Source organism: Tenrec ecaudatus, chromosome 11 (assembly GCF_050624435.1).
Source record: "Tenrec ecaudatus isolate mTenEca1 chromosome 11, mTenEca1.hap1, whole genome shotgun sequence".
NCBI lineage: Eukaryota > Metazoa > Chordata > Mammalia > Afrosoricida > Tenrecidae > Tenrec > Tenrec ecaudatus.
The window spans coordinates 83,988,412-85,141,844 of NC_134540.1; the positions used below are offsets into that span (position 1 = coordinate 83,988,412).

General features: G+C 47.0%; 6 protein-coding genes, 1 long non-coding RNA gene, 1 other non-coding gene and 5 pseudogenes across 19 annotated transcripts; 5 read left to right on the forward strand and 8 right to left on the reverse strand.

Moving 5' to 3' along the window:
• The first annotated feature begins 126,845 nt into the window (after positions 1 to 126,845).
• On the forward strand, positions 126,846 to 635,170 carry SH3RF3 (SH3 domain containing ring finger 3). Of its 5 annotated transcripts, none has more exons than XM_075563364.1 (10): positions 126,847 to 129,028; positions 430,323 to 430,598; positions 455,491 to 455,586; positions 500,658 to 501,014; positions 535,992 to 536,095; positions 550,295 to 550,465; positions 554,381 to 554,634; positions 576,630 to 576,964; positions 618,068 to 618,396; positions 631,616 to 635,170. In XM_075563364.1, the coding sequence occupies exons 1-10, from the start codon at positions 128,405 to 128,407 to the stop codon at positions 631,782 to 631,784; spliced, it is 2,715 nt and encodes a 904-aa protein (XP_075419479.1). In that variant the 5' UTR covers positions 126,847 to 128,404; the 3' UTR covers positions 631,785 to 635,170. The 5 variants fall into 5 exon arrangements, with proteins under 5 accessions (XP_075419481.1, XP_075419484.1, XP_075419479.1 ...); XM_075563365.1 differs by having other exon boundaries at positions 126,849 to 129,028; positions 618,068 to 618,336; XM_075563366.1 differs by lacking the exon at positions 455,491 to 455,586 and having other exon boundaries at positions 126,846 to 129,028.
• LOC142461812 (U1 spliceosomal RNA) lies at positions 217,225 to 217,407 on the forward strand (annotated as a pseudogene).
• Positions 342,900 to 366,874, reverse strand: LOC142461425 (uncharacterized). Of its 3 annotated transcripts, none has more exons than XR_012786893.1 (3): positions 366,038 to 366,874; positions 344,977 to 352,809; positions 342,900 to 343,998 (listed from the first exon to the last, which is right to left on the reverse strand). It is a non-coding gene; the product is annotated as an uncharacterized LOC142461425 (long non-coding RNA). The 3 variants fall into 3 exon arrangements; XR_012786894.1 differs by lacking the exon at positions 342,900 to 343,998 and having other exon boundaries at positions 344,010 to 349,545; positions 350,195 to 352,809; positions 366,038 to 366,870; XR_012786892.1 differs by lacking the exon at positions 342,900 to 343,998 and having other exon boundaries at positions 344,011 to 350,435; positions 352,452 to 352,809; positions 366,038 to 366,644.
• LOC142461554 (alpha-1,6-mannosyl-glycoprotein 2-beta-N-acetylglucosaminyltransferase-like) lies at positions 570,569 to 571,936 on the forward strand (annotated as a pseudogene).
• A 65,405-nt stretch (positions 635,171 to 700,575) lies between the features above and the next one.
• SEPTIN10 (septin 10) lies at positions 700,576 to 755,858 on the reverse strand. Its single transcript, XM_075563370.1, has 11 exons — positions 755,705 to 755,858; positions 726,497 to 726,562; positions 721,239 to 721,359; positions 720,393 to 720,588; positions 717,720 to 717,906; positions 714,938 to 715,099; positions 712,921 to 713,017; positions 711,391 to 711,559; positions 706,008 to 706,140; positions 703,583 to 703,764; positions 700,576 to 701,679 (listed from the first exon to the last, which is right to left on the reverse strand). Exons 1-11 carry the CDS (start codon positions 755,732 to 755,734, stop codon positions 701,664 to 701,666), a joined length of 1,359 nt encoding a protein of 452 aa, XP_075419485.1. The 5' UTR covers positions 755,735 to 755,858; the 3' UTR covers positions 700,576 to 701,663.
• LOC142461427 (protein cornichon homolog 1 pseudogene) lies at positions 723,468 to 726,486 on the reverse strand (annotated as a pseudogene).
• On the reverse strand, positions 739,026 to 740,853 carry LOC142460801 (dnaJ homolog subfamily C member 21 pseudogene; annotated as a pseudogene).
• Positions 755,859 to 756,443: 585 nt separating the features above from the next.
• SOWAHC (sosondowah ankyrin repeat domain family member C) lies at positions 756,444 to 761,060 on the forward strand. Its single transcript, XM_075563373.1, has one exon. The coding sequence runs from the start codon at positions 756,589 to 756,591 to the stop codon at positions 758,260 to 758,262; it is 1,674 nt and encodes a 557-aa protein (XP_075419488.1). The 5' UTR covers positions 756,444 to 756,588; the 3' UTR covers positions 758,263 to 761,060.
• A 60,618-nt stretch (positions 761,061 to 821,678) lies between these two features.
• On the forward strand, positions 821,679 to 821,783 carry LOC142461945 (U6 spliceosomal RNA). The gene has a single exon (XR_012787108.1). It is a non-coding gene; the product is annotated as a U6 spliceosomal RNA (small nuclear RNA).
• A 119,102-nt stretch (positions 821,784 to 940,885) lies between these two features.
• Positions 940,886 to 943,153, reverse strand: LOC142460802 (large ribosomal subunit protein uL15 pseudogene; annotated as a pseudogene).
• A 41,821-nt stretch (positions 943,154 to 984,974) lies between these two features.
• Positions 984,975 to 999,724, reverse strand: CHAMP1 (chromosome alignment maintaining phosphoprotein 1). 4 transcript variants are annotated; one of them, XM_075563376.1, is made up of 4 exons: positions 999,571 to 999,724; positions 991,816 to 991,880; positions 989,409 to 989,597; positions 984,975 to 987,693 (listed from the first exon to the last, which is right to left on the reverse strand). In XM_075563376.1, exon 4 carries the CDS (start codon positions 987,637 to 987,639, stop codon positions 985,210 to 985,212), a length of 2,430 nt encoding a protein of 809 aa, XP_075419491.1. In that variant the 5' UTR covers positions 987,640 to 987,693; positions 989,409 to 989,597; positions 991,816 to 991,880; positions 999,571 to 999,724; the 3' UTR covers positions 984,975 to 985,209. The 4 variants fall into 4 exon arrangements, with proteins under 4 accessions (XP_075419491.1, XP_075419489.1, XP_075419490.1 ...); XM_075563374.1 differs by lacking the exon at positions 989,409 to 989,597; XM_075563375.1 differs by lacking the exons at positions 989,409 to 989,597; positions 999,571 to 999,724 and adding an exon at positions 994,868 to 995,015.
• A 45,336-nt stretch (positions 999,725 to 1,045,060) lies between these two features.
• Positions 1,045,061 to 1,072,261, reverse strand: UPF3A (UPF3A regulator of nonsense mediated mRNA decay). 3 transcript variants are annotated; one of them, XM_075563378.1, is made up of 10 exons: positions 1,071,953 to 1,072,261; positions 1,070,703 to 1,070,809; positions 1,069,171 to 1,069,277; positions 1,066,754 to 1,066,852; positions 1,066,524 to 1,066,634; positions 1,063,806 to 1,063,861; positions 1,063,555 to 1,063,713; positions 1,052,324 to 1,052,484; positions 1,049,969 to 1,050,266; positions 1,045,061 to 1,046,587 (listed from the first exon to the last, which is right to left on the reverse strand). In XM_075563378.1, exons 1-10 carry the CDS (start codon positions 1,072,199 to 1,072,201, stop codon positions 1,046,411 to 1,046,413), a joined length of 1,524 nt encoding a protein of 507 aa, XP_075419493.1. In that variant the 5' UTR covers positions 1,072,202 to 1,072,261; the 3' UTR covers positions 1,045,061 to 1,046,410. The 3 variants fall into 3 exon arrangements, with proteins under 3 accessions (XP_075419493.1, XP_075419494.1, XP_075419495.1); XM_075563379.1 differs by lacking the exon at positions 1,049,969 to 1,050,266; XM_075563380.1 differs by lacking the exons at positions 1,049,969 to 1,050,266; positions 1,052,324 to 1,052,484.
• Positions 1,072,262 to 1,083,175: 10,914 nt separating this feature from the next.
• Positions 1,083,176 to 1,118,439, reverse strand: CDC16 (cell division cycle 16). Its single transcript, XM_075563382.1, has 18 exons — positions 1,118,286 to 1,118,439; positions 1,116,390 to 1,116,444; positions 1,116,186 to 1,116,283; positions 1,114,938 to 1,114,976; positions 1,114,464 to 1,114,604; positions 1,111,567 to 1,111,726; positions 1,110,034 to 1,110,125; positions 1,109,133 to 1,109,266; positions 1,107,457 to 1,107,536; positions 1,105,826 to 1,105,875; positions 1,105,028 to 1,105,101; positions 1,104,468 to 1,104,593; positions 1,098,154 to 1,098,306; positions 1,096,922 to 1,096,985; positions 1,095,727 to 1,095,788; positions 1,093,201 to 1,093,336; positions 1,091,540 to 1,091,630; positions 1,083,176 to 1,083,938 (listed from the first exon to the last, which is right to left on the reverse strand). The coding sequence occupies exons 1-18, from the start codon at positions 1,118,331 to 1,118,333 to the stop codon at positions 1,083,679 to 1,083,681; spliced, it is 1,863 nt and encodes a 620-aa protein (XP_075419497.1). The 5' UTR covers positions 1,118,334 to 1,118,439; the 3' UTR covers positions 1,083,176 to 1,083,678.
• Between the last annotated feature and the right edge of the window lie 34,994 nt (positions 1,118,440 to 1,153,433).

Below are 1,153,433 nucleotides of genomic sequence, written 5' to 3' on the forward strand. Positions count from 1 at the left end.
CCCACAGTACAGCGCAAAACCTGAAACTCATTAGCGAGATGAGATGAATTAAAAAGTTACACATGAACATAGTGTTTGCTTCTGTATATGGAAGGACTCTCTTCACCTCAGCAACCCCCAGATACCTGACCCCTTTCTTGTGCCCACAGCATAGAAGTGAGACTCACTGGTCGCAATTTCTTATTCCTTATTAACCGGTATAATTAGTAAAAACTGCATGAATAGACAAAATGTAGGCATTAAAAAATTAAGTAAGGTCAAAGATTATACACTAAATTATGAACTTTACCGGAAGAACATAGGTGGGGTCTAGATCTACTGTATATACTCGAATATAAGCCAACCCGAGTATAAGCCGAGGTACCTAATTATTACCTGGGAAACCAGAAAAACTGATTGACTCGAGTATAAGCCTACGGTGGAAAATGCAGAAGCTATTGGTGAGTTTCAATAATCAAAACAAATGAAAATCAAATTACTAAAAATTGAGACATCAGTGGGGCAATGTATTTAAATATTTATTTTAAATAAAAACATAAATAAAAGGACAAGTCAGTTAACATTAGTAAACCACAGTAAGTGGAAAATAGGTTCAACAAAAACAATAAAGTATCAACAATGATACCTTAAGAGTACTATTCCCTGAGCTCAATCAGCAACCAAGCGAAAATGTAAAGAGTCAAAATCCTTCAAAACTGGATTCCTCATCATCATCTGTATCCCAATGCAGAGCTTCAGCTGGTGTGAGGTCATCATAGACGCTATCCTCACTGAGATCGCCATCATCACCATCACTGCTGTCATTTTCATACAAAGCGCAGTCTTCACTGCCATCCATAGCATTACTAATACTACATTTCTGGAAGGCACGTCACACCATGTCTTCTGGAATGTCTTCCCACGCATCTCGAACCCACTTTGCTATTACTGGTAACTCTATGTCAGGCTTCATGAGATTTCCTCCTTTTGTTAGTCAGGCTTGACCAGATGACATCCATTCATGCCACATCCTTTGCATACAGTCTTTAAAAGGCTTTCTGACTGGTTAGATGTGAGTAAACAAACATTCAAAGCCCTGCAATGTCAGTGGGGCTTAATCACCGTGAGATAATGGGCACTTGGTCCCGTTACCTCAGGGGAGGGGGGGCACCCAGCGAAATGTTACACCTCACTGGGATACCACTGACCTGTGTATAAGCTGAACCCCAGTTTTTCGGCACATTTTTGTGCCGAAAAACTCAGCTTATACACAAGTATATATGGTATTTATTTTTAATTCAGATACAGTTCATATGAAAGCACATATAAGCTACCTCTGTTGTTATTGTTAGCTGCCGTCAAGGTATCCCCCACTTGTGATGATTCCGTGCCACAGAAAAGTATGTTCCATAGGGTTTCTTTCTTTTGTTCAAATTAATAAATCATGTTTTTTTGGGGGGGAGGTTACAGTTCTTATAACAATCCATACATCAATTGTATCAAACACATTCGTACATATGTTGCCATCATTTCCAAAACATTTTCTTTCTACCTGAGTCTTTGGTATCAGCTCCTCTTTTCCCCCTTCCACCACCACTCTCCCACTCTTTTGACCCTTGATAAATTATAAATTATTGATATTTTGATATCTCAACACTGTCTGCTGGCTCCCTTTGCCCATGTTTCTGTTGTTTGTGCCCCTGGGGCAGGGGTGTTAATACATAAAACACTATAGTTGGTTCCCTGTTTCTCCCCCTTCTCTCCCCACTTTCCCCCCTACCCTCATGGTATCGCTACTCCCATTACTGTTCCTGAGGAGTTTATCTGTCCTGGATTCCATGCACTGAGGGCTTTGTTGCGTCCCAGCTAGATGGTCACTGTTTAACTTCAAGCCTTTAAGACCCCATATGCTGTATCTTTTGATAGCCAGGTACCATCAACCTTCTTCACCACATTTGCTTATATACACATTTTGACTTCAGTGATCCCGTCAGGAAGCTGAGCATCACAGAATGCTGGGTTATTAGAACAAAGTGTTCTTGCATTGAGGGAGTACATGAGTAGAGACTCAATGTGCGTCTACTACCTTAATACTCAATATTTAAATATATGTACATAGATCTATATCTCTATTGTTATAGATTAACATAGTTACATATGTGCATGCCTATATTTATACCTTTATAAATGACTTTTGCCTCCTAGTTCTTTCCTCTATTTCTTTTTACTTTTTTCCTGTCCCACTCTCATGTTTGACCTTCATGCAACTCTCAGCACTTTCTCTCAGCTACGCTGAACTTGATCAAACCCCATCAGGCATTCTATGCCCTCCTCGATGGCAGTTTTTTTTAAAACCATTTTATTGGGGGCCCTTACAGCGATTATCACAATCCATACATCCATCCATTTTGTCAAGCACATATGTTGCCATTATCATTTTCAAAACAATTTCTTTCTACTTGAGACCTTGTTATCAGCTAATTCCGCCCCCCCACACACAAACCCTTCATAATTTATAAATTATTATTTTTTTCATATCTTACCCTGGCCACAGTCTCCCTTCACCCACTTTTCTGTTGCTAATCCCCCTGGAAGGGGGTTATAAGTAGATCTTTGTGATCGGTTTCCCCTTTCTCCCCCCACTTTTCCCCCTACCCTCCTGGTATCGCTACTCTTATTACTGTTCCTGAGGAGTTTATCTGTTCTGGATTCCCTGTGTTGCAAGCTCTTATCTGTACCAGTGTACATGCTCTGGTCTAGCCAGACTTTTAAGGTAGAATTGGGGTCATGCTAGTGGGCGAAGGGCAAAGAAGCATTAAAGAACTAGAGGAAAGTTGTATGTTTCATTGGTGCTATACTGTATCTTGACTGGATCATCTCTTCCTTGTGACCCTTCTGTGAGGAGATGTCTAATTGTCTACAGATGGGCTTTGAGTCTCCACTCCGCCACCCCCTCATTCACATTGATATGATTTTTTGGTCTGGGTCTTTGGTGCCTGATACTTGATACCTGATCCCTCATGACACCTCATGATCACATAGGATGGTGTGCTTCTTTCATGTGGGCTTTGTTGTTTCCCAGCTAGATGTCTGCTTGTTTGTCTTCAAGCCTTTAAGACCCCAAATGCTGTATCTTTTGATAGACAGGCACCATCTGCTGTCTTCACCACATTTGCTTATGCCTACATTTTGACTTCAGCGATCATCTCAGGAAGGGGAGCATCACGGAATGCCGAGTTATTAAAACAAAGTGTTCTTGATTTGAGGGAGTACTTGATTAGAGGCCCAATGTCTGTCTGCTACTTTAGTACTTAACATATAAATATGTGTACATAGATCTATTTCCCCATTGTTATATATAAACATATACACATGATGATAGTGTTCATTATCCACGATACAGCATGTATATAGAATTACTTCACTTTTACTTATTATGTAAGATACTATTGAGTGAGCATACAATGATCATTCTTTTGAAGAAAAATTGGGTTGCTTACAATTTGGCTTCTCTGAAATTCGTATGCATGCTTCTCGTGAACATAGGATGCATTTTCTTTGAGTAAGCATCTAGAAATGAAACGATTGGCTAATAGGGTAAGAAAAGCTTTCACTATTTTCCAAAGTGCTTGTACTTGGCATTGACCAAAAGCATATGAGAATTCTTGTTTCTCTACATTTTGACAATTGGTATTTTTGTCTTATGAAGCTTAGCCATCCTGGTGCTTGTGTAGGGGTATCTCAGTTTTACTTTGCATTTTTCCAACATTGAGCCTTTCTTTCAGATTTTTATTGGCCATTTCAACTTCCTCTTTGGTTGAGTGCCTATCTCTGTCTTTTTCCCTTCATAATTTTTAGGTAGTATAAAATGTAATCTGTATACAACCGCAGTGCATTTATACATATTATAGATCTATTTTGGCCTGCCTTTTTTTACTCTCCGAATGGTTCCATTTAATGAAAAGAAGTCCGCAATTATAATGTTCCATTTATCAATTTTTCTTTTATGGAATTTTTTTTGTATCCCGAACTCAATTTTCTCTAACTCAAAATCATTTTTCTGTGTTATCTTCTAAAACTGTTATTATTTTCTCTTTCATATTTAGTTTTATAATATACCTGGTATCAATTTTTGTATATGACATGAAGTTGGGGTCAAGTTTCATCTTTTTTCCATATGTATATTTAAGTGTCCCAGAATAATATATTGGAAAGACCTGTTTTTCCCCACTTAGGGTACATTTTTGCCATAACTAAAGTTTACATATATGCACGGTTGTGTTTCTGGGCTCTTTAGACTATTGGACACAGTTTTCCATTTTTGAACTAATATCATACTACCTTAATTAATTTCAGCTTTATAGTAAATCTTGCTATCCAGTAAACTCTCTAACTTTGTTCTTTATTTTATAGAAGAAATGTCTTGATTCTTCTTGGCCATTTGTATTTTTATGTGCACTTTAGAATCAGCTTGTAAAACTACACGTACAATCTGTTGGTGTTTTCATTGGGACTGCATTGACTCCAGATACGCTTGGGAGAAATTGACATTTTTAGCATATTGGGTCTTCTAATTCATAGATATGGTATCTCTTTTCACTTTCTTTTCTTTAATTTCTTTCATTAATGACTTAATTTTCTGTAGGGAACTGTCATACTCACACATTTCTAGCTCTTTTTATTGCTATTATAGCCCAGAACTTTTATGACTGTTTCCCACTTTTTATCTCAAATTTTATTGGTATATAGATAAAACAGATTTTAAAATTACTGACTTCTATTGATCCAGAAACTTTACTAAATTCATGTATGGACCCTAGTATATTTCATCTATGCATCCTTTTGCATTTTCTCCTTATATAATTATATTATCCATAAATAATGGTTTGTTTTTTCTTTAATACACACACACACACACACATATGGTCTGTATGTAGTTCTACCTGCCTTATTGAACTAAGATCTCTAGGGTATTGTTAAGTAGAGAGCATTCTTTTTTATTATTAATCATTTTATTGGGGGGGCTCTTATAAATATTATGAAAATCCATCATTCAATTGTATTAAGCACACTTGTGCATATATTTCCATCAATATTTCCAAAACATTTTCTTTCCCTTGAGCCCTTGGTCTTAGCTCCTCTTCGCCCCCTTCCATCCTTCACACTCCTACCCTCGTGAATCCTTCATTAATTATATATTATTGTTGTTCTTTCATGTCTTACTCTGTCCATTGTCTCCCTTCACCCACATTTCTGTTATTCATCCCCCGGTGTGTGTGTGTGGGGGGGGGGCTGTATATCCAACCTTGTGATGGGTTCCCCTTTCTCCCTCTCCCTCACATCTCCACCTTTCCCCTATCCTCATGATATTGCTACTCCCATGACTGTTCCTGAGGGTTTATCTGTTCTGAATTCCATGTGTCAAAAGCTCCCATCTGTACCTTTGTGTGTACTCAAGTCTAGACAGATTTGTAAGGTAGACCTGGGTCATGGTAGTGGGGGTGGGAAGAAGCATTCAGGAGCTAGAAGAATGATATGTTTCATTGGTGCTACACTGCACCCTGGTTGAATCATCCCTTCCTTGTAACCCTTCTGTGATGGGATGTCCAATTGTCTACATATGGGCTTTGGGTCTCCACTCCAACCCCCCTCTTTCACATCAATATAATTGTTTGTTGTAGATATTTTGATGCCTGATACGTGATCCCATCAATAACTCATGATCACACCAGCTGGTGTGCTTCTTCCATGTGTGCTTATTTGCTTCCCTGCTAGATAACCGCTTGTTTAACTTCAAGCTTTTAATACCCCAGATGCTATATCTTTTGATAGCTGGGTACCATCCACTTTCTTCACCTCATTTGCTTAAGCACCCATTTTTTCTTTAGTGATTGTGTTGGGATGGTGAGCATCACAGAGTGCCAAGTTATTAGAACAGAGTGTTCTTGTGTAAGGGAGGCCTAGAGTAAAGGCCCAAAGTCTGTCTGCTATCTTAATACTTAACCTATACATATAGGTACATTGGCCTCTGTCTCTTTCATTAGAAATTAATATATTTACATATATGCATGCCTATAGCTATACCTCTGTAAATAGCTTTTTCTTCCTACTTTTCCCCTCTATTTCCGCTCACCTTCCTCCGGTCCCACTATCATGCTCACCCTCCATTCGGCACTCAGTAATTCCTCTTGGATACATTGCACTTGATCAAACCCCACCAGGCATTACCCCCTCCCTGCCACTGATTTTAAATTTCTGCACAGTGTCTCCAGTGCTGTCCCACCATACAACTATGGGTCAGTGAGGGGACTTTGTGCCTGTGGTGGGGCCAGTTCTAAGGTTCTTTCTGTGTGTTGGCTGCTCTCCCTGGGGGTTGGAGAGCCATGGTGAGACCTGCTCTCTCTCTCTCTTTCCCTCTTAGTTTGTACCTGTGTGGTCAGGACAGACCTGCCACTCTCCCTGGGCTACATCTTCAGTGCTGTCCTCTGTATTACATTCTTCTGGGGAGGGGGCAACATAGCTGGCTTGGGCCCACCCTCAGCATCCTAATAGAGGACCTTCTTGTCTTGATCAGTATGTATGATTTTCACCATAGTTTCTTGTTGTTACACTTGATTAAGAAGTTCTTTTTTATTTTTAGCTTGCCAAGAGTTTTTCTTTTTAAACAATTAATGCTTATTTTGTCAAAAGCGATATTTTATTTAGGGTTTCTACATCTATGCTCATGAGATAAATGTGCTAGTTATTTTTGTGTAATGCCCTCAAGTGATTTTAATGTCAAGTTTATGTGCTCTTCATAAAGAAATTAATTTTTTTAAAACAATTTATTGGGGCTCATACAATTCTTTTCACAGTTCATACATATACATACATCAATTGTATAAAGCACATCTGTACAATCTTTGCCTAATCATTTTTTCTCTTTTCTTCTTTTACATTTTATTAGGGACTCATACAACTCTTATCACCATCCATACATATACTTACATCAATTGTATAAAGCACATCCATACATTCCCTGCCCCAATCATTCTCAAGGCATTTGCTCTCCACTTAAACCCCTTGCATCAGGTCCTCTTTTTTTTTCCCCTCCCTCCCCTTTCCCTCCTCCCTCATGTGCCCTTGGTAATTTATACATTGTTATTTTGTCATATCTTGCCCTATCCGGAGTCTCCCTTCCCCCCTTCTCTGCTGTCCCTCTCCCAGGGAAGAGGTCACATGTGGATCCTTGTAATCAGTTCCCCCTTTCCAACCCACTCACCCTCCACTCTCCCAGCATCGTCCCTCACACCCTTGGTCCTGAAGGTATCATCCACCCTGGATTCCCTGTACCTCCAGCCCTCATATGTACTAGTGTACAGCCTCTGTCCTATCCAGCCCTGCAAGGTAGAATTCGGATCATGGTAGTTGGGGGGAGGAAGCATCCAGGATCTGGGGGAAAGCTGTGTTCTTCATCGATACTACCTCACACCCTAATTAACCCATCTCCTCTCCTAAACCCCTCTATGAGGGGATCTCCATTGGCCGACACTTGGGCCTTGGGTCTCCACTCTGCACTTCCACCTTCATTTAATATGATATATATATACATATACACATACATAAACACACACTTATCTCTTTTTTTTTTTTTGCATGATGCCTTATACCTGGTCCCTTGGGCACCTCGTGATCGCACTGGCCGGTGTGCTTCTTCCATGTGGGCTTTTTTGCTTCTGAGCTAGATGGCTGCTTGTTCACCTTCAAGCCTTTAAGACCCCAGACACTATCTCTTTTGATAGCCGGGCACCATCAGCTTTCTTCACCACATTTGCTTATGCACCCATTTGTCTTCAGCGATCCTATCATGGAGGTGTGCAGTCAATGATATGATTTTTTGTTCTTTGATGCCTGGTAACTGATCCCTTTGGGACCACTCGATCACACAGGTTGGTGTGTTCTTCCATGTGGACTTTGTTGCTTCTGAGCTAGATGGCCGCTTGTTTATCTTTAAGCCTTTAAGACCCCAGTCACTATCTCTTTTGATAGCCGGGCACCATCAGCTTTCTTCACCACATTTACTTGTTCACCCACTTTGGCTCCAGCCATTGTGTCGGGAGAGTGAGCATCATAGAGTTCCAATTTAATAAAAGAAGGTATTCATGCATTGAGGGAGTGTTTGAGTAGAGGCCCAAGGTCCTTCTGCCACCTTAATACTTGACCTATAAATATAGACACATAGATCTATTTCCCCATCCTTCTATATATATTTGCATGTACATGTCTTTGTCTAGACCTCCATGAATTCCCTTTGACTCCTAGCTCTTTCCTCCATCTCCCTTGACTTTCCTCCTGCCCTACTACCATGCTTCATCGCCACCTGGGCTAGAGTATACCTCTTCTCTAAGCAACCTTACCCTTGATCATTTCCCACCATGCCTGCCACTACCCCTTCTCTACCATTTGGGGTCCCGTGTTTTTCCCTTGTCCCTGGGTTTGTTAACACCACTTCCTTACCCCCCTACCCCCCCACCCCAAGTCCCCCCGGAACTGTCGGTCCCGTTGTTTTTCCTCTAGATAGTTCATCCAGCCTGTCCTATTCAGACAGACCTGTGGAGTCACTAACATGCACTAAAACTAGACAGAGGAAAACAAAGCAACAGTATACAACCAGACAACAAAACAACAAAAACAAACCACTGACAAAGAACAGAACAAAACAGTTCACAAGAGAAAAGCTTGTAGTTAGTTCAGGGATCGCTTGCTGGCCCTTAGGCGCGTTTTCCAGTCCAGTCTGTTAGGGCACCACGCCCTGGCCCCAAAGTCCACTTTCAGCATTCCCTGGGGACCTTGCCACTCCATTCCCTTGCTGTTCCGCTGCACTCCCCCAGTGATTTGCCTCGGTGTGGTGGGATCAGGTCAGGTGCAATTCCCACACTGTGTCTCCGGTGCTGTCCCCTGTATCGCCCTTAGTCACTGAGGGGCATCATGTCTCATAGTAGGGCCAGCCATGTTGTTCTCTCTGTGGACTGGCTGCTCTACTCAGGAAATTAATTTTTTTAACTATTCTCCAAGTGTAGACTTTTGGGAAGATAGTTTTATTCCATTACACTGAAGATATTTTACTTAATTTTGGATTCCATAGTTCCTATTAAGAATTTATTTCATTCTATGCAATTGAATTTGATCTACCTCATCTCTCTGGATGCTTTTAGGATTTTTCTTTTTCTTTTTAAAAAATCACTGTATTGGAATCTCTTACAGCTCTTAAAACAATCCATGCATCCATTCTTTCAGGCACATGTGTACATATGTTGCCACCATCCTTTTCAAAGCATTTTCTTTTTACTTGTATCCTTGGTATCAGGTTCTCATTTCCTCCCTCCCTCCCTCCCCCCCTCACTCTCCCACTCTTATGAACCCTTGATAAATTATAAATTATTATTATTTTCATATTTTGCACCATCTACTGTCTCCCTTCACCCATGTTTCTGTTGTTTGTCACTCCAGGGTAGGGGGTATGCAGTTACACATCGATCATTGCGATCAATTTGCCCTTTTTCTCCCCACCTCCCCCTACCTTCATGGTATTGCTACTCCCATTATTGTTCCTGAGGGGTTTATCTGTCCTGGATTCCATGTGTCGAGAGCTCTTATCTGTTCCAGTGTACATGCTCCGGTCTAACCGGATTTGTAAGGTAGAACTGGGGTTATGATAGTGGGTGGGGGAGGAGGCATTAAAGAGCTACAGGAATGTTGAGTGTTTTGTTGGTGCTATACTGCACCCTAGCTGTCTCATCCATTCCTTGTGATCCTTCTCTGAGGGGATGTCCAATTGTCTACAGATGGGCTTTGTTTGTTTTGGGTCTTCTGATGCCTGATACCTGATCCCGTCGACACATCACACAGGCTGGTGTGCTTCTTCCATGTGGACTTTTTTGTTTTCCAGCTAGATGGCCGCTTGTTCACCTTCAAGCCTTTAAGACCCCAGACCATATATTTTAATAGCCGGGCACCATCAGCTTTCTTCACCATATTAAGATTTTTCTTTTTGACTTTATGTTTTGCAGTTTTATTACTATGCATATATTTGTAATTGTCCTGCTTCAAATTTGTTAACTTTATTGTGAGTTTGCATCTTCTATTACTTTAAAAAAATTATCAGCCATTAGCTCTTAAAATGTTGCTTTTCTCCCCCTCTTTTTTGCCCTATCCTCTCTATTTTCCTTGACCTTCCTCCCACATCATCTGTTTTCTACCAACTTTTCTGTTTTATTTGTGTTGTGTTGTTTTTTTTTTTACAGTCTTTGCTCGATTTCCATGTCTCCTTCCAGATAATTCTAATTTATCTGCTAGCTCAGTAATTCTTCATGGTGTATATTTTATTGTTACACTCATTTTTGAGTTTCAGTTTTTAATTTAAGCTTTTAGTGCTAACATTATTATTTTGTTGTTCTGTTCTACAGTTTCTTCCTTAAGCTATTTAAAAATTGTTTCAATATTCCAATGTTTGCCACATCGGTGGATTGAGTTCTACTGTTCATTCATTTTAATGGTATCTGGTAGTTTTGATTTTTGACTGACATTGCAGAACTAATTTTAGACTTTAGATGAGATTATTTCCCTCCAGCAGCTTAAATAAAAATCTCCCTCTCCCCCACACCAAGATGTTAGGGACACTAGCAATCCAGAAGAAAAAATGACTCAACATCTTCCTGGCCATTAAAAACTCTTGTACTGTGGCCCATAAAGTGTAACTATCTGCTTTTGCAGCAGGGAACCCCGTCCACCCACCCACCCATCATGCCAGCACCCCCATGGAGCAGTATCCACCACTTGAGTAAATAAGAATCGAAGTGAGTGTTTCTTGGAATTGTATTAACAGTGCTTATTTTATTTGCCAAGTTAAAAAAAAAGTTAATGCTAGAGTAAACACCACTACAATTACCTTTAAATTACAGTAAAATCCCATGTTTGCATTAGAAGAGCACTTTAATAGATGAGGGTTTGAATATACTTTATGATATGGTAAGCAACCAAAAGTACAGTTATCTGAATTTCATCTAAAGTCAGTTCTTGGAACACAGATATTAGAAAACTCAAATGAATGTCCCCTTGACAGAGTTAGAACACCCCCGAGGGACAGAGTCACCATGCTAAAGACATTGGGTTTTATCTTCTATTCAGTTAATGATTAACTTGGTTTAAACAACAACAGCCACAAAACGTTTTGGAAAAGAAATTGGGAAGATAAAAATGTTTTGGATGCCTGGTGCAGTGAAGTTAAATTACTTGGCATGGTTTGTCTATCCATAGCCTTTGTTACCTCCACCCAGTTACTGGGTGGGAGTAAGCAAGTATGGTGTAGAGCATGCTTACTTGGAGATTGGTCAATTTTGTCATTCTGCTGTGTATAAAAGTGATCGTCTCAGAAGCAGAATGAGAGGAGACTCATGACCATTCCGGAAGAAGAGCCATCAGTGAGTGTGTGTGAGATTACTATCTGAAGTGGTGGAGGCGCAGAGGTGTGCAAGGCACCCGCGGCTGTAGAGTTGAGAGCATGAGACAGAGCGGTGGGCTGGCCCGGAAGGAATGACACTGAGTGCCTTTGGGCAAGATGTGGGTTTGTGGAGTGGGGTGTCATTTAGACATTTACCAACACCAAATGAACTTTGTAACACTTGGCCAAGCAGGGCAGCTGTCAAGTAAGTATGTGGGTGAGAGGTTTAGGTCTAGAGAGAGATACGTCTGTCAACATGGCCAAGAAGAGGCACTGTTGTATCCTTGCCGTTTTGTAACTGAATAACTTCCCTCATTCAAAACGAACAAATCACAGCATCGATTTAATGCCAACTCACAGCAACCCCATAGGACAGGGTAGGACTACTCCAGTGAGTTTTGGACACTAGAATTTTTTACAGGAAGAGAACATTCCATCTTTCCCCTTGATGACTTCTCCAATAAGCCCTCACAATCTTTGGTTTTTGACATTCATTTTACTGGGGGCTCTGACAGCTCTTATAACATTCCATACATCAATTATATCAAGCATATTAGTACACCTGATGCCATCATCATTTCCAAAACATTTTCTACTGGAGCCCTTGGTATAAGTTCCTCTTTTCCCCCATCCCTTCCCCACCCTCCCTAGTTGTGAATCCTTCATCGATTTTATATTGTTATTATTATTTCATATCTTACACTGTCTGTTGTCTCCCTTCACCCACATTTCTGTTATTCATCCTCTTGACTGGGGGAGGGGAGGCAGGGCCTATATATCCAACCTTGTGATAGGTTCCCCCTTCTCCCCCTTCCAGACGATCCCCCTACCCTCACGATATCGCTACTCCCACTACAGTTCCCGAGGGGTTTAAGCTCTCCTGAATTCCATGTGTTGAGAGCTTTTATCTGTACCAATGTGTGTTCTTCAGTCTAGCCAGAGTTGTAAGGTAGAATCGAGTCATGATAGTGGGGGAGGGGAGAAGCATTCAGGAACTAGAGGAATGATGTGTGTTTCTTCAGTGCTAGACTGCACCTTGGTTGAATCGTCCCTTCCTTGTAATCCTTCTGTGGGGGGATGTCCCATTGTCTACACATGGGCTTTGGGTCTCCACTCCAACCTCCCTCATTCACATCAACATAGCTGTTTTGGATCTTTTGATACCTGATACCTGATCCCGTCGACACCTCATGATCACACAGGCTGATGAACTTCCTCCATGTGGGTTTATTTAATTCTCTGCTGGATAGATGCTTGTTTAAATTCAAGCCTTTAAGACCCCAGATGCTACATCTTTTGATAGCCGGGAACCATCTGGTCTCTTCACCACATTTGCTTACGCACCCATTTTGTCTTCAGCAATTGTGTCGGGAAGTTGAGTATCAAAGAGTGCAGGTTATTAGAACAAAGTGTTCTTATGTTAAAGGAGGCCCCAGTAGAGGTCCAAAATCCATCTGCTATCTTAATACTTAGCATATAAATATATCTACATTGGTCTCTATCCCTTTCATTATAAATAAATATATTTGCATAGATGTACATGAAACCCTAACACTCTTGAGTATTGTCTGTGAGTCCTAGGTAGCCATCGCAGTAGATTATCAACCCAGCAGAGAAATAAAATGCTATGCGAGAGACAGTCCGTGTCAGACAGAACAAAGAAGAATGGAGGATGGAGGTATGTCTGACCTCTGCCTCATAGGAATCATCCTTAGACAGATACGGAGTTTGATTCTCCTCCCTGATGTAGCTGGAGGAGGTGCACTGTGGTCCCCACACCATTTCCTCACCTGGTTTGGAAGCCATTGTAATTATGGGGTCCAGAGGTGATGTAGGAAAAGGGTGTTGGGAATGAAGAGAAGGAGTATATAGATAAGATCCTCGAGAGTTTGACAACTAATCAATCGGGAGGGAAAATCAAGAAGGAGAAATAAAAAATGTTTTCAGTTCTAATGAGGAGAATTTGAATTATAGTTAAAGGATCTTAATGTCATTTTTATAATATAAATATTTTATTTCAAAATAAATAATAAAGGGTAGAAAAACCACCGTGCTATCTCTCATTGTTGTTTAGTTAGAATAGGATTCTAAAAAATTAATAAGACATTGCCAATTTTAGTAAAACAAAATGTATGCAATCGTTTTCATTCCAGCTCATTCTGTTGAAAGGAAACTATAAAATAAAAATCATGATAGAATCAAAATTAATGAGAGTTTATTGCTCAGTTTAAAAAAAATCATTCTCAATCCTGTTCCAAATGTCTGTGTGTGGTAGGCAGTGGGGAGAGAAGACGGGGATCTGGAGATAAGAAATACACGTAATTCAGTGTCTGCTTGATTCATGTTTGTGAACGTTTGGGGCAATTAAGACAGTTTTTTAAAAATCTGAAAAACAAGGCTTTCTTGTTTTTCATAAAAATCAACACCAGAATTATGAAATAGTTCAATTGAAGTTTTTATTTAAACAAATTCTCTGGCTGGGATCAGGTTGACACACGCTGGGGCAGGAAGTATTCGTTGAGGGAGGAGGTGAAGCAAAAGGTGTGAGAGACAGGGTGAGTTGGAGAATTACACCTGGCGAAGTTCTTATTTAAAATCTTGTTGCAAGTTCCGGAATACCCGAGGAGGCTTGGGGACAGGGCAAGGAGAGCGGACGGACAACTATCTGAATCATGAGTCTAGGATGTTGACGAAGGGAAGTTCAGAATGAAGAGGAAGCAGTCCTCTGGAGAAATTAGGCGGGAGTTGTCCCTTTGAGATGATGATGTTCAAAGCATCTAGCGGAAATAAAGAAAGATGATCTTTAAATGCAGTTCATTATTAACAGGAATGAGTTTTTCAAAGCATTACATCGGTAGATTTTTCAGTTTTCCTCAATGGTGTATCTACCACTTGACTAGACCAGCAGGATCATTGCCCACAGGAGGAATGGCCTTTATGCACCAGAACCCCAGTCGGAGGGTTGCTGAGCCCAGAGTTTTCCCACAAGTCATGGTGAAAAGACCTTGGCGATTATGACAGGAGGAGCCCCACCCAACAGGAAGTGAAACATGAAAATTGATGGGGTCTGAGATCAGATAATGAGGGCAAGTTTAAAAACATATGTTCTTCTTTATGTGAAACCCAGGATAAGTTGATCTATAGAGCCGAAAACGGGGTTAATGGTTTCTTAGGGTTATGGCAGGGGATGTTGGGTGGGGAGTGGAGAACTATTGATAATGAGTGCCAGAAAGAAGAAAACGTTCTAAAACTGATTGTGGTGATAATTGCCCAACTCTTGTGAAGGGTCGCAAGGATGGGGGAGTCAACCAGGGAGCAGTATAGCACCAATGAACCACACGGCATTCCTCTCGTTCCTGTGGCGTCTTCATCCCCACTTATCCTGACCCGAGTCCTGCCTTTCACTGTGGGCTAGACTGGAGCATGTACACAGGTATAAATGAGCACACGACACAGCAATTCAGGGCAGGTAAACCCCTCAGGAACAGAAATGGGAGTAACACTATCAGGAGGGCAGGGGGAAGGTGCAGACAGGAGGGGAGGAAGGAAACACGGGGAAAGGGAGATAGCTGTCAGTGTAAGATATGAAAATAATAATAATGTATAATTTATCAAGGGGTCATGTGAGTAGGAGGGCGGGAAGGAGGGTAAAAAGAGGAGCTGATATCAAGGGCTCAAATAGAATGTAAATGTTTAGAAAATAATGATGGCAACTTATGTACAAAGGTGCTTGATACAATTGATGTATGGATTGTTCTAAGAGTTCCCAATAAGATTATCTTTAAAAAATGTATAAATCATCGAATTGTATGATATTTGAATGTTGTGTCAATGAAATGGTTACAATTAAAAAGAAAAAAAGGATTACTACCAGGGTCCCAGTCCGCGCATGCACAACTTGATTCCAAACAAAACGCCGTGACAATGTCTCTGTGATCCGTGGATGGCTGCAGACAAGTCCTTGGCAATACACTTGTCTTCGTCTCCTTCAGGTCCCTTCCAAAGGAAAGGCTAATAGAAAGAGTGGATTCCAAGAGGAGCTGGGCGGTTGGATTTCAGGCTGAGAGGTCAGTTCTTCAGGTTATAGAGATTGTTTGTTTGCATTCCATAGGGGAAAACTTGACAGGTTTTCTCAATGGACCCAGGATGAGCATGAGTGCTTATTGTGAAGAAATTTCAGAAAACGGAATTGATGAGTAAAAAGGCTGGATAAGTTGTGTGGGGCATTCCCCCCCCCCCACCCGCTTCATCTCCACATACTTCCTCATTCCTCCAGGGTAATAAGGGCTCCCCTACAAGACTTGTGTCCTGCAAGGTATATTACCCTAGCCAAGCTACAGCCCTCATGGCGCTCATTTGCATTTCTTTTGTCCCCCAAACTCACAGGAGCACGGTCTGAGTCCCTCACAGATGTCAAAGAGCACAGCATTGCTGGGGGGAGAGCGAGAGAGAGGGAAACTCCACCCCAGAATGGGTCGAGCTCCATGGAGGTTACAACGAGAAGCGATAGCCTTACATTTTGATATTTTAGCTTCATAACGGTGTCTATGATTTTGTAGCAACAGCTGACAACTTGTGCCATACACCGGCTCCCTCATAGGGAAGGGGGTATAAAAACAAGCGAAGAGGAAAGAGGGACTGACTCTGAGAGGAAGCCCAGGATGTCTGAAGAGGAGCCTAGGACCATGTGGGCTACTGCTTTCCTCCCTCTGATATTATGATTCTGTGGAACGCCACAGGCCAGAAAGCTGAGAACGGAAAGTCCCATCAGAATAGGGCTTTGCTGAAATTTCAAAAGAACTTTCTACTATTTGGGCCTGGCAAAGGGAGAGGAGGAAGAAGCCCCCAAAGCCTGAACACACAACAACCTGCAAAAAGAAGGAATGAACTCAAAAGAGACTGTTTTCACCCAAATGGACTACATTATCCCTGTCGGGAAATGTGAAGGCCCTTCCCACGCTCCTCCCCAGAACCAGGGACTGCACACAAGTTGAAAGAGTTGTCCTTTTTCTTAGTGTTTCAGTGGAGACGTATTCATTCGTCCATTAAAACAAAATCCCAAATGGGTTTTGTTTCCAGTAGTAGGGTCATGGGTCGTTTTTTAAACTTCTTTCCTTTGTTTTTGAATTATGGGAAATTTTGACCATAAAAATATATAACTTTTATTATCACAAAACCAAACAAAACCCTAAGGCTATTCCCACTTAAGAACCAAAAGTGAGAAAAAAAGCCACTTCTATCGTCTTTCCCATCTTACACTGGGCATGCCTTTCCTGGGCCTCAATCGTTATGTCTCCTGCTCCCTGCCAAGCCCCCCCCTCGTACCCCCCCTATTGCTCTCCCCAGCGACTCTTACCCTGCCCAGCTGCACACCCACCGTGATGGGGACAGCACGCCTCTCCACTGTGCTGGGGACAGGTCCTTCAGAGAATGAATTCCCACTTAGAGGCCACCCCTGGGAATTACGTACTGCATGTGCGGCCCCTTTGTGACCTTCCTTGAGGTGTTAGGGTTTGTTCTGTTTCCTGTTGTCTTTTTGACCATTCTAGCAGGGGATTTCCGATGACTCCGTGGGGTAAAAGAGGCCAGCCCATTTTGAATCCAAATGACAAGCCCTCTGCTATTCGATCTCCACTGGTGGAGAGCTGCCACGATAACTGTGTAGGATGGGGTTCCTTGTCGCCAGTTACTCATAAAGAAACAGAGGCTTGGAGGCCTTACAGCAAAAATCAAAGGGGGCAGCGGCAGTGGGGTGGGGTGGGTGAACAAAACCCTTACCCCACATCGCACCACTAGAACAGGCCAGAGCTGGAGCCGGGTTGAATTTTCCTGAGCCCTTTCCCACTGCAGTTGAAGAGCCGCTTTTCAGCAGCACCCTAGAAAGCCAGCCAGACTGGCCACTGTTCACTTTGCCCACCATTAATTTAGTCCTGGTGTTGGCTTGGCACAACTCCATGTGATCACACCCTTCCAGCTTTTTTTTTTTAAGGAAACATCATCATTACAACCAGTAGTTAATATCCAAGGAAGGACAGCAAGATTAAAAAAAATTATTTTATTGGGGGCTCTTACAGCTCTTTTCACATGCATCCATTGTGTCAAGCACATTTGTGCATATGTTTCCATCATCATTTTTGTGTTAGAAAGGGTTCTCTAGAGAAACTAAACCAGAATGCTAATAATTATATATATATATATATATATATATATATATATATATATATATTTATACAGATAGATATATAACATAAGAAATAACATTAATTAAATTATAAAGCAGTACAAATGCCTCAGTGCAACTCACTCCTGTGAGACAGCTGTGAGACACTGGCAGTCCTTCAAGTCTTGAGGGCCACTGGGTAGCCTCTGTAGAGCAATTCAGGTTATCTGGGCACAGGCAGCAAACAGCAAGGCAGGTCACAAATAGTCAGCCAGATGACAGGGTCTGATAGTCCCCGGCTCAAGAGATGTAACTTCAAATGGTGTAGCAAAGCAGGTCTTGAAGGAACCTTAAATTACAGCGACACAGTCCATGGGTTAGGTGTCCCACAGGTAGTGTAGCCTGCAAACTGATGCAAAGAACAAGCAAGGCAGCAGCACACTTGTCTGATGATCAAAGAGAAAGAGACAAGAAAGGCGAGGCTCGCCGAACCATTTACTCTCCATCCTTCAATTAATCCCACATGTGTTCATTGGCTAGGTTGACACAATAAACTAACAACCTCTTCCTTGTGACCCTTCTGTAAGGGGATGTCCATTTGTCTACAGATGGGCTTTGGGTCTCCACTCTGCACCCCCCCTCATTCACATTGCTATGATTTTTTGTTCTGGGTCTCTGATGCCTGATACCTGATCCTATTGACACCTCATGATCACACAGGCTGGTGTGCTTCTTCCATGTGGGCCTGTTGCTTCTCAGATAGATGGCCGTTTGTTTATCCTCAAGCTTTTAGGGCCCCAGACGCTATATCTTTTGATAGCCGGGCACCATCAGCTTCTTCACCACATTTGCTTATGCACCTACTTTGTCTTCAGTGATCATATTAGGAAGGTGAGCATCACAGAATGTTGGGTTATTAGAACAAAGTGTTCTTGCATTGAAGGAGTACTTGAGTAGAGGCCCAATGTCTGTCTGTTACCTTAATACTTAGCATATAAATATATGTACATAGATCTGTTTCCCTATCATTATATATAAATATATTTACAAATGTATGTGCCTGTATTTAGACCTCTATACATGTCCTTTGCCTCCTAGTCCTTTCTTCTATTTCCTTTTACTTTCCTCTTGTCCCACTATCATTTTTAGCCTTCATTTGGGTTTCAGTAATTCCTACTGGCTACATTGCCCTTTAGCAAGCTCCACCCAGCATCCTACACCCTCCTTGCCATCGATTTTAGATCACTTGTTGTTCCTTTGTCCCTGGTTTTGTTAACACCCACTTCCTTTCCCCTGCCTCCCTATCTCCCATGTCCTCCTGGAACTGTTGGTCCTGTTGTTCTTTTCCTCTGGATTGTTTATCCTGCCTACCTAATCTAGATAGATATGCAGAGACAATAATAAGCACAAAAACAAGACAAAGCAAAAGAAACAAAAAACAAAATAAAATAACAACAATAAAACCAACAACAACAAAAAGAAAAGCCTATAAATAGTCCCAGTTCTGCTTGTTTACCTTTAGGAGTGTTTTCCATTCAAGTCTGATGGGGTGCCACACCCTGGCTCCCAAGTCTATTTTTGGTATTCCCTGGGGACCTCATTACTTTGTTCCTGTTGCTGCTCTGTTGCATGCCCTTAGCATTTTGCCCTCGTGTGATGGGGCCAGATTGGGCACAATTCCCACCCTGTGTCTCCAGTTGTACCCCCCACATTGCTATGGGTCAGTGAGGGATGTCATGTCTGTGTCTCATGGTGGGGCTGGCCCTATGGTCCTCTCTGTGCATTGGCTGCTCTGAGCAGGAATATTGTCCTCGGGGCTTGGTGGACCAGCATGTATTCCACTCTCTCTCCTTCCCTCTTTGTTCAGGACAGCAGGGTTTTATAATGATTAGAGTGCTTGATAGCTTGCATGGAGAAAAAATGAGTTTGATAAAATGCTTAAAAATTCTGTGTTATCTAATTTTTAAAAATACATGGAGGCCTTTAAGTTTTGTCCACAAGATGTAATAGCTACAACTGAATAATTTTGCTCTTTCTTGCTAGGCATGATTTATTTATTTATGTTTCAGGGTTTAATCCTATCATTGGCATTAAATATTAGGTTCAGGCTTGTTTCTAAAAGTCAAAACCAATACTATCTGGGTAACATTAAATTAAATCATCTTTGGTAATTATATGACAGTGTCCCAGAAGATTAGCTTTGAATGGCTGCAAATATGTGGAGTCCCGAGTCTCTATCTACTTTATATTTGTGATCATATACTAGCAGAGCCCCTGTAAGGCAGCTTACTGACCTTCTCTAGGGGATAATAACAATACATCCTCTAGTGGGACTGTAATTGAATCATGCAAAGGCTCCAAGAATCTATTATTCAGTGTCTGTTCTTCTGAGACCATTCAGATTTCTTTTCCATTTTCCACCCTTTTAATTATTGTAAAAACAAAATCAATCTTTTGGGGAACGTGACGCTTCAGAGGCTGCTGTTCTGCATGCCATAGGCATCCATTCTGCCCTTCACGGCACTCAAGGAAGAGCCCGTACCTGAGCTTTTCATGTGGGTGGACGATGGACTTAAGAAATCGACATTTTAGAGCAGGAGCAAAGAGGTCCACCTCAGACATTTTGAGATCCATGCCGCCGGACTGCGAGAAAACAGCGGAGGAGACTTAATGAGGCTGAATCGGGAGCCCCGTGTTCCCTTCATCTTAGAAGAAACCCCATCACCCGATGAGGATGGCGTTTGCCATTTTTTTGGATGCGTCACGCATTTCTGTTACCCTTTGAAAGAATCTTATGGTTTACAGTATGGAATATTATCATTGCGAATCTAAAATGGTCAGGAGAAACAGAGCGTTTCCAAAGGTACCCCAAAGGTACCCCAAAGGCAAGCATTTCAAATGAAGGTATTTTTAACTAGCATTATCCTAGGAGACCATAAGGATACGACAAAACCCACTTTCTTGCTGTGCTGATGATAGGATTGTGCCAGAGTCAATAGAACTAAGGAGCTTACATTTTATCTTTAGCACTGTCCCCTACCGGTCCAGACCTTCGAGGGGGTATCTTTTAATTAAGAGAAGGCAGGACGACACGTTTCTTTAGGTTGAAATTTAGCCTCCTTTTCTTCTTGTCTTGCTTTCCTTCATTGTTCCTGTCGCCATTTCCCAAATGCCTTGGGAGGCTTGCCTGGTGCTGTTTTAGTTCATGTTTTTATAATAGCAGCCATGTGTTTCAGTTGGGCTCAGAGAGCGTTCACTGGGAGCAGTTCTTGGCTTGTCCTGTCCAGGGAAACCTTCCTAAGAGATCATCCACCCCCCACCCTGAAGAAATTTTACTTGGGTTCAGTTGTCCAGAGAATCATGTGTGGGCACGTTTCTTTTAGGAGGGTATGTCTCCTGGTATCTGAGACTAGATATGTGTCTGAGCCCCTTTTCTTTCTTGATTTAATAAGCACTGTGTGATCGGATTAAATTGCTTTCATATTTATTTCTATCGATGTCATCAGACTTTCATCCTCCGGGGCACTCAAGCTGGCCCGTCACTTTGGAGAAATTGCTTCTCCACTTTGCTTATCAGTCAAGGTTTTATGGAACACTGGAGTTATAGAGCTTTTAACAAGAATCTCTGGACCATACTGGTGCAAAACCACTGTCAGAAAAACATCACGGGAACCGTCATTTCCCTCTCTTTGGAACTGTTCCTCATTTGCTCAGAACAAACAAACAAAATCAAGACCATCAGTCCTGACCATCACATTCTGGGCCATAGTTCATATTGTATCCCCTTTGTGCTCTGTTCAGCTCTTCTCTGGGTACACATACATGTCTACTTGTGTGTGCAATGTCTGCAGTAGATCTGAACATACAGGGTATGTTGTGGTTACAGAACACTTACAATATGGCTAGTCTAAAGTGAGATGTACTATTAGTATAAACAACACACTAGAATTCGATGACTAAATACCAATAAATATGTAAAATAGTTAAATAATTTTTTAACAATTAATGTCATGTAAAAATATTATTTGAGCTGTTTTGGGTTAAGTGACTGGGTAAGACAACAATGTTATATTATTTTACTCTAATTTTAATTCCTGATAATGTTAGATATTGAGAAAACAATGCAGTACTTTCTACATTAAATAATTTGCAACCTGGCTATCTGTATGACTGTAAAGCGATTTACTTTTGAATAGCTAAAAGAGACTGAGACAAACTTGAAGGTGAATGACTTTCACTAAATCAAGCTAGCTAACATGGACGTCCAGGTCCTCCTGGTGGCAATTGCTGCAAGGGGCCCACGGAGCATGGCCTACGGTCAAGTGCTTCTTGCTCATGAAGAGGTAGGACTAATTTGTAGCTCAGACCATTTTCTAACAGATTCTGCAGCCCCTGAGTATTTTTAAAAGGTTTTGAGTAATTGTCAAGTAGGACATGCAGTGAATAAAGGGAAAGAGTGTGTACTTACTTCTTGTAGTTCCCAATTTGTATTTTTTTTCTGAATTAGATATAAACAAATAATCATGAACACTGCTTATCTAACGTCCAGGATTTTTCTACTTCTACTCAGAGATGCCAGGATATCCCTCACATTTAATTCACTTCAACAGACTTGGATTGCTTAACTTACAGAAAGGGAAGATATTTGTATATTATATCTGTCTTAGTTTCTTAGTGCTGATTGAAGACAAAGACCAGAGTGGGTGGCTGCTTTAGGCTGAGTTCTCTGAATGAGTTAAAACACCGCAGCTTATGTATGTTTACATAAAAAAGAGAGCTGGGTGTCAAGGAAATGGCTCACCCAGTGGTAGAGGTGGACAAGATTCAAGTGCCCAGGTCAGATGGCAGGTTGAGGGCTTCTCCTGACTCACTGAGGAATCCGAGACTGGAAGGTCAGACGAGTCTTCTGGCCGCAGACGCTAATGAATCAAAGGTGGGCAAATTTGATGGCGGGCTGTTGACACATTTCGGGATCGGCAGGCAACTCAACAGGCTGCTGGCTCCGGTCCAAAGGCCCAGAGAACAACAAGGCAGACCCAGTAAAAAGCAAGCAACTTTCCCCCAAAGTGTCCACTCAGGTTGGAAGCCGGGGATCTCATCCCTGGGGATTCCTAGGTGTTGGTTGCCAAACCACTGGGAATCCTGGTCCAGTCAAGTTCGCAAAGTCTTAGCTATTCCAATGGCCTTTATGAACAGTACTGCATTTCTCCAAGTGTCGGAAGTCTGAATTTAGGGTACCATCTCTGGGGAATTCTCACTACCGCTCTGCTCTGCGAGAAAACACTTGTTTCAGTTTCTTCAACGCAGCTTTCTTTGTTCCTTGGGGATCTCTCCATGGTCTCTATATGCCTCTGCACCCACTCTTCTCTGCTTTCTATCTCAAAAAGGGTTAGGCTAAAGATCTACCCTGCAATGATATGGACCCATTAACACAACAGATGGGATGATTCCCCAGATAGGGCTGCATCCACAGAAATGTTGTTGTGCATGCCGCCCAGTCGATCCCTCTCACAACCATCCTATAGGACAAAGGAGAAGGGTTCCATCGGAATTCCGAGGCTGAAGCCTTAGCAAGAGAAGAGCCTCATGTCTTTTCTTCCATGGAGGTGCTGGTAGGCTTGAACTACCTACCTTCGGGTTAGCAGCTAAACATTTAACCACTGTGCCCCCAGGGTTGTTTATCCACAGACAGGCTGTTGTTGTTAGATTCTGCTGAGTCAGTCACAGTGCCTCTATGCTTCCTGAGGTCTTCAGTACCTGGCGATGTTCTCTTGCTAGTCATAAGATTTTTCAGGGGCCGATTTCACACAAGTGGACAACCTATTCCTTGTTCTTCATTTGGAAGCACTGATGGAGCCTATTCACTTGGAGTGACCCCACTGTGCTTTCAAGTACCTGCAGCATGACTTCCAGCATGACACAAGCTACCTCAAAAATCTGAAAAATCCACAGAGCTAGAGGATGAGGTTTCAATGCACAGTTTTGGAAGACACCATAACTGCATAACCGTGTCACTGTGTACACATCAATACCATAAGCATGGACTCAGCACAGGAAAATATTTAATTTGGGGGTGAAATGATAGTTTTTTTCTTTTTAGAGTTAAATTTTGAGTTCACGTCATCTCATCCTCAGAGAAGCAAACCAGCAAAGTCACGATGCTCAATATTCCCTGTGGCACAACTCTAAAACCAGATTTGGTGAAATTTATTTTAGAGACATTTCTTTTAAAATGATTTTATTTATCGTACAACTCTGATCACAATCCATCCATCAATCCATTGTGTCAAGCACATTTGTTGCCATCATCATTCTCAAAACATTTGCTTTCTACTTGAGCCCTTGGCATCATTCTCCTCCCTCCAACAGCCTCCTTCCCTCCCTCATGAACCTTGATAATTTATAAATTATTATTACTTTGTCATATCTTACACTGTCCAACATCTCTCTTCACCCTCTTTCCTGTTGTCCGTCCCCCAGGGAGGGGGTTATATGTAGATCACTGTGATCGGTTCCCCCCTTTTCCCTCCAACCTTCTCCTTCTCCTCCTGGTATTGCTACTCTCATAATTGGTCCTGAGGGGCTTATCTGTCCTGGATTCCCTGTGTTTCCAGCTCTTATCTGTACCAGTGTGCATAATTTAGAGACATTTCCATGGGGTTGTTTCAGTTTCCTCATTGCTTCTTCTGCCCCATGAGCTACAAAGATATTTCAGTGTCGCTTCCCATGGGGTCATTTTCTCCTTCAGTGTTTGGTGACATGGAGGCAGGGGCTGTGGTTAATGAAGACTAACTGGAAGGACGCATTTTTGCCTGTTAGTCGTGCAGTCTGCTAATGTCCCTCAAGGGCCAGGTGGTGCTAGCCTTTGCCCTGGAAAAGAAACAAACGTCTCCTTGGTGAAATGCTTCATTTCAGGCTCATTCTAATTGTCAGAAAGCTAATAGAAACACATTCCTTTGCCTTTTCTCTCAATCAGTAAGTGCTGTTAGTTAATGCTCTGCTCAGTCCTTCCCTATTGACCTTGGTTCCCAATGGGCAAAACTAAGCAAGATCATAAGAGAGATTTGGGATAAGAGTTCTAGTATAAGCATGCCATGGGATGGCAGCAGGCCTTCTTTACCTGCGCCAGGTGGAGAGAGAATCAACATCAACAGTCCAAAGCTGAGTCCTGTGAGGTGGAAGTCAGACATGCCCCCACTCTCTACACTTCTCATCAATTCTGACACCAACTGCTCTTCCATGGCACTCTCCTTTTTGGCAATGACCACACCAAGCTCACGGGCAGCACTCATGATTATGGAACATATTAGGGAATGTATTAGTAACTGATTCTAGAGTTAGAAAGCCCAAGGAGGAAGAACACGCTCAGCATATTAGGAAACTGAAAGAACTCAAGAAAAAAAAAATCAAGCCGTGACTTGAAATTTTAAAAGATTCTATGGGCAAAATAACGAATGATGAAGGAAGCATCAAAAGAAGGTGGAAAAAAACACACAGTCACTGCATCAAGAAGAACTAGCCAGTGCTCCACCATTTCAGGAGGTAGCGTAAGAGCCCGGACTGATGGAACTGCAGGAAGAAGTCCTAGCTGTACTGAAAGGCCCAAAGCAAGACTCCAGGAATTGATGGAATACCCATGGAACTGTTTCAGCAAGCCGAATGAAGCACTGGAAGCAGTCACTGGTCCATGTCAGGAAATTTGGAAGACAGCTAATTTAGCCAAGTGACTGGAAGAGATCCATAACTGTACTCCTTCCAAAGAAAGGTGACCCAACAGAATGCCCAAACTATACACAAATTTATCATTGATATTGCGCACAAGTAAAATATTGCTTAAGCCCATCCAACGATATGCGCAGCAGTCCACTGACAGGCAGTTGCCAGATGTTCAGGGCAGATTCAGAAGAGGATGAGGTTCAAGGGGTATTACTGCTGAGATCAGATCGATCTTGGCTGAAAGCAGAAAGATGAAAGTTTACTTGTGCTTTGTTAACTATGCCAAGGCATTCGATTGTGGGGATCACAACAAACGAGAAGAGTAGAAATTGCAGAACATCTCCTTGTACTCATGTGGAACATGCACATGGATCCAGAGGGAGTTGTGCAAACAGAAACAAGGGAATACTACGTGGTTTAAAATCAGGAAAGGTGTGTGGCATCGGGGTTGCAACCTTTCACAAGACTTGTTCAATCTGTATGCGCAACATATAATCAGAGAAGCTGGATGATTTGAAGAAAAATGAGGCATCAGGATCGGGAGAAGGTTTATTGACAACCTGGGTTAGGTAGATGACACAACTTGCTTGCTGAAAGTGAGGAGGACTTGAAGCACTTGAAGATCAAGGCTCTTCAGCATGGATTACAGCTCATTGTAAAGAAGACCAAAATCCTTACAACTGGACCAAGGAGTAACATCATGATCAATGGAGAAAAGATTGAGGTTGCCAAGGATTTCAGCTTGCTTGCACAATCAGTGCTGATGGAAGCAGCAGTCAAGAGATCCAATGATTCATTGTATTGGGTAAATTTGCTGCACAAGATCTCTTTAAAGTGCTGAAAAGTAAGAATGTGACTTTGAGGACTAAGGTGTGCCAGCCCCAAGCCATGATATTTTCAATTGACTCATATGCATGTGAAAGTTGAACATTTCATAAGGAAGACCAAAGAAAAATTGATGCATTGACGTATAGTGCTGTCTTTGAATATTGTTAAGTACAATGGATTGCCAATAGAACAAACAAATCTGTCTTGGAAGAAGTACAGCCATAATGCTCCTTAGAGACAAGGATCGTGGGATTTGGTCTCATGTGCCTTGCACATGTTGTCAGTAGACACCAGTCCCTGGGGAAGGGCGTTGTAAAAGAGGTAGACCTTCCACGAGATGGATTGACACAGTGGCTGCAACAATGGACACAAACATAAGAACAATTGTGATGCTGGTGCAGGACTGGGCAATGTTCCATTCTCTTGTCCATAGGTTCACTATGAGTCAGAACCTAACAACAACAACAGGTTATAATTCTGGATCAGAAAGATCAAGGGATATAGTTCTTGGCTCCAGAATAGCCTTTGCTTAACCATGCCCCCCCAGGCTGATCTTTCTTTGGCCTCTCTGGCCTTCAGCCTCTCTGCTCTATGGTCCTTTGGCCTCTATCCAGTGTGGACAAGTGTAACAAAGCTTTCAGCGCTGATGATTAAGTGCCACTGGCATTCCACTCCACCACTAAGCCTCAGCCCCAAAGTGTTCAGTTCTAGCTCTGACAAGCCTAGCTCCCCTGACAAGCGCCCATAAGCTCTCCACTCTACCAACAAGCCTGCTGCCCAAAGACACTCAGCGTTCACCCTCTGTGGTTCTACTACTTCTGCGGCTGCCATTGTCTGCTGCTGCTTTTCAGCATCTTTTGCCATCCCAGTGTCACAGCTCTCTGTTTCCTAGATGAAGGAGGCTCCCAGCACAGGGGACCTGGGTTGAAAGGACACACATACCACTCCTGTTTCTTCTTTCTTGATGATCACGAGGTCTTTCTTTTTCACCTAGCAGGATGACAAAACCGACCAATCGCATGTTGGGTTGCATGGACTTTATTTGCATTGTGCGTAAGCTAGCCAATCTCCTTGGTGGGTCGCCACCACCTCATATTTCGGCCCACCAGTCATTTGGTGCGCATTGAAAAGATATGTCTAGAAGGACCAAAGTCAATTTCGCACTGCCTGCAAACAACCCAGCACCCTTCTGGCAGTTTCTCCTGGGCAGGAGATTGTCTGGTCCTAGCACGAGGCTGCTGCTCTCCCTCACTGCATCCATCCTGTGGTACACCTGGTGGCTGGTTCGTGGAGCTCATGCCATTCAGATCACCAGATCTGACCCCAAATCGCTGCTCAGAAGCTGCCGTCTTGTTTCAGTGCTCGAGTAGGAGCTTCTGTCAGGAAGGAAGCCACGGGCATTCTGGAGGCTGAATCCTGATGCTACTTTGGTGTTACCTACCCCTCCCCGCATCTACTCTCACTCTGAGAAAGCAAGGAAACCAGGCTCTTTCCCACAGAGGCGGGTGAGTCCTCAGGGGCTTGTCCTAGGCTGTGAGGGGCAGGTCTCGACATTTCTCTGTCACTAGCTTCCTGTCGGTACCCAGCTACAAATTATTAACATAGATGCAGCGAAAGAACACAGTAGGTTGCAGGGAAATAGCCATGGACTCTGTGCTCAGTCTCTCCACCAAGCAGCAGCCAGAGTGCATCTTATCAAACATGACACTTAGCATTCCTTGACTCTCAGCCGCTCAGTGCTTCCCAGTGCACGCAGAAGCCATTCTGCGGTCCATCTCCTGGCCTACACGCCTTAAGTAATCTTTTTCCTCCAACCTCATCTTCCTACCTCTTTTCCCCAGTACGCTTCATTCCATCCGCCATCTTGCCATTCTTTGAATGTGGAAAGTACCTGCTCACCCACGGCCACCTGTGTTTATGTGCTCTCACCTTAGACTGTTCTTCTCCAGACCTCTCCATGACTCTCTTCTTCACTTTCTTCAGGTGTCTGTTCAAATGGCATCTTATGAGAGGAGCTTGGATATGTCACTCACCAGCCCAATGATCTTCCCAGCTTTATTCCCCCCGTGTCCCTTCTCTCTACTTAGCAATAGAAGAATTTGCTTATCTTCCATAGTTAACTACAAGATTTTTATCCCTTAAACCCAAATGAAAGCTGAACATGATAGTGGGACAATAGAAAAGTAAAAGGAAACAGAAGAATGAACCAGGAGATAAAGGACATTTATAGAGGTCTAAATGCAGACATGTACATATGTAAATATATTTATATATTATGATGGGGAAATAGATCTATGTGCATATATTTATAGGTTGAGTATTAAGGTAGCAGATGGACATTGGGCCTCCACTCAAGTACTCCCTCAATGCAAGAACACTTTGCTCTATTGACCTGGCATTCCATAATGCTCACCTTCCCGACATGATCACTGAAGACAATGTGGGTACATAAGCAAATGTGGTGAAGAAAGCTGAAGGTACCTGGCTATCAAAAGATATAGCATCTGAGTCTTAAAGGTTTGCAGATAGACAAGCAGCCATCTATCTTAGAAGCAACAAAGCGCACATGGCATAAGTAAACCAACCTGTGTGATCAGGAGGTGTCGATGGGATCAGGTATCAGTCATCAAAGAACAAAAAATCATATCATTGTGAATGAGGGGGTGTTCAGAGTGGATACCCAAATCCCATCTGTAGGCAACTGGACATCCCCTTACAGAAGGGTCATGGGGAGGAGATGAGCCAGTCAAAGTACAGTGTAGCACAGACAAAATTTACAACTTTCCTCTAGTTCTTAATGCTTCCCGCCCCCACTATCATGATCCAAATTCTACCTTACAAATCCAGCTAGACCATAGGATATACACTGGTACAGATGAGAGCTGGAAACACAGGGAATCCAGGGCAGACAATGAGAGTAGTGATACCAGGAGGCTAAGGGGAAGGTAGGGGAGAATGGGGGAACTGATTACAATGTTCTACATATAATCCCCCTCCCTGGGGGATGAACAACAGAAAAGTGGGTGAAGAGAGACACCAGACAGTGTAAGACATGAAAAATAATAATAATTTATAAATGATCAAGGATTCATGAAAGAAGGACGGTGCAAGAGGGAGGGGGAAAATGAGGAGCTGATACCAAGGGCTCAAGTAGAAAGCAGATGTTTTGAGAATGATGAGGGTAACAAATGTACAAATGTGCTCGACACAATGGATGGATGTATAGATTGTGATAAGAGTCCCCAATAAAATGGTGTTAAAAAAGATTTTATCTATTATATTTACTGCTGCATACTAATGCCCAGCATGGATGTTAAAGGCAACGGCAAATGGGCATTTGGGACTTCGTTCCCTGCTTGGGCCTTTGCATTACCTTCACTTTTCTCTGTTTCCAAGTTTCACCCTGCTTGAGTCCTAATAAAGACCGCCCTGCTGAGAGGGCTTGCTCAATCTGTGCTTTCAGAAGATCCCAAGAATCCTCCACAGACAAACAAGAGTCCTCCAAACTTACAGCAAGACTGACCTCCCATCCCCACATCAGCGGGTGAGGGGAGGAAAGACCGAGGCAGAGGAGCTGCAAACCCACCTTGCCAATGGAGGAGCTGTTCTATAGGGCATTGGAAGGGTTCAGGATTCCATGCATCAATGGCAGAGCTGTTTTCCTGACGGGAAGTTGGAAGAACCCATATCCCTCATTCTGGGAACGTCTTTCTTCCCCTCTCCTCATCCCACTTGGGTCATCTCTCCGAGGGTCCCTTCCCAAAGACTCCTCACCTTATTGTCACTGAAGACTGGAGGATGTGCACTGGTATTGTTCACGGGACCATTCTGTGTTCCAGGGTCTGGGCGATGGGAGAAACGGCGGTTATCATCGGGACACATGACGTGCAGCATCTCCTATGACTGCAGAGCTGAAAGTGAAGCCCCAGTTGCTCCTGGGTCTCAGCACACCCATTCTCACAGTGTCTTCCTAACAACTTTCTTCATGCCTGTTCAGTAATCTCGTGGCAGGCAGCTCTAGCATTCTCTGTTATGATTATTTAATCTTGACAGCGTTGTTCCAAATTCACTCAACTGTAGGCTCTTCGAACCTGGGGCTCTGGCTTCCATTCCTTATACTTCTTCTTTCCACCCGTGCACAGTGCCTAAAACATCACCCTGGTCGACAGTATTTGCTGACTGATGGACTGGCTTCTGTATCGATTCTGTACCAGGTCCAAAGACCTTCATTTCGTTTCCTTTTCAATCATCATCTGTTATCTGAGGGCTTATGGTGAGTCCTAAACCTACAAAAAGTACACAGGAGCCCTGGTACCGTAGTGGATATTTGTTGGGCTGCTAATCGCAAGGCTGACAGTTCAAAACCACCAGCCACTGTAGGAGAAAGATGAGATTTTCTATGTCCGCAAAGAGTTATAGTCTCAGAAACTCACAGAGGCAGTTCTACCTTGTTCTGTGGGGTCGCTCAGTCGGCACCAACGCAATGGTAGTGTTGTAGTTGTTTTTGGTTTTTTTAATGCAATATTCTTTTTTATAAAGTTCTCAAAAATTTACATACATTCTTTTTGTTCCTAGCTCCATCAGAATAAGGATCTTGTTTAACTCGTGTGCTGTTCATTTCTCTGCTTTGCTTAGCACAGTGCCTGTTACACAGTAGGTACTTACTAAATATCCAATGAATACATTCCAGGAGCTCTTAGGTGCTGCTCTCCCAAGTTCAAAGGGAAGAGTCATAATCTGGCCGTAAAATGGTTAACTGAGTTAAATATTCTCCCAGAAAGTCACTTGTAGAAAGAAAAACATCTGAGAGAAAGAAAATCGCTGTGTTCCTGTCTTTCTGTCTCTTGGGTTTAATCTGTTTCTCATCCTTGATTGGAAATCAAGCATTTCCTCATGTGTCTTTGATGTCACCCCGAGATGTTTGGAAATGAGTCTTTGACTACCTGGGCTTCCTAGGGTTTTAAGCAAGACGCTTGCAGATGTCAATTTCTGTTCCTACCATGTTAATTTGAGAGATTTCCATTATGCATAATAAGATCTAATTAGCCCTCTTAAACAAATCTTCAGTGTCCCCCATAAATTCAGCTGCTCGAGTACTTTGAACTAGAGCCATTAATTTTTCAAGAAAGAGGTCAGCGTGTTTATTAATTTGAGCTACGACATGGCATGAATTATGTAAAAGGCAACTGGATTTCCATTTGTCCCATAACTTAAATGGCAATAGGGTACCTCAAATTATGGTACGGGGTCTCAGTGACAGATGACAGTTCTGTCCTTGACTCTGTTTGACATTTATGGCAGGATAATTGCCACCTAATAAATATTATGTACCTGAGAGCAGTGAGCAGATTGTGGAGTTGAAGGGTAAACCATCTTCAAACTCCTCTGGGGCTTCTATTCCCCCTTGACCTTTGTGCCAAAGTCACTTTCAGCGGTGAAACTTAGGCTGTTTCCTGGCTAGTCAACTGTGAGGGCGTTGAATGAAATCAAACCTGTCCTTTCTGAGACACTTATTAGCCTGCCTTCACTATCTAAGCAGAATGTATCTGGCGATTGGGGGGGAGGCGGGTGAGGCATTGGCTGCAAGATGTGGTGGATGGCTCTGATGGGTACTGCGCACCCCCAAGCCCACTTTGGCCCAGACACGCGTTTGAGAATACAGAGTTGGCCTTTTGTGATCATGTCACCCTGTCTACATGTGCTGTTCTGGAGTGAGTCTCGGGGGCTGTCTCAGGGAGCAGGAACTGCCATCTCTGTTATTCTCCACTTCTAACTAGGCCCTTAATAGCTTTTCACGGAAGATGATAATCATCTACTTCAGTAGTTACTCATTAGGGTTATTAAGTGTTTATTTGGCAAGGAGGGGCTTTGCAGCTGTGGAGGGCGCCTCGCCATGACAACAAGAGAATCCTCTCTACCTAAGTCTGCTGTGGAGATGCATTAAGCAGGCTTGTGGCGCTGTGACCTGTAGGCCAGCCAGGTACCAAGGAAGCCGTGACTCCTGCATGGCCAGTGAGGGCTCACTGCTGCCCACGGCCATGTTCACAGGATCGCATTGTTCCCACGGGGCTGGAGTCCTGCTGGCACAGCGGGTACCTCCTGGGTTGCATGCAGATTGAGACCACCAGGCACTTCTCACCAGAAAGTGACGTGTTCTCCTCCCACCCAGAGCTACAGTCTTGGAAACCCACAGGGCCAGCTCTACCCTGTCGTATAGAGTCACTGTGAGTCGACTCGATGGCAGTGAGTTTTGGTTTTCTGGGGATCTGACCATAAAGGGTCCCCCAACCACATGTGGGAGATCAGGCTGCCCTCAATGTCAGCCCCTTTTGTCTCGTTCATTGTGCAGCACCCATTCACCCTTATGGCCATTCAGCTGTGGTCTGAAGAGATTGTAACTAGACTTTAAAAAACAAAACAAAAAACCTCAAATCATATACTCTTTTGGGGGTCCTTTTTGCCAAGCTGCCCTGCTTCCCCTGCCTTCCCTTCCTTGTTTCCGACCCTCCTCCGGGCCGGAACCGACTCTGATTCTGAGCACTACGGTGCAGCCCTTGTTCCACACGCTGCAGCCCGGTGCCACGGCTTCACCTGCGAGCTCCATCATTGCCCAACTCTCTTTCCCTGAGCTATTTATAGGCACTTTGAACGCTAAGATATTATGCAGTTGGCCTGAAGGATTTGCATAAATGTGGAGCTGATTTAATTATCTCATCCCTAGCCAGTCATCTCTGCCTTGCTCTCTCAGAGGTCCTCCATTATTCTGCACTTATCTCCCGATTTTTGTGATGTGGTTCATTAAGCAACGACAATTCTCGCTCGAGGGGGCTGAGCCAGGAGGTTGCCGCAGCAACTGACCTGTCAGAACAGAGTGCGTTCTGTGCGGATTTGGGGAAGATCATTTTTATAGAATGGGTAATTATGATAAATACTCCGGGCCTCGGAAGAGTCAGAGGGTAGAATGGACTGGGTGCAGCGAAGGAAGGAAAACGGGCATCAGAAAGCAGAGCACATCCTTAAGGGCAGTGTCTCCTGCGAGGGCAGGGGAGGTCAGAGCATCAGAGCCAAGTGGGAGAGGAGCGAGGGGCAGGGGCCGCGGGGGCTCCCTGAAAGAGCAGTCTTACTGGGGGGGGCACGTCCTCTGTCCAGCACGCAGGTGCTCTGGTCGCGTGGTGGTTACGCGTTGGGCTTCAATTCAAAACCACCAGCCTCTCCACCAGAGAGGGCTTTCAACCCCTATAAAGAGTTAGGCTCAGAAACGCACAGGGGTAGGTCTGTGCAGCCCTACAGGGTGGCTATGAGTCAGCATCAACTCCATGGCAGTGAGTTTGGTTTGGGGGTTTGGGCCTCCTTGTCTTAAGTACAATGGGAAACCCAAATAGAGCTCTTAGAGCTGAAGGGTGGAAGAGAGAGACTAGACCCAAGAAGACTGCAGGAAACTCGAGGGCGAGGGGACACATGGTGGTTGGCAGAGGACGAGAAAACGGAGGGGAAAGAGACCGCACAGGAAAGGTGGCTGCCAAACAACTTGTTACCGGTTGTTGTGCAGTCGATTTCTCCTTATCCCAAGCACCTGCGTCAGAGTAGAGTGGACCCCACACGGTACTCATGGACCTTTCGGAAACAGATCACCAGGCCTTTCATTCATTCATTTCATTCATTCATTCATTCATGTTGGGTTGGTTTTTTTTAGGTGCCCGGGGTGGATCCGAACCACCAATCTTTCCATTCGTAAACTACCCAGCCCTCGTTCCAAAAGAAAGGTGAGAATGAGAGAGGGAGTTAGCACATCCTTGTCCAGTTTTGAGCTTAGTAAGGGGTTCAGGCCCGATGGAAATAGAAGCCTCACTCGAGATTCCAAGGAATTAGGGGCTCGTCAAATCCCCAATGGCTTTGAGCGGTCAAAGTGAAGAGCCAACACTGACTATTTATGCCAAGGTCAAACCACACGGCTGTAATCCTGAGATCAGGAAGCTGCTCCTGCTCGGACTGCCACTACCACCACACCTGCCTCTAGGCACCTTGGGGCTGGTGAACTGTCACCCTGGAATGTGAAAGGCAGCCACCATAAACACGATGTCTGCTGGAACTTGCTCGGCAGCCACGACAGCTGCAGGAAGATGGCCTTGGCCACGCTGCGTGAGTCACACCTGCCTTGCGGATCATCTCTTGTTGGCAGCGCAGAAGCTGCCTCCCGAATCCAGATGCAGTGGAGTCTGGGAAATGTAGTTCCTGGCCATCGATCCCGGGCAATGGAGGGAAGAGGAATATAGAAGGGGGAAGGGATGCAGCGACAGGAGCCAGTATGTCCCAGAGGGCCTGCTGTGGTGGCATTCTGCTGCTCTGTGTTCCTAGTCATTGTGTCTGGTCATGGTGTCCGCCTGGTTCCTGGCTGGTAGGTCTCTCTGGGGTCCGCCGGCTTGCTACCAGATCAGACTTCCACGACCAGCAATCTATGGCCCCTGGAGCTCCTCTGCTAACGAGAACCAGATTCCCACCCTGCAGTTACACATTTTGACAACCTGTCTTTTGGAGGCATGCTGAATAAATCCTTAGAATAGTTCGCAGTTCCAGCTGATTAAAAGCGGAGAATTTAATGCATCTATTTAGAAGCTGGGAAATGTAGCAACATAAGGAACTGAGCTGATAGTAACTGAATACATATGTCTCCCTCCACCAGTTTCCTAGAGCCTCTTATCTAGCTCCCTATAAAACAGTGAAGGCTCTACAGTACGTGTTTATGAATTTGCTTTAGGGTCCATGTGTGAGTATACCTTTGGAATGAACAAGAAAACTGAACTTTAGCTTGACCAAGTCCCCCGGTCTCACTCGGTTTCCTCATTTTACTAAGAGGAAGAAGTCCAGCCGGGAGAGACTAAAACAAACCCAACAGCCCACTCACAGCCATCAAGGCGCTCCTGACTCATAGCGACCCTACAGGACAGGGTAGAACTGCGCCTGTGAGTTTCCCAGATGGTATTTTTTTAGGGGTGTAGAAATCCCCATCTTTCTCCTGCAGTTCATGGCCTTCAGACCCCTGCAATGGAGGGCGAGAACTAGGACATGCAAAACCACGATCCTCCCTCCCACCTGTCTGCCTGTCCTTGGCCTTCACTCTGCCTTTCTCTCACCTCTGCTTCTCTCTTTTCCCCTCCTCCCCCTATACCCCCTTCCTTTTAGGAACCTTGTGAGTGGACCAGGCACTGTCTTCTAAATGATAAAGACAGTAAAGTTAGTCTCAGGTCAGGAAATGGCAGGGTTGGCGTGAGCTCCTGAGTGAGAGCTGCTTTCCCCGTGGCGTTTCACCGAGCACACAGGCACCAGCCGAGACAAGAGGCCAGTCGGGACACCACCCGGCCCAGGGCCTCCACTCCTCTGCATGATATGGGATGATGATTTGTGTACTGGGCCTTTCCAGCACACGTGTTTCATGGATTTCCCTGAGACGAACAAATCAATGATAGATGTAATAGATGCTTCTATCCATGATTCTGATGCGGATTATAGATGATTTAGAAAGTGCCCAAAGGGTAGGAAGACAAAAACTCCAAGGGCCAGCGCTCGAAGGAAGCCACTATGGAGATGTGGGCTCGATACCTTTCCCTTCCAGTAAGGCAGCTCTGTAAACTTGCTCCATTTCCGTGACGACTAGGTATAGCCAATCTAGTCAACGTACAGCGATGCTTCGTAGACATTTCCATGAACATGTTTATTGTTTTTGTCAGGATAGGCTTTCTTTTCAGCTTGCAATTGCTCCTCAGCCCCTCTGAAAGCTGCACACTCTGGTTGGTGCTACCCATGGCCCAGTCCTTTCTTTACGACTGTCTTCCCGGAGCTGGAGGACTCGGTAACCTGCCAAACTGTTGGTTTGCCACCTAACTGAAAAGCCACAGGGAAGGAAGACAGCGTTGTATGTGGCCGTCACACCTTCTACCTCCATTTCTTTGTATTTTCTTAGAGTTCTGGGAAGAGTGCTGAGCTTTTTCATATTTGCTTTAGAAAACAAGGCAGAGACCCAGACTGAGATGAGAGATCACTGCGTTATAGTTTCAGGTGGCAGATGAAGAAGCGGAGGCTGGCGGAGGGGGTGGCCCAGAGCCTTGTGTCAGGAATCCAAGCCCAGCTTTGCTGAAAGTGGTCAGCTCTCTGTGCACGTGCACCTGCTGCTGCTCTGCTTGGCCAACGACAGCAAGGTCTAGTGCTTAGTCCGACTGTCCAGGAGGCTGAGCACTTCCCCCTCACTTCCCAGATGACGCGCTTTGTGCCCTCTGTTAAGGTTGTATAATCTGGTGACTCCTGGTGTAGGTGAGAGAGAGAGAGAGAGCAGGAACGGGAGGGGAGGGCCAGCGGAAAGGAAAGGAAGGGGCAGGGGAGGGAGAGAGACAATACGGGCAGGGGCACGTGTACATCTTATGGTCACCAAAGTCCCAGCTTCGGCTGAATTTCTTCTTGAACTTTTTTCCACCAGCATTTCCAGGAACCTCTAGGTATATTAGCAAGAATACTTGCTATGAGAAAGCACAGTGACTCCTTCAGCATAGGGAAGGTTTGCTTTATGCCACTTTGTCTTTGTTGGTGGTCTCTCACTCGAAGCTGTCTTCGTGGTCACCGTCCAGGGTGCATTTGCTTGCTTAGTGAGTCTGCACGTGAAGTGAAGGTGCGGGGTCAGGCTGTGTGCATCACAGCCCTCGTGACAGCCCCACGTGGGTCACAGAATTGTGCTGTGTAGGGTTCGCAATGGCTAATTTGTGTGTGTGTGTGTGTGTGTGTATAATAGATCTCCAGGGTTTCATTTGAGGCACCTCAGGGTAGACTTGAACCTTCAACCTTTCGATTGCAAAATGCAAAATGTTATTCATAGGAAAGAAAGCATGCAGGGGTGAGAAGGACCATAGGAGAGAACTCTACTTTTTGCACTTTTAAAAAATTCTGCAAAGCTACACCATGGTTTACAATGGCTGCCTAACAGCTTTAAGGATGTGAAGACTATTCATTCTCTCATGTTACATGTGGGTGACAGAGCCCTTCTGAGCCCTGCAGTTGAGCGTTCGCTGAGCTCATGCACCTGAGTCCCTTAAAGCAGAGGACCTGTCAATTCAGCATGGAAGCAGACTGAAGCAACTCCCACATTGCCCGCAGTGGAAGCCAGCCTGGTCATGTGGCTGCCCCTGAGCCTGTGCTATCCTGCCTGGGGGCCTCAGATTCCCCCGTCTGGACCCTCATCCTCGCAGCCCGGCAACCGTCCAGTAGCCAGGATGCTAGCAGCACGGAGCCGGTCAGGGCCAGGCAGAGCCAGATTTGTAACTTGGAGCCATTCTTTGACCTTTCTCAGAGGCGTTTTAAGCCAAAGACATATATTGGCTGCTGTAAAATTTCAGGCACCAATGAAGCAAAGAATGAGTGTCGGATGAATGTGGTTTTTGGATGAGGTGTGCCGTGAGGAGAAAAACCAGGTGTCGTGGTACACGTTGGGCTGTGTTCTACACGGTCGGCAGTTTGAAACCACCAGCGACCAGCTGAGATAAAGACAGGGTTTCGAAACTCACAGGTCTCAGAAACCTTTAGGGTCGCTGTGTATTACTATTGACTTGATGGCAGTGGATTTGGTTTGGGTGGGTTTAAAGAGTCCCAGTCTCAGAACCCCCCAGGGGCAGTTCTGTCCTATCCGATAGGGTTGCTGTGAGTCAGCATCGACTCGGTGGCAGTGAGGTGAGGTGTGCCCTGGGACTATTAACCCAGACCACGTCAGAGGCTGCCTTTCTCACAGATTTAGAAATGTGCACACTGAAATGTACAGCTGGATGGATATTCACCAGCATGTGTTCCCAGATCAAAAAGAGATTCCAGCAGCCTGCAGGAATCCCTGGAGCGTCCTCCCGGCCAATACCCCCTCTTCCTGGCTTAGGACTCTGATTCAGGTGGAAAGATGTTAGCCCTTTATCAGGCAGGTAGACCTAATACTTCGAGAAGGACAACATGCTGACATCAGCTATTACCTGCTCAATGTTCCCTGGGTGTTCCAGCCCCAGGACAGTGCGCTAAGTTTACACGGTCCTCCCGCTGCCCTGAGATCAAATGCTGACTTACCGCGCCCTCTCTTGTGTGACTGAGCTCAGTGCAAGACTCCCTGTGGATCTGAGGGGAAAATAAAAGCAGAAACTTTCGGATCCCCAGGGTGAGGGTGCTGGGCCGGCATGGGGGAGGATTCTGGCAGCCTCTTGCCTTTGCCTGCCTGAGGGCGACCACCTGTGCAGACAGAGCGCCTGCCAGCCCTGCGCCAGCACACCCACGGCCCCCAGTGTCTGGCTGCAAGGGGCACAGGGGCACCAGTCCTGGAGAACCAAGGTGGGAGTTTCAGACCAGGAGCTGGCTCCCTGACATCCCACATTCTCTCTTTGGTACGGCAGCCCCTTCCTCCTCTCCATCCCCTCGCCCCAGCGAGCAGCTGTGCCCACCTGAGATGCAACAGTGCTTGCCCACCCGCTCCGAGTCCTCTTGCAGCCACAGCCTGCCCCTCTGCCTGCTGCTTGCTTGGTCACCGGGGCTCTGAGTGAGACCTGGCAGATTTCCAACTATGCTTGTCTATCCCCAGGGGCTGGGGAAGGCAAGAGAGAGCCACCCACCACCCCGGCTTTTGATCTTGCTTCAAATTACAGGTCAACCCTCTGAGTATTTCCTGGCACGCTCCCTCACCAACTGCCCTGTTCCTGGGTTTTCCTCACCCTTTCTCAGGTACCTCTGGGACCTTGACACCCCCCCCTGGCAGTGCTGTGACCTCTCCAACTGCCAGCACGGAGCTCACTGCAGCTTCGGAAGTGAGCATGTGGAAGGCAGAGGTGAAAGGGGCCTCAAACGACAGGTAGCATGCCAGAACCACCTGCCGCCGCCTCTGCACAGGGGCCAGGCAGAAAACTCCCGGCTTCCCTTGCCCAATAATTAGTTATGGCATTGGCTGGTGAACAAACAACGCAAACGTTCCTGCAGGCACCTGAGTACACACGCACACAGGCACCCCAACAAGCAAACAGAGAGACCACCACACACACTGTACACTGACTGAGTCCCCCCACCCCCCACTAAACGTAGGTGTAATTTATGACAAGTTATATCTAGTTAGAGGCTTAAGGAAGAGAAGACTGGCCAAGAAGGGGGAAACTGCGAGTAGCAGAAAAAAGCAGATAGTTTCGTCTTTCACAAATCGAGTTTTTCCTACCTGATGCTAAGCCCTCCTGCCTATTTTGACGACGTCAGGAGAGACCAGGGTCTGGAGAAGTCTAACCTGCTTGTCCTTCTGAAAGTCGAGGGGTGGAGAAAAAGAGCAAGGCCCTCCTGGAGATGGACTGACACCGGGGCGGCAGCAACGGGCTCTGCTCGGGCCCAGGTGGGTGGGTGGGTGTGGTGTGCGCACAGCGAGGTGCTTCCGTCTGCCCTGCATGAGGTCCCTATGGATCGGGACCGGCTTGCTGGCACGCAGCAACAGCCCCGCTGTGGCTTAGGGCCGGAGAGGGAGTCAGCAGTGACTTCTGACCATCGCTCTTTGGGGTCTTATCGCCATGCTGTGGCTGCAGAGCGACCACAGGGCTGTCCAGGCTCCAGCCGTCAAATCCACGCTGGGATGCAGCTGTGTCCCCCTGTGCTTGGGAGAGAAGAGGCCAGGTGAGTTTTCAACGCCACGCCTCGTGCTCACAAGAGATCTTCTAGTTAATCCTTGTGATAACTCGATAAGATGCCGATGCTCTTTCCATTTCATATGTAAAGAAAGGGAAGCTTCAGAGAGAGGATGAACTTGCCCACGTCAGAGACATGACGAGGTCGGCGAACTGGCCCTGGGACTTTCAATGCACAGCCTTTCCCTGTTGACTCACTTTTAGACCCGAACACAAAGTAGCGAGTTAAAAGATAATTAAAGACAGAGCAAGTGCCTTACAATTTCTAAAATTAATAACAACAACAAAAAGCTAGCGATTCCTCCAGGCTGCAGCGCTGGGAGAGGAGGTGGCAAAGAGCTGAGCTGCAAAGCGCAGGCATGAACTGGGGCCTGGGGAGAAGCAGAGACGGGCATTCCACCCCCACTGGCCTCCTCCTCTTGCTCTTCAGGGAACTGACTTGAAGGGTCCTGGATGAGATGCTGAGAACAGCCCGCAAGCTCTAAAGACTGACGTCACTCCTCCAGGCCAATGCAAATTGTGCCTTGGAGTATTAACGGAGCCGTGGGTTGAGAAGTAACAGAAGACGGAGGACCTGAAGGACAGGCCAGACACAGGTTAGCCCCTTTCCCAAACGGAAAAGAGAGAAATACAGGATGGTCAGTGTTCAGGAAAATTTTGGAGCAGATTTTTGGCCCATTTCGTCAAGCCAAATTAAGTCCTTTTCTTTGCTGAAGTTAGATGTTTGTGTGGGTGGTCGTTGGTGGATAAATGTACACGCAGAAATGGAAGTCTCTAGCGATGTGCCTAGGGCTTTGTATTGATCCAGCCTTGCCTGACACTTGTTAATCAATAATTCTGAGGAAGACATAGAAAAGGTGCTTCCAAAATGATATAGCAAACACAAATCTCAGAGGGGTGACCTCTGAGCTGGATAATAAAATAAGAATTTCAGAAGATTTTGACAGACAGCCTGGGGTTTAAATAAATGAAATGGAGCATAACAAAGACTCGTTTAATATCCAGTGTTAGAATCAGGAAAAGAACTTCAGCTGTATAGATTCTAGAGTCCTGGCTTCCCTACCGTAAGTCATACGAAAAGGACACAGTTGACTGCCAGCGTGAGTCACCGTTATATAAAAACGGTACTCTTTGTCGTGTGAGGTCGCTGACGTTCTGGATGCTTTAGGCTCATCAGCTGGTGGCCTGAGACTTAAACACCATGTTCAAGGTCCCCTTTTCTTGATTCATCGTTTGCTTGGTGGCTGTACACCTTGGACTGTTTTCCATCATTCTAACAAAGTTTAATCTGATCATGTTTTGTTCATTTTCCTGGTATTTCTGTGGCAGCATGGCCCTTGGAATTGCCCGCTCTGCTGTCTTCACCGATCTTACTCCATGCTGGCAACGTTTGGTTTAGAGTGTGGATGTCAGTCTTGCATTCGTCACCAGCTAAGCCATAGCACTTGTGTCATGTGCAGCTCCAGGTGCTGGGGAAACCTTGAGGTGAGACACGTGGTGAAGGGGACAGAACAGGGAGTACTTCACCTGGAAGCAAGGAGATGTCGTGGAGAAGCGGTAGCTATTTAAACATTGTAATGATCAGAGTCTTGCATAGTTCCAAAGTTCAATGTCAGGGCCCTTGGAGAGAGTTTCAGACACTGATTTGTGTTCAATGTCAGACCATCTCGTGCAGAAAGAGAAAGCCCATCATGAGTAGTGGCGGCCGAGTCGTCTCTGGGAACATTTGTGCAGCAGCTTCCTGGCATCTCGTTGAAATGTGGCCCAGGGGATTTCTGCAGTCAGAGGCAGGAAAGGTGAGATGGTTTAAACCCCTAACTCTCTGCTCCCACCACTGATGTCCGTTCGATGTCCCTCAGCCTCTGCCACCAGCTCTTGCTTAGAAAGGCCTGTAATGTTCAATGTCTGTTACAGCCTCACCGAATCAGGCTGACCTTCACGAGCTCACAGGCTACTATTGGGTGTCATTCAGTCAGTTCCAACACATGTGACCTTACGGACAACAGACTAGAACACTGCCGGGTCCTGCTCCATCCTCACGGTTGTCCCTGTGTGTTGTTTAAGCCATGCCCAGGACTGGGTGAGGTCATGTGGAAATGACATTGTTGTTGTTCCTGGAAGGAGGACGCACCAAGTGGCAGGGGGAGAAAAAGCAATGTCAAAGGCACCGAGGTCACCTCGCTGGGTCGCACTTCTTCTCTGATCAGAGGAATGGTCAGGGTTCTCTGGTAACTGCAGCATCCTCTGCAGGGTGGCTTTAACAAGATCCCTGCTCATATTTCTGTCCGTCTCCTCTGAGGAATTCAGGATGAGAAGTATGAAACCACGCATGTGCTAGCTTGTCCTAGTGCACAGACTTTGAGTGGTTTCTCAGCAGGAAACAATAATAAATAAAATTAAAGAAGAATCCATGGATATATTTTCAAAAGCCAAAAGCAATGTGGAAAAGAAACAATGGCCTCATAACCAGAGAGACTGGCCTTGGTAAACTTACTCAGTGAAGGATAAGCGGCAAAGAGGACACAGGCTCGGGAGACTGGATTAGGTCCTGTTTGTGCTTTCCTGGGGGAAGGCCACTGTGATACAGAATGAGAAAAGTCAGCCAATTTTATCCTGCTCTCTATAATTAACTTTCCATCTATTTAGCCTTGAGGAACTAAAGTAATTATTCATCCTACAAAACACCCCCACTGTTAACCATTCCGTCTTCTTGCTCCGTGTCCGTAGCTCAGTGATGCATGAAGTTGAACAGTTCCCGAGAATGTTTTCACAGGGGAGCCGGCATTGGCATGGGGGCCATTCCACTGTAGTCATTTCAATTAAGAGCCAGCCTGCCAAATTGTGAGTCTCCCAGTCCAGTGTGACACTGGGAAAATCCCTTCACCTCTCTGTGCCTTGGTTTCTCCATCTGTAAAGTGGGGATAGTAATTGTATCTATCTCCTAGGATTGTTCAGAGGGTTACCTGAGTGTATGTATGTATATATATGCATACTGATGTATGTGTTGTGTGTGTCTATATTTCACTCAGACCAAACACTCACTGCCGAGTCAGTGCTGACTCACAGCGACCCTATAGGACAGCTACCCAGAGAGTTTCTGAGACTGTAACTGTTTAGGGAATAGAAAGCCCAGCCTTTCTCCTGCTGAGTGGCTGGTAGTTTCAAACTGCTGACCTTGCAGATCACACCCCAATATGTAACCCTGATAGACAGATATATCATCTTCAACTTCCTGTGAGCCAAACCGAATAGCTCTTCTTCCTCTCTCAGTCTGTTACCTCCTTCTCTGGGCTTCATCTCAGTCCTTTATCTGCTGAAGCCAAGTCTTGGAGGCATCCTGGCTTCATCTCCTCTAACACTCCATGTTCACTCTCTCAGCAAATTCTGTTATCTCCGGCTTCAGACTGTGTCCAGAATCCACCATTCCCCATCACCTCCATCGGTACTACCTTGTATTTACCTACCATGAACTCTTGCCTAGATTACTATGATAGTGTCCCAGCCACCCCCCTGCTTCCATCCTTGTCCCCTTACAGTTTTCTTAAGCAAAACAATAAAACCAACTTTAAAGGATTACATCACTCTTTAGTGTCTCTCCATCTCCCTAACAGTGGCCTTCAGGATTCCTGCATCTCTGACTCATCATCTACTGCAGGCTCCCTCCTTCACCCAGCTCCCACTACCTGATCACCTCCTGTTCCTGGAAACGGTGGTGTTTCTGCCCTTGCTCTTCCCTCTACCTGGAGTGCTATTTCCCCAGATACCTGCACATCGTGAATTCTCACTTCCGCCAAGCCTTACTCCAGTGTTACCTTCTCGTGAAGCCTTACCTTCATCAGTACCACCCACATCACTTACTCATTAGGTAGCCTCCTTGTTATGTGTTTATTATAGTATCTGTTAATCTCCTGCACATCATAAACTTCACTTTCTTAATTTTTCATTGAATTTATGTTTGCTCTAAAAGAGTGGCTCACAACCAGGAGGCAGTTCAGGTGTCGTAAATGAAGGGAGGAGTGGTACTGGCTCCCAGTGGGCGTTGCTAGACACTCCAGATGCACAGGTGTCCCTTCACAATGAAGTTATCCACCCAAAATGTCAGTAGAGCCAAGGCTGAGAAAGTGTGATCTAGAATGTTAGATCCATGAGGGTCAGGATTATAGATTGTATTCTCATGTTTTGAATATATATGTATATATATATACACAGAATCTAGAACAAGATGCATATGTTCTTGCACACACATATTTATATAGCACATCATGGAACAATATAGTTGATATGAAATGATTTTCTATTAATAAAAATAATTATATGTTAATTATTGTCTCAGTCTGGGTACTTTAAAGAAACAAATCCACAGAAATTCATGTATAAGAGAGAGTTTTATATAAAGGTTAACTGCACATCAAGAAAACATCCCAACCCAGTGCTTCCCAAGTCCACAAGTAATTAACCCATTAACCCATATGTTCAACACCAATCCACAAAGTTCTCCTCCATCTCACAAAACAGATGCAGTGATGCTGACTGCTGGAGGAAAACTGAGTCAGTGAACGTGTAAACATCTCAGCGCTGGCGGGGGTCTCCACACAGCTGCTCCAGCACCCAGGGCTGCATCAGGGTAGGTCCATGAGGCTTCTTTTCAGGAATGTCTTGCAGTAAGTGAGCCTTGCAAGCTGAAGCAGGGAACTGGCTAAGGCAGCTGCACCCTGGTGTGACTATCACAAAGCAAGAGACCCGAGAAATAGAAAGGTGAGGCTCACCAAGCCATTTATCTCTCCGCCCTTAAATTAACCCCACATGTGTTTATGGGCCAGGGTGGCACAATAAACTAACTCAATGATAATTATAAATTAATAAAGTATAATAATAGCTTATCCATAAATAGTGTTAAAGAGTGCCTGGAACATAGTAAATATTAGCCCTCAATCAGTAAATATTAGTGGGCGTTGTCATTCTGGTATTATCCCTTAACTTCTACAGGTAAGGCTTTCAGAATGGTTTTCCCTTCTCCTGAGACAATATGATAAAGCAAAAAGCATATTGCGTTGGGAAAATGTCCTGTGTGAGTCGCGGTTCTGCCATTATTAGCTGTGTGCTCCTGGGAAAGTCACTTCACGTCTCTGAGATTCAGCTTCTTCAGTAATTGGATTGAGACAAATGTTTTCCTTTTATGTTGGCAAGCTGATGAGATGAGCCAACACCACGTTGTGTAAAAGTGCATGTAAACACGAGCTACATTTAAGGTATTGTCATTATGTGGTAGCGCCTGCAAAATAGGAAACCAACTGATTTCATCAATGCTGACCGTCTTAGTGGGCTTGTAAGGATCCTATTATTCAGGGCCCGTTTTTCAAAATTTGAGAAGGTTTTATTTCTGCCCAGATGGCATTACTCCTAAGACAGGTACCTTGGGAGCAGAAGAGGAAGAGACAGCTTTTTAAAATACATGGCACACATCACATATATGTCACTGAACAGCTTTTGCATTTAAAAATCTAGACAATATGTTGAACATCGTCCTAATAAATTTTCTACCTAGACATATATATTCTCAGACATACACAAAAGGAAAATAATTAATAAAAACCCTAATACAATAGCGATCATAAAAGAGGAAGTAAGTCAGGGGAGCAGGGGTTGGTTGTAAATCCGGGGCCTCCACTCTTACCCAGGATCAGGTCTGCCTTTGCGTTAAGGATCCCAGAGGTTGGATTGGGACACAAGCGTTCTTGCAATATGACTGCTTTCTCCTTATGAGTGAGCATCAGAAGGCACAGGGTCCTAGATGGCTGGGTGCAATAACGTTGGCATATGTGCACCTTGGAGAACAGAAACGCCACCATAGCTCTTCTCTCATCATTCATGAAGCTCTTAGAAGCCGAGCGGAAGGCAGTGCATTCCGCCTGGCTGGCGATGAATAGCCACTCACAACAGATCCCCAGAGGGCCGTGGGGAAAAGTCCAGAGCTTCAAAGAGGGAGTGGCATGGCATGGCCAACCGCCTCCCATAAGACAGTTTGTTCCAGAAGCATGCTTCAGAGGTTCACCTTCTTGGCCAAGTGGGGATGGAGCCTGGAAAGGTCTTTAGAGACATTGATAGCCAACGAAGGTAAACATTACTCACCTAGCAACATCGCTCACCGTCCTTTCTTCCTTTCACCTTTCTGGCACCTTCGTGGAATCATTCTCTCCTTGACTTGTCAGTTCTTTCAACAGCTACTTATTGAATTCTTTACTTGAATTAGTCAGTGTTCTAATCCCAATAATTTGACAACGAGCAGGACAGATGAGTAACCTGGCCTCAGAAAATTTATAGTCTGAAAGATACCTGAATACATAAATAAAGTGTACATTTTCAAAATGTATTAAGAGATCGATTTGACAGGACTGACCTGCATTTATTGGAAGACCACATAGGGAAGCAGCAGCCAGAAAGGAGCTCATTGAAGTTGGGGCTGAAGTGAGGAGCCGGGACAAGGTGATGAGGCAATCGTGCTGGCAAGAGGAGTTTGAATATCCAAAGGGTCTGAAGTAGGAGCAAGTGAGCAGATAACAAGTCATGTGTCCGGAACATTGAGCAAGGGGAGAGAAGGAAGGGGAGGGGATGAGGGAGGTAAGCAGGGACCAGATCATGGGGACCACTGAAGGCCAGGTTGTAGATTGAAGTTATAGCTATTTAAAAGAACGGGAAATTGCTGAAGTATTGGGTTTGCATTATGTAAAGGCCTCTCTAGCTGCTCTACAGGGAATGGATTCTGGATGGGAGAGGAGAGTCAGAGGCCAGCTGCGGGCTCGTGCAGCAAGAGGTGGAGGTAGCTTGCAGTGGGGCAGTAGTGGGGGAGATGGGAGCAGTGTATTGAGCTGAGATAGATTTTGAGGTCGACAAACAGACCCTGTGGGTGAAGTAGACTTAAACGGTAATGGTAAAGAAATATCAAGAATGCCTCTTGGATTCCGGGCTTAACCACTAGGGTTTATGTGAAGATGCCGTGTGCAGAGATATGAGGGACTGAGAAGGAAACGGGTTGAGTATGTGTGTGGAACCTGTCCTTATGATTTGCATGTGTGAAGTTTGAGGTATCCATTAGATAGCTAGTGGACATGCCAGTGGACAAGTGAAGGAACATCTGTATTTAGCTGGAGCATTAAGGCTACAAATAAGGATTTAGGAATCATGGGTTGTTTTATTGGGGACTCTTACAGCTCTTCTAACAATCCATACATCCATTGAATCAAGCATATTTGTCCATACACAGTTTTGTGTTTTATTTATTTATTTATTATTTTAAATCATTGTATTGGGGGCTTGTACAGTTCTTATCAAAATCCATACATACGTCCATTGTGTCAAGCACATTTGTACATTTGTTGCCATCATCATTCTCAAAACATTTGCCTTCTACTTGAGCCCTTAATTTCAGCTCCTCATTTCTCCCCTCCCCCTCCTTCATGAACCCTTCATAATTCATAAATTATTGTTTTGTCATATCTTACACTGTCTGATGTCTCTTCTCACCCACTTCTCTGTTGTCCATCCCCCAAGGAGGAGGTTATAGGTAGATTCTTGTAATCGGTTCCCCTTTTCCACCCCACATTCCCTCTACTCTCCAGGCATCGCCACTCTCACCACTGGTCCTAAAGGTGTCATCTGTCCTGATTCCCTGTGTTTCCAGTTGCTATCTGTACCTATGTATATCCTCTGATCTAGCTAGATTTGTAAGGTAGAATTGGGATCATGATAGTGGTGGGGAGGAAGCATTTAAGAACTAGAAGAAAGTTACATGTTTCCTCGTTGCTACCCTGCACCCTTACTTGTTCATCTCCTCCTCACAATCCTTCAGTAAGGGGGTGTCCAGGTGTCTACTGATGGGCTTTGAGTCTTCACTCTGCACTCACCCTCATTTACAATGATATGATTTTTTGTTCTTTGATGCCTGATACCTGATCCATTCGACACCTTGTGATCACACAGGCTGGTGTGCTTCTTCCATGTGGGCTTTGTTGCTTCTGAGCTAGATGGCTTCTTGTTTATCTGCAAGCCTTTAAGACCCAGATGCTATATATTTTGATAGCCAGGCACCATTAGCTTTCTTCACCACATTTACTTGTGCACACATTTGTCTTCAGTGATCATATCAGAAGGTAGGCACCCACTGATATGATTTTTTGTTCTTTGATGACTGATACCTGGTCCCTTCTATACCTCTTGGTCACACAGGCTGGTGTTCTTCTTCCATGTGGGCTTTGATGCTTCTGAGCTAGATGGTTCTTTGTTTATCTGCAAGCCTTTAAGACCCCAGTCGCTTTATGTTTTCATAGCCGGGCAGCATCAGCTTTCTTCACCACATTTGCTTATGCACATATTTGTCTTCAATGATCTTGTCGGGAAGGTGTGCATCATGGAATGCCAATTTAATAGGGCAAAGTGTACTTGAGTGGAGGTCCAATGTCCATCTGCTACCTTAATACTAAACCTATAAATGTATATCCGTAGATCTATTTTATGCTTTTAATTTTGATAAAGCATTTTATTGGGGGATCTTATAGCTCTTATAACAATCCATACATCCATTGCATCAAGCACATTTGTACATATGTTGCTATCATTGTTTCCAAAACATTTTCTTTCTACTTGAGCCCTTGGTATCAGCTCTTCTTTTTACCCTACCTCTCCCACCCTCCCACCCTTGTGACCCCTTGATAAATCATAATTATTTTTATATATTACACCTTCTGCTGTCTACCTTCATCCACGTTTCTGTGTTTGTACCCTTGGCAGTGGGAAGGGAGTATACATCGATCATTGTGATTGGTTCCTCCTTTCTCCCCCTTTTATCCCCACCTTCCCCCTACCCTCATGGTATCACTTCTCCCACTATTGTTCCTGAGGGGTTTATCTGTCCTGAATTCCGTGTGTTGAGAGCTCTTATCTGTACCTGTGTACATGCTCCAATCTAGCCGGATTTGTAAGGTAGAACTGGGAACATGAAAGTGGGGTGGGAGGGGGAGGAGGAAGCATTAAAAAACTAGAGGAATGTTTTGTGTTATACCTCACCTTGACTGGCTTATCCCTTCCTTGTGACCCTTCTGTGAGGGTATGTCCAGTTGTCTACAGATGGGCTTTGGGTCTCCACTCCAACACCCTTCATTCACATCGATATGATTGTTTGTTTTGGGTCTTCTGATGTCAGATACTTGATTCTGTCAACATCTCATGATCACACAGGCTGGTGTGCTTCTTTCATGTGGGCTTTGTTGCTTCCCTGCTAGATGGCCACTGAATCCATGCAAAGTGCTGTGGGAATGCAAAGGATGGGGTTGCCTTTGGGATACATGGAGCCCTAGACACAGATTAAACGATTTGAGTTTTAAATGTTTGAGTCTATGTGTGCCGTGATTTATCCAGGGGCGCTATAGCAGAGCAAGAGAAAGATGAGGCTCTCTGTTCCCGTAAAGATTTACAGCCCGGAAACCTTAGGGAGGAACCCTATGGGTTGGCACCAATTTGATGGCAGTTGGTCCTGGTGTTGGGTGTTATACGGAAATGGAGGCTGAATGGAAGAGGACGGTCCTCATTGAGGACCTAAGCACCAAGGCATGAAACTATGTGGTGTGTTGGTAGATGACCAGGTAATTGACTATCTAAACTGGGATTCCTTGGAGAGAGAAGGAGGCTGCTTTTGACCGTTACTGTGGGTCGGCAACTGAGTAGACTGCCCCAACTAACCAAGGTCAGATGACCACCACATGCTTCCGGAGAGATGCTGTCCAGTAGAACTGGGTAATCCAGAGGCCAACGGACTCAATTATACAGAGACTTTTGTGAATATCAAAAGGTTTAGTGACAATTTCGTAGGGAAGAAGGATTTGTATCTCACATCCTATATCTAATATTTTTGGTTAGCAATATTTTTTGTGTGGCATTTGGTTAAACACACATACTTAGTGCCATCAAGTTCACTTCCACTCATTGTGACCACATAGGGCAGAGTAGCACTGCCCTCTGGGTTTCCAATACGGTGACTCTTTATGAGAGCAGAAAACCTCATCTTTCTCCTCAGAGGCTGGTGGTTTTGAACTTTTGACCTTTCAGTTAGCAGCCAATGTGGAGTTTTATCTTCCTAGGAGTTTTATCTTCTCATCATTTTTCAAATCATTCTTTTCAAAAATACATAGTCCTGATGTACCAACTGCAAAATGTCACAGGAACAAACGCAATACTCTGCTAGGGGTAAAAGCAAAAAATAGTTTTATTGAGGACTAGATCGTTTGAGCTGGATGTCGTACGGAGGAAGTACAATATGCTCTGAAGACCAAGAGGAGAAAGGCTCTTTTATACATGCAAATCAGTTTAGTCGCCATGACCACCAACATTTTAAAAATAACTTATTCTTGCACAAGTGCTCCATGGATCAGCTTATCTATTTTCCACCCAAGGACAACTTGTGTTTTGTGATTAATTTGCTTACAGATGGTTCGTGGGCATTATATGTTTTCAGAAACAAGATGATGTCCCATCTCCTTCTACCTTTCACCATCCTTCCTGTCTTGGTTTCTCAGAACTGGTCTGGATCCACCTTTTAAATGGAAGTCTGTCTCCAAAACACCTCTGATTTTGGGGCCTGCTTCTCTATTTCCTACTTTCTAGTCACAAGTCTAATTAGAGATGCTAGCTAGTCACTCACAGTCAACTAAGGATGCTGTATGGACGTAGCCTGAGGAGTTTCAGCAAGATCTATCGAAGGGAAATGTATCTCTTTTTCACCTTGTCAAGTTTATGAATGTCATCTTCAGAGTGAATTGACTGAGATGAATGGGAGGATCAATTTGGGAGCGAGGGCCAACAAAGGGCCAACCTGAAGACATCCAAAGAAAGGAAGGGAGGTTGTTTATATTTATTAATCATTAAGAACAAATGCTTTGAGAATGATTGGGGCAGGGAATGTGCGGATGTGCTTTATACAATTGATGTATGTATATGTATGGATTGTGATAAGAGTTATATGAGCCCCTAATAAAATGTAAAAAAAGAAAAGAAAAAAAAAGAAAATGATTAGGGCAAAGAATGTACAGATGTGCTTTATACAATTGATATATGTATATGTATGGATTGTGATAAGAGTTGTATGAGCCTCTAATAAAATGTTTTTTAAAAAAAGAACAATTTCAGTGAAATATAATAGGCAAAACAATATGTGAAAAAATTACGAGGTGTAATTTTAATTTTCCTTCTAAGGACTGCTAATTTCAAGGTCAGAAGTTCTAAACCACCAGTGGCTCCTTGGGAGAAAGATGAGGCTTTCTACCCGCTTTAAGAGTTGCAGTCTTGGGAATCCACAGAGGTAATTCTACCTTGTCCTATAGGGTCACTATGAGTCAGAATTGACTCGATGGCAGCAAGCAAGAGCTTCTCTGAAGTACATGATTGTGTGTATGTCTGAATTCGTTTCAGACTTAGTAAATGCACTGGACAAACATTTCATGTTACATTTGACTGACCTTCTAGTCAATGCGACTTGTAGAAGAATGAATGTAATCTGTGGAACCGAATATGACCAAGTGTTGATGTCATTAGGAAACTAAAAGTGTCTAAAAACGTCATCAGCCATGGAGGTATTGAATGTAATGAAGGTGCTTTTGGGAGGATCTTCGCAATGTCCGGCTTCACTTCCTTTGACATGTTCACCCAAGTTCAAGAGAAGGTATTAGCCAAGAGCTAAAATAACATCGAGGGTCACTTTATACCCACCTTGATTCAAGCTTCCAGAGATGGGGTTCTGTTTTTCCCTTTGCTCTGTTCACGTTAAAGGGGTTGTGTTTGGCTTGTGGGGAATAGAGCCCATTTGGAGGGAATGTCCGGTAAAGAGGGAGAACAGATTTAGCATTCACCTAGGTCCTGGCACTGGCCACTCATTGGGCAATTTAGTAAGTGCGTTTTCTTTCTAAGCACTAGAAAATTGCTACTGGAAAAAAAGAAATACAAAGCCTAAAAAAAACTATTATAAATAACCAAGGCAAAGTATTACACGTATTACCTAACCAGGAAGCTAATAACATAAGAATAGTCATAATTATAAGGTAAAATCTGCAACTGTCAGCGATGTTCCTAGAGTCTTGTTCTGTGATCTAGGGGTTAGCGGTCTACTTAAGATGTCATCAGCTTTTGGCCACAGAGACTTTGGGAGATAATCTTCAAGTCTTTGGAAGGCTGATTAGTTCAAAAGGGTGGTGAGAAGAACTAAGTAGCATTCCCTTCGGTGAGGTTTGAATAAGGCTTTAGTTGGGGTTTCTTCTAAGAGACATATTCTCCAAGAGCTGGAGCTTTAAGATTCCAACTTCACAGGCTTATGTCACCCATGAAAGATATTTCTTAGATGTTTGGATTAAAGATTGACAATAATTAGTGAAATTAAGTAATACAATTTTCTTATTAGGCCCAATCCATAATTTAATGACAGATATTAGTTACAAGCTGCTGTTCGCATGCTTTGGATTCATCGATTGGGTCTAGTTATTTGACAAGTTCTAGAGACTTTTCTGAAGCCAGTGTTCAAAAGTTAGAATTATTAATAAGTAATTTTGAGGAGTCCATCTTTAATTACCAGAAGTGCAGAAATAATTTGAAAGGCAGCTCATTTGGCAGCTGTATCAGCAGTGTGATTCCTCTAAATGCCCTGGTCAGGTACTCTTTTCTTCTGCTGCTCATGATGAAGAGACATGTTATTGCACACTGAATGGACACTCGCCAGCTCTTGAGTCTTCAGATGCTACAGTTTGAATGGATTGATAAAATAATGTGACCCAGCTGGACTGATATGACCCACTCAACAATGACTGTAGATCTTCAAACCAAGGAAACAAGTCTGAAGAGTAAAACAAGTGTCAACAATGGCTTTTCTTGTGCTTAGGCACAAGACCTCAAAACCTCAGGTGACATGTTATTAATATAAACAGCAACATTAATTTATGAAGGCATTTTTATGACCCGCATTAGAAAGCTAACAGGAAAGTAATGCTATTATATTTGTACAAACATAATTCAAGTTCGGATGTGTTTGAGTTATGGAGTTTACAATTTTGCTAAGTTTACCAACGGAAACGTCCATCTCCAGAATTACAATGGCCGAATCCACTTGAATTCTCATGATTCCCTTTATTGCAAAACTCAACTATCTGAGTCACTAATAGCACTGTGCTGGCTAGCATCTATTCTATGGTAAGGATTTTCTTATCCGCTAATTCTTTTTTTAAATGTTTTTAAGTTTTTTTAAAAAATGTTTTTAAGATTTCAATCTTTTCTGGTCTTAATTTTATAATCCTCTCATATTTCTTATTCTTCCTCTTGATCAATTGATTATATATAAACATTTAAGAATGGTACAATAAGAACCAGTTTAGAACTGCAGGTGAAAATGCAAACCTAGATGCACAAGCAAATGTGGTGAAGAAAGCTGATGGTGCCTGGCTATCAAAATATATAGTGTCTGGGGTCGTAAAGGCTTGAAATTAAGTAAGTGGGCATCTAGCAGAGAAGCAACAAGACCACATGGAAAAACACACCACCCTGTGTGAACATAAGGTGTTGACAGGATCAAGAAATAGGCATCAGAAGACCGAAAACAAACAAACAACTATATTGTCGAGACTGAGGGGGATCAGGGAAGAGACCACAAACCCATCTGTAAACAATGGGACATCCCTTCATAGAAGGGTAGCAAGGAAGGGATGACTCAACTAGGGTGATGTATAGCACTGGTGAAACACACAATATTACTCTGATTCCTTGAGGCTTCCTCACCCCCACTATCATGACCCCAATCTGTCTTTCACTGCAGGCTAGACTGGAGCTTGTACACCAGTACAGTTAAGAGCCCAGGACACATGGAATCCAGGTCAGATAAACCCCTCAGGAACAGAAATGGGAGCAGTGATACCAGGAGGGGAAGGTGTGAAGAGGAGGGGGTAAGAAACCATGTGGAAGGGAGATGGGGGTCAGTGTAAGATATGAAAATAATAATAATTTATAAGTTATCCAGGGGTCATGAGGATGCGAGGGGGGTGGAGGATAAAATGAGGAGCTGATATGAAAGGCTCAAACAAAAAGTAAATGCTCAGAAAATAATGATGGAACCATATATACAAATATGCTTGATACAATTGATCAGTATAAGATCAATTGAGATATAAAAGCCCCCAATAAAATGATCTTTTACTGAAACCCAAATGAAGGCTAAGTATGATAGTGGGACAAGAGGAAAATCAAAGGAAACAGAGGAAAGAACTAGGAGGCAAAGGGAATTTATAGAGGTCTAAATACAGGCACGTACATATGTAAATATATTTATATATGAGGAGTGGGAAATAGATCTATATGCATATATTTATAGGTTTAGTATTAAGGTAACAGAAGGACATTAGGCATCTACTCAAGTACTCCCTCAATGCAAGAATACTCAGTTCTATTAAACTGTCATTCTATGATGTTCATCTTCCTAACACAATCGCTGAAGACAAAGTGGGTGCACAAGCAAATGTGGTGAAGAAAGGTGATGGTGCCCATCTATCAAAAGATATAGCATCTGGGGTCTTAAAGGCTTGAAGGTAAACAAGCGGCCAACTAGCTCAGAAGCAACAAAGCCCACATGGAAGAAGCGCACCAGTCTGTGTGAGCACGAGGTGTCAAAGGGATCAGGTATCAGGCATCATCAGAACAAAAAATCATATCATCGTGAATGAGAGGGGCAGTGCGGAGTGGAGACCCAAAGCCCATTTGTAGGCCACTGGACATCTGCTTACAGAAGGGTCTTGGGTAGGAGACAAGTCAGTCAGGATGCAATGTAGCAATGATGAAACATACAACTTTCCTCTAGTTCTTAAATGCTTCCTCCCCACCCACTATCATGATTCCAATTCTACCTTACAAACTGGCTAGACCAGAGGATGTACACTGGAAACACAGGAAATCCAGGGCAGATGATCCCTTCGGGACCAGTGGTACAAGTGGCAATACGGAGAGCGTAGAGGGATGGAAAGGGGGAACTGATTATAAGGATCTACATATAGCCTCCTCCCTGGGATGCAGACAACAGAAAAGTGGGTGAAGGGAGACATCAGACAGGGCAAGATATGACAAAATAATAATTTATAAATTATCAAGGGTTCATGAGGGAGCGGGGGAGCGGGGAGGGAGGGGAAAATGAGGAGCTGATGCCAGGGGCTTAAGTGGAAAGCAAATGTTTTGAGAATGATGAGGGCAACGAATGTACAAATGTGCTTTACACAATTGATGTATGTATGGATTGTGATGAGTTGTATGAGCCTCTAATAAAATGGTTTAAAAATAAATGCAAACCTATTAGATAATTTAGGAGAAAGGAAGAAATTTATTTTTTATATACTGAAAATAGAACATAAAAATATCAGTAATATTTCTACATAAAGCCCAAAGTAGTTCTATAGTCCCTCAGTACTACATAGTGATTATCTACTCTATATGATTCTGGATCAACTACAGTTTCTGAATCTCTCAGAAGCTACACAATAGTTCTGAAACTTTTAACTCAGCTTAGTGTTATCCATGTTCAAAAACATCACAATCCTTTCTGTCAGTCTAATAGAGTCTACTGGTCAAGTATTTTCAGCAAGTCAGCAAAATAAAATATTATTTGTAGATGACAAAATTTAATACGATCATGATTAATGTATAATGATAATACTTGATAAAAGTGAAAGACCTAATGGAAATTAATCACAGAAGCAGGGCACAGTCAATTAAAAACACAAACAAAAAAACTTTAGTCAAAATGTCTCTAAACATAATGATTAATCTTATGTTCAAAGAGCTTCTGCTATAATGCACAAAATACCATATAGTGAGGATGTGTTAACAGTATACTCAGATCAAGTTTCTAAACATCTGGATAAACCAAACCCACTGTAGTGGGTTGACTCAGGTTCTGAGAGAGCCAACAGGACAGAGCAGAGTGGGGTTTCTGAGGTTGTCAAGTCTCATCTTTCTCTTGTGGAAAAAGCTGGTGGGTTTGAAATACTGACCTTTCAGCTTGCTGCTCAATACTTCACCTTCTGTGCCACAGACTCCTGGGTAAATTATGTGAATTCCCCAGTTAGGATCATTGGCTTTGATGGGTAGAGTTAAGAGAAATAAAGGTGTGACCAAGTTCAAATCCAAGCTCACTGCCATCAAGTCGATTCTGACTCATAGTGGCCCTGGAGGACAGGGTAGACTTGCCCCTGTAGGTTTCTGAGATGAGAACTGTGTACAGGAGTAGAAAGCTTCATTTTTCTCCCTCAGAGCCACAGTGGTTTCCAACTGACAACCTTGTGGATGGAAGCCCAAAGCATAGTCTCTATGCCCTCAGAGCTAAAAAATAAAAATAATCATAGTATGTGTTTGTTGTCAGGCAAACATAACAGACATGTAAACTTTAAACTAAAGAAAATTTGCACTACTCATTATTTCAAACCATTAGCCATAACAAAAAGAACAAAGAAATGAAAAAAACTAAATCTGGTTTTTTAAAATCATTCTATTGGTGGCTCATACAACTCTTATCACAATCCATCCATCCATGTGTCAAGCACATCTGTACTTTTGTTGCCCTCAGCATTCTCAAAACATTTTCTTTCTACTTGAGCCCTTGGTATCAGTTCATTTTTCCCCTACCTCCCTGCTCCTCCCAGAACCCTTGATAATCTATAAATTATTATTATTTTGTCATGTCTTAGACTGTCCGACATCTCCCTTCACCCACTTTTCTGTTGTCTGTCCCCCAGGGAGGGGTTAGATGTAGATCCTGTGATCTGTTCCCCTCTTCTACCTTACCCTTCTCCTTACCCTCCTGATATTGCCACTCTCTTTCTTGGTCCTGAGGGGTTTATCTGTCCTGGATTCCCTGTGTTTCCAGCTCTTATCTGTATCAGTGTACATCCTCTGGTCTAGCCAGATTTGTAAGGTAGAATTGGGATCATGATAGCGGGGGGAGGAAGCATTAAAGAACTCAAGGAAAGTTGTATGTTTCATTGGTGCTATACTGCACCCTGATTAGCTTGTGTTATCTCTGAGACCCTTCTGTAAGGGGATGTCCAGTTGCCTATAGATGGACTTTGGGTTTCCACTCTGCACTCCCCTTCATTCACAATGATTTGGTTTTTTTTTTTTGGTTAAAAAACAAATCTTTTGTGGCGTTCTATAAAGTTTCAAATTTGTCAAGAGTCTACCCTAGGTGACTGAGAAACAATATTGGTTATTTAAACAAATATCTTTAAGGCAAAACCTTAGGACTTTTTTCTCCCTCAAAGCCATGTGGCTTGGCTTTTGATCGGACTTTATTCTAATGAGCTACTGAAACCTTGTATTTGAGATAGAATACAAAGAATTAATTAATTCTTCAATCCAGTCATTAAAGAAGGTTTTTTGGTGTTTTTTTTTTTAGCAGTGAGAAGCCCAGTTATTTGCTTTATTTGCTATTTGGAACCAAAAGTTCTTAAAATTTCATGAATTAACCAATTAAGCTTTGTTAGTAATAGACAAAACTTTGACCATATCAAATAAATTCTCCCTTTTAATAAGTCTTTTAAACTTTGTCTTTGTTGCATATTTCTTGCACTTATAGTTGCCTTTTAAACGTCAATAATGAAAATAGTCATTAGTGGCCCCAAAATAGATGAAAATACTCATTCTGGGCCCAAATATATATATACATGGATTCCATTTGTGTTGTCTAGTTTGGTGTCATAGTAGTGTTCTTAGCACAAGTCTTTAGTTTCTCTGATTAGGTTTCTTCCTCAGTAATTTTTTGAGTGGCTATTGTAAATGGTATTGTCTTCATTTCATTTTTTGTATGTTGATATTGTATTCTGCCATGCTGCCAAATCTCTCAACTGTTTCCTAGATTTTGTTGTTGTTGTTAAATCTTTGAAATTTTCTACTTCTAAGATCCTATCTGCAAAAAAAAAAAAAGAGAGTTTCTCTTCTTTGCTGATCTGTATTTCTTTGATTTCTTTTGGTTGTCTACTAATCACTCTGGGTAAGACCCCGCAGCACAATGTTAAATAAGAGTGGTGGTAAATGGGATCCCAGTTGACTGGTCCCCATGTGAAACGTGAATGCTTTCTGTTTGGGCCATTGTGTTTTCCTTATATGGCCTTCATTGTATTGATAAATTTCTTTTGTACTCCTGTTTTGCTTTTTAATCAGGAATGGGTGTTGGACAAAATGCCTTTTATGCATTGACTCATATGATCATATGAAGCTTATCCTTGTTTTTTGTGGTAATTTACATGAATTATTTTTCTTATGTTGAATTATCCTTGTGTACTTGGTATGAATCCCACTTGATGAAGGCATATTATTGTTCTCATATCTTGTTGGATTTTACTAGTCAGTGTGTTGAGAATTTTTACACCTATGTTCATGATGGATATTGGCCTATAACTTCATCTGGTTTTGGTCTCAGGATTACACTCCCTTCACACGATGAGTTTTCTGTCTTTTCCATATTCTGGAATAATGTGTGTAGAATTAGTGCCAATTCTTCTCTGAATGCTTGGTAGAATTCCTAAGTAAAGCCATCTGGCCCTGGGCATATTTTGTTGTTGAAAGTTTTTAATGACTTGATCTATTTCTTCTTTTCTGTGGGCTTGTAGAGGTTTTTCTGAGCATCAGTCTGTGTTAATTTGGGTAGTGTATTTGTAGAAATTTGTTCACTTACTCTAGGTTTTAAAATTTGTGATGTACTGTCTTTCATGGTAATGTGCTATTGTTTTTAAAATTTTTGTTAGATCTGTTGTGATATTACCATTTTCATCTCTAAGTCTTGATATTTTCATTTTCTACCTCTTTTCCTTTGTTAAGTATGCTAGTGATTTATAAATCTTGTTAATCTTTTCAGGGAACCAAATTGTCTTGTTGATTTTTCTTATTGTTTTTCTTTCCAATTAATTTATTTCCACTCTGTCTTTATGATTTCTTTTCTTCTGGTGCTTGGTGGTTTATTTCGCTGCTCTTGTTTTAGTTGTTGAAGATGTTGAATCAAGGTGTTGATTTTAATTCTCCCTTCTTTTTTCATGAGTGTAGGGATTGCTATAAATTCCCCCTGATAACTGCTTTTGCTGTGTCTCAAAGGTTTTGCTAGGTTGTCTTTTTGCTCAAATTGGTTTCAAGTAATCTTTTAAAATTTTGTTCCTTAGTTTACTCCTTCATTTTTAAACAGCCTCTTGTTCAGCTTCCAAGGATTTCATGTTTTTTTCCTTGCTTTTCCTATTGTTGATTCCTCTTGTTGTTTTTCTGTTGTTAATTTTATAGCATCATTGTCTGGGAAAATGGGCTGTAAAATCTCAATATTTAAAATTTTATTCAGGTTTGCTTTGTGTCCAACATTGTTTTGTTTTTTTCTAGAGACTGTCTCGTGTTTACTGGAAAAGAATGTATACTATGTTGCTGTTGGATAGAATTCTCTGTATGTATCTAGGTGATCAAGTTGATTCATTGTGGTGTTTAGACTTCTGTGTGGAATGATTTTCCTAATATCTGTCCTTTCTCAAGAGTGATGTGTTTAAGTCCTCTATTATTATTGTTGGAGTTGTCTATTTCTCTCATCAGTTCTACAAGTGTTTGATTAATATATTTCAAGAGTCTTTTTTTTTTTTTGAGTGCATGGGAAAGAGACAGGGCTTTCTACTCCTCTAAAGGGATACAGTCTCGGACACTCACAGAAGCAATTCTACCTTGTCCCATAAGGTTACTTTGAGTTGGAATGGCCTAGATGGCAGTGAGTTTGGTCTTGGTTGGGTGGTTGAGAGCGTATTACGTTATTATGGTTACGTCTTCTAGTTCTTTTTTCTCTTAATGCAGCTGTTAGGGGCTCATGGGGTTGCTGGGTCATGTGGGTACAGTTGAGTCTGTCAGGTGTTGCAGGAGTGGAATAACAGAAACCTCAAAAAATAGCAAGAAATGAAAAAGAAGAAGAAAGAGAAAATGGAGAAAAGTAGAAAAATGGCAATAAAATTGAAACATAAAAATTTATTTAAAAAAGAAATTAGTGCCAATCTTAATACAAAAGAAATAGTAAAAGTTTTTATTTAAAAAATAAAATGAAAGAAAAGCGCTGTTCTGTTTGGATCTTCCCTTCACTCAGGAGGGTTGTAGCTGGTGTGGTCAGGCACACAGACCATCCTCTCTACCATAAGGAGGGTGGGGGTCAGGGTGGGCATGGAGCTTATCAGCTGAGAGCCAGTGGAACAGGTATGTGCTGTGTTGGGGGTAAAGCAACCACTTGAACTTGCTGTGGGCTAAGGTGAATGCATGAACTGACCTGGAGCCAGACACAGTGGGTGTACAAATTACCTGGAAGCTGGGGCTAGCATGGGAACTGGAGGGGAGCTGGGGCAATTCTGTGAACCAGGGGTAGCTGGGTGAGCTGGGTGCTTGAAAGCTGGTGCTAGGTGTCTCATGGGTGTGTTTTCCCTTTCCTTCCCCACCCCCTCCCTCCCCGGACCATCCTCACAGTTTCTGGTATGTGGAGGTTTTGTGGGACTTAGTTATTGTCACTTTTCAAGACTTTGTTGTTGTTATTGTTTTCTTGATGCGTTTCTCCGGATAGTTGTACAGGGACTTACTCTCTGTGATCAGTCAGCCATCTTGAACTGGAAGCCCCTTTCTTAATGTTCGACCCTGCTGTATCCGCTTGTTAGGTTCAAACAACTGCCTCTTGGTCTGTGTACAGGTGCTATGTGAGCACAGCTAACTCCTGAAATCCCCATGATTTGCACTGTTATCATGAGCTACATAGCTGAATATCTTTCCAAAGTCTATAAGCCCAAGTAAACATCTTTCTGGTATTCCACGAGTTCAGCCAAGGTGCATCTATGATTAGCAATGAATGATATCCGTCATTTCACTTCCTCTTCTAAATCCAGCTTGAATTTCTGATAGCCCCCTTTGATGCCACAACTGCTTCTGAATTATCTCCAACAGCATGTAACTTAGTTTTGATATTAATGATATTTTTTGATAACTATACTAGGACAGGTTGAATAGATAAACAAATTCAGCGACAGTCCTATATGTATAAGAAAGAGCTTTATGTCAAGAAGTAATTATATATAAAAAAAGCATCCTAACCCAGTCCAACTCAAGTCTAGAAGTCTGACACCAGCCCATAACTACCACAGGAATAGATGCTTTCTGTTGGATCACTGTCCTTTGGAATCGGCACAAAGATGGATTTCTTCCAATTGATTGACCATAAAATTGTCTCCCAAATTGGTTGGAATACACAGTGATCATCTTTAGTGTTGCATCAGTTTGTCGAAACATTTCAGTTGGTATCACATCAATTTCTGGAGCCTAGTTTTGTGCCTGTTGTGCTACTTGGATGTCTTTGAATACCATAGTTTATTAATCATATGCTACCTCTACCAGCAAAGTGATATTTTTGATTACTGATTATTCTTCTTTGTTTACAACTTTCACATTCCAATCTCCAGTAATTATAAATGCATCTTGATTGCATGCTTGATTAATTTCAGACTGAAAAACTTGGTACAATTCTTCAATTTTTTCATCATTGATTTTAGTGGTTGATGGATAAATCTGAATAATAGTTTTATTTCTTATAAGCATATGAATATTATCTTATCATAGCCAGAACTTTATTTCAAGATAGATCTTGAAGCATTCATTGGTGATGAAAATGATATAATTTTTCTTCAATTTGTCATTCAAATAAGAGTAAACTATATGATTGTCCAGTTCAATCTTGCCAATACCAGACTACTTCAGCTCACTACAGCCTGGGATATAGAAAGTTTGTCTTATACTTCATTGTTGAGGATTCATAATTATCCTAGATTTATATTTTATACATTTTATGTTCTCAATATTAATGAATGTTTAAACAGCATTCCCTTCTCACTTTGATTCTTGCCTTATCAGTAAATGAAGGTTCCTAAAACTTTGCTCCATCCATATCTTTAAGGTCAACTCTGTTTGGAGGTGGTAGCTCTCCCTAAGTTGTATTCCGAATGCCTTCCAACCAGAAGAGCTCATCTTTTGGTCCAATATCAGAACATCTTCAGCTGCTATTGGAGGAGCCCTGGTGGCAGGTTTACACTTTGGGCTGCTGACCACAAGGTTGATCATTTGAAACACCTAACTTCTCTTCAGGAGAGAGATGAGGCTTTCTACTCCCATAAAAGAGTAACAGTCTCGAGAGAGTCAGGGTGCAGCATAGAACTGTTGAAGCATACAACTTTCCTCAAGTTCTTTAATGCTTCCTACCCCCCACTATCATGACCCCAATTCTACCTTGAAAATCTTGCTAGACCAGAGCATGTACACGGGTACAGATCAGAGCTGGAAACACAGGGAATCCAGGACAGATAAACCCCTCAGGACCAATAATGAGAGTAACCATACTAGGAGGGGAAGGGAAAGGTGATGGAGAAAGGGAGAACGGATCACAATGATCTACATATAACTCCCTCCCTGGGGAACGGACAACAGAAAAGTGGATGAAAGGAGACATTGGCCAGTGTAAGACATGACAAAATATTAATAATTTATAAATTATCAAGGGTTCATGAGGGAGGGGAAAAATGAGGAGCTGATACCAAGGGCTCAAGTATAAAGCAAATGTTTTGAGAATGATGATGGCAACAAATGTGATTGACACAATATATGGATATATGAATTGTGATAAGAGTTATATGAGCCCCCAATAAAATGATTTTTAAAAAAGAGTAATAGTCTCAGAAACCTAGAGGAGCACTTTGCCCTTGTGCTATAGGGTTATTGTGAGTCAGAATCAACTCAATGGCAGTGATTTTGCTGTTCGTTTGCTCTTTTTTTATTCATAGGCTTTTCTGTGATGATTTTTTCAGAAGTGAGTTTTTTTCCCTTTCTTCCTAGTTTGTACTTAGCTTATACATTTTACTGAAACCTGATGACCACGGGTCATTGGATTATCTTCCAACATCGTACAAACAGGCAAGCCACCACAGTATGACAAACTGATAGACAAATAGCATCTGGAAATATAAGGATTATTTCATTTATATAAACACTTATTTTCCAAGAAACTCATCAGAATATGTTTTTTAAGGAATGTTAAATGTAATAATATTTCCTGAAGTGTTGCTTACCAAGAGATCTAGCACATGAAAGAATAGACAGCAAGGCTTATCAGGGAATCGAATAATTGATATTGGGGACCATATGTCCTAAGGCATAGGGGAGAGAGAACTGAAAGCACAAATATCGGAAACTAACATAATTTTTTGAATTGTTGATATTTGGAGAATTTTGTGTAATCTTTGACAAGGTCATCAAGATTCACTTGGCAAAACCATAACTATTTGAAACGAACTTACTTCTCTAATCTATGTTCACCTTGTGGCCAACACGAATAAGGCTTTTACAAAACCAGCTTTGCCCAGAGTGTAGGCTCTTGGAAGGCATTTCGTTGGAGTGCATACCGGGCAAAGAAAGGAGTGGCCATCAGAATTGCTGGAACAGTTTATTGTAATCTTGTATTTCTGATCTGCACTCTTGGTTTCCAAGGGTAGGGGAAATTTTACAAAGCTTGAGCTGCTGGTTAAAAGCAAGAATAAAGCACATAGGGTGGGGTGGAGTACAGCCTGTGTCAGCATCAAACAATTTAGGTGTATGCAAACTGCTTCATGTTTAGGGGGTATTTTTTGCACAAGAAGTAGGGAATTATTACATAGCTCTGTGGTGCTGTGGGTTAGGTCTGGGCTGTTAACTGTAAGGTTGGCAGGTCAAACTCACTAGCAGCTCCAAGGGAGAAAGAGGAGGCTGCCTGCTCTTGTAAATATTTCAAGTCTTGGAGACTCTAAGTATGGTCACTGTGAGCCAGATTTAATTTGTTGGGTGGGCTTACTGTTGTTATTGTTAGAGAAGCAATTTAGCATAAAATGTCCCTTTTAATGGCCCCAATATCAAACTAAAATGCACCTTGTTCTTTTTAGTGAACTTTTCAAATAGATCAATTTAATAATAATAAAAAAAATTCTCAGTCTAGCCACTGAGAACCTAACTCATGATGGGTGCTGGAAGCAGTTTTTCTAAGACTGAAAGGGCTTCCTCATGAGAGAGAGAAAAAAAATCATTAGTGCCTTGGAGTCATGGCCTCCAGTGACAAGAAACTCAGACAAAAAGTGAGACAGAAAACACACACACACACATCCCATGGGTTGTGAGTTCAGTTCAAAATCCAGACTAAATTCAGCACCACAAAATATAAATTTATGGGGACCTCAAGTTTCTTAAAATGTATACAGTGATTTTTTTCGGGTGAGATCTACTCAAATCAACAGAAAAACAGGTCCTAGATAAATTAATGAATTCTTGAAAGTCTCAGATGGAGGGATTTTACTCAAACCCTCTAACAAAATGTGAACATCAAGGAAAAATGCTCTAGAGGAGTAAAAATGCAAAAGAGAATGAATTTTCCCAAAATGGAAGGAGAAAGAGTAGATGGTAATTCATTTCCCCAAAGTGATTACTGACATTCCAAATTACATCAAACGTATTCAGTTTGTGTGGTTTTTATTAGGAACCCCAAAGCAGCATCCAGAGTAGGGGGAAATCCAGGCAGGCTTATGAAGGATATTAAGAATGAATCGATGCTTCACTTTCCCAGAGTCAAATAAACTATCTAGAAGCGAGAGCCTGCCGCGGGGCTCAGTCCCTGGGTTGTCGCACCAAGCGTCTGCCTGTGTGCGAGTCTCTGGCTGCTGGGCAGCCTACAGCTCCGGCTCATTTCTTGTTTTTCCTGTTTGAAATGAACTTGTGTGTCACTCCATACAAAACCAAGTCCACTTTTACTCTTTCTCCTTTTTTAAGCTCCTCAGACCAATATTTAGGTCTGAGGAGTGAAGAGTTGGGAGGGGGATTTAAGGCTGCAAGTCTTCACACTCATTTTTTTTCTTTCAATGTTTATGTTGGTTTGTAAAGAAGCATGTTCTATATAGTTGCTCTTATACCGTAACCAAAATCAGTAATGTTGTGTTGATGTGGCTCTCTCTTCTCCCCACTCTCATCCTTCCTCCTTCTCCAGTTTCTAATCACCCCCCCCCCCATCCATGTGTCAGCCGCCTTCCCTGGCCTCCACATTGCCTTATCTTTTGATGTAAAAACCACTTTCTTTTTCTTTGTTGTGTTTCATGACAATGGTGTCACTAGATATTCATTTGTATCAGATCAATTAACTGCTAAATATAATGTTCACTGGTTTTGCCCATGGCTTGTGGTGTTTAAAAGACTTGTCACTGTTTTTTATTTGATGCACAATATTCCACTGTATGCGCAGGCCCATGTATAGCCTAGCTTATCCTTTCTCAGGTGTTTTCCTGTTGGATACTTTCCCATATGTTTTTGTGTCTCAAAAAACTCTGTAATTCCTTTGTAACAGGAATTACATACAAAACTTGGTTTCTTTTCTCTTGAACTAAATTCATTCTTCTACCTAGAGACCCACTCTCTCATTTCAGACATTCCAGGTTTGCTAATTGTCAAGGACCCTGGAGTGATCACTGATAACAAACTGTCCTTAAGGATTCAGATACAACAGTCAAAACAGGCATACCACTTGGACTATTTTAATCCTCCTGGAGACTTGATTTTGTGATTGACTGTGAATAAAAACCAATGAAAAAATATCAAAAGAATTACATAGCAGCCACTGATGAAAACAAACCAACCAACCAACCAGCCTTGGGTAAGTTAATGCCAGACAGAAAGAAATAAGCATCCATGGGACCAAAACATCACTGATATATTAAGCAATAGTTTTAGTGGTTGGATCTGACCTGTCTCTGGAGTTGACATTCCTCATGTCCAACAGATATTGCAAAACAAAACAAAACAAAACAAAGCCTTGTAAGTGCAAAAGAACAAATCTTAGGAACAAAGAAGCGAATCTTATGATTAAACTTTAAGACCTATAACACAAAGAAAGTAGTGCTCAGATTTGAGAGATTATTTACTTTAGGATGATTATCAAGATTTAGTGGAAAGAGATAGCCCCAAATTGCTCAACTCCACTGGCACCAAAGCTCAAATGCTCAAAACCCTGTGGGGTGCTGAAAGCAATGCATCTTTGAATTCCCATTCCTGACTTTAAAAATGCCTTGGAAACCAATGAAACATTCTGTTAGGAATAAAAGCGAAAGGAGGTTTATTGAAAAATAGATGGATTGAACTGGAAGATTTGTGGTGAAAGTATAATATGCCCAACGTCCAAATGACATCAGAGCCTTTTAAAATGTTTATGTGCAAATCAGCTTAGTTTCCATGTCCATAAATATCTCTCTGATACCGTATTTTCATGTTTTCTGCTGATCAGCTAATTTATTTTCCACTTAAGAACGGTCTAAATGATTGTTTTATGATTAACATTCTTATCTAGGATTACATGTTTGCAGAAGCAAGCCTGATTTCACATATCTTTCTAGCTTCTCAACTCCAACCCCTTGGGTTCTCAGAAGCAGTATGGCCAGTCCTTTACTGAGAGCCTGCCCCGGTGTGCTGATGGATTGAAAGTCTACTCCTGCACAAAAAAATACCCCCTATCTCACCAATGGATGTAAAATGCATAGAGCTGTAGGTAAGAGATGGTTGGAAATGTTGGGTATGACCAGATGATAAAGCACCTTGGTTATCAGGATAAAAAGTTAAGAGTCCATACTATAGAAATTTTTTCTCTATTTTTAAAAAGGGAGATGGGGGTCAGGGAGATCCCTGAAGAGGTCTGTTGAATAGGAAAATCAACAGACCCCCAATGTTGACTTTTAAGGCTTTTCTTATGAACTAAACCAACCACTAAACTTAAAAAACCTGACCTAAACTGGAAAAGCCTACCAAAAATATAAAATTTGTCTAACCTTGTTTTAAAAACTAGTCAACCAATCATTACCACCTAATTAGAAAAAACTAAAACATATATTTTGGCTGTAGGTTGGTGGAGGGCTAAATTACATCCTAGCCACCAAACTCATTGACATCTGGTAGATTTTGGCCCCTGACTACCCTATATAGGTTTTCCAAGGCTGTAAATCTTTTCTTTTTTTTTTAGTTTTTAAAAAATCATTTTATTAGGGGCTCATACAACTCTTATCACAATCCACACATACATCAATTGTGTAAAGCACATTTGTACATTCATTGCCCTCATCATTCTCAAAACATTTGCTCTCCACTTAAGCCCCTGGCATCAGCTCCTCATTTTTCCTCTCCCTCCCCACATGAGCCCTTGATAATTTATAAATTATTATTTTGTCATATCTTACACTGTCCGACGTCTTGCTTCACCTACTTTTCTGTTGTCCGTTCCCCAGGGAGGAGGTTATATGTAGATCCTTGAAATCCGTTCCCCCTTTCCACCCCACCTTCCCTCTACCCTCCCAGTATCGCCACTCTCACCACTGGTCCTGAAGGGATCATCTACCCTGGATTCCCTGTATCCAGTTCCTATCTGTACTAGTGTACATCCTCTGGTCTAGCCAGATTTGTAAGGTAAAAGTGGGATCATGATACTGAGGGGAAGGGGAAGAAGCATTTAAGAACTAGAGGAAAGTTGTATGTTTCATTTTTGCTACACTGCACCCTGATTGGCTCATCTCCTCCCAGAGAGCCTTCCGTAAGGGGGTGTCCAGTTGCCAAAGCTGTAAATCTTTGTGGGAGTAGATAGCCTCCTTTTTCTTCTTCAGAGAAGCTGGTGGGTTTGAACCACTTATTTTGTGATTAGCAGCTCAACCTTTACCCAACAGTACCGCAAGGGTGCTTTAAATGATAGCCACTCCTCACTTGTCGACATGGTTAAGTTAAAGGTTGTTATGCAAAAATTGGCATTATGTGAAATGGATGACTACATCAGATCACAAAATAAAGGATGACCACCTCATTATGTACTTGCAAAGTTACATCCTTACATAACTGCCAAACCACTCAGGATGATGCTACAGCCAAGTTGATGTATAACCATAGTCATCCCTGAAAGTTTTACTCTCATTTCATATCTTCATATTCATTATTGCCAGATGTCCTTACGTCCAAGTATAAAATAGAGAGTAGACTTTTACATTTTACTTGTAAATGGGAAATGTTAGACAATGAAAGAGTGAGGACTATGTGTATTAGCAGTCAGGCCAGGAATAAACTGCTATCAAATGATCTCAATAAAGGGAGGAAGGCAGAGTTCAATTCAAGAGTACTGCACAGTCCAAAGGCTTGAACCTGGTGATTAAGTATTTGGGAGAAAACACAAGATTAAAGATAACGTAATTCCTAAATGAAGTTGTGCTATTAACCAACTATTATGCTGCAAAATTGCAGAGCATAGGATCTTGGATTCACCTTATGCAACTGAAGAAAGTCCCTTCATTACAGTGAGAAGCTAGGTTTAACTCAACACCCACACACCCAGTGCAAACACTTTCTCCTCCTCCACTGTTCCCTACTCACAGTGAACAAAAGAATAAAATTGGGTGACATTTTACCTTTTCTTTTTCTCTTTGCTTAAAAGGCCAATTCTGTTATTAGATTAGCTGAACAAGTTGCAGAGGCCAGCAGTTTCACTGGTTATTGGCTGACGACCATAATCTTGAGACTACCCAGGCTAATGCTAACCTTCTGTTCTTAGCACAAAGAGCCCATTGGCACCATCAGGTCCATGAAGAATTCCTGTATTGTCCCCTTCCCCTGAGGTATGTTTGCATAGTGGATCTGAATTGGAGAGTTTGCGTAATCAACAACCTAATAATAACACTGCAGCTTGGTCAAATAATTTTGTTAACGGGTAGAAAACAATGAGACAATGTACCGCAGGCAATCTTGGCGTTCCTGTAGATGTGCGCAGTACCTAAGCTATTGCTTACTAGAACAATGACGTTAAAGGGCTCCACACCACCAAATAAGCTTTGGCTCTGAACGGAAATTTGTTAAATCAATCATCTTGTTTGGGAATGGTCTCTTTAAAGGAGTTTTACTCCAATATTTGGAATAGCTGAATTAGCGATCTCAGCTAGAAATGTACCAAGGACTATTACTCAGATGCCCATTGAGGTTGTCTAGGGAGTGGTTTCTAAACAAAGATAATTAAACTCTATTTGTGCCATAGCCAACATATCTTGTTGTTCATGAGTAAACAACACCGGGATTATAGAACACATTATTCATAAAATCAGAATTCAAGTCACCTGGCTTCATGCTAGTAAGCCATTTGAATTACTCCAGTTCTTGGTAGGTTCTTGGCTCCAAGGGCCACTGTAGGTCTCTGCTCCATCTTGTAACCATATTGCTAATAAGAAGGGTAGTGATTGCTGAGATGGTAATGGTGTGCACAAGGAAATATGCCAAGGCGGTGTCCCCTTGGCATGACAACTCATGCATGTGGACGCCACTCAGATGTCCACCCTTCCTCAGGCCAAAGTGGTCTAAGATCAACAGCCCTCTTGGCACGGCTACAAAAACCACGGTCAAGAGTCAGACCTGGCCCAGCTACTAAGTTACCCTTTAGTTCCCTTTTAAAGGAAACAAAATCCGAACTATCGCTCCAAAAAAAGAGAGCTGGTGGGGAGCAGGATTGGCAAGTGTGTTCACAGGTAACTGCGATCTAACGGGCCACAAAGTCGCCTGGATCCAACAATGAGGATGTGGTAGAGGTTAGAAGAGCCTCTGTCTTGAGGTTATTAGGGATAAAAATGCACTAAGGATTATACATGGCATTTCAAAGGATGCAATTGCTAGGAACAAGTCAAGTCATTAAAATCCAAACTGTAATGGCTACTGTCTTCGGCTGAGTTCTCCAGAGATGCATGAGCAGCCAGTTTACCTATGTATATATAAGAAGCAGTTGATATCAGGGAAATGGCTCTCATAGTTGCAGAGGCGGGTACATTGCTAGTCTATAGGTCAGATGACAGGGTGAAAGCTCCTCCTGACTCCCGCAGCTGCAGGGGCTGCTGACTCCTAAGACTGGCAGTTCAGATGGCAGGGTTCTGGCTGACCAGGCAAGCAAACCCAAGATCAGCAGGTAAGATGGAAAACTCCTGATGAATCTCAGGATCACCAGGCAGGGTAGCAGAACTGCTGGCTCAGGTCCAAAGAGTAAGAGGTCCGATGAAGAGCCAGATGAGAGATCCAGACCCAGCAAAAATCAAGCAAGTTTTCCCACAGATTTCCCTTTATATTGGATGTAGGTCACGCCCTCAATTGTGGGGGGAGTTACTACGTCTTACTTGCCAAAGCTTTGAGAGTACTGGCCCAGCCAAACACATACAAAACCTTAGCTTGTCATAGTCACTAACCAAAATAAATGCTTATCTGATAAAAGAGGTATCCATACCAACCTTTTCATCTAGCCAGTCATGGCCATTTCCAACAAACAACCGACCAACCCTTGCCTCATGCTTGACCGATGACTCTTGAAGAAGCCCTGGTTCATAAACTACAAAGGGAAACCACAGCTTCTAATTTTTGGAGCTGAAGGTTTCTTCTTGTGAGCATTCAATTTCTCTCACAGCTGTGATCTAGGTGTTCTTTCTCTACTCTTTTAAAATTGCTCCACTGTCTTATTAACTTATAGAATCTTATAGAACTTTGTGCTTTCTGTACCAGAACAAAGGGATTGAAACAGAGATGGAGGCAACAAGCATTTTTACTTTGGTGATTAGAGCAGGACTTTTTAAAATGTTAATTCATTTTATTATATTTTATGAGTAATATTTCTTTTTAGACATCTTATTGGGAGCTCTTGAAAATATTATTAGTTTCTATAGTTCCATTAGATCAGGCGTACCTGTATAATTGTTGTCATCATCAATTACAATCCATTTTCTTTTCTCTTGAACTCCGTGATATCAGCTTCCCTTTATCCCCTCCTTCCCTCACCCCACCCCCTCCAAACTCTTACTAAATTATATATTAATATTACTTTGCCATAACTTACACCATGCAATGAAAGCATTCACCTAAAATTCTGATATTTGCTTACCTTAAGTGGAGTTATACAGTCATCAATGCTATCAGTTCTCCCTCTCCCTTCTCTTCTCGTACCCTCAAGGAATCATTACTACCATTACTGTTTCCCAGGGGTTTATCTATCTTGGATTCCGTGCACCAAAAGATCTCACTAGTACCAATGTACATACGCAGGTCTAGCAAGACTGAAGATGTAAAACTAAGGCCATAATAGTGGGAGGAGGAAATTTTACAGAACTAGAGCCTAGTTATGTGTTTTATCAGTGCTCTACTACACCCTGGATGTAGCCTACTTTGTGTGTGGCCCTTCTGTGAGGGACTGTCCAATTGTCTTACAGGTGGGTTTGGGTCTCCACTTTGCCTACGCTCTTTCCCATCAATTTGATTACTTGACTTCAGGAACTTCTGATACCTATTCCTTTTTAAAAATCATTTTATTGGGGCTTGTACAACACTTTTCACAATCCATCCATTGTGTCAAGCACATTTGTACATTTTTTGCCATCATCATTCTCAAAACATTTTCTTTCTACTTGAGCCCTTGGTACCAGCTCCTCTTTTTTTCCCTCCCACCCTCTTCCTCCCTCTTGAACCCTTGATAATTGGTAATTTATTATTTTTTCATGTCTTACACTGATGTCTCCTGTCACCCACTTTTCTGTTGTCCATCCCCCTGGGAGGGGGTTATAGATAGATCATTGTGACTGGTTCCCCTATCTCCCCTCAACTTCCCCTTCCCTTCCTGCTATGACTACTCTCAATATTGGTCCTAAGGGGTTTATCTGTCCTGGATTCCCTGTGTTTCCAGCTCTTTTCCGTTCCTGTGTACATGCTCTGGTCTAGCCGGATTTGTAAGGTAGCATTGGGGTCATGATAGTGGGGTTGGGGGAAAGCATTAAAGAACTAGAGGAAAGTTGTATGTTTCATCAGTGCTATACTGCACCCTTACTGGCTTGTCTCCTCCCTGAGACCATTCTGTAAGGGGATGTCCAGTTGCTTACAGATGGGCTTTGGGCCTCCACTCCTCACTTCCTCTCATTCACAATGATACAATTTTTTGTTCTGGGTCTTTGATGCCTGACACCTGATTCTAGTGACACATCCTGATCACACAGGCTGGTGTGCTTCTTCCATTTGAGCTTTGTTGCTTCTCAGCTAGATGGCCATTGTTTATCTTTAAGCCTTTAAGACACCAGATGCTATATCTTTTGGTAGCCCAGTACCATTAACTTTCTTTACCACATTTGCTTATGCACCTGCTTTGTCTTCAGCCATCGTGTTGGGAAGGTAAGCATTGCAGAATGTCAGGTTAATAGAACAAAGTATTCTTGCACTGGCTACCTTACTAACTATAAATATATCTACATAGATCTATTTCCCCATCATTGTATATAAATATAGTGACATATGTACATATGTATATTTAGACCTCTATAAATGACCTTTGCCTCTAGCTCTTTCCTCTATATCCTTTAACTTTCCTCTTGTCCCACTATCATGTCCAGCGTTCATTTGCATTTTAGTAATTCCCTCAGTTATATTGCCTTTGATCTGATACCTACTCCCGTTGACACCTCATGATCACACAGGCTGGCATGCTTCTTCCAAGTGGGCTTTCTTGCTTCCCTGCTAGATGGCCTCTTGTTTATCTTCAAGCCCGTAAGACCCCAGACACTATATCTTTTGATAGCTGGGCACCATCATCTTTCTTCATCACATTCACATTTGCTTATGCACCTGCTTTGTCTTCAGTGATCAGGTCAAGAAGGTGAGTAACATACATTGCCACATTATTAGAACCAACCATTCATGTTCTGAGGTAGGATTTAAGTGGAGGCCTTAAGTCCATCTGCTTTCCAGTTGCATTAACATATATAAACATACATAGATAACCACACCTATCTTTATATATTTACATATATTTTAATGGTTCATTGAAAATGGAAGGTGACTGGTAGAAGGAGTTAATGATTCTCAAGTATCCAGTTTCTAGGACGGTGTTACAACTGGAGGAGAGCTAGTTTGCAGGAATGGTAAAGACTTCATATGCACATATTTGAATTTAAAGTGTGATGTAAGTGTTCAGCAGATAATACGCTACTTGAATCTAAAGATCAGAGGGAAGGTCGAGACCAGGAATTGGCACAAACGACCACTAATGAATCATACGTGGCTCTTTCGATACTCATACATATCTCTGGAGTAAAATGGAAAATTTAAGGGATATTATTCAGATAATGGTATATTTATGGGTCTTGAATTATTTTCAAATTGTTGAAAGGGACAGGATTGGCTCTTCTGTCTCAAAAGTTTGCTGACTGTGCCTTAAACTATGACTGATAGCAAGCTAGTTAAAACAGTGTCTGAATAGCTTCAGGGTTTATTTTCAGCACACAGCAAGCAGTCTGGAAGCAAGCAATCCAAGCTTCAAGGAAAGCAGGGGCCACCCTGGCCTGAGTCAGGTTTGTCCTCAAGGAAGCAGAATGGACACTGGGTATGGCATGAACACAGATTGCCATAAGCTCAGACAAAATAGCAGGGTAGTCAGAGTACAAGTCTGAGGGACTTAATACTGTAAAAATAGGTGAGACATGACCGCGAGTGGAAAACGTACACAGTGAGAAGGAAGGTAGGCTGTTGGCAGATTTTTTGAACCCATCAATATTTGTGGAGTGTATGATGAAAGAACAATCCCTTCTACACACACACCAAAGGGAGAGAGAGTAAGAGAATTAAGAGGAAATCAGAAAAATGACTTTTGGAGAGTCTTGGGTTGGAACGGACTAACAATGAAAACATGAAGAAGCATGTGTCAAGGCACTCTCGAGGCCCTGAGATGTCAGGGAAGCAAGAACTCGAGGAAAGAAATGGGACCAACATTATGTTGACATGTATGGTCATTGGTGAGCAATTTCAATGGAGCTGTGTTGGCCGAAATCATCAGGATAAGGAATGAAGATTACAAAGGTTGGGAAATGGAGACAGTAGTCCTTGAATAATTTCACACGAGACTGGAATGGAGAAGGTTATTAGAAAGGGACATTGAATTTAGGAAGAGCGATTTTAAGATGAAAGAGACTCAAGAGCAAGAAGAAGGAGGCAGTGGAGTGGAAGTGGTTGAAGGAACATGAAGGAAGGGACACCTGATAGAGCAGAGACCTAAAGACTCTGTACTCTTCCGACAGCGGAGCTTCTCACATGCGTAGTCAATATCAGGACATCTGCGTGTATATGTGCATGGACGAATCGCATGGCTTTTTTTTCAAGTAAATGTTTCAAAAATGATTTTGGAGTATGCTCTATTGTTTCTTTTAATGTCTAGGATTTAATAGAAGCCTTTATAGTGAACAGTTCATTTTTCACTTAACACTGGCAAACCCTCCAATCTTAAAAAGCTGGTATTCTGACAAGTCCAGTTAGGCTTGCTGTAAACTCGTCTTAAAGCCTACATCCAGAAAATCACTCAACTAACAGGAGGGAAGTATAATAGTTGAGACTCTCAATTGCAAGCAAGAAAAACCCACTCAGGATGATTTAAACAGAACAGAAATTTATTAAAAGGTATTAGGTAGCTCATACTATCTCCAGGAGGGCTGGAAAACTAGATTGAATTCGATGCCACCAAAAACAATGTTCAAAATCAATACTACTGCGTCCAATAGGAGAGCTCCTAGCTCCATGTGGCTATAGACACTATGTGGCCAGCCCTAAGGAGATGTCATTTAAGTGTAAAATACACAATGGATATCAAATCTCTCATTAAATGATACATCTCATTAATAAATGTTTAATATTGATTAATTTTGCAGTGACCGTATTTTCATATATTAGATTCTATAAAATATATTAAAATCAATTTCACTTGTTTAAATGTAGTCCCTAGAAAAATTGAAGTGGGAAACTGACATAACATCACTCTTTCTGCCAATCACAAAGCCAATTGATATACGCAAGAGGAAATAGCATAGACTTACCTCATGGTGGGAAGTGTGGCACATGGAACGGGAAGGGAGAAGTTGTTAGGGCCATTTTGGAAAACATCTGTGAGAGTGTTGGCCCTCTCATTTCCTCAAGGGCCCCCACATCTGCATACTGGCGGAGTGCTGGAGGTTTGGTGAGGGTATGTTATTCTCTAGCATGTTTCAGGGCAAGCTTCAGGGATAGCTAGAGATGTTTGGTATATAAATCAAGTAGGACCCTAGTGGGCTGCCCAAATCCTTGGATCCTAGAGAACCTCGTGATCAATTCTACCAGCACTCCAAACTCCTCCTTTCTCTACGTGCTAGTCTCCATCCCAATTCCACGCTCATGTCCTAATAACCCCTCCCCCAATTATTCCACGCTCATGTCCTAACACCCCTCCCCCAATTATTCCACGCTCATGTCCTAACACCCCTCCCCCCAATTATTCCACGTTCATGTCCTAACACCCCTCCCCCAATTATTCCACGCTCGTGTCCTAACACCCCTCCCCCCAATTATTCCACGCTCATGTCCTAATAACCCCTCCCCCAATTATTCCACGCTCATGTCCTAACACCCCTCCCCCAATTTTTCCACGCTCATGTCCTAACACCCCTCCCCCCAATTATTCCACGCTCATGTCCTAATAACCCCTCCCCCAATTATTCCACGCTCATGTCCTAACACCCCTCCCCCAATTATTCCACGCTCATGTCCTAACACCCCTCCCCCCAATTATTCCACGCTCATGTCCTCACATCCCCTTCCCCCAGTTCCACCCTGACCTAGTAGTCATTTCAGCCTCCGCTTCACCCTGCTAGTGTTCACAGTCCCAAGCAACATGTGCTGTTTCTTCTGCACCGATATTAAAGTCTGTACCATTTTTCTCCTCCAGGCTCCCTCCTCAAGTACAAGCCAACCTGGTTTCTTCTCCCCTCTTCCCCCCAAATACCCTACTTACATCATTCATTGCAGGAAAGTCTATAGATGAAACGGCTTCTTTAAAATTCATGGAAAATATCCATTACCTTTTAATTTCATATTTTCCATGAAATTTTGAAGCCCCTCGTGTAATTCCATGCACTCCAAATAGAAAATGAATCAACTAGATGCTGGGATATTTTCTGTCTCCAGAGTTCTAATTTCATTAGAACTTGATGTCAACCAAACTCTTTTTGGATGTGCATACTTGAAAACATCTAGGAAAGTCTTCGCACTGGTGAGACGGGCGATGAAAATTGGGAGATGTTTTTTTCCCCAGGGAGATTTATTTTCAACCTAAAATAACACCCGCTTAGCCAGTCACACTGACTCTGCGTACTCACAGCAACCACGAATCTTTCAGAAAAACAGGAGGCAAGTGAGGCTGCTTGTGTGAGGAATGTGACTGCAGGAAAACCAAAATTAACAAAAAAACCAGACTGAGTTTCTAGTTGTGAGCTCTTCAGATTTCCGGAGCTTTCTGTCTACAACAGGAATTGGCTTTCAACCAAATGAAAGTTTCCTGCGACTACTACCTTTCCTGGAGGAATCTGAAAATAGTTGCGTCTTCGCTTCTTGGGGTAAGGGATGCTAGAGTGAGCCCAGACTTTACTAGGGAGTGTGCCAAGGGAGGGTAAAGCTTGGAATTAGCCTAGGCCTTTGAAACTCTTCAGAAAAAGTCAAAGAAGTCTTTTCTAATCTTCAGAACAAAGAGAAGGAAGGAGTAGGGTTCACTGCTTGGGACAGAGGGTGGAGTGTCATCAGATGATGCCATTATGAAAATGGAACTCTCTGTAGTGGGTTTCTTTTCTGTCAAGGAGAGTGATCTTCAGATGATGAAGGGCAGAGACGCGTGCTTAAAGAGAAAATTGAAGCCTGTGATAAGACAGAAGACAGCAGCAGGGGAACCTACCACTTCAGGACTTGACAAACTGCAGTCCAGTATCCTGAGAGAATTCATGGTGACAATCTCTGAACCGGCGCTGATGCTCCTTGGGAAATAACACAGCAATCGCTCTCTCCTGGGGGCGCATAGAACAATCACCTGGACTGTTATTAAACTGCACATGTCTACCTCCTGCCCGTTAGGTAAAGGCATCCCAAAGCAAAAGAGAAACTGCAAAACTGAGACAAGACAATGTCCTACTGTTTAAGAAGAGGGGAACCAGGAAATGTCCTGTTGTTCCCCATAGAGAGCAGCTTTCTTCCTGTCCTCGAGGGGTGGTGATACCAGTGTGCTAGGTCAAACCAGGTGGAAGCATTCGAGGTCTCATGAAAGTGGGCATGAGAGTGGAAGAGTTTGGAAGTCCACAGCCAAGGGTGGGCCATGCCGGTTGAAGGCAGCTCCTGTTGAGTTGTGAAGGGCCTGAGTCACTGGTGATTTGAGTAACCAAACAGCTCTCCTTTAGATCTTGCCACTCCGGAATCTTGGGCAAGGCAGTGGCAGCAAGGGCACGGGCAAGGCTCCATATCAATGGCATCATGCAGTCCTGCTGTTGGACTGAGTTCCTGGAGCTACTGGGAGCAGGGAGGATGCAGAGATCTAATCTGTCAATCGCCAGGTGCCAAGTGCTGTTGAATCCTTCAGTAGAAATGATCTGATTTGCTTCTCAGAACAGCCCTAAGAGGTAGGATGCCAAAGGCCCCTTGGCGGGAAGACACAGAACTTGGATATCACCAGGAATCTGGCTGAGCCCAGACGCCATCTCAACCCCAAGCATGGCTGCACAGGCTTTAATGCGCGCACAAAGCTCCCAGGTGGCTTGTCAAAGTGCAGATTTTGTCTCAGCAGATTCTCGGGTGGAAGCTCAGCCATTCCATGCAGGTTCTTGGTGATGCCGATGTTGCTGGTCAGAGGCAACCGTCCAGTGAGGAGGATTGAAGTGGCAGGTCCTGTAACCACGGACCCAACCGGTGCCTTCTTCATACAGACAAGGGGCTAACGTGTAGGTCAGGCATGCCTCTACCCTCCATCTTTCTTTATTCTGTTCTGACATCAATAGTTCCTATTTCTGCAAGGCTGGATCATCACTTACAGTGGTCACACAGAACTCCTACAGCAGACTGGAAATTAGATGCTTATGAGGGGCAGGTTAGCACAAGTCAGGAGCACTCAACCAATAGGACAGAGTCATCAGTGCACAGCAACGCCTCTCCTACACGTGGTCCCTCAGCCTGTGCCACCATGGGCCAAGGGGCCTGCCCGCCGCTGTCCCTCACGGATGCATAGTCCAGGTGCTGCTCTTCTGTTCTGTCGCATGGTCCTTATCTTGGATCCTTGTCTTGGTCTGGCTCTTTGGCTCTGTACTAGCGTCTCTGCGCTGTAGCCCCCGGTGCCTCTGATCTCAGCCCCTGCCACTGACAGAGATCTCTGCACGAATAGCTCTTCTTCTGAAGTCTGTAATTTCTCTGTGTGTTCCTGCTTGTGAAAGGACTAATTCTTACATGGAGTTGTAGTTTTTGTCTTTCAGTAAAACCTACCCCCAAGCTCACAAAAATCTAGTGGTGACCCGAGTCACTCTTTCTGCTAAAGTGGAGACTGAGAATACATTCCACCTTAATCCTACCCATTAGCATTGCCGAGAAGTCCCTCCAAAATGGGTTATAACCACAGGCATAGAGGCTAGAATTTATACTACTTCACATAAGGGATTATGGCTAGAAGGGCCCATATCAAGTCATTGATGACATCGCCGAGAACCAGGACACAATGCAGTCTTCAATTAAAAAATTTTTTTAAAATAGTGAAGTGATTCTTATGGTTAAAAGAAAAGGAAACATTCCTGTCAGGTTCCAAGAGGTATTAGAATAAAAGGAAGATGAAAGACATAACGAGTTAGTAGCAGCCACTAAGATTAATGAGGAAACTGTGTGGCAGCCAGGGACGGTAAGGGGTGGCAGAAGGAGCAAGACTGACTTCAGGGCATAGGAGAAAAATGAAGGCAAATTGATGAAATAGTTAAGGATGAATAAAACATTCACTAGAAAAATCATTGAGGAAAATGATGTAAGTAGGCTCTTCGGAGGACAGTTGAATCAGGGCTGGGAAGGGCCAGGAGCAATTCTAACGAGGAGTAAAACCAGCACCCACGCAGACGATTTGGTGTTGAGTTGATGCTGATGTGGAGCTGCCCTTCCTGCCCCTCCCACAACGTGTGGCGGCGTAGAAAGGGTTGGCCTCACCATGAGGATTGATGTCCCCTTACTGACTCACAGTGCTATGGGGGTTAGCACCAGAGACAGGTCAGGACTTGTGCCCAGTCTGACCCCATACACCAAGGAAGCACAACAGAGCAGCAAGGGGAGCAAAGCAATAAAGTCTCCAAGGAATTCTGAAAATAGACTTCTGACTGGGGGGGGGGCAGAGCTTGGCACTGCATCAGACCTGACTAGAAAACATTCAAAAGGGTCAGCAGACAGACCTGGAAATATGCATAGGGTTTCTTTTTGTTTGTTTGTTTCATGTCTATGGGTATAAGGTAGGCAGGATAAACAATTCTGAGGAGACAACAAAGGGACCGATGGGGTGGGAGGCAGGGGAGAGGAGGAAGCAGGGGGAAGGGAGGAGGGAACCAACAAAACCAGGGGAAAGAGAACAACAAGAGATCTGAAATTGATGGGGAGGAGGGCATAGAATGCCTGGTGGGGTTCGATCAAGTGCAATGTATCTAAGAGGAAGTACTGAGAGCCAAATGAAGGCCAACCATGATTGGGGGACACTGGTAAAGTAAAATGAAATAGAGGAAAGAACTATGAGGCAAAAGACATTATGAGGTATAAACATAGGCATGTACATATGTAAGTATATTTATATATAATGATAGGGATATTAAGGTAGCAGATGGACATTGGGCCTCTACTCAAGCCCTCCCTCAACACAAGAACACTTTGTTCTAATAACATGGCATTATGTGATGCTCACCTTTCTGACACATGGCTGAAGACAAAAATGGGTACATACGTTAATATGGTGAAGAAAGCTGATGGTGCCCAGCTATTAGAAGATACAGTATCTGGGGTCTTAAAGGCTTGAAGATAAACAAGCAGCCATCTATCTGAGAAGCAACGAAGCCCACATGGAAGAAACACCCCAGCCTGTGTGATCACAGGTATTGACAGGATCAGGTATCAGGCATCAGAAGACCCAAAACAAACAGCCATTTTGATGCAAATAGGGGTTGAGGGGTGGGGTCTGGAATGGAAACCCAAAGTCCATCTGTAGATGATTGGACATTCCCTCGCAGAAGGGTCACAAAGAAGGGATGAGCCAGCCAGGGTGCAGAATAGCACCGATGAAACATACAGTTTTCCTCTAGTTCTTCCATGCTACCCCCCTTCCCCCCTGCTATCATGTCCCCATTTCTAACTTACAAATCTGGCTAGACGAGAGCATGTCCGCTTCACACTCAGAATAAACCCCTCAGGACCAGTAATGCTAACAGTGAGACCATGGGGAAGGTAAGGGGAGAAAGGGGAGAAAAGGGGAAACCAGTCACAATGACTGACATACGACTCCCCTCCTCCAGAGGGATGAACAACTGAAACATAGGTGAAAGGAGACAGCGGACAGTGTAAAATATAAAAATAAAAATAATTGATAAATTATCAAGGGTTCATGAGGGTGGGAGGATGGGGGAGGGAGGGGGGAAAAGGAACTGATAGTAAGAGCTCAAGTAGAAAAAAATGTTTTGGAAATGATGATGACAACCTATGTACAAGTGTACTTGATACAATTGATGCATGGGTTGCTATAAGAGTTGTAAGAGACCCCCATAAAATGATTTAATTTTTTAAAAGAAGAAAGAAAAATTCCAAAATGGATGTCAGAAGAGACTTTGAAGCTTGCTCCTAAACACAGAGTAGCTAAAGCAAATGTAAGAAATGATGAAGTAAAAAAAAAAAAAATGGAACCTAGGACTTCAAAGGGGAGCTGGAGAAAGCAAAGTAAAATATGATCATGAAATATGCGCCTGACCTGAGCCATGCTAATTTCAATCACTCCCTGTGCATGTAAAAACTGGATATTGAATAAGAACAACTGGAGAAGAATTGATGCCTTTGAATTATGATATTGGTAAGAATGCTCACTAACATATAGAGGCTGGCAGGCATCTGCGTCACATACTCTGCATGTGTTATCAGCAGGTGCGGTCCCAGGAGATGGACATCTGTCTGGTAAAGTGCAAGGTCAAGGAGAAGAAGACCCTCGACAAGACAGGTTGACACAGTGGACACAACAATGGGCTCAACAGAGCAACAAGTATGAGAATGATGCAAAAAGATTGTGCCTACCTTGGGGATGTGTTTTTGAGGATTGAACGTGACCATATCATTGCATGCATTTGACTGCTGAAAGTTTGTTTTGTAGTGTGTGAAAAATGGCTCCTCTCTGGGGAACTGTGACATTGTAATAGACCATCAGCAGACAAATCAAATAGCCAAGGAGGTCAAAAGGAAACTGTAAAATGATGAAGACAGACAGAGGGAAAGAGTTCAGTGGAAAGATGAGCAAGATGACTGGAAATTAGAAGGATGAAAACCCCTAGGAAAATGAAACAGAAGTGCCAGATGTCAATACCCAATTAGCTGCAATCGATGTAGAAGAACATAGCATGGCGGACAGGAGTGTACGGCCTAGGTATTGGTTATAGATATACATCTCATTCCACCAGGTACAAATATGCCTTTTAGATTCAAAACCGCATTGCATTCACTACCACGGATCTTCAAAACAGCCAGCATCCAGTCACAAGACCTGATTTCCAAGGGGATTCGCTTAGGACTTCTCCAAATTGCTACTTTCTTGATATAAGAAACAGAAAGGACGAATGTAAGAGGTTTGACATTTACTTCCTGGGTGTGCCCGAAACAAGGACAGAACTGCAGGAGGGAAAATGAACGGAGAAATGATAGGTGAGAAACGACATGAGCAGACATGAGCATTTATCTGGAAAGGTCAACCAACCTGTGCCTCTCCATTACAAGCAGTGCTCTCTCATGATGCCCATCTTGGCACCCTTGTGTGGCTGTTTCTTGGGTTGATGCATCAAATGGAATTTGGGGTTTAGGGGACATACACACACCCACTTAGACACACCCCATTGTGGAATTTCTCAACCACTGTGAGCAAAGAGAAGTTAAAAGGAAAAAGAAAGGAAAAAAGCATCTAGTGTGAGCTTTATCTGAAAGCCCTCATACATCTTTATTTCTTTAATATTTAAATATCAAATCAAGATCAAAAGTAGACCGCTAGGTAGTCTACCTAGATCAGCGACAGCACAAATAAGAACGGATACAAAAGAAGCCGATACAAGTGATAGGTTCAGAACCCTGAGCTTCCCAGGGTAAAAGACAAGGCTTTCTACTCCCGGAAAGTATCGGAGACCCTCCGGGGCAGTTCTACCTGTGGGATCCAGCCCTATGGGGCTGAAAGAGTGGGGATCGATGTGGTAACAGTGAGTTTGGAGCTTCGGAGGAAAGGGCACAAAGGTGGATTCAATATCGAATCGGAGAAGGAACGGAATCAGGAGACAAGTGGCTTGGTGAATCGTCCGCTGGCCTGTCACACAGTGTGGTCAGTTTGCACTTTTGCCAGAAGCTCAGAACTGCACAAGTGACCGCAAAGGGGTGATCTTCCCTTTGCTCCCTCACCCTCCCATTGACCAAAAGTGTGGCCGCTCCCACCCTCCCCCACATGCGTGGCTGGTGACGCCTCCCAGCCCGTCCTGAGCTCAGAGGTGTGCTCTGGGGACGCTGGTGCTGGCCACCCCTGAGTTTGCAGGCCCAGGCTCCCTTCCTCCGCCGGTCCCATAACTTGAAGTGTTCTGTCCCCATGTGTGGCCCTGACCCCAGCTGACCTCTATTGATTTTTTCCCTCATTGTTCTGATTAAACCCCAATCTAAGTTACGCACTGTGTCCAAGTGTCTCGGTGGCTTTTTCGGGATCTTGGCTTCCCCAGCCCTAGGAGCACAGTGGTTATGCACGGGGCTGCTCACTGCAAGGTCAACACTTTGAAAGCACCAGTCTCGCTCGAAGACAAAGATGAGGCTCTCTACTGGAATGAGTTACAGTCTCCGAAGTCCCCAGGGACAGTTCGACCCTGTCCTAGAGGGCCACCGTGGGTCAGAATGGACTCGGCAGGGAATGAGTCCTACTCATAGTTGTACTTCTGTGCAGGGGACAGAGGAGAAGCATCCATTCAGGTTCTTGCCGTTTCTGCCGCAGCTACAGCACCTCTGTCCTAGGCTGGCGTCTGGAGGGTGCATTTTCTCAGACCCTTAGAGTCACTGTGGGGGCACTGAGGCTCCGAAGAGGAGTCTTCAGGTCGGTGCAAACGTCTTCAAACCTGCGGCTCACAGGTAGTCTATGTTCTTTCATGAGCCCACAGTTAGCCTTTGGTAATTCCAGAGGTATCTCAGCTCAAAGATTCTGACTAGCCGCTGTGATATCTACCCCACGCAAGCAAGTGCTCGTGCCCGTCTCTCTGGGAAGTCCCGATCTTTCTTTGGGTTTTAGAGTGGGTGCCTTCCTTACTACCTGATATCTCTTAAGGGTCCAAGAAAGGTTATGACTTTGTGATTGTACATTTGTTTCTTGGTGGTGGTGGTGGTGGGGGGGGATAAGAAGTTATCTCTTCATGTCTTAGTTCTGCAGACATAAATTCTGCTGTAGAGAATGAATGCTATTGAATTTCATGCCCTGTGTGTCTAACTCTGTTTTCTTAAATAGGACTTAGCCACTTAAATTTTAAAATATGTGTAAGTGAACATCCCATGCATTTTTGTCTTAAAAGGCTTCCTATATATGAATTCTCCCTTTGTCTCAATAGTATTTTAAATTCTATACATTGGGTAGTTTAATGATACTATTATTAGAATTACAAAAGGTCCCATGAGGATTGCTTTTATATTCTCTCTCTAAAATCTGAGAATAATGCCGATAAAGTATAACAGGGATATATATTTATACCTTAGATATATGAGTGAATTTTGATCTCAGAAAAATAAGTTATTATGATGCAGGCCCTGCCTGCTACTTCCCTCATGAAGAGATCACTGAAGGCATGCATGCTACAGCAAACTGCTGTGAAGAAATCTGGGGTTAACAGATATCAGAAAGAATAGTGTCTGGAGTCTTAAACCAAGCAGCCATGTAAGTGAGATGTCAGCTATGTCCATACAGAAGAACTTCACACCAGACAGAGTGACCCAAAATTCTAAATAAAAGAATCCAAGGTCAGAGGAGGGAATTGTATTAAATCTTAAAATCTGAGCACTTTGTTTGCAGAAGGCTATGGACGATAGTGAAAACTCAGCCTATTTGCAGAGTCCCCACATGGATTAAGACTAGTGAATTCCCTCTCATCGCTGGCCAGCAATGTGAATCACCTTACCCCCAGAGTGCATTGAAAAGTGTATTAATGCAGGCAACTCTCAAAAAACTCACTGCCATTGAGTCATTGTCAGCTCATAATAACCTTACAGGACAGCATAGAACTGCCCCGGTGTGTTTTCGAGACTGTAACTCTGTATGGGAGTAGAAAGCCCTGTCTTTTTCCTGTGGAGCATCTGGCGGTTTCGAACTGCTGACCTTGCCGTTAGTAGCCCATCGTGTAACCACCATGCCACCAGGACTCCCAGTGCACATCTAGTTAGGTTAAAATTTAACACCTTATCACTTATTTTCCTTTTTAACCCATTTAAACCTATTATAGTTTTCATTATTTTCAGTTTTCCTTTTTTTATTGGTGGAGTTTTGGGGGGGAGAGTGGGGAGGGGGTATGATTTTGTTTTTATGAAATCCAGGATAGGTTAATCTACAGAGACAGTAGCTAGATTCATCGTTTCTTAGGGCTGTTGAAGGGGAGGTTGGTGGGGAAATGGGGAACTAATAATAATGAGTTCAAAAATGAAGGAAATATTTTAAAATTGATTGTGACGATGACTGCGCTACTCTTTAATATTTTTAAACCATTGAATTATATGGTGTGTAAATTATATGTCAATGAAATGAATCAAATTTAAAAAGAAAAAGGTGTTGTCTCTTTGTAAATTCAAGTGGAAACTGATAGACATTTTCCATATTTTTCTTAGAAACTTGACCCTTATTTTTGCCTTTAATCACAACCATTTTATATTCAAGAGCCCTGGGGTTTATGTGTTGGACTGATCACTGCAGGGTCTGCAGTTCAAACTCACCAGGCACCTGTGAGACAACGATGATGCTTTCTGTTACTATAAGGATGTTCAGGCTCAGAATCCCAAAGAGGTAGTGCTACTCTGTCCTGTACAGGGTATTTATTAGACAGAATTGGCTTGATGACAGTGAGTTTGTTTTATATTCTCTTTCAGTTTATCTTGGTGCTGTCCTAGGGATTTCGGGCTGTAACCCTGCTGTTTGTGTGGTTATTGAAACTCTTGGAAACTGATGTTTCCTACTCCCAGTAGCTCCAGGGTCCGGACATGTTCTGATTTTCAATGTCTACTCTTATTTCTTGGAACCCTGGTGGCATTGTGGGCTACATGTTCAGCTACTAACCACAAGGTCAGCAGTTTGAAACCACCAGTGGCTCTGAGGGAGAGAAAGGAGGTTTTCTACTCCTGTAAAGATGCACAACCTTGGAAACCCGCACAGGCAGTCTGCTCTGTCCTTCACGCTTACGATGCGTTGGAATCAACTTGATGGCAGTCAGTTTAAGTTTGGTTTTGTTCTGTTTTTTGAATATGTGCTGAGGCAAAGACTTCACATTCAAAAACGTTCTGGAAAGATCCCTTTCTTAAGCCTCCAGTAGGAGAAAGAGAAAAGCAAAGCAGTCTTCCAGATGAGGGAAGCTGTCAGCATGTAGCTAGCACAGAGTCACGGTCATGGTGTTCATTGTACACTGTAGAGCAAAGTCAATCAACACAAGATCATGCCTGTTGGCAGGTCAATTCATCACTGTTGATCCCGAATGGAATATGCAAACCATTTCAGAATTGGTTTGGGGCTGTTATTACCCGACTCCAGGGAAGTCAGTGTACAACTCATGATTACGCAACCTTCAATCATGGTGGCTACACAGCAGAGTACATCTGTGCTCCGCCAGGTTTGCCATGGCTGACTTTCCTGAAGGAAATCACCAGGTCCTTTTTTCTGTAGCAAGGAGGTTGATATGTTGATCTCTGCTAACCCAAAAGTCAATTGTTTGAACTACCAACTGTTCTGTGGAAAAAAGGTGAGGCTCTTCACTCCCATAAAGATTAAAGCCTTGGAAAAACCAAAGAGAGAGTTCCTCCCCTGTCCTATAGGGTCACTGTGCATGACGGCAGTGAATCTGGTTCTGAGTTAACTTTTAACGCGAATCGGGTAACGTGTATGATCGGCTGTTTTTTGGTTAATCATGAAACCACTTTAGTTTTGCAAAACTCAACAAACTCACTGCCATACAGTCAGTTTGGGCTTATCGCGGCCCCAGAGGACAAGCTAGAAGTGCTTCTATAGGTTTGTAAGATAATAACTCTTTAGGGGGAGTAGAAAGCCTTATTTTTCTCCCAAGGAGCATCTGGTGGTTTCAAACTGCTGACCCTGAGGTTAGCAGGCCCATGCATCACCACTACACCTCCAGGGCTACCACTGAATTATGCAAGTACCCCAGATTTTGTCCAGTGAGACACCAAGCAATTCAGGGGAGGGGAGCAAACAAAACACTAAGCCAGATATTTGTCTTTAAAAAAGAAACAGTAAAGCTGCTGCTGCCTTTAGTTAAATGCAAGGAGGTTGGCCACACTGTTGACGCTGTAAGAAAGGCAGAGAGAGAGAGAGAGAGGCTCATAAATGACGCTCTGAATGGTAGCGAACTAACAATGGAAGAAGGACCCACCCTCCTGGTGGTGTTGGTTCTGACTCGTGGGGACCGCAGGAATGTCAGAATCGAACTGTGCTCCGAGATCACCAAGCCTTTCTGCTGAGGGACTTCTGGGGGGGACTCAAACCTTCAACTCAACAGCTGAGTGTGGTATGTGCTTGCCCCACCCGGGGGCTCCCTACGAACAGAAGTGTATTAATAACAACGTAACAGGTGACGAAAGAGGCGGGGGGAGGGGGCAAGGAGGAATGGGAGGGTGGCTGCGTCTCGGTTGTTACTTCAGACCACCGCGTAAGGCAGAGGTGCGCAGGTGCATGCGGTGGACAGAGACACGGCTTGATGCGCGGCACGCAGGAGCCCTGAAAGTGATCTGTTGGCCGCGGGAAGGAAGGTGAAGAGAGAAGCAACAGAAAGGCCGCCTTCGCCTACTAAGAGCTCCCTCCCGGACGATTTTATTCATTATCACGTACGTGGACGATTTCGATGAGAATAACATTTAAATGACGCCCATACTGGGTAACAATGTGTCCATGCTGTATGGTTACACTGTGCAACACAGAGGAAGGCCGATCTGCAGGAACCCGAGGTAGACATAGTGAAAATCAGAGGACAAAGCACTGCTTCCTTATGGAAACCAAGCCAATGGGATGAGAAAGGCCAGGTCGCCCACGCGCAGTGGCACACCTGGCAGACGTGTTAGTGCAGAACAGCAGGCGTGCGAGCTGTGGCTTTTCACACGGTCACAACTTTACTGCCACTGCCATCAAGTCGACTCCGAGGCTCGGTGATCCTAGGCAGCAGAGTACGGCTGGCGCGTGGGTTTCCCAGGCTATCAATCTTTCCAGAAGCAGACCGCCCCACCTTTCCACCTCGCAGCGCCGGGGAGGTTGGATCCATCAGCTGTTCAGTTCACAGCCAAACACTTTAATGACCGTGCTGCCAAGATTCCTTTGTCACAAATTTAGGCGTGGAGTTTGTCACTCTAGTCTGCCTTTGACTCCGTTGAACCCAAAGTTGTGCATCCAACGATGATTTAAGGACTCAGTGCCCAAATGACCTGGATGTCCACCCCTGCAGCCTCCAGTCTCAAGTGACCGCTGTGGGGTGACCAGGGAGTAAAAGGCTAACTTCCCAAAGATGTACCTCAAATCTGAAGTATGTCTAAGTTGGGGGGCGGTGCGGTGCGGGAGAACCAGAAATGGCACAGTGCATGTGTGTTGATCAAAAAGGGACATGTTTTGAAAAGAGAGAAAAATAAAAAGGCCAGACTAAAATAAGGCCGTCTCCTAATGTGTCTTGAAAAAGCAACGACAACAGAAAGAAATGCACCAACAAAAGCCTCGCCAAGGTCTCCGTAACCTTTCATCCCTCACTACGTAGAGAATTTAATGAGCGGAGAACAGCACTTAACATTTTTTCTCCCTTGCCATAGCTCTTTGGAAGTTCGAAATAATCATCTTAAAGATCTAGAGCTATTTTCTCAAAAGCTTATCACCTGTCAGAATGCATCTGGCAGAGCTGTGCAGGGGAGTACGGACGAGGCAAGAAGAGCCCCTTAGTCTGTCAACTGAATAAGTACACGGTGTTTCTTCTCACTTAGCTGGTGAAGACCTGGACTTTTCCAAAGATGTGGTAAGCAGAAAGGAATAATGTGAACAACCAAGTACTTGCTGAGAGAACAAAAGGATTCTAGTCAATTATTTAATGAACAGCTTTGTTCTAAGAAAAGGAATTTGGGGTGAGGGGGAGTAAGCTGCGAAGAGTCTCATAAAACACTCCGTTCTTCTGATTAAGGGAAAGGAGGGATCATGTGTCAGGAGGGAGTTTTGAGAAAGGGCACCACGTGGAACTGTGTGGCTGAAGAAAGAAATAGAGTGCGTGCCTTTAAAACCCACACAAAGACCCTTCCAGACTCCTTCTCCCTCAACCTTAAATTGTAGTTTGCATGCCTTTACGATAAAAAGAAATACATTTAAAAAGAGGAAGAAGAGGAAGACTGAGGTGAACTTCGAGTTTCTAGTGACAAACAGGTTCATTTCAAACAACAACAAAAAGACAGACAGAGAAAGAAAGAGAGAGAGAGAGAGAGAGAGAGAGAGAGAGAGAGAGAAAGAAAGAAAGAAAGAGACTTTTACTGAACAGCAGCTGCTGTTGCTGTGCCAGCTCTGGGGACTGACAGGGAGGCCATGGCGACAGAGGGAAAATGGAGGGACGTGCATCTTAGCTTCAGCTTGACCCGAAAAGTGTAATGGTCATTATGGCCGCGGCAAATATGCTGTTGGCAGGTGCGCAGCCCGGCGTCATCGGCACAGCCATCGCTGTGATGTAGTCCACCGTTGCAGCCACGGCTAATCCATCACAGGAGGGTCTTTTCTTTCTCACCGACCCTCTCCTTCACCAAACATAATGTCCTTCTCCGAGGACTGGTCTCTCCTGATGGCAGGGCTCTCTGTCCTTGCTGCTAAGGCCCATTCTGACTGTACTTCTTCCAAGATGACTGTGTTTGTTCTTCTAGCCATCTGGGGCATGTTCAATACTTCTTTCCAAAGACACCGATTCTTCTTTGCTGTCTACAGTCATCGTCCAATCTTCCCAGGCCTGTGAGGCCTTTGATAATACTGTGGGGGAGGAGAGAAGGGTACAGACAGTATGACTTGGGTCAGGCACACCTTTGTCCTCACAGGGACATTTGTGCTTCTTAAAACTTTACAAAGGGAGGTGGGGAAATGAGCTGATACCAAGGGCTCAAGTAGAAAATGTTTTGAAAATGAGGATGTCAATGCATGCACCTAGGTGCTTGACACAATGGATGGATGGATGAATTGTGACAAGAGCTGTACCAGCCCCCAATAAAATCATTAAAAATTTTTTATAGAGAGTTCTTTTGCAGAAGATTTTCCCAGAACAACATATTGTTTAATGGATTGACTGCTGCTGGCATTGTGGTTGTTGTTACAACACACAGCAACAGAACCCTGCCCCAGTCCTGCACTGTCCTCACCTCTGTTGTTACGTTTGAGCCCATCAATGCAGCCAGTGTCCGTCCGTCAGCATGATGTGCTTCTCCAGGAACCGCCCTCTTCTGACATGACCAAGGTACGGGAGACCAAGTCTCACCATCCTTGTTTCTCAGGAGCATTGTGCTCGTACTTCTTCCCACAGACTTGTTTATTCTCATGGTACTTTCAATAGTCTTAGCCAGCAACTCAAATGTATCATTTTTTTAGTCTTCTTTGTTCAACATCCTACTTTCTTTTTAATAAATCATTTTATTGGGAGTACTTATAGTTTTTATCATAATCCACACATAGATCCATTGTGTCAAGCACATTTGTGCATATGTTGCCATCATCATTTTCAAAACATTTTCTTTCTACTTGAGCCCTTGGTATCAGTGCCTCATTTTTCTCCCTCCTTCCCCCCCTCTCTCGAACCCTTGATAATTTATAAATTATTATTTTTTTCAGGTCTTACACTGGTCACTGTCTCCCTTCACCCACTTTTCTGTTGTCCATTCCCCTGGGAGGGGGTTATAGATAGATCATTGTGATTGGTTCCCCTATCTCACCCCACCCCCTACCCTCCTGGTTATTGCTACTCTCATTGGTCCTGAGTGGTGTATCTGTCCTGAATTAGCCTGTGTTTCCAGTCTAGCTAGATTTGGAAGGTAGAATTGGGGTCATGATAGTGTGTGTGTGGGGGGGGGTGGGGGGAGGAAGCATTAAAGAACTACAGGAAAGTTGTATGTTTCATCGGTGCTATACTGCACCCTGACTGGTTCATCTCTTCCTTATGACCCTTCTCAGAGGGGATGTCCAATTGTATGGAGATGGGCTTTGGGTCTCCATTCTGCCCTCCCCCTCATTTGCATTGATATGATTGTTTGTTCTGGGTCTCTTGATGCCTGATACCTGATCCTATAGACACCTCATGATCACACAGTCTGGGTGCTTCTTCCATGTGAGCTTTGTTGCTTCTCAGCTCAATGGCTGCTTGTTTATCTCTAAACCTTTAAGACCCTAGATGCTATATCTTTGATAGCCGGACACAATCAGCTTTCTTCACCACATTTGCTTATGCACCCATTTTGTCTTTAGTGATCGTGTCGGGAAGGTGAGCATTGCAGAATGCCGGATTATTAGAACAAAGTGTTCTTGCATTGAGGGAGTACTTGAGTAGAGAGGCTCGATGTCTGTCTTCTACCTGAATACTTAACATAGAAATATATATATGTATATATACATAGATCTATATCTCTACCACTTTATTTAAAGATATGTACATATATATGTGCTTGTATTTATACCTCTATAAATATCCTTTGCCTCCTAGTTGTTTGCTCTATTTAAATTTATTTTCCTCTTTTCCCACTATTATGTTTGACCTTCATTCAGCCTTCATGAATTCCTCTTGGCTACATATAAGGTGATTAAAACTACTATGGCTTGGATTAGCAAAGTGTAGCGAAGAAACAAGATAGTGCCTGTCTATCAGAAAGAATAGTGTTTGGGATCTTAAAGGCATGTCTTTAATTTTTTAAATTTAATTAATTTATTTTTAACTTCAACGACACATGCAATTCAGTAGCTCAATCATACTAAGAAATTTTGCACAATCATGTTTAGAACATGTTCTTCTTCTTTACAGGCATGTCTTAAAACAGCAACCCGTCTAAATGTGGTGTCACTCCATTCACATGGGAGGAGCACACCAACCTGTGCGATCCAAGGATTGTAAATAATAAAATCCAAGATGAGAGGAGGGAACTGTATTAGAGCTTAAATTCTGAACACTCCAGTTGCAGAAGGCTGTGGATGACAATGAAAGCCCAAAACCCATTTGCAGAATTCACCACTCCAATTAAGCCTCCCTTGAATTCCCTCAGGCCATTGACCAGTGATGTGAACAATCTTGTGCTCAGAGTGAATTGGAAAATAGATTTCTACAGCTATAGTTAGGTTAAACTTTAACATCTTATCATTTGTTTTCCCTTTTGGCCCATTTAAAATTTGTTCTTGTTTTATATTGTCTTCTGCTTCCTCTTGGATTGTGTGTGTGCACATGTGTGTTTTATTTTGCTGTTGTTGGACTTTTTGGCCTGATTTTCTTTATATGAAATCCAGGTAGGTGATCCATAGAGACAGTAATTGGATGAACCTTAGTTCCTTAGGGTTTGGGCAGGAGAGGTTGGAGTGTGTGTGCAGCAATGGGGAACTAACTAATAATAAGTACAAGAATGAAGGAAATGTTCTGAAATTGATTGTAGAAATGATTGCTCACCTCTTTTTAATATGTTTAAACCAGCGACTTGTATGGTGCCTGAATTACACGTCAATAAAAGTGTTAAAATATGCATATTGAAAGAATGAGTGAACAAATAAATAAACATAAAAGTGAGCCCCTGAAAAATGAAGGCACCATTCTAAGGAGCTTTTTCCTGCTCTAGCAATGAAAAGTGAGGTGAACCGTGCTGAAACATTCACAGAAGGGCCAACAGTTGAAGGCTATGCTGCTTCTGACCCACCACGGCAGTGCAGAGCACAGGCCTAAAGCAGATATGGAAAAAGTGGAAGCTCTAACTCTGAATTTTATGGCTAATGTGAATTTAATTCAGGACCTTAATGGCATTTTAAAATGGCTTTTGTATTTAATTATAGATAACATAGGTAAGTATAGGCAAGCGATTACTTAAAGGCAGGCAGACACAGGAAAACGAGAACACTAATAGGTTTTTAATGACCAGTTATTTATTATATTGCAAGTTTAATTAAATTGCTTCCTTCAAATACAACCCATTGCTGATTAATAGAAATATGTTTTCTATTTATGCGATAGGAATTCTTATTATACAATCATATTTTGCAGGCCAAATAGACTTCATAAATGTGGAGGAAAATTATATTTAACTTATACAAATAGATTAGCAATTCAGTTGCACTAATCCTGTTGCAATTAGGTGAATTTAAAAAGACATCGAATCAATTTTCTTTTCCTGAAGGTAAGTCTTCGAATGATTCTTAATATTTTTATAGTCCTCTATTTGTTCAAAAATTCTTTGATCTTAAATCCTGCCCCCTCTAATATGGGAAACTGAGCGCACAAATCCTACACCCCCCCTTCCTGTGACTTTATGCCAAATGTTGTTTAGAACCAAATCCAAACCAAAAACCCCAAGTCCACTGCCAATGAGTGGATTCCTACCCATATTAACCCTACATAGAGTTTCTGAGACTGAAAATCATTCTGGAAGCAAATGGTATCATTTTTCTCCCTTAGAGTAGCATGTGCATTTGAACTACTGGCCTTTGGGTACCAGCCCAATTCCTAACCCATCACACCACCAGGTCTCTTTAAAATAGAACCTACTGGTTTCTAATGAGCCACATGGCATCTCTCTTCTCAGAGACGGAAGATTTGAGGAGGATTCTTTCACCTATCCCCTTTCTATTTCCTACTTGTGTTTGAGACAGAGTGTTGGCTGTTAAAACTAAGAGCAGGCCAAGGAAGACTAATATAATCACCCATCAGAATAACCAGAAATGTTTCTGGAACCAAGTTAGTTATCTTCCTCACCAGTATTGACAAGTTAACTCAACTTGCTTAAATTATAGAGTTGTAATATCTTAGAGTTCTAGAGAACATGACAGAATATGGACCCAATGGCTTGGCCAATGTAGGAATGCCATCCACCAAAACCGAGTCAAATCAATCGCCAACTCACTACCATTGAGTTGATTCCCACTCACACTGTTTCTGGAGGACAGAATAGAGCTGCTAGTTCCCAAGACTGTAGCTCTTTACAGGAGCAGCAAGCTCATTCTTCTTCCATGGAGCGACTGGTAATTAACAGCATCACATGTAACCCATTATACCACCACTTCCTAAAGAGTCAGAAATAGAAATACCATATGATCTAGCAATCTACTACTCGATATATCCTGGAGAAATAAGAGTGACTGCAAGATTAGTAATGTGTAAGTCCATGTTCATTGCAGAACTAGCTACAGTAGCCAAAAGATAGAAGCAACCTAACTGCCCATCAATAGAGCAACTGATAAACAAATTATGGACTTTGAAATATTAAAGAGTATGATAAATCTGATACTGAGTGAACTAAGTAAATCACGAGGACAGACATTGTGTGAGATCCCTATTACAAAAAGGCAAGAAAAAGTTTTCACCCTAGAGACATCGTTGAATGGTTACCACAGGAGGAGGGGGAAGGAGGGTAAGTTACTGACTGGAGGATAGACACATATTAACTTGAATAAAGGGAAAAACATGATCAGTGAGAGAGTTCAACAAAAACAACAACAAAGATAGATGTCTGGCAAAACACTGGGAAGAGTGCAAGTATTAAAAGCAACAGGGGGAAATAGTGTTACGTCTACAATCTTGTAATGATGGTGACTCATAAGTAGAGGCTGAAGGAGTGTGGACAGGAGAGTGAGAATAGACCCATAATTATACATGACACAATGTAACAGAATATTTCTACATGTGAATTTGCCTATCTGCAAAGATAGCCATAAATATGGTTGGGCAAGTTATGAGACCTTCTTAGGCATAACCAAACATCTTTAAGGATTGGAGTCCCAGAACCTGGGGACTCCAAATCCCAGTCTTGGGGACCCTCATGGGTCAATTGACATACCATAGTCCACACAGACAAGGTACTGCAGCCTACTTTGGTGATTAAAAGCTTGCTGCAGCCATCTAAGGTACAACTATTGATCTTTCCCTGTCCAGAGCAAAGAAGACGGAATAAAATTGGAGCATGGCACCGTTAGTTCCATAGACTAATGGGCCACAAAGACCTCTGCCTTCATGGCCTGGCTATATCAGTACCATCTTCTCTGAAAAGAATCACACTAGGATGTTCTCATAGAGTAGGCAAAACTATGAAGAATAAATCTTAAAATCATAAGAAGGGCTAAGCCAACTAATTTAATAGAGACTGCTGGAACTCCTGGGCCTGGCGGTTAGTCACCCTTCAGGCCTAGAAATGGACTCAGTTTTCAGTCAAACAATAGATAGGTCAACCAGGGCAACAATAGCACTAGGGAGGCATACAGTCTGTAGAATAACCAATTGAGGTCAAACAGGCAATATTTACTTAAGGACGAAGATTCCAAAGGATTGGGAAACAATTGGAAGAATGAAAACTATAAAACACAGGAGGGAGTGAGATAAGTGATACCAAATTGTGGGAACTGGAATTGTTAGCATGAAACGAAATGTGTATGGATTGTTGAATGGAAAATGGATCTTCTCTGTAAACCTTCACCAAATTGATAATAAAACACAGAATCATCATTATCATAATAACAGGCATGTACATATGCCAATATACTTATATAGGATGGTGGGGAAATAGATTTACGTGCATATATTTATAGGTTCAGTATTAAGGCAGCAGATGGACATTGGACCTCCACTCAAGTACTTACTCAATGCAAGAATACTCTGTTCTATTAAATTGGCATTCCATGATGCACACCTTCCCAACACGATTGCTGAAGACAAATGTGTATAAAAGCAAATGTGATGAAGAAAGCTGATGGTGCCTGACTATCAAAAGATAGTCATCTGGGTCTTACAGATTTGAAGATAAACAAGTGGCCATCTAGCTCAGAAGCAACAAAGCCCACATGGAAGAACCACACCAGCCTCTGTGACCACGAGGTGTCAAAGTGATCAGGTATCAGGCATCAAAGAACAAAAAATAATATCATTGTAAATGAGGAGGGGTGCAGAGTGGAGACCCAAATCCCATCTGTAGGCAACTGGACACCCCTTATAGAGGGGTCTTTTGGAGGAGACGATCGTCAGCGTGCAGGGTAGCAACGTTGAAATATAGAACTTTCCCCTAGTTCTTAAATGCTTTTTCCACTCTCCCCCCGCCCCCCACTAACATGATCCCAATTCTACCTTACAAATTCGGCTAGATGAGATGATGTACACTGGCACAGATAGGAACTGGAAACACAGGGAATCCAGGACAGATGATCCTTATAGGACCAGTGGTGAGAGTGGTGATACTGGGAGGGTGGAGGGAAGGTGGGGTAGAAAGGGGGAAGCAGTTAAAAGGATCTACATATAACCTCCTTCCTGGGGTACAGGCAACAGAAAAGTGGGTGATGGGAGATATCAGACAGTGCAAGATATGACAAAATAATAATAATTTATAAATTATCAAGGGTTCATGAGGGAGGGGGAAGTGGGAAGGGAGGGGGAAATATGAGGAGCTGATATCAAGGGCTCAAGGAGAAAGCAAATGCTTTGAGAATGATGATGGCAACAAATGTACAAATGTGCTTGACACAATGTATGTATGTATGTATGTATGGATGGATGGATGGATGGATGGATGGATGGATGGATGGACGGACGGATTATGATAAGAGTTGCATGAGCCCCCAATAAAATGATTTGAATAAAAAAGGAATCCCATCAACCAACTTATTGAGAGCTACTAAACCGTCATGATACCTTTCTCGTGATGTGAATCTGTCTTTGGAGATAGTTACCCATTCCTTTCCTCACTCAGGGGAGATCGTGACTGATTTTCGTTGGTGAAAATGAAGTGTGCTATTTAGGGCTGACTTCTCTTTTTTTAAAAAATCATTTTATCAGGGGCTCATACAATTCTTATCACAATCCATACATACATCCATTGTGTCAACCACATATGTACGTTTGTTGCCATCATCATTCTCAAAACATTTGCCTTCTACTTGAGCCCTTAATATCAACTCCTCCTCTTTCCCCCCTCCCTCCCCACTCCCCCTCCCTCATGAACCCTTCATAATTCATAAATTATTGTTATTTTCTCATATGTTATACTGTCCGATGTCTCCCCCCACCCTCTGCTCTGTTGTCCATTCCCCTGGGAGGAGGCTATACGTAGATTCTTGTAATTGGTTCCCCCTTTCCACCCCACATTCCCTCCACCCTCCAGGCATTGCCACTCTCACCACTGGTCCTGAAGGAGTCATCTGTCCTGGATTCCCTGTGTTTCCAGTTGCTATCTGTACCTATGTACATCTTCTGGTCTAGCCAGATTTGTAAGGTAGAATTGGGATCATGATAGTGGGGGGGGGGAGGGGAGGAAGCATTTAAGAACTAGAGGAAAGTTATATGTTTCATTGTTACTACCCTGCACCCTGACTGGCTCACTTCCTCCCCACAGCCCTTAAGTACGGGGGTGTCCAGTTACCTACCGATGGGCTTTGAGTCTCCACTCTGCACTCACCCTAATTTACAATGATATTATTTTTGTTCTTTGATGCTTGATACTTGATCCCTCCCACAGCTTGTGGTCACACTGGCTGGTGTGGTTCTTCCATGTGGGCTTTGTTGCTTCTGAGCTAGATGGCCACCTTTAAGACACCAGATGCTATATCTTTTGATAGCTGGGCATCATCAGCTTTCTTTACCACATTTGCTTATGCACATGTTTGTCTTCAGTGATCATATCGGAAAGGTAGGCACCCACTGATATGATTTTTTGTTCTTTGATGTCTGATAAATGGTCCCTTCTACACCTCGTGGTCAGACAGGCTGCTGTGCATCTTCCATGTGGGCTTTGATGCTTTTCAACTAGACGGCCAAGGGCTGACTTCTTAAGAAACCAATGTTATACTGTGGTAGTTACACAATCTCTTGTGATTTTCAGGATATTAAGAGTGAAGGGGTGGAGTCTAGTCTGTCCTGGGCATGGCCTTCTCATGAGGATTCTGGGAACTTCCTCTCTGTTGATTCTGCCATCAGAAGAGGGGGCCACCCTCTCTCTCTGCTGCAGCTTCTGTGGAGGAGCCACACTCAGAGAGCTGGAGGAGCCAGAGCTGAGATGCTTCCACTGGCACTGGATCCACAAGACTTCCCACCCACTGGCATGTGATTTTCTCGTATTTAGGATCATTGCATGTGCTGTGTGAGTCAGATGAGGAATTTATGGACTAGTATTCAGACATATGGGCTATTATCAGACTTACAGACTTGACCTGGATGGGCTGGGATGTTTTCTCAATATACAATTGCTCTTCTACAGAAAGCTCTCTCTTACACACATATGATTATCTCTGGATTTATTTCTCAAGTCAACCCTAACTAACATATCCATGTCCATGGTCCTCTGGCTAGACCAGTGGTTCTAAATCTTCCTACTGCTGCGACCTTTAATACAGTTCCTCATGCTGTGGTGACCCCGCAACCATAAAATTATTTTTGTTGCTACTTCCTAACTGTAAGACTGCTACTGTTATGAATCAGGTGACCCCTGTGAAAGGGTCGTTTGACCCCCAAAGGGGTCGTGCCCCACAGGTTGAGAACAGCTGGGTGATATGCAGTGAACTCCATGACCCTACAGTATGGCAGGGCAACAAGACGGAGCGTGTTTCAGCTCCTCATTCACCATCTGTGGTCTAACCACATATTCACCTGAGACAGACGAGCCATATGAAACTTTTATTGTGTTAAAACCAATCGCTGTCAAGTTAACTCAAACTCTTGGCAATCTCGTGTGTGTCAGAGGAGAACTGTGCTTTATAGGGTTTACAGTGGCTGAGTTTTCAAAAGTAGGTTCTAGATCTTTCTTTCAAGGTGCAGATGGATGGACTCAAACTTCCACACTTTTGATCAGAAGCCAACAGCAGTAACCACTTGTATCTTTCAGGAATCCTTTCTGTTGTTAAGGCACCGAAAATTTGAGATTGGTTAATCATTGCAAGTAGCATTCCTTTAATTAATGCCCAGTCACTGCTTGACGATTTTCCTGATGAGAAGCTTGTTGCTTTACCGGGTAGTCTATACTGTTTCTTGATTACTGGACCCCTGTTCTGTATCATGAGTCAACATCCCTCCTCTTGGTTTTCCACATTCTGGTCTCTGCTCTGCCACATGCAATAAATCAAGTCTAACAATTCAAGTATTTATACACTGATCTCTGTTTTTCATAAATTTACATTTTAAAAACATAGCACTAATTGTATGCAGGGTTCTGAGTTTGGTTTTATAAGGGGGGAATTACATCTTATTAAAAAACTTAGGATCTCAGAGGAGACATAGATATTCTTAGACATAAATTCATCGATACAGGAGCTATTAGGAATTATATAAGAATCATCAAGAGGTCTATTAAACTATCAAACACCTCATGACATGGACTGCTTTGGAAGATGTTATGTTTAGCAAAGTCTGTCAATCTCTTTAAAAAAATCATTTTATTGGGGGCTCATACAACTCTTATCACAATCCATACACCCATCCATTGTGTCAAGCACATTTGTAAATTTGTTGCCATCATCATTCTCAAACCATTTTCATTCTACTTGAGCCCTTGGTATTAGCTCCTCATTTTCCCCCTCCCTCCCTGCCCATTCCCTTCCTCACTAACCCTTGATAATTTATAAATTATTATTATTTTGTCATATCTTACACTGTTTGATGTCTCCCTTCATCCACTTTCTGTTGTCCATCCCCCTGGGAGGGGGTTGTAGATAGAGCATTGTGATTAGTCCCCCTATGTCCCCCACCTTCCCCTTCCCCTCAAGGTATGGTTACTCTCAATTTTGGTCCTGAGGGGTTTATCTGTCCTGGATTCCCTGTGTTTCCAGCTCTTAACTATACTCGTGTACATCCTCTGGTCTAGCCAGATTTGTAAGGTAGAATTGGGATCATGATAGCGGGAGGGAGGAAGCATTTAAGAACTAGAGGAAAGTTATATGTTTCATTGTTGCTACAGTGTATCCTGACTGGCTCATCTCCTCCTCTCGATCCTTCCTTAAGGGGATGTCTAGTTGTCTACAGATGGGCTTTGTGTCTCTACTCCACAGTCCCCCCCCCCCCTCATTCACAGTGATATGATATTTTGTTTTTTGATGCCTGATACCTGGTCCCATTGACACCTCATGATTACACAGGCTGCTGTGCTTCTTCCATGTGGACTTTGTTGCTTCTCAGCTAAATGGCTGCTAGTTTATCTTCAAGACTTTAAGACCTCAGATGCTATATCTTTTGATAGCTGGGCACCATCAGCTTTCTTCACCACATTTGCTTATGCACCTGCTTTGTCTTGGGAAGGTGAGCATCCTGGAATGCCAGTTTAATAGAACAAAGTGTTCTTGCATTGATGGAGCACTTGAGTAGAGGCCCAATGTCCATCTGCTACCTTAATCCTAAACCTATAAATATATGCACGTAGATTTATTTCCCCATCATCATATATAAATATAGTGACATATGCATATGCCTGTATTTAGACCTCTATAAATACCCTTTGCCTCTTAGTTCTTTCCTCTGTTTCTTTTAACTTTCCTTTTGTCCCACTATCATGCTCAGCCTTCTTTTGGGTTTCAGTAATACCTCTCAGTTACATGTTCATTGATCATACCCTACCAGGCCTCTTACACCCTCCTCATCATAGATTTTGAATCACTTGCTGTTTCCTTGTCCCTGGGTTTGTTAGCACCCACTTCCTTTCCCCTGCCTCCACCTCTCCCAGCCCCCCCACCCCAGAAACATGGTCCGTTTTCTCTTCCAGATTGTTTATCCCACCTATCTTATCTAGGTAGACCTACAGAGATAATAATATGCACCCCCCAAAAATCCAGAGCAAACCAAAGCAACAAAAGGAAACAAAACCAAGGGCAAAAATCAATAAAATTTTAAAAGCCTATAAATAGTTGAAGGTCTGTTTGTTGACCTTTAGGAATCTTTTCCCGTTGAGTCTGATGGGATGGCATGCCCTGGCCCAACAGTCTATTTTTGGTATTCCTGGGGACTTCGTTGCTCTGTTCCCCTTGCTGTTCTGTCGCACACCCTTAGTGTTTCGCCTCAGTGTGGTGGAGTCAAATTGGGCACGATTCTCACACTGTGTCTTCAGTGTTGTCACCCTTAGCACTATGGGTCAGCAAGGGACATCCTGTCTCGTAGTGGAGCTGGCCCTATGTTTCTCTCTGTGATTTGGCTGCTCTGAACAGGAATATCATCCTCAGGGCTTGGTGAGCCAGGCTGTGTCCCACTCTCTCTTCCTTCCCCCTTATTTGCTCCTGTGTGCTCTGATTAGGTCAGTTAATCTCTTAAAGACATACTGCATGGCACCATTATTATAAAAGGAAAAACCCTAAAATATTGTTTCTCAAAATAGATAGACTTTGAAGGCGAAGGTGAGGGACAGGGGAGGAGGGCTAGGGAGGGACGAAGAGACAGAGTGGAGGGGAGTAAACAGAAGATAGGGTCACATACACAAGGGCCTTATTGGGATGTTGTCACTGTTTTTGATGAAGTAAGCTACCCAACTGTGTTTTGTATGTGTCTCGCTCTGTTTGCTATATCACACACACACACAAAATATATAAACAAAAATGAAATACATCCTAGACATAGCATGGTTAGTGATTGTACCTTTAGCAATGAATGAGATTAAATAACATGTTGCAGGAATTATTGGGTTTAAAACTGGTGATCCATTCTGTAAACCATTACCCAATGATAAATAAAAGGGAGAAGAGAGATTGGTTAAAGATGTGTGTTACGTTGAATGTATTATAAATACAAAACTCCACATTGAACCCACTGCCATTAAGTAGTTTCCGACTCATCTATTGGCCCTCTGTAGAGTTTTCTAGATTTCAAATCTCTATAGGAACAGACGGTTTTTTTCTGGAAGAAAAGACAAGAGACAGAGAACCTCAGGTTGGGGATAGCTCAGGGAGCTTTGGGTTAGTGTGTCCTTCGTGGTGGGATTTTGATGGATTTACATGGAAGAGCGGTCCCTGGATGGTGGAAGCAGTTAAACCCTCAGCTGCTTTCAGGGGAGTTGACAGTGGGAGTCGTCCGTGAAAGAATGACCTGGTGGTCTAGTTCCCCCAAACTAGCCATCGAAAGCCCTCCGGAGCACAGTTGTCCTCTGACACACATGGGGGAGGGGGTGAGCCAGAGTCAGCTTGGACAGCTTAACTGGAGAGTCACGTGTCAAGATTCAGGGGCAAGCGCAGTAGAGGAAGCATTGGATCCGCTGGGGCTTTCATCTGAAGTTAAAGGGGATTGATTTCTTAAAGGATTTTGAAGCAGGAAGGATTTGAGAATTTTAACTTAGAACAGCATGACTTTAAAAATCTAGACTCGTGGTAAAGGGATAAGATTCGTGACAGGATATTTAGAGAAGGCCAAGGAGGTACAATAAAGGCAGGTGAGTGATTGGCATATGGAAGAATTCTCTAGTAGCTTGTGGTGAAATTAAAACCAAACAAACAAGCCTGTTGGTGTCGATCTGATTCAGATTTGGAGTGATCCCATGCATTTCAAAGCAGAACAAAGCTCTACCAAGACTTACATGTATCGGTAATATTTTATTTTATTTTAGTGAAGGTTTGCACAGCAGTGCAGCTTCCCACTCAACAATCTCGACACAAGTTGTTCAGGCATGTTGGCCAGGTTCTTCAAAACACACGGCCCTTCTCATGTCCCTCTGGTTGCTTTCCCCCCATTCATCTAGTTCCCTTACCTTCCCCCTTTTGATTAACAGTCCCTGTCAGTCACTTGGTCACATAGACGCGTATGATAATCTTTAAAACACACAGTATCTATGGGAGATATCAAGCCAAACTCATTGCGATCAGATTTGATTGCAACTCATACTGACCCTGTATTATAGGCTAGAACTGCCCCTGTGGGTTTCCCAGACGGAAGCTCTTTACAGGAGTAGAAAGCATCATCCTTCTCCCATGGAGTGGCTGGTGATTTCGAACTGCTGACCTTGTGGCTAGTAGCATAGCATGTAATCACGATGCCACTCGGGTTCCTCATGGGCGATAGTCATTGTTTTTAAACCAATTTTATTAATTAGCTGAAAGTGACCTTGGGGGCTAGTTTAGGTTCAAGGTTTAAGGAATGTCGCAGGACAATGGCCTCAGGTAGTCTGCTAGTCTCCACTAGGGGGGAATTCCACTAATTGCATAGGGGGGAATTCCACTAATTGCATCCTTGATTCAAATGATGGGTAGTGGTAACCAGGAGCTATCTAGTTGTTCTAGTGTCAGAATATGTGTCAGTTGGGTTGTCTAGAGAAACAAACCAGGGACACTCATCTATGCACAAGAAAGAACTTTATCTTAAGAAGCAATCTTATATCAAGAAGCCATCTCAGCCTAGTCCAACTCAAGTCCCTAAGTCTAACTGGGGACCTCTTTAGACTCATGCAGCTGTAGGTCCATGATGCAGAAAGGTGAAGCAGCAAGCAGAGAGATCACAGGCCAGTGGGCGCAGAGTCTCCTGGATTCAAGGTTGGTGGAAACCTGGCAGGGAGCCAGCAGCCTTCAGGGTCAGGTGGCCCACAAGGATCTGCCCCTGGAGGCAGACACAGTACCAGTGAAGTCCCAGCAAGAGGGAAGAGGCAGTGGCAGGGAGAATCATCTCTGTTTGATCTTGTTCTAATACAAAATGCCACACCTCTAAGGAGGTGTCCTCAAGCTACCATTTGATTGACAGGTTTGATGCCACACCCAGTCAGGAGTGTCTAGTTGACATAATCCCTAACCATCACAGGGCAGCTGAGGTCTTGGGCTATTGGTCCTGGGGACTAGTATCTTGTGGCTTTGCTTTCCTCCTTTCTCTTTTGCTCTGGACAAGTAGAGAGTCATAGTTCTCCTTTGGAGGCTGCCTGAGAAATGTTAAAAACCCCAAATATTCCTCACCAAACTCGGATGTAGAACATAACTTTATGAACCACAATGGATATGACCCTTTAATTCAGAACTCTAATTCTTCAAAGTATTTGCTTATGTTTTAGAAGTAGTGGTAACTCTATCTCGTATGTGCTTTATTACAAACATGAATATCTGTGCATTGAGCCACATACATTCATACACATATACACACATACCTATACGTACACAGAGTAGCCCTGGTGGTGTCGTGGCTACACATTAAGGTGCGATCACCAAGGTCAGCAGTTCAAAATCACAAGCTGCTATTTGGGAAGCTGCTTTGACTATTGGGGCTACTTAGTAGATTTTGAAGTTGGGCAGTGAGAGGTCTCCTGTTTTGTTTTTCTTCTTAAGAAGTTCTTTATTTATTTGGGGTCTCTTCTCTAACCATATAACGGCAGTAATTAGTTTTTCCATGTCTTCACAGAATGGATTTAGGATTTGGGTTAGAATTGTATTTATCGATTGCCATCGGGAATATGGACATTATCACAATGTTACACCTTCCTATCCATGAACATGGAATATTCTTTGATTTATGCAAGTCTGTGTAAGTTTCTTTTTTTTCAAATCAAATGCTATTATTTGATAGTAATTGAGGTTTTACAAATGGTTGACAATTTTATAAGCACAGCAATATCAAAATATAAAATGCTCTTTAAATCACCCATAGTTAACATATTATCACTTAGGTATATCTTATTTATGTTATTATACATTTGAATAAACTTCATTAAATAAGTAGAAAAAGAAAGATAGTGGATAGTTTTTTAAATGCTTCCTATTTCAATCATCTTACTTTCACAAGTCCAGATATATTTGTCTTTAGACCCGATACTTCTTTTTTAAAAAAAAATCATTTTATTAGGGGCTCATACAACTCTTATCACAATCCATACATACATACATCAATTGTGTAAAGCACATTTGTATGTTCATTGCCCTCATCATTCTCAAAACATTTGCTCTCCACTTAAGCCCCTGGCATCAGTTCCTCATTTCCACCCCCGTCTCCACTCTCCCCTCCCTCATGAACCCTTAATAATTTATAAATTATTGTTTTGCCATATCTTGCTTTGTCCCACGACTCCCTTCACCCACTTTTCTGTTGTCTTTGCCCAGGAAGGTGGTCACATGTAGATCCTTGAAATCGGTTCTTCCTTTCCAACCTACCCTCCCAGTATTGCCACTCACACTCACACCATCCGCTCTGGCTTCCCTGTGTTTCCAGTTCCCATCTGTACCAGTGTACATCCTCTGGTCTAGCCAGACTTGCAAGGGAGAATTTGGATCATGACAGTGGGGGTGGGGGTGGGGTGGGGGAAGCATTTAGGAACTAGAGGAAAGTTTGTATTTTTCATCGGTGCTACATCGTACCCTGACTGGCGCGTCTCCTCCCCAAGACCCTTCTGTAAGGAGATGTCCAGTGGCCTACAAATGGGCTTTGGCTTTCCACTCCACAGTCCCTCCCTCATTCACTATGGTAAGATTTTTTGTTCTGATAATGCCTGATACCTGATACGTTTGACACCTTGTGATCACACAGGCTGGTGCGCTTCTTCCACGTGGGCTTTGGTGCTTCTGAGCTAGATGGCCGCTTGTTTAACTTCAAGCCTTTAAGACCTCAGACACTATATCTTTTGATAGCCGTGCACCATCAGCTTTCTTCACCACATTTGATTGTTCACCGTCTCTGTCTTCAGCGATTGTGTCAGGAAGGTGAGCATCATAGAATGTCAATTTAACAGAAGAAAGTATTCTTGTATCGAGGGAGTACTTGAGTGGAGGCCCAATGTCCTTCTGCTACCTTAATACTAAACCTATAAATATAGGCACCTAGATTTATTTCCCCATCCTCATGTATAAATATATTTGCATATGTACATGTCTCTATCCAGACCTCTATAAATGCCCTTTGCCTCCCAGCTCTTTCCTCTATTTCCTTTGACTTCCCTTCTGTCCCACTATCATGCTCAGTCCCCACCTGGGTTTCAGCAATTCCTCTTGGCTACATTACCCTTGATCATGCCCTACCAGGCCTCCCACACCCTCCTCACCACTGATTTGAATCACTTGTTGTTCCCTTGTCCCTGGGTTTATTAACATCACTACCTTTCCCCCCACCCCACCCCTCTCCCATGTCCCTGTGGAAACGTTGATCCTATTGTTTTCTCCTCCAATTGTTCATCCAGCCTATCTTATTTAGACAGACCTGTGGAGATAATAACATGCACAAAAACAAGACAGAGCAAAACCAAGCACCAATATACAACAAAACAACAGCAGCAAACCGATGAAAAAAAAACCCCAAAACAAAACATAACAAGAAAGAAAAGCCTGTAATTAGTTCAAGGATTGTTTGTTGGCCTTTAGGAGTGTTTTCCAGTCCAGTTTGTTGGGGTACCACACCCTGTCCCCAAAGTCCACCTTCAGCATTCCCTGGGGACCTCGCTGCTCCATTCCTTTGCTGTTATGTTGTACCCCCTTAATGTTTTGCCTCTGTGTGGCGGGATCCAATCAGGTGCAATTCCCACACTGTGTCTCTGGTGTTGTCCCCTATAGGGCTATGGGTCAGTGAGGGACGCCATATGGTCCTCTCTGTTGACTGGCTGCTCTAATTCGGAACATCGTCCTTACAACCTGGTGGGCCAGGCTGTGCTCCACTTTCTCCTGCTCCCCCTTCATCTGCTCCCGTGTGCTCTGTTCAGATACGTCCCTCTCCCGGAGCTGCAGATTCAGTGCCGTCCTTTGAAATACATTCTCCTGGGGGAGGGGCAGGCGTCCACTTAGCAGTTGGGGTTGGGGCCGCCCCTGTGTAGGTTTCTTGTGCAGCGTTCTGTACAAGCCTCTCGTTGCTCTGGCGAGGCTCAGTCCCGAGTAGCTCGATGTTTGTGTGCCATTGTAAATGGCATTGTTTCCTTGATGTCTCTTCCAGCGTGTTCTCCATTAGTACACAAACATCATATTGATTTTTGCGTGTTAATCCTATATCCTGGCATGTTGCTGAATCTTTCATTGTTTCTAACAATGTTTTTTTTGTCACGTGTTTGGGGTTTCCATGTATAAAGTCATGTAGTTTGCAAATAAGGAGAATTTCACTTCTTCTTGGTTCATTTGGATTCCTTTGCTTTCTCTTTGTTTTCTAATGGTTCTGGCTAAGGTTCCCAGCACAATGTTGAATAAGTGTGATAATAAGGGACATGCATGTCTGGGTCCTTTACCCAGGGAGGCATGCTTTCAGTACCCCCTACCTGCAAACCATTGAGTGAAATATTAGCTGTTGATTTTCATATGTGGCCTTTATTGTGCTGAGAAATGTTCTTTTTTCCTATTTGTTTAGTACTTTTATAGAATGAGTGTTGTATATTGTCAAATTTCTTTTCTGCATCGATTAACATTTCTGCATTAATGAATGGGATTCTATTTTTAATTTTGCTTACGTGGTGGATTACATTGATTGTCTAATGTTGAACCATCCTGTGTACCTGGAATGACTCCCATTTGATTTTGATATATTGTTGAATTCTATTAGCTGGGATGTTCATAACTATATTCACAAGGGACATATTGGTGTAGTTTTTCTCTTTGTGGTGTCTTTGTCTGGTTTTGGTATCAGGGTTATGTTTGATTCATACAGTGAGTTTGGAAGTCCGCTGTGTTTTTTCTCTTCTGGAATAGTTTGCGTAGAATTTATGTCAGCTCTTCTGCGAACACTTGATAGAATTCCCTGGTGAGGCCAGCTAGTCCTAGACCAGTTTTGTTGGAAGCTTTTTACTGACCTGATATATTTCTTCTTTTGTTTCAGCTCTGTTGAAGAGTTCTATGTCAACCTGTGTTAACTTGGGTCAATCAGCCACCCATGGAGGAGATAGACATGTGAAAAGATGTTTTGTTTGGAATGGATCCATGTGTGCGTGAACTGGCCCTGCAGTAGCAAAACTTTTTGACTTACCTTTGTGTAAGTCTTTGGTACTTAGGGTTTTCCATGGCTGTAATCTTAAAGACGTAGATCACTTCCTTCCTCTGTGAAATAGATCATCCCCTTTCTTCAGCAGCGGAACTGGGTGAAACAGAATGCTTACCTGTCTGCTACTACCTGACCACAAACTGCACCTCCGCCCAGAGACATGTAATTGTGGGATTCATTAAGAAACCAGACTGCTGTCGGAGAAGGGAAGCTGGCATCTGTTTGTCCTTGGTGATACTCAAGCAGAGGTGTGCGGACCTCTGTCTTCCTGGAGTGCCAGCATGGTGTGGAGGTTGAGTCTGTTGTGTAAATTCCTTTGCTGCCTTCATGAAGTTGTTCTCGGAAAGTCTCTTCTTACGTACAGATAAAACTCTCATTTGACTTTTCAGGAAGTGTCTTGGATCCCCTTTCACGGTAGCTCTGGAGAGCGGCCAACAATATAGCCCAGCGTCACCGCTCGTACTGATTGTACGAACACAAATGTGCATGCAAACCTTTAAAGTGTATTTCATTCTAGAAAGGTCTATTTACTTAACCACGGCTCCGAATAAAAACAACCCTTGGCAGATTCACAATTCTAATCTTCCCTCACAAGGAGGCGAATACTATCTTATCCATGAAAAGATTCCATTATTCTTTCTCATGAGATTGATTATTTTACTTTAGCTCTGTATCTTTCATAAGCCATTTTGTGCTTTTCTAGAAAACACATCAGTGTTATTTATAATTGACAATCTCCCCTTGGATGATTTAGGGTGTACTTCTGCCAAGACATGAATTCAGATATTAAATATTATTCAATGTCAATTATACTGTGATTATTCGGGAAGATTTTTTATATTCAATATCCATTCATTCTGCCTGTGACTGTAATTCAAATAAAGGTTTTTTTTTACTGTGTTAAATGCATTATCAATGCAGTGGTTGGGCTTAATAACTGTACCATGCATGCAAGTTTAAGTATTTTCCAAGTTCTTGAGCCAAACTAAAATAAAGTGTGTTATGTCTCCAAATTAGAGGAGGGAATTTATTATAATTCTTTTGAAGGCTGTGAAAGAAAACATAGACAACTGTGGGATTATTTTTAATACCAAAAGAGAATTTGAAATATTTTTGTTACAGTGCTATGGAAACGGCAGTCAGTAATGAGGAGAGACCTCATCAGAGTAAAATGCTCATTGCGTTAGAGTGGAATAAATGGAAACGGGTTTGAAGGTCTTTATTGCATATATATATATACCATAAATATATGTAAACCACATACATATGATTGATATATTTATGTCAATCATATCTAATTGATATGGACTGTTGTAGCAATTAGAAAAGTTAATGGTTAAGAATTTTGAAAATGTTTGTAGCCCCCACCTGATCAGATGAACAGCATTTAAATATTTGTGCCTTCTTCAGAATTGCTCCAGAATTCGGTGGCAATGTCTCAGGCTGAAGGGGTGTCACTGTTTCCGTATGTCACGGAGGCCAGAAGACCTGGCACCGGTTGTCTTGGTTGCTGGGCAGTGGCTCTATTGATGGCAGGCCCCTTGAAGAGTCAGCTTCCTCCCTCCCCACAGCTCCCCTGTAGGCTTACTCGCAGAGTTGTGATGGGAACGGAGAAGTCTGCCCATTGCCAACAAACATTTCAGTGCGAACAAGGGGGATCAGAAGCTCACCTGTACACAATTGGACATCCTCTCGTAGAAGGGTCACAAAGAAGGGGCGAGCCAGCCAGGGTGCAGTATAGCACCGATGAAGCACATTCCTCTAGTTTGTTAATGCTTCCTTCCCTCCACTATCATGCCCCCAGTTCTATCATACAAGTCTGGCTAAACCAGAGTATGTACACTGGTGTAGATAGGAGGTCTTGACACATGGAATCCAGGACAGATAACCCCTCAGGACCAATCATAAGGGTAGCGATACCATGAGAGTAAGGGGAGAAAGGGAGAAGCGATAGCAATGATTGACGTACAACCCCCACTTCACCCTCCGCCCCCACCAGGGGGACGAACCACAGAAACGTAGGTGTACGATATGAAAATAGTAATACTTTATAATTTATCAAGGGTTCATGAGGGTGGGCGGGTGGGGGATGGAGGGGGTAAAAAGAGGAGTTGATACCAAGGGCTCAAGTAGAAAGAAAATGTTTTGAAAAGGATGATGGCAACATATGTGCCAATGAGCTTCATACAATGGATGTATGGATTGTTATAAGAGCTGTAAGAGTTCCCAATAAAATGATTTATTAAAATTAAAAAGAAGAAGAAAATGAAGTCTGTCCATCGGTGTGTGTTCACCTGATATCATTTGCTCTGCCAGGCATCTGAGCTCATTCTTTTAGCAAGGGAAGCTGGAGTGCCCACTAGGTGTTATCTGGGGCCAGCCCTGGCCTCAGGCCATCTTCAGGCCCGCAGAGCTCTCTGGGTGATAGCTCTTGAAATTACCCTGGCCCTCCTAGCCATGGTTCCCAAGGATGTTCAGCAGGGAAAGCCTTCCAGTCTCGGTCTCACATGCAGACTGAAGCAGTTGTCCTTGAACCCTCCAAGCTGTAGCCAGCCTGGGTCATCAGCCTCACTTGGTTTGATGAGTGACTGCTTTGTGCTCTTCCCTTCCCGTGGAGCTCACTGACAAACCTCTTAAGGAAGGGGCGAGCAGAAGGGCTAGCAGTGGACTCACAAGCCACTCAGCCTGTGTCTCAAGAGGGACGGGGAAGGGTGGCTTTGTGAAGCTACAGAAATAGTTGTCTCGATTTCCCCCAGAGTAGCAGGTACGCACTACCTTTCATGTCTATAACCAAGGCGAAGACCCGGACTCCCGGGCACAGGGAAGTCCTGCTCTGAGAGGCTTTGCCGTTAGAGTGGTGACCTGCACACAGCAGCTCATTCAGGTTAAAAAAGAAAATCTCACCAGTTATCGAGGTAGCTCAATATAAAGAAACCCAAGTGAGAATTTCTTGGAAGCAGTAAAATAGCCTGAACTTCTCCTAATGATATTCACCCTGCAATGACCAGATTCACGGCTTGAAATGGGAAATATGTACATGGCATCTATCCTGCAAGCTTGTGGACCGTCCTCCTTCTCCAGCTCTGTCATGGGGATGACAACATTTGCGTAGCACTGAATCACATCTGTAAGGCATTTTGCAATGTGCAGATGGAAAGCGTTATCCATGACGGGGGTGACTGATCGGCTCCCCTGCTGCCCACACCTCCCTGTCCTCGCCATCAACCAAACCCCCCAAAACAAGCCCAATGACATTACGTCAGATGCAACTCATGGCGACCCCACTCTTTCCTCTCAGATTCCAAGTGAAAAAACATGGCCTATTCTTCCCACTCAAGGCTCCATCCATCACCTCCAGGAAAATGACTCCCAGATTCCCCCCTGCCCCCCAACATACACAACACCAGCCTCCCTCCGGAGTTCATTGGAATCACACCCTTAACCACCAGGCATCTGAAGACATCTACATCTTGACAGGCTGCCAGCACCTCAGACTCATGTGTCTACAATAAAACATATTACTCAGCCCCTGAGACCATGCCTTTGGACTTCCCTTTCTGCCAAGGTGTCCTTGACCCTTGCCTCTCGCCGCTCAGGTCTGGTCAGTGGGCAGTTCGACTCTGTAACAAGGGGGGCACCATGAGTTGGAATCCACTCATGGTGCAGTGGGTTATGCAGTGGGTTGCTCACCAAAAGGCTAGCCATTTGAAACCACCACCAGCTCAGGAGCAACTTGAGCTCTCTTAGACCCCGTCAGGATTTACCGTCTCGGGGACCCACAGGGGCAGTCCGACCCTGTCCTTTGGGGTTGCCATGAGTCAAAATGGACCTGATGGCGGTGAGGTTTTGTAAATACCATTCCTCTCTCCTTCTCTGATGCAGTCAGGGACTGAGGGCATTCCTTCTTTTTTGGCACATGCGTACTCAGCATGCACAGGGTCCCGAAGAGTCAGCATTGGCTCGATGGCAGGGAACTTGCTTTCCTGAGTCTTGGGTGTTCGTCAGCATTTATGGAGTACCTACTGTGAGTAGAACACAGTGCTTGCAGGGGGAGCGGTTGAGGGCAATGACTTGAACCAGACATCCGCGGTCTTTAGGTTCATGTGTAAAGGGAGCTAAAATAACTATGTGGCATGCGAAAGAGGGTGTGTTAGTCCAGGTAGACTAGAGAAACAAGTTCATAAACATGCATATGTATATAACAAAGAGGTTCATACACAAGAGCAATTGAATATAGAGAAAACATCCCAGCCCAGTCCACATCAAATGCATAAGTCTGATATTAGCCTAGATGTCTGATACCAATCTATAAAGTCCTCTTCAGACTCATGAAACACATACAAAGATGCCGAATGCAGGAAGATCACAGGTCAGTGGGTGGGAAGTCTTGCACTAGCAGGGATCTCTATTTGGCTCTTCGTGGCTCCTTCAGCTCACGGTACTAGCGCAGCTCCATGCTTCTTGTCCGCTGCAATGTCTCCTATGGAGTCAGTATGCCTCCCACCTCAAGCAAGCTATTTATCACCTTAGCGCCTTCAAAGGAGGTCATCAAACTGCAATCTGATTGACAGGCTAGACTCCACCCCTTCATCTTAAGCCTCAAATTGACAACAGATGATGTAACTACCACAAGGGGCAAAGTCATTATGCAAAGTACTGGTACAGATATCATTTTGATTGGGAGACAGGAAGGGAGACATACTTTTATGAAGGGTCTGCTCTTGGCTCATTGTTTTCAATTGAGCTTCCCAGAAGCAGATCCTAAGAGGAGGATTTGAAGATAAGTCGTTTACCTGGGGAGTCTCGGAGTGGCGCAAGCAGTGAGCACGATTGGCTGCAGGTTGGCAGGTCACATCCATCCAGACAGGCCCAGGAATCCACTTCTAAAGGGTCAGCTGTTGAAATCCCCAGGGAGCACAATGGCACTCACCTGGGCCTCCAGCAATGAGCATCCACTTGATGGCTCCTGGTTCATTTGGGAGAGGATTCTAGGACAGAGACGCAGGGAGTGGATAATTGAGGTGGAGAGGGGAGTTTGCCAAGACAGATTTCCACTGGGGGGTAAGTGAAGCTTACTCTTGCTGGGGGCTCTGGGAAGCAGCGTTGGACACGTGTCTCAGAATGATTCCACCCACAGAGCGGGGCTATTTGTCAGTGGAGAGGATCACACCTGGGATTTGGAGCCTGCAACCATGGGCTCGAGTATGGGAACAATTGTGAGGATAGTGCAGGCCTTGGCAGGTGCTTCGTTCTGTTGAGCATAGGGTTGGAACCGACTTGAAGGCACCTCACAATACCAACAACACCTGCAGGTGAACCGAAGAGGATCCAGCATCCAGAGAAAGCTCCAAAGCAAAGAATCACCCAAGTCCTGGGCCAGTGGAGTAGAGATAGTTTGGACTGAGACGGGGGCTTTGATAGTATCTGCTAGGATACAATGTCTCCTTTAAGGCCCATGTGGACATCGTGAGGCAGGTTTAATATTTCTCATCTTAATAATGAAGAAAGCCTGGACAACTTGCACAATGACAGTGAATTAATAAATGGTGGAAATAGTTTTGCACTTGTGTATTGATCTTGCCTTGACACCATCCAGTTGGGACATCACTGAAGGCTTCCAAGGAGGAGGAAGAGGAGGTGGAAGAGAGCGCATTAGTAATGAGTCTGAGGCTTTCAGGTCCAGATTCCTGGTATTAGCCTTGGCTCAGAGTTAATAATAAGTCTCGCCTTCTCCTCTCTCTTGTCTGATAACTAGTTACATGAACCTCCAGGTTCTCACCATACTCTTTAGTCCCCTGTCTACTTTGGGGATCTTTCCATTTCAGTCTTGTTCATCATTTCTTTTCCTCCCACTTCTATGAAACTGTATTCCCTAAGCAAGCTCTTCTCTCTTCTTACGTTACTTGTTCTCCATCCATGAAAGCATCAACTCCCTGCGGGCTTCCTACTGTCTATACAATGATGATTTTCAAGCCTGTACTTTCAGCTCTTGCCTTATTCACGAGCTCCAGCACTTATGTAGATAGAAAGTAGATTCTAGAGCCACATTCTCTGAAAGCAAATCCTGATTCTCTCACTTAATAGTTGTGGAGCTTTGGGCAGACAACTGACCCTCTCTCTGACTCACTCTCTTGTGTTTTCATGGTAGGATTCTTGATTTCCAGGCAGGAGCCCCAGATTCATTGAGGCAGATGCTTTAAGTCCTGGATATAAACTCCTTTTTCATCTACTGACATGGTTAGGTTCCAAAGACCAGGCTGTTATGGAAAAAAAAAGGTTTACTCATAAATGGAGGATGGCTACATCACTGCATAATTGCCAAATTACAGCCTTCCATCACTGCCAAAGCACTGATAGTCACGGCCCAACCAAGTGGACATGTAACCTCAGCCATCACATCATCACTCAATCATCACACACAGCCCTAACATCAGCCAGAATTACTCTTTCCAAAACACTAGTTTTATTGAGCTCTAGTTAACACATCGCACAATTCAATAGTTCGATTATCTTTTAAAAATAATCATTCTATTGGGGGCTCTTATAGCTCTTGAACGGTCCATACATAGATGCATTGTGTCAAGCACATTTGTACATAGGTTGCCATCATCATTTTCAAAACATTTTCTTTCTATTTGAGCCCTCGGTACCAGCTCCTCATTTTTCCCCTCCCTCTGTTGCCTCCCTCATGAACTCTTGATAATTTGTTATTTATTATTTTTTTCATGTCTTACACTGACTACCTACTTCACCCACTTTTCTGTTGTTCATCCCCACCTGGGGGGAGGTGATTATATATTGATAATTGTGATTGGTTCCCCCTTCCCCTTCCTACCTTTCCCTACCCTCCTGGTATCATTACTCTCATTATTGGTCCTCAGTGAGTTATCTGTCCTGGATTCCCTGTGTTGCAATCTCTTATCTGTACCAGTGAACATGCTCTGGTCTAGATGGATTTGTAAGGTAGAATTGGGGTCATGATAGTTCGGAGGAGGAAGCATTAAAGAACTAGAGGAAAGTTGTACGTTTCATCGGTGGTATATTGCGCCCTGACTGGCGCATCCCTTCCTCGTGGCCCTTCTGTGAGTGGATGTCCAGTTGCCTGCAGATGGGATTTGGGTCTCCATTCCACCCTTCCACTCATTCACGTCGAAACGGTTGCTCTGGGTCTTTGATGCCTGAATCTGTGTTACTCCTGACTTGCACCTCGGTGTTCGCTACTGCCAGACATATGCCATTCGTGTGAAAAATGGTTGGATAGTAGATTTTTCACTACTGTTATAAATGTAAAATACCAGAGAGTGAGAGAGCAGATAAGGGCAGAGTAAGTGTTGTGACTTCCATGGCTGAGAGTCATGCTCTGATGCCCTCCTCCAGGCACCTCCCCTGCATACTCTGTAGTCCTAATCTTGAGTGCTTCATTCCTTTTGATAAAAACCAAGCACAATAAAAAGTCCAGATCTAGCGTGTGTAAAAGCACTTATTATGATTTCATATAGTCTTGGTGTTAAAGAGAATTTAGGGGCAAACTGAATTAAACTAGGAGCAATTCTGCAGCGGTTTATTAAATACATGCTCTGCTTTAGGGCAGAGTCCCTGGATGGACCAAAGAGGGACCATGCTCAGTGATGACCTGAAAGGTTAGAAGTTCAGGTTTATCTGGACGTGTCTTTGAAGAAAGGTCTGGTGTGCTTGTCTCCAAGGATCAGTTTCAGACTTGTTAATCACCGTGAATCAGAATTGAGTGGACTCCATCTGAGGATGCTCAGAACAGGCCATAAGAAGTTTGAAAGATAAATAAAACACCGTCTTTGCCCTTGAGGAGTTTGTGGGCTGGTAGGGACCATAATATCACTGCAAACTAAATATAAAATAAGGCAGAATATTAAAAAGCCTGGGAGGGAGAGCTCTGAGCAGGCCCACTGCTGCCACCGGCGTACTTACTGTCCTGCCCTGGGGGAGCCGCGGCTGCTACAGTGGCCCAGGTTACCATCATGGCAAATTGAGTCTGGAGGCCAAGTCTAAGAAGCCAACTCTGCTCCCACCCTCGGTGCTGCCGGCACCAAGCCAGGAACCATGGGCAAAAGCTCATTGCCACGAAAGTTTTGGCAGCAGTAAAATGGTTCATATAAGAACTGGTTATGGTTTCATCCACAGGAATGACGTCAAGGAAGATGTGTTTGGATACCATACTGCCCTGACTAAGAATGACCCAGCAAGCACCATCACAGCGCAGATGATGGCGAGACTGGAGTTTGATGTTTTTGAAGGACACCAAACTGCGGAGGCAGCAAATGTTATAGGTGCTGGCGGAGTTCAGTGCAAGCCAGTAACTATGCAGCAGACCCTAACCAAATGATCAGAAAGGTCAGGTCCAACAACCCAGACCTGACCGCAGGCCATAGTTCTCACCGTGTTACAAGCAGTAACCCTATGGGAAAGAACTACCATATTCCAAGCCTCCTGTGCAGGGAGGTGATGGAAGGTGCTAACCACCAGGGTGCGGGAGAAGGAGGTAGCCCAGTAAGAAAGACCAGCGGTTTTCAACCTGTGGGTTGAGACTTTTGTGGGGTCGCTAGATTTATAACAGTAGCAAAATTACAGTGATGAAGTAGCAAGGAAAATAATTGTATGGTGGGGGGGGGGTCACCACAACATGAGGACTGGAATTAAAGTGTTGCAGCATTAGGAAGGCTGAGAACCACTATTATAGACCATGGTGTTGACAGTCTCGAGGGGAAGGCAATGGAAAGGAAATTACGATGAGACCTAAGGTCAGCAGCCTACATCAGGGCCCAAATCATTCCAATGACTGATGCAGGCGCCCCCAAACCAAAACCAAATTCACTGCCATCACGTTGATCCCAACTCATCGTGACCCTGTAGATCAGTGTAGAACTACCCTTGTCCGTTTCTGAATTGTAACTGTTTACAGGAGTAGAAAGCCTCATCTTTCTCCTGAGGAGTGGCTGGCCATGGCTTGCTTGGACTCATCATGAGGGGGCATCAATTGCTGGAGGAAGATATTATCTCTGGTTGGTAAAATAGAGGATAAGCGAGGGTCAGGGAGACCCTAATACATCGTCAAGTAGCTGCAAGGATAGTCCTGAATACCGGTAATTATGAGGATAACACAGTGTGATAGCTGAGGTTTTATGTCAACCTGGCTCCATCAAGATTCCCAGTGGTTTGGCAGTTAAGAAGTAGTAACCTCCTATAAGGAGATCTAACATAATGGAATTAACTCTATATTGAGATATGCTATGAACAACCACTAGGTTGAAAGGCCAATTTCTCAGTAATGCAGCCTGTTTTCAATATGTATGCATGCTGTGGGAAAGATAGCTTACTTTTTGCTTGGAGTAAAACTTTCATCCTACGGGAAATTTGGAAGACAGTTGCTTAACTGACTGGAAGAGATCCATATTTGTACCCATTCCAAAGAAAGGTGAACCAACAGAAGACACTCATTAGAGAACAATATCATTAATATCACACACAAGCAAAATTTTGCTGACAATCATCCAGTGATGGATACAGCAGTACATTGATAGGGAGCTGTTGGAGGTTCAGGCTGTATTCAGAAGAGCATGGGGAACAAGGGATATCATTGGTTGTGCCTGGTGGATCTTTGTTGAAAGCAGAGAATTACAGAGAGATGTTTACTTGTGCTCTATTGACTATGCAAAGGTATTTGACTGAGTGGATCACAACAAACTTTGGATAGCTTTGGAAAGAATGGGAATCTCAGAGGATCTAATTGTGCTCACGTGGAAGCTGCACACGGATCAAGAGGCAGTTGTGTGAACAGAACTAGAGAATCCTGCATGAATTAAGATCAGAAAGATATGTATCAGGATTGTATCCTCTCACGAGAATTATTCCATCTGTATGCTAAGCAAATATTCAGAGAAGCCGGATAGTACGATGAAAGACGGTGTCACAATGGAAAGAAAACTTATTAACTATCTGTGATATGCAGATAACACAACCTTGCTTGCTGAAAGTGAGGTGGACTTGAAAGCATTTGAAGTACTTGCTAAAACCTTCAATATGGATTACAACTCAATGTAAAGAAAACCAAAACACCCACAACTGAATGAATAGGGCATCATCATGATAAATGGAGAAAAGATTGAAGTTGTCAAGGATTTCATCTTGCTTGGCTCCACAATCAATGCCCCTGGAAGTGACTGACAAGAGAGCAAAAGATGTGTTGCATGGGACAAATCTGCTGCGCAAGTCCTCTTTAAAGTGCTGAAAAGCAAGGGTATTATTTTTAGGAGTAAGGTGTGCCTGACCCAAGACATGTGACTTTCCATTGCCTTATCTGCATGTCAAAGTTGGACATTGAATAACCAAGATTGAATAAGAATTGATAGATTTGAATATGACAAAATAATAATTTATAAATTATCAAGGGCTCATGAGGGAGGAGGGAATGGGGAGGGAGGGGAAAAAAGAGGACTTGATGCAAAGGGCTTAAGTGGAGAGCAAATGCTTTGAAAATGATGAGGGCAAAGAATGTACAGATGTGCTTTATACAATTGATGTATGTATATATATGGACTGTGATAAGAGTTGTATGAGTCCCTAATAAAATTTTTTTAAAAAAAGAATTGATCGATTTGAATTATGGTGTTGGCTAAGAATATCAAATGCACCATGGACTTCCTCCCCTCCACCCCCCCAAAAACAAACAAATAACCCGAACAGATGTGTCTTGGAGGAAGTACAACCAGAATGCTTTTTAGAGGCAAAGATGGTGAGACTTTGTCTCACGCACTTTGGACATGTTATCAAGAGAGCTTAGTCCCTGGAGAAGGACATCATGCTTGGCAAAGTAGATGAGCAGCCAAAAAGAGGATGGCCCTGGACAAGATGGACTGATGCAGTGGCTGCAAAAATGGGATCAAACCCAAGAACAACTGTGGGCTATGAGTCAAAACTGACATAGGGGCACCTCATAAAATAAGTCTGCATCCGGATCATCATCTGACCTACAGTTGTTTGCACTTGATCCATCAGCCTGCCATCTTACCTGCACATCTTGGATTCATTTGCTTCTGCAGCCAGAATCCTGCCATTTGACCTGCTGATCTTGGGAGTCATCAGTAACCTGTAGCTAGGTGAGCCAAGAGATACCTCTAGCCTCTAGCCTGATCCCTGACCCAGGACTTGCAACTTGGTGACCTCTAAAGCTGTATGAGATATTGCCTTAATAGATCTCTCTCATATATCTATATCTATATCTATGTCTATGTCTATGTCTATGTCTATATCTATATCTATAATCTTTATCTATATATATAAACACTGGCTTTGTTTGCCTAGGGAGCCCAGCTTAAGACATACAGCAATGAGTAATGTTCTGTTTGTTATACATAAAGTCATCACAAATCTGAATCAACTTCGCAGCAGCTCTAGTGGCCTAGTAGTTTTGTGTTGGGCTGCTATCCACTAGGTCAGCAGTTTGAAACTACCAGCTACTCTGAAGAAGAAAGATGGGGCTTTCTACTCCTGTCTCAGGAACTCATTGGGCAGCTCTACCCCGTCCTATAGGGTTGTTATGAGTCAGCATCAACTTGATGGCAGTGATTTTTTTAAAAAAAATTATCATATAGTATCTGTCCTCTATCTATCTGTCTGTCTAACTGAAGCATGGATTCCTATAAGTTTCATTCATTTTAGTTTCCTCCTCAATAATAGAACAAAAATATATCCTTGAATATTTTGTTTGATTTTAGAGATTCCACAGTAGGAGAGCATCTTTATCCATCTATTTTACAGATGGTGGAGCTGAGGCTCACAGAGGCTGTATCACTTGCCTGTGTGTCCCTGGACTCCCAGGGACAAGCTCCACACACTGCCACTGGGGTTCTTTCTATGCAGGCTATTGGCATCCAAAACCTGACATGTCGAAAATGCAAAGTGACTGTTTGCTGGGCGAACCAATGGTTAAGGGTAGCTGCTTTTCAACACAGTGACAGTTGTTGCATATTGACGGCCTTCATTCATCTAGAGTTCATCGTAATTAATGGGTATCTGTTGGGCGGATAGTTCCAAACACTAGAAATCAACTTCAGCTAACTTAACAAACAAAAAAAGATGTAGTTTACAGGTATTGAGAAACTCATAGAATCATCAGGAAGGGTGGTGAAGCCAGGGCAGTCATAGTCCAGGCCCGACACCCCCAATAAAGCCCAAAGAATGATTGGTAGGGCCGGTCTGTTTCCTCCTCCCTTTCTTCCCATAAGATACCACTGGCCACTCTCAGTGCTGCTGCTGGCTGGCTGCCTTCCCCACCTGGCCGTGCTGTTGGTGGGAACACAGGGATGCTGCATCTACCATGCTGCTCCATCTCTCAGAGTCCAGGTGAGAGCTGCTGTTTGCTGATCTGGGGTCAGATCGCCCATCTGAGGGCGGGTGGTGGGAAAGAAATATTGAGCATCACGAAGTGAAGAATCTCCTAAACTGAAGGAGTTCAGATTTTGGGCAGCCAAAAATCTGACACAGAGCTAGCCTATTTGGTTTCCTCTGAGCTCTCTCTCCTCTGGACTACATCCTCTGTTCCTCCAGCCCCAACCCATGGAGGAGGTCTCCAGATCCCTTGCTGCCTTGTCATTAATTTTGGGCACTCAGAATGGAAAGTAATCCTCCAAATTGGGTCTGACAAGCCTGAGGTACAATGGGATTATTTCTTTCCATATCGAGACCCCTGAACTTCCATGAATACATCTTAAGACCTCATGACTTTTTCTAGGCAGCCATACTGCATTGATGACTCATGTTGGCTCATGCTATGCTTGTGGTCACCCAAATTCCCCAGATCTTTTCCTATGAATGGCTGTTAATCCAGGTCTTCTCAATCATATACTTACATAATTGACTTACTGAGCATGTGAGAATTGAACTTGGTAATATAAAACTGCATTTGTAATACTTCAACTATTTAGTTGACACTCTTCAATTCTCTTATATTGTAGTAAATTTGACTGGGCTACTTCCAGCAGAAATTGAAACCGGGTGATCTATGGGCCAATATAACCACACAGTTATTTCATTTGGCCAGTATGGAAATTCCCCTCCCCCCTTCTTTTTAATGAATGGAATCCATTGCCAATGGTTGACTCTTAGGAAATCCCATGTGAAAAGCAGAACTTCCAACTTCTCTTGAAGACTAGGAAGATCTGGCAACACTTGGTCCCCATTTCCTGCAGGCAAGGAATGCCTGGCTGGGGCTGACTAGCAGCTACTCCCTTTAGAGAGGGCAGGCAAGTGCCAACTCATTGCAGCTCCCAACATGCTATGGTACTTTCAGCTAGCTCAGTTTCATTCATCTCATCTGCCTAGTGTTTGTAGATGCTTTTGTTTTCGACCTGTCTGCACTCAGAGAGTTAGTTAGGAAAGGTGGAAAAAGTCAGAAAAAGCTACAGTCCAGTGGCCTTGGATTTGATCAAAATAATTTCTCATAATCAGCTCCCCCTTTCTTTACCACCTTCTCTCCACCCTCCCGATATCACCACTTCCACCACTGGTCCTGAAGGGATCATCTGTCCTGGATTCCATGTGTTTCCAGTTCCTATCTGTACCAGTGTACATCTTCTGGCATAGCCAGATTTGTAAGGTAGAATTATGATCATGATAGTGGGGAGGGAGGAAGCATTTAGGGACCAGAGGAAAGTTATATGTTTCGTCATTGCTACATTGCACCATGACTGGTTCGTCTCCTCCCAAAGATCCCTCTGTAAGGGGGTGTCCAGTTGCCTACAGGTGGGCTTTGGGTCCCCAATCTATACTCCACCTCCACAGTAGTATGATTTTTTTATTTTTTGAGGCCTGATACCTGATCCCTTCGACACCTCGTGATCACACAGGCTGGTGTGCTTCTTCCATGTGGGTTTTGTTGCTTCTGAGCTAGATGACCACTTGTTTACCTTCAAGCCTTTAAGACCCCAGAAGCTATATCTTTTGATAGCCGGGCACCCTCAGCTTTTTTCACCACATTTGCTTCTGTACCCATTTGTCTTCAGTGATCATGTTGAGAAGGTGAGCATTGTGGAATGCCAATGTAATAAAACAAAGTGTTCTTGCATTGAAGGAGTTCTTGAGTGGAGGCCCAATGTCCATCTGCTATCTGAAGGGAGACATCGGACAGTGTAAAATATGACAAAATAATAATTTATAAATTATCAAGGGTACATGAGGGAGAGGGGAGTGGGGAGGAAGAGGAAAAAATGAGGAGCTGATACCAAGGCCTCAAGTAGAAAGCAAATGTTTTGAGAATGATGAGGGCAACAGGTGCACAAATGTGCTTGATATACAATGGATGTATGCATGGATTATGATAAGAGTTTTGTACAAGCTCCCAATAAAATGATTCAAAAAGAAAAGAAATGGCTGTTCTCTTATTTTGCCTCAAATTCTCAAAAACCAAAATCTCTGGCATGGAGCCGATTGTGACTTACAGCGAAGCTTTAGGACAGAGTAGAACTGCTGGTGAGTTTCTGAAACTATGGAACTTTTCAGGGGCAGAAAGTCACATCTTTCTTTCATGGAGGGGCTAGTGTGCCCCCCCCGGCCCTTTTCCAACCTCCCCCCCTCCTTGCTTTCTTGTCCCTTCTTTCTTTTTCAGCACCCCTCCACCCTGTCTAATGGCATCGTAAAATACTCATCTTTATGCGATTGATTAACTATGTTGAGTAGAATGTTCTCTAATTTTGTCTCTGTCTTACAGTGTTTGACAGAATCACTACTGTTTTTAAGGATGTATAATATTTCATTCTATGGAGACACTGGGGTTTGTTTATTAAGGCCTCTAGTGTCAGAGTTTTTTATTGTTTCCATCTTTTTGCTATCATAGAAAATGCTGCAATATACTAGCTGGCATATGTTTGTTTCTATTTTGTTCTTATTCCTTTAGATTATATTCCAAGTAAAGAGATGCAGGATCATAATGTATTTACATTTCTTTTGTTTAAGGAAACACCAGACTGATTTGCACAATCATTGCACAAGTCTACAAACCCACAGGGAGCATTTAAATTGTTCCACATCCTCATCATCATTTATTAATTTCCTTTTTTAGAATTTTGCTATGTATATTGGGAGGAGGTGGTATTTTGTTGTTTTAATTTGAATTTCCCTTACAGTTAATGTACCTGAACATTTCTTCACATAATTGTTGGTTGCTTATCTATTCATGTCTTGTTCCCATTTGGGGGGTTATTTGTATTTTTCTTATTAAGGCATTATAGTTTTCTTTAAATTTTTGTGATTTCCTTTAGATTTTTGAAGTTAGCCCTTTATTTGATATGTCATTGCTAAATAGTTCTTCCCGATCTGTGGGTTCTCTTTTTACTCTTTTGAAGAAGTCTTTTCATATGCACAAATGTGGTATTTTTAGAAGGTCCCAGTCTTCTATTTTGTCTTTTATAGTGTGGGTATTTTTCATTATGTTCAGTAATGGATTTATGCCTTATATTAAGGCCTTTAAGCTTCTCCCTAGTTTGTCACTGAAGGTCTTTATGGTTCTAGGGTTTATAGTTAAGTCTTTAATCCACCTAGAGTTTGTTTTGTACATGTGTATGATGTGGATCCTCTTCCACTCTCTTGCAAGTGGAGATTGTCTTCCCCACTTAGTCCTTTATCAAAGAGCAGGCACCTGTAGGTACTTAGTTGTATTTCTGGGTTCTCAATTCTAATTCATTGGTTTTCATGTTTATCACTATACCAGTCAGTACCAAGATGTTTTGACTACTGTGGCTATATAATATATTTTAAAGTCTGGGAGTGAAAGGTCTCCATTTTGCTTTAGTTTTTTAATAGTCTTTTGTTTATCTTGAGTTTCTTTCCTTTCCATATAAAATTGATGATTAGATTTTACATTTCTTTGAAGAATTATCCTGGGATTTGGTTTGGAATTGCATTGAATTTATAAAGTATTTTGATAGTATTTTTTCACTATATCTAGTCTTCCTGTTTAGGTACATGGGACATTCTTCCATCTATGTAAGTTTCTTGGGAAAATGTTTTATAGTTTTCTATGTATAAGTCTCTTATTTTTCTGGTAAAATTTATTTCTAGATATTTTATCTTTTGTGTAGATACTGTAAATGGTATTGTTCTTTTAATTTCCCTTTCAGTGTCATTTTCTTTAATATACAAGAATCCAACTAATTTCTGTATGTTGATTTTATATCCTGCTACATTACCAAATTTTTCAATTAAGGGCTTAGTGGTTTTGAACTGCTGACTTGTAGGTTAGCAGACTAATTGTGTAGTCCTTTGTTTTGCCTGGTGTGCACATGATAAAGAGGGATCCTGTGGGAAAAGATGTGGTTCTACAATTGTCCTGTCTGCTTACCATATTGATTCTTCTACAAATTCCCCCCTCTCCTTCCACGTAAGGAACCCTTGTGGATCAGTTTAAGCACTCAGTAGCTAACCAAAAAGTTAGTGGCTCAGCCGCCAGAAAGTGGTGGCAGGTTGCTTCCTTAAAGATTGTTATCTTGCCCCAAACAAACAACCACTTCCATATGAACGAGGGGGGTCGGAATGGAGACCCAAAGGCCATCTTTAGACAATTGGACATCACCTCATAGAAGGGTCACAAGGAAGGGATGAGCCAGCCAGGGTGCTGTATAGCACCTCAGAAACACACAACATTCCTCTAGTTCTTTAATGCTTCTTCCCCCACTATCATGAGCCCAATTCTTACAATTCTGGCTAAACCAGAGCATGTACACTGGTACAGATAAGAACTCTAAGTACACAGCATCTAGGACAGATAATGCCCTCAGGACAGATAATGAGTGTATTGATACCATGAGGGTAGGGGGAAGGTGGAGGGAGAAAGGGAAGAAAGGGGAGTCAATTGCAAAGATCCATGTACAACTGCCCCCCACAAGGGGGGAACAAACAACAGAAACGTGGGAAAAGGGAGACAGCAGATGGTGTAAAATATGAAAATAAAATTATTTATAAATTATCAACGGTTCATGAGAGTGGGGGCATGGGGGAGGAAAAAAAGAGGAGCTGATACCAAGATCGCAAGTAGAAATAAAATGTTTTGGAAATGATGATGGCAACATATGTACAAATGTGCTTGATACAATGGATGCATGGATTATTATAAGAGGTCTAAGAGCCCCCCAATAAAATGATTTATCAAAATTAATAAAAACAAACAAAAAGATTATAGTCTCGAAAACCTTACTTTGTTCTATAGGGTCACTGAGTCAGAATCAACTTGATGGTAAGGTTTATCTATCTATCTATCTATCTATCTATCTATCTATCTATCTATCTATCTATCTCTCTTCTGTCCTTCTGTTTGTGTTCTGCTATGATTCCTGAGGGTGCTACTAGCTTGTAGATGACTTGATTCCAATAGTCAACACATATTGATCCAGAAATGCATCTGATCCGATCTGGGTAATTAGGTCTTAAATTTTTCGAGCAAGTGACAAGATCAGATGAGTCTTTTGCCCGTGACTGAAGCGGCTGGATGAAATGCTTGGGAGGTTGACCATGTTTCCTGCCGTGTGGGCCGAGAAGCAGAGGCAGCTGATGGAAGAGAGGGAAGGCTAATGACATCACAGAGAGAAGAAAGAAGAGCCAGACACCTTGGGGTCTGAACTACATTAACCCGGCTCTTAGCTCAGGGTGATAGGAGATGTCCCTTGTTCTTATAATACGCATTTACTCTTTCTTTTACTTACTCTAACTACAGTTCTGGGTTAGGAGTTGGAGTGCTAACCTCAGTGTTGGTGGTTTAAAGCCAGTAGCTGCTTGGTGGGAGAACGACACGGCTGTCTGCTCCTGAAAATATGTAGCGTCTCACAAACTACACAGGGTGGCTCTGATTGGATGGTAGGCGGCCTGTTTGGTTTTTAGCTAAAGCTGAAACCAAAAACACCCAAAACATTTTATCACAAGGAAACCCTGCTTTTGGGGAGCCCTCCCTCTGCCTGGGGGCCCTGTCTCCTGTCCCTCTGGAAGTCTTGCATCTGTCCTGACTGCTTTTGGATCAAGCATCCTGGGTCCTCTATTGAGACTGTTCCCTAGTGAGAGTTAAAGAGTAAAAGGGTAGAGAATGTGACAGTAATTGCAGGCACTTCTGGATCTTGTGGGGAGCTTGCTTCAGGTTTCTGGGGTCCCAGACAGCTCAGAAATGCTTTCCGTCTGATACCTTTGCCAGTCTTGACGTGAATAACACACATACAAAGTCACACCAGTGAATGGCGTCCCGTGTTCCAAGCAGACTTGGAAAGCCAATTGCTTCCAACAGGAGCTGATTTGGGAGTTTGGTAATGCAACCTGGGTTCAGAAACTGATTTTGAGACACCAAGAGCTGGGTTCAAATGACCACTAGGTGGTGACGTTGAGACAGTCTTCTATTTATTGAAGGCATTCAGTGAGTACCTACTAAGGGTCAGACAGAGTTCTGGTGGCAATGTGGGCTATTTGTTGGGCTGTGAGCCATAAGGTTGGTGGTTCAAGTCCACTATCCCCTCAATCAGGAAAAATGGGGCAGTCTGCATCTCTAAAGATTGACATCCTGTGAAACCCTCCGGAGCTGGTCTATTTTGTCCTGTAGGGTCACTGTGAACTAGAATCCATTCTATGGCAGTGAGTGTGGTGGGCCAGTCACCATGTTGAGCAGCTGAGATATGACAATGTGAAAGATATGCCACATATGAAACTAAAATTCGAACAGGATGTGGAAATTTCTACATTTTACGTTCTAGGGATGCAAAACATGAACAAATTTCAGCCGTATATAAGTTTGAGCTTCTCCTTCATTTGTACAATGAGGTTCAAAGGAATTACCGTACAGGGCTGGTCCGAGGCTGCAACAATTGAGTACATCGGCATAGTCTTAGTGTTTGTTGCTGCTGTTAGGGACCCCCCAGTCAACTCCGACTCAGAGGGACCCTGCGAACAACAGAGAATCTACCTCTTGGTCCCACCGTCATCCTCACCATGATTATGCTTGAGCCGATTGCTGCAACTGCTGTTTTTAGGGCTCAATAAATATTACTTTCTCTCTGAAAACCTCCCCCTGAATTACACTGTATTTCACAAACCACGGCATAGCTCAACCCACAGAGGGCCACGAATACCTCATGCACATAATAACCCTGCAGAGAACTGTTTATCGGACCATTGCTTTGGACTAAGGTTTGGGAAGGGGCCGGGGCCCGGGTTAAGGAGCCCTGGGGCGTAGTGGTTATGCACTGGGCTGCTAACCTCCACATCAGCAGTTCGAAGCCACCAGCGTTCGCAGGAGAAAGAAGAGTGAAAAGTTGCAGTCTGGGAAACCCACAGCGGCAGTTGTACCCTGTCCTACACGGTGTGGCGGCTGAATCTGAATGGACCCCATGTAGTGAGTTTTCTGTCCGGCACAGGCTCGAACAGCTGTGCGCGCAGGGAATACGAAAACGCCAGCAGAGGGCAGCGCACTGCAGGGAATCTCTCCGCCGCTCGGCGGAGCCAACCGCCCAAACTTCCCTGGCTTCCCGAGTTCCTCCAGTACGTATTTCCGCTGCTCCGGCGCTCTCGCCAGCCTGGGATCGGCGGGGAGAGCGCCGACCTCCCCTCCTCTGCGCTTCCCGAAGGAAACCTGGAGAGGGCTTCAGGAGACCGCGCTGCCGCGCACCGTGCCGCCGCAGTAGCCGCGCGCCGCCGCGCCCGGGGCCCGGCGAACGGGAGTCGGATCGGGTCGGCCGCGGGCGCTGGTCTGGCTCGGCGCTTCCTCCGGGACCGCTGGGCTGCCGCCCCGAGGAGTCGCGGCTTGGCCCGCAGGGCGCCGACGGCTGCGCCACCCCCGCGAGCTTGAGGCGCCCTTCCCTTCCTGCTTCGTCGGGCGGCGCTGCGCACACCCCGCATCTCCCGGCGGGGGATCTCCGCGGGCCGGGCGGAAAGGGGAGCGGATTTGGAGAGCTGCGAGGAGACGTCGGGGAAGGATGCCCGGGCGTGGGTTGTGTCGCGATCCTGCTCTCTGACGTTGGCCAGAAAGAGAATCTCAATGCCTTAGCCCAAACTTTCCTTGGTGACGACTGGAGCCTGGGCGCAGACGGTGCTACAGACCCGGGGTGCTCGGAGAGGAGAGGGCACGAAGGAGTTGGGCATCCGGGCTTTGCGAAGACAACCCCCCCCCCCCCAGCACCCTCCGGTGGATTATCTCATAAGGGACATGGCCAATCGCTGGTGCCCAGTCGAAGCTCCGGGACTTGAAGAGGGGTGCGGCGGCTCCTTTTCCTGACCCCCCCACCCCCGCAGTCTCGGGCCTCCCGCAGTGACCGTGACCTCCGCGCCTCCCCGGCCTGGCGTGCCGCGCGCTTCTCGGCACGAGCTCCCGGCTCACTCTAGCGCGGGGGCAGCGGCGGACAGGCAGGAGTTGGGGACGCACGGGGGCGCCGCGGGGGCGGTGCGGTTGGCCAGCGCCGCCGAGGAGCGCACACGACGCGACCGAGGCTCCCTTGGGACTGGCCGTCCGCTCTCTGCACTTCCTGCCGCGGGGCTCCTGGCAGCGGCCAGCGGCTCGGACTCCAGAGCCTGCTGAGAGCCGGGCGGGCCGGGCCGACTCCCCGGACACCGGCGCGAGGAGGGCGCGCGGGGCGGGACAGGTGTCGCTGGCAGCCCCGGGGGGCGCCCCTCTCGGAAGGAAGGACTGCTGTGGGCTCGGGGCTGGGCTGGAGGGAGTTGGCCGGCCAGAGAGCAGAACTCGGGGCTCTCGGGAGAGGGGGGCAGCAGGCCATTCGGAGCGCCACTTTCTCAGCGCCACTCGGAAGCCGTGCCCTCGCCCCCCGCCCCCGTCCTCGGTTCCCGGTGAGAAGATCGCGCCGAGGGCACTCGGGGAAGCAGCGCGGCGACTCCCCGGCTTCCCTGCAGCCGCCGCCCCTCTCGCAGTCTCCAGGGCCCCGGCCTCCGCCCGCGGTGGATGAAGTGGCCGCGGCGCCCGGCTCGTCGGCGGCTGTCCGGGCCGCGGTCCTGACGCCCGCTGCCCACGGCAGGCCTCGCTCGGGCCCCAGGACCGAGGGCAGCTGCGCGCGCGGCCGCCGGCGGCGGCGCCTTCTCCATGCTGCTCGGAGCCTCCTGGCTGTGCGCGTCCAAGGCGGCCGCCGCTGCTGCGCAGAGCGAGGGCGACGACGAGCGGCCCGGCGAGCGGCGGCGGCGGCGGGCGGCGGCCGCGGCCGCGGCGGCGGGCGAGGAGATGGACGAGTCTTCGCTGCTGGACCTGCTGGAGTGCTCCGTGTGCCTGGAGCGGCTGGACACCACGGCCAAGGTGCTGCCGTGCCAGCACACCTTCTGCCGCCGCTGCCTGGAGAGCATCGTGTGCTCCCGCCACGAGCTGCGCTGCCCCGAATGTCGCATCCTGGTGGGCTGCGGGGTGGACGAGCTGCCCGCCAACATCCTGCTGGTGCGCTTGCTGGACGGCATCCGCCAGAGGCCCCGCGCGGGCGGCAGCGGCAGCGGCAGCAGCAGTAACGGCGGCAGCCCCACCGCGCGCCCCTATCCTGGAGCTGCAGCCCCCGCACTAGGGGGCGGCGGCGGCGCGGCGGGCAGCGCCCCGGGCTCCCCAGTCTTCCTGCCCGCGGCGGCGGCGGCGGCAGCGGCGGCGGGCACCGGTGCAGTGGCTGGCAGTGCCACCTCCAGCCTGCGGGAGCTGGCGGCGGCCAGCAGAAGCGCGCCTTTGGCAAAGGTAGGTGTCTGCCCTGCGGCGAGCCTTGAAGGTTGTGTGTGTGTGTGTGTGTGTGTGTATACACGTGGTTTGGGTGAAGACCAGTTGTGGGGCAGGGGAGGCTAATGAGAGGCCTCTACTCTAGACCACTGCCTCTGCGATCTCCAACTTCCTTTTCTTCTAGGGGTGCATTCTGGGTCTCTCTTTAAGGCCCACTCCACAAGTATTGCACATTGCGACCCTGGACCCTGGACTCCCACACTGACACTTCTGAACCTCCTGTTCTCAGCACCAGCCTGTCATCCCCCCCTCTGGAATTCCTTGGCCTGCATGCCACCTGCGCTCTTGGTAGCTGGGACTGGCCCCAGTGCACCTGGACACCTGTTCATTGCCCTCTGACTCGGGGGACCAATAGCCCACTGTCCCGAGGGGCAAGCGCTCTACCTGCCCCATTGCTACGAAAACCCATGTTTTTAAAGTCCCCCTTATTTCCCACGCTTTTAGAAAGGGGCTTTCCTATATTGCCCAGTGGCGTCCTCTGAACACACCCCCTCAGCTTGGTCCCGTGGCCTGCCTAAGTTAGTTCTGACTGCTTCTGGCATCTGATCGGGAACATCTGGGCCTCCTGTGTGCCTGCCTTGGTGGAGCAGGAAGAGAAAGCAGAGTGGTGTGTGTGTGTGTGTGTGTGTGTGTGTGTGAGAGAGAGAGAGAGAGAGAGAGAGAGAGAGAGAGAGAGAGAGAGAGAGAGAGAGAGAGAGAGAGAGAGAGAGAGAGGAAACTCCATCCTAGTGGGAGGGAAGGAGTTAACGCAGAGATCCTCCCAAGCAGAGTTTTTGGCCCTGTCCTTCTCTGAGACTTGGCAGCATCTGTAGGGAAGCATGGTTCTCCCCTTGGTTCTCTGAGGGGCCAGAGTTGCAGTCCCACGTGGGTAGTTAGTTTAGGCTTTTCCTTTTGTGCAACCACATTGTACGGGGATCACTGCTTCTGTTTTAGTCAAAAGACTCTTGAGGGCTTCGGTGATTTGCTTTCAAAAGCTTCTTAGAACTTGCCATTACACACCCTTAGCTGCCTCGGGGACTATGGGGAGGAGGAGGGATTTGGTCAGGGGATGCTGGCTTGCAGGAGAATCAAGGTCCCTCCTGTTTTGTTTTTTCTGTAGATGCAGAAAAAACCCACCTATAACAGTTAAAGCTATGTCGCTAGTGACCGGGGATGCTCACAGATGGTAGAAGACAGCTGTCCATTGTAAGGGTGGATGGCGAATAAGGCATTTTGATGATCCTGCTAGTATGTATCGTTTTGAAATGCTGGGAACATTCCAGCGTCTGAATGCCTCAGAAATGTAACATACCCAAGATTAGGGTCAGAGGCTCTGGGATGTTGAGCTTCCGTGTTAAAAGTCACGCTTTGCCAATCTGTTTTCCCACAGATCCAGAGGCATCCACAGAGGGCCGAGTCAGGGACTAGTCAGTCTTTCTAGCACTCCTGAAGGAGAATGCATGGCTCTATTTTAGCTGTGATGGAATGCATACACTTCTATGTCCTTGTCACGGTGTCCCTTCCTCTCCTGGCCGTTTCTAGCTAAGGTATAATTATCTGCAAACTCAACCTCTCTTGCTCTGAGAAGTCCATGGTTTTGGAACCAGGCTGACCTTGGGTTTACAGGTGTCATCCAAGTTCAATTGAGGTGAATTCATTGTGCCTAACCGGGAGGTGAGATAGTAACTCCTGCAGTGTGGAAGGTCGCAGCCTGGAGGCAGATCTTGGAATTTCGTCACTTGTAGCATTCTTTAGGACTTGCCAAAGGTGTCGAAACTCGTCACTATTGGCAATGATGTGTAGCCACAGGGAATTCGGTTTTTTTTGATGGCCAGATTTGGGATCGGGTGACTTTCATTATGGGCACATGCAGTTAATGGACCTGTTCATGATGGTCTGCGTAGAAGGGAACTTTTAGAACACACTATCTTTTCTTTTCTTCTTGCTTTCCTTCCTCCCTCGCTTTCTTTCTCTCTTTCTGCCTTAATGAAGGGTAAGCCTTGGTTCTTTCTATAGAACCACCTTTAAGAGAATAGAAGTGGGTTCTAGAAAGAGTGAATTAAACCCCATCTTCTCTATGCTTATTTCAGAGAGGAAGAGTAGGTTGAGATAGAATTAAAAACCCACCGGCTTTTGACAGGAGCCTTAATGATATAGTGATGATGCGTCGGGCTGCTCACCATAAGGTTGACAGTTCAAAACCACCAGTTCCTCCGAGGGAGAAAGACCAGATGTGTTATTCTGGTAACGTTGCAGTCTCCAGTCTCAGACCCTCACAGTGGGCAGTTCTACGGTGCCCCATAGGATCACTGTGAGTCAGCATCAACCGGGTGGCAGTGAGTTCGAGCTTTAACGTCAGTGGAAGTCTTTTTGGTCAATCAGTTCTTGCATTCTTGCATGTCATATTGGTTTTCCCACTCTGGGGCAGTCACACTTATGTTCCGCAGACATCGTATTTTATGGGGTGTGGGGCGGGGGAGGGTTGAAGCAGTGGAGGGAGAAGGTTCCCTGGTGGCATTGTGGTTATGCACTGCGCTTCCATCCGTAAGGTCTACAGTTTGAAACCACCAACTGCTCCTTGGAAAGATGGTGTTTTCTACTCCCATAAACAGTTTCCGTCTGAAGCTCACAGGGCCGCTGTGAGCCATAGAGTCACATAGGGTCGCTATAAGCCAGCATTGACTGGCTAGCAGTGAGGGTGGAGGGAAGGGGGTGTAAGAAAATATTGCTTTTTCAGCTGAGACGTGTTTCCAAGTCAGCTCGCAGTACTGTCATGTCCACTGGAATCTCTCTGATGCCATGGCAACACCATCGTCGATTAGCTGGACATTGTTGTCATTACTCACCCAATGCCATCTATGATATTTGAAGACAAGATAGCGTCGAAGCTTACATTCACCCAGTATTAGGTAGTCTCTTATCTTCTCAATGAGAAGCCCCTCAAACTCTCTCTTGGGCCAGTTTGAATGTGTAAACCTTTTAGGTATGTCGAGAGATATTTTTAGATCATTTATCGTGGTGATTTAGTTAGACATTTGGAATGCATCTTGTATAGAATGTATTACTTGCTCTGTGTTTTGACTTGCCCTTTGTGAGGCATTCTTTCCTCAGCTCTTCCGTCGTATATTTTTCATCAGGTTTTTGGATATCGCCAGTCACTCGTAGCCACCCAACCTGGTTGGCAGAGCCTGTGTGCTTTACTTTCACCCGAGCCATTTGAGATAGGGCTGTTCTATGTGTCCTGTTTTGCATTAGTTTAATGATGCTGCCTCTGGAAACTTTAGACCAAGCTACAGGTTCTCACTGGTCTTAGCTGTAGAACCGTGGCTCTTTTCCTTTTACCTGTTGGCTAATCTTTGTCATCATGTTCTGATGTGGCCTTCAAGAAACCCCGTTTTAGAAATAACATTGAATAGAAAGAAGTTGTTTTGGAAATGTTGATGGCAACATATGTACAAGGGTGATTAATACTATTGAATGATGGATTGGCATACGATTTATAAGAGCTCCCAATAAAATGATCAATTAAAAAAAGTATCATCGAACAATTAAAATTGTGAAGTCATACTTTAAGGATGCTAAACTCACTGCTATTGAGTTTATTCTGACTCACAGCGAACCTATAGGACAGGGTAGAACTGCCCGTGTGGGTTTCTAAGACTGTAATTCTTTTTTTTTTTTTTAAATTTTAACAATTTATTAGGGGCTCATACAATTCTTATCACAGTTCATACATATACATACATCAATTGTATAAAGCACATCTGTACAGTCTTTGCCCTAATCATTTTTTCTCATCGTTTCTTTTTTTACATTTTATTAGGGACTCATACAACTCTTATCACCATCCATACATATACATACATCAATTGTATAAAGCACATCCATACATTCCCTGCCCCAATCATTCTCAAGGCATTTGCTCTCCACTTAAGCCCCTTGCATCAGGTCCTCTTTTTTCTCCCCTCCCTCCCCTTTTCCCCCTCCCTCATGTGCCCTTGGTAATTTATACATTGTTATTTTGTCATATCTTGCCCTATCCGGAGTCTCCCTTCCCCCCTTCTCTGCTGTCCCTCTCCCAGGGAAGAGGTCACATGTGGATCCTTGTAATCAGTTCCCCCTTTCCAACCCACTCACCCTCCACTCTCCCAGCATCGTCCCTCACACCCTTGGTCCTGAAGGTATCATCCACCCTGGATTCCCTGTACCTCCAGCCCTCATATGTACTAGTGTACAGCCTCTGTCCTATCCAGCCCTGCAAGGTAGAATTTGGATCATGGTAGTTGGGGGGAGGAAGCATCCAGGATCTGGGGGAAAGCTGTGTTCTTCATCAGTACTACCTCGCACCCTAATTAACCCATCTCCTCTCCTAAATGCCTCTATGAGGGGATCTCCATTGGCTGACACTTGGGCCTTGGGTCTCCACTCTGCACTTCCCCCTTCATTTAATATGGTATATATATATACATATACATATACACATACATACACACACTTATATCGTTGTTGTTGTTTTTTTGCATGATGCCTTATACCTGGTCCCTTGGCACCTTGTGATCGCACTGGCCGGTGTGCTTCTTCCATGTGGGCTTTTTTGCTTCTGAGCTAGATGGCCGCTTGTTCACCTTCAAGCCTTTAAGACCCCAGACACTATCTCTTTTGATAGCCGGGCACCATCAGCTTTCTTCACCACATTTGCTTATGCACCCATTTGTCTTCAGCGATCCTATCATGGAGGTGTGCAGTCAATGATATGATTTTTTGTTCTTTGATGCCTGGTAACTGATCCCTTTGGGACCACTCGATCACACAGGCTGGTATGTTCTTCCATGTGGACTTTGTTGCTTCTGAGCTAGATGGCCGCTTGTTTATCTTCAAGCCTTTAAGACCCCAGTCACTATCTCTTTTGATAGCCGGGCACCATCAGCTTTCTTCACCACATTTACTTGCTCACCCACTTTGGCTCCAGCCGTTGTGTCGGGAGAGTGAGCATCATAGAGTTCCAATTTAATAAAAGAAGGTGTTCATGCATTGAGGTAGTGTTTGAGTAGAGGCCCAAGGTCCTTCCGCCACCTTAATACTTGACCTATAAATATAGACACATAGATCTATTTCCCCATCCTCCTATATATATTTGCATGTACATGTCTTTGTCTAGACCTCCATGGATGCCCCTTGACTCCTAGCTCTTTCCTCCATCTCCCTTGACTTTCCTCCTGCCCTACTACCATGCTTCATTGCCACCTGGGCTAGATTATACCTCTTCTCTAAGCAACCTTACCCTTGATTCTTTCCCACCATGCCTGCCACTCCCCCTTCTCTACCATTTGGGGTTCCATGTTTTTCCCTTGTCCCTGGGTTTGTTAACACCACTTCCTTACCCCCCCTGCCCCCCCACCCCAAGTCCCCCCGGAACTGTCGGTCCCGTTGTTTTTCCTCCAGATAGTTCATCCAGCCTGTCCTATTCAGACAGACCTGTGGAGTCACTAACATGCACGAAAACAAGACAGCGGAAAACAAAGCAACAGTATACAACCAGACAACAAAACAACAAAAACAAACCACTGACAAAGAACAGAACAAAACAGTTCACAAGAGAAAAGCTTGTAGTTAGTTCAGGGATCGTTTGCTGGCCCTTAGGAGCGTTTTCCAGTCCATTCTGTTGGGGCACCATGCCCTGGCCCCAAAGTCCACTTTCAGCATTCCCTGGGGACCTTGCCACTCCATTCCCTTGCTGTTCTGCTGCACTGTAATTCTTTAGGGGAGTAGAATGCCTCATCTTTCAACCACAGAACAGCTGGTGGTTTCAAACTGCTGACCTTGCAGTTAGCAGCCAAAGCATAACCCACTACACCAAGTGGGTACAAAATGCCCTAGCCTAACTTGTTATTCTTGAAAGAGTTTTTCAAAGTAATCCCTAAAACACTGCAAAGAAGCATTGTTTCAGAGCAGCAAGGTGCCTTCTAATAGGGTCTGTGAGAAAAATTAAAGGTACTTTTTAATATGAGAGATTTACAAAGGAGTCAACTATGAGACAGTTTCTCTTTTTTTCTTTCTGCTGAATTATTTTTTAAAAAATCCTTTGCCTCTTTTTGTATTTGTGGTTTTCTCAAGACTGTGACATTTCTGAAGCAAGTTACCAGACCTTTTCTCTAAGGTGCTTCTGGGAGGGTTTGAACTGCCAGTCTTTCCGTTTGTAGTCCAGTGCCTCATCATTTGTGCCTCTCTGGGACCCTGATACCTGAGCATGTCTAGTGTTTATTAATGTTCCTGCCCAGCACCAGGCACTGTTTTAAGTGAACTCTACAGACGCAGTCTTACCTCACCGTATGGAGATGGAAGCCCTTCTGATCTCTGCTCTCAGGAAGGCTGGGTGTAAATTCAGTCTGTGAAGAGCAAGGTCATTTTCACAAATTAAAGAACCATAGAAGGCTTGGGTGATGCCTTTGATGATAGAAAAATTGGGCAATACAGCCTAATTAGTTTGTCTACATTGTATATCTTGAAGTACTACAGAGTATGTAGAAATTGGATCCGTTTGAAATGTCTTCTGTGACTCACGCAGTGTGCCTGGGACCCTGGAATAGAAAAGAGTCAAGCCCATTAGAGGATCATGAACGTGATGCCTGTATTAAATCTTCTGCCTTACACACACCCACGTACTCATTTACCTTTTATTTTTTTAATGTAGGGCTAGGGCTTTCTTTGAGTCTGTGTCTACCTGATGGGAGTAACAAATTGTCTTTCTAGCTTAAACCACAGCTATGATGGATGATTTTCATGTGTTTCTTTCACGTGGGAGAACCATGAGACTTTCCACTCCTGTAAAGAGTGACAGTCTCAAACTCACAGGGGCGGTCCTACTGTGTCCTCCGGGGTCGCCATGAGTCAGAATCGATTTGAGGGCAGTGATATTTCTTTCCAGGGCAATGAGAATGATGATTCTTCTGGAGAATTCAGAAGGGAGTATCATTAGAGACTTAAAATCATTTTCTCCCGATGTTTCATATTCTTCTTCACACCTAATTTGACACATTTAAAAGCAATCTGTCTTTATTGCGTCTTTCCTAAGCAGGAATGGAGCAACATTAAACAAATTTTTTTTGTACTTAAATGATTTTGGTTTATATGCTATTTAATTACACCGTAAGCTACCATAAGCTGTACAACTTGCATCAAGGTGGTCAGGGATAAAGGCCTTCAGTTCCTGGTTAGCATCGTGCTCGCTGGGCAGGGGTGAACTTCCTGGCCAGATGCCCTCCAACCGTAAGTCTTCAGTGGATATGTCACTGTGTTGGGCTTTGTACCGGGGAGATGGAGTGCTAGTGAGCAGGGTAGAGGCTGGTGTAGCGTCTGCAGTCTCTGGAAGCCAATTAATGTGTTCTGTAGTTGTTGACAGTTTTGCCTGAGATTTAGTATTTCATAATTACCAAGTGTCTGCCCTGGTCACTTGGACATGTGTTCTGTTATGGAAAGTTCACAGTATGTCTGGGAACTTGAGTGGTGTAATTGCTGTTTTGAGACCCAAAGAGGTTCGTATGTGGGCACAGTCAGAGAGGCAGGACATAACAAAATCAGGATGTATCCTTTAACTCCATTCCATTGCCCTTTCTGTTCTACTTGATGCCATGGTGGGGATTTTTCTTGTTGTTTGAACTTGGATATAAGCAGGACCCCAAAGGAAGATGTGCAGAACCTGGTAGGTCGTACTAAGTAATAAACAGATGGCCCATCAGATAGCAGACTAACTGGTTGCTGTGTGGTAACCATGACGATAAGGTTCCATACCAGGCTTTCGGTGACAGATGAGTCACAGTGAAGTCCTTTACAATAAGCCTCTTTACAGACGCCCTCCTGGGGTAGAAACAGGACCTTGTGACTTACAACAGTGGCATCTAACCAGTTAGTGAATCATTTAAACTTGTCCTTGTCCCAAAGGAATTCTAATGGTGCTGTTAGGCAAGCCTTGGACAGCTAACTGCAAGGTCACTAGTTCAACCCCACCAGCCACACGGGTGAAGAACATTGAGGTTTCCTGCTCCCATAAAGATTGACAGCAGCCCCAGAAGCCCGACATATAGGGCCATTGTGAGTCAGAGAGAGGCCTGGTGGCATAGTGGCCTATGAGTGAGGTTCCAAATGGCACAGTCAACAGTTCAAAGATTCACAGTCTTGGAAATCCACAGGGGCAGTTCTACTCTGTCCTACAAGGTCACTATAAGTTGGCGTTGACTGGATGGCAATGAGTGAGTACATCCGTCAGAATGAGCTTGTTGGCCATGGGTATGTGTCCCAAAGGGTGAGTCAAGCAATTTGAACATTCCTCATTGGCTCCTAACTACGATTCAGGGAGAGAGGTAGTTAGGTAGGTGGAAGCTACCGCTCCTAACCTTCTTTAAGAAAGGGCACACCGTTCATAAGGTGAACTTCAGGCTGGCTCACCCACTGGTTTCGTGGTGAGAGGTGATGGCAGCCCAGGGAACCAGAAACCAAGATCACACACCTAAGCTGCACCGACCCTCTGGATCACGATGGTCCATTGTCACCAATTGCTCTTTGAATTTGAGACCGCCGTGTCGAAAGCCTGGCTGCTGACCATCCGGGCTGTTGGCAGGAGCTGCGAAGGGTGGGTTGTCCAGAGGAGAGGGTGCTGATGGAAGCTGCTCTGGTGTCGGTGGCCACTGATAGCAAGCTCAAGCATAGGCCTCCATAGATAGGCGGCAGGAGAAGCAGTGGGGGTCAATTGCTGTGGGGTGCTGAATTCAGTAGTTTAATCTCCTCATCCACCAGTCGCCCTACGCGCCTGGGCAGAATCCTGGCTCCATGCCCTTTTGATCTTTGAGAAGCGGATCTCCAGCCTTCATCTTCAAGTTGCTTCTGAGTGGACTTAAACCTCCAACCTGGCAGCTAGCAGACAAGGGTATTCCCTGTGTCTGCCATCCGGGGACTCTGCTTTCTCACCAGGGCGCTGTGTTTCTTCCATCATTCTGCTCCATCACTGTCTTTGGGGGATCCTCCGTTTTGCCCACCTGGCCTCAAGTTTAAGGCAGTGGCTCCTGGCCACTTCTGAGGACCACATCCCAACCGAGAGGAAGGAGTGTTTCTTCCCATCCCTCTCTAAGTCATTCAACAGCCCCTGCGTGGCACCCTCTAGCACATCCCCTTCCCCCCACCCCCACCAGTCTCATTGGCCTGCGCTGCTTCTCAGGCTTGGGCCTGCACCAGTAGCATCCAGTAGCATCTTCGCCTGGGATGCAGGATTGGCTTCCTCTCCTGGGCAGAGGCCCCGCTCACTTCCCTTGTAGCACATTGCCTGTAGAGAGGGTAGCAGTTGGAGCGACGGTAGGGTGGGAGGAAGGAGAGAAGTGGATGGGGGCTCCGTGGGCAGCTACGGAGTCAGAACACCAAGACTGTCGAGTTTTCACTCCAACTTTCTCCTTTTTTGAGCTCATGCCCTGGAACAAATGGCTTAGCTTTTCTGAGCCTTCTTATCAGCGAGTGAAGGATCTACCTGACTTCTTGGATGAGTAGGACGATGTGCTTACAGTGACTCGTCCACAAAGTTGGCCGCCATGTCAGTGCGTATTATGTAGTATCAAAGTCTCTGAGGGCTGATGAGGCGTCCCTGACAAACTCCACTTGCCTGGTCATGGGTTCCATGCGTAGCCCATCTGGTTAAGGGTGTGTGCATTTGTTTTATCAGTCCGAGTCCTTGCTTCGCAGTTAGCTTATGAAAGCGAGCCTATGAAAGTTTGTTGTTGGCTGTCGTGGAATCGGCCCCCCATTCCTGGTGACCCCGTTGCACAACACAATGAAGCACGTTCAGTCCGGCCCCATCCCTCTGATCCCCGGAGGCCTTTGCTTAGTAACCACTGGCAGACGTCTGAACGGACTAGGAGGTTGTGTCTGTTTCACCTTTTAAACTGTGCCCAGGTGTTACCTGTTGCTGTCAGAGACAAGAGCCCTAACCCGAACGAGCCTCGTTAAAGTGAATAATAGCAACGTCAAAGTTCTAAGCTATAATCTGTTTGTGAAAAAGGCAGAAGGAAGGGGAATAATCCCGCAGAGCTGCTGCTACAGTCGTTGGCAGGCTTTCCTGAAGACCACGCACACCGCCTTCATCTGAATGACACCGTAGCTGGTCGCCAACTGCCTGGAATTAGGCTGTGGGTGCAATTGAGCCGAGCAGAATTAGACCCAGTTGTTGGCTTCTTCCAGCTTTTGAGGGCTCACCAGCTTGCTGGAGCGTGACAAAATTGAGTCTTAATTATGCAGTTATTTCAAGTGTGTATATTAATGCAATCTGTATTTAATCTCTCTCTGTGTTGTTGTTACTGTTGCACTCCCGCCCCCACCCCAGCTAAAACAATCCTTTCAGAAGTAAAGCTTTGAAATAAAACACCAGCAAAGGCTCTTTACGGCACCATTTGAAGGGGACGAGGTCACTATTGGATTTTCTGATTTGATGACTGAGACATGCAGGCTTGATACGTAACCTATTGCAATTTTGATTAACCTGGGCAGAATAGGGTGTCAGGATGTGATGTGAGTCCTGGTGAATGGTTTAAGAATCCCCCCCCCCACACTCACCCCCCGGGCTCAGAAGGCGGGACCCCCTTTTCGCATCGAGTGAAATGAGAATAAATAAAGTGCATCGAGTAGTAGTACAATTTGAATTCTGCCCACTAGTTGTGGCCTTGTTCTTTAAGCTAGGCTTGGCTCTGGATGGTTTGTGAATGTCTAGAAGTGGACCTGCCCGCTGGGAGCCCTGCAAGTGTCTAGGAAGTCGCTCGCTTCCCGTGCCTAACCTTCTCTTCTGCACACGCACTTACATTGTTAACTGATACGACCGCCATCTGCGAACGTGAAGGTATCACGATATTTGCGTGTCTGCTTAACGGAATATGTGCATGTGGCGCTTTTTCCAATTTGCGTGTATTTAGATAAATTAGGACTAGCCGGAGGAGTCAGGTAAATAAAAGTAGTCAGAGAATTTTACATTCTGCCCAACACAAGGGACGGATGTGAAGTGTATCCCAGCTGAGGGTATTGAGAGTAGGAGCTAGGGGGAACCCTCAAGTCGTGTTCAAAAAGCCAAGATTCATCCTGGAAACAAACAAACAGTGCACCATGAATCTTTCTCTTTTCTAAGTACACAGTCATTTAAGGATAGGATATTGATGCCTCTCTCCCGTCCGCTCTCCTGGACTATTCAATATTTGAGGGCCTACTGTGTCCCAAGGATCCCTGGTGGTATAGTGGTTACACACTGTGATCCACAAGGTCAGCAGTTTGAAACCACTGGGTGCTCTGCAGGAGAAAGACAGGGCTTTCTATTCCTGTCATCCTTTACAGCCTCGGGGCAGTTCTGCCTTGTCCTATAGGACCGTTTTGAATTGGAATCAATTCAATGGCAGTGAGTTTGGTTTTTTGGGTTACTGTAGACCAGGCATACAAAAGGCACCGGGGATAAAAAATGATACTGATCATTATAAATATAAAAAATTTCCATTTAGTTATATGGTAAAATACGATGTGGAGGAAAATAGAGATATAATAGAATGTGGATACACCTTTTTGTTTCTGCTTAGCTTTTAGGAATTTCAAAAGAGGGACAGCGGCATCATTATGATTTGAGGCCTAGTGGGTTACACATTGGGCTGCTAACAGCAAGGTCAGCAGTTCGAAACCACCAGCTGCTTCATGGGATAAAGATGAGGCTTTCTACTCCCCTGAAGAGTTACAGTCTCAGAAACCCACAGGGGCAGACCTGCCCCATCCTTTAGGGCTGCTTTGAGGTGGATTCAACTTGATAGCAGTGAGTTTGCTTTTCAGAGAGGACTCATCTCTTGTCGTTACTTCTCCATCCTCGTGACTTGCCCAACGAGGATCCCTCAGTTCAACTCTTTACATCTGTCTCCTTTAAGGATTCGTGGTGGGGAATGGAAGTGGTCGAGGGACGTCTCCCCAACAGTTGGATGCTTTCAAAGAAAACTCCTTGCTAATAATTTCTCACTTTCTGGACACCGAGTCATGCAGGGCAGCATCTTTCGGCAACGGTATCTGTCTTTCCCTTGCTCTTGAGTGCAGGGTTTCTCCCCAAACTCAAACCCACTGTCGCTGAATCTGTCTCGTTACTACCATATGGAGGATTTTCGAGGCTGTACATCTTTATCAGAGCAGCTGGTGGGTTTGAACCGTCAACGTTGAGTCTAGCAGTCCAGTGGCACTCAGTCAGCACCACCAAAGGGCCCTCCAGGTGCTTGTCTGGAAACAGAAGGGTGTTGCTGTGGTAGATAGAAACCATGGAGGACAGGGTGCACACTGCGCTTTGGAGTTCCATTTGGTTCCTGGGGGTCATCTTCAGCATCACCGCCACCCGAGGTGAACACGGACGAGACTGACCATTTAGGATCGGAGACACGTTAACACAAGGATATATTTGGCTTGTAGGCATATGAGGAAGGGAAGGGACACAGGCCAGGAAGGCTGAGGCATATGCCAGGAGGTGGCTGGAGGTTAAGTAATCATGGCAGACGGCGTTAGCCATAATCAACAATTGCCTTTTCTTTCAAGCCCTAATTGGTTAGCCCTCTGTAGCTTTGGCTGCCCACGTTGCTGTTTGATTTGTAGTATTTCAGGATTCCTCACAGGACTGATAAAAGCTCTCTGTGTTCGTGCGTGTAGTTGGACTTGATGGTGAAAAACTGTGCAGCCCACCCCCCACCACCTCAACTCCCCGGGCGGCGATAGGTCCTATGAAAAGACAAGACCACTTGATGGACAAAGGAAGACTTAAGAGATATGTAGGGGTGACCCTGTGTGGACAGGATGGAGACTTGGGCTCCTCCAAGGACACACAGTTGCGGTGGCCTCTAGATTCAGCAGCTGAGCTAGAAGCGAGCTGGTTGCATCATTGGTGGGACGGGGCTGTGAGCTCATGGGGAGTGAGTGCTAGTCAGAAGCAAAACAGCCCTGGTTGCGGGGGGGGGGGGGGGCGGGGCGGTGGAGGGGGCTTACATGCTTGTCTGCTAAAGGAAAGGCCAGCATGTTGAACCCCCAGCCACTCCTTGGGAGAAAGATGTGGCTTGGCAGTCAGCTTTGGTAACGATTGCAACCTGGGCCTCTCTACTCTGACCTGTAGAACTGCTATGAGTCGGAGCTGACTTGATGGCATTGACATATTGCGTTGAACGAGTGCTTTTAGGGTGGAGTCAATGTGCAACATCCAAGCAAATCCATCCTTGCGGGATTGCTCCAATCTTCCCCTTCCTTCATCCTCAGCCTGGAACGTGGCCCCCATGTCTTCACCATGCATACCACCAAGAAGGTGCAAGCATCAATAGTGCCTATTGGGAGCTGGGTTTATTGAGATGTCACTGTGGCAGCCTCTGAGGGCTGCCTTTGCAGTGAGGCCCAGAATGAGGGATGCTGGTACTTAATCGAGCCCCACATGTTTCTGGACTGTACCATCTCCCATAAAACCCGGATGGCATAGAGGTTTACTCATTGGGCTGCTCACTGCAAGGCCAGTTGTTCGAAACCACCAGGCGCTTCAAGGGAGAAAGTTGAGGCTCTTTACAGTCTCAGAAACCCACAGGGGGCAGCTCTTTGTCCTCTGTCCTTTAGCGTTGCTATGAGTCAGAATCGGCTGGATGGCAGCGAGCTTGGTTTTGGTTTACTATCTTCCAGGCACTGTGCTAGGCACTGCTAACCAAAAAGGTCGGTGGTTCAAACCCACCAGATGCAGCGTGGGAGAGAGATGTGGCAGTCTGCTGCTGCCAGAAGCATTTGAAACCTTGCAAACCTCAGGGGGTGATCCAACACTGCCTCTAAGAGTGGTGCCCTTTGTTGGAGTGAACTCCATGGGGGTGGCTTTGGCATAAGCACATGACCCATCAATGTGTCACCACTACACTTTGTGATATGAGATGGGAAAACAGTGATACCAGGCCCCACTCAAGGGCTCCTTCTGGACCCAGTCCCTCGGTTCGTTTTATTTACCTAAACTTATCCATATAATTACTGTTTATGGGTACACATTGGATTCCTTAACTCTTTATAATCATCCTCCCAATTCTGCAGAACTTAAAAATGGCACTCCCCCTCTGCCAAGCACAGCGAAAGCGATTGCCTGCGTACTTAAAGCCAGACGCGTTAGCAGGAGATAATGCAGGCGGACCATCAGGCATGGGACCCAGCACACAGCCTGTGGGAAATAAGCAGCACCTTCAAGGAGATGACCGATAAGGTTAACCTTTATCTAAAAGTGCTTCGTGCCCAGGGGCTGCTTTTTCCTCTCAGGCAGTGATGGCCTGGAACAAGTGTGTCATTTAAACTTGTGCACAAGGTAGACACAGGCGAGTAATTACATTCCTAAAGAAAGGACAACCCTCCTGAGTTGTTGAGTGACAGTCCTTGTGTACCTTCAATAACTGGGTGACAGTTCTTATATGCCTTCAAAAACTGGGTAACAGTTCTTGTGGGCCTTCTATCAATGGGGGACTTATTGTTGCTGTTGTTTTTTTTTTATCCTACTTTTTTTTTTTTTTACATTTTATTAGGGACTCATACAACTCGTCACAATCCATACATACATCAATTGTATAAAGCACATCTGTACATTATTTGCCCTCATCATTTTCAAAGCATTTGCTCTCCACTTAAGCCCTTTACATCAAGTCCTCTTTTTTTCCCCTCCCTCCCCTTCCCCCCACCCTCATGAGCCCTTGATAATTTATAAATTATTATTTTGTCATATCTTGCCCTGTCAGGCATCTCCCTTCACCCCTTTTCTGTTGTCCATCCTCCAGGGAGGAGGTCACATGTAGGTCCTTGTAATCGGTTCCCTCTTTCCAACCCACTCACCCTCTACCCTCCCAGTATCGCCCCTCACACCCCTGGTCCTGAAGGGATCATCCACCCTGGATTCCCTGTGCCTCCAGCTCCTATCTGCACCAGTGTACATCCTCTGCTCTATCCAGACTTGCAAGGGAGAATTCAGATCATGATAGTTTGGGGGGGAGGGGAAGGAAGCATTTAGGAACTGGAGGAAAGCTGTATTCTTCATCGGTGCTACATCACACCCTGACTGACTCATCTCCTCCCCTAGACCCCTCTGCAAGGGGATCTCCAGTGGCCGATAAATGAGCTTTGGGTCTCCACTCTGCACTTCCCCCTTCATTCACTATGGTAAGATATTTTTGTTCTGATGATGCCTTATACCTGGATCCCTTCGATACCTCGTGATCACACAGGCTGGTGTGCTTCTTCCATGTTGGCTTTGTTGCTTTTGAGCTAGATTGCCGCTTGTTTACCTTCAAGCCTTTAAGACCCCAGACACTATCTCTTTTGATAGCCAGGCACCATCAGCTTTCTTCGCCACATATGCTTATGCACCCGTTTGTCCTCGCTGTTGTTTTTTAATGGTTTAAAAAAATACTGTTTTGATGAATTTGGGCATGACTAGCCAACTCTTTGAGTCCCATCTTGTCCCCCAACGTGTGTCTGGTGTTGGAGTTTACGGATGAAATGTTGACAGATATGCTGCTATCGCAGTTGTGTTGGAGTTAAAGTTGTGTCTTTACTGTGCCAAATGTGGAGGCCAGCTGTGGATGCTGGCACTGAACCTGACGACAGAGAAAGGCACCACTTGGTAAATATCAAAGTCAACTCTACAGCAGATAGCAATCCTGAAACTCTTCCAATCACCCATTTCCCCGACAGGCATGCACCTACACTTGTGTGGGCTCGTGATGAGATAAAGAGGACCAGCAGACTCAGGGACTGAGTAATGTGTGTTGGTAGCTGGAGGCCCTGGGGAGTAGAAAGCACCAAGGTGCTTAGCTTCTACTTCAAAGGTTGGAGGTTGGAGTCCACTCTGAGGTCCTGGGCAGAGAGGCCTGCACTCTACTTCTGAAAAACCAGCCACTGAACACCCTAGGCTAGGGCCCCTGGTGGTGTAGTGGTTGTGTACTGGGCTGCGATCTGAATGGTGGCCAGATGGAAAGCACCAACAGGTCCTTGGGAGAAAGACTGGGCTTTCTACTCCTGTCAACAGTTTCAGTCCCGGAAACCACAGGGATTTCTGAGTCAGCATTGACTGGGTGACAGTGAGTTTGGGTTTTTTGATAACTCAGTGATTCGGAAGCATAGTTCTACTTGACACACCCAGGATCGCCAGGAGTCAAGATTGTGGTTTGGCATTTGCATTCATAGGCGTGTGCAGTCGTCTGTATATCTCAAATATAGCGGCTCTAAATAAACAGAGTGGTTTTATTGACCCGAGAGAGTTTTATTGACCAAAAACGGTGTCCCCATAACTCAAAGGACAAGGCATGTATGAAGGCCCATTGCGACCCAGAGCCGACGTCCTCCCACAGCAGTCCCTCCCAAAAGAATCACTGCTGTTCTTTGATAAAGCCTGCAAGTTGGCCTGTATCGCCCAGCCCCCTCTGTCACGGGTGCCAGCCACTTCAACAGCAGTGCTGCACTGCCCTGTGAGCTATAATGCTGCTTATGGTGATGTTATCACCCTCATCCTCACTTTCTGGTCTCCCCAACCCTCAGCAGTTTCTTCCTTGGAGTGCTTTCTGAAGTAGATTTTGTTTTCTTCCGTTCGGCAAAGGCCGTATCAAGAACCACTCCCAAACTCACTGCCCTAGCTAGAGTTGTTACCAACTCATAGTGATTCCAGAGGACAGAGTAGAACAGCACACCCCCCCGCCCCCGGGGCAGGGGAGTGGGGATGTTTCTAGGACTGGAGTGCTTTATGGGAATCGAACACTTTATCTTTCTCCCCTGTAGTGGCGGGGGGTTTCAAATGGCTGACCAGTCCATAACCTGCCACCCCACCACGCTCCTATAGACGAGCTCGTAGACTTCACATGGGGTTAGTGGCCTGTCTTTCGACGTGTGATGGATATTAATTGTAACGTTGCCTCAGTGGCCCCAAACTAGTCAATGTATCTCCTTTAGCCAGCTAATCTCCCCTTGGGGTGTCTGGCCCCTCGTGTGCCGGTTTTCCACCTACTGTTTTAATTGCCCTACCAACCTCATGGGCTTAGACCCGCTTTCTTCTCTGACCCTGGCTGCCCATCTGTGGCTTTTGTGAATGGAAACAAAAGAAAACCAGCTGCTGCTGAGTGGATTCACCCCCCCTGCCCCCCGGGAAAGCCTCACGGGCTGCAGAGTGGAACCAGGGGGCTTTTTGTCTGTAATCTTCATGGAAGCAGATCACCAGGCCTTTCTTTGGTGGGTTCCAAATGCCACGCTTCAGGCTAGTCAACTCAAAGGTCCCTGCCATCAAGTCTATTCCAACACATAAGGACACTACAGGTCCTGCGTAGAACTGTCCCTGTGAGCTCCAGAGACTGTCACTCTTTATGGGAGTACAAAGCCTCATCTTTCTCCTGCAGAGTGGCTGGTGGTTTCGAAATGCAGACCTTGCAGGTAGCAGTCCAATGCATAACCCTACAATACACATAGTAGGGCATAAACCAAACATCCTCTAACATGTCACCAGGTTTTTTGGGGTGGTCCTGGAGTCAAGGGGGCATCAGGTGCATTGGCCCTGCGAGATGGGCCCTGGAGGTTGGGTGACTTCTGGGTTTGATGTGAGGTCGTTTGCCACACCATGTTGCAGGGGTTCATGCTATACCAGAACCCAAACATTGTGATCCAGGTCCCCGTTGATTTTGTCCAGATGGGAAGATGCCAGTAAACAGCCCAACCTACCTACAGCTGTATCTGTGTGTGTGTGAAAGTATATAATAAGACATTTGTCAACTCAACAGTTTCTACACGTAAACCCCTCAGGAACATTGATTGGTTCATCACGTCGATCAGCTGTCAACATTGTTCCAAATCATTCTACGGCTGTCATAGAAACACAATTCCCCCAGCACTGGTACCCCGTGCCCCTTCCCTCCCATCCCTGGTAAGCACTAATCACCTTGATCTCTGTACAGAGGGATCCAGCAGTGCTTGTCCTTTGTGACTGACCTGTTTGACTCAGTATACCTGCATCTTTACACAGCCTTTTCTTTGGTCTGTCAGGCTGACAGCATCTGTTCCCAAGTTGATTTCCTCAAGTGGTTTTCAGAGCTCTTTCCTCAACAGGAAGACCCTGGGTTATAAACATCCGAACTTCTCCTGACGACGAATTCTTCACCACAATCTCCTTCCCGTGCCGCTTTTAAGTTGATGCAAAGCCTTTGAGCTTGTTCTTGTACTTACCAAATTCAAACCCTCCATTCAAACCCATATTGACTTTGTATAGGGTTTCTGAGTTCTTGTAAATGTCATCATTCTCCCACGGAGTGGCCGGTGGATTTGAACCACTGACCTTGAGGTGGTTGGTCCATCACTTACACAGCAACAACACCACCAAGGGTCTCTTTTCTTGCACTAAAATAAGAAAGTGTTTCCCGGAGTGAGTGATGGGTGGGTGGGGGCCTGTAATAAAAGCAGATATCTATGCTTGTGCTGGACTCTGGGCAATAGTACAAAAGTTTTTCATTGCTGGGATGGGGGAAGGGGTGATTTTTTTTTCTGAAAAGCTAAGTATTTTGGGGAATCTATGCATGAAAATAAGGCTAGATGAGCACTGTATGTATGTGTTCTGGGACCTCAAGTCACACTTAGGATCTGGTCGCTTTAAAGTCACGCTTCGGATCCCAGCTGCAGCTGTGTTCACCTCTGTGCTGCGTGTGCATCTCAGTCACTGCTCTGCTGGCCCATTAGGGTTTGGATCAGCTGCCTTCCCAGAAGCAGCTGTCAGCCCTGCTGCCTCAGTTCGTCTTCCTCAGCTTCTAGCTTTTTAGCAACTACCGTTCAGCACAGCAGTGGCTCTCCCCATGCCACAGGGAGCAAAAGCATGCACAGAGAGGGCGCTCGAGAGCCACACAGCCGTCCTGCATGCTCCCGTGTTCCTGAGGGCCCAGGTGGGAGGCATGGAGCTCAGGCTTAAGCTACAAAATCCCTGTAACCCTTCTGAGCAGTTGCTTACTAATCAGTGCCGCCGTGGGTCAAATTGGAATGGCGCTCTCGGTTTCAGTAAACCTGTAGCAAAGGTAGGGCCCGCGTCCCAGGAAAGATGGGGTAATGGTCGAAGACAACTGCATCTTTAGAGAAGAGGTATGCTTCTAAGCCAGTGTCTTGTGGGAGAAAGCACTCTTCCGGTCCTGGGCTCAGGGGAAATGGGTCTGTGGCTTAGGAGCTCATGCCACGTGTCAACTGAGGGAGGCTCAGGAGAGAAGAACTTAGAGCCGCCACCTCGAATCTGAGGAATGTGCTGTGTACACGGGTTCTAAACAAGGAGGAAGGTGAAGGGCATGAGAGAGAGAGAGAGAGAGAGAGAGAGAGAGAGAGAGAGAGCCCTTATAAAAAGGTCACACCCACAAGGAGGCATCAGCAGGCAGTGAGATGATTGGTAGATAGGTAGGGGAACCCAGGTGACAGAGTTGAACTGCCCCCCAGGGCTCTGTAGGCTTTCATCTTTAGGGGCGCACATTGTCAGCTCTTTTCTCCGGCAGAGCTGCTGGTTGGATCACTGACCTTTTAGTTAGCGGAGGAGCACAAGCTGTTTGTGTCATCACATGCCTGTCTGGGGTGGCACTTCCGTTTCCGCATGCACTTGACAGCAGCTGGCCTTAGAGGAGGCATGATACCCCCCATGACTGTGCAGGAAGGGTGATGATAAAGCCCCCCCCAACTCTTCATGGACATTCACATCCTTTTATCAGCTGCCCCCTTTGCCGCCCCTGCCCTTTCCACCAGTGCTCCTTCAAGGAGTCTGTACTACACTGAGTTATCCTTACAAAGGCACTTTAAAAAGTTCCTGGGAAAACCAAATGAAAAGGTCACGGGATGTTTGGCACACGCTTGATGGAGCCCCCTTGTATAGAGAGTGAAACCTGGGAGAGCCAGAGCTTGATGGGACTGCCTTGGTTTTCCGTGTGGAACGCTTCCTGCCTTTGACAGGACCGACCTGCAGGCCTTTCTCACTCTTCCTTTAGGGGCAGGTAGTTGAGTTTTCCTTCTCTGGCAGGTTTCCACCTTACATAGGTCCAGGTGCCACCTCACATAATTTCTCTCTTAAAAATTTACATGGCTGCTTCCACAAGCTCGCCTTTAGACTACACTGACTTTGCTTTTGATACATAACCAGGGGGGCCATCTCCCCAATGCCCCATGCCCAGCCACCCACCACGTGTGCCTCAGCATGGCAGCCACACCTGTAGAGGGCTGAGCTACCGGGGTAGACAGTTTGGATTTGGTCGTAGCGACGCCTCGCCAGTTCACACTGTAAGGAAAGGCTCCACACAAGACTCGCCTCTTTGAAGATAAATTTAGCAACCTCTCTTGAAACTGGACAGTGAAGCTCACTGAAGGAAGAGTTCTAGGAGGGACTTCTGCCTGCTGACTAGATCCGTTCTCAGAAGCCCCACTGTTCCCTGGATCAGGAACCGGCCTGCCTCCTTGTCTACTGTTCCCCCCAGGGGCTCTTTGTGCGGGAGATGCCCTGATGCTATCAGCCTGGCAGAGCGGGTGCCTGTGAGAGGTTTTACTCGGGACCCTTGGCATTTGGCCTGACCGGGGACATACTCCTGGGGGTGGTTGGCGTGGAGGGAACTTACCAGCTGCCGGTAGACAGGGAGAAAGGTTGCTGTCCTTTGAGAATGCATTCGCCTCTGAATGCATCCTGAGCTTCCGCCAAGACAGTCCTATCAGGCCGAGCAACTTTCAAGGATGTCGGTTTTCAAAACGACAATTGGGATGTTGACAGACACAGAGTGGGGCTGTTAGTGGGAGTGTTGGGGACTCAGCAGGTGGCACCCTGGAGGTGAGCGCATGGCTTAGCCTGTGATACAAAGCAAGGTAAAAATGCCAGAGAAGTGTTGGGGTTCTGTTGGGGGACCCTGGACCACGTTGGTCCGTGTGCGCGTGCACGTGTGTCTGTGTGGTGACAAAGGGGCTCCCAGTGGACCTGGGTGACTGTGGCTTATGTGCTTGCAGTTGTCTCACGGGCTGTCTGTGTCAGAGGATGCTCTCTCGTAAAACTGTGGCAGCAGGTGACGCAGCAGTGGCAGTGCAGTAGTTCCAGTGGTTGACTGCGAGCCCGACGTTTGCTGCTTTCAACCCGCTCGCTGCAGCTCCAGAGAAAGAAGAGGCCGGGTGCTTGTGCACAGATGCACAGCCTCCACCAGCACCCCCTGCCGCATTTCTGCTCTCTCCTCTGGGGCCATTAGGAGTCGGAATCAATGATGGGTTCATATGAGCTTTCACTTGGAAACCTAACAGAAAGTTAGCCGATTTAAAGAACTGATGAAGTAAATATCATGAAGCTGGAGACGTGAATGAATGCATCCATTGCCGTAAGTCACAGACCAGGCAAATGTGTCATTCCGCATAGCATATCAAATACACCTTTTAAGACCCTGGCTTCCCTTTGTATCTTAGAGGACAGATCTTGGACAGAAGGACATATGAGCGGGCTTCCAAAAGTTGACGGAAAAATAGGATGAAACGATAACGGAAATTTCCCAAGAACTCTTGGTAGCTCCCAGGTGTAAGTTGGGAAGAGGTATGGAAAGTGTGGTGACTAGAAATAGGGACTGCAGCTTGTACCGAAAATATCAGCCATCGGACAATGTTCTTTTGTCATTTGAAAATGGAAAGGGCAGGTATGAGGAACCTGGCCTTTGGGATTTATTTCAGAGGGAAGATAGAAAGTGGGAAAGCCAGGTTAAGCATGGTGCATCGCCAGGTCTGAATACTCATGCTTCCTGAGCGTTACGGGAAGGCTCACAGAGGGTGGGTGTTGATGCCTGTACAATGTGTCCCCGCAGTGCCCGGGGGAGCCAAGATGATGACCTTGGGGCTGGGCAGGCGTTTACTGTGGATCTCAAGAGCAAGGGGCGGTGGCGCGCCCTTGTTTCCTTTCTTCGCCAGCGTGGTCTGAGAAAGCCCAGGCCAGCATCAGGGTCTGCAGCCGGCTGCCTGGAGAAACGCAAGCTATCAGGGCTTGACTTCATATGGATACTTTACAGGGCTTTCCTCTCACCAGCTGTTTCGGTGTCACCACATAGTATCATTTCTTGGTCTTGACAGGCAAAATTAACCCCCTCCTTTCTGCATCAGCTGAGATGGCTCAGAAGCCTAACTCCCCCAGAGGTTCTGTAATAGGCCCTCCTGATCATGACCTTACTTTGGTGGCCTATCTCCTTCAAGTCACCTGTGCCAGGGCCCAGGGTGGTAGCCTAAAAGATTATTCGGTTGCGACACCTTCCACTTAACTTTCCACTTAGGCCAAGCTTCGGGTCCAACTTTGAAGCCCCACAGACTGGCTACCACCTCACCTACTTTGGACCCTCTCTCATCCCTGCACCGCGTGTCTGTGCATATGCGGTACCCACCACGGAGAAGACAGATGGGTGCGTTCTTCTGGCAGTCCATGATGCGTTCACTAATGTTTGCCAACACCATAATTCAAATACATCATTTCTTCTTCCAGAAACACTGAGCTCACCACCATCAGATTGACTCTGACTCTCAGAGGCCCTGTAGGCCAGGGTAGAACTGCCCCTGTGAGTTTCTGAGACTGTAACTCTTTACAGGAATAGAAAGCTCCATCTTTCTCCTGAGGAGTGGTTGGTGATTTTGAACCGCTGACCTTGCAGTTAGCAGCCCAATGCATAACCACTACACCACTTATTTCTTCTTAGGTCTTTTGAATTCTTTGTCTAGCTTTAGTGTGCATGTGACATGATTTAAAATACTGAGACTTGGACCAGGTGCACCTTGATTCCCAAGGTGACATCTTTGCTTTTTAATGTTTCAGACAGCCCCCCCCCCAATATATTTGTTCAATACAAGATGTTTTAACTTCTTGACTGCCTTGATTGTGGATCTAAGTCAAGTGGAAGCCTTGAGCACGTCAAGACTGTGTTTGTTGCTCACGGAGCGACTTCTTGGTTTATTGTGAGGACTTTGTTCTCTTGAAGCTGCGGTGTCATCCATGCGGACGGCCGAGTCACTGACCGTCATCAGTAAGTGCTTCTGGTCCCCTGCACAGTCAGCAAGCCAGGCTCGGTCCTCTGCCTGGCCCAGGCTGGTGATGAGTCTTCCTCCAATCTGATGCTGCTTTCTTCTTCATGGAGCCGCACTTTGGGGATTATTTGCCCATCCTACCTGTTGACTTGATAGAGTGAGAGGACACAACCCTGTTGTACACCTTTTAAAACATGCGGTCTCCCTTGATCCACTCACATGACTGCCAGTTGGCCGATGTACAGCTTCTGTATGAATAAAATTAAGTGCTTTGGAATTTCACCTCTTCGCAAAGTGATTTATAACTGGTTCTGATGCACCTACTTGAATACCTTCGCCTAGTCAAAATACAGATAACCATCTTTCTGGCAAGTCTGTGATCCCAGCCATGCTCCATCTGCTATGAGCAATGATATTCCTCATTTTTGCGCTCTTCTGAATGTGAGTTCAATTTCTGAAATTTCCTTTGGCTGTACTGTTGCAAGCTGTGTTAGTCTGGATAGACTGGAGAAACAAGTTCGTTGACACTCATATGCGTATAAGAAAGAGCTTCATAGAAAAGAGTAATTGTATATTAAGAAAACATCTCAGCTCAGTTCCAATCAAGTCCATACGTCCAATATTAGCCCATATGTCTGATACCAATCTATAAATTCCTCTTCATACTCACACAACATATGCAATGACGCCGACTGCAGGAAGATCATAGACCCATGGGTGGAAAGTCTTGTACATCCAGTGGGGATGGAAGTATCTCAGTGTTGGCGTGGGTCTCCATTTGGCTCCTCCAGCTCCCAGGGCTCTGGCTCCATCAGCGTAGCTCCATGTGGCTTGTCAACAGAAATGTCTCCAAGGGACATTCTGGCCCCCAGTGAGCTATTTATCTCCTTTGTGCCTCCAAATGAAGTCATCAAGCTGTGACCTGATTGACAGGCTAGACTCCACCCCTTTGCAAATTGACAGGAGATGAATGTAACTGCCACAAGCCATTTTAAAAGTTATCTTTAGCAAAACGTCACCTGCATGTGTCAGAACCATGCCCTACATTGATTTTACACACACCTCCCCAATAAAGCAGGAGTTCGATAGCAACATCGGTTAGGTAATCTATGTTGGGGAGAAGCGTGCTTGGAAAGTGTGGAGCTTTTGTGGGCCAGAATGTTAGAAATAAGCAGACACGTGATGGAGGCCTCCTAGTGGAGTGCGAAATGGGGAGACAGAGATCAGAAGGCTTGGGTTCACGTCCCACGCACCATATAGCTTCGTGTAGGACAGTGAGCAGGACATTGGGCATGGCTGTTGACTCACCGTGTTTCATTTTCTCGTCCATAAAATGGTGAGTAGGAATCCGATCCACCTCAAAGGACTGTGAGGATTGAAGGAGTTAATACAAAAGCTGTGCTTAGAAAAGTGCTGGCGATATAGCCATAAACGTGAGCTATGACTCGGCATAGACTCGATGGCAGTGAGTTTGGTTTTGGTTTTATTACTGTTAATATTCCTGAGCTTTGCTTTTTTTTTCTCCCCTCAATAATGATAATTAGAATGCCTGTTATCATACCAATGAGCTTTATTATTAGGGCTAAGATTTGTTGGGTACTTAGCACTGGCTGCGTTTAGCACCAGAGGAAGGGTCAGGCGTAGGAGCATCAATCAATTGGACTAAACTGGCAAAGAACTGGCTTCAGTTCCCCCCAAAGCAGGTAGTGCCCCCAAGTGAAAAAACAAAAGAAACGATAGCAAAATAAGACTAACCAAAATCACTCTTCAGTACTGCCGACCTATCTCTGAATATTTCTGCCCTTTTCTTACCCCCGGTCCCCCTCTTGATTCTGTGCCGAGGTCCCTGGTACGGTGGCAATCCCATCCATTCACAGTCAAGTCCAATGGCAGAAGAAAGGATCGTTCACATTCTTATTTCTTTTTTAGGAGCAAAGAAACCTGTCTCTGAAGTCCATCCTCTCACACGGCCACCACCACAGGGCAGACACTGTGCTCTTGGCTCACATGGGCTCTCAGCACTGTGCTTTCCCGGCATAGGCCGAATCGCAGCATCCTTATCAGCAGATTTCTCATCTCCCTGAGCACATGGGTACCAGAGAGGGTGACCTTCCAACAGAGTCAGGGCTGGAGCCCCCCAAAAGGAAGTGGAGGTATCACTGGGTTTAGTAGTGTCTACATTGGATACCTTAAAAAAAAAGGTCTCTTCTCAAAAGTGTGAGTATCGTTCTGGTCAAGGTAAAATTAATTTCTTGCTGTATCTGGTAGGAACTGTGAGTATCTTCTGGTTGTTCCTTTGATCTCTCTCACTTTTCATGTTCTACCACCGTCATTGCCCCAACACATATACTCACCAGCACCAGGGAAAAAAAGAGCTTATACACACTCAGAGGAGGAGGCCATCCAGCAAACCTGCATCTGCCAGAGAGGTGCCAGCACACAGGTTGGCCCCGAGGCCAGGTCAGAGGAGGAGCACTGGTCTCCATTGGCATCCACTTGCTTTTGTTCTTAAGCCAACAACCTCTGGCCTGAACACCCAGACAAGGCTTTGTGGCTCTTGGCAGCGGCGTTGTGGTATAAACCAAGTTTCAGTTGCCATCACTGCCCTCTTGAGATCCAAATGCAATGGGCTGATAGCAGGGAGTGCGTGACAAAGGCTGTCTCTCTCCCCATCTCAAAGGGGCTTCTGAAGGAACTCATGCTCTCTCCAGTTTCCTATGGCTCAATGTCTTTTTCTCCTTCAAGTTAGTTCATTTCTTGTGCTCCTCCACACTCACTGCCATCGAGTCGCTAAAGACTCTTAGGCACCGTGGAGCACAGGGTTGGACTGCCCTGTCAGTTTCTACTCTTTACAGGAGTGGAAAGCCCCACCTTCCTCCCTCTTGTGGTCCTCCCGGATGCTAAGTCGGTTATCTTCCAAAAGCAATGGCCAACATCAAGCGTGCTTCCTAACATTCGCTTTGGACTTTAGATCATAATACCATAGCAATACTGGTCCATCAGCTGCAACCAATACCCGGCTTGAAAGTGAGATGTCAATCATAGGACAACGCGCATCCAGCAGGAAAAGAAGGTCTATGGAACGCTCTGTACTTTCTCTGTAGGTTTCCTTTATACCAAAAAGTCTTCTAAAAATTGAACTCTGTTAAAAAACAAACAATGGATCCAGAGCTTTACGGGAGATTACAGGTAGGGCAGTCAGCCCTGTCGGATAAACTAGCATTTTTGGTCGCCTTTGGCAGTCCCTTGCTGGCCAGCATCTGCACGGTTCCTCCCGCCAGAATGCTCCCAGGGACTCTCTCGTCTCCTCCTTTCTTACTCTTCTCCTCCAATCTCAAGATCCAGAGAGACCTCTCCTCCTAACCCCCTCCCTCATCTTCCAATCCAAGTGTCCTCTTTCCTGAGCACAGGCATCACCTTTCCCCCCTCAAGCTGCTCTGGCTTCCATTCTTCAAGCCCCTCCTTTCCTCCCCGATCTCATCTGTATTTGTTCTTCTTCCTTGGGAAGTAGGTTTTCTTCTTCATCCCAGTGGGATTGGCTCTTCTTGGCTGCCATCTTGCTAAGGGTACCTGGGAGAAATGTCTGCACTGCTTAGTTCTTCACATGATAACAGCTAATTGATCATGAGAGGTTGGCTGGGAAGAACTCAGCATAAGGGGGGGCACTGGGACACTTTGCCAGAGGGCACAGCAGCAGCACCCCACCACCATAGCTTGATGTGCACACACTGGATCCGTATGTTGACAGAGGAGGTCCTGTGCTGTCATGAGGCCCAAGTGATGGAGACTCATTGGATAGTAGCTTCACTGCTCTGTGTGTACAATTAAAAAAAAACAACCAATCTATTTGTGTGTATATTTTATTTTCCATCTGTTGCTTGGTCAACAGATCTGATAAGAAGCCAGCACTTGAGTGAATTATCTCGCAGCACGAAATGGAATACTAAACATAGTACTGTAAATGGTCCAAAAAAAAGTTTTATAAATTATTCAAGAGGGATATATCAAGGTTCCATAACTTGTCATTGATTCCCAGTTCTTTGAAAAAGTGATTTATTTATTAGTTCTCCATCCAGTGACCTTTAAAGTGCTATTTTTTCCTGCTTGTAGGTCTTAGGACCCTTGGCTCAGTGTTTGAGTTTCTCTTTTAAGGATCCAGAAGTTAAGGCTCCATTGTTTAAGTGAAGCGCATTGTAGTCTAGAACCTCTGGTGTGTTTTGTGCTCAGATCTGAAGTCCTTTGGAATTATTCACTGGATTGGCAGCTCATCCCTCTGAGCGGGAACTTTGAGGACTAGCTGACTTGTGCTGATCTTTGTTTCGATCTGCTGAAGATCACACACCTCCTCAACATACCTTGTATACTATAAAAGATGGATTGGTGGGTAGGGACAAGGTATAGACCAAGTCATCTGTCACTTCCCAGCCTGCCTCTTTTAAGTACAGCTCTGCTTTCGCGCCACCAAGGACTCAGTCTGTGGTCGTACAGGCTGTTGGGGGTTGGAAGGAGGAAGCCCATCCCTATGACCCGCTAGCTAAGGGACTGGAAGAAAGTGCTTCCTTTTCAGAAGACCCACTTCCTCTTCTGTGAGGTCCCCTAGGAATGGTTTGTGTGCAGAGTGGGTGGGTTGGGTACCAACAGGGACACATGAGCAGCACTTGACTCGTTGTCAGAGCCACATCCATGCAATAGCTACTGCTGTCGCTGTTTAAGACCTTCCCACAAAGCCGAGATAGGCAAAGGAGCCTTAAAGATATCTTTTTTTAAAATCCTTTTTGGACAAATTGCTAAGATGTTCTATGTCAAACTGTGTGCAAATCCTCTCACGTGCAAGCTAGTGCTTTTGAAGAATGAAAGAACAGTTGAGGAATTGACTCTGGGGAATATTTTCGCTGACTGGGGCCATTTTGATGAGTAATATACCCCATTAGATCACTGTAAAATACTTGATTATGTATAATTAAAGATGGCATTAGTCAGGCAGAAACCACACCACTGAAAACGTGAAAAGGATCATTTCTATTGCTGGAAAGAGCCTTCCTGACTGCAGAAGCAGAGCATAAGATCGTGCATTTGATTCATCAAGTTACTAAGACTTGGTTTATTGACATACTGCTTTTTGGGTAGGACAGCTGGTGTCCTTTAAAGTCTCAAATATTTGTGGTGACAGAAACCGTCGTTTTTCAAGTGTTTTAGGTGAATTCACAGCTTGGGGAAATTTCTGATGGGTGGTTTGACCAAAAAAGCAGTACTAGGTTTTATTCTTTGTGAAGTAGGCAGAGCCCAGGCATCCTTTCAGGAGTCTTGAGTTTTCCCAGTTGGAATTTTGTAGCTGTCCACTCTGAGTTCCCTCCTTCCTCGCTACATCCCTTCCTCCCTTCTCTCACGCATTAATTTGTTTCTTCATTCATTCAGAGAGCTTTGAGTACTTTATGCGGACGCACAGTTCAAGGCTCCGGGGAAAGAGCAGTGTCCCAATTAAATTGCCTTCCCTCAAGGAACTTACACTCTCATGACCAGAAAATGAGTTATGAAATTGTGATCTCAGAGGGGACACCAGAGCACGCTGTCCTTGTGCCTCGCTGATGTCACTCACTCAGTTTTACTTAAATTTCTCTGGTTCAATGTTCTGAACCTGCTCTGACCTGTTCTCCAGTCGATGTGTTGGCACAGAGCTGGGAAGTCTCTGCTTTGGCTCAAATCCCTGGAGTCACTGAGCCTCCTCACTCCTTTTAATCAAGAGTCGAGTGTCTGGCAGAAACAACTTCAAGTTATTAATAATGTTGCTATTAATATTCATATTGACAGTCATTTGCACTTCTGAACCCCTTTTCATCTCAAAGGTTACCACAGCATTTCAGAAACCACATGTTGATGGCTTTGGGTGAAGGCTCAGGGTTCTCTTCCTGCAGTGAGAGGCAGCCAGTCGGCCAGGCCTGGGAAGAGGTGGAAGTGGAGGGAGGAGCCAAGGGAGAATCCACTCGTTTAGCAGAGCAAGTGGTGTCAAGGCAGCTTACCCTTGGGCTTGTGCGAGGGGAGAAACAATGGCTTTCTGGGCCTGCCATCCTGCCACGGGTAGCCTAGGGGGGAGGAAAAGCAGCACATCACGAGCTGTCCATTCTTCGTCTCCACGTGCCAGCCACGGCTCAGAACAAGAGAAGGTTGCCGATTGGGGGGGGGGGGGCACACTTTCCGTTACAAGACTGATAATAAAACGCCAATTGATGAAATGTGTGAGAAATAAGATAAGTTTTAGAAATAATGGCTGTATCCTTTAGCACTCCAGTTGGACTTAATTTAGGTCACGAAATCAGTGGGGCATCCTCCTTGCGACCTACAGGCGACCTTCCTTTGACCCGGGTAGAAGGCCTCTTGTGAAATCTGACAGTTGTGTTCCTTTGTGAGAACAGTGGTTCTCAACTTTGGGTGGATGCTGAGATCACACCGGGGAGTTGTAGCCCCCCCCCCCCCGAGGTCCTGGGCACTATTCAGACACGGGGTAGTTTCAGCACGTCCTAGGTGAAGGGAATGCCAGGGGTGAGCAGTGCTAGTCTAGGTCACGGAGGCCCACTTGATGGAGTAGGGAATGGTTTTCCTGGGAGCTCGTTGACATCTTGCAAAAAAAAGGATCAGGGCTTATGAGAGCAAACACCTGGAGACTCGTGGGCAAAGATGGAACTGGAAGGATTAGTAGGATGTGGCCAGGAGAAGAGGGAGGGGGAGGGTGACATGCATGGCATGGTCACCATGTGTGGGAGTCAACTCCGTGACAGCTGGTTTTCACCTTACCTGGGGAGTTGATGGGAAAAGAAAATTCTGCCTCTTCCAGTACTGAGATCTAACGAAGAACAGATCAACTCTGCTGTTGGGTGCAGTGCAGGGGACAGACGTTTAAAGATACGTGTTCACCTAACTTATCTTTGAGAAGTTCTAGATTCCTACAACATCATAGAAACTGTGTTTGTGCTGCCTCAAGATAGACCCTCAAGTGACTGTGACATTATTTTGTTCAAGACTTTCTTCAGTAGGTGGCTTCTGCCCTATCATCTGGTCTCCTTCCTTTGGGGTTGGGTGTTAAAATCCATCCAAGATGTTGGTGACACTCCTTAGTTGTCGTTTCAGAGGCACGCTTGAGATAGATTTCTATTTTTCCTCCTGCTAACTGTGCCTACATGTCTCAAAAATATTTACACGAAGCTAATGGGTTGTTTTATAAAAACATGTTTTCAAATGAAGTCTTTTTGATGGTTTGAATTCTTAATTGTGTAGCCTAAAGCACTGCTGTTCGGTAGAAACACCCCCTCAATCAAGTCAATCCCAGCTCATGTTGTTGTGGTTAGGTGCCCTCCAATCGGTTTTGACCCATAGCAGCCCGATATAGTAACCGTACATAGGGTTCTGAGGTTGTGCATCTTTACGCAGGCAGCCTCATCTTTCTCTTTCAGAGTGGCTGGTGGGTTTGAACCACCAGCCTTGCCTTTGGCAGCTCAGTGCTCACCCAACAGCACCATCAGGGCTCCTTAATAGAAACATAGTAGGAGCCTCATGAACCATTTTACATGTTCTCCTGGTCATGTAAAAAAGGTGTTTCTTTTTCATTTAAAAAGTGACAACCCCCAAACAGGTAGACTTCATTTTAATTACATTAACTCACTACATCTAAAATAGTATCAAGTCAACATTATGGAAACATATTGCTGTAAACTTTGTTCCGTTCCGACCTTGAGGTTTGGTGTATGCCTTAACTCTTGCAGAACATTTTGGACTAGCCCCAGATCTAGAGCCTATTGCTAGCCACACGTGGCCAGTGGGTGTCCTGTTGGATCCTTATTGGGATGATCCTGCTTCTGTACTTATAGGGTAGTATGGTTCAGATGGAGTCCTGCTGGAATAGTGGTTAAGCCTTGGACTTGCTAATTGCAAGGTCAGCAGTTTGAAACCACCAGCCGCCCCGTTCCTCAAGAGAAAGATGGGGCTTTTTGTTTCAGTAACGAGTTACAGTCTTGGAAACTCACAGGGGCAGTTCCACCCTGGCCTTAGGGTTGCTATGAGTCAGCATTGACTTGCTGGCAGTGTTTTTTGTATTTTATTTTTTATGATTCAGATGCTAGCTAGCTCACTTGGAGTGGTTCTGAAAGATGTGTACCTAACCAATGTACGTACAGAAGGTTTGCAGGCTGCAGTGTGGAGTTTCCGCTGGAATCGGAATTGTCATTGTGATGGAATCTGCCAACGACTGCAGGCATGTTTTGTTTTGAACTTAATGTAACAGCAGCCTGAAGGGCTTATAAAAGGCATGCTGAGAAATTGGTCTGAAACCGAGAATGAGCCTATTTTTCATACCCAGCTGATTATTGAAATCTCCCAACGGGAAGTTATTACTACTTTGACAAGTCTCCTCATCAGCAATCTCTCCTCAGTGGTCTTGACAGACATGGGTCTAATTTCTCTCTTTCTCTCGTGGGCCCATTTTGGAGAGAGCGAGTGCTAGTGACTGTCTGCGTTGGCAGTCTTTCATAGAAAAAAGGGCTCCGTGCCTGGGTGTTAAATGGTTACCAAACGGTCCTCTGTCAGGCTGTCTGTCTTCAGGGGTGACAGGCCGGGCCTGAAAGGGAGCCGCACTTCCCCCCACTCTTTGTCATTTGGTTGTGTCCTTTTAGGCTTGGGGAATGTGGCCTTCATGTTCCCCGGTGCATTTGGCAAGCCCTTTGTACGGTGCTTTTTGTGAGCTGGCATGCAGAGGGAACTGAGTCAATGATTCCGGGCCCCTCTCTCAAGTTAGGAATTCGTGTCCAATAACTGTGCTGCAGGGGGCCTGGCGTTGCGACCGTGCATTACGAGGCACAGAATGAAAGCGGATTTAATGGAAACAGCTGAGGGTTTGAGCGTTCGCTGCATGGAAATTGGATTTTTGCCTTTTATTATTTACATTGTGTATTATCAGATTTATATTTAAAGCTTTGGGGATTATCATTCTCTCTAAACGACATTATTTAATAAAGAGCTAGCGTTTTTATGGCTTGTGAGGGTGGTGGCCCTCGCTCGTCATTGGAAATTCAATTAAGTGGTTTCGCAGGAGTGACCCTGGCTTGAGGAGGGGATCCTGGGCAGGAATCGGTTGGTCTTCTGGGTTCATTTCTGGTTCGACCTCCTGTCGAGAGTTTGCCTTTTCATCACAGACATACTGAATCAGACCCTGTAGTATCACCCGATCCCCAGGAGATCCTCACAGATCACATACGATTATATAAGTAACTCTCACTGCCATTGAGGTGAGTCTGACTCACTGCCATCCTACAGGACGGGGTAGAAGTGCCCCCGTGGGCTTCCAAGACTGAAACTCTTGACGGGGAATCGAAAGCTTCACCCTGACTGCAGAGCTGCTGGTGGTTTTGAACTGCTGACCTTGAGGTTAGCAGTCCAGTACATAATCAGTATACCACCAGGGCCCCATGATAATATAAAGATGATAATTTCTTTATTTATAATCGTACAGATATATGACTCAATATATACCGAATCAGAAGCTACAGTCTAAAAAGACCCCCAGGAGATTTGTCTAGATGATATAAATAGATTATAGTTCATTTATTTATAATCTTACAGATATGTAAGATTTAGTATGCCTGGGGTAGAAAGGCAAATTCTCAGCAGAGGGCCGAACCCTAATGGACCAGCCGGAAGCCCTGCTTTCCACCATCTATCAATGGTTGCTTTTCAAGTGTTGCATTACCGGTAGCAAATGTCACCTTGTCGTTCCCTCGTGAAGAGAATGTTCTCGCGCTCCCTCCCCTGCCCTCGAGAGCAAGGCTTTAATTTCTGGGTTGAGAACACCTTCGGTAAAGGTAGGACTTGAAACTGGCAGTCATTGATACTATCGTGTGACTGAACTTGAGCCTTTCTTGGAAGCAAAGTTTGTTGGGCGGGAATGGACTTAGTCCACGGACAATTAATTATCAAACTGTGTCTGAAAGCTTGTTCTCAGCAGAGTTGAGGCAAACATTTCAAGAGACCAGAAGGAATGACTGAGTATACTCGGTACAGGGTCATCCCTTAGCCAGTCGGTGAAAGAAACATGAGCACGCACCTTCGTGTCTGAGCAGAGATATTTGATTGATCCTCGATGGTCATGTGACGACTTAAACAGTAACAGAAACCTGTCCGTGAGGAAAAAGCTGGACTGGAAAGGATTTTTTCCCTTATGTTTGTAGCGATTTTTAAATTATATTTTTATAGAGGCTTGGAAAGGTTATTCTGCTGGCTTTGTCAGAATTCTGGACAGATTTTCTCTGTTGACAGGGGATTATTGTAGGCATTAAAAGGGCAAAAAGTGGACTGTGAGATTTTGGTAGAACTATTGAAGTCACATCCCCCACCTTCCGAAGAGACCCTGAAACGCCAGACTTAGCCTGGTGCCACATACTTAGATACCCGAGGAGCCTCTGCTCCAGGCGGCCGGCCCAGCAGATCGTGTTTCTGTGTCTCTGGAAGCTGCTGGACTACCTCTCAGGGCCTTTGCCAAAACGACCCAAATGATTTTCTTTCTGACGCATCGGGCATGAGGCTCCCTTCACTCAGTTCTCCAGGCGCGGTCCCTTCTCTGCTGTGGACTCAGCTCCGAGTCTGGTTCGCATGCATTCTCATTCCAACTCACAAGAGCTTGACATCCAACTGACCCTGGCCAAAGCCAGAATGTCCCCGTTGACCTGCCTCGTCGGCGCCGATACACCCATCTCGAAGTGCCTCTGGGACATTTGTCATTAGGTTAAGGAATCGGCCACCATCTGTCTGTCAGTTTGTCATGCTGTGGTGACTTTTATGTTTCTCTGATTCTGGAAATTATGCCATTGGTTTTCAGACACCAGGAGGACCACCCAGGTTGGGCAGGATTCAGCGGAGCTTCCAGACTGAGACAGACGGAGAAGGTGATCACCTTCCCGAAATTAAGCCAATGAAACTAGAATGTTGTCTGATAAGATAGTCCAAGACTGAGCCGTGTTTGCTTCTGTTGTCCAGCAGCGTGATCTTCACGAACGTGATTTGGGAGCACCAGAAGCTGAGAGAAACAAGAAAAGATTTTCTGGAGCCTTTGGAGAGCATGTGGCTCTGCTGACCCTCTGAAGCTGGACTCCTGCCCTCTAGAACGCCCATCCCTATCAGCCCCGCCGGTGTATGTTGCTCTGTTTTGGCAGGCCTCGGAAACTAAGACAGTACACGTACTGTCTGTCCAAATGTTGGAGTTCTACCTTTGCGTTTCCCTTGTTGAAATTGGCTTCCCGAGCTTCTGTCCTGTCTTCCCTGGCATGGGGCAATTTGATCCAGCTGAGCATGAGGTGCTTATTGATGTGACTCGGGAAGGGACCCATTTGTGTTTTTGACTTCTGCTGTTAGAACCTGGGTGGTTGGATTGGCCAGAAGTAGGGACATGGGGAGGGGCAGGAAAGGGAAGGGCGTGCACGGCCTGGTTGGGTTGTTCTGGTTTCGGAGTGTTTGGGGGGAACTCAGGGAAGGTGGTGGAGGGGCGCTGGCATGTATTGTCCTGTGTTCTTTGCTCCCAGTCCTGCTCCTTTGCCTGTCCGTAATGAAGAAGCAAGTGATTGATGGACAAGGCTCCCAAGATGAGACCACTCCTCCTTCTTGAGGAAGACAGCCTTCGAGGCTCCCTCAGCTGGCCTAGTTGCTGCGGAAAGCTGGGAAACTAAACTGCCGTTGGCCCCAAGTCATGACCACATCACAGAGCTCAGGGTGCAGGGAGCAATCCTGAGTTCTTATCACACTTCCCCTGCCCCTGGTGTTCAACTTAATATCGCCACTCTAGCTCTGTGCTGGGCACTGTTCAGACAGAGTCCCTGCCTGATACAAATGGCCGCTAACTGAAAGTCTGGAGGCTCAAGTCCACCCAGAGGTGCCTTGGAAGAGAGACCTTGAGAGCCCTGTGGAGCACAATTCTACCCTGACACCCACAGGGCCACCATGACTTAGAAGAGACTCAATAGCAGTTGGGTTTTCCTACGGGCACCGGGCTGACGCTCTCTGTGAGTGCTTTGCGTGTGCAACATTTGGGGGCTCGTTCACCTCTTTTGTCTTTGGGGGTTCTTTCGCTCCTTCATGGAGAGGATGTCGAAGTTTCCATTTACTCGGTCACCTTGCATGACTCAAACCGCTGCCTTCCCACAGCAAGAATAACCTTGAGCTCTTTGGGAAGCAGTCTGGAGGCCAGAACGGCTGTGGGATCCGGGCTTTCCACCATTGCCTCTGAGTTAACAGTCACCTCCAGCTTCCCAAGGTAGCCTTTGAAGCACTCTGCCCCCCCCAAGTCCAAGGCAAGGTCAGAAAGTCAACTGTAACAGCAGTTTATTTTTTCGACTGAGTTTGTAAAATCGAGCGGAGTATCTTTCCTGGATACTTCAGGAACACCTGGCCACTCCCTCCCAAAGCGGATCAAGAGGAGGGTTGGAGGAGCTTGGGTAAAGGTGTTTTGCTCACGGTCCATGGCTACACTGACCTTAGATGGTGGCATACTGGATGTGTATCTTGAGCCAATGACCTTTGATGTACTTGTGGTGTAATCTTACTGTTGTCAATGAATACAGAGGGTTGTCCTTGCGCCTTTGGGTGAGGGGCACAGTTTGCGTTCTTCAGGACTGATTGCAAGCAGAATGTCTGGCTGATCATGCCATCCGGAGTTATAATGTTGTTCCCATGGGAACTCTGATATGACTTCCAGCAATATGCTATAACAAAGAGTGAGTGCTGCCAGTACATAGAACAGGACACATGTTTGTGTGTATAAACTGGATGGCTCTGGGGAAAGAATGTGCTTACTCTCTCATGTGCCAGAACTTTATTTTTAAGTGCTTTGTTGGACATATTTCTACAATGACTGTATTTATTGTCAGTGACATGGGTTCACTGCGCATGTGGGTGGCTGGACGGGGCTGTGAGTCAGTGGCGTCCTCAGCAACTTCTGAGCTGACGCTGCACGCAAGGCTCCCAGATTGCTCCACGCCACGACGGGGCCCTTGCTCTTTGCTGGCCCTCGTTAGAAAGTCGCAGCTTTCTTCCCATAACTCACTGCCATCGAGCCAATGTCGACTCCCAGCAGCCCTCTAGGATGGCGTGGAGCTGCCCCTGTGAGTTTCTGAGACTGTCACTCTTCCAGAGTAGAATGCCCCATCTTTCTGCATATCGCAGTTTGTGTTCTGCTTCACCAGGTTACAACTGCTTTTCTTCTTTTGTTGTTGTTGTTTTTGTTTTTCTTTTGGACATAAGAGAACAGAATTTGATTGTCTCACAATAATTCTGGAGGGACATTAGACTCGTTTAATCCATGAATTTAGCATTGGGCCTAAAATGGGTTCCTGTCTTTCTTTTTAACTTTAAATGAGCTTCTGATTAGTGGAAGAGCTGTAGTAGTGCAGTCGTTTAAGTGCTTGGGTGCTAATTGAAAGGTCGGGTATCTGGACCCACCAGCTGCTTCTCTGCTTCGCTGTGGGGTGTGTGGGAGGGGTGGGGGGTAGGAAGACCTAGTGACCTACTTCTATAAATATTACAGCCAGGAAAACCTCAGGGATAGGTCTACTGTGTCTTATGGGGTCCCTAGAAGTTAAAATTGACACCGAGGAGCCTCCCGACAGCAGTCATCTATTAATGGCAGGCCTGCAATTTGCTCGTGGTCATCTTGCTCTAATCCTGTGTGTGTTCTATGTATGAATGTTTTTCACTTGTTCATGCCTCGTTCATGCCTGGGATTCTCGGGACTTCCCTTGATCTCACCGCGAAAGAAAGGTTCCCGACGGGCATTTGTATTTGCACCTTGTAATGACTCCAGGGGGAGGGCAAGGGGCAGGGGTGGATTTTAGTTTGCTGTTGTTTCTTTTTCAATGACGTGAAGCGTTGCTGGAGGAGCTACACACGCAGGCTGGACCCTGCAGCGGTTTTAGGCGGTGTCAAGGGGCTAGGCGGGATTGCTTCTGATTTATCTCTAATGGCTAATGGAAACAGTTAATGTGTTCTCCGTAGCTCAAACACTATCTCTTATGTAAAGACGGCCAGATAAAGGTTTTATTTCACTCTGAAATCATCCGTAGATTACATATTACATCAACTTGGGTCTTCTCGATGGGGAAGGGGTTGGTGTTACCCGACCCTATGAAGGGAATGAGGACACTCCTAGACGTGAGCATGAAACTCTTGACCTGATTTCTCTGACTGTGACCCTGCTGGGTTGTTCAGGTCCCTGGAGCAGCCCCGGCGTGGCAGAAGGCAACGCTGCCTGGTCTTGTCCCATCTTCACCATCCTGGCTATGCTTGCGCCGTTTGTTACTGTCGACTTTACAGATGTCACGGTGAGAGCCACTTTTATTCTAAGGACTCATGTTCTACATGCCATCCACAGAGCCATGAAAAAGAAGAAGACGTGCTCATCTTTAAAAATTAAACAGAACCATAGTATCATTGCTTTCAGACTTGATGGACTCCCTGTCGATCTGAAATGGACCTTAAGACACGATCTCCTCTGGAATTCATTAACCAGCGAGGAAGCTGGCACCACTTCCGTGGCCTCTTTTCTGGCTATAGAAGAAGAAAGATTGAAATGCAGGTTTCCTAAATCCTAGTCTAGTGTCCTTTCTGTTTCCCAAACAACAACAACAGTGACGACAACGACAACAACACCAAGTAGAACTGTGCTCTGTCCATCCTCTGGGTGGATTTGAACCTTTGACCCTTCAGTTGGCAGCCAAGCATGTGAATGATTCACACCACTCAGCCACTCTGGGCAGTCACTCGCTTTGTCTTTAGAACAAGACAGCTAGGAGTGGTCGGCACTCTGTTGGAAAATTAGTACTATTTTTTTGTTGTGTTGCAATGGAAGCATCTGTGGATGAGTCCAAGCTGATGAAGAGCAAGGGTTTGCAGCAGGTCTGTCTGACCCTACTCTTCTGTCATCCCCACGCTCTGGGGCATTCTTCCCTCCACCCGCTGCTGGTCCTGGCACCTACGCTCACTCACCTAGTGATCCTTTCTGTAAGCCCACAGCCCCTCGGAGCCTCGGGTTCTTCATCCTACAGAGTGGGTGTGTTCCCTGCCCTGCTCACCCCAGGCTTGTAGTAAGGATCCAATGAGAAATGCAGATTAAAGGTCTTTGGAACTAGGAAGGATGATGCTATTAGAAAGCGTTATAATGCAAGGTGACAGCGTTTCTTGTGTACCCTTCCTATATTGCCGTGAAGGTGGCACAGTTATTAAAGCGCTGATTGCCAGCTGAAGGGTTGACAGTTTCAATCCACCAACTGCTTCATGGAAGAAAGATAGCGGTCTGCTTGCAGAAAGATTACAGCCCTGGAAATCCTCTGCGACAGTTCTACTCTGTTCATGGGGGTCGATGAAGAGTCAGGGTTGAGTCTAGTGCAGTAGGCTTCAGCTAGAACAGGAGTTGATTCAATAGCAGTTGAGTTTGGGTTTGGGTTTGCTTCTTTTCTGGGGATTTTAGTGATACAAAATTGACTCGAGTTATATGATTTTTTTCCCTAGTTAAATGGATTGCTAAAGGTAATTTGTAGCCCATGGGTGCTTGTTAATTGCTGTCAAGTCAGCTGTGACTTACGGTGACCCATGTCCAGGCAATCTCAGGGCTGCAGATGCCTGGCTTATGGACAACTCCTACTTGCTCTTTAACGCAGGGCTTCTAACGAATGAGTGAGATTCTTCTGTGGCCAACAAAATGAAACAGGAAAATAGATGACAGGTCTAAGCCTAGGATGGGAGACTCAGTAGAGAGCAGTGAGCCCTTTCAGAAGCTTGGCATGGAGGATGGGATCCTTGGCAGAAGAGTGGAGAGCTGCGCACGTTCACAGCATTGCAGTTGGCCACCGTCTTTGGGCAAGGCATGTTGAAGCTCTGCTTCACAGCGAACTGGCCCTCGCTTTGACAAATTCTTCATCACAATCACCTTCCCTGCTGCACCAGAACCGCCTGCACCTGCTCTGATATACAACTCCCCATTTGCCTGGCAGACACCCTTGGCAAGCCCTGGCCTGTGTTGTGTTGTCTTCATGGTCATGAGTATGTTTGAGTCTGTGCGGCAGCAGTGTACCCGTCCTGCTCATTGAAGGGGTCCCTCACGTTCACGGATACTCTCCCTTGGCCAACAGGTGGCCTTTTCTAGGGATAGGCATTGCCTGCTGAGATGTCCAAACTAAGTGATCGATATTGTGTCACCCTTGCTTCTAGCGAGCATTCGGTTGTATTTCTAAGACATCTGCTAATTCTTTTTTTTTGGGGGGGGGACTGTGGCCCATTCAATATGCTCCATCAATCTCAGGATTCAAATGCCTCAGTTACAGCCCACGTGCTTAATTGTATTGAGAACTTTATTTATTGATATTTAGTTATTGATTCATAAACCCAGGTCACCAAACACGTATTCAGTGCCCACAGGTGTCAAGCCGGGCTCTGGCTTGTCCCCTGGAAGTCATGGTTTCTGCCATGGAGGAGTTGAGGGTAGTATGGGACAGATTATCAAGTGAGTCAAGCGCTACTACACAGAGTGATGTGTGACGAGAGGAAGCATCTGGGCTGGGACGGAAGCGAGTCAGGCAAAGGAGAGACTTTCTACTCCTGTAAAGAGTCACAGTCTCAGAAGCTCACAGGGGCACTTCTCCTCTGTCCTAGAGGGTCGCTATGAGGCGGAATAGATTCGATGGCCGTGGGAGAGTTTGACTGAGGCAGAGAGGAGACATTTCTAAGTTTGACAAGTGGGTGAAAGGAGTCTTTCTGCAGAAGTTGACATTTGAGCTTTGCTGAATGAAGAAGAGTCTACCGGACTTGTTTGTGTTCCAAGAAGGGGAAGGGGTGGAGTAGGAGGGCTTTCTCTAGAGTTAAAATTAGAAAGGAACAGGGCCTTGAGGCAGTATTCCACTGTCAGGAAAGACAATTGGCCAGGCTAGCCAGAGTCGGACACGCAGCGCGGAGAAGAAGCTGCAGAAGAGTCCCTGGCCGCTTGCGTGAGGATGGTCGGGGCTTTCCCGACCGCGTTTGTGGTGATTCTCACAATGACGGCGCAAGGTCCACGGGGGCGTGAGCTCTGCCTTTCCAAATTTAAAAAGTGATCCATCCCAAGTTCCTACAGTTCAAAGCGTGGGGAAACAGGGGCTCAAAGTCAAGTGTGACCCTCCAGTCTATTGTCCCATCCACTGTCCCCCTCTTTCCCACCCCCACCCCCCTTGGAGCTCAGCCAGAAAGGGCCTGGTGTGCTGTCAGAGGAGGCCCAACGCCTCCCTTAGACCTGAGGAGGAGTCATTGATTACTGATGAGTGAGATGGGTTTGAGGGCGGTCCAGTAAGCGGTGAGGGGTGTGTGTGGGTGAGCGTGTGTGTGTGTGTGTGTGTGTATAGATAGATAGATAGATAGATAGATAGATAGATAGATAGATAGATAGATAGATAGATAGATAATCGGCACTGGGTGGGAGGCTGACAGGGCAGGAAGTGGGAGGGGATCTGATTTAAGTGGAAGGTGATGAGAACCTCAACTAAGGCGGAGGCAGTGGCGGGAAAGGGGCAATCGGTCCAGAGAGCTGTCAGCTGGGTTGTGGAGGCTGGCTGGGGGAACGGACTGCAGGGGTCTGGCAAGGAGCGTCATGACCTGGGAGAGGGGATGGGTGGAGGAGGGCAGGTGTGAGTCCGAAGCAGCACACTATTTACTTAGAATAAAAGATAATTCAGGTTCCAGATATGTTCTCTGCTTTAGATACGTACAATTATGATCAATAATAGCACAACTACTTCTTCCGACAGTGGAGTCTGCAGTTCAGCCATGGTGGGGTGGGGGTGGGGGGCATTTAAAGGCACATGAAATGCTTACCTTTCACTATGGGGTGCGGTGGTGTGTGTGTGTGTGTGTGTGTGTGTGTGTGTGTGAAGCGATTGTTCACAGCTTGTATGTGAGTCCTGGCCTCTTGGTCGATCCTCTGGGCAGTGCAGCGTGGTGTGTACGGACATCAAGGTTGGAGGTTTGAACTTGCCCAGTCGTGCCATGGAGGGAAGATAGGGTGACTTGCTTCCATACTGTGCACAGTTGACCGGGAAAACCCCCTGGCACGGTGCTGCTCTGTAAGCCACAGGGCTGCCATGAGTCCAGATGTGCCGGCAGCAGTGGCTTTGTTCTGTGTTTCTTTGTCCTCCCAGCGGGAGGTCTTGACCCAGCAGGAGAAGAGTGTGTGGGGAGAGTTGGCGGTGAGGGTTATGCATGATGCTTCCAGCCAGACCTTGCTTCATGTTCCTGGCTTCCACCTGCTGGTTGTTAGGATCTTGTACGCCCTAACATAATCTCTCTGAGTCCGTATTTTACGGACGATGGGAACAGGACACCTCGTGGGTGGGATTAAATGGTATCCAATGCTGTGTACTGTGTGATGGCAATGAGGCAGTGGCTAGCGAAAAGGTTGGAGGTTCAAGTCCACTCAGCCATGCCTAGAGGACAGGCCTGGGGAAACAAAACAAGGCTTCCTCCCTGAATGCCCCTTTGTACCCAGCTCCACTCAGACCCACACCTGCAGTTGCCGGGAGTCAGGACTGACTTGTTGACAACTTGTTGCATTTGGGATGGGGTCTCACCGAGGTGTTTATGATGCAGAGGCTACTCCTTGAGTACTCCTTCCCTGTTCCCTGCCTTCTCCTCCGGGCAGCCTCAAGATTCAGAGGGAATTTATACTAGCCTTGACTCAGGAATTCTGCCAGCTGTCAGAGATAGGGGCCGAAGAAGTATACCTGCTTGTTTTCTTCTACACATGTTTTTGGCTCCCAAGTGGACTAATGGAAAGACCCTAGGGACAAATTCCACGGACCCGTGAGTGTGTGTGTGTGTGTGTGTGTGTGTCTGTGTGTGTGCACGTGCCCCTGCAGACGGCCTTGTGTGGGAGTCTCACTGAAGACCAGCTATCTCTTGTGAACATGGAAAAATCTCAGCTGGGCTATTAAAATTATACTAGCCCTGTGAGGGGCGAGTGTACATAGACCTCCTGGAAAATGTTTGTCTGACAAACAATCAAAAAGCCACGGCCTCTTTCATTTCCCTCCCTCCCCCACCCCCCGGCCCCTTAAGACGTCCTTCATCTTTGAACGTGTGCGTGTCGGTGAGTTCCTTGGCGGACTCCTTTCTTTCAGTTGGGATAGCACAGGGTCAGAGACTGTGGCTGTTGGTTAGAAAAGGCAGTCTCTGCCTTCACGTTCCTTGGTTCTAAGAGAGGTGGGCCAGCCGCCTTGTAGAGGTGGCTGAGGTTATCATGTACTTCAGAGGCTTTAGCGGGCTTAGAGGGGAGAGATCCTTGAGTCCTTACAGTGATAGCAATGGCCGGACACACAAGTCCAGACAAATAGGGGGCTGAAGTCTTTGAAGTTGATGAATAGCTTCGAGGTCTTTGTTGAACTTGGCGGTCTTAGGTAAGCCACTTTCCCCGCCTCTTTTGGCAGTGGGTTTGCAGGGCAAGAGCAAAGAGGTCCTGAACACTGAGCTGACTTCGAAGCAGGAATAAGAATGTCAATAAGGGCAGCTTAGGCGCGAGCACAGTTTTATTTCCTGGTGTGCCCCATCTTTGATAACTAGTTTAATCAAGAGGTGATTATTCGTGTCTGAAGAAAACGAAATGAACTTTCAAGGGCCACCAGGACACCATATGGGTTCTTCAGTTAGGCTGTAAAAATCGTCATCAGATTCCCCAGGAGAAAATATCCCAGTCCAGATCAAGTTCATAAGTCCAATATTAACCCATATGTCCAATACCAATCTATAAACTCCCCTTCAGACTCATGAAATACACGCAATGATGCTGAATGCAGGAGGATAACAGACCGGTGGGTTGGATGTCTGTGGATCCAGTGGCGGTGTAAGCATCTCCGGGCTGGCAGGGGCCTCCATGTGGCTTCTCTGTCTCCAGGGGTCTGGTTGTATCAGGGAAGGTCCATGTGGCTTCTCCAGCTCCGAGGGTGTAGCTCCATGCGTCTTGTCAGTAGAGTGTCTCTCAGGGAGTGAGCTTAGAGAGAGCAGTGTCTTCCACCTCTAAGGAGGAAAATACAGGAGTTCCCAGAATTCTCAGGAGAAGGCCATACCCACATAGAAGCCTCATTGACTATAACCTGATTGACAGACTAGACTCCACCCCTTCACTCTGAATCCTCTCAAGCCCCAAATTGACACCAGATGATATAACTACCACAGGGGTTCATTGAACTTTTAAGGGTCCACAAAATCTGAATTCCAGGGACTTGCAGATTCTGTTCTGTATTTTCTCCCTTTTGTTAGGGATTCTGCTATAAAATCTTGGGTAAACAATGTTCAGTAATAATGGCGATTCCCCATCCAGTTCTTCTGGCTTTGTGGTCAAAGAGGAAGTTGTATATGGAAATAATTAGCCACACATTACAGAACACGCTGTGTTTTTTTTCTCACTGCTTGTTGTAAGGTGAGTTGTGTCCCCATCAACGACATGTTGATGTCGTCATCCCTCTCCCTGTGAATGCGATCTTGCTTGGAAATCGGATTTTGGTTGCTGCAAGTTCAAAGGCCAGATCTGAGCAGGAGGATGCGCCCTGATCTCCTTTGAAGGATGGCTTTTGCTAGGGGAGAGACGTGGAGAATGGGGCACCTGGGAAAAGCGCCAGGTGAAAGATTTCTCCAAGCAGCAAAGGAACCGCAGAGGCTGCTGGCTAGAGGCATGGGACAGCTCTTGTCTCAGAGTTCTCCCTCCTGATTCCGCCTTCCAGCCTTCAGAATGGTGAGACAGGAAAGCGGGATTCTGATATGGCAGTCCTTGGAAATGAAGACGATGACCCAATGCTCTCTTCTTGGATTATGCCTGCCCCCCAATCATTTTCACTCTCTGCCTTCATATCAATTCTGATGCATATCAATTCTGATGCATATCACTCTCTGCCTTCATATCAATTCTGCCTCTGTGGGTTTCTAAGCCTGTAAATCTGTATAGGAGCAGAAAGCCTCATCTTTCTCCCGAAGAGTAGCTGGTGGTTTTGAACTACCTACCTTGTGGGTAGCAGTCCAACTCTTAGAGCACTATGCCACCATGCTCCTAAAAATCCACATTAGCACACGTCTGCTACTGGATTCCAACGCTAAGTGTTCATTGAGGGCTCTGGGCTAGACCTCTGCTCACGATCAGGCTGTTTCTGAAAGGGGCACTCACTAATTCTCTGTCCCAGGTGTTTGACTTTGTCTCTTCATCCACCTCCTTGCATTTTCTACCACAGGTTTATTGTCCCCATTTTCCTGCTATGTCTGTATATGAATATGCTCGCAAGCCCCCTAGGCCAGACTGAGAGTTCCTTTGAGAGCAGAGACGGAGAGCCTGTCCACTTTTCTGGCAGGGGCCGAGTTGACGAGGCGCCAGGTCCCCAATCATGGCATGGACTTCATCACATGGTTGTCTCTGTCCCACGTCCCTAGCACTGAAGAAAATACAGTATTTCTTCTCCATTGCCTCGTCTTGCTTTACATTGTTAGCTCCATCCATCTTCTTCGAAGCAGGCTCTATCACCTGTGTGGAGTCATGGCACAGTGAGAAAAGATTTTTCAGGAAGACATTATTCACAGTATTTTTTAAAAAGGAATTTCACTGAGTGAGTGGAAGGAAGTCGTGCTGCCCAGAAAGAATTTTGGAGACAGAAACCGGTGAAACAGCCTGAAATCCCTCTGCCAAGAGATAGGGAGTGTCTCCCCGCTCCTCCCATTCCTTTCTCTCACCGGCACTTACAATGGGTTGTGGCATTGGACAAGACGCAGACCGAAAATCCAAACTCACTGCCGTTGAATTGATTCCAACTCGTCGCGACCCTGTAGGAATGAGTCGAACTGTTCTTGTGGGTTTTTAAGGCTGTCAATCAGGAGTAGAAATCGTGGAATCTCTCTCGAGGCATGGTTGGTGGTTTCAAACTGTTGACTTCGCGGTTGGCGGCCCAACTCATTAACCACTCGGCCAGGAGGGCTTCTTGCAGAGCAGCTAGTGGGTTCCCATGATGGAACCTGCTGCTAACAGCCTGACTTGCAACCCACCGCACGACCAGGGCTCCGTACAAGACACTGGCTGCACTTTTTAACACTCATTCAATATATGACTTTTAAGCTATCTTTTTAGCTAGAGCACTTGAAACATAAAATACTGTGTTTATAAATTCAACAGGGAACATCTACTTCTTTGTAAACTGCCCATTTTCTCCATCCTAACTAGCCTCCAGCAAGCTAGGCAGCACAGGCAGGAGGAAAAGTGTAATGAAAAACAACTCGTGGGTTTCCTGTGGGCATCTCAGGAGGCCAATGGGCATTCAGAGATGGAATTAATAGCTTGGTGGACATAGTTGTTGTTCTAGTCAGCACTCACGGATGCTAAGGTTTCTGGCATGTAGAACTTTATCCTTCCACTGTCCCCAGGATGTATAGTAAGAAGCCCTGGTGCTGTAGTCATTTCAATTTCGGCCGCAATGCATCTGCAAGGTCAACAGTTCGAAACCACCAGCTGCTCCTGGGGAGGCTGATGGGACTTTCTACTCCCATAAAGAGTTACACTCAGAAGCCCACGAGGGCAGTTCTACCCTGTTCCGTAGGTCGCTGTGAGTCGGCATCAGATTGATGACATGAATTTGGTTTGGTTTTGGTTTATAGCCCATATTAAGAAACAGGGCAAGGGAACAGCGTTCTTAGACCAAGCTCCTGGCTGTACCTTTCTTAGATATTTCAGACCCATCATGCGGGGAGCTAACTACGTAGCTCCGCACAATTTGCAGTCAAACAACATGGCTTGAATAATAAGTGTTCTCTAAGAAACCAAAGCCAAGTTCATTGATGTTGAGTCAATGCTGACTCATAACATTGCCAGAGGGCAGGGTAGAACTGCCCTGGTGAAGTTTCAGAGACTGAATTCTTTAGGGAGTAGAAGGTCCCATCTTGTTCCAGTGGAGCGGCTGGTAGGTTTTCGAATTGCTGACCTTGTAGTTAGCAGCCCTATGCCGTTTTACATAATTGGGGCTGCTTGATGGTTTCTATCCTGGTAAAAGGTGATGCTCAGTGGGGAAAAAATGAAGAAGAAACAAAATAAAGCTAAACAAAACGCATTCCTGAGAGGAGAGTCCTTATCCCCCCCCTTCCCGTTACACCTGAGTCCCCAGTTGTACCTTCATCCCACGTCTGTTGTTCAGTGCCCGAGTCCCCTGCTTGATCATGTGCTTCATAAGTCAAGGAGCTGTGTTTTTGTCTAGTTTTAGTTCTTTTAAATACTTTCCCATAGTAGGCACTCAGGAACATTTGCCAAATAAATGCTCCTAATGCACAATGATCCCTTGCTAAAATGAAAGAATCCTACCAATCCAAATTAGATAGATCTTTTATTTTGCTTGGTGCCTCCAGGTGTTGCAAATAATGAATGGGTGCTTGTGGCTGAGGACTGGAAAGTTAGACTGCCCAGAGGTGCCACCGAAGAAAGGCCTGGTGATCCAGTTATGGAAAATCAGCCCTTGAAAACCCCATGGAACACAGTTCTACTTAGACATGAATCAAAGTTAATCCACGGCAACTTTTTTAAATGGACATTTTATAATTGTGAAATTTTACATAGTAAATGCATGTCCCACTTAATTTCTCCATAAATAATGTGGTCTTATTGGTTACATTTTTTCCCCACAATGTGTCATCATTCTCATTCATTCTATTCTGGTTGTACTTCTAAAACTCTAGTTTCCTATCACCGTACTGACTCATCTTTGATTTGGTGTAATCTCTATTTTTTCCCTTCATGTAGATGACATTTTTAAAAGAGGGGCGTTATTCATGGGCCTTTATTCCATAAGTCAGTTTTTTATTTAGTTAAAATGTGACCCTGGGGATCATTTTGGTTTACAGAATATCTCAAGCCTCAACTGGTCCAATAAGTTTGTACGTTTTAAGAACTGGAGTTCAGTTTCAATGTTTTCTCCTGTTCTGTTGGGATCCATCTGTGTGGCCCTGATTAGAACTGCTGACAGTAGTAGCTGGCACTGGTCATGCTTCTGCTCCCAGGGGAGCCACAGCCGTGGTTCCTGGAGACTGTTCGTCTTGTGGACTAGTTTCTCCCCCGAGTCTTCGGGTTTTTATTTTACCTTTTGTTCTGGATGAAGAGAGGCTAACAGGCATAGCTAACATGGCTGCCCTCTTAACTATTGGGACCTAAGACACTACCCACCACACTGGGATATAGAACATGTATGTATGATGGAAAATATGACAGTTGACTGAGGTTTCCCACAAAATGAGGATGCTAAGCCTTCAAACAAACAAAACAATCTTGTGAAATGTTTGGCTATGTTTAAGAAGCCTCTTTAATGTTATTCTCTCTATATATATACATACATATATACACACACATATATATTTCAAAAATTACATGGAGAAATCCCACTGTCTTTTACTGCCATGAACCTTTTGAGCTCCCGTGCGTGTGTGTGTACACAGGTGCACACACAAACCTGTATGTACACATGCCTATGGCTATGTCTATCTGAGCACACACAGGTGCCCACATAGTCATACTTATGTATATATATATATATATATATATATATATATATATATATATATATATATATATATATCTATACATGTTTGTGTGAACACACACATTTTTTATTAGTAGTACTGAAAAGCTCCTCTTTGCCAGCTCCTTTACCCCAAGCGTTCTGTTTCTGTCTGCATCTCCGAGTGACGTCATTTCCCCTGGTCCAGCTGTGCGCAGTTCCTCCACCTCTGATGCTTGCTTTCTCATCACCCAAAACAGCAGGTGTCTGCTAACTCCAGGGTGCTTCTCCCACTGGAAGCAATTTTATTTTATATCATTTTGATGATACTTAAAATTCCTCCTTGTTGAATGGGCTTGGATTTGGATGTTGGCTTTCAGGGAGTCTAAAAAGGTGTTGGTACTCTAGTTTGCAAGCTTTCCGCCACCAGGTTACAATTGCAGAGCCCGTTTTAGATCGACTGCCCATTTTCACCGTCTGCTGGAGGTTTGATTGGTGGGAAATGACATCCTGTTCGCACTTGAATGTTGACGGGTTGGTGCTTGACTGTCTCCGAGCACAGTGCTGGGAGGAGGTAAGGCAGATGTTGTCTGGGCTTTGGTCCCACCAGGTAGATTCCTGGGCTCCTGGCTGCAGAGTGCCTGTCTGCAAATCAGTTCTTACACGCACTCGACTGTCGCCTCCTCTAACCTGTCTTAGGTTGCAGTCATCCGCAGCTGCATGTGAAACCGCTGTGGAGTCCAATGCCACAGGCTGCTGGGCGGCCCAGGGAAAATCCTCAGTGGTAGTGTGGTGCGAGCAGAGTCAGATCACCAGAGGGGGACGGGGCAGGGTGCGTCCAAGGTAGCCTGCTGTTAATCTAAATACTAGAAATACAACGTAATTGAAGATTTAGTTGTTGGAAATCCAAAATGCAACAGTCCCCTCACTTGTGGTCAAAATTCCTTTTAAGCTTAATCAGGCGCGCTGGTTCTCTAACTCAAGCGGGTGGAAAGCAAGGCCAGTAAGACAGGTAGCCAGGCCCTAGGCATCCCTCATTTAGCTAAGCAAAGGAGCACGGTGCCTCGGGATGGTGGTCTGCACCCCGAGGAAATGGGAGTATAGACGCTTGTTCCCGGTGACCATCGCAAACATACTTTTTGTCACATGGTTTGAGGTAGTACTTGTTTCTGGTGATCGTGGCTAAGCCTGGTGTTTGTCACCAGGTTTGGGGTCTGTGTAACTTGCTTGCTTTTCCCTGGATATTTGAAGCAGTTTGGAGGTACCGAGCCTTGCTCTGTCCTTCTGTCTTATGCTTTCAGAAGAAACTTAGAGTCTCTCTAATCATCCTCGTCTCCGGTTTTGCCTGAAATGTGCCAGGCAGTCTTGGACCTTTGCTCTCGGCAGTAAGATGACTTCAGAAGAGGCCAAAGACTGTAAGGTTCCCCCAGACAGCTCTATCTGGTCAGAGGTGGCGTTGAACTTTCAAACCCATGCTTTGCTTGGTCATCAGCGTTCTCGGAAGTCCAACTCTGGGCAGAGTGCTTTTTGAGGTGACTTCAACCTTCACGAGATTGGTGCATCGTTAGGGAGACACTATCTTTGAGGACCTGTGAGCTGAGAGCTTAGTTGTATCTAGCCAAAGTGATCACTTTCGTGCTCCCACTGTGGAAACGAAGAAGAACGAGGCGGGTAGAGGAGGCTGGCTCACTGGCTTTTATTAGGATGAGTAACAACGTGGTCACATGCTGGGGATGAAGATGGACCAGCGCCTCTGGGAGCCTGTTGTTTGATGGGAGCAGGGGACTCACTAGGGTTGGTGTTACCCAATGTGGTAACTAGGAGTCCCCCCACCCCTGCAATCCCCTACCCCCCTGTGGAACTATGCTGTATCATACCATACACAATGCTTAGTAATGCGTATTATCAATTTTCGTTCCAGAATAAAACTCCAAACTCACTGCCATCAAGTCCATGCAGACCTCCTATAGGATAGGGTAGACCTGTTCCTGCGAGTTTCCAATTCTTTCCAGGAGTAGAAAGCCTCATCTTTCTCCCAAGGGCCAGCTGGTGGTTTCAAACTGCTGAACTTGAGGTGAGCAGCCCGACTCAAAACTGCTTCGCCGCCGTCCTAAATTAGAGAATAGTATGTGATACATGAAATTGCAAATTGACTGTTTGCTAAATTATCTGAATACTCACAAGAAAATTGGTTCATAAACTCTCTCTCCATTGAAATAGCTCAGTGGTTCTCAACCTTCCTCATGCCACGACCCTTTAATACAGTTCCTCATGCTGTGGTGACCCCCCAACCAGAAAATTATTTTCGTTGCTACTTCCTAACTGCCATTTTGCTACTTTTATGAATCAGGGGACTCCTGGGAAAGGGTCGTTGGACCCCCAGGTTGAGAACCGCTGAATTAGAGTATTATTGGTTACAACATCATTATTAATGGAGCAGAAGCCTTTTGGGGGTACTTTTCTCCTTTTCCATAAATTACTACTCCATTCTCAAAAAAAAAAAAAAGGCCATCAGTTCCCACTTCCCAATTAACGCAATATTGTAGCTAAAACAATAGACCATTTGACAAACCCAGCGGTCAGGAAAATCCCCGCAGTGACCAAAAACCCGGGTGCCTGCTCGGAGCGGGTGCTGAGGAAGCCCCAGGATTCCCCATGCCATCAGGGGTTCAATGTGAGCTCATTAGAAGGGCCAAGAGTTTTAGCTTTGTCGATCCATCATGGAAGCTGGGTTGAAGAAACTGTTTGCTTTAGGACTCACCACAGGCGGATCTTTAAGAAATGTGACACTTCTGCTGAAACAGTGAGCAGGAGTTGGATAGACAGTCCTTTTGACGCCACCTTCTCTTGACAGTGGCACTCCGTGTGCACCCCACCTGCCGAGCGATGCCACTGCCTGGGTGTCGCTCCTGGGGCTTTGCTCTGGCCTCGGGGATGCTCTTGCCCTGAAACTGAGGAAGCCCACGTTGCCGTCGAGTGTTCCCCAGTCTTCCTGCTAGCACACCGTGGCAGCAGAATTCCCAGATGCTAGACGCTAGGGGAAGTGTGTACTTCGATTAGGAACCAGTTGGAGAGGTACAAGGGGGCTGTGGGGCACCCAGATTGATTTCTCATATGCAAGTGTTTATTGTAGAGAGAATAAGATGAAATGTTTCGCTTTTTCACTCAGCTGGGACCAAAAAAAGGTGTGAGTGATCGGGAGGCCACATAAATTGGAAACCTTTGCATTCTGGGGGAAAAAAACCTCTCCTCTTTCTGGTCTGGTGCGGTGTCTTTTAGGATTTATTTAGTGAGAGATCATGGGCTTTCTCTTTGACTTGCTCATAATAGAAATCAGATTTGAAACGCGCATCTAAGTTAAGGTGACCAGACGTCCCACTTTTGGTGGGACAATCCCGATTTTTAACAATTTGTCCTGTGTCCCACGGCATTTTTTAAAAATCCCGATATTTGGAGAGGATGCACAACAAGCTAGGGTATACGGTTTCCGGCTGCCGTGTGGCTGTTTCGCCAGGATACGAGTTTTATCAATGGTGCCCCGCTTTACTAATGTTAAAATCTGGTCAGCTTAATCTAAGTCTTCCCCAGTGGGCCACTGTTTTCGGAGCCCCTCATTGTGAATGGTCTTGGAACACCAGTCATGACAGTGTTCACCTTCCCCCCAGCTGTTGACCCAGGACTCCTTTGACCAGCGGTTCTCAACCTGCGGGTCACGACCCCTTTGGAGGTCCAACGACCCTTTCACAGGGATTGCCCGATTCATAACAGTAGCAAAATTACAGTTATGAAGGAGCAACGGACATAATTTTATGGCTGTGGGGGGATCACCACAACATGAGGAACTGCGAAAGGGCTGTGGCCTTAGGAAGGTTGAGAGCCACTGCCTTAGACGGACGCCATTTTCATCATCTCCTGAGGGCTCAGTGGAGGTGAGTGCTTGCTTGTGGCGGACAGCCCAAGAGAAAGGCAGCCAGGGGCTTGCTTGCATGGACTTTCCCACGGTTCCCAAGGACCATTTCCTCCGTCACGACATAGCTGAGGTGGGGCACCCAGAAACTGATGCTGAATGGGCCAGACCAGGGTTTTCTATGGAACAGCGTTGCATGTAGACGAGGGAGTGGTAAGGCCAAGTTCTCCACATGGCTTCTTCCTACAGTGAAAGGACGGTAAATGTATTGTCTAATAATCCTAAAACAGAGATGTGACCCACGTGTGTGTGTGTGTGTGTGTGTGTGTGTGTGTAGAAATCAATTGGGAAACAAGCAATATTGATGCATCTCCAAGCATCAGAAATCATGTAGAATATTTGTACTTATAGAGTATATTTTTTCCTCATTAAACCCATCGTATCTTATAGTCATGGTCATTAATTTCTGGGCACACAACAGTGTCAGGCAGATTTCCCTTGTGACAATCTTGTGGATGTGGCTGTGGATGAAGAAGAAGGAGAAGGAGGAGGGTGGGGGAAGACCCAGGAGACTGGTACAATCACAGGGAAAGGAGACTTTGGATGGTTTCTTCTCTTTCCTCTGTGCTGTCTGGATCACTGCTGCATGCTCCTTGATGCTTCCCGAGGGGTTCAGACTGTGGGCATAAAATTAGTTTATGCTGAACAAACTGGCCCATCATTAGCGCTTACCGCTGTTTTCTGTGAGCTTCGTAGGGTGGGCAGCATATTTGGACAGAGTAGCAATTTAATGGAGTGACTTTTTCATTGTAAGGGCCAAGTATATGAGATTCTTTACCTAGCCCTGTTTCAACAAAGAGACCTTACTGCATGATGCATTGTCTGATAAGGAACCCTGCTGGCTTAGTGGTTACACATTGGGCTGTTAACTGCAAGGTCAGCAGTTCAAACCCACCAGTCCCTCCTGAGGAGGAAGGCAAGGCTTTCTACTGTACAGAGGTACAGACTCCAAAGTTCCCAGGAGCACTTCTACCCTATCCTCTAGGGCCACTGTGAATCTGAATTGAGACAGTTGAGTTTGGTTCCTGCTTCTCTGATGGACGTAAAAACTCGATACAAAATCAGTTTCTCTCCAGCTGTATGTACGTCAGAGTGTAATTGCGCTCCATTAGGTTTTCATTGCCTGATGGTTTGAAGGTAGATCAGGAGGCCTTTCTGCTGAACTGCCGGTGGGTAGATTCAAACCTTCAGTCTTTCAGATAGGAGGCAAGCATGCTGACTGTTAGTACTCCCCGACACTGGTCATCTTCATGCAGCCCAGAGTCATGCTTCAGAAGCCTATGATCATTTTAATCACCGTGACATTTTGACCCAAGCACTGTTTGGACACTACAATCTACATGCACTTAAAACTGTCCAAAGACTGTAAGGTGTTTCAGAGCGTTGCGCAGCGTGGTAAAGCAGAAAAGATTAAACTCAGAAGATTTGGATTCTGGGTATGGGTTTGACATTAACAAGCAATATAAATTTGCATGCTGATTTTTGTCATCATTGGGTCTTATTTCCACCCCAGTGGCTGGGTGGGGTGATGGGTTCCAAGGCTTCATTGTACTTCCGATCTGAGTTAGCTAGTCATTAAATAAACACCTACTGAACACCAACCATAGTACAGCTATGTGGCAGGCCTGGGGGATACGACCGGCCTGCTGCTCTCAGGAGGCCCGCACCTTCTCTGGCCCAGGACAGACATTCTGGTGACAGAGCAGCAGCACATTCGACTCTGCAGAAGGCTCTATTGGGTCACCACGGCACGGCCAAAGCCAAGTGTGCAACACATGCGTGCAAACAGCAGCCCAGATTACTGGCATCGCACGCGGGGCTGGAGGCTTCCAGACATGGAGGGAAATGGCTGTCCTTTTGAAGATCAGTTAGCCTCCTGAGAGGCGCAGGCGCACAAATCAATCCTCCTCATGCCTCAGCGAGGCAACCGCAGCGTGGTCAAGGCATCGGGGTTGGGTTGGGGAGAATGTCCCATGTAAGCCCTGGCTTTATGTAACCCACCTGGTATTTGACTGGCTTTTTCCTGAGCAATTGAAGGTCTTTCCAAAGTTCACAGTTTTTGTTTTGTTAAGTTGCATGTATCTGGCTGCTGCCTGTCTTTTTAATCTACTGGCTATACCTCAGGCCTTGTTTGTACTCTGGTAGGAGTCCCTGGGCTGTGCAAATGGTTAGCATTCTTAGCTCCTAACCAAGAGCATGGAAGTCCAAGTTCACCCAGAAAAGAAGAAAGGCCTGGGGATCTGCTTGCCCAGAACTTTCTGGGATCCAATGGGGTCTGCATGAGTCAGACTTGATTATGCATTGGGCTGCGATTCCCATGGTCGGCAGTTTGAAATCACCAGCAGCTCCCTGGGAGAAAGAAGGGGCTTTCTACTCCCATAAACTGTTAGTCTCGGAAACCCACAGTGGGTCGCTGTGGTGTAGCAGTGACCCGGTGGCAGTGAGTTTGGTTTTGGGGAAGAGTTTGGCATTCTCAAGCACATTGTTGTGTTGCTATTGGTCAATATGCATATTCTGAGAAAATGAGATGTGGGTGGCTGGAAATCTTAGTGCTTCATCCTCCAGATATTTTGGGCAGGTTTTCTTTCTTTCTTTTTTAATGAGGACAGAGAAATGGTGGTTGGACTCGCAGACACTGTGAGCCCTCGCCCGCCCCAGGGTCGGTCAGTCAAAGGCATTAGAACGCAGAACACATGGTGCCATTTCCTTCTCACCAAGAATTATCTGTGCAGAACTGAAGCGGAGACATTTCCTGTGGGGGAGTGAAATCAAGGGCTGTGCGGGCTTGTTTAGTCTGGTCCTGTGGGAGTTGGGTTCTGGTAATGCTTCCAGAAGCTTAACCACCTGTCTCCCCTGCCTGGACTGGTGCCCGGTGGCTCCTGCGGTAAACCCTGCAGGATTCTCATGGAGAGTCAGGTCCCGGCTCTCTAGGGATGGCTCTTCACGGGCACCCCAGGGTCTAGAAGGCACTCCGCCTTGGGAGAGAAACGATTGGAAGGCGTACTCTCCACTGATCTCCCTTTTACGGCATGAAGCTATTCTCCTCATGTTTTATGTGGATTCCGTTTAGGAAGCCCCATTCTGTGTTCCCATAAAATACATGGATGTGCAGGGAACTGAATCATCACTCCTTCCTTTGGTTGTGGCGAAGCTGTTCATTTCCAGCCTGTTTTTGTTTTTTCCTTCTTTGCTGAGCGGTCCCTGTTTTCTCAAGAAAAGGCAGCAGCCAGGGCTCTGGGCTGCCTTATTGCCTGTTGGGTTGCTTGGTTTGGATCTGAAGAAAAAATGTGATAGGCGCGTTATTTTCAGGTTCTACGAAATGACCCAAAGGCAGGGGGGAGTTCCGCCCCCCCCCCCCCCATTCATCTGGAAGGCTGGTGAGTGTCCGGATCCGCAGGCATCTCTGTCTCTTGAGCACACGGCCGTGGATGCACTGAGTCACCAAACAGGTCACCTGCAGCAAAGAGTCTGTGTACCACTTTCTTGGCTCTGCCCCTGCACGATCCTGAAAAGCACCCCTCAACCTTTCTTCAGGTTAGAACGACAGCAACCACGACAGAAGGACACGGCTCTTCATTATGCACTTACCTCAACTGCATGGGCTTCCTGTACTGTGCGTGTTGGTGACTTACATTTTTTGGAAAAGATGCTTACTGTGCTATCATACCAAAAACAAACAACACAACAACCAAACTCACTGCCGTGGGGTTGATTCTGACTCACAGCGACCCTGTCAGACAGGGTAGAGCTGCCCCTGTGAGTTTCCGACACGGTAGCTCTTTACGGGTGTAGAAAGCTGTATCTTTCTCCTGTGGAACTGGCTGGTGGTTTTGAACTGCTGACCTTTTAGGACTGCAGTCCAAGGCGTAACCCATACACCATCCAGACTCCTTGCAGTATCATGCTCTAACCCTCTTGGTGTTATGGAAGAGTCGCTTTTCATTGGGTGATGGTTTTTCCTTCTTTACTTCCTCGTCCTCCTTTCCGTTCTTCCTACTGCCCTTCCTCCTTCCCACCCCCGTCTTTCTTCCCCCTCCCTGTTCTTTCAGATATTTTTGACAAATGATGTTAACTGGTTCATGCCTGCCATCCATCTGATGTTTTCATATCACCTGCTCCGGGAGAAAGACGAGGCTTTCTCCTCCCCCAAAGAGTTACAGTCTCGGAAACTCACGGGGGCCGATCTACCCTGTCCTGCAGGGTCGCTCTGAGTCAGGATCGATGGGCTTGATGGCGGGGTATTTGGATTTGGGAGCCCGGCAGCCACCCTCCGTTGCTTTCTCTCCTTTCCTTGACCCGGCACAGCACCTGTGAAGCTCTGGAACAGGGTGCTGTGCTTTGGTAGTGACAAAGGAACGATCGCGTGCGGGTAGCAGAAGCAGTCTCTTTAGTTTGTACTTTGAGCTTCGCACCTCATGTCCAGTCTCTTGTCGAAGGTTGGCTTACGTGAGCCTGATAAGCTTTCCCCCAAAGAGTCTGGAAGTTGGAAAGAGGGCCGTGGATGCGGGGCTCATTCTTGTGTGCAGAGTGCGTCCTGGATGACAGTGGTGTGTGGCAAGAGGATGTGCGGTCTGTGATTCAGATCTGGGAACGTGATTCACCCAAATGCCCGTCCCCGTTGCTTATCTTGGGCTTGTCGCCCAGGAGTTGGATTCTTAATTTCCTCTTCGTGGTTTGGGTATGGTTTAGGCTTTTGCAATGGGTAGCTATTCTTCTTCTTCCTTTTCATATTTCTTTTAAATGACAATTTCCAGAGTATTAGACTCTCTTTTCTTCACAGCCATCAAACCCAGGGTGAGTCACTGTTTAGAATCACAGGATTTTGGGGATGCAGAGGACCGTCAAGGTGACCCTCCTGATGACCCCACCCTTTACGCTCTTAAAACTGTCCACCGAGCTGCCCCTGAAGTCGACGGTCCCTGAAGTCGACGGTCAATATCTGACTCGTTCAGGTAGAGGAGGTTTATTCTAGTTCGGGGTAATTGGGATACATGACAGTGTTCTTTTATAGTTAAGGCCATTCTCACAAACACCGACAGCAGAGGGTCCATGTGCCCAGTGCCAGCTTTTATAAAAAGAGTCTGGTTGGCACACAGCCAGGCCCACTCACGCTCTGTGACAGCTCTGTGCTACACCAGCTGGATTGAGTAGTTGCTACCGACATCTACAGCTTACAAATCCGAACAGTTTTGCTAGCTTGGTCGTCAAGAAAACATTCTCTGGCCTCTGCTTGTAACACATGAGCCGATAGAGTGTTAACAGGAGTCCTGAAGTCCCGAGACAAGTGGGAAATCTGGTCCTCAGAGTTAAAATGTTCTCAAGAAGCCAGAGATTCATGGGAGCTTGACGGCGCTGCTTGCGACGAGCTTCGTTCAGGCCACCCTTTAACCAGAGGTCGGAGATGCAGATGGAAAGTGGATAGTAAAAAACAGCTATTTTGCGCTGTTGCTTCATCTGGAATGTTCTCATTAGGAATGTGGAATTCAGTGTGGGCCAGTCAGTATGCCCTTTAAAACAGATGTCTGGTTCAAGCCGTGGGTACTGGATATTGGAGACTGGCATCGGCTGTGGAAAATACTACTTGGGCTCAGTTTGGACCACATATCAGAAGGCAGTGAGGCAGCGCAATCTGGTAGTCTGCTCCTGCCCTGTCCGTCTGGCCTTTCCCAGGATGCTGTGGTAATTTCCTGGCTGGAGGGCCATGCTCCCTGGCAGGGGTTCCCACCCAGAGATGGCTGGCCTCCGTGGTGTCTCCGAAGGTTGACAAGGAAGTCCCCTCGCCATTTCCATCTTCAAACAAGGAGGTGGAAATCGCGCTGTTACCTGTGGCAGCGTCGGGCAGAGGGACAGAGCGATCAGATTGCTTTGTCGAGGTAAAAAGGGGGAAGGGACGTACGTTTAAGGGTACTTACTGTGTACCGAGGGGGGCTGGGGTTGAAGCTCGCAGCTGCTAACTGGTCGGCTGGTGATTCAAACTCGCCAGCCGCCGGCCCTGGGGAAGTCCGTGACCCTACAGGGGGCAGCCTCGGAAGGCCCACGTGGCAGTTCTATCTAGCCTATCACCGGGGTCGTTTTAATCAGTATCTATCAATAACAGTATCTTTTCCCCGTGTAACAGGCATGACACAGGACTTTGAATTTCACCTCACTTTTTCTTCATAGCCTCTCTTTGCGCTTGGTAGCTACTATCTTCCTTTTCCAGCTGAGGATGTGGGTGGGGGAGGAGCAGGGTCGGGGAGGAGCAGGGTGGGGGCACTATTCAGAATGACGCAACAGGGCCCCACTCACATAGCTGGCAAGGAGCTGCGCCAGGGTTGACCGACCCCTGGCATTTGCACGAAGTCCAAGGTCTCCCTGCTGCATCACTGGAAGTGGTATGGCCATTGGGCTCCTGTCTTGGTGGGCAGAAGTCTTGACGGGAAATCATGTCTGTTGGACAAAGCACGGGAAGGTGCATGGTTAATAAGTGGAGTTTATTTGGAATATAAAACTTCTCGAAGAGAGAATTCCTCTGTTGAAGTGAGGCTTCCGTTGCCGTCTTTGAAGCAAAGGTTGAGGCCTCTGCTCTGAGGTGTGGACTAACTTCCGGCCACTCGCTGGGAAGAGCGAGGGGCGAGCGCTAGGCAGTCTTTCTCAGATGAAGCGTGCGTGCCACCAGTTTCTCCCCCTCTCAGCATAGCGTGAGCCGTAGTTTCAAGGGGCCCGGCGCTGATGCCATCGAGTGGAGAGATTCCGATAACTACAAGAAGAGGCTCTATTTAGAGGGTAGCTTCTAGTCTTACCAAAATGCATAGCGTGTGTCAGCCTTAGGCCTCCTTGGGTCTTCCGTAGGCTCTTACTTGACTCTGGCAACAAAAGTCCATACGTAGGAAGGATCTTGGGGAACAGCCAAGAAGGGCCGTCACGGTTCTCGTCGTCCTGGCTATCGGACTCCAGCCTTCCCGAAGCCCTGAGAGCCGTCCCCCATCCCAGATTAGAAACCAGAATGCATCCCTTCCATGGCCAAGCCGGTTGTGCTCTGTGGAGCTTCCCTATTGCCGTGCCTGGAGCTGGCATTTCCTTGTTTTCCCATGGGGCACTGCAGTCTCTGACTGGCTTCATGGTAATAAAAGCTGATGACCCCTCTTGACCTGAAGACAGTCATGTACAGAGAAGTAATTCGAATGTAAGTAAGCGCCCTTAGACGTAAAGACAGAGCTCCTGACAGGCCAGCTGCCTAACTTGGAGACGTTATGAATTGTACATGTGTTTATTCATTTACTCCATAAGAACTTGCTGCAAGCAAGTGAGGGTGAGAGCAGAGCTCTCTTCAATCTGACTGATCTTATGACCATGCTCACATGTCTCAGTAAGGAATCAGAAATCTTATGTTATTGCTTTGGCTTACAAGTGATATCTAAGCCCAGGCTTTGTTTTTAAGGCTCTCTAGACTCAGTTAAAGGACACAATTTTGATACTTTGAATAAAAGACCTTTCTGGGGAGAGTGACACAATTGAGGTAAGTAATTTTGAACAGGTTTAATCTTGAATAGGTCTATCAATGTAATAGAAAGACAAATTGTAGTAGGAGATAATCAATTTTACCAGCTTTAAACTCTTGTCCTAATAGATTCACTTAACATATTCAATGAATAATAAACCCAATCCTTTAAATTAAAATCCAATAGATTAAATCTAAAGGCCTTTTAGCTTGACATTTTAATTCTTTATTGAAACACTTCTCAGCCTTGTGGCTAAGATCAAGTGTAATTCTTTATTGAATGAGCACTGATTCCCACCCCTACCCCCCACCACTGGAAGTTCTTTGAACCTTTGTAGTGATACTTCATTTATCTCCATCACTTGCGTTGAAGTACATCAGAGTAGAAAAAGAGCCATGTGGTCCAAATGGTCTTCTGCATTTTATATCAGTGACTGACTCGTAATCTTGGCTTAGGAGTGTGTGCCTTTTGTTCTGGGTTGGCCATCCTTGAAAAATTCACTCCATTAATGGTCATTTCTTGGGGCCTCATAACTAATATACAGATCAGTGGAGAAAAACAGACTTGTACAAGAATCATTTTGGAATGCTCGAGTTAAGTAGTAATTGGAGGGGTCTGTGACATGCATACAGAAGATCAGAAATGAATTGAATTGGTCATTTCATAGAGGGCTGGATGGAGGTGTTTGGAAAGAAGATAGAAGATTATCAACGAAAGAACTACTCCAAGTAGAAAAAACACGGGTCAAGATTCATAATGTTTTTAGGAGGATGTTCAACAATTTTCCAGAATTTCTGGGTCTAAAGGCCTCAGAGTCAGAAGCAAGAAAGGAGGCTGTTATGTAGGCAGGTGTCAGCAGCAGGCCTTATTTTATAGGTGATGGGACCTTATTTTATAGGTAGATCTCAGTAGAGATGATGTGTTCTCAGGGGAGAACGATCGCTGTGATTGAAGTGAAGAGGAATTTGTAGGGGGTGAGGCTGGTGGTGAACAGATCAATGGGCAGACTGCACATCCCAGTTGACATTGTAGAAGTGAGCAGAGAAGTGGGGACGAGGCACATGAGATGTGGAGAAAGCCCTGCATTGGGCCTCGCGTCATCAGACTGCCATTCAGCTTTGTCACCCATGTTTCCTGGGCCTGGAGAAAATTAGATGCTTTGAAATCAGACACAATGAACTCATTTTAACTGATGCTGAGGTTAGTCATCTGCCGTAATCTCAAAGAGATGTCTTTTTCATTCAGATATAGCCAACCGTACAATCAGAGTCAGAAGGACTGGTTTCTCATTTGTAGAAATAGAGGATGATTATACACCCTTTGCAGGATTATTGGACATGCGCATTACGTTCCTAGCATAGGGCCTGTTGTAGAGGAGGGAGCCCGTGAATGCTGATTTTTGTTCACGTCAAAGGTTACTGCGGTGGAACCCGTAAGCATAACTCACCATGTCTTAGCCAGGCATCAGTTCATTAAACAGGACATAGTTTGGGGAAGGGTTTTTAAAATTTCGGGTTTGAGGCTCTGTTGATAGTCTATGCATGGACTTCAGACACTCCACCATCCCCTTATAACTGTATATGAAATTCATTTTTTACTGGTTTATTTATATATTTCAGACATAGGTTTATCTCCCCCGCCCCTAAAAGTCTGCTTCTTTTGATGCGAAGACCATTTTTCTTAGTTTGTTCTCTCATAACAATAGTGTCATGTAGCATTTGTCTTTATGAGATGGGGTGACTTTGCTGAGCATAGTGTCTTCCATGTCAGGAGGTGCTTGACAGCTTCATTATTGTGTTGTTGTTGTTGTTTTTTTAGAGATGAATAATATCCCAGCGCATGTGTGTACTAGAATCTGGTGTGTGAAATCCATTTTGTGCTTGAAAGCTTATGGGGATTTTGTTTTTTTAATGAGTATGGCCACCAGATCCTTTCAAAGGCACAGGGTCCCAAAAGATGAAAATCAACGATCTAGAGAAAGATTACCGGGGCCACAAGTCAGGTAGGGGTGGGGAGAGAGGAGAACGAGATGCCGTATCTAGGGATGCACTGAGCCTCTGCTCTTCTGGTAAGGAATCTGAAGACTCTCCACACACCTTAGGGCAGGTATGCACCCCAGAAACATATGAGCATCTCTTCAGCTTGATCTTTCCCCACATTTTAGAAGGAAGGAATTCCAAAGCCGACTAGACGAGGCAGTTTGCTTGATTTATTTTGGCTGACTACCTGATAATTTGTAAGTCAAGACCTAGTCAGCTTGTTTGTCTAATCCATCTTCCTCCCTTGAGGTGACATATCACCGCTAAATTGGAAGTTTCCAGGGAGCCAGAACCCTGTCTCCTTTCATTTGTCTTTCGATCTCCCAAAGCATCTACTATAATCAGTGAAACCGGAAGACGTAGCGAGCCTATGGGCGCTCTTCTGATGGTTCAAGTCTGTCTCCGTGTTAAGGTGCAATCAGACAAACAACTAATCAACCGCACCCTAAATCCCCAAGCCGCTTGTCCTGTTAGATACGCCACGTGGACTCGGTGACACTGCTGCTTTTAGCCTAGCCTTGGGTGGGAGAAAATAAGGCACACAGCTCAATACGGTGTGGGGCATTCGATTGGATGTCCAACATCACTAAGCCACCTTCTACAACTTCCTCCAGAAGACAGGTGTCACACCTTCTTCACCTCCGTGTTGCCTTCACGTTGAGAGCTCTTGGGACTGTCCTGTGTCCCAGGTTGTAGGGCGTGGTGGATGTAGGGCACCTCCTAGTCCTGACGGATGGTACCATGAAGGAGTGTCTCTGGGGCCCGCTAACACAACTCTTCCTTCCTTGGCGGGCCACTGCCGGCTTGGGGGCCTGCGATGATCTCTTTAGCAGGTGCTCTGGAAACTTTATGTTTAGACTCTCAGAGTATTAGGAATTAGCCCTGACGTTTTTACCTATTCCTTATGGCAACTTTTCAAGGTTCCCAAAGACCGTTGGGTTACGTGTGCTCTTTGTCAGAAACAAAGAGCCGGGCGGAACTGATGGCATGACTCCAGTTTATTTATATAGTATGCCCTTCCTCCTTCCTCCCTCCCTGGAATTCACTTTGTTAAATTTCTTGTGCTGTTCGCTTAGATCTAATTAACATTTTTAATTGGTGAGTTGTGTAGTTCTGGAAGCTGCTTATTAGATTTCCTAGGTGTCCCTGGCAGCACAAAATGTTTAATAAGCAAAATAATTGTGTTATAGTGAAATGAATATGTACGTATTCACTGAATTAATAAATGAATTAAATGATGATTTCATGGAAACCTCCCGAGAAACGTGGTTATGGGCTATCTTGATTTTCTCAGTGTAAAATATTGAAACTGACTGTGTGTGTGTGAATGGAGGCTCTAAAGAAAGGAATTTGCTTTTTCTTCTAAATTGTAATAATATTGTATGTGTGTGTATATATATATATATATATATATATATATATATATATAGAGAGAGAGAGAGAGAGAGAGAGAGTCAGAACAAGAGTCTGTATATAAACTGGGATTAGCCAAAGAAAAGGCTGTGGCAGCTTAAAGTGAGTAGGAGGTATAGCCTTTCTGACCAGGGAAATACATCTCTTGCAGCTGTGTTGAAATCGAAACAATCAAAATTAGGCTTATTTCCTGTTCTGACAAGCAACCCTTTCATCTTCTGATTCTGGAGGTGATGGATTAGGAGTAAGAGGATGATGTAAAAACAGGTGGTGGATAGACTTGGAATTGCTGGGAAGGAGTCCAGACTCCCCTGTATGCCATGAAGAAGCAGGATCCTTGCCCAGAGTCAGGGAGCTGGTCCCTAAGGTGGGCTGAGCCTGGACAGCATTTACTTGCCAGCTTGGGGCTTTTCTTTGGTTGAACCATGTGGTCTCTGATATAGTTAAAGTTTGTTGTGCCAACCTGGCTGATAAACACATGTGGGGTTAATTGAAGGGTGAAGAGATAAATGGCTGGGTAAGCCTCGCCTTTCAAGTTCTCGGGTCTCTTGCTTTGTGATGGTCGGACCAGGGTGCAGCTGCCTTAACCAGTTCCCTGCTTCAAACTGGCAAGGCTTGCTTCCTGCAAGACATCCCTGAAGAGAAGCCACATGGACCTAACCCGGTACAGCCCCAGGTGCTGGAGCAGCCGTGTGGAGACCCCTGCCAGCACTGAGATGCTTACACATTCACTGATTCGGCTTTCCTCCTGCAGTTGGCGTCATTGCATGTGTTTTGTGAGATGGAGGAGGACTTTGTGGATTGGTGTTGGACATATGGGTTAATGTTGGACTTGTGGGCTTGGGCAGCTTTCTTGATGTGCACTTAACCTTTATATAAAACTCTTTTATACGTGAGTTTCTGTGGATCTGTTTCTCTAATGTACCCAGACTAACACATTCTCCTACCCCACAGAACTATTCATTGTAGGAAATTTAAAAACATATATCCAAACCCATTGCTATTGGTGTTGACTTTGACACCTGGCCACTCCATGTATGTCAGAGTTGAAGAACTCCATTGAGTTGTTTTTTTGTGGGGGCGGAGATGGCCTGGCCTTTCTTCCAAGGACTTTCTGAATGGGCTCAAACCTCAACCTGGTGGTCAGCAGTAGGACATGTCTTCATGAATGGTCTGTACCACCCAGGAACTCCAGGAGGGAAATAACCCAAACCAGACCAGACCCACTGCAACGAGTTGATTTCGACTCAGAAGGACCCTGTATCTATTGGGCTTTTGAAACTGTAAATCTGTGAACAGACAGCCCCGTCTTTCTCCCAGGGAGCAGCTGGTGATCTTGAACCTCTGACCTTGGAGTTCGCAGTCCAGTGTTTATCTCACAGCACTCTCAGCCTCCTTAGGAGGGAAAGAGGATGATGGAAACCTGGACTGTTAAATTAGCCGGCGGCTACATCACTTTGGCCCAGAGGCATTTCTTAAAAGACCCCTTTTGGTTGTAAGGATCTTATTCCAGAGAATAAATCCCCAAGAATAGAAATGCAAATTCTCTCCCGTGGCGAGAGCTTATTAATGGTCTTTTCCTGCATGAGGACCCTGGAACAGCTGAACCCTCTTAGAAGGGCCAGGAATCACCAGCGAGTCAAACTGTGGAGGCAGCAAGCTTCTGGTCAGCCAGTCACAAGGAGCGCTAGTTCCAGCTGAAGATACCAGCATTGCTTCCGTCTGCATCATTAATGGTTCTCCTGTTTCTGCCTCCTCAAAAGGAGCAATTTGATTGGCCCAGAGAATAATTTTACAAGAGGCTGTATCATAACTGACTCCTCTTGAGTCAGGTGTCCATCTCTTGGCCGTCCAATCAGCTGCAGCTGCATGGGCATTGAGGGCGCTCCTTGGAGAAGTCCACTCACAAAGGACAGCGCAGCACCTGTTGATCGACGTTTTTGGAGAAGGATATTATGAGATTCCTCCATTTCTCTCTTTAGAGAGGGTTGCCAAATTCATTTAGATGGATTAATTTCTAATTCCAGTTATCTCATTACCACTTATTGACAAGGTTACCTTCCTGGTGCATTGGCCTGATAGTGTTTATACTGTGCTCAGTGTGACATCCACAGGCAGAAGTCAAAACCCAACACCTTTACGATTGAGTTGACCCTGACTCATAGGAACCTTACAGGCCAGAGCAGAATTGCCCCATAGGGTTTCTGGGGCTGTAAAAATTTATGGATTTCTGGAATACCACATCTTTCTCCTGAAAAATAGCCAATGGATTCAAACTAATGACCTTGCAGTTACAGCCAGGTGCTTGACCGATGCACCACAAGGACATAGGCGCTGGTGTGGTGGTAGGTGCCTTCAAGTCTGTTCCCCCTCACAGCGACCCTGCATTCAACAGAACCAGCCACCACCCAGGCCCGCTCCATTCTAAGGCCTGCTCTTATGTTAGAGCCATTGCTGGCGCCGCTTGGTCAGTCTCTCCTGTTGAAGGCCTCCTCTGTTTTGCTGCCCTTCTGCGTCACCAACCAGGATGTCTCTCTCAGAAACTGGTCTCTCTCATGTCCAAAGTACGTGGATGACGTCTCGCCATCCTTCCTTCTGAGCAGCATCAGCCTGTGCACCTTCTGAGACAGACCTGTCGGTTCTGTTGGCAGTCCTCGGGACTTGCCGGAGGCACAGGTGGATCCAGGTAACGAGGAGAGAGGAGTCGAGTGGGCAGATCCCCCAACAGAGCCACGCCTTCTCACCTCTTTTCAATGTTGGACTCACCAGTTATTTTTAAAGGACCTTTTTATTTTGCTGTGACTTTACATTTGCAGAAAAGTTGAAACAAGTAGTACACTGAATTCTCATTACCCTCACCTGGTTTCCCTTCATGCTGACACCTGACTCTACCAGAGGGCATTTATCAAAACGAAGAAATTAACATCGATACAGGACTATTAACTACACAACAGTCCTTATTCAGATTGTGCTCGTGTTTCCCTACTCACATGCCTTTTCTGTTTCAGGATCCAACCCAAGGTAGCACGGTGCTTCAGCTGTGTGAGCATGTGTGAAGAAAGGGTTCTTCTATAGAGTGTGCATACACACACACACACACACACACACACACACACACACACACACACCGCTCCACCACCAATGCAGACATACCTGAAGGTCTGCAGTCCCTTCCTCTTCCAATCCAAACCATGCTAAATACATCTCATATTAATCTTCAGGAAAGCCCATTTTTGTTACCATACGCTGGTCCAAGTAGGTTTCGGTGGCTGAACACATCAAATCCCAGATCCCTACCCAGCCATGTGGGGCTTTCTGACCTTGTGCTTCCAGTTCATAGCCCGCCAAGTCACCAGGACTCCTTGTTTATGTGCATAGGTGTTCCTACCGACTCTGGGGGAACTTCCTTTGTCTCCTCTAAACTACTTCTTAAAACCCACACCCCAAAGCCAGTGTTGATGGAGACCATTTCAGACTTCTCGAACTGAATGTCCATGATATTCTTCCTATAGTAAGTGCTAGAATGCTTGGCAATCTGGAGATCCTTATAGGGAATTTAGTAGAAGGTCATACCTCCTCTTCTGCATGATGATTTGCTTTGGGGAGAATATCTTTGCTCTCTGTTTAGGGACATGACTGCTGAATAGAGGGTGGGGCTATGTTAGTCAAAGATCAACCTCTTTGTAACTTAATATGATTATTGTTCAATAAAAGGTAATTAGAAATTAGCTTCTTTTCACCCTACTTTGCTGTTTACTACTTGATTCTGAAATGTATAAGCAAAACCAAATCTCTCAACACTTTCTGCACCAAGTATCAACTGCTCACCACAGTTGTGTCAAGTCAGGAATTATTCATCTACTTTGCAGAGAAGGAGATAAGGGCTGGAGAGGTTTAATTCCCTGTCTAAGATCACAGAGCTAAGAAAGAGTGGAGCTGAGGTCCCAAACCAGGTCAGTGTGGTTGTCCTACTTGGCAGTGGAACAAGAAGTGTAGACTTCGTAATCCCATCCACCTGAGTTTGAATTCCAGTTCCCCTTAATTTACTAGCTATAGGTAAATCCCTTAATTCCTCGAATGTAGCTCTCCAGCCAGTGGGAACTACCTGAGGCCCATGGAAAGACTACTCAAGACTTGGGATTGAGTCATGAGGCACTCAAGACGGACAAGACCTCCTTCATCCCATTTCTAAAATAGAGACGTATTAGTTTTTGGTAGGGACTCAGTGACATGATGCTTGGTGAGCGCTGTTACATCACAATAGAGCCTTACCCGGTGATGACCTTTTGGAGGTGGTTTCACACGCGTCACCTGCCCGTGATGTCTGGATACGTCTTTATCTCCTCCTGAGTGGGCTGAATGTCCACGCTCTTCCGAGTTCTGGGAGCCTCCCTGAATCTCTCCAGGTCAAACCTGTGTGAAACTCACCATCCTTTCAACTCCGAATGAGTCGATTCTGATCTCTGCTCACATAAATAGACGGTCATGGCACAAAGGCCCGGGGTTTCCCTAGCAAAGGAAAATGCACATAAAGGCAGTGTTTTTTGTTTTGTTTTGTTTTGTTTTTCCAAGTGATGAAGACACCAGCAGATGTTGCTTAGACTACCAGCCTGGGACAGCACAGAACAACCTGAAGGAGACAGCTTCCAGGCTCCTTGGTGGGAGCCTTTATCTCCCTGCTGGCCTGCTCCTCCCTCTACCTCAGGACTTCCTTGCAGGCTCCTGCTGGGGGAAGCTGGGGAGTGCTATGAAGCCCATTGTTCAGCTTCAAGTCCTTTTCTGCTTAAGTGGTTTGCTCACCCTACCCCAATCCCAGGGCGCTGCTGGGCCTCCGCTTCCCCAGAGCTGAGCAAGCCAGTCCCCTGAGCTGGGCAGGCAGCTCGCTCACCAGAGTTGTTCATGCCATGGGTGTGCAGGTTCCTGTCCTGGCAGCACTTTCTGTTTTGGGTTTGCAGAGTTCGGGAGCCGTGCCACGCCACGTCCAAGAAGATGTTGGCCAAGCTCCGTGTGGCACTTGGGTGCTTGTCCAAAAACCCGGGAAACAGTTGCTGTTTGTCACAGAAGCACATCCTCAGAAAAGCATGACTTCCTCAAGAACCAGATGGAATCAGAACATATAGTATGCACCTTCGTTGTCACCTGCACAGCATCAACGCCATCGTAGGTCTTTCTGATGTGATGTCAGCCCCCTGTTGCAGTGGACTACACTTTGCCCCTGTGCGCTGGGAATTCCTTTGTTTCTGCCTTTGTGCTGTGAGCCAAGTGGCAGATCACCGGTTGGTGCGTGCTTTGAATTGCCTCTGGAATGTTTATCCTGGATGCTGGAATGCCTCTTCTGTTGGGATTTGAAGGGCAGCGGTTGTTCCACGTAATGAGCAGGTGGGATAACAACTGGACTTACTGTCGAGGTATATTCAATACAGCCTGTCCACTAAATGGCTCCTGAAATGCTGTGCATAAAAGCCCCATGTGGAGGGAAATATCAACATATATGTATTTTCCTTGTTTAATAATAACAAGATCGGACCGTGAGACCACGAGAGAAGCGCGGAGACAGCTGCGTTTATTTCCTTTGGGAACCTAAATAAAAAGTCTTGTTTTAAACCCTTGATCTGAAGAGGCACATTAATTTAACAAAATAAACTGTGGACCTTACATTCACTTGAAAAACAGAGCATGTTGAGAAACGCAGATGTCATGAGGCCCAGCCGTTTGGCAGCTCACACAGACAGCGCTGGGCGTGGAGTCCCCGATTTTTCCTGCCTCCATGCCTGGCAAACAGGCCCCAGCTGAGAGGCCCCTGAACATGGCGGCCAAGGACGCTCCTAGTTCACCTGAGTTCATTCGGCTCCGGGCAGAAAAGAGGTTTTCTCGAGAGGAAGTGAAGATCCTGCTAAGGTTCAGGCAAACCAAACTCTCCTCCAGTATTTCATATTGTGATCTTCGGTGATTCGATTGGCCCGTTAATTATTTCGTAATTAACTTACGGCAGTAGCGTGCTGGATGTAATGCGCTATACGGTGTCTTGTAATTGAAAGGCATTTGTACGCCCCTGGAGGCAGCCCCGTCAGTCACTCGTTAATATAGACAGTCTGTTAGTCATTTCCCCCCACTGGCTGCTGTGAACGCTGGCTCGGTGCCCCCGTGCTCGACCAGCAGTGGCCTGACCTTGGCTGTCAGCAGCGCGTTTCAGACCCTTCTCCGGGCAGCTTTTATTCCGTGAGCCACTGGGGCGGCTGTTTTGCCCACTTAACCCAGTGTCGTCTCCGATGTTTCGCATTCCCAGGGTGATCTGAACTCCAGAAGAGGGCAGGCCACATCTCTGTGTCCTGGATGTGCCCCTTGCTTAACTGTCCTGGTGCTTGACGACTCCATTACGGAAACGAAGAGGATGAGAGCCAGTAGCACACAGTGGGCACTTTTCTTACCATTGCTCACAGACTAGTTTATATCGTCCACAGAGCTAAGTACTACCGTCACCCTCATCCTACGGATGAAGACGGCGGGGCACAGAGAGGTTGAGTCATGTGCACAGGGGCACACAGAGATTCGGGATAGAACTTGGATTGAAACATAGGCAATGTGGCTTCAGAGGACATGCTCTTTAATGTAGAGCTAGTTATGTTTACTTTAATCTCAAAACAAATCTCTCCCGTCAAGTTGTAAGGTGATCTGGTGGTTCAGTGGTTAAGCACTTGGCTGCTAACTGAAAAATTGGCAGTTTGACTCCACTGGCCACCCTGCTTGGCAAAAACAAAAACAAAACTTGAGACTCTGCTTCTGTTGACCTTTCAGCCCACAATGCCCTGCTTGTAACTTGTCCCCAGGCAGGGATCAATGCAGATGCAGTGCTGTAACAAAGTGTGGTGAAGAAACCAGATGGTTCCTGGCTTTAAGAAAGAATGGAGTCTGAGGTGTTAAAGGATTCTCTTAAAACAAGCATCCATCTAAGTCAGGTGTCAGCTAAGTCCACATGAAAATGCACAACAGCCTGTGTGATCCAAGGATTATAAACAATAAAATCCAAGTCTGGAGGAGGGAGCTGTATTAGAGCATTTTGAATTTGTTTAGGTGTTTTTTCTGTGTGTGGGTTCTTTTTTTTTTTTTTTGGTTTTCTGCTTTCTTTTATATTGAAGTTTTTATTTTCAACCAAAGTGTGTGTGTGAGTGGGGGGGGGCATTGAGTGGGGGTGTGTCTATATATGTTTTTCTTTATATGAAATCCAGAATGGGTAAATCTATAGAGAAAGTAATTACTAGTTTCTTATGAGTTCTGGGGGGCATAGTGGTTATGTATTGGGCTGCTAACCACAGAGTCAGCAGTTTGAATCCATCATCGACTTTATGGGGAAAAGATGAGGCTTTCTACTCCTGAATGGAGTTGCTGTCTTGGAAACCCACAAGGGCAGTTCCTGTCCTGGAGGATCACTAGGAGTTGAAATTGATGTGGTGCTAGTGAGTTGGTTTATGGAGGATTATGGCAGCGTGGCCTGGGGGGAATGGAGAGCTCATGAGTACAAGAATGAAGAAAATGTTCTAAAGTTGATTTTGGTGGTGATTGGACAACATTTCTAAATATGTTGAAATGAGTGGTACATGAATTATACATCAATAAAACTTGAAAAATATTTAAAGCAGAAGTCAGCCCATGAAACCCACAAGGGCCATTCTGCTCTGTCCTACAGGGTCTCTCTGAGACAGGACTTACTCCATGGCACAGCACCTCCGCCACCCAAGCTGAAAGCGACTCAAAAGACAGTTCATTTTTGGGCTTCCAGGTTGAGCTAGAGCCATATGGCATGCTTGTACGAGCCACGGCGTCTTAGCTGGTCTCCTACTAGATGCCCCAGGGACGGCGGGGGGCATTTTCTCTGCAGCATGATGGTGAGGATTTCAAAGCATGGAAAGAGACGGCGCGCGCATGGCGCTCAGCCTACTCAATGAGCGTTTATCTTACCTTGCCAGCTATGAGACCAGAGTCTAATTTCATTTTTCACTGGAGAGGTGGGAGGGAGAGAGGGACCTCCGATTCTGTGGATCTACTTATTTGCCCCATTAAATCATGAAAGTATCTTAGAACTGGGAGTTTTAAAATCTAGTTGAAATTCTTCTGAGTGCCCAATTGGAAACCATCATCGATGTGTGAGTGTTGGCTGTATATGTTCTGAGCTGGCTGCACCTCACGGTGGCCCGTGCTTGGTCCTATGTGCTCTTTACCATCACTGGTGTTGTTTCAGCCCATTGTTGCAACCACTGGGGATTTGGGGTCTCTTCCTGCCTAGGCTGTTCGTCTGCAACCCCGTGCCAGACAATATTTTGTTGTGACCTATGGATTTTTCATTGACTTATTTTCAGAAATACAAGGGGGACTTCTAAAAGTCTGCAGAAGAGTTTCATTTTTGAAGCCCCCTTCATCTTCTCTAGAAAGGTGTTTAGAGATGTTTTTGGTGTGTTTATAAAAGTGGAGAGACTTTCTGAGAACCAGATCCCATCCTCTGAGCCCTGGAAGGCTTGCCTGCTGCCGAAGGCTCTTTCACCCTGGGAGGACATTCAGCCGGGATGACAGAGTGGAGGACAATGGAACATCCCCCCACAGAGGGGTCACAGGGAGCGGGGAAGTCAGTCAGGGTACAGTAGAGCACTAAGGGGTCACGCAATATACCTCTGTTCCCTGGAGGCCTCCTTATCCCCTGCTATCATGACCACAGTGCCACTTCCCAATCTAGACTAGACGGAGCATGTACATAGGTACAGGCAAGAGAGAAAACTCACAACACATGGAACCCAGGAACAGGAATGGGAATAGAGATACAAAAGGGTAGGGGAAGGGTGGGGGAGGTGGAGAGGGAAGAGGCCACCAGTCACAATGAATGACACATAACCACACACCCCCATTCAGGGGGAAGAACAACAGAACCCAGAGGGGAAGGGAGATAGCGGTCAATGTGAGATTTGAAAATAATTAACAATCTGCCATCTATCCAGGGACCGGGGCTGGGGGGATAGGGAGGAGGGAGAGGGAAAAAAAGAAGCCGATCCCAAGGGCTCAATGGAAAGTAAATGTCTAGAAAAGAACGATGGAATATATGTACGAATGTTGGGGCCCCAATAAAATTATTTAAAAAGATAACAAAAAAAGAAATATGAAGGAGTACCCCCCCAGATGGAAATTTTTTTTCATGCCTGAAAAAAAAATAAAATAAAGAAAGAGCCAAAAAAAAAAAGAAAGAGCCAAAACTGAAAAACAAAACAAACATGACTGGGCACATTGTAGAGCAATTTTCATTAGTGGAAGCCGAGAAGGTACAATTATAATTCTCCTGGAGCGCTATATTGTGTTAAGTAAAAGAAGAATGAGCTCGATTTGTGTTTCTGAACCGGTATTAATGGGAAAGTTATCCAAAGGATGGTGGCGGGTGTTTGCACAGGCGCACGATTTCAATGCTTATCACGACTCCTTTCCATTGCTGTCTCCGCTCTCCTGAGCACGGCTGTGCTTGCCACCAGGAAAACTCCCTGGTCCCGAGCATGGCTTCTCTCTCTTCCCTTCCTCACAGACCTGGATTGCGATCTCCACCTCCCTGGTTCCTCAGGAGACGGCTGTTTTCCACGGGAGAAGTGGGCACGAGCCCCCTTGGTTTGCAGGTCAGCGTAAGATAGGGGTGCATGTGTTTCCCTTTGGCATTGTGGTCTTCTCGGAGTTGCCCTGTCATCCAGGTGAAAAGCCATTGCCAGAGAATTAGCTCCCCTCATTCTCAGGCTGACATCCACAAGGGAGACTTGGCTGGCCCCTTCCTCTCTCACAAGGAACCCTGGTGGCCCTGCAAGGTCAGCAGTTCAAACCCATCAGCTGTTCGTTAGCGAGAAAGAGGAGGTAGACTGCTCCCATAAAGACTGACAGGTATGTATGGATTGTGATAAAAGTTGTATGAGCTCCTAATAAGACAATATAAAAAAGCTGTAAGAGCCCCCAATAAAATGATTCATTAAAAAAAAACAACAAAAGACTGACAGTCTGGGACACTCTCTGTAGGTTTGCTATGAATAGGAGTCAATTCAAGGGCAGTGGGTTTTCTTCGCTCTCAAACAACAAAATGTTGCCGCCTTTGCTTGATGGTGAGAAGGAATTCATTGCCATCCTGGGCCACCTACAGAAGGTGTTTGGGGTTGCTTTTTGTTTCTGCATGGTCACATTGCCTGGCACTTGCTGTCCATGTACCGTTTGAGGCTTGCTGAAAGACACCATCGCAAGAGCAAAAGACGACAGGTTATTTCTTGATGTCCATGAACAGGAGCGAAATGGGCTCTCACTTTCCGGGCTGTTTCTTCAAGTGCAATTGTAAAGGGGAGAGCGTTTGCTTTTCTGGGGCAGTCTGCGGCAGCTGGCATTTATTCTAGCACCTCTTTCTTTAATAAAAGAATCTGAAAATATTTTCAAAGTGCTCTTTTTGGTCTGAAAAGTAGAAAGCTTCATTCTTGGAAAGGAGGCAGCTCTACACCAGCACCATTTAACTTTCCCCACAGGGTTGCAAGGGGAGGATTTAAGTAATTACTCTAATTGAAACCTGATTGCTCCAGTGCAAAGTCTTGAGTAGCTGGTTAAATGACTCACAGGGTTTGTGGGGGGAGGTGCTTTAATGTCCCTTCTAGCAGAGACTCAGGCTAGATCCTGTGACCTCCGAACAGTGTTGTGTTTCTTGTGGGATGGAAAACATCCCCTCTGATACCCTAGGGGGATAGTGGAGTGTCGTGTGTCTAAGAAGGAGATGGTGCGAGGGTTGGCCAAGTGCAGTCTGGGGTTACCTGGGTCTGGGAGTGGCCTGGCAGTCACTGGATGCTTGTAAACATCGATACCTCAACAGGCAGAGACTAGGTGAATTTGTGCATTCAACCGTTTGGACTTCCCATGTCATGTCTTTTTGGGGGAAATGGTTATTTGTCTCAGATCCTGAGTTTCTTCCCAGTGAGTTCCATTCAGTCAAACTAGGGATGTCCAAGAAGGAAGGACAGAAGATCCTGGCTGAGGAGTCGCAGCTGTCCCGCTGTTCCTTAGAATAAACTTGCTCTCTCTCCAGGACTCAAATGACTTGCTTATTCTCCAACTGCTTGTGTCATCTTCCTTTCCTACAAATGACTCCCTAGTTATTTCACAGGCATATCTGGGAAGTAGATCAACTGTGCGTGTTGTGAAAGATCCAGGATTGAAATGAATAGCCCGGGAAAGGCCTCTCTTCTGTCTGTACCCCTCCCAGCTAGCCGTCCAATGCTTTCAGTGGTGCTTCCTGTCTGCCATGAACTTCCGTAAGTTGTACCGGATACAGAACACTGGCCATTGTTTGCAGGGCAGCGACGACCAAAGGTCATGTGCTTAGCCCCACTCAGTGTTGGCATGAGTGGAAGTGATAAGCTTTGCCTTTAGTTCCATAATTGATGCTCCCATTAAGCTGAATGTAAATCGTGGTCATCTGCAATGAGCTCACGCGATCTCTTTGAACAACTGCACTGATGGCTTATGATTGAGGAAGTTGGCAGAACTGAAAAAGGAGGGGGGAATGCGTACGTATTCCTGGATATAACAACTGTCCTGCTTTTAAACTTTCACATAATCTGCTTGGGTGGTTTTGTGCAGATGAGCGTTAAAAAAACCCCATGATGCAAGTATTCTTTGTAGGATGATCAAATCGGTGTCTTATTCTTAGAGTTTGTTGGTGATGGGTTTAAAACCTCTAAAATGTCGATTCTTTTTCCGGTAGAAGTACACAACACCTGAATGAACAGACTGTTAATGGAGTTGGTTAAATTACCCAGCCACTGCTCACGCGGCACCTAATTATGTTGTGACGATTTGGCACACATTTTCTCAGTGTTTTATGCTCACAGCCTCTGTGCATTTAAAATCAACTGCAAATTGTTAAAACATAGATTCATTAGGCTTCTGGTGTCTCCCTCCCCACCCCCCTTTCAAGTCAAATAACTACTCATCGTGTGATGGGAAAACCAATAGGTGTAATGCACAAGGCCTGGTCTCCCAGTAAACCTTTTCAATTTTTAAAATTAAATGCTTCTAGTGTTTCTATTAAAACATGTGACTTAAGAGTATTGTGATTTGGTGGTGGGGGGCAGTAGAAGCGGACTATTTCATGGAGATGATAGCTGTAATTCACTTTAATAATTGCTTTAGTGATAAAAGATTAATCTTATTGCATGCTTTTGTAAAACAAACAAACAAGCAAACAATGCTAGGTAATAATTGCCTTAAGGTAGCCACAAGCAACCCTATTCTGTAAAGGACCTCATTGGAAGTCCTCTTCATTCCATGTGGCGATGGGTAGAGTCGGATCTTCCTGGGCCAGGAGTTTTTACACTTGACCATGGCACCTGAGCTGTGTTTGAATTTCCCAGAGACAAGAGCAAAGCAAACTTACAGCCTAGGCGTTCTGAAGATGGAAAGCCTCGTGCATTCTTTCAACAGCTCCTCGTACCCACAGACACAGGACCTTCTGGGTCCCCTCCAAAGATGTCAGAGATGGAAAGCTAGAAGATTCTAGCTGAAGAATCACATCTTTTGGCACAACTGTTTCATAAAATAAGCTTCCTCTCCAGGTCTCAAATTCATAGTGGTAAGTCTTCACAGGGACGAAAGCGAGGAGAGTCCCTGGTTAGTGCAAACAGCGGCATGCTTCAGCGCTAACCGACAGGCTGTGTGTGGTCCCCACCCACCTCCAGGCACCCAGGAAGCTCCTGGTAACCCGATGCTGAGAAATCGACCGTTGAAAGGTCTATGTAGCACAGCTCTACGTGGACACACATCGCCTTGCCAGGGGCTGGGATCCAGTCGATGGCCACTGTTTTGATAATGAGCATCTTTCTCATTTTACATATTGACTCGGGAGGAATCATGGACCACGCATTATTCACGGCATGGATAATCGGCCGTTTGATGGGCGAGGCTAACAAGCTGGGGTGGAAGAGTCTTCTTCTCTGTGGTTAAGATGATCTAGACACGTGTTTTTTTCCACACGAGCCCCCTGCTTAGTCACAGTAGTGGAAAGGGATGCTTGGCTGGCTGGCGGTGGCACAAAAAGAGGCTCAGAACCAAATCCCTCCAACCACTGTCGTTCCACCCCACCCCTTACGGTCCTTCTTTTAAGAATATTGAACTTGCCTCCCCCTACTCTCATTTCACAAATGAGGAGACTCTGTGACAAAAGTAAAAAATTACTAACGTTTAAACTAGTAGTGTTTGTTTTGCTTCACATGCTGTCTTGTTTCCTTGGGGCCTGCTTGGCACGCGGCACCGGTCCATTGTCCAGCAGGCTACTTACGTAACTCCTCTGAGTTTCTGACGCTACCTGGGAAGAGTCTGACCCCAGCGCTCCATTCCCTGGGGGTGTTTGGGGACGTCCAACTGGAGCAAGAGTTTAGGTCCTTGGATAAGAGCAACAGGGAAAGGAGTGTGGTCATTTTCTAAGGAAAGGAAACTTCTCGATCAGGTGCAAGAGGGTTTCTAGTGCGTGTCGCCCCTCGTCGCTTGTTGCTGAGTCGGCTCTGACTCAGGGCCGCCCTGCGTGTGGCCGGGGAGCACTCCACTCCTGGGGGTTTCGTTCACAAATGCATTCCCAGGCTCTTCTGAGGGGCTTATGCAGCCCCCCGCCTCTTCTAGGGTCCCCATGGGAGACAACTTCCCAGCTATTAAGAGGAAATTTGGGTTCATTAAAATGGGAGTTTCATTTTTTTGCGAGCCAAGGACACATCGGAGGAAGTCCCTCGGGAGGAAGCCCATAGGAGGCAGCCGTGCATTTGCATTGGGTTGCACTCAGTCTTTTGTGTTAGGCTTTGGGCATCTGTCATAGGATGCTAACCCAGTGTTTGAGTCCCATTTTCATCGTGAAACCGGACCCGCAAGAGGTTCTGAGTTAAGAGTAAAATCCACAAGTAAAAATGAGGGCAAGTACAACAGTCTTGCTACAAATTCTTGGAAACCTTCATTGAATAGAAATATCGAAATGGCAAGCTACTGTTTGTTGACTTATTCTCCATCTAGGCCTATGCACTTTTGGAGACGCCGTCTCCTTCTCTCTAGTCCTTCCCCTAAGAGTCCGGTGCTCTCCAGCACCTGCCACATCAAAGTGGCAGTTTGGACACTCCCAAATGGTGTTCCTTTGAAAGGTTCTTTGAGTTTAGGGAACAAAAAAAACCACACACACCAAAATTCCGGAGGGGCACGCTCAGGCTTTGGGCGGCTGTGGTAAGGTTTTCCAATGAAATTCTCATAAGATAGCCCCACGACCCTTGAAGAAAGAGCAGGTGGATTTTCATGACGGAAAAACCTTCCTGGCCTTTGATTCACCAGTGTAATTTTGGGTTTTCTGAACAGAGTTTGGGATTGTCCTGTGTCCTTTGAGAAAAATCTCTCCAGACTATCCCCCAAACAATCCCTGTGACCTTCTGGGCTGACCTCTCTACCTTGTAGTTCATTGGCCCAGTCGAGCCCCTCAGAAGCCACTCCTTTCTGAAGACGCTCCTATGCGACCAAGACACGTAGATTCCTAAGAGACCTTGTCTGCATCCGTCCACTGACCGCAGGGTCCTGTGCAGATGTGCTTTGTTTAGAATAAGCCCATGTGTGTATCGACTGGACCCTCACAGGAATACATTTTTACTTACCCTGGCGTAGGAAAGACGATTCAATTATGCATTCAAGCTCCAGAGTGAACCTTTATATATTGAACTATATTTTTCAAGGATCTACATTTTCCAATTGGGAGACCTTTTTCTATTTCTGGGACCTCTGGCTGCTACAGCTTCCAGGGCTGCCTCCCCGGTGAAGGTCGAGACAGTGACAGATGAGCTCAGACGTTGAAAAATATGAACGGACATTGGCATTACTTCAGTTCACCATGCAGTTATTGAGCACCTGCTTATTCGCCCTGATTTTATGAATTATCAGTTCATGGCAGGCTTCTGCAGAGGGGCCGGACACTAAGGATAGAGGTCGCCATCAGTAAATGAAAGGAGACTGGCATGAGGAGGGATGTTGTGACAGACGCTCCCATGACTTGTAAATGAGTGGCCTGAGAGACTGCAATGGAGATCTATTGACTTCTAAACTGCCAGGAGGAGAAGAGGTTCTTAAACTGGTTCAGAGGTGAACAAATGAGAACAATGGCTGAACACTATGAAGAAGCATTTCTTAACATTTGTAACAATTGGATTTTGGATCCCAAAGGCAATGGCAGAGGTCACATACTTTCAGAGAATTGGAATAAAATAGTAAATAACCTGTGTTCCCCAGGAAGACAGCATAGGAATGTAAAAAGGTAGTTTCTGGTCATTTGATCTGCATTTAGTTTTATTGCAAAAACAGTTTCTCTCCCCCTAAAAAACCAAACTCCTATCAAGTCCATACCGCCTCATAGCACGACCCCGGAGGCGAGGCTGGAACTGACCCCATGGGCTTCTGAGACGGCAACCTTTTATGAGAATAGAAAGCTCTGTCTTTCTCCCTCAGTGGGCCAGGTGGTTTCGAACTGCTAACCTTGTGGTGAACAGCTCATTGCGTAACACAGTTCACCTCAATGCATATAATTCAGTGATTTTTAGTATATTCATAGATCTACTGCGACCATCACTAGCATCAATTTTAGAACATTTTCATCCCCTTTAAAAGGAACTCTGGGCCCTGAAATGGCACTCCATGCATATTCTCACCTCCTCTTCCTAGCCAGCAACAGTCTTCTACTTTGTGGCTGGCATCGCCTCTGTCTTCTGGACATGTCCTGCACATGGGCTCTGATAATCAGTGGTGTTCTGTGGTGACAGGTTTCTTTCCCTTCACATGTTTGCAACATGGCAGGGCCTATCAGTACTTCATCCCTTTTTGTGGTCGAATGAGATTCCATCGTATGATGTGCCCACTGTGTTTATACCTTCATCTCTTGATTGACATTGGGGCCCTACCCACCTCTCTATTTTTAATTACAGAGAAAGATAACTATATACTATATATTCTGAGGCTCAAATCACTTTTCAAATCTGGTTATTTATTTCATGAACCTGGGGGGTAGGGGTTACGGGTTGGGCTGTGATCTGTATGGTCGACAGTTCGAAACCGCCAGCAGCTTGGTGGGAGAAAGACTGGGGCTCCCTCCTGGGCCTTTCCGGCCAGCCCCGCTGTGTGCTGGCCCGGCGCTTACACTCTGAGGCTGCCCAAACAGCAGCTGGCCGCTGCTCACTTAGCCTTGTGAGGACAGGGCTACTTATTTCTTTGGCCGCCATTTTCTTTCTCCCTCTGCCATCCTCCTTCTCAGCAACATGCCACCTCACCTGTCTGCAAGCCACAGCCTTTGGCAGAGCTGTGACCTAGCTGACAGCAGCCACACCACAGCTACTTTTTGTACAAGTCCCTGGATCGAGCTGGGTGCGTGTGAGTCCGAGGAAGTGTCAATGAAGGACACCAATTTACTGGTGCGAAACCTCCACTAAGCAGAGGCGGACAGGGCGAGGGAGCATGCACTCCCAGACAGGCAGTGTTTGCACACACAGAGCAATGGGCTCGCCAAGAATCCTCGGGGCAGGCAGCCCAAGACTGTCTGGCGTACAGAGGCTTCCTCATCCGTCATGTAACGAGCTCTCCTCAGTTGATGGTAGTCAAGAGTCAGAGTTTGTACAACGAAAAGAATTAGAAACCCACAGCGCTCAAGATATTTAACAGAAAACATGCTATCTGAAAGGTCAGCAGTTCAAACCCAGCAGCCTGTGCATGCGAGGAAGATGTATGGTAAGTTTGCTCCTGTGAAGATTTAACATCTTGGAAAGCCTAGCGAGCAGCTCAGTGCTACCCTGCTGTGTTGGTGCGGCACCATCAAGTGCATTCTGACCCACAGCACCCCAAGAACGAAGGGATGGAATACTTCCAGTCTTGTGCCAGCTTCCCAATTGGGCCCATGGTTGCAGCCACCGTGGCAATCCGTTCTTTTTTCCCTGCCCTTCTACTTTACCAAGCACGATATCCTCTTACAGGGAGTGGTCTTCTCTGTAAACATGTCCCAAGTCTGTGAGATGAAGTCCTGCCTCTGAAAAGCACCCTGGCCGTGTTTCTTCCCAAACAGGCTCGTTTGTTCTTTTGGCAGTCCCTGGGACTTTAAAGATTCCTCAGCAGCACCGTCATCCGAATGCAGGGGTTTTCTCTGGCCTTCCGTATTCAGTGTCCAACTTCCTATGAGGCCACGGGAAGTCCCCTGGCTTGGGTCAGACGCACCTAACTCCTCAAAGCAACATCCTTGGTTTTCAACAGTTTCAAGAGGGATGTGCAGCAGATTAACCCAGTAGGATAAATATAAATTGAAAATGACTCCAAGACAGGGGATATGTTTGATTTTTTTACACCCCCCCGCCCCGCCCAACCTTTTCTTAGTACAAACTAAATGCTGGTTGGAAAAGAAAGGTATCCTGGTGGTGTAGTGGAGCATATGTTGAGCTGCTTACTACAAGGTCAGCAGTTCAAACCCACCAGCTGCTCCTTGGGGGACAGGTGAGACTGTGTGTTCTTGGGCTGTGAGATTCCTGGGCTAGGAAATGCAAAGGAGCAGCCCTGCTCCATCCTGTAGGATCACTCCGAGTTGGGGTAAACGTGATGGCTTTGGTTTGAGTTGTAAAGGAAAGTGGGAAGAACTCCAAGGGCGTTGAGGAGAAAGGTACTGAGTTAGGAGGCAGGGGACTGACACACTCAGTGGTTTTGACATCGAGCCGTTTCGAGGCAGGGGAAGCAGAAATGGCAAGGTCAGATGGTTTTTAATCAGGACCCTAATGCATGTTGGCTCCTGGTCTGAAAAGGAAAGCCTTTTACCAATATATTTACTGTTGGCAGATGGTTAAAAAAAAAACTTTTTTAAAGGATACATTTGGTGCTCTCTAAAGTGAGGGAAGCTCATTGAAGACAGAAGATACTAAAATAACAGATGTCTTCCTCTGCTTGCTCTCTGCAGGGCTTGGGCACCAGGGAGGTGGGAGAGGGGCTGAGAGCCAGCATCACGTGACCAGGTGGTGGGGCTGGGAAAAGCCCTTCAGTGCCCAGGGAAAAAGACAGGCTGGATTTGTGGAGCAAGCTTCCCTGCCCCTCCTCACCCAGGACGACCCTGCTCTAGGCAGACGACAGGGTCTCCTTTGCCTCACCTATCCGTGACTCATGATCAGGACAGCCCCCACCAGTGGGTGGCCTGGTCCTTTAAAGAGCTATCTGTTTTATTTGTAAACCCAAGTTCTCTGGAGCCCCATTTAATTAAGTTCCAATTTGCACCTAACCCTGATATACTTGTGGGTTTCCCTGGTTGGAGCTATTTTTATGTTGTTTTCTGGAAAGATGCCTGCCCCCCCAAGGCAGCCTCCCTGACTCTGCGCCAAGTAGTTCAGGGAATGCTGTTTTATTTCTTTGAACGCTTCCTCGTTTTCTGATTCTTACTCGAACCTGGCTTTTAAGCTATTGAGCCTTCAAAATTGCTCTCCCACCTCGAAATACTTGGTTTTTTTTGTTGTTGTTGTTATAGTTTCCTTCTGGAATGGAGTCACTGCAGACATCTGGAGGGGTTCTCCAACTTCCCTTCCATCTTCTGATACTTAGCTCTCTCCCCTGTGGTGAAAAGACTCAGGCGACGTGTCCATCTTGTGGGGCATCTGGAAGGCCGCAACCGCAGCAGGCCAGGTGGCATTGACTCATCACGTTGCTGTTTTCTTTGAGAGGATCTGTATTCTGATAAGGTGGTAGAGATGTCTTGCCCTCACCTCTTGTGGGTAAAGGAGACTGTGCTGACAGACAGCTCTCAGTCTGGGCCACACAGAGAACTCCTGTGGCAGAGCTGCCCAGCTAGATTCTCTGTCCACCCTACCAGGCGGGGTCAGATGGCAGTGTGGGGACACAGTTCCTGTGATCGTCACAGGACCGCCTCTGAGAGATGAGGTGGTCATAGCCAGTGTTGTCATGGTTGCCGGGGGAACCAGCCGGCTCCCTGCCTCCCCCTTGCCTGGCTCACTGCTCAGCGCTGCTGAGTCTTTCTTCTCACCCTTTGGCCTGGCATGCGGCCTGCGACGTGCCCTCCTGGCTTGACTTGGACCCAGTCTCTGGTCTTTACTGTTATTTAATCCCTTGGCATGGTGCCTTCAGCCTTGTGGCCAGTGAGTCCTACAGTTCTGGCCCCACCCCTGGGGCAGCCCTGCTGGGGAGGAATGCAGACTGCCCCCTCCTGATCTGTTGGGAGTGCATCTGGGGTCAGCTATTTAGAATGCAGGCTAGTAAGGGCATGAACTTGCCAGTCCTTCCAGGGCTTGCCTGAAGTAGTGGGCAAGGGCTGCGGCAGCTCTCCTGGGAACTGGCCTTGGCTTTGGGGAGCTTGGTGGCTCTGTGATCACAGGCCTGATCCTGGAGAAGGAGATGGGGAAGATGTGTGAACAGGGACCCCGTCCTACATGGCTGCTGAGTGGCTGTGCGTGTGTGCTGGCCAGTGGGCTGGGAGCCCTGTCATGGGGAACAAAGCCTGTGTCACACACTCGGAGTCCAGTCGACTACCAGCTCTCTGTGGACCAGAGAGTACCACTACGGAAGAGTCTGCCCCCCCCCCCCAACTGCTTTGGGTCTGAGTCCCGCAGGGGGATTCCTGGACAGAGGCATGGGCAAGGCCAGATTAAGATCCTTCGGATGTGGCGGGCTCGAGAGTCTGTGTAGGCTGGTTTTATCTGCTGCATCAGAGGAATGGCTTCAACTCATGTAGCGCTTACTATGTGCTCAACACGAGCGTAAGTGCTTTCTGCATATTAATGTGTTGTCAGGAGCCCTTGTTGGGTAGGCGTTGTTGGGTAGGCGTTGGCTGGTAAGTAGGTTGGCGGTTCAAACTTACCAGCTGCTCTGAAGAAAGATGAAGCCGTCACCTCCCCTGAAGATTTATAGCCTCAGAAACCCTCTCTAGGTCTAGAAGGTTCTCAGCTCAGGAACCCTGGCTCTCAAGGACACCTATGGTATTAGGGTCTCTCTGATCCCTGATCCCTTGTTTACTCTCTACCTCAAAAGATATCGACTCAAGATACCGTCTAACCTTGTAGCTTATATCCTGCCTGATGAACATCCCTCCTTCTAACCCTAACCCTGCCTCATGAACATTAGAGGCTGGATATACACGCGTGGGATGAGTACATCACATCACATAATGGAGGAGGCCACTGTGACTCCTGGCCTAACCAAGTTGACACATGCTTTGGGGCCATCATTTGATCCCTAATAGGGTCTCTGCACCCGGGGAGCAAGCTGAGGTCACCATCGTGAGACTTTAAATGATTAATAAGGTTATCTTTGACATTGTGATTTCTAAGTGAAGTTTGAGACCACGAGCATGACTGGGGGAGCTTCAGGTGGCTGATGTGAGATCCTGTCTCCCATCAACTGTGCTCAGGACCAGGTTTGGGTTCCCCAGGTCCCTCCCTCCCTCCCCAACTTGGGGCCCTGTCTGCCCTGGGTCCTGAGTTTAAAATGGAGCCTGTGAGGCCTGGAAAACTCAGCATTCTTGCTGTAAGTCTCTTATCTCCAGAAAGTACCACATTGGATACACGTTGAAACCACTAGAGCAGTTTGACAGACAGACAGAGAGAGAGAGAGAGAGAGAGAGAGAGAGAGAGAGAGAGAGAACAAAAGAACGAAAAAGCTCTTGGTTTTCCTGCTTTGGAACAACAAAAAATTCAGTTACTACTGAGCCAGCTCTTTCTCAGTAGCAGTGTGCTATGTAGAATTTTCAATGGCTGAACTTCTTGGAAATAAGTAGCCAGACCTTCCCTTCTAGATGGCCCTGGGTTGACTTGAACTTTTGACCTTGATTCAAACCTTTGACCTTTCATGTTTATGCCACCCAGGGCTTCCTAACTTGAACAAAGAACCCCTAATTTTCATTTGGCGCCAAGTCCCACAAATTCTGTAGCCAAGCTCTGGGTAGCAGCTTTAGGGATTCAGAACTGGGTGAAGCCATGGGTGGGGAGACTGGGGAGGTGGGAACAGTTGGGGATTTTCATAAACTGAGTCCTGTCGTGAGTGAAGGATGGGTTTGCCAGTTCATTTGCTACTCCCGGGTAGCTCTTCTATTTCCTGACTGTGTCAGTCTGGGTAGACTAGAGAAACAAATTCATAGACACTCATATGAGTAAAAGAAAGAGCTTTATATACAGAGTAATTGTATACTAAGAAGACATCCCAGCCCAGTCCAGATCAAGTCCATAAGTCCGATAGTAGCCTATATTTCTGATACCAGTCCATATACCCTCTTCAGACTCAGGCAACACATGCAATGATGCCAAATGAAGGAAGATCACAGGCCAGTGAGTGGAAAGTCTTGTGGATCCAGTGGCGGTGGAAGCATATCAGCACTGGCATGGGTCTCCACAGGGCTCCTCCAACTCCAGGAATCTGGCTCCATCAGCATAGTACCATGTGGCTTGTCAACAGGAATGTCTCTCAAGGAGAATGTGTTCCCTGCCTCCAGGGAGGAAGACAGGTTCCCGGAATCCTCAGGAGAAGGCCATGCCCACAAAGAGGCCTCATTGGCTCCGAGCTGATTGACAGGCTAGACTCCACCCCTTCGCTCAAGTTGACAGTAGATTATGTAACTGCCACACTGACCCAACAACCCCAGGCTTGGCTTAACTGGGTTGTCCGACCTATCTCAGGAGCTGGCTGGGGTTACTGAGTCACGCAGCGGCACCATGCGGTCTCACCACCCGGGACAACATGCCTAGAGGTGTAATCTACACGAGAGTGGCTTCCATTATGGAGTTTCTAGGGACTGCAGATGGCACTGGCTGCTTGTGTTGTCAATGAGAAAGTCAAAGCAAATGCACCCACTCTAAGTACTGTGAGCGGAATGCCTCTGGATCATCTGGCTGTAAGGCAGCAGTATCGACCTCCCGCCGGCAGCGTGTTCAACAGCGCAAGAGAGAAATCATTTAAAACATTTAAACAATAACTAAAAATAAAACCCAATGGTAAGTGAGCCGGGAGTGTGTAGGAAGGAGGAGGGGGAGGAGGAGGTCACTGATGGCCATCTTTGGGGATAGCATCCTTACAGTGGCTCTCAACTGGCTGGCAAGTTTGCCCTCCAGCAGATGGGAGCACTGCCTAGAGGCAGTGTGGGCTGTCAGGACTTGGAGGGAGCGGGGGAAACTGGTATCTAATGGGCAGAGGAGAAGGATACAACCAAACATCCAACAATGTACAGGGCAGTCCCCCACAAGGTCAAAGGCCCCAAATGTCAATTCCGCAAGGCTGAGAAACCATGTTTCTTTAAAACAACTGTGGGAGGCGATTGACCGGGAGAGACAATACAGAACCACTGGTTCTGAAGGGTATTTTCTGTGGAGGGAAATATTCCTCGGGGTCTCCACTCTCTCTTTTTTTCTTCTTCTTTTATTAGAAATGAAAACTAAAGTTTTTATGGTATATACACACAGTTAACTATCTTAGCAATTTTCACATTAATTATCTTGGCCCCGTTTTTCCACCATCACCATTACTACCTATCTCCAAAACTTCCCATCACCCAGATTTGAGCCCCTTCCACGGGAACGGATCTGATGCCCCCCCCCACCCAGCCCCCTGGAAGCCATTTATAATTCTTTTATTCTCTTTGCATTTGCCTAATCTAGGTATACCATTGATTGAAATACCGTATTTGTTCTTTGGTATCTGGTCTGGCCTGTGTCACCCCGAATCATGTTTTCAAGGTTCATCTATGTCAGAGCAAATGCAGAGCTTCTTGATATCAAGATAATTATTCCATTGCATGGACTTATCACATTTTGTGTATCCATTCATCTGTTGGTGGACACTTGAGTGGCGTCTACCTTCGGGCCCCTGCGCGTGATGCTATAGGGAGCACTCACGCGCTTGGAGCTGCGTGCGGCCTGTCTTTCCACTCTCTGGGGCACACACCTTGGGTTGGAATTGTTGGACTGTTGGGTAATTGAGTATCCAGAGGGTAGGAAGGCTTGTTAACAACCTGCGATGGCAGGTGACACCACCTTGCTGGCTGAACGTGAGGAAGACTTGAAGCACTTGCTGATGAAGATCGAGGATTGTAGCCTTCTGTATGGACGACAACTCAATGTAAAGAAGGCCCAAGTCCCCACCACTGGATCTACAGGTTCCATCATGATAAGAGAGGGGAAAACAGAAATTTTCAAGAATTTCATCTTACTGAGAGCCACAATCAATGCTTATGGAAGCAGCAATCGAGATTAAAAGATATGTTGCATTGAGTACACCTCTCTAAATTCTCAAAAGCAAGGATGTTACTTTGAGTGCTAAGGCACGCCTGGCGCGAGCCATGATATTTTCAGTTGCCTCGTCTGCGGGAGACAGTAGGACATTGAATAAGGAAGACAGAAGAAGAATGGATGCATTTGAAATAGTTTGCTTCAAAATAATATTGAAAGTACCCTGGACAGACAGCCAAACACCAAGCAACCAAATCTGCCTCGGAAGAAGTTTGTCCAGAGTGCTCCGTAGAGGCAAGGATGGCGAGACCCCGTCTCTCTTACATTGTACATATTGCGAGGAGAGACCCGTCCCTGGAGAAGGACACACGTGTGGTTAAGGTGAAGGGCAGAGCAAACGAGGAAGAGTATCCACAAGATGGCTTGGCACAGGGGCACCTACAATGGGCTCAAGCATAAGAACAATTGGAAGGACGGCGTGAGAGGGTGGTGCTGTGTTCTCTTGCACATGGGGTTGCGGTGAGTGAGGACCTGCTCCACGTCACCTAACAACCACAAGCTGACTCTCTGGGTCTAATTTTGCGGGGTCCCCACATGGGTTGCCACCGTGGCCGCGCCAGTTTGCATCCCTGCCGGCCATCCATGGGGTGAATCCCTCCCCTCCTCTTGAGCACTTGTCTCTGTTCTGTGACTAGCAGCCATCCGTTAGGACGAATGTATTCCCCTCCATGTCGACAGCAACCCTTGGAGACACGGACCATTTCTAATTCACAAGAAAACACAACACAAACCCTGAGACTCAGAGAGGTGGAGAGAAAAATACTAGATACTGTCTCGTCACCTATCCCCAGAGGCTATCTATGTGTGGCTATTATTTTTTTCCCTACGTCTTCTCACACGTTCGAGTTTGGCTGTGCCCTGACCGTCACTGATACTACCCTCAGCCTTCTTGACCTGCCAACAGGATTGTATACCAACAGCTCCTGCCCGTCTTCTTTTCCGCCCTGTCTGTTTGTTTCTTAATTTTATTTTCTCTCTTCTCCAACCGTCCAGGTTCTTTTCTTCCCTCTCCGGCTGCTGCCTTGTGGATCTCAGGGTCAGCTTGGCACCCCATTCCTGGGTGATATGGGCACATTCGTTTCCGGGATTTGGTCAGGGCCCTCTTCTGCTCCCAGATCTGCGTCCCCAGCCCTGACAGGGCTCCTGAGCTCCAGCTCAGCGCCGCCAGCTGTCTGCTGTCTCTTTCTGCCCAGAGATTCTGACGGTATCCGAAGTGAACTTACAGCACGCCTCTCTAACGTCCCCCCTGTCCCGTCTCATGCATTCTGTTGGTGGTGCCGCCACGGCCCAGTCATCTGGCTCAACTTCTGTCTTCTAAAAGGCCTCTTCTTCCCGCAACACACGTTCTGGATAACCAGGTCCTGGCCTTGAGAACGGACTCCACAGTTGCAGGGCTTGGTGCAGAATGAAAGCAGAGCAGCTTGTTTCCAAAAGCAGGAGCCCTGTTGGTGGAGTGGCTTAGGCATTGAGCTGCTGCTAACCACAGGGTTAGCAGTGGTCGGTTCGACCCCACCAGCTGCTCCTCAGCAGAAAAATGAGGCTTTCTGTTTCCTTAAAGAGTTAAAGTCCCAGAAACCCACAGAGGTAGTTCTTCTCTGTCCGGTTGTTGGAATTGATGGCAGTGAGTTTGGGTTTGTTTTGTTGTTATTAAAAACAAAGCAAATTGGAACAACAGCAATATGACGGTTATTTGTTTTTTGTCTTACAAGGTCCCCACCCCACCCCTCTCTCTCTCTGTCTCTCTCAACCTGTCCAAATTGCCCCGGGGATTTTGTTGCCAGGTAATGTTGTGCTCCCTGGGGGCTCCTCACAAGAGGAGGACAGACCCTCAAAGGCACCTGGGGCTCCGCCCTGTACCTTGGCGCATGGGATGTGCCTACCTGACTCCACTCCTTCCCGACTTTGTGCCCAGCCCTTCATTGGGGACTGCTGGTTGCAATGCTTTCTGGGAATGGTGGAGGTGGGTGACTGAGAATTTGTCCCAGGGGGAGAGCAGGAGGTAACACCATGTGTCAGCGGAGCTCCAAGTCCCTGGTGTGTACTCTGTGTCCCACCTGATTTCAGCCTCAAAGATAAAGGTATGAAGGCTTTCAAAGCAGTGACCACCGGGCATTCAACCCCCAGGGTCGTGAAGTGGGTGTGGAGCCCTGTGCAACTCACGGGTTGGCCCGTGTGGCCCCATGAGCCGCATCCTGCCCACCACGTGCTCTCCACCCCTCCCGCAGCGCCTGCCCTGCCTCATACTCCGCTCTCCATGCGACACTGTGGTTGTAGTGCTTGAGATGGTTCCAACTCACAGGGATCCCTGTTCAGAGTAGAACTGCCCCGTAGGATTTTCCCCATAGGATTTTCAAGAAGCCCGCCCTTTCACACTTAACCTGGCAGGGGAGATGCCATGATCACGAAGGTGGTTTTCCCAGGGCAAGGCTCATCCATTGCACTCCGGATGTGCTGACTCCTGCGATTTCCCCAAATGTGGGAAACTCAGCTGCATGATTTGTGGTAGTGGGGGACTGCGTTTAAAAAAAAGAAGAAGAAGAAGCCTGCCCTTCCGCAAGTAAGATCCCAAGACCTATCTTTCAAAGAGTCTCTGGGTGGGTTCAAACTGCCAACCTGTAGCCTAGTAGTTGGGCACTCAACATCTCATGCCACCAAGAAACTCCTTGATTACTCTCCAAGCCACTCATCAAACCCCGTCCCTGTCCCTGTCTTCTCTCTAATTCAGCGTCCGTGTGGCTACAAGAGGAATGCTCCTCAGAGAGTGTTTCAGTTTCATTGCTCCTGCAAGGGCAAGTTCATTGCATGGCCTTACACTTCCTTGACCACACTTGAACCTTTCCACGGGCAGGCTGCAACCTGCTGCGCCAGCCTGGCTTCCCCATACCTCCCTGAGCTGGTTGTGAGCTTCAAGGACATGGTCCTGTCCTCTGAGGCTTTGCATCGTTCTGTCTTGGCACCAGCTGTCCCTCTCTGTTTCTTTACTTCAGGTCCAAGCATCTCACTCACACTGTGGCCTGGCTCAAATTCCATGTCTTCCCTGAAGCCAGGCTTAGCTATCTCAGAATTAGAGTCTTCTCTCAAACACTTACAGTCCTTTGTGGACCTGCTGCTTTTCCTCCGACTTTAAGTTTCCAGGCCTTTGAAAGGGCGGGGGCCGTGTCTTTCACAGCAGGGCTTTAAGGAAATGGGCCTGGAGTGAAATGTATTGATTTACAACCTAGCCCCTAGCTCAGTCCACATTTTAAATGCACCATACAAACAGCTCAGAGAGGCACAGCCATGGTGTTGAAAGGTCCAACAACGGATGTAAAATACTACTTTGGGAAACCAGCATCCACGTGCTTTAATAGATCTTTCTGTGCTTTCAGTGGGAAAATGATGCTCTCGTCAGAGAATGGAATCCTGAGTGGCTGAGCTAGCCAGCACCCCTCCAATCCATCTAACATGTCTGAATTTAATACAAGGGATGTGCATTTAAAACCAAAAAACAACACACAGATGGGTTGAGGAGCAAATGTTTTGATGACAACCAGTTGCCAATATACTCAGAGAAGGCCCACGTCATCAACATGGGCCGGATTTGCATTTCCTTGAAGCCCAGCTAGGTTTGGGAGCCATGTGGCTCAGAACAGGTTCAGGCCCTTGTGTCTCTTGCCCTTGGGAGATGGTGTCTGCCCTCAGCCTGGGGTCCCTTCGAGAGACCCGAGGCATTGCCCCACTTCCCTCCCATGTTGCAGGTGGCCCTCCAAATGATCGTATGTCCAGCTTATAGGATGACAGTCTGTCACTCATCTGTCAGTGTGTCGCCCTTCTGTGGCTTGCGTGTTGCTGGGACGCCTCACGCTAAGCTGCCAGCATTTCAGATGCCAGCAGGGTCCCCCAAGGTACGCAAGTTTCAGCGGAGCTTCCGGACTGAGAACGGATTGGCCATGGGGGAATTCTCACTGTTCATTTGGGAGGCCCAGGTTTGATTCTCGGCCAGGGCACCTTGTGTGTAGCTTCTGCCCACTTGTCAGTGGGAGCTGGTATGTTGGTATGTTGCTCAGCAGGGTTCCCTGGAACTTCTAGACTAAACTGGACAAGGAAGAAAGCCCAGGGATCTCCTTTTTAAAGTCTGCCAATGGAAGCCTGTGGATCCCAGGGGTCGTATCAGCCATTCAGGGGATGGCACAAGACTCTGGTAATGTGTGTTCTGCTGTGCATGGGGGGTTTCTCCGAGGGGGGCGTGTGTTTGAAGGCAGCCAACAACAATGTAGTTTGAGACAAAACAAGGAGAAAACCAGCCCACATTAAACTTCCATCTGCTCTGCGTGCGCTCCTGCCTCTCTCCTTCCCGAGTCCTTCCTTGACCTTCAAGGAGAAGACGCAGCCCCTAGCCGAGCCCTGAGCATCCATCCTTACGGCTACGGTACCTGTCTGGGACCCCTCACGTCCCCAGGAAAGTCAAGCTGCATGTGGGCTTCAGGTCTGGTTCCCAGAGGGTCTGAGCCCCTTTGGAAGGAGATGTTGCTAATGAAATTCTCCCCTGATTGGGTTTCAGATGCTCCAGGGGCTTTCTGTTGTCTGTTTAAGATTTCCTGATGTGAAGACATAATTGGCTGGATTTAATTTGGTTTGTTTTTTTTCTTTTCTGAAATTCCGTGTGTGTGTGTTTCTGCTTGGTGTTGCTAGTTCTGTAGGTATGATGTTCCTTCCACGTCTGGGTGGCTGGTGGACAATTAGCATGTGTCACTTATCCCGCCCCCCCACCACACACACACACACACACCTCCCCACACCTCCCACCGACCGGACTGTCAGCATGATTGTTGCAGAGGCGGGAGCAGTCTCACTCGCAGCCGAGGAGATGGGGCAACGGGCTTGGCTTGTCTAGGAGCCCAAGCATTGGTACCAGTCATGGGTCCAACCTTTTGCTTGTCGGTGCCTCGGTCTTGTCACTGGGAAATGCAGGTGCAGCCTGCCTGCCTCTCAGGCACTGGCGGGCATCCTTTCTCAACTGCAGAGCGGCAGATGTGAATACAGAGGAAACCGCAGCCCCATTTTTCGGGCAGTGGCGACCTGTGGTTGGAAGTCTTTGTTGTAGAATCCATGGGACGGACAACTGCGGGCATCCTTTCCCCGTCCAGACGGTAGTGTTCCCGAGTCTCGGTTTGGTGGAATCCGTGGAAACACGGGACGCCACTTTGTCTGAACAAGATCATCTCAGAGGCCTGCGCTCCCGTTGTTGCGTTGCAGCAACAGAAGTGGAAGAAGGAGCACTGGGTGGCTGATCTGTCAGGGCTGTGGTGTCTGGGATGGGCCTGGCCCCGTCTACATCCAGGTCCCATGCCTCGGCCATTCCAACCCCAACTCTGTCATTGCATTGCCTTAGACAAGAGGAACTGTTGGCTAAAAGGGATGTGCTTCAGGCAGGGGAGGTCGTGAGAGGTGTGTGACCTCTTCAGATAGCCGAAGGACTGTCGGATGCAGGGGGCGGGGTTGGGGGGCCCTGTGTTGCTGTGATTGAGAGGGTGGAGGAGGGTGGTCTTGAGTGGATGTCACAGACTTGGCTCTCCAGTGTGGGCGGCTATCCGATGGTGAAATGGATTGCTTTCTTAGGAGGTGCTGCTTTGTTTCCTTGTCCCCGTGACCGGGCGACCATATGCTGAGGCTATTGTATTTGCTGCTAGGAAGATCGACCGACTCTGTATAGGGTTACTGTGGATTGGCATCAACTCAATGGCGGTGGATTCAGTTTGGCTTACTCTATCACTGCCAGTGTGGTATTATCATTGTTAGGTGCCATCAAATCGGGTCAGACCCCTAGCAACCTTGTACACAACAGAGCAGAAGGAAACACTGCCCTGTCCTGTGCCAGCCTCTCAAATATGCCTCGGTTTGAACCCATTGTTGCAGCCACTGTGTCCATCCAACTCCGTGAGGACCTTCCTCTTGGCCGCTGCCCCTCTGCTTTACCAAGCACGAGGCCCTGTACCGGGGACTGGTCTCTCCTGAAAACATGTCCGAAGTATGTAAGACGAAGTCTTGCCATCCTTGCCTCCCAGGAGCACTCTGGCTGGACTTCTTCCAAGACAGGCATGTTTGCTCTTTGGCCCTCCACGTGCTTTCAGTATTCTCTTCCAGCACCAGAGTTCAAATGCATCGATTCATCTTCAGTCTTTTGTATTCAGTGTTTGGAATGGTGCGCCTCAGGTGCTTCTTAAAGTGCCTAATGGCTCCCCAGGGCCTCCTGAATAAGAGGACTCCAAACCCCATCGTCTGTCCTGGGGACCTCCATGACTGCCCCACCCTGCCCATCCAACTTTATCACACGCTATCAATGTTCACTTACCCTTTATTTAGTGCAATGAATATTAAGTTGAGCATGTAAATGCTAACCGGGAGCTTCACCATTTGAACCACCTACAGATGCTGGGAAGAAAGGGCTGGTGATCTGCTTCCCAAGGGCCCCCAACAAATCGAGTGCTGTCAAGGTCATTCCGACTCATTGTCATGCCTCTTGGAAAGAGTAGAACTGCCCTATGGGGCTCCCCAGGCTGTCAGACTCCATGGCTCTGACCATCGCTGCTTTCTCCTGTGGAGCGGCGTGGGGGATTCCAACCACCAGTCTTCAGTTAGCAGCTGAACACTTAACCACTGCGCCACTAAGGCTCCGTTCTAAAAGGTCACAGCGTGCAGACCCTCTGCAGTGCAGTTCTCTGAAACACGTAGGATCACCACGAGTTGGAGTTGATTCAAAGGCGAATGACTGGTTGGTTGGTCTGTCTTATCCATCAGTTTATCTGCATGTCTTTTTGTCTGTCCACCTCACAGCCCTTCTTAGGTGAACCATGAAATTCCCCCACTCCAAATATATGGCCTCGTCCTAAGATGATGAGGCTTAGTCTCTGAAGAGAAGGACATTCTTTCGGTTATCTCCCCTAAGAGAAGGAATGGGTATTTCCTGCTATTGTCCATGACAAAGACCTGATCCACAGTCAAGGTTTTCCAAATTGTTCCCTGAATTCTTTTCAGAGCTTTGGTAAAAGCTGGCTCACTCATTGCTTTTAGTTGGGATGCCCATTTAGTCTCTCTTACTTCAAAACAGTTTTTGGACAGTGACTCCATTCACATTTGGGCCAGTCAATCCTTTGTCATGGGGGTTGCCCTAGGAAGTTTGGCAGGATCTCTGGTCCTTCTGCCTAGTGGATTCCAGTGGCTGGTGCCCCTCTACCATTGGTAAGTGTGTCCTGATGGGTGAAATTACCCTTCTGTCTTAAAAGAGTCTGCTCAACTGTAAGATTCAAGGCATTGACTCTTTGAAGAGACCGAGCTTGTTACTGTGCAAACAATCCTGCATTCTGATTGGCTGGATTGTTTCTTGGTCATATTATTAACTCGTTTCTAAAGCTCCTGTGCTTTTTGTCAGCTAGACTCAAAACAACTCACTGCCATCAAGTTGATTCCAATTCATAGTGACCCTATGGGACAGAGAGGAACCGGCCCTGGAAGGTGTCCGAGACTGTACACTTTTACAGGAGCAGAAAGCCTCGTCTTTCTCCCAGGGAGTGGCAGGTAGTTTCAAACTGCTGGCCTTGTAATTAGCTGCCCAACGTGCAACTCATGACATGCAAGGGCTCCTTATAAACTGGAAGGTGAGGCTAAATGGAAGGCTTGATTATGTTGCAGCTAAAGAATTTTGAATGCTGCCACCGGCGGGTTGAGTTGCACTGCGGTGATTTGCATGAGGTTGGAAGCCATGCCACCAACAATGGGTTCCATGTAGCTCCCAGACTAAGCCTGAGGAATAAGGCCTGGCAATCTGCGTCCAAAAGCAAACCGTTGAAAACGCTGTGAGTATGACAACACAGGCTATGCGTTATGCACTCCAGTGCTGGAAGGTGAGTCCCCTACGTCAGAAGGCACTCAGAAGACACGGTGGCTGTGACAATGGACTTGAGCAGACTGATGATCCTCAAGGTTGTGCACGGGCAGGCAGTGCCTTGTCCTGCTGTACACAGGGCCATCCTGGGTCGGCGCTGACTCACTAGCCTGTCATCACCACCTCCACCTTTAACATAGAGCAACTCTGCAAGGTCCCGGGCCCGGGGGTGGGCCCATCACACTGAGTGGAGTGGGAGGTGGAGAAGAGGCGTGTTGCTCACATCTGGCAGGGAGCCCCCGGGTGTGAGTTCCTTGGAGCGGTCCTGCTGGAACAGGGCACTGCCACACCGTCGGCTCTCCCTGGCAGGACCCTTCGCTGTCCGAGAAGGAAGGCGGGCCCTCTGGCATGCTTTCTTTTCAGCATCGGTTACCCTCATGCTCTTGTCCTCCTGAAGCAGGCAGGAAGGAGGCCAACGACACAAGAAGCAGTCGTCGTCTGTCTGTGAATGGAATGCTTGCCCCTTAGTTTGAAGGTTTTCTCCTTACCACTTCCTTCTGTTACATGGGGGCCAACTGCTGGGTTATGTCTCGCTTCCTTCGGGAAAGGAAAAAAGATAAATAAAATAGAAGTAGGCTTGTATTTCTCTCAGCTTACACTAGTCCCAGGATTTTGTGGCTTTTGTGTTTTTATCCTAGAAGTTTTAAAAAAAAAAACAACGTGGTTAAATACCAGATAGTTGTTGAAGCCTCTCCTGGTAAACTGTGACCAATGCTCCTGGGACTCCGGGTATTTTATGAATGAAAAGGTCTGACTGGGGAGGGTCCGATGCTCATCAACAGCCTTGGAAATCTGCTCGGTGTTGAACATCAGCACAGCCAGTGTGCGCCTTAGAAGCAAGGATGCAGAGGCTTTGACTCACGTGCTTTGGACATGTTGCCAGGAGAGACTAGGCCCTGGCAAAAGTACATCATGCTAGGTAAAGTGGACAGGCGGCGACAAAGATGGGCCTGGATATAGCGATTGTGAGGATGCACAGGGTTTCTTCCGGCGCACATAGAGGTGCTGTGGGTCAGGCCGGACCTGATGGTGCCCAATGATTGAATGTTCTGTGGGGACTTACAATGGACAAGAAGTGTAGGACTTGTCACGGTACTGACGAAGAGGCCTGTTGTGCGCGTGCTACCCTTACACCAATGATACCAGTCAGTTTAGTTAGGAATCTATTCTGCCCAAAGGCAGGCCACAAGATGCAGTTTACTATGGTAAGTCTGCTTCACGTGTGACGTGTCTTGGTCGCCTGCAATCGACTTTGGCACCCCTATATTTAGCTTCACTCTGCTTGAGCAGGCGGGATGAGCTGGGCATGAATTCTCGGGCCTCGGAGGCAGTGCCTGTCTCAGATGGTTTGGAGAAATGGGCACGGGGAATTGCCCGAGCTTGAGGCTGATGATCGTATATGGTTATAGAGGATGATAAACGGGGGTGATGGGGGCTTGATGATGACAGAAGCCTGAGCTTGGTATTTTATAATTATGCTGTCATAGAATGTAAACAGAGCGGTCTGTTTACAGCAGTTCATTTTTTATGAACTACAATTATTATTTCTGGATAATTTCGGTATATGGCAATCATTAGAGTAAGCCGTGCGTCTGATTAAATAAAGCATTTGTCTCTAATTTATGCCAATTTAAAGATGTCTTTTGTGATTTCGTTGTCCCTGGGGCGGGGGAGGCAGGTTGCTATGGAGACAGTATAAGGGGAAAGTGACAAGCAAGAAAGCTTAGCAGATTTGATTTGGAAAATATTTGTGATGTAGGTAATTCTATATGCAATACTGTTATGCAGCAGAGCCATCTGCCTTTGGAGAGATGTGTGTCATGGAATTTTATGGTAAAGCCATGTTTCTATCAGGAACCCAATGCTGTGTGTGTGAGAGCAATAAAGAGACAACAGGGTCCTCCTCTTGTTTCCCGTGGTGGGATTCTGAATGCTATATAAAGTAATGCAGCCCCTGTATGATTTGGGAGGCAGTTTTTTAAAATAATCATTTTATTGGGGGCTCATACAACTCTTATCACAATACATACATGCATCCATTGTATCAGGCACATTTGTACATTTGTTGCCATCATCATTTTCAAAACATTTTCTTTATACTTGAGCCCTTGGTATCAGCTCCTAATTTTCCTTCTCCCTCCCGCACTCTCCCTCCCTCCCTCACGAACCCTTGATAGTTTATAAATGATTTTTTTTTCATGTCTTACCTTGGCCACTGTCTCCCTTCACCCACTTTTCTGTTGTCCATCCCCCAGGGAGAAGGTTATATGTACATCATTGTGATCGGTTCTCCCTTTCCACCCCACCTTCCCCTTCTGGTATCACCACTGGGAGGCTGTTTTTACTGGAAAGCAAGATACACATGTGTGTGGCTTAACTTTCCTATGAGTAAGATCAGACCAAATCTATAGCTGTGCTTATAGATTAGGCTTATTGTTGTCAGCTTTTCCCCAAAGAAAAGCCCCTCTCCTTTGGTGTATTATTTTTCTGTCGTGTTCCGTCGTGGTTTTAAAGACCCAATCCCCACCGCCCATGTGACAGAGCACTGAGTGAGGTGTCAGTATGCAGCTGAGCTTCCTGAGCCCCTCCCCCCTTCCTGGCTTCATCCTCACCCAGCTCCTAGTGCAGGCCAGCGCCTGCTGTGACTCCTCCATTCCTGCTGCTGTGGGCACTGGCCAGGCCAGACATGCTCCCCTGTCCCCTGCCACCCCTGACATGCGCAGAGACCCAGTTCGTCCCAGTCTGTCTGCCACAGCAGCCCCCTGCCCAGCGCAGTCCCACACCTGGTAGTGCCAGTCTCTTATACCTAATGGATACAGCTCTTAGGCTTTGTCAAGGAGGGCTCCCATAGTGCTATAGTACACCAGACTTTATGGAATTTCACTGTGGATTGTATGGCGACTTCATGTATAGCACACGGGTTTCCCCAAAGGTCTAAACTGTGTAGCATCATGTTTTGCGGAACATACCATGGACGTTGAGTGACATGCAGAACATATCATGGACATTGAGCTATAGACACCTGCGTCTATATCGTAAGACTCCTCTAAGGCTCTTGCTGTTCGGTGCCAAGGAATCCGTCCCGACCCACAGCAGCCCCGTGTACAACAGAACCAGACGGTGCCTGGTCCTGTTCTATTCAGTGCTTCTCTCCTTGGCTCCAGTTTATTTCCTACTGACGACAGCACTGGGATAACCTTTCAATGGTCTTGGCTATCAGCCTTCATGGTTTCAAAGATTGACCACCTTTCAATCAGTGACCCCACCATGGTGCTCTCCCTCGACCCCCCCATCAGTGTGAGGGAGGGGCCTCATGGCAGCCTTGTGGACACTGCCCGGTGCTGGGTCAGCCTCACCACGGTGACTGGGCTGCAGTCAAGGTGCCAACTGCTTTCATTGGGAGTCTTTCCATTTTCGCTGACCCTCTGCTTTGCCAAGCATATTGTTCCTCTCCAGAGTCTGGCTCCACCGACTGACTTTGTTGGGGAAATTCTCGCCATCCGTGCCTCTAAGGAGCATTCTGGCTCTCCAAAATACCTGACACTGAATGAAATATTGAGTGGTGTGGGGATCCCTGGTGGTGCAGTGGATTCAGCACTGGTCTGCTAATTGAAAGGTTGGTGGCTCAAACCTACTCTGTGGAAGCAACATAAGGGAGACTACTTCTTGCAAGATTTACCATATCAGTAACCCTGTCGGGCCGCTCTAGTCCTACCTGTTGCAATTGACTCAATTGCTAAGTAGCAAAAACCAGCCCTACTCTTGATATTTTGCCTCAATTTGATCAGTTTTAGTTGTCCTGTTTTTCATCTCTCTCTCATTTTGGCTCGCCTATATTTGGTATTGTTTGGAGAACAATTTAGCAAACTATTTTCCCCGTTAGACTCATTTTTTTCAGACATTTTGGTTTTTTAAGCCATATTTTAGAATTCTTTTATTCATATGCAATTGAGCGTGTCCCCCCCCCCCCAACATTTTGGAATTCTGATGTGCTATAAAGACAAGCAAGCAAAACACTTAAGCATGAGACTTGTTAGATTTAACAATTCAACAAGTATATATTGACTACCTGTGTTAGGTACTGTAGTAGGTGGGGCTTTCTAGAGAAAAAGAACCAGTAGCACTCATACATGTATAAAGAAGAAAGGCGCTTGTATCAGGGAAGTGGCCCAGCCCAGGCCAGCACAAGTCCATGGGTTAGATGCTAGCTGGAGGTCCTGGGACTCGTGCAGCTGCTGGTCGATGAAGCAGGACAGCGAAGCCGAAACAGAGAGATCACTGGCTGGTGGGTGCAGAGTGCTGTGGATCCAAGCTTGACTTGGCAGTGTGCTGTCAGGTCCCAAGGTTGGCAGACCACCTACGTCACTGGCCCCAGCAGGCAAGCATGCGGGGTCCAAGGAAGCAGGAAGGAGAGGGGCAAGAAAGAGAAAGAAGCCTTCCTTAGTGTCTCATAAATAGTCCACACCTCCGGGGAGACTTCAGAAAACTGTGTTCTGATTGAGAGGTTGGGCTCCACCTATACCTTCACACAGGCGCTTCAGGTTGGCATAAAATCTAACCATCCCAGGCACACATCCTGCCTTCATGGAGCATTGACTCTTCTGTTCAAGGTCGACTAACACTTTCTGTCTTCTCAGTATTTAACAAACGATCCTCTAGCCCAGTGTTCTCAACCTTCCTCATGCCTCGACAGTTCCTCATGTTGTGGTGATCCCTCCAACCATAAAATTATTTTTGTTGCTTCTTCATAACTGTCATTTTGCTACTGTTATGAATCAGGCAACCTCTGTGAAAGGGTTATTCGACTCCCCAAAGGGGTTGCGACCCACAGGTTGAGAACCACCGCTGTAGCAGAACTGAAATTTCAGCTCATGCCTTCATGTAATAGATTCAAGATGATTTCATTGACGCTATTCTGTCTCTTAGAGGAGGGAGTGTATGCCTTTTCCTCAAATCTGAGCCTTATTGACCAATGGATTATGAGAGAAGAAACTTTTAATGTGTTTCTGGACCTGGGTCATAAGAGACCAGCGGATTCCACTGAATCGGAGCGCGGCCATCATGGTGAGGAAGCCCAAGTAGTCCTGCGGAAAGGCTCCTGTAGAGCGGAACTGAGGCACCCAGCCGACAGTCCTGGGCGAGTTCCCAGCCAACAGCCACTTGCCAACCATGTGAGTGAGCAAACCCTCTTAGAAGTGGATCTTCTAACCTGATTGATGAACTCCAGCTGTTTCCATATGGAACCCAGAGGAGCTGCTTCTGCCAGGCTCTGTTCAACTGGCATATGTGTTAACCAAAATCACTATTTTAATTAGAGTTATTTGAAATGTTAATAATGTTATTTAAATTATTGTTATTTTAAGCCACTGAGTTTTGGGGCGGCTTATTATATAAAAACTGCAACTCATTGTCACTGAGTTAATTCTAACTTATAGCAACTGATAGGACAGAGGAAAACTACCCCTTGTTGATCCATACTGGTTTTCCTAAGCACGGAGGCTCCAGATCAAAGCCCCAAAGCGGGGTTTAAGAAAAGGAGTCCTGTCCATCCTTCAACGAGAGGACTCTGGGTGGGCATAGCCAGTGTTCTCAGCATGAATGGTCTAGGGTTCAGTGGTTACACAGCCACGTGAGCTAACTTGCATTGAATGTCTTCATATATACTGAACTCATAGGAATAGTCTTTTGTCTGTAATGCATCCAAGCCAGCATGGAGTGGACAGATTCTGCTTTGCTCGTATCGTTGCTGTGCTCTGTCGGTGTAGTGTCATTCTACAGCTGAGGTCTAACAGACGAATATCCCAGGGAGTTAAAATCTACCCAGGGGCCGTAAGAAGACATAGAGGTCATGGGGTTCAGAAGTTTCCTTGTGCAGCATCCTGGACAGATGGTTTTCATGAGCATGACCATGTTTTCTCCAGTTCAGTGGCAAGCTGGTACAGAGTTAACCATTGTCTCTCCGGGAAAAGCAAAATGGCAAAGGCTCTGATGGAAAGCATTAGCTGATTTCCATGGGGTAAACACTCCCACCATGGCTGATTGTACACTCGCACCCGTGAAGTCACCGAGTGAAGGAATGATGCACACAGTCAACTCTCTTGAGGAAGCGCAAGGCAATTCCAGCCCGCCGCTGCCCTGGTCAGTAGACCAATGATGACACAGAAATAAGCTATGATGTGTCTGCTCATGGGTGGATGCAGTCTCCAAGTTATCCCCTACGTAACCTCATCCCTTATCTACATGGTGAGGTTCTAAAAACCAGGTTGCTATGTTGAAAATCGATGTCATGCAGAATTAGAGGATGGAATAACACATCATGACATAACGCCGAATGATATCATTACAGAGGTTCCAATGACATCCTCAGATTAGTGTCAACCCCTGAGACTCGCGGCCAAGCCAAGTCGGTTTCATCATCACTCTTACAGCTAGTGTGATGGTCAGACACACATTGTTAATGCAAAAAAAAAAAATGCCGGGCAGTAGATTATTTTAAAACTATTTCTGTAAGTACAAAATGTTGATTAGCTAGATAGTCAACAAGTAGGGAAAGGGCATTTACTATCTGAGTAATGTTCCCAACTGCCCTGGGAAAGTTTTCCTTGGTATTTTTCCTTACTTACCCTTGGTGGAGGGGGCTCTGGTGGCCTTGCTGGGTGAGCCTGTGACTGCAGGGTCGGTGATTCAAACTCACCAGCTTCTTGGTGGGAGAAAGTTAAGTCTATCTGTTCCTGCCCAGATGCACGGCAGGGTGGGTTGCTTTGGGTCAGAACACTGGGCAGCAGGACCTTGGATGGGTCTCCTTTCTGGTGAAGGCAATCCTTCGTGGTCATAGTTGGTGGTGAGAGGTGATGGTTTGTCCAACATAGGTCTGTTCAGCATTCTTGGCAAAAGGAAAAGGAAAATGGGATCATCTGGTCTTTCAGGAGTTTGACTGGAGCCGGTGCACGGGGTCTACAAGACCAAGGAGCCACTGATCTTGTCTCCACTCCAAATTTTCTGGATGGCAATTGAGTCCAGAAAGACTGCATGCTGCTTACGCCGTTGCCAGTTAATGTGTGACCTGGAAGGTCCTGGGGGGCTGCTCCCAAGAGGAGAGTGGTTCTGGAGGAACACAGACTGGACACTTGGTAGGAGACATCTGATGTGAATCGAGACTTGGAGCAGACAGCACGAGTGTGTCATGAAGTTGGCTGGGTTTGCATGACACTTGCAGACTGAGGCAGAGGTGGGGCCTCCTCAGGGATGCTCTCCTCCAGGCCTGGGGAAGGGGAGGGAAGGGAAGGGTGTGGCGCTGGTGTCTGGCAGGCTGGGGCGGGAGTCACAAGGAAGAGGTCTGGGTTCCTCCCATAGCTCTCCCTCGCTGTTCAGGCCGAGAGAAATGCTGGGACTCGGACGGCAGCTCTTCCTTGAGTAAAAGGTTCCCGTTTTGAAAGCATACATCACTACAAAGAATAACTCCCTACATTTGAAAATCTGATTTACAAAACCCAGGCGAACCACCTTCGTCTTTTTCTTTTAATTGAAAAGAGAAAAAAAATCAGCACTTCACGCATGGTAGAAGTACTGCTGCTGCTTTTAACTAGGGGCTTCCTTTGGAGAGCCTGGATGGAAGGTTCTGGTTGGATATGCATGGGGGTGGGGGAGGAGGGGCATGAGTACTTTCTGCTCACTTATTTCTTTCCTTTCACCCAGACGCTGGGTGCTGATGGATGTTTGGTTTTGTTCTGGTCTTCTGTAGAGAACGCACCGATTTTAATGAAGATGTGCACGTCTGTGGGGCCTCTGGAGAAAACATGATTTGCAGCATTCATGGGAAGGTGAGCCTTGCCTGATGGATGGAAAGCCAGTGGAGAGGCGGCTCCACGGCTGGATAAAAGGCAGGGCGGCGACGACCACGCTGCGTGGCAATAAGTCAAATGGGGAGGGGTGGCCAGCACTCTGCAGCCGTGATTGGTTACAAGCTCGAGTTTTATTTAGCGTCTTCCTTTATTAATGATGCTGGTGGTAACAATAAACAGCAATTTAATGAAATTCACAGATGATGCTAAATTGGGAGGTGTTATCAACAGCAGGGAAGCAAAGCAAAGCCCTAGAGAGGTTAGAAGTATGGTGGAGAAATAATAGCATGGGCTTTTTCTAAGAAAAACGCAAGAGGGTCCAACTAGGATGAAAGGAAAAAATTAAGCTGAAACTGATATGTTTTGTGAGAACAGATTCCAGGAGAGCTGGCAGGGCCGTCGCTGATAGCAGAGAGCGGAGCTTAGAGCAAGAGAGTGGAGACCATTCAAAGGACAACTGATAGACCTTCTCATTTTCCCACCTTTCTCTTACTCTTCCTGGAGACCTGAACGTGAACTCCATTGGATTGAATAAGTAGTTTATTTCAAGTACCTTCTTTCGTGCAGGTGCTAGACTAGCTTCCAAATTCCAGGACTGAAAATTTGAGGGAGAAAGAAATGATTCCATTTGGGGGAAACGGAATGATTGGTCTGGTTCTCGGAGTGGTGAAGACTCAGAAGTGTAACCTTGGGTGTGGCTTTTCTTTGACTTCCAGCTGACTTGTCAGAGTACCCAGTCTCTGGACTTGAACCTGGAAACCCCTCCCTTTTCTTCTTTAGCCCCAGCCTTCCATGCAGCCCCATTAAATAAGACGGATGTACACCACCATCAGGCTACTCGAAACCTACCCCTGGTCCAAGACCTGAAGATGATTGGATAGAATGTGGAGAGCAGAGGAAGGGGAAGTGTGAGATGCATGCCAGGCTTCTGGTTTGGCCCGATGGGATGTTCAACTTTGGAGAGGAGAGGAGAAAAACACGATCTCTAAGAATCCTTCTAGGGAAGCCCAGTGGGTATCTGTCTCCAGCAAATGGTTGAATATAAAAAAGCCAAAAGGTAAGGTTGGCAAGCTAACCAGCACAGGTGGTTTGTAGTTTGTACCACCAGGAGAGATAGACCATCCCTAGGGAGTGAACAATGGAACCAGAGCAACAAGAGTTGAGCAGCACTGCAGGGCGCCGGGCAGGACCCCTGGGCTGAGGAGAGAGCTGGGAGGCAGAAAGGGGGTCAGAGGAGAGTAGGCATGTCTCGAAAGGATGGAGCGAGAGGGGAGCCAGGAGAGTAGAAATGTCTAGAAAGGATGGCGTGATTGTTCGCTACGACCAGATGCAGCAGAGACATGGAGGGAGGGCAAGCCCCGAGACTTCTGTTGACATGCAACCGAAGGCAGACAGTGAAGAGACAATTGATTAGGACTCCTTTTCCTAGAACCAAATCTGACTGTTGAATTTCCCTGGGCAGATTTATCAGCCTAACCTTCCACGGACTTCTGCAGGGTGCTGTAGGGAACTCACCCATCAGGGCAGCTGGCCTCCAGTTGCAGCTCTGTTGCTAATTAGCTGTGTGACCTTGAGACAGTCACTTAACCCAGCTCGGCTTGCTTTCTCATCTGTAAAGGGGAGTAACATCTGTGCACATCAGAGGGCTGAGATCAGAGGACTGCAGGAGGCAGTCGAGTACAGATGCGTTGGAAAGTGTAAAGCCCAGTGGGAGCGACATGGAAGGCGGCAGAAAGACTCTCAGCTAGTGCTGCGGGGCACGGGGCCCACACCAGAGGAAGCCTCCTCCACAGACAGCAAGCTGGCCCGTGGTGCCAGAGACGAGAGCAAGGCACCCAAGGCCGTACATTCGTCCTTTGTGCTTCTGAATGGAGCAATACGGCCATTAGAACTAAAAAGAGCTGCGTTAAGATTTTAGCTGCGAATTTTGTGTTTCATGTGTGTCGGGTGACGGAGCCCTGATAGCATAGGGGTTACTCCTTGGGCTTCGAGCCTCAAAGTTGCCAGTTCAAAACTACCAGCCAGTCCTTGGGAGAAAGATGGGGCCTTTCGACTCCTGTCAACAGTCTCAGAAACTCACGGGGGCAGTTCTGCCCTGTCTCAGAGGCTTGCCATGAGTCACCATAGACTCAATGGAAGAGAGAGCAGTGCCACCATTTAGCGTGTTCAACACATCCCATGCCTTTCTCTCTCCTCTCCTCGCTTGGAATAAACAAATAGGCAATTCATCTGCCCTCCTTGCTGAACTTCAGAGGGGTCGCAGGTGCGACCAGGTAGCTTTAGATAATGAATGTTTTCTTCTCTGACAGTGGCTTTTGTGATTAAAGTCTGACCGGTCAATTTAACATAAGTGAAGAGGGCTCCTAGAGCTGCCATATCAGGAGAGGAAAGTTTTGACAAAGATCTATGAAACCAGATGATCCGTGAAATGCGCAGCGCAGCTCCTCAAAGCCCTCTCAGCCTTCGGGGCAGGAGCAGAAGGCAAAGGGGCCCTCACTTCAGCATTGTGTTTACTTGCTTCGCACGACTACATTCTAGAATGTCTCCTGCGTGGAGCACCTCCTGGTTTGTGTAGTTGTTGTTCTTTGCCTCTGGGTGAGTCCCTTGTCCCATGGGATTCCTCCTCCCTGCTTCCCGGGTCCCAGCAAGGGGGATTGTTCTCGCCTTGCGATGCAGTTTATTGGGCTGTTACTCCTGGGAGCGCTGCAATCAGCAACACGTGGTCCTCCCGCCTCCCGCTTACTGCTTTCACCTAAACCAATCAACATCACTAGGCAATTACTTCCAAGGATGCGTGTCAAGATAGAGTGTGTCCAATGTGCCTATGGTACCAGCGGGCTCCGTTTCTTTTGCCTGGCGGGGAAGTGGGACGTGAGTGACGGTGGAGTAGGCCCTTAACTCATGGCCACCCCGTACCCTGGAACAAATCATACTGTGGAGTCGGTTATGACTCCTAGCGACCGCCGAGGTCAGGGTAGACCTGTCGTCTATGGGTTTCTAAGGGGGAAATGGGCTGTTTGTGAGAGTAGAAAGCCTCTTAGAACTGAATGGGGCGGTGGCCCGGACCCACTCCATCCCCATGATCGTCTGCGATCAGCAGGGTTTCCACAAACAGATTCTCAGAGGTAGGTCTCCAGGCCTTTCTTCCTAGCCTCTCTTAGGCTGGAAGCACCTGTTTAGCATCCTGGCAACAGGCAAGCCTTGACTGGCAGGTGACAGTTGGGTGGTGACCTTCGTGGACATGGGTCTTTCCCATGGAAGGAGGGAGTTGGAGCAGTTCACTCTCACTGGGGAAACAGTGAGGCTTTGACCATGCAGCTGGGCTTCACCTTGCTGAGTCCAGGGAAGGCCCGTGATGACTGTCTGATCTGTTGGCTGAGGGCCAATATTCCAGGGATTTTTCACTTTCATGCCCCACACTTCGTGATCTTACATGATTGAGAGGGTGCTGGCCAAGGGAAAAGGATATAAAAACAAGACACAACAAAATTCACCGCCATCGAGTTGAATCTGACTCATCGCGACCCTACTGATCAGAGTAGACTTACCCCTTTGGCTTCTGGCATGTTAAATCTGCCTGGGAGCGATCTGCTTCTTCTTTCTCCCTTATAGCCACTGGTGAGTTCAAACCATCGACCTTGTGATTAGCAGCGCAATGCGCAGCCCTAGAGCTCCCTAAAAAGACAATCGGATATTAGAAAGTGATGTCAACCAATTGGTCATGGCAAGCATCACTAAAGTGACACTGCGTGAGGGGATTTATGGCCAACTGTCAGGTGGGCCGGCACTTGGGTTGAAGAACTGGGTACAGCAGCATGGAGGAGGCACACAATGTGAGGGAGATGACCAGTCTCCACATCTGCCCTTTATTGCCTGTGACCATGTTTCACTGTCTGTTTCCAAATGCTGAACCAGTTCCTCTGTTGGGCACCTTTATCCCCGAAACAGGTGTCCCTTTTAGCACCAAGGGACCACCACTGATTAAAAAATTGGGTGGGCCACATCTCCACCTCGGGAGAAAGGCCCGGTGATCTGCTTCCAAACTTCACAGACTTAAAAACCCTTCCGAGAATCACAGTTCTACGTTGTACTCACGTGTCATCGTGAGCTGGTATGGACTCCAGGGCAACTGATGTGGAGAGGAAAAGTGATCTGTGGAAAGCTAGCTCACAGCTTCACAAACCCGCCTGAGACAGCATTGCTATGCATACTGTCTCATTTCATTTAGTCCTCAAGGAAAACCCGTTAGGCTAACTCTTTGCTACAACTCTCTCTTTCTTTGAAGCATTAGGATCTCTTAATTTGTTTAGCATCCTTGAAGAACGTTGGTGGTCCTATTTGGAGACATAGACTTGGATCTGTAATTACCGTAGCAGGAGTGAGGTGACAGCTAACTTGTAATTTGCCAAATCTCCCACATGCACATGACCTGTTGACGCGTGTTATTTTCTGTCCTGAGCTCACTCTCCCACTGTCCTCTGGGCCTGACTACACATGCGTTGTCTTTCACTGTGACTTTGAATCTACCCACCCAGTTTCTTTCTCCCGGCTCAAGGATGGAGAATTGGGTCAGTTCCCCCTTGATGAACAGGAGGAAGTAATTTTTGCCATCCCTAAGATCTGGAGATTGTTTAGAATGCCAGACTTCGGGGAAGATCTCTCTTGACCATGTCCTATTGCTTTAGGCTTATTTGATGGGGGGAAATAGGCCCACGAGGATGGGACCTGAATGTGTCAGAGGGGGAACGAAAAGGCTCCCAAGGCCCCGAGGAAGCGTGCCCACCAGAAAGGCCATTGCATCTCCCAAGACCTCTGGGGCTTCTCACTTCACACCAAATGAGGATGGCATGAAATCCCAGGATGGTACAGATGGTTAATGCACTTGGCTGCTAATCAAAAGGTTAGAAGTTCAAGTCCACCCAGAGGGACCGAAGATCTACTTCTGATCAGTCAGCCACTGAAAACCGTGGTGTGCAGTGCTAATCTGCCACACACGGTGTCATCACGAGGTGGCATCGGCCTGAAGGCAACCGACTGGTGAACGGTGGTGCAGCAGTTAATGTGCATCGCCCCTCCCACTGCGTCTAATCCATGCCAGCCTGGAGGCCACACAGAGGCACACGCAGCACCTTTATTATCTTCGGCCTGAGTTTCATGGCCTTGTGAATCCCCAAGTCCCCTTTGAACCCTCGGTGCCTCTGGGCGTTTGGAAATAGACCCGGCATCTGTGACGAGAAACCTCTCCAAACGGTGCCACTTATGTCATTCCTGATGGTTCTTGGCTACAAGGGTAGTCGTGGCTTTCAGAGAAAAGCCTTCTTTTTTTGGAAGAAAACCAGGAGTGGCATTCAGCCTGGCCAGGGTGCACCGGGGCTGTGCTTATAGAGCACTTGAGAGGAGAAATCCGGCTTTTTCTTCCCGGTTCCTTTGCAGGTGCCGTTCTGGACATTCCCAGTGGTGCTGGCTCCTAGGAGGCCACAGCTGAGTCACCAGGGACCCCCTTGTTGATTAGAGCAAATGCTTCCTGCTACTAACCTACTTGGCCCCGTTATTGGACACCCACCCCCATTCAGGGCCTCCTATAGCGGGAGCTTATAAATGATGAGGGATGAAGGCACCGTGGGAACTCTGACAAGTGCACCCTCATTGTTCAGGTGCCCCCTTGGATTTGGGCTGCCTTTCTGATGGGGTTGGGACACCCCATTATCCCCTTCCAAGTGGCCCGAGTAGCCTGCCATGCTTCTCATTGTGGCTCCACACACCAACCTCCTGAAAACAATTCTATCCAGAAGCAAAAGACCCTTAGCCGAGAGGACCCCAACCACCTTGCTCTTGTTGTCAGCTGCTGCTAAGCAGACTTCTTGAGTCCCCTTGCCCCTTCCTTTATACCCCTAAGGTTACCCCGCCACCATGCCCATCACCCCCCCACCCACACACACACACACACACACACACACACCAACCCTACATGTGCCTTTCTCCTCTTTTCCTGCCCGTCCTCAAACGAAAGAGAGATGTTGGTTTCCCGTCTCTTCCTGACTTGTTTTCTTTTCCCCAGCCTTGGCAACTAGCCCTGCGGCCTGGCCAAGTCTGTGTGGGTTTTGGCAGGCAAGCGCTACTTCATTCCTATTGAGCTTTTATCACCGCATCTAAGTACAGATTCTACATGACACACATGAATGGAGCCCCCAAAGAGCAGCCGCACAAAAGTCCAGCCTGTTAGCCAGATGATGAATGAGTGCAGAGAGTGGGTGCGAGGTGTGCCGGTGTGGAGAGGGGAGACAAGGGGGGAACACAGTTGGTTGGTGCTCTTGGAATGCTCCATCTTTGAGCTTGGCTTTCCAGTGGACCATGCTGAGCCCCCTGTTGGGGTGGTTCACACAGGCTGGGCACTCTCCAGACTTCATTGTTTAGAGGGCTTCTTTCTTTGGCTTGCTAATTTATGGCTTACCTAATTCCCAACTTCAAAGCTTCTGAGGAGGAGGGGCGGAACCCCAGTCCAAAAAGGAGATGCTAGAAATGCTTCAAGTAGGAACATCAGCCTGAGCGAGCCTTGGGGGGAGGCAGGATGGGACTGTGTCGAAGGCAGTCCAGGGATGAATTCTCACCAGGCCTTTCTTGGTTGCTGAGCGGCTTCCAGTTCCTGGGTCCCATGTGTTTCAGAGCAGGGCTGGCCTCCGTAGACGCCAAGCAGGATGGCAGACATGCTTTCCAAGGCACTTTTGGGGGGGGGGGGTCAGAATGGCCAACCTTTTGGTGAGTAACTTGGGTGCTTCGCCACGATGTGCCACCCTGCCACTCTTCCCCAAGCCGAGTTCTCCGGGAAAACTGAGGACCCCAGGATGCTCCCAGTGGTCCCTGGGGAGTTTGTACTTTCCCTCCCAGCACATACTCTCTCCCGTACTGGGACAGAGCTCTCTGCTGTGGCCTGGCACGCGGAAGGCGCTGACTTGGTTCCTGGAGGTCTCCCAGCACCGCCACATGGCCCTTCCACGGCTCACATAGGTGGGCGTGGAACCCAGGATGCCTTCCAGAAGGAGTGCTCACAGCCAGGAACATATGCAGAGGCCTTTTCTCCTGGAGGGTTTCTACCCTCGCGCCTGTCACCTGCCCGGGGCTGCCAGAGAGCGAGTTACGGGCCGGGAGTGGGAGGTGGGGAGGGACGGGTCGGGCTAGAGGTTTTAGGAAACTGAGCTGAGACAGAAACCCAAGTTGAGAAATCTCCTAAAAATGCCAAATCAATAAATGAATACCCGAATGAGCCTTGCCTGTCTCTCCTGACGTTGTGATACACGTGACAAACCTCCTTTGAATCGGGGTCATTCCTATGGCCCTGGCAGAGAAAGGGAGATGTCGGCAGTTGAAACTTTCTTGGCTCACCTGCCTTTGTTTTTTTTTCTGTTTTTTTGCTCAGAGGAAGGTGTCGATTTCTTCCTCTGCCCCACAAGTTGCCCTTCTCTCGATTTGAAATACGGGCTTCGAGTTGCTGGATGAAATGCTCTAGAAATAGGCTTTGAGTGAAAATGTTATGCTTAACCCCAAAAAAAAAAAAGCTTCAATTTCCACTTCCTTTCTGCTACATGAACCCACACGGGGTGCATATGAGGCAGAAATGTGAGCGCAGATGAAAGGGCTGTGTGTTTCCAGCACCGTCTGCCACAAAAGCAAACAATAGACCTTTTCATCTCCCGGTCAAAATTCAATCCCATCGCCTCCTTTCTTAGCCACCAGGCAACACCGAACTGCTCCATTTGGAACCAGGTACCCCAGGCGTGTGAGAGGAGAGTGGGCGTTTTCTCTTGCCCTTTCTTTGTAGAGCTGCTTTGGCATTTTGTTCTCCAAGTGAAAACAAACAATAGCTACTTGCTAGGGCTCTGGCTGTATTCCTTGTTTACTGAGTGGATCGCTTTGCTAAATATAAGTCTGCACTGATCACACACATGCACACACACACATTTGTATCAATATACTGAGAAAACAATAGTTCGAGAAGATTTGATGGAAGGGGAATAAGAAGGCTGGAAGAACCAAATGGAGCCAGAGAAAATAATGTAAGACTATGATTGAAGACGTTTTTTTCTCCGTGCACCCATAGAGTTGAGAGAGCATCTTGGTAGCCACAGGCGACCAAGGGACATTGCCAAGGAAACAAGTGTACTGTGAGGCTGTCAGACCATCGCCAGGACCAGCTAACAAGGATGGGAGCATGCTGAAATCCTTAGGGCAGAGGGAGCTGTCTCTGTTTCGATCCTCCCGGGAGGTTGGCAGGACAGGGGGCGGCTCTTCCTATGTACAACCAAGGGGATGGAAACAGAGGACAGTGGATCCTAATTAGAACCGACAGTCCTTGAAGGCCTGCTCGGGGCCAGGAGCTATGCTAACCCTTTGTAGGCACCGCTTCTTAGTCTTTATCACAGCCCTCAGCCGCTCTTTGGCCCCCATATTAGACTTCAGGAAATTCTGGTTCAGAGAGATGAAGTGACCTGCCATGGAAGTCACAGCTGGAAATAACAGGGCAGAGATTTGATCCCAGGAATGTTAAACTTTAGAGAAGCTATAGAGCTGGTTGCCTGGAAGTTTTTTTTTTACTACCCCTCGCCCCCCGCTGCCCCCAATAACTGGAAAATAGAACCAGAGAGAAAGAGAGAGACAGACAGACTGACAGTCACCACTAAGAAACTCCTTCCCCAAAGTTACCTTCACGTCCACCTCCACACCACTCCACCCTCTTGCAATAATGGAGCAAGAGCGTTGTTTTCTCTGCTGGCTTCAGGCTGGTGGACAGATGTCTTTCTTTCTTCGTTCATATCTCTTATGGGACCATGCCTTTCATGGCGACCGACTGAGCCATCTTTCTTAGTTAGGGCGCTACCTGGGGCTCAATGGGGTCCTCACAGAATCCTTGCCTGCCCTTGATCTGGATGGTGTCTCTCCCTTGGCTCCTCATGCCTACTTTCCTGGGCCTCGCTAGCGCCCAGCTCACCTACACAGAGGGAGGAGGCGGCGGCCCTGTTGTTGAAGGACCAGAGCCTCTTGTACTTAGGGGACCCTTCCAGAGGCATCTAGCAGGGCTGCTCCCAGGTTTTCATTTTCTTGACTTGGCTTCCTTTCCCACACATTCTGCGTCTCCCCCACTTCTTTGTTTTGCCCAGTAAAACATTAAAAAGCCCCACCATCGTTGAACGCAGCAGCAAACACTTTTGTCACAAAAGCAGGAGGGAAAAGTGTCCAGTGTGCCCCCAAAGGGCCCTCCACAGCGTTACACAGAGACATTCGAAAGAGAGAAAAGGGATGTGTGAATGGTGAACGGACGATTGAAAAGATCAGAATGTTATGGTGCCCATAGGCATCGTGACTTTCTTGATGCAAGGTTTTTCAACGGAGGCGTCCATCCTGGACGGTGCAAAGGAAGTTGCTCTTGATTGGAGAGTTCTGTTTCTATCGGCCATGTGCCTAATCCATGTTAGGTGTGCCGTTGAAAATAGACACAGTTCTCCCCACTGCTGTCTGGGTGATTGTTCACGTAGCCGTTGAGCACCGACTGGAGGCAGTGCTCCGTCCCCTGCTTCTTCAACAGGAAACAGAATTATTCTGACCGATGCATGCAACCTGAGGCCCGTGTCTAGAGACCCCGTGGCCCTCTGACCGGAGACAGGACAGCGCCCGCTAGCTCAGTGTTCTCATCCAGAGAAAACTCTCCAGGCCAAACTCGGTGTCCTGGATGGAGCCAAGGTGGACTCATGGTGACCCTGCAGGACACAGTAGACCGGGCCGGTGACTAAGTCCGTATGAGAGCAGAGTGTCTCGGCCTTCTCCCAGGAAGCAGGAGTGAATTTGAGGGGCTGCCTTGGGTGACCAGCCCACCCCCACCAGGGCTCCTTTTCAGGATGGACGACATGAGACCTGGAGGGGAAGAGCTTATAAATGCCAAGAGCAGCTTGCCTTTGCTGACGTGATGAGACTATGCAAGGCTCCTCAAACTTTTTAAACAGGGGGCCAGTTCACCGTCCCTCAGACCGTTGGAGGGCCGGACTATAGTTTAAAAAAAAACTATGAACAAATTCCTATGCACACTGCACATTTTTTTAAGGGTGGAGACAGACCTAGTCATGGACACGGCAGCCTGCTGGGTCTCCTTGCTTTATTAGTTTCGAGCCGTTCAGTTCAGAAAGTTGGAGAGGGTGAGGCAGGAGAGGGTGAGGCTGCCACCAGGAGATCTGGAAGTGCTCTCCTGGGGCAGGCGTGGCAGGTACAGACTGTGGGACAAGACCTCCCAGGCCCCACTGGGGACTGGTAGGAAGACCATGGATCAGTGGCTGCTCTCCCACACAGATGGAGACCTGGGACTCAGGGGTTGTGCCATGGGCTTGCATGCCCCAGCAGGTCACAGTGTGTCAGGAGGCTCACACATTGCTCATAACCGGTGAAGGACTAGAGAGGCTTGGTTGTTCACCTCGGAGAGAGTGTGTGCATCCCTGGCTATTGTGGACGTCACCACGGTCTGTCAGTCAGTCAGCTCTAGAGGCTTCATGTGGCTTTGAGGCAGGAAGCCATGTCACCAGTATCTAAACACCAGCAGGGCCATCCACGGAGGACAGGCTTCAGCAGAGCTTCCAGACGAACCCAGACTAGAATGCCTTGGTGATTTACTTCCGAGAATCGGCCAATGAAAACTCCACGGTTCTCAATGGGATAGTCTGGCGGCCAGTGGTCGTGACAGTGGCACAGGACCGGCAGCATCTCGTTCTGTTATATGACAAGGAGTGGACAACTGGCAGCAATGGCAAACGTAGACGGGGCGGTGGGCTGCGGGGAGGCTAGGAGAGCCTCGTGCTTCCAGCATCCCCGAGAGGTGCCCCATCGTTCCAAGTGTGTGCGCTTGTTTCTGGTAACGCGGGAAGCAGGCATGTAAGCTCCCAGCTGCAAAGCAGTGGGGACAGGCCCACCTTCTCTAGATCCTGTGAGTTGACGGGGTCCTTGTCGCCTCTCTTGGCTTTGGCCGCCCCTTGGCTTTGGCCGCCCCTTTGGCCGCACCAGGATTAGATCGGCTCATCTCTTTTGGATCCAACAGCCAAACATTCCTCTGAAATTGGGCGACTTGCCCAAGGTTCGCTGACTCTGCTGGGGAAAAAAGAGAGACAGGGAAAGCACTTGAAGCTCATTTCCCGTTCTCAGCCAAGAGCTCCGTTTTCCTGCCGATCACATGGTGCTCCTCACAGGCAGCCTTGGCTTCCCACGCTGGGTCCCATGCAGAGAGGCAGACAGGTGTGAAAATGATAGGGCTTTAAGCCTGTCTGATACCGGTGTCCCTTAAGGCTGCCTCTCCTGTCATCAGGTGCCTGTGGGATGTGCCGTCCCTCAGCTGAGGGCGGGCTTCAGTGTCATGGCCTAGGAGAGGTGGCGGGTTTTGGCTCTGGGACCACTGCCCATCTCTCCAGACACTAAATGTCATGGTCCTATTTCTCATCAGAGGCTGACATTAGGACCTCAGTGCTCCTTTGTCCCTGGGATGCGGTTGTCATCCTCTGAGCTAAACCCAGATGTGGCTGTTGCTGCTATGGGTAATTCATTCTCTCTCTCTCTCTCTCTCTCTCTCTCTCTCTCTCTCTCTCTCTCTCTCTCTCTCTCTCTCTCTCTCACACACACACACACACACACACACACACACATCAACAGCTAGTTACCACCATGATGTCAAAGTTATGGAAGGGTCTGAGACTCCCGCCACCTGCTATGCTTTACAGGTGTTTCTCAGAAGACTCCTACTAGTGGCCATAGGTGAAACTGAGTGGTGGATGTGCTTTTAGATTCCCTAAATTATTAAGGCAGCCCCTTGGGGGCCTGGGGGGTTGGCCCACCCAATGCCAACATCTAGTTCAGCAGCTGGAAATTAGTTGTCAGGGAGCTTACCTCTCAACAGCTTAGCGGGAAAACCAACAGAGGGGCCGGAGGCAGCTGGCTCTGTGCTTTAGCAGGGGAACTGTTTCGCAATCTGCAGAGGGCAACGAGCCCGTGTGGCCACCACTCTAGTTTTTCCAGGAACAGCTTCCAAGGCCTGGTAGGTTGCCCTCCTCGGGGCCTCTCTTCTCCTTGTATCCATTTAACTCCTCCAGAACACCTTTGTCAAAGGGCAAGGGGCCCAGTGACCCTGAACCCGGACTCTTCTCACCACTGTGTCTGTCTCTCTGTAAGAGCGTTACCTCGCGTGGTAGTTCTGGAGCATGCGCGCTTGTGCCTTTCAGCACAGTGAAGCCTGGTGGGTGGGCTTCTGTGTTGCCACTGCTGGTCTTTGCTGCTAGACCCGTTGGTGGTGATGGTAGGAACCTTATGCATTAGAGAAGGAAATGGTGCCTGGTTCCGTGCCATCTTCATGATCACTGATATCTTACTAGTGTTGTGCCCATCTGCATTAGTCTGGGTACTTTAGAGAAACAAATCCACAGAAACTCATGTATAAGAGAGAGTTTTATTTAAAGGTTAAGTGCACATCAAGAGAACATCCCAACCAAGTGCTTCCCAATCCCACAAGTCCAACATTAACCCATATATATGTCTGACACCAGTCCACGAAGTCCTCCTCCATCTCACAAAACACACGCAGTGATGCTGACTGCAGGAGGAAAGCCAATCAGTGAACATGTAAGCATCTCAGCGCTGGCAGGGTTCGGTCTCCACATGGCTGCTCCAGCACCCAGGGCTACATCGGGGCAGGTCCATGCTGCTTCTCCTCAGGGATGTCTTGCAGGAAGTGAGCCTTGCCGGCTGAAGCAGGGAACTACTAAGGCAGCTGCACCCTGGTCCAACCATCACAAAGCAAGAGACCTAAGAACAAGAAAGGCAAGGTTCACCGAGCCATTTATCTCGCCACCCTTCAATTAACCCCACATGTGGTTATCGACCAGGTTGGCACAATCAACTAACTATCTCACCATCTATCATCACTTTCCTGGTTTTCCTTGACCTTCTCCCTGACCAGACAGGATGATGTCCTTTTCCAGCAATTGATCTTTCCTGAGCATCTGCCCAAAGTAAGCCAGCTGTGCCCTCTCCAACTTCACTTCTCAGAAGCATTTTCAAGCTGGTTGCTCCTGACTCCTGGTGTGTGCATGTGTTCGAGTGGCACTGGGCTTCATAGGGTTTTGGTGGGGCCATCTGTACTGAGGTAGACAGCCAGCTCTTTCTTCCCCAGCACTGCTGGGTAGGTTGGAATCACCAACCTTTGGATGAGTCATTCAGTGCAAATCATCTGAGTCACCTCGAGACCTCATGATCCACCTGGCAGGCCAGCATGTAATCAATTTCCCTTCCTAACACCGCGATTTGAAGAGATCGGTCCTTGTGCCTTCCTGTTTCATTGTCCAGCTTTCCGGCGATGGAACAGACTGTGCTTTGGATCAGGTGCACCTTCGTCATAAAAGTGACACCTGTGTTTCTGTTCTTAAACTTTAGGAAGTCTTTGGCAGGAGATTTGCCCAATGCACTAAGGCACTTGCTATCTTGACTGCTGCTACCCTGGGGGTTGACAGGGGGTCCAAGTAAAATGAAACTCTGACACTGTCCTTATGTTCTGGGCATAAAAGGGCTCAATGCTTGTGCGATGGACGAGTGACATTGACATTTGTCATCTTGGTGCATGCAGTTATAGAATGTTAGAGATCGATGGGCCTCAGAAACCCATAAAGGCCCCCAAAAGGTGATGAGTGACTAATCCAAGTCCAAGTTACTGACCTGCTTCCAGATCAGCTGTTCAAGGTGTGTGTGTGTGTGTGTGTGTGTGTGTGTGTGTGGAGGGGGTGGGTGGGAAGTTTGGTTGGCGAGATTTTAACCATTGCCTGCATGGCTAATCAGATACTATCAAAAGCAGATTTTTACTTAGCATAGTAATGCAAAATTTGCGTGGCGTCATGAGAAGGACTCAAACAGTCTCTGTAGCACATGTTGGGCAGACAAAACCTATGCCGACATACTTGTCTTTTATTCACGTTCTGTTGCGTGGAATCCCTGTCACCTACATTTTCTTGCGATGTAAAAGGAGAGCCGAAAGCAGCTTGTAGAAGCTTGCGTATGCCCGTGCTGATGGGAATATCTCTTCCGCTTTCACTACACGTGACTGGGGAGAACTTGTATTTAACTTCAGTTGGTCGGAATGGAAATAGCGATGTTCAGCTGGTGGAGCCCAGGTGGTGTCCTGGTGGTGAGGTGGGATGCTCACCTCGGGATTTAAAGCCACCGGTTTCTCCGAGGGGAAAGGCAGGGCTCTCTGTTCCTGTGAACAGTCTTGGAAACACACCGGGCCAGTTCGGCCCTGTCCTGTGAGCTGGCGTCAGCTTGATGGCAGTGAGTGAGCGAGGCCCCGGTCGTTGATATTGAAGGTATGGAATTATAACATTTCTGATCTTCCTGTTTGTCAAATCTCACTTCAAAGGCGGTTTGTGGGTTTAAGGAAAGGTTGGGGGTGGAGAAGCTTGTCGTTGGGTTAGGGCTTTTGGACTCTTGGCGTAGCATTTTTCCTTTGATAGCGCTCTCCCAGGAACTGCCCACGCTCTTTTTGAGAGTCTCCACTTACCTCCGCTGAGCCTCCCAGCTTCCTCCAGTTCTGTGATTCCATCTCCTCCTGTTCTTAGCTGCAAATCAAGTCAATTCCAACTCATCCCGACCCTACAGGACAGAGGAGACTGTTCCTGGGGGTTTCCGGACAGTAACTCTTGATGGGAGTCGAAATCTTGTCTTTCTCCCCTGGAGTGGCTGGTGGTTTAGGACAGCAACCCAAAAGAAAACCCCTACACCACCAACCAAACCCAACGGGACTCACTGCCATCGCGGCAATGCTGATGCCAACTCTGTGACCCACTGTAGGTTTCTGAGATGAAAACTGTTTGTGGGAGTAGAAAGCCCCGTCTTTCTCCTGAGAAGCGGTTGTTGGTTTCTATGTGTGAACCTCAGCCTGATAGATAGCCCCTATACCACCAGGGCCCCTGGGCTCCTGCAACAGCCTGAAGAAGTTCCACCATGTAGGTTTCTGGGTGCCCCCCCCCCAGACCAAGGACATGGGGAGAGGAGTGGTGAGAGGCAGGACGTCTGTACTGTCACTTGTTGCTAGGAAATTCTTCCATCCAAGTGACTCTATGTCAAATAGCCTTTGAAAAATATGAGCCAGGCAACCTTAACCTTGGGGACAGTTAGAGGCACCTGGCCTGGTCAACACGGGCATGCTGCAGAGTGGATTTGTTTTCTTCTTAGGTTCTCATTGCGAGAACTGAGCTGCATGCTGGGGTACCCCAAGAATAATTTCATTTCTTATTTATTTTCCATAAAAGTTAAAAATAGCGAGAAGAGCCAAGCTGTCATTACCCTCAATGTACTTTTAATCTTTATTTTAATAAGTTAGTTTCAAATTTGCTTTTCTGAGATTGAAGCTAGGCACAATGAATTGCCAAAATATGATGATTTTAATAGGGAGTCTTAGTTGCCCATGAGAAACAGAAATCAAAACCTGAAACACTTTTTATTCCCCCTACATAATCCTAACCTTGTCATTTCGACTCAGGCCAAGCTACTTTTTCATTCCCAGGGGAAGAGTTGGGTGGCGGTCTTCCCCAAATAGAAGCTGTTATCTGTCTTCCAGGTTCAGAAAGCCAACTACGAGTTCTGCATGTCAACATCCACAGAAGGAACTCACAGAAAGATTAGCTCCTTTAAAAACTTTTATGAAAATAGTTCATGTAAGAAGAGCCATGTAAACAGATCATTAAGCCCGCTTGAAAGGTGACCCTGCCAACGAGTTCAAAGCCAAGGTCCTAATTTAGTTGTGAAAGCCTGCTGTTTCATCTTCGTGTTTATGGGCCGCGGAAGAGCTGGAGCAGCCCGGGTCAAATGCGGATAGGAGTGCGGGCCCATGTGCCATTTCTGTGTGCACTGCACCCGATGACCTTGGAAGACTTGAGCAGAATCAAAGTGTAGTAGCAGCCTCAGCCTTTCGTAAGCCTTCTTTCTCGATGACTCTTTGTGATGGCCGTGGGCGCCATTCCTCCTGGAAGCGTTTTCATTTCTGCTGGACGCCATGCTCTTTTCCCAGTCTTCATCGTCTCTGGTCTAACTTACGACCTCAGGTCAATCCAAGGCCTCTCTGGGGTTTATCATGAGGAGGGCATTACGTTGTTCTCGGGGATCCTCGGGCATAGAAACCAGTTGTCCTCAGGCCAACTCTTTCTCATGGAGCCCCCATGTGCTGTCCACGTCGAATTATACTCCACTACGTTTTCATCAAAACTAGATGGCCATGCCTTTCTTCCGAGGCACTTTTGGGTGGGCCCAAATCTCCATGTGAGCGCATGGACCATGCACACTGCCGAGGGACTCCGCTCAGACATGCATGTTTGGCTGTAGACTGTTGCCCAGCGATAGTCTAGTAAGAGAACGAGCCAGTCCAAGCAGACGAAGGAAAGGAAGTCACTTAGTGGCTAGGCAGCTAAACCCTTAGGTGGATGACTGCCACCGTGGGTAGATTCACGGCACAGGTGGCGTCCTCGGGATTTGGGTTTCCTTGTAGTTTTGTGCCTCATCCAAAGTTCCCGTAGGGCATGGCAGCTCTGGGGTCTTCTTCGTGAGAACAGGACGACAGAGTACTGCCTTCATCCATTTCCCAGCAGCCTTTCTGGGGCCCTTTTTAGCCCTGGGTGCATCTGTAGGACTTGTGTGTGTGTCCTCTGGTTGGTTGTGTGACCGATTACCGTGGCCAGAGGAACGACAGACAGTGACTAGCTCAGACAGGAGCCAGGTGCTTCCCCTTGATGTTGGATGAATTCTACCCAGAGCACAGGGAGTGAGAGAGGAGGGGAGATGGCATAAGAGAGCAAATCGGTGGATTGGCTGCAAGCAAGTGAGTGAATGCCAGGGAGGTGAACAATAGGTGTTCCGGTGAGGACATTTTGATAGTAAGCCATTGTATAGGCATGGCAGGTAACTTTAGAATCACATGGGATGCAGATGTGGAAGATGGAGAGAAATCGGGGACGATTTCCTATTGGGGAGTCTCGGGATGATGAAAATGGCTAAATGTGCAGTGGTGGGTGGCTAACCAGAATCTTGGAACTTCAGGTGTCCCCTGAGGTGCCTCGAGGAAAGGATTGTCCATCTACTTGTGACCAATTAGTCACTGCCTTCTCTCCAGAGCGCAGTTTTGCTCTCGCATGCAGGGGCTTGTCGTGAGTTGGAGTCAAGCCGATCGCTGTGTTTCATGCCAGAGTGTTCCCAGTCGGGCCTTGCTCTTCACCCAGGCCTCGCTCCTTGGGAATCGCTGACCCTTCAGTCCCCTCGGGGTGGAGCTTTCCTCCTACGCGAGCCTGGCCCTGCCTCTTTGTGAGCAGTTCCAGTACCTCGTGCTCCCAACCTGACGGTGGCATTTGTCCAGTTCCCGGGAGAGATCGGAACTCAGCTCGGTCTTTCAAAGCCCTCCTCAAATCCCCTTTCTACTGGGGAGTTTATCTTTTCCTTGCCAGCTAAGTTCATATATCGTGCTCCCTGAATTCCCCTTAGCAGGAAAAGTGCTGACGCTTGGCCCTTCTGGCCTCAAGTCTTCTGAACCCCGCTTTGCCTCCAAGTTGCCAAGGGAAGGGATGTCTGTCTGTCATTTCGGGCGCTTCTCTGTTTTCATGTTAGCGCTGAGTGTGCTAGACAGCAAACATATGCAGACACCCACCTGGCTCCGTTGTTGTGGGTTAGGTAAGATCTAGTGCACCACAGGAGGAAACGCTGCCCATTCCTGGTCCATTGCAACAACCATCACTGTATTTGAACCCATAGTTAGAGCTGCCATTGTGCCCCTCCATCTTACTGAAAGCCTTGCTCTTTGTCGACCCTCTGCTCCACCGGCATGAGCTCCTTCTCCAGGGACTGGTCCTATGCGAACACACCCAAAGTACATGACGGGAAGCCTTTCCATCTTCACTTCTCAGGAGCATTTGCCTGTACTTCTTCGAAGACAGATGTGTTTACTCTTCTACAAGTCCATGGCATGTTTAATATTGTTTTCCAAATGCATATTTCAAGGACATAAATTCTTCTCTGTTATTTCTTATTCATTGTTTAGCTTTCATATGCGTGCGAGGCATTGGGAAATGCTATGATCTGGGTGTGACTAAGTTGCACCTTACTCCACAACGTAACACTTCCTTTATTTTTATTTTTTTACTTTTTAATACTTTAAAGAGGTCTTTGACAGTAGGGCAATAGGTTTTGTTTTGGTTTTGAATTTTTATCTCTTGATTGCTGCTTCCACAGGCCCAGGTTGTGGGTCCAAGCAACATGAACTCCACGACAATGCCCATCGTTCTTCATTTATCATGATGCTGTCGATTGGCCTGGGGGGGGGGGCTTCTGTGTGTGTTGAGGCATCATCCACACTGAAAGGCGCAGTCTTTGATCTCTCCCAGTAAGTGCTTTAAATCCTCTTCATTGTCAATAAATGCCACCAATGGGCCTTCCTCCAATCCCGATGCTGAGTTCTTCTTCAAATAGTTCCCCTTCATGGAGCCTTTCCTCAGTGCCCAGCGTGACTAGGACCCAATCCTGATAATCCTGATGCACATCCTTCCTGACACACAGTATCTCCATGCTCTGTGGGAATTACTACCCCTTGGGCTAAGTCCAGGTTCCCGTAAGCACACATTTTGTAGCATTCCTGTTCTTTGAAAATGTTATCCATACTTTTAATGATCCACATAGTTTAATGCCTTTGCCTAGTCAATAAAACATTGATAAACATCTTACTGGTATTCTCTGCTTTCAGCCAAGATCCATTTGACATCAGCAATGGTGTCCTTGCTTCATATTCTCTTCTGAATCCAGCATGAATTTTTGGCAGTAGTGTGTCGATGTACTGCTTAAACATTTAAAATGATCTTTAGCATGATTTTACTTGCTGTGATGCTGACACTGTTGTTGAGTAACTTTCCAGTTCTGTTGGGTCACCCGTCTTTGGAATGGGCACCAATATGGCTCTCTTGCAGTCAACTGGGCAGGTAGCTGCCTTGGCTTTTCTTGCCAGAGGCCGTGAGGCCATGAGGACCTCCAGCACTGACTCGGCTTTTGAAGCATTTCAGTTGCCATCCCATCGATTCCTGGAGCCTTGTTTTATTTTTAATTACTTGTTTTTGGGATATACTTTGCCAATACCTGCAGTTGAAATCGGACTTCCTTCAATACCATTGCTTTTTTGATTCTATGCTGCCTCCTAAAATGATTGACTATCAAACCGTTCTTTTTTTAAAATCCAGTGGCTCTGTATGACGGGAGAAAGATGAGGTTTTCTATCCCCATAAGGAGGTACAGCCTCTCAACCCCCCAGGGGGAGTTCTGCCCTACCCTAAAGGGTTACCAGGGGTCAGTGCTGGCTCGGTGGCAGTGAGTTTAGTCTGGGTCCGCTCTGTGTACCCCTGCCATCTTCTTTTGATGGGCCCCGAGTCATGCAGCATTTTGCCCGCAAAAAGCTTCAACATTACCACTCGAGGCGCTTCTTTAGTTCTTTCGACTTTTTTTCTGGTTAGTTTTCTTCCGTTCTTTCAGTTTGAGAAATGCTGACCGTGACCTTCCCTTTGGGGGTTTACAGCTTCAGATGTTTGCACCTATTGTTTTGCTGCTATCTGCTTACGGCCTTTTGGAACCTTTCTTCCGGTCAGCTCCCGTACTTCACTGTGGCCGTGCCTTTGGCTTAGCTACTCTGTTCATTGTCAAGTTCGGGAGGCAGAGTGGGGAGCAGCTCAGGGTGCTTCTTTCCTGGTGGGAAACTGAGAAGCAGGATCCTGGTGTGTATTTAACGGGAGAGCTGGGCGCTTGCTTGCTATGTCCATACGGTCGCTAATGGTTGAAATTTCACGTTGTAGATTATGCACTTGTAATGTTTGGCAAACACACTGCCACTTGCTTATAATACTGTCAGAAATTCAATCATAGTGTTCAGGAACGTGCTTGGTGGCAGGTGTTACACTGTGTGTGTCTATTCCCCAAGGGCTTTTATTGTCTCATTAATGAGCAGGTGCAATAAATGGTGCTGTAGACAGGATTTCTGCTCGACGGAGACATTTAGGGGAGTGTGTTCTATCCCTGCATGTCACTCATTGGGGTTTCCCTCACCATTTTATGTAATATGTTTCACAAAACTCAAGATACTTGTGAATATAGCCGAGAGTGTGCATATACCAGATAACAAATGCCTTCCAATGTTAGCACTGTAAATTAGTGTGGTACATTGGCCTCATTGGTATTCACGAAAGGCTTCAGTGCATTTGCATTTCTTTAGTTTTTGTCTAATGTCCCTTTTCTGTGCTGGGACCCCATCCAGGAGACCCCCATTAGTTGTCATGCCTCCTCAGGCTCTTCTAAGCTATGGCAGCTTCTCGGGGTTCCTCACTTCTGATGATCTGGACAGTTCTGAGCAATATTGCTCAGGTATGTTGTAGAATGTCTCTCGGTTTTTTTCTTTAAAAATTATTTTTTGGGGGTCAAGATTAGCCCAGGCTGTGCATGGAGGTAAGATGCCATTTCATCAAGTCGCATTATATCACGGGTACAAACTCTCATCCCTGATTTTCCTATCTTTATTTATAAAGAAGGCCCCAAAGTGCCATTTTCATTTCTGAACCTGCTGGGAATTCACTGGCCAGTAAGCATCCCACTGAGGGCTTCTTCCATCTGGGCTGAGGAACACGGAGGCAGGCAGGAAAGGTCAAACTCATTTGTGGTGGGGAGTTAGGTTTAACTGTGCGAGACAAAAGTGCACTCATTATGTGTAATTAATCCTCATGGTTCCTGAATGTCAGCTTTCAGACGGAGCGGGAGCGTTGGTTTCTGGGATGCAATTATGGTTCACTGTCCATGACTGGAAAGAGACCGGCCCTACCTGCATGCACCTGAGCCCGCCTGCTTCTCCTCCAGGTGCGGCCTGGTTAGAACACCTCCGTTCGAACTCTCCATTGAACTGCCAAGCTCCTCCCGGGATGTTTTCCTGGTCTAATTACAGCCTTTTCTTCTATAGCTGAGAGGGTTTGGTGGGCGGATGTGGGAGAGGCAAGCCAATGCTATGACATTTTGACAAGTGTGTTACAATAAAAATAACTCCCATGGGAGAAGGTTAATGCAGTTATCAGCTGTGGTAACACTGGCATCTCAGATTGGTGCCCCGTGGAGGCAGAGTGCTTTCCTCATCGCCTGCACCCAGAATCCCACTCCCGCTCTATCGGGTCATGTCTGGACTTTTATGTTCTTCCCAGAAACATCTACCAGGGGTAAATATGACGATCCGTTCCTGGAATTTCCACTGGGAGTTTCTGCGATACTCCTTTACCCCGTGCCGGGCTTCCTCTGTCCACCTGCTTGCTCACTGGGTGCCTTCCCTCTGCTGCCCACCAGCACTGGGACCAAGGACTCTATGCTGCTGTTAAGATGAGCTGAAGTCAAAGTGTCATTGGTCTTTTTAGCCGGCTTCCAAATTAAACCATGCCATGCATTCTGCAGGAAACTACAGAGCGCCGGGGTTTGTTTGTTGGGTGGGTGTTTCCAAAGCCCATCCCCCTCCTTACTCATTTGTAGTCTTGTAGGATTTCCTCAACAGAACCAAGGCCAGTGGATCATACCTGTGCACCTGCTCTGGCAGAGCAAAGACCTGGCAGTATGCTCCTGCAAACCAGTCCAGCCTCAAGCATCCAGTGGGACAGTTGAACGCGTTCTGTACGGTCACTATGCGTCAGAGTCAACTCCACAGCCACGCAGCCCTGTTGACTTTAATTGGCGCACCTATCTGAGGGGCCTCAAAGGTTCACGGACAAGTTCATTATCTTTCAGTCCCTGTTTTCCATGAAGTTTTGGAAGCACTTTCATATATGCTATTTTAAAATGGCTTTAAGATTTTATAATTCCCATGCCAGACCTTCTACCTTTTAAAGCATACAGTGGCTTTTACTGTCTTCACACCGTTGTGAATGTCACTGTGATCAAGTTTACATTTGAAAACATTCGTCTTCCACTTGATCAGGGTCTCTAATGTGGTGTCTCTCCATGGCAAGGCGTTCTGACTCACAGGGACAGCAGAAGGAAGCGCTGCCTGGGCCGTCCTGGACCATCCTTGTGTTTCATCCATCATTGCAGCTCGGTGTCAATCCATCTCGCTGCACATCTTCCTCTATTGGGATGACCTTAGCAAGCTAGGCATTCTTCTCCACGTTGTCTGTTCTGGTGTTTGCTAACTCACGCGTGGCTTGGGGTGGGGTCTACACTGCTCTGAACACCACACAGGGGAAACACCTATTCTAAAGAGGAGCCCAGGTACCAAACCCCGAACCAGCTCACTGGTGACCGTATTGGGCAAGGTAGAACTGACTCTGTGAGCTTGTGAGACTGTAACTTTACGGGAGGAGAAAGCCCAGCTGCGTAGGTACAGGGACCAGGATATGAGTACTTTTTTGGGGGGTTGGGGGAGTGGGAATACAATTCAACCTCCAACACTGCCCCCATTTGACATTCCCACCAGCAGTGTGGGAAAGTCCTACTTTCTCCACATCTTCCCCAGCACATGTTAGTATCTGCGCTTTTGATGCTAACCATTTCCGTGGTCTGTCACTTTGGAGCTGGGGAGTAGTACAGGGTCCTGGTGGAGGTCTAGGTCAGCGTCTGAGGCAGTGCTTTCCCAGTCACTGCTTACTTACTAGCTGGGTCACCTGAACACGTCACTGCATTTCTCTGACAATGCCTTTCTTTTCTGTAAAGAGGAGATTCTAATACTGCCCCAACTTTGGGGTGCTGTTGGGCTCCCCCTTGACTTGCTCTAATATGGCAAGTGGGTTAGGTCTTGGGCTGCTAAACACAAAGCCAGCAGTTCGAAGCCACCAGGCGGGCCTTGGGAGAAAGATGAATTTTTCTACTCCGATAAAGACATGAGTGTTGGAAACCCACCGGGGCAGCTCTACTTCGCCCTACTTAGTCACTAAGTGTCGACAATGAGGCTTTTTGATTTTTTTAAATATCCACTACAACTTTTTCTGCTTATCGTCACGATAAGTGGTTTGGCTCTGGGGAACATTTGCAGAGTTGCTCATCCCTTTACCAAAAGGAAAGCAGACTTTGAAAGGAAAAGCTGGCTTGTAACAACAGGGTGACTTTGTTCAGATTCCCCAGGCAGAGAACCAATTCACTGTGGCAGGTGTGGATGTGATGCTCTGGGTAGTTGGTATCCACAGAGCCGGCACTTCTGAGGCCGAGTCAAGCCTTCTGAGGCTGCTCTGCTGGTGCCTCTCTCCTCCCCTCTACAGCAGAAAGCATGGCCGCAAACAGAAATGCTTCTCACACTGACCCAGGACTGCTTGCCTCAGCCCCTCCTCCCCCTACTCAGTGGGCACTGTGTTGCTGGTAATGAGTGCATCAGTGCTTGGGCCTGTGTAATTTAGGGAAGACATGAAGTTTTCATTTGCATATAGTTAAATATGTTGAGGACGTACTGTTCCCTGCCACCACCTGCAAAAGCTGCAGAAATTGGGGGGCTGGGGGCAAATTGAAGGTCAAAGGTGAGGAAAGGAAATCCTGGCTGACCCTGCCCTGACCCCGTGCTTTATTTTTATATTTTGACGCGTAGGGAACTGTTTCCTGTTTGCAAACTGGTGCTGCAGCTGAAATACCCATGACTTGAGTCAGACTCATTGGCCCGAGGACACGACTCAGCCAGTTAGGGAACTCTAAGCCAAGGAGCTCCAGTGGCCTCGTGGGTTACCCACTGGGCTGCTGACCTCAAGGTCAGTTTGGATCCACCAGCCACACTCAGGGAGAAAGATGAGGCTTTCTACTCCCATAAAGGGTTACAGTCTTAGACACTCACAGCGACAGTTCTATCCTGTTCCATGGGGTCCCTCCCCGTGAGTCAGAATTGACTGATGGCAGTGAATTCAGGCTGTGGAAAACGATGAAAATCTGTTCATCAAAACAGCTAAGAATACATACAAATAACTCATCATAGATGGGATTATTCTCAGATAATTAATACTGAGAAAGCATTTGATTTTTGTTATCTGAAAACATATGGGCAAGGTTTGATTGTAGAAATCAAAGTCACACAGTTACAAAAGCTATAAAAGTGCAATTTTTCAACTGCCAAATAACAAAGACTTGTAGAAACCGCAGTCTTGATAAGGCTGTGGTGAAAAGTCGGTTAGATGATCCTGTAGTAGTAACAGAGTGATGTACCAAAAACCTTTGAGATGTCCCTGTCTTTAAGCCAGTGACTGCATTTGAGGAGCTCATCATAAGAAAATTATCCTCAAAATAAATTTTTTAATAGTTTTACTAGGGGCTCATACAACTCTTATCACAATCCATACATATATCAATTGTGTCAAGCACATCTGTACATTCATTTCCCTCATCATTCTCAAAACATTTGCTCTCCACTGAAGCCTCTGGCATCAGCTCCTCATTTTCCCCCTCCCTCCTTGCTCTCCCCTCCATCATGAGCCCTCAATAATTTATAAATTATTATTTTGTCATATCTTGATCTTTCCAACATCACCCACTTTTCTGTTGTCTGCCCCCCAGGGAGAAAGTCACATGTAGATCCTTGTAATTGGTTCCCTCTTTTCAGCCCACTCTCCCTCTCCCCTCCCAGTCTCGCCACTCACACCACTTGTCCTGAAGGGATCATGCACCCTGAATTCCCTGTGTTTCCAGCTCCTATCTCCACCAGTGTACACCCTCTGGTCTAGCTAGACTTGCAAGGTAGAATTTGGATCATGATATTGGTGGGTGGGGGAAGGAAGCATTTAAGAACTAGAGGAAAGTTGTATTTTTCATCGGTGCTACATGGCACCTTGATTGTCCTCAAACTAAATTAAAAAAACTCACCCCCAACCACTTTTTACACCGAGTTTTCATTTTAATACTAGAAATCATAGCAAAACAGAGAGAACAGCTCAGATATTATGAATAGCAAGGGTCTTGCCAGAGAAACAATTGTGCATCCAGTTAACCCAGTATTATCCATAGAGTTGAAATGGTCTGTATGGGAACCAATACAAGAGCGCAGGGCTGAGTCTTCAAAGAGGAAGCAGGTCACTAATGGTGACAAGAACTGCTGCTGCTGTCAGTCAGCTCTGGTGCCTGGCAGCCTCATGTTACGAGAAGAACTATTCCATAGGGGTTTCTGGGCTCTACTCTTGTATAAAAACCTATTACCAGGGCTTCCTTCTGTGGTGCAACTGGGTGGGTTCAAATGGCCAAACTCAACGGGTGTGCCAAACCACACTCACTGCCATTGAGTCAGTCCGACTCACAGTGGTCCTCTAGGACCGGGTAGAACTGCCCTGTGGGTTTCTGAGACGGCAACTCTTGACGGCAGTAGATTGCCTCCTCTCTCTCTCTCTCCTATGGAGAGGTTGGTGGTTTGAGCTGCAGGCCTGTGGTTAGCAGCACAACTTGTAGCCAAACACAAGCCACTTGTGCTGCTCAGGTACCTAGCTATGTGCGTGCCCGCTCATGCACGCACGCACGCACACGGACACACACACACACACAGGTATTAGAACAACATTTTCAACATCATATAAGCCTATGCTTAGAGACAAGGCAGGAAGACTGCTGAAAGCACTCCTAGGTGGATTACGGGAGCTTTTAAAATAAATCGCTCATCTTTTCCTTAATTAGCATGCATTCTTTTTATAATGATGAAAATGAATTTAATCTTGATGATCTTGACAGCCAGCCATGCAATGTAGTTCCTCGTATAAAATGAGAACCCGAGGCTTCTGGCTTCGTGCCAGTTGTTATGTGAAGCGTCCTGGCCCGGTGGGCCAGAGTTTCTGTGATGAGCATGGAAAAGTGCCGTGTACCAGCTTCACGCCTCCTGTCCCAGGCAGCCCTGGGCTAGATAACAGTGTCTGGGAGGGTAGCAGGTGAAGAGGCGTTCCCATGGCGATGTTCATCTCCCAGTAGGTCCTTCAAGGGGATGTGAGTTTGTACGTAGGAGAAAATACAGGGATGTGCAAGAGCTCTTTCTGATGGCAGAGGACTAAGCCTTGCAGGGGCTGCACACACAACTGAGAGCCCGAGAGTTGAGAGAGGGTGAAAGGGTGAGCAATCAAGGTTAGTTTTCTTGCTTTTGACCCCTGGGCAATGATCCTATGACCCAGAGGGAAGAGAAATGGCCCCTGTTTGTGAAGGAGGTCAGCAGATTGTTTGTGACATCTTTCCTGTGAGCCATTAGGAAACACCGTGGTAGTCTGGGTAGACGAGCAAAACAAATTCATTGACACTCATATATGTGTAAAAGAGAATTTTATATCAATGAGTAATTCTATATTACAAAAACATACCAGCCCAGTCCAGATCAAGTCTGTATGTCTGATATTAGCCCATAAGTTTGATGCTGGTCTATAAATTCTTCTTCGGACTCACGCAACACATGCAATAATGCTGAATGCAGGAAGATCACAGATCAGTGGGTGGAAAGTCTTGGGGATCCAGTGGCAATTGAAGCATCTCAGTGTTGACCTGGGGTCTCCACATGGCTCCTCCAGCTCCAGGGCTCTGGCTGCCATCAACATAGCTCCATGTGGTTCGTCAGCAAGGAGACAAAGCAGAGAGAGTGTGTGACCCGCCTCCAGGAAGTTAAACAGAATTTCCCAGAATCCGCAGGAGGCCATGCCCACACAAACGCATGATTGGCTCTAACCTGATTGACAGGCTAGACTCCACCCCTTCGCTCAAATGGACAGGATATTATGTAACTGCCACAACATGGAAGGGACCTTTTCTGAGACTGGAACTCCACAGCAGTAGAAAGCCGGTCTTCCAAGGAACAGCTGGTCATTCTAAACCGCTGACCTTGAGGATCGCAGTCCAACACTTTACCACTAGGCCGCCAGGGCGGGACCTTTTCTGTAAGAATGATTGTTTCAGAGCCTTTCAGACCCAGGGCCTGATTAAAGGAAAAAGAGAGAGCTGAAAGGAAGATCTCATTGAGCAGTAGATCAGGAGAAAACTTTGTCCTTTCTCCGAAGTAGCCATTTCATTTCCACCAGGAGCTCTCCCTGCACATGAGGGAGATCCTCGGTGAAACAGAACTTTCGAGGGACAGGCCCTCCACTGCTGGCCTTCACCCCAAGGCTAGATGGACCTTGGCGGAGGCGGCCCGCCTGGTTTACTGGTCTACGAATGGGAGTGGACCAGAGGAGAAGAATCGAACACGAGCTTTCCAACATGATGCCTTTCATTGCTTTTGTCTGCCTCCTATTCTTTCCATTTGTGGAAAGCAGAAGGCTCCATGGTAGAGAGAGAGCGATCACTGTCATAAAATAAAGGAATTGCCCGAGTGTCAAGATGGCTGTGCAGTTGGAAAGACATGGGGAATGTGTTTCTTTCCAAGTGCTATGGAATTCAGGATTCCCATAGTGCTTCGAGGGTCACAACCAGGACCTTTCATCTTGCACGGGGCCTAGTGTGGTGCCTCGCAGACACTTAGTTCCACTGAAGGAGTGCCTGGGTTGCAAATGAAAAGCGCGATCTACCTCCAAGCCCCATGAAGTAAAAATTTAAAAATAAATAGATCAAATGAACCACATTGGTCTGAGGAGCTTTTGAATTTAAACTTTCATGTGGTTTCAAACTCTGACCAGAGAAATGAGGTTTACTGTGCAGGCCTCCTTGTTTGCAAACTCGAGATTGCTAGCCGTGCCCAGGTCGGTCAGCCAAGAAGCTGGGGACGAAGGGAAGAGAAGTGCGAGGCAATGGCTTTGAAGAGTCTTCTTCGCTGATCACGGAGCTCAGGGAAGGGGCCTGTTCTGATGCAATACCAACGCCAACAGCAGACTCCATGGAGGAGACCTGGTAGTTCAACTACGGGTGTAGACGTTGTGAAGGAGGGAGATGGCTACTTTGCATCTCTTCTGGAGAGAGGATTTCCGTGCCACCTGCCTCTCCTCACGAGTGTTCTGTAGTGGAAGGTGCTGCCTTTCACAGCTTCTTCTAGAATTTCTGACAGTTTTCCTTCGAGTTCCCAAAAAAATGTGCCATAAAAGGCGAGGAGTCTTCCAATCCCTGGGCACAAGGCCCTGCTTGCCTACTTTGTCCAGTGATTTCTAGCGAGCAGTGGGCTTGCGGAGGATGGCTGAGCAGTTTGCTGATGGCTTGCTAGCTAATAAGAATGGATACATCTGTCAGGGGCCCCTGACCCAGATTCGTGTCCCTAATTTGCCTATGTGAATTAAGGATGTTGTATTGCACGGTGGAATGAGCCTGGCCTGACGATCCTAGACTTGATTCTCTCATTTCTTTCTGGGGCACCACGGGACCCCCACTTCACATCTCTGCCTCTCGGTTTCTTCTTCACAGGGCAGGGCTTTTGAATGGCCCCTTTTTGTTCTGCGATTTGGAGAGTCATTCAGAATGACCTACAGTACTTGTCCTTATTGATGAGTACATTTTCATTGTGGCTCCTTCAAATCTTTGGAGTTTCTTTAACCCCTTAGCCTCTTCTCCCACTGACCTGTTTATTTCACAGAAACCTGAGAGATCTGGAAATGAACTCTCCTTTTCCTTCCCTCTTTCCAGCCTCCGAGATTGTTCCTGCTTCCTTCCATGTTCCCGCTCTATAAAGCTGAGAGGTTAAACTTCTAAGTCTCCTTCCTCTTCTTATACGATCTCATCTCTTCCCTGCCTCCCGGAGGCCTTCATCTGATCTTTCATCCTCTCAGTTCTGTGGCCAGTCTTCTTTGTCCACCGGCTCTTGATGATCAGCTTAGAGGTTGAGCCTCAAATCTTCCTGTTGGCCCAAAGGCAAACCACCAAACTCTGGTAGCTCATTAGAAGAATTTCTGATTACCCAAAGAGTGCATGCTTAAAATTGTCTTGGTAAGAGAGACTAAGAAGAGAGGCCTTATTGTCTAACAAAGTGAATTCTCATTCTACGTTGATAAGAAGTGAACAAGACAAGCCTGCATTTCCACGCGTTGAAAGTTTTTCTGAAAGCGTTTTCTTTAATACGTCAAAAAATTTTGTTAAGTTTCTGCAGTTGGTAATGCCTCGGTTCTTGCCTTTGTGTGAGGAAAGAATTCACACAGAAACCCGTTTTGTAATCCAAGTGGGTTTTTATGAAGGACGTTTCAGGTTTTAAAGTCTCACGGGTTCACAACGGGGCCCGAACAACCACATGGGAAAGAGCACCCACATGTGCGGATCTTGGGTGGGTGGGTGGGGATCCCATAGAGGCTGAGAGCATGTGGACCCCTAGTAGGCCCGGAGTGGACACACGTGTGTCTGTGCGGGAGAAGGAGACCCACCCACCCACCTGCCTCCGACCAGGAGCAGGGAAAGAGAGTGTCCTAGAGTGTGCTCCCTGCCTTTACTCTTGCCCACCCCCTGGCTGGGGGAAGGCGTGGTTGATGGCATTGGTTGACCCCCTTGGCTGAGTTAGGCCCACCTGGGTGAGATCATGAGCCTGGGCCTAGTTTGGCCAGCCCAAGTGTGCCTCCCACCCGGCTCAGGGGCTTGACATGAGCATGTTCAGTTGGGGGTCTTCCTCGGTGTCTAATGGTTGCCTGATTTCTTTCCAACCTCCTCTCTGGGGGCCTTTGTAGGCATGGGAGGGACAACCTCCCGTCCCTTAGCTCGATACCTAACAGTTCCATGTCATCTTTGACTTAGCAACTCCTGGCTAAGATACCAACCTCAGGGGGTTGGACACTGATTCATTTGTTAAGAATTTCATCACAGGGACAAAAATGAATGAACCAAACCAAGTGTTTCATTGCAGAGGAATTCAATCACGGTGTGGATATCCTGTGGAATATTAGGAGACCATTATAAAGGAAGCAAGGCTGTGGGAATCTTTCAAGTAAAAAAAAATATTTCCATAAACCTTTGTATGCTGTGATCTCCCCACTTTTTTTGTCTGCCTGCCATGTGAATATGTACTGGAAGAACAACAAAAATGCATGTGAGAACACACATATGAAACATTGGAAGGCATCCTGTGAGAGTGTCTTTTTTTCCCTCGACCACATTTTTATACAACATTTTTAACAGAAAATCAGATTTTCAAAAACTTGACTTCCTCCTATGACGTGCCCCCTCAGCTCACGGACAGTTCCCTGGTGGAGACCCTCCTAATTTCACTAACTAAAAACCCCTGTCTCTCTTTGGCTGCCTTCCCTCCCCATAGCCTTGGTCACTAGTCCCTCCCATTCCCTGAAATTGCTGCTTTTTTTTGCTTCAGTACTTGTCAGCTGACTTTTTCCTGTTTTCCCCTTGTCTCGCCAAGGATCTTTCTCTCCACTTGGACCTGGAACAGGAACGGCTCCCCGAGGGCTTTCCTGACAGTTCCTTCACAGGACACTGTCTCCTTGAGCTCTCAGACTCGGAATAGAGGCCTCTAGTTCTCCATCTTTCCCCTGGCAAGGAGAACTGAAAGAGGGAGTGTCATAATGGAACCGGTAAATCTAGGTCTCTAACGCTGTAGGGCAGCCGCCCATCACAAAGGATGGTTAAGAATGAAAGGTAATTGTCATTGAAAGTGCAGAGTGCCTGAGACCCAGCAAATGTTTCTTCTCACGGCTTTCGTTTGTGGAGATTATAACCACTCCCAGGGAGGTTCCGTTATCTTCCATGTGTGGATGCAGTATGCTACACGTCCCTTTCTCCACCTGAGCGGCAAATTGGAACCACCCCAGGGAAGCCTGAAAAATACTGTGCCCCGAGGTCACCCCCTCTCCCCACAGCTAGTTCTGGTGGAAACCACCAGGGTAGAGGCTGGGCACGGAAGGTTCTCCAAAGTGATTCTGATGGTTGCTAGACTGAGAGCCGCTTCTCCCTGGCATCATGTGTTTGGTAGATGGCGACATGCATGGTACATGTTAGTCTGCAGAGGGGAGCCCCGAGTTGAGAAGTGTGACCTGTCTTTCTGATCTAGCTGGTGGCCACTAAGTTGATTCTGCATCATGGCAGCCCCACGTGTGTCATGGTAGAACTGCACGCTGTCTGGTTTTCAGTAGCTGATTTTTTTTAAGGTGGATGGGAGGAAAGTGGTCACTAAACAGAGTGCTTGGGAGGGAGGTGTGTAGGTCAAAGGCATAAAGCTGACCCGAACAGTTAAAACTTTGTGTTAGACAGGGTTCCCTAGAGAAACAAAACCAGAATGCTAATCATTTTATATATATTATATAGATATAGATGTGTAACATAATAAATAATTAAATTATAAAGCAGTACAAATGGCTCAGTGCAACTCACTCCCATGAGACAGTTGTGAGACACTGGCAGTCCTTCAAGTCTTGAGGGCCGCACGGTAGTCCTCTGTAGAGCAAGTCAGGCTATCCCAGCATAGGCAGCAAACAGCAAGGCAGGTCAGCAACAGTCAGCCAGATAACAGGGTCCGACAGTCCCCAGCTCAAGAGATGTAAGTTCCAATAGCGTGGCGAAGCAGGTCTTGAAGGAACCTCAAGTTACAGCGACACAGTCCACCGGTTAGGTGTCCCACAGATGGTATAGCTTGCAAACTGAGGCAAAGAACAAGCAAAGAAGCTGCACACTGGTCCTCACGCTGGTCCAGTGATCAAAGAGCAAGAGACAAAAAAGGCGAGACTCACCGAGCCATTTATCTCTCCCCCCTTCAATTAATCCCACATGTGTTTATCGGCCAGATTGGCACAATAAACTACCTACCTCAAACGTTGTTGGTAGTTAAAACTTTGTCGGTAGCTGCCCTCTATGATACGGGCTGGGCCTGATCTGTTTCCAGAATTGTCTGGATTTTTGGCTTGTATTGTTCTGTTTGGTTTAGGTTCGTTCATAGTAGAGTGTATCTCAGGTGCTATGTCAATGAAGGTCACCCTCATGAAGCCGTGTTAAATGCTTTTCCGTTTTTCGGTGTAGCAAACACAAGCTTGATGGACCTCGGGGACACCCAATAGAATAAGGGGTTGAGTGGGAGAAGGGTAGCAGAAGTGGGGGTGGGGTAAGAGGGAGACCATGTGTCAAGGAGTCCATGTAGAAAAAGAATGGTGGAAACTGATTGTGGTAATAATTGTACAATTCCACTTGGCGTGATTAAACTATGGAATGATATGTCATATGTAAATCCCAGCTAACGAAAACAAAGCTAAGTCAGTTTGGGTGGTTTTAGGGGGTGGGGTGGATTGCCATACCTTTCTTCCAAGGTGCCTCTGGGTGGGCATGAACCTCCAACCTTTGGATTAGCAGCCATGGGTGTTTACCATTTGATCGTCCAGAGATTCCCGAGTCGCTGAACTCTGGATTGCCGGTACGGGGCATTTGGTGATCACTGGAGAAATGGAAATGAACAGAATGAATTGGCAGAGCGTCTGAGAGGGGAAGTCCGTGGCTGTGCACTGGCAACCAGGCCCTGGTGCTGGTCTAGTAGGCGTGTTTGGTCCATTTCAGAGATCTTTGGCCCTGTCACCCGACTGGGATTATTTCTATTTTGTAAAGAAGGAACCAGTACAATCCATAGCAGAGGGCTGATCCATCCGCCAGTTCTCCAGCCCTGGCTCCGGGCAGCGCTCCTCGGAGTGAGGACGATTGCACGGCGTGGTCAGAGAGGCACATCATCGTTCTTCATTCTCTGAAGACATCGTCCAGCACCTTGTGCGGCCCACGTCGACACAACAGGAGCTTCCCTGCTGTCTCACATGATTTGCTCTCGAGAAAGGGAGCGCGCCCTTTGGGGAACAGCTTTGGGAAATCAGGAATCGTGTTCTTCGTGTGAGTCGGGGTTCGACTTCAATGCCTCACGGCTTTGCGATAGAGAAATGGAGTTCAGAGTGTCATGATTTGTGAGAAGGCAGATATGGGTTATTCATGCTCCTGTCAGAGCCCCGAAACAATCGTGGTCGGATGTGAAACCCTGCATTTTAGGCACAGTTTGGAAGAAGGTGATGACTTTCCTCCAGTGCCCCTTGAGGCGGAGAAAAGGTTCTCGGGGACATTTGAGTGAAAATGGTCATGCGGACTGCAGGCAAATAGGCCAGAAGACCAAGGAGCAGTAAGAGGTTTCGCAGCAGCCATAGCAACGTGGCCCCCACCCGAGGCTTGCCCTCGCTCCAGACTCGTCACCGCTCCTTAGGCCCGCTAGGCACTGCTGTGCCTCTGAACGATCGTGTGTTTGCCCCCTTCTGTTCATTTGTTTACCACATATTTATGGGGTGCTTGCTGGGTGCCCATCGTTGTTCCGTGCACTGTGTTTCTGGCGCCGGAGGAGCAATTCCATGTCCCTTTGCTCACAAAAGGGACATTCTCGTGGGGGATACTGACAAACATGTGATAGTAGCAGAAACCTCAGATGAGGTAAGCGACATGCAGATAATTAACATCCTAGGAAAATCTCATGGGGGATGACAAGACGTCTACTCCCATATTTTGTGGCCAAGGAATGTCTCTGAAGAGTTAGGATCTGAAGGCGTGTGATCTTCAAGATCTGAGAGACCCCCTGGAGGCCAAGAGGGAGGACGCCCCCCCCCCCACCCCAGTGAAAGGTGCTCGGGTGGAGTGAATGTGGCATCTTCAAAATCCAAAAAAGGCTGTGCAGCTCAATGTAAGGAGCTTTGAGAGGGCTCCCAGCGCACTGGCAAGTCACTGAAACGTGAATCAGTGAATGTGGTGAGCTAGTTTGCGATTACAGCCAAGACAAGAGAAAGGAGCTGTTAGACTGTAACTCACGCGTCCCCCGTGCATCAGGCTAGTCTCAAAGGCAACAGACAACAACAACAATGTGCTTTAAACAGATCATACAACATACTATTCAGGAAAAAGATGGACAAGAATCAAGTTTAGAAGCAAGTGCCCACCGCGGACATGATCATGATATAGCCAAGACATGGCGGAGACGTGCCTGGTTGTAGCAGGAGAGATGGGAAGAAGAGATCAGATGCAGCATCTTTTCTTTGTAAAAACAATCGACGGATCTTGTTTTATACTTGACATGCAGGACAGATGAATCAAGGAAAACTAAGGAAGTTCTGACTGCCACACCTAGATGTCTATTAGTACTATTTATCAAGGTTACAAAACTGGCAAATATTCAAAGAGAATTTTAAAAAGTTCTAATCAGAGCGTGTTAAAGGTGCAAAGTCTAATGTGAACAAAGGGGGTTGGAGTGGAGACCCAAAGCCCATCTGTAGACAGATGGACATCCTCTCACAGAAGGGTGACAAGGAAGGCATGAGCCAGGCAAGGTGCAGTAGAGCACCGACGAAATACACAACATTCCTCTAGTACTTTAATGCTTCCTCCCAACCCCCACTAGCATGACCCCAGTTCTACCTGACAAATCTGGCTGGACCAGAGCACGTACACTGGTACAAATGAACGCTCTGGACACACAGAATCCAGGACAGATAATCAACCCCTTGGGAATAGTACTGGGAGTAGGGGGAGATGAGGTGAGAAGGGGGACCAACGGGGAAACGATCCCGAGGGGGATGAATAACCGAAACGTGGGTGAAGGAAGACAGTAGACGTGTACGATATGAAAGTAAAAATAATTTATAATTTATCCAGGTTTCATGAGGGTGGCAGGGTGGGTCAGGGAAGGTAAAAAGAGGAGCTGATACGAAGGGCTTCAGTAGAAAGAAAATGATCATGGCAACATATGTACAGATGTGCTTGATACAATTGATGGATGGATTATTATAAGAGCAGTAAGAGCCCCGAATAAAATGATTTATTAAAATAATGCAAAGTTCTAGAAAAAAAAGTTGCAACGTCTATTATCTATCAAAGTAGAGATGTCAGATAGTCAATTGGCTATAAAAGAGACATTCGTAGGTTCTGGAAGTTAATCATATTTTTCCCCAAATAACTCTCCCACATAAATAACTCACCCACACATATAGCCCTTATGAAAATAGCGTGTGGAGAGAGCTTGGCAAAAATGTATAGCATGCATGTTATTTGCATAAAATATGTTTTTAGCAAAAGGATGATGCATGATCTTGTTATTCAGAGCAGTCCTGGCTTGTACCTGTTGTCTTGACATACAGTCATGCATCGCTTAATGTGTGGGACACATGGGCAACAGGATGTTGTGTGATTTGCACGCTGTGTGAACACTCTATCGTAGTTCGGTGCTGCGAGTTTGGTGTTTTAGCTCAGAAGTGCTCAGAGGGATCCACCTCTGTGCCTGGCCCTTGTTCGTAAGGTCTCCATATCTGGGGCAGGTCTCTCCTCGAGTGCCGTCTTTGGACGGCGTGGAGAGTGTTTTCCTTTGTTGCGGAGGGTTGTCGTGACTGTCGTGGGCAATCTGCCGAATCTTGAGCTGCAGGATTCACTGATCTACCACCTTTACGATGTTTCCAAACTTTTTGTTTCACTTCCAAAGCCATCTGGCTCTTGCTGCGGCCATCGCTCCCACTAGTGTTGTTGCTGTTTGTGTCATGATGCACTTCTTGGGCATCGCGGCTAAAGCAGCGGTTCTCAACCTGTGGGTCTCGACCCCGCTTGGGGCTCAAACAACCCTTTCACAGGGGTCACCTGATTCATGACAGGAGCAAAACTACAGGGATGAAGTAGCAACAAAAATAATTTTATGGTTGGAGGGGTCACTACCACATGGGGAACTGTATGAAAGGGTCGCAGCATTAGGAAGGTCGAGAAACACTAAAGAAAAGTAAATAAAGAGCAAACACTACAAAACTCAAGAGACACACAATACACGATACTGGATGCTGCTGCCTGGAAGTATAAGCATGCATTGCCCTGTGGTAAATTTTAGATAGAAAACACAGTGCAGTCCACACATAAGCTTACAGCTCAATAACCATAATATGTACTACAGGTTCTAGATGCACTGTACTGTTTTGTGCCTATTAGTGCAATCACTTCATATAGAAGAGACACGAGAAGCTGGTCCTGTGAGTAGGAAGCCATTGTGCTTGCTACGTGTTATTTTATGATTGGGATTTCTGAACTCTACTATAGCTATGGGACCACGGGCTTTCATTGGGATGCTGTCCCAATGGGCACTGTGCAGCACATTGCTGCTTATTGACGGGATTCCACTTCCATGCTTGGAGTTGGCGGAGACTAGAGGGAGTAGTTCCTGACGCAGAGAAACACTGGGAGAAAGAAGGTCATGGTGTATAGAGAAACAAGCGCCTGAGAAGGAAGGAGAGGCCAAGTGTGGCAGGGTCAGATCAGGACACAGAAGGGACTGTTGCGTTGGGCAGCTTGATAAACACTGTCTCCGTGGGCCGCTGGAGGTGGAACCTATGTGGAGGGGTTGAGAGGTCGCACGATGAGATTGTCACGCCTCCGTGCCCACGCTTCTCAGACCCAACGCTCGCGGATTCTTCCCGACTGATGCCATCTCTGCCGAAGTGTATCATCAGCTACCTCCTCCGAGCCGCTGCCCGTCTGTTTTCTCGCAGCGCGTCCTGTGTAGCCGTCCCTGTGACAGGTCCTTGCACTGCAGGGGTACAGTGGTCATGTGTGCAGATCGTGCTCCTCAACAGCGACTAACTCCTGGAGGGCAGGGACTGTTTTTTCATCCATCTTTATCGCCCCTCTGGACCATGCCATAAGAAAAAGAACTACAGAACAAACAAAAGCAATCCCCTTTCCACTGAGTCGATTCTAACTCATCCCTACCTGACAGGGTAGAGGAGACTGCTCCAAAGGCCTTCTGACTGAGACAGGAGCTCGGTGTGAAAGCAGGCTGTCCCATCTTTCTATCACCGAGCAGCTGGTGGGTTCAAATCTCCAACCTTTTGGTTAGCAGGTAACCACTTTAACCACTGTGCCACAAGGTCTCTCGGTACCTACCAAGCATGTGAATGGATGGATGACTGAACGAGGGAATGGATGAATGAAGGAAGGAGTTGAGTTGGTACTAAACGCATGTGCAGCCTGGCAGACACAGGGGCTTTTACTGGTCGTTGTCTTCCCCGGGCCAACAATGATCATTAAACACTGTGGTAGATAATTGCAAGGAGGGGACTTTCTATCCTGTTGGTCCTGGGCTGCCTCTGATTCTGTGGGAAACAATAGTTTCTTTGAAGGGAACAGTGAGTGGGTCCCCGGTAGCTATTTTTCTGTGTTCCTTGTGCAGTTGGAAGGATATACTATTTATGGCCTGAAAAACAATAGATTCTAATCTGAGCGCGAGATAAAATGGAAGGGAGCATAAACCATTGAAGGAGCACACACGAATCACAACAAAGCATTATGCAAAAGCCTTCCCAGGAAAACGTGTGCACTGTGCATTCAGGACCAACTCAGCAAAAGCCGTGTAGGGCTGATTGGTGGTAATGTATCACCCTGTGGTAGTATTAAGAAGATAAAGACTGTATTACGTCTTTAGGCAAAGCCATCCGTACTGGGTTTCACCCGTGACTGCAATTCTGTCTTCCTGAGGAGTTGGAAATACCCTGAAACAAATGCCAAATGCGAGATTGAAAATTAGATGTATCAGACCCTGGGCTCTGTGGAACGATGTTTTTAAGATGAGAGCTATTCCACCTCATAGTTGCTCCAGGAATAAGCTTGCGGCAGGAGAGAAACCCAAGCATGTCAGTCGGCAACGGAAGGCATGGGGAAATTTCTGAGAGTCAGCCAGAGAGAGAGACTCTGTGATTGGTCTTGTTTCCAGGGCTGGCATTTTACAGCCTCAAGAAGCAGAAGTCAAAGCTGCACCGAGTTATGATGGGCAGTGCCTTCTACTGGCCCATGACCTGGGGCAAGTTCTGCATGTCCTTGACCTCAGCTTTGGGGGCTTCGTTTGAGAAGCAGCGTGTCAGAGTTGTGGGGGAGAGCAGGGCCTGAGTGGGTCAGCATCAGTTACCCCGTGGAGCATCATAAGCAGGGCTGGCTTGTGCTTTCTTCCTAATTTTCAGTGAACCATTTAACCTGTTTTTACTCATCAAAGATTCTGTACGTAGGTAGGGCTGGCATCTGTCTCTCCCCAAGTCCCATAACACCTTCCCACACAAGTAAAGCTTCTTTTCAAAGGTTGAATCCCAGATAGGGCCGAGTACCCAGGCACCAAGCCAAACTCCCTACCATCGAGTAGATGCAGACCCTGCGGAGCAGGACGGCATTGTCCCTGTGAGTTTCTGAGGTTGTGACTCTGTGGGAGTAGAGCCCCGTCCTTCTTCTCCATTGGAGCAGCTGCTAGTTTTGACCTGCTCACCTAGCAGTTAGCAGCCCAACGGGTAACCCTTGTGCCCCCGGCTTCCTCACACTACCCAGTAAGACAGGGCTTCTTTGTGAGTACTTGCTAATTTGTGGTGAGACCCTTTCACACATGGCAACCCGTGTGAAATTCCGCACTTTCAGATTAATAAGCATGATAAAACCCCTGTGAATTGTTCACAACACATTAGTAAGCGTGAGTAAGCTCTGCTTACCTTGCTTGCAGGGTACTCCCCCCCACCCCCAGCATAGCACTTCTTGCGGAAGCCATGTCAGATTGGACAGACTTTTCCTGATGCAGCCTGCACCAGTGTCGTGAGTGGGGACCCCGCCCCGATGGGGTGGACACAGAGCCAGACGCAGTCCGCCTTGGGCCTGCCCTTGGGTCTCCGCAGCCCCTGGTATCCCGGGATTCTGTCAGCATGGTGCTCCCTTGTCTTTGACTAATAGATGGCGTTCGCTCTCAACTTCAGTCCTGTCATCTGGGCCGCCTTCTGCTGAGCGACCCATTGCCAAGGTACATGTCTGCCCAATTCTCAGCAGATGGGAAAGAGGGGTCTCTGGCTCATCAAGCCAAAAGCCACCCCAACCCAGCCAGCCCTCCTGTGACTGACAGACTCTGTCTGGTTGATGGGTTGGCTCTTTGGCTAGGTGGAGACTTCCAGAAACAAAGACCCGCAGGAGCGCTGAGCTGCCCGATGGCTGTGATCAGAGCACTCGCCCGCACTTTACTGGGCTCACCCATGCTCTTTCGGTACCTCAAGGCCACACAGCCTCGGGTGGAGCTGGCCGTCACCCTTTGGAGATGTGATTTCTGTTTCCCAGTGGTCCTTCCAGTCCTCGATACTCACACCCTCAGAGTCTGGCTGGATAATTTTCACTGAGTTCTTCCGATGTGAACTGGTGATTTTCCTTTCCAAGCGCCAACTATTGATCAAAAGTAAATAATTTTTATTTTTCTTGGCTAAGCTATACTTCTCAACTGATGTGCTATTACAGATACTTGGACCTTGAGGGAAACACATTTAAAGCCATAAAATATCTTCATGGTTTTTTCATCCCTCATTTAAGGCCATAAAATACCTTCATGGTTTTTCACGTTTGTTTCTTATCCCTCTTACTGGGACCAGATTAATTACTGTTTTCCTGCAAACCTAGCCACAATAAACTCGCTAACCTGTTCATGAAACCCGTTGAAATTTATCGTTTTTACCATGATTCCTTAACCTTCAGATTTGCCGATTCAAGTTGCTTCTTGGGGCTCTCGGACCTTGCCGGCCCCTAAAGTTAAGGACTCTTACCCATGGGATCTAGGGCACTGGACACAATATTGGGCATTATTTACTGGACTTAGTCCATCCTCTGAGGAAATGAAAATGAAGAAATAATGCAGCTCTCATGACAGTTGTGTGTGTGTGAACTGGCTCTTGCGCACAGTGCAGTGTGGAGGAGCAAATGAGTACATGGCTCTTTGAACCCCAGATACCTGGTTTCAGACTTCAGTTTTACACCTAGGACCGTGTTAAAAACGGGTAAGGTATTTGACTTCTTTAACCTTTTGTTTCCTTGTTTTTGACATGAGATGGTGCCCACTTTGCGGAGCGATTGAGGCACAGTAGATTGCACACTGGCTGCTAACCTCAAACTCAGCCGTTTGAAGCCACCAGCCACTCTGCGGGACAAACATGAGGCCGTCTGCTCCGTAAAGAGTTACAGTCTCAGAAACCCACCGGACAGTTCTACTCTGTCCTGTGGGGTCACTGTGAGCCAGAGCCGACGTGATGGTGGAGAGTTGTGAAGTAAGTGGAGTCCACGTGTGGCATAGTATGTCTACATGCTCAGCTGTGGACTGGAAGCTTGGAAGAAAGACGTGGTCATCTACTACCCAACACTGGGGGCACCATGATTCAGAACGGACTCAATGGCCACTGGATTGACTTAAGGAATAAAGTGCTCCGCAGGATGACTGGCAGTAAAAATCAACCCCGGAGCCCCCTACTCTCTTCCATTCCATATGAGCATCTAAAACACAGGCCTCTAAGTATCTCATTTAATATCTTGTAGAATTCCCTTTACTCATGGAATTGCTCAAGTAAAGACAAGGAGCCCTGGTAGTGTAGTGGTTACACGTTGGGCTGTGACCCACACGGTCAGCAGTTTGAAACCGCCAGCGGCTCTGTGGAAGGAAGATGGGGCTTTCTTCTCCCGTGAACAGTTGCAGTCTGGGGTTGCTCTGAGTCAGCACGGACTCCATGGCAGGGCGTTTGGTTTTGTTTTTTATCTTAAAGACGGATGCCTCTGCTTATGCGAACTGAGAAGGGATATAAGACTAGAGATGACATGTTCAACTGGTAACCTGGAAGCACATTTGCTCCGTATTGAACTGAGGCATGAAACCTGGACCCTGGTCTTTGTGAAGTTTGATCCCAAAGCAAACTCACTGCCACTGAGTTGATGCCAACGCTTAGTGATCCTGCAGGGCAAGGTAGAACCGTCTCCGGGAGGTTCTGAGACCGTGGTTCTCTACAAGAAGAGACAGTCCTGCCTTTTTCCAGCAGAGCAGTGGTGTTGAACTGCTGATCGTGCAATTAGCAGCTCCACACATACCCACTGTGCCAGTGAGGAGGAGTGTGGAAAAGTCCTTTGTCCATGAGTCGGGCCCTGTCTCATAGGACAGAGTAGCACATCCCCGCTGAGTTTCTAAGGCTGTACCTCTTCACAGGAGCAGTCTGCCTCATCGGTGTCCCTGGGAGCTGTGGGCGGGGCTCTGGGAACTGGAATCTGCTCCACGACAAGGCGGTGAAGGGTGTTTGACCCGAGGCTCGAGGGAGGAGGAGGGTGGAAGCATTCACGCAGGCAGAACTTTCAGGTTTTCTCACCCTTGGCTTCTGCTGCAGCAACACCGGGTGCGGGTTTCCAGCCCCTGAAGACACGCACCTCGTAGGAAGGTCATGTCTTTCTACTCAGACTTCCTGCCGTGGGAAAAGACTCAGACTTCCTGCCGTGGCATCACAGTGACATTGAACTCTAAGACATGGTGTGGTCTTCACTTCCGCCTGTTTGAGAGGCTTCAGGGTTAAAATCCCATGGTTGGGTGAATGTTAACGAGAAATACAAAACTTGAAGTTTGAATCTGCAAGGGACAGGAGAGCAGAATTCGATCACACCCACACACAGATGCACACACAAAGTGTTGCAATGGATCCTCTAATGTCCAATAGCCGAGGGCAGTGCCAAGAATTGCTGCAGGACGTTACCCCCTCCCCCAATTTGCACAGCCCCGTGCCCTGCACGCTCGGCTAGCAAATTGTGGGTCTGCTTAGATGACCCAGCAGCGTGGGGAACAAACAGAGAGAGCATGTTCACCACCTCCAGCTCACTACCCTCCGCCCGCCCGGAAGAAGCCGGCAACTCGGCTGCAGTAGTAAGACCTGTGGAAACCAGAACCTACCAAGGAAGGAAAACTCACTTTCCATTCAAACGAGCACTCAGAATGTGGCAAAGGCTGCAACCCGTCAAAGGCAGGAGATGTTCAAGACCTGGAAAAATAAGGCGCCTGGACTCTCAAAGGTGTCACTGTATTTGTGTTGAAGAGCAAAGTTTTTATTATGAATTCGGTGAACGTTTACAGAGCAGATAGTCCGTGTCCATTCAACAACTGGCACTTGTTTTGTCTGAAGCCATCCACTGCGGTCCCAGTGAGTCCCTGCCATCATGTACTCTGTCTGTTGTGGTCCACGGGGTTGCTATGGGCTGGGATTGACCGGATGGTCCCTAACAACTTTGTCGTAGGCCTTGCTGTCCTCTCCAGGAAGCAGTGGGGCGGGAAAGCTGCAGTCTGTTTAGGCCTGATCACAAGGCTGGGGCACATGGGGTGCACACAGCACGCCCTGCCATCTGTGGACACCGAGCCAACTGGATTCCAAGCCCAAACTAGTAGCCACCCACATGGGCATTCGCTTGAATTGGTTCATTCCTGTCAACGCTCTCCTCGGGTTGTCTCCCTTTGTTGAGTGGACAGACATGTCCCCTTTACTTTTTGTATCCCTCCTTCCTTCCCACCTCTCTAAGCTGTGTTCTTGGGTGACTCTGCCCTTCTGATCTGAGACACTGGGTTCATTTCAAACCCAGAGGACGACCCAGAGCCATAGGCGAGGAGGTCCCACCTGTTGGGAAGCCAGGTCTCCTTGTATTACTGTTCTTGCAGAAGGACCTTCCTTCCCGCCTACCAGGTCATGGGAGATGGCACACTGAAGGGTCGTCGTTCGCGGGTACTTGTCTGCGCAGCCTCTGGCCCAATTGCACTCAGCAGTGTCCGCCTCTAATGGTGGCCCTTCCGAGACGCTGCTTGAGGGCCCCAAACATCCGCCACTTGGACAGACGGGTGACTCAACTTCGCTCCCTGTCAAAACTCCTCTTGCTGGCTGAGTAATGCTTTTCCTGGTAGCAGAGTGAACTTTTAGTGAAGCCTCGCAGGTATTTTCAAAGCGTTGAAGTGTGAAATATAGCACGCCACACAAGGACAATAATAAATTGGACACTATGTAGCCACCGACTGGACAAAATGGAACGTTGTTATTCCCTTGTCAGTCCGCTTCTCTTTCTGTACGTAATCCCAGTCCCATATTTCCTGTTCATCACAATGTATGCATGCTGCTATTGCAGTCCGTGTTGCTATTGCCCTACTGTTGAATTTTGGATGGACTGACCCAGTACTGATTCGGTGACTGATTGCTTTAAATATGGTCTGGATCGATGGTGCAGTTATTTTTCACGTCAGCTGCATAGAATTCCATTGTAGGGACGCCGCACATGTTACCGTCGGTGGCACGTGAATTCTTTGCGCATGGGGGCAATTATGGACAATGTTGCTGTAAACGTGGTGCAGACGCCCTTGACACACGGGTGCAGGGCATTCTCAATCATTGGTCCCTAGTCGCAGAAGTACTGGCTGTGTGCAGAGCATTCTCATCACGGATACATAATAAAATGAGTGGTGCATACTCACTTGTCTCACGAAGGTTCCGATGTACGCGCCGCGCCTCGGTGAGTGGAGCTGGCGATGGTCCTTGTTTCGGCAGCACTTAGTCCGCTCCAGGTTATGAATTTTTGCCAATCTGGTGGTTAGGATGGCTTGGCGTGTGCATTTTCTTAATCGACGGTGTCTATATATATATAGTATCTATATATGTATATATATAGTGTCTATATATGTATATATGTGTATATATATACACATACATATTGTGCATATATGATTATATATGCATTAGTTAGCCTTTGCTCTATAACAAACCAACCTCAAGACTTAGAAAGCATAAAAGAACATTTCTTTAATTGATCTTAAGCTTGGACTTGTTGGGACAACAGGGATGGATGTACCTTCTATTCAGTGGTCTTTTCTCCTCCAAAAGTCTACCTCAGGTTTATTGTGATGAACTCAGTAAGAAGCAAAAAAAAAAAAAAAAAAGACGCAAGCACCCATTTGTGAGCACTTTTGAAGCCCCCGTGTATCTATTTCTTATTGTTTAATCGAGCAGAGGAAGCCATATGGCTAAGGCCAGAGTCATTGTGGAAGGGCACTTCCCAAAGTCCTGGGACAGACCGGTGGGTAAAAATATACTGGAAGCTATTGCTAGAACCAATCCCCCATAATAATAATAATATTTGTTCATTTGTTGGTCTCTCTATATTCTGGATGCTACTTATTTGCTAGTTGTGTGAGTGGAAAACAGCTCCCACATGTTTGTGGGATATCCCATTCCTTGGGTGCTGGAACATGGACAAAAAACCCAAACCACTGCATCGAGTCGGTTCTGACTGGATCAAGTGTCCGCGGCTGCACGTCTTTAAGGGAGAAGAACCTCTGTCTCCCACGGAGCTGCCGTTGTTTAGAACTGTCCACCTCGTGGTCAGCACCCCAGTGCGTGGCCCTCCGGGCCACCAGGGCACCCTGAGGATGGATAGGTGTTCTTCATAAATGAAGCCAGGCGTAGCAGTCTTTTCCCTTGATGATTCGGGCCTCTTGGCCTCGTTGAAGACGCCGAGGTCGCCGTGACGTTCCTTGAGGTGGTCTCCTGAACCGTTCTCGGCGTTTGTCTCTCGTGGCGGCGTCTGCTCATTGGCGGCGTTCTCTTCCTGGAATACTTCAGACGTGCTTTGATCCGGTGACCTTTTCCCGGCTTCTCATCAGAAGTGTCTACCCAGGGATGACGGGTTTCCCACGTGGACTTGAATGAATCTTCCGACTCTGAGGAAAATTCCAAGCTAAAAAAAAAAAAAAATTCAATACTAACAGAAAAAGTGAGACGTGTCATCCAACTCTGTGTGTAGAAAGGGGTGTGGGCTTTCAGTGCAGGGCACACCATCGGTGCACTTGGTGAGCAGAGAGGAAATGGAAGAAGGAATTTCTTTGGCTTCCAGGAAGCAGTCCTCTGCCCCCATTTCTGCTCTCTACGCCCTCCTCCTCTCCCCTCCCCACCCCTCCCCCCTGCCCAGGTATTTCCTTCCGAATTTTGCTGGAAAACTTACTTGGTTAAGTAACAGGGCCCACCCAAAACGTTCACAGTCAAGGTAGAGGGAAGGAATGCTAGCCAGTCACGCTCACAGGAGTCCGTGAGCAAGTTGGTATCAGGGCCAAGTGCCCTGTGGGCAAGCCAGCACCAGAGGAGGCAGGCCAAGACCCTCCACTGCTTCCAAGAGCCCGGGGGACTGCTCTTCCCGGGCCATCGGCCTTGTGTGCCTGCCTCCTTGGGGAGTCATGAGAAGGGGGATCCCTCCCCTCTGCATCGGTCCTCGCTCCACAAAAACCACGGGAAACAGAGATGACAGTCTTGTGATTTTTGCTCTGCCTGGTTGTCATTGTTCTTGTAGTAGAACAATAGGCACTGCACTTTTTTCTAAGGCTAACTCTTGAGTGGTGGGTTTTTTTTTGGTCTCTTGTGGTTGCCACTCCACCACTAGGAATTAGAACCTTCTAGAGCAGCTTGTTCCTTAAGGTTTTGATAATATGGTAATTAGCTATTTTAGGAAAAGGTATCCGAGCAGCGTTTCTACATTTTTCAGAAAAATGTGAAGCCCCGGGGGAAAGCTCTCACCCAGTCCTGGCTGGGCAGAGTGACAAAGGGAAATCCTCAGCCGGGAAGGGAATTTAAATATACGCAACCCCATTTTCTGTCCGTTCAGCTCTACACTGTATCGTATTAACAGAAGTTCTAGTGTCTGGGACTTTGTTTCTTCATGAAATTATCGTGTGGAAAATGTTTATGTACCGAGGAGACTTACTAGGTTTAAATATTTATTATAACTACTGCAATACACGGAGCCCTCTCTGTTAGGCACCGTGGAGCCTGCGCCCACTCACAGTAAACCTGTGTTCCACACTGGAATCCTGCCCCGTCTTGCGCCACCTCCCACTCCTTGCTGTGTTGGGGCCCGCTGTGGGAGCCATGCTGTCAATCGTTTTGTCGAGGGTCCCCCTCTTTTTCACCAACCCTCAACTTTACCAAGCATGCTGGATCCCTCCCAGTGACATGTCCAAGAGACAGGAGCCAAAGGCTCACCAGCCTCCCTTCTTCCAAGATGGATGTGTTTCTTCTTCTAAAAGTCCACGGCCCGCGTAATGTTCTTGGTCAGCACCCTAATTAAAGTGGGTCAAGTCCTCTCAGGCCGTTCACATACAGATGAGGTGAATGAAACACCACGGCATCTGAGTCAGATACACCTTTGTTTTGTTTGATGCTTTAAAGAGATCTTTTTTTCATCGCAGATTTGCTTCCGCCACAGGTCATTTATTTCCCGACTGCTGCTTCCATACGCGCCGATTATAGATCCCAGTAACGTGAAATGCAATGCTTCATAATCTCAATCTTGGTTTCATGATGGGTGTGTAGTGGTCTAGTTATGAGGATTTTAATTTTTAAATTATTTTTTAAATATTGAGGGTAATCTGAGCTGATAGCTGTAATTTTTGATCTTCACCAATAAGAGTCTCGGATCCTCTTCCTTTTCAGTGAGCAACGCTGCGTTGTCTGCATCTGGCAAGCTGTTAACAAAACTTCCTCTAAACCTGCAAGATGCCCTTTTCTGCTCAGAGCTCAGCATACAGATTGAATAGGTACAGTGAAAGGCTTAAAGCCTGACACATACTTTCCCCTAATTTTAAACCTGTGCTATCCAGTATTGTGAACTGGATTTTCCAGAAACTGAGAATTTCATCTTCCTCCTTACTATTAAAGATGATAAAATATAAGACCCTATCTTTGAAGATAATGATGTTAGTGTTAAGTATATGTTTCCTGGGGTGTGTCACCTGGATGCCAGTCAGCAGGTAGATCTTTAGGAAAGCTATATAGGGATCTCTGCTCTTCTGAAGCTCACTGTATGCCACGCTGCTTGGACACAAGACTTAGCTGAACATTTGATCTTTGTCAACCTAGAGAGATTCAAAGAGGGTCTTTGCTAACGTGAAAACGAGTGAAAAGTCGAGCCAGGGCGCATCCTTGGCCTCTCTGCGAGCTGCTGCTGAAGAGGCAGCGTGCTCCGCATGGAGTGAGAGTGGCGTCCCCAAGCATGCTCCACCTCTCAGCCTCCCTCCTCTGAACTCCGTTTGTGGACACAGTACTGCTTGAGAGTTCATGTGCTATTTGGCGCTAGGGGTCTGTTGTCGCTGTTGTTAAGGCGATCAAGTCACTGCTGACTCACAGCGACCCGTGTCCAACAGAACAAAACGCCGCCTGGTCCTGTAGCACCCCCACCCTCAATGGTGCGGCCGTCGGAGCCCATGGTTTTAGCCACTGGGTCAGTCCATCTCACCAAGGACCGTCCTCTCTTTCACTGCCCTCCACTTCACCCAACATGATGTCCTTCTCCAGGGACTGGTCTCTCCTGACAGCATGTCCAAAGGATGTGAGATGTAACCCACCAGCCTCTCTTCTAAGGAGCGTTCTGGTTGTATTTCCGCCGAGACAGATCTGTTCTTTTGGCAGTCCATGGTACTTCTGTGCCACTTTGCCCAAAGACTTTTTTTCCCTCTGAATTATCGGCAATTGCTTTTTCACTGTCGGCCATTTCTGAGTAGGAAAGGTTTCATACTGCTCTCCTCCCAGATAGTGGGAAATGCATTTCTTAGAGGAGAAATTTAGAGCAAAACTTACCAAATTTAACTTCTGCATCTGCTGTAATTGGGTAATTAGCTATTTTTGGAAAAGTGCATATGTAGAGATTTAGGATTTTCAGGAATTTTGGAGTGCTGGGGGGAAATTACATCTAGCGATGGGTGTACAGGACAAAAAGCCAAATCAGTTACTTAGAGCAAATTCATGTGAATGTAATTCCGTTTAAAATGACTTAAAATATAGGAATTAGCCCTCCTTTTCCATTTAGGAACATATATGGTGGAGCTTAGTTTTCTTCATGAAGTCATCCTTTAATATAAAATTAAATATGATCAGAAAAATGTCAAGTTACTAAAATTGAAGGAAAGGGATTTTTGAAAGAATGGATTTTAAGGCTCTAGACTTTGAATGATTTTTCTAAGGTTTTTCAATAAGCAAAAAATACCTCCAAGCCAAACAAGAGAATGCATTCAACATTATAATTAGCTCAGACATTTTTAAGGGGCGTTTCTGAGAATGAGGGGCTCCGGTGATGTAGTGGGTTGCCTGCTATGCTCCTACCCACAAGGTCAGCAGCTCCAACCCACCGGCTGCTCCACTGACGGAAGAGGTGGTTTTATATTTCCATAAAGATTTGCAGGGTCACTCTGTGCCATAGGGTCCCTGTGAGTTAGAATCAACATGATGAGAAGCAGCTCTCCTAAATTACTGAATTAAATGCCTGTAACTAATATTGATGCCTTTGCCTAATAGTCGCTCTTTAAATTCATGGTTTGAGCTTTCCCTGGGTCCACGTTGTCTTTTTACAAGCCTTCATTTTTATTTTTACCTTTCATGGGGCAATCAACTGTGTCTGGGACTAAGGGACTTCCCAGGATGCAAGCCTATCAGTGCAAACACTTGGATCATCCCAGGCCCACCGGATGGCCTTATCATTCCATTACTCCTGGCCTTGGAAAAAAATGAAGGTTTTTTGTTCATAGTTATATCCACACGTCTGGCTTTTCATTTAGATGACCGGTAACACTAGCTGTCGAGTGGGCCCGAACCCATGGTAACCCAACGGGTGTCCGAGGCGAGCTGTTCTCCACAAAGTTTTCAATGGCGGCTTTGGGGGAAGTCGATCCCCAGGCCTTTCTTCCAAGGTGCCCTTAGTGAATTCAAGCCTCTAACCCTGCAGTGACCAGCTGGGCTGCTGAACCGCTCGCACCAGCGAAACCACAGTCAACCCTGTTGCTGTAGCACCTGTTCCAGCCCAGGTTAACCCCATGGAGGGCAGAGGGCAGAGTCAAACTTCTGCATAGGTGTTCCTGGGCAGATTGCCAACCCCTCTCCTCCCTCCCACCACTTCTTTATTTTTTACAAAACCGATGAGTGAGTTTGAACCACCAACCTTGAGGTTAGTAGATGAACACAATCCAAATGGACATACCAAGGAAGGGACTCATTAACTTTGATGAACTTACTTTAGCTTATACAAACTGTTTCTGTGAGAGGGAAAATGTTTGTGAGCAAGAGGCCCTGGGATTCATTGTCGGGGTAACCTCAGGGAGAGGAGTGGGTGCTGGGACAGGCCGACCAGGGCATTCTCCTTGCCCACCCGCTAAAGGCCCCAGATGCGCTGTTTGTTCTCTTTTAGGCAACCTGGTAGCTTTCCTTACATTCACGGTCTGCGTGTAAGATCTAGGTTTTTGAGGCCGCGTGTTCTGGTTCTTCTCGTTTCGTTACCAGTCGCTTGCTTTCAGCTGATCGGCAGGGCTGATTCAGGGTTTTGATGGAACTAGGTTGTATCTGGGTCGCTTGGAAAGGAATTTGCCTGCCTGGAAAAATGGAATGGAGAACAAGTGGTTGTTAAACTGTAAGGCCAGATGGAGATCATGATTTTTGTTTGATTTCAGGGCAAAGATTGCTCTATAGGTTGACACATATATTTCTATGATTTCAGAAAATAATTATTCAGGGAGTAAAGACCAGGGAGTATTGCATGGACATTTTGCCTTAAATCTCCTCTCATTTTCTGTATTCTAAAGTCATTAAATGCTTTAAAATGCTTCTCCCACAGCATCTAGGGCCGCCAAGTGAGGTTGTGTACCTATATAGTCTCAAGGAAGGGGCAGCCCCATTCACATTACATTCATCCTGGATTTAGCTGGGGAGAGTGCTTTGTTTTGTTGGTTTGTTGTGATCTGCACAAAAATGTGCCCTGGGCTAGTGCCAGCAAATGTACTTAGAAGGAAACATTAAGAGAATCAATTTTTTTCTTCTGCTAACATTTTCCAGCCTCCCTCCCTCCCTCCCTCCCTCCCATCCAGATCTAAGACAACTGACTTGTCAACAAACAGAAAAGGCACTTAAGAGCACAGACCCTGGGCCAGCACCACACCTTTCTACCTGGCCAGGTTATCCAGGGGAGGCTACTCCCCTCTCCATGCCTCCGCTCCCTCGCTGATAACATAATCGTGATAACAGTACCCTTCTTTGATGGGTAAGGGAGGAGGAAATGGGAGTCACGGTGCCGTAGTGGGTTGTGTGTTGGATTGCTGACCTCAAGGTCAGCAGTTCAAATTCACAAGCACCTCCGAAGGTGAAAGATGAGGCTCTTGACTCCCGTAAAGATTTACAGTTCCAGAAACCCACGGGCACATTTCCTCCCTGTCCTATAGTGTTCCTATGAGCCAGAGTTGACTTGATGGCCGTGAGCTTGTTTTCCTAGTTCGTTAATACTTAGAACAAGAAGCCCTGATGGTGTAGTGGGTCTAAGGATGTGGGGCCACCAACAATAAGGGCTGCAGGATGAGACCACCAGCTGTTCTTTGGAAGAAAGGTGAGACTTTCTACTCTCAGAAGGATCGGCCGCCTCAGAAATCCACAGAGCCGCGTCTACTCTTTCCTATGCGGTCTCCAAAGGACACAGCAGCCGTGAGTGAGTCCTGAGGACAGGGCCTGAGATGCAGGGTGGAATTGCTACCAGCTGTGGTCACCTCTCCATCTTGTATTGCTCTACTGTACACCCAGATGGAGCAACACTGGAGGCCACACCTGCAGGTGCCCTCACACACAGATGATTGAGAACTCATGATTTAGTCACATGATTCCAGGAGACAGCCTCCAGGTAAATAGCAGTCCCTTTACTTTGGGCCTCTGCTGGTTCGCATCTCAGTGTTGCCCCCCAAATGCACTTAGTTGCTCACCAGAAGGTTGCAGTCCACCTCGATGCACCTGAGAAGCCTGGAGATCAACTTTCAAAAAATCAGTCCCCACAAACCCTGTGGAGCACAGTGCTACTCTGCAGCTCGTGGGGCGGGGTTGCCAGGAATTGGCAACTCCATAGCAACTTGTCTATCCCGGCAGTGCCCTTCCCCCCGCCCCCCCTCCCCCCCCCCCCCGCTTCAGTGTGAACTTGCATGTTCCTGTGTTGGCCTCTCACCTGAGACTGAGCGCTTCCTGTTGTGGAGGCTCATGGCCCGCTCAGGGGGTGGCCCAGCACTGTCGCAGTGTTGGGAGGCCCTGCTGCCCCAGGACAGTGCTCCTTGCCTTTGGATGCTGGTATTCTTGAGGCCAGGCTGATAGGGCAGCCAAACGCCCAGCCAGACCTCGCTGGACAGAGTGCAGCGCCTACTGCTTTCAACCTAGATACAAGGGTATTGAACCTTCCAGGGGAATCAATGGCTTTGATTAGGTTGGGAAGTGATTACCATTTCAGTCAGAACAGAGCCAGACTCTGAAAGGAGACTAGAGGGGATCCTTCCGAGTTGCACAAGCCCCTCAGAAACCAAACTCGCTGCCATAGAGTTGAGGCTGACCCATGCGGGCCCTATAGGAATGGGTGGAACTGCCTCGGTGAGTGTGGAGACTGTAACTCTTTCCTGGAGTAGAGAGCTCCGTTTTGGCTCCCGCGGAGAGCCTGTTGGTTTCAAACTGATGACCTTGTTGTTGGCAGTCCATTGTGGACCCACTGTTCTACCGTGCCTGCAGTCCTCCAGACCTGGGAGAGACTCTGTTGTATTGCGTCGTGGCCCAGGGCTGTGAAGTTGGTTGTGGATGTGGGTAGGACTCTGTTCATGGGTGTATGGTGCTCCCCTTTCCTAATGGGATGCAGGTCACATGCCCGGGGGTCATACCAGTGACATCATCCAGGCTTGGCTCATCATACTAGATTTCAGGGAGATGCCATATTTCCCCCATCGAATTAAACTTAACTAAGTAGTCCTTCAGGAGCCTCAGGGCATAATGGTTACGAGTTAGGGGGCTGCTAACCAAAAGGTAAGCGGTTTGAAACCATCGGTCAATCTTCGGGAGAAAGATGAGGCTTTCTACTCTCGTAAAGATGTACAGTCTTGGAAACCCACAGGGGAAGTTCTACTTGGCCCTGTAGGTTCACTATGAGTCAGAATCAACTCATGGCAATAAATTTTAAAGTGAAATAGTTCCTGCAAAGGGCAAATGTTCAGATTGTAACCGAAAGGTTACCAGTTCGAGTCCATCCAGAAGTGCCTCATCAAAAGGCATGGCCATCTATCTCTGAAGACCACAGCCATTGAAACCTAACGGACACAGTCTTACTCTGCACATAAGAGTAAGCATCTGAGGGGGGGGGGGGCGGGGACGGGGCGGAGGGAAAAAAGGAAAATGAGCTGATTCCAGGCACCCAAGTGGAAGGCGAATTTTGAGAATGATGAGGGCAACAAATGTATAAGGGTACTTTACTCAATTGATGTATGTATGGATTGTGATAAGAGTTGTATGAGCCCCAATAAAATGATTTATTAAAAGAAAGAAAAAAATTAAAAAGATAATGCAATTTTTCCACAAAAAAAGAGTAAGCATCAGCTTGCACCCCAAAGCAAACAAACAACACAACCACATAAGTTACCCTCACTCGCTAAAAGTTATTTAAGAATACACAGCATCTTATACACTATTTTGCCAACTTTTCCATGAAAAATAAATCTTTGGTTCTTGCACACAGATGTTTGTTGCAGCTAAATTCACAATAGCCCAAAGATAGAAACAATCTGAATGTCCATCAACAGGTGAATGGAGAAGCAAGATGTAGCTTAGGTAGACACTGGGATGTTACTCAGCCAGAAAGAGAAGTGAAGTCCTTCTACATGCTATGACATTGATGAAACTTGAAAATATGCGGAGGGAAATAGGTCAGTCACAGAAGGGTACATCCTGATGTCATGCATATGAACTGTCTAGATGAGCAGATGCACAGGTAGAGTTTAATAGTGGTTGCCTGTGAGAGGAAGGTGGAGAGGAGGAGGATGGTCATGTCATGTGTATGAACTGTCTAGATGAGGTAGATGCACAGGTAGAGTTCAGTAGTGATTACCTGTGAGAGGAAGGAGGAGAGGAGGAGGATGGTCAGAAGCATTGAGTTTCTGATGATGGGGCTTCTGGCAATGGATATTGGTGACAGTTCTGAAACATTCTTAATGCAATCGGTGTCAACAAATGGTACATGTGAGAAATGTTCAGTTGCCAAAATGCAAAATGGTGTGTATGTATTTATGTACACACACATAATAAAAATTATCAGATGTATTTTGTGTTTTATTTTCATGATCAGTATAAAGTTGTAAACGGTTATGGACACTTTGAGGGTAGGATTGGGGTTCATGTCAGCCAACCATCTGGATATCTTTTTCGAGAAAAGATGCATAATTAATAAATAATCTTGACAGTTTCTCTTATCAGTGATACCCTACCATCTGTAATTATGAAACTGTTGGATGAAGTAGGCTTAAGAAACTGGGCAATTTGTAAGGAATAACTGTGTTGTTCCAAGTAGAGAAGCAGTTCTAAGAGAATTGGGGTTTCTGCCGGCACCTCCTGGGGATCACTTGTCCACTGAGTGACCAGGACATGGGCCGGATCCATCTCCCTGATTTAATGAAGACAACGGAATGAAACAAAGCTGTCCGAGGGATCCACCGGTCTACCATCTGTACTTTTGTAAAGCAGGATTTTTAGGAAAATTGCCAAGGCAGCTAACACGGGCTTTCCTTTTGTCCTCTGCTGGGCCTCTGCTTCAGCTCGGCAGGTCAAGGCAGCTGCTGTCATCTGGCTTCAGCCACGGGCGCACACTTCAACCCTGGAAATGTAACTGTGAGCGCTGAGTCCCAGTGAGAGTGTGCAGAACAGAATGAGAGGGTGCCTGGTCTTATGCCCGCTCGGTGGTCATGCTTGACCTAGTTGAGCCCAGGGTAGTAGCTGTGGTGGAGTACTTGCCACCCTTGGGGGCTGTCCTCCCAGCACGCTGTTGGACACTGTTCTTGTTTTGATTCATAAGGTTGTCATTGGCTGATTTCCTTAAGTAGGTTTCAGGCCTTTCATCTTCGTCTGACACTGCCTGGGCACTGCCCTGCAACCGGTCCACCATGGTGATCTCGCTGTATGTGAAATACTGGCGCGTAACTTGTCACATCACAGCGAAGTGCAACAAAGCGGCAGAGGGGTGGTGGTGATCATGGTGTTGGTACAGCGTGAGTTGTTGCTGTTAGTTTCTATCAGATCAATTCTGGTTTATGGTGACCCCAAGTATGCCGAGAGAACCAGGATCCATGGGGTTTGGGGGAGTGACCTTTCAGAAGTGGACTGTCAGGCTTCACTTCTGAGGCACCTCTGAGCAGAGTTTCCTTTTCAAAACTATATACATTTGCCTGTTTCATGTCTGACTTCACCATTAGACTCTAAACGCCACATGGAAAAGGCCAAATTCATATGATTTGTTTCTCCAGAACTGGCATGAAGAATACTGATTTCAGGTGGTGTCTAGGTAGCAGAAAGAATAGCATCCGGGGTCCTCAAGGCTTGTCTTCAAACAAGCCAACATCTAAGTGAGGCATCAACTAAGCCCACATGGAAAAAGCACGCCAGCCTGTGTGATCCAAGGATTGTAAATAATAAAATCCAAGTCAGGAGGAGGGGCTGGTATCAGACTGAACTCTGAACACTCAGTTTGAGGAAGGCTGTGGATGACAGTGGCATCCCCAGATCTAATTGCAGTGACCGTACGCATTAAGGCTCTGATTGTAGTCTAGAGGTGTGAGACCGCCTTGCTACCAGACTGAGAGCATCGTAAAACTGATTGTGGCAGATGCAGTTTGGTTAAAATGTAACATTATTGGATCTCCCTTTGACCTGCTTATAGTTAATTCAGTTTTTAATATTTTCAGCTTTCTTTTCTTTATTTTAATAAATCATTGTATTGGGGGCTTGTACAGCTCGTATAACAATCCACACCAATTGTATCAAGCACATTTGAACATATGTTGCCATCAACATTATTTTCGATGGAGGTTTTCCTGTTTTGCTTGTCATTGTTGGTTTCTCTTTGTTTGTTTGTGTTTTGTGTGATTTTCTGTGTGTGAAATCCACGACTGGTAAATCGATAGAGACAGTAATCGGATGAATAATGACCTAGGGCGTGGCCGGGTAGGTTAGGGGGATACGGAGAGTGAACAACGACGAGAAGAGGATATTCTGAAGTGGATGGTGGTGATGATTGCACGAGTCTTCGTAATATGACCGAGTGACTGAATTGCCTGGCACGTGAATTACATGCCAATAAAACCATTTAAGATAAAGTAATACTGGCTTCACGATTTGAGAATGAACCAATTTCAAAGAGATGGAAAATTACACATGGCAACTGTTCCACCTGGTCCGGGCTCAGTAGACTTCCTGGAAGGAGGGAGGCTCATACTATTCCCATTAATCCTGGGGCGAGCTCAGAAGGTATTCTTGACATGTCAATTGAAAGTGATTTTCATCTCATTAGGGATACAGTCAACAATTCAATATTGTCTCTGGAAGGAATTTCAATGTTTCAGGCCCGTGATTTATTTAAACAGGGAGGCAAGCGTTCTCTTGTTTAAACAAGGGAGATTCGAGATAGCTCGGAAAGCCTTCCAGGGTCTGAGGTTGCCAGGGCTCCGGGGGGGGGGGGGGGGCGGGGGGAGGGCAGCGCTGTGGCACATGCGGGGTGGGTTGCGGGTTTCAGAGCTTCGGGAGGCTCTGCTTCTACGTAGTTGCCGTCTTTCTCGTGCTCTTTTTCGCGTCTGTGTTGCCTGTAATCCACTTTCTAAATCTTTCGTTTCTCATTTTCTCTGTATGAAGCTACGTTTGGCTCCATGAAAGGGAACGCCAAGCTATTGATGAATGAATCACCGGAGAACACTGCAGGAGGATTTGATTTTACGGTACCTTCAGTGCCAGGACCAGATGACAGACGGTGGCGTCTCTTGTATTTCTTTGCCCCAGAGACAGGCCACCACTCCTCCCGCCCCCCGCCAGTCTGATCAAATGGTATTTTTATGTGTTCTTCATCATGGAAGATGGATGGAGCTTTGCAAGAGAGACCAAGAGCTCGCCCTGAATGGCCCGGTGTTCGACCACCTTGTCTCTACAAACGAGTCTTCGTGGGCCTGGTGGCACTCACACTAACTCCCCGCCCAGAGAGGCCTAGTGTACCCAGGATGAGCCCTAGCTGTCCAGGTGGCTGCGAGTGTCTCTATCTGGGCAGCCTGAAAGCCCCAAGCCCCTCTGGCCACCTCACAGCCTCCATGCACACTGCGTGGAGGGGAAGCAGCCGTGGACGCAGGAAGTTTGCACGCTTTTCTGTTCGCACCACGATAAGTGCTTTTTCGGGGAGACACTAAATCAAGTCAGTCCGTCGTTCTGCGACGAGGAAATCATAAATCAGCGGCTTCTGCTTTTCAACCCCGGGCTTAGAAAGAAAGAAAACAGCCCCGCGGCTTCACTGTAAGTGGCAGCTGACCTTCGCGTCGGAGTGCAGTGCCCACAGTCCTCACTGGACAAGCTCCGGGCCAAGTCTGAACGGGGTGGTGGAAGCCACCGCAGAGCTGTGACCGAGTCCATGGTGGCTGAGGGCTGGGCAGGACCGTAAGGAGCGAGAGCAGCCTTGCTGTCTTGCCTCGGCTCCTCAATGCCAGGCCAGGCTCTACTTGCCTCCAGCTGCACACAGAAAGTTCTCTCTCCTTCTCGATGCCCTGGTGTGTACTTATGGAAACCCACCGGCGCGTTGTCCATTTCCTGAATTACACGGCTGGGGCACTTCCCTGTCTCGGGCTCCAAAAAAAGCACAGGACCCAGAGTGCAGAAACCCAGGCTAAGAATGTATGTTTTATGTAAAGGAGACAAAGACACATTTCTAATGGAGGGCCTCGCTGGAAACTCTGCTTCCCAGATGAGTCACGGCAAGCAAGCACAGAGCACGTCTCTTCTCCAAGACCGGGGCCAAGGCCCGCTCTAGACCCAGCTCCTGAGGAGGCGGCGGCGACATGTAGCTTAAAAAACAAAAGCCAAACTCTTTGCCATCAAGTCGATTCGTACTCACAGCAACCCTGTAGGACAGAGTAGAACTGGCCCTCTGGGTTTCTGAGGCTGAAACTCTTTATAGGAATAAAAAGCCTCATCTTTCTCCTGAGAAACAGCTGGTGGTTTTGAACTGCTGACCCTGCAGTTAGCAGCCGAACACATAGCCCTCTTTCCCACCAGACCTCCTTAGGTACAGTTTGAGTGCCCTCCTTTTCTGTAGTCCTATATTCCTAGGTAGTGCAAAAGGTTAATACACTTAGCTGCTAATCGAGAGGCTCGGAGTTCAAGTCCACCCAGAGAGCACCTCGGAAGGAAGGCCTGGTGAGCTACTGCAGGAAGATAGCCACTAAGAACCCTAAGGATTGCTATTCTACTCTGACATGCATGGGGTTGCTATCAGTCTCAGCCATGGGTCAACTCAGAGCTGGCTTTTATGTGGGTCTGTGTCCCCCTCTGGTTGCCATCATTCACCTCTGCACATCCGCGTGAGTACACTGGCACTTGCTTTCATTTGTTGACTTGGGGAACCCTGCTCTCCCGTTACCCAGCAGTCTACCTGCCCTGGGGAAGCAGGCTGCTTATCAAGACCTACTTGCTGATTCAGAAGAACTTGGAGCACATCTGACCCAGGGATTAGAGACAACAAGGTGCTGCTGGCTGATAAAACGCCATCCCATTAACCCGCATTCACAGAAGAATGAACCCACCTTTATAATCCCTGGCATTAAACCCCCAAGGCCAAGATTGCCAGCAGGCAGGGACAAGCTAGAGCTACTTGTGCCGTCGAGTGGCTCCTTGACTTGGACTTCCCCTGGAGACAAAGTAAAAAAGCTCCCTAGGCTTTCCTAGGCAGTGATCTTTATGGGAGGCGTCCTGGTGGTGCAGTGGTTAAGGTGCTTTTCGGCTGGTGCAAGAGTTAAAGTGCTTACCTGCTCACGAAAGGTCAGTCCTGTGACCCCACCAGCTACTCGATGGGAGAAAGACGTGGCCGGCTGCGTCTGCACAGATCCCTAGTCTTGGAAGCCCCGTGAGGAGCTCCGTTCAGCCGTCTTTCAGGGCTGCTGTACATTGAACTGACTCCATGGCAGCAGGATGGAGGGCTTTTTGAATCTTTGTGGTAGCAGCTTGTCAGATCTTTCTCCCATGAAACTGCTGCATGGATTCAACCTGCCAACATTTTGGTGAGCAGGCAAGCGCTTAACCACGTGCCACCAGGACTCGGAGCTATTTGTGGGAAAGAAGGCAATGAAGATGCCTTGAAGGAATGTTAGTGGGCCAGGCCATATGACCGGCAGGGGAGACAGTCTTGCTGTTCACTGCCAGCGAATTGGCCTCTGCCTCACGTTGGCCTCGGGTCCAGTGGGAGTGGACCATGGGGATCCATGGAGTGTTCATCAGCTGACTGGGGGAGTAGACCACCTGGTCTGCCTCAGTCTGCAAGCTCCACTTAAACCTGTTAAGAATCATCGCACCAATGCAAGCCCCCCTTGATAGCTCAGTGGTGACTGTGCTTGAATGGCATTGGCCAGGAATCCAACCTGCTGCTTGAAAGAGGATATTCTGCTACAGAAACACCACAGCTGTCTTCCCCCCCCCTCCCCACCCCTTCTTTTACATGTTTTAGTGTGGTTGGGTGAATACTGAAAGAGCTCATTGGTTTCTTAACAACAATGTATACACATCCTGCTTCATGCCAGTAGTTGCAAGGCGCTCAATGTAACAGCCCTCTTCTTACTTCCTCCCTGGGGTCTCCCTTTCCGTTCATCCTTCCCTTTCGTCAGTGCAGTGAGCCCCTTCCTGCCTTCAGAACTTTGTGTGGGGGAAGATGCTGTCCTTGGGTCTCCTAAGAGGTGGATGTCCCTCGTGGGTTTTATTGCTCATGTTGTACGCTGGTCTATTGTTTGGCTGGAAGGCGGTGCCTGGGTGTGGGTTCTGTTCCAGATCTGAAGGGGGTCTGTGGACTCTGCTGTGGTAGTTACATAATCTGGTGTCAATTTGGGACTTGAGAGGATTAAGAGTGAAGAGGTGGAGTCTAGTCTGTCAATCAGGTTATAGCCAATGAGGCCTCTCTCTGGGCATGTCTTTCCCTGAGGATTCTGGGAATTCCTGTATTTCCTCCTTGGAGGCAGGGGACACACTCTCTCTGCTCACTTCCTGGGAGATGCTCTACTGACAAGACATATGGCACCATGCTGACAAACCCCATGGCCTGGGAACTGGAGGAGCCACATGGAGACCCCTGCCAGCGGTGAGATGCTTACAATGCCACTAGATCCACAAGACTTCCCACCCACTGGCCTGTGATCTTCCTGCATTCAGTGTCATTGCATATGTTTCATGAGTCTGAAGAAGACTTTATAGATTGGCATCTGACATATGGGGTACTATCAGACTTATGGACTTGATCTGGACTGGGCTGGCATGTTTTCTCAATATTCAATTTCTCTTGTACATAAAGCTCTTTCTTATCGACACATGCATCTCCCTGGATTTGTTTCTCTAGTCTACTCAGACTAACATATCTGGTCTCCAGGCGCCCCCCAGTCTCTTTCAGACCCCTAAGTCTGGACTTTTTCATGCTTGTGAATTTTGTCCTCTATGACCTTGTACACCAAAGTGTCCAGGAGTGGCAGCTGGGCACCATCTGGTTCTTCTGGTCTCAGGCGAGCAGAGGCTCCACCATGGCCCGTTTAAAGGTCAGGGACTGAGGAGTGGGGAGGGCATGACATCTGGGGAAGTGGGGTTTTGCATGAACGTCTTTCTCAGGTCAAAGTCCATCATGTAATGAGAGGAGCAGCCTTCCTTCCCAAAGCCACCCTCCCTGCCAACAAGTCGATTCCAACATCCCCATAAAGATGTACTCTCAGAAGCCCGGAGGGGCAGTTCTACTCTGTCCTGTAAGGTCCCCAGGAGCACCTTCCTTGAGGGGCATCAAATCCCTCATATCATTAAGGCTTTGTTCCTCTGGGGATGCAGCTGGTCACCACACGCCTCCTCTGAGACCCTTACTGTGGCGGCCACTGGGGTCTCATCTGTCTCTAAAGTGCTCAGATTGAACACGGCTCAAAAGCGGGTGTGTTCCTCTTCACAAGGCCTGGGGTTCCTCCCAAGTTAAATCAAGCATCTCTCTGGACACATGGTTCTGGGCTGAGCCAGCGAGGAAAGGTGGCTGAGCCCTTTGGCTGCCCACGGGGCAAGACGGCCCTATTAAAGCTAATTGGCTGTGATTTAGACTAGCGGAACATTCTGTGATCCAGGATTCGGCCTGTCAGCAGGAATCTCAAAGGGACTCTATCACATAGCTTTACCTTGGCTCGTGAAAGCCCTTCGGCCTGTGGCTGCCCACCGTGCCCCTCCGCCTGGGTGCGCCTGAGCTGAGGGTGGCTGCGGAAAGGAGAGACGGCATGCTAGAGAAGCATGGCAGTGTGTCATTTTCATTTTACTTTGTCCAGGGATAGCCAATACACAGACTGCCAAGTCCCGAACCATGCTGCAGTGGACCCGGGTCGCTCCAGTGCTAAATTGTATCCAAAAGCTTCACCCAGAAAAGTCACCGGGCTTGGCTCTAGACCAGGGCTGGGCCCGGATGCTTGGATTTCTTTGATCCTGGTGGCTCTCAGGAATCAGCAAGGAGAAGCTCCAAGGTCAAGCTGCTTTGGAGACAGAGCTGCCACTAGTGTCTAAACGTCCGGCTCCTACCATCCAAACAGAAGCCTGTCCAGCAGAGACCTGGCTTCGGACACCTGCCTTAGCCGATCTAGTTTAGAGGTGGCTGACAGAGACAGCTATTCAGAGCTGCTGTCAACCTAAAGACAATGGTCGTTGAGTCGGTGCCTTTAGAAGGTTTTGGAGCCTAATAAATCTTGATGGGACAGCCACTTCTTTTTCCCTCAGAGCAGCTGGTGGGTTTGAACCAGCAACGTGGCAGGTAGCAGTTCGATTCCTATCCCACGAATATGCAAGGAAGGAGAGGTTGGGATTTTTGTGACATCTCAGTTCTTAGGTCACCTGAGCAATGTGATTCAGTGGTTCTTCGATGTACCTCACTCCCCAGCTTCAATCCCTGGCCGATAGACCTTGTATTTTCAGTCGTGCATTGATTTTGTACCTTTCCAGTACAGCCATGGGTTGGGAGAGATGGCTCCCGGGCCTGGCAGTAAGATCTGAAGTCTGCCCACTGCCTTTCACCAGCATGAGCCTTCCCATGACCTCTCTGTCCTTATGTGAGTGAGACTCTCTGTCCAGGGTCCTTTAGGAAGTAGCATCCTAGAACCAGTTGCCATCAGGCAGGCTGACTCGGACTCATGGAAACCCCTCACATGTCAGAGTAGAAATGTGCCCACAGGGTCTGCCAGGGCTGATTGGGGGAAGCAGAGTGCCAGGCATTTCTTGTGAGGTGCCTCTTGGTGGGACCAAACCTCACCCATCTCGTTAACAGCTGAATGTGAACCTGCTGTTTCTTGCCACCCCGGGGACCCCTCAGCATCCTAGAGTTTGTTGGTGGCTCTCTTCCCTCCCACCCCTTGGAGCTGCCATATTTCAGGGGCACCTTATTCAGAGAGAGCGTGGTGAGGAGTCTCTGACTTCAACCTCAATGAGAACTCCACTTGTTCTCCCTGCCTGCAGAAATTACCCTCCACGCCTTATTTTTTTTATTTAATTTCTTTCACATTTGCTGGGAGAAGCCTTCACCTTGATGTGAAGGGAAACCTTGTCAAGATCGGGGCCCCCCTCTGGGTGCCTGTGCTTGCCTGGGCAAGGAGTTTCTGGAACCCTGGTAGTTATGAGGTTGGGCTGCTAACTGCAAGGTCAGCCGTTCAAAACTGCTAGCTGCTCTTCAGGGGAGAATGACAGGCTTTCTACTCCCATAAAGAGTTACAGTCTCAGAACTCACAGGGGCAGTTCTACCCCGTCGTACAGGGTCTCTATGAGTTGCCTTCAACTCGAGGGCAGTGAGTTTGGTTATTGTTTTGTTGGGGGCTTGTTTGTTTTTTTGTTGGCATAGTGGATTACGAGTTAAGACTGCTGACCTCGTGATACGTGGTTCGAAACCCACAAGCTGCTGTGTGGGAGCAAGATGAGGCGATCTGCTCCCATAAACATGTACGGCTTTGGAAACCTTATACAGGGTTGCTATGAGCTGAAACCGATTCCATGCAGTGAGTGGGTGGGGCGAGGCCGGGAGAAGGGGGACTGGATTTCCAGAACTGTCTCATGCCAGCTTTGCAGCGGCGCATGGCACAGCCCTCTGAGAATGGCACTCAGTGCTCGCGTGCCCTGGGACCTCTCTCGGCTTTTCTTTCCTTCTTGGTGTCCGAAGATGCTTGCGACGTTTACTTCAGCCCCGGGAGTAACTTTTTGCGAGCAAGGGAGTACAGTGGGATCTATGTATTGTCTAAATCCTCAACACATGTTGGGAGCAAAATGCCCCAGAGCCTTCTGAAGGCTATTTATAGCCACATAGCTCAGGAACAAGACTGGCAACCCTGTTATTTAGCATTCCTCTCTCTGAGGCAAAACCCCTTGCAAACTGACACCTACACTCAAAGGCTGCCTCCAAGTCTCTGCTGACCCCAACAGTGGAGAGTGAATATGCATGCCGGGGTTGGGGGGGGGGGCAGACGTGGTCAGAACAAGGACATGTGACCCTGGGGACAGGGCAGACAAAAGTGGAGAGTCAGAGACCTGGGGGGCCGAGTGGAATTCAGTACGGAGCGGCTGGGTAGGGGAGCTGGACTGTCCCTGTGTGTGTTTAGCTAGGCTGCATTTTGTAAAGCCCACCCTCGAGCCCTGGGGGTCCCCTGCACGATGGACTGAAATGCTGCCCAGTCCTGTGTCCTCCCCGTGACTGGTTGTGGCTTAGACTTCTGTGATCCTGAGGATTTTATTGGCTGGTCTTCAGGCTTTTCTTCTTAGTCCGTCTTAGTGGCGAAACTTAGCCCAAACCTGCTCAGCAACACGCTCAGGTCTCTGCTGACGTACAGGCCACGGTGCATTGGCCAGGAATTGAACCTGGGACTCCCACGGGGGAGGTGGGAGTTCTCCCATGGAACCACCACACAAAAACCAAACTCATTGTCCTCGAGTCTCTGCTGATGTGTTTCCAAGACGGTCACTGTTTATGGGGGTGCAAAGCCCTGTCTTTCTCCTGTGGAGGGGCTGGTGGATTCAAACTGCTGACGGCGTAGATCGCAGCTCAACGCATAACCACCACAGCACCAGGGCCCCTACAGAACCACCTCTGCCTCACAACTGTTAGGCTGCAGCCTGAAAAATAACAGCGCTGTCTTTTTGTATTTAGCAGTGAGATTAAATTCTGCAGCCTGCTATAGCCAGGTGGTAATAATGGGAGAAGAGAAGGCGGGAATTAGATGGAAGAAAGCCCTGCAGAGGTGCTATGCTGCCGGCAGCGCTGGGTGGGGGGGGGGGGCCGGTGGGGAGGTTCCTCTGACAAGCACTGTGGGGAGCCAAGTGTGGACAGAACCCGCAGAGCCCCTAGCTTCCCTGCAATGCTGGAAAAATCTGCTGCCATTTCAATTTCTCACCTGGGGCGGAGGTGGGAATAAAAACAGTTCCAGGTGGAAGTTCTGGGGAAAAAATGAGTGCACATGCATTTCATGCCCCCAGCAGGACCTGGGAAGAAGAGAGCGGGGCCCTAGCACAGTTTGAGCATCGTCTTCTGGTTCAAATGGCTCCATATGTGCAACCAGCCCATGAGCGATAGAATGGAATTTTGCTTGGTCCAGTGCTGGCACCATGCGTGGTGGCCGATCTGACTGTTGTGGTCCCAAGGGTTTTCATTGGCTGATGGTTTTTCTTCCTAGTTCACCTTAGTCGGGAAGCTCAGCCGAGAGCCTGTTCAGTATCCTAGCACCATGCGAGCCTCCACTGACGGGTGGTTTGTATGAAGGTGCATTGTCTGGGATCAACCCTGCCCTCCCACAGGAAAGGCAAACACCTGTCCTTCTCAGTGCCACTCCCACCTCTCCCATTCGGCCTCCGTCACCTTCCATGGATCTCATGCTCGCAAGTGTAGCAAGCACTTGGAGGGCACTGCGTTCTTTGTGGGCACCCAACGGGAGAATTCGCAAGTGGTGAGGCCTTGGGTGAGAATTGTAAAACGCTCTGCGTCTGTCTGGCCTCAGGGTCCTGGAGGGCGCTCCCAACGTGTAAAAGACTATCTCTACAGTAGCCATGCCGTCCAATTCCAGGCTCACAGTTCTCCCCGCTAAACCATCGTCCTGCAGAAGTCGCGAGAGATGGGCTTGCGTTCAAATGGTGGAGGGGCAAGACAGAGTCAGCAATGGGCGTGTGTTGGGCCAGGGAGGCTAGGTGGTCTTAGGACTTGACCAGTCTGGGCTTTACTCCCCGCTCTCTAACAGTGATGGGCTCATGACCTCACCTCCTCTGAGCTCAGTATTTTCACTGGTAAAGCGAGCCTGGTCATAGTGCTTGCTATCAGGAAGCCTCCAGATCTGGCAGGTAAAGTACCTGGCAGGGAGCCTTTCCCCCAGGAGGTGACCCGAGGATGAGAACTGATAGACTTTAAGCAGCACTGGCTTCGATTATCCCAGGGCCAAATGAAGAATAAAGAAAAAGTTGCCCGTCGCCACAGATAGGGTAAAGAACGGACTGCAATCATGTAACTGAATCCTATCCACAGACAAGCCCAATGAAAGGGCGAATCTAAGCTTCGGGCGACCCTATATTGTGTCCACACAAAGTTCCCAAATGCACAATTCAACAGGAGGGAAGTTTCTCTTTGCTTCTTAGCAGAGAATAATCGAAGGTAAATAGACCAGAACAGATAGGCAGGATGGCTTCTGAGCCCCTTCCTGTTTAATTTCCATGAGAGGATGGCCACTCGGTGAATAAATTTGTGTTACTGGCATGACAGAGGGCTGTTACCGCTGCAGGCTTTGTGCCCTGGGTGTCTGGACCTTCCTTTCCCTTCGAGGTGGTTGTGTCTGCAGGCAGGAGGCTCAGCAGTGTGCCAACTGTACCTGCAACGCCTTACAGATGCGTCACGCTTGTTGCCAAAGAGGCTCAGCTATGCTTCAGTGACCTGGTCTATTACGCCAGTATTTCTCCTGTCACAGGCTTACGGAGGCTGTACTGCTCCACCGTCCAGGTATGGTTAATTAAACCCCATAATGGCCTGCCATTTTCGCCGAGGAGATAGAGGGAGTGGGGCCCTGGGCCATGGGGCTTCTCCCGCCCCTAGAACAAAGCACTGGCGGGAGGGTGGTCATCCCAGATTCGGGGTCTCAGGGAAGCCTCCATCCTTCACTCTGAGCCACTGCCCGCCCACAGCAGGGGTGCGAATGCATCCCCAAGATTTCATGTTGCTGCTTTTCATCGCAATGACACTGCGTGGGAAAACGCTCTGCCCGTGGGATTAAACTGGCAGAGTTCAAAGGCAGCAGGTGGCGAGTGACGACGGTCATTAAGAGAGATGCCACCACGGAAAGGATAGCCGACCTTGTGCAGGTGGCACCGGTGAGGTATCTTCAGGTAATGGCAGTGCACCCCCAGCCCCAGCCCCACCCCAGTGCCCCTGTTCTGTGTGTGCCTCAGCCAGATCTCCTGTTAGCTACAGCGAACCATTGGAAAACCAAAAAACATACACAGATGCGTGAAAAAGCAAACGGGGAGGGAGCCCCCAAAGTGGTTTGGAACTACCAGAACTATTTACTGGGTCTTTGATCATTTTCTACTTTGGTGGCTGGGTCAGGACGAGGGCTCGGATAGGAGTGGCCAGTGTCCCGCCCAGTGCCTCCAGAATGCCTCACCCTCTCCAAGTTGAGTGTAAGGGGCAGGCCGGCCTGCCTGGTGATGTGAGCATCTGCATGGAGTGGGCAGGGCTTAGGCCGGTGGAGCCTGGGGTTGAGAGAGTCGTGTGTGTTAGGTTTGGCTCTGTGCCCATTGACCTCAGCTCCTGCCATATCACACGGGACAACCTGCCCAGGAAACCACAGAGGCTAGGACTGAGGGAGACGGCGGCTCCTGCTTGGAACCGTTTTTCTCTGATAAAGCGAAAAACATAGCGTGTCGACGGGGTGGGACCCCTTCTACCCTCTGGCCCACACCCGTTTCCGGGTGGGCAGACCACAAAGAGGGTGGCACAGGAGCAGGCCCGGAGGATGAATGGCACTCTTTGGGATCTGACGGAGCCAGGGATTTAGGAAAAGGGCAGACCCAGGACACTCCTGGCTGTAGGTCGATAGCTCCCCACACAGGCGTGCAGACGTCTCCTGGAATAGCCCAACCTCATGTTTAAGATACATCGTCCAGACAGCACTGCAGTGTGGCTGTGGGGCTCCCTGGCTCCCTGTATTCATACCAGGTCCTCAGCAGGTTTCTTCTCGAGCGCTCTGGGCAGAGCCAGGGGCAGCGGTAAGCTAAAATGATAGTGAAGACGTGGGTGGTGGCTGATCTTTCCAGTCCTTAGAGAGACCCTCAAATGGGAACAGCAGTTCAGCTGCCGAAATTCTCCTCTCCGTGTGAGAACGAGTGAACAGGGGCCGGGGGAGAAGTGGGGATGGATTGTTAATAGCACACACGTTGTACAGCGTGTTTCTCAGTTTGCTAAGTGTTTTCATAAATATTATTCCGCTTCATCTTTAATCAACTCCAAGGGAGGCAGATGAAGGATCCTAGTAGCCGGCCAGTTGGCTCTGACTTATGGTGCCCCTGTGGGGGTCAAATAGAACTTTGCTCCGTAGAGTTTCTAACGACTCTCGGACAGCCTTCACTGGCCCAGGGGACGGCATTTGCTGTGGCTTCTTCTGGGTCTCCAGTAGCACGGAAGTTACTGCTCTTGATGGTCTTCCACGTAATTCTTAGGCTTTCTGGTCTTAGGCTTTTTGTTATTTTCTTTTTTGGATTGTTCCTCTAGCAGTTTGGTATGGAGAGATTTGTGTCCCTGCTCCCTAATTCACCTTTCCATTGGGTCAGTTCTACTCCTTTGCTCTTTCAGAACATTACCTACTGCTGACATCTTCGTGGTTATCCTTGAACGTCTGTTTGCTAGTTCTGTATGGTTTCTGAGTTTTCTTTTGTCTTTAGTTTTGGTAGTGCTTTTCTGAATAACTCTCCAGGTTCCCTGTCGGCCCCCCATGCCCCCCCCACCCCACCACCACTGTGGTTTCCTTCCTTTCTTTAAAAAAATATTTTATTAGGGGCTCATACAACTCTTATCACAATCCATGCATACATCAATTGTGTCAAGCACATCTGTACATTCTTTGCCCTCATCATTTTCAAAGCATTTGCTCTCCACTTAAGCCCTTTACATCAGGTCGTCTTTTTTCCCCTCTCCCTCCCCACTTCCCTTCCATCATGAGCCCTTGATAATTTATAAATTATTATTTCATCATATCTTGCCCTGTCCGACGTCTCCCTTCACCCCCTTTTCTGTTGTCCGTCCCCCAGGGAGGAGGTCACATGTAGATCCTTGTAATCGGTTCCCTCTTTCCAACTTCTTTCCTTCCTTTGACAGATTTCTCCATCATTCTTGGGGTCCACTGAAGGAGTTTAAATGCCATTCTTTTGAATTCGGTATCAGGTGTTTCCAATGCCATTTACTCCTGAGAAAGGTCTTTTGGCTCTGTATCTGGGTCACTGCCTTTTGAGCCACTCCATCCTGTTTCTTCGCGTGAACTGAACTTGTCTGTTGCCTCTGAGGCAGCATTGCATTTGCATTTAACTGATGGCTGTGTGTTGGTGAGACCATAGCCGCTCACCACCTCTCTCCGTCCCCATCATTAGTCTGTGGGGTGGGTGCCTGTGCTGGCCCTGACCAAGCAGAGCTGATTGTGGCGGGGTCATGTCAGGCCAGCCGAAAGTTTACACACGTTTCTCCCTCTCACTGATTTTGTACAATGTCTTCTCCTGGTTGGCACTCCAGTCTCTTCTCCAGCCTTTCCTGTGAAGCTCAGGATTCCAAGATTGTCACTTGTATCTTTTCTTTTTGCTTCTTGTATCTTTGCTGTGGAGAGTGTGTGCCTTGTACCTGCCTGGTCTGTCATTTTGCCAGAAGGCCCCATGGTGTTGCCAATGGATGGTTATTTTTTAAGTAGATTGCCAGGCTTTTCTTCCGAGATGTCTTTTAGTAGATTTGAACCTCCAACCTGTTGGTTAGAGTTGAGTGCATTCACCATTGATGCCACTCACCACTCGCTACATAGAAGTAAGAAAAAAAAAAAGTCAAGCAAAGTTAACATTCGACCTGAACACCTGGGATTAAGTAGGATTCTGTCTAAAGGAACCCCCTTTAGAATACAGTAGGACAAGAAATGTTTAAAAGTTTAAAGAAATACGCATAGAATTCCAAGTTAACACATTCTATCTCTTTGGTAATCGATCTTAGATTAGCCACACTCATTTGTGAGAATTCCCCTTCTGTAGAATACCGTGGTACTAACTACTGGGGTAATGCACTTGGAAGTTTTCTTTTTAAACGACCTTGTGCCGTCCATACTATTGTCATGAACACTCACTTCAAGTTGTTGAATGTATCGAGTGTTTACATCCCGTTGATGCCCTATGTTTTGGTTGCCTTGAAGGTAGCAAGCCTGTTGTCTCTGGATGCTGAATTCCCCCAGCCGCTACCGCTTCTCTCACTGCGCTGCCTAGAAACTGCCTAGAGAAGACTAAACACGTTTCCTGTCACGAAATTGTGTGCTGCTTTTGTGCATTTATTTGTTAATCACGCTGAATGGGGCATGTATTTAGACTCTGGCTCTTCAAGACTGAGTGTGAGAGGAAGGCGTTTTCAGACATTAGTCATCGGCTCATAAAATGTGTGGCAGTTGGAAGCACCTTCGGAGACCATCTGACTCAGTGCCTTCATTGGACGGGGGAAAACTGAAGTCCAGAAAGGTTGAGTGACCCGCCCTTCCTTCTTATATAAGTTCTCTATTCTCTTTTGACATGAGGCACTTTGATTGATGCGTAGAAATCTACATGCAAGTACTTTAATGAATATGTAGCACTAATTTCATTAGTGCATGGGGAGAGGCCTTCAGGTTCCACACAATGAAGTCCAATCATGGACAGCCTGTCTGACGGTCCACTCTGACAGGGGATGGGCTGAGCCCTGAGCAGGAAACCAGCATGCCTAAAGGGAGGCTCCCCTTGGTGCCACCGGAAAGTGCCTGGGAAATGCTGTTGGCGCTGGGATCTTTCCCATTAATGTTGCAATTGCATTTTTCTAACCGAGTCTTATTTAAAGAAGACCATCATTAAGATTCTGCATTTAGATAGCAGAGCCTTGAAAGCTTCTAGAGGAATCACTTGGCTAATTGGTTTTGTAAATAGTAGGGATCAATGTCTCCAGTGACCATAATTCAAAAGCGCCGTAAAAAGGTTGCAGTAAGAGCCAGAGCCAGAAGCTCATCACACCAGGCCAAGGGAGGCAGCCTGCGACTGGCTTGGGAAGCTTGGCGGTTGCTGCCTTCCAGCCCTGATGTTAATACCTCGGGGCCTCCCATGGAGCCTGTGGAGGATCTGGGGGACCCAGGCCACAATATTAGAGCTACTTCAGTTCCCTTGAATCAGAGAAGCCAGTTCGGTGCCCCCATTGCTTCAAGATGTCCAAAGGGAACAAACAACAAAAATGATTAAGCTACAGAAGGAGGCCTGGTGGCTAAATGGCTAAATGGCTGCTAATCAATTCTCCCTAACACCCCGGCCCCTCAATAGCTCCAAGAGACAAAGACTTCGAGATTCACTCCAGCAAGTTTTCAGCCTAGAAAATCCCATCGGCCAATTCTACCCTGCCCCATGGGTCACCAAGGGCTACTATGAGTTGAAACCAACTTGATGGCAGCCAACGACAATGACAAGGATGCAGACATTTTATGTATTAAAACAAAACAAAACCCTGTGTGTGGGTTCCAGGGCTCCCACATGGAGAGACTGATTCTTTAATTTTAGACATTTTCCAGGAGAGGCGAGGAAAGAATTCGCTTCTGGGCAAGTGGAATACCATTGCTAAAACAAAACCAATGGATAAACCCAACTCATGTCTGCAGCAAAGTCTTTCCATGGGGAGACAGCACTAGACAGAGCTGTGAGCTGGAGGGTGTTGGTCCCTCTGCCCCAGGTTGCTAACTTCATGTCCTGCCCCTCTTCCTCAGGCTGTGTGGTGTGGGAATGTAGCTATTCTGAGCACTAACAGTGGGTCTTCTCATGCATGCCCTTTTCCCTGCTACCTTGTGTGTGAGAGAGAAAAAATATACAGCTTCCACATCCCCTGTTCAGGGGTGCTGCTGCGTGCATGGCATGCCTTCATTACTGCTATCCTTTTGCAAGACATTCGACCGTCATGAATGTAAACCCAGGGTCCCCCCAAACAAAAGCTCTCCTTTTGTCTGCTGTCTTCAAACCGCCAGAACAGAGTCTGTGGGTTAGCCCACCTGTGGCTTTTGCCCATTTAGCTTGCTTTGCATGTGGGCGAAGCTCCTAAGTGATTTGGTGCCTACGTTGCGAGGTGTGGGCGGTCAGCAGACTGAGATGCTTTTGTTAGACACTCAATCTCTATACACGAGTCAGTGTTCACTTAAAAATAACCTGATGGCTGGGTGTGTGGCATCAAAGCAAAAGCCCACCAAGGCCCAGAGAAGCCAGGACAAAGAGCTTTATAGCCTAGCAAGACTCTGAACTATTACAGAGTTTCCTTCCAACCAAGTGACACCTCCAGCTCTGATAAGTCCGCCATTGTTGCTGCAGCCCCCCAGGTAACTCAGTCAGCTGCTGCCTGAAAACGGATCCGCGTTACCCTCAGACCAGCACCTGAAGCGCTCGGCCAGGTGGGCTGCCTTTGCCGGGATTCTGGCAGGAACGAGAGCTAGCTCGCAATGTCGGCCTAGCAGGAGCTTCCCGGTTCAGCAAGAAATGCAAAGGCACATCACATACTTTGTTTCCACCTAGTGTGTAGACATGTGGACAAGAGGGAAATGATTGAGCCACAACCCTTAGCTCTTATTCAAAGGATGTGATATACCGTATATACTCGAATATAAGCTGACCTGAATGTCAGCCGAGGCACCTAGCTTTACCATAAAAACAGCATTAAAAATGTGCTGAAAAACTCGGCGTATACACGAGTATAGACAGTCGTTTGAGATGGGTTTTCCAACTGAGTTCTCGTTCTCTCCAATCTCACCAGTGTGAGTCTTCTTCTGTCTGTCCTGTGTGTTTCCTGAGGTATAGATGTGATGTGGTAGGAGCTCACTGGTCCTTCTCAGAGCTCATTTCTCCTTTATCTATGGACATGGTACCTACCCACCTGTGACAATGAGTCTCTCTTACCCGTACCCTGACGCTTGCTTGCACAGTCATTTGTGCCCAAACCAACAAACAAGCAAAAAATGAACAAGCAAGAACACCCGTTCATCATCCTGACTTCAGTGTGGTGTTCGAATGCACGGGGACGGTCTGGAAAGAGATGCAGTGGGAATGACGATGATGAGAACTGGCATCTGTGCCATTCCTATCGGATGCCAGGCGCTACACGCCGTCTGACAGTTGCTGTGAAGTTCATGCTGACTCAGGTGGACTGATGTGTATCAGAGTAGAAGCCACGGGGCTTCCAAGGGCTGATGTTTTGGAAATCGATTGTCCGGCCTCTCTTTTGAGATACCATTAAGTGGACGCAAACTGTCACCTTGTTGGTTAGCAGCCGAGCATTAACGAAGCCAAGCGTTTGCAATACTCCAGGGCTCCGTACCGCCCGTGGTATTATATCATGGTGTTATATCATGTCCTGCTCTCCCGCTCATTGCTTCTCCTCTTTCAAGTAGCCCGGCGTGTTCCCTGGCATCCCCGCTTTGTGGTCCAGGCTGAAACCCAGAGGGGCGGAGGAGCTTGCCCGGCATCGTCTGCCTGTGAAGTGCTGGAGCTGGCATGCAGACTGAGCCTCCCCTTGAAGGCCTGCCCATACTTTAGAGAGTCGGGCCTAAGTCTGTGATTCCCTTTTCTAATCAGGAAAGGCCCCACTCCTGCTGTGAACACCCACCCTGCTGAGCCCCAGCAGGGACCCTGGTTGGTCAGCCAGAGGGGCCCTGCTTCCACCAGCTCCATGCCCTGACCTGTAAAACTGTGTGACCATGAACCTTTTCCCTCAGATGCGGCTGTTTCAAGATCCAGTGAGGGGGGCATCGGCATGTTCACCTGACCGTGTGCTGTATTTGACAGTGAAGCTCTCGTTGACTCCTGTATGATATTTTAAGCAGAGTCTGGACATCACTGGCCAAGAAAAACTGGCTTGAAAGAGATGAGCTCTTGGTTTGATTCCGCCCCCCCTCCCAACCCCCGTCTCTTGAAGTGCACCTAGGCCTTGGGGACTGCAGATCTTGGAGGCTCACCTGCCAGCTTGCCCATGGCTCTGTGTGACTGTATGCTTTAATGTTGCCCGAGATCGCTCAATGTTTGCAGGGGATTCGTTGTGGGCAGACCTGTCAAGGACCACGTTACAGAGTCTGCTGCATTGCGGTTGCACAAATTCCACCCCCAGCCCCAGCCACCACATCATGGGAGACAGTAGATTCCCTCCCAACTTGTCCACATCTTCCTACTCATCTCATATTCAAGCAAGTTAAGAGTTAATTCTGCACAAAGCAGGGGGAAAAATCAAACCCGGGCACTAAGGCTGACTAGCTCCCATGATGCAAGAGTGAAGCATTCGGCTGTTAACCAGGAGGTTGACAGCTGAAACCCACCAGCAGCTTGTGTGGATGGCACAGGACCCAGGAGTGTGAGGCACAGGGACACTGTGAGTCCGAACTGACTCCAAGGCCCATTGTAAATAACAACAGCAGCAGCTGCTCCCCAGGGAAAAGGACAGGGAGATCTGCTCCCAGGAAGAGTACTGCTTGGAAAACCCAGCAGGGCCATTCCATCCTGTCCTGTGCGGCTAGCAAGTACTCACCTCATGGTACCTGAGAACAGGGTGAAGAGCGGGACAGACGATGTCAGATCTCTCGTTATTTTAAATTCTAGTATGCATTCTGATTCGCTATGTGAGTGAGCGTGCTTCAGCGGGAATGGAGAGAAGAGGGAGGTGGCCCAGGATACCGGAAGCTTTGACCAGGCTTGTTGGGGGCCTTGGCTTTACACACCAGCAGAGTTGGCGCCAGCATCCTGGTCCATGGAATTCCTCCCGGTGCCCCCCAGTGCTCTGTGGTCCCTCCCTGTGGCATGGACTCCAACATCATCCCTTTGCCAGGTTATGCACTCTGGAGCTGAGGCGCCTAAACTGCCTACATAACGCTCTTCTCGTGAGGGTCATGGCTTCATGGGTCAAGGCTCCAGCTTCGTTCTGCAGTCAGTATTTAATGAGTTGAACAGATCCTACCCCCGCCCCCAGCGTGGGGAATGGGGATGAAATCTAGGGATGGATGGATCAGCTTAAGGGCACATGTCCTGGCCAACCTACCCCTAGGCATCTCATACTGTGGAGCTCGAGGTTCAAATAGAATGCCCAGCCAAGCTCCAGGTCAAAGTGCTCGTGGGCCCGCCCAACCCAGCCCAGCCCCAGTTATTTCCTGGTTTTCTTTCTAACCTTTTCTCCCGAGAACATGGATTTGTTGATTTCTCTGACTGTCCACTAAGGCATCATTTGTAAAAGCCAAGCAGGAGCTGGAAACGGTGCCATCAGTCTTCAGGGGCACTGGCAGAACCAGTGGGGACATTTACCAGCCCACTGCCATCGAGTCAACTCTGACACCCGAGACCCTGGAGGACAGGGCAGACCTGCTGCTAAGGGTTTCTCTCTTGGAGTGGCTGAGTTTGAACAGCTGACCTTGCAGTTAGCCTGATCACCATCAGGGCTCCTTGGGGACGTTTACAGACACCTATAGGTTCTCCTTGACTCTGCAGTGAAACCCTTTGATTTAGTGGATGCCTAACTGAGTTCAAGAACTCAGGTTAAAAAAAAAAAAAGAGCTCAGGTGGGACAGTGGTTAAGGCCTTCAGCGGCGACATGAAAGGCCAGCAGCACGAAGCTGCTCCTCGGGAAAAAGAGAAGCCAGTCTGCTTCTGGGAAGACTGATAGCTTCAACGCCCCCAAGGAACAGGTCTACTCTGTCCCATAGGCACTGTCCCATAGGGTCACTGTCCCATAGGGTCACTGTTGGAGTCGATAGGATGGCAGTAGGTTTGGCTTTTTACCTTTACAGCTCAGTTCAAGGGAGCGCTGTGAGCACACGGTTAAGTTCTGGGCTGCGAACTGAAAGGTTGGCTACTCGAAGCCACCCTACAGCTCTGAGTGGGGAAGACTTGGCGATCTGCTCCTGTAATGATTCTTACCTTGACAACCAGGTGGGGCTGTTTGCCTGGAGCCCAACCTGCCTGAGGGCTGGGACTAGGAATCCTTGACCTCCTCCCCAGTCTCACTTGTAGGTGCTCAGTAAATGGTGGATCAAGGAATGCCATGAATTGGTAATAAGATCTCAGGCGCTGTGGGAAAACCAGGGTGGAAAGAGCTACGTGCTGGATATCTGAACTCTTGCCCTTCAGTGGGTTTTATACTGGAGATGATAGCAGCTGCTCACCTGAAGCCCTTGGAGGAGCCAGGTGTTTTCCTAAGTGCCTTGTGTGTACTACTCGTACGCCTCCTACGAGCCCCAGGAAGTCAGCTCTCTCACTGATCATTTAATCCCTGAGTTCTAGATGAGGGGAAGGAGGCATGGGCAGGTAGAGCAGCGTGGTGTCACACAGCTGGGGCTCAGGTCCCAGACGGAGAGCCTGGGCTTGAACGAAAAGCCACGCTTCACTCTCTTGCCCATCAGCCTCATTAACCATTGGGTCAGTTCTGACACATGGTAAATCCACGTGTGTGGCAGAGAGGAACTGTGTTCCAGAGGGTTCTCGATGGCAGGCCTTCTGGCAGTAGATTCCCAGGCCTTTCTTCCAAAGTGCCCCTCAGCATGTTAAAACGACTTGCACCACCGGGAGTGCCCACTTTCTTATCAACAAAACCAACCAACCTGCTGCCCCTGAGTTCATGCAGACTCATAATGACCCTGTAGGGCCGGGTCTCCAAAGACAGTACATTTTATGCACACAGACAGCCCCATCTTTCTCCTACAGGGCACCGATTGGCTTTGAACTGCCAACCTTAGGGGTTGGCAACCCACTGTTTAACCCACTGTGCTGCCAGAGGTCCTTCCTCTCAGGAAGCTTTCAAAAATGCACCGTTTCTTCACTTCTGGCTTTGCGGTCTGTGGCCGAATGTTTCCTGAATGTGCTGAACTCCCTTCCTGAGAAAACTCTCCTGGTTAAAATCATCCAAGTCTTGTTTTTTAGGGATTTTTTTTTTAATGAAGTATGGACATTCTAGGTTGTTGTTGTGTGCCATTGAGTCAGCTCTGGCTCATTGTGACCTTGCAGGACCGAGTACAACTGTGGCCCACAGAGTGTCCTACAGCTTCATCTTCATGGAAGTCAGTTGCTAGGTTTTTCTCCCGTGGGCTGGTTGGTGGGTTTGAACCTCCGACCATTCCGATAGCAGCTGAGCTCTTAATTATTGTGCCATCAGGGTCCCTTACAGCAGGAGTTGTCTCAGGTTTGCTTTTGAGACACCGCTCATGTGAGGACATGTGACCCGTGTACTGACACGCAGAAACAAGACCTGCTGCCGGGGCTTGTTTAGAACCTGCTCCCCAGAGAGCAAGCAAGCAACTTCGACTCTTGAGTTTTAGAGCCTTTCAGAATGTAAGTTTTTATTTCATTGTTATTATAAAGAAGTATTTTGACAAAGCCATGTGGGCTATTTAGTGGAAATGGCCACAGGAAGTCCAGCTATGTGTTCGGATTAGAACGGCAAGGTAGAAAATAAAGGGGTTAGCTCTCTCTGGGAACAGTGAGCTGGGGCTCCGCACTGCAAAGTCAGCCGCTGAGAAGCTAGTGAGTCACCAGGGTCTGACCCAGAACCAGCCACGTGGACGGGGCAGTGTTTCATGCCATTGTGCATGGGATTCCCAAGGGTCGGATCAAGCCCACGGCAGCTGACAACACCACCACTGTCCATGGGACCATGGGGAATGCGTGCATGAATGCTGAAAAGACCTGAGAGTGGAGAAACAAAAGACAGGGGGCGGGGGGAATGGACCGTTCCCATTCCCCTTTCCCTTCCTTTAATTAAAATCTCCCAAAGTCAGAAGATCATGGAAACCATGGTGATGGTTGTAAAGTCAGCCAGATACTCACATTGGAGCTTAGCCGAAGCTCCTTTGAATCATCTGACACAACAGGGGCTCAGGAGAGCCTGGATTCGACCCACCGCCCTTGGTGTTCCTTGGCCCTGAAAGGAGGAGGCTGTCTTAGGCCAGTGGGCTCGCAGTGGTGCCGGAAAACCCAGGCCAAGGCAAAGGCAACAGCAGGCTCTTGCTTTAGGGAGATCCAGGGCACGTGTGTTTGCCTCTGGCAAGGCTGCTCAGGTGGAAAACAGCATCATTCTTGACGTTGAGGGGGCCGTGGAGCCCCTCAGCCAACGAGAAGCCGTTAACTGGTTCTTGTGTGAGCTCTGATTAGCAGCTGCAGTCTCCTAAATTGATACAAAGAGACTATTTAATAAAAGAGATTGGCAGGAAAAGAAGCTTTTAACACACGGGCAATGAAGGATGATGTGAGGACTGTGCATGGTGAGAGCACTGGGGCCCTTCCAGCTCCAAACCAAAGTAAACCGGACCGAACCAAACCAAACCTAACCTAACCAAACCAAACCAAACCTAAACAAACCAAACCAAACCAAACCAAACCAAACCAAACCAAACCTAACCTAACCTAACCTAACCAAACCTAACCAAACCTAACCAAACCAAACCAAACCCACTGCCGTTGAGTGTACTGTCGTCTCGTGACCCTACAGGGCAGGGTAGAACTGCCCTGTGAGTTTCCAAGACTGTAACGCCTTAGGGGAGTCGAAAGCCCTGTCTTGCTCTCTTCTAGCTCCGCCTGCGTTCAATTCCGAGATCCCTAGGGGGACTGAAAGAAAATGGACGTGACCCACCGACCCCTGGAGAAATGCGTAGGAGCACACAACTTTTACTTGTGGTGCGTGACAGAGAGCGATGGCGTGGGATGGGGAGGGGTAAGAGGGACGGGAGATCCATTCTGATGAGATGCTGCTGGCCTGAAGCAGGAATGTCCTTCTGACATGATGAGGCTTGTTGCTGTCTAGAGGAAATGTCACGAGACTCCTACATTTGGAAGGGGCTCTGTGGAGACAGCCTTCCTTTGTGCTTCCTCCCCGCCGCCGCCTCTCCTCACTCTCCGAGAGAGAGTGAGATCCTTTAGCTTCTGGTGTCACCCCAAAATGCCCATGTGTGAAGCCCAGGGGTCTGGGTGGGTGCTAAAAGCAGCCAGAACCGGTGGGCCCCAAAGCCCTGGTGAGGCCTTCACACACAGAAAGAAGGGAGAGAGGGTGGGGGGAGAGAGGGAGGGAAAAGAAAAGGAGAAAGATATTAAAAAGTTTCTGTACTACTTGAAGAAATGACTTCAGAAGTGCACCATGCTTTCCGTCCTGGGCTAAATGAGTACTGGTGCGCCCCGAGCCGTCTTACTTGGCTCGCTATGTGGTGAGCGAAGACTGCGCCCCCGTACCTTTGAGGGGGCGTGTGTGTGTCAGGCAGAGAGAGGGGCTTATCCCCCATGGGTCAATCAGCCCCCCACCCGTCGTCAGACCAATGCTGCAACGACCTCCTTGTGAAGAACGGGGGATTGATGCCCACAGATAGTTTCTGTGAGGTTTCTGGAGGTGATTTACCTTTAGGATGTTTCTAAGCAGCAACTTTTAATTTGCAGGACTACAAAATCTCTATGAGTCTTAAAAATGCAAAAGAAACCATAAATCACCAACAAAAAAGCCTAGCTGGAGTTAGGCATGGAGGTAAGCGTTGATCATTATGGAAATATGTTATGACGGACAACATCCTCCACACATCTGGTCTCTGAGGGTGGTCCTTCTCCGTGGCTGATGGTCAGTGGCTAGGACATTGGAAGACCTGGGGACCCCCCTGCCCATCGGTTAACTGTCCCTGTAGGGGCTGAGATTTCTTCCTCGGTGTGGCGGAATCTCCCCCTCTCTCATAGGAAATACAGGTCAAGGCAAACAATAAAACCAGACAGAGCTTCCTGTTGGATGTGCAGTCAGCAGGCAGGGGAAAGGGCGGTATCTAAATACAGGCCTCCGCAGCTTGAAGAAAACCCAAACAAACCTTCCAGATAACAACCGTTCCGTTTGTAAAAGCTCTGAGCCTGCCAGAAGGCAAAAGAAACAGACGACCAAAGGAACAAAATGACCACTGTCCCCACGCAGAGAAACTCGTACTCCTGAGCTGCTTTGTATAAAGGCCCCAAAATCAATATTTCTAAGATAAATGTTAACTGCCTTTTGTGCTTACCTTGTTTTATTAGCGTCATTTCCTTTCAACTGACTCCCTGTAAAGTCCAGTTTCTAATGAGGCCTCCTGAGGGCTAAGGGTCAGGGGTGGTGAGCTGCTGTGGGTGTAACGGGCCCAGTGAGGGGCTTGGGAAAGCAGGCCTTGGGAACTCTTGAGTCTGGGAGACAGGAAGCCAGCTGACATGTTGCTTTTCTTCTTGGACGTGCCTCCATATTGGCTTTTTCCCAGTATCCCCACTGAATTTAGGGGAGAGCCCAATGTCATCTAGCCAGGGCCAGCTGAGATGGTCTCCTCAGACCCCAGGTCCTGACACTCTGCCCTCCAGAGGCCGTGGTGGGACTGAGGATGGGGCTGCGGGAGCCAGCTTGCTTGAATCCCAGCAGAGGCTTCCCTGAGCTCTTCACAGGGCCAGTCCTTGCTGCAGCTGCGTGGTTCGGGAGGACCATTCGCGAGCCCCCATGGGTGTCTGTGGTCCTGGTGACCTGCCCCTCTAGACCGGCCACTTCGTCCAGACTGGCCCTGAAGAGACTGCAGGAATCAGAAGCTTCTTCATTTCATGCCTCCAAGGCCAGCAGCTGGCTGCCAAGGGGAAGGCAGGGCAGATCTGTTTCCAGCATTTGAAGTTTCCAAGTCTGCCCTTGACTTTGGGCCAAGTGGTAGGATGGGTAGGAGGTAACTTTGGCCGGTAGCTGGGCAGCTGGGAGGGAGCCTCTAGGCTGAAACCAGCGCGTGCCAGGTTTCGGTCTGCATTTGCAGTGAGGGCAGAGGTTCTCACTGGACACCTCAGAGGCGTGTCCTGCAGTAGAGGTGGGGAACCTTTTTGACTGCTAACCTTCATCGGTCATAGGAAATGATCTGCTTTTAAAATGAGCCTGGTCCAACCTTGACGTAGCTCACCTCTGACGTGGTGGCTGGAACACTCTCGTTGGGGAGGTGTGTGATGTGAGCTGGTGGCAACCATTTCGAGGGTCTTAAATGGCCCACAGGAGCCCTGGTGGCATCGCGGCTACTTGTCGGCATGCTAACCAAAGGTCCACAGTTCAAAGCCATCAGCTGCTCCTTGTGAAAAAGACAAGGCTTTCTAGTCCTATAAAGAGTTACTGTCTCAGAAACTCACAGGCGCAGTTCAACCCTGTCCTGTAGGGTTGCTCTTAGTCGGCGTCAACTCGATGGTGGTGAGTTTTAGTTTTTGTTATGCGGTCCACTGGCAGGACATTCTTCGCCACAGCCCAGCACTGGGCTGCCTCTTCTGATGGGCCCACCAAGACAGACAAAGGAAACGTCCCCAGATGTCCCTTCGGCTGGTGCAGCAGTTCCCAGCCCTGGCTGCACATTGGCATCACCCGAGGGAGTCCTGTAGGTTTCTGGCCCCTAAGCTGAGCCCCAGGGGAGTTGCGTTGGGGTCTCTGGGTGCAAGAGCCAGCAGGGCAGCTTTGGAACGTCCACATTCGCTGGGGCTGGGGCTGGGGCTCACAGTCCTGGTGACTCTCATACCGGAATGGCCGTGCCTCAGGGTTCTGTGAAGTCCCCACCCCCGGGGGCGGCTCTCTGTGCTCACGTGCATGTTCTCTGACTCGGTGCAGTGACGGGGTCGCCCTCAGCGGCTGACCTGTGTGTTGCAGGGGGCTGGGGCCCCTCTCCGGCCTCGTTTTCCAGGCTTGGCAGTAACTTGCTGGTAAGCGGTCGGCCAGGGCAGCACATCAAGGGCAGCGACTCCAGTCCTGGCTGGGCTCTGGACGAGCCAGCCTCTCTCTGTCTCTGATCTAGATTCCAGGTGCTGCGACAAAGGGCAGAAGGGGACTGGGGAGTGGCGGCTGAGGTGATGAGAGCTCGATGAGGGCCAACCTCTGAGGATGAAACTCCCTGAGTCCTGGTGGGGCCAATGCACCCAAGGATGACGTCTGAAGCTCCACAAAGCAGGAGCTGATACTAGACAGTGCCTGTAAACAGCTCAGTCTCCAGGTGACTGATGGGTTTTCAACTTGCAGTCTTACTACTTTGTGGGCTGAGGGGGAAGGAGTACCAGGAGTCGAGTGTACTCGGCGGGCAGAGGAGTTAAAGGGAAGGCTCTGCTCTTGAACTTTTGTTTGGAGAGGGCTTGGTGGCTGGGGAAGGGATCCGATTCCTAAGGCCTTGCTAGTGATTTTTGGACAGCGATACGGAATGACTGTCACCAAGTCGAGACTAATGGCGGTGGGGATCAGCCAGGTGGGAGGAAGGCCAGTGTCACCCTGGGGGGGTTGGGGGGGATTGTCTTTTTCAAGTTGCTAGCACAACTGCTTCTCCTTTGCCCCGTGAGCATCCTGTTGGCCCGTAAGCATCCTGTTGCCTCTTCCTTCTGATTCTCAACAGCCCAGGAAATTCGCTGCCAAAACACTGGTGCTTTTCAGACACTGAGACGGTGCCTCTAGTAAACTCATTTGTTCCAGCATGTATTAATCACATCAGTCTCAAGTCCCACGGTCCCATTGCAAAAAACAAAATGTAACCAGGACTAATAAGCTGGTTGTGCAGAGAATTCCTGGCTGTACAGGAAATTAATGAAGCCTTAGCAAAGGGAATGTGCTGACGTGCTTAACAGATTCTGGATTGATTCTGCGGAAAGGCCCAGATGGCTCTGCCCCTGGATGAAGTCAACTGCGGTGGACCCAGCATATATGTTCCCCCGTTACTCACTTGCTTGCCAAGAAGGGTGGTGGAGCCCCGGGGTGAGGAGCCAAGTCTGCTCTCCTGGCCCCTCTGCCCCATTGCCTCTTCAGGATCAGCGAGGTTTCTCTGGTCTGCATTTGAGATAGTGAAGGTTTATATTGCCCACCTGGCTGATAAACACAGGTGGGGTTAATTGAATGGTGGAGAGATAAATGGCTCTATGAGCCTCGCCTTTCTGGTTCTCGGGTCTCTTGCTTTCTGATGGTTGGACCAGGGTGCAGCTGCCTTAGCCAGTTCCCTGCTTCAGCCGGCAAGGCTCACTTCCTGTGAGACATCCCTGAGGAGAAGCCGCATGGACCTACCCTGACGAAGTCCTGGGTTCTGGAGCAGCCTCATGGAGACCCCTGCCAGCACTGAGATGCTTGCACGTTCACTGACTCAGCTTTCCTCCTGCAGTCGGCGTCATTGCGTGTGTTTTGTAAGATGGAGGAGGACTTTGTGGATTGGTGTCAGACATATGGGTTCATGTTGGACTTGTGGGCTTGGACAGCACTGGGTTGGGATGCTTTCTGAATGTACACTTACCCTTTCTATAAAACTCTCTTACAGATATGAGTTTCTGTGGATTTGTTCCACTAGTTTACCCAGACTAACGCAGCATTGAAAGTCAGCAAACTGAGGCAGCTTAGGGGTAGTCAGGAGGAGGGCGTGGGGAGGGAGACTGTTGATGGTGGTGTGAGGTCATGACAACTAGTGGGGAGGACAGAATTGTGTGTGTGTCTCCTCTGTAAGATCACCTTTAATACGAGCTCAGCTTTACCCATGGGGCTTCAAAATGTCCGTGGAAAAGCGACATGAAAGGGCTGTGGAATTGTTCCACATCTTGTCGAAGTCCCCCTTGGAGATGGGAAACAGCTCCCTCTGAAGTCTGAGAGCTTGTTCTCAGGATTGGAAAGATCAGCCCTCAGAAAACAGGTGGTTCTCTTGTAAACCATCCTGCTCTAGGGGATGAAGCCAAGACTTTCTACGATGCTAAAGAGTGATAGGCACAGTTCTGCCCTGTCCTATAGTGTCATTATGGGCCCATGTGAACTGGCTGGCAGTGTATTTTTACTCAGTTCACCTTCCCCTGACTGGGGAAACGGTGCCAGGCTCTGGGCAGAATGTGCCAACCCAAGAAAAACTAACTGCAGCATAATGAGACTTCCATCTAAAGCAACTGTGCTGGGATCGTGTGATAGTCACACCTCTGTAATGACTCCTCTCCTGCCACCCCTGTCGGAAGGAGACAGCCTTGGTGGGGAGTGGGTGCAGTCTGTAGGAAGGTTGAGGAGACAAGACCGACCATGGTTTATTTTGTTTGTCTTAGAATCATAGTGACTTTTTAAAAATTTGATTCCCCATTTTGCTCACTGTTTATTGGGCACGTAGTATCCTAAGTATGAGTTCATGCAACTATAAAGTAATCTCCATTTGCTTCTCCTTTCACCAAAAGGGTTCGGGTGCTGTACATGAGGGGGTTATCTGTCCTGGATTCCATGTGTCAAGAGCTCTTATCTGTACCAGTGTTCATGCTCTGGCCTGGCTGGATTTGCAAGGTAGAACTGGTGTCATGCTGAGGGGTGGGGGGAGGAAACATTAAAGAACTAGAGGAATGTTGTGTTTTTCGTTGGTGCTACACTGTACTCTGGTTGACTCGTCCCTTCCTTGTGACCCTTCTGTGAGGGGGTGTCCGGGGGAAGTTCTCTGTACTGTGGGATCACTGTGAGTCAGAAGTGATTCGATGGCACTGGGTTTGGTTTGGTTTGGTTTGGCTCTCCTTTTCTACTCAGCTGTCCAGTCAGTGGGTTTAGAGAAGCCTGGGAGCCTGCGCTAAGAAATACCACGTAGGCTTGTTTGTGTTTCTAAAATGTGTGACTATCACTTTCATCAAATGTGTCATCCTGAAAAGGAAGAGCAACAATAAGCCAAGGATGAACTGTTGTAGAAAAGCCTGTCTCCAATGCGCCGAATCCTCCTACCTTGTTGGGTGGGATCTTGACCACCTTCTGGGTTTTAGCACCTGTCTTCAGAGTCACTTCACCTGTCTCATGGGGCCCCCAGGAGATGTGCAATGAAAACTTCAAACCCGAAACTCAGAAGCATAAAGCAAAGCCATTCAGGGTTTGGATTATTGAGATAAGAGCTTAAAAATACCATGACTCAGACTAGATTGCTCCACCCTTTCCTTAAATCAGCTTGAGAGTTTGTTATCAGCGAGCAGTACATCAGTGAGGGAGAGAGTGCTCTTTGGTCACCCTCGAATTAGATGACAAATTTGAGTACCCAAATCAAAGCTCTGACACCCCGCCAAGACTCCTTGGAGAGAGGGTATAATTGAAGTTTGGGACAGGACCCTGCGTGGTTCCTAGAATTCACTGGAAGTCCCATCTCTGGGAACATGATGGGAACATTGTATTGTCACTTAGAATCCAAGGCCTCCCACAGTGCTAATTCACTGTTGGCACAGCAAATCACATATGACCTGTGAACTTTGACTTCACGGGATTTCTGTGGTATCAGTAATGAAATCCAGTCTTGATATTGCCAGCCTTAGAATGCTATGCAGCTCTGAATTGAAGATGTGGGTCCTGTGACTTGGTGATTCACGTGGCTGCAAGAATCCAAAGGAAACAACTGAAATGCTGGCAGGACCTGTAATGTCTGTCATCGTCACCCACCCACAGGGTCCGCTTTGGATTCTCCTCCAGTCTCAGAAACTCACGGCAGCATTCTACCCTGTCCTATAGGTTTGCTATGAGTTGGCATCAACTCGATGGCTGTGGGGTTGTGTTTGTTTGTTTGAGTACCTCCTGGCGTGTCTTGTGGGGGTGAGTTAGCTCCCCAATATTGACTGATAGGCACAGTCTTGCCTTTTTGACCCATCCCCTTGTGTCATAAGTGTTGCTACATGTGGTAGCCCCATCTGTGCAGCTCGCTCTGATAAGCCTATCTGGACTGACAGAGGAGACCATCTTGCTCTGAGAAATAGGAGTTCCCCATGGAGATCAGAACCATAGGACTGGCCCTGTCTGATGGTCTTATTTTTTTTTAAAACCTAGCAGCTGCTTGCTTTTCTAGACCAGATCTCTACCAATGGCTGAACCACAAACAGCTCCTTGGCATTAGGAGCTGCATATCTTGTGAGAAATGCTGCCTCCGCAAGGGAGGCGGTTCAGAAGAGTGGAGGCCAGAAGAACTCTAGCAAAAGCAGGCCGGTGGAGGAGGCTGAGGAAGAGAGCCTCTCTGAGAACTCGCTAGAGTGCAGTTGTCCCCTTTGTCTTCTCTCCCCGCAGCTGGCTCTCGATGCCCGTGTCTGCAGTGTGGCGAGGGCCCGAGGTGCCATGCATGCATTCAGAAGGTGGTGCCACCTCTCCAGAATGAGTATGCCGGATGTACGTCACGCGCGTTGATTATTCCTTTTATTTATCTTTCCTTTCATTGATAATGTCCACGGAGGCGGAAAGAAGCTTCTGTAGCCTCGGCAATCCTGCCACAGTTGAATAAACGCACCTCTTTTAGACATAAGTACAGTCCCTGACAATGCTCCTTGACCATCAGCTTTCCTTCGTAGTCATGGAAAGAACTCAGGCTGAGCTGTCTGCAGCTCCCGAAGGGAAGAAGGGCTGGGCTGACACCCTCCTGTGGGGTACCCTGAGATCTGAGTGCATTTGCAGAACTTGCTGGGGAGGAGGGGTGTGTGAGAAGGTCATGACCCGGAATAAATGCACTGCAGTAACAAATAACTCCAAATCCCGAGGTGCCGGCATGGCGTCAGGCTTGCGTGCACCTATGTTCGCACTTGCTCTCCACTAGCCACCTCCCTCAAGAGTCCCAGAGCCAGGGCCTTCCTTCCAAGTACACTTGGAGCATCATGCCAAGACAATTTCTAAGCGTCCTCAATTAGGAAAGGCTCACACTCCCCTTTCCTGACCCCCGCATTAGCTAGTAGAAGAAATTAAATGAGAAAAATAAAATGCTACTTTTAAAAAGGTTTTAATTTCACCAGTGGGATAGAAATGAATGCAGTGTCAAATAGGAGGTGTTTAGGATTGAAGAAATGGTAGCTCTTGACAGTGTGGGTGACATGGACAGATTGTTTAATCTCCTGTATGTGGCATAAAGGCATGACCCATTAACTGGCCAGACAGCCAGATCCTAGACCTTTCAAAATTGCCTGAAATAGTCTACCAGGGGCTTCCCACGCCTAGACATATTAGAAAGTGAAAATGTATCATCTTTGGGAGCAAATATTGTTCAGCATTAAGATTTTTCTGGTTTGAGGTAGATGAATTTCAGGTATTTTGATCTTGAACATGATATAACAGTGGTCTCAAAGCTGGTTGTAGCAAGTCCATCCCCAGTGATGCCCACAGGAATTGGAAGCAGGAACTCTATAATCAACTCTATGTGAGCATGAGTGTCTAAGGCAGCATTGTTCACAGAGCCAGAAGGTGGAAATGGCCCAAATAATTCATCTACAGATGAACAGGTTTTCATAGTATATTAAACGTATGTGATGGAAGTTTAGTCCATCATACCAAGGCATGAAGGAACGATACACACTATAGTGAGGCTGGGAAACATACTAAGTGTAAGGAACCAGGCATCTAAGGCCACGTGTTCTGTATGATCCCTTTACATGCAACCCACCGAGAAGGCAGATGCAGAGAAACAGAAAGTCAGCCGGTGGTTGTCAGTTGGTGGGAAGGAGGGAGTGAGGCGTAGCTGGCTAATATTAGGTTATATTTGGAGCAATGGGAACATTTGGGGACTCGAAGTGAGGCTGAGAGAGCATTGTGAAAGTGCTAAAAGGTACTGAATTGTTCACATTAAAATAATAATTTGATCTGATGTGAATTTCATGTCAACAACCAAGCTCATTCTAAGCACCATGTGTAAGGTAATTGTTGCAGGCCATCCGTCATACTTCCTTCACATGACTTGCTGGTGGTGGCGGGTGCCTTTGAGTCTATCTCAATGCCTCACAACCCCGTGTCCCACAGCGGCACCTCTCCGTGGGATTGTCTTGGCTGTTATCTTCAGGGAAGCCGACCAACAGCTGGGTTTCCTCCTGTGGAGCCACTAGGTTGGTTCAGCCACCAAACTTTGGGTAACAACTGAGTGCTTAACCATCAGTGCCACCAGAGCCCTTTTATATGATTTAGAGATCGACAACAAGTGCAAAATGTCCCCTTTTTTAAAAAATGATCAACGTATGATCAACACAAAAATGTTTTAGACTTCTCTGCCATATTAGACAGACAACAAGGAATCCAAGCTTAACTTTCACGGGTGATTTGAATCATTATCACAAGTAGGATTACTGTTCTTGCTGAAATGCAGGGTCCCTGCAGGGGCTGGCAAAGGAGACAGCATGTCCCCACTCCTGTTCTCTTGAGCATGCAAAGTCTGAAGGACTCAGGCACTCAGGAGAGATCAGAGAACCGAACAGAATCTTTCTACTCCGTGGTGATAATATTGGTGAATACCTTAGACCCATACCTGCCTGTGGTGAGGGAGATCTACCTAAGCGTTTCTGAGCCAGGGCTTCCAGGTTCTCTGTCATTTCAACAGATGCATAGGCACTGGAGTGGGCTTGTGAGGCTGTGTCTCAGAGAAGCAATCATGCTTCCACCTACCTGGCTTTAAAATTTCTTTCGGCTATGAAAAAACTTTTTTTTCCCTTCCATGCTGATTGTGGACATCTTTTGCTTATTCTTGGTCCAAATGACCAAGGCAACTAGACATCTTCACAATAAATATGGAAAGCAGTTGATAAGCGCTCCAACGAGAACCTGCACTTGCCTTGCCCCATCTGTTTCCTTGTCCTGCATATGAGCCAAAGGTGGCTGTCAAGTTTTTATTCACGAATTAGCCAAGGTGGCCTGAGTGCTTGAGTAGCTGACTCCTATAAAAAGAGTCACATCGTCATTTGGTTGTTTGCTCACCTCCCCTTCCCTTCTCAAATAACCACTCGCTGCTTCACCTCGCCAGTAATCGTTTATGAAGTGAGGCATGAGGTAGAGGGAGGCGAAGGGTCAGTGGGGGGACTGGTAATATGAGCTAGGCTTTTCCCTTCAAGGTCAGCTTGTTTTTAAGGTCACTGTAGGCTGATGCAGAGCAATATTCATTAGCACCTGGCATGAGAGAGATTTATAGCCCACGTCAAGTCTGCCTGCAGGTGGGGAGGCAAAACCTCTCTGCCATGGGGCGCTCGTGGCGGAGCCCAGCGAGAATTGGGGAGAATTCCGTGGTTTGGCTGTCAGAGGAACTCAATAACTGTTTATTTGAGATGGCACCTCCCCTCCCGAGAGGGCACTGGTGCTGACCTGCGGTTGCTGGAGGGCATGAGCATCCTTTGGGGGAACTGACAAAGATTGGAATCAGGAAGCCCTTTGTCCTTCAAGACCATTGCTCTGACTCTACAGAAGCAGCAGTTCACTGTAAAGCCAGTGAAAATACTCCCCAGGCATTTGCATATAACTTCACCCATGCTTGTCTCATGCATATGCACATATCGTGCATAATGCACCCAGGAGACTAACCCTAGAGGGGCTGCATCGCTTGCAAAAAACACATAACAGGCACATTCGTTGTGTACACACACTGCAAAACTCTCCCACAGTACTTCTGTGGTTAGAGGAGTACACACCTAGGGATGGTAAAATCTGATGTGAGGAGGCTTCAGAAGGTTTGTAGGGAAAATGACATTGAAAGAGAATGGAATTTCCACATGAACTTTTTGAAGCACTCTTGTGTCTGGGAGCCCTGTTGGTGCAGTGGTTACACATTGGGCTGCAATCTGCATGGTGGGCAGTTCAAAACCACCAGCCATTCTGTGGGAGAGAGATTGGGCTTTCTACTCCCGTAAACAGTCTTGGAAACCCACTGGGGGGTTGTTATGAGTCAGCATTGACTTGACGGCAGTGAGTTTGGTTGGTTTGGTTGTCTTTTAGAAGAAAACATAGTGTTTGCCAATATGGTGTTAGATATTGGGGATATGAATGCTATTGATGGTAAATGTGTGTCTCTTAATAAACATAGCCCAAAAAGGAAAAGAAAAAAGAAAAATAGAGAGAAACCCTTTCATAGAATTGATTCTGACATTTACGCAAGCATTTTCTTCTATAGAGGGAAGGGTGGGTCCGAACTGCCATCTCTTCAGTTAGCAGCCCAATGCTTAACCGTTTGCATTTTTAAAAACTTCCCTATTCCCACTATTCCTACTGCCTCAGCTTCCTCTGCTGTTTTGCTGCTACCAACCCCAACTCTTTTTATGCACTCTATCTTGTTCCTGAAAGAATTAAGAGGCTTTATTTAGCAATTGATGGAGTCCTTCAGGATGCAAATACTTACTGTGCTTGTCTCAGTGGCACTTGAAGAAAGGGCTCGCAACCTATTTGCCAGACACAGGCCATTGAAAACCCTGCGGGCATCTTCCTCCTGGGCCCGCAGGGGATGCCGGGAATCGGGATCGCCAAGATGGCAGCTGGTACCAGCCTAGAAAAGCATTCAGTGGAGAAAGCCGAACATTTATTAAGCTTTTCCTGTGGTCAAGAACTTAGTGAGAGAATACTTCTTTTATTTCCCTCTGGAGGAAGTAGTGAACAAATTGATGTAATCCTTCAAGTTTTCCTTCGGCACCTGTAAGTGCCAAGCACCGTGCTAACTACCGGAAATACAGTGAAGTTAGCCCCCACGTTGGCTGAGCCCATAGGACTTGAATGAGGACAGGGCCTGGAAGAGATGGCATGGTAGTGTAGAACTTCAGTGTGTCTTATGCATTATTTTGTTTGAAATGAAGTTCTGGAATTTCAGTGAGAGCTCCATCGAGCTCATCCACCATGTTGCATTTTTCACAATTGTCCCCTATCTCCATTTGGGTAATAGCCTAAATGTGGCATGGGGATAGATATTCCTGAGGCCTGTGGATAATGGTTTCATTGGATTTTGAACTCTTTATTTCCCAAGTGTCAGTCCATTTAAGGTTCTATGTGTGACCCAGGAGTTGTTATAGAAATGAGGTTTCTGCTCTCAATTACGATGGCTATGTAATTTCCTAAGATTTAGTGTTTTCTATGAAGAGTTCTACTTCTGTTCGGGCATTCGGCAGCTGCCTGCATCTCTGAGCAGTCTACAGAATACCAAGTAACGGGCGTTTATCCAGTTAAGAGTGCTTCCCTGAAATGTATTGTGTACAGTGTTATTCATCACCCTGCACGTGTCTTCAGCGTAACTCAGAATATCTCCCACTCGGAGACTCCCGTTCCTGAAGAGCCCCAGATGTGTTTTGTGGCGGGCATTCAGTCATTGGCAACAGGATCATTTACCCCAAGAGTAGCTGTGGGTGGATATGTGGGTTCTGGAAAATGATTACTTGGAAAATTATATTCTTCTGCCTGATGGTCTCACATCGTGTCAAGGAAGTAATGGTGGCAAAGAAACTCAGACCCCTTCCTCCTGGAAATGAGTTGACAAGGGCATTTCTTTTTCTGCGAGCCTTGCCAGCAAGTCACTCTGACTATTTTGCCTGTGTTTGCTTGTGGAGGCTGCTCCCCCCCACGCTAGTGGCAGACACCTTAGTGGCGAGGACTACAGCCTCATCTGCACCGACACACGTGTAGGTAACAGATTGGTACTCATGCAGGTGTGGGCCCTTGGAACCTTGGGTTGGAGCTTATCCATTTTATTTCTGAGGGAGAAGGGGGATTTCTTCCTCTAATTCTATGTCCATTGCTCTCTGTTAATCTAAACCCCACATGCCCGATGGATTCTGGCTGTGGCTAATACCGGGAAATATAAGATTGAAAGTGGAGAAGACCAGTCATGTGATTCGGGAATGTTGGACATTCTACCTAGCTAGGATTTCCCCAAGAGTGCTGTGTAAAACTCCACTCCAAAAATTGATGGCATATAATAATAAACACTTATTTCTCAATCATCTTTCTTCATGTAGGCTGAGGCTGGACTAGAGTTGAACTTGACTTTAAGTCAAGGCTGAACTTGACTTTAAGTCATGGGCTGTATCCAGGTGCGATACATCTGATTTTGATCCTATTTGAATGACTTGAGCCATGGTCTCATGGTGGGAAAAGACACCAAAAGAAAGCAAGGGTAACTATGCTCTATGAAAATAGATGCCACACCCTTCCTGTGTCTTGTCTGCCATTGTCCCGTTGACCAAAGAAGTCATGGCCAAGCCCAAAGTCAAGGGATGTGCAAAATACACGCTATAGAAGTAGGGGAGGGGAGATGGATGCACATGTACTGACTAATTCACCTATGCCACCAAGTCAACACATGTTCGTACTTTTCAAAATCCAGGGAAGAGCACAACTTTCGGTTTTGTAGGCTTATTCATCCCAAAGTCAATGGGCGTGTGTTTGACTTTGAGGTGAATTTTCTGCTTGATTGTGAAGCATGAAAGAAAGTAAGAGGATCTTGGAGGCTGCAGTGGCTATTAATTTTATGGCTAATACATTTACTGCCTGGAAAATCATTCATGTGGCATGGAGTGGCAGAGTAAGAACTTTGGTCCAGATGTGCATGTATTTGGGGAAGAGGCTTAGATGTGTACTAATTAGCTTATGGAGAGATTTTTTTTCACTTGCTGAGAGGAATGGCTACAACTCCAATCCTTCGTGCCAGCCACATCGCTTTATGACAGTGCTGACAACCGCGAAACGATGCTGATGACCACGCAGTGTCACAGAGGACACCACAGTTTACGTGCTCTGTCCCTGACAGAGGCCAGCGGTTTTCATGGCGGTGGAGATTGTCTTGGTATGGGAGAAAATGGAGATTTTAGATGACAGAATGCTAGACTGTCCTCTCCCCCTTTGTTTTGTTGGGGTCTCTGCCTCTTGGCCCTCTGAGGCTGGTACAGTAAGTCCTTTGAAGAGTTCATCCCCTCCACGGGGTCTCTCCCCTACTTAACATCAGTGCTGTTGAGATCTCAGAGACTTTGCTGGAGAAATCCCCACCGTGCCCTTCCCCTCACTGGTGACCTGCAGTCCAGGGTGGAAGGGAGAGTGAGGAGCACACACATCTGTCTATGGGGTGGGGTTTTAAGGACACAGAATACATTCCTTTCCTACCCCCCTCACCTCATCCCAGAAATGCCCTCACTACCCTTCCCTTTTGGAATTTTATTATGGGAATTTCCCATGTTTGCAGCCTTTGTCAGCTTGAGTTTTCTTTGAAAAGCTGTCTCCTAGGGAGCAAGGAGGCCAAACCATTACAAGCGTCCATCTAGTTTCCAGCTTGCGTCCATCTAGTTTCCAGCTCAGGTTCCTCAGCTTCACTGCAAACCAAGACCGCTTACAGGCAGGCTTGCTGCAAAAGGGGTGGGGGTGATGGATGTATCAGAAGTTTGAGGCCCTGGCAGGTCCTGCCCTGCAGTGGGGATGAGGCTAGAGATGAGAGGCCACCCAGTACAAATCCTCCTGAGGCCACAGATATGGGATTACAGAATCCTCAACAGACTCCCTTCCCTTCTCTGTTGCTTCAATCCCGAATCCAACAGAGTTCTTTTTCCTGCCGCCTTTTCAGGCAGCCCTTCTTCTTGCAGTGCTCAGTAAAAATCATAAATAGCTGACTTCTATAATTAACTTTAATTATCCGCACTAGTGGAGGGAAGAAAAGAAATGTGAAACACAAAATAACTAGCAATCGAGGATTCAGCAGTAGAATGCAAGGAGGTCCACGCTGGAAGGGATCACAAAGGGTACCAGTGCCGCAGATTTCCCTGTGAGTCTGGCTAAGGACAATGCCTGCTGGCCCCTGAATGGGATGTAAATGTTGCCTCATTTTCAAAAGAAGGAACCAATCCCCACTCCCAACGAAGTCTTCATCACTGTCACCCTCACTTGCCTCATGTGCAGATTTTAAACCACTGACAATCTCCCACTAAAGTTAGGCCCAAGAAGAACCGTAGGCACCTGATGACTAGCCGAAAAGGCACACGTGGGATGGATTTTATTCGTAATTGGGACAGCCTGCACAAGGAAATTGAGACCCAGAGGGAAGGGAGGACTTCTCCTGGGTACGTCAGCCAGCTGGTTCCACTGGCTTTGAAATGATCTGGCATTTCCACACTACCTCTGCTTTGGGTGCGACATCTGCGTGCTGGTGACTGGGCAGTATCATCTAGGACCCAAGCCTGGGGGACAAGCTGCAACGAGGGCTGGACCCTGCTGGATGGTGGGGTGTTGATCATTTGTGGGCTTGATGAAAGGCTCAATTAGAGGGATGATTCGATACCGGCCCTAGGGGTTATAAAAATGTCCTAGAAGCTGCCATTGGGTTGCCTCTGACTCATGGCAACCCCTGAGCCATGGCAACTCAATTCCTATGGAAACTCTGCCCCCATCTGCTTTCTCTCCAGCACGGGGGTATGCATGGGACTGTTGTGCTTTCCTTTGGTGGATTTTATCTTTTCGGGTGGATCACCTAGTCCTTCTTTGTATGGACGCTCCTATGGAAGGTATTCAGCATAACAACACGCATGCCTTCACCAACACTCAGGGGTGGGGTGGGGTGGGGTGAGGTGACTCCATTGCTGGGAATCACACTTGAGCCTCCTGCCTGGAAGGTCAAGAGTCTACCGCCAAGCCACCCCTGCCCCATGGGTAATAGAATTCAACTTCCCAATATTGGAAACCCAATGTAAGAGATCTCCAAGCTCAAAAACAAAGGTGATCTTGAGGCAATTTGGGGGTAATGCAAATAACTGTTCTGCTATTTAGCACCAGAAAGTGCTTGCATGGTGTAGGAGGGGCTTCCGATTCTCCATGAAAAGTGAAATGAAAAGATAATGCATTTTTCCACGAACTTTTTTGAAGCCCCCTCATATCTGATTACATTGGCAAGTCAGCAACTCTCTGTTTTCCTTCATCTCAAGGCTATTGAGCCAAGTGGGTTGTGAGCTCAGGAATTTGGAGTGTAATGGTCTCTTTCTGACCACGCTTCCTTTTCTCCCTCCATTTACCCGGCGCATGCTGTGTGGTCACCTGCACACAGTCATTGCAGATTATTACATACTCTTAATGCTAACCCCTTTGAAGTGGGCACATAGCCTCATGAGAAACGTGGAAAGGGAAGCTCAGGGCCATTAGGACCCGTCCACACAGGCAGTAAAGCAGTTATAGAATACAAACAGCTCTGTATCCCCTCAAAAAGACACTTCTTTGAGAACCACACCAAGCTGCCTCCATCGCCGTCCTCACGTGTCAAGACAGGGTCTGAGCAAGACTGAGAGCACTGCTTCCTGCACCTGCCTGAGAGACAGATATGGGCGTGAGGGAGCTTCAGAAGGTTCTTGGAAAATCCCATTATCGCTTCCTTCTGTTTTCCCACAGCACGGAGGAAGGGACACGAACAGTTTGCCAGTTGTCGCTATACATCCCTAGCATTGCCCTTGGCGGTCACCCTGTTGAGGGAGGGACATTTTAGGGTAATAGCATGACTGCCAATACAGTTTTATTTGGGTCAGAACATAGTCAGATACACTTCAATCTCCAACCTTCCCCGTGCCCCGTCCTTTTCCCCCATGAACTTCATGAGTGGAAGTTAGACGGTGGAGAGAGGGGCTACTGGAGTCTGGGGAATCCAGGCCCGGTCTGCTGAAGGCCTTTCTCAGAACACGGTTTTCTTCCGACCTAGCATCTCAGGCACACATACACTCCAAGTGGGACGGACACAGGCCTTGTGGGTGTTGACCTTGGAATTTGCCACCCTCAACGGTTTGGCAGCCCCAGAGCGTATCTCAGGGAATGGTGGTGGTGCTTCACTGCTGGGAATAAAGGGTGGAAACTTCATCAAGCTCTAGGGTCTAGGTTTGCTCATTGGACAAGTGCGGTCCTTCATGTGAGCATGGTGTGCTTCAAGGGAGCAGCTGCCACATTCACTGCAGGCCGCAGCTGAAAGTGGAGTGAAGTTGAAAGTCCATGTCCTTTGCGGTGGCTGCAGTCCTGGAGCCACCAGTGCATGGACCGCCTTGGTCAGGATGGGTGAGAGCTGAGTACGTTTGGCCTGAGAGAGGCAGCACCTAGAGGGAGCTCTCTGGAATGAAAGGGCTGTGACTGACCCTGGGAATGTGCAGAGCAGGAGCCTTCGAGAAGTCTTTGTGATTGAGCTGAATGGTGTTGGCAAGCCTTGATCCAGCGCTTAGGTCCTAGTCTCTGTCAATGTCAGAGAGAACATCGAAGGAGCCGAGCTGGTGCTTAGCCAGCTCACGCCTCTGCTCTAATTGTGTTACACAAGAGGCACTCTTGTGCGCTTTCTTGTTTGTGTTTGCTTATCGCTCCCTTCTGGTGGGTGATAGATGGCAGCTGGTCTTTACTCGGCCTTATTGCCGTGTATTGACTGGGGTGAGATCCTCCTCACTGCTTTGCACATCGCCGGAGAGACAGACTCAGAAGGTCTTTGCTTGGGGGGGTGAGACTGAGGCTGACCCAGTGATAAATCCGTGCAAGTTATCTGTTTTCCCCCAAAACTGAGAGAAACCATTTCAGGAGAACAGTGAGCTGAGGATTTGCTGAGATGCAAAACCCTGGTGTGGAATTGAATGGGTGAGCTTGATGGGCCTCCACGATCTGCCCACAGCCCCCAATTTCATGAGGGCATCAAATTCAAAGACCTCCTACAGGGGTCCCTGAAACAGGCTGAAAACACTGTTAGGGTCCCAGAAAACCACTCTGATCTCCAGAGATTGGCCTTGCAGTGAGTGACCAAGGATGACCCAAGATGGCCATCTAGATCTGAAATAACCTCAGGGCTTGGAAACACCAAATACCGTGGGGGGCATATAACCTATCCCAGTTTCACCTTTATAATAGAGGTGATGTCTCTACATCACCGTGGGCTTGGATTGATGTCCAGCTAGCCATTTTCTTTTGATTTGAAACCTTTTGTATTTGTCTCCTGTTTAATTGCCAGAAATGGCCAAGGAGAGGGATGCAGAACTCCAATGGGCTGCAGGAGGCACGCCCCTTCCACTGGGTAGGATGGTAAGTCTGTGGTCCAGGGACAAGTGATGTTGAGAGGGCCGGCTCGCTCTCTGGAGGAGCACTTCCTGGAGAGTCTGGGGGCTCTGAACTCCAGTGCATGTGATGAGACCTCAGGGAAGACGGGGTGGAAGCACGTGGGTGTGTCACTGGGTAGCTGCAGCTCACGGAGCCTTAGTTTCCTACAGAGAGAGAACGAGACTTGTTTGACCGTGGTTGTTTGAGGGTGAAACGGAGGAGGATTAATGGCCATCAAGGGAGCTAAAAGCGTAGCCCGGGACTTGTTGTGGGTTGGCAGTGATGGCAGTGGTAGGATGGTAATTTCTGAGGGATCCACTGTGGGTGCTAATGTGAACGGTGGGAATGCTTAGTGCAGCAGAGCAAGCATGGCTGTCTGTGTTATTCCACAGACTGCCTGGTGGCACAATGGTTACTTGTTGGACTGCTGACCACAAGGTGTACAGTTCAAAACCACCAGCAGGTCCTCAGGAGAATGATGTGGCTTTCTCAACTCCTGTCAAGAGCTTGAAGTCCATTTCTTTTAAGACCCACAGACTAGATTAAACAAGCAACCCAAACAGCATAGGTGGGGGAGGATAGATGCCATGGCTCCTGAGGCGGTCTCTAAGGAACCAAGCAGCAGGAACAGCAGCGAGACAAGGACCCTACTCCAGAACCGACCGCATGAGAATCAGTGTCTTGAATTCATCCACTCGCTCTCCTAAACACTGAGAAAGCAAACGTCTGTCTGTTGAAAGAAAACCAAAAAAGGGGTGTGTGTGTCCTACAGGATCACTATGAATCTGAACCGACTTGCTAGCAGGGAGTTTTTGTTTTCTTTTGGTTGGTTCTGGTTTTGGTTTGCTTCTATGCAGTTCCTGGGTGGAGCAAACCATGAGCATGTTTGCACCAAATGCAAGGTCAAGGTTCACGTCCATCCACAGGCACCTCAGGCACAAGGCTTTGCGATCAACTTCTGAACACGGCATCCATGAAAGACCCCCAGAGCCCACTTCTCCTCAGACACCCTGCAGCCACCCTGGCCTGGAGCTTTCGGTGACCTTACTTATGTTCATCATGTTCCACCACCACCCTGACCCATTCTCATGGTCCCACGTGAAACCTCAGTGGCCCAGAAGCATTGAGGACGAAAGGATCTTTTTCTGCTTAACACATTTTGGGCCAGAGAGCGGACAAAATTACAAAATGGTATGTGACAGATGAAAGAAGTGGAATTAGACAATTGTTGGGCCAGATTGGGAAAATGCACTAAGCATCGACCTCTTAAGACTTTATTCTCTCCGAGAGCCAGCCTATTGAGAGCTGACTGAGAGATGGGCCCAGGCAGGAAGAAAAACAAGAAACCGTGCACATCCTCTTCTTTGTCCTTATCGTCCGCTCACAATTCAGTCTTTCCGCTCACCCAACTTACAGAGAGGCATTTCAGACACATTTGCTGCCTGGGAACTTTGTGCTTGAATGGCATGGGGCACAGCCACAGGGATGGTTTGGGCCAGGAGCATGCATTGGCATTGGTACATATGTGATGTCAAGGCCAAGTCTATGTCCCCAATGAACTTTTTGAAGCTTCATTGATTTTTTTGGGAAGCTCTTCCCAGGCTAGAAAAACCAAGGAAATGTTTCCCTCTAAGACAGTGGTTCTCCACCTGTGGGTCGAGACCCCTTTGGGGGTCGAACAACCTTTTCACAGGGGTTGCCCCATTCACAACAGTAGCAAAATGACAGTTATGACGTGGCAATGAAAATCATTTTATGATTGGGGGGGTCACCACAACATGAGGAACTGTATGAAAGGGTCTAAGAGTTAGCGTCACTGGATAATCAAACCTCGCTCTATGGGGGGGTGGGATGTGTGTGTGTGTGTGTGTGTGTGAGAGAGAGAGAGAGAGAGAGAGAGAGAGAGAGAGAGAGAGAGAGAGAGAGAGAGAGAGAGAGATTTTGCGCTTGAATATACTGTTAGGGGAAAAAAAATCCATACTGGGCTGCTTTCCTGAAGACAGAGGTTTGGGGAATGTCATGAAAGACATTCTGGCCTCACGATATCAAAGATAAACCCAGTGAAGGGGATAGCTGCCTCTTTCCATGACATGGCCCCTGTGCTTCACAACAGGTGCCCATGCTGCAGCCGGAACGACTGCACGCGTGTCATCATTGCAGGGAGAGAGCAAGCAGGATGCAGAAGTAGGTTGTCTCCCAACTTTGAAAGGACCCCGGAGAGAGGGGGAGAAGGGTGGCGTGTGAGGGGCTACTTTCCCACGAAAAGTCGGGTGTCAGGGCCAAAGAAAACAAATGGGTCTCCAGGTCTGGCATTCCAGCGTGGGGAAGCTTGTTGCCCAGCCATGGGATGCCATTCCACGTGACACACGGGACAGTGCTTCCTGTTTCGCACCCACCCACCGAGCACCCTGGGAATTTTAGAGAAGGGTGGCAAACTATCCCTGGGAATTTTAGAGAAGGGTGGCGAACTATCGAGTGCTAATAGATGGAGGGAGCTGCTCCGTCAGTCAATCGCATGCCTTCTAGGACAAGCGAACACCAGACTCTGTCTTAATGAGGCTTAAGGCACGGGTTCTTGCTGGCCCCTGCTTGTGCACCATCTCTGCGGTGGTTTGAACAAGCTAAAAGAAGCGTAGTGTCCTGTTAACCATGAGTGCTGGGTGCCTGGTTGGGGGTGGGTGGGCAGGGGCTGGCGGGAGGGAAGGTAACGTGGCTTGGTGCTCTGAGGGATCCTGCTCTGCTGGTTACCACTGTGGCTTCTGAACACCTGCTTGTGTCACTCAAGAAATCCAGCATACTCCAGGCGAGGGAGCTACTTCCGCGAGGCCGAAGGGTAGACCCAACTTTCTTCCAGGTGCCGGGGTTAGTGACCTGCCCATAGCTAGTGTCTTTGCGTAGGTTAGGCTCATGACCATAGACTCCTCTTCTTACGCAAGGACATCCCTGTCTTCCATGACGTCAGAACTACTCATTTTTACTTCCATGGCTTGCAGGCCGATTGATTCCGTTTTCCTCTTTGCTGCTCTGGCGTCTAAGGCTGTGGAGCCCGTCTGCCCAGGGGCAGTCATGGTGCCTCAGTGAGGTGCAGGTGAAGACCCGATCTCGGGCTCCTCCAGGAAGTGACTCTGAAGTTCAGAGATGGTCCTGTAGCCTGGGGTGGTGATGATGAAGGTGATGAAGGTGATGTGGTGATTGTTACCTGGGTATGTGGTGCCCCATACCTAGGGGAGGGGGAGGGTGTTCCCAAGTGACTTTATCCCAGGATTTTATTTCACGTCGAGTTCTTTAAGTAAAGGGTATTGTTATGGTGGGATTACCATCGAGCCGATTCTGACTCGTACAGCCCTTATTTGACAGTAGAAACCCCATAGGGTTTTCTTGACTGAATCTCTCTCTCTCTCTCTCTCTCTCTCTCTCTCTCTCTCTCTCTCTCTCTCTCTCTCTCTCTCTCTCTCGGCTACTATAATTTGTACAGAAGCAAATCATTAAGTCTGTGTCCTGCAGAACTTCTGAATGGGCTCAAACCACCAGCAGTTCAGTTGAGCATGTAACTAGTGGGCCACCAAACAACAGCCCAAATATCAAGCCCACTGCCTTTGAGTTGGTTGGCCTCGTAGTGAGCCTCACAGAGAGGGTTTCCCAGGATGTCGTCCATCTTTATGGAGCAGAAAGCCTCATTTTTCATCCGCGGAGCTTGAAGTGAGTTTGAACTTGGGCCAGCTCTGAGGTCAGCAGTCCAGTGTTTACCAGACAGTGAGGAACTCCTTCAAGGAAGGGAAAAGCTCCTGCCCCGAAAAAAAACCCAAAATGGAGTGGGTGCTGGAGTTGGATTTCTGTATGACTCCGCAGAGGGAATGTGAGTAAAAACACAGGTTTAGTTATGATAACTCAAAAAAATGTGGTCGGGGGGTGTTTGAGATCCTCCCAGAAAGAGTCAGGGCTGATGTTCTGCCAGCCCCATGGCGTTGCATGCCCCTCCAGGTCCCCCTCATTCCCTGCAATTATGAAGATCTTGAGAGACTGGAGGCAGGGAGAGATGAAACACTAGCGCCTTCTTATTTGCAGGGTACACTTCTGTATGGTGCAATCACTAACCCCCACCTCTTTTATCTGGCAGGCACTCCCCATGTGGTTGATATATTGTTACCTCCCAAGTGTTACAAACTAACCGAAACCCAGGGAGCCAGTGATTTGCTCCAGGCCAAGGCAGCTTCTGAGGATGGAGCCAGAACTCAGCCTGGACCCCTCTCAGCAGTCCAGTCTCTTGCTTCTGCATCTCTGCACTGAAGGCTGCCAATGGGGCGGCTACTCAAGTTCGTTTGGCAGTGATGTGATGATGTAGTTATGCCCTATTTTGTGATCCCATATAATTATCCTATGTGTTGTAAATCCTGACCTCTGTGATGTTAATAAGGCAGGATTAGAGGCAGTTAGGTTAATGGGCCAGGATACAATCTATAGGATTAGTTTGTATCCTGAGTCAATCTCTTTGGAGATATGAAAGAGATTAAATGGGTGAGCAGAGATCAGAGGAACTTCAGTAGCATCAAGAAAGGAGTCAAGAGTGGACCCACTGTCTCCACACTGTGAACCTCCTAGGGCCAGGGGGACATTGATACCAAGACATTGATGCCAAGATGTGATGTCTCCAAGGACCACAGATGTTGACAGGACATACAGGCATACCTCCAGAGCTGGCACAGAGTGAAAGCCTTTCCCTGATGCTCAAAACTCAAACCCAACCGCACTGTCATCCGGTTGATTATGACTCCTAGAGGCCTGATGGAAGAGGGTAGAACTTCCCCAGTGGGTTTCTGAGACTGTACATCTTTAGAGGAGTAGAAAGCCTCATTTTTCTCCTTTGGAGAAGCTGCTGGTTTTGAACTGCTGACCTTGCAGTTAGCAGTCCTGTGTGTAACCCACTACACCACCAGGGTGGGGGGGGGGTACCTCCCCTGAACTGTTGAGCCTTCTGAATTTAGACTTTCAGCTTCCTACACTGTGATCAAACACACATCTGCTTGTTAAAGCCAGGCACTTGTGGTGTTGCAGTTATAGCAAGATTCGGTAGCTTAAAATAGCACACCCGCTGTCTATTTTCACCTAGATTTCAGCCTGGAAAGCCCCCTGGAGCAGTTCCCAAGCTGTCCTGTTGGTCACAGTGAGTCAGAGTGGACTTGACAGCAATGGGTTTCGGTTTGGTTAAAGAGCCTCTAGGAGTCCTAGTGGCATAGTGGTTACGCGTTGGGCTGTTATCCTCATGGTCGGCAGTTCAAAACCAGCGTCTGCAGGACAAAGACGGGGCTTTCTACTCCTGTACACAGTTACTGTCATGCCCCATGACTGTACCCTTCCCAGTAGGGACGTGGGGAGTCCTTGGCCTCGATTGATGGCAGTGCAGAGAGGTCCCTGGATAGTGAAAATGTCACGAATTTGACTATGAACTGAAAGGCTGGCTGGTCAGAAGCACCCACAACCAAGTCACACTCTCTGCTAGCCAGTCTATGCTGACTCATAGCGACCCTGAAAGACAGGGAGAACTGCCCCTGTGAGGTTCCAAGGCGGTAACTGTTTACAGGAGTAGAAAGTCCCGTCTTTCTCCACAGCTCACCTTGCAGAGAGCTGCCAGTCTCTGCCTTGGAAGCCCTTTGGAGCAGTCCTCCAGGGACTTGATGGCAGCCGGTGTTGGCTGACTTGTGCATACTGACTAGTCTACAGTGAATACTGTCCTACAGACCAGCAAGCCAGTGAGCCCGGTGCCAAAGTGGGTCACACACAGGGCTGTCACTGCAATGCCAGCAGTTGGAAACCACCATCTGCTCCAAGGGAGAGCAACGAGGCTCTCTACTCCCACACAGAGTCGCAGTCTCAGAAACCAAAGGGGACAGATGGCAGCGAGTTGGAGTGAGTGAGTGTAATAAGCGCCAGCAAGACTCTGTTTACCTTGATTTCTGGTACTCTGTCTCTGCATAGCTGCTCCAAACCAAACTGTACCACACACCTGCCACACACAAAGGATAGCGGAGTTCTTGGGGCTTTTCAAGAGCAAATAGCCAGGCCTTTGTTCAGCAGCCCTTCTAGTTAACTAGTCAAAAGCTTAAACAGTTGCCCCACCCAGGGCCTCCAGGCTTGGGGACCAGTCTGAGGTAACTTCACTAAGGATGACAGGCATGTCATTCTCCACTCACTGTGCACCAGGAGACCGATCTGTCTGGCTGCACCTCTGGGGTCTCCAGGATGAGTCTGATAGAAAGTGCCTGCATACTAGGGAGGCCCAGTTTCCCTAGCTTGCCTTGCTCTGAGACCTTCTCTCTGGACTTTGCCCGGCCTTTCCTTCCCTTTCTCCCTGAGCTATCGCATTTACCCAAATCATGAAGCTACCGGGAACCCCATTTCCCTTCAACCTTTAGTGTCCTGGTAGACTTCAGGAAACCCGGATACACCACCCTGGCAGCCTTCAGAGACAGTGGAAGAATCACACTCTGAGGACAAGGGTATGGATGAACTTGAAGAGAGTCTTAAAGATCAGGATGACTGTCATTAAATTTAATTGCTTCTGCATAATTCCAATTGGAGTTATCAGAGCCTTGGAGTCTGTTGGGGAGATAGTTCCTAGTTCTTAATGTCCTAGGAAGTGTGAGCCCTCCGAGGTTTTCTCCTCTAAATACCAGTGCACGGAGGAGGAATTTAACAGGAATATGCCAGCACTGAAAATTGGACAAAGGTGGAAAATATGTGAACCTACATTGAAAGAATTAAAGAAGTTTCCCAGTCCCACCCCTATTATTATGCAGCCCGGTTGACTCCCACACAGGCTTCTGGGTATTGGAGACCTGGAATCAACCTCACTCACTTATTCTTTTTTTTAAATCATTTTATCGGGAGCTCGTACAACTCTTATAACAATCCATACATCCATCCATCATGTCGAGGACATTGGTGCATTTGTTGCCATCATCATTCTCAAAACATCTTCTTTCCACTTGAACCCTTGGTATCAGCTTCCCATTCCCCCTACCCTTTCCCCTTCATTCACGAATCCTTGATAATTTATAAATTATTATTATTATATTTTCATGTCTTACACTGTCCAGTGTCTACCTTCACTCACTTTTCTGCTGTCTGTCCCCCAGGGAGGGAGTTATATGTAGATCATTGTGATTGGTCCCCCTTTTCTCCCCCACCTACCCCTTCCTCTCCTGGTATTGCTACTCTCATTATTGGTCCTGAGGGATTTATCTGTCTCGGATCCCCTGTGTTTCCAGCTCAGATCTGTACCAGTGTACATTCTCTGGTCTAGCCAGATTTGTAAGGTAGAATTGGGATCATGATAGTGTATGTGTGGGGGTGGAGTGGGGGGGAGAGTGGAGGGGAGGAAGCATTAAAGAACCAGAGGAAAATTATATGTTTCATCAGTACTACACTACACCCTGACTGGCTCATGTCCTTCCCATGACCCTTCTGTAAGGGGATGTCCAGTTGCCTACAGATGGGCTTTGGGTCTCTGCTCCACACTCCCCCTCATTCACAATGATGTGATGTTTTTGTTCTTTGATGCCTGATGCCAGGTCCCTTTGACACCTCGTGATCACACAGGCTGGTGTGCTTCCTCCACGTGGGCTTTGTTGCTTCTCAGCTAGATGGCTGCTTGTTTATCTTCAAGTATTTAAGACCCCAGACTCTATATCTTTTGATAGCTGGCACCACCAGCTTTTGTCAATATTTGCTTATGCACCCACTTTGTCTTCAGTGATCCTGTTGGGAAGGTGAGCATCATGGAATGCCAGTTTAATAGAATGAAGTGTTCTTGCATTAAGGGAGTACTTGAGTGGAGGCCCAATGTCCATCCGTTACCTTAATTCTAGACCTACACATATATGCACATAGTGTTATTTCCCCATTGCCACATATAAATATATTTATATATGCATATGACACTCGCTTATTCTTGGGGGCTGTTCTGTTGCCTGACAGCGTATTGGAATTTTTTGCACGGCACTTTATTATCACCAAAGAAAGCTGACTTGTTTTCGCTCTCTGCTACCTTAAATCACCCCCCCCCCACCTTCCTGCTGGCATCACAGAATGCTGCCAGAAGCCTGGGGGAGGGTTGTCCCCAATCCTTGTTTGCAGAGCAGGGGTACAAAGTCACTGTCATGGAGGACACATGGGATAAGACGGCAGATGGCTGGAAATCTACTACCGGAAGAATGAAATCTCTCACACTTTGCAGCTCCTGGAAATCTTGATGTCCATGTGGTAGAAAAACCAGATGCGGGCTCTGTCCAGAAAGTGGCAGCAAGGTACGCAGGCCACAGAGATTGCATCTTGGCTCTAAACCACGGCTATGAGTAAATGGACAGGTTCGTTGGTGGGCTTAGCACGGGCCTCGAGACGCTCATTCAGGATGGCAATCAAAGCGGCATGGTGTTGCTTGCCACCATTCATCCTCAACCGTTCCCGGAATGGGTGTGAAATTATAACGGAGGAGCTGTGTGACAAAGCTGGCCTGGGATTTTCCAAGCTGTCAGAAGAAAAGGAAATTATTAACTTTCCCTCCCACCTTCACCCCATTTCTGCTCTTGCATGAGGAGGGGGAAAAAAAACCCTTCCTCGTGTCATATGACTTGGAAATCCTGCTCGCTGTGCACGCGGGCTGTAACGAGTGCCAAGTTATTGTCGATTGCCTGGAGATGCCTCCCCTCATTATTTACTTCCAACTGGTAGAGGATTTCACCATCTCTGCCTCCACACAAAGGAGTCTTGTAGAAGGAAATCCAGAGAGTTACGTGGCTGAGAGATTTATGGGCTGTTCTGTAAGAAGCTGTGCTGTCTGGGAGTCTGCGTTTTCTTCGTGGCTTGTATCACAGTTTGACAAGAAATGGGTCCAGGTGGCACCACTCTCAAAATACCTTTTGCCAGACATGGGTGGTGGGGATTGGGGGGAGGGTGTTGGTAGAGGTGTGTGTTAGAAGCTTGGTAACTATAGTGACTGTTACGCGGCTGCAAGGTTGTACCTTGCACTTGGATGTTTTTGTTTCAGAGGCTCGTGGAAGGTGCCGGTTAACTTCATCAGCTCCGGGGAAACTCTTGCTCTGGATGGTGCAGATGCTGTGATGTCTGTTTAGGGCATGGAAGACCAAGGAGGGGGGCAGCATTTTCAATCTGATGCCCCTGTTCTGCATTCCGAGGGAGGAGGGGCAGAACAAAGCAGAAAAACAACAACAAAAGCTTAAACAAAAGAAAAGGAAGCCTGGAACCGAGGATGAGGAGCTAGGGGAAACTGAGTAACTTACAAAAGTCGTGAACTGTCTGAGAGTTGGGTTTCCTCCGGGAGCACAGCTGTGGGCTGAACCAGATGGTCAAGGAGGCTCCTGCGGATCCGCGGACTGGTTTCTGATTCCAGGCCTCTGGGTTTCTGGACCCTAGATTATTGCTTCTCCTACTCTTAAGGGGCAACAAGATCACTGGGACAACCTTGTTAAAATGCAGATTCTGATGCTGCAAGGCCCCTGTGGTACCTGAGAGTCAACCTAACCCAAAGCCGCCCCCAGGTGATGTCAGTAATACTGGTCCCCAGACCTGCCCTGAGCAAACCAAAGCCTTCCTTGATCTTGGTAAGAGCTCAGAGCTCATCAAGTTCTTTCTCCTGAGACATAAAGAGAGGCAAGGGCGACAGAGTGAGTGCTTCTCTTGCTAGCGATCCAATGCCCAAACACAGAGCACATCTCAATTAAATGAAATGAGGGCGGGGTAAATGAGCACAGCAGTTGCCATGGAGACGAATCTGCATCAGAATGATGACCCCATGTGTAGCAGAGTAGAACTGTACAAGGTAGTGTTTTCTATGCTGATTTTGGGGGGAGGGGAAGGTATTTGCTATGCCTTTCTCCCAAGGTGCCTCTGAAGCCCAAAGCCAAAATCACTGGACTAAGTTGATTCCGACTCATAAGTTCCTCTGAGAGAGCTCAGTTCTGCCATTTTGGGTTAGCAGCTGAGAGTGTTAGCTCTTCTACCCCCCAAAGCCAAACCCAAACTGGTTACCATGGTGTCTATTCTGACTCATGGGGACCCCTCATGTCAAAGAGCCAGATTACCTGGAAGAAAACGCCCTGGAATAGTTCTACTACCCTAAGTCAGAATTAGAATCAATGTAGCAGGTTTGGGTTTGGCTGTGGTTTGGATTTGAGACCTGGTGGTGCAGTGGTTACCAGCTGGGCTGCTAACTTCAAGGTCAGTACTTCGAAACCTGGAGCTACTCCCTGAGCAAAAGATGAGGCTTTCTGCTCCCTTCAAGAGTTACAGTCTCAGAAACCTACAGAGGCAGTTCTACCCTGTGCACCGCTTAACCTGCTGCACCAGAGTGCTTCTTCCTTGCTGAAAGTAAAGTTAAATAAGCACTGTCTACACCTGATCCGTCTTACCTACAAATTCGACCTCGAGACATGCCCAGGAAGGGACCCTGTTTTGTTTTTTTCACCATGATAAGTCATTGGATTTGTTACATAGTCCACAAAACCTTCATTTGGCTTTATTTCACTTTCTGACTCCACGCTCGTGCCGCCAACACTGTCACCATGGGGTTCCACCCCTCAATAAGGAAAGCACACAGGATCCTGTCCTGGACACACGTAACATACATGGAGCCCCATGGACCCTGCTGACATTCGTGGGAACTTTCAGTCTCACAGCTCCACCCCTCCAAGTTGGCCTGGGCACACACCACCTGCAGATTTGGGTGTTTACCAGCCTTCCTCACATAAGGTAAACAATTCTGTGACCAGGGCTTCCAGATGACCTGGTTTTGTTAGAGGCTGTCTCATAGGACAGCCTACGCTGGTAGGTCAGATGCTGAACCATTGTGAAGGACTCTATACAGCCTCCCAGGAAGGGGTATGGTACCCCATTGTAACTCAGGCCCTGCCTGTACTCATGGAAGGCACTGCTGATTGAAGCGCCTTGGATGGGTGCGAGACAAGGCATCAGACTCCTTCACTGTGCAGTGCTCTTGAGAGCCACTAACAGTCGCTTGAAAATGAGACGTTTTCAGCGCTACTACAGGACTTAAATACTATTCTGCCCCTGTTTGCTAAAGTGTTAACTCATGGAGAACGGGGACTGTGGCTGACTGCTTTTCTTGTATTGCAATATCCCTGTTGCAGCAACCGGCGTGCCAAGCACATAGTAGGTGCACAGAGACGGGGTTTGATTGAAGCAGCTCTGTATTCTCCATCCCCTTATGCTGAGTTAGTAGGTGACGGATCCCATGATTCCCTGGATCCAGGAGGTGTCGAGCACTGGTCACTCTGAGGCGTTTGTGCTCAGGAGTTTGGGGCAGGAAGGAGGTTACCAGCTAACATAATTTCTTCACAGATGCTGTTAGGGCTCTGTGGAAGAATGCCAGAGAAGTAGCAACAGAAGGTTGTCAGGAGAAAAAGAAACTGAGAAATTTTCAGTTTCTATATTTTTTTGTTGCTTGAGGGGCATGGAGATTGTTATGATTGTTAGTGTTCTACATACAGCTGCCTCTATCGCTTTCGGGAGGACGAGGCCCATCTGGCCAACAAGCAGAGTGGGAATGGTGCTTCGGCGCAATTGCTGGGGGTGCCGTGCTGCCGCGCAGGCAGTCCGACGGGGAGTGCGCGGACCAGGCTTAGATCCAGGTGGGCCTGAAGGCAGGCATGGAAGAAGTGCTCACTGGGATGTGACAGAGCCAGTTTCTGGCAGCAACATCCTTGGGGGAATCTTCTGTGCTGCCGTGGGCAACCCTTTTGTGTCAGGGAGACTTCCTGATGAATTGGGGGAGGTTGGATCATGTTCTGGGTGATAAAAACAGTTGGTACAAACTTGGATGCTAACCAGAAGTTTGGAAGCCATGGCAGTGGAGTTAAATATATGAAAGTAATATTTTAATTTGTTGTTGTTCGAGGCAGTCCTGTGGGTTCCCACGAGTCGGACCCAATGCACAGCAGCAGGAAACGCACCCGCTCGGCACCGTCCTCACAAGTGCTCTGCGTGTGAGCCCATCGTGGCAGCCACCGCGTCAGTTACTTGTCAGAGGGCCTTCCTCTTTGGCCCTCGGCTTTACCGAGCATGATCTTTCTCTAGGGATGGCTGTCTCCTGACAACGGGTCCAAAGTACACGAGATGAATCTGAGCTTCTCAGGAGCATTCTAACTCTACTTCCAACACAAATCTGTCTGTTCTTTTGGCAGCCCATTGTATTGTCAATAGTCTTCGCCCACACCGTAGGCCAAATGCATTGAGTTTTCTTTGATTTTCCTTATTCAGTGTCTGAGTTTCACATGCTAATGAGATGACTGAAAATATCATGGCTTGGGCCAGGTGTACCTGAATCTTTGAAGTAACATCCTTGCTTTTCAATACACTAATGTAGCAGTTCTCAACCTGTGGGTCGTGACCCCTTTGGGGGGTTGAGCGACTCTGTCACTGGGGTCGCCAGCTTCATAACAGTAGCAAAATGACAGTGATGAAGTAGCAACTAAAATAATGTTATGGTTGGGGGGGCGGGTCACCACAACATGAGGAATTGTATGAAAGGGTTGCGGCATTAGGAAGGTTGAGAACCACTGGTCTAAAGAGATATTGTACAGCAGAATTCCCGATGCGATGTGTTGATTGGTCCCTGTATGGCTGCTGCCGTGAGCACGGATGATGGATCCAAGAATTCCTTGATAGCTTCAACCTTTTCTCTGTTTATCATGATGCTACCTAGTGGTCCATTTGTGAGGATTTCTCTCTTCTTTACATCGAGTTGCAATTTATATCAAAGGCTACAATCCTTAATCTTCATCAGCAAGTGCTTCTTTGAGCAAGCAAGGTGTCATCTGCATATCCCAGGTTGTTAATAAGGCTTCCTCCCATCCTGATGCCATATTCTTCTTCATATGATTCAGCCTTTTTGATTATTAGCTCAACATATAGATTGAACAAGGATGACAAGAGGAAACAACCATGAGGCACACCTTCCTGATTTAAAACCACGTGATACTCCCATGTTCTGTTTGCACAATTGCCTTGTGATCCATGTACAGGGTCCACATGAGGACAATGAAGTGTTCTGGAATTCCATTGTTCTCAAGGTGATCCACTGTTTATTACGGTCCGCAGAGCCGGATGCCTTTGCACAGTCAATGAAACACATGTAAACACCTTTCTGGTCTTCTCTGTGTTGGAGCCAAGATTCATCTGATATCAGCAATGATATCCCTTGTTCCACGTCCTCTTTTGAATCCACACTGAACCTCTGGCAGCTCCCTGTCAGTGTACAGCTGCAACTGCTGTTGGTTGATTTTCAGCAGAATTTTACTGACATGTGATAGCCATGATGTTGTTCTATAACTTGTGTGTTTTATCTTACCATCTTTTGGAATGGGTGTCAATATGGCTCTTCCACTCAGTTGGCCAATTAGCTGTCATCCAAATTTCCTGGCCTAGAGGAGTGACTGCTTCCGGTGCTTGAAACATTTCAGTTGCTACCCCGTCAAATGCTGTATCCTTGTTCCTGGCTAATGTTTTCATTGCGGGGTGGCCTTCTTTCTTCAGCACCATTGGTTCCTGCTCATATGATTCCCCCCTGAAATGGTTGACTGTCGACTAGTCCTCGTTGGTACAGTGACTCTGTATTCTTTCCATCGTCTGTTGATGCTGTCTGCATCATGCAATATTCTGTCTATAGAATCTTTCATGGTTGCAACTGGAAGCTTGAAATTTTTCTTGAATTCTTTCAGTTTAAGACATGCTGAGTTCTTCCTTTTTGTTTTCTAAACTAGGCCATTGCACTTTTTCACTATAATATTCGGCTGTGTTTTCTAGAGCCCTTTGACAGTTTCTATTCAGCTCTTAGTCTTCCTCATTTCTTCCATTTGCCTTCGTTATCTGTGGTTAAGAGCAATGTTCAGAGTCTCTTCTGATATCCACTTTGATCTTTTTGTTTTCTAGCTTTTTAATCACCTTGTGGCATCTTCGTGAATGATGTTCTAGATGTCCTCCCACCGCTCACCAGGTCTTTTGTCGTTAGCATTCAGTGTGTCAAATCTCTTCTGAGATGTTCTTGAACATTCAGGTGGGATACATGCAGGTCTGTTTGGCTCTCATAGACTTGTTTCAGTTTTCTTCAGCTTTAACCTGAACTTACATATAAGCAACTGATGGCCTGTTCCACAATCATTCCCGGCCTGGTTTCAGCTGCCAATATTAAGCTCCTTCACCATGGCTCCCCACAGATGTAGCCAGCTGGATTTCTGTGCATTCCATCTGGACAAGTCCACACGTATCCTCACCATTTGTGTGGTTGAAAGGGTATTTTCTGTGCACGTGCTATTGATCTTGCAAAATTTGATCATGCTATCTCCAGCTTCATATCACCAAGGCCAGCAACTACTTCCAGCAACTATTTCCTGCAACTATCCCTCCCACTTTGTTTCCAACTACTATTTCCAGCAACTATCCCTCCCACTTTGTTTCCAACTTTTGAATTCTAATTGCGGACAGTTATCAAGGCGTTTTGAATGCATGCCTCATCAATTTCAGACTGAAGACGTTGGTAGAATTCTTCACTTTCTGCAAGACTAGCTTTTGTGGTTGCATAAATTTGAATAATAGTTATATTGATCTATCTTCTTGGATGGGGAAAGACATTATCCTGTTACAGATAGCACTGTACTTCAAGATAGTTGTTTTTTTGTTTTAAAGAGGAGGCAGCACTGTTTATTAAGCAGTAAAATCAGAATGTGCTAGGGACAGAGCTGCAGTGGGTATACCCCACTGAAAAGGAGAAACTGTGAGACCCTGCTTGGAGCTGGCAGCCCCTTCTTCTATGTCTGTCAGGGCCATTGAGCTCAGGGCTGGGGTTTTCAACAACAGGACATTTTCCCTGGTTTCCTGGGACTTAAATAGTGATCCCAGATTCACTGGAACTCAGGCGCTGGTCCCCAGTTGGCTGGCACTCATCAGTTACACCAGTCAGCAGTCAGGTGGATTTCCCTGTCCTTATCATTCCCCACTTAGAGAGTCACAGCTTTGATTCATTCGGGGTTTGTGTGTCATTCTCTCTGGCTGCCATGACTGTCTGCCCTGACTGTCCTTATGGAAGATGTGTGCTGCCTGGTCTAGGTCTTCCTCTGCAGGGGCTGATAGGCTTGTTGATCTTGGAGAGTCATCAGAGTTCTGGCCGTCTGCTCGCTCATGGCAATTCTGAGAACCCAGCCTAAGAAGCCTCGTGTGCTGCCTGGGATCAAACAGCATCCTACTAGGACGAGGGCTCCCGGAAACTACAACAAGGGAGTCCCCCATCTTCCAACCCATTGTTGTAGCCCACCTGCCAGCGGGTGTTCTGCACCTGACTTTTCAGCCAACTTGTGGGAAAGGGCATTTAGCCCTTGCAACGCCTTCTTGATGGTTCCATCCGGGGCAGTGTTGTTTGGAATAAAAGTACAGCATGCGTCCTCCTAACACGATGCACACTCCTCTTTCCTGGGCTAAGAGTGTATTGAAGGCTAGGCTGTTCCCTTGCTACATCTGGCTGCTGGGTCCCAATTGCTCAGAGATGCACTTGATGGCCTCTCTAGAATAATTAAGACACCACTGTTGATTATTTTGTTAGGCAGGGTTCTCTAGAGCCATAAAACAAAAACATTTATGATTATGTATGTATATATACATTTATATAGCAAGAAGGATTATAACAACTAATATACTGAAAGTCTTTCAACTCACGCTGGCTGCTGGTCCAAGGGTCAAGCAAGCACACAGCGGCATCTTCCCTCTGACAAGGCAGGTGGAGTCCGCCTGCAGGCAGCAGACAGCAGGCTGAGTCAGCAGTCAGTAGCATGGGAGCTTAGTGAAGCAGGCCCTGATGAGATCTCAAACTCAAGCGATGCATAGCTACAGGATCCACCAGCCTCCACCTCAAGGAATGAATGCACCAGCAGCATTGCCAAGCAGGTCTAGAAGGAGCCTCAAGCTCTAGCTACATGATCCATGGGTTGGCTTGGCCCACAGGTAGTGCAGCAGATGGTTGAGACAAAGAACTATCTCTAGCAGCAGCATCCTACTGGTCTGATCACCAGGGAGGATGAAAGGAAGTTTGCAGAATCCTCAAGAGAAGGTCATTCCCACAAGGGGTCATCATCAGGCTGTGACCTTCTATTCAGAGGCTTTCAATAACTGACAATGTTTCCTGGTTATCCACACGGGTTTCAGGGCCCAATCCCTGTGAAGTGGACAGCCTATTCCTTCGTCGTCTGGTCTTAGTCTGGAAGCTCTGCTGGAACTTGTTCACTTTGAGTGAGACCATGCTGGCATTTGACATACCAATGACATAGCTTCCAGCAGCACGGCAACACACACGTCACCACAGTATGACAAACTGACAAGGCAAGTGGTGGACCATTTACAGAAGGACATACAATTTATCATTTCCATAATGGTGTTCCACTTGTATGCTTGTTTTCCAGACTTGAATTGAGAAATTCATGATATTTTTTCACGTTGTGCTGTGCTCAGTTAGGATGTTTACCTTATTATAATATTTTTTAAACTCTTGGTCACTCTTCAAGCCTAGAACTTAACTCACCCCCATGGCTCTACTTCCAGCCAAATCAGCACACCAGGGAGGCTCACATCTCTGGGAACAATCAAGGGTATGAAATCAGAACAGGAACAGATGGGAAAGAAGGACCAAATGAAAAGTAGCCTTAGCAGGCAAGTGGGAAGCGTGTTGTTACATTGTGGCGATGGCAAGCAGAGTCATGAAACAAAATGTGTAGGAGTTGTTGAGTGGAAAACCAAGTCGCCCTGAGATCGCAGTAAAACATTAATGAGATAATATCAAATGTTTTAAAATGGGATCTTTAGTAGCTGTGAAATATCTCATTATGGACGCTGCCCATAATCATCACAAGCGCTCGCCTACTAGACTTCTAGGTTTGTCTTCAGTTTTCTCTCTGTTAAATAATCTCCGCCCCCTCCCCCCGATGGTTTCTAAGTTATATTTCTTAATTTCTACGTTGGACACGTCTCATGAGCGTCTATTTTGAATTTTCTCCACCTGTGTTGCCTTGCAAAGTATGAGTCTCCTGGAGGTGACAAATAGAGGTAGGCTGCACCTGCCTGGGTCACCTGACAATGACATGACATTTGAATGGAATGTGTCAGGGGACCCATGGTTTCAAGCTTGCCTGTAAATGGGTAAAGAGGGCAGGCTTCCACGGCTGCACACACAAAGGGGAAAGGATGGAAGAATGCAGACATGGACGTACCCGAGTTGTCCGTGCTTTGCGCAGAGCTTCACAAATATTGCTCTGCCTCGTGGCCGCTCTGCTGCCAGGAGAGTCGCCTGTGATCTGGGCCACCTTTTGGGGGTTTTACATTCGAGAGGGGCAGATAGGAAGGCTTAGGAAAACGCTAAATGCTCTTTCTAAGAATATCAAACACTATCATGGAAACCAGCAGGTCCACACATTACCAAAAAAATTCAATAAACAAAATGAAAGTCTCATTTTTATTTCCCCCTGTTGGGTTTGGATGACAAATTGTAGGTCAGTGAAGGATTCAGTCACGCGTCAGCCACCAAAATGTGGGAAAGAAGGCTACTTCCCTGAATTCCCCAGTCTGCGCAAACCATCTGCACACTGTTTATTGCTGGTCCTTGACAGGCCAGGACCAGAGGAAGGTGATGAGCCGGTCTGATGAAGAAAGGAGGGAGAGTGACGGAGGGACTCCAGGACCGCCCTCCATCCTCCAGTACCCGGTGGGGACAGGCCTCCGTGCTTGAGCCGACCCACCCTGGCCACTAGAAGACAAACAGCATGAAGACCATATCAATTTGTCGATGGAGTCTGGTTTCCAAAACTAGGGAAGTGCCTTCTGACAGTGCGGATGAGTTATGTTAACGATCAAGCACCCTCTCTAAACATCAGTGGCTGCTATCAGCCTTTCCTGAATCCAACCACTTAAAATCAAGTTGAATCAAATACGCTCGTACCCAGAACTGGACATAATGTGACGGCTTTGTTTTGAAGTCAGGAGTTGGGAGAATTGGGAGCCCACAGCCCTGTGGTCTTACCCCTGGACTGTTTTCTCATCAGTGCCCGTTCTTGACCAGTGGCCTTTGTCCTCCTCTGTGGTCCTCCACGCACTTCCCATGGGACTGGGTGTGCTGTCGACAAGCTGCTGGTGATGCAGTACCCAAGGGCTGGCCATCCATTGCCCATCTGAGCATGGTCTTTCCTCTTCCCGCAAAATAACTGTGAATGCTTCCATCCGACCCCACAGGAAAAAGATATGCTGTGATCAACGAATGTTCCCAAAGCTTCTCCCTAAGAGGTTACTTTAGCCAGAGTGATTTTCTTTGTTGTTGTTGTTGCTGTTTCTGCTGGTGTGAGACGCCCTGGCATCCGGTCCCATTCATAACCACCCTGTCTGTGCACAACACAAGGAAACACTGCCTGGCCCTGCTCCATCCTCACAACTGGGAGGCTGGTAGCCTCTGAGTAGACTGTCCAGCTCCTCTTCTTGTGTGGAAGACTTTTGTATGTTGCCTCAATGGACCGAGATGCATGTTAGATCAAGGTCCTCGGTAGGAGAAAGCAAGGTCTCTGCCGATAAAAAAAAAAAGGTTATTATAATGTCTTTGTTTCCTTCCATCCAATCACAAGATGCTTGAGCAAGTGCCATGTCATTTGGTCACAAGTGGTGGGAAGAAGTCTGGGCCACATCCAAGTGGACAGGCGGGTAGAATCCCATGGGAGGACCTCTCAGAGAAGATGTGATGGGAACCTGGAGGAAGGAGCTGGCCCAGCTAATGAGAAGGTCACCTGGAGGAGGTGCTAGCTCCATCGAGACGTAGCCAACGCCCTGGCCCAGAGCCCGGCTCACAGTAGAGGCTCAAAAGAGAAGCTGAATGAGCACCAGAGAGGACTTAGCAAGGAGAAAACAGGGGAGAAGGAAGGAATGTGTTTGACAGAGAGGAGAGCAACTTCGGGAGGCACCTGGTGATTTTAGCAGATACTTGTTGAGCGTTGTGTCTCCCAAGCATTGAGCTAAGACGTTGACATAGCTCATTTGAAGCCATGAGGAAATACTACTATTATCCCACAGCACAGAAGGGAAAACCAAGGCTCAGAGCCTTGTGAGTGGCTTGCCCAAAGTTAAGCAACTCGTAAATGGGATACAAACCCCATGGCCTTGCAGAAGTGTGTGCTCCTAACCATCATTACCCTGTGAGGAGAACATTCATTCTTATGCATATGGGCAGTGTTGTGTGTTATGAGTCAGGCTGCAAACCACGAGGTCAGCAGTTTGAAACCACCAGCCACTCCTCTGGAGAAAGATGAGGTTTTCTACTGCCATAAAGATTTACAACTTCAGAAATACACATGGGCAGTTCTACCCTGTGTTAATCCAGGTAGACTAGAGAAACAAATTCATAGAGACTCATATATGTATGAGAGAAGTTTATGTACCAGAGAAATTGAACATTGAGAAAACATTCCAACCCAGTCTAGTCCAAACCTTTAAGTCTGATATTAGCCCATATGCCCGATCCCAATCTATAAAGTCCTCTTGACACTCACGAGACGCACGCAATGACACTGAATGCAGGATGATCACAGGCCAGTGGTAGAAAGTCTTTGGGTCCAGTGCCATTGTAAGCATCTCGGCGCTGGCAGGGGTCTCCATGTGGCTTCTCCAGCACCCAGGGCTGAACCAGGGTAGGTCCATGTGTCTTGTCAGCTGCAACATCTCCCTGGGAGTGAGCAGGGAAAGAGAAGTATCTCCTGTCTCCAAGGAGGACAATCAGCAGGTCCCAGAATTCTCAGGAGAAGGCCATGTCCACAGAGAGATCCCATTGGCTATCTCCAGATTGACAGGCTCGACTCCTCTCATACATTCTTAATCCTCAACTTGACACCAGATTAGGTAACTACCATATTCCCTGACCGTGTAGGTTCACTGTGGGTCAGAATTGACTTGATGGCAGTGAGTTTGGTGAGTGAATGTGTGAGTCTGCATTCAACACCCATCCAAGCCTTCCATAGCTCTGTGAGGCACCTATCTGTGTCGTTCACGCTCTGCAGAGACCACAGCCTAGAGAGGTTAAACGGACCAGTTGATGAATATCAGGGTTAGACTGCTACCCAGGTCACCTAGCTCTCACTGAGAAGGGGTGCTAGTGGGGGTGCTCTCTGCTGGGCTCACTTTTCAATTCTGGGGCCACAGCTCTTCTCCCACGATGTGGCTATGTTTGACCATTGCTGAGGCCAACAAGCTTGGAGGCTTCCTGGGCTCTTTGCTGCCTCTTAGCCCCCACATCAGCACGCCCTGTCAGCTCTGCCTTAATTCAGCCATGATCCCGCCATCTCTCTCTCTGCCACTCCTGCCACTCTGGTATAGGCCACCATCACCCTTCTTTTTCTGCCCGAGTCCCCTACATCTCTTCCTTCACAGCAGCCAGTGTGGTCCTAGTGAAACACAAGTCAGAACTTGTCCCTTCTCAACTCGGACCCCTCCAGGGCTTCCTCCTGGCAGCCAGGGAGAGAGCCAAGCCCCTGATACTGTCTGCACCATCGGCCCTCACCCTTCCAGTGCCTTCTAGTCACCTGTCCCGCTGCTCCCCCCTCCCCCCTGCTCACCTACCTCAACCACCCTGGCCTTGCTTTACCAACGTCCCTGTTCCTGCCCCGGACACCTGCAAATTCACCCCCTCCTCCTCCTGGATTCATCTCAGCGAGGGCAAGTGGCATTACGTCGTTGCTCAGTGAGGCCTTCCCTGACCCCTTATTGACCCTACTTAACACTCCCACCCTACTCACAAGACACCCTACTCACAAGAACACGTTCTAGTCCCTTTCCTTATGTTTTTCTGCCGAGTTCTTCTTACCAATTAGCCTTCTGTGTGTGTGCATGTGTGTATACATATGTATTTGTGTGTATATATATATATATCTATATGCTCATGTGGCTGTGAGTCTACATCAATTCAATGACAGTGAGTTTGGGGTTTTTTTTTTTTGGTTATGTATAGAAACGTGTGTGTGTGTGAATTCAAACTCACTGCCATCAAGTCATTGATAATGCATAGCAACCATAGAGGACAAAGTAGAATTTCCCTGGGTTTCTGTAGAAAACCTCATCTTTCTCCTGGGAGAGACTGGTGGTTTTGAACTGCTGACCTTGTGGGTAGCAGCTCATCATATGACCCACTGACTGAGCAAACAGAGTTCCTTACTTACACACACACACACACACACACACACACACACACACACACACACACATACTTTTTCTACAGAGGTTTTACCAGCTAGCCTCTGTGTGCATTTGTGTACACACATGCATACATATCAGGGAAACCAAGCCCACTGCCATGGAGTCAGTGCTGGCTCATGCAACCCCTGTGGGATTCTGAGACAGTCAATGTTCACAGGAGTAGAGAGCCCCGTCTTCCTCCGAGGAGCTGCTGGTGGTTTTGAAATTCCCACCAGGCAGAAAGAGGTCATGGACAGTGAGATGAGAGGAATGAATTTTTCTGCAAATGCTCGGAAGCCCTTCCGTAGCACGCCTATTGCTCCAGCAGTACAGTTGGTGCACTAGCACTTTGAGATGCAGGAGGGCAGGGTTCTGTTTGCTGTCTTGTGTTCCCTGCTGCAATCACGGTGCTGCTGGTGCAGGGTCAGGTGTCCTCGGTGGACCCTGGAGGGATGGACCTTCAGGCCATGCTTAGGGAAGCCCACCAGCCAGCCTGTGAGGCCTGAAACCATGAGAGCAGACTGCCCCCAGGACAGGAGAGTGGATTCCCCAGGGGAAATGCTGATGGTCTTCACCAGGTTGCCTGACCTCGATTTCCAAAATGTCCTCGTGTGGGCTTGTGGGAGAGCTTGACTGGTGGGGCCCCTCTTTTGCCCTGCCCTAGTTGAGTCCCAAATCCGGTCCTCGTGGGGGCTCTCCTGATCAGACGGGATTTCTAAAAGGAGAAGCCTCCAGCCAGGCTTCTCCTTGCTCTCTCTCTGCTCTCGTTGTCAGCGCCAGATGGAGGATGTGGCGGTGGTGCAGGCTAATTTGTTTATTGATTAAAATGCTTACCAAACCTAGCGTGTACAGCCAGGCTGAACATTCAATTAAAAGGCCCAAAATGAAAATGCAGAACTAGTGAATGACAAGTAGGATGTGCAGAGCCAGCTAAGCAAAGGACAGGAAATGATAAAGCTTCAAGCGGCAAGGATTTGTTTGATTTGCTTCCTTGGCCCTTTCATCTGCAATCCCAGAATGGAAAGGCCCTGCAGGCCGCAGAGCCGCTAGGAGATGAGTGGGCGAATGAATGCCCACAAACGTGCATCGTGCTGAGGGACGATGAGGAGGCATTTGGGGGGCAAACGCAAGATGAAAGGTGAAACCCCAGGCCCCTGGAACACACAGTACACAGACCCATGCGCACATCGGGATGGCCTGACCGTGGGGCCTCTATCGGAGGTGTTGTCATGCCTTTCGGTACCTCCTAATCCCCGGGCGAAGACAAAAGAAGACACCATGCTCCCACCCATTGCTCTCATGTTGATTCTGGCTCATGTGTCGAAGCAGAACTGTGCTTCAGAGAGTATTCAAAGGCTGAGTGTTCAAAACCCGAGTACCACGCTTTTCTTCCGAGTGGTCTCTGTGTGCGGTTGGCCCTGTAATCTATCAGGCAGGACTTCCTATGTTCACTGTTTGCACGCAGGGACACCAAAGGCACCCGGGGGGGTGGAATTCTCTCCAGGCATCGAGTGGAGGCTGTCTCACAGTGACCCCAGAGAACAGGTAGAGCCGGCATGGGGGTTTCTCACTCTTTTCAGGAGTAGAAAGCCCTTTCTTTCTCCCGAGGAGCAGCTGGTGGTTTCAAACTGCTGACTTTCCAGATCGAAGCCCAACGCGTAACCACTGCTCCACCAGGGCTCCTTAGAGCCGTGGAAAAGGATCCAAGCTTTGGAGCGCCGCGGCCTGGGTCATGTCGCCCTCTAGCTTTGTGATGGGCAGCTTTCGAAAGCAGGGCAACTTCCTGGTCGGGGAGAGGACACCGGCACAATGACTTCAGATGTTTGAGAGTGAAATAGGCTGGGTACTAAGTGCAACTACAGTGAAGTCTCAATAAATCCTCATTGCTATTTCAACGGTTAGGAGCCTGCCGGCTTACTTTGCTTGGGGCAACAGACACGGAAGAAGGGAGTTGCCTGGTCACTCCGCGTCGTAGCCCTTGTTTGAGGATTGGTATCTGTCTGTAGGCTCGGACCTGACTGGGTGCGCAGGACCCGTCCAGCATTCTGCACGCGCCTGGTGGGTTTGTGTGTGTGCACGTTTGCTTCTGCTTGTATTACTCTGGTCTGACGCTGCCTGTCCTGGTTTCTGCCATCACAGGTGTTTGAGGACAGGTCCCCAGGGGTGGTGGGGGAGAGGGACGCGCCTCAGACCAATAGCACATGTGGACAGCTGGCTTGCCCAGAGCAAATTAACAATCAGCTTCCAGCCATGCAGAATCTGCGCTTTTCTCATCCCCAGGTGCTCCCTTGGACGAGAACATTGTCATTCAGCCCAAGTGCACTCTACCCTTGCACAGGAGTTCCGCTCCGCACACTAAGTGCATGTAGACAAGGAGGCAGGGTCGATGTATTTTGGAGCGTTGTTCAGAAATGTATGTGCAAAGCCAGCCTTGCACACCCCTGCACGTCCTTCTTCCCCTGCGTGGGGTGGCCCCAGAAGTGCCTTTCTTCTCATCATTCCAGCCCTGTCTTGCCTCTTCAGGATGTTTGACAAGGTTGCACCAACTGAGAAAAAAAAATGTGTTCTCAAGGGCCATTTTCCCCAAATAGCTCTAAATCCTTTGGAGACATGAAGACACTGAGTCTTCCTTCTCACGAACGCTCTTCCACTTAATTCCTGAGCGGTCCCTCCTCAGGGCTTGATCCTGAGATTCCGCTCCCGTCGGAAAGCCAGGCTGCCGCGGGAGCGCCCACCGGGCCTGTTCTCTTCACGGGACTTTAGTGCCAAGGATTCTGCCTACTCCTCGTTCTCCCTCTCCACACCCGTCGACAGCACAGGAGGCTCCTGGGAGGCCGGCTGGTGGGTTTTGAGCCTCTGTCTTGAACTTGGCTATGCAGCGGTGCCAGCGGATCCTAAACTGAGACGGGTCCAAGTCGTGACAAGTGCAGACAGTCTTGAGGCTCTTATCCACGTGTGTTCGGTCTCCCCAGAGCTTAAGGGATGTCTTCATTCTAACTGGTCACTTGCTTCTGATGTGTGTGTGTGTGTGTGTGTGTGTGCGTGTGTGTGTGTGCAACTACTTAAAAAATCAATAAAAACATAGGTTAAGGACCAGTCAAGATAAGAAAGATTATGCTTGAGAGACAACCCAGAGATCTCAATGGCTTACAATAGTGCGTGTATTTCTTGCTCATCTTCCGGGGGCATTGTGGACGGCCCGGCAGGACTTTGTCCCACAGCTTTGTTGCCCTCAGCTGTGGTGTTTGGGACCAGGAAATGTCGCCTGCCACATTGTGAAAAGGTGAAGAGCCAATAATTATGATGAGCTGCAGTAAGGGGTGTTGTGCTAGTCAAGGTTCTTAAGAGAAACAGGAGAACAGCCCCAGTGAGAGAGACAGACAGATAGACGGAAAGAGAGAGACTGACTTGAAGGAACTGCTTCATGTGGTCGTAGAGGGCTGGCAAGTCCAAGACCTGTTTGTCAGGCAGCATACAGAAAGAGTGCCAAGTGAAATTGTTCACTATAGACGAGTGAATAAACACCAGGAGACCCACGCTTACCTGGCTTATCGGCTGAGCTGCCCCTGCGCTACCACGGTCTTCAGGTGTAGGTAGACCTGCCGACTCTGAGAACATCAGAGCAGAGCCATGCCACCATCTTGCCAGGGTGGACTCCGTGCAGGAGGGCGAGGGGCGGTAGAGGCCGAATGGGTGGTTGAGTTGCGGTGTGGAATTTCCCAGGATGGAGGGTGGGAGGAAGTGGGAGAACTGGGCCAGGGCCCAGGCTCCTCTCTCAAGTGAGCTGGGAAGTGGTAGATGGTGAGAGAAAATGATAGCAATTGAGAGGAAAATTTGTTCCGGGGAATAAGGTCAGACCCGCGCCTTGGGTAAACATGGGCGAAGCCACCGAGATGAAGAGCCAGAAGCAGACATCTCTTGGTTGATTTCGCCTGTATCTGTAACATCAGTACCAACTGATAAGTATGAATTTTTAATATGGGCTTATCACTTGATTCTGTCAACACCTCTGGCTACCTGAGGACTTCACAGGGACTTGCGCTTGAGCTGGGTGTGATTCTCCATCTGAATGCTATCTGGCTCCATGCAGTGAAATTGCTGCGGAGCTACCTTTGATTATTCTGAGAATATTAATCTCTTAGGAAGGGGTCCACAGTGAAGGCTGTATTGAATTTTTTCCCTCCTGGATTATTTCCCGGGGTTGTGAAGTTTTAATATATTTGTTCTTCTGTCAGTCTGACCCTGTTTACTGCTGCTTCCTCTGCAGTTTGTTGATTTAAACTAAAGGGTGAGCATTTTCACTGAGGCTTGTCACAAATCTCAGGGAGAACGCAGCGCCATGTCTGTTGACTACCTGCCTCATAAGGTAACGCTGCTCTCCCCACACCTGCCTTTTCCATCTCTCTCTTTGCAGGGGGCAGGTGAACATTCGTAAACCAACACATATGTTTTAATAGTCAGGAATCACAGAAGTGAAGATTTCCTTTTACAATCTTGATAACCCCAAAACCCCTGCCCTGATGTGCTCGAGATTAAAAAAAAATGAGGGCACAGCCATCAAAGAGAAATGAAATATGGCAGCCCACCTGCTGGGGTCATGAAGGTGTGAAAGGAAAGCAGAGCATTCTGGGAGTGGCACCAGACCGAGGCCCTGGGAGAGAGGGAGGGGAAGTGATGTCCCCAGGGCCACATGTAGAGGGTCCTGCAGAAGAGTCGAGGTTTGGGCTGAAGTGAAATGGACAGGAGCAGACACCGTGGGGAAGGAGCCTGGTCTGGATAAGCCGAGAGGGACAGGGATGCTCTCTGAGGCACGGAGACCAAAAGGAGGGGCCACTGTGCCAGAGGAGCCAGGTAGCACACTGGTTAAGTGCTGGCTGCCAATGGGAAGGTTAGCAGTTTGAATTCAGGAGAGCGCCCCAGGAGAAAGGTGTGGCAAACTGCGCAAGGGGGATTCCAGCCTGGGAAACGTGGTGGGACAGTTCTGCTGTGTCCTGTCGGATCGCTGTGAGCCAGGATCCACTCGCAGCACATACCAACACTAGCCATCGGTCTAGCTAACCACAAATCTGAGCAGACAAGACAGAAGGCAGATGGACTTTAATCCCCCAGTGTGTGAAGACCAGAGTTCCTAGGTGTGAAAACAGTGAACACCATCAGTTGGAGGTCTTCTACTCTGAAGCACCTTGGAGGAAAGGCCTGGTGATCTACTTCCCCAAACCAGCCCCTAACCACCCTGTGGAGCCCAGTGCTCGTCTGACCCACAGGGCATAGCTAGGAACTGGAGGGGATTCAATCGCAGCTGGTGGATGTTAAGGTCAGTCTCTGAGTGTTTGGCCTAAGACGTGAGCTCTCCTGGTCATGACAGTGAAAATACAAGCATTCCAGCAGGGTGCATTTTCTCTCTCTCTTTTGCATTTTCTCTTTAATCATTGCTATCATTAGAACCACAAATGGAGCAACCTCTCAAGTTCGAAAGGAAAAAGGAAAAGAAAAAAGCTTCTATCAACTAGATCGTTGAAATCGAGTTGCGATTAATTAAGCTTGAACGGAGCCCAGGTGGCCCCATGGTTAGGGCCTTGGTGGCCAGCTGAGAGGTCGTCAGACTGCACACATCAACAGCCCTCTCAGAGAAAGAGGTGACTGTCGGTTTCCGTAAAGACGGACAGCCTTGGAGAGGCTCGGGGGCCCATCTCAGGTGCCCCCCAGGGCTGCTCAGAGTCAGCATTGACTCGCCACAGTGGGCTTTGTTCATTGAGATTTCAGCCAGTCCAACGAGGCTCGTCCTTCCCTGGTGTCTTACCTTGAACAGGAAGCTCCAAGATGCTCCAGACGAGGTCATGTTTGGATGGAGGACACTATTCCTGTAAACTATTGAGGTCCAACATGGTCTTCCCATGCCAATGAAGCCTTTCATCTTCGAAGAGGGGAGAGAGTCCTTTTCCTGCCTGATTTCTGGTTCCTGCCCCCGCCCCCCTCTTTTGGTCCAGCAGTCACAGCTGCCGGCAAAGTGGCCTTGGGAGGCTTCACCAGCACCCGTCCTCCTCACAGGGGAGTCTTCCACGGGAGCTCCTTTGAATAAAGCACTTTCTCCAGAAGAGTGTTCAGACTGCAGGAGCAGGAGCAGCAAGTGATGTCAGGCTGATGTCATTGGCTGGACGCTGGAATGGGGAGTTGACAAGCCATCACTGCTCGCATCACACAGCTGCGCCCTCCCCACACTCTCTTCCCCGGCTCTCTGCTGAGCCCACAGCGGGTCTGACACTGGCCTGGGCTCCAGGTGACTGGCATACTTTCGAAAGTGAAAAAAAAAAAGAAAAAACAAACTCACCACCCTTGAGTCAATATTGACTCATAGTGATCCTATAAGACAGGGGAGAACTGCCCTCGTGGGTTTATCAGCCTGTAACTCTTTATAGGAGTAGAAAACCCCATCTTTCTCCCACAGAGCAATTGGGGGTTTTTGAACTGCTGACCTTGTGGTTAGCAACCCAGCATTTAACCACTCTGCCACCACAGAGGATGCTGTGCCTGATGGTGGAGTCCCTGGGTCTGCTGCTAACGGAAAGGCTGGAAGACTGAGTCCAAGCAGAGCACCTCAGAACAAAGGCCTGGCAATCTACTTCCCAAATGAGCCAGCAAGAACCCGATGCAAACTAACAAACAAAGAACTCTATGGAGCCCAGATCTACTCTGACTCCCCTGGGGTCACCAGGACTCAGAAACAACTTGACAGCGCCTGGCTTGGGTGTGGTAATCCCACAAGTAGAAACGCTATGAATCAGCACTGCCCCCCGAAACATCCGGTCATTGCTCATAGCCGTCTGCCACAGCCAAGCAGTCCTTTCACATCTTCTCAACTTGCACTTACTGCGGAGGGGACACAGGGGGAGAGTCCTATACATGGGAGGCTTGTCCTTTCCCCGTGGCCTGTGGGCTGGCATTTTTGTGCGATGTGTTGGTTTCAGCCGGTGGCAGCAGCTGGACGTGTCCCAGGCTCCAACCCCTCCTGTTTTGTGCCCTGAGGACAATATCTCAGGAGCACTACAAACTCAAAGTGACCCTACAGGCCAGGGTCGAACTGCTCCTGTGGGTTTCCAAGACTGTGACTCTACCAGAGTAAAAAGTTCCCTCTTTCTCTTGCAGAATGGCTGGTGGTTTTGAACTACTGACCTTGCAGTTAGCAGCCCAGTGCATAACCACTCTGCCACCAAGGGATGGGAGCACTATGCAAGAAACTGTGTCACATTAGGTATTGGAATGAAGTTCTACCTGTCTGCAACTGCAGAATGTATCCCTTCTCTCTTGTATTTCTTTGCTCAGAGCTGGGAGCAGAGCTGTGAGACCAGGAAGGACCTTGTTGCAGGAGGTTCCTGAGCCACGATTGTTAGCTGTGGTCTAAAATGGTTCAAGCTGATCCCCGACCCATGGTGACTCCATGACTCTGCCACCCCTTGCTTGGCTGCAGTTTGGACCTCTGTGACTCACGGGGGTTTCATTGGTTGAATTTTGGAAATCCATCGCCAGGCTTTTCTTCTGAGTCCTTTGTAGCTCCCTGGGCACCTCTTCAGCATCATAGCAACATACAAGCCTTCAATGGCAGGTAGGGGGTGCCTGAGTGTGAAGTGCACTGCCCAGGAATTAGCAGCCCTAGTGGTTACTTATTGGGCTGCTAACCACAAGGTCAGCAGTTCAAACCCACCAGCAGCTTCTCTGGAGAAAGATGAGACTTTGTGCTCACATAAGGAGTTCTACTCTCGACACTTCTACCCTGTCCTAGAGGCTCACTATGAGTTGGCTTCGACTCAATGACAGTGAGTTTGGTTTTGTATTTTAGCCAGGAATCACAACTAGGTCTCCCCAATGGAAGGAAAGAATTCTCTCCGTGGATCACCAATATACCCTGTGAGTCAGATTAGGCTTGCAACAGCAGGAATAGAAAGGTCAATGATCCCCTAAGAAGGTGTTCTCAGCATCCTCAATGATACTTGCTAGTAAAGCTTGTAGATGGATGGATAGGCCGATGAGCACGTAGAACACTGGCAGGTCCACTTGATGGTGGGCTTCCTCTGTGTGCAGGTGGGGGGGGGGTGTCTTGGCTCCAGTGGGCCCCCATCACTTTAACATGCCTTCTTGCTCTTGAATTCCTGCATAGGAATGTCCTACAAGAGCAGCCCTAGCATCGATTAACGAGGACACATTCCAGGCAGACACTTTGCTGCCTCCAGGGAAGCCAGGAACATGTTGGAAGTCGCCGCGGAGGCTCTGGGATGTTCGGTAATTCTAATTGAGACAAATACATGTGACAGAAAAGAAATCAGCCTTGAGTCCTGCCTGGTGCCTGGCACTCTGCTGAACTCTGTCTCCTTTGAGATGGTCTTCCAGCTGTTCATTCTTGTGTTCATCCTGTACAATATTGAATGAAGGTCGAGTGGGATCCAGGCATTTCCGGAGTTAAAGAGCGACTTCAGGAGCCGCTGACTGCATTCTTATGGGCTCAGAGCAACTGTGGGGTTTGTTCAGGATGCACACATGCACATACATATACATGTGCAGATAGATTAGATAGCTAGACTGATAGATAGGCAATGAAACTATCTGCTTTTGCAACAATGTATAACCTCAAACCCCCTATATATATGAATCATAATCGACTTGGTGGCATTGGGTTTGATTTTGGTATATGTGTGTATGTATGTCTGTATCTATTTATCTATCTATCTGTCTGTCTGAGGTAACACAGCATGTATGTACTGCCTTATCTCATCCTCTGGGTGCTTTGTTTAACTTCAATAGGAAGCAGATATCCTCCCATTAACTCATTGCTTATGAAGAACAACCATGATTGATAATATCCTTTAAAACTGCTGGACCAGCCCCAGATCTCAGAAGCGCTGTGGAGTCAGCAAAGCTCGGAGGCGTAGAAGGGTCAGTAGTTGGGAGCGGGGACTGGCGCATGTGCTGGAGGAAAGGGCCTCTTCGAATGCATGCCTACAGTCCCTGCTGGCGATTCTGTCTCGCTGCTGTGTGCTGTCAGGCTCCCTGTGCTGCTGTGTCGGTCTTGGCTTTGAAAGCCCTCTGCTCCGTCTCGCAGCAGAGCATCTTGGTCAGTCTTTCTCTCGGCGCCTGTTCCAGTCCCGCCGCTACTGTCCCTGGCAGGCTTTCTAATAGTGAAGACACAGAGCAACGCAGCAGAGATGCAAAAGAAAGTGGGTTTTAGGGGGTCGGGGAGAAAGTTCTTAGAGTCAGGCGTCAAACTGCTTCCAGGTAGTTTCCCTTCCTCTCGTCAAGTGTCTTAAGTCTCAGGGCCCATCCTTTTGCATCACACGCCAAAGCAACGTCGTGGCCACAGTGGTCATTGTGGCTCATAGTGGCCCTATGGGACAGGGTAGAACTGCTCCCTATGAGTTTCTGAGATTCTATCTCTTTACGGGGTAGACAGTTCAGTCTTTGGCAATGCTCAAATTTCCATTGATGATGAGCGGTAGCTGTGCATGAGGTGACTTGACCAGGAATTGAACCTGTGTTTCCAGCATGGAAGTTTAGACTTGTACCCCCTGACTCACCATGGCACCCCTTGATTTAGCACCCTGGCATGTCACTAAGGAAGCAGACGGCGGTGTGGGTGGTCTTGAGTTTCCCCCATGGAGTGCCCTAGCCTGTGCCCCTGCCAGAGCCCGGACCTCTGTGATGGGAACAAATCCTTCATGAAGCCGCGCTGGGTTTGGAGGCTCCATCCACAGGGAGGTGGCAGCAGACCGACCGGACATCACTGTTACCCATGATCCTTAGGGAGAAGGAGGGCTGGTCCCCCTTCTCTGTGCCCCTTCTGGGAGCTTCTGTCCATGCTTTTCCTCAGACTTTCTATGGTGCCTGGTAGTTGCTTGTTCATCTGTTCGTTGTTTTGTTTTTTTTTTTCAAGCAAGATGGTTACACGGTAGGACCACCATGACACTGTCATATAAGGACTTGGGATCATTTCCACAGTAGTAACAATCAATTGACTCCAAAAGTTCCCAGTGACCTAATATGTTGTTCAGGGCACAGGCCGCCTGAAATGCCAGGATCACATTTCCTGTTGTCTGGTGAGTCCACTAGGGATGGTCCAGGAAGAGACAGAAGCACACCAGGTGGTTGCTAGATTCATTGATGATACTTGCTCCTGGGTTTCCGCAGCTGAGGTGCATTTTCACTAAATAGCTAGGGAGCTGTAACTTGGCTCACAGGTGTGTGCAGGGCGTACAAAGAGATCCAGACACTTCCCATTCAAGCGGTTCGGTGATTTGCCTCACAGAGAAGTTCTTTTCTCCGTTGGCCGCCCTTCAGGATGTTGGACCTAAGCGGCACAGTTGAGGGCACCGTGATGATGGCAGGCCGTTGCAGTGGAAGACGGCGTGCATGTGTGTGGATTTCCCAGTCATCGATGCAGCCAGTGGCAGCTCCTTGTTTCTCTCTTTGCATTGTGCTGAGGTGCTGTCAGGTCGATCGTGCCCCCAGGTGACCCCATACACAACAGAAGGACACACTGCCCGGTCCTGCGTCCTCCTCAAAATTGCTGCTGTGTTTGGGCCCGTTGTTACGGCAATGGCGTCAATCCATCTCATTGATGGTCTTCCTCCTGGTCATTGACTTTATCAAGCATGAGATCTTTCTTCAGGGACTAGTCTCTCCTGATAACGTGTCCAGTCCGTGGGGCAAGAAGTTTCATCATCCTTGCTTCTAAGGAGGTTTCTAGCTGTGTTTGTTCCTAAGTCTCTTTGCTCACTCTTCTGCCAGTCCCAGGGGGCTACTTCGGATTCCTCACGCCACACGAGGGCATTCCCGCCGCCTTTTGGCCCCTTTCCCTGTGCTTCAGCTTTGCGTGGGAGGCGCTTGAAACTCCCCTGAGCTGACGTACAGCGGCCTTTAAAGAACGTCTTTTGCAACCAATGCAGTATGTCTGCTCTCTTGCTTCCAGGGGCATTGACTGAGGATCCAGGAACACAGAATCCATAACAGGCTCAGCCTGCTCTGCGCTTTTCATGGTGTCGCTTAGCAGTGCCATGCAAGGAGTTTTGATTTCTTTTTGGTGAGACGTCATCCACGCCGAAGGCTCTTAGGAAAGAAAACCATCTGTGCCCGTCACATTCTTCGTCAAGTAATATTCGCACTTCAGTTCCATTACCGGGGAGCTGGAGGTACTATATTTGGGAATTTAATATGCAAAGCACCTTTCACAAATTGAGCTATTATGTTCCAAACCGATTTAATTCTTCAATCGATGTTTTAATGCAGTGTGTCCAGTACATTCTGTTAAGACGGCTAGAGCCGCAGGCCGCCAGGAAAGGTATGATTTTCAGGGCAAACACGACTGCTTCGTTTTGCATCTGCCCCTCCGTACTTTGTGCTACAGCTTCGAGCAGATGTATTTTCTGCTGACTTTCACACTTCTGAAAAGGAGTGGTCTTTGAGAGGCAAACCGAAGGGTGGTTTTGTACTTGATTGGAGGTCAAGTCTGTGGGAATCTCTCACTGATGGATATGCTTTAGTGGTTATGTCTTTTTATTTCTTTGTCTGACTTAACTTTGAAAATGATGCTAATTTCAAGGTGATCCCGTGGCTCAACCAGTGAACTTTAACTGAATTATGGACTTGTCTGGTTCTTGAGGATTAGGATTTCACTAAATCTCTGAAGTTCCTTTCTCCTCCCCTGCACCCACTGCGCCACATTCTCCCAGAGGCTGGGAAGAGTCCCATCCGACTTCAGGGAAGTTGTTTTCTGTACACTGCAAATGGCTTTTATCCAAAATGACCCGTCGGATGGTGAACGTCAGCAAGGAGCTGAGCGGCAGCTGTAGGTGCCCCGGAATCGACGTAGCCACCTCAGAGGCCGCCCAGCAGTCAGACACGGCACCTTGGAGTCATGCGTGTGCTTTTTCTTAGGTCCTTTTACCATTGCCTGTTAGACATGCCTCCACTCTCTGGGCCATGCTATATTTGGTTATTCCAAAATTCGAGATTCTAAAAAGAAACAAAGAATTTTGGTGGTGGTGGGGGACCCCAATGGCCTCAGGGACAAAAATTAATAGGAAATCAAGTTTTAAATCATGCTGACTCCTCTCTAGACAAGGGCTGCCCTCCGAGACGGGTGCTTACTCTCTATGATAGCTTTAACAAATGTGGTTCTTTGATTAGATTTGATTGCTTTTGGTATTGGGATAAAACACAATAACATGAAATTCACAGCTTTGACTGTTTTAGTGTGATGATTCAGTAGCATTTAGTCCATTCACAAGGCTAGCCTAGTTCAGATCATTTTCAACATGGCAAAGAGAGACCTTGTAGCCAACAGTGGGTACTCCCCGCCCTCTATCCCTTTTTCTCCCGCCTTTTGTTAGCCATCTGACTCTTTTCTGTTTCTATGTATTTACCTATTCTGGATATTTCATATAATAGAATCATACAATATGTAACTTTTGTATCTGCCTTCTATCCCTTAGCAAAATGCGTTCATGGTTCCTTCATATCGCCATATATTAGTACTCTGGTCTTTTATATGGCTGTATAATACTCCAATGGATGTATATGCACATTGTGTGTCTCTATTTCATCTGATACTGGCCATTGGAGTTGCTCCCATCTTTGGACTCTCGGGCATAGTGTTGCTGTGGACCTGCACGTACAAGTTTCTGTTGAACATCTCTTTCAGGTGTTCTGAGTGATTGTCAAGATGTTGTCCTACTTGGATCCGCTCTCAGTGCTCCTAGGAGCAGCAAAGGATTGAGAGATGCGATGTGTTGGGTACATCTACTGCACAAGACATCTTTAAAGTACTGAAAGGCAAGGATGTTACTTGGAGAACAAAGGTGCGCCTGACTCAAGTCAAGCTGTTTTCAATTGCCTCACATGCAAAGAAGAGTTGGCTATTGCCTAAGGAAGACGGAAGGCAAATCCATGCATTTGAAGGGTGGTGCTGGCGACATATATGAGAAGTACCATGAACTTGTAAAAAGACAAACACATTTGTCTCGGAAGAAGTGCAGCCCAAGTGCTCCTTAGAGGCAAAGATGGTAAAACTTCATCTCCCCTTCTTTGGCCATGTTGTCAAGAGAGGCCAGTCCCTGGAGAAGCACATCGTGCTTGGTGAAGCCGAGGAGAAGCGAAAGAGGCATGCCCGCAAGCGGATGGAGTGACATGCTGGGTGCAACAGTGGTTTTAAGCACTGGAACAATGGTGAGGATGGTACAGCACAGGGCAGTCTTCTCGTGTCAGAATCAACTCAGGGACACCTAAACTCAACAACAACAGAACTGAGAGGTCTGCATCCCCTGAGTCTGGTAGCATAACTGTCATGATACGTTGGTGTGATGTGGGCATCAGAGTTGATGGTAAAGACCAAAGCTCGAGCCCAGACCCTCCGGGCAAATGGTCGGTCCTAAATGACCTGACCTTTGCCTTCACCTCTCTGCAGGGATGAAGTCTTCTATCCTGTGAAAAAAACTGTTAACTAATTCAGTTTTAGGATTCCTGCCACTGCCATCAATAATGTCTCCATTGTAATTTGTGTGTGTCTGTCACTTTACACGGTCTTTAAAGGTTGCCTGTGAAATTGTGAATTAGTCCTCCCTTACATGCAGAAGGCAAGCATGCTCCTTAACAAACCCTTTGATGAATCCCTTTGCAATATGAATAATAGCCTCACCGGCCAATTTACTTCTTCTGTGTGTTAGCCCATCTGGGCTTTATTTAAAATGGAGGGCATGACTGGACTGATGTAGAATTTCTGGCAGGGAATAGAAGGGTCAGATCCCCCAAATATTAAATGAGCCCCATATGGGAGGCACACGGGTCAGGAGGAAGTGAGTCACAGCTGGAAACATTACTGGTGACTTAGGGACGCAGAGCCAGGTGTGACTACCGTTCCCGCTGCAATGGCGAGCGTGGTAGTCTGGCGCCCTCAGCACTCGCTCCGGAGCTACTGTGGCATGGCAGCTCCTCACCACGCTGGGCGGGTGCTGCCATATCGGACAGTGCAAGCACAGCACCTTCTCGCCCTGAAGGAAGTTCCACTGGGCAGCGCTGCTCTCCCGATGACGGAGAAGGCAGCACGTTTTGCTGGGCTGAGTGCTCTTGTTTTTGTTTCAGGATTTGTTCTTTGGGTTTGCCATTGTCCAAGGCGAACCTCAGCATCACCGTAGAGTGCTCTCAGTCTTTCATAGCACAGATTTGTCCAGTGGGAAAAGCCCAATGTTGTTGAAGGCATGTTGGCTCAGCATCAACTTTTGGCTGTAACTGAGTAATACTAAAACTCAGTAAAACAAAACTCGCTGCCATCGAGTGGGTTTTGACTCATAATGACCTTATAGGACAAGGTAGAATTACCCCTGTGGGTTTCCAAGACTTTAACTCTTTTTTTCCCCATAAATCATTTTATTGGGGGCTTGTACAACTCTTATCACAATCCATCCATCCACCCATTGTGTCAAGCACATTTGTACATTTGTTGCCATCATCATTCTGAGAACATTGCTTTCTACTTGAGCCCTTGGTATTAGCTTCTCATTCCCTCCCCCCTCCCCACCTCCCTCACGAACTCTTGATAATTTATAAATTGTTATTTTGTCATGTCTTACACTGTCTGACATCTCCATTCACCCACTTTTCTGTTGTCTGTCACCCAGGGAGGGAGTTATGTATAGATCCTTGTGATCAGTTTCTCCTTTCTCCCCCACCTTTCCCTTCCCCTCCTGGTATCGCCACTGTCACCACATGTCCTGAGGGATCATCTCTCCTGGATTCCTTGTGTTTCCAGCTCTTATCCCATGTACATCCTCTGGTCTAGCCAGATTTGCAAGGTAGACTTGGGATCATGATAGTGAGGGTGAGGAAGTATTAAAGAACTAGAGGAAAGTTGTATGTTTCATTGGTGCTATACTGCACCCTGACTGGCTTATCTCCTCCCCACGACCCTTCTGTAAGGGGATGTCCAGTTACCTACAGATGGGCTTTGAGCCTCCACTCTGCACTCCCCCCACCCCTCACTCACTACGATATGATTTTTTGTTCTTTGATGCCTGATACCTGATCCTATCGACACCTCATGATCACACAGACTGGTGTGCTTCTTCCATGTGGGCTTTGTTGCTTCTCAGGTAGATGGCCGCTTTTTTATCTTCAAGCCTTTAAGACCCCAGATGCTATATCTTTTGATAGCCGTGCACCATCAGCTTTCTTCACCACATTTGCTTATACACCCACTTTGTCTTCAGCGATTGTGTCGGGAAGGTGAACATCATGGAATGCCAGTTTAATAGAACAAAGTATTCTTGCATTGAGGGAGTACTTGAGTAGAGGCCCAATATCCATCTGCTACCTTCATACTAAACCTATAATTATATGCACATAAATCTATTTCCTTGTCATCACATATAAATATATTTACATGTGTGCATGCTTGTATTTAGACCTCTAAAAATGCCCTTTGCTCTTTCCAGGAGTAGAAAACCTCATCTGTCCCCCAAGGTTTCCTTCCTTTTTCGTTTCTAGTGGTTTCTCTCTGGAATAGATCAGAGCTGTCCGATGGAAAGGCCCAGGGGCAGGGCTCCTTCTCTTGCCAGGCCTCATTACCACAGCTTGTCTTACATTCTCTTTCCTCTGCCTTCCGTCTGCCTCCCCTGACATTTACGGAGGTCAAGAAAGCAGTGCTGTTTGTGACTCGGCACAGCTGTGACCTTTGCTGCCCTGTCAGGTGCAGAGTGTAGCATTTTCATCTCGAATGGCTCCTCGTTCTTGTGTGCCAAAACTCGATTGCAGTAACAAGTGTCGCGGTTACTGGGACAATTGTCAGTCACCAGAAGAAGACTTGGTGCTCTATAGTAGATTTGGAAAAATGGAATTAAAAGAGAATTGGAAATGTCCATGAGCTGTTTGAAAGCCCCTTGTACTATACTATTATGAAGGAGGGCTTCCAGAGGTTAGGGGGAAATTCTCTTCTCCTTGATTTCCATTTTTCATGAGCTTTTTGAAGCCTCCGCATAGTGGCTCCATACAGTGTCCATAGCACACTCTATGTGATTGCTCTGTGTGCCATCCAGCTGCAGCTGACTCGCTTGTCCCCTGTGTGATGGAGGAAGGTTTCCTACTGCTCGTAGAGTTGATTCCACCTCATGGTGACCCCACAGGACAGGGCAGAACTGGCCCAGTGGGTTTCCGAGACGGTAGCTCTGGATGGGAGTCGAAGAGTCTCTTCTTTATGGATGCAGATGGCCTCGTTTCTCTTTCTTTCTTTTTAAAATCATTTTCTTAGGGCCTCATACAACTCTTATCACAATCCATACATACATCAATTGTGTAAAACACATTTATACATCCATTGCCCTCATCATTCTCAAAACATTTGCTCTCCACTTAAGCCCCTGGCATCAGCTCCTCATTTTCCCTTCCCTCCCCACGCCCCACTTCCTCGTGAAGCCTTGATAATTTATAAATTATTATTTTGTCGTATCTTATACTGTCCGACGTCTCCCTTCACCCATTTTTCTATTGTCTGTCCCCCAGGGAGGAGGTCATATGTAAGATCCTTGTAATTTGTTCCCCCTTTCCAACCCACCCTCCCTCCACCCTCTCCATATCGCCACTCACACCACTGGTCCTGAAGGGATCATCTGTCCTGGATTCTCTGTGTTTCCAGTTCCTATCTGTACCAGTGTACATGCTCTGGTCTAGCCGGATTTGTAAGGTAGAATTGGGATCATGATAGTGGGGGTTGGGGGACAGGAAGCATTTAGGAACTAGAGGAAAAATGTCTGTTTCATCGTCGCTACACTGCACCCTGCCTCATTTCTCTTTCATGAAACTACTAGTTGGTTCAAACCACTGACCTTTAGCTGGAGCACTTTAGTGGGTGCACCTCTGGAGTCCTTTGTACACTGTCTTGTGCTAGGAAATGTGGAGGCTTAAAAAACCCTTTTTAATTTATTTTTGTTTAGCTGTGTGACATTTTAGGCCAATTTATCAGAATTATTTTCACCTGGATTACAAAGAGACCAAATATGCAGGTCTTTGACATGGCAGAAAAAGAAATGCTTTTTATCTGGAACGCAGATCCCAAACAGAACAAGGTGGTGCTCACAGAGGAGAGCAGGAGGAGGAGAAGGTGCTGGGGTGAGCATTCAGACTGGTCCTGTGGAGCATGGGTGCCTGGGGAAGGCTCCCCTGCAGCTCTGGCTCCCGGTTTGCATCCCCGACAGCAGGGCTGCCGCCTTTGGAGTTGGGCTCTTAGGGCTGCAGGGCTTTTACCTGTGATGCTTCCTGGGTCCCAGGAGGGATCACTGAGGGAGGCCGAGTGGACATCTTCCTTTCAGGTTGTGAGGCTAGTGTCAATGCTGGGGGGGGGGAAATGCCATGTGATTGCGGCCATCTCTGATTGGCCAACTGAAAGAGGGAGGGCTTAGCTGCTCATGCCATTTCTGCTGCCCGCACTGAACTGTTACTCAATCAGAGATGATTGGTATTAGACGGGCTTTCGACTCCCATAAAGATCTACCGTCTCCAAAACCCCACAGGGGCAGTTCTACCCTGTCCTATAGGGCCGCTGTAGTTGGCACCGACTTGATGGCAGTGAGTGGGTTGAGCATGGCCCTGCGCCTGGTCTGTGTGATGGTCAGTCCATGGGCCACCTCTAAAATCACTCTTCATCATACTGAAGAGAAGAGTGTGACTGGTTAACACGCTCCTCTGCTCACTGAAAGGTTGAAGGCTTGAGTCCCCTCAGAGGCACTTCACAAGAGCATGCGATCTCCTTCCAGAAAGTTCTTCATTGAAAACACAGTGGGGGACTGCTCTGGGTTGACACACAGGAGGTCGCCAGGGCTTGGAATCAGCGCAGTGGCAATGCATCCTGCACACATACGATTACTTAGAAACCCGCTCCTGTCACGTTGTTTGTGAGTCACAGCTGTGTCGCCCACTTGAATTTTTTTAAACAAAGTTGGACCCAGTGAACACAGCCTTGTTGTCAGCTCTTTCCCTTGTAAACACGTTTCCAGTGGATGGATGGGTGGGGATGCCTGTCTCCCCAGGGAGCTTCTTGTGGGTAAGTGGGCACATGGTGCTCTTAACTCCTACAAATGAGATGATGGAGTGAAGGACGTAGGGAGGAGAGTTCAGATCCCACCCCCACCAGTTGTTGAAGTTCCATGAGGAAATCCTTTCTGCCCCAACAATTAAGGAAGCTCCCTTCCACCCACTTCACCTCTAACACCTTTCCATCTGGTAGCAGACCAGCGCTTTCAGAGGGAGGCTTGACATCAGTAAGTGGCTTCAGGGTCACCCACAGTACGAAGCTTATCTCGGGGTCTGTTTTTGCCAGGTTTTGCTTCCTCTGCCATCCTGTTCCTTCTGAGATACACCTTGGTCAGGAGTTCTTTGGTCCCTGTGAATTACTATCACAGGAGACAGAGAATTGACTCTTCAAGAAAATAGGTTATGTTTTAAGTAAAAAATGTACACGGCAGATTAGGTCCCCATCGAGCAATTTTTGTACAGATTTCCCTGTGGCATTGCAATGTGCACCATGTGTTCGCCTTCTCATTGCTTCCACTCGGCTTGGCTTGTGCCCCTTGATCTAGCCTCCCGCCTCTTCCTTGCCTCTCTTCCTTGCTTTGGGGTGAAGGCTGGCTGCGGGTCTCCGTTAGTTGACTGTACAGGGGTAGCGTGTTGCTGCTGTCGTTCGGTGCCACTGAATCGGTTCCTGCACAGACGATCTTATTCCTGTAACAAGCAGAAGCACCTCCAGGCCTGGACCAGCCTCCGTTGTTCTGAAGTCTGGTCCCGTTGTTGCGCCCACTGTGTTAATCCGTCTGTCCACGGTCTCCCTCTTTTTCACTGCCCCCCTACTTTGCTCACAGGTAACAGTGTTTATGTTTTTAAGCCTATCTGTTACTTGGCTGAAAAGTGAGCTCTGTGAAAGACATTAAGTCCAAGTTCATCGAGCATCTTAGGCTGATAGTTTCTATCGGTCCAGTAAGTCTGACCTTTGTTAGGAGTTTGTCTTTTGTTCTATATTTTTTCTTAGTAGTAGTAACAGGGTAGAGAATTAATTCACATGTAAATAATTTCAGGTGCATAAATCATACTCCTGCTCTTGAGTTGATTCCAACTCACAGTGACCCTGTAAGACCGAGTAGAAGTTCCTTAGAGAGTCTCCAAGGCTGTGATCTAAGAGAAGCAGGTTGTCACATCTTTCTGCCACAGAGGGGCTGGTGCGTTTGAATCTATGACCTTTCAGTTGGCAGCAGAACACGTAACCACCATGCTATATAATATAGCGCTTGTATAATATTGGCCCTTTGTTTTTATATCGCGGTAGTGAAATAAGGCAATAAGAAGAAAAAAAGGAAAACCACTCACCTGAATATAACTCTGGTTCTGAATGTCTTCCCGGTGCCCCGGCACTTACTGGAGAACATGTACCAAGGACTTGGGGACTGTTCTGGACCCTGGATTAGGCTTCTCAAGAAAGCAGATGACCGCAGTCTCAGTCAGTGGGGCAAAGACCGGGAGGTGAGCTGAGATTTCACTCGGCTTGAGAACATGGTCCGATGTGCCGCTTCTCCCAACACAGAGCTGCCGGGAAGAGGAAGGAAAGCCTCCGTGAAGGTGGACTCGGCGGTCAGCGCACACACCGAGCAGCTTGCTCCCCTTCTGTGTCTTTCAGCCACCAGCAGATAATCTCCATGTTCCCCGCAGAAAACACTCCCTATCAGCAGAAAAAGCCTTTCTAGTGCTATTGAGAGTGAGAGTTGAAATCCTTGCCTAATTTCAGATGAAGCAAAACATAAGCATTTGGCAAATGCCAAGATCGTAAAGTTGTGCAAGCGGAGGCTTCGCTTTGAAATTGGAAGCGCAGCCCCAGATGTTTGGGAGTATTTCCATTCCGCTCTGCCTCCTAGCGTGACTGGCTGCATACCTCCCAGACACTGGGCCCCGTCCGTCCGCCAGCGCTGCTCCCCCTTGGCTTACTGCTCATGCTTGCTGCAGGAGGGCTGAGAGCCACGAAGGACCCGCTGAGTAAGAGACTCGGGGGAAGGAGACGCAGGCTGGGACGGCTCTCCAAACACTCGCTTGTGAAGGGGATTGAATCACAGCCCATTTGAACTCTATTTCGGCATCCATGGCACAGCCGACGGCAGGGAAGTGTAGATTGGTGGTGTCGAATGGTTTTGTCCAAATCAGGAGGAACCTGGCCAGATGTAAATGGGAATCAGGAGGGTCAGCACTCTGGCAGCTGTATTTGTGCCTGCCACTTGGGTGGTGCAGATGGGGTCTTCGTGCCACCAGCATGGTCCATTGGGTCATGCTCTGGCCAGAAGGTGAGGCAGCCCAGACCAGCTGCTAGCAAGATGCACGGGGGCTGGCCCTTGTAGGCGTTAGCATCCACTTCCAAAGGCTGGATATAAGAGATAAGGCCCAATTAACCCTGGCCGGAGGCCACCTCTCCACTCAAAAGCAGAGTTGGCTCCGAAAAGAAAGCGGGATGTACTTGTGGCACCAAACCCGGCTGGAGTTGCTCTCCTCCAGAAAACTGAGCCAAGGAGATTAAATATGCAACGAAACTTGACTTCAAAACCTCACCGAGACATCCGTATTTAAAGCCTCTGTTGCAGAACAGATCAAAAGCATTCACCTGCCTGGGATTAAAGACAAGAAAATGAATTGAATATTCATACCCCAGGGCAGGGCCCACGCCTGGAGTTTGTATCACATCTGGGACAGCGGGCTGCCTGCAGCAGAGTAACTTTCCATCTTGGCTTAGAGGAGCGGTTGTGTGTTGGGCTGCGACCCGCCTGGTGGGCAGTTTGAAATCACCAGCAGCTCCCAGGGAGAGAGGGACCGTATACTTTCTGTTCTCGTTAACAGTTACAGTCTTGGAAACCGACAGGGGTCGCGATGAGTCAGCTTTGACTGGCGGGCAGTGGATTTGCCTTTGTTGGGGGCACATCTTGGATTGCTCTCCAGTGCCTGATCCTTGGTTCTCCCTCGCTGCCACGGAGTCGCTGCTGACTCATCGTGACTCTACGGGACAGGGCAGAACGGCCCCTGGGGATTGCTGCCACTCTAACTCCTTATGGCACTAGAAGGCCCCATCCTTCTCTCGGAGGAGCGGCTGGTGACTTTGAACGACTGACCTTTCAGTTAGCAGCCCAACGCCTAAGCACTACGCCACCAGGGCTCCTGTGTATCCTTGGATGGCACCCTCTCGACGTTACATGGTGACAACATGATTTGGAATCGAGAGAGAATGGGCCCCTGGAGCATCTTGATAGAAACTGTGTGTTCATTTCCCGTGTTCTTCCGAACCAAGGAAGGGCAATTGGCTGCAAAGAGGCAAATGGTCCTCCACTCTGACTTGCCGTCAGGGTCAGGGTGGTGACCTTGAAATGTCCAGGGCGTAGAGAGGTTAGATGGATACGCCTCTTGTCTATTTCTATTTCCCCTCGCTCCTGCAGCTTCTCTGGGGTAGTGGCTGGCCAAGGGAAATGCAAGTGAGCATAGATCAGTGTTTCCCGTGCCCACGGTATGATTTGAGCGCCCAAATCAAAGGGAGTCACGTGGCAGAAAAGAACTTCGCTGGGGCTTGTTCCAAAGCAGAACGCTTGCCCACTCCGGCTGGGTCTCTTATCATCTCTGCTGTTTCTGAGCATTAGCTTTCTCTCTCCACCCGGCTCCCTCCAGCTTTTCCGATTATACTGACTCGCAGAATGTCCAGCCAGAGCCAAACACTGCGGGTAGGTGCAGGGCCGGCTGGCTCCCCTGGCTCTCCTCCCCGTGGTCCCACCTGGAGGCTTTTCCAACCAGGGCAAGGCTCTTCAGCCCCACCATTCTTGGGGTCAGGCCATTTCCCTGCAGCTAGGATTCAGAGATCTCCTCTGATGTGATCCTGGGGATCCCCGCTGGCCGAAGGACGACAAATGCGTGCTATTGGAAGTGCAGAGGGGTCTCGTGGGTGAGGGCGGGCGTGGTGCTCCTTGGGCCCCAATGTAAGCAGCTTCCATTCCATTTGCACTCCTCACTGAGCTTCTTGGCTGCCTTGGGCCTGGGCAGTGGCCTTTCATGGTCTCTTTCCTGGGGGCTAGAATCAAGCTCTTGGGATGGAGAAAGTGCCTTTGTGTTCACTTGGATGTTGCTTGGCCAACAATCTGGAAGGAGCACCCTGGCCTCCAAACTCGGGTTTCACGGGCAGGTTCTAAAGATGAGCTGCAGCCTCTCCACCCCAAACAGTGAAATGAAATCGTCATCAGGTGGCATGATTGACGTAGTCATGTCATTGCCTCTGATGGGCTATGTCTACAACTTGACAACATATCATTTCTTAAGACCTGCAGGCCGGCTCCTTGGGTCATCTGTTCATCCCCAACTGTTGGCTCCACTTCACACTCCCGCTTCCATACACCTTGTTTCTTCATCATGTTGTTTCCTCTGTCAGCATTCCACTCCTCTACCTGGCGTAGTGGTTAAGCATGGGGCTGCTAACCACAAGGTCAGCAGTTTGAAACCACCAGCCCCCTCCCCAGGAGAAAGCTGAGGCTGTCTATTTGTATAAGTTACCATATCAGAAATCTACAGGGCAGTTCTACTCTGTCCTAGAGGGTTGACTTGATGGCCGTGAGTCGGTTTGAGTTTTAGACCTGACCCGGAAGGAGCACCAGCCACACAATGGTAAAGCCTTCTGTTGCTAAACAAAAGTGCAGCAGTTCAAAACCACTAGCAGCCTGTTACTAGGGCAGACCTGGAAATCTGCTCCAATACAGATTGTTGTGTTGTTGTAGGTAGTGTTGCGTTCAGACTCAGAAAGACCCCAAACAAAACAGAACAAAACCCACTCTCCAGCCCTACAGCATCCTCACAATGTCTGCCGGAGTCCATTGTTGCAGGCACTGTGTTAGTCCCTCTCACCGGGGTCTGTATCTTCTTCTCTGAACCTCCACTTTTCCAAGCATGACGTCCTCTTCCGTAGACTGGTCTCTCCTGACAACATGCCCAAAGCACATGAGTCAGTCTCACCGCCTTCTAAGGAGCATTCTGGGTGTACTTCCAAGATACATTTGTTTGTCCTTCTGGCGAGTCCATGCTACTTTCATATATTCTTCCCCACACTGCAATTCAAAGCCAACAGTTTTTCTTCTTTGGTCTTCCTTGTTCATGGTCCAGCTCTCCCATGCGTAGGAAGTGATTGAACACACCACGGCTTGGATCAGGCACGCCTTAGTTCTCCAAGTGACATCTTTGCTCTTGGACACTTTAAACAGGTCTTATGCAGCAGAGTTGCCAACTGAAGTATGTCACTTGATTTATTGACTTCTGCTTCCAGGTTGTTGATCCATAGTGTTGACTATGGATCCAAGCAAAATGAAAACCTTGCCAACTTCAGTCTCCTCCATTTATCACGATGTTGCCTGTTGGTCAACTGTGAGGATTTGAGTGTTCTTTACATTGAGTTGCAATCTACCTCAAAGACTGAAGTCCTTGATCTTCCTCAGGTTGTGTAAGCCAGGTTGTGTCATCTGCAGAGTGCAGGTTGTTCATCAATCCTCCTCTCATTCTCATGCGAGTTCTTGCCTAAAAATTGCCACCTTGGAAATCCTCAGGGACAGTTCTGCTCTGTGCTGTAGGGTTGCTCTGAGATAGAACAACACAGTGATAAGAACAACCCCACCTGGAAAACTTCTTGTCCTTTTACCAAACCTAAAATATCACTTCTTTTGTGTAGCTCTCTTTGACTTCTCCAGGCATGTAGCTGTTGTCTGTTCCTTCCCTCCCCCTTCACCATGTCCGTGTCTCCATGAAGACACAGGTCACATTTTGTTGTCTTATCTTTCAGGCGCTTTTGTGACATACATATATGTCTAGGGGGACAGAGGTGGTCCAGTGGTAAAATGATGACCTTCTGCACACAAGACCCAGGTTGATTCTTGGTCAATCTATCTCACGCACAGACACCACCAACTTTTCAGGAGGGGCTTGGCGTAGACCGTGGTGCTAAACAGGTGTCAGGGGAGCTGCCAGACTAGGAAGAAAGAGGGCAATACCATGTGAGAACCAAGAGGGGAAATCTCTTGTCGAGTCCGTACACACTGAGAAGTGGTCTCCAGATCTGAGGAGGAAAGCCGGGGGTCTTGCCATTTCCTAAGTCCAACAGAAGCAGCAAGCCAGAACTGAGTTCTAAGTTTCATGTTCACAAAAGCATCTTTCCTATAACACCTCCAGACCTGATATTGTGTTACTCACATCCTGGGCAGTGAGTCACAGCTTCCTCTTTGCATTTTCTAACCCAAGGTCAAGTACACCCTTTCTATACTAAAAGGGAAGTTATTCTACTTTTCTTAGCCACCCTTGTTACCTAGAAGTGGCAGAGGCTTCCCCCATACTAATTAGAAGTATGAATTCTGCTTGTTTAGCATATGATAAGCCCACCTGAGTCATGTGCCCACATACAGAATGTGTATAACACACCCAGGAAACGCAAATGCAAATGGGCTGCACAGTCCCCCCCCCCAAAAAAAACCACATACAAATTGTGTCTTATTTGCTCCAAATATGGTAAACCTTCTGCTTGCTACCAAAATTGGTTATGGATTCTGGAACAATAATATGAGAGAGCGTCACAGAATTTGTGGAAAAAATGAAATGAAACGATAGTAGAATTTTTCTAAAAAAATCTTGAATCTATTGCTATATTGGCCAGGAATCAACCCAGGTCTTGTAGGGCAATTCCTGGTTTCAAATGAGACCTTTCCTGACCTATTTTTCCGTTGCATTTGTAAGTCAACCTCATTGATTTAGCCGTGGAAGGCGCCCAGGTGGCACAGAAGGTTGTGCATTGGGCTGCCAGCCACCAGGTCAGCAGTTTGCCTCCTCCAGACCCTCAGCAAGACAGACAGGACCTTTCTTCTCCCATAGTTCCAGCCTTGGAGAGCCGCAGGGACATCCCTACTCTGTCCTGTCGGCTGCTAAGGCTTTGGAATCATCCGTCAGCAGTGGATTCTTTAGCCCTGGTGGTAGTCTCGAATAGGTGTTAGATAGCTAGCCACAAAGTCTCCTGTTCAGAGCCCCCAGGGGGCAGAATGTGAGACTATCTATTGTCCAAAAGATCTCCAGCCATGGACACTTTAGACAGGGTTGCTGGGAGTGCAAGAAAAGACTCACAGCCTTTTCGATGATGTAGAAGCTGCACGTCTTGTGAGAGAGCAAACTTAACAACCACGAGCTTGCTGCAATGGATGTTGGTTCAATCCCTCACCAACAATTCACATGTCCTTAAAGGCCAAGTACGAGTTGTCTGTAAGTGAGACGTGTAACGAGGGGACTTACTGTATACATTGTGCAGGACAACTGTTCATATGAAATCCTCGGTATCCCTCTCTATGAAGCTGTCAGCCCAGAGGCAGCTGGAGTAGCCAAAGCCGCGGGTGAACAGGCAGCACCATGTGAAAGGGCTTATTTCTGGAGGAACACAGAAGTCTCCAGCCCACAGTCCACAGGATATGGAAGGGCACAGTGGCATCACGGAATAATCATGGGGTTTGGACTCAGCTGCCAGGCCTTACTACGTGTTATCTGTGTGACTTATGCCATTTATCTAACCCCTTGGAAGCACAAATCCTTTATCTGGAAAGTGAGGATATTAATGTCCCCCTTGCAGCAGTACGTTAAAATGCGTAGTCCCACACCCAAGATAAACTCCATCGAGTCCGCTGCAGCTCATAGCAACCCTATCCAGGGTTCCTGCGGCTGTAAATCCTTATGGCAGTAGCCTCATCTTTCTACCTAGGGGTTGTTGGTGGGTTTGAACTGTCGACCTGTGGTTAGCGATCCAATGCTTCCTTGAGTTCCCAGCGTTTTCCAGATTGCCCCATAGGAGCTAAAAAACGGTGGTCATTAGTGGTAAGCTATGATAAGTAATGGTTATTAGTAAGTGTTAATAGTAAGTAATGATATTCATTAGAGAGGAAATTATAGACACACAAAAATGCCAATGTGCACGAATGCATTCCTTAAACACCTCTCTATTGTTCTTCACATTCTTTGAGGTGTGCAGTCAGTAATAGAATTCAAACCCCAAATCCTAGGATTCACATTTAATTGCATTGTTCTCATCAAAACACCAATCCTTTACGATCTTGCCACTGAATTTAGCAAATTGTTGGAGCAAATGTGGCATGCAAATTGCCTCCTTCTCACCCCCAGAACATCATCCATTGCCAAAGACAGCACGAGTTAGAAGCATTTGAAGTGGAAATTAGTTGAGTCAAGGCCTACGGTTGGCTAATTTTGATTGTCTGCCTATGGTATTTTTTTAATGAGATGTTATTGCTAGTGTTTTCATGAAAATTGACAATTAGCAAACATGCTCCCAAGACTGGATCACCTGAGATCAGACTAAAAAGCCAGACTTGACTTTTACCAATAGAATCTTGTCAAAACCAAAATGTTCTATGTCTGAATGAAAAACAAAGAAGCCAAGCCATTGTCACAAGTTGATTCTGATGCCAGGTGATTGCGCATGTTACAAAACTGCTCACACACAGAGCTGCTCCATTGCGTGGGCCTGCCTGTAATCTTGGTGGAAGCACACTGACACCCCTTTCTTCTGTGGCTTCTGGGCGTGGCTTCGAACCAGAGCCAAGAGCAAATTGCTTGGACCACATGATGTGAGGTTCCCTATCATGACGCTCAACGTAAGATCGATTTCTGGAGGAGAGAGGCTCTAATTCCCACCATCATGTCTTCGGGAAGAGATGTATGAGTGTAAGCGATTGGTCTTGTAGACACAAGTGATTTGGTCATGAAAATCCCAAAGTTATGGCCAATTGATAACCACTGCTTACCCAAAGTTCTTGGGCCGGCAGCACTTTAGCGCTCAGCATGAGGTGATGAAGGCTATTCCCTGTCAAGTCCTCTGGCTCTGAAGAGCGGTCCTGATGATTTTCTTCCATCAAAGCCATCTGCGTTTCAAGACGTAGCTGATGCGTTCCCTACATGTTGCGAATTCATCTTGTTGTTGTTGCACCTTTGTGCTGCCGGAACTTTGCTGCAGTGGACGTGAATGTGCAAGTCTACTTTCCCATCTCCTGGGTATATACCTCAAGTACACAAAAGAGTAGACTGGCTGGGTCATAGGGTGGTTCTAGTTTTTGTTGGTTTGTTTTTGAAGAATTACCTCACAGCAGCTGCACCAGTTTGCATGTCCTCGCTCATATTGGTTCTTTGCTTTTACCTTAGCCGTCAAGGCCATTCCAATGCATAGTGGCCTCCCTTGAGTCCCCAAGACGGCAGGCACTTGCAGGAGCTGAGCGCTGCAGCTTTCTCCCCCAGGGGAGCAGGGGCTCTAAGGGCTGTCCTCGGGGGAATGCCCTGGTGTCTCCCGGTGATTTTCCTTGCCTTCTCTGTGATGTAGGTGCCGACTGGGTGGATTTTTATGTGTTTGGTGGTTACTGGAATGTCTTCTTTGTGAAACTTTATTCAATTACACTGCCATTTACTGTTGGGGTTATCATTTTATGGTTAATTTATTGATATATATATCTTAGTTATTAGATTCTTGTCTAATATATGGTTTCCAAAGAGATGCTTTGATCAGTGACTTAATCTTGGCCCTTTTTAGATAAAGTCTTTTGGTGAACAAAAGTTTTAGATTTTTATGCGCTTCGATTTATTTAGTTTGTCTTTCTTTATTTTGTCTAAGACACCATCTTTGAAAGTGAGGCCGGACAGCCTTGCTCCTGTTTGTGCTTATGAACGTGTATAGTACCCCCAATAAAATGATTTAAAAGTGCATGGTTTTAGTTCGCACATGTGGGTCCTTAATTCATTTGAGAATTTGTGTGTGTGTACAGCATGAGGCATGGATCCTGTTTCTTTTTTCTGCATATGGAAATCCAGGTTTTCCCAGCACCATCTCTGGAAGTGACTCTTCTTTCTTCCTCAAATGGACTTGGCACCTTTGTCAACAGTGTAACCACCATTGACCAGAGGTGTGTGGGCTTGTTCCTGCACTCTCAGTGCTGGCCCATGGTGACCCCAGGACCCGGCTGTGTTCATTACCACAGTAGAAGATGACATTTTAAAGCATCCCTTTGGCAACCAAGAGAACACCGCAGGGAAAAGAAGACGAAGAAGATAGAGGAAAGTGGAGGGAAAGGAGAGAAGAAAGGGGAGAGGAGCAACCAGAGAAAGAGGAAGACCCCAAACCCTTCACTGCCCTTGAGGCTGACCTCTGGGACCAAGTAGATCTGCCCCTGGAGCGGGAGCGCTTTCCAGGAGTGGGCCACTTTCTAAGAGCTGACCTTGTGGCTAGCAGCCCAGTGGCCACTGTGCCATGAGGGTGAGAGAGAAAGGTCAATGGAGGAATGGAAGAGAGAAAGGAAGGAGAAAAAAGAGAGGTACAGATTGCCCCCCGGCATACCTTCTAACAAACAGCGCCTGGAGTCCCCAATTACCTCCCCCCTTTTCCGTTCCTAACTGAACTTGCTGCATTTTGCGTTTTCTGTTGAAGTCATAAACCCAGATCCTGCTCTTATAACCTCCCCCCACCCCACCCCCACCCCAAATCTTGAGAGCAGTTAGACTGAGGTGAAGCCAGACCTGCAGACATGCGTGTCCAATGATAACACTGGCGGTTAAACCTTCTGGCCCAAGCCCCGAATGTGGATCCAGGCAGCCTCAGCTCTGCTAGCCTTCGGGTTGAGCTTAAATAAGCCAATAAACTTGTCAGTCTTAAGGAAGCTTGGATTTCTAAATAAGGCTATAAATAATTTCACAAATGGGGCCTGTGCTGTATAATAGTGTGTGCTGATTTTTGAGAGCTACTGCAAGAATAAATTTGCTGAGTGAATAACCATGCGGTCGCTGCCAGTTGACTGTGAAAGGACAGGCCAATGCAGAAATAACCTTCCAAAAAGAATTCATGCACGGAGCACAAAAGGAACCCACACCACTGATTTCTAATTCACTAAGTGATTGACTACCAGCTTCTTTTGTTTTTCCACCAGATAAGAATTCAAATGAGGCTCAGAAGCCAGGCTTCTGGTGTCTCTCCATCTCCCCACATTAGGCTACGAGCAGACGGCTTTATTGCCATCAATTAAATTCCATGTACCAACCTTATAATGTTAAGATGAGGCTAAGAGGTAGCTTTTCACTGGCTAGATTGGCATTTAATGAGAGTAGGCAGATGTCATAAAAATAGCTAAACACGGGTTGCGGGCACGGTTGTTCAGCTGTATTGCAGAGGGGCTTCCTTGTACCATGTCAGTGTCTTTACCATCTACCCCTGAGGTTGTTTCATTGAAATGTGCGCGCAGAGACAGGAGGGAGCTTGGCCGCTTCTGCGTCTGACTCCCCTACTGGTCTTGCTCAGGTTTCCATCGGGTGCTCGAGAGAGAGGTCTCCTGCCTTCGTTGACAACGTCGGGGATGGGAAGGAGGACTGCGTGCTTCTGACTGGAAGGAAGAGGTCAGGGGGCCACTGGGGCCCTCTGGCTCATCAGTTCTGGGGTCATCAGATGTTCAGCAGCTGTTGGCCTGAGGGCACTGCCTTCCCCGTGGGTGACTCGGAGAGAGGTTGAATGAAGGCAGGGCCCTGAGCGATTCCAGCTGCAAGCTTTTCATTTTCTCCATGAATGGAGGACGGGGGGGTGGGGGGGGAGCACATAGGTATACACACACACACACACACACACACACACAGACCATACATCCTATGTTTCACAGGATTTGAAAGAAGCAAAACACCAAAATACATTTTCCTCCAGAAGTTTATAGTGTTCTCTCTCTCTCTCCCTCCCCCCCTTTCTCTTTCTCCCTCTCTTCCTTTCCAAGAAGGATAGCATTATCAGAATTAGGTTCTTGTCTTACCAAAAAAAATTTTTTTTACCTTTGGAAGACATAGGGCATCACAAGAGAATTTTATGTAGATGCTCCTGGGAGGAAGAAAACTTTGCCAACCAGCCTGGCACGCTCGGTATTTCTGCACCCCACCCAAGAACATGGAACTCTTTTTTTAAGGTTCTGGTGCACACGAGATTCTTGGGAATGTCAATCAAGGTAGCAAGGGGTTCTGGGAAATGTACTCCTAAAAGGTTGCTACAGGTTCTAGACATGCTTTGTCGGAATCTCCACCTTTGCTAATAGCATTGATGGGAGTGGGCAGGATGTAAGCTTCAGGGTCCCAGAGGTGCAGTCCCAGGCATGAATTGAAAATAGTTGTGGTGCTCAGGGTCCGTGGCCTCATGGAAAGAATGTGGGGTTTACGTTTAGACGTAGTCATGTGCTCTTCAGCCACCCCCTGAGCCATCCGCTCTGGAAATGCGGACAATCGCCAAGGCCTGCCTGTCTGCCTCTGCCTTCCCCAACCCCCTTCTTCAAGTGGTTGTAAAATTCCAAAGAGATAGTGGACATGAAGGCTTTCCCCCTAAGTTATTAAAATGTTTTACAGAGGTTTATAATTGTTACCTTAAGTCCCCAACTACCTCCTCCAACTTGTCTTTCAACTGTTTTTTTTTGCATTTATAGTGAACCTTTCTAATGCGATGTTTAGTGTGCCCACCAATCTGTGCCGCCGTCACCACACTCGAACTCCAGAAGTGTTTCAACCACGATGAAAAGAAACCACGCACCCTACTGCTGTGGACAAAGACTGCACCCCTACTTCTTGCTCCTCCTGACTTGTGGTCACTGTTACCTGGATGGCTGTGGGGCGGGGGAAGCCATGTACCCAAGAACTGTTACTCCCCGCTTCCCTCTATCCACCAACTCCTGGCAAGAGCTAATATCTTTTTAAAAAAAAATGTTTTATTAGGGGCTCATACAACTCTTATCACAATCCATACATATACATACATCAATTGTATAAAGCACATCCGTATATTCTTTGCCCAGAGCTAATATCTTTTCTGCTTCTGTGAACTTGCCTATTTCTGGATATTCCAGAAATGGAATGGATCCATGTCTGTGACCTTTGTGACAGACTCCCCTCGACATCATGTTTCAAGGTTATAGCGTATGCCAGACCTGTACCAACACTCTGTTCCCTTCTGTGATTAAGTAATATTCCATTGTATGGACCTGCCACATTGGTTTATCCACTCATCCATCGAATGACCTTTTGGTTGTTTAGATTTTTGTACCTATCGTGAAGAGTTCTATGAATATTCATATACAATTTTTGTGTAGACAGCCTTTTTATTGATCCTGAGTGTATTTCTAAAGGTGAAATTGCTATACAATATGGCAATTCTAATTTAACCTTTGGAGGAATTGCCGGATTCGTTTCCAAAGCAGCCACATCATTTTACATTCCCACCTGAAATGTATGGGGATTCCAGTTTTCCCGTATCCTCATCCACGACTTAGTATTGTGTATCTTTAGGATTTTAGTGATTCTAGTGAATGGGAATCTCATTATGGCTTTGATTAGACTTTGAGATTTCAAAATAATATTGAATGTGATTTGTCACCACCTAGCTTGGGAAGGAAAGCCTTGTTCATGATCTGTCCACTAATATTCAGAAAACACTAAGAGGATCTTTCATAACAACCCTGTAGGACAAGGCAGAACTGCCTGTGTGCCTTTCTAAGACTGCAACTGCTTACAGGAGTAGAAAAACCGCTTCTTTCGGCTGAGGAGTGGCTGGCTGGAGGTTTTGAACTGGTGCCCTTGTGGTTAGTAGCCTAACTCGAAACCACTGTGCCAACAAGGAATCCACTTGATGGCCACGAGTTTTGTTTTGTTTTGAGAAGAGATTCTTTTAAGAGTCTATCAAGAGGCAAAGGAAATCCTTTAGGTCTGCAGCCTCTTGCGCAAGCACTATCAGTACGTGCTGGGAGTAAACTGGATGAAATTAGCATCACTCTCTAAACACGGAGTGATACTGAGGAGAAAATGAACATATCGATGGAAACAGTGACTATAAATCTGCTTCTCGTTTCAAAGGACAGCATTTTTGTCCCTGTTGATACAATCTGCTTAAGTGTTCTACTGTGTGTGTGTGTGTGTGTGCACATGTTAACATGTCATTGGACTGGAACTGTTTCGATATCGCTTCCCCATACCCTCCCTTCCTCCCCTTTCTAAAGAGAAATGAATAAGACAGAAAAATGCAATCATAAGGTTTTGGCAAGGAGTAGTCTATTCTGGGACAGGCCTTTGGCTTGTGTAAAAAACATTTTGTGTGTGTGGGTGTGTGTGTGTGTGTGTGCGGTTTTGTGTCTTGTTTTTCCTCGAGGCTAGAGCGGACGATGTGACGACTCATAGTGGGTCTTCGAGGTCACTGGGGGTGCCTTGGCCAGCTTTCCTGCGTGGTGAGACAAACTCACCAGTCTCTAATTTTCTCCAAAGATCAATATGTCACCCCAGCTGGCCTCGTGGGAGTCAGGGTGGGTCAGTTTACACAGAGCAGGCAAAGAAATCATGAACTCTCCAGATGAGAGTGGATTTTAGAGACTGGCTTTTCTATTTACATTCTTGGTTTCCCTTTAACCCCATCCTCAATGGCTGAATTGCCTTTATAACATGCCTCAAAGTCCCTGTCTACTTGGGCCCCAGACAAGTGCGTAGAACTCGCCACCGCTGCGGCGACCCTGCCCCTTCTCCACGGAGACTGTGGAACTGGAGGGTGGGATTCACGTGTGCGCACCAGGACCTCCCGTCCGCTGGTCTGGCTCCCAGCCTGTGGGCCCCTCAGCATGTGTTTTGCTTCAGTCTTTTCATGGTGGCCCTTTAGTTGAGTCATTTAATTAAAGAACTCATTTATTTAAAGTAGTAAATTAAAACAGCCATTACCGCCGCCCTCTGAGTCCTCTGGTCTCCAGGGCAGGTGTCCCAGGTATTCCTCTGAGGACCCGCTCTAGATGCCTGCCGGGCCCCGGCAGGCCTGGAGCAGTTTGTACGCCTGCAGGCCCGCTGCTTGCTCTCCCAAGGACTGCTGTGCTCTGCCAGCACTGAATTGAAGAGCCATCCCTTGACCCTTCCTGATTCTCTCCCCTGGTAGCAACTAGGAGAGGTTGAAAAGAGTACACATGGTACTTCGACGATCAATAAGCACTCTTTGCACCTTGTTTTCCACAGGTTTTTTTTTATTGTGAGCACATGTCAAAAAAAAAGTTCATGGAATGTATATGGATCACTTAAAGAATAGTGAACAATCGCCAGGCTGCCTGCAGAGGAGCCTGGCCCTGCAGTGGGCTGCTGTCCACAAGGGCAGCCACGTACGCCACCAGCTGCTCCAAGGAGAAAGCCGAGGCTTTGTGCCCCCCCCAAAGGCTGACACTCTTAGAAACCCACAGGGGGTGCTGCCTGCCCTTTAGGGTCACGATGAGTTGGGAATGCCCCCAGGGCAGTGAGTTTGGTTCTGATGTACCTGCATCACAGCCTCGAACCACCAGGACCTGGAGGGGGCGCCGACTTCATGATCTGTGTACCAATCTTACCTGTGTTTTTATTTAGGTGACCACATATGTATGTCTGTAAATAGTTTCCTTAGTTTTATTTACCGTTCGTTGCCTAATTCAGAATTCTCAGAAGCTCTGGCGCCATAAGGGGTAAATACTCAGCTGTGAACCAAAATAAGACGTTGCAATTGACAATAGTTTGGTAAGGTTACTAGATAGGAAAACAATATACAAATGAACTGATCTTGTATACACCATCAACAAGCAGAATGCATTCTTTAAAAGCTACTCTTCTATTTTCTGGCACCTGTGCGCAACAGTGGGAATAAATTGAACAAAAAGTGGGCATCCCCTTTATTGAGAATACAGTGAAGGTTTATTGAAAGCTATTAAAGATGACCGAAATAAATAGAAAGAGCTATTATGTTCTTGAGAAGGAAGATTCGGGAAGGCTGTAATTTTTGGTCAATTGATGTAGAGTTGAAATGCCTTTCCAGTGTAAATCTCAAGAGGATTTTGAAGCACTTGATAAACCGATTCAGAATTTATTTGGAAGAGCCAAGGGCCTCAACCTACTAAATTTTCAGGCTTTACAACAAGTTGTGGTAATCACAAAAGTGTAGCTGGCTCAGGGATAGACCAACAGACCAGCAAAGCTGAACGGAGGCTCCGAATACAAAAGCACACATAGATCCAAGTTCATGGATGAGAGTGTTGCAGACAGTGGGGAGAACCTAGGCTATAGGCCATCTATATGGAAGTAACTGACCTTCCATATCACACCAGAGACAAATCATTTTTGAAAGCCTAAATGTGAAAAGCAAGACTAGAAAACTGTTCATTGTTCCTTGAAGCCTTCAGGGTGTCAAGTGATTTCTCCAAACACTAAGTTCTCATCACAAGGACCACAGAGTTCTCAGTCTTAGTACATTAAAATGGGAATATATATATGTATAAATATTTTTTTCATGAAAAGATATGTCTCCCACCTCCCAGAAAGAAAAAAAAATCCCAAGCCTGCTGCCATGGAGTCGATTCTGACTCACAGCGACCCCTCAGGCAGAGTACAAGTGCCCCCCTGGGGTCTCTGAGGCTGGAAGGCTTTACAGGAGCAGAACGCTTCCCCGTTCTCCCAAGGAGCAAGTTGTGGAGTCAAACTTCTGACTTTCAGTGAACAGCCCAATGTGGAACCCACAGGCGCTATAAACTGGTAGGAGACCTCTTTATATTTTCTCGCAGAGTCTTAGTTACCCAATGATGCTGTGACGGAGACACCACAGCAGGTGGCTTTACGGCTTCATTTTGATGTATCCATTATGCGATTGTCTGTGTAACTGTGTGTCTTACGATCCTTTTAAAAATAAATGATATTTATTTATTTTCTCCCCCCTACCTCCTTTTCCATCCCGCCTCCCCCTGGCTTCTCTGTAACCCTCAAAGTCTGCGTCTTTTGTTATAGAAACCAGTGTTCTCTGTCCTTTTCAGCAGTAGATCTTGACAATAGATATCAGAAACAATTTATTAACGTCCAGTATATAAACAAATCGGAAGGGGACTCGTGCAGTGGTTTTAATGGTGGAAAGCCGAAAGGAAGATTGCCCAAGTGTTAATTCTGACTTTGCAACGGCAGGCGATGGGATGTTGAGCTTGCTTCTTCGTGTGTCCCTTGCTTGGTTTCCATGCCTATAAGATAGGCGCCGTCATAGTCATACCTACTTTATCAGATTATCATCATGTGTCCACAGCTATTAGAGCCTGTAGGCCAGAAACCTTAGGGCAGTCCTGTCCCGTCCCGTGGCGGCGTCTCTGCGAGTTGGAGTATGCTGGAAAGCACTCAAGAGTAGCGTAGAACCCAGGCCAGAGAGTGAGTGCTGGGAGAATGCCGTCCTTCTCCACTCCTTCAGAAGAAGAGCTGTGTAAAAGAGGCAAAATGGAAAAGTCAAACACGAGTGGTCCATGAAGACGTGAAAAGATAATAACATTGTTCATCAGAGAACCAATTACGTGACAAATTAGAGATGCCATCTCACAAGCACCAGGTTGACAAAAATTAAAAGTCTGACAGCAGCAAATGTTGGCACGGGTGTAAAAAAGGTGTGCTTTATCCACTAGGGGTACCTTGTCGCCCAGCTGTTCAAATCCAAAGAATATCCTATACGTATATCTCTACACACACACACACACACACACACACACACACACACTCCATAAGCAGCCCCAAATGTCTGCCAGTTAAAATCACAGTACCTTATGAGTGATCTATGTTGAGTTCTACATAAATAAGCGTATTATCATCGGCAAATGTTCCTAGTTGTGTTCCTTCCTACCTCTCCTTCTACAAACCTATGAGCGGTTTTGTTCATTTTGTTATTTCTACCTCTGCGAAGGTTTGGTTCATCTTCTTTATTGGATCGATGGCATGCTCTTCTACTTAACTTTCTAAGAAAGTTATTTCTAAATCAGTTTTGGCGTTGAGTTCTTCTCTTGATATCTTGTGTTTTCAGTAATAGAAGGCAAGCGGAATCAAGGAAACCAATGTTTTTAAGTAACAGGGATTTTTGTTACAATTGTGTTGGACACAAATGTCCCAAGAAGTAGATTCTGATTAGGAACGGTGAGGTGAGGCACCTTTCTTAAGTCCACACAGTTACATGGGTCCCCACGAGAATGGTAGCACAGACTACAACTGGGACTGCAGTGTCCCAAGAACCTGAAGAGCCACACAATGTTGGTGGGTGTTATAGGTCCCATGGGTCACAAAAGGACTAACTTTTTAACTGATAGGGTTTTTCTCCCTTAATTTGCAATGTGATTAATAACATCAGTTTTTCTAATACCAAAAAAAGCCATCTAGCATTCTAGTGGGTAAACATCCCGATTGGACATGACATATTATCTCTGTTTTACATCGCTTGAGTCGGGTGTCGAATACTTTGTTTGGGGCCCTGGCTCATAGCACAACAGGCATATTCTTCATTCCTGCCAACAGGGAAGGTGGAAGCCTTTGGATGGCAATCACCAATAGAATCCATTGTGAACGGGCCTTGCCAACCTCACAATAGGCTCCAGAGGGCTGTGGTTCAGCAGAAACCTCCAGTAAAAACTGATTTTGTGCTCACTTTCCAGGGTTTCTGGTTTCACTTTTGGCCTTTGCATAATCCTTTCTTGTCTGCTCAGAAGCGTCCATCTTCGTCTTGTTGTGATGGACACCTTCACAGTAGAAGGCAGCAGAGAACCTAGTATCACGAGTCCCCAATGTGCCCAGCATCCAGCATTCACAGTGACCACAGCATGCCCATCGTATTTCATGTCTCAGTATGCTTGTTGTTGGAACATCTTAAAGCAAATCTCAGGCATCCTATTTTGCCTGTAAGTACTTCAGTATGCATCTCCAATGGATAATTACGTACCATATCATTATCACACCTGTCAAAATTAACTGCAATTCCTTCTAATACCAGCTCACGAGCACCTTTTCCCTGACAGTCTCTAAGATATCTTGCTATGGTTATTTTTTGACTCTAGATTAGACTAAGTTATATTTCCTGGTTTTATTTTAGTCTCTAACATAGCAGTTCTCAACCTGTGACCCAACGACCCTTTCACAGGGGTCTCCCAATTCATCACAGTAGCAAAATGACAGTGATGAAGTAGCAACAAAAATGATTTTATGGTTGGGGGTCACCACAACATGAGGGACTGTGTGAAAGGGCCGCGGCATGAGGAAGGTGAGAACCACTGCTCTGTTTCCACTGTCCCTCTCTTTTCCCGTGCCGTCTCTTCGTTGAAACTGCTGTTGCTTTTGAGCCAATTGCCACCCATAGTGACCCCGTGCAGGTCAGAGTGGAACGGTGCTCTGTCAGGGTTTTTAACAAAATGCTTTTAATAGTTTTTTTTTCTTTAGATAAAGCTGGCCTCTCATTTAACAAATTCTGAACAGTGTCCCATGACATTGGTATAATTATCACAGTATCTCATGATTTCCATTCTATTCTGTTTTTGTGATGCTAGCTTTTTTTGCCCTTGTCCACCTTCTTGTCTTTGTTTTTGGCTAAGTGTTTGGGTTGACGGTTAAAGGAACGTATGACTCCCAAGTGATCGTGTATATTTTACAGGCCAATTGGCCATTTGGCTGAAAAGTGACCTCTGAGAGTGACTTCAGTTCCAAATTGAGTTAGGCCGGGTTAACTAGGGAAACAAATCTAGTGACACACATATATGTGTAAAAAAGACTTTATATTGGGAAGTATTATATCTCAAGAAAGCAGCCCATCCCAGTCCAACTGAAGTCCCAACCCGATGTGACGCATAAGTCCCTTTTGAGACTCACAAAGCCATGTGCAAGGATGCGGAATTCAGGGAGACTGCAGGCTGGGGTGGGGGGAGGGTCCTGTGGATCCAAGGTCAGTGGATACATGGCAGGGCTCTGTGAGCTCTCGGAGTCAATGGCAAAGCCCCAGCAGACAGGAAGGCAAAGTGACAGAGAGAGAGAGAGAGAGAGAGAGAGAGAGAGAGAGAGAGAGAGAGAGAGAGAGAGAGAGAGAGAGAGAATAGGTACCAGGATCCTCCTTGTAAAGAAGCCACACCCCCAAGGAGACAGCATTGGACAGATCTGACTGCCCCCTAGCCAGGAGTGTCTCGTTGGCATAAAATCATCTGACGACCACACAATGTCATAGGGTATTTTAGGGCAATTGTCTCTCTCATCCACTAGGTCTGCCCTTTATGAGGAATTCATATTTGATTCTACATGTTGGCCCCAGTCTAGCTGGGACTTTCTGTTGTGTCAGAACAATTGGGAGTGATAGCCAGATACCATCTTTGCTAATGGTCTCAAATTAGAAAAGCCTATGGTTTGCGCGGGATATTAATTTCATGGACCAGCTTCTTCCTTGAGCTTTTGATTTCCTTTATTCTTGTTTGCTCCACCAGAGAAAAGAGCAGTACTTGTATTTGAAATGGCTGCTTGCAAACTTGTCCGACCTCAGAAACGACTCACCAAACTAGAACGTAGAACATTGTATTTGCGAGCTGTGTTTTCCCAGTTGACTAAGGCATCACCTGAGACCATGGTAATTAGGCCTTCTAACCCAGGAAACAATCCCAAGAATGGTATGAATGTGTTTAAGACCATGTCTCTGTAACCATGTCCCCTATATGCTTTTTATGGGATGGACACAGTATTTTTTGTTGGATTTGTCTCTTCCAAGATCACTCTGAGGGTGGTTCTGTGAGCCTCCAGTTACACCAATGCACTTCGGAGCCTGTCTACACGGCCTTCAAGCTAGTATTTCGGTTGTTGTCAGTAGGATGCTTATCCTGAGTGCCTAGGTTATGAGCCGGATGGAACTGGATGTCCCGAAATCCGTTTTGGAAGTGAGGCAGTTCTCCTTTGAGGTTCCTGGCTGTCACATCCTCATGTCGTCTGGTAGCTTTGCGCTCCTCTGACCCAGATCTCTGAGTAGATGCACAAGAGGGAGGATGACCTATTCATGATGGCGTGGGTCGGAGGGATGTGCTGGCAGCTCACGTGCACAGTAATTGTTCCGGATAAATTAGCTGGATGTCGAGAGACTATCTGATACTGCACATTGCATCTCTGGAGAGCAATTACTGTTCATCTGGAGAGGATCTAATGAGTTTGTGCTACTTTCTTCTTCTCATCCTTGGTCTGCTTGGGTGATTGATCATATGTCCACACAAGCAATCTTCTATATGGCGTGGCCTGGAATCTTCTGAAAATTCTCCTCCTGGTAAGACTTAGTTCTTCCTCACAGTTACTCTCCTCCCCAAATAGTGTTGGTCCTGCCTCCTATTTGGGGTGCTTTCATGTGACTATTTCTACCCTGTTCTTCGGCTGTACAGCTCCATTCCATCATCTTCCATTATCCCTACTTCTAAGACTCAGTGACCAGAACCCACCATTTGAGTGGATAGTGTCTACCTCTCTCCTGGCCAAGCCCATCCTGAAAAGTCCTGTGGGCAGACTGCTCGTGGAAAGAAAGAGCTTTCACATTGAGAAGTAATTCCCATTACAAATATGTCTGGGCCCAGAGAATCACGTTGATCTTCAGGAAGTGTTATTCACTAAGGCTTTTGTAAATTGATATAAATCATTGGACTTCTTCCCTTAAGTGAGTGGGGGGGGGAAGGTTCTAGAGGCCATGATTATAGCCAGTGTCCACTCTCTGCGGTCGGCTGGAGAACAATAGACGACAGGCCTTTCCAGCCTGTTCCGCCCTCCTCTGGCGTGCTCCTGAGATTGATGGCAGATTCCGACGCGTCTGGGGTTGTCAAGCCTCCTCTAGCACAGGAATGTTTCAGTGGATACGTTTACAGTTTTCCAAGGGCTACATGAGGGCTGTGCTCTACTTGATTTAGAGCAGAGAAGTAAGCAAGAATGGAAGGTAAAATAAATTGCAGGAGCCTGACACAAACTAGGCAATAGATAGTTTTTCTTAACGTAGCCCCCAGCATCCATCTATTCTTCCTTTGTCAGGCAGTTTTGCAATTTTTTGGAGCTAAACAAGAGAAGAACGTGGTATTAAAGTAAATGGTTTCCAGAAGTCTCTGGAGAATCATTTGACGGTAGGTCCAGTTAAGCCGCAGCATTCTCCGGTGGGCTTTTGGATCACCAGTCCGGGCAATTGTTTGAACACCATTGAACTAGGCATTAGGAGTGGGAGAGAGGAGGTTTGTCACTCCCATGAAGAGTTAGACTCTCAGAAACCCACAGGGGCAGTTCTTCCCTGGCCACTGGGGTCACCACGAGGCAGAATGGACTCCATGGCGGTGAGTGATGCCTGGAGGGGGGATTGCCAAAAGAAGGAAACATCCCTGATCCCGGATGGCATTCCATTTCCTCGGTTGCCATTGGGAATAGCCATTTAGTCCATTTTGGCTTATCGTGACCTTATGAACAACACAACCACACCTGCCCAGTCCTGGGCCATCTCCGCAATCCTCGTTATGTTCGATCCATGGTTACAGAGGGTCCTCTACTGTACCGAACATGCTGTCCTTCTCCGGGAACTGACCGCTCCTGACAACGCGCCCCACCTCGGTGAGACAAAGTCTGACCATCTTTACCTCTAAGGCGGTGGTTCTCAACCTTCCTATTGCCATAACCCTTTCATACAGTTCCTCATGTTGTGGTGACCGCCAACCATAAAATGATTTTCGTTGCTACTTCATCGCGGTTATTTTGCTACTGTGATGAATCGTCATGTAAATATCTGATAGACAGGATGTATTTTCATTGGTACAAATTGAACCTCATGAAAACATCGTGATCAATCAAAAAACAATATGTAATTATGGATAGTGAAATATTTTTTTATAATTACAAATAAGTGAAATTGTGTCTTGAAGCATGGTGTCACATGGGTAACAGGGTACCCATATGTGGGCGTATCTACATGTGGGCAGACCTGTCCAGAGATGGATAGAGGAGTGGTGTCTCGGTTCCTAAGACCAATGGTCTTAGGCAACCCCTGTGAAAGGGTCATTCGACCCCCAAAGGGGTCATGACCCACAGGTTGAGACCGCTGCTCTAAGGCAGAGGCTGCATGACCTGGTGCATTTTCCTGGCAGCTCCTGGCACACTCAGTGTTCATCACCGAGACCATCCTTCGAAACCATCCAGTTTTCTGCCCTCCTTTCCTGGTCTCTCAAGTTCACATCCATATCGGGTGAGTGAAAGACCATGGCTTGAGTCCAGCGCACTCTGGTTCCCTAAGTGACATGCACTGTCGTTTGTGAATGCTTTAAAAACGAGAAGAAGAAGCTTTTGCAGCAGAATTCCCCAGATGCAACAAGTCACTGTGTTCTTGATGTCTGCTTCCATGCGTGTTGCTTGTGGATCCAAGTCAGAGGACATCCTCGACAATGCCAGTATTGCCCCCTTTCTCATCAGAGTGGGGGTTGGGCCAGTTTCCAGGATCTGTGTCGTCTGTGCTGAGTTGGAAAGAGGCTGTGCTGAAGACTGTCGTCTTTGACCTTCACCGGGAAGCGCTTTACGTCCTCTTCGCTGCCCGCAGGCAAGGTGGTGTCATCTGCATGTTGCAGGTGGTTAATGAGTTTTCCTCTCTTCCTGTGATTTTCAGTGCAGAGGAAGCAAACGCTTAAAAAGAATAAGCGACGCGCAGACTGAAATAGCCGTAGCATGCGCAGACTGTCTCCTCCCGCTCGAGGCTGGCTTTGGAGGCGCTCCGAGGGGAAAAGGCTCTGACGGGGAGCTGTTGCCCAGTTTCTGTCATAGTGGAATGGTGTGGGGAGTGAACGCACTCAATGTTGTGGCCTACAGAATGAAGAATGTTGCCTTTTCCTGAATTTGAGTCGGTATTTCAATTCTGATTGCAAAACTGAAAAAAAAAAAAGGACAATTTCTGCTTGTACTTAACTCTTGGTGTCTCTGACCTCCCTCTTCGCCACTCTCTGTCCCTCCTTTGCTTCCTCCGTTCCTTCCCATCCTGGAAGGTCCCAGAGGCCCCAGGACTTTCAGTGTCTTCATTTTTAAAATGTGTCTGTTCCAATCATTGTGTACCTAAGTGAACATTCTCTCGTTCTCATAGACTTTGTGAGGATGTCGAGTCTGTCGACCTTTATTCTACTCTAAATCGAGTTCTCCACACAGAACAAGGCCCTGGGAAAGTGGCCAGCGTCTGCATGAATGGATGGATAGATGAACGGTTGGGTAGATGGAGGGATAGATGAATGAATGGGTGGGTAAATGGAAGGATAGATGAACAGTTGGGTGGATGGCAGAATAGATGAATGGGTGGATAGATGGAGGGATAGACAAATGGGTGGGGGAATGGATGGATAGGCGAATGGTTGGGTGGATGGAGGGATAGATGAACGGATGGGTAAATGGAAGGATAGATGAATGGGTGGGTGGATGGAGGGATAGATGAATGGGTGAGGAAATGGAAGGATAGATGAATGGGTGGGTGGATGGAGTAATAGATGAATGGGTGGGTGTGTGGAAGGACAGAAGAATGGGTGGGTGGATGGAAGGATATATGGACAGAAGGACAGGTGAGCAAAGGGAGAGGTGGATGGATGAAAATAAAAATTCCAATTATGTATCCAGATACACAGCTAGACACCATTACTCCCCATAGTCCCCTGAAGAGGCATGTGTGTCCTCAGCCTGATCCCCACCAATAAGCAGAGTCTGTGTTACAAGACTGGATTCCCATGGAGAGGGGCTACCGTTCACCCTTGCCCCAAACACATGCTGAATGAATGTTTTGTCATTTATGGGCTAGTGGTCCAAGCTGCAAATGAACAGCCCGGCACATGGAGTGGCTGTTGGATCCGTTTTCACGGTCGAAACTTTCGAACGGTCTCTCCGACTCTGTGAGGCTGTTCCTTCCTTCTCTCCCTGCCGTCTGTTTTCTTGAGCTTCGGGAATGCTGGGTGTCTTGTTTCATGAAACGGAAGTCCCCAGACGTTGGGACAGCTCTCCAAGATCCCGGTGCCCGCCCAGCAGGGCTGTGTGCCAGAACAAGATACGGGGAGTGGCCATCAGATTCGCTCCCCATTTGTAATCAGTTAACAGACACTCCGCCTTCTTTCCCGTCTTCCTCCCTCCTCTAGCCTCTTCCCTTCTTTTGGGTCCTCAAGAAGTGGACTTGAGCATGAGAACAATTTCTCACAGGTCAGGGACCTTGCTGAGGGGTGTACAGGCAAGTCTATTTGGAGTTTGTGAGCAGTGCGCTAAACACGGAAATGTTACATGTGGTAGCTCAGAACACTAAGAGTGCAGGCCACCCTGGATTCACCCCGTCAGTCACCACTGGACCTACACAGCTCCTCTGAGCTCCCCACATTTCTGGGATCCCAACTCTGCTCAGAGCGTCTTACTCCATTCCAACATCTCTCCAACACCCCACAACATAAAAGGTCACACTATATGACCTCATTGACAAATACTGTGATAATAGCACCTGCTTCCTGGAGTTGTTTAACAGAATACCACAAAGCCGAGGGCATTACACAACAGAAATGGGTTGTCTCACCGTTCTGGAAGCGTAAAGTATGAAGCCCAGGCGTTAACAAGGCCAGATTCTCTCTGTCGACTCTTCTTGCCTGTTCCAGCTTCTGGTAGCCTGTAGATGTTTCTTCACAAAGCATCTTCCCTTCGTGTGACCCTATCTCTGGATCTGTTCGCTCCTATTTTTGAAGACACCACTCGGAAGGGGTTTAGGCCCCACCCTACACTGGTATGCCCTCATTAATTGCTAGCATCTTCCAAGGAAGACCCTCTTTCCAAGTAAGGTCACAGGCACAGTTTCAAGTGTTAGGACTTTCAACTATCTTTTGAGAGGACACACTGTAATCTGTAACAGTTGATGTTAGGGGCTGGCGAGTCTGTTCTGGCTCATAGCGACGCTGTGTACAGCAGAATGAAACATCGCCCGGTCCTGCGCCGTCCTCAGAATTGTTCTTAGGTTTGAGCCCATTGCTGCAGCCACTGTGTCAGTCCATGTCGTTGAGAGTCTTCCTCTTTGCCACTGTCCTCTACTTGACCAAACACGATGTCCTTTTTCCAGAAACTGATCTCTCTGGATAACTTGTCCAAAGGACTTGAGACCAAGTCTCACCATCCTGGCTTCTAAGGAGCATTCTCGCTGTACTTCTCCTGAGACTGATTTGTTGGTCTTTCAGCTGTTCATAGCACTTTCAATAGTCTTTGCCAACACCACAATTCAAATGCACCGATTCTTCTTTGGTCTTCCTTATTCAGTGTCCAACTGCCACATGCATATGAGACCACGGAAAATACTACCATGGCTGGGCTCAGGTGTAACATTTAGAACTTAATATTATCTCTTATGAACCAAACTAGGCAAGCTTAAAAGACTTCCTCAGAAGTGAGAGATTAAAAGACTTCCTCAGATGTGAGAGTCCAACCTAGAGTATCTTGACTACTTTGGTTTCCATGTAACCAGTTTTTAAACCCATGGTTTTTATTATTATTAGCCTTCTGTCCAGCGGCAGGAAGACACTGGGATCGGGTTGCCATGACGGCTGATGAGGAAGAAGCAGTAGACAGGAAAGGTTGAGGCAGCGCATGCGGTCGCTGAGTGGGGTGGCCAGCATCCCTGAAGCTCAGGGTTGGTTTTCTCTACCTTATGGAAGGGCCTTCTGGGTGTGGCCAAATTCGAATGAGGAGGCCAAAGATTTTCCCTCACTAAATGCATTAGCGTTTAGATCAGTGGTTCTCAACCTTTCTTAATACTGTGACCCTTTCATACAGTTCCTCGTGTTGTGGTGACCCCCCAACCATAAAATTATTTTCGTTGCTACTTCATAACTGTAATTTTGCTTATGTTATGAATTGGGTGACCCTGTGAAAGGGTTGTTCGACCCCCCCCCCAAAAGGGGTCCCAACCCACAGGCTGAGAACTGCTGGTTTAAATCCAGGGTGTCAAGTGTGTGTGTGAGCTTGGGCTCTAGGTCCCAGCTGTGGGGTTTGCTAGCAGCGTGAAGCTACTCCTCCAGGCCCAGAGTGCTCACCTGTAAAATGGGCACTATATAGCACTTACCATATAAAGTTGCAGAGGGAAATCAGTGAGATGATTTATAGAAAGGGCTTAGTACCTTGAACACATACATATGAAATTTAAATAAATGTTTATTAATAGTAATCGTTATATATTGTATTACCATGAGCAACTGACTGTTCAGCCCAAGCCCTCCAGGACGGCCACCCTTGGGTGAGCTTGCACAGTTAAGAATAGGCCAGCAGCAGGAGGCTCTTCTGCTAGGACCCATCCACTCGGTGCCCATGACAGACCATGCCCCTCCATCGCCACACACTTTCTGGAGGCTCAGTGACGAACAGCAGAGCTGAGCTGTGTGCACAGCATCAGGCCCGCTCGAAAGAGACTGATGTATAAAACAGAAAGCCTGCTGTTTTTTTTTCAGTAAGATAAAATCATGTGTCCAGGGGAGGTCAAAATGCACTCTCCTGTGCTAGGAACCCAGCTTCCTGAGCACAGACTCGGAGCGTGATGTGAATGTCTAGTTTCATCAGTGTGCCGTACCGGATTGCATTCTCTCCATGTGGGCATGCATTGATCTCCCAGGGCCACACGCGAGTCCAGGTGCATGACCATGGCTGGTATGTTCAAACAGACCTTGGGAGGGATGTCTTCAGGTATCCCCAACAGTGTGACTGCCCCTAAACTCCCTGTCCAGCCTCAGAAGGAAGGAGGCGGTCCCTTGCTGTCACTCCCACGGATGCCTTTTTGGAAAGTCTTTTCTTCTCTGGGTCTCGTGTGTGCACATGGGCATGTTACCATCCGTTCTGTCTACTCGCCATGCATCAGCCACAGGGTTGTCGTTCAAGTGCGTGTCGGGCATTCCCTCCTCTGGCAAGAACTTTCCCATTTCCCTGGGTATAAAAGCCGAAGCCCATGTAACGCTAAGCCTTACACTCCCCAGCTGCCTCATCTTTACTGTCACCCTTGCTTGCTCCTCGCCTGCCTAGCTGGCCCCTGGCTCTCCTTGAACCAGCCCACTATTGTCCCCTCAACCCAGAGACATGCTGTCCTCATGGTCTGGGACATTCTTCTCCCAGCCAGCATGTAGCTTACTCCCTCTCTTCCTCCAAGACCTAATTGTCCTCCCCTCAGGGATTCTTCCGTAGCTCTTGTTGTCTTTAACATGCTGGAGAGCTTCACCTTTTTATTCTGTATCTCTCCCTCTCCTCGTTCAAAATAGACAAATAGGAAATAGAAAGCGTTATCCTCGGGATGAGGTTTGTTTTCTTGTGTGTGTGTTTCAGGATACGTCTTGGCCAGTCTGTTTCTAATGTAGCCCCGGTTCCTAGAACAGTGCCTGGCCACGTGTTAGGTGGCCCATAAACATGGGGCAAATGACTATCTGAAAGGCAGCTCTTGGCAGTCTTGTTAAGCTCCTTGGCACAGGGCGATGGCCAATACCTGAGCGGACATTTTCGGATGAACTTGTCCTCTCTGTACCACAGAGGCCCAACCTTTCCTGCCCTTCCAGGTGGATGATCCATAAACACAACCGACCTCACAGGAGTTTGTCTCTCCAATCAGAACTGGCCCAGAACCTCTTTTGGGTCTTCCTGAAGCTTGAATCTGCCAGCACGTTGTTACCTGATGTTATTGTGCCAACACAAGCAGGTATCAGGGATCTGTGGCTTTCAATTTCGGCTACAGTGAGAAGACTGCCCGGTTTCTGGCGCCCGTTCGAGTGCTGTCATTTGTTAAAGACCATGTTGGTCAGGCTGATCTCGACAGTGGGGGATGAGGCTCCGTTTCCACTAGAGGGAAGTCAGTAGCTGCTACCTGGACTCTTCCCTTCATGTGACCTGTATCTGAAGCAGAGCAGGCTCTCAGTGGCCTTTCCATGGGGCAGAGTAGAGGGAGCTCATTACTTGCCAATTTCCCTCTATCTCTGTCCTATGAGAATCCATTCTCCTGATCCTATTTTTAGACAAGGTTTTATGAGCTCAGAGAACTGCACCCAAAGGTGCTCAACTGAGATTTCCTTTTTGTTCTAAGACTGAAACTCAATCTTGACCTACAGGCAGCTCCTGTAGACTGCACTGCCAGTGTGTACGTCATCTTGGACGGACTTGGCAATCACAGGGCTGAGCAAAGCAGGCATGGGGCAAGAGTGCTATTTTAGTCTGGGTTGACTAGAGAAACAAATCCAAGGAGGCACATAGGTGTGTGAGAGAGGACTTTGTATCAAAGAGCACTTGTTTATTGAGACAACCTCCCAGCTCAGTGTGGATCCAGTCTGTAAAGCAGATATTAGCCTACATGTCTGATATTAGTCTAAAAACTCTTCAGACTCACACAGCCCATGCAATGCTGCCTAATGTCTTGTAGATCCAGTGCCGGTGGAAGCATCTCAGCACTGGCTCCTGCAGCTCTCTGAGTGTGGTTCCCCCACAAGAAGCTGCAGCAGAGAGAGAGGGCGGCCCCCTCTTCTGATGACAGAATCAACAGAGAGGAAGTTCCCAGAATCCTCATGAGAAGGCCACACCCACAAATGCATCATTGACTATGACCTGATCGGCAGGCTTGACACCACCCCTTCACTCATAATACCCTCAAGTTGACATGCGATTATGTAACCACCACAGTGCTTTCTCGGATCCCTATGTCCATCCCAAGGATCGTATGTGGAGACAGAGCCTTGTTCTGTCCTCTTGCCTCACACCAGCATCTCAAAGCCCTCCAGCACTCAGCCTGTGGGAGCTGGGATTGTTCTGTCTTGCTGCTTGCTTAAGATGTGTTTCTTAGTTGAGGGCTGCCGTGCTGGGCAAAGGAGGTTGGATGCGGCAGGCTGCAGGGGCTCTCATTTTCCAGGCAGGGAGTGGAAATGCTAGCCCATCGCTGTGGAGAGACTCTTGGAGCGTCTTTGCAGAAGTGAGGGTTCCTGCAGGTTCGTATACAGGGCTTCAGCTGCCAGTGTGAGCGGCCACAAAATCGCATTTGGGATCATTCTCTTGAATTTCCGTGGTATGTTAATTGTGTCCTTACAAATGTATTGAAGTCACTCTGGCCACACAGAATAAATGATCAGAAACCGATGGATTCACATGGAGTGGTAATACTCCGTGAAAGCAAACCTTGGCAGTTCCTGACATCAGCAGGATACGGAAGGCACTTGAGCCTGGTGGGTGATTTATTTATATTAATGGGCTGGATGTCAGGCTGCGCCCACAGGCTGAGATCCTATTGAATGGGAATATAATGTACACGCACACTCACGCACGCATGCACGCGCTCACACTAACACTCTCACACACATCTCTTGCAAATGCAACTTCTGCCCAGGTGGCTGGTGGCATGAGCCTCCTGCTGCCCCTGGAGGATTTTCCAGGAGAAATCTTTGGTCTGAATGTTTCAGTCTCTCCCAAGTCTGACATTGCTCAGTGCTCAGCCAGCAACCGTTCCTGAACTTCAGAGAAACTGGACTTACCCCTGTTTGTCCAGTGCAGGTCCCCCCGCCCCCACGCTTGCCTGTGGTTGACAGTGTAAGCTTTGCGATCAATAGCTCTTTTTTATAAAAAAAATCGGGATATCTTTTTAAGACGTAGCTTAGATAGCTCTGCAATTCACTGAGGACTCTGTAGCCATTTTGTTTCATCAGTTTGATCATCAGATTCATAAAAGGCTCATTAATTGGTTTCCTGCTTTCTATCAGGGCAAAGCCAATCAAGCCCATTCACCTGGCCACTTCACAGAGCACCAATCAGGGCAACGTACATGGCGTAGAGTAGAAGTTAGCCCACTAGAGGCCGCGGGCACATCTGCCCCAGGATCATTTTTCATAAAGTTTTATTGGAACACGGCCATATCCATTTGTTTCTATGCGCTTGCTTCTGGGCTACAAGGGCAGTCCTCACGGCAGAGCTCGGATGGCCTTCCGTGGCTGAAACACTACCCCCTGCTCCGGCCTGTGAATCAGGAAGCCGGGAGACTGGAGAAGCGCGGAGGCCTCTCCGTCCTTGGGAGCGTATTCAAGTGTTGGCAGAGACGATTCGGTGTCCCGTGGACTTTCAGAAGATGTAGCAAGTCTGTGGGGGAAGAGGGACAGTCTTCCTCAGACGCAGAGACGGCTGGGCGTTGTCTCGCGTGCTTGGGACATGCTCTCAGAAGGAATGGGTCCCGTGAAAAGGACAGCATGCCTGGCGAAGGCGAGGGTCAGGTAACGAAAGAAGAAGACGACTCTCAATGGGACGGATTGACACATGGGCTGCTGCAGCAGGCCCCCACCCAGCGTCATTGCCAGATGATGACACAGCCTGGCAGTGTTCTCCTGCAGGCGGGGCCTCTGGGGTCAGAGCGAACCCAACAGCGATGTTCCCTTTAGAGCAGTGGTTCTCAGCCTTCCTAATTCTGTGACCCATTAATGCAGTTCCTCATGTTGCCGTGACCCTCCAGCCATAACCTGATTTCTGTTGCTGCTTCATAACTGTCATTTTGCTACTGTTATAAATCGGAGGACCCCGTGAAAAGGTCGTTTGACCCCCAAAGGGGTTGAGACCCACAGCGTGAGAACCGCTGCTTTAGAGAAACAGAAGTATGCCGGCCCACACTAGAACCAGACTTCCTGAACTCAATCCCCAGGTCTGCCACTTTACCCACCTCACCAACACGTGCTACTTACCTTAGACAAGTCACGTAAAACCTCTTTGTAGCTCAGTTTCCTCATAAAGTAGAGATAGTACTTGTTCTGAATAGTTAAGTGGATTAATTGTGGGCATATGCTTAGAATAACTTCTGATAAGTTCTAGGATTGCCATTAAAAAAATAGAGATGATCTCTAATACTGAAGAAAAATCCACCTACGTATTCAAGTCCCAGCTTTCCATGTTGTCATGGAAAATTGCAAAGTGCTAGGATAACTCCTTGCCTTCCCCAGTTCTGGGAGACACTTCATTTCAAAGAACGTTGTTCTGTGAATCTTAAGGTTGCCTGTCTGACGTTGCACCTGAATGACTTTTCCCTGAAGATAAAGGCAAAGGTTGGATGGGCCAAAGGAGTACTAGACGCTGGTGTGGGGAGAGCGCGGTGAAAATGCGCTGCCTACTTCTGGTATGACAGCAAGGACGGAATGGCAGTAGCCATGGTTTCGATTGCACTGTGATTCCAGAGCTAAACAGAAATCTGGCAGATGACGGTGGCATAGCAACCAAAAGGCATACTTCTTTCCGGAGACAAGACACATAGGAAAGAGGTGTTGAGAGTGGGTAATAAGCTACAAACGATTTCTCGTTAACTCAATAGGACAGGGTGCGCGATGGGTTATCTGGCTCTGGTGATGAATTTATCCCTCCCTCTCTCGTCCTCCTCGCCCTCTTGGGCTAGAAGCATCCGCGCCAGCCACTCCTATGGATGTTGTGTTTTCAGATGCTGTCGCATGGATTTGGGACTCAGAGATCCAGGGCCAGAGTAGCACTGCCCATAGGGTATTTTGTCTGTGATCTTTATGGAAGCGGATCACCAGATCTGTTCACAATCAGAGCCACTGGGTGGGTTCACATGTCAACCTTTGAGTTAGCAGCCCGGAGTTTGACCACCACCGTGCTGCCAGGGCACCTTGCTCCCCTAGATGGTGCAGCGTGTAAGGCACGGCAACGTGTGGGGAAAGCGGGAAGACCCCGCTTCTCTGCGGTCGAGTCTGGCTCCCTTTCTCCTCTCGGCTGTGTAGGCTGGCTTTCTGAAAGTCCTCGTGGTTATTTTGATGCATGCTCCGCTGGTGTGCAGAGTCTGGAGACACCCCTTAGATCACGCCATCGATTGTGCACACGCACGTTTGAGCAGTCCAATACAGTTTCCTGGGTCGTGAGGACAGTCATTACTGTGTCGCTGTTTGCATCAAACCTAAACAGTTGATGTTCTCATTGCAGCTGCACCGGGTTGCGTGCTGCTTCCTGAAGGGGAAGGCTGGCTCTGCCAGCCTTCAGTGTTGCCCCACCTCCCCTCTGACTGACTGATGGGGAGCCCGAGACCCACAGGGAAGACAGGGAACCCTCAGAGGAGGAGCTACAGGAGCCCAGGTGGCAGATCCTTTTATCCATTCCAAATACAAAGAGGGTGTCCTCCCCAATCATTTCCAAGAAAGGAATGTTCTCACCATCTAATTTTAGTTCCTGGCTTGTACCTCAGTTTCCCCATTGGAAACCCCCTACTTCATCCGTCTCATTCAGAGTCCCTATGACTAGGTTAGACTAAAGAAACAAAGTCATTGACACTCATACATGTGGAAGAGAGAACTTTATGCCAAGAAGCATTTATGCATCAATAAAACACCCCAGCCCAGTCCAGATCAAGTCCATAAGTTCAAGATTAGCCATTAGTCTGATATTAGCCCATAAATTCCTCTTCAGACTGACACGGCACATGAAACGATGCCAAATGCAGGAAGATCACAGGCCAGTGGGTGGAGAGTGCTGTGGATCCGATGGCAGTGGACGCACCTCCAGGGCTCTGGCTGCCATTAGTGAGGCTCCATGTCAGCAGGAAGGTAAAGCAGAGAGAGAGCGCTTGTGCCACCTCCAGGGAGGAAGAAAGGGAGTTCCCAGAATCCTCGTGATTAGGCCACGCCCACAGGAGACATCTTCAGGCTGTGACCTGACTGACAGGCTAGACTCTACTCCTTCATTCCTTTATCAAGTTGACATGGAATTGTGCAGCCACCACACCCTGCATGATAAACTCACTGCCATCTGGTTGATTCTGCCTCAAAACAATCCTGCAGGACAGAGTAGCACCACCTTTGGGAGTTTCTGAGACCGTAACTCTTCATGAGAATACAAAGCCTCATCTTTCCCCAATCGAGCAGCTGGTGGTTTTGAACTGCTGACCTTATGGTTAGCAGCCCAATCCATAACCACTATGCCACCTTATATGATAGGCCTCTCCTAAACCTTGTCACTCTTCTCTGCACTGGTCCCTCCCATTTCCTGCCATGTACCTGGGGGTGAGTGTCCCCGTTGGGGCATTTGCACAGGTAGTTTCTGCCAGGAGTGCTCTCTCCCCAGATATCCCGAGCCTTGTGCATTGCTTCATCCACCTGCCACTAGACAGCCTAGAGAGCCCATATCCTCTGCCTCACCTGCCCGTATCCCACTGTAGTCCAGTGCTGCTAGGGTCTGGACTTGAGAGGCAGCCAGATGTTTTTCAAATGGACTTTCAGTGATGCCTACCTGCACGTAATGTAGGAACTTCCACAATCACCAGTTGGCCCCAAAGCTAGCCAGTGGGGAGAAGACTCCTTTAGCCAAAGGGGTGGGACTCCATGCTAAAAAGGCTGGCTTGTTTTCTAGCCTGGGTGAAAGGACAAGTGAAGACGTCATTTTTACTCTCAAATGGCTTGACATAGCTGCATTAAAGCATGAAGGTTTTGAGAAAGAATTTCTCATAGCTATTATAGAAAATAATTGGATTGACTCGGTAGCATACAAAATACATTCTGAAGCAAAGCTGCCACCAGTAATGTTCTCCCTTGAGTACAGAGAAACGTACTGGCCTACCCATGGCCAATAAATGCGGGGGGCTCACTCCGAGTCTCCCTCCAGCCTCCCGCCTGCTGCTGCATCTACCGACAGAATGGTAGTGATGATGTGAGAAGGTTAGGGCCCAAATTCAGGCAAAACTTCAGGGGGATGGGGTGGGGGGAAACAGGGCAGGTATTTCATCAATGACTGACTGACACACAGTGACTTAGGCAAACATTTGTTTGTTTCTCCATGGTGAGATTATCTGCAATAGTAACTTGTTTGCCAACTTCACCTTCTATTTATAGACTCCCCCCTACCCCCCTTGCCTATCTATGTAAGATAGGATTGTTTACAATCCCAAGGATAAAAGAACTGGACCGACAGTTCTGAAGGTGGGGGGAAAGGGTGGAGGAGCCTACACACCCAGGGACAAGGGAGCAACAAGAGATCTAAAATTGATGGCGTGGAGTTTGATCAAGTGCAGTGTAGCCGAGAGGAATTATTGAGAGCCAAAGGAAAGTCAAACATGATAGTGGGACAGGGAAAATAAAAGGAAATAGAGGAAAGAACTAGGAGGCAACAGGCATTTATAGAGGTATAAATATTGGCATGTATATATGTAAACATGTTAATACATAATAATAGGGAGATAGGTCTATGTACATATATTTATATGTTAAGTATTAAGGTAGCAGGCGGACATTGGACCTCTACTCAAGTACTCCCTCCACACGAGAACATTTTGTTCTAATAACCTGGCAGTCTGTGATGCTCAACTTCCCAACGTGACCACTGAAGTCAAAATGGATGCATAAGCAATTGTGGTGAAGAAAGCTGATGATACCTGGCTATTACAAGATATAGCGTCTGGGCAGGGAAGCAACAAAGTCCACATGGAAGAAGCATACCAGACTGTGTGATCACGAGGTGTCGATGGGATCAGGTATCAGGCATCAGAGGAACCAAAACAAGCAATCATAGCCTTGCAAATGAGGGGGTTCTGGGTGGAGACCCAAAGCCTATCTGTAGACAATTGGACATCCCTTCACTAACGGGTCACAAAGAAGGGACGATTCAGCCAGGGTGTAGTATAGCATTGACGAAACACATAACATTCATCTAGTTCTTTAATGTTTCCCCCACCCCTGGCACCATCATAGTCTCAGTTCTACCTTAAAATCCAGCTAGACCAGGGCATGTACAATGGTACAGAGAAGAGCTCTCACCGCACAGAATCCAGGACAGATAAACCCCTCAGGAACAGTAATGGGAGTAGAGATACCATGAGGGTAGGAAGGGGAGAAAAGGGGGAAACCCATTGCAATGATCGAAATACCCCCATCCCTGTGCCCCCAAGGGGGACAAACAGCAGAAACATGGGAGGGAGCAGCAGAAGGGAGACAATGGATGGTGTAAGAAGAAAATAATAATAATTTATAATTTGTCAAGGGTTCAGGAGGGAGGGGTAAAAAGAGGAGCTAATACCAAGGGTTCAAGTGGAAAGAAAATGTTTTGGAAATGATGATAATGTGCTTGATACAATTGATATATGGATTGTTGTAAGAGCTGAAAGAGCCCCCAATAAGATAATTTGTTTTTTTTTTAAAAAGTGACTGTACCCAATTGTGTTGGGAGTCCCATGACCTAGTTATCAAAGGATTTTGTAAATGAATATCAAGGGATAATAATTTCTACAAGTCAACATGAGACAAGAAAGCCCAGGGGCAACTTCTAACTGAGACAAGCGTCCACTGATGCCCCGTGCTGGGCAGCATGCCGCCCTACTGCCCCCGTTTCACTGGCCAGAGGGTTCCCTCTAAGTCTGACTTCCCACCTGGTGTCAGATCAGGATCCTAGGGGGATAGCAGATTATAGGAATAGCCGGAAGCAGGCATGTTCCATACACGTGCATTAAAACCACACCATTATTCATTATATTTGAGGGTTAGCATGGGAAGCAATTCCTAGGAGATCTAGTAGTGCTAACAGTGAAGCTCTCAGATGCTAATGAAAAGGTTCACGGTTCAAACCCCCCAGTTTCTCTCCATGAGTGAGAGACCTTGGAATCTGCTGCTGTGAAGACTACAGCCTGAAAGGCCCTTCCGGGCCAGTCCTACTCTGTCCCATGGCATCCCTGCGCCCAGATGGCTTGGGGGCACCCAGCGGTAGCAGCAGCAGTGGCTGCAGCGGCAACGGTGATTCTGTTTCCTAGATATGAAGTCAGGGTGTTCCTGAAGTACCAGAAACCTTCACACATGGGAAGAGGAGACAAAAAGAGGTTCACCACGTGGCCTCTTCCTCTTTCGTTTCTGAGAATGGCCATATGGCAGTGATTCTTTACAAGTCTGTAGTGAGCTCTGGTGACGTATGGTTACACACTGGGCTGTCAGCCACCAGGTCCACAGTTTAAAAACCACCAGCTGCTCTGCGATAGCATGACAGAACTTTTTACTCCCATAAAGGGTTACAGTCTCAATTGGACATCGCCTTACAGAGGGTCGCAAGGAGGAGACAAGCCAGCCAGGGTGCAGTATTGCACCTATGAAACATACAACTTGCCTCTAGTTCCTTAATGCTTCCTCCTCCCTACTATCACAACCCCAATTCTACCTTACAAATCAGGCTAGACCAGAGCATGTACACTGCTACAGATAAGAGCTCGCAGCACAGGGAATCCAGGACGGATAAAACCCTCAGGGCCAATAATGAGATATACATATAACTCGCTACCAGGGGGATAGGAAACAGAAAAGTGGGTGACGGGAGACAGCAGTCAGTGTAAGACATGGAAAATAATAATAGTTTATAAATTATGAAGGGTTCATGAAGGTGGGAAGGTGGAGGAGGGAAAATGAGGTGATACCAAGGGCTCAAGAAGAAAGAAAAGGTTTTGAGAATGATGGTGGCAACCTATGTTCAAATGTGTTTGACACAATGGATGGATGGATGGATGGATTATGTTAAGAGCTGTACGAGCCCCCAATAAAATGATGGTTTTTTCTTTCTCATGACTCGGATTGAGTCAGAGAAAGAAAAGCTTGGACTCCTAGGGCCTGCGCTTCTCCGGAAAGGGCGGCTGGCTCAGAATCCGTGGCACGCTGGACGTCTCTGTGCAGCCTGTTGCCCTCTCTGGGCCCCTACCCGCCTGGTATGTAAACCCCTTGATGCTCAGGGGCCAGTCCTACTTATCTGTGGTGGTCCCAGTACCTTGGAAAGTGTTGTCACCTTACCAGAGGGAAGAGAGAGGGCCCATCGCAGACATTGTTGTTCACATGAAAATCAGGAAGTCCAGAAGAGGGAAAATGTCCTCACATGACCACTTTCCACCTTTGTAAACACCACAGAAGGAATTCGCCAAGCTTTGCTGGGCTTTCAAACGTTCGTTCTAAGAAATCTATCATTCTGGTCATGAAAGAACTTTTCTCTTTAAAACCGACTCGGCCCTATTCATCAGCTGGATTATCTTCATGCTTGAGTTTATTTTGCTAAGGTCATCTCCTTCTTTTTAAAACAGAACTCACACATGTAGATGTTAGGTACATGTCAGTGTGATGAGACCCACCCCAGTAAACACGTACACACATTGTTGTTACGGTGACGGTGCCATTTACAGAGCATTGGTCTGCTAGTAGGAAACCATAGAATAGTGTTTACCGTGTGCCAAGCACTACTGTAAGCAATTGAGAGAGATGAACTGGTATTGATGAGTTCATCAGCCTCAGAAGGCCCCCGGGCTGGGTATTCCCTATCCTGTTTATAGGACTAAGTAGAACCGCCTCTGGGTTGCTGCGGCTGTAAATCTTTTCAGAAGTATATAAAACTTCAGGAGTCTCCATTGGAGTGTTTGGTGGATTCGAGTTACTGACCTCACGGTTAGAAGCCCAAGGTGTAGCTCACTCTGCCACCAGAGGTCCTGTAAGAGAGATAGATATCCCATTATACCCATTATATAGATGAGGAAACTGAGACCCAAAGAAGCCATTCTGCAGCAGAGATGGGATTTGAACTTCAATCTGGTGTCAGGATCAGACTCTTAGACACATCTACACTGCTACTCTCAAAAGTCCATGAGGGCTTAGTACCCTGTCCGAAAGTAAGTCTCCATTCGTTGCCTTTGGATCCAGATTCCTAGGGAAATGTAATTATTCACATGGATGATTACAAATGCCTTATTTTCCATCCGTTTCTATCGAGTGGATTCTGATTCATAGCAGTCTTCTTTTAAAATACACATGGATCACAGCCTTGGGCACTCGATGGAGCAGTGTTTCTCTGTTCTATAGGGTCACTATGAGTCAGAATCCACTTGATGGCGATGGGTGTAGTTTTGGTTTGATTTGTTGATAAGTACTTCTACATGCTCTCACCTGTGTGTACCTGTGTGCCAGCTTGTCTATAGCCATAGATATGTTCAAAGCACTCATTTTTAATGTTTGCACGGTGCTCACTGTATCTACATTTGATGCCAGTTTCCCCCTCATTAAATGTAACTGGTCTCCGTGGTAGAAAGCATTACTCTCCCCGTCCATGGTAACATTAGACCAATGGACATTAGTCTCTCTACGTTTATCTATTCTTGTCTTCTAATAAAAATGGAAGCAGGCAATACTTGTCCTTAAATGCATGGCTTAATTCACTTAGCATTGTGCCTTCCAGGTTCATGCATGTTATCATACTTCCGTGATGCATCACCGTTCTTTCTGATGTCGTAGAATTCCACTGTCTGCATTTACCTCCACTTGTTTATCCACGCACCCATGGATAGGCACTTTGTTGGTCTCCATTCATTTGATTTGGTTAGCAAAGCGATAATGAACATAGCTGTGGATATGTCTGTTTGTGTCGTTATTTTGAGATTTTGAGTATTTACATCCCTAGGAGTGGGATCGCGGGATCATAAGGTAGTTTCTAGTGACTAGTTTTTTGAGAGTGCACCATCATGATTTCCATAATGGTCATGTCATTTTACAGTCCCACAGCTATTGATAAGGGTTCCAATCACCCTTACATTTGCAGTTATCTATTTTGTTTGTTTGTTTGTTCTTAACCAGTGTCATTTTAGCCAGGGTACTATGGTATCTATCTCATTGTAGTTTTAACTTGCATCTCTCTAAAGGCTAATGACTGGATACATCTTTTTTTTTTTTTTTCATGTTTGTTGCCTGCTTGGATGCTTGGTTTGGTAAAGATCCTCTTCATCTCTTTTGCCTATTTTATGACTGGTTTGTTTACTACTGAGTTATCGAGCTCTTGCAAGTTTCTGTAGATTTTAGAAATTAGATCCTTATCAGATAAATCATTTCTGAAGGTACTTTCTCCTACTCAGTAGATTGCCTATTTTTTCTTTTAATAAAGTCCTTTGATGAATATACCTTTTAATTTTATGAGGTCTCATATGCCAACTTTATCTCTTCTATGAGTGAATTTGTTGGTATTTTTGTTAGCATATTTTTCACAACATTTCGGCTCCATAATCTATCCCAGGAATTTAATTCTTCCAATCCATGAGTCTTTCTATTTTTGTAGGTCTCCTGTAGTAGTATTATATAATCATCATAGCATACATATTTTATGTCCCTGGTTAGGTTAATGATTAGATATTTTATTTTCACTTACCTTCTTAAGTTATTTTTAGCATCAAAACGATGATGTGAGGATGGGGGTAGGGGCGGGAAACAATTTAAAGATCTATGGTGGTTAATTTGGGTTGGCATAAGAACCTAGAGAAAATCATGTGTCCCTGATTCCCCTCCTGAAAGGAAAGAAGGTGATAAGAAGCCGAAGCCTCTTGTTTATTTCCCTGACCTCTCGGCCCTCGGAGGCACTTGCAGAGCCCAGTCCTCAGAGAGGGGTAGCCCTTTGACCAAAGACCATCGTCCATCACAGGTGGGTCTAATGGGCGCTCTTCTTTTTTTTTTTTTTTTTTTTTGTGATGACTGCTATAAATTTCCCTCTAATTATGCTTTTGTCATACATATCCCAAAGATTTTTTATGCTGTGTTCTCATTTGTTTCATGGAATTTTTTTTTTTTTTACAAACAAATTTTTTTTTTTCTTCTTCTTTTACATTTTATTAGGGACTCCAACAACTCTTACCACAATCCATACATATACATACATCAATTGTACAAAGCACACCCATACACTCCCTGTCCCAATCACTCTCAAGGCATTTGCTCTTCACCTAAGCCCCTTGCATCAGGTCCTCCTTTTTTTCCCCCCCTCCCTCCCTTATCCCCCCTCCCTCATATGCCCTTGGTAATTTATACCTCGTTATTTTGTCATATCTTGCCCTATTCGGGGTCTCCCTTCCCCCCTTCTCTGCTGTCCCTCTCCCAGGGAAGAGGTCACATGTGGCTCCTTGTAATCAGTTCCCCCTTTCCAACCCACTCACCCTCCACTCTCCCAGCATCGTCCCTCACGCCCTTGGTCCTGGAGGTATCATCCACCCTGGATTCCCTGTATCTCCAACCCTCCTATGTACCAGTGTACAGCCTCTGTCCTATCCAACCCTGCAAGGTAGAATTCGGATCATGGTAGTTGGGGGGAGGAAGCATCCAGGATCTGGGGGAAAGCTGTGTTCTTCATCGATACTACCTCACACCCTACTTAACCCATCTCCTCTCCTAAGCCCCTCTGTGAGGGGATCTCCATTGGCTGACACTTGGGCCTTGGGTCTCCACTCTGCACTTCCCCCTTCATTTAATATAATATATATATACACATACATATATACATATACACATAAATACACATAAATACACACACTTATATCTTTTTTTTTTTTTTGCATGATGCCTTATATCTGGTCCCTTGGGCACCTCGTGATCGCACTGGCCGGTGTGCTTCTTCCATGTGGGCTTATTTGTTTCTGAGCGAGATGGCCGCTTGTTCACCTTCAAGCCTTTAAGACCCCAGACACTATCTCTTTTGATAGCCGGGCACCATCAGCTTTCTTCACCACATTCGCTTATGCACCCATTTGTCTTCAGCGATCCTATCATGGAGGTGTGCAGTCAATGATATGATTTTTTGTTCTTTGATGCCTGGTAACTGATCCCTTTGGGACCACTCGATCACACAGGCTGGTGTGTTCTTCCATGTGGACTTTGTTGCTTCTGAGCTAGATGGCCGCTTGTTTATCTTCAAGCCTTTAAGACCCCAGTCACTATCTCTTTTGATAGCCGGGCACCATCAGCTTTCTTCACCACATTTACTTGTTCACCCATGTTGGCTCCAGCTGTTGTGTCGGGAGAGTGAGCATCATAGAGTTCCAATTTAATAAAAGAAGGTATTCATGCATAGAGGGAGTGTTTGAGTAGAGGCCCAAGGTCCTTCTGCCACCTTAATACTTGACCTATAAATATAGACACAAAGATCTATTTCCCCAACCTCCTATATATATTTGCATGTACATGTCGTTGTCTAGACCTCCATGAATGCCCTTTGACTTCTAGCTCTTTCCTCCATCTCCCTTGACCTTCCTCCTGCCCTACTACCATGCTTCATTGCCACCTGGGCTAGAGTATACCTCTTCTCTAAGCAACCTTACCCTTGATCATTTCCCACCAGGCCTGCCACTCCCCCTTCTCTACCCTTTGGGGTCCCATGTTTTTCACTTGTCCCTGGGTTTGTTAACACCACTTCCTTACCCCCCCCTACCCCCCACCCCAAGTCCCCCCGGAACTGTCGGTCCCGTTGTTTTTCCTCCAGATAGTTCATCCAGCCTGTCCTATTCAGACAGACCTGTGGAGTCACTAACATGCACGAAAACTAGACAGAGGAACACAAAGCAACAGTATACAACCAGACAACAAAACAACAACAAACCACTGAAAAAGAACAGAACAAAACAGTTCGCAAGAGAAAAGCTTGTAGTTAGTTCAGGGATTGTTTGCTGGCCCTTAGGAGCGTTTTCCAGTCCAGTCTGTTGGGGCACCACGCCCTGGCCCCAAAGTCCACTTTCAGCATTCCCTGGGGACCTTGCCACTCCATTCCCTTGCTGTTCCGCTGCACTCCCCCAGTGCATTGCCTCGGTGTGGTGGGATCAGGTCAGGTGCAATTCCCACACTGTGTCTCCGGTTCTGTCCCCTGTATCGCCCTTAGTCACTGAGGGGCATCATGTCTCATAGTAGGGCCAGCCATGTTGTTCTCTCTGTGGACTGGCTGCTCTACTCAGGAACATTATCCTCACGGCCTGGTGGGCCAGGCTGTGCTCCACTCTCTCCTCCTGCCCCTTCATCTGCTCCCGTGTGCTCTGATCAAATATGTCCATCTCCCATAGCTGCAGGGTCAATGTCGTCCTTTGGAACAAGTTCTTTTCGGGGGAGGGGCAGGAATCCACTTAATTTATGGTGCTGGGGCCTGCCTCCCAGACCTCTCCACCGGTTCCGTCCTCCACGCCGGGATAATGCATTCACACCTTGCGACACTGGGTTGAAGTCTGGTCCCACTTTCCCTGTGGAGATATAAACAATACCCTCCCCTTGGGTGGATTAATGCCCCATTTCTGTCATGCTGATTGTACTTACCTCAGGGGACTCATGTTGTACCTGTCCCTTTGGGACTGGCTTACCTCGCTTAGCATAATTCCTTCCAGCTCTTCCCATGAAATAATGTGTTTCATGTGCTCATCGGTGCTTTTCAGTGCTGCATAATACTCCATTGTGTGTATGTGCCAAAGTTTGCTAATCCACTCGTCTATCGATGGAAACTTAGGCTGTTTCCAAGTCTTTGCTCTTGTGAATTGTGCCGCAATAAACATTGGAGCGCATATGACTGGTCGTGTTTTATTTGCTGCTTCAACCGGGTATATGCCCAGTAGAGGGATGGCTGGGTCGTAAGGTAGATCAATTTCCATTTTCTTTAGGTATCGCCAGATTGCTTTCCACAGTGTCTGTACAAATCTGCACGACCACCAGCAGTGGAGGAGGGTTCCTATTTCACCACAGCCCCTCCAACACTTGTTGCTCTCTGATTTACTGATCTGGGCTAGCCTCAGGGGTGTTAGGTGGTATCTCATGGTTGTTTTGATTTGCATTTCTCTTATGGCAAGGGACTTCGAGCACTTTCTCATATATTTATTGGCCATATTGATCTCCTCTCTAGTGAAAGTTCTTCTCATTTCTTTTGCCCACTTCCTTAGGGGGTTAACTGTTTTCCTCTTTTTGCAGGTCATGATGGTGTTGTAGATTTTAGTAATGAGCCCTTTGTCTGACGTGTCATTACTAAAAATCTTCTCCCAGTCTGTGGGTTGCCTTGTCACCCTCTTGGCAAAGTCTTTCGAGGTGCACAGGTGTTTTATTCTTATTAGATCCCATTTGTCGATTTCCAGATCACCTGTGTGTGTCCCCTTCCCTGTTGCAGTGAGCCTATGTGCTCCCTGGGCCAGTGCTCTGAGATTAGTCCCGATTCCTTCCTTAATGGTCCTGATGGTTTGGGGTTTGACTTCTAGATCTGTGATCCACCTTGAGTGTATTCTTGTGCATGGGGTGAGGTAGACGTCTTGTTTCAACTTTCTACATGTGGATATCCATTGTTTCCAGCACCACTTATTAAAGAGGGCATCTGCTTCCCACTTGACGTTTTTGGGACCCTTGTCGAAGATCAGTTGTCTATATGCTGATGATTTTACTCCTGGGCTTTCTATTCTTTTCCACTGGTCTGAGTGTCTATCATTGTGCCAGTACCATGCTGTTTTGACCACTGTAGCTGTGTAGTAGGCATTAAAATCAGGCAGGGCGAGTCCTCCAATTGTGTCCTTCTTCTTGAGGAGTTCTCTGCTAATTCTGGGTTTCTTCCCTCTCCATATGAAGTTGGTGGTCAGTTTTTCCAATTCTTTGAAGAAGGTTGATGGTAATTGGATTGGTATAGCATTGAACTTGTAGAGTGCTTTAGGAAGAACTGTCATCTTTACTATGTTCAGCCTACCTAACCATGAGCAGGGGAGCTTCATCCATTTGTGAAGGTCACTTTTGGTTTCCTGTAATAGGGTTTTATAATTATGCTTATATAGGTCTTTAGTATTTTTTGTTAAGTATATTCCTAGGTATTTCAGTTTGTTCTTGGCTACTGTGAAGGGTACTTCCCTCTTAATCGCCTCTTCCATGGCCCTGTCCGATGTGTATAGAAACCCTACCGACTTCTGTTTATTGATCTTGTATCCTGCTACCCTTCCGTATTCCTCTATTGCTGTAAGTATTCCAACTGTGGAGTTTTGGGGGTCTTCAATGTATAGGATCATGTCATCTGCAAATAACGATAGTTTCACCTCCTCCTCTCCCAACTGGATCCCTTTGATGTCCTTCCGCTGTCTTATGTTGTTAGCCAGAACCTCCAAAACGATATTGAATAGAAGAGGGGACAGGGGGCATCCTTGTCTTGTACCCTTTTTCAGTGGTATTGTTCTTGTCTTTTCTCCATTGACTATGATGTTGGCTGTTGGTCTTTCATAGATAGCTTGTATGAGCTTGAGGAACTTACCTTCCAAACCTATCTTCATGAGTGTTTTGATTAGGAATGGATGCTGGATGTTGTCAAATGCTTTTTCTGCATCTATGGATATTATCATATGGTTTTTATCCTTTTTCTTCTCGATGTGGTGAATGATATTGATGGATTTTCGGATGTTAAACCATCCCTGCATCGCTGGGATGAATCCTACTTGGTCGTGGTGAATGATATGTTTGATGTTCCTTTGTATTCTATTGGCCAATATTTTGTTAAGGATTTTTGCATCTATGTTCATTAGAGATATTGGTCTATAATTCTCTACACTTGTGGGGTCTTTTCCCTGTTTGGGTATCAAAGTAATGCTGGCTTCGTAAAATGAGTTTGGGAGCTTGCCGTTCTTTTCTATGTTCTGGAATACTTTGTGGAGGATCGGTGTCAGCTCTTCCCTGAATGTTTGGTAAAATTCTGCTGTGTAGCCATCTGGCCCTGGGGCCTTTTTCCTTGGTAGGTTTTTGATGACACTCTCTATTTCTTCCTTCGCTATGGGTTTGTTGAGGTTCTTGATCTCTGTCTCAGATAATCTAGGGATAGTTTGTTTTTCTAAATATTTATCCATGTCTTCCAGGTTTCTGAATTCATTAGAATACAAACCTTCATAGTACTTTGTGATTATCCTTTTTATCTCATTGGGGTCTGTTGTTATTGCCCCCGATTCATCCCTCATCCTGGCTATTGATGATTGTTCCTTTCTATCTTTGGTAAGCTTTGCCAGGGGAGTGTCAATTTTATTAATTCGTTCATAAAACCAGCTTCTAGTTGCGTTAATCCTTTGCATTGTTCTTTTGTCTTCCCACTGGTTTAACTCCGCCCTGATTTTTATTATTTCTTTTCTCTTGCTATTGGAGGGGTAGTTCTGTTGACTCTGTTCTAGTTGTTGGAGGTTTTGTGTTAACATATCTGTCATACGCCTTTCTTCTTTTTTCATGTATGCATTCAGTGATATCAAGCTACCTCTGATAACTGCCTTTGCAGTGTCCCATAAGTTTTGATATGTTGTATGCTCGTTCTCATTAGTTTCTAGAAATTTCCTGATATCCTCTCTGATCTGGACCTTAACCCATTCATGTCGCAGGAGATCGTTGTTTATTCTCCAATTGGTGACCCTTGCTTTTCTGGGTGCCCTCCTATTAATCTCCAGCTTTATGGCATGGTGGTCTGAGAAAGACGTCTGGATAATATCTATGTGTTTGAATTTACTCAGGCTGGCCTTGTGCCCCAGCATGTGATCTATTCTTGAGAAAGATCCGTGTGGATTGGAGAAGAATGTGAAACCTTTTGCTTTTGGATGAAAGGCTCTATAGATGTCTATCAGGCCCTGTTGCCTAATTACATTGTTTAGCTCTCTGGCCGCTTTGCTGAGCTTCTTTCCCTGTGACCTGTCTTTCTCTGATAGTGGAGTGTTGAAGTCCCCCACTATTATTGTTGTTTCCGTGATTTCTTCTGTCATTTTTTTAATAGTTTGTTTGACGAAATTTGCCGCACCATTATTAGGTGCGTAAATATTCAGTATGCTTATTGCTTCCTGGTTTACTGAGCCTTTGAGCATTATGTAATGACCCTCTTTGTCTCTTTTTATGTTTTGGATCTTGAGATCCATTTTGTCGGAGATTAAGATAGCCACTCCTGCCTTCTTGGAGTTACCATTTGCTTGGTAAACTTTCTTCCAGCCCTTTATTCTCAGCATATGCTTGTCTGCTTGCTTAAGGTGTGTCTCTTGCAGGCAGCAGATTGATGGGTTATGTTTTCTAATCCAATCCTCCAGCCTCTTTCTTTTAACATATGAATTGAGCCCATTTGTATTCAAAGTGATTATTACAATCTCTGGCTTCATGGTTGCCATATTCTGTTTTGTGTTTTGGGTCTTTGCCTATCTTCCTTCATATCAGTGTACTGCGTTTGAGTGGAGGGTTTCTATCCTGTCCTCTTTTCCATCTGAGACCGTGTTGTCCTGGTGCGTGTTGCTGGCATGTTGGCTTCTAGATGGAGATGGGCTATATGGTGGTCTCCTGGAGGTTCTAGTTGGAGCTTGATCTTCTGGCCATAGTGAGTCAGCCAGTATGTTCTGCAGGGTCGGGTGACTTGCAGTATATTTTTTGAGTTCTTCCTTGTCCTGGAAGACCCTTATCTTACCCTCTATCTTAATGGATAACTTGGCAGGGTATAGGATTCTGGGGGAGGCATTTTTATCTTTCAGAATTTGGAAGATGGTGCTCCATTCTCTCCTCCTCTTCATGGTTTCAGCTGATAAGTCTGAGCATACCCTTACCTGCGCTCCTTTGTATGTGACTGTCTTCCTTTCTCTTGATGCTCGTAGAATTTTCTCTTTTTCCTCTAAGTTGGATAATTTTACAATTATATGCCTTGGCGTGTTCTTCTTGGTGTTTAGCTTAGCCGGCGTCCTCTCTGCTTCCTGTATGAGAGTCGGATTCTCCTTTGTTAGGTTGGGGAAATTTTCTTCCAGGAATTCCTTTGCTATCTTGGCGGTCGATTTGTGTGTTATGTTGTGTTCCGGTAGACCGATTATTCGAATATTATTCCTCTTCATAGCATCTGTCATTGATCTCAGGCTGTCTTCTGTTTCTTTAATTTTCCTATCTGATTGTTTTTCTCGCTTGCTTCGTTTGGTTTGAGCGTCCTCGAGTTCACTGATACGGTTCTCAGCCTCCTCAAGCCTAGATATAGCTTCTGTGACCTTTTGTGTGGCCTCTGCTACCTCCTCTGTTAGTTTCTGCAGTTCCTTTTGGTGGATAGTATTCATCCCCTCTATTGTGGACTTCATCCCCTCTATTGTGCATTTCATCCCTTCTATCGTTGCATCCTTATTTTGGTTTGCTTCTCTTAGCTCCTGTATTACTGCAAGCAGAGTTCTGAAGATTTCCTTTTGTGGCTGATCTATATCTGTTTCTTCTATGAGTGACGTTAGGTCTGTTAAAGTGCCTCGTTTTTCTGATTTTTTTGTTGGGAGTGATGTGGTCTGTTGATTTTTCCTTGATCCTTTAATAGGCCCCATGCTTCTGGGAGACAGGAGTAACCTTATTGTGTGGAGGCTCAGGCCACTGTGCCGTCTCCTGGGGTGGCTGGGGCAGGCTGCGGCAGGCTTAGGGCTGGCACTGGGGACCCAACAGGGCCCCAGATGGTGAGAGCTGGCTGGAGCTCACTGAAGGCTCCTCAGGGACTGCAAAGCCGAGACTGCAGGTGGAGTGTTTGATCTGCCCGGGCTGTGAGCGGCCCCTTGGATAGCTGCGCAGGCAGCTTCGGGACACTGCAGGGAACAATGGTGTTCGCTCTCCGCCCTTTTGGCGCGAAACCGCAGGGGGTAATGGCGCTGGCAAAGGAGGCTTGGCGCGAAACCGCAGGGGGCAATGGTGCCCTTCCTCTGCTCAGGCTCAGAGTCGTGGCCGCCGGGGTCCCCGCAACACCCTGGGGAGGGCACCTACTCTTGTGCCTTGCGCAGGGGGGGGCCCTTGGTGGGCAGACTCAGCAGCGCGGGGCGAGGCGCTCCGCGGAAGCTCAGGGTCCGGGACAGGCGCGGGTTGGGCTATGGCTCCCGTCGGCGGGAAGTGCTCAGCGCAGGGTCCCCGCCAGGAGTGGAGCTGGCGCTAGGCTGCCAGGGGCTGGCGGGGGCGGGCGGGGGTGGGAGGCCAGCGCACGGAGGGCAGGTGGAGAGGTCCGCGGCAGCGGTGCGGGTGGATGGTCCCCCGTGGGGGTCGCCAGACAACCCGCGGGTCCGCTCCCCTGAGCTTGGATGAATGGAGGGAGGGACGTGGGCCCGAGGGCAGATCGCTGCCCTGTGGGGAGAGGGGAACCAATGGGCGCTCTTCTTACAGGAGGTAGGGTAGGCCATCAGGGAGAGGACAACCTGGCGACTAGTTGGTTCAGGCCTGGACAGACCCTGGGGTGGAGGGAGTTGCATGGACTGCGACTGGAATGCCTGTCATCACTTGGCTTCAGAGAGATGGTCAGGATCCTGATGAGGTCAGTGGCCACTGGACAGACACCGGCCTTCTCAATGTAAAAGAGACGATTCTATGCCAGGCATGCTCAGTGATGTCATTACCTGGGCACAAATGTTACTTCGTAATCGAGGGTTATCATCCCTGAGAGTGGGGAACAAAGCAGTTCTCTCTGAATCGGATAAAGGTCAACACAGATGTTGGACCTATTTATTGTCTAACGAGTAAGCAATTGACATCTTGCCTTTTTCTTTACATCAAACTCATCATGATCTCCGTTCTATAAGGTACTTCCCTCCGCATTTTGTGAGGGCAGAGAGTCAGGGCGGAGGGGACGAATACACACTTCAAACTGCTATGGCCTTGGACTTGAAGCCCGGTTCCTCTCATATTAGCTCTGTGAATTGACCGTCCCCTTATGTACCTCCCTTCCTTTTTCTGGCTTATAAAACATCAATAATAATTCCGACTGCACAGAGTTCTTGTGAACAGTAATCGAATGATCTTCAGTTTGTGGCATTGGAGAGTCGCTAAATAAATGACCAAGTTGTTATTTTTAGGGTTGGTACATCGGTTCGGAATTCAGGCTGCCTGGTTTCAAGTCCTGATTCTACCATGTCTACCACTTCACTGACTCTGGCCCAGGAATTAAGCTGTCCCTCCATTTCCTGTCTCTCAGTCGTGGCTGACATTCAGTGTCCCTCCATTTCCTGTCTCTCAATCGTGGCTGATATTCAGTGTCCCTCCATTTCCTGTCTCTCAGTTGTGGCTGATATTCAGTGTCCCTCCATTTCCTGTCTCTCAGTCGTGGCTGACATTCAGTGTCCCTCCATTTCCTGTCTCTCAATCATGGCTGACATTCAGTGTCCCTCCATTTCCTGTCTCTCAATCGTGGGTGACATTAAGACCTGGCGTGTTAGGTTGCTGTAAGGACTAAATGGGCTAACATGTATCAAGTGTGCGGAGTCGTCTGTGGCACAGAGGATGTGAGGTGTTCCTTAAAAATTGGTTCCTTTTGAGAAAACAGAAGTATCCCTTGAACTCCAGGCAGCAGGACATGGAAACCTGAGAGAGGATGGTGAAAGGATGGTTTCGTTCATGAACAAGAAAGCAGTTCCATGATGGTTGTATCACTCATGGACAAGAAATCAGTGTAGAGTTGACTTTCCTTACTCCCCCCACCCCTAATTTTTTATTTCTTTTGCTGAGGTAGAATCCACAGAGTAAAGCCTATCCGAATTCAGCGATTTTTACACAAACAATGTAGCGACGTGGGTGACGTTCTCTGAGTTGTGTGACCGTTCTCACCGGCCTGGAAGGAGTTGGTCCTCTCCCATGAATAGAAACTCACTGTCCCGCTACGGTGTGACGCTGATCTCAGGCCGGACTTTCTGAGGTCCATTTACCCTCCATGGCTCTGGAAAGTCTAGAATCCTTGAGAATTTGGGTTTCTGACCTGCGTTTCTCCCTTTGATCAGGACCTTTTGATCAGGATCAGAGACCACACATTCCATATTCTCCTTCTGTTCCTGCCTTTCTGTTGCTTCAGGTGAGTAGAGAGCAATCAGTGAAGAGAGAAATAGGAGGTCAAACAGAAGCACCAGACACATTCCTAGGTTAATGAACAGAAAAGTCCCGTGAGACCAGGACCCCAAGCTTCCACGTTATGGAACCAAATCTTATGAAGGACATCACTGTTGATAGCTAGGCGCAACAGTATTACTCCTCTTTGTCTTTCTAAAATGTTATGCCTTGAGGGAGCACATTTTCAGTCCTTGATGCGTGGATTCGGTTACATTTTTTCCTGCATGTGGAAACCCAGTTTCCCTACCACTCTTTTACTCTACCCCATCCAGTGGACTTGGCACCTTTGTCCAAAACCTGTTGACCATAGGTGTGTGGGTTTATTTTTGGACTCTCGGTTTTATTCCATTGGTCTATGTGTAGATGGTGAGATCGGCACCCAGCTGTTTTGATTATTGCAGCTGTGTGGTATGTTTTAAAATCACGAAATATGAATCCCTTCTATTTTGTTCTTGTCTTTCAGCATTGATTTGGCTACTTAGGGTCTCTCGCCATCCCATATCATGTCGAGGATTGGTGTTTATGTTTCTGTGATTTTTTTTCCAGGATTGCATTAAATCGATAGATTGCTTGGGGTGGTATTGACAATTTAATAACATTAAATCTTCCCCTCCGTGTACGTGGAGTACTGTTACATTTATTTAAGAGTTCTTCAATCCTTTTCAGTAATATTTTATACGTTTCATTATGTAGTCCCTGGTTAGATTTACCCTTAGGTGTTTTATTCTCTTAGATGCTGTTGCAAAGTGAATTGTTTCCCTTTTATATTTTTCTTACCACCGCCCCCACCCTGCTCCCGTGTATAGAGAACCAGCCAGTGTTTGTTTATTGAACTGTATCTATCTTGCAACTTTGCTAATTTCCTCAACTAGCTCTAGACGTTTTGCTGACTTCACTTCCATTCGCCATATTTATTGAGCCAATATGTGCCGAGTGCTGTGTAGGTACTCAAGACACAGTGGCAAACCAGAAAGGCATATTTCTGACCGCTATTTACCTTGCGTGGATTTCCAGGGCAGAGTGACTAGGTCGTTATTGGCCATTTCTATGCTTAGAGACGTCTGCCTTTTCTAGCACTGGCATCGAGGTTCCGGGGACAGTTGATGCCTCAGCAAACAGTCTGTGATCATCATTTTTAGAGCACCTTCTTCATTAAGAAATGAAAAGCTCTTTACATACCATCAATTGTATCCTCTTGACATTACTAGGAAATGTGGGAGGGCAGATTTGATTATCTCCAGTTTATGGGCGCACTAAGCCTCCGAGAATTAAGGTACTTTGTCACAAACCACATTTCAAGGCCATGGCAGAGCCAGGACTGTCTCCGATTCCCAACCCACTGCTTTGATGCCAACAGAGTGTTCTTCAATGGAACACACACTAACTTTACACAGATGGTCCCTGCTGCCTCCCCCCACCCCGGCCCACCCTTTTCCTGGAATTGAGGGGGAAACTGTACACACAGCTGACGGTGGGCCATGATGAACCCTGTCAGTCTCTACCAGAGCTCAGCACTCTTTTCTCCAAAGGACGCGGTGGGACAGAGCTTGGGCTCTGCTGCCTGCATGATCCCAGCACCAGCTTTTCAGCTTTGCTCTTGTAACTCAAGAGCAGACACAGGCAGTCTGCAAACAAATGGTCATGGTTGTGTTCCAATAAAACTTTATTTGTAAAACCAGGTGGAAGGCTGAATTTGCCCTGAACTTCTGTAGTTAACAAATTCCGGATCTATCCTAGTATTAGATATTTTCCCTTTTCTCCTCTCCTTACTGACTACAGAAAGATCAACTCAGGCATGTGGGTGGGTGGACTATGTTTGAGAAGCAGTATTTGAGAGAGAGAGACAGAGACAGAGAGAATGTGTGTGTGTGTGTGTGTGTGTGTTACACTCAGCTACAAACCAAAATATGGGAGATTCTAATTCACTCAGAGGTGCTTCTGAAGCAAAGCCTGGTGATCTACTTCTAAAAGATCAGCCAAGAAAAACCACATGGAGCATGCAGTTCTGTACTGACATACATGGGCATGCCATGAGTCCGGGTCAAATGGTCAACAACTAGGTGCAATGGTAATAGTGTGTATCTGTGTATTCATTTGTACCTATATATATATCAATTCCTGCACTGTGGGTGAAAGATGGGTTCAGGAGACTGAATGAACTAGGCTTTCTGAACCCCGAACAAATACTTACTAATGATCTGGATACGTGATTGCCAGTCAGCCCTGGGGTGAAAACTTCCACAGGCGGTTCTAATGATCTCATGTTTTCATAATTATCAGGACAAAATTAATTTTAATTTCCTTTATGAGCTGGATGTCAGCAAGCTTTCTTCGCACTTTAGGGATGGTTCATGAAATCAAGCTCAGAGAGATGAGAAATCAGTTAGCAGAACGGAGGGGGTCTTGGCCAAGGCAGCCCCCTGATTGCGCTAGAGTCGCAGAGGCAGATGGCGAGGGAAGAGCATGAGGGCTGAGCCCCCGTTTCATATGGCAGAGCAGGGCTTGTTCGGCGCCCAGGGCCACAGACGAGACAGTGAGGTGCAGGGGGGTCGGTGGGGTGTTGGGATTGTGTCTGAGGGAGCACAGGGTAGGGGCGTGGAGAACAGGAGACTCTCCTGGGGGCTCGGAAGCCTCATTCTGTTAGCTCCTTGTGTGGGCACTTGTTTTGGAAATCAAGGAGAAGAGAAGGGATCCTGGGAATGCCCTCCGCAGGGGGCAGTCATGCCTGCAGGGCCCTACTCCAGAGCCGTCTGAAACACGTGTAGAAGACCAGGCGGCCGCATTCAGGTGCTCAGGCTGCCCTTACGCCTGCCATTTGCACACTGAGGGGCTTCCGTCCATCTCCGAGGAGCGGGAAGGCAGAGCACTTTCACCCGAGCGAGCCTCCAGATGTCTACATTTTTATTTCAGTGAGAGATCCCATGTCATGCTTTGTTAGGGTCTTCGCCATGCCCTTCAGGGCCCCCCTGTGAGGGGAAAGCGGCCCTGTGTTCTTGCGGGCCCTCTGCTCAGCCAAGTGGCTCACAGGGCACTCTGTGAGAGGACACCTGCCGAATTCACGCAGGGAGCCGTGGTCTTGCCTTCAGCTCCCTGCCTGCCATGAATTCTAACCCTTTCCAGTTCCTGGACGCGTCTCGCTCTTATTCCTCCCTTGATGTCGTTTCCCTGCACATTTTCTCCTCTTTCAGGAGGAGGAGGAGGAGAGGAAGAAGTTGGTAACTCACATGGGTTAGGGCTCCTCAAGGCCCAGAGCCCCCACGGAGTTCCGTTCAGTATGGAGAGCGCTCCGAGGAAGTTTATTAGGAAGGTCCAACTGGTGCTCAAAGCAAGTGCCGGCGACTTATTGCTCCGGGGGACCGGGTGTCTGTGAAGGGTGATGGAAATCATTTGGGAATGGCTGGTTGTGCAGCGTGGTGAACACTAATTATGTACAATGGCTAAATTGGCGGGTATTTTCCGATATGTGCTGATAGATCTCACCACATTGAAGAGGAGGACTTAAATGCTGAAAATGTCATTATCTATCCTAGCTCCCAACCCGACCACTGCCATCGAGTGATACCGACTCATAGCGACCCCAAGGGACAGAGTAGAACTGCCCCTGTGCTTTTCTTAGACTGTGACCCTTGATGGGAGTGGAAAGCCCCCCGGGCATGGGATGCGATTCCCGGGAGGTTAAGGCTCGGATGCTGCGTTCTGAGTCAGACCCGAGGGCAAGCGTGGAGGCTTCCATTGGTTGGTACAGCCTGGAGCCTTCTTCCTCTTCATCCCAGGTAGGAGGAAGAATCGGGCTCCTAGCCTGGCCTCAGCAGCCCGAGATCGCCCCTGCCATCCAGCAGGCCCTGGCTGTCTGCCCCTGAAGGGCGGGGCGGAGCGTTCTAGGAGGTGTGATCGCCCTAAGGGAGGGAAGTTTTCATTGTATTGGAGCCCGGGAACTGCGGCAGAGCAGACGCTGAGCCAGAGGCCAGCCCGCGGTGCGTCCGTGTGTGCGCACCTGTGTGCAAGAGGCGTGCCTGGTTTCCAACAGAACGGTCTTCGGTACCAGTGTTTGTATTCATCCTAGCCAAATTTAAGAAGAAAAATAAAAACAAGTTCCCCCGCTGAGCTCTTTCCTAGTCTGGTGCACTTTTTTGGGTTCCTTTTTAAGAGTGGCTGTTCAGTCTACTTCTAGAAGAACTGCGTTTGAGTCTTGCCTTCTTCGCTCCAACTGAGCATGACCTTAGGGTCACCCTTCTTTGCAGGGGAGCATCTGTGAGTGGCTTAGCAGTTAGTTGGCTTCTTCTCGGGAGATCAAGTTTTGTTTTTAAGTCTGGACCTTTGAGGCGAAGAGGAAGTGGTGCTTTGGAAAAAGACGTCTTGTTTGTGTCATGATCGTTTTAGTGCACAGCGGTGCAGGCTGATGGGAGAGCAAGTTGGAAGTGCTGTGCTCCTGCTAGGGCAAAAGAGCGGCATCGCTTCATCTAGAGCACCTTTCATGCAAAGGAGTCCCGAGTGAGTTGTACGCCCTCCGTACAAAGGACTCCGTCCAGCCCTACGGCACCGATGTCTCCAAGAAGACATCGAGCCTTTCGTAAGCCCACACCGCAGACCAGTTCAGAATCGGGCTCGATCACCGTCCAGCAAAATGCCGCTGGAAGCATAAAGATTCCCGAGCCAGACATGACATGATGGCCTTTCACAAAGCCTGGAGAAAGTCCAAACACAAAAACTAAACGCAAAAGACAAAAGAAGAAAAGCCGCTTTGAAATCTCCCCGGATCGTGCAGAAACATGAACGTTGGCCCACACTCCCTGGTGCCGGCAGTTCCTGCCAGCCTTCACGGGTGCAGGCCGCCACCGCAGCTACGGTGCCCTCATCCCGCCCGTGTTTGGAGAAACACCATAGGCATTCTTCTTTTTATTTATTCTTTTACATTATTTTAATAGTCTTATTGGCACATACAAGCCAGTTATCATACAATTTAATCATTCATTAAGATGAGTTGTACCATCATTACCACCATTAATTTCAGAATATTTCCTTCTCATATTTATTGCTCTTAGCTCTCCACTTCCCCCTCTCCTCCCATTGCCATACCCCTAGGTAATTATTAACCCAGTTACTGACTATATTTAGAGATTTACCTATCCTCGATTTGATATACAGGAAATCATACAAAATACGCACACACATAATGAACCCAACAGCAGGGCCAAAACAAAATAGAGAACAACTCAATGTTAAAGAACATAGAAAATATTTTAAAACATCTATAGAATGGGCAAAAGGATATTAAGTGATAAGGTGTTGCATTTTAACCTAGCTGCATCAGCCGTAATCAACCTTATAGTGCTCTCTGTCGGTAGCAAGTCTATTCATATCCTTGGACCATAAGCAGAGGGGATTAACTGAAGGCGTAACTCACGTGGGGGGGGGGGCCGCAAATGCATGTTGGGCTTCTACTGGCATCCAACACAGCAACAAGCAGATCGCCATCCGTAGCCTTGTGCAAACTGGGTTCAGAATTTAAGCTCAGATCTGGTCCCTTCCTTCAGACTTGGATTTTATTACTTACAATCCTTAAATCGCACAGGCTGATGTGCTTCTTCCATGTGGAATTCGTTGCCACTTCCCTTAAATGGCTGCTTGTTTGGAGACAAGGCTTTCAGATTCCAGAGGTTATTATTTCTGACAGCTGGGCACCATCTAGTTTCTTCATCACACTGATGTAGCACCCGTATCTTCAGTACTCTCTTCATGACAGTGCGCATCTAGCAGGGCCGTGTTATAAGAACTAATTGTTCTTAGATTGGGACTAGAAGTAAGTGTGAGCCCAACATTCATTCACATATATGTATGATTTATATCTATCTCTGGCTCACTTTAGAAACTTCATTTTCATTTCAGGATAGGTAACAGTATCAGTCATCCCCCTGGTTGTTGTTGGTGGTGGTGTGGTGGTGGTGTCAGTTCCAACCCATATCAACCCTATGCATACCTGAAGAAAACACTGCATGGTCCTGCACCACCTTTGCAATTGTTCCTATGCCTGGCCCCTCATTGTAGCACGGTGTCAGTCCATCCTGCTGAGGGCCTTCCTCTGTTTTGCTGCCCCTCCACTTTACCCAGCGTGATGTCCTTCTCCAGGGACTGGCCTCTCCTGACAACACGTATGTAACATATCTTTGACATCTTTGCCTCTGAGGAGCACTGTGGTCATGCTTCCTCCGAGACAGATAGGTTTTCCCTGTTAACCCTGCATATGCTACTTTCAGCATTCTTCTCCAGCATCACAATTCAAGTGTGCTCATTATTCTTTAATCTTCCTTATTCAGTGTCCAACTTTCACATTCGTATGAGGCAATGGAGAATACCATGGCTGGGGTCAGGTGCACCTTAATCCTCAAAGTGACATCCTTGCTCTTCAATACTCTAACGAGGTCAGATTTACCTAATGCGACATGTCTTTGATCTCTGTTGTTGCTGTTGTTTGTTTGTTTTTGTTTTTTCAGATAGAGCAATCTTTATTTTTTATTTTTAATATATGGTGTTCAGCAGAGAAACAAAACAAACAGTCCGACTTTATTTCTTCATATAAGTCCATTTCCTGGCATTGGCAGCATCCAAAAAAGACAGAGTGGATCTACTACAAGAAAGGCAGCCAGGCAGAAACCAAAGCCAGGCAGAAACCAAAGCCTACTGAGAACCTCGCGGGACAAAGCATTCTGAAATGTTTCCAATCTCAATCATCTTTGTCAATTATTTGAGTCAGCAGGCGATTCAAGACCTCCCTCCACTAATTATAATTTTAATCTTATTTTTTGGCTGGTATTTTATTTTAAATCATTTTATTGGGGGCTGTTTCCATGAGCACTGATGGTGGATCCAAGCCAGACAAAATCCTTGACAACTTCAAACTTTTCTCTGTTGATCATGATGTTACTTAATGGTCCAGTTGTGAAGATTTTAGTCTTCTTTACATTAAATCATAATCCATACCGAAGGCACAATCCTTGATCTTCATCAGCAAGTGCTTCAAGTCCTCTTCACGTTCAGCAAGTGTCATCTATATATCTCCATTTGTTGATAAGCCTTCCTCTGATCTTGATTTTCCTGGGGAAGAAGGTAATTCTATTGATAGTGTCATTAATTTAGTCTATGGTATATAAATGAAAACACTATTAAGGAAAGGAAATCATACATGTGTAGGTCGATTTTTGACTGGTACAGATTAAACACTTAAGTGACTGTAAATTATTTACATGCACAATGGGGGTTGGTGATAGGGTACAACTTTCCATAACACTCATTCACAGAGGCAGAGCCATGCCTTCTAGACTAAAACATTCAGAAGAAAGCAAAGAGAGTGTTAAAATACTAATGATACGGTATACCTGGCCCACCATTCATTAGGCATCCTCAAAGCAAGATATCCCAACCCAAGTCCAGTGACCACCAATTCCTTTACCCTGGGATAGCAGTCACCTGTTTCTTCTCACTCTAGAGCGTTTCAGCTTTATGTTCAAGAGAGTATGTTGGTTCCTTAAATCTGCTACAGGGGAGTTTGAAGTGAAGACCATGTTGCCTAGTGGGGTTTCCACATCTAATCCTTCTAGTGTGACCTATGTAAGATGTCCTGTGCCTTGAAAGAACAGAATGTAACGTCCCAGGACTCTATAGCACATGACCTGGGTCACCAAGGGCTGGACACAAACTAAGTAAAAAGTGTCCAAATAGGGGCACAGTACCGGGCACATTCTCCCCTTGCATTCTATGTAAGTATTATTAAGCATCCCCCCCGCCCCCGATTGGAGGTTACACCACCAGTTTACCCACCCACAGAATGTAATCACCTCCTCAGAGACCTGCAAACCCCTCTCTCCCCATCTGTGTGTCTCATTCACTTCCAGCATCTAGAATCTGGTACAGTGTCTGGCCCAGTGCAGGTGTTGCCTAAGAATGAACGCACATATATGGGGACTGGAAAAGCCATCAGAGTAATAGAGGGGAAGAAATAAAACCCGGGATCCTATGGATGGCCTTTCATGAGAAAATGACAAGAAGGAACTTGGAATGTAGCCTTGAAACTGAAATCCAGGGACTTGTGGGTTAGAATGGGAGATGGTGACGACTTCATCACAGACCCGACTTGTGCACTGGAAGATGGGGATGTGCTGGTCGAACATATGATTCAAGACAAAGCAGCGTCAAAACGGCATGCCATTTCCACTTAGTCTACACCTGAGCGTGTTCATGCTAATGAGCATTGTTTTGAAATGAAAGTGATAAAAGGTCACCAGCATTCATAAAATAAAGACTTGGGCCTGAAGAATGTTGTGAGTCTAAAGAACTCATAAATACCTCTTAGATATCGTGTTCCCTGAACTAGTCAGAATACCAGCTAAGCAGCAAGAACGAACAAACTGCAGCAGCGTAGCTCACACAAGGTAAGATCAAGTTCTTTCTCCTAGAGCACAGAACCCCGTTGCCCTCGAGTCAGTTTTGAGGCACACAGAGTGGCGCTTTAGGGCACCCTAGAACTGCCCCTGTGCTTTCTGAGGCTGTGACCCTTTGTGGAGGTAGAAAACCTCAGCTTTCTCCTGAGGAGCAGTTGGTGGTTTTGAACTGCTGACCTTGTGGTTAGCAGCCCACCATGTAGCCACGACAGCACCACAAACCAAACTGCAGCCACAAGTTGCTATGCTGACTCACAGCGACCCTAGAGGATGAGGTGGACCTGGCCCCAAGGCTGTAAAATTTTGTTTCCAAGGCTGTAAAATTTTGTGGGAGTAGAAAACCTCTTAAAAAAAACATAACCTTTCCTCCTCCTGTGTTTTGAAGGTTCCTTTTCACAAAGCGTCCCAGCAACCCCGGTCCCTCCCTGGTGCTTGCTCCAGGCATAATCTGGTGTGTCACCACCACCCACACGTGTGCCACTTCCATCTGTGCGAAGAGAAAAAAGGAAGTCGCGTTTCTCTTGACATCCCGTGATAAATCAATGCCCTGGACGCGAACGCATCACGTTTGCTTACATCTTGGAAGGGGACTTGTAACACAGCCATGTCTAAGTGGCGCCGAGTCGGGCTCAACAAGGAGTCTTTTGGGGGGTGGCCTTCCCTTCAGTGGGCACTTGGAGTGTTCTCACTGAAGGAACGGGAGGACCAGTAGCAGCTTCTCACAAACTGGCTCACCGTGAGTCGGAGCTGACTTGATGCCCGGGAGCTTGAGTATTCTTGGGGAAGAGCACATTCGTCAGCTCCCCAGATAACTCCAATGTCTTCCCTTCAAGCTTCTAGCCTCGGTGGTTCAAACCCATCCACTGGCTGCCTGAAAGGAGGCCTAGAGATCTGCTTCCCTTGAGATGACAGCCATGAATCAGCCCTGACATGAAGGCTGTGTGTGTGTGTGTGTGTGTGTGTGTGTGTTCGCCACCTTCACCAAAGCTCCACTGCATAGTAATTTCCTTACATTTAGATAATAGGTCTGTGGCTGACCTCCCGTTTCCAGAATACATCCTGCATGCTGCTGTAACTGTTAGCAACTCTTCGCCATACACCCTGTGCAAGGCAGGACTAGAGGCACTGGGCTGGGGGAGACATTGTCCGTCTCTGAAGCCCTGGCTTTGATCAGGCTGAGTTCTTCAGTGGGCATCTACTGCTCTCCGCCCTAGCGAGCAATCCTGGGGATTTTCCCATGTGTTGCCCCACAGTCCCTATTAGTAGCAGGACTTTTGACTAGATGGATCCCGAGCCCCAAAACGTGGGGGAAATAATAGGGAAGGAAAGTTCTTCCAGCCAAAAGGCCTTCCCCTAGGACCTGATCCCAGTTGTTCGTTCATCCTAAGATTCATCCACCCAGTTGGTATCGTTTGCATTTTGTAACCCATGTCAAGAAGCCCTGCTGGCATAGTGGTTCCGTGTTGGGCTGCGCCCTGCAAGCTCAGCAGTTTGAAACCATCAGCTGCTCTGCTGGAAAGAGATGAGACTGTCTATTCCCATCAAACTCCTGTCAAGAATTACAGTCTTGAAAAACCCAAGGGGCAGTTCTGTCCTGGCCTATAGACTCACTATGAGTTGGAATCAACTCAATAGCAATGAGGTTGGTTTGGGTGAGAACCTGTCTGAGGTCTGGGAGAGGGCATGGGGAGGCAACAGTGAACAAAGGCAGACCCACTATCCGTCCTCATAATATATGGAGAAGCTGTCTATTGATAACACAGTCACCCAGGCAACATGTAATGACAGCAGTGACAAGCCTTACAGGAAAAAAGAACAGGCCCAAAGAGACTGGAAAGACAGGCCTGGTTTGGTCCTTAAAATCTACTAGATGAGTGGGTTCTCTGAACAATGACTTGTACCCATTGCTGCTGCCCCAATATGCTGAGAGACCTGGGAGGGTAAGAAGACTTGGCACAAGTGACTCACCACTCTACTTGAGCACTGGGCCTCTAGCTCCGCTGGAGCGCCACAGCAGCTCATGCCAACCATGGTGCCTGCCCTCACTGTCCGCCCTGCCAGAGAGATTTAAAACTCTGCCTACAGTGTGGCGTATGGCAGCACATTTGTCAGCCCACTGTCTGCCTGTCTCCTCCCAGTGGAAGCTGGAAAGAGCCCACTGTGCGTGCGTGAGCACCCATCTCTCCACGGGACAGGACATTAAGCTCAGAGAAAGATTTGTGTGATACATCTGAGTAATGGGCCATGAAATTGACATTATAAGTTTTAATTATTATTAATGCCTTGCGGTGGCGGCTGGTGTTAATTATCCTGCAGTCATCCCAGGTGGATTCCCCCTTCTCCTTTTATTTCTTTCACTTAATGACTTCGGCCCATGGCTGCATGGCAATGTGTGGGTCCCATTCCTCCGAAGGGAAAGAGCCATCTGAGAAAGGGGAGCGCTCAAACGTCTGGCGTCAGAAAGGAAACCTGCAAGGTGTGCTTGCACTTGGATGTGTAGGAGCCGGCTTCCAGCAACCCCCCAGTTTGCTGTTGTGAGATGTGCAGAAGTCGCCCCTCATCATCATGGCATCTGCCTACCTCTAGGCCTCGTTCATGGGCTAATTAGTTCATACTTGGAAAGGACTTTGAAGGTGGAAGACTCTGTGAAGGTGCTAAGTGTCACCATTACTTAGCAGTTCCTAACAGTGAGCACCCGCTTCCACAAGGCAGCAACCCCCTTAATTTTCTTCTTGCCCTCGGAAAGGTGTCCCACATCCTAATTAAAATCGTTTGTTACTTCTCTGGGTTCTTGTGCTCTAAGATGCTGACTCCTAGACAGTGTGAGGAAAGGGGGTTAGAGTAATAGGTCTCTTTCTCCCTTTCTTCTCGTCTCTGATTTCTTTCTCTCACCTCTTTGCCCATAGACTAGCACTATCATTCCAGGACCACCTGGTCACACTGGAAATGGAGCCGGCCCAGGTCTTTGTGGAGGGATCTCAGCCCTACATCGCAGCTAATCAGCTCTGACCGTGGGCCCCAGGGGCTCTGTCCAGAAAGGTGGCTCTGGGTTGAGTATCCTCCACATACTGCTCCTGCTCCTGCTTCTCTAGAAGGTGCTTGGCCCCAACTCCATGCCCTGCTTCATTGCTGAAAGAACTAACTGCTCAGTGCTTCTCTGTGCTACTTAACCAGCTCTGGGTGGGCTCTGGGGAGGGTCATTCATGTGCAGACGGTTGTTTCAACCAGCCTTGTCTTTCTTTTCCAGCTTCCTGACTCCCCCTCCCTGTCCTGTTCCTGTTTCAGGAATAACCTTTGTTGATTTCTACTAATGGGCATCGAAAGCGCACTTACTATGTGCCAGGACTCCCAGTTCTTCTGGGCTCTGGAATCCTGGTTCTGAGAGCTTTGTTTTCAGAGGGAACGGACACAGTGGGCCTGGGGGTTACGGTGGTTACTCATTGGGCTGCGATCTACTAGGCTAGCATTTTGGAACCACCAGCCACACCTTGGGAGAAAGATGGGGCTTTCACCTCCCCTAGAAAGTTATAGCCTAAGAAACCCACAGGGGCAGTTCGACCCTGTCCTACAGGTCACTGTGATTTGGCATCTGCTCGATGGCAGTGAGTTTGGATTGGGGTTCAATTCAGTGGGCTGAGCTCTAGGCTCAGGATGCTCATGAAAAGTTTCAGGAGCACAGCCTGGGAAGGGAGGGAGGGAGGGAGAGAGGAGAGCAGAGCAGGCAGGATTGGAGCTCAGTCTGCGATGGAAACCTTGTGGGCAATGGCTCAGAGAGTCCACAAGTGCAGCCTCTTTGTGAAAAAGGGCGCTGCCCACCTCTGCCAAGGCGGGAGGAGTGGGAAGTATGTTAAAGCTGTGGTGAGGCCCGCTTCAAGGAGCCTTGACTACCAAGCTGAAGATCTTGAATCCCTCAGTGAGGGCCTTGGAATGTATAAGCAGCACAACGGACGCGAGGATTGGCTCTCTGTTTTGGCACGTAGCCTCAGCGTGGGCTGAGGGACTCTGGACATTCAGTAGAAGAGGTTTGGGTCTGTTTAGGGTAGCGTGTCTGGCAGATAAAGGCCATGGCAGTAGAAGTATAGACAGGGACTTATTGGTTAAATCACTGACGTGGAAGGAACAGGATGGGTGAAACCAGGGGGAAAGTGCGCACAGGGGTGTGCATTTGGGTGCTTGCCTCACATCCTGGTAGGGAGCCCGTACCCAGCACGAGGGAGCCCGGATGAGGGGCAACCCATGGTGTCAGTGCGCTGGTGAGACATCCAGACAGAGACTCAAGCTAGCTGTTAGATTGCCCAGAAATGAAGTTGGAACCATGGATAGACTTGAGCAGTGCTCTCAGACCCTCCTCTTTAGCTAACCATAGCACCCAGTTGTGGCAATTAAAAGTGCCCGAGCTCCTGTCCCCGTGGGAGAAGCAAAATGTCCTTGCTTAGGAGCTGACCAGCCCTCACGTGGAGATGGAATACTTTTGGGGACACACAACCAAGAGCCCCATTCTTGTCTGATCCTAGTCCTTGTAGTACAAAGTGTCCACTTTCCTTAGCTCTCTAAAATCACGGCTCATTACAATGTATTGTACTTACAGGACAAAGCTACCCAGGATGGGTGCGATTGAAAGCGAATGGATTTTTTTCCGTCACTGAGTTGCGCAGTGAACAATCCTCTGGTGTTACTATTTAATTGGTTCGTGGTGGCTGTTTGTCAATTTACCAGCAGGTTCTCTCTTAACTGCTCTCCTTTGACGTTGCTGAAACATAAATGTTGGGTGAGTGCGTTGCCAACATGTTATTAAGTCCTCTACAAAGGGTTTTCGATATATTAGTGCTTCAGGCTTTTGTGCTTACATCGATTGATTCAAATACTAAAGCAATCTTTGGCGTAGGCAGCCCTGGTGAGAAAAATGTGGCTTCTGCTGCGAAATTGTTGAGTGTGGACCGCAGGACAATGGGTCAGGTTTTTGTGCTTGGCTTTCCTTGGCATAGAATTGGCTCTTGGCAGTGCTTACTCAGCTAAGTCCATGGGGGCCACCCACATGGAAAATGAAGAGAAATCCCTGTGGACATTGGTCTTTATGAAACCGAGCCCAGGAGGCAGGCACGGACATCAAGTCGAGATTCAGAGTGGTACATGGCAGGGCTGCTCAATGGACCCCTTACTGCTGAGCAACAGCAGATTGCCAAGAACTCGGCTGCGTTTCAGGGCCAGTCATGTTTTGAGGCCAACGTTGGCAGATAATTTCTGGATGGGCTGACTGACTTGGGGACCCTGAGAGGAGCATCCCATGACGTTGAAAGGACAGCATTGTATGCACGTGAAGTTCTGAACCAAAAGATGTCAGGCGTCATGGGTGTAAGCGCTACACCCATCTTCTAAAACGTTCAGGGTACTGGGAACCAAGGTCCTAAGAGTGATGTTTTGAAAGACCGTTGATGGTACCGCATTTGATAGTCAAGAAATCATCTCGTCCCTGGGCAACATAAATGTGTGCCATGGAATCCGAGAGTGACAGGATGGAATAAGCACATGAAAACCTGTTCTCACCCCCAGAACGCTGCAGCCTGTGTTGGGAGGGCTTCATTGGTTAAGGGAGGACCACGTTCATTGTTGGAAATTCTCCTTGTTTCTGGACTAAAGTCACGGAGCAACACCACCCAATGGAAATAAACCCAACAGAGGGTAGTGGGTCACAACATTCCAGAGCTAGGCCACCTGGACTTGGCTTCTTCCTGGCTCAGTTTCCACAATCTTGCCCTAACCAAGTAGCACAGGGTCGGCGGCTCTAGGAGCAGAGATTTGGTTTCTAACAGTTCAGGATTTTAGAAGGCTGAGTTCAGGGGTGAATTCTAAGGGAAAGTCTTGCTGTGCTGCATTCAAGGTCTAGTGGCTGCTGGCAATTCCTGAAATTCCGGGACGTGCAGATGGCATCTGCCTCTGTGGTCACATGCAATCAGACTTCCCTCACATAGTGTGTTCTCTTTCTCTGAGCCATCATTCAGGAGGAATTAAGGTTAAGACCAACCTATTCTCCTAAGTCCTCATTAGCACGACAAAAGAAAACCCTCATGTCCAAGTAAGATCACGTACAAGGGTTAGGACTGCAACAAACCTTTGTGTGGGGCAGGAGCAGATGCAATCCAATGGACCACATTGCTCTCCCACTTCTGGGTGAGGGATTTGAGCACGTTGTTTGTCTTTGTGTCGCAGTTCCTTATGGGTAAATGGAGCTACTCTTAGCCCCTCTTAGACACAGAGCGAGTTAGTCTCTAGGTGCAAGGCTTAGAAGGGTGTATAGGCTACCAGGTGCCATTTGTGGATAGATGATTGTCCAAGTTCCGTAGAATCTTTTGACTCTGCTGAGCTGTGGGGCTTATAGATTCCTGGGCCAGGGTGTCTATTCCTTAAATGTTCTCTACTGCCAGGGCGCTCTGTACACACCCACAGCCCCAGCACATCCCCTCGCCGGTTGCTCTGAGTCCAGTCTGTCTCACAGCTGCCACCTGTACACCCGAGGAGGGTTTTCAGGGACTGACTTCTCAGCCGTAGGCTGACAGGCCTTTTTTCCGAGGTGTCTCTGGGGGACCCAGACCTCTAACGTTTGTGTTAACATCAGAGGGAGTTAACCGTTCGCATCACCCAGGGGCTGCCAGACTGAGCCCCGCCTCGGGAGCGCTATTCTCCTCAGAGCAAATCCCACCTCGGGCAGGCAGTGGGAAGGGTCATGCCAAGTAACCAGGCATGTTCTTTTGCTTTCAGAATATTTCCCAGCTTCCCTATGGAAAAGCCCTCTACAACTACGAGGGGAAAGAACCCGGCGACCTCAAGTTCAACAAGGGTGACATCATCATGCTGCGCCGCAAGGTGGACGAGAACTGGTACCACGGGGAGCTCAATGGCAATCACGGCTTCCTGCCTGCCAGCTACATCCAGTGCCTCCGGCCCTTGCCGCAGGCCCCGCCCCAGGGCAAAGCACTTTATGATTTTGAGATCAAGGACAAGGACCAAGACAAGGACTGTCTGACCTTCACCAAGGTAAAGTGAAACTGTAGTTATTCTGGGCGACTCCTAGCCACTGTGAACACATCCCCGCCTGCCCCTCCAAGCCAGCCCTTCAGGGGTTGAGCTTTGCCTTCTCTTTGAGACTTGGTGCCTCAATTAAATGATCCCTGGGACTGCAGTGAGTTAAGCTTTGTGTTGCTACCTGGAAGGTTGGCTGTTCAAATCTACCAGCCTCTCCACAGAAGGATAATGAGACAGTCTGCTCCTATAAGGATCTACAGCCTCGGAATCCTTGTACTGGGTCATTATGAGTCAGAATGCCCTTACTGGCAGTGAGATTGTTGCCTTAATACAAAGAGCCTGGATAGTACTGTGAGTTAGGCATTGGGCTGCTAACCACAAGGTCAGCAGTTCAAAAGCACCCTAGGAGAAAGATTACTCTGTCTGTTCCTGTAATATGAGGATGATAGTTATTATGCATTTTATAAGGTTTTTATGAATGAAGCTGTCACATAGCAAGGGCTTGAAAAAAATGTGAACCAACACAAGCATTAACAGCAGGTCTCTCCGTGAACTCGAGTCACGTAAACGGCCCTCTGGCTTTTAAGTGGCAACTCAAATTCAAGGGAATAAAGAACCTCATGAGACTTAGCAGAGAAAACTGCTCCAAAGAGTCCATCCAGTTCACTGGGAACGAGCCCACCTGACTGGGACGTCAATGTGGTTATTGTCCCAACTTCTTAGAGTCATTCAAGCAGTCTGGGCCAGACTTGCCGACAAAGAGCAATGTTTGGATGGACAAAACCCCAAAATATTATTTATCTAGTGTGAGTTGTCTTAGGAGCTTTGAATGGTTCACAGAGGGGCCTGGGTGCCCGGCTGTCCCTGCCCGCTGAGGTGGTTACGTGTGAAAGAAAACCGACACAAACAGTTACTATTTGTTAATCATCTAATAAGGGCCACGCTGTTCGAAGAGCTTCCCGCGCTCTCACTGCGTCTTCACAAACTGTCAAAGGGCCCCAGGGAGAGAGGCCGAGCCCGGTGCTCCCAGTGATGGAACTGACGCTCAGAGAATGAGGTCAACCAAGGTTGGCTTGACCCTCCCTCTCAGGTCTTCTGCCTCCGGTTTCTCCTTTGACTCTCCCTCGAGCCCTGATGCCCTCTCTTTCTGACACACGTGTGTGTGCTCATGCACATACACAATTGTAAGTAGCACCACTAGAAACCTAACTCATATATGACCTTAGAATCCACCCTCCCCCCATTTCCCTGCACAGGAAACTGTCTTTGACTCGTGCCCTCAGGTACCTCAGATGCCCATGGGTCATTGCTATTTGCTGTCTTCCACGGCTCAGTGTTGAACAGCCGGCTCCAGAGAACTTTGGGCTATGACCAGGGCCTCCTAATGAACACATACATCCGCACCACTTGAGCACATCTAGGTGGTTTTTCGCTGAAGCCCTATCACGATGAACGCAGGATGTCGAATGACTTTGGCCATGAAAATGAGCAGCGCCATTCTAAGGTGGACAGCAGTAGGGCCCGCAGTCCTGATGAGGCTGGCGACCCCCGGTGTGTTTGCCCTGCTCTCCTTGGCTCTCGAGCACACGTGCATCCTCTGTGCTGCCTTCTGGGTTCCTGGCACCAAGTCTGCAGCGCGGGCTCCCTGCAGTGCTGCCAGCGCTGGCTCATGTCTGCTATTTATGTCTTGTCCCATTGTTCAGCCTGACAGTGAATAATCTATTTTCCATTCAGAGATTCGACTCTTTATTCCTTCCTTTCATCAAGGTGTTCTGATGCTAATTTCAGTTGTCATCTGGCTGCTGACGCTTCCTGGGAAGCCAGCATCCTGGTTCCTCTCTTTCTCTGTCCAAGGACCAGGGTGGCATGCTGCCAGGGATGTGGGCGCATGAAGCTCCGTGCTATGGCTTGTGACTGAGAGCACTGACGCCATCAGCCCTTTCGGGTCTCTGGTTGGACTCTTACTAAGGGGCAGCTTATGAGTGCCTCCTTCCTATTAGCCCCCAGGCTCTTCCTAGCTCAGTTGGCTCTTGTGACCCAGACAAGGTCATCCTCCCCCAGAAGGTTTTACAGTGAGAATCTCTCTGGGTCACTGGGTAACTCATTCTTCCCTGAAAGGTTCCGGTTGTCTGGAGCCTCCCAGGCAGGCATGATGTCATCTCGTGGAAGTTAACCCTGACAGATCGTACCACCACTAGACCCCTCTACAATGTTCCACCAGCCCGTGCGTCCAATGTGATTTATTTTGGTGGAACACATTGGACCAGAACACATTGGACATAGGGACAAAAAGGGAATGTGACCCACATACTCAGTAAACATTGACTAAGCCCCAACTGCTTGCTTGGCATGATGCTATTGATAGGAGCTGCAGTACTGACCGGGCACACCAACTCCCTGTCCTCCTACCGCTTGTAGCCTACTGGGAAAAACAGGCAATCAGCAAGACAGGAAGTAAATATGAAAGCATAACTCCAGAGGAACGACCAACTGGAGCACCCAGTGGGTAGGCTATGAGTTCCAAAATACTTGATGATATAATTTAAGATTTCAAAATAAATATTAAATAAGTCCTTATGGGCAAAAGTGAAACTTTATTAGACTTTTCAGATGCATTTTATGATTACTATTGATTTTATTTATTTGCTTTTTTTTAGGTTTTGGGGTTGTTTTTTTTTGTATTTGTGAAGAGGGTAGCATGATCTTTTTAGTGCTTAGGGGTTATAAAAGTCTTCACGTGTCACTGTGAAGTCGGTAGGCATTCATGCTATGAACTCGGTGCATCATGGGAGGCCTCTCTGAGAAGGCACTATTTAATTTGCAATTGGCTGTGACAAGAAAGTCAGCTATATGGGGACCTGGGCATCTCTTGTTATGAATGAAGTGACCTCGTGGGAAGTCAGTACAATACATTCACTTCTTACTTATCCACTTGGGTAGGTTCTTAACATTGAAACTCAACATTATGAGAAAATGGAAGATGACCCCATCAGGCCACAAAACAGAAGGTGGCTATGTCACTCTGTAGTTGCCAGATTCTAAGCAGTACATAACTGCCAAACCACTGAGAATTCCGACCTGAGTTGACATCTAGCCTTAACTATCACAGCTGGGTGATTCCTGTCTATCACCTTGAAATTCATGCCCGCTGGACATAGTCATCAATGAGCAAAAGGGTTGCATAGCTGATTCTTAACTCCTGACGTAAATGCAACCTATCAGGTAGTGAGATAATCAATAAGTGAGGAGCAGGTGTCTACTTTTTCCAGAGCCTACACATTTTCAGCTATATCATTATGTATTTTCTTGAACCCTCTGGATTAATCTAGACAGTTTGATTCCCAAAGACAATCAGTTATACTGTGACACCTCCTACCGTGCTCAACATAACCTTTTCAATAATACCCTCTTTCCCCTCATATTTACCTCAGTGGCTTCCTAGAGATATCGTAACAAAATTCTCCAAATGTATTACAATTTTTTTGTTACACAGTTCTACAGGATTGAAGCCCAAATCAAGGTGTTGGCAGGACCATGCTGCCTCTGCAGGCGCTCGGGACCGATTCTTCTTTCACTCATCCTCGCTCCTGGGACTTCCTGACAGTCTTTGTTCTTGAATTTCCAGATGCCTCACCCCAGTCTCTGCTTCCATCTCCATGTGGCTTGGTGTGTGTCTGTCTTCTCTTGTGTCTTTTACAAGGACACCCCCTCATTTTGAATTACAAGACATACTGCTCCAATATGACCTCCTGGTAACTGGTAACATCTTTAAAGACTCTATTCCCAAACAAGGCCGTGTTAGTAAATGCTGGGGTGAGAACATACTTTCAGGGGACACAATTTATTTCATAGCATAAATGTAGAGCAAAGCTTTAGTTAGGCAGAGCTATGCCCATCTTGATTAGGTGCCTTGTTCTGCCTGCATTTTTCCCTTCTGAATTTCTCTAAATATAGACTCCAATGGACATGAGTATGACTCATTTCTGCTCATTCTATTTTCCGTTCACAGGACTATTTGCTTGACACTTTTCTGCCACTGTATATCGAGCACACTCATTTCCCCAGTGCCTAAAATACAGTCGAAAGGCAGAAGGCTAGTTCAGTGTAACAGCTTTCGTTTATGTCGCACGTCCAGTGACCATGTGGTTCTTTGGGATCATTGGTTCGTGCTAGCTTGGCTTGGACTCCAGGCATTGTTTTTTAAACGTTTCATTCTGGAGCAAGCAAAGGACAGAGTCTCTAAAACTCATTGACGGGGTTTGAAATGGAACTACCCTCTGTGGCCCATTTTTCAGCCCAGCCCTAGACAGATGTGCAAGGGAAACGGGAACCCCACTCAGTACATAACACCTCAAACAGCCAGCCATATGTGATCAAAGGGCAGCCTTTGGCTTCAGGTGAGGGGAGGAGGGAAAGAGAGGGGAAACAGGACTGGGATGTGTGATGTTGCCTTGAGAGGATAGCAACAAGTGAGAAGCAGCACAATGCAAATGGACTGCTGATTGCAAACTTGGTGATGCACTCCATCACCTTCCACCCAACTCATGATACACAAGAAATGCACAACAAAGGCTCAGTACTGAAAACAGGGAGGTACTCATGTCAAGTTGACTATCTAGATCAAGGCAAGTGGATTAAGAATTCAGAACTAAAAATAAAACGAATTGAAAAAACAAAGGTAGCACTAACTTTCCCTTAGAAAAAAAATCACCCTGGTGATGTCAATGGACTTGCAAAGGACATGAAGCGGGTGGGTAAATGCAAGAGTTGTGCCTTGCTTGAAGGTGAGCAAGCGGCCACCTAGCTCAGAAGCAATAAAGCCCACATGGAAGAAATACACCAGCCAGTGTGATCACGAGGTACCAAAGGGACCAGGTATAAGGCATCATGCAAAAAAAAAAGAATATATATATATGTGTGTGTGTGTGTGTGTGTGTGTGCATGTATGTGTGTGTGTATATATATACCATATTGAATGAAGGGGGAAGTGCAGAGTGGAGACCCGAGGCCCAAGTGTCGGCCAATGGAGATCCCCTCATAGAGGGGTTTAGGAGAGGAGATGGGTCAGTCAGGGTGCGATGTAGTACCGATGAAGAACACAGCTTTCCCCCAGATCCTGGATGCTTCCTCCCCCCAACTACCATGATCCGAATTCTACCTAGATAGGGCAGAGGTTGTACACTGGTGCATATGAGGGCAGGAGGCACAGGGAATCCAGGGTGGGCGATACCTTCAGGACCAAGGGTGTGAGGGGCGATGCTGGGAGAGTGGAGGGTGAGTGGGTTGGAAAGGGGGAACTGATTACAAGGATCCACATGTGACCTCCTCCCTGGGAGAGGGACGGCAGAGAAGGGGGGGAAGGGAGACTCCGGATAGGGCAAGATATGACAAAATAACGATGTATAAATTACAAAGGGCACATGAGGGAGGAGGGAGCGGGGAGGGAGGGGGGGCAAAAAGAGGACCTGATGCAAAAGGCTTAAGTGGAGAGCAAATGCTTTGAGAGTGATCAGGGCAAAGAATGTACAGATGTGCTTTATACAATTGATGTATGTATATGTGTGGATTGTGATAAGAGTTGTATGAGCCCCTAATAAAATGTAAATAAAGAAAAGAAAACAAAGAGTTGTGCCTTGAGTGTTGTCTGGTGGACAGGTCTGACTGTGAAAATGGCATGAACGAAAAGCATTCCGCAGCCTTTGTTCCCACAGTCTTTGTTTTAGTTGAGTAGGGAATTAGTCATTGCTTTTTGTGAAGCAGCATTCAAGTCTATGACCTGACATTTTTGTAGGTCCAGTTCAAAAAGCTAGGCACGGCAAATAAAAAGGTTGGAAGGCACGGAGTCCCCAAGTCTGTTAAGGGATCCTGTGATGCCATCATGGGTCCTTGACGGGTGCTGCTCTCTAAATCCCCAGAGGGGGGTGCACTTGGTGGGGAGGCGGCTTGGTTCAATGACCTCATTGAAGGTGTGCCCCACGATTACTTCTGTGACCAACCTTAGGCTACCGCAACCCCACTGAGCCACAAGTTCATGATTGCCAGCATTGTTGATTGCCATTGAGTTGACCCTGACTCGAGGGGACCCCACATGTACGCCATCGGGTTTCCAAAGCTTGGTCTTCTGAGGTGGGTTTCAAATGCCTCCTTTTCATCGGGGAGTCGAGTGCTTAACTGGTTACGCTACTCAGGAACGAACACAAAAACTCAGAATCGCACTGCCATTGAGTCCATGCCGACTTAGAGCGGCCCCTATAGGGCAGGATAGAACTGCCTCTGTGAGTTTCCAAGACGAGAACACCGCATGGGAGTCGAAAGCCATGTCTTTCTCCTGAGTTGCTGGTGGCTGTTTCCAAACTACTGACCTATCAAAGCCCTAAGGGTTACCACGACACCACCAGGGATCCCCAGGAAACGAATACAAGCGGGCTTCAAAAAGCATGTGGGAAAATTGAATTAAAAGATACTGGAATTTGCGCAGGAACTGTTGGAAGTCCCCTCATTCATGCCGGGGAAGTTCAAGATTAGATAGCATACTATCAGTAAAGAACTGAATGTGAAACTTGGCACACATGGGGGGGATTTAAGTTGCATTCTTTTTGTGGCTTACTTGGTGTGTATTCATTCAACTACACCATTCAGTAAGTTCTTATCGAGAATTATATGAAACTTTCAGCTCCATTTCACTCCAAATTCACTGTCATCAAGTTAATTATGACTCACAGAGGTCCCGGTGGGTTTCCAAGGCTGTAAGTCTTTAGAGGAGCAAAAAGCCCCATCTTTCTCTGTTGGAGCCACTGGTGGGTTTGAACTGTCAACTTTTTGGTTAGCAGCCAAACTCATAGCCCACTATGCCACCAGGACTCCAATTGAAAACAGTTTTGTTACTTTGCCAGTTGGGGCTGCCCTTTAATAAATTCACCCTGTAACACTCAGGAATCCTCAGTCCCTAGACGTCTTCAGTCAATTCCTGGGTCCTCTCAGAATCAAATCATGCTGTCTCCCAACAGTGGAGACTGTAGCTCAGCTCACCAGCCCGTCACCCTACCTCATTTGCCAGGTACAGAAGGGCCCAGGTTGTGGTGGGCGCAGACACTGCCCATTGAAATCCTGATCTAGGACCCTCCCCTCTCCCTTCCTCGCCCTGCCAGGCCCAACGAAGAGATTGTTTGGGTTGGCAAAACCCTTTTTAAAACATGCATGACCACATTGTAGCCTAGTCTTTGGTTGGTTGGTTTCACCATAAAGCCCTGCCATTGAATATTTCACCATCAGTTCCTGTAAGTGAGACTTCTCTCCTTTGGGAAGTCAGCCCTCATTCATCCCCGGTGATGTTCTTCGGAGCTGGGCAAGACTGACGTGCATGAAGAGCAGATGAAGTTTGGGCTCTAGATAAGGTGACCAGACATCCCGCTTTTGGCAGGACAGTCCCAATTTTTAGCAATTTTTCCTGCGTCCCACAGCATTTTTAAAAAGTCGCGATTTTTGAAAGAATGCACAAGCTGGGGTATACAGTTTTTAGCTGCCATGTGGCTATTTCTCCAGGATATGAGTTTTATCAATGATGTCCCGCTTTACCAATGTTAAAATCTGGTCACCTTACCTAGAGTCAAGTAGACATGGATTCAAACCAGAAAACTTCCCTATGCTATATGTTGACTTATTCTTTAGTCTCTTTTTTAAAGTACGAAATAGAAGTCGGTATCAGGATTAAATGGGCCAAGCCACTTAGAGAACTGAGCACAAAGTAAGTGTTCGGTAAACACATACTTCCTGCCTCCTCCTTTCTTCTCATTTCAGGAAGAGTTATGATTCCGTCAGCTAATATATACGTGTATAGAAGGTGGTATGTTAGCCCCACAGTGTGCACATGAAAGTAAATAGTCTTATACCGTCGGGAGGTGGGATAAGAAGTTTGAGTCCACCGTGCCCTTACTTTCTTGATAAGCTTTCTGAAATCATGATGAATCTGAAATCACAGACAGGCCACAGGCAGCCCGTCCCAGCTGGGCACAGGGGCCTGCAGGATGCGTCCACGTTGCTGCATCTTTTTGAGTAGGAATCGAGAGCCTTTCAGAGCTGGGAAGGATGCTGAGTGTTTTGCTTTTTCCTACCCGTGTTGGTGAAGCCAGAGTGGCGTGAGCTCCGGGAGAGCTGGGTTCATGGTGCCTCTCTCCTTCCCCGACCCCCTCTTCCTGGCGGGAAGATGAACTTGACAAGTTCAGAAGAGAAACTAAACAGGGCTTAGCTCGCCTTGTGGCAGCTCCTTTTGTGGTTTGCCCCCTCTCTGCTCGGAAAGCGGCCCTGCAGCCTCCTCTTCATGCCAAGGGTCCAGACAGCCTTCTGTGAAGAAGTCGCTTTGGATGGAGTGCTAAACTCACAGGGACACAGCAGGAAACGCTGGAAGGGTGTGTGTGTGTGTGTGTGTGTGTGTGTGTGTGTGTGTGTGTGTGTGTGTGTGAAGGCTTAGGCAGTGAAGTTATCCATCTGTAGAATGTTCCAGCCCCTATACCTCTTCTTGCCAGCCTTAGACAGGGTTCCTGGGAATGGTTGCAAGAGGATGGCTTGTGTGTCAAGATTGGATGATGCCTGAAACTTTGTCGGAAACTTTTCAAAACAATATCTGGTATCTGAGCTCTCTCCTCACAAACACAACTCCCACCTGACCGGACCCCTCACTTCCCTCACCTGGATGATTGCAGTACCTCTTAGCCCCAAGCCCTTGCTTCCACCCCAGTGCAGTTCGTGCTCCACTCAATGGGAACACAAACCACACCCGTTCCTGCCAAGTAGGTGGTGCTGTGTGGGTTAGAGTAGACCTGTGTCACACCGTGTGTCACAGGTTGATTTTTCAGATGTTTACCGCCAGTCCTTTAAGGTGTATGAGAATCACTTCACACCTGGGCTCCATGGTTTCCCATGATTTCTCAGTGTTTTGACTTGTAGTGACCCAGTGTCCAATCAGCAGAGCAATGACACACCGCCAGCCCTGCACCGGCCTCACACTTGTTCTCAGGTGTGAGCCCATAGTGCAGTCTCTGCATCAGTCCATCTTGTTGAGGGCCTTGCTCTGTGCTGTCCCGCTTTTGTACCAGGCAGATGTCCTTCTGCAGGGACTGATGCCTCCCAACAGCACGTCCAAAGGGTGTGGGGCAAAGTCTCGCCATCCGTGCTGCTGAGGAGACTCTGACTGCACTTCTGCTTGCTCTTTGGCAGCTGTGGCCCTTTCCGTATTCTTTGCCAGTACCACAGTTCACATGTATCCATTCTGCTGCAGTCTTGCTTATTCAGTGTCCAACTTTCACATGCATTTGAAAATACCTTGGCTTGGGTCAGTCCTCAAAGCATCCTCCATGCTTCGCAACATTTCAAAGAAGTCTTGTGCAGCAGGTGTACCTGATGCAATGCATTGTTGGATCTCCTGACTGCTCCTTCGGTTGTGGATCCAAGCAATATGATAGCCGTGACAGCTTCAGTCTTGTGGCCACGTGTCATGCTATTACCCATCGGTCCATTTGTGAGGAGTTTGGTCTTCTTTGAGTTGTAATCCATGCTGTTTCTTGGTAAAAGGTTGTTATTGTGCAAAGGGTCCTACCAGATCCAGCCTCTCTTCATCTTATTTCTTGCCACTTGCTCCCAAACATACAGGCCCCTTGCTGTTCGTCTCATGCCCAAGCCAGCCCACTTCAACCAGGCCTATCCATTGGTCTCCCCACAGTCTGTACTGCTCATCTAGAACACCCAGTATCATGGAACATGTGTGTGCCCGTACACACACACACACGCACACACACACACACACACACACCATGCCATATCCCCTCACTTCCTCTCTAACATGTTGTATATTTATGTTGAAGTTATCTCTCCTCACTGCAATGCAGTTATCTCTGGTATTAATAAATATTAACAATGAATATGAGGATAGTCTTCCTTTTTAAGGAGCCAAAGAAAGTAAGAGAGGGAGAGAGAAAGAGAAAGTAAGAGAGATGGAGAGAGAGAGCTGCCTTGGTCTGAGGGTAAAGAGTCATCTATTGAGAAGGGCTTGCTAGTGAAAATATATGTGACGAAAACAGGTAACGCACGTGCCTGGCTGCTAACCAAAAGGTTGGTGGGTTGAACCCACCTTGAGGTGTACTGGATGAAAGAGAGCTGCTGACCTACTCTGGAAACCCAGATTTTGAAACCTATGGTTCAACTTTGGCACACCTGGGGATCCCTAGAAGTCAGGATAGACTTACAGGCACTGGTAAGGGACCTTGGAAGCATACATTTATTCCCTTTCCATCTCCTTGCTCACTTGTCCCTTCATTCGCTCTTTGGTTGCTCATCAACTATCAGTCCTGTTCAGATTTGGGCTAAGTGGCAAGGAGAGCAAATGAATCCCATAGAGTCCAGTCCTGAATCACCACAGCACAGCGAGACTGCACTCCGTTGATGTGTGTGTGTCCCTGTGCGTGCTCAACTCAGTCTCCACAGGAGGAAGGGTCAGCTAGATCAGCGGTTCTCAACCTGTGGGTCATGACCCCTTTGGGGGTCGAACGACCCTTTCACAGGGGTCGCCTAAGACCATCGGAAAACACATATTTCCAATGGTCTTAGGCACCGAGACACCGCTCCTCTGTCTCCAGGAGGGTGTGCCCACATGCAGATATGCCCACATATGAGTATCTGGCATGCTACACCATGCTTCAAGACAAAATTTCATTGATTTGTCATTAGAAATAAATATGTCATAATCTATAATGACATACTGTTTTGTGATGAATCACTATGCTTTACTTATGGCCAGTTTGTAACAATGAGAATACATCCTGCCTATCAGATCTTTACATTACGATTCATGACAGTATCAAAATTACAGCTATGTAGTAGTAACGAAAATAATGTTGTGGTTGGGGTTCGCCATCCCCTGAGGAGCTCTATGGAAGGGTCATGACAGTAGGAAGGTTGAGAACCACTGGGCTACATCTGCCTTAGGTGCCAGGTGCCCCTCAGCACTTCCATTCCCTGAGCGGTGGGCTGTGGAATGTGGTCACCTCACTTTGAGCAGCTCTTCTGTAGTTCAGCTGGGGTTGGGGCTAGGGAGGGAGCAAAATGGGAGGATGCCCCCGGCTGTGGGGAAAGCTGCTCCCACCTGAAGGCTCAGCAGGGAGCCAGGACAGCACCCCAGGCTGCTTTGTGTTGGCGGACTAATGGCAGTTAATGATTCCATTAGGAACCGACTGTGAATGGCAGATAGTTATCCAAAGCCCAATTTTGTGTTATTTCTGCAACAAAAGGCTGGGGGAGACTTTGAGTTTTCCTTAATTTTAACCTCCCTGCTTGCTGAGAAATAGAGTCCTTAGGAATGCTTGCACCTGACAATGGGGAGCTCACCTGGTGAGGTGTGTGTGTGTGTGTGTGTGTGTGTGTGTGTGTGTGTGTGTGTGTGTGTGTGTGTGTGTTGGGGTGGGATAGGAGTCGGTGGGCGGCAGTGAGGGCCCAGGCAGTTCGGCAATTGCCCAACACTCAACCGAACAACCGGACATGGACATGGCGGCAAAGGTGGAGTCAGCCAAGCAGTTTCTACAGGAACCATGCAGAGTCCCTGATTCATTTCTGCCTCGTGGAAACCAATTGCGTGTAGGTGGGAGAATGGAGTGGAGAAATCTGAAGTGACTCCAGGAGCGCCATGGACCGTTTGCTATTCATGGTCCTTCGGGGACCGCTTCCAGGTGGTTTCTATGTCCAGACTTCCACACAGCTCTTCTAAGAGAGTAAAATACTAGGCATTTAAGCAATGGTTTCCCCAGGGTGGTGGTGGTGGCGGGTGGGCCGGGGGGGTGGTGGTGGCGGTGATTGCAACTGCTGGGGGAATTTTCCAGGACTTCAGTGATGGTGGCATTTCAGGCTGAACCCTAACGTGTTGGAGATGTGAGCTGTGACATTTACCTAGATGGTCCCTTTTAAATTCTATCAAAGGTCCTTGGGCTCTGAAACCACTTCCCATGGCACCCAGCGGCTTTCTGTGGTGACTCAGATGCACCTGAATGCCACTCAGGGACAGGGCGCTCCCCTGTCAGGGCTGTGTTCCTACAGCTTCTGTTCTGAACCAGGCCCGTGAATGCAGGAACCTTCGACGAGTTGGGTCAATGAACGAGAAGTGGGGTTCAAAGACTGCTTTTAAGATGGTGGAGCCTACCGTGTTCTCTGAGTGCTCTATAATTGTAGGACCCGCTGAGGGTTGGGAAAGAGGGTGACGGGTGTTTTAATAAGCACTTTATGCTCATGGCCCGGCATGAAATCATGTAGGGCCATCCCGAGAGCCTCTGGATGCAGAAAAACACTACTGCCACATGGCGATGCCATTTGGTATATTTTCCCGAGCCAGGGGCGTCAGGGAATAGGGAAAACAGCATATGGGACTCTACTGACCCCCCAGCAGCGGTGAGTGCTTGAATATGAACCTTGTACCTGAAATTGGCTTGTGTGTCTGGACGGGAAATGATGTTGTGAAAGCTACTTTCACGAGGATTTCATGAAGTCCTCAGGTGTTGCCATGTTGGCCCAAAAACGAACACACCTACTCCATGTGACTACTAGTCATGCATGGGGTGCCCTGTTGGGGTTCATTTGCTTATCTATACCCCGTAGGTATTGAAGTCCAGCTCATCGCCCCAATCCTGCCTACTGCCTGATTTTGAAAAATAGGGTTTTATGGAAACACAGCGACGCTCATTTCTGTGTGCCTCTCCTCTGGCTGCTTCTGCCCAACATCAGCACAGTTGAATGGGTGTGATAGAGATGGTATGGTCCACAAATGGTGGCTCTATTGCTTCTTACAGAGAACAGGTCGCTGGCCTATGGCTTAGAACTCAGCACACCGCAGGTGAGGCACCCAGACACTATCTCTATCCATTCTCTATCCTGTGCACTCCCCCCAGGAGCTGCCCACCAGGTTGAGTGGGTGTGATAGAGATGGTCTGGTCCACAAATGGTGGCTCTATGGCTTCTTGCAGAGAGTGGGTGTGCCTTTTTGGAGAGCAAGCGAGAGGGTGTGTAAGGGGAAGCCAAACTACCTATCAAACAGCAACTTAAACTTTGTGTAGAATGCAATTAATATCACTGAATTTTGCACATAAAAGTATAGGAATGGCTATAGGCCATAGGCTTTCCCAGGGTTATGAAAGTCTCACTTATGAACAAATCCGATCATCCTTTAATGTTTCATAAATTTGCCCTGACTTTAAAATTAGTGAACCAAACCCACACACACACCCCCCCTCTCTCTCTCTCTCTCTCATTCTCTCTCTCTCTTTCTCTCTCTCTCTCTCTCTCTCTCTCTCTCTCTCTCTCTCTCTCTCTCTCTCCATCCTAATCACCTTTTCTTGCTGTACCTGCAGCTTTTCATTCACTGAAAAGCTTTGAGCCTTTTCTTGCACTAAAATAAGGCTAAGTGAAAGACATACGTACTGGTCCCATTGTCACCAACAAATTTCACTCAACGACTCCATTAGGAGCAGATCTTGTGCATAGCCAGGGGACTATGCATCTGTGTGTGGGTCTGTTCACCCACACCATGTTGCTTTTCTGTTTCTTTTTAAGGGTGTCTAACGCACGCACACTATTCTGGTTTGGAACCAAAGAGATCACAAAGTATATACTTCCCTCTTCTTGAACTTGCCAGTACACCAGCTTCAGCTTTTAAAAATCCGACATAATGACATAATGAGAAGGGCTTCTCTTTCTTTCCTGGCTTTGCTCTGGTGGCTAAAGAAGTGGTTATTGTGTGCTCAGTGCACCAAATTCATGGTGTGAGCTGTAGCAAGCTAAGAACCCCAAACCAAACCCACTGTCACTGTGGATCCTGACTCATAGCACCTCTATGGACCGGTGTCCAAGGCTGTAAATCATTGTAGGTGCAGACAGTCTCAACTTTGGAGCAGCTTCTGGGTTTGAACTGCCGCCCCTGTAGTTAGCAGCACAACTTATAACCCACGACGTTACCAGGTCTGTAACAAAAAATATCTGTATTTTTTGGCTGCCCCATTTCAGTGGGTGGCAGAGCTGGGGAAAGCCTTCCAGGCTAAATCACTTGCTTATTTTTATGTAGGGAGAGTGGTATTATCCCCATCGATCTTCCCCAGTGAAATCTGGGCCAGCCATATAACAGTGTTCTGGATGGCACCACTAACCTGAAGTCCCAGCCAGTCACACGACGCAGAATTTCCTTCATCATTATTTAATCCAACACAGAAAACAACCACCAGGTGATGCCAGGCCACTGCTGGGGCCATATTGGATTGGCGCCTTATAGCCAGATGCCAGAACCAGAAGGAACTGTGTAGATTCCATCTGCTGATTGCATTAACCTCATTTTATTATAACTCCTCATCTTATGTAACTGGATTTTGTGCCCGTTTTTCCATTCTGGTGAGGTTTAACTCTACTATGTTATCGTAGTGTTAGATCATGATCATCCTTTTATGGGTGAGCCACCAAGCTGTGAGCTCTCCGTGGGAAGAGCATTGCCTCTTCAACCTTAAGATCACTCCTGGTACCTGGCACGTAGGGAGTTCTCATTCATCTGTCGGTAGCTCCAAGAAGAACAAGTAGCTTCACCTGAGCACATGCAGTGATGAGCACCTCACTGGCCTACAGGGCAGCCCTGAGTGTGGACAGGTTCCTGAGGGTGGCGCTGTGACTCCGTGACAGGGAGCCCGTGCTGCTAATTCCTCCTTCCTGGGTGACTCAGGGAGCTCTTGGTGATGATGCCAGAAGATCTGTCACTGCAGTAGTCAAATGCTCGCCTACAAACCAGAATGTGGGTGGTTCTGGGGGTGGGGTGGGGGGAGGAAGGGAGCTTATAGCCCATTTGATGGGATCGAATAACAGAATTGTATGTGAATAGATATAGTGGATTGTGTAAGATTTGGGGGAGGGGGAAAAACCCTCATAGGAAAAAAAAAGGAATGATGGTTCCTGGGCCGGGGGGTGGGGGTGGGGAATGGTGGGGGAGGAGGCGCTAATGGGGAGCAGATAACAAGGACGTCAAGAAGAACTGTGTTGAGACTAATTGTGGTAGCAATTGCACAACACTGCTTGATGTGCTTGAACTATGGAATGGTATGGTATCTGGAAGAGCTCCCAATAAAGACTACAAACAAACAAACAACCACCCCCACCTCAAGATTGGTGGTTGATCTGCTCCCATAAAGATTACAGACTTCGGGACCCTGTGGGTCAGTTCGAGTGTCCTCTAGGGTTGACTGTGAGTCAGCATCAGCTTGTTGGCAATGGGTTAATGCTGCCCAAGGAGCCCTGGTGGTTCCATGGTTACAGGGCTCAGCTACGAACCCTAATGATGGCTGGAACTCACCAGCTGGTGATTTCTTCCCATAAAGACGACAGCCTTCAAAACACCATGGGGCAGTTTTACTCTGCCTGTAGGGTCACGACGAGTCAGAATCAACTTGATAAACACGGGCTTGGTACGGGAGTGATGTCAAAATTCAAAGGCAGTAATCATGTCTTCTAGAGCTTTCTTCTTGTTTTCTGGCTCCATAATGCCACGTCCCTCGTTGTTTATATGACTCGGTTGTATACTTTTCCTGCAATGGCGGACTACCTTGATATGTGACGTCCTTTTAAAAGATGTGTTAAGACTAGGCTTAAAAGTCAAGATGCTCCATGACTTGTCCAGATTAGAATCTTTTTAAAGAAAAAAACATTCAGTACAGGATAATATACCAAAATATCTTCTAACTAGAATCTTGCACCTTAATGGTTATCGTGGATAAGCTATATTGTTATAAAACTGCGCAATGAGGTCTAGAGATGGCATGATGAGAGCACCCCTTTATCTCCGTGCGCCTTCTGTTGCTAACTCTTTCTCCCTCTGCCTCCAACGTATGGAGTAGTTGTGTTTTTTCTTGAACTTCAAACATATGGAATCATTTAGAGTAAAGTTTTGTGCCCAGTTGTTTTTAACCCTTCTCTCTTAACAGTGTATTTGCGATAGATGTCCATGTTGTCTCTGGGGCTGTAGTTTAGCATTATTGCTCTACAGTGCTGTTAGCTCTTCACTGACATGATGCTCATAATGTGTTATAATGCTTAATAAGGCTTATTATGTCTTTAATAACAAGATGATAACGACCATTAGCTTGGAGGTTATACGTAACTAAAATCCCCCAGTGCTATCCATATTGCCTGTGCTCTTATCGGCAGCCCCCAGATGATGTAGTTAATGCACTCCGTTGCTAATGGAAAGGCTGGATATATAAGTCCACGCAGAGGTGCCTCGCCCGAAAGCTGGTGATCTTACTGCCAAAGGACCAGCCATTTAAAACACTGGGGAGGGGCCAGCCCCAATCCTAACAACGTGGACAGCCCCGCCTCCCCCAGAAGAATTCACTTCAGAGGACAGCACTGAAGCTACAGCTAAGGGAGAGAGACAAGTCTGATCAGAGCACACAGGAACAAAGGAAGACGGAAGGAGAGAGTGGAACACATTCTGGCCCACCAAGCCCCGAGGATGATATTCCTGCTCAGAGCAGCCAATGCACAGAGAGGACCATAGGGCTGGCCCCACCACGAGACACAGTGTCCCTCACTGAAACAGCGCTACAGGGGATAACACTGGAGACACAATGCAGGAATTGTGCCGGATCTGACCCCACCACATGGGGGCAAAACGCTAAGGGCGTGCAACAGAGCAACAAGGGGAGCAAAGCAATGAAGTCCCCAGGGAATGCCAAAAATAGAGTTTGGGGCTAGTTAGGGTATGGCACCTCATCAGACTCAACCGGAAAACACCCCTAAAGGTCAACAAACAGACCTGGGACTATGTATGTATAGGCTTTCTTTTTTGTTGTCATTGGGTTTTTTGTTGTTGTTTTCATTTCTTTTGCTCTGTCTTGTTTTTGTGCATATTATCATATCTGCATGTCTATCTATATAAGATAGGTGGGATAGACAATCTGGAAGAGAAAACAACAGGACTGACGGTTCCAGGGGGACATGGGTGAGGGGGAGACGGGGAAAGGAAGTGGGTAAGTGGGTGTTAACAAATCCTGGGACAAAGGGACAACAAGTGACCTAAAATCAATGGTGAGAAGGGTGTAAGAGGCCTGGCAGGGCTTGATCAAGGGCAATATAACAGAGAGGAATACCTGAAACTCAAATGAAGGCTGAACATGATAGTGAGACAAGAAGAAAGTAAGAAGAAGTAGAGGAAAGAAGTAGGAGGCAAAGGGCATTTATAAAGGTATAAATACAGGCATGTATATATGTAAATATATATATGTAAAACAGGGGAAATCTATGTGCATATATTAATATGTTAAGTATTAAGATAGCAGGCAGACATTGGGCCTCTACTCAAGTACTCCCTCAATGCAAGAACACTATTCTATCAACCTGGCATTACATGATGCTCACTTTCCCGTGATGATCACCTTCCCAACATGATCGCTGAAGACAAAGCAGGTACATAAGCAAATGTGGTGAAGAAAGCTGATGGTGCCCGGCTATCAAAAGATATAGTGTCTGGGGTCTTAAAGGCTTAAAGATAAACAAGCAGCCATCTAGCTGAGAAGCAACAAAGCACACATGGAAGAAGCATATCAGCCTGTGTGATACTAGGTGTGGATAGGGTCAGGTGTCAGGCATCAAAGGCCCAGAAAAAAAAGCATCTCATTGTGAATGAGGGGGAGTGCAGATTGGAGACCCAAAGCCCATCTGTAGACAATTGGACATCCCTTACAGAAGGGTCACAGGGAGGAGACAAGCCAGTCAGCATGCAGTATAGCACCAATGAAACAGTATAGCACCAATGAAACATTTTTCCTCTAGTTCTTTAATGCTTCCTGCCCCCCACTAGCATGATCCCAATTCTACCTTACAAATCTGACTAGACCAGAGCTTGTAAACGGGTATGGTTCAGATTTGGAAACACAGAGAATCCAGGACAGGTAAACCCCTCAGGACCAATATTGAGAGTAGCCATACCAGGAGAGTGGTAAGGGTAAGGTGGGGGGAGAAAGGAGGAACTCATCACAAGGATCTTCATATAACCCCCTCGCATGGGGATGGGCAGCAGAAAAGTGGGTGAAGGGAGACAATGGTTAGTGTAAGGCATGAAAAACATTCTTTATAAATTATCAAGGGTTCATGGGGGGGAGTAGCTGTGAGGGAGGCAAAAAAGTGAGGAGCTGATACCAAGGGCTCAAGCAGAAAGCAAATGTTTTGAAAATGACGATGGCAACAAATGTAAAAATGTGCTTGACACAATGGATGGATGGATGGATGGATTGTGATAAGAGTTGTATGAGCCCCCCCCCCAAAAATGATTAAAAAATAAACCCACATGCACTGTGACAGATGGGTCCACATGAGTCAGCGTTGACTGGATGGTAACCAGTGCCACATACTCTGTGTGTAAGGTGGGGGGCTCAGAAATCATAGAAACATCATTATATTTTAATTCCATTCCCTACAAGCTTTTTGAAGCCTACTTGCATGTCTCTTTTGCTTAACTGTAGAAATGTACTCTTTTCCTGTCAAATTGAATGGCTTGCATGTATCCATCATCTCAGCCTCTGTCTACCGTGTGAACCATGATCCTGCTGTCTGACGTGGTACCCGCCTCTTCCACTGTCAGATTGTCTGAAAATGCATTTTCATTTATAAGATCAAAATAACATTTTGGCTTTTCAATTTTGTGAAGAGGTTCAAGATTATGTGGAAATATAGTGCCTCATCCAGAAGTACAAGAAAATGCCCAGCCTCGTGCTTTCTCTCTGTGATTTTTCTTCTGATTATAAGATAACAATTGTTTTATTACAAAATGAATGTGTATTATGAGATCTTTGGAAAACAGAAAAAGGTAAAAGTGCCTCTGTCTGTGTGACATTTGTCACAATGGAATCTCTCTCTCTCACTGCCATTAAGTTGATTCTGACTCGTAGCAATCCTGTAGGACAGGGTAGACCTGCCTCTGTGAGTTTCCAAGACTGTAATTCTTTACAGGAGTAGAAAGCCTCATCTTTCTCCCAAGGAGCAGCTGGTGGTTTCAAACTGCTGATCTTTCAGCAGTTTGCCTTCATCCAAGACAGATTTGATTGTTCTTTGGTAGTCCATGGGGACTTCCAGTATTCTTCACCAGCACCAGAACGCAACTCTGTCGATTCTTCCTGGTCTTCCTAATTCAATATCCAGCTCTCACAAGCCGCTGCTCTGTCGACTCTCACCCAAGCCCCAAGACAAAGTTAAAACACGATGATAGAAAATTTGTTTAATGACAGTTTGCTTTCCTTTGTGTTTCCTGCTTTTTATCCCTTTCCTACGTTTTCTAGGTATTTATGTACCTTATTGTCCATTTTAAGAGTCTTTATTTACCAAAAAGTCTGCATATATGAGTTGTAGTCTCTATATAATAGTCCTAGTAGGCATTTTCTCATATTTACCTTGCAATAATGTTTAGCTTATTTGTCATTTTATTTGCCATTGTGTTTCTCTTGTTTTGGACATAAAGAATTCCTATTGTTATCATCCTTTGATAAACCACTTCCAGATTGAGATTGAGTATTTATTCATATTTCCTTCTTCTACCTTCAAGTGTTGTGATTGTTTTTACATTAAATATTTAATCCTTACAGAGTTATTTTGGGCATATACAATGAATTTGATCTGTTAAAAGAAAATGCTTCTTTTAAAAAAATCATTTTATTGGGGGCTCATACAACTCTTATCACAATCCATGTCAAGCCCATTTGTACATTTGTTGCCATCATCATATTCAAAACATTTTCTTTCTACTTGAGCCCTTGGTATAAGCTCCTCATTTGCTTCCTCTCCCTCATCCAACCTCCCTCCCTCCCTCCATTATGAACCTTTAATAATTTATAATCTTTTTTCATGTGTTATACTGTTCTTGCACTGAGGGAGTATTTGAGTAGAGGCCCAGTGTTCATCTGCTACCTTAATACTAGCTATAAATATATGTACATAGAACTATTTCCCCATTATCATATATAAATATATTTACATATATAAATGCCTGTATAAATGCCCTGTGCCTCCTATTTCTTTTTTCTATTTCCTTTTACTTCCCCCTTGTCCCACTATCATGTTCAGCCTTCATTTGGGTTTCATTAATTCCTCTTGGTTACATTGTCCTTGATCAAACCCTACCAGGCCTCCTACACCCTCCTCACCATTGATTTTAGATCACTTGTTGTTCCCTTGTCCCTGGGTTTATTAACACTGCTTCCTTTTCCCCACCTCCCTGTCTCTGGTGTCCTCCTGGAACCGTTGGTCCCTTGTTTGCTCCTCCAGATTGTTTATCCCACCTATCTTATCTAGATAGACATGAAGAGACAACAATATGCACAAAAACAAGACAGAGCAAAACAACGCAACAAAAGAGAACAAAACAACAACAAAAAACCAATGACAAAAACAAAAGAAAAGCCTATAAATACTTCCAGGTCAGTTTGTCGACCTTTAGGAGTGTTTTCCAGTCCAGTGTGATGGGGTGCCACACCCTGGCCCCACAGACTGGTTTTGGTATTTTCCCGGGGACTTCATTGCTTTGCTCTCCTTGCTGTTCTGTTGCACATCCTTAGTGTTTTGCCTCAGTGTGGTGGGGTCAGACCAGTAACAATTCCTGCACTGTGTCCCCAGTGTTGTCCCCCGTGGCGGAAAGTGCTTCTAAAGCATTATCCTCTCACCTAAGAATCAGTAGTCCATACGTAATATGTGCAATGGTGTGATTCTTTCTAAAAACTATTGTATTTTTCTGAGCTCTAATATCAACTAGAAAAAGAAGCATATCAAAATTTCAAATCATTTTTAAGCTGAAAACTTGGGAGTAAGGACAAAAAAATGGGATATGATAACCCCCAAATTCTACCCTATCCTCAGAAGACAGTGTAAAAAAGAAGGGATTTAGAACAGACTTACCTTGGAGGGCCTTCCCAGTAAAGATACAAACCTTATTCTTGTTCTCTCACATATTTTAAAGGTATATGCAGTTCCAATTATAGTACTTGCTGTGGCTGAACACCCTCAAACTATGAAGTCATCCAGTTCACAATGAAGCAGGTGCCTGATACTTTTATTAAGTCTACACTGATGAACCCACTTGCCTGTCAGCTAGTCTGACTGTGATGGCTTTTGTGGTACTGGGATGCTGTCAGTTACTCCACTAGGATCTCCATTCGCAGCAGGCTCACGCAGGATGAACAGCCTTCATAAGAGCCTCCAGATGAAGAACGGACTCACTTCACTCCCATGGAGTCGACCCCAACTCATAGCAACCCTGTAGAACAGTATAGAACTGGCCCGAGGGGGTTCTGAGATTGTAACTCCTTACTGGAGTAGAAAATCTTCATCCTTTCACCCAGAATGGTTGGTAGTTTCAAACTGCTGACCTTGTGGTTAGCAAGCCCAGTATAACCACTATGCCACCGGAGTAGACTAGGAAGAAGGACGCAGTGGTCCATGTCTGAGAGATTAGCCACTGTAAACCTTATGGATCTCAGCGGACCATTGTCTGTTATGGTGTGGGACGATGACTCCCTCAGGCTGGAAGGCACTGAAAACACAACTGGGGAAGAGTTACCTCCCCAGTCAGGTCAACTTGAATGACATGAATGGAGCAAAGTGCTCAGGGACCTTCATTTGCTGCTGGAGCACAACTCCAAATGAGAAGAAACTACTGCAAATATCCATGAACAGCAATGGATACGTAATATCCCATATATGAATCTAAGAAATTGGAAGTCATCAGAAATGGAATGCATAAAGATTGATATCTTAGGCATTCCAGAGATGAAAATGGACTCGTATGGCCGTCTTGAATCAGATCATCCTATGGATTACAAAGACAGAAATGACAAGTTCAAGAGCAATGGTGTTGCATTCATCATCGAAGAGAGCATTTCAGGGTGTATCTTGAAGTACAATGCTGTCTGTGATAGAATAACGTCTCAGGACCTACAATTATAATTCAAATGTATCCACTAAAATCAAGGATGAAGAAATCAAAGGCTTCTAACGTTTTTTATATGAAATGCAACAAACATGCAATCAAGATACATTGATAATTGCTGGTCATTGGAAATTTGGAAACAGAAGAAGAAGAAACAGTAGCTGGAAAAGATGGCCTTAGTGATAGAAACCAAGCCGTAAAGCACATGATAGAATTTTGCAAGACCAATAATTTCTTTAATGCAAATATAATTTTTCAACAACTCAAATGGTGACTATATGTGTGATCCTTTCCAAAAGGAATAGATAGAAATAAAATTGACTGCATCTGTCGGAAGAGAGGATGGAGAAGTTGGATATCCTCAGCCAAAACAAGGCCAAGGAGATTGTGATCTTCCATCGCTCATACCCAAGTTCAGGTTGAAGCTGAAAAAGATTAGTTACCAAGAACCAGAGGAGTGGTGGGATGACATCATACTTCAATAAATTCAAGGTCACCTAGAAGACAGGAGAGGAAAAAAGTGGATGTCAGAAGAGACTTTGAAGCTGGCTCTTGAATGCAGAGTAGCTAAAGCTAAAGTAATGATGACGTAAAAGAGCTGAGTGGGAAACTTCCAAAAACAGCTAGATAAGACATTTTAAGGAATTATAATGAAAAGACCAAAGACTTGGAGTTAGAAAGTCAGAGGAAGAACATGCTCGGCACGTTTCAAGCTCAAAAAACTGAAGAAAAAAAACTCAAGTCTCAAGATGCAATATTGAAGGATTCTATGAGCAAAGTGTTGAATGATGGAGAAAGGAGCAAAAGAGGTTGGGAGGAATACACAAAGACGCGCTACCAAAAAGAATCGGCAAGCATTTCAAGAGGTAACATCTACCAAGAACGGATGGTATTGAAAGAAGAAAATGAGGAGCTGATACCAAGGGCTCAAGTAGAAAGAAAATGTTTTGAGAATGATGATGGCACAAAGGTGCTTGACAGAATGGATGGATGGGTTGTGATAAGAGTTGTATGAGCCCCCAATAAAATTATTTTAAAAAGGAAAAAAAAGATTGGCTATATATGAAAACAATAATAATTTATCAGTTATCAAGGGGTCACCGTGGGGTGGAGAAGGGAAGAGGAGCTGATACCAACGGCTCAAATAGAAAGTAAATGTTTAGAAAATGATGATGGCAACATATGTACAAATATGCTTGACACAGTTGATCTGTGGAATGTTATAAGAGCCCCCAATAAAATGATTAATAAAAGTTTCTTTTTTTTTTAAGAAGTCCAAGTTCCATTGAAGGCATTAGCAAAAACCAAGGCTCTAGGAATTGACAGCCTGCCGGTCGAAAGGTTTCAGCAAACAAATGCAGTGCTGGAAGCGCTCATTAGTCAGTACTTACTGGATGGCACCTAAAAATCACAATTCTGGCTAAAAAAGTCTCCCTTTCTCGCCCAAAAAGAAGCCTATGTGTCCAGTAATGTTGCTTTGCACTGAAATACTAAAGGCTGCTTGGGAAGGCAGATGATTCCGCTCACTCCAGTGAAGGTGACCCCATCCAGCTGTTCCTAGCCATCAACTGTTCGGCATATTAGATTGACCAGCTGGTCTCCAAACAGGTTGCTCAGGGTCAAAGGAGTCTTTGGGAGAGTACCACCGTCCTGCTGAAGGAAGGATGCTTACAGAAAAGGAGAATGGAGATGAGCTACAGACACCTTTAGGGTATTCATTGTCGCACAATCAATTTCGGTTCGTAATAATCCTGTAAGCAGGGTAGAAGACTGCTGATTTTTTCTTCTTCATGGAGAGGTTGGTGGGTCCAAACCACCAACTTTGCAGTTAGCTGTGTCTCAAGACTCCTTACCCACAGTCTAGGCATCAGTTTCACCATAATTGCCTCAGCTAATGCCCTCTTTATATTGTTAAAATTTGTCTCTGTCTCTCTTTCTCCCTGGTTCCTTTCTAGTGGCCATCCACCTTTCTGTCCTCCATCTCATCTCAGTCTTGCTCTCTCTAGCTCTCACACCTCCTCTCCACATGACTCTGTAACTGGTCTCTGAGGGGCAGGCATTTGTGAAAGGGATCCTGGGTGTTTTCTTCCTCATTAACTTCCTGTCTGAGAGTTGGCCCTGGAAGCTCACCTGCCTCCTGGCTTCATTTTTCCTCTCCCATTTTCCTCCATATCTTTCTACTTGTTCATTTATACCAAGGAATTTAAGAGGGTTATTCAAATGTTGATGCACCCAGAATTCTGAAGAAGTGGGGTAGGGTTGGATTGGTTTGGGTCCCCTGATACAGCCAGAAATTTAAAATGTCTTTGCACTTAGCTTAATATATTTTCATACATCTTAAAAGTTATTTCATTAAACAAATAAAGGCACACTCAGAAACGAAGTGCACTGTCACAGTGTGGCTTGTGACTCGGAATGACCCCTTTAGGACAGGGTAGAGCTGTCCCTGTGGGTTTTCAAGACTGTAAATCTTTACAGGAGTAGAAAGTCTCATTTTTCTCCCATAGAGCAGCTGTTAGATTCGAAATTCAGACCTTAAAGTTAGCATCCCAATGCATAACTCACCACCCCACCAGGGCTCCTAAAAACAAATGATAGGAACATGAATTTTTGAGCACCAATGGTATTGTAAATTGACACACTTTCCCACTGGAGATTCTTTGCAGCCATAATCAATAACCTAAGGACAGAGTGGGGAATTCCTTGGGTGAAGATGGAAAGGTTGACTGCTTTTCTATGTCAAATACCTGATTGGATAATAAGCCCAAAGCAATAATGTAAAAATCTTTTCTTAAGGCTTTAATCAAATCATAATGAAAAGTTTTAGAAGGCTTGACAATACTTACAAGTCTCCCTTTTCTCTCTTCTGTTTTTGTTGTGTGTGTGTGTACGCATGCTTGTGTATACGGTGGGCTCCAAATTTTCCAGGATGAAATTTTGACCGTGATCAGAAGAGTCGATGATAACTGGGCAGAAGGAATGCTGGGAGACAAGATTGGGATATTCCCTCTCCTGTATGTGGAGGTAAGGTCATCTGGCCGTTGGACTCACTTCCATTTTGCCATTGTTTGGTTCACTAGCTCAGATCATACCCAATCTGAAGGCTCCTTTCTACGAGATAAAGAGGCAGTCCCATAACCACCTCAAGCCAGGTAGCTGCAGTATGTGAGGCTGGGTTCAAACTACCATGTTAAGGCACTGAACGTTGCCTTGACCACGCATGCTCTCTCTATGTGGGAATGAAGACCAGGCATCCATACTGAGCCTTCTCCACTTTTCCCCCAGAAACCTTGGGGCCCAGTTACAATGCCACTTTCCAAAGCTTTCTCAAGAACTGTTCTCCTCCGTCCCCCTGCCTCCCAATCCAGAGGAGACAAGTCCATACCCAAAGGCAGCATTTTCCTTGGACACTAAATCCAGATCCTGCTCTATTCCCTAAAGGAAATATGTTTGGACCATTTACAAAACCCTTTTAGGAAGCGGGATTGTTGGGCAGCCAATCCAGCTGAGAATCATTAAAGAGAAGATTTGAGTAAATGGTTGAAGCTGATTTGAAGCCTGTTGACTTCACATCTCCTCTCTGTGCCTAACAGGCACTACGTTTCTAGGTGGTCATTTTGGGCAATTGTTGGGCCAGATGCATCTTAGAACTTTTAACTTTCACGTACCTGCTGGCCCTGGTGGCTGCAAGTATGTAAGAATGCCCGTTACTTTTGCACTCACCACTTGACAAGCAAGTGCCTGAGCTTCGCCATGTTAGGTCACATGCCTTTGTCTTATCATTGCTGGGGTTATTCCATCATCACAGTGTCTGCTAACGGGTACTGGGTGTGTACCATGTACCCAATTCTAAATGCTCATTTAATCTTCTCAATAGCACTTAGATATAAAGCTATTGAAGGCTCCACTTTACAGATGAGGAATCAGAGGCCCAGAAAGGGTCAGTAGCTTCCCCAAAGTCACCAAGCTGATCAGTGGCAGACCTGTGATTTGAAAGCAGGGGACTTGTCTCTAGACTACAGTCCGCTTTCCTTGGCCCCCAGTGACCTGCCCCCATCTCTTCTCTGACTAATACACTGCAGTTCACATCTGTGAAGCTGGAAGCTCCATGCTGCCTGCCTGTCTGCTTCCTTCCCTCCTGCTTAATGCTAAGTCTAAAAGTATCGAAGCAGCACAAGAGAAGGAGGTCATATGTGACCCGGCCAACTTGGCCCTGTGACCCACCTACCCAAGCAGCAGTTAGATGCCCGGTGATGTTTATTGAAAGCATCTATTGCTATGAATCTATAAGGCTCTTGGTAGAAGCTTCTTTATGGTATTCCAAATTAGAAACAACTCAAACTTATATCAATAAAGGAATGGAGGAATAAACCATGCTGTTCCCATACAGTGGAGTCCTACCCGGCAATGCGCATGACATGTAGCTCCAAGGTGGCTCTCACGGACGCATTTCCGCACGTAAGAAGCCAGACAGTAAAGCGTACGCACTGAATGGGGAGGAGGAGGAGGAGGAGAAGAAGTTGTTAAAAACAGACAGAACTCTCCTGTGGTAAAAGGCACCAAGCAGGCTGACTTTGGGGCCCCTGGGCTGGAAGAGGGAACCTTGGGGGCTGCTGGATATGTTTTATATCTTGATGTTGGGGATGATCACACTTATGGATGTTGTACACTTAAAATGTGTGTATGTGTGTGTTCTTTTAATTGCTCTTTAAAAAGCTAAAACCATCTAATAGGGAACTCTGGTATAGCTAAAAGGGTAGCCCATCTTCCCCTGAAGGCCGTTCTACCCCAAACCTCACAGAAGAGACTCTTAGACCTCACCTAGCAGGCCAAGAGCTATGTCATGGGGCTGGAGAACCAATTCACACAGCAGTCTGTATTGGGGGGGGACGGGGACGGGCGGGCATAGACAGATCCCAAGGTCAAACTGGTGGGTTTGGCCTCTTCTGTGTTTGGTCACCTAAAACTGATTACATAATGACTGGGGAAGTTGGGCTAGATCCTGCCCCTTCGGGGTCTGTGAAGATCTTGCTTCTCCAGTGTCACTCCATGCCCCACACCTCTGCTCACAGGGCCTATCTTCGCTCTCTACGGACACATTCTCCGTCTGTCCTTCCACGTTTCTCCTGTGGTAGGCGCGCCCCCGCAAGTTCAGAGACACTTCTCTTGCTGTCAGCAGCCATGTCAGAGCTTGGCCAAAAGCGACCTATAGAGAGGGCTTGCCTCTTTTCCCCTCTCTCCATTTTCCTGGCACCTGGTAACACCCCAGCAGCCTCATGGAATGCAAGACCCCACTTGATCGCTCTTGGAGACTTGCTGCCCAAAGCCACATGCTGACTGAGATCTTCCGAAACAAGCTGTGAGGCACCTCAGTGTTCAGTAACACTGAGACACAAACAAACAAATTGTCTTCGAGTCAGTTATGACTCACAGCGACCCTACAGGACAGAGTGGAACTGTCCCTTTGTGTTTCGGAGGCTGCAAATATTTATGGGAGCAAAAGAACCTCCTCTTTCAACACTGGAGAGACTGGTGGATTTGAACTGCTGACCTTGTAGTTATCAGGTCAACACATAACCCACTACATACCAGGGCTCCTGAAGACAAAGAAATCCCAAAAGGCTGTTTTCTGAGACAGTGTCATGTTCTTTATAGTCTAATTCCTTCTTGAATTTCTTGAAGTAAGGGGTATACTTTCACAAGTTCATTACTTCCACACCATACGCCCACTTGAGCAAGAATCTGCTGGATCATGAACTTGACCATTGAGTCCAGCTGACCGCCCCTAAAGGAGCCCTGTCCATGTGGCCTGGCAAGGGTTGGGCTGCCAATCAAAGGGTCAGCAATTTTAACCCACCAGCCTCTCGGTGGGAAAACTGTGGCAGTCTAAGTCCAAACAGTTTTACGGCCATGGAAATCCTATGGGGCATTTCTACTCTGCCCTACAGGGTCTCTGTGTGTCAGAATCCACTCGGCAGCAGAGGGTTGGGTTTGGGTTTAGTCTTCACTCTGGGAGACCAACCAGCATTTGAGGTTGAACTCTCACTCACTAACATCAAGTTGGTTCCAATTCGTAGCGATCTTACAGGACAGGGTAGAACTGCTCCTCGGGGTGATGAGACTGTAACTCTCATCACCCATAGAAAGCCTCGTTGTTCTCCTGGGGAGCAGCGGGTGGTTTTGAACTGCTGTCCTTGGCATTAGCAGTGCACTGCATAACCTAATACTCCACCAGGACTCCTGCGTTAGATTCAGTCATCTTTTTTCCCAGGATTAGTTTTATTGCCCAGACAGGCATTCCAGGCAAGAGTATGTTGGACCCCTGTTTCTTGCTGTTGTTCCATCAGACATTCCAACATGAGAAACAACTTTCCATCCGGAGCATGGTTTATCCCCCTGGGAGATAAGCTTGGGGTTTATTGAGAAGTGCAGCCAAATATGTTGACCTTTAATTGGTGGCAGACCTTAAGGAGCACTCCTCACTAAATTGACTTACAAAGAAGGTCCCTCGTCCAGGAGGAAGCCCCTCCATCAGAGAGCAGCTTGCTCCCAGAGGTTTCAGTTCCAGACACAAATGGAGGTGATGGTACAGCAAGCTCAGACTTTTGATGCACGGGACCTGTTCCATGGGAAATGCAGGGGTATTTGCAGGCAGAAAACCTGGCTTGTGCTTTTCCTAGCTTCGGGTTCCCCATTGTTCCAAAGCAGATCGTGATGCTTAACCAACATGCAGTCTTGAAGAAATAACTGAGAAAGTGCTCATGACGTGCAGAACTCTACAAACACTGGCTATTTCTTCACTCTGGGCTAAACCTGGTGGGCCTAGTGAGACAAAATGGTACACTTAGCACCATCCTTGGGGAACTGGCATGGGCTAGATGTCAACGTCTGGAAACTTGTCTCCAGCAATATTTCTACTTCTGAATAGAGTATACAAATACCTCGCCGCCACCACCCACGTTGTCCACCCATCCCCACCCAGTGTCCGTGGAGCAAAGGCATCTACAATGCTGACTGCCAGACCAGTTCTTCATTGGTCACAAAAATCTGTGTTTATCTTGCCCAGCCCAAGAACTTTGCTCACCTTGCATGTGTGACTTTTCTCTTCCAAATCCTTTAACATTTCCTTTTCCTTCTCCAAATCCTATTCCTGGTTCTCTTCCCCATAGCCTCCTGCCCTTTTCTCCCCACCAGTATGGTGAAGCGGCCACGCTCCAGCTGCGCTCATCACAGCTGGACTAGTGGAAAGTCCCACTACTATGCATTGATCATTGAGATCAATACCTGTGCAGAGTCTGCTCCACACAGACAGAAGAGCAAGGGCCGAGAGGCGCTCCAACCAAACCCACTGCCATCCAGGGTGTTCCGAGCCTGTGAGATTTTAAGAGCGAGCACATAGTATGACCTTTCCCCTGCAGAGGTTTGAACCACCTGCCTATGCCATTAGCAGTCCAGGGCTAGCCCGCCGTGCCCCCAGGGCTCCTTAGAGCGGACTTGTAACCCACAGCTCTTGACCTCGTGGATGGGGAAGAAGACTCAAACCCCAACATGCAGGTTTAGCCTTCCCTCTGTTTCTTTCATCCTTGGAGGGAGCAGGATAATTTGTCATCACTTTGATTTTTCAGCAAGCACTTGTTCTAATGGAAATGAGATTGATTCCATCTGAAATGAATTACTCGGGCTCAGGAGGGGCAGGAGAGCACTCTGCCCTAATCAGGAGAGGGTTGCCAGGGCTGATTGCAGTACTGAAAAGGGACCATTGCGAGAGGCACGTGCAGCGGCTCCATCCTTTTGACTGAGCCCTGGGTCTGGCCCTTTAGCGGGGACCATGCCGACTTGGAAAGCAACACGTGCACCTATGTGAAAGGACCTGCCAAGTGAAGCGCTTTCTCCTTTGTCTGTTTCTTGAGACTTCAGAGCTCTCTGGAGCACAGGGCCGTTCCTCACAGGTGAGGGGAACCCCCGGCAGGGTCACAAGGAGGATGCAGAGAAAGCTTGGGCTGTGCAGCTGGGCTGCACTGGACCGAGACACACAACCTCCATCAGTCAGGCCACCGCCAAGTTCCTCCTGGGGTAGTTGTGAGGGTGAAAGAAACGAACAGAGTAACTCCATATCAGTAATGCTGTTGTTGTTGTTGTTGTTGTGTGCTGGCAAGCCAATGGCATCTCATAGCACCAGCGTGTGATTATGCAACTTGTAGAGGTCTTCTCTTTAAAATAAATAAATAAATATTTATTTATTTATGAGGTATATATATTTATATTTTGTTGTTGTTGTTCTGGAGAAAGGACTCATTATCAAAACATAGCCCAACGGGCTCATTCTCCCAGTCCCATTCCATGATACGAATGGCCAGTGGTGAGTCCTGTCGTCATTCCGGCCCTCCTTTTCGGAGTCGTTCCTTCCCCAGGAACATAGCCCCAGTCAAGATGAACAGTCCCATAAGAGACACTCCTTCCCCATAGACAGAACCTCAAAAGGAAAGAAACGACAAGGGTGGGTGTGGCCATGCTGGTTCCTGCCGTTTCTAGACATGGTAAGTGAGTAGCCACTCCTTTGTCCAACAGGTATTTAGTGAACATTTTCATGTTAGCCCCTAGTCTGTAACTCATTTGACCCTATAGGGCCAACTAGTCTCTCACAGATCCTCATTTTAGCTCCTGCGCTGGAGGGTAAGCTTGTTGAAGGCCAGCAGAGACGTTTCTATTTCTAGGAATGCGCGCGAACAGCTGCCTTAGTTGCCTGCACAGGGTTTAGTTTACTGCCGGCCGTTGAATAATGACCACCGACATGTCGCGTGATATTCAAGGTGTAGGCACTGAGAGATAGACCATGGAGGGAAGCGGTTCACCAGAGGTGGTCGTGGAAATCAATAGCAGAGAGAGCGCTGAGGCCAGGCCGAGGTTCCCCTTTTTCTGTGGGTGTCATGGCTGGTCACGTGCAGAGTGGCATCTAGGAAGGCAAGTTTGCAAACCATCTGGACATCGTGAAGGAAACCACTAGATAGGGGCCCCAAATCCAGATCCTAAAGACCTTACTAGCCTGGACGTATTATGGAAATTAATGATAAGCTGTAATAAACACAAAGGTCAAGGTTCTACCGTGACATTAAAAAAAAACAAACAATTGTTCAACTGCCATTGAATCAATGCTGACTCACAGTGACCCCCAGTGGGTTTCTGAGACTGTATCTATTTACAGGAGTAGAAAGCCCACTCTTTCTCCTGCAGAGCTGCTCGTGGTTTTGAACTGCCAACCATACAGATCGAAACCCAACATATAAGTACTTCACCACTAAGGCTCCTTGTTCAAGTAGAGTGTTGGGAAATCCCGAATCACTCATTCTAATGAAAATAAGAATAATAACACATACATACATACAACCCTTGAATTAGATCATCTTTCAACCTTGAGCCAAAACATCCCCTTGTCCCCTCAAAACCAGATATCATATTTCAGCTTAACTTGTCAAAACATGTCTGCCTTGAGCACTGTGCTCTTTGAAGACCGCTTTGGGATCAAATGGACAATAGCCCCTCGAAAGATTAGATACGCACCTTAGGGAGCAGTGAGGGTATGTGAACTGGGGGGTGGGGGTGGGAGTGGGGGTAGAACGGCTCAGAAAAGGGGCGTGATAGTGGCTGCCCAACTCTGAAAGTGCAATCCATGTCACTGAGTGGCACCGAGAGAAGCTTTGCTTCGGCATGCTTGCACTTGGCCCTCGTGTGTGCGTGTGAATGTAGATGTATGCGTGACACACGTGTACCTTCACATGCCCACGTGCGTGTATGTGTACAACTCCTACACGCACACAGAGACCTTTCTCTCAGACCTTGAGAAACAACTAGGGTCATGTCAACTCTGTCAGCAAAGCCGAAAAGTGGGTGGGTGTTGGGGGTGGGCGAGGAAGTCCTTCACAGCTTCCTTGACCCTGTCCGTGGTGACACCGGCCCAGTCGGGGCTACGTTTGAGCCTGAGCCTGTGGAATGGTGACGGGCAGAGGAATGAGCGGAGGGTTAGAGACGCGCATCACAGGCAGTTAGCACATGCTTCTCCTGGGGATCCGTGTTTCAGAGAGGAGAGAAGAGCCGTGAGTGTTTTGCTATGTTTGGATCTGGCTGTGGGAGAAAAGATCACTAGCTAGTCCCGAAGGGAAGGTCTCATTACCATCACATATTTGGTCAGAGCTGTAAGTCTTCCAAGTATTTCCCATGATGGGTCTGTTTATTTGAACAACTTTGCAGTGAAGGATATGGATCAGAAGTCATTGTCCCTGTTTGGCTGTGAATAAGGCATCTTGGTGGCCCTGCCAGGTAAGCATTGGATTGCTGACCACAAGGTTAGCAATTTAAGCCCACCTGTCACTCTGCTGGAGTAAGAGGAGGCTGTCTGTAAAATGTACAGGCTTAGAAGTGCTATGCAGGTTCAATATTAGTCAAAATCAACATGACGGCAGTGGGTAGTGGTGGTGGCAGCTTAAATTCCTTGTCGGTGGGTTTGTTTTCTCAGCGTGCAGTGGGGAGGGGGTTCTTGGGTTTGGCTGATAAGAAACATGAAGTCACAAAGGTGACAGAGCCCTGCCCTGCACTGGGTCCTCTCGGGGAAGTAATGGCCTCCCCCCAGTGCTGGATTCTTTCCATCACGTACAGGCAGCCAGGCACTGACCGTGGAGAAGGGATGACTTCCTTTGCTCCCAAAGGAGGAGAGGCTTGGCTCCATTGGGAGATGGCATGCCTTAGTACCCTTCTGGAAATAAAACATTTTCCAGGCAAACTTCTCTTCTGAGCCTCAGGTAATGTGGAAAGGCGTTTTGCTCGGTGAGTGCGTGCACCTACAGGGACAGAGTGGGTCTAGGATGGAGTTGGCGGAAGCCTGTGATGCACCACAGCTCCGTGATAGCCTGGGTTCAGCTCGCGTATGGGGAGAGGAAGGGGAGGGGCACAGACTAATTGAAGGGGGCCTTAGGTGATGCGTTGAGGGTCTCACACTTCAGAGAAAGCCCAGTAGCATCCGTTACGAAGCCATCGCTCAATCCGGAGATGGAAGGAGCAGCACAATGGTCCTAAGTCTCCCACAATGTCTGTGTGGGAAGAAGGAGTCGCGGTGCCCTGGGCGGCTGCTCTCAGATGTGCTGAGACACGAGACACGCTGCCTCTTCCCCGCTCAGTTGCTGGATGCAGAGACCCAACAAGTCCTAGACTTCAGTGTCGTGGTTGGTCAATGGCACTGCTGTAGGGAGAGAGGCAAAATGGAATATGTCCTGTGACAGGTTCCCTTATTCACCCACCTGCCCCATGGAAAATGGGAATGAGATGGGCTTTCAGGGCGCCCCTGGGATGCTGCTGCAGGTCAGATCTGATATGGAGGTCTGAGCACATAATCTGCAGTAGCCTCTCATCTGCTTGTGACCCCAGCAGGAGCAAGCCTGAGGCCCTGGCAGGTGTTCTCCCATGTGCGCCCAGTAGCAGCAGAAGGAGCCACTTTTTGGACTGCCACGTGCCAATATTTTGGAAAGCTGTCTCGGTGGGAGGAGGTAGAGCCTAGGCTAGCTGCTCACCTGGACAAAGCCAGTGTGGCTCACAAAATCAGCTTCTCAGGAACAAGTGCAACACACCAAAGTAGCCCCCCCCTACACCTGTACAACCTGCCCTTCCTCTCCAGCTGTGACCAGTGCCCTAAACTACAGACTCACCTGTGCAGTTGAGGAGGGACTCAGACGACCCTCCGGGTGTCTTAGGAGCCCGACACTCTTCATCTCCACTCTGAAATCGCTGGGGTCTTCTTGATCTTCCCACCTCCTGTATTAATAACCCTCACGGTAGAGGGCACCACTGAGATTACAAATGGAAAATCTGGATTCTCTCCATTTCCTTTTTCTCATTCGTCTCCCAGATGGAGGATGAATTGCCATCAATTGCCGTCATCATGCATCTCTATAAAACTATGTCAGTGTATTTACTGCAGCTGCTATGCGGGAGGCACTAGCTCGGCCATCAGTCAACATAAGAGGGGGGGAATGTCTTTCTTCCTACAACAACTACCCCGTCTCTTACAAAGACGCTGGTTCATCCTACTCTGGGACGATCTCTTCTCTGGATCCCTACAGCTGTTCTTCTACATAAGGTTGGGTTGCAGGCGTCAAGGGGCTATGGCGTGGAGGCATCTTTTGGCCCCACACGGTCCAATCCTGTGCATGCAGGTAGGAAGCAGTGCTGGCGTTGACGACAGAAATAGAACCCTGCTCCTTGTTTCAGAACATTGTTCGCATGTATGCAGATTTCCCCTTGGGAACGTCATTCTTGAGCACTGCAGGGGCCTTCTCCTCACTACTTACTCTCCACGCGCCATGGCTGTGTGCTTACCTCCTTCTGGTATTCCTTCCGTTCAGACAGCACCTGCCTGTGAACAGCTCGGATGGAGCGGCCATGTCTCCGTTGTGCCAACTTCCTCCAGAGTTTAAACTGGCAGCTTAGGAAGGACACCGTGTTTTTGGTAGTTGTTGTTTTGTTTTTTAAGGAAACCTTTGTTTTATCTCAAATCAGAGCCTCGATTTGTGCTACACCTCCTCCAGGGTATTCCCCAGAACAGTTGCCCTCGAACTGACTCTGACTCACGGTGGACCCCTGGCATCAGAAGAGAATCATGCTGAATAACGTTTGCGGTATCTGATTTCTTTGAAGTAGGTCATCAGCCTTACTTTGCAGTACTGCTGGGTGGCCTTGAAACTCTGACCTTTTGGTTAATTGCTGAGCTCATTTCCACCACCTAGGGACTTCCGCATCTCCCCAATCCGCATCTAACCTGTACTTTAGCCACTGATTCCTGAAAAAACCCTCTGCAGTGTGGTGCCATCCCTACAGAATTAAGGGACTCCTCTGGGTCCCCATTACACGCTGTACCTTCCTCAGCCGTAGTATTTAGTTCAACTTCTACCGATCCATCTCCTGCTCTGTCCACTCAGACTATGAGCTTCCTGCAGGCTGAACTTGGTCTTGTCTGCCTTTATATCCCCAGTGTGCAGATCCATGCCTGGTCCTCAGAGGCATGCTGCTCATTGGTCCACCAGTCAGTGAGACATTTCACTGAGTACTAGGGGCGCACGCCCCTGCAAGGGAGCCTGGGGGATGTAGTCCAGCTGTCTTCCCAGGAGGAAAAGGAGCCCATGCTGGTGAATGGATAGGAAGCTGATCTCTGCCCCCATGAGCCCGAGACACACTACGCCGCCTCAGAACAGAAGGCACCAGCCTATTTAGAGTCTTTGGTTTATTGTATTCAGTAGATGTTTCATTGGAGTGCAGAGAGGAAGGGCATTAAAAGCAAGTCTTATTCAGAGGAAGCCTAAGAGGGTGTAGATCCAGCCCTGGCACTCAGTAAATTGTCTCTTTGATGAGTGGATCAATGAGCGTAGGCCGCTGAGAGCTTGCTTTGGTAATAGTGTGTGTGGACGCCCAGTGAGCATGCAGAGATAAAGACTGCCGGCCCATTAGGCGTGGATCACAATGGCCCACTACAAGGACAACAGGGCCGGCTTTGAACATGCACTTGGGCCCAGAGGGACTGATTATGTGCAGATGCTGAAGAGGTGCTGCTCTGCTTTTTACGCAGGCTGGCACGGCTGCCGATTGAAGGTGGTAAAGCTTCTTTCTCTCATTTGGAGGCCATAGCTCAGCCTTGATCTAACCTCAACAAGCAGTGCTGTTTGTATGCAGTCCCTTGTTTGGGGCTCTTGCAGTTAAGCATGTAACTAAGACAGTGGCCCTGTGTATGTCTTTGAGATGTGGGCAAGTGAGACCATCTATGTGGAGTGGCATCAGTGTCCTTGATAAACTTCTGTTACTTCATGCAGGAGCTCTGGTGGCATGGGAGTTACACATCGGGCTGCTGACTGCAAGGTCAGCAGTTCAAAACCACCAGCAGCTCCATAGGAGACAGACGGGGCTTTGGACTCCCATAAAGAGTTGTGGTCTCATTGGGCCTCCACTCAAGCACTTACTCTATGCAAGAACACGTTCTATTAAACTGGCATTCCAGGATGTACACCTTCCCAACATGATTGCTGAAGAAAACTGTGAGCATAAACAAATGTGGTGAAGAAAGCTGATGGTGCCCGGCTATCCAAAGATATAGCATCTGGGATCTTAAAGGCTTGAAGATAAACAAGCGACCATCTAGCTGAGAAGCATCAAAGCCCACATGGAAGAAGCACACCAGCCTGTGTGACCACGCGGTGTAGAAGAGACCAGTTATCAGGCATCAAAGAACTAAAAATCATATCAGTGGGTGCCCACATTCCTGATACAATCACTGAAGACACACGTGTGAATAAGCAAATGTGGTGAAGAAAGCTGATGGTGCCCAGCTATCAAAAGATATAGAGGCTTGAAAATAAACAAGTGGCCATCTAGCTCAGAAGCAACAAAGCCCACATGGAAGAAGCACACCAGCCTGTATCAAGCATCAAAGAACAAAAAATCATATCATTGTAAATGGGGGTGAGTGCAGAGTGGAGACTCAAAGCCCATCAGTAGGCAACTGGACACCCCCTTACTGAAGGGTTGTGGGGAGGAGATGAGCCAGTCAGTGTGCAGGGTAGCAACGATGAAACATATAACTTTCCTCTAGTTCTTAAATGCTTCCTGCCCCCCCCGCACTATCATGATCCCAATTCTACCTTACAAATCTGGCTAGACTAGAGGATGTATATTGGTACAGATAGCAACTGGAAACATAGGGAATCCAGGACAGATGACTCCTTCAGGACCAGTGGTGAGAGTGGCAATGTCTGGAGGGTGGAGAGAATGTGGGGTAGAAAGGAGGAACTGATTACAAGAATCTACGTATAGCCTCCTCCCTGGGGAAGGGGCAGAAGAGAAGGCAGGGGGAGACATCAGACAGTGATAAAATAATAATAATTTATGAATTATGAAGGGGGTCATGAAGGAGAGAGTGGGGAGGGAGGGGGAAAATGAGCAGCAGATATTAAGGGCTCAAGTAGAAGGCAACTGTTTTGAGAATGATGATGGCAACAAATGTACATATGTGCTTGACACAATGGATAGATGTATGGATTGTGGTAAGAATTGGATGAGCCCCCAATAAAATGATTTTTAAAAAAAGTTGTGGTCTCAGAAACTTACAGGGCCAGTTCTACTCTGTCCTATGGTGTTACTAGGAGTCAGCATCGACTCAATGGCAGCGAGTCTGTGCATGGTGGAAGAGAAATGGGTGGCTTCAAGCCACGATGTGCAAAGAACTAAAGTTAACTTTTAGAGTCCCTGGTGCCTTTTTCTGTCTCCCCAGGAAGCGCCTTCAAATGACAAGGAGTTGATCACAAAGGAGGTTGGGTCCTCCAAAGGTCTGTGATAGGGGCTTTGAAAGAGACAAGTCAGAGATTATACTTGCTGAGGGAGTAAAGGATGCCCGTGGTTGGGGGCCTGGCAGTGTGGACATGCTAGAAGGCTGTGTGTGTGTGTGTGTGTGTGTGTGTGTGTGTGTGTGTGTGTGTGTGTGTAAGGGACTAGCATGTGGTTGAAATAGGCTGGCCAGTGGGCATGGTAATCAGGAGATTGCTCTGCGAAGGACAACCAAAACAAAATCCACTGCTATGAAGGTAATTCCGAACTCCTAGCAACCCCGTAAGCCAGGGTAGAACTTCTCTGGTGGGTTTCTGAGACTGTAACTCTTCACAGGAGTAGAAAGCCTCATCTTTCTCCTGAGTAATGGCTGGTGGTTTTGAACTGCTGACCTTGTGGCTAGCAGCCCAACACATAACCACTACACCACCGGGGCTCCCTGGAAAGGATAGATGAACCAAAATGTGAAGAAGACTGAGAAACTAAAAACAACAACAACAAAAACCCGTGTGTGATGAGGAGGAAGCCCAGGCTGAAACAGATGTGCTGGGTGGAAAGACAGAACAGAAGCACGTGTGTCTGTGTGATATCTCAGCCTGAGCAGCGTTCTGGGTGCTGAAGTCAGTCTTGTCTTCTCTCCTTTTGACACCTCAAATTGGATCACAGACAGCTCTGACATCCACAGCTCCACATTTAGCCTGCCTGCCTCCTAGACTCTGCAGCAAACCTCTTCCCAGCGCCAAACTGTGGGCAGGGGCTCATCGGCCTTCTCGTGGCCGGAGGACAGCTCTACGCACTGCCTGGCTCCTCTTGCTGGTGTCATTAAAAAAAATTAACAAGTCTCCTGCTTCTCCTTTGTCCAGATGTCCAGGATCCTGAAGGCATCACATTCCTTCACAGCAGAGCCTTCGTGCTTGGCCGAGGGCTGCTCCCCGTGAAGTGACTTATGTCTCTGGCACCCAGAACGCTTAGCAACTAGAACAACGTAGTTGGGGCCAACTGCAGACTCTGCTCAAGAAAAATTGCATTATGGGCTATAAGAGAGATGGGTGGGGGTGGCGGTAGCAAGGGTCTGGTCCAGAAAGGGGTGGTGGGGTGGTGGTGTTCTCATTCCAGAGTTAATGGAAACCTATGAGGGAGGATCCAAAGAATTCTCACTTTTACAGAACTAAGTTCAAGGTCTTGGTGTAGGTCAGGATATGTATTTCACAGGTTTGATGTTGACCCAAACTCCACATGTTATTTTAGAAAACAGTGGGTGTGGTGCTACTTATAGCTCTTGGAAAAATAATGGAGACCAAAAAATGAAAGTCTTAATTTAGCCCAACTTAGTAATAACTCAAACAAGCCAGAAAAAGCAATAAGAATTGCTCTCAAAACTAAAAATAAACTCACTGCCATCGAGTCAATTTCCAATTCATAGCAACCCTAGAGAACAGAGTCCAGTGACCCCTTTGGATTTCTGAGACTTTTCATCTTTACAGGAGTAGACAGTCCCACCGTGCTCCCAAGGAGTGGTTGGTGGGTTTGAACCAATGACCTTGCAGTTAGCAGCTCAATGTGTAACCCACTACACCACCAGTGCTCCTTAGTAGTTACTAATGACAACTCATTTCCACGCGAGATTCCTTATTTCAACACAGTGATTCTTATGTACTTTGTCAGACCATTATACTCCACGTCTCAGTTGTCGCCATGCTGAACTCAGTTCATCTTGCTCGGGTATCCCAATTGTCTGTTCATCTTTTTATTTTCTGTAAAAGACCAAATCTTATTTTGATCTTTTGCCTCTAAATATGGATTAAAGCATTTGGTGATAATTTATAGGTATAACTGACAGCTTTCATCGGAAACACAATAAAGCTGCCGTTATTATTAACTGTATGAATCCTGTACTATTTTAAAGTTGTGAACAGCTTTTCCACCAGTGTTAGTCTGCGTCTTCCAGTGCAAAGAAGCCTATGGCTTTTTTTTAGGCAACTTTGTACTGTTAATTTTTAAGCCACTTAAATTGGGGCAAAACCAAAAGCCACCAGCGCCACTGGTTGATTCGGACTAAGAGTGCCCCTACAGGACAGGGTAGAACTGCCCACGGGATTTCCTAGGCTATCAGTCTTTAAGGAGACAGCGGCCACATCTTCCCATGGACGTCTGGTAGGTTTGAACCATCGACCTGGTTAGCACCTGAGCGCTCTCAGCAAGCCCTGAGGTATGTCCAAGAGGAAGCAGAGGAGGAGTGCTGAGGGAATGCCCGTGATGAGGATTCCACGAGCCCTCGACCTCCTCTCTGCCCCTCAGAGTCCAGCGCAGACCCTGCACTAGAATCGGAAAATGAAGGACAGGTTCTGGGCTAGCCAGTTGTCCATACGTAGTCACCAGTGCTCTGCCTGCTTTCTTCCTCCTCTTTCCAAGCACTTCCTTAGCCTCTCAAAGAGAACCCCCAGTTTGTAAGGAAACAACACGGGGGATGGAAGAGGGGAGTGAGGTGTCTATTGTTCTGCTCCCAGTTGGCCTACTCTGCTCCTCCCATCTGAGAGTGCTGGTCTTGGAAGACCCTTTGGTTCCGACTGGATTCTGGAATCCGATGGCTATGAGGTCTTGATGGAGCTGCCTGATACCCCTGAAGTCAATTCCTCCCGCTGTACATCGCGAAGAATATCGCATCGGAAAATTGTGTCCTGAGGATCCAATGAGATAACCATCAAAACCCAACCAACCTCACTGCCCTCGAGTCAATTCTGACTCACGGCGATCTACCACACAGAGTAGGACTGCCCACGAGGGCTCCGAGCCTGTAACTCTTTACAGAAGTGGAAAGCCCTGTCTTTCTCCCAAACCATCAAAAGTCCCAAGTAAATTGCCCAGTCTTGTCAACAGAAGGCAGTTGTTTGGTAAGACCTGCTCTGGATGACTGAGCAGGTTTCTGTAAGAGGCAGGAAGGTTCTTGGCAGCTGAAGAGGAAGCACAAGCTGGTCATTTCCCATCCTCTCACCAACAGAACCAGTGTGGGCCAGTGGCTCTCAGCCACTCTGTGTCAAGAGTACTCTTTAGTTACTTTTTAAAATTTTTCCCTCTTAACATTTTTTGTATAACATGTCATATTTTATTCTTACCCATATCTTAAAAACATTTAACCTCAGGATTGTGTGATTATTTTCCTACTGATTCCTTTCACTTCTTTTTTAAAGTCATTTTCAGCTCACACAGCTCTTATCACAATCCATACATCCATCCATTGTGCCACACACATTTGCACATGTTGCCATCATCATTTTCAAAACATTTCCTTTCTACTTGAGCCCTTGGTGTCAGCTCATTTATTTCCCCTCTTAACATTCTTTCCTGGCTACCAACACCCAGTTCTTTTATCCAACATTGGCAGAAACTTGCCCACATGTCAGTCCAGGGATAGATTGGAGCCATGTTTCAGGGCTTCTGAGTTTCCCTGACACCCTCTTCTCCATATTACGTTTAGAGAGTATGTGGAGACAGACAGGAGCCTGGAAGTGGCAGCGTTGATACTGGATACTCATTGGGGAGTCACGAAAACCACAAGTGTCAGGTTAGTGGCCTGACACGGCTTTAATAACATTTTACCCTGGTATAGTTTTAAATGTTATGACGTGCAGCCATGTCTAAACATTTTTTTTAATTTTTAACAGTTTAATTGGCATATAATTCATGTCTCTTACAATTTTAACAGTTCAACCACATCAGGCAGAGTGGTACGATCATCACCACAATCTAGTTTAGAACATTTTCTGGGTTCTTGTACTCATTGGTTTTAGCTTCCTGTCTCCCACAACCTCCTCTGCTGTACCCCCAAGGAATCCTTCATTCAGTTACTGTCTCTAGAGCAGTGGTTCTCAACCTTCCGAATGCTGCCATCCTTTCATACAGTGCCTCATGTGGTGGTGACCCCCAACCATAACATTATTTTCGTTGCTACTTCATAACTGTAATTTTTCTACTGTTATGAATTGGGCGACTTCTGTGAAAGGGTCGTTCGACCCCCAAAGGGGTCGGGACCCACAGGTTGAGAATCCCTGCTCTACAGGTTGACCGATCCTGGAAATCTTCTACAGGAAAGCAACGACAGGACAGTGGCGTCCTGAAGATTGAATACTTAATGATGCCATCCTCATATCATAGAAAGAACCCAAACTTCAGGCCCCAACCCTCTGCACCTCTGTTTCCCTTTCTGTAGAAAGATCATGGTGCTGGAAATGCCTGGTGGTGTGAATGCTTGACTATTAATTGTGAAGCTTGGCGGCGTGAGCCCAGTCACAGGCACCTGGAAAGATAGGCTTGAAGATAGGTTGCTGAAAGGTCCCAGTCTTCCTGGCTGGTTAGGTGTCATACAGTCGCCACGGCTGTACCTGCTTGTTGCTGTTAGGGGCCTTCTAGTCGGTTCTGACTCATAGCATCCCTGTGTATAGCATCAGGAGGCACTGTCCGGCCCTGAACCGTGCTCACAATGGTGTTTAGGTTGATCCCTTCATCACAGCCACTTTGTCACCCATCTCCTTGAGGGCCGTCCTCTTTCTCACCGCCCCTCCACTTGACCAAACATGATGTCCTTCTCCAGGGACTGGGCTTTCCTGACAACACGTCCAAAGTACATGAGATGAAGTCTCGCCTCTAAGGAGTATTCTGGCTGTACTTCTTCCAAGACAGTTGGTTCTTTTGTCAGACAGATTGGTTGGTACTTTTGATTATTTTTCAACACCATAATTCAAATGCATTGGTTCTTCTTCGGTCTCCTTATTCAATGTCCAACTTTCACATGCATGAACAGGGCATGAAAATACCATGGCTCAGGTCAGGCACACCTTAGTTCTCAAAGTATCATCCTTGCTTTTCAGTATGTCTAAACACTTTACTGCACAGTAGTGATGAGGTAATGTGTGGCTTTGCCCGTTCCCATGATACTCTTTCTCTCATAGTCTGGTATCACTCTACCTCCCGGCTGGAAGTTACGGGACTGCTGGAGGCTGGTGGAAGCTAGAGGCCGGTGGGTGCTAGTGGAGGCAAGTGAGGCTGGAGGATGCGGATGGTAGCCACAGAAAGTTGTAGAGCCTGGAGGCTGGTGGAAGAACCTGACGCTGGTACTCTTCTACAGAGACCCTTATCATTACTACAGAGTATATTTTATTGTTTATTATGCATATATTATATTATTTCATTGAGCAACTAATCAAAGACGCTAGGTTATAAGAAGAATAATTCAGCACCAGGATTGGAGGAAGGCTTCCAACAACCCCTGTGGTAGTTACATAATCTTGTGTCCACTTGAGAGTTGACTATTAAGAGTGAAGGGGTGGAGTTTAGCCTGTCAATCAGGTCACAACTTGATGACCTCATTTGGAGGTGCTACAGAGATAAATATCTCATTGGAAGTGGGACACAAAGACACTTCCTGGGAGACATTCTCCTGTTGGCAAGCCACATGGAGCTGTGCTGATCGAGCCAGAGCCCTAGAGCTGGAGGAGCCACATGGAGATCCACGCCAGTGCTGAGATGAGTTGCTTCTACCACCACTGGATCCACAAGACTTTCCACCCAATGACCTGTGATCTTCCTGCATTCAGTGTCACTGCATGTGTTGTGTGAGTCTGAAGAGGAATTTATAAACTGGTATCGGACATGTGGGCTAATATCAGATTTATGGACTTGATCTGGAATGGGCTGAGATGTTTTCTCAAAATGCAATTGCTCTTGTATGTACACTCTCTCTTACACACATGAGTGTCTATGTCTATAACGAACACAACCTTTGGTATGTAGGCGAGACTACTTGGCTTGCTGGAAGTGGGGGGACTTGAAGCACTTACTGATGAAGATCAGGGCCTGCAGCCTTCAGTCTGAACGACAAGTCCACGTAAAGAAATTCAATGTAAAGAAAACCAAAATCCATCCAACTGGCCCAACAGGTCGCATCATGATAAAGGGAGAAAAGGTTGACGTTGTGAAGGATGTCACCCTGCTCGGATCCACCATCAACGCTCACGGAAGCAGCATTCTTGGAAGAAGCTGAGCCGGGGTGCTTCTTGGAGGCAAGGACGGCAAGCCTTCCTCTCACGTTCTTTGGAAATGCCGCCAGGAGAGACCAGACCCTAAGGAAGGACATGGTGCTCGGTGAAGTCGAGGGGCCGTGAGAAAGGGGGCAAGCCTCGAGGAAGGTGGAGTGACTCGTCCTTGGGTGGCTGGAACATTGAGAACAGGACTGGGCCACGTTCTCCTGTACAGACTCCATGGCACCGAACAACAAGGCCTCTCATGAAACATCAACCATGTCTCTCTGATGGAGGGACCTGGCTGTATGTACGTTTCTCAGTTCCTATGTTGTCTTGTTTCGTTTCCTGAAGAAAATGAAAAGCACAAGAAATGAAGGGGAGCCGCGGGCTAGGAGGACCAGGGCTCACAAGAGAGCTGGTAGCAGGTGACAGCTGTCAGCTGGATGGGCGGAGTCTCTGGCAGACATCGTCGTGGTTTCCCTCTCTAGAAGTCGCCTGGGATCCTTGTTAGTCTTGTGCACTTCTTTACCCGGGCATGCTTACCGAACCTCTTTCAAACACACGGCATGTTTCTGCGTCCGCGTGCAGAAAAGTCTACCGTGCACGGCATCTCTGCTTCCTTCTCTACTGATTCCCACGGGTTGCGGTGCCCTGCTTCTTTGCATCTGGTGAAGTTTAATGAGATACAGACTTTGTGGATGTTACCTTTTGGGTTGCTGGATGTTTGGGGACTGCTGTGTTCTAAAGCTTTGCCTCTGAGGTCCTGCTATATTACTTAGGAAGGGGTTGATCCTTTCTAGGCTCATTTTTTTAAAAACTTGGTTAGTTTAGGCAAGACCAGGCAGCCTTTAATATTGGGCTAATTTTCCCACCACTGAGGCTGTAAGCTTCTGAGTACTCTACCACCTGCCCCAGCACTCCAGGGGCTTTTCCCTCGAGAAGGTGGGCGTTTGCTCAACCTATTCTAGCTCTAAGCGAGCCTCACAGTGATTCTGCTGCTGCTTTGCAGGTGTGGACTGGCTCCATCCCAGATGCTGGGCAGTTTTTTCCTGTTAGCATCCTGATCAGTGCTCCGCTGCACAATCAAATGCAAACCTCTGCAGAGCTCTCGCTTGCTCACGTTCTCTCTCGCTCTTGCTTTCTCGTCGCTCTCTCCTCTCCAGTAGCCAGTCTTGTAAACTGCAGCCACTGCCATCTTCTCACCCTCTAAACCCCATCTTCTTAGCCAGGAGAAAGCTCAGAAGGCCGGGGCCAGTGACAGCGCTCACCGCATTTGCATGGCCCATCTCACAAGTCCCCCCCCCCCCTGTGAGCCCTGAGTGCCATGTCTGAGAACCATGTTCTGTAGGCTTTGTTTAGGGGATTCCAGGCAAGACCCTGAATCTGTTCCATGTTACTCCCTCTGGACTAGGTGGAGGTCAACCAATAGGAATTTTGAAATCACGTATGGGAACTCGATTCAGAAGGGTATTATGGGGTTTTCAGACTGTGCAGAGAAACTGTGGCTGTCCCCTGAATGTGAGTTATTCTAGCTCCACTCTGTTGAGGCAAAGAGTCAATAATAAGGGCCTTTTATTAGTGAGGTGACACTGGTAAGAATTTTTGAGTTAATAATGGAGATTGGCTGTGACCTAGTCCCTAGACATGGTCTAGGACCAACCGCAAGATGAAAGCAGGTAGGCCTGTTTGTTACCCAGATGGTATGTCCCCTTATTCTGGTGTCATGTGAACCCTCCTTTCTCACCTCACCCAGAGTCTAACACCCAGGACACCGAGTGATTCTGCCTCACTTGAGGGGAGGCGAACAAAGGCCTCAGGGAAGACACAGTAGAGAGATCACTCAGGGGCGTTGGTGCTAAAGGCCATGGGAAATGAGATTTTGTTTTTAAATTTATTTTTCCTGTTACACACCCTTTTTTTCTGCAAGCCCTCTACCACAGCACATGGCTTGTGGTGGAGAGGTCCCCCTACCCCCTGCTTGCCTGTCTGGTATTTCTGTGTCTAGAACTGAGCTGGGCCTTCACGCAGATTTCATGTGCCAGACATGCTCCTGAGGACAGTGGATGAGTCACTCATCCGAATGAAAAGAGGAGCGAGCAGGATACCTTCCTTCATCACCAGGCCACCCTTTCCCTTAGCGTACAATGGAATTAGAAGAATCAGACTGTAGGCTCACTCTGTTAGTGGAATCGAGGCCTGGCAATGGACACTGTCCTGCTGGAAACTGGTCCCCAAGACATATTCCAAGCTTATACTGTGAGCTGTTTCTTTGTCTCAAACAAAGGCAGGTAGCTGCAGAGGCACCAGTTCTCCCTGTTTTCTCCCATCTTTAACTCCTTGGAAACTGTTCTGTGAAACTAGCATCTTGTGACATCCTGTCTTAAAGTCTCCAGTTGTTTCTTATGTTTCACTTGCTTAACTAAGAAAATAAAACCACAAGCCACTCTCGTGGTCGATTCTGAATCACAGTGACCCTCTAGGACCCTCTAGGGCAGGGTAGAACTGCCACTGTGGGTTTCTGAGACTGTAACTTGTTACAGAAAGCCTCATCTTTCTTCCAAGGAGCAGCTGGTGATTTTGAACAGTGGATCTCACGGTGAAGAGCCCAGTGCATAAATACTATGTCACCCAGGGTTCTTCTTATACCCATCTACCCATAAAGCTTTCAGAATAACTCTCAAAGAAGGGCATTGCTAGCCCATTCTCCAGAGGGCCGATGCCATTCCAGTGCCCCACTGCTGAACCATGGGATTCATGTCAGAACCTGACATGAGGCCCCCAAAGAGCCTTTACTTCCATGAGTCGTAAGAAGGGAGCACTCTGATGTTGGGTTATAAACCCAACAACACACTAAACTGCCATTTCACATCCCAGCATTGCTTTCCGATCCCAACAGGGCGAGGCCCCTTGCTACGTTCCTCGCCCTCTTTGCTCAATTGCAGAGTGTTTAACACACGGCAGCCTGACTGAAGAGGGGCTCTGCTGGCCAGGCAATGGGCTAGATGAAGCTTTGCCCACACTTAAAGACTTTAGCGGGGGACATGGTGCTATAATTTCCCCCTTCACCCCCCAAAGACAGGATCCAACCCTGGGCGTGGAACTGCCCAGGCCCCTGATGCCTTCACCGTTCTCCCCGAGAGGACCTTGAGCTATTTTTCAGATGTGGAGGTGGGAGCACTTTCAGCCATGAGAAGCCTCGGCTCCAGGTTTATAACGTGGATTAGAGTAGTTCTTCGCTGGGGTCCAGGGGCTGCATTTACGCAAAAGGAATGGCGGGGCTGGTTTAGCAGCTGGAACCAAACAAGCCCATCGAGAGTCACTTGGGAGACTCTGGACGGCTTTGTCCCGAAGCAGATCGGGGATTTGCGAGGAGATCTGTCCAGCAGTTTGGAGTTGCTGCCTCGCCATTAATTCTGAAACTTGACAATGAATTATGACTGAGGTTAACATGCTGGGCCAGTTGGAAAAATGCTTTGTCTGCCATTATGATTCTCCCTCCCTGCTAGCTTTTATTCATACGACCTGTTTGCAAAGGAGGGAGGGTGAGTGGGCGACGGCCAGGGCGTGCTTCAGGTCCGGGTCAAAGGCTCAGACGGTTCTGAAACATATGGGGAGGCGTTGATCGTCCCTTCCCCCCAAGCGGGACCTGTGATCTGGAAAAGGAGGAAACTCAGCTCACTCTTCTTCCCCGCGAACCTCCTCAGAGAAATTATCGGGCTGCTTCCCTCTCTCCTGCCTTCGAAGGGACGGCGATGAGAGAGTGGGAAGCTATTGGGGGCTCTTACTTGTTGATGGGTAAGGACAATGCCCTGGTTCGTCAGCACGTCTCCAGATGTCTTTGGTTTCAGTCAAAAATTGTTGTTGTTGTCGTTCATCCCTGGGCTCACAGATTCCGCTCAGCGCACTGCAAGCTGGTGATGGGTTCCCTGGGAAATCAGAGAGTTTTGCCGTTTCATGGTGGCCACAAAGTCGTAGTCTTTGGGGCTGACCCCTCGCATAGGAAGGCAGGCTGATCCTGACATTGCAGCCTCAGAGGTGGAAGGACAAGACTCCAGCCTCCCCGAGGGCAGGGGCAGCCCCAGTCCGTCTTCCCAGTTCCAGCTGTCAAACAGAAATCGGCTCTCTGGGGCGCGAAGTTATCATCTCCTTGGAGACTGGTCTGCTCCTTGCTGGTGTGTGAGAGCCCTTGGCGGAGAGAGCAAGTTTGCACCAGTGCTGGAGCCCAAGCTGTGCCTTTGGAGGCCACCAGCCCGCCCGCACCCTGCACTCACTCATTCGACCAGACGGCTCTTTCTGAAACCTGCATCCGATGGGAGGAGACGTGCAGTCAAAGAAGGGATAAACGATCAAGCAGAGCTAACAGAGTCCAGCCATTTCCCCAGGCTGCAGGTCAAGTAAAGACTCCAAGCTGGGGATAAAAATGAAATCCCTACCTATCCAGGACCAGCGTGTTTTCCTTACGAAAACCTGTGTCTCAAAGGCAAAGTTGACTCAAGCCGACCCCAAGTGGGTCAGAGTGGAACTCTCCTCCGTACAATGGTCAGGGTCTGTTTGATTTTTCTTTTTCAGCAGTTGGTCACCCAGCCTTTCTTTCAGGCATCTCTGGCTAGACTCAAACCACCAACCATTGGGTCAGCAGCCAAGAGCACTAATCATCTGCACCATGCTGGGATTCCATGATGTTCTGGAACTAAGGTGGAAAATAAACCTGGAGAGGGGAGATAAGAAGTACTGTGAGTGGAGGGCAGTGGAATTTATGGTAGAACGCTCAGACAAGGCCTTACCAAGGAAGCGCCATTGGAGCACAGAGGTGAGGAGCACTCAGCTTCCAGTGAGCGGGCACAGCTCAGGGCATGGGGCTAGAAGTGAGCTGAGGCTGGTGGGGGCCTAGCAGCAGCAGGAGGTCCGGCTGAGCAAGGGGGAGATACTAGTGGGTGACTGCAGGGAGGCCCTGGGGTTGCAGCTCACGCAGAAGACTGGTGCTTGCTCTGAGTGCATGATGGAGTCTGGGTCCACCTCCCTTCCAGATACTTCCCCTACGCATGCGCATTGTATCCCCACTGCCTGTTCCTTGACTGTGGCCTTGACTTTCCTCAAGCCCAACTCCTGCCACTGCCAAGGTCGGCTTTGTGAGTGACTAATGGGAACATAAACAACTGGATGTGGAGAGAACCTTCTAGACTCAATGCTCCCAGTCTGTGGTCATCAGAAACCCATGGGCTCTTGGGCTTCTCGGGGATGAGGCGGAAGCTCCTATTTACCCTCTCTCCCCTCTTGCCTGCCCAGGATCCACTCCCACACGGCAACCACAACTGTCTGCACGAAGTATAACTCAGGCCCCTCCTTTTCTAATGAAAGCCCTCCAGGTGTCTCACCAAGCTCCTGCCACAGCCGATGGGCCAGGTCCCAAGGTATCCCCTCAGCCTCCTTACCCCTCCGTGAAGTCCCCCTTGCCCTGCTCCCTGCAGTCAGCCACAGTGACTGTTCTGTTCCTCTGACAGTCCAGGCCCTTCCTGCCTTGGTGTAGTGACTAGGAGCAAGCCTCCAAGGTTCCAGCACCGACTCTGTCACCTAGCGTCTGTGATAAGTCCTTCACGATCACCTAACCTCCCTGCGCTTCCCTCTGCCAGGCGCCCTGATGGCATAGTGGGTATGCATTGGGCTGCTAACTGCAAGGTCAGCGGTTTGAAACTACCAGCCTCTCAGTGGGACATGAGATGAGGCTTTCTACTCCCTTAAGAAGTTGTAGCTGTGGGAATCCACAGGGTTATTTCTACCCTGTCTTACAGAATCTCTGTGAGTCGGCATTGACTCCTTGGCAGTGGGATTTTGTTGTTTTGTTTTTTAAGTGCTCCAGTTTCCTCCTTGTCCATAAAATAGGTGTGGTAGTTACATAATCTGGTGTCAGCATGAGACTATTAAGAGTGAAGGGGTGGAGTTTAGCCTGTCAATCAAGTCGCAGCTTGATGACCTCATTTGGAGGCACTACGAAGATAAAGAGCACACTGAAATAGGGACACACACACTCTCCCTGGTGAGACATTCCTGTTGACAAGCCACATGAAGCTATGCAGAGCCCTGGTGCTGGAGGAGCCACATGGAGGCCCACGCCAATGCTAAGATGCTTCTACCACCACTGGATCCACAAGACTTTCCACCCACTGGCCTGTGAGCTTTCTGCATTCAGTGTCCTTGCATGTGTTTTGTGAATCTGAAGAGGAATTTACTAGTATTGGACATATGGGGTAATGTTGGATTTATAGACTTTATCTGGACTAGGCTGGCATGTTTTCTTAATATACAATTGCTCTTTGCTATAAAGTTCTCTAGTCTACCTGGACTGACACAATGGGGATAATGGTCTCAGTTACTTCCTGGGGGTCTTGTGAGGACTAAATTAGGAAATAGAAGAACACCATCATGGCCTTTTACATTCTTTTTAGGCCCTATGGGGATCCCAGGCCCCCTAAGTCATCTCCCTGTGCCAGTCTGTAGAGGGCAGTTACAAGAAGTCTCTAAGCTTGGTTTTAGTGTCGGCGTGTTATTTTCAAACCTGTGATACAATTTGAGGGGGGAAAAGCAATTAGAAATATTCTTCCATTTCATTCGGTGTGAAGAACATCCACTGGAAGGGTGTCTGTGAAGTGTGCAGACAGGGTAAGGGAGCCTGGCCCGAAACAACTGATGTTTCAGAAAAGGTGTCGCCAACCTCATGCTGTGTGCAGCCACAAAGAGGCTGAGGCTAGAGGCCCTCGTAGGCAGAAGCAAGAAGGAAGTGTTCCTCCCAGTGCTCTCAGGCCATTGGTCACAGCCCCCTGGGTCTCCGGGCAATGGATTCTGATGGGGAGAGGGAATGGAGGGCCTGAGGTGGCTGTGTTTCTAGCAAGCTCCCAGGAGGTGCAGCTGCAGCAGCTCCCCTACCCACACGTTCAGGAGGCAGATGAACCCTGGTCATCAGGGGGAGGCAGGCAAAAGCAGGGAGCAAGCAGGAAGAGGGCTGCTACATTGTTGCGACTGGGGCAGTGTCACCAAATACAATGTATACAAACCACGGACAGGAAGGCCAGTTTGCTCTGTAGGCTGTCACTCAGCCAGTGTAACAAAAGAATGTTTGAAAAACAAAAATGACCCATTCGGCAGGAACAGAACTCTGATAGCTACAACTGGGGCAAAGTTGGAAGCAACTGGTGGGCAAATGAACCTGTTGGGCTGCTAATTGCAAGTTAGCAGTTCAAAATCACTGGCCACCCTGCAGGAGAACGATGGGGCTTTCTACTCTCAGGAAGAGGTACAGTCTCAGAAACTCACAGAGGCAGCTCCACCCTGTCCTACAGGGTCACACTAGGAGTCAGCGTCGACTTGATGGCAGTGAGTTTGTTTGCTTTTCTCATCCTTTTAATGAGCGCTGGTGGCGCTGTGAGTTGAGCATTGGACTGCTAATTGCACGGTTGGTAGTTCGAACCCACCAGCTGCTCTTCTGGAGAACGATAAGGTTACTTGCACCTGTAACATTAGTCTCTGAAACCTTATAGAGAGTCAGGATGAATCGAAATCAACTCAGTGGTGGGGGGTTTTGGTTGCGGTACCAAGTGTTTCTTATTCAAATGGGGATGCATGTATTTAAACTGCACTATCCCCCAACTCTGCAATGCCATGCATGGGTAAACCTCTTCATACATGGCTATCTGTGGGGAGCATCAATGGCTGTCCACTGGGATGTTTGTCACAGCAATTCTTTATGTCCTCTTCTTGGATCCAACTGAGACATGAGTGCCGAGAAGCGGAAGTAAGAGCATTAGCTTTCTCATTGAAAGATCTCAATAAAGGAATCTCATAGATCAGATCTGGAAGCAAAGGAAGCTGCCAGGTCTCTTCCTCCAACTCTAGACCTTGGGATCACCCACTCCAGAAGATTGGAAATCCAATGCCCTAATCTAGGATTCCTGCCTTGGATGAGAGCTGGGAGAATGGGAAGAAGCAAACGCCCCCAAGGCTTACTTGGTTTCCTATAGATTAACCCCCCCCACCCCCCCACCACCATAAATGTGGAGTGATGACTGTGGACCTCGCTATCTGTTCTCATGGCCATAGAGTAGATTCCGACTCACAGCGACTCTGTGGGACATGGGGAGAACCACCCCTGTGGGGTTTCTGAGACTGTAACTCTTTATGGGAGTAGAAAGCCTCATCTTTCTCCTGTGGAGCAGCTGGTGGTTTTGAACTGATGACCTTGTAGTTAGCAGCCCAAAGCGTAACCCACTAAGCTACCAGGACTCCCTCTCTATCTGTTAAAGAGACACGATTGGTGTTGGTTGTAAGGGTCATGGGGTTGATTCAGACTCACGGCAGCCCCGTATGTGATAGAGTAGAACTGCCCTTTCCAGTTTCCTAGGCTGAAATCGGTACAGACCCCATCTGCAGGTCTTTCTGCCCAGGGCGCCACCCACCTGTGAGTTAGAAGCCAAATACTTCATCACTGCCACTGGCTCCTTTGACGTTGTGGGTATGACCTCCGATAGGTGCTTTCAAATATTCTCGGATTGGGGGGGGGGTTCCACATGGTTGGAAGGCAGGCATCGGGTGGAATAAGAACAGCAGAATGCCAATGGTTCTTAAAATCAGGTGATGGGTGCATTTCTCTACTGTTGTATATTTGATGAAACCTTTTAATAACTAATGTGGATCAGGGGTGTCGTGCTGTCACCACCTACTAAGCATGTGATTGATGGGGACTGGATGAGGAAAGGGGCCAAGAATGCGGCTTAAGAGCAGGCGTCAGCTCTGGAGTCTGTAGAAAGCCTGACAATACGTCCAAGAGCAGTCTGGGCGTTTTACCTGCACTTTAAAAGTGCCCTGAGTGCTGCGGCAGGGCATGCCCCTCCTATCTACATAGGAAGCAAAGGGCCAGAGAGCGCCTAGGTCTGGCACTGCAAGCCAGGAAGGCTTCGCTGGGTTGTAGCAGAAATGCAGCCTTCGACAGTAGACAAGCAAATGGGCATGGCTGCGTTCCAGTCAAACTCTGCTTACAAAAATAGGCTCTGGGCCCATTTGGGCTCATATCCCAACGTTTGCTAACCTCTGCTGTCGTGTGAGAGCATGATACCAGGGAGGGGATCACTCTAGGAATTCTGAAGTCTCCCTCCAGAGTCTGACTACTGGGTCTGAGTCCTCAGAATGAGGCGCTGTCACTGACCTGGGCGTTCCCTGAAATTTCATGCTTTTAAGCAATGGCTGTGTTCTCACAAAATGAACCAAACCACTCGAGTTTTTGACAGCACCCCACACATTGTATAGAAAATGGGAAACATTTTGTTACTGCCACAACCTTGGGAAACCTCCCTCTGGGTAATCCTAGCATAATCTGTTCCTTCGTTTTATTTGAATGGTGTTATCTGGCTGTAAAAATGATACAGGGCTCTTGTGCAAAAACTCGGGGCTACAACAACATAGTAACAACTGTTATGCTCAAACCTAATCACAACTGCGAGGATGGCACAGGACCCGTTTCCTTCTGCTGTACATAGAAGGGATTCTGTAGCAACCAATAATGGCAACATTGTACAAAACAGAACAAGATAAAAAGCATCAAGAAGACACTCTCAATCTTCCATAATCATACCAGTCACTACAAATATATGTGCATAAAAAGAACAGAACTGAGGGCTCTCAGCATATTGTTCTCTGCTCAGCAGGGAGTGGGTGTGCTGCTGGGTCTAGGCGAACGGGATTGGCTGAGCCACCACTTGGTGGTAATGAGCCGGCTCCCTGTAAGCAACCTAGCTTCGCTTAGGTCTCCAGAGCAGACTCAGGACCTCGCTGCTCACTGCTCCACCACTGTGTCACCTGGGCACTTGTTCGAAATGAAGCATCTCGGCTGGATGCTGGACCAAGGGCGTCGGGTGCTTCCTGTCAGCTCACCGCCTCACTGTTGCACATGAACTTTAATGTGTGAGAAGCTCCGGCTCCCGCGTGGGTATTGTTCAAGCACTCTATGCTGAAGGGCCATTTTCTAAAGACGTGATTTCCAAACACTTGATAAACACTTCCAGTTCATAGCAGACTGACAACTCTTGTAAAGGGCAATAAAGATCAATTAGTTCCCAAAATAATTTTGACATGTCGACAGATGTAAACCCAGAGTTGACTGTCAGATTGGCTCCTGTGAGGACGCACAGTGACACCGTGGCACAGAGGGAGCTGCCCCATGAGGTTTTCTGGGCTTGGTGGTGGCAGATGGGCGACTTTTCCCTGACGACCCACCAGGTGGGTCCAAACTACCAAACTGTCAGCTAGCACAGTAGTTCTCAACCTGTGGGTCGCGACCCCTGTGGAGGTCAAACGACCCTTTCACAGGGGTCTCCCGATTCACAACAGTAGCAAAATGACAGTGATGAAGTAGCGATGAAAATAATTTTATGATTGGGTGTCACCACCACATGAGGAACTGTATTAGGAAGGTTGAGAACCACTGAAGCAGCTGAGCCCTTAACTACAGCCCGATGCCGCCAACCTAAAGACGGAATTCCCTGCCATAGAGTTCATGCCAACGCTTAGTGACCCTTAGAACAGAGTAGAAGGGCCCCTGTGAGCTTTTGAGACTGTTCTGAGGAGTGGCTGGTGGTTTCGAACTGCCAACCTTACGGTTTAGCAGTCCAATGTGTTACTCCTACACCACCAGGTCTCCTTTATTCACCTCGGTCCTGAGCAGCAGGATAGAACTTTGCTTTGTTTTGCTCATTTTCCTTCTAAACCATCAGAAAATGCTTTCTTTGCCCTCTTCATCCTTTCTTTCCACCTTGCCTGGTCTTTGGCCTCAACACCCCCACCCCCTCACCCCTGTCCCGTTCTGGAGAGCAGACCCGTAGAGGAACCCCCCCATATCAGGTTCTGGAGAGCTGACAGGTAGAGGACCCCCCTTTTCTTGGTTTTGTTCCTTTACCCCTCAGCCTCTACACGTTGTATTTGGAGACCATGAACCCACTGGCACTATCTCTATGGAAAAGCCATGCTCTGTTTTCCCTGAATCATCTCCTCTTTTATTTCTCTGTAAACGAACCACTGGTTACATAGCCAGAAGTACCTTTTGAGAGCCTTTTAAAACACTCTTTGAGATGTGTTTCCTTTAAAAAAAGAAAAGGGAAGAAATAAGCAAATATTTATGAGGCACTTAAGGTATACCAGGACTACGCTGGGGCTCTGTAGGCATCCTCTCAGCTGATTGCCCTGACGCCCTAGGTGGGAGCTGTTTCTCCCCCATTTGAGAGAAGAAACAGGGATAGCAGCCACGAGGAGCGCTGGAACTCCAGCCCTTGAGGGCCATGTTCAGGGGTCTCAGGTTTTCCTGCTCTTGACCTGCACCTCTCAGCCCTTGGTGCTGAAGAGTACAAGCTTCACATCTGTCTGCACCCAGGCTGCCCCAAACTCAGAGAGAATTTGGAGCCCCTCCAGGGCCCATTGTGCCAGCTCATTCCTCCTGCTCAGCAGAACCCCGTGGAGAGGAGCTGTTCCTCCTTCAGGCCCTTGACTAGCCCTGGCTTGGGAAACCCTTCACTCTTTGCTCCAGAGATCCAAGCCCACTTACCTGTACCGTGGCTGGCCTCTGCAGACACAGCAGCCCCGCTCTGCCTTCTCCTCCACACAGCCGGTGGGGGCAGGAGGGGTCCATCTGTGGTGGTGACTCTGAGTCCTGTCCCACCCGGTGCCTGCAGCACAGTGACTCTCTGCCATCATGTTGCTTCAATCCAAGCCCACTCGGTGCATACCGCAATGCCACATGGCCCAGTCTTGCGTCATCTCCACAATCCTTGGTGTATTCGAATTTGCATGGTGGCTGCCGTATATTTGGAGACCCATTCAGTCTATGGGGATCCAACTCATCGTCCAGCATATATTAGACAGTAATCGGTTGGGTCCATTGGGTTTTCCTTGGCTAATATTTTAACCAGGTCCTTATTTTTAGCCTATCTGAATCTAGAAGCTCCACAGAAATCTGTTCCCTGTGGGCAGACTTGCTGGTACTTGAAATATTAGGAGTACAGCGTTCAGGATTAGAGCAACGTGAAAACCACTAACCGACAGGCAGGCCACACAATAAGCACTACGTAAATATTGCTTACTTGGGAGGGCCAGCCAGTCTCTGAGAATACTCCTCTGGTCCCCTCCTTGTCCTCCTTGACTTTCCATCACAGTGATAATTACCACCTGCCATTATTGGGGTTACCACTTTCGCCCCTACCCTGCTCTCCACTTGTTGTTAGGTGTCCTCAAGTCAGTTCTGAGTCATAGTGACCCCCTACACAACCGCCTGGTCCTGCTCCATCCTCACAATTACGCTTATGTCTGAGCCCATTGTTGTAGCCACTGAGTCAATCCATCACATCAAGGGTCTTGCTCCTTTTCGATATCCTCTACTTTTCCAAGGATGATGCCCTTTTCCAAGAACCAATCCCTTCTGATAACATGGTGAATGTGCATGAGACAAAGTCTTGCCACGCTCGCCTCTGGGGCCCTTTCTAGCTGTAGTTCTTCCAAGACATATATCTGACTCCTAAAAGTGATTCTCTAACTTGTTGCCTATTAGAATCACCTGGAAACTTTTTTGACCTATCCTGAGGTCCAAGCATCCAATATGATTAAACCAGTCAAAGGTCAGGGTTTTTTTGTCCATATTTTTAATCCTTGGGTGGAATTGCATCTGAGGTCCAGTTTGCAAAGCAATGTTCTAGAAGCCTGCTACTCAAAACCAGTGTCCCGGGAGCTTAGAGAAATGCAGAAACTCAGACATCAGCCCAAAGCTATTGAATCAGAATCTTCATTTTTAAAAAATACCCCTGTATGGTTGATGTACCCTGAAATAGGAATGTCCTTAGAGTAGAGTCTTCTGTTGCCTGCAATATCCCCAGCACTTAGAACGAAACCTGGGACATAGGAGGGGCTCAGCAAACATTTTTTGAATAGTACAGCCATGACAAAAATAATATTGTTGACTTCTTTTAAGATTGTCTGTACACCTCCTTCAACAGGCTTTCTCCTCTGGTCACCGGGTTTCCATGAAGATGTAGACTCTGTGGCTCCTTTCCCGCCTTTCTCCATAGGAATGTGCTGCGACTTCATAGTTAGAAGCCCGTCACAAGCCCCGTCCCTCCGTGAAGCACTGGGTGGTGGGTTCTTGTGTTTCCCACACTCTCGGCTGTTTCCCGTGAGCTGCCCAGAGGATATGCACATCTTTGTCCGGACAGGCTCCCTCCAACCCAGGTCATATTTTGCTTGTGAACTCATGGGTCTCTCCCAGCCCATTCTTCTTCTTCTCCTCATGTTCTATCAGATATTCTTTCTTAGGCCTGTGTGTTAGGACGAGTTCACTAGAGAAACAATTCAGGAACCCTCATATATATGTGTAAGTGAGAGCATTAGGTCAAGAAGTAATTCTATATCAAGCAAATATCCCATCCCAGTACAGATCAAGCCCTTAAGTCCAATATTAGCCCATAAATCCCTCTTCAGACTCACACAGCCACATGCAATGATACAGAACGCAGGAAGATCACAGGCCGGTGGGTGCAAAGTCTTGTGCATCCAATGGCAGTGGAAGCATCTCCAGGGCTCTGGCTGCCATCAACAGGAAGGTGAACCAGAGAGAGAGTGTGGCCCACCTCCAGGGAGAAAGAAGAAGAGGCCTGCCTCTGAGCGCCACTTATCTCAGTCCCCCACCAATCAAGTTGCAACCTGATTGACAGGCAAAACTCGATGATACGTATGATCCTATGGGAACCACGTTAGCACAAACAAAGCTACCACAGCCTGATTTTCTGATTACAGTTTTTTTTTCTCTTGGATATATTCATCTTGATCAGCAATCACTGGGCTCTGGGTAACTGTTCTGAGGAGGGCCATTCCTGAGCAAATGCTTGCAGGTCTCAGGCTCACCACAGGATCCATCCCTATGACTCACCTGAGAGGTGGGGAGGCCTCTTTCTTGAGTCAAGTCTCTGAGTTCAGATGCAGCAGGACACTACAGCTCCAGGAGTCCGTCCCACTGTTTGCATTGTACACAATGAAGAGAGCAGCTGGTCAGTTCCTCTAACATATCTAGATGCTTCTGATACTGGAGACAATGGAGGAAGGTCACATCGAAGCCCATTCAGTTGGTGAGACCAAGTCCTAGGGAGAGGAATGCTGAGGCACAGAGGCAGGAACGCGAAGAGTCCCAGAGGACACGCAGCTGGAGTCACTGACCAGGGGAACGTTGGTCTTGGCCACGACCATTGGACTGCGGTGGAGAAGAATGCATCACACCTCTATTTTGCTTACCCGTCCCCAGTTCCATCTCTCCGGTAGCCTTGAGATTATGACTTGTTTACACTGGAGCAGTGCAAAGCGTCCCGATGCCTCAATGTCAAGTGCTCAGCTTCAACCCAAAAGGTTGGCCTTTCAAACTCATCCTCCAGCATCTGTGCGGGAGAAGAGGCTCCCATAAAGATGACAGAAACCCTGATGAGACCGCACTGCTCCATCACATGGGGCCACCGTGGGTCAAAGTGGACTCTGGAACACCTGCCACCAACAGCAGGGGTGACAGCAGAGCCAGTGGGGCACTGCGGGGGGTGCTCCTTTCATGTGGCAGTGAGGGCCCTCATCAGAAATGAGCAAACTCGTCAAGAGTTTTCAAATGCTGTCACTGCTGTCTTTGTGTCCCATTGCTCTGGAGGCTGAAAGGACTTATGTTCTCATCAAACGACTGCCAATATTGGAATTGGAATCATTGGCTGCATTGATTAATCATTGCTTTATTTTGCTGTGTGGAAGAAAGCCGTGTGTGTGTGTGTGTGTGTGTGTGTGTGTGACTTGTGAATGTGAGTGTGTATGATGTGGATGTGGGTGAGACTGTGTGAGTGTGTGTTTTGTGTGTGACTTGTGAGTGTGTGATGTGAGTGTGCATGTGTGTGAATGTGTGTGCATGTGTGTGTTGGGTGATGTGGGTGTGTGTGCATGTGTGTGTGTCTGAGTGTGAGTATGTGTATGTATGATGTGGGTGAGTGAGCGTGAGTGTGCGTGTGTGTGATGTGGGTGAGTGTATGTATGATGTGGGTGAGTGTGCGTGTGTGAGCGTGTCTGAGTGTGAGTGTGTGATATAGGTGAGTGTGTGTGCGTGTGACGTGGGAGAGTGTGTGGTGTGAGTGAGTGTGTGTGTGTGCACACGTGTCTGTGTGAGTCAGAGGTGCCCACGTGAGGCACCAAATGAAGTGACCATTCAGGTGACGCCGAGCGTCTCGTCAGAGGAACCCGCAGTGGCGGAGCGGTTCCAGGCTCTCCTCCCAGAGGAGCAGCTCGGTCGGGGCGAGGGGAACATCCTGAGACAGAATCCCAAGCAGCAGCGTTCCTCTCCCTCGGCACACACGCCCCGTCCCAGACGGCAGCCAGCGTCACTCACAGAACATTCTTGAAGGCTTGGTTGCTGGGAGGGAAGTAAGGCAAAAGCCTCAGACAGTCACAACTTCCCTGTGCTCCCCCAGGACACCCTGGCTAATTCGGCCGTGCCTGGGGAGGCAGGGCCATGGCACCAACTAAGGGAAGCAGCGCCATCTGGTCTCCATGGCGCATGGGGCCTGTGAGCGATTGGGGTCGGCGCCAATTTGGAGTCTGATGAAGTAGGAGATCGTGGTCATGCCTGACGCGGCTGAGCGGGCTCTGTGGTTGCAGGCAGATGCTGGCAGGTGCAGGGTGTTTGGTGCTAATGGGCCCGTGTGGGCCTGTGCAGCTGGCGAGACGTCCTACTAATTGGGGTGGCATCGGTGGCACCCAGCAGCCAGCCCCAGCTCTGAGCATTGTACTCCATGGCTAATTGCAGCTGCTTGGGAAGACGGTGAAAGTTTCCCAGCACAGTCAGACTTGCCATCAAGGCCTGGGCCACAAAGGCGCTGGCAATCATCTCGGATTCTGCTGTGCCCCAGGCGGCTGGATTGTTTTCCACCGTGCTTGCCGCAGTCTGGGGAGCCAGGGCCGCCCATCCATCCTGGGTGATGCATTATTGAGTACATAAATCAGTCAATGGATAGATAAGTATATATGCGTGTGTACGTGCGTGTTGAGAACCTCTGAATAAGTCAGTCCATTCTGCACCCTCAGAACAGAGCCATCCCAGGAATGAGGAAACTGGCTCTTCCAGAAGCCATTTGGCTCCACCGTGTAACTGCCTGTCACTGAAGCAAAGACTTGGTTGAGCGAAACCTAACTGTTCCCATTCTCAGGAGGGGGGTCTTTCATGGGCAGTTCCCTCGCCTGCCCCAGGGATTTTAAGGACGACAGAGCTGTTGATGGAATTCTGAGAATCCACCACCTTGAAGCCGAAGTGTGCATTTCTTTCAACTGCGTGTTGAAGTCACCGTCTCTCATGTAGTTTATTTGGTCTCGCAGGTAACATCTGCCATGAGCTCCATCGAGCGCAGGAGAGTGCACCTGAGAAAGACTCACTGTGTCTCTGCCCTGCATTCTCCACATAAAATAGCATGGGGGGGGCAGGGTTGCTATTTGTCAGTGACCCCTTAAGAAGAGCCATCAGACATGGACACGTACTAGCAGTGAAATGCTTGTAATGGTTTCCTGTTTGGCACTGCCAACGGGCAAGGGAAGATAGTGTTTCTAGGTTCTGTGGCAATGAGGAGATGTCCTTCCCGATTACTAGGTGCCAAGGGCACCCACAAGCAGACCCAGAGTCACTCTGGAAGCTTTGGACTTTATTACGTAGGCAAAAGTGATTAACAGAGGTACGACACTGGGTGTCACCCTGTGGCGCCTGACTGATCCAGAGTTTGGTCCGTCCTGCCCCAGCCCAGGAGCAAGCAGGAGTCTTTATACCATCTAAGGAGGGAAGACGGGTCCTGGTGGAGTCCTGGGTTACGCATGGGGCTACTGTGCTAGGGGGCCAAGCAACATCGGCGGGGCTTGTCTGTGTCACATAGAGAAAGAGATTCATATCCACACATGGCTGACACCGTTGTGGCACTTGGTAAGTCCATTCTGGTTCAAGTCAGGCTTCTCCCGATGAATGGAATTGGAGGAACTGGAAGCAGGGAGCACAGGCTGGTGGTGGATGCAGAAGTCTGATGTCTGCCGAAGGAATCCACTGTGGGTAGTCTGATGACGGCTCCTGGGATCAGCAGGTGATACAAGGATTCAGTAGCTGGGCACAGCTCTGGAAGAAGGCAAAAGTCCAAAGAGAGATTCCACCCTGCTTGGTCTCCTTCCCTTACCACAAAAGGCTTGTAGCACCAATGAGGTGCCTCAGGTTGTGAGATGGGATTGATATCTGAGCTCCGCCCCTACCCACACCTAGAAGTATCTAGTTGACATCACCCCTGACCAACACAGCTGCTAACCAGAAGGTTGGCAGTTCAAAGCCATCAGCTACTCCTATTCCTGTAAATATTTCTCTCTCGGACCCCGGCAGGGGCAGTTCTATGCTGTCCTATAGGGTGGCTGTGAGTCAGAATTGACTCGATGACAGGGAGTATGGTAAGGTCGGACAGGGAGGCTGGCCAGTGAGGCAGGCCCAGAGTAGCTGCAGTGACCGAGGGCTTCCTGGGAACTGCACCTCCAGGGCTGCCCCATGATTCTTTGCCTCAAGATGACTTAGATGATAACATGTTCGCAGTGGTCAGCTCTGGTGCCGTGCCTCAACTGGGAGGCACAGTCTAGGGGGCTGCTGTGGACGGGACGTGAGGAGGGATGCTCCTTTACCCTACAGTGGCTACGGGATTAAATTAACGGCTGGAAACTCTTGACTTCAGCTCACATTGTGGTACCGTATATTCCGAGCAGGTCCCTGGCAGGAGTCTCACCTTCCACACAGACCCCTTGTTTCCCTTCCCAGACAGTGGGCCCAGGCGTTGTTGCGATAATGCCGCTGGCAGGTTTCCATCTCCCTGCTGACTTAGAAGGGCTGGAAAGCAAGGCCTGGTGGTCTATTTCTGAAAATGGGCCAGTGAAAACCCCATAGATCCCCAGAAATGGTGCGGATGGCGCCAGCATTTCATCCCATTGTGGGGAATCCCCAACAGCTGGCAATATATTCCAAATGTGCCTACACTCACCTTGTGGATGCCTGGACTTTGTGATTTTGGAAATGGAGTTTCTAATACCAACTCAGGTGTGTGAGGTGGGGGGGTCAGCGGTGGGGGGGGGGGCAGAGGCAACATCGCTCTGCAGCCTTGGCAAAGCGCAAATTGGCTCCAGCCCAACCTCGGGCTATATTGCTGCCATGAGGCCTGTGGAATATCGCCCCAGGTGCATGGCAGGTATTGTTCTGAGCCTGTTTGGAGGCTGATGAATGAAAAGCTTTCTACACTCGGCTTCCTGCCTCTGTGTGTTCCTCTCGGCCCTGCCGGAGCCCAGGTCGGACAAGAGCAGGTAAATGGGGTCCTGGTTTGTCCTTTTGAGCTCTTTACTTTGAGGAAGTAAATGAATAAAGCCTTAACGTGGAGCAAAGCAACAGAGCCTGGTTGGAGGATACATTTCAAAGGCAGTAATCCTGGATTTAGAGCACACATTCTGGAACCTGGGTGAGTTTGTCCCTCTTCCTCTTAAGGCAGGTATTTGTGCTGGGGTGTGGCTGGCGGCCATGGCCATGTGTGATCGCCCCATCTTTTGCACACAGACCAGGGGCCCTCGGGCGTGCCCACCGTTGACGCAGGATGCGCCGAGGTGGCTATGACGTGGGTGTTTCTTGCTTTGTCTGGTTGCGTGTCTCACGCATCACACATGCTAGTACTCTACACAGAGTGAGAATCGGGGATTTTCCCCCCTCAACCTTGACCAGGAAGGAGGGCACTCTCCCAGAGCAAGATGCTGTGACAGGTGGTGGGGAGTTGGAGGAACTGGGGGTGGTCTTCCTGGCGCCCACTTTGCCTTCAGCCCACGTGAAGGGGCTTAGCATTACGAACGGTGTGGTGGATGTGCATACTGTATCTGTGCCAGGCTGGGGCTGAGGCAATGGGAGCTACTCCCCATGCCAGGTGGCCCTGGAATCTGTGCCAGGCTCCACAGTGAGCTCTTGCCTGCCCACCTTTGTGCTCTTCCTTGCCAGCCATTCCTTCAGACCCAGCCACGTCCCTTGTTGTCCACAGAACCTTCAAACTGACCCCAGAAGCCTCTTTGGACTTGACTCCTCTGAACGAGCCCGCACAGACCCTTCCAGGTGCCCTGCAGCCGATCCGTGTCCCAGGAGAACTGGGTTCCATGGGGTGTTCAGTGGCTGGTCTCCCCAAAGCATATCACCAGGCCTTTCTTCAAAGATCCCTCTGGACTTGAACCTTCAGCCTTGTCATTAGCAGCTAAGCATGTTCACCGTTTGCACCTCCCAGGGGCTCCTCTGAGTGATGACCTAGCCCTGACTCCTAGTGGCTGTGAGTCCTGGTGGCACAGGGGTTGCACTCTGGGCTGCGATCTGAAAGGCCAGAAGTTTGAAACTACTAGCTGCTCTGAGAGAGAAACATGAGGCTTTCTATGCGTGTAAAGAATCACACCTTAGAAACCCACAGGGGCATCGACTCGAGGGCAAAATGTTATTTTACTGCCTTTTTTCAATCTTGCCATCTTTGTCCCCACCTAGTTTGCAGATGGAGCAGGGAGGGCCCGTCTCCTACATCCTCCTCTGCCTTCCCAGCTACAGGCCCCTGGAGCGCCGGGCAGATGGTCGCTCCCCAAGGCTCTGAAGGCTCCCTCTAGAATACTCCAGGGAGGAAGCTGGGAGCAGCTTCTCTGGAAAGCCCCGCATTACCTGGTTCTCAGGAAACTGCGATCTCTTCCATCTGAAATTGTGCTTGGCTTGGGAAGTCTGGGCAGCGAGCCTACACGGCGGAGCCAGCCAAGGCGCACGGGAAGCCACACAGGCTTCCGGCACATGGGGAAGGCAGGGCACAAGAGCCTCACTGGGACGCAACTGCTGACCCGGTTTGCATCCCCCAGGAGCCTCCAGTCTGAAGGCAGGGTCTTCTAGCTGAGAGGCTGCGCTCGCCCCTGGCTGCATGTGGTTTCCTGTGAGGGAACAGCCAGGCTTCTCGTGGGGGGAGCTCTGTTCCAGAAGGCAGGAGAAACATCTCTAGGCGAGCTCCTGCACTGTGGGGGCTCACTCCCGGAGCACTTCCTGCTGGAGCCCAACTCCACGAAGGCGGGAAGGAGAGAGAGAGAGTGGTGCCAGGTTCCTCTCTCCCTAGCCTTTGCCACTGTTGGTGGCAAAGACTGCCTCTGGCAGGGGACTGCGGGTGAACTGCCCTGTCCAAGTGGAGTACCAGCTTCTGGAGCTTGGCCTGGGACTGTCCCCCAGAGTCCAACTCCGACTGCAGTGCCGAGGATTGCAGGTGCCTTGGATGGAGACTGAAGAGGCCTGGAGAGCAGCGGCTATGCCCTTGACTGCTAACAGAAAGGTCAGCAGGTAGACCCCACCTACTGCTCCATGAGAGAAAGATGTGGCAGTCTGTGCTTCAGGAAATATGCGAGCCCTGGAAACCCAATGCGAGCGAGTTCACCTGTGCCCTACAGGATCCTGTGAGCTGTAATGAGTGGTGTCAGCAGTGGGTTTGGTGTGGAGGCTTGTCTGGGAAGGAGGGCAGTGGCCTCCTGTGTGCCTGGAGCCTGCTCTGCCTCTGTGAGCTTGGCTCTCGGCCTGGACCACCGCAGCCCCTGCCTTGGTTACCTGGTGCTGTTAGCAGAAACTCACCACAAGCGGTGTCTTTCTAAACAGAAATGCATTTTGTCCCCGTTCCCAAGGCCAGAAGTCCAAACGCAGGGCACCAGCTCTCAGAGCAGGCTTCTCTGTTGCCTCGGCGGGAGGAAGACCCTCATCTCTTTCTGCTGCGGCCCTAACATTCCCTGGGGTCTTGGCCATCTTCCCATGACAGCTGCCGGCCCCTGTTGAGCTTGCTCCTGACAGTGTCGGTGCTGCTCCTTGTAAGTCAGCAGTGGTGAATGAAGAGACCCTACACCCCTGGGTGGCCCTGGTTGAGGAGACCCTACACCCCTGGGTGACCCTGGGCTGGTGAATGAGGTTGGGTTCTCTAGACAAACAAAACTGTGATGCTTGTCTGTGTTGTATGTTGGAAGAGAATTATATCAAGAGATGGTTCACACCGTTCTGGAAATAGGTAGGTCCAGTCCAGTTCAAGTCTACTGATGGCTTCTGGGATTGGCAGGTGACATAACAGGTGACCCAGGAGGCAGGCCAGGATAATGAAGCAGAGACAGCGGGAGTCACAGGCTGGTGGTTGCAGAGGTCCAACGTTGGCCTAATGAATCCGCAACTGGTAGTCTGCTGATGGCTCCTGAGATCAGCAGGCAAGGTAGCAGGAGATCAGCGAACCACACACAAGATCCTTCTCTGGCAGAAGGCAAAGGGGCAAAGAGAATCCAGCTGCCCCAGGTCTCTCTCTCTTATACAAAAAGGTTTATGATACCAAGGAGATACCATCATGCTGTGCCACGATTAAAGGTTTGAACTCCGCCCCTGCCTTGACCCAGGAATGCCTGGCTGACAGAACCTCTAAACTTCGCAGCTGGTAGGGAAAGGAGGTCTGGTGTGGTGGCATAGTGGGTAACACATCGAGCTGCTAGCCAGAAGGTCAGGGGTTTGAACCCACCAGTCGCTCCCCAGGATTAAGATGAGGTGGTCTATGCTTATAAAGATGAAAAGTCTTGGAAACCCAAAGGGACAGTTCTACTCTGTTCTATAGGGTCACTGTGAGTCAGATTTGGCTTCATGGCAGTGCGTGGTTTGGAAGCCATTAGGGTAACCATTGGACTGGTAACAGAAAGTCCCACAGTTCAAACCCAGCAGCCACTCCTCTGGAAAAGACAAGGCTATCTGCTCCTGTCAAGATTTACAGCCTTGGAAACTCTGAAGTGTTGCTATGAGTCAAAGTGGACTCAGGGGTAACAGGTTCCACTGATTTAGTCTCAGGAGCACAAGAAGGACAAATCGGATTGCATTCACCATTCACCATGGTTAGGATTCCAACACATATATTGAGGGTGGCATACTGGGTTACACACTGGTCTGCTCACTGAGAGGTTAGCAGTTCGAAATCACCAGCTGCTCCCAGGGAGAAAGATGAGGTTTTTTACTCCCAGAAAGAAATATAGTCTTGAAGACCCACAGGTGTGGTTCTGCCCTACACTGTGCATCAGGATCAACTCATGACAGTGAACCGAACAGAGCAGCATAAATCCCTAACATGTCTGACCCCCCTCTCTGATGGGGTCCCAAAGTTGGCCTCAACCTTGTGTGAGTAGCTCCCATCCGAAGGCTGGCCTAGTGAACCCACTTGGCTCTGGACGACTGGGGTTGCTGCGTCCATGACTAAAGCTCAGTCGCAGCGGTTTGGACGACTGTAGACGCACTGTCCTCTTTCCGGTCTTCTGTATGCATTTCATTGTCGCAGTTGCCAGGCCCGCATCGAAGAGTGAGTGCCTTTGGGGCCTGTTAGCGCCCAGGCTCGGTCATCAGCGTCCGTTGACAACAGAATGACATTTGCATCCCACCGACTCTCCAGGCTCCACAAGCACCCACAGGCCTCACTTTGGTCAAGCTGGCAGGAAAGAGTCAGGAAACACATGCCTGCCTTCGCCTCATTTGTCACAGAGGAAAACAATGGTCGGGATTCGGCTGGCGTCCAGGTCTGGAAGTGAATTTTAGGAAAACAGGTGCTTCCTTGGGTGGGGGGTGGGGGCGGAGGCGGGCAGGGGTGCACTGTTCCACTTTTGAACCCATTGCGAAGAAATGGACTGGAACTCTGGAAACTCTGTGCACTGACACGAACAGAGCCGGTCCCCGGTGGTTTTCATTGTGTTCAGAGCTGGGGCTCAGGTTGACTCTGTCGTGGCAGCCGGCAAAGCAAAATCAGAGCAGCAGACCCGAGGTTTTAACCATTTGGATGCAACAGAACACTAAGTAGAACCGGAAACTGTTGAGTTGAAGCCATGGAATGGGAGACTTCGCAGGGGTGCAGGGAATCCTTTCAGCAGCGTGAGGCAGGGGACTGGACTATTGCCAAACTGAAGAGCGACACATAGTCAAAGGCGAGAAGTTGGGCGCCATCTTTAAGCAAGGCACTCAAGAGCTTCTGATTGCCGATCCAGGGGTGTGGTTGCTATGGAATGGTCACACTCCCCTTGTCTAAGAGTGACGTTAATCTCCTAGCGCTGGCCTGCGGTTTCCCCCCTTCCTGCTGCTGTTCTAGTTCACCCACATGTTACAAACTCTAGTCCATTCCTGTTTCCAAGAGACTTCCTCAGCTGGGACTAAACTAGGACGCATAAGTTCAAAGCCATGGTTGAAAATCCGGGCAGAGAGGCTTTCTCTGGCCCCCTCATCTATCAGAGCAATAGTTACTACTGCATCCCTGAGTGCCCACGTTTCCTTCTGAATGCACAGATTAACTAAGCAGTCAGGGTTCTCTGGAACTAGCCCAGCCCCCCCTCCCCAATGACATCAAACCAGTGCAGGCAAGCTCAGCTCCCCTTTCCTGCTCAGCCAGACGCCAGCTGCTCCACCCAGTCCTGTCTCTCTCATCCCTGTTCACCTGGGGCTAGGTTAGTAGGTACCAGCCCCCCCCCCCTCTCTCTCTCTCAGGCCCATTCACCCAGGGCTAGATCAGCCGCTCCTGTCCTCTTGTCTGTCCCATAGGTCTGATAGTTCATTGAAATGGCTCACAAAGTACGGAGAAAGCGGCTGTGGCTAATTTAGCGTACACACACACTACAAACACACACACACACACTACAAACCCAAGTGGCAAGGTTTAGGGTCTTGGTGCCATTCCCGTGTCCCCAGAACTTGCTTTCCCTCTCAAGAGAAGATGCTTGCACTCTCCCACCCAGCAAGAGCCAAGGATGCCTTTTCTTCACAGATGATGTCCTGCTGCCAGAAGCTTTGTCAGCCCCTTGGCCCAGGAGACCCCTCTCAGTCTGGCCTATTGGGCTCAAGCATGGCTGAGTGCGCTCCTAGGAGGCAGGACCAAAGGCCAAATGATTGGCTGCAAGGACTCCCCTACTTTGCATCTACTCAGACTGTCCTCAGGGCGTTTAACCTCTCTGGAACTGCCATGGAGTTTATGTCAGTAGGCCTATGTCTGGGAGAACACAGATAGGAATCTTAAGCTCTGAATCAAAAAGCCAGCTGGGAGACTTAACTGCCAGGGGAGCTTTGCTATAGCACACAGGTGAGCAGAGTATCCTGCATCCTATTTTTGAAATAGAGTTGTGTTGGAGTGCAACCGGGACCACTCCCTCCGGCGTCCTCTGTGGCTTTGGGGCCACAATAGAGTCGAGTTGTGGCAACAGAAGCTGTATGGGCCGCACAATTGAGAAAGTCCACTGTGGACACTTTACAGAACACCTCCGCCTGCCCCAGCCCGGCCGTAGCCTGGGACACCCACAACTGTTTGTGTTCGATGAGGAGAAAAACAAGAAGAGAAATTGCTTTCGCTCCTGCTTGTTTAACTATGTGCTTTTGTAGGTGGTTCCGCCCGGAGGGTGAGCTGGCATTTACTCAGTTTCTTCTGTTACTTCCCTGAAATATGAGGCAGGCAGAATGGAATCTTACAGGAATTTACCTAGCATACTGGCATTTATTTAACCATCTTGTGGAGAGGATCCCAAGCTACTGCTAACATTTTTTCCTTCCTTCCCGGCCACCCCTGTACACACAAGAGAGTTTTAACAATAAATAGTTCCATCTGCTGAGTCCTTCCACCCCTGCAAATATCTCTTTAGGTATGAACGTAGCTGGACGCAACAGAGCCGAAGAAGAAGGGGCTTCCCCCATCCTCCTCCTTTCAAGATATCACGTGTTTCTTCACCTCCCCTGAGGTCACACCAATTCCCCGAAAGCCGCCACCTCCCACAGCCCGGTGCCTGCAGCTGGTCAGCTCACGGATCTGCCCCGTGCGTGAGGAGACTGAGTCCCAACCTCTCAGTGCCACCCACTGTGACTGTCCTCCCTGCAAAGCAAGAGGTGTGACCCCAGGTGCCATGGGCATTCCAAAGGAAAGCTAGTTCTTCATAGAACCAAGCCCCCGGCCTCATCCTTGCAGACAAATACCATCCGGGAGCAATGTGGTCGATATTGTTGTTATTGTTCCAAAAAGCAGCCCCTTAAAAGCCCCTCTCTTTGTGGTGTGAACCTGTGTATACTGATTTCCTTTGTTGTGAATCACCATACAGTAATCGCAAAGGACAGCAGCGTCGTGGGTGTCGGAGTTGAGCCAGGCTCGTGGGGTGCTTATGGCTGGACCTGTCTAAAGCTCATTGCCAGACCTGAGTTACAAGGCACCTCTGGGCAGGTTTAAGCGTCCATGTCTCCTTCTGGCTGGTAGCTGAGCCTGTGTGGCTGTTTGTAAGCCCAGGGGCTTGCTACTGGTTTGCTGGGACTGCTGAGCTCAAAGGGCCGGCAACGGAACAGCTTACAATAACAGCGTTATTCTTTCACACTTTGTGGAGGCTGGAAGTTCAAAATCAAGGCATCAACCAGGTTGGGTCCTTCTGTAGGCTCTGAGGGAGACGCTGCGTTCCTGCAATCCTGGGCGTTCCTTGGCTTGTGGGTGCACCCTTCTGATCGCTGCTCCCATCGCGTGCCAGTCTTCCCTCTGCACCTGTGTCTCCGTGTTCCTTCGCTATTTGTAACGACACCAGTCTGATGAGGCCCACCCTATGCCAGTAGGACTTTGTACAAGAACATGACTCTTCTTAACATCTGCCAAGATGCTCTCACCCAGCAAGGTCACCGTCCCGGTTGCTGGGGGTTGGGACTTCAGCAGTCTTCTTGGGGGACACAATTCCGTGGATAGCAAACCACCTGGGAGACATGGGAAGGAGTACTAAGCTGAGCGTGCTGCATTGCTCAGACGCGAGGGGCTTGGGGAGCCAGGAGGCAGGGTCTCGGGTCAGCTTCTCAGTGTGGATCATCGGAGCAGAGGCCATTCCTAGGAAAAGAAATCCAGAGATCATACGAGATTCTATAATGCTAGTGGTCAGACACCGTGTACTTTGAAGGAGTACCCGTGTTCCTTGTCTCCCTGTCACCAGACCAGACTCTTCAGTCACCAGCAGCCATCAAGGCCTAGTGGTGACAGACATCCTGGTCATGTGCCTTAAATTTCCCCCTCAGAGTGGCCTGGATAGTGTAGGGATGGCCGGGACCTTGTCGTGGTGAGTGGAGGTGACGAACAGAGTGCTCTGTCCCCTTCTCTGACCATCCTCAATGTCCATTACTGACTGTGGCTTGTTCACGAGGGCCTCTCGCCCCTCATCCCTCTCCCTCTGCCTGGCCATTCCCACCTTATCTCCCCCCCCCGCCAGAAATGGGAAGCCCAGTGAAAGATGTGTGTGAGACCTGGTAGAAGGCTTTCAGCAAACTCTCCCCATCTGTGTACCGAGCCCCCTGCTCTCTGTCCCCGCCCCGTGGGCCGTTGCAGGCAGACGGCTCCAGAAAGCTTCCCCGTCAAAATCTGCAGATGTCCTCGCAGCCTCTGTGGGTGGTGTCCTTTGCCGTTGTGCACTGCGCCATTCATGCTTGGCCACGGCTGTTAGAAAGAGCAGACCAATTTTCAGGCGCTGCCGATGTCCCTTTTAAATGCTAGCACAGGCGGGAGAGAGAGTACAGAGAGCTGGAAATAGAATGTGACAATTATTTAATGAATCCTCCCTCCCCCCTCCTTCTCCCCCTTTTTCACGTAGCTCAACGACTCCGCCAAGCAGCTTATTGAGATGGACAAGACGTGCTTAGGGGCTGCGTCTGGCTGCGATGCCACCTTGCCCTCTGACCCCAGCGCCACCGCGGCCACTCTGGCCCCAAGGTCCACTTTAAGCAGCACAGGAGCGGTCAGTGCCTTTCAGCGGCGTATTGATGGCAAGAAGAATGCCAAGAAACGCCATTCCTTCACTGCGCTCAGTGTGACGCACAAATCCTCCCAGGCCGTGAGCAATAGGCATTCCATGGAAATTAGCGCTCCCGTGCTGATCAGCTCCAGCGACCCCCGGGCTGCGGCCAGAATCGGAGAGGTGGCTCACCTGTCATCCAGCGCTCCAGCCCAGGTAACTGCCGCCTTGTGGTGCCCGCCGGGGGGCGTCGCAGGGGTAGCTGCCCACCCCCTCCCAGTCTGGTTCTCTGGGGTCTTCACACAGTACCTTTCCTGAACTAGCATTAAGAAAGCTACCGGAGAGCTGCCTTTTCTCCTGCCCTTTAAATGCGATCTCCTTCTTGCTGCCTGGCATTAAGGCCACCCCCCATTTCCTCCCCACCCCCCATTGGCTCCCCACTGTGCTTTGGTGGAAGTGTCTCCTCATCACTGCCCAGACTCAACATGCAACCAGGAAGCTTCGTTGCAAGGTATCTATCCCCCAATGTCTCAAACACTCACGTGCTTGGCTCTTCACTAAAAGGTTGGTGGTTCGAAGCCACCCAGGGGTGCCTCTCGAGGCAGGCCTGGCTATGTGCTTCTGAAAGGCCACAGCTTCGGACACACCAGGAGGTTGAGCTCTGCTCTGTAGATGATGGGGTCAGCGTGCGTCAGGATCAGCCAGGCTGGACAGCGCCAGTCTGCTTGGCTTCAGTGCTCTCCCTAATGCTTCTGAGGAAGACGCAGGTGTTGTGGGGGCAGATTTCCAGTGGCTGATCCGCAGATGTTGCGTTTGAGTAACGTTGAGTCCACGTATGAGGGAGCGATGTCAGTGTGCAAGTCGTCCTTGTGACCATCACCCAGGAAGCATTGCTGTGAGGGGCTCATGGGTATGTTGTCCACGCTGCCTTCCCTCTGAACAAACATGGAAAGGCGGGAGCGGTCCCCTTGCTGGAAACCTGCAGTGACATTGCTTGCCCAAATGCCTTCTCCTCCTGGGACGTGGCCCTGCATCTGCTTTTCATAGTGATGGGGGGGGGTCTTTGTGAGGACATTGGTGTCGTTAAAGCAAGGTAGCATTTCATGATCAGCACGGAATGATCAGAGTTATGGAAAATCTGTCACAAGGGTATGGAAAGGACAGAAGATGTTGACGAAGAGAGAAACCGAGGCCCCAGAAGTAGGGTGGGTCCTAGAGGGTCCCCAGAAAAGGCCCCACTGGATGATGGGTGATCAGCCCTGGGACCAGACCCCCTCTGCCGTTCGTCCTTTCCCAACACAGCCCTGGGAAGCAGGTAAAAGGCGGCTCCTCTGGGGGTGGCCGTCCCTCCTCATCGTCGTCCAGTGCCGCGACATCCAGGCTCAGTGTGGCGGCTCCCATGGCCTTTCCCTGCAGGCGCCATCCTTTGTTACCAGGTGTCTCCTCCATCAGCCGCCCTGCACCACCACCCTCACTCCCCCAGTGCTTCCAGATCCAGCTTGGTCAGGCACAAAAAGCTGGCTGAGCATACCAATAAGCAGACCAAAGAGCCACCTTGGAAAAACTATGATGAACTCTGCTTTGTAGAAAGAATGATATATATGTGTACAACTATCCTCCTATGTGTGTACACACATATATATATAGTCTCTCTCCATATATATATATATATACATACATACATACCCATACCCATATACAGGGTTCCTGAAAAATGATAGTTTAGGTCTAGCTAAACTATGGTCATGTCAGCCATAAAATGCCACCCCTACACCTACACACACACACACAGGAACCCTGGTTCTAAGCAGAGACTGAGGAAGCAATTTGGAAGAGCTGTTTTGTGTCCTGGGCTCACTGCAGCTACGTGGATGTGGCATGTCCTCTGGGACTGTGGCCTGTGTGTGCTTTCTGTCCCCACCTGACTCCTTCCACCCCCCTGGCCCTTCACACGGTCTTGAATAATGACAGGAGTGGTGTTTTGCCTTAGGTATAATCCTCCCTTGCATCCTGAGATCGACGTTTTGAATCTTCAAAAAACCCACCCACCTGTTCTTGGGCTGCACATTTCAAACCATGGTTGAGCGCACACTGATTTGAAGTTCCCAGGAGAGCACCCCGACTCAGTAGTGTCCTAGGCTGGCCCCGCGTCCCAGCCAGCTTGCACAGTCTGCTCTGGCCCAAAGGGGAGAATACAAGTGACTCCGGGGACCTACCACACTACCCCGTTGCAGTAGACTGCAGTCTGTTCTTCGGTGTCCCGTGCAGTCCATTGTTAGGCAGCGTGGAGATGCTGAGTGCAGAGCAGACACGAAATACACCTGGCACAGCGACCCAAAGAGCATAGGGGGGTCGGCTGTGCTTATTGTCAGCAGCTGCAGGGAGGTGATGGATTGCAGACCAGAGGCTCTTGGTTTTCCTACTTTATAATCTGGGCAGCTGTTGGCTTCTTCAGGTCTAATGAGTGATTGCTCCCCGCAGGTAGGAGATTTAGAGGTCGGGGTGTCAACCCTAGACTATGCCGGCGACTCTCCATCTTGCAGTGGGTGGAGAGGGAAGACCGTGGGAAGAAGGTCAGAGACAGTCACGAATGCATGGAAAGTGGCCAGAGACCTTCAGGCCACCTTGAGCCAAGGCCAGCCCCTGCCGGGTGACATGAATAGTTCCAAGTGTCAATGTTTCTGGCCCTTGTGGACCGACACAAGTTCACTTCGGCGTTGATGAGGCTGCGTGCACTGTGGGGAAGGGAGAAAGCTGTCCAGCCAGCAGGACCCATCAGGATTTGGCCAAGTTGTTCCTGCCTTCCTCCTGGTACCGCCGAGGCCGCCCTCACTCCCAACAACCAGGAGGACAGGAGGAAAGGAGGGGGCAGACTGTACTCTTACCAATCAGTCAGAGGGGGCGCTGGAGGCCAGTGTTCACACACACACACACACACACCGTTCTCTGGTCCATACTTCATGGAGACTAAGTTTAAGGCCCATCCTCCCTTCAGGTGCCCATGGGGTTCTGGAAGAGGGGGAAAGGTAGGGCCTCTGAGCAGTGAGAGGTGGTATTGTGGGTTAGGCTTTGGGCTGTTCACCACAGGTTGGTGGCTCTCACCCACCAGCCATTCCTTGGAAGAAAGATGAGGTTGTCTGCTCCCGTACATATCGACAGTCTCAGTAATCCCAGATGGACTTGCATCATTGGGTGTGCAGACAAGAACAGACTCACTGGCGGTGGGTGTGGACATTCGCAGGAGCCTTGGGTGGTGCAGCGGGTTAATCATTGGGTTGCTAATGGAAAAGTCAGTAGTTCGAACCACCAGCCACTCAACAGGCAAAGATGAGACCTCCTGCTCCTGTAGAGATCCCCTGCCCTTGAAGAGCCTATGGGGCAGTTCTACTCTGTCCTGCATAGGACAAAGCTTATGGGGCAGTTCTACTCTGACCTGCATAGGCAAGCTTGAGAATGGGCTCCAGGGCAATAGAGAGAGAGACATGGAAACAGTCTGCTTTTTGTCCCTCCATCTCTCCTTGACTCAGGGCAGGGGGAGGGGGTGGCTTTCTTTCCTTCACCTGTCCCCCCCAGCTCCTGCCTCATAGTGGATTTGCTAGCACCAGAGAAGAGACCCTTTCCTGGGCTCTGCAATCTTGTCTATACAGATAGTCACCAGACTGCAGACAGTTTTCTTAATAACCCACCTCGTTCCACAAGGACTGGAGAACTGAGGTGCGGAAAGAATGTATAATCCATTTGTCACCAGTCAGACTGGTGAGCCAAGGCAACTTCTGGGGTTGGGCGAGCTGAACTTGAGCTTCATAGACATCCCCCTGGGGAAAAATAAAAATGCATCCCTGCTGCGTGCATCAGAGTCCTACACATGAGCCGAGCCTGGCTAGCATTGAGTAAATGGCTCTGTGCTTAAAGAAGGGAGCCGTGTTGATGCTTTGGGTTAAGCATCAGGCTGCCAACTACAAGGCTGATGATTCGAACCCACCAACCACTCTATGACAGGCAGACGAGGCAGCCTGCTTCCAGAAAGATTCCAGCCTCAGGAACTCCATGGGGCAGTTCTACTCTGTCCTGCAGGGTCCGTATGGGTCAGTATTAGCTCAATGGCCTTGGGTAGGTTTGGGTCGTTGCAGAACAGGGAAGCCGAACTGACCCCACTGTGCCTGTGCCCACACATTTCACTCAGAGGACACTGTAGCAGACAGTCCACCCCCCACCCCAGCCCACCGAGGGCTCCTTGGAGACAGTTCATGTCCATTCAGATGGTGACACTGAATTGCTCAATTCTTGGCCTCTTGAGCTGAGGAAGGGAGAGAGGTATGTGAAGTCCCCCTCCAGCTTCGTCCAACACATGTGCACACCCCCTGAGCCTCCACCCAAAGGTCATGGGCCTCGAGGAAGCAGAGGTTTTATAGGACCCGGGTCACATGTCCCCTGCAAGTTTCTTTTGGAGAGTGGACATGATTGTCATCCTAGCCAGTCACTGAACCCGCACTGAGCCTTGTCCTGTGGGAAGGCCCCAATGTTAGGCCTTCTCTGTCTTGCAAAGGCTGGCCGAGGTAGAAAAGGGTGGCCATGGCTTGGAGATGAAGCTCCAGTTGCCCAGACAAGCTGGCTTGAGGTCGAGTAAGTCCTGGGCCCTATATGCCTCCCCTCCCCGGCCTTGCTCAGCCTCCTCCTCTGGGTTGTCAGGGCAACATGACCTGTCAATCGCCCAGTTTCCTCTGTAAGATGGAAATGGCTGGACTATGCCTCCTGCACAAGAGTGGCTGAGGCCAAGGGGACCGTGTGGGGATAAGCCTGCCGGGTCCCCGCAGAGCATGGTGCTCGGCACACAGGGGCTGTTCTCCTTTCCTTTCTTGTTTAGACTGTGACCAGGCTCCGTGAAGAAGGCAGGCAGCTAAGCTTTTCCTCCGGGATCTAGATCCAGGAAAGCCCCGGGGCACTCTGAGTTCTACTCCCCTCACCTGGTGCCTGATTCCTAGGGGCCAGGACCACCACCGGGGTCCACATTGTCCTTGCCATAGCAGCCCTGGAAAAGGTGCTGAGCCTCTTGTCTCGGAGCCCCTGGTGCCCTCTCTGTTAAATGGAGTGATCTTAGTACCATCCCCCCAGACTTACTGTGAGGATGTACCTGATGTCCCCTCCGCAAGACAAGGCAGGGTCACTTCTGTCTGTGTCCATTGAAGATTGAAGGGCGGTATTCTTTCAGGGGGTGGGGCATGAATCACCAGCCCCTGAGGCTAGGGCTCTCTGTCCCTGTGCTCCCTCTGAGGGACTCTCGCTGGTGTGTGATCTCATGGGGTGCTGGAGGGTCTGAAGGGTTGTGGATGGGTAAAACGGGACAAAGAAGTGGATTTCTATTCCCATCAAGGGTTACAGTTGATGGAAACCCACAGCGGCAGGAAATCCCTGTCCCGTGGGGTCACTGTGAGTCAGAATCCATCCAAGGACAGTAAGTTTGGGGATAGAAACTGGTATCTTCGAGTGGTGCAGATTGTTCAGCCCTTGGCTACTAATTGTAAAGGTTGGTGGTTCAAGTCCACCCACCGGGCGGGCTGTCTGCTTCCAAACCTCGGTCACCGGAAGCTGTGGAGCACACGCAGCTCGCCTCAGGCACACACCGGGTCCCCACGAGGCAGAAGCAGCTCAGCAACAACTGGAGGGTGGAACCTGCCTGAATCAGAGAAGCCGGGGCTTGGTTAGCAGGAGGGAGTCATAGGACTGACACCCCTCTGGCTGGTCGAAGCTCACTGGGCTCTGGGCTTCATTGTCCATCAGTGCCAGTCTCGCTGTAGTGCCACGAGTCCCCAGCCAGGCTAGTCCCTGTCAGAGGCATCCAAGGATCTTGACTGTGGCCCACTACAATAGTGCCCAACCATGGACAACCTTCCTTGTCATCTGGAGAACTGAACCATGTCTGTAACCCTGACCCCCAGCCCCACCCCAGACAGCGCTCCCACCGCCCACCTCCACCCCTGCCCCGCAGTTTTGATCTAATGTGACTGGGGCTGGCCAGGCAAGAGGATTTGGAAACTACCCACCGGACATTCTGATGTGTAGCTTGGGTTGAGAACCACGGGACCCTCAGCTGCCCTGTGGTCACATTCCAGGCTTGACTGCCGGCCACAGTGGATCCCAATCCCTGGGTCACAGAGAGAGGGGCCAGCTCTCTTAATATACCTAGGACTGAGGGGTTTCCCAGGACAGAGGACTTTTAGTGATCAATCTGGGGCCATTGGCACTTCTGGGACATGAATCTTTCCATCCACTTCCTGTCCACCATCCAAAGGGAGCTATTTGGAAGCTTGGGGGCTGGGGTGAGGGTGGGGGAGGAGTGGATAGGACATGCCCTCCTTGTGGCAGACCCTGTGCCGGCCACTAGAGAGACAAAGACACTCAGACTTGATCACCATTCCCCAGAGGCCCAGAGCCTGGTCGACGAAGAGATACAAACAAAGGGCCAGTCAGCGTTGCTTTGGCTGTGATCGAGTGTTGGCCAGGGAGCCCTTTAAACCAGTGCAAACGCAGGGCCTGTCCCAGACCCGTGGAATGGGGAGGGAGGGGGTGTGCACGAATAGCAGCCGGGCTTCCGTTGCAGCGGTGCTGTGTAACAAACCACCTCAGAGGGGCCAGAGCCGGCCCACAGCTGGCCTCCGCATTCCCAGGTGGGGCGTGTGGGGGAGTGGTGCTCCCGTGGCAAGCGTTTCTTGTGCTGGAGTGCAGTAGGCGGCCGCCTCTGTCCACTCTTCACTGGTTAAAGCAAGGGCCACGGAAGAGCCCACTATGAGTGACACCTTGTGGAGGTGGAGCTGGTGGTGGTGGGGCTTTTGCTAGAAAACTGCCTGATGGAGCCCTCGGGAAACTTTATAGCTCCCCAGGGACCCTATAGTTCGAAGCCACCAGTCACTCCACAGAAGGGAAACTGGGCTTTCTACGCCGATAAAGAGTGACAGTCTCAGGAAGTCACAGGGACAGTTCCACCCCGTCCTGTGAGTGGGCAGCCACTCACAGCCACTTGGGCACTAGAGTGAAGAACCATTGCTTCCTGCCAGGGGTAAGTGGCTTCTTACAACTCTAGTGCTAGGAAGAACTTTTATGTGTTTATATTGATCTATTTTAATTCACAGCCATCAGACCAATCCTGACACACAGTGGCCCTATAGGACAGAGTAGAGGTACCCCTGGGTGTTCTCAAGACTTACTCTTCCCGGGAGCAGAAGGCATCCTCTTTCCTCCTGAGAGCAGCTGGTGGATTCAGTTAACGCACTTGTCGACTAACCCACAGACCGGAGCTTCCAGTCCACCCGGAGTGCCTCGGAAGAGCGCGCTGCTGGTCTCCTTTGAAAGCCCACGTCACCGAAGGCCCCCTGAGGCACAGTGTACCCTGACTCTCATCTCGCCACCAGGAGTCAGCTCCACTCAACCCATGGTCATTGGGTGTTTGGTTTGAGTTTGGTTTGAAGCAGGGAACTGACCGGAACATTACTGATGTTGAGCGTGAGGGCCGCCCTCCGGGCAGGTGAGGGGACCGGTTGCCTCTGCCTGGGGTGCTCCAGCTCCTCTCTGGCAATACCGGGGGTGGGGGGCAGGCAGCAAGGAGACTTTGGAGCTGCAGCCCTGGGCAATGAGCCATGGAAGAAGAGATGCAGAAAGGGGGTTGAGACTCCACTCTGGCTTATCGGGTCCCAGAGCTGGTCCCCAAGGTCCTTCTCTTTAGTTCTGGAATGCTCTCACGTTCTCACGTGGGAGGCATGCAGCCCTTTGCCATGCGACCTTGACCTCTCCTCTGCTGTGGACATCGTCCGAACAAATGAGTCCATCTTCCTCCTCCTGGACTTCCCGGCAGTAGGAGGCAAAGCCCCTTCCTAGTTCAGAACACTCTTTGGTTCTGTGGCCCACTCTTCCCGTCGACAGCCTTTTATCATTCCTCTTACCTCCTCTCACTTCCCCTCACAGCCTGATTGATGCTCCCCTGGGCTACTTCCTGGGCCCTCTTATTTTTCCATCTTACACACGCTCACATATCCATTCCCATAACTCCGACTGGACTCCCTGGTGTCCAGACCCTGGCCTCTAATGCCTTTCCTTAGTGCGTGGATTCTTGGTTTCCAACCACCTGGTATCTCTACCTGGAGAGGTGCCTCGATTTCGAAATAGTCCGGAAGAGAAGGAGTCTGCCTCCTTCCATCTCCCTCTTCTTGATTCCATCTGTAGCTCAATGAAGGGCATGACCCTCCCCCCTCAAGTCCCCCAGGTGAAGTCATCCCGATAAGAAACTATCTGGAGGGTTTAAAAGGGGAGGATGCCTGAGTGGCCTTGCCCACTTATCCTCTGATGACCTCCCCCCCTACCCCGAAACCAGACATGTGAGTGCTCCTTCATTATTCACGAGCAACGGAGCTGACCCGAGGACCTCTCCAAACAGGCCAGGAATAATTCATAAGGGTGCCCCTGTGAGCAGGATGGGCCATCTGAGGCTCAGCCTGGCCACACACCGCTGGGAGTCCCTGAGCTGGACATATCACAGCTGGGTCCTCCTCGTCAGCCCATTGCCGGGGATCTGGGGCCCGTAGGGAGCGCGTCAGGAAAGGGGGAGCGCCATCTTGGTGAGGCATGCTGCCTGGCTTTGCAGGGGCCATGTTGATGTATGTGGAAGAGTATTAGTACATAAGGCTGCTGAAATGGGCCACCGTGACCCCCGAGATGAGCACTCATGTACTTTGAGCTCCACCTGGGTACCAGGCTGCAGAAGTAACTGAGGTCTACTTTCTGCTCGCAAAGAGATCAGTCCACTGCCAGAGACAGCCGTGGAAGCAAATAACGAAGTCAGTAAGCAACAGAAAAAGGGATTCTGTCAAAAGTCCTGCAGGTACCAAGACCAAGGAGACACTCGTTTGGTTGCTGAAAAGGTGGCAGAGTCATGAATGTTGCCGAGGGAGGGGGAGCGTGTCACGGGTCACAGCAAGTGAGCAGGGCCGGTCCCCATTGGGAACTGCGGAGAGCACGGTGGCTGGGCTGAGGGGCAGCAGGAAGCCCAGAGGGCAGACAGGAGAGGCAACCAGCCTGGACAAGGGATATATGGACGTGTGCAGCCTTGGCGAGGGATATGCTGATTTAAACCTTGCAGGGGAAGTGGGGGCAGGCATCAGATCTGGGCTGAGAAATGGCTTTGCAAACCAAGCTAAGAAGCAGAGTTTCTTCTGCGGCAGAAGCATTTATAACAAGATGGGGCTTCGTACAGATAGATTCTAGAGCGAGCCTGGTGGTCAGCAGTTAGGAATCAGTAGTTTCAGTGTTGAGAGAGGCGAGGGAAGCCGGAATCCAAGTGGAGTGAGGCCGATGGAGAGGGGTCACCTGGATAGGGCTGGCCTGTTCGCGTCTGCCTAGGATCCATGTAGGCCTTCACATTTCCACCAGCTGTCCTGGGACCATGTCATGGTGTGGCTCATGAAATGAGAGGAGCTAGAACTAGTGTCGTTTCTAGGTGGAGGTAGGTAATCACCCTGGAGACAAGAGTAGCACCCTCTTCCTTTTGAAGGCTACAGGTGCCAGGAAAATTATTAGACGAAGGAGACTGGCCCTGGCCCCCTAGTCGCCACAAAGGCAGGTCACTCATGAGAGTTGCCCGGGCACACTTGACGTATGGTGAGTACCTCATAAGGCCTTCACTGGGTCAAACCAGGCAGGAGCCCAGGTGTCCTAGGGGTTACGTGTTGGACTGTGAATGGCAAGGTAAGAAATTTAAAACTAGTCACCACTCTGAAGGAGAAAGATGGGCTTTCTACTCCCATAAACAGCGATAGTGCTGGAAACTCACAGGGACGCGACTACCCTGTCCTCTCGAGTCACTGTGAGTTGGCGTCAACTCAATGCCAGTGAGTTTGGCTAGTTGATGTTCGGGTTTGGGTGTATGTGCGTGCGTGTTAAATCACAATGGGATTGTAGATTGATTTGTGACAGAAACTGACCTAAGCCAGCCTGACTCAACACTGGCGGCAACATTTTAGAGTTAAAACACAGGTACCACTTGCATGTCCTATATGAGAGAATGGAGTAGGGGGACCAGATGACCCACAAATATCAAAGTACATCTTACTTGGACCTTTATAAAAAACGTTCCCTGACCCCTCGTTACAACATTTCTATCCACAGTGGCAGAGGCAGGACACTCGGCCACTCATGCAACGGGGGTTCTTACGGAGATGACAGATATCGCTGCTTATTTCTCCTTGGCCAAAACAAGTCGTATCCCCACCCCCACCCTCCAGCAACTTGAAAGGGAATGGGGTCCAACACGTGCCCGTGAGGAAAACTAGAATTTTGGTAAAGAGCCCTACTGATTCCACCTTCCTACTGGAATTCTTACTGGAATGTGCGCTTAAGTCATTTAACTGTTAAGGCAGAGACCAAGGAAACACTGAAATATTTGAGAGGGCTGTCTGCTAGATGACGGACTACCAAGGAACAACTGACACCTTTAAAAAATGAAATCAGTCTTGAAAAAAGTTGGCTTGAATTTGAACCTGGGTCTCTGGCTCTGGGAGGCAAGAACTCTATCTGTTTTCCTATACAAGCATTGTGCTCCATACAAGTAGTAAGAGAAGAAATAGAATGTGCCTGGCATACTTTACCACGACTAGCTTGTGCACAGCTACCCCTTGCCCATCGTCAGAGGCACGCGAGGGGCTGCGATGCTACAGGGTTTCAGTGGAGCTTCCGACTAAGATGGACTAAGACAGAGTGCCTCGCAATCAACTTCCAAGAAATCTGTGGATCACAACGGCATGCTCGGCCACTTCTCATGAGGATGACACACTGTGCGTGGGGTCACTGGAGTCAGGCGCTGACTGGACACTAGTTGCCACTACCCCGTTTTGGAAGGGGACTCCGTCCGGCTGGGCTCTGGAGCCATGCATATGAAGTGACACCGTCGCATGCATGCATCTTCGCTCCCTGTCCAGCTGAGAACAAGCCTGCTCTTCCTCCAAGACAACATTGTATGCCTCAACTTCAAAGAGCACAATGGTTTACAAATCAGCCTCTAATAAACAAACAAAGGCCCTTGAGATTAGGAAAATGCCCTTTAGAATCAACGAAAGGCGAAGTGTTTGATATTCAGTTGGGAGAACATCAAAAGAGAAAATTTTCTCAAATGGCTTCCCTGTGTTGGAGATGTAAACTAGAAGCTGTCCGCTTAGAGTCTCTCGGGGCATCTTTAAAATTCATCACCAGCCAGAGGAGGTGGCCCCTGCTTTCCTTTCTAAGTGCAGCTCTTTCTGTTTACGGTGTCTTATCTCTGTCACAGGATGGATGCGCTAAGCTGGAGGAAGTACGGGTGGGGAAAGCTGAAGCTACTGAAATATGACTTCATTTCTCCAGGCCCTGGCAGTTTAGAGACTCATTTAGTCAGCTGCTTATCAGCTCTGAGGCCCCCTGGGTCCGGTACTAAAGCCCGCGGCTCCGTCGAGGACAGCACTCACCTGTAAAGGACAGGCTGCGCACCCGGTCTTAGTTTTAGCATTTTCAGGAAGTTATAAATTTAATGACATGCTTTTTAAAGGATTCACGCACACATGTGCACACACACACACACACACACGGTATCTCAAAACGTTTGTGGAAGAATTCCATCATATTTTCATTCTCTTTCCATGAACTTGTCGAAGCTCCCATATAGATAGACAAACAGACCCTTAGAGAAAAACATCAACTGAGCCATGATAGTTTTGCAAAGGACTCCATTGTGTGGCTCTTGTGCAAAGAAAACTTCCTTCCGAAAATCTGGAAAGAGCTGCATCTCCATGGCTCACCAACCGGCTGTCTTTCAGGTGTGAACGGAGAACGCCTGGGTTGTGTGTGGCTCTACTTCCCATGACCATCAACAGCATCAGGTTTCAACTGCCCTGTTACAGCTGCTGTTTTGAGATGGGAACTGGGTCTGCTGGTGTCTGCTCACAGGCTGAGCAAGGGAGGAAGGAGTCAGGGAAGGTCTCGGGTGTTCCATTGACCTTTGGCGAGTCCCCCAGAGCTGTAGGTGGGCGTCTGCTGGCTCCAAAAGAATGAGATGAACTGGTCATTCCCTCATCCCACCTCTTGATCAAGTTTTAGTGATACATCCTTGGTGGATACAAGGAGGTGTTCATAACGGACACTAACCTCAAGGATCCCTGTGGACCACCAGGAGATGCGAACATAAATCCCATTGAAGGTAGAAAGTAGCTAGCGCCCTCAAAACAGCACAAAGGGTCAGGAGAGCTCTGAGGGCAGAGGGTGCCTTGCAGCTATAGGGCGACAAGCACCGGTGTTGAGAGTCGCTGAAATCTTCTTTCTTTGCCATCGTCCTGTCTCCTGGGGGCTTTGGTATAAAGACCCGAGCTGTTTCTAGACAGGAGGATGACAAAATTAAGAACCTTCCTATTCTTCACTATAAAGCACCGATGTAGGTAATAAAAAGAGACATAATACACGGAAAGACAACCCTGTTCAGGACTGGAAGACTTCTTAATATTAAGATATCAACATTACCCAGAGTGATCTTCAGATTCAACATAATCCCTATCAAAATTCCAACAGCCTTTATTGCAGAAATGGAGAAGCTGATCCTCAAATTTATATACATCAAAAACGTTCTAAGAACCTGGCATCAGGGTGAGAGAAAGGCCTACTGATAGCTTTAATGTGCAATCGTGCTTGCTAATGGTGAGGAGGACTTGAAGCACTGGCTGGTGGAGATCAAACACTACAGCCTTCAGTCTGGATTACAACTCAGTATGCTGTGTGGGGAAAAAATCCTCATCGTTGAACTAATAGACAACCTCATGATAAATGGAGAAAAGTTTGAAATGGTCAAGGATTGTCCTTGAAACCACCATCAAGCGTTATGGAAGCAGCCATCAAGAAATTAAACAAGATATTGCATTGGGAAAACCTACTGCACAAATCTGCATAAAGTGTTGAAGAACAAAGGTATCATTTGAGAACTAAGTTGCGCCTGACCGAAGCCATGGTATTTTCAATCCTCTCAGATGCAAGTGAACGCTGCAATGAAATCAGGAAGAACAAAGAATAATGAACACATTTGAATAGGTGATGGTGAAGAACATTTAATAGACCCTGGACTGCTAGGTGAATAAACACAACTCTCTGGGAAACTTTGCCCAGGATGCCCCTTCGCTTGTCTCATTTAAACGTTGGATACGTTATCCTGAGAGGCTAGTCCCTGGGAAAAGGACTTATTCTTGGTAAAGTAGAGGATCAAAATTTTAAAAAGAGGAAGATCCTCAGTGAAATGGACTGGCACAGTGGCTGCACTGATGGATTCAAACATAACAACTGTGAGATGGCAGGGCTGGGAAGTGTTTCATTCTGCTGTAGAGAGCACTGCTGTGCTATGCTGACTTGACAGCACTGAACAATGACAAGTCACCAAAAGGATCTTGACAACAAACTAAGAATGTATACAATTCCTGGTTTCAAAGCTCACTGTAAAACCCCGGTGACAGAAAGGGTGCGGTGCTGGCTTAGAACGAATGGACTGTGTGCTCCCATTAAGAACGCCGCCTCAGAACCCCATACAGCGTTGCTAGGAGTCTGAATCCACTCAGTGGCAGTGGGTTGGGCTTGGGACTTTTGGTCCAACTAATTTTTGACAAGGGCACCAAGATTAGTCTATAAGGGAAGAGTATTTTCTTCAATAAATGATGCTGAGATAACTAGATGTCAACATGTAAACATACTTCACATATATATCAAAATTGACTCAAAAGTAAATATTGCCCTAAGTTTAAGAACTGGCACCATAAAATTCATAAAAGAAAACACAAATGTTTGGTTTAGTTAATGAATTCTTAAAGGTGACCCCAAAATCATGAGCAGCAAAAGACAAAATAGATACATTATATCACACCAAAGTAAGCTTTTATGTGGGAAACGACTTTATCAAAGAAAGCGGAGAGACAATTTATAGAATAGGAGAAGATAGTTGGGAGCCGTATATCTGATATTCTAAAACATGCAAAGAACTCCCACAACTCCACAGCAACAAAGAAGCAAACGACCCAACTTAAACTGGACAAAGATCTTGAAAAGATATTTCACCAAAGAAGATTTCCAAATGGCCAACAGGCGCCCGGAAGTGCTCACCGTGATTAATCAAATGGGAAATGCAACTCAAATTCCAAAGAGGAGCCACGTCACACCCACCAGGGTGGCTACGATCAACACACTGGACGCTGGCAAGGACGGGCAAGCGGAGGGAAGGCGCGGGCACAGGCTGTGGCGTAGTTCGAGGAGGCACCTTGAGAACCTTACGCTGATCAACGAAGTCGGACATAAGTCAAACTTGCTCTATGAAATACCTGGATTAGACAAATGCACAGGGCTGAGGGTCCATGAGCAGGTGGTGGGAGGAGGGAGTAAGCGTCATTGCCAGGGTACTGACTCTCTGGGTAAGGAGATGCCTTCCGGTAATGGATCGAGGTGTCCAAAGCGCAAGATAACAAGTAAAGAACCTTTCTAATCTCACCCTGCAAGGCCTTTCTACCTCCCAGAGCAACCCCGCTCCCCTGCCTTCTGTCTGGGCTGGGCTCAGGGCTCCTCCTCCTCACCCCCCCTTCCCCCCCAGCATCGTTCTGGACGGAGAGCCGGTGGATAGGACTCCCAGCTGCCCTCCCTGACCGTCCATCTACCACGAGTTCAGAAAGCCAGTGCTGGTCTCAGAATTGGCTCTACAGCCTAACGCACCATCATCTGTGTGCAACGTTCGCTCATGTGCTGCTTAAAAGCACAGTGTGGGGGCCTTACCCCCACCCCCATAAGCTCGCTCACACTGTAGACTCTAAGAGGCATAGACAGACACCCTGAATGAGAGTTGAGAAGGAGATCTTGTTAAAACCCCAGGCTCCTGCAGCTCCATGTTAAAGCAGAACAGACCGCTGTTTGGGATCTCAATAGAATGCTTTTTGGTTTTAAAAAAACAAAAACAATGCATCCCCCCTACCCCGCCCCCATGAAGCTGCCACTTGGCCTTAGAGTCCACAATAGCTATTGGCCATTTCCTACAATCAAAGCCATCTGAGAAAACTGTGTTTTATAAGGCAGCAGGGGTGGGGGGGCGGGGGACTAAAAAGAGGACAGTAACAAGGCCTCATCTGTGATTCCTGCGGGTTAAGGACAGGTTCAGAAGCTTAACTGTTGGTTCAAAGTGGAACCGTGTCAAGGCCCTTATAGGTGAGAAAGGGCCCGATAACAACTTTTACAAACCTCTCCTCGCCTTTGTTGCTTTGTGGTTCAGCCCGTGTGGGAGCAGTTGTATTGTGGTGCTCAACCGCTGTACCTTCCCCGCCCGCTTCCTTTTTGTCACTCCCCAGAGGGAGGTCCTCATGCTGCCTTTTGAAGCTTTTTGGTCCCAGCTGTTGGCCCCTAAATGAGAACAGAAATTGAAGATTCATCTTCTCATTATAGACCACCTGGTGCAGAGCCCTGCTCCCCCACCCCCCCTCCTCTCTCAAAGGGTCAGATAGTAAGTGTGTTAGGCTTTGCAGGCCACATGGTCTCTGTGGTGACTGCTCCGTCCGTCCGGGGCGTCAAAAGGCACTGTAGTTACTGCTGTTGCTGGTAGGCGCCCGTGACACGGTGCCAACTCAGAACCCCTCGTGTGACAGCGGAGCACTGACCCAGAGGGTTTTCTCGGCCGCGGTCTTTATAGAAACAAATCGCCAGGACTTTCTCCCCAGCCTGGCGTTGTGCAGCGTTTCTGGGAGAGTCCATCTTGACACAAGCAGACATCCTCATATTCCTCCCTCCGAGTGGCTGGTGGCTTTCAACCTCTGATGCCACCAGAACCCTGGAGCCCTCGACTACAAGAGCAAGTGAATGATCCAATACAACTTTGTTTGCAGTCTGCCTTGGAGGCCTGACCAGGTTTGGCATAAAAGCAGGGCAAGGGACCCACAGCATCCCTGGAGGCAGTAACTCACTCCCTCACTGAATTCCCACTCAGAGTGACCCTCTAAGACAGGGTAGAACTGCCCCGGTGGGTTTCTGAGACTATGACTCTTTATGGGAGTAGAAAGCCTCATCTCTCTCCCATGGAGTGGCTATTGGTTTTGAAGTACTGGCCTTGTAGTTAGTAGGTCAAAGTATAACTTATTTTGCCACCAGTAGCTAAAGACTTAAATAGTTCTCAGGGAATTGAAAGGATCTGCAGAAGGTGAATTGACAGTCTTGGTGAATTGAGAGCCTTCCTGCAGCCTCTGGCATAGTAGTTACAGTTAGGCTGCTGCCTCAAGGTTGGCAGTTTGAAACCACCAGCCACTCTGCAGGAGAAAGACAGGCTTTTTACTCCTATAAAGTGTTACAGTCTCGAAGGGACATTGAGCTTATGTTGATGGTGGTAGAATAATTTGGAAAAGAATATCAATAATGGTTGTATAATCCAAAGAGTATACTCAATGGTACTGAATCATACAAGTCAAAGTTGTGGAACTGGAGAATGTTCTAGTGTGTATATTTTTGCCACAATTAGAAAAACAATTACATGAGCAACACTGAGTACAAGGAAGAAGAAAATATTCTAGAATTGAATACGGTAACAATTGTACAACTCTTCCTGATATGGTTGAATTATTGAATTGTATGACATGTGGATGAAATGCTAATAAAACTGTTTTAAAAAAAAAAGAGTTAGTCTCAGAAATCCCCAGGGGCAGTTTTATCCTGTCCTAGATGTGTCAGAATTAAATCCATGGCAGTTCAAACCTATCAGCTGCCCCACAGGAGAAAGACAAGGCTTTCTACTCCCATAAAGAGTTACAGTCTCGGAAACCCGTAGGGACAGTTCTGCCCAGTCCCATAGAGTCACTATGAGTCGGCCTGGACACAGGGCAGTGAGTCTGGTTCGGGTCTGCAGCCTCCACCTGATGTTATGAATAAGCTTTCCTAAGGGCTGACCCAGAGAACCGAGGGAGCTCAGGATGGCAAAAAGCATGCCCACTCTCTGTTTCCAGGATCAGAACCATCAGTTCACCACTCCTACGCCCTGCCCTCTCGGAGCCTCTGCTGTCTCAGCGAGCCGGATGAAGAAGCTGAAGCCCCAAGAGGGTTTGGGGGAAGGAGGAGCAGGCTCCCCTCTCCCACCCGTCCCAGCAGTGCTCTTTAAGCCCAGTGACCAAAGGACTGCGCAGGGGTGCATCAGGCCGAGGGATCCCTGGGCCCTTCTGGCTCTGCAAGCTATTGTGTTCAGCAGGAGAATCAGGCCATATCAATGTTTTATTCTAAGGCTTCCTCTGGGAGGCAAGTTCATAAGAGTCTGATTTACACTGTTGCTTAACAGAGTAGAAGCTTGTGATGAATAAAACATGCCCCTTTCACTGCTCCTTGGGGGTGATGACAGTGTTGTCTGGACTCATATTAAAAATTAAAATGAGGAGATGTTCCTGTTGAGGCTTTTATTCTGTTCCACCGAGTCAAGAGAGCCAGTGGGAGTCCCGGTGTGGCTTCCCGAACCAGTACTCACCCTGGGTCAGAACACTTCCGCCGTGGCTCAGCCAGTTTGCGTAGCACAACAACCGAATCTCTGGCTCCCTCCGACTGGAACCTGGTGGCATAGAGGATTACGCGTTGGGCTGCTAACTGCAAGGTCAGCAGTTCAGACCACCCGTCATTCCACGAGAGAAAGACGAGGCTATCCTCTGAGGTCTCTGTGAGTAGGATCGGACTCGAGGGCAGGGAGAAGAGAGAGAGAACTCTCCCACGGCCCTGCTCCAAGGCCGAGCTGCGAGGAACGTGTGCTTGTAGCCAGCCTACTCACATCAAAACCCACCTAGCGGGAGATCCGGTTGCTATGCAACATGTACGCTGCCCTTGTTTCTATAGGCGACAGGTTCCTAAGCTTTTTGGGCTGACTTCCTACTTTCCAGGAAAAGAAAAAAGACGGTGTCCCTGTGGCTATTAAAGACTTTTATACTATAACCCATAATCCAGCTCCCTTGGATTGTTCCAGTGCCCAACCCCTCCCGCCCCCGCCCCCCCTTCCGCTCCCCGCCATGGGAGTGGTATCGCCTACTTTAGAAAACACTGTCACGGGCCATAATTGAACCATTTTGAATCAAAAGAAGTCCTGAAGCAACCCAATGACCGTATTAATCTCAGCATCCAATACTATGGTCTACCAGCACTCGGGCTCCTTTTAAATGCAGCGAAGGCACCTCTGGTGTCTAGAGCAACCTGACCATTTGGAATCTGGTGGCTGTGGCAGACAGCGAAGGAGCCCGGTAGGATAGCAGTTAACGCATTGGGCTGCGATCCGAAAGGTCAGAAGTTTGAAATCACCAGCTGTCCATCGGGAGAAAGATGGGCTTTCTACTACTGTGAATAGTTACAGTCTCAGAAAATCACAGAGGCAGTTCTACCCTGTCCTACAGGGTCACTATGAGTTGGAATCCACTCAATGGCAGTGAGTGAGTGTCAGACGGCCCTTAGGCACAAGCTGGGCCTGGGCTTCTAACTAGCTGAGGCCAGGATCTAGCCATGTGAGCATGCAAATAACTGTCATAAGCAATAGTCTAACTCTGACGCAGCAAGAGCTCCCGAGGAGTCCCTGGGTGACTCAAGTAGTTAAGCCCCAACTGTGGGCTGTGAGGTTGGCAGTTTGAATCTCCCGGGGCCACCTCGGAAGACAGGCTGATGATCTGCTTCCGGAAAGTTCACAAGCTTGAAACCCCAAGAAGCAGTTGCATGTCATACAGATGTGGTTGCCTCGAGTCAGAATCAACCGGAGGGAAATGAACCAGCCCCAAGATGATGTGGGCCCTTCGCCCATGGAGGCCAAGTGGGCCTGTCCTCCAGAGAGAGGCTGAGGAACGCACCCCAGGTTTCGTATTCAATGTCCAGTATGGACGCTTGCCCTCCCTTCTCCCTGCTCCTCCAGCCCCAGACACCGTCCCCAGGTGGTCCCGGGCAGGTGCCACGTCTGCTCCTGACTCAAGGGGGATCTCCATTCTCATCCTTGTTGGCTTTGCCGTCGGGATTTCAAGAAAAGGAGATGAGAGTGTTGTGTGCTGAGGAATACTTTTTTTAATCCACTGTAATTTTAGAGCTATTTTACATGTACAGATAAATGGCATGGAAAGTACACTGTCTCCTCCCCACGACGTCTCTGTTATTGTCATCTTGCATTTCCGGGTGTGTTTGCTACCGTGGATAAACCAATATGGATACGATCTTACTAACACCGAGAGGCCCTCGTTGGCATTTGGGGTCAGTCTTTGAGAAGGACAGTCCTGAGGGCCCATGTCCAGAGGACAGTGTCCCACAGAAGAGTGTCACGGTATTGTATTGGCTCTCACTTTGATAAATTTCACCTGAGGCCACACCCCCTAACCTATCACCCTGCCAATTAGCCCAACGTCCGTGGTTCGCACTGAATGCTTATGGTTTCTGGTTTTGTCGAGTTTAACATTTAGCCTAAAATGATGAATCAGCGAATCTCGGAAGAGAACCTCCTATGTCCTCTCGCCCCCTCACTTCATCCCAACCCCCAGTCACTGATGAACTCTTCCGAACGTAGTGGCTCACTTGCCGGGGCAGAACCCTGGTGTTTGTCCATTTGGCGGTCATTTGAAAAGATGGCACCGGAATGGCACATCCTCCTGACGTCATTCCAGCCCAGGCCTTTGCTGTGAACAGACAGCCGCGCAAAGCGCTCTGGTAAAGCAGGGCCAGATGCGGCTTTGAAGTTGGGGCCGGAGCCCATCCCGTGACTGTACTGATAGGAAGAATGAGTCTAAGTGCTACATTTGCCTTTGCTTTCACTGGAGCGCAGCTGGGGCGAGAATATCCTCTGCCCTGGTCCCTTCCCTGTCTTTATCACTGTCTGACGCTGCTCTCCTCCTTCCAAGACCTCACGAATCCCTTCAGGCCCAGAATCACTGAAAATGAAGCCGTTAAAAAATCAAAGCCATTCCCGAGATCTGGCTCCAAGTCAGGAGCAGAAACCAGGCTGAGCCCAGGCGGGGGACCCAGGGAGCTGCCTCGCATGCAGGGGACAGGAGACATGCTGGTGCCCAATAGACCTCCAGCCAGATTGTTTCCTTTTCCCTATCCTGTGGGTTCCACTCCACTTCTGCAGACATGTCCGGAGTGAGGAGTGGATGTCACAAAGGTGACATCGTGTCCAGAGAGCACAGGCGCTGGATTCCCCGGCAGTGCAGTGGGAATCAGGAAAGCTGTATACATGTACTAACGGGTTTCTCATCAGAAATACTTAAAAGAGAGGCCCTTCCCTACCCACCCCATTCTCTTTTTTTTCCATACCTGCTGGGAGTTCACAGTGGCCCAGGTGCCCTCAGGGCTTCTCAGTGGCTGTGGGCCTCGGCTCTTGAATGGTAACTAAGTTAGGCAGTTGCTGGAGCACCGACCTAGTCAGCAGGAGATGCCTGCCTTATCGGGCAGTCCCTTGACTGCAGAATGTCACCATCAACAGTCCTAAGTGGTACAGATAGCCCAGACAGCCAGACGCCCCCCATGGCTACACCCACGAGGAACTGGATCACATCCAGCCATCTCCCTCAGACCCTTCCCACAAGCTTCCCATTCCCACCCGAGAGACCCTCACCACCCTGCCATCTGTGATTATCTGTGCACCCTTACTTTGGCTTTTGCTTTATCTCTATGTAGTCTTCCCCACCACAGACGTCTCCCCGAACAGCGGCTGTTCCTCTCGTGAACTCCATAAACTTCCAACCAAACACGCTGCCATCGGGTCGGTTCTGACTCAGAGTCAACCCTATGGGACTGGGTGGAACTGCCCGTGTGGATTTCTGAGATGTAGCTCTTTAGAGGAACAGGAAACCCTGGCTTTCTCCCAGTGAGGGGCTGGTGGCTTTGAACTGTCGACCTTGTGGTTAGCAGCCCAACACATAATCCACTACACCACCAGGTTTCCTCTTTGAACTCCACCCCCTCTCCATCCCCCCCCCCCAAAAAAAGCCCAGTGTTGTAGAGTGGATTACAACTCATACCCACCAACTGCCATCGGAGGCTTTGTCAATCTTTACAGGAGTATACAGCCTCTTCTTTCGCGTGAGAACTTTCTGATGGGTTTGAACCACCAACCTTACCATTAGCAGTTTAACGTTCACCAGTCAGCACCACAAGGGAGCTTCATACAACTAGGATCATATGAGCCAATGTGTTCACCCTGTCTGGTTTCTTGGCTAACATGATGCTAGTGAGATTTATCTGGGCTAATGTGGGAGAGTAGATTTATTTCTTTTCACTGTTGACTGGAATTCCATCGTATGCCCAGACAACATGTATTTATTCACTCTTCTATTGACGACTCTGACCAAGCCATGAGTGTAGTAGTAGGTTACATGTTAGGCTGCGAACCTCAGGGGCAGCATTTCAAAACCACCAGCCACTCCAAGGGAGAAAGACACGGCTTTTGATCCCTGTTCAGAATCAGTCTCAGAAACTCACAGCAGTCATTCTACCCTGTGCTTAGAGGCTCACTGTGAATCAGAAAGGACTGAATGGCAATGAGTTGGTTTTTATCATGTTTTGGTTTTAAGTTTAGTTGATGGACATTACAGTTGTTGGAAGAAGCCTTGATGGTGCAACAATAAAGTACTCAATAACTAACTGAAAGTCAGCCATACGAGTGACTCTATGGGAGAAATATTTGGCAGTGTGGATACATACATACATAGGTACATAGATTGATAGATACATGGATCAATACATAAATCGATACATAGATAGACATCCCAATGCCCTCAAAGGCACCTCACAACAGCAGAGTTGCTGGCGGCGGTTATAAACCAGGCTGCCTTGGGCATTCTGGTACATATTACCTCTTCCAGGTGGGGAAGCATTCCTGAAGGTGTGTACTTAGAGAAAAGAGCCCTCGTCATACTGTGTAAGCGTAGGATGCTAATTGCAAAGTTAGTGGTTCAAACCCACCAGACCCTCCACTGGAGGAAAAGGAGGCTGTCTGCTCCTTGAGAGAGCTAGCATCCCTGACACCCTAAGGAGCAGTTCTACCCTGACCCTCTGACCTAGAGGTTCGCTAAGAGTCAGAATGGACTTGACTGAGTGCACTTGGTTTGCTTTGGTCCTTAGAGCAGCCCTGTGGTGTTGTGGGGCAGAAGCAGCCTCCACTCTTTGTGGGCCCTTTCCACACCCCAGTGGTGTGTCCATGCCACCCAGCTTCTTGCTGCAGGCACGTGCATGGCCCCACTTGCAACCAACTATGGAGGGCAGGCAGCCCTCAAACGCTGAGTCCCCGTGGGCATCCCTGACACTAACTGCCAGAGAAGTCCCGCAGCCTGGCGAATGTCATCCTGTGGAGGCTCAGCTGCCATCTGCTCTGAGCTCAGCAGGAGAGGAAAGGCTTCCCTATGTTATGCGTCACGTGCTTGGGAATGCGTGGTGTGTTTCCTAAAGAGCATTATCAGAAGGAAAAAAGAGTGTGGCGTGTTGAGTCCACTCCTTCAGAGCTCTCCCAAGACTGCTAATTAGAAGTAATTAGGGCAATCAAGATGCTCGAGAACTTCTCCATAGAATACAGAAGGCAGTGGGCGAGAAGGAGCACGTCCGACAGAAAGGCTGTTCCAGAAGACGGAACAGATCCAAGCTGAGGAGAGGCAGGCGGTGCTAGGAAGTCACACGTGTCCGACTAGATGCGCGCTACGGGGTGACCAGATAGCATTTTTAATTGTGCGTGCACACTGTTTTACACAGCTGCAAACAAAATAAATAAGGAGATACCCTCCTTCCATACGGACCCTAGCGATAGTGACCTCTGTTGAAGTGCACGCCTCCTTCATCCTTTTTCTAGACACTTAGGCACATAGATAAGGAGCCCCGGTGGCACAAAGGTTAAGCAGTAGACGGAAAGGTTGGGAGTTCGAATCCACCTGTTGACTCTGTGGAAGTAAGCCATGGAGATCTGCTACTTTAAGGATTGCAGCCAACAAAACCCTCCCGGGCAGTCCAGCTCTGCCATGTGGAATTGCCATGAGCCAGACTCAACTCACCAGCACCCCACGATGGTCCACACACACCACAGCAAGGACAGGTCCCGCACCGGGCTGGTTTTGCTCTTATACACAGGGCGTCATACTATACATCGCCTGCAGTTGGAGCCTGTTTTCACCTTATTTCTCGAGTGGGTTCCCCGGGGTTCTCGACAGAGCTACTGGTTCTTCCTAACGACAACAGCAACATCTGTCGTGTGAGCTATCGCTCTGTGTTAATCCAGGGGGACTAGAGAAACAAATCCAGAGACACTCATATGTGCGTAAGAGAGAACTTTACATCAAAGAGCAATTGTACATTAAGAAACTACCCTAGCCCAGTCTAGGTCAAGTCCTTAAGTCTGTTATTAGCTCATATGTCCGATACTAGGCCATACATTCCTCTTTAGGCTCACGCAGCACATGCAATGATGCCAAATGCAGGAACTTCACAGGTCAGTGGGTAGAAGGTCTTGCGGATCCAGTGGCAGTGGAAGCATCTCAATGCTGGTTCAGGTCTCCACATGTCTTCTCCAGCTCTCTGAGTGTCTCAACAGCAGGAAAGGGAAGATAGAGTGTGTGTCCCGCCTCCAAGAAGGAAGACAGGAGTTCCCAGAATCCTCAGGAGAAGGCTAGGCCCACACAGAGGCCTCATTGGCTCTGACTCGATTGACAGGCTAGACTCCACCCCTTCGCTCAAGTTGACAGTAGATTATGTAATTGCCATAAGTTCTGATGTCAGTCCTCAGTCCTCTCTGTTAGATACTGAGGCATAGACGTGTTGGGTCAAAGGGGACACATGGTTTTCATCTTAATAGATTCAAGGAAAGCGTCCCCCAAGGAGACCATATCCACTTACCGGCAACACCTTTACCCTTGCCACCGCTTGATATTCTGATCCGAAGGAGAAGAACAGTGTTTCATTATTGGTTTTATGGGTGTTGACCTGGTGTAGGAGGACGCTGACTAAAAGCATAAAAGCTCATTAACATAAGTAAATGAGCTGCCGAGTACTTCATTATAGTATGAAGAAGCTAGAGAGCCCAACCTTTGTCTTTGCAATTGTCTTTTCTTCCAAGTCTTTGTCTTTGTAACTGCCTTTTCTTCTGAGTCTTTCTTGGCTTTCGTGGTGTAGGTTTTGCACCCTGTGAAAGTACGCCTATGCGTTTCTCTTTGTGAGAACTGAAGTATATATTTTTATAGTATTTTATGATAGAGCGGTCACCGGAACAGAGTATAACTGTTGTTTCCAAGCAACTACCCACAGTACCTCTTTCCCTTCAAAAGTGACTTGGACTGAGTAATAACTTATATACCCCAAACAAGGCTACTGTCAGCAAGGCAATTCCAACTCACAGCCACTCGATAGGACAAAGGTAGAGCTGCCCCTGTGCGTTCCCAAGACAGTAACTCCTTTGAGGGAGTAGAAAGCTTTGACTTTATGCTGCAGGAAGGCTAGTGGTTCCAAACTGTCCACCTTGTAACTGGCAGCCCAACGCGTAACCACTTTGCCACCAGGGCTCCTCAATGAATCAGCATCAACTCGATAGTGGTGCATGAGAAATAACTTATAGAGCACCTACTTATTATTTCGTACCCCAAAGCTTGTTGTTATTGTTGAACTCAATTCACTGCCAGAGTCAATGCTGACTCATAGTGACCCCCTGTGGGTTTCTGAGAGGGTAACTGGCTGGTTACGGGAGTAGAAAGCTCCCAAATAGCTGCTGCTGGTGGTTTTGAACTACCAATCATGCAGATCGCAGCACAACGCATTGCCTCTACACCACCAGGGCTCCATGTAGTTATTGTTAGGTAATGTCAAGTCCATGGGACTCAGAGCCCCGTAGGGTGACCTAAGTGGTAATCTTTACAAGAGCAGATTACCAGTCATTTCTCCTGCGGTACAGCGGAGTGGATTTGGACTGCCGCCCTTCAGACCTGTGTCTGAATCCCACCACACCCCTCCTCGCCATTGCCAAGAACACGTTCAGTGATCCAGAACCCATGGATTCTGCGTTGGACTGCTAACCAAAAGGTGAGTGGTTTGAACCCACCAGCCTCTCCTTGGGAGAAAGACACCCCTGAAGAGGTGCGTCTCAGAACCCACAGGAGGAGCTCCATGCCGTCCTGTAGCGTCGCTGTGAGTTGGCATCAACTCGATGGCAGTGACTAGTTTCGAAAGTGTAAACATGATTGAGGGGAGGAGCGCTCGTGTGGTGCACGCCGCGTGGCCTGCGTTCGGAAGTCCCCAGGGAAGGCCAGGTAGTCTTTGTACTTCAGAGATCTGGTCTCCCTGATGGCTCTCAGCTGCTAACTGAGAGCTCGGTGCCTTGGGCTCTGGGAAGAAAGATGGGACCGATTGCTTCCATTAAAATTACAGCAGTTCTTTTTCTGTTTGTGGGAAACCGACAATTGGGAAAAGCCCAGCAGACAAACCCTCAGGTACTAGAAGAAAAGAAAAAAACAGAGTCTAGGGCAGAAATCAGAAAATTTCAAAACATGTAGGAAAACACCAGCAAGGCAAACAGTGGTTCTTCGAATTGCCAAAGCGTTGTCAAATCTAACGAAGGGAAAGAATAAGGCAAAGCAAACGCTGCAATAAGAGATGTGTGCGCTGGCATGACTACGGAACCTAATGAGATTAAAAAATGACCGCACTGTATCATGAAAAACTCTCTTCTAACAAATTTGAAAATCTAGAAGAAATGGATAAATTGCTAGGAATACATGATTTACCTACATTGCCAAAGTGGTTTTTACATCAAAAGATAAGAATTTGTCTTTAAGGAGACCAGGGACTGGAGCAGGGCAGGGAGAACGGAAAGGTAGGGAATTATAGAGGGAGGGAGGGGGAAAAAAGAGAGAGAAAAACATATAAATGGAGTTTTAACAGGATGTGATTATTGATTTATTTTGTTGAACTGGACTGTATGGAAAATGCTATTTTAAAAATCAAAATAAATTTAAGAAGAGAGTAAAGGCTCACAGCTTTAAAAAAAAATCATCTAGATTGCTTGCCCCTTGGATCTAAATATTGGTCAGAGTGGCTGAAAATAAGGAGGAAGAGTAAAATTGAAATGGACTTGCAATCTTTAGACGTACAAGTTCATTTCAAACATATGAAAAAATAATCTCTCCTACTCCTGTAGGGCGCTTTGAGTCAAGATCAGCAATTGACTGGCAGGGGGTTCATTTTGTTATTGGGGAGCAGCAACTAGGTCGGTGCCTCCACAAACTTGTCAGGAGACCCTGAAACGTTCCCTTTACGTGGACTCCGAAGATAGGTGCTTGTGCATTTGCAGTCAGCCGCGCCTGTTGGCACCCAGTGGGTATCCCCTCTTAGCAGCCCTGAACAACACGGCTCTCGGGGGTTCCCAAGGCTGTCGTGATGGAAGCGAGGAGCCCTGCTGGCGCAGTACCTATGCATCTGCAGGGTCACCAGCTTGAAACCACTCGACGCTCCTGGAGGAGAAAGACTCCGCAGAGGAGTTACAGTCTCAGAAACTCACAGGGCTACTTCTACCCTGTTCTGTAGTCACTAGGAGCCGGCATCGACTCAGTGGCAGGGAGAATTATGGAAGCCGACTGTGACATCTTCCTCCCTTAGAGGAATCACTGTGTCCCCTCCAGTTAGCGGGTGAGCATGGAGTCACTGTGCTCCCAAGGGCTCCTTCTGCAGCGAGTCCCCGGGGCACACGGCTCTCACGGTGGCAGAAGCCTTCCTTTAACGGAGGCCCTAGCGCTCACTGCATAGTGGAGCCGGGGGTGTGGTGCCTGGGGATGGGGTGTCGGGGAGAGGCAAAGTGAGAACCACACATCCAGTGGAGTGTCCGTTTTAGACAGTCCCCACCTTGGCCCTCAGAAGAAACGCGTTTTAAAAGTCTGACTTCTCTGCTGCATCATCCCAGCTCTATCGAATAAATGCCACAGGTTTGCTTTGTCGTGTTTGTTATTTGAGGCTTCAAATAAGCGCCAGTTTCCAGCAAAGCTCATAGAATGCCCGCCCCCTCCACCCCTCTAGCTGCTGCGTTCAGGTACAGTCCCTGTGACTCGGTGCAGACAATCCCCCAGCTCTCCTCACGGGGGCCCTTTGGCTGCGCTCATCCTCTGGGTCCCGGGAGACCCCTAGGCTGACATGTAGACTTGGCTCAACCTCCCTAAGCCTCCTAAGACCTGCCTGCTTTATGTGCTGCCCACCCAGGGGACTTGGGGGATGCAGGCAAAGAGGAGGTCTTAAGCCTTTAATGCCGTGGAACACGACGCGGCGATCTTGCAAAGTCTACAGTCACAGCCAAGCCTTCTCCCTCTTCCCAGCAGACGGAAATCAGTCTTCTCCATCTCTCCTGGCCAGATGCATTATTACTCCCTGTTGAATTATGCTACGAGGGGTTCAAGGGCACGGGGTGGGTGGAAATCGTGTGCAACTGCACATTTCCAGCAAACAGCTTGCTCTCCAAGCAGCGCAGCTCCATGTGATCACCCACCCCAGGGACCGCTCTCTGGTCCTTTGCTTTTATTGTGGGTTCATTTAGCAGCTAACTGCAAAGTTGGTGGTTCAATTCCACCAACGGCCCTGTAGGAGAAAGATGAGGCTGTCTGTCCCATAAAGATGGGCAGTCTTGGAAATCTTCGGGAGCAGTTCTATGCTGTCCTATAGGGTCACAATGGGATAAAATTGACTCGATAGCTGTAGGATTTTCCTTTTTGGGGGGTAGGGGGGCTCTCCTCATCAGCGCCTAGCACCACTCCATAAGCCACAGAGCTGAGTCAAGGAAAATGATGGAACCACCATTCAACCAGAGCTTCCCTGTAAAATATAGCTCCAGTAACTTCATCCTGCTATATTTTTAATATTGCTTTGAAATATATTGGGACTAATCATTAGTTGTTAATACTAGAATGATGAAGTGTTTAATGTATAGAGCAGGAAAAAGAAAATTTAAATTTGCCCACAGGCCAACTCCCTAAAAGTACCCATATTATTATGGGATATGCAAATTTCTAGACTTTTATCCTCCATGAAAATGCATCTAACTTTTACCAAAAGGTAAATGTTCTTTGATGTCCGTTTCTGCGACCTCCTTTCCAGTTGAGGTACTCGAAACAGCCCTCCATCTCAGTGAGTGTTGCTCCGCGGCCGTAGAGGCTGCCGGGTCTCCCCTGTCATCATTGGCCATCTAATCCCTGACCGAGGGACGTGTGGGCTGGTTCAGTGGTTTGCCTTTGGGAGCTGTCATTGAGTCAGCCTTGACTCATGGTGACCCAGCACAAGAGAGGATTGGATCAATGGGAGCCATCATTTTTGGGTTTTCTGGTGGTGTGGTGGCTACGCACTGGGCTGATTACCACAAGGTCAACAGTTTGAAACTGCTTCTTCAGAAGAAGATGAGGCTTTCTACTATGGTACAGAGTTACAGACTTGGAAACCCACAGGCAGTTCTACTCGGTCCTATAGCGTTACTGGGAGTCAGCAGTGAGTTTGGTCTTTGACTTTCAGAAAGAAACCATAAACCCTATCTTTCGAGTCTATCTTAGCCTGGATGCTCTGCTGACCCCCAATTCAGCAGCCTAACAGCACACACACCTCCACTGATGGACAAGTGGTGAGACAGTTAAGGTTTATTGTGCGTGTGGGATTAATTGAAGGGTGGAGAGATAAATGGCTCGGTGTGCCTCACTTTTCTGATTCTCAGGTCTCTTGCTCTCCGATGGTTGTGGCTGCCTTAGCTGGTTCTTTGCCTCAGCTGGCAAGGCTCACTTTCTGGGAGACATCCCTAAGAAGATGCTACATGGACCTACCCAGATGCAGCCCTGAGTGCTGGACCAGCCGTGTGGAGACCCCTACCAGCGCTGAGATGCTTACCTGCTCACTGATTTGGCTTTCCTACTGCAGTCGGCGTCATGATGTGTGTTTTGTGAGTTTGAGGAGGATTTTGTAGATCGTTGTTGGACATATGGGCTAATGTCAGACTTATGGGCTTAGACTGAACTGGATTGGGATGCTTCATGTACAATTCCCCTTTATATAAAACTCTCTCATAAAATATGAGTGCTTATGAATTTTATTTATCTAGTCTGCCCAGACTGACACAAGTGGTAACTTGTTTATGGTGTCTTAAGCAAGCATCACGCTCTTCTCTGGTTCAAGTCCAGCCTACGGATCATGTGAACGTGAACCATCTGTCTAACATCTCAGGCTCCTCGTGTGTGTCTGTCAGATGATAATGAGCGCGACACCCACTGGACAGGCTGTGATGTAGAAATAAATGCATCGGGGTAGGCCAGATGCTTAGAGCAAAGGTCTGTACAAAGGGGCGTGGTTGTCATTGTTCTTATGGGTACTGGTTTTAGCAAGGGTCTCGTCGACATATCTAGACCCCTCCGCTTCTCTCCCTCTCCATTGCCGTCTGTGTTCCAAGCCTGACTGACCAACTGCTTCCTAGCGAGTGTCCAGTCCTGTTCCCTGAAGGGAAGCCAGCAATGACCTCTGACGACATGGGTCTCATCCTAGTGCTGTTTACTTCCTGCTGCTTTCCCAGGGCGTCCCTACTTTCTGGACAGAAACGAGGACCCTCACTAGAGCTTACAGACCCTCTCCCAGTGACTTGGGTACCACTCCAGCCCTTTTCCTCATTGCTCCTGTAACTCTTTCCTGGCGGGTTCTTCCACCGTGTCAGGCTTGCTCCATCCTCCGCCCTGTGAGCAGCTCTCTCCCCTAACATGTTGCCTCTTCCTCCCAACCTCCGCTTCCCTGTCCTCACACCACGTCACCTATAACCCCACCCTGTGCTTCCAAGAAGCTCCTCCGACCGTGCCCACTCTCCGTGCCCCTGGAACAGTGCCACCGTTGTTGGACAAGTTTAATACTTGCTGCTCCTGGCCCACCACGAGAGGTTAAGCTCTGTGAGGTCGGAGACTATGTCTGCTTGTTCACCAGCAGACCCCAACGTCAGCCCTGACACATTATCAGCAACAATTCCACCTTCTGTGTACCTGGCACTTAGTAAATATCTAAATCTATGAGTAACTGCCATCACAGGGACCTTACAGAGCAGAGTAGAACCACCACTGTGGGTTTCCAGGACCGTAACTCTTTACAGGAGTAAAAAGCCTCGTCTTTCTCCTGTGGAGCAACTAGTGGTTTCAAACTGCTGGCCTTGTGCTTAGTAGCCCAACACATAAACCAGTGCACAAGCCCTGGTGATGTCGTGGGTTACTCACTGGAATGCTAACCACAAGGTCAACAGTTTGAAACTGCCAGCCGCTCCTTAGGAGAAAGATGGGGCTTTCTAGTTCCTTAAAGAGTTACAGACGTGGAAACCCACGAGGCAGTTCTGCTCTGTCCTATAGGGTCTCTATGAGTTGGAATCAACTCGATGGCAAGTAGAGTGTGTGTGTGAGTGTGTGTGTGTAGGGCGCTAATGTTCTGCCCACATCTTTGCCAGTGCCCACACAATGAAAACTAGGTACACAGAGGAGGAAGAAACTAGTGCTGCTCCCCTTCCAGACCCACCCAGAGTGAGAGAGCAGGGCCTGGAATGAGGCGGCCTCGTTTCCTTTGCTTCTCCTTCCAAGTTGCCCCCTGCCCTTGCCTGAAGCTCTGCGGAGAAAGACCCTGGTGGGGCTGAGACGGACTCATCTGTTGATTCTCCGGAAGTGATGTGATCACAGCATGGAGGGCAGCCCCTTCCTAGTCTCCGTCTTACTTGAGATGGGCAAGTGAGAACAGCAGACACAGCGACTGAGATAGCTAAAGCTGACTGTGCCAACCTGGCCGATACACACATGTGGGATTAATTGAAGGGCAGAGCGATAAGTGGCTCGGTGAGCCTCGCCTTTCTAGTTTTTCTAGTTTTTCGGGTCTATCGCTTTCTGGTGGTCGGACCAGGATGCAGCTGCCTTAGCCAGTTCCCTGCTTCAGCTGGCGAGGCTGACTTCCTGCAAGACATCCCTGAGGAGAAGCCACATGGACCTACCCCGATGCAGCCCTGGGTGCTGGAGCAGCTGTGTGGTGACCCCTACCAGCACTGAGATGCTTACACATTCACTGATTCGGCTTTCCTCCTGCAGTCGGCATCATTGCGTGTGTTTTGTGAGATGGAGAGAGACTTTGTGGATCTGTGTTGGACATATGGGTTAATGTTGGACTTGTGGACTTGGGCAGCACTGGGTTGGGATGTTTTCTTGATGTGCACTTACCCTTTGTATTACTCTCCCTTATACATATGAGTTTCTGTGGATTTGTTTCTCTAATGTACCCAGACTAACACAGCAACAGACAGAAGACTTCAGGAGGTGTAACGAGAAGGAGACCTCCCTCCCACTCTTTCCCCCATCACCGCTGAACACTCTCCTCCACTCCCTCTGTGGAGATTAGGCTGCTTGCACCTGCTAAAGGCACGCGGTCTGCCGAGGGGAATGCATCCTGAACGTTGCATCTCGGGGACCTTGGAACGGCAGAGGCTTCTGCCACAGGCATCAGAGCTTGAAGTGGAGGGACCTCTGAGGTTTTGAGCCACCTTGGAGACATGCGGGAAGCGCCACCTCTCAGTGGCACACTCTAATCCTCCCAGCGCACTCCCTCCAGGACTAGAACAAGATGAGAAGAAAGCCAGTCTCTGATTTCTTATAGGATTTGCCGTTGTGGGTGGTGGCAGTTTCTGGCACCTTCCGTTACTCCCCAGTCATGCAGGGACATGAACTACCAGGGAGGATCGGTGAGGTGCTAGCACTGCCTGGCAGAGCTTACCAAGCAAGGTCAGACCTTGTCAGTGAGTCTCAACAAAGTGCCCCTTGCCCCTTCACAAGAGCTCAAGGACATGGCATCGTGATGATCAGTCAAGGTGGATCTGCCTGCCCAGGGCAGATTCCAAGTGGACCTTCCATCCCATTCTTGTGACTTCTTCTAGTGAACTTTACTCATCTGGGGACTTATGTGTGATGACATGTTCATCTGACACGACCAGAACCCGGGGCAGTGGCCGCACAGCCCCCTCCCCTCCATCCTCACCTTCTGCTAGGTGATCTCATGTCCTGAGGCTCTGCAGGGCCTGCTCAAGTCCGCCTGCCTCTCTTCGCGTGGTTCTGCTTTCCCTGGGGCTCCTGTCCTGGTGAGAGCCCACCAGTGTCTCTGAGGGAGGAAGGAGATGCCCGGTCATCTCCCGCCACTTGGTGCCAAATGAACCCCCGTCTCTTCAAGGTACCCCTAGGCCTCCCCATTGGTGTCACCTTCCTAGGGCTGTTGGACCACAGACTTGGTGGTTTCGAACAACACTCGCACAGTTCCGGAGGCCAGAAGTCTGGGATCAGCAGCGTGGGGTCCTGTTGCCCATGCGGGATGCTCAGTGTGAAGCCACTCCAGGCTTCTCACCTACCTTCTGGCGGCTTCCAGAAATCCTTGATGTTCCTTGGCCTGGAGCTACCTAACTGTACTCCCTGCCTTCATCACCACATGGCCTTCACCTTTGTGTGGTTCTGTGCACCTTTTCTTGCCTCATATGCATGTGAAAGTTGGGCATTGATTAAGGAAGACAGAAGAAGAATCGAGGCATTTGAATTGTGATGCTGGAGAAGAATATTGAAAGTACCATGGACTGCTCAAAGAACCAACAAACACGTCTTGGAAAACGTACGTGTACAGACAGAATGCGCCTTAGAGGCAAGGGTGGCGCGGCTTCATCTCATGTACTTGGGACATGTTATCATGAGAGGCCAGTCCCTGGAGAAGGACATTGAGCTTGGTAGAGTAGAGGGACAGGGGAAAGAGGAAGGTCCTTGACAAGATGCATTGAAACAGTGGCTGCAACAATGAGCTTAAGCATCGGAGTGGTTGTGAGGATGGTGTCAGACCAGCCAGTGTCTCCCTCTGTTATACATGGGCTTGCTGGGAGCCAGACCCGACCTGACTGCGTCAACAATAGAGCCATATCGCTTATAGGGACATTGGTCAGAGGAGTTAGAGCCCACCCTCACGCCGTATGAGCTTATCTCAGATTCTGACCTTGATCATATCTGGAACGACCCTTCATCCAAATAGGGTAACATTCCAAAGTACCAACCAGCAAATCCACACCATCAATTGGATTGTGACTTACAGCGACCCTATACAAAGACTACGACTGCTCCATGGGATTTATAAGACTGTAAGTCTTTACAGGAGCAGACAGCCTGAGCTTTCTCCCAAGGAGGCGCTGGTATGACATTGAGAACTGCCGACCTTGACGTTAGCAACCCAACACATTGTCACTCACTGTGTGCCCAGGGCCCCTTTCACAAGGTTAGGACGGCCATGGATGGTTGGCTATTGTCCGCTGGTGTCCCGTCACCGCTGGACTCGACAACTCACTATGCAATGAAACCTCACAGGTCCCAGCACTGCTACATCTCCATGATCGACTGCCGACATGACCTTCGTGAAAAAGCCACAGGGTTTCCAGGAGCTGGGTTTCCAAGGCAGCTTGCCAGGGATCTGCCTGGTCTGGCTTAGTCTGGAAGCTCCTCTGAAAGGAGTTCAGCCTCACAGCAAAGCACAACGCTCCCCTGACAGAGGTCGGTGGCCGCACAGGAGGCACATTGGCCGGGCGTCACACCTGCGTCTCCGGCATGACCCGCACTGCCCCCACCGTCCTTGTGTAGTTGCTGTTGTTAGATGGCATCAGGTCGCCACCAACGCACAAGGGAATGGAAACACTACTGATACCAAGGGCTCCCGTGGAAAGAAACTGTTTTGGGAATGATGATGGCGACATATAAACAATGTGCTTGATACAATGAATGTATGGATTGGTGTAAGAGCCACCAATAAAATGATGTATTAAAAGAGAGGCGGGGGGATGAAACACCACCCAGTCCTGCGCCACCCTCACCATTGTGCCATGCTGGGGCCCGTTGTTGCAGCCACCTCTCCGGCTGCCCCAAGCATGATGTCCTTCTCTGCGGACAATTTGTCCCAAGGGTGTGAGATGAAGCCTTTCCCTCCTGGCCTCCAAGGAGCACTCTGGCCGTACCTCTTTTGAGATAGGTCTGGGGTCCCTTTATAGCAGTCCCGGGCACCCTCAACATTCTCCTCTGGAACCACCGAGCTTTTAGGGCAGTGGTTCTCAACCTGCGGGTCGAGACCCCTTTGGAGGTTGAATGACCCTTTCAAAGGAGTCGCCCAATATATAACAGTAGCAAAAGGATAGTTATAAAGTAGCAACAAAAATAATTTTATGGTTGGGGGTCACCACCACATGAGAAAGTATATTAAAGGGTCATGGCATTCGGAAGCTTGAGAACCACTGTTTTAGGGGGGCAATCTAACCCACTGCACATCTCCCTCTGAAAGGGAAGACGGCCTAGCTGCCTTAGGAAGGACAGGGTAGGAGAGACCAGCTAGCTGGGTGCAGGCACAATGTTGGCCCCTTGGCATGAGGTGGACAGGATTGTTCATGCAGGAATTGTCTTGGCAAGATCACTGTGTGACTCAGTTTCCTCTGCTCGGCTGACTACGTGCAGCGCCCGCGGCCCTTGAGGAGCTGAGCTCTCGCACCTGAAGCTGGCAAGGCACGGCCTTGAAGTGGCTATTCTCTTGGCCCATTAGCCTGTCTTCAAGTAATCTCCTTTAGTAATAGACTCCCAAAGCTTTGAGTACCTCAGAGTCTTAGGTGAGAAACACCGTGCTCAGCAAATCCCTGACACCTTACAGCCTGTCCCCCTGGTTACTATCAACAGGCCAATTTTCTATAAAGATTAGGCTTAGTTCCTAGGAATGCATCTTAAATAAGCTCATATGTTGCCCCATAAAAGATTTTAAGATTTTCTTTAACAAACACAAGGAGAATTCATTCAAGTTCTAAGAGTAAAACCTGCCCCCCCATACTGCCTTCTACCACAGTGAAAACACTGAATTGCTGCTCAACCCAGACACACGCAAACCAAAGAATGATTTTCTAAGGTGGTTCGAAAAGGACTCTTGAAATTGCTTCAGGGACAGGTGTCATTTGATGCCAAGCCCCCTCCAATCGTCTGGACGGGGAGGGGGTGGGGGGACATTTAAAAACCCAGCCAGGCGATCAGAACCTGAGCAGTGTGAGGGCTGCATGGCCAACAGGCAAAATCGGGACTCTGCATCTCGCTTTCCTTTGGGAAGGGCCGCTGAGACCCCTCACTCAAGTCTCCCCTTGTCTTTTTACAGGACCCCTCCTCTACTGCCGGATCGGCCACCCTGGCTGTCGCCCGAGCTGGTGCCGCATCTGGAGAGCAGACAACGTCTCCCAAAGTCCAGCTGCCCCTCAACGTGTGAGCTGCCCTTTATGACTGTTTTTCTCCAGTATTCCTTCCCCTGTCCCTCCCCAGCCTTGGAGAGCTCTCTTCCCACTCCATCACATTACACATGACTGCACGGCTCCTATCCCCAAGCCCAGCTCTAGACCAGCGGCCCTTGCCATCAGCTCTGGCACACGTTGGCCCAGTGTGTGTTGGAGCAGACCTGGGCCCTAGAGTCTTCAATGGTTGCTGTTTGGGAAGCAGGTTGGCAGGCGTTACTTCTGAGGCACCCCGGGGGTAGACTCGAACATCCAACCTTTGAGTCAGGCGTTTCACCATCCAGGGACTCTGAACTTTCTACCAGGCCCCCCCTCCAAAATTTAGTATTAGCCGACCAGTTTTACTACGTCCGTCTGGTAAGACATGATGAGGGGCTCAAAGGACACTGCAGCAAATGAAGGGTCGGCTGATGTGGCTTTTGAATGACACTATCCCTAGGACAATGGTGATCATAAAAACAGGATGCTATATAAAGCATTTTACTTAATAGACACAGATCCATCAAGGATGGCCCCTGAGAAGGTCTTGGGGTGATCCCTGGGGAGACTAATGTGGCTGGGACTTGGAGACCGTAGTTAGTTGCCAGCTGCTCAGAAGGGGTTTGTCTGTGGACAACCATCCCTGCCGTACCAGGACGCACCAGCTGCAGCTCATGCTCCGAAAATAACCAGATGAGTCATTGCTGGGAAGTGAGATGCTTATCTCGTTTCGAAATTGGCTTCATTAGGTGCCAGCTTTCGAAAGATACGTGCAGTTTAAAAAAAAACATTAAAAAACAACATTTAAAACGGGTTCTGAAGCATTTCAACTGCCTTCTACTCTTTCGCTTGGCGATGAAGTCAGTTGCTCAAATCAATGTTTTCAGCTGGAAGATCTGAATTTGTCAAACCACATGGAGAAGACAAAGCCAGGTAGATCCAGGGCTAGTCAAAGGGGACACGTTGAACCTATGTTGTTACAAAACTAGGTGTGGTTAGAACAAACCTGCCTGCAGAAAGCCAATTTATGAAACGTCAATAGGTTTCCTAGAAGTAGTGTAAACACACACACACACACACACTTCTTCAAGGCAAGGTGAATCACTTGCCTTTATCTGATGACTGATTGAGAAGCTCTGAGCACCTTCCCTTGGCCTGCCCCCTTTTCTGTGGTTAGGTTTATTACCACAACCAACTTCGCTGAAAGGAAAGGAAAATCTACCTCTTTATTTATTTATCTGGCTTCCTGGATTAGTAAACTACATCCCCAATGTCTTGCGGTTGAAATTTGAGTTTCGCCAACACTTGACAGAAAATAATCCCATCTGAGTTATAGGCTCTGTCTCTTTAACCTCCAGAAATTTCCACTCAAAGCCCTGACATCCCAGAAGGCACCTGGGGAAGGATGCTTTCTGCTCAGCTTCCCGAGCAGGATGAACCAGTAAGCACGGTGGGAACTTCAAGGAGCTGGATGGACACGGGGCTGCAAATGTGGGATCAGGCCTAGGCACAGTGGTGAGGAGTGTGCAGGACTATGCAGTGGTTCCTGCGGTTGTGCACGAGGTTGCTGTGGGTCAGAAGATGGATCTTAACAAGAGCATGCATGGCTTACGCCAGCTTGCAGTGCATTGAGCAAGGTGCACATGGGCTTCGCTGCATGTACTTATTAGTCTGTGGTGAGCCATCTCACTTGGGTTTCAGCACCTCTTTGATGTGAAAGGAGACGGGTGAAATGGTGCTCTCCACGTGGGTGGGCAGGCACACTGGAGCTTATATGCCGTGCGGCCTGCGTAATCAATCCTGCCCTGGTTCTACTGGTTTGGCTCTTCTTGAAAATGCTGGACATACAAATAGAGGAAATAGACCTCTGTCCACCAGAGGCCCTGGGACCTTAATGTGGATGGGAAGGACAAGGTCAACGGTGATGAGACCATTAGCTCTTCAAAGCCGAAGGTATATTTATTTGAGGGAGTGGGGTGTCACTGGAAACTAGCTGAAGACCTGGCACACAGGGTCTCAAAGCCTCCCCCACAATGAACACCATAGTAGACAGATGAAAAAAGATTATCTTCTGTCTGGAGTTACAGAAAGTTCTTCATGCCTACCCTTGAGCCTCAAGGACTTAAAACAACCTCATCGCCAGGAATGCTGCCTCTGGTCAACAACCCAAAGAGGCCCCTCTGTCTCCAATGCCCCCCAAATCATACAATTCCTGAAGTACCACTCCCCCAAGAGTCATGCTACATTCTGAAGCTTTCCATCCTGATACTTTTTTCATTGGACCCAGAATATATAGAGGGTCTCTCTCTCCCATTCCCACCCCTCCACAGGGAAGACCTTCTCGAGCCAAATACAGTGCAAGCACCCCGGACCAGGATGCACTGTGATCCCCAGTCCTCGGCTCCTGACATCTTTATCTTGCTCCCACGGAGCAGGGCGTTCTGTGTTCGGGTTTAGATAATTATTTGGGTAACAGTGAAAGGAAACTGACTTGTCCTTCAGAGAAAGTCCGTCAAACTAAAACACGTACTGTGATAGGAATGTGTTCACTGACCACATACTCAATCATCTTTACAACAAACGAAGAGTGATCAGCATTGCTTCTTTGATCGGCTATTTTGGGGAAGCTAAGTAGATGTGGATCACGACAAACCGTGCCTAGCCGTGAGCAGAAGGCGAGCTTCGTGACATTTCATGGTGCTCTACAGGCCCTGTGCCTGATCAAGAGACATTCGTACGAACAGAACAAGGGACGACTGCATCGTTTACAAGCAAGGAATGTGTGCATCAGTGTTCTATCTTCTCACCATATTTATTCAATCTGGGTGCTGAGCAAGTAATCAGAGAAATCGAGTTATAAGAAGCAGAATGCAGCATCAGGATCGAAGGAAGCCTTGTCAACAACCCGTGATGTGCAGATGGCACAACCTTGCTTGCTGAACGTGAGGAAGACTGGAAGCACCTGCCGATGAAGATCAAGCACGGTGCCTTCAGCACGGATTACAGCTCAATGTAAAGAAGACCCAAATCCTCACAGCTGAACCAGTAGGTGACATCATGGTAAAAGGAGAGAAGATTGGAGTTGTCAAAGAGTTTGTCTTCATGGATCCGCAGTCAATGCTCACAGAAGCCGCGGTGAAGAGGTCAAATGCTGAATGGCACTGTGTAAATGCACTGCACAAGACCTCTGAGGAGGACGGGAAAGAAGGGTGTTACTTTGAGGGCTGAGGTGTGCCCAACCCAGCTTGTGGATGCCCTTCAATCCTATTACATGGGGACCACTTCATCTCTCAGACTTTGGACATGCTAGGAGAGACCAGTTCTTGACGATGGACATCGTGATTGGGAAAGTAGCAGGGCAGCAAAAAGAGAGGAAGGCTCTTAAGGAGATGGAGTGACCTAATGGCTGCAACAATGGGCTCGAACGTAAGAACAATTGTGACACAGGACCAGGCAGGGTCTTAGTCTGCTGTGCATACAATCACTGAGTCCTAATGACTCAACAGCACTGAGCCACCACAGATACGTGTTATCTGTGGCTATTGATACGCAGCACTGGGCATATCACAGTGACTGTCTCCTATGTTCTCAACATGCTCTTTATCCATCTTAAAAGCGTAACCTTGGAAATCACACGTTTTAATTTTATTCCCAGGTAGGGGGGAAAATAAATCAGATTGGCGTCCTCCCTTTATCAAGTGGAGGATTAGCCTGACCATACGAACATCCTCTTTATTTCCCAGAGACTCAAAACTCCAACTCCCTCCATCGAGTCGATTTCAACATATAGACACCCTGTAGGACAGGACCTGAAGCAGCCCGTTGGGTTTCTAAGACCGTGACTCTTTTTGTGGGTGGGAAGCTCACCTTGCCCCTGAGGAGTGGCTGTTGGTTTGGCAGAACTGCTGATCCTTCCCCTCGCATCCCAACGTAGAATCTGCGACAAGAATCCAGCAGCCGGTACTTCCTAGTGACACATCCGTGGGGTAGGGCTCTGACTGGTCTTCAGCAACAAGTGTGCTGCCATGTGCCAGAGAACCTACCCATTGTCACAGGCTCCAGGGGAGAGCCCGGATGGGCTAGCTGGAAGGTCAGTAACTGAACGACCTTCATAGACCCTCCTCTCATCCTCGTCATTGCTACCACATGGCCTTGACTTCTACGGGTCAAAGCGCATCCCTTGAAACATGACTGCGTGAGGCCTGATTTGTCAGGGTCAGCCTGTTAATAGCATCAGGATAGTTTGCTAACCCCCTTCTGCTAGCATAGAAGAGGTTTCTCAAGGGGTCGGTTGCCTTGAAACACAAGAAGAGGGGGTCTCAGTTTGCCGATCCGGTACATTTGAGGAAGCGCCACATCGTTAGAGACATCTACTCACCTGAGCCTGCTGCCTTCCAACACCCTCCACTTCCCACTGCCACCGTTCTTGGAAGCCACCTGAATGTCACACCCTGAGTCTCCAGCTTCAGCGTGCCTCCGTCCTGGCAGGCCTAGAGGTGCAGAAGGCTGAGTGCGGATGAGAGGGATGCACCAATGTGCAGGATCTAAAGGTTGACAGAGAACTTTGTGACTGAGGTGCCACTGACAATGCACACCTTCATCCTCGCCTCTACTTCTCCGCAGACATGTCTAGGCCGGAAGCAGGACCGTGAAGGAGCAGAGGAGGCAGGGGAGAGTGGAGGGCTCACTCTGGGGCCGAGTCAGTAACTGATCGCTGATTTAGGCTGAGGAAAGATGGACTGAGTCCACCAAAGATACCTTAGCCTTTCCCTTCCCCAGTTCCAGCAAAGTCTCCTGAAAGCTCCCCCTGTGAAAGCACAGGCACTGCAGTGGGAGGGGAAGGGCACACTTGAGTCTGAATGCTGACTTAGGTTCGATGCCTCACTCTTCCCAGCTTCAGCTTACTTACTTGGGAGCAGAGAGCCAGCATCGCTCTTGGCGCATAGCACCCTCGGCTCCAAGGGGTTGGGCAAAAGATTTCCCTCTGAGGTGACTCCATCCCCAGGAGGTCGTCTGGTGCTGTGTGTCTGGAGAGGTTGGCTGTACCCAGAATTCTACCTGGGAGACCTGGAAGTCCGCTCAAGGTAGCCAGAGGCAGACTGAGGGAGCAGACGAGTGAGTTTGGTTGGCTTGGAGACCAGCAAAGGGAATGCTGGAGAGAGCAATGGGCAGAATATGTGTGGTGGCCCCTGAGGTGGAGGTTGGGGTCACTGAATCTGACCACCTGAGGTCTGTATTGTGAGCGAAGACAGCCGAGTAGGCCTGGCTGAGCCTGGGGGTCAGTTCCTCATGACCACCCTCTCCATTGGCTCCGAAGATTAGAGGTTAGAGGTCACCTGGCCGATGCTGTAGACACTCCAGGTCATGTGATGTATTAACTTATGAATTAATCGAATTTAAATTATGAATTTAATTCAATGTGGGAGCTTCAAATAGTTCATGCAAAAAAAAGGGAAAGAACATGGAATTTTTTCCATGAACTTTTAAAAGTCCCCCTCTTACACTTTCGTCTGAGATGGTTGGACCTGGGTGAGTTCAGTAGACCACAGAGAATAAGACGCTTACTGGAGTCCCTAGCTGGTACAGCAGAAATGCACTGAGCAGCTAATTGGAAGGTTGGAGGCTCCAGCCGACCCAGAGGCTCCAGCCGACCCAGAGGCCCCTCAGGAGGGAGCCCTGGCAGCCTCCCCCGGGACGTCAGCACGGTTCTGAGCAGTTCTTTCCTGACATACACAGGGCGCAGGACAGGGTGCCAGGAGTCAGGGTAGATTCTAAGACAGGGTTTCTACAATGGGCGAGATCACCCCATGGGGGCGCTGGAACATTCCCGGGGGCAGTGGGAGGGGAAGGGCTGCAAAAACTGTGCCTACACTTTATCCTGCATCACGGGCTTGAATACAAAAGTTTCTAATTTCCAAAAGGGGGGAGTGGGGGGACACTTATCAAATTTTTTTTCCTGAAAAGGAGACAATGGTAGGCCAAATACATTTGGGGAGCTATGCTCTGGGGCAAGTGTTAGTTGGTTGGTTTGTAACTTGCTACAGAAATCTGCATATGATAGGGCAAGGGAGGGCTGTGTACCCGGCTAAGCTAAGCGACGCAGAGCTGCCTGGGGTCTCCGGTGCACAAGGCTAAGGAGTGTCTGGGAGCTGGAAGAGGGTGGAGTTGCCAAATCGTTTGTGAGTGCATTGAAAATTGGAGTTGGGTGCTGGCCACAAATACCTCCTTGACTCACCTCATTCCATACCCTCCCACCACAGCCTCTGTTGTTGCCCAGCTGTGACACCCACGGGCTCTCTGAGGACCGGTGGATCATTCTGAGCACGAGAGAAATGCCACCCAGCTCCCCCCCCCCCCCCCGCCCCACGAGACTGTCCCCACCAGCAGTTCTGGCAGGAGATCAACCAATGGGAAAGAAAGGTGCGGGAATCCAGAAGAATCGAGAAGGTGCGAGAAGTGGGGTTTGGGGAGGGCCAGGAATAGCCAGAGGCGTCAGGTTGAGGGTTGGCTGGTTGGTCCATTCTTCGGGGTACGAATCACTCTCCAAGTGTGGTCCATCTGGTGCCGGCTCTTGAGTCATTCTGAAAGGGAAACAGGCGCAGAATGACATCGGCACCCCCAGCGGGCCAGAGCCTTACCCCACCATGACTCACAGACCAGACTCGCAGATACCATGAGCACAAGGGTGTCGTGCTCAGCAGAGGAAGGAGCCAGCAAACCCATCTGCTTCTGGTTTCCCCCTCTGAGGCCCCATTGGGTGGGGGCAGGGGGGGAGTAGGAGGAGAAGAGATTTTTCAAGGTGAAGTCAGACTTATTTACATTCTGGTTCCCCCAGCAACGTACACCTAGAGGCTGAGCTCGGCATACGTAAACCAGAGGAAGGATTAGTCATCTGACAGAACGGATATAAAACAAAGATGAAAATAGCACGCACATTAATGGCCTCCTGGAAATCAGCACAGCACCTTGCCATTCAGCTGGGCCCAGGGTGAGGGTAGCAGGGGGCCAGCCTTCCCTGTCTCCATAAATCCAGCCTTAACATACCACCTCCCCCTATGGGGAGTCCTGCTCCCTCCCGGTGGGGCCTTGTCCCCCACACCCTTCATTCTTCACCCTTCATGATGCCTGTATCAAAGTCCCTGGTGGACATCGTCACGGCTTACCTCAGCTACAGAGCCTGTCTCTGCTTCTAATTAGCCAATTCTTGTGAATAGAAAGGATCTTAGATTTTTGAGCCCTAGTGTCCTCAGCTGGAGGTGCAGTGGGACACCTACCTCCGTGTCCGTGGGTCTTAGGTGAGAGCAGGTTTCCTGTATTCCTCTCCTGCCTCATCGGAGTTGATGAGCTCAGTGAGGGCGGCAGGGGTGGGAGTGGGGCGCAGAAGTACACATGACTTGTACCACCCCCACGCTACAACAGCTGATAAATGAGACCTGTAATAAAAGCAAAGAGAGTCGATGTCGGTGCTGTGAAAGGAAGGGAGTGTTACCCCTCTGGTGGTGGCGGTGGCCCTCAAAATGACCCCCAGTGATCCACTTCATCTTGCCAGGCATCACACTTCTGTGTGCACGTGTCCTGTAATACAAAATATACGCCTTTCCCTTTCATTCAAAGCAACTAGCCTCTGTTACACTGTTGTCAGTGCACCTCGCCCTGAAGGGGAAGTGGGGCCCAAGAGTTATTCCATGGTCCTTCGAAATGTCACGGATGGGGTACACATTAGCCACAGCTGAACTGCATGAGCACTGAGCAGGTGGCCACGTTCGCCTCTGGGTTGTCCATTGTCCGGGCTCTGTTATCTCCTTGTTATCTTAAATTAAAATGGAATTTCCAAAGGAGAATTCTTTTCAACTTTAAGATCTTAATCAAGATCTACTGTTGGCAAACAGTACATAGACTGGTAACCACAAGGTCAAGGAGGCCTGGGGGGTGGGGGACTGCTAACCTCAAGGCCAGCTATTTGAAGCTACCAGCCTCCCGAGGGAGAAATCCTGATTTCTACTCTCAGAAAGATTTACAGTCTTGGAAACCCACAGGGCAGTTCTGCTGCAGGGTTGCTATGAGTCAGAATCGGCTCGCCAACAGTGAACTATAAAGAACCTTCCTATCGATCTTGTTGACAGGGAAGACTTGAAACTCTACTTCTATTTTAAAAAACAACCCCCAAATCCTTGTTCCATTGGATGGCAGAGGGTTCCATCCATCCAACTCCTGCCTAAAAGGTCATTAATTTTCACTTATTTAAGAGTGACTCCGTTGGGCCCACAGACAGGACAGCCAAGCCATTCCAATGGTTTCTTGGGCATTGACCAATATTTGCTAACGCTGACTCTATTTCCCAGAACCTCGAGTGTGAATTTGGCAGCTGGGGAAGCTCAGGTATGTTGATAGCGCTCACTGAGCCCAGGTGTGGGCAGCTGTGGATCCGTTCTTCGGAGGTGGCTAAGCTGGACACGTGTCTGGCACATTCATGCCCTGAAGATGTGTCCTCTCTCAGGCAGAGACAGCTTCCCAAGGTAGGCTTTTCTGAGTCCCGTCCGTCAGCCAGAAGAAGCCGCCCATGTGCTTCCCGTACCCGCAGGCTCTCATTCCCCAGGCTGCCTGCCTCCCAGAGCTCTGGTGTCCAGCAGAGAGCCCTGTCCTTTCCTCTCCATGTAGCTCTCCCGAGGAAGCCTAGCTACAGGTCCAGAGCGATGCCTTTTGCCAGGAGTCCTGCTAAAAGACCAGATGTTTGTGTCACAAGATCCCCCTGGATCTCCCAGCAGGGAGGGGAGAAGCGGGAGTGGAGCAGAGAGGCCGAGAAGGGAATGTAGCCCTCTGGGTGGGTGACATGTAGCCTCAGAGTGAAACGCTCCGCTCTACGAGGCAGCCAGCCCCTCCCCCTGGGAACCTGGATGTGTGAAAGGCGCCATTTGGAAAGGCATCTTCCATCAAGCAGAGCTCTCACAGCAATGGGAGAGAGGCTTTGGGCAGGAACCGCTCTGCACATGATTTCAATGAAATACAATGCTTTCCTTATGAGAGCGTTTTATGACTAGAAACCCACATGGACATGACACTGTGCAGGCGAGAGGCGGACGAGGCTTAGCACTTTTTCCAGAGCCAGGATCAGACAGAGGAAGCCCTCCGAGATTCTCTGGGACACCAAAGCTTGATGGCCCCGGTGGCCCCAGTTTCTCTGTGCGTGTCTCATCGTGGCAAGCAGTGCCAACCCCAGATGGAAAAGGTGGGAAGAGGGATGGGTCAAGGCCACGGAAGCCTAGAGCCAGCAGAGCCACAGACAAGGAGAATCCCCATCTCCAATTCCACAAGCAAGCAACCCTCTTAGAAACCTGGTGGAATACTGCCGTGCTGGCACAGATGGGCTCATCGCGCCCACATGCCTGGTGCTAGGACTGCACCCAGCTGGTAGCCGACACCTCCTCTCTGTTCAACAGCTTCTGGACAGGACCCAGGGGGAAGCTATGTTGAGGCCCTGGGCTGGTGGCAATGGTTTGCATTCAACGTGGAGAACAAACCTGAAGGTGGGTCGTTTGAACTCACCCCAAACCTCTGGGGAACAGTGGGCAGATGACCTGCTTCCTACCGCAGCCAAGTAAAAATGCTACCGAGCAGTTCGCCGGACTTCACCGGATTTTCCTTTCAGGGAGTTAGGTCTGCCCTGGGGGTCCTATTTCCCACCAGGCTGCTGGCTCCCTGTTGCCCAATTATGCACACAGAACAAAGGCCTGGCACAAAGAGCTTCTCCCATCTGGCGATGAAGGAAATCTAATTGTTTGATTAGGCCTGGCGTCACACGCACTTGCCTATCGACCTGAGCACACCCTGAGGACCCATCACTCGATTGGGATTCCCCTCATCAGCACTGTTTGTTGACTGACCACGGAATCCGCGAGATGGCTCTGCCATCGTGGAGACACAGGAGGAGGCGCGCTCGAACAGGCCTCACGCTTCAGTCATTGTTCCTGGAAGGCAGACGCAAACGCCATGTGTCGTGTTTATTGGCTCACAGCCTCCCCCCAATTACTGCCACGCCTTTTCTCTTCAGCTCCTTTTGCTTTATTTTGTCTCCTGCCTTCGCCCTGAGGTGGGTCTGAGCTCTCCACCCTCAGCAGTGAGACAGTCCCCGCAGTTAGGGTTTTGTTGGAAGACATGCAGTTGTCTGGTGGCTCTTCCATTTACAGTAACTCCTCCTTGGCCATCAAACAGTGCTTCAAAGAATCGGGACATGGGAACACAGGATGGTGACAGCTTGGGTTCTGCTTTGTGTTGTCACCTGGGGTCGTGCCAAACCCATGACTATGTGTGCTCATGAGGAGAGATGTCCTCCGTGGGGACGCCGTGGTCTGTCTTCCCGGGGCTCAGAAGTCACTCTTCATGCTCAGCATTTACCTTTCCAAACAGGGAAAGAAATAAAGCTTTATGTCACTCTTTCGTGCACTAGAGTGTCCCCAAGGGAAGAAAGTGCGGAGGGGTGGGGGGCAAAACTGTAAACAAAGGAAGTAAACAAAACTGTAATTGAATAAAAGATTCTATCGGGGATATACACAGCAATTGTTTTATTTTGTTTGCTTTTCTTTTAAGGCCTGGGCATCTTTAGTGTCTATAGGACTCTAATTCTATTCTAGAATATTCCCTCCCTGGAGACCCGTCAGACCCAGAAACCAGTGACTACCACGCTAATTCCCACTCACGATGAACTCACGTGTGTCGGAGAAGAACTGTGCTCTCTAGACTCTTGAACGACTGATCTTGAGTCAGTCCCCAGGTTTTGAGTCTGGAGCCTGGCGTTCTGGTGGGTTACATGTGGGGCTGCTAACCAGAAGGTCAGCAGTTTGAATACACCCACCGCTCTGCGGGAGAAAGCCAATGCTTTCTACTCCAAAAAGATTTACAGCCTTGGAAACCACCATGGGCGGGTCTACACTGCCATACAGGGTCACTAGGAGCCAGAATCGACTCGAGGGCAGTGAGTTTCATTTTTTCCTGAAGCACCTTGGGGCGGTCTCCAAGGTTTGGTTAACAGCAGTGTATTCGTCGTGTTTGTACCCGCCGGGACTCCTCTTGGGGCCAGGAGGCCTCGTTCTTCGCAGTTGAATGGCGTTGTGTGCTGTTGTGTGGTTGCCTAACACAAAGGCCCCTTTCAGAACCAGGAGCGTGCCCTGGGAAGTCCCTGAGCTTCCTCAGACCCCCAGAGCCCTGCTGCTCACGGGAGCCCTTGGGAGCCCAAGGCTCAGAGAAGGACCTGCGATGCGCCCACCAAGTAACACCATGCCGAGGTGAATTGGGGCAGGTTACCCAGTGAGTGAGGTCAGTGCTGGCTAATTTCTCATCTGCAGGGAACAACTTGACATCGGGGGTGAAGCCCATATGGCAAAATCCCTGCACATTAGTAAGAAAGCACGAGTAAGCCTGTGCTTACTGGGTACTCCACCCTTGTCCACAACGAGAGTTTGAAAGAAGACTCTCCATAGGAAGATGCTGTGGGGTTCAGGGAGAGACAGACAACAGCCATTCCTGGAAGTGGAATCTGTGACATGGGGAAAAATTGTTCCCTGGAGTTTGGGCAGTAAGCCCAGTAAGCCCTTGCTTACTTGGCTAATTAGGTGCCTGGACACTGACTGGTGTGACATCTGACTGGGGACACTTCTTTAAAATGTGCCCTTGGTCTCTTACTGAACTGCAGCCTCCGCCAATTTTCCTGCCTGAATATTATGAACAGGTATTATTTCCATTGGTTCAAAACCCTACCATTTCCCACCACCCCCAAAGTAGCAAAACACTTTGGCAATTATGCTCCGATCCCCATAAGCACCTGTGAGGTTGTGATCCACGCATTGCTAGGTATTTTACAAAACAGAAGCCTATGAGGTAAGGGGGCCCGTTTGGGGTTATGGGCTGAGCTAGTGGCATCATTTCTAAACTCCAGACCAGAATTTCCACAACTGTGTTTCATGATTTGATGTTTTCTTTTTTCTTTTCATATTTTTTAACATTAAAACTTTATTTTAATAAATCATTTTATTGGGACCTCTAATAATACATACATTAATTGTATCGAGCACACTTTTCATACGTTGCCATCATCATTTTCTTTCTTTTTTTCAATCATTTTATTGGTGGCCCATACAACTCTTATCACAATTCATACATACATCCATTGTGTCAAGCACATCTGCACATTTGTTGCCATCATCATTCTCAAAACATTTGCTTTCTACTTGAGCCCTTGGTATCAGCTCCTCACCTTCTCCACCCCTACCACTCCCCTCCCTCATGAACCCCTGATAATTTATAAATTATTATTATTTTGTCATATCTTACACTGTCTGATGTCTCCCTTCACCCACTTTTCTATTGTCCGTTTCCCAGGGAGGGGGTTAGATGTAGATCTTGTAATCGGTTTCCCCTTTCTACCCCACCTTCCCTTCACCCTCCCAGTATCGCCACTCTCACCCAAAGGACCATCTGTCCTGGATTTCCTGTGTTTCCAACCCTTATCTGTACCAGGGTATATCTTCTGGTCTAGCCGGATTTGTAAGGTAGAATTAGGATCGTGATAGTGTGTGGGGTGGGATGGGGGAAGGAGGCATTAAAGAAAAAGAGGAACGTTGTATGTTTTATCTTTGCTACACTGCACCCAGACTGCCTTGTCTCCTCCCCGCGACTCTTCTGTAAGGGGGTGTCCTGTTTTCTTATCTGCAAATAAGATTTAAAAGAACAGTAGAATTTGAATGAACTAGTCATTGCACACGGATCACAAGGAAAAAGAAGACTAACAATTTCCTAACTAGACAGTCTTCTCCTTTCAAAAGGCTTCTGAGATCTTTTCCAATTCAGATTTATTAGATTTACATCAGGCAGATAAGCCAAAAGCTGCCTTAGACTAAATCCAGAAAAAACAATCTACAAATGCTTCCTTGGTTCACACTTAGTTTCTCTTACTTTAGATAGAATGAAAGACTAGGGGGGAGAGGATGGAAGTTCAAACCTGGCCCCCAGGGATCCTGTTCTGATACACACTATCAGGTGGCCCACATGGTTAAGCGTTCAGTTACTTGCTGAAAGGTTGGCAGTTCCAGAAGGAAGGCCGTGTTCAGCTTCTGAGAGACCAGGGCCACTGAAGCTATGGCGCCCTCTGCACACATCACACATGGTGTTCGCGACTTGGGATCAACTTGACAGCAAATGGTTTTGTTGGGTGTTCTAGAGCCTTGGGAGGGCTGATGAGCCTCACCAAAGTTGGTTTCCCATCTGTAAAATGGGCAGGTGACAGTGCTTACTCTGCCTTCCCAGAACCAGACCAAGGCTGTGGGATGGAATGAGTTCAAGGATCAGTGAGGGGCCCAGCCTTTCTCTCCCAGGACCTGGGGTTTCAGGGGTGAGATGGGGGCAGTTACATAATTTCTCCTGTCAACTTGACTGAAGGGGTAGAGGCTAGCCTGTCAATCAGGTCATGACCTTCTCCTGAGGATTCTGGAAACTCCTGTCTTCCTCCCTGGTACTGGGACACACACTCGCTCTGCTTCACATTCCTGTTGACAAGCCAGATGGAGCTATGTTGATGGCAGCCAGAGCCCTGAAGCTTGAGAAGCCACATGGAGACCCCTGCCAGTGCTGAGATGCTTCCACTGCCACTGGATCCACAAGACTTTCCACCCACTGTCCTGTGATCCTCCTGCATTTGGCATTGCTGCATGTGTTGCTTGAGTCTGAAGAGGAATTTATAGACCGGTATCAGACATATGGGCTAATATCAGACTTATGAACTTGATCTTGACTGGGCTGGGATGTTTTATTAAGATACAATCACTCTTTGATATAAAGCTCTTTCCTATACATATATGAGTCTCCCTGGATTTGTTTCTCTAGTCAACCCAGATTAGCTACCACCCAGGCAGGCTTGTGACACACTTGGTCCTGGGCCCAGCTTCTCACAGGTGTCCAGTGATGTCCTTTTTGCCATCTTTCCTGCCAGTTTCATTGATTTATTATCAAGATTAAGTCAGATATAACGTGTGTGCAAATTCTTTTTTTAACTGAAAAGCCCCCACAGACATTAGCTACTCTTTTCCAAGTAGGCTTCACCCCCAGATGAGCCCTCACCTGTGTCCCAGGTGACACAGGTGTCCCTGTGCCCACCCACCCCATGAACTTAGCCACTTACCGCTGGCCCTCCCTTTGTCACCCACAGGTACCTGGCGCTGTACGCCTACAAGCCCCAGAAGAATGACGAGCTGGAGCTGCGCAAGGGCGAGATGTACCGAGTCATTGAGAAGTGCCAGGATGGCTGGTTCAAGGGGACATCCCTCAGGACTGGGGTCTCAGGGGTGTTCCCCGGAAACTACGTCACGCCTGTCTCCAGGTAAGGGCTGAGCAGACCTGGAAAGCAGTATGCTTTCCCTGCTGTTCTCCGAATGCAGTTGTCACTGCCTAACAGTAATGCTGTGGTCTGGACCGTCCCCACAAGGGACAATCCAGATGAGAACAAAGCTCGGGACTGCCCGCAGGGATCAGGGCACAGGAGCTCCGAGGTCTCCTTGCAGCGGTGACTCTGGTTGACAAAGCAAGGGGATCCTGGCAGTCATTTTGCCCGTCTAGTCGGGTTTGTGTGGTTTACCCTCCGGCGACACAGGCTCCCTAAGAGAGAAGGACGGAAACAGAATGAATTGGATTGGAAGAGCAGCCCTTACTAGCCAGGGCTGAGAACGTTACCAACGAGAGTAAGAGCGTGAGTGCGTGCGTGTGGACATGTGTGTAGTGTGCCTATTATCACAGCGAAACCCGTGGCACATAAGGCACGTATGTACATCTGCAAAGGACAGGGGATAACAATGGTACGAGAGGGTTAACACGCTAGGTGATTTTAAAAAATTGTCCTCCGTGTGCTTCTCTGTGTTTACAAATGTTCTATGATTCTGTTATTTTTATTTTAAAAAACGTTTGCAAAGTTACTTTGAAATTTCACCAAAGAGGTAACCCAGAGTGGTCTGAGAATTGCCCATTGCGAAGAGAAATGCCATTGCTTGACTTCGTGTCTCTCGGTCAGACTCACAGAAGCCCCTGCTGGACAATTCCCTGTGTGCACACTCGAAGACATTCACATACATTTAAAGATGTGGCCTCTGGGATTCTGTTCCCCTTGGAACATGACTGCCATGAAGAAAAACAAGACCTGAAATCTTCACTGATTGTTAGACCGGTTCCAACTACTCAAAGTCATAGAAGGAGGTAGATGGGAGAGGCCCAGTAGTCCTTGCTAGCAGTGGTGTTATTACTCAACACAGTCATTCACTGAATGCTTCCCAGTGCTCAGTCGGAACTTTAGGAAGAGAATGGAGGCTGGCCTGAGTCTAGAACGCTATGGAAGGAAATGGATTACGAGATGATTGAACTCGTGGAGTTCAGATGCCCCTCGGCAGGGAGACGCTGAAGAACCAAATGGAAGAGGGATCTCAAGGAATGCCCCAGGCCTCCGGTAACACGGAGCTCAGGGACACCTACTTAGGTGATGAGTCTCCCACCTGGCTCTCTTGCTGTTTATTTGCAAGTGTGGAATGACTCCCCCTGCCCCCCCCCACCTTCAGGGATCTAATAGCGATATTTTACATATGGCTTCCTTGTGTGCGTTCAGGATCCTCTATCACCTGACTTCACGCCAACTCTCCAACTCGTTCTGCGACCTCCATGCTCTGTCCCTGTCATCCGGTCATGCTGAAGTGCTTGGCATCCCCTGCTGCCACCATGCAGTTTATCACTTGGCCTGCCCTGTCCCTTTCCCCAAATCCACGATACCTTTGCATCTCCTCCAACTGCAAGGATCAGTCCAACATATCCTTAAAAGACCTCAGTTCTATGTCCACTTGCTCTATAAAACCTCTCCTCACCCCCCCCCCCACGGCCAGAATGGATGCTCCCTGTGGGCGCTGCCTGTGATCAGGGTGCAGGTGTGGCGGCGGTTAGCTCCTAAGCTCCTTGAGCACAGCCGTCTCCAATTTTGCATTCCTACAGCTCTGTGCACGCCGTTTGCACGTACCAGGTGCTCATCAAATACGGGTGGATGAAACACATGGAATCTGGTGGTTTTGATGAGGATTCTGCTTCAACAACTGTCTTCCCATACCATGTAGGCCATTTAAAATTTTTTTTAATGAGAAAATTCTCCAATGAATGAGATTTGAACCGCTTTCGGTGACCTGGGTCAACTCCGCCCATCACTGTTTGTGAGCCTCATCGTTAGTTCTTTGCCATCATGCCTTCTCAGTCTTCATCCTCAGAAGACAAAGAACAAGAGAAGCCCCCTTAGCTCACATCACTGAAACGAGACCCTCGTGGTCACTGCAGTATGATTGTGAGGGCCACTGGGTAGCCACTGTCTAGTCACTAGGAGAAGGCGTTGGCAGAAGTCCCTCAGAGGCTGACACTGGCGGCCTGACCCAGCCCCATCGCTCACCATGGAAAGAAAGCTTCACAGTCTTGTCACAGCAGTGGAGGAGCGCTGCCCCCCTTCCTTGTAACTCTGCAGATTTATAACCTCTCTGATCCAAGCTCCTTGCTGTGCTGAAGGGAAATTTCCAGCATTTCCCCAACTAGAAGCAGTGCCTCTTTAGGACAGAGGCCAAGCAGATGGGCGGAAGGCACGGTCCTTTCCAGACAGACCTGTATCCACCCAACTGTGCTCACTGCCAGGCCTGCTGCGATGCTCTGCGGGATTGGCAGGCTCTTCGTGGGCCTGCAGCTGAGTGTTCTGAGTGGATCCGATAGCTGGACAACCTTGGAGGACAGTCAGAGTTCGTGTCAAACTAGGATGGGGAGGATCGTGGTGTCTGGCGGCCAGAAAGACTCATGTGCTCAGGAACCCAGTCTGTGCACACCTTTGCTAAGTGGCGCTTAGAGAAGGTAGACGGGGATTTACCACAGCCAAACTGGAAGCAGATGGGAGTCTGCATCCGTTGTGGTCAGACATGTCTATAGAATCTTGCTAGTAAGTGTCCCATAAGTTGTGGGTCCACTTTATTAATTAATTTTTTTCAGAGTTAAAGTAAGTTTGACAGGTGGCGAATGTGAGGGGGGGGTTTGTTTTGTTTTTTAGCTAAACATCTTGTGTGGGACTGTGGTGCTGACAGAGTCACTTGCCAGAGGTTACTGTAAAGAGTGTTCTATGGACTAAAGAAACGGAAGTCCTGCTCTTGAAGTCTCGGGGGGAGGGGGGTGTAGATGGTTGTGTCCCTGTTGTCGGAGCCAATGCTCAGACACACTGGCCAGGTGTTCATGCTCAGGGCGGGGTTCCTCTCGACTGAAGTCCTCGCCCAATGGAACCAAACCTCGCCAGGAGATCGTGTCCTGGGGCCTGTTCTGAGAGATCGGGAGCCTGCCTGGGCATCCCCTCATTCCATCAAGATTGAGATCCGAAATGGATGGGACAAGGAGGTTCCGTCGGCTGCTGATTTCTGGAGCCACTTGGTCAAATTCCAAGCATATTGAACCCAAACCCCCAAAAGCGTTCAAGCCCCTCAGATCTGCAGTACCTTTACACCTCCACGGCTACTGCACTGTCTCAGTCAAAGGACATGTGGGGACAGGGGCCCAAAGCCAAAGTAACAAAGTTTCTGTATTCTTCTTGTATTATTTAAACACTCTAACTGGTTTCATCCGGGAACCTTGGGGTAAAGGGACATCTATTTCTAGAATGAAACCGCAAGTTCTTTGCAATCCCTGAGAACGATGTCATGTTTTCGGTGCCCTTTCCCAGAAGTGTGGGTCAGAGGCCAGCAGAACCAAAATGGCGGCCCTCTCCAGGGTGGGGGTGGGGTGGGGAGGGTCAGCAGTTTTTCCATTGTTTGTCCCCTGCCACACTGTGAGATGTTTTAAAGCCTGGTGGGACGTGACTCGGTCATCCTTTTGATTTACTTCTTTTTTTCTGGATGTGTTTGGGGACACAGAGCTGCTTAGTAGAATGATTTGAGGCAGAAGCTCTGTTACAAAATAGTTGATTGATTGAAGATTATTCTTGTTTCTTCTGGATTTGCTATTTCTTGAACATTCACACGGAAAGTCGTCCCCCATGAGGGTTTTATAAAAAGTGTCCTTCTAAGCTGGAGCACTGGACGTCGTTCAACTGTAAGAATTCTTTGGGCATTGCTTTGGGGACTCTATTCACTCAACCACATGTTTTAATCTCCCCAGGCTAGTAGGTAAGAGTGGGCCTTTGCCGGTCACCAAGGTTACATGAGTTCCTGTGAGCCCTCTCTCCTAACTGGGATCTTCTTTCTGACCTTAGGGTTCCTGTAGGAGGCGCTGGACCACCCCGGAATAATGTCCTGGGAGGCTCTCCACTGGCCAAAGGGATGACCACCACCATCCATCCAGGTGGTGGAAGTCTGAGCAGCCCAGCCACTGCCACCAGACCAGCCCTTCCTCTCACCACACCTCAGGCTCATGCCCAGCACCAGGCAGCCTCTCCCCCGATGGGCAGCTGTCTGCGACACTCAGCCCAGCCGGTGGCCAGCCAAGCCCGGAGTACCATCCCAACAGGTATGCACCTTGGCTCTCCGGGGCCTCTCCTGTGCCAAAGAATTTGGATACAGAGTGTTGGGGACATGTATTAGTCTGGGTACTGTGGAGAAACAGATCCACAGAAACTTATATATAAGAGAGAGTTTTATATAAAGGTTAAGTGCACATCAAGAAAACATCCCAACCCAGTGCTGCCCAAGTCCACAAGTCCAACATTAACCCACTAACCATATGTCCAACACCAATCCACAAAGTCCTCCTCCATCTCACAAAACAGATGCAATGATGCAGACTGCAGGGGGAAAGCTGAGTCAGTGAATGTGTAAGCATCTCAGCACTGGCAGTTGTTTCCACATGGCTCGTCCAGCACCCAGGGCTGCATTGGGGTAGGTCCATATGGCTTATCCTTAGGGTTTTCTTCCAGGAAGTGAGCCTTGCCAGCTAACAGGGGACTGGCTAAGGCAACTGCACTCTGGTCCGACCATCAGAAAGCAAGAGACCCAAGAACTAGAAAGGCGAGGCTCACCGAGCCATTTATCCCTCTGCCCTTCAAATAACCCCATTTGTGTTTATCAGCCAGGTTGGCACAATAAACTAACTAACTTAGGACACAAGTTAATGAGAAACACTTTGGTCCCAGTATCGGGCAATCCATGGTGGGGCAGATTGTATATGCTCATCATAATCATAAACTGCTGCTGGCCTCCAGGAAGTTCGCTTGACTTATCCTGTTACCCTATCCTGGCAGCTGAGATGGATTAGCGATTTTGCAAATATTTACATATTTCCCTGTAGCAAAAAGACTGCATGGACTAGTATGATTAACTTTGGTGCCTTTGGATGACTCCCCCAAGGAGGCAGTTGTTAGGTAGCCACATAGACCTTTCATTTGCCAGGCCCTTCAGCTTCCCCAACCGACAGCACTTCACAGGACAGAGCGCAGTCATGAGACACAAATATAGAGTATCTCCTCTCTAGTGTGCTCTGAAATTAAACCCTAAAACCAAACCCACTGCCAGTGGGTCGATTCCAACTCCCAGCAGCCCGAGCTATGGTTTCCGAGGCAGAGAATCTTCGTGGGAACAGAAATAGTCTCATCTTTCCCCCAGGGAGCTATGGGTGGGTTTGAGCCAACAACCTTCACTGAACCCTGACCCAACAGCATTGCCAGCACTCTGAGATTAAGAAATCATTGTCATTGATCCTCCGTCTTCATGTCCTCATTGCCAGTAGACACACAGCATCTCTTAAGGAAGGACCAGTTTGTCCCAGGATGAAATGCAATAAAATTAGGGGGTGGATCTTCAAGGTTGATCTTCAAGAATGGAAATAAATCATTTTAAATATTTTTTTCTTAATTTTAAATCATTTTATTGGGGGCTCGTACAATTCTTAACACAATCTATACATACATCCATTGTGTCAAGCACATATGTACATTTGTTGCCATCATCATTCTCAAAACATCTGCCTTCTACTTGAACCCTTGATATCGGCTGCTCATTTTCCCCCTCCCTCCCCACTCCCCCCTCATAATAAGAACCCTTCATAATTCATAAATTATTATTATTTTGTCCTGTTACACTGTCCGACGTCTGCCCCCACCCTCTTCTCTGTGTCCATCTCCCAGGGAGGAGGCTATACGTAGATTCTTGCAGTCAGTTCCCCCTTTCTACCCCACATTCCTTCACCCTCCAGGCATCGCCACTCTCACCACTGGTCCTGAAGGAGTCATCTCTCCTGGATTCCCTGTGTTTTCAGTTGCTATCTGTACCAGTGTATATCCTCTGGTCTAGCCAGATTTGTAAGGTAGAATTGGGATCACGATTGGGGCGGGGGGTAGTGGGAGCATTTAAGAACTAGAGAAAAGTTATATGTTTCATCATTGCTACCCTGCACCCTGCCCGGCTCATCTCCTCCCCACAACCCCTCAGCAAGGGGATGTCCAGTTGCCTACCGATGGGCTTTGAGTTTCCACTCAGCACTCACCCACATTTACAATGATATGATTTTTTGTTCTTTGACGCTTAATGCCTGATCCCTTCGACAGCTCATGGTCACACAGGCTGGTTTGCTTCTTCCATGTGGGCTTTGTTGCTTCTTAGCTAGATGGCCGCTTGTTTATCTTCAAGTCTTTAAGACCCCAGACACTATGTCTTTTGATAGCCGGGCACCATCAGCTTTATTCACCACATTTGCTTATGCACCCATTTTCTTCAGTAATTGTGTCGGAAAGGTGTGCATACTGGAATGCCAACTTCATAGAACAACGTGTTCTTGCATTGAGTAAGTGCTTGATTGGAAGCCCAATGTCCATCTGCTGCCTTAATACTAAACCTATAAATATATGCACATAGATCTGTTTCCCCACACTCTTATATAAATATATTTACATATGTACATTCCAGTCTTTATACCTCTATAAATACCCTTTGTCACCTGGTTCTTTCCTCTATTTCCTTTTACTTTCCTCCCGTCTCACTATCATGCTCAGCCTTCATTTGGGTTTCAGTAATTTCTCTCGGTTACATTGCCCTTGCTGAATCCCTACCAGGCCTCTCACACCCTCCTTGCCACTGATTTTGGATCACTTGTTGCTCCCCTAGCTTGTCATTGCTTGTCAATCTTGAAAGCTTAGCTTTGACCAGTAAGACCTGTTAAACTTTGACTTGCATGATGTCTCCAGATGGATGCCCACACCAAATGACCTTCAGCAATCATAGAGCTGAGTGACCTAAACCTGCGCATCACAGAGACCCTGGACAGAAGGCGGCAACTCTAATTTCTTTGAAAGGTTATAGAAGTTCCCTTCACGTCCCAACTCTCTTCTCTCAGACATCTTTTCTTTCTCTAAAAGTAACATGTAAAGGGGAAATGAAGGAAGATTATTTAGAGTCATAAAACACACTCTTTCTAAAAATCCAGCCAACCAGACGATGCCTCCTTAGAAGTGCTTCAGAGAGCAGCATCTGCAGTGTGAAAAATGAAGACTTAACACCATAGAAACTCTATTTTCCCCAGAGTCGTAGCTGATAGAGCAAGAGAGAAGGTCAATGTCCATCTCGCAAAGCTACTGGCCCACTGTCTACTTTTCAGTGAAACTGGTTTGCATATATCCATGCTGATGGCCAATTCAGGCTTACACAGGGTGGAAAGAAGTGCTCCCCCTTGCAGGAAAATCTAAATGTAATATAAACAATCTATGTTGGATTAAATTATGTCCTCCAAAAGGTATGTTAAAATCTTAACGCTGTGCCTGTGAACGTTAGCCTGAAGGGGAAAGAAAGGAGGGCCTTTCTCTGGTGGTGTCCACTAAGGTAATGAGACCATACCAGAGTAGGACGGGTCTTGAGCTTAGGACTTGTTGTTTGATGGGTGCTATCAAGTGTGTTCCAACTCACAGCAGCACCGGGTACGGCAACACGAGACAGTGCCCAGTCCTGCCATGATTGCTCTGTTTGAGCTCGTTGTGGCAGCCACTGCGTCGATCCGTCTCAGGGAAGGGCTTTCTCTTTCTGGCTTACCCTCTGCTTTCCCCAGCATAATGTCCTTTCCCAGGGAGTAATCCATGCTGATAGCATCATGCCCAAAGTATGTGATACAAAGCCTCGCCCTTCTTGCTTCTAAGGAGAATGCTTAAAATTTTAAATAATTCTTCTGAAAGTCCACGGTAGAGTCAATAATACTCACTTATTCCATCACTCAGAAGCGTCAATTCTTTTCCAGCCTGCCTTGTTCATTATTGCATCCTTATGAGGCAATTGAAAAGTCCACTGCTCGGGTCAGGCACACCTTAGTCCTCAAGGTCATACCTTTGCTTTTTATCACTTTAAAGGGAGTTTTTTCAGCAGATTTCCCCAGGCAATACTACACCACTGGATGTCTGGCCAGGTGACTGCTATCTTCCCGACTGATTGGCATAAATGAATGGATGCTTTCAGCTCTACGTCAGTTTGATGAAACATTTGAGTTGGGGTCCCCTCAATCCCTGTGGCTGTGTTTGTCACTATTGCCTTCAGGGCAGCTAGGACTTTGCCCTTCAATACCATCCATTCTTGATCATATGCTACCTCTTGAACTGGCTGAACGTCGATCAATTATTTTGAGTACTGTGACTCTGATCTTCGTTTGGTACTTTGTGTATTGTTCACTATTTTGCCCATACAATACGACAGTATCATAACTTGAGGTTTGAGTCTTATCTTCAACTTGAGATATGCTAAACATGTTCTCTTCCCTTTTGCTTCTCTGCCTCCAGGTCTTCACGCATTTCATAATAGTACTTTGTCTTCCCAAGCTGCCTTTTGAGATTTTCTGTTCGGCTCGTTCATTTCATCATTTCTTCCATTTGCCGTAGCTGCTCCAGGTCAAGACTAAGAGTCTCCTCTGACCCCACTTTGACCTTTTCTTTCCTGTCTGTTTACCGACCTTTGCTTTCTTCACGTACAATGTTCATGATGTCATTCTGCAACTCGGTAGGGGCTTTGGGTCATTGGTGTTCAATGCACCAAATGTGATTGTGAGATATTCTCTAAACTAATATGAGTATACTCCTGGTTATATTTGGACTCTTATGGGCCTGTTTTATTTTCGTTCAGCTTCAGCCTACACTTGCATATGAGCAATTAATGGGTTTCACGATTGGCCCTTGATCAGGCTGGTGATCTTGAGCTGCTCCATTGTTTCTCCCACCGAGGTAGTCAGTTTGAGTCTTTGTATTCCATCTCCACGGCCCATGTGTATAGTCGCGCTTTATGATACTGAAGAAGTTATTTCCAATGAAGAACTATTTGGGCTTGCAAAGTTCTACCACGCAAGTTCCAGCTTGGCTTCTATCACGAAGGCTATATTTTTCCCACTAGAGATCCTTCCTGATTCCAACGTTTACATTCCAATCACTAGTAATTATGAATGCATCTTGTTTGCATGTTTGATCAGTGGCAGACTGAAGTCGTTGGTTGAATTCTCCACTTGGGGGCAAGTCTAAATCTGGAGCTGGTTGGAGTGAGGCATGGAAGAATGGGGAGAAGCATCACAGAAGAACTCCTTAGTAGAATGAACGGCACGGGGTAATTAACACTTAGGCATGTGAACAAAGGAGTCATTTCAAGCGGAAGGAATATATATATTTAAACTAATGGAAACATGACACAGCACATTTTTACTCAACTGGCTGCAAGTAATTCAATAAAGATAGAACACTGATTGAAGGCACAGGCATGGGAGACAGACAGACCTGTGTTCAAATAGGCTGCCATTATTGTTGGTGCTTCCGTCTCCCCTCTGTGAAGCAGGGAGATAAATGACACATCTCCTCGCATCGAATGTGCCAAGAATAGAGCCTAGCACTTAGGATGTATTCATCAGAACTCCAACTCATTGCCATCAATTCATTTCGGACCCCCTGTGCCTCGTACAGCCTAGTTTTGTGATTCTGTTCAAAAGTGAACCATCAACACACAACGCGTGTGAGTGAAGAAAGTCACCCGTTAGCAAAGGACCGCCGTCCTCTGTGCCACTGAGTTGATTCGGACACATGGCGATCCCATAGGGGACGGAGCAGAACTGCTCCCGGGGGTTGTCTTGGCCGTGATCTTTACAGAAGTAGATCAACAGGCCTTCCCTTCTGCAGCGCCACTCAAGAAAGTTGGGCTCAAACCATCAACCTCTTGTTTAGCAGCAAAGCGCCACCTAGTGTTTGCACCACTACGGGCCTGTCAAAGGATTTCAGGAGGTCGCGTTTGGAACAATGAGACCCATTATCTCTAAGACAAGTGGATAACACTTAATAAAATATCAGCATGGTACAGTATGGAGGACGAGGCAGTGTGTCTGCTGGCTGGGCCCAAGGAAAGGTGCCCATTGGAAAGTTGTGGATTTTCCCAGATCGTAGGTCACGATGTGCCTGAACTAAGGGAGCTGTGTTACAGACTTGAGCACAGATTAAAGAGACACGTAGGAAGCAGAATGGCTGCGACTCGGAGACGGATTTGAGGTTTGTGTCTGGGGAGTACACGCAATCGGGTGCATTTCCATGGTTCTGGATTGGGAGAGGGCCAATGACAATTCCCGACGTAGAAAACACCACACAGCAACGTGTTTCCTGGAGAAAATGATGGAGTGTGTTTGGGCATGATGGATTGAACATGACATGGACACGTGTCGATTTGTGGCCACCTGCTGACTTTGAACAGACTCGTGTGTGTGTGTGTGTGCGCGCGCGTGTGTTTCACTCTAGTAGAAAGCACAGCCTGTTTTCTCATCCTGCCTTGTAGTGAATATGACAGCACATGCCTGAACCTTTAGGAATTGAGATACTCTGGCCTGAAACCATCAGTTCTGAAGACAAAATCATGAGGAAATACGCGTTACGTGGCTCCTCTTTGGCTGTGAGAGTAGAGAAACTCTAGAAGCGGGGAGACAGCAGTGTGGCACTCCTGGCAGCTGTCCCCGGCATCACTCGGTGCAATGTCCACTTCAGCGGCAGTGATGGGAACGTCCAGGGGAACCTCACAGGGGCTCTGGGCTGCAGAGTCTATAAGGCTGATGCCCAGGCTTGAATACGGTGCCTTTCATACATTTCCTCTTAGCTTGAATTAGCCAAGAATGAGCTGGCGTGTTTGGGGAGAGGGGGCTAATGTTTGCTTCTTTCCCATCATAACCTACGAAGCTCTGGGGAAGAGCTGGTTATCTCCATATTGAGACAACTCCCTCTCATTAGCATCTTGTGCCAGATCCTCAGCTCCAGTCTTTGCCATCCAATACGTCACACTCATTGCACGCTGGAAGTCCCTGCTGTTTACTCGGACCCTCCAGTTAGGAATCAGGTCTCCGCGAGTGGATGGCACTACCACCTTGTAGTCGGCTGCTAATCACAAGGTCAGGGTGTGAACTCACCAGAAAGTGCTATGGGAGCCAGGGCTGGGCTCTGCTGTCATAAAGACGGCGCACAAGACAATCTTGGGGACTGCAGCTCCTTTGACACACAAGAGTCACCATGAGTGGGAATCGACTGGATGGCCACAGGAAAGAAGAGAGCTAGGGATGCGACCAGTGTCTTGTAAGTGACTGAGTCATCTACAAAAGAGCTGTGATACCCTAAGTGGGTCAGAAGTTTGCTGACAGACTGGTCCCCTTAGTCCCTGGAACTGCCAGGAAGGAGCGAGGGCAGCCAAAGTTCATGCCAATTTTCTGGTTATACACATTCTACACACATGCACACACACACCCTACCCAGTGTGTCACACAAGCCTTTCCCACTGTGCCATGACACGAGGCAGGTTGGAAAGTACTGCCCCTCAGCATGACAGCGCGCAGCCTTGGTTACCTGCGCAAAATAACCGACAGGCTAGCCTGGGCCTGCCATACCTTGCTAGCAAACTTTCCAACTGGAAGGAGGAAATTGAGCCCTGCCGGTCATTCTTTCCTCCATTGAATCACAAGCAGCACCAAAAGGAATTGGCATGGCTAGGAGTCTATAACATTATATCTCAGTCCTCGATCACCATGGTAACCAGTGGGGTTTGACAAGCATTTTCTTCCATCGGTTTCACTTTACATATGCGAGAAGCGAGGCTCTGGATGGTTAACATGGCTCCTTCCCCAGTGCCTTCCAGCATCCAGCTCTGTCCCACACCCCTGCTGTCACGGGCCAGGTTAAAAAATGGCTCCTGCTGAGTCATATCAGTAAATTAAATGCCACTGAGTTCCCATAGCGTTTTCCTCTTCATTCTGCATTTAGAGAGAGAAAAAGCCCTGTTGACAGTACAAGTAATGGATTGTTCCCTGCAGTAATTGCCCATTTCAGCAGACCCCAACCCAGCCAGGGGGAGGCCTTTCATCAACGTTCTCATCTCAAGCCAAAGTTGGGGAGTTTGACAAAGACTTAATTGCACTGGCCTAAACATCCACTATGATTTGTTCCACTTGATTAATGGGACTCCGCTCTCCAAGGGCAGAGCCCTTCCTGTCAAGGGGTCAGTGTCCCACACGCCCTCCTATCAGTGGCTAGCAGGGCCAACATCCCAATACAGCCATTTGTTCATCGGAAAGGGAAAAGCACTGAGAGAGAGAGCTAAATGCAGGCCAGACGCTCTGCGAGGGTTTGGGAAGAGAAAGGAGAGCCAGACGGACCTCACTTCGGCCTCAGGAGAAGGAAACACATTTCTTCAACAGAGTTTGGGAAGTACCGCAGTGGATGCGAACCCGGGGTACTGACAAAGCCTGGAGGAGAGCTCTGTCGTTTGGATGGGGGTTGGGAGGAGAGGGGGCGGAGCCAGGGGGACAGGCTTATGGAAAGTGCCAACCGAATGTGGCAGTGCTCGAAGTCTTGAAGGGCAAATAGGAACTATCCGAGCAGACAAAACCAGAAGGGAAACTGTAGGCAGAGGGACAAGTCAATGCAAATACCAACTTCAGGATTTGAGGTAACGTTGTTTAGCTTGGTGTGCTTGGAACAAAAGGTATGAAGGAGAAGTCTAGCGTGCAGATGGCAACTTCCCCGAGGAAGCAAAAATGTCTTTAAGACCTGAGCTTGCCTAGAACGAAATGTGTTTCAGACTGCATGAAAGCCTATAAAAGGCGCTGAGATAAGCAGAAGCCTGGTGTGTTTGAAAACTGAAACAAGGTGAGTGTAGATGAACACAGAGGGGGCCCTGTGAGGTATTTACCCAAGGGAAAATGAAACCGATCTTCATAGCAACACGTGCACATCAGTGTCCGCAACAGCTTTATTTGTGATCGCCCGGACTAAGAGGAGCCCGAAGGTCCTCTCGGAGTGCCAGCTGCGGTGTGCTCAGTGTACGCACGACTCAGCCCTGCAAGGACACGAGTCACACATGGATGCATCTCACAACAGTTTTGCTACGCGAAAGAAATCATATCCTCCTTCCAAAGACTCATACATTCTGTCTCTCTGGTTGCATTTGTGCAGAATTGTAGGACATGCGAACTGGACGCTAATGCCATTGTACTGTTGTCTCTCGGAGGAGGGAAAGTGGAAAAGGTTGGGACCGAGATGTCACAGAGGGGCCTGAAGAAACGTGTGAGCGTGACGTTGATGAGTTCATGATCTTGATTTCAGCGATGGTTTCATGAGCATGCAAATGTGTAAAAATAGGTACACCTTAAATGTGTATACTTCTAATATTTGTAGTTTATTGTATCTCAATTATACATAAATAAAACTAAAAAAAGACAAACACTAAGCTCACTGCCATTGAGTCAATTCTAACTCATAACCACCTTTAGGAGAGAGGAGAACTGCTCCTTTGGTTTCTGAGACTTTACATAGTTATGGGAGCAGACAGCCTCCTCTGGGTTTGAACTGCTGACCTTGTGGTCAGCAGATCCACATGTAGCCCCACCAGGGCTCAATAAAACTGTTCAAAGTATATAAATATGTAAGATGAAAATATATAAATATCCTGTTGGCCATAGATGAAAATAAATTGAAGAGGGAACATATAGGAACACAAGAAGTCATGTAGGAGTTGTTCAGGTGAGAATGGTGTTAGTTTGAAATAGAGTCATGTATCTGGAGAAAAGTGGACTGTCACACTAAGATATTGAGAAGTCAATGGGAAGACATAAGATCAGTCTTAGCTCAAAAAAACAAAGTACAATCTGATTGTATTGTGTAGGATCGATATCAGAAGACTAGATACGGGAAGACTATCATGTTAACCCAAATGAGAGATGATCAAGGACAGGCCCCAGGAAAGTATTGGCAGGAATGCCGATGAAAGATCAGCGTCCTGGTGACAAACTGAATGTTGGAAGAATAACAAAGTAAAGGGGAAAGATTCAAGCTTGTTGCTCAGTATTCTTGCTTCTGTGACTGAATATTGAATCATGGTGCTCAAAAATATAGATAATCCCATATACGATGATGCTGTTGCTGCTGCTGCTGATGATGATGATGATAGAGAGGGGAATGTAGATAATATTGTCTGGCTTTTAACTTCTACAGGAGGGCAGGGGCAGAATGCTTCTCATGAATAGGAGGGAAATAGGGGCAGGTTTACCTATCATCACAGTCTTGTCCAGAGAATGCCAATTCTGAGGTACCATCTAGGGTGTGGACAAGAAGAGACAGAGTCCCAATCCTGGCCATCAGGCTAAGCTAGGCTCTGGCTGGATTCACCCACTGACTGGCCATTAAGTTGATTCTAACTCACAGCCACCCTCTATCTATATTATGACCCTATGGGGTCAGAGCTCCAAACCACTCAGCTACGGATGGTTCTGAGTAGAGATCGGAGAGGACCAAGCAGAAGCAACCACAAACCAGCCAGAACCCAAAGGTGAAATAGAAGAAACCACAGCCAGAAAGCATTTCAAGTCCGGATGAGCTTGTACAATAACACTTCAAAGCACAGTTGGAAAAGTAATCCATAAAAGACAGAGAGGGAGAGAATGTCGCAATCTTAAAAGGGGGTGTTTGAAATCAGTATATTTATGATATAATGAGGTGGGAAATGGAGGCGGGGTAGGTCAACAGTGATGCACTCTGCTGCTAAACAAAGAGCTGGGGGCCTCAACCCTCCCACTTTCTCTGTGGGAGAAAAGACCAGGTGGTCTGCTCTCATAATGATGACAGCATAGGAAACCCGTACAGGACCACTTATACTTAGTGTCAGAATCAACTCAGTGGCACCCAACAAAGAGAATAAAAGCAAACGTGACAGCTGACAGTGTAAGCATGCAGAAACAAAGGTAGAGTGTTACGAAACAAAGATATATATACACACATATACATATATGTGTATATATATATCAAAATGGAAGTTCTATAGATAATGAGATAAACTGTTGGATGGAGTTAAAGATAGGATCAGTGAAATCAGGAAGCCATGCACAGACATTTGCCCAGATACAGAATCGAGATAAAAGTATGAATAAGTGATATAAGCATGGAGCCCCAAGGTACTTCTAACAAGGCTTTCAGCGATCGAAGATAGAAGGAATGATAGAGAAACTGCATCATGGGCAATTGCCGACCATTCTCTAAAACTAAAGAAAGGCTCAAGTCAGTGACAACACAAACAGTGCAGAGTAGGGAGAATACGCATAACTCCAAACGTAAACCTTCAGTACTTCACATCCAAAGACAGAGAAAATGTTGTGAGAACTACCAGTGAACAAATGCAAAATACTTGCAAAGGAACGAATGACGAGTGAGACAGACCCAATAGAGACTAGCTTTTTGAGAACATGAGACATCAAGAAAAGGAGGTTCTCGCTAAGGAGAACAAATCATAGAAGGAAGATTATCTTTTAACTGGGAGAGATTTAAGTTGTTAATAAATAAGGGAAATCTACTAACCGAGTTCAAGTTCGAGAGAGGAGAACGGTTGGGAAGGCAAAGGGATCAAGAATGAGGATGAGGTGATTTGCGTCAGGAAGACCTTAGATCTTCTAAGCCCAGAGGGAGGATGGGTCGGAATATGGATGGATTGAGAGAGAGGCTTGTAGTTGGGGCAGTTATAACCAATATTCCATTTCATGCATGGAAGTGGGATGTTATAACCCTGAAAATAAAGACAGGGCAAAGTTGGTATTAAGAGGGTCACTTATGCATTCAACTCCTAATTACTAAGTGCCTGTGAATGGACATAGCAGTTGACGAAGTGAGGGATGCTGGCATTCGGGGGCTCAGTTACTGGCGCTTTAAAACATACGGGAGGTTTAAAGAGGAGGGGGATAGAGAAAGCAGAGTCTGTGGACAGGACCCGGGAGCAGCATTTTCTCAAACACCCTCTGGCTGTTGGGTTGATTCTTTGCAGGAACTAACAGTAGACTAGCTGTCTAGGTCGATACAGGGCTGGGGCACACAGGATGGGTGAAATCAAAAGGTAAATCCCATCTGATCTATTTGACCATCATGGTTTGTGGCCCACTGTCAGAACATCAGCACATCCTAGAATTCCTATATGAACCAGTGCAATGAGTCAAACCTCTTTCTAGATTATGAAACATTTGTTCTTCCTCAATGGTACACGTCTGTGAAGTAACAAGAAAAACTATATCCTAAAATTTTAGCTTGGGTTGAATGAATTTTTCAGAAAATAGAGTCCAAGATAAGCTCTAACATGTAGAAGAAATATCATAGATGATGGAGAGAAAGACAGAGAGATGATACAGATAGAGATAGATGTTGTTGTTGTTAGGTGCCGTCAAGTCTTCTGACACATAGCACCCCTATGTAGATGGCAGAACAATGCACTGCCCCATCCTGTGCCATCCTCACAATTGTTCTTATGTTTGGGCCCATTGATGTATCCACTGGATCAGTCCCTCTTGTGGAATGTCTTCCTTTTTGCTGCCCCGTTACTTTGCCAAGCATGATGGCCTTATCCAGGCACTGGTCTCTTGGGACATGTCCAAAGGATGCTAAATGCCAGACACCACCACTCTAGTTGTTTGGGAGAGATCAGCCCAGTGTTCTGTTTCATGGAGCCAGCATTTTATTGGGGAAGATACGCACTGCATAATCAATATATAATAAAGAAATAATTGATGCAGTCTATTAAACAGAGATATGTCGCTTGGAAGGAAATAAACATCAGAGCATAAAAAGAAAAATTAAAATGATAAAGGGAGGCTATATTATAGCTTGAAGACAGCTCACTGTACTGTATGTCTGGGAAAGTAGCATGCAAAGCAGTTAAGGGGCTCCTTTACACATCCATCTGGGAAAGGATAGTCTTTATAAAGGAGATGGCCAGCACCTGGTCTCTGAGGTGACGTATCTGTTGTTTGTGATACAGCCAGAAAGCTGAGTGAAAGGGACAAAAACAATAGGCATTAGGTCTCTTTAAACACCTGTTGACCCCTTATGTGTCAGAGTAAAACTCAGTGAAAGTTTTCTCGAAAGTAGACCACCAGCATGCACCATAACCAAGTGGGGTTTATTTCCAGAAAGCAGGGCTGGCTCAATATAAGCAAACCAACCTTAGTCCTGTTCCACAACAGCAGAACAAAGGAAAAGAAGCCAAGTCCAGAACCGAATTCACTCTATGGCTCAATTTTCAGTCAAACATTAGTCAGGTCTATGGTAGCATTAGTGAGGCATGCACCCCTTAGAACTATCAGCCATTCAAGGTCAAAAGGGCAACATTTCCCCCAGGACAAAGTTCAGAAGGGTTAGGAAAGAAAGAGGAACAGAAACAGATAGGAGGTGGAAGAGTATTGTTACATCATGGAGATTGCAATGAATAAGATGAAACAACTATGTATGAATTGTTGGGCGGAAAACTGATCTGGTCAATAAACCTTCACCCAATTCAAAATTATTAAGTAAAAAATCAACTGCATTTCCATACACTAGCAATAAGAGATCTGGAAGGGAAATGAAGGAAGCACTTCCATTTACAATAGCATCTAGCATACTCTGGTTTCTCTTCAGATCATAAAAACCTTTCAGCTTTTACAATAGCATGTAAGAGACTAAAATCTGAACAGGTATGTAAAGGATATATACAAAGAAAAGAAATATTGCTTAAAGATGTTAATTGATGGTGAGGAGAGCGTAGGATGTCTGGTAGGGCTTGATCAAGGGCAATGTCACTGAAAAGAAGGCCAAACATGATAGTGGGACAAGAGAAAAGTAAAAGGAAATAGAGGAAAGAACAAGAAGGTAGGACATTTATAGAGGTCTAAATACAGGCATGTACATATGTAAATATATTTATATATAAGGAGAGGGGAATAGAGCTATGTACATATATGGTAAGTATTAAAGTAGCAGACAGACATTGGGCCTCCACTCAAGTACTCCCTCAATGCAAGAACACTTACCTAATAACCTGCCATTTTATGATGCTCACCTTCCCAAGATGATCAATGAGGACAAAACGGGTGCATAAACAAATGTGGTGAAGAAAGCTGACGGTGCCCAGCTATCAAAAGATCCAGCATCTGGGGGCTTAAAGGCTTAAAGATAAACAAGTGGCCATCTAACTGAGAAGCAACAAAGTCCACATGGAAGAAGCACACCAACCTGTGTGATCATGAGGTGTCAATAGGATCAGGTATCAGGCATCACAGACGCAGAACAAAAATTATATCAATGTGAATGAGGGGGAGTGCGGAGCGGAGAACCAAAGTCCATCTGTAGACAGTTGGGCATCCCCTCACAGAAGGGTTACAAGAAAGACACGAGCCAGTCAGGGTGCCGTATAGCACCAATGAAACATACAACTTTTCTCTAGTTCTTTACTGCTTCTTCCCCTTCACTATCATGATCCCAATTCTACCTTACAGATCTGGCTAGATCAGAGAATGTACATGGCTACAGATATGAGCTGGAAACACAGGGAATCCAGGACAGGTAAACCCCTCAGGACCAATAATGAGAGTAGAGATACCAGGAGGGGAAGGAGAAGGTAGGGAGAGAAAGGGGGAACCGATCACAAGGATCTATATATAACGCCCACCTAGGGGGACAGACAACAGAAAAGTGTATAAAGGGAGACATTGGTCAGTGTAAGATATGAAAAATAATAATAATTTATAACTTGCCAAGGTTTCATGAGGGAGGGAGGAGAGGGTTAGGAAGTGAAGAGCTGATACTAAGGGCTCAAGTAGAAAGCAAATGTTTTGAGAATGATGATGGCAACAAATGTACAAATGTGTTTGACACAATGGATGGATGTATGGATTGTGATAAGAGCTGTACAAGCCCCTAATAAAATGATTTTTACAATAGATATTAATGAAAACCTAAATAAATGGACATATATTCCCTGTTCATGGATTGAAAGACTTAACACTGTTAAGATGGCCGCACTACTAAAGTGATCTACAAATCCAACACAACCCTGAACAAACTCCACCAGCTTTTTAATAGAAAATGTAAAAAAAAAAAACAATCCTCAACTTAATATGGAATGGCAAGCGGCTTCAATCAAGTAAAGCAATGTTGAAAGAGAACAATGCAGAAGGACCCCCATTTCCCAATTTAAAAATGTGCAGCTACCAAATAACCCTGCTTACGTAATCATTAACATGTTGGGCTGCTAACTGGAAGGTTCCCAAACCACCTTTACACCACTAGAGAAAAAATGTTTGTTTCCCTAAAAATCCAGTCTTGAAATCTTGTGGACAAATACATACTTGCCTTATAGATTCACTATAATTTTGATTTGGTATAAACCAAGACCAAACTCACTGCCACGAGGCCAAACTAACTCATAGAGACACTGCCTGTAGGGCAGTAGGCAACTGCCCCTGTGGGCTTCTGAGACTGTTAAGAAATAGAAAGCCTCCTTTTCTCCCATGGAACAGCTTGGGGATTTCGAACTGCTGACGTTGTAGTTAGCAACACAATGTGTAACCCACGACAACACCAAACAGTCTGGTACTGGTTTCATAACAGACACATAGACCCATGACATGGGATTGAGGATCAAGAAATAAACCGATATATCTATGATCAACTGAATTTTGGCAATGCTATTAAAATAATTCAGTGGAGAAAGAAAATCCTTTTTAATAAATGGTGCTGGAAGCATTTGATTTCTACATGCAGAAAAACGAAACAGGGTCCCTGCCTCACACCATACCTAAAAAAAAATTTTTTTTTAATTGGGGTCAGAACAATCCACGCCCGACTGGGTGGAGGCAGCGTTGCGGGGTCCTGGCAGCCCGCGCCCCTGCGAGGATGGGAGCACAGAGGGCTCAGGGCCAGTGGAGGCACAGGTAACAGAACAGGGGTGCAGTGGGGCTGCAGCATGACTGCTTCTGCACCTGGGGTCCAGAATGTAAAGGATGGAGGTGATGCTGAGCCACGGCTGCCAGCAGCGGAGCCTGGACCGACAACATAAGGGAGCTGAGACCTCCGGGGCCCTTAGACCTCCAAGGCCCAGGATAAGCTAGCAAGGACAGCTGCAGGGCCAGTGCCACGGGCCGAGACAAAAGTCGACACTGGGTCACCAGCCCCTTCGTGCCGATGCCACCGGCCCTCTCCGAGTGCTCAGCCCTGGAGACCTTGAGGTTCCCCATCTACAAGAGGAAGGTGCTGACCCTGACCTTCCTGGTGGCTGCCGTCGGTTTCGTCTTGTGAAGCAGCAATGGGCGACAAAGGAAGAACCAGGCCCTATCTCTGCCGCTGCTGCAGTATGCTGAACGGCGGCGGGTGGCAAGCAGTCAGGGTGGGGAGCACCCACTGTCAGTGGGCATCCGCAGGGTCTCCAAGGATTCAGCTGTCCCTCAGCTCAAGGGGACAACCTGACGCTTTGGTACCCTCTCTGGTGTACCAAACCCTGAGAAATGTAGACAAGGCTGGTAGCTGGGCGCCCCAGGAGCTAGTGTTGGTCGTCCAGGTGCACAACCAGTCCCTCTGATTGCTACTGGACTCACCTCAGAAAGCCCATGGCCTGGACAACTTCCTCTTCGTGTTCAGCCATGACTTCTGGTCCACAGAGATCAATCAGATGATCGCTGGAGTGGATTTCTGTAAAGTCCTGCAGGTGTTCTTTCCGTTCAGCATCCAATTGTACCCCCCACGAGTTTCTCAGCGGTGACCCCTGAGATTGCCCCCAGGGACCTGGAGAAGAACGCAGCTGTGAAGATGGGGTGCATTCACGCTGAGTATCCCAACTCCCTTGGCTATTATCGAGAGGCCAAGTTCTCCCAAACCAACCAAACACCAATGGTGGTGGAAGCTGCATTTTGCGTGGGAAAGGGTCAAAGTGCTTCGAGACTATGCCGGCCTTATACTTTTCCGAGAGGAGGATCACTACTTAGCCCCGGACTTCTACCATGTTTCCAAGAAGATGTGGGAGTTGAAGCAGCAAGAGAGCCCTGAGCTTGGTGTGCTCTCCCTGGGGACCTACACTGCCAGCCGAGTTTTGATGGCCTTGCTGATAGTAGATGTGAAAACTCGGAAACCCACAGAGCACAGTATGGGTCTAGCCTTGACCCGGGACGCCTATCAGAAACGGATGGAGTGCACCGGCACGTTCTGTACTTACCATGTTTATAACTGGGACTGGACTCTTCAATACTCGACTGGATTTGGTCTTCCAAAATTCTGGGAAGTGCAGATTTTTCGTGCGGGGACTGTGGTTTGCACCATAAGAAAGCCTGTAGGCCATCCACCCCGAGTGTGCAATGTGAGTCGCTCTTACATAATAACCAACAGGACATGTTTCCAGAAGCTCTGATTATCAATGAGAGGCTTACTATGGGAGCTGAGACATCAGGGACCATGAACTCTCTAAACGTTACAGAAGACTGCAGTGAAAGATCGGTTACAAAAATTAAAATGACAGTCTTGTTTTTGATATTTATCCAAACAGGATCTGTAGTTGAATAAAAGGGTTTAGGGGAGAAAGGGGGTTATGTAGTTAAATGAACAAACTAAACGATTAAATTCTAAGAACAACCAACAGGGGCGGTTTTGTGAGGCCTAGCTTTCAACAATGGATTGTCTAATAGAATAACAAAAGCACAAACAACAAAAGACAAAACTAACCTCATGAAATTAAAACATCTGTTCATTAAAAGACCTTACCAAAAAAGTGAAAAGCCAAAAATCTAATAGCTTAAATACATCTGATAACTAGAATGCAGAATTTAATCATTAAAATGCTGTTAACATTGACAATTTAACAGCAGAAGAACAAACAACCCAGTCATAAAGTGGGCAGAAGACTTGGGTAAACTTTCAACAAAGAGGACTTAGCTCATGAGTTAATGCTCATCAACATTAGCTGTCAGAAATGGTAAATCAAAACCAGAATGAGATACAGTTTCACCCCCCCCCCCAGGATGGCTAGGATTTTTATAAGCCAGTAAACAACAATTTTTGGCAAGCATGTGGGGAAACTGGAGCCTGTACTTGTTGCTGGTGGGAATGCAAGATGGTTTTTGCCACTGTGGAAAACTGCCGTAGTTACTGAAAGCATGAAAAATGGAACTGCCACATGAGCCATCAATTCTGTTTCCGGGTAAACACCCCAAAGCTTTGAAAGCACTTGTACACTAGTGCTCCTGATAACACTATTTACAGTAGCCAAAAGATGGAAACAACCTAAATGCCCATCCACAGATGAATGGATAAACAAATGTGCTACACACATACAATGGAATTATGACCTCATCTTTTACTAAAGGGCAAGAAGAGGCAAGCATACAAGGGGTACCCCCACCCCAAGAAACAGAATTGAGCTGGCTAGGAGCGGCCATTTCGTAGTACACATTTTTTCCCACTAGGCAAGCATCAAGGAATTCATTCTGAGCTAGTGAGCCCAGTGGCGTCACCTGGGAAGGTTCTCTCTGGTCACAGTGAATCTACATAAAAGGCTCAAACTTCGTTTTTGTGATGGCCGATTGAAGAGAACAGCATGCGGCTGTGAAATTTTGTTTCCTGCTTTGGAAAAATGCCACAGAAACTGTTGTGATGTTGAACACAGCTTGCAAGGACAGCGCTATGGGAAAAACTCAAGTGTATGAGTGTTTTTCTCATTCCAAGAGGTGAAATGTCGATTGATGACAAACCTCATTCTGGATGTCCGTCAACTTCCCAAATGGACAAAAATGTTGCCTTGTAGTGTATTGGAGTTCAGCCCACCAGGTCAGACTGTTAATCAAGCTTTCTGTTTAGAGGTTCTGAAAAGTTTGCATAACAGTGCGACAAAAAAAAAGGCCTGATTTGTGGCAGACGGGACTGAATTTGCCACCACGACAGTGCACCTGCTCACACAGCCATCTCAGTGTGCCAGTTTTTGGCACAAAACAGCATGCCTCTCCTGCCCCACTCACCTGACTTCTTTTCATTTCTGCAAATGAAGAGGGACATGAAAGGACAGTGATTTGACAACATATAAGAGGTGAAAAAATGAGGGCTTTGCCGTCAGCCATCCAAACAGATGAGTTTGAAAAATGTTTCCCAGGATGGAATCGCAGATTTGACCAATGTATTAAGTGTAATGGAGAGTATTTTGATGGTGATAAGGTTGTTTTCTAAAATTTAAACACATAGCTTTGAAAAAATATTCCAGTTTTTTTGCGGGGTACCCCCTCGTATATACATCAAAGTTAATTAGTGGCCAGGAAGTCTTGGAAGGAGAGAGGAAAGCGAGGCTAACTCTGTATTCATTAAGAATATGAGTGCACAGCCAATTATTGTAAATACTAGTAATAAGCTGTACTTCTGCAAAAATGTGAACAAGTGTAAGCTATGTGATGGATATGTTTAGAAACCACACTCAGAAAGGTGTAACTGTTAAGGCTACTTATGTACAATCAAACACAACATGGGATTTGGTTTCTCGGTTGGGGGATTTAGGGTCATGGTGTCTTGGGACATCCCAGTTAATTGGCCTAATCACATGTTTAATACTTCTGATCTATCTTATAGTTCATTGTGTAGCGCCTGGAGTCTATAAGCTTGCAAGCAGCCATCCAAAGCATTGCAAGTAGTCTCCAGGCCTCTGGATCAGCACAGAAAGGAGCCTCGGGAGGAGGAGGCGATGGGATGTGTGGTGCCTGGCCTCCATGAGCAGCTGCCTCCTTTACCAGGAGACCAGAAGAACTGGATGGTGCCCGGCTACCAATACTGAACATTTTTGTCAAAGAATTCTCACCCACAGGGAAGAAATGCAGAACAGAATTTCAAATTCTATGAGATCAAGACTCTTTGGAGCCATAGAGGGTGGATAAACCCCCAGAACGAGTGCCCTGAGATAAACTTTCAACATTTAAACCAAAAGTATGCCAGAAGTCTTCTTAAATCCAAACACTTGCTTCCTTTACCTATGAAAAAGGCATTTGCAATCAGCATTATGCTCTTTGAGGAGCCGTCTGTATAGGATCCCGTGGACAAGAGTGAGGGCGGAGCGGGACGTGAATAGCGGGGTTACCACTCGGAAAAGCGGGCTGAGAAGGTTTGCACCACTCCACGCAGGCCAGCGACATCATTGTCGTTGTCCAGGTCGACACCGTGGGATTGTTGTTCACTTCACTCTGTATGCTCTCAGTCATAACAAGATAATAAAAGTTGGCGGGAGAGGAAATCAGCTTGCTAGGGAGTTTTTTTTCTGAGGTCCCAGTGACAGATTTGAACTGTCACCCTTCCATTCACCAGCACAGCACGTCCATGGTTTGCAGGACCCCAGGAGCTTCAGACGGAGCAAGGGCAAGGATATGAGGAAGGAGGGTTGGAGTATTTTACAGAAGCTAGCCAGAAGGGAGAGGTGAGCTATAGAAAGTCTCCTGACAGGAAAGCCTCATCCAGCCCTTGGAGATTGAATTTCTGAGGGCCAAAGTGTAATTGCTCTTCCCTGAGTGAGCAGTAATTTCTCCATCTGAGGGGGTGCTTGGCCGGGGTGAAGGAGAGTTCAGACATCAGGGGAAAGGCAAATAAATTGCCCCCCGAGGAGCGCCCCTTCCAACTCAGGGGGTTACCTCAAGGGTGATTAAATGACCCCAATGGCTTAATTGATCTGCATAATTGCCCAACCTGTTCTTCCGTTTATAATGTGGAGGCACATTTCGTGAGGATTCAAATGCCCTGGGTTTTCAACCCATCCAAAGCCCTGCATAATTTTGTACAAAACATAAATCAGCCTTTATATATTTCACCCCGTAGAAGCAGCGGATGCCACAGCCAGTCCTGAAGGATTCGTGATCACATAATTAGATCTCCCAAGCTAGTCCCACACAGCTCTGTTAGGGGGAAGAAGGCCTGATTCACAGATGGAGTGAGTTTTGTTTGTTTTGCGAAATTATTTAACATACCCAGGAAATGCAGTTAAGATTTATGAGTGCATTATATATTCAAGGCATAGTTGTGTGTGTGTGTGTGTTTCTGTTATTGGAACCATGAATGCCACGGATTTTGGAAGGAGAAATAACTGCAGGGTAGTATGTGATGTTTTCTCAGGCACAACGGTGCACATAGAACTGAATCTGATTTGCATCGTGTTCAAAGGAACACTGAAGTCAGAAGTAATGCCTAAGGCCATGACCTGTGTCTCCCCGTGTTATAAGCCACTCCCGGGTTACAAATTATAATTCCCATGGTGACATATATTCCTTCCTTTCATGCGCCTCGCCTGTAATTCCTAAGAGGGCGATTCTTCAAAGTGGCTGACACTTAATGGTTAAAGATGCGCACAAGCCAAGTCACACTCATGGTGGCCCCACGTGGCCCATAGTAGACTGTGCCCCCCTGGGGTGTTTTCCTTTGTTTTCCGTTTAAAACACAAATTTATTATCCAGGTAGCCAGGGCTGAAAAGGCTCTCTTACAGCTGAAATGTATGGGAAGAACCACATTCCTTCCCAAGGTCCAATGGCGAAATCCCTTCCTGGCCTTTTCCAATCTGGGGAGGCCATCCACCTTCCTAGTCTCAGGACACCCTTCCTCCTTGGTCAAAACCAGCAACACTGGGCTACACTTTTAAATGTGTGTGGTCTTTGAGGAATCAGTCACCAGGCCTCTCTTCTGAGATGCCTGGGTGGATTTGAACCATCAGCCTCTTGCTCAGCAGCCTGGCGTTTAACCGGGTATCGTGGACATGCTCTGGTGCGTAATAATTTGGGGTTTCTTGAGACTTTTACGAGACTCCTTGACTGTGTTTCTTAGCAAGGGTTTCTTAAGGAATGTGGGTCCCCTGGTTCGTTACAGCAGAGAAGTAGCATGGGAGACCTCCCGTGCGTGCATGGCCGGGCTTTCTGTGCAACCTTGGCGATGACATGTTAGCTCTCCCCAGGGAAGGGCTGCTTTGAGTCTTTGCAGCCACCACCCCCACCCCACCCCCCACGCATACCCCTGCCCCCAGGACTTGGGCTTCGGAAGGCTAGGATTATATTTTGAGTGTTGTGCAGCCTCGGGGCCTGCTTCTGTGCAGGAGGGGGTTCATGACTGCAGCGTTTCTGGAGCGGCTTCCATGAGAGCCCGCGACCCTGCAGAGAATGACCCCGAGAAAAGAAACTGCGTCCACCCGGGGTTGCTGGTCACGGGCTCACTGTTTGTTCCTGTTTTGTCTCCCACTCTGCGTTCCAGCTGCCCACTCCTCAGCCCAGGCTCAGGACCGACCAACTGCCACAGTGTCGCCCTTGCGCACCCAGAATTCTCCATCCCGCCTGCCAGCTGCCAGCCTCAGGCCCCACTCCGTGGTGTCCCCGCAGCACGTCCACCAGTCTCCGATCCAGATGGTCGTGGGGGCCCAGTGTCCCCGGCCTATCATCCCCCTCACGTCAGCAGCGTCAGCCATCACACCCCCAAACGTCAGTGCTGCCAACCTCAATGGGGAGGTCGGAGGGGGCCACATCGGCGGCCTGTTGACATCCAGCCCCACCAACACAGGATGTAAAGCAGAGGAGAAGAAAAATGAAAAGGTATGTGCCAATGACCCCGTAGGTATTCAAGCCCTGCGGCAGCGACATGCTGGTTGTCCTAGAAGCTCCTACCCACAGATGCCCCAGGTGAGTGACAGACAGGGGCCCCATGAGCTCACAGCCCCTCCTTGGAGTGGAATTCAGGGAGGCCGGTTTCTCTACCAAACCCAAAACCAAACTCACCGCCATGGCGTTGATGCCGACTCACAGCAACCCCGTAGGTCAGGGTGGAACTGCCCCTGTGGGTTTCTTATGGGAGTAGAAAGCCCTTATGAGAGCCATTCTTTATGGGAGTAGAAAGCCCAGGCTTTCTCCTGAGGAGCAGCAGGTGGTTTCAAACTTCACACTTGGCAGTTAGGAGCTCAACAAGGAACCACGACACCACTAGCATTTCTGTCTGTTTTTCTATAGGGCGGAAAAAATTTCCCTTCCACCTGACACTTGAGTTCCATCTTTTGGAAAATTGCTGTGATATATATCCAGTCTGTTAATAACAATTACTAATGTCCACATTCCAGGATATTGTCACGATGAATATGCAACTGCGTGTGTGGGCACAGAAAGGCCGTGGAGAGATTCCACTAGCTTTTTATTTGGCTTTTCCTCAGACTTTTTGAAGCCCCCTCCTGTGGTATCTACACACACACACACACACACACACACACACACACATACAAATGTTCACGAGAGTTCATGTTTACTGTTTTACGGTTAAGTCTTTGAAATCCAATGTGTTTGTGACACATGTGCATAACTCAAATCAGACCAGGTTCCTGTCAGTGCTGCCTGTGACCGCCATGTTGGACAGCATCCAGCTCGATCTTCAGCTTCGGGCCGCTGCTTGCTGGCCTGGCGGGGTGAACCGTTTGGGTACTGTCTCCTTATCTCTGCTAGCCAAGGGGCTAGAACTTCCTGTCCACCAGGAAGAAATAATTGATGACCTGCTGCCCAAACCCCAGCCATTGAAACCCTAGCGCATCTCAGCTCTACTCCAGTGCACTGGGACCACCAGGAGTGGGAATTAGTACCTGCTTATTTGTTTATCCTTCTCGTTAGTCTATAGATCTTTTAGGCCATTTTCATCTAAAAATCACTCTTTTGATGAAGGGGTGTTAGCCACCATTGAGATGAGCACCCTCTATAAGAAGCTATGTCTTTAGAGTGAGGACAGCCCTCGGCTGGTCCCAAGTCCTGGCCCGGGGACACCACCAGCAATGGTTCCTCACTCATCTTCCCAGGGATCCCTCGAGGCAGACCCACCTGGCTCCTCACCTGTGTCCCTAGCAGTAGCCCAGGTAGATCCCAGTGATGTGCCCAAGCCAGACAACCGGGGGGCTACATCCTATCTACCCAGTCTGGTCCAGAGGATGTGTCGCTCCTGGAGTTGACTGGGTGGAACTACGGCTGCCTGCTGCTCTTGATTCCAGCTCCTTGAGGTCAACACGTTGTGTGGGCAGGAAGCGAAAGGGCTGTTCAGCGTGCCGTGCATGTATCTGCTGGAAAAGCAGTTCCCTCTTGAATCTGCCGCCTTGCACTCTTCAGCCCTTGCTCTAAGACAGGGCTGTGTCTCAGGCAGCAGAGGTGGAGCTTACCATCCTCTGCTCTGACTCAGACCGTCCTTCCCAGAAGACGAGCTCTCAGGAGCCTTCCAAGCAGCTGAGCAAGAAACAAAACAAAACAAACCGGGAACCAGACTTGTAAATGGTGGAGGCCATCAATATTTATATAAACATTCCTAATTCTTTCCTCCTCCACCAAAAAAAAACATCCTTTTGTCTACTTTGTGAAACAGATAGGAGTGGTTACATGGGACTGACTCTTTACTGAATGGGATTTCAGGCTTTTAGGAATCGTTATCAGGAGAGAGATTGTTCGCTGTGTTGCCCTCTTAAGTGTGTAGCTAATGAGAACCAGGCTGGCGATCTGCTTTCAACATTCCCAGGCTCTTAAGACACTCAGCAAATAGTTTGCTTTCACCCAAGGGTTACACTGTGCTAGCCACCCTCGTGCATCAGCAAAGAGCAGTTAAGTCCAACAGGCGCCCAACGTGTCCCGGTTGATTAAATGCAACTTGGAAGGAAGCCCTTGTTCTTAGTTGGAATGTAGAAAACTTGACCACTTAGCATCCTTCTCAAGAGGCAGGCGTGCTTCCTCCAGCAGTCCCTTGAGCTGGCCTCTAGTAGCAGGAGTGCATAGGGCCTGCACCAGCCTGATACGCAACCAAGCTCTGGGTTGAACACACACTGTATGTGTTAGTCTGGGTTGACTAGAGAAACAAATTCATTGACACACGTGTGTGTAAGAGAGAACTTTGTATCAAAGAGCAATTAAATATTAAGAAAACATCCCATCCCAGTCCAGATCAAGTCCCTACGTCCAATATTAACCCATATGTCTGATAGCAATCTATAAATTCCTCTTCAGACTCACGCAACACATGAAAATCACAGGCCATTGGGTGGAAAATCATGTAGATCCAGTGGCAGTGGAAGCATCTCAGCACTGGTGTAGGGTCTCCACGTGGCTCCTCCAGCTCCAGGGTCCTGGTATACCTCCATGTGCTTTCTCAGCAGGAATGTATCACAGGGAGTGAGTGCGTGCCCCGCCTCTAATAAGCTAGTTATCTCCTTAGCACTTACAGATGAGGCTGAACTCTCCACCCCTTCACTCTTAAGTCTCAAATTGACAACAGATGATGTAGCTACCACACTATACTCTTCCAAGTAGCCAATAGGAATGACCGTCCTGAGAACAGAGGAGCACATATCAATAGTCATAACAATACTCCAGCCTCCCACAGAGACGTGCATCTGCGGTGTGGTGGTTTTCACTTCTCACTTCATCCACAAAAGGGGGGGGGGGGGGGAACACCAACCATCGGTTGGAGAAACCACCTGTGAATGCCTTCACCACCTGAGTCCCCAGTTGAGTTCCCCCAGTTTACAGCACGGTTTAAGTGTCTGCAGCAGTTGCCATTTTTAGCCCAAGGGACAAGACACTGGTTGTTGCATTCCTGGTCCTGAGACTCAGAGGCTCGTGAGTGAGCAGCGCGGCAGCGGCGGGCATCACTGTGCCTATTGCTCTGCCCGCAGGGGCCGGGGCGGAGGCCACTCGCTCTCAGAGCTGCCAGCCCCTGCTCCCCACCGTACCCGTAGGGGATCAGGCCTTACCAACTCTACAAACACATAGCTGTCCACTTCTAGTCTATTTCTGGGTAGCTCCGTCTCAGATGTGCACGTGTCTAATTATGGAAAAAGTATTTAATATTTGGGAGGATTCTCTGGGCTGTGTCTGTTATTGAATTTTCCTCAGGAAAAGACAACGAGCTCTCCAGCTCTGCTGTCCATTGAGACCCAAACCTCAGTGTGCCGTGGGCTTGCGCCGTGCCGAGCTCTGCTGAAATCGGATCCAGACGCTTCTAAATAGGCGAGAGAGAGAGAGAGAGAGAGAGAAAGAGAGAGAGAGAGAGAGAGAGAGCAGGCAGTGGTTAATGGGGCTCCTGGGTAGGGGCAGGTGGGCATAATTGTCTTCCAGAAGCGTGGGAGATTTGTGTTCAGACATCCTCTGGATGTGGAGATGGAAGCCTAGTGCATGTTTCACCTATTCCTGCTGGGGTTGCTGGGAGGCCGTGCTCCGCTCCTGGTGAGCCCCTGGTGATTGGGCACCAGCCCTGCTTGTCTGAGTATAAGGCTCCTGAATGGTACAAACAGTTTATACCTGAAGGTTGAACACCTACCCAGTGGTGCCGCGAAAGAGAGGCCTGGTGATCTGCCTGCGTAAAGGAAGAGGCTACAGGGAAGTCCCACTCTGAAACACCTGAGGTCTCCATGAGTCAGGACTGAATGGATGGCAATGCGATTGAGTGAGTTTGGACTGACCTTGGAGTAGGAGCCTTTGGGGAGGATGCAAGTGCTGATGGGATATTGGCTCGTTCTCTCCCTTGAGTCCTGAACTGGATTCTAGGGGGGTGGGGGGATCTGCTGGATTCTGGGTCTCTGCCCAAGTGTGCACAGTCCCCACCCACCCACCCCAGTCACATCTGCTCCCCTCAGGAGCTGCCTTTGTGGCCAGGCCAACATGATGCTGCACCCCCCTCCCCTTTTTCCTGGAAAGCTACATGCTTCCTGGAAGTCTGGTGGAGGGAGCGGTGCAAGCTTGATCAAAGGACTCTTAGCTTGCTCCTTCCTTTCTCAGACCCGCTGCTGCCTTTCCTGTTGGGACCCCACCTTGGGAGAGCCCTACTGCTGCCTCCTTTCTGGCTGATGATCCAGCTACTGGGTTAGCTTTGTTAGCTTTCCCCAGGGGGCTTACCCTCCTGTGAAGTCTCTACAGCCACTGTTTTTCACACTACTAGTTATAACACACTCCGGGGTCCACGTAGGGGATAAAGCCCACGTAGGGGATCCGGAGCACTATTTCTTCTCAAATAAGAGAGGGCGGATCCAAGGAAGCGGGGTAGAATCCAGCAGGTATATAGCGCACAGTAGAGGTAAGCATGCATCTCTTGGGGAGACGTTTGCTGCTGAGCCCCAAAAGAAAACATGCCTCTTACTACGGGTCATTGTAAGACGGAGGACAGCCCCTAAGGGTGTCTCACTCACTTTCTGAAGCTAGAAACACCCTCTATTTGCAGACAAAAGTGAGCTGGAAAAACTGCTGCCAGTCAGTTTTCAGTCCCGTGACTTAAGGTACATTCTTGATACTTGAAAATCAAAAGGTCAAAAGAATGTGAACTTTCCGTTCATAGATGAGCTAGGTAAAGTCTCACAGACTAGTGCACAGGCGCCCGAACATGTTCATCCTACCGCCCCTTTTCAGGAAGGAAAACATGTTTAAAGGCTCTGTGGCCTCCTGGTAACTGAAAGCGTTTGTACTGTAGTCCTTAACCAGGATAAAGTGTCGGGGTCTGCTTTGTCCCCACAAGACACGGCCACTTTGGGAAACACTGGAAGAGTAGACTGTGACTGGACGGAGCCCCACAGTTCTTCTCACTAAGCTCCTCGTTTGTAATGCCGCTGCTGAGGCTCAGAGATGTTGAGAGACTGGCCTGAGATCACACAGTGCCAGCGGGGAGCGTGTCCTGTCCCCCCCAACTCCTCCTTCTCTGCTCTGTCTGCACCCATGTGCTAGCGCTGGGTGGCCTCCCCAGCCACGTGGAGTGTGTCCCTGTAGGTGTGTTGGACATGCCCAGGAGTCCCTTGGTGAAATGTCCAGCTCCAGGCTCCTCCCCATGATGGGTCACAGAGTGACGATCACCTGGCCTTTCTTCCTAGTCTATCTTAGCTTGGAAGTTCAGCTGCAACCTGTTTAGCACCATGGCCACATGCAAGCGTCCAGGAAGACAGGTGCATTGACCAGGAGTCTAGCCCAGCTCTCTGGAACGGAAGGTGAGGATGCTACCACGGAACTGCGCCTCGATAAAGAACAGGAGCACCTGTTGCAGAAGATGGGCGAGAGACGGGGCTTTCCACGCTCTGTCTCAGAAACCTGCAGGGTCAGTGCCACCCTGGCCTATCGGGTCGGCATGAATTGGCACCGACTCGACAGCAGTGATTTGGTTTTCTTGGTACCGGGGAAGACTGTGACAGCCGTGATGTTTCATGCACCCAGGAGAGCGGCGGCTACAGCAAACTGGAAGGTGACTCCCCTTCAGCAGCCAGGCGGCATTTTTCTGCAGTGAATCACCCCGCTGTCTGGGTGTATCTTCTCCTTGGGTCCGAATGCCGTTGCTTTTGCCATTTCTACACTGCAGACTGGGATGGGGAGCGGGCTGCCGCAAATCCTGGAATCCCGCTTCTCCGTGGCTGCCAATGTGTTTCCAATTTTAAAGCAGGCACATGCATTCCTGCAATCACACACTGTCTGCGTTAAGCCTGTGAAACCCAGCCAGCGTCGGGGGAAATGTCATGCTGCCCTTGATTGGTTCCCAGATATTAAAGTCAGAGGTGGGAACGGCCTGGGCTTGAGAAAGCCCAGAGGTAGATTCCAGCTCAGACTGCATCCCCACACTGATCTTGAGGAGTGGACGGAGGGCAGGGGGCAGATGTTAACCGAATGTTTGCTTGAGGGTCAGACACACGCATTTGGGAATCCTCCACCCAAAAGCGTGTTGGTAAAGTGAAGCATGGTGGAAGGACGATGGCTTGGCTTGAAAGACCCAGGGTGAGCTGGCCTGTGGAGATTCAGTGAACACCAGGGTCTCAGCCCCCACAAATGAGCCACTGAGGAGTCAGATGGTCAGCAGGGCCCCTGAAAGCCTCGTGTCCACCCCGGGACACACTTGCCGGGCAGTGCTGCCCACCACATGCTGCTCATGTTGCCGAGAGCTGGTGAGTCACCAGGCCTGGCCTCAGCAGAGGGAGCCTCCTTCCTGACCCCTGTGTGGGCTGTAGCTACAGAGCGCGCCCAGGCAGCATGGAGATCTGGTGCTTTGGGATCCACTCCTCCGCTCTCCCTTAAGGCTTCCTGCTTTCTGCAGACAAAGGAGCCCCTGAAGCATTGTCAGATGAGCGCCAGTGTCAGTCCTAGGATCGGCAGTTCAAATCCCGCAGCCACTCTGAGTCAAAGCCATGAGACCGTCAGCCCCCTTAAAGTTTCACATCCTCTGGAGCCCTAGCAAAGGCTCCTGTGACTCAGAATCCACTTGACGGCGGTGGGTTGAGATTGGGGTTCTGCAGGGTGAGAGAAGTTGGCATGTGGCTGATGAATAATTTCCAGACTGAAAATGAACCCATTCTAAAAGCACAAATCCCAGCTGTCAAAACAAGAGCATTCTGAAGTTTCACAGGCATTTTGGTTTTGTTTTTCATTAGGGGTTTTTTTTGTTGTTGTTTTGGGGTAGGGGTTTGGTTCTTGGGTTTTATGGGGGGGCTGGCTTGATTTTATCTTTTAGAAGGGGACATGCTGATAGAATGTCACCTCCCAGGTGACGAGGCGCAACACCCTCATCCTCACAGTTCCCCGTCATAGACTGTGAAAGACTTGTGAACCCCCCATGCTGAATCCGATCCTCTGGGGGTTAGAGAGGGTGATGGCCACCTGGCCCTGGCCCTGGCCTGACGGGGCCTTTGCTGGCTACCCTGAGGACCTAGAGCCTTCTATTTGTTGCCTTCTTCCTGGAAGGAGATATAGGTCAGGTTCATCACTCCAGTCCCTCATAGAAACCATTGGTCCTGGGGTAAGAGTTGATCCCATGTGCTTCAGAGCCGATGGCCGTGCTCAGCTGGTTTGTGAGTGGGGGTGTTGATTTGGAGATCCAGAGAGGCCAGGTGACCTGCCCAAGGGAACAGCAGGCCGAACGATGGGCAGCTGAATGCACGAGTCCTTCTCCTCTCTTCCTGTCGGCCAGCTTCACCCCTGGGTACAGAGGGCTCATGCCATTGAGTGGCAGCATATGGTAAGGGATGATTGAGGGAAGCAGGGACCACTATGGAATCAAAAATGATGAAAACGTAAGTTCAAAGAGAGAAGACACACATAATTAGCATAAAAGGTGGATCTGAAACCTGGCTGTGTGGTCGGAATGCGGGGGCTTCTGTATATTAACCATATGACTGAGCAAAACTCCTTTGCCTTAGCAGCAGAAATCAGCTAGGGAGAAGGGGAAGACAATATTCCACAGGAGGGAGAGGAGATTTCAAAAAGGGAGGGGACAGGGCAAACGATGGGAGGTTTGATGTTTAAATTGTCTCAAACCACAATTAAAAAGATGATGATCTGAAATGTAAGCCCCCACCTAACTCATGAGAGTTAAATACATATATATGTGAATCTGTTTCCTTGTTGGAGTTGATGGGAGGAGTAAACTGGCCCCTTAGGTCCTTCGTAGAGTAGTTGGAACAAAAATATTAGAAATTAATATTTTGGGGTGGCTAATTGGAAGGCCAGACCCATCCCCCTAAGAATTATGAGCGAGGCATAGATAGGAAGCTGAGAGATATGTAAGATATCTGAAGGAAGCGGTGTGTCACTGAGGCATCTATATAAAGGGGAAAGAGGTATGGCTTTGCCATTGAGGAAAGGCTTCGGAAAGCTGAGGTCGATCGTGGTCGGCTAGTCAAAAGCAGGCCCTACTGGGTTAGTGCAATCTCTTTGTGAAGTACTGTTTATACATCTCTCCAGACACATTCTGCTTCTGGTTCAGTGTCCCTCTGCCCACCAGAAAGCGCAGATGTAAAGGGATGTTTTTTATTTTTTAAGGCTCCAGCGTCTGACGTTTAGCCCAAGCAATGGATGCGGCCCAAGAAAACGATTTCAGTAAAACTCGGGCTTTCCTCTGCAAAGCATTAAACCAAGTTTCCACAACAGTAATAAACTCCAGAGATGGAAAAGGATTGAATTCTGTCGCCATCTCAAAGTTTGCCATTAACTACCGGCCGCCTCTCCAGGACAACCAGGAGGTCAAGATAATGACCTGTCGGGTGGCGGCCAGCAGACATCTCTGAGCTGCTGGACATGCTGATTTCCCGCTCTGCTCGATCGTGAAAGTCTGCGGCTGGGGCCGCCTGCCCTTTCAGTGGACGTGCCCACCTCGCCTCTCTCACAAGGACAGGGGATCTTTTGTCCAGTGTCCCGGGCCCAGAGAAACTCCGGATATGGAATGAGTTCGAAAGAAAAGCACGGGCACCCACCCCATTAACCACACCAGAGGATGACCCCTACCGATGGAACCCCACCGACCAGCGCCAGCTCCCCGGGGCTCTCCACATAGGCCCGGGGACTTGTGGGCGGTTTCCATTTGAGCCACGTCACGCAGGGCAAGGCCTGCAGAGAGCAGCTTGGTGTGATCGTTTCGCGTGTCTTTATTTCATCTTGTTGACGGCCAGGCGGTAGGAAATACTCTTTGACATCAGTGGGTTAAGACCAGAAGAATAAATAATTTTTAAAAGAAAGAAAAGCAGACTCTGCCCTTGAGTTAGTCCAGAGTAGCCCTGCCCTGTGGGTTTCTGAGCTGTAACTAACTCTTTGGGGAGTAGAAAGCTTCCCCTTTCTCCCTGGGAGAGACGGGTGGGGTCAAACTGCGGACCTTGGGCTTTGCAGCCCAACCAGGAAGCCATTACATCACCAGCACTGCTGGCTAAGAGAGTGCCCCTCTATCCTTCAGTCTGGGCTGGAGTCACCCTTGGGGTAGGCTTGATTTGGGGTTGCCTGGTATGTTGCCTGCTTAATAACTCCTTCCAGGCCAGATCTTAATGAATGACAAGGTACATTTGCATGCGGTTCAAATGAAGCTCGTGAATCTTTTCTGAGGATTCTCGCTCTCGGTCTCTCCAGCAGAACAAACAGGTCAGTTTATGGGAACAGTTACTGCTTTAGGATCTCTTGGTAAGAGGAGCCTCGCAGGGGTGAGTGCCGGCCGTCAGGACCTGCCCTCATCACTGATCGGTTCTCTTCGCCACTTAATACGACCGTAGACAAATCCCTGCATGTCGCATTGTTAAATATGAAAATCAGAACAATGGCTTTGGCTAACGACCCATGGGAGAGTATGAAAAGTAATTATCGATTCCTATCAGTAGAAGACAATGTGAGGTGTTTCATCGAAGCATGGCTAAAATATTCCAGGGGTTACCACTTATATGAAAGCCTGAGAGATGGAGCCCAAGCTGATGGCGTGTCGGTCAAGACTTCTTGCTGCATGCGCTGTTTTCAGCAGTGCCTGCCGCCTAGTCCTGCCTGCGCGCAGGGTGCTCCCAGGGGTGGCCTGGGGGTTTGGGCTCACCAGGTTATGTGTGGCTCACAGGCCCTGTGAGGGGAAGGAAGTAGGAATCGCGTCAGATCTCTGGGTGTTGAGCAGCTGAGTTACGACGAGTCAGCATTTTGGAAGCCACGAGGACCAATCGATAATGTTCTCCATGATTTGGAGCCAAGGAGGGAATGTTCCCAGTTCTTTCCTTTGCAATGAAGCAAATTCCCCAAAAACAACGGAAAACGGAGACAGACACAGCTTCAACCATGTGTATTAGAAAAGTATTAAGATCCTTAAGAAGTGTGCCCCCAGGAGGAGTGGGTGCATGATGATAATTACAGATACAAGAGACGTAGGGAATACAAAGGGGGAGGGGGAGAGGTAGGGAGAGGGGCCTTCAGCAGTCACCAATGAAGATGGGAGGGGGAGGGGCAGCAGAACGGATTGTGATTGCATAAATCATCGTAAAGGCGATTAAACCATGGGGGAGGGGGATGCGCACTAAAAGTGATGTGGGCGTGATGGTACAACGCTCCATGATAGGACTGAATGATTGAACTCTTGAATTGGATCTGTAAGTCACTTGCCAATAAAATGGTGGGGGACAAAAGAGAAGAAGTATGCCCCAAGCGATGCTTGAGGGCCCAAGGCCACTGTCCATTTCTCAGGATGGACTGCAATCAGCAAGCCCCCCTGCAGAAGGGCTCACTTTCCCTTCTGGTAAGCCTTCTAGTCCTGAGCTGGGCTTCGGGGTAAGGCTCTTTCAGGAGGCGAACTTTCACAGTCTTCTTGCAGGAAAATACACCTGTAGAAAGTGCTCCTGGCAAGAAGATATTTCAGAGAGGCTGTGAAACTCTCGTGCCCTTACCAGGGCTTCACACAGGCAGGGAGTCCCCGGGTACTGCAAACAGCTTAGGAGCAGGGCTGCTAATGGAAAGGTGGGCGGTGTCGCTGAAGAAAGGCCTGGCATGGTTCTTGGAGAATCGCCCTTGGACGTCCTGTGGTGCGCAGTGCTACCCTGGCACACAGGGAGTCGCCCGAGTCAGCAGCAGCTGGTAGCAGAGACAGGGGCCTTCGATGCCATCCACACTGGGCAGACCCACTGCCCCTCCCGAGCCCAGCGGTCCTGCCAGCAGCATTTCTGGAGAACCCTTCGGATTTTGCTGAAATGCCTCCAGTGACAAAGGCACCTGCTTAATGAAGGAATCCATTCTGTTGTCGGGCCAATGTCTAAAAATGAGGAGAGTTCATTCTCTCACTGAATCTGACTCTCCCACCCCACAGGGGCCATCCCCTGAGCCCGCTCTACCACCTCACAATCTAAAATTAGTCTCCCTCTCCTGAAAATAGCCTTTCTGCTATTGGAAGTCATCCTCCTAAAAGCAGTTTAAAATCTGGGTTAAGCCAGTGCCTGTCACCAAGCAGTCCTCATTCAACTTTGTTCCCACTGCCCCAGACCCCTCCTGGGCCTCCAAAGCGACTCCCTGAGCCCCTTCTCCGTCCTAGTTGTGCCTCTGGACCCTGCGACCCTGCGGCGAGCCAGATGGGCAGGGTCCCTGCGCTGGCCTCCTGGGAGCTACAGAAATGCATGCGCGAAGAGTGGGTCAGAAGGTTTCAGATGTTGATAAGCAGAATAAAGAAAGGGCAGCCAAGTAGCAGGTTAGAGGACAAGTGTGCTCAAAACAAACAACAAATCCTCTCGAGGCCATGAACTCCGTGCTGACTCATCATGACCCTGGAAGGCAGAGTAGAACTGCCCCCGGGGGCCTCCGAGTCTGCACATATGGGAATGGACAGTCTATGCAGATCCCTAAGTGAAGAAATGAAGGAGCTTTTCAAGAGGGAAAGGCCCCGTCCAGACAGGGAGGAGCAGCAATCAAGACCCTGGGGGAGCAACAAGTTTGCATATTAAATATATTTGGAAAAACAAAAAAGGAGGAAGAGAGATGGGGGGTGGGGAGGGGGAGGAAGAGAGGCAGCAGATGACAAGGAGGTCAGCAGAACCAGCCCAGGAAGGGTGAGAAGGTTGGATTCAAATGGAAATAGAGCAGAAACTTTTGGGCGGTTTTAGTTGGAGTGATATGATCAGATTGACCCTTTCTGATCTACCACTGTGACCCCTGGGTGAAGCCGAGAGGGGCAAGAATGGAGGCAGGGAGGCTGGATGTGAAAATAAAAATAATGTATAAATTATCAAGGGCTCATGAGGGTGAGAGGGTGAGGGAGGGAGGGGAAAAGGGGGGAGCTGACACCAAGGGTCTCTGGTAGAAAGAAAATGTTTTGGAAATGATGATGGCAACATAGATACAAATGTGTTGATACAATTGATGTCTGCATTGTTCTGAGAGTTGTAAGAACCACCGATAAAAAATCTTTATTACAATTAAAAAAAAAAATCTCTGTAAACCAGTACTTCCCAAAGTGGGCACCAGGGGGCACAGAAGGCCCCAGGGGACTACAAAGGCAGATGTCTACACTTTATCCTGAGGAGCCCTGGTGGCACGGTGGCTCTGGATTGGGCTCCCCACCACCAAGTCAGCTGTGTGAAACCACCAGCCGCTCTGCGGAAGAAAGACGAGGCTTTCTACTCCCGTAAAGAGTTAGCGTCTCAGACACCCACAGGAGCAGCCCTTCCCTGCCCTGTAGGGTTGCTATGAGTCTGACTTGACTCAGTGGCAGTGAGTCTGGTTGATTTGGACCCTTTCTCCTGGGTTGTGACCTATTGGTCAAGTGGCGGTGAGCCAAGTGAGTTTGCCGTAAGTGATGAGGACGGGTTGGAGGCGGGAGACCCATTCACTCTTGAAAAGTCCGTGCAGCGTAAGCACCAGTACAGTCATTTTAAAGATGAGAAAAGGGAGGGCTGAGGAAGATAACCAGTTTAACCTCAGAAGCAAGAGAACCATTTTGTAACGAAGATAAGACTAGAATTGCTTTGTTGTTATTTTCTGTAAGAAAACTTACTCTTTAAGAAGTGCATAGACGTGTTATTGCTACCGTGACGGGCTGTTGGTCCGTTGTGGCCCATAGTGACCCCATGCACAATAGGACCAAACCCCCCCGGTTGGGCATCATCCTCATGATTGTTCTTAGGTGTGAGCCCATTGTTGCAGCCACCGAGTGAATCCATCTCATCGACAGCCTTCCCCATTTTCACTGCCCTTCCACTTGGCTAGGCAGAAGGTCATTTTCCAGGGACTGGTCTGATCGTACGACCAAAGTACTTGAGACGATATCTCACCATGCTTGCTTCTAGGGACATTCTGGCTGTACTTCTTCCAAGACAGATTTGCTTGTTCTTCTGGCAGTCCACATAGATTGAGGGTGTGTGTGTGTGTGTGTGTGTGTGTGTGTGTGTGTGTGTGTGTGTGTGTGTGTGTGTGTGTTCATAGTCACCGAGTAAAACTAAGACTGAAATTTAAAGAATTAGACAGGGAGCTCTCATGCACTGCTGGTAAAAACATAAAATGGTATAACCACTTTGGAAAATAATTTAACAATTTCTCCAGAAGGTAACCAGCTACCTACCATCTAACCCAAGCCTTCTACTCATAGCTATTTCCCCAAGAGAATTGAAAGCCCCTGCCTGACAAAGACATGCGTGGGCAGAGTCATAACAACTTTGTTTGTAACTGTCAAAAGTTGAAAACAACTCCAGTGCCATCAACAGACTAAATTACGGTACAAACTCACAATTGATTACAAAAGGAACTGGTTGCAGATACATATCTATCTATGTAGGCATGTCCCAAATTATCTAAGTAAAAAGCCAGAAAGTAAGAGTACACGCTGATTGGATAGATCTATAATTTATATCTCTAGTGCCAGAAAGCAAGCCTCCAGTTACCTAGGAGAGGGGACAATCAAGAGCAGGGTTACCCAAACAAAAGCAAACTTTTCATCTTTTGATTATGATCTAATCGTATCGAGGTGGACAGATTTACATACTAAAATGTTATTGAGACGTACACATCAGCAAACTTGTACAGAGAGATAAGGGGACATATAGATTTTAGAATAAAAAGGAAAACTCGCCATGACTTGCATCTCTGTTACAGGATCAGTCCTTCAAACAGAGCATCACGCTGATTGGATGATACTTTGCCACTTGCATTTCTGATGCGGCCATGATGCAGACTGTCTACCTGTTAGGATATGATAGGTTATGCTGTAGCAACACATATACCCAAAGCATTAGGATCTTAAGCCAAGGCTTATTTCTCGCACAAACCTCCTCATGTCTTTTCCCATTTGGCTGAAGTTTCTCATTTCTGTCACCTCCTTCCAGGACACAGGCTAATGGACCTGCCACTACCTTGAGCATTCTTGGCTGTCATAGCAGAAGGAAGGAGACCTCGGGAAGATGTCCCACTAGCAGTGGCATGTTTTCGCCCCAAAGTGACATATATCACATTTGCTCACAACTTAATTGGTCAAAACTGGAGGCATGGTCTCACCCAGCCCTAGAGGGAGCAGAAAGCAAAATATCACTGTCTACGTGGAAAACAGAGAGCTGGCAGTCTTCCATCCACAGCACAAGTAATTACCCCCATCCAGTTACAAAGAAGGAGCAGAATTCAGGTCTGTGACTCACAGTGAAGCTTGCTAACGCTCACCGGCTTTAAAACGGAGACTGCCTTCCAAGTCAGAGGTGGCCTCCCTGGGTTACCAGCTGCATATAACGTTTCATACATTTTTAAGTGGTATCGGTGATCTGTTTTATATGCCTTTTTGGACAAAAAGCAACCAAACAACAAAACCCTGAGCTACATAGGCTACAGAGGAACGAATGGTCTTAACAGCTTTCCACCCTCCATCCCTGCCTGGCGCCCACCCTGAGAGGCCCACACCCGCAGCATCCCATCCTTTTCAGTACCGTGACTCTGCTTACTGCGCTATTAGGTATTTTGCCCATAGAACCCGTCCATATTGCAGCTCCGAGTTGAAATGTTTCGTTCAGTTCTTTCATCTTGGGAAATGCCAAGCGTGTTGCTCCTTTTTGATTTCCTCAAACCAGGCCTTTGCATATTTCATTATTGTTCTTTAATTTGTCTTTTCGGGCCGTCCTTTGAAATCTTCTCTTTGTCTCTTTTAATCCATTATTTCTTCCACTCACTTCAGCTCTTCTATGATCAGAGTCTCTGCTGATGGCCATTTTGGTCTTTTCTAAATCTCCTCTCTTCTTAATGACCTTTTTCTTTCTTTGTGTATAACGCCTTAATGTCATCCCGCAACTCACTTGGTCGTTGTTCATTAGTGTGCGGCGCATCAACTCTATTCCTGAGATGGTCTCTAAATTCAGGTGGGATATCCTTAAGGGCAGACTTTAGCCCGTCAAGTTAAACTTCAAGTTGCATATGAAAAACCAGTAATCTGTTCTGCAGCGGCCTCTGACCTTGTTCTGACTGATACTGAACGTCTCTGTCTCTTCCCACAGATGTCGTTGACTTGTTTCCTGTCTGCTGAATCTGATGATGTCCACATGTACAGTTTGTGTTGTTGAAATAGGTCATTCCAATGAATAAGTGATTAGTCTTGCAAAATGTTATCTTGTGATCTCTGGCATCATTTCTAGCGGATCCTCCTTCTTTGTTACTAACCTTTTATTTCCAACAGCCAGTAGTTATCAGAGCACCTTGATTATGTGTTTGTTCAATTTTAGACTGCGAACGTTGGTGTGAAGCTATAATTTCTTCATCTCCAGCATTAATGGTTGACATAAATTAGAATGTAGTCCTATTAACTGGTATTCCTTCTAGGTATTAGTTCTAACTACTAGTATCCAAGTACACAACAATCCCCTCCACCCTGAAGCCTGGAGCCCCTGGATGGATGGCTTCTGCCTGCGATGTGCCAGATCCTCCTGTAGACTTACTGATCCCTATTTGTTTTGCTTTGGGATTAGAACTCCTGGTCTAATGGTGCCACCTCTTTTTTTATCGTTTTATTAGGGGCTCATACAACTCTTATCACAATCCATACATTCATCAATTGTGTAAAGCTCATTTGCACATTCATTGCCCTCATCATTCTCAAAACATTTGCTCTCCACTTAAGTTCCTGGCACCAGGTCCTCATTTTCCCCTCCCTCTCTGCTTCCCCCACCTCCCGTATGAGCCCTTGATAATTTATAAATTATTGTTTTGTCATACCTTGCCCTGTCCGATGTCTCCCTTCACCCACTTTTCTGTTGCCCGTCCCCCAGGGAGGAGGTCACATGTAGATCCTTCTAATTGGTTCCCTCTTTCCAACCCATTCTCCCTCTACCCTCCCAGCATCACCACTCACAAAACTGGTCCTGAAGGGCTCATCCTCCCTGGATTCCCTGTGTTTCCAGTTTCTATCTGGACCAGTGTACATCCTCTGGTCTAGCCAGACTTGCAAGGTAGAATTCTGATCATGATAGTTTGGGAGCAAGGGGTGGGCATTTAAGAATTAGAGGAAAGTTGTCTGTTTCATCGTCGCTACATTGCACCTTGACTGGCTCATCTCCTCCCCAAGACCCCTCTGCAAGGGGATCTCCAGTGGCCGACAAATGGGCTTTGGGTCTCCACTCTGCACTCCCCCACTCATTCACTATGGTAAGATTTTTTTTTCTGATGATCCCTTTGACACCTCTTGATCGCACTTTGTTCTTTGATGCCTGATAACCGATCCCTTTGGTACCTCGTGATCACATGGGCTGGTGTGTTCTTCCACGTGGACTTTGTTGCTTCTGAGCTAGATGGCTGCTTTTTTACCTTTAAGCTTTTAAGACCCCAGATACTATACCTTTTGATAGCCAGGCACCATCCGCTTTCTTCATCACATTTGCTTATTCACCCGTTTTGTTTTGTCTTCTTTTTCTGTATACAGAGCTCCATCATTGTTGACAGAGAGCCTTACAGTGAAATAAAAGGTTGTCAGGGGCCATGCCAATGGTCTTCTGTGGACTGTATAATTTAATGGTCTTTTGTGCGCCTATTAAATTAATTTTATTTTATTTTATGGGACCATAAAACTTAGTCCATTTAGAAAATAATATTCATAGTGTGTCCTTCACATATTTCTTCCAGCTCAGGTTCTGGTTGGAACTGGCCGCAGATGGTCCAGAAGTGCCTTGTAGTGCTGGTTTTGTGTACTTGGATTAAGGAGAACTCAACGAAGCTCAGGAAACCCAACCAGCAAGTAGTATGATTGATGTTCTCTTACAAATGCTACATAAAGCTGCAGCTTAGAGAGTCTCTTTGGGGGCGAATTCTTAATTCTAAACAGAAAACGGGTCCAGCTGGTTAAGGATAATGGCAGTCTGTTCCTCTTTGCTGATGACAAGAAACCCCTTTCCCTGTCTGAGGCCGGGGATGGGAATAAAATGAAGAAGGGCAGCAGCCAGCACCCCACCAGGTACGTTCAGTGTGCCATCACTTCACGCTCAGGGCGGCCCTTGGAGGCGAGTGCTGTCGCACTTCCTCTGTACGTGAGAAAGCTGGGCGGAGAGGACATGCCCCAGGACACACACAGCTGGGCAGTGGGCTAGGGCCCATTCTTTGCATTAACCCACTCAGCTTCCACGTCCACAGTCGCCCAGGAGCTTAGTCACAGAAGTAACCCATCGTCCATAGTTCTATTGTCCAGAGTACGTTCGGTTAAACCTTTCCCAAAGTCTCCTCTGCCGGTGGTACCAGCGCTGGACTGCTAACCGCAAGGATAGTGGTTGGAACCCACCCAGCAGCTCCTCAGCAAAGGCCCCCACAAGGCCGTTCTCCTCTGTCCTGATGGAGCTCTGCAGTAGGCACCTGCCCGAAGGCTCCTCCCAATAGCTGCAAGGTGATGCGCTCATAGGAGCAGCCGAGGCATGGCTACTGGTCCATAGGCAGAGGCGGGTTCTGTGGGTGGCCAATCTGTGCAATTTAATTTGTAAAAATATGACCTTTTCTTCCAAGAGGATTTTTTTTAATGCAAGAAAGCAGTCTCTTGGACCCCTGAACTATGCAAATCGGTAGACCTGGATGCTGACATCTCCCATGCATTGAAATTGCCATCCTTTCCTAACCAGCCTGCGTTATCGCAGCCACCAGACAGGCCCTCGGGCTGGAGATCAAGAGCAGGTGTCAGTTTAAGACTGGACAAAAAACTATGGTTAAAAAAGGCCAGGTGTGTGGGGCTGGGTAGGTGCGGGGGAAACCTTACCGAAAGAAGAAAGAGCCTGCTTTGTGATTGGCTGCTAACACAAGATTGGGGATTCAGACAATCTGCTTCCATAAAGATCGTAATCAGGAAACCCCAGTAGAGAGATTCTACTCTGCCTGTAACTCATGAGGTTTCCATGGAACAGAATCAACCATCACTCAAGGGCAATGGGTTTGGCTTTGGGATTTTATTCACGGAGATATGAGTCAGTGATGTGGGTGTGGGCAGTTCCCCGGGTGAACGGAGAAGCAGGGGCTCCCAGCCAGGCGGCCTTCCCACGCCCTTCCTCCCCCATCATCCTGGTGGTGGGCCCCCATGGTTGGGTGCACTCCATGCTTCCTGGAAACCGTCTGCCTTTTTTTAATAGGAAGACAATCTAAGTCAGGTCCCCAGGTTTACCCAGTTAACTCCCCGTGCCTGGCCCTCAGTGGCCCACAGGAAGTGTTCATGGAAGTGATCGCTTTGGTCAGTGATCACTGCCTCTGAGATCCCGCGCCCTGCTGCTAATGGCCCGTGGGACTCCGTCCAGATTCAGTACCACCTACCTGGTGCTGCCTGGCTGGTGGGACAAAGTTATTTTCATCCATCTGTTTTGATGAGGAAAAGAACCAACAGGCAAGCCCATGAGCTTGGCATACCTGAGTAAATAATAATGGATTTAATCTCTTCTTGTTCCGTTCCAGAAACCCTTCAGGATGCCAGATTTCACAGAGCTTTCAGTCGAGTGCCTTTCATTTACTGTAATGATTTGTGGCGGCACGGTGCTGGTCCCACAGGAAACAAGCCAGAGGCTGGTTGACATCCAAAAGAAAGGTGGCGTTATCCTAACGGGACAAAGCTGCCGCACGCACCCCAGACCACGTAAAGCCAGCGGGGCCGTTTCTGGTTTCTTATCTCCATCCCTCCCACCTCTCCCCCCTAATCTCCTATGCAGCAATTTTAAAGAAATTCATGTTCTGCTACAAATTCTAGTGGGTTCGCAGAGTCCTTTTCTACCTTAGTGAAAAGATAATGGAGCTGGGATGATTGTGGCAGAGGGACGGGGGTCACGTGTCATTCGGCTTCTCGGATGCTGAGCACAGAAGAATCTGTGGAAAACGAAAACCTCCGCGTACCAATCCTTCCTCATTTAGCAATATTAAACCCAGTCCACTCTGCCGGAGCTCCATTAGCGAGTTTTCCTAGGAAAGATGGCTTCTTGCCTGGAAATGTGAGTGCCCCCTGGGTGGTCTCATCTTGTCCCCATCCCAAGTCTGTGGGCCTCAGACCCCTCCTGCCTGTCTTGGGAACCTTACTCTGGGCTGTGGAAACAGGTCCACATGGGCTCGTGCCTGCTCATCAGGACAGGTCAGCAGGCACAGTCAGAAGAGTGAGCTCTGAGACCGTCACCATCAGTGGCTGGTGCTGAATACAGACAGGGCTGCCTTCGTGGCCTGTCCTCAGTGGGAACTATAGGTAACAATAAAGAAGGTGGGAAGGGGAACAGAGAAGGTGTGTGGGGACAGAGTGACAGACTTAACTCCCTGCCATGGAGTTCATTCTGACGACTCAGAGCAGCCCTGTCAGACAGAGTAGAGCTGCCCCTATGGGTTTCCAAAATTATAACTCTTCATGAGAATGGACAGCATCGTCTTTCTGCAGAGCTGCTGGTGGCTTCAAACTACTGACCTTGCGGTTAACAGCCTAGTGCATAACCCACGGGGCTCTAGAGTGATTTATGCCAAACAAACAAACAAAAGCCTCACTGCCATGGGATCAATTTTACCACATAGCAACCCCATAGAATGGAGGAGAACTGCCCCTGAGGGAGTAGAAAGCCTCATCTTTCTTTGAAGAGTGGTGGGTGGTTTCAAACTGCTGACCTCCCAGTTGGCAGCCAATCTGTAACCACAATGCCACTAAAACTCATCGTAAAATGATATATAGGAAAGAAAAAGAAATGTTTTCCCAAATACTCGGTCAAGGTTTCCGAGAGGAGATGATTTACAGATGAGATTTAACAGCCGAATAAGTTTGTCAGGAGGAACAAAGAGGGAGTGGAGGTTCTGAGTTATACCTCAGAGGTACCGCGAAGACTATACTGTGCATTTCCTTCCAGCTACCTTGTGCCACCCCCAGAACACCCCTCACACCTAGCCCTGAGACCAGAGAGACAGCTGGGAGCCTGTCTGAGAGGCTCTGGACACCCAGGCGCTCTCTCCCTCCGGCCTTTTGAGCCTCCTGAGCTCAATCACCACCTTAGTCGGTGTGTTCTCCTCCCAGGGGGTCTTCTAGCCTCTCTGCTTATGCCCGCCTTCCTGCACCAGCTCATCAAAGGGGCGATGGTTCCCCCAGGGGTGCTGCTCCTCTGTTAGAGACAGAAAGTTCACTCCAACATCGCCCTGTTCCTCAAAGGGGCTGGGACCCTCCTGTCCACCACACAGGCTGTTGCTCTGGGGCACCCCCGCCCACCCCCTTGCCTCTATTCGGTGACATCACCCAGGTTTGCGGGGGAGTTGTCCCTTTCCATTTGGAATGTGTACTGAGATGCTAGGAGGCCTGGCAGTGTTTTCAGAGCTGGCAGGTGTTCAGAAGACACAGGTGCTGGGGTAGCTCGCCACCTGTCTGCGTCCACGCACGCACCTGGGAGAACACCCTCGCACCGCAGCGCCCCCACCGCACACCCAGTACCCCCGTAAGTCCCAGCTGTGCTCAAGACGAAGCGGAGGGGGGGTGATGCTGTTTCTTCCTATGGCTGCTTCTCCGCGGACAGAGTGCGGCTCTGTCATGGGTCTGAGGCTGTGATCTATCAGGCTGACCGAGGGCGGCAAACCCCCTGGGGTGGCTGCAAGCCGATCAGCAACACACGCAGCTAATCACAGGTGCTTGTCTGCCAGAGTCATAATGGAGTCCTGGGAGAGGACGGGGCGTCTCCGTGATCAGATGTAGTCAGCTATTGATGAAAAACATGGACGCATCATTCATTAGGCGTGAACCTGGGGGTGGGGGGGTGAGGGGGGTGTAGCAACAAGACTCACAGCCTCCAGCTCGGCCTGGGGCAAGAGAACAGTGCGTGCCTCCACGGCGCTCCCCGGCTGCACATCGGGGTTCGCATCTGACCAGGCCTAGGGGACCAGGCGGCCAGCGACCAACAATCCATCCACGACTTGCTGTGGGGGAAGCCCAGAAGCTGGGGGCTGGTCTCCCAGCCCTTGCCTGTGCCAGCATCCAGATGCCAGCCTCGCATTTATCCAAGACATCAACAGCAACTTGGCCATGGGCACAGCCAACAGCGGGGCAGATGGTGTCGGGCGGTGTTTCCATGCCCCGTGGGTGGCCTGGAGGAGCCCTCTCTGTGCTCCTTGATTTCCTCACACTCATCCTGGCCTGAGAGGGCAGCAGCCTCCCCACCAGTCCCACCAGCCCCCAGGATGCCGCCTGCCCCATTCAGCTTCAGGATGAGCAGCATTTCTCTCCCCAGAGCACAAAGGTCAAAACGGGCCCCTTCTGTCTTCTCTGCAATTCTTCAAGGGGTTTCTGGGTGATGCGGTTGGCCAGTCCGACGCTTAGTCACTACCACCTCCTCTACCTACTGAAGACTGTACTCTGCTTTTAATGGTCTTAAAGTAAGATCTGAGAAGGGAATGAGGTGCCGATGGACAGCGTAGGATTCAAACAGTACAGCCAGTCCCATTTCGCTTCTGATAATGTACTGTGTGGACCACAAACCGGCCTTAGGGAAAGAGGCAAGGACAGGTACCAGAATAGAACCTGGCCCCCATCCCATAAACAAGAGTGTCTTAGCCTTGGCGCTGTGGACCTTTCAGGCCAGATTATTCTTTGTTGTGGGGGTGGGGGGGAGGGAGCAGCACCGCAATCCTGCCCACGAGAAAACAGTAGCATTCCCAGCTCCTGTTGGGACAACCAGAAATGTCTTTGGACTTTACCCAGTGTATATCCTAGGGGCCACCATTGCACCAGCTGAGAACCATTGGGAGAAACTGTAGGTAACCAAGTTGATTTTGCCTACTGCCCCTCTTCAGAAAAAAAAAAAATTACTCAGTGGACCGCAGGTAATTGAAAACATTGATGTCATCGCCCATCCTCCTGGATAAAGAGTGGGCATCTGCTTTTGCCTGCCTCTTAGGGCATTCCACCCTCCTCAGCAGGAGGCACGGGTCTACACCAACTCTATTTCTAGAACCAAAGCAGTAATTACTGTGTTAGGAGGCCTGCATCCCAGGCCTGGTTCTGCTGCTAGGTTAAGTGAATGTGCAGTCTTAGGCAACTCGCTAATCTTTCCAACCCTTCAAAATTCGAATCTTCCTTTTCACAAGAGTCCTAGCCTACAAGGGGAAAACCCCCCCTAAGCTAGGCATTCGACCCTTCTTACAGTGAAGGCTATGAGGAAGCTCTGCGGTGGAGAAGCCTATTGATCTTGCTCCCTGCCCCCCAAAACTTTCCTAAGCCAGATTGACCAACGTAGCTTGTCTCCCAGTTCGCCTATGAGCATCCGGCAGCACTGCATCTCAGGGAGCAATTAGAGTGGAGGGATGCCAGCATCATGCCTCTAGAGTTTGGGTGAAAAGCAAATGAGATCCTACCACAATACATCCTTTAAACACCATAGCATAACCTAAAGGGGAGATACGCTTGCTAAGATCTTACCAGAATAAGGCATGCAATTTCAGACAGTATGTGAAATGATATCTAATGCACACATTATTTAAACCTTGGCGTGAGTCTGGCTTCTACACTGTCAAGAGGTCCTGTTCTGTCTACAGGTTTCTCTGGGATCAGAGACAGTTGTACACAGATGATTATAAAGGACTTGACCCTGAATGACAGCAAGCCCTGGAGGGAAAGCTGAAATCCTTAGGACACACACCTCCTGTCCCATAACAGGGGCCCAGACTGCACTTTGACGCGTGGTAGAAAATGGCTTCTTGCTCCTTCAGAAAAGCACAATCTGCTTTACTCTTTGCCCTCCAAAGAAAAATGGGATGACACGCTGAATTAACAGTTTCTCCCATCCTTCTCTCTGCATCCCTAATTTCCCCAAGGCCAAAAGGCCCCTGCCTGGGGTGGGAGAGAGTATGGACTCTACTCCTGCTTGAAGAACACATTCCCTGGCAAGACATGAAACATGGAAGTAATTGGGATGAAGCATTTACTATATTTAAATCACTCTTGGTGTAGAATTCAACCATTTGCCATGGAGTCGGCTGTGACCTGGGTGAGCCCACGTGTGATCTAGTAGAACTGTACTCCATCCGCTTCAGTGGCTGGGTTTGTTTGTTTTTGATAAGCAGATCACCAGGCCTTTCTTACCAGGTGCCCCAGAGTGCTGGACTTGGAGCCTTTGGATTAATAGCAGCGCATCCTTCGTATCACCCCAGGACTGTGTCCACAGTCACACAGAGCCCCTGGAGTCCTCTGTCTCCGGGTTTGCCCCACTGCAGTGATCCTAAGGCTGATGAGCCCCCCTGGAAGATGGTCCTTGGAGAGCCCTCTGACAGAGAGGCACACAAAGGCCCACAAGAACACTGAGCTAGGTGAGCAGCGTCCGCTTCACAAAGAGCGAAGCTGGGAACTGGTTCCTGGTGGTCCAACCCCCGGCTGAGAATTTGCCTTTCCACCCCAGCTAACACCGCACCCAAATCGAGAGTGGACCTAAAGTAATAACCAAGTGGTTATTGCGAATACCAAAATGAAGAGCCCACCACCATCTAGTGGATTTCCAACTCATATCCTACAGGGTACCGTGGACCTGCCGCCCTTGGGCTTCTGACACTGAAAATCTTGACAGGGGCAGAAGGAAGAGTCTTTTCTCGCTCTGAGCAACTGATGGCTGCATGCTCATGAGCAGCTCAAAGTATAAGCCCCCCCCGCCCCCGGGATCCTTATGTACACACATGCAGGGAACATATATTCCGTCTGCATAAGAAGCGGCTGGGAACCTCTGAGAATCCCAGGGCTGCTTCATGGCGATCAGAGTCCTGGGCAAGCAATTCCAATGCGTTCTATGACCTAGTAGCCTTGTTAAGTTCCGCAGCTCCCATCTCGGTGACTCTCATCCTGTTTTTCATTGCTTCTTTCTCTGTCGGCTCCCATAAAGCCATCTGGCTGTCTCTTTGACACATTCATTCAAGCTTGCGTGGTTGAATTCACGGAGCTTTCTGAAAAAGCATCCTTGGAATAGCATCCTTCCACTCCAGCTCCTAGATATGCCTTAAAATCGAGATGGGGCTGTCTAGTTTCTCAATGCCCATCAAGGTGAAATGCTTTCTTGTTGGTTTTTACAGTCCTGCTGTTTGAGTTCATCGGATTAGGGTATCTAGAAATCATCATGTTTCCAGTAAAAATATATTAAAATTCAGTTCTTGGCATCCTTCCTCTCGGAATTCTTCTCATCTATGATTTGCATGCCTGGTGTGCTTTCCATTGAATGTTTCCAGTATTTTGCTGAACTTTTCCAAGGAAGCCTATGGGGATGTGCTTCCCTTTTCCAATCTCACATTTGTTTGTCTCTCTCTCTCTCACACACACACACACACACACACAGTGTGTGTGTGTGTGTGTGTGTGTCATATGGAAGAACTTTCTACTCAAAGCAGGCCAGGCCAACATTCTTCTTGTACAAGTGTGACGAGGAAATTTAATGAGAGGTCCAAATTAAATCTGTTCCTTATGATTGCTGCAAAGCAAATCACCCCCCGAAACCAGTGACTTAACATGATCATTTTACTGTGTTCTGAAGATCAAGGCTCACAGCCTTCCGTATGGAATACCACGCACGGTAAAGGAGACGCAGTCCCTCACAACTGGACAAATAGGTGACCTCATGATAAAAGGAGAAAAAGGTTGAACTTCTCAAACATGTTGCTGTGCCTGGATCCACAATCAGTGCTCGTGGAAGCGCCAGTCAGAAGATCAAAAGATGTACTGCACAGGGTACCTCTGCTGCACAAGACGTCTTTAAACGACTCAAGAGAGAGGATAACACTTTAGGACTAAGGAGGGTGTGCCTGGTTCAAACCATGGTATTTTCTTTCTTTCTTTTTAAAAAATTGTTTTATTGGAGGCTCTTACAGTTCTTCTCACAATCCATACATACATCCATTGTGTCAAGCGCATTTGTATATATGTTGCCATCATCCTTTTCGAAACATTTTCTTTCTACTTGAGTCCTTGATATCGGCTTCTTGTTTCCTCCTCCCCTCCCCTCGCTCCCTCCCTCATGAACCCGTGATAATTTATGTTTTTCTCCCCATGGCTTACACCAACCACTGTCTCCCTTCACCCACTTTTCTGTTGTCGGTCTCCCTAGGAAAGGGTTATAGGTAATCGGTTCTTGCCTTTCTCCCCCAACCTTCCCTTAAGCCTCCTGGTATCTCTGTTCTCATTTTGAGGGGTTTATCTATCCTGGTTTCCCTGTGTTGTGAACTCTTATCTGTAGCAGTGTACATGCTCTGGTCTAGCCGGATTTGTAAGGTAGAACTGATATCATGATAGTAAGCGGTGGGGTGGGGAGGGGAACATTAAAGAACTAGAGGAGAGTTGTATGTTTCATCGGTGCATACTGCACCTTGAATGACTCATCTCTTCCTGTGACCCTTCTCTAAGTGGATGTCCAATTGTCTACAGATGGGCCCTGGGTCTCCACTCCACACCCCTCTCCACCCATCCACATTGATATGATTTTTTTGGTCTGAGTCTTTGATGCCTGATACTTGATCCCATCAACACAGGCTGGTGTGCTTCTTCTATGTGGGCTTTGTTCTCAGCTAGATGGCCGCTTGTTTATCTTCAAGCCTTTAAGACCCCAGATGTTATATCTTTCCATAGCCGGGTACCATCAGCTTTCTTCGCCACATTTGAATCCGGATTATTAGAACAAAGTGTTCTTGCATTGAAGAAGTACTTGAGCAGAGGCCCAACGTCCACCTGCTACCTTAATACTTAACATCTCTATGTACTTATATTTATATGTTAAGCCATGGCATTTTCAATCACCCGTGTGCATGTGAAAGGTGAACATTGACTAAGGAAGACCAAAGATGAATGGGTGCATTGGAAAGATGGTATTGGCAAAGAGTAAGGAGCGTGCCAGGACCCGGGAAAAGACAAACATGTCTGTCTTGGGAGAAGTATGACCAGAGTGCTCCTGAGAGCCATGGAGGGTAGACTTCATCTCACATACTTTGGACCTGTTGCCAGGAAAGGCCGGTCTCTGGGAAAGGACGTCGTGTGTGGTAAAGTCGAGGGACAGTGAAAAGAGGAAGTCCTTCAACAAGATGAACTGACAGAGCCAGCAAACACGACACAACACCCTGTGTTACTGGAATCCCTGCTCAATGACAACTAGGTCCAGGTGAACGGGGCAGAAGAGATAAGTCAGGGACTCCTGGGGACTCCCCTGATGAAGAAAGAATAGCCCACCCCCGCCACCGCTCCTCCATGCCTGCCTTCAACATTCCACAGTGACAAGGGAGGCAGGGAAGACAGGCTGCACCTCACTATACGGCCTTGCTCAAGGCTGGAAACCTCCCGGAGCCTGTGTCTCCTCGCCTGTTCCATGAGGGGACTCTGCCCCTCACACTGTTGTGTCGGGAAATTGGAATCGCCACAGGACGATGCAAAATGCCCAGTGTGTGGCTCATGTCCACCCTGGTTCCTTGCTGGGTTTTGCTTCCTCTTGTGTACAACAAAAGCCTCGGGGTGGGGGAGTGCCCCAGGGGGGCTGCCTGGGAACAAAGCAAAGAGACAGAGTCGGTCTGGGTCAAGGGCCTGCAGAGCTGCGTAAAAGGAGAGAATAAAGAGGACGGGGCGGCTGAGGGCTGAGGACCTGCCTCTACCCCTGTTCAAGGTACCCATGTGCCAAGTAGGGAGCTTGCGCATCTGCCTTCCAGCAGAAAGTGGGGCCTGCAGGCTGATGCTCTCTGTAGACGGGGAGGATGGAGAGAGTGCAGCGCAGCCAGGTATAAACTGTGGCGGGGACCTGTGGATCCCGAGAACCTTGTTTGGGGTCCCTGCCTTGCCTTTCCTGCTGCTTAGTCCCTGGAGACACCTGTTCTTCAGGTATCCTGAAGGAAAGAGTTGTCTCAAGCAAGGGCCCAGGGCCCAGCACTAAGCTTTGGTGTCTTGTGGTGTCTCCCACCTTTGATTGTAGCCTTTATAAAGCACCTATAGCAGTGGTTCTCAACCTTCCTCATGCCGAGACCCTTTAGTACAGTTTGTGTTGTGGTGACCCAGCCATAAAATGGTTTTCATTGCTCCTTCATAACTGTAATTTTGCTACTGTTCTGAATCGGGCAACCCCTGTGAAAGCACCATTCGACCCCCAAAGGGGTCTTGACCCACAGGTTGAGAGCCGGCGGTCTAGACGAAGCCATGGGTGGAAGACAGAGAGCTCATGTGAGGCACTAAGGCCAGAGAGCCTTCTTCCATTGGACGGTTGGAGGGAGAATTGGCGCGAGCCCCCACTCGCTCACAGCTTTGGGGGAAAGCAAGCAAGCGGGAGGACAGGGACTAAGCATCTGAGCAGTGTTTACACCGGGGGCTGCTTGGAAAGAGGGGCTGTGCTGGCGAGAAGAGTCAGACTTGTTCGGGAAGGCGGGAGAAGAAACCGTTAGATACAGTGTCCAGAAGCCCAGGGTTGGAAGTCATTTCAGGGACTGCCAGAGCCCTGGAGATGCCAGCGAGGAGGAGGCGCTTGTCAAATGTGGGATGCCGTGTGGCTTGCTGAATGCCCCCCACCCCCACCCCACAGAGTCTTTGGGTTTGGGGGCACCAGGTGCGCCTCCCGGTACTGTCACCATATTGGTTGCAATTGCTGGAGGCTGGAGGTGCACCTGTTGCTTGCCGCCCAGCAAACTGAGCTTGAGCAAAACACGGGGAAGCAACATATGTATTTTGCCTGTGCTGCTCAAACTGTGCTGCCCTTAGGCCAGCGACAACTGGGTTTCTTCGAGTTTGGAGCTTCTTCGGCTCAGTGGCGCTCGGTAACTGGTCAGGCCTGGGTTGTTCCGGGGACCCGAGGCACAGTCTTAACCTAGCGTCGCACAAGACGTTTCCAGGGGACCTGGGAGGCGTAGCTGGCTTGTTAGTCTCCATTTGCAGCTTCCTTGATGGGTGAATAAACTACACGTGCTGTCAGTCCTCTGGTCGGCCCCCGGACGTGGACACGGCTGAAGGGCAGATGAAGGGATGGACAGCGCGGGCAGTTCAGCGAGGCGGCTCTGGCTGCTGTGTCCATTTCGAAGGAGCAGCACCGAGAAACAATGCGGATAAGTAATCAGCCAGCCGGGCTGTGTCACCATCAGTTGATCGCTGTAGGCTCAGTAATTACTATTCTACACCCATCTCTCAAGGACCGACCTGGAGACTGTTTAAATAAATGAGAGCCCAAGCAGCGTGCTAGAGGTGCTGTCAGGTGGGTGCTGTCAGGTGGGTTCTGGCTTACAGTGACCCCAGATGACAAGGCTGACGTGCCACAGAGGGTTTCCTTGACTGTAACTTATATGGGAAAAGATCACCAGGTCTTACCTCCCACAGAGCCACGGGGGGGAGGAGGGGGAGACCACTCGCTGTCATTGCGGCGAGGGCATTGATTCTGACTCGTGGTGACCCTATAAGACAGTCACACTGCTGCCCTGTGGGTTTCTGAGACTAGAACTCTGCACGGGAATGGAAAGTCTCCTTGTCCTCCCACGTCCTGCTGCGGACGGTGTTAACAGCCCAATGAGCACCCAGGGCTCCCTCAAGCCACCAGCCTTTCCTTCAGCACGTGACCTCTGAGTCGTTTTCGCCCCCAGAGTGCCCTCCTTAGGACAGGAACGGCTACCATTTATTAATACCTGGTGGTGCCGTGGTGGTTATACATTCAGCTGTTAACTGCATAGTCAGCAGTTCAAAACCACCAGCCGCTCCACGGGAGACAGATGGGGCTTTCTACTCCCAAAAAGGGTTAGTCTCTGAAGGTCACCGGGACAGTTCTGCCCAGTCCTATGGGGTCACTATGAGCCTGCATCGACTCGAGGGCAGCGAGAATGGTGATTCGGAAGTCCCACGCAGAGTTTCCGTGTGTTACATGCCCTGTCTAACTGAAACTGCAGGAGAGAAAGGTGATCGGTTCTTGAAATATGGAAGAAACTATTGAGACAATGTGTTCAGATCCACGCTGTGCACTTTTCCGGTTAGCTTAGCACCATGCACTCCCCTTTTCATGGCTCAGGGCCTGCCTTTGGCTCTTGTTCTCCCGGGGGGGTGGGTGGGTGTTGAGGATTAAATGAACTAATGTGTGGGTCCCCAAACTTATTTGTCTCATCGCCTCCTTTCCAGAAAAAAAAAATTATTACTCCCCTGACAATTGAAAGCTTTTGCATGGTGGCCCATAATCCAGGATAAAGTGTAGGCATCTGCAGTCCCCTGGATCGATGCAGCGCCCCACAGGGTGTGGTATCGCCCACTTTGGGAAACACTGATAATGTCCGAAGGAGACTTAGAGCAGGGCCTGGCTCAGCGTGTAGTCTCAAGGAACAGCCTCCACGTGAATTACTATCTGTACACAGCCCGTGGTAGCATCGTCAATGGACACACGAGGAACAGTGAAGTCAGGCGCTCTAGGTCGGAGAGCCAGCATATGACTTTAACCCCAGCTGAGGTTTCTCTGAGGTTTCTCTCAGCATCATGTGCGTCTCGCCTAACAAGCAGGCCGCCAGCCTCTGCTCTTCGAGGAGTTGTCTGGGGAGCCCGGGCCCTCAGCTGCAGGGTCGCATGACCCAGGTGGGGGAGCAGTGTTCGTTTTGTTCTGCGCTCCATGTCGAAGTCTGGGGAACTTCTGAGATCCTAGCGCCCTGGGCTTGGCTTTGAAGCACAGGATCCCCTTCAATCCCAGCATTGCCTTCTCCCCTTTGAGTGGTCTTTTCAAAGTGCCCAGCCGGGTGCTGCAGGCAGGCAGCCTCGGAACAAAGGCCCCCACCTCGTGTGGCTTCCCTTCTCAGGAAAAGCAAGAAAAGCAACACCCCAGATGGGCATCTCAGAAAGAAAAGCGGGAGAGGGCAGGCACTGACTGGCACTTCTCTATCCATCCCAGCCAGCCCCCTGCCCTCGCTTGTAGCTTCACCTGTCACTGTCTTCATCTTCTCTGCCTAATAAGGGGCCCGAGTTTCAAAGGCGTCTTTAATGTTTAAAATACCCACTAGCTCGCGTCGCATGATCCTGATCCACCCGTCTCTCTTCGTTAGCTTGTTAATGCCCTCCTCTTAATTCATTATAGATCTCTATGGCCAGGCCCTTCTGAAACCGCATCGCATATTTATACGGCCAGGGAACCTTGCTCGCACCGCAGACCGTGACTGCGTTTGCAGTCATCGCCTGCAAGGTGCCCTCTCCCCGTCAAAATTGTCGCAGGGCATCGTTTTTAATTACCCTTTCCTTAGTGTCAACAGGACAGCTTCCCAACGTAAAATTCCAATCAAAAACCTTCCGAGTGTAACGTACCCTCTTGGGAGCCAGACTCAGAAGAGAGAAGGACGGGGTGTTTCCTGCATCACCACCCCTGTTTTATTTGTCTTGAGTATTGGACAGCTGTTGACTTCTCTGGCCAGACCCCCAGGGAGTCGGCCGGGGACCAGGCCTCAGCCCCATCAGCCGGAGGCTCCCTGGCTGGGTACTGGATGCCTCTGGAATCAAGTAAAAGACCTCCCTTCCCTGCGCTCCAGCTGCCTGTAGGCCGCTGATATCTGTCACCTATGTTTCCTGGCAGCCTATAGAATGATGTGGCACACCTGAGACTTACTTGGCCATCTTTCGAAGCTCCTTCTGCTTCCTACACTGTTCCATCTGCCACATCAGCCAAAATATTGGTATTCATTGGATCATTAAAGGGTGAGAATTGGCGTAGAGTTTGGCAGAGTCAAGGCCGGTGGGTGGTGGTCTACCACGGTCACTTGGACAAGAAGCAAGTTCTTTTCAGCTTAAGGTCACAGACTAACTGGTGGCACAGCCTGCCCATGTCCATGGACTGCCTACCCATTATAGTCCTCCTCGCCTCAGAGACCTTCCCCTCAAGCAGGCCCAGGTTCTCTGGAGCAGGGCCACAGTCCTTGATTTGGACCCAAAGATGGCACTACCAGGAGTCCCTCACACCCTTACCACTCCACACCCCACTGCGTCTACCCCTCACAGCTCCTCTACGCTCAGAAAGCCCGGCTCCCCGGGTCAGTCGAAGGAGCACCCTGTCCTCAGGGCCTACCGAGCTCACCTGTCAGCCTACACTTCCAGTCCCTCCGGCATCCCTCCCTTAACACACCGCACACTCTAGCCAGACTCTTCTCGCTTACTTCAATTTTTATTGTGATAGAAATGTCTATGTGCAGGCTTCAAAAACCTTGTGGAAAATGGAACTAAAAGATGACGGGATTTTTTTTCCCCCACAAACCTTTCGATGCCTCCTGGTAGCACAGTAGTTACACATTGGACTGCTCATCATAAGGTCAGCGGTTTGAAACCACCAGCCGCTACTCCTGTAAAGCGTCACAGTCTTGGAAACCCACGGGGACAGTTCTACCCTGTCCTATAGGGTCGCTATTGACTCAAGGGCAGTGAGGTTGTTTGGTTTGAGGTCTTTATTTTGTTTGTATAATAGAAGACTTGCCACATCAACAAGGTCCACATGCACAGTTCAGCAGTAACATCGACTATGTTCACCGTGTTGCCCAGCCTGCCCCACACTCTGTTGCCAAATGACCCCACCAGGTCTGACAGAAATTCCCGGGCCCCTGAGCAGTGGCGGACTCGTCTTTTGGTGGTCACCAACCATTCCACACTTTCTAGTCCCCTGTGTTAGTCCAGCTTAACTAGAGAAACAAAACCAGAGACACTTATGTGTGTGTAAGAGAGAACTTTTTATCAAAGAGCAATTGTATATTAGCATCCCAGCCCAGTCTAGATCAAGTCCAGAAGTCCAATATCACAAGTCCATAAATTCCTCTTTAGACTCACGCAGCCAGGCAATGACCTGGAATGGAGGAAGATCACAGGCCGGTGGGTGGAAAGTCTTGTGGATGCAGTGGTGGTGGAAGCATCTCTGCACACACAGGGGTCTCCACTGTGTGGCTCCTCCAGCTCCAGGGCTCTGGTTCCCTCAGGGGTCCCCATGTGGCTTATCTACAAAGATGTCTAGCAGAGAGAGTATGTGGATCTGGCCTCCAGGGAAGCTACTTATCACCTTCATGCCTCCAAATGATGTCATCAAACTGTGACCTGATTGACAGGCTAGACTCCACCCCTTCTCAAGTTGACAGGAGATGACGTAACTGCCACATCCGTCACTTGGAATGTGTCACCCATTGTACTACACCCAAGTCAGTGCAGCTTGAAAGCCCACTCCACTGACTGCCTCGTCCAGAATGCTTCACTCCCTGGAAGGTCATTCACAGAAAATGCTTGGTCTGATTCATCTGTACACCCAAAGAATCATATCTATTCCCCCAAAACAAGCACTATTCAGTCAGTTCCCAGTCATGGGGACCCTCACATGCCTCGGAGCGGAACTGCATTTCCCAGTGGCCCACTTGTCAGAAGCACATCCCCAGACTTGTCTCCTGAGGAGCTTCTTGGTGGAGTCAAACCTCCGACCTCTTGATTAGCAACCGAAGTGCTCTACCATTAGCACCGCCAGATCCACGGGTTGTCATTTATTTTCCTCTTCATGGTTCACAGGAAGCATGTGTTCAGTGAGATCAATCCGATCACACAAAAGTCCATGACGAAAGCTGACATAGCCCATGTCTCTGCACCTCCCACCCTCCTCCCGCTGGCCCCAGATAACCCACAGTTTGGAGGGAAGACTTCTCAGCGCTTCTCTGACCGTCTGCAAATGGTCTCAATTTACCGAGTGTTGACACACGCCTGAGCTCACTGAACGGACGACCACTGCCTCTGGGGGCTTAGCTCACGCCAACAGCATTTTGTGAACCTGGCAAATTGAAAATGCATGATTGCGTTCACTGTCTTTTTCACGGGTAATGTGGACACAAATAAAACGTGCATGCCACACGAAGGAAGCTGATGCCCAAGGGGGCGCTCAGTTGGCAAACGGCACCGTGCGTGCATGTTATTTGCATTGAAATTGGGTCCTCCCTTCTTATCAGAGTCAATTCTTGTTCAGCCTCCTTTCTGATGCCCATGAAACCCGTGTTCCCCATCAGGGAGGGCTGGCTGTCCTGGGCTCTTCAGAGGCAGGTTTGACTGGGAAGCAGAACGAATCTTTTCTTTTTTTTAATCATTTTTATTGTGGCCTCTGACAGCTCTTATAACACTCCATTCATCAATTGTATCAAGCATATTTGTACATATGTTGCCACCATCATTTTCAAAACATTCTCAGTATAAGTTCCTCTGTTTTCCCATCCCTCCCCCACATTCCCACCCTCGTGAATCCTTGATCAATTATATATTATTATTATTTCATATCTTACACTGCCTGTTGTCTCCCTTCACCCACATGTCTGTTATTCAAATATCTCCCAGGGTGCGGGGGTGGGGGTTATATATCCAACCTTGTGATGGGTTCCCCCTTTCTCTCCCCAACCCTCATGATATCGCTACTCCCACTACTGTTCCTGAGGGGTTTATCTGTCCTGAATTCCATGGTTCGAGAGCTCTTATCTGTACCAATGTGTGTTCTCCAGCCTAGCCAGATTTGTGAGATAGAACTGGGTCATGGCTGTTGTGGGGGAGGGTGAAGCATTCAGGAACTAGAGGAATGACGTGTGATTCGTCGGTGCTAGACTGCACCTTGGTTGGATTGTCCCTTGCTTGTAACCCTTCTATGGGGGCATATCCAGTTGTCTACAGTTGGGCTTTGGGTCTCTACTCCAACCCCCTTCATTCACATCTATTTAGTTATTTGATTTGGCTCTTTTGATACCTGATCCCGTCGACACCTCATGATCACACAGGCTGGTGTGCTACTTCCATGTGGGCTTATTTAGAACGAAACTTTTCCTATCAATTCCATGTGTACATGCTTCCCACCATGTCCATCCCAGCCTTCCGTAAGAGTCCATTTAATAGTATAACCAGAACCCCCAGTGTTACCAAAAGAGTGAATGTATATGAGAGAATTGCAGTGTGGGCCCCTCCTGCCACCTGGCTTAATGAAGGAGCCAGCCTGTTCTCGGGTGGCACTGGTAGATCAGAAGCACACATTTGCTTGACTTTATCAAAATTACCTGTCTCATGGTAGGTTAGGGCACCCCTTGTTCTAAATCAAATCCTCTTCCCTTGGGCTTGTGATCATTTCAGAGACCGTTTCCATAATTTGGGATTGACCTCTAACTGGAAAGCATTCTTAATTTCTGCTTTAAGTTTATTTTCAAGAAATTTTAAAAGACTCGATATCAATGTTCTATGAAACCGTGAAGGCCCCTAGAAGACCCCAGACCTCAACCATAACCAGGAAGGGACCCCTCTGTGGTTGCAATGTGTGGACTGCAGTGTGGGTGACACCCTCAAACACCTCGGGGCGGGGGGTGTTTTGCTTATCACTTTATTGGGAGCACTTACAGCTATCATCGCATCCCATAGTTCAATCACATCAAACAGGATGGTACAATTGCTACCCACAATCAGCTTCAAAACATTTTCTTTCTTCTTGAACACCTTGATATCAGTTCCCCTTTGTCCCCTCACTCCCCCACCCAACCCCCGAGGACCCCTACTTTTTTTCCTGTAATAGTTTGGTTTTTGTTGCCATATCTTACACAATCCAATATATCCATCTACATACAATTCTGTCGTTTGATCCCATTCAATGGGTTATCCAGTCGTCAGTGCTACCATCTCCTTATTTCCCCAACTCCCCCCCACCACTTCCCGTACCCTCAGGGACTCATTACTCCTGTTACTGTTTCTATCTTGGCTTTCATGTACTGAAAGATCTTAAATATACAATGACATAAGAAAATCTAACATGATTAATGACGTAAAACAAGTAAAACCCAGGGGAGGAAATATTAAAGAACTAGAGGATAGTTCTGTGGTTCATCAGTGCTATACCACACCCTGGCTTTATCGTCCCTTCCCTGTGGCCCTTCTGTCAGGGACTGTCCAATTATCTTATAAGTGGGTTTTGAGTCTCCCCTTTGTCTGTGCTCCTTGATATCTATTTGGTTGCTTGGTTTTGAACTTCTGATTCCTCTTCCCATCGTTAGCTCATGATGGATCACACAGGTTGGTGTGATTCTTCCATGTGGACTTCATTGCTTCTCTGCTAGATGGCTGCTTGTTTAACTACAAGCCTTTAAGATCCCAGACACTATATCTTTTGGTAGCTGGGCACCATCAGCTTTCTTCACCACATTAACTTATGCACCCATTTTGTTTTCACGGATCGTGTCGGGAAGGTGAGCACCACAGAGTGTCAGGTTATTAGAACAAGCTGTTCTTGGACTGAGCGACAGAGGAGAGGGTGGCATACAGGCACAGGGGTGGGAGGAAGGGTACGCGTGAGGTTGAAGCAGACCCCGCAGAGAAGGGGATGTACAGCTGGGTGGTGGCATTCCCGTCACCCACGGGGAGCGATGAATTGACTTTCCATGTGGATGGCCGTCTCTCCCAAGGCAGGACGTCTCAGAGGAGGGAGGAGTGTCGTTCCTGGCAGAGCAAAGAGGCTAGTTTGGGCCTGCTCCTGGTTGGACCATGGTCATTCAGATGGGCAGCAACTGGTCGCTAAGAGCGGGGAATTTAAGCCTGGGATGGAGAGAGCTGGAAGCTGACTGGTAATGTGTGGAGGAAAGGCAGGACCGTTCCTAAAGTGTACCAGGGCGACCGTTCTCTGCCTCCCACTGGCCTCGTGAATGTTGACCCTGGAGCCCCAATCCCCAGAAAAAGCACAGCACATACATCTTTCCTGAACACAGACTTTCAACCCACATCAGCCATCAGTCCTGTGTACCGAAAACCTTCGATCCTCCCACAGCGCGGCCCCATAGACAGCCAGGAAGCCCATCTTTAAAGCAATCCAAGTGGCCAGAGCCAATTCTTCCTGGCATAGCCCGGGACCGACCCCCAGCAGAGGGAGGACACGGGAGATCCACAGAAATAACCCCTACATCCCAAGTGCACAGGGATTGCTAACATGCCGAAGGCTGCGGACATTTGCGATCGCTGAGTAGTGAGCGGCATCCTGGAAGGGAGGATTTCAGAAAAGGATCCATCATGTTCAGTCACAGGGGAGAAGAAACAGAAGGGTCATTCACCACACGCACCCACCCTACCCCAGCCCTTTTCAAAAGAGGCAGCTAGGTTTGGAATTTGGCTACAAAGATTCCAAGTCATGTGATGCTAAGATTATTTGCACTAAAAAAAATAAAAACAGTCGGTGAGGTGGAGATGAGGGTAGGTCAATCTTCTCTCTGCTAACTGGGCAGGCTTCCAAAGCATGGCCATGCCAGCTGGGGACTTTCGCATGCAGTTGCCTTGCTCACAGGGGTTTGCTGGCTCTCTTCTCTGGTCCACCAGGCAAACAGGGCACAGAGACACGAGGGCTTGCACATGAAACTTCAATTTGTTCCACAACTTCATAGTGCACACCTGCTAGGTTCTGGCCATTGCACTAAGCATGGGGGTGCTGAGGTCAATCGGTGTGGCCCCTGCCCTTCTCTTCCAGAGGGAAAGAACCACATGGAATGGAGAGGGCCCCTGACGCAGCTGGGGTGAAGGAGGAGGTGGGGTTAGGCAGGGAAGGGTGGGGTGGGGCGTGTGCTTGGCCGAATGCATGGGGGCCAGGTTGTCTCTTGCTCAGCTGAGGGAGAAGGGCCAATGCACACAGAAGCTGAGTGGAGTTGGACTGGGATGCCCAAGGCCACCCTGCTCTCCTTCGCTTCATCTGCCACTTGCCTTTGCTAATAAGGGATCGCCACCTTGGTCTCATTGACATTTTGAACCAAACAGTTTGGGGATAGAGGGACTGGTCCCTTGTATCAGAGGCTGCTTAGCAGTATCCTTGGTGCAAACCCAGCCATGGCGACCAAAACCGTCTGTGGCCATTGCAGACGTCTCCAGGACACTGATGCAGAGCCAGCCTCCGGGGGAAGCCAGTCCCCACCTTGAATGCTGCAGTTCTTTCTTTCCTGGTCTACTAGACGCAGAAGCAGCCCAGCATCCAGGCTGGGCAGAGGGCTCCCATGTTCCCCTGGCAACCTTCTCTAGCTCCAGCCTGTCCCTGGGCCTTGCGGCCCGCTCCTTCTGCATGTCCCCGGTGATCTGCCTGTCTTCATTCTCCCCAATCACCAGCCTGACCAACATCCTCACTCCGGGCCCAGTGGTTGCTGGGAGCTCCCGGTGTTTCTCCCTACAGTCATGTTCAAGCTTTCCTTCCTGGCCTCTAGGTGAGCCACACCTAAAGAAGTGTCCTTTAAGGTGCTCTGCCCCAAAGCAGGGATAGGGGATCAGGGGGAACATCGAGGAATGCCTTGTTGCCACCAACACCCTGTGAGAAGTTCTCACTCAACATGCTTTCTCGTGGAATATTCTAGATTGTACTCCCTGTGCACACTCCCAGGGCCCGTCACAAACAGAGCCTCTGGAAAGCCTTCCAGAACACATTCTCAGAGGGAGATTGGAGGGGGAGCAGAGCATGGACCTACACACAGTCGGGAAGGCCAGGGCACCACCCCATTGAACCAAGTGCTCATGGGTCCATGCCCCAGAGTCCCCACAAGATACCTTGCCAGCGTCAGTGCTGAGTCTAACGGGAGGAATGACTGACCCCCAAAGGGAGTCCACCTGCCGGAGAAAATGCAGGTAGTCAAGCAGGCAGGGCTCCATCTGCGAGCTGAAGCCTCGCCCGGGTGGGTGCTGGGCTTCTGCCACCACTGGCAGCCTGGGAGCGGACTTGCCTCTGCTTCGCACCCTGCTGTTACTTTGCTGGGCAGTGCCAGGGTTTTCCCTCAGAGATCTCTAGGAGGTGGGCAGAGCCCCTCTGACTCCGACTTTGTCTTGATTCCATCTCATCCCATTTATATTTTATAGAGAGCTGGAGATCTGCGAATCAATGCGTCGGTGGGGCCGATCCTTACAGCTAAGTGTGGTGGTGATGATTGATGCTTCAGAATCAGAATACTGACCCAGCTGCAGATCTCAGTAGACACACACTTACATAGACACACATACTTATATAGACACGCACTTACATACAGTGGACACTTGTCAGTCTCATGCAGAGGAGGGAATGGAGATCAGTACTTCACTGGACACATGTGTCTGGTGGACTCTTCTGGAACAAGACTTCCCTGGCACCGTGGCTACAAACAGTTTACTTAGGTGTCCCACCGGAGCTGTGGGCTGGCCTGGTGCCCCGGGGCAGCAGTATCCCCTCCAGGAGGCCTTTGCTGGCCCAGGAATGAGTGGCTTTAGGCTCTGCTCTCTAGTTCTCCCAAGAAGCAAACGGCACTGAAGACAGCCCTACCACCTTCCTCAGGTGTCTAGAGAGAGCACTGCCCTCAGCCTGCAGAGGTGGCTCAGCCAGGTATCAGCTCCGCCTTGCCTGTGAGCTGGAGCCCTTCACCCCAGAGAGCCATTGCAGACTGTTCGCGGATTCCCCTGAGAGTGTGTGTTTGCAAGCCCACGCCTACACGAAGCACAGGATGATTTGCAGTTCGGCGGTAGTCCGCTTCCCCGTGCTATTTCACTAGGCACTAGATGCTGAATGAGAGGCTCTGGTGGGGCGCTGGGTAAGCCCTAGGAGCCACTCCATGGCAGAAAGATGCGGCTGCCTCTTCCTGGGGAATTGTGCAACGGGAGGACCCCGTGTAAGACTATCGTGCATCTAAATTGTCTCCGTGGTAGTGAGTTGGGTTGGGTGTAGAATGTTTAACATTTGATGGCATCTAGCTCATTTAACATGCACTCCAGCAATGTAGTGGGTATATAACTGCCAGCATGGGGCTCTGAAGGCATGGAGCAGGCTCACACGTCCGTAGAACAGCCTCCCTGATGCCCACTCCGGATGCCTTTCCCTAGTCGCTTCCCTAAGGTTTGCTGATCATTGTGCTAAGGAGCACATGTGGAGGCCCCAGCCTCATGTGGGGAACTCCCCAAGGCAGCCTCTGAGCCAGCTGTGTAGAGCCCCCTAGTGGCAGAAGTCATCCTCGGTGTCAAAACTGGGGTGAACCAAGCAAGTCCCCCACTGGGCTTTCCCCAGCCAGCCCTTCCTCACCATGCATCTCATTGACAACATTTTCTATCCTTTCCATGAACATCTGTGGATGGGGTAGGGAAGAAGATGTGGGTTTATCCATACTTAAAATGCTAATGATTTATACCTATCCCAACACATTTGCATTTTAAAGTGACAACACCAGCACTAACTCCTCCCGACAGAGTTCTAGTCCTGAGTGCTAATCCGAGTGCCAGGCAGTAGTGGCTGGTTAGAGACCGGCCGAAACTCAGTGCCATCCAGTCGATGCTGACTCATTTGCATCGGGCTGCTAACCGCACGGCCAGCAGTTCGAAACCACTAGCCGTGCCTCGGGAGAAAGATGAGGCTTTCTACCCCAATAAACAGTTGCAATCTTGGACACTCCCAGGGACAGTTCTACCCTGTCCTATAGGGTCACTAGGAAAGAGAGCGGCCGGAGGAAGAACTCTTCCATCCATCCACCTGGGCCCAAAGCAGACTCCGCCGTAGCCACCTAGTGGCTGACCCCGTGGCTACCGTGTAAGCCTCTGTACTCACTATTTATGACCCATGCCTCTGCCACTTTTACAGAGCAGTTGGGTTGTAGTTGTTTTTTTACATCCAGTCAATCCGTTGTTTTGAAAGTCCAGATTCAAGGTAAGCATGTCGTTCTTTTGTTTGTTTGTTTGTTTTAGCAAGTTGTTCTTAAATCACCTCCTTGCACGTGCTCAATCTCATGTCCTTTCACCCTTACATAAACATGTACCTTCCCCTATGCACACACACCTACATGCACACGCGTGGCCCAGCCTCAGCTGAGCGTGGTAGGTTTCACTTCACGCATGGACCTTCCTCAGACTGCCAGTTGGACAGCATTTTAAGTGCCTCCCCTGCAGGTTTCCCCAGGCCACTGCTGAGGGAGGCAAAAGGAAGGAAGCCCTGTTCGACACTCGTGATGGAGGGAGACCAAAACACACAGCTGTCATGGCAGACACACCAGGTGGCCCTGCTAACCGAGAGCCCCTTCCCATGTCACTTTTCTTGCTGTCATGGACCCAGCCTGGTTGCTCAGCCCCATCAGCTAGTATTTATTGAGGTCCCGCAGAACTGCTGTGTAAGTTCCAACTGTCACCCTTTAGATTCATAGTCAAGCACTCACCCATCGTATCCCCCAGACTCCCTATGTGCGCACCCACATGCACATGCATTGCACACACATGAGTGCGCAGAACTTCCTCTATCGTGCAAGTCATTCTGTGCAGAAGAGAGCTTCCACAAAATGCGCCCCAGGGTTTACAATGAAACTTCCATTTGGGACTCCATAATACTTGGCCCTATTGACCCAGGGGTGGAGAGGCGGCTATCTCAGGAAGTTTACTGTCAGATAAGTAAGCTTGGCCAAGCTGCAGAGCCGTTCGCTTGTCTCGATTTCAAGTGTGTGACGTTAACAGGGCGTGTACACAGGCTCGCTGGGATGCACTGGGCAGTGGGAGTGTTTGGTAAAGCGCAAACTAGAGCCTTCAAGCCCAAAAGCAGCAGGAGAAGCGGGCTCAAGCCAGGCTTCTCAAAGGAGGGACAATGTGAAGGGTATTCCTGGGAAGAGGGAGGATCCCACCCACAGCATAGCTCCAACTCCAGGGAAACCCTGGTCAGGAACAAGGAGCCAGGAGCGGAGGCGCCTCTTCTCTCTGACAGAATCCACATAGAAAGACGAGGCCAGGTGATCCAACCCACCTGGTCTGTGGCTCAGCCAAATGAAGGCCCTAGACCAGAACAAGATGGAGAGAGGGATGCTGGGTCATCCAGAGAAATGGCAGCCCAGCCTCCGTTCCTGGGAGTCACCCACTTCTCCAGACGAAGGCCCTCTTGGATCTGTGAGGTGGGGGCAGTGGGGGCAAGGAAGAAAAGCAAGAACTGGAAATAGCTCGGACTTTGATCTTGGTTTTACTCCTCGAGCTGGCTCCACGTGATTGTGTTGACAGCTCTCTGATGGGATGATACCTACCTACCTCTTCTCACTAACAAGCAAGGAACAGAGGCGTCTTAACCCATGTGGCTTCCATTCTGTGTGTCTTTCCAGAAGGAGAAGAAGAGCGGGCTGCTGAAACTTCTGGCAGGAGCGTCGACCAAGAAGAAGTCACGGTCCCCGCCGTCTATCTCTCCGACCCACGACCCCCAAGTGGACGCCTCCCTCCAGGGCGCCGTGGGACCCGAAGTGTCCTCCCTGTCCAGCCATGGGAGAGCAGGCTCCTGCCCCATAGAGAGCGAGATGCAGGGCGCCATGGGAATGGAGCCCCTGCACAGGAAGACCGGCTCCTTGGATCTGAACTTCTCCTTGTCCCCTTCGAGGCAAGTGCCTCTTTCCATGGCTGCTATCCACCCCGAGCCCAAGCCATTGTCCAGAGAGAGGTAAGGTGGGGAGGGGAGCTGGGCGCCCACACCCTGTGCGCTGGTGGTGAGGGAGGCCACCTCTGGAGGCCAGAGACAGTGGGTGTGGAGCCGTGGAGCCGTCCTGAAGATTAGAATTCCCGGCCGCCACGCACCAGCCCAGGCTCTCCCGGTGATCCTGAGTGTGGACAGGAAGCAAGCATCTGGGTACAGTGAGTGTGGGACATGGAGCGGATGTTGCTCTCCGAGTTCATCTGCCTTTCGGGGTGGGGCGAGTCTCTGAGCTACTGAGCCCACGCCACAAGCCATCAGAGAGTGATGGAGACTTGTGCTCCCATAAGTTCGGGCACCCCTAGAGTGAGCCCCGCAGGCTGTGCCCCCAGCTTCTCTGGAACCTCCTTCCACGCTGACATCTGAGAATTGTGCAACATGTCTCAAAGATAACCCAGGTGACAAGGTGGTCCCATGCTTGGCTGAGCTAACCCAAAGGTCAGAGGTTCTAACCCATCAGCAGGTCCAGAGGAAAAGATACAGCTACCGGCACCAGCGAGACAGTTCTACTCTGTCCTACAGGGTGTCTACAAGTCGGATCCCACTTGATCGCCCACAACAAACTCAAAATCGGCTTTAAGAGGGCTTGGTCCATCAGGGTGAACCATAGGAAATTGTTGATAGGCACTCATTTTTTACCTAAAATACCAATCTCATACCATTCCACCTAGGAGCCCTGGTGGCATGGAAGACACATGTTGGGCTGCTAACTGCAAGGTCAGCAGTTCCAAACCACCAGCCGCTCGCAGGAGAAAGACGGGGGCTTTTTATTCCCGTTAAGAATTACAGGCTCAGAAACCCACAGGGGCAGTTCTACCCTGTTCTAGAAGGTCACTCAACTCTACGTCAGTGAGGTTGGCTTTGGTTTGGAGAGTTTTATAGATGGGTCCCAGGGAGAGGTGACATTGCCTGCTGGGAGCCTGGACTGCCCCCAGCAGGAGCTAGCTCCCTGCTGAGCCTTGTCCTCAACAGAAGGAGCCTCGGGCTGGATTTTACAGGTGTGTGTGTGTGTGTGTGTGTGTGTGTGTGTGTGTGTTGGGGGGATGTCAATGGGTTTGTCTCCTACTCTGTATACTTACCAGCCCTAAAAGAATTCTTACATGAAGGATGGAAGGCGTTATAGAGAGAGGAAAGGCTTGTCAAGTTAGGGGGAAACCATTTTGCTCAGCCGCTTAACCTTGAAATACGGTGTAAATCAGCTGTTCTCAACCTGTGGGTCTCGATCCCTTTGGAGGTGGGCCGACCCTTTCATGGGGATCGCCTGATTCATAACAGTAGCAAAATTGGTTATGAAGTAGCAACGAAAATAATTTTATGGTTGGGGGGTCACCACAGCCTGAGGAACTGTATTAAAGGGTCAAGGCATTGGGAAGGTTGAGAACCACTGGCTTAAATAATAAAGCCATTGACCAATGCCTGAGAGAACAATTCTGTCATCTCTGTCAGTAATCCTCCCCCCCTGCTCAGTCAGACAGCCTGACAGAAAGTCCTTCCCGAAAGGAGTCTCCACTCTGCCCATTAGCGTGTGGCCACTACAACCTGAGAAGGCTGCTAGCTGCAGAGGCCCACCCCTCTCCTCTCTTGGGTGCAGGGTCCCCAACCATTTCTGTCAAGGGGCAGACAGTCAGCACGTCAGACAATGAGCATCGTTGCACCTAAGGGCTGTCCTACAGGGCCGCTATGGGACACAGCGACATCCCTGGCACAGCGACTCCACCGGCAGCCCAACAATCTGCCCAACAGTGAGCGAGCCAGCCCCAATAGAGCTTTATGGATTAGACACAAATTTAAATGCCAGGTGGTTTGCTCCTGGCGTGCGATATTATGCAACTCTTGCTTTCATTTCTTTATTGAAAACTGTCAGGACTCTTAGCTCTCGGAGATACTCTCAGAGATGCAATGGACCCCACAGGCTGTCCCGCGACAGCCCCTGGTCTAGATGAAGGGAGAAAGCGAGCGGAGATGTCTGCTCCCGTGAACATGGGCAGCCGTGGGGCCCATTTCTCCTCTGTCCTCCAGCAGGGTTGCTATGAGTCAGAAGTGGCCCGTGGCAGTGAGCTCGGTTGGCTGTGGCTCTAAGTGACTGGTTTAGAGCTGAGTCCGATGGAAGGGATTGGACTCCTGGGCCCCGGTGCCCTGCAGACATCTCTCTGCAGGCCCTGGAGGAGCAGGCCAGGGGCCAGCAGTTATGGACTTGTGATCGACTATCAGTCAAAGTATATTTCTGTATTTACACCTACTCTTGGAATAATAAACCAAACTCACTGCCATCCTATCATCTCCAACTCCCGACGACTCTACAGGACAGAGTAGAACTGCCCCAGTGGGTCTCCCAGATGGTAGCTCTTCACAGAAGTAGAAAGCCTCATCTTTGTCCCACAGAGCAGCAGGTGCTTTCGAACTGTTGACCTTTCAGATGGAAGCCCAGTGCATAACCACTACCTCACCAGGGCGGCTCCTCGTGGAATAATAGCTAACACTGATCCCATGTTCTGTGCCGTGGTGAAACTCAGACCACTCGGCCCTCGATGTGGATTCCGGATACACCCTGCATACAGCTTAGTCGCTGCCCTCGCTGTGGGCCTACTATTCTTTAAGTCGTCTCTGGCTCTTCTCTCATGGAATCCTCCCAAGGACCCTGTGAGCTCAATAGCCTTCTTATCCCCATTTTATGGATGAGGAAGCTGAGGTGAGTAAAAGGGCTCAGTAACGTGCTCAAGGTCACACTGAGAGTAGCAGAGCCAGGGTTTAAGCCAAGGGCAGTCTGACCGCAATGCCAAGCTCTTAGTCACGGAAGCCACGTGATCAGCATCCATCCACAGAAGGGTCCCTGTGTCTCCGATTTATACACAGCATAGAAAATGCCCGTTTCTGTTCAGATATCGTTGCATCTGGATCCTCCGTAACGAATTACTACCCCACCGCCTGCCGTGTTCACTTTGGACGTGTTCTCAGAAGAGACCCGTCGCTGGAGGAGATGGTGTTTGTAAAGCGGAGGGGCTTTGATGAAGAGGAAGGCCCTCAACAAGATGATGGCCACCGTGGCTGCCACAGTGGTTCAGACCTCAGAACAGTCGTGAGGGTGGCACAGGACCAGGTGGTGTTTCGGTCTCTTGTCCGCAGGGTCCTTATGAGTCATACCTGACTCGACAGCTCCTAACAGCAAGCACTGCCTGCCCGGCATACAGCTCTCTTCTGAGCCCCATCACGGCACCACCAACCGCAGAAAAATGCCTGGGCCGGAACCAGCTCCTCGGCCGTCAGTAACTACACGATGCACTCATGTGCTCGTCGACAGCCATCGCTCTCCTCCACTTCCTTGCCCCCAGGACGTCCTTCAACTTTCCAGGGACTATGGGTGCCCAGAACCTTCCTCCTCCCTGAAGCCAACCTCTCGCTGCCTGGCCTTCTGAATGTAAGTCCCAGTCACTGCTCCCTGGGGCACACAGAGTCCAGCTGGCTGATGAGAATGATAGAGGTCTACATACTTGAAAGCCTCTCTCCTGTGTCACCCGCGTTTCGGTCACTCCAGATTCTTCAAAGGCATGACTTCTGCAACCAACAGTGTCTTAAAAGACCCAGTGCTAAAAAAAAAAAAAAAAAAAAAGTCCAGAAATCTATGAGCAGCTAGAAAAGTCCCACACTGCCTTCCCTCCCCGCCTGTTCTGTCTAATCAGGGTGTCACTGTACTCAGAAGAGCCTCAAGCTACCCGGGAGCTCTTGGCACCTTCTTACTCTCTAAGCACGCACCACAGAGCTTCATTAGCGAACAGAGTTTTCCAGGAAAAATTAAAAACTGCCTCTAACCAAACAACTTCCTAATGAGGCAGGAGAAAAACTTCCATCTCCCCTCAACCTTTGCAGCCCGTAAGGCCACTTAGTGTGCCAGGGAGCTCGGGATGGTTGGAGCTGAGGAGCTCAGGAGGGAAATGCTTCCGCCTCAGACAACTCGGGGACCGCTCCAGGAAGCCTCCGACTGTGGCCTCGAAGCCGTGTGAAGACAACGCCCACGAGCTTGGGCAGCTGTGATTCCCCCACTTGGCAGAGGCGAGCAGCCCTGCGGGTGGAGCCCCTGCACAGGCACCAACTTGCCAAATGTCTACGGAGTACCCACTGTGTGCGCGCCCCGCTCGAAGATGACAGCAATGGGGGAAGCGATGGAGGAACGCCGTCAAGGGCTGTCAAGACCAAGGTCCTCACCAACAATGCCTCAGAGGGAGGCCACTCTCCCCTGGGAGGGACGGCCCGGTTCTGCGGCAGCAATATTCAAGGCTGTATTTGCCGAGTCTCCCAGGTCTAAACTCCCACGGGGCTTGCCTGGTGGGTGGGTGTATCTCTTGAGGCTACTCTGTTCGTTGCTCCCCAAGAAAGGAAGTTTAGCTTGAAGGGGCTGCAGAAACGTGCCATTAGGGAGGCCATTCCTTGGGGAGCTCCTGCCAGCAGGATCTAGTCCTCAGCCTACAAGTTTAAAATCACTCCCTGGCAAGTAGTCTGTCTCACAGAAGTAGACGCGCATGGACCAAGCCCCAAGCCTGATGGAGAAAACCAAAGTGCCGATCAGGAATCCTTCCAATGGGACTTGACGCTTGGGCCATCTCCGGAACACACTCTTGTCCTGTGGATAATCTGTGTGGGAAGTCAAACTTTATAAAGTAGAACTCGTAACGAGGTAGTGTAAAAACTCAAAGACGAAACACTGCCATCGAGTCATCTCTGACTGCCAGTGAACCTACAGGACAGAGTAGAACTGCCCCTTTGAGTTTCCAAGACTCTTAACTAGTTTAGAGAAAAGAAAGCCTCATCTTTCTCCCACAGAGCGGCTGGTAGTTTTGCAAGTACTGATCTTGCAGTTAACAGCCCACTATGTAACCCCTATGCCACCAGGGTTCCTCCAGTAAGGAGATATGGCTTATAAAGAACATACATGCCGTCATCATTTTGATTCCAGCTCAGAGCAAGTCCATGGCATCTTCCTGACTGCCATCTCTATGGATTGCCAGGCCTTTCTTTCACAGCACCTGAGGTGGGTTCAAACTACCAATCTTTGGGTTTGCAGTGAAGCACAATCTGTTTGCAGCCCCATCCCCCAGGGACCGTAGCTGTGGGATGTGAGTGCATGGGGTTTCAAGTGAGTGATACCCCTGTCTTCCTGGGAGAGACCCACCAACCCTGGACTGACCTCATGCTGGGCTGCTTCCTTGCCTTCCCATGCCTCCTGACAAAATCCACGGATTGACAATACTGTGAAGTGCCTGGGAGCAGAGACACATGTCAGTTCTCAGCCTTTCACCTCAAGCAAGCTTCTTCCTTCCTTTGAGTAGCACATACTTGACACAGGGGTAACATGGCCTAAGGAAGCCTCAATTAATTCATGGAAAATCACGAGTGTACAGTAACTGTTATTACTTACCAGCCCTCTGCTGCTGCCCGGCCAGGCTGTAGCCTGGATGAGACACGGCTTCCCAATGGAATAACTGCAAGATGGCCCTTGTTATCCTCCAAGGATGAGCTTCTCTAGTGGAGCTTGGCTGGCCTTTCTCTCACCAACTCCACTTTCCATTTTTAAATAAACTTCATAATGAGCCCCCGTGACCATCCTGGGTGTCAAGAAAATCTAGCAAGACGGTCCCTTTGAGATCCTCCAAAAGCAGTAGCCCTAACTTTCCAGGCTGCCCTCCCTGCCTTGAAGTTAACTGGCCCCAAAGACCCCTCTGGAGACCACAGCTTGGATTAGCTTGTTCCTCGAAGGCACTCTAACAAGATTCAAACAAGTGCGTTCCTGAGAGACTTGTCTGCAGCCATCCACGGATCACAGAAGCATCCTTAAACACATTTTATTTGGAATAAGCCTGCGTGTGTGTGAACTGGAAACTAAGGAGCAATGCTTTTTGACTCACCCTCATACATGCATTGATCATGTTTGCAGTAGAGTCTTGGAAATCTGCAATTTCCAAGGTCCCAAGGATCACTGGGAGAAAGACCAGGTTTTCCACTCTTGTGAAGAGTTAGTCTCAGAAGCTCCCAGGGACGGTTCAGCTTTGTCTTCTAAGTTGCTATGAGTCAGCATCAACTCGATGGCAGTGAGTTTGGCCTTATGTGGGCAGCGTCAGACTCTATACGAGCCACATTCCACCCACCCACTTGGAGCACCCTGTCCTCTTCAGCATTCGATCCAGGACTTCGCAAAGCCAACCACGTGGAGGGCCAGCAAACACACAGAGCTTATTGCACTACGTAGTGATAAGAATTTATTTCCATTTCAGCTATTTGGATTCGTTGGGCTTTCCCTTGGAAAACCAACCCTAACTGACCTGGCCTGCATTGCCCTCAGCAGGGCAAAGTCACCCGCCGGTTCTCGACAGCACCCTCACCGCACAGGGGACGCTGGAGTCCTCATCGCCCCACAGAACCCTTCCTGCCTGCAGTGGCTAATCGTCATTCCTTTCAGGCCGCGGGAAGAGGAACGTAGAATCTTGGGGATCATCTGGACCCACATGTTAAACGCTGGTCTCGTATAAATTCACCATGCACCCATCTAGGCTCATTCAATCAGGGAATCACTCAGAGGCACCGGATTACTCCCCCCACCGCCTCCCACCCCCCATCACAAACTGCATTTTTAAAGCTGCTTCTTTGTGCCGCATCTGGCAGTTGAGGCAAAAGCCACGACTTGTGTTCAGAGTCTGAGAAATCTCACCCTCTGCCCCCCCCCCTTGGAGAAGAGAGGAGGCAGCCGGTGCAGGTGTTTGGAGAAGGCTTGGCAGGCGGCAGAGGGCTGGCTCTCTCTCTCTCTCTCTCTCTCTCTCTCTCTCTCTCTCTCTCTCTCTCTCTCTCTCTCTCGTCTCACAGACAGGCAGGCCCTGAGCTTTATGTCCCAGCTGTGTGGACACAGCTTCAGGGTCCAGCGGAAACCGCTGAGCTGGGAGAGCGGAGATGCTGGTGAGGGAGCCACTGCGTCTGTGAGTTGCCCTGCCATCAGGCCCCATCACACCGTTTGCTGCAGCCCCCCGGCCATCTGCTTTCCTCCAAGGAACGGCCAGCAGGTTGCAGGTTGCAGACGCTGGACTGGGAGGAGGCAGGAGTCACGCTCCCCATCCTCTCCCCAACAGCATTTCCTAGAAGCTGAGGCGGTAGGAGAGGCTTGCCAGGGCCTAGCGTGCCCCAAGTAAAAGGAACCCGGCTTTGTCACAGCATGTCCAAGGCGGTTAGACTCGGGGCCACCCTGTAGAGGCCCAGGGCCCACGCTAGCCCTTCTCTCCCCCTAGGAGGAGGCACTCTGCAATGTGAGAGGTCACACCCACAGAGGTAGCTTACCTGCCTGAAAGGAATTGAGGCTGGGGGCCTCTGTGCCACCTTGACTGAGGGTCAGCTCACCAACCGAGGGCTGGACCAGGGTCTTCTCAGCCAGTGAGTCTTTCAAGCTCGAAACTCAAAAAGACTTTCAAGCTCGAAACTCAAGTCGATGGCAAATCAGTCACCCTATAGGTCAGAGTAGGGCTGCCCGTGTAGGTTTCCGAGACTAAACATCTTTGGAAGAGTAGAAAACCTCATCTTTCTCCTGCCAGATGGCTGGTAGTTCCGAACTGCTGACCTTGTGGTTTTCAGCTCAGGGCATAAGCCACTACACCACCAGGGATCCCAAGCCCCACTTACTCCAAAATCATGACTCATTGGTCCTAAGACAGGGGTGGGGGTAATAGGCACTCCCAGGTCTGGTGTGAAGGTTCAAAACCAAAGATAGCAAACTCACTGCCACTGAGTCTGTTCTGACTCAAAGTGACCCTGTAGGGTGGGCTAGGCCTGCAGGGCAGTAGGTTTCGGGGACTTTAACCCTTTACGGGAATAGAAAGCCAAGGAGTGGCTGGTGGTTTCAAACTGCTGACCTTGTGATTAGGAGCCCAATGTATAACTCCGTCAAGGCTCTTCTGTGAAATTTTAAAGGGGATTCAGAAGTTCATGGAAAATTTCCATGCTCTTTTAATACCACTTTTCCACACACTTTTTGAAGCCTCCTTATATAAAGTCTTCCCACCCAGAGTGTTCCTGCTAAGCCCTCGATTCTCAGGTACCGCTGGTGTGCAAGCACTCATCCACAGAACTTGTGGGAAATGCCTGCCTGACCCCGGTGCTGTGGGCCCTGGTGGCATAGTGTGTTTGACATGGGCTGCTAACCATAACGTCAGCAGTTCAAACCCACAAGTCACTCCAAGGGAGAAAGATGAGGCTTTCTGCTCCCTTTAGGGCAGCAATGAGTCAGGATCAGCCCGATGGCAGTGCGGTTTCCATTTCTCCCTATTCCCCAGGGGAGTTGTCAAGTTGGGTTACAATGGAGTTAAGCAACCTGACTCCGGGATCCTGTCATTTAGCATCCTTTCAAGAAATGCTGACTTAGGGGCCCTCTCAATGTCATTCGTTTATCATTTCCTGCTTTCTAAGACCCAAATTCTCATAGCAAACTCACTGAAGACCCCACAGGTCAGTGCTGCCTGGGTGACCCAGACGGTTTGCACCAGGGACTCTAGGTGGGGCTGTGGCCGACAGGGTGGAGCAGCGGGCTCTGTGGATGAAAGACCCGAGTGGGAGAAGTCTCCCTCGCCCCTCAGCCTGGACAGGCCAGCACTTCAGCTGGGAACAGCCAGGCTAAAGACAGGACAAGAGCAGGTTGCTTCTTCTCGTGGATCCAGGTCCAGTCCAGGCTACGACTCAGGGAAGGAGGCTGCTGAGGTCTTCTCCCACAGCATGTGCAAACTGGCAGGAAGCCTTGGCCTCCCCCAAGGTCAGAGGGTTTCTTCAGTTCTCCTAGGAAGCCGGGGGGAGAGAAGAGGGAAGATAGGGAGCCACTGAGTGAAGAGAGAGCTGGGAAGCCCACCTGGGGACTGCTGCTGCTGCACGTTGTTGCTGTCTCTTAGTGACCCCGTGTGACTGAGCAGGACTCCCCACCACCATCCCCACACACATGCTGTGGGAAGCAGATCCCCAGACCTTCCTCACACAGAGCCCCTGGAGGCTGGAGTCACCAACCTTTTTGTTAACCACCAAGCACTTCATCATTGGCACCCCCTGGCAATGAACACATCTCCATATGGTGACGTTGTCCTGCGGGGACCAGCAATCAGTGCTCATGGAAGCAGCAGTCAAGAGATCAAAGGACGCCTTGCCTTGGGTCAATCTGCTACACAAGACCTCTTCAACATGTAGAGGAGCGTGGATGCTACTTTGAGGACCAAGGTGCACCTGATCCAAGCTGGGGCGTTTTCAGTTGCCTCATCTGTGTGTGAAAGTTGGACATCGAATGGGGAAGATGCCTTGGAATTGTGATGCAGGAGAAGAATACTGATAGTATCATGGACCGCCAAAAGGCACCCAAATCTGTCTTGGAAGAACAGTCAGAATGCCCCTTAGCGGCAAGAAGCTGAGACTCTGTCTCATGTAGTTTGGACATGTCAGGAGAGACCAGTCCTTGGGGAAGGGTAGCATGCTTAGTAAAGTGGGCGGGGCGACCAAAAAGAGGAAGGCCTTCAACAAGACGGATTCACGCAGGGGCTGCATCAGTGGGCTCTAGCGCACCAACAGTTGTGAGGATGGCACAGGACCGGGCAGTGGTTTTGTCCTGAACCAACTCGGTGGCACCTAACAACCATGTACCACAGCCATTCAGCTGTCCCCTACCTTGTCTGCAGGCCTGAGGGCCAGGGCGCAGCCAGAGGGGCATCCTCTGGGTACCCTGTTAGGCTCAGTCCCCACCTTTCAGTGGGCAGACCTTGCTCCCCGACCCGCTAGTGCCCCCGCGTCCTCGGGCCCTAAGCGCTGGACGCTGCAGGACAGATGACAGCATGATGAACTACTCTCAGCTGCTCTGCCTGCTGTGCACATTTCAGCTCCTGGGACTTGCCTTTGCCCACAGCCAGATTGATTAGCCGAGGAGCAGGATGATGGATGGACCGCTGTGGACTGGGCCCATCAGTGACACGCAGCCAGCCAGGCCAGCTGGGCCAGGAGGCACAACTATTTACAAGGAGGAGGATGGTGGGCCTTCGGGGTTAGCCAAATCAGCCACCAAGTGTCCAAACGCCTTCCTCATCCCCTACCATCCCTGTCACCTCCACCCCCCAACACAAGTTTCGGGCCCCGGGCTGGCACCCACTGCGCCATCTCCTACCCTCTAGCCTTCCTGCCTTCGTGTATTCAACAGTGAAGTCACCCAACAGCCATTTGCTGAGCAATTGTGGCATGCCAGGCACTGTGCTAGATGCTGATGGTAACGCAAGAGGCAAAACATGCAGCAGTTCCCGCGGGCATGGGCCTGCGCCCCAGTGTTCAGAGACAGACGATATATGAAAGTCAGAGACAGAGGACCCAGCATGCTGGACGCAGGTCCCCGGGGCAAGGCGGGTAGACATTAAAGTCGCCTGATAAGGGGACAGAGTGCTCCCTCCAGGCAGAGGGAACACTCATTGCACCCACCCTGGGGTGGGGCCACCTTGGGTGCCCAAGGCCTGGCTCGGAGCCCACACGCTGGAGTGAGCAGGCAAAGCCTAACTGGAGAGGTTGCTAGAGTGGCCACGGGGGGCTCAGGCCCCCGGTTCCTGGCCTTGACATTTGTCCTGGGAGTTACAGGCGACCACTGGGGAGCTTTGAGCAGAGGAAGGACAGAACGTGACTTGTCAGCAAATCCCTCTGACCCTTGAGTTGAGAACAGACTGAAGTGGCGTCAACTGTGGTGACCCAGGGGGGCTCGGGCTGTGGGTCCCAATTTGGAAGTCATCAATACGAGTGGTATTTCAAGCCGTGAGGTCGGAAGCGCTCGCCCGGAGAGGGCAGGTCGATAGGGATCTGGGCTGATGCTCATTTTAAGCACCTCGTGGAGCCGTTCCCTTGTCAGCTGGGTGCAGGAGCATCCAGCACAGTCATGGGCTGCGGGGCCGGGCTCAGGGCCGGGCTGGGGCTGGGCTGGGCTGACGGCTGCCTTGGTGAACCATGTCTCTGTGGCGAGAGGAGTTCCCTCGGGGACAGCCCTTTAAATAATTTCCACCGAGTGAGGTCTGACTCATAGGCCTACTTCTGTGAGACTGCAGGGGTCTCTGAAAAGCTCTTGGAAATTCTCCATTAGCTTTCTCACTCCACTGTCCCACACGCTTTTGGAAGTCCCCCCATCGAGCCGTGTGGCATCCCAGTCTGAAGGAGTGGAGGCCGCAGAAGCTGCGGTGCTCGAACCAGAGACCACGAGACCGTGAGGCAGGGCAGCGAATGGGCACAAGGCAGAGGCCATGTGGACCAAGAGTCAGGACCACAGAGAGACTTGGCTAATGACTGAGGAGAGGCACCGCTGTGGACCAAAGACTCCATCCTTCATGCCTTCTGATCCTGGCTTGTGGTCACCTGTGAACTTGATAAACCCCTCCAATTGTGAAAAGGAGGGAGGGAGGGAAGGAAGGAAAGGCACTCCTTCGAGAAGGTTTACTCGCCTTTAGTCTTCACCAAATCAGGCCACCGGGCCTTCTTCCACAGCCCTGCTGTGGGGGTTTCAACCATCAGCCTTAGGCTGGTCTCAAAAAAAAAAAACAAACCCACTGCCATGGAGTCAATTCTGACTCATAACGGACACTCTGGGACAGGGTAGACCTGACCCTGTGGGTCCAAGGCTTAACTGTTTGAGAGGAGAAAGGGTAGACCTGATGCTGTGGGTCCCCAGATTGTAACTGTTCCGGGAGTAGAAAACCCCATCTTTCTCCCGAGGAGCAGCTGGTGGCTTACAACCCCTGTCCTTGTAGTTAGCAGCCCACTACCCAACCGGGGCTCCTTTTTAGGCTGGCAACTGGGTTAGCACCTTGGGGGGGTGGTCTAGTAGAAGGCTGGATCCGCGCGGCCTGCCCGGGGCCAGCCCTGTGTGGCCGGTGAACTGGTGGGTGCCCACCAGCTTTCATACCTGGCTGCAGCCACTGCCCCCTGCTGGTCCAGCCACCCCTGCGCAGGCTATGAGTGCCTGGCCCAGTGTCTCATGATCCTGGGAGCTAGCTATGTGTGCAGAGAGCTCCCCGACATATCCTGCCGGCCGCAGGTCCTGCATTAACCACTCAGGGCCAGCAACACCCCAAAATCACGCGTGGGCAGAGGCACGTCTTCACACTTGTAACTCTGGGTCAGATGCTGATGCAAAAGTTGGTCTGATCAGGGACACTTCCAGAGGCCAGGGGGTTCAGGGAGGGGCCGAGGTTCTGTGGGAGGGGGAGCAGGAGAAATCATGCAAATGAGATGCATGAAAGGCTGAACCCCATGGACCGCCTGGGGCCAGTCCAGGTGCTAGGAGACCACAGTTTATAATGTTGGGAGCGTATTTACAATATGTCGGCTATTCTGAAACAACAACACCAAAAAAGAACCTTCACGCAGCACGTGGCCGCCCAGCCCCCTCAGGAGGTAGGCAGGACAGAAGACCAAGTAAGCAGTGCTCAGGGAGGACGGAGCAGATAGCCCAAACAGTAGGACAAAACTGAGGGCACCGTGGCCGCATGTCCTGACTCCTCCTCCATTGTCCTTGCCGGAGGGGGTGGGTGAAGGGCACCCCACTGCTGGGGAGACCACAGCCTGAGGGCAGGGAGAATGAGTGGCTGAACTCTGCCTGCGAGGTTGTGCTGGCTGCACTGAGGGGTGAGGAGGGGGTTTCATCAAGAAGGTGGGTGTTCCAGCTGCACAGATGGGTACCTGAGATGATTCCCCAGGTGAGTGTGTGTGTGTGTGTGTGTGTGTGTATGTGTGTGTGTGTGTGTGTGTTTGAGAGAGAGAGACGGGGGGGGATTCTTAAAATTAGAGGGGGTAAAAAAAACTATCATTAAATGAATTTCAAATCTTTGAACCAAACTAATCCCACTGCTATCAAGGGGACTCCGCCTCCTACACTCCCCACAGGACAGGGTAGAATGCTCCTCAGGGTTTCTAGGCTGTCCATCCTTATGGGAGTAGGCAGCCTCATTCTTCTCCCCAAAAGGGTGGCAGGTAGGTTCGAACTATTGGCCTGGCGGTAAACAGGTCCATGCATACTTCACTGCGCCACATGGGCCCGTCCAGCTCTCCTCTCCCCACCCAACAATGACACAAACCCGGGAGGGGGGCAGCTCTATTCCTCAGTCTCAGGCTCACCTGTGGCTTCTGGTTCCTCCTTCTCTGCCCTCCCCCCCGCACCTCCCCCCAGGTACCGCGTGGTGGTGTCCTACCCCCCTCAGAGCGAGGCGGAGATCGAGCTGAAGGAGGGCGACATCGTCTTCGTGCACAAGAAGCGGGAGGACGGCTGGTACAAGGGGACCCTGCAGAGGAACGGCCGCACTGGCCTCTTCCCAGGCAGCTTCGTGGAGAGCTTCTGAGGCCCGGCCCTCTGCTGGCACCCCTGCTCACCGAGGATGGAGACTTTCCCCCAGAAGCTCCTGGCACAGGAGAGAGGGGCGCACAACCCCCTGGAGCAGCCTCGTGGGCAGAAGGGCACCACCTTCCTGTAATGGGGAGGGGGCATGGGGCGAGGCTTCCTCCAGGGCAGGGGGCTAGGGGGGTTGTTAGGGTAGTGCCTTCTACCTGATACAGCCCCCAACCTCGAGCACCCCCATGTTGGGGTGGTTCCTCAACGATGTACCAACTCCCCCTCCGTGTGCATTGTCAAGAAGCCCTCTTTTTAAAAGGAGGAGAGGAGAAGAGACGAGAGCAGATGTCATTGCTGTAACTTATTGCTGCGCTGTGGTGTCCTGGTTTGCTGCCTATGCAAGATGGGGTTGAAGGTTCTGGGGGCGTTGGCACCTTCGGGCTGGGGCTGGGAGGTTGGGGAGTGGGCCCGAGAGCTCGCAGAATGTCTTACTTGGCCGACCCTGGGGTTCCAGAGGAAGTCGGAGTTGCTAGGTCCCTCTCTATATATACCTCAATAAGCCGCCCGAGGCTGTTCAGCCGGGTGTGCCCGAAGAAGAGGTGCTCCGCCACAAGGGTGCTGCCTGGCCTGCTTGGCTTGGGGAGCCAGCCACATGGCTCTTTGGGGGCTGGGGCCACAGCCCCCACTTGGCTTCATCTCCTGCCAATATTAGAAGCAACGGCATTTTGGTTCGGTCACCACCACCGCCCTTCCCCATCGCTCACCTTTCTTACCACCTTACCTTGCTCATGTAAAGCTGTTCGATTTTATATCTTTCCAATAGGTCCTGCATTGCCTCTTTTTCCATACATCTGGTGCTGCCTTTTTTGTAAACACTAGGACTTGGTTGAGCTTGAAAGGGGGTGGGGGTGGGGGGCCGTCTGAGGCGACATCAAACGGGCAGAATTTTTATATTTACCATATGAATTTTGGAGTAAGGCCGAGAAGCCCACGTCCTCAATAGTAAAAAGGTTGGCTCGTGCCCCGTGGGGTAAGAGAGAAGCCATTTGGGGGCAGGCGGGGAGGGAAGTGAGAGTTGGGAAAGAGCCAACTTCTTTAAGCGCTTACCCGAACCCCATGCTCTGTCTAGACAGCGACCTTAGGAGTCAAGCGTTGGAGCCACTGCTAGGAAGGGCCACTGTCGCTGCCTTGCACGTGGCTGTAAGGAGAGCACGTGCAGGTCCACCTGGCCCGCGAAGGCAGGCTCCTCTGCCTTTGTCGGGGCAGGCAGAGAGGATGACAGCAATTAGCGGGACCCCACGGTGGCTTCTTGCTGGAGCCATGTACAGTCTGTACCACGGTTCAGATTCACCACCTGGTGAAGTTTCTGCTTCTGTTTGGTTTTTTTGGGGGTTTTGTTTTGTTTTGTTTTGTTTTTTTAAAGGACTAAATGCTCCCATACCAGGCCATGCAAACCTTCATCCGCTAGAGACTTTAAAGAAAAATCAAGAGGAGCCAGGCGATTCAAGACACCCTTGCGGTGGGGCTGGGAGAATGAGGCTCAATGGTCTAACTCCAAGAGGAGTTGGGTGAGGGGGGAGAGGAGGAAAGGGCAGCTTTGACAGGGAGCTCTTCCACCACGTGGCGTGGAAGGAAATGTCTCCTTGGTATAGCGGCTCTCTTCCCACAATCACTGACGGGGGCAACTGCAGTATCAAGGGATCCACAGCTTACCGTGTGAACCGGCGCCAAGGCCCCGTTTGTAACTCCGCTCCCTACCTCCCTAAGCCGCTCGGACTGAGATGAAGCTGAATAAATTAGCCTTTGGAAACCCCACAGTCGCCCTGGTTCGCAGGGAGGGGACACAGCACATTCCTGAAGCACAGTCTCTTACCCGGCAGGGGCCCTCTGAATCACAGAATGCTTCTTTTCAGAGTTGTTATTCTGGGACGCGAATTGGCGACATGTGACTGCCAGGTGGCTACCATGCTCACAAGAGCGTGTTTGGAGAACGGCTCATTTTCTCATTCCAGATGAAAATAGATTTAAGAAATGTGTTTGAAACAAAGAAGAAATGTCTGGTTTTTGCAGAGGGCGCCCTGTGCGCCGCGTCCATCCGAACCACAGCTACGCACTCGCCACGGCGGCGCCAAATCAGTTGCCCAACACGCGCAAGACTGCGTGTCCCTCAAGCCACATCATCACCAAGAACAGGCACGAATTAGCACAAGGACTGGCCCGCTTGTTCTCCAGGAAAGCCAGAATTATCTCAGGTTCCCAGATAACAAGGAAAATCTGCTCAGAATGGACTCATTGGGACTCATTTCTCTTCTAGCTGCTGTTCAGGACATGGTGGCACTGTGTGTCCAGCCTGTGCTTGACAGAGTAGAGCAACTCCATTGGGTCTCCAGTACTACACACTTTGTGGGAACAAATCACCAGGTCTTTCTGCCACCGAGCCTCGGGGTGGGTTCACCCCATAACCTGTTGGTTAGCAGCTGATTACTCAACCAGTGCATACCGGGAAATGTAGCCCAAGGTCTAACCGGGCTGTGAGGAAAGGCAGGAGGCCAGAGGCACCTGAACATCCCATGGCCTTCCTGGGGGGGAGGGGGGAGGTCAAGAGTACCCCTGTCTTTGGCAGACCCCACTCGGTTCCGTCTCTTAGCAGAGTCAGAGGGTGGCTGGCTGTTGTGCCCGCCTGGGGAGGGAGAAGAAAAGCCCACAGCCGCACAGTTCTCTGAAGTCTGGGTTCGCCTTCCTCTCTGGGTTCCCCGGGAGCCAAGGCCAAGTTTTCAGAGAGCAGGAGAAAGACACAAGGTGCGTGTTGGAAAAGACACGCTAAGAACCAAGCTTCACGAAGACTGGACGTCTGCAAAGAGCAGGAGCCCAACTACTCTTCTTCTTCGGGCATCTTGCCCGCAAGGACTGTTTGGCTGTTAAGATGAACCTATACCTTTGCTTGACACCCATCAGGCCCAAACTCACCCAACAAGTCCGTGGGAGTCGTTGCGTAGCCTCTTGGCACCTAAGGTGCTTTGCTTTCAGAGCAGAAGGATTGGAGACAGTGGGCACCCAGATCACAGACAGCAGCACCAGCAGCAGCAGGCAGGTGTCCCTAGATGGCATATGTTGAGTGAAGGGCTTGATGGGAGGCAGGGGAGATGGGGTGCAAGCACTTACCAGGGCAAAGGGTACTCACCTGGACATCTGATGTGACGATTACTCGTGTGCCCCCCAAGCTCAGCGGAGTGACTGAGAAATTCATTGTATGTTTGCACAGTTGCACAAACAAACACACAAATGTTTTTTTGTCGAACACAAACGTCCATGTGTGGTTTTGGAAGAATTGACCGTGATGACAAAACTATGATGCCTGTGTTTCTGAGTCTTTAAATAAAAATGAACGTGGAGAGAGCTTATGTCAGAGGACTTTCTTTCCTGACTGTGGATGCAAGTGGATGGGGGAGCAGAGACTGTAAGGGCCTGAGGTGAAATGGCCAGCCCCGAGTTGGAAAAGCAATCTAAATAGCCCCAATTGGGGCAGGCACGACACTCATTTACGATGGCCAACTCCAGGAGTTGGTTTGAGGGTGTGAAATGTAGATACGAGGGGGTAACCCCCCAAAATGAAATTTTTTCAACACTATGTATTTAAATTTTTTTCTCAAAACTACCTTATCACCTTCAAAGTACTCTCCATTACACTTAATACGTTTGTCGAATCTGCCATTCCATTCTTGGAAACATTTTTCAAACTTGTCTGTTTGGAGGGCTGGCAGCACCTCCCCCCATTTTTTTTCTTCACCTCTTCTATGTCATCAAATCACTGTTCTTTCTTATCCTTCTGCATTCATAAAAACAAAAAGGAGTCACATGCAGTGAAGTCAGGTGAGTGAGGGGCATGGGGCAAGAGAGGCATGTTGTTTTGTGCCTAAAACTGACACCCTGAGATGACTATGTGAGCAGGTCCACTGTCATGGTGACAAAACCAGTCCCCATCTGCCACCAATCAGGCCCTTTTGATCACACACTGCTATGCTATCTCTTCAGAACCTCTAAATAAAAAGCTTGATTAATAGTCTCACCTGGTGGAACGAACGCCAAATGCACTGAGTGGACATTTGTGTCCCTTCAGGAAGTTTGTCCTTTCGACAAACAAGGCTTGTCATCAACTGACACCTCAGCTTTTGGGAAATGAGAAAGGCACTCATACACTTGAGTTTTTCACATAGCACTGTTCTTGTCTGCTGTGTTCAACACCACAATGGTTTCTGCAGCATTTTTCCAGAGCAGGAAGCAAAATTTCACAGCCACATGCTGTTCCCTTAAATTGGCCATTACAAAAAATGAAGCTTGAGGGAAACTGCTTTTATGACAAAATTCACTGTGACCAGAGAGAACCTTCCCAGGGGACGCCACTGGGTGCACTTAGAGCAAGTGCTCACTGCTTGCCTAATGGGAAAATGTGTACTACGTAAGCTCCACCTAGCAGAGGTTTTTTCTTCCAGTTTTGGGGGGATTCCCCTCTATACCTCCTGCCTTAGTGGGTTTCTCATGGGGGAGAACATCGCATTTCTGTCAGGGCAGGTGGACTGTCTGGGAGAGCTGGAAGGTCTGAGCCAGCAGGTAATACTGTATCAATGACATACTGAGTCCATGTGGAAGGTCCACGTGCTGGGCCTTTGAGAATGGAGCCACAGGAGTGTATCAATAACCGGGGCTCTGAGGATCTCTAAGGGCTCATGTCAAGTCCCTGTGTAAAGTAAACCAGGAGTGCTGGCGCTGACCTCTTAGGGACCACCCTGGCTCTGGCTCTTGGGTGCCAGAGTCATGAGAAGTTTGTACAGTGAGGCACAGGTGGAGGGTGCTTGGAATCCCACCAATAGGTCAAGGGATGGATCTTGGCCCCCATAAAGTTGGGTCTGTCTCAAAACACCTAGGACAGTCTGACAGGGGTGCTCTGGCTGCCTTAAAGAGACCATGATATTCCCTGAAGTGGGATTCCTCTCCTTGTCCTCAGAGTCAAGAGGGGAAAAGCAATCCAAACTCATTGCCATTAAGTCAGTCTGCACTCAGTGCCCCCATAGGGCAGAGTAGAACTGCCCCTTTGAGTTCCAGAGGCTACTGCTGACCTGTGGTTAGTGGCCCAACGCATAACCTACTAAGTAAGCGCTCAGGCTGCCTCATAGTTGACAGGGTGCCAATATTGTTTGACATTTCCCTTTTCTTTTAGACTGGTAGGAGGTTTCAAAAAGAGTCACTTTAATATCCTGTCGAAATAAAAAACCGAACCAAACTCACACCTGAGTCGATGCTGACGGAGAGACCCATAGGGCAGGATAGAACTGTGCATGAGTTTCCAAGACTGTAACTCTTTACAGGAGTAGAAAGCCCGTCTTTCTCCTGTGGAGTGGCTGGTAGTTTTGAACTGCTGACCTTGTGGTTACAGCCCAATGTGTAACCACTAAGCTGCCAGGGCTCTTTGTAAAAATAAATTTGTACAAAATCAAATAACAAAATATGGCTCGTGTGTTGGGCTGAGTTCCCTAGCGAAGCACAACTAGGGATGTGTGTGTTTGCAAGTGTGTGTGCACGTGCACGTGCACACACACACACAAAGGAAAAGTTTTACATCATGAAAATGGCCCGCACTGTTGTAGAAGCTGTTGAGTCCAGTCTAGTTCAAGTCTGTGGGTCAGATGTTAAGCTGGGGACTTTTCCTGACTGTAGTTCTGCCAGGTCTGAGGATCCAGGAAGCAGGAAGATGAACTAGGAGATAGGAAGACCACATGGCATGTTCTTGGAGGCAACGGCAGATGAATCCAAGATCAGCAGGCCATATGGCGGGCTGCCAAGAGGTCCCAGGGCCAGCAGACAATATGATGAGTCGAGCCAAGCGCAGGATCCAGACCAACAAGAAGGAAAGAAGTCTTCCAAACTGAATCTGCCTCAATAAGAGTAGGCCACACCCCCTGGGAATTTTCCACTCAATTGTATCAGGGCTGGGACCTGATGAAGGGGGAGTACTGCGTCCTAACCTTCCCCCAACTGCTCGGATGGTCACAGATTTCATCCCAGAGTGGATCATATGTATGTTAGATCACATCACTTGGAGGCCTCCATTGCCAAACTACTGAGAACGCTGGCCCAGCCAGATTGACACAAAACCTAATGATCAGTGTTAGTGTATGGGTAAGGTGTCCCATACTACAGTAAATAAGCACATACCCCCTGGTTGGGGCATCATAACAAGCCTGCCTGGAAAACACTCTCATGATTCTTACTAGATAAGCAGGCTAGCAGAGGTTCAATCCGTTGCCCAAGGCCACATAGCCCAGTGACTTCACTCAATGGAGCACACCGTGGCTCAAGCAACCCATGTCTGCTGTATATCCAACTTCAGTTCTACCCTTCCGACTTCTTCAGCTCATGCTAATCATAAATTGCTCTGCAGAAATAAGAGGTCAAGCATGAGAACATGGGAAAAGGAGGCCCGGTGCCCATCCAACTCCGTCAGAAGGGTACCCTGGGAAGTTCTGTCTCCTGATTATAGAGATGGGCTCAGCAACCCTTTGGGGCCTGGTGCCATTACACATTCAAATCATTGTCTTGTTCCGAAGCTTTGCTCAATAAACAAAGACGAGTAACTTGCCTTGCTTGGTTCACAGCCTCGGGAAAAGGTACTCCAGCAAGGATAGCTCGGCTCTTCCGCCTGCCTAGCAGAGACGCGCCTCCGCATTCATCGGTGAACTGGCCCATTGGCTGAGAGCTCAGTCCTGGGTTTTGTGACCAGGAGTTGGCCTCTCTGCCTCTAGTGGACATTGACAGGGTGGCAAGTCTGAGTCCAGGGGCCATTTGATCTTCAGGAGATCCCTTGAGGTTTCTTCATGAAGAGTCACAGGGTGTCCCTGGGTGAACAGAGACAAGCGGGAGCTGCCAGCCACTGCTGTGAGCACACTCAACTGGCTGGGTGAAATGGGTGAGTCTCAGGGGAGTCCGTCACCTCGATAGCATCTGGGAGAGTTCACAGGAAAGAAAGCCATGCTCACCTAAGAACCACGTGGGGCTCCACCTGTGCTTTTTAGAGGCATTGGGAGTACAGGTTAAGATTTGGGGGGAATGTCCCTCAGAAGGGTCACAAGGAAGGGACAAGCCAGCCAGGGTACAGTATAGCACCCACAAGACACACAACATTCCTCTAGCTCTTTAACTCTTCCTTCCCCTCCCCTGCACTATCATGACCCCAGTTCTCCCTTATAAATCTGGCCAGACTGGAGCATGGGCACAGGTACAGAGAAGAGCGCTCGACACTTGGAATCCAGGGCAGATGAACCCCTCAGGAACAGTACTGGGAGTAGTGATGCCATAAGGGTAGGAAGAAGGTGGGTGGAGAGGGGGGAGAAGGGGACCTGATGGCAACAGTAGACATTTAACCACCACCCCCAGGGGCATGAACAGAAACGTGAGTGAAGGCAGACAGTGGACCATGTAAGAAACGATAATTTATGAAGGGGCCCAAGGGTGGGAGAGTGGGGTGAGAGGGAAAAAAGAGGAGCTGATACCAAGGGCTCAAGTAGAAAGAAAATGTTTTGAAAATGATCATGGAGACGTATGCACAAATGTGCTTGACACAATTCATGTAAGGATTGTTATGCGAGCTGTAAGAGCACCAAGCCCACAGTACAATGATTTATTTAAAATTTTTTTAAAAAGAATGTCAAGTAGAGTGAATAGAAGCTTCTTCCAAATAATTGAGTTCCCTATTGTTTCCACCTATATTATCTCATCCAGTCCGCAGACCTTCCCTGCCATGTGTGGTTATCATTCCCACCTAACAGATTAAAGCATCTGAGACGTCAAGACGTTGTATCCTCAGCTCCAAATTAAGTGACCAGTAAGGAATCATGCCAAGACTTCTGACTTCAAGTGCCGGACAATGCCTTCGCAAACGTAAAAAAACAACCCCTCTCACAGCGAGCCCTCAATTGTAAGCAGTCACAGCCTCGGGAGGTGGGTGCTCTGTCGTGTGGAGCCGAGGCACCACACGGTCCTATCGCTGGTGTGAGGCCACACACAACCTAATACTTGCTGTGAGTCGACCACACCACAGAGAATCTGGCATAGAAGAAACAGGGAGGACCAGGGGCTGACTGCTCAGGACAGTGCCCGTCTTGAGTGCCAGTGGGGAGAGCCTGCTCTGTCGCACAGTCAAGGGGAATCCATTGCTGGTTATTGGCTGGGGAGTTGCAGGCTCTGAGCTGTACTTAAGGGAAGACAAGCTGGCCTCTCTGTGACCATAAGAAAATACACTGAAGAGGGGAAGAAGGTCTAGATCATCTGTAACGTTTCTTCCTATGCTGGATTCTTGCTAACATAAAGTTTATTCGTCCTGTTTAGACGCTAAAAGGAGCAGTAGAGTCACTGCCTATCAGCACCCCTCAGAAAATGCTTTATCTGATCAGAGAAAGCAGCTGAACCCCCTGAGTCTCTCCTGACCCAAGCTGGCTTCAGCTCCCTCCTCATTTCTGTGGATCGTATCAAAATCCTTACTGATTTGAACATCCTGTTCGTCTGGGTCACCTGGAGGAATAATCCAGCGACACGCCTCTATGTACGAGAAGTGACTTTATCTCAAGAAGCAACTTGACATTAAGATGGCACCCCAGCCTAGTCCTGCTCAAGTGTGTAGGTCCAGTGCTGACCAGGGCCCCCTGCAAACGCTGAAGTGGGAAGCGGGGAGGTCACGAGCCGGTGGGTGCAGAGTTGTGTGGATCCGAGGTCGCTGGAAACATGACAGTGCACAGACAGCTCTCACAATCAAACGGGGTCCACATGGGGCCACCACTGGTGGCAGACATGGCCTCCCAGCAAAGATGAAGACCAAGGGCAAGACAGAGGGGAAGTTCCCAGTTTCTCCCTTTTAACAAGGCCACACCCCCAGGAAGGCAACATGAGGCTGTGACCTGACTGACAGCTTGGACTCCACCCCTACACGTAGTTCACACAGGGTCAAGTTGACATAAAATCTAAATTCCACAAATGTATTACGGAGATTCTCCTCTGATTTCCTCGTCATGCTACCTTTGGAGTTATTCATTGAATTCCTCTAGGAATGCCCAGGAAGGAGCGCATCATAGGCCTGCGAGCTGTGCGTCCTCTGTCTGATTCAGGTTAGAGGCCCACGACTGGTCTCAGCATGCTGATGCTTATCTCAGCTCTTTTTGCTGTGTTTCCAGCATCAGAATTGGTCAGTTTTTCATCTGTCCATATTAAATGAGCATCTTTGTTTGCTACATTCTTGCTCTAGTTTCTTGATTTCTCTCTGGGTGAAAATCCTGTGCTCTCCTGTGCTACCCACAAGATCAATTGGTGTGCTAAAGAGAAAATTCCAGCCACACAAGAAAGTTGTGGCAGGTTATCATTAGTCAAGAGCCTTGCATTTGAAAGTGTCAGAAACCCAATTGGAATAAGGAAGATGGGGAGGTTTTGACTCAAGAAGCTGAAAAGCTGAGGGCTGTCAACCGGGACATTTGAAAATGATACCTGTATTTGGGGTCTTCACTTTGAAGGGCACTCAGCATGCTGTTGGGAAGAATTGGGGATGCCGAGCATTCTGGAAAGCATGGTGAAGGATGTCGTCCCCCAGATGCCAAGTGTCTCCGTTCAGAAACCCACATGTTGGGATAATCCCCTCAGGGTAACTAGATTCAGGCATTCATATAATATTCTGAGGTATGAGCTTATCCACATGCTTGCTTTGCTGCCCTGCACATTGGCTCCCTTGTCAGCAAGCTCAGTGCCACATCCCAGCAACAGGGTCACCACGCAGGTTGAACGTGAAATCCCCACGCCCTAGACTTTCTGTGCAAAGGGGTGTCTCTTTCTCAACAGTGCTGATCAGAATCCTAGGGTTGGTTCTTATTGGTTGGTCACATGCCCCCCTCCCTGACTCAATCATGAAGGCGCGAGGACAGATATATTCTGAAGAGCAATACCGTCTCTGAGCTGGATGTGTTGTCAGCCCTACCCAAAGAACAAGAACGTAAACCGCGAGGGAGAGAGCCTCCCCAAAGTGACGTTCATTGGGGGGGAAAGAGGAAATCCTCACTGAGCAGGAAAAAAATTTAAAAACTGGAAATGTCCACTCCACAGGGGGGCCTTCTTCCTGCAAGACACGTCCCTCACTCCCACACAAGGGTTTCCTTTTGAGAGGACAGATCATCATCATCATGAGGTAGAGTGCTGGATCTAAAACAGTTCCATGGGAAATATGGGCAGATCTGAACACCATTTTATGAATGCGGAAAAGAAGTCCTAGGGTGGAAGAGGCCATTTTCATGGATGTTCTCAACCTGAGGCCAGATGAAAGCCTGGATGAGACAGAGGGGCCAATGGAGGCCATGAAGAATTCATGCTCCCTGGACGGCCCGGTTTCCGTCATCCCTTGATGAGCAGCCATGGACCCAACACTCACTCTGTGCCAGGCACTGGGCTGGACCCTAGAGACGGAGTGGAAAGGATACACACAGTCTCTCTCCCTCTGCCCTCACCTATAGCTTATCCGATCTGGAGAGGGTACCGAACACTGAACAAGTATTGGCAAATATGGGGGGGGTATGCAAAACCAACAAGGACTTTGGAGCCATACGTCGCAAGGGTCAAGGTCACCCAAGGGCAAGTCTCCACGCTGCTTCTTGGCCGGTCCCTTTTAGGCTGATGCTCATGAGCAATGGATGAGCCCATCCCATCAAGGTCATTTCAAGACATTTGCTCTACATCTGTGTGCTGCTCCATCTCGGCCACTTGTAATCACCATTCAACAAAATACTTCCCAAAGCTCCCCTGGAGCAGGCACTAGCATCTCAGAGACGAACTCAGGCAAATGATCTTGCCGGGGTGGGGGGGTACCAGCTGTGCTGGAGCCTCCCAGAGAGCAGGTAGTGTTTTACTGCAGGGTCTGATGGCCCCGCAAGTAATGACTAGGGTGCAGAGTGCCAGAGAGACCAGAAGCAGGTCATCTAGCTTGGGGAGAGGGGTAAAAGGGGATTGCAGCAGAGTTTGCCTGTCATAACTGACCCCTGCGGTAGGAATGCAAAGAGAGTGGGAAGGTGTTCTTGGTAAAGAAAAGACTATGCAATAAACTAGAGGCTTGAGAAGCCATGGTGTGTTTAAGGAACTGACAGAAGTCAGGGCCCCCGTTGGAAAGGGAGGGAAGGGAGGGGCTGGAAGGGAAGGAAAAGGGAAAGGATAAGGGGAAGGGGGGAAGCACTGAGATGCCAACATGCAGGCACGTAGATGCGCTCACTCTGAGATTTCTAGGGCTAGAACAGGAAATCTGTAGAGCAGTGGTCCTCAACCTTCCTAAGGCCGTGACCCTTTCATACAGTTCCTTGTGTTGTGGTGACCTCCCAACCATAAAATTATTTTCGTTTCTACTTCATCATTGTCATTTTGCTACTGTTATGAATAGGGCAACCCCTGTGAATGGGTCATTTGACCCCCAAAGGGGTTTCAACCCACAGGTTGAGAACCGCTGCTTTAAAGGGCTTTGAAGAGGCTAACAGGATCACATCGGCGCTTAAAAGAACTCCCTCTGCCAGCAGCAGAGAGAATGGGTGACCTGAACATGGGGGCTCTGTTAGGCAGTTTACGTTCAGGTTCACATGGGAGATTCTCCATATGCAGTTTCCAATCCCAGACCCCAATAAAGTGATTGTCACAACTTACTGGAAAGTTTGGGTTTCCCAGTGCCTATAAAGGTTATGTTTACACTCTGTCTTGGGAGAAGTAAGGCCAGAGTGCTCCTTAGAGGCAAGGATGGCAAGACTCCCTCTGACATACTTTGGCCATGCTGTGAGGAGAGACCAGTTCCCTGGAGAAGAACATCGTGTTAGGTAAAGTGGAGGGGCAGTGAAAAAGAGGAAGGTCCTCAAGGAGGGGGTGGATTGACACAGTGGCTGCAACAATGGGCTCAAGCCCAGGAACAATTGTGAGGACGGCACAGGACCAGACAGTGTGTCATTCTGTTGTGCATAGGGTGACACTGAGACAGACCTGACTCGATGGAACCTCACAACAATATAGTCTCTTAGGAAGAGCCCTGGTGGTATAGTGGTTAGGCATTGGGTTGCTAACCACAGGGTCAGCAGTTCAAAACCACAAGCCTCTCCTCAGGAGAGAAATGAGGCTTCCTACTCCCATAAAGAGTGACAGTCTCGGGAACCCACTGGAGCAGTTCTATCCTCTCCTCCGGAGTCACTGCGAGTCCGGATCAACTCGATGAGAGTGAATAGAGCCTGTTAAGTACGCAACTGAAGAAGTTGTGAAATGTTGTGAGAGTCACCAGAATGTGAGACAGAGTCACGATGCAAGCCCATTGAAAATGGGACCTGTCCTCTTGTTCCATGCAGGGTCGCCCCAAACCTTCAGTGTGCACGCACGTATTGTAGAAAGCAGCCTCTGTGAAGCCCGTTAAAGCAACGTGTAAGAACACAAGGTTTTATCACAGCAAAGAGATGGCGGTCGGTGTCTTGACTGAGGCGGACACAAGCACAAGCCGAGAAGCCGGCAGGTCTGAGGCTCTCTCCCTGAAGCCAGGCCACGTGGAGGCCAGGAGGCAGTGGGGAGCTCACTCCCCTGAAGGTCTGGGCCAAGCTGAGAGCAGGACTTGACAAACTGCGGCTCTCCGGCCATAGGCTGCTCTGTCGGCAGATACATGTGGCTCTGAAGTAAAACTGAGAAATTTTAAAGGATATTATTCAGATATGAGTGGTTTCATTTGTGTGTGGTGGGGTGTGTGTGTGTGTGATGCTCAATTTTTTCAATTGGTGTGAGGGACAGGATTGGCTCTTCCATCTCAAAAGCTTGCTGGCCCCCTGGCCTAGCAGGAAACCATCTCAAAGCAGCTCTTCCTGGACTTGAGCAAGCATTTCTTTAGGACACTCTAAAGAAAACTGGGAGGGGGGGCGAGAAAGGAGGGAAGATGTAGTATGTGCCACTCACAGCAGAAATGAGAATTCTGTGAGGCTGGAGGTAAAGCAAGGGATGCCCCCCTGTGATACTGGTTGGTTGACTGGTTGGTTTGGGTTGGTTGATTGGTTGGATGACTGGTTGGTTGATTGATTAGCTGGCTGGCTGGCCAGTTTGTTTGGTTTGGGTGGGTGGGTTGGTTGGTTGGTTGGTTGATTAGTTGGCTGGCTGGTCAGCCGGTTGGTTGGTTCTCTGGCTGGCTGGCTGGTTAGTTGGTTTGGTTTGGGTTGGTTGGTTGGTTGGTTGATTAGCTGGCTGGCTGGCTGGCCAGTTGGTTTGGTTCAGGTTGGTTGGTTGGTTGGTTGGTTTATTAGTTGGTTTATTAGTTGGCTGGCTGGTCAGCCGGTTGGTTGGTTGTCTGGCTGGCTGGCTGGCTGGTTAGTTTTCTTACAATGCTGTCAGCTTTAATGTCCTAGCTAGAAAACAGTTCCTTCCCTTCAGCATCCGGCTCCATTCACACTCCAAACACTGCATCTCCCTACCTGATCTCACACTTTGGGGCCACCATGTACCAGCCCTAATCATCCTGCGGTGGGGGAGGGGGGAGTCCTGAACCACAATGGATGGTCCTTATGCCCTGGATCCTGCTGGTTTTACCTCCTAATCCATTGCCTCCCCTCTATCTTTTCTGTCCCCCTCCTAGTTTGGGCTCGTCCAAGGTTTGCCCAGAGAAGACCTCACCAGGTGTGTAACACTGGCACCTGATTGGTCAGGTGTCCATTGTAATTGATTAAAAACTGTGCTGTACTAGTTGCTAAATATTGTTAAAAGTGCTCGTCCCCCCACCCCTCCTCGTCCATTAAAATAGCCTCCTAATTGGTCACCTAATCTTCTGACTGGTGTCTCTTTATCTTGGTACTGTGTTCTCTGAGAGCCCTTGACCTGAGAGGCCATGCTGAGTTGACATGGGAGGTGGCATACTGGGCCATGGGTGCGATGCATTAGCTGAATAGACTGGGTAAGAAGCCGCCGCTGAGAGATGCGCCAGATGTGGCTGGGCAAACCTTGCGAGCCTCCAGGCAGCTCCCTTCTGACTTTCTAGCTCCTGGCTGGTCCCATCTCATAGAGAACTTTCACCCTTGACTGTCCCTAGGATCTATACCTCCTCCAACAACCAGCCCCATGCTCCACACCTGCCTCTTGAAAACAAAATCACCTTGAGAAGGTGTGCCAACCACCACCCGTCTGTCAGCTGGTCACACTGTGCTGGCTCCCACATCGCTGTGAGGCCTGAAGCTAAGCCCCTTAGTATGTCCGATTCCAGCATGGTCCACCAGGATGGATCGTTTCCAATGGAGCTTTCAGACGAAGACCCACTTGGGAAAAGGCCTAGTGATCTACTTCTTAACGTGAGCCAACGAAAAACCTTATGGATCACAGCAAAGCTTTGTCTGACTCGCTTTGCCCAGGTCATCAGAGAGGTCAGTTCCTGAAGGAGGAAATCAGGGCAATGGACTAGAGCAGCGGTTCTCAGCCTGTGGATTGTGACCCCTTTGGGGGTTGAACGACCTTTCACAGGCATCACTTGATTCATAAAAGTAGAAAAATTACAGTTATGACGTAGCAACAAAGATAATGTTATGGTTCAGGCGTCACCACAACATGAGGAACTGTATTAAAGGGTGGCGGCATTAGGAAGGCTGAGAACCACTGGACTAGAGGGTCAGCAGATGGGAGCGTCTCCGTGTAGAACCACCTCAATAAGACTCGAACGTACTGATTGATGACTGTAAAGATGATGCAGGACCAGGCAACATTGTACATAAAGACACTGCCATCGAGTCGGTGCAGATGCATAGCGACTCTGTAGGACAGGACAGAACTGCCCCCCTGTGAGTTTCTGAGACTGTAAGGGGACCGTCGAAAGCCCATCTTTCTCCCATTGTGCATAAGGTCACTGTCAATCAGAGTTACTGGGTGGCAACTAGCCACAAGTATCGTGAGCACGTCCTTGGGGTCACCTCACACTGACTTCGTCTATTGTATGGTGCCCAGCTGTGTCCAAGCAGAGCCTGACCACCCCTTGGCTGCACCTTTTTGTTCTGGGCTTTTCTGTCATCTCGGTGAGAGGAGCCTGCAGGCACCTCGGGAGCACTTACACAGGACGTGTGCAGGACATGTAGGGAGGTCCGCATGCCATGGGGCAGCCTGGACGAAGCCAGAGGGAGATGGAGCCATGACGACATGCCCCTCCCTTCCTGGGACATATCTGAGCGATCAGGAAGCCTGGTGGCATAACGGTTACGCATTGAGCGGCTAACCACAGGGGCAGCAGACCAAGCCCTCTTGCACAGCCCCTTTGGGGGCCATTCCGTCTCCTCGGTGACCTGAGCCTCCATGACAGAGCAAGTGAGTCCCCACAAAACCGCCGTGGGGCTGCAGGGCTGCACCATGCTGGCTGATGATGGACAAATGCAGAAAAGCCGACCGCACATATGGGAAACCCAAGCACGGGTCTGGGCCAGCCTGGTCTTCCTCTCTCCAACAGCAGGTCTGCAGCCCGGAGCAGCCCTGGGCTGCCTCCCGCCTGCGAGCAGAGCCTGCCGAGGGTATGTTTCCCATGTCCCCCAGAAAGGCAGCCAGCCCAGTTTCTGTCTCTGCATGCGACGGCTCTCACGGCTTTTTGGGTTGAAACTTAAACTCCTCCTCAGAGCTCTGGGCCAGATCGTGAGCTTATGTAAGTAACTCCCTGGGAATTCCCATGTGTGGAGCTGGCTGTTTCTAGAATCTTATTATGATTCATAACTCGGTTGAGGACATGAAGCTTCGGTGTGGCTCGGTGTGGTGAAAGATGGAGTATAGGCTCCAGACCCGGAGAACCGTGTTATGAAACACAGGCCCGGGCCCGGAGGTGGATGCCCCTGGGCTTGTAAAGCCCCAGGCATGCTCACCGACCTTTCTGTCCACCCCAGCCACCGCCACCGCAGCGCCGATCTGGGCCAGTTACACTTTGTAAACAGCTGTGACCCCCTCAGGTAGAAGGCACTGCGGCCACTCAGGGCACTGTCATAATTAATTTAATTAAACGGAGCCAGTGCTGTGTCTCCAGGTGTGCTGCCTCAAAGGGCTAGCCTGGCTCAGGCAGCTGTTGGGCGGGGTTTGCAGGCTGCGGAGATGCTCTTTAAAGTTGGACCCCTTTCCAGCCACCCTGGAGCCCCACCTCCACACCCAAGAACTCCAAGTATCTGCTGTCTGGCCCAAGCGCCTGGGCATCTCCCCTGTCCTCTGGTGAAACAGACAAGCCACCAATATCCAGAGCGGCCTGGAATGTGGTCACTGCCCGGCCTGGCTCTCTGCTTCCTGTCGCCCTGTGACTGATTGGTTTCTGGAGCTTGCCTTGCCATGTTATTACATCGCCTGGAGTTGACAGCTTGATCCCCCCCTGTGGGGCTGGGGGAGGGCTGGGAAGAGAAGCGTCTCTTCCCGGCCAGATTTTGGCACGTCGGGCCACTCACAATCACAGCAGATGCGGTCCAAGTCACTTCCTTAGACTGGCCTCTGATGTCTGTCTCCTGAGGCTCCCCGCTTTCTTTCGCTCCATTTTCCTGTCTCTCACACCCACACCTTCCCTCACACACTCCCCAGATCCTTGACTTAGATTAGCCAGAAACTCCTGGAATGTAGACTCGACCTCCCTTCTTGGCCGTTCCCACACAGCACTCTGCATTCCGGTCGGAATGAGCCTAGGGATGGTGGGCCCCCTCCACTGGGCAATAAGCATCCTGAGTGGAGCACCGCGGCCCCAGGATCTGAGCCTGGCTCTGCATTGAGCCCTGGCATCTGGCTCAGTGCAGGGCGGTGGCCTTTGTGGGAACTAGGCAAACTCCCCCGGCAGCGCCCAATGACTGCCGGGCGCAGCCTGTGACTGAGATCTATGTGCTTCCAACAATCCAGATGTCAATGAAAGAGTATTGATAGGCAGGGGATGTGCATTTGGTGCTCCACAACTAACCTCAAGGTTGGCAATTCAAATCTGCCCCCGGCATACTGTGAAAGAAAGGCCCAGAGTCCATTCCCATCAAGAGTACAAACGAAATCCCCGCGGGGCTCTGTGCTATGAGTCAGAAACAAGGTGAAGGCCACAGGGCGAGGCTGTGCCTGCAACAGGCATCCTCACCACAGGGGAGAACTGGGCTTCTGAGGATAGGGAACACAGCTTCATTGGGGTTCAGCCGCTCCATTCGAAGGTGGTGGAACATCTGTCCACTGAATTTGCTCCAGCCAGACCACTTACAGGACAAAAGCACAGTGGAGCTGAGGGCACCGCCAAATGGCAGGAGACATTTTCAGTGTGGCCGCCTCCTCCCGTCCTTCCCCTTCAGCTGTTGCCCAACGCTGAACCCAGAACCAGACCCACTTGTGCATTCACCATATTTGCCGCCCCCTCAAACTTTGCCAGGGGCTACGGAAGAGCTGCCTTTCCAAGACAAGGGTGGAGCAGAGTTTAGTTTCCAGTTCGGCATTTCACACTTTCACTCAATTCCAGCGTCTGGAGCTCAATGGAGTAGTCCCTGATTGACAGACCCGCCCTTGGCCAAGGGGTGTGGAGACAATCCTCCCAGCTGTAGGTCTTCCTCCTGACCAGCAGCCCCTGAGCAGAGGCCCGCCCGAGGGGCCCTATTCTCCTCCTCCTCCTCCTCCTCTTTCCCTCCTCCTCTCTCCCTCCTCCTCTCTCCCCCTCCTCATTCCTCTCTCCTCCCCCCCTTCTCCTCCTCTCTCCCCCTCCCCTCCCCCTCCTCTTCCTCCTCTCCCAGAGCACTTCCCTGCAGCTTCCTTGCTCTCCCTCCAGGGGGAGCCAGCATTGGGCGAAGGAGGAGAAGCCCCAGCCATTGAAGAAGGAGAGCGTGGCTGTCCCCTGGCCCACCCCCAGGACCTCTACTGCAGGTGGGGCCAGCGGACTTCTCGGGCTTGTTTACAGGGTGTTTCCTGGGTTAGAAAAACCCAAATGCCAGTGCTGTGGTCTCAGGAGCGATATCTGCTCGGCTAGCCAAATGTGAGTAGTGCTGAGACATTTTCCTGGGCTTAAAGGCAGGAGGCCCCATGTTCCTAGAGCGCCTGGTTTGAGGGGACTTCCGACTCCCTTGGTTCTCCCCAGCAGAGACCCAACCCCAGAGGAACTCAGGGCTGTCCTGTGTGCCCTCTCCCTCATTAGACCTCATACCGCCCCCACAGACCAGAGTAGAGCGGCCTCTCTAGGCCATGGGGGGGCTGTCAATTGTTATGGATGCAGACTGCTACATGTCCCCACTGTGGGGCAGCTGGTAGGCTCCAACCAAGAGCCTTCTGGGTAGGAGCCAGGCATGTGGCCATTTGCTCTACCTGGGCTCCCTCGGGACCAGCGACATAGGTCACTAGGTGCATAGGCACCATGGGTGCAGAGAGACTGTCCAGCCCTGCCCTTGTGGCACTTACTCCTGAGGGGGCAAAGGGGAGACTTGGTGTGCTAGCTGGTGTCAGGGGGACCCTGGCTTGCAGCTGCCACCCAGGTTCCTGCCAGGGCTTGCTCATGGGGCACCTCAAAAGTTGAGCAGGTAGCTAAGCAAGTGGAGAGGAGGTGAAGATTACCTGTGGGTGAAAATTAGAGCTGAGATATATATATATATATAATTTACTTACTTATTTATAGGAAACTCCCGAGCTTTGAAAGAGCGCAGGGAGTGCAGCCCCCAGCTGACTTGAGCTGTCTGCTCGCCTCATGCAACCGTCAGAATTAAGGTACATTTTCTTGTCCTCTTGCCTCAGATGAAGAACTCCCGAACAATGGTTTCAGTTTCCAGAAGAGACAGCTCAATTATTTTACCACAAGAACTTTTGAAAATGCAAAAACAGCTCAGCACGACTCCTCCGCTCTTCCTGGTAGAGCCCCCGTGACTGAGGGGCCGGGTGGTGGGGAGGAGAGCAGCATTGCCCCAGGGTCCCTGGCCTCCATCCCAGCCAGACCCGACATCTAGCTGCTGGATTCAGTCAACCTGGATTGCTGGCGTGCTGACTGTGGGGAGCCAGCTGCCCTCAACGGGCCTCCAACACACGGTGGGCGATCCCTGTGTGTTCAGGTGGAACCGTGCTCTGTCAGGTTTCTAATGGCTGTTTTTTTGGAAATAGGATGGTAGACCTTTCTTCCTAGGCATCTCCAAGAAAACTAAAGCCTTTAACCCTTCCAAGAGCAGTTGGGTATATTAACTTCCTGGGACCCACTGCTGCCCTGCTAGCTTTGCCTTCCTGTCCCAGCACTCAACAAGATTTTCAATCTCACCCCTCTGCCCTCAGGCCAGCAACTTGGCTAGAACCACTGTGTTCTAAGAGGTTAGTGTGACACAGGGGAGCCTGAGAATGGGCGGCCTGGCTGTCAATGCCTGAGAGGAGCGCCAAGTCCTCCACTCTGCCCCCCCTCTGAGGGAGGCTTCCACCTCCACACTCTTTCACCCACCCCCATCTCCTCCACTCCAACCTCTTTGGTGACGGGGAGGACTTCTCAAAACGTGTCTGACAGACATGGAGCAACTCTGTCAATGGGCAGCATGCAGTTCCGAAAGAGAAGGTTCTACCTTCCTAATTTAGTGAGTAGCAGCTGAGATCTTGAAAGCTTGTGAGTGGTCATCTAAGATACAATTATTTATCTCAACTATTTATCTCATCTGGAGCAAAATGAGAATGAAGGGAGCCAAAAGCTCAAAGAAGAAACTAGACCTGGACGAATAGCTCACAGGAGCTGCAGCCTCCTCTAGACTGAGACCAGAAGCACTAGATGGTGCCCAACTACCACGACCAGCCATTGTACTCAGGAGCACAATGGAAGGTCCTAAACAGAAGCGGGGCAGGGGGGCGGGATGGGGGGAATATAAAGCAAAATTGAAATTCCTAAAATAAGTGAGGCTATTGGATCAATAGAGACTAGTGGAACATATAAGATACCCTTTAAACTTGACACTGAAGTCACTCCCAAAAGCCACCTTTCAGCCAAAGAATAGATTGATTTATAAGGTAACAATATCGCCCATGAGTAACATGCTCCCTTGAGCAATCAGTTATATGAGACCCAACAGTGCACACGTGTCCAGAATTAAAATAAAGTGAGGAGGCGAGACCAGTGGAAACAGCAAGTGAAAGGAAGCCATGAGAATGCTGATGCATCATGGGAAGGATCAGCAATGTCACAGAATGATTTGGATAAAGTGCTCAATGGAAACCCAATGTACTGTGTACGTTTTCCTTTACAGCATTAAAAAAATAGAATTTCAAATTCTTCTGGAACTCAGAATTTCTGGAGCCATGGAAGCTGGATGAATGTCTCAAATTATTGCTCAGAATATGCCCTAAAGTCTTCTTAGAACCAATCCCCAGTTTCGTAAGACTGTCTGCCTGGGGCACTAAGCTCTCCTAAGGTTTTCATTATGGGATCAAAGTGACAACAGCAACTGGGAAGATTAGATAGGAAACAGGAAAGGCAAATAGGAAACAGGAAAGGTAAATAGGAAACAGGAAAGGTAAAGGTGCTGTTCAGGGGGCAGGAACAATTCAGAAAAGGGTATGAGCACATTCACAACAACTCAGAGACTAGAATCAGTGTGACTGAATTGTACACGTAGAAACTGTTGTCGGTGTGTGTGTGTGTGTGTGTGTGTGTGTGTGTGTGTAGCTCTCTTCTTTCCAACAGCAGCAAACACATCAGACTAGACACAGAGAGAAGACCAGCACAAATGGAGGAGCAGACCGCTGCGGAACAGAGCAACTGAGTCACTGAGGCTGGAGGAGCTGAGGCAAGGGCCTTCTCTCTGAGATGACAGAGACTCTTCTGCATTCGTCCATTCCCCGAAAGAACTCCCCAAACAGTGGAAATATACATCTCTATTCTTTTTTCTTCTTCATTTTTTTAAACATTTTATTAGGGGCTCATACAACTCTTATCACAATCCATACATATACATACATCAATTGTATAAAGCACATCTGTACATTCTTTGCCCTAATCATTTTCTTTTCCTTTTTTCCTTTTCTTTTTTTGCATTTTATTAGGGGCTCATACAACTCTTATCACAATCCATACATATACATACATCAATTGTATAAAGCACATCCGCACATTCCCTGCCTCAATCATTCTCAAAGCATTTGCTCTCCACTTTAGCCCTTTGCATCAGGTCCTCTTTCTGTTCTTTAAGGAGAAAAGCATTCTTATATAAAAAACTTAGAACATCCGATCTGTACTGATTCGGTTTTTTGTCAGCTTGGTGCACCTTTGAAACGACGTGGGTAGAGTCCAATCTGTCACTCAAACCAGTGCCTAATAACAAACAGTTCAAGGAGACTCTGGAGAACTGGTCTCTCTCCTTCCTGCATCTGGGTCGTAGACCCATGCTCTCGCTGACCTTGGACCCACATGACTCTGTACTCATCTGCTGTGACCACCCAGCTCCCTGACTCCCCTTCCTGCTTCACCAGCCTGCAGCTGCAGGAATAGGGAGGGGCCTCCAGCTATCATGTGACCCATGGACTTGAGTTGGAAGGGGCTGGGCTGCTTCCCTGATCCAAGTTTATTTCTTGATATAAAGTGCCCTCTTAGAAATAAATGAATGTCACTGGGTTTGTTTTCTAGAAAACCCCAACCTGGCACACCACTCTGCCCTGTGTCCCACTCTTTTATGCCCCCCACCATCCCCAGCAGTTAGTTGTCCATTCATTTCCATATTGCCACCCTCTTTAGTCGACACCATACAGTACCTGGAACTTGCTGCGCGGTGGGGTTTAATGATTCAATGATCAATCCATGTGAAGGCTCCTGGGGTGTCTGCAGGAATGTTTCTTTGGGGACCTGCCACATTACCCTAGGAAGGAGGACCAGGTCAGTCCATAGAGAGGAAGAAAACACCGATTTGGTGTGATCATGCTCTGGATACTAGTTTATTTGCTCTTTTGCTTCCTGTGCCATTAGTTTAGAATCATGATGCTGTTGGTCAGTAGTTCAAACCCACAAATCTCTTCAAGAGAGAAAGATGAGGCTGGCTGCTGCTTATTGATGAAAGTCAAAGACTACAGCCTTCGATCTGGATTACACATTGGGAAAACAAATATCATCATGACCAAACTAATAGACAACATTGTGGCACACAGAAAACATAGAAGTTGTCTAGAATTTCATCTTATTTGGATTCTCAATGGATGTCTATAAGCACAGTAGTCAAGAAATCAAATCACATGGCACATTACATTGTCGTGTTGCAAATCTGCGGTCAAATCCCTCTTTAAAATGCTTAAAAGCACAGATAACACCCTGAAGATAAAGATGTGCCTGACCAACACTGCTATTGCCAATTGCCTCACCTGCATGTGAAGGCTACACTTTGACTCCGGAGGAAGAGAATTGTCACCTGTGAGTTATGGTGCTGGCAAAGATGCTTGACTGTGCCCTGCACCGCCAGAAGGACAAGTCCATCTCTCTTGGAAGAGGTACAGCCGGTCATAGAAGCCAAGATGGACAGACTCCGTCTCACATACTTTGAATGTGTCATCAGGAGGAGCCCCTGGAGCAGGACATCGTGCGAATAGAGTAGAGGGTCGGAGAAGAAGAAAAGATGCCGTGGGTGGGCACCATAGCTGTCACCGTGGGCTCAAACATAGCCATGCCTGTGAAGACGGTGCGGGACAGGGACGGATTTCACTGTGTTGTACACAGAGTCACTGTGAGTCGAAACAGACTTGACAGCACCACCTAACACAACAGTTTGTGTGGAAGCAGATCCCTAGGCGTGAACCGCTGGGAGCAGATTTCCACTTGGCTGGGAAGTGAGCACTCACCCGTGGTCCCAGCAGGCTCTTTACAGTTCACATCAGCTCATTCGATTGTGTGCAAAACAAAGATGCCAACATGGAATCTCAATCTTCCAACGGAACATTGCTGGAATTTCAAAATATATTCTTACAGAGAATGGTTTTGGGTTCCATACACATTTATTACAGCACAGGCCACCCAAATCACAAAAGGGGGGCCTCAAAAAGTTCGTGGAAGATGCAATTTAAGAGCATGGAATTTTTCCGTGAACTTTGGGAAGCCCCCTTGTAGTTTAGTCTCTACGAGAACCCTCGAGTCCACCACTCATCTGTCAGTCTGTCACACTGTGGCAGCTTCGGTGTGCTCTCTGATGCTGGAAGAGATGCCCACTGTCTTCCAATGCCAGCAGCATCACGCTGGTGGACAGGCTGAAAAGGGACTTCCAGACTCAGGAGACAAGATCTTGAAGCAGTATGTTTCTGAAAACAAGCCGACGGGAACGTTACAGATCACAACAGAACATTGTCTCGTTCATCAGAAGGACTCAACTGCTGGAGGAGGACCCCATGTTTGGTGAAGAAAGAAAGAGAGAGAGAGAGAGAGAGAGAGAGAGAGAGAGAGAGAGAGAGAGAGAGAGAGAGAGAGAGAGAGAGAGAGACTCCGGACTAGGAGGAAGACATGGAATGTGCTCATCACTGCCTCCATGAACCAGAATACCAGAACATTCCTGGGCATTTTGAGCAAAGATTCGGCAGAGGAAATCCGATCAAGGGAGAGAAAAATCAGAACAGAATTTCAAATGATCAAGGACTGTCTGGGTGAATTTCTGAAATTATTACATGGATGTCATCTTAAAACCTTAAACCAACAGTACCCTTGAAGTAAGTATTCTTAGAACTGAATGATAGTTTAACTGACTGGTTTTTTTAAAAAGTCTACTCTCAAGCATTAAGCTCCGTTGGAAACTATCTAGATGGGATCGCATTGAAGAGCAACTCGAGAGGAGCTAGGAACCTTAGCGGACAATGAGTTCGCGTTAACGCGGGAGGAAGAACTCAGTGAAGGAGGATGGGAGAGTGGCTGCACAATGGAATGAATGGCACGGGCAGAATGGGAACTGAAACATGCTGTCTAGATGCGTGCTGTGTACAGTCTCAGCAACAGCAAATATAAAGAAAATTTAAAGAAATATAAAAACAAAACTTTAAATTTTGAGAGCGAGAGAGAGATCAGCAAAGGCCTGGGTGAAATCCATTACCAATTTCACAAAGCACATTTAAGAAAGAAGGTTTGGACTAGCACAACCCTATATGCAAATCCTGCCTCTATAATTATGGACTCTTTCAGAGATTCAATCTTCTCATCTGTAATATAAGGCAAGCAATACCTACCATTCTTCCACATGAGATGCTCAGAAACCAACCGGTATACCAAAGAGATGGCATCAAATATTACGAATCATGTATACCACCTCTCAATGAGCATGAGTTAGGGCTAGTTATGAAACAGGGAGTGAGAAGTCCCTCAACTCCTTTTGGCTGTGGAAGGTCATGACAAGGTCTGAATTTTACAGAACTTACTCTGGACACAAGTGTCAGATGGAATGGAAGAGGAAGAGCTAAATGGGAAGATTACTGTGGTACCCAAGGCAGAAAGATGGGGAACTAAAGTAGGAGGTATGTGTGCAGAGTTGGAGTGTGTGTGTGTGTGTGTGTGTGTGTAGCTGGGGTGTAAGTGTGTCCATCATTCTGAAAAGCTCCCTCCAGGCTGTCAGGTCAGTCACCTAGCATGATTCCCATGCCATCATCCTCTGTATCTTCACGGACAGAGACGGCTCAAGGGCAGGACAGTGATTCCATAGATTCACCTTCCTTTCTCAGCACTGTCCGCAGGCCTCCTCGCCTGTGATAGAGCAGGTATCAACACTCCTGTGGGTCAGAGTAACAGGCAGCAGGTGAGTAGAAAGCACTGGAATTAGACTCATTTATTGGAGCCCGGATGGTGTAGTGGTTACCCATTGGGCTATGATCCGCATGGTCGGCAGTTAGAAACCACCAGCAGCTCCACAGGAGAAAGACTTGGCTTTCTACTCCCACAAACAGCCACAGGCTCAGAGATTCACAGGGGGCCGCTATGAGTCAGCAAGGCAGCGAGAGTTTATTGTTGACGAGGCGTCTGAGGCTGGAGATAAGCCCATTCAGAGACAGAGCATGGTTTCCTAGAGGAGGGACATGGGTGGACACTCTACCCAGGCTGGTGGTGCACAGCTCACAGGGGTTGAGAAAGAGGTGATGGGTTCCAGTCCTGAGACGAACCAGATCATGTCCCAGGCCTAGGGATTTGTAGACAGAGCCTGGGACCCAAGAAATCAGTCAAGGAGCCTGCTGGAAGTGCCCAGTAGGGTCTGAGCATTAGCTACAAGGTAAAAAACTGCGTTGCTGCATGACCAGTGGACGAAGGCTGTGTTTATTGAACTCCTGCCATATCCTCAGTCCCTTCAATCAGACTACAAATGCAGACCCAGGTCAGACCAGAAGACACACTGCCTCCTCCTCCTCCAGTATGGACTTGGAAGGCAGGATAACACAGGGCAAACCAAGGAGGCTGGGAATAGACACGGGTAAATCCACCATTACAGCTGCACATCGAGTGGTGGTTGGAGCGGGCGCGGGGGAAGCCTACAGCCAGCTCCCCCCCCCCAAAAAAAAAAGAGAACCAGAGAACAATCGAACTAGGAGCAGACTGAATGAAGGGTCTCACAGGAACGCACTAAATAGAATTTTTAAGGATGGGGGTGGCAATGGACTCGTAGCTAGAATATATAAAGACGTCTCAAAATTTAACAGGAGGAAAATCGAATTAAAAAGTGGGCAAAAGAAACGAAGAAACATTTCACTGAAGAGCATCTAGATATTTACACTCGCGTTCATCACAGCTCGGTTCACTGTGGCCCGAGGAAGCGAGCAGCCGACATGCCCATCAGTGGAAGAGCGGATAAACAAACCATGAATAGGCCCCGATGCTAGAGAATAGCAATGACTAGGCAAGTCCCTCCCAGCGTGGATGAGCACAAGGGACCGTATGCTAAGTTAATCAAGTCAATCGCAAAAGCGCAAATATCATAGTAACGCATGGTTATTCAACATCAAGAAAAGACTTTGGCACTAACAGGTGGGCAGGGCGGGGAGGATGAGTCACTAACTAGCTGGTGGACACATGTGAACTTGGGGGAAGGGAAAGGCCAAAGAGAGAACTCAGAGGCCAGTGGTTTAGTGAGCGCCATTCCGTATCCCTTTGCAAATTCATGAGCCTTTTCCCCCCAAGGAAATTCTAATGGATCCCCTCTGCTCCCTGCAGGGCTCTCCTCTTCTAGGCCTCACCTCGGATGTCTGCCTTCCAGGCGGGCGGGGACCCAGCATGCTTCTCCTTCCTGGTTGCTCGCATTTGCCTAAGGATGGACAGGTACTGACTCCCCTTTGTGTTCCACTTCCACCAGACGGAGAACAGACAAAAACAGGGTCAGCGGGAAGAGAGGAGGTTCTGGGGAGGTTTGAGCTGTTGTTTACATTGTTGAATACCAAAATAAGAACCCAAAATGTGAACCCCCACCTCATTCACAAGAATATTTTTAATGGATAAAATTGTTTGTGCGCAGTTAGTTTAGCACAGGGAAAGGAAACAAAAATCCATGTTCCTATAATGGATAATGCAATAGTGAATTATTTGGGGAAGGTGTTAGGAAGGTCGGGAGAAGAGATCTTATTATAAAGATTCCTTGGGAAGATTACATATTTTGTCTGAGTCTAAAATTTACATGTACAAAGATGATGGAATCACTGACTACCAAAAAAAACCTGTTAAAAAAGAGCATATAGAGATAAACACATGAAGATGTTCAACATCATTACTCATCAGAGAAATTCAAATGGAAACTCCACTACAACTATACGCCGAGGGAACCAGCCAGAATAAAATCAGTAAGAGCACCAAACACGGGGGAGGACACAGGGAAATGGGGGCGTGAAACAGGCTGTCTACTCTGGAAGAGGGGAGAACAATTGCTCACAAAAGTAAAGGCACATTTATCACATCACCCCGCGACTGATTGCACCCACAGACATCTGTCACAGAAAAACGAAAACTTAGGTTCACCCAGAAACCAACCAGTAGGCTAACATTCATTGCATTCATAATAGGCCAAAAGGGGGAACCCCCTTCTATTTTACTGCTCAGAGAAATAGAGGTAGCAGTGTCTGAGACTCCTGCTGTGAAGACTTTAAGGGTACCTGTAGAACACCTGCACTGTGTTCACAGTCAACGCCTAGCCCTGGATCTCTGTTCTCAACACACCGGATGCCCACCCGTCCTGGACCACGAGTGACGGACACTCTCTTGTTCATTCTCACCGCATTCTGCATAGCCCTTTGATAGCTCTTCCTTCCGTCTCAAAAGTCACCTCCTGGGAGCTAACGAGACTCCGTCCTCTTGGTCCCTACTGCCCATGAGAATGCTGGTATTGTGTTAGCACAGCTGTCCTGTCCATTAGACTCACCTCCTGCTCGCCATCCTTTATGCCGGACCTGGAGGAACCAGGTCCCTCCACAAGGCGAGCACGGTGCTGGGGACGGGATGATGGGCAAGTCAGACCACACTTACCTGCTTATCTTAATGGGCCAGCTACACTGTCTCAGATTCCCTCGGACCATCTGAAGACATGGCCTGGAAAGCACAGGCTCTCGTTAGCGTCTTTGTTAGCAGCTGTCTCACAAGGGATCACTGTCTCACAGTGATCGTGCGGCCCTTAGAAGTATCTGAGCAGAGCTAAATAGACAGTACCCATGACATGGTAAAAGAGATGATAGCAGTGGTCTGCTGTGTGCATACTACCCTCCAGGCATTGCTCCAGCGCTGTAGCTCTTTGACTTATGCCTCATCGATGCAGCAGCTCCCCGGTGGTGTCGTGGTTGCGTATTGGGTTGCGATCCACAAGGATAACAGTTCAAACCATCATCCTCTCTGTGGGAGAAAGATGGGCTTTCTAATCCCATAAGGAATTATAGTCTTGGAAACTCCCTTGGGCAGTTCCACCCTGCCCTCTCGGCTCTCTGTGAATCAGCCTTGACCAGATGGGACGGAGAATCTATTCTGCAGGACTCCTGTGTAGTTACATAATTTCGTGTCAACTTGATAAGTGTAGGGGTGGAGTCTAGCCTGTCAATCAGGTCCCAGTCTGATGACGCCTCCTTGGGGGCATGGCCTCCTCATGAGGAATCTGGGGACTTCCCTTCTCTCTCTCTCTCTCTCTCTCTCTCTCTCTCTCTCTCTCTCTCTCTCTCTCTCAGCCTTCATGTTAATGTTGACAAGTCACTCGGAGACTTGCAAGAGCTCTCTCGGTCTACTTCACCTTCTTGTTGAGGGGCCGCACTCCAAATGCATCAGGACCCTCGCCAGCTCTGAGATGCTTCCCCCACCTCTGCATCCACAGGACTTCACACCCACTGGCCTGTGAGCTTCCTGCATTTTTTGCATCATTGCGTGTGACTGTGTGAGTCTGAAGAAGGATTTTGTTTACTAGTGTTGGGCTTATGGACTAATATTGGACTTATGGACTTGATCTGGACTGGGCTGGGCTGTTTTCTTCAGATGCAATTACTCTCTGATCCAAAGCTCTTTCTTACACATACACGAGTATCTCTGGATCCGTTTCTCCAGTCAACTTGGACTAACACAACCCCCTAGGGGGTGCAGCCCCCTTCAGGCTCTCTGGTGATCTGATTCTGATGCCACAACCTTGAAACCCCACCCCAAGCAGTCCTGTTCTACACACATAAGGTTGACGTGCGTTGAAGTCAATTGAAAGGCCACAAATCACCACAACCTACTCCATTTATTCCCATGACTTCAATTTTGTTCGATAATTTCCAAATGATCATGTATTTTGTTTTATAGAGGTTGGGGAGTCAGAAGAAACCCCTGACTGGAAGAGTCACCTAGGAACGCCTTTTGAAACCAAGCAGAGACTTGTGTCCAGAGCACCCAGTCCTTTTTCCTCTGGGGCTCCTGCTGTCAACACTCCAATCGCAGGTTTAATCAACCCATGAGCTAAGTGCCTCTTGTTAGTACCTGTTATAAGCAGGTGGTGATGGAAGCAGGGGGGTCTTCGAAGTTCACGCTTCTGCAGGGACTGGGAAATGAGGCCGCCCTGCAGCTGCTGGGTGTGCCTGCAGACGAGCCGGGTCTCCGGTGACACACACCTGACAGCCCTTGACATAGCAACTGCGTAGGGAGGGGAACAGCTGCTCGGGTGGCAGCTTTTACTGTGTAACGTTTCAAGTTTTGACGAAAATTTTCTTCAAAATTTAATTTTAAAAAAGAAACTGCTGAGTGGGCATATGCAAATCGAGCTTGAATCCCTTAATAGTTGAGATCAGCACTAAGTTAGCAAAGCAAGGTTGGAGGGGTGCTGAAGTACAGCAAATTTCTTCATATGGCTTTGCTAGCCTTAGTCTGTAGCTTGCCAGATGAGTGGGTGTGGCTATGCAAATGAGATACTTGCGGCCCACTAAAGAGGAGCGCTTGCTAATAATGTAAATAAGGTACATGGCATCCTTTGGTGGGGCGGGGGAGAAATCAAGCAAACCAGGTCTGGGGGGCCCAAAGAAGGGGATTGTTTCGTTTTGTCATCTGTTTGGCTTAAAAGGAGACATACCAAATGAGGACCTCACTGTCATCAAGAAGAGATGGGTAAGTAACGCATCCCTTGGACCCTGAGTTCCTACACTGGGAATCTTCTAGATCCAGTTGACATTGAGCTGAAAGATCAGAGATGGCGAGTGACAAGAGTTGTGGCAGAAAACCAGGCAGCAGGGTCAGCAGAGGCAGGACACCAGACAGCCGAATGGGCTTCCTGCCTGTGACACTGTCAGTTACACAACCCCATGTCAACTTGATATATAAGAATGAGGGGGTGGTCTAGCCTGTCAATCAGGTCACAGTCTGATTGTCCCTCCTGGTGGGCGTGACCTTTTCATGTGGATTCTGGGAACTTCATCTCTTCCCTGGAGACAGAACTCTCTCTCTCTCTCTCTTTCTGCTTCACATTCTTGTTGACAAACCACATGGAGCAATGCTGATGGCAGTCAGAGCCCTGGAAACGTTTCTACCACCACTGGATGCACAAGATTTTCACCTACTGTCTGTGATCTTCCTGCATTCGGCATCATTAGATGTACTGTGTGAGTCTGAAGAAGAATTTATGGACTAGTATTGGACTTATGGGCTAATATTGAACTTGTAGACTTGATCTGAATTGGGCCAGGATGTTTTCTTTTCTTTTTTAAAAATTAAAAACTTTTATTGGGGGCTCTTACATCTCCTATCACAATCCATATATTCGACCATTGTGTTCAGCACATATGCAAGTATGCTGCCACCATCATTTTCAAAGCATGTTCTTTCTACTTGAACCCTTGATATAAGCTCCTCATTTTCCCCCTCCCTCCCTCATGAATCCTTGATAAGTTATAGATTATTATTTCCATATCTTACATCATCCCCTGTCACCCTTCACCCACTTTTGTTTTGTTCATCCCCTTGGGAGGGGGCTATAAGTTGATCCTTGTGATCACTTCCCTCTTTCAACACCCCCCTTCCTCTTATCTCTATTCTCATTGTTGACTCTGAGGGGTTTATCTATCCTGGATTCCCTATGTTGCAGGCTCTTATCTATAGCAGTGTGCATGTTCTGGAATAAACCAATTTGTAAGGTAGAATTGAGGTCATGACAGTGGGGTAAAGGAAGCATTAAAGAGCTAGAGGAAAGTTGTGTGTCTCGTTGGTGCTCTACTGCACCCTGACTGGCTCATCTCTTCCCTGTGACCTCTCTGTGATGGGATGTCCAATTGCCCACAGATGGGCTTTGGGTCTCCACTCCGCACATACATACACACACCATTCACATTGGGTATGATTTTGTTCTGGGTCTTAAATGCCTGATACTTGATCCCATCAGCACCTCATGATCACACAGGCTGGTGTGCTTCTCCATGTGAGCTTTGTTTCTTCTCAGCTAGATGGCTGCTTGTTTATCTTCAAAACTTTAAGACCCCAGACCCTGTATCTTTGGGTAGCTGGGCACCATTAGCTTTCTTCACCACATTTTCTTATGCACACATGTTGTTTTCAGTGATCATGTCAGGAAGGTGAGCATCACAGAAGGCCTATTATTAGAACAAAGTGTTCTTGTGTTGAGGGAGTACTTGAGTAGAAACCCAATGTCCATCTGCAACCTTAATTCTAGACATATAACTACATAGATCTATTCCCCTCTAATTATACATAAATATACTTACATGTGCACATGCCTGTATTTAGACCTCTATGAATGTTCTTTGCCTCCTGGTTCTTTCCTCTATTTCCTTTTACTTTCCTCTTGTCCCACCATCATGTTCAGCCGTCATTCAGGTTTAGTAATGCCTCACTGCCACATTGCCCTTGATTAAACCCTACTAGGCATCCTACGCCCTTCTCTCCTTGATTTTAATTCCCTTGTTTTTCCCTTGTCCCTGGGTTCATCTCCCACCCACCCCCCTTCCTTTCTCCCACCTCCCCTTCTCCCACGTCCCCCTGGGACCATTGGTCCTGTTCTTTTCCTCTCTGAATTGTTTATCCACCTATTTTATCTAGATCGACATGCAGAGACATCAATAAGTGCAAAAAACAGGCAACGCCAAACCAAGCAACAAAGGAAGTCAAAACTAATAAAACAATAACTAAAGCAAAAAACAAAATGACAATAACAAAAAGAAAGCCACTAACAAAAATGGAAAAGCCTATAAATAGCTCAAAGTCTGTTTGTTGGCCTTTACGAGTGTTTTCCAGTCAAGTCTGAAGGGGTGCCACACTCTGTCTCCAAAGTCTATTTTTGGTATTCCCCGGGGATTTCATCACTTTACTCCCCTTGCTGCTCTGTTGCTTGCCCTTAGGGTTTCATCCCAGTGTGATGGGGTCAGACAGATCCCACACTGTGCCACCAGCCTTGTGTTCCCTAGCGCTATGGTTCAGTGAGGGATGTCATATCTCACGGTGGAGCCAGCCCTGTGGTCCTCATTGTGCATTGTCTGCTCTGAGCAGGAATATCATCCTTGGGCCTTTGTGGGCCAGGATGTGTTCCCCTCCCTCTCCATCCCTCTTCATTTCTCCTGTGTGCTCTAATCAGATGTGCCCCTCTCCCCAAGCTGTAGCTTCAGTGCTGTCCTCTGAGGTGCATTCTGGGGGGGGGGGGTGTTCTTAAAATACAATCACTCTTTGATATAAAGCTCTCTCTTATACATATATGAGTGTCTCTGGATTTGTTTCTCTAGTCCACCCAGACTAACACACTACTTTGGAGCACTGGAGTTGCACTGGGTGTGCTGACCCACAGAGCGAGAGAGCAGTGCACTTTGGGTAGGAGGCTTGCTAGCCCAGTGGGGTACCCCTGGATACTTTTCAGTGGAGCTAAGTTTGCCAAGGCATGGCGGGTGAGACCCGAGCTCCTCACGTAAGAGGGTTACTGGTGGAGTGAGGTGTCTCCAGGCCTCTATCGGTGGAGTTTGATAACCCTTGCCTCAGCAGGGTAGTGACTAGGCTGGCCCAAGAGGCCTGAAAAGCTAAGAAGCCAAGGCACAGAGCTTGCCTGCCTGTGGGCTTAGTGGAGAAGAAGCGCTCCTTGTCAAAGAAATGTATCTGTGTCATTTCTGATCCTGTTCCCCTAACACCGAATCCCAGCAATCCTGAGCATTGTCGGTGAGATCTCTGTGGCCACTGCAGTGAGTTATCAAACCCAGAAATAAGTTGAGAGGGTCACGGGAGGGACAGCTAGTGTCAGAATTGGTAAAAAGGTTGGGGGCCGGGGGGGGGGGGGGAGGCATGCCCAACCTTCGCCTCAGAGAACTCAGCCTGGAGCTGATGTTAATGACTCTACTCCTCATAGAGTCAGGCTAGGCAAGAACCTTCACCACACTGTATTCCTGGGGATAAGTTATTTCCCTGGGAATCTATAGCCATTGTGTTCGACCCCAGCTACACATCAGCAACCTCGAGAGAAAGAGACCAGGGTCCAGCCCCACATCAAAGCTTCCGGCCCTGTTGACCTGGGATCAGGCTCAGGTAGCAGTATCGTCTACAACCTTCCCTGGTGACTAACTCCTGCTGTCTTTGTGTGCAATCTAGGACTTGGAGAGCTCCCTGGTGGCGCAGTGGTTACACATCGGGCTGCTAACTTCAAGGTCACATTTGGAAACTACCCGCTGCTCCGCAGGAAGCTTTTTACTCCTGTGACGAGTTACCATCTCAAAAACTCCCAGGTGAAGCTCTACCCTGTCCTATAGGTTGCTATGAAGAAGCATCAGCTTGATGGCAGTGTGCTCTTTTAGTTTGGTACAGGACAGGGTAGAACTGCCCAAGGTTGTAATTTCTACCAAAGCAGACTAGCACATCTCTCGGCGGAGCGGCTGGGGTTTGACAACCACCATGCCCTTAACTACTGCACCACCACGACTCCTTTCTAGTGTACGTGGGAGGTTTAAGAACCACCACTCTCAATCTACTTTTTAGGAGACAGCAATGGGGCTGCTGCCGGTGCCTGAGCCTAGGCAGCACACACCTAGCAGCCAGACTTGCACGGAATGGGAATGACTGAGAGAAGGTTTACTTAGACAGAGCTGCATAAATCCAAGTTATGAGTCGTAGATTGCCCGATTTAGAGTAAGTGCTAAAATGAAAATATACACATGTAGGTTTTAGTAGCCACTGAATTTATGGAGCTAATGAATCTGCTCCTTTTTTTTTTAATTGCTTGTACAGCCTTCCCCCATCTACAGGACTTCTGGATCCCTCTTCGACTTCTCTTTTTAACAAAGATTCATTGGGCACCTCCTCTGTGCTCAGTGCTGAGGACACAATCATTCAGAAGATGTCACCTGTGCGTGCCCCTAGAGTACTCAGAACCCGGCGCTCTCTCAGCCTCTGAACACTAACTGTCTGCTAATGGCCCTGCTAGGAGCCATGGGTGCGAAGTGGTTAGACACACAGCTGTGATCCTCAAGGTCAGCGGTCCGATACCACCAGCCGCCGCTCAAGAGAAAGACAGAGAGCAGTCTCAGACACTCACAGAGGCTGATGGACACCTCATGCCTACAGAAGGAACACTGGAAAGCATTCGTCAAAATATTAACTCTGGGGTATGGCACTTTGCATAGTTTTCATTTAACTCTTGATATTTTTATTTTCCAGTTTTCTGTAATGCATGGGTCTCTCATTTAAAAGTCTTTAATCCTCTACTTGCCCCCATGAAGAGATCACGGGTGCTACAGTGATGTCAGTAGTGCCCCACTATCAGAAAGAATCGCATCTGGGGTCTTACAGGCTTGTCTTCAAACAAGCAGCCATCTAAGTGAGGTGTCAGCTAAGTCCACACAGAAGAAGAACATTAGCCTATATGATCCAACAACTGCAAATTAAAATCCAAGATCAAAGGAGGGAATTGTATTAGAACTTAAATTCTAAACACCCAGGTGGCAGACAGGTATAGATGACAGTGGAAGCCTAAAATTCATTTGCATAGTTCCCCGTGTGGATTAAGCCTCTGATAAATTTCCTCAGGCCATTGACCAGGCATGTGGATAGCCTCACTATTCAACAGAGTGCATGTGAAAGTGAATTAATGAAAATATACTTAAGTTAAAAATTAACAATGCATCCTTTGTTTTCCATTTTGACTCCTTTTAAATTGATAATAGTTTTTATTATTTTTTGCTCCCTTTTGGACTGAAGGTTTTCTGTGTTTTTGTTTTGTTTTATCTTGTTGTTGCTGTTACTGCTTATTATGAATTTCTCTCTATGAAATCCAGGATGGGTAAATATATAGAGACAGTAGTAACTAGATTAATAGTTTCTTAGGGTTATGGTGCGTGGCTGGGGGTAATGGGAGGCTAATAAGAAGAGAAATGAAGAAAGTGTTCTAACATTGATTGTGGTGGTGACTGCATATCTTTTAAATATATTTAAACCATTGAACTGTATGGTATGTGAATTATGTGAATGAAAGTGTTGAAATTTATAAATAAATAAAAGCCCATAATCATTTAAAAAAAGAAAATGTCTCAGAGATAGTTAAAGTTTATTGTGCCAACCTGGCCAATAAACACACGTGGGGTTAATTGAAGGGAGGAGAGATAAATGGCTCGGTGAACCTCGCCTTTTGAGTTCTCAGGTCTCTTGCTTTGTGATGGTCAGACCAGGGTGCAGCTGCCTTAGCCAGTTCCCTGTTTCAGCTGGCAAGGCTCACTTCCTGCAAGACATCCCTGAGGAGAAGCCACATGGACCTACCCCGATGTAGCCCTGGTTGCTGGAGCAACTGTGTAGAGACCCCTGCCAGTGCTCAGATGCTTGCACATTCACTGATTCGGCTTTCCTCCTGCAGTCGCATCATTGTGTATGTTTTGTGAGATGGGGGAGGACTTTGTGGATTGGTGTCGGACATATGGGTTAATGTTGGATTTGTGGGCTTGGGCAGCACTGGGTTGGGGTGTTTTCTTGATGTGCACTTACCCTTTATATAAAACTCTTATACATATGAGTTTCTGTGGATTTGTTTCTCTGATGTACCCAGACTAACCAGCCTCTCTACCTACTATAATGGTAAAAAACACAGCTGACCAGGCTTGCCTAGTCAGAAATCCAGCATTCTTACTTCGGATATTCAAATAATCAATGTAGCATATGGAAATTTAATCGAAGTAGAGGCCACAGCTCATGTTCTTCTCTGGATTGATCTTGCAGATCATTGACTACCTACATGCGAGCCATGATGTGGTAGTTACATAATCTGGTGTCAATTTGAGGATTCAGAGGGAAGGGGTGGACTTTAGCCTGTCAATCAGGTAGCAGCTTGATGACCTCATTTGGAGGTGCTAAGGAGGAAAATAGCTCACTGGAGGCCAGACACATGCTCACTCCCTACAAGACATCCCTGTGGAGAAGACACATGGAAAGAGGTTAATGGAGCCAGACCTCTGGATCTGGAAAAGCCACATGGAGACCCCTGCCAGTGCTGAGATGCTTATAATGCCACTGGATCCACAAGACTTCCCACCCACTGGCCTGTGATCCTCTTGCACTCGGCGTCATTGCATGTGTTTCATGAGTCTGAAGAGGGCTTTATCACACATATGGGCTAATGTCAGACTTGTGGACTTGATGTGGACTGGACCGGGATGTTGTATCAATACTCAACTGGAAAATCAGCATGAGATCGCTCATAAAAAAAGGTAGAAGCGTGAAGTCCTGAGTCATACGCGATGGTCTTTGTGGAACCCCCTTTGAAGTGAACTCTCCCAAGATAAGTCCCACAAATGTCTGGAGCTGTGCTGCCTTGCTGGAATATTTGTATTTCCGTTGATTTGCTAACACTATAGCTCTCTGCTGTAGACTTATAAAATCAATAACAAGAACTAATATTTATAGAGTGCTGGAGCACGGGTCTATGTTCCGCCCGTTGTGCTAATGTTTGGCATTCATTAGTTCACCAATCCTTAGGGCACAGAGTCACAGGAACGCCGGGACACACAGGTGGTGGGAGGTGCAGGGGGGGGGCAATCTGTGGGTTCAGGCTCCCTGTTAACAACCTGTTCCCATCCCAGCAAATAAAAATCAGTTACCATTCGGACTCACGGACCCCCGTGTGTGATCAAGTGCGCTCCTTAGGCTTTTCAAGGGCTGGCTTTGCAGATGTCTACCTGGCTCTCTTTTCTGCAGAAGCTCCAGCTTTTCAGTTAGCAAACAAGTGCGCTACCCACTTGAGTCACCAGGAGCTCCATCTCAGTAGATATGAGAGCCAACTCTGGACCCAGCTCCGGGGGAAACAAACCCAGACTTCAAGGACTCAGCACTCTGCTGGTGGAGAGGGTGGGACTTGCGGTGGTTGGGTGATGGAGTTGATTCTGGCTCATGGCGACTCCCAGGGACACAGGAGAACTGTCCCATAGCGTTGTTTCTTTACCGAGGCAGGTTGCCAGAACTCCCCCCACCACACCCCGAGCTGCACTTCAGAACCATGCTCTACAGCATTGCACACCTGGGCCCTGTCCTGTGTGTCACTCCCTGCGCTGTGGCTGGTTTCAGCCACAGGCACTCCAGAATCCAACTGAGTGCAGGGCAAGCTGGCCTAGAGGGTGCCCAGGCTGTGATCTTTCTGGGAGCAGATCGCCAAGTTTTGTTTCGTTTCTTTTCTCCCTGAGGAAGAGCCCGTGTTGGAACGGCGTCCTTTGGATAAGTAGCTGTGGTAGTTACGTCATCTGTTGTCACTGAGGATTCAGAGTGGAGGGGTAGAGTTTAGCCTGTCAATCAGGTCGCAGCTCATTTGGGGGCGCTAAGGAGATAAATAGCTCTTTGGAGGAGGGCACAGGCTCACTCCTTAGAGACATTGCAGCTGACAAGACACACGGAGCTACACTAGAGCCCTGGAGCTGGAGGAGCCACGTGGAGACCCATGCCAGCTCTGAGATGCTTCCACCGCCACTGGATCCACAAGGCGTCCCACCCACTGGCCTGCGATCTTCCTGCATTCGGTGTCATTACATGTGTTTTGTGAGTCTGAAGAGGACTTTATAAATTAGTATCGGACTTATGGGCTAATACTGGACTAGGGACTTGATCTGGACTGAGCTGGGATGTTTTCTCAATACTCAATTGACCTTGTACTTTTTATTCTCTTTCTTATACTTACATGAGTGTCTCTGAATTTGTTTCTCTAGTCAACCCAGTCTGACACCATCGCCTAGTGCCTAGCCTCTGCATCACCAGGACTCCATGGATAAAAGTTAAGCAAACTGTGACCCACAAGGTCATTTGTTCAAAACCACCCTTTGTACTGGGCATGCAAGGGAGGGAGCGGGTGGGGGGATTGAGACCATCTCCTCCCACAAAGACACACAACCTCAGAAACCCTTTAAAGTCTGAATCAACTCGATGACAATGCGTGGGTGTTACGAACCAGAAGAGACTGGGCAGCAGAGTCTAGTTGACTATGGCTCCACCTTCCCCTCAGGAGCTAGTGCGTCAGGCCTCATCTCCGGGGCTTGTGCTCCAGGGAGCACCACCCACCCCAAGAGATAGATGACAGAGTGAAGCCATGCAGCAGGAGTGCTCCCCTTTATTTTAATTTCCTGCTAAAGTATGGGCCACCTCAAACCTTTATTGCCATAAGTAGGGCAAAATCATAAAGAAAGAAAATCTGTTAGAAGCCATTCTGCCACGGCCATACAAATTCCCACTCACCTCTTGAGCGAGCTTCCATGAGATTACGGTGCAATAAAGTCCCCAGGAAGAGCCATTTCCCAAGACCCACCCATCATCGTGAGGAGGAGGAGAAGGAAGAAGAAGCAATGAAACATACAACGTTCCTCTAGTTCTTTAATGACACACACACACACACACACACACACACACTATCCTGACCCCAGTTCTACCTTACAAATCCGACCAGACCAGAGCATGCACACTGGCACAGATATGCACTCTCGACACACAGACTCCAGGACAGATAACCCCCTTAAGAACCGTAATGGGAGGGAGGAAGAGAAGGGGGAGAAATGGCGAACCAATCACAAGGATTGAAGTATAACACCTCCCTGCCCCCCTCGGGGAATGGACAACAGAAATGTGGGTGAAGGGAGACAGCGGACAGTGTAAGGTGCAAATAATAATAACATAGTTTATCAAGGGTTCACAAGGGTGGGACGGTGGGGGATAGAGGGGAAAAATAAGAGCTGATACCAAGGGCTCAAGTAGAAAGAAAGAGTTTTGGAAATGTTGATAGCAGCATGCATATAAATGTGCTCGACACAAGTGATGTTTGGACAGTTATGAGAGCTGTTAGAGCCCCCAATAAAATGACTTAGAAAAAATGTTTTTAAAAAAGTTTGGCCTGCCTCACCACCCATCCATGTAGCGACCCTATGTGTCATGGTAGAACCTCCCCCATAGGGTTTTCTATTCTGTAATCTTGACAGGAGTGGTGGCAAGTTCTCTCTCCTGAGGAGCCGCTAGACGGGTGGAAGTGCCAACCTCAGCTTGCAGCTGAGCGCTTAACCAGTGTGCCCCAAGCAGAGGGATTTGCAAGTGTCCAGGGAAATATATGATATTAGAGTAAGGCAGCAATTGCGCAGTGACGGAATTCCCAGAGGGCTCTTGCCCATCTCCAGGGTCCCTGACAATGAAAGCCCACTGGGCCACAGTGCTTAGAAACCAGCCCCGCTATGTTCTCTGCAAAGGCTGGAGTGGGACCAAGGGTGCTGGAGAATGCATGCCTGCACTGGACCCAGCCGTGGGGCCGGCAGCTGCCAGCAAAACGGCACCGGGAGGCTAGGCTGTACGCTTGCAGCGTTTTACAAATGCTGGCTCTGTGGAAGTGCTGTAATTAGAGCATGTGTTAGTCTGGGTTGACGACAGAAACACATTCACGGACTCTCAAATGTGTACCAGAGAGAGCATCATATCAAAGAGTAATTGCATATTAAGAAAACATCCTAGCCCAGTCCAGATCAAGTCCATAAGTACAATATTAGCCCATGTGTCAAATACCACTCTATAAATTCCTCTTCAGACTCACAAACACAATGAGCAGGAAGATCGTAGACCACTGTGTGGAAAGTCTTGTGGATCCAGTGGGGGTGGAAGCATCTCAGCACTCGAGTGGGTCTCCACGTGGGTCCTCCACCGCCAGGGCTCTGGCTGCCATCAGTTTAGATCCATGTGTCTTGTGAACAGGAATATCTCACAGGGAGACAAGCTGAGAGTGTGTCTGTCCTCCAATGAGCTATTTATCTCCATGGCACCTCCAAATGAGATCATCAAGCTGTGACCTGATTGACAGGCTCTATAGACTCCACCCCTTTACAAGTTGGCAGGAGATGATGTAACTGCCACAGAACAGAAAAACTTGGACCGCAGACACAAGGACCGCAGACACAAATAGAAAACTCGGAGCTGGGAATAATCTCAAGCTAACGGAGTGAAGGGAGGAGGGGAGTCCACGCGGCCTCTGTTGGGGTGCCTGGCAGGCTGGGGGAGCCCTGGCACATCAGGAAGATGTGTGGGCCCAGGGTGGCCGTGGGGCTCAGTCTCCATCACAGGCAGGCCAGTGAGAGGACAGGGAGGCCAGAGGTGGCAGAGGCCACATTGAGGAGCCCCTGACCATCCTTTCAGAAGCCCAGGGCCCTTGAAACAGCCTCCTGGCCCAGTGACAGAGGCCATTGCCTCCCATAGCTTTTAGAATAGCAAGAGTTCCTCGTCTCAGCCTTTCCAAAAGCCTAAAACCCTCCACAAACTCATGCCATCGAACCATTGCTGACTCATAGCGACCCTCCAGGACAGGATAGAACACTCCTTTGAGTTTTCAAGACTAACTGTTTGCTGGAGTAAACAGAGCAGCTGGTGGTTCTGAACTGCTGACCTTATGGTTGGCAGCCCAATGCGTAACCACTACACTACCAGAGCTCCTTCCAATGCAGCAGAAAATGGAACCAAAGGCGTATTTCAGATCACAGAAGTAATGGGGGGGGGGGGTCGCCATAATGAGAGAGGAACTGCAATAGCAAAGCAACCACTGGAGCGGAGAGGCGCCGAGCTGGGCCAGCCTGCTCAGGGTAAATCCTGGTGCTGCGCCTGCTAGCCCAGGGAGCTGGCCTCATGCTGGGCAGCTCAGTCCTTCAGTTCTTATGTCTAAAAGGAGCACTGAGTGCTTTCTACCTCACCAGGCAGGCGGTGGAGCTCAGTGGTAGGAGTTTCATCTGCTAGGAAGACCTAGGTTCAACTCTTGGCCAGTATGCCTGTACACAACCACCGCCCATCTGTCAGGGACGCCGGGAGCGGCGATGCTGCGGACCTGCTCGCTGAAAGTAAGGAGTGGGTAGGACTCGAAGCGCCGGCTGAGGAAGACGAAGAAGACCCACGTCCTCACCAGTGGGCCAATCATGAGCATCACGGGAAAAGACAACAGAGTGAAGGCAACGATTTTGTCTCAGTTGCCTCCACAATCAACGCTCATGGGGGCAGCAGTCAAGAGATCCAAGGGCACTTGGCATTCGGATGTCTGCTGCTCCTTCAAGTGATGAAAAGCAAGACTGTCGCTTTGTGGACTAAGGTGTGTCTGAGCCGATTGCCTCAAATGCCCGTGGAAGTTGAGTGTTGAATCAGGACGCGTGGAGCGGAATGATGCGCTTGAGTAATGGTGCTGGTGGCAAACACTGGGAGTCCCCTGGACTGCTCAAAGGACAAACAGATGGGTCTCCCGGAAAGACAGCCACAGGTACTTTTGACCTGTCATCATGTGACCTGTATTAACCTGACCAATAGCATCGTTAAAGATTCGGTTTCCAAACAAGTGCCAACTACCGAGGGCTAAGGCTCGTCCCTGGAGAAGGGCATCAATCTTGGTAAAGGCACAGGGACAGTTGTGAGGATGGACAGGACCGGGCAGCCTTTCCTTCTGCGGCACATTAGGTCGCTACAGATCGGAACCCAATCGATGGTACCGAACGACAGGGTTTCAACATATCCTATTGCGGGGCATGGGGGCGGGGGGCACAGTTCCCATCTTAACAAGCTAAGCCTTGCAAGCCAACAAGTGTTTCGTGATGCAGAAGAAGAGGGAATCCCAAGACATTGCAACGTTCTTCAAGGAGCACGTCTCTGGAGTTCAAGGGCACACTGTCCCTGGTCCAGGGAAGGATGAAAACACCCTTGGATGACTCCTTGCTCACCTGTCACGGTGGCTCAGGGCAACCTGCTGAGAGCCCATTTGTCATAAGCTGCCAGGGAGAAAGGTTATGGTGATTTATTGGCTATTACTCTTATCTTACTATGAAAAACAGACTCCATTTTTAAAACATAAAAGCTTTCCGTCTTCATCCATCTTACCTGTTGGGTGCGGTCTGGGGGTGCTTGGGGACAGCGGTTTGGATGCCCTGCTGCTAGCTCCATTTCCCCTTCTCTGATCAGTTATTGGGGTCCTGCTTTCCCTAGCACTTGTCATCTGAAGCAGGTGGGGGAGATCATTTGCTTTACACCGCTATTGCAAATTCTCATGCTTGCAGGCTTGTCCCCAGCTTAATCAGAAGCCTCTAAAATGACGCAGAGTAGCAGCTGAGGATTCCAGAGGCAGGGGGTCTCCCCAGGTTCCAATCACAGATAGGTGGGGCATGGAGAACCCAGCCATGAGGAGCAGTGCGGGGACCCCCAGTGCCCGGTTGCCATGGTTTCCCCTGTTGGTCACACATCTGGCACACACAGAAGGGCAGCTGTGGGGCAGAGTATGGTAAGTATGAAATTGGTTTTCTTTTGTCTTTTTACAGATTAGGTTTCCCTGCTTCCGTTTCCACAAGGGCTTCATGTTTCACCCTGAGTCCTCAAATCCACCAACAGAGGCTTCAGACCCACTGCTGAGCCTGCAGTCCGCAGCCCAATGTGCAACATACTCTGCCAGGTGCCTCAAAGCACTGTGTGGCCCCCTCAGGAGCTTCAGAGTAGAACCGTGCTCCATAGAATTCTTGATGGCTGACTTTTCAGAAGGGGGTCGCCAGGCCTTAACCCAAAAATATTCAGTTAATAAACATTTCTATCACAAACACACACACATACACACAACAACACAACCTTACAACCATCAAGTCAATTCCAACCCATAGCAACCCAATAGGACAGGGTAGAACTATTCCCAAAAGTTTTCATGGGAGTAAAAAGCCCCATCTTTCTCCTAAAGAGAGGAATGGTGGTTTTAAATTGCTGACCTTGCACTTATCAGTGCAATGCTTAACCACTACACCAGAGGGCTCCCAGAGACTCCAGAGCAGAGGCACTGGTTTTCTCTTGCTTGATGCTAAACCCCGGGACTGCCTGAGACCTTGAGCATGCCACCTGGCCTCTTTGTGCTGCACTGACCTCCTCGTGGTGGTACCCTGGGCTCAGGGTCAACTGCAAGGGTTACCCACAAAGTCAGCAGCAACTCAAGCACCCAGCAGTTCTGTGGGAGAGAGTGAGGCTATTTACTCCCATCCACATGTACAGCCTTGGAAACCCTAAATAACATTCTACCATGTCCCATAAAGGGGGTCACTACAAGACAGAACTGACGCAGTGACATGGGTTTGGAATCTGGGGTTCAGTGAGGATGATTATCCCTACTTTTAGAGTTGATGTCAAAGTTAGGTGAAGGGTTACATCAGGACAACATGGAGAAGCAGCTGGTGCGAGACCTGGCACAGAGATGGGATCTTTGAGAGATGGGATCTCTGATCGCCGGTCTTTCCAGCCTGCATTCCCCAGATGCACCTGTCTCTCTTCCTGGAGCCCACCTCTCCACGCTCCCCACTTTCTCACAATGTGGCCTAGTGAATTCATGCTCAACCCTCTCTGGTCTCCACTAAAAAGTTGTTTCTTCCAGGAAGCCCTCTCCCAGTGCCTGTGTGTCCCCAGAGCCACCTCACAAGCAAACTCTGTAGTTTGCCTGTTTACTTGTGGTAGTTACATACTCTGTCGATTTGTGTGAAAGGGCGGAGTTTAACCTGTCAATCAGGTAGTAAGGTGACACCCACCAGGAGGAGTCTGGTAACTGCCTCTTTTTCTCCTGGGAAGAGGACCACCCACCCTCTGCTTCACATTCCCATTGACAAGTCACCTGGATCCACACTAATGGCAGCCAGAGCCTTGGAGCTGGAGAGCCACATGGAGACCCATGCCAGCGCTGAGATGCTTCCACCACCACTGGATCCACAAGACTTTCCATCCACAAGCCTGTGATCTTCCTGCATTCGGCATCATTGCTTGTGTTGCATGAGTCTGAAGAGGAATTTATAGACTGGTATCAGACATACGGGCTAATATTGTACTGATAGACTTGATCTGGACTGGGCTGAGGTGTTTTCTTAATATATAATTGCTCTTGATGTAAAGCTCTCTCTTACACACATATGAACAAGTCCAGATTTGTTTCTCTAGTCAACCTGGACTGATACATTACTTTCCACAAATGAGAGGATGCTACTCGGAGAGAGTGACTCTGCTTATTTATTCAATAGTCATTTCTCCAGAACTTACTATAGCATCTGTTAACTATGAACTCCTAGACACCCAAATAGGCATCGAATCACAACTGCAATAACTGTGGGTGAGGTCATGTCGGCAATGAAGGTGTTCTGGGTGTGTTCGTCAGGCCCTACCAGCACAGGGCGTGTGCTCAAGCTAATCCCCTCCGAGCTCTAAGAAGAGCAGATTGAGCAGAGATGGGCACATGCTGGGGAAGGCAGGTGCCAGGTGAGGATTGCCAAGAACCAAGGAAAGTCTGGCACTATCAGGAAGGAATGGGCACAGCCAAGACCCTGGTTTGGATTTTTGCCTCCACAACTGTGAGACAATACATACCTGTTTATTGGAAGCCCACATTGGTGTGTTTCGGTCACAGCAGTACCAGGAAAGCAACCCAGGGTCTGAGCGGTGTGGAGCTGGGCACAGAGTGGACACTCAGTCCACTGTGGTTGAATGATGAAATGGTTTAATTGGGATCACAGAAACAACCATTTTGTAACCCCCATACCTTTCTCTCCTCTTTCTCTCTCTCTCTCTCACTCTCTCTCTCCCTCTCTCTCATACATTAGACTCACTTCAAGAACTCAATCCACCACACTGGTATTTATTGATCAGCTTACATGCCCCAGGCACTGTGCCAGGGCCTGCAGATGAGAAGCTGAAGAGGGCACGCTTCCCCATTATGCTTACAAACCCGGAAACTGCAAGCGTAAGGCCAGCGCGAGGCTGAGCCAGTTAACTCTGAGGCGGTGGGGTGGGCTGCCTTCCTCTGGCACAGCTGATCTCAACCTGTGGGTTGCAACCCCTTTAGGGGCAGAACGACCCTTTCACAGGGGTTGTCCAATTCATAACAGTAGCCAAATTACAGTTATGAAGTAGCAACGAAAATAATTTTATGGTTGGGGGGGGTCACCACAACATGAACTGTATTAAAGGGTCACGGCACTAGGAAGGTTGAGAACCACTGCTCTGGGAGACGGGGAGAGTCTGGGTAAGGTAAGAGAGAGCCGCGTTGTGCGCATGTCAACAGATTCAGAACACTCATCCTAGGGAACAGAGGGAGACTGCGGACCGTTCCTGATTGGAGGAGACTGAAGAGGCGTGGCAATTAAGTTCCCGTGGTACCTTGCGCTGGATCCTAGCCAAGAAAGGGGGCCTTAGTGGGATGCTTGACAACATTTGACTAAAATCTGCAAGATTAAGCAGCAGCATCACATCAAGCTAGTTTCTGGTTCAGACCGTTGTGTTATGTATGATAGTAGGCAGGGCCCGTACTATTTTTTACAAATGTTTTACTAAGTCTAACGTCACCTCAAACTGAGAAGTTGAGATAAAATGAGATTTTCAGTGTCAATTTATCAAGTTTGCTTCGCAGTAGATTCCCATGCAAGGGTAAGGAAGCTTTGTTCGCCCTACGTGATTCATGGGCCATACTGGCCAAACGTGTAATTAACTCCGCCCCTGACCTAACGTGATGGCTGAGGCGGCTGCTTTTGGGTGTGGCGGGAGATGCTAGCCGGTATTGAAGATTCCTGGGGTCTGTGGGAACGTCCCACCCTTGTTGAGAAGGTCAGATAAATAAGGTGTCCTTAGTTGGTGACCTCAGCAGAGAACCACAGGGTGTGGCTTTAAAGAACCGGAGTTCATGAGGAGGCTGGAATTCTGAATTCAGGGCACAGCCTCCAGGGAAGGCCCTGGCGGAAGATCCTGGTCTCTCTCAGTGCCTGTAGGCCCTGGTTTCCTGGGCTCCTAGGCGATTCTCACACTGCACTGCCCTCTCCCGCGTCTGCGCTTGCTTGGCCCTGTCTGTGTGCTGCCTGCTCTTGGGCATTCATGAAGTGAGAAGGTTTAAGACACACCCACACTTCTATGGCCTCGTTAACATCTATCACTATGTCCAGATAGAATTACATCCATGAATACAGGGGTCTGGACTCCAATACAGTTTGCAGGTTCGCGATCTATCTCCTATACCTTTCCAGTCGCATGGGAACGACTCCTGGGGGGAGGGTCCAGGGGAGAGAGGCCCAGGATGCTGTGGGGCTGAGAGTGTGGCAGGCAGAGGAGAGAGGGAGTCCTCAGGCTCTGTGAGGAGAGTAAGTACGCCTTTGGGCCCCCTCTGGGCTGGGAGAGCAAGCAGCGCTTGTGACTACAGCATCAGTTCAAGGACGTGAGGTGTCTCGGGTGGAAATGCCTCGGTCCTTGGCTTCCCACGAGAAAGAATTCACTCCGAAGCCTGGTTTGTGATCCAAGTAAGTTTTATAAAGGATAGAAGAAGTTTCGGGTTTTACACAGGCACCTTGGGACACCTCACACCCGCATGTGGAGACCTGAAGCCAGAGGAGACTACCTCACAGCAGGCTGAAGAGCAGCTCAGGAAAATAATAATGGTAATAATAAAGGGCGGTGGGCTTTAGATTCTGGCTTTTTCAGGCCTTCCACTGGGAGGCGTGGGTGATGGTATTGGTTGACCCCACTGGCTGAATTAAGCTCACCTGGCCCAGATTGGGGCCCACCCAGGTGTACCGCCCCTTGCTGGCTCAGAGCCTGAATGTTGGAGCATGCCCATTGCACACCTGGTCCCTGTTGTGACTACCTAACAAAGACTGATGGGGGCCGGGCAGGACGGAGTTGGGAAAATGTGTGGGCTTGGGGGTGACACGAGGTTTTATAGAGGAGGCCACACTTGATACGGAGGGAAGGAGTTGGTGGGTGGAGGGGAGTGCGTGCAGGGAATGACAGAAGTCAAACACACGGGAGAACTGAACAGGATCGCTCAAACTCACTACTGTGAAGCTCATTCCCACTTGGAGTGACCCTGGAGGACAGGGTACAGCTGCCCCCGGGGGGCTCCCAGACCGTACCACTTTCTCAGAGTAGAAAGTCTCATCTTTCTCTCAGAATGGGATGCGCAGAGAGGCAAGCTAACTGGAGACACGGATGTGAGCTATTGGTGAGGGAGCGGAATCCGGGAAGGCCAGCAGGGCCAGGATCAGGAGACACCCAATATCAGTAAGCACTGCCGTAGGGAGCAAGGTCAGTAGTTCAAAACCACTAGCCACTCCTTGGGAAGAAGATGAGGCTTTCTACTCCTGTACAGAGTTAGTCTCAGAAAGCCACCGGGGAAGTTCTACCCTGTCCTATAGGGTCGTTATGAGTTTAAATTGACTTGATGGCAGTAAGTTTGGGGTTTTCAAAATAGTTTTATTGGCATACCCTTCACATATCAGACCATTTAATCATTCAGTCATATTGAGAATATTTGTGCAATCATCACTACAATCATTTTTTTTAACAATCAATCTTAGAACATTTTCCTCTCCTACTCATTTCCCCCATCCTCCGCTGCCAGGCCTCTAAGTAGGTCTTGTCTCTGTAGATCTTCCCATCTGGGATTTCATATACAGAAAACCATGCCCCACACAAATAGGAAGCAAACAAGCAAACATGACGACTAGACAAAATAGACTACTCCAATCCAAAACCAGAGCAGGAAATACTAAACTCTAAACAACTTTAAAATGGGCCCAAAAGGAAATAAAAATGATGGAGTTCCAGTTTAACCCAGCTGCTCGGCCACCGTTGGCTCTCCACCGCCGTCTGGGTCTGTCTGGGAGCCAGGCTCCTGGGGGGTCTGGAACAGACTGATCAGGCACAGGGCTGGACCTTCACAGAACATCTGAAATCGGCAGCTTTGTGTCATCAGCGAATTTTTTTTGGAGGTGGGGTGGGGGGGTTAGGTGCCGTGCCAGGCAGATGTCCACCCTGCCCCTCCCTCCACTCTCATTCCATCCCGTCTTCACGCTCCACCCCTGTCCCAGAGCAAGAAATGGAGAGAGGAAGGAAACCTGCTTTGCCATTTGCTCATGGCAATGCCTGAAGACTGAGTGCTTCATGGACAGGAGCACGGAGAGTTTCAAAGTTTGGTTGCTGTGGGCTATGTGACAATGGCCATAGGTCAAGAGTCTAAGAAGCACATTTGGTTGTCCTCCAGGAAGACAGGTGTCAGGAGGTCTAGCTGAGCAAGACGGGCTTCTTCTTCCCACCAGGGGAGCGCCCGGGTGGGGTGGTGGTTTTGCACTGGGCCGTGATACGCAAAGTCAGTCATTTCAAACCATGAGCTGCTCTTCAGGAGAAAGACAGGGCTGTCTATTCCCGTGAACAGTGAATTTTATAGACCTGCAGGGACACCTCTGCCCTGCCCTGTAGGGTCACGCTGAGTCGGCATCGATTCCATGACATTGAGTTTGGGGTTGTTTGGGATCACCAACCAAGAGGTTTTCAACCTTGATGGGACAAGATTAAGTCTGTGGTTTAGAAAGGCGATTCCAAAGAGTTTGGATAAGAAGAAGGACCTAGGGCCAGGGAGACCTGTTAATGAGTTCTTGCTGTAGACAGGACCAGCACGGCCCAGGAGAAAGTTGGGACGGTGGCTGGGAGAATGACAGGGAGGTCCCACTGCTGGCAGGCTGTGCAGGCAGACAGAGGGAGCCACTGGGGAAATGTCTCCCAGCTGGTAACTAGAGAGGCTGGGGGACAGCCTTAGAGTGGAGTACTCCTCGGAGATTAAAAGAAATGAATGAATGATACACACGTGAATCTCTCAAACACACTGTGTCAGAGAAGAGTCCTGGAAGGACTACGTGCTGCCCAATTCCGTTTATACAAAACACCAGAAAGGGCGAAACTGTCATGACAGTGGTTGCCTGAGGTCTGGGGTGGGAGCAGAGGATCCTCTGGAAACTTGGTTGTTGTTGTTGTTGTTGTTGTTGTTGTTAGGTGCCATTGGGTCAGTGCCGACTCACAGCGACCCCTTGTATAACCGAATGAACCCCTGCCCGGTCCTGAGCCCTTTCACCAGGTGTGAGCCCACTGTTGCTACCACGGTGTCCGCCCATCTCATTGAGGGTCTCCCTCTTTTTCACTGACCCTCACGTCCTTTCCCCGGCCCTCCCCAATAACGCGTGCACCATTCGGCGACCCCTGGTTCAAAGGGGCATTCGGGCGGTACTTCTTCCAAGAGAGATGTGCTTGCTCTTCTGGCTGTGCGTGTGCTTTCAGCACTCGGAGCCAGCACCACGATGCATCTGCCTGAGTTCCTCCTCATCCTTCCTTACTCCAAGGTCAACCTGGACACGCATATGTGGCCATTGAAGGGGCCATGGTTTTTGGTGCACTTGAGTCCTCAAAGTGGCATCTTTGCTCTTTAATCCTCTTCAGAGTTCTTTGTCACAGGTCTGCCCCATACAATATGTTGTTTGAGTCTTGAGTCCATGGAATTTGATTGTGGTTCCGTGGCTCCTAAGAAAGGAAATCCGTGACCATGTCCTCACTCCTGGTGTTTAATGGGCCACTTGTGAAGAGGCTGGTTTTCTTTATGTCCAAGTGTAATGCACACTGAAGTCTACAGACTGATGTTCCTCGGAAAGTGCTGCAAGTCTTCCGCACTTTCAATAGCCAAGGTTAAGGCATCTGCATATCGCAGGCTGTTCGTGAGTCTTCCTCCCATCCTGATGCCATGGTCTAGTTCAGCTTCTAGGATGATTTGCTCAGCAAACCTAGTGGCTGATTGTAAACCAGGCAGGCTCAAACTACTGTCTCTTCATCCATGTACAGATTCTACATGAGCACAGTGAATCCCCATTTCGTTGCCTTGGAATCCCCATTCCTCTCAAGGCTATCTATAGTTTGTAATGTCCCATAGGGTCGGATGCCTTTGTCTAGACAATAAGACACAAGTAAACATCTTTCCGGTAATCTTTCAGCAAGAGCCATCTGACATCAGCAATGGTACCCCTCCTTCTGTGTCCCCTTCTAGATCTGACTTGAATTTTTGGTGGGTCCATAGTGATGTAGTGCGGCAACTGTTTTCAAGTTATCTTCAGCAAAAATGTACTTGTATGTGATGCTAATGACGTTGTTCAATGATTCCTGTATTCTGTTGGGCTACCTTTCTTTGGAGCGGACACAATTATGGAACCTCTACTAGTTGGTTGGCCAGGTAGCTTTCTTCTAAGGACTTTTGACGTACAAAAGTGCGCCTGTGTTTTCCCGTCTGAGGAGGTCCACCTACAGAGTCCCACTGTTGTTGAACGGGTATTTGCAATGCATAAGTCATCGGTCCTGCACAGCGCAATCATGCAATCTCCAGTATGATCATCTGCCACAGTACCAGGCAATGTTCCAGTGCTGTTCATCAGGTTTTCAAAGGCTGCTCTTTCAGAAAGGGGTCTACCTCTTCTTTCGCCCTTGTCTATCTGTCTGGAAGCTCCAGTGAGACCTGTCTCCACTGAGTGACCCTGCTGGTGTCTGGAAATCCAGTGGCATGTCTTTCTTCATCACTGCAACATGCAAGCCATCGCAGCAGGGCAAAGGGGCAGGCAAGTGGTGACGGGGGACTTCAGGGGAAGGGTATGTTCTCTGCCATGATTGTGGTGCTGGTAACACCGCTTTTTCACTGGTCAAAACTCAGCAAATTGTATTTTAAAGTTAGGGAATTTTATTGTCTATAGATTATACGTCAAGGTTGAGAGAGGAGGTCTCCTAAATGTGGACTGTGTACAAGAACACGGGCGATGGCAGAGAGAAAGATGAGGCTTTCTACTCCCATCCAGGGTTACAGTCCTGGAAACCCAGAGGGGCAGGTCTACTCCGTCACTAAGAGCTGAACTCTACTGGATGGCAGTGAGGTGAGTTGGGCAAAGTGCCCAACTTGTCCAGGGTCCTTATCTAAAACATTGAGGGTAATAATAATATTGATCTCGGTGTTGTTGAAAGACTAACAGACAAGACAAATAAAGCTCTTGGCATGAGGACCAGCACATTAAGAAATTCCAGAATCTTTGTCTTGATTTGTAGCGATGCCATTTATGAATGTGCCCCAGCCTCTTTCAACACACATTTATCTGCCGATGGTAGCACCGTTTGAAGTTACGCTAAAGTGAACACTCCTCCCCTTTCTCCACCCCACACTGCCTAGCGGAAGACATCCACATCCTACTGTCCCCCGGGGCACAGGTCTTTGTTGGTTACCGACAAACTGCAGAGACATTGTGGTCTCCATTCCAGAGGATGTCAACATGGCAAATATTCTAATAAGATGATTCAGACAAATTTTTTGTTTTCCCAGTGTAGTTATGTTTACACTGTACTTTAGTGTATTAAAGGTGCCCTTTTGGTGCCATGGTATAACATTTCATCTGCTAATGTCAAGATCAGAAGTTCAAAGACACCACCCGGTCCTTGGGAGAAAAATGAGGCTCTTTGTTTCTATAAAATTATGGTCTTGGATGTTCTATATAGGCAGGGTTGCTATGGTGATCTGGTAGCGTGGCGGATTATGTGTTGGCCTGCTAACCTCAAGTTGGCAGTTCAAACTCATCAGCAGCTCTTCAGAAGAATGGTGAGGCTCTCTGCCCCCATAAAGAGCTACAGCATTGGACCCCTTACGGGAAATTCTACTTTGTTCTATAGGGTCACTATGAGTCAGAAACAACTTGATGGCCATAAGATTTGTTTTTCTTTTCGTTTTGAGATAAGTTGGAATCGGCTTGATGGCCGTATTTTTGGCTACTTGCTTTTGCTCTGGTAGCCTATCAAGGATGCACTGTTGTTGTTGTTGTTGTTGTTGTTGTGTGCCACTGAGATGGTTCTGACCCCAAGCGAGCCCGTACACAGGAGAAGGAAGCACGGCCCGGTCCTGAGCTAACCTCACGACGGTGCCTCCACTTGATCCCATTCAGTCCACTCCTCAAGAGCCTTCCTCTTGCACAGCCCCTCTGCTTTACGGAGCATGAGGTGCCTCCCCGGGGACAGGTGCACAGTGGCACTATGAAAAACTTTGTGGTGTTGTGAGAATGACCAAATGGTGACTCCAAGACACCAAGAGAGCATGTGCTAATGGGAACAAGGTGCCCCTCGGCTTGCTCAGTGCAGGGTTATCTCAAACCCCCAATTTGTTAAATAGATACCGTATCTAAGGAAGTCCCACGAAGCACAGGACAATAGCACACGGTGTGCCTTCAGACGCGCACTCCGGCGCCTCCTGACAGCGCCCACTAGGCGCTGAGAGCAACCTGGACAGCTTGAGGGCCAGAGGCGGGGATGCCCGGTGGCAAGGGACTGGGCCTTCAATGGCAAAGAGATCACCCCATGCAAGTCCATGTGGCCCCTGCCCCTGGATGGGGCGCTAGCCACCATGCTGAGAGCCAAGACGCTCATCACTGAGGTACAGGATGGAGCAGAAGGAAGGGTGAGCAGTCTGGGGAGACGTTTTAGAAATGAAGCTAAGAAACAGCACAACTGCACTGACGTGCTATGTTCTGAAAGCAATGGAGCTGTTACCTATCACCTCTATTATCTGAGAGGTCTTTCTAAGAAACCTCTCACCCACTGCCACCTCTTCCAGAAGAAAGTGGGGGCCTTCCATGACAACGCCTTCCATGCACACGCTGCTGCCACACTCCCCAGGGCCCCTGTTCCCTCCCTGGTCATTTCCTGCCCATTTGCTCCACATATCCCACTGCCACTGAGCCTTGGCCCGAGGATACAGTGGTGAGCAAGACAGACAAGGCCCTGCCTTCCCAGAGCTCATGTTCCAGAAAGACAACAGCCCTGTAAGCAGAGACACGCAAGGTGACACCCAAGAGGGGTACAGCCTGTCATGAACCATACAGAACCTGGTGGCCCCAGAATGACTGACAGCATGGACACTTGGAACCCAGTGATTAGAAAGACCTCGCTGGGCGTTGAGGTTCCATCTGAGCCAGAATGGCACAACAGTGACTGTCACATTCCTACGAGGGTCTACGGGGAAGGCAAGCCAGGTCTAGAGACCAGCAATGGTCCTACAGGCAAGAGGGAAATGGGTTCGGGTCCAGGGAATCCTAAGATGCTGTGCAGGCAGGTCTGGTCTTAAAAGAGGGGGTGTCGTCACCGGAAGGGTGTGCTTCAGAGGTCACACTGGCTGCAGTGTGGAGAGTGACTTTCACACTGGAAGAGAAGCCAATGGCGATGGAAGAGATGTTTCTTCTCCTTGTGAGCTCACCTTGCCTCCTGTTCCTGAATTTACCCAGACCCGCTGCCCGGGAATGTGACTTCTCGGTCCTCTCTGCTCTCTTCTCTTCCTGTATCCTCTCTGCTTCTCATTAGCATCTTGATAAAGGGAAATAGAACCCTCTCTCCATCTGTCCAGCCACTGTGGCAGGCCAATGGCTGGATGGCCGCAATCCCTTCCCCTCCCTGCTTCCATCCAGGGCCTTTGCCGCGTGATTTACCAGCTCCTCCCATCAAGAGGTGGAGTCTGTTTCCAGGTCTGAATCTTGGCCAGCCTCCTGTGACTTGCTTAGCGGAATACAGCCAAAGTGACCCTGGTGTGCCATCCCACCTGGGCCCAGAAGAGCCGTGCATACATCTGTTCGCTCTCTTAAATGCCTGCCTCCACCAAGAGAAGTAGCCTGGGCTAAGCTGGCAGAGAATGGGGCCAATGGGGCAGAGCAGTGATCCCACAAAGGCCTTCACCTATTAACTAGCCCCCAGCCAAGGGCTGACCCACCAGCTGACTGCAGGCACACGGGTGGCCCAGCCAAGCTCCAGCGAGACAGGCCCAGGTGCACAGAACTGCAGAGTCAACCTGCCATCTAAAGAGAAGTCACACACACGGTTGTTATTTTAAGCTCCGACACTCCTGGGCTCCGTGATTCAGTGCCGGCGACCTCCCACTGGAAAGTTCCTTTGAACCAGGGATGGCGAGACTTCGGCTCACGGACCCCAGACACGTCATCGGGAAAGCACCATCGCTAGAGAAAGAAACCAGGTTTGGGAAAGGGTCGGTGGAAGCACGTGGAACGACCCTGCATGAGAGGGAATGACGTGGCCGCTGCAGGGCATCACAGACCAGGGAGGTGGTGCAGCGCCGGACTGCTCTTTATGCTGTTGTCCGTGGGGTTGCCAAGAGTCAGAGCTAATTCGAGGGTAACTGGCACCGGAAACCAGCCGGCATCGCTGCTCCTCTTCACAGCCACCCTTCTATGAAAGCCTGTTTGGGGGTTCCCACCTCCAGGTCCTCTCCAATCCACCCCCTCGCCACTGAGATGCTCCTGCTAAGGTGGCCAGTGGTTTTACTGCTGAGAAACAGAAGGTCTGCCCAGCCTTCCTACAGGCCTGCCATTCCGCACTGGGTGGTGCCGCCTCTGTCCCTGACCTCTAGGAGCTGCACTCCCCCGACGCCCCTATCTGGCCATCTCTTCTTTGGCAGGCTCTTCTCCCCTGGCCTGTGCCTGCTCCTCTGGGTCCTGTGCAAGGGGCTAATCTTTTCTACCTACACGTCTTTCCTGGGGATCGAGTCCCACCTCCACATCCATCTCCGTCTTCAGCACAGACCTCTTTCCTGCGAACAGGCCCAGGGAGCTGACTGCCGTCTAGGTGTCTGGGTGATTGCTTGCACATCTCCACCTGGTTCCACGAACCTCCTTCTCCTGCCTTAGCTCGTGGCACTACCCTGCCCAAGGGGACTCGACTAGAAATCTGGGGAGTGGTCCGGGATGCTCACCTCCTCCCTCACCCTCATATTCTACTAAACACCTCCTGCAATTCCATCCTTGACTTCTCCCCGAGAGGTCTACTTCTCTCGTCCTTCTCTGGGACCAGGCCACCATCCAAATGCCCACAGAAGCGTGTCAGTATCCCCAGCCGGTCCTCCGTCTCTGGTTTTACTGCGTGACAATCCCCCCTTCCACTCACAGCCAGTAGACATTTCCCTACGATGCACATCTGGTTGCGGTCATTCTCTTGGTGAGACTTTTCAATGGCTTCCCAGTGTCTTTAGGATAAAGTCCAAATCCTAAATTCAACTTACGAGGTCTTTTCTAAGCCAGTCTCTTACTTAGAGCCCCACCTCTTCTTGGCCGAGGCATGGGCCTGGTTTTTTCCCTGAAGTTTGTCCTTTGTGCTTGCTCTTGCCTGTAACTCCTACTTTCTGCTGGGTATCCCGCATCCTGTAGGCCTCAATGTAGCTGTCCGTTCCTCGGGTGACTCCTGTGATTTCCCCTAACTCCAGATTGCCCATGTCATTTGCAAATATAGCATCTGTCTTGGAAGCAGTACAGCCAGAATGCTCCTTAGCGACAAGGATGGCGAGACTTCATCTCACGTGCTTGGAATATGTTGTCAGGAGCGACCAGTCCCTGGAGAAGGACATATTTCTAAGTAGAGCAGAAGGGCAGTGAACGAGAAGGTCCTCAATGAGCTGGACTGCCCCAGTGGCTGCAGCCATGGACTCGATCATCGGGACAGTTCTGAGGCTGCCCTATGGTGCCTCTCACTATGGGTCATAGTCACCTGGGTGGCATCTAGCAACAACAGCAACAACAACCACATCGCATCCCATCGACTGCTGCCACAGCCCTCATCATTGGGACATCCGATTGCTTACGGAGCTGTGTGTTCACAAAACACACAGCCAGCTCATTGAAAGGATAAGTGAACTAGAGGGACAAGCAGTGTCAGATTACCCAATAAGCAAGGGAAGCATGGGCTTACTTACTAATCTGTAATGAACAATTTTGGGAAATTGTGTTATCCTTCCAGAGGATACACTTTTCAAAACATTCCTCAAAGCCGCATGGAGAAGGAAAAATAATTGCTGGATCCATATTGTTACATGTGCCCGGTTCTTTTAAAAAACTAGATATGATAGACTTTGTAGAAGAAATATATACCATGCTAGTAAATATGGCAATATCTGTCCTACCAGAAAACACATGGGGAAATAGAGGGCTAGCTGTACTAGGGATTAAGGATAAGCTCATTTCCCTAGTGGTGTGATGGCTTATTTGTTGGGCTGCTAACAACAAGGTTAGAAGTTCAAACCCACCTGAGGCTCTGAGTGAGGAAGATGAGGCTGTCTGCTCCCATAAAGATTTACAGCCTTGGGAACCCACGAAGGACACTCTACCCTTTCCTATAGGGTCACTCTGAGTCAGAATTAACTCGATAGCAGTGATTATATGTTTATAATTACTGTTATTGGGCATTACATTTAACTCTGAGCTCCCCGGTAGCCAAAACGAAAAAAGAGAGAAAGAGAGAAAAAATGGCCCGTGGGCAGAGTTCTCAATGGCTGATAAGAAGAAGGCACAGCCTGATTATTAAGAGAGAAAGAAACGTGCTTATGGAGATCATATGGAACATGATGACTCAAGAACTATGAGTGCCATGGACAAGGCTGACCTTCCTGTAAAGTATCATTACTTATAAATCTTATGCTTGCCAATAGCCTATCCATTTGACTGACTGCCCCCCAATCATAACATGATGGTTTGAGCTGCGTGGCGATGGATGGTCAGAACGTGCTTGCTGCCAATCCCACAGCCACCGGGTCGATTCTGACGCAGAGCGACCTCGTAGCACAGGGAGAACTGCCTCCGCGGGTTTCTGAGACAGTAGCGCTTTACGGAAGTAGAAAGCCTCATCTTTCTCCCACAGAGCAGCTGGTGGTTTCAAACCGCTGACCTTGTGACTAGTAGCCCAGTATATTACCCACTGCACCACCAGGGCTCCTAGTCAGCACTTGAGTCAGCTTAATCGTGCAGAACGTAGCTAATGCACTCAAAGCAGAAGCAACTTAATGAGGGGAGATTTTAGAGAAAAGAAACAAACCATTCATTTCAAAGAGAATGATTCCACTTCCTCCTACGTTAGATTCTGTTTCTTTTGAGAGAGATACTTAAACACAGCAAATACCTACGATTATTATTGTTATTAAAAGATCATTTTATTGGGGGCTCTTACAGCTTTTATGTCAATCTATACATCACTTGTATCAAGCACATTCGTACATATGATGTCATCATTATTTCCTAGACATTTACTTTCCATTGAACCTTTGGTATCAGTTCCTCTTTTTTTCCCTCCCTCGTCACCCACCCTCGTGATGCCTTCATAAGTTATAAATTATTATTACTTTCATGTCTTTCACCGACTACTGTCTCCCTTTCCCCACTGTTTCTGTTGTTCATCCCCCAGGAGTTGGGGGGTGGGAGGCGTTATGTGTTAATCATTGCTTATACCTCTATCCATAGCAGCAAATACTACGTATTTTTAATTTTTTATAGGTGCGTAGAGTGGGAATCCTCATTTTAAAGTAGGAGATGTATGGGAAATAGTAATTTTTAAATGGGGGATTAGGATCCTGGAGAGGGAAGTGATTTGTGTATCCATTTACGAGAGCCAGCTTTGTCTCTTGGCACTCCCCCAACAGCGGGTTCCATTCCTGGATGGGCAAGGTGTGCTTTTGATCTGTCACCTGCCTCCAAGTAGCAGGAGGTGTCCAGTTAGCCTCCAGTTGGCTTAGGGAGCAAGAAGCTACGGAAGACCGAGGTGCAGCCCTCTAACTCCTTGAAGACTGTGATGGGGAGGTTTGTTGTACCGACCTGGCCCATGAACACGTGGGAATAATTGAAGGGCGGAGCGATAAATGGCTCGACGAGCCTCGCCTTTATACACTGGCCTGCAGGCGTCCTGCTTTCAGCATCATTGCATGTGCTGTGTGACGCTGTGGAAAACTTCATGGACTAGTATCAGACAGATGAGCGAATATCAGACTTTGAGGCTAATATGGAACTTAGGGACTTGATGTGGACTGGGCCGGGATGTTTTCTTGATATATAATTACTCTTGGATATAGAACTCTTTCTTACACATACATGCGTGTGTCTGGATTTGTTTTTTCTAGTCAACCCAGACTAACACATACTCAATTCCTTTTACTTCATTCTCATTGTAGCTAATAATTCTATTGAATGTTTTCTGTTTTAATTAGAGTGGTTTCTCATTTTTTTCCTGATTAGAGCTTGAATGAAATCAAGGAATTACAAACACAAACAAAATAACTGCCATCGAGTTAATTCTGGCTAATGGTCACCCTACAGGACAGGGGTGCACTGCCCCTGTGGGTTCCTACTGTTACTCTTTAGGGAGTAGAAAGCCACATTCTTCTCTCAAGGAGTGGCTGCTGGTTTCGAATAGTTGAACTTCCATTTAGCAGGCCAGTGCATGACCACTATGCCACCAGGCATCATACCCATGAAGGTTCAAACTCAGTGCCCCAGGGTCCACTCGGACTCACAGACACTGTAGAGGGCAGGGTAGAACTTCCCCTATGGGTTCCCGAGACTGCAAGTCTGTACGGGAGAAGAAAGTCTTGTCTTTCACTCTCAGAGCAGTTGATGGTTTCCCACTTGTGACCTTGCAGTTAGCAACCTAGTGCATAACCACGATGCCACCAGGGCTCCTCAGTGGCACCTAACAACAACAACAACCATAAAACACTTGCTAAAATCATAACATATACATAAAACAGAAAGGTTCTTTTCCAGCTCGATTGAAAATAAGATCAGGTAGCGCACATGAGCACACGTTTAAAGGGCCAGCAGACTGTTTTCCATTCATTCCGAGAGCATCGGTGAGTGTGGATTGTGTGCCAGTGTCTGGGACTACAGAGGAGAAGATGTGGACCTACCGGGTTCTGTATTTCAGTGTAGCAATGATGAAATATACTTTTCTCTGGTTCTTAATGTTTCCTCCCCTCCCCCACTATCAAGATCCCAATTCTACCTTACAAACCCAGCTAGACCAGAGGATGTACACTGGTACAGATAGGAACTGGAAACACAGGGAATCCAGGACAGATGAACCCCTCAGGACCAGTGGTGTGAGTGGCAATACCAGGAAGGAGGAGGGAAGGTGGGATGGAAAGGGGGAACTGATTACAGGGATCTACATATAACCCTCTCCTTTGGGGACAGACAACAGAAAAGTGGATGAAGGGAGACGTTGGGCAGTGTAAGACATGACAAAATAATAATAGTTTATAAATTATCAAGGGTTCATGAGGGAGGGGGAGTAGGGAGGGAGGGAGAAATGAGGAGCTGATACCAAGGGCTCAAGTAGAAAGCAAATGTTTTGAGAATGATGATGGCAACAAATGTACAAATGTGCTTGACACAATGGATGGATGGATTGTGATAAGAGTTGTACGAACCCCCAGTAAAATGATTTAAAAAGAAAATTAGGCACCACTTAAGGCCTGTGTGGTACTTAAGTATAAAGAAAGTAATCATGTATCTACTTTTTATCTAACTAATAGATTTATGAATGACACCAAAAGCATTTCATTACATCCAATCATCTTTCAGAATTGTCCAGTAAGCTAGACAATGCTTAGGACCCCTGGTGGTGTAATGGTTACACATTGGGCTGCTAACTGCAAATTCAGCAGTTCAAAACCACCAGCCTCACTGAGGGAGAAAGATGAGGCTTTTGACTCCCATAAAAAGTTAGTCTCAAAAACTCTCAAAAAGAGTTAGGGGTCACTATGAGTTGGACTCGACCCAATGGCAGTGAGTGATAGAACATCACTAGTTTCTGGGCAGTTTGCAATTATTCTCACCGGCCTTAAGCTAACATTGCTTTCTTTGCTGCTGGGTAAGCCTTGCAGCGGTTCATAAATTTGCACAAAAAACATCGAAGCTCATCAGAGAAACCGTTATCTAACTGCATGCCTGTGAAGCACGCCCGCCCCCCCTGTGTTAAGATTTAAATCTTTAAAGTGATTGCTTAGCGGCACCTGCTGGCGAGACTCAGAAAAGCCCCGGTTTGAAGAGGAAATCAAATTAGCTATGGCAAACGATGTATTTTCACCAGGGAAAGCCTCGCTCCCCAGGAAGGGTGTTATTCCATTTTGATTTGTTTTGTTCAACGGAAAGGGGTGATTAAGATGTGCCGAGGTGGTCCATGTTTGAACGAACAGTGGAGAAGAAAATGTTCTTTAAAAAATCAATACGCCAGTTGACACCACATCCGTGCTGTGCAAACATCCTGAAACTTGAAGCCACATGTCGATTTGCATTGCGGTGGGATGTAAAAATAAAATGTGCACAATCCTGTAAGAGTCATATCAAGACCTCGGTGTCTCCTCTTGGGGATTGTCCTATTACCTTTCTAATAAATACTAGAGAGCTTGATGTTAACCTGGCATTTCCCACTTTGCCTCTGTCTGCCAGGTCGAGCCCCCCAGTGAGTGGTGGGGAGAAATGTTGGCATGGAGCTCTGCGGACAGACACACGGATGGAGCGGACGGATGGAGGGGACAGCCAAGGAGACGGTCAGGTGGGGAACGAGGACCGTGGGTGTGAGGTAATGTCTTCATTCCAGCGATATTCTCACACACGAATTTCCTCCCCAGAATGCTTTTTCAAACAGAAAACGGGCTCTTGGCAAACATCCAGCTAAGAAGGGGATGACATGCAGCACGTGGACACCTGTTTAACTTGACCTCCATCCATTGGGGTGACTTGCAAGGCTCTGGGCAGTCGCAGGCAGCGACTTCTGATAGTCCCCCAGCACACTGTTCCAACCCATCTGAGTTGTGAAGATTTGTCATGCTTTGGGTGAATTGTGTCCGTTAAGTTTGTGTGTGTGTGTGTGTGTGTGTGTACACATATATATTGGTTGAGGATAGATGCGGATACACAGCAAAACATATGCCAACAATTTCTGTGTGCACCATTTAGTGACATTGATGATATTCTTAAAGCTGGGCAAACATTCTTATCTTCCATTTCTGAGTTGTTCTCCCTCATTGACATAAATTCCCCAGCCCCTAAGGTTTATTTCTTTCCTTTAAAAATGATCTAATTGGGGCTCTTACAGCCATTATAACAATCCATTGAATCAAGCACATTTGTACATATGTTGCCATTAGCATTTTCTTCGTTTTTATTTAAATCATTTTATTGAGGGCTCGTAGTGCTCTTATAACATTCCATACATCAATTGTATCAAGCATATGTGTACAAATGTTATCATTATTTTCAAAACATTTACTTTCTATTTGAGCCCTTAGTATCAGCTTTTCTTTTTTCCCCTGTCTCCTCCTCCCACCCTCACAGCCCTTGATAAATTATAAATTATTATTGTTTTCATATCTTACACCAATGGCTGTCTCCCTTCACCCACGTTTCTGCTGTTCATCCCTGGGGTGGGGGGTGGAGGTTATGCATCCATCATTGTGATTGGTTACCCCTTTCTCCCCTCCACCCCCCACTGTCCCCTTCCCTCCTGGTATCACTACTCCCATTTCTATTCCTGAGGGGTTTATCTGACCTGGATTCCATGTGTCCTGGGATCTTATCTGTATCAGTGTACATGCTCCAGTCTAGACAGAACTGAAAGGCGGGACTGGGGTCATGATAGTGGGAGGTGAGGAAGCCTCAAAGAACCAGAGGAGTATTGTGTGTTTCATCAATGCTATACTGCGCCCTGGTTGACTCATCCCTTCCCGTGACCCTTCTGTGAGGGGATGTTCTATTGTCTACAGAGGGGTTTGGGTCTCTGCTCTTACTACCCCCCCTTCCCAACAATATGCTTTTGTTTGTTTTTGGGTCTCCTGGTGCTTGTTACCTGATTCCATTTCATGATACCTCACGATTGCACAGGCTGGTGTGCTTCTTCCATGTGTGCTTGTTGCTTCTCTGCTTGTTTAACTTTAAGCCTTTAAGACCCCAGATGCTATATCTTTTGATAGCCTGGCACCATCAGCTTTCTTCACCCTCTTTGTCTTCAGTGATTGTGTAGGGAAGGTGAGCATCACAGAATTCGAAGTTGTTAGAACAAGGTGTTCTTGTGTTGAGGGAGGGCTTCAGCAGAGATCCAAAGTCCATCCACTACCTCAGTGTATTGCCATATAAATATATGTACATAGACCAATACCTCTACTTTTATGAATGAATATATTTACATGAGTGCACACCTATGTTTATTCCTCTACCCATAGTTTGCTTCATGGATCTTTCCTGTTTCCTTTACTTTCCTCCTTGCTCCACCATTATGCTTGCCCTTGTTCTGCCTCTTAGTGATTCCTCTCAGCTAGACTGCTGTTGCTCTGGCACCACTGGGATCTCCACATTCTCCCAATTGTTGCTTTCAACTCCCTAGTTGTTCCCCTGTCTGTGTTGTTTGCTCACTGCTCCTTTCCCCTGGCTCCTCCTCCTGCCAGGTCCCTCCAGAACCATTGGTCCCTTTGCTTTCTCCTTGGACTTGCTTCCCATGCCTATCTTATACTGGTAGGCAGAACAAAATAACAGAGACAAAACAAAAAGAAAACAAAAGATTGAATAAAAAGAGGGAACCAAAACCCTCAAAGCATACATAATTCCAGGTCTGTCCACTGACCTTTTTAATTATCTACCTGGGGAGGTTCTGGGAACTACCCCTCCTAGGCCAACGTCTATTTGGGGGGGGGGGGGCTGCTCAGGGGTTTTGTGACTTTGCTCCTGTTGCTAATCTGTTCCCTTCTTGGTTCACCCCACTGTGAGGGGTTCACACTGGACTCACTCCCCGCCGTGTGTCCCCTGGCCCTCTGTCGTGGTATGCTCCAGCTTGGGGCTTCATGTCTTGAGCTGCTGGTGGCCCTAGTCCTCCCTGTGCCTTAGCAGCCCTGTGCAGGGACGTCACCCTCAGGGCTTGGTGTGGCAGTAAGGGGTCTAGTCCCTCACTCTTTTTATCCTTCTTGGTTTGCTTGCACGTGGGCGTGACAGGCCGGCCCCTCTCTGCAGCAGACTTCTAGGGGGGCGGGGTGTCAGTTTGGCTCTGATTGGGGCTGGCCCTGTAGACTTCTGGTCATGAGTTGCCATCATTATTTTCAAAGCATTTTCTTTCTACTCAAGCCCTTACAATCAGCTCCTCTTTCCCCCCCTCACTCCCGCACCCTCCCACCTTCATGAACTCTTGATAAATTATAAATTATTATTTTCATATCTGACACTGTCCACTCTCCCCTCTCTGTTTCTGCCGTTCGTCCCCCAGGGGGTGGTAGGGGCTTGTACGTGGATCACTGCAACCCGTTCCCCTTTCTCGCATCAAGGATTTTGTCTCACTTGGATACACAAGTTGCCCCACGTCTGTCAGTGGAGGTCTATGTGTTGCCTGTAACACTGGACAGGTTTCAGGGGAGCTTCCAGCCTAAAACAGGCCAGGAAGAAAGCCCTGGGGATCAATTTATGAACACTCGTCATTGAGCCATCTGGATCACGATGGGCCACACCAGATGGTACCAGCAATCATGAGGAAGGGGCAGGGCCCCCAGCAGCCCTTTGTGCAGGAGTTGGGGCCCACTCATTGGCAGCTCACCACCACCCAGGGGAAATCACCTGAGTGCCCTTGAACCATCCGATGAAGCAGTTTGTGTTGATCTGTAGACCCGGCGAAGCCCAGGTTTGGGTACCAACACCTACACTGTGCTCTTGGAAAGACGCAAAGCGTCTAGGCGAGCAGTCGGGGTTTCCTTGGCCGGGAGTGGATAGCACGGTAGTCAGAAGGAGCCAGGCACGTCCAGACTCCCGGCCCAGCTCGGCCCGACATGTCTGCTCCTTCCCTTCTCTGAGCCTCTGCTCCCGACCTCCCTCAGGGATGGCGTCCGTTCTCCCAGTCCCTTTGTCTCGAGGAGGAGCACAGGTAGGTGCTAGAGATGGCCAAACAACGTAACCTTTTGAAAACTGAGGGGAGAGAGGGGAAGGGATGAACCAGAATAAAGAACGATGGCCTAGCCAATGCTGTTGAAACAGGACCAGAAGTTACTTGTCTCTGAACTGACTGAAGGCGAGCAATTTCGGTGAGCTACACAGGAAATAAACAAACTCCCTCATCAAACAATAACCCAATCCATCAGCATAGAACTGCTCCTTGGGTGTCTGCGACTGTCACTTTGTGTGGACGTGGAAAGCTTCCTCCGCCTCCCGCAGGGCAGCGGGTGGTTTAGAACTGCTGACCTTCTGGTTGGCAGCCTAATGTGCAACCACTGTGACACCAGGTGGATATGATTAGCAGACTTCAAAGATACCCTAGTTTCCCAGCTCGTGTCAAAGAATCCTGTCGCAGGAGTCCAAGGCTGCAAAAAGTGTGTGTGGGGGGGAAATGCTACCATCTTTTAATTCAACTGTTTCACGACCACCCCCACCAGATTCCTTATTATCACTGCCGTTTCCCAGTTTGCTTAATTCTTAGTGACATGAATGGCCGAGATTCTTCACACAGTGCTATGAATGCAGCCACGCGACCTTCACATTAGTCATGTGCTGGCTCTGTCCCCCTTTTTGGGGACTGGGGGTGTTCCGAGTGGGAGGGTAGTTCTAATCCTGGGCTTTTCGTTAACAAGTTCATTTGACTCTCACACTAAGCTTGCTCCTGAGTTCGGCTTTAACGCGTAATATATTTGGGGCTTGAGCAAACACTTTCTCAGTGGCTTCCAAAAGTTATTTCTCTTGAATGAACGTCTAAGAATGGGCTTGGGTTGGTGGGTGAAAGAGGCAGAATAGTGGCCGAGAGATGGCACTCACTGCCATCGAGTCGATTCTGACTCACAGTGACCCTCTGAGCAGAGCTGCCCCTGCGGGTTCCCGAGCCTGCTGCCTTCACTTCAGTAAGGATCACAACTCACTGTAACGGAAACCGCATTCGAGAGACCAGAGGTCACATTGCGTTGAATACATCTGCTGCACAGGACCTCTTCCGAGTTTTGAAAGCAAGGTTACTTTGAGGACTAAGGTGTGCCTGACCCCAGCCATGGGACTTTCAACTGTCTGACATGCATGTGAAATAAGACATGCACTGAATAAGGAAGACCTACGAAGGAAGCATCCATGCACCTGAAGTGTGGTGCTGGGGAATAAGGAAAGCGCCAGGGCCTGCCAAAAGAACCAACAAACCTGTCTTGGGAGAGAGGACAGCCAGAATGCTCCTTAGAGGTGGATGTTGAGACTTGGTCTCATGTGGTTTTGACGTGCTGTCAGGAGAGACTCGTCTCTGGAGCAGGGCATCCTGCTTGGTGAACTGGATGGTGCAGGACGAGGCAGTGTTCCCTTCTGTTGGTGGCTCAGAGCGGAACCCACCAAACAGCTCTGAACAAAGATGTCCCCGCCCTACCCTCGGAGGAAACCTGGCCCAGTGCTGGGTGGGAACAGCGTGGGGGGTGGGGTTGGTCTTGGCCTCACCAGGGCGGCAGGCAAAGCTGAGAAGGCTGGACAACCCTGGGCCCAGAGAGCAGGTGTTCTAGAGTCGCCCGACCACTGCCCTGGGTGCCTGCAACCCGGCCGGGAGCAGGCCGCCTATTGTGCTGGCTGCCCTGCCGGAGGCGACCCCGAGGTGTGACCATTGGGAGTCCACACGAGCCTCAAGGGAAGTGAGGGAGTAGAAGACAACCGGTAACCCAGCGCCCTGACAAGTGGTTGAAGGATGTACCTTCCCACCAGCAAGTGGCTCACTCACTCCACATTCTTGTCAGCACTTGGCGCTGTCTGGGTAATTTAAGCCATCTGTTACTTTTTACTCTTCAGATAGGGCTTACTAGCCTTTTGAAATACAAAATGTTGATCCTTCTTGCTAATTTATGCTCTTTATTAATTTTTGAATTGTTTTTTTCCCTTCTGAAATTCCAAAGGTAGCTAGCTATGTAGAGAAATGGCTTTCAATGCCTCCCACTTCATGGTATGTAATATACTCATGATCATTTGTCCAAAATATTTCCTGTTTTTTAAAATTTTATTTTCCTTCTTAACTCATGGGCTATTTAGAAATGTGTTCCCTAATTCCTAAACACACAGCTTTTTTGATTTAGCGCTTTATCATTGCCTTTTATTATCTCTTATAATTTTATTGGGGGCTCTTACCACAATCCATACATATATCCATTGTGTCAACCCCATTTGTACATATGTTGCTATCATTTTCAAAACATTTTCTACTTGAGCCCTTGGTATCGGCTCATTTTTCCCCTTCCTTCTCCCACAAACTGTTGATAATCTATAAATTATTTTTCATATCTTACACTGACTGCAGTATCCCTTCACCCACTTTACTGTTGTTTTTCCCCCTGGGAGGGGGTTATGGGTAAATCATTGTGATGGGTTCCCACTTGTTACCCCCACCTTCCTCTTACCTCCTGGTTTCTCTAATTGTCGGTCCTGAGGGGTTTATCCATCCTGGATTTCCTGTTTCCAGCTTATCTGTACCCGTGTACATGCTCTGGTCTAGCCAGATTTGTAAGGGAGAATTGGGGTCATGGTAGTAAGAGGAAGCGTTAAAGAACTAGAGGAAAGTTATGTTTAATGAGTGCTATACTGCACCCTGACTGGCTTGTGTCTTCCTTGTGACCCTTCTGTGAGGGCATGTCCAGTTGTCTACAGATGGGTTTTGGGTCTCCACTCCGCCCTCCCCTCATCCACATTGATATTTCTTGTTCTGGGTCTTTGATGCCTGATACCTGATCCTATAGATACCTAGTAAATTACAGACTGGTGTGCTTATTTGGGGGCTTTGTTGCTTTTCAGCTAGATAGCTGCCTTTTTATCTTCAAGTCTTTAAGACCCAAAATGTTATATCTTTTGATAGCCGAGCACTATCAGCTTTCTTCACCATATTCGCTTATGCACCCATTTTATCTTCGGCGATCATGTCCAGAAGGTGAGCATCACAGAATGCTGGGTTAGTAGAACAAAGTACCCTTGCACTGCGGTAGTACTTGAATAGAGGCCCGATGTCTGTCTGCTACCTTAATACCTAACATACCAATACATGTGCACAGATTTATTCCCGTTTTACATATATGTTTACATACGTCCATGCCTGTATCTATAAATGTCCCTGTTCTTTCCCCTTGTCCCACTATTGTTTGACCTTCATTAATTAATTCTACTTGATGAAGTCCCACCAGGCCTGCTTTTGATTTCAGCTCACTTGTTCCCTTGTCCCTGAGTTTATTGGCTCCCCGCTTCGTTTCCCTGGACCCCCCTTCTCCCGTGTCCTCCTGAAACCATTGGTCCTGTTGTTTTCCCTTCCGTATTGTTTATCCCACCTATCTTATCTAGAGAGACACGCCAAAACAAAACACAACGTCCTCACTGGCCCAGAGCACTACGGGAGTCAACACACAGCTTTTTTAAGTTATCTTTTAGTTATCGATTTCAATCTTAATTGTATTGTGGTAAGAGAACTTAATCTGTATAATTTAATTCTTTTATAATGTTGAGATTTTGTTATATTTCAAGTTTTGGTCAATTTTTGCAGGGGTTTTAAATGTACTTGAAAACAATGTGCACTTTGCAGCTCTGCCAAGGTGAATATGCCAAGGTGGCTCACAAAGTCAAGGTGGTGAACTGTTCACAAAGCCACGGGGTTACACATTTCCTCCAAGCGCTCTCTGCATAGACTCCCATTTGTTCTCCTTGGTCTACCATTCAGGTGGGATAAAATCTCCTACGGAATGTGAATTTGCATTACGTCTCCATGTAGTCTTGCCAAATTTTGCCTTAAATATGTTGAAGCTATTGTTAGGTATTTATGAATTCCGAATTATCCTATTATTCTGATGAGTTAAATCTCTCACAAACTGTCCTTCACCTTTAGCAATGCTTTTTGTCTTAAAGTTTTCTTAACATAAGAATAAGTCAAAAGTATTGCTACAAAACCTATAGAACTTTTATTAACCAAACAAGACATGAAACAATTGTTAGCCAACATACCCTCCATCGAGAGCTATACACTTCTGAAAGTAGTGTTTCCATCTCTCTAACCCACCCCTGTGAAGCAGCCCTGGTAACACGGTGGATTAGGGATTAGGCTGGTAACCACAAGGTCAGTGGTTCAAAAGCACAGGCCACTCCAAGAGAGAAAGATGAGACTGGCTGTTCTCGTCACAGAAACCTAAGGAGCCCTGTGGAGTTGCTGCGAGTCATAATCTGATCAATGGCAACCGGGTCTTTGGTAAACCCTTTCCTGAAGAATCCACACACGGACACACACCACGTCACAAGTCGTTTGGGCACCCCTGTCAGACTCAAACAACGTTCCACTGAAATGGTCTTTGAATTTGGGGAAGGAAAAGCCGTCTCAAGTGGCAAGAACGGGAAGTAGGGTGGTTGGGGTTAGGGTTGCCAACAAAATTCTTCTAGGACAACCCACACTATGCTCGAAAACGCAGTGCAGTACTGTGATGGAAACTCAGCGCACCTTTCTGGCCCTCTCTCACCAAGTCTCTAATTGTCTTAAATTAAAAGTCTTCACAATAGGCTCCTATGAGATCGTCCTGCATTGTTCCAGAAAACTCTCAAGACTTCCCTCTAGGAATCCACCCAAACAGCTGCCCAACCTTCAGAGCTGCCGCCTCTGCCCGGAATTAGTTTAATCTTTGTACTGTGACTGGGGGCGGGCTTCGTCCAACCATCCATGCACGTGCTTTCACGTCGCCTAATGCCACTGGTCTTCTGACTTGGCCTCAGCACAGACGCTGCGCTTGGTCTCGGGGGTCGTTTCTTCAAAGGGGGGCTGTGCACGTCTCGAGCGCTACTGTTCTCCTCACGGGCCTATCAAGTGCTTGGCCAAAATGTCAGCCATGGGGTGAGCTGTTTCACACCTGAAAGGTGCGCCAAGGGCCACGGTCTTGGGCTTCTGCCAATCTGTACTTGACCAGTAAGCCTCATCTTTAAAAATCATTTTGTTTGGTTTTACATTGTTCTCCCTCTCTGTCTAGGTCCTTCTGTTGGCAGAGGTGGCTGGGCGCCATCTGGTCGTGGTAAGGGGGAGATCCCTCAGAGCCATTGCTCTGGCCGAGGTTGACTGGGCAAGCCAAGGGTGTGACTGAATCTGCCTGCAACTTATCACGACACATTCACTGTGGGGCTGTCGAAAAGAAACGAGCGGCATATAAACTAAAACCCCGGTAGCAATACCTCACTCGCCCCACAGCTTTTCAGGGTTTCCATGCTGTCACGTCCCCTCTTTGCACAGCCTTTCTGACCTTGGTGCTCTGGACCGGTCTTCCCCACGCTCAAGAAAGCTCAACACCTTTCAATCAATATGGAGGCAGATTTTATTTTTCAAGAGTAAAATGTCAGTTTTATTTAAAAGTATTCAAGTACAAAAGTGAGAAATGATATAATTGTTAAGTATAGATCCGTGTTTGTCTGCATGTGTATATATATGTGTGTATATGTATATATATATATATAGAGAGAGAGAGCGAGAGAGCCTGTATTTTAAAAGGTTAGAAACCATTCACTTGGTCTGACAATACTAAGGCACTCGAATGGAAATATCTCAAGATTTGAATTACCTGGGTTTTTAAACAGACTATTTAGGGGTTCATAATTACCTTTTTTAAAAAAGTCTTTAATAGAATGATTCCACCTTGCTATTTTTCCTAAAACAGGCTTTCTTTCATTTGGGTTTTTTTTTTCTTTTCAAAAGTTTAAAACAATAACTACAAAATACATCCTAAGGGGACTCATGTGACACACCCAGTTTCAAAAGGTATTTGACTAGAAGAAAAGCTATCATACCTGGATGTTTTTACCTTAAACATATTTTTGCTTCAATAAACCAAGTCACACTAAAGCCTGGAAGGTCAGCATGCTATATAATTTGATACAAAAGCTTAGGATATTATCAACTAGATCTCAGCAAAAGATAAGAGTGTCTATAAAATATTCAAAAGTTAGACAGTTTAGGCATATATTTTAAAACCTATATCCAAAGTTGGCTGTTTAGCATGTACCAGGACGAAAAGAAGAGGTGGTCTGGGGAGACAAATGCTGGCTGGCAGTGCCACACTAGGCAGGTCTGTATTTTGAATGGCACTGAATCTCGTCTCTTTGGTATCACACACAGCAATGTTACTTTAAGTTGGCAACAGGGGGAAACCATCTCTAACCAGTAACTTACAGATGTCTAAAACACTGATTCTAAGTTTTACCATCCACCCTGGCTTATGTATTGACCTTATATTTGAAAATATTTGATAAACGGCAATTATCATGTCGATTCACCAGAGGGAGAACCAGTAAGTAACACAGCAAAGAAAACCAGAGCATACTTCTAACTTCTTAAATAACTTTTACTTTTAACCATCTTCTGTGTGGTGCAGTTCCTAGAATGGCTGCCTTATATAAAATTGGAGCTGGAAGAGAAAAGAATAATTTTGTTTGTTACAACTTAAAGTAACACACAGGACATGAAATCACTAGAATCACTAGTTTTAAAAAGCTTTTAAAGAAAGAGCAAACAAACACCAAATGTACCATTGAGTGTTTAACTTGAGAACTTTGGTGGTGGAGGAGGTGGGTGGGAAGGACAGACAAACCACCTAATCATATCTTCTGGTAGATAAAGCCCTCTGAGTGATAAAAAGTTATGGATTTGGCTCTTATTTAGTATAAATAAATAAAGCACAACATGGTTCTCCGGTGGAATAGGGGGACAATATTCACAAGGTAAATGCATTACCTTTCATACATGGAATAAAATTGGGGAATCCAATTTTAGTAACACTGAATTACGTTAGAAGGATAAGAAAGTAAAAATTAAAAAAATCCTTTAGCTTTATAATTCAAAGCATGAAAATAAGAAGCAATAAATTCTCTTTGTAGTTTATCTTTTGAAATCTAAGTCTTTAGCTAACAATTTATGAGTGAAACACAGCTATTAGACTATCATATTCACTCTCTTGACAAATAATTGCCTGCCTCCCATGTGCTGGGCACTGGTTGAGGCTCGAGGGATGGGTACATCAATACATGAAGCAAACACCCATGCCTGGAAAGCTACGCTCCAACAATCATGAGAACCCCAGACATGGGAAAACCCATAGGCTGCTTCCATCCACCCAGACGACCTTGTAGAGGTGCTTTTCATCTCCAGTTCAAAACCAGAAAGCCACCCTCAGCCCAGGCTGTGTTTTCCTAACCAGTTGGAAATTGAGTTACAGTATGCTGAAAATGCTGGCTTAGAGGTGGACGTGGTAATGAAAGAGACAAAGAACTGGCGGCCACTATATTTAGCAGAGGTAGCAAAGTAGATGGTAGCATTCTGGAGAGAAGGAGTCATAATGGATTTCAGCCACAGTCACACAGGTCAGCTGGTTAAAACAAGGGCCATCAAGTACAGAAGAAAACTATCAAACAAGGAAAAGAGACACAGAAACTTATGTTCTAAAACTTTGGTAACTGATTTTAACACATACCCCAAACCTAAGGAAGGCCTGGAGAGTCTCATCCAAACGCTACTCAAGGCGCCCAAATGAACTGGAGCCCTCTCTACCTTCCTCTGCATCTTTAGGTCCATCATTGGTCTCATAAGTTCTGACTTCAAGGCACAGGAGTTGGAATCGAAAGCTTTGTCTCCTTATTAAAATAAAAATTCTCACAGAATCATTATCAGTAGAATTTGTTTTTTTTAAAGTTTTTTTAAGTGGGCCGAAGGATTGTCTTTGTAGCTATAATGCCCCTGTGAACTGCAAGCTTCCATTTGGACAAAAAACCAGCATGTCTGTTGGCATATGAGAGCCACAGGAGGACTAGAAAGCAAACGCGGCCGGTGACCCCCCACCCAGCTCACTTCCCTCGCTGCCAGTCGATTCTGACTCATGGCGACCCTACAGAGGCAGTGGCGCTGCCTCTGCGGGCTTGTGAGACTTTACAACGCCTCGTCTTTCTCCCTCTGGCCTTGGGGTAGCAGTCCAATTCGTAAGCTACACACTGCCAGGGCTCCTTTCGCCCACCCGGCTAACTGACCCACTTACACTGCGGCGTGTCTTTACGCTGGTCACCTGGGCAATGTTTCAGGGCCCTGTTATGTGCCAGGCACTGTTGTAAGAGACAGGGCATGGGCAGCGGGCAACGTGGACACGCACGGTTTCTCTGCTCTCAAGGGGTGAGATTGTCTTTGCACGAGGAAGACAGAGAGTCAGTACACAGACAGTGAGAGAAGTGCTACGGAGGAAATCCAACAGGCCAATGAGACTGGAGCGAAGGCTGGGGTGGGTGCAGGGGCAGCAACAGACAGGGCAGTCACATGCTACTTACTTTTTCCTATCCTTGTCTCTCCTGATGCCACTGGCAAGAAAAGACTGGTTCTGGTATATTTCAGAAGTAGCTTTCTTTTTGGCAAAAGCAGTTATTTCGTCTTCCAAAAGTTTTCTCTTTTCCTCAAGTTTCATTCTCTCTTCTTGGTGTATTCGTTTGAGGTGTTCAAATTTGGCCTGCAGCTGTGACGGGAAGATGCAATTCTCACGACTGACACAGGGTGGCAGCACTTCCCCAGGAACCAGTCTGGCTGGGGCCCAGGGAGGAAAGGCCCCCCTTGCTAGGCGCTACACAGGGGCCCTGGCCTTCACAGGGGCATGAAAAGCTGATGCCCAGCTGTTCAAGTATTTGGTGCTGATAGCCTATGACAGGAATGCTTGAAATGCAACTCCCGCTTTTACAACACTTGACCTTTTCCTATTGAATGTTCCTTTCTTTTCAGCTTTATCTTTTCTCTACATAGCTTTTTCAAACAAAGTTGGCCCAGCTACCCACCACCAAACCCATGAAAAAGTTCTGGATAAAGCCAGGTTTGCTGGTCTGACACAAACAGGTGGAACGTAAACTGTGGTCCTCGGTCAGTCTTCAACCTGGACCTCAGTCCATCCGGTCACTCAATTTTCAGCCAGATAAAGGACGACTCTATGAGGCGAGCAATCCCCGAGAGATACATGCTCCTTAGAACAATCAACCATTTTTCAGCCAAGGACAAAGTCATAAAAAAGACCTCACCCACTGGTCACACACAAACGAGTGGAAGCCCCACACTAAGGACCTGGAACTGACCACAGCCCGTGGCTCGATTTGCAGCCCAGCAAGTGAAAGGTCTGTGAGGGGAGCAGTCGCACTAGGGAGGCACACACAGCTTACGCCATCAACCATTTGAGATCAAAAGGGCAGTATGTGTCCGAGGGCCAAGTTCAGAAGGCTAAGAGGAGGGTGAGCATGGAGGAGTGGGACACGCGTGCGGCCACACTGGGAGTGAAGGCTGCACCCACTGAGGCCACAGAAAGTGGATGAGCTCTTGAGTGGAGACCTCATCTGCTCTGCAAACCTTGGTCCAATTCACAATAAAAAGTTAAAGAAAAGAAAAAGACTATCAGTCGTGTTTATATCTCCTTTTCTCTCACTGGTGAATTAAAATACATGAGAGATAATATGCTCTTAATTAAAAAGTTTTACCCTGACACCACCTAAGACAAATATATTAATTTAAAAAGAAAAAAATTATCCCTATTTCCATTAAAATGCCTTCCCAAATATTCCACTGAAAAATGATTTCAAATTAAGGACGTTCTTGATTGAAAGAGACTAGAGAAATGTAGCATCCAGATGTGGTTCAGACTGAACCCTCAACAACCAACCAGAAAGGGCGGTGGGCTGAAGATGCTCCACAACAAACCCGGAGTTTTCCACAGAGGCCATGTCCGCCATGCAGTGACTGTACAAGGCTGCTTAGCAACCTAGTGCATGACAAGCCTGTGGGAGACCACTTGTAAGGGCTAAATAATGCTGTGCTCACTGCCTGAGTCCATTACAGCTCAAGTAAGTGGCCCTACAGGACAGAGCCGAACCTCTTCTGTGAGTTTCTAAGATGGTATACATATCTGCATGAAAGTGGAAAGTCGCCACCTTTCTGCTGCGTAAACCAACATTTTAATTTTGATTACAGAGTGTGGTATTTTATAAGTCTATATATATGAGGGTTACCCCCCCCAAAAAAGCCAGATTTCCCCCCAAAGTTATATGCTTCAGTGTTGTTGTTTTTTTAATAAAACAACCTCATCACTTTCAAAATACTTTCCATTACACTTAATACACTTGTCAAATCTGTGATTCCATTCTTGGAATCTTTTCAAATGACTGACAGCACCTTCCTCGATTTTTATCTTTACCTCGTCTACATCATCAAATCACTGTCCTTTCATACTGCGCAGTTCTACTTCCCCCAGCCCAATTCTGAGTTTGGGGGGTACCCCATCATATTCAAACTGAGCCCTGATGGCTATGTACTGGGCTGCTAATCACAAAGTCAGCAGTTCAAAACCAACAGCCACTCTTTGGGAGGTTAAGGCCATCTACTCCCATAAAGAGATAGCTAACTTTCAGTGCCATCGAGTCGATGCCAACTCCTAGTGACCCTACAGGACAGGGTAGAACTGACGTATGAGTTGCCGAGACCGTAGCTTGGAAACCAACAGGGGCGGTTCTACCCTGGGCTGCATGGCCGCTGTGAATCGGCATTCCCTTGATGGCAGTGAGTTGGATGTTTTGGTTTTATATGTAGTCAAGGGCTATGTATGTGTTCAGGTAGCTAATTTTTCAAGAGCAACAATGCGCATCACAGCTTGATTCTTGAGATAAAGCCTCCAAATTAACAAGACACCTGACAACGGCATGCCAGTTTCATCACGACACTACTCGCCTCTTTCTCCGCTTCCTTCAGTATGACTTCTTTCTCCTTCACTCGCTGCACAAACATCTGCTTCATCTCATCTTCTTTCTTCTGACGCTCGCCATAGAATTCGTGTCTTTTGGCTTCATAGGCCTCTTGGACACTAAAAAGTTACGTGTGGCACTTTTGTGTTAAAAGGATGACGAAACAAGCTTACAGACGCCCCACCGCACCCACACCACCCATTCTCCTTAGGCCTCGGGCACGCAGTGAAACGGCTCTCTATCAGTGGGACCCATTTGCGTTTTCCTCCTCTGACGGGATATGCTCTGCCTTATACTAGCTCCTGCTTTCTTTCACAAGTTTTACTGGACAGCAACATTTCCTAATATCCTCTTAAATACAGCAACCCCACACAGAGAGCTGCTTTCGTATGAGCTATGGAGTCACCAGGCTGCTCCCAAGAGCAGTGCACAGCTTCTTCTGACACACATGTGGACCCTGAGCGGGGATTGATTCAACAGCAACTGGTAAAAGGATGGGATTTAAACTCTCTGATGTATCAATTCTTTCACAAAAAGTTGTCTAAACTTCACCCCAAACATGCACCCCTTTATTTAGGTCTTGGTTCTAGTGTTACTGCGTCTGGAAAACTTGATGCCATGTGTAACCCTCTGACTAGCCAGCCCCCTTTTCTCCTATCTGATCCCCAAGGTGCCAGCTCTGATCCCCAAGACACCGACATCACTTACACCCAATCTCTGTCCACCTCTCAAGTCAGTCCCTAGTGCGAGCATCAGATGCTAACCAAAGATTAGAGCTTCAAGTCCACCCAAAGGAACCTTCGAAGAAAGGTCTGGTAATCTACTCTGAAAAAGCAGCCACTGGAAACCGTACAGAGCGACATTCTTGCCCGACTCACACGAGGTCGCCTTCTATGGCTATTTGGTCAGAGCTCAATTTAATGGTGCCATACACTAATTCATATCCAATCTAAATTGTGTAAAAAGTGCTCCATTCACCCATTCACACCAGCACTTTCATTCCTTAAGGAGGAAAAGAAATCTACCTAGCAAAAAATAAGGAGACTTCCCCTTCGAGTAGTTGCTGCAGGCCAGCTCCTGCTAGGACACTTTCAGGTTCACGGCTGGATGGCCAGAGCAGCTCTGAAGGACACGCACTGGAACCATCCCACTTACTTGTAAGAAACTAAAACTTTCCAACTCGTGACAACGGAAACATGCGGTCAAAGGCTTATCAAAACTGCTTCTTCATCTTGCAAAAGGGGGTTTCGTCTTCATGTTCCTGGTTATATGCCTTTCATGTCCTCTGAAGACCCAGTGCAAAAAGCAGCTATGGTCTAGGGCTTCCAAAGACACAATGCACTAGAATCGCATCCAGGAGGAAAGTCGAGGCTCTCTGCTCCGGTAAGATTTACAGGCTTGGTTCTACCCTGTCCTACAGAGTCTCTGTGAGTCAGAAACAGACTTGATGTGGTGAGTCTAACTGTGTTATTAGCAACCATGTAAACAAATGGTTGTGGGAAGGAATATGAAGCAAAAGGTTAGCAGTTCAAACCCCTGCCACCGGCACACCCGCCCCCCACCCCAGAGAAGCTTCAAAGCTAGGCCTGGTGACCACCCCTCAGGATGTCATGTGTCTATAAAAAACATGTTCTATGGAGCTGAAACAACTCCTATGAAGATCTTAAGACCACTTCACAAAAAATGTAAGTGTCCCATTCTCTCTGACCTCATGATACGCTCCTGATCACACAAGAGCTGATACATCAGGATCATCGTGACTAAGCAACAGTATGAAAACGAACACTAAACGCAGATCAGGCCATGGGAAGCGTTGGGAAGTAAAGAAAAACAAAGGTTCCTAAGTGAACACATAGCCCCTGTCCTCCAGGCAGCCCTGCATAGGAAAAGACAAGGAGGCGCTGGTGGGCTTGAACTGCCAACATCACAGTTAGCATCCAACACGTAGCTGGCATTGGCACGAGGGTTCTTGTTGGACAGCATGACAGATATTGAAAGAAAGAGTATCGAGGGGCTCATCTCACAAGCCAAAGCATGCCACTGTTTATGCGGTCCTCAAGTCACACAGGTGGACTCCTCTGGACACAGGCCTTAACTTGTGGAAACTCTACAATCAAAGGCTTCCCAGTACATAATGCTGCATCACGAATTACAGGAAACGTATCTAAACCTTCTTTCACGAAGGAGAAAGTGACAAGAGATATTTTGCCTAGACCCCAGCCCAAGCATCCAGTAAGAAGTGTCTTCCCTGTCTGAAAGACGAGGCGCAGGAAGGGAGAGGCTGCACGGATTGCCTGGAAGCAAGGCAAAGGCTTCTCTCACACTGAGGTTTGCTTCTCCATCTTTCTCTCTTCTCTTCCGGAGCCAATGACTTGAGAGAAACAAACATTTGCCCAGTGACTGGTAACTACTTAATGCAGATTCCTATGTACTATGCTTGGAAATTTGGCTCTGCTAACCTAAGGTGAGGCCTGGGAACTACATTCCTGAATCAGCAAGTGGCTAAACATCAGCCGATGTTATAAACACTAGCCATTACCAAACGCGTTACTGTGCGGTGCGTCCAGCTCACTGTGACCCTCACTGAGGGCAGAACAGACCTGCTCCAGAGGGCTTCCCAGGCTGTCGTCCTACGGAAGCAGCCGCTGTCTCCTCTTCCTCAGAGTGGCTGGTGGGTTTAGAGCAGGGGGCCAGTTCACTGTCCCTCAGACCCGTTGGAGGGCCGGACTATAGTTTTAAAAAAAGCTATGAACAAATTCCTATGCACACCGCACATATCTTATTTTGAAGTACAAAAACAAATGGGGCAAAAACACCCGGCGGTCCATATAAATGTCCTCAGCGGGCCACATATGGCTAGGCTGCAAGAATCCATGTCTCCATATTTTAGGTCACCTCCACTTGCTCTCAATTCCATGCCCATGCCTCTGCGATGCACCTATGAGTGGGATTCAGAAAGGGGGTGGAAAAGTACAACTAAAGAAAATGGAATTTTCCCGTGACTTTTCTGAAGTCTCCTCAGACACTTTTGAACTGCCCCTGAGCCTGAAGAAAGGAGAAGTGAAGTCTCATCTGGAAAACACCAGAAAAGCCCACTCTAATCTAACTGATTTATCTTCACTAGAGGACATACTCAGGGGAATGGAATTCACTCATACCCAGAAGCAATAAAAAAAAAAAATTCATTCAACCAGTTGACTGTAACTCATGGTCACCCCGCATGGCGGAGTAGAACAACCCCCTTCATTTTCTCCCACCGAGTAGTCGATGAGCTCATGGGCTTGGACCACAAACCCACTGGGTTATCATGGCTCCTTAAGGGGTGACCTCCAAACCAAAGATGTCATCTTGTTTGGATCCACAATCAATAAATGACGCACTGCACTGGGTAATCTGTTGCGCAAAGATGCGCCTTTGAGAACTCAGGCCTGCTTGACCCGAGCCATGGGGTTTTCAATGGCCTCGTATGCATGTGAAAGTCAGACACTGAATAAGGATGACCGAAGAAAAATCTGAGCTGTGGTGTTGGCAAAGAACAGCAAAAGTACCATGGAGTGCCAAAGAACAAACACGTTTGTCTTAGAGGAAGGAAAACTAGAATGTGCCTTAGAGGCAAGGAGGACAGGACTTTGTCTCACAGACTTTGGATGTGTTGTCAGGAGAGATCAGTCCCTAGAGAAGGACATGGTGCTTGGTAAAGTGGAGGGGCAGCACAACAGAGGCAGGCCCTTGAGAAGATGGACTGACAGTGGCTGCAGCAATGGACTCAAGCATAAGGATCATTGAGAGGATGGGCCAGGAGGGGGCAGTGTTTCGTTCTGTTTTCATAGGGTCGCTATGATTTGAAACCGAGGCGATGGCACCTTCCACCACCAGGGGACTGCAACTCACCCCAGGGTCCCAAGGCTGTCACTTTTCTGAAAGCTGAGTGCCATTTCTCTCTCCCACGCGCCACCGGGGCTCCTGGAGAAGGTGCTAACTACAGTGTTGTATGTGTTTCACCAGAAGCTGAAGCCAGCACTAAGAAATTAAATCAAGAGATTGAGGGAATTTAACCTCATCTATCATTAAAGTTCCCCAAGGTCAGTTTGTTTTTGCAGTAGCAGCATCGATTCTGAAGTCCTGCCTTTCCTGTTGACTGTGGATAAGGGTTCCTAGCCAGAGAAGACCGAAAGCACAGGCCAAAACAAGAAAGTCTTCTAACAGAGCTTAAAACCACGTCTGTCCAGCCTAAGGGATCATGCTTCCCACCATCTACTTCCTGTAACTTCAAACTGTTCTGGAATGCTAGATCAGATCAAACTTGATTTAGTATGTGATGGATTATTCCATGTTTCACATGCTTTAGATTTTTTTTAAATGCTTAATGGCAGAAATGTAGCACCGTAAAAAAGCAAGTTTATAATTTACCATTCAACTCACCAATCTCTGAGCAAGGTCATCAGATTCCACGAACTTAGAACTGTACTGTGATTGTATGAGATCTACTTTCTGACTCCCTACAGGTTATGTCAAAGCCCTGGGGGCACAGTGGTTAAGCATATGGCTGCTAACCAAAAGATCAGCAGTTCAAGCCCTCCAGCCACTATGTGGAGGAGAGAAAGATGCGGTAGTCAGTTCTCTTCTATAGAGATTCAAAAACACAAACCCTCACTGCCATCAAGTCAATTCTGGCTCACAGTGCCCCTACAAAGATTACAACCGGGGAGGCCTTCACGGGTAGCTTCACTCTGTCCTCCTGGCTTGCTGAGTTGGAATCCACGCAATGGCTACAGGTTTAGTTTACAGGTGTACGTTCATTTTCCCTTTGCAAGACATTTTTCCAAAGTTTCAAGAAATCCAAAACTTTTCATCAGGATGAAGATAAAATTAATAAGACTTGTTGTAAGAGTACGTAAATCCACTTGGGGTGTCTAGGAAAAACAGCCTGGCAATCTGCTTCCAGGTCACAGCTCTGGAGACCCAGTGAAGCACAGCTCCGCTTGCTCAGAACCATGTGCGGGCCCCTGAGTGCCATCAACCCAGCAGCAAATGGGAACGGGATCGCAGCTCGAAGGAGCTTCTGCAGCAAGAGTGAAATGCACTTTCCTCTGCTTCATGTCACAAGGAAACCAAATCATGAGGCTTTCACCCTTGCAGCGTGTCATCCCTTCTCTCTCCCCCTTCCACTAACTCAGAAGAGAATCTGCAGAACCTTCCACATTCAAGAAGCACAGCATCTGCTGGTAACCAGCGATGACTCCAGCTCCAGACTTTGAGACCTTTCTAAGAAGCCCATTTTCCACCACCCTGGATGCACCAAAGGGCACCATTCTTTCTAACCTCTCCTTTGCTGACCTGCCTGTCCAAGAGGAATCCCACTGACTGACCTGACAGGCTTGTTCTCGGTGCCCATGTCTTTAAAGCCCAGTTCCTCCAGTTTGAACCGTCTGTAAAGTTCATAGTGCCGGGTGTGTGTCTGTTCGCGCAGATCTTCCATGTTTGTGCAAATGAGCATCTCCCGGAGCTTTATGAAGTCACAGTGGTTCTCGTTCTCCACTAGACGAAAGGGAGAGAATAAGTGAAACAGCAACACTGGTGTCTCACTTAACGGCACACAATAAATGAAAACACATCTGAAATAGCACACGGCCAAATGAAATGTTTGAGGAAGAGCCGTGAGTATTAGCTAGGATTCTTTAACCAACGATCAAAACACTTGTGTTTTCTGTGCCATATTAGAAACAAAGCCAACAGACAGGAAAGTTTTGAATTGAATAGGCAATGGAGGAAAAGAAAATATATTTTATTAGATATGACCTGTTTGCAATTTCACTAGTATCTTGTTACTTTAAAACCAGCCTATGCCAAGATATCTCACGTAGCGCTTAAAGAGGATATCATTTCCTAAAAATTCAGCCATAAATCTCACAAACTAAAGAGTGCCACCTGTACATACAGTTTTCAAATTCTCTTTATTGAATGTTACATGTATATTCCTGTGTGAATAAATAAATTAAATAAGCCAAAAATTCGTGGAAAACTTATATGGTCCTTCCATGTTTATGGTGATAAGACAACAAATGTGTCTCTGTGATGAGTGGTCTTAGGTACAATTACTACTTTCATATTTTTCATAAATTAAAAAAGTATTACTATTTTTCATACGTTACAAAACTTGTCATTTTTTAAAAGAAGCACTTACAAACCAGTATTGGTAGGGACAATCCATTTTCTTACTAGTTAGCATCACAGTGAACTAGTACTCAAGTACTAACTACTTATTCATAATGCTAAATAAAAATAATTAAATATCAAGTGACTTTAATTTTTTAGTTGTCTAATTTGTTTTGGAAATGGTTGCTCAGTAAAAATATGCAAATTTACAAGATGGCTTTACTTTGCCTTAAAATCAGTTTACAAACCGTGTGTAACAGTCCTTTGTTATTGTTGCGTGCTGTCGAAGTCAGTAGAAGTCATAGAAACCCTAGTGAGCAGAAATGTCCCACAGGGTCTCTAAGGCTGTCTGTGTCTGCACACGGGCGGCTCATCGGGTGGTTTCTCCCCCAGAGAGGTGAGGTGGGCCCCAACTACCAATCTTTTCAGTGGCAGTTGAGCACTTAACTGGTGTGTCACCAGGGTGCCTTTTCAACGCTACTCTTTACTCTCAAATTATGTTCCAAGTGCCCTGCAGTACTGCCCACCTGCCGAATGATAGGTGTGCAGTACAATGTAGGGAAACAAGCTGCTCTGTGTGGCCTTACAGACTTTGGTGTAAAATAACACATAGCTCCTATGAGAACCAGTCACAATTTGAAATTAAGTGTCCCTTGGGAATGCACTCAATGCCAACTTGAGGGTAGGCAGCACACGTGTGTTTCTAAGATTCATACCAGACAGCTCCTAGTGCCCTAACTTACCTTGTACAATGCCCCAGGGGTACTGACGAGCTTTGACCATCTTGTTGCCGACTTTGACCTCATCCATGCTTCCCACAACAGCAAATGGCAAATGCGCCTGGAAAAGAATCATATCAATCACATCCTCCAACAGAACATGAAATCCAGATCAGAAAGAATTATGAAAACAACAGCAAAGAGTAAAATTCCGTAGCTAATGGATTTCTTTTATCAAGTGATTTCTTATGCATATTTTAAAACCTGCTGGTGAAATGTGCTCATTTTTCTATAAGAGTCAATTTCAGACCCTGTAAAACGTTCAAAATTATTTATTGAGCCCAATGTCAGGCCTCATGCTACCAGGGATACAAGAGGGAACAAATTCTAGTACACATCTCCCTTAATAATATTATTGCCCTAAAAGACACAGGTAATGCTGAGAAAAACCACACACCCACACCCACACCCACAGAGAACACACAGCTAACGTCTTAAAACGTACTGCCACTGAGTCCTTCCTGACTCACAGCGACCCTGTAAGGCAGAGTAGATCTGCCCCTGCAGGTTTCTTCACAGTCAATCTTCACAGGAGTAAAAAGCCTCATCTTTCTCCTGGGGAGTGGCTGCTGGTTTCAAACTGCTGACAATACAGTTAGCAGGCCATCTCGTAACCCACCTCAGCAACAGGGCTCCATCGCGTGGAGGTGGATGACGGGACTGGAGGCACTGTGGGATAAGCAACGGCTGCTCACAGGGACTCAGACTCACCAGAAACTCTTAAGGAGAATGAAGAGGCTGCTTGCTCCAGGAAAGATGGACAAGCCTTGAAAATTCATATACAAGGTCTTTATGACTCGTGATTGACTGGATAGCAATGGGTTTTGGCTTTTGATTTATAGGAATATGATACTGACTCCAAAAAATTAAGTCCCAAATTAATGCTGAAGACAGTAAATGCTTTAGAACTTTACAGGAGTGAGTGACACCGTGGGAAGAAAGAATGAGGGGAAGGCTGAAGAAGAAAGCACAACGCAACCTGGATCAGAGAGGTTCTACTGAAATGGCTCAAAAGAGTGAAAAGGACGCATTTAAGAGTGTCAGCGATGCTACAGAAACAGGAAGATGCAAAAGCTGGATCCCGGGGCAGCTGAAGATGGGGGAAAGTCCAATGTACTGTTTGCAATTTCCTAATTGATGTTATTTAGTCGTTAGCTGCTTCATTTGGAAGAATTATTCCAGGTGAGCATAAGAAACAAAACTGGATCTAAAGACAATTTACCACATAGGAATTAAAATCACTTTATTTACATGAGTCAGTTTTTTCGACATTTTGTTCAAATCAGGGATATAAAAAACCATGAAAGGAGAAATATAATGAGCATTTTGGGGAATGGCATCGTCAGGTACTTAATATAGTTTGTCTCACTTAATCTTTAGAGGAATTAACCGTTCTGCAAATAAGTCAACAGTCTCAACGAGGCTTATCATGCCCACAACCAAGAGCCCAGTTTAGCTGGACTCCAAAGTTCCTCATGTTGAAATAGAACCAGATATTTAAGGCCAATGAAGAAGGTCAAACAAAGAACTCAGTCATTTTCAACCCTATTAGACTAACAGTTGTGTGGACATTTCATAGGCATGTCTGACACAATCGTGAGTGAGCATAAATTCCAGATTAGAAAATCCCGACTCCTAGGATTCTAAGGCACTCCCACATGGCTGAAGAAGGCAGAGTCATCTTCCTGTGGCAACGCAGTCTGGTTCGACAAAGAGCCCGCAGTCTCACAAATGCACCGCTTGATTTAGGTGACAGAAGTGGGCAGGGGGGGGGGGGCGGGCGTGGGAAATAGGTTGAAAAATAGATCCTTCTTCAACTTTTTCAATACAAAACATTGACATTTTTCTACACTGAACTTTTTTTTATTTTTTAATTTGAAATCACCTTATTTGAGGTCTTCTTCAGAAGATACAAATAAAATATGTTAGTGATGTTACTTACACACCATCTTTGTTTTCACATGTAAAACAGAATGCTTACATTCATTGAAGAATTGATTTTAGCAATAGTTTCATCGTCCGTCGGGAACTGGTAGATCTGGACACCGTTGCTAACCAGTTCACTCATGAGCTTGATCTTAAACTTCTGTAATTCACTTTTAGAAATCGCATCTGCTTTGGCAATCACCGGTATAATGTTCACCTATGAAGAATAAAGAAAATCTTGTTATTGATGATTTGTTTTTAAACCTATAAATGTTCACAAGTGAAGCCAACGGTCTATTGACACTAAAAATCTCGTCGGCCTTCCTCAGGGGGGCAGAAAAGGCTGGTTTCACTACCCATTTTTATCAGACTAAATTTATTGGAATGCAGTCCTATCCATTCGTTTCCGTCTTGGCGATGGCTCCCCTCATACTACACGGCAGGGTGGAGTGCGGTAACAAAGACCACACGCCCTGCAAAGCCTCACGTGTTTCCTGCTGGCCCTTTACTGAGAAGCTTGCCAAGCCCTGACCTGATCACGGGCTGGCTATCACTCTTCCAGCTCCTGTGTATAATCAGTCTGATAATAAATGCTGGCTGTATATTACTTTTAAAAAGCAGTCTGTGTGAGCTTCATCTGCCATCAGGTTTTAGTTTAGAGACCTCACCTTTTCTTCTCTCTCCCTCCATGTGTCTTCAGAGACCAAAGGTGTCAAATATAAGCAGGAAAGCGACACAGGCCACTTAGCTCGCCAAGAATGTTCAGTTCTTAATAATCGAAGCGAGAGTCCGGGTGGTGCCCACAGTGAGCACGCTTGGCTGCAAACCACATGGTTGGAGGGTCTAGGAGTCTACCCAGAAGTGCCTCAGGAGAAAGGCCTGGCAATCTACTGCTCAAGTCAGCCCCTGAGACCCAGCCCCCGAGCACAGTTCAACTGCTACACGGAACTCACGAGAAGTCCAAATCAGCTCAACCACAACCGCAGGTGCCATGGTCTGAGTACCGCAGCACCAGAATGACCGCTGGGTAAATCTAGCAAGTGGATGCAGTGTGTCCTTTGTCCTTTCTGCAGGTCCCTTCCCTCATGCCACGGGATCCAGTTGTGTCCCAGTATCAGACTCTTACCCAGAGGTCACAGGAAAGACATTTTACAAACACCAACGGAAAGTGTTCATGATGCAAAGGACTAAGGGTCGGCATAATTTAAAGCCTTCTCAGTGCCCCAGTGAGGAGGCGATCTGAAGTCACAGAGACCAGCAGCTGTAAGTCTGGTCCTGTGAAAGACGAACGAGCTGGCTCCACAAGAGACGGATGCCTCCACTACACTGGGATGGGGCGGCGGCTGCTTCTGTCCTTCTCCCGTTCCTTGTTTGCTTTCAGTCACGCATGTCAGGCTAACTAGTGACATGTATCAGGGGAAGGAGAGCTTAGTTTTCCTCTTCTCTAATGTCCTACTGGTTGACTGCACACATTCATATTTATTAGTCTTCTATGCTCCAAAGGTGATAAAGTTTTCTAAATAATTGTGAAACTACTATTGTAAAATTTCCCAATAATTTTAAGTAAACCATTTTCACATTCAATTACTCAAACAAGGGACGTCAAGTCCCTGCTTTCAATATCATACTTAACTATTCAATAAAGTATGCCACGTTAACATCATATGATTGCCTCTACAAACAATGTCAGCAGACTGAATGTTACACAGACATGTTTCCCTATGTGGCAGCGAGAAGAAAAGTAACATGTCTCAATGAAGAAAACTTGTCACTGTTTCCTAGAAGATAAGGTAACTTCCCATGACAACAGCTTTTAGGAACCAGAGACAATTCCCAAGGAGGCTAGGGAAGCTGGAAGGAGAAGCCGGCCCAGGCATCACCCACCTTTATATAATGAAAACAACTCACTGCCTGTAAGTAGATGCTGACTCATGGTGACCCCATGTATGCACAACAGACCTGATGTGATAGGGTTTTTAAGCCTGTGACCTTTCAAAAAGAGATCACCAGTCCTTTCTTCCTGGGTGTTTCTGGGCAAGTTCAGCCTGCCAACCTTTTCTTTAGCACTGTTGATCAAGACCTGTCTATCTGCCAGGAGGCTGGGAGATAACAGCCAGCAGTCTCTACAACATGAATCTTACCCCTCTATATCCCTATACAATATCTATCTAATCATATCATTGATGAACATCTTCCTTTACCTAGAAACCTAACTCATTAAATGGGTCATGGCACGTCTGTGTAACATTCCTTTCTAGCTTTTACTATACAGAGTAAAAGACATGACTTTCTAAATAAAAGAGCTGACTGGCTGCAGCAGCAGAGAGTGGTGACGATCTTTAGCTAACGCACGTAAGATACGCATGATCTGTGACTGATGCAAGGAAACGCTTTGCAGCCCTGGAAGGTTGGGTAGAAACTCAGCCTGCAGTCGGTGGCACCTGGCTTCTCCGCTGGTCCGAAGCTGAGCGCGGAACAAGCAAGCGCTCACTATCCCTTTGACTCCTTTCTGAAAGCCTGCTTTTATCAACCGCAATCACTCCTGGCTAGCTCATCTCAAAGATGAGCCACGACTGGCTACATAGTTCAGTAACTAAAATATCAAGATGCAAACAGAATCAGGACATGCCGATTAGGAGTAAAACTTGTACAAGTAAAACTGCATCTCGTCTTCCAAACTGAACTTCTCTGGAAAATAAGCTAATTCCAAATGTGTTTAAATGCACAGAGAAAAAATATACATACTGCAATATATACATGCACATACCTTTAAAGATATATTAAAAGTTCAAAATAAATATGAACTCATGATGAGCTCATTTCTCTCCCAAACCCACCTTACTGTCAAGGATCTTCATGGTTAAGAGGTCGAGTGTCTTCAGCGAGTGGCCAGTTGGTGAGATGAAGTAAAGGCACACGTGGATGCGAGAATCATGGTAGTTAAAGAGACTACGCTTTATCTTCAGCTCCTCTTGGAGATAGGCCTCAAACTGAGCATCTATGTAGTTGACTATGGGTTGGTAGCTAAAAAATTCAAAAGTTAAATACAACATATTCATGCAACTTTATCAGGTTTGAAGTCTGCATTTTCACTAATAAACAGTTAACAGCTATGCTCAACACTCAACCTTAACGAGATAACACCCGGAGCCTGCACCTATAAAGATATTACTTCACACTCGTCAGAACTAGAGGGGGCGTAGGAGCTCAATGGTGGAGCATTCGACTGCACAATGATCACGACTGCCAGCACTGTCAGTTGGGTCACAGACATGGTATGCTGACTCACTCCCACATCCATCTACACCTGGGGCTCTTCAGACAAAGGCTTCTATGAGCCAGACGACTGAATGAGGCCAGAGCTCTAACTGGTAACCGAACTAGGACACAGCATAGTATGCAGCTAAATTTAAAAAGGTACTTATGTCACAGGTGCTTGATACAATTGATGTATGGATTGTTGTACGAGATGTGAGAGTCCCAAGTAAAACAATTTAGAATAGAAAAAAGGCACTCGTGTCATAGTCCATGACTTTCCCGAGGTCGGATTCCTAGGGCATGTGATAACTGGAGAGATAAAGGAGAATGGCGCATGTCAGCCGTCAGTCTCCAAAGCCGTGCTGCCGAGGTTTTAGCTGTGCTTAGATACAATATGCCAAGGAAAGGTGCCATACATCCTATGGTCTGGGTCATTTCTCCCCTGGGGGGACACATCTTTCTCCGGCTTTCTAATCCTTTAAGATCCAAATCAAATCACGGGTGCAAGCAGAGAACTGTGCTCATATGGTTTCTAAGCCTTGCACTCCGTGCTGACATGCCAAATCAATACCTACGCAACCTGACTGGCTCGGCACAGCCACTCCCACTGCTCAGCTCTAGCATCCCAATCAACGACGACAGCAAACAGTTCTGATGTCAACTCCCAGGAGCACTGTTCTAATTCCTATTGAGCCCCAAACAGCAGTGTTTTGTGCTTCCAAAGGTGTGGAATTTGAATTCTTAGTTAAAGTTGGATGACCCTTCTAGCCCATGAGTAACAACCGGTAAGCAATTTGAGAGCAGAGACAAAATCTTACACAATAATGGGTCTGTGCAACAGAAAAGGGGGTAAAGGGAGACGTCGGACAGGGCAAGATATGATAAAATAATAATTTATAAATTATCAAGGGCTCATGAGGGAGGGGAATGGGGAGGGAGGGGGGAAAAGAGGACTTGAAGCAAAGGGCTTAAGTGGAGAGCAAATGCTTTGAAAACGATGAGGGCAAAGAATGTACAGATGTGCTTCATAAAATTGATGTATGTATGGATTGTGATAAGAGTTGTATGAGTCTCTAATAAAATGTTTAAAAAATAATAATAATGGGTCTGTGCAACACTGTAACATGGATGGTCCACCGGGCATATTGCTAAGTGAATGAAGGTATACAGACAAATACTGTATGATCTCTCATTAAGACAACAGATAAATATCAACTCAAATTCACTCACTGCCATCGAGTTGATTCCAACTCCCAGCCGCCCTCCAGGACACGGGGGACTGCCCTGTGGGTTCCGAGACTAACTAGTTATGGGAGAGAACAGTCTCATCCTCTCCGGATGAGTGCCTGCTGTTTTCAAACTGCTGATCCCCTGGAACCACTACGCCCCCAGGGCCCGACGGGTGGTTACAGTACGCAAGGGGGGTTGGCACAGTACAGGACATAGAGAATTGTAGCGCAAAATGTAAATTCCTAAAGAAGGCCAGGCGTGCTGAGCCAGGGGAGCCCTGGAGGTACTCTTAAGCTTGGACTGCACACCACTCGGAGAGTGCCCTTCAGTCAAATGGCGGACTAATAAGACTGCAGTGACAGACACTGCCACCCTGAGGCCTGTGCTCCTCACTTCCTTCACAGGACCCACAAACTCACTTGTTACACTTAGAGAACACAGTCGTCCTCTCGTGTACGAAACACAGTCATTTATGCAAAATAATTTTGTTCCTAGCTACTCGAGAATAAGGAAAAATTACTTATAATAAAACATGCATACATTTGATAAAGAAAAACAAAGTTATTGCTTTGCCCCAATCGATTTCCCCCTCGGAGCTTATATTAGATACTGAATGCATCATCAGTCTTACATCAATGCCAAAGATGAAACAATGGCACAGGAAGAATATAAATAAAATCTCAGTGTCAGCCTTCTCCCCCAATGCTTAATGTAACTATTTTGGTTAGAATTTTTAAAATCGCGTACCATACACATTTGTTCATATATATTTGTCTGATTTTAACTCAACGTGTTAAGGTCTTGCATGAAAATTAGTCCAACTGGGAAGAAAAAACTGTTTTCTAATCAGAACCTGAACATTCATTATTTCTACAAAGAGAAATCCTAGGAGGAAAGGTATGGATTACCACAGCAGAAAAGCCACACAGCCCAGGAAGCAAGAAAGCAGGTTTCCCGGTATAATAAAAACTCGCTTTATTACAACAACAACCACAAAAAGGCAAACAAAACAAAGCACAAACCTCTCCTCTTTATTTATCTGGTCACCAAATCCCACTGTGTTCACGATGGTCAACTTCAACCGGACATTACTTTCCTGGAGTTCGTATGTCTGAGCCTTAAGTCGAACGTTCGGATAAAAATGTGAGGATTCCTGGTCTTCAAAATTGGTATTAAATAATGTGTCGATCAATGTTGACTTTCCAATTCCAGTTTCCCCTGAATAAAACACAGATAGAGCTTTACAGGGACAATTTCTGGCTGAAAAGAAATGTCACTCTTAAACACCCCAGAGAGATGTAGGTTCAGACCCCTGCAATAAAGCAGGTCACACATGAGTATTTGGGTTTCCTGGTACATATATGTTATGCTTATCCTATATTATAACATTGCAATCTACTAAGTGCGCAACAGCATTATTTAAAAGCTTTAAGTATTTTGAGAATTACAAAATATGACACGAGGTGAACACATGCTGTTGAAAAAATGGGGCAGTAAGATTTGCTCAGCACAGGAGTGTCAGAAACCTTCAATTTGTAAAAACCTCATTCTCTGTGCAACACAATAAAGCGCAGCATGCCTACGGTCATGTCAAGGGTATTTCAAAGTCCCAGTATTTCCAAGGCTGGGCTGTCTACCAAGTAAAGACCATTAGCTAGTCATAAGTGAATCTGTATGTATGCTAAGGCGCTCAGAGCTACGAAGGCAGCACTGAAATGATTCAAAACAAACAGAAATGTTTAAAGGGCAGAACTTAAGACAAAATGCCTTGGGGTCATGAACTCACACTGAGAAACATCAGCATCAGCCTGCTTACGACAAGTGTGGAGGGAGAAGAAGACAGGCATAAGGGAGAGTCTGGCACTTACCCACACAGAGGATATTAAAACAGAAGCCTTGCTGAATGGATCTATTGACCAGCTGATCAGGCAGACTTTCAAACCCAACATGGCCAGACATACTTAAGGAACGAATGTTGTCCTTTGTTTGCTGAAGGAAAACAAAAACAGCAGCCATAAAAATCTCTCATTCAAGCAGGAAATAGGCACTTTTGAGAAGATGAAGGCAATTTATCAAAGAAACAAATGATTTTACAATCACTGTCTTCCTCCATAAGTAAATGTGTGAAGCACCAACTATGTATACCAAGTGTGTCCGCACACTCAAAATGTGTGCTTATTTCTAAGAGTGTAGCACTACTTATACAATCCCAACATTTGCTTTCCAAATGTAAAAACATATCCAAGTGAAGCAGGGCATGGGCATACACACACACACACACACACACACACACACACACACACACCCCAAATAAAATCATTATAGATTTTGATTGCATTAATTGCTGGTAAGTTGGAAAATATTTACATTGAAATGTAAAGTAAAAAACACACACAATACAAACTATCCATAGAGTACCATCTCCTAGTAGCAGCAGCAGTAGTAGTAGCAGCAGCAGCAGCAATCTGGCTGCCTAACAACATGAGCAACTCTTCCAAGTGCCACCGTTGGCTGCGAGGCAGTGGAGGCACAAGCTCGGACAGAAGGAAACCCTGTGCGGGGACGAGCACATTTACCCACCGTTTTCCCGGAGCCGCCTCCTCTGCCACTGCAGCACAAGAAAAACGAGAAAACAATTACGAGATTGGGGTGAGATCAACTAGAATTTGAGAAAGGAGGGCGTCCAGGATTTGCAAGCACACACCCCTCCACACTTGACTGCTGAACGGCACATGTAAGAGACAGAACAGAAAAAGCCCGGGAAAGTGGAGATGGGAAATAACAAGGAGCAGGCCAAAGCTCTCAAGAGTGCCACCTGGAGGTGACAGCTTGAATGTCCCGTTTTGTAAATTCAAGGGCTTAGGCAAACACCACACACAGCCTTTCCATTCAGAATCAGGGTGAGCCTCGTTTTAGGAGAAAGGGCAATATCCCTGGACTGAGGAATGCTCGCGTGTGCTGAACGCACAACTAAAGCGCACCTGCACTGAGAAAGCCTCAACCGGCAGTACAGCATGGTCCACGGGACAGAAGAACTGCCTGCTGCTAAAACACAACCCAACTCTGCTGAAGAAGCAAACAGGAGCAAACAGCAACTGCAGCCATCACGAAACGTAATTCTTCCCCAACAGGGCTGAATTGACTTCAGCAGAGACCAGTTTCAAGGTGCCTCGCCTTCCGGCAAACAGGAAGAAGCAGAGTGCTGCTTTAAGCGGCTAAATTTGGGAGAACGTGTTGCACAGCCACAGAAAACAAAAACACTACATTTTCTTTTGTGCACTGTGAACCGCTTTTACTCAGGCAAGCTTGATTTTTGTTTGTTTTTTTAATTTGAGTTTCACCCTACTGCGCTAAAGAACAGCAGGCCGGTTATACAATGTTCTCTCATTCTGTTTGGAGAAGCTACAGTACTTGCAAATGCTTCAGGATACTTTTGCCACCAGATTACAATAATGATAACCAATTTCTTAGTAAGCAATGTCTTACAAATAGTAGCACATTTAACAAGTAATTAGTATACATATATGCATTTTCTAGATCATATTCACTTATGCTTAAGAATTAAAGCAAGTATAATACTCTGACGAAAGAATGGGCAATCTCTCATTCATGCACTATACGGGGATAATACTCAAGGAGGAGGTGGGAAAAAATTGCACTCTTGTTTTGTAAAAGCATCCACGTGTAATCATCTACACGGTAGATGAGGAAATGCATACAGTTTCCCAGCGGCCAGACACGTGTTCAGCTCGTCAGAAGCACCTGACGTCTACAGCTCACTGATATTAGATGGCCTGTCAATAAAACTAAAGCAGTCCTCCAGCGTTCTACAAACAAAAGCTCCCCGTGGACTACCGGGCGAGGAACACGGCTGTTCCTTAAGGAGTGCAAGTCCACACCTGTCGACACCAGAGGTGTGTGATTTGATATGTAATTCCATTTAAATGCTTTATCTGAGCATAGCATAGCAGAAACGGTGGAAACATTTAAACAAGGAGTCTTTTTTTTTTTTTTTAATCGTCTCCTCTTGGAAATAGGATCTTGTTGGGTGGAATCCCCTCGTGCGGTGGCTTCTGCATGTTCTTCTGTGGGTCTTCCTACGAGCTCACCAGGACATGGATCATGCCTTAAAAAGGCTAGGAGATAGAAAGCTAATCTGCACCCTCCTTCTCGCTGACAATACGCTAGAACATCTGCATTCAGGATGGTTGTGGGGTCATAGAGTCCTGGGCTGCTCATCAGCGGTCTACTCCTATGCCTCCGAATATGATATGTCAGGAGGGGCGTATTGAGACCCAGCATAAGCCACACCGCTGCACAAAGAAACAGGGCACAGAAGAAAACAGGATGAGGTACTCTGGCAGTACAAGAGGACTCAGCGTATCACACTGGTCTATAGGATTCTGGTAATCAGTCTTCAGTTCCTCAAACGCTATAATGTGCCAGATGGCGAAGAAGACCAGCGCGGCGGTGAGCAGCACACCAGCGTGTAGCAGAAGACCACGAACAGGAATGCCATGGCTGCGGAGGAGCAGCAGAGCACAAGCTTGTTATGTTTATGATTAAAGTGAAGAAACTAATTTCAAGTCATGAAAGTGTTCAAGATAATACCAAAAAAAACCAAAAACTTGTTAAAGTGTCTGCAAAAAGGGCGTGTTTTTCAGATAAAAGTCCGCCAACCCCACCGCAAATTCTGAGAGAGAGCCTATATATAGGGCAGCGCAGAGCTGCTCCACAGGGTTTCTGGGACTGTAAATCTTTGTGGGAGCAGACTGGCTCATCTTTCGCCTGCAGAGCACATGGCTGGCTCGAACAGCTGACCTTACAGGCAGCAGCTCAATGTGTACACCACTGTGCCACCAAAGCACCTTTATCAGATGAATGTTTAATTATATGGCCTAATGGATCATTTCTGGTTCTAAATAAGATTTTAATGCCATGATAACAACAGTATATCCTTCATGAAAGAGGGAGTGGTCACCATGGTCTTAATGCAGAGCAACTGCCAGAGACGAATGAGGAGTAATTATTCAATATGGCTCTTTTGGTTCAAGTTTCAACTCCCACCAAACAACCTTTTACCTTCATGGGTCTGGCAAGAAGGTGGCGGGCAGGCACTGATAGGATTCACTTGTGAGGAATTGTGAACAGGATTCCCTGCAGTGCCATCCTTCTGTGTAAAAAAATGAGCCCTCTGAGAAGCAGGAAGGGGGATCTCATTACCAGCAAAGCCAGGGTGCAGCACATCCTTGGGGCACAAGATCCTTGTGCAATGAACCTCTTGGATCCAGAAGACAACTCTAACATCACAGAAGCAGGCCTGGAAGAGAGCGATGGGCTTCCAAACCCACAGAGCAAGTTAAGCAGAGTGCTTTTGTGCAGATGGCTGGCTTTCAGAATAGGGTGCCTCCAGGCACTTAACTCAGGGAGCTGACTTTGCTGACCCTAGGGGCTTAAGCTGAACTCCTTAGGGTTGCGGTTTACAATGTTTAGAGCAGAATGGCATGCCTTTTAGGCATTTATTAGCAGTTCTGAGAGACCTTTGTAATGTCCGGATAACCAAGTCAACCCTGATCATTTTTTACCAGCATTACAACTTGTTAACTTCCGTAATAAACCCTTTAATCATGAATTTTGTCTGTGACTTCTGTGTAGCCATTGCAATGGAGATTAGAATCTAGAGATCAAACAGAGAATACCAATTAACACTAACTGAATTAATCACTAAAAGATTACTACTAGTTGCTTTGACAGTCACTTCAGCAAAGCCATGAGTTAGGCGGTAAAGATTCAAAAGGCCTCCATGGTACTAAATAAAAGCGCAATAGACGGTTCAGGCAAAGGAGTTACTCATGGGAGAAACGAAAAGGATGGAAGTCTGGTGGAGACACTAAGCCACAGCAAAGCTGTGAGGGGCTTCCCTTGTTTGTATGAAGGTGGTACAGAAAAACAGAGACTCTGGAGCACAGAACTAAGAGAATGATTTGATCTTTAAAAAACAAACAAAAACCACACAGCCCTATGTGACTGTTCCAGGCGCAGTTAGGTTAAAATTTGCCACACTGTCATTTGTTCTCCCTAATGATCCATTTGCATTTTCTCTAGTTTTTAATATTTTCTGCTTTCTTTTCAATTGAGGTTTTTCTTTTACTTTTGATTATTGGTTTTTAATGTTTTTTTCTGGATATGAAATCCAGGCCAGGAAAATCTATAGGAACAGTGGCAGGATTAATGGTTCCTTGGGAATATGGCAGGGGAAGCTGGGGAGTTAATAACAATGAGTACAAGAATTTAAAAAATGTTCTGAAACTGTGGTGATTATACCACTCACTCTTCTTGATGTGAACAAATTATTGAATTGTAAGATATGTAAATTATGTCAATAAAATGTAAAAAATCACCTATGCTTATGTGCATATTTGAAATGTTCTTTACCAAAAAAATAGCTACATCTCACTTCTCTCAGTTACCATCATTTTTATACAAATAACTTTATACATGACATTTTTTGCTTGTGAAACACTACTCCTCACTAGGTTTTTTTTTGGGGGGGAGGGGTAAATATACTATACGGTTTTAAATAGCAAATTGAACAATTTTAATTTGCATAATATTATCGTTGAAAATACTGATACTGGGGGGTAGTTGGCAAACCAATCTAGAAATGAAAAGTACAGTGCATTTACTCACCTGTTTTAAATATAAATTCTAATGTGAGTTATCAAAAACACTTCAGAAAGACCTTGCAAACATCTCACACTCAGTAACATCTTATAGATATTCATTCAGCTGCTTCCTTAATTCGGACATTAAAAGTGTTACTTTATCCACACAGTTCTACAAATATTGCCATCAATGGCAATGATCATTTTCTTACCGAATGCTGCTGAGACATGGAGTTTTAATTTATTTTTCTTTAATGTCAAGGTCATGTGGACCCTCCACAATAAATCAACCCATCACTGATTTGTTATCATTTGAATAAACATAAACTTTGATTTATATTCAAGGTAAGTACAAACAGAAGCCTTTAACCCAAAAGGTTCTGTCAGTGTTCAGAGCAGACGGGAAATCCTAGATGGATCTAGAGTGCACTATCAAGCCTTCTACCGAAAGAAATACTCACGGTCTGCTCATCATCCAGTTGTGAGGGCACACAAGGTGTTTTCATGGCCCCATGGGATGGAAAGAGCTGAAAAAAGAAGAGCAACATAAAATACAAGCTTTAACCCCCAAAGTCGCCATCTAAATACGTCTACACTAACAAAATACTGTCGTTTCCACGAAGTTTTGATTTGTAGTCCACAGGATTGACTCATGTCTGAAATCACGGTTGGTTCCCTTAAAGAATTGTTTTTAGGTGCCACCAAGTTGGTTCCATCCAACTCGTAGTGACAGTGACCCGCAGAACAGATCAAACACTGCCCGGTCCAACCTCAGCCTCACCACTGTTCTTCTGTCCGAGCCCACTGTGACAGCCCCGCTGGCAAGCCACCTCGGTGAGACTGCCCTTTGCACTGCCCCTCCCTCTACCAAGCCCTAGGGGCCTTTTCCAGGGCTCTCTCCTGAAAGACGTCCAATGTACGTAAGAAGTCTCCCATCCCAGATTTTAAGGACAATCGGGCTATATTTCTTCCAAGACACACGGGTTTGTTCCTCTGGCAACTGTAATACTTTCAATAAAAATAATATGCCATATCCAACATGTACAACGGAACCAGTGGGAGCTGGAACTTGACAGAGCTGCCTTCTATTTCCAGGACTCACAAGTCTTCCACTTTTGACAGGCTGCAGTCAGCACATTTCTAACGCTCTCTACTGAGTGGGAAATAAACACTTGAGTTTTCCGTCTCTGAGAGGTGTCAGCCTTACACAGGTTCTGGCTCTCCCACGTTTGAGGGCACTACAGCAATCAAAGCCAAGCCCACTGCCATACAGCTGATCCCAACTCTGGGCAGCCCCACTTATAAATCTTTAAGGGAACAGACCGCCTCAGCTTTCGCCCATTGGAGGGCTGGAACTGCCAGCCTTGTGCCCTTGACGGGCAACAGCTCAACCGCACCAACTGCTCTGCAGGAGAAAGACGAGACGGTTCCCCAAAGACGTACAGTGTCAGAAACCCAATATAGGGTTACTCTGAGTCAGAACTCCCTCAACCACAGTGGGGTTGTTTGTTCGGTTAGTATTAAACTGTAATGAACTAGCTTCAAAAGTACTCTTTCAAGTGCTAAAAAGCCAAGCTGTTACTTTGAAGACTGTGCCTGACCCAAGCCATAGTGTTTTTCATCACTTCCTATGCATGTGAAGCTAGAAGGTAAGCCTGGAGAAGAAGAGATGCATCTGAAGCCTGGGTTGGTGAAGAACATTGGATACACTGTGGATGGTGAGAAAGCACACTAATCTGCTGTGGAATCCATACAGACAGAACACTGTGACGTGGATCCGACTCAAAGGCAGCAAAGTTCTGAGGGCCCTCTCTGCTTGTGCAGTCGGCATGCCAGACACTGTCTAATGTCCTCTGATTAGGAACAACAACGGGCGTGGCTTTACAGTCAGAATTAACTTATGTTTGCCTTTCTATCATTTTATCTCTCTATAATGCTAATCTAGGAAACAGAATTGACGTTTTAGTGAACCAAGGAGCTGGTTTATTATAGGAAAAAAAATATCTTTCATTTTACCATCTTACTCACCTTACAATTACTAGCTATCCGAGAGCAGCCAAAGAGGCGCATCAACTTGGATCTTCCTCCCAGAACTAACCTGCCTTTTGACTACCAAGATTCCACCCAGCTGACGGCCTCTAGGATGAGTTGCGAATCCGACTGTTGTGGCCTACAGGGTTTCCTACTGCACAAGCAGAAAGCCATGGAACAGCCAAGCATATCCAAACATCTATGCTTGTCTCAGGGATTGAAAGCTCCGTGGGAAAAAAAATAGGACCAATGAAGAAGACTGGAAAGACAATTTTGACAGAAGGGAAATTATTGAAGGATACGTGCTAACAAAAATTGAAGCACAAGGAGAGTAGATGTATCAAGATAATAACTGGGGCAGTTACACAATCTCTTATCAACTTGTGAAGGGGTGGAGTCTAGCCTGTCAATCAAGACATAGCCAAGGAGGCCTCTGTGTGGACATGGCCTTCTCCTGCGGATTCTGGGAACTCCTGTCTCTGCTGGACATTCCTGGTGACTAGCCACATGGAGCCATGCTGATGGCAGTCACAGATCTGGGGCTGGAGGAGCCACATGGAGACCCACACCAGGGCTGAGATGCTTCCGCCGCCACTGGATCCCCAAGAATTTCCACCTACTAGCCTGTGAGCTTCCTGCATTTAGTATCATTGCATGTGTTGCGTGAGTGGGAATAGGAATTTACAGACTGAAATCACACTATGAACTCGATCTGGACAGGGCTGGGATGTTTTCTTTATAATTACTCTTTTTATATACAGCTCTTTCTTATACACATATGAGTGTCTATGAATTTGTTTCTCTAGTCAACCCTGACTAGCACAGTAACTGATGCAAGGGTGTATAGGGGAGTTAGGCGTGGAGGGTGGGAGATAGGGAGGGTGACGGGGTTGGGGGAGCAAACACAGTATGTGGGAGGGGGGAGGGAGCACTAGAACTGGGGGTGACTACACAACTCATCTTAAAAGCGGTTTCACCATGAAAAAGAAACTGTTCAAAAAACCAGTGGACTAATGATTGTACAATTCTTGCTATGGGTGAGCTATTGAGTTGTATGACACGTGGATTATGTGCCAGTAAAACTGTAAAAGAAAGAAAGGAAATTGAACAGGCTGCCTTGTAAGTTGGTAAAATCCCCATCACAAGATATGCTCTAGCAGAGCAGCACCGTGTAATCACTGGACGGGAAGCGAGAACAATGGTCAGCTACCGTTCCTTTGAGTGGGAATTTATGAGTGTACACCTTTGAACAAGCAAAGAGGGAAAAGTATGTGATGTGGTCGAGAATAAAGAATGAGTAATTCAAGTTGCATGTACAAACAGGCTGAATCTAGGAAGATACATTCAACTGACACCTAGTTTTCATGGGATTCACTCTCCAAGCTTGGTTCTATTAAAAAGTAGATGGCTTCATCTCCTGGAAATGGGAGCATGTCCTAGGCCGGCTAGGCGCTCGAATAGCCCATCACATTTCTAACTGAGCCCAGGAAAAGCAAGGAGGGCAACCGAAGTCAGGGACGGCAGAAGCATGATGAATCACTCATTAAAAAGGCATGAAATAGGCAGTGAGCCACTGGGAAAGAAAGAATGCTGAGGAGTCCGCTTGAAGTACGTCGATAAAGAGTGGTTTTCATGTGTTCCACAATAGTTTATTTCCTGTAAGACATTACATTTTAAGGACAGAATAACAGGCTGCAGGCACTAAGGAACAGAGATGAGAAAGTCAACCTCCCGGCTATTGCAATGTTAGTGTAGGTGGGAGATACGCATACACATACATATGTCCAAAGGGGGCTTCAAAAAGCTTATGAAGAAAATGGAGTGAGAAGATAATAGAATTTTCCCCTAAGCTTTCCAAGCCCCTCTCATTCAAAACACAGTAGTAGCTTAGGAAGTCACAGAAGGCCTTGCCCAAAAAATGGCCTAGCCCGGGACTTGAGATATAAAATCCTCCTAAAGAACGCTTTCTACTGGAAACATGCAGTAGTTCACCCACATGTAAGCCTAAGGAACAAGGGCAGCAGAAGACACTGGCCATGCATTGTGCTTGAAAGCCTTCAACCATGCACGAGAGCCTTCAAAAGCCTCAACTAGAGACTACCTTAAACTTAGATCACCCAATCAATGGTGCTACACAACGAGAGAAAACAGATGAGTAAGCATAGGTTTAGCTCCATTTTGGAAATACTGAGTTTTGGTTTCCTGTGGGCACCTCAAGGAACCTACGCCTAATACTCTAAAAGTTGAGTCACATGTATAATTAATCTAGGGTAACTTTTCATGATTACTAAGTATACGTATGTGTGCTGTTATTGTGATGTGTTGCCATGTTAGCGCTTACTCACAGCCAGCCTAAGGAAAATGATCAAAGTACTGCCCACTCCTGTGCCGTCCTCCCAGCTGTTATGTTTGCGCCCATCGTTGCAGCCACGGTGCCAGTCAATCCTCTTGAGAGTCTCTCCCTTTTGGCTGACCCTCCCTCTACTTTACTCAGCTTCACATCCTTTTCCAGGAGCTGGGCCCTCCTGATAACATATCCTACATATTGGAGACTAAGGCTTGCCCTCTCACTTAGTTCTAAAGAGCATTCTGGGTGAACTTCCTCCAAGACAGATGTATTTTTACCTTCTGGTAGTCAGTCCATGGTACTTTCGAGATTCTTTGCCAACACCATGATTCAAAGGCGTCGGTTTGTCTCTAATTCTCCTTACTCACTGACCAGCTTTCATAGGCTTAACAACTGAAAATACCACGGTGTGACAGTTTGGTGTCAACTTGGCTGGGCCAGGACTCTGAGTGGTTTGGCAGTTAAAAACAGTAATTCCCTGATGGGTATCTCCAAGAGGGTGGTTCCAGTATACATTGGAGGAGGGGCTGCTTCCTATATAAATTGCTTTATTAGAGTCTGGTTGCTGCAGCTAGTTCTTTGATGTCTGTTTCTTTGGACTTGAGCCAACAGCCCACTGTATTGCTTGCTAATCCTGGGCGTCATCAGTAGCCTATCTAACCTGCGGGCCTTGGCTTCATTGGCCTCTGCAGCCATAGTCTTTTATCACCCTGCTGACATTGGGTTCAGGAGTGGCTGCACTATAGGAGAAGCCTCTGGCCTAACATCTCACCCACCCACAGCCTTGGAACTTGCTTGTTTATACAACTGTGAGTCATTTTCCTGACATAAGCACCCCTGCCCACCCCCTGCCATCCCCATCTCCACCCCCATCAGCCTGCTTGTATGTTGTGTGCTCTCTCTCTACACACACACACACACACACACACACACACACACACACACACGAGGGGTCCTGGGGGTACAGTGAGTCACATGATGGGCTGCTAACTGCAACGGTGGCAGTTCAAACCCACCAGTTGCTCTGTGGGGAAAAAGCTGAGGCTGGCTGCTCCAGTAAAGATTTAAAGTCTCAGAAGCCTTAAGGGACACTATTCTATCTTATAGATTAGCTATACATCAGCACAGACATGATAGCAATAGAAAACACATAGAACCCAGACTAAGACACATAGCTTAGGTCAGGTGCCCCTTATCCTCTATGTCCCATCTTTCTCTTTAACACTTAAAATAAGTATTGTGCAGCAAATTTGCCCACCGTAATATGTCCTTGGATTTCTTAACTGCTGCTTCCATGAGCATTGATTGTGGATCCAAGTAAAATTACATCACTGAAAACTTTGATCTTTTCTCCATCATCATGGTGTTGTCTATTTGTTTAGTTCTTTACAGTGAGTTGTAATTTATAATAAAGGATGTAGTCTTTGATCTTCATCAGTAAATGCTTCAAGTCCCCTTGAATTTCAGTCAGCAAGGTTGTGTCAGCTGTGCATCAAGATCGTTAACTCCTATTTTTATAAACTTTTCATTGTAAATTAGATAAAGGTTTGCAGAATAAGCCATTTCATACACATTTTATTTCACATCGTTTATGTCAACCCTCTCACATATCCTCATGGATTCCATTTCCTTTCTGTTTTTCCAGCTTCCATTACTTTCTTTCCTAACCCTCCTGAACTCTTGCCCTTGGGTACACGCTGCCCCTCTGATCTCAAAGGGTTGGTTATTCTACAGTGTGCGTGCTTCACCAGCGTCACTGCTCCCCTCACAGATCTGGCTAATGTTTCACTGAAAACTGCACTGCAGTGTTAAGCTCAGCTCCAGATGTAAAGGGGGATGGAAGCGAGACAAGCCATTTGGAGGAGCAAGACGTAAAGGCAACAGAGAAAAGTACTGTTATGTACAGCATTTTGCAACAATGGTGATCCAGGTGAACTACAAGTAGAGACAAAGATAAGCAGGCAGGCTGAACAGGTATGCAAGGAAGAGTGGGTGTGACCTACAGATAGAGACAGAGGTTTGACAAAGGATGTTTGCATACACTTATTTACCTTTGCTGCAAACATATCCATGAATGGGTGGAGCAAACAGGGGGCAGAGGAATGAGATTTTCTTAAACCAAACATCTTGAAGTAATTCCCATATTTAATACCAGTTTCCACTAACTCCCTAAGGCTTAAATTCTTTCTTATTAACAAATATTCAAAAAAGTTCAGTCCACCTTACTTCAGCCAGGTTGTAGGGCAAGAGTACACTGTAAGCAAGGTAAGCATGGGCTTATTTTTGCTTACTTACTAATTTACAGTGAACTGTTCCACAACTCCTGTGAAACTAACTGCTCACTACAGATTAGGTAAGCAAGTATAAGGCCGTGCTTACCTTGCTTACTGGGTACTACATCCCTGCAAGATATTCTAAGTTTGCAAAAAAGGCTTTGATTCTACAGGAAGTACTAAACTATGTGGCATTAGAAACTTTGATGTGGTGAAAAGTGACATTAATTATTCATTAAAGATTAGTAAGGAAGCACAAGTAAGCCAGTGCTTACCTTGCTTACTAACGTGATAATGCCAGGTAGGCTTACTTTTTAAAATGAAAATAGTACTTTTATTACCGTATCTTATATACTTATATTACTATATTTTACTAATACCAGGTTGCAGTATAGTATTATTTTTCTGTTTTCATGACTCATAAAAAAATAAATCTTCAAAAGGAACACAAGAGTAACGTACAAGAAGAGTCTGCATTGAAGTACAGGGAATTGAAAATACCATGACAAAGAAAGCCCACTGCTATTGAGTCAATTCCAACTCATGGTGACTGACCCTCCTAGGGATTCCAAGACCATATATAATCTTTTCAGAAAAATGGTATGTTTGAAACAATGACTTTGTGGTTAGTAGTCTACTGTTTACCCAACAGGACTATTATGATTAGAAGCACTTACTAAATCTATGAAAATAGGTATGATATGTTAAGTGGAAAAAAAAAGGTTGAAGGCCTCAATACCACTGTTATAAGTGAAAACTACGTATGCATACGTTCAAGCTATAGAAGAGAATATATCCAATGTAGACTTTCATTCACTGGAGTAAGAGAATAAATATTTGCCTTCGTATGATGTTCATTAAAATATTATCATTTATCATCTATGTTAATTTAACAAAACAAAAATATAAACATTATGTTAGTATAAATGTTTATACTTTGGTATAAAGTATACTACAAGAATGCTTTTGAAAAAGAATAAATATTCCTCAAATTTCTACAAAATTATATTTCAAATAATTACTCAATCATTTTTGTATTATTCTTTAACAAGTATTTGTTACTTTAGTTTTATTGGCACATAATCCACATATCATACAATTCAATAGTTCAATAATAATAATCATGCAATCATTACCACAATTTAGAAGGGCTTTTTTTCATAGTTAAATCTCTTTTACAATGAGTTGTGTAATCACAATCAGTTCTAGTGCTCCCTCCCCCTCCCATATAACATTGTTTGCTCCTGAAATCCCTTCACCCTCCCGATCTTCCAACCCCAACCCCTACATCCCCGATAAACCCTTATATCAGTTATTATCTCTATGCATCTACTACTTTTGTGATTAACAAACTGGAAAACCGAACAACAAAATAAAGTGGTAAGGATAAAATAATAATATAAAGATAAAAATATAAATAATGAGTAAGAAAAAAAAAGACCACCATCAGTATTTAAAAAGTCATGGAAGAAATTTTGTCATGGAACAAGAAATACTTGCAACCTGGAACAATTTCGGGCTGGGACAAAAAGGAGGTCAACTGATCAAGTATCAAGTCTGATCCAGCATAATCAAGACCACTATGATCTCTGAGAGTAAGACTATTCAAGGCCCTTGCTGTGGCTAGAGGGGATGTGCCTGCCAGTGGTCTAATCTGACTAGATATTCTACAGATGGGGTTTGGGCTCCCACTGTCACCCATAGCCTTCTCCCAATTGGGTGTTTACGACTAAAACTCTGATACTTGTCCCACTGTCATATTTGAATTTTGTTATTGTCATTTTTGGATCACACAAGCTGGTGTGCTTCTTCCACGCAGATTTGTGGACTCCTCCGTTAGATGGCTGCTTGTTTAAATATAAGCCTTTAAGACCAAGACACTATTCTGATGGATAACCGGGCACCATCTGCTTTCTTCACCACACTTTGCTGTAGCATCCTATCATCAGTGAACATTTCAGGAAGGTGAGCAGGGCGCCATGTTATCAGAACTAACTACTCTTGGATTGGAGCTAGAGTGAAGTAGGAATCCACTATCCATCTGCTTGTCCAGAGGATATACATGACAGGTTTACTTTGGTGGCCCTAATATGACAAAAATCAAAAACCGAAAAGACCAACTACACCAACAAGAGCAATAAACCAACCAGCAAAAAATAAACAAACAACAAAATAAAAACAAACAAATGAAAAGGAAAACAGAAACCCATAGAAACAGCAATGTAATCCTGCCCTCTGTCTCCCACCTCCACATGTACTACCAAGAGGAGCTAAGGTGAGCACGCTACCATGAAAAGTCTGACTTCTTTATTTTACAATCTAGCTATCGCTCTTGTTCTATATGACTTTACTATAATCTTTGTATATCATAACTGTACTGTTGTGCCTACCGAACCCATGATAGTTGTGAGGGGCTAGTTGCCTCCACACATGACTAAAGATATTGTCATCTAATCCCTACTCCTCTCTGGGAAATTTATCATCAGGACACAGCACCAATCAAAAATAGTGTTGCCAAACCTCTAGCCAATAGGAACTACATACAGACTTGGGTACTTCCAAAGTAGAATGCCAATGTGACCACCCCCCCCCCAAAAAAAAAAAAACAGCAAAGTAAAACGGTTGATCATCCCCCTGGGATAAAAGGTGATTGGATTGGTAACATCATCAATTTTTCCAGTGACACAGCACGCTGGTCCTGTCGTTATGAGGAATATCTGTGAGTACAGTTCCACCCATGAGCCACAACTCATGAGTGTTTCTCTACACAGTGTGATATCCCTGCCCAACAGATCAACACCTGTCATGTCACTGCAAGGGGGATATATCAAAGTGCTACATATATGGTAAAAAAGTACGTATTGGGTGACAACTGTATTCCAGGCCAGCCCCCAAGCACTTGGAGATATGCAATTTAATAAAATAGAAAGAAATGTCCCTATTTTTATGGAGCATGTTTTCTAATTAGACAATCTAAGCAAAGTAGTAAGAAATGCAATTTTAACAATATGGAAGGGAACAGGGAATAAGAAACGGCTGGCCTGAGAGTGTGGGGTTGTCACTGTGCATAGGCTGGTTAAGGAAGGCCTCACTAAGATGCTAATTTGTTGTTAGTGGCCATCAAGCTAATCCTAACAACAACGGCCATCAAGTTGCTTCTCTGGGGAATCAGAGAACTGTGCTACACTAAGGAGGGTTCTCCACGGCTTTTTCCAAAGTAAACCTCACAAGGTTTTTCTTCCAAGGTCCATCTAAGGGCACTTTGATCTCCGACCTGCTGACTCCCAGCTGGACCTGTTAACCATTTCATCTAAAGAGGGACTTTCACACTTACCAACCACCCTGTAATGTCACAGTGAGGCATCTACCCAAGTGCAATGAAAACACTTAGCACGTGAAAAAACCTGTATGTGAATGTGTACAGCAGCTTTATTCATAATCATTTTAAAAACTAGAAAAGGAAAAAGATATACTAAATTATGATACACCCATACTATGGAACAGAATATAGCAATAAAAATGAGCTCAAATAACATGAATGAGTCTCAAAATCATGATGTTCAAAGAAGTGAGCTCAAAGGCTATGTAAAAGATGCTGTAGAAAAGACAAACAGCAGGGCAGAGAGCTGATCCATGTCTGGGATACAGTGTGAGGAGGGGCTGGCTATAAAGAAAGAGGGGAAGTAGGGGGCAGGTAATGGGATAATCTAGAACTTGGCTGAAATGTGGTCACACAACATGTGTTCATCAAAACCACAGGACTTCATACTAAAAATGAAATTTTACTATACGTAAAATAAGCAGCCCTGGTGACGTCGTGGTTACAAATTGGGTTGCGATTCCATATGGTTGGCAGTTGGAAACCACCAGCAGCTCCTGCGAAAAACTGGGCTTTTTAACTCCTGTCAACAGTTACAGTCTCAGAAACCCACAGGGGGTCACTATGAGCCAGCACTGACTCAATGGCAGTGACTACGGTTTTCTGGACATGTAAGACAGAAAAGTTAATTCATAAAAATCTAAGACTAAAAGGAAAAGTAATCTATTCACGGGAAAGCAAGAGCTAACAAAAATTCAATAGGCTATCTGAGGACCTAAAAAATGTTATATATGTTATTGCTTATAAACAATTATATATATATAGTTACATTTTCATTATTGCTTATAAGTAATTAAGCAATAAAAACTTACGTACATAAATACAAAACACGATTAAGTTATTTCCCTAATCATCCAAATTACAACACAGTATTGAGTTTTTGAAGCCCTCAGTTATGTGGAACTGTAAATTATCATTCTTTTCTATACAACAGGACCTCTGTTACTATATGACAAGCAGCCTATCTTCTCCCCAAACAGAGAGGCCCTAGAAATTACTTCAATGACCCATGTCACACTGGCAAATAACATGATGCCAGTGTAAATGTATGGCTTAAGAAAGCTGCTACAGAATTAACTGCTTATGGTCACACCAGATGCAAACTGCTAGAGCACTAAATAATCGCCAAAGCCATGTATCAAGGGCTTGGGGCAAGGAGGTACAATGACAAGATGAACAAAACAAAAGCTAGTTTGTTCAACAACAGAATTTGAAAGAATTAACCCTCATCCAACAAAATGCAGTTAACAGTACCCGTCAGTCCATGAGGTTGGGAGACTACAATGGCAAAAGAAGCCATAGTGTACACACTTAACATCTAGAGCAAAAATAAAATCCATCTCAGTTTAGTCTGTTCAGATTGATAACAATCCCATAGGGCAGAGTAGAAGTGTCCCACAGACCTTCAAGGCTGAACTCTAGTAGCATTCAGCTACAGCGGAGGCAAAGGACAAATTAAAACAAAAATATATCTTGAATACTTTAACATTTGCAAAGACCTTTATAGAATACTAAGCCACTGAATATGGGAATACTGCATGGTTTAAAATCAAGAAAGGTTGCCCTCTCACCATTCTTACTCAATCTGTATGCTGAGCAAAAACATCAGAGAAGATGGGTTGTATTAAGAATGCAGCGCTGGGTTGGAGGAAGACTTAGCAACAAACTGCTTGCTAAAAGGGAGAAGAATTTGAAGCACTTGCTAATGAGGATTAAGCACTGCAGCTTTCAGTATGGACTACAGCTCAATGTAAAGAAAACAGAAATCATCCCGACTGGACCAATAGGTAAAATTATGATAAACAAGAATGTAGTGAAGATGTCAAAAGATTTCATCTTGCTTGGGTCACTCAAGAAATCAAACAACAGTGCACTGGGTAAATCGGCCACACAAGAGCTCTTTAAAGTTTTGAAATGCGAGGATGTTACTTTAAGGACGAAAGTGCACTTGACCCAAGCCATGGTATTTTCATTTGCCTCAAAAGTTGGAAATTGAATTAGAGAGACTAAAGAAGAACTGATGTATTTGAATTGTACTGGAGGAGAATATTCAAAGTACCACGACCTGCCAGAACAAACAGATCTGTCTCGGAAGAAGTAAAATCAGAATGCTCCTTAGAAGCAATTGAGTGAAACTTTGTCTCACATACTTGTCTCAAGCACTTCAGAAATGTTATCATGTTATCAGGAGAGACCAGTCCCTGGAAAATGACATCATGCCTGGTAAAGTCAAGAAGGGCAGGGACGAAGAAGACCTCAACCAGATGGACTGGCACAGGGGCTGCAACAATGGGCTCAAAGAGAACACCGGTGACGGTGGTGCAGGACTGGGTACAGAAAGTAGCTATGAGTCGGACTGGCCCAGCAGCACCTAGTAAACAAAATAAAAATATGCACACAGAAAATAATAGCTAATGTTCACTGTAGTTTTTTTTAAAGTGTATTAAAGAGAAATTTTAAGTTATTTCATGATTGGTGGCTACAATGAAAAGGCTTTTCTTTACATAAAGCTAGTAGTAACTGTATCTTCCCAAAGTATTATATTCCAAAAGTTCATTTTAGTTAGCTGCTTGAATTAAGTATGCATTCTCCATAGAAAAAGCACTAAAATAAGGTGAAGGTACTAAATAGGTTCACAAATGTCTCATGGAACTCATAACATAGAGTATTTATCATCTTAGACTGTTTTTAAGTCGCTCAACATTCACTGGCATTAAGTCAATTCCTACTCATAACGACCCTAAAGGACAGGGTAGAACTTGCCCCTGTGAGTTTCCAAGACTAACTCTTTCTGTGTGTTAAAATAATTTTCTCTGTACATTTCTGTCCATATGAGCCAACAGAAATCAAGAATGCACACTTTTTAATATTTACCTGTTTTGAAACATTCAAGTCAAATAGCAAGAGCAGAATTCAGTCAATAACTAGTGAAATTTTAAAAAATATATAGACAACAAAAAAGTTTTTACAAGATAAAAAATAATCTTCCACAATGCAACAAATTGCAGATCACTGAAATTTTAACTCCTTAGATGGTTTTCAGTTCAGTTTTTGGTTTTGAAAACTAAAGACAGTCAAAAAGAAAAGGTGTTGAAGAATTCCTATCTATTTCTACGTTTTTCTTTCTTGCTTTGACTACCTGCTACACTATTCAGTGATGATGATGATGAAAGTGCTCTGGCATGACCCGTGGCCTTTAGATGCTCAAAGAGCTTATTCCGGGATGGAAATTCACGGTGGCAGGTTGAACAGCTGATTAGGACATCACCCATTGTTTCTGACTCGACAGGTCCTCTTGATTTCTGGCGGCAGGTTTCTTGGTATCTTTGGCTTTCTTTCCTTTGGGTTTAGGAACACTTTTAGTATTACTTTTTGGATTGTCACACTGCTCGGTGATCTCGGTGACACTGTTGTTTTCTTGGGGGCTGTCTCCCAAATCTTTGGCAGTGTCTTGGTTTAAATTGGTATCTTCTGGATCAACTTTTACTTCTCCAGTTCCATTTTCATTCAAATTGTCATCATAACTCTGCTGGCTTCTGTTTCTTTTTCTTCTGTTTTTTCGAAAGTTTTTGTCTGGGGAGGTTGTCCACTTCTTCCTCAGAATCGGCATGGCCAGCAGTTTCATCCGCTCGTGGTCCCAAAAACTGCTCCTGCTCCTCTTCCAACTGCTGCTTCTGCAAGGCCACCATTTCCCGGTGCTTCTTTGATTTTTCGTGATTCCGCATGGCCTCACTGTCTTGAATGATTTGTCACACGCTGGGCAGTAAAGGTCACCAAAAAGATCGGCTTCTTCACTGTCCTTACCCTCCTGTCCGTCTCTGGGCTCTTGCTCCTCCATCTCATCCTCCTCTGATAGCGCGCCTCCATCTCCCCGAGCTCCTTCTCCAGATTGGCCACCGACATCCATCCAGCTCTGCTCTTTGTACTGCTTGGCCAGCTCGGCCTGCTTCAGCTTCTGCTGCCGCCGCATCTCTTCGGCTTTGCGCACCTTCTCGGCGGCGTTCTGCTCCTCCACCAGTTTCCCGTGAGCCTGCATCCTTTTGTCTCGTTTCCGAATGAAAGTGACTAGCTGTCGGACCAGTTCGTTCTTCTCTCTCCTCACTTTGTCCCGAATCTTTTTGTTTTCCTTTTCCATGGCTCGCTTCTCCCAGCGGTGGGAGGCCTGCCGCGTGTCATATTCCTCTTTCCACGCGAAGTTTTCCTGCGTGCAGAAGCTCTGCCAGTAAGCGTAGAAGGGATGGACCGCCCGCCGTGTCGTAGTCACTCTGCGAGTCTCCAAAGGCCGGGGAATCCTCCTTGTCTTCCTCTAACACGGCTTCTAGTTCTTCCTTTGCAATCATCTCAAAAACATTCCGATACACCGTGTAGAAGCCCTTCTCGTCATCTCCATAGGCGGAGTAACAAACAGGTCACAGTGAAATAGTGCAGCAAATCTAAGCTGTCGTCTTGGTACTCGCCATCAAGGCCACCTTTGAGCAGGGCCTCTCTGTGACTGTCATACCAGGCTCTTTCCTGAGGGTCACTCAACACGCCGTACGCCGCCTGGATTAACTTAAACTGCTCCGCTGCCTCGGCAGCATTATCCAGATTCTTATCCGGGTGCCATTTCAGGGCCAGCTTCCGATAGGCCTTCTTGAGCTCCTCCTCGCTGGCGTCTCGCCGCACCCCCAGCGCCTCGTAGTGACACTTCATGGCCCGCCGGAGCGGGGCAGGGGCGGTCCTCCCCTCCGGCGGGCCCCCCACACCGGGCCAGCCAGCAAGCGCGGCGGCCCCGAGACTAACTCTTTATGGGCGCAGAAAACCTCATTTTCTCCCTCAGAGTGGCTGGTGGTTTCAAACTGCTGACTTTGTGGTTAGCAGCCCAACACATCAACACTATGCCACCAAGAATAAGAGAGCACATTTACTCCTAGAACAACCAACACTAGACATACATCCCCCCAGGGGAATAAAAATTGATTCCTGGGAAACAAAAAATTAATCTTAAATATGACAATGGTCTGTGACCCTCAAATCTCAACTCTGTCAGGTAAAATATTATTCCTCGCATTGGGGAAAATGTAAATACATTGGATTAATTAAGATTGGTTCTAAATTGTTTCAATTACATTTTATTTAAATTTACTCCTTCTGGGACAATAGTGAACCAGGTTAAAAAAAAACAAAACGCTGCTCTAGATACCGCTGTTCGAGACAAGAACTGAAAGGGTCTCCGTTTGTATGTAGTACCTTCCCACCTCCCTGTAGGAGGTCCTTTCCCATGCTGCCCCTTATCACCCTCACCCCTCCAGCTAACTCACCCAGTCTTGCCCTAAATCCAAACCACCCACCAAACACTGCTCCTACTTTCTTGGTTCCTAGACCTCACCAAGTGTTAGGAAGGTGACCCACTAACCCTCCCTAAGGGAGCTCTCCTTTTACAACTGGAGCAAAGCTCTCTCACAAAAGGATTTCAAGCTAAAATGGCTCCTGGAGATGGGGGTGAATAATACTCAACCAAGAAAAGTAACGCTTCGCACAACTTCTGTTTGTCCAGGGAGAATCTGGAGCACAAAGCACCCACACAAAATTTACAAGTCCCCACCAATACATTCTGTACCTACATTTCACTCGCTCTGGCTTCTTTTATATACATTATGGTTCTAAATACAGTAATAAGACTTCCGCCATTCTTATAAATTTTTCCCAGTGAGAGGAGAATAAATTTGATCTGGCTCTTAAGATGAAAAGGTACAAAGAGATCAAGAAAGATGCCCCGCAGTTTTCCTACCCCATCTTTGGTAAGGCCGTGGGGCATGTGAGGAGGCAAAGCTGCCTCAAGCTAGCACGGAAGGACTGTGAAAGCACATCTGGCTAGATCTGCAGGGCCAGCGAGCTTTCCTGTCCTCCTTCCGCATCTGGGCATCAAGCAACAGTTATGTCTCTTCTCCCAGCCCCTCTGATCTTAAAGCCTTCTTATGCCTCATGAAGAAGCCTGGGTAACATAGTGGGATCCACAGAGGGCTATAAACAAAAGGGTGGAGATCCAAACCCACCAGCCTCTCTACAGAACAAAGATGAGGCTTTTCTGTTGCATAAAGATTGATGGCCTTGGAAACCCACAGGGGGCAGTTCTACCCTATTCCTATTCTAGAGACACTATGAGTCAGAAACAACTTAATGGCAGTGAGTTTAGAGTGTTGGTATTCTTCGAGTATGCGTTTTATTTTTTTCAACAAATAGCATAATTTAATTCATATTTTACTCCAATCTGACACCCAGAAAATAACCCTATTTCTCCTACATAATTTCTACTTCTGTAACGAACAAGAAGCCATGGCAGAGCAGTGGTTAAATGCTGGTTGCTAACCTATGTTGGAACCCATCTGCCACTGAGCAGGAGGAAGCTATGGCTGGCAGTCTGCTCCCAGCAAGATCGCAGTCAGGGAGACCCCGTGGGGCAGTTCTCGTCTGTCTCTAACCCACAGAACAATGCCAGGCCCTAAATCAGCAAGACAGGAAGATGACTGGAGCAGAACACATATTTATAGAAAGTAGTACTCATGAAGGATATGCTGCCTTCTGGTTTAATAAATCATGTTGTTTACTTTCAATATATTTTTGACAAAGAAATGTGATTCCCATTCCCAACATCTTTATATCAGCAATACATACAAGCCATCCCAGTGTGGAAGAAGTTAAAAATAGAAAATCATCCAAATCAAACTTCCTCCCAAATGTAACCAAAAAAGGGAGTAAGAATTAAACTTCAGAGCAAAAAGGCTTTGAGGACTAGGTATTTTTAATTAAGAATCCTCAAAACCTTAAAGAAAATGAGTTATAATATGATCAAAAGTAAGGGGCAAATACAAATCTTTTTTTCCCCAACTGTGAACTGGGTAAAAGTTTACGCAAATACATATTCTTAAAGGGAAACTATCTTATAATAAAATGCAAAATTTTAAGAAGACTCTTCTCCAAGACACAGCAAAATTATAAGTATATAAGCATGGATACAAACAGTTGAGAGTTTGGGGGAAGGTGGAATTTCAGAAGAACAATTAGAAGGGGGTCATCTACACTGTGAAGGAGACGCTGATCGTTCTGTTGGTGGGTATGGGGGATGATTCAGAAGAAGTAATCTCACATCCAGAAGGAATGCTAAACAATGATTGTATGGAACCTAGGGGGACAATGGGCCAGATTTTAATGTTCCTGGGTGGACATTATAAATACACTTTACCCAACCTTTGTTGAACCATGCCATCAACTAACCACCATGATGATCGTGGAAGCTGACCTTGCAGGCAGTAAGGCATAATGCAGGGGCTACACCTGAGGTACTTAATATAGAGGCCCAGCTGAATGAATGAGTCCTGCCTCAAAGTTGTCTATACCCTGGGACTGAGAACTGGGGTATTTGGCTGGGAGAGGGTGTTAGTCTGGGTACTTTAGAGAAACAAATACACAGAAACGCATATGTATGAGAGAGAATTTATATAAAGGGTAAGTGCACATCAAGAAAATATCCCAACCCAGTGCTGCCCAAGCCCACAAGTCCAACATTATACTGTATGTCCAACACCAAACCACAAAGTCCTCCTCCATCTCACAAAACACATGCAATGATGCGACTGGAAAGCTGGATCAGTGAGTGTGTAAGCACATCCCAGCACTGGCAGAGGTCTCCACACGGCTGTTCCAGCACCCAGGGCTGCATCAGGGTAGGTCCATGTGGCTTCTCCTCAGGGATGTCTTGCAGGAAGTGAGCCTTGCCAGCTGAAGCAGGGAACTGGCTAAAGCAGTTGCACCCTGGTCCGACTATCAGAAAGCAAGAGACCCGAGAACTAAAAAGGCAATGCTCACCGAGTCATTTATCTCTCCGCCCTTCAATTAACCCCACATGTGTATATCGACCAGGTTGGCATAATAAACTTTCACTATCTCAAAGAGGAAGCAGAAAGTGGCTGACCCGAGACTGGAAGTGTCAGTCATTGGGGAATCCCTGAGTTGGCGGGTGTCCAAAGCAAAGGGACCCAGAATCAACATATATTTTGTGCTTCAACGCCTACCAGTGACATGACGGGTTTTTATCTACTGCGCAGGGATCTGAACTTGGAAGAATTGATCCAGTAAGGTCCTCCCTGGCACCAAGCCCCATACTTAGGGTAAACAACTCACAATCAACTCATAGGAACTGTGCTCACTCAGACTCCTCATACAGTGATTCAGAGTGCTGTATCACTAGGAAAACTGATCATCAGTGCAAACACCTTATACCGGGGGGGGGGGGGGGGGGAAGATGAGTAACAATGTTGTCCTTTTTTGTTTTCTCTGGATTTTCACTTTCCTGCCTTTAGCTTGGTTTTTTTCTTTTGGGGGTGGGGTGGGAGGGGGTTGGTGGGGAGGATAAGTTCTGTTTGTTTGCTGGTTGGTTTGTTGCTGTTGTGAGTATAGGTGGTCCTATGGGGTCTTGATTTTTGTCATATTACAGCCACCAAAGTAAACCTGAGTCATGCATGTCCCATGGGCAAGTAGATGGGTTCTGGGTTCCTAGTTAACTCTAGCCCCAATCCAAGAACAGTTCTGATAACGTAGCTCTGCTCATCTTTCTGAAAGGATCACTGAAGATAAGGGTGCTACAGGAAGGTGTGGTGAAGAAAGCAGATGGTACCTGGCTATCAATTAGAAAAGTTTCTGGGGTCTTAAAGGCATGTATTCAAACAAGCAGCCTTCTAAGCGAGGAGTCATCTAAATCCACATGGAAGAAGCACACCAGATTGTGTGATCCAAAGATGACAATAACAAAAGTCCAATATGACAAAGGGAAAAGTATCAGAACTAAAATTACGAACACCCAAGCAGGAGAAGGCTGTGGAGGGCAGTGGGAGCCCAAAAGCCATCTGCAGAGAAACTAGTTAGATTAAACCACTGGCAGACCCCCACTGGCTACAGGCAAGGGTCTCAAATAGGCTTACTATCAGACAGAGATCAATGTGGTCTTGATTATGCTCAAGGAAACTTGATTCTTGGTCAGCTGACCTCCCTTTAGACCCGACCTGAATTTGTTCTATGTGCAAGTATCTCTTGCATGTTCCATGACTAAAATTTCTTACCTGGGTTTTAAGTATTGAGGATGGTCTTTTTTCTCTTACTCATTTGTTTGTACTTTTATCTTTATATTATTATTTTATCCTGACCACTTTATTTTCTGGTTTTTTTTTTGTTCGTTTGTGGGGTTTTCCAGCTTGTGAAGCAGAGAAGTAGTAGATGCAAAGATAGTAATTGTTGCAAGGGTTTATAGGGGATGGAAGGATGGGTAGTGGGATGACAGGGAGGGAGAGGGGATTTGGGTAGTAGACAATAAAATTAGAAAGGAGGAGGGAGCACTAGAACTGATTGTGATTACACAACTCATTTTAAAGGCAATTTAACCATGGAGGGGGCAATGGACTAAAATTCTAGTAATGATTGTACAATTCTTCTTGATATGACTGAACAATTTAACTATTGAATTGTATTAATATGATATGTGGATTAGGTGCCAATAGAAATATAAAAAATAATAACTTACCAGAAAATGTCAAAAATGAAATAAAATAATAAAGAAAAAAATATAATTAGATCAGATAAATATACTAAAAGATAGCTCTTGGCTACCTATGACAGTTTATACTTTAGTTACTTAACATTCAGCAAGAATAAAACCACTCACCAGACTTCAACTTGTGCTCCAAGATGTGAATGCAACATACCAGCAGGAAGCAGGAACCAATAGAGAGCTCTGAGGGGTGGGCCCCAATCCCAACTACATGGCCAGCTGCCCCTCCCCTCAGAAGAACTGACTTTAGAGGACAGCACTGAAGCTGCAGCTCAGGGAGAGGGACATGACTGATCAGAGCACACAGGGCCAAATGAGGGGGAGGAAGAGAGTGGAGCACATCCTGACCTACAAAACCTTGAAGACCTTTTCCCTGCTCAGAGCAGCCAATGCAGAGAGGATCATAGGGCCGGCCTCACTACTAGACATGACATCCCTCACTGACCCATAGCCCTACAAGGGACAACACTGGAGACACAGTGTGGAATTGCGCCCAATGTGACCCCACCAGACGGAGGCAAAACACTAAGGGCGTGCAATGAGGCAGAGCAAAGAAGTCCAGAGGGAGTACCAAAAATAGACTTTGGGGCCAGGGTGTTGCACCCCATCGACTCCACTGGAAAACACTCCTAATGGTCAACAAACAGACCATGAACTATTTATAGGCTTTACTCTTTTTTGTCATTTTGTTTTCTATTGTTGCTTTGATTTGCTCTGTCTTGTTTTTGTGCATATTATTATCTATGCAGGTCTATCTAGATAAGATAGGCTGGATGAACAATCTGGAAGAGAAAACAACTGACCAATGGTTCCAGGGTGGGGGTGGGGGAAGAAGTGGTGTTAACAAACCCAGAGATAAAGGAACAACAAATGATCCAAAATCAGTGGTGAGGAGGGTGTAAAAGGCCTGGTAGGGCTTGATCAAGGACAAAGTAACCAAGAGGAAAGTAAAAGGAAATAGAGGAAAGAACTAGGAGGCAAAGGGTATTTATAGAGCTCTAAATACAGGCATGTACATATATAAATATACTTATATATGATGGGGGAATAGATCTATGTGCATATATTTATAGGTTTAGTATTAAGGTAGCAGAAGGACATTGGATCTCTACTTAAGTACTCCCTCAATGCAAGAACACTTTGTTCTATTAAACTGGCATTCCATAATGCTCACCTTCCCCACACAATCGCTGAAGACAAAATGGGTGCATGAGTTAATGTGGTGAAGAAAGCTGATGATGCCTGGCTATCAAAAGATATAGCTTCTTAAAGGCTTGAGATTAACAAGCAGCCATCTAGCTGAGAAGCAACAAAGCCCCCATGGAAGAAGGACACTAGCCTGTGTGATCACGAGGTATCAATGGGATCAGGTATCAGGCATCAAAGAACAAAAAATTCTCTCATTATGAATGGGGGGGGTGCAGAGTGGGGACCCAAAGCCCATTTGTAGGCAAATGGTCATCCCATTACAGAAGGGCTGGGGGGAGGAGACAAGCCAGTCAGGGTGCAATGTAGCAATGTTGAAACATACAACTTTCTTCTAGTTCTTAAATGCTTCCTTCCCCCTCCCCCACTATCATGATACCAATAGTACCATACAAATCCGGCTAGACCAGAGGATGCATACTGGTATACAAAGGAACTGGAAACACAGGGAGTCCAGGACAGATGAACCCCTCAGGACCTGTGGTGAGAGTAGAGATACTGGGAGCGTGGAGAGAAGGTGAGGTCGAAAGGGGGAATAGATTACAAGGATCTACATATAATCCCCTCCCTTGGGGACGGACAACAGAAAAGTGAGTGATGGGAGAGGTCAGACAATGGAAGACATGACAAAATAACAATTTATAAATTATCAAGGGCTCATGAGGGAGGTGAGGGCAGGGAGGGAGGGGAAATGAGGAGCTGATACCAAGGGCTCAGGGAAACAGCAAATGTTTTGAGAATTATTATGGCAACAAATGTACAAATGTGCTTGACATAATGTATGGATAGATGGATGGTGTTCAAGCCCCAATAAAATGATTTTTTTAAAGAGTAAAACCACTCAAGGTGAAGAGTTTACATTAAGAAAAACAAACACATTCATATCTGTCTTTAAACATACAAGGTCATGGCTATGAGAGAGACACAGAATAATGTAGGTTAGTCTTTGTGAAGGCAGATCATTTAATTGAGGGCAAACCTCTTTAAAAGTTAATTACTCAAACATTAATAATGTAAAACATAAATTGAGATGCATAGGAAGATTGGTCCAACTAGGTGTCAAAGGATCAGTCTAAGAAACCACACAGGATTCTCTAAGAAAGCTTTCAAAGAAGTGGAGTAGGGAGTCATGTCTTTCATTACACTATGATTTCACATCAGCATCCATAGGGAGAAAAACTTTCTCTTTCGGTGGAGACAAGGGAATATTCAAAGGCAATGGCGGTGGTAATTAACTCCACGGTACTAAAGTAAAAAATTAAGAGCCACACCTTAAACAAATGATGGCAGCCTCTAAGATCTTCATATCTTCACAATAAGATAACTGAAAGGACAAAAAGTTCCGAAGTATGGCAGGGAAACCGGGAATGATAAACACATAATATTCCTCCGCTTCCTTGAAGCTTCCTCGCCCCCCTACTATCATGACGCCGGTACTGCCTTTCACTGCAGGCTAGACTGGAGCGTGTGAACAGGTCCAGATAAAAGAGCTCATGAAATCCAGGAATGGGAGTAGCAATACCAGAAGGGGAAGGATGGTGGGGTGAGGAGAAAGGGGGAAAGTGCTTGCAATGATTAACACATAACCAAATGCACACCCTCCAGGAGGATATGAAAATAATAATAATTTATAATTTATCAAGAGTTCACAGGGGAGCGGGGAGGGAGAGCTGATACCAAGGACTCAATAGAAAGTAAATGTCTAGTTATAGAAGAGCGCAAGTCCAAATGTAAACAAGTTACATGGTTACATTTTTGACTAGAGGCTTCTCTTGATTCATGTAGCTGAGGAGGTTGATGAACCCAAGAATGGTAGGAAGCCAACAGGCTGGTAGCTCCAATGTTAAATGGATCCACAGGGAGCAGATAAGATGGCAGGCCAACAACTGCTACGATCATGAGGGAATATGGTAGACTGATGACTCAAGCCCAAAGAACCGGACTTCAATGAGCCAGATGAAGATTTCAGACCCAGCAAAAAGCACGCCATTTTCCTCAGGGTGTCCGCTTATTTGGGTAGCAGAGCACATCCCAGAGAACATTTCCTTTCAGTGGATAGCATCAGTCATACCCTGAGTCAGGGCATTGCATCCCACTCTCATCTTCTTAGACTTGATCAACTCATGAGGGATTGTTGTTACGTGCCATCCAGTTGGCTCATGGGACCCTCTGTACAAGAGAATGAAGCTCTGCGGGATCTTTGGGCCATTCTCACAACGGGTATATTTAAACCCGTTGTTAAAACCACTGTGTCAATTCACCTTCTTGATGGTGTTTCTCTAATTCTCGACCTTGTACTTTACCAAACACTACATTCTTTCCGTGGACTGGTTTCTCCCGATAACATGTCCAAAATATGTGAGGTGAAGTCTTGCCATCCTGGTTTCTAAGGAGCATTCTGACTGTATTTCTTCCAAATACAATTTGTTTGTTTTTCTGGACGCTCATGGTACTTTCAATATTTTTCACCAACATAATTCAAATGCACCACCACTTCTTGGTTGTTCATATTGATGGCCTAACTTTGACATGCATATGAAGCAAGTGATAATATCATGGCTTGGGTCAGGCACACCTTAGTCTTCAAAGTGGCATCCTTGTACTTCAAAAAGCGGTCTGTCTAATGAAACAACATTTAACTTTCTTAACTGATGTTTCTATGAGTATTGGCTGTGAATCCAAGCAAAATGAAATCCTTGACAACTTCAATCTTTTCTTTCTCGTGACGCTGAGTGCTGATCCTGTTGGGAGGCTGTGGGTTTCGTTCAGTGAGTTGTCACACACACTGAAACCTGCAGTTCTTGATCTCCATTAGCAAGTGTTTCAAGCCCTCTTACCTTTCAGCAAGCAAGGTTATCTCATCTGCTTGTCACAGGTGGTAATAAACCTTCCTCTAACCCTAATACTATGTTCTTTTCAGAGTCCAGCTTCCTGAGTCATGTACTCAGCCTACAGACTGAATACGAATGGTGACAGGATACAACCTGATGCACTTTTTTAAAACATTTTATTAGGGGCTCATACAACTCTTATCACAATCCATACATACACATACATCAATTGTATAAAACACATCTGTACATTCTTTGCCCTAATCATTTTTTTCCTTTTCTTTTTTTACATTTTATTAGGGGCTCATACAACTCATCACAATCCATACATATACATACATCAATTGTATAAAGCACATCGCACATTTCCTGCCCCAATCATTCTCAAAGCATTTGCTCTCCACTTAAGCCCTTTGCATCAGGTCCTCTGATGCACTTTTTCTGATTGAAACCATGCAGTATTCCCTGGTTCTACTCAAACAACTGCCTCTTGGTTCCAGGGACAGGTTCCACATAAGTACAATGAAATGTTCTGGAATTCCCATTCTTCTCAATGTTATCCGTGATTTGTTATGATATATCCACACAGCTGAATGGCTTTGTCAATGAAACACAAATATTTTTCTGGTAAGCTCTGCTTGCAGCCAAGATCCACCTGAGGTTAACAATGATAGCCCTTGTTCCACGTTCTGGTCTGGATTGAATTTCTGGGCGATCTTAGTCAATGTACTGCTGCAACCACTGTTGGAAAGATCTGCTAAATTCTGTTTAAATGTTCTGGTAACAATGTTGTTTGATAATTTCCTAATGAAGTCCTTTTCCTGGGGCTGATGTCTCCTGATAATAGGTCTAAGTAAATGAGACAGTCTTGCCAGCCTTAATTTTAAGGAATATTCTGGCTGTACCTCTTCCAACACAGATTTGCTCAATGTTCAAGCAGCCCACAGTGTTGTTCTCCAACACCATAATTCTTCTTTGGTCATCTTTACTCATTGTCCAGCTTTTGCTAGGTCAAGCCCCAATATAGTAAAGATGTCAATTCTACCAAACTTGATAAATTCAATGTAATTTCAATGAAAATCTTAGCAAGGTTTTTATAGGTTTAAGCAAGATTGTTCTAAAATTGGTAAGGCAAAGGAAGTAAACCACTTTTTGAAAATAACTAAGGCACTTTTGAAAAAGAAGAGGCTCTGATTGGTGCAAATCAGTAAGCACTCAACTGCTAACTGAAAGGCTGGCAGTGAAAAGCCACTCAAGAGTTGCCTGGGAAGAAAGGCCTGAATATCAGAGTCCACAAGGTCACAGGCATGAGAACTGTAAGGAGCAGTTCTGCTCTGAAATACAGGGAGTCACCAGAGGTCGGAAAAGACTGGTGCCAGCTGGTATTTGTTTTTCTATGTCAGGTCTATTATTTTGTTAGATATCGAGACAGTGCGGTGGTGGAGGAATAACAAGACATGTTGCTGTTGTTGTTAGGTGACATCAAGTCAGTTCTGACTCACGCAACCCTACAAACAACAGAACAAAGCAGTAACAGAATGGAATGAAAAATAAAAAGACCCCACATAAATAGGCTCAACGGGTTGCAGAAAAAAAGTGTAGAAGCAAATAAATTGATAACCTTTTAAAAATGGCACTTAAGAAATTTGTCCAAAGGCCAAAACAGGTAAAATCCAATTCTGGAGGAGGAAACCGTATCAGAGCTTACATTCGGAACACCCAGTTTGCAGAAGGCTATGGATAACAGAGAGCCCAGAATCTATTTGCAGAGTCCTCCCTGGTGGTGTTGTGATTACGCATTGGACTACGACCCACAAGGTCAGCACTTTGAAACCACCAGCAGCTCCACAAGAGAAAGGGCGTTCTACTCCCATAAAGTTAGACTCAGAAACCCACAGGGGCAACTCTACTATGAGTTCCCATCAACTTGATGGCAGTGAGTTCATGCAGATTAGGTCTCCAGTGAATCCCTTCAGACCATACATAGTTCATGGATATGATTGTGAATAATCGGACAGAGAGGATGGTGTACTTTATCATTTATCAGTTTTTAATACTTTCTGCTTTCTTTTCTATGGAGGTTTTTCTGTTTTGTCATTGTTGTCTGGGTTTTTTATTGTTATTTGGTTCCTCTTTGTTTATGATTTTCTTTTTACGAAATCCAAGACAGTTAAATCTACAGAGATAGTAACTGAATTAATAATTACCTGGGAAAGAAAGAAAATGTTCTGAAATTGATGTAGTAATGACTGAACAATTCTTGACATGATTGAACAACTGAATTGTATGATATGTGGACTATGCGCCAATAAAACAAAAAATAAACCCGGGGGGCATGGCAGGGCAGCTAACAAAGAGTATGAGAAAGAAAGGGGAAAAAATGAACAAATGCCTCAGATAAAATGAATCAGGCTTAAATACAAAATGCAAAACTACCCGTTTTAAAGGGGAAATTCTTTGGATTCTAGAGTGAGGCAGAGTTCTTAGTTTGACCCCAAAAGCATGAACCATAAAAGGAAAAACTAATAAAATACTTCATCAAAATTAAGAGGTTTGCTCTGCAAAAGACCTTGTGATGACACAAATCTTAAACTTTAAACTCAACAGCTAAAAGAAAGAAAATCCAGTGTTACATAGTGAGTTGGTATAGTGGCAGAGCTGTGACTATTGCTAATTGAAAACCAACAAAAGCCTTTAGAAACCAGGTAAAAGGCATGAAGCGATATTTTACTAAAAATGACAGATGTCAAGCACATAAAAAGATATTCAACATCAATAGTCATTCCCAAATCCACTGGCATCAAGTCAATGCCCACTCAGAGACCCTACAGGACAAAGCAGAACTGTCCCTATAGATTTCCGAGACTAACTCTTGATGGGAGTAGAAAGCTGCCTCATTCTCCTATACTCAGTAGTCACTAAAACCACTAAAAAAATTTTTTTTTTAATTCACTGCTATTGAGTCAATGCTGACTACAGCAACCCTACAAGACAGGGTGAAACTTCCCTGCAAATCTTTATGGAAGTAGAAAGTCCTGTCTTTCTCTCATGGAGCACTGTTGGATTCAAACTCCTAACCTTGTGGATTGCAGTACAATGCGTGACCACAATGCCACCAGGGCTCCTGGTTCTATAGTTATTAACTCACTGCCATTGAGTCAATATTAACCCATAGTAACCCTATAAGTAGACCTGCCCCTGTGGCTTTCCAAGACTGTAACTATTTACTCAAGTAGAAAGCCCGGCCTTTCCCCCAAGAGGCTGGTGGTTTCGAAGTGCTAACCTTGCCCCATGTATAACCACTAAACCACTAAGCCCCTTTCAGTACACTGATTGATACATACCTATCACAATGGCTAAAATGAAAAACAGAGGCAACACCAAATGCCAGTGAGGATGAAGAGAAACTGGATCACTCAGATATCTCAGGTGGCAATGTAAAATACACACTTTCTTATAACTATGCATGCAATGGCCATACAACCCAGCAAGTTTATTCCTGGGAATTTATCCTGAAAACCCGGCACATGAGTGTTCGTTTATAACTATTGAAAACCAACCAGATATCTTTCAAACTATGGTATATCCATACCCTGAAACACTGTTCAGCAATTAACAACACCGCCATGACCGTAACCTATTTGAAATACCAGTGGTATAGCTTCCAGCATCACACAGCCACCGCAGTACAACAATCAGGTTGATATGCGGTGGAATCAAAAGCAACACACAACATGGGTGAATCCCCAGAAACAATAGTTGGAATTGTTAGCATCTGCTGACTCACCCCCCAACACACAATACTGAGTCGTTGTGAATCATAGTTTTCACTGGCTGGTTTTGGGGAAATCACCAGGCCTTTCTTCCTAGACTTAGTCTCGAATCTACTTGAACTTACCTAGCAAAATAGCCATACATAAGTCCCCACAGACAAATGATGGCTGGCTTGAAATGCACACAGAAATGTTTATAACCAGCTTAGGCTATTGTACTTACATTTGGGAAGGTGTTGCCTAGGTGGAAGCTGGAAAAGGGGTATAAGGATCTCTACTATTTCTAACAACCGAATGTGAATCTATAATTCCCTCAAAATAAAAGGTTTTTAAAGCAAAAGTAGCCTCCAAACAAATGAAGTGCAAGCAACTGACAATCTGACAGTGAATAAATGGAGACAGCCTCTCTCTTCAGTCAAAGCTGATTCCGTATAGACCATACTTCTTTACCAAACCAAATTCACTGCCATCAATTCGATTCTAAAGCTCTGCACCAGTGCTTTCTGAGGCTGTAATTCTTTCCAGGAGTAGGAAACCTCACCTATCTCCTGCAGAGTGGTTTCATTGCTGCCCTTGTGGTTAGCGGCCCAATGCATAACCCACTAAGCTACCAGGGCTCCTGACCTTCACCAATACCTTTCAAAATTCTTCATCACCCATAAAGTCACTGCCATCTCATGGAGACCCTATAGGCCAGGGTGAGTTTCCGAGACTATTAACACTTCATGGGAGTAGAAAGCCTTATCTTTCTCCCAATCCACCCAAACACGAACACAAACACAGCGAGCCAAGGAACAAGGCAGTTTACACAACAAATTGAGATTTTACTAAGGACCGGAGATACTCGTATACTTCTAAATATCTGAATCCAAGAAGGAAAAAACTTGCCCAGGTTCTACAAAACAAGAGCTGTGTAACTTTGGACAGCTCTCCTTCCCTCTCAGCATACACATAAAGACTGAATTGAGAAGGCTGCGCAAACCAGAAGTTGTTTCTATGAACAGTGATCAGTACAAGGAAATAAAACTTTTTTTAAGCCCAGGACATATTCCACTAACGCTAAATATGATGATGTCCTTACACACCATTCTACTATTAACTGAAAGGCTGGTGGCTCAATTAACACCCCAAGGTGCATCAAAAGAAAGGCCAGGCCCGCTTTCTGGAAGTCACAGCTACAGAAATCCCTGCAGACACAAGTCTACTCTCAAACAGCTGGTGCCACCATAAGTTAGAATCTACTCAACATCAACCAACTTGGTTTTATTATTATGTAAAGTTGTGATCGCCCTTTGAAAACCACTGGCTAGCAATCCAATGAACACCTATTTAGATGGATATGGATATATATGATATATGAAAGGGATTTGAAAGTTGTAAAACACACTCGACACATCAATACCATGTTTTTTAATGTACAAGGGTGTCAAGAAGGGGGGTGGGAGGCGGATGGAGGACAACTTAGACAGCCACCAACACAGCTGGCTGGAAAGGGCAGAGCCACTGAAAGGCCGAGGAAGCTGGGCTTGATCCTGGGAGTACAGGGTCACCAAATACAAAAGTTGCTTACAGTTTTAAGTTTACTGCTAACGTGCTAACCACTCGGTGGCAGCGAGGTTGGGTTTATGCGTTCAAAACCGTTATAAAATCAATGCACACACGTTACTTTGGGCTTTTACTTTTGGCAAAGACCAGAAAATCATGCGAGAGAAAACTTCCTCAAAGTCCGGGCCTCCCGGGCTCGGCTCCCGCCGCGAACGGCGCGGGGTCCGCCCGGCGCTCCCGGGCGGTGAGGGGCGAAGGGAGAACCGACCGGCGCGGACCGCGCGGTTTCTGCGCGCGGGAACAGGGCGGCCTCACGCCTCCCTTCCAACCGCGGCCAGGGGAAACGGGCTTCTCGGGCCGGCCGGGCCAGGAACGCCGCTCCATCCGGCTCCGGGACCGGCTGAGGGAGGGGCCCGCGGGGGAGGGGGCGCTGATCACAATCGCAGCTGACGACAAACCGGGGCCGGGGAGGAAGGCGGGGACGGGCCCAGGGAATCCGGGAGCGGGGGTGGGCAACGGACTCCCGAGTCTAGGAAGTTACCTCGGAAGCCCGCGAAGCCCAGACCGGGGGGGAGGGGGTCCACAGATTTGCGGCCCTGAGGGGGAGGGCACAGCGCTGGGCAACGACATTCCAGGGCCCCTGGGGCGGACACAAGGGCGGCTTAGGAGAAGGAATTGGGTACGGGAGGGAGCCCCCGACTCACCAGGTGCCGCGACACTTCGGAGGAGGCCATGGTGCCCGGTGGGAACGGGGCGAAGGGCGGGACGGGGGCCAAGCCGTAAGCGCGGTCTCAGCGGCGGCGTACCCCGAGTGCCGCGGTCCGGGCGGGAGAGGAGGAGCCGGGAAAAGGGGATAGGGCGGGGCCGGAGGAGGGAGGGGATGTAACCCCGGAGGGAGGACGCCCAGCGGCGGCGGGGGCTGGCCGGGAGGGGCGGGGAGGTGGCCAGCCGAGCTGTGCGCGCACGCCCAGGAGGGGGCGCCCGAGGAGCCTGAGAGCCCTGGATTCGAAACCTCTGCCTCGGAAATGGAGCGAGGGGAGGGGGGAGGGGCGGGATACGGAAAATGGGAGGAGTCAAACCCAGCCACCAGCGTAACAATGTGGCTCGGAACCAGGTGCGGGTCCCGCACCCTTAACCCCGCAAACCAACTGAGCGAACACGTGGAACTAGCCCTCAAGGAACTGACACGGACTCTCTGCTTTCCAGAGGGAAAAACAAGTTCAAGGGCTGAGTGAGCGGAGGAAACTCGGGATGTGAGGGCGAAAGACGCACGACGGGAAAAGGCGCGTCCTCAGGCGCCCGCCTAAACCTGGAGGGAGCAGTGATTGCGGAGCGGCCGCGGAGACCGGAAGTGGGGCGGGGCCGGGGCGGGGCCTGCGCGACGCGGGCTTCGGGGCGGGGGGCGTGTCCGCGGCGGCTGCCCTGGAGAGCGGGTGGCGGCCTCCTCCCGCCGCAGACGCCGCGGCGAGCGAGGCTGGCGGAGGGCGTTCCTGAGGAGAGCCGCCGCGCCGTAGCAGCCCGGCGTCTCGTAGCCGAGCCGCCGCCCCTCTGCCCGAGCCGCCCGCCGGCCGGAGACTCCGCAGCGGAGATGGAGGGGATGGCGGAGCTCAGCCAGGAGGCGGTGCTGCGCTTCCTCGCCCAGCACGAGGGCCGAGTCCGCAACACGGAGCTGGTGGAGCACTTCAAGGGCGCCCTGGGCGGCGAGCCCGAGCAGCGGGCCCGCGCCCGCGAGCGCTTCAAGCAGCTGGTCAACGCCGTGGCCACTGTCCGCACCGACCCTGCCGACGGCGCCAAGTACGTGCACCTCAAGAAGAAGTTCAGTGCCGGGCGCCCGCCCGCCCCGGAGAAGGCCGGGGAGCCCCCGCCGCCCCCCGACGGCGACGCCGCCCCTCCCGCGGCCCTGCGCGATCTGCCGCGGATCTCGGTGACCGCGGAGCCGGAGCCAGGCCAGGACGAGCCGGGGGTCTCCGCGGAGGAGAACGACCCGCCGCCCGTGACGACGACCACTGAGCCCCCAGAGCAGCCCTCGGACGAGGGCGGGGAGCGGCCGGCCGCCTCGCCCGCGCCCGGGAACCAGGAGGGGGACAGCGGAGGGGAGCCGCCCAGGCCCGGGCAGGTGCCTCCCCAGAGCACCGAGGTCCGTAGGAGAAACTCGCGGCGCGGTGTGCAGCCCCTACCCCGGGCGCTGCCCCCCGGGCTCAGCGAGGAGCTGGAGCCGCCGGCCCCCGCCTGGGAGGAGGCGGAGGGGGGCAGCTCCCCCGGAGGGGCCACCACCCCGAGGTCCGCCCGCAAGAACTTCCGAGACATGGTGATGGGCAGCTCCCCGCAGATGAAGAGGAGCTTCTTTCCCGGGGGCGGTAGCCAGGCGAGCTCCTCCGGGGGAGGGCGCGGCCGAGGTGGCGGCGACTCGGACAGCGCCTCCCTGGCGTCGTCGGCGGAGGAGGAGAGCGGCGGCGGGGGCTCGGTGACGCTGGACCCCCTGGAGCACGCCTGGATGCTCTCGGCCTCCGACGGCAAGTGGGAGAGCCTGGAAGGGTTGCTGACCTGCGACCCCAGCCTCCTGGCCAAGCGGGACTTCATCACCGGCTTCACCTGCGTGCACTGGGCCGCCAAGCACGGCCGGCCGGAGCTCCTGGCCATGCTGGTCAACTTCGCCAACAAGCACCAGCTCCCGGTGAACATCAACGCCAGGACGACCGCTGGTTACACCGCCTTGCACCTGGCCGCCATGCACGGCCACGTGGAGGTGGTGAAGCTGCTGGTGGGCGCCTACGACGCCGACGTGGACATCAGGGACTACAGCGGGAAAAAGGCCTCGCAGTACCTGAACCAGAGCGTCGCTGAGGAGATCAAGAGCCTGGTGGGAGCCTTGGACGAGGTGGACGCGGAGAGTGCTGGGGGCAGTGGAGGCGGGCGCTGGAGGCTCTCCAAGGTGCTCCCCTCTCACCTCATCACCTACAAACTCTCGCACGCCCTAGAGGATGGAGGGGAGCACCACCACCAGCATCACCACCACCACCAGGCCGAGGCTTGGGCTGGGGGCAGAGCAAAAGATTCCGGTCGCAAAGTGTCGGGCAGCTCCAGCGGGCGGTTGAAACCCAGACTCAACAAAATCCGTTTCCGAACCCAGATCATCCACACCACGCCCTCCTTCAGAGACCTGGAGCAGCCGCTGGAGGAGGAGGAGGAAGAGGAGAGGTCTCAGAAAAGCCACTCCTCATCCTCGTTCAAACTGAGACCGAAGTCCAACGTGTTTGGGTAAACATAACTCCCCTTTAGGAAAACATAGGCATAATGCGTCGTCCGCAATAGACTGTGGGGCCTGGGCACGGACGGGAGGCCCGGACAGACTACGCCTGAATGCTGGCTCAAAGGGTTGGCGCCGGTGAAGGAAGTAAGGGCAAGGTAGTCGGGCTTTCTGTCTGTGTGCAGATTTTCCGGCTAGCATCCCAGGCGAAGTGGATTTTTCATTGATCCGTCAAGCCTTGACCTGTGCCTTCCTGCGCACTTCCCTTCTGCCCCTGCAGCCCGTTATTCTAAAGACGAGACAGATGTCTAAAGTAGGGGTGGGAAGGCAGTCTTTCCTTTAACCCTTGCCTACAAGATCCCTGGTTGGGTACTGGTTATATAACCATTGGGCTGCTTGCTAACTGCAGGGTCAGCAGTTTGAAACCACTAGCGGCTGCTGCGAGGGGGAAAAGTCAGGCTTTCTACTCCAGTAAAGAGTTACCGTCTCGGAAACCCACTTGGGCATTTCTAAACCCTGCCCTACTGGTCGCTGTGAGTCAGCATCGACTCTGTGGCAGTGAGTTTTGAGTTTTTAAAAGTTGGTTACTCTTCCAAATGCAACAGGAACTGCACATGGTAATGGAACTGATAGTGTTACAGAGGTGAGCCAAACTACTTGCTGCCTTATTTATTTACTAATGGCATTCCATTATTAAGGTACTACTGAAGGCCAGAGTTGAGATGCAAAAGTACTAATTAGAATAATGTGAATAAAAGTGGAAACCTCATTTGTACCCCGATTTGTGTTATAAGTAGCAGTACATTTTTTTAAAAGCAGTTTCGGTTTTTAGGACTGATATGAAAAAGGCAACTTTCACTTTAACTTAATCTGTAGCCCGGTTTCTGTGTAACTCTCAAACCACTACACTTGATATTAAGTTACTTTATTAAGAATACAGTTTTGTCGTTAAAAGAACACTCAGATCCCACAGTATATTTCAACAAAATAGTGCCTATTGTTCTGAATTGCATTAGTTATTCTGCTGCTCTAAAAGTAACTTTGCCAGGGTTCTCCTCTGGGGACCCTAGGAGCCTAGGTCCTCTTTGGCATGACCCACCCTACTTGATGGTGCTTAGAGTTGCACTGCCGGTAGAAGCCGTTGCTGGTTTAGATGGTTAGCGAATCGGCATAAATGTTAATCCTCTGCTTCTGTGAAGTAATTTTTAAATCAATGATTTTCACTTTATAAGGTACACTTTTTATTTTTACTACACTAAGAAATCATAACATACATTCACAGTTTCTATGCTTTATAGCAGTTCTTACAAATGTTTAGGTTGTATGACAAATCCTTGCATCGATTAGAAATCTATGATAAAGTTACTGAAAAGCTGGGTAGGAAATTCCCCCTGTTAAAGATAGCACTTTATAAACAGAAACGAGAGAGATGAGGCTATCTCTGTACTTACCTGCTGCTGACTATTGAATCCCTTTGTATAGCAAGGAAAAGCACAGCCCATTAGTAATTAAAGACATATTCTAAGTGTGCCTCTTAATTATCTTTCATTCACATTTGTTGGAGTAAATGGCTTTATAATTTTAACTCACAAACATGTCTGGTTGTAATGAGGTTATAAACAACATTTGTCCCTGGGCCTTGTTGGTCTCATAATTGCTGAGGTATAATTGCCTGCAGCCTATAGAGAGGAAGCAGGTCCGGTAGCAGCTCACGAAGTGAATGAACTGGGTCAGCACTTCGGGCCTGCAGCATTTAGAGTTCTTGGATTTATTTCCCAGCCAGAAATTTATATCAGATGTGCCATTGCCTTTCTCGCGCTGGCAATGATAAATAAAAAATAAATTACATAAAACAAGTGTACATATACATGCCTTTATCCCTATTTCAGGGTCATGGAAATGGGCATGGATATTTGAGAAGCACTTTTATCTGCATATGTGGGTGGAAAAAAAAGTGTAATTTTATATTTTTAAAATTGGTGAAAAGGTGACAGTTCTGTGGTGAAAAGTAGTGATTTGTTCTGAAATATATATATCAAACATGTATCTAGTCCATAATATAACTTTCTGGTGAGGAATCTTAACTTGCATTGACATGGAAGCTAAGGTGAACTATAAAGAGTAGAAACATCAGAACCATCTAATTGTCCTATTGGACGTTCACTATTCATCTTCTAAATGTGTGTGTGAGTAACTAATTGCACAAAAGCTATTGCTTCCCAAATCTTTACCAGTTGAGACAAAATTTCGTTAACTTGCTTTTCCCATGAAAGGCTTTTAAAAATCTTTCCATTGACTATTTTAAATGATAAAACTATCATTCCTGAGGGAAACTGCTTCCAACCTCATTGTTACTTTGTGATTGCGTGCAGTAAAGTGTAGCATTTTCAGCTATGTAAGTTTATATTCCTATTGTCCGATTTTACATTCAAGAAACTAAAAAGCAAATGCTTGGTGTAATTTGGTATTTGCAGGGTTGTGCCTACCGTTAATGGAAATGTATGCATTGGATACTTAGATATGTATTGGTATAAAAAAGTGTGTGTGTTGTTTTTAAAAATTACATATGCCCATGTATTTCTTACAGGTGTACTTGAACCTCATGAATGTCTGTCACTGTTTGGTTCAGTTTTATGGTATAAAATGCAACAAGCTTATTTAACTTGAAAATTTGGTACAATTGCCTTGCCTGTGCCTGTGAAAATGTAAGAGTCCAGAATGTCTTGTCATATTTTTTTTAAAAGGTGAACCGAGAGTTTGAGAATGTAAATTTTGTCTACAAAGTTAATTTTGTTGAAATAAAAGCCCACTAGAATTTTTATGCAATCCTTTCTGCTTTTTCCTTGGTGATTCTTTAGGCTTTGCGCTTTTTCATCTGGTGTTTCACAGTTGGCAAATGGTTCTTGAAGTTTTGACTTAAGTTGATCTTTCCCCTGTACTTCTGTTGACTGCCTAGATAGATCCCTAACTGATAGATGAGGATGCGAGGCAGAAGGTTGATGGTGGTTCACGGTCCAATGTAAAAATGGTTGTTACTGAGGCCTTAATGATGTCCATACTTTTCCATATTTTCTTCATTATAAATTGCCAAGTTTGGAGGAATTGTTATAGTTTGGCTTTAGTGGTGGAGAAATGAGCCTAAGGAGAAGGTGATACTGCCACGGAAAATAAGAAGCCTCACAGCTTATGCACACCCCATCTGCTGCCAACCCTCCCTCCCCAGACTTGATCTGAAACAGCATGGAATAAATACCTTTCTGCTTCCTTCACCATCCACCAAGGATTAGATAGCAGTGAACTCATTTCTTCATCCAGACCGCCTTGTGTCCTATACTTTAGCAGTTCACCTCCATAAGAGGGCACACAGGTGTGATAATCTGGTGCCGTGCCCCATCTGCCACTGGACTTTCCTGCTCTTCAGCCTTAGGATTGTTCTGAGTTTCAGCTGTTTTCTAAAAAGCCATACAACCGTGTGGAGTATAATGGAACTGAAAGCCTGGGGAGTCTAGTTGGTTTTGTTTTTTCCAAATGACTTCTTGCCCCACAAGTATGTATCGTGAAAAAGGGTTCGTGGCAGTGCATTTGCAGATAGCTTTGGATATTTTCCTAGTGAAAGATTTATTTTGCTAAATAAATGACATTGTTTGTGATTCCTGGTAAGGTTCGTTCTAAAAGTAAATACATACTCTGGGGATTTGCTGAAGCCTCAGTGTTCCTTCAGTCATGAGTCATAAATTTTCAGAAAATGATGCATTTTGTTCTAGATAGAGCAGAGATCTTTTACATACCCAGTGCTCCCAAAGAACATAACTTTTCTTAGCACCACAGCCTTCCCTTTAAACCTTTCCCTACATGCCGGCTTCCACTAGGAATTTGTTTACCCCTTCTGTTAATAATTGCCTGTTGGATCCATGGATGAGCAATGTGTTGGCAATGTCCCTTGAAGGTCTTTAATGGTGGTTTTTACAAATGGACAATATAGTGAAAAAATACCAAGTAGCATTTCATCATAAATTCAGCAACTTAAATTCATGCCAGCTGAGTAAAGGTATTTTTGCATACTTAAATGTCAGGTAGCTGTTTCATCTGCAGCTCAAATAAAAGCAGCCATCTATCCCAACCCTGAAAGTAAAATTATATTAAGATTTTAAATTGCCAATAATTTTCAGAGATTTTCAAGAGTAAAATTAAGTTTTACATTAAAAGCTTCCTCAAGTGTGTAACCCCTAGGAGACTCTAACTTGCTTTAAATATTCTAAGTACTGTCGTGTATACAAATGTATATTCTGTGAAACCCTAAAGAGCAAATGAATAGGAAGATGAAGTGTAGCTTAGCATATTGAAATTTGCAATAATGATTTTAACTTGGGATAGCGTGCACTTAAGCTGGCATAGGGACAGAACATTTGACCTTGGGATGGGAAAGACTGCCAGAGGTTACATGAGCACCTGAAATATTAAAAATACTCTTAGGTCATTTTTAAAGCACCCTTGTGACCAATTCTGTCTTAGAAACCACTGCTCTAGGCCATATCCATTCTGACTAAACGTATAGCCCAAACTGGCACTAATACAACAGAATGCAGTGATTTAACAGCCCTTCCTCATTGGAGTGAAGTGAGGGGGTTAGAGGCCATCAACTTGGTCGTAGCGACCTGGTGTGCAACAGAGCAAAATTGCCCAGCCCTGTGTCATCCTCATAATTGTTGCAGCCACTGTGTCAATCCTTCTACTTTGCTAAGCAGACAGTAAATGCTATAATATCCTGGTCAAAGAACTCAAAAGCCCCTAGTAGAATACTTCTCTTGGCCTTCTAAGAAGCTTTGAATTGAACAAACATGTAATTGAGTATCCTTGAGATTTGTCCAGAAGTTTCTGGTAGTGGTTAATGTAATCCTCAACTTGGTAGCATTTCAGACAAAGATCAGTTTGATTCGAATCAGCAGGTCAATGTTGTGGTTGTGTGCCGAGAATTCTAAGCCCGCTGAAAGAAAAGGAACTTTAGAGAAAGTAAGCCTTTTAATACATTCTCATCTGCAATTCTATGCAATTCTAGTATCTGCATTTTATTAGTCGGAAGGCAGACGTCCAGTGGCTCAGCTACTTGTTGAGGCCCCAGGACGCCTTACAAGTTCCCGTGACTGGTATTAGCAGAGCCTGCCTCCAGAGGTGGTATGTGCGTGATCATCACACGATGCCACTTCTCTGGCAATGTCTCTTCAGACAGTCAACTGACCATAAGCTTACGGAGTCACTGCGTAAAGGGGTAGAAAACCATTGACCATCCCCGCTACACCAAGTCAATTCTTAGAACAGCTCAGAGGGGCCGGGGAGAACCTAGGGTTTCCAAGACTAAATCTTTATGGAAGCAGAAAACCTCAGCTTTCTCCCAAAGAGCACCTAGTGGGTTTGAACTGGTGACCTTGCAGTTAGCAGCCCACTTAATAAACCACTACGTGTTGCCCATGGTACCGATAAAAGAAAGCAAACTAAAACCTGTTTAAAGGGGGGGGGCCTAAAATGATCTGTTGCTGCTGCTAGGTGCTGTTGAGCTGGTTCTGGCTCAGAGTGACCCTGTGTCCAACAGAGCTAAACACTGCCTCCGTGTCCCAGCCTCACAATCGTGCGAAGCTCTGGGCTCCTTGACGTAGCCGCTGTGACATGCCAATATGATTGCTCAATATGAATATGATTTGAGCTGGAATTTGAGGCACTATTGACTCCAGACTCCTGGAAGCCCTCTGTATGACTAAACAGAACACCGCCCAGGGCTGTGCCCATCGTTGCTCTGCCTGAGCCTTTGGTGCAGCCACTGTCAGGTCACCTCACTGAGGGTCTTTCTCTCTTTCCTTGACCCCTGGCATTACCATCTTGACGTCCTCCTCCAGTGCCTGAGCCTTCCTGATAAAACGTTCAAAGATAACAAAGTCTCACCATCCTTGCTTCTAAGGAGCTTGCTGGCTAGAGTTCTTCCAAGATAAGTTTGCTCTCTTGGCACTCACTAGTCTTCACCAGCACCATAAATTCAAATGCAGTCCTTCTGGGTGTTGGCAGTATACTTCACCGGTGCCATAATTCAAGCGCATTAATTCTTCAGGGTTCCTTAATCATTGTCTAGCATTCACATGAGATATGTAATTAAAAATCAGGTACCCCTTTATCCTGCAGGTAACGTCTTTGATATTTAACATTTTGAATAGTCCTTCGGCCCAATTCAATACACCCATTCATTTTTTTCTATTCTTTTTAGTGGCATTTATTTACTTAAGCTTCGTAGTGTACATTAGCTGAAGGTTTACAAAGCGGATTCAACAACTCATACACATTGTTTTCAACTCGTACGTTGCAATCCCCTCCACACTCCATCACTTATCCTACCTCTTCCCCAGGCTCCTTGTTTCCCTTCCTCCTCCTTCCCTATCCCTCAGATTTCTTGACTCCTGGTGGCATCGTTGCCTAACGTTGAGTTGATAACCACAAAGTCAGCAGTTTGAACCCACCAGTCACTCTTCAGGAAAAAGGTAGGTCTGTCTACTCTTGTAAAGAGTTCAAGTCTCATAAACTCAAGGGCAATTCTCTGTTCTATAGGGTTGAGGTAAGTCAGAATCTGTTCACTGGCAGTGAGTTTATGTTTTGGGTTCTGAATTTCCATGAGCATTGGTGTGGATCCAAATAAAAGGAAATCCTTGCTAACCTCTATTTTTTTCCCCACTTAACTGTGTTTATTGGCCCAGTTGTGAGAGTACTTGTTTTCTTCAGGTTGAAGTGTACCCCATTTAAGTCGGTAGTCTCCTCTGTAAGGTCTTACAACCTTCTTCAATGTCAGCAAGCAAGGTTGGTAGTGAGTCTGCCTCCAATCTTAATGCCATGTGGGTTTTTTTGTGATTTGTGTGTGTGTGTGTGTGTGTGTGTGTGTGTAATACAGATACTTGGATTATTTGCTCAGCCTACAGATTGAAAAAGCATGCTGAAAGGATACAACCCTGGCACACAGCTTTCCTAACTTTAAACCAATCGGTACCGCCTTGTTCTTTTCCAACAAATGCTTCTTGGTCCATGTGCAGGTTCCGCATGAGCACAATTGAATTTCTGGAATTCCCGGTCTTTGAAATGGTATCCATAATTTGCTCTAATCCAGACATCCATATGCTTTCTCATAATAAGGTACAGTAAACATCTTTGTCAAATAGGAATAAATGGGAGGGGAAACGAGTATTTATATTCTTATCTAAAGAACACTTAAATCTAATGCTTTAAAACGTAAGAGTATAATTTGTTATAGGTTAGATTCCCCTGGAAACGTAATTCAGATCTCATTCCATCTCAACATGTTCATGGCAACAGTCTTTGAATTAGCATATATACATTCCCAGAGGAGATTTTGAAAATGAAATCATGCCAACGAGATTCCTTGAACTAACAAGACTTTCCCTTCTCCATCCCCTGCCCCCCACCCGCCCGAACTTTATTTCTTGTCACTTATTTCTTGTTCATATAAGGCAGTAGTCCTCAACCTTCCTAATGCAGTGACCCTTTAATACGTTTCCTTGTGTTGTGGTGACCCCCCCCAACCATAAAATTATTGTTATTGCTACTTCATAACTGTCATTTTGCTACTGTTATGAATCTGGCAACCACTGTGAAAGGGTCGTTCGATCCCCCAAATGGGGCCTTATATAAACCTCACACCTGCCCACTGCTTGCAGTTCTTAGAACACACACTGCTCTCCAAAACCTCTGTGCCCTTTTTCAACTTTTCAGACGGCTGGGCCTCTCCTGTTTGCTTCACTCTCCGGGATCTCCTGGTCACCTCCTCTCTGAGTTCTGTTGCCCGTCTCCCCCATGATGAGCAATTAATGGCCTTCTCCTTTGTGCCCCATGGTGCCGCTCTGGTCAGCCGTCTCACGTGGCCCCTGGTTTTCTTGCTCACATGAAGACTGTTCTTCGGCGCAGATGCCATGCCTTACTCATCTCCATACCCGGTACCCAGCCATTACTGGCACGTGCGTGCACTCAGAGGTTGTTTATGGCCTGAAGGAATGAACAGACCTTGCCACCTATCCTCCCACAGTCTATAATTTTCCTGGATCTCTAAGAAGAAGATAGAGATGGAGCATTCATTTGTTCTTTGTTTTTGTTTAAGTCAAGAGTAATCCCACTGAATGACTTTGGGCAGGTGCATCTGCCAGCCAGGTAAGCTGGGTCTGTATTTGCATAAAACAAACAAACTCAGTGTCCTTCAGTCAATTCTGACTTGTAGCAACTCTATAAGACAGGAGAGAACTGCCCTGTGAGCTTCTGAGACTGTAACTCTTCCCAGGAGTAGAAACTCCATCCACGAGTCTTCTTTCTCCCATGCCGTGGCTGGTGGTTTCAGACTGCTGACTGCGGCTAGCAGCCCACCTGGTCACCCGTGTGCCACCAGGGCTCCCCTCTATGTGCATGGTCTGACATTATCCAGGTAGAAGTTGTCGCCCCTGATGATCTTTCCCAGTGTCTTCCCCTAAAGCCAACATGTTCACAGAAGAATGTATCCCGTGTAGAGGGACACGTTAGGAAAATTTCTTCCAGGAGAGGTAAAGCTTTAACCTGTTATCAACCATTGAAACCACTGCATTTCTTTTTCAGAAGTTAGATATCCTTTCATCAAAAGCTGGCTACCTAATAATAATATTCCCTAAAAAAAACACAAAAAACCAACAACTCCTAACACAGATTGTTAAATTTGGGGTGGGGGAAGAGATGGCAGACAGAGAAGCAGAATAGCCTGAGGTGTGACCTGGACACAAATGGATGCTTGTGAGAATCCGGGCCAGAACTGAAAAGTCAGGGAGCCTCACCTATTTCATCTTTGTGCTAACGTAATTCTACACAAATGGGAAGGTTGCTCTTTTGTATACTTCAAGGCATGTCCTGTTAGTCTCTGAGCCACATAAAGGAAAGAGCTGGGCCTGTCTTGTTCACTACTCTGTACCTAATGCTTTTTATATGATCCCCCAACCAAAATAAACCTCATTCCCATTGAGTCAACTCCGACTCATGGAGACTCAGGACAGGGTAGAACTGCCCTGTTTCCCAGACCTTAACTCTTTACAGGAGTAGAAAGCCCCATCTTTCCCTCACAGAGCAGCTGGTAGTTTCAAACTGCTCACCTTGTAATTAACAGCCCAAGGAGTGTGTTCAAAGAATGCTTGAGCTGGTGATTTTGGGTAAGTCCTAAGTAAGAGCTTTGAGCTGGCCTCTGCCCTGGGGGTACTCCAGGAAGGAAGGGTAGGAAATTAGCACAGGAGAACTGCTAGGGGTCCTCTGGTGGGAAGAATGCTTTAGATGGAGTTTGTCCGTAAAGAAATTCTAGAAAGTTTTTTGAGCAGGAAAGTAACGTGACACATAGTTTACGAAGGTTAATCTGGCAAATAACTTTCTTTGGTGAGCATTCTGGACCACAAAATAGTCATATACTCCCAACTCCCTTTATCCCATTTTGCAAACATGATTTCACCCTGTTTTGGGTCAGGTTTTCACTTTAAAGCCTTCTTCATAGTGCCGGTCACCCTGGGGTGACCATGGGTCTGGTCCAGACAAGGTGAATTCCACCTGCGGTCCCTAGACTCTCTCCTGGTTCCTTTCCCCCATCTCATACCATCCCTTCATTCAACACAGAAAAGTCTGTTCATTCCATTTGAGACTAGATTAAAATAAATGGCGTAGCACATTATGAATAGAGATTTTGATAGGCAAATAAACGGAAGGAGTATTTAAGGGACATATTTGCTGATAAGTAACTTATTTTTATTATTGAGTATTCAGTGATGGCTTACAGAAGAGAGTAAAGCTTTTCATTTGATAACTCATGCACACTCTGGTACAACTCATCCACTGCAACCCCTGAACAACGCAATGGAAACAACTCAAATATCCAACATCAGGGAAGCAGATGAATCGCAGTACTATCATACAATGATGTATTACCAACAAATAATATGTTACCAATGGCATATACCAAAAACCACATCAATGAAAATTTGAAGAAAAAAATAAGAAACAAATGAACATTTGAGTCAAGCACAAGGGGAAAATTTTATCAAGACTTCAAAAAGTTCATGGAAAATGGAATGGAAAGATAATGGAATTTTCCCACGATCTTTTTGAAGCCCCCTCACATACCAATGTGGAATACTCTAACCGATGATAAGTGAAACAAAATTGCACAGTGAACTGTAGAGCACAATCTGTTTTGTCTAAGACATGAAAAACAGAGCAATACTCTACTCCTTCAGACAAACATACATACATGCATGGCAGAGAAAAGGCTTGGGACCATCCCATCTTCAAGACGTGGCTCCCTCCACGGTAGAGGGAGGAAGTAGAGGAAGGCAGGTAGAAAACGTTCACTATAGTTGTGGAGATGTGATGCGTTTAAAGTTTCAGAATCAATCATAGTAATAGGTTAAGATATGATAAAATGGAGTGGCGGGTTTGTATTTGTGCATTATTCCCTGAGCTTCCCTCTAAGTCTAAAAACTTTCTCAAGGAAAGACAGATTATGAAAAAAAAAAGGACTTTTGTCTTCCTTGACTATCTACCTCCATTCTTCTTCCCTGTTCTAGCTACTAGACTTACGGGTACCTCATGTTCTCCTAACCAACAAAACCGATTCCTGGACAAGTACCTGAACTTATTCGCAGAAGCCTTTAAATCAGTGGTTCTCAACGTGTGGGTTGCGACCCCTTTGGGGGTCAAACGACCCTTTCACATGGGTCGCCTAATTCATAACAGTAGTAAAATGACAGTGAAGAAGTAGCAATGAAAATAATTTTATGGTTGGGGGGGTCACCACCACATGAGGAACTGTATTAAAGCGTCACGGCATTAGGAAGGTTAAGAGCACTGCTTTATGGTTTAGAAAACCTCCTCTTTCTCTCTAGGAGCAGCTGGTGGGTTTTGAACTGCTAACCTTATAGTTCAAAGCCCAGTGCACAAACCACTATACCACCAGGGCTCCCTATGCCTTACAGAGTTCCTTTCTGATCATGTACAAAATAGTTAGCATTCATCCATGATACTCGTAGTACCTCCTTGTAAGGAAGCTGGAAGAGGGCGCGGGCATGAGAGAGGCTCCCAAGGTGTTGGAAATGTGCTTTCTTGTCCTGAGCACTGGCTTCCTTGGTGTGTTCGCCCGAGGAAAATGCACTGACTTGTGCAAAAAATACACTTTTGGTGTGTGCGGTTCTCTGTACGAGGGGATTCAAAAGGTTCATGGAAAGGGGGAATGAAAAGATAATGGAATTTTCCCATCAGCTGCTTGAAGCCCCTGTGTGTGTATTATATCCTTCCATGAAAGCAACTCCCCTCCCACACCTTTTTTTGGGGGGGAGGGGGTGGGGGACCACTGTCTTAATTAACTACAGAAGCGCTGGTGGCTTGGGAGAAAGACAGGACTTTCTACTCCGGCTAAGTTACCCTTTCAGAAGCTCATCGGGGTAGTTACCCTGCCCTCTAGGGTCGCTGTGAGTCTGAACCGACTGAATGGAAGTGGGTTTGCCTTAACTACTGCATCTAGGACCACAGCTACCATCCGCACAGCCAACTAGGCAGCTGGGAAGCTAAGAGCCAAAGGCCACCCCTGCCAAGGAAAACCCCAATGGCTTGATCCTTACTTCCACTGTTTACCCTGGCAAACCAGTGTACTAGCCGAAGCTAGTCCACATTCAAAAACCTCACTCAAAGGTCTGAGCCAGGTAGTGTTTCCAGTTTCTACAGTCAGGCATGGGCCAAGGCGGGTGGGATGGAGCTGAGGGACCAGTCGCCATCTGCCACACACTCCTGGTTCCCAGCACTCATCTCTGTAGTTTAATTCTGTCTAGTGTGTTAACAGCCCTTTCTGCTGGGGCCTTTATGCTTTCCATTTAAAGCAGTGGTTCTCAATCTTCCTAATGCCACTACCCTTTAATACAGTTCCTCATGTGGTGGTGATCCCCCAACCATAAAATTATTTTTGTTGCTACTTCATGACTGTCATTTTGCTACTGTTATGAATCAGGAAGCCCTGTGAAAGAGTCGTTCAATCCCCAAAGGGGTTGAGACCCACAGGTTAAGAACCACTGCCTTAAAGTGTTCCAGTCTCATAAATCCACAGGGGCAGTTTCGCTCTGTCCTATCAGGTTGCTATGAGTCAGAATTGACTTGCTGGCAGTGAGTTATTTAATAGGTATTCATTATATCTGGCTCTTTTGCTCAACATGATTTGTAAGATTCATCCTTATTGTTACTTATAGTCGTAGGTGGATTACTTTTTCTCACTGCTATGGAAAGACATGACAACCAGACCACTAACCAGTTGCTGTGGAGCCAGTGTCAACTCGCTGTGATGAGTGTCAGAGGAGAACTACTCTGCCGGGTTTCAGTGGCTGGTTTGGGGGCACATTTTCTCCCAAGGTGCCTGTTCGTAGACTGGAACTTCCCAGCTTCCTGTTAGCAGCCTGGCATATGAAACGCCTACACCGCCCATGAACTGTGTGGTCACCTAGGTGACCGGTCCTTTCGGCTGCTCACGAGACTTTGAGTTGTTTTATTTGGGGGTCTTTTGGAGCAGGTCGGTAAGCTATTGCTGGGCGGGAGAGTATGCGCTGTTGACCTGTGGTAGGTATGCAGGCGGTGACTTGCCGATTCTCCTTTCCAGATTGTTACAGATGTGGCAGTCCCAGTTGGCCGCCACGGTGGAGCTGTTCCGCCAGTCATTCCTGAAAGCTCAGCCGAAAGCCTGCTTCTCCAAGCCGTCCCACGATGCTCATCTTCAGCCGCGGAGGGACTTGAATACATCTGCTTCTCCTGCTTCGCGCAACTGATCACAAACCATTAAAAGCAGAGATTGGCCTTGTCTGGCTCTGGGTGGCCACAGTACTTCACTAATGTAAGCGCCACCCGCTCCGCTCATATCTGCTCTCCTAACTCCCTGTCCTAATCTCTCTCTAGGTGGATGCTTTTTGTCCCCCTGCTAAACTCATCTTTTCTCCAAAGTTGCCCGCTGGTTTTATGTCTTTTTCGCCGAATATTTTGTTTTCAGGCATTTCCCCAATAGGATGACATGTCTGATTTTCTTTCTTTCTTATCTATCTATCTGTCTATTATTTATTTATTTATTTATTATTTTATTGGGGGCTGGTACAGATCTTATCACACTCCATTAACTCATCCATTGTGTCAAGCACATTTGTACATTTTGTTGCCTTCATCATTTCAAAACATTTGCTTTCTACTTGAGCCGTTGGTATCAGCTCCTCATTTTTCCCCTCCCTCATGAACCCTTGATAATTTATAAATGTTTTTTCATGTCTTACATTGACAGATGTCTCCCTTCACCCACTTTTCTGTTGTCTATTCCCCTGGGAGGGGGTTATAGTAGATCATTTTGATTAGTTCCTCCTTTTTTTCCCCCACCTTCTTCTTATCCTCCTGATATTGCTACTCTCATTATTTGTCCCGAGGAGTTTATTTGCCCTGAGTTCCCTGTGTTTCCAGCTCTTATCTGTGCCCATGTACATGCTCTGGTCTAGCTGGATTTGTAAGGTGGAATTGGGGTCATGATAGTGGGGTGGGGAGTAAGCAGTATTAAAAAACTAGAGGAAAGTTGTATGTTTTATCAGTACTATACTGCACCCTCACTGGTTCATCTCCTCCCCACAACCCTTCTGTAAGGGGATGTCCAATTGTCTACAGATCAGCTTTGGATCCCCATTCTGCACTCGCCCTCACTCACAATATGATTTTTTGTTCTTTGATGCCTGATACCTGATCTTATCAACACCTCATGATCACACAGGCTGGTATGCTTCTTCTATGTGACCTTTTTGCTTCTCAGCTAGATGACTGCTTGTTTATGTTCAAGCCTTTAAGACACCAGATGCTATATCTCTTGATAGCCGGGCACCATCAGCTTTCTTCACCACATTTGTTTATGCACCTGCTTTATCTTTAGTGGTCTTGTAGGGAAGGTGAGCATCATGGGATGCTGATTTAATAGAACAAAGTGTTCTTGCATTGAGGGAGAGGCCCAATGTCCATCTGCTACCTTAATACTAAACCTATAAATATATGCACATAGAGCTATTTTCCTATTGTCATATATAAATATATTTACATGCATACTATTTACATGTATACATGCCTGTATTTAGACTTCTATACATGCCCTTTGCCTCCCAAGTTCCTTCCTCTATTTCCTTGTACTTTCCTCTGGTCCTACTATCATGCTCAGCCATCATTTGGATTTCAGTTATTGCTCTTGGTTACATCGCCCTTGATCAAGCTCTACCAGGCCTCCGACACCCTTCTTGCCATTGATTTTAGATCATTTGTTGTTCCCTTGTCCCTGGGTTTGTTAAAACCCACTTCCTTTTCCCTGCCTCCCTTTTCCCATTCCCTGAGAACTGTAGGTCTAATTTTCTCCTCTGGATTGTTTATCCAGCCTATCTTATCTAGATCAACCCACAGAGACAATAAGCACAAAAACAAGACAGAGCAAACAAAGCAACAAAAGAAAACAAAACAACAACAACAACAAAGATAAGCCTATAAATAATTCAAGGTCTGGTTGTTGACCTTTAAGAATGTTTTCCAGTAATGTAGAGTCTGACGGGGTGCCATGCCCTGGCCCCACAATCTATTTTTGGTGTTCCCCAGGGACTTCCCTGCTTTGCTCCCCTGTCCAGGAACTGTGGCATGCCTTATTTTCAAAGCACCTTGGCTCCCTTAAAACATGTTCATCTACATTTAAGTAGTCCCAATATCATCCAGTTTGTCCCGATTCATAGCAATCCTGTCAGGCATGGCAGAAGTGCCCCTATGACAGTGGTTCTCAATCTATAGGTCGTGACCCCTTTGGGGTTCGAACAACCCTTTCACAGGGGTTACCTGATTCTTAACAGTAGCAAAATGACAGTTATGAAGTAGCAATGAAAATAATTTTATGGTTGGGGGTCACCACAACATGAGGAACTGTATTAAAGGGTCACGGCATTAGGCAGGTTGAGAATCACTGACCTATGGGTTTCTGAGACTGTAACTCTTTAAGGGAGTCGAAAGCCTCTTTATTAGATTTTCAACTTTACAAAACAAAATTCTGCTTACGTGAGTTCTGGTTGCTGTTCATTTTGCAGAGACAGTCTGGGCAAGCAGGCTGGCAGTCATTTAATTGAGCCTGACCAGTTGAGATAGTTAACATTTATCGTGCCAACATGGCCAATGAACACATGTGGGAGTAATTGAAGGGCAGAGAGATAAATGGCTCGGTGAGCCTCGCCTCACTTATCTCTTCCTCTTTGATCATCGGACTAGTATGCGGCTACCTTGCTTGTTCTGTGCCTCAATTTGCAAGCTGCACTACCTGTGGGACACCTAACCCATGATCTGTGACACTGTAATTGGAAGTTTCTTGAAGACCTGCTTCACCACACCATTGGAATTTACATCTCTTGAGCTGGGGACTGTCGGACCTTGTCATCTGGCTGACTGTTGGTGACCTGCCTTACTATTTGCTGCCTGTCCCCAGATAGCCTGAATTGCTCTACAGAGGCTACCCAGAGGCCCTCAAGACTTGAAGGACTGCCAGTGTCTCACAACTGTCTCACGGGAGTGAGTTTCACTGAGCCATTTGCACTGCTTTATAGTTTAGTTAACTGTTTATTTCTTATGTTATATATCTATATATAAATACACATAAAGGTATTAGCGTTATGGTTTTGTTTCTCTAGAGAACCCTGTCTAACATACCAGCATATAAACTACTTCTGAAAGGGTAGCCACCAGTGAGTACAAACATTATTTGGTCTAAAGGTGTTTTTTTTTTTAATAAATGTTGAATTTTCATTTTTCTGGGACTCATTTAGATAAGCTTGAAAAATGATAACTATATACCTTTTCAGAAAGGATAGCCTTTTAAGCTTTACATATTTTACCAAATTGAGAATTTTTGTCAGAATCTGAGAACCATTCTGTACTAGTTTGAATGGGAAGTATGTAAATCTCAGCACTAGCCGATGTCTATTCATTAATAAGGAATGCTAGAGCTCAGACAAGGAGACCAGCAGTACATTTTACTCTGTAGAGAAAGCAGTCGTATGGATGTCCCAGGCTCTGCCCTCGAGGAGCTGCCTATCAGGGGTAAAACAGGATGCTCACAAACAGCTGCAGTGCAAGAAAGAGTAAGGAAAATCTCTACGTGGCTCTTTGATTTGGAGGTTTAGTAATAATCTAATGGCCCAGCATCCCAGGTAATTGGCCTCATACCATGTTTAGTGCTTCTGTTCTACCTCCTAGCTCATCCAGTAGTGACTGGGGTCCTAAAGTTTACAAAAAGCCCGGGATGGTCCGACAATTGGTCTCTCCTCCCCTGGGGCAACAGAGGAATCAGGAGTGTCGGGAAAGGATCTCTGGATCATTAGCTCCACGACTGGCTACCTCTTTTGCCATGGAACCAGGAACCAGGATGGTGCCCAAATGCCATGGCAATGTTCTAGGGGGGGAAATTTCAATGCAGAATTCTGACCAAGGGTGGGAAAATACAGAACAGAATGTTGAATTCTCCTGTAATTCAGGCTTTTTTGAGCCAGGTAGGCTAGATACACCCCACCCCACCCCAAACTGGGATAATCTTCAACCCTTATACCTTAAACCAAAAAATATCTCCTGACCTCTTCTTAAAACCAAAGTCTGGCTTACTGAGGAAACAGTGTCCTCCCAGATCACTGTGCTCAAACTGACACTAGCAGGTCAGATAGGAAGCTCCAGGGGAGTGAGTGTGAGTCTGTGCCAATAGGGGCGGGACCGTTTGGACAAGCCCGCGAATGTTTGTACAAGTTAAAGAATGTAATTCATGTCTGAAGTGGAGGCCAGGTCATGAAGCAGCTCTTGGGAGATGCAAATGGTTAAGCAATGGATTACTCACTGAAAAGCAGGCCGTTGGAACCCACCAGAGGCACCCCAGAAGAACCGACGGAACAGACCCACTCTGCAAACACGGGGTCTCCGTGTGTCAGGAGTGACTCCGGGGCAGCTACTTGCAGAAATTACTCGATGGCATATGTTCTGCTGTGTATAATTTTAATCACAACAGCAACAAAAATAAAAACAAGTTACAAACACAAAAAATCTTTGTAGGTTGTGCAGACAAGGTGATATTAAGGTTAAGGAAACAACAGATAAACTTCAGCTGGATTTCTTTGTGGTGGGAATATTGAAAGACACAGATAAGAAGGAAATAAATCTTCCAGGATGAAAATGTTGAAAAATAAATATTGAAGATATTTTCCATTAAAAAAGAATGCAAGTTATTTGATGCTTACATAGATATGTTTTTTAAAAAAAAGTCACTGCCTTTGAGTCAATTCCTACATGCAATGACCTTGCAGGACAAGGTAGGCCTGCCCCTATGAGTTTCCAAGACTGTCACATTTTAGAAGGATAGCAGGCCCTTCTGTGGAGAGGTGGGTGGTTTCAAACTGTGGACTTTGAGGTTAGCAGCCCTATGTGTAACTACTACACAGTCAGGGCTCCTTTAACAAACTAAAGTGGATCTTAAAAATCATAATATTGAGCAAAAGGACAGAATAAAAATACATATAGTCGAATTCAATGATAAAATGTACAACCTGGTAGAACCCAATTATATTGTTTAAGGATACCTCCGTGGGTGGTAAAGCAAAACAAACCAAAAAAACTACTGAGGAAAAAAACCCCAAAACATCTGCTTTCAAGTCAATTCCAATTTATATGTTATGTAAACTGGTGGCAGAAAGATGGGGCTTTCTACTTCCCAGTCACCGTCTCGGAAACCCAGAGGGGCAGTTCTACCCTGTCTTTGGGGCCACTATGCATCCCTGTGGACTGGATGGCAGTGAAGTATTTGGGGTGTAAACTGAACATTGACTTGTGATGGTCATAGGATCGTAGATATTTATCTAGTTCACTTCCTGGTGTCATAGAGAAGGCAGCAGAAATAAGGGATGAGTCACAGGTCACATGTGGCCGATCTGAGAGTTGGATCTCAGTCTACAGACTCCCAGCTCAGCATGATCGCCTTCACAAGCACTGTGCTCTGTCACTTGGACCCGTGTTCTCTCCCTATAATGGAACATGTCGGAGAGACATTGTTAGTCATACCTCCAAATTACAGTGCGTTAAATAGAGAGAGCGATCAATCATGGCTGTAACAATGACATCTGTCATAAGTCGTCATCAAGGTCTTCAACACTTTCATTGCATGCATTGTCCAAGGTTGTATACTAACGTGGTTCCTTCGCACCATTCACTTGGGGAACCAAGAGGTCCTGAGAGGGGCGCTGCATTACATTCTATGAAGGCAGATCTCCTCCTCTTATCGATTCAGTCCTTGATGCCCAAGAGGAAATAAATGATCATCATTTTAGATCGTTTCCCTTCTAACTCCTTTCATTTTCCAAAGCCTGTAAGCTATCACAACTAGTGTTACTTTTGTTATGTGCAAAGCAGCATGGTGTGAGAAACAGCATCAGGTAGGGTCCAGGCAAAGAACAGAAAGAGTCCAGCTGGCGTGGGGGCATGGGGCACTAACCCGCCCAAGGGGAGGGTATTGTTTATATCTCCACAGGGAAAGTCAGACCAGACTTCAACCCAGTGCCGCAAGGTGTGAATGCAATATCCCGGCGTGGAGTAGGGAACCAGTGCAGAGGTCTGAGAGGCTGGCCCCAGCACCAAAAATTAAGTGAATTCCTGCCCCTCCCCTGAGAAGAATTTGTTTCAAAGGACGACATTGATTCTGCAGCTCTGGAAGATAGACATATCTGATCAGAGCACACGGGAGCAGATGAAGGGGGGGGAGGAGGAGAGAGTGGAGCACAGCCTGGCCCACCAGGCCGTGAGGATGATGTTCCTGAGTAGAGCAGCCTGTCCACAGAGAGAACAACATGGCTGGCCCCACTATGAGACATGATGCTCCTCAGTGACCAAGGGCGATACAGGGGACAGCACCGGAGACACAGTGTGGGAATTGCACCTGACCTGATCCCACCACACCGAGGCAAAGCACTGGGGAAGTGCAACAGAACAGCAAGGGAATGGAGTGGCAAGGTCCCCAGGGAATGCTGAAAGTGGACTTTGGGGCCAGGGTGTGGTGCCCCTACAGACTGGACTGGAAAACACTCCTAAAGGCCAACAAACGATCCGTGAACTAACTACAAGCTTTTCTTTCTTGATGTGTTTTGTTTTGTTCTTTGTCAATGGTTTGTTGTTTTGTTGTCTGGTTGTATACAGTTGCTTTGTTTTTCTCTGTCTTGTTTTCGTGCATGTTATTGTCTCCACAGGTCTGTCGAAATAAGATAGGCTGGATGAACTATCTGGAGGAAAAACAACGGGACAAACCGTTCCGGAGGGACTTGGGATAGGGGGAAGTGGGGGGGGGGGTAAGGAAGTGGTGTTAACAAACACAGGGACAAGGGAACAACATAGGACCCAAAATGGTACTGAGGTGGGAGTGGCAGGCCTGGTAGAGAATGATCAAGGGTAAGGTTACGTAAAGAAGAGGTATAGTTGTAACCCAAGTGGGGACGGAGCATGGTAGTAGGGCAGGAGGAAAGTCAAGGGAGATGGAGGAAAGAGCTAGGAGTCAAAGGGCATTTATAGAGGTCTAGACAGAGACATGTACTTGCAAATATATATATGAGGATGGGGAAATAGATCTATGTGTCTATATTTATAGGTTTAGTATTAAGGTGGCGGAAGGACCTTTGGCCTCTACTCAAGCACTCCCTCAATGCATGAATACTTTCTTTTATTAAATTGGCACTCTACGATGCTCACCCTCCCGACACAACTGCTGAAGCCAAAGCGGGTGAACAAGTAAATGTGGTGAAGAAAGCTGATGGTGCCTGGCTATCAAAAGAGATAGTGTCTGGGATCTTAAAGGCTTGAAGATAAAAAAGCGGCCATCTAGCTCAGAAGCAATAAAGTCCACATGGAAGAAGCACACCAGCCTGTGCAATCATGAGGTGCCAAAGGGACCAGGTATAAGGCATCATGCAAATATATATATATATACACACACACACACACACACACACCATATTGAATGAAGAGGGGAGTGCAGAGTGGAGACCCAAAGCCCATTTGTGAGCCACTGGAGATCCCCTCATAGAGGTGTTTAGGAGAGGAGATGGGTCAGTCAGGGTGCGATGTAGTACCGATGAAGAACACAGCTTTCCCCCAGATCCTGGATGCTTCCTCCCCCCAACTACCATAATCTGAATTCTACCTTGCAGGACTGGATAAGGCAGAGGTTGTACACTGGTGCATATGGGAGCTGGAGGCACAGGGAATCTAGGGTGGACGATACCTTCAGGACCAGGGGTGTGAGGGACGATGCTGGGAGAGTAGAGGGTGAGTGAGTTGGAAAGGGGGAACTGATTACAAGGATCCACGTGTGACCTCCTCCATGGGAGACGGACAGCAGAGAAGGCCGGAAAGGGAGACTCCGGAAAGGGCAAGATATGACAAAATAACAATGTATAAATTACCAAGGGCTCATGAGGGAGGGGGGAGCGGGGAGGGGGGCGAATAAAAAGAAAGAGTCCAGCTGGCATTTTTTTAAAAAGCTTTTTGAATGGAGGAACTCTTTTTAAAAGACGAGGAAGGACTCCGGGTCAAGGTAAGACTTGAGGTACCCAAGTGCCCCCCTAGCAAGAGGAAGAAGCTGTTACCACCCTGCGCCTGGGGTGTTTCCTGAGCCTGGTCGATAGAGAGCTGTGACAAGGGGCTGCTTGACAAGACCTGTAGTCACAGCAGAATGCAGCTACTGCAGAACCAGAGGCCAAGCAGGAAAAGCGGTCCCTCCAGCCCCGCTTGCAGGCCTGTGCCTCTCAGCAGGTGGGTGGAACTGAAAGCAAAATGAAAAGGAAGCCGGACCATTCATTCCATAGGCGTCATCCTCCCCAGTTGAGAAAAACCCTGGAGGCAAATGGATAATATTTAGCATTCAGAATCTTCACAGGGCACAAAGTAAGAGCCTATTGGAGCCCAGAAGTGTCGTAAACATGTGAATTTTCCAAAAGTCCCCCGACCTTTGTGTTCTAATGCAGCATGGAGCGAATGGGATTTACTTCCATCGGGAACTCCGTGTGTGTGTATGTGTGTGCGTGCGTGCGTGCGTGCGTGCGTGCGTGTGTGTGTGTGTGTGTGTGTGTAGAAGCCTCTGGGGAATCCCCTCTGACCCAGGGATGTGAATGGCCTTGCTGTCATGCAGGATGCATGGGAAAGTGGATTTCTGCAGATGCAGGAAGGTTAAACTTTAACACCTTATCATTTGATCTCCCTTTGGACACATTTTTAATTTGTGCTGGTTTTTTATATTTCCTGCTTTTCTACTGGTTTTTCTCTATTTTACTTTGTTATTGTTGTTGTTTCTTTGTGTGCTTTTCTGTCTGAAATCCAGGATGGGTGAATCTATAGAGATTTTGGGGGACATGGCAAGGGAGATTTTGGGGAAATGGGGTGCTCATAAGGATGAGTAGAAGAATGAAGATGTCCTAAGATTGATTATAGTGATGGTCACACAACTCTTCTTAAGATGACTGAGCTACTGAATTGTACAGTTTGTGAATTATGGGCCAATAAAACATCTTTGTTTTGTTTTGAAATCAAGTGTCTAGGTGTTATCACATGAATAGAATTTGTTGTACAACCAGCATTTGGATTTGCTGGTGATTTTTATTATTTGTAACTCATCTTCTCTAGGAAGACTTTGATGGCTCATTTATACCCTCTTTTAAATTACACTCCGGGATTTCTATGTTCTTGGATGCACTTTCAACAGGGCATTATCCTTTAGGGAGCAGTTCCCCTTGTTGATCAGGGGTTTTGAGTGTTGGAAGCACCATTAGTTTTATGCACCAAACAATGCACATGTTTACCTGATACAAGAGACAAATAACACTTTAATGTTGTTGGGAAAACAGTTCAACCTTGCAGACTCCCTAAGAAAGTCTTCATGATGCCCTGGGGTGTATAGACCTCCCTTTTTAAGAACCTCAGCTGTACATGCAAAACTCGTGCTGTCCAGTGGGTTCTGACTCATCTTGACCCTAGAGGACAGAGAGGAAGTTCTCCTGAGGGTTGGCGTGACTCTAAGTCGACAGGGACAGACAGGGGCATCTCTTCCCTGTGGGTTAAAACTTCCAACCTTGAGGTTAGCAGCCCAACACTAGTAACTAAATTGTAGTCGAAGTCATGAAGCAGCCCTTGGGAGATGCAAATGGTTAAGCACTGGATTACTCACTGAAAAGCGGGCCATGGGAACCCCCCAGAGATACCCTGGAAGACCCGATGGAACAGACCCACTCTGCAAACACGGGGTCTCCATGCGTCAGGAGTGGTTCGGGGCAGTTAGCACCAACAGAGCTGTCGCTCTCTTCACCCTCATACGCTCACAGTAAAATTCAAACAAAATTCAAAAATGGAAATGCCCCGATGAAGTAAACCTCAATCTTTGTGCATATGCTTTTTAAATACTCCACAGACAGAGCGGGAAGGATGTATCGAGAACTGGTGTTAACACGCTGAAGAATGGCCGTTGTCTCTGAGAAAAGCACTTTGGAGATTGAGTGGCCACCTGAACGGTCCTTGATTTTCATGGACCACCATTTTTATTTGAAAGAATGCCCGAGAAGTTAGGCTTCATCAGACTTGGTCTTTGGGCCATTGTTTTCTGGAAACAAAAAATGTCACTTGGCCAAGAAAAGCACCTGCAGGAGTTGTTGAAAGAATTGACCTGCATGTTTGATAACATCCTCTCTTTCTAGTGAGAATTAGAACTGGGGTTTGGGTGGTGCTATCGGGTAAGCAGTGGACTGCTAACCACAAGGTTGATAGTTCAAACTCCTCAGCTGCTCCACAGGAGAAAGTAGAGGTTGTCTTTCCCCGTGAAGAATCACCACCTTGGAAACCCTATATGGGCGGCTGAGAGGGGATGGACTGGATGGCCTTGGCCTTGGTACCAGCCACAATGAGCGTAAGGACTTCCTCACAGCTTCCTCATTGCTCCGCCTTTTCTGATGGTCTCGGTAATTTTAACCACGGCCGTTTAGAAACGTTGCATGTGCACAACGAAATGGATCAGGATTTGGAAGGTCTGCATAACGGTGAACCAATATTATCCAAATGACCAAGGCATGATCACTAAACCAATCGTGTGTGAGTCCAAGATTCATTTAAAGTGATAATAACAAAATTCATTCAAAAGGATAATAACACAAAGTACAAAATGTTTTAAACGTGTTGATAACAGTTTGGGATTCCAAACACAACAAACTCTTAAGAAGCTACCACTTAGCCCACTTATGGCGTGGTTTCAAAGGAGAGTATCCATAATTAACTGAAAAGGCTATTAAAATATTCTTGCTTCACCACTGGGCCACCAAGTGTCTTTTTTCCAACTACATGTCTGAGTTAGGCCCATTTGCTTCATATCCTTCAACCCAAACCAACGATTGCAAGTACATTAAATGCAGAAACAGACATAGGAGTTCAGCTGTCTTCATTAAAATACACACAAAAAAGGAAAATAATGCTTCTCATTATTTTATTAAGTTTTGTAATATTGTCATTTTTCATTAATATATGTGTTGTATCTTTTAATGTCAAATGAGTTTACTAATATGGTTTTTTAAAATATGACCAATATTTAATTTCTCAGAGCTCATTTCCAATATAGTAAATATAAGCCACATAAGCCTATATTTATAGATCTAGTATTAAGGTGGTGGAAGGACATTGGGCCTCCACTCAAGTACTCCCTCAATGCAAGAATACTTTCTTCTATTAAATTGGCATTCTATGATGCTCACCCTCCCAACACAACTGCTGAAGACAAAGCAGGTGAATAAGCAAATGTGAAGAAAGCTAATGGTGCCCAGCTATCAAAAGATATAGCGTCTGGGGTCTTAAAGGCTTGAAGATAAACAAGCAGCTATCTAGCTCAGAAGCAACAAAGCCCACATGGAAGAACACACCAGCCTGTGTGATCACGAGATTCCAAAGGGATCAGTTATCAGGCATCAAAGAACAAAAAATCATATTCTTGGGTGCACACCTCCATGATACGATAGCTGAGGACAAACGGGTCCATAAGCAAATGTGGCGAAGGAAGCTGATAGTGCCTGGCTATCACAAGGTATAGCGTCTGGGGTCTTAAAGGCTTGAAGGTAAATAAGCGGCCATCTGGCTCAGAAGCAACAAAGCCCACATGGAAGAAGCACACCAGCCTGTGCGATCACGAGGTGTCAAAGGGATCAGGTATAAGGCATCATCATAACAAAAAAAAATCTTACCAAAGTGAATGAAGGGGGAAGTGCAGAGTGGAGACCCAAAGCCCATTTGTCAGCCACTGGCGATCCCCTCACAGAGGGGTCTAGGGGAGGAGATGAGTCAGTCAGGGTGTGATGTAGAACTGATGAAGAATACAGCTTTCCTCTAGTTCCTAAATGCTTCCTCGCCCTCATCATGATCCCAATTCTACCTTGCAAGTTTGGCTAGACCAGAGGATGTACACTGGTCCAGATAGGAGCTGGAGGCACAGGGAATCCAGGGTGGATGATACCTTCTGGACCAGGGGTGTGAGGGGCGATACTGGGAGGGTAGAGGGAGAGTGTGTTGGAAAGGGAACCAATTACAAGGATCTACATGTGACCTCCTCCGTGGGGGACGGACAAAAGAAAAGTGGGTGAAGGGAGACGTCGGACAGGGCAAGATATGATAAAATAGTAATTTATAAATTATCAAGTCAAGGGCTCATGAGGGAGGGGGGAGGGGGGAGCGGGAAGGGAGAGGAAAAAAAGAGGACCTGATGCCAAGGGCTTACGTGGAGAGCAAATGCTTTAAAAATGATGAGGGCAAAGAATGTACAGATGTCCTTTACACAATTGATGTATGTATGGATTGTGATAAGAGTTGATGAGCCCCTAATAAAATGTTTTTAAAAACCCACATAAAAAGCCCCATTGGTGCTATCTAATAAACCTTGGACTGCTAACTGCAAGGCTGATGATTCAAACTCATTAATCACTCCAAGGGGATACAGTTGAGGATACGATTCCCACAAAGATGTACAGCCTCAGAAACCCTTTATTCTGTCTCTGTGAGTCAGAATTGGCTCAAACGACTCTAATGATTTTTTAAGGATGTTAAAAGAGCAATGCAGCTAAAAGCTTTCAAAGTTATTAAATATGCACACCAGGAGGTCTGTGCAAAAATACTCCAGAACAGCATTGATTTTGATCATCAGAAGCTATAAACAACTATAGTTGCCAAATGGTAGAATGGATAAATAAATTTCAGTAAATTCATACAATAAAATAAAATTAACAATGTTCCAAAACAAAAACAAACACCTCATTGGATCAAGTCAACTCTGACTCATAATGACCTTTTAGGATGGGGTACACCTACTCCTTTGAGTTTCCAAGACTATAACTGGGGCATCCATTACTTGTACTCAGAGGTCCGAGCTTCTGGCCAGGAAGGTGGTACACCTAGGTGGGCGTTACACCTGGATTGGCTCATCTAAGCCAGGTGAATTTGGTTCGGTCAATGGGGTACACAAGTACTGTCCACGCCTCCCGACGGGGCCCCTGAAAAGGCCAGAGGTTTTGCTCTGTCTCTCTCTTTCCCAGCGGCTGCTACATGATGTAGCACAGCCGGGCTGTGGTCCCCTCAACTGAGCTGCAGACTCTGTCTGGCTTGAGTTCCATTTACTGTAGTACCTGAAACTGCTTTTATTCTCTATAAACCCACTTGGATCACAAACCAGGCTTCGGCGTGAGTTCTTTCTCACGCTGAGCCAAGGACCGAGGTATATCTCTCCCCTGAGAGATCTAACATAACTCATTATGGGAGTAGAAAGCCCAATAGAAAAGAAGGAATAATGTATAATACGTTTTCTAAATTTATCACTGAACTGGCAAGACTACTCTAAGATTTCTTCAGAGATGCAAGACTGAAAACAGTTATCTTGAGAGACAAGTAGACCATTGAGCCCAGTCTTCACCCTGAGGCCTGTTACTGAACCCATGTAACCTGGAGCTACAGCTTGCAGGGTCTGTGAGGACAGAGGGGACAGGAGACAAAGCCTGGAACACAGTTCAGGTGGGGGTCTAACAGGAAGCCTTTACATCGTTGGAAAGTCAACAGACTGCACGCTCAGGGAGGGGCCACCCGAAAAACACCAGCTGCCTGAAGGACGAGGGATATTTTTCTCAAATCTTGACAATGGGTTCAGAGAAAAGACAAACTGCAGTAACCCAGTTTCATAAGCCAGCCCTCACAAGAATTTGCAGTCCCAAACTACCAGCCGCTGTGTGGGGGGAAGAGGAGACTGTCCTCATGAAGATGTACAGAGTTGCAAACAATATAGGGCTGCGATGAGTCAAAATAGGAGCTCAGGTGAGTTACACATTGGGCTGCTAACTGCAAGGTCAGCAGTTTGAAACCACCAGCCTCTCTGAGGGGGAAAGCGGAGGCTCTCTGCTGTTGTAAAGGTTTACAGTCTCAGCAGCCCACAGGGGCAGTTCTACCCCATCTGTTAGGGTCGCTAATAGTTGGATTCGACTTTACAGCAGTGTGTCAGTGCTGAGTCAGAAGCAACTCTTCAGCAGTAGGCTTGGTCTGCTGTTCGGGGATATATGAGGCCAAGAGACATGACGAACAGAATGAGATCCAATACACACTCATTTTAGCATTCCAGAAGGAGAAAATAGAGAAAAGGTGGAGAGAGGCAATATTCAAAGAAACAATGGCTAGAAATGTTCCTGAATTGATGAAAACAACAAATCCTTCATCCCTCCCTCAGGAACTTCAACAAATCTCAAGCAGAATATGAAAAAAAACAAACATCTAGCTGCTTCACAGTAAGATCACAGAATATCAAATACAAAGAAAAGCTATTAAAACAAGACAGAGAAAAGACACATAACCTGTATTTTAAAGGGGACAATTAGACTGATAGTTCATCTCGTAAGAGTAATAATAACTACAAGCCAGTGAGATGAGAGCTTCAGTGTGCTCCCAAAAATAGCCATCAACCATAATTATGAATGAAACCAATGTATCTTTCAAGAATAAGGGCAACACGACGAGGAAGGCAAATAAAAATAGAGCTTGCCTGCAGCAGAGTTGCTTGCTCCTTAAAGAAATGCTAGGATTCCGAGAGGACTACAGTAACTCCAGATGGAAAGCCTGAGATGGATATGGTGACGTGTATGTTGACATGAAAGGTGGGCAGACAAGAAGAATGTTGGCTCATAACACAACAATAATAAAATTGACTGTGCTGCTAACAATTAAGGGAGAGCTAACATAGGAAGGAAGGAGCCCTGGTGATGTCGTAGGATAAGTGTTGGTCAGCTAACGACAAGGTCAACAGGTCAAACGGAAGCACTGTGTGAAAAAGATGAGGCTTTCTCCTATAAACATGTGCAGCATTGAAGACTGCCGGACTATCAGAAAGAATAACGTATGAATTCTTAAAAGCTTGTCTTAAAACCAGCAGTCCTTTAAATGAGGGGTCAGCTAAAGCCACATGGAAGATCAGCATGTGTGCTCCAAGGATGGCATGTAATAAAATCCAAGATCAAAGGAGAGAAATGTATTAGAGCTTAAATTCTAAACACCTGGTGTGCTAAACCAGGTGCTAAACCAAAACTAAACAAAAACTTCACTGCCATCAAGTTGACTCCAATTCATCGGGACCCAATAGAACAAGATAGAGCTGCCAAAAAAAAAAAAAGATAGAGCTGCCCTTAGGGTTTCTGAGACAGCTTCAGAGTGGTCGATGGGTTTGAACCACCAGCCTGTGGTTAACACCCCAATGAATACCACACTACATCACCAGGACTCCTTAGACACAGCAAGCCAACAAAAATGGAGAGAAGGTAATTGCTAGGTGACGATGGTCAAAGAACTACGAGATATTGGGCGGAGGCAGGGATTTTTCCCACAGAGTTGAGAGAGAGCATCCCCACAGAGATGGGGCCCAGAATTCAGACTTCCAGTCTCCTCCATGAGAAGAATGCATGCCTTCCCTTTCATGCTATTGTAGCTTTGTTTTTAGAGCAGCATTCAAAAAGTAAGATATTAAATGAAGATGACCATTAAGAAATGACCAGAGTTGACTATACTACTAATTACTTGCATATCGTACAAAATCTCCACCACAAAGGGAAAAAATAAAAACTAGTGAAAAGTCCTGATCAATTTTCTGATTGGACAGTCCTTTGCTGGCCTGTATGTTTACTTGTTTTGCCATGTAGAGCCGAAACTTATGTAGAAATTGAAACTTGCTCCTGTTCCATCACAATATTTTCTGTACGTTTCAAAAGGGATAGGGTTTTGATTGTCAGTGGTCACAGTCTTTAGCCCACATTAAGAAATGTCCGTGTTTAGCAGAAGTGAAAGAAATACTGGAATATTCTATTTTGATCATTCATTCATTCACTGATCAAACATTCAGAGCCATACTGTAAGAGTAGTTTACCTACTGTTGAAAGTGGCTAGGAGATGAGCCAGTCAGGGTGCAGTGTAGCAACGATGAAACATACAACTTTCCTCTAGTTCCTGAATGCTTCCCTCCTCCACCCCCCACTATCATGATCCCAATTCTACCTTACAAATCCGGCTACACCAGAGGATGTACACTGGTACAGATAGGAACTGGAAACACAGGGAATCCAGGACAGATGATCCCTTCAGGACCAGTGTTGAGAGTGGCAATACCAAGAGGGTGGAGAGGAGGTGGGGTAGAAAGAGGGAACCGATTATAAGGATCTACATGTGACCTCCTCCCTGGGGGATGGACAGCAGAAAAGTGGGTGAAGGGAGACGTTGGGCAGTTTAAGATATGACAAAATAATAATATATAAATTATTAAGGGTTCATGAGGGAAGGAGAGAGGGGATAAAATGAGGAGCTGATGCCAGGGGCTTAGGTGGAGAGCAAATGTTTTGAGAATGATGAGGGTAATGAATGTACAAATGTGCTGTATACAATTGATGTATTTATGGATTGTGGTAAGAGTTGTATGAGCCCCCAATAAAATGATTTTTTTAATGGTGTCTGACATAGTGTCCAAGCCAGGAAAGGTCCAAACTGGGCTGTCCAGACTTGTCTAAACTGGAAAAGAAGCCGCCGTGGAGGAGAAACACCTGGAAATCAGTAGCAGATGAATTGTGAAGATGAAGTGGAAGTGTCTTCCTTTCAAACAACAACTCACTTGGTAAGTATTTATTGCATGTCAACGAGGTGTCATATGAATGAGACATGCTCCTTGTTCTCTGGACACTTACAGGCAAGCCCAGGAACGTAATCGGTGAACATAGAGTTTTCATACAGTATCACTGAGGACCTGATGATGGCTTAGAGTTGGGTTTTTTGCCATACTAAGATAATATTTTTCCTGGAAAAATATGTATTAACATAATAAGCCTTCTGAAAAGAATCTGCGACTTCTAAGAAAAGTCTATCCAAACTGCATAACCCGAATGTAACGAGGAGGAAGCATTTGGGAAACCCAAACAGAGGGACATTCTACAACACACCAGCCTGCTGTCTCCCAAAATGTCAAAACCATGGAAGACAACATTGGTGTGAGGACCTGCTCTAGATTACAGGAGACTCCAGACACAGGACAACTGACTGCACCACACCCAGACTCTCTTATTTTTTTGCTACTAAGAACATTGTGAAAACAATTGATTTGAATAAAGTCTGCAGATTATAAAAGAATTATGTCAAAGCAAATTCCCTGATTTTGACTGTGGTTCTGTGGCTATGTGAAAGAATGTGCTTGTTTTTAGGAAATGCCCACTATACTTTTGGGGATAAGGGGCAGTGTATCTTCAACTGACTCTCAAATAATCCAGAATAAAAATTTTTTTTAAAAAAGACGAGGGTAAAGCCAATGTGGCAAAATGCAAGGCATCTGGATGAGGCCCTAAGGACACTCTTAATCCTATAATGTCAACTTACATTACACTGACAAGGTGACTGAAGCAAGCCCTTATGCAACAGGGAAACTTTGGGCTGTTGCCCAAGTCCTCCTTGTTCTCACTAAGAACGGGTTAAGTGCAGTTGAAGAGAAGGGCAAGCACCAGGTGGGGTCTCTGAAAAGTTTCCAATGGGATTTACTTGGCATTCCTTTGAAATTTTTGTTTTATGTTCCATAAAAGTGATGCCTAGTTGCACGTTTCTTTCCCACCAGGTGTGCAGTTGTATTGGGGCTGTTTGTTATTTTGTTCTGCTTCTCCCTGCGTTTGAAGGTAACCTCCAGAGTGTGGCCGAGCCATCAGAGGATAACAGAGATGCAATCGCCAGTTTGTGACCTCTTTCGGCTGACTAGTTTAAAACGCAGTCCACTTAGCGTTCATGCTCACACATCTGTCAATAGGATCCATTTCTAACTGCCCGTGTGTTTTCTAAAAAAACAAAACTGAACTGCCTTAGCGTTGGTTCAAGCTCCTAGTGAACCTACATATGACAGATTGAAACACCCCCAGGCCTGCACCATCCTCACAATTGTGCGTACCTGTGAGCCCGTTATGGTGGCCACTGGGTGAAGGCATCTTGTCCCGGGCCTTCCTCTCTTTTGCCACCCCTCCACTTGACCAAGTGCAACGTCCTTCTCCAGGGATCGGTCTCTCCTGAGAACATCTCCAAAGTTCCTGAGAGAAGGTCTTCCCATCCTTGCCTGGAAAGAGCAGTCTAGCTGCACTTCTTCCAAGACAGATCCGTCTGTTCTTTTGGCATTCCATGGTACTTCCATAAATCCCATTGCCATTGAATTGCTCTGACTCGGGCAACCCTATGGCTGCTCTGTGGGCTGTAACTAGACCCGCCCCACTGGGTTTTCTTGACTGTAAGCTGTACACAGCAGATTGTCAAACATTTCTTCTGCTGAGCGGATTCAAAGTGTCCATTTTTAGCTCAGTAGCTGATTGAACCTACGTAGACTATGCAGAGGCCCTCATGGATAGAAGGAAGGATAGGTAGATAGATGATAGATGGTAGGTAGGCAGAGATTTGCTTGAGAAGCTGCTGTCGATCTAAAATCCATAGGTAATAAGGTGGAGATCTGTATAAACTTTTGTCCCAAGGTCTCTAGATCGAGCAACGGGAAAACTGCAGGGCGAGGTCCTGCCAAAATACCCATTAGCATTCTAGAGGCGTAGCACACCCCGGAGAAACGCCCTTTTCAGCTGATTGGTGGCTAGATTGTACAGCATTTGATTACAGCATTTGTTTTAGGGAACAGCAACTAGACCCGTGTTTGGCCACCACACCGTGTCATATATTTCCCAAGATTCGGATTGCAAAGTAGTCTTTAAAAAACTCTTAATGGAACATCCACAACAGGGCTTCCGTTACTCGGTTAGCTTTCTGATTCTCTTACTGGCTCATTCGTGGGGGCTTGAGGGCCACGACCGAGACTGGGAAAGCCACGCCAAACAACAGTTCAGTGCCTAGAACATTCTATTCCTGGGATGCGCCTCTCATCATATTCCCTGGTAGGCTCCATGGGGGAAGTTTAATGGGAATTGGCGACGTGTTCTTGCCTTGAGTAGTAGTCTGCCATGCTCCCAAGTAAAGCCCGCCCCTAGGAGATGTTGCTACTGCCCACATTCCCTTATGGTCCACTTGAGGCCAATCTAAAAGAGGTGTTGCTCTTTCTATGAAATGATATGGAAGAGAAATGGGCTAGTTGCCTAATTTTTTTTTAATATCGGCAAGCTTTATCATCTTTTGGGGGTAATCTGATTGGCAGCAGCTCCTCATTGGCAGTTATTTTCCAGATAACGCCGTGTCCTTGTAGTTTCTAAGGTGAGAAAATAATAATTGTCAGTGATGGATATAAATATCAGGCCATGTCTATGTTACTAGTTGGGCAGAGGCATCTCTCAAACACACTGGACAGTGGGACACACAATGTGTCCCAAGTGCTCCACAGGTGTCAATTAGGTGATTATTTGGTTCTGAAACTCAGGACAGAGGCCTCAGTCTTGAGACTTGCCTTTTTCCAAAGGTTAATATCAGGGTCACTCATGGTTTTTTGTTTGTTTTTTAACACTGCTAGATTAAACTTCAAAGCGAGTCAGAGGAACTAGTTTCTCCAAAAGGGCTAGGGATTTCCCTCCTCTTCCTCCTCCTCCTCCTCCTCTACCTTCTCCTCCTCCTCTTTTGGAAGAGTAAACTAAGAAAATGGGGAAGAATCGCTTGAATGGTTGGAGTGGAATCTCTTTCATATTTAATTTTTTCCGCACTATGAGCATGCATCTCGGGAGCCCTGTTCTGACACAGGTAAACTGAAGCACAGCAGAGTGAATCATTTACAGAGGGCCACAGAAAGGCTGTTTCTACAGCATGTTACTGTAATACTCCACTCAGCGCTGCCTGCTTTCAACTGGTCGGTGAATCACTGCCACACTCAGCCGTTCTAAATGGGTGCGTGCTCCGATGATCAGGCTCTGTTTTCATCCTGTCTGATTCTTGTTCACTGAATAGGCATTCCAAATCCCCAACCTGGACACGAAAGCCATCTGCTGTTCTAAATCAAGCCCAGGTGTAGCAGAAAGGAGTGAATGAGATGGCTGAGGGCCTGTCCTCTCCCCACTGCCCACCTTCTGACCTCTCCCACCTGCCCACCTCTGACCTCTCCCACCTGCCCACCTTCTGACCTCTCCCACCTGCCACTTAGAGGCAGATGCTTTCGTGTGGAGCTTACCACCCACTGGAGACCTCATCTCCTAGAATTACTTAAGAGAGAAATGAGGCGGGGAAGGAAAACTTGTGATGCCCAGGAACAGGAAGTATAATTGTAAACAATGAGTTCCAAACACATGATATGGAAAACAAGGGCCTGTCGGTATCCTAACCAATCCTGTAAGTGGAGGGATAGGCTTTCCATTTCTCAGATAATCTTTCCTCTTCTTCCTTTGACCCTTTGAAATGCGTGCAACGAGAACTGACTGATGACCATTTGATGAGTAGGCCGGGCATTGGGGCCAGATGGCGTGCTGCTGAACATTTGGAAGGCCACGAGGAGGAAATGCAAGCCTCTGGGTGTGCACAGGGACACTGTGCTAAGAGCCCAATGGGAAATCTGCTCACAGCATCTGCTAAGGTCATAAGACAAAACCTTCCCACAGAAAGCCCCAAATATTCAGAAAACTGTCACCACGTGGAAAACAGGCCTGGGGACCTGCTTCTGGAAGGTCCCAGCATTGACAGCCTGCGGGCTGGTCTGCTGTGCAGGCAGGAGTAAAGGGGGCTCTATGGCAGGGAACAGCAATGTCACAGGGTCATTTTTCCATCGTTAAGGCAGATTGTCTCATTTCCAACTTCCCAATGTCCTATTTTAGATGCCAACTTCTCTCTCTCTCTCTCTCTCTCTCTCTCTCTCTCTCTCTCTCTCTCTTTCTCTCAAGCTTTCAAGTCTCCACCGCTGACATTTAATTGAGTGATCCTGGCCGTTCAAATTCAACCACCTTTATCGAGCACTCTCTATGGTGCTGAGACATCTATGTACACTGAAAAGTACAGAGCCGACTCCTGCTCTCAAGTGCTTAGAATGTAAGTAGGAGGAAAGTCATTTGTACCTCAAACAGGGAGCTAACTGACAGTGCAATACACATAATACGATAATGTGTTATTGATGCGCAGTGAAGAGAGGCTACCATAAGATGGGAAGTATGGAAGAGTAGGAGACATAGACTAATTCCTTTGTGGTTCCGATGTTGGACTGATGGCAGAAGGACTGGTTTCAGCAGGAGGACAGTGAAATGCATGTCCTTAAAGTCTGAAAAACACTCGTCATATTGGAAGACAAAGACAAGACCAGCTAGAGCGAAAGGTACATGTTGCCGAGGATTAGGAGATAAGGATGGAAACAGATACTGCCACAGGACTGTAGCCCTTGAAAACTCAAGGTCTTGTTATGAAGCTTGGTTTATCGCTTTAAGATTCTTGTTCTTACTAACTTTCTATTATGGAAATCTTCAAAAGCATAGAGAATTATTTCGAACAGCATATGAACTGCAGTGTAGCCACAACTGTCCATATTGTGACCAAATGTTCTTCCACCTATTTTTCTACCCACGCTTCCTGGTTACTTTGAAGCAAACTGCAGGCATCGCCATGGAAGGATCCCATGGGCAAAATATTGAGTGGTTTAGGAAGCATGAAAAGATGAGCGGATTACATAGAGTCACTGTTACAAAAAGAATCGGCTGATGTGCAGCCCTTTCAGGAGGTGGAATAGGATTGAGAACCCATAGTGCCGACGGAAGAATTCCAAGCTGCGCCGAATGCCTTGGTTAACAACAAACAAACAAAACAAGGCCCTAGAACAACATCCTACGTAGGCCACAGCAGGAGGACTCAGTGTGGGAACCCCACTACACGAACTGGGCTTTACCTCAAACTCACCTGTAGTCCGCGGACTTCAGGCTGAAACTCCCTAGTGTGAGAAGAAGCAGAGGCCTGCCACCCCAAGGTGATGGAATTGGCAGGTGCTGACTTCGATTTAGATCCTGGGTACCCGGGACCACTATATATCTACGATTTTAATGCCCTCCTTTTTAATGTCCTCCTTCTCTTAATATGAAATGTATTCATCTGCCAGGCATGGTTCTGCCTTTGTGAATGAATGTGATTGGAAAAGTTGCCCTATCCCCAAGCCCCATTGTTAACATAAATACTGCCCCGTCACTTAATAGTTTAATCTGTACAAATGCACAATTCATGTAACGTGGTTGTGTTTATGGCTAACCTATACTTGTATAATTTCCTTTTCTCAACACTGTGTTAAATGTTATATCATGGATAAATTAACAGCTCTATCAATCCAATTACCTTATGCCCCAGGGGGATGATTGACAATGTTCTCTGTCATAAATAAATAACGAGGCTTCTAAAGTGAACTGGAGACTTATGTAAACCACAGATATGTGCCTGGATTTGCGTCTCACAGTGAATTCTAACCCCAATCTGAGAACAATTAGTTCTTACATCACGGTGCTGCTTGATGCCCACCCTGACGAAGAGATCATTGAGTATGTCGGTGCTATAGCAGAGTGAGGTGGGAAATCAGATGGTGCCTGGATATCAGAACAAATAGCACCTAAGATCCCAACGTCTTGTCTTCAAACAAGCATCCATCTAAACGAGGCATCAACGAAGTTCACGTGGGAGCATACCAGCCTGTGTGATTGAAAGATTATCAATAATAAAATCCAAGTCCAGAGGGAATGATATCAGAGCTTAAATTTCAGTTTGCAGTAGATGAATGACATTTGGGAAGCCCCAAATGCCTTTGTAGGTACCTGAATGGATGAAACCTCCTGGGAGCCTTCTCTGGCCATAGTCCATGGAGGGGAAAGACCTTCCTGTTGGACAGAGAGCACTGCGAACTTGATTATGGCAGATGTGGTCAGGGTAAAATGTAGTATCTTATCATGTGACCCATTTTAAAGTTGTTTCATCTTAAAGGGGGACAAAGGGGAAGGGAAAATGCCCGTGGATTGAACCTCTGGAGCATCACTTAGATTAGGAAGGTGAATAACCCAGTTATCCTGCAGAGTGCAATGAAAAGTGGATTGTTGCAGAACCAGTTAGGCTAAAACCTAACCCCTTATCATGCGATCTCCCTTTTGATCCATTTTCTTTTCTTTTTTTTTTTTAAAACCCCGACCCAGAAGCAGGTCGTCCACGAATGGTTTAGTACCAGGCTCCCCACGAACGTGCGGTGTGTGACCTGCGAGGGGGCGGCCGCCTTTCCGGCTGCACCCCGTTTCCCGGGACGAGGGGCTCTCCGCACCGGACCCGGTCCCGACGCGCGGTGGGGGCACGCGCGCTTTTATCCATTTTCAATTTGTTCTGGTTTTTAATCTTTCCTAAGAAACTGTTTTGGAGTGGGAGGGCTTGCTTTACCTGACTTTAGCACATACTATACAGCCACAGTTGTCAAAAACGCATGGTATTGGTACAATGACAGATACTCAGAGCAGTGGAAAAGAACTGAAAACCCAGAACTAAAGTCATCAGCATACTGACAACTGATCTTTGATAAGAGCCCCAAAGATATCCAATGGGAAGCAGATGCCCTCTTTAACAAGTGGTTCTGGAAAAAATGGATATCTACCTGCAGAAAAATGAAGCAAGAGCCTTATCTCACTCCATGCACAAGAAAAAACTCAAGGTGGATCACAGACCTTGAAGTTAAACCACAGACTATTAGGGCCATCAATGAGGGAATTGGGACCAACTTGAGAACTTTGGCACAGGGAATACATAGACTATCAGAAATAGGGAAGGACACAAACACAGAGGAGGCACAAATTGACAAATGGGATATACTGAAGATAAAACACCTGTGTACATCGAAAGAATTCACCAAGAGAGTCATAAGAGATGCCATGGACTGGGAAAACATCTGTAGCAATGACATGTCAGAAAAAGGCCTTATTTTCTTTTTAATCACTTTATTAGGGGCTCATACAACTCTTATCACAACCCATACATACATCAATTGTGTAAAGCACGTTTGTACATTCATTGTCCTCATTATTCTCAAAACATTTGCTCTCCACCTAAGCCCCTGGCATCAGCTCCTCATTTTTCCCCTCCCTCCCTACTCCCCCTCCCTCATGAACCCTTAATAATTTTTAAATTATTATTTTGTCACATCTTGCACTGTCTGATGTCTCACTTCACCCACGTTTCTGTTGTCCGTCCCCCAGGGAGGAGGTTATATGTAGATCCTTGTAATCGGTTCCCCCTTTCCACCCCACCCTCCCAATATCGTCACTCTCACCACTGGTCCTGAAGGGATCATCCATCCTGGATTTCCTGTGTTTCCAGTTCCTGTTTGTACCAGTGTACACACTCTGGTCTAGCCAGGTTTATAAGGTAGAATTGGGATCATGATAGTGGGAGAAGGGGGAGCTTAGAGGAAAGTTATATGTTTCATTGTTGCTACACTGCACCCTGACTGGCTCGTCTGCTCCCCGCGACCCTTCCATAAGGGGATGTCCAATTGCCTACAGATGGGCTTTGGGTCTCCACTCTACACACCCCCTCATTCACAATGATATGATTTTTTGTTCTTTGATGCCTGATACCTGATCCTATTGACATTTTGTGATCACACTGGTTGGTGTGCTTCTTCCATGTGGTCTTTGTTGCTTCTCAGCTAGATGACTTTGTTTACCTTCAAGTCTTAAGACCCCAGATACTATATCTTTTGATAGCCAGGCACCATCAACTTTCTTCACCACATATGCTTATGCACCCGCTTTGTCTTCGGTGATTGTGTTGGGAAGGTGAGCATCAAGGAATACCAGTTTAATAGAACAAAGTATTCTTGCATTGAGGGAGTACTTGAGTGGCGGCCCAATGTCCATCTGCTACCTTAATACTAAATCTATACATATATGCACATAGATCTATTTCCTATCCTCATATATAAATATGTTACATATGTACATGCCTGTATTTAGACCTCTATAAATGCCCCTTACCTCTTAGCTCTTTCCTCTCTTTCCTCTTACTTTCCTCCTGTCCCACTATCATGTTCAGCCTTCATTAGGGTTTCAGTAATTCCTTTCGGTTACATTGCCCTTGGTCACACCCTACCAGGCCTCCTACACCCTCCTCACCATCAATTTTGGATCATTTGTTGTTCCCTTGTTCCTGGCTTTGTTAACACCACTACCTTTCCCCCCACCTCCCCCTCTCCCATGTCCCCCTGCAACTGTCAGTGCCATTGTTTTCTCCTCCAGGTTGTTCATCCAACCTATCTTTTTTAGACAGACCTGCGGAGGCAATAGCATGCACACAAATAAGACAGAGCAAAATAAAGCAATAAAACAAAACAATAACAACAACAAGCCAATGACAAAAACAAAACACAACAACAAGAAAGAAAAGTGTGTAGTTAGTTCAAGGACTGTTTGTTGGCCTTTAGGAGTGTGTTCCAGTCCAGTCTGTTGGGGCGCCAAGTCCTGGCTCCAGTCTATTTTTGGTTTCACCTCAGGACTTTGTTGCTCTGTTCCCCTTGCTGTTCTGTTCTACGCCCTTAGTGTTTTCCTCAGTGTGGTGGGATCAAATCGGGTGGAATTCCCACACTGTGTCTCTAGTGTTGTCCTCTGTAGAGCTATGAGTCAGTGAGGGATGTCATGTCTCATAGTGGGGCCAGCTATGTGATCTTCTCTGTGCATTGGCTGCTCTGAGTGGGAATATCGTCCTCAAGGCTTGGTGAGCCAGGATGTGCTCCACTCTCTCTTCCTCCCCCTTCATTTGCTCCCGTGTGCCCTGATCAGACATGTCCCTCTCCCGGAGCTGCAGATTCAGTGCTGTCCTCTGAAATAAATTATCATGGGGAGAGGGGCAGGTGTGTATGTAGTAGTTGGTGTTGGGGCCGGTCCCTTGGACCTCTCCACTGGCTCCTACTCCATGCAGCATGTTGCAGTCACATCTTGGAGCACTGGGTTGAAGTCTGGTCCCTCTTTCCCTGTGGAGATATACATAATATCCTCCTCCCCTTATTTATTTTTTTTCTTCGCCCCCCCCCCTTTTTAGTTGGCTATGATATGTATCCCTGGATTTGGTTGGCCCTGCCATACTACCTGGTCCTCATCCCAGGAGTGTTTGTCTGCAGTGTTTCTGTGACAGACCGTCACCGTTGGTGGAGTAGAACGTCCATCTTTCTCTGGCAGAGCTGCTGATGGTTTCATAAGGATCGCAGCCCAACATGGAGGAACTGTGTCACCAGGGCTGCTAGAGGGTGAGAAAGTCTCCTCTTTCTCCTGTGAAGGGGCTGGTGGTTTCAAACTGCTGACCTTACGGTTAACTGCCCCAACACATGACCACAATACCATCAGGGCTACCCGCTTGTAGAAAACTTAAATGACACCACAAGGCCATGGTCAACCAAATCCAGATGTACAAAACTATCGGACAAGGGGCCAAGTCTACAACAAATCAAAGGCATTAAAAGGAGGGAGTCGGTATGAGCATCGGATAAAAGAGATCTAAGGACGACATGAGCCACATTCAATACGGGGAACGTATTTGAAACCTGATTCCAACAAACCAATCGCCATGAGTACCATGTGGAGTGATTATCACTTGCTTTGTTACCTGTGAGCACTAACTTGGGGGACTGACTAGTTGGGAAAAGGTCTGCCTTGAGCATGATGCCCTGGAAGAAACAATGTGCGATCAAATCAGCAGCTGCAACTTGCGAGATTAGACGGGAAGCGTGGCGGGCAGTGCTTTCTGTGAATGGTGGGGAGGAGAGCGAGACGGTCCCACAACGCAGCCTGTCAGCAGTGTCACTGAGTCGATTCTCAGCAACAAAATAAGAATAACTGAAACACAAAAGCAGTATGACAGTTAAGTCCCTTTAAAATTCCTTACCAGTCCGAGATTCAGAGTGTAGTCTTTTTGAAGATTAAAAAAAGTCCTGATGTTTTAAACAATTATAAAACAAAACAACTACCAGTGTGAGGGGGAGAACAGACCAAAAAATGGACCAGATATCAATCATTATGAAGCCTGTGATGGGTATAGATAAGCTTATTGCATTATTCTTTCTCTATATATTTGAAATTTTCATAATGAAAAGTTTATCAAACATAAAGTCAAAAATAAATACATGAGAGAAATGGAGGAGGGAGGGAAGGAAGGAGGAGATTCGGTAACCATCTAAGGGAGAGACGGTCGCTGTCCTTATCGCTCAGTTTTATCCGTGAGAAAGTACGAATTGGACGAATTTAGAATACACTCAGCTGGGGGCAGTAGAGAAGTTTTGTAGTGGAGTTAGGAAATGGAGATCTTGGCTTTGATGAAGAAGTTTAGGGAGGTTGGGGCTTGGGGAGGAAGGGCAGAAACTGGGGCAAAATGGGCAGAGCGCAGGAATTCCGTTCTGGTCACATGACATTTGAGATGGTTGTTAGAACATCAACTGGATCTGTCAAGTCCACGGTCAAGCCCTCTGCACAGAGCTTGTAGATTTTGAGGTTGCTAGCAGTAACCAGATGCCATCAAGTACGTCCCATCTGACAGCAGAGTAGGACTCAGAGCTACATCAGGCACCGTAGAGCAGAGCGCTCCACAGGGTTTTCAGTGGCTCATCTTTTAGAAGGAAATTTTTGGACCTCTCTTCCAAGGGCTCCCTGGGCGAACTTGAACCTCTCATAACCCACGGTGTTACCCACTGTGATGCCTTTCAGCCAACAGACGGCGTCTAAAACCACCGGATTGCACAAGATCACTCAGGGGGAGAGAGAAATGAAAATGATTATGTTAGAGCTAGAAATTGTCCCTAATCTAAAATAGATTGGATGTGAAGAAACAACCTGTACATTTGTTTCTCAAAGGCGAAACCCCAAATCCAGTCTTTGCAGTGCTTCCTGGAGTGGGTAAAGCCACCCCCTAGCAAGGGTGGTGCTGGGACGATCCAGGGAAGGCTACAGGAGCAGATACCTATACTTTATCCTGGATTGAGAGCTAAGGTGCTAAATTTACATTGCCTGGGGGGTGGGCGGGGGCACTGGGTCTTGTTTTGTTTCCTGAAAAGGGGAGGGAAGGTCACATACTTTAGGGACCCAATGCTTTCTAGTAGCCACACTCAAATGGTAAGATCTGTGAGAGGGACCTTGTAATCAGTGCACACCCCAGAACATTTGTAACACTGTTGCTCAGTCTTTCACATGCATGCAGCCTTGGACCGGAATTTCAGCTTGCAGCCTTGGCTGCACTGGCTGAAGCAGTGGAGCCGGCACTAGAACCTGGACCTTGCTCTGGGCCTCCGTTCACCCAGGCCGCTTGTCAATATTTAATTTGCAGATCACAAGCCCCCAGCCTTTGCCAGGCCCTGAGGCGCATCCCTTAAAACAAACAGGAAGTCAACAAAAACCCACTCTTGAGAAATTCTCTACTTGGAGGGATTTCATTGGTTTGCTCCTGCTGGTTCCCACCCCCTCCCCTCCACCTCCGTCGGAATTCAATCCATGCAGGGGTAACTGTGAGCCGCTTTTGTTCGGCTCTCGACTGTGTGGCCTCAAGCCACAATGCCACAATTCACTGGCCGGTGGGACCCGAAAGGTCAGCACCAAGGCCAGCCAGCAGCAAGGTTGTTCTTCAATACTGCGGCAGCGTTCTCCCGCCAGCACATGACGTTTGTCTTTCTAATGCCCGCCTTTCTGCGCCCCACACGCTCAGCTCCTCCACTTTTCTCTTTGAACCTTGCATGCCAAGACAGTAGCGGCTGAATTTCACAGGAGTTTCAAGATTGATTAGAAGGAGGAGGTGCGGGGTGGGGCTGTTTATTGCAAATCACCACTGATCTGGAGACTGGGTCCACTGGCAGAGTAGGTACCCGGTGCCTACTGGGGAAATCTGCGATGGGGGCTGATATCCACCCTTTCTTTCGACTTGAGATTTCGCTCTCTGTATAAAGCTGCTGTTGTCCGTGGCCAAAGCCAGGCCATATTAAAATAAATCTAGCCCCCTCTGACCCCTACTGTTTATATCCAAAAGGAGAATTTCCAAGTAAGGAATGGTGAGCCAGCTCCCAGCCAGACTCTGCCTTCAAGCGTCAGCTTGCTCTTACCGACGGATCACTGAGCTGTGTGTGTAGCGTAAGTGAGTCCAGGCGAGGCTCCTGGACTCTGGTCAGACTGCCTGGGCTCGAATCCCACCTCCATCACGTATCTTTGCAGATTGCTGTCGTTTACTACACTGACATTGAGTCTGCCCCTCGCCCACTTATAATAACCACACACCCCAGGGGACTGAACCTGCGTGAGTCCATCAACGAGGGATAGATCATATTGAGACCTGCCTGGCAGGGCCTCTCAGAGGTTAAAATTCGTGAGCACGAGGAAAACACTTAGGACCGTGACTTCACATAGTAAACACAGCGTTGGTGTTAGTTTTAACAGTTTTGTTAATGACTCGCCTCCGTGCTGGCTCCTAAGGGCATGCTGGTTCCATTTTAAACTCTCTGGTCCAAGTATGGACAAAATATTTCCGCACAGTACAGCTGAAAGGGGCTACATTAATCTCTAAAATTCGATTAAGACACAGGCAAGAACCAAAGGAAAGTAAATCGAAAGAAACCTGAAGCATGGCACCTGGCTTATATCTCCACCTGCCCCCAAGGGCTGACTCACGGGCCTGGGCCCGTGTCCTGTGTCCTTCTCTCCCAGGACAGCTCTGGTCTCTTGAGACACTCTCCCCAGGTCTTGTCCTATTTATTATAGTTATATTTCTGGGTTCCTCACCAGTGACTGCCTCTCAGGCTTTAGGTCAGACCTGGCCAACTTTATCCAGGAGTTGGCTTTGGATAGGGACAACGGTGAGACAATTCAGGTACAACTTCAAGGATCCTCACAGCTCGGTACTCAGATACGTAACATGTTGATACACTACGGTAAGATAAAATGAAGGCAAAACATGAAGACTGGAGATGTCGCTGAGACTACTGCCCTTTGTCTCCCTTCAGGTCTGGAAGTGAACTCCCCACCCTGGTTCGATTCTCAGCGAACCAGTAGACAGGTTGAGAAGCGCATGAATAGCCCTGGGAGGTATATACATGCCATAGAATCATCAACTGCTTGAGTCAAGGGGGCAACATTTGCTCAAGGACAAAGCTTGGAATGTTTAGGAGAGGAGGAAGGAGCCCTGGTGGCGTAATGGTTACATGTTGAGCTTCTAAGTCAGCAGTTCAAAACCACCAGCCTCTCCAAGGGAGAAAGACAGGGCTTTCTACTCTCATAAATAAATGTAGTCTTGGAAACTCACAGGAGTTCTACCTTGTCTTATAGGGTCACTGTGCTAGTCAGGGTTGACTAGAGAACAATTTCATAGACACTCACATGTGTATAAGAAAGAGGTTTATATACAAGAACAATAGAATATTGAGAAAACATCCTTGCCCAGTCCAGATCAAGTCTGTAAGTCCGATATTACCCCATGTCTGATATCAGCCTGTAAATTCCTCTTCAGACTCACGCCACAGATGCAAAGGCACCAAATGCAGGAAGATCACAGGCCAGTGGGTGGAAAGTCTTGTGGATCCAGTGGTGGTGGAAGCATCTCAGTGCTGGCAGGGGTCCCCACATGGCTCCTCCAGCTCCAGTGCTCTGGCTGCCTCAGTGTAGCTCTATCAGGCTCGTCATAGAAATGTCTCACAGAAAGTGAGCGTGGCCAGCCTCCAGCAAGCTATTTATCCCCTTAGCACCTCCAAATGAGGTCATCAAGCTGCGACCTGATAGACAGACTAAACTCCACCCCTTCACTCTTAAGTCTCAAATTGACAACAAACTATGTAACTATCACAGTCACTATGAGTGGGCAGTGAGTTTGAGGGGTTGTTTTGAGGAGAGAAGAAATACTTGGAGCAGGAAAGAGTGGGGAGATGACTGACTAGTATTGCATTTAGAGAATGCAAACAAGATGAAGGGAAATGTGTGTGGATTGTTAAATGTGAAACTGATGATCTGTTCTTTAAAACTTCATCTGATAATAATAAAAGGTGAAAACAACAGCAACAGAATTATGATAAAACATTACAATGTTAAATAAAGGCAAGATTAAGAGCCAAGCCATCCTGATGCCTGAGGAAAAAAAAATTATAACACATTCCAATGTGTTCATGGATTGGTGTAATTTTTAGTGGTTAATTATTTAAATTAAAATGGATTGAAGGGCTTGCTTTGGTAAAATCTGGGCAAGTCATATTAAAATAAATTTTGTTTTGATATAAGTAAAATATTTAAACTTAAAATAATGCTATGGGCTTTAATAAACCTACCTTTTCAATTTTTTAAAATGTTGCCACTTAAAGTTTTGGGAAAGAATCAGCACTTAAAAAATACATCCAAAAATAAAATAAAATAAATACAGAAAAACAGGTGGATGACATAGACATGTGTCCTTCTGCGTCGGGCTCCAATATGGCTCTGTCGGGCACTGAGCTGATTTGCAGGCCCAGCTGCATTTGCCTGTGCATGTTGTTGTTGTTAGCTGCCCCACAATCAGCCCCCATCACTCATAGTGATCACATAGACAACTGCTGAGAACACTTCACGGACCTGCACCAGCTGCAAGGCTGGTTGGAAGTCAGGACATTGTAAGCCATAGGATTTTCACCAGCTGACGTTCAGAAGTTTCTTCCTAGCCTGGAGATGCCACTGGGAGCTACTTCGCATCATAGCACCACACACGCCCCGACCCGCAGACAAGTGTGGCTGTACACCAGGATCGGGGCCAGGAGTCAGCCTGGGTCTCCAATAAAAAGTGAGATTTCTACCATGGGTCCCCACAACCCCACAAGCATGTGTAGTGGACTTTCTGCTGTAGCATCTTAACCTTACTTCAAAAGTACTCCTCCGCCCATAGCTGTGGTACCTGAAGGTCATATTTATATGATGATCTGACCTTTGCTTGGTCAGAGTCTCTCCCCCTTCAGAATTGGGATGGAGTGATGCCAGTCTCTGCTGATCACTGAGCAGGGGACAGGGTAACCTAGGAAGGAGCAGATGGCTTCAATTAGTCTTGTAAACAGAGTAGAGAATGCTGATCTGCAAAGACAAGAGGAAAACGAGCAGCTGCGTGGGTGGAAATGGAGACAAAAGTGGTTCGGTGGCCAGGAAAGCAGGATGTGGGGACAGCTGCCCAGGTGCTGGCTATTTCCTCACTGAGTCGTTTGTAAGACAGGCCGCAGGGTGACAGCTTCATGTCTCCAGCCCCTAAGCAAACTGGGCACTGGACGTCCATCTGCTGTCCATGGGCTCTTCTCTTCCTTCAGTGACCCCAACTGGCTGCATTATCAGGGGAGCCTGCTCTGCATCTCAGCCATCTCAGAAATCCACTGCCAGCTGGTTCTGTTCTTTGGCCTGTGGCTTGGGAGATGGTCACCCTTGGGTGGGGTGGGGAGGATGCTTGTCCATTGTGCTGCAGATGTAGTTGGAACTCCACTGCTGGCCTTCCGAGACCTGTGCTCCCGGGTCTGCCTGGAACGGGGTGAGTGCGGAAAGAGGAGAGGGAAACATTCCCGATACCCCCTCCTTCCCTGCTATAGCCTCCACGCAAGGTGATTAGCTGGCTTCTGGTCCTCACCCAGAATGATGAAAACTGCTTCCTCTGGGCTCTGGTCCAGCAGGAAATGTTTAACCTCAGGGATGACAGCTTCTCCAGCTGCTGGTTTCCATACTTCTCCAGAAAGCCACCAATAGGGCAGCAGTGCACCCTAATGAGGACATGCCAGGGGCAATGTGGGGTCAGGACCGCCCTTAGCTTGCTCCAACCTCCGCATCCCTGCTGTCCCCTTCCTCCCCAGAGCTGGAAACAGGCTCATTGGTCTATGGTGTTCAGAAGGAAGAAGGAAGTAGTTCGGTCTGGGGTGCGGCTGGAGACCTTGTGTTTCCAACAAGCACCTGAGTAATGATGAAGCGCTCAACCCAAAAGCCAAACCACTGCCATCAACTCGGTTCCGACTCATAGCGGACTCGATGTCGGGTTTCTGAGACTCGACCTCTTTGTAATGCGTTCATTGTTTTCGGGAAGTCTGCTGTACAAGTCCTCTTGGAGGTGCTGAAAAGCAAGGATGTGCCTGGAGGGCTAAAGGGCACCTGCCCCAGGCCAGGGCATTTTCAATCGACTCCGATGCTTGGGAAAGGTGACCATTGAATAAGGAAGTCCAAAGAAAAGTGGCTGTGTTTGAATGATGGTGTTGGCATTGAAAGACGCCAACACACAAACAAATCTCTTGGAAGAAGAACAACCAGCGTGCTCCTTAGAAGCAAGGATGGCGAGACTTCAGCTGACGTCCTTTGGACACGTTGTCAGGAGGGACTCCTTCCTGGAGAAGGACGCCGTGTGAAAAGCAGGGGGGCAGAGAGAGGGCAAAGCCCTGGGCGAGACGGGTGGACACAGTGGCGGACACAGTGGGCCCTGACATAAGCGCCCTTGTGAGGACAGCGCAGGATCTGCCGGGTTCGGTTCTCTTGTACAAAGGGTGGCTACAAATCATTTTTTTAAATCATTTTATTGGGGGCTCATACAGCTCTTGTCATTATCCATTCATATATTCATTGTGTCAAGCACATTTTTACATTTGTTGCCATCATCATTTTCAAAATATTTTTCTCCACTTGAGCCCTTGGTATTAGCTCCTCATTTTCCCCCCTTTCCCTCATGAACCCTTGATAATTTATAAATTATTATTTTTTTCATGTCTCACATTGACCGATGTCTCCCTTTACTCACTTTTCTGTTGTCTGTTCTCCTGGGAGGGAGTTATATGTAGATCATTGTAATCAGGTATCCCTGTCTCCCCCCCCCCCCACCTTTCCCTTATCCTCCTAGTATCGCTACTCTCATTAATGGTCCTGAGGGGGTCATCTGTCCTGTATTCCCTGTGGACTTTGTTGCTTCTAAGCTAGATGGCCGCTTGTTTATCTTCAAGCTTTAAGACCCCAGATGCTACTATATCTTTTGATAGCCAGGCATCATCACCTTTCTTCACCACATTTGCTTATGTACCTATTTTGTCTTCAGCCATCGTGTTGGGAAGCTGAGCATCATGGAATGCCAGGTTATTAGAACAAAGTGTTCTTGCATTGAAGGAGTACTTGAGTAGAGGCCCAATGTCCATCTGCTACCTTAATATAAAATATGTAAATATATGCACATAGATCTATTTCCCTATCCTTATATATAAATATGTTTACATATGTACATATCTGTATTTAGACCTCCATAGATGCTGATTTGCCTCCTAGTTCTTTCCTTTATTTCCTTTTACTTTCCTCTTGTCCTACTATCAAGTTCGGCCTTCATTCCGGTTTCAGTAATTCCTCTCAGTTACATTGTCCTTGATCAAGCCCTACCAGGCATCCTATGCCTTGCCATTGATTTTAGATCACTTATTGTTTCCTTGTCCCTGGGTTCCACTTCCTTTCCCTGTCTCCCCTCTCCCATATTCCCTCCGGAACACCCTCTGGAGTGAATAACACATCTTTATGGGAGTGCCAGGCTCCTCTTTCTCCTGCAGGGTGGCTGGTGTGTTTGTGCCACCAGCCTTGCAGTGAAGCAAGTCAATGCCTTACCCACAATACCACCAGGGATCTTCAACCACAATTTGAGTAACGAGAGCACATTGCCTTTGGTCGGTGTCCATCTAGGCACTATTTAGAGCTCATCAGCTTTTGCTGCTGCCCTCGAGTCAATTCTGACTCACAGTGATCCAACACGGCGGAGCCAACTCTCTCTCTGGGTTCCAGAGAGCTTGAATATTTGTAGGAGCAAAAAGCTTCATCGGTCTCCCATGGACGCTCGACATGAAGCTCACGGTGCCACCAGCGCTCCTTCGAGTGACGAGCACTTTGGGTAAAGCATCAGACTACCTCCTCATCTGTCAGTTTTGAAGTTCCCACCTTTGTGTTGTTCCATTTCCTACTACCTGGTTTCCAGCGCTCTAAGGAAGACAACTTTTGCTGAAAAGTTCCTGTAAGAAAGTTGGGCCCCCACATGATTAAGAGTCAACGCTGGAACACTCTCACAAGGACGCGGTCGCATCGGGAGGCCAGCGCCCTGCTCTCATCAGCATGGCATACCCAACATGATGAAATGATCGTCCTGGCCATCACCATGTCTTCCGAAGCAGTTGTGATCTTATCTCAGGGCAAGGCTGCAGGGGTCCTAGATGTTCCTGGCACGTTTATAGATGTCCCTTGCAGGGCACTGATGGGTGTGACTTTTTCCAACTCAGGCCCATGCATTGGTGCTCAGTGTGATTTTGTGGATGTGAACGTCACTGCATGACGGACATCTGTGGGTGCATAATAGTACATTCTCCTGGTGTCACCGCATCGACGCATTGTGGCTTAGCTTCCTGGTGCTGCAGTAACAGAGACCCCACTGTTGGCTGCCTTGAGAACAGAAATGTATTTTCTCACAGTTTCGGAGACTAGAAGACCAAATTAAGGACGCAGGCCCGGGGGGACATTTCTCCCTCCGTTGAGGCTGAGAAGATCCTTGTCTCTGCTTTGATAGCCCTGGCAGTCCTCACTTCCGGGTGAGCTTCACGTGGCAGCCACAAGGTCAGCAGTTCAAAAGCACAGACTTCTCTGAAGGAGAAAGATGAGGATTTCTGTGCTCATAAAGATGTACCGCCTCAGACATAGGAAATTCTACTCTGTCTGGATTGTAGTCGACGGCAGTGAGTTTCGCATTCGTTTTCCCACCCAGAAGTGACTAGGATTGGGACACGGTTTACACAGCTATGCCTCCATAACATAACAAAGAAAATTCTATTTCCAAATAGGACTACACGCACAGGTACAGGGGTCAGGACTCCAACGCATGTTGGGCCTGGGGAGGGAGTAGCTCAGAAATCAGACTGTAAGCCATGCAGATCAATAGCAGGAATCTAGACCAGAAAAAGAAGCAAAGTGTTTGAGGAACTGGGTGAACACAGGGGAAGGTGAGGCTTATCAGCCAGGAGTGATGGCAGAAAGCCACTACTATGCCCATCCCCCAATCCCTTACTGCACAAAGGACCAGGGAGAAGATGAAACCAGGTTCAAGTGCAGGAACATCTGTGTGCTCTGCAGCCCCAAGAGCTGCCAGGCTGGGCCTCTGAGGGCAGGAACTTCCCGGACACAACTAGATTCTGGAGAAGACACCGCCAGAATGGCTGTCAAAAAGGGTGGGTCTCTTAACTTCTTTCCTTTCCTTTCTGGCCAATCTCTTGCCAGGACCTCCCGTTGGCCGAACCCAACTGAAAGCCAACTAGCAAAGGAGACTAGAAATGGCACCTGCAGGGGTTAGTCCCCTGTGACACAGGAGGGGACTTGGGGACTGTACAAGCATCTACGCAACAGGCAAATTACTGATGAAATCTGCATATATATAATGTATTTTATATATGATATATAGTACAGTAGTATATATTATATGATATTATAAGAGGAACCCTGGTGGTAGAGTGGTTAGATATTGGTCTGTGATCTACATGGTTATCAGTTCAAAACCACCAGCAGCACTTTAGGAGAAAAAATGGGCTTTCTATTCCCATAAACAGTCACAGGCTCAGAAACCCACAGGGGTCACTATGGGTTAGCATCAACTCATCGGATGTGAGTCTGGTTGGTTTTTTTTTTAATGAGAGTCTTATTATATCATATATGTATATGATAGAAACCCATATATTTAAAACACGAGGAGCCCTGGTGGTCTACTGGGTATGCATTGGACTCTTAACCTCAAGGTCAGCAACTCAAAATCACCAGCTGCCCCTCGAGAGAAAGACATGGCTTTCTACTCCTACCACCCCAAGGGGCAGTTCTACACTGTCCTCCAGGGAAGCTATGAGTTGGAATTGACTTGGTGGCAGTGAATGAGTTATAGTCACCACAGAAATGTTTAAATTTTACTAAGTCCAACTATGAAAGCAGCAGTTCTCATTTCGCCGTCAAAGGGTATTTATGGAGGTCTAGACAAAGACATGTACATGCAAATATATATAGGAGGACGGGGAAATAGATCTATGTGTCTATATTTATAGGTCAAGTATTAAGGTGGCGGAAGGACCTTGGGCCTCTACTCAAACACTCCCTCAATGCATGAATACTTTCTTTTATTAAATTGGAACTCTATTATGCTCACTCTCCGACACAACTGCTGAAGCCAAAGTGGGTGAACAAGTAAATGTGGTGAAGAAAGCTGATAGTGCCTGGCTATCAAAAGAGATAGTGACTGAGGTCTTAAAGGCTTGAAGATAAACAAGTGGCCATCTAGCTCAGAAGCAACAAAGCCCACATGCAAGAACACACCAGCCTATGTAATCGAGTGGTCCCGAAGGGATCAGTTATCAGGCATCAAAGAACAAAAAATTATATCATTGGTGCACACCTCCATGATAGGATCGCTGAAGACAAATGGGTGCATAAGCAAATGTGCGAAGAAAGCTGATGGTGCCCGGCTATCAAAAGAGATTGTGTCTGGGGTCTTAAAGGCTTGAAGGTGAACAAGCGGCCATCTAGCTCAGAAGCAAAAAAAGCCCACATAGAAGAAACACACCAGCCAGTGTGATCACGAGGTGCCAAAGGGACCCAGGTATAAGGCATCATGCAAAAAAAATATATATATATGTACCATATTGAATGAAGGGGGAAGTGCAGAGTGGAGACCCAAGGCCCAAGTGTCGGCCACTGGAGAGCCCCTCATAGAGGGGTTTAGGAGAGGAGATGGGTCAGTCAGGGTGCGAGGTAGTACCGATGAAGAACACAGCTTTCCCCCAGATCCTGGATGCTTCCTCCCCCCAACTACCATGATCCGAATTCTACCTTGCAGGACTGGATAGGGCAGAGATTGTACACTGGTGCATATGGGGGCGGAGGCACAGGGAATCCAGGGTGGATGATACCTTCAGGACCAAGGGTGTGAGGGGTGATACTGGGAGAGTGGAGGGTGAGTGGGTTGGAAAGGGGGAACTGATTACAAGGATCCACATGTGACCTCCTCCCTGGGAGATGGACGGCAGAGAAGGTGGGAAGGGAGACTCCAGATAGGGCAAGATATGACAAAATAACGAGGTATAAATTACCAAGGGCACATGAGGGAGGGGGGAGCGGGGAGGTAGGGTGAAAAAAAGGGGGACCTGATGCAAAGGGCTTAAGTGGAGAGCAAATGCTTTGAGAATGATTGGGGCAGGGATTGTATGGATGTGCTTTATACAATTGATGTATGTATATGTATGGATTGTGATAAGAGTTGTATGAGCCCCTAATAAAAAGTTAAAAAAAAAAAAAAGAATTGCCCCCTTCTTTTCTCACCACCCTTGAGACTGGGATGAATTCAAGGGGTGGACAGGGCCCAGCTCCCTCCAGCAGCTCCAGGGGAAGATCATTCCTAGCCTCTCTGGCTTCTGGTAGCCCAGGTGTCCCTGGCTTGTAGCTGCAGCATAACCCCATCATTGCATGGTCACCTTCCATCTGTCTGACTCTGTCTTGTTCCATCTCTCTTATAAGCACACCATTCAGACTGGTTTAGGATGAACTCTTCTCCAGTGTCTTCCAGGAGCCTGTTTCCAGATAAGATTGCATTAACGGATACTGGGCCTGGCTGCTGGTGGGGGCCCATTCTGCCTTATACAAACCCTGTGTGCACAGAAGATGCCTGTCCTGTCCTGTACCATCCTCACAACCGTGGTCATGTTTGTGCCCGTTGTTGTAGCCACTGTGTCCGTCCATCTCTTCTATGGTAATCTTCTTCTTTCTACTGTGCCAAGCATGGGGTCCTTGTCGAGGGACCAGTCTCTCTTGACGACATGGTCAACGTACATAAAACGGAGTCTCGCCATCCTTGCTTCTAAGAAGCATCTGGCTCCACTTCTTCCAAGGCAGAGTGTTTGTCCCTGTGGCAGTCCGTGGTGCTTCCAACGGTCTTACCCACACCATAATGCAAAGTCTCTGTGGTGGGTGGGTGGGTGGGATACAATTCAACCCATATGACCAGCCCTCTCCTAGTTCTTTTTGCCATCAGCTGATTAGGGGTTCTTTTCTGAGAGAGGTAACACAGACCTTTGTTTCGGAGTGCTTTAGTTTGATTTCTTAGTGGTCTTGCCCTTCCTGGGTAGAGTGAACACAGTGCAGGAGGCCACATCTGACCTCCTCTAGCTTCCCTAGTGTCAAGAAGCCCAACGCCAATTCCTATGAAGTGGAGATCAGACACCCCCACTCACACACACCCCACCCACCAGCCTCTTTACCAATTGTGACACCAGCCATCCCTCCCACGGCACTCTCCTGATAAATGTCTGTTTCTCCTTCTTTGCCATGGTCACGCAGCCCTCCCAGACAACAGTCACGACTACAGAGTTTAGTAGAGAAATGGAGAGGTCACAATTCAGGATCCTGACTTCTCAGGATACAGTTCTTCAGGCAGGAGGGCTGCTTCTCAGCATTGCCACGGGTGCAGCCGTTCCCTGGTCCTCAGCCTCTCAGCCACAGGAGCCCCTAACTTCTGCCCTGCTCACTACCTCTCCATACCCAAAGGGCGTTGCACTCTGCTGTAAATCTTGGCACAAAGATACTCAGTTCTAGCTCCATGGCTCAACACGCGCTTCCCCCGTCAAGTGCCTAGAGGTACCCCACTCTGCACCTAAGTCCCGTGGCACTGGCTCTGTGGGCTAGGAGGCCCCCAGCGCCGTCTCCTGCCTTTGTTTCTGCTGCTAACGCTTCTTGTGTGTCTCCTGGACAGAGGGGTTTCAACACTCAGGAAGCCCGGGGTCCAAAGGATGTGCTTCAGTCCTGGATTTCTTTCTAGGTGGTAGGGAGAGCTCCTGTTTCTGTTTCTGAGCTGGCTAGGATGGCAACCTAGCCAATTCCCTCATTAGCCCTTCACACGCCGATGTTCATGACCATGACTGGTGACATGGAGAGGCCGTGAAAGCAGAGCAAGGTCCTCGGTGAGGTGGAATGGCGCAGGGACTATGGCGATGGGCAGAAGCATGAGAGCAACTGCGAGGATGGTGCAGGACCGGCAGTGTTTCCTGCTGTGTGCACAGGGTACCCAGGAGTCAAACTGACTAGAGCCCTGGTTCTCAACCTTCCTGATGCCGCGACCCTTTAATACAGTTCCTCATGTTGTGGTGACCCCCCCCCCCAATCATAAAATTATTTTTGTTGCTATTTCATCACTGTCATTTTCCTACCATTATGAATTGGGTGACCTCTGTGAAAGGGACGTTCGACCCCGAAAGGGGTCTCGACCCACAGGTTGAGAACTGCTGGACTGGATGGTCCTAACAGCAAGAGCAGCACGCAGCGGACTCTTTGGTGAGAGTTACAAAGACCACAGCTAGACGAGGCCATCGCTGCACCACACCTAGAAAGAGGCTTGTTTTCACGTCAGCTCGTTCAGGGTTCAAATTCTGAATCTATTATTCATCGTGAGCTGTAGCTTAACCTCATTGATCCTCAGTTTCCTCCACGGAAATGAAGACAATGATTCCAGGCGGATTGCCCTTTCAGGGCTGTTAATTTCAGGAGTGCTCTCTCATTCTTCAAAGCCTAGCTCAAAAGACAACTCCGCAAACGCTTCTTCAAGTCCCCGAGGGAAGTCCCGGCCCTGCTGTGCTGCAGCAGACTGATCTTGTTCTGTCTTGTGTACCGTGGTTGTTTTCACTGAATCAGTTCCAACGTACGGTGACCTCCTGTCTGTGGGACTGCTCCATGGGCATTCAAATCCGTGCACACAGACCTTCTAAAGTGACTTGATAGGCTTGAGTCACTGGCCGTTGGCTAGTAGTCAAGCGCTTGATCACTCGTGTAATCCCGAGTTTTCGGCCTCATCTCTGTTACCAGGCTGTAAGGGTCCTGCACTCAGGGGTCATGCCCAATCACTTTTATCCCCAACAGGGCATGATAGAGAGGAGGTGGTAAGTCAGTGTTTCTTGAATGTGTGAAGTAGGCACCGTCTATTAAAATCTACGTGGTTTTTCTTTTAGTTTGCCACTTATTGTCTTAAAAACGGAATTCCAAAAGAAACCCATTGGTTCGGACCCTTCTCATCTGCAATCATTTCTGAAATGTATCCATTAACAATAATAAAATTAATTGTGCTATTTATCATGAATATAGGCAATGTGAGTCTTCCAGATTTTCTTCAGCTCAAGTTTTAGAGCCTCAGGCCTCAGGGGTCTGTGGTGAGGTCCAGAAAGGCCTTCGGTGACGTTGTGTTAATGGAAAGAATGAATCGTAGGCCTCTCCAAGATCACTCCCAATATGGGTGGGCCCTGAAAATATTCTGCTGAGTGAAATTAGAACAATCACAAAGGGACAAATATTATATCAGACCACTGTTATAAGGGGGCGGGCACCCAGTAGAAAGCCTGTCATACCAAAGGTAACAGACTTTGCAGACTGACGAGGAGAGAAGGGCAAGGGAGGGGGAATCAAACAATGGGCTAGGGCAGGGTCGGCAAACGGTGGCTCGAAAGCCGTGTGTGGCCCTGTGTGCGCCTACAGATGGCTCTGAAGTAACATTTTAAAAGTCGAAGGATATTATTCAGATACTGGTGGTTTCATTTGTTTGTAACGATATCTGTATGGCTCTCAAATAATTTTTCAAATGTTGTGAGGGACAGGGTTGGCTCTTCCATCTCAAAAGCTTGTCAGCCCCTGGGCTAGACTTCTGACAGGCGTGACCGCGGGGGGGAGGGGGGGGAAGGGAGGGATGTTAGTCGTCCATAGGAGGAAAAAGAGCCATCAGGAGCAGGGCAGAGTAACTCCTGTGGGAGTTGGTTAGCACTTCAAGCTGTTGAATACAAAGTAGATGATCTTACAACAATAATACATTGTCCCATAAAAACGAAGAGCATCTTTAGGAGGGGAGTGCAAGAGACATCCCATTCTTGGGAGGGACTGTGCGTTCACCGAGAGCTGCAAAGGCGTGAGTTGAATTTGTCACCAGTTATTTGGTGTGGCACGTTCCCTCCAGGTCCATACGTTTAAATTAGTCTTAAATCAGAATGGATGGTACCTGTGCTGATTCTCAGTCGTGTTTCCTCCTGGATAAGATGATTTCATTCGGAACCAGCATAAATAAGATGCAAATAAACAATCTCTCCTTCTTTGAGCGGGCTCCTCTCCTCTGGGAATAAGAGCTTTTCAGAACCAGGTTGAGTCGTGTTGAAAGGGTCTTAATAAGGCTATTCAGAGGGTGACAAACAACATCAGCGATATCCCAAGGAGGAAATCAGACAACAAAACCAAATAAGGCTCAAATGACAGCACTCCTGGGCTTTGGCCCCATTCCAAAAGTCAGAGTTGGCAACTCATCATCAGCGGCCTTGGCTCTCTGTCAAGATCTAGTGTTGGCAATGGACAATCAGAGCCCTGTCTTCTGGTTGGGGTGGGGGTGTGCACGGTGACTTATCCGAGGACTGCTGGCTATGAGTGTGGTCAGGGGCTTGCAGCTGGACAGGCACAGGGGGAGGGGCTGTGGGCTGGGACAGATGGCAAGACTCAGATGGGGAGGGTAGGACGAAGCCCCTGCAGCAGGTGCTGAAGGGAAAGGAGGCTTTGTCTGGCACACAAGGCAGGAAAGCAGGCACGAGGGAAAGCAGAAATTCTGTTAGGCACTCCCAAGGAAGTGCTGGCACTCTAGCGTGAGGGAAGTGGAGGGGCCAGAAAACCTGGACCAGGAGCCCATCTGGGGGCGCCTTAGGGCCAGGGCTCCGCAAAGGAGCAAAAAACAACAACAAAGTCCCAGTTGCCAAGGGGCTGATATCAGAAGCCGATTAGTTGAATGTGACACTTGGGACCAGGGACTTGACCACAGACCAGTTCTAAAGATCAGGCTCAAAACAGGGGGTGGGGGGTGGGGGCTGAGTCTCGGGAACGAGGCAGATGCCCAGCTGGCTAAAGCGAGCCCCAAAAGTGGTGCCAGCGCAGTGACCAGGGTCACTTGTATCTGAGCCACAGGTGAGCAGGAGGAACGTATGTATCTCTTGTCTCAGCTCAGGGTGGGTTCTGGAACGGGGAGGAAGAACTGAGCCCTCAGCGAGGAGTCAGCTAGTCTCCCCGGCCGACCGGGAAGAGGCGGGAGGAGTCAGGAAGGGCAAGGGTCGGGCCACTTGGTGCTCCTGACAAGAAATGCCAGTGTGGGCCGAGGAAGGAGCTCTGTTGGCACACTAGTGAAGCCTCAGCTGCTCATGGAAAAGTCTGGGGTTGAAGCCACCAGAACCCTGCGGGAGAAAGGCGTGCCAGTTCGTTCCAGGAAGGATCACAGCCTTGGGAGTCCTATGGGGCGGGTCTACTATGTCGTGTGAGTCAGATTCTGATGGCAGTAGGTTTGGCTTAGTTATACCTGTGGTTATAATCCAATTTAGACGTGGAGTTTTTGTTATGTTAATGGGGTAGTATTAGTGTAAGGTGTGCCTTTAGATCTCTTGAGATCTAAACCGAAAACTAAACTCACTGGCATCCAGTTCACACCAATTCCTAATGACACTATAGGCCAGGGTAGAACTGACCATCTTGACTCAAGGAGACTCCATGTGTCAGAGTTAAGCTATTCTCTACAGGATTCTCAATGACTGATTTTTCACAAGTAGATCAGACACCATCAAATCTTTCTTCCAAGGCCAGACTCAAACCACCAACCCTTCTGGTTAGCTGCAGAGCACAGAAACTTTTGCACTACCCAGGGACTCTGCACGGTGGGCATGAGGATTCTGTTTCATGTGATTATTCAGGGATCCAGATTGATGGAGGCTCTGCCACCTTCAACATCTAGCTTCCTGGATCCCTTGTCAATGCCGGCGAGTGTAGGAGGCACGAGGGGGCACACTAGAAGGTTTGAAGCACCAGAGATGGAAGTGAAACACGTAGTGCCCATATTTCACCAGCTAGACCTGTCACAGGGTTACAACGAATTGCAAGGCAATGGTGAATGTCAACAGGTGAACCCAGAAAGGATAAGAAACAAGATTTGGTGAACAGCTCGTAGATTTTGTCACTTTCAACCTTGAATTTTCAACTCTTCAGGACAAGTCCCTTGGATGTCCCACTGGAGCCTCAAACTAAGCATATCCAAAGGTAAGCTCATTAGTGTCCCCAAGAGAATGTGTTTCTTCCATGGTGTTCTTTTCTGATCATGGCGATTAACATCTAGTTTTTATGCCCAGTCACAAACCTCTTACTAAATTAGACGTCTTCCTCCTTCCCATACCCAACTTTCAGGATGTTTGGGTGCCCAGTAGAATGTGGGGCTCACACCTCCTGGCTCAGGGAACAGAATTGACAGGAGGGCACATTTGCTGTCCTTCTGGATCTGTCTGTGCTTCTACAGAGACTAGGCATCCCAAGGGCTGCTCCCAACCGCTGGCTAAGCCCGTATGCAGGTATGGCCCTAGGATATTAGGACTGCTTTAGAAGGTGACCTTGGCCCTGGCCTCTCATCAGGCAGAACCATTCTCAGACCTGTGCTGAGTCTGAAAAACTCTCCCCCCTGGCCCTCCTTCCTGCCCTCCTTCATAGGAGCCCGACCCACGTTGTGTGCTGAATCTCTCTGGTTTCTCCCCTTTACCCTTCCCACGTGCTTCCCTAAATAAATATCTTCTGCGTCTAATCCAATGTTGACATCTCTTTCTTAAGTCACCCACTGCTATGGAGTGGATTTAGACTGATAAAGACCCTATAGGGTGGACCTTTCTCCCAAACTGTGACTGTGGATTTGAACTGCCAACCTTTCGATTGACAGCTAAGTGCGTAACCACTGTGCCACCAGGACTCCTTCCTGCTTCTTAGAGGATGCCAACTAAAGCGTGTCCTGTGAGAAACTTCTGAAATTTGTTCTCTCTTTCACATTCCCACTGCCACTCACCGAGTTTAGCAGATTATATGTCTATCTGCCATCAAGTTGATGCTGACCGGAGTGGTCCCATGAGACAGGGTAGAACTGCCTCTGTGAATTCCTGAGACTGTCACTCTTCACACGAGTAGAAAGCGGCAGCTTTCTCCCTCAGAGTGTCTGGTGGTTTCAAACTGCTGACCTTTTAGTCAACAGCGCAATGAGTAACAACGATACCGCCATGGCTCCTGTACCATTGTCAAAGCTTCCCAGTAATCTTTCTGCTTCGTCCAGTAGTGTAGAGCACCTACACTACCACAAGAGTTGCTTTTCCAAAATATAGATTTAACATATCACTCCCCTGTGAAAACCTTTAATGGTTCCTACCTGCCATCTATGGAATGTAGCAACATTTCTTAGAATGATGCTCAAAAACCTCCCCTCTTCCCTCTCCCTCTCCTGCCTTCCCTCTCCCCACTATCCTCTTCTCTCCCGCACCCAGACAACGTCCCTTTCCTTGAGCATGAGATGTTTCCCTTTGAAACAGCTGAAATGGCTCCTATTCAGTCTATCAAAACCTTACTCATTTATCAAAACCCAGCTCAAAATCTTCCCTGATCATCAGACACCTACTTTACTTCCGCTTCCAGTTTCTCACAACACTTTGCATATGATATTTACCCACATATTCTCTGCCTTGCATACACCTGGCGACCTGCTTCTGTAAAAATAAAAACCCACAGCAAACCCACCGCCCTCACGTTGATTCTGACTCACGGTAATCCTATAGGGCACAGCAGAACTGTCTCTGTTGGTTTCCCAGACTGTAATCACTATGGGAACAGAAAGCCTCCTCTGTCCCCTCCAATCTGATGGCTTCTTACTGCTGACTTGGTGGTTAGCAGCCCCACCCCACCCCTATAACCCATCATGCTCCTAGGGCTCAAAGTAACTCTATGGGGCAGCTCTAGCCTGTCACTGTGATGACTATGGAATCTACTGAATGACACCTGACAAGAACAACCAAACCGCAAACAATGAAACCCATTGCCCTTGAGTTGATCTGGACTCACAGCGACCCTGTAGGGCAGAGTAGACCTAACCATGGGGCTTCTGAGCCTTAGTCCTTACCGACGCAGTCTGCCACATCTGTCTCCCACGGAGCTGCTGGTGAATGCTTTACTCATCAAAACTCAAAACCAAACTCCCTGCCATGGAGTCGATCCGACTCATAGTGACCCTAGAGGAGAAGGTAGAAAGAACTGCCCCAGAGGGGTTCTAAGACTGTAACTCTTTATGGGAATAGAAAGCTGCCCCTTGTCCCACTGAACCACTGGTGGTTCAAACTGCTGACCTTGGAGTTAGCAGCCCAATACATAACCATCCCACCACCAGGACCCCTTCAACAGCAACCCTGACCTAAGGTGCAGCTAATAGACACGGTGACTCTAAAACTTACAACTGCGTTAGGAGGGGAAAGGGAAATTTTGGCTCAAAAAGACTCTAGAAATTAAAGACCTATACAAACAAAGTGAGGAGAGGCCCAAATTGAGTCCAGATAGAGCGAGGCAAAAGGTAGGAAAGCTGCCAAAATTCTCAAATGAAAGGGAACAGCCTCCGTACTTGCAATGAACAAGAACCTTCATGTCAGCGAAGGGAGCAGATGTGTCCAGAAATCATTTCCAGAAACAGCCCCACCTTCAGCTGGCAGTGGGGAGATGCTCTGATGAGAATGAGGTACCTCCCAAGTGCCGTTGGGCAGCAGCCAACCCGAAGCACGGCCAGGGACTCGCAGAGTCATCAATTCTGAGAGTGGGAAGTTTGCGCAGCAGAGAAGAAATCCCCAAAGACCATGCCTCATCCTCTTTTGCTTGAGAACTTTTACAGTCAGGAGATGGCTAATTTGGAAAGCAGAATCTTCTGTTCTGTTGCTGGGCAGTCCTGATTGCTCTTCTGTTGATTACTCTTCTAATACATCCTCGTTTAGACCATCCTCCCCATTAAGTAAGGAGCCCTGGTGGTGCAGTGGTTAGGTACTTGGCTGCTCTTGAAAGAAAATGGGGCAATCTGCTTCCACAAAGATTACCGTTTAGGAAACTTGACTTTGTCGCAAAATGCTTTCACTGTATTTCTCTCTTTCTTTCTTTCTTTTCATTTTCCAATTGTATTTGTTTTACATCTTATTTTTTGATCATTTTATTGGGGCTCGTGCAATTCCTATCACAATCCATACATACATCCATTGTGTCAAGTACATATGTACATTCGTTGCCATCACCATTCTCAAAACATTTGCCTTCTACTTGAGCCCTTAATATCTGCTGCTCATTTTCCTCCTCCCTCCCCAGCCCCCGACCCCACGAACCCTTCACAATGAATAAATTATGATTATTTTGTCATATGTTACACCGTCCAACATCTCCCCCCGCCCCCTTCTCTGCCATCCACCCCCCAGGGAGGAGGCCATATGCAGATTCTTGTAATCAGTTCACTTTCACTGTATTTTTAAAGAAATGATGACTGCAATATAGAAAGTCAAGCAAAAAAGAAAAAGACAAATTTACATCGTCCCAATCTCCCCTCCCAAGATAACCTTCCTTAATATTTAGTGAGGATCTTCTGGCTCTTCTCTTTAGGTGGTCGTGAGATTCGTCCTGTCTACCTCTACCCCCACTTCTGAGATGGTTCATTGTATATCCAGCAGAAAGAGAAAAAAAAAATCACACACACGGCTGAATCATATCACCTAATCGGAGGACATGGTTGAATTCCAGAAAAATGTTTCCTCACAGTAAAAAAATGCTAATTTCTAAAATAATCTGCAAAAGTTAAAGGAAGGGCATATGGAAAGCATTAACAGGTAGTGGATATTTGCAGTAGTCCGGGAAGTGCTCAGTTCAGCACTCTCCTACAGGCTCTCTGTGAGTCAGAGGAGACGCCAAGGGAGTAGATTTAGTCATTATCTTTTTTTTATTACATTAAAAAATCATTTTATTGGGGCTCATATAACTCTTTTCACAATCCATCCATCCATCCATCCATTGTGTCAAGCACATTTGTACCTTTGTGCCATCATCATTCTCAAAACATTTGCTTTCTAATTAAGCCCTTGGTATCAGTTCCTCATTTCCCCCTCCCCTCTCCCCTCCTCTCTCATCCTTGATAATTTATAAATTATTATTTTTCATGTCTTACACTGTCTGACATCTTCCTACACCCACTTTTCTGTTGTCATCCACCTGGGAGGGGGTTATATGTAGATGACTGCAATCAGTTCTCCCTATCTCCCCCCACCTTCCTATAGGAATGTTTTCTGATTGAGTCTGATGGGGTGCCATGCCCTGGCCCCAAAGTCTATTTTTGGTATTTTTGGTATTCCCTGGAGACTTCATTGCTCTGTTCCCCTTGCTGTTCTATTGCATACCCTTATTGTTTCTTCTCTGTGTGGTGGGGTCAGGTCCGGCAATTCCTTCACTGTGTCTCCAGTGTTGTCCCCATAGCGCTATGGTCAGTGAGGGATGTCATATCTCATAGTGGGGCCAGTTCTGTGATCCTCTCTGTGCATTGGCTGCTCTGAGGAGGAATATTGTCCTCAGGGCTTGGTGGGCCAGGATGTGCTCCACTCTCTCTTCCTCTCCCTTCATCTGCTCCTGTGTGCTCTGTTGGTCATTATCTTAAGGGAATTCTTGGTGGTGCAAACAGTTAATGCCCTTAAACTGCAACTTGCTAACTGATAGACGGGGAGTTTGAGTCCACCCGTAGGCGGGACCCACAGGAAGAAAGTCTTGATGATCTACTTCCGAAATGGAAAAAAAACCAAAAAACATTCATATGGGTTACAACACACACACACACACACACACACACACACACACAACTATTGTATGCTGACACACGTGGGGTTGCCATGAGTCAGAATTGATTTAATGGCAACTAATGCTTATTTTTAAATGTTTTAAGGTTAGAAATTAGCTACTAATGCCCTGTTATAGAATATACACCTGTATTTCCTCCTCCGCCCTTCACTCTCCCAACTTCCCAAGTCTACTAGGTTGAAGCTGTGAGGTTTCTTTATTTACACTTTATTCTGAAGCAGTGATTTCTACAGGAGTACAGTCTCAATTCTTGACATAAGTGGTATTATCTTTCTTTACCATCTTTTTAAAAAACATGGCTTCTCTTTCATGTTTAAAATTTTGATTCATCTCTTGACTGGACTTCATTTTGAACTATATTTTTTAAAGGATTCTTGGTGGCTGATTCCTTGTGATACCGGAGGATGTCTACCTGTTACCTTCACATTTGAAGGACAATTTCAGAAAGCTCTTGGGCAAGGCCTATGGGTGATAGATCTATTCTGCTTCTGTAAATCAGTAAGTCAGCGTTCTGACTTACCAGTTCAGTTTGGTGTGAACAATTCCTCATTGACCCGTCCTTCCCAGTGACTGGTAGCACAGAGTTCAGGTTTAGCAGAGGCCACCCAGTGGAGAGAACATGGCCGTCACTCAATGGCCCACCTTTAATCCCAGGCTCCTTCCTTGCTGTACCACCTCACTTTGCCAAAGGTGGGATCTGTTGGAAGATTCTGGAGTCAATCACTCACAGGACAGCCATGCCTGTGGCCCAGCCCATGATCTATACTAGCACAACAGAGCTACTATTAACATTTCGCTGCAAAACGAACAGTTTGGTTCCTGCAGGGCAGATGGGCTGTGTGTGGATTAGTGAGACTGGGACATGAGGAGGATTGGATTTATTCCGCCAACTCACCCATGCATGTATTCCCTCTGGAAACACTCATATGCACGGTGGCTCTTCTTATTTAATGTTCACTGCCAAACCAAACCCACTGCCTTCGAGACTGGGTGGAACTGCTCCCCGTGTTTCCTGAGATGGTAAAGCTTTTCATGGGAGCAGGCAGCCTCATTTTTGTCTGCAGAGTGGCTAGGGGATCCCAACTGCTGACCTTGTAGCTAGTGGCTCAACACATAACCCTCTATACCACCAAGTCAACCAACCAATCAAATTCACTTCCATAGAGTCAAGGCTGAACAATGGCAACCCAGTAGGTCAGGGTGGAACTGCTCCTGTGGGTTTCCAAGGCCACGAAACTTTATGGGAGAAGACAGCCCCATCTTTCAAACTGCTGCTCTTGCGATTGCACACCATGGCATGACCGGGATGTCTCCTGAATATTCCCTAGAGGCTCGCCTTCTGTCTGCTGTGCCCACAAGGACCTTTTCCAGGCAGCTGAATGCACCCAAGCCACAGACCATCACATCCCCTCCAGACTCCTCCTCGGGCCACCCTCTCGGAGTCCACGGGCACATTATTCTGCGTGGCGGCAAACCTTGCCCTCTCGGCCTTTCCAAATGTGCCCAACTGCTTCTGGGAGCGATGGGTGGAAAGGAGAGTCTGCTTCCTCGCTATCATCTTCATTATCTCTTTAAGAGGGAACTTTTCCAACACCATCACCCACCGCCATACTGTCTGTTCAAGTTCTCTCGCTCCCTTTCTGTCCTCTCTCTCTCTCTCTCTCTCTCTCTCTCTCTCTCTCTCTCTCTCTCTCTCTCTCTCTCTCTCTCTCTCTCTCTCTTGCTCTCACTTTCCCTTCAGGAATTCTTCCAGAAGTGTTTGCCTAAATACAAGACTCCACTCGGTGCCCTTTGATTACAGCAGAAGCAGGGAGCCCCACAGACAGACATGTGCAGACACATGGAACACACCCATTCCCCAGGGCCTGGCTCGTTCAATAGATCAAGCACATTTTCTAGGGATTCAGCACTACCACTTAAAAAAAAAAAACCCTCCCCCCCCCCCCCCCCGAGCTTATGGTATTCAGAAACAAAGCAGTAAACCTGACATGCTGCTGCAGGCTCAGGAAATTCCAACTAAATGAGGTATCACTCACCTTTCTGAAGAAAAGTAAGCTTGCTTTTGTTTTTCTCTCTCACAAAATTATAGAAGCAAGCAAGATAGTAACAATATAAATGCATGCTCGCTTAGACAGTGCATATACTGAAATTGGAACAATACAGAGAAGATCTGTGTGGCCCTCGAGCAAGGATAATGTACAAACTCACGACACGTCCCATACTTTTAATAATTTGGAAAAGGATTTCAACAAATAACCAATGGCACTGAATTATACATGCAGAAGTGGTTGCATTGGGGAATATTTTGTTGTGTATGTTTTCACCACAAAGAAAATAATTATGTTAAAAACAATGAGTCCAAGGAAGAAGAAAATGGTCTAAAATTGATTATGATGACTGTACACCTCTTTTCGATACAAGTGAACTGTTGAATTGTATGATATAGGGATGAAGTACCAATAAATCTGTTAAAAAATCAACAATACAAATGCTTCTAAAATCTGCTTGAGGAAGGAGAGAGCACAGTTTGCAAAGCTGTATCTGCTGCAAGCCCTCCAGTGTTCCATAATCTGCATCTGATCTCCCTCGGACAGCTGAGACTATTCTTAGACAGGCTTTCTTCTAGAGAGACTGTAATGGGTTTTTCTTAGTTGTCTGTCTGTCTGTCTGTCTGTCCGTCTATCTATCTGTCTGTCCATCTGTCTATCTATCTGTCTATCTGCCTATCTTTTAGTATCTAACATCTAGCATCTACCAATCATCTATTTCTGGACAAGGTGACCATTTTAAAGGTAGACAAGGCCATTGTGATGGCTAAGGTTTTTGTGTCAACATGGCTACCGTAGGAACTTTTGAGTGGAGTGTCGGATGTCAATCAGGTAGCACCTTGGCTGGAGGGCAGCCCACATAAATGGCTCACTGGAAGCCAGCCTCTCTCTCTCTCCCTCTCCTCTCTGCTTTCACCATCCTGTTGACTAACCCCGTGGAGCCACCCTGAGACCTTCGAGAGCCCTGGAGATACATCCACTGCCACTGGATCCACAGGACTTCGCACCCACCAGCCTGTGTTCTTCATGCATTGTGCATCATTGCATGTGCTGCATGAGTCTGAAGAGGGATTTATGGACTAGAACCAGACTTATAGGTGAATATCAGACTTATGGACTTGATCTGGACTAGGCTGGGATGTTTTTTAATGTACAATTACTCTTTTGATATAAAGCTCTTTCTTATACATATGAGGGGGTACCCCCCCAAAAAAACCCAGAATTATTTTTTTCAATTATATATTAAAATTTTTTTTACAAAACAACCTTATCACCTTCATAGTTCTCGCCATTACACTTAATATATTTGTCAAATCTGTGATTCCATTCTTGGAAGCATTTTCAAACTCATCTGTTTGGATGGCTGTTAACACCTCCCCCATTTTTCCTTCACCTTTTTATGTCATCAAATCACTGTCCTTTAATGTTCCTTTCCATTCTTGGAAGCATAGAGAAGTCACATGGAGTGAGGTCAGGTGAGTCAGGTGTGTGGGGCAAAAGAGGCATGCTCTTTTTTTTTTTTTGGCAAAAATTTGGCATGCTGAGATGACTGTGCGAGCAGGTGCATTGTTGTGGTGGCAAAACCAGTCCCCCGTCTGCCACAAATCAGGCCTTTTTGGTTGTACACTGTTATCCACTCTTTTCAGAGCCTCTAAATAGAAAGCTCAATTAACAGTCTGACCTGGTGGAGCGAACTCCAAATGCACTAGGGGTTGACATTTTCATCCCTTTGGGAAGTTGACAGACATCCAGAATGAGGTTTGTCATCAATCGACATTTCACCTTATTTGAAGCAGGAAAACCACTCACACACTTGAGTATTTCCTATAGCGCTTCCCTTGTAAGCTGTGTTCAACATCACAGCAGTTTCTGCAGCATTTTTCCCAAGCAGAAAGCAAAATTTCACAACCGTATGCTGTTTTTTTAAATCAGTCATCACAAAAAATGAGGTTTGAGCAGAACTTCTTTTACGAAATAATTCACTGTAACCAGTGAGAACCCTCCCAGAGGATGCCACTGGGTGCACTAACTCAGAGCGAGTTGCTCGATGCTTGCCTAGCAGGAAACGTGTCCTACAAAAGCTCTGCTTCACTCGGCACAATTCTGGTTTTTTTCGGAGTACCTCTCATATGTGAGTGTCACTGGAATTGTCTCTCTAGTCAGCCTGGCCTAATACAGTCATGCTCATTGTGAGATTTGAAGTTAGAGAAAAATATAACTATCTTTTCAGTAGATATCATCTCTGAATTCCCCCCACCCACCCCCTTTGCCCTACTCCTTACTAAACAGAGCCGTATCTCTCTTATAACAGTGTCTCTATTTTCCAAGATTTGGGAAGCCAATTTGCAGATGGTCCAAGTCCCTGCTCTCTTCTGCTTAGCTCCTGCCCCTTTTCATCAGTAGCTCCCCAGGACCTCCTTCTCTGGGAGCTAGCTAGGAGTCTCCTCCTCTGTGTTCCTTGCCTGGCTCTCCTAGAGAATTAGCAGCCTTCTCACCTCCACTGTGGGTCTGACTGATCCTGTTACACAGTTGCTTGGAGTGTGGAAGTCAGCATCCTTTGCAAGAGTTCTCTGAGTTTTCAGGGGAGGAAACCTGTATTCCCAAGGACTGTGCCCCAGCGTCCAGCGTTCTTACCTTTACAATGTATGGCGGATCCTTGATTTGTCCCTGCCGCCAACCAGGCAAGATTGGAGCCCTTCTCTTTGACCACCTCCTTCAGAGTCACAGTAAACAGGAAGCGACTGGGAGTAGCATCATATTTGCTAAAGGTTCAAGGGCATGGGAAATGGGCCCTTAAAGCAAAGTACTTTAAATCCACATTAATCTTTTTTAATAGTTAAATTGGCACTTTGTCCACATATCTTACATTTCAGTAGTTCAACCACCACATCACTCTTTAAACTCTTCTCTACCTAAAATTTCTCATCGCTTCCTCGCCTTGCCTTCCTCGTCCAAAATGTCCATTCCTACTCCCAGGTTTCTCCCTGACGACATCTTCAGGGATCGCACCCTACTCCAGAAGTTGATCAAATGGAGCCAGTGCCCTCCCTGTGAAGAAGAAGTCAGGCGCCCATTGTTTCAGGTGATGCGGCTCTCTATTTCTGTACACTGGCGATGACGGCATTGTAGTGTCCTAATCTGTTTCCACAGCTTCCTCTCAAACTAGACTCTACTCTCACTGAAGACAGAGGCCTCATCTTTCTACCCGTGTATCTACAGCACCGGGCAAGGAAGCAGGTCGTCACTGCTGCGGTGATTCGGTGCTGCCCAGCGGGTTCTGTGTGCCCGCCTCACAGTTGTGATGGTTGAACCTATTGTTCGTTGCGGCCACTGTGTCCATCCATCGCGTCGACAGTCTTTCTTTCTTTTGCAGACGCTCTACTTCCCCAAGCATGACGTCACTTTCTGGCGATGGGGCTCCCCTGACATCAGGCCCAAAGTCCAGGAGATGAAACCTCACCATCCTGGCTTCTAAGGAGCACTGCTCGCAGACAGATCTGGGGCCGAGTCAGTGCCAGAAACCTTCCTGTAGGCCTTGCTAGGGGGTGGACTGCCACCCCCCAAGGATGTGCTGTGATCCTAATCCCTGTACTGATGGATATAATCCCATTGAGAATAGGCCTTTCTTTTTATGTTAATGAGGCCATACCACTGTAAGGTGTGCCTTAAACCTAATCGTTTCTGGGCTGTACAAAGAGCAGATTAGACACAGAAGCAAGCCCAAACAGGGAGAGGGCCGTCTAGCTGGTCAGCAGGCAGGCGAGTGAGTCTACCAACCCAAGGCCGCCAAAGATTGCTGGACTGCTGAGACAAGGAAGGACCTCCCCCCGGGACCACTCCCCAAGTTCAGTTGTCCACCCCCCTCAATGGTGAGAAAATAAACTCGTTCACTCCAGCACTTCCTTGACCTTTCTTCCCCGTCGGTTACAGCAGCACTGGGAAGCGAAGACAGACCTATCAGAAAACACTGCCTGGGTTCTGTTTATCATGGTGAGTCAGGATCAGGCAGCAGTGTTGCTAGGTGATGATGAGCTTGCTTCATTTTGAAGAGTGAGGTGACGTGTTGCTTAGCAACACTTCATCACTGCCCTATCACTCAGAATGGACAAGCCAAAAAAAAAAAAAAAATTCCGGAGAGCAAAACTAGCTCTCCTGACCTATCTAATCAGACAATAGGGGAGATCTTTTCTTTGATCGCTGCTCAGAATGCCTCGTTTTAAAAAAGGACTATAAGAGAAAAAAAGATTAATGATCCCAAACAGTTCCACCCCAAATCAAATCCGCTTTGTCAGCCGGTTAACTGTGAGTCAGAAGGGCGATAGAAAGATTCCCCAGAGACCCGGCCTGCCTCGGATTCCCTCAAGTGACAAAGTCAACCAGCTTCCGCGGTTCCTGCACGTGGAGGGCATTTGTCTTTCCTGCAGGCACAGAGAGGCAGTACCCTCATTTGGCACAGCCAGGGATGGCAAAGCTCGTCCGGCCACCCAGTGCAGAAATGTTTCCCGCATGAGGTTGACATTGCCCTAACTAGCTTAGCCCAAGACGAAGAATATTTGGATTTATTGTCCATCTGTATCCTAGAAAACCTTTGTAGGGACTCAAAATTTCCTAGAAATATTTGCCCTGAAAAAAGTCTCACTGGGGTCAAATGATCACAGCTCATAGGCCAGACTCCCCTGTTTGTGCCAGGGAAGGGACATATTTTCATTCTGTCCCTGACACGTTCCACTGGCCCGGGCCAACAGGAGGTCATGCGGGGGTGGTCCATGTTGCAGGGGGAGCACATCGGTCCAGCTCTGTTGATGCAGTAATGGACCCACTGCTATTTATTTAGGGTGCGCTTTCACAGGGACTCTGGAGATGATCATGGCCTGTGAGCTGCTCAGCACATTAAACGTAAAATGCCATCAAGTTGATTTTCACTCAAGCAGAACTTTGCTCCATCGGCTCCTCACTAGGTGAGTTTTAGAAGCAGATTGTACACTGGAGCTTAAATTCCAAGGCACTTGGTTTGTGGATGGTTGGAGGCTACGGTGGGAGCCCTGACAGACACCAGATCAGACACCATCTGAGTTCTTCATGTGACTTCCCAGTGCCTGCTGACCATTAAGCCGGCAATGTTACCCCAGGAGGAGTACGCCTGAAGGCGGATGAACTAGTACAGAGATGATGCTAACACAGAGAACTAGGGAGCTCGCCTGGGCATTGACCCAAGTAGCTAATCAGACAGTACTATCTAAGTGAAGGTAAAGATTAAGAGTTTGGTGTTGTCTTAGAGTTACCAGGTGCCTCTGATTCAAGGTCTCATGATCATGAGTCATATTCCAGCCACCAGGTTGGCAGATGGTCAAAGGCCCAGAACTAGTCCTGTGACCTTTTCAAATCTGCAATTGGGTATGTGCCCCACTCCCAGCCCTTTTCCCCACTTCTGCAATCCTGGCTTCCACCGTGATGGACAGTACCCATCACCTGTCACAACCTCGTGCATCGTCGACATGAGTGATGAGTCCCTTTGTTCTCTAGCAGGTAATGAACTCCACCATGGCTGTGAGTCTTCGGACTCCACCACCCGCATGCTGATGGTTTCCCTCATCTGGAAGATTATCTGTGTTCTGTCTTTGTCCTGTTTAAGTTTTACTAAGCGGGGCACTCTAGACTATGTTTAAATGGCTAGCCCTTTTCCCCTAGCACAATTGCCCTGCCTTGGCTCTGAGGCCCCCCGGAGGTGGATTTGAACCACCAACCTTTCAGCTAGAGTCAAATGTGTAAGCCATTTGCACCACCCCGGGAACCGACTCAGCCCATAATCCATTGCCCTTGAATTGATTCTGATTCATCTCGAGTCTCTGGAGGATTGCTGAGTCCGGAACTCCTATGGGGGCAGCCAGTCACAACTTTCTCCCATGGAACGGGTGGGGGTTCGGATTTGGGGTGAAATCAATGGCTAGGTTTAGAGCTGCTCATTCACTCAGCATTTCACAAGTGACTTCCTAAGGACCTGCCCATGTCAGACACCGTGTTCGATGCTGGAGCTGCCAGGGCAGATGAGGCAGCGCAGACTCAGAGAGAAAGCAGCCATGGTTATGGGATTTCTTGATCAACCTCATCTCCTCTGTGGTATGTCAACGTCAAGAGGAATTCACAGGGGCTTAAAAATGTTCCTTTCAAGGCTCCTGGGATTAGAGACGATGAAGGAGAAGGGCCCTGTGCCTGGACCATCCCCAGCACTCCCATGGTACTCCTGTGGTGAGCCCTGCAGGGTGAGCCCACTGCTTGGTGGGCCAGGAATGCTGAGAATCTGGAATGGGTGCAGCCCCTCTTCCCCAGCCTTGAAGAAGCAAAGCAAGCACCGACTAACTTGTGCTTCCTTCTTAATCTGAAGTGAGCAGCTTCATTTGGGCTTAAGCACATCTTAGAGCAGTGGTTCTCAACCTTCCTAGTGCCGCGACCCTTTAGTACCGTTCATGTTGTGGTGAGCCCCCCCCCCTGCAACCATAAAATTATTTTTGTTGCTACTTCAGATCTGTCATTTTGCTACTGTTACATATCAGGTGACCCCTGTGGAAGGGTCATTCGACCCCCCAGAGGGGTCACGGCCCACAGGTTGAGAACTGCTGTCTTGGAAGAAAGCGTTTCTTTTCATTCAAGTGTTCTGAACTTGGGGCTCCCTGCGGATGGTGGGTCTCCGGATGAGCTGCAGAGGTTCGTCCTCCCTACGATTCAGAACTTTAACTTCACAAATTTTTTTTTGCTGTGCACCTATGATGTGCCAGGCCCTGTTCCGGGACTTGTGGGAAATGACAATGAACAAAAAAAGAAGCGTCCTTGTTGCTTTGCAGAGCTCTTAGGCTGCGAGAGGAAGTTGACTCTAAACCTCTGATAGGAATCTGTATCAGAGACTCAAATCTGCTCTTAATCCTCTCCCTGCTCACTGACATCAAGGCCATTCTGACTCATAGTGACCCCATTGGACAGGGTGGAATGCCCCTCTGGGCTTCCAAGACTGTAACTCTTTATGGGAGTAGAAAGCCTCATCTTTCTCCCTTGGAGCAATTGATGGTTTTGAACGGCTGCCCTGTAGATAGCAACATCAACGAGTGACCATTACCCCACCAGGGCTCCTTAATCCTCTCCCTACCTACCGAAAATGGCAGGAAGCACCTGTCTGGTTCCTTTCTTCCTGGGAGTCTCCCACAAGCAGGTAGCAGCTTTGTCCAGTTCCAGCCCACCTGTCACCTGTGCCTTAATTGTGGTGTGATGACCCCATTCCTAGTTAGTGAACTGTGAACTTGAAACAGCATTTTTCCCAGGGACATGAGAGGTATTAGGGTCAGCCCACTCCTGGACACAGTTCTCAGCTCGGAGGTCGGCACAATGCAGTTCTGATGGGATTGGCCTAAGACCTTGAAGTGGGCACCAGTCCAGGGTGGAGGCAAGAAGAAATATATGGTGTGTCTTGGAGAAGCTGGTCTTGGAGGAGTGGAAGGCTGTTTCCTAAGCAGGGAGATGACTCCCATCCCTGGTGGTTTCCCCACCTTTTCTGGTCACCAGAGACAGGCATTCCAGGCGAAGCCAGGTCTGTCTGGTGGTGAGATCTTCTCACGGTCCAAGCCAAGGGAGGGCGGGAGAGTGCTGGTAGCCAGCAGCCTGCCGTGTCCCCTGGTCTTCGGAGAACGCACATGAGGAGCAGCACATCCTTCTTCATCGGCCCTCACGCGCCCCAACCCAAGGCAGCGCGTTAAGGCATGGCATATCCACATCATTATTTCCAAGCATTTTCCCGGGGGACGAGGTCCACGGGTCGGAGGTGTGGGAAGACAGATATTTCCACCCGTTGTTGGGAGAGACTAGTTTAAACGCTTTTTTAAAAGAGCAATCTGGAGATAAGTATAACCATGAAAAAGAGACACATCCCTTGGTCCAGGCGCCCTGCTGTAGGAATGAACTGTGCAGTGTCCCCCAGAACACTGACTGCAGGACTGAGCATAACAGTACACTAAAAAAAAGTTGGAGAAGACAAACTGAAATGTCCTCGGGTAGGGAAATGGTTAAAGAAACGACGGTTTCTTAATAAAACTGAGTACCAGGAAATCATGAAAAATTAAGCTCAGTGTGTGTATACTGCCGTACAACGACTTTTCTTTGTCTCTTCATCTGCTGCTTGACCGGGGCCGGAGGAAGCTCACGTACAAATGAGGACGGAGAAGTAGAAGAGGTTGCGCCTGGGGAAGGTGGGGAAGGGCTGGAGGAGGTCGGAGAACCAGGGGAGAGAGTGGAAAGGGAGGGTTTAGGAGGAAATCGCCACCTGAGTCAAGCCAGAGATGGGCTGCACGTGGCCCTTTGGACGGAAGGGTGACTGTGTTCGGTGCCCTAACACGGGCTGCCTTGGTGAGTTCAGATGCCAGGTTGCAGAGAGCTGGGTAAACCGTGAAAGGTGAGAAAGTAGCGGCTGGGACGATAGATCACGTGAAAATGCAGTCTGTGGAAGTTAGGAGAACGTTCTGGAAAGCCTCAAGTGTGCCTACTAAAGGTGCGTGTGGGAATCCTAAGCCTTCGGGTCTGTAGGTGGCGCCCTATCTGGGAAGCGGGGTTTATTTGTTACGTTACTGATGCCCCATCAGTCCTGTCTACAGACAGACAGAAATGCCCGGAAAAAGGGGAGATCGCTAAGGAACTGATGCTGAAAGAGACAAGGCTTCCAGAGCGAACCGAGAGCGCTTTTGCACTAGAGGTGCTACCCAGAATTTGGAAGGAAACAGATTGGCCGATCACTCTCCCGGGGAGACGCTGGTGGGTCCCATGGCCACCCTTCTGTTTGCTTTATTTTTGCACGTGAAGGATCTCCTTTGTAATCCTGTCTACCCTCGATTCCGTGATTCCCCCCCCCCCCCCCCCCCCGTCCTGGTGATCATCTAAGAAAAGCTTCTTTCTGTGCGCACACCTTTCTGTGACTGGGGACACTAGAATGTCCTTCAGGGTCGTCCGGGTTATGAGAAGTTTTGCGGATTCATCGGAATTCCTTACATTTGAATAGTATTCCCTGTGCTCGTGCACCAGAGTCTGTTTATCCATCCACTCACGGCTGAGACTTCAGTTGTTGACATCTTTTTTTACTGTTGTGAGTAGGGCTCTTTTACTCTGAGAGAACACTTACATCGTTCGCATCTGTTTTACTGAGGATGAGCTTGGATGTGCATGGCTCTTATTTCTCTAGACTCTGTACGTCACGTGAGATTGCTGAGTCATATATTTGCCTTGGTGTCCTATACAGAGTTTCTGAGGGTATTAATCTTTCCAGGACCCGATCAGCTCATCTTTTGTCTGAGGGAGAAAAACGGCCCTTTCTACTCCCATGAAAGGCACAGTCTCAGAAACTCACCAGGGCCCTGTTCTATTGGGTCACTATGGGCTAGCATGGACTCATTGAGGGCGAGTTTGGCGGTTTTCTTAGAAGACAATTGATAAGTATGAATTTACTGCTTTTATTTTGTTGTGCCTTGTGTATTTGTGTGTGTGTGTAGGGGGTTGTCTGATGATTTCTTTGTACCACATACTTTTCGGTGCTGAGTTCTTTTTGTTCAAGAATTTTCTTTTCCTGTCCTTCATTGCTGTTGACTTAGTTCGCAGAATCTCCTACTGGCCTTTGGACAAAGTGCTTTACTAACTGTGGCACCAGGAACCTTTCTGTTTTGTCTTGGACATCTCCACAGCACACTTTACCTCCTGCAGAGCCCCACTGTGAGGGTGCTGGAGCTTGGCTAAATGCTGGCAGAAAAGGCATTCCAATGACAAGAATCTAAGGAATACAAGTTCAATAGTAAATTCTCAGCCCACCACCCACCCCCTCCCCCTTGCCCAACTGGCAGGAATTTTACATTTTAAACAGCATTCAGCTGAACCCATCACTGTGAGGGTTGGCTTTGAGGTTGACAGTGGGACCTTTCAGAATGTGAGGCCATCCTTCCCTACGTTCTGGTGTCCATGTGTCATTTCTCGGGCCTGGGAGCTGAGCAGAGTCTCCATGAATTCTTCTCAACCCTGGATGGACATCTGACTCCCTGGGGGAGCGTCACACTATCAGCGACTTGTTACTACAACAGATTAAATAAATCAGGATCACGGGGGGTTGGATCCAGGCTTCACTATTTTGAAAGTTCGATTTTTCAAACAGAAATAAAAAGTAGTGGTTCTCAACCCAGCTGCATATCAGAATCACTTTGAAAGTTGGGAAAAAATATATATATAAATGTGTGTGGGTATGTATGTATGCATATGCATGTATGTATACTTTATGGGGATATGGTATTACCAACCCAAGACTAGCTTGGTGTAGCGGAGGATCAAACAGCTGGATGAAGTGAGAAAGGAATGCTTTACTTTGATTGATCAAGCAAAGAGCAAGGTGGACGAGAGCCACCAGGACAAGATCCTAAAAAAAAGGTACTTGCAATTTTACACCAGGAGGCACATTGAGAAAATTGTGAATATGTAACAGATTTCTGATGCTTGGGCATGAATATGCATTAAGGTGGGGTTATGAGTCTTGACCAGGAAATGGTTTATGAACCTGCTCCCTTGCACATGTGTGGAGTTGGCCTTGTAACATCTTTCTGGGCCTCTTTTGGTTCCTTGAGCAAAGTACCATATATACTCGAATATAAGCTGACCCTAGTATAAGCCGAGGTACCTAATTATTACCTGGGAAACCAGAAAAACTGATTGACTCGATTATAAGCCTAGGGTGGGAAATGCAGGATGTGAATTAACACAGAGACCAGAGGGGAAAGATGGAGCGCAGCCACAGACACATCCTTACCAGTTCAGCTGCCAGTGTAAGAGAATCACTATGGGTGCTTCTGCGAATTGGAACTGTCCACGTCATAGGACGGCTCTGATTGGTTAGATGTGCGTAAACAAACATTCAAAGCCCTGCAGTGTCAGCGGGGCTTTGAATGAACAGCAGAGGAACAGCAGTCACCTGTAAGATGTTACACCTCACTGGGGTAGCACTGACCTGTGTATAAGCCAAACCCCGATTTTTCAGCACATTTTTTGTGCTGAAAAACCCAGCTTATATAGGGTACTTTCATTCCAGAGTGATTCCAAGGATGGGACTTTCCAAGGATGGGACAAACACAGTATTGGTCCTCTTGTGATTGACTAATTTGCCAGGGACTTGTTGATCCTGTTAATCCTGTCAGAGGATCTATACTCGCTTGCTGTGGTGGGATTCTTTCCCAAGAAGAAGGAACTCAAAAGAGACAGGCTCCCAAGAAGGAAGGCACCGGTTAATTACGGACAATATATGAGTTACAGCTATTTCAACAGCCTGTGACAGCATCGCATACCGTAAGGGTAGGCTCATTGGGCTAGTTGTGGAATTTACAGCACTACACAGGGCTAAGCAGATGGGTGAGTGATCTCCATGTAACAAAAAGAGAATGGATTTTTACATGAATTTTTTAAGCCTCCTCATATGCATATATTTATGCCTAAGTTCCAACTCGGAACAATTCAATCAGAATTTTCGGAGGGGGCCAAGCATCGGTGCTTTTGAAAAAACGTTTCAGATGAGTGGGTGTACATCCAGGGCTGAGGAAAGTCGGTTAAAGGGGAACCAGGAAATACAAAGTGGACTTAACAACTAAATGGGCAGGCTACCACGTTTTATACCTTGCATGGGTATGTACAGTTGACACCTGAGGTTGCTATTTTCATATGCTCCTTGAAAGAAAAGTGGCTATCAATGTTCTGATAGCAAACTGTTGTTTCTTTTCTTTTTTTTTCTTTCGTTTCCTCCCACTTTGGGAGTTCAGTCTTTCAGGAGCACTGTCACCAGTTTTAGTCTAAATCCTAGGATAGAAACAAGTTACCTCTGGGCTGATTCAGACTCTTGGCAACCCCAGGTATGTCAGAGAGGGATTGTATCCCACAGGGTTTTCTTTTCTTTTGTTGCTTTTTAACTCCCACTCTCCTCCCACATTCCCTCAGCCTGCATGTCTACCCACGCATCTACTCGCAGACGCCCACTGGAAATATTGGCTTCTGACTGTGTGTATAGATATTTACTTCTGCTGCCTGAACACTTGCACGTCCCCGAGTGTCTTCTATGTTACCACCATTATTTGCTTTCATCCCTCCTACTATCTATTACCTTCCACTTCACCCAAGTAAACATCTGTTTACCCTCTAGCCAGGAGTTTTAGCCTCTTGTCCCCTCCCATCTCTGGTAACCATAAAAGAATATTTCTTCTCATATGGAAAGCATTCCTCGATCTTTTACAACAGTGGTTTCATACAATATTTGTTCTTTTGAATCTGACTAATCTGCCAACGATTTGTTGATCCTGTTAATTCTTTCAAAGAATTAGCTTCTTGTTTTGTGTTGATTTTTTCCATTATTGCTCTGTTTTGTGTCTAGTTTAGTTCTGCTCTAATTGTTTATTTAGCTTCTTCTAGTGGCTGTAAGCATATTTTGCTGCTCTTGTTCTAATTGTTGGAGATGTTAAGACGCTGACTGGGGTTCTTCCTTTGGGATGTGTGCGTTTATTGCTATAAAGAGTCCTCTGGGCACTGCTTTAGCTGTGTTAGAAAGGTGGTGGACTGCAGGTTTTTATTCTTGATTCAAGGAAATACATTTTTATTCATTCCTCCTATTTCTCCGTAGTTTTTAACCAGTGTGCTATTCCATTTTCATGTATTTGATTTTTTCCCCTTGATCCTTGATAATTTTTATTCCAATTTTATATGGCCGCTATCAAAAAAAGGTGCTTTGTGATGTCTGAATGCTTTAAAAATGTATGGAGAATTACTTTGTGGCCTAACATACGGTCCACTCTGGGGAATCTTCTCAGGTGTACTGGAAAAGAATGCACATTGTGCTGTGGTTGGAGGACATGCTTTGTTTATGTCATGAGGTCAGGGTGGTTGATGGTGTTGTTTAGTTCTTCTGTGCATTAAATACGTTTCTTTATTGTCCTATCTCTCACTGAAAGTGGTATAGTAAAGTCTCCGACTGTAATTGTAAAGTTGCCTATTTCTCTTTTCAATTCTGTAAGCATTTGGGTAATGTATTTTTAGGCTTTTTCCTGTATATTATGGTATGTCCTCTTGTTCAACTGACCTTTCAATCATTATATAATGCTTTCCTTTATTTCTTATGCTGAATTTTATCTTAATGTCTATTTTATCAGAAGTTAATATTGCCAGTCCTGCTCTCTTTTAATTGTCTTGTGCTTAATATATTTTTTCCATCCTTTGAGTTTTAGTCTATTTTTGTCTTTGTGCCTAAGCTGGGTATCTTGTAGGCACCATGCCGATTGGGCCCTGTTCTTTTTCTTTCCAACTAAATAATTTCGTTTCTCTTGGAGAAATGATGGGAAAAAATCCACAAATCTGGCAAAAGGAGGTGGAGAACAGTGTCTGCGTTAACAAAACCCATCCTTGAAGTGCCCATCGATGGCTGTATGTGTGGCCGCAGTTTAAAATTCCATGCGCACAGATTCAATAACTGCAAAGGAAACCCAAAAGCAAGAATAAAAATAAAAACAGTCTCCAAAGCAACACTACACATATGTGATATCCCTTTTGCATTGCACTTCATGGAGGGTCTTGGCAGGCCGGAGCCCCCGCAAGGCCAAGACTGCAGACGATCCTGTCATCTCAACGCTGAATGGGGCGCTCCGGCAGTCTGGCCTTTGCTCTTGGCAGAGTGGCGGCGGCAGCTCTTCATGGGTGTCCAGTGCCCACACGTGCAGCTTCCACCTCTGGTTGTGTTCACACCTGCCCGACTAGGGTGGTGATGCGGTGGGTGGAGAGAATTCCTGCTAGGATGGATCTTGTGTCAAAACAAACCATGATTTCAGGAGGGGAAGCCGCCGCTTGTCTCCTGGAAACTCACTTGTTAAACTCTGGCGTTAAGAAACCTTATGCAATTTGCATAGACAGTTGAGATTGAATGAGATTATTTGTAATAAACGTAAGTAGCTTAGTTTTGAAAGTGACACTCTGAATGGGCCCTGTTCTTGTATCCATTCTGTTACTCCGTCTCTTGACTAATAAATGTCATCAATTTCCTGGTCTTTGGTTTTGGAAACATTGATTATAATATGTCATGGCGATTTTCTTTGAGAGGTTTTTTCATTTGGTCTTTATTCAGCTTTTTTTTCAATCTTTAAAAAGAATATATATTTAGAAACTAATTTTCAGAGTGAGGGTATAATAACTGGAATATTTGAAATTATAATTTCCAAATAAAGCAGTCTATAACTCTGATATCCATGCAGAATCCCGTGTTTGTGAGTTTGAATCAAAATCCCTGGAAAATGATAGAATGTCCTTGGAAGGAAACAGGCGTTGGAATCTTGGGGGATTTCTCCCGCATAATTCTTCACATCTGTCCATGTGTCCTTGGACGCAGGTCACAGCCTAGACGTAGCCTGGATTCCTAGAAACCTGACTGCGGCCAATTCTTTGAGCATTCTCTTCCATGGTCCTTCATTCAGCTTCTAGAACGCACAACGTCTTGTCTTTGGTGATGTTCGTGAACACGCTTCCATTTTCCCTGTGCGTGTTGTTGTTTACTCCCGGTCTGGGATTCTGACCACCAACAGGCTATGTCTCCTGTTGGTATCCTACATAATTCTTAGTCATTCTACATAAGTCTTAGTCTTTCTTTGGAGTTTTTGTTTTGCTTAGTTCTTCCAGTTGCGACTGAGAGACCTATGTGTAAGCTCGCGAATGCAGCCTTCTATTGATTCCGTTCCCCTCCTGTGCTTTTCAATGCCTCGGTTTCTGACATCTTAGCAATCATATGGATTTCTGTTTGCTGTTTCTGTCTGATTTCTAGTTTTTATGTGTTTGCTCTTATATTTACTTCATGAAGTCCTCTAACCTTTATTCTTTAGATGCCTTGCTTCCATTCATCTATCTCGCAATCTTTTTAAGGAATCTAAATGTCAGTGTTAAAAAAAAAAATCACTTTTCTTCCTCGAACGGGTTGTCTGGCTCTGTATATTGATCATATGTCGGGGGCTGTCTTCTTGTTTCTTCATGGGAACTGAACTTGTTTGTCTCTGAGATACCATGTTGTTCTTCTCTTTGTATGTATTTATCTTCTTGAAGAAGAAAGATTTTTATTTAAATAAGGTTAGCACTAAAAATCCAACTCATTTATAAGTTGCAAAACAGTTGCATTGAAAAGTAGCTGGTAGAAATTTATTCGCTATAATTTTTGAAGTAAGTGGGAGTGACATACAAAAGGGTCTTTAATAAATGTAAGGCAAACTTTGGGTAATATTTCACCTGCAAGTAATCCTTCATTCAAAAGTAAAGAACATCAAACCCATCTTTTTAAAAGAAGAAAATTTGATAGCAAGATAGTCCATGAAATCATCAATTTAGTACAAAATAAATGTTCTCTTTGTATTTAATTCATGATTGCATGTTGGTAAGACCTGAGGCACTCAGAACCGTTCTCTCGTGGTGTACCACAGAATGTGAATGTGTGCACAGTTCTCTGTGCGATGTTGAGTTAGCAGTTGAGGCAAGGTCGGCCGGTGCTTTGAGCTCCCTGTTGATGGGCTGGTGCGACAGGACTGAGTAATGGCCCTGGTCCGGTAGGTGTGACTGTGGGGGTTATGAGTGTGGACACATAGCCACAGATGTTGTCTCCCACCGAGGAGGAGAGTTTAAGCAGGGCAGAAAATGATTTTTCTTAAAAAAAGGTAAGGGAAAGAAAAATTATGACAAACAAAAGCAAAAAAATGTGAGACGATAGCAACTCCCTCTGCCAGCTAAGGAGCTCATGGACTATGGGGAGAATGGGTGGTTCCTGCCTGCTTCTATGATGCCTGGGGGTCAGGGCACCTGATCCAGAAGCAGTTTGTGTTGGCTTAGATTGCTGTGGAGGTCAGGTCCGTGTTTGGGAAGGGCCCAGTAAAGACAGGGTGGTTGGCTGTAGAAGGAGTTCCCAGCTGTCCAGAGGTGGCCAGGGACTTGGTACCACATGCTCTGCTAGTCCAGGGCTGGGGATTCTTGCACCTTCAGATGCTGGGGTTGTACTCATGGTGCCTGGGCCATGAGGTAGGGCTCAGACCTCAGTTGGAGCAAGGACTATGTGGGGTGGGGAGGAGGGTGTCACCAACCACTGGGTGGGTGAGTCAGGATGGCCACATTTCCGGTCACCAGGAGAAAAAGAATGAGCCCACCTTTCCTGAAGCTAGCTACTGGTGTGCCAGGTCGCTATTTGGATGGAATGTGCTCGCAAAAGCTCAAGATGGCCACAACAAAGCAGTCTAGCTAACAATGCACTCTTTATTCTGTTCCATTTCTCACCACTTTCATTCCGCGTCTTCTCCCGGTCATTTTCTCTATCATTTCCTCTGAAGCTCAGGGTTCCAGGCGTATCATTTCGATCTGTTTCATTCGGTCTCTCGTGTCTTTGTTTTCAAAGGTCCGTTAGATTGCTTTCAAGAAATCATTCCAGAGCCTTGATTTCTAAAGGGAACCTATTCTTTTAAAAAATGTTTTATTCTGAATAGGCTTCAGGTTTACAGAGCAGAATAGTTTTCCATTCAATAATTCATGCACATTTTGTTTCATGTCATTGATTTCAATCCCCACAAGGTATCATCACTTATCCTTCTTCCTCCTCCATCTTTTTTTCACTTTATAGAAACACATTTACTAAATCTTAGACAGGACAAAGACAAAACAAAGGCAAAGACACATCATCCAGATGAGAGAGACCATCAGCACAAGGCCAGTGTGGTGTCTGAAAACTCACAGGAACGGGCTACTCGAATGGGACATGGAGAACCAAGGAGATGTCGCGACATCATGACAGGTGGTAGATCAGTTTCTCACCATTGAAGTTGGGACTCTGGGAGTGGGAGAGGACCGTGATTGCAATGGCTACACGGTTGCAGATTGAAAATGATTATGGCAGGGCTATCAGCCAAGGTGGTCAGAGTGTGACTGACACCCACATGCATTCGAGGACTCCCCTTTCATCAAGGACCCCCCCCCCTGCCACGCTGGGAAAGCACTAAGAGTTATCTAGGAGCATGGTAGCAGTCAGTCCACAGTCTTTCCTGCTCGAACCGTTTGTTCATATGTGATTCGTGGACCATACGACTCAATGGGTTAAATATATTGAAAGGAGTTGTACGACCATCGCCACCATCAATTTTAGAACATATTTTTCCTTTTTGTAGTCATTATTATTAGCTCCCGATACAGATAAGAACTGGAATCAGGGAATCCAGGACAGATAAACCCCTTAGGACCAATAATGAGAGTAGTGATACCAGGAAGGTAAGGGGGAAGTGGGAGTACACAGGGGGAACCGATCACAGTGAGCTCTCTATATGGCCCCCTCCCTGGAGGACAGACAACAGAAAAGTGGGTGAAGGGAGACATAGGTCAGGGTAACACTTGAAAAAATAATAATTTATAAATTATCAAGGGTTCATGAGGAAGGGAAGGGAAGGGAAGGAAGGGGGCAAAATGAGGAGTTGATACCAAAGGCTCAAGTAGAAAGAATATGTTTTGAAAATGATGCTGGCAACCAATGTACAAATGTGCTTGACACAATGGATGGATGAATGGATTGTGATAAGAGTTGTAAGAGCCCCCAATAAGTGATTAAAAAAATTATTAGCTCCTAACTTTCCCCCAGTCTCCCCTGCCATAACCCTAAAAAACAATTAATCTAGTTACTGTCTCTGGATTTACCCATTCCAGAGTTCAATGAAGAAAATTACATATATATGTATGTGTGTATATATATAGCAATAGCAACATAAAACATAGAAAAACCTCAATCTAAAAGAAAGCAGAAGATAATAAAAATTAGAACAAATTTTAAATGGAACAAAAGGGAAACCAAGTTATAAGGTGTTAAAATTTAGCCTAGCGATATCAGCATTAATTCACTTTCTGATCTGCTTTATCTGAGGGCGGGCTATTCACTTCCCTGGTCAGTGGTCTGAGGAAATCCACTGCAGGCTTAATTGTGGTGGGAGACTCTGCACCTGGATTTGGGGTTTTCACTGTCATCCAAAGCCTTCTGCCAATCAGGCGCTCAGTATTTAAGCACTGATAAAATTCCCTCCTCTGATATTGGGTTGTATTATTTATAATCATTGGATCACTCAGGTTGGTATACTTCTTCCTTGTGGATTTAGCTGACATCTCACTTAGATGACTTGTTTTAGGACAAGCTGTCAAGATGCAACTCCCCCAATGCTAATACATATATATATATACATATATATCTCTTTCTTTTAATTTGTTATTAACTGGGAGTTAATTCATATATCATATCATCCATTGTTCAATCATATCAAGCATGATTGTACAAATGCCACCACAATCAGTTTCCAAACATTCGTTTTCTTCCTGACTCCTTGATATTGCTTTCCTTTCACTCCCACCATCACTGTACCCCCACCAACCCCGCACCCAACAAAAATACAAAAAATGTTGAAAGCCACATCACGTCCAGTGTGCATCAGAGGTGGGGATCAACTGACAAAGTTTTAACTGTTCAAGTCACGTTTATCCCTTGATCTTTACACTCATCTCTCCCACACATTCTGTTTAGTAACCACGTTCCTCCCATTCCTCAATTATAAGAGCCGGGCACTGTCTGTTTTTCACACCCCTCTTTTCTCTAGCACCCATATCTTCAGTGATCCCCTCATAAGGCTAAGTATTGAACAGGGCTGTATCATAAGAACTGATTGTTCTTAGGTAACGGAATATATATATATATATATATATATATATATATATATATGTATGTATGTATATACATATATATATATTCTACTTTAGTGGCCGCATTAATAGCTTTTTAAAGTTTATGAGAAGTTACCTCCAGGGGATCTTTGGTAACTAGTTAATTGTATAGGACTTAAAATACTATTGAAATAAGGAGGATATTCATATACAGGAAAGCGCTTTAGACTAAAATACTTGGACTGTTCACTTATACAGATTTAAAAACTTAAGAGACTATCCTGTTGAAGGAAACAAGGAAGGGTTGACGCAGGGCAGAACGTTCTATGACACCCACTCAGCAGAACGAAGGCGTCTTTAAACGCTAATATCAAGGTGGCGAGTTACTGATTATTGACCCACCTTCCTCCTTTCTTAGCCTTCTGAACTTCTTCTTAGGTAAGTGCCGACCATTTGATATCAAATGAGTGTTTTCAGCTGTGCCTGCCTGCCTAGTGTTATTGTTCCTCTTTACAGATATGTCTATTGTTTGGTGGAAAATGAAGTCCTTCCAGACCTGGCAGGTGATTAATGGCCACAGTCTCATGGGTTCCACCAGTCTCTATCTGACCAGAAAGCCTGATCTTTTTTAAAACATGAATTTTAATTTTGTTCCACATTTTCCACACTCCATCCAGGACCGTCTGTTGTGATCCCTTTCAGAGAAGTTGGTAATGTTAGCGGGGCACCATCTACTTCTTCTGTGCAGCGGATTTTTAATGAGTGGATTTTCCGCTTTAGATCACTAAGCCTTTCTTCTGAGGCACCTCTGCATGGGCCAAACCCTCCAGCTGAACCTGCTGAATGGCACCAGTGCTGGAAGAGCCAGATTTAATTCCCGAAGGCCATCGGAATAAAAAGTATGGATGATTTCAGAGAATCTAATGATGTCACTGTAAGGAGGCTAGGTAAGGCGACAAGTATAAAAGCGTGACCCCAGAAAGGAGAGGGCCAACTTGGGGTGCTCACACAGTGCCAGGCTCTGTTGGCTGTATCCCAGGGGCTGTTTTCTCGTTTCCTTTGTTGCCAAAGCCTGTTGTTGTTGCTGTTGCTCACCTGGGGATGCAGCTTTCTATCCTTCGTCCAGAGTTGGACCATGAATGAGCCTAACCAGTTATAGAGCCGCCTTCTCCTGGCAATGGTGGGTGGACGGGTAAGCATGAGGAGTAACCTGGTCAATGACATGTATGTGTTTCCTTGGTGTCTCCAGGTAGTTTTTCCTCTGCCAGTTGAACTAGACACAAAGGAAAGAAGGTGCCTTTCCTGCCTCTGGATCTTGCTGTGTGAAGAGGTGATGTCAGAGCTGATGGGAATTAACTGGAGAAGGTGGTCGATGAGCTGCCGATCTCTCAATATGGAGATGAGTTGTTGATGTCCTCCCATGATGGAGTTGGCCTACCCGAGGATTTTTTGTTACGTTGTTGTTGTTAGGTGCCTTCCATTCAGTACTGACTCATGGCAAGCCTATACACAACAAAAGAAAACACCCCACACCCACACCCCCGTCCCGGGCCACCCTCAACACCACGGTTATGTCTGGGCCTATTGTTGCAGCCGCTATGTCGATTGATCGATCGATCAATCGATCGATCTCATTGAGGGATTCCTTATGTTTATTGACCCTCTGTGTCACCAACCGTGACCTTCTGCTCCAGGGACTGGTCTTTTCTGGAAACATACCCGCATACTCTAAGGAGCATTGGGGCTATACTTTGTCCAAGATGGATTTGTTTGTCCTTCTGGTATCTTTCACTAGTCTCCGCCAACATCATGATTCAAATGGATCAATTCTTCTTGGCCTTCCTTAGTCCTTGGTCAACGTTGACATTCATCGGAGATGATGGTAAATGTATATCGTGGCTTGGATCAGCGGTAACTTGGTCTTCCCCAGTTATATTTGAGTGCCTTCCCACCCAAGTGACTCATCGCCTGGCACTATATCAGACAATGTTCCGCTGCTAGTCATAAGGTTTTCAGCAGCTCATCCCTTGGAAGTAGACTTTCTACTCCTTCCTAATCTACCCTCACTGGGATGCTCCACTGAAGCCCGTCTGTTGTGGGTGACACCGCTTGTGGCTGAAGTACTGGTAGCATGACTTCCAGCACGACAGCAGCACCCACGTCACCACAGTATGACAAACTGACAGACAAGTGACAGAACGTCCTGTTATAAATGAGGTCGTACGTTTCCTTCTGCTTAAGCTGCTGCGGAGGGTCTTCTGTGTCCTGCGGCCAAAAGCAGCCTAAACTAGCACAGTTACTCCACGGGACTGGTTCTTAGTCCCAGCCACCGGTTCGAACCCCTCAGGGAACTTAAAAAAGAATAAGAAAGACACTGATTTCTGAGTTCATTATCCAGCAAGCCTGGTTTTACTGGTCCAGGGCTAAGGAAAGGCACTGGGGATTTTAAAAGCTTGCCAGGTGATTATAAGGTGCAGCCAGGTTTGAGAATCAGCGCTCTAGTGTGAGGAGATTATGGAAGGGATTATAGGAGCTCCTTTGACCCAAAGCTGTATGCAATGCAAAGTGATATAAAATAGATGCAAAGGTTCCATTTCACAGGAAGCTGGTAAAACTGGAAGGATTTTTTGGACCTGGGAACCGGATAGTGATGGGCTAATTACCTCCTGGGACAGATGTTCACTTCCTCCTCAATGAGAAGAGCTGGTGTGGGGGGCGGGGCGGGGCGATGAAGAGATTTGCATTTTAACTTGGGTGTGGGTGGAGGATTTCCCTGGCAGGAAAGCCACTGGTGATGGGAAACCTGATTGCAAAGGGGAACCTGTACCAAGCCCGATTCCACAGCAAGACAGGTTTGTCACCAAGTGCCTGGTTTGTCGTTTGAAGTTCCCCACATGGTTGGAAAAGGAACTTTTTCCCCTACATTTTGGGCACAGAGAGACTGTGTGATGTGGTGTGCTGGCTTCCGGTGTGTTGAAACAAAAATCAGGGGAACTCACTAACAGAAGTTTGAAAAGCTCCGCTCCCCAGGAGGAAGGAGAAGCACACACATACGGGGAGACAAAGGCACAGGCAAAACTAGGGTCGCAGATGCCCAGCTTGGAGAGGGGGTGGAAGGGCGGAGAGAGGCACCCGTCCCTGGGTGGTGCTAACAGAGCTTGGCCCATCAGTCAAGACAGCACCTGACTGTGGATGGTCTTCCTTGCCTGTGAAATGCATCTGCAAAGTCTAGTGTCCCTCTGCTCCACTCAATGGGAAAACCAGTGCCAAACCATTTTCCCTGGCAGCCTTGTCTGTAAGGATTCCAACAAGGGACACGTCCCAAATAAGAAGCAAACAAGTCTTTCGCTTTAAGTCTCTTGAAGAATGACCTAAACTTCATGCCTACAAGTCTCCGTGGCTTTCGTAAGAACAGCTGACTCCGTCTGTTGAATGGTCATGACCAGAAAGAGGATAATAAATCATCATTCGTTTATTTCAGAAGAGCTCAGTGAGAACGCAACAGGTGCTGGAGAAGACACAATAGAGGCTGATATGTAACCCAGTCCTCAAAGAGTTCGGAACTTGTTAGGAAAGGAGAACTACATTGTGTAACGAGACAAGACAATAATTAATAGTCAAACAAACAAATATCATTGGGTGTGAATTGGAGATTCAGAGAAAGCAAAAAGGAGGCCTGGTGTCACAATGGTTAAGCCCTGGGTTGCTAGCCACAAAGTAGACAACTTGAACCTCCCAATGGCCCCGGCGGAGGAAACACCTGGGCCTCTGCTCCCATGAAGAGCACAGCCCTGGAAACATGATGGGGCAGTTCTACTGTGCCAGGTGAGGTCGCCATGAATCAGAACTGACTTGATTGCACATGACAATGGAGGAGAAGTAAGAAAGAGTCGGGTTGGATGTTTGGAGGCGCATAAGATTTGGCTAGGGAGAGGTGGCATGCATGGCTGGGGAGGAGGAGCTGGATCCAATTAACACAGAGAGCCAAGCTTAGTGAGGTGGGAGGTGGGAAGACAGCCCGAGGGGAGCGGTGGAAGTGAGTTGGCAGTCGAAGTGTGACCAGAACCTGGGAGACGTTGACAGGCCAGAAGAGCCAGGAGAAAGAACAGGAACATTCTAGAATTGACTCATATGTTCTGAGTCATGTGGGCGGAATTCTATCATTTACGATGCTGCTCTGGCACTCTTCTCGCCTTACCCCACCCAGCTTTGGCAACGGTGTCATGAGCAAACAGTTGGTGCCATGTGAATTGACACAGAATAAATATTCCTTCCAGAACATAGACCAACTCACTCCTTTGTTTCTGATAGGCTGTTGACATTGAATTGTTGAGTCAGCGAGCATTCCTACAAAAAATGCTTGTCTGCTGAGCAATATCTTCAGTGTTTCCTGGAGGCAGTGTCACGGTCTGCTCGGGCGGCATCTAACTAATACTCTCCAAAGCACCCCCAGGCACCTGCTGCTCTCTGACCTAGCACATTCTACTCGTCCTCCAAGGTCCTGCTCTTCCTGAAAGCCTCCCCTCATTCCCTGGAGGTGCTGCTGCTCGGGGATCCTCCCGTGCAGCGTCCCTGCCTGCTTCCTCATATTGCTTGCCAACAGTTATTTGGCCATTTGTTCGACTCTGAGTAGAGACCATGTCATGGTGTGCTTCTCCTGTCTCTCAAGAAATAAGCTCAGGACGAGGTCCAGAAAAAAGCATTGCTTCTGAGCTGAGTCCTAGCCACAGGGACCCCGTACGAGAGACTGTTCAACTGTCCCATGGGATTCCCAAAGCTGTTATCTTTCAAGAGCAGGTCACCAGGTCTTATCTCCCACAGAGTGACTGGAAGGTTCAAGTTGCCTACCTGTTGGTGAGCAGCTTGACCACAGGTGAGCAGCTGGACTACAGGTGAGCAGCTGGACTACAAGTGAGCAGCTGGACTACAGGTGAGCAGCCGAACCACTGAGCCACTGGGATGCCTCATTAGCAACAACAAACCCCACTGTCATCCAGTTGATTCTGACTCAAAGCAAGCGATCTCTGACAGGGTTTGTAAACCTGTGACTCTCTGTAGGTTTGATCGAGTGGAGGCGGGAAACAGCGTCATCTTTCTCCAGGGACAGCTGGTTAAAACAAGGGCCTTGCAGTTGGCAGCTCAGTGCATAACCCACAGGGCCGCCAAGGCTTCCTGCAGCTCCTCAGTAAAACCAGAAGCCCACGCTCACTGCCATCAAAAAGCCACACTCACTGCTGACGCACCGCGACACCCTGTGGGTTCCTGAGACTGTGACTGTTTACAGGAGTAGCAAGCCCAGTGGGTTAAAATTCAGTCATATTTTCCTCTTCCCCCTAACTTTATTAGAGGCCAAAATTGTACATATCACTTATTTTTTTCAGGACACATAGACATATCCCTGGGCAAAGTTCTAAAGGTACAAAGGGGCAAAGTAAATGTTCTGCTTGCCACCTAATGAAGACTACCGCAGCCCCTCTGCCTACTCTTGGGCATTCCATGAGGAAGACTCTCCATTGGCAAATATCTGTGATTCTATTGTGCATTTTTCTTTTCAGATAAATGGTATCACACTCTACGCGCCATTCGGAATGCTAGTTGGTTTGTTTCCTCTTAACATGACATCTGGCAGAATTTTTCGTCTCTCTATATCGTTCGATGAGCCTTGGTAACACAGTGTTACACACCAGGCTGCTAACTGCCAGGTCACCAGATCGAACCCACCAGCCGTTCCAAGGGGAAAAGATGAGGCTTTCTGATCTCACAGAGATCAGAACCCCAAGAGTCTTGGAAACCCAAGAGTCCAGTTCTACTCTGCCTTACAGGGTCACCGCTGTGGGTCAGAAAGGGCTCTATAGTAGTAGATTTTACACCAAGTTCTGCCTCTACCTTTTTTAATACCTCCAGACTATTCCACGATGTGCTTATACCCGTAATTCATTTAACTAGGCTGCCATTGACTAACATGTCAGAGTAGCAATGTCGCAATGACTGTGTTTCTAAATACATAATTGTGCGCGTGCACCAGAGTATCTGTAGGATAATTACTGAAGAGTGGGATGTGCGTGTTTCAAATTGTGATGCATGTTGGCAAATTGTCTCTGCTTGTATTAATTTGCACACCCACACGTGAGCTATGAGAAGGCATATTTCCCGACACCCTCAGAAACCTAGCATGTTATCCAACTTTTGCAACTGAGACAAAAAAATATTTACCAAATACTCCTTCTTGCACAGCACCATGCTTGGTGAATGTGTCAAAAGTGGAAATAAGAAAGGCGCCCTCACTCTCTGGAAGCATCTGTCATGCACCTTCCCTGCTGGGATGTGTGGAATTACCTAATAAGCAAGGTAAGCATGAACTTTCTTGTGCTTATTTACTAACCTGTAGTGGACAGTTTCACTCCCCCACCACCGGCACCACAGCAAAGATTCTGCTTTCTGGTTTGACTGGCGTCTGTCTCTTGCCCAGGCGCTCTGTATCCCCTTACGGAGTCAAAGCCTTTTGGTAGTCACAATCCCTGATGGGGACGGAAGACTTCTGCCTAATTTACTAACCTATAGTTAACAATGTTTGGACAGCCAGAAGAAGAAGCAAAGCTGTCTTGGCGAAAGTGCAGCCAGAGTGCTCCTTAGAAGCTAGGCTGATGAGACTACTCTAAAGGTTGATGGTTCAAACACCCAGGACAAAGACGTAGCTGATGGCTCCTGTAAAAACTTACAGCCTTGGAGACTCTCTGCAACAGGGCGATGCTGTCCTCTGGGGTCACTGTATATCAGAAACTGCGTCAGTGACGTGTTATCATCATTCATTCTGGTCCATTTTGGTCCAGCCTTGACCATTGAGCATTCTTTCAGAGCATTGCCGGTCCCTTTGGCAGGACCTCAAGTGGGTTCTGGACCACTTCTTTATGATTTACTTCTAAGATGCTTGGATCAGTCATCGAATAGTCCTGCCTTATCTCTGGTGTCCCTCCTCCGTTAGCATCAATTCACTGCTCCCTACTTGTTCTATGGAATCTTAAGAGCTGTTGGAGTTACACAGTCTCCAAGTAGATCGTCTTTCACAGTTATGCTGGATGGTTATATGGCTTTAAGAAGACTTCTGGGGATATTTCTGACTTAAAGGTTATCTCAGGGCAACAGTTGGGGGTACACATCCAGCCTCCATGGCTCCTCCAGAAAGTCTGGATTTAATGAGAGTTTGAAATTCTAAACGCATGTGATCTGTAATTCGTATGGAATCAAGATTTGAAAAAAAAACTCACCGCTATTCAGTCAATGTCAACTCACAGTGACCCACCTGTGGATTTTTGAAACTGCAACTGTCTTCGGGAGTAGAAAGTCCTGGTTTTCTCCCTCACAGGGGCTGGTGGTTTTGAACTGCCGATCATGTGGGTTGTAGTCCAACACATAACCGCGATGTCATCAGTGCTCCTCTGGAATCAAGACAGAGGAACCCAAACAAGTGAGCAACAGAGAAGGCCAGGAGACCTATTCAAGGAATAAAAGACACTGGAACTAAGGAATTAAAAACAAATCATTTTATTGGGGACTCTACAACTCAGCACAATCCATACATCCATCCAATGTGTCAAGCACATTTTTACATTTATTGTCATCATTTTCAAAACATTTTCTTTCTACTTGAGCCCTTGGCATCAGCTTCTCATTTTTCCCCTCCCTCCCTCATGAACCCTTAATAATTTATAAATTATTATTAATTTTTCATGTCTTATACTGATCAACGTGTCCCTTTACCCACTTTTCTGTTGTCCATCCCCCTGGGAGGGGGGTTATATGTAGATCATTGTGATCGATTCCCCTTTCCCCTTACCCTCCTGGTATGGCTACTCGCATTGGTCCTGAGGGGTTTATCTGTCCTGGATTCCCGGTATTTCGTGCTCATATCTGTACCTGTGTACATGCTCTGGTCTAGCCAGAATTGTAAAGTAGAATTAAGGTCATGATAGTGGTGGGGGAGGGGGGTGAGTAGGGGGAGGAAACATTAAAGAACTAGAGGAAAGTTGTATGTTTCATCATCGCTACACTGTACCTTGAAAGGCTCGTCTCCTCTCCGTGACCTTTCTGTAAGAGGATGTCCAATGGGCTTTGGATCTCCACCCCACATTCCCCCTCGTTCAAAATGATATGTTTTTTTTTTCTTTCTGGGTCTTTGGTACCTGATCCTATCAACACTTCATGATCACACAGGCTGATGTGCTTCTTCCATGTGGGCTTTGTTGATTCTCAGCTAGATGGCTGCTTGTTTATCTTCAAACTTTTTAAGACCCCAGACGCTATATCTTTTGGTAGCCAGGCACCATCAGCTTTCTTCACCACATTTGCTTATGCACCCATTCGTCTTCAGCAATCGTGTCAGGAAGGTGAGCATCACAGGATGCCAGATTATTAGAACAATGTGTTCTTGTATTGAGGAAGGACTTGAGTAGAGGCCCAATGTCCATCTGCTACCTTAAACCCACAGGTACATAGATCTACTTCTCCATCATCATATATAAATATATTTACATATGCACATGCCTGATTTTAGACCTCTGTAATTGCCCTTTGCCTCCTAGGAACTAGAATTTTTAAAAAAGATTTCTGGATTTCACGGAGGTTGAGGTGATTCACTCAAGTTATCATCCTGAGATGTTCTCTTTAAGGCTCAATGAAAAACTGGTTTCACCAAGAATTATCTGCATTGTTATTTGGGAACATATTGGACATCCAAGAATTATTTAAATATTATTCTAGCCCTGTCTTCATGGCAATGTAGTGAAAAGATGAAATACACAATTCCATAAAGATCTTTCTTTTTAAAACATGTTGACCCTCTAATCAGAAATGTTGCCCTGGTTTGCAAATTACATATGAAACAAACTTTAATAATATCTATTCTTGGCTTAATAGGATTCTTGTTTTGACAGAAAGTATGCAAATCCACGCACAGGTAAATCCACACATGAAAGTATGCAAATCCACACATGTACATTTATTTCTGAACGAGGATGCTGAGACTTCATCTCATATACTTTAAACATGTTATCAAGAGAGGCAAGTCTCTGGAGAAGGACATGGCTGATAAAGCAGAGGGGCAGAGACCAAGAGGAAGGCCCTCTGTGAAATAGACTGGCACAGTAGCTATAACAATGCGCTCAAACATACTAACCATCACGATGGTGCAAGCCCAGGCAGTGTTTTGTTCTGCTGTGCATAGGATGACTACAGCTCAGAACAACCTGATAGCTTCTAGCAGTGTTCATTCATTCATTCACAATGTCAGGAGTTCATATTGATGACTGTGACAGCAGCACAGTATTATAAGATTTACTCTAGCCTCATTTGAAACATCTTTTGCCCACAATAAGAAACCTGGCTCCTATCATTTACTCACTTGTTCAACCTGTGTGTGCTTATAGAATCCTTGGGTGGTGTCAATGCTTAACATACTTAGTAACTGGAAGGTTATAGGTTTGAGTCCACCCTGAGGGGCCTTGGAAAAAATGCCTGAAGATCTGCTTGCAAAAAAAATTAGCCACACTGAACACTGCTCAGAGGTCTACGTGGATGGGGTCACTCAAGGGCAACTGTTTAAAAGCAGGTTCAGAATCCCTAACCCTCTCCCCTGTGAGAAACAAATGCACTAACCCCCAGTACATTTTTTTATGTACAGTTCTTTAGTTGTTAGCGGCGACCAGATTTTAACATTGGTAAAGCGGGACACCATTGATAAAACTCATATCCTGGAGAAATAACCACATGGCAGCTGAAAACCATATACCCTAGCTTGTCGTGCATGCTTTCCAAAAATCAGGACTTTTTTTAAAACGCTGCGGGACACAGGAAAAATTGTTAAAAATCAGGACTGTCCCACCAAAAAAGGGATGTCTGGTCACCTTATTAGCCTCATAGTACTATGGTAGTTACATAATCTGTTGTCAATTTGAGACATACGAGTGAAGGGGCAGAGTTTAGCCTGTCAATTAGGTCGCAACTTGATGACCTCATTCGGAGATGCTAAGGAGATAAACAGCTCACTGGAGGCAGGACACTTGCTCACTCCCTGTGAGACATTACTGACCACAAGCCTGATGGAGCTACACTGATACAGCCAGACTTCTGGAGCGGGGGGAGCCAGGTGTCGACCCCTGCCAGCACTGAGATGCTTACACTGCCACTGGATCCACAAGACCTTCCACTCATTGGCCTATGATCTTCTTGCATTCGGGGTCGTTGCATGTGTTTTTGAGTCTGAAGAGGAATTTATAGATTGGTAGCCAACATATGGGCTAATATCGGACTTACGGACTTGATCCGGGCTGGGCTGGGATGTTTTACAATTGCTCTTATATAGAAAGTTCTTTCTTATACACATATGAGTGTCTATGAATATTTTCTCTAGTCGGCCCGGACTGACACACTTAGAGTACCCACTCACAACACTACTTTTCTAAGTTTCTAAGATTAGGGAAATTATTTAATGTAATGTAATAACATTTGAAGCTGGTTTATTGACTTGTAATCCACAAACCATGGACTGCTAAAAGAATGGACGAATCTATCTTGAAAGTATGGCCAGAGTGCTCCTTAGAGGCAAGGATGGCAAGAATCTGTCTTACATACTTTGGGCATGTTGTCAGGAGAGACCAGTCCCTGGAGAAGGACATCATGCTCAGTAAAGTGGAGGGGCAGCAAAATAGTGGCGGGCCCTTGCCGAGATGGGTGGACACTGGCTCAACACGGGGCTCAGGCATGGGAACCATTGTGAGGATGGTGAAGGACTGGGCACTGTTATGTTCTATATAGGGTCTATAAAGGGTCACTATAGGTCACTGTATAGGGTCACTATGGGTTGGAAGGGACACAATGGCACCTAACAACAACAATCCATACACCATACGATCCAATAGTTCAGTCACCTCAAGAAAACTTGTCCAATCACCACCACAGTCAGTTTTACAACATTTTCTTCTTCCTTGTATTTAATGTTATTCCATCCCCCCCACCTCCCCCCACCTCCCCCGCTATGTCCACAAGAAACCATCAATCCAGTTACTGTCCCTATATATAGATTTACCTAGCCTGTATTTTTAAGGATAATATGAATAAGCTAGAAAGCAGTGAAAATATGGCTGGGGTGAAAAAGAACAAACAGGAGCCCGAGGTGAGAGAGGGACGGCACGCAGAGAAGAATTAAAGCCCCAGCCCACCTCTGAAGGCAAGTGCCGCACCAGGAGCATCATTTGTCATGGTCACCCCATCTTCTTCTAAGCCTTGTTGGATCTGGAGCTTCCAAGTTGGCTTTCAGCCCCAAGTAGAGAAGTGTGTTTTTGTGGTGGCAACAGCCCAGCAAAAGGCCTTCCCAAAGCCTGTGTGCCCCGTGGGTGAGCCAGCCCCACCAAGGGCACAGCTCAAATGCGCAGAGAGCCGGTGGTAACCCAGTTCCTTGGATGAACTACAATGTCAGCTACGGGCCTTGTTCTGGCCACACAATGGGCGGGCAGCCGAGGGTGTCAAGGGTCCTTTGATAGCGTCCACACTAGCTGAGGTCTCCTTTGAATTAATACTGGTTCTCCTCACAGGCACCGGCCGGTCCCCGAGTCCTTAAATGGCAGTTTTTCTTTCAGGAGGGTGACCTTTGCAGGCCCCTGGCTGGATCCGCCTCCTTTAACTGAAAATAATCTCATCAAATCCCCGTGTTTCCTTTGAAACTGAACACAACATATGAGGAGGCTTCAAAGGTAGGTAGAAGAACAGAATTACACGATGTCTGCATCTCCCTTTCCCATCTAACATTTTGTAGGAGCCTGTTACATCTCCCACCAAAATCTGACAGGCACACTTAGGAATGCTTTTTGAGCTAGGGGTGGGGCTTTCAGAAAAGCCTGGAACACAATGCTTTGGAAGCCCAGGGAGGGCAAGCTTGTTAGCAAGTGGCAGGCTGGTTGGGGGGCATTGGACATTTCCTCAGGGCTGCTAGGGAGCCCTGGTGTTGGGGCTGCAAGGTCAGCAGCCACTCCACAGGAGAAAGGGGGATTTCGACTCCCATAAACAGTTACAGTCTCCGAAACCCACAGGGCAGTTCTACTCTGTCCCATAAGGTCTCTATGAGTAGGCATCGAGTTGGTGGCTGTGAGTTTTGTTTTGGGTTTGTAGGACTGCTAACCACGAGGTCCGAGGTTCGAACCCTCCAGCCTCTCCGCAGGGAGAAAGGTGAGACTGTCTATGTCCGTAAAGATCTGAAGTCTCCTAAACCCAAAAGGAGCAGCACCACTTTGTGGTGTCAGAGTTGACTCAGAGCTCAGAGGTTTGGTTTGGTTTGAAGCCTCCTGCGGTGAGAAGGCGAGGGACTCTACCATTCTCTTTTCACATCCACGGAGTGCAAAGCAGCAGGGCCGGACTTAAGTGGTAAGTGAGCATCTTTATCATGCAGGGCTTTGGGTTGAGGTCAGCAAGCCCAGAGGAGGAGAAAGGTCGGCAGGAAACAATTTGAGGAGGGATCCTGAACGAGCCAGCCGGCGCAGCATACTTTCAGTACCTGCTTCTCATTAGCAATGACACAATCCAGCCATGCCTTGGATGCAGTCATATCAAGCCTCTCCCCTACCCCCAGTCGGGGGTCAGTGAAACGGAGAATTCTTTCTGCCAAACAGACTCTTCTCCTCCCCACGCCCCTCCTCCCAACCCTCTAGCCCCCCTTCCATTTCTGAAAGCAGCGTCCAACACTTGAAGGGAAATCTGATATCCATATGCTTTGGATCACTGACCCTTAACTCAGAGAAGCAGCGATTCCGTAAGAGTGCTTCCATTGCCGAGGGTCTCCGAACAGCCATCAAATGCTTTTCCCAGAAAATGTGGGAGCTCCACAAGTTAGTATCTGCTTGCTCCCCTTTTCTCTCCCCACCCCCCCTTAGCTAAAATTCCCTTCCCGTCAACAAGTCTTCGTGAAATGTCTTCTCTGTGGACAGGAGCCCAGGTGGCGCAGTGGTGAAGCGCTCCACTGCTTGCCAAAAGGTTGCTCACCAGCCGTTCCAGGGGAGCAAGATGCAGCGGTCTGCTTCTCTAAAGACTGCCTGGAGCCTGGGGGATGCGATGGGCCAGTTCCGCTCCATCCCATCTAGGGCTGTGTGCTCAACAGTTAAGGGAGCCTAACATGTTGGTCCAGAAGGAGGGGGCCAACGATAAGGGAACTCGGGCATGTAAAGCAAAAAAGTAGACATGGGAGGAAGTTGTGGCCACAATGAAGCTGTTAACCTGCTCCAAGCACGCATGACAAGGAGGTCACCCAGACCCTGCGGGAGGCCTTGCAGCATCCCTTGAGAGGGAGTCCCTTGCTGAAGGTCACCAGGGAGTGATGACTGAGTCACAATCCAGACAGCCAGATCTGCCTTCTGATCACCCGCCTCCTTACCATCCAGAAAGGGTGCCTGGAAACAGAGAGTGGTCCCTGGCTCGCATCATGCCCCCAGCGCCCTAGAGGGGAGCGCGTTGGAAGTGCTACGGCGGTGCCTGCCTCGCCCGTGTGTGTTCACCACCATGCAACACAACCAACACGCTAGAGTGTGACAGCCCCTCGCGGTGGTCGGAGAAGGACTTGGCCCGAACCCACCCCTCCCTGCTTTTGTTTCTTCCTTCACACCACCTTCTTCTTCCTTCTTGCCAGCTCAACCACCGAAGTGAAGTGCTAGGAACAGGGTCCTCCCGAAGAGCCCAGTCGGATCCAGGCACAGCTTTCTTCTCTGCTCCTGCTTCTCACCCCACTGCTGCCTGCTGCGCCGCCAGGCACTGCAGCAGGCCAGGCCCATCCAGTTCTGCAGGTTTGACAATGTTCAGTCATGAACCCTGGGAGCAGGCTGGCCCTGCTGCACGGCAGGTGGTTTTCTTTACAAATGACAGAGCAAAGACCTTGATTCTCCCCCAGCACTGCAAAAGCCAGGGCTAAAAATACTTAGGAATGATGGGAAGTGTTTACAGTAGCCCTTGCCAGAGGCCCAGCAAATCTGTTTAAAGACAAGCAGAAATGACTTTCATGTAACAAAACCAGCCACAGTCGGTTGCTAGAGTATTGGGTGAGATTTTAACCCCCCCCCCTTATAAAACAGGGTTTGGGTGGTTTCGAGCTGCTGACCTTGAATTAGGGGTCTAACGCATAACCCCAACACCACCAGGGCGTCCGGATACCACATAGCAATGGTGACTTCTGCCTGCACTTGGAGAGTTGCTCTCTGGCCATTAGGAACCACCGTCCAGTGATCAATCATGCACTCCCCGCTGCTGAGCTGTTTTCCAGAGGGATGGGGCCCGGAGAGGCAGGCCTCCCAGCTCACTCAGGCCTGCTTCCAGGCTTCTGCTCTGAGCTGAGTCAACGCAGGAACACCCAGAATGACCTGGCCCTTAGCTAGGGCTACGCTGGCCGCAGGGCCCATACGCTAGCACATACTTCCACGCATATGTTTCAAGTTTTCTCAAACAAACCAGCAAAAGAAATTCTGCTATGGGGCTCCAACCCGCAGGGAGCCATGTGTGACAAAGCAGAACTGCTTCAGGGGTTCTCTGGGCCATACGCCTTATAGGAGCAGACTGCCCTTGCACAAGGTCAAAGCACAGACCTTTGGGTTATCAGTCAAGTACAAACCATGTGTGTTGCTCAGAAACCCAAGCTGGGCTTTTACTGCCACCTCAGAGGATCTCTTGGGGCCAAGTTCTGGCTCCTCCCCTCTCCCCATGCCCCTCAGAGTGGGAGAAGGATGGAGATGGGAACATCATCAGAACAGGACCTTAGGCGGGTCCTACATGAGCCCCGGTGGCATAGTGGTTATGCATTGGGCTGCCAATCACAAAGTCCCCAGTTAGAAACCACCAGCCCTTTGGGGGGAGAAAGATGGGGTTTTTGACTCCTGTAATGAGTTACAGTCTCAGAAACCCACAGGGGCAGCCACCCTGTCCTGTAGGGTCGCTAGGAGTCAGAATGGACTCAGTGCCAGTGAGTTTGGGTTTGGGAGTTGAGATGTACACAGAACCCAAACCAGAAGCACTGCCATTGAGTCCATGGGAGAGAACTGCCCCTGTGGGTTTCTGAGATGTAACTCTTGACGGGAGTAGAAAGCTCTTCCTTTCTCCCTCAGAGTGACTGATGGATTCGAACTGAAAACCCTTCTGCTTAGTAGCCCAATGCATAGCCACGGCACCACCAGGGTTCCTAGCTGCACAGAGCTATATGTCAAAGTCCAACCGTAGGTGAGCACTTGGCTGCCCATTGAAAGGTGACGGTTCAAGCCCACCAGCTCCTTGGTGAAGAACGATGTGGCAGTCTGCTTTGGGAACGACTGTAGCCTTGAAAACCCCATGGGAACAGAAAGCCCATCTTTCTTTGCACAGGGGCTGTGGCTGGCTGTTTCGAACTACTGGCCTTGTGATTTGCAGCGCAATATACAATACCCACTACTCCACTTATAAAGTATTAAATGGGAAACTAATCTGCTACATAAGCTTTCGCTGAAAGCACGGTAAGATATGGCTTTCAAGCAAACACAGTTGCTGCCAAGTTCATTCCCACTCATGACAACCCAGGTGCTCCGAGTAGAACGGAGTGCCCTTGGGTTGTCAGTGGCTACGATCTTATGGAAACAGACTGCCAGACCTTCCCTCCTCAGCCCCAGTGGGTAGGTTCAAGCCACCGACCTTCTGGTCAGTCATTAAGTGCTTAACCATGTGCACCACCCGGGACTCCCCTTAAAATCCAAACCTGTTTGATATGTCCAATTGGGAAAAGTCAACTAAAGGCTGCAGCATTTCAGGGACATAAGACATCTTTTTCTATTTCTTTTGCCCCAGGACATTGAAATGTTGACTCTGTTTTAGCCAGTGGTATTCATTTGTAAGTCAGTTTTTATTTCTTAGGAATCATTTTATTACAAATCTTATGACACCCCATCATTCAATTGTATTCAGCACATTTGTACATAGGTTACCATCAACATTCCCAAAACATTTTCTTTCTACTTGAACCCTGGTATCAGCTCTCTTTCCCCTCCCCTTCCCCCACTGTCTCACCCTCGTGAATCCTTGAGCAATTAGATATGATTGTGGTTATTTCTTGTCTAACACTGACCATTGTCTCCCTTCACCCACATTTCTTTTCTTCAATCCCCTGGGGAGTGGGCTGTATATCCAACTTCGTTGTAAGTTGATTCTTAAAACAGAATATTAAAAGGATGCTTTTTTTGTTCGTTTCTTGGGTTTCCCTCCCCACCACCACCCCATTCTGCTGTGTGTGAAAAGATTTAGGATTTCAGGATTCATTTACTGAAAACAATTATGAATGGATCTACTTTTGTATTCAGGAAAATTCCAGTATGTAGCTAAATAATGTCGAGTTAATGTTGTGGAAATTCATTCCAGTGATCTGGCTGGGAGGCCTGCTGCATTGGATGTGATAAACCGAGAGCAGGATCTATCACTAGATAAATGCACAATGAGGCCTTGAGGGCCCTTCGCTGAGACTTCAGCAACAGCTGTTTCTCCCACTCAGAGTGCTCTGAAAGGAAAGGGTTAACGAGAAATCCTATTTACACACTTGGTTTGTGGTTCCAGGAGATATCAACCCATTAAAAAATAGTTGTGATTACCCAGGTCAAATACATGCCTAAACTATTCTTTGGGAATTACCCCTGTGTGACTAATGCCATCCACTCAGGAGTCAGGAAAACTAGAAAAGGGAAACCATTCCAAATGAATTATAATCTTGCCTTACCTTCCGTGCATCGGATAAAGCCTTTACAATAACTATAAGAGAAACACTTTCATATGTATTTATATGGAATCATGTTCCCTCTGTCACCACAAAATAAACACAGAGTAAATATTTAGACAAGATGTTTTTCAAAGGAGCTCCCTCGGGCCTCTGCCCAGATCTGCAAGGTAGATGTGATGGGTGGGCCGAGATGTGACCAGTTCCTGAAGCCGCAAGGGAAGATGTGGCGAAGAGGGAGAAGCGAAGGATCCATTAGAGCCGCTGGGCCTGTGTGGGATCTATGCCGTGAAGTGGCGGCAGAGATAAGCGAGGCCAGATGAGAAGATCAATGGGCCACGCCCAACCATTGAAGGACTTTGAAGGTAATCAGTGCTGAGCATAGCTGAGCATCGGCATAAGGACATCCAGGGACACGCATTCCTTCCTCTGTCCTCACCAGTCACTGGTTGCTTTTTGGTCGATTCTGACCCATGGCGACCGCTCGTGTGTTAGCACAGGTCTCTGCTCCGTACAGCTTCGTCTTTCCTTCCTTTCTTCTCCCATTCTTTCCTTTTCCCGTTGGGAATGTTGTAAAAATACAGATAACACATGTGCCAAGTCAATGTTGTTATGTGTCCAATTTATGTGTACAATTACTCGTGTTATTCAACCATCCCCAGAGGGTGTTGCCAAGTTTCCCATGACCATAAACAGAAACTCAACGTTCCTTAAACAACGGCTCCCTGTCTCCCTCTTCTTCCTCCCACCCCTGCTGATCACAAGTAAAAGCTAGTCCCTCTTCTCAGCGTTCACATGAGATCCTGTAAGATCTGTTCTCTTGCGACTGACTGACTTCGCTCTGCATAATGTGCTCCAGAGCCGTCCAGGTTGAAGCGTGTGTCGGGCTTCATAGCTATTTGCCACTGAGTGACATTTCATTGCAGGGACAGAACGATGCTGTGTCCACTGTGTGGCCATCGTGTCCAAGGGCTGTGACCCACAGTGCCGTGCAGGTTGGTGTTTATGTTGCTGCTTCTAAGTCTCCTGCATCCACACCTCGGAGCAGAGTCATGGTGTCCTGCAGTAATTATACCCTTCACTTGTTCGGAACCACTAAACTGTTCCACAGCAGCTGTGCCAGTGTGCATGCCCACCACTAATAGATGCTATTGTTACACGCCCTTCAGTCAGTCAGTTGCGACTCAGTGCCATGGAGCAAACCGCTGTCCAGTCCCGTGCCATCTTCATGAGGATGTGTGAGCCCACTGTTGCAGCCACGGTGTCCATCCATCTTGCTGAGGGTCTTCCCTTTTCTCACTCCCTACCTCAGGTGCTGTCCTTTTCAAGGCCTGTTCCCCTTGAGACAAAGTCTCACCACCCTCGCTTGTACTTCCTCCAAGAGAGGTTTGGTTGCTCTTTTGCGAGTCCATGGGACTGTCAATGTCCTTCAGCCACCCCGGGGTTCAAATGCACCCATCCTTCTGCACCCTTCCTTATCCATTCCCCCCGTCGCAGGCACAGGCAGGACTTGGAAAGACGGGTCTCTTCCACTCAGTTGGTCAGTAGTTGTCTTCAAAATGTTCTGGCACAGAGGAGTGAACCCTGCCAGTGTTGCAGCGAATTGTTGAAAATCCGAACTCGGGGAACCTTGTTTTATCTTGCTATGTCTACATGGCGGCTTGGCATTCTTCCTTAACTACTATCGGGGATTGGGGGGTGTTGTTTTTCCATATGCTATGTCCTCAAATGGTTGAATGGCGACCAATCCTTTTTGGAGCAGCCACCATGTATTCCTCTGTCACCTTGTGGTATTTTCTGCATCATTTGCCCAATATTTCTGCGCAAGCCTTGAGGTTTTTCTTCTTTCATTCCTTCAGCTGTGGAAATGCTGAGCAGGTTATTCCCTTTTTGTTTCCTCCAGGTCTGTGTTCATCTCACCGTAATGCTTTCCTTTGTCTTCTCATCGCCTTTCAGGTCTTCAGCTCTTTACACCACCATTTCTTCCATTCCCTGGAACTGCTTTACATCCAACAGCAAGTTGCAGAATTTCTTCTGACATCCACTTTGGTCTTTTCTTTCTTTCCAGTCTTTTTCGTGGCCTTATGCTTTTTTAAGTATGATGTTCTTGATGTCATCCTCATTAGTGTTCTGTGCATTGAATCTATTCTTGAGCTGGTTGCTAAATTCAGATGTGATTAATCAAGCTCATTGTGGTAGATACATACTCTGGTGTCAATTTGAGTGTAGGGGTGGAGTCTAGGCTGTCAATCAGGATATCGCCAATGAGGCCTCTGTGTGGGCATGGCCTTCCCCTAAGGATTCTGGGAATTCCTGAATGTCCTCCTTGGAAGGCAGGAGAGTCTCTCTCTCTCTCTCTCTCTCTCTCTCTCTCTCTCTCTCTCTCTCTCTCTCTCTTTCTCTAGGCTCACTCCCTGGGAGACATTGCAGCTGACAAGACACATGAAACTATGCTAGTGCCCTGAGCTGGAGGAGCCATGTGGAGACCCCCTGCCAGCGCTGGGATGCTTCTACTGCCACTGGGTCCAAAAGACTTTGCACCCACTGGCCTGCAGTCATCCTGCATTTGGCGTCATTGCATATATTTTGTGAGTCTGAAGAGGACTTTATAGATTGGTTTTGGACATATGGGCTAATATTGGACTTATGAACTTGATTTGGACTGGATTGGGATGGTTTCTTAATATTTAATTGCTATTGTATATACACATATGAGTTTTTTAAATACACATATGAGTTTCTATGGATTTATTTCTCTAGTTACCCAGACTAACATCATCATATTTTGACTTTTATGTGGATTTTCTTCAGCTTCAACTTAAATTTACATAGGAGCAATTGGTGATCTGTTTTGCATTCAATCTTTGGCTTTGTTCTGACTGATGATATTGAGCTTCTCCAATGTCTTTTCCCACAGATATAGTGAATTTGATTTTTGTGTAATCTATCAGGCAAAGTTCATATACACAGATACCACTTATGTTGTTAAATAAAAGTATTTTAATGAATAAGTTGTTGATCTTGCAAAATTCTAAGATGTGATCTCCATCAACATTTCTGTCACCAAGCTTACATTTTCAAACTACTGATCTCTCTTGGTTTCTAACCTTCACATTTCCATCACCAATAATTATCAGTGCACCTTGATCTTTACTCAATTCCATACTTCAGAAGTTGGTAAAAATCTTCAAACTCTTCATCTTTGGCATTAATGATTTGAATGTAAATTTGAGAAGTCACATTAACTGGTCTTCCATGTAGGCATATGGATAGTATTCTATTACAGACAGTGTTGTACTTCAGGATAGATCTTGAAATGTTCTTTTTGATAAATGAATGCAATGTTATTTCTGCTTGTCATCTCAGCACGGGAGAGCATATGTTTTTTCACAAACCAAAATGTTCAATACCAGCCCATGTCAGCTCAATAATGCTTCAGATGGTTCTTTATGCCTTCGACTTCATTTTGACAACCCCCATTTTGCTTGATTCGTTCCTCATACAGTGCACTTTCTCGATATGACTGGATGCTTGCACAAGCGTCTCCTTTGCGCCATGCCGCCTCGGCAAGTGAGGGTCCTGGAAACTATGGCAGCACTGGCTTTGGCCATCACCAGGGACCTGGCTTTGCCCATCACCAGAGACGGCAGAGCAGCCCCACCCAGCCGTACTCCCACTGCGCCTTTTCCCCAGGTAGATCCAAGCACGGCCTGTGAAGCCCCAACCCTCCCTCCCTCAGTTCCCCACATCAGCTCATGGTCGAAGGGAGAGACTCTCCTTTCTGCCCAAAGGCAAGCACCCTTTGTGGAAGTGGGAGCGTGTGGTAAAGAGGTATCTCACTGGGTGATGAATGACACCAACCCTACAGCGTTGGCAGCCCTTTGCCCTATAATGCCAGCCCTTGCAAGATCACCTCCTCAACTCCTGGGATCAACCCCCCACCCCCTGAGCCCAGGGATCATACTGATGTCACCTCTCTGACCCTTGGGGACATGTTGGTGTCACCACTTCTCGGAAGGCTTACTCCATCCACATCCTCAAGGTAGACGGTCTTTAGAGAAGGCAGCCCTCTCCCATTTCAGGCAAAAGGAAGCTGAAAGTAAATTAAATTAAATGGGGATCCAGGTTCAGATTATAAGAGGATGCAATGTCTCCCTTCCCCAGGGTTTGGCTTCAGACTTCAGCAAAGCCCCAATCATGTCTCCCACTTGGAAAAGGAGCAACACTAGCAGCAGCATTTTCCCAAGTCATGGTATTCTCCATTGTCTTGTGCGCGTGTGGAAGTTGGACATGGAATAAGGAAGCCCAAAGAAGAATCGAAGCGTTTGAATTGTGGCGCTGGTGAAGAATACTGAAAACGTCAATTTATAACAGACTGAGGACAGACTGAACTGTCAGGAGAGACCAGTGTCTAGAGAAGGACTTCATGCTTGGTATGGTAGTTACGTAACCTGTTGTCATTTTGAGACTTATGAGTGAAGGGGTGGAGGTTAGCCTGACAATCAGGTCACAGCTTGATGACCTCATTGGGACAGCTTAAAGAGATAAATAGCTTGTTGGAGGGGGGACACATACTCAACTCCCTGAGAGACATTGTAGCTGACAAGACACATGGAGGTACACTAGTGCACTGAGCTGGAGGAGGCACATGGAGACCCCTGCCAGTGCTGAGATGCTTATAATGCCACTGGATCCACAAGACTTCCCACCCACGGGCCTGTGATCTTCCTGCATTCAGCGTCATTGCATGTGTTTCATGAGTCTGAAGAGGACTTTGTAGATTGGTATCAGACTTGATCTGGACGGGGCTGGGATGTTTTCTCAATATTCAATTGCTCTTATATATAAAGCTCTTTCTTATACACATGACTATGAGTTTGTTTCTCTAGTCAACCCAGACTAACACATTAGGTACAGTGGAGGCGCACTGAAAAAGAGGAAGGCCCTCATGGAGACGGACAGACAGCAGGGCAGCAACAATGGGCTCGAGCATGGGCACCCTTGGGAAGGTAGCATGGGACAGGGCCGTGTTTGTGCATAAAGTCACTATTGATCACAATCTACTCAATGGCGCATGACAACAAGTACTACAGTAGGAGGAATTAGAACCATGAGATGGTTACGTTCCGCAGGAAGAGGACTCATAGGGAATATCTATCTGGCTCCAGGTATTCTGAAACTTTGATCTCTGCATTCAACGTCGTCTAATCCAGAGAAGAAGCCGCCCCTAAGTGTGGAAGGCTCCCGAATACGTTGATTAGGATTGGTAGGGAATACTTACTATTGGAAACAAAATTTGACTAGTATAAACATCTTACTGTTCTCTGCATTTTAAAAAGAGAAATGCTAATTTTCAGAGTAAAATAATTAGCATTTCCTGTTTCAAAAACTAAGCACATATTGAATTGCTCTTATATTGTCTGTTAGCTGGGAGGGTTTTTTAATTTGTTTTCTTTTGCTTTTTGGGTTCTGCTCCCAGATTCAATGACTTTTGATGGAAAATAGGTCTCTTTTCCCATACATATAAGAAGGAAAAAATCTATGGTAACAATTAATAGAAGAAAACTTGAAGGGGAATAAGTAATCCAGCTTTCATCCTCTTAAAATCCCTTCCGTGGTTCCCCAGTGCTTACAGCCTACGTCCCTACCCGGTGTTCAAACTCTCACAGATCTGGCCTGGCTTTCCTCTTGTTTCACGCACACCACTTGAACCAACCTACATTATTATGATTCTCCGAGGCCTGTCCTTTTCTTAGGTCCCTCTGCCTAGAGTGTCCTTCTGCTCTGACTCCTATTCTCCCCACTCCCTTCTGATTCTCAGAACATAACTCGAACGAACATCACTTCCTTTGACAAACTTGCTTCGACAGCCCCCCTCCCAAGCCACTCCCAGTGTGGAGAAGGCGTAGCTAGCTCACCAAGCTCACATGAACGTTAACCCCTGAGTTTCACCATCGTGTGAAGCGCTCGGCAGTGTTTGGATAAGCTGGAATCTGTGCCTGTGCAAGCACACATCTGTCCTTCCATCTTATATGGGAGAGGTCGGATGACCGGAGACGGAGGTGGGGGAAGGGCAGTCCCTTTCTCCTTTTCTCCCTTATGGGAATAGAGCCATAAGCATCTGCGAGGGGCTGAGTCTGGGCTAAGTGTGGGAGTGGGGCTTTCCCCGTGTAGCTACTACGAAGCTTAGACAGGTCACGGGCAAGAGGCTGCCCAGACACTGGAGTTCAGTATCTTGTGCTGCCTCCGTGTTAGCAGCCAGAGAACCCTTGTTTGACTTCACAGATGCACCCAGCCAAGAAAGCTGAAGAGGGTCCTCCCTCCGTCCAGAAGTCCACTGAGTGTCAGGATATGAAAAAACATTGTTTGGCCTCTGGTACTCGCTGTTTCCAGTAAGGTAGAAGAATCATGGATGAGGGCAGGCGAGCAAATATTCTGAGCGTCTTTCATATAGGAAATTCCTTCTCGGCGTGCAATTGTTCTGCTTAGGAAATGGGATCATTAGTTATGCTCAGCACATCCCAGGAGGGCGCCTGAGAGCAAGATCCCAGAACACGGAAGCAAATTAAGTCTTGGCCTGAGGCAGATAGAGCCTCCAGAGAAAGAACAGCCTCTACTCTTGAATGCTGAAGCTGTGCAGGGGAGCGAGGAAGCCGGCACGGAGGGAGAAAGGGTGGCTCCCCTACCTGGTGGCGGAGCCTGTTCAAGCACATGCTCTTATTTCTATCATTCCATCTTACATGGGAGAGGCCGGATGGCCAATGGTTTAGTAGGTTAAGCTTTGGGTTGCTTATCACAAGGTCAGCGGTTCAAACTCACTAGCCATGCCGGTAGAGAAAGATGAAGGTGTCTCTTTCCGTAAAGATGTACAGTCTCAGAAACCCCAAGACTCAGACTCCATGATGGTGGGTTGGATTTTGGGTTATAGAATGACTTTTGTTCTTCAGCATATCAATGGGCAGACTCTTACAAAATACTATTTAAAGCTTTATTTTCAATGCCTGAGGCCAAAGGTACCCCACCCCTATATAGAGCACATAGAGTGCCTAGCAGATAAACGCGGAGCGTTAGACGCTCTTCCTTCAAGGAGCTCAGCTTGCCTTAGAGAGACAGCCCTCCTTCCCCCACACTTTCTAATTTGTCAACTAATTTGTCAACTGTCTGCTTCGAAAAGAAAGTCCCTTATCCAGCAAGGAGCTTCCAGTAAAACTTGATGATTAAATTCAGGGGAAAAATAACAACTGTGGGTCAGGGAAGGGCCACTCATTTCCCGAGAGCCACAATCAGAGCTAAATGCCAATACTAAGCCTGATCCACTTCTAATGACAAATCCCTGTATGGAATATCGTGAAATCGAACTAGAATTCCAGTTACTAAGATGCCTTCAGCATCTTCAAGAGCAAGGAATTGGAAAGGACTTTTATGATAAATTTAGGAATGAAAAATGGAAAGCTCTGGACTTACCATGGTTCCTATAGGCATCAGTGGCACAGATCGGGACAGGCTACTAGACCCCATGGCCCACACCTAGTGATCCTTCTGCTCAGACCAAATATCCTCTGAAATAGCGACGGCGCTTCCTCCTGCTCCCCTGGGAAGATCCATGTGCTTATGGTAGTGATGGTTTTTAAATAGGACTCACACAAAGTCCTATGAAAAAAGATTAACTCTACCAAGAATTACTATTTAACAGATCCTCAGCATATGTACACTTTGTACCACCTATATCAGGAATCTAAGCCATTCAGCATCCTGGAAATGGAACTGTGGTATAATAACTCTCATCTCCTGTGCCAGAGAGCTGAGTTCCATTCCCTGCCAATGCTCCTCATGGAAAATCACCCTTCGTCTTCCAGTGGAGCTTTGCAATGGAGCTGTGGGTTCAGCATCAGACTGCTAACTGCAAGGTGGGCAGTTCAAACCCACTAGCCCATCTGAAGGACAAAGATGAGGCTATCTCTTCCTATAAACAGCTATAATTTTGAAAATTTTATAGGATATCATTACAAGTTGGAATCGACTTGATGGCAGAGGATTTAGTTTGATGTGTGGGTATGACACTGAAGAGGTTTCAGCAAGGCTTCCAGACTAAGACAGACTAGAAAAATCTAGTGACCCACTGTCTGGCCCCAAACAAGCATGGGAATGAAGCAGCACCGGAGTGTTTTGTTCTATTGTGCATGGATCCCCATGAGGTGAGAGCAGACTGCTTGGCAGGTAACAGACCAACCAACCAACAGATATTTACTTTAACTTAATTAGGCATTTCACCAAACATAGCTGCTGCTCCATCTATTATTCCTTGTGCCTGTGGATTGTTGTTGAAATTCAGTCAGTAACAAAATAATTTCTATCCCCTAAATCATGGTGTCTTCTTGTTAGGTGACGTCAAGCTGGTTCCAACTCAGAGCAAGCTATGCACCAAAGAAGGAAACACTGCCAGCCACTGTGCCAAGCCATCTCCTTGACAATCTTCCTCGTTGTAACTGACCGTCTACTTTACCAAGCACGATGGCCTTTTCCAGGGACCGGTCTCTCCTGATAACATGTCTGAAGTATGTATGGCAAAGTTTCACCCTCCTAGCTTCTAAGAAGCGCTACTGCTGGACTTCTTCCAACAGAGTTGTTTCTTCTGGCTGTCTATAAATCTTTCAATAGTCTTTGGCAATTCCACAATTCAAATCTTAAATTCATCTACAGTCTTCCTTATTTATTGTCACATGACTATAAAGTGGTTGAAAATACGATGGCTTGGGTCAGGCGCACTATAGTCCTCAAAATGGCATCTTTATCTGGGCCAGAAGATTTCCCCCGTGCAGTATGCAATTTGGTTTCTTGACTGCAGCTTGTGTGAGCACTGATTGTGGATCCATGTCAAATGAAATCCTTGACACCTTCAATCTTTTCTCTGTTTGTCATGGTTTTGCCCATTGGTCCAGGTGTGAGGATGTTGGTCTTCTTTACATTGACTCATAATCCACACTGAAGGCTGCAATCTTGGATCTTCATCAGCCTGCGCTTCAAGTCCTCCTAGCTTTCAGCACGCAGGGTTATGCCCCCTGGGTATGGCAGGTTGTTCGTAAGCCTTCCTTCAACTCTGATGCCACGTTCTTCTTCAGAGAGCCCAGCGTCTGGGATCATTTGCTTAGCTTCAGATTAAGTAAGTATGGTGAAAAGACGCAACGCTGGCACACACCCTTCCTGGTTTTAATCCATGCAGTATTTCCTTGCTGTTTGTGTGATTGCCTCTTGGTCCAGGTAGAGATTTTGTATGAGCACAAGGAAGTGTTTTCGAATTTCCATTCACCTCAATGTTAACCCATAGCTTGTGATGATCCGCACAGTTGAATGCCTTTGCATAATCAATAAAACAGAAGTGAACATCTTTCGCTCTCAGCCAAGATCTATCTGACAACAGTAATGATATCCCTCGTGCCTGTCCTCTTCTGAATCCAGTTTGGAATTCTGGCAGCTCCCTGTCAATATACTACTGCAACCGGTGTTGAATGATCTTCAGCAAAATTTCACTTGCATGTGATATTAATGATGTTGTTTGATAATGTTTACATTCTGTTGGGCCACCTTACTGTAGAATGGGAATAAATATGGATCTCTTTCATTCAGGTGGCCATATATCTGTTGTCCAAATTTCTTGGCATAGACAAGTGCATGCTTCCAGTGCTGCCTCAGTTTGTTGAAACATTGCTATTGACATTGGGTTAATTCCTGGAGCCTGCTTGAACTTCTTCCTTCAGTACCATAGGTTTTTGTTTTAAACAGTTTTATTGATATGCAATTTAAGTATCATACAATTCAATGGTTTAAATAAATTAAAGAGGACTGTGCATTCTTCACCATTTACCATTGGTTCTTTACCATATCTAACCTCGTGAAATGGTTGAAGGTCAATCAATTATTTTTGGTCCAGTAATTCTGTACATACCCTAAACCACAGTCATTATTATTTATGTATCATTCATAACCAACACATTCCCTGAGAAGTTCTAGGAGAATACATGTAACTTCTCATATCCTTCAAAGGAAGTATCCTTTAGAAGTACGGTCATTTACCTTGTCATTTATTCCTTGATCATCTATCACCCACCATTCTGAGATGCTCCTGTCATCATGGGCCTCATGTGTTTCAGGCTTTTTCTCTGCACATATACACAGATTTTGCTTTTTTTCCCCTAACTCAGAAATGGGGTTATGTTAGACAAACTGTCCTATAACTTGCTTTTAAAATTTAACAACAGAACTTGAACTTCTTTCTTTTAGGGTCACTATATATAGTTCACCCTCATCAGTTTGGTAATGTTGTTATTGGCATATGATTCACCTATCATACAAGTCAACAGTTCAGTCATATTAAGAAGCATTGTACAATCACCAAAATCAATTTTAGAATTTTTCATGTTTTGTACTCCTTGTTATTTGCTCTCCACCCCAAACCTCCCTACCATATTTCCACAAGACCATTAATCCAATGGCTGTCTCTATAGATTTACTCATCTAGATTCCATACACAGAAAAATACACATAATTGGTGTTTAATAACTGTGGAGACTTGGTAGTCCTGCCAGGTAAGTATTGGAGTATTCAAACCCCTAGTTTCTCCAAGGGAGAAAGATGTAGCCTTAACTCTTTTGTGGTAGTTACATAATCTGGTGTCAATTTAGGGCTTGAGAGGATTAAGAGTGAAGGGGTGGAGTCTAGTCTGTCAATTGGGTCACAGTCAATGAGACTTCTGGGTGGGATTCTGAGGACTGAGCCTTCTCTTGAGGATTCTGGAAATTCCTGTATTTCCCTCCTTGGAGGCAGGACACACACTCTCTCTGCTCACTCCCAGAGAGACACTCTACTGACAAGACACGTGGCACTATGCTGATAGGCCCCATGCCCAGTAACTGGAGGAGCTACACAGAAACTCCTGCCAGCGCTGAGATGCTTACACCACCGCTGGACCCACAAGACTTCCCACCCACTGGCCTGTGATCTTCCTGCATTCGGCGTCACTGCATGTGTTTCATGAGTCAGAAGAGGACTTTAGAGATTGGTATCAGATGTATGGGCTGATATCGGACTTATGGGCTTCATCTGGACTGAGCTGGGATATTCTCTTAATGTACAATTACTCTGTGTTACTCTTTCTTATACACTTATGTGTGTTTATGAATTTGTTTTTCTAGTCTACCTGGACTAACACAGACTTACAGCATCAGAAGTCCTATATGGGGTTGCTGTGAGTCAGAATCAACTCAATAGCAGCGAGTTTGGGTTTGGAGATGTGATCTTTCACTGCAACAGATTCAATGTCAAAAAATAAAACCAGTAATTATCATAACCACTACCTAGTGTGAATAGCTGATAATCCATAGGGGATGTTGCAGAGATTAATTATTAGTTGTGCCTCCTGTAAAAGTGAAGCACTTCTGTACTGATATCTAGGTGTGAATTATAAGAATATGGTGAGCAGAAAAGGCAAGGAAAAGCCCAGCAGCACCAGGAGGAATCAGCATCATTCCGGGGCCCCAGGTGCCTCCTGCACAGCTGTAGGAGCTCAATATGATGGCAGTTCTAAGGAGCTAGACCTAAAGTCACAAACGAGCAGATGTAGGCAGGAACTTGGGAGAGCAGATATCAAGGAGGTCAAGAAGAAGGCGAATGTTTTGAAACTGATTGTGGTCACAAGTGTACAACACTGCTCGATGAACTATGGAATGTTACAATATCTGTTAAGAGCTCCCAATAAAAGGATATAAATAATTAAGCAACAGTGAAAAAGAAGATCAGAGTTAAAGATCTTACGTTACCTGATCTTAAGATACAGCAGATGGCTACACTAAGGAAGAGAGTGTGCTTTTGGCATAGGCTTTCCGATAAATGATTTGAATATCATAGAAAGCACTGAAACAACAACAACAAAGGAGGCAGGTGAAGTCGCTCGCGCCTGTGTGGTTGAGAGAAAGCTACGGTGCCTGCAGTAGAAGACACGCGTCCTCAGGAGACTGGGGTCCTGGGCTCGGCACTGCCATCTGTTTCGCACATAAGAAAGCTGAGCCCCGAGAGAACCAGTACCTTCTGCTGAAATAGAACCCAACCATATGAGCCCAAAACCCAAGGCGATGTCCACACATAGACAGAGATAGTTGCTTTATTTAAAAAAAAAAAAGCTTGAAACATAAATCTATTAGTTTATCTCATGAGAAATTTGTCTTTGGTTTCTATAGTGAGAGAATACCCCAACCTCAGTGCCTCCACTTCGATTCTAATTCATAGTGATCCTTTATAGTATTTCTGAGGCTGCAAGTCTCTATGGGAGCAGACGGCCTCATCTTGTTCCTTCAGATGGGCTGGTAGGGTTGAACAGCCTACCTTGATGTTTGCAGTCCATTGCTTACCTGACCACACCACCAGGGCTCCACAGTCAATTGAACAACATTCTCCAAAAAATCCATGTCCACTATGAATGTGATCTTACTTGGAAACGGGACCTTTGCATATGTCATCAAATTAAGATGACGTCATGTTGAATTAAAACATCAAACCAAACTCACTGCCATTGAGTCAATGCTGACTCATGAGACCCTAAGGACAGGGTGGACCTGCCACTGTGGATTTCCAAGACTGTAACTTTTTACAGGGGAGGAAAAGGGTCCATGAGAGACTTTCCAGTCCACGGAGTTGCCAGTGGTTTTGAGCTGCCCTTGTGGCTAGCTGCCCGACGCATAACCATTCACCACCAGGGCTCCTTTAAGAGGGAGTTCTAAATCCAGTGACTAGTGTCTGTATAGAAGAAAGGAGAGAGATTTAGATACAGGGGCACAAAAGCAAGAAAAGATACCATGGAAGGATGGAGACAGACATCAGAGGGCTGAAGCTGCCAAGGAGTTACAAGAATGCCTGGGAACCACCAGGAGCTGCAAGAGGCTATGGAGGATTCTTCTCGGATTTTTAGTATCTGCTGCTTTTGTTTCATTAACATTTATAATTGAGTGTCATTTTCTAGCACACCATCCTTAAACAGTCTCCTATGGAGTTAGAGTAAATAATCACCTAATTGGTTTGACCCAAGCATGGAGGGAGGGCCGCTTGCCTGAAATGGTACTTCGATGTATCTGGCTGCCTCAATACCAGAAGCAAGACCTCACAGTCCCAAAAAGCAGTCCCACTTTGATGTGACTTAATGTATCAGCTCCCTTTCCTCGGGGCACATGACTAAGACCAAGCTTCAGAAAAGATACCCGCTGAGTGGAGGACAAAGAACAGAGTCTAATGTGTGATGGGAAAAATTGTTCTCCCTTGTCTATTGTTCTCTTGAGGCTTAGAGGGATGGAAAACTTGGGGTTAGAAGTTATTAAAGTGGGAGATCAAAAGGGAGAGGTGAGGAGACAGCAAAAACAAAACCCCACCTGTAAGTTTGCCTGGGGCAGGCCTCATACAATGACCTCATACTTAATAACCAGTTTGCATTCACCGATGTCAATCCAATTATGGTTTAAAGACTGACCTGTCCGTGACCCACCTGGCACCCATTCTAAAAACATCCCCTTGTCTGGTAGTTACATAACTTCATGTCAACTTGATAAATAGGTTATAGGGGTGGAGTCTAGCCTGTCAATCAGGTCACAGCCTGATTGATGCCTCCCTAGGGGTGTGGCCTTCTCATAAGGTCCCTGGAAGTCTTCCTCTCTCCTTGGAGGTGGGACACGCTCTTTCTCTACTTCACATTCCTGCTGACAAACCATATGGAGCCACGCTGATGGCAGGCAGAGCCCTGGAGATGCTCCATCACCACCGGACCCACAGGGCTTTCCACCCACCGGCCTGCATTTAGCATCATTGCATGTGCTAGGTGTGTCTGGAGAGGAATCCATGGGTTCATATTGGACTGATGGGCTAATATTGAATTTATAGACTTGATCTGGACTGGACTGATATATTTTATTGATGGATAATTACTTCTTGATATAATTCTCTTACATATATATGAGTGTCAATGAATTTGTTTCTCTACTCAACCGGGTCTAACACACTCCCTTAGGCCACCTGCAATGAGCCTGGGGATGTCCATTTGTCTGTGCAAACATTGAGTGCATCGGTGATGCCTCTTCCAGAGCCCCCCTTACCCCCCAGAAAGATGAACACCCCTCCAACCGCAAAGCTTGCCCTGAGTTTCTACCAAGACAGAAGTCATCTCAGAGCGGTCTTTCCTATTGTTCTGACATGGACCTTCCTTAACCAAGGCACTTCATTTCATCTTGTTAGACTTCCTGTAGTTTATAAGCTGGGGGTGGGGGCATGGGGGGAGCTTCGAAAAGTTCATGGGAAAATTCCATGCTCTTTTATTTCCATTCTCCAGGGACTTGGAAATGGAATTGGCCTTGGAAATATACATGCATCCCTTGCATATTGCTCCGTGGTCTCATTTCTCCATGGGTTCTCTGTATATTTCTCCATGGTTTCCATGTATATTGCTCCGTGGTCTCATTTCTCTGGGGTTTCCACGTATATTGCTCCATGGTCTCCTGCATGTGGTGCTATGGTCTTATAGAGTGCTAGGCTGGGCTGGTAGAGCATTTCCAGTCCGGAGACCATTCTTCCTCATCATCATGTTCTTGGGGTTCTGACTCACTCTGGCACTATGGCCGTGGCATGGGTACTTTGGCTTTTCCTGTACCGTGTTGCATGAGAACAGAGGTGTGGCCACTTCGGGGTGACTGCTCTAACAACCTCTCCTCCTTCACTTCCTCAAGCCATCTGAGGTCCTGCTCTGGGGAGAGGACTTTGCTCCTGGATGACTGTGTCTCTCCACGTTCTCAGCCACACCCCTAACCTCAGACACAGTGATGTGAGACTTACATCACAAAAATAGCGAACAATGGGGCTTGGGCTTGGGGGTGAGGCTTGAGCTGGAATGTACCATAAGTGATCTGTCTGAGTCAAGAGGGCTTTAGGGCAGAGGGAGGGCAATGTGGATGATTAATGTGAAAAATAACGATGTGTGAGCAAAACTGATAGAGAAATAACTACATAGTGATGAATTCATTAAGATCTAAATGTCTAGAGTAGTGAGCCAGACAAACCTGCTCAATTCTTGGGCATTTATCAAGTGTTGAGATTAGCCGAGTACTCTTGATCCTAGCTGAACTTGGCGTTTTCAGCTGCTCCGCGTTGCACCTGCCACTGCACCAGCGTGTGAACTCTCATAAAACAATGCTGTGTGTTCTTCTTTGTTTTTCTTCAATATTGTGTCTTGTGAGTCATGCTTGGCACCTAACACAATACATTCGCGTTTACTCGGCCTCCAAAGGAATATTCCCTGGTGGCGCTTTATTTTCACTTTCTACATTTTAACAGGTTTGCCTGACACTTGGTTGTTACAGGGCTTGTCCCGCTGACTCTTCCTCTTGTACTGGTTTTCCTTCCTCTTTCCACGTACCACATGCTATCCGGACAATCTTCCCCCAACACCTTGGCCTCAAAAACAGGCTTTTTATTACTCCTGGTTCAAGTCCATACACAAGATGGTGTTTGATTTCTTGACTGATGGTGGAGCCAAGTAAAACAAAATCCTTGACAGTGTGGACCTTTTCTCCATTAGCATTATGTTGCTTATAGGTCCAGTTGGGGAGATTTCGATTTTCCCACACTGAAGTCTGTAGTGCGTCAAGACCTCTGCATTTTACATTTTCAGTGGGTTGACAGTCTTCCTCCGATCTTGGGGCTGTATTCTTACAGATAAGTCTAGTGAAAGGGGACACATTACCCTTTCTGAAACTCCTTGAAATGTTGAAAAGAAAAATGTCATTTCCAGGATGAAGGTACCCCAGACCCAGGCCATGATATTTTCAATCACCTCAGATACCTGCACAGACTAGACAGTGTAAAGGGGCCAGAGAATGGATGCCTAGGAACGGTGGTGTCAGCAAAGAATATTGAATGGACCGCGGACTGCCAGAAGAACAAACAAACCTGTCCTGGAAGAAGTACAGCCAGAATGCTCCTTAGAAGCAAGGATGGCAAGACTTCATCTTATGTATTTTGGACATATCAAGTGGCGCTGGTCCCTGGAAATGGGCATCATGCAAAGGAGGGAGTCCATGCAAAGAGGAAGACCCTGAGGGAGACTGATGGACAGACTGGAGACAGCCGCGGGGTCAAGCTTCACAACAATTGTGAGAACGACACAGAACCAGTTAGTGCCTGCTTCTGCTTCACGTAGGCTCAACATTGAGTAACAAAAAGTACAAACTATGTAACTGGGCACTTTGGTATGAACTCTGGTGAACACTGAAAATAGCAAGATAAATTTTCCACCCCTGGGGATAGCTGAATGATCTATCCTTGCTCTGAAATGTATTTATGCAGCCAAGTATTTCTTCCACCCAGTATGGTTTCACTACTCTCATAGCCACTACAGGGAATCGATCCAGGTCGAGGGCAGTGGGTCAAATGAACTGATCCCTTCCACCAGGGATCGTTGACCTAGGGATCAAATCATATACTTCCCAGTTAATTAGGTTTCTTCTTCCAACTTGGGAGTAGAACTTCGAGACCTCAGCTAATCTGTTGAGCCTTGAGTGGAGCTGCTAAGGCCATGTGCTGCTCCAGCAGAGACAAGTATCCTCCAAGGAGAAGAGAATATAAAGCAAAAAATTCCCCAAAATGTTGAAGTTAATGAGAAGTATCAACATTCATTATAAGTCAGTACTCACATAGGATGCAGCAATAAAAAAAACAATGATAATTAATGCTCCCAACACCATAAGACATGGGCAAAATAAGAGAAAATTATGCTTCGCAAACCCAGTCAATCTTACAAAGACAAATATTTAATATCACTACTGCTATCAGGTAAAACAAAGAAGAAATGTTGTTTCTAGAATCATAGACAAGACTTTGATAACTACGAGGAGGTCAGGGACAGGAAGAAGGGAGGCATGGGGGAATGCAAAATTGGAGGGGTTAACATGATAGAAATAATATAATCTAATATAAACTACTTCATTTTAAAAAAGCCTTCAGAGTCCTTAGCCCTCAGATCTAAATTTTGTTCTGAGGGACTGAAATAAGGAGCATAAGTAAACCATGTCGTTAGTGATGTGCAAGTGCATTCTGCACAGTAACAAGGTAGGAACCGGAGATGCAGGGAATCCAGGGCAGATGATCCCCTCAGGACCAGTGGGGTGAGTGGCAATACTGGGAGGGTGGAGGGAGAGTGGGTTGGAAAGGGGGAACCAATTACAAGGATCTATATATAACCTCCTCCCTGGGGGATGGACAACAGAAAAGTGGGTGAAGGAAGATGTTGGTCAGTGTAAGACATGACAAAATAATAATAATTTATAAATTATCAAGGGTTCATGGGAGAAGGGGGATCAGGGAGGGAGGGAAAAGGAAATAAATGAAAAATGAGGAGCTGATTCCAAGAGCCCAAGCGGAAAGCAAATGTTTTGAGAATGATGAGGGCATCGAATGTACAAATGTGCTTTACACAATTCACATATGTATGGATTGTGATAAGAGTTGTATGAGCCCCCAATAAAATGACTTTTTAAAAAAAGAAAGAAAGCTTATTTACATTCCTTTGGGAATGATTGTTGTTGAGAGCTGCCAGTGGATTCTGACTTATCGCTACCCCATGTGAGAAAACAAACTGCCCCATAAGGTTTTCGGGACTGAACTCTCCACAGCAGCCCATCCTCCTCCTGCAAAGCCCTGGGGTGGATTCAAACCTCCAGCCTTTCCATTAGCAGCTGAGCGCATCACTGTTTGTACCACCACAGCCCCTCTAGGGGGGTGCCCTCAAGTTGGTTCCAACTCATAGCCACCCCTGCCCAGCAGAATGAAGTCATACCCCGTCCTAGCCCATGCCCACAACTGTTCTTCTGTGTGAGCTCATTGAGGTAGCCAGTGTCAGCCTCTCTAGTCTTGGGTCTTCCTCATTTTCGCTGCCACTTTATCACTTTAGTAGAACTCTAGAAAGGCAAAATGAAATCATGAGATAGCTTTTTTTCCCCCAGATTTGCAAATTAAAAAACAAATGGGAGAGAAGGTGGAAGGGAAGTAATCCGAAAGCAGAGAGTGGAGGCATTCAAACAGCTCACGGTGAGGTGGCTTTCTGGTGGCCACATGGGATTTCTGGTAAAGCTTGGTCCTGCACAAGGTACCCAGTGTCCTCATGCCTCAGGCTGTGGCTGCTGTGCTATTCCAGAATCAAACTGAGTCACATCTCCCACAGTTCACAGTCCCTGCTCAGCCGTTGTTCTCCAAAGCCCACTAGGCCTGCACGGGATGGCCGAGCCTGAGTCTGGCTGCCTGCAGACCCTCAGGATGCTGTGAAGAGTCATTTCTGTGTCCTGGGCTCCCACGAGGCTTTTGTTGGTTTAACCCAACAGAGACTCTAAACCTGAAATTAGTGACAGGAATGAAGGTCTTGTCCCCCAAGCGGGTGCTAGTTCTTAAACTAATTGTGTTAGTCTGGGTACATTAGAGAAACAAATCCACAGAAACTCGGGTATAAGAGAGAGTTTTATATAAAGGGTAAGTGTGCATCAAGAAAACATCCCGACCCAGTGCTACCCAAGCCCACAAGTCCAACATTAGCCCATTAATCCATATGTCCAATACCAATCCACAAAGTCCTCCTCCATCTCACAAAACACATGCAATGATGTCGACTGCAAGAGGAATGCTGACTCAGCGAATGTGTAAGCATCTCAGCGCTGGCAGGGGTCTACACACAGCTGCTGCAGCACCCAGGGCTGCATCAGGGTATGTCCATGCGGCTTCTCCTCAGGGTTGTCTTGCAGAAGTGAAGCTTTGCCAGCTGAAGCAGGGAACTGGCTAAGGTAGCTGCACCCTGGTCTGACCATCACAAAGCAAGAGACCCGAGAACTAGAAAGGCAAGGCTCACTGAGCCATTTACCTCTCCGCCCTTCAATTAACACCACGTGTTTTTCAGCCAGGTTGGCACAATAAACTTTTACTATCTCACTAATGAATCCAGCTCTGTCACTCTTTGGCTTGTTGTTTTAGGGAATCGTTGCTTATAAACATGTCAAATTCAACATTTCAGAGTGGAATTCCTAATACCAACCCCATGCAGAAACTGACCCTGGCCATGGCCAGAGGCTGCCTGCCCCACCTCAGAGAAGACTCACCAGCCATCGGTTGCCTGTCCCTGCTCAGAGAAGGCTGGTTCCAGTTGCTCATGCCAGCGGACAACAAAAGCTCTCGAGTCACCCTAGATTTCCTCTCAAACGCATGCCCATCTACTAAGAAATTCTTCAAAAAAATGGGTAGGAAAACTCCAACCCTTTTTCTCAGCCAGTACCCTGGGAAGGACCCCTATCCTCTCTCGCCTGGGCTGTGCAGTGGCCTCTCAAGTGCTCTCTGCCCTTCCCCACCCCCTAGAATCTTCTCAGCAGAGCAGAGTTCCTCTTAATTCTTAATGGCATAAATCAGATCATCCTGCTGTGCTCCGCCCCGCTCTGCATGGCTGCCCTCTTTCCCTCAGACTAAGCAGCCTGCCTTGGAGGAAAAGGCTCCCCTCTGCCTCTTGGACCTCACCTCCACTCCCGCTGTGCTGGCTCCTTCCACATCCTTGAATTTCCCAGTCCCATATCTTGCCTCAAGACTTTTGCACTGGTTTGCCCTCTGTTTGGAATACCCTTTCCTAGAAATCCACATTGATTAAGCCTTCCCTCCTTTAAGACTTGGCTCAAACCTCGCCTGATGGAGGCCTTCCTTAGCTCTTTGCCCACTCACCAGCCCCCACCCCCACCCCCAATCCTCCCACCACATGGCATCATGTATCATCTGCTAGTTATCACCTGGGCTGTCTTCCCCCGCCTCCTCTCCCCACCAAGGGGCTTTCTCTGTTTGGTTCACAAGCACTTGGCACACAGTAGGCACTCAACAAAGGAACCTTGGTGGTGTCGTGGGTTATGTGTTGGATTGCTAACCACGAGGTCTGCAGTTGGAAACACCAACAGCTCTCCAGAGAAAGGATGAGGCATTTTGTAAAGACTGACAGCCTTGGAACCTCACAAGGGCAATTCTACCTTGCCCTCCAGCTTGGCAATAAGCCAGAATCATGACTTTGGAGGGGTGTGTTGGAGGCAGTGCACAAACGACCAAATAAAGAGATGAATGAAGGGCGATTCTAGTCAAATCACACCTGCTGCATCTTTAATTTCTGGCAAAAGAGTGCCATGCTGCCTTTGAGGTATAAATAACTAAGAAGACTGCAAGAAGTAAAGACAACCAGGATGCTCCGTTCCAAGGAGATGGATGGTGAGGGATAGGGATGACATCAGCTAGACCCTCCTGGGTAAGGGCAGAGCTCCGCCTGTCAGTTATGTCACAGCCAGCCTGATGACACCCCCTGATTGTCATGGGCTTTTCTGTATAAGAGAGAGACACCTAGTAAAGTTGAATCCTCTTTGGCCCTTCACTTTCTGCTGGAGGTAGATCTTGGATCTGGTGCCTCGATCTCCTGTTGCATCACCTGCTGATCCCAGGAGCCATCATCGAACTCCTGACAGTGGATTCAATCAGCAGACTTCAGACTTCTGCATCCACCGCTAGCCTGAGCTTCTGGTTCATCAGCTTCCCCTCATCAGGAGGAGCCTGACTTGAACCACACTGGACTTACCTAGTTCTACAACTGTGTGAACCATTTGTTGATATGAATCTCTTTCTATATCCAACACACACAAGTGTCACTGGTTTTGTTTCTCTAGAGCAGGGGTCCTCAAACTACGGTCACAGGCCACTGGTAGCCCGCCAAGGACATTTATCTGGCCCGCCGGGTGTTTTTGCCGCCTCTGCCTGTCCTAGTGTGCATAGGAATTTGTTCATAGTTTTTAATATATATATATATATATATAGTCCAGCCCTCCAATTGTCTGAGGGACAGCGAACTGGCCCCGTTTAAAAAGTTTGAGGACCCCTGCTCCAGAGAACTCAACCTCACACAGAGACTCTGCCTGCCCTCCCCGCTCAGCTGATCCACCTCCCTCAAAGGAGGCCCCTTTCAGTCTCTGCCAAGACTGCACAGGTAGATACCTCTGGGCTCTGATCTCCCGTGTACAGACCAAGGTCCAGAGAGGCCACCTGCTCTGCAGAGAGCGTAACTTCTGGGGAGAGGAGGGGGCTGGAAAGATGAAGAGTGGGGTTGACTTTTTATTTTCTGCTGTTCTGAATTTTATTTTTAAGTTACATGTAGCAAATGCGGCTTTTGGCATTGAACCTGGGTTGTTCAAGAGAATCCTGCGGACACACATGGACAAGCAGAGTCGGAGAGCATGCGGACTCAAGAAAGAGGGACTGCTTGGTGCAGGAAGCTCCCCAGCCCAGGTCTGCTCCTGTCGGGTTAGCCCTGGTGTCCTGTCCAAGCTCGATGCCCTGTTCCCAGGAACATGCTTAGATCTGAGCAGCAGAAACTTCCCACAGAGATGGTCTCGGGCTCAGACTTGGAAAAGGAGCAGAACAAACGGAAGCTAGCTCAGCCGGAAACACGGCCCCAGAACTGCCCTGTGGCCCCTGCACCAGATGCTGGCTGCTGCTCTGCAACCCTGCGACCAGTTGCCTTTGAGTTCACTCAGATTCATGGTGACCTTGAGGGGGTCACAGTAGAACTTTGTTCTGTAGGATATTCAACAATTGATTTTTTTTCCCCTCTACAACCACCACCACCAAACACACACATGCTCTCTGTTGGGACCTTGTCACTAGGAGTCGTGCATGTCACTAGGAGGCCTGCATGTGAGGCCAGGGCACATCCGTGTGAACAGGTGTACTCAATCCCGTGTCCCCAGCTCCCAGTAGAGGGGAGCCTGAGGAATCCTGAGAGCACAGAGTGAGTCCCCTCACCCACATGGTATAGAGAGGTATTCCAGGATGGCCGTCTGCAGGAGGGGCCTGAGTGAAGGGTTGCAGAACGTGCCCCAAGGAAAATTAGAGTTGCTCATGGGTTGGATACACCTGTGAGGGTCCCGCAGGTACAGGAAATGGCTCCTACCATCTCACTCCAACTCCAGAGCAGCTAGGCGAGGAAGGGCAGCCTCCTTCCAGCCCGGAAGGGTCACTGAGTTCCACAGTCATGAGGGGGATTCCCACCAGTCTTTATCAGTCAGCCTGGTCTCTTTGATGACTTGAGTTCTGCCGCACATTTGCTCCTGCCCCTGTGCAGAGCTGCGGGGTGGGGCGTCCAGGCACCGCGATGTTCTTCTGGAGACCGGTGTCGGCATGGTGCCTTAGTCCATCGCGCCGACTGTTTCCACAAGTCTTTGATTTTACCATTCTGCCCTCCAGACAGGGAGATGGCTGCTCAGCAGTTTCTACAGCCCTAGTAGCTACTCACCGAAGTAGGATGTAGAACATTGTCTTCTGAACCAGGTTTTGCCAACTGACTTTGGCGTCACCCAGGATGATTTTAAATTTCCCTTCCTATGACCTTTTTTTGGGGGGTGGGTGGGGACGGGGGCGGGGATGCAAGTGAAATAAAATGAGGCCACCTTCTGGGAAGCCTCCACTTTGGGACAAATGGACTCAGATGCAGAAAATATCCTAAATCTGGAAAGACCTTGAATTTTTACTGACGTCTCCCAAAGAGAAGGATGGGGAAACGGTTCACCAATGGTCTTCACGCATCTGGCTCTCCACATCTCCCAGTGCAGCCCTGGCCCTGGCTCTGGCCTTCCCCAGAATTCCCCTCAAGTTCCTTTGGGCTCAAGTTCCTTTCTCATTTCTTCCCTTTTTCCTTTCAGTCCTGTGGCCTCCACCATTTTCAGAAGCGATTTCCTTCTTTGGTGAATGGCTTCCTGTCTGATACAGTTAAAGTTGATTGTGCCAACCTGGCCAATAAACACATGTGGGGTTAATTGAAGGGCAGAGAGATAAATGGCTCAATGAGCCTTGCCTTTCTAGTTCTTGGGTCTCTTGCTTTGTGATGGTCGGACCAGGGTGCAGCTGCCTTAGCCAGTTCCCTGCTTCAGCTGGCAAGGCTCACTTCCTGTGAGACATCCCTGAGATGGACCGACCCCGATGCAGCCCTGGGTGCTGGAGCAGCCATGTGGAGACCCCTGCGAGTGCTGATATGCTTACATATTCACTGGTTCAGCTTTCCTCCTGCAGTCAGTGTCAGAGTGTGTGTTTTGTGAGATGGAGGAGGACGTTGTGGACTGGACTTTGTGGATTTGGGATTAGCCCAACATATGGGCTAATGATGGACTTGTGGGCTTGGGCAGCACTGGGTTGGGATGTTTTCTTGATGTGCACTTACCCTTTATATAAAACTCTCTCTTATACATGAGTTTCTGTGGATTTGTTTCTCTAAAGTACTTAGGCTAATACACTCACTGCCCTTACTGCCCTCAACCAGTGGGCCTCCCCTGATGCCTTCCAATGTGCCTCCCACCCCATCCCGATGGATCTTGCACACCCACAAGGCCGAGGAGACAAGCAGGGGGCTGCAGGCAGCCATGACATGCAAACATCCCATGTTAAAATGTGTGCGGTCAAAATCACACCATGTATACACGCCTCTAAAGCATTATTTGGCAAGCAGTAGGGTAAAAACATGTACTCCATCAATATCTATTTTCCAACTTGATGATTGCCTATTTTACAATGTGTTGGTGTTGGGGTTGTTTTCAATTTATGCAAAGTCTTCACTTTCATCTGTAAAGAAGGATGTGTTAGCATTCGGCTGATAACTTTTATTGAGCACTTCGTATGTGCTGGGCACAGTGCCAAGGGTGTTTCATGCCTTATCTTGTTTAATTTTTACAAGAAGCTCACTGTAGTTGTAGACACTTCCTATTTCTATGTTATAGATAAGTTATCTGAAGCCCAGCTGGGTGAAGGAACTTGTCTAAGATAACAGAGTGAATAAACGGTGACGCGGGTATGGGTGATCTCCCTGATCCACTGGTGAAAAGCCAAAGTGAGACCCGGGGACACTGAACTGACCCCAGAGAGCACGTGCGAGACAGACCTGATCTGCCGTCTCCCGACTCTCGGAGAGCAAGGAGGCTGGGATGGGAAGGAGCGCAGGGCTGTCACTCAGCAGCTGTAAAAACCTGCTCTGTTGCTTTATCTGTTTGTCAGGTCCCTTGCCTGCAACTAGGAACACCTCCCTCAAAGGAATGTGGCCTGGATGAAAGGAGGTAGTCATGATGAAGCCTTGGCACAGGGCCGGAGTGGCAGTGCCCGTCACTGCGAGCGCAGATCACCTGTTGGCGCTCTTCCCATCACACCATGCAGCCACCTTAACCACCTCCACAGGGCGCCCTCACCACCAGGCAACTGGGCTTGCTTTCTTTCCCCTTGAAGGCCCACTCGGCAGCCACTGTACTTCTTATGGCCACACGGTTCAGCAGGTTGGAATGGGCCTCCTCCTCCGGACTGTCATCTGGTTGAGCTGACCTCCCTCTGAGTCATGAGCTCCTCCCTGGTGGCCTGAGCAATGGAAGGCACACGCGTCGTGTGGCCACTGCATGGTACGCCATGCTGAAAATGGAGGCGGTGCCATCCTAATTGCACGATTGAATTTCGAGGGCTGCCATTTGGATGTTGAAGGGGAGCATCATAACCCCGAGATTTACCCAGGCACCTTCAGGGAAGTAACATTCCTATCACCAAGTCCTTAAGGATTTGGCTTACAAACAGCCCTCACACCGATCATGTAGGCAGAGAGAGAGCCCAACACAGAATTGTCTCTAGGAAGTAACCCCCAGGCAGGGAGGGACTCCGGTTCCCAGGTGCCCTGCAGGTAGGTTAGGCCATGGACTGGTTTCCTCTGACTGGCCTCCCATGAGCACTTCCATCAGGAGTACGTGCAGGTGAGCCAGCCGGTAGGGGTGGTTTGGAGAGATGCCCCACTTCAATTCCTAGCTAAGGCATCTTCTGCCCAGTCACTGCCCGGCTGTTTGCGGAGGCTTGAGTGTTGCTATGATACGAAGTTTCCAGATTAAAACAAAGAAGAAAGACCCAGGGAGCTACTTCCAAACAATCCGTCACAGGAAGCACCAGCGATCCCAGTGCTCCCATCAGGAGTTAGGGGCAGACTCCAGGCAACCAGCACCCTTACACCTTTCTGCGTCCTGTCCCCATCACCTGCTGGCTCCTGTGGGGTCAGAAACCATTTTTTTTTCCTTCCTTCTCCCACTTTCTTTTTTAATTGATTCACTTAAATGAAATTTTTATTGTGACTGAGGGGGCGGGGTGGGCTACATTTCAGACCATCAACTCTGAGCTCAACCCATTCAAGCCACTCATCAAACCCCCCTCCCTGCATCTGCCCCCTCCCTTCCCTTGATGTCTCTTCCTCCTCTGAGCGAGGTCCAGCCTCTCTTTCAGGGAAGTCAATGCTTGTCGACCTTCTACTCTGCTGCTTATCTTTCCACCCTTGCCCTCCCTCCCCTGGGGATCTTCAAAGTCTGTTCCCGTTGCTATGGACGTCTTTGTCTTGGTTTTTACCTTGACAGTAGTGGCCTCCTACAGAATTGTTCTTTGGTGATTGACTCACGTCACTCAGTATGAACATCCATAGCATGAGGTGCGTCATGTTTCCCTAATTGTCTTGAGTATCACATACAAGACCAGGCTTTCTAATCCTAGAAGCAGGTATAGCCTTGGAAAGCCACAGGGGTTGCTGTGCATCTGCAGTGGCTCCGTTGGTCTGGTGCTGAGTTTGGTGTTTTGGAGAACTCCACGGTGGGCATGTCGCAAGGCTGCTTTGTCCATTCTGATATCGATGGGCATTTGGGCAGTTCCAACGTCTGCTATTGAACCACATTTGCTTTCATTTAGAGGGAACCCCAGCAACTCAAGGAAATTCGGCAGACCTTCGCTGTTCAGTACATCTTGTCTAGATTGAAATCTCCTCCTGTCTAACATTACCAGAGAAAAACCCAAAGCCCATCTGTAGGCAACTGGACATCCCTTTACGGTAGGGTTGAATGGAGGAGACAAGTCAGTCAGGGTGCAGTGTAGCAACAATGAAACATACAACTTTCCTCTAGTTCCTAAATGCTTCCTTCCCCCACTATCATGATCCCAATTCTACTTTACAAATCTGGCTGGACCAGAGGATGTACACTGGCACAGAAAGGAACTGGAAACACAGGGAATCCAGGACAGATGATCCCTTCACGACCAGTGGTGAGAGTGGTGATACTGGGAGGGTGGAGGATGTATAGGGGTGGAAAGGGGAAACCAATTACAGAGATGTACATATGGCCTCCTCCCTGGGTGACGGACAACAGGAAAGTGGGTGAAAGGAAACATCAGACAGTGTCAGATATGAAAAAACAATAATTTATAAATTATCAAGGGTTCAAGAGGGAGGGGGGAACAGGGAGAGGGGGTAAAAATGAGGAGCTGATGCCAGGGGCTTAAGTGGAGAGCAAATGTTTTGAGAATGATTAGGGCAACGAATGTACAAATGTGGTTTACACAATTGATGTATGTATGGATTGTGGTAAGAGTTGTATGAGCCCCTAATAAAATGATTTTTTTTTAAAAAAGGAAATCCCAAACCAAGCCCCTCTGCCATCCTGGGCTCTGATCCAGAGCAACCCCATAAAGACTGCTCATAAATCTTTCTAGGATTTAGGGCCTGAAAACTAACTTTCAAAGGTTAACTTTGACATGGAGCAAACTTTTCCTCTTTCGTCACATTCCTTTCTGAGGTTGGTTATCTGATGGGAACTGTCTTTGAGCCACACTTTCAAAGGACCTCCCAGTTTCAGAATACAAATGATGCCCTGCACCTCCCACTGATGCTCTCCCCTCGAGGACACATTGATGTCGGACCACTCTCCTTTCCTTCCAAAGTAAGTCCAGTGCTGCGTGGTAAAGATAAGCATTTCATTGTCCACCAACTCACACAAGAGAGAAAGAAACCCAACAAGCCATCGGCAGGGTTGGAATGTGCAATTCAACATAAGAGTCTGTAGAGAACTTTGGTGCTGTAAGCTGATGGCTTCCCGTAGAGGGGAGACGTGGAGGAAGTGAGGGTGCAGAGCAGACTGGGAGCTGAAGCAAGCCAAGGTTGACTTACTTGCTCCCTGGCTGGAGCTAACGTGCCCTACCTGGGTGTCTACCCGGGTGGGCTGGGATGGAGCTCCCTCCTCAGCTGCCAGGACCTGCGAGTCAAGCACCCCACACTCCATGGGCGCTCCATGCCGGGGCCTCCCTTCCCTCTCCTCCAAACCCACCAACAACACACATGCCACGTTAGCTTTGAGCAAGTCCTACCTTCTACTGCGCTCTTCTCTTCTCCTCCAACACTGGGCCCCACAGCCACTGGGCAGCTGTCAGCTCTCTCCCAGATAGCTCTTCCTGCAGATGGACAGAGGGCTGGTTTGGAATGGAGAAGACGGGGCAGTGGTTGGATCATCTCTGCTGACCCTTCCTGGCTCCGGGGTTGAATTTTTCCAGCTGATACCCAAGCTCTTGGGCTCTCCTGCACTCAGGTCTATGTCGCCTTTCCTCATCCCCTCAAGGATATGGATGACCTTTGTCAGTCTCGGGCATTTTACACATTGAGTTGTTAACCACAAGGGCAGCAGTTAGAAGCCAGCAGCCTTTTCGTGGAAGAGAGAGAAGGCTTTCAATTCCCAAGAGAGATTTACAGCTTCGGAAACTCACGGAGGCATTTATTCCCTGTACTACAGGGTCACTCTGTAGAGTCAGAATTGACTGCATAGCAGTGAGTTGGTTTCGGGGGCGGGGAGGGTACCTTTTGAGAGAGCCCTACTGGTGCCCTAGACAAGGTAAGGCCAGCAGTTCTTGTGGAAACTAGAGTCCAGACCCTCAACAAGCTAAACCGTGAGCTGCAAAACACCAGATTCAGAACAGATGGATCCTCTTCCTGGTGGAACTCTTCTCTGTACTGCTTCCTAGACCCATACTAGGACCCAGCATTTTAGTTATAATTTAACCTTAGCCCCATGTGCTTTTCAGTTCCTACAGGCTCGCCTCCGGGAAGTCACCCGAATCGCTGTAAACCAGATGATATTGCAACAATACCAACCTCTCCGCCCCGTGCCAGGCCAGGACCCCCAGTACTCTGCCTAAACCCCCGTGTTCTTCGTCCACCGTCAGCAGGAAGCAGTTATGGAAAAGACTAATTTTGTCCATCTTCCCTATAAGGCAGAGTCTGGAATGCCTGGTCTTGGCACGAGGAACTCCATTTTGAATCCAGCACTCCATCTTAGCTCTCAAACTCACTCCTTGCTGTCCTTCCCCTCCCTCAGTGAACACCCTTCTCGGAATAATGACTGCGGTCAGCACAGAATGTATCCAGAACACCAGGTGCCCCAGGTAGCCCGCCAGCTGCACCTGCTAACAAGAGGAACCCCCTACCCCTCTGCCTTCTCTCCAGCATATAAAAATTTCACCTCGGCACCTGTAGGGTGCAGCTTCAATAGCTCAATATCCCAAGTTGCTGAACCTGCAACTCCTCAATAAAGCCTGCTTCTAAAACTTTGCCAATTGGATCTTTGGTTCTGTTTCGTGCCCCAATAAACCTTACAGTTCTTCAGGAGAAAGATGAGATTGAATTCCCCTGTAAAGATGACAGACCCAGAAAGGCGTGGAGAGAGAGTGGGGTGGAGGGAGGTCTACTCTGAGCTATGGGGTTGCTATAAGACAGAATGGGCTCACTGGCTCAAAGCCAAACCGAACTCACTGCCATCGGGTGGATTCTGACTCATAGTGACCCTGTAGGACAGGGTAGAACTGCCCCTGTGAGTTTCTGAGACTGTACCTCTTTACAGAAATGGTAAGCCCCGTCTCCCTCCCTTGGAACTGGTGGGTGGTTTCGAACTGCTGACTTTGTAGTTGGCAGGCTAACAGGTAACCAGGAGTTTTATGTGGATGAATAAGGAACAGATCCAGTTCTCTGCTGCTAACCAAAAAGGCCAGGGAGTCCCACCTCCAGGCAGCACCAGGGGATCTGTTCCTCTAAAGATACACACCTTGGAAACCCCTATACGGCCACTCTCTCTGTCTCACAGGGTTGCTCTGAATCTGAACTGATGGCACATGACCACATACCGATGGATGGTCGCTGGGTAAGAAACCCCTCTGCCTGATGCACTTCACCTCAACTCCAACCTGGGGGAGGTGCCTGGAGGAGAGGGCCAGCTCAGCCCAACTCTGAGCCAGAACGAGCCTCCTTCCTTCCGCCCCAGGGTTCGCAGCCCCCACCTGGGGGAGCTCTGCTTGGCCAACAAAGGGGTCTCTTGAAACCCTCCATGTGCCTACTGCCTGACCGCTCTCTCTCAGAGCAACTCTCCTTGGAAGCAGGCGTCCTGGGAGCTCAATGTCAATGCAGAGCCTCTTGGGAGAGAGGAGAGGCCGGAACCCCACCCAGTTACTAGTCTTTTGGGAGAGAGGAGGGGCCGGAACCCCACCCAGTTACTAGTCTTTTGGGAGAGAGGAGGGGCCGGAACCCCACCCAGTTACTAGGAGAGGGTTGGAATCATGTATTCTTAATAACCCCCCTGCCCCTGTCCCTCAGGCTCACTGAAGTTTGATAAACCTGCTCAAAGTCTAAATGCAAATACCAGTTAGGCATTGACAAAGACCCCTCCTCCACCCCTGCAAAGGTCAGTCTGACTAGCTACCAGACAGTCAGACTGACCAGGGTGGCCAGCGTGGGCGGAGCTGGGGTGAAGCTCAGCTGGGTGACAAGCCAAGTCACACATGGGCTATAAGCTGGGTGTAACCAGGGCACCTGCCTTGCTGGGCTGATGGTTGGTCGAGAGCATGACTCTGTTTGGGCAACTGTGAGGAGAATGTCAAGGACAAGCCCTGCAGCAGTGCTGTGACCTTGGGCTTTTTCAACCTTGGGCCCAGAGAGTTCCCAAGATACCAGCCACAATTGGAGGAGAGTAGGTGACGGAGGAGGTTTGCAGCCACACCAGACTCCCCAAGGCGTCTGCTCTCTACAAAAAAGCATGCTAGAGCCACCGAGGCAGTTGGCTGTCACGCGGAACATCATAAAATTCAGCCTTGTCCAGAGAGATGATCATCCTGTAAGCAAACGTGCATTTGTTTCTTCCCCCCTGACAGGCACATCCATAGATCAAAAGCTGATGACGTCAAGCCGGAAGCTGGGAGGGACAGGATGAAATGACGGAGCAAAAGCTGTCTCAGAACTCCTTGCTGGACTTGGGTCTGGCACTTCCCTGGCTCCCCTGTCAGCTCCGACCGGCAGCGGCTGTTTGTGGCAGACATCAATTGCAGCTGACGTTTCTATGACCTCAGAAGCGCTTAGCAGTAGAACAAGCCCAAAGACAGTCATATAAACTACTAAACGTCCTCCCACCCACACCCCTTCTTTCAAGACCCAGTTAGTATTCTGACCTTTATTTCTAAAACAAACTCCCTACAGCAATGCATCAAGAGACAGCCTGGCTTCACTGTGAGCCTCACTACAGTGGCACTGGCAACCCACCAGTGTCCTCAGCCCTGGCTGCACCTTAGAGTCGCCTGACGAAAAACGCACTGTCATTGAGTCTCTTCTGACTCATGGGGACCCTATAAGACAGGGTAGAACTGCCCCTGTGGGTTTCCGAGACTGTAACTCTTACTGGAGTAGAAAGCCCATCTTTCTCCCAAAGAGTGGCTGGTGGTTTCAAACTGCTGACCTTGCAGTTAGCTGTGCAACGCACAACCACTCCTCCACTGGGGGAGCGTACTTAAAACAGCTCCCTCCACCCACCCTAATGAAAACCAGATCTCTTTTGGAGGTGAGCCCTGGGTATCAGTAGCTTTTATGTCAAACCAAACTACACCAAATGCCATCGAGTCAATAGACTCATGGATGTCACAGAGGATTAAATGTTGGGCTGCTAACTGCAAGGTCAACGGTTCAAACCCACCAGCCTCTCCTCTAGAGAAAGAGGAGACTTGAAGATTGATAGTCTCAGAAATCCCAAGGATCAGTTCTACTCCATCTTATAAATGTTCCGTGAACCTTTGAAGCCCCCCCTAAAACAATAAACCATTGCTATAGAGTGGGTTCTGCCTTGCAGTGACCCTATAGGACAGAGTAGAACTGCCCACAAGATTCAAGGCTGTAATCCCACAGAGGTACGTGGCCACATCTGTGGGTTATAGCAGCTGAGCCACGGACCCCACGGACCCCCAAGGCCCCTTTTAAAAGTCCTACAAAACTCCCAAACCAAACTCACTGCCATCAAGTCGATACCAACTCATAGTGACCCTACAGGATAGGACAGAATGGTCCCTGTGGGTTTCTGAGACAGTAACTCTTCACGGGAGTGGAGAGTCTCCTCTTTCTCCTGGGGATCAGCTGGTGGTTTTGAACTGCACACCTTGAAGTTAGCAGCCTGTGTAACCACGACCCCACCAGGGCTCCTAAAAGTGCCACAGCGGCTCTAAGGCAGTGTGAGTCTTGAGAATCACAGTAGCTAGGCGCAGGAAAGATGCATTTCCTCCCCTAGACAGAAAGTCTAGAGAACGTTGGCATCCCAAATGAAAATATTCCAGGCAAGGATCCAGGCACCAAATAATGCCGCCATTGTGTATGGGTTCTAGGGGGACCTAATCCGTCATGTGAGCCAATCTCCTTAGTTTCCACATGTGAAAACACCTCAAAGATGTGAGGTTCTTGCCCAAGGTTACCTGGTTTTGCCCTCATCCCCAGAAGAGTCAGGCGTTCCCCCAACCTGGGGACCTCAACCTGGGTACTGTACTCCTGTCACGCCACCGACCCAGCTCCAAAGGTGGCCATTGCAGAAGGACTTGGGAAAGTGCCTTCCTGCCTAGCTTGGCCTCTCTGCATCAGCATCAGCACCGAGAGTCCTTCACAGTGATGATCGCCCCCCGGGCTAGAGACCCTGGCCCAGCCAGACAGACGTCATGATTGCCACCACTGATCAAAGTGTCTGCTGCCAGAAAACAGAAGAAGGAAGATCTAAATGCCAGGAGAGATTCGTGGAATATCAGATATTATATTCTAGAGGCTGCTTCCCACAGACTTTCATGTAGGCATTCCAAAAAGAACCAAACTCACTGCCATCGAGTCAATGCTGATAGCAACCCTGTGGTTTCCAGAACTATACCTGTTTACAGGAGTAGAAAGCCCAGTCTTTCTCCCGAGGAGCAGCTGATGGTTTTGAACTGCTGACCTGGAGGATCACAGGCCAACAACATGTAGCCACTACACCACCAGGGCTCCAGTTTGAGTAGAGCCTCGAGAATATTCAAAAGAGTATTCAAACCCTGCGGCAAGAACTTCCACTTCCTTTTCTCTGCTCCTGATTTCTGCTTTACTGGATGTCCCTTAACAAGAGGCTCGGCCAAAAGTGTGTGTTCAGCAGCCACGGGAAAGCTGTCATACCAGAAATTCCACCTTGCCAGGGCTCACTGAGCACAAAACGTGTGATTTGTTACCAAAGCAGCGGCCTCATAAAAGCTAAGATTGTGCAGAAACATGCTGGGTGTTTCTAATGAGTAATAAGCTTGGGGCTACCTCAGCAGACAGGTATTAACGCAAAGATAGAGTCACAAGGACAATGGAATTTGTTCAGACAGCACCTTTTTGCCAAGGCCAGGCAGTTAGAGGCAGAACCAAGATGAAAAACTACCACCACTGGTGTAGGGGTGGAAGCTGGTGATAGTAGTGGTGGTGGTAGAGATGATGGTGGTGCTGGTGGAGGTGGTGGTGGTGGTAGTGGTAGAGTTGATGGTGGTGGTGGTAGAGATGATGGTGGTGGTGGTGGAGATGATGGTGGTGGTGGTGGAAGTGGTGGAGGTGGAGGGGGTGATGGTGGTAGTAGCAGTGGTGATAGGGTGGTGGTAGGGAAGGTGGTGATTGATGGTGGTGACGGGTAGGTGGTGGTGGTGTGATATTTTCCATTTTTCACTGTGAGCTTTACTATATATAATAATAAGTAAATAGGATATTATATTACTTACAGTATATCATAAAATATAATGCAGTCCATGGTGAAAAATATGTACTATATTCCAGTCAGCAACACAAAGGGGCTTCAAAAGTTCATGGAAAAGGGGAATTTTCTCACAAACTTGTGTCTGGACGCAAATCCTAACAGATTTCACAGTTGCAAGCATTTTCTCGCACACTTCCACCCAAGGGTGCTGTGGCTGTCGCGTTTACAGCAGGGACTCCTTTGAGCTCTCTTTCGTGCGTGTTTGGAGGGGAGGGCAGACTTCTTTCGATGTGAGAATATGCTTATGCGTTCCTCTAGCACCATGTGGCTTAAAGAGTTTTCCCACTGAATGGCCTTGGGACCCTTGTCTAAACCTAATTTACCATCGCTGCATGGGTCTGTTTCAAGACTCTGTGTGGTTCCATGGTTCTGTTCATCTAAGCGGAAGTCAGTACCACCTAGTCTTTTCCATTTCCAAACTACCTTGTATGTCACAAAAGAATCCAGCCAGTTTCATGTTTATGTTTGCGTCTTTTATCGCCGCTCAGACCCATGTTTGAGTCTGACGGGTCAGGTGTCTGGAGGGCTTTTAAGGGGGGGGAGGTGGACCTTCTCTTATTTAAAACAACAACTATCAGTTCATTTCGTTTACCTGTGGCTCTGTTGGTCATTGGTTTATGTATGTTCCCTCTTGTTTGCGGAGCATCGTCCACGCGGAGAAAACTGCAGTCTGTGTCCTGGCCCAGCCCGTGCCCTCAAATCTGCGCAGGGTCGCGTTTAAACCTCTGTATCTGCGCTTCTGTGTCCTCTCTCTGTCCTTGCCCCTCCTTCCCTCCCTCTCAACCCGTCCACCTCCCCCAACACACATACACCCATGCCCTGGCCTCTGCGTCATCTTTAAAATATTTTTTAAAAAACATTTTATTAGGGACTCATACAACTCTTATCACAATCCATACATACATCAATTGTGTAAAGCACATCTGTACATTCATTGCCCTCATCATTTTCAAAGTATTTGCTCTCCACTTAAGCCCTTTGCATCAGGTCCTCTTTTATTTCCCCTCCCTCCCCCATGAGCCCTTGATAATTTATAAATTATTATTTTGTCATATCTTGCCCTGTCCGGTGTCTCCCTTCACCCCCTTTTCTGTTGTCCATCCCCCAGGGAGGAGGTCACATGTAGATCCTTGTAATCAGTTCCCTTAAAATCTTATCCTTTGGTGTGAAAACCATGTTGGTTTTTTTCTTTATGATGATGATGTTATAAAATATATCTTAAAAATAGTTAACTAAATGAAATATTTGTCTTTGTGAGATTGACTCACTTTGCTCAGCACCAGTGTTCTCTCCTTTTGTCCATGTCTTGAAGTATTTGACAGACTGACAGATCTGTCTGCTTTTCAAGGATTCTATAATCCTGCATTGTGTGACTGCACCAGTGTCTGCCTATCCATTCCTCTACAGTTTTTTTTTAATTTACTATTACAAAAATTGCTATAATAAATATGATGTGCAAATGGTTGTTCATATTTTGTTCGTTCTTTCTTTGGGGGTATATACCGAGTAGAGAGGTCACAGAATCTTAAGGTATTTGTGTTTGCATTTAAGGAAGTGCCATGCTGATTTCCAGAATGGTTGTACAATTCCACAAGGCCACGCAGCCATGTCTGGGCATCTCCGTCTTCCCACATCCTCTCCTGCATTTATTATTTTCTGTTTTTTTTTATTTTACTTTATCTTATTGCTACTCGTGTTGGCGTGAGGTGGTATCTCGTTGTCATCTTAATTAGCATTTTTCTTATGGCTGATGAACACAAACATCTCTTTATACACTTGCTGGTCACCTGGATGTCATCTTTAGTAAATTCTTCATGTCTTGTGCCTATTTTTTGTTAGGCTATTTATATTTTTCTTACTACGGTGTTGTAATTTTGTACAGTGTTCTATAGATTTTTGAAATTAACTCTTTATCTGAGATGCCACTGGCAATTTATTTTTTTCCCAATCTGTGGGTTCTCTTTTTAAAGTCTTTCAATGAGTCTTTGATGTACATAAAGGTCCTATTTAGAAGGTTCCCCGTTATCTATTTTGTCTTCTGTAGGGTAGGACGGGTATTTTTTATTAGGTTTAGTAGTGCGTTTATGCCTTGTATTAGGGCCCTAAAGTGATGGTGCTTATGGTTGTAGGGCTTTTATTTCGGTCTTTAATCCATCTTGAGTTTGTTTTTGTACATGGTGGGAGGTATGCTCCTGTTTCTTTCTTTTGCAGGTGGATATTGGTGGAGATTCAATTTTTCTAGCACCATCTATTGGCAAGACTACATCTTCCCCCACATAATCTGTTTAGTCCCTTATCGAAGATCAAGTGCCTGTAGGTGCTTGGTGGTACCCCTGGTACCAGTTACCGTCTAGTAGTTGTACATGTCTGTCGTTGCACCTCTACCAAGCTGTTTCGATTACTGTGGTTATATCATAGATTTGGAAATCTGGCCGTGAAAGGCCTCCTACATTTTTTTTAATAGTGTTTTGTTGAATCTGTGTTTCTTTCCTTCCCATGTAAAGTTGGCGATTCTTTGAAGATTCTCACATTGTCGTCGCTGCTTTGGGTTTACAGAACATTTCTAAATCTGGTCACTTAAGTTCCACTTTGTCCTCCTTCAAAATTGTTCCAGCTTCCGCGAACTTTGCGAAGCCCGCTTGTGTGTGCTGAATGCCCCTCAGAGATGCCCCCCCCCACCTCCCCCTGAGTCACAGAGAAGTCAACAGTCCTGTGTGTGCAGAAGACATGGTTCTACCCTGAGTGACCTGGAATCACCGGGACAAGCAACCCACCCTGGCCCCCCGCCTGGCCAAAAGAGGCAGAGAACCATCCCATTCAAACTCAACTTTCCCCTTGGGGCTGTACACCAAAAGCCCAACCTCGCGATCCCAATCCCGGTCAAGCCAGCTAACCCATTGAATGATCGAGATTCATGTTTTGCAACATATTTACTTCAGAGGGAAACAAAGAGGTCCTGCTGCTCAACGTGCAAAGCTCTGGGCTCTTTTGTTGTTGGCTCCCACCACGGTGGCCCCAGGTGTGCGGAGTAGAACTACTCCACGGGGGTTCCAGACTGTGACCTTGGGAAGCAGATTTCCAAGACTGTGTTCCAAGCCATCTCTAGCCAGTCTGATGGCAGTTATATGTGAAGAGCTGGGAACCCAGAGAGCTCTCCCTTCTGTATCCTCGCTCATACCGCAAGTCCTTCATAGAGACAATCTTGGTCCTGCTTGCTGGATGCCTCATCTTTCAGAAGAGGGTTCACCTTCCACCAAGAGCAGCTGGCTCCAGGTTGGCCATTGCTGGGGTAGAACCTGGAACTCTTTCCAGTTTTATATATTTTTAAAAATTGACAATTTGGCATGGGAGATGATAGCCTGTGGAGTATATTGTATGGTTCTCTCCAAGAGAGAAAGATGGGACTTTCAAACCCCCAACCCCCCATAAAGAGTTACCATCAGAAACCCACAGGGGCAGTTCTACCCTATTCTACAGGATTACCATGAGCTGTAATGGCAGTGTTTGGGTTTGGTCATCTCTCTAGCTCTGTTTCCCCATGTGTTCAAGCACAGCACATTTGTACGGGCTCTCTTCTTCCTGATGGCACTGTTGGGATCTAGGGTAGGTAGGTGTGCTTCCAGGGAAGCCGTGCCCCAGGAGAATGCCCTGTCCCTCAGCATCCATCTAAACCCCACCTGGAGTGGGTCAGCAGAGCAACTGGAGCCAGACAAGATCAGGAAACATTGAAGATCGCCTGTTTTCCTTCCCAGCACTTACTGGACCTTCTAGGACAGTGGTTCTCAACCTTCCTAATGCCATGACCCTTTCATACAGGTCATGTTATGGTGACCCAAGCCATACATTATTTTTGTTGCTACTTCATAACTGTCACTTTGCTAGTGTTATGAATTGGGTGACCCCTGTGAAAGAGTTGTTCAACCCCCCAAAGGGGTTGCGACCCACAGGTTGAGAACCGCTGCTCTAGAGGGTTTTCACTACTGAGGTTAGTATTTTCAGGCACCTCACATGCACGTGAGAGAGAATGAATATGGAAGACTAGGGAAGAACTGACATACTAGAATGTGGTGTTGGAGAAGAATACTTCAAGTTCCATGGACTGCCAGAAGAACGAACCAATCTTAAAAGAACGGCAGCAAGAAGGCCCCTGAGTGGAAAGGATGGAGACATTTGGCTGGTGTATTTTGTACATGTTATCAGGAGACCAAATGAGAGAAAATAACTGAACAAATCCAGTGTCATGAAGTCAATTCCAAGCCATAGCAAGCTTATCGGACAGAATATACAGCTTCCCTTTTGAGTTTCCGACACTGGTATGTTCTGACTGCTGACCTTGTGGTTAGCACCCCAAAGAATAATCCACTAAGGCAGTGGTCTCAAACTTCCTCATGCCGCAACCCTTTCATACAGTTCCTCATGTTGTGGTGACCCCCAAGCATAAAATGATTTTCGTTGCTACTTCGTCAATGTAATTTTGCTACTGTTATGAATCGTCATATAAATATGATATGAAGGATGTATTTTCATTGTTGCAAATTGAACGTAATTAAAGCATAGTGATTAACCATAAAAGCAATATGTAATTATATATTTTGAAATATTTCTAATTACAAATAAATGAAATTTTGTCTTGAAGCATGGTGTAGCATGGGTAACAGTCTTCACGCCGTGGATCTGCATGTGGGCGGACCCTCCTGGAGATGGATAGAGGAGCGGTATCTCAGTTCCTAAGACCATCGGAAACATGTGTTTTCCAATGATCTTAGACGACCCCTGTGAAAGGTTCACTCGACCCCTAAAGGGTCATGACCCACAGGTTGAGAACCGCTATTCTAGACCCTCTGAGGCAGTTAGAACCAAGGTCATTGCTGCAAGGTTACAAGTGAAGGAAGGGTTACAATTGTTTATTTGTTCTTACTTTCAAGACTCCATGTCAGAAATACTTGGTTATGGGACTCAAACCACCACCAGCACCCCAATTCTATTCACTGGGCTAGGAGGAAAGAGCTGTGACCTTGGAGGAGGTGGGGGTGTGATGAGAGCCAGCTAAGGAGGGGGAAAGAGTAAGGAGAGGTTGAGAACACCTTGGTGGTCAGCACGACGGTGTCAATTACCTCCAGAGATCAACCAGTCACTCAGCCGATCCTTACTGGAGGACTACTTGCTGTGTAGTGGTTACCTGTTGGGCTGTGGTCCCCAAGGTCTGGCATTCGACAGAGAGAACGACAGGGCTTCCTACTCCCGTAACAGTTACAGGCTCGGAAACTCACAAGGACAGTTCTACCCTGTCCTATAGGGTCGCTATGAATTGGCATTGATTCGAAGGCATAGAGTTTGAGTTTCTATTTTATTTATTTTTTTACTATGTGCTAAGTATTGTTCTAGACACTGGGAATTCGGAAGTGAAAAAAAACAGACACAATTCCCTGTTCTTGTGGGGCTTACAGTCTAGTGGGCAAAACACAGGTGCCTTTTGTTCGGAATGAAGAGGCACAGCGAATGATTAGATCTTATCGAATATTCCCAACCCTGCCAGGAACATATTCCCGCTTCTCATCCACCTGGAGGAGATCCTTTCACCTGAGCCCAGAGCCTTCACAGGGACATGGGCACCCTCTTGCCAGGGCTCAGGATGCCTGTGAGCTGTGCCCACACTCCACTACTTCACACACGGTAGCAGGGGCATGGGGGTAGCCTGCCTGGACTCCCAGGCTTGGCAAGGCCTCAACAGGAGAGACCCATTGTCCTTGGGTCGGCTGTGTGCTCGCCCTCCTTGCCCACCCTCTAGAATGACTTTACTTAAACCCCTCTGGAGCTGTGCCATCCTCTTTTATCCAGAGAGATGAACACTCTCCCTGGAGGCTGGCATTTCCCGCAACTTCTGTGCCGTCCCTGGACCTCTGTGAAAAGGACGGAAGTAGTTTTAGTAAGGACAAAGTTAATGATCTTGGAACACCCCACTGCTGGTGACGTCAATTCCAATTCATAGTGACCCAGTGAGACGGGATGGAGCTGCTCCTTAGAGGTTCAGAGACGGTATCAGAGCACACAGCCTCGTTTGTCTCCTGCAAGAGGGGCTACTTTGTGGTCAGCAGTCCAACACATAAGCCTCTGTGCCACCAGGGTTCCGTTAAGGACCTTGAATCACCTCCTTATGTTAAGTTCTCTCCCCCAAGACTCTCAAAAGGAATGTCACTCTTCTCAGAGCCAGGACTGGCACGGCTTCTTCTGGGCACTACTTCCGGTGTGGCATATGGACAGTGTGAGTCACAAAGGTGACGTGCCAGCTTCAAGTTGGCTGCTGGAACATTCTGAGCCAAAGAGGTGGCCTCCAGCAAGTGCATAAGAACATAACCTCACTGCTGGCTCATCTTGTCCTCTCCTCCTCCTCCTCCTCCTCCTCCTCTTCCCTCCTCTTTCCCTCTCTTCCCCCCTCTTTTCCTTTTTCTTCTTCTCATCCACTTTTCTTTGTCCACCCATTTCCAACTTCATTTTATTGGCCTCGATTGAATGAGAGAAGCAAGCATAAATGCAAATATTGTCTGTCTCTGGGAAGAGCGTGCCTTTCAGGCCTCACTCGCTACTGACTCACAGAGACCCGCAAGGACAAGGCAGAACTGCCCTGTGGATTTCTGAGACTGTAACTGTTTATGGGACCAGAAAGCCTCGTCTTTCTCCCAAGGAAAGGCTGGTGGTTTCAAAACACTGAACTTGCGGGTTGAACAGCCCCTTTGTAACCATGACGCCACCAGGGTTCCTAGGGGCCAGGCAGAGGGTTCTAGATCAGCAGCCCCCGCCTCCCGGAGCCACCTGCAGGGGTCCTTGGTGTGAAGAGAAGAGACTTGGATTTGCTCTGCAGTGCGCTGCCCCCGCTAACATGGTGATCATGTACGAAGTAGTCTCCAGGAATTTTCCAGAGGAGCCCAGGGGGGTTAGTGATGACACGCTGGGCTGCTAACCACAAGGTCAGCGGTTAGAAACCACCAGCTGCTCCACGGGAGAATGTCAGGCTTTCTACTCCTGTAAAGGGCTTCCGTGCTAGAAACCAAGAGGGGCACTCTGCCCTGTCCCATGAGGTTGCTATGAGGTGACATCCACTCCTTGGCAGTGAGTTCTGCAGTGAAAGGAGGTTCATCTCTACGCGAAGACCACAGAGTTGAGGAGAGACTGGAAAGGCAAGCTTGAACTTAGAACTCACCAGCCTCCCTGGTGGAAAAAGACTCTCTTGTAAATATTTACAGTCTCGGAAACCCTGTGGAGCCGCTCTGAGTCGGAATGGGCTGGCTAGCAGGGGGTTTGGTTAGGTGTTCCTCTGTTCCCAAAATAGGATGAAATAGAAAAACCAGGGATGGATCCTACACAAGAGAAGGAAGGAAAAGTTCTAATCCAAGCCCCTTTCTAGGAAATGCCTGGGGATGGAAAACATCTGAGGCTCTTTTGACCCTTCCGGGGAGAGGCCCAAGCACTTTTATTATTTCCTGCAAATAAAGACTTCGGCAAAACTCAGCCCAAGCATGATGTCCTTGAGAAACTTGCTGACTCCTCTTCTGCTCCCTGTAGAACTGACTCCTCTCTGCCAGCCGCCCCCCCCCCCCCCCCCCGCCCCGGAGAGCGCCGTACAAATTCTCCCCTCAACCGCTGCCAGCTCCTTCAAAGAGAAGCTGTGGGGACCCTGTCTGCAACCAGGAGGAACGGCAGCTCCTGGTTCAGAGGCCTGTGTGGATGAACACGCTTCCACCTGAGACACGACAAAGAAGCCAGTACCCCAGATGGAGCGTCAAACTTAGGCGTAATAATTGTATGGCTTCCCTGAGAGGTGGGAGATGGGTGCGTGGAGAGGAAGGACGTGCCCGGGGAGCCGTGCCAGCAGCTGGAGTTTGTCAGAAGTGAAAATGTGTTCCATGCCAGTCCTGTGCTAACTACTGCCATGTGTCCTCTCCCTGATTGACAAGGCACCCCCGTTAGGCGGAACACCAATTTTACAGGTGCAGAAGCTGAAGTTCGAGTGATACAGGGGTCCCTTGAGTGGTGGCTAGACAAGGAGAGGGGTTCAGGCTGAGGGGCAGCGGAGGCAGGCTGCTTCAGACCAGTATTTACAATGGGCCACACACGAAGCAGGGAGCAATCCAGGCCACAGGAGGAGAGCCACAGAGGCAATACCAACCATCACCAAACCCCCTGCTGATCCTCCCCCTTGACCTGACCAGAATTTGCTTTCGGTGCAAATATTTCCCACTTGTTCCATGACAGAAATTTCTTCTCTGGCTTTTAAAATATTACTGGTGGTCTTTTCTTTCTGACCCTTTATTTTTGTTTACCTTTATATTATGATTATTATTTTCTTCTTTCCATTTCATTAATATTACTGGTGGTCTTTTCTTTCTTACTCTTTATTTTTGTTTATCTTTATATTATGATAATTTTCTTCTTTCCATTTCATTTTGCTTTTGTTTCTGTTAAGTTTCCCAGTTTATGATGCACAATAACCGATACACTGGTTTATGGATGTGGGGGTGGGGAAGGTGAGGGGAACTGGGGAGAAAACAATGAACATAGGACTGACAGTGATGACGGCTACACAACTCCTTTTAAAAGTGATCTAACTGCGGATGTGTATATCTGAATAGTTTATCAAGAAAACTACTGAAGGGGAAGGGGAAGGGGAAGGAGAAGAAGAAGAAACTAAACTTGACCTATTGTTACCATGGGTGAAGTAGGAATAGTTTTTGCTTAGGGGGCATTGAGTTTATGCTAATGATGGTAGAATCAGTTGGTAAAGGATATCAATCATAGTTGCCCAACATGAATCAAGGGCACTGCATTATACACGTAGAAGTTGTGAGATGGGAAAAGGTTTTGGTGTGTGTATATTTTTGCCACAATTGAAAAAAATGTTACCCTTATAACAATGAGTACAAGGAAGACGAAAATGTTCTAAAATTGATTGTGGGGATGATTGTACAATTGTATAATATGTGGATAAAGTGCCAATAAAACCGTTAAAACAAGCAGCGTGGAACTGCGCTGTCGGGAATTGACTACTCTTAACTCTTTACAGCTGTTTACAGACAGTCTCATCTTGCTGACTCAGGGCGGGCTGGTGGTTTCAAACTGAGGACGTTGCAGTTAGCAAGGACGCCAGGAGAGCTCCTTGCAAAGACGATAGAGCGGGGAATTTCCCACCATGCAAAGGCGATAGAGAGGGGATTTCTGAGCTTGAGTTGGGAGGACAGACGAACGGGCTGGGGCTCTTAAACGACCAGTGTCCGAGACCTGTGTCTCCATAGGAGGCCCTGGAAGAAGCAGTACATCAGTTGCCGGCAGGAGTCAGTGCACACTGCAGGGGCCCGCGTGTATCACAGTCACACCGTGCTCCGTGGGGGCCGCTGTGGCAGGGTTTTCCACGGCAGACTTTTCTTTCAAGGACCTCCAGGTGGACTTACACTTCCAACGTTCAGCATACCTACGAACGAGCTAACCACCCAGGAGAAGCCTGTAGTCAATGGCATGAGCTTGATAAAATAATGTTTCACGGGGCATTTCTGAAGGTGAAGGTTAAAACCTCACTGCCGTCCAGTGGATGCCGACTCCTAGCGGCCCCACAGGACAAGGTAGAACTGCGCCTGACTAACTCTTCATGGGAGTAGAAAGACTCTTCTTTCTCCCAAGCAGCATCTGGTGGTTTTGAACCTGGCGGTGAGCAGCCAACCTGGCGGTGAGCAGCCAACCTGGCGGTGAGCAGCCAACCTGGCGGTGAGCAGCCAACCTGGCGGTGAGCAGCCAACCTGGCGGTGAGCAGCCAACCTGGCGGTGAGCAGCCAACCTGGCGGTGAGCAGCCAACCTGGCGGTGAGCAGCCAACCTGGCGGTGAGCAGCCAACCTGGCGGTGAGCAGCCAACCTGGCGGTGAGCAGCCAACCTGGCGGTGAGCAGCCAACCTGGCGGTGAGCAGCCAACCTGGCGGTGAGCAGCCAACCTGGCGGTGAGCAGCCAACCTGGCGGTGAGCAGCCAACCTGGCGGTGAGCAGCCAACCTGGCGGTGAGCAGCCAACCTGGCGGTGAGCAGCCAATGCATACCCACTGCCTCCTGCAGGTGCAGGTGAGCAGAGGCTGGGGTGTGGGATTTCTCATCTGCCAGAGGAATGAAGGTGCCCGCGGTTTCTCACTGCCCAACGGCAAGAAGGGACCGAGAGGGGCGCCCTGCTTGAGAACGGCGTCTAAGAAGAAGGCTGCCTGACTCGTTAACCCCGCAGATTTGAAGGTCAGCGCTGTTTCCGGAGGCCGGCCTTGGCTTCAGTTAAATACTTTGTTTTTCCCAGCAGGAAATGGAGAGTGCCGCCTGAGTCCCACCGAAATGGGCCAGCTTTGTGGGGGCGCGGAGGCGTCGCTGGCGGGCGCTCCAGTGTGAAAGGTCCTGGCGTTTTCCGAGTGCGACGCTTGCCCGGGGTGGCCGGTCGGTCGCAGCGAGGATCCCGCGCGGGCTGAGGCTGGTGTCCACCGCCCCCTGGTGATGAAATGCTGCCTGCCCCGTGCAGAAACGCTGGGGCTGCCTCCAAGCTTAGCCCCAGACTGTACCCCTAGTTGAGCCTCGCCGCCTCTCCTTTAAGCTTTCGGTCGCCCCTGTGTCTGCACTGGGTGTTTGCAGCACAATCACCCTCCGAGCTGGCCAGTGGAAGCCACGGGAGCTGGCACCTGCTGCCGCCTCGGTGCAGCGCCCCCATGCAGGCTGACGTGGTGCAGGGTGCAGAGCTCGGGCGCTGAAGCCCATCGGGGTATGTGTGTGCCTGCTTAGACCTCCAGGGGAGCCACTGCCGATAATACCACCCTCGGGGAGGGAACTGGCCTTTCGGGGCTGCAGGCAGTGACCGCCCGGATGGTGGATGTCGAGACGCTGACCACGTTCGCAGGAGACTCGTTTTGTGTGGCGAGATTCACTCCGAGAGAGGGATTGGTTAGCGAGCTTAAAGGAGGCGGGACTACAGAGTCTCAAGCTGGGGCTTTTGGAAACCAAATGGGCATGTGGTTGCTGCAGACAGAAGCTATCTATTAGGTGAACTGGCTCGCTCTCTCCCTCGCTCAACGACCCCCCCCCACCCCACCCAGTGCCCCACGTCACCACCCCGTGAAAATATGCACAGCAAAACTTCCCCCAGAGCAACAAGCTCCTCCTGTAGAATGAAGCCACCTTGGCTCCCTTCTTCCACTTTTCAGTATTCTAGCTGTCCGTTTCCAAATTATTTCACTACCATAGGATGACCTCGCTGATCGCTGATGGATTGGGAGTCTCCTTATCGGCTAGAACATACTCTTGAAGAATTAGCAAATGTGCTTCCTGATTGTGGATGTCTGTGGGTCTGGCCCTGCGTGAGCACGCGCGCACGCACACACACACACACACACACACACACACACACACTGGCACAGAGATGATAGTGGGAGACAGAAATGCAATGCTGACTGTTGGGCTTCTGCCTCTGGTGACACCCAGCTGGGGCCCCTCTAAAAGCACGTATGTGCCTGTCCTCCATTGTGTTGGGGAGAGAAGAAGCAGGACCTGCCTTGAAGTGAGGGATCTTCGCTGGGTGGAGGTTGGGGATCGCTAGACTCAGAACCAAGCTGATCTCCTGTTTGTGAAGGCGGCACAGATGTTGGCAGTGGCTCTGGGGTTACGTTTATGGATTTATGGCCTGTGAGCCAGAGAGAGAGGAGAGGAGAGGAGAGGAGAGGAGAGGAGAGGAGAGGAGAGGAGAGGAGAGGAGAGGAGAGGAGAGGAGAGGGGAGGGGAGGGGAGGGGAGGGGAGGGGAGGGGAGGGGAGGAAAGGAGAGGAGAGGAGTGTGTGTGGAGTTATTCTCAGCTCTGTGCTTCCTCAGCTGGGCCTTGGCCCTGCGGGGAGCAAGTCACAAGGGAGCCCTGTGTCCCAGCTTGGAGCAACAAGGTATAAACTAGAGGGCAGTTGGCCTGAATAAACATACTTTGAATTTCACAGGGTGATGTGAAGAGCCACAAAGCAGCAAAGGTCTGGAGCCTAGAGGGAGCAGTGAGGAGGCATGCTCTTCTGGGCAGCACCAGGAATTACTTGGGGAGAGGGAACCCTTGGGAAAGGCTCGACTTCCTGCCTAGCTAGAAAGGCATGGCCTAGCAGTAGTTACTGCTGGATCAATAAAACAATTCTGACCATAACCCTGGTATCATGTTCCTAATTGGGCACTGCTGACAGTTTTTCTTTAGCCCTGGGTGACCCAGGCCATGTACTATAGACAACCAGGACTTTATAATCTGTCCTTTCAAGCTGCACAACATCCCGCATAGGCCACACCAGAAGGATCATACTTGAACACCCATTCCTGCAACTGGAGTCTATTTCAAACACACCTGTAGCACAAGAAGTGCTCCTTTGGGGTCAAGGCTGCAACCCCCTAGTATGAAAGAAGATGACTCTCCCAAGGCTGTAGATGTGGGAGACACTGGAATCTCATCTCTTCGTTATTCATTGCCCAGCTCAGGCACATAAGGCAATTGACACAGCACGGGTTTGGTCAGGCTCGCCCTCATTCTCCGAGTGATAGCTTTGCTCTTAAGACATTAAAGAGAATTTGTAGCAAATTTGCCCAGTGTAATACATCATTTGATTTATTGACTACTGCTTCCATGAGCATTTATTATGGATTCTAGCAAAGTGAAATTCTTGATAATGTCAATCTTTTTTGCCATGCATTTTCATGTTGCTTATTGGCCCCATTGTGAGGATGTTGATGTCAGGTGTAATCCATACTGAAGGGTGTAGTCTTCATTAAGCTTCCAGTGGTCTTCGTTTCAAGCAAGCATGTTCATACTCAATAACGTATTCAAAACTTCAACTGGAGTAAGGATCATGCCATTTTCTGTCCTCTGGACTGAACTTGCTGATAGCTAGCTGGCTAGCGGTCCTCACGTGAAAATCCTTTGGTAATCACAATGTTGCAATGTAATTTTACTTGATGATTAGTCCTCTAAAACCACCACTTGTCTTTCAGTTTGTCATAGTGAAGGAAAAAATAGAAGTTGGCAAGGATCTTTGTCTTGCTTGGATCCACAATCAGGTCTCATGGAAGCAGTGAAGAGATCAAACAATGCATTGGATTGGGTAAATCTGCAGCAGAAGATCTCTTTCGGTTATTGAAAAGCAAGGATGTTTCTTTGAGGACTAAGATGCACTTTACCCAAACCCTGAAGTTATCTTCAGTTGCTTGATATACATGTGAAAGCTAGACATTGACTACCGAGACAGAAGAAGAATTGAAGTATTTGAAGCGTGGTACTGGTGGAGAAGATTGACAGTACCATGGACTGCTAATAGGACAAACAAATCTATCTCAGAAGAAGTACGGCCAGAGTGCTCCTTAGAGGCAAGGATGGCAAGACTTCCTTTCATATACTTTAGACATACTGTCAGAAGAGGACATCATACTTGGTAAAGTAGAGGGCAGCAAAAGAGAGGACGGCCCTCAGTGACATGGTCTGGCACTGTGGCTCCAACAATGGGCTCAAGCAAGAAACAACTGTCAGGATGGTGAAAGACCGGGCAGCGCTTCAGTCGGCTGTGCCTTGGATGCCATGAGTTGGAACTGACTCGATGGGACCTAACAACAACAGTCCCCTAAAAATTGAGGTGGGCATGTACACCAAGGATTGTAAATAACAAATCTATGAATAAAGGAGGGAATTGTATCTGAATTTAAATTCTGAACACCCAGATTGCAGAAGGGCATGGATGACAGTGAAAATGCAAAATCTATCGGCAGAGTCCCCACAGGGTCTATGCCTCCACTGAACCCCCTCACGCATTGACCAGGGATGTGAAGAGTCCTGCCTTCAGACAGAGTGCATTGGAAAGTGGACTCCTGCAGATATGATTAGGTTAAAATTTAACATATTTTCCTTTGTTTTCCCTTTTGACCCATTTTAATTTCTTTTAGTTTCTATTATCTTCTGCTTTCTCTTAGATTGAGGTGTTTCTGTTTTATTTTATTTTTATTGTGAAATTTTTTGCATGATTTCCTTTATATGAAATCCAGAATAAGTTAATAATTGCAAGGAGCTGGAAACAAACCAAATTTCCATCAACAGACGAATGGATTAAAAAAATGTGGTACATACTACACATCATTAAAAAGCAGTGATGAACGCATGAAGCACATCGCCACATGGGAAGAACTGGAGGAAACTATGCTAAGTGGAGTAAGCCAGGCACAAAGGACAAATACAACATGAGTCTGCTGAGGTAAGCTTAAAAATGCAAAGGGGGCAGAGGGGAAAAGCTACTGTATATAAACATTCCTGGGGTGAGGTCCAGGTACTATGGCAGGGGCCAGTCCAAATCCAGGGATTTATATGGTAGCCAACTAAAAAGGAGGAGGGGGGAGGGGAAAGACATGGGTAGTGGCTGAACAGGGCACTAACCCACCCAAGGGGAGGGTATTGTTTATATCTCCACAGGGAAAGAGAGACCAGACTTCAACCCAGTGCTCCAAGACGTGAATGCAACATACTGGCATGAGGTAGGGAACCAGTAGAGAGGTCTGAGGGGCCAGCCCTAATCCCAACTACATGGACCGCCCCCCCCCCCGCCCCCTCGCAGAAGAATTCCCTTCAGAGGGCAGCACTGAAGCTACAGCTCAGGGAGAGGGACATGTCTGATCAAAGCACACGGGAGCAAATGAAGGTAGAGGAAGAGAGAGTGGAACACTTCCTGGATCACCAAGCCCTGAGGACAATATTCCCACTCAGAGCAACCAAAGCACAGAGAGGACCTTAGGGCCAGCCCCACTGCAAGACACAATGGTCCTCACTGACCCATAGCACTGGGGACAACACTGGAGACATAGTGTGGGAATTGTGCCGGATCTGACCCACCACACTGAGGTGAAACACTAAGGGTGTTCAACAGAGCAGCAACAGGAAGAGAGCAAGGAAGTCCCCAGGGAATACCAAAATAGACTTTGGGGCCAGAAAACACTCCTAAAGGTCAACAAACAGACTTTGAACTATTTATAGCTTTTCATTTTTTGTTCTTGTCATTTTGTTGTTGTTTTGTTTTGCTCTCTCTTGTTTTTTGTGCATATTATTATACCTGCAGGTCTATCTAGATAAGATAGGCGGGATAAGCAATCTGGAGGAGAAAACAATAGATTGCTGGTTCTGGGGCAGGGGGAGCTGGGGAATGAAAGTGGGTGTTAACAAACCCAGGGACAAGAGAAAAACAAGTGATCTAAAATCGATGGTGTGTAGGGTGTAGGAGGCCTGGTAGGGCTTGATCAAGGGCAATGTAACTGTGAGGAATTACTGAAACCCAAATGAAGATTGAGCATGATAGTGGGACAAGAGGAAAATAAAAGGAAATAGAAGAAAAAACTAGGAGGCAAAGGACATTTATAGAGGTCTAAATACAGGCATGTGTCCCCATGGAAGAAGCACAGCAGTCTGTGTGATCATAAGGTGTCAATAGGATCAGGTATCAGGCAAAGAACAAAAAAATAATATCATTGTGAATGAAGGGGAGTGCAGAGGGGAAACCCAAAGCCCATCTGTAGGCAACTGGACATTCCCTTATAGAAGGGTCACGGGGAGGAGATGAGCCAGTCAGGGTGCAGTGTAGCAACAATGAAACATACAGCTTTCCTCTAGTTCTTTAATGCTCCCCCCCCACACACACACCCCCGCTATCATGATCCCAATTCTACCTTACAAATCCAGCTGGACCAGAGGATGTACACTGGTACAGATAAGAGCTGGAAACACAAAGAATCCAGGACAGATAAACCCCCTCAGGATCAATAATGAGAGAAGCCATACCAGGAGGATAAGGGAAAGGTGTGGTAGAAAGAGGCATCTACATATAGCCCCCTCCCTGGGGGGTGGACAACAGAAAAGTAGGTGAAGGGAGACATCGGACAGTGTAAAACATGACAAAATAATAATAATTTATAAATTATCAAGGGTTCATGAGGGAGAGTTGGGGAGGGAGGGAGGAGGTATGAGGAGCTGTTACCAAGGGCTCAAGTAGAAAGAAAATCTTTTGAGAATGATGATGGCAAGAAGCATACAAATGTGCTTGATACATGGATGGATGTATGAATTGTGATAAGAGTTGTATGAGTTCCCAATAAAATGATTTTTTAAATGCCAAAAAAAGAAAGAAAATAAAATAAAGTCTATGGAGAAGTAATCCATAGAGACAATAATTCGATTAATAGTTCCTTAGGGTTATGGCAGAGGAGGTTGGCGGGGGGGGGGATGTTAATGGGGAGCTAATAATAAAGGATCCAAGAATGAAGAAGATGTTCTCAAATTGATTGTGATGATTACTGCCAATTCTTAAATCTATTTAAACCATTGAATTGCATGGTCGGTGTATGATAGGCCCACAAACTGTTTTTCAGAAGTGAGTAATGGAGTAGTCCAATGGCCCCAGGCAAGGACCTCTGATTTTCTGAGGTCGTTGTGTCTCTTCTGCACAGTGAGGGGGATGAAAGCCACCTTGGGCTCCTGGTGAATGACGGGGATCAGAGAGTTGGAATCCACGGACACAGTTGGTCACTTCTGAAGTCACTGTGTGATCTTAGCCACTTTGGTGTCGTAACACTGTGGTGAGACTATTTCATGGGACTGATCCCACTGGAGGAGCAGTCTTCGATTTTATTATTTCTATCTTCACTTCCCAAAAGAAGAGCAGACATGGGGCTGCATGCGCAAGGGCGGGGTGGGGCTTGTCGCCAATTCTCCACGCTAAGGAAGCCACCTCTGAATGGAGCATTGGGTTTCTCGGTGAACTTTGTAAACTGTGCTGTCTCCCAGGGACCCTGGACAGAGAAGAAAGGGGGAGACTTCACATTCTCTCAGTGCCGCTGCCCCTGACGTGAACCTATTCACAGGATCGTGTGCGTTCTTGGTTGTGGTCTGTGCTAAGCATTGGGCTGATTATGATCACAGGAAAGCCTGAGGCCCGCCTTGAGGAGCTGACAGTCTAGTGGGGGTCCTAGGTGTACATTACACCAGTGTTTCTCATGGTTCCCAATCTTTGCCCTGTCAGCCTGACACGTATGTTCCCCTAAGAAAACACCCAGTGCAGGGCGCTGCCAGCTCTTTCTTCTGCCCGAGACTCCTTGTACCTCTTCAGTTCAAGGCAAGGGCCAACCTGACTTGAGCTCTCTCACGTTGACCAAGCAGCTTGACTATGACCTGGAGACCATTGAGAACCAAGCAGAGTCCGCCCTCGCCCACCTTACCAAGCACCTCGCAGCCCTGCAGGGTTTCAGGAAGGCCCTGGTCCTGGCCATGCAGGTGCAAGAGCAAGCCAGCAAAGAAATCAGCAGCAAGAAATAGCCCCCATGATGACTGCAAATAAATTTTAAAATAATGGAAGTCTCCCACAAACTTTTGAAGCCCCCTTGTGTATCTATCACACAACTTTTGCCCGTTCAATTATTTATAGGTTTAAGCCTTATTGACAGCAATTAAAAGAATGTGTTTGCAAGCGTACCATTCCATGATCCATGTAGTTTTTCCATCCCCGCTACCCTGCACCCCCACTTTCTGTATACGGACCCCAGTAGCCACTAATAAACTTTGATATCTACAACAACAACCAAAAAACACCCAGTGCCATCAGTTCAAGTCTCCTAACATTTTTCCTTTAAACAACTCACGATGTACTTTGTTTTGTTTACTTAAGTACATTTACTTTAAAAGGGCACTCGAGCTCTGCTGGAGAACACCCAGCAGGTTTCTCATTTGCACCTGCTCCGCACAACTGACGAGTGCACAGTAAGACATCTGTGACGACAGAGCGGTGACTCACTGGACACGGCTCTTCTAGCTTGCATTTTTGAAATGCCTGCCAAGTGGCCGCTTCACCTCCAGAGGACCTGTGTGCCATCCAGTGAAGCCTGACTTATAGTAGCCCCACAGGGGAGGGGGAGCTGCCCCTCCGACGCGATTGTAAGGGGTTTGTGGCCCTCCAAGCAGGTCGGAGAGTTTGCTACCAATGTAAATAAGACATATGGCACCCTTGGGTGGGACCACGCGCATACAGTATATGAGACCTTCATGTGGAGATGGGTCAGTCATGCCGTCCACTCAGTTTCAAATGAACCACTTCAGAAGCAGAAACAGGATTTCCCTGCCATGGAGAAAGCAGAGTCAGGCATGGAGGACATCCTCTGGGGCCAGAGCTTCCTGTGCCTGGAAGGCCTCCATCCACGTTACAGAGAGCTTTGACACTGCGGGTGACAAAAGACAACAACGGAAAGCCAAGGTAGAGAAAGGGCGGAGCCAATGAGCAAAGCCCATCATGAGACAGAGTGGTGGGCTTGTGGCCCACCAAGCGAGAAAGCCTTTGGGTAGGTGGCTTGCTGATGGAGTGGTTTGCCTCCAGGCACTAAATTAAGGGGCAGGGGGAGTTAGGTTTGATCAGTGACAGCTGATGGTTGCTGGTTTAGTGGAATACTTTGGGGGCATTTACTGGCAGAGCTAAACAGCTTTGTGACATTTGCCCAAGCAGGGCACAGGTCATGTGACTCAGAATCCTGGCTGTGACGAGGTTGCCTAGGCGAAGAACTGTATCTCCGGTCACTTCTAACCCTGAGTTATAGCTGGTGAACTTCCCCAATGACCTCCGGTCTGGTGAGTATGGTCTGGGAGTTTTGCGTGGCCCTTGCAAGAAATTATCAAGCTAAGAAGAAACAGATTGTACACTGGGAAGGAAAGCTGGTGTCTGAACCAGCAAAATGTTTGGAGCATGAAAGTAGTCTAACCTTAGTTTCACAGAAATAGGCCTTGGGCCTTGGGCTGAAGCTAATGGTAATTTTTTCTCTCTCCCCTTTATGAAGTTAGAAGAGGTCCCCCACCACTTTATTTTTTAAATCATTTTATTGGGGGCTCATACAACTCTTATCACAATCCATATATACATCCATTGTGTCAAGTGCATTTGTACATTTGTTGCCATCATCATTCTCAAAATATTTACTTTCTGCTTGAGCGCTTGGGATCAGCTCATTTTATTCCTCTCCCTCCCCCACCCTCCTTTCCTCGTGAATTGGTATATTTATATATTGGTAATTTATATATTTATACATTATTATTATATTTTGTCATTATCATTATATTTTGTCATGTCTTACACTGTCCAATCTCTCCCTTCACCCACTTTTCTGGTGCCCATCCCCCACCTTCTCCTTACCCTCCTGGTATCGCTATTCTTATTATTGGTCCTGAGGAGTCCTGGATTCCCTGTGTTTGGAGCTCTTAGCTAACCAGTATATATCCTCTGGTCTAGCAGGATTTGTAAGGTAGAATTGGAATCATGACAGTTGGGGGGATGGGAGGACGAAGCATTAAAGAACTAGAAGAAAGTTGTATGTTTCATTGTTGCTACACTGCACCCTGACTGGCTCATCTCCTCCTCCCTGCCCCCACCAGACTCTTCTGTAAGGGGATGTCCAGTTGCCTACAGATGGGCTTGGGTCTCCATTCTGCACTCCCCCTCATTCACAATGATATAATTTTTGGTTCTTTGACTCCTGATACCTGATTGATTCTATCGACAGCTCGTGATTACACAGGCTGGTGTGCTTCTTCCATGTGGGTTTTGCCCCACACCATTCTAAGACAATCGTGAAAAGCTTTTTTGACTTTTGCATATCAACAACATGTGTCAGGTGACAATAAGATGGAAAGAATACACAGAGTCACTGTACCAAAAAGAACTGTTCAGTATCCTACCAGTTCAGAAGTAGCATAGAGGCAAGAACCAATGGTGCTGGAGGAAGAAGTTCAAGCAGCACTGAGCACAAAGCTCAAGGAATTGATAGAAAATCAATTAAAGTGTTTCAACAAGTTGATGAAGCACTGGAAACATTTAGGAAGGGGTACCCAAAAATAACTGGAAAACCTTTACTGATGTGAGGGGGATCGTGCATTTGGAGTTCATTTCACCAGTCCATACTATTAGTCAAGCTTTTTATTTAAAGGTTCTGAAAAGATTGCGTAACAGCGTGGGACCAAAATGCCTGATTTTTCTGTGATGCTCACTCTTCCTGATACAATCACTCAAGACAAATGGGAGCATCAGCAAATGTGGTGAAGAAAGCTGATGGTGCCTGACTATCCAGAGATATAGCATCGGGGTCTTAAAGGCTTGAAGATAAACAAGCAGCCATCTACCTCAGAAGTGACAAGTCCCACATGTAAGAAGCACACCAGCCTGGGTGATCATGAGGTGTCAATGGGACCAGATATCAATCATCAAAGACACAGAACAAAAAAATCTATCAATGTGGATGAGGGGGAGCTTGGAGTGGAGACCCAAAGCCCATCTGTAGACAATTGGGCATCCCCTTACAGAAGGGTCAAGAAAGAGATGAACCAGTCAGGGTGCAGTATGAAACACACAACTTTCCTCCAGTTCAGTGGTTCCCAACCTTCCTAATGCCCTGACCCTTTAATACAGGTCCTCATGTGGTGGTTACACCCCAACCATGAAGTTACTTTTTGTTACTACTTCATAACTAATTTTGCTACTGTTATGAATCAGGGTCATGACCCACAGGCTGAGAACCCCTGCTCTAGTTCTTTAATGCTTCCCCTCCCCCCACTATCATGATCCCAATTCTACTTTACACATCTGGCTAGGCCGGAGCATGTATACAGGTACAAATAAGAGCTGGAAACACAGGGAATCCAAGACAGATAAACCCCTCAGGACCAATAATGAGAGTAGCGATACCATGAGGGGAAGGTGGGGGAAGAAAGGGGAAACCTATCGCAATGATTTACATATAACCCCCTCCCAGGGGATGTACAACAGAAAGGTGAGTGAAGGGAGACAGTGGTTGGTGTAAGACATGAAAAAAACAATAATTTATAAATTATTAAGGGTTCATGAGGGAGGGAGGGTGGGGGAGGAGGGAAAATGAGTTGATACCAAGGGCTCAATTAGAAAGAAAATGTTTTTAAAATGATAATGGCAACATATATACAAATGTGCTTGACATAATGGATGGATGTATGGATTGTGATAAGAGCTGTAAGAGCCCCTAAAAAATGATTTATTTAAAAATTTTTTAAAACCTGATTTTTGGCAGATTGGAGACTGTTTTGCCACCTCAAAAATGCACCTGCTCATGCAGCCACCTCAGTGTGCCAGTTTTCGGGGGGGGGGGGTGGGAACAGCATGCCTCTCTTGCCCCACACACTTTACTCACCTGATCTCGATCTGTGTGACTTCTTTTTGTTTCCATGAATGAAGAGAGACATGAAAGGACAGTGATTTGACTATATAGCGGAAAAAATGAGGAAAGTGCTGTCAGCCACCCACACAGAGAAGTCTGAAAAATGCTTCCAAGAATAGAATTGCAGATTTGACAAATGTATTAAGTGTAATGGAGAGTACTTTGAAGGTGATAAGGTTGTTTTCTTAAAAAAAATTAAATACATAGCTTTGAAAAAAATTATATTTTTTGAGGTGTACCCCTTGTACTTATCTATGCCAAAAAAATTTGAAGAGAGCTACTTGGTCAACGACTGGTGGAAATCCATATTCGTATCCATTCAAAGACAGATGACACAACAGAAAGATCAAATTATAGGACAATATCATAGATATCACATGGAAGTAAAATGTTGCTGAAGATCATCCAACAATGGTTGCAGCAATATATTCTCAGGGAGCTGCCAAAGGAATCTGAAGAAGACTTGAAATGAGAGATACCATTGCTGATATCAAATGCACTTCGGCTGAAAGCAGAGAATACCCAAGAGATGTTGACTGTGTTCTATTAATTACGCTAAGGCATTCGATTCTGTGGATCATAAACTACGGATAACCTTGAGAAGAAGTCCAAAACCTTGGGAAATCCAGAATACTTCATTGTGTTCATGCAGAACTCGTATATGGACCAAGAGGTATGAGAATACTGCATAGTTTAACATCAGGAAAGGTGAGATAGGATTGTATCCTCTCACCCTACTTACTCCTTCTGTATACTGAGCAAATAATCAAAAAAGCTGGATTATGTAAAGAAGATTATGGCATCAAAATTGGAGGAAGGCTTATTAACAACATGTGGTATGCAGATGACACAACCTTGCTGGCTGAAAGTGCGGAGGACTTGAAGCACTTGCTGATGAAGATCAAGGACTGCAGCCTTCAGTGTGGATTACAACTCAATGTAAGAAGACCAAAATCCTCACAACTGGACCAATAGGTAACATCATAATAAATAGAGAAAAGGTTGAAGTTGTCAAGGATTTTGTCTTGTGTGAATCCACAATCAATGCTCATGGGAGAAGCAGTCAAGAGATGAGAAGAGTTGTATTATGTAAATCTGCTGCACAAGATTTCCTGAGAGGCTTGGAAAGCAAGGATGTTTGAGGACTAAGGTGTGACTGACGCAGCTATGGTATTTTCCATTGCCTCAGATGCACGTAAAAGTTGGATGTTGAATAAAGGAGACCGAAGAAGAACTGATGCATTTGAATTATGACAATGGCAAAAAATATTGAAATTGCCAGACACCGCTGAAAGGACCAACCAATCCGTCTTGGAAGAAGTAAGGCTAGAGTGCTCCTTAGAGGCAAGGATGGCGAGACTTCATGTTGCATACTTTGGCCATGCTGTCAGGAGAGACCAGTCCCTGGAGAAGGACACCGTGTGTGATACAGTAGAGGGGCATCTAAGGAAAGGATGGTCCTCACAGAAATGGATTGAGAGTATGGCAGCAGCAATGGGCTCAAGCATAAGAACAATTGTGAGGATTGGGCAGAACAGGCAGTGTTTCGCTCTGATGCATGTGTTACTGTGGGTCAGAACTGACCCGATGGCACCTAACAATAACATCAACATCTGGCAATAATGAACACCAAGGTGAGACAGTGCTGGCTTGATGTTTAAGGTGCTGTGCCACCATTCTTAGTGGTTCCATAATGTTGCAATGATGTGATTTGGCAGTTGTGTCATGATGGCGTCATCTCTATTTTGTGATCGGATGTGGCCAACGTCCAATTTTCCATTAGCGACCTACCCTTTGGAACCTAATCATGTTCCTAAATGAAAATAAAGCTACCCAATATTAAAATAAAGATTTCTTTCCATCAGTGATCTACCTCAACATCACAAACACAAATAACCTAGGGGAAACAATGAACTTTGCAATATAGGGCTCGTTGCAATATTGTGAGATAAGTGTTCTCTTTCTCATTTTACAGCAGGGAAAATGAAGGCCCACAGTTGAGGTCTAGTTTAAAGTCACTAGCCAGTAAGTGGTAGAGCTACGATTCCAAACCACCCTGTCTGGACCCTGGAGCCTTGGTCCTCTTTGCTACATCCATCCACTTATTCAAAGGGCCCTTCCAGTCCTTGTATGCCAGATTCCAGAGCATGACCAGAGGCCCAAGTCCAGTGGAGCAGTGGCCATGACCCCTCTGCATCTCTGACAAAGTCCTGCCACATGGTATGCAATGAGCCCTGATATGAACCTGTGCTTGCATTTTCAATAGCACTGAACTCTTCAAGGCAGAACCATCAATAAAAATACCTGACTACCCAGGATGTCCCTCTTGGCTCGAAGCACTCACCATGACTTCACTGCTCTGTAAGAGGAAATGTGCTCTTGGGAGAATGGATGATGACAGGTGTGGATGACAAGAGGGAAGCAGCAAAGCCAGATGTGGGGAGATCTGGTGCCTTGTCAGAGCCAGCTGTGTGTCCTATTCCTGAGAATATATGATGCACAGCACAATTCTGTGGGAAAAGTATGATCACCCTCATTTACAAAAAAGGATGTGAAGGCTCCGCAGAGTTAGCCGCTCAATCAGGTAACAGCTAGGACTTGATGTGAGGTTCTAGCTATGTTTTTTGTTTATTACCCTGGAAGAGCTATATTTTTCACAAAGATGTCCTATAAATATATTTTCTATAAATATATTTTCACAAAGATGTCCTATAAATCTCTAACCCACCTCTGATACTGAGTCAATTCCAATTCAGTGATCCTAGGTAAAGCTTGTGAGGCTGGGAATCTTTTAGAGGACAGATAGCCTCAATTTCCTCCCATAGAGAAGCTGGTGGGTTTGAACCACCAACCTTGCAGTTAGCAGTCCAATATTTACCTGACAGCACCACTGGAGCTCCATGAACTTCTAAAGTCCTATCTCGTTGTTGCAATGATCCTAAAATTTATTGATTGATAGGACAGTCTTCCAGTTTCTCTCGGTCAAAAATAAATGTGTGACTCTTGGACTTCAATGAAATGGCAATGGCTATATAGTTTTATTCTGGTGGTGGTTTCCTTTTAGTTCTTTGAGGATACTATTTTACTAGCTTCAGGGGTGGTGAGAGGTGTACTCTCGGTCTAACCGCCATTCCTACACAGGTGATTTGCCTCTATCCTCAGGCTGATGTTCGGCTAATCCTTTAGTTCTCAGAGTCTGCCTTCCCAGGTGAGCTCCAGGGATGGACTTTGCTTTCCTTTTCTTTTTTATTTTGCTTGAGCTGCTTGTGCTTCTTTGTCTTTCATCAATTCTGGAAACTCGATAAGCGTTGCTTCCTTGTTTCTTTGAATGACCCTCCATCTCCCCACTTCTTCATTCTTCCCATTATCTCCTTCCGTGTGTCTGTGTGAAGGTATGTTAAACCTTCTCAATACCGCCCTTATCTCTTTTCACTCCTCCTTTCTGGTACGTCTTTGTCTTTGCTCCACTTCAATCCCTAGCCGTGGGGCACTCCGCATGCACCTTGTCCCTGTGCTCCTTCTACTTCCCGCTTCAAATCTGTCTTCTAGGTCACCATTTTCCTCCCTAAGCCATGTCTAACTACTGTTTAGCACACCAATTGTGCTTTTATTTCTATGAATGATCAGTTTTCATTAAGATTTACATCTTCTGAAACTGTGCTTGTTCTTAAAGGTCTCTGTCTTGACCCATGCTCTTAATCTACTTTAAGAACTCTCACATCCAGAAGACCCTTCTCTGTACAGGCCATCAAAGGCGAGCTAAATAGAGAGATATTCCATATTCACAGAAACAAAGACTCGATTTACCAAAGTCAAGTCTACTCGGCATAATATAGAGATTCAAACAAAATCTCAGTGAATTCTTTTATGGATACTGACAAATTGAATCTCAAGGTCCCATGGAAAAGTCAAAGATAGAGGATAGCCAACCAAGTGCTAAAGAACAGAGTTAGAGAACCGACATTACTCAAAGCTACAGTGATAGAAAGGGGTGGGGGGCGGGTTTACTGGTGAAAGCATAAATAATGCATCAGTGGAACAGAATAGAGAGTCCAGATAGAACTGATCAGTTGGGCTTCATTAAAATAAAAAATATTCTGCTCTATCAAAAGCACTATTACGACAATGAAAAGACAAGCCACAGATGGGAGAAAATGTTTGCAAAAATCTTAGCTGATAAATTATTTGTATACAAGAAATATAAAACACATGCCAGAACAAACCTGCAAACTGTCCAGCCCCTGGAAGGATCACAAACTCGACAGTGTTGGCAGCAGCCCGCTCACCCACACCTGGAAACATTCTTGACCACGACCAGGTCTCATCACTAAAGGCTTGACCCAGTTGCCCAAGGATGCCACTGTCACGGTACAAAAGTACCCCATAGGGTTTTCAATGACTGTTTTTGCCCGCAATCATTTTATTGTTATAAAATTCACATATCATACACTCCCATAGTTAAGTGGCTTTTAAAAAGAGTTTCATATACATCATCACAAACATTTCTAGTGTACCCTCCTCCCTCCTGAATTCATTATTTGCTCCCCAATTCCACTCAACCTCTCCCACCCATCCCTGATAAAACATTGCATCAGTTACTCTCTCTGTACATCCAATCTTTTTGTGCTTCATAAACTGGGAAACATATCAGAAACATTGAAAAACAAAACAGAACAAACAAAATAAGAATAAAAATAGAGAAAGGAAGAAAAGACCGCCAGCAATATTAAAATAAATCAGAGAGAAAATATATGTTCTGGAAACAACCTAGAAATATTTGGATTTGGAGCAAATTCAGCATGGGTCAACCGGGAGGTCAACTGATCAGGTATCATATTGTACCATAGCTCCAGACACCATAATCAAGTATAAAATAATCTCTGTCTGATAACAAAGTTGTTTGAGTCCCTCAGAGGCCCTGGCCAGAAGGAATTTACCAGAGGCTTAAGCTGACTACGTACTCTACAGATGGATTGGGGCTCCCACTGACCTCCACAGCCTTCTACAAATTTGGTGTTCACAAAAGCTCTGATCCCTTTCACTTCATCATATTTGGATTTTGTTATTTGTCATTTTTGGATCACACAGGTTGGTGTGCTCCATCCACCTCACCTAGATGGCTGCTTGTTTGAGTACAAGCCTTTAAGGACCCCAGACATGCTTCCAGTGGGAAACTGGCTGGGTTTTAAAAAGCAGATGGCCAGGTCTTTCCTTCGAGCCACTTCTGAGGGTGACTCAAAGCACCAACCTTCCAGTCAGGAACCTAGCACTTAACCATTTGTGCTACCCAAAGACATCAAGATCTATAAAGAACCCTTACACTCAGTAAGAAAACAAATGATCCAATTTTGTAAATGGGCAAAAGATCCAAATACCTAATTTACAAAGATACGCAGAAGGTAAATAAGCACAGAAACACATGTTCAGCATCACATGTCATTAGAGAAAAGTCTATTAAAATCTCAGATGCCACCACCTACCTATTAGGAACAGGTCAAGTCCAGAACACAGACAAGTCCAAGTGCTGGTGAGCAGGTGGAGCCACAGAAATTCTCATCCATTGCCGCCGGGGATGTGCAAGGGTGTGACCACTGTGGAGGAAGACGGCCTTGCAAAGCTAAAGGTAGTTGGCATACAACCCAGTCTTTGATAACTTTTGTCTATCTAATGACCTGTACAGAGGTAGCTGCTTTATTCATGACTGCCTCAAAGTGAAAGCAATCCTTTCAGGAGGTGAATACATAAAGAAACAGGGGTACAGTCACACAGTGGGGTAGTGTGTAAATCTGGGTACTTTAGAGAAACAAATCCACAGAAACTCATGTATAAGAGTTTTATATAAAGAAAACATCCCAACCCAGTACTGTCCAAGCCCACAAGTCCAACATTAGCCCATATGTCCAACACCAATCCACAAAGTCCTCCTCCATCTCACAACACACGAAAGACACTGACTGCAGGAGGAAAGCTGAATCAGCGAGCATGTAAGTATCTCAGCACTGGCAGGGCTGCTCTAGTACCCAGGCCTGTATCACGATAGGTCCATGTGGCTTCTCCTCAGGGATGGCCTGCAGGAAGTAGGCCTTGTCACCTAAAGCAGGGAACTGGCTAAGGCAGCTGCACCCTGGTCTGACCATCACAAAGCAAGAGACCCAAGAACTAGAAAGGTGAGGTTCACCAAGCCATTTATCTCTCTGCCCTTCAATTAACCCCTTCAATTATCGGCCAGGTTGGCACAATAATCTTTAACTATCTCAGGTAGTAGTACAAAAACATAAGGACTTTAAATACATATGGATGATAGAAGTCGATCTGGGAAAGCTACATATTGTATGGTTCCAATTCTAGGACATTCTGGAAAAGGCAAAATGACAGAGAAAGGGAAAAGATCATTGGTTGCCAGGTGTCCAAGAAGAGAAGAAGGATGAACAAGTAGTAGGGCACAGAGCATTTTCAGAGCAGTGAAATGATTCTAGATGACTCTATAATGATGGGTGGGAACATTATATGTGCCTAGAACTGTACAACATGAAGATTGAGTCCTAATGTAAAGTATGAACTTTAGTTAATATTGATTGGCTCATCAATCATAGATAGTCTCACATGCTAATAATTAGAGAAATCATGCAAGGGAGAAAAAGAGTAAATGGAAAGTCTCTGTACTTTCAGTACAATTTTTTGGTAGGTCTAAATTGTACTGAAAATATATTCAAGTTACAAAAAAATAAAAGATAACCTCTTTCATTATAACAACAACAAGAGTACTTCCTTAAGTAGATTCTAACTCACAATGACCCTATACATTCTTCTGTCATCAAGTTGGTTCTACCTCATACCAACCAAATATCGGATTTCTAAGATTGAAACTCTTTACCGAAACAGGTAACATTTTTCTCTCTTAAGGAGCACCTGGTGTTTTGGAACCACTGACTGTGGTTAACAACCCAGCCCCTATCCTACACTGCGACCCGAGCTCCTCACAACCACGCCGTGGATGGGAGCTATTTCTTGTTCTGAAGTTGGCCATTGCCATATCTGAAGTCCTTGGATTCAAAGTCTACTGTTGATGGTTTCGCTGACTTTCCCGCTAGGAGGTCTGGTGCCGTAGAATGTTGTACTCGGAGCTGCTAACGGAACGTCCGGCCATTGGAAACCACCAGCCCCTCCACGGGAGAAAGATTAGTTACCGTCTCGGACACCCACAGGGGCAAGTGTACCCTCACGATTGGTTTGGAGAGTTTTTGTGGTAGTTAATTAATTTGGGGTTGGGACCTCAGCTTGATCTAAATCTGTGGGAACACTCAGGGATCTAGATTAAAGACTAAGGATGCATTACCTCAGAGGGGATTCAGTTTCTCTTCTCTCAGATAATGGTATTAATTTCCTATGCTGTAATAACAAATCACCACGCAGTGGCTCAATGCAACACAAACGTCTTACCTCACTGTTCAAGAGGTCCAAAGTCTGAAATCTGTCTCATACCACTAAAACCACATTGTCAACACACGGTTGACATCTGTCTCTGGAGCCTCTGGGAGAATTCACTTGCTTACCTCTGCCAGTTCCCAGAAACTGTCTGCATTCCTGGTACCTGGCCCTTTTCTTCATCTTCAAGGCCAGCAATGGTCAGGTGAGCCTTTCCTTCAGACACTGACTCCAGAGCCCCACTCTCCCCCTGACCCACCACATAATTCTAGAAAACCGTCTTATTTGGGGTCAGCTAATTAGCCACCTTAATTAAGGCTTAATTCCACCTGAAACCCCCTTTACCATGTAACATTCAGGGAGGTAGAGAGGGGGAGGATTAAGGTTGCAGGTGGAATTAAGGTTGCTAACCAGCTGACCCCAAAATAAAAATAGGAAACCTTTCTTATAACTTGTAACTTGTGGCGCCCTGATGGTACAATGCTTAAGGACTCAGCTGTTTGTGCTTTAAAGCCACCAGCAGCTCCATAGGAGGAGACTTGGAGATTTACTCCCATAAAGATCACAGCCCAGAAAACCCAACAGGGATTCCTACATTGTCTCTAGGGTTCGCTGTGACCTGAAAGCGACTCGGCAGCACAACCCCATGAACATAGCAAAGTCACAGACCATGGGCATTAGGATGAGGGCATACTTTAGGGGCATACTTCAGGGGCATTCTTCCAGCTACATCACAGGTACCCTGCTCTGCTATCAAGCCATGATCATTCAGAATTTATTTCCAGGCTCCATGGAGACAACATAAATACACGTGTTACTGTTACAAATTCTTGGGGTAGACTTTCCTTCACCTGAAAAACATGAATCACTCTGCTGCCTTTTGCTGATGGTGTTTTGTTGTTCTGTTGTTTGTTTGTTTGTTTGAATAGGATACACTTTCTTGAAGGACTAAATAAACTCTTCAGGGTTCTAGGTTCATGCAGGGTCTTAATCCTAACTTCCTACTTCTGTGTTCAGGGTCTCCGATCCCCCCGAAAAGTAGCTCAAACCCTAAGCTGGTATCACCAAATGCCCTCCAGGTTGCAGAGACTTCGATGGTCACTTACAACCTTTGATTCCCATTTACTCTTCATTTGTGGCCTCAGATGGTCTCTCTTACCTTGTTGTGAGCTTAACGATCAAGATTTTGTTTGTTATTCAAATTTTGCAGCCGAAAATGTTTGTTTTATTTTGGTTTTTATAAAATAGCTGATTACATTTCTGGAAGCAAAAATTGCTCGTTGATGTTAACACATGCCTTGTGAATACCGTTACAAGCCCCAGCCCACTCAGAGGCTTAAAAATAGGGGTGGCCAGGAGCATGTATTATACTTGGAGGTTTATTATTTTTATATGCTCTTACAAGTGCCACGGCTGTCGACTGATTCTTTAAAGTGGAACTTTTATCCTTTCAGCAATGCCTCTGAGATTTTGGTTTTTCAAAAGTACCCGAACTTTCCTATCATAATAGAGTATCCCAGACACATCTAGATATTTTTCTGCCTCACCTCACAGAATCAGTCACCACTACTACCCAAAAGACCCTGATCCTGTGCAGTGGGGAGCTACCCCGATCCTTTCAGGTTTAAAGAGCAGTGTTTTCATTGCATAAGGGACACAGAAAAGTTACTGGTAGCAAAAAAAGGGCTTGTAGCTGCTGCTGCTGCTCCTGGCCATTCTTAATCGTGCGAGCACTGTATGCACAGTGCACTGCGTTTAGAAATCCGTTCCAATTTTACATATAGTTTTTGTTGTACTTTATCTTCCTTGTATTGGATCCCTGGTGGCACAGTGGTTACGCATTGGACTGCTAACTCAAGGTCTGTGGTTCGAAACCAATAATACTGAGGGGATTTAGTTTCTCATCTCTCAGATAACGGTATTAATTAATGAAGAGTTACAATCTTGGAAACCCACAGGGGCAGGTCTACCGTGTCCTATAGAATCGGAATAGACTCAATGGCAGTGAGTTTCCTTTTGTTGTTGTTGTTCTTTGTTTCTTTCTATCTTCCTGGCAGGAAGCCCAGTGGTCAAAGCGTTCTGCTGCTAAACAGAGGGTCAATGGTTCAACCCCACTGGCCGCTCTATGGCTGAAAGATGAGGCCGTCTGCTCCCATAAAGATGACAGCCTTGGAAACCCTTGGGAGCAGCTGTCCCTGTCCCACAGGGTCCCGGTGAGTCGGAATGGCCTCCTCGTTATGTCGTGTAGACCTCCTTCTAGATTTAGCCTCTGCCTCTGAGCACATGGTTGTAAGTTCTGCAAGGGCACTCAAGGGTGCAATTTGGGGTTAACTAGATTCCTGCGCCGAAACTGCTCATTCCCCGTCAGGATTAGGTGAGTTCTTTTAAGTTCATTTTCCAAAAGGCTGGAGTGAAGAGAGGTGGATGGAAGTTAATAATGTTAGGAATGTAATTATGTGCAAGAGCTATGAACTCTTCTCTTTGGGTCATTGACGAACATGCACTTGGAGCAGGTGGAGTGTAACCAGTGACCCCCGAGAAAATCTCCCTGCTTCCAAGCAAGAGAAGAGGCTTAGGCTTGTGGTTCCCAACATTAGTGTCATTGGGACTCACCAGGGAAGACCCGAGCCTCACCTATCAGGTACAATGGGCTGTTTACCAAGGCACACTCTCTCAGATACACCACTGAGGTCTGAAACAGATAAGTGACACAGCGCTGTGCGGCAGAATGATCCAGTAATTGGCAATGTTTTTCATAAAACAGTTTTATATGATGGTATTAATAACTAAACTTATGGATCATAATAAGTTATAGATAACTTTGAGAAGAATGGGAATCTGGAACATGTCATTGTGTTCATGTTGAATGTGCACATGAACCCAAAGGCTGAACGGAATAAGGATATACTGCAAGGCTTAAAACCAGAAAGGTGTGCATCAGGGCTGTAGCTTTTACCAGACACGTTCAATATGCATGCTGCGCAAATAAGCTGAGAAACGGACAATGGGAAGAATAGCGTAGTGAACAAGAGGAAGATTTATTCACAACCTCTGATATACCAGTGATACAATCTTGCTTGCTGAAAACCAAGAGGACTAGAAACACTTATGGATGAAGTGGATTCGGAGTAGTCAAAACAGGCTGGTACTGACTGGTACAATGATAGATACATAGAGCAATGGAACTGGATAGACAGGATAGAAAATCCAGAATTAAAAGCTCCACCTACAGCCAACTGATTTTTCCCCAACAGTTTTATTAGCACATAATTTACATATCATGCAATTCAATGGTTCAGTCATTCAATCATATCAAGGAGAATTGTACAATCACCACCACATCAATTTTAGATCATGTGCACACACACACACACACAGACACACACACACACACCCGTGCGAGCGGTTAAATCACCTTTAAAATGAGTTGGGAAATTGCAATCCATTCTAGTGCTTCCTCCCTGCTCCCGGCTAATGGATTTTTTACAAAGAACCAAAAACATTACATGGGAAAAGAACACTGTCTTGAAATGGTGCTGGAAAAATTGGATCTCCATCTGCACAATAATGAAACAAGACCCATACCCAGCTCCCTGCACAAAAACTGAACTCAAGGGCCCCGTAACAGGGCATACACCTGCTCTCAAATATAATAAAGGAAGTGCACACAGTGGAAGACACAAAAGATAACTGGCACCTGTTAAAAATGCATGCACATCAAAAGACTTCATCAAAAGAGTAAAACAAAAGCCCACAGATTGGGGGGGGGGCTGGAATCTTTAGCAATGACATAATAGACTAATAACTAAAACCTACAGAATTTTGCAACACCACAATAAGAAAAAAAACTAAATAACCCAACTAAAAGTTGGGCATGGGACATAACTAGACAATTCACAGGAAATGATGCTCAAATAGCTAACAAAGCACATGAGGAAATGCTCACAGTGCCTAGCCAGTCAGAGATGGAAATCAAAACTATAATGAGCTATCACCTGACACCCAGCACAGTAGCACAGTTCAAATAACAGAGAACAACAAGTGCCGGAGAGGGTGTGCAGAGATTGGAACTACCATACGCTGCTGATGGGCTTGTAAAATGTACAACCATTGTGGAAGGTGATATGGCGATACCAAAAAAACCCAAAACCCAGGCAATAGAAATACCATATGAGTCAGCAATGCTTCCTTTGCTAGGAATAGACCCTAATAAAGAGAGACAGAACACAAACAGATGTATGCTCCCCCAAGTTCATTCACAATAGCAAGCTTGGTCCAGGGCTGTGAACAGCCTTGCTATCAGACAGAGGGCATTGTAAAGTCGACTGTGGCTGACTTGCGGTAGTTAGGTTAAAATGTAGCAATGTAGAAGAAAGAAGAAAACGCTCTAAAGAGGATGTGGGGACGATCGCACCACTCTGCTGAACATGACTGAGCTCCTGAATTGTGTGTGTACATATATATATATATATATGAATTATATGCCAAGAAGACTATTTTTAATGCCGAGTTTGTTCTTCAAAATAAACTGACTAGAAAGTGAGACAATCTACCGAATGCAAGCGCTATTGCAAGTTATCTACCTGATAATAGACTAGTATTCAGAATAGAGAATTCTTCATCTTAACCATAAAGGCCTAATAACCCAACTTTAAGATGGGCAGAAGACCTGATGGGCCTTTCTCCCTAGAAGATGCACAAATGACCAGTAAGCACCAGGCAGCGATGCTCAACTTCGTTAGTTCTCCCTGAAACTAAGTCCACACTGCAATAAGAGACCGAGTCACACTAGGCGGGCTGTGAGAAACTCTATAAACAATAACAAGTATTGATGAGAATATGCAGCAATTGAAACAATTATGTATTGCTGGCGGGTATCTGAAATGGTGCAGCCCCTGTGGAAAAGTTTGGCAACACCTGATAAAACTATACATGGACTTACCTTACAACCCTGCAATTACACTCATGAGCACTGTCACAGAAAAATAAAAACTGATGTTTACACAAAACCCTGTACATAATTGTTTCCACAAAACCCTGTACATAATTATGTACAAAACCCTGTACATAATCGAAGCTTTATTCATAATAGCAAAAAACCCTTCAATGTGTCCATGGTTAAATAAACTGGTGTGTTTATGCTACAAAATATGACTCAGCATTAAAAACAAACGTACTATCGATCCTCTCGACTTGGGTGGGTTTAAGGTCACTGTGCTGTAAAAAAGGAATCAAGAAAGAAAAGCCAGCCTCAAAAGGTTACATAATGCATGACTCTATTGATATAGTTTCGAAATGGCAAAAGAGTAGAGATGGAAAACAGGTCAGGGCTAGTGACGGTGGAGAGCTGGATGTGGCTGTACAGGAGTGACAAGAGGGATTCTTGGAAGGTTCCGTCTTGATTGAGGTGATGGTGGCCTCGGGACTCTGCACAGGTGATAACTCTGCACAGAACTTGTGGGCAGGTAAAGCTGACAGACTGTGACTAAGGACTGCACACAGGATTGTACCAATGTCAATCCTGGCTTCGTTATTGTACAGCAGCGATGTGACATGTTACCGCTGGAGAAAACCAGGTGAAGAGTACACGGGGCCTTCCTGTGTGTGCTTTTTTGTTTATTTAGGGGTGGGTTGGTTGGTTGTTGTTGTTGTTTTCCAATTTCCTCTCATTTCATTTTACTTGGATCCAACACTCATGGAAGCAGCAGTCAAGGAGTCAAACGAGGCATTACGTGGGCAAAGCTGGTGCACAGACCCCTTTAAAACAGGAAAGAGCAGCAATGTCACTGGGAGGACTATGTTGCAGCTGACGCAAGCCATGGGATTCGCAATTACCTCAAATGCATGTGAAAGTTGGACACTGAGTAGGAAGACCACAGAATTGATGCCTTTGAATTATGGTGTGGATGGGTAATAGTGAACGTACCATGAACTGACAGACGGACAAACAAACATATGAGAGGTCACTCCCCCCACCAAAACTGGAAAAGGCTCTGCTGGGCAGAGCTTCCTTAGTACACATTCCCACCTCCACCTCCACCCCAACCCCCCACCCCATTAGATAAGCACTGAGCAACTTGTTCTGAGTTAGTGCACCCAGTGGTGTCACCTGGGGAGGTTCTTTCTGGTCACAGTGAATTTTTTTTGTAAAAGTAGTTTTGCTAAAACCTTGTGTTGTTTGTTTGTTTATTTGTTTGTTTTTGCAATGACTGATTTAAGAGAATGGCGTGCAGCTGTGAAATTTTGTTTCCTGCTCGGGAAAAATGCTGCAGACACTGTTGTGATGTTGAACACAGCTTACAAGGACAGCGCTATGGGAAAAACTTAAGTGTATAAGTAGTTTTCTCATTTCTAAAAAGGTAAAATGTTGATTGAAGACAAATCGTTCCACATGTCCGTCAACTTTCCAAAGAGCCAAAATGTTGACAGTTTATGCACATGTGCTCATAGACAGACGATGGACCATCGACGAGCTGGGAAGTTATCTACACTATCTTGGAGCTCTCCGGTCAGCAAATTTTAATGGAAGATTTGGGAATGAGAAGAGTCGCTGCACAATTTGTGCCTCGGGTTCTAGCTGACCAGGAAGACGAGCGTCAACTGGAAACATGTCGTGCTTTGAAAGAACAGCTCTGAAGCGACCCAGACTTTCTTTCCCAAGGTCATTACTAGTGATGGAACATGGTGCTATTCTTACGACCCCAAAGCAAACCTCAATCAAGCCAGTGGAAGACGCCATCGTCACCTGGCCCCAAAGAAACTTGTCAACAGAAATCAAAGATCAAGATGATGTTCTTTTTTTTTTTTTAATGTGAAGGGGATAGTGCATTTGTAGTTCATTCCATCAGGTCAGACTGTTAATTGAGCCTTCCACTTAGAGGTTTGGAAAACATAGTATACCAGTGTGCAACCAAAAGGCCTGATTTGTGGCAGACAGGACTGGTTTTGTCACCATGACAATGCACCTGCTCATGCAGTCATCTCAGTGCACCAGTTTTGGACCAAACACAGTATGCCTCTCTTGCTCTGCGCACCTTACTCACCTGACCTCACTCCATGAGACTTCTTTTTGTTTCTGAGAATGAAGAGCAACATAAAAGGACAGCGATTTGACCACGTAGAAAAGGGGAAGAAAAAAAATGAGGGAGGGAGGTACTGTCAGCCATCTAAACAGATGAGTTTGAAAAATGTTTCCAAGAAGGGAATCACAGATGGAGAGTACTTTGAAGATGATATTTTGTTTTGTAAAAAAAAGTTGCAATGCATAGCTTTGAAAAAAAATCCACTCTTTGGGGGCACCCCTTTGTATCTTAAAAAAAAAAAAACTAAAGCCAGAATTCTCCTTGTAAGTGAGGATGGCGAGACTTTGTCACGCGTTCTTTGGACATATCGGGCAAGAGGTGCCCCTGAAGAAGGACATCGTGGGAAACAAGAAGCCCCTCCATAAGATGGATGGACACAGTGGCTGCCCCAGGGGGCTCCAGCATCGCCATTGCGAGGATGGTGCAGGGCCAGGCAGGGTTTCCTTCGCTGCATTCAGGGCCACTATGAGGTTTAACCAACCTGGCAGCATCTAACAACTACAGCAGCAATATTAACCTTTCATTATTGCAAGTAAAACGTCATTGGGGAAGTTGAGACCAACTTTCAAGCGGTCTGTTCTGAGACCTGTTTGATCCATGACCCTGAACAAATTAACTTCCCAAAGCTTCATAGTCTCACTCACTAGTAAGACAAGGATCACACAGTACCTACTTTTAGAAACTTAAGTTCATAGAATGTGAGCTTGTGTAGAATGAGATCTCCAAGGGAGTAGCAAATTAGTTCATTCATTTTTAAGTATCCTTGCACCTAAAATAACACCAGGCTCCTCATAAGCACTTAAATATCTATTGGGTGAGTAAATGAATGCTGGGGCTATTAATAAGGATGTGTACATAAAGTACTTATGACAGTGCCCTTCTATAATAGGCTCTAATTAATGGCACTTGGGCATCATGCCCAGGATGCTGGTGGGATGCTCACCGTGAATATTCCATTGCTGGAGGTCTATAATTGCTCCACAATTCTTTTAAACATGTTCTGTCTATATATAATGTACATATTCCTTAAAGAAGGTCTCTGAGCCTAAAGACTCCATCAAGTCATGTGCCTGGTCATAAAAATTACCTCTAGACGCCTAGAAAAAGCTAAGCCCAACCCTACAGCCAGAGCACGGTCACGGCTGCCCTGATTGAATCTTTCATGCAAGATACATGGAGAGCTCCGAGTTGAAACTTCTTTGAGCTCAGAGAATAGACTGTGTGGATGTTTGGGCGTCAGCTTCCTAAAAGCTGTTTGTCTCTGGAAGACCTCTGATGATGAGGTTCTTGGAGAGCAGATCTTAGTCTTCATCCAACTCTAACCAGTGGAGCTATGTTGGTCAGTTTCTGCTGCACAAAAACTCATTTCAAAATGCTCGCCAACACTAGCCATCCATGAGATGCAAATCAGAACACTGATGAGCCAGGTATAAGGCATCATGCAAAAAAAGAATATATATGTATATATGTGTGTGTATATATATATACACCATAGTGAATGAAGGGGGAAGTGCAGAGTGGAGACCCAAGGCCCATGTGTTGGCCACTGGGGATCCCCTCATAGAGGGGTTTAGGAGAGGAGATGGGTCAGTCAGGGTGCGAGGTAGTACCGACGAAGAACACAGCTTTCCCCCAGATCCTGGATGCTTCCTACCCACAACTACCATGATCCGAATTCTACCTTGCAGGACTGGATAGGGCAGAGGTTGTACACTGCTGCATATGGGAGCTGGAGGCACAGGGAATCCAGGGTGGACAATACCTTCAGAACCAGGGGTGTGAGGGGCGATGCTGGGAGAGTGGAGGGTGAGTGGGTTGGAAAGGGGGAACTGATTACAAGGATCCACATGTAACCTCCTCCCTGGGAGATGGACGGCAGAGAAGGGGGCGAAGGGAGACTCCAGATAGGGCAAGATATGACAAAATAACAATCTGTGGATTATCAGGGGCTCATGAGGGAGGGGGGAGCGGGGAGGGAGGGGAAAAAAAGAGGACCTGATTCAAAGGGCTTAAGTGGAGAACAAATGCTTTGAAAATGATTAGGGCAAAGAATGTACAGATGTGCTTTATACAATTGATGTATGTATATGTATGGATTGTGATAAGAGTTGTATGAGCCCCTAATAAAATGTAAAAAAAAAAGAAAATGATTAGGGCAAAGAATGTACAGATGTGCTTTATACAATTGATGCATGTGTATGTATGGAGTGTGATAAGAGTTGTATGAGCCCCTAATAAAATGTTTAAAAAAAAAAGAACACTGATGAGATACCAGCTCACACCAGCGCTGGTAAAAGCAAAATAACAGACGCTGGAGAGGGTGTAAAGAGAGTGGAACCTTGGTGCACTGCTGGTGGGACGGTGAAACTGTGTAACCACCATGGAAGTGGCACAGAGCTTCCTGAAAGAAATGGGAGAGAAACGCCACAAGACCCAGCCACCTCTTTCCTCGATGTATACCCTAAAGAAACATAGAGCAAACCCCTCCCCCCGCAGATATTTACACACCCCTGTCTGTGACAGCACTATTCACAATAGCAAGAAAACAGGAACAAGCTCACGCTCTGGAGTGGAGGAATGGGTAATTGACTTTGGTGTCTACACACAGTGGAAGACCACGCGTCGATGAAGACTCGTGAGGAAACTGTCCACCGCCCCACTCCGTGGATAGATTTGGCAGATATGCTGAACAAAGTTAGTGAATCACACAGCGACAAATACTGTATGAGACCAGTTGTTATAAGTAGGAAAAAAAATCAAGAAAAAGGGATTTTATTAAAAAAAACTTCAAAACTTAGTGCTTTATAGCACACAGATACACACACACACACAAATTTCTTTTTCTTGCTCATGACTCTGAGAGTTGGCTGGCATGGCTCCAGGCTTGGTGCAGAGTTCAGATCTGCTGCATATGCATCATGCTCAGAACCAGGCTAAAAATTGGCTACCTTTTGTTGGCAAACCGCAGGCTCCAAGTGGCCCGCCTAAGGACACAGCATATTTAAAGTCTCTGCTCATATCCCGAGGCGCTCTTCATGAGCCAGCTTAAGTCAAACGACAAAACCAAAAGTCTGGGGTGCAGACAAGTTCTCTCTGCCCGAGACCACTGGTAACCTAGCCTGAGGAACATAGTCCACTTTGAGCCATGCCCCCTTGCAGGTAGACACTTTCTGATGATATTCAAGGAAATGAGAAAAAGAAGTCTGGCCCCCAACGGCTTACTTATCAACGTGGTTGGGGTCCAAAGGCCAGGTCGTTATGCAAAAGTTGGGATTGTGGTAAAGCGGAGGATGATCACCTACGATCACCAACTAGAGGATGGCTACATAACTGCCAAATTACATCATTAAATAACTGCCAAATGACTGAGAATCATGACCCAGCTAAGTTGACAAAAATCTTGCCCCATCACCACCAGCATTGCTCTGTCTCATGCTGGGCATTCATTACTGACAGCGGTGCATCGTTAACACGCAAAATAGTCAGGTAGCCGAATCTTCACGATTGTCATAACTGCAAAATACCAGACAACAAAACAGTTGTTCAATGAGGGGAGGTGTGTCCTCTTTGCCGCTGTCCTCACTGTGTCGGGCCCATCTGTAGTGATGTGATCCACCAAATAAGGGTATACAGGGAGTACCCACAAAAGAATGGAAAAAAGCTCCCCTGGGCGGAACCTTTGTAGGACACATTTTTCCTGCCAGGCAAGCATCAAGCACCTTGCTCTGGTGTCTCCTGGGAAGGGTTTCTCTGGTCACAGTGACTTTTTGTGAAAGCAGTTTCACTGGAACCTCATTGCTTTGTGAGGGCTGCTTCAAGAGAGCAGAGTGTGGCTATTAAATTTTGTTTCCTGCTCAGGAAAAGTGCTGCAGGACTTGTTGTGAAACTGAGCACAGCTCACAAGGACAGCGCTCTGAGAGAAACTCCCGTGTGTGAGTGGTTTCCTCATTCCATAAAAGGTGAAATGTCAGTTGATGACAAACCTCATTCTGGATGTCTGTCAACTTCCTGAACGAATGAAAATATCAACTCATAGTACATTTGGGGTTTGTTCCGCAAGGTCAGACTGTTAATAAGCTTTCTATTTAGGAGTTCTGAAAAGATTGTCTAGCAGTGTGCAACAGAAAAGCCCTGGTTTCTTGGAACTTTTAAAAAAATAATTTTATTGGGGATTCTTACAGCTCTTATCACAGTCCATACATGCATCCATTGTTATGGGATACAGAAGGATTTCTCCCAAATATATGCCAAACAGCTGCTTGTGAATGACCATACACTTGAAGGTTATCAGAAGTAGGTCAGGGGTTATTCTCCCTGAGAGCTATCAACCATCTAGAGCAAGCAGGCACCACTGTTTATCCCACAACAAATAGGGCCCACCCCCTTCTGATAAGGATAGTAGTAGGTGTCTGTTTCCTTGTAGGAGACCCAAGAGAGGTCAAACCCGCCCAAGGATGACTAATGCTAGGCTGCCATCTTGAATCTAGGGTCCGCCCATCTTGTCACATATATATCCCCAATCCCTCCTCTTCCTATTGCGTGTATGTCCCTAGACCACCCCCTCTCATTACTGGATTACTTATAGCACAACCCCTTCCTGTGATGTATGACCTCACCTGTAATTAGGGGGCTTGCATGTCCCCAGAGAAGATAAAAAGCCTGGGCGAGCATTAAAGGTCTCTCTCTCCCTCCACGTGGACCACCAAGCCCCCGCTGAGGTGAGCATGCTACCTTGAATCGTGTCTGACTCCATTTATTTCAATACTTCATTTCCATCTCTCATGCTCTCTATAACTTTACTATGATCTTTACTTATTATTGCTGTACAATTGCGCCTACCGGACCCCTAATGATGTGTTAGGGGCTGGCTTTCCCTGACACATTGTGTCAAGCACATTGGTACATTTGTTGCCATCATCATTCTCAAAACATTTTCTTTCTACTTGAGCCCTTGGCAACAGTTCATTTTTCCCTCTCTCATGAACCTTTGATAATTTATAAATTATTATTGTTTTCATGTTTTACATCAACCAGTATCTCCCTCCACCCATTTTTCTGTTGTTCGTCCCCGTGGGGAGCAGTGGTGTTATATGTCAGTCACTGTGATCAGGTCCCCCTTTCTCCTCCAACCTTCCAGCTTCCCCTTCTCCCCCTGGAATCGCTACTCTCATTATTGGTCCTGTGGGGTTTATCTGTCCTGGATTCCCTGTGTTGTGAGCTCTTATCTGTACCAGTGTACATGCTCTGGTCTAGCCGGATTTGTAAGATAGAATTGGGGTCATGATGTGGGGTAGGGGGTGGAAGCATTAAAGAACTAGAGGAAAGTTGTATGTTTTGTCTGTGCTATCCTGCCCTCGGACTGGCTCGTCTCTTCCTTGTGACCCTTCTGTAAGAGGATGTCCAATTGTCTACAGATGGGCTTTAGGTCTCCACTCCAAGCTCCCCCTCATTCACAATGATATGATTTTTTTGTTCTGGGTCTTTGATTACTGATACCAGATCCCATCTACACCTCACAATCATGAGGCTGGTGTGCTTCTTCCATGTGAGCTTTGGGGGACTGGTTTTGTCACCACAACAACGCACCTGCTCACACAGCCATCCTAGTGCACCAGTTTGGGGGAAAAAAAACCAGCATGTCTCTTTCCTACATACCTGACACATCCGACCTTGCTCTTTGTGACTTCTTTTTGTTTCCATGAATGAAGAAGGACCTGAAAGGACAGCAATTTGACCATGCAGAAGAGGTAAAGAAAAAAGCGAAATGAGGTTAAAAACATGAGTTTTTTAAATGTTTTCAAGAATGGAATCGCAGCTTTGCTGAATGTATTAAGGGTAATGGAGAGTACTTTGAAGGTGATAAGGTTGTTTCGTAAAAATAAATAAATAAATGCATAGCTTTGAAAAAGTTTTTCCGGGTTTTTGTTTGATTTTGATTTTCGGTCCTCCTGCGTACGTGGTTGAAGGACAAGATGAATGTACTGGCCACTGGAAACAGGTCATCTTATGGGTCAGATTGAGCCTGAGAGATCACCTCTGCAGAGGGGGCGCTGTTAAACCAGCGGTCGTGGAGCGCTGCCACAATAGATCCCCCCCATCGAAAGCTACATAACCTTTATCCCTAGACAAGGTGCAGCGGAAGCCAGAGAGATGGCGGAAGGCAGGCGTAGACTATTCTGACAGTGGGGTTAGCAGACCGTTCTCGCACTGCCATCGAGTGGACTCTGACTCATAGCACCCCGATAGGACCGGGTAGAACTGCCCCTTTGCGTTCCCAAGACCGAAGCCGTTTATGGGAGAAGAAAGCCCCATCTTTCCCCCTCAGAGAGGTGGATGATTGCCAAGTGCTGACCTTCCAGTTAGCAGCCAGCTCACCACCCACTCCACCAGCACCTTGGAAGCAGGTCAGTCCAGATGAAACACTGGGAGGCAGATGAAGCCTTTGGGACATAGCATATTCTTAGTGGGGTTGTCTGGGAATGCATTAGGGCTATTCCCCGTGGGTGTGTTGAAAAAGAGACTCACTTGAGAGCTAGTTGTTTCTGAATGCGTAGCCCATCTATGGCTCAGCGGGAAATGGCTGTGAAAATTAGTAAGGGTTTGAAGGGACAAACCCTTTGAAAAGCAATCTGGCGATGTTTATTAAAATTAGATACGCACACACTTCTACCCAGCAGAGCAGTCGTGGAAATGTATGCCGCAGAAACAAAGGAAGTGAGGATGTGTGTGCCCGGGGCGTTATTGAAGGGCCACCTGTAGTGTCAGGGTGTGTGCAGAGACGCACAAGTACACACGCGCAGGAAACACAGGGAATGTCTATCAGAAAGGGGTGGCTGGTAACTGTTGTACACCCTCACCGTGGAAGGTAGCGCAACCGCCTGAAGACACAATCAGAGGGATTTCCACAAGCTGCTGCCTCGCGAGGAAAGCAAGCTGTGTGAGAGAAAGAGAGAGAGAGAGAGAGAGAGAGAGAGAGAGAGAGAGAGAGCGCGCGCTCGCAGAAGAAAGGAAGAGCACGTGGGGAGGTCACACACTGGGTTGTTAGGTGAGTTAGGGTGGAGGGATGGGGGGAGCCTGATGGGGGAAGAAGCAGATGCCTTTGTCTCAACGCCAAAAAGAAAAAGAGCGGTCAAGCAACAGTCCTTTGAAAGCCCATAACCTTGGAGCATCATAACGAAATGAGTCCATCACGAAGGACGCACAGCGCCCGACCCGCGAGACGAACTGTCTGAAATAGGTCTGAGTCACCCCGAGTCTGTCGGCAGCATCTCTCCTGCCCTGCCGTCATGCCGTGTGAGCAGATGGAATTCAGGACATGGCGTGGACTACAAAGGAGCGTTCTGCTTCTGGAAGGGTAAGGTCAAGGGTTCCCAGAGAGGAAGGTACTGGAGATCGGCACAAGATGGCATTGCTCACAAAAGAGCAATCTGGACACCGACGCCAGCATCATGCCATACAGAGGGGCGTGTCACGGGACACAGGGCCCCGGGAGCCATCTGGCTGGATGGGACATGCCCAGTCTGGGAGCACAGTTTCCTTCTTCCTGGTGGCCTCACCTCATTGGACAGGCAGAAGGAAACAGCTGGCGGGGTCACTCTCCGTGGGAGAAAGATGCGCCATCCACAACCTCGGAAGCCCTCTGCAGCAGTTCTGCTCTGTCCACTGGAGCCGAGATGCACCAGAATACATGCATCAGCAACAAGCCTTTGGTTTCCAGGCAAGGCTGGCCCAGGATGGCAGGTCTTCATGGGCCCATTCCCCTGCCTCCGCACTCCTCCATCATGCCTTCTTCCAGTGCTTAGGACTATGGGGTGGGGGGTGGGGGGTGGTTGGATCAGGGAGTCAAAGTCCTCTTTCCTTTTACAATGAAAAATGTTTATATGTGCAAGTAACTGAAAAAGAATTTATCCCATGGACATAAACTCATTCAGTGAGAGTGGAATCTTTGCTCAGAACAGGCTTTTCTAAAACTGGATGCCAGCTCTCTAACCTGGGGACCGAACTTCAGGCCAGAGGTTGGTTTTGGGGAAGACAGTGAAGCTAGAAATGTCTCCTAAAAATGAGCCTATGCCTTTCCTGGGACCCAGTAGTCCTACTGCTCAGGGTACACCCAGGAGAAGTGAGCGTAGACACCGCAGCAAGACTGGTGCAGACATGTTCACAGCAGCTGGATTCCTGACAGCCAGAACTGGAAACTACATAAATGTCCATCAGCAAGGAGAGAATGGAGGCACGTGATTGCAGTGGAATACTACTCGGTCATGAAAAAGAACAACGTTCCGATGCACACAGCACCTTGGGTGGCTCTCACCAATAAATGGAGCTAAGGATGCCAGCCACAGAAGTGAGTGCTTTGAGATTCCATTCACAGAGTTCAAGAGCAGGCAACTCACTGTGTGGCAATAGAACAGTGGCTGCTTTCCAGAAAGAGGAATGGGTATTGAGTGAAGCGGGGGAGAAGGACTCTTTCTGGGCTAATGGGGACATTCTGTAGTTGGTCAGGGTTGACATGAGTGTAGTTGAAATGAGTGCAGGCACAGGTAAAAACTCACTGATGTGTGCACTCAGCACCAGTCCGCTTTATGGATGTTGTTAGGTGGGAAGCAGGGAGATCACTGGCCGTGCGTGCAGAGTAGTGTGAAGCCAAGGTCGGGGAGAGTTGCGTGTGATTCATGATGACCTGATGTACAAGAGACTCAAGCCTGCCCAGCCCTACATCAGTCTCCCAATCACCAACTTCACTCTGCTGTCATGTGGATTCCAGTTGCCTTTGCATTTGTTCCTGTTTTGTGTTTTTAGCGGGTGGGGGGAACGGGAGGGAGTGAAATCTAAAATTGTTCTTCCTCTCCAATGTGCTGAGCAAATAGGAATTTGTTTGCCATGGGTCATGGAAAGCACAGCCCAAAACGGGGGGATTCCAGGTCAGCCGTGGGAATGCTGAGCAGAGTGGAGAGCTGGCCAAAGCCTGCGGAGAGCGGTGGGCAGTGCCCAGAGAACAGCATGGCCACACATGAGACCCTCCTGTCTAGCCCCCACACAACCACCCCAGCTCCCAGCCTGCACTTAATGAGTCTAAATCTTTACCTACTTGCCGAGACTGGCTCTTCCGGTCACATCTTCCTCCCTCCGTTTGGGCCATTGATCGCCTTTATGATTATCCGATTTAAAAGTCTTGCCCTTTATCCTAGTGCCTTCCTCGGGTGGGAGGTTAGTGTTTAGTTCTTGGTTGACTGAACCACTAGGAGAGTGCCAGCACATTCTGATCCTGTTGCTTTCCACCTTAAAGTTGAGATCTTTCTTGAATGTGTCACTTGAATGTGTGTTGCCGGGTGGGGGTGGGGGGTAGGGTGAGCAGGAGGCTCCTTACTCTGCTAGGCTGGGCTTTCTGGAGAAATCAAAGCAGTAACACTCATCTGGGTATAAGAAAGAACTTTATATCAAGAAGCATAAAAAGGCGTCCCAGCTCTTTCCAACTCAAGTCCATAGGTCAGAGGCCAACCAGAGACTAGCTTCAGACTCAGAGCTGCAGGCCGCTGATGCAGCAAGGTGAATCGGGGAGCAGGGAGCCCACTGGTCGGTCTGTGCATAGTGAGAACCCAAGGTTGGTGAAAAGATGGCAGGGCACCCACAGCTCCCAGGTTGACAGCCCATGGGGGACCATGCCAAGGCTCTTCTAGCAGACAAAGAAGATGAAGGGCGAGAGAGAAAGGTTCCCAGTGTCTCCTATAAAAGGCCACACCCCAAGGAACCAGGCCACCACCTGATTGACAGGCTGGACTCCAGCCCTACCTCAACACACGCACCAGCAAGCTGGCATAAAACCTAACGACCACAAACCCTAAAGTAGCAGAAGTACTGTGATCCCGGGGTGGTTGAACCCGGTTCATTCCAAATCCATGTTCAAACACTGTTCGAGAACTGGAGATATTTTCCCATAAGAAATCATGGAAAATGAAATAATTGGTTCTGAGACCACAAAATGACACTTTTCCAGGACTTTAACACAAAGTTAAAAGCCTAGGTTATGCAAAATCCCCTCCCCCATCACCTGAAACATCTAAATATAATAAATATAATACATTAAATATCAAATCACAATACAGTAAAAAAAAGTTTTTTAATTTTTGTGCGGGGACTTGACCTTGACTTGGGGGCTCCCTGGGAGACTGGGAGCTGGGAGAAGTTGGAGGAGGAGGAGGAATGTGACTTTTGAAGGAGTCTCCCTCTGGGATGACTGCTGCGGGCACTCAACTTTCTGCCGTCTTTTCTCTTGGTCTTTGCTCAACTTTGCTCACAAAAAGTTTTTTTTTTTAACAATTTATTAGCGGCTCATACAACTCTTATCACAGTCCATACATATACATACATCAATTGTATAAAGCACATCTGTACATTCTTTGCCCTAATCATTTTCTTTGTTTTTCTCCTCTTTTCTTTTTTTACATTTTATTAGGGACTCATATAACTCTTATCACAATCCATACATATACATACATCAATTGTATAAAGCACATCCATACATTCCCTCCCCAATCATTCTCAAAGCATTTGCTCTCCACTTAAGCCCTTTGCATCAGGTCCTCTTTTTTTTTTCCCCTCCCTCCCCGCTCCCCCCGCCGCTCACAAAAAGTTTTTCTGGTGACATCTGCTGCTGTCTTCTTTTCAAAATGTTGCTGAAGTGAGAGGCAGCACTGTCCTTGGCCAGGTTCACGGTCCTGGCTCTCATTGCCTTCTTCAGGGATGGTCTGTCCAGAAAGCGGCCACCTCCGTCCATTTAGCAGGCCTTTCTTTTATTAATGAACGAGGGACCTGCCCTCTTCCCTCATTCCCCTGGAGAGATGTCCTCAGCTGCTCCCTGATGCGGCTCCTTCTGAATACCCTGCGGTTCTTCAGTGGTGAGCTCGCTGTGCTCCGTGCTCCTCCACCCTCCTCTTCACGAGGTCTTCACGAACCTCTCCACCCACAGACCCGCCAGAGACAGAGTCCCCTCCCCAGAACCCCCCGACTTCAGTCTCTTTCTGCCACAGCTTCTGGCCACACCCTGTGCCGTGCAGTTTGTGGTCCTGGAAGAGACATCCTTCCGTGCCTTGTCAATAAGGGTCATGCAGTGGATGATGTGGAAAAGATAAGGGTCATCTGGGAGGCTGAAGTTATTTCAAAGCACTGTTCAGTGTTTGATATAAAGTTGTTCTAAAATTAGCAAAGACTTGCTGGTCCTTGGGCCGGATGAGAGGAGTTGTATTGGGGCAAGAACTTAGTGATCAAGGTGGAGGTGAGGAGTTAGTTAATTAATTGTAAAACGTGATAAAGGAGCTTTTACCATTCAGCTCACCCTCCAGGCCTCGAGTCTGAGCAGGGGTATTGTCCATCAAGAGGACGGCTTTTACAGGCAAGTTTGTCTCCTGCAAGTGTTTTTCCACAGTCATGTACTCACGCAATGAAACCTGCCTGGTCACATACACTTATTCTTTGCCGCCCACGTCACACTACGGTATTCTTCATCATGTCTTGTTCTTTTTAGAATGGTACGCGAACAAGGGCTTCCATTGAAAATGCCCACTAGCGTTCCCACCCAGCAGAGTGGGAATGTGGCCTGGCAATGCCTCTTCCTCTTCAGTAATGAAGGTCCTTATGGACATTTTCCCCCCAAAAAAGTGTCTGGTTTCGTCACGGTTGAGCCCTGGCTGGGAAGGAAACGCTCAGCGCCCACGCGGTCCACACACGCAGCCATGACTCTGAGCTTGGCTGCATCCTGTGCGCCCGCTCCTTCCCGGTGTCCGCCACACTGCGCCTGCTCAGAACTCACTCCTGATTTTGCGATTTCTCCCTAGGTCAGGTGGAGGCTTTTAGCCTTCTCACACCCCTCTCGATCTGATCCACTATCGCCATGGAGCTGTTACTGATCTATCCAAAGTAACAGTAACTTTTCAACCTCTTTGATGTCTGGGTTCTTTGTTTCATGGTTAATGATTTCACACCTGTTGTTACATTAGCCACTTTAATCACATTTTTATTTTCAAAACGTTGATAGTGTCAACTTAGGTTATAGTCAGCCATCAAATCAGACAATGTATGCTTACAATATTTTACGCAAATAAAACGCAAATTTTTAAAAAGCACAATGACAAATGTTTTACCACACTTAGCACGAGCACTCTAAGTTGTCAGATCGAGGGCAGCCTTTAACCTGGCGCGTCACCCCCCTGCGCCCTCGGTGAGATTTCACGTGTGACTCATTCTCAGGCTGTACAGGCTTTCTCCAATTGGATTTCCAGTTCAACTATGGAGCAAAGTTATGAACAATTAGCAGATTTTGGAGTAGAGGACAGTTTGGAGTAGTTCAACCTTGGAGCCTGGGGTAGTCACATCATCTGTTGTCAATGTGAGATGATTAAGAGTGAATGGGGAAAATTGTTTAAAATAAATAAATAAATAAATAAAAGGGGGAGAAAAGAATATATTTTTAAAGTACCTACAAAGAAATTTATATTTTAGGGGGTGTGGTGGACAGGTCAAAAAATAATATTCATATTTTACAGTAAAAAGTCCATTGAATGTATTCACCGTGTTATGGAATAAACACAATAGTATTTGTTTCAAAATATTTTATCCTGCCAAGATGAAACCCACAAATACTAAGCAATTGGTCCTCCTCCTCTTTCACCCTATCTCTGAAAACCACTTGTGTGACGCATGACTTTTCACCTCGCATAACTGTTTTTTGTGGTTTAGATTCATAGTTCCATGTTACAAATGCTTCATTCTACTGATCACTACATACTATTCATCGCATCCACATCTCGCACTTTGTTTGCCCATCCATCCTTTGATGGACATTTTGGGTATTCACCTTTTGGGTATGGTGAAATGTGCTGCTTTGAATATATTTGTACATATATTTTTGAAACTACCTCTTTTCTTAACTACCTCTTTTTTTAGTTTGGAGAGTATATACCTATATGAATTGCAGTGTCATAATTGGATAAAATTCATTAAAAGTTTGCAATATGCAGATGACAGCATTGCATGAAGTGAAAAGGATATTGATCACTTGCTGATGAATATGAAAGACTTTGATATAAATTATACCTCAAAATAAATACTAAAGAAAATCTCCTTTAAAAAAAAAAAAGTAGTGAACGGGGTAAAGTTTAGCCCGTCCATCACATCTCAGTTTGATGACCTCTTTTGGAGGCACTAAGGAGATACATAGCTCGCTGGACGTGAGACACATGCTCACTCCCTAGGAGACATTCCAGACATTCCTGCTGACAAGACACATGGAGCACAGGGAAAGAGGGAGCAGACTTCAACCCAATGCTCCAAGATGTGAATGCAACAAACTGGTGTGGAGTAGGACACCAGTGGAGAGGTCTGAGGGACCAACCCCAATCCCAACTACATGGACAGCTGCCCCTCCCCCCAGAAGAATTTATTTCAGAGGACAGCACTGAATCTGAAGCTCCCAGAGAGGGAAATGTCTTATCAGAGCACACAGGAGCAGATGAAGGGGTAGGAGGAGAGAGTGGAGCACATCCTGGCCCACCAGGCAGTGAGGACGATGTTCCCACTTAGAGCAGAGAGTCCACAGAGAGGACCACATGGCTGGCCCCACTATGAGACATGACGTCCCTCACTGACCCATAGCCCTATAGGGGGCAACACTGGAGAAACTGCGCCCAATCTGGTCCCACCACACTGAAGCAAAACACTAAGGGGGTGCAACAGAACAGCAAAGGAATGGAGCAGCGAGATCCCCAGGGAATGCCAAAGGTGGGCTTTGGGGCCAGGGTGTGGTACCCAGACTCACCTGGAAAACTCCCAAAGGTCAACAAACAGTCCTTGAACTAACTACAAGCTTTTCTTTCTTGTTGTATTTTGTTGTCACTGGCTTGTTGTTGTTTTATTGTATATTGTTGCTTGGTTTTGCTCTGTCTTGTTTTTGTGCACGTTATTATCTCCGCAGGTCTGCCTAAATATGATAGGATGGATGAACAATCTGGAGGAGAAAACAATGGGACCGACAGTTCCAGGGGGATGTGGGAGAGGAGGAGGTGGGGGGAAAGATAGTGGTCTTAACAAACCCAGGAACAAGAGAACAAGTGATCCAAATCGGTGGTGAGGAAGGTGTAGGAGGCCTGGTAGGGCGTGACCAAGGGGAATGTAACCAAGAGGAATTACTGAAACCCAAATGAAAATTGAGGTGTCAAAGGGATCAGGGATCAGGTATCATCAGAACAAAAAATCATATCATTGTGAATGAAGTGGGGAATGCGGAGTGGAGACCCAAAGTCCATCTGCAGGCCACTGGACATCCCCTTACTGAACATGATAGTGGGACAAGAGGAAAGTCAAGGGAAATAGAGGAAAGAGCTAGGAGGCAAAGGCCATTTATAGAGGTCTAAATAAAGGCATGTACATATGTAAATATATTTATATATGAGGATGGGGAAATAGATTTATGTACATATATTTATAGGTTTAGTATTAAGGTAGCAGAGGGACATTGGGCATCCACTCAAGTACTCCCTCAATGCAAGAATATTTTATTCTACTAAATTGGCATTCTATGATGCTCACATTCCTGACACAATCGCTAAAGACAAAGCGGGTGAATAAACAAATGTGGTGAAGAAAGCTGATGGTGCCAGCTATCAAAAGATATAGCATCTAGAGTCTTAAAGGCTTGATGGTAAACAAGTGGCCATCTAGCTCAGAAGCAACAGAGCTCACATGGAAGAAGCACCCCAGCCTGTGGGATAACGAGCTGTCAATGGGATGAGGTATCAGGTATCATCAGAACAAAAAATCATATCATTGTGAATGAGGTGGGGAGTGCAGAGTGGAGACCCAAAGCCAATTTGTAGGCCTCTGGACATCCCCTTACAGAAGGGTCTCAGGGAGGAGACAAGTCAGTCAGGGTGCGATGTAGCAATGATGAAACATACAACTTTCCTCAGGTTCCTAATGCTTACCCCTCCTCCGCCCCCCCCCCCCACTGTCATCATCCCAATTCTACCTTATAAACCTGGCTAGACCAGAGGTTGTACACTGGTACAGATAGGAATTGGAAACACAGGGAATCCAGGGTGGATGATCCCCTCAGGACCAGTGATGTGAGCAGCGATGCTGGGAGGGCATAGAGAGGGTGGGTTGGAAATGGGGAACCGATTACAAGGATCTACATGTGACCTCCTCCCTGGGGGATGGACAACAGAAAAGTGGGTGAAGGGAGACGTTGGACAGGGCAAGATATGACAGAACAATAATTTATAAATTATCAAGGGCTCATGTGGGAGGGGATAAAATGAGGAGCTGATGCCAGGGGCTTAAGTGGAGAGCAAAAGTTTTGAGAATTATGAGGGCAATGAATGTACAAATGTGCTTTATACAATTGATGTATGTATGGATTGTGATAAGAGTTGCATGAGCCCCTAATAAAACAATTTTTAAAAAGACACATGGAGCTATACTCGTGCCCTGGAGCTGGAGGAGCCAGAGAAACCCTTGTCAGCACTGAGATGCTTTTGAAACCACTGGATCCACAAGACTTTGCACCCACTGGCCTGCGATCTTCGTGCATTCAGCATCACTGCATGTGTTTTGTGAGTCTGAAGAGGAATTTATAGACTGGTGTCAGACATATGGGCTAATATCAGGCTTATGGTGTTGATCTGGACTGCAGTGGGATGTTTTCTTTTTTATTTCTTTGAAAAGCCATTTTTAACTTTTAATTAAACCTCCACGTAGCTTCAAGCACCAGGACACAGGCCCCCCCAACCCCCTTCATCTTCTCCTCAGCTCTTCTGCTGAAGCATTTGGCCTTCACGATGACAGGTTGCTCTGGAAGCTTACCTTCCCCAGAACTCTGTAGTAGCCCGATCGCACCACATGGTGATGGGAGCAACTTCAGTCTTATTTTTGGCAGCATTGACCCTGGTCTACTCACTGACCAAGGTCCACAATTTATCGAAGTTCACAGTTGGGCAGAAGTTCTGGTTCCTCTTCAAGTGGTAATGTTGCATACCGATTTTTCCAAAGTCACCTGGATGGTATTTGTCCAAGTTGATCCTGTGATGATGCAAGCCACCAGCATTACCCCGGCCTCCTGGGTGCTTCCCGATGCGGCCGTGGCCGTGGCTCACATGGCCCCTAAGTTTCCAGGTCTTCCTCAGTCTGGAGGGCATGTCAGCGGCCGAGACGAAAGAACGGGATGTTTTTTTACTATACAATTGCTCTTTGATATAAAGCTATTTCTTACACGCATATGAGTCTCCCTAGATTTGTTTCTCTAGTCCACCCCGACTAACGCAAAGTCATTCAACAACCAAGGTATCACGGTACCTCCCTGTAAGCCAGCCACATCCTTGAGAGAGGTCCAAGGATCCCATGGTATCCTGTGTGGGCCATTTTTAAAATACAAGATGATGGTGACGATGTTGGTAAACGGTTAGGGGGTGGAATACAATCTCTCAACTTCTCCTTGCTCCAATGCGGTGGGGCTCAAGTTGAGTTCCAAGTGCAACTGTTAATGATGCCGAGTCTGAGGGCTAGGAACTTTGCAAATGGAAGTCCAGAATTGGAATCTCACCTCTGCCCCTTTTAGCTGGCTGACCTTGGGTAAATTACCTGGCTTCTCTAAGTCCTATTTGCCATTTCTCCTGAGTGCGCTGCAGCAGAAGCTGCGCCTGGCCCAGTCCCTGCCACACCGTGAGCGCCCCATTCAGGTGGCAGTCCCTGGACAGTTGATTCCACGGCTTGCGCTAGCTTCGTGTGTGCAGAACAGAACTGCTCAGATCGGCAGCCATGCCTTCGGAGGTGTCTCTGAGTGGCTTTGAATTGCCAACCTTTGGGGTTAGTGGTTGAGTGTTTTAAGCATTCGTACCACTAGGGGACCCCCCCAGAACCCAGTCCTGGAAGTGCTATCACCCCTTTAAAGCAGTAGGGTGTGGGTGTGAGTGTAAGGCTCACCCAGGGCAAAGGCAAGGCTTCTGTGGCTACTGGAAGCTGTGGGAAAGGAGCCCGCTGCTGCTGGGAGGCCAGGCTCCGGTGGGAGCAGCCAGGGCAGCCAGCGACTGGAAGCCTGTTCTGCTTCCCTGTGGTCAGAGGTTTACTGTTATCCACAGCTGATAAGGAAGAGTGGAAAACTCTGACTGTTCTTCTCCAACTTGCCTCAAAGCTATGCTGTTATCTCCCACTGACCCCCAGGCAGCAGCCCCCCAGAGCTCAGGCCCCCAGGGGCCTGGGAGCTGGGCTGCAGGCACAGGGAAGCTAGTTCGCAACCAGAACAAACTCATGCGATGTTCACATAAACTTAACAGCAACTGCCCCCCCCGCCCCCCCCCCCAACTCCCCGGCAGCACAGACAGAGCAGGGAGGAAGGAGCAGGTTAAGAGCTTGGCTTCTGGCAAAAATTCCCGGATTTTTCAGATTTCCAAGCCCATATGGAGGGAGGAAATCACAAAAGTCTTAGCATAAACTGCCCCCACCCCCAAAAAAATCAAACTCACTGACCTCAAGTCAATTCTGCCTCATGGAGCCCCTTCAGTGCAGGGTAGAACTGCCCCATGAGTTTCCGAAGCTGTAACTCTTCACGGGAGCAGGAAGCCTTTCTCTGAGTTTCTCAAGGCTCAGTTCCTGCTGCATTTGACCTGCCCGCCTTGTGGTCAGCAGTCCGCAACATGGAATGGATGAATTCTAACACGGAGCATCTGAGCTAGCAAGCAGGAAGATATAGGGATGGGGGCGGGGGGACTATTCAGCGAAAAGGCTGCCATCAAGTTGACTCATAAGGCCCCACAGGGCAGAGGAGAGCTGTCCCTTTTGGTCTCTGAGGCTTTAACTCTTTCAGGAGCAGACAGCCTCTCTTTCTCCTGAGGAGCTGCTCCTAGGTTCCAGCTGCTGACAGGGCGGTTCATGGCTAAACTCACAGGCCACTGCACCACCAGGGCTCCTGGAAGATCACGGTTCCTTAAAAATAAAACGAATAGAAGCCAGATCACTCTTCAGATCATTGTGGAGAGGAAGACTTGGGGACTACCGAACTGTTTGAAAGGCCAAGTAGAGTCCATGACCTATGTATCTGTTAGGCAGCTTAGCCTAGGGAATTGGGAAGTCCATTTACGCATGCCCAGGAGAGCCAGCATAGGAAAGCTGGATTTTCCCGCCGGTGGGCTCGGATGGGCGTTACACCTGGAGCAGCCCACCTGGGCCAGGTGATAGCAATTCAGCCAATGGGATCAACCTGGGGTCGTTCACCACACCTTCCCTGGGAACACTTGAAAAGGCAGGGACCGGAAGGGAGAGGGGCTTGTATTGCTTGGTGGTCTGGTCGTCTTCTTGGGAGGAGAGAGATCCTTACGTGACCTGGGGCAGTCTCTGCCAGGCTGCATGGTCAAAGGAATCCTATGGGTGCCACGTAAAACCTGAAACTTCTTTTAACTCTCATTACATTCACTTGGATCACGAGCCCAGCTTCGGTGTGAAATCTTTCTCGCGCGGAGCCAAGGACTGAGGTTGGAATCTAGCCCGGAGAGAGAGATCTTACATATCCTTCTCTGCAAAACCAAATTCTAATGAAGGCCCAGGGGTTGGGATCCAGTCATGAAGAAAATCTTTCTTAAGAATTAAGCAACTCCTTGTTCAACTGAAAAGGAAAAGGCATTAACAAAGGCAGCAGGTCCCAGAGCAGTGCCTGGGTTGGGGCTGAGGAAGAGAAAATGGTTTAGCACGTGACGAAGCTGGCGGAGCAGCGGCTCATCTCCGACTCCGCCAGGCCTCTGCAAATGCACATTTTCTCTCCTTCTCTGAGGAGAGTGATACAGACATTATTAGTCCACAAATAACTAGAGCTGCTTTGAAGAATTTGGTTTATTCAATAGATACTTCCTTCTTTCCTAACTGTCTAGTTCATTTCAACAGACTTTCATTGAGCACCTGGGATCTGTGGCTGTAGAGCTAGCTTCTCCCAGGAATTGCATAGCACTAAATAGATTCTAAAGAAGAATCATCATTTGCTATGGATTGAATTGTGTCCCCAAAATATGTGCTGGAGTTCCAATCCCTAAGCCTGTGAATGTCATGCAGTTCAATCTTTCACAATGCTCTAAACCAAATTAATGCTGAATTACAAAATGGCAAATTAGACACAGAATGAACATAAACTGGGGAAGCCCTGTATCAAGTGAGGATTGTTAAACGCCCAAGGATGTCTGGGACCCTAATTTGACTGTTAATCTCTGGAACTGTTAAAAAATAAGGTTCTACTCTTTAAAACCTCTGTATAGTATTTCTAATGTTTCAGGGCCTGGAAAGTAAGATATTGAAATATTGGTCTACTAATTTTTCCTAAAATATTCTTAGTTTCTGACTCTAAACAAGTGGTAAAGGGGAAGGCAGTAGGTAAAAGGAAAGGAAAGAGAGAGCTATTCAGGACAATGGAGTATTTCTATCTACCGCCATTGCTCTTTTTAAACAATTGTTTTTATTGTTCTAGGTCTCTTGGATTTTAGAATCAGGTTGTCAACCTCTTCACACACACACAATCTATTGGCACTTTGACTGAAATTGCAATACATTTACAGGTCAATTTGGGGAGAACAACCATCTAACAATCTTGAGTCGTCTGATCCATGAACATTGTGTATCTTTTCTTTTATTCAGGTCTCTTTTCATTTCACTCAGTAATATCTAGGGCAGGGGTCCTCACACTGTTTAAACAGGGGCCAGTTCACTGTCCCTCAGACCCAGTGGAGGGCCAGACTATAGTTTTAAAAAAAACTATGAACAAATTCCTACGCACACTGCACATATCTTATTTTGAAGTAAAAAAACAAAACGGGGCAAAAACACCCGGCGGGCCGGGTAAATATCCTCGGTGGGCTACATGTGACCCGTGGACCATAGTTTGAGGACACCTGATCTAGTGTTTAATGTAGAGGGTTTGGCTACAGTTTGTTAGATTTATTCCTAAATATCTTTGGTCTACAATAAGTAGTGTAAGGTTTTTCTAAATTTCTCTTTCCAGGTTTCTGTTCCTACATAAAAATGTATTTTTTTATATTAACTTTCATCTGGGACCTTGCTAAAGACATTTATTAATTCTAGTAGTTGCTTTGTAGACTCCTTGGTATTTTCCACATAAACAATTATATCACCTGCAAATGGGGCCACTTTTACTTCTTTCTTTCCAATTTCCTGGCTTTTATTGTTTTAGTTGCCTTATTTTAATGGCTAGATCCTCCATCAGGCTGGATACAGATAGTGTCAGTCGGTATCCTTTCATTGATCCCACACTTGTCAGAATAACATCGAAAAATCTGAATAACCATAAGGCTTTATTGAGTATGGATTATCATTAAGCCCCAGATTCATGAGCTTGTGTCTAGCTACAAAGATCGGTCAAAGAATAGATGGAAATATTAACTCTACCTCACATTTATTGATCACTTCCCAGGTTCAAGCATTTATCTCAAACTCACTGCCATGGCGTCAAATCTGACCCAAAGCCACCCTACAAGACAGGGAAGAACCGCCCGTGGGTTTCAGAGACGGTAATTGTTTACAGGGATAGAAAGCCTCATCTTTCTCCTGCAGAGCTGGATGGTGGTGTTGAACTGCTGTGCTTGCCATTAGCAGCCCAAAATGTAACCCCTATGCCATCAGGGCTCCCTTGGGTTTAGCTGGGCTCTCTTGAGAAGCAAAACCAGTCACTCCTGTATGTGTACATGGATAGAAAGACTTTTATTAAGAAATGGCTGACACCATTGCACAAGTGGGGCAGTCCAGTCAGTTTAAGGCCATAGGTCAGATGTAAGCTGTAGACGTCTCCTGACTCATGTTGCTGCAGGGGCTGATGAGCAGGAAACAGGCAGATGAAACAGAGAGACCACAGGCTAGATGCAGACCTGAATGAATCTGAGGTCCACTGAAAGACTCCAACCTCAGTCAGCAGTCCATGAATGGCTCCTGGGCTTGGCAGGCAATGTAACAGGAAGTCAAGGTACCAGATGCAGGGTCCAGATCCAGCGGTAGATTTGAACTGGCTTCCTCACACTGTCAATCTACAAGAAACCTCCCTCCATTGTCTCAAGACTGTGACCAGATTAAGGAGATGGCACTCTCCCCTATTCTTCCCCAAACTGCCTGGCTGCTTCACAGAAGAGCCCATCAGGGGAGCTGACCACTCTATGAGAGATAACATCATGGGAGAATCTTGGCCCACCCAAGTTGACCCAAAACCTAAAGATCACATCCTATAAAACTGAAGCCCCGTCACCGAGTCGATTGTTACTTAGTGACCCTATGTTACAGACACAACTATCCCTGAGGGCTTCTGAAACTGTAAGTCTTCAAGGGGGTAGAAAGCCTTATCTTCGTCCCAAGGAAAGTATTAGTTGTTGTTGTTGTTCTTTAATAGCTGAAGAAACTATGGCACAAGGAGGTTAAATCATCTGCCCAGGGTCACACAACTAGTAGAGGTGACTGGGCGACATAACCCATCGGCAATCAGCTGTTAACCTGGAAGTTGATAGTTCAAACCCACCCAGAGGCTCCCCGGAGGATCAGGCAATCTTCTCTGTCAAGATTACGGCTCAGAAAACCCCACGGAGCAGATCTTCTCCAAAGGGTCGCCGTGAGTCAGAACCCCCTCAACTACAGTGAATGAGACATGTAGCGGGGCCAGGACTCAAACTCCCAGGCCTGTGTTCTTCATCATGATGCTGTGTCGTTTCTCCCATAACATGCCGCGGTGTTAAGTCACCAGGGAGAGGAGCGAGTGCATCTCCCTAGAAAGGCATCAGCATACCTCGGCCAGCTGTTTCCTCTCACTCTTGCTGTTCTCAGAGACGTTCCCTTACATCGCTGGTTACTAGCACAGAGACGCCTCTGATAAGGCAGTTGGTGAAACACCACTTGCTATAAGCAGCTCTGTTGATTTCCAGAGACACAGACGCACTCAAGTTATTTACTACATGGATAAACACAGCCTGGAATTCCAACTGGGAAGCCGTCGGGAACCGGGCAGCTGTGGGGACAGCCACTCTTCCAGCTTCGTGCATTGCTCTGTCTCTAGCCACCTCGCTTGACTGACCAATGTCTACAGAGGACCTTTACTTTGGTTGCTTCCCTGTAACTTGTGTTAAAGGTAGCTCTGCTCACCCCTCGTGGTCGCTACTCTTTCATTTTGAGTCCCACGTTCCATGAAATGTAACTGGTTAACCTACTTCTTATTATTTTTCAGTTCAATTTCCCACATGAAGGAGTCTCATTAGCCATGCATCTGTGTGAGCCAGATTACAACATAGGCCGCTGGTCAGCCCATAGATTGGCAGCCGTTCAGAACCAATTGCCCGGAAGACCTCTCAGCTTTGGTGAAACAGGGTCATGAAGTTCAAAAACATGGCTTACAAGCCAACCTCTACTGCTTAGGCTGGGGAGTTGAACAGTGACCTTTAGAGGGAAAATGTAAACCAAACTTATGCACCCCTATCTACAATTACACACAGCCACAGAACACACATTCCTACCCACAACCTACACAGGCACAGGACACACACCTAACCCACAACCTACACACAGTCACAAAACATACATCCCTACCCACAATTACACACAGCCACAGAACACACATTCCTACCCACAACCTACACAGGCACAGGACACACACCTAACCCACAACCTACACACAGTCACAGAACATACATCCCTACCCACAATTACACACAGCCACAGAACACACATTCCTACCCACAACCTACACAGGCACAGGACACACACCTAACCCACAACCTACACACAGTCACAGAACATACATCCCTACCCACAATTACACACAGCCACAGAACACACATTCCTACCCACAACCTACACAGGCACAGGACACACACCTAACCCACAACCTACACACAGTCACAGAACATACATTCCCTACCCACAATTACACACAGCCACAGAACACACATTCCTACCCACAACCTACACAGGCACAGGACACACACCTAACCCACAACCTACACACAGCCACAGAACACACACCCCTACCCACAACCTACACAGGCACAGGACACACACCTAACCCACAACCTACACACAGTCACAGAACATACATCCCTACCCACAATTACACACAGCCACAGAACACACACCCCTACCCACAACCTACACAGGCACAGGACACACACCTAACCCACAACCTACACACAGTCACAGAACATACATCCCTACCCACAATTACACACAGCCACAGAACACACACCCCTACCCACAACCTATACAGTCAGAGAACACACACCCCTACGCACAACCTACACACAGTCAGAGAACACACACCCCTACCAAAACGATATATCGTCAAAGAATGCAAGAACATCAAGTGGAGAGCCACCACCACCCCAACTAACAGTACCAGGTGTGCCTGCCTCAATTTATCCAATCAGCAAATATTTATTGAACACCTACTATGGGCACCAGGCACTGTGACAGGCAATGTGGGCAAGGCAATACACAAAACAGACCAAACGTCCCGGCCCTGTGGCGCTCCATCCTAATGAAGCCAGCGGATAACCTCACAGTCACTCGGAACGTACTGTTTGCTACAGTGGCATGTCATGGGGCCTTTCCAACAGAAGCAAAGAAGATGTGAGGTAGAAGGACAGGGCCTATGGGGGGACAGGGTAGCATTCTCATTATTATGGCAAGGAAGGGTGGCATTCCGACACACGAGGAAGAAAGAAAAGAGAACGTGCGTGCCTCTCAGGGGAATAAAGGTACTGACGGGGCAAAGCACCTAAGGCTGGAGCCAAGGAGGAAGGGGTGTGGAGGTGGGAGATGAAGTCAGAGCGGTAAGATGCCAGCCCTTGTCGACTTGCAACATTCTGACCTTTGTCTTTGGTGAGTCTTTATACCAATTAACCTGCTCTAAAGGATTGCTTCGATTCAGTCAAACAATCGAAACAGCAGTCTAGAGATCAAAAGACATTGCCGACAGAGGACGAGGTAAGATATAAAAATGATAATCTATGACTTATCAAGGGTTCATGAAGGAGGGTGGGGGAATGAGGAGCTGATATCAGCGCTCAAGTAGAAAGAAAATGCTTTGAAAATGATGACGGCAACATATGTGCAAATGTGCTTGACACAGTGGATGAATGGGTGGATTGTGAGAAGAGATGAAAGAGCCCCCAATAAAAGTATTTTTTTAAAAAGACCTCTTGAGTATTGAAAAGTTAAGGGCATTACTCCGAGACTAAGGCGCACCTGATCCCGAGCATGATGTCGATTGCCTCATATGTATGTGGAAGTGGGCCACTGAATAAAAGGAGACCCGGGAAGAACCGATGCATTTGAACTGTCGTGCTGGTGAAAATACGGACAGTCCCATTCAGTGCCAAAAGAACCAGCTAATGTGTCTCAGAAGAAGTATGGCCAGAGTGCCCCCTCGAGGTCAGGATGACGTGACTCTGTCCTACACACTATCAGAAGAGACCAGTCCTGGAAAAGGACATCGGGCTTGGCAGCGACAAAGAAGATGGCCCTCCAGGAGATGGACGGACACAGAGGCCGCAACAACAAGCGCATAGGGTTGCTATGGGCTGGAATCGACCTGACGGCATCTAAGAGCAGCCAGAGGATGACTCTGGCAGATGACAGTGGGGACGAGGGGGCAATTGAGGACGTAATGGAAACTAGACAGAAATGTTCAGGGGTTTCTCTCCACCAGTTCTGCTTCTCTCCACCGGTTTCCCTCAACAACCCCATTCCCCTAAAGCAGGCGTGCAGAGCCTTTTTTCTGCCAAGGGCAATTTGGCTATTTATAACATCATTCGTGGGCCACGCTGAGCAAGCTTTTCATGAACTCATTCCTAATAGGATGGCGGAACGACTTCTCTGTGGTGCAGCGTGTGATGCTAGCAGGTATTGAACATTTCAAGGGTCTGTGCTTCGGACCGCTGGATTCTCTTGCCCTTCTTGGTAGGTGATCCTTCTGTGGCCCAGCCTCCTTGTCCAGGTTACCCCTCTAACCCTTGAGCACCCAGCTGGGTTTTACTGCTAGGAACCTTCCAGAACAGCTCGCTCTTTAGCAGACCGTTTGCTCCTTCTCCTGGCTTTAACTGAAACGTGGCTTTCCTTTGAAGAAATGTCCCGCAGAATCTCACGAAGGGAAAGCTCCTTGCTTTTCTACTTCATCCTTAAAAGTGGGTGTCCACCCTTGAAAAGCCCCTTTTTCTGGGTCCTGTTTTATTTTATGTCCTATCATGGCTTCAGGGACCATCAATTTGTTGAAAACCCTCCAGTGTATGGCCCTCCCACCCTCTGCTCTATAGGTGGGTTCCAGCATTAGAATCCCTCCTGGGAGCCCCTGCTCATCCCCATCCGCAACCATTTCTGTTCGACGTTGCTCAAAAAAAAAAAAACTAATTTCATTTGTTCTAGTATCCCTGGTGTAGTGGTTACAGGTTGGGCTCCCAAGGTCAGCAGTTCAAAACCACCAGCCACTTGGTAGGAGTCAGACAACCCTTTTTGACTCCCACGTAGTCACAGTCGCAGAAACTCAGAGGTGAGTCTACTCTGTCCAATAAGCTCTCTCGTCTGTGAGCTGATGGCAGCGGAGTTTTCTGAGTTAGAGTTTGTCCTACACAGATTAAGAAATACCTAGGAAGTGGAGGACATTCACATAAATTGGGGTGGGGGGGACTCTAGACATACTCTTATTATTGGAAATAGACTTGTGGGCTCTGGGTATTTGTTTTTGCTTTAATGTAAACAACCTTTTCTCGGAAACAGAAACCGCATCCAAAGGAGTGGCCTGACTGTCAGTCCTAGGGAAGGTTTGGTTCTGTATTGTGGAGCCGCTCCTTTAACTGAAGCGGGGGAGGAAAGCAGCACACACTCTGTCTTTGGTTTCCAAAGGCCATTGCTCCCTGGTAGTTTGACTCCCAAAGATGTCTTGGAAACGAGAAATGCTAGGAAACAAATGGTGCTTCAGGAAGCTCTCAAACTGCAGCCTGCCAGCCCAGAGGGGATTCTAAACCAAGGCGTTTACCTAAGGTGATTTAAAGGTCTGCTGGAGCTTCGTTTTCCTAAAGAAGCATGAAGTTTACGGGCATCCCATTTAGCTCCCATCTCGTGTTCTCCAACTGGAGCACATTTTCCTAGTCACCTAGGAAGCCAATCTTCAAGGTCAAAGTCATACTTGAAGGCGGAGATATTAACCAGCCACTGGCTGCACATCCGGGAACATGAGTGGGTCCTGGTTTTGTGGAACTCGTGGGCAGCCCCCCCGCAGGCCATGCAAAAGAGGCAAAGTCAGAACATGTAGAAGCAACGTATGGGCCACTTGGTGTCCCCGAGGGCTGTTGAGCTCTCCGGAATCCGCAGGCCCGACTGGAGTGTTCCCCGGGCAGAGCCGTGTCAGGAAACGATTTAGGAACCCACCCACGCTCTGAGCGGAAAATAACGGACGGCAGTGGCGCCGCTGCTGCCTTGGGGACTTCGCTTCCCAACGAAGTTCCTCGGCAGTTTATGTTAGCTTCTTTTTCATACACTCTTCTTAAATGAAGGGATTCAAGTGAAACGGGGCCGCAGGCTGATGTGGCCAACAGTGGGTAGGAGAGCTCACAGGACAGTGAAGCGTGCAGGGAACTCTGCCGGGGTTCTCCAGGACTCAGTGACCGGCTCCCTGCGCGCAAAGGACTGACTGCATCCATCGGAGGGGCGGGGGCAGAGAAGACCAGGCTGGAGGGTCCCGTACAGACGCATGGGACCCCCAAGGCTATGGCTTTTGGTTAGCTTCGGAGCTGAACTGAACTTCCTGGCTGGCCCAACTGGCAGGGGAACAATGGCCAGGTCTCTGAGGGTTAACAATAACGCTGGGAGATGGGTGCACCCCACCCCCCACCCCAGATCATGGACTCTGTGGGATCAAGAGGCGGAATTTACCCCAGGGCAGGGGCCATTTTAACATCTCTGAAAATTGACATTCCTATTGCTAAAACATTTTTCATCGTCTCACATAGTTTGGACGTGGTTATCAGGAGGGGCCAGCTCCTGGAGAAAGGCACGGTGCCTGGTGAAGCAGAAAAAGCAGACTCATTCCCAGTGAAGCAATTCCATCTCATAGCAACCCCATAGGGCGGAAGGGAACGGTGGCGTGGGTGTCCTAGACGGTAACTCTTGATAGGAGTGGAAAGCCTCATATTTTTGTCTCACAGCCCCTGGTGGTTTTGAACTGCTGACCATTGTTAGCACCCCCACACGCAACTCGCAGGGCTCCTTTAAAGGCCTTCCAGGAAAAGTTGAGGGGCTGGAAAACAGCGGGGAGGCAGTAGGGAAAGAAAGAGAAAGACTCCCAAAGGGTGGATTAGCACCAAGCTTGTGTAGAGTGTCCTCATGGGGCGGAACTGACACTACAGCGCCTACCAAACCACAATGACATTAAAAACAAAACACCCAACTTGTTATTGTGATCCGGTGAAGGTTGACAGAGCATATCAGTTTTAGACTCAGCAGTTCACACTCGGCCTGTGTCTTTTCATTCATTGAGGGATTGCAATGTCTGCCCTTGACTTCAGCCCATTCTCCTTCCTCCCTTCTCCCTCCCCCTCCCCCTCTTCTTTTTGAAAAGCAAACTACCTCTCCAGCGGACACAAACAAAAGTCTGTCACTTTAGCTGAGGAGATCAATAGAATGTACATGCCAAAGGACTCCTTTAAGAATGCCCCTGAGCCAAGGTCCTGGGATCCAGCAGGCTCCCACCGCTGCTGGGAGCCAGTAGATTTAGGCAGCGTTAGGTATCTGCTGCCTCCTAGGGGTGAAAGAGGAACCACCATCTAGAAAAACAGTTCATCACACCACCCTTCTGCAGGCCAGAAGTAACAATAAAGACAAAATAATAACATCCATTCAATTTATGGACAGAAAATGGAGCCTATATCTTATTAGGGTTTTCTTTTTCTTTCTTCTTTCTTAACTAATTATGACTCTCCGTGAACTCCTAATATTGCCTGGCTCTCTACATGTGTTTTTCAATCAGTTTCTTCATTCCCACCCCCCCACCCCCCGATAACAAAAGGACTATGTGTTGTGTTAGCTTAAAGTGTTTTATATGTAAATTGTGTGTGGTAGAGTCATCTGTGTGTATCCTTCCCTCAGCAAAAACCGTACTATATATAAATTTCATAGCTGTGATTTTCTAGCCTGGTACTTTCATAAAATAAATCACTACAAAGATTTCAAAATTAAATCTTCCCACCATCCATTCACCCAGTAATGACTGAGAGCTCGCTGGGTTAATGGAAAAGTTGGGGAACTGATGAGGGGGTGGTTGTACAACGTGGCAAGCACAGGTAACATCGTTGAATTGTCCGTGATAATTGCTGAAATGGCAAAGGGATGGGTATATATTGACCATGATTCTTGTTAATGTTTTAAGCCTACAACACGGGTTTTTAATTACGTTGCTTTGCAGTCGGTCTGCTGGAGGAAGCAGATTATGAGAATGCATGTGCCCATTCAACCAGAACATGCGTCCCTACTCCGTGCCCCGCACTGTGCTGGGATGGAGGTCCCTGGTTCCTGCTCTCATGGGGCATCCACTCTGGTGTGGGGCACACATGAGGCATGACAACCAAGCAACAGAAAGAATTCAGATGCACAGGGATCTGCGAAGAATGCAGAGGAAGTATGGGAAGGTAGAGGGAGGGGCACAGTCAGACAGGCGGCCACTCTGGAGGAGCTGAGCTGAGAGGAGGAGGCATCCCAGGAAGCTCAGGTGAGCAGGCGACCGCTAGCAGAGGGCATTGTCCGGGCCACGCGTAGGTAGCATACTTGAAGTGTCCTCTCCCAACCTCTCAAATGCACTTCCTGCTCATCTCCCTGCTTTCATTTTCTCCAGAGTCAATTTCTTTCTAGTCCAGCTTTTCCCTGCCCTGTCCCGAGTCCCTGCCTCTCTGAGGAGCAGTGGGCCTGAAGGATGATGAGTTGGACTGTAAGTGTCTCCCCTGCTGGGTTTGAAGTTCCTTGAACACAGAGACCAGCTGCAGGAAGCCGTGTGGAAGAATGCCCTGGCTACGCTCTCTGATCACAAACATGGCAGTGAGGCTCCGAGCCCATCTGACTGCTTCCTGACATGGCAGATGAAGCAAAAAAGGAGTGGAATTCCAACCCAGGACAGGCTGCTGCCAGCTTCCCTCTCCAGGGGACCAGCATGAAATCTTCGGGGGCTCCTGAAGCTTCCATAGCTGATGCCATTCTTTGTTGGCCTCAATATTACAGAAAACCAGTAGGTTCATGAATATTATTAGCTTGAAGAGGTTCTTTTAAAGTCTAACACCACTCAGAAGATATACAGGAAATGTTTTTTTTTTGTTAAAACATATCAACCTATTTATTTAGACATCAACACAAAAGGCAAAATTCTGCTATCACTTTCTCTTCCCCCCCCACCCAAAAAAAACCATTTTATTGGGAGCTAATACAGGTATCATATCATTTCACAGTTCAATCACAGCAAGCAGGATTGTACAATTGCTACCACCATCGGCTTTAGGAAAATTTTATTTTGATACCAAGATTTGAAATAACTTAAGCTACAAAGACTACCTAAGCAACACAAACTCAAAATCACTGCCATGGAGTTGATACTGACTCACAGCAACCCAAGGGCAGGTAGAACGGTCCCTGTGGGTTTGGGGACTATAAGTCTTCACGGGAAGAGAAAGCCTCATCTTTCACCTGCTAGATTCGAACTGCTGACCTTGCAGTTAGCAGCCCAAGGCATAACCCACTAGGCCCTAATTCTAGAGGATCAAATGAGGAGGAAATAACAGACACATAAAGAATATATTAAAGCATCAATATTGAAAGAGACCTGCCTCCTGACTAATAATTCTATCTACCTTGAATAAGAGTCAGTGTAACAGACATCAAGTTGCAGCAGCTAAACCACCCAGGAGGAGCTGTGATGCTCTCCTCTCACAAAGACTCACTGTACCGGGTCAGAATCCCCCACAGTCGCTGTGTGAGGTTTCTGGAGTGGTTTTCCTTGGTTCTTGCTTCTCAGCATTGAAAGAATTCATGCGGCAGAAGCACTTTTGTAAATCCAAGTAACTTTTATGAGGGAAAGGGAAGTTTTGGGTCTTACCGTCTCCAAAGTACATGCTACCTCTGCAGAGCGTGTGAGGCTGTGTGAGACCGAGCAAGATGATGGACACAAGATGATGGAGCAAGATGATGGACCGAGCACAACCGATGATGGACACACTTCAGCCCCTTCAGAGGGGTGCGGGAAAAACATGTGGAAGGAGTACTGGAACTAGAGGTTGGAACCAGAGTGTGGAGGAGAGAGGGGGGGGGAGAGAGAGAGAGAGAGAGAGAGAGAGAGCGCGAGCCCTGAGGGGTACATATACACATATAGGGACCGAATCCCACACTCCGACCTGCAAGAGAGCACCTAAACTAGAGGGAGTGGCTTGTCTCAGTCTATTTATCCCCTCCTGTCCCCACTTGGGGGCAGGGGCGTGGCTGAGGTACTGACCGACCTTATTGGTTGAGTTTAGGCACACCTGTGTGATATAATACTGCTGGTACCTAGTGTGGGTGTGTCCTGGTTAGCTTCCACCTGGGCCAGGTGGCCTGGGTTTGTGCATGCCCAGTTTGAATTTTCCCATAGGTGTCCAATTAGTGTGCCTGATGTCTTTCCAACCCCTTTATTGTGGCATTTGGTGGAGACAACCCCTTTAACCCTAATCTATCTACCTGTCAACCTGAGTCAAAATCAACTCAATAGCAATGGGGTTAAGCGATAAAGAGATTACTCAGAATTATTTGTAAGGAGGAACAACACGGGCACTTGCTTTGCTCTTTGGAAGCCCTAGATCACTAAGTCCGTCTCTTTCTGGGATCTGGATGCCCTGGTGGCATCACGGGTGACGTGTTGGTGTGCTCCTCGCACGGCCAGCATTTTGAAGCCGCCAGTGGCTCAGCAGGAGAAAGAGGAGGCTTTGTTTCTTGGTTGTTTTTCCCCGGGGATCTGATGGCCCGGAGAACACTCTGCTTCTCTCTGGTTCTGCCCAGGGCTGTCCATGGAGAAGCATGCACCTAAGGGGCAATGGGGATAAGCTGGCGTCTAGACTCTGACTCCGTCAGCCTGTGTCTTCTCTTAACCTCGTTGAACTTTCCGTAGACCCAGCTGCCATCCATCTGCCTTGAGCTCTGTCTTTGTGGGCGGGGATTCAGCTGTGTTTATTTCCGAGTTTGACCTGTGTCCCTCCATCTTCCTCTGGGAACCAGTCTCCTGATGGAGTCCTCCGCTTCGGGATGTCCTTCCCTATTTCTAAGCAGGAGAATCCCCTCCTGGGGGTAGTGAAGTGGCAATGCCTGTCTGTAGAGCCGGCCGTAGTTGAAGTTTCATGAGAGCTTGGGAAATCGTACTCTCTTCTTTTTCTCTCTTGTGACCGTGAACGAGGTGAAGGCTGCCAGCGCAGGTGATCGGTGTTCCATTCCACAGCTCATCCGGCCTCCCAATGTCTTGCCCTGGTTCCTTCCATGTGAACGCTCACTCTCAGACTGTGCATTTCCAGACGGCCAAGAGGCTTGCTCAGTCTGGACACCTTTCATTTCGCATTGTCTTTAATGGGCCTGAGTGTGAAGCCACTCCGTTTTCCTCCTGCCGGTCTTCTGCATGAGATGTTTTCATCAACAGCAGCAACGAGTTTCTTCTGATCCAATTCTGATATAAGGCCCAGGCAGGCCCCGTCTTCTGATTCACGCCTCTGTCCAGCTCCAAGTTGCCACTGTCCACGTAAACTTCTCTGACAGAGAGCTCTGGGCACACGTGCACACCGTCAGAGACGCCCACCATGCCTCTGTCACCACCACAGCCATGCAGTTTACTGATGGCGTTTCTGAGCGAGCTTTCCTGGTTCCTTCATTTCTTCCACTCTCCCCACGCTGCAGCCCACGGCTTCTGAGGAAAGCAGGACTGGGCTTTTGGGAAGATGAGCATTTCCTGACCAGCCACCCATTCTGCTCCTCAGAAGTCGAGGTCTGGTCTTCTACACGCTTTCGGGTGGCATCTGTCACTTGTTTGTGTGTGGAGAGATTCTGATGCACAGTCAAGTAACCAAAGCAAGGAATTTCACTGGCATGATTAAAAAAACAATAAAAGGGACAAGCCTGGTGAGGTCTTTAGTCACGTTTTCTCAGAGGCTGCCAACCCCAGGCCACTCTTTAAGCTGCATGTGACCAATATAATGAACAACTTTGGCCAAAATCGGGTTTAAGGTAAGAATATTGCGGAAGGGCTACTGGAGCCACGGCAGCCCTGGAACCTCGTTAGGGACAGGAGGCTCGCCGCCCCAAAAGTCCATTTCCTGCGTCCCATCTCAGTCAGAAAACAAGGCTCCTAGTGTCTAGAGTAAGCTCCGCCTTCTCGGAGTTTTCCAAGTGGCCCCACCAGCTGGGGAAGGACTTTGATTGGCTCAAAAAAGAGCACATGTCCAGCCCTGACACAGCTCTGAGAAGGTGGACTGTGATTGGCCAGGCTATGCCAGGTACCCACCCCCTAAGGGTTAGGGTTTGGAGTCTCTCGTGGGCTTTCTGTGGAAGGGTGACTGCTAAGAAAGGGTGTCAATGAAGCTGTTGCCCAAATGAAGGGGCGCTGGGCCGACACGATCAAGAGGGAATTGGTAACAGGAGGGAGTTTAATTCCTTTAGGCAACACTGGCAGTATGGAGGAAAAACTCCAAAGAGCTTCCCAGAAAGATCCAAGAGAGCTCAAGTGACTGTCTACTGCCACCTCCTGGGTGCCCAGGGTGTCGCTCTCGTCCAAAGGCTTGTCTCCAGAATCTGAGCACCTTGCTCTGGTCTCTGCAACCACAGTGCCCCTCCCTGGCCTGACCTTTGCCCACCTTTGTCCCCGTGCGTGGAAAGGACCCACAGGTACACGCTTCAAGACCTCAGAGGCCGATGGTTCCCTTTCTTCACTTGGAGTCAAGCATTTCAGAAAGGCTCTCAGACCCTCTAACACCCAGGGATCCGCCCATCAATGACGAAATCCTTTGGGACACTGTGCCCTTCTATCCCTACATTTGTCTCACGCCAGGGAGTTGGTTCCAAGTCATGGTGACCTCTTTTCTGCACGTTTTCCAAGCTCAGAGCTATTTCTTCCAGCCTCCTTGAGCCTTTATAGAAGGAGATCTTTTTTTTTCCATTCTCCTTTCTTTTTTAAAACATTTTATTAGGGGCTCATACAACTCTTATCACAATCCATTCATATACATACATCAATTGTATAAAGCACATCCCTACATTCTTTGCCCTAATCACTCTCAAAGCATTTGCTCTCCACTTGAGCCCTTTGCATCAGGTCCTCTTTTTTTTTTCCCCTCCCTCCTCGCTCCCCCTTCCCTCATGAGCCCTTGATAATTTATAGATTGTTATTTTGTCATATCTTGCCCTATCCGGAGTCTCCCTTCCCCCACTTCTCTGCCGTCCATCTCCCAGGGAGGAGGTCACATGTGGATCCTTGTAATCAGTTCCCCCTTTCCAACCCACTCACCCTCCACTCTCCCAGCCTAGCCCCTCATATCCCTGGTCCTGAAGGTATCGTCCACCCTGGATTCCCTGTGCCTCCAGCTCCCATATGCACCAGTGTACAACCTCTGCCCTATCCAGCCCTTCAAGGTAGAATTCGGATGATGGTAGTTGGGGGGGAGGAAGCATCCAGGATCTGGGGGAAAGCTGTGTTCTTCATCAGTACTACCTCACACCCTAATTAACCCATCTCCTCTCCTAAAGCCCTCTATGAGGGGAAGGCGATCATTTCTTGAGCCTCAACTGGGTTCTGCTTTTCATGTGGCTTTAAAAAACCCACACTGGCGGTACCTGGGCCCTGGGCACAAAAGTCTGCATGACCTGTCCTCTCTTCTGCGTCATTCTGTTGAGAATCCTTCTCTTCCCACTCTCTCAATGCGCTGTCTCCTTCCTTCAGCACTTGTCACCATTGCTCCTTCTCTTTCCCCTGGAGCCTCTTCACAGCGCCACTCTCCCGGCACCCAACCCAAGTCTCTCAGTCTCGGCTTTGGGAGTCACCAGTCCAGGTATTTGCTATCCAGTTTACGCCACACCCCAGAGATTAGCCTGTGACAACAAAAGCTGAAACCATAAAGCATTATGAGAAAATTATGCTCGTGAAGTTAACCGATTGCAAAAGAACAAATGTTGTATAAGACCACCACAATAAGGATGAAAGCCAAGATAAGCACTGGTATACCAAAGGGAGCTAGGGAGGTCAAGACTGGGGAGCTGAAGCAATGGACTAGGAGAATGAGAGGTATTAACTTTGGTGCAAGGGAGGATGGAGGCTCCTCTGAGGAAGAAGAGAAATGGGAGGGAGAGAGATTATGGGGAAGGGGAATTGAGTGGTTTGAGCTGTTGGAGGCAGAATTGATGGTCTGAAATGTAAACACCCCTCCCAGTCACAATTTAAAAACTCATTTTTAAAAAGATACTAGCCTATTTCCTTTTGTTATACTAGCTTCAATCAATGGATGTTCTTAACTTAAAAATGCCAATGTTAGACATGCTTATGGTGCGGATATTAGCCAATACAAATAAGCAAAAAGAAGGAAAACAACACTTAAAATGATCACTCCTAATATTTTATATAGAAGGGTAAGTAAAAAAGTATTGCTAAAAATGAGAGAGATTTTTACTAAATAAACCTTTATTAAATAAGAATATCAAAAGATGGGGCTATTGTTTCTCATCCTATTTTCCATGTAGGTCTGCCTTTACCATTCTGAAGGAAACGTTTCCATCTCGCTAATCCAGCGGTTCTCAACCTGTGGACCACAACCCCTTTAGGGGTCGAACGACCCCTTCAGAGGGGTCACCTAAGACCATCGGAAAATGCATATTTCCAATGGTATTAAGAACCGAGACACCGCTCCTCTATCTGTCCCCAGGCAGGTCCACCCACATGCAGATGCGCCCACCTATAAGTACCCGGCATGAAGACTCTTACCCATGTTACCCATGCTATGCCATACTTCAAGACAAAATTTCATATATTTGTAACTAGAAATAAATATTTGACAATATATAATTATATATTGTTTTGTGATTAATCACTATGCTTTCACTATATTCAATTTTTAACAATGAAAATACATCCTGCATATCAGATATTTGGATGACAATGCATAACAGAAGCAAAATTATAGTTATGAAGTAGCAACGAAAATAATGTTATGGTTGGGGGCTCACCACAACAGGAGGAACTGGATGAAAGGGTCACAGTGTTAGGAAGGTTGAGAACCACTGCTCTAACCCCTCTGCCAAGAATTCTGCATGCTTTGATTTACACCTTTCTGGGACAGGAATGTGGGCAACAATGAGACACGTGTACTTCTGAGAGGACTTGTCTGTAGGCAGCCACTGATTGCAGAGACATGTTAAAGTGTGATTTGTTTGGAATAAACCTATGCATGTTTGAACATGTGTCTTAGGCCGGGTTCTCGAGGGAAGCAAAACCGATGATGATTATATATATATATATATATATATATATGAATTTATATGAAGAAAGTGTTTTGTTTCACACAGTTGCAGGCACGGTGAGTCCAGGATCAGGTGGGTTGCAAGACCATAGGTCAGGTGATAATCTGGATGTCTCTCCTGACTCATATAGCTTCCAAACCAAAAACCACACTCCCTGCCATCAAGTCGATGCCCCATATAACAACCCTATAGGATAGGATAGAACTGCCCCTGTGAGTTTCTGAGACTGTTTAGAAAGCCATGTTTTGAACTGCAAACCTTGAGGATCACAGTCCAACCCGGAACCACGATACAATGCCACCATCACATAGCTACAGGGGTTGAGGGCTGACAAATCCCAAACTGGCAGGAAGACCACAAGCTGGAGACTACAGAAGCAGATGACTCCAAAGTCCGCAATTTAGGCATGCGTGTGGCTGCAGAGTCAAATGAATCCAGGGTTGGCAGGTCAGATAGCAGGCCTTGGACAACTCCCAGGATTGGCAGGCAATATGGCAGGTGGTTAGCCTAAGTCCTAAGCACCACAGGTCAAGAAGCTAGATGCAGGATCCAGGTTGCACAAACAGCAAGCAAGATTTCCACCGGAGCTACAGATAGAGTGAGCAGGCCACACGCCCAGTGACATTTATTTGCATCGAGACCATGACCTGAGCAAGGTGTTGCATTGTACCCTAATGTTATCCCATGATGGAGGCTTGCAGCTAATTGGCTCTGATTACATTACAGTAGGTCAGGTCATGGGGATTACTAGGTATTAATTTCCAAGCCACTGAGAATCCTGGCCCAGACGCCTTGATACAAAACATAAGTATCCCATTGTGTATGCATTCACTTTTAATTAACAATATACAGCAAACATCTTTTCATATCAGTAGGTCATAACCTACAATGTTTTTAACAGTTGAGTGATATCCCATTTTATAATCAATAATTGAAAATTAGAGTTTTATCAAAATTTTCACTAGCATAAGCACTACAATAAACATTTTTATACAGACATCTTTCTACATATTCAGCTTAATTTTTATATTTATTTCCTGTCATTGTTGAATTAATGAACGTGTGTGTGTGTGTGTGTGTGTGTGTGTGTGTGTTTTAAAGAGCCCTGGTTGCGTGGTAGATTACGCAATGGGCTGCGAACTCAAAGTCCAGCAGTTTGAACCCATCAGATGCCCCAGGGGGGAAAGATGAGCAGTCTGCCCCCATAAAGAGTTACAGGCGTAGAAACCAAAGGGGCAGTTTTGCTCTGTCGTCGAGGGTCACTGGGAGTTGGAGTCAACTGATAGCAGTTGGTTCGGGTGTTTTAAAGCTGTCCATGTATGTTTCCAAGATGGATACTGTCGAATTGCCTTCCAAAAGGCTTATGCCAATTTGCCGAAGGGTGATGATGTTCTCTTCCCGGCACCTTCGCCAAGAGTGGGCGAATCCGTCTCCCAGGGCAGCCGTCACATAGCACAGCTGTGGCAGTTCGGTGATTTTTTTGTCAACTTGAAGCTATAGGAAAGTGTAGGGGTGGAATCAGGCCACAGCCTCATGGTGCGTCCTTGTGGGGGGGGGCATGTGGCATATTTATAAGCAGAGGGACTGAGAAGCTCTTGGCCATTCCTCAGTCCTGCCTGCCTGCTAGAACTGTGCCTGCCTGGAGCGGTGGCCATATGTGGCCACCCAACTGTGAGGGCTGTCAGTGCTCTGTCATGTTTCCACTGACTGTTGGGCCACATGGTCTGTGGCCACCAGCCTGTGTTCTTTCTGGTTCCTGGCTCACCATTCTGCATCACTGGCCTGTGGCTGTGTGAGTCTGAGAGGGACTTCTAGATTAGCATCAGACTTAGAGACTTCGGTGGGACTAGGCTGGGGTGGCTTCCTGATATATAATGACTTCTTAATAAGAACGCTTTCTTTTTCTGAGAATCATTTTATTTGGGGCTCGTACAACTCTTATCAAATCCATCCATCCATCGTGTCAAGCACATTTGTACATTTATTGCCATCATCATCTTCAAGACATTTTCTTTCTACTTGAGCCCTTGGTAAATACTGGATTTGTTTCTCTAGACAGCCCGGCCTAACACAGTCCAACCATCTCTCAGAGCTACTGGGGGTTTGCGGTCTCAGTCAAGCAAGTCACGTATGAAACTTGCTGGTTTCCCAGTGCATATAAAAGTAGTTTATGGCCACAATCAAAGGCAAACTGACCCCCTCCCTAGAAGTATGTGCTACAGAAGACAACACAAAACCTGCAGGTTGGGAGGAGGGGGCGGCATGTCATGCCCACATGGAAGCAAACCAAGAAGGAAAAAGAGAGATTGAGGGTCGGACCCGATATCAGCACACCAAGTCCGGGACAGTGTTCCTGCGCGGAGCGGCAAAGACACAGAGAGGACTGTAGGGCCCATGACACCTCAAGGCAGATGTCCCCTCACTGGAACTGGGACACACAGCAGGGAGTCAGTCCAGTCTGAACCCCCCACAGCGGGGCAAACCAGGAAGGAAACATCACAGATCGGCAACAGGAGCAAAGCAAAGCCACAGAGCCCCTGAGGAGTCCCCCCAAAATAGACTTCAGGCTAGGAGCGGCAGTTCCCAGAATCCTCCAGGAACACTGGGAAATAGGCAGAAAGGTCAGAGGACAGACCTGGAATTAAGTATGCTTTTTCCCCCTAGTTATTATTTCCTGTTCTCTCTCTCTCTCTCTCTCTCTCTCTCTCTCTCTCTCTCTCTCTCTCTCTCTCTCTCTCTCTCCTTTAATTCAATCTTTTGTTTTCTTTTTGTTTTGTCCCGGTATTGTTGACTGTCTGCCTATATGAGATAGGCATGGGAAGCAAGCCTGAGGAGAAAGCCATGGGACCGGCAGCTCCATGGGACTTGCGGAGAGGAGGCAGGGGAAGGGAGCATTGAACAAACAACACATAGACAGTGGAACAACAACTAAGGAATTAAAATAAACAATGAGGAGAATGTAGACATCCTGGGGGTGTTGGAGCAACAGCAATCTAGCTGAGAGGAATTACTAAGAGGCAGAAGAAGGGCAAGTGGGAGGTAAAAGGAAACAGGAAAGATCTAGGCAACAAATCTATGGATAGAGGTATAAACATAGGTGTGCACTTATGTGAACACATTAATTCATAAAAATAGAGGAATTGGCCTAGATATATATATTGATATGGTAGTACACTGAGGTAGTGGACGAACTTTGGGCCTCTGTTCAAACCTTGCCTCAAGGCAAGAACACTTTGTTCTAACAACCTGGCATTCTGTGATGCTCACCCTCCCGGCATGATTGCTGAAGACAAAATGGGTACATACGCAAATGTGGTGAAGAAAGCGGATGGTGCCTGGCTATCAAAAGATATAGCGTCTGGGGTCTTAAAGGCTTGAAGTTAAACAAACAACCATCCAGCAGGGAAGCAGTTAAGCCCACATGGAAGAAGCACACCAGCCTGTGTGATCATGAGGGATCGGTTAACAGGCAACAGAAGACTCAAACCAACCAAACAAACAAACTAAAAAAAAAAACATATTGTTGAGAACGAGGGGGTGGGAGGGTATTGTTTATATCTCCACAAGGAGAGAGGGACCAGACTTCAACCCAGTGCTCCAAGATGTGAATGCAACATGCCGGTGTGGAGTAGGGAACTAATAGAGAGGTCTGAGGGGTCGGTCCCAATCCCAACTACACGGACAGCTGCACCTCCCCCCAGAAGAATCTATTTCAAAGGACAGCACTGAAGCTGCAGCTCAGGGAGAGGGACATGTCTGATCAGAGCACACAGGAGCAAATGAAGGGGGAGGAAAAGAGAGTGGAGCACATCCTGGCCCACCAAGCCTTGAGGACGATATCCCTGCTCAGAGCAGCCAATGCACAGAGAGGACCATATAGCCGGCCCTACTATGAGACACAACATCGCTCACTGACCCATAGCCCTAAAGAGGACAACACTGGAGACACAGGGTGGGAATTTTGCCTGATCTGACTCCACCACACCGAGACAGAAAAGCAAGGGGAGCAGAACAAGGAAGTCCCCAGGAAATACCAAAAATAGATGTTGGGACCAGGGCATGGCACCCATCAGACTCAACAGGAAAATACTCCTAAAGGTCAACAAACTATTTACAGGCTTTTCTTTTTTTGTCATTGGTTTTTATATTGTTTGCTTTGTTTTGCTCATCTTGTTTTTGTGCATATTATTATCTCTAGATAAGAGAGGCGGTATAAACAATCTAGAAGAGAAAACAATGGGACCAATGGTTCCAGGGGGACATGGGAGAAGGGGAGGTGGGAGAAAGGAAGTGGTGTTAACCAACTAAGGGAGAAGAGAACAAGTGATCCAAAATTGGTGGTGAGGAGGGTGTAAGAGGACTGGTAGGGCATGATCAAGGGCAATGTAACTGAGAGGAATTACTGAAACCCAAGTGAAGGCTGAGCATGATAGTGGGACAAGAGGAAAGTAAAAGGAAATAGAGGAAAGACCTAGAGGCAAAGGACATTTATAGAGGTCTAAATATAGGCATGTACATATGTAAATATATTTATATATGATGATAGGGAAATAGATCTATGTGCATATATTTATAGGTTTAGTATTAAGGTATCAAATGGCCATTGGACCTCTAATCAAGTACTCCTTTAATGCAAGAACACTTTATTCTATTAAACTGGCATTCCATGATGCTCCCCTTCCTGACACAATCACTGAAGACAAAGCAGGTGCATAAGCAAGTGTGGTGAAGAAAGATGATGGTGCCTAGCTATCAAAAGATGTAGCATCTGAGGTCTTAAAGGCTTGAAGGTAAACAAGCGACCATCTAGTTCAGAAGCAACAAAGCCCACATGGAAGAAGCACACCAGCCTGTGTTATCATGAGGTGTCGATGGGATCAAGTATCAGGCATCAAAGAACAAAAACCACATATTGTGAATGAGGAGGAGTTCAGATTGGGGACACAAAGCCCATCTCTAGGCAACTGGACATCCCTTTACAGAAGGATCACAGGGACGAGACGAGCCAGTCAGTGTGCAACGTAGCAACGATGAAACATACAACTTTCCTCTAGTTCCTAAATGCTTCCTTCTCCCCCACCCCCCACACCTCTACCACAATCATGATCCCAATTTTACCTTACAAATCTGGCTAGACCAGAGGATGTATACTGGTACGGATAGGAACTGGAAACACAGGGAATCCAAGACAGATGAACCCCTCTGGACCAGTGGTAAGAGTGGTGATGCCGGGATGGTGGAGGGAAGGTGGAGTAAAAAGGGGGAACCGATCACAAGGATTTACATACGACACCCTCCCTGGGACAACAGAAAAGTGGGTAAAGGGAAATGTCGGACAGTGTAAGACATGACAAAATAATAATAATTAATAAATTATCAAAGGTTCATGAGGGAGGGAGGGAGAGAGGGAAGGAGGGAGGGAGGGATGGAGGGAGGGAGGGAGGGAAGGAAAGGAGAGTAAAAAATGAGGAGCTGATACCAAGGGCTCAAGTAGAAAGAAAATGTTTAGGAAATGGCAACAAATGTACAAATGACACAATGGATGTATGTATGGATTGTGGTAATAGTTGTATGAGCCCCCAATAAAATGATTTTAAAAAATAGTTACAGTCCCCAAGGCTCAAATAGAAAGTAAATGTTTAGAAAATGATGATGGCAACATATGTACAATAAGCTTGATACAATTGATGAATGGAATGTTATGAGAGCTGTAAGAGCCCCCAGTAAAATGATTTTTAAAAACCCCATCTGTAGACGGTGAGACATCCCTTCACAGAAGGGTCACAAAGCAGGATGAGTCAACCAGGGTGCACTATAGCACCGATGAAACATAATATTCCTCTGGTTCCTTCAGACTTTCTCACCCCTTACTATCATGACCCCCATACTACCTTTCACTCCGGGCTAGACTGGAACATGTGCACAGGTACAGATAAGAGCTAAGAGCTCATGACACACAGAATCCAGGAACAGGAATGGAGTAATGATACCAGGAGGGTAGGGGGAAGCTGGGAAGGAAGGGAGAACCGATTGCAATGATCAACACATAACTACACACATCCCTTCAGGGGGACAAACAACAGAAACTATGGGGGAAGGGAGAGAGTGGTAGGTTTAAGATATGAAAATAATAATAATTTATAACTTATCATGGTGTCACGAGAGTGGGAGGGAGGGAAGAAGTGAAAAAAAAGAGCTGATACCAAGTAAATGTTGATGGCAATATATGTACAAACATGCTTGATACAATTGATTATGGATCATTATAAGAGCTGTAAGAGCCCCCAATAAAATGATCTTTTAATAAAAAAATTTTTAAAGTAAGTCTACACTATAATGTAATATATGAAATATGCATTGGTATGAGGAACAAGTTTGAAATATTGTAAGAAGTAACAAACGTGACACAGAGATACTAAGTGAGCACATGCTTCTGGAAGAATAGCACCCATGCACCTACTTGAGCACAAGTTGTCACACGCTTTCAATATGTAGAACACGCAGGGTCTGGGTGTCTGGGTGTTCTGCAGTCACAAAGCAGGTGGCTTTAAACAACAGGCATTTGGTGCCTCACAGCTCTGGGGCTAGAAGTTCAAATGCAGGGCTTCTGCAGAACCACACTCCGTCTATTCCAGGGGAGACCCTCCTTTGTCTTGCAGCTTCCGGTAGCCCTGGGAGTTCATTGGCTTGTAAAGACTCTCTATCGGGGTCAATTCTGCTCCATGTCTCTCCCCTTATTATAAACCCACCAATCTCTAGCCATGATCAGAGTCCAGTGTGATTTCACGTTAATGTCTTCACGGGCCTGTGTCCAAGAAAGGGCGAGTCCACAGGAAATAGGTTAGAACATCAACATCTCTTTCTTTTGAACTTGCAATTCGCTCGCTACCAGTGAGCATTAAGATACCTGGCTTTTAGTTTTCCTATATAACATTGAGAAAACAACAAAATATTTTGTGAAAATTGAGGTCCTTTTTAAAGATTGTTCTTTGGTTTAAACTTGCGTTCTGTCATCATCCCCCTGCATTAGTGTTCATAAAGCATATTTGTGAAAGGCTAGGTCTTGATGCTTTGGTTTACTCCTGCATTAGTCCATGTCCTCAAGATATAGATTAAGAAATACTGGAGATTTATTGGAAGGAGAATTGGGATGGGCCAGAGGAAGCTAGGCGAACCATCCGAACAAAGTGAGGAAGAGCATTGTGAGGAAACCAAGAGGAAAGGGGGGATGGAAATGGGAGGCTGGTCTTAGGTTCTAGTGTAGGGTTGTGACGTTTCAGCAAAACCAATGACCACGCTCAAGCCAGAGAGGCCCCTCCAACTCATCTCGTAGGATGGAACTGCTCAACATCCCTGCCCTACTCAGTCATTGTGGGAGCACTATATGACAAAACTTGGCCTAAACTGTGGGATGGATTCATAGTGAGGCTGTTTATCAATTTTGCTTGACCACGGCACCTAGATCGTATATTGGGTAGATTGATGAGATGGTACAAAACACAATCCACTCATGAAAAGGCGAACTGAAGCGTCCATGATTAAGAATAGAAGCGAGGTATTATTTCCCACTCAATTGTTGACATTATTTAATGACATTTCTATAACAGTTGTGTTGCTTTATCATGATCCCTGCCCAACTATGCATATTGCAATTCATCCAAGTCTGGAAGGCTAAGATTCTGCTGAGATTCTGCTTCCAGAAAAGACCTTTTGGATTAAAATTCATACATCACTTCTTTTTGTGGTGGGTACTCTGGTTTCATATTTTATTAAATGTGGAAAACAGAAGAGATTGATTCAGATAAGAGATGGTAACTTTTCAAATGCTTCCCCTGCCCCCAGTCTTGCTGAGTAAAATTATGATCAGGCAAGATCTATGGCTATTGCTAGCAACACCTCATTTCTGGAGCTGTTTCCTCACAGCAGAGACACTTGCAGTATAAGGAGCTCGTCCAGTGTCACAGCACTGAATCATTGTACCTGTTCTTTACTCTCCATGAGAAAATATCACCTCTCCTTCTACATCAGCCAAACTGCTGTTTTACAGGCCCCCACTCTATCTTTGGCTACTTCTTTTCAGAAAACAAACAAACAAAACAGAATTTTTGTGTTAGTTGGGTTTACTGTGCCAACTAGGCCAATAGGAACATGTGGGCAGAGTTTAATCAGGTTGCAGCTTGAATGGAGGGAAACGAGATAAATGCCCTTCCAATGCCCATTTCTTTCTCTCTTCCTCCCTGATGATCAGGCCAGCATGCTGCTCCTTAAGCTAGTTCTTTGCCTCAACTGTCAGCTGTACTACCTGTGGGCCAAGCCAACCAGTGGATCATGTTGCTACAACTTGAGGCTCCTTTGAAATCTGCTTCATCATCCCGCTGGCACAGAAATCACTTGATCTTGAGGCTGGTGGGTCACTCTGCATTGCTTCAGTTTGTGATCCTATCAGGGCCTGCTTCTCTAAGCTCCCATGCTACTGACTACTGCTTATCCACCCTGCTGTCTGCTTCCTTGACATTGGACCGGCAGCCCATGTGAATTGAAGCACTTTCAGTATATTAACTGTTCTACAAAAATGAGTTGAACTGAGCCCTCTGTACTGCTGTGTGGACTAATTAGCTGTCATATTCCTTCTCACTGTATAAACCTATCCATACATATATAAAATCATAAGTGTCCTAGTTTTGTTTCTCTAGAGAACCCTGTCTAACACAGTTTTGTTGTTGTTGTTTGTAAGGTTTCTATCATTGTGAAATCAAAAGATACATTGGGTACATCTGTCACACAGACCTCTTTAGACAATTGAAAATGAAGGATGTTGCTTTGAGAACTAGATGCACCTAACCCATGCCATTGCATTTTCAATTGCCTCATATGCATGTGAAAGTTGGACATTGAATAAAGAAGATTGAAGAAGAATTGCTATATTTGAATTGTGGTACTGGTGAGGAATACTGGAAAGTCCTGTGGAATGCTAGGACAGACCGGTCTTTCTTGGAAGAAGTACAGCCAGAGTGCTCCTCAGAGACAAGTATGGCAAGAATGCGTCTTACATAATCCAGACATGGTGTCAGGAGAGACCAGTGTCTGGAGAAGGACATCACTCTCGGTAAAGTGGAGGGGCAGCCAAAAAGAGGAAGGCCCTCAAAGTTGCGGGGACACAGTGGCTGCAGCAATGGACTCAGGCATAGGAACAACGGTGAGGATGTTGCAGGACTGGGCAGTGTTTCATTGTGTTATGCATAGGGGTTCCTTGGGTAATTGTGACACCAGAGACTTGGCATCTACAAAGGCATTTCAAGTAGGAACTAGTAAAAGTAGTGGTAACTCACTTTAGCTACAGAAAGGGAAGCTCTCTCTTGAGAAAAGGAGAGATGGGGTCGATGGGGTCAGGAAGGGAAACCAGGCCCCAAATCTGGGCCCTGACACCACCTCTGGATCTCTCTCTTCACGTGCAAACTGAGAACGGTTCCGGGGGGTGGGGGTCTCAACTGTGCGCTGCACTACCTGTGGGCTAAGTCAACCTGTGGATCATGTTGCTAGAGCTTGAGGCTATTTGCGACCTGCTTTGCCACCCTGCTGGATCATGTGACATGGATCTCACAGAGCTCTTTGCACCACTTGCAGCACAGAGGTTAAAACACTTTGTAAAGATCACCATTTTCCACTTCCTAAATGCCACTTCCAGAGATATATTAGTTAGGCAGAGGTGAAAGAGGCAGTAGTTAGATGTTCCCAAAACATAAAGACATTTCTCTATAAAAGTGTGCCTCAGCCATTGTCAAAGATCACAGACTATGAAGAAATCATTGGTCCTTTCCATTCCCCTGTTCCAAAACATTCCTATCTCCTTTGCGCTGTCTTTCTGAAGCCAGGTATGTGACTCTTTCCAGAAACTGACATTGTCATGGGTTGCTGCAGGAGCAAATCACTTGTTGAAGGGAAAACAATGAAAATGTTCATAGTCTGCCACTTTGGCCCTGGTGTCCGAGCCAGTCTTTGGCCATGGATTTAAAAGCCTAAGAAGAGACTCTTTAATGGAGATGTCTTACTTCAGGAGGACGTTAAAGCCTCTGTCCCCAACGAATCTCAGGATTGCCTTACATGCCAGCTGAGGGCTGAACAGGCCTTATTTAGAATCTAATAAGACCTTTGGGTTACTGAATTCAGAAAAGGAAAAAAAATTGGGCCATTTGAAACACTGTTTCTAAATTCCAACCACCCCGTTTGCAGAGTTGTCAAAGGCACAGAAAAGCTTCCTGGTAATAAAGCTGCTGAACTGTCAGTTTGATTGACAGTTTGGAAAATTAATTCTAACTCTAGGGCAATGTGGAATTTGAAAAATAGGAAAAAACTGTCAAGAAGCATTCTTTTTTTAAAGAAAAAAACAGCACATTGAATTGAAGGAAATGTCAGATTTAATTTTAAATTCGCAGACGAAGCTATTTGTGTCATTTTCCATCTCTCTCGTAACCCATATTCCTTTTTACACTTGCCAAGAATAAATCAACTATGTTCAATGAACTTGAGGAAAATGTAACTGATTCCGGAGGTACCAAAGCATGTCAGGGGAAAGAGGAGGTTAGATGAAGGAGCCAGGTTCTGTTTTCTGGCACTAAGTTTGCCAGCAGGAGGGAGCTCTTTAATGAACTGGGGGAGGATTACAAGCTGGAAAGAGACAACCCAACAGCAAAATGGAGATGGATCACTCCTCTGATCAGAGTTTCTGGAACCTGGTGTCTTTGATGCACACACAGCACTGTGAAGGTGGAGCAGCATTCCTGTTGGGGAACTTAGTTCAAAGGGGAGACCTGAGAAACCGAAAGGAAACTCAGAAGCTCTCAGGACTTCTAAGAGTCTTCCAGCTCTCCTGGAGCCAGATCAAAGAGCCCAGTGCTGTTCTTCCCACACTTGGCTCCAGAGGGGAACCTATTACTTAAGAGGCCTTACCTACTAGTTTCTGGCAGAAAACCCAAGAAGAGTTGATCCCCCATCCCCCAAAGTGGCAGATCCCTTTCTATCCAATTTTATCTTCACTGGACCACAAGAAGTTACAGCAAGTTGGAAAATAAGTCTACCTAAGCCTTCCAATTTGTGGTCAAAGACCTGCTACTGGGCTGCTTCTCCTAGCCCTGTGAATTCCTCATGAATGGAAGAGCCCAAAGCCCTTTCCTGCTCTAGCTCTGTTTGAATCCTCATACCCATCCTGCCGTGCTGTTTCCTCACAGGAGAGACACGTGGGCATAGGGAGCGTGCCCAGTAAGGGCAAGGGCTTGAAGCACCAAGCACCGAATCTGCCTGCTCTTGGCTCTCCACGAGAAAACACCACCTCTCTCCCCTCCCACATCAGCCAAACTCCTGCTTCCAAAGGTCAGGCTTCTTCATCCCTCTGATCAGGGTCCCTCTCCACCTCAAAACTGAAGGAAGTTGCTCCTGGTGAGGGAAGTCCATGTTTCTTTTTGCATATCTGTATTGTTTGAATGTTTATCGTGAGCGCGCATCCACATACTGCTTTGAGCAGCGTACGGAGATGGAGTTGGAAGCAGGTTGTCACTGGACTCTAGGTCTCCTGGGTCAGTCCTGGGTTCCTGTTATTATATCTACTTCAGTAGATCTGTTGAAGGCCTTCATGGCACTGGGGGCGGGGTGTTGTTTGTTTGTTTGTTTGTTTGTTTTTAAGAGAAATGATCCCGGACCTGGATGAAGTTGAGTATTCCAGGAAAGTTCAGGGAATATTGTCAACAGCATGTTGTATCTGAAACCAAGAGTTGAGTTTAAGTTGCCTTGCCAGGACTACTTTCTTGAAAGCCTTCCATGTTGGCTGGAGTGGAGCATCAAGAAGGGTCTAATTCACATTCAAACCTTTCATCTACGCATGCGCATGGTGTCTACTTATAAATTTCTAGTGAGAACAAATACCTTGCAATTTTCACTTTAGTTTGAACCAGGAATAAAAATATTAAGAACATTACTGGGTCTTTGCTTTGCTTTTCATTCTCTTTATAAAATTCAATTTCTAGCCGGCTGTTTTCTGTGCTTGGGGATGGTGAGAATATAAAACGGTCTTCAGAGAGTTGAATCCCAGCATCATACTGAATTACAGCAGCGTACTGAATCACAGCAGAGTACTGAATCCCAGCATCATACTGAATCACAGCAGCGTACTGAATCACAGCATCATACTGAATCCCAGCAGCGTACTGAATCCCAGCATCATACTGAATCCCAGCAGAGTACTGAATCCCAGGATCATACTGAATCACAGCAGCATACTGAGAGAGAGAGGAAAGAGACGGCTCCCAGGTTGACAAGAGTTGAACCCATCTGAGGAGCTGCATTGACTTACCTAAAACCTGCTTCTGGTAGGGACAGGCCGAGAAAAGGATGGGTTGGTCATGAATGTCGCTGGTGCTTGTCTGTCCAAGCATAGTTCAGAGAGCATGACATCCTGTCTGGAACCAGGTCTGTGGGCTTATCCAGTGCTCTTGTCTAGGTCCAGGACCTGCACTTGTCTACTCCTGGTGGCATTTATAGCCATTCGTAAGATCCTATTCAATTAATAAGTCCCTTCCCCTTGTTCTAATCCAATGCTCTCTAAAATATCGTCTGATGATAATTTGGCTTCCCATGCGGTACAAATAGAAGAGAAAAAGCCACCAGGGAATTTATAGGTCTGATCCCACTGGTGACTGTGGTTCTGATTCTGAAACTGTAAATTGGCATTCTGATCTTATGCATCTGCCTTGTGCATTTGGTTAATAGGAATTTGCACAAGAGGTTGATTCTATCTTAGGATGTTAACAAATAAGGTGTCTGAGCTTCCCGGACTGTGCTGATGTGATACTCCACCCAGGTTCTGTTAGCAGCAAGTACCCCTGTTGCTGAAGATAGTCTCTGGAGCTGAAAAAATCTACCTTGTACACAGTCCCATTTCCTTCCAGAGTCTGCCTACATCCAGTCTTCTATCGGCACTCTGGCACAACAGCCCAGGACCCTGGCTTCACCTTTGGTTTCTCTAAAGGGCTTGTCCTGGTTTCAGGGATCCTCATAGGGTCGGCAAGAGTGCATCGAAACCAACCAACCAACCAAATAAATAACACTGAATTACAGCACAATCTCTACCTCTGCCCAATTCTTCTCCCTTCTCTTCTCTTCCCCTCCTTACACAGGTGTGGATTCAAGAGTGTACTCCCTACATGCTCATCTCAATTTCTTTCTCAGCAGCAGGGGAACCTTGCTGGATATAGTGCTGGAAGATGGGTCCGTCGGGTCAGAACACATTCAAAATATAACTGAGGAGGGAGGAGCTGCCTCCTCAAAGTGGAGCTAACCATAATGGCATGGGTGGACTCCGCATTAGGGACTATTATTTACTGGTGGGCAGCACGCAAAATGAGGAGAAACTGTGCAAACATCTATCAATCATCAGAATGTAGAATGTAGAAAATATGAATCTTGGAAATTAGAAGTCATCAAAAATTAAATGGAATGAATAAAGAGCTATATCCTAAGCATTAGTGAGTTGAAATGGACTGGTATTGGCAATTATGAACCTATTGTGCTGTTTCGAGCAGATGGAAGAGGAATGGTGTCCAATTCATAGTCAAAAAGAACATTTCAAGACCTATCTTGAAGTACAATGCTGTCAGTGATAGGGAAAGAACTATATGCATACAAGGAAATCAAATCAGTACAATTATTATTTAAATCAGTGCACCGACCACTAAAGCTAGTGATGAAGAAATTCAAGAATTATACCAAATTCTTTAGTCTGAAGTTGGTCAACTATGCACTCAAGACGTGTTGATAATTATTGGTGATTGAACTGTGCAGTCTTGGAGACAAGAGGAAGGTATAGTCATTGGAACATATGGCTTTGGTGATGGAAGTACAGTTGGAGCTTGAATGATAGAATGGTGCAAGATTAGCAACTTCTTCACGGCAAATACCTTTTTCAACAGCATAAACAGTGACTATGCACATGGACTTGGCCAGATGGAATATGTAAGACCAAATTGACTACTCTGTGGGAAGAGATGGTGGAAAAATTCCGTATCAGCAGCCAAAATGAGAACAAGGACTGACTGTGGAAGAGACCAGCAACTGCTCATATGTAAGTTCTGGTTGAAGTTAAAAAAAAATTAAATCAAATTCACGAGAGCCAAGTTATAGCCTTCAGTAGATCCTACCTAAAATTCAAGAACATCTCTAGAATCGATTTGACTCGACTCATTGAACACGGATGACACAGGCTTGACAAGCTGAGGGAGGGCCCCAAGAACAGCATGCATGAAGAAAGCAAGAAAGCAAAAGGTCATTAAAGAGAGGAAAGAAGAAAAGATCAGAGGATGTCAGAAGAGACTCTGCAACTTGCTCTTAATTGTAGAGTAGCGAAAGCAAATGGAAGAAAGGCTGAGGTAGTGAAAAAACAGTGGATGTGCAAAGACCTGAAGTTAGAACGCCAAAAAGGAAGAATACACACAGCAACTGTCAGCTGAAAGAACTGAAGAAGAAATTCAAGCCTCAAGTTGCAATGTTGAATGGATTCCATGGGCGAAATACTGAAGAATGCAGAAGTTACAAAAGAAGATGGAAGGAATGCACGGTAACTGTGCATAGAGAACTGATGGGTCATTTCAAGAGATAACTTATGAGCAAGAACTGATAGTTCTGAAGGAAGTTCAAGCTGCGCTGAAGGCATTGGCAACAACAACAAAAAAGGCTCCGGGAATTGATGGAATATCAATTCAGATATTTCAACAAGCAGCGGATGATGAGATGACTTAAAGCACTGGAAGCTATCATCACTCATCTGGATCAAATTTAGAAAACCCGTCCCTGGCCCACTGACAGGAATAGATCCGTATTTGTAACCATTATAAAGAAAGGTGACCCAGAAGACTGAAATTATTGAATGATATCCTGAATATTACATTCCAGTAAATTTGTTCTGAAGCGTTTTCAATGACAGTTGTAGCAGTACATCAACAGGAAGCTTCCAGAAATTCAAGCTGGCTTCAGAAGAGGACATGGAGTATCACTGCTGGCATCAGATGGACCTTTGGCTGAAAGCAGAGCGCACCTGCAAGGTGTTTACTTGTGTTTTATTGACTATGTATGCTAAGGCATTCAACTATGTGGATCACAACAAACTACAGAGAGTCTTGAGAAGAGTGGGAATTCCATTGCAGGTTGTGTGAGTAGAACAAGGAATTCTGCGTGGTTTAAAATCAGGAAAGCTCTGTGTCAGGATTGTATCGTTTCACCGTGCTTATCCAATCTGTGTGCTAAGTAAATAGTTCAAGAAGTTGACCATACTAAGAACAAGGCATAAGGTTGGAGGATGGCTTCTTAGCCATCTGTGATGATGTGCAGACAACACAACCTAGCTTGCTGAAAGTGAGGAGGACTCAGAGTACCTGCTGATGAAGATGAAGGACTGCAACTTTCGGTGTGGGTTCTAACTTAGTACAGAAAACAGAATCCCTCAGAACTGGATCGACAGCATCATGAAAAGACTGAAGTTGTCAAGAAGTTCACCTTGTTTGGATCCATAACTAACGCTCATGGAAGCAGCAGTGAAGAAAGCAAGCGATGCACTGCATTGGATAAATCTGCTGCACCATTATGTTTAAAGTGCCGACGAGCAAGGATGACACTGTGAAGACTACAGTGTGGCTCACTCACGCCGTGGTATTTTCAATCGCCTCCTATGCACGTGAAAGTTGGACAATGAATAAAGAAGACGAAAGAGCAATCGATACATTTGAATTATGGTGCTTACAAAGAATATTGACAATACCATGAACTACCAGAACAACAAATGTTTGGGGGGGAAAATACAGCCGGGATGTCCCTTAGAAGTGAGGAGGACAAGACTTCATTCCATGAACTTCGGACATGTTATCAGGAGAGACAAGTCCCTGGAAGAGAACACCATGCTTGGCGGAGGATGACCCTTGACAAGATGGATTGGCACAGTGGCTACACCAATGGGCTCAAACATGATTGTGAAGATGGCGCCGGGGCTGGCATCGTCTCTTTGATATACATGGGGTTGCAATGAGTCGGAATCAACTTGAAGACACCTCACGACAACAATCTCCATTTCTGAGTAAGCTTTCCCAGGAACTCAAAAGGTGACATAGGGGCCAAAGACCAGCCCTGTTGACTGTGCTTGATTCTCTGGGACACAGGTCAGCAAACTTTTCCTGTAACGAACCAAGTAGTAAATAGTTTAGACCAGTGGTTCTCAACCTGTGGGTCGAGATCCCTTTGGGGGTCAAACAACCCTTTCGCAAGGGTTGCCTGAATCATAACAGTAGCAAAATTACAGTTATGAAGTAGCAACAAAAGTAATGTCATGGTTGGGGGGTCACCACAACATGAGGAACTGTATTAAAGGGTGGCGGCATTAGGAAGGTTGGGAGCCACTGGTTTAGACTTTGTGGCTCTAAAGTCCACATTGCCACTACTCCAGCCTGCTGTAAAGACATTATATAAAGGAATTTGCTTGGCCATCTCCCAATAAAACTTTATAAAAACAGGCAAAGGGCTAGATGTCCCCAGAAGTCCTGCTCTGCGGACCCTCTGTCTGGGGTTAAAGCATCATGACCAACAGCCCCTTACCATTCAGGAGACCTCCTCTTACCTTCCTGCTGAGGAGACGGTCTTTCTTTGACGCTCTCCACTTCGGGGGCCAATATTTCAAGTAAGATCACAGTATACCTTCTTATAAAAAATGTTTACACCCCAAGTTGTAAAGGTTTCATCAGCTTTTCTCAAAGTGACCTACCATCTGTCATCAAACCTATCCCAACTCAGAGATGGCAAACAGCTCCATAGGGTTTCCAAGGCTGTCATCTGCACAGGGCCAGGCAGCCTCCTTTCTTTCCTGCAGCACCGGCCAGTCTTTGTTGTAAATTTCTTAATCATTTCATTGGGGGCTCATATAGCTCTTATCACAATCCATCCATTCATCCATTGTGTCAAGCACATTTGTGCATTTATTGCCATCATCATTCTCAAAACATTTGCTTTCTACTTGATCCCTTGATATCAGCTCATTTTTCCCTTCCCTCCCTCATGAACCCTTGATAATTGTGTTAGACAGGGTTCTCTAGAAAGACAAAACCAGAGTGCTAGTAATTAGATAGATAGATAACACAAGAAATGAACCATTAAATTATATACAGATAGATGTAATACAAGAAATGAACAGTTAAATTATAAAACAGTACAAATGGCTCAGTGCAACTCAGTCCCCTGAGAGAGTTGTGAGACACTGGCACTCCTTTAAGTCTTGAGGGCCGCCAGTTCCTTCTCTGTAGAGAGAGCTGGGCTACATATACCCAGGCAGCAAACAGCAAGGCAGGTCACCAACTGTTGGTCCCCAGCTCCAGAGATGTACATTCTAATCCTGTGGGCTTAAAGGGACCTCGACTTACGACAGTCCACAGGCTAGGCGTCCCACAGGTAGCAAACCCTTTAAATTGAGGCACAGAACAAACAAGGCAGCTGCACGCTGGTCCAATGATTAAAGAGCGAGGGACAAGAAAGGAGAGGCTCACCGAGCCATTTATCTCTCCACCCTTCAATTAATCCCACTTGTGTTTATCGGGCAAGCTGGCACAATAAACTATTGCGATAATTTACAAATTATTTTGTCATATCTTACACTGACCACTGTCTCCCTTCACCTACTTTTCTGTTGTCAGACCCCCAAAGAGGGGTTTATATGTACATCATTGTGATCAGCTTCCCCTTTCTACCCCACCTTCGCCTTACCCTCCTGGTATAGCTACTTTCATTATTGGTCCTGAGGGAGTTTATCTGTCCTGGATTCCCTGTTTCCAGCTGTACATCCTCTGGTCTAGCTGGATTTGTAAGGTAGAACTGGGATCATGATAGTGGGAGGCAGGAAACATGAAAAAACTAGAGCAGCGGTTCTCAACCTGTGGGTCACAACCTCTTTGGGGGTCAAACGACCCTTTCACAGGGGTCGCCCAATTCACAACAGTAGCAAAATTACAGTGATGAAGTAGCAATGAAAATAATTTCATGGTTGGGGGGGGTCACCACAACATGAGAAACTGTATTAAAGGGTCACTGTATTAGGAAGGTTGAGAATCACTGAACTAGAGGAAAGTTTTGTTTCACCTGTGCTATACTGCACCCTGACTGGCTCGTCTCTTCCTTGTGACCCTTCTGTAAGGGGATGTCCAATTGTCTACAGTTGGGCTTTGGGTCCACACTCCACACTCCCCCTCATTCACATTGATACGATTTTTTGTTCTGGTCTTTGATGCCTGATACCTGATCCCATGGACACCTCATGACCACACAGGCTGCACCTGCCAGTCTTGTGATTAGCAGCCGATGTGTAAACCAGGGCTCAAAGTAAGTTAGTTTATCATTTGCGGCTGGCTTCATTTTAAATCCCATTTAAAAGCATACAAGGTACTACTGGATTGGTGGTAAAATAGCCTGCCACAGAGCATGAAGGAGCCTTGGCCTCGGGCCTCTCCATCAGTCAGCATCAGTCGGAGTGGGTGGCCGCGGGCCAGGAAGTCCTTTCTGATTCATACCACCCTACAGCGACCTCGCAGGACAGAGCAGCAGGGCTGGGTTTTTTGGAAGTCTCTATGGGAGGACTTGTCTTCATGCAGAACCACTGGTGAGCTTGAACTGGAGACCTTTTGTTCAGCAGGGGACTGTTCAACCAGTGTGTCTCGGGTTCCCAGGACTGCTGTTGTGTGCCTCTGAGTAAATTCTAACTCAGTGACCCTACACGACAGAGGGCGTAACGGACGGCTGCCTCCAAGAAGGCAGGGCCCAGAGTGGAAACAAGGCTGGAGGAATAAGCAGGGACTGTTAGCCCAAGTGCGATGGGAGATGGCTAACTAACTTCAAGTCTGCCATTTACAAGACGTGGGTTTTGGGTTTTTTTCTTTGGTCCAAGTGTGTTAAGGACAGCAAAAATGGAACCAGGGAGATAAGGTTTGACATGGGTTGGTGGCAACTGAAGTAGAGACAAGTGACTGGATGCGTTAGCCCACATGGATCTCTGTGGCAGTGGCCTAAACGAGTTACAATATAACCCAGGCAGGAAAGCATCGCTCATTTGTCCCAGTATCTTGCTTACCATTCGTCCCCAGAAGCCTGGCCTTCCACTTCTGTACGAAAGAGCCGAATGTCCTTCGCTGGCCTGCTGGGGTTATCAGGTTTGCACATGGCTATGGGGTAGTAGTTGGAAACAGTGCCTCTCCACCTAGAGAAAGCTGTTAAAAGGTACAAACGGTTAAGCACTGGGCTAACCAAAAGGCTGGCGGTTTGAATCCACCCAGAGGCCTGGCGATCTGCTTCCAAAGGGCCAGCCTTGGAGCCCTCCCGTGCAGTTTTACTGTGCACACAGCACGTGGCCGGGAGGTGGGATCAACTCTATGGCAAGTAACAACTAGCAGAAAGTAAATGTAGGCGGAAAGGCTGGTGGGCGGTGATGAAAATCTCTAGAGTGAAAATGGTCATTCGCACGACGGGGTGGAATAGGGGCTTAGGCAAGAATGAATAACCCACCACCATTCAGCCAGTTCCAACCCGTAATGGCTGGAGACAGAACAAGTGCTGCATTAAGGTTCCTGAGACTGTAATCTTTGTGGACACAGACCGCCCCACCTGTGTCCCCCAGAGTAGCTGGTGTGCTGTCAGCAGCCGCACACTGCTTAAACGGCTACACCAAATCACAGTAACACCTCTCAAAGCGCTGTGGCCACGCCTAGGCTCGTGGAGGCCTAGAGGAAGGGAACACTTGTAGCCTCCCTAAGCCACCCTCGCCACCGTCAGACAGCCTGCAGTTATGACCTCACCTTTGGGATAAGATGACCAAATCTGCAGTAAAACTGAAATGGACAGAACGCCAACTAGCAGAATTGTTCTGACGTTCAAGTAATTCATGCAAAGTACTTAGAACAATGCTTAGCCCTCAATGGAAGTCCTTACTTGTAATTCTTTCCCAACTTTCATTTTGCTGAAAACCCAGGGCTAAGATTTCTTAAAGGTATATGCACACTAGTAATCTCTGTAGAAATTTGATTCTTACATTTTAGTCTGTACTCCTTAAAGTCACCTATGAATATTGAAGAAAAGTATTTGCACCTTTTCATTTTATAGGCAGGAAACCAAATAGTGCATAAATGGCTATCTTTTAGTCAGAATAATCTATTAACTACCAGATATAATCTGATTTTTATGAGTTAACCTTCCAGTTGCAGAGAGATGAAAACTTGTCTCACTGATTCTAAACCCAATTTCAAGATCAAAGAATAAAGCCTCACATACAAGCCCACCATAGGACTCAATTAATTTACATCACTTAATTTATGAGAGCAGCAACAGGATGTCATCAATCACACCATGCACATAAACTGCTACATTGGGAAAGGGTAGCCATATGTTTTAGGTCTGGACGAGTAGACTGATCAAAATGGGTTACTGGTCATGTAGGAAAGTTACTGAGGTTAGTCACTAAATTCTAATGCGTCTGTACAGCTCATTCTGATCTCGAGACAAAAGTACAAGAATGTAGGAAACTCCTTACATGAGGGGACAGGGAAGGCCTTACTAAAGGCCCAGGAGACACACGCTTCTGGCTGACACTCTTCACTTATTCTGGCACAGGGCCCTATTGAGGGTACTGAGAAAATCCCACGGGGCAAAACTCAGATGGGGAGCTCGGAGACCTGGCTGGCTCACCTTGGGCAAAGGCCTAAGGATACTTTTAGGGGCTTGCACCACAAGTGGGGAGTCACCCAGACAAGAATTGCTGTCAGGGTAAGTGTGAAAAACACGTGCTTCAAAGACTTCAAAACAGGGGCTAGAGACCCACTTCCTCACTGATTTTAGTCTTGTCAGTGTAGATAAAGGCTTTCCAACTTACCCAATCCTATTTGGTCTCCCTGCCCAGGTTAAATGGCCACGATTCTAACACCAGGTGACTTATGGTACTCTTCCTGCGCACTGCACCTTCTATGGTAATCGACATCCAACTTCTAAAGGCTTACCTTAGGACACTCAGCAAGTACCCGTCTTTAAAATCTCAGGGTTAAGGCGAATATCAAACTCACTGCCATTGTGTCCTAGTGACCCTGTAGGACAAGGCATAACTGGCCCAGTGAAACTGTCAATCTTTCTCCAGTGGAGTGGCTGGTGGTTTCCAACTAACATGTCACCACTATGCCATCAAACTCAAAGACCAAACTCCCTGCCATCAAATGGATGTAATACAGTGACAGGGTGGAATTACCCCGAGTTTCTAAGACTGTAACGCCTTACAAAAGTGGACAGCCTCATCTTTCTCCCACAGAACAGCTGGTGGTTCTGAACAGTGGGCCTTTGGGTTAGCAGCCCAACATGTAACCACTATGCTACCAGGGCTCTGCATTATGCCACCAGCCTCTCCCCCCAAAACCACCCAACTTTCAAATGCCAACCCAACATGGCAGGGTACAACCAACCCTGTGTTTCCAAGGCTATGACTCTGTACAGGAGTAGAAAGCCCCATCTTTCTTCCAAGGAGTAGCTAGTGGGTTTGAACTGGTGACCCTTTGATTAGCATCCCAATGCATTACTACTCGCACCAGGGATCCTTAAAACGAAAAAACCCACACTTTAAAATCCCAATGTGCATGAGTGAGATTTTCCATCAGGGATCACTTGGATAATGTATGTGTGGGGGGGTGCTTCATTTACAGAACCAGTGGTAGTTGGAATTCATGTCAACTATATACTCATAACTAGGGGTAGAGTCAGACCTGTCTGTCAAATGGTAGCTTGCGGACAGCCTTGGGGGTGTGGCCTATTTGAGTGATGGACTCTGGGAACTGCTTCTGTCCCTTTTCACCTCGCTGGGGCTGGGACTGTCTGCCACCAAGAGGCACAGGTCCAAGAGGTGCCAGCACCCTACCATGTTCCCACACTTTGGATCTATGCAACCATACTGAGCAGGCTGGGACCTTCTTGCTTCCTGGTTTGCTTTTCTGCATCATCAGCATTGAGTCTGAAGAGGGTCAACATTGAACTTATGGACTGTCTTCTTCATCTATAAATACTTCTCGATAAAAAGCTCTTTCAGATGTCTATGTGTGTGTCACTGGATTTGTTCCTCTAGACCAGTGGTTCTCAACCTTCGTAATGCCAAAACCCTTTAATACAGTTCCTCATGTTGTGGTGACCCCCCCTTCTACCCCCAACCATGAAATTATTTTCATTGCTGCTTCATAACTGCAATTTTGATACTGTTATGAATTGGGTGACCCCTGTGAAAGGGCCGTTTGACCCCCAAAGGGTCACGATGCACAGGTTGTGAACCGCTGTTCTAGACAAATCTGGCCTAACACAACCCCACCCCACCTCCACTCCCAAGAACAGCTTAGCAAAGGCTGTTCCCATGGATGAAGAAAACTAGTATGGTGAGAAACAGAAATGAATGGAAGCTGGACAGCATACCATAAAAATCACTTAAAAGAAAACACCCAACTTTGCTGACAAAAGCCTTTGCGTTTAATTTGATAACGTACACATTTGACAAAATATTTGTAGAATAAAATTATCCATGGACAGGCACAAATAACAAAACTGTAAAAAACATAAAAGCAATATACTTTTTCCAACAGACATATATTTATAAAATTTCCTATTGTGAATCTGGAAGACTCATTTCTCCAACCTGAAGTCCCATCAGGTGACCTCAGGTAGGACGCACATCCAAACTCCAACACATTTGGCAATTAAGGATCATCATCTCTTGGAGTGAGCTGGCAGGGAAGTGAAGGGCCAAATCCTGGGATTTAATACAGAACGGAAGAATCCACTGGAAAGTGTACTTTATAACAAAGGGCAAGAGAAACGCAATATACTAACCTTTCTCTTAATTTCCATCGCTGTGAAGTCACTATTAGCTCACAGCAACCCTAAAAGACAGAAGGGAATTCCGGCCTGTGATCTCTAAGGAAGCAGACCCCACCTCTACTGTCTGAAGGACGGCTAGTGGGTTGAAACCACTGACTAACCTTTCACTTGATGGCAGCACGTTTAGCTCTGTGGAGACCAGGGCTCCTTAGTCTCCGGGAGTCACTCTAGTTTTCTAAGTATTGTCCAAGAGAAGGATATAAATGATCTTAAAAACTTGGTTCAATTTCCCCCCTCTTTAGCAAGAAATCAGCAGTCCTGAGACTAATTTTTCATGCCATGAGCGCTAATGTACATCTATAAACGAGCTAATTTTAGATGATCAAATAGAAATTGATCTAAGTAACATTTTAGGATCTGAAAATGCACTTAAGGAAAGGTTAGGTTTCTCTCCATTAACTTTTCAAACCAAAATCATAAACACGCCAAATAATTATTTCTAGTGTCCAAAATTAGTTTCCCCAGCAGATGCACTAGATGTTTGCAATGGAGTGAAACTTGCTCATGAGTTAAAATGGAATGCCTGCCTCTTCATAGTATTCACATATACTGAAAAGAAATGAGAAATTTCTATCCACCTGGAATATACCATTTATTGTTTTACAAGACAGCCACATAAAGACCATAAAAAAAAAAACAATCAAATGCTGTTCTCTGCAACACTACCAGGACGATTCCACACAGGACGACCACATACATCCACACCTAACTGATCCGACGAGGCTACGGAAGAAAGCTACATCTCAGACAACGGTTTCAGCAAACACCTCTGTGGAGCACACGTGCACGTCCCGTGTGAAAATTAAATCGGCTGCTCCTCCAGGGGGGGCTCCACAGCTTCCATGAGCTTTTTATTTGCTTCTTCATTATGCCGGCTTTGGCAGTGAGTTAGATGCTTCTTGAAGCCTCTTGGGAAATTCGATTCAAAATTACAACGGGGACATTTAAGTAAACTTTGCCCGTGGGCAGCAACGTGATTCTTGAGGAGCGATTCCAACAGAAAGGCCTTGCCACAAATTGTGCATTTGTAAGGGCTGTGGACATTATGCTTGTTGACCAAATGATGCAAGACCGCACCTTTTTTCATGGCACGGCAGCAGCAGATTTTACAGTAATACTTTCCTTTCCCCCGTTTCATGTATTTTGCAATCTCTTCTTCGGAAATAAACGCCTCTTTTTCTTCATTAAACTGGAGCACGTGTTTGGACTGTTCGGGACTAGCCATATCCAGTTTGTTCTCTTTGCCAAAATCAAGAGATTCTACATCAACCTGCTCTTGATCACTGCTTGATTCTTGGCCCTTAATATCGACCGCATCCAAATCCGTCTTGCCACACTCGCTGCTACTAAGCTCAGCATCGGAGTGCTCTTGGTTGTCTTTCCTGAACTTCTTGGAGGCAGGAAACAAAGTGTCATCTAAAAGTGTCTTGGGGGCGACGAGTTCTTCCTGACCCAACATGCCACACTTAGGATCGTCTAGGGCATCAACCGGCAGCTCATCACCAAGTTCAACTGGCTTCTGAGGTTCCGAGAATAGAGCCGATTTCGGAAGTTCGGGGAAAATGGCATGCTTCCTGGGCTCTGGGAAGAGCGCCCGCTTTCGTGGTTCAGGAGCAGCAGCTGGGGCTGCCTTGGTGGGCTCAGGAAACAGGGCAGGTTTCCTCGGCTCAGGGTCCAGAGAGAGGACAGGTTTCCAGATGTCTGAGGCTGCTTTAGGGGATTCGGACGGCCCAGAAGGACCTGCTTTCCGGGTTTCGGGAAAGACAGGAAGTTTCGGAGGCTCGATAAAAAAGGAAGACTTCCAGAGATCAGGAGAACCGCCGTGGGAACTTTTCTGGGACTCGGGGAAATCAAGAGAGGCAGGTGGAGTTTTCCTTTGCTCAGGGGAGATCTTCCAAAGTTCGGGGGACCCAGAGGGTTTCCTGAGTTCTGGAGATCCTGCTGGGCTTCGAATCTCCGGGGACAGGGGAGGCCCTGTTTTACGGAGTTCAGAAGATGCTGGGGGAACTGCTTTCCAGTGCTCAGGAGACAGGGTGGGAGTCTTTCGGAGTTCTGGTGGGCCAGATTTCCATGCTTCAGGAGATGCAGGGGGAGACTTCCAAGAACCAGGTGATACGGAGGATGACTTCCAGGAAGATGGGGACGCAGAAGGAGTCGGTTTCCAAGGTCCAGGTGAAATCGAAGGAATTGGTTTCCACGGTCCAGGAGACACTGAGGGAGCAGGTTTAGCTGGCTTCCAAGGTCCCGATGATGCCGAAGGACTAGATTTCCAAGGTCGAGGAGACCCAGGAGGCCCTGCCTTCCAAGAACCCGGTGACACTGCTGGGGCTGGTCTCCTGGGCTCTGAAGAGACAGTAGGAAACGACTTCCAAGATTCAGGCGACTCAGATGGGGACGGCTTCCTGGGCTCAGGGGAGACAGTCCGGGCTGATTTCCGGGGTTCTGGAGATACGGTTGGGGATGGCCCCCAGGGTTCAGGGGAGGCAGCTAGAACTGGTGACTCTGGAGGTGAGGCAGAAGGTGGTCCAAGTGTTTCTGGGAAATGAGAGTGCTTCTGGGGTTTGGTATTAATGAGCGTAGTCTTTACCGCTTCAGCGGACAGAGTGGCATGTTTCTGTGCTTCAGGAGAAGGAAGAGGGGCAGGTTTCTGAGAGTCGGGAACCACCGGCTCTGGGTTTGGAAGATGAGGAGAAGAAACAGAGGCAGATTTTGGAGGCTCGGGAGAGGTAAGAGAAGGCGACTGTAGCTCAGAAGCAACAGTAGGGCCAGGCTTCAGAGGCTCCAGGGGGTGAAGGTGTGTAGGTTTCGGTGACTCGGGGCCAAGTTTCTGAGTTTCGAGAGAAAGGGCCGGTGTTGCTTTCAGTTCTACTGAATTAGAGGGTGTTTTCTGTTGGTCAGGAAGATGGGGGCTTTTTACAGGCTCCATGTCTCTGTTGGGTTGGTTTTCTGGTTTATCGTTCCACTTCTCCGGGGCCGCGTGCGTGGATGTGATGTGATAGTAGACGTTAGAGTACATCTTGCTGGTGAAGAAGCATTTGTGGCAATGGAACAGCTTTGCACTCTTCTGGTAAAATATCATTTTACCTAACCCACCGGCATCCATGTCATCACAGAATTCTGGATGAATGGTACCGATGTGGATCTGTGTATTTTCATAATCCGTGCCCTTGAAACTGCAGTGGTCACACTCCAAACGGGCTGATGGCTTCCGAAGTTCTTGGAATATTTCCATTTTTCCCTTGTATGGCAACACACACGATTATATTCTTTCAAACTTTCGATGTTGCTGCAACAAAGCAGAAACAAATTATTTTCAGAGAATACAAGTTTGACTACAAAGCCACACCAACACACTTTCTAACTGGGGAAGTAGAAAATGGCGCCTGCATTTATTACATAATACAACTACATAGATTTTGGAGGTGAAAAAGGAAAAAATGGAATTAATTTTTTAACTGAGGCCTAGGCATTCCGCCAGGACATGTACATTATCTCAGACTATGACATCACCACATACAAAGAAACCAAGGTTTAGAGAGGTGACTTATCCCAGGTTGTAAGACAATTATGAATGATAGAGCTGAGGTTCACACATGCAGCCTGGTTCCCGAACTGGATGTGCCTTACTGTGACTCTCTCTCAACCTCTCAACATGCTGTGAGCACACAAAAAGTTTAGGATATTATCAAAATGAAATCTATGTTACAGCTGAGCACGAAGATGTCTACACTTTAAATCCTTTTCAGAAAGCAGTTGTTAAACTAAACCAACTATGAAAACATGGTTTGTTTTTTTTCCTTCTACCTGTTTGGCCTATTTGATGCCAGCATATAATGGAATGTTTTTGTTTTATCTGCCCAAATATAAAACCTGGTGTCTGTTTGTCTAACAAATGAAATGTGTGATACTCAGCGCTGTTTGACGCACTTGGGAATGTCAGGAGACAAGGCATGTGGAAAGCAGTGTGGAGAAGGGGGTCAGAGATGACATCTGAGCAGCGATCTTGGAGGATGTGAAGGGGCATGCCACGCGAACAGGAATTCACACAAGAGGGCAGGGCACTATACACTCCTCGAGGCAGGAATGTCCTTAATCCATCTGGTACAAGGAGTGAAACAGTAATCCAGTCCGCCATCTCGTCCCAGTTAATCCCACTGTTTCAACAAGGCTGATTGCGTAGTCTCTCTGGTTGGTCGTGTTTCAGTTAGCCTTTACTAACTTACATGTGTGTGCTTCTGTTCTGGGCTCTGTTCTCTTGATCTATTATTCCACTAGTTCTACCTGGTACCGCTCTTTCCCACCATGTATCGAACAGCTGCTGTAATGAAAGAGAAGTACCAGACAGTACTGAGAATCCAATGTGCTGTGTGCTGTGGTAACGGCAGTGTCAAATGTACTCTCTCCATTTTACAATCCCTCAAAGAACAGAGTAGCATATGTGACCACAGGGTCTCAATTAAAAAACTAACAGCATTTCCAATTTTGCTAACTTTTACTTTCAAAGGTCCTATCATTAGTAACTATTGTTTTATTATCACCTGTAGCTATAGTTTCTCACTTGATTTTTTTTAATCTAATGTTGAGAAAGGCAGCCAATGAGAACACTCATTTTTTTCCCCTCAAACAGTGTTAGCTCCTAATAATATACTGGTGTTTAGAAATTTGCTGTGGGGCTTTCTTGTTCTCTAAGTTCATGGCTGCTCACCAAAAGATCCACAGTTTGAACTCACCAGTGACTCCCAGGAAATGATGTGGCAGTCAGCTTTCTAAAAAATTAGAGCCTGGCAAACTCAGTGGGGCAGTTCTACTCTGTCCTAAAGTGTCACGGGGCGGGAATATAATCAGCAGCAATAGGTTTGGTTTTTAGAAAATTTCTTGTAGGCATTCTTATTTTCCATAGAGGCGGTACTCAGGTTCCCAGTGTCAGATTCAGGGATAATTTGTAGTCAAATATTAAATAAATCGGCCCTCCCTTTAAACCAAGACCCAGCCCTTACTTACACATTCTTTATCACCGTCACTTTCACTGTAGCAGTCAGCTTTTAAATCACTGATGGCCCCATGCCTTCTCTTCCACGCATCTCCTCTCACTGCCATTATGTCCAAAGACTCACAACTGCCTCTCGGGGTTTCTGAGCCTGGGTCAGTCTTCGTGGACCAGAAAAGCTTCATCCTTTGCCCTTGGAGCAGCTGGGAGGTGGGGTGGGGGGGGGGGGTCTACTGTGCACCGTGTGGTTAGCGGCCCATTTTAAGTCACTATGCTACCAGGCTTCCTTCTCTTGCATGAAACCAATAAAAAACCAAATCCACTGTTATCAAGTCTATTCTGACTCAGTGACCCTGCAGGACCCAGAATTGCCTCTGTGGGCTTCCAAGAATGCACATCTGTCCATGAGTACAAAGTCTCATTTTCCTCCCTCAGAACAGCGAGTGGTTTCGAGCTGTCAGCCTGTGGTTAGCAGTCCAATGTGTAACCCACTATACCACCAGGGCTCCTTCTCTTGCACCCAAACTCAAAAACTCTCTGCATCAAGTCAGGCGCTTGTTCTGACTTACCTACAAATCCGACATAAAGACACGTGGAAACTGAAACTGATCTCACTCATAACCCGGGACTGCCTGTGTGTCTGCTATAGCAACACTAGGTATCAAAACAAAAATACACATCAGCGAGGAACTCAGTTAAGTACCTAATACAGGGACTTTACAAACTGCAGAAATAAAGGCTTTTTATCTTAATCAATTTCCACAGGAATGACTGAACCCAACCCCAAACCAACTCATAAATGGACATTTTAAGAGAGGATATCAATTCCCTCTTTAGCCCTGCCCTCCTTTTCTAATTGTTACTCACGCCTTATGAGCCCTTTCTAGTGCAAAGCTCTAACCACTCTCTCCTCTGCATTCCTAGTTCTTAACAAGTGCATGTCTCCCTCTGGGACATTACCCTAACGACACGTCACACAGCTAAGCTAGTCCATTTCTAGCAAGTGACACCAAGTGATACCTGGGCTTATCCCTGCTGCTCCAAGGCTAACACTTTGGCTCTCCCACCTGTCCTTAACCGCTGGTCAGTATCCACCTGTCCTTAACTGCTACCCCTATTCATTTCCCACCAGTCAAGTCTGTCCATTCTCCCACCCTTTATCTTTGGCCACTTACGTCCAGCATTCAACCCCATGTTTTCGGTTTGATTCAATCCTGATTGCGTGAGGCTTCTCTGTCACTCCCTACCTCACCCAGCCAGCTGCCCCTCACGTGCTTCTTCCGACCACCAACACTTTTCATCCAAGTTTCTAATTCCCATGCCTGCCCAGCACCATTCATTACCATCCTTCACGGTCCCATTTTAACAACCTTTAAGAAAGAAAATTTAGTTAAGAACACTACAGAATTCCATCCTCCAACCCCCAATTCTCTCGTATCCTGTTGCTGTTGAGTAAACCCCCAAGGTATTATGACGTCAACTGCCCCACTGAGCTTTCTTGCTTTCTTGACTATAATCCTGACAAAGTTTTCCAAGCCTTTCTTCTGAGTCACAGGGAGGTGTGTTCAAACTGCCAACCTTCCTATTGTAGACCTTCACAAACAGTGTGCTCCGTACTAGGAGCTGAACTGGTACCACATTGTGGGAGCTATATAATCTGGTGTCGATTTGAGGATTGAAAGTGTAGGGGTGGAATCTAGCCTAGCCACTGAGGCCTCTGTGTGGGCATGGCCTTCTGAGGATTCTGGGAATTCTGATATTCCTCCTTGGAGGTGGGAGACACTCGCTTGCTGCTCATTCCCTGTAAGACATCCCTGAAAAGCCAGATGGACCTACCCTGACATAGCCAGTGCTCTGAGCTGGAGGAACCACGTGGAGACCCCTGCCAGCACAGAAATATGTACACCACCACTGGATCCACAAGACTTCCAACCCACTGGCCTATGATCTTCCTGCATTAGGAGTCATTGGACGTGTTTTGTGAGTCTGAAGAGGACTTTATAGATTGGTATCAGACATATAGGCTAATATCAGACTTATGGACTTGATCTAGACTGGGTTGAAATGTTTTCTCAATATTCAATTGCTCCTGTACATAAAGCTCTTTCTTGTATACAAGTGTCTATGAATTTGTTTCTCTAGTCTGCCTGGACTAACACACACATATAGGTGTACGTACTATGCTTTCACACATTACCTGGTATGGTATAGATACAATTATGCAGATAGTTTCAGTGTGTATGACTTTATAGAAAAGGGTCTTCCTCTAAAAAAGTCAAGCACTTTCCCAAGAATTTCTCATTATAAATGTTCTCCTATAACATTAAAAAATGAGGAATATATGCAAAGCCATGCTGGTAGAAGAATACTTTACAAACCCGGGGCAAGTGCTTTAAGCATGGGGAAGCAATAAAGACTTACCAGGTGTATTAAAAGCCGTCTTCGGCGAACTGGCAACCTACATGGAGAAAGACTCGATGCTGAGCCTGGGGGGGGGGGGGGGGACAAAAGAAAAAAAATAACACAAGGATAATGAAGATCGCATCGCTACAATAATCTATAGATTATCCACACAGAACTTTCTTCTCTCATCACTCACGCCTCCTCTAACGAGAGCTATCCAATCGAACGTGCTTGGTCACATAATGAACCAAAACCAAGTACAGAGGGTAGGTTTGTGAGAAATTGTCATACATACAATCCACAACACCTTGTCTAATACCGTTTTAAGAACCCCCCCCCCCCAAGTCGTGGTATTTTCCACTGCCTCACTTGCATGTTGAAGTTGGACACTGAATAAGGGAGACTGAAGAAGAATCACATTTGTCTTGTAGTGAAGAACACTGAAAGTACCATGGGCCGCTAAAAGGACCAACAGGTGTGTCTTGGAAAAAGTACAGCCCGAGTGCTCCTTAGAGGCAAGGATGGCAACACTTCGTCTTACATTCTTCGGACATACTGTCAGGAGATACCAACCCCTAGAGGGCATCCTATTTGGTAAAGTGGAGGGACAGTGGAAAAAAGGAAGCCCCTTATGGAAACGGAGACGGACACAATGGCTGTCGCAATAGGCTCAGGCACAGCAACAATCGTGAGGATGGTGCAGGACCGTGCAGTTTCGTTCTGGGGGGCACAGGTTTGCTACAGGTAAGTTCTGACTAGATGGCACATTACAAGAGCAACATGTAAGCAATAAGGCCGCCTGGTGGCATAGTGGGCTCCACACTGGGCATTAGCCACAAAATCAGCAGTTCAAACCCACCAGCAGTTCAGAGGGAGATAGAATGAGGCTTTCTACTCCCCATAAAATGTTACAGTCTCAGAAACCTACAGGGGCAGTTCTACTCTGTACTATAGTGTTGCTGTGAGTCAGATGCCACTCCAAAGCAGTGATGGAAGCAATAATATGCCCATGTGCAGAACCATACCCTTCTCAAACCCAACATCCGACTTCAGCGTACGTACCCTCGGGACATAGTGATCCAAATCTTTCCTTCCTGACAAGCACTCAGGACAATCAGCTGCTGTGGCCACAAGCTACAGGACCACTTGATGTTTTGTTAATTATCATAGCAAATGACTAAGCAGTAGAGGAAGCGACAATAAAACAGGGTTTCCAGGACGATGTTGGGCTGCTAGTCATAAGGTGAACAGTTCAAAAGCAGCCACTGTGAGGGAGAAAGTTGGAGCTTTCTACTCTTGTATAGAGTTAGTCTGGGAAACCCACAGGGACAGTTCTACCCTGTCCTGTACGGTTGCTATGAGTCCAAGTCTGCTCGACGAGTGAGATTTGAGTTTCGGACAATACTAGACAAAAGCAGAGTAAGGACTGTAGACACAAGATAGTAGGACTGAGCCACCTACAAAGTATGCAGGATGACTTGCAAAGAGAAAGCCTCGTCTGTTGACTGGAACAGGAGATAAACCTGCCATGAATCCAATGGGCCAAAAACACCTCCAACCAGGAAATGGCTCATGTGCATATACACTGGAGTACACTAACCTGTGCCTGCACCCCTTTCTCTATCCCTCGTCACTCATTCCTTCCTATCCACTCATCCTGCTACCAATTTCCAAACACAAAAATCGAATGTCACTCTCGCCTGCTCACAATTCTTCAAAGCCTCACCAATACTTCCAGTATTTTAAAGATGGCAGACACAGCACTCCATAAACTGACACCCTCTCTCAATATCCAGCTCTCAGCTTTGCATCCTAATTTCATTCCTCGACTGTTCAAGCTTCCTTTCTTTTGCATAAGTTATCACTTCTTCATATTGCCCATCTTATCCTCTAGACAAAACCCTACCCATTCTTCAGGAAGTTTTTCTCCTCAATCTTCCTCAATTCCCCAACCCGTTTTGCTCCCATAAAGAGTTAGAGTATTGGAAACCTACAGGGCAGCTCTACCCTGACCTGTAGGGTCACTATGAGTCAGTATTGACACAGTGGCAGTGGTTTTATTTGTTTTTAGTTTTCTGTATACACAAGAAGCCCTGGCGGAATGGTGGGTTACGATCTATCAGCTGTTTGAACCCACCAGCTGCTGGGAAGGAGAACACTGAGACTCTCTGCTCCCCTAAAGATTTACAACCTCAGAAACTTACGGGCGCAGTTCTATCCTGTCCTATAGAGTCGCCGGAGTTGGAACCGACTCAAATGGCAAGGAGTTCATTTTTTTTCTCTTTCTGTACACACACATCCATTACAGCAATGAGCCCACAGCACATGCACACTAGGCAGTGCTCTTGGACAGCAGGACCTACGTGTAGTCAGTCGTCTATAAAAGATGACTCAGAGAACCTAGGACCACTAACTGGAGAATCAGAGGTTCAAGCCTACCACGTGCTCCACGGAAGAAAGATGAAGCTACCTGTTGCTGAAGGTCGACAGCCTCGGAAACCTCATGCAGGGTCACTAGGGCTGGAATCAACTTGATGGCAGTGGGTTTGCTTTTTGGTTTAACCCTCGGTCAGAAAAGGTGTGAGGGATGCACTAGATCTCTGACTTCATAGGGAGAGGTGGGGGGAAGAGAGTCCAACTTAACATCAGCTCAAGGATGACTGCTGGGACAAAGGTCAACCTTCCTTACTAATTCTAACACCAACTGTCCCTCCCATAGCACCCTCATTGCAGGGCCACCGAGAGCTCACAGGCAACACTCACGATCCCGGGCTTTCTTAGGGAAGTTCACCTATCATTTGTGAAAAACTCTTTCTCCCAGAAGCAGAAAGCAATTCAGGATGAAAAAGGCTCAAGACAGTTCTTCAGCCAGGACACCACCTTCCCAACCATGCCCAGAGGCAGGCCTCTCGGCCCTGGCTCGGGCATGCCACTCACCAAACGCCTGAACACAAAGGCACTGCGCTCTAGCTCTGCAGGTCAGCAAACCTAGCTCTCCAATCGTGTTCATGGAGGCCCCCTGACTGCGCAAGCAAGCTCCCTGTGGGAAATCTTCCTCAGCTTTACTCACTTTCGGGCCCAGGAAGTCCACCACTCTGTCTCATGCTCTGGTTCTGGATCTGCTACTGGTACCCCTCTGCCACTTCTCTGGTGCTACTGCTTTCTGTCCCTGAATGAAGGAGATTCAATGCACAGGGATCTCAGGGACCATTCCACTCCTGGATCTTCTTTCTTGGAGTGAGATCCCCTCCCCCTACCATGATGGCTCATTTTATACCCAACAGGATGGCAAAACAGACTGATCCCCACATCCCAGTTCCACCCATGCTTTTACAATCACAACGGGCTGTGTTCACATCACTCACCACTAAATAATATAATCCTAAGCATTATCCCCACTTTCTTACCCAGGCCCATTAGGAAAAAGTTGCTTGCTGGGAGTTACAAAGATTACGGGTGGGTGGAAGAATCTTACCAAGTAAATCACTACACCACACTCCAGCACTTCCCTGGCACATAGTAGGTAATCAGAAAATATATTCTCTCATGAAGAGTGAGGACCTGATCACAGATACGCACTGCCACCGAGTGGATTCTGACTCACAGTAGTCCTATGGGGCAGGATAGAGCTGCCTGTGTGGGTTTCCGGGACTGTAACTCTTTACAGAAGTAGAAAACCTCATCTGATGGAAAGCCACCATCTTTCTCCTGTGAAGTGGCTGCTGGTTTCAAAATGCTGACCTTGCCAGTAGCAGCCCAATTCATAACCATTATGCCACCAGGGCTCCTTGATCCCAGACTGGCAGGATTTTAAATGGCTGAGAGACTTTTAAGCTCCTTGAAAGTCTTACACACTACTCTCTAAAAGATGTAAGCTACTCTCTAGCCTTGGAGTCGCAGGGCTTCAGGGCTGGAGCCCTCAAGGACCTCCTACTGAAATGCCAAGTTCACACATTCAATACCTTGCTAGTGGCAGCTGAAAACCGAACCTGGGGCAAGATGTAGTAAGTATGATGCAATCAGAGCCGAACGACCAACTGCAGAAAGACAGGGCAGTTATGCTGCTAGATCATGGGTAGGACAGACACTCTGAGAGTCTAACAAACGAAGAATATGCGATAGCAACCAGAATGCAGGTCCTTTTATTTTCTCTTAATTTTAATAAATCATTTTATTGTGGGCTCTTACAGCTCGTATAACAATACATACATCAAGTTGTATTGAGCACATTTGTACATGTGTTGCCATCATTTCCAAAACCTTTTCTTTCTACTTGAGCCCTGGGTATCAGCTCTTCTTTCCCCCCTTCTCCTCACGAGCTCTTGATAATTTATAAATTATTTTAATTTTCCTATTTTAAACCGTCTGCTGTCTCCCTTCACCCACATTTCTGTATTCAGTTCAGGGGTGGGGGGGTGTTATATGTCCATCATTGCAATTGGTGCCCCCTTTCTCCCCCAACCCAACTTCTCCCTACCCTCATGGTATCACTATTCATGATTGGGCCTGAAGGGTTTATCCTGGATTCTATGTGTCCAGAGCTGTAATCTGTACCAGTGTACATGTTTGGTCTAGCCAGGTTTGTAAAATAGAACTGAGGTCATGACACTAGGGGCAGCAGACGGGGCATTAAAAAACTAGAGGACTATTGTATTTCACTGGTGCTATACTACACCCTGGCTAGCTGTCCCTTCCTTGTGACTCTTCTGTGAGGGGCGTCCAACTGTCTATGGAGGGGCTTTAGGTCTCCATTCTGACCCCCTCGTTTGCATCAAAATGGTTTTGTTTTGGGTCTTCTGGTGCCTGATACCAGGTATGAAGAAATCTCTCAATTATTAGCTATCAGGGAAATACAAATGAAAACAGATGAGATACTACTTTATATTAGCACTGATGCCTTATACCTGATCCCATGGACAACTTATGATCACAAGGGGTTGGTATGCTTCTTCCATATGGGCTTTGTTGCTTCCCTGCTAGATGGACAATTGTTTAACTTCAAGACCCCAGATGCTTTATCTTGTAATAGCCAAGCATCATCAGCTTTCTTCGGCATATTAGCTTATGTACCTATTTTGTCTTCAGCGATCATGTAAGGAAGGTGAGCACCACAGAATGCCAGGTTATTAGAACAGTGTTCTTGCACTGAGGCAGGATTTGAGTAGAGGTCCAATGTCTGTCTACTTTAATATTTAACCTATAAATATGTGCATAGACCTATATCCCTATAATTATATATTGATATATTTACATATGTACATGGCTGTTTATGCCTTTATAAATGTCTTTTGCCTCCTAGCTCTTTCCTCTTTTTCCTTTTACTTTCCTCTTGTCTCACTGTCATATTCGACCTCCATTCAACTCTCTCTACTTCCTCTTGGCTACACTGCAATCGAATGAATCCCAACAGGCATTTTATGCCTTCCTTGCCATCGATTTTAGATCTCTGTTGTTCCCTTTTCCCTGGGTTTGCTGGATCCTCCCTCCTTTCCTTCCCCCTTCTCCTCTCTCATGTCCCGCTGTAACCATCGGTCTTGTTTTCTCCTTGCGATTATCCTGCCTGTAGACATTAATAAAAAAAAAACAAACTAGCCTACGAATAGTTCCTGGTCTGTCTGCTGACCCTTACAAATGCTGATGTGCAGGTACTCTTTATTGTTTGTGAGGACTCTCACTGCCATCGTCTGTAATTCATCGTGACCCTAAGGACAGAGTAGAACGGCCCTGAGGGTTTCTCAGGCTGTGGGTCTTTACAGGAGCAGGAAGTCCATCAGAGTGGCTGGTTACTTTGAGCTACTGCCCTTGGAGTTGGCAGCCCGACTCTTAGCCCACTGTGCCACTAGGGGCCCTTTTAGTGTGAACTAGAGATACTTACTTGACAGGAAAAGAGTACACCAGAACAGGTACACACGACCTAGAAAGAGCCAGAAGCCAGTAGGAAATGTGATCTCTGCTCAACCTTTAAAGTGTTTTACAAGGGAGGTGATATTAAGAAGTTCAACAAGGAAGAGGATGTTTTGAAACTGATTGTGGTAGAAAATCGGACAATACTGCTTCATGTGATTGAACTATGGAACGATATATCTGGATGAGCTCCCAATAAAATGGTTTTTGGTGAAAAAAGTTGGAAAAGAATAGTGACAAGGTGCCTGTCAGGTAAGCATCCCATAACCCAGTGGTTCTCAACTTTCCTAATGCCGCAATCCTTTAATACAGTTCCTCATGTTGTGGTGACCCCCTTAACCACAATTTATTTTCCTTGCTACTTCATAACTGTAATTTTGCTACTGTTGCGAATCGGGCGACCCCAGGGAAAGTCCTTCGACCCCCACAGGGATCACTGCAACCCACAGGTTGAGAACCGCTGCCACAACCGGAAGTCAGTGATATGTAGGACCTAAATCTAAGCGCTTCATATAATTGAGAAGACAGATGCTAGCGCAAGGCCATTTATGGAAGACTACACTTTAGATCAGAAAAAGCTACAGGTTTCCTTCTCCGTCCTGTTGTAACACACCATGCTGTCTTGGCAACTGTAGCTCATCACAAGAAGGATGTTGCAGAAGCAAGTTTTGCAGAAGCAAGTTCAGAAACCCGTTTCTAGGAGACAGTTAAGACATTCATGGTTCCGTCCCGTTACAGATGCTAGCGTTTGTCTTCCTCCATCTCAGAGCCCTTCACAGAAGAAACTACAAATGGAACTCTAAATTATCCACATTAATAAAGATATATTCCATTCTAACTTTTCTCCTCTACAGACCCAACATCTGGTCCCAGAAACAGAAATTCCAATCACAGGTGCTTTGTCGCCCCATCATCGGGTGTTTTCAAAGCCATACGGTTACACCTCTTTTTCAGTTCCCATCCAATATCTTCCTGGGAGTCTCTCACCACTGATCAACTTTTGAAGACACATTTTAACATATACCTTTCTACAGTAAACCTCGATAAAGCTATTAGCCATTTGGGTTCTATTCCTCTTACCATACTACAGTTTTCACTACCACTTTTAGCGTCAGTTTCTTCACATGTCTGATCTTGGGACATCTGCGAGTAAGCGTGTACATCTGGGAATAATATCAGCGTATTACGCACTGCAACGTTATGCAGCAGACATTTCTAACGGTACGCCGTAAAAATGATACGCTCCTAAGCGCGGTTCGCGGAGTCTGCCTCGTAAACCGGGGACTGTATCTAGTATTGTTCTTCATTTTAAATAAAAGTGGAGCAGGGGAAATCGCATGTCCAGCTAAAACAGAAAGAATGCTTTTCTCCCGGGGCCAAGTCCCAACTTCCCAAGGGGCTTTAACCCAACTGTTTCCATCTCCAATGCGCCTGTCAGCCCTCGGCATTCCCCCCAATCTTTGCAAAACTGGGATTCCCAAAGCTCGGCCTTGCCCCCACGGGCCAGGTCCCTCTGCTCCCGGGCTGCCCTCCGAGGAGCGGAGACGCGGGTCCTGCGGCCCAGAAGTCCCCTCCGCGCTCGGACCCAGCATCCCGCCTTCTCCCCGGCGCGGCTCCCCGAGCAGGAGCGGACCAAGGGGAGCGAGCAGCTCCCGCGCCGCTAGCGGCCCGCGCCTCCTGCCATCAACGCCCCTGGCTCCTCCAGCGAGCCCGCTTCGGGCGGCGCCGGCAGCCGGGACCCCAGGCCATGGGGCGGGCCCGGCCGGAACGACGCCCCCAGCCCCCGCCGGCCGCGCGGCCCCCGCCCCCGGGGCTGCCCCTCCCCCGCCCCGCGCCTCCACAGCCGGGGGCCCCGCTCCTGTTTCTCACCGGGCCCGCCGGCGGGCGGCGTCCGCGCAGGGCGAGGGGGAGCAGGGGGGATGGACAGCGGGGAGGGCCGGCGACTCGCAGGCCGGGGGCTCGCGGCGGCCCAGGCTGCTCCGCGGGAGCCCTGCTGCGCGCGGCTGCCGACCCGAATGGCGACGCCAGGCTGCGGGGGCGCGAGCGAGCGTGCGCGCGCGCGGCCGCGGGGGCCGGGGCGGGGCCGGGGGCGGGGCGGAGGCTCGCGGGCTCGCCGGGAAGCGAGTTTACCGCCGTCGCCAGCCGACCAATCGGCTGCCGGGTCACGTGGCGCCGCGGTTCCGAAAGCGAGCCGGGGAGGGGGGCGGCGCTCGCCTCGCGGCCGGAAGTGCCTGCGTGGTCGCCCGCCCCGCCGCCGCACCCCCTCTCGCTGCGGGACCGGCGGGAGCGGGGCGCTCGGCGCGCGGCCGAGCAGGCGGGGGCGCGTGGCTGCAGGTGGGCAGTGCGGAGCCGGGAGCCGAGCCCGCCGGCCCTTGGTCATCGGTGCAGCCCACCAGGTGCGGGGGCCGGAGCCCGGGCCGGGTGCAGCCGCAGCTCACGGCCGGGGGCCTTTGCGTCTTTGTTTTGTCTTTTGTCTGAAAAGCTGCAGGCCCCATTATGCCCTCACGCAAAGTAATGCGGGTGCGAGCGGAAAACTGTTTAAATTCTTTGCGCCTCGCACGCTCGGGTGGACCGCGAGACCTGCAGAAGGAAGGCACGGTCGAGGTGCCTGACTCCAGCCTTCCTCCCCCGTTCATCAAAGCCAAGTTCACCTGTGAATAAGCAAGCACGTCCCCAGTCGCTGTGTCCGCACTTCCAATCTTGTCTTCTATTCTTTCCCTTTAATGCCGAATTTCTTAAGACCAGACTTTCTTTCGTTCTTGCAATAATTTTATGAAAAATATTGAAGTCGAAAGCAAATGTTTTTTAAAATGATGATGGCAACAAATGTGCAGATGTGCTTGACACAATGGGTGTATGTATGGATTGCAGTAAGAATTGTACGAGCCCCAATAAATAAATAAAATATTAACTGGAAGTATATTTTAGGAAATTTTCTGACTAGGTTTTTAAGAATTGCTGGGGGTGGGGGCGACAATGAAAGTCCAAATTGTCATTTATTTTGCCCCTCCGCTCAGCTAGATACTTGGTGGCGCTGTGTATTCGATGGGCTGTTAACTGCAAGTTCAGTGGGTCAAACCCACCAGACACTCCCAACCGCTATGTGGGAAAAGGAGGAAGCTGTTTGCTCCCCTAAAGATTTGTAGCCTCCAGAAACCCTGTATAGGGTCAGTCCCAATTGACTGATTGCAGTGGCGTTTTTTTGTGTTTAGTAGCCTTTGTGTTTGGGCCCTCAAGTAGCCATTGTCTGCATGGGAATGGCTGAATGTCACTCAAAAAATAAAAAACACTGCCATCAAATCAATTCTGACTCACAGGGACCCTCTAGGACAGGGCAGAACTGCCCTTGTGAGTTTCTGAAAATAACTGGTTACAGGAATGGAAAGTCCCATCTTGCTCCTGGAAAGACTGGTGGTTTCGAACTACTAACCTTGCAATTAGTAGCTCAACAGGTAACCACTACGCCACCAGGGCTCTAGTTTTACCTACTTCATTACCTGGCATAGATATTGCTCAAATATTTTTTGGATGATTAAGTCATAAATGGATGCTATCTGTCTTTAGCTAATCGAACCCTGTCCTCCAAAGCTCATCTCAGTAATACACTCCTCCTTACATGAAAAAAACTCTTTGGAAAAAAGAGAATGCTCACATTCCATTAGAGATCCAGATCGAGGACCCAAACAGATATTTCACAAAAGAAGAATAAATGTCCAGTGAACTCGTGGAAAAGAAAAACTTCAGCCTTATTACTAAAAATGCAAAATATTAAAAGTACTCTGTAATCTGTAGGTATTAAATGTGGGCATGAGAGGCTGTTTTCTCTGACCATCAAGTTTCACATATGAGGAGCTCTTGAAGGTGCGGCCTTGAATGTGAAGTTCTTTTGTGAAATTCAGCGCGTGTACGTGTGGCGTGCTTTTCATTGTGAGTGTGTTCCGAAGGTCTTGTGATTATTGCAGTGTGGGTGTTGCTGCTATAGCGGCATTAAGTAACTTGCAACCCTTTTTCGTTCTGGTTATTATTTCCTTAGTCCATTTCCTATAAGGTCGTCTCATTTGACACATCACATAATTTACAGTTAGCACTGCTTAAAGCCCCGAAGCCAGTAACCAGAAACCAGCTTATTATTTATTCAGTTGGCACAGGTCAGCTGTCTCTAGGGTGAATGTACAATGAAGTGGCCATTTGTAGCAAGAGCACTGGTCCCTTTGTGTTCCCTGCTTGCCCAGCTTTCACCTGGTTCTTTTCTAAGGTGAGTTGACTGTGCCCAAGACCTGTCACAACTGAACTGTAAGCACAGCTCCAGCAGAGGACGGCCTTTAGAAGACCAAACCTAGATTGTGATAGGGCAATAACAGATTTGTTTTATTTATACTTTCTCTGTAAATTAAAAACAGCAACAAAAAACCATTTTGAATTGAAATTATGTAAACAAAGGTGTAGTTGATGATGTAGCTTGTTCAAGATGAACCATGTAAATAAACTTCCAAAATCGATAGCTTTGTTTTTTGGCAACTTCTCAGAAGATTGCCCTAAAGATGACACGAATTAAAGAATTGTAGGAACAATGCTCACAAAATCCTGCATTAAAGCCGGACCCTTACAGATTTTCAAACAGGGAAAGGTGAGCTGATACCTCCATCCTCACTACCTCCCCAGGCCGAGACTTAGTCTAGCCCCACAGAGGGCCACTGCTGTGACAGTTCTCCCACAGCATACCTAGTGGGGGTGAGCCTGCACTGAGGGGAGGGTGAGTATGACTGAATGATGCAGGAAAAAGGAATGTTCATTACCTTCCCGCAGCCCTGGGGTTGGAAGAGATGCAGCCTATCCATTGGGTCCCTGTTAGGGATGGTTTCAATGGACCCTGGGCCCTGCTCTGACATTCCATTTCAGCAAAAATGCCCTTTTGCTAAGCAAGTAGAGTTTCTTGCACAGTATCTTCCCTCTTCCTTTGTTGCAGGTGTTTCAGTCATTAGCCTACACCTCCTGGCAACCAGAAAGGGCAATCTCCCAAGTGGGACCTTGATAGGAGAGAGTAATCAAGTTTTCTATCAAACTCTGTTCAGAAGAAGCTATTGCCACACAATCCAGGCATTCCTGAACCTTCAACAAGGACAAGTGCAGAGAATATTCATTCTAATGCCACCTGACCAACAAGCATAGACATATATGGAAAAACCTTATCTCGGAAATGATAGGCAAGTTTAGTGCACAAGAGAAAAACCAGAATAGGTGGCTATTATGAGTACACAGACACAGATCCAGTACATTTTCCATACCAAGGAAAGCCATTAGGCCTTCAAATGATGGGTTCAGAAGGATGATGTTCAGCTGCTTTAAATAGAGGAAGGATAAACAGAGCTACAGGAGAGAGAGAGAAGGGTGTTGGGCAGGTAGATAGGTTTTATATCAACTTGAAGATATAGCAGTGTAGGGGTGGAGTCTAGGCTGTCAATCAGGTCACAGCCTGATGGTCCCTCCTGGTGGGCATGACCTCATCATGAAGATCCTGAAAACTTCCTCTTTCTCTGCCTTTATCTTCCTGCTGTGAAGCCACTCAAGAGAGCTGCCAGAACCACTGCCATTGGATTCTAGGGACTTTTCACCCACCAGCCGGTGATGTTCCTGTGCGCTACATCATTGCCTTTGGCTTCCTCACTCTGGAGAAGGATACATGGCCTAGTATCAGACTTATGGAGTTGATCTGCACTGGGCTGGGATGTTTTATTGATGCACAATATTAATCGTTAATATAAAGTTCATATATGAGTGTGAATGAATTTTGTTTCTCTAGTCAATCGGCCAAAAACAGAGAGGAAGAGAGAGAGAGAGAAGAGATGAACCCAGGAAAGTACTACAAGAACAATCTGAAACAGCAGGAATAATCAACAGATGCAAACAGAAATCCAGATGACAAGCAGTAAGATATGAGAACTAGATACACTTTGAAAGAACAAAAGTCTAGAACTGAAGCAATGAATCAGATCAATCAAAGAAAACCTCATAATTCTATGGGACACTGTGAAAAGGTACAACTTGCATTTGCCAATCTACTGAGTAATTGAAGAAACACAGTGTGCAATTAAAAAAATTCTCAAAAAATTTTGAGAACAGAAATACAGCATCACAAAACCATTGGGACACAGCAAAGGCACTATGCACAGGGTAATTCAGAGCAAGAAATGCACACATCGAAATTGAAGTAAAACCAACACATTCAACATTTAGAACAAGAGCAGAGAGCCTCAGTGACTGGTTAAGAGAAGTAAAAGCAAGAGGTGGCAAGGGACAAATGTAAGAAAATCGACTTGTCCTCAAAGGACTGTTTCCCGAGGAGGGGGTCCCACCTGAGTCATCCTGCTTAGGATGATCTGAGTCGAGTGTGGTCCTTGTAACATCCAAGGGCCAGGAGGTCAGTACACTGTGTTAAGGTGATGAGCAGTCCAGCACCTGGGAGCCATCAGGAGGGGTCAGTGTGACCGAAGTAGCACTCCAGGCTACACCAGAATATAAGGAGCAGGGCTCTCAACCCTCTGATGGGAGGGCTTTGACATGGGCTCACAAAAGGCCAATACCCTCGTGAATCTTCAGCAGGAAAGAAAGCACATGATGAGAAGTGGCCTAAGGACCATTCATAAGCATGTGCACCTTAGTGAAAACCAAAACCTCGCTCACATCAAGTCGATGCTATAGCGACCCTATAGGACAAGGTAGAACTGCCTCTGTGTGTTTCCAAGACTAACCACTCCGAAGGGGTGACTGGTCCTTTCACACTGCTGACCTTGTGGTTAGCAGTTCGTCTTGTAACCACTACGACATCAGGGCTCCTTGCACCTCGATGAAGGGAGGCCAGGGGCTCCCAGGTCCACCAGAAGCTCAGCTCAGAGGAGTGGATTGATCCCAGAATGGGCCTGGGACACTTCCCTTGCCCAGGCAGGGCTCCCTCTGCTGCTGGTCAGGACGTGGGTAGGCAGGAAGTGGTGGGGTCTGTTTACTCTGCAGGGCATGGCACAATGTCTGGCACACTGTAGGTGTGAAACAAATGTGAGTTGAATAAACAATTGAGTGGGCTTTTCACATTATGCAAATGCAAGGCGACCAGGAAGCCTGGCCCTCAGCCGAGTCTGCTGGTGCAGTTGAGTTCCTTTGTGCACGGTCCATTTATCAGGACAGTGCAGAACCAAACCCCTTTCCAAACAATCCTGTTCAGCTCCTGTCAAAGGGCAGGCAGAGGGCAATTTTCTTCAAGCAGGCGCTGTCCCAGGAAGCTAAAGCAGCCTGCACTCGATGATCAAAGAAAAGTCAGAGTGGTGTGCATAGAAACCATTCTAGCGAAGCAACCCGATGTGGCCCTGCCCGAGAGACTGGCTGTGGAGCTTAGAGTGCGAGCATGACTTCTCTGCTGCCCCATGTTCTGTATGAGATCTGTAACCAGGCGCCTTCTCCGAGCAAGGACTTCCACCACCTGACCATCACCAAAACTGAGGTAAAACACCGGCAAAGCCAAGGACTTGATTTCTTGGATGTTCCGGCTTTAACGCTTCCGCTACTTCCTCCCAAACTAGACGTAATATAGTGGTCAAGAGCTCGACTTGTCAAGTGGGTCAGCCCTGTGGTTGAACCCCGCCTCCCTTCCTGTCTTCCTGCCTCTCTCTTTGAATATGAGCTTGGGTGTCGTAGTCTTCATTCACAAAATCGCTTCTAAAAGTAGGACCTATTTCGGTTTTATGGCGGAAAATGGCGTGGTGCATTCAGAGTACTTATGTTAAAAACCAAACCGAACCGCAGGCATTGCCATCGAGTTAGATCTCACAGTGATCTTAGGAGACAGAGTGGAGCTGCCACTGTGGGGTCCCGAGTCTATAAACCTTTCCAGGAACAGAAAGCCCCATCTTTCTCATGCTTACTGGCTGGTGGTTCCGAACTGCTGTCCTTGGGGTTAACAGCCCAACAGGTAACCAACCCCCTGGGCTGCCAGGGCTCCTTCACGTTCCCTCATGGTTTAATTAGAGTGTCAAGGATTTTGGTGACCGGATGGGAAAAGCTAATGTTAAAAGTGATGGATTTTATGGACCTAGCTCTTACTGGTGAGGAATGAGTTAGGAAGTTATGAGTAGCCAGCTTACAACCAATCTGGAATGACTGGTGTTGGAACTGCAGCCTCTGGTTTTCCATACGCTCTGCCTACTGTCCCAATAGAAGGGAGGCCTGACTGAAATGCAGCTCAGGTACCACTTCCCCCTAGGCCTTTCCTGCCTTCCCATGACTGGGGTGGCCAGCGTTGGGTTCCCATACACACTCCGACCACGTCCCTACGGACTTTCACTGGTGTGTTTTTCCCTGTAGACTACAGGTTCCTTCAGGGCAGTAAGTTGCACGTGCCTTATTCCTGGGATCTAGTACTTACTCCAATATTTACTAAATAAGTTAATATATAGATGATGGAACATTCCTTTTCTGCTACTGAGCTTGTTCCCCACAGACACACAGCAGTAATTCTCAACCCTTGATGCACATCAGAACCATTTGGGAAACCTTTAAAAAATGCTGGTGCCTGGGCTCCAGCTCCGGCTAACTAAGTCTTTCAGGGTAGAGCCCAAATAGGGGTGTTTTCCATAAGCTCCCCGATGTTTCTAGTGTCACAACAGGGGTTGAGAACCCCTGTTGTAAGCCATGGTTATTAAGAATTCAGACTTATGGTTGATGAAGCCTGTCTCCTGCCCGTGATATGGTCAGACAAGCTCCACGTGGGGGAATCAGAAGACCTGCCATCAATTACCTAAGAGCCTCTACTTCTCTGTCTTTAAAATGGGGAAATATTGACATCAACTTTTTGTGTGACATCGACTTTGTAAAGCTACTTGAATTAAAAAAAAAAGTTAATGGGAAAATGGCTGACTAAATTGTGCATCACATTTGTAAATGTGAAAACTTAATTACTCTAATGAAAGCAATCATGCTCTATGTTTGTTTAGTTTTTTAAATGCAATGTTTTAATGAGCAGGGAATAAGGACCCCCAAGAATTGGTCCTTTCATTTGGCCTCCACTCAAGTACTCCCATAATGCAAGAATACTTTCTTCTATTAAATTGGTATTCTATGATGCTCACCCTCCCAACATAACCACTAAAGACAAAGCGGGTGAATAAGCAAATGTGGTGAAGAAAGCTGATGGTGCCCGGCTATCAAAAGATATAGCATCTGGGGTCTTAAAAGCTTGAAGGTAAACAAGCGACCACCTAGCTCAGAAGCAACAAAGCCCACATGGAAGAAGCACACAGCCTGTGTGATCACAAGGTGTCGAAGGGATCAGGTATAAGGCATCATCAGAACAAAAACTTACCATAGCAAATGAAGGGGGAAGTGCAGATTGGAGACCCAAAGCCCATTTGTCGGCCACTGGAGATCCCCTTGCAGAGGGGTCTAGGGGAGGAGATTAGTCAGCCAGTGTGTGATGTAGCACCGATGAAGAATACAGCTTTCCTCCAGTTCCTAAATGCTTCCTCCCCCACCCCCCCTTCCGCTCCCTGTCCTATCATGATCCGAATTCTACCTTGCAAGTCTGGATAGGGCAGAGCTTGTACACTGGTGCAGATAGGAGCTGGAGGCACAGGGAATCCAGGGCGGATGATCCCTTCAGGATCAGGGGTGTGAGGGGGTGATACTGGGAGGATAGAGGGTGAGTGGGTTGGAAAGAGGGAACCGATTACAAGGATCTACATGTGACCTCCTCCCTGGGGGAGGGACAACAGAAAAGGGGGTGAAGGGAGACATCGGACAGGGCAAGATATGACAAAATAATAATTTATAAATTATCAAGGGCTCATGAGGGAGCGGGGAGTGGGAAAGGAGGGGGGAAAAAGAGGACCTGATGTCAAGTGCTTTCGTGGAGAGCAAATGTTTTGAAAATGATGAGGTAAATGAATGTACAAATGTACTTTACAGAATTGATGTATGTACAGATTGTGATAAGAGTTGTCTGAGCCCCTAATAAAACATTAAAAAAAAAAGAATTGGTCCTTTAAACTATGGCCTCTCCAAATCCAGCAAAGCCGAGAGGGCATTGAAACAGAGCTGAGCTGAGTCATGTGGGTGCCCAAAGCAAGTAAATAATTTGGTTCACCTTTAAACTGATACTCTTTAAATATTTGCTCAACCTCCTTTCAGAGTAGAGGCTAAGTGCCAAGATTGGGTGGACAGAGAAGGCAGTGCTTGGCCACCTCTTCTCTGTTGTCCTGAACAAATAGCCTCTCTACTCAATTCCTTAGGAAGTAGTCTGGTGATCAGCCATTGCTCCTGTAGGATGGTCTTGGAGAACCTACCACTCCCACACAGTTTCTCCATAGATTTCTGTGTTAGTCCAGGTTGAGTAGAGAAACAAATTCATTGACAAGCATATATGTGCAAGAGAGAATTTTATATCAAGAAGTAATTATGCATCAATAAAACATCGCAGCCCATTCCAGATCAAGTGTGTAAATTTGATATTAGCCCATAAGTCTGATAGGAATTCAGACTCACACAGCACATGCAATGATGCTGAATGCAGGAAGATCATCAGCCAGTGGGTGGAAAGTCCTATAGATCTAATGGCAGTGGACCACATCTCCAGGCCTCTGGCCGCCATCATTGTGGTTCTACATGGCTTGTCAACAGGAAGATAAAACAGGGAGAGAGAGTGTGTGTGTCTTGCCTCCAGGGAGGAAGAGAGGTAAACTCCCAGAATCCTCAAGAGAAGGCCATGCCCTGATTGACGGACTAGACTCCACCCCTATAACTTATTTATCAAGTTGACATGAATTTTTGTAACTACCACGATTCCCTTCAAGCGTGTGGAGTTCTTTCAAAAGATATCTGGGGAACAGAATGTTCACCATCTTGGTACACTTCTGAATGTGTTCGGTTGGGTTGTCTAGAGAAACAAAAACCTGTGACACTTATATAAGGAAGAACTTTATATCAAGAAGTAATTTTTTATTAAGGAGGATATCCTAGGTCAGTCTAACTCAAGTCCACGGATGGATCTGATGCTGGTCAGAGCCCTCACCAGACTTTCACAGCTGCAGGAAGATGATGCCCAAAGGTGAGGTTGGACGCAGGAAGACCCAGGCTGGTGGGTGCAGTCTTGTGGATCCAAGGTTGGTGGAAACATAGCAGGGGGACAATGGCTCCCAGCTTGGCTCCCAGAACCAGCGGTCCACATGGGGCAACCCCCGAAGGCAGACACAGAATCCCAGCAAGTAGGGAGGGTGAAGGGCCAGAGAGAGACATTCTCACTGTCTCATAAAAAGGACACATCCCCAAGGAGGCATCACATGTCAGACTCCAACCCTACCTCCACACAGGTACCAGCAAGTTGGCATCAAATCTAACTACCACATTGACCAGCAAAATCCTCTTCTTCTTCTTCTTCTTTTTTTTGTAGAAACCCTGGTAAATTTTTTCTCTCATTTTGATAATAATATCATCAATAGTTTATTGTTGTATACATTGTATGATTTAAGGAGTAAAATAAGTGAGACCCTCACCCGCTGCCAATGAGTCGATTCCAATTCACAGAGACCCTCTAAGAATCGAGTAGAATGGCCCCTTTGGCTTGCTGAGGCTGTAAATCAATATGGGACCAGAACCCCCCCCCCCCGGCTTCCTTCCCAGGAGACCTGTGGTTCACCGCCCAATGCGTAGCCACTGCATCCATCGGGCTCCAAAGCAAGCCAGGGAGGACCTGAAATAAGGATGTGCAATAACTTTGACAGACATCGTGCACCTTCCGTTCCGAGGAAGCTTCGGCGACCCTTCTTCGTTAAAACTGACTCCCTCAAACAGAGACTCTTCTAAAGAAGCACCAGCCTACATTCGACTCTCACTCACTACATAGGTCTTAGGCTAAATATGCTTATACTTTGACTGAAAAGTCACATGGAGACTATAAAGATGGCGATTGTGAAGCACCATTCGATGAAAGGTCCTGCCTTCCGTCATGATTTCTGCAGTATTTTTTCCAGTGGATAAATTTTTTTCTAGATAGTCTGAATCTTCCAAGTACAGGCAGGTCATCTCCTGGGAGAAGCTGGATTGCCCCATTAGCAGGTGATTGGCATCCACCCTACCCTCCATTCTAATGCATGGTCCAGACAAAACATGTGCAGGTCTGAGAGAGAGGCAAAGTTGGCCAGTCTTCTTGTTTCGTAGAACTGGGGGGGGGGGGGCTTGGGGGGTGCCAACCAAATTTCTTTGGACAGGAAACTTTCTGTTGCTTCTGATGGAGATGACCCCTGGCTGCTCACCACCTCAGCCATGTCCAAGCAGCCCAAATCCTCTCCTCAACCCCACTCTGGGGGTCAGAGGCCTTGCCGGGCTCACCAGCAATCAAGCAACCTCTGCCACTTTTTGTTTTATCAGGACTAATTGGAGTGTTCATTAAAAGATCACAAGATCGCTCAAAGAGGGTGGTGTCAGACGTTCGGGAAAACTCAAATGCCCAGGTTTATACCTAGGGAGCTTCCAACTGCTTGTGGCACAGACAATCGTCCTGCAGGGTAAGAGAGGCACAGAGGTGGGAGTTGGCAAGTCCAGAGCTCACAGGAGGGCCTCACCAGATCACATACTACATTCTTCCCACCGAGTTTTCAGCCACTTAAAGTAAGAAGGACTTAGCTCTGGACATGGGTAGACTGCAGGGCAACCTCTAAGATGATTTTTAGACCATTCATTTCTGGAGTCTGAGCGTTCAGAAATGGTCTTTGCTAATACCACCGTCCTGACCTGCAAGCCGACGCACACTCTCCATCCCCTCCTCTCCATTCTTAATAGTCCTTCTTTCTCTTCACACACGCAAAGCTTCCCCTTTAACCACCCCGATCTCACGGCAATGCACTGCCCCTGCAGTACAAGCTTCCTGGTCTCACACAAAGCAAACACTTCAATTACAGATTGGAGTAAATCATCCATTAATGCTTAACTCAAGGACCATAAACCTGGCCAGTGCTTACTTTTCTTGCTTTAAATACTCTTATATTTTTGGTAAGATTGGCACGTAGCCTTGGGCACAGATTATATATTTTTATGGAGGCTGCTTAGAAGAACACCCATGGGTTTCCTTACAGTGTCGGAGGTGGCAGCCAGACATGAGCTCCATTGTGTTGAATCAAAGCATTGTGCCTTTTGGGAGGCGATAGGGGATATATATATTTTTTCCTTTTCCAGAGGTTGCCACTATGTGTTGGTTTGTGGCCCCTCTTCCTTCATCTTTAATTGGAGCAGTGTTGCCTCTGTCTGACCCTTCTTCCATCGTCCCCTCTCTGATAACACTCAGGAAAGGTTCTCTGCTTTTGAGAGCTCATGAGATTAGGCAACCCAGGTAACTCAGAGTCCTTTCCCCTTCTCACGGTCTTTTCCCTTAGCCACATCTGCAAAGTGTCTTTTACCACCACCCAAAACAATATATTCCCAGGTTCCATGGGGCAGAGTCTGGGCATCTTTGTACATTGTTGCTGGGTGCTGTCCAATCGGCTCTGACTCGTGGGCAACCTGTGGGTGCCCTGTGGCCCAGGCGTGACCACCCTCCTGTGTGCGAGCAGCGTTGAGGCTGTTGGTGTCAGGGCATCTGGTTGTGGCTTTCCCTTCTTTTGCTGAGCCTCTATCAGCCCCACAGCCCTTTTCTAGGCATTAGTCTTTTATTAAAGTGTTTTATTAGGGGTTCATAAAACTCTATCACAATCCATACATACATCAATTGTGTAAAGCACATCTGTACATTCATTGCCCTCATCGTTTTCAAAGCATTTGCTCTCCACTTAAGCCCTTGGCATCAGGTTCTCTTTTTCCCCCCTCTCTCCCTGGTCCCCGCTCCCTCATGAGCCCTTGATAATTTATAAATTATTATTTTGTCATATCTTTCCCTGTCCGATGTCTCCCTTCACCCCCCTTTCTGCTGTCCCCTCCCCCAGGGAGGGGGTCACATGTAGATCCTTGTAAACGGTTCCCTCTTTCCAACCCACTCTCCCTCTACCCTCCCTCTATGGCCACTCACACCCCTGGTCATGATGGGATCATCCGCCCTGGATTTCCTGTGCCTCCAGCTCCTACCTGCACCAGTGTACATCCTCTGGTCTAGCCAGACTTGCAAGGGAGAATCTGGATCATGATAGTGGGGGGGGGGGGAGAGAAAGGAAGCATTTAGGAACTAGAGGAAAGTTGTATTTTTCATCGGTGCTACATCGCACCTTGACCTGCCGTCTCCTCCACTGGCCGACAGAGGGGTAGCCGTTAGTCTCTCAGTCTCACTTCCCAGGAACATCCTGGTTCCCTTCTCCTGAGCCGCCGTGTCCGTTCTGTGGCAGTCGGTGGTGTGGTCAGCATTCCCCACCAGCACCGCAGCAGGCACGCTTCACTTCTCCCATCTTCCTTTCTCACTGCCCGGCTTTCACGAGGTGGGACAGACGGACTCACGGGCAATGGGGTCTGGTTCCGTGTGTGTTGGGGGTGGGCGTGGCCTGGTGGAAATAGGGCATTAGTTTGCTAACTGCCCGGGGTCTTTCGACCTATGTTAGGATGTTCTGAATTCAGATCGATCAGATTCAGGCGGTCAGGATGACTCAATGGCACCTAACGACGACGACGACAGCAGAACCGGGAGCAGGGGCTTTAACCACAGAAACGTATTTTCTCCGTCTAGATGGCTCACTCCCAACTGCCCATTTGGGTTTCCCAGCCTGTAATTCTTTTCTTTTCTAAAATTAGTGATACTCCCACTTTCCGTTGGGTCACCTTTCTTTTTCTTCTTCTTTTTAAAATCATTTTATTGGGGGCTCCTACAGCTCTTATCACAAGCCAAACATCCATCCATTGTGTCAAGCACATTTGTACATTTGTTGCCATCGTCATTCTCAGAACATTTTCTTTCTACTTGAACCCTTGGTATTAGCTCATTTCCCCCCTCCCTCTCCACCTGCCCTCCCTCCATTACAAACTCTTGATAATTTATAAATTATTGTTATTTTGTCATGTCTTACACTGTTCCATGTCTCCCTTCACCCACTTTTCTGCTATCCGTCCCCCATGGAAAAGGTTGATCCTTGTAATCAGTTTCCCCTTTCTACCTCACTTTCCCTTCACCCTGCTGGTATCGCCACTCTCACCACTGGTCCTGAAGGGATCATCTGTCTTGGATTCCCTGTGTTTCCAGTTCCTATCTGTACCAGTGTACATGGTCTAGTCTAGCTGGATTTGTTAGGTAGAATTGGGGTCATGATAGTGGGGGCGGGGGGAGGAAGCATTAAAGAACTAGAGGAAAGTTGTATGTTTCATCATTACTACACTGCCCTGACTGGCTCATCTCATCCCCACGACCTTCTGTATTTCTTTACGGAAACAGCCTCATCATTCCCCCTCAGAGTGGCTGGTGGGTTTGAACAGACGACCTTGTGGATAGCAGCTCAGCGTGCAGCCTACCAAGTGCTCTTGGGAAAGGAGTTTCCTCTCTTTTCTCTCTTCAGCTTCTGCTGTTCCTTGACTCCTTAATGTAATTCAGATGGCCTGGCAGCTACCGTCCCTCGTTTCTTCTTATTTGTTTCCTTGTTGAATCTGTTCTTTTATATCTTAAAAGAGATCGACTTAAAACACAACCCATACGGATACTGTCTAATTAATATAACAAAATAAGTCTATTCCCAAATGGGATTATTACCACAAATATAGGGGGTTAGGATTTACAAACATTCACGCACTGTCAAGTTGAGTCGATTCTGACTCCTCGCGACTCTATAAGACAAAGTAGAACTGTCCCCGTGGGTTTCCAAGAGTGTATCTTTATGGAAGTAGAAAGCAGCATCTTTTGCCTGAGTAGCAGGTGGTGGTTTTGAGCTCCTGGCTTGGCAGATGGCAGCCCGAGGCCTAACCGAATATGCCCCAGTGTGCCAAACTTACTTCGAGGGAAGACCCAATTCCATCTATAACACATATCAAATTAGTTTTATCAAATACATCCTCATTCTGAGCAACAAATTTATAATTTCTTTGAATTGAAAAAGAAAGTGTTACTCTCCTGAGAAAATATGCCTGAGTTACAGATTGGTATGATGATATGTCTATTTCCATCAAAGTTTCACAGTCACTGTTCCTCAAAGAAGGTGCTCTGGTGGCTAGTGGGTTAGGACAAGGGTTGTTAACCATAAAATCATCAGTTAGAAACCAAAGGCCATTGCAGGACAAAGAAGAGACTTTAAAACCTGCAGCCTCAAAATCTCACAGAGGTAGCTCTGCTCCGTCTGACAGGGTTGCTATGAGTTGAATTGACTCGACTGTGAGTTTGGTTTGTGGGCTTCTCCTTCATAATTTGGATGACTTAAAACTTCAGCCCAAAGCGTTGACAAACTATGAGGGGGTACACAAAAAACGCCCACATGTGATGTGAGGGGGGTCGTGCATTTGGAGTTCATTCCACCAGGTCAGACTGTTAATCAAGCTTCCTATTTAGGGGTTCTGAAAAGAAGCATAACCGTGTACCAAAAAAAAAAAAAGTCCTGATTGTGGCAGATGGGGGACTGATTTTGCCACCATGACAATGTACCTGCTCATGCAGCCATCCCACTGGGACAGTTTTGGGCAAAGAAGCCCCAGCATGCCTCTCTTGCCCCATGTACCTTTTTCACCTGACCTTGCCCGGTGGGACTTCTTTTTGTTTTGGTGAATGCAGAGGCATATGAAAGGACAGCAATTTGATGACATAGAAGAGGTGAAGAAAAAAACAAACAAGGGAGGGGCTGTCAGCCAGCCAAACAGACGAGTTTGAAAATGTTTCCAAGAACGGAATCACAGATTTGATGAATGTATTAAGTGTAATGGAGAGTACTTTGAAGGTGATAAGGCTGTTTTGTAAAAAAAAAAAAAAGTGTAAGTACATAGCTTTGGGAAAAAATTCCAGTGTTTTGGGGGTACCCCCTCGTATATTTAAAGCACGTGGGAAAGGTCAGAACATTTTATACAAACACTGATCTGGCAAAGACGTGCTGCATCATTTTTACTTTGCTTTCCACCCCCAAAAGTATTTTTGAGTTTATCAGATGGGGCTGTGTCTAAGAGGGAGATTAATCAGCATAGTTCACAGTTATTTCATAAGTCTTGGGACTTATGAACTTGGGATTTTGCCAGAAACCAAATTGGTAATTGAATACCAAATCCTTTTCAAAGTTAGGTAGCTTCCAACTTTATTTTCAATAAAATTGAAAGAATGATCAGATGCTAGGCCATGAGAAGTAATTTTTGATAGAACTGCATGTATTTGGTATATAACTTGACAGAAATTCAGAGAACAAAACGGTGTCAGTGTAATAAAACTCCTTTCACTCCTTTGACGTACATATATAATAAAGGTTTCTCAGCAATTACATTGACAAAATGAAAAATCAAAATGGAATGCACAATACTGTTTTTATTTATAAAAATATCTATCATCCAATTCCTCTATTGATGCTGGAAACTTCGGTAAGTTCCCATTGATCTTAGATGACTTTTTAACATTCTAGGATGAAAAATTATTCAAACATTCACGAAATGTGGGCTCTCATCCTTCCCCCGCTGTCCTTATTCTGCTGTTTTTAAATTCAAGGAGATGCATTTCTAACCATTTTCCTCTTCCTTTTTGATACAATTTTAATACTTGCCCTGATACAATATATACTTATTGTAATGAACATATTTTTAATACTTAAGATTTGATGATGTTATTGTCAGTGCTGTCAGGTGGCCTCCAGTCAGTTCAGACTCAGAGTGCCCCCATATGAAAACACAACAAAACATTGCCCAGCCCTTTGGCCTCCTCGCAATTGCTGTCATGTTTATGCCCATGTTGCAGACACTCTGTCAGTCCACCTTGTTGAAGGTCGTCCTTTTGGGGGCTGACCTTCTACTTTACCAAGTGTGACCGATGACCTTCACCAGGGACAGGTCTCCTGATAGCATGCCCATAAGTACCTGAGACAAAAATCTCACGCCACTCTCACTTCTTTTTTTTTAAATTTTAACAATTTATTAGGGGCTCATACAATTCTTATCACAGTTCATACATATACATACATCAATTGTATAAAGCACATCTGTACAGTCTTTGCCCTAATCATTTTTTTCTCCTCTTTTCTTTTTTTACATTTTATTAGGGACTCATACAACTCTTATCACCATCCATACATATACATACATCAATTGTATAAAGCACATCCATACATTCCCTGCCCCAATCATTCTCAAGGCATTTGCTCTCCACTTAAGCCCCTTGCATCAGGTCCTCTTTTTTTTTTCCCCTCCCTCCCCTTTCCCCCCTCCCTCATGTGCCCTTGGTAATTTATACATCGTTATTTTGCCACTCTCACTTCTAAGGAGCATTCTGGCTGTCTTTCTTCCAAGACAGATGTGTTTGTTCTTCTGGCAGTGCATCATACTTGCAATGTTCTCCACCAGCACCATAACTCAAATGCATTGATTTTTCTTATTGGTCTTCCTTATTCATTGTCCAGTTTTCACATGCATGTGAGGCCATTGAAAATATCATGGTTTTGGTCAGTCGCACCTTAGTCTTCAAAGTGACATACATCTTTGCGGTTCAGCATCGTAAAGAGGTGGCAGGTTTGCCCACTGTACTCTGTCATTTGACTTCTTACCTGTTGTTGCCAGGAGCATTGATTGAATCCAGAATGCTTGGATCCAAAGTGAAATCGTTGACCATGTCAATCTTTCTGCCTTTATCGTGATATTCTCTCCTGGCCCACGAGTGAGGATTTTTGTTTTCTTTACAATGAATTGTAATTTACAATGAGGATTACCGTCTTTGCTTTTCATCAGCAAGTGATGAAAGTTCAAGTTCTCCTTGATTTCAGTGTCATCTGCCTCTTACAGGTGACTAACAAGCCTTCCTCCAATCCTGATGTCTCCTTCCTCTTCAGACAGTCCAGCTGCTGAGATGGTTTTTTCAGGATACTGATTGAATAAGTACAGTGGAAGAATATAGCCTCTTGGTCTAGGTGCAGGTTCTGCACGAGCACAATAAAGAGTTCTGGAAGGATTTTATGACAGGATGTTAAAATAGTAAATGTAGATGCACATTTTTATTTCAGAGAAATATAATATAAATTTCCACCAAGATAAAATTATGTATGGGAAATTAAATTAAAATATGAAAACTTCAGGAAAAATTTCAGGGCCCAAAAGTTTTGAAATCTGGGTGCGAAGGAAATAATGGTTGGCTAAGTACAGGAATTGCCCTGTTTGAAAGTGAGATGTCTTCTCTGATATCCCACCACTTTTTATATTTTCCCGATTCATACAAACCCATACATTCCTTATCAGCTGGTTTCTGAGACTGTCAATCTTTACAAGAGCAGACAGCCTCCTCTGTCTCTCCTGGAGTTGCTGGTGGATTTGAACTACCAACCTGTGGTTAACAGTCCCACGCCTAACCCACAGCATCACCAGGGATTCTGATTTGGGGCCCCTCGTGCTATTGAGTCAGTTCCCACTGATAGAGACCCTATGTACAATAGAACCAAACATTGCCTGGTCCTGCACCATCCTCGCAATTGTTCCTGTATTTAATCCCATTGTTGCAACCACTGTGTCAATCCACATCATTAAGGGTCTTAATGAGACCCTTCTTAGCAACCCTTCTTACAAGCACGATGTCCTTTCCAGAGGCTGGTCTCTCCCAACGAAGTCAGACATGTCTAACCTAAAAATCATTTGGGCATTAGATAAAGACAGATTCGGATTCAGCAGGTCTGGGGCAAGGTCAGGGAAGCTCTGTTTACCAGTAGCTGTCTAAGGGATTCCAATATACGTCATCCGTCCACCTGGGACAAACCTGCCCCAGGCTGCAGTAGGACTGGGCTCTGCACATATTAATCCTGCTGGCCCTTCCAAGTCCTGCCTAACGACCATGTAACACCAGTACTCATGGATTTCCAAAGAAGTGGACCAGAGCCTGCCTTTATTTGAAATGTGGCTATTTTGTTCACGATGGTTTGTTTTTTTTTTTTGCATTGATTTGGATTTTTAAAACACGACTTCAAAAATTCTCTTGATTTTTGAGTTTTTCTGGTCCCTTACGTGTGCCTCCTTCTACTAATCCTGGACCCTGCCCTAATAGCCAGGTTACTTCTAAAGCCATGTTTTGAGAGCCCCCGTTCTCTGGCCTTAGTGTACAACTTGGTCCACAAGTAAGCAGACTACCTTTGTTCGTTTCTTCGGACAGGTCATCTGGAAGTCATGGATGGTATCTCTTCGCCTGGAACAAGAGACAACCCTCCCAAGAGAAGTGAGAAAATCCCACGTGGATTTCCTGCTGAGTGAACAGCAACACAGCAAGTATCGGGCTGGGAAACATGCCAGGCTGGCTCGCACCTGCTGAGGGCCCTGGCTTTGAGTTTGGGCATCCAGCGATACATGAACCAACCAAATGCCTTGGCTGCTTCTTCCTCACTCTTTAATGAAAGCCTTCTGTTACTGGTGGTAGATGCCTGGGTAGGAGATGCGCTCAATTCATGATAAATGCATCAAAGTGGGCTGAGACAGCTTTGCCTAAGCTTCTGTAAGCCAGCCTGTGGTTTGAGGCAGCCCAGGGAACAGATGAACCCCAGGTGCCAAGGCCCCCGACAATCCCCAGGTCTCAGGCTGGTATGTACCTCTTGTCTGGAAGCGGCCAGAGATTCCTCCCTAACTCCCTAGAGGGCTGAAACTTGGGGATTATCTTATCATTGTCAGACCCTCTCTTCTCGTCCTATAAAGGGAATGTCCTGGCGAGTCTAATCAATAAAGGATGCATTAGATTGTTCACTCCCAAACCCAAAGAAAGACAAACTCGCTGTCAGGGAGCTGATTCCTACTCATAGCGACCCTACAGGACAGAGCAGGGCTGCTCCTGCTAGCTCTCCATACTGTCAATCACTGTGGGAGCAGATGGCCTCCTCTGGACCCAAGAATCGGTGGCCCAATGCCGAAGCGCCTGGGGCAGAATGGAATCACCAGCCAGTTGCCACTGCGTCGACCCTAGCTCAGGGGAGCCCTCCGTGTGAAGAGTTAAGCAGTGTCCCACAGGGTTGGGGAAGTCTACCACCAGGTCTTCCTTCTGAGATCCTTCGGGGTCAGGTTACATTGCCACTCTTTCCGTTAGAAGCCAACTGCTTCACCATTTATGCTGCTCAAAGGCTCCAATAAGGCTTCTTGGTTGTAATCATTACAGCAGCAGATCAGCAGGCCTTCCTTTCATGGCTGCTGGTTGGGTTCATTGACTCTAGATGAGCACCATCCACCCAGGGAACCGCCAAATGATGTGGTTGTTGCTAGGTGCCCTCCAGTTGGTTGCGACACACAGTGACCGTCTGTACGATAGAAAAACACCACCCACGCCTGTGCCAGGCTTACAACGGTGGCCATGTTTGAGCCATTGCTGCCGTCACCGGGTCAAGCCATCGTACTGAAGGTGTTCCTGGTTTTCAGTGACCCTCTGCTTTACTAAGCAGGTTGTTCTTTTCCAGGGACTGGTCTCTCCTGATAACATGTCCAACGTTTGGGAGATGAAGTCTCGCCATCCTTGCCTCTAAGGAGCATTCTGGCTGGACTTATTGCAAGACAGATGTGTTTATTCTTTTGGTAGTGCCTGGTACTTTCAATATTCTCTGCCAGCACAATTCAAATGCATTCATTCTTCTTTGATGTTCCTTATTCAATGTGAAACCTTCACATGCATAGGAAGTAATTGAAAACGCCATAGCTTGGGTCAGGCACATCTTAGTCCTTGAAGTAACATCTTTGCTTTTCAACACACTGATGAGGTCTTGTGCAGCAGATTGACCTAATATAAATCACTGTTTGATCTCAACTTCTGCTTCCAGGAACATTGATTAATGGACTCAAGCAAAACAAAATGTTGAGAACTTAATTCTTTTCTCCATTTATCATGTTGCTACTGATTGGTCCAGTTGTGTGGATTTGGGTCTTCTTTACATTGATTTGTAACCCATTCTGAAGACTGCAATTTTTGATCTTCATCAGCAAGTGCATCAAGTCCTCCTCACTGTCAGCTGGCAAGGTTGTGTCATCTGCATGTCAAAGGTTGTAAACAAGCCTTCCTACAGTCCTGATCCCTCATTCTTCTTCATGTAATCCCGCTTCTGGGAGAATTTGCTAAGCATATAGAGAGAATAAGTAAAGTCAATAACATGGTTTGGTTACTTCCCATGCCATTTTCCCTCCGTGTGTGTCTCTGGATCCAAATGTTCTTCTAATAAGGACACCCGTCAAAATGGACCAGGGCCCATGCTATTCCAGTAAGACCGCATCTTAATTGTATCTGCTGAGATACTATTCCCAAAGAAAGTCACATTCTGAAGTGCAGAAAGGTCATCCAGTTTGATGGGACACTATTCAGTCTTAAGACGACTAACCCAACACAGTGCCATTAGAGGTCCCTTGGCCTGTTCTTACATGAATTGCAAATATTTCAAGGAGCCTTAGGGAGCCCTATGGCCTAGTAGGTTGTGTTGGGCTGGTAACCACAAGGCTAGCAGTTTGAATACACCAGCTGCTCCAAGGAGAAAGACAGAGGCTTTTGCTCCCATAAAGATTTGTAGCCTCTGATATCCACAGAGGCCATACTACTGTGTCCTGCAGAGTTATTATGAGTCAGAATTGGCTCGATGGCATGGAGGTGTGGTTTTTTAAGGGCCTTGGTGACGCAATAGTTACGAATTGGGCTGCAATCTGCAAGGTTGTCAGTTTGAAACCACCAGTGACTCTGAAGGGGAAAGACAGGGCTTTCTACTCCTGTAAAGAGTTATAGTCTTGAAAACTCACAGGGGCAGTTCTACAGGGTCAATGTCAGTGAGTTCCAGTGGTGCCGTGGACGTGGTCAGCTGCTAGCTCAGAGGAAAGCTGTTCAAACCCACCAGTGGCTCGATAGCAGAACGATGTGGCAGTCTTTGTTCTTCTTCAGTGAATGCTTCCAGTCCTCTTCAATAATTTTCTTTCTCTCAAGATAGGAATTTCCAGGTCAATGCTTTGACCTCCCAAAGCACAGTGGCATTAGCCTTCACGTTCTTTTCACTTCTTCCTTAAACTGAGGCGCAGGAGCGCTGGGGGTGCAGCGGTTATGAGTTGACCTGCTCACTGCAAGGTAGTCAGTTCAAAGCCAACAGCTTCTCCTTGGGAGAAAGAAAGGGCTCTATCTCGTAAAGAGTTGCAGTCTCGGGAACTCGCAGGGGCAGTTCTACCATGTCCTAGGAGTTGGCATTGACGCGATGGCAGTGAGTTTGGTTTTGGAAACTGAGGCATATAGCCTCTGACTCCAGTTATACAGTTGATCTTCATGAACCATAGCTCATGTATCTGCGAGTACACCTGCTTGGTAGGATTCATTGGGTCAACCCCAGTATGAACGCTAGCCGTGCCTTCACGGTCATTCACGGACATGAACAGAGCAGGACAAAGACAGCTGACAGAGGCTGACGTGCCCAGCTGAAGTGGAACAAGACAATAATGCTCTGCTTCCTGTTTCCGCTCTCATACTGCATCCAGATGTCCTTTCCACCAACTATTCAAGGCCAGGTTTTCCTCATTTCTGGGCCTTTTGTTGATGACTTCATTGAAAACAGTTGGTCTCTAAGCATCATGCTGATGGGCAGCCTAGCATTCCTACGTGCAAAAAGGCAGTGGTGGGCCTCCCAGAGAAAACCCGAGTGTCAGAGAAGCTTCGATGCCCGTAAGATCCGTGTTCATGAACCCACAATCGATGTTGAAACACTCTCTAAGCAAGGCTCTGTATTGACTAGTGGATGATCTGTGTAGATTGTAACCTGAGAGTGCAGAAACCTGACTTTCCCTTAGCATCAAAGCTCAATATTTGCTGTGCTTGCCAAGTATTGCTTCTCAAACCCAAGGGGGAGTTCAGCCTTTATGTCAGCAGCCCAGAGCACAATGGTTATACCACCAGCCGCCTTTTCTGCACCATAAATACTGGGAAGCATGAGACTGGACAGCAGTTTCTAACCCGGGCTGAATAAAAAATGAACGCATTTATGAATTTCTAGTGCTCTGGCCAGTCGGTGGCCGTGTTGTCCTCGGTCTATGTCCCATAGGCTGGTGTCCTCCCATCATCTCCAGCAGCACCATCTTTCCCAAGGCTTCCTACACTGCCCAGCTCAAGATGGGGCCGTCTTTTCATCTCAAAGACCATTTGTGGTTTATATTGTTTTATTAAATACTTTTACTGGAGGCTCCTCCAGCTCTTATCACAACCCATACATTCATCCATGTATCAAGCACATTTGTACATATGTTCCTATCATCATTTCCAAAGCATTTTCTTTCTACTTGAGCCCTTGGTATTGGCTCATTCCCCCCGCCCCCCCATGAATCCTTGATAAATTATAGATTATTTCCATATCTTACATCGTCCTCTGTCTCCCCTCACCCACTTTTCTGTTGTTTGTTCCCCTGGGAAGGGGTTATATGTTGATCCTTGTGATTGATTCCCCCTTTCTCCCCCACCTTCCCCTTACCCTCCTGGTACCTCTATTCTCATTATTGGTCCTGAGGGGTTTGTCTGTCCTGGATTCCCTGTGTTGCGAGCTCTTATCTGTAGCAGTGTACATGCTCTGGTCTAGCCGGATTTGTAAGGTAGAATTTGTAAGGTAGAATTGAGGTCATGATAGTAGGGGTGGGGTGGGGGGAGGAAGCATTAAAGAACTAGAGGAAAGTTGTATGTTTCATCAGTGCTACACTTCATCCTGACTGGCTCATCTCTTCCTTGTGACCCTTCTGTAAGGAAATGTCCAATTGTCTACAGATGGGCTTTGGGTCTCCACTCCGAGACCCCCACCATATTCACATTGGTATGATTTTATTCTGGGTCTTAGATGCCTCATACCTGATCACATTAATACCTCATGAAAACACAGATTGGTGTGGTTCTTCCATGTGGGCTCGTTGCTTCTCTGCTAGATGGTTGCTTGTTTGTCCCATTTGTGTTTTTTCTCTCAATATTTTCATCTTTTTTTTTTAAGAGAGGGAGGCCAGAGCTTTGTATACTTCACTGGTTTCATCAAAGAACTATGTTCCAGTTTTGTTGATCTCCTACCTTTTTGATTGGTTGGTTTCGAGTTTCCGACTCTCAGCTTTCCTCTTTCTTTCTGTGTCAGTCCAGGCAGACTAGAGAAACAAATCCATAGACACTCATATGTGTGTAAGAGAGAGGTTATGGAAATGTGGGTGAGGGGTGATGTTGGACAATGTAAGACATGACAAAATAATAATAATTTACAAATTATCAAGGGTTCGTGAGGGAGTGGAGTCAGGGAGGGAGGGGAAAAATGAGGAGCTGATACCAAGAGGTAAAGTAAAAAGAAAATGTTTTGAGAATGATGATGGCAACAAATGTACAAATGTGCTTGACACAATGGCTGTACGTATGGATTGTGATAAGAGTTGTATGTTTATTGCGGAATAAAATGATTTTTAAAAAGAAAAGAAAGAGGTTTATATATAAGAGCAATTGTATGTTGAGGAAACATCCTAGCCCAGTTCAGATCAAGTCCATAAATCCGATATTAGCCCATATGCCTGATATCAGTTGTATTAATCTGGGTACTTTAGAAACAAATCCACAGAAACTAATGTATAAGAGAGAGTTTTATGAAAAGGTTAACTGTGCATCAAGAAAACATCCCAACGCAGTGCTGCCCAAGCCCACAAATCCAACATTAACCCATCAACCCATATGTCCAAAACCGGTCCACCAAGGCCTCCTCCATCTCACAAAGCAGACACAATGACACCAACTGCAGGAGGAAAGTCGAGTCAGTGAATGTGTAAATCTCTCAGCGCTCAGGGGCCTCCACGTGGCTGTTCCAGCACCCAGGGCTGCATCGGGGTAGGTCCATGTGGCTTCTCTTCAGGGATGTCTTGCAGGAAGTGAGCCTTGAAAGCTGAAGCAGGGAACTGCAAAGGCAGCTGCACCCTGGTGTGACCATCACAAAGCAAGAGAACGAAAGGCGAGGCTCACTGAGCCCTTCAATTAATCCCACATGTGTTTATCTACCAGGTTGGCACAATAAACTAACTAACTCACCAATTTATAAAGTCCTCTTCAGACTCACAAAATACATGCAATGATGTCGAATGCAGGAAGATCACAGGCCAGTGGGTGGGAAGTCTCCTGGATCCAGTGTCATCGTAAGCATCTCAGCGCTGGCAGGGGTCTCTAGGAGTCTCTGGCTCAGGGCACTAGTGCAGTTCCATGTGTCTTGTCAGCTACAAAGTCTCCCAACGAGTGAGCAGAGAAACGGTAGTGTCTCCCATCTCCAAGGAGGAAAATACTGCAGTTCCCAGAATTCTCAGGAGAAAGTCATGCCCACACAGAGGTCTCATTGGCTATCTCCGGACTGACAGGCTAAACTCCACCCCTACACTCTTAATCCTCACATTGACACCAGATTACGTAACTACCACACTTTCCTTCCTTCCCTCTTGGATTTCCTCTTATTCCGATGTCACCTCTGGAGCTAAAGGCTTCTCATTCCTTCTCAATTGATCCCTGTTGATTAGCGCCCACATTGAAAACTTTACAATCTCCTCCGAACTCTTCCCTCAGCTAACATTGGTCCACCGAGGCGGCCTTCCGTTGCAGGCGGGCAACTCTACGGACTGTAAGCGGAAGCTGGCTTGAGCCTCTGTCTTCCCATTCATGGCCTTGGATCTTCGGGGCTCCCGTGGGGGCTGTAGGTTGTCCTCTTGAAGCCTGGCGTCTGCGTTCCTGACATGAGGACAACTGTCTGGCACTGTGTGGCTCTAGACGCAGCCTAAGGTGAGCATTAGTCCCCTGGAAGGCGCTCAGAAGGAAGAGAGCATCCCTTCTGTTAAAGCATAAAGTACTCCGAAACTTCTTTGGGAGCTGGAAGAGGTAGAGGTGAGAATAGCAACAGGCAACACAAAAGGCCTGGCAATGCAGACGAAGGGAAGGTAATATAGAGAAAGAAGGGATTGACAAAGCCTGTTGGAGGCAGGGGAAGACACTGGGAGGAGGGCCAGAGGTACAGGCTGCAGAGGTGAACTCTCTTACACACTCCATCCTGCAGTAAGGATGATCCAAGGGTAGATGAATGCATAAATGCACAGGCTGAGTGGATGTGGCTAGATGGGGGAGGGAGAGTGGGCGTACAGTCCCACACACACACATAAAAATGCGCATGTGTTTGACAGAAGATACTTGTAGATATTTGTACCTGGGTGTTTAACTTTGCTACAAATGTGTTGATGAATGTGGTAGAGCAACAGGAGATAAAGTTAAGAAAAGTTCCTACTTAGACATAACCAGACACCTAGGAGGAATGAATTCTTGGGGCTATGGACTCAGGACCATAGGTTCAGAGGACATCAAGGTCAGTTAGCATAAAGATTGAGTTCTCTATCTTCCACTGGTGGTGGGGGTGGGGGTGAAGTGTCTTAAGGGCTTGTAAGCAGCTATTGTGCAATTGATGTTTCCTTCCTGTCTGGAGGAAATAAGAGTGATGAAAGTTTGAAGACAAATAGAAACAATTAGTCCAGTGGATCACACTGACATCAGTCTCCATGACTCTGAGACCAGAAGAACTAGATGGTGCCCGACTAAGGGATCACATTAGAAGGTCCTAGAGATAATGAAATAAAAAAGCAGCCAACCGCTTACAAAATCTTACAAAAGCCCAGGCTTACGGATTAAAAAGAGACTGGGAGAACTTCTGAGGGAATGGGTCTTAGTCACCCTTCAGGTCTGGAACTGCCTTACTCCCCTGGCTTAATTTTCAGTCAAACAATAGACAGGTTTATAAGGGAGACAGCAACACTGGTGAGTATGCACATCTTAAAATGCAGGAGGAAAAAACAGTCCTGGATAATATTCCTCTCATTCCATATAAGGACAGATACTGTCCTATGACCCAAAAGTGGTGGACACATCATTATGGGAAATGTGCTCCTCTCTTTGTGAAGAAAATACATAGGCCACTGAATATTTTTTTTTAATTTATTTTAACAATTTATTGGGGCTCATAAAATTCTTTTCACAGTTCATACATATACATACATCAATTGTATAAAGCACATCTGTACAGTCTTTGCCCTAATCATTTTTTTCTCTTTTCTTCTTTTACATTTTATTAGGGACTCATACAACTCTTACCACAATCCATACATATACATACATCAATTGTATAAAGCACATCCATACATTCCCTGCCCCAATCATTCTCAAAGCATTTGCTCTCCACTTAAGTCCCTTGCATCAGGTCCTCTTTTTTTTTCCCCCTCCCTCCTCATTCCCCCTTCCCTCATATGCCCTTGGTAATTTATACATCGTTATTTTGTCATATCTTGCCCTATCCGGAGTCTCCCTTCCCCCCTTCTCTGCTGTCCCTCTCCCAGGGAAGAGGTCACATGTGGATCCTTGTAATCAGTTCCCCCTTTCCAACCCACTCACCCTCCACTCTCCCAGCATCGTCCCTCACACCCTTGGTCCTGAAGGTATCATCCACCCTGGATTTCCTGTACCTCCAACCCTCATATGCACCAGTGTACAGCCTCTGTCCTATCCAGCCCTGCAAGGTAGAATTCGGATCATGGTAGTTGGGGGGAGGAAGCATCCAGGATCTGGGGGAAAGCTGTGTTCTTCATCGATACTACCTCACACCCTAATTAACCCATCTCCTCTCCTAAACCCCTCTATGAGGGGATCTCCATTGGTCGACACTTGGGCCTTGGGTCTCCACTCTGCACTTCCCCCTTCATTTAATATGATATATATATATACATACATACACATACATATATACATATACACATATATACACATACATACACACACTTATATCTTTTTTTTTTTTGCATGATGCCTTATACCTGGTCCCTTGGGCACCTCGTGATCTCACTGGCCAGTGTGCTTCTTCCATGTGGGCTTATTTGCTTCTGAGCTAGATGGCCGCTTGTTCACCTTCAAGCCTTTAAGACCCCAGACACTCTCTCTTTTGATAGCTGGGCACCATCAGCTTTCTTCACCACATTTGCTTATGCACCCATTTGTCTTCAGCGATCCTATCATGGAGGTGTGCAGTCAATGATATGATTTTTTGTTCTTTGATGCCTGGTAACTGATCCCTTTGGGACCACTCGATCACACAGGCTGGTGTGTTCTTCCATGTGGACTTTGTTGCTTCTGAGCTAGATGGCCGCTTGTTTATCTTCAAGCCTTTAAGACCCCAGTCACTATCTCTTTTGATAGCCGGGCACCATCAGCTTTCTTCACCACATTTACTTGTTCACCCACTTTGGCTCCAGCCGTTGTGTCGGGAGAGGGCCACTGCATATTTTTAAACAAGTTGTTGTAGGTGCTGCCTTGGCGTTGGCTCGACTCACAGCCTCTCTGTGTACAACAGAATAAAATGCCACCACATCCAGCGCCGTCCTTGCAGTTCTGTCACGTCAGACCTGCTGGTTCTTTCAGCAGCCCAAATGGTTCTCCAGCACCGTCGTTCTGATGCATCCTGTCTTCTTCAGTCTTCCTCACTCAATGCCCAGCATTCCTACGCACACGGCATGGCAGCGGTGGGATTCTAATAATAGAATACACAATTTGCTGCACGCATGACCATGAAATATAAAAATATATACACCAGAAAGTAGTTTATAATTTCATACAGTCAATGCTTAAATAAGGATAATAAGAGGTACACAAACTAGATTATAATGGTTTTTAAATATTAATAAATACTAACTTATACCTGACAAAAACATTCAAGCTGTTATTAACATATTTCCATACCTCTTCTTGAGTGGCGGCCTCACAGTCATCTCGGCTTTTATCCAAGCATCATTGATTGTGTGATTTATCCTCAACCATCCTTTCACTGTGGGAAGAGGATCCCATTTCTTTCGAACTAGGCCAATTAGACAGTAGTCATTGGGTTTGATATATTAGAAACGGGCGGTTTTTCTTCTCTGAACATGTTCTGTTCATCTTGGAAAAAACCCTTTGCGCTTCTGCTGGACCCACAGCAAGTGTTCTACAACCTTTTCAGCTCATTGAACACTTTCAGAAATTGCACAGTTCACTCATCACATCTCATGGGAATTCGGGGCATAGCTCAAAGGTGACACGAACGATGATGTGTCACCCTCTGGTTGGTTTACATGTTTTCTCGTTACGGTGTTTGAGTCACTGAAGTAACCAGGGCTAGGGATGCACATATAGCATTTCATCAGAAGTATAATGAGCTTGAGGACATGAGTAAATATGACAGGCACGGTTCCACCTAACATCTGGTATCTATGGAGTGAATGCACTGTAGGAGCTTAGGATATGCGGTTGCACAGGTGAACAGGAGGAAGGCATGCAAGCTTATGATTTTCCTCGTCGTTGGCCGCGCAGCTTAGAGAACTCCGACTACACGTGCCATTGTAACCACCAGGTTGCCGAGCTCAACAGAAACTTAGCTGCCAGTGTTGCCGAACTGGTGTGCACTAGCTGAGTCCCACCAGTGACATGAGGCGATTGAAAATACCTGGCTGGGCTCAGGCTCACTTTAGTCCTCAAAGCAATATTCTTGCTTTTCAACACCTTGAAGAGGCCTCGTGCAGCAGGCTTCCCCAACACAGTGTCTCCTGTGTTGCCTTGACTGCTGCTTCCATGAGCATGAATTTTGGATCCGAGCAGGACGAACACGTTCGTTGCAATGTTACCTAACAGTCCAGTTGTGAGCGTTCTGTCTTCCCCACTGAAGGCTGCAATCTCTGACTTTCATCAGAAAGTGCTTCAAGCCCTACTGACTTTCAGCGAGCAGGGCTGTCATCTGTGTGGAGCAGGTTGTTAACAAGCCTTCTTCCAATCCTGAAGCCAGATCTTTTTTATGTAATCTGGCTTCTCTGATGATGATTTGCTCAGCACGCAGATAGAGTGAGTGTGGTGAGAGAATACAAGGCTGATGCTCATCTCTCCTGTGTTTAAAGCACGCAGCGTTCCCTTGTCCTATTTGAACGACGGCGTCTTAAACAGGTTCCACATGAGCACAAAGAAGCGTCCTGGAATTCCCATTCTTCCCAAGGTTTTCCATAGTTTGTTATGGTCTACACAATATTTTTTAACATAGGGCTGACAAAAAGGTCTTATGCTAGCTACTATGGTCATACCCTTTTTTTTTGATGGTGGAAGTGAAAGCCAAATTGGTTATGAGTTGCCCAAACTTTTCCAGATGGGAAGCAGCAGGACAGGTGATAGAACCTACACATATTTACCCTACCCCAGTTGTCTAAAAAAATGGGCAAATACACACACACTCAAATAGTGGATTTTTATATTTTAAATCTATGATCCTGTTCCTGCCCACCTCTCAACAGACCACCTCTTTGAACAGGAAAAATGATGGCTTAAAAATTTTTTATGACAATATATTGAAAATGACTTAAAGTCTAACAATAGATACCACTTGAATAAATTATGATATCTTTTCACAATAAAACTATGTACAAAAGTATTTAGTTAAAAGGCGATTTTTCAAACTTTAGAAAAGTAATCAGTGTCCAGACAAAAGGCTTGACAGTCAACTTCAGGGGTTAATATTTTTTATATCTAGCAAGTAGGATGACATGTGGTTTTAATTTTTTTCCTTGTGCTTTCTGTTGATTTTTTCCCCCTGAATGATCTCCCATGAGCGTGTAGCTAATGATATTATTTTTCACTAAGCAAGACAGTTGAAGTGCCAAAGGAACTAGAAAACTCAACATTTTGTCTCTCTGTTGAGGGATAAACTTTTTCGGTACCGTTATGTATATTTGTGAATCTTATATGTCATTTTCCATTCAGAATTAATAGTTCTATACCAATTAGAAAAACATCCTTTTCATAATTGCTGTAATTTTAAGGAATCTGTATTTTTCGAAACATGGATGCAGAAGGCAAAACCTCAAAATAGCACTCCCAATAAAAACACCAGTGACTCTTTTGAGGGTTAAGCACACTCCCTGAGAGAAGACATAATTGGCAGTTCTACTTTCAACCGGCTCTTCCCAATCCCCTCCTTTCTACTCACCAGCAGCACAAAGCACTTGACCAGGGTCCGAGTGACCACGCCTGCAGGATGAGGACAATCCCAGGTCCGTGGGTCTGTCGTTGCCGGGTGCTGTGGGCTGGGTTGTAGACTCAGAGTGACCCCGGTGGCAGAGCAGACTCACTCCACAGGAGTCTGCAGCCTGTAATCCTCACGGGGACACATCACCAGATCATTCTCCCACAGAACCATGGGTGGGTTCAGACGATCAACCTTTAGAGCTAGCGATTGAGCTCTTAACCAAAGCGCCAGTCGGGCTCCCTTGGGTAATTGTTAAGGCCACATCAATATGTATTTGTAAAATCCTGTATGAGGACGGCTTGGCACATTGGAGGCATTCAAAATACATGGTCCTACCTTGTTCGGAAGGAGTCCTGCTGTGCCCTGGGTCAGGCATCGGCTCTGAACCGCAGGGCGCTGCTCCTCAAAAGGAAGCTGAGGCTGGGTGCTCCCTAAGACATACTGGCTCAGGAACTGGACTGGGCCACTGTGCACTGGAATGCACTAGTTGGTTTGGTTTGATGTGGTTTGGCCTGGGTCTTTCTGGGAGATTTATCATGATACTGGAGCAAACATAATTCTTGGTCAGAGGGACCCAAGAGCTATATTTGGCAAATGCTAACAGGGCAGTGGTTCCGACAAGGAGAAGGATGACATTTGCAATGTTTCTAGACCCGTGCACATCAAAGTGAACTAAAGAATCTTTATGTATGTATGCATTTGCTTTTCAGTGGTTTAAATATATTAAAAAGCTGTGTAATCATCACTATAAATCAATCTTAAAACACCGTCTTCTTTCCAATGTCCCTTAATATAACCCTAAGAAGCTATTTCTCTAGTTACTTTCTCTGTAGATGTATCTATCCTGGATTTCATAAAAAGAAAACCATCCCACCCGAGACACACGATAACAAAATAAAACACAGGAAAACCTTGATCCAAAAGGAAGCAGAAAATAGTAAAAACAAGAACAAGATAAAACTGGGTCAAAAGGGAAGACACTGGCTAGATGTCAAACTTTAATGTAACTAAATCTACATGAATCCACTTTTCTTTCTTTTTTTTAAATTTTAACAATTTATTAGGGGCTCATACAATTCTTATCACAGTTCATACATATACATACATCAATTGTATAAAGCACATCTGTACGGTCTTTGCTCTAATCATTTTTTTCTCTTTTCTTTTTTTACATTTTATTAGGGACTCATACAACTCTTATCACCATCCATACATATACATACATCGATTGTATAAAGCACATCCATACATTCCCCGCCCCAATCATTCTCAAGGCATTTGCTCTCCACTTAAGCCCCTTGCATCAGGTCCTCTTTTTTTTCCCCCTCCCTCCCCTTTCCCCCCTCCCTCATGTGCCCTTGGTAATTTATACCTCGTTATTTTGTCATATCTTGCCCTATCCGGAGTCTCCCTTCCCCCCTTCTCTGCTGTCCCTCTCCCAGGGAAGAGGTCACATGTGGATCCTTGTAATCAGTTCCCCCTTTCCAACCCACTCACCCTCCACTCTCCCAGCATCGTCCCTCACACCATTGGTCCTGAAGGTATCATCCACCCTGGATTCCCTGTACCTCCAGCCCTCATATGTACCAGTGTACAGCCTCTGTCCTATCCAGGCCTGCAAGGTAGAATTCGGATCATGGTAGTTGGGGGGAGGAAGCATCCAGGATCTGGGGGAATGCTGTGTTCTTCATCGGTACTACCTCGCACCCTAATTAACCCATCTCCTCTCCTAAATGCCTCTATGAGGGGATCTCCATTGGCCGACACTTGGGCCTTGGGTCTCCACTCTGCACTCCCCCCTTCATTTAATATGGTATATATATACATATACACATATATACACATACATACACACACTTATATCGTTGTTGTTTTTTTTTGCATGATGCCTTATACCTGGTCCCTTGGCACCTCGTGATCTCACTGGCCGGTGTGCTTCTTCCATGTGGGCTTTTTTGTTTCTGAGCTTGATGGCCGCTTGTTCACCTTCAAGCCTTTAAGACCCCAGACACTATCTCTTTTGATAGCTGGGCACCATCAGCTTTCTTCACCACATTTGCTTATGCACCCATTTGTCTTCAGTGATCCTATCATGGAGGTGTGCAGTCAATGATATGATTTTTTGTTCTTTGATGCCTGGTAACTGATCCCTTTGGGACCACTCGATCACACAGGCTGGTGTGTTCTTCCATGTGGACTTTGTTGCTTCTGAGCTAGATGGCCGCTTGTTTATCTTCAAGCCTTTAAGACCCCAGTCACTATCTCTTTTGATAGCCGGGCACCATCAGCTTTCTTCACCACATTTACTTGTTCACCCACTTTGGCTCCAGCCGTTGTGTTGGTAGAGTGAGCATCATAGAGTTCCAATTTAATAAAAGAAGGTAATGAATCCACTTTTCAATGCACTCTGCCTGATCGATCACAAGCCTACTCACATCCCTGGTCAATGGAGGCTTACTCCAGGCAAGGACTCTGCAAATGTATTTGTGTTTTCACTGTCATCCATAGCCTTCTGCAAACAGGGTGCTCAGAATTTAAATTCTAATACAATCTCTGCCTCTCATGGGGGATTTTATTACTAATAATCCTTTGATCACACTAGCTGGTGTGCTTCTTCTGTGAACTCAGTTGACACTTGACTTAGATGGCTGTTTATTTTAAGATAAGCTTTTAAGAACCCAGACACTATTCTTGCAGATTGTGGGGCACTATTTGTGATAGCACCCATGCCTTCAGTGATGACTTAATTAGGGCATGGCCATATTATAAGAACTAACTGTTCATAGAGTAGAGCTTACTCTTAGATGTGAGCTCAGAATCCAGTGGTATAGCTACAGGTTATATTTATATCCCAGGTCCGCTTCAGGGGCAGCACTATCAGTTTCTTGAGAAATAATTTAAACAACCTCCATGGGACCTTGGGTAACCAAGAGCCTCTTTGTATGCAGACTTGTAAGTCACATATAAAACTACTGAGTCAAACCCTCTGGAGTACATGCCCAAGAACCTGCATTGAGAAAGCTCTTTAAACATCAACTCAAATTTTAAACAACTAACACATATGTTCGTGTATAAGCTGAGTTTTCCAGCACATTTTTAATGCAGTTTTTGTGGTAAAATTAGGTGCCTCGGCTGATATTCAAGCCGGCTTATACTGGAGTACACATGGTAACTAAAAACTTAGGGCCAAACCCACCGCCACAGAGTTGATTCTGATTCATAGCAACAGAATAGAACTGCTCCTTGGGGTTTCTGAGATGAAATCTTTTAAAAAATTATTCTAAATTTTTATTATTTTTCATAGCTTGTATTTTGTTATTTTTTACTAACAGTTTTATTGGCACATAATTTACATATCATACAATTGAGTAGTTCAGTCACTGGATCATATCAAGAGGAATTGTACAATCACCATCACATCTATCTTAGATCATCCCCACCCCATGGTTAAATTGCCTTCACTATGAGTTGTGAAATCACGATCAATCTAGTGCTCCCTCTCCCCTCCTGCCCTCATTATTCACTCTGCATCGCCCATCCCCACCTCTGCATTCCCTATAACACCTTCTATCCATTATTGTCATCATTCATCCACTCCTCCTGGGCTTCACAGCTGGGAGGCCCAACAGAAAACAATGAGCGACAAATGGCACTGATGTGGTAAGGATAAGATCTTATTAGTATAAAGACAAAAATGGAAACAATGCATGAGAGGGAGAAGACCCCATCAACATTCAAAAAGCCAGGAAAGAAATTTCTGTCACGGACCAACTAAGAGATACTTGCACCCAGAGCAATGGAGACTCAATGTTGACCGGAGCAGACAGCCTCGTCCTTCTCCAGAGGGGCAGTTTCTGGATTTGAACCGCTTTGTGCTTCTCCCTCAGCACCACCCAGGGTGTCTGCTAAAATTTAAAAGCTGTTTAGAAAATTGTCTACTCAAATTTGAAACAATCGGTCCGAACCCTGAATTTTGACGGCTGTACCTCTCATTCAGTTTCCTGTGAGAGGCTCTAGAATTTCTAACATACTGTAATTTAAAAACTAACAATTTGATGCAGGCATTTCTTTAGTTGCAAGTCCACAAATATGGTGACCTATAATTTTCTTTCTTCTTTCGGTAAGCTCATTTACAAGTTGGGCTGCTAACTTCAAGGTCAGCAGTTCAAATCCAACAGCGCTCCTCAGGAGAATGATGTGGCTTTCTACTCTCCTAAAGATTTACTGTCTCAGAAACTCACAGGGTAGTCCTACGCGGTCCTACCATGTCACAATGCGTCAATATTGACTCAATGGCGGTGAGTTCGGTTTGCCTGGAAGGGTAATCCAGATGGTGGACTTCAAGGTGGGTGGATTCAGCAGTCCCACAATTACCCTGAGGGGCTCAGGTGCTCTTGATCTTGCAAGCTGCAGTGACTTCTGTTGGCTCCTTCCTAAGGCTGACTTCCTCTTGGGGCTGTAAATTGGCTGTCAGCAGCAGAGGGAAATTGCCTCTTTGATACTATCCAGGAGCGATCCATACCTTTTTTCTCCAACCACACGTTTGTCCTGAAATTGCAGTGGATTCGCTGAGGTCATGGGCCCACCACGAGACCAAGGACAGCCGGAGGCAAATGCTAGGAGCAGATTGGCCCCTGCCTGAGGGCCTGAATGACCAGGCTCCGAGGGTTGGTGGCTGCAGAGTTCTGGGGGGAAGGAAAAGGGACAGTGAATGTCTGTAGACAACAGTGGCACATTCTCAACAGGGGCTAAAGAGAAGCACACAGGTCAAGCATCTGTGCTGTCGGTGGCCATTTTTGCCGGCACTAGTGAGTTGCTGTTTTTTGTTTAAGGCAAGAAGATTGTGGAAGTTATTTTAAAAATGCATACATGATACATCTTTTTTGGTGGGAGAGGAGAGAGGCACAGTGTACAGGAGGCAGCTTCAAAAAGCCCCTGGAAAAATAGAACAGAAAGGTCATGGTTTTCCCAGAAACGTTTCGAAACCCCCTCATCTGTGCTTTAAAGCCAAGTTATGATTACTGGAGGGTGGGTGGGAATGTGTTGTAACCTTGTCTCTTTCTCTCTCTCTCCCTCCCTCCCTCCCTTATTCCTTCTCTCGCCCTCTTTCCCCCATTCGCTCGCTCACTCACCCCCACCCCTTGTGCCACTGATACGTAGGGCAGATGAAGAAAGTGTTTGGCAGAGAAGTGCTGAGTTATTCTTTGAATCTGTGTCGAGGGAAGTTTGATTTGCTAGTTCGCCTGCCCGACCACCTCATCATCCAGATCTTCTCCTTCCTTGACTTGGCAGATATCGGGCAGCTGTCCAAGACCTGCAAAAAATTCCAAAAGGTAAGGCCTTTGAATCATTCTGTATTTGACTCCTGTTACTCAGAATGTCAAAGAGAAAGGGAATGATACAGAACATGATCGTTTCACAGAGTGACAGATTTTGGATATGGCAGTAATCAAACCCAAACTCACTGAGGGCCCCAGGAGCTTCTTCACTTACCTCTTAGGAGCATACAGCTTAAGGAGCAGAGAGAATGGTGCAGGTTTAAGAAATAGGGGGTAATTTATAGAGGTCTAGATAAAGACATGTACATATGCAAATATATTTATATATGAGGATGGGGAAATAGATCGATGTGCCTATATTTATAGGTTTAGTATTAAGGTAGCAGAAGGACATTGGGCCTCCACTCAAGTACTCCCTCAATGCAAGAATACTTTCTTCTATCAAATTGGCATTCTATGATACTCACCTTCCCGACACAACCGCTGAAGACAAAGTAGGTGAATAAGCAAATGTAGTGAAGAAAGCTGATGGTGTCCGGCTATCAAAAGATATAGCTTCTAGGGTCTTAAAAGCTTGAAGGTAAACAAGCAGCCTTCTATCTCAGAAGCAACAAAGCCCACATGGAAGAACACACCAGCCTGTGTGATCACGAGGTGTTGAAGGGATCAGTTATCAGGCATCAAAGAACAAAAAAAATCATATCATTGGCTGCACACCTCCATGATACGATCGCTGATGAAGAAAGCTGATGGTGCCCGGCTATCAAAAGGTATAGCATCTGGGGTCATAAAGGCTTGAAGGTAAACAAGAGGCCATCTAGCTCAGAAGCAACAAACCCCATATGGAAGAAGCACACCTGCCTGTGCGATCACGAGGTGTTGAAGGGATCAGGTATAAGGCATCATCAGAACAAAAAAAAAATCTTACCATAGTGAATGAGGAGGGAGTGCGGAGTGGAGACCCAAAGCCCATTTGTCGGCCACTGGACATCCCCTTGCAGAGGGGTCTAGGGGAGGAGACAAGCCAGTCAAGGTGTGATGTAGCTCAGATAAAAAATGCAACTTTCCTCTAGTTCCTAAATGCTTCCCCACTCCCCACTATCATGATCCGAATTCTACCTTGCAAGCCTGACTAGAGCAGAGGATGTACACTGGTGCAGATAGGAGCTGGAGGCGCAGGGAATCCAGGGTGGATGATACCTTCAGGACCAGGGGTGTGAGTGGTGATACTGGGAGGGTGGAGGGAGGATGGGATGGAAAGAGGGAACTGATTACAAGGATCTACATGTGACCTCCTCCCTGGGGGAGGGACAACGGAAAAGTGGGTGAAGGGAGACGTCAGAGAGGGCAAGATATGACAAAATAATAATTTATAAATTATCAAGGGTAATGAGGGGGGGAGCGGGGAGGGAGGGGAAAAAATAAGGACCTGATGCCAAGGGCTTAAGTGGAGAGCAAATGTTTTGAGAATGAAGAAGGCAATGAATATACATATGTGTACTTTACACAATTGATGTATGTATGGATAGTGATAAGAGTTGTATGAGCCCCTAATAAAACAATTAAAACAAAAAAACATACAAAGAAAAAAAGAAATAAGGTGTAGACTAGAGTCATGGGTTGACCAGTCAGGTTGGTGGAGATCAGATGAAGCTTTTAGAACAAGAGTGAATCAATTACCCATACACCAAGGTAAATCAGATGTAAGAAAAGAGAAATACTAAAGAGAATGTTCAAAATAGTACTAATATAGTTTTTTTTTCATTTTGAACTTGAGCAAAACCCCCCCCAAAAAAATTGCCTAGGAATTCAAAGATACTAGCCTTCTCTGACACCCTTGAGTGTGAACCCTGGCTTTGTAACAAAGATCACGTGGTAAGGAATTATTTTAAATTCCTAATTTTAGAGATTTGTACATATTTGGGGGTATCCTGGTGGCATAGTGGTTCTCAGTGGGGCTGCTAACTTCAGGGTCAGCAGTTTGAAACCACCAGCCGCTTCTCGCTCCCGAGAACACGGGACTTTCTACTTCACAGAGAGTTTGCCTAGAAGTCATTGAGTTTATTGTAATGGTGGTGGAATAATTTGGAAAAGGATATCAATAATGGTTATACAACACCACAAGTATAATCAATGGCACTGAATTATTCATGTAGAATTCGTTGAATTGAAGAATGTTTTGTTGTGTGTTTTTTTTTCTTCAATTGGGGGTTTTTGGTACATATTTATGGTATTTGTACATGCTTGATAATACATCAATTTTGAATCTAAAATTTGTCAAGGGAACTAAGGTTCATTTATTGTGTCTGTAACATTATTTTCTTCAAAAACAAGCTAGAAATTTCAGAAAGATAAAGAACAACAAATTTTAAAAATAATCTATAATCTTCTATTTATTTGCTGCTACATTTTGGTCTGTCCAAACTTCAGTATTTTTGAAGAGATTTTACTATGAGATTTGAGTGGTTTTGAAACCCAAACACAACACTGAAAGTGAGCTATCAGAAATTTTAGTCACCAAACAATCTCTTTAAACAAATATTGGCATGAAGGTGAATTTTCTTATTTAAGAAGCAGTAAGTTGCAGTAGGGGGCACTGTCTCCACGTTCATGTGTTCACCGAATGCCACTTGTGCGCAAGGCACAGAGCCATATGCCAGGCTCATACAATAGTAAGCAACACTTCGTTCCCGGTTCCAGGGAATTCATTACCTAGTAGGCAGGTGATGTCCAACATTACAATTCCCAAGTAAAGTTAAGTGCCGTCATGCTGGGCGGGAGCTGTGATGGGGACAGAGTAAGGCCTGGCTGAGGAAGTGACACGTGACAAGTGGAAAATGAGGTTGTTCTGGGTAGTGGTGTAGCCTGTGACTGCCCTCAGGCGGTGAAGAGGATGGAGCTTTTCTGGATCAGAGTGGCTGGTGAGGTCGGAGCGCAGACTGATGGGGAGAGGGTGTGAGAGGATGACGCTGTGGGCCCATGTGGGGTCAGGACCTTTAGCACATGCCGTTCTTAGCTGCTGTCAAGTCAGCCCCTGGCTCCTGGGGACTCCAAGCACAAGAGAAGGAAACACTGCCAGGTTTGGTTCTGCCCTATTCCCGTGCGGGGCAGGCTGCCGCCCGGTTGGTAGTCCATGGTGTGACCCATGCATAGTGTTTTCATTGGCTAATTCTCAGAAGTAGATCTCCAGGCCTTTCTTCCTAGTCAAGCTTAGCCTGGAAGCTCCGCTGAAAGTTGCTCAGCATCGTGGCCACACACCATCCTCCACTGGTGGCTAAGTGGTGGCTGTCCTTGAAGTGCCCTGGCTGGAAATCGAACCTGGGTCTCCCACATGGAAGGTGAGCACGCTGCCACTGGACCACCAGTGTCATGGATCGTGATATAAAGGGGATTCTACCCACAAGCAATAGGAAACACGGGAGTGATCCCTCTTGGTAGGAGGAGAATGATAGGTGAGAAGCAGGACTGGACGCAGGACGAGGAGCACGCATGTGACTTCAGTGGTCCACGTGGGCACTAGCACACGGTGGGCAGTGTGTTCATTTTGGCCATGAACATCTGAAATGATGGAGGTACTATTTCCTGAAAAGAGGAAGACAGGGGATATTTTGGGAGTGGGCGGCAGCAGTAATATGGGGCACATCAAGAATTCTGCCTAGAGCCCTGGTGTCGTAGTGGTTATGAGTTGGGATGCAATTCTCAGGAGCAGCAGCTCAAAAGCACCAACCGCTCCTCAGGAGAAAGACGGGGCTTTCTACTCCTGTAAAGAGTTAGTCTCGGAAACGCACAGGGGCAATCGACCCTGTCCCACAGGGTCACTGTGAGTTGGCAACAACTCGATGGTAGTGAGTTTGTTTATAGTAACTTTAAATGCCTGGGAGATACAGCCAATTAATGGTGGCTGACAGCTAGGTGAGCTCCTGGATTTAGAGCCGAGAGAGAAATCCGAGCTGTGACATCATTTGGGGGATGCTGCCACATCATTGAAAGCCACAAGCAGCTCATTGCTGCTGAGTCCATTTCAACTCATAGTGATCCTTTCCCCAGGGGCTAAAACCCCCACTCCTGTCCTCATCTGCACCCCTGTGCAGCCCAGCCCTGCTCCTGCAAGCCACGACCAGCACCAGAGCCTTCTCAAGCCACACCAACCAAGAGTGCCGGTGTCACCGACAGCTTCATGGGGAGACCGGAATGCTGCCCAGTAAACAGTCTTTAAAATCTCTTTTAAAAATCTTTATCCTTCCCCTCCTGGGGATCCCAATGGCATGGTAGGATCCACATTGAGCTGCTGCCAGGTTAGCAGGTCAAATCCATTAGCTGCTCCTTGGCTCCTTGGCAGAAAGATGAGGCTGTCTGCGATAATTTATTGTGCCAGCCTGGCCGATAAACACAAGTAGGATTAATTGAAGGGCGGAGGGATAAATGGGTCGGTGAGCCTCACCTTGCTTGTTCTGTGCCTCAGTTTAAAGGGGTACACTACCTGTGGGATGCCTAGCCTGTGGACTGTGTCGCTGTAAGTTGAGGTCCCTTTAAGCCCACACGATTGGAATGTTCATCTCTGGAGCTGGGGACCGACAGTTGGTGACAGTTGGTGACCTGCCTTGTTGTTTGCTGCCTGGGTATATATAGCCCAGCTCTCTCTACAGAAAGGGACTGGCAACTGGCAGCTTTCAAGCCTTAAATGACTGCTAGTGTCTCACTGTTTTATAATTTAACTGTTAATTTCTTGTATTATCTATCTGTATATAATTTAACGGTTAATTTCTTGTATTATATATCTATCTTTATAAATATATTTATATATAATTACTAGCAATCTGGTTTGTCTCTCTAGAGAACCCTGTCCAACACACTGCCTGCTCCCATAATGATGTAAAGCCTTGGAATGTGAAAGGGGGCAGTTCTACTCTGTCCTGCAGGGTTGCTATGAGTGGGTTCCACCTCAATGGGCATCTGTGAAACCTGCTGGTACAGTTGTTAAACACTCAGATTCAAACCAAAAGCTTGGTCTCTGGCAGACCGAAGCGGCTTCCATACGGGGGTAGTTTAACACACAATATTCCTCTGGTTCCTTGAGTCTTCCTCACCCCCCACTGTCATGACCCCAGTGCTGGATCATGTGTACTGGTATAGCTAAGAGGTAAGAGCTCACGACACACGGAACCCAGGAGCAGGAGTGGGAGCAGCAATAACAGGAGGGCAGCAGGGAGGTAGAGAGAGGAGAGGAGAAAGGGAGAACCAATCACAATGATCAACACATAACTACACACCTGCTCTCCCAGGGGTATGAACAACAGAGACTGAGGGGAGGCAGCAGTCAGTGTAAGATATGAAAATATTAATTTATAATTTATCAAGGAGTTATGAGGGTAGGGGTGGGTGAGGGAGGACAAAAAGAGGAGCTGATAACAAGGACTCAAATAGAAAGTAAATGTCTAGAAAAGAATGATGGCAACATAAATACAAATATACTTGATACAATTGATGTATGGATTGCTATAAGAGCTGTAAGACCCCCCCCAATAAAATATTTTAATAATAATAATAAACTATGGATAACACTGTACAGAATGGGTAAACAAACAAATAAGCAAACCCTGCTTACCTTTACGGGGGTAGTGAGACTCAGCAGCAGCAGCATACAGCCGGTCTTTGAGGTAGAGATCAGACACACACCGCCACACTCCAACGCCCCTACCCCCTTTTTCCCAATTCTGAGAGCAGCCAGCCCTCCTCTGGCATTTCTCATCTGGGACTGAGAATCCGTTGAGATGGCCACACAGAGCTCACAGACCATACCATATGTAGAGTGAAGCTGTTTATTAAAGAGGCAACAGGACACAACTTGGAATGAAGATCAACAAACGGCAAGTCAGGGTCAGGGTCAGCAGGCACACAGAGCAGCTGTCTCCCTTCTTCAGGGCAGGGCAAAGTTCTCCGCCCCCTCACCACAAGCACCTGTCGGCCCTGCTGCCCGTCTCTTGCTGGCTCTTCTGGTGGTTCCCTTTTGGGAATGGCTTCAGCATTATTGTTCTTTTAGGTTTCTTGCCACCTTCCTCTCTGCTTCTTCCTTCTCCTGCTTCTGTCTGCCTGCAACATCTGTGTCATTTTTCAAAGCATGCACTCCCACCTAGGACACAGAATGGCCGAGCCCCTCTTGGTGGAGGCCAAGGACAACTTCCTTTGCATGTAACTCACTTCATTTGCAGAGCCGATGGACCAATCCAAGTTGTAGTGTAGGCTCCAGTCCATGACCAGACAAAACATTACTAAAACCCAGTCGTTCAGTTTACTCAGGAAACGTCAGTCAACCTGGACAAAAGTAACCAACTCTGGGGTCGAAAACCCGAGCAAAGGGTTTAGGAGAAATCTATTGCAAGCTTTTTTGCTCCAAGAATGAAGGCACGGGGGCACCCAAAGGAACTCATGTCAATAGAGTGGTGTGTACACTTAATGTGCTCCACTGACCAAAGAGGTTGGAGGTTCAAGTCCACCCAGGGGTGCCTTGGAAGAAAGGCCTGGAAATTGATTTCCAAAGACTCAACTGTGACACACATGGCCTCAAGTTGAAGGCACCAGGCTGGTCTCTTGAGGAGGTCCGATTAGCTCAAATTCCGGATTCAGAGACATTCTATGTTATGTGTTTAATTGATGGCAATTTCGCCTGAGAAGTGTTTGCTGCTCTTTCTAACACAGGGGGCACCAAGTCACGTTGGTGCGCTCTCATAGCTTCAACAGACAGCACTGCAGGCCTGGGAGAGGGAAGGAAGAAAGCGTACAGGTTCTCCTGCAGACACTGACTTTGACCATGCTGACTCCTCAGGCTTTCTGGTGGGGTTGACTTCTAAGACAGGTGAACCTCAGAGAGTTCATGGAAAATTGGAATGAAAAGACAATGGAATCTTCCCATGGACTTTTTGAAGCACCTTCCTCTACTCTGATATCTATATCCAGTGAGAAAGCCTAAAAATGCCAACAGCTTGGCGTCACAATAGACTCTCCCACCATGCACACAAACCCCAAAGTGGCACAAAAATCCCGTCCAGTTGATGCTCCCCTCTTTGGGTTTGGAGAAGTATTATCACCATTAGGTAAGCAATGGCTGCTTCCTGAGGAGTGGAGCAGGGAGAACTGTCTGCAGGCAGATTGCTACCAGACCGGCACATTCATTTTTCTATCCAGAAAGCAATTTAAAATTACTTTTCTCAAAAAGGCATTCACGTTGAGAAGCACCATTCCCTTCCAGGGTAGACTGCCTGTATTTCAATTGGCCAAAGGGCCTCTATGTTAGACGGGGTTCTTTAGAGAAACAAAATCAGGACACATGATTTTATATATATTTATATAGATATATAAAACATGAGAAATAAACAGCTAATTAGTCTATAGAGCAGTACAAATGGCTCAGTGAAACTCACCTCCGTGAGACAGCTAATACACTGGCAGTCCTTCAAGTCTTGAGAGCTGCCGGGTGCAAGTCAAGGAAGCAGATAGCTGAGTCCTCTGTAGAGCAATTCAGACAATCCGGCCACAGGCAGCAAACAGCAAGGCAGGTCACCAATAGTCAGCCAGATGACAGGATCCGACAGTCCCCAGCTCAAGAACTGTATACTCCAGTAGCGTGGTGAAGCAGTCTTGAAGGAACCTCCAACTACAGTGACACAGTCCACGGGTTAGGTGTCCCACAGGTAGTGTAGCTTACAAGTTGAGGCAGAGAACCAGTGAAGGCAGCCGCACACTGGTCCGATCATCAAAGAGCAAGAGATAAGAGAGGCGAGGAGGCTCCCAGAGCCATTTATCTCTCTGCCCTTCAATTAATCCCGCATGTGTTCATTGGCCAGGTTGGCACAATAAACCTACCTATCACTGCCTCAGTGGTTTCGTCCTTCTGTGATACAAGGTGACTTACATAATTAATATTTTTCTTTCAGATGTGTAACAATGAAGAATTCTGGGAGAAATTTAGAACGTTGCAAGACAAACATGCCTTTGATGCAAGAAAAATAGGGATAACAATTTATAAGAAGCTTCTGGCTTTCCACCAACATGCCCACCAGACACCCACACAGAGAAGACAGACTGCGTTTTTCTGAACTTAATTGGAGCAGCAAAATAAACACACTCAACTGAAATTTCAAATCATTATTACCACTAAATCTTACCTATAGCTGACAGCTATCATTTAAGTGAGGAAATGTACATGTTTTGTTTTATCTAAAATATCTTACTTTGAGAATATTGTCCTCAAATTAAATTTCTTTCCTTTTTTGGGGGGTGGTTGTGGTTTGAGGGAGCCAGTTTGGCTATTGACAGTTCAAATAGATTAATCACTGGTTAATTCTTCATTGTAGTCTCTGGTTTCAAGTCTTAACCTTAATTTTAAAGAGAAAATAGAAAGTAAATTTAAAATCTGTATCATAGAGAATGACTAGAGCTTAGAGAATGAGTTAAATGCCAACATTTACAACACTATTAGGGAAGAACACAAAATTAGAATTCAACCAGAGATGAAAATCAAAATCCCTTCTGAGCTTGTTGTGAATAAATTAAATTCTCTTCTACATCTTAGATCCTCTAGCTTTGCAGAATTCATCCATTTCAGAAGAATGTCGCTATTAATTAACTAGTGAGCAGGTAGGTGTTTAATAGCACATCTGCTTCTTTCACCTTCGTTAATGGCGGCTGGAGGGGCAGTGAAGTCCCTGGCCATGCTATGGGTGAGGTATTGGGCTGCTATCCACAAGGTTGATGGTTCAAACCCACCAGCAGCTGCTTGGGAGAAAGATGAATTGTCTTTTCCCAAAGAGGCAGTTTTGGGAATTACATAGGGTCATTCACTATGAGTCAGAATTGACTCACTGGCAGTGGGGCTTGTTGGGAGTTTTGAGGGGCTGCTGGTGAAAGGCCAACCTCTCAGGAGTGGAGAGCTGGACTGTCACCCAGAATGGCCCTGTGTGCTTGTCTAAGGGGAAGATCCGCTCCTTCCCGAAATGCTGCTGATGTCCTTGTTGCTGCATAGGATGATAGTACACACACACAGGGAGACCATTTGCTAACCGGACCTTCGCAGACATCTCTGAAATAATTCTATTTCCTCATTTTTAAAGAGGAGTGAGTATTTGTATCCTACTCAGCTAATCTTCAGAGTGAGTTTAAATTAACAAGTGTGTATGAAAATATTTTCATCCATAGCCATTATTAAAATCTATCCCTGGGGGGTTGGTGGGTACAAATGGTTCCTGTGCTCATCCTACTGAACTGCTGCAGGTGCACTCCACACAGAGGGGCTGCAGATAAAAGGCCAGAGGAACCACTTCAAACAGGTCACCTCCAACATCCCTGGGTTGGAATCACTTCCAGTAATGGTTTTGTTTGGGGTTTTAAGCCAGTGGTTCCCAATGTGTGTTCCGGGACGATCTGAGGAGATGCAATCTGTGAGGTGAAGTCTATCTGCAGTAACACCAAGTGACATGCTTTTCACCGTCTTCCTCATGCGTGGAGTTTTCCCGAGGCTATAGGATGTGCGATGATGTCATCGCCCCACAGCTACAGGGAATGCTTGTATCTATTTTCATGTTCTAGAAATGTGTTTCTAGTTTGAATACAATAAATATCAAAAGATACAGCCTAATACGAAACTAAGAGCTCAGTCACTGTTGAGCTCTGTGGGCTCCCAATTGTTTGTAAGGCCTGAAGGGGTTCCGAGATGAAAACGTTCTGAGACCCACCGTTAGAAAAGCACTATGTGAAAACACAAGCACAGGAGGACACCAGATCTGCAGACCAACCACAGACAGGCTACAAACTAAGAGAGCCCAAGATGGCGGGCTGCATTGACTCCCCCCGCCCCCCCCGATCCAGAAGCCTCTAGATCAAAACGACTGTGCAGTGAGGCAGTCACATCCAGGTAGTCACATCCCCATTCACGAGACCAAGGACCGTACGTATGAGTTTATTAGAACATGGCTACACCCATCTGCTCATAGACTGTGGGTGCTGGGTTTGGCCTCAGAGGCAGAGTTTGGTAGTTGTGACAGAGATCCTGTGGTCTACATTATTGGCTCTTGGCTCTTTACAGAGGAGGGTTGACGGAGTATCTTCTGGTGGCGTCACCTTGGCTGGGCACGTGAGCTGAGTTCTGCCCTCGTCCTTCCTGAAGTTCAAGAAGAGCGCTGCACTGTTCTGCTGCTTCAAACGGGCGGTCTGCGGGGTGCCCACGAGTATGTAGGGAAGTGCCACTGTCGCTTCACTCCATTTCCCCATGTACTCTTTTGGAAGCCCCCTCCAGATGTCCAACAAGTGTAGATTTAAAAAAAACAACACACATGACTAATTCTTAGTTTTTAAAATAAATAAAACATTTTATAATTTATCAATAACAAGGAATGAAGTACAATCCACAAAATACGCAGAAAAGTAAAGCCACATTTAAAAAGCAATTTTTACTATGTGAAATTTTCTGTAGGAAAACTACCCTAAGTGGACTTAAAATCCATAGCAACAACCATTTTTATTTAACAGAAGGTTCAAAGCACATTGCCAAAAATACAGTAACATCTGAAAACTTCACTGAAAGAATGCATCGTTTTATAGAGAGAGAATATGCTCTTTAAAAAAAAGGCTGCCTAAAAAAGAGATTCTAGATGCCACATCTATGTTACCCCCGTCCCCAAGGAATGCCACGTCCATTCTCCGAGGCACACCCTGAAAGCACTGCTGGTATAAACCAGTCACAGACCGTGGCAGTGTTGCCTGACAAACGGTGCAACCAGCCATCGTTGCAGCTGTTAGGTGTTGGACTAAGCTGTTGGAGGAGTGTCCCAGGATCGAAGGAAACTCAAGGGTGCTCAAGCACCGACGCCGCGTGACTGATCACGGAGAGTAGAAGGCGAAGGACACCGTGGCTCCTGGAAACCAGCAAGCAGCACTATGAGGTACAATCCCTACCAATTTTATGCTTACAAATGTGACCAATGCCAAGTGCAAATTAATTCCTATCGTGTATAAAGTGCCTCAGAATTCACAATGACATACGACTTGCCTCTCTGTTTCGGTTACGCTCTCCAACATTAATCATCTTCTCTGGCTGGGCTAAACAACGAATACTAGTTTGGTTTACAAATGGGAACCCCGAGAGAAGCCGCGCTCCTGCTGCCGCAGGGCTCTCTCGTTCTCACTGCCCTGCAGGGACCATTCGCAGGGCGTGTCGCACGCTGCCCATGCCCCCATCTGGGAAATGGACGGGCGCTGAGCAGCCTCACAAGCTGGGCTCAGACACGATAGGGCTCACGCTGTCTCTCCACTCTTCTTGGAAGCGGCCCCGGTTGAGGCTTCCGCCTCACACTTCCTCCCATCACAGCTCTCCTCAGCGGGGGCACCCCCACTCTCACTGGTGTTACTGGCAGCGCCCAAACGGGCTCGGATGCGAGCTCCTGGCTGGTATAGCTGCATGGCCGGCCGGTCCTGCCAGGAGAGAAGAGCAGGGTTAGTCTTAGGGAAGTGATCCCTAACCCTGCACTTGGAAGGGGTCAGTGTGTGTGCTTGGTATCACATGACTTGTACTGCTGGGCCTGCTGTTCTGTGTAATAACAGTTCATTTTGCAACTAAAACCCAGCCCTTTTCAGAAGACTAGCTCACAAATTAGGAATTCTGAGGGGGGCGGGGAGGGGTCCGCCTCGAAAAGAAGGACAGCTAACACTCAAATGCCTTGAAAGTAAAAGCTAATGCCCAGGACAGTATTACTGGGCGTGTGAAGATGACCGTGGAGCGACGACAAACACGCACTTGCTAACTAGTTACTCTTCCCTCCCAAACACACCTAGTATCACCTCACACTCCCTCAGACGACAGAGCAGGACTGCTTCTCGGGGTTTCCAGACTGTGTCTCCTCACGGGGCACGTCTTGCCCTGGTAGCGTGGCCGGTGGGTTTGGGGAGACCCTAAGACTGCAGCCCTACTGCTAACCCACAGCACCACCAGGGATCTTTATGGGGGATGAACACTCACGTTCCCGTGCCCATCTCAGAACTTCAAGTTGACCATACCAGGTGAACACGAGGGTCAACAGAATCAGGCCTGGACTCGCACAGAGGGCTCCTGAGATCTATGGACTACTAGTTACTGACGTGAGCCATGAACAATTCCCGGTGGACCATTCCTATCCACCAGCCAAGGCGGTAGAACTGTGAACGGTTCCCTTGGTAGAAGACACGAACCCATCATCTTATTAAACTTGGACGTGGGAACAAAAAGGATGGCAGTACAGTGAGAGGCAATTGCTTCAGGGCAGATGGACAGAAGCAGCCAGGGAAGCACGGACTACTTCTGAAGGTTAAGATCAGTAACATGAGGAGGACTTCCTCTCGGGGAAGCCAGCCAGTTGTGGGCACTAGCACTGAAGGAGGGCAGAGAGGAAGGCAAATTCCTCCCTCCCTGCTCATCAGCTCAGTGCCAGTTTAGAGCTAGGTAAAGGCGCGTCCTCCTGAAACGGAGCTGCGGCGCCTGCCTTTAGATGGCCGTTGCATGGCGTGTGCAGTCCAGGTCCCACCTGTTCCTCTGCAACTCGCCCTAGCAGTCTTTGGTCTATTTCCATCTTGAGTATAAAGGTCCCCCCGCAGGTCACCCCCCGCAGGAATGCTTCTGCATGGAGGCAGGGAGGGAGGGGGCTTAACTTCTTTTCCATAAACACAAGCTTGGTCAATGAAAGGAGAGGGAAAGTGCTTGGAGGCCCTCGGTGGATCTGACAGCCCCAAGAACAGACAGAGACACAGACTTCACACGCTGAAAAGAGGATTAGAAACCACTGCTCTGCTGTCAGAGGCTGCATGCTTTCCCCTCACAGATCATTCAAGTATAGAGGGAGACCCTACCAAGGGACGCTATAAAATCACCTGTAGGCTTAGATTGTATAGAAGCTCCAGCCTACCTTGCACTCACTACTCAGGAGTTAGTACACACAGAACTCTCTCGTCACCTGTTCTTAAGTGTAGTTGAGTCACCTGTATGTCCCGAGTTATGGCTACTTTAGAAATCTCTGATTGGATTCATTTCAGAAACGAATTATTCTCTGTTTTGAATTTTGTTGTTGTCATGTGTTTTCAATAGAAGGTATGCTAAAAGCAAGGGATAAAAATGTAAGGTAATATGGATTCTGAAATAATTTTGTGGGACACATGTCCACGCGTACACTGGGGGTAGGCCTGGTGGGGATGAGGTCTGTTTCTTCAGGCTCAGGCCATTTATAGGCTCCATGTGGTCTGGGGTATGTATCACTACTGGGCTGGTGACCTCCCAACGACTCTGAGAAGCTGAAAGTGTTGGTAGGGCTCTAAGTCCTATGGGTCCCGAGAAGGTTAACGTGTGCAAACGCCCAAGTCATTCACTACGGCTAAAAGGCAGCTGAAAAACAAACATTCACAGACACAAAATGCCCTACCCCCAAAGACATAGCTGGAGACAATCGAGGACTGGCTTGTTATCCTAAATACCATTTCCTCAGAGAAATGTGATCTCAACAAGAAATACTGGCACACTTCTGAAGGAAAGGCTGTTTGGATGGGAGCGGTGGACATTCTGGAGGAATTATTCCACTTCTAAAGTGAATGCTTGCTGTGAAGGGGAAGGCGGGGAAGAAGAAATAAGAGCTTCCGATGACTGACTGGAGATCCGTTTGGAGGATTGCTACTGTACACGTTGTTTCAGCCAGCAAGAAGCTGCTTCTGGAAATCCCAATGACATCTGCAATATAGTTTTATTTGGCTTTGACCTTAGGGATTATGTAGTCACTCTACTATCTAACCAACTCCATTCTTTGGGGGCTGATTATCTCATTTGGATCTATCCCATCTTCTTTTTCCTAGGAAAGGAGATCAAAGGAAATGCAACTCAGGCTTGTTCGGCTTTGAATTTGCTTCGGAGCCGTTCCTTGCTTCTGTCTCTGCCACGCGCATCCAACCAGTGGGCGGGCGGGCTGAGCGCTCTCCTCAGTGTGGGCTGAACCTGTCTCCTGCTCTCTGAGTCAGTCGATGATTCACTATGGGCGACAAGGGCTCCTTACAATGCAAAAGAGGGAATCTTTTACATGCATTGCTCAGGGGCCCAGAGTTTCTGCTAATGGTGGTAGAATCGTGCAAAAGGACAGTGGTGAGGGCAGTACCCAATGAACATAAGCCATGCCACTAAATGTATGAAAAATGGCTATTCTGGTAAAGACTTAAGATTTTATATCTATATAAATGCAAAATAAAAGCTCCATGAAATGCCATTAACATTTTCTTTCCTGAGGGGCGGACGCTATACTCTTTCCATGACTTAATTTCCAGCAAACGGCGGAAGTGTGCCAGCTTTGGCTTCCCTTCCCTCAGTTACGGTTCCGTGTCTAATCCCCAAACTCCCAATCAACTGCCACCCAGATGCCTGACGCACAGCCCTCCTGGAGGACAGGGTGGCACCGGCCCTGTGGGTTTCTTCACTCTTTACGGGCGCAGGCAGCCACCTCTTCTCCCTCGGGGAGGCTGGGGGTTTCTAGCTGCTGACCTTGGAGTTGGCAGCCCACCGGGTACCCGCTGTGCTACCAGGGCTCCCTGGCGTCCCACCGGCGAACAAACACACTTGCTGAAGTCAGTAGTGATCCCCCGACACACTGCTCTCTCAGACAAGGCTCAACGCACGATCCAGCAGGGAATCAGACCTCACGTGGGCTGATACCCACAGACACCTATGCAGACGTCTCCTGTTCCTTTCTCAGTAAAACAGTTGCTGCTGGGGAAAAGCAGCAGCTAAGACTAGCACAGGGGACGGCGTTGCGTTAGGGAAGGGAAGATTACCCTACATGAGTGAAGGACCTTATTCCTCATGCGCTCCTTCCTGGATGCCACGTCATCATCACTCTGCTCCTCGTGCCCCAGTCTCTCTACTGCCTCCACAGTGAAGCTGCCGCTCTGCTTCCCTGGCTTCCCTCTGTCCTGGGAGAATCCTTTCCCCCACTTCAGCTCATCTTCGTTCCTTCTCAGAGTCTTATCAAATTCATAGTGAGCTCTATGCTTTCTGCCATCCTCCAAGTGGTATCTGTGGGTTTCAAGTTCTTTGTCTCGGACTCTTCTCTCCATATCCCTTTGCTCTTTATCACTGTCATTTTGCGACCTGTGGTTCAATATAAATCATTAGTACACCTATGCACAGTGCCGCTGGATTACTTGCTTTCCTCTCTAGACTGTAAGACCCACAGAGACAGGGACTATATAAACTGCTCATCAGTAGACAGCCTGCGTTTGCACTGGGATGGGCACAGGCATTCAATGAAGAGATCAATGAAAAGAGGGATACACAGAAAGAGAGCGCTTACATCTGTCATGATACTGAATGCCAAACGAAAATAGGTATTATGGTAAGATACATAATGAGGCTTCAAAAAATTGTATTAAAGAATTTCATGTATCTTTTGATTTTTCTATGGGCTCTTTTGAAGCCCCCTCTTATTTGTGCATATGTATTCTAAATCCCAATCACCCCACCAAATAAATAGAATCCCCTCCAGTTTTACAGATAAAGCAATGGGGGTTAAAAGAGGTCTAGAGTAGCCAATTAGGTGACAGAGCCCGGAAAAACACCCAGCAGGGCCAAAGCTGGTATCGACAATTTAGTTTCTGCTCCAAGCAGAACTCAATGAACAGAAATTCATTGTGCCACATTGATTAAATTTATGCATAGATCAAAATATTAAGTGGCTGTAAGTAAAATATTGCAGCTGAGCTCATTAGATTCCTACAGCTTTCTCCCTCAAAGGGCAAAAAGTCTCACACACTATCTGTGGTTCATCCTTCCGTCAGATGGAGCAGCATGGCTGGGTGGGGGCAATAGGGAATGGGCTTATTTCTTATAACACAATCCCTAAAAACACAAGCCTCCTGACCATCTACAACAATGCTAAAAGATAATGCATTTCATAATCATACCTGAATTAATTTTAATAAAGAACCCAATAAACCATTGCCTCCCCACAGACACACACAACCACTTTAGCAAAAGTGTGTGTTAAAAAATAATTGTAATTCTTGGAAAATTACACAACTCTGCTACAAATTCTTCAAATTAAAACCCTGCTTCCAACTATAAGCTCGTGAGTGGAACAGTCTGGAGGGCAGTCGGCACTATGGAAGCCAGATCTGGCAAGTGGGCAGGAGCGCTGCAGTAAGGACCGGACTGAAGGTCCTGCAGAGTGGTCAAGGACTGGTGATGCCAGCCTGCATGAGGCCCCGGGGGGCTGTGGCGGAGGTGACTAAACCCTGAGGACTAGGGAGCAGAGAGCAGCCCCTGCTGCCTGGCTGTCAATCTCCACCACACACAGCAGAGACTGCATGCCTCTCCTGTTCACAAAGCTCTGTTCACACCCTCTCTGTGTGGGCTGGACACTCCAAGCAGGCAAAGGACAGAACTGTGCAGCGATGGGTATTCTACCCGGGGAGAAACTCAGGATTATTAGCTGCCGGTCAGATCCGACAACTTGAATTAGATGAAGGACAACTTTAGGAAAGAATTACAACTCTTAAATTGACTCCATTTCAGCATCAAAAGTACTTTCTAAAAGGCCAGCTATGGTGGCAGAACAAAAAAAATATAATTAACATCATTGACTGGAAAGTTGCTGCACTGGTGAATATTTTGGTGTGGATACTTTCACACAATTAAAACAACAACTTCCTAGTCTTCAAAAAGGTTAGGTCTCAAATGTCAAATTCTGTAGATAAGTAAAGGAAGGACCAGCCATAGTTGAGATCCGACCTGGCTGTTTGGATGATGCTAAACATGATATCTCAGAACAAAATTACAAAGTGAATAAAATCATGAAGGAAACTTGGAGGACAAGTCTTCAGGATCTAACAGGCAAAAACAGGAGAGCTGAAAGAACGATAAAGGAGAAAAAGGAAGAGGCAAAAGAGAGACAATTAAGAAAACAACAGAATACAAATGTCCTCTTAAGAAGACAGGTTTGAGACTGCAGACTGAATGGATGAATTACCCTAAGTTCCTGGCATGACTGATGTGAATCAAAACCAAACTCTTACAACTATCTGCTAGTTGGATTTTTGAATTTCAAAGGCAATATAAAGAAAGAGTACTACTACTGACAGAGGATCCTGAATATGACTTAACAAATTTCTAATGTTTATTGTGGTCATAAAAACAAAACCACGACTCACTGTTCCTTGAGCTCCTTCAGTGGGCTTTCTAAGGGCCTGGATTTTATGACAGCACAGCTAGGGCTTTTTTCCCATTTTCCATCTCCAATATCAACTTCCTCTCCTCTTTCTTTTAGTTTCTCAGTGGCTGGTTCCTCGCCCTTTTCTGGTTTCTTAAGAAGCTGAGAAATTATAATGTTAGTAAAATATCACTTTAAAAGTATTTTATACAAGAAATTGTTTAATAAATATTTAAAAGGGGGAATGCTAGAGGGCAGAGCACGTAGGAAAGTAAGTGGGTGTTCCCACTACTTCCTCAGCAACAAACCCACTGAACAATGAACAAACACAAGCACACACTGGGATCTCAGAACTCCAGATGGCAGCTGCGATGCTGGAGAACCATGGGGAGTCTAGAAGCCTGGGAAAGGGTGGGTGGGAACATCACAGAGCCTATGGAGAACCTAACCACTGGCACCTGGAGTGCTTGCTCACTGCAGCAATTTCAGGGGTCGGGCAACAACCCAAAAGGACAATAGAAAGGGAGCTAATTTGAAGAAACTGGAGTTCTTAATTCATCTGACTCACAGTGACCCTATGAGTTGGAATCCACACAATGGCAGTGAACTTGGGTTAGTAGTTTTAAAAAGTAATTTTTAAAGTGTCACCAATGGGCTGTGGGAGTCCTTGGGCCACCCAGCCTGGAGGAGGAGGAGGAGCCTGTAGCAGGGTGACGGAGCCCTGCTGAATGAGGCTGGGATGGATGGGTACTAGAAGCAGGAGGAAGTCCAAGGGCAGTAGGGTGAGCAGAATAACGTGGCCAGGTGGGTAGCACAGGGGAACGGCTGACAGCGGCTCCCTGTTCACACTGGGACACCATGGGAGAGGATGCACATGAAGTACAGAGATAGTTCCTTAAGTTCACCACAGGAAAGTGACCCCCACTGTTTAAATCCGCATCCATGACCAAATAAACCTCACTTTCCAGACAAGCATATTACATGCAGAAATAAAGCATCCTGACTCCTGAATCTGCACTGAAAAAAAACCCCCAAATACCCTAAAGAAAAGTACGCTGTCCAGTGGTTCCCAGGAGAAGAACCCAAGCCCACTGCGTTAGGACTGATTCTGACTCAAAACACCACTGGGGGTGGGGGGATAGTGGGGGCAGTGGAGCTGCCCTATGAGGTTCCCAAGGCTACGAGTCTGCGGAGGCAGGTTACCACAGCTTTCCTTAACAGGGGTTCATTGGGCAGGCTCTGGCCTTTTCATGGGCAGCTTGGCTTTTGACTATTATGCCACCAGGGTTGCCAATCAGGAAAAGTTCCCACACACAAAAACACAGAATTCAAACTAAAAAAAAAAAAAAAAACAAAAGATAAAAAAAGAATGACCCAAGTTTGATGAAAAATAGTAAAGCACACAAAATCACGAGAAGATCAATTAAAAGCAGAACGTGAAGAGAAGGGAATCTCCTCCTATGGAGGTCAGAAAAGTAGAAAGAACTGAGAGGGTTCAAGCCATGGCACTGATTATGTGTAAGGAAAGCATGAAGCAACAGGAAATGAGCAGCCACCAGGAACAAACTAAGAGCCTCAACAAGGAGACTGAAAACATCCACACAAAAAAATCCAGAGAGAAGACAGGATAAGGGAATTAGAATACAAAGTAATACAGGACACAAGAGAAAAAAACAAATAAAAATGAGCAAACCCAAACTGGAGTTAGGATTATTTAAGAAACCTAACATTAGAACTACTGGAACCCCAGAGCACCATGACAACCATAAAGCATGGAAACACGTTTCCAAGAGATGATCACAGAGAATGTGCTAGATCTGATCAGAGAACCAAACCTACAAACACAGGAAGCTACTAATGAGAAGAAACACAGAGAGATCACCTTGGTCCTTATCTCGAAACAGATCTTAGAAACTGAAGGCCAACTAAAGACTAAGGGTTCTGAAGGCTGCAAGAGAAAAAGGCAATTACCACACGAAAGAAAGGGCTTTTCTAATGGTCCGTGAGCGCCTCTCAGCCCAGAGACTCGAGGCCCGGAGAAAATGGAGAGACATATAAATACATAATAAAAATAACTACCACCAAGAATTATTTACCTAGCAAAGTTGTCATTTTATACTGAAAGAAAATCAAGACATTCTTGAACAAAAATAAAGTCTGCAAATTTGCCACTACCAGACCCGTTTTGCTAGCATCACTGCACAGGCAAGCACATTACATAAATATTTGTTTATATACCGGGAAAAAAATTAAAAATAAAAATGTATAAGAGAGAGATTGATTTCAAAAACAACAAAAAATAACATTGGCAATTGTAAGGGCCAAGTATATGAACTTTTCAGAGAATAAATTCAATAATTAAATCCCACAAACAATACAATATTAAGTTTGTACAAAATAATTACAAAGCAAGCTTATCAAATACAGGTCGTACATGGATGTTAATGCAGACACAGCAACAGAAATTGGATATGGAGGAACATACCAGGAAGAGATTTTGCTAAGGTTATGCATTAATTCTTGTCCATATGTTGAGTGCTGTTACAAGTATAAGTTGTCTAATGTGGTAACTGCTAGGAAATCATTGAGAAAAAAAACATTTGGTAGAAAATAATGAAAGCAAATATACTTATCCCAAGAGTTTAAGGGCCCAAGCAGCCAAATACAAACAAAATCAGCATTTTTTTTTAAAAGAGGAAGAAATGAAACAAGTAGCAAGATGAATGAGGTAGATCTTTAGTTTTCAGTAGTAATTTAAAAAGTAAACGTCTGGATGTCTCAAGCTGCTGCCTAAGACATAACTACTGGTCTCTCTTTGACAGGAGCAGCATGGCAAGGAAGCAACAAGCTCAAAGAAACAAATTTATACAAATCACAACCTCCTTGACCTTGAGTCCTAAAGACCTAGATGCTGTCCTTCTACCACCACGGACCATTCGGACTGAGTTCACAAAAGATAGTCCAGAATCAAAGAAACAACTGCCTTTGAGCCCCTGCAACTCACAGCGACCCTACACACGAGCCAAGAACTAACTGCTCCGGTGGCTCCCCTGGATGGCTGGAGTTTCCACACTGCTGACCTTCCCGTTAGCTCCCAACATGCAACCTACTAGGAAGGGAGAAAGAAAAAAAGATCCAGACACAATGTCACAGGAGAGAACAGATGACTTTTTGAGACTCACTGAGATAACTCTTTCAACCGAGAAGTGAACCTACCGTATATACTCGAACATAAGCCGACCCGAGTATACACCGAGGTACCTAATTATTACCTGGGAAACCAGAAAAACTGATTGACTTGAGTATAAGCCTAGGGTGGAAAATGCAGAAGCTATTGGTGAGTTTCAATAATCAAAACAAATGAAAATAAAATTACTAAAAATTGAGACATCAGTGGGGCAATGTATTTAAATATTTATTTTAAATAAAAAACATAAATAAAAGGACAAGTCATTTCACATTAGCAAACCAGCACAGTAAGTGGAAAATAGGTTCAACAAAAACAATAAGGTATCAACAATGATACCTTAAGAGTACTATTCCCTGAGCTCAATCAGCAACCAAGTTAAAATGTAAAGAGTTAAAATTCTTCAAAACTGGATTCCTCATCATCATCCATATCCCAATGCAGAGCTTCAGCTGGTGTGAGGTCATCATAGACGCTATCCTCACTGAGATCTCCATCATCACCATCACTGCTGTCATTTTCATACAAAGCGCAGTCTTCACTATCCATAGCATTGCTAATACTACATTTCTGGAAGGCACGTCGCACCATGTCTTCTGGAATGTCTTCCCATGCATCTCGAACCCACTTTGCTATTAATTCTATGTCAGGCTTCATGAGATTTCCTCCTTTTGTTAGTGGGGCTTGACCACATGACATCCATTCATGCCATATCCTTCACACACAGTCTTTAAAAGGCTTATTCAAAGATACACGTCATAGGATGGCTCTGATTGGTTAGATGTGAGTAAACAAACATTCAAAGCCCTGCAGTGTCAGTGGTGCTTTGAATGAACAGTGGAGCAGCGGCAATCACCTGTGAGATAACGGGCGCTCATCCTGTTACCTCAGGGGTGGTGGGGGTGGTGGGGATGGGGGTGGGGAGGAGCCAGCGAGATGTTACACCTCACTGGGGTACCACTCACCCGTGTATAAGCCGAACCCCAGTTTTTCAGCGCATTTTTTTGTGCTGAAAAACTCAGCTTATACATGAGTGTACATGGTAAATTTTTCCATGAGCTTTTAAAAGTACTCTTATAAATGTAATGTTATTGAACAATTTATGCACATTTTTCAAAGAGGAACTGAACATGCTGTGTACGCTCTGAAAAAAAAACTCAAAATCAGTTTTTAAAGTAGGTACCAAAATTGTGCTCAAATGTTTGAGTAGCTAAAATTTTAAGTTGGGAGTCCATGGGACAGGTGTTTGATTCAACACACAGTGGAGCAGTCAGTCAACACAGTGATTTGTAGCTAGTGTTTGGAGAACAGCTAATATGATGGAAGGGTGCTGATGTTAACGAATAAAAAAGTGAGGCAGAACAGAATGATCCAAATTCTATTTATATGTTAATATGAGGTTAGGTAAAAAAGCACTGCTCCAAAATCACAGAAAGTTTTATTAAACAACATCAAAACATAGGCCTATTACTGTGTCTTTGTATCTCTGATACCTAGTTCTGTGCACTTCTGACCCTTCCTCACAGAGTTTTGTGCTCTTCCATGTATACCAGGCCAAAAGCAGTTTTGCTACTCTTGAGGGACTGAAATTGGGTTCTTCTAAAATGGTTTTGAGCTTGGGAGACAAGAAGTCCAAAGGGGTAAGATCAGGGCTGTAGGTTCGAGGGGTAAGGTTTCCCAACCAATTCTCCTGGAATGGCCTGGGTACCCTCACAGGCGCCTGTCGCGGTGGGAACATTCCTTTCTGGCCCTTTCTCCCCCATGCAGTTTTACATTTCCTTTCAACATCTTCACACTAAGCCTCATGATTGGCTGGAGTCCTTCAAGTACTCTACTAAATCCTCCAAAATAGATGGCAGAACCATCTGAGCTGACTGGTCTTCAACTGAACCCCCTTTGGAAGCCACTGTTTTGATTGGCCCTCGTTCACGTAAATGTAAGACTCATCTTCAGTTAGGGTTAATTCCATAACATTGTTTTCATTCGTTTGGATCTTTCTTACAAGCCTGATGGAAAGAACTCTTTGATGCCGGCACACATCCCGCCAAAGGCTTCCGGAGGCCAAGAGGTTCACTTAGAATGGAAAATGCTGACTCAAGAGAGATTCCAAATTCAATAGCTACACTGTGAATGGTGAGTCTACAGTCTTCTTCCATCAGTTTCTGGACTTCAGCCAGAGTTCCTCCATTCACCAAAACGGGCGATATTCTCTTGGTTCATCTTTGAAATCGTCCCAATCTACCTTAAAACAATTGACCCCTTTAAAAACTATCTGTTTTATGTAGGGTAGCATTCACACAAATTTACTGCAATACTTTTTGACTTGGAAAGATGTCCATGTGAACTCTGTTAAAAACTTATGATTAGCCATTTTAAATAGTCCACCCTCTTCCAATGGCACAAAGAGTACCCTATTTTTCAAAGGCACGCTAATAAGACTAAGACAAGAATATTACTATGAAAATATTCTGTAGCCATCTACTGGTTTCAGAGAGATGCTTAACTACATCTTGTTTGCAATGCCCCTGTGCATGTTTGAGCACGAAACCAAGAAGCAATACTTTCTGAGTCACCCTCACATGCACACACACACACACGTGTAAGTGAAGACATACCTACATAACTCTGTCATACAACGCTAATGGTGACGGTTTCCAGGACACCGGGCTCGGAGCGTTTAGTTTTCTTGTAGCCATCGGTTCTAGATTTCTAATAGTAAGTTTTTCAAAATTAATCCAGCCTTTACAGTATTAGTAATCCTTTTCTTGAAACAGAATTAGCAGGCTGCAACGATGGATGTAATTTCATATGTCTTTGAATCTTTCTCCCTGGCTCGCGGTACAGCTTTAAGCACCATAGGTAGAGGCAGATCAGGGAACAGAATGGAAAATTCTAGTGGTGAAATATTGTTTTCCTCTCTTACAGCATTAAACCTATCTTGCACAGAGACATTTCAATTACAGTTACTTAAAAAATGAAACAGATATAACATCAGGGAAAATACTAAAGTTGCTTTTCCACAAAGATATGCATCGTGTTAGCGTGTGCATGGCCTCTGTTCTACATTCATGAGATCAACACAGTTCAATGTTTCCTTTCAGATAACTAGCCTTTCCCAACAACTTCTAACTAATTAAATGACATTGATTGTATTCTTCAAGTGTGCCTCCCTTCTCATTGTCCTTTCCCAAATTATTCCACCACCATTAATACAACCCAGTGCTCCCCAGCAACAACCCCCCTTCCCTGCTCCTTCCCACATCTCACTCACTGCCACTGAGGGGATGCTGACTCACTGCGAACATCTAGGACAGCACAGAACAGCCCCCTAGGCTTCCTAAGGCTATACATGTTTCTGGGAGAACACAGCCTCATCTCTTTCCAGAGATATCAAGGATCATCCGTGCTACGGCATGCATCAAGATGATCACTGTTTGAATTACAAAAGCAAAATATGCAAACCACAAGGAACTGTAAGAATGAATGTATTCATTTATTCAACAAATAATTTTGTGGAAGATCCTGCATTAGAAGCTAGGAATAAAGTTGGGAATAAAGCACCCAAGGTCCCTGCATTAAAAAACTTACTCCACTTCACATCCTAGCTGAGGCCGTGCTGGTCTCGAGGGGGAAGAATGGTAGTGATGGCAATGGTGTGTGCATCCAATGAAAAACCAAACAGCTGCTGAATAAGATAATTTGGGCTAAGATTAAATATATGAGGTGTCCAGAGTAGGAGGAAGAGGAGAGGTCAAAAGAGGCCTCTCTAGGAGGTAACACATGAATGCAGTCAAACGTGAGGAGAAGAATGAACCAATGCATCAGTCTGGGGAAGAAGCTCCTCGTGGAGGGAAGCAACCTCAAGAGCTGGTGTATTTGAGAAAAGAGGGAAGACAGCAGGAGTGGTCGGGGAGTGAAGCCGGGGAGTATGACAGAAGGTGAGAGGAGGACCAGATCTGCAGAGCATGGCAGACACCTTCCTGAGACTCAATGGCTGGCTACTAACAGTCTGGTGTGTACCTTCCAGAATTCTCCTATGCCGACTCTACATTTTTACAACACAGCCACAAACATTCTTGTGCATTTTTAAAGAGTGGCATGGAAAAGACCACATCACTGTTTTTGATAATGTAATCCATTGCTTACAATGTACATATGTAAAAGTTATATTTATAACTTTGGTAACCTAACTTTCTACTCTGACTCAAGCTCGCTGCTTAGTCTGAGAGACTTTGTAGGAAAAGCTGGATTTTTCTCCTTGTATACTTCTCCTTATTATTAACAATAAATATGAGACCATCTGCCTGACTCCTCGTCTTTGGGTAAATCCTACAAGTTCTTTTGGTATTTCCCTAGATTTAGTCTTTCAGTTCTTTTTTAAAAATATAAATCCTCCAAGTGATTTATAAGTCAGAGGTACCCAAATTGATTACAGATGTTTATTATAGGTTAAGCAAATGGTCAGATGACCTGAATCTCGCATGTAGTGTTAGGCTTACATCTTAATCAGCGTGCCAGCCATTCTTAAGGACAGAAGACATGGATTAATCACTGTCATTAGGGTCCAGTCTGCCACCAAGATTTTCTTTCTTCAGATTTCGACAAGAATCCCTTTCTCTTTTTTGTTTCTATGTTTTGATCTCTTTTTTCCTAGAGGAAAGATCCTAAGTTTGCTTTTATTGACGTAAGTTTATTTGGAAAATTTGGATTCTAATTTCAACACCAAATATTTTTGTTTGTTTTTAATGAAGTTTTACTTACACTCACCCCACCCCCCAGTCATTTCACCCTTAGGTATTCACCTACAAGGAATGACACTCTATGTCCTAACAAAGGCTCGTGCATGACTGCCCACAGCAGCTGTTGTTTTAAATAATGGTCTACAGTTGAAAGCAGTGGCAGAAATCAGCAGGTGGATGGATACATAAACTATGTATATTTATACAACCAAACACAATGCAGCAATTAATAAAAGAATGAGCCCTTCAAATTAAGTATTCTGAGAACACCAAATATTTTAAAGTTAAGTCTTCGTTAAAATTACAATAGGATTTTGTAGGTTACAAGTTTCAATGGTTCTTTCTGAAAGATTTTGATAAAACTGGGTAAGCTATTTTTTGTTTAGAAACAAAATATTCAGACATCTGTGATCATGAAATTTCAATTACATATATACTTATTCTATACTTTGTTCATGATGACAGAATTCAATTTCTACAACTACAAAGAGACTTTGTAATACTCAGATTTCATTTATCTTCCAAGGGCTATTTGGTAATTTATACTTTGTAGACTACTGTGTTTGATATAGGAAATATACTTTTTTGCAATGTTTGCTATGAGGGGGTTGCGTCTGAACCCTTACACAATTATGGGCCAAACAAATATTGATCTCAGAAAAAAATATATTGATCTCAGAATTATTTCCTAAAAACAAAACAAAACCTGGCTTTGCCATTGTGGATGTGGGATTGACAATATTTCTTAGTCTGGTTGGGTTGTTATGCAATTTCCTCAATGTGCTTGCTTACCAGATCAGGAGATGTCAGAGCTCTACACATCTATACCAGAACTATATATACTCTTGACCAATTCCCATCAAAATCAGTAGGAAAAAACTACATGGGTGAAGTTTCTGAGGGGCACATGGTTTGTATTCCTGCGGATCCGGGTTTTATCCTGGAAGGAAACATGCTAGAGCAGCACCATCTGGCGCCTGCCCAGGCCTTTCACACAGCTGCATTTTGGAAGAATGCCCTTGTACTTAAAGATGGCATTTTAAGAGTCCGTGAAGTATGCTATTCAATGATGCTGCTCACAAACTTCCAGATTTTCCCTTTTCTGAAAAATGGGTAACACTTTTCTTTCCTAGCCATTGGAAAGTAATCTGCACCATGGACCTTGCTTAAGAGCGCTGACGGCACAGTGGATTAGTGCCGAGCGGCTGTCCACAAGGTCCGCGCCACGAAGCCTGGTGACTGCGGGAAAGGCCTCCTTGTAGTTGTGGCTCTGCTGCACAACAGGAGAGAGATGAGGCTGTCTACTTCCGTGAACAGTTAGGTCTTGGAAACCCCAAAGGGCAGGGCTACTCTGTTCTAGGGCTGCTGCTCAATGGCAGGGAGTGACTGGCCTTGCTTTGACCAATGAAATGCAGGCAGCGTTAAGGTTTGCCACTCCCATGTTGAAGTTCTAAGAACTAGTCTGTCCCTTTCCTTTCACGAAGGTCATGCAAAATAATGTGGATGAATCTGTGATTTCTTCCCTTGCACTTTTCATTTCTAGTCTATCTTTTCCTAAAGTACTGACCATTTAGGGTTTTTTTCCTTTACATTTTATGATTCTATAGAATGCTTATTCCAAACACTTCACTGCCGCCGAGTCCTTCTGACTCATAGTAACCCTACAGGACAGAGTAGAGGTTTCCAAGGCTGGACACCTCTATGGAAGCAGACTGCCATGTCTTCCGCCCATGGAATGGCTGGCATGTTTGAACCACTGAATGCCCCAACATTAGCCAGATACTTTAAACACCATACCATCAGGGCTCTATTTGAATCCTCCATGAAAGAGCTAAGATACACATAGGCCTTAAATTTGGATTCAATCATGCCATTTGAATAGAGTACTAATCTCAATCTGGGCTGATACTGTTTATGAAGAGAAAAATGGCCTTTATACATCTGACAAAGAGCCCTCAGGGTACTGTGATTCAACATTTGGCAATTAGTTGAAAGGTTGCCAGTTTGAACCCTCTAGTCACGCCAAGGAGAAAGGAGTTGGCGATCTGTTCTTATAGATCGATCACAGTCCAGGAAACGCTAGGGGGAAGAGCTGCTCTACCCTACAGGGTCACCATGAGTCAGCACTGACTCACCGGCACACAGTGACAACAATGCACCCAACCAATCACGTAGGTGTTGGACTGCTGGCAGTAAAGGTGATGGTTCAACCCACCAGCTGCTCCCTCGGAGACAGATGAAGCTGTCTGCTTCTGAGAAGACGCACAGCCTGGGAAACCCTGCAATCAGGTGGCTATGAGCGGGAATTGGCTTAATGGCAGTGGTTGTGGATTTCTAAGTCACAAGGACTTCTTCATAAGGGACTGGGAAAGCAAGACAGGAACCCAGTGCTGATAGCCCTCCAAACCAAAACACCAAATGGCCATGCTTTCTTCTCTGAGTTAAGCTGCACACAGAGGGCTGAAGGCATCCTCTCCTCATTTGTCTACCTGGTTAGGTAACAAAGTCCAGGCAGGCTGCTATGTGAACCATCGGTGTTCAGTGAAACGGGAGCTTGCATTACTGTCGCCTCAGACCTCCAATTCATTGCTGCTCGAAGTATGTCACTAATGCAAACACTAGTTGGCTAGTAGAGTTTTCGTTATTGTCTGTCGTAAAGGCGAAATGTTGACCAAATATAAGGAAGAGATATATATGCTGAGTCTGTGGTTCTCACAGGTGGGCTTTTTAGGGGGTTCCCCCAGGAAATCTTTTCTTTAAAGAGAAACGTAAGCTGAAGAGAAACTATTAATTTTTCATGTGGGACTACTCTGGGGCAAGCACCCCTGGGGGGTGGTGCATAGGGTTAGCGTGCTTGCCTGAGAATGGAAAGGCTGGAGCTCTGCGCTCACCCGACACGCCCCAGAGGAAAGGCTGGGTGATCTGCATCAGAACAAGCAGTCACTGGAAATCCAATGAAGCACAGATCTACTCTCACACGCAGGGTCACCACGAACGCAGGAACGGAAACTGCCTAGACTCACCTGGTTTGCCCTGAGGGTCGTTCTCCTGGCTCTGGCCCAGTCTTTTTCAACTCTGGGCCTTCTCTTTGGCCCGCCCACCCATTCTCAAGTCTTCCTACAGTCACAGAGCATGTCTGAGCAGACTCCTAGGGCTTTGTGGGCAGTCTGAAATGAACTATTTCAGGACCAAAAGTGAACAAGGAACAGCCCCAAGGGGAGTGTCTTGAAATCCAGCGCTGGCATAGCTGGAAGGCCCGCTTAGTGTAGTGCAGCTAATCAGGGAGAAATGCCTGCTCAAGGTTACCTTGATCCTTACTTCCTTCTCAACAGTTCGCTTTTGCTTGTCTGCCTCTTTTTTCTTACACCTTTCTTCTTCTCTTCTTCTCCTTTTCTCTTCTTCCCGCGAGCGCTTCTTTTCTAGCTCTCTCCTCCTTCGTTCTTCCCGCTTCTCTTCTCGAATCCGCTACAGTTATGGCAAAGTATTACGTGTATAAATCGTCTCAAGAAAATGGCAAAAACAGGAGAGATATTTATCAGGGGAAAGGCCAGACCTACCTGCTTCTCTAATTTTCTATTTTTAATATATTCCAAAAGAGGTGTAGTTCTCCTAGCTGAAACAGAAAATTGTAATGTAGTTTTTAACTTTTAAAATAAAATTTCTCTTCTTCATTTTAAATGTGTTTCCAATTTAATATTTAAAATTATTAGAGGAATACTGTGATTATTTTTTAAAGTTACATGAACATACACTGTAGCCTGAGGAGGTTTTACTCCACCCCACATAGCCAAGTCCTGTTAAGAAGACTGACAATTCAATACATACTAATAGCAAATCCAAGCCCAAACTCAAACCCGTTGCCAACTGAGTCAATCCTGATTTGGATGTATTCTTCAGGTCTTGCAGAACACAGACTCAATGAAGAAGGAAGATTCACTGCATACACAAGACAGCTGACATAACTTTTCCAGAATTCCTAGAGCAGGAATGAATTAGAACCATGGGGTTTACTCAGGAATGGGAGAGTCCCTAAGCTGGCGATTCTTAACTGGGAATCAAGGATTCATCAACACTTAAAAACTGTGTGTGAAATTATGCATAATTATGACCATGGATATTTTTCTAGAGAAAAACTTTCATTTGATTTCTGTGACCCTAAGAAATTGGGAGTAAGTATTTGCGACCTTCTATGGTATCTTTCAACCTGCTGCTAGAACTAAACCGGTTTCCAGTGTGGAGATGGCCAGCCAGCTCTATTTTCATAGGTGGATCACAGGTAGTGAGACTCGTTGGGGGTACACACAAATACAAGGTGCCACGAGAACCGTGCTTCCGGCCAGGGGTGGATCCTAGGGCGACAGTGAATTCTAGCTTAGGATGATTAAAGGTGGCTCATGACTGTCAACAATCAGCCCTTATAAGAGGAAGACCATCCCAAATTAGTGAGAATTTGTGGAAAATTCTGAAAGTATGATGATGCGCAACATGATGTCACTGAATTGTACATGTAAAAGTATTGAAATGGCAAATGGTTCATGATATATAGGTGTACCTATTGCCACAGAGTCCATTAGACTCACGGTGAATCAGCAGAGCAGAGTACAACTGCCCGATTAGGTTTCCAAGGCTGTACATCTTACTGAAGCAGACTGTCACACTTTTCTCCCATGGAACAGCTGGTGGGCACAAGCCACTGACCTTTAAGTTGGCTGCCTGGCACTTTACCACTGTGCCACTAGGGCTCCTGGTGTTTACCACACACACAGACTCAGCACTGTGCGCCAGGCCATGAGCAAGTTGCTGGGAACAGAGATGAATGAGACATGTTTTGCTGGATAGGCCTACCCTTAACGATGTGTTAATACTACTGTGATATGACAAAGCCCTGGTTCTTGTCCTGTGTGTGTCCTGTACAAGGGGGCATTCAAAGCAGAGTGACAAAGAAATGAGGGTAGGGGGAAGGTGGGTTTGGCAAATAAGTTCTACTTTGCTTTTTCTTAAATTTAACATGCTCTAAAGTAAATTCTCAGTCTTGCTCCCAATACTGTTTTACTGTGGTGGCTTGCTTGTTGCTCTGAAGCTGGAAGCTCTGCCACCGGTGTTTCAGATTCCAGTAAGGCCGTCCACGGGGGACCGGGTTCAGCAGGGCTCCCTGACGAAGAACAGACTAGGAGGAAGGAAGTGGTCCAATTCTGTACAAACCAGCCACGAAAACCCTTACGGAAAGCAGTGCACTCGTCTCTGGTATAGTGCCCTGCAGACTGGAAGGCACTTAAAACATGACTGGAGGTTTTGAACTGCTGCCCCTGTAGTTAACAGCCCAACGAATAACCAGCAATAAGTATTTACTTTCAGTGATTAAAAACCTTTGAGCTATACATTAAATTAGCTATCATAAAATGTAAAACCTTTGTTACTACACTATGAAGGTGTATAGACTCTATTTCAATAACATTAACCATTCTCACTAATTTACTCAACAAACATTTACTCAAGCCGTGTCCTGACACTCCAGTCATATTTCAAGTGCTTTCCAATCTGCAGGGCACTATACCAGAGACTAGTGCACTGCTTTTCGTAAGGGTTTTTGTGGCTGATTTGTACAAGCTGTTTGCTTGTGAATGGCTAACAGCAGTTCATATCCACTCTTGAGGTTTTGGGGCACTGCTACTAGGTTGGTGGTTCAATCTCACCAGCTGCTCCTAGGGAGAAAGATGAGGCTATCTGCTTCTGTAAGGTTCACAGCTTCTGAAAGACTATGGAGTGTTGCTGTGAGTCAGTAACTGGCAAACAACAACAAAGAGACAGTCATTTCTAAAAACAACCACTGCAGGTGTAAGGCCAGGCTTTAAAGCACCTTCAGCAGGGCTCCCTCCCTAGTTTGGTTTGTTCAGGGGCGTGACTTGTTTCACTTAAGCCCAGTGTTTCATTTCTAGGGGCTCCTGAGGGGTCCACTTTAACTGTACCCTTTGCTGAGACTGAGCATGGTGCTCCTTCCCGAACACCACGGGGCACAGCCTTCTGAGGCCTTACTCCGGCTCACGCTGGAACAGAGGGGCCACTGCAACTCTTACACAAAATGGCCCTAACTGTGGAGGGCTCACCATCAAGAAATGCTCCAAGATTATTTTCTGTCCCTCCTGCCAAACGAGAAATAAACTTCTGCCAACCCTGTAATATGTTACAATTTTTTATAATAAACATGAGAAATAAAAAGTACATACTCAAATACATATACTTCAATAAAGTAAGTAGAAGAAATGAGGGAAACAGACCAATGAGTTCTCGTGTCTTTGCCTCTATCTCTCCCAGGAGAGTTTCAGGACTGGTACTAGTTTTCTCTTCCTCTGCACAGTAACTTTCTAAGAACTTCTTGTATTCTGGATCTGTAAGTTAAGAAGAGAAGTCAGGGAACACACTTCTCCACGTGCATGGGAGAGGACCTCTATTCCAGCAGTATACTGAAACTGGCTGGCTCATAATCCAGCGTTTGTAAAGAGCTTACCATCCTCAATGCTCCCAGTTTTGGCATCTTTTTTCTTTAGCTTCTTTTTGGATATCTTTTGGAATGGAGCAAATTCTACCACTGCAGGGTATTCCAGGCCTTTAACAGAAAATAAATTCCAAAAACCACTCTCAAATTCATTTTAGAAAACAATGGTGTAGTTTACCTACAGGGTTAAGGGTAATAATGAAAATGCAGTATTACGGCTTTATATTACAATCTACAGTCATGTGCCACATAGCATCTGCTCAGGCAATAGCTGATTGCGCATGTCTGTGGTCCTAATGCCCATAAAATCCATTACATTAATAAAATTTTAGTATAGACAATGGTATGTAATAACAAATGGGTGTTACTTTGTGACATTCATCAACATGATTACCACCTTAAAGATGTTTTATGTATCAGGAAGTGTCTCTTTAATGATTTTTATGCATAGAAAGGTATACTATATAAGAGGGGGCCTTCATACAGCTCCTGAGAAAATGGAATTCTTCCAGAACTGTTTCAAGTCTCTTCATACTAAGACAAATAGTTGACTGTTAAATATGAATCACATCTAACTGCTCCAAATTACGCACGGCAGGTTTAGTAATAGCACTTGTTCATAATCCAGAGACTACCTGTATGGAATATGATGTTTGTATAATGTCCACATTATATAACATCTAATTTTACAGACTGTATCTGGAATGTGTCATGACTGTATGTATGTGTGTATATATATAGATATCTATCTTCAACTACACTTGGCATATTAAGTTGCAGACAACTTGTTATGCTGTAATAATGGCAACAGGACTTTCACCATCCTTAATGGTTAAACTGTATACTTTAAAAAGATGAATTTTACTATATGTAAACTGTATACTTTAAAAGGATGAATTTGATATGTAATATACATCTCAATAAACCTGGACCCAAGATGAATGTTACCATATGTAACTTATATCTCAATAAACCAGGACCCCTTAAATTGTCAGAACTCTTAACTATATTTGCTTTAATTTTTAATGGTTAATTTATTCATCAACCTGCGGTATGCATTCAAGGAAATTACTGTTCAGAGAAGACAAATGACTTTAAGAAGGTAGTTATAAAGGATATGTTTAATACTACAGGTAATAATTTGATGAAATAGCCAAGTTAGAATGGAAGTCACTAAAAGTTGCTGATGCTGTTCTGTGGGGAAAACCCTGCACACACACACACAAACTTACACCAGAATCATCTACCGCCTGCTTAATCAACAAGTGGAACACAACTACTGCAGTACTAAGCCCACTGAATAATCATCTCCACTGTTAATAATGGTCAGGTGACTGACACGGCACCTCTCGTTGATCCAGGAGCCACACTGTGTCAACCTCAATAGTCAGAATGCAGTGAAGAACCAGCAGGTCTGCACCACTGCTCCTCCCACAACATCTACCGCTGTGCCTGTTACAGAGCAGAACCTTACCAAGAGGGGCTGCACAAATTCCTGAGAGCGCAGTCAAAGAGCCACACTTCAAACTTCCTTTTCCTCACCAGGAAAACCTTCCAGCCCGCACCCTAGTGGTGTCCTAACATCTTTTTCTAGTTTTTCCCCCACAGTGGAAGAGAAGAAAGCAATCAGTGGTGGGGCGGGGATGGAGAGGGAAGAGGCTGGTTGGTGGGAAAACAGAAAGCCAATTCCTGTTAAAGCACTGCTGTAAAGACCTGACAGTTGTGAATGCAGCCGCTGGCAGTCAGATGAGGAGAGAAAGGAAAGCGAATCAGATGTAAGAACTCAAAAGGGCTAGGGACGTGGGACCGTTTTCTACAGCGGTGGGTATCGCGGTGCCTGTAGTGGATTTCCACTCCTTCTGCGTTCTCCCCCATGACATTATCAAGAAGTGATAGGATTATGAACAGTACTCTGGTTAGCTTGAGAAGGAGTAGGTGCATAACAAGTAAAAAGTGTTTATGAAAGATGGGTATGACTAGACTTCTCAAAATACAAAACTAAACCAAACTCACTGCCATCGAGTCGATGCCAACTCATAATGACCCGATAGGACAGGGCACAGCTGCCCTGTGAGTTTCCCAGGCTGGAACTGTTTATGGGAGTAGAAAGCCCCATCATTGTCCCATTAGTCTTAGTACATGAAAAAGTTAAGCTATCCTGAGAACGCATTTATATGAAAGACCCCACTTCTCAATGACAACATGTAAAGGGATTGTCCCTGTTACTCAGAATTGGTAGAGTACTTTTGGTTTATATATAATTTAAACTTTTAATCTCAGAACACAACCACAGTGGCATAATAAAAATGTAGAAACTTATTTTAGACTAATATTTATTTCAGTTAAATATTAGAGAACATCTTAATTAAATGTCACAAAACTTCATTAATACACCAAGATTATAATAATTAAAAAGCCAAAGATCCAACCTTTACTGTCAATGAAGACATATCCATCAAAACGGTCTCTAAAAAGAAGGATGTCATCAGGATTTCTAAAGTTTATGTATGCTCTTGAGTAGAGATGCGGATAAAGGCTGAAATAAGAGACAATGGTTAGTAAAAAATACAAGATTTCCTTAATTTTGTCTTTTTTTCCCCCTTTGGATAAAACAAACCACTTCGACAAAACCTCTATGCCAAAGTTCATGTCTCAGTTATTTCTAATAGCCTAGATAGTTTGGGGGGAGTTAACAGATATTGATAACTTGGGAGAGACAATTTAGAGTCAGTTTCCCCAAAGCCAGGATGCAAATACTGGTCCTCAGAGGTTAAAATACCAAAGAAAAGTTTACACATTACACATCATCACTGGTATAGAACTCTAGTCATAATTTATTTCATTCCTCTATAATTTAAAGAATACTTTTAGGTGTTCTAAGAGTATTTATGTTGTACATGATACCACACTCAAAAAGCTCCTTGAAGTCTACAGGAAGAATTAGGCCTTCTTCAACTCCCGTCTACAGCCACCCCATCTCCTTCCTAGGAAGGCCATTTCAACACTCTAATACAGAGAAGAAGACCGAGGTCCAGAGAAATTAGTACTTGAAAGGCGGAACTGGTATTCCAATCTGGGTCACGGAATTCCTAATTCTTTTCATAAGTTTTTCCCTAAACTTTAGACACATGAAAATCATCTTTGAAGACCATTCTAATGACCATAAAGATGCAGTGGAAAATAACGAAATCCTAGTGGCGTTGTTTGCTAAAAGGTGTGAACGGGGTTAAAGATCAGTCCTCTGCTGAAAGGACCATAGGGAAATGTTCCTGTGATGTCATCCCATTACCACACGACAGAAGTGAAGATCTAACTGGGGGGTGGGGGGGGAGAAAGGAGGCTATCAGTGATGCAACAGGGGACCGGTGGCTTCCACCCACTGCCATGGACGGGTGCCAATTCACAGTGCCTCTGTAGGCAAAACCTCTCCCTAGGGCTTCAGAGGTGGTGAATCTTTATGGGTACAAACAGTGTTATTTTGCTCCCTATGAGTGACTGGTGGCTACAGACTGCTGACAAACGTTCATCCACTCCCCCACCAGGGCTCCATAGTGGGGCTCATGGAGTCCAGCCACATTGTGCTTCTTTATCTGGTTGTCCAGTACATAAACTCGCTCACTTGGATGGCACACTCATGTTTGGGGGGGGGGGTTATATTTCAATATAATTTCATAAGTTAAGGTATGTGAAATGAAGTTCAAACAGTAAGAAGTTATGTCTTTTTTTCTTTTGTACTACGGCGATGACAGAAGGATGCCAAATTCTATTTTTGAGGAATTTAATAACCTCTACTTAGAAGTAACCGGCAAAAATAAAGGAAGGCATTGATTTCTGTGGACACTTGGAAAAGAATATGGAAAGCTTTTCTTTTTTGGGGAAAACTTCTATCTATGATAACTGCCCATCAACTGACAGCCCTTTCAACCTTTGAACATCGCAGTCCTGTCCCAGTCCCGCTCACCTGAGGTCAGCAGCACAGAACTCAAAGTAATCGTGCGCGGGGAGCGGGAGTAGCTGCTCTTCCAGCTGCTCCTTGGTGAGGCTGGGAGGAAGCCGCCGGATGACAACCTACGGAGAAGACCAAACTTTCGTCCGCCCTTAATAGATTCAGCCTCAACTCCTCAACGCCTGAAGAAACTGAGCTGGACGTCCAACAGAAGCACACTTCAGAGACAAGACAAGCTAAGCATGTTGAGGGTGGCTTTCAAATGGTACAGAAAAGCAAACACACAAACAAAACTCACTGCCTTCAAGTTAATTCTGACACACAGCGACCCACTAGAGCAGGACAGAACTGTCACCGTGGGTTCGGTACAGAGTCGGGGATGCTTTATGGGAGTAGAAAGCCCTGTCTTCCCCGGGAGGAGGAGCACCTGCTGGTTTCAAAGTGCAGCCCAGGCGGATGCAGGCCAACAAGTGACCACTAGGCCACCGGGGTTTCAAGCGGTACTGCGACGTTGGAAAAGGCTGTGTCCTTTTTCCAGTACTCATTCCACCCCTACCTCAAGCAAACTGCCATACGATATGCACTGTTCTGTCCGCATTTACAACGAGCGCGTCTTGCACGCTTCCTGTCTTATATAGTAAAACGAGAACGTAAAACATCCAGAAAAAAAGGAAAAACCAAACACAGAGAAACGGCAGCTTGCGGAGGAGCCTCAGCCGGCTCACTGGTTGCTGTCAGCACTCTCAGGCCAGTCGAAGCACCGGCAGAAGCACTACCTGGTAATACTTTCTGCGGCGCTCAGTTTCAGCCGCCTGTCTCTGGAGATCTTCCCAGCAGAGTGGAACTCTATCAACTAAGCAATCGCCCACCTTCTCAGCAGTGTCATGCTTCAAAACGGGAGGCGTCTAAGACCCCCATCTGTAGGGGTGGCTGTTAGCAATAACGTCAGAACGGGAGACAGTGACGGGGTGGGGCGGGTAGGAGGAGCGAGTCATGGATTTTAAATCCAGTTGAAAATGACTCATACCTCTTAAATTAAAGACACCCAGTGAGAAAGTGCAGGAAGGGTCTCCCTGTGTCCCCTTCCCCCGCCCTATCCTCAGCCTCTCAGCCGGCCAGCACCCCCAAAAGGTTCCCGCTCCCACGGCGGCGCTCTCCGCGGTCCTGAAACCGCCGCCCCTCCCCCACGCCCCGCGGGACTCCTCCACGCCCCGCCCCTTCCCTCGCCCCACCCCCGCCGCCCTCACCCCACCCCCTGCGCAGACCTTGCTCAGAACCGTCCTCTTCTCCTCGCGTGGTTTGCTCGCACCGCCCCCGCCACCCCCACAGCCAGAGGCGGAGGCCGCCGGCGTGTCGGCCTCCAGCCGGGGCGACTCCCAGCGGAACTGGACCTCCGTGGCCGGCCCCCCGCGGTGGGCGGGCGCCGGCGGCTTTTCCCTCCCACTCGGGCCCCGAACAGCCACCGCGGGCCCGGATGCCCCCGGCCCACTGGCCGCGTCCTTCTCGGACCGCATCTCGCACCCTCCCCTGCGCGCGGCGGCCTCTCGGCTTTTCGGCGGCCCCTGCCCCGCGAGGCTGGCCGAAACCTCGCGAGAACACGAGCGGCTTCCGGCCTCCACTCTCGCGGCCCCCACCCACGGCCTTCTGCATCCGTGAGGACGGCCCGGGCGCGCGCAGCGCCGGCCCAAGCGGGGAGGCCTTCCGCAGTGGACTTCGTTCCGGTGGGCACGCCCTGGGCCGTGGTCCTGCCACTTGCCTCTAGAGCGCTGGCTTCCAGAGATGGTGAACACGGCGGAGGTTGCCCTCGTCCTTTGCGAGCCAGAAACTCGGAATTAGGGGGCTGTACACGAGGGAGGAAAGGCGCCTCTCCTTTTTTCTTTTTGGTCCCTAAGGGCTCGCTTGGTCGAGTGACAGCATAACGTCAATCGAGAAACAGGATTTTTGGTCCCAGCTGGTTAGAAAATGGCTCTGCACTGCTGAATCCCAGTTCCCCACGTAGAAGGGCTGGCTGTTAGACCACGCGTTCCGGGGGATGCAGTGCTTAATGAAATGTTTACAGCGATTTCTCCCCGCCCCCGCAAACACAGGACATTTTATTAGGGGGCAGTCGACAGCTTTAGAAAGGATCAGTGACTCATAAATAATGCAACTTGGTGTGCGTAGCATTCGGATATAGAATTTTTAAAAGCTTCCAAAAATACGGGGCATTAAGGTTTCCCCGCATTATTTTAATGCACTTTAAGGCTTTAAAATGAGGTTTAAAAAGTGGGCTCACATATTTTACAAACATGCAGGCAATAATAACCCTGGCAAGAATCCTGGATTAAAGTTATTTATAAATTATTTTTAAATGTCATGTTTTCTATTTTTCGTGCTTTAAAAAAATTCATCTTGGCTTTTTTCCCCCACCTATAATACATTTCAAGCACATACACACACACACACACACACACACACACACACACACACACAGAATTGAGAAACAGGCGTTAAGAAATTTAAAGGAGCTTAATTCGGTTCAATACTTTATCCTTCAACCACCATCACATTTCAAATGCGATGTTTTAAATGGGCCGAAAGACTCAAAGTGGTTCCCAAACAGCTCTCTAAAACCCCACAAAATGGGCTTCTTAGTAAGTCCTGCAACGAAAAGGCATCCTGCAGTAGAAATGCACCTATGACAAATGGCAGAGGCTAGGGCAAGCTGCTTTTGCGTCAAACAACACAGTTTATATGCTGCAGCCATGTTAATCCAAACCTCTGATGCTTTGCAGTCGTTGAAAAAGTGTAGGAAAATAGCCTTGCCAACCAAAATCTTTTCATATATGGCGTGGTTGGGAAGTAGAGCACAATAACTAAAAATCCATTTTTAAATGTTTTGGCAATCTTCAACTACAGAACATGGATTTGGAAAATAATTTTTGAAAACGTTCTCAATGTATTTGCCAGTCTTTCCAAATACTTTTCACACTTAATTGTCACTAAACTCAGGATTTTAGGTCTTGATTAATGTTACTACTTTGGCATAGTAAAAGAGATGCTGAACCTCTTTTCTATCTATAAAAGAGTCACTGAAGCACTTTTGCTTCAGAAAAATTATTAATGAGTCCAAAACCACAAAGCACAGTCAAATGGAGGAAATAAGTTGTTACTTCTCATTAGGTCAAGTCATGTGCAGTGTCTTCTGATAATTCCCCGTGTTCACATTGTTTTCCCACCACCCCTATAACGCCATGGCTTAGGCCGTGTGCTCTGCTTAGAATGGTCTGTCCACCTTTCTGAAGTTCTCAGACCAGATGGCAGTTTGCATATCCTCAGGGCACTCTGATCTGTTCCTTGCAAGTGTTCTTTGAGTTGGGGGAAGACAAAGTCTGAAGGGGTAAGATCAGGACAGTGGGGTGGATAGGGTAAGTTTTCCCAAGCACATTCTCAAAGGACCACCCTTGCTACCCTTAAAGGATGATCAAAGGCATTGCTAGGGTGGAACAGATTTTTTTTTAAACATTAGGGACTCATACAACTCATCACAATCCATACATACATCAATTGTATAAAGCACATCTGTACATTCTTTGCCCTCATCATTTTCAAAGCATTTGCCCTCCACTTAAGCCCTTTGCATCAAGTCCTTTTCCCCCCTCCTTCCCCCATCCCCCCTCCCTCATGAGCCCTTGATAATTTATAAATTATTTTGTCATATCTTGCCCTGTCCGGTATCTCCCTTCACTTCCTTTTCTGCTGTCTGTCCCCCAGGGAGGAGGTCACATGTAGATCCTCGTAATCGGTTCCCTCTTTCCAACCCACTCACCCTCTACCCTCCCAGTATCGCCCCTCACACCCCTGGTCCTGAAGGTATCATCCGCCCTGGATTCCCTGTGCCTCCAGCTCCTATATGCACCAGTGTACATCCTCTGCTCTATCCAGACTTTCAAGGTAGAATTCGGATCATGGTAGTTGCGGGTGGGGGGTGGGGGTGGGGGGAGGAAGCATTTAGGAACTGGAGGAAAGCTGTATTCTTCATTGGTGCTACATCGCACCCTGACTGACTCATCTCCTCCCCTAGACCCCTCTGCAAGGGGATCTCCAGTGGCCAACAAGTGGGCTTTTGGTCTCCACTCTGCACTTCCCCTTTCATTCACTATGGTAAGATTTTTATTTTCCTGCTGATTTCCTTATACCTGATCCCTTCAACACTTTGTGATTACACAGGCTGGTGTGCTTCTTCCACGTGGGCTTTGTTGCTTCTGAGCTAGATGGCCGCTTGTTCACCTTCAAGCCTTTAAGACACCACAGACACTATCCCTTTTGATAGCCGGACACCATCAGCTTTCTTCGCCACATTTGCTTATACACCTGTTTGTCCTTGGCGATCGTATCATGGAGGTGTGCACCCAATGATATGATTTTTTGTTCTTTGATGCCTGATAACTGATCCCTTCAGAACCACGTGAACACAGACTGGTGTGCTTCTTCCATGTGGGCTTTGTTGCTTTTGAGCTAGATGGCTGCTTATCTTCAAGCCTTTAAGACCCCAGATGCTATCTCTTTTGACAGCCGGGCACCATCAGCTTTCTTCACCACATTTGCTGTTCACCCGCTTTGTCTTCAGCAGTTGTGTCGGGAGGGTGAGCAACATAGAATGCCAATTTAATAGAAGAAAGTATTCATGCATTGAGGGAGTGCTTGAGTGGAGGCCCAAGGTCCTTCCGCCACCTTAATACTAAACCTATATAGGCACATAGATCTATTTCCCCATCCGCATATATATATATTTGCATATGTACTTGTCTTTGTCTAGACCTCTATAAATGCCCTTTGCCTCCTAAGCTCTTTCCTCTATTTCCCTTGACTTTCCTCCTGCCCCACTATCATGCTCCGTCCCCACCTGGGTTACAGCTATACCTCTTCGTTATCTTATCCTTGATCATTCCCTACCAGGCCTGCCACTCCCACTTCATCACCAATTTGGATCCCATGTTGTTCTCTTGTCCCTGGGTTTGTTAACACCACTTCCTTACCCCCCCACCTCCCCTTATCCCAAGTCCCCCCTGAACTGTCAGTCCTGTTGTTATTCCTCCAGATAGTTCATCCAGCCTGTCCTATTCAGACAGACCTGTGGAGATAATAACATGCACAGAAACAAGACAGAGGAAAACAAAGCAACAGTATACAGCAAAACAATAACAAATCACTGACAAAGAACAAAACAAAACACATCAAGAAAAAAAAGCTTGTAGTTAGTTCAAGGATCGTTTGTTGGCCTTTAGGAGTGTTTTCCAGTCAAATCTGTTGGGGTACCACGCCCTGGCCCCAAAGTCCACTTTCAGCATTCCCTAGGGACCTTGCCGCTCCATTCCCTTGCTGTTCCGCTGCACTCCCCCAATGCTTTGCCTCGGTGTGGTAGGATCAGGTCAGGCTCAATTCCCACACCGTGTCTCCGGTGCTGTCCCCTGTAGTGCCATGGGTCAGTGAGGGGCATCATGTCTCATAGTGGGGCCAGCCATGTTGTCCTTTCTGTGGACTGGCTGCTTTAATCAGGAACATCATCCTCACAGCCTGGTGGGCCAGGCTGTGCTCCACTCTCTCCTCCTCCCCCTTCATCTGCTCCCATGTGCTCCAATCAGATATGTCCCTCTCCCGGAGGTGCAGAATCAATGTCCTTTAAAACAAATTCTTCTGGGGGGAGGGGCAGGCATCCACTTAATTTTTGGTGCTGGGGCCTGCCTCCCAGACCTCTCCACTGGTTCCCGACTCCACGCCGGAATGTTGCATTCACACCTTGAGGCACTGGGTTGAAGTACGAACAGAATTTCTTGGCACAATTTTCCTGGCTTTTTTCTCACCAGGGAAGTTTTCAACTTTCCTAAATAAGCACCCACGGTAGTCATGTGTCCTAGCAAAACCCATCAAGAAGATCCCCCCTTTTGGAATCTCAAAGGCCAGTCAGCCTAACTTCCTTTTTGAGCTGACCTCTCAGCCTTTGCTTAACTAAGCATTGTTCTTTCACATGTGCTCACAAGTTGGTAGACGGTGATGACTTCAAGAAGCCATGGCACGCCAGCTTACTTTTCCCTTTGAGAGTTCCATGGCGACTTCCTAGTTGGCAATGCCAGGTTCTTAGGAGGCTGTGCAGCGCGAGGAGTCCTGGGGGTGCAACAGTTAAGCGAAGAAACTCAAAGTTGTTCAGACCCACCTGGACGACCTGTGGGGGCACCTGAAGGTCTGCTCTCCTGAAGTATAGAAACCCCCTGGGGCGGTCTACTCTCACATATTGCTGCTCTGTGTCCATTCGTCCAGCCAGCACTTCAAAACCACAGCATACAACATGAGACATTGGAGACTTGGTCGATGACAGAAGCAATCCTCCACACACAATTAGGCATCGCATTGACACTCTAAAGTCACAAACGTTCATTTGAAACACAGCTCAAACACTTGGAAACTTTTGCCTTTGAAATCTTAGAGTGCTGGCAGTATGGAAAAGGGTTGCTTATCAGGAGTCATGATCCAGCGATCTCCAAAATCATTACAAAATGAAAAAGAAACTGGGCAGGGACGAGGGATGTGAAAAGTGTGGCACTTTGTTAGTACCCTCACTTATTTTAAAAATAATCGTTTTAAGCTATTTGACTTTCTAATCCCAGCAAAAAAGAGGGAAGGAAGGGCAATAGACTGTTTTCTAACAGAACACGTGTCTCTCAGGAAAATCGAATGCGGTAACTGACACCGAAGAAGGCGTGTGCACCCACTCTCCACTTACTGACACGGATAGATTCCAAAGAACTGGTGTTAGGTGAAAATCAGCATTAGACACAAATGGAGGAGGACCATATCAGATCACAAAATGGAAGGTGACGATGTGATACACTGAGCTACCATAGAAGCTACTTCACGGTGCCTGGAGGTATCTGTGGATAAGAGCAATCAGGTTCTATGGCCAACCCACTAGTAAAATGTAGCAGACCCCTCAGGAGGGCTCAGGGGTTGAAGTCAACTAGCACTACGGTAAAGACCTGAGTCATTTCGTTGCTTGTTAATTGTTACCCACTTAGGATATTACCCATTGCCTATATATGTTAGCTGTAGGACGTGCATGCCTTATGAGAGATCAGTAAGCTCCATTTTATATATCCATTGGGAAATACATTAATTCTTAGGCCTGACTTAAGGATGAGGAGCCCCTGGGCCCTGCTGTCTATCTCTCTTATTTTCCATAATTGCAAAATCGCTCCTGAGGACCCGTTCGAGTGTTGGAGACCCCCCCCATACCCTAATATACATCATTACATAACTGCTAAATTATAACATACATTACCACCAAACCATCCAAATGGACATATAACCTTAATCATAACCAGTATTTTGTCTCACAGCTGGATGTGTCATTTACATACAATAGTCAGTTGGATTTTTAATACTGTTGCAAGTTTGAAATGTTGGCAAACAAGATAGTTGGTAAGTATTAGGTGTGCTTTCAGTGGGTTAAACCAAGATGGAGAATAAGGACTGAACGTCAGCTCTGCCACCTGCTGGCTGCACAGTGTTAAGATAAGTAACAAGCTGGTGCCTCACCTAGACAAAGATCTCCCAGTTAGCACATGGAGCAATGGCTACTCCTCAAGAAACGAGTTGTTATTGTCCTGCTTAAGACGGAAGCTACTCTATCAGAAAGGTGGAGATGAAACGTTCTGGTGCTACAGGGGCTGCTTCAGGTAGCTGGGAAACCAATTTGTGTACCTGATTTGTCAATGATGCCACGAATAAATTTCTTGGAAAAATTATGTCCTATGAGAAAAAAGGATAATGTATCCTTTGATGTTATGAGTAATAGTACTTGGAAGGATTATCAATGAATGAAGGAAGCATATTGAGATAGTTTATTGTGCCAGCCTGGAGCTGGGGACTGACGGTTGGTGACCTGCCTGGCTGTTTGCTGCCTGTGCTAAGATAGCCTAGCTCTCTCTACAGAGGACTACCTGGCGGCCCTCAAGACTTAAAGGACTGCTAGTGTCTCACAACTCTCTCAGGGGAGTGAGTTGCACTGAGCCATTTGTACTGCTTTATAATTTAACTCTTCATTTCTTGTATTACATATCTCTCTGTATATAAGTTTATTTCTTGTGCTATCTATCTTTATAAATAAATAAATAAATAAATAGATAAATATATATATATATATAATTACTAGCAATCTGGTTTTGTCTCTCTAGAGAACCCTAATACACATATCATCCTCTTTATTGAAATGACTTAAAAAGAAGAAAGTTGTATTGAGGTTCAAGTCTACTTTTAAGAAAGTCTTGAGTTTGCCTATACAAGGGCGGTATCAATTTAGCACAGTTGAAAGATTTAGTGTCTTTGGGAAGTAGATAAAAAGTGCTTCTAAGAGCAAATAAGCCCACATGGAAGAAGCACACCGGCCAGTGCGATCACGAGGTGCCAAGGGACCAGGTATAAGGCATCATGCAAAAAAAAAAAAGATATAAGTGTGTATATGTGTACATATGTGTATATGTATAGATGCATATGTATATATGTATATTTATACCATATTAAATGAAGGGGGAAGTGCAGAGTGGAGACCCAAGGCCCAAGTGTCAGCCAATGGAGATCCCCTCATAGAGGGGTTTAGGAGAGGAGATGGGTTAATTAGGGTACGAGGTAGTACCGATGAAGAACACAGCTTTCCCCCAGATCCTGGATGCTTCCTCCCCCCAACTACCATGATCCAAATTCTACCTTGCAGGCCTGGATAGGACAGAGGCTGTACACTGGTACATATGAGGGCTGGAGGTACAGGGAATTCAGGGTGGATGATACCTTCAGGACCAAGGGTGTGAGGGACGATGCTGGGAGAGTGGAGGGTGAGTGGGTTGGAAAGGGGGAACTGATTACAAGGATCCACATGTGACCTCTTCCCTGGGAGAGGGACAGCAAAGAAGGGGGGAAGGGAGACTCCGGATAGGGCAAGATATGACAAAATAACGATGTATAAATTACCAAGGGCACATGAGGGAGCGGGGAAAGGGGAGGGAGGGAAAAAAAAAAGAGGACCTGATGCAAGGGGCTTAAGTGGAGAGCAAATGCCTTGAGAATGATTGGGGCGGGAATGTATGGATGTGCTTTATACAATTGATGTATGTATATGTATGGATGGTGATAAGATTTATATGAGTCCCTAATAAAATGTAAAAAAAGAAAAGAGGAGAAAAAAATGATTAGGGCAAAGACTGTACAGATGTGCTTTATACAATTGATGTATGTATATGTATGAACTGTGATAAGAATTGTATGAGCCACAATAAATTGTTTAAAAAAAAAAAGTGCTTCTAAGATCTCCAGGAAGTGTTTATAATCATTGACGTGGTCACTGTTGTCTTGTGTCAGAGTGGATTTTGATTCGTGGCCACTTTGTGGTTACACAGTACTGTTTCATTCGTTTTCTTTGGCTGGCATCTTTACAAAAGGAGAGTCTCAGGCCCCTTTCTTCTGCGGCACTGCCATCTGGGTTCACCCCCCCCCCCGGGGGGGTTTCTTTTGCATTTGTTCTTGTCAGGAAGACCATTGCAAGATGGCTTGACCCAGGGGCTGCAACAATGGGCTCAAAAGTGGCAACAATTGTGAGGAATGTATAAGAACAGGCAGTATTTCCTTCTGTTAATACCAGGGTGGCTGGGAGCTGGAGTGGATTCAATGGCACTTAACAACTAAGAGCAAGGCACGGTTACTTTACCCTAAAGGGTCACTATCAATGGAAGTAGATTAAATCTCGTACCTCATTCATTTTCCCCAGTTCCACTGCCACAAGCAAGCTAAATCAGTGTCCTCTCTCAGGTAGAATCATACTGTAAAAACACAGATGTTACTTCCCTGTTTATGACCATTTCATAAGAATCCTGGATAAGGCCTGGTAGGGTGTGATCAAGGGTAATGTAATGGAGAGGAATTACTGAAACCCAAATGAAGGCTGAACATGATAGTGGGACAAGAGGAAAGTCAAAGGAAATAGAGGAAAGAGCTAGGAGGCAAAGGGCATTTATAGAGGTCTCAATAAAGGCATGTACCTGTGTAAATATATTTATATATGATGATGGGGAAATAGATCTATATGCATATATTTATAGGTTTAGTATTAAGGTGGCAGAAGGACATTGGGCCTCCACTCAAGTACTCCCTCAATACAAGAATACTTTTTTCTATTAAATTGGCATTCTATGATGCTCACCTTCCCGATACAACTGCTGAAGACAAAGCAGGTGAATAAGCAAATGTGGTGAAGAAAGCTGATAGTGCCCAGCTATCAAAAGATATAGCATTTAGAGTCTTAAAGGCTGGAAGGTAAACAAGCAGCCATCTAGCTCAGAAGCAACAAAGCCCACATGGAAGAAGCACACCAGCCTGTGTGATCACAAGGTGTCAAAGGGATCAGGTATCAGGCATCATCAGAACACAAAAATCTTACCATAGTGAATGAGGTGGGCAGTGTGGAGTGGAGACCCAAAGCCAATTGTAGGCCACTGGACATCCCCTTACAGAAGGATCTCGGCTGGAGGAAACAAGCTAGTCAGGGTGCGATGTAGCAATGATGAAACATACAACTTTCCTCTAGTTCCTAAATGCTTCCTCCTCCCCCACTATCATGATCCCAATTATACCTTACAAATCTGGCTAGACCAGAGGGTGTACACTGGTAGATAGGAACTGGAAACACAGGGAATCCAGGGTGGATAATCCCTTCAGGACCAGTGGTGTGAGTGGTGATACTGAGAGGGTAGAGGGAGGGTGCGTTGGAAAGGGGGAACCGATTACAAGGGTCTACATGTGACCTCCTCCCTGGAGAACGGACAACAGAAAAGTGGGTGAAGGGAGATGTCACACAGGTTAATATATGGCAAAATAAATAACTTATAAATTATCAAGGGTTCATGATGGAGAGGGGAGTGGGAAGGGAGCGGAAAAATGAGGAGCTGATAGCAGGGGCTTAAGTGGAGAGCAAATGTTTTGAGAATGATGAGGGTAATGAATGTACAAATGTGCTTGACACAATTGATGGATTATGGATTGTGATGAGTTGTATGAGCCCCTAATAAAACAATTAAAAAAAGAAAAAGAATCCTGGGCAACAGTGAAAAGGCCTTCCATCCTGCTTACTATTGCTCAGCCTGTTTCTGCTCGTCATTCTGCATTGTTCTAAGAGGCGTGCCAAGCCTTCACTGGGTGCCACCCACACTACCCTCACAAATAGTCTTTAAAAATCACACCTTAGGATAGCCCCAGCATCACTTTCTGCAGAGGCATCTGCACGACCATTTCTGTCCCTTCCTCACTCTCCTCCTCTGACACAGGCACAGCAGCACGCTACATGCTCCGCAAGCACACGGGGTTTCCACTGCAGCCCTCCTCACGCTGCACTGGTAATTTGCTGAGGCCTGCATGTCACCAAGAGTACGTGTTCCCTTAGGAAAGGCTCATGCCCATCGTGTTCGCTTGGCAGTGTTGGAGAGATGATGCAGCCAGGGAATGATTACGTGAAAAGCCATGCATGCTTAGAAAGAAACACTCATGTTGCTTGGAAAGATCTGTGTAACTCCTTCTAATTCAGATGTGACAAGGAGTCCTAGTATTTGAAGACAGGTGGTATTCTATATATTCACAGGGGTAGACTTGATATTCCTAGCCACTCGAACTAATGCTTTAATTCAGTGGTTCTCAACCTTCCTAATACCTTGACCCTTGAACACAGTTCCCCTAACCATTGGAAATATGCGTTTTCCGATGGTCTTAGGTGACCCCTGTGAAAGGGCCGTTCGACCCCCGAAGGGGTCGCGACCCACAGGTTTGAGAACTGCTGCTTTAATCCATGAACAATACAAAAATGCTATCTCAGGGTATTTTCTTTTAAAATATAAGAATGGTATGTAAAATAGAAGCTGCCAGGGCTATAAGAAAGTAACTGGAGACATCTTCCTTCTGTTGTCACGAGCGGAGGGCTCAAATTGCAACGTTTGTATTATGCAGCCTCATGCTTATAAATGAAGGAAATGCCTCGTACAAGTTCACGCCTCGGCACAGAAGTGGAGAAAATGGACATGGTAGCATCCATTCTGAAAGCAACAGTCATGCTCCATGCAGGGCGGGAAGAGGGCCTTCTGGCTTAACTGGGTGGCTTCACGGCAAGTCAAGGAAATCAGAGTTGCTTGAAAATGGTCATGGAGCCAGGAGAGAAGTCACCCATATCTGTGTCAGATTGGGACTGGTATTCCCTGCTGTCACTCAGGCTCGACTATGGAAACACAGAGGTGAAGGAATGCGTATGCTCCTGAGCTTTTATGCTCCGTAAGGACAAAGCTCCTTGCTCAGGCAAGTGATTCCGCTGTTTAAGGGGGCAGCCTAGTGCAACTCAGGCACCCCAAGAAGCACTGCACCAGAGCACCCCAGCTCCATCCACGGATGGAGACATTTGCAGGGAATTTCACATCGGAGGATTGTTCAGATACGAGACATTCTGAAAGTTGCTGTGAATCATATTTAGTTCTCCACGGTTTAGGGCTAAAGCAGGGCCTGGCTTTTATTCTGAAGGAGGAGAAATCAATATGGTCACAGTAGGCCAGGTGACTAGAAGGAATGAACAACGGGGATTCTGACCAGTGGCTAAGGGTTCTCCTCAGCCCAGCCCCTAGAAGTCAGATGATAAGCTGGCAGAGCGCAAATGGATTCTCAGGAAATGTCTCTTTGCAAATCAAGAAATCAACTGACTAGCAATTTCATTATCCTTTATTCCAGTACATCTTATAGGATCAGAAAATCAGAAAACGTGTTGCAAAGGTATGCTATCCAGTCTTTTAAGGAGAATCTCTTCTCCTAAAGTAGAGATGTAGTTTGGATCCGCGTTGGAAAACAGGAAATGTTTTAATACATGGCAAGGACATTTTAAAACAGGACGAGAAAATACTAACCTATGGCAACCTGGAATCCAGACCTCAGCTTGAAATCACGTACTGTGGTCTGACATGGATGTCTCTAACATCATGTCACTTTCATTCATTTCAATTTCAAAGGTCTCATCCAACAAAGGCCGGGAATCTGGGGTTTTCCTTGAGGTTTCCAGTGGTGCGAGTCCCGTTTCTTCCACAGGTTGTTTTTCTACTTCAAATTCCCGAAAGTCCCAGGGAGGTGAAATAATGTTTTTTAGCGTCTTCATGGTATGCACATCAAAGTCATAACATTTCAATTTGTCTTTAATGTCCGCTCCTAAAAAGAAATATCACAATTAGAGTAGGAAATCCATCGCTTACTTGTCTTTTCCAATATTACAGAGTTCTGCTTCTATTGAGTCAAATCGTACTTCTGAGAGCACAAACTTAGACTACGGAGGGGAAAAAAACCCAATTCTGTTTCTCATTAAGAAATAGACTGAGAACCTTTCACCCCTCTCCCACTCTGCTTCTTCGGTTTTCACTGTTACCACAGGGGAGAGATCAGGAAAGGTTTAAGAAGCACACGTAGTTCCAGCCCCAGGGTGGCTCACTGAATGTCACCACATCCCAGAGAACCCTCCGAAGATGGTCGGAGAGGCGGACCTTTTTCGTAGCAGTTTAAGACAAGGCCTTTCTGTGATATGCTTGCTGGGCACAGCTGCTGCTAATCATATACAATGAAGGAAAACACATCCTCCACATATCACAATTTTATGAGATTTTACACAAAGAGATGAGGTTCAATCGCTTCTGAGCTACAGTAAGCAATTCCACACAGTTCAAACTAATAGCTTTTAGTAACAGGTGTATTGCAGATGACATGCAAGCCTTCTTTGAAAAACAAAGTAATGACTTGAAAAGCTCTTCAATAGACTGTCACCTCTACAAGCACAGGGAGCATGCCTATTTTATTCATTACTGTAGTAAGGCATTAGCTTGACGTAAATCTTGCAGGTAAGCCTCACAACTATTCCTTGAAAAAATGGAGAAAATGAGGCTCAGCTCCGACCCCAGGCCAGAGGCGCTGAGTGGCAGAGCTGAGATAACCTGGGGCTTTCGGATGGCAGAAGTGCAAGCCTTTTGGAATAGGAGTTCTTACTAGCTGAGCTGTGACTCACAAACAATCCATGATGCCAGCAATAGGTACAGACCCACACAAACACCACCGACCACAGCACAGAACATTTCCAGCACCTGGAAGACTCCCGTGTGCCCCTTTCTCGGTAATGAAAGTCATCAGCCTCCTGACTTACCTGTCACCAACCAGATTAATCAGTAGATATTCTTTTTTGACAGACTGAGATTTGTTCCTCTTACATGGTTCAGCACGTAATTCTGTTAGCTGTGGTTCATTATCCTGTTGGCGGAATTTACCACTATTCTCCTGTTAGTGAGCATTTGAGTTGGCCCTATGAAGTGCTATATCGTAGGATCAGTATGGTGAATTACATTAATATTCTACAATGAATGATATTTCCCAGTGTCCAAACACTTTGAGTTCCCCTTCCCTGGTATCTCTAAACTGAATCATGTGGCTTTGCTGTTGTTAAATCATCAAAGTATTGCTTCATTGAAATACAGCTCACGTGCTAAAAACCTACCCATTTAGGAATCGTGCAATGTCCCCACAATCTTGTCGCCTCAAAGAGAAACGCTGTGCTATATGCAGTCACTCGCCAAAGCCTCCCAACCCCCTACATTCAACTCTCTAACTTTACTGCCAGTGAGTTGATGCCAACTCAGAGCGAGCCCACAGGACAGAGTGGAGATGCGCCTGGGTTCTGGGAGTACAAAGCCCCCGTTTCTCCCGAGGAAGAGCTAGCTGGTGGTTTACACTGCTGACCTGGTTAGCAGCCCAACTTGTAACCCACTACGCACCAGGGATCCTCCCACATGCAACTCCAGAGAACCACCAATTGATACTTCTTTACAGATTTGTGGTTTCTGTACATTTCAGATAAGCAGTTTCATACAATATGTGGTCTCCAGTGATTGGGTCCTTAGATTTTTTAAAATTGTGATGAAGTGTATAACAATTTTGTCACTTCAACCATTTTTACATGTCTACCTTGTTATACAGCCAGCCACAGTTCATTTCTAAATTGTTACACCAACTAACAGACACTCAGAACTCCTTCACAGCTTCACATTTCCCTGCCCTCCCACTCCTGCTACCTGCCCTGGCAGCCACAAACACATGCCAGTCTGTGTATGCCTCTCCCAAGGGTCACACATAGTCACCTGTGCCCTACCTCACAGAGCATTGCGTTTCTAAAGTACAGCCATGTGGCAGATTTCATCTCTTTGTGGCTAAACAATATTCTATTGTAAGAATGTACCAAATTTTGCCATTTATCTGCTGATGAAGGTATGTGGGTTGTCTCCGTCTTTTGGCTATTGTAAACAGTGCTGGAAGGAACATTGGGGTACAATTATTGAAGTGCCTGTGCTCAGGTCTCTCAAGCATAAACACCTAGAAATGGAATTGTGAAGTTATATGGCAATGAATTTTTAACTATGTGAGGGCTGCCCAAATGGTTTCCACAGAAGCCATATCATTGTACATTCTCAAACAGCAGTGGTGAGTGTCCTAATGTCTGTACATCCTAACATTTGTCATTTTGTTTTTCTGATAAGAGATATCTTAGCGGGTTTGCTGTTTGGGGTATCTCATTGTAGTTTTGATTCGCATTTTCCTAAAAACTAACGATTCAAACATTTTCTTGGGTGAAATGTCTATTCAAGTCTGTTGCTCAATTTTTTTGGGCTGGATTGTCATTTGATTATTAAACTGTATTGTTCTTTATATATTCTGGATATTAAACTCTATCTGATTCCCAGATATTTTTCCCTATCCTGTAGTGTCTTCATTTTGTTGATTAATTTATTTGATGCACAAACTTTTAAAATGTTTATTAAATTCAATTTATTTTTTTTCTTGTGCTTTTTCACTTGCTGTAATTTGAGGCGCCCTGGTGGCATCTTGGGCTGTGTCTTTGGCTGGTAACCATTAGGACAGAAGTTTGAAATTCCCAGCTGCTCTGCAAGAGGAATCGAGGATTTACAGTCCTGGTTAACCAGAAGGGCAGGTCTATCCTGTCCTAAATGGTTACTATGAGTCAGAACTGATTCGATGGCAGTGAGTTTGTTTTTATCTAAGAATTCATTGTCAAAAATGAGATACTGAAGCATTAATGATCCCTATTCTATTCTAAGAACATCATGGTTTTAGTTCTTATATTTAGGCTGCTGATCCATTTTAACGTTCTTCTACGGTGTGACTGATAGATCCAACTTTATTCTTTCCCAAGTGGACATCCACTTGCAACACCACCGTTTGTTGAAGAAACTATTCTTTCCCCACTGGGTGAGTTTAACACCCATAGCTGGGTTTTAAATTCTGTCCTCAAGTTTTTTGTGTACACCCTAGCAGTGTCATGCTTAAGCACTCAGCTGCTAACCAAAATGTCGGTGGTTTGAACCTACTAGCTACTCGGTGAACAAAGAGGGAGCAGCGGCCTGCTTCTGTACAGACTACACATATCGGGAACCCTACAGGCAGTTCTGCTCTGTCCTAGAGCATCTCTGATTCGAACTGGTTGGACAGCAGTGGGTTGGGGGTATTTGGCTTGGCCTTTGTGCTAATTATTATACACAAACTGTTTCATTACTAAAACTGTATAGCATGCATTAAAATCAGGAAGTGTAAGTCTTCCTACTTTATTCTTCTTTAAGATTGTTTTGCCTAAGGACATTTATAGAGGCCTAAATACAGGCAGGTACATATGTAAATGTATATATATATAAAACAAAAGGGTAATAGAACTATGTAGTCATATCTATATGTTAAGAATTAAGGTTGCAGATTGACAACTCAAAGTACGTCCTCAACACAAGAACACTTTGGTCTAACAATCCGGCATTCTGTGATGCTCACCTTCCCAACATGATTGCTGAAGACAAAATGGGTGCCTAAGTAAATGTGGCAAAGAAAGATTATGGTGCCCGGCTATCAAAAGATATAGAATATGGGGTTAAAGGCTTAAAGATAAACAAAAGGCCATCTAGCTCAGAAGCAACAAAGCCCACATGGAAGAAGCACACCAGCCTGTGTGATCACAAGGTGTCAAAGGGATCTGGTATCAGGCATTTACGACCCAGAATGAAACCATATCCAAGGTGAATGGGGTGGGGGGTAATGGAGTGGAGACTCAATGCCTATCTGTAGCCAATTGGACATCCCCTCACAGAGGGGTCACAAGGAAGAGATGGGCCAGTCAGGGTGCAGTATAGCACCGAGGAAACACAACTTTCCTCTAGTTCTTTGGTGCCTCCTTCACCCCGCTATCATGACCTCAATTTCACTTTACAAATCGGATTAGACCAGAACATGTACACTGGTACAGATAGGAATTGGAAACACAAGGAATCCAGGACAGATGAACCCCTCAGGGCCAACAAAGAGAGTAGAGATACCAGGAAGATTAGGGGAGGGTGGGGGGAGAATGGGGAAATCGACCACAAGGATCAACCTATAACCTCCTCCTGAGGGTACGAATAACATTAAAGTGGGTGAGGTGACAGAGGACGATGTAAGATATAGAAATAATAATCTATAACTTATCAAAGGGTTCATGAGGGAAGGCGGGTAGGAGAGAGAGGGGGAAGAAATGGGGAGCCAATATCAGGGGCTCAAGTGGGAAGAAAATGCGTTGAAAATAAAGATGGCAGTGTAAGTGCAAATGTGCTTGACACACTGGATGAATGTATGGATTGTGATTAGAGATGTAAGAGCTCCAATATAAGTATTTAAATTTAAAAAAAGATTGTTTTAATTGGGACCCCCTCAGGTAATGGATATTTCAGGATTGGCTTTTCCATTTCTGCAGAGGCTGATAGTGAAGGAGCCCTGAGAGGAGAGCTGTGTCTCCTGTCATGTATCTGTCTAGGACAGTGCACAAACGTCTGTCCTAGCTGGTTCTCATAAACTGCTTCCTTACTGCAAATGGTAAGGAATTGAGGGAGCAGCTGCAAACAGTGTTTGCAAACACTGGTAGTATGTAAACAAAAACGGTATGGGCTGAGATATGGAACTCACTCTCAAGGCTATGAGAAATCCAAATGTGGGAATAGCAAACTTGTCTGGGAACACTGCCAGTATTTAGTACATAAAACTAAAGCACTGCAGTCCAGCAAGGCTGCAGTTCTTACTGTCTCTGTCTGTGTCTACTTTGTGCTGCAGTCCTGTATTGTGTGTGTGTATGTGTTTGGTTCCACGTCCATTCTCCCTGCTCGAGAAACCACATGAGACAGGAGCTGCATTAAATCTCTACATCACTTTGGGTAGTATTGACATCTTCACAATAGTAAGTAGTCTTCTCTTCTACGAACATGGAATGTTTTTCCATTTCTCTAAGTCTCCTTTAATTTCTTCCAGCAAAGTGTTAGCTTCCAGTGTACATGTCTTTCACCTTCCCAGTTAAAGCATTATCATTTTCATTGTTTAGATGCTAGTATAAATGGAACTGTTTGCTTAATTTCCCTACATGCTTGCACACTGCTGATGTAAGGAAACACAATTTTTGCATGTACAATTTTGCTGAACTCATCAGCTCTAATAGTTTTTGGGAGGTTCTTTGGGATATATATAAATACACATGTAATATATATGTAATATGTATCATATATTTACACACATGGCATGTATATACTTAAAATATATAGCACATATTTACTTACATATATGCCATGTGTGTAAATATATGATATCGATTATATATATACACAGTGAACAAGAACAGTTTTACTTTATCCTTCCCAGTTTGTTCTTGCCTACTTGCTTTGGCTAGGGTTTCCAGGATGCTGCTGCGTGGCAGTGGGGTCTTCTTCCTAATCTTAATGGGAAGTGTTCTACTGTTCCTCTCAAGTATGATGCTGGCTATGGGCTTTTATAAAGTCCCTTCCTCATCCTGTGGATTTTCTCTTCTATTTTTCATCTGTTGCATATTTTCACCATGAAAGGGTACTGGATTTTGTCAAGTGCCTTTTCTACCTCAGTTTGAGACAGTTATGTGGTTGGTTTTGATGGCCACTCTCAGTCAGGCCTCAAGTTCTCAGTTAGAACCCTGAGACAGTCACGTTGTACAGCGTCTGGGGTAAAAGTCACGTGGAGAGAGAAGCCCCGTCAGCCTAGCCGCCCAGCTATCCTGACTGTGATCCTGATGGAAGCACGGGCCGGGCCGTCTTGGACCGCACAGCCCCAGCCAAGCCCCCACCGACAGCAATAGCATTAGAGATCCCAGTCCAGACCCGCAGCAGGGAGGCTCCCCAAGCAGCCTACAGAATGGGAGGCTGAGCTGCTAACGTTGGGCGCAGTTGTGCAACAACAGACCAACAGGTAGAGTCGACCTGTTTATAAGTTTAGCAATCCAAAGAGGCTTTTACGTATTTATAATCCCACCAATAACTGATAACACATGAAAGCGCCAGAAAGGGATCAGATCGGAATCTTCATTTTTCTGAGTGAATGGTGATACCTAATCACGGTATCCATTTTTTTGATAAGCAATACTCTTGAGTATCTTCAGTTTGCTGAACAATTACTTGGATATCTTCTTTTGTGAAGCACCCATTATTTTGTCCATTTAATGATTGGGTTAACTTTTTCTCACTGACTTGTAGGGCTGTAATGTACAAGGGGGTATCCCCCCAAGACCCAGAAGTTTTCATTTAAAGCTATATATTTGATTTTTTTTCTTTTTTTTTACAAAACAACCACATCACTTCCTAAGTACTCTCCATTACACTTAATCCATTTGTCAAATCTGCCATTCCACTCTTGGGAGCATTTTCAAGCTCAGTAGTTTGGATGGCTGACAGCACCGCCCTTGTTTTTTTTCTTCCCCTCTTCTATAGCGTCAAATCGCTGTCCTATCATGTCCCTCTTCCTTGATGGAAACAAAAAGAAGTCGTACGGAGTGAGGTCAGGTGAGTCAGGTGCATGGGGCAAGAGAGGCATGCTATTTTTTGTCAAAAACGGCCACACTGAGAGGGCTGTGTGAGTAGGTGCATTGTTGTGGTGGCAAAACCAGTCCCCCGTCTGCCACAAAATCAGGCCATTTTTTTGTCCCACACTGTTATGCAATCTTTTCAGAACCTCTAAATACAATGTCTGATTAACAGTCTGACCTGGTAGAACGAACTCCAGATGCATTATTCCCCTCACATAAAACAAAAAACCCAAATGAGAATCATTTTATTTTGTTGTTGTTGGGGGGTACCCCTTATATATTCAAGATACAAGTTATTTTGTCTTGTAACTTTACTTTTCCACACCTTAATCATGATTTTTGATGAGCAAAATTTGTTAATTTTATTGAATTCCCATTTGTCAATCTTCCCTTTTATGATTTTATATTCTCTTAAAGAAATTTTTTAGAAAAGAAACCTGTGCCTAACTAATCTCTAGATTTTACTTTTTAATTCTTATATTAACTCCTCACATAACTAAACAAGTCCCCAGTTACAACAGTTTCATATAAACATTTCTCATTATCGTTAAAAAGTTACACGTTATTTAAGTAAATGTATTACAATTTATCAATATACCACTGAAGTGTAGATTAACATTATGCTATACTCTACACTGTGAAATATTACAGTCATAAAAAGTAAATGGAGTTTCTTAACATTAATCAAATTAGAATGGTTAAGAAGATAAAGAGAAACCTTTTCTTAAACTAATTAGAAAAATGTCAGTAAGACTTGTTTTTCCATTGTGTAAGGGGACTAATCTGTCAGCAGCACAATGCTTTACTCATGAAAGAGAAGGAATCTGAAAACTGGATGACAAAGCAAGAAGAATTATAATCTTACCAATGTAAGCTTCGGAATCACCAATGTACATTTCGATGCAATGCCCAAGCATTGTGACGGAAAATGTATCGTCTCGCCTAAGACCAAGTGCCTGCCAGAACATATTCAGCACGATTATTGAAAGAAAATGTGTTCCTTTCTCTTTTATTTAAAAATATTATTCGATTCACTTCAAAATACTCCAAGGAACCAAAGGTGGGATTAGAGAGTTGTCATGGGGGCAGAGCTACACCCAGATCGACGCTTAGCATAGACCATAAGTACAGCAATGGTTGACGCTGGTGATGGGTACATGAGGGTTCATCTCACTCCTTCATGTTTGATGTTCTCCTTTCAGAGGGATTTATAAGCCATGACCCCACAAGAACCATTAAGTTCTATGGTAATTAAACCACACAAGAAAGGTAAATTATACAACATCCAAGTATACATATTTGAAAGATTAATCAAGACTAGAAAATTTTCTCAGCTCAAAGTTCTGACGAGCTTAGCAATTTGTTTACCATAGTGGCTCTTCAAAACTCCATTGAGCCTTATGCCCTAAAAATCTTTAATAGGCCTTTGAAAATCAGTTATGAATTTATTACTCATGAATATATCTTTGAAACACTACAGTTTCCCCTATTTTACCTCTTCCCACAATACCATTATCTCATCAATTCTAAGATCCACATTTTCCCCATTTAATCTTAACTTTTCTCAGAGCCAGATGTCTTACAATTCATGGCTCTTTCCTGTCGGTGTGGCCAAGCAGCAACCCTGCTGTGGAGCCACGGTGTGTGCGGTGAGAGCTTGTTGTCATGCTGGGTGGCATGGCTAGATAACTGACCCTGCGGTTGACAAACCATGTATGAGTCACTTACGAAGAAAAGTGAATCCTAGCTGTTGGCTAACAACCCCCTTTGACACCTTCTAGTAAGATCAAGAGAGTGGTAACATCAACCTCTGGGGAAAAACACCTATGTGGCTTGGAAGAATATTCCAGAACCAAGAGTAGACCATGTGTGATGGCATCCAGATAATATCAGAGGGAAAGGAATATTGATTAGATGCTGAATGTGAAGAATAACTACGCCACTTAACATTTTTCTTTTAATGTCTATTCTGGAGCAGCATCTGTCTAATATGCTCATAAGATCACTTTGCCAGAGTGAAATTAAGTGACAGAAAAGCACTACGTTCAATTTAATTGCCAACAATGTTTTTTCTTTTTGTGAGTCTGATCATCTCTCTTATTCATAGTGTATTAGATTTGATGACATGTAGGTAGGTGGTCTAAGGAGAGATTCTATATGATAAATGCAGATTGCTCTGTTAGTCAAGTGATTGATTCAAGTAAATTGTGAGAGTCACGAATAATAAGTGGGCGCTCCCACAGGGCGTTAGTTGTGTAGCCAACATTTCTGGACCCCTCAGGCTAAGTGATACCTACTCACATGAATACTTAAATAACTCACGGCACACTTATGACAAGTCTCACGTTTGCTTCCTATTTGAGGAGGACTGCAAAAGATATACATACTATTCGCTACCAAAAAACTAATACTAGGTGGCATACATTTTTTTAAATGGCAAAGAAATAAAACACTACCTAGAAAAGATCTTTTCAGAAAGTAGTAAACGTTCAGTCGGTTTAAAGTTAGGTATATGCAAGAACGCACCGTGTGAAAATAGTCGATGGCATTTTCAAAATTGCCCATCAGGCTATGTATGTACCCTATAGCGGAGTAGGTGGATGCATTCTGAGGGATTAACACCAGGGCCTGACGGTGGTAATCCAATGCTTCGTCATACTTTCTGTGAATGAGATGAGGTGAGAGAGGGAGGGGAGAACAGACAGAGGGGAGGGAGAGAGAAAATAATCAATGGTTACCATAAAGTTACTAAATTCCTAAGTCAAGCTGAGTACTCCTAACATGCAAACATTTCCCTGTGTTGGGACAGCACCACACCTTCCCTCTACGTCCCACTGCCATGCATCTCAATAGTGCCTTACAAATGTGCTTTCTTCACCAGCACTCTTGGGTGGTTCAGAGGCTGGCTGCATGGGTCTCTGTTGTATTGCTTTTTACTGGAACCAGAACTCTACTCCTTGACGCCTAGACTTGAAGCTTTTTATAACACTTTTAGGAAGATAAACCTATGTATATAGTTACGTTTTCTTGTGCCAAAATGGCACCAGTAAGAAGATATGGGTGGAGTTTAACCTGCCAATCAGGTGCAGCTTGATGACCTCATTTGGAGGTGCCACCGAGATAAATGGTTCTCTGGAGAAGGGCCTCGCTCGCTCTTGCTCTCTGCTTTCACCTTTGTGTTGATGAGCCATGCTGAGACATGCGCCAGCCCTATGATGCTTCCACCGCCAATTGATCCATAAGACAATTCACCCACCGGCCCGTGATCTTCCTGTATTTTGCATCATTGCTTGTGGCTGCATGAGTTTGAAGAGGGATTTATGGACTAGTAGCAGACTTATGGATTAATATTGGACTTGTGGACTTGATCTGGACTGGGATGCTTTCCTGATATATAACTACTTCGTGATGTAAAGCTCTCTCTTATACATCTGGGAGTGTCACTGGATTGGTTTCTCTAGTGTATCCGGCCTAACACAGCCTACACCACAAGATACACTTATACATCACCAAGCAGTTTTTAGGTCTTAAAGAGTTCCTCAGAGCAATGTTTCCCAAAGTTCTCTGGATTACTTTCCCTGGAAAATCTTTTGTGAAAAACAAGTTCTGTTTCCAATGAAGTTTGAGAAATGTTGCAGCGCTTCATTTTGGAGATTGTTGCAGTTTGGGGATTGTACAAAAGGACCCCAAGAAATCTTGCAATACAAAACTTGTTAAATTTGGTGTTAACTACGGAGTCTCTCAAACTTACTTTCCTTAACAACACAACCATTTGTAAACTGTCACGTTTATCACATTTAATTGTACTCATGTGAAACCTATATATAGACCATGAGGCAGTCATTCGAATAGAACAGAGACACACTGAATGGTTTAAAGTTAGGAAAGGGGTGTCAGGGCTGTAGCCTTTCACTCTATTCAAACTGAATGCGGAGCAAATAACCTGAGAAACTGGACTGTGTGAAGAACACAGCCTCAAGCCTGGTGGAAGGCACATTAACGGGTGACAGGCCGACAACACAACCTGGTATGCTGACAATGAACTCAAAGATGGCCACCTTCAGTATGGATTACAACTCAATGTAAAGGAAACAAAATCTGTTGCAATTTGATCAATATACAAAATCACAATAAACAGAGAAAAGACCAAAGTTGTTAAGAATTTCATTTTACTTGGATCCACATGGATATCCATGGAAGCAGAAGTCGAGATGGAATGACGAAAATCTGCTGCACGAGACCTATTTAAAGTGTTCCAGAGCAAAGATGTCCCTTTGAGGAACAGGGTGTGCCCGACTCAAGTCATGGGATTTTCAATGACCTCATATACACCTGAAGGCTAGACAACGGATCACGAAGCTCATAGAAGAATTGATGCAGTTGGATCACGGTATTGGCAAAGCATACTAAAAGTACCATGCAATGCCAGAAGGAACACATGTGCCCTGAAAGAAGTACAGATCCTTAGAAGAAAGGAGGGTGAGACTTTGTCTCGACATGTTTTGGACATGTCGTTGGGAGAGATCAGTGGGTGGGAAGGATATTATGCTTGGTAACAGAGGGTTAGTGACAAAGAAGAAGAGCATCAGCGGGTTGGATTGACGGGCTCACACAAAACACTTGTGAAGATGGCACAGGACCTGGCGGTGTTTCCTTCTGCTGCACATGACACCACTATGTACTGGAGTTGACTTGATGATACCTAACAACATTCGTCATACACAGGACTAGTGACTAGCAGGAAAACACAGGTAAGAATAAGGATATGATTTTAATTAATCCCTACTGTCTAAATTCTTTTAGATTAATTTGGAACACTACAATATTTTTTCATCTAAAAAGTCATTAAAAATTATGAGTTCCTAAAATAAAATTAAACAGAGGGTAATTGAACCAAAAAAGACCCACTTCTTTTTATCCTTATTATATCTCAACAGCCAACAATAAGAAAACGGAAGAAGGTCATGGAATGAAAACATGCAAAAGGCCACCTCAAATCATGTAAACTTGTCATCAGAAAGCCTACTGCTGAAAGTGCTCTATGTTACTTACTTAAGTTTTCTGCAGACATGCCCCAAATTGTTCAACAAAGGCTCCCATTTGTCCACCGTGACCTAAAACACAGAGCAGCGGCAAACCCATGAGTTATCCACACGGCACTCATCACCTCCTCCTGTCGGCACTGAGTGAGCTCTCATTCATTTCTGCAAGTGGCGCCTCTCAGCTGTGCCTGTCCGGCACTCTGTACGCCTCTGCCCCGGCACTACCTCGTATGTTCATTTCCACAGTTGTTTTTCTCCTATTTAGATGAAAAGGAGGCCTCCTGTCTGGCTTCTGTACAGGCAGACCTTGGGGACAACGCAGGCCGGGTTCCAGACCACCGCGATGAAGAAATATCACAGTAAAGAGAGTCACACAAATACATCTTTTGCTTCCCAGTGCATATAAAAGCTAAGTTTACTGTAGTCTACTGACAATGCCCCGGGGGCGTAGTGTTTACATGTTGGGCTGCTAACTAAAAGGTCAGCAATTTGAAACCACAGGTTGCTCCAAAGAAGAGAATAATTTTCATTCCTGTAAGAGTTATAGTCTCAGATATCCACAGGGGCACAGGGGCCGGTCTACCCTGTTCTATGGAGTCACGATGAGTTGGCATCGAATCGATGGCAGTGAGTTGGTTAGTTTGTAGTCTCTTAAGGGCTCAATAATACCATTATGAAAAAATATGAAATACTATGAGAGTTGCCAAAATGTGAAACAAGGACACAAGTGAAGACATGGAAACATGGTGCCAACAGACTTGCCTGACAAACCCTCCGTTGGTTGAAACAAACCTGAAAAACCAGCCAACTTAAATATTCATGAGGTGCAATAAGGCAGAGACACAATAAAATGAGGTATGCCTGTATTTCTAGTACTTAACACAGTCTTCTCAAAGAGTCTACATGAAATAGCAAATGCTGTCCCTCTTGCTGGAGGTCTGTTGTGTTTTAGCAGACAATATCCCCAGGAAACAAAGGGCACGACTTGGTTCACACACACCCTTCGCTACTGAGGGCAGGTCGTAGCCCCACCCTCCTGCTGTCCATCAGTTTAGTGGAGAACACCTTCCTGAATGGGATGATAGCCACAGGCACAGAGGTGAGGATTCTGCAGAAGGGATGTGTCAGCGATGCTATTCATCCTTCGAGAATAAACACACCTGGGTACATGCACACAGATACCGTGACAAATATACGTAAAGTACCTCATTCCCAATTGCTTTGATTTTCTCTAAAGCATCGAGGAACCATTTTTCTGCTGTTTTCCAGCTAAAATGGGGTGAGAAAAAGTTGCAGGTTATTCATGATAAGCAAATGTAAACATTCAAGAAATATGTTACTACTTAGGTAAAAGGGGGTAAATTATTGGTACTTTGATTAAAATTTCAAATTTAAATCATGTTATTAATCTTACTGTATTCTTATTACATAAGTTTATGATCTTAAGAGAATAGTAAATTTTTATGTCAAAAAACAAAAAAGTCCCATTCTTATATAATACACCAGTGAGCCCATTTTCAGAAAAAATATAGCCACAAACAAAACTGACTTACTGCTTTCGTATATGCAATTTAATGCAAAGGATTAAAAGTTTTTTTCTCTTAGCTGACACCAAATTATTTACCTTACAAAACATCCACGGTTATAATAAAATCTCAACTGAATGGGAGACTTAAGAGATGAGGTTGTTTTAATTAAAGTTTTATTGACTTGCAACAAAGCAGAAGCTATAAGTCGCCTCTGACTCACAAGGGGGTTCCACGCTGATGGCTCCTCCACACACGACATAAAGCGAGTCTGTTCTGTGTGTTCATCACCATCACCTTTAGGGATCAGGTGTTTGTGTGTCTTTACGTGCGAGAATGCGCACAGGCTGCACACTGTCGATGTACAGAGAAGAACGAACATGCGGAGGGCCCTAAGGAGGCTGGTTGGAACGGGAGTCCTTCCCAATCCCAGGACTGCCTGTGCAGGGACGCCCGTGAGAGGCGGAACTCAGAGGGACTGCCTTGTTATTCTGGGTCTGGGAAGTTTCTCCTTTGGCAGAGCGCAGTCTTCCCACTTTCCTATCTCTCGTGTCAGTGGAAAATATTGGAGTTTTCCTTCTCAGGTAGGCTTCTGCCTCACAGAGGCGCCTGGCTTTTCCGAGTTTCCGTGTATTTTTCTTTCAGTGACAGCAGCCACACTGCTGACTGAGTGACGTGGAGCTACGCCAGCTGTGCAGCAGTGCCACGACCAGCCTGTGGCAGCAGGATGGAAGGAGGGCTCAGGCCTGAGTCAAATAATTTTAAAGGAATGACAAAGTTTTAAAAGAAGGAAATGTCCTAAAACAGTACGGAATAAAATTCTACTCAAAGGTCAGGCTGATCATTTGAATTCTAGTAACTGAGGTTTTACTCTATTTATCAAAAGAGCACAGTTTGCTCTTGGTACTTACTCCCCATTCTGAAAGGCAACAACGCCAACCTCGTGCATAACAAAAGGATCTTCAGGTGCAATGCCTAACGCCTGGCTAAAGAATCTCTCAGCCAATTTGGAGTTATTGGTCAGGCCATATTCCAATCCAATATACAGCATCGGCAGATGACACCTAGAAACAGTGTAAAATTCCACATATTCAACGCCGACTTTCTCACGTACCAGAAACGAACGGATCAGTTTCAAACTATTTCTACAAAATAATGCAAACATAATATTGCAATAACGAACATACTACTGCTTACGTTGAGAACAGTTTTCATGCACTGACAGTTAGTGGGCACCTAATGAGCTTTATGGGAGTGAGATGAACCAGTCTCCTCCTGCAGAGTCAATAGTCTTGGAAACCCAAAGCGGCAGCTACCCTGTCCTATAGGGTCACCGAGAGTCAAAACTGACTCAGTACAGTGAGCTTGGTTTTGATTTGAATGAGCTTTTAGTTTAATCTGTTATAATTTGGGGGCGTGATCACTGACCTATTGATTTTATTTTCCACTAGTCTTCTATAGTTAAACAAAACGTCTGCAGGGCAGACGGACTTATGACCTGGCATTTCTCTGCCTGCTTCTCTCCCACTGTCGTCACGGCCTGCGTCCCGAACCCTCCCCTCCATTCCTTCGGTCGTCAGTACCACGTTCTCTTGCTGTTTTGTTCAAGCTCTGCTCCCTCTGTGAGGAGCATCTGCTTTCCTAACTTGAGTGGATTTCCCTCTTGCAAACTCCCATGGTAATCAGTTTCTATCCTTTCTGCACTGAAGAACTCTCTAACTGCCGTGTATATTGATCCCATTTGCCCATCCTCAGAAACAGTTCAAGGCTCTGAGTAAATACCAGCTCATTTTAAGTGAAATTTCATCTTCTCACCCTGATGGAAACACTGTTCATTACATTAAAGGAAATCTCAAGAACTAATCTGTTATTGAAACTGGACCTAAGAACATTCAGTAACATCTCACTGTTGGTATGTGCTTTGGTTCTAATCTTTGGTTGGGGCTCGTACAGCTCCCATCAAGGGAAATAGTGTTAAACGGTGAACTAAACCTATGACCAAGACATCGTTCAACGCAACGACACTCTGCTTCCATTAACAAAAAATGTTTGCCGAGAGCACGGCACTCTTCTTCCACAGAACTGCCTACACGTCCAAACTGGTAACAATTCGTCACACGCACAGGTGAGAACATCAAGGGGCAGAGGCTAAACGAATGGTGATGGAATAATACGAGTGGAGATTGGACGGTGACACATTGTTAAATAAGTAATGAATGTCACTCAACAGCACGTGTAGCAACTGTGAAAAGATGTGGTGCACACATACAAAGATTCCACCAGCTACACAAGAGGCATGAAGAACCCTTAAAAAATATTTGTCCTGAGGATCCACTTTAGAACAGCAAAGTAAGGACCTCTGTGTTAGTCTGGGTACTTTAGAGAAACAAATCCACAGAAACACAGATGTATCAGAGAGAGTTTTATATAAAGGGTAAATGCACATCCAGAAAACATTCCAACCCAGTGCTGTCCAAGCCCACAAGTCCAACATTAACTCATTAAACTATATGTCTGACACCAACCCACAATGTCCTCCTCCATCTCACAAAACACACACAATGACACTGACTGCAGGAGGAAAGCTGAGTCAGTGAGTGTGTAAGCATCTTAGCGCTGGCAGGGGTCTCCACACGGCTGCTCTAGCACCCAGGGCTGCATCCAGATAGGTCCATGTGCCTTCTCTTCAGGGATGTCTTGCAGGAAGTGAGCCTTGCCAGCTAAAGCAGGGAACAGGCTAAGGTAGCTGCACCCTGGTCCGACCATCAGAAAGCAAGAGACCCGAGAACTAAAAAGGCGAGGCTCATTAAACCAGTTACCCTCCGCCCTTCAATTAACCCCACTTGTGTTTGTCGGCCAGGTTGGCACAATAAACTAACTACCTCAACCTCCAAAAAGCTATTCCTTCAGAAAAGCAAGGATAAAATGGTAAATATGGACCAAACCAACCTTTTCAAAACCCTGGAATTAAAGAAAGACTTACAATTAAAGGAGCATTTAACCAGGAAAAAACAACTGAACTGCTCCATAGGGTTTCTGAGGCTATATATCTTTTGTTTGTTTGTCTGTCAAATTTTCTCAATTTTATTTATTGTTATTAAAAGATCATTTTATTGGGAGCTCTTATATAACAATCTTTTTTTTTTGGTAAATCATTTTATTAGGGGCTCATACAACTTTTATCACAATCCATTCATACATCAATAGTGTAACGCACATTTGTACATTCATTGCCCTCATCATTCTCAAAACATTTGCTCTCCACTTAAGCCCCTGGCAGCAGCTCCTCCGGGAGACTACAGATCTTTACAAGAGTAGACAGCCTCATCTTTTCCTACAGTGTGGCTGGTGGTTTGAATTGTTCACTGTTTGGTTAGCAGTTGGAGTGTAGTGAATTTTTTAACACAGCTCATCTAGCTGTAGTCTGTTACTCTCACCACACAATTTTCCCTGATGGCTTTGGGTAAGAGAAGGCGGGGGAAGACGCTGATAGAATTGCACGATTGATTCAGCTGAGCGATTGTTACCAAGGTTCGCGGTGATTACCACCCTGCTGGGTCAAACTAAGCCATCAGAGAAGTAGGCAGGAAGGACTCTCACTGCCAGCGAGAGAAAAGCAAGGTGTGGAGTGCACCCTTTGGGCCCGATGATTCCGGCACATGGTACTTCCTTGAACCAGAGGGCAGTTTTGACAAGAGAGGCAGAAATAGCAGAACTAAGAGCTAGTGGACTTCTCCGTCCAAAGAGTAATTAACGCCGCATGCCTGGGGGGCAGAGACTAGCTTATGGAGTGGGGTGCTCCCAGGCACTTAATTGGGGAGCTAGGTATGCTGACTCACGAACCAGAGCTGAGTGCCTCTGGGCTAAGGCTTACAGTAGAATGTCACTTGGGCATTGATTTGCAGCCCTAAAAGAGCACTGTAACATTGCATGAGCAGGGCAGAGGCCAATGGGCTGTGTAGCTGACAGGCAAACGTCCAGAAAGAGGTCTGCCTGCAGGCACAGCTGAGAAGAGGCTGTTCTGCTTGAAACATTTTATCCTGAGCATTTCTAACTTGTTAACGCTTTAGTAAGTGCTACAATCATGTATACTATCTGTGAATTTTGTGTGTTCACTGCAGTGAATTATCAAACATAGTTGAAAGTATAGTGCTTTGGGAGGGTGGCCACATTTGACCTCATGAATCTGCCCTGGGTCATGCTGATATGGAGTTTGAAAGTCCTCCTTGCTTGGTTGCTGGAGGAGTTCAAACATCACCCCTATGCCAATTCTTTTTATAATTGGTGTCAGAAGTGGGATTCGTTACACTAGCTCCAGACTAACTGAAGCATGGGACTTTGTAAGAGAAAGAACTAGGACATGGCATGTAAAACACTTGATTCTTACTTTAGTTATTGTTGCCTGCAATGGCTGAAATAAGTAGAAGAAATGACATGCTGCAGTTGAGGGGAGAAAAGCTGCTTCTGGAGTGGTCTGGGATGAAAGCAAGGCTGCATTAGACAACTGGTAGGTGGGTAGGGCCTGCTGGAGTCACCCTGCCAGAGGCCCACGGTCAGCTGTACGTAAATGGAGATACACTCCAGGGTGGAGAAGAGAAGATTAAACTTGAGTATTCTGTAAATGGTTAAGGGTTATGTGTTTATCTGATTACACTGTGGATACTGAATATTTCTCCTACTAGGTATTGTAATAAGGTAATTGTAGTAATAGTTCTCTTACTAGGTAATATAATATAGGTATAGTAATAAGAAGCCTACATATGTGATGGAAATCAATATGATTACAGAGTTTATAAGGCTGCCTTCAACCTATACTTGATTGGATAAGTCAAAAGAGGAGTTAGGAATTTCCCAGAAGGAATAGGCTTTATTTTAAGCCAGAAGCCTATGCAGAGTTGGGGGCTTAGGTAGCAACTTAAGTGCCACGTCTAACTGCTGAGAGAACAGGAAATTTACACATTTGAAAGGAGACTTGCAGAGAAAAAGAAGATTGTCCAACTTCTTGAATTCTGAGCAGTTTGCCACTGGATGCATCAATGCAGATAAAGCCTGTGTCCATCAGCGAAAACCCCCATCTGAGACAGAAAGTTAAAGGGAGGCAGGAAGTGGATGGCTCGGTATGCTTATGTGGTAACCTCCTACATCTACTTGTTGGGTGGAAGTGGAGGAGAGGCAGCAACAAAGAGATGAGTCAAGTTTGGACACATTTCGTTGATACCTGTTGACCTGGTCCACAGGGGGTAATGATGAGGGAGGAAAGGGAAGGCTGGCTGGTCTGAAGTTTACCGAGTTGGGCAGGTCCTGCATCTATGGGCACACCTAATAACCCACATGAGACTGGGGCTCATGAGAGTGTGAAGGGCCAGCTAGCCTGACATGTGTGCAGGGAGGTGTGTGCGAACTTCCATGTTTGTTACTGGTGACTGATTGGTCTAGCTTGGTTGGCTAGGCTGAGTTAACCAGAACTCAACCAAATGAAAAGCGAAATATGTTTCACACAGTGAGCTGGTGACACCACTGCTCTACTCCTGACTGATGGCCTGTTCTACACTGCTTTGCTTATCGTTGCAGATGCTAACGTTCCCACTGGAATGGAGATTCTTCATTTCAAAGAACTCTTGTTTCCTCAGAGTACTGGATTAAGAGGGATGAGCAATTTAGAAACTTGACATCTAAAACAGAGAGCGATAAAGGTATGAAGAAGTGCCTGGGTTTCAAGCTTTCATGGGTGTGTTTAGTCTCAAAATGAGTGGGAAAGGGAGGATGCCCACGACATATTTTTCCTGATGGGTCTGGGGAAGAGAGGCTGGGGAAAGCTGTTGACAGGATTATATGATTCAGCTGCAAGCGATAACAAGGTTATTTGTGATTGTAAAAATTGTACTGTATAATCTGTAACTAGGAGAGGAAGTTCATTCCCATGCCTGGAAGAGACAATGGCTGAAAGAGCCAGAGGGTGGCCTACAGTGAGGTCAAACTGCTTCAATACGGCTCCTCTGCCCATGTCTTTGTAACTCCCACAGATTTAGTGAGGCCATGCAAATAGAGTGTGTGGAACACTAATAGAGGCGATTTGTCAGTCTTGTCATTCTTTTGGGTGTAAAAGCCACCCCAGAAGTAGGAGCAGAGAGAATCCTGTGATTCTGAAGAGAGATCCACCACCAGAGGAGCCAGTGTGAGATCTCTGTGTAAAGTGGTGGAGGCAGCAGAGGGCTGCAGCACCAAGACAGAGCAGAGGAGCCATGAGACCATGAGGCAGAGGAGCAAGCGTCTAGACCAGCAGTTCTCAACCTGTGGCTGCGGTGACCCCTTTGGGGGTCTAACGACCCTTTCACAGGGGTTGCCTAATTCATAACAGTAACAAATGTACATTTATGAAGTAGCAACGAAAATAAGTTTATGGAAGGGGGGGTCCCCACAACATGAGGAATTGTATTAAAGGGTTGCAGCATTAGGAAGGTTGAGAACACCTGGTCTAGACCCAAGGAACAAGGCAAAGGCTAAGGGACCATGTGGCTGAGAGGCCAGGGACTAGATAGATATCCTGCCAGCATGGTTGAGAAGAGGCAGTGCAGAAAAAATAACTGTTATCTTCACCATGTTGTAACCTGCTAGCTTCCTTCAGAAACCGCATAATCGTGCGTACTGTCTGTGGGTCCTGTGTGGTCGTTACATGGCATTACTGAACCCAGCAGAGAAGTAGAGCGCCCTGGCATTTAGAACAGGGGAAGGACAGAGGGTACAGGCAGGGCTAGCCTCTGCCTTGTGGTAATTAACCTTGGGCTCGGGTGGAGTTGGATTGTCCTCCTCCTTTGTGTAGCCAGAGGAGGGCAGACATGGCCACATTCCACTTCCTCCGCAGCCTACTGTGCTGCCAAGACCCCTTCAAGTGTAACCCACACGGAGGACAAAGGCAGGGCGCAGTAATTACCCGGCAGGAGCCCTGGATATTGTGCTGGATGAAGCTGACACGAAGGCCTTCCTGCGCTTCTCTTCCCTTCACCTGTTTTCTAGCTCCTTCATGCATGCTTGAGAAAACTGAAAGGCAAAGCCATCGTGCAAGCACCCACCCCCTTTCCTACAGTTATTTTATTATCACAAGCTGAGAGATGCTAGAGAGAAGTGTTAAACTTGTTTAGGATAGCGACCAAAGGCCACAATAGGAATTTCACTTTCCCAGCAAAACGATGTTTGCATCGAGCTCAATCAGTTTGTTCTGACATACCCTTTCATCAGCTGGGCGGCTGTGAAGTAGGCAGCCATTGCCTGATCGTGCTCACTCTCAACTGCAAACGAGTGTCCGTATGCTATCCAGGCCGGCCCGTAGGTCCGCTCTAGCGTGGTAGCTTTGCTTTAAAAAAAGAAGAAGAAGAAGAAGAAGAAGCTTATTAAGGAAATTTATTCTTAATTTGCTGAGTTCACTTTAGGAAAGCAGATGGTCGCCAGGGCAGTACCATGAAATAAAGGAGCTATCATCGTATTAAATGCTAATGTAACAACTGTGTTAATCCATTTAAAGTAAGAAGTATTAGTTCAAATCAAATTTTAATAAATTTTAGGAGAAACACCTATGAGTAGACTAAGTGAACCTAGTAGTACTTGACAGAACTTAAAAAACATCTTCTTAGTACAGTGAGATCCATTTGGAACTCAATGGCAATAAATGGTGGCAGCAGCATAAGCACTTAAGCAAAGGTCACCTTTGTGCTTTATAAATTCTTAACTGATTATTGTTAGTTTCTTCCTACAGGTCACTGGGCGGGCTGGGGGGCGGTGAATTCGTACCTGAGATATCTTCTGGCATGCTCGTTTTTATGACCAACCATGAGATAGTAGCATCCCACTGCAAACCAAGACACCTAAAAAGTTCAAATTTGACCATGACCAAAGACACTTGATCTCGAATTGGCAATCTTTAACAAATCAGGCCAGAATGAGGTGCACCAAATGCTTTTCTCTCACATGTTCTAGGTCAAATTAGAAATTTCTTTCAGAGACAGACTGACTGCTCCTGCTTCCTTTACTCTCCTCCTCCATCTCCAGAGTCTGTGATTCTTGTTCAGCTGACTTCTGCTGGATTTACTTCCTTCTACCTTATTTCCACAGTGGTTCAAGGTACAAATCAACCTCTTCTCGAAGACCCACTCCTGGGTCTTTCATTTCTGTCATTTCTTTGTCTATGTTTTCAATTTCTAGTTCTCAGTTCTGATCATGGCAGTTTGAAAACACAATGAGCTAACCAGCGCAGTATTTAAAAGCTATCAAACAATGACCAGCATCACTTAGGAGAAATGGGAAGGAAGACTTTTGTTTCCTACATTACGTATTTCTGGATGCTACGAGTTTTAAATAAGCATGTGTAATTTCTAAAACCAGTATAATAAAGATGTTAAGTTATGGCTTTAGTGTATTAAGAATACTTTCAGAGTGATGCTGTTTTCCAAGTATCTTAAGCACTGGGAAAATCTGCTTCAACATTTTAAACAAAACATTTCTGCTTGAACTTAAATATAAGTTATCCAACAGCTAGTTAAATTAGCTACTAGTTAAATTCAGGTTTAAAAAAAGATTCACATTACTTACAGGATTACTAGGATATAAATCCACCAGTTTATGAGAAAGATAGAAAAGTTCTGTATTTAAAGAAAAAAAAATTCATGTCAAATGCATTTTAAGATAATTTCCCCTAGCTACAACTCTTCACAATACAAGTTTATGTTACGACAAATTGTTCCCATAGCAATGATCTCATCCTTCCCTGTAGCTATAAAATCCATTTCATTATGGCGCTATATTAGATTCACCGGGAAGAGCCAGGACTGCTTAGTTTCAAACCACTATCAACACCCGACCAGGTGCCGGGCCCTAAGTGGGCACTGAGGACTGCTGAAGGACCACGTGGAAAGATCAAAAACACGGAATGAACGGCGAATAGTGTGCAGCATGAGAACAGGCACAGAAGTTACGCAACACTTCACAAAACGGAAGCGCTTTTTCCAAAGGGCCTCAAGGAGACCCATGCTTCTTACTCCACAGACTGATCGTGGCCACGTTAACCACTCAACCAGTGTGGCTGACCAAGTTTACACATTTACTGAAATGACACAATTATTTCCTTTTGAGAAATGTGTAAGTTCTAGCATTTCATGGTTACATTTCCCATAGCAAAGTACATTGGAATTCTAGCTTCCATTCTGACTCCTGAGACCCGACAGAGGAGAACTGCCCACGTGGGTTTCCGAGGCGGTAAGCCTTTACTGGAGCACACAGCCTCGGCTGGCTCCCTCGTTGCTGCTGCTGGTTTCAAATGCTGGCCTTGCAGTTAGCAGGCTAACATGGAACACAGTGCACCTGTGCTTCTTTTTTGACTAATACAAGCCCCTCAATTTAGGAATAACTCTTCCCAACCTAGCATCACCCAAAGATGGAATGTTTAAATGCAAATACAAATTCAGTAGCACAGAGGCATCCACAAGCTTTGGGAGATGCTGATACTGCTGGCCCTCAGACTGTTTTAAGCAGAAGAAACTGGGAGTATAAACTGAATAGACTTCAGTTCAATTTAAAAATATTTAAGAATGACTAATCCAAACTGAACTAGATGATTCTGAAATGCCAAAATTTAGAAACCATGACCAACTAATCCACCCCCTTCCAATTTCTGAGTAGCTACTGACTCCTGCCACTTCATTCTTGTGGGAAAAAAAAAAGGGTGGGTGGGTGCAAAAGTGACATCCACTCCTCTACCTTAAAGTGAACAAGCCTTAAACTACATTTTATTTTTAATTTATTTATTTTTTCATTAACAACTTATTTTTTTATTAAAATATCAGTTTCTTGGGGCCTCTTACAGCTCTTATAACAATCCATACATCAACTGTATCAAGTATATTTGAACATATGTTGTCATCATTGTCTAAACATTTACATTCTATTGAGCCCTTGGGATCAGCTTCTCTCCGCCCCACCCCCACAACCCCTTGATAAATTATACATTATTATTTTCTTATTTTTTAGAAAATGAGCAAGGGTAAAGAAACTGCGTTCCATTGGAATAAAGAAGAGACAGTTGGTTGTTTTGTTAAGTATTTCTCCACCCATTTGTTACTATTATTTTGAATACCATTATACAATCTCAATTACCCAGGAGCTGTGAGCCAAAATTTTAAGTTATTAAAATGTTATGACTAGAAATACTGGTCACAAATCCTTACCGTTTGCTTTATTCAGTTCCACAAGTGTTCCTATATGCACAGGCAAACAATTAGCATGGAAAGGGTCTTTTTCCATTACTCTGAAAGTTAAAAGCACACATTACTAGCCCCCAAGCAGTACATTAAATTACAGCACTCATTCAGAACTGCTACGTTTGAGTAGACATTACAGCAGTGTATTGGCTATAATGTTCTCTTCTTTTAGGAGCTGTTTTACTTTGGTGTGTGAAGGCCAGCTCCGTTTACTGTCTCTTCTACAATACAGTGCAGAGGCCTCGAATACATTATTGAGAGGTATTGGAAAGTTTCAAGACATTTGGTTTGAGCATCAGTACAAACAGCCCTACAGCACAGTCTAGAAAACGGGGTGCATGAAACCAATTACTCTCTGCTTGGATTTAATGTTTTGAATATTTTAATGAGTGACCTAACTAGAAAGTTGGAGGGAGAGAGACAGTTGCTTCTGTATGTATGTATGTGTGTATGTGTCACAGGGCTTTAGTCATATATAGGAGCTCCGGTGGTATGGCGGTTATGCACTGGGCTGCGATCCACATGGTCGGCAGTTTGAAACCAGCAGCAGCTGTGCAGGAGGAAGGCTGGGTTTTCTGCTCTAGTGAACAAAGTCTCAGAAACCCACAAGGGGGTCCATGGGTCTCAGCACTGACTCGGTGGCAGTGAGGTTTATTCATAAGTAGGTAAATATATTTTACTTCTTAATTTACATACCTTCAGCTTAGCGCAACTAAGCCTATAAATGAAAGGAATACTTTGGGTTTTTGTAGAAGGAATAATAAATGATACATATTAGTATATACATCTACTTTAGATCAATAGACTCATGATGTACACAATAAGCTATCCAATTATTTAAAAAGATCAAACGTATTATGAAATACCATTAAGTAGATCACAAATATTTGATAATGACAACATTTGCAGTTTCAAGAAACCCAGTGATTCAACTCAACTCACTGCCAGAGTCGCTGCTGGCTGACAGTGGCCCTACGGACAGAGTAGAACTGCCGCTGTGGGTCTCCTAGTCTGAAACGCTATGGTCGTAGAACGCCTCATTTTTCTCCCAAGAAGACCTAACGAGCCACACACACAGACAATCTAATTTTGTTAAAGGACCAGTTCGAGTTATGTCCAGAGATTGCGGAGTCAATGAACAGGCCAGAATGGGAACTCAGTATTGACTGGGCTTTATTCATATCTAATGTAATAAAGTACTTATTTTATGAAACTTTGTAATAAAACGGCCTGTTCACAATATCAAAGATTGGGCAGAACTTATTAATGTAGTAGCCTCCAAATATGCCTAAGTCTCTCCCTGCAAACTTCTCTTTCACAGCCACCCATTGGCCAACACGATGCAAATGGTCAAGATCAATTCAATTCAGATCAACTGGTAGGAACGTATTCACAGAGCATGCTAGTATATTCTTAGCTCCAACGGTCACTTCTGAGTCCTAGCGGCCCTTTAGAGCAGTATAGAGCTGCTCTCTAGATTGCTGAGGCTGTAAATCTTTATAGGAGGAGAGAGCCTCATCTTTCTCCAGCAGAGTGGCTGGTGGAGTCGAACTGCTGATTTTGAAGTTAGTATGGCACCAGGACTCCTCTAGGTCTGAGGAAGATGCACTAAACAATGTATTCTTACACAGTAATATACTTACACAGAAGTAAGCTTATAGCACATTTTAAAATCACAGTTATAATAATGTCTCTCAGCTAGCGACACGACCACGTCCAGGTTCTCCTGCAAGCCGTCTACCGAATCAGGGACAATGCTTTCACTGGGCTTGTTATACTGCAACACAGAGAAATGTAAAGGTAAGTTGACTGTGCAATAACAAATCACTGAGTAGGCACCATGTGTGCTTGGTTCCAAAGTTTAAGGGACTCACACAGACACGTCTGCGCTCCTGAAAACTGAACCCACAGCACGTTTCATCAGCACTCTCAGTACATTCACTTCTCTTCCCAATTTATTACAAGACTTCCAGGACACAAAGTATTCTTACAAAGTCAAATTTCCAGGAAGAATGAAAAGGAAGCCTTTGCTCTCATGCAACATCATTTCATTTACTTGGTAATTCATTTTGAAATACACAGACTCCCTTGGAGGAAGGCAAACATTTTTGGAAGTTCTTTTTATATAATCTAACAGCATTGCTATAAAGGTACAAACTTAAGGAAAAACCTGTGTTTTTAATTTCTCTACTTTCCTAATGCCACGACCCTTTCATACAGTTCCTCATGTTGTGGTGACCCCCCAACCATAAAATTATTTTCATTGTTACTTCATAACTGTCATCTTGCTACTGTTATGAATCGGGCAACCTCTGTGAAAGGGTCGTTTGACCCTCAAAGGGGTCTCGGCCCACAGGTTGAGAACTGCTGCTCTAGACAAAGCAAACCTTCCTATTACATTATTATTAAATCCTGCTTCTAAGAAAGTTACATTTTAGTAATAGGACATTGCCATACTTGAATAACTGGTAGAAATGAGAGGTCATATTTAATAGAAGGAATAAAATTTTTTTTAAAAGCATGCATTTACTTGTTTTTAATTACCTTTTTTAATTTGTTCTCAAATAGAAAATGCAGCAATTCTTGCTCTTCAGTACATAGCTTGCTAAGAGGTAGTGATTCAAGAAGTTCTTTTTCTTAAAAATGGAGAGAGAAAAGTGTCCTCATAATACATATGGGAAAGAAAAACGCATTCAGCAATTACACATTTTTTCTGCAGTTTTTGGTTTTAATAAATCAAACTCAAAACAAAATAGCACTATTGAAATGTACCAGAGAAAACTAGGTCAGTGGTCCCCACACCTGGTGAGGGACACACGTGGAGGGCCCAGCAGCTCTTTTGAGGCTCGCCCAGGAAGCGTCAAGGTGAGTCTAGCCCTTATCCAGACCTGAGAACTCCTAGGCTAGTTTTTCATCTCAGTACTGTTGACATTTTGGTCCGGATGATTCTTTGTTTCTGGCTATGGGAGGGGAACCGTTTGTCCTGCAAAGGGCCGTTTGGATATTTATAACATAATTCGAGGGCCCATATTAGTGAAACATCAGTTAACTCAACCCTCACGTAATGGCTGAATCTGTTTCTCTTTGGCGAGGTCTGTAACGTTAGCTGGTATTGATGACTTTGTGGGCTTTATGCATTTCTCATCCCCGTTTCAGGTGAAATCATCTGAATATTAGGATGTTTAGTAACATCTCTGGCCTCTCAATCTCCCAGGTGCCAGCAACAACTTACTATCATTCCATTTCTTTCAGGTTATTAAAATTAGAAATACCTCCAAAGCCCCAACCAAATCCACTGACATCAAGTTGATTCCAAGTCACCAAGTCACAGTGGCCTCATAGGGCAGAGCAGACTTGCTTGCAGGGTTTCTGAGACTTAGGAAGAGACAGGATCCTCTTTCTCTCGTGGAACGGCTGGTGGGTAGGCTCAATCGGCAACCTCTGACTCATGAGCCAGCACGCCACCAGAGCTCCATAAGCTTCCTTCAGTCGTCCAATGTCCCCCGAGGTATAAACCCCCTATTGAGAACCCTTGTACTAGGTAAAGATGTGCTCAAATCCACTAATACATAACCTCAGCCTCATTCTGTTTTTATCCTTCAACCACCTCTGAGCCACTGCAGACAAGGGTTCCACATCAGTGCTCCCAACACGTGAATTATTACAACGCTTCAAGCTTCAAGACATGCTGATGCCAGCGGCCCGTGTCCAGAGATTCTGACCCGATTGGTCTGCAATTGGGGCCTACACACTAATGTGCAAGCAGGTTGAGAATGACTAAAACCTGGATATACAAACCTGGGTCTGTACTACTTCTATCTAATTGTGGCTCATAAAGGTGGCCTGGTCACTGCGCAGTCCCGTGAACTCTGATAACAAGACACACCGACCAGCTACTGTACTTTACTGTGTGCTTCATTCATACTTGAGGACATTAAGAAAGTCAATAGGTGAATTTAAACCTGAGTATAACCCGACTTGAGTTTCTAAATTTCAGAGAGAAAAACAATCCTAAAAATATTAATCACACTAAACGCACACGCACACACCCACTCACAAACGCCTTCGTTTGCAAACCTTCTTGAGCTGTCAGCATGTGGTGTGACGTCAGCAGATCAAATGCTTCAAAGCAGTACACATCAAGCTTCAACGCTTCTTTATAGCTGTAGGTCGCTAGGGCTCGGTTATCTAGAGCATCATAGATTTTCCCTCTTAAAAGACAAATAGAACTCTTTATCTGTTGGGAAAACATGAGTTACACACTTAGTCAACACTTGTCAACTTAATTTTCGATTGAAAATAGTAAATTATTGAAATACTGAAATGTCCACATCTAAACAGATTTGGTTCATGACAACTGTCAGTGTGTAGGCAGTTCCTTGGATACAAATGTTAGATTTATGGAAACTCATACTTGCCCAAATCTGTCCTCGATTTGAAATGACTCAACCATCCCTACGTGCCACTGTCACTGAGTCTGTCCCAAATCACAGTGATCCTACAGGACAGAGCAGAACTGTCCCACAAGGTTTCCAACGCTGCCCATCTTTGCAGAAGTAGATGGATGGCTCCATCTTTCTCCCATGGAGCAGCTTGTAGATTTGAACTTGAACTTTTGATTAGCAGCTAAGCTCTGTCACCACAAATCAACCCCTTCCCATGGTACAGTCTTCCTCACAATCACCTTCACTCTCACTGCGTGCACATGTAGCTTTTACATTGCTGAAAGGCTTCGAGATTTTCCCTGCACTAAAGTAAGGCCAGGAACTCTATGCACCTGTTTAGAATTACCTACAATTCAACTGAAGGGCACACTCTTAAGTTAAATGCGTCTTGCTTGTAACCCAGGTACTGCCTGTAGAGTATAATGAATAGAAACATGAAGGGGAATTAGAAAGCTTCCCTGAACTATCTTCTCTGGGCTCTAACCAGTTTATTCCAACAATTCTTCATAATTTATGTACATACCAGGGCTACTAACTACATGTTTTCCCCCCAAATAGGGTGATGATTACAGAGCAGCAAACAGAGGATATATAAGAACACAAACTTTTAGATAGTCTGACAGATTCAAATGAAAGGAGTGTAGTGTGTATTAAACTGGAAGCAATGTAGCACAGTTGGTAAAAGCATGGTTTTCTAGAACTGGACAAACATGAGTTGAAATCTTGACTTCTGTCATTTACTACTGACCTTGGACAAGGGCAGGAGCCTTGGTGACCAGTGGGGTGGCTACCCGCCATGTGGGCATCTGAAACCACCAGTGGCGCTGTGGGAGAAAGACGAGGCGTTCTGCCCCCAGAAAGAGTGACTGCCTCAGAAACCACAGGGCAGTTCTACTCTGTCCTGTGGGGTTGCGATGAGTCAGAATCAACTTGTTGGCAGAGATTTTCGTTTCCTAAAAACTCTTAGTTTTCTAAAACCCCTTTCTTGGCTGCACTGCCTTATCTACAACCAGTAGGAAATGCTACCTAACTTACAGCCTCTTGTGGGGTAAATGTGGTGACCTGTTTGTCGGTAGCACATCGGAAGGTGTTCAATCACCAGTAGCTATCTCGTTATTACTGTTAAAAGAAGTACAGGGAAATATGAGTTAATCTCAAGAAACAAATAATTGAGTTTAAAGATGATCCAGGTTTGGGCAGCTAATGATTAAGAGGATGAGGGAAATTCAAGAGGGAGATTCAACATAAAAATCAAAATTTGTAAAATAGTGACAGGAGGAGAGAATATTAAGAAATAATAGGTTTCTGAATTTTAAAAAAATCATGAAGTACAACAAATAAATCCTACTTTTTGGCAATGAAGAGTTCAACCATACTAAGGATGTATTCCTTATTAAAATGAAAAATACAGCAACTAAGCTGTATTTCCTAGCAGAAGCATTCATTGCCCTTAGCCCTATAATGAATGGGTGAGAAGTCAAAAAAGAAAAAAACACAACACTGAGGAATCTGTGGAATTCTTAACTCTCCAAGTGCAGCAACCAGTTCCCTCATCAACATGCTACAAAGGATACTGGGAGAAGGGGAGGGAGGTGCAGTGTGACACCCGGGAGAAAAGTTTCCTTTTGGGGTAAGGAAAATGTCCACGAATCAATTATGGCGAAACTGCACAACTCGCTGTCCATATATACCAAAAAGCTTTTGAACTGCTTGTCTTAAATAAATTAATAAACTGCCGTTTGTGACCTATCTCAAGAGAGCTGGTTAGACACGAGTTTAAGCATGGAGGTTGGGGAGCTGAGGAGGGGTGCCGATGACACTGATGACTACAGGCACAGTTTCTACACTGAAGCCGTTTGCAAATTCACGAGAAGATGTATTCAAACAAGCACACACACAGAATGTCCTGCGTGGTCCACGGTGGTGACCAAACCATTCCAGGGAGGAAAGGGGCAGACAACCTAAAGGGATCCAGAGTATTTTGAGGGGAGGGGCCACACAAACACTGTTGAAACCCCTCCAAAGCAAAAATCAACTTCCCTGCCATCGGTGCCAACTCATAGTACCTTAATGGCAAGGGTAGAACTGCCCTTGTGAGTTTCTGACCTGGAACTCCTCATGAGAGTAGAAAGCCCTGTCTCTTCTGAGGAGCGGTTGCTGGCTTTGAACAGTGGACCGTGGGGATCACAGCCCAATTAGTTACCACTGTGCCACCAGGGGTCCTCTGAAAACTTACACCACCTGGAGGGTGTAGTTTCACCAAAGGCATGGAATGTAAGGAAAATCTTCAGGGATCCCACTTTCGATGCAGGCAGTCTGAGGACATTACTGAGCTTCGCGTGACAGCTCAGAAATACCCCATAACTTCTTTGTTTCCGTGTGGTCAAGTTAACGAGTTGTCAACCATCCATTTTAACGTGGTTACATTCAATTAAAAAAAAATGTCATGTGGGCTATTCGTGACGTCACTGAAGCACACTAACATTCTTTGATGGCAAGCGTTGGTGTTTTTGATCCAAATTTACTCACTGAGGATTGTGACATTTCCCAGTCACTGGAGGGGTCTTTCAAGCTGCTTTCGTCCTTCAAGTATTTTTCAAATAATCTTTTGTTGATTGGCTCCTCCATGTCAAGGATATCGAGAGCCTGCTGGTGCTCTTTGGCCGCATACTATGTGGGGAAAGGGAAAAACTTGTTCGTCACCCGTGACTCTGAAAACCGTATGTTCACACAGTATGTACACACATAGCTCCAGGCGTTAACACAGAGTAACAAACATCAGGCCCAGTCTTTCACTAAGTTAGAGAGGTCTAAACTTCTCCTGGCCCATCAGCTTTCAGTAAGTGGAGCATCAATACTTTTTAAAGCAAGCAATCTTAAAGCGAAGAACATTCCTCTATGACCTATTTTATTAACCTGCCCAGCTCTAAATTCTCACACATACATGAGGGATGTCTACAATGAGCCGTTGATAGACATACATGAAATGGACAGCATACTTACATGACATCGAGCTGCAAGGTATCTGCATGCTTCGTATAACTAGGAAAAAAATCAGTCTATTAAAAAAGTGGCCAGTCAGAGCTATCTCCAAAGCTGTATCTTTAAAGTGAATGAATGGTCCAAAGTCGAAACCAAACACGTACTGAGGCAAGTCTTCCGACTCATAGCAACCCTGCAGAACAGAGTAGAACAGCCCCTGTGGGCTTCCAAGGCTGTAAATTCTTACAGGAGTAGAAAGACGCCTCTTCCTGTCACCCCCTGCCCCATCTGCCCACCCCACCCGTGGTGGCTGGTGGGTTAGAACTGCGACCTTGTAGTTAGCACCCCAACTCCTACCTCACCAGCATTAAACCAAACAACAAAACTCAAGAAACCAAACTCACTGCTATGGAGTCGATGTTCACTCAGCGCGAGCCGCCCTATAGGACAGGGTAGTACTCCCTCTGTAGGTTTCTGAGATTGTATCTCTTAAAGGAGTAGAAAGCCTCGTCTTTCTCCCACGGAGCAGCTGGTGGTTTTGAATTGCTGACCTTGCAGATACCAGCCCAATCGTAACCACTACTCACTAAAACCAAAACCAAACTCACTGCCATCAAGTCGATTGACCGTAGTAATACTATAAGGCAGGGTAGCACTGCCCCAGCAAGTTCCCAAGAATGTAACTTTACGGGAGTGGAGAGCCTCATCTTTCTCGCTGTAAAATACTGTAAGCACGAAACGAAGAGAACTATTTAAATCATTTCCCCTGTGACTCCTGCAGGAGGAACCCGAGAGACGGGCACAGTGAGCGAAATCCTGGAAAAGTTTCCCAGCCACCCTCTGAGGGAGCCGAGGGCAAGGGGATGCTTATTAGGCAGTGGGTCCTAGAGGCGGCAGGAGCCCTGGCGGCATAGTGGTTACAAGTGGGGCTCTTAGCCAAAAGACCTGCTGTTCAAAAGCAGCTGAGGCTCCACGGGAGAAAGATGAGGCTTTCTACTCACATATCAGTCTCGAGACCCACAGGGGCAGGGTGGCAGCCCTACCCTGTCCTGTAGGGTCGCTATGAATCGCAGTTGACTGGATGGCAGCGAGTTTAGTTTCAGTTTAGACAGGATGGGTGGGCAGCATTACAGGCCTTGGTCAGGACCAGTTGTTGTATGCTTAAGGAGCGCTAGGGCTCAGCCTGGAGGGGCTATTTATACCTGGTACTAATCTAATGACATTAAAAAAAAGCTGTAGAAACTCTTGACAGGTCCTGAGACAACTCACTTTGTCTAGTTTCCGGGACCGAAGTGCATGCGCTGCTCTATGGTACTGTGCTGTCAGGTAGAGACACTGCGCCAGCCAATAAATGTCCTGGGGTTCCTCTGTGGTGAGAATTACAGAAAGGGTCAGCGTCTAAGGTGGGACAGAAAGGTTTATAAAAACTGGGGAATTCAGAACCGAAACCAGAAACCCTCATTTATCACTTACCATGAGAGAGTGAGGCTACTTTATCTGCCCAAAAGAGAGCACTCTGATACTGTTGCTGTGGGAAGAAAAAGGGGAGAAGGTAACGGACCTCTTTCCTGGAAACTCACACTCCCTCATCCCGTCCCTCAAAGCAGCCTAGCAGGGCACACTGCAAGTGTCCCCGGGGTTTCTGAGACTCTCGGTCTTTACACCGTCATCTGACACTCTACAATGCTATATAATGAACCTCCATCTTAATACAATGTGTTTGTATAAGTAGTAGCTCAACTGGGATAATTTTTAGTTCCAGTGCATAATAAAAACACTGTTGTAATACTGTTGATATATACAATTCAAGGGGATAGTTTTATTTTAAATGAAACACTTCATAAATGTATCAGTAGGTATCTCACACAGTAACAAATGTACATGATAGCCCATTTGACAAGATATAGTTACTAGTATGTCTTACAAAGGAGCCAGCTGGTGTAGTGGGTACGTGTTGGGCTGCAATGCCCATGGTCAGCAGTTTGAAACCACCACCAGCTCTGCAGGAGAAAGAGACTGGGCTTTCTAACCCCTGTACACAGCGACAGTCTCAGAAACCCACAGGGGGCAGTTCTACCCTGTTCCAAGGAGCCTCGACACATCCGAATCGACTCGATGGCAGTGAGGTTGAGTACTTCTTACATAATTTATCTATGGATATTTTTCAATCAGTTAGTCATCTCAACTGAGAGGGCAGTGGGAAGAACACTCCATCTAACACCTCAAATAATACAGATGTAATTTCAACAGCACTCAAGTTAAATATAGTATACACACATGCATTAACTAAGCTTCTCTGACCGTGGGGAGATACAAGGGATTGCCAGTTCTAAAGAAGAAGACGTTAACGATGTAAGCCACTTGAAGTCACACGTCACAGCTGTATCAGGGCTAGCTTTGCTCCCCATGTTCAGCCTTTCTCCAATCTTTGCCTCAGTCCTCAGGGAGAAGGAATGTTTACCGAGACGGATACCAAGCTACTCAATTCTAAGTGGCATGTAGGCCTTCTCTCTCGCTCCTGACAGCACCCAGGGCCAGAGAAAGGACCCTGTAAATATATGTGTTCAACAGATGTGGTACACAAAACGCTGTCTTCCAATGCACTACAAGCATTTGGCCGTAGTGCCTCACATCCAATTCCCAATACTTTCTAAGAAGCCCATATTTTCTCCTTTCTTCCTTTCCATTTACCAGGAAGGCACATATTTCCATTAAAAAAGGGAACAAAACAATGACATCATGGACAAAATACTGCTGATTCTGGAGATGCATCATAAGAATTTTTGTTTGTGTGTGTGAATCATGCAGGGGTAGCACTGAGAATCGGGGGGGTGGAGTTGTGATTTTTTTCCCCCGAAAAGTACCAATTTGCGACAAGTTTATTAATATCGTCATCCAATTAAATTCGGCCAATTATAGGGAAAGCAGTAGCAATTTTCCTATGAGCAAGCTACACTCGAAGGCCATCCATGCAACTGCGTTTAGCACTGACGATTAGATGAGCACGTATTGCGTGCTAGGTGTTCCTCTGGCAGCAGAGGGGAACCGTCCACAGATTTAAGACTCGTCCCTGCACTTCAGTAACTTTCATTCCTTCATTCTGAGTGCTGGAGGCGGCACAGAAGGGCTCCGAATCGTTAGCTCTAACAAGCAGGGGCTGCTTTCCTATTCGGGGAAGGGAAGCGGGAAACGAAGGGGTTAACCCCATAGAAAAGCCCAAGGCTTAGGGACCCCGATGACAGGTAACCCATCCTTCTAGGCCGCTACGGAAGTGGGGTTCAGGCCGGCCGCCTCTCCAGGACCCCAGCCAGGCCCACCGTCCTTCCCGCCCGGCCGCGATGCACCAGCCCTCCGCGCCGGCTGCCCAACCTGGTCGATGTACTGGCGGACGCGCTTCCGCAGCCGCTCCAGGTTCATGGTCGCGCAGGCCCGGTGAGCACGCGCCGCGGCTCCGCGCACACCTCCGCCGGGACGCGGGCCCCTCCTTCCGGCTACGCGCCGGGCCCCGCCCCGCCGCGCCGGCTCCAGTCCCTGGCGCCGCGCTCCGGCCGGCCCCGCCCCCGGAGCATCCCACACACGCGTCCCCCACGGGCGGGGAAACTAGTACCGCGCCGTTGGTTCCGCCCCTGCCGCCGCTGCCTTCTCCTTCCCCAAACAAACCCAGCCCCAAAGCCGCGTCCTGGAACTCATTGCCGACTCGTAGCGCCCTCCGGTGGGTTTCCGGGACCGGGACCGTTTACGGCAGGAAAAACCCCCACTTTTGTCCCGCGGAGCCGCGTAACCGCGTAACCCACTGCAGCACCAGAATGAGCACAGGGCTCAGCTTCTTCGCCGGGCTGCCCACCTAGAGGCCGGGAGAAATCACCAGCCACTCCGAGGGAGACAGACCAGACGTCCTACAGTGACAGTCCGGGAACCCACGGGGGCCTTGGAGTCCGTGTCAGTCGACTCGACGGCGAAGATTCTCCGTGGTGTGGATACCCGGCAGACCAAGGCCACCCTTGCTTTCCCACTCAGGTCTCTGTCGGCTTGTTGGCCTGAGCAACGTGGTGGCGGGCGGATGGTATTTACTTGAGGAAACTAGTCACCCACTGCAAATGCCTTGCCAAGGGGAGCCAGAATGCACGACAGGGAAGGGCTTGGCCAGACGACCTTGGATTGAAATGCAACCCCCACTGCCTCGCCGCGCTTGTGCGGGTGCTTCCCCAGGAAGATTCCCACCGCCGGGGTGCCTTGGCCCCACCACGGCGCGCTCGGCATGTGCTTGGTGTTTCGTGTCCCTGCTTTACAAAGTGAGCATCATAGGATGATGGAATGTAAGGATAAAATGGTATAATTCATGGAAAGTGCTTGGAGTATTGCTGGATATACTGCCATGATTGGTGGTTTGGTGCCATGTGGTCAATTCACAATTATCAATCACGCCCTCACTGCTATCAAGTCTTTCTGACTCTTGGCAACCCTGTGGGATAGGGTAGAACTACTCTTGACCGTTTCTCTGAGGATGCAGGAACTCTTGACAGGAGTAGAGAGCCTCATCCTCTTTCTCTGGTTTTGAACTGCTGACCTTGAGATAAGCAGCCTAACACGTAACTGCAACACCTGCAGGGCTTTCTCACAATGGTTTTCTGAGCCTATTGTTGCAGCTGCTAGGTCAATCTATCTTGTTAAAGTTCATCCGTCTTTTTCTGTGGTCTTCTATCTTACTAGCACCATAGCCGCTTTCAGGGGCTAGTCCTTCTTGATAATAATGCCCAAAATATGTGAGGTAAAGTCTTGCCATCCTAACTTGTGTGGAGCATTGTGGCTGTACCTTTTCCAGACGGGTTTGTTTTATTCCTCTGGCAGTCCACGGTGTTTTCAATGTTCTTACTAATACCATAATTAAAGGGTACCAAGTCTTCTACAGTCTTCCCTATTTGCTGATGAAGTGATGGAAAATGACATGATCAGGAGGACATGAGTCTTCAAAATTAAATCTTCTTAACATTCAGAAAAGGCCTTTTGCAGCAGATTTGCCCCCATGATATGTTTTTTGATATCTTGATTGCTGTTTCCATCTGTATTCATTGTTCCAACTACAGTAACTTCAGTCTTTTCTTTGTTTATCATGATTGTGTCAGTCTGGGTAGACTAGAGAAACAAATTCATAGACACTCATATGTGTATAAGAAAGAGCTTTATGTAAAGAGCAGTTGTATATTAAGAAAACATCCCAGTCCAGATCAAGTCCATAAGTTTATTAGCCCATATGTCCGATACCAGTCTATAAAGTTCTCTTCAGACTCACAAAACACATGCAATGATGCCAATTGCAGGAAGGTCACAGGTGGTGGAAGCATCTCAGCACTGGTGTGGGTCTCCAGGAGGCTCTTCCACCTCCAGGGCTCTGGCTCCATCAGTGTATCTCCATGTGGCTTGTCAGCAGGAATATCTCAAAGCAAGTATATGTGTCCCACCTTCAGGGAGGAAGACAAGAGTTCCTTGAGTTCTCAGGGGAAGGCCGTGCCCACACACAGGCCTCATTGACTGTGACCTGATTGACAGGCTGGCCTCTACCTCTTCGCAAGTTGACAGATTATGCAGCTGCCACAATGATGTTGTCTGTGGGCCCATTTGTATACTTTGATTATTACACTAAGTTGTAATCCATATTAAAGGCCCCTAGGAGGGGGTTCTAGATTGATCCTTGTGATCGGTTCCCCCTTTCTCCTACACCCTCCGCTATTCCTCCTGGTATCCCTAAAACCCAGGGACAAGGGAACAACAAGTGAACTAAAAATCAATGGAAGAAGATCGTAGAATGCCTAGTGGGGCTCAAATTAGCAGCAAGGAATTACTAAACCCAAATGAAGGCCAAACATGATGGTGGGACAAGAGGAAAGTAAAAGGAAATAGAGGAAAGAACCAGGAGGCAAAGGACATTTATAGAAGCCTAAGTACATGCATATACATATGTAAACATATATAACGGGAGGGGAATAGAGCTATGTACTCATATCTATGTGTTAAGAAGGTTGCAGATGGACATTGGGCCTCAACTCAAGTACTCAACACAAGAACACTTTGGTCTAACAATCTGGCATTCTGTGATGCTCACCTTCCTGACATTGCTGAAGACTAAATGGGTGTATAAGCAAATGTGAAAAAAGCTGATGGTGCCCGGCTATCAAAAGATAAAGTATTTTGGGCCTTAAAGGCTTGAAGATAAACAAACGGCCATCTAGCTGAGAAGCAACAAAGCCCACATGGAAGAAGCACACCAGTCTGTGTGATCATGAGGTATTGATGGGATCAGGTATCAGGCAGTGAAGACCCAGAATGAAACCATACCCAAGGTGAATGAGGTGGGGGGGCATGGAGTGGAGACACAATGCCCATCTGTAGACAATTGGACATCCCCTCACAGACATCCCCAGGGAAGAGATCAGCAGTCAGGGTGCAGTATCGCACCGATGAAACACAATTTTCCTCTTTCCTCTAGTTCTTTGGTGCTTCCTTCCCCCCCACTATCATGACCTCAGTTCTACCTTACAAATTGGACTAAACCAGAACATGCACACTGCTACAGATAAGAGCCCGCTTTGGTTGTTAATGAGGCTTCTTCTGATCCTGAAGCCCTATCCTTCTTCAGATCATCCAGATTCTCAGAGTACTTGCTCAGCATACAGATTGAATAAGTATAGTGAAAGGATACCGCCCTGGTAGTAAAACATACAATCTCCTCTTACTCTGCTTGAATGACTGCCTTAGTTTCTATGCAAATTCTACATCAGGACAATGAAGTGTTTTGGAATTTCCAGTCTTCAAAGACTTATCCCTAGTTTGTCATGATCTATACCTGCCTTTCTGTAGTCAAAACAACAACTCCCCCCCCCCCCTAAAGAACCACCTTTCTCCAAACCAAACCAAACATCTTCCTGGTATTCCCTACTTTTAGTCAGCCCCTCTGATGTCAGCAGTCATGCCCCTCATTCCAGGCCTGCTTCTGAATTTCTGGCAGCTCTGTTGATGTGCAGCAGCAACCATTTAAAATTATCTTCAGCAAAATTTATTTGCATGTGATATTAATGATCATCCTGGCTAATTTCTGCATTCTGTTGGGCCACCTTGGGCCCCAATATGGATCTCTTCCAGTCTGATGGCCGGGTAGCTATCCTACACATTTTGGGACAAAGATGAATTAGTGCTTCCAGCATTGCATCCTGTTGTAATGTTTCCATTGCAGTGTTCTGTCAATTCCTGGAGTCTTGTTTCTTTGCCCATGACCTCACTACCGCACGAACTTATTTTTTGATACTATTTGATCTTGATCATGTGCGGTAACCTCTTGGAAAGGTTGAGCATTGCCCAGTTCCTTTTTGGTACAGTGGGTCTATGTATTCCTTAATCCATTAGTGGCATTTAAAATTATTATTCGATACTGAGTTAGTTTATTGTGCCAACCTGGCCAATAAACACATGTGGAGTTAATTGAAGGAAGGAGAGATAAATGGCTCAGTGAGCCTTGCCTTTCTCGTTCTCAGGTCTCTTGCTTTGTGATGGTCCGACCAGGGTGCAGCTGCTTTAGCCAGTTCCCTGCTTCAGCTTGCAAGGCTCACTTCCTGCAAGACATCCCCAAGGAGAAGGCGCATGGACCTACCCTGATGCAGCTCTGGGTGCTGGAGCAGCTGTGTGGAGACCCCTGCCAGCACTGAGATGCTTACATGTTCACTGATTTGGCTTTCCTCCTGTAGTCGGCATCACTGAATGTGTCTTGTGAGATGGAGGCAGACTTTGTAGATTGGTGTCGGATATATGGGCTCATGTTGGACTTGTAGACTTGGGCAGCACTGGGTTGGGATATTTCTTGATGTGCACTTCACCTTTCTATAAAACTCTCTCTTGTAATATGACTTTCTGTGGATTTGTTTTCTCTAATGTCCCCAGACTTACACAAACACCTTGGTGATGGCAAACACAGTTGACCGGTATGAGTAAACTGAGGAGTACCTCGGAAGAAAGCCTGTCAAGGTCTCGTCCACAAGAGCAGTCATGCAAAGGCTGTGGGGCGCAGTTCCTCTCCGATACACCTAGTGTATCAGATAGCTTACTGCGATCAAGTTGATGCCAACTCATAGCGACCCTATAGGACAGGGTAGCCCTGACCCTGTGAGTTTCCAAGACTGAAACACTTGACGGGCGTAGAAAGTCATGTCTTTCTCTCGAGTAGTGACTGGTGGTCTTGAACTGCTGATTTTGTGGATCTCAGTAACCACTTTGCCACCAGGGATCATGCTATTAGTCCTTAATAACAAGTTGAAGAGATACAAACTAACAGCATGGAAATTTATAGTTTTTAGAGCTTTCTCTAGAATTAAACAGTTTATTCCTGGTTCCTTTGCGGTCTCTACACCAAGATTCTTACTTCCCCTGTGGATGGCCCAGCTCTGTGGTGCAGGGATTGGGCTCTAATAGCAGGGATTTATTTATCTGCCAAGGGAAGTTTCTGGAACCTCAGCTCAGCCTGGAGTTTCTCTACTGTGACAAAGCCAACTAGGTGATTTGTCATACCTCTTTGAGCATCTTTGCTTTACCGATATGTCCTAGTTAAGCTGATAAATTCAGCATAACTAATTAGTATAAGTACAAAGCTAGTTTACAGGTACCCCCTGCCAAACCCATTTTTTAAAAAGATAGAAAACAAATCATGAATTTCTTTTGGATACCCAGGCCTTAGTCACCGAGTCATGCTGACATTTATTAGCTGTGCTTTAAGTTCATGCCTCTTTTATGTCATAGCATGCAGCCAGGCTCTCCAAATATATCCATGTACTAAAGGCTTGGTTACGAAAGGATTTAGTTAAGGAAACATCTTCCCTGGGAAGCACAGTTTATTGGTTTTTCCTAGCATGTCCTTTCCTGCTCTTGATATCGGCAACCAGATACCTGCCTCTCTTCTGGACACAAACCAAGAGGGTGACTGTGGCCTCTTCCTGCTGGAGAATGCCAAGTCTTCGTGAGCTATGTCTCAGGCTCTCCGTCTTCAGATAGTAAGTAACAGCTGTGTGATACCTTAAGGAGCCCTGGTGGCCCAGTGGGTTAAGTCTTGGGCTGCTACCTGAAAGGTAGCCACTGCCACGCACCAGGTGCTCCTTGGGAGGGAGGGGAAGCAGTCTGTTTCGGTGCAGATTTACAGCCTCGTTGACCTCCGAAGGGCAGTTCTGCTCTGTCCTGTGGGTCTCTTAGGAGCTAGAATCCACACGACAGCATTAGTTGAGGTCTTTGTATAAAACTTTGTCCTTACTTTTTAAACCGATACTTTCAAAAGTACAATTTCACGAGCATCTCACACCTTTCTATAAATATGGCATTGGTATTCTCCAGGAGTGGACTGAGACAGGTCTGAGATTCAGAAGGTGAACAGGGTCCACAGCCTGGGAGGGATGGCTCACTCTCAATCTCATGTTCTTTTGGGTCATTGGAGTTGTATGCCATGCCCTTCCCTATGGTAAAACTTCTAATGGGTCACAAAATGTTCTGGTTAATATTTCGTGTTTCCAATGTTGCTGGAAGTATTTATAAGCTGTCTGGGTTTTCGTTAATGAGTTACTAAGTGTGGTAGAGTGAATGTAGCGATGGAAGGTCTAACTAAAGGAGCATCATGTTACGGGGTGACTGCGGAATATAGTTGGGATGTTGTTGTTGCTAGTGATTACAAGACCTTTCTGACTCATAGCAACCCCCACCCAACAAATTGAAGCACTGCCAGGTCCTGTGCCATCCTCACAGTTGTGCCCATTGTTGCAGCCACTGTGTCAGTCCCATTTCGTTGAATTGAGATGAAACCCTAAACCCAAGCACACCGCTGTAACACTCCTATAGCACAGGGTAGAACTGTCCCCCGGCGTCTCCCAGGTTATACATCTTTATGGGAGCAGAAAGCCTCATCTTTCTCCCACGGAGTACCTGTGGGTTTGAACTGCCAACCTGTGGTTAACTGTGCAACATGTATCCCACTACACCACCAGAGGGCCTTTGAGTTGCCACAGTTGAGATGACTATGAAGACATTTCATTAGGGAAATTGAAGCCTGCGTGTGGTAGTTCTGTTTGTCAATTTGAGAGGATTAAGAGTGAAGGGAGGGCTAAGAGTGAAGGGGTATCAATCAGGTCAAGGCCAGCGAGGCCTCTGTGTGGGCATGGCCTCCTCCTGAAGATTCTGGGAATTCCTGTCTTCCTCCTTGGAGGCGGGAGCCACACACACTCTTCTCTCTGCGGACTCCCTGGGAAACATTGCAGCTGACAAGACACATGGACCTACGCTAGTGCCCTGAGCTGGAAGAACCACATAGAGACCCCTGCCAGCGCTGAGATGATTATCCCACCACTGAATCCACATGACTTTCCACCCACTGGCCCGTGTTCTTCCTGCATTTAGATTCATCGCATGTTTTGTGTGGGTTTGAAGATGAATTTATAGACTGGTATCAGATAGAAGGACTAATATCGGACTTACGGACTTGATCTGGACTGGCTGGGATGTTTTCTCAGTGTTCAATTGCTCTTGACAGAGCTCTTTTAAAGCTCTTTCTGATATACATAGGGATGTCTATGAGTTTGTTTCTGACACGCTGACATGAGACTGGCATTCACAGAGGAAGTCCAAACGAAAGACTAAAATGTAGAGGTTGCCAATATGGGAAAAGCCCGTGACGCATGGTGACCTCTGTGTGGGTGTCAGAGTGGAACCTGCTCCATGGGCTTTTCAATGCCTGAGCTTTCAGAAGTTGTTTACCAGACCTTTCTTCTGAGGTACTTCTGGGCGGGCTCAAACCTCCAACCCTTAGGTTAGCAGCCCCGCTCATTAACACTATGCACCACCCAGGGCCTCCTCTCAAGATGATACTTAAATGTCTTGAACTGAATGAGCTCACCAAGGAAGGGAATGGGGTAGCAAAGGTAAGGGCGGATCCTGACAGATGATCAACATTTGGAAGTTCCGACGAAAAGAGAAACAAAGCTGAGTAGAAGAGTCATGTGGGGTGGAAGGAGTCAAGGAAAGCAGCGTTGGGAGGAGGCCAGCACAGGTGATGACCTCAAAACCTGCCGATTGGCCCAGTAAGATGAGGCATGAGCATCACTTGGACTTAACCGAGGGAAGTAAGTGGTGACCTCGACAAGCCTGGTTTGGGTGGGATGGTGGAGTGAGAGGCTAATTTGGCATGAGTTCCCGTTTAAATGAGAGAAGAGGCAGAAAGGATAACTGGGAGAAGGTTTGCTGTGTGTGGGATCAGAGAAACGAAGCAGTTCCTACAACAGAGCATGAGATTCAGAGGGTGTGAGACATGGTAGTAGCATGTGTGCAGGCTGACAGTCCTGTCCACAGTCCCCGTCTGCCCCCTCCCACCAAACGGTTGTCCCTCACTCCCTTCACTCCAGTGACCTCACAGGAGTTGTGGGTGGCCAGGTGACTGCCAAGGTCAAAACCCATCTACAGACAGAGGATTCTGCAGGAATGTTGGCACCAGCTGGATCTGATCCTGGTGTGTTAGTTATTGATTGTAATGTACAAGGGGTGCCCCCCAAAGTTTTCATTTAAAGCTATGTATTTGGATTTTTTTTACAAAACAACCTTATCACCTTCAAAGTACTCTCCATTACACTTAATACATTTGTCAAATCTTACTCCTCTCACCTACACATGTGCCCTTCAATGCATGCTCTGTGACACTGTGGGGTCCCCTTAAGTAATTCTCCTTTAAAGTGAGCACTCTGCTACGTTTTGAGCCATCTGTGGTTCAGTGGTCGAATTCTCACCTTCTCCGTTCTGAGTCTGAATGGACAGGGCAGCAGTGGGTCCGGATTTTTTATTTTATGTGACAGAGCCTGTCCGGGACGTGTGTGTTTACCACCATGTGTCCGTGGAGGCTTGTGTGTTATCATATGCTAACCAGGTTTCGTCAGAGCATCCAGATCACCTGTGGGGGATGATTTGGACTGTTCCCCAATAAAATGACAGTGATGTCTCTATAGTGGATCAGGGACATATACAAATCATAGCTATGTGATTGGATTTTGAGCTCGCACTGAATCATAGACCTAATCTCAGATCAATTAGTTCTTATGATGTGGCCCTACTCAATGATACTTTCCCTCGTGAAAAGATCACCCAAGGTGTGGGTGAAGGAATCAGTTAGTGCCTGAGAGTCTGAGGTCTTAAAGCCTTGTCTTAACACAAGCAGCCATCGAAGTGAGGTGTCAGCTACATCCACAGGGAAGAAGCACACTAGCCTGTGTGATTCAAGGATTATAAATAATAAAATCCAAGACTAGAGGAGGTATTGGTATTAGAGCTTAAGTTCTGAGTCCGTAGTTTGCAATAGGCTGTGGATGACAGGGGAAATCCAAAATCCATTTCCTGGGTCCCCGTGTGGCTTAAGCCTCCAGTAACACTCCTCTGATTATAGACCAGGGGGTGAATAGCCTTGCAGACACAGTGCATGGGAAAGTGGATTAATGCAGATTTAGGCAGGTGAAGATTTAACACCTTATTATTTGCTCTCTCCTTTGACCCATTGAAATGTTTGTCTAGTGTTTTACATTTTCTGCTTTCATTTCTATTGAAAGTTTCCTCTGTTTTATTTTGTTATTGTTCCTGGGTTGGTTTGTTCTGCAGTCCCAGGGTAGGTCACTCTGTAGTGACAGTAACTGGATGAATGGTTTCCTAGGGGTGTGGCGGGGAAGGTTGCAGGGAGCTGCAGAGCTACTAACAGTGAGAGCAAGGAAGAATGAACTGGGATAACATTGATGGCAAAACTCGTCTTTAGTATGATTGAGCGATTGAATTATATGATCTATGACTCATGAATCAAAACTGTTAGAAATTAATTAAGAACAAAAACAGTTGAACCTGTATTGGGGAGGACCCGGGTAAATGTCTTTTTTCTCATTGAGCCTTTTATTCATTTTCATTGCCCTTGACCAGTGAGGTCTTATTCTAGCACTTGCTGTCTGATGAGGGTCCAAAGTTGAGTAGCCACAGCATTTTCATTCTTGCTTCTGAGGGACAGTTGATTTTAAGACTGATCTGCTCATACTTGTGGCAACCTATGGTAGATAGGACATTCTTGGCCAAACCCATAATTTGAAAGCACATCTATTCATCTGTCTCCCTTTCTCATTGTCCAGCTGTTGCTGGCCAGATGGTGATGGATTAGACTGTGGCTTGGGTCAGGAGTGCCTTCATCACCAAAAGGACATTTTTACTTTTTACAACATTTCAGATAGACTTGGTGTGTTCTTTCTTCCCTTTTGGTTTTCTAATGCCAGGTCTTTCCTTATTTCATTATAATTCTTTATTTTATCTTTTGGAGTGGAATTGACCAATGATCATTGATTGTGGATCCAAAGAGAAAATGAAAATAAATCCACAAGAGTCCAAATACAACCTTGAGTTTCTCCACCTGAACTTAGAGAACATTTCAAGAACCTATGTGACACGTTGAACACTAATGACTGAAGGCCTGATGAGCTATGGGGTGACATCAAGACCAAGGTTCATGAAGAAGAGACTCTTAAACTTGCTGTTTAATTCAGAGCAGCTAATGGAAATGGAAGAAATGCTGAAGTAAAAGGACCAAACAGAAAATTCAGAGAGCCACTCCAACAGATTAAATACAGAATTAACTACGGACAACATTGGGAAGAATGGAAATTCCAGACCACGTAATTGTGCTTGTGTGGCAACTACACACACATTAAGAGGCAATCATTTGAACAGAACAAGGGAATACTATATCGCTTACAATCAGGAAAGGTGTGCACCAGGGTTGTCTCCTTTTATTGTCATTGCTCCATCTGTATGCTGAGCGAATGACCTGACACACTGGAATGTGGCATCAGGATTGGAGGAAGGCGTATTACCAAACCACGGCATGCAGATGCCATTTGCTTGCTGAGAGTGAGAAAAACTTGAAGCACTTGCTGATGAAAGTCAAGGATGGCGACAGGAACATAGGTGAAGGGAGATAGCGGCCAGTGTAAGATATGAAAACAAGAATTATAATTTATCAAGGGGAGGTGGGGCAGGAGGGAAAAAAGAGAAGCAGATACCAAAGGCTCAAATAGAACGTCAATGTTTAGAAATGATGATGGCAACATATGTACAAATATGCATGATACAAGATGTATGGACCTTCAGGACCAGGGGCGTGGGGGGTGATACTGGGAGAGTAGAGGGTGAGTGGGTTGGAAAGGGGGAACCGATTACAAGGATCCACATGTGACCTCCTCCCTGAGAGACGGACAGCAGAGAAGGGGGTGAAGGGAGACTCCAGATGGGACAAGATATGACAAAATAACAATCTATAAATTATCAAGGGCTCATGAGGGAGAGGGGAGCGGGGAGGGAGGGGAAAAAAAGAGGACCTGATGCAAAGGGCTTAAGTGGAGAGCAAATGCTTTGAAAATGATTAGGGCAAAGAATGTAGGGATGTGCTTTATACAATTGATGTATGTATATGTATGGATTGTGATAAGAGTTGTATGAGCCCCTAATAAAATGTTTTTAAAAAAAGATGTATGGACTGTTTTAAGAGCTGTAAGATGGTTTTTTTTTTCCTATTTTCTCCTTTATCACCTGAGCATATAACTTGCATGAAGCCCATCAGGCACTACTGCTCAGGTCTTTAAAAAATGAGCGTGGGGCTGAGTCCACCAGGGCCAGTAAAGCACCGATGAAACACACAATACTCCTCTGGTTCCTTGAGGCTTCCTCACCCCCCTCTATCATGACCTCAATCCTGCCTTTCACTGCGGGCTAGACTGGAGCATGTGCTCAGGTACAGGTAAGAGACAGGAGCTCACGACACATGGGATCCAGGAACAGAAGGGCAGTAGCAATACCAGGAGGACAGGGGGAAGGTGGGGGGACGAGGGGAGCAAAGGGGAGCTGATCGTGATGTTCTCTCAGAGCGACAGCACTCTTTCCCCTTCTTCCCTGGCTCACCACTTCATTTGTCCTTCTGTCCTGCCTCTCTCTGTCCTCTTCGCTTTATTTGGGGGCAAATGCTTCCGTTTGGTCTGACATGGTCGATTAGGCTGAGGAGTACATTCTTCATGAGTATTTTTGTTGTCTCTATAGAGGTTGATCCCTCTTGAAATGTTTGACTACAGTGGCCAACCCTTGAAGAGCCACTCTCCGGAGTTCCACCAGTCCTGATCTGACTAGAACGTCTAATTTTGTCCTGCATTTGGTCTATGTTTTGTGGGCCTGAGCAGAGTGGTCGGCAGTGTGCTGGCTCACGTCTTTGAAGATTGCCGGCATGATTGAAGTCTCCCCTGACAGCTGGAGACTCTTACAGTGGTTATGCCGACGGAGGGAGTTCAGTGACAGGCATCAAGTGGGCAGGGACCACAGAGGCTAGCAGTGCTGTAGTACCCCGGTGCAGGTCTAGGGCAGTGGTTCTCAACCTTCCTTTAATACCGTTTTCATACCGTTCCTCATGTTGTGGAGACCCCAGCCATAAAAGGTGTTTCACTGCTACTTCATAACTGTAATTTTGCTCCTGTTATGAAAGTGACCCCTGTGAAAGGGTCTTTCAACCCCCAAAGGGGTCGTGACCCCCAGGTTGAGAACTGCTGGACTCTAGGGCCATGATGCCTGCTTTTGGCATTCTGAGCTCATCCCCTGGAGGTGGATCTTTGGCTTTATTTTGTCCACCTTGATTCTTCCATAATTCTGGCTTGAGCTACTCATGTTTTTAGAATCAATTCCCTTTCTATTTAAAATAAAAAGCATCCGTAAGTGATGCTTGCAAGGTAGATAATTGGTGATGAGTCCTTGGGTTAAGTACTATGTTTGATGTCTTAGTGCTTTTTATGTTATCGTGTGTGACCCTACAGTGAGGGAGATATCTTTATTACCCACATTTTACAAATACAAGTGATAGTGGGGGTCAGAAGCCTTAGTGGTGTAATGGTGACGCGTTGGGCTGCTAACTGTAAGGTCAGCAGTTTGAAACCACCAGCGGCTCTAGGGGAGAAAGACAGGGCTTCTTACTCAGAGAGCTACTCTCAGAAACACACAGGGCAGCTCTGCCCTGTCGTACAGTGCCGCTCTGCATTGGCATTGATTCGATGGCAGTGAGCTTGTTTTTTATTCTATAAGATATTAAAAGCTTTTACACATTAGGAGACATTAAAGGCTTTTTAAAAGTGTCAGTGAAAAGTGTGCAGCTTGATGGTAGTAATTCCATAATATAGACTATTGCAAGGAGCCCTGAGCTGCTAACCAAGGCAGGAGCTCGGACCCATCAGCTGCTTTGCAGAAGAGAGATGAGGTAGCCTGCTTCTGTTGAGAAGCACAGCCTTGGAGCCCCCGTGGGGGCAGTTCTACTCAGTCCGATGGAATCGTTCTGAGTTGGAAGCAGCTCAACAGCAGAAGATTTGTCCTTCAACTTGTAGATTCCCTGGGTGGTGTAAATAGTTGAACACTTGACTATGACCCAGAAGGTTGATGGTTCGAATCTACTCAGAGGCATCTCAGAAGACAGAGCTGGCGACTGCTTCCGGGAAGAGATCACAGCCTGGAAACTCGAATCAGAATCCACCAGAAGGAGGGCAGCGAAACAGAACAATAAGCCTCAACTTTCTCTCCAGGGATCCATCTCTATGACACAGCACATTTCCCTTGAACTGTTGAGATAAACCCATCAAGCTGCATCGGAAATATGTATTTCCGATAGTCTTAGGATCTGAGACACCGCCCCTGTATCCATCTTCAGGCGGGTCTGCCCACATGCAGATACACCCACCTATGAGTACCTGGCATGGAGACTGTTACCCATGCTACACCATGCTTCACGACAAAATTTCATTTATTTGTAATTAGAAATAAATATTTCACAATATATAATTACATATTGTTATTGTGATTAATCATTATGCTTTCATTAAATATATATCCTGCAAAATATATCCATCCTGCTTATCAGCTGTTTACATTATGATTCATAACCGTAGCAAAATTACAGTGATGAAGTAGCAATGAAAATAATTTTATGGTTGGGGGTCACCACAACATGAGGAATGGTATAAAACTATTAAAGGGGCCACCACAACATGAGGAAGGTTGAGAACCCCTGCTCAGCCTCACTACTTCCCCAAATTGACCTCCTCCTCCTTCTCCTCCTCCTTTTGCTTCTTTTTGCAGGCTACCTTTTAAATAGAACTAGGGAATACTATGCAGAGAAAGCTATCAGGATACTGATATCAACCACATCAAGAATTTGAGATGCGAGTAAATATCATCAAAAGGTTCCCCAATCCCTGGCGGAAGGTTTTTCTGGTGTGCTCACTGCCGTATTTCACGCAGAGAACTCACGCGTTACACGGTGTCTGCAAGCCTCCCAGTCCCCTGGGGAGTTAGTGTCCTGCGAATTGTATGCATGTTATATGAGTGTGTACATGTCCATCCAATGCTGGGGGACTATCACCAGTTGGTATTTCAATGCAATACTATGTTTTTCAAACTTGCGTATGTAAAAAACATTCAGCTTTGTTATTTTCTGAATGTTTCTTTTTTTAAACTAGTCTGTGAAATAATAGGCAAATCAGGCATGGAGGTGAACTGTGATCAGAATATTACCTACCCCCGGTTATACTCTTCTGAGGATTTGGATCACTCTGAAGTGAAGAGAGAAGACCTTTGCTCTCTGGATTGAGAGCCAGGACAATAGAAGCTGGGGAAAGTACTGGGGCTTTTAAAAAGACAAAAACAATTATGAAGAAGATGACGACTTGCACATCACTCCTGGTTGTGATTTTTGTACTCTGTCTCCTAACGCTTGGCACTCACTCCCGTGCTCACATTAAATCTCCATCACTTTGCATTTCTCTGGTGTGGCTCAGGGCTCAGGCATGCTCCTGAGGGCTTGCACCTGAATACCTTCTTTAGATTTGATCCACTGGGGCGCTGAGGGCTGTTGTGCCCCCAGGCTGCAGGAACTCAGCTGAGCCAGGGAGGAACCAGGGTAGGAAAGGACTCTCTTCAGCTTGTCACTGCCAGCCAGCAGCACCCCAATGAGGCCGCCTGACAAGGTGGGGAAGGGATGCTTTTAAAGAAAGAAAGAAAAAAAACATGTTTGCTAATAACTTCCCTTTACAAATTCTGTTTCCTCTAGTTTCTGGATTTCGTTTCTTCTCTAACAGTGATTCTACGGAGTCCGACAAGGATCATGGAGACAAAGGCTGTCCATTTCTCCCTAGGCAAACTCCTCGGTCTTGTTTTGTGCCTTTCCTGTACAGGACTCACCAAGGTCCATAAGTATGTGACGCGGGATAACGACATTCAAGCACTGACTCACGGCGATCAGACCATTGAGACACCCATGGGGTTGTTTTTATGTTCTTGCTGTTGTGTTAAATAAAATGAGTTCTTTCCCATTTAACAGCTGCAAGGTGAATACAAAGGGGTACCTCCCCAAACTGGAAAAAATGCTCCACTTGGGGGAGCTTTCGTAGTATGCATTTTTCCCATTAGGCGAGCATCAACCAACTCACTCTGAGTTAGTGCACCCAGTCATGTTGGCTGGGAAGGTTCTCTCTGGTCACAGAGAATTTTTGTGTGTGAAAGTACTTTCATTTAAACCACGTTTTTTGTGATGGCCGATTTAAGAGAACATAACTCTGGGGGTGGGAACTCTGGTTTTTGGGTATCCTCTCATATCATTCAGGGGCCCAGGGTAGAGTCAGCTCTGTCCTCTTTAACATGTGCTTTTTAACATCATCAGCGAAGAAGAATGGAAGGTCAGATGTTCAGGAACAAGGGAACCTTCTTAATCCTATCCGAGAAGTTAGATGCAGTCCCTCCCTTCCCCGTTGTCTCCTAGATCCACAGGGGTTTCTCTTTCTTTGACTAACTTATTTGAAAGTAGAGCACCACACTTTTCTTCCAAGGTTTGTAGACGCCAACAGGACAAAACAAGGCTGGGTCTTGCACCCTCCGCCCCATGGTGGTTCTGTGTGAGCCCATTGGGGCAGCCCCTGGGCCCGCCCGTTTCTAAGGGGAATCTTCTTATCATTGCTCTCTACAAGCGCGGTTTCCTTTTCCAGGGACTGGCCTCTCCTGGTCACTTGTCCAAAGTATGTGAAATGAACTCTCCCCATCCCAGCTTCTAGGGAACATTCTGGCTGTGTTTTCTCCAAGAGAGAGCTGTTTGCTTTTCTGGCCGTCCATGGGACTTTCCGTACACGTCACTGAGACCATACCGGGTTTCGCTGAACTAGGCAGAACCTTGTCTGCACAGGCATGTGACCACTGCCCATCGGAGGGTCACTTACAGTCCACAGATGAATGTTCTCTGACAGCCTGAACCGTCATGCCTCTCCTGTTTCCACCCATCCCTCCCTGAAATTGAAGCATTAAACAGGTTGCAAACAGTGCCCTTTACGCTCTGTGTACCTTCCCTTCCTAGTGAGCACAGTGTGCCACGTCGTCCACAGTGATGGCCACACGTCACACCTGTGCTCGCCCTCTGCAACTCTGTAAAGACAGCTCATCTGGGACACGGGCAGCTGTCTACTTCTGAGGTGTAAGGCTTGGGGTAATATATTCGATAGGTTTGACCAGAATCGTTTCATCAGGAGAAATACTCAGCTCAAAATGTATGTTCTAGCCCTGGAAAAAATGATAAATTATCAAAGATTCAGAAGGGAGGGGGGGAATGAGTAGACATGAAGGGCTCAAGTAGAAAATGTTGTGAAAATGATGATGGCAACACATGTACAAATGTGCTTGACACAATTGATGGATGGATGGATTGTAGTAAGAGCAGTAAGAGCCCCTGATAAAATGATTTTTTAAAGTATGTTTTAAAAAGAGAGTATGGGGATCCTGCTTCCTGTGCACGGGGAGCCCGGTGCCAAAGAAGGGCCCGCAGCCTGCACACCTGTAGCTAGTGCTCCCAGTGGTGTCTTCTCCCCGAGACTCCTTGCACCTCTTCAGCTCAAGGCAAGGGCCAACCTGTTTTAAACTCTCCCGAGATGACCAAGCAGCTTGACTATGACCTGAACACCATTGAGAACAAAGCAGAGTCCACCCTCGCCCACCTTACCAAGCACCTCGCAGCCCTGCAGGGTTTCAGGAAGGCCCTGGTCCTGGCCATGCAGGTGCAAGAGCAGGCCAGCAAAGAAATCAGCAGCAAGAAATAGCCCCCATGATGACTGTGAATAAATTTTTAAATAATGGAAGTCTCCCACAAACTTGAAGCCCTTTTAGCTCCTATCGCACAACTTTTGCCTGTTCAGTTATTTACACGTTTAAGGCTTATTGACAGCAATTACAAGAATCTGTTTGCAAGCGTACCATTCCCTGATCCATGTAGTTTTTCCATCACCCCTACCCTCCACCCCCACTTTCTGTAGACTGACCCCAGTAACCACTAATAAAATTTGCTATCTGTAAAAATGTATGTTTTAGCTACTTCTCTGATTATCTGCCTATGTATGTCAAATTAACTAATGTTCCAGATTTGTGTTCAGCAGACTGACTTCATCACCCCTGCAGCCAGCCCCTCCCCTCCTCCAGTTCCACTCCCTCTCTCTTCCATCCTCCCACCCTCCTCAATATCTGTCAACTCTAGTCTGTTGCTTCATCTTCTGTCCCTTGACCTCTCCCCCCTGGTAACCTCCAAAGTCGGCTTTTGGTCTGCAAATTGTTGTCTTGGTGTTTCGCCTTCTCACAGTGGGCTCCTACAATGCTGGTCCTTTTGTGCGCGACTGACCACTCAGCACAGCGATCTCTAGTCCATTCATGTCACGGACTGCTTTGTGGTTTCTCCATTGTTTTTTAGTGATGGATAGCATTCCATTGGGCCTACACCAGAGCTGCTTCAACCATTTGTCTACGGATGGGCATCTGGGCTCTTGCTGGTGTGAACAGTACTGCTGGGAATGCGCATGTATGCCCGCGCTCTCTTATTTCTTTGGAGTATTTGCCCAGCAGAAGGACTGCTGGATCAATTGTCTGAGGCAGCGCCATGTTGCTTTCCACAAGGGCTGTGCATATTTTGTTTTCTTTTAAACACACCCTTGTTGTTATTAGTTGCGGTCAAGTGGAAGCCAACTCACAACAAGCCCCCAAGTAGAATATAGAGTAGAACTGAGACACAGGGTTCCCAAGGCTGTGTCATCTTCTGGAAACAGATGACTCGTTCTGTCTCCAGGGGCAATGGAAACCTTGAGCAGTGGAGAACCCAAAGGCTCAAATCAGTAGTCTCCCAATCGGTTCCAAATCACAGTGTCCTCTTGTGTAGAGGGGAGAACTGCAGTCCCCAGGGTTTTCCAGTCCGTGAACTTCTGGAAGTGAACTGCCAGGTTCTTTTAAAAAAAAAAACCTTTAGCTACGTTTGAACCATCAACCTTTCAGTTAGTCGAGTACTTACACATTTGCACGATAGCCTTAGCATTTCGGAGAATGTTTCTACTCAGTAACAAGAATCTTTTACTCTTCTGACAGCGGTCAGGAATGGTAAATATTTTTCGTGGCTGATCGAATTCTGCCCCTTGCATAGATGCAACGTGAACATTATAACCATGAAAAACAGAAATAGAAGGAAGAGACACCTTTGCTGATAGGCTCTCCCACTGTAAGAATCATCTTCCAAGCAATAGCAACATTTGCAAGTTATGATTCATGTGGACATGACTTCATTAGGTAAAATCATATCTTATGCTTCATCCGAATTCTGTAAAGACTCTTGAGAACATTAACATTTTCTCCAATTTGATTTCATACTATGAGAACCTTACTGCAGCCGAGCAGCCCGTGCCGAATTGTGTGGAGAGTCGCTGACTGCAGTCTGGAGCAGGTGCGCGCAGTCTGCTTAGGGAACCAGCTTTGGATGGCACAGGTGTATTCACTGATAATGAGACTTATTTGGACACAATTGCTATTTTAAGGAAAATATTGGGGGAAGCAAATGTGCAAACCACTTCTCATTGGGTGAGCTGGAGCTGCGGGTTCCTTAAAATTAACCATAAAGTTTGTAGAAAGGGGGAAATCTGGTTTAAAAGGTTTGGGATTCATTCTCTAGTTGTAGGCTTTGCTGCGTCTCATAGGAGAGGTGGCATCTTTTCTGTCAGGGGCTGCAGTTTTCAGGATCGCCAGTGGGTGTCGGTCTTTCTCCATACATATATTGGTTTCTTTCCCCCTCAAAGGCCTTTTTTGGGGTGGGTGAGGGGGGATGATGGCTGGCCTGGGTGATTTCATTTTTGTGGACGTCCCGGGTGAGATTGGCGCTTGCTCACAGTAGACATGTGCGGAGATCCTCACAGAAGCTGAGGTCCCATTAAGCTGTTCTAGATGGGTTCCCCCAGGGTCCTAGTTTAAGAACCGCTAGGATTTCCCCCTCCCCCGCCCTGAGAGTCAGCTCTCTTGTGATTTTACCATATCTACTAACGGGTTACATGAAAGTTAATTCGGCCTTTCAAGAAGCATCTGTGAAGGGTCTGCAGTATTGGGGGCCACTGTAATTGAGAGGAAAAGACAATTGAGCGCACACGTGGCCATAGGTGAGAAATCCCGGCAGAGGCGACAAAGAGTGAAGTGAGCCAACACAGGCCTCACCACGTCCGCTGCTCTGGGTCCCTGGGCTTTACGGTTATGCTCTGCTGCTTTCCGTTCTAAGTGATGGACCCCCAGTGCTCTTGTACTGGCACCAGGTGAAGCAGCACGCTAGACAGATGGTCCCTCAGGACATCAGGCTTACGGGGGCGCCAAACGGAGTATGTTTTCAAAACGTATCTGACTGAAAATACTTTGAAAACAAAGAAAACACCAAGTGGTCAGCAAAAGGGTAGAGAGGTCTTTCCAAGCTGCGCTGTGGCGTCAGGGCCCAAGTAGGGTGTAGAAAATGCTCTCATATTTGAAAACACAAAGTATTATTTGAACCTCGCCGGAAAAGTTTACCACTGTGCTTGGACAAATGCAGACACCACGAGAGACTGAATCCCAGGGGAGCCTTGTTGGGGGGGGGGGTGTTTGGAAGCAACTTAGGCAGAAGTGGGTACACAGGCAGGTGTGGGAGCTGTGGGGACCCGGTTTGACAGTCTCTAACAACGACATCTTCCACCCCACCCACAAGTGCAAACTCCACCTGAACCGGCAGGAGAACACTTTCTCTGTTAGACAGCTGGATCCTTCCTTGACGTGAGAAGTTACAGTATCGTAGACCTGGAAGGGCTTGCACACCCCATTCTGTCGACTGAGAGGGCCGTTCAGGATCACTGCCTTAGGGGGAGGATGCTGTATCGCCTTGGTCACCAGAGGGGCCTATGGGTGTGCTCCCGGCCAAGGAAAAGGGAATCACCAGTTTGTAGTGGCCATATTCCTCTCCCTTTGGGATGAAATGAGGTCCAGCAGCCTTGCGGGTAACCTGACGTATTGCTTCCAGCTCCATTGATTGATTAGCAGCAAGCAAGAGAGTGTCACTTGAAACTTGGTCCAAAATGTATTTGGGGATTTTCAACAGGCCTGGGGCTCATTGTTCTCCCCCAACCCTCAACCTCTCTATTATCATTAAGTTGATTTCAATTCAGAGTGACCCTGTGGGACAGAGTGGATCCGCTCCTTCGGGTTCCTTAGACTCTGCATCTTTATGGGAGCTCACAGCCTCAATGTTCTCCCTTGGAGTGGCTGGTAGGTTTGAACTACCAACTTTATGGTTAGCAGCCCAAGTCTTTTTTTTTTTTAATCATTTTGTTGGAGCTCATACAACTCTTATCACAATCCATACATACATCAATTGAGTAAAGCACCCTTATACATTCATTGCCCTCATCATTCTCTAAATTCGCCTTCCACTTGGGTTCCTGGAATCAGCTCATTTTCCTTTTGTCCCCTCTCCCTCCCTCCCCACTCTCCCCTCCCTCACAAACTCTTGATAACTTATAAATTATTACTCTATCCTATCTTACACTGCCCAGTGTCTCTCCTCACCCACCTTCCTGTTGCCCATCCCCCAGAGAGGAGGTTACATGTAGATCCCCGAGATTGGTTCCCCCTTTCTACACCCCCTTCCCTCCCATTGTCGCCACTCTTACCACTGGTCCTGAAGGGTTCATCCAGCTTAGATTCCCAGTGTTTCCAGATCCCAACTGCACCACTGTGCATCCTCTGGTCTAACTAGGTCTGCAAGGCAGAATTGGGGTCATGATTATTGGGAGGGGGGGCGAGGAAGCATTCAAGAACTAGAGGAAGATTTTGAGTTTAATTGTTGCTACACTGAACCCTGAGTGACTCATCTCCTCCCCACTACCACTCTGCAAGGGGTGTCCAGCTGTCTACAGATGGGCATTGTGTTCTATCACGCACTCCCCTCATTCACGGTGATATGATTCCGCCCCCCCCCCCGCTTTTGTTGCTTGAAACCTGCCCTCGGCCCTTCATGATCACACATGTCTGTATGCTACTTCCATGTGGGCTTTGTTGCTTCTGGGTTAGATGGCCACTTGTTTACTTTCAAGCCTTTAAGGCCCCAGATGCTATATTTCTCAATAGCCGGACACCATCAGCCTTCTTCACCAGACTTACTTATGCACACATTCGTCTTCAGTGTTTATGTGAGGAAGGTGATCACACAATGATGGTTTTTGTTCTTTGGTGTCTGCTACCTGATCCCTTCAACACCTCGTGTTCACTTAGGCTGGTGTGCTTCTTCTCTGTGGGCTTTGTTGCTTCCCAGCTAGATGGCCGCTTGTTTGCCTTCAAGCCTTTAAGACCCCAGACGCTATATCTTTTGGTAGCCAGGCACCATCAGCTTTCTTCACCACATTTACTTATGCACACGTCTGTCTTCAGTGATCATGTCGGGAAGGTGGGTCTCATGGAATGACCATTTAGCTGAGCAAGGTGCTATTGTATTGAAGGGAGTGTGTGCGAGGAGGCCCAATGTCCACCTAACTGCCCAGCTCTTGAAACACAGCACCACCTGGGCTCTCACGGCTCATTGAGAAATGAAATCTGCCCTTGGTTTTTTAATACACCTTTCACTGGGGACTGTGTCATAACAGCAGGAGGCAAAGGAGGCACCTGGGGTATAAAATCTAACCCCAAAACCAGAACAAACTCACTGCCACTGAGTGGATGCTGACTCCCAGCAAACCCATAGGACAGGGTAGAACTGTCACTGTGAGCTTCCGAGACTGTACCTCTTCGCAGGAGTAGAAAGCCCTTTCTCCTGAGGCGTGGTTGGTGGGTTTCAAACTGATGACTGGATGGCTGGCAGTCCTTTGTGTAACCACAGTGCCACCAGGGCTTCTGTTAAATCCAAGGAGGATGCTCACATATGCAGTCAGCATCTTGCACTGCCCCTGCAAGTTTGCCCCCCGGAAGCCTGGCTCCCCACCGCACCCTGCAGGCACACCCTCTGTCTATATGCTGGCTCCCTTCTCCTCCTGTTGCGCCTCTTCCTCCTTCACCACTCTCTTCCTTCCCTCTTTCCCCTCATCCTTTGCTCCCACGGTCTCTCTTGCTCCCTACTCCTTCATGCGGTGGATACATACTTCCCAGGGTGTCGACCTGTGCCAAAGGCCAGCGGCCAGGTCCCCTCATTCTTCCCAGCCATTGTATTTATGGAGTAGTAAGGTATTTCAAATATGGGGCAAGCACATTCCTGGATCACAAGCTACACTTGGCCCTTTTGTTTCTCAAGTTATCTTCAAAATCTGAGGACCTGAATGGCCAAATTTTTTCATCTTAAAAAACAAAACTTAAAGAAAGTCATAGTCCTTCAGTAGATGCCGACTCATAGTCACCGTGTAGGACAAGGTAGAACTGCCCCACTGAGTTTCTGAGACTGGAACTCTTTACAGGAGCCCCAAACTGGCAGGATTTGAACCACCGACATTTGATTAGTAGCCAAGCGCCACCTGTTAGGAACTCCCAGGGACCTGTATGAAACCGATAAATCCAAAGCCAACGCCACTGCCAACTCGCAGAGACCCCCTGGAAGCTTTCCAATGCTGTACATCTTTCCTAGGGCAAGTAACCTCATCTTTCTCCATAGAAGGGCTCGTGGGTTTGAACTACCAACCTTGTAGTTAGCAGGCCAATGTTCACCTGGCCATGCCACTGGGGCTTCTTATGTAATTGATGCTGAGAAGTCAGTTTTGTGTAAAATTGGCCTTTCACCTAGACCTTTCATAAAAATATATCACACCCACGCTGGGACTTCACAACAGAAGGGCCCGGAAAACATGGGGAGGAATTTGTAGGGTGCAGTAATCAAAACCACGACTTAAGCATGCTAAGCGCACACAATGCTATCAGGAAGGTCTTTTGCTACCTGGCTTTGCAGACAAGGTTGGTCGGAGATGTTAAGAAATACACTGAAAGTCACACAGCTTATTAGTAGAACAAAAATTTGCATCCACCCCGATCTGCTGCTTCTAAAAGTTCATGATTTCCAACACCAGTGATGGAAGGGTGTGTGGTGAAGAGTGAAGGGAATGGAGAAGAGAAGCCAAGGAGAGACTTACTGACGCTTGCTTTTCAAGTATCTTTACAAGGGTGCTTATGTCTAGGAACAGAGGAGCCCTGGTGGCAGGGTGGTTATGCATTGGGCTGCTATCCTCAAAGTTAGAAGTTCAAAACTACCAGCTGCTCCACAGCTCTCCCGCAGAGAGGAGACTCTCTGTTCATAGGGGCAGATCTAGCCTGTTCTACAGGGTCACTCACTATGAGTTGGCAAATCTGCAGCAGGAGTTAAACAAAGCAAAGAATAATTAAATATTATAATATGTGAGAGGGTGCCCAGAAAAATAATGGATGCCCCACCCCACCCCCAAAGCTACCGTATATACTCATGTATATGTCAACTTTTTTTTTTAAGTCAACTTTTTAAACACATCTTTAATGTCGTTTTTGTGGTAAAATTAGGTGCCTCAGCTGATAATTGGGTTGGCTTAAACTAGAGTATATATGGTATGCAATTTTAATTTTTTTTACAAAGCAACCACATCACCTTCAAAGTACTCTCCATTACACTTCATACATTTGTCAAATCTGATTCCGTTCTGGGAAACATTTTTCAAACTCATGTTTGGATGGCTGAGAGCACCTCCCTTGTTTTTTTCTTCACCTCTTCTACTTCATCAAATTGCTGTCCTTTAATGTCCCTCTTCATTCAGGGAAAGAAAAAGAAGTCACACAGCGCGAGGTCAGGTGAGTCAGGTGCACGGGGCAAGAGAGGCATGTTGCTTTTCTTGTCAAACACTGGTGCACGTAGATGGCTTCATGAGCAGGTACATTGTCGTGGTGGCAAAATCAGTCCCTCTTCTGTCACAAATCAGGCCTTTTTGTCCCACACTGTTACACAATCTTTTCAGAACCTCTAAATAGAAAGCTTGATTAACAGTCTGACCTGGTGGAATGAACTCCAAATGCACTATCCCCCTCACATCAGTGGAGCTTTTTAAAAAAAATCATTTTATTGGGGGCTCATACAACTCGTATCACAATCCATCCATCCATCCATTTTGTCAAGCACATTTGTACCTTTGTTGCCTTCATTATTCTTAAAAATTTGCTTTCTACTTGAGCCCTTGGTATCAGCTCCTCATTTCCCCCCTCACTCCCCACTCTCCTCTCCCCTCTCCCTCGTGAACTCTTGATAATTTATAAATTATTGTTATTTTGTCACATCTTACACTGTCTGACATCTCCCTTCACCCACTTTTGTGTTGTCCGTCCCCCAGGGAATAGATTAGATGTAGATCCTTGTAATCAGCTCCCCCTTTTCACCCACCTCCACCTCCCAGTATTGCCACTCTCAGCACTGGTCCTGAAGGGATCATCTGTCCTGGATTCCCTGTGTTTCCAGTTCCTATCTGTACCAGTGTACATCCTCTGGTCTAGCAGTATTTGTAAGGTAGAATTGGGATCATGATAGTGGGAGCAGGGGAGGTGGAGAAGAAACATTTAAGAACTAGAGGCAAGGTGTACGTTTCATCATTGTTACACTGCACCCTGACTGCGTCTCCTCCCCGCGGCCCTTCTGAGAGGGAATTTCCAGTTGCCTACAGATGGGCTTTGGGTCCCCTATCTGCACTCCCCCTCATTCACAATGATATGATTTTTTTGTTCTTTGATACCTGATACCTTATTCCATCGACACCTCATGATCACACAGGTTGGTGTGCTTCTTCCATGTTGGCCTTGTTGCTTCTAAGCAAGCTAGCCATTTGTTTACCTTCAAGCCTTTAAGACCCCAGACACTATATCTTTTGATAGCTGGGCACCATCAGCTTTCTTCACCACATTTGCTTATTCACCTGCTTTGTTTTCAGTGATCATGTCTGGAAGGTGAGCATCATGGAATGCCAGTTTAATAGAACAAAATGTTCTCGCATTGAGGGAGTAGTTGAGCTTAGGCCCAATGTCCATCTACTACCTTAATACCAAACTTATAAATATATGCACATAGAGCTATTTCCCCATCATCATATATAAATATATTTACATGCCTTTAATTAGACCTCTATAAATGCCCTTTACATCCTAGTTCTTTCCTCTGTTTCCTTTTACTTTCCTTTTGTCCCATTATCATGCTCAACCTTCATTTGGGTTTCAGTAATTCCTCTTGGTTACATTGTCCTTGATTGATCCCTACCAGGCCCCTTACACCCTCCTTGCCACTAATTTTGGATCACTTGTTGTTCCCTTGTCCCTGGGTTTGTTAACATCACTTCCTTTCTCCCACCTCCCTCTCTCCCATGTCACCCTGGAACCATCGGTCCCATTGTTTTCTCCTCCAAAATGTTTATCCATCCTATCTTATCTAGGTAGACCTGCAGAGATAATAATATGCATAAAAACAAGACAGAGAAAAACAAAGCGACAAAATCAAACAAATCGACAACAAAAAAATGACAAAAAAAGAAAAGCCTATAAGTAGTTCAAGGTCTGTTTGTTGCCTTTAGGAGTGTTTTCTGGTACAGTCTCATGGGGTGCCATGTCCTGGCCCCAAAGTCTATTTTTGGCAGTGGAGCTTTTTTCCGTGTTTTGTGTGTGTGTGTGTGTGTGTATCTAATTAAAAGTATCTTGTCAGTGCCACAAGGGTAGTGGGGACTATGCCTGTGTTCTTCATTTTTGAATCCTGGGTCGTACCAAAGTGGTGAGCATATATAAGAATTTTGTTGAATAAATTAAGAAAGGGATACACGCTAAGTCAGAAGTTTGAAGCCAGCAGCGACTCTGTGGGAGAAAGGTGAGGCTGTGTACTCCCATAGAGCAGACAGAAGTTGTTGCACTCTGCCCTATGGGGTCCTCTGAGTCCGAAGGGAGTCAATGGCAGTGAGGTTTTTGGTTCAACTATAGGACAGATAGATACTCTTCGTTGAGCAATCACGTCAATGTGATCGTGTGTGTGTGTGTGTGTGTGTGTGAGAGAGATAGAGAGAGAGAGAGAGAGAGAGAGAGAGAGAGAGAGAGAGAGAGAGAGAGAGAGAGAGAGAAATTCAGCTGAGTCCTACGGACGATTTCAACAACATGCCTTAGTTTTTTTAACCCAAACCTACTGAGCCCTCTTAATAGCGTAGGTTATATATCCTGGAAGCAGATTGTAGTCTCATCGTGTGAAAGGCCTTTAATTTGTTCAGATAGCCATTCAACTAACAATCACCAGGGAATTACAGACAAAGCCCACAAAGCACAAAGTATGTTAACAGATCAAAAAACAAAACAAAAAGAGTCTTCGTAGCCAGGGGGAGGGAGGGGGGAAGCCTGCAAATGCCAAATTTAATAAAACCTCTAGCTCCCGGCATTACTGCGCATAATTTGTTTTCCGTTATCAGACTAACAAGCACAAGAATAGTTTTGCTGCATCATCTGGCCAAAGGCGTTGTTGAAACACGCCCACCATTGAGTGCTGCCTCATTCCCACGGCACAGTGGTCCTCCCTGCGGTAACAGTGCAGAGGGTGCCCCAGGGAAGGTTCCTGAAGGTCAGCTAACCCTTCAGCACTGGGGGGAACCCAGTCACAGTGGCGCCAGCTCTCCCATCACCACTCTCAGCATCGCTGTTGCCTCCTCTTGCCATGTTGGGTTCGGCATCCTCACCGTTTCCCCTCGGCACTTGTCTGGGTACACTCTTTGGCATGCCCTTGCTAGATTTCACGTTCAGCTCCTGCTGGAACAACAAGAACAACATATATAAAAGAAGCTCCTTCCCTAAGCAAGGACGATAAAATAGCCCTGTACTTGCGTGCAGGGGAAATGGAGTGTTTCCATCCATTGACTGTTGGGGGTATTTAGAATGAATTACATAATCTTTCTAAGCCTGAGGTGTCCTTCTATGCCATTAAACTCCCCCCTTTAAAAGGATTGTTTCAGGGTGTGGTTGTTTTCTCCTGTTTGCGTTCACAGAACCTTGGGACCATCACCACAATTTAATTTTAAAACATCTCCATCACTTCAGCAAGAAAGTCCTCACCCTCAGCCGTCCCTCGAAACCCCCGCCCTTCCCGGCTCCTGGTCGCCGCTGACCCATTTGTTGTCTCTATAGTTGTGCCTACTCTGGATATGTGACCGTCCGTGCCTAACCTAGTCCACGCAGCATCCGCTTTGCTAGGCTTCCCCAGGGTTAGCATGCATCAGCAAGGGATCCTTTCCGCTGAGGGAATAATATTCCATTGGGTGGATACCTGTGCTTATCCACACTCATCAATTAATAGCCATTTGTATAGTTTTCACTTTGGGATTATTGTGAATAATGTACACCCGCATACTTTGTGGTATGGATGTATGTTTTTCAATTCTCTTGGTCAGATACCTATTAGTAGAATATATGGTAATTTTATGCTTAGCTTTTTAAAATAATTCATTTTCTTTTCTTTAAATCATTTGATTGGGGGCTCTTACAGCTCTTATAACATTCCATATATCAATTGTATCAAGCATATTTGTACGTATGTTGCCATCATCATTTTCTAAACATTTGCTTTCTGTTTGAGCCCTTGGTATCAGCTCCTCTCCCCATCACCTCCTGACCCCTTGATAAATTATAAATTATGATTCTTTTCATATCTTACATTCACTGCTGACTCCTTTCACCCATGTTTCTGTTGTTCGTCCCCCTGGGGTGGGGGGGACATTATACAACAATCACTACGATCAATTTCCCCTTTCTCCCCTTTTTCCTCCCACCTTCCCCCTGCCCTCAAGGTATCACTACTCCCATTATGGTTCCTGAGGAGTTTATCTGTCCTGAGTTGCGTGTATCGAGAGCTCTTATCTGTACCAGTGCACTTGCTCTGGTCTAGCTGGGTTTGTAAGGTAGCACTGGGGTCTCAATAGTATGTGTGGGGGGGATAGTATTAAAGAACTAGAGGAATGTTGTGTGTTTCGCAGGTGCTATACTGCACCCTGGCTGACTTGTTCCTTCCTTGGGACCCTTATGTGAGGGGATGTCCAATTGTCCACAGATGGGCTTTGGGTTTCTTACCCCCATCATTTCCAAATATGATTGTTTGGGTCTTCTGATGCCTGATACCTGATCCCATTGACACCGCGTGGTCACACAGGCTGGTGTGCTTCTTCCATGTGGACTTTGTTGCTTCCCTGCTAGATGGCCACTTGTTTAACTTCAAACCTTTAAAACCCCAGATGCTGTATCTTGTAATAGCCAGGCACCATCAGCTTTCTTCACCACGTTTGCTTATGCCCCATTTTTTCTTCAGTGATGACAAACACCAAAATTTTTATATAATGTGGTAAATGCATCAACAAAGAGGAAAACAATGACTAAAACTATTAGTTAATTGTTTGCCAAGTAAGTGCCAGACACAAAATGTTTGTGACATTCTAATGTTTTATTTTTTATAAAACTTATTATTGATTGGGAGTTAATGCATATATCATATCATTCTAATGTTCAATCACGTCAAGCAGAATTGTACAATTCCTCCCACAGTCAGATTCCAAACATTATTTTTCTTCCTGGACTCCTTTACATCGTCTCCCTTTTAATGCCTTCCTCCCCTCCCCCCAACTGTGCTCCACGCTCTTGTTTCATTGTTAGAAATGTTACTCATTTCATCCTGACATGAGTTCTGGGAGTGGCTAACATCTTGTCTTTACAATTGAGACGATGGAGGACCATGGTGACTCAGGAATTAATCCGAGATGATCGGGCAAGAGTCTGCCCCACATCCTGGGGAACCACCTCTCTGGAATAAGCAGGAAGATAGTGGAGCCTCGGGGCAGGTTCAAGGGGCACTGACACCACAGTCCGTGGGGCTTCAATCAATTAGTTGAGGTGAGTTGGCTTGGACTCACTCACAGTGACCACACGTGCTTCAGAGCAGAGCTGTGCTCTCGGGGTTTCCAAAGTCCGGGATCCTATGGGAGCAGCCCCTCAGATCTCTCTTCCGTGGCACCAATGGGTGGACTCCAGCCACCAGCCTTTAGGGAGGGCAACAGCCCAGCGCTTAATTCACTGAATGCTATTATTTAAAAAAATTGACTCACTCTCTCATTCTCATTCACTCACTTTCACTCTCTCACTAACTAACTCACTCACCCTCCCACTAACTCACTCACTCACTCTCACTAACTCACTCACCCTACCACTCCCTAACTCACTCACTCTCTCTCACTAACTCACTCACCCTACCACTAACTCCCTACCTCACCCACTCTCACTCACTCACTCACCCTCTCACTAACTCTCTCACTCTCACTCACTCACTCACTCAAAAAAAATTAATTGTTAGAGATCATTTATGTTTATTTTCATTTCACTCTCACATATTTATATTACTAGGAGTCGTGATACTAAATTTGAGTAAAGCATGTTATGAAAGTATAGGGGTGGGGTTTACCCGTCAATAGGGTCACAGCCTGATGGTGCCTCCCTTGTGGGCACGGCATTCTCATTAGGAGGACCCTGGGAACCTCTAGTTCTCTTTCCCACCCCACCCTTTCTCCTTCTGACTTCACCTTCCTGCTGGCTGATCCCGGCTGCTGCCAGAGCCTTGCAATATTACCACTGCCATTGGATCCATATAGCTTTGCACCCACGGGCCTGTGGTCTTCCTGCATTCTGCAGCATTGCATGTGGCTGCGTGAGCCTGAAGAGGGGTTATGGTATCAGACTTATGCATTTGAATTGGAATGAGCTGGGAAGTTTTCTTGATATATAATTACTTCTTGATATAAAGCTCTTTCTTGCACATATATGAATGTCACTGGATTTGTTTCTCTAGTCCACTCAGCCTAACACAGTGCCTCAGGTATGTTCCAATGCAGTGCCCTGATGCACAAAGGACCGACACATTGCCTGGTGTTGTGCCAGTCTCGTAATCCTGCCCTGCTTCAGCCCGTTGCTCAGCCACTGTGTCGGTCCATCGTGTTGAGGGCTTTCCTGTTTTCTTTCTGACCTGCTGCTTTTCTAGGTATGATGTCTTTCTCTAAGGACCGGTCCCTCCTGATGGCATGTCCAGAGCACATGAAAAACAGCCTCACTTCCCAGGGGCATTCTGGCTGTACTTCTTCCAACATAGATGTGTTCATTCTTCTGGTAGTCCATATTCAATATTCATCACCCAACCCGTAATTCAAACTCATCAATTGTCTCCAGTCTTCCTTACTCATTGGCCAGCTTGTGCGTGCATATGAGGTACCGGGAAACACCATGGTCTGAGTTGGGCACATCTGAGTTCTCAAAGTGACAGCTTTGCTCTCTTAAGAGATCGTTAGCAGCAGATGGGCCTGACTGTGGGTCAGGGTATTGACTGTGGATCCAAGTAAAATGAAATCCTTGACAACTTTGATACACATCTTCTGCCTTTATCACGATATTGCTTATTGCCTAGTTGTGAGGGTTTGGGTTTTCTGTAGTTGAGGTGTAATCAATCCCTTCTGAGGCTTTAGGCTTTCTCTTCATCAGTAAGTGCCTCAAGCCCTCTTCTTTTCAGCAACCAGTGCATATCCTAGTTTGTTCATGAGTCCTCCTCTAGTCCTGATGCGTTGCTTTTCTTCATGGTGTCCTCATGCTCAGATTATTTTCTCAGAATACAGATTGAATACGGTATGGTGAAAAGATACAATCCTGGCACATGCTTTTTCAGAATTTAAACTCTACAGGATCCTCTTGTTCTGTTTGAACAGTGTACAGGTTCCACAGGAGCACAATTAAGTGTTCTGGAATTCCCATCCTTTTAGCAGTGTTATTAATAATTTGTTATGATCCACATAGTCGAAAGCCTTTGTGTCATCAATAAACACTGGCAAACATCTTGTTGATGTTCTCTGACACCAGCAATGATATTCTTCATGCCACATGCTCTCCTGAATCTGGCCTGAATTTTGGGCAGTTCACCCTCAATGCACTGCTGCAACCACTGTTGAATTATCTGCAGCGCATTTTACTGGCATGTAATATTAATGACACTATTCAATAATCTCCACATCTTTCTGGGTCATGCTTGGCATGGGCATGAATACAGATCTTTGCAGATCCCCTTGTTGAGGCATTTCACTTTGTATCCCATCAGGTGCTGGAGCTCTGTTTTTCACCAGCACCTTCAGGGCAGTTTGGACGGCTTCCTTCCATACAGTCGGTTCTTGATAAGATGCTTCCTCTCGACACCACTGAACCTCAACCAGCTCTTTTGGGCGCAGTGACTGTGTACTCACTCCTTCCATCTGCTCTGGATGCTTCCTGTACTATTCAATGTTTTTGTCCATAGAATCCTCCAGGATTATTATAACTTGAGCCTTGATTTTGTTTTCTTCATTTCCTTCCACTTGATTAAAGCTGAGTGTGATCTTCCCTTCTGCCTTTCTAACCGTAGGGTTCATTACAAGTGTAATACTGTATCTGCTCATGCGTGAGGCCCTTTGAAGTCATCTGTTCAGCCCTTTTATGTCATAAGCTCTTCCAGTCGCCTTAGTTACCCTATGTTCAAGAGCAAATTTCAGAGTCTCCTCTGACATCCATTCTGGTCTCCGCTCTCCTTCCCGTCTTTAATGACTGTTGGCTTTTCCCCTGGATGATATCCTGATATCAGACCACAACCTGTCTGGTCTTTGTTCATTTGTTTTCTTTTTCTTTTTTGTATAATAAACAGCTTTATGTAAAAAATAATTGTACATTCGGAAAACATCCCCGCCCAAACCAGATCAAGTCCATTAGTCCGGTATTATCCCATATGTCCAATACCAATCTATAAAGTATTTTTCAGACTCACAAAACACAAGAAATGATGTCAGATGCAGGAAGATCACAGGCTCGTGGGTCAGAAGTCTTGTGGATCCAGTGGCGTTGTAAGCATCTCAACTCTGGCAGGGGTCTTGTCACTCCTTTAGCTCCAGGGGTCTGGTCATTTGTTTTCAACGATCAATTGTATCCTTGAAGTGGTCTCTAAATTTAGGTGGGATATACTCAAGGTTGCATTTTGGGTTTCATCAACTAGCTTTACTTTTCTTAAGTGGTAATTTGAACTTGCATATGAGCAATTGATGGTCTGTTTTGCACTTGGCCCTGTCCCTGACCTGAACAATGATATTGCGCTCCTCCATTGTCTCTTTCCATAGATGCAATCTATCTGATCCCTGCGTATTCCATCGGTTGAAGTTCACACGAATCGTCTTCATTTATAAAGGTATTTTTTCCAATCATTCCATTAGGGGTTCATCCAACTCCCATCACAATCCACACACACATCAATTGCGCAAAGCACACCTGCACATTCATTTCCCTCACCATCAAACGCCTGCTCTCCACCTAAGCCCCCGGCATCAGGTCCTCACGGGTTCCCCTTTCACAATGAATGGCTTGTTAGTCTTGCGACCTTTTAACAGGGATCCTGTTAAGTCCTCTTCTTCGTAGGCATGTGGCCACGGTGCTTTCACTGACAGCATCGCCCTTCAGAGTCGGTCTTGACATGTTCTTCTGACAATGACTGTGATACCATCCTCCTCAGGCTGTCATTCCCAATAGAGTAGGCCATACCGTTGTCTAATTAGAAATGCACAGTACCGGTACATCTCACCTCCCTCGCACCTAGAAAGTCCATTTTCAAGTGTTCCATCTCATTTGGGGGCAATTTTTGGTTCTTCAAGTCATCCACAGCAGCAAGCAGAGACTCTGGACACTGGGCGCTGTCCACATCATTAACGTTGGCTCTACTTTAAGGAGCCAAGTCCTTCCTTAGTAGTATTTTGGATGCCTTGCGCCCCGAGGGGCTCATCTTCGCCAACACAGCAGCCACCACAACACGAGAAACGCACAGACGAGGGGCACAGAGGAATGCAGGGCATTTCCAGTTGCTTCAGGGGTTCAGTAAGTTCCCATATGGTTCATAGGGTTTATGGGGGTGATATGATAAACAAATCTTATTTCATAGCGAGAACAGTCACTAGATCAATGTAGTAATTTCTCACTTTGGAGTGAGTGAGGTTGTGGAAAGGGTAAGGGAGATGAAAATGTTCGCGATCCTTGAAAACATTTGAGATATTTAAACCAGAAGCGAACATGACACCTCCAGGAGAGCTGGCAGGGAGGCCTCTCAGCCCACGGAAGCATCTGCAGGCCTCTCAGACAGCAACCTCCCTGGGGACCGGTGATTTTGTTTTCTGGAATAAACGTAAGGATGTGGAAACCCCACTAGTCCTCGGTCACGGAAACATCCAGTCAGGGCTTGGGGGCTGTTGCTCCCATGTTGGAAGCTGTGCCGTCAGCCTTTCACACACTCGGCGTCCTACATGGCGGGCAGGTTTCAGTAATTTGCAGATTAATGTAGACTAGGAAGAACAGCCAAAGGGCTGATATTTGAACGTTAGCCGATGCAAACCCCATGTATCAGGACTGAATAGTGCTTGGCTGGCCTCAAGCATGCTGCCGACCATGAAGAAGTTATAGGGCCAGGCTAGGTTTGGCTGGAGTTGTAAGTTGGCATGGAGTCACTGGCAGTGAATAGCGACTACATGCAGAATCTAGAAGGCGGCTCAGGTTTTCACTACCAAAGCAAAGGCCAGTTTCAAATAGCTGGGAATAATTTTTTAAAAGGAAGAAATCTAGTCTAAAAAAAAGTGTCGCACTGACCCTGACTTTGATGTTGGCCACGTCTGGGAGGCAGAAGGGTAAGTTGAGGACAGACCTAAGCAGAGAGGCAAACCCGAGGGACAAAGCCCCGCAGCGCCAGCTGGTCCGCAGGGAAGGTCATTCATGAGTGAGATGGCTGGTAACCCAGGGCCTTGCAGTCTCATGGAAGTTCCTGTCATTGTGTCAGTCACTATCTCCCTGCCTCACCATTGCCTGCAGAAGTCAAAGGGTTAAGAGACCTAAAACAAACACAACATGAATAGGGCTATTCAGAACAAAACTGTCAGGTGTTTTTGCAGGGGAGGGGGACCCAGATTACAATTTAGACTTGAAGTCAAGAAACAATGGCTGGCTGCTGCTTCCTGATACTTTCACCTCAGTGAAGAAGTGTCTGGAGGAACTGCAGAGCCTCAGCAGGGAGCCCAGTGACAGCCTGGGAACCAGCTCTGGCTCTCCAGCTGGAGATCTGATTTTGCCAATGTCGTTAGCGCCTTGGAAGAGGCCCTGGGCTGCAGTGGGGTATGTGCTGGCCAGTTCCCATCCACAGGGGCAGGATGAGGGGATCTGCTTTCGGAAGGATTTCCAGCCTCTAAAGCCCTCAGGATGAAGCCCTGGGGGTGGAGTGGTTGGGTGGGAGTCCGACAGTCAGCAGTTTGAGAACACCAGCAGCTCGGCAGGAGAGAGGCTGGACTTTCTACTCCTGTAAAACCCACGTGTGTGTGTGTGTGTGTGTGTGTGGGTGTGTGTGTGGTGTCGCTATGAGTTGCCATTGACTCGATGGCAGTGGGGCTGAAGTGTCAAAGCCCTAAGGAGCCGTCCTCCTCGAGCCTATAGGTTGGCTTGGAGTAGGAATGAACTCAAAGGCAGTGGGTTTTTGGATTTGGCTGTGCCTTCTCTCCTGAAACACCATCTCACTCATGAATGACCTTGTCACGGAGGAGTCTCCTGGGATATGCACCCAGGGGTATAAAGTGGACATGTGTTTAGACAAGGTTGTTGGCATGTCACATAAAGGCATTTCTCTGCACAGCTTTGCCACAGGAAGCCCTATTTCTGGGCACTTCCACCATCCCTTTCTTTGTTTTAACTTTATCTTAGCATCTGTCTTGGCTCAGGGGCTCTTATCTGTTTCCTGTTATGTAAAGAGGGATTAGCAATAGACTCAAAGTAAATAAATAAAGGATGGACTGGAAGCATAGGTTCCAAGCATTTTTTTACAATTGCTAATGAAAACAACAGCAATATAAAAGGGGGAACAAAGGAAACAAAAACAAAAGTCAGAGCAAACCCACTATTTATGTCAACAAATAGAAATGGATACCAATCAGGGGAAAACTTTCTCAGACTAGGTTTGAGGTGAAAATGGGAGTAGCATGCTTAAGAGGGGCAAACCTAAAATAAAACAAGACAGAAATGTTCAGAATAGGATGC

Bases quoted from the DNA above. Each gene is read 5' to 3' on its own strand.
- SH3RF3 (XM_075563364.1), top strand. From the start codon at position 128,405: ATGCTGCTCGGAGCCTCCTGGCTGTGCGCGTCCAAGGCGGCCGCCGCT. The intron at 536,096-550,294 runs GTGAGCTGCCCT...TGTCACCCACAG, and splicing joins GTCCAGCTGCCCCTCAACGT to GTACCTGGCGCTGTACGCCT. The intron at 550,466-554,380 runs GTAAGGGCTGAG...TTCTGACCTTAG, and splicing joins TACGTCACGCCTGTCTCCAG to GGTTCCTGTAGGAGGCGCTG.
- SEPTIN10 (XM_075563370.1), bottom strand. From the start codon at position 755,734: ATGGCCTCCTCCGAAGTGTCGCGGCACCTG. The intron at 711,560-712,920 runs GTAAGTTAGGGC...CCTTTCGTCTAG, and splicing joins CCCCTGGGGCATTGTACAAG to TGGAGAACGAGAACCACTGT. The intron at 706,141-711,390 runs GTCAGTCAGTGG...GTAACTTTTTAG, and splicing joins ACCGAGAACAAGCCTGTCAG to TGTCCAAGAGGCCTATGAAG.
- SOWAHC (XM_075563373.1), top strand. From the start codon at position 756,589: ATGGAGGGGATGGCGGAGCTCAGCCAGGAGGCGGTGCTGCGCTTCCTC.
- CHAMP1 (XM_075563374.1), bottom strand. From the start codon at position 987,639: ATGGAAATATTCCAAGAACTTCGGAAGCCATCAGCCCGTTTGGAGTGT.
- UPF3A (XM_075563378.1), bottom strand. From the start codon at position 1,072,201: ATGCGGTCCGAGAAGGACGCGGCCAGTGGGCCGGGGGCATCCGGGCCC. The intron at 1,063,862-1,066,523 runs GTCTGTTTCCCT...TTTCTGTTTCAG, and splicing joins AAAGACACGAGAACTCATTG to CTAGGAGAACTACACCTCTT. The intron at 1,063,714-1,063,805 runs GTAGGTCTGGCC...CCATAACTGTAG, and splicing joins ATAGAAAATTAGAGAAGCAG to CGGATTCGAGAAGAGAAGCG.
- CDC16 (XM_075563382.1), bottom strand. From the start codon at position 1,118,333: ATGAACCTGGAGCGGCTGCGGAAGCGCGTCCGCCAGTACATCGACCAG. The intron at 1,114,977-1,116,185 runs GTGAGTTGTCTC...TTTTTTTCCTAG, and splicing joins GGTCCCGGAAACTAGACAAA to TTATACGAAGCATGCAGATA. The intron at 1,096,986-1,098,153 runs GTAAGTACCAAG...ACCCCATTTTAG, and splicing joins GTTGCCTTTCAGAATGGGGA to CTGGAAAACAGCAGAAAAAT.